The following is a 1,153,433-nucleotide window of genomic DNA, read 5'->3' as shown; positions in this document are numbered from 1 at the left end:
CATCATCCTGTGTTTGTGGGGTGGCCTGCGGTCCCTGTAGTGGTGGACACACTGCTGATTGACGTGTCCTGGGGACACAGGTATGTGCCCACTGGGTGGGTGCTGTGGTGGTGTTTCCTGAGGGGGGAGACTCTGTGGTGATGTGAGAGTGTGCCTGGGTAACCGACTGTCCGTAGATCCCTGATGGGCGAGGTTGGTCATCCAGATCCAGGTGAGCAGAGCTGCTGTCATCACTGTGGGCCTCTTCTGTGGGGGCCTGGATGTTGCTGGCACCTCTTCTCCGGTGACATTGGCGGGGGACCTGTGGGGATGTAAATGCTGTGTTTCTGCGTGTGACATCATGTGCATGGGTGTGTTGCCCTCTATGGTTGTTGTTGCCCTGGCAGATTTTCCTTTGTGTGAGTTACTTTTGGAGGGCTAGGTGATTCTCTTCAGTGTGCATGCAGTGGAGATAGGTGTCCATGCAGGTCTGTGAGGGGTGTCCATCAATGGTGGTGTCAATCATTGGTGTCCACACCAATGTTACAAGCAGGGCTTGGTATTGGGATGAGTGGGTTGTGATGGTGGGGTATGTGGGAGGTAGTGAAGTGATGGGAGTGGAGGTAAGGGTGGGGGTTTGTGATGACATGCAGGTGGGGGGGTGATAGTAATAGAGTTTTGACTTGCCAGGGTCCAGTCCTCCTCCTACTCTTGCCAGGCCCTCAGGACGCATGATTGCCAAGACTTGCTCCTCCCATGTTGTTAGTTGTGGGGGAGGAGGTTGGGGTCCACCGCCAGTCCTCTGTACAGCTAGTTGGTGTCTTGCTGCTGTGGAACGTACCTTCCCCTGTAGGTCGTTCCACCTCTTCCTGATGTTGTCCCTTGTTCTTGGGTGCTGTCCCACGGCATTGACCCTGTCCACGATTCTCCACCATAGCTCCATCTTCCTAGCAATGGATTTCTGCTGCACCTGTGAGCCAAATAGCTGTGGCTCTACCCGGATGATTTCCTCCACCATGACCCTTAGCTCCTCCTTAGAGAATCTGGGGTGTCGTTGTGGTGCCATGGGTGTAGTGTGAGTGGTGTGGGTGAGGGTGTGTGGGGTCATGTTTTGGTGTGTGTGATGTAAGGTGCGTGGATGGTGTATAGGTGATGTTATGTGGCTCTGATTGTGTGGGTGCTCTTGTTCTCTCTCTCTCTGTTGGCAATGGTTTGTATTCGGAAAGGGTTGTGGGTAATGTGGGTGTGTGTTTTATAGTGGTGTGTGTGGGTGTGGTGTGTGTATGTGTGTCAGGTGTGTGTAGTTTGAATTGACCAGTGTGGTGTTTTGTTTGAGTGTGTGTATTTTGAGCGCGGTGATTCTTGGGTCATAATGCAATGGGCGTAGTTCTGTTGGCGTAAGGGTGTGGGTTTTGATACCACCAGTTTATCACTGACCTTTGGGCTGGCAGACTTGTGTATGTGGCTGTATAGCGACGGATTGGTATGTGTGTGTCAGAATATGCTTGGCGGTTATCCACCGCGGCGGCGTTATTTTGGTGGCAGTCGGCATGGCGGTAAGCGGGATTTACCACCAATGTCATAATGAGGGCCATAGTGTGGTATTTTAATTATATTAATAATATTTGTGTTAATTGCTAATAATTATTGAAATTTGTAACAGTTACGTTATTTTTCCAAAAAAATGTTAAAAATAAGAGGAGATTTAGGGACTGATTGCGACTTTGGCAGTCTTGGGACAGCCATATTGTTTTTGGCAGTCCGACTGCCACCTCCTTGGCAGTCTGACCACCCAGTTATGATCTGTGGGATCGGACCACCACCAGACCACTGCCATCGTCGACATTTGAGCTACTGTGGGGGTAACAACTGTGGCAGTCAATTGTGGCGGTGCCGGCATTGGCACCGATGTCTGTATCATGATCTGCCTTTCCATCTACGTTTTCTTGATGGGGACAACACAATAAAAAGGTCGGCAGAAAGTCAGGTAAAGGGCCACAAAACTGGCCCAAGGTGATGCGGCCCATGTGGATTGTGGCCCCGGCCCATGTTGTTCTCGCCTATGACTGCAATGTTCGTGTGCACACTGTTTGCCATGCATGACATGGTGCATAGAAACAGTGTGCCCCAGTTGCCGGAGGCGCAGTAGTGTAACCGGCATAGCTTCAGGCTCTCACCTAGAGCCGAAGCATGCCACCACCTTGAAGCCGACACACCGCCAGCCCCGCTGGAATTTTGTAATGCACCATTCAGGATGTTCCTGGCTTGGCGGTATTCTCCTGGTCCGACTGCCAAAGTTTTAATCAGGCCCTTATTTTTTATAATTCGAATGTTATATTTTGGAGTATTAATACATTTGTTAAAATACATTGTTTGTTTGAAGTATTCTCTTTGCAATGTACCAGTGAATAGGGTAGGAATAATCCATTTTACCTCTTCTGAGTCTGACGCTTTCCATACTGTTGCATTGACTGGAGTGGGAATAGTAAATTTTACGCCTTCTGAGTCCAATCCTTTCCCTACTGTTGCACACACTGGAGTGAGAATAATACATTTTACACCTCCTGAGTTCAACGCTTTTCCTACTGTTTCACTTACTAGGGTGGGAGTAGTAAATTTAAGGGCAGATTTAAGAGCCCCTATCATCTCCTTGCACCACATTAGTGTCATTTGTTTATGCTAATGTGGCCCAACAATAGTACATTTGACCTCACCTGAGTCCAACGTTTTCCCTACTGTTGCAATTACTGGAGTGGGAATAGTAAATGTAACCTCTCCTGAGTTCAACACTTTCCCTACTGTTGTACACACTGGAGTGGGAATATATTTATTATTATTGTTAATTTTCTTTAAGTATATATTATTATGTGTTTGTGTATTTTATTTTATATTATTTAGATGTATAATTGTATGTAGTTTTTTACCTATTTTTAGTTAAACGTATTTTTATGTATTGTTTACTTTTTTATATATATTTAAATTGGAAATATTTATCATTTATTTGCAGGCTAATTTTATGTTTTCAGATATTATTTAAATATATTTAATTTACATTAGATTAATGTTATAGGTTAAATTATTTTAGATTTCCTGATTTTAACTACATATATCTTTAAAAATATATTTTTTCAATACTAGTGTTAAATGATTTTTTTTGCTCTGTATTTTTGTACTTACCATTGTATGTATAGGAAAATATATTTTTGTGATCCATATTTTTGACACAATATTTCTCTATCATGGTATTTGTGGTTTCGATATTGTGTATAGAACCATTTGTTACTGAGAAAACACAACTCTGTTGATGGTAATGCTCCTCATGAAAGTACAGTGCAGTGCTTGATGTATGTGTCTATGTTACAGAAGTTGAGTCTACTCAGTTAAGTTGTACATAATTTATGTAACATAATTGGAAATTAAACAATCTAGGCTTTTGATGCGATTCATAATGAAAATGAACATTTTTCTTTTCACAACAGATGCTTTATCCACAATACGTTGAATATATAGTTGGTATTTTAATTTGTCCTTGTTTTTAGACAAAAACAGAGCAACCGTACAAAATATAATTGTATGCAGCGCTAAAAAAGTATAAATCACACCCAATGTTTGTAGTGTTTTGCTGTTATATTCATAATTGTATCTCTTTTTGTAAAAGTGAAGGTTTTTTTTAAAGGCATATCATCTGTTTGTTTACAATGCATAAGTGTGGCTAGATGTTTGTTTGGCAATTGTTTAGCACAAAAATGTCTACCGTTCACAGAACTATTATTTTAAATATTTCAATGTGAGTAAATCTGGCTGCAAAAATATATTGGCAACATGGTTGTAATAAAGTACTTAAGAAATTGCCAACTATTTTACTAATTTAGGGTTCAAACAGTATGAAAGTAAGGTATATACCTGTTTTATGTAAAAGTATGTTGATGTATTTGGTGCTGTTTGTAAACCAAAATCACTGTGATATGTGTGTAGAAGTAGGACAGTTGTATTGCTTTCCAACAGTCACCACAATGGCAATGGCGGTTGCTGTTATTTGTTAGTTTTGTGCTATGTTTATAGCCCACTTAGAAATATCAACCATTGAGATGATGGAAAGGTTGTATAGTATTGTGTTTTCTAATTTTCTATTGGTTTTCAGTGTCATGTGATGCAAAATATATACTTAATAGCACTAGTCTGTTTCTATAGACATGTTTGTGTGAGAGTCAGCCCAGGGGGAAGGGATCCCTGGGGCCTTGTGAGGCTTGGGGAGTTGTCCACATGCCTCCTCCCTTCTATTTTTTGTTTGGCCCAGGATGATGAGATAACTTGGCCCATTTGTGATCAGGGAGGGTGGCTGTGCACTCCTCTCCACCAAAAATCAAGGGCCTCATTATGACTTCGGCGGTCGGACGATCCAACCACCAAAGCCACAGGAAGGAGGCCCCTGCCCCAGCTGTATTACAATGTTTCCACCGGGCTTACTGGCGGAAACAGTGCCACAGCATTGGCCTCGGCTCCCCTATGGGAGCCTTAAGAAACTACATCTCCCAGGGACCCTAAAAGGAATAGTGGTGGCACACTTCCCATAGGATATTTATTTAGAATCACAATGAGGCTGTGAATAAAATTCTGTGAACAGGGCCACACAATGGCCGAAATGCGTCGGAATTAGGCAAATGTGTTATAAGCTGTCATTTGGTGAATAATTGAATTACTGCTCTTCTTACAGTGTGTAGCCATTGGTGTGAATGTTTCACGATTCTGATTCACTTCCTGCAACAGGTTTGAAATTGCTAACTGTTGCCAGCACCATGTTTGAGCGGCACCCCAAATCTAGGGATGTGCACCAATTTCTCTATCTTTTTACACTGATGCTATCTATCACTTTGCAATTGTTTTATGGTTTGGTTTCTATGAGACCAGAAGAGGCATGTAAACGTGTTGCAATAATAATAATAATAATAATAATAATAATAATAATAATAATAGATGACAAAAATGTTGATGCTGTTGTTCCTAATACTGTCATGATGCACTGTATCATAAATACGGCGCACACAAGGTGGTGTTAGGGAGTACAGGGGGGCACAAGGAAAGTTGTGCGGCATTAAATGCAGCACCACTTTTCTTAAATTCAGCCCTGTGTGTTTTTTTGGGGAACATGGAACTCAGGGATAGGTTTATTGCGACAAAAAGTCTCCTGGAAAGGAAGCCCATTATTCTGCTGGAAAAATGACAATAGAAAGCACCGGGATTATATTAGGTCTGGCTAGGGTTTGTCACATATCAATGAAGTCTGATTGGGAGCACACTGCCTAACATTCCAGTCGAGTTCGCCCCTTGCATCCTGATACATGCAGTTTGAACAATTAATGCTTGCTTGAAAAAATCTGTAGTATTTCACTAAAGTTAGTGCAAACAGTACTGTTCATCTCTAGACAGGTGTTTCTGGGTTAGTGCCCTTCATCAGTAGAGACCAAAGAACAACAAAAATATTTGGGGTTGCTGGAAATGCCGCCGATATCGTCTCAGGTTTAGTACCACTCCCCGGCTCACAGATGCGTCTCCACAGCTCGTCAGCTCAATGGCTCGAGGGAGCCTTTTAAACATGAAGTCCGATTGGGAGCACACTGCCTAACATTCCAGTCGAGTTCACCCCTTGCATCCTGGTACATGCAGTTTGAACAATTAACGTTTGCTTGAAAAAATCACCAAAACCCAAGCCATTAGGGATGAATACTACATGAAAATATCACACCACACAGAAATGGAGTAAAAATGGCGACTCTTTCATTTTGTCCCTCACCCAAGCCATTAGGGATGAGTACTAGATGAGAATATCATACAACACAAAAATGGAGTGAAAATCACTACTCTTTCTTTTTGTACATGAATTAGCACACCAATCTCTCACCTCGCAAAAAGCTCTCAAGAGAGTCTGTTATGCATTAACAGGATGGTGATAATGAGGAAATGCCTGATGATAAAGCATGCCACATGGATATGTAAGGATTAGTATTCTTTTGTAACAACAGCCACAAGAGAATTAGCAAGACACTTTCTTGAAATATTTGGTCCTATACCACTGTGCTCTCTAATCAGAACTTTCATATTACCTCCACCCGAGGGTACCTTGCTACATTTTCATCGACCATTTTTGTGAATTGCTGTAACATGCTTAGATTTCTAGACTGAATGGAATTTGGAGAGGGCTAGGAAACGTAAGTATGTAAACAATCTCCTTTCCATGTCTGCCCGTCACCAGTTTCACAAGTTTTCTCATCACCTGGTTACTTAGTGACATATCTCAATTCAGAATGCCATCTAAAAAGACAACCAGGAGTTTGTTCCATACTTCCCTAATATTTTTCTCACTTGGAAAATGATATTTTAGCTAGATTGTAACAATGTCTTTTATTGTTCAGGGCTTCCTGATGTCTGCTCAGTGCACTCTTTGTCCAGTGACCTCTCTATTTTCATTTTATCAAAAGATCTGGGCGGTGGGGTGCAGATAGGCACTTCACAACATAAGGCTCTGTTTCCTGCTTCTTATTTACTCCTTTGTATTATTCTTCCTAATACAATTTTCCAAATCCTCACATATCTATATGTTGGCTTCAGTTGTCAAGCCTTCTTATCTGCTGATGAACCAGCTGTCACCAGCTAATGAATCTTCTGGTTGTTTTCCAAAGCCCTAGGTCCAATCTGCTTCATGTAAAAAATGTGAATAAAGATAAAATTGTAAAACCTCTCTTGTAACTTCCATCTTTGATGTTAGCTCCTAACATTGTTCCTTTGGGACATCCTTAAAGGCGGCTTTGAGTTCTGTTTTTTTTGTCATGAGAGTGTTTTCTGTCTTAGATACCATTTTGTGAAATGCTGTAAATGCTTAGGGTGTATGGACCCACGTTGATTCAATAACTGACATTTAATTATCAGTACATCTAATTCCAGAGACCAATGTTTTGCATCACATGTGGCAGTATTGTGTGATGTGCTGCATGAGCTTCGGATGACAGCCGATCCAGTCAGCCTCTCCAACAGAATTGATCAAGATTGCACCAACAAAAAGTTCACCCAAATACATCTCCTTCTCCAAACTTGCCCATACTGTTTGCTGCCTTCTTCATCAGACTTTTTCCACCCTCTATCCTTGCCACAGATAGTCAGGGTATGAAGTAGGTGGCCCTCTGTTGGTCGTTGAAAATATGCTCCAAAAACATGGGCAATCACCCCACCTTCTCACTGATCTTGGTTTGGGTAGCAGCCTTTGCTGTGAATCCACCTGAGTTCAGAACCAAGTCTCACTGCATTCTTTCACACACTCATCCATGTTGCACTCAGTGTACATCTCCACTGCCATTGTCTATGGGACAGATCTCCTCCTATGGGTTTGCCCATTTTAGAATTACTCAACTTTCAGAGAGAGAATATTGTGAGATAAAGTAATGGTGTGCAAGCTATTGAACAGCTCAATACATGTGGTTATCATTTACATTGCTTCTAATTGGGGTCAGCAAAAAATTGGACTACTCATCAATACTCAGGATCACAGAATGACCTGCTGGTGAATGGACATGCCCACATCTGAATAACTTCCTTGGTGAATCCAAAGAGTGCAAACCGTGTTCAGCAGGCTTAGTAGCAAAAACAGGCAGTTGTGACACTGCCCACTGGCCATACCCTGGATTGCCCTGGGCCCATCGCTAATCAGTCTGCCATCTCTGACTCCTCTTACAGTATGGGTGGTGCTTTTGCTGACCCTTGGGCCATTAAAATGTATTTCTCTTCTTCTGACGGACCTCTTTAAGGTGCTAGACAAGTAAAGGAGAGTTTAAATCAATTCTTCGAATCTGTTAACAGTGTAACCTATTTGGTCACACAGTAGATCCAGGAAGTGGAGGATTCAAACCTTTATTACCAATTAAGAGTCAAACTGATGTATATGAATCTCAAGAACATGCTATATAAGTACAAAATCATCAAATGTGAAGTAAAGCGCTGAATGAGTTTAAATTGTATAAGCATAAGGCATACGAGAATTTCAGATGAAGCAATACAAAAGTTGAGAACTAGAATCGGATTATCTGTATACAAATTGTAGTCCTCTTGCCTAATCATTGGATGTTAGAAATTGGGTCTTTGGTTGGCAGTCAGGTTACCCCCTGTCCAAGCAAGAACCCTCACTCTAGTCAGGGTAAGTCACACACAATCCAAATTATCCTGTGCCCACCCTCTGGTAGCTTGGCACTGAGCAGTCAAGCTTATCTTAGAAAGCACTGTGTAAAGTATTTGTGCAATAAATCATACAATACAACAATATAACACCACAAAAATACACCACACAGAGTTTAGAAAATTATATAATATTTATCTGGATAAATGCAAATCAAAACGATTAAAGATGAAATAAGCAAATGTAGAGAAATCACTGAAAGTGATATCAAGTGTCTAAGAGTTGAAATGTTGTTGTAAAAGCAATAAAAAGTGTCTTAAGTTCTCCTAGAAACAACAAATGTCTCTTGCAGGGCAAAGTACCTGGTTTGCGTTGAAAAATCCTCGCAAGGGACTGCAGAGGAGGAGATGCGTGAGAAATAGTGAGTGTGCGTCGGTTTCGCCCCTTCGAAAACAGACTTGCATCGTTATTTTCCACGCAGGGAAGAACCTGCGTCGATTTCTGGCATGTGGACTTGGATCCTCTTCGGGTTACAGGGTTTTCAGACGCCCTTGGGACGATGCGTGGAATCCTGGGCTTGCGGAGCGAAGTCACAGGGGTGCGTCGATTCCGGTAGGCGATGGGTGGAATTTTCTTCTGCACAGCAGGTGCTGCATCAATTCCTCTCAGGAAGTCAGGTGTTTTCGTTCTGAGTCGGCTTGCGTCGATCCAGTAGGGCTGTGCGTTGAAGTTACAGTCGCGTTGCTGTCGCAAAGGCAGTCTGTGTCGTTCCAGACTCGGTGTGCAGTGAATTTTTCACCACGAGCAGGTTGTGCGTCGTTCTTGGCAGGTGGTGCATCGAATTTTCGCCGCACAGGGATTTCAGCTGCAGGAGAGAAGTCCTTTTGGTCCTGACACTTCAGGGAACAGGAGGCAAGCTCTATCCAAGCCCTTGGAGAACACTTCTGCAGCAAGGCAAGAGAGCAGCAAGACAGCAGGGCAACAGCAAGGCAGCAGTCCTCTTCAGAAAGCAGTCAGGTGAGTCCCTTAGGCAGCCAGGCAGTTCTTCTTGTCACGGTGCAGGTTCTGGTTCAGGTTTCTTCGCCAGGATGTGTCTGAGTTGGTAGGGCAGAGGCCTTGTTTTTATACCCAGATGTGCCTTTGAAGTGGGGAAGACTTCAAAGAGTGGCTTAGAAGTGCACCAGGTCCCCTTTCAGTTCAATCCTGTCTCCCAGGGTCCCAGTAGGGGGTGTGTCAGTCCTTTGTGTGAGAGCAGGCCCTCCACCCTCTCAGCCCAGGAAGACCCATTCAAAATGCAGATGTATGCAAGTGAGGCTGAGTATCCTGTGTTTGGGGTGTGTCTGAGTGAATGCACAAGGAGCTGTCAACTAAACCCAGCCAGACGTGGATTGTAAAGCACAGAAATATTTAAGTGCAGAGAAATGCTCACTTTCTAAAAGTGCCATTTCTAAAATAGTAAAATTAAACCCATCTTCACCAGTCAGCAGGATTTTATCTCACCATTCTGGACATACTAAATATGACCTTCCTACTCCTTTCAGATCAGCAGCTACCACTCAAACAATGTATGAGGGCAGCCCTAATGTTGGCCTATGAAGGGAGCAGGCCTCACAGCAGTGTAAAAATGTCTGTCCCCAACCCAGCGAAAACTCTGTCCACAAGGACAGAAACCAACAGATGCGACAGACAGCTGTCAGTGTCAAGAGCCAGGCCCCAGACCATCCACTGCTAAGTGGAGACCCTGAGGGGGGCTTTTGGATGAGCTTCCCTTCCGGCTTGGGGGCTGGTAGGGAGCTCCCATGAGGCTCCTGAAGCATCCCAGAATAGGGGGCAGTAGCCCCTGGGGCCTTGCACCCCTTCTCACCAGTTCAGGGGTGGGTCCCCGATACTGGTCACTCAGCCCAGGGTTTGTACCCTGAGGCTGAACAGAGGACAAGGGTGAGTCCTTCCTCACCTTGCCTCCACATCTGGGCTCACATCACCTCCTCTGGGGAGTGAAACTGCCAGATATCTGAACTGTCAGGGCACCCCTAGGGGTCAACCCTCTCAGTTCTCCTTACACTAGGGGTAACTCATTCCCCAGAATGCAGTCAATGGGCACATGGGGACTAACTATGACCCGCCTCTGGGTCACCTCCCCACCCAGCTATAGGGACACCAGGGCCGTGGGGCAGAAGAAATCCTCCCCAATGGCTGGAGTCACTCTACACACCTGTCCGGTGTACTGCTCTGGTGACACTAGTCTCTAGTCTAGATGAAATAAGCAAATGTAGAGATATCACTGAAAGGGATATCAAGTGTCTGAGAGTTGAAATGTTACTGTAAAAGCAATAAAAAGTGTCTTAAGTTCGCCTAGAAAAAACAAGTGTCCCTTGCAGGGCAAAGTACCTGGTTTGCGTTGAAAAATCCGTGCAAGGGACCACAGAGGAGGAGATGCGTGGAAAACAGTGAGTGTGCGTCAGTTTTGCCCCTTCGCACACTGACTTGCGTCGTTATTTTCCACGCGGGGAAGACGTTGCATCAATTTACGGAGTGCAGACTTGGATCCTCTTCAGGTTGCGGGGTTTTCAGATGCCCCGGGGACGATGAGTGGAATCCTGGGCTTGCGGAGCAAAGTCACAGGGGCTGTGTCGATTCCGGTAGGCGTTGGGTAGAATTTTCTTCCACACAGCAGACGCTGCGTCAGTTCCTCTCAGAAGTCGGGTGTGGTAGTTCTGAGTTGGCTTCCATCGATCCAGCAGGCCTGTGCGTTGAAGTTCCAGTTGCGTCGCTGGTGCTGAGTCGATCTTCTGTCGCGAAGTCAGGCAGCGTCGTTCCAGACTCGGCGAGCGGTGAATTTTTCACCGTGAGCAGGCTGTGCGTCGTTCTTGGAAGGTGGTATGTCGAATTTTCACCGCGCAAGGATTTCAGCTGCAGGAGAGAAGTCTATTTGGTCCTGAGACTTCGGGGAACAGGAGGCATGCTCTATCCAAGCCCTTGGAGAACACTTCTGCAGCAAGGCAAGAGAGCAGCAAGACAGCAGGGCAACAGCAAGTCAACAGTCCTCTTCAGAAAGCAGTCAGGTGAGTCCTTTAGGCAGCCAGGCAGTTCTTCTTGTCAGGGTGCAGGTTTTGGTTCAGGTTTCTTCTCCAGGAAGTGTCTGAGTTGGTAGGGCAGAGGCCCTGTTTTTATACCCAGATGTGCCTTTGAAGTGGGGGAGACTTCAAAAAGTGGCTTAGAAATGCACCAGGTCCCCTTTCAGTTCAATCCTGTCTGCCAGGGTCCCAGTAGGGGGTGTGGCAGTCCTTTGTGTGAGAGCAGGCCTTTCACCCTCTGTGCCCAGGAAGACCCATTCAAAATGCAGATGTATGCAAGTGAGGCTGCGTATCCTGTGTTTGGGGTGTGTCTGAGTGAATACACAAGGAGCTGTCAACTAAACCCAGCCAGACGTGGATTATAAGGCAACAAAAGATTTAAGTGCAGAGAAATGCTCACTTTCTAGAAGTGGCATTTTTAAAATAGTAATATTAAACGCAAGTTCGCCAGTCAGCAGAATTTTATATCACCATTCTGGCCATACCAAATATGACCTTCCTACTCTTTTCAAATCTGCAGCTACCACTCAAACAATGTATGAGGGAAGCCCTAATGTTAGCCTATGAAGGGAGCAGGCCTCACAGCAGTGTAAAAAACGAATTTAGGAGTTTTACACTACCAGGACATGTAAACTACATAGGTATATGTCCTGCCTTTTGCCTACACAACACCCTGCCCTATGGGTTACCTAGGGCATACCTTAGGGGTATGTTATATGTAGAAAAAGGGGAGTTTTAGGCTTGGCAAGTACTTTTAAATGCCAAGTTGAATTGGCAGTGAAACTGCACACACAGGCCTTGCAATGGCAGGCCTGAGAGAAGGTTTAGGGGCTACTGAAGTGGGTGGCACAATCAGTGCTGTAGGCCCACTAGTAGCATTTAATCTACAGGCCCTGGGCACATATAGTGCCCTCTATTAGGGACTTATAAGTAAATTAAATAGCCCAATTGGGTATGATCCAATGTCACCATGTTTTCAGGAGAGAGCATATGCACTTTAGCAATGGTTAGCAGTGGTAAAGTGCGCAGAGTCCTAAAGCCTGCAAAAATGAGGTCAGAAAAAGAGGAGGAGGGAGGCAAAAAGTCTGGGGAGGACCCTGCAGAAAGGCCATTTCCAACATATCCCCCTTCCAGCCTAAAGCCAGGGTAGACTAATCAACACTCTGATGGACTTCCCTGCTTAAGGAGATAGAACATGGACAATGGCCCACTACTGCAGGGGCACTTGCCAGTTCTACGCCTTTCTGACTCAGTGAGGCTCATCTGTCTATACTCTCTGGGGCCACTGAACTGACCCATGGGAAACCCTTCTCATCACCTAAGGACCCCATCTGTGAAGCTCCTAACTTTAATTTGCTCACAGATGCATTCCGGTATGCAGAGAGTACCACCATGGCCAACAAAGTGATGTGGCCCGTTCCATTCCTTGGGTCTGATGTCTGTCCCCCACCCAGGGAAAACTCTGTCCACAAGGGCAGAAACCAACAGATGCTACTGACAGCTGTCAGTGTCAAGAGCCAGGCCCCAGACCATCCACTGCTAAGTGGAGACCCTGAGGGGGGGCGTTGGATGAGCTTCTCCTCCGGCTGGGGGATGGTAGGGAGCACCCAAGGGGCTCCTGAAGCATCCCAGAATGGGGGGCAGTAGCCCCAGGGGTCTTGCATCCCTTATCACCAGTTCGGGGGTGGGTCCCTGATACTGGTCACTCAGCCCAGGGTCTGTAACCTGAGGCTGAACAGAGGACAAGGGTGAGTCCTTCCTCATCTTGTCTCCACATCTGGGCTCACATACCCTCCTCTGGGAGTGGTACTGCCAGACATCTGAACTGTCAGGGCACCCCTATAGGTCAACCCTCTCAGTTCTCCTGACACTAGGGGTAACTCATTCCCCAGAATGCAGTCAATGGGCAGCTGGTGACTAACTATGACCCACCTCTGGTTCACCTCCCCATCCCACTATATGGACACCAGGGCCATGGGGCAGAAGAAATCCTCCCCAATGGCTGGAGTCACTCTACACACCTGTCAGGTGTACTGCTCTGGTGACACTAGTCTCTAGTCTAGATGAAATAAGCAAATGTAGAGACATCACTGAAAGTGATATCCAGTGTCGCAGGAAGCGCTGTGTGCAGAGGAGGAGGGGCAGGAGCCCTTTAAATACTGTTTGCGCTCCCGCCGTCGCGGGAAGCGCTGTGTGCAGAGGAGGAGGGGCAGGAGCCCTTTAAATACTGTTTGTGCTCCCGCCGCGCGGGACGCGCGCGGGCGGCGCCCGGGCAAAGCCCGGGCCAAGGGCGAGCCCGTCCTTGCTCGTCATTGCCAGGAAGAGGCAGGGCCATCCCCCTGACATCCATCCAAAGACGTCAGGACCAGACAGCCCAAATGTACATGGCTACCTAAAGGTACTGTGCCAGTGATTATTCTCTAAAACAAAGAGGGTCTCCAGGAAGCGCGTTTATGGTGCCGTTGCTAAGGAGTACTGACTTCTAAATTGAAGGACGCGCCCCCCCTCACGTAAGGACTGACACAGGCAAATTACACGCAAGGCGTAAGTCAGGCCTACCACTCCACAAATGCAGGGGACTCGGTGTGGTAAAAGGCTGTGACTGGACACTTGAACCAAGTAGGGCATGAGTATAATTTGGTTCTATCTTTTCCCCAGGCAGGGGATCTGAGTCTGATTTATCCGTTAAAAGAAATTTGCGGTGCCCTATCTTGGATAAAAGGGACTAGCCTGTCAAAATGGGAAAACGTAAGGGAGACAACGGGGGAAGGGAACCCACTCAGGAGGCCCCCCCACCTAGGCTAATAACAAGTTACCTAACGTCTGTAATGGGTGCCATTGAGACAGAGATAGGGAGGGTAGAAGCTACTTTAGAGTCGTCTCTTGAGAAAGCAGGAAAGACTGGGAGGGGGGACGGAATCCACCGGCACCACCGCTGCTGAGTAAGACTAAGAAAAGAAACCCTTGTGTAACAACAGAAATTGACTTAATTGATTTAATTACTCCTACAACCCCAGAGAGTCCACCCTAAAAAAAAAACAGGCCAATAATTACCCCCCTACGGCAGTAACCCCCATATACCAAGTGGGATCTCCTGTAGATAGGGAAGGCTTTGGAGAGTCCTTATCAGGAACTAAGAAGACCAAGAGCAAATGTCCTTCTAAAACCCCAAAAATAAAACGACCTATAGGGAAACAACCAAAAGACTGTAAAAATTCTGATCCAATTAAAACTTGTTTTTTGCAAATTGAAGAACAACTCAGAGACATTAAAAAGTTATGCTCATCTAAGCCACTCTTTGAAGTCTTCCCCACTTCAAAGGCACATCTGGGTATAAAAACAAGGCCTCTGCCCTACCAACTCAGACACTTCCTGGCGAAGAAACCTGAACCATGTTCTGGAGAGAGTGGCCATTCTCGAGCAGAAGGTTGAATCTATAACGAACATAAAACCTAAACCACCGAAGGCGGAATCTCAGAACATTCATTCCATTCCTGAATGCTTGCCAGCTCCACCTACTTATCAGCATCTGAACTCTAGAATATCTCCTGCCCAGAACCCAACCCAAAAACCCCTGAACGTAGAGGCTTTACAGGATTCTACAAACCTACAGTCTCAGTGGGGCACAAACAAACGGGAAGGCTGGCTGGGCCAGAAGACTATAAGTACCCAGGTAGCCTGTCCAACTATACCACTGGCATGTGCCCCCTATGTTTTAATCTTGGAAAATGCCCCTATATTGGAAAGCACCCTCCCCAAGTCCCATATGTCACTGCTGAATAAGGTGACTCACTGGATAGGAAAACACACGGGAGGGTGGGTTGATTTCCACAGGGACATTCTAACTGTAAGAAGGGTACCTTGGGTTGGCCCATCTCCTAAAACATCACCTGGGGACTATATTATAATAAACTTTAGGACCCCCTGGACTGTCAATGCATTGTATCACCACCTCTCAACTATGAGATCATCTGTAGGGCCTATAAGAGTCCAACGTTTGACTAAGTTTATTCCTACTTTACCAAACCCATGTTATTCTGAGTCAACCTACTCTGGGAATCAGAATCCCAGCAACCTTGGTCTCTCTAACCCCTCTGACACTGCTCTGACATTATCTAATAGGTATGAGACCCTGACCTCACTAGAGCAGCTAGATTGACTATCACTAACTGAGCCATCCATGCAAGGCCCTCTGGAGACAAACGTTCCCCCACAGTCCCCCTTAGAATCTAAAGAAGTCCCTGATATACGTGATATACAGGGTATGACACCCCTAGGGATTATTTCATGGAATGTTGCAGGTCTAAAATCAAAAATTGGAAACCCTGATTGGATAGATTTAGTGATGGGAAACCTCATTATTTGTTGTCAGGAGACCTGGGTCACAGAATCACCACATATTAATGGCTATACCACATACTATGTTCCTGCAACCAAGGCCCTTGCAGGTAGAGCTAAGGGCGGTCTGGCCATCTTCTTATCTGTGGAGGCTGGAGGGATGGAAGTACGTGTTGTAGGCATATCGCCTTTTTTTCTGGCCCTATCTCTGAAACTAGAAGAACCATTCGATATACTACTGATCAACTACTATAACAACACCTTTGATAACTCGGACATTAGCGTGGTCAGTAGTTTGGAGACCTTAATACATAAGGTAACAGTATCCAGTAAAAAGGACATAAGAATAGTCTGGGTGGGTGATTTTAATGCCCACCTCTGCGAGCCAGAGTTCCTTGACTGCTGTGGTCTCCTGGACGAGAATGACAATCCTATTCAACACTTCAAACATTCCCCGTACGGGAACGCTCTTAATTCTTTGATAACAGTAAACTCTCTTTCCTTTCCCACACCCGCTACTAGAGGGATACCAACATTTGTAAGAGGGGACACTCACACCACTATTGACTATATTATTTACTCTAGAGAATTGTCCCCTATTACAGGACAACTCAGGTTTACCCCGACCTGTTTTAGTGATCACAATCCCTTGTCCATTGTGATTAATTTAGACCTGACAAATAATTCAAGAAGAGGGAAGCGGCACCCTGCTATGAAGCTCTCATTCCAAAATGGCTTACAATTAAATGGGGGAAGATAAACAGTAATAATTTTTTTAGAGACTTATTTTTGAATAAATGGCCAGACGTTATGACATCCCTGGATGAAAATAAGCCCCCACAGGACATTATTCGTGCATTCTCCTCTCTGACAAAATATATGGCGGAGAAACTACAGTCTCAACGAGCTAATAAAGCCCACGGCCCAAGATGGTTTAACCACGCATGTATCACATCCCTAAGCAAGCTAAAAAAAACAGTAAATGCATCCCCCAAAGATCTACAAGCAATTAAGATTGCCAGGAAAAACTATAAAGAAGTTCTTGCCAAAAGGAAAGTTGAACTAAGTGAATCTGCGTGGGAGGAATTGATGGCTGCAAGCAAAACCAAAGATACAACTGCATTCTGGCGTGTGGTTAACTCTCCACTATTGAGCGATAAATATGAGACGCCCATGGACACTGTCATCCCAGCCAAGACCTGGGTGGACTATTTAAAAAAAACTTTCGCCATAGAGACAAACACCCAATCAGAAATGCTAAATTGCCTAAAACCTGCAGGAAATGATCAGCTAAGTCTGGCTTTTAGTAATATCATAAGCGTGGATGACGTTAAACAAGCAATTCAAGATAGTCCTTCTGAGAAAGCCCCGGGTCCAGACAGAATTCCTGCTGACTTATATAAAGCACTCCCAGACTTCTGGGGTCCACTGCTAACCAATGTCATGAGATCGGCCGTGGTGGGCCCTCTCGTAGACTCTTGGAAAGAAGCAATCATCGTCCCGATTTTCAAGAAGGGAGATAGGGCAGACCCCCTGTGCTATCGCCCAATCTCTTTGCTGGACAGTTCAGTCAAAAGTTTAGGCCGAGTAATTTTAAATAAGCTAGAAGAATGGGCAACTGATACTCACTCCCTCTCAGAAATACAATTTGGCTTTCGCCCAGGGGTGGGCACAGTCGAACAAACTCTTAATTTGACACTTATAGTCCAGAAATATACCAAAGCCAAAAGGGGGTTTATACACTTAGCATTTATGGATCTCTCCTGTGCTTTCGATACAGTCAGCAGGGAGAAATTGTGGAAGGTAATGCTAGGTATGGGCGTGGATAAAGACATAGTTATATTACTTAGTAAACTTCATGCCTGCACAGAGGCTCGGGTCCGTTACTCCCGGGAGGGAGCCCTGACAGAGAAATTCCCCTCTCAAAAAGGGGTCAGGCAGGGATGTGTTCTTGCCCCTTTCCTCTTTCTCCTATATATAAATGGGCTGGAGAAATTCCTTTGCGAATTAGGGAAAGACTCCGCAGTTATTAATAACTCTCCAATTCCTGTACTTTTATATGCAGATGATGCAGTATTAATCTCAAGGACAGCAAATGGCCTCCAGATTTTATTGAATGCTTTTAATACCTTTATTAGGAACCTTGGTCTTAAAATTAACAGAACTAAGTCATTTGTTATGAAGTGTGGTCCTAAACTAGCAAAAACGAAAAAATTTACTTTAAATGGGCATGAGATACTTAAGGTCCCACATTTTACGTATCTGGGGGTCCCTATTGATGTTGATTTTAACTGGAAGTTTTTAGTTAATATACGCTCAATACAATTCCAAAAAACCATTGAAGCTGTTTTTAGGTTTGCAAGAAGTCTTCGGCATAAACCTGTTAAGGAAATGATGACTGTCTTCACTTTTAAATGCCTCTCTGTCGCGACATTTGGAGCTGGGGTCTGGGGGCTTACAGAATGTACAGGGCTCCAGATTATAGAAAATAAATTTCTAAGAAGACTACTATCAGTCCCCCAATCTACACCAGTAAAGTTCTGTCATAAAGAAGTAGGTTTAAGATACATATCTAGCTATATAAAACTTCAACCTCTTATATTGTGGGTAAAAATCTGGACTAAGCCTGAAGCGCTTCTATGTAGAAAGGTGATACAGGACTGTCTCCTTCTGTCACGATCTCTAGATATACCCTGGCTTAGATATGTTTATCTCTCTCTCCTATCATTAGGACTAGGAGATTTTTTCCTTAAACCAGATACTTTAACAAGACAGGACATTAAGAAGGTTAAAGACATATTCTGGCAGAAAAATCAGGACATGGACCCAGGCTCTAGTTCAATGAAACTATGGACAAGCTATGAGACACAACAACTTCAACCAAAGCTGTATCTGACCATCACTAATCATGAACGACAAAGGTTTTTACTCACAAGACTACGTTTAAACACTTTACATTATCTGGTAGCATTCCCAGTTACTGGAACCTGGTTTAAGAACCACCCTCCTTGTTGCTGTAATGGAAAGACGTCTCAAAGTACATTACATTTTATGCTTTTTTGCACTTTATATACTGCTCCAAGAAAAAGATTTTTATGTCCGCTATTTCAGTCTAACAATATTAGAACTAGCCAACTTGCTTACTCCCACTTACATGATTTGGGAAATATGGACATAATCCAGGCTGTGCTAAATGTTATGCATGCTGCTATTGGTGTTCGGAAAATGTATTAACAATGCTTTTAGAAATTTTTATGACTGTAAAATCTGTATGTTATTTATTTATTTTATGTCTTTTATGGTCTTTTTGCACCGAATAAAGTAAGCTATGATGATGATGATGATGATATCCAGTGTCTAAGAGTTGAAATGTTACTGTAAAAGCAATAAAAAGTGTCTTAAGTTATCCTAGAAAAAACAAGTGTCTCTTGCAGGGCAAAGTACCTGGTTTGTGTTGAAAAATCCTCGCAAGGGACCACAGAGGAGGAGATGCGTGGAAAATTGTGAGTCTGCGCCGGTTTCGCCCCTTCGTACACAGACTTTCATCGTTATTTTCCACAAGGGGATGACGTTGCGTCGATTTCCAGCATGCAGACTTGGATCCTCTTCGGGTTACAGGTTTTTCAGACGCTCCAGGGACGATGGGTGGAACCCTAGGCTTGCGGAGCGAAGTCACAGGGGCAGTGTCGATTCCGGTAGGCGATGGGTGGGATTTTCTTCCGCACAGGAGGTGCTGCGTCAATTCCTCTCAGGAAGTCAGGCATCGTTGTTCTGAGTCGGCTTGCGTTGATCCAGTGGGGCTGTGCGTTGAATTTCCAGTCAAGTCACTGGCACTGCATCGAACTTCTGTCGCGAATTCAGGCTGCGTTGTTCCGGACTTGGTGTGCGGTAAAGTTTTCACCACAAGCGGGCTGTGCATCGTTCTTGGCAGGTGGTGCATCGAATTTTCGCCGCACAGGGATTTCTGATCCAGGAGAGAAGTCTTTTTGGTCGTGACACTTCAGGGAGCAGGAGGCAAGCTCTAACCAAGCCCTTGGAGAACACTTCTGCAGCAAGGCAAGAGAGCAGCAAGACAGCAGGTCAACAGCAAGGCAGCCGTCCTCTTCAGAAAGCAGTCAGGTGAGTCCTTTAGGCAGCCAGGCAGTTCTTCTTGTCACGGGGCAGGTTCTGGTTGAGGTTTCTTCTCCAGGACTTGTCTGAGTTTGTAGGGCAGAGGCCCTGTTTTTATACCCAGATGTGCCTTTGAAGTGGGGGAGACTTCAAAGAGTGGCTTAGAAGTGCACCAGGTCCGCTTTCAGGTCAATCCTGTCTGCCAGGGTCCCAGTAGGTGGTGTGGCAGTCCTTTGTGTGAGAGCAGGTCCTCCACCCTCTCACCCCAGTAAGACCCATTCAAAATGAAGATGTATGCAAGTGAGGCTGAGTATCCTGTGTTTGGGGTGTGTCTGAGTGAATGCACAAGGAGCTGTCAACTAAACCCAGCCAGACGTGGATTGTAAGGCACAGAAAGATTTAAGTGCAGAGAAATGCTCACTTTCTAAAAGTGGCATTTCTAAAATAGTAATATTTAACCCATCTTTACCGGTCAGCAGGATTTTATATCACCATTCTGGCCATACTAAATATGACCTTCCAACTCCTTTCAGATCAGCAGCTACCACTCAAACAATGTGTGAGGGCAGCCCTAATGTTAGACTATGAAGGGAGCAGGCCTCACAGCAGTGTAAAAACGTCTGTCCCCAACCCAGGGAAAACTCTGTCTACAAGGACAGAAACCAACAGATGCTACAGATAGCTGTCAGTGTCAAGAGCCAGGCCCCAGACCATCCACTGCTAAGTGGAGTCCCTCAGGGGGGCCGTTGGATGAGGTTCTCTTACAGCTGGGGGGCTGGTAGGGAGCTCCCAAGGGGCTCCTGAAGCATCCCTGAATGGAGGGGCAGTAGCCCCAGGGGCCTTGCACCCCTACTCACCAGTTCAGGGGTGGGTCCCTGATACTGGCCACTCAGCCCAGGTTCTGTACCCGGAGACTGAACAGAGGACAAGGGTGAGTCCTTCCTCACCTTGCCTCCACATCTGGGCTCACATACCCTCCTCTGGGGAGTGGTACTGCCAGACATCTGAACTGTCAGGGCACCCCTAGTGGTCAACCCTCTCAGTTCTCCTGACACTAGGGGTAACTCATTCCACAGAATGCAGTCAATGGGCAGCTGGGGACTAACTATGACCCGCCTCTGGGTCACCTCCCCACCCCACTATAGGGACATAAGGGCCATGGGGCAGAAGAAACCCTCCCAATGGCTGGAGTCACTCTACACACCTGTCAGGTGTACTGCTCTGGTGACAGTAGTCTCTAGTCTAGATGAAATAAGCAAATGTAGAGATATCACTAAAAGTGATATCCAGTGTCTAAGAGTTGAAATGTTACTGTAAAAGCAATAAAAAGTGTCTTTAGTTCTCCTAGAAAAAGCAAGTGTCTCTTGCAGGGCAAAGTACCTGGTTTGTGTTGAAAAATCCTCGCAAGGGATCACAGAGGAGGAGATGCGTAGAAAATTGTGAGTGTGCGCCGGTTTCGCCCCTTCGTACAGCGACTTGCATAGTTATTTTCCACGTGGGGACGACGTTGTGTCGATTTCCGGCATGCGGACTTGGATCCTCTTCGGGTTGCAGGGTTTTCAGACGCTCCGGGGACGATGTGTGGAACCCTGGGCTTGCGAAGCGAAGTCACAGGGGCTGTGTCGATTCCGGTAGGCGATGGGTGGAATTTTCTTCCGCACAGCAGGCGCTGAATCAATTCCTCTCAGGAAGTCAGGCGTCGTTGTTCTGAGTCGGCTTGCATTGATCCAGTAGGGCTGTGCGTTGAAGTTCCAGTCGAGTCACTGGCACTGCATCGAAGTTCTGTCGCAAATTCAGGCTGCATCGTTCCGGACTCAGTGTGCGGTGAATTTTTCACCACAAGCGGGCTGTGCATTGTTCTTGGCAGGTGGTGCATCGAATTTTCGCAGCACAGGGATTTCAGCTGCAGGAGAGAAGTCTTTTTGGTCGTGACACTTCAGGGAACAGGAGGCAACCTCTAACCAAGCTCTTGGAGAACACTTCTGCAGCAAGGCAAGAGAGCAGCAAGACAGCAGGGCAACAGCAAGGCAGCCGTCCTCTTCAGAAAGCAGTCAAGTGAGTCCTTTAGGCAGCCAGGCAGTTCTTCTTGTCACGGTGCAGGTTCTGGTTGAGGTTTCTTCTCCAGGAAGTGTCTGAGTTGGTAGGGCAGAGGCTCTGTTTTTATACCCAGATGTGCCTTTCAAGGGGGGAGACTTCAAAGAGTGGCTTAGAAGTGCACCAGGTCCCCTTTCAGGTCAATCCTGTCTGCCAGGGTCCCAGTAGGGGGTGTGGCAGTCCTTTGTGTGGGAGCAGGCGCTTCACCCTCTCAGCCCAGTAAGACCCATTCAAAATGAAGATGTATGCAAGTGAGGCTGAGTATCCTGTGTTTGGGGTGTGTCTGAGTGAATGCACAAGGAGCTGTCAACTAAACCCAGCCAGACGTGGATTGTAAGGCACAGAAAGATTTAAGTGCAGAGAAATGCTCACTTTCTAAAAGTGGCATTTCTAAAATAGTAATATTAAACCCATCTTCACTGGTCAGCAGGATTTTATATCACCATTCTGGCCATACTAAATATGACCTTCTGACTCCTTTCAGATCAGCAGCTACCACTCAAACAATGTATGAGGGCAGCCGTAATGTTAGCCTATGAAGGAAGCAGGCCTCACAGCAGTGCAAAAACGTCTATCCCCAACCTAGGGAAAACTCTGTCCACAAGGACAGAAACCAACAGATGCTACAGATAGCTGTCAGTGTCAAGAGCCAGGCCCCAGACCATCCACTGCTAAGTGGATTCCCTGAAGGGGGGCCGTTGGATGAGGTTCTCTTACAGCTGGGGGGCTGGTAGGGAGCTCCCAAGGGGCTCCTGAAGCATCCCTGAATGGAGGGGCAGTAGCCCCAGGGGCCTTGCACCCCTACTCACCAGTTCAGGGGTGGGTCCCTGATACTGGCCACTCAGCCCAGGTTCTGTACCCGGAGACTGAACAGAGGACAAGGGTGAGTCCTTCCTCACCTTGCCTCCACATCTGGGCTCACATACCCTCCTCTGGGGAGTGGTACTGCCAGACATCTGAACTGTCAGGGCATCCCTAGGGGTCAACCCTCTCAGTTCTCCTGATACTAGGGGAACTCATTCCCCAGAATGCAGTGAATGGGCAGCTGGGGACTAACTATGACCCGCCTCTGGGTCACCTCCCCACCCCACTATAGGGACACCAGGGCCATGGGGCAGAAGAAATCCTCCCCAATGGCTGGAGTCACTCTACACACCTGTCAGGTGTACTGCTCTGGTGACACTAGTCTCTAGTCTAGATGAAATAAGCAAATGTAGAGATATCACTAAAAGTTATATCCAGTGTCTAAGAGTTGAAATGTTACTGTAAAAGCAATAAAAAGTGTCTTCAGTTCTCCTAGAAAAAACAAGTGTCTCTTGCAGGGAAAAGTACTTGGTTTGTGTTGAAAAATCCTCGCAAGGGACCACAGAGGAGGAGATGCGTGGAAAATTGTGAGTGTGCACCAGTTTCGCCCCTTCGTACACCGACTTGTATCCTTATTTTCCACGTGGGGATGACGTTGCGTCGATATCCGGCATGCGGAATTGGATCCTCTTCGGGTTGCAGGGTTTTCAGACTCTCCGGGGACAATGTGTGTGTGAGAAAACAGGGCTGATTGCAGAGGCCCCCTAACTTTTTTGCCCCCATTTTACACTTTTTGCTGGTGTTTTCCTGACTCTGATGGTGCCCTGGGTACTGCTAACCAGTCCCAAGGCCTGTGCTCTGTGTAAAATGGATATGCAAATTAGGCTAATTATAATTGGCTAAGTTAACCTACCTATATGTCCCTAGTATATGGTAGGGCATGTAGGTTTTGGGACCACAGCATAGGTGGTGCACCCAAAGGTGCACTGCTGAGGTGCCCAGTGTCATTTTAAAGGCAGGCCTGCCTTGCTGGCTGCTTTTAAATTAAAGTTATATGCAAATTCGACTTTGGAATTAAAAGTAGTTCCAAAGTCTTAAACTACCTTATTTTTACATATAAGTCACCCCTAAGGTGTGCCCTATGTGCCCCTAGGGCTGGGTGCCATGTAACTATAAGCAGGGACTTTATAAAAATAGTTTTATAAGCCCTGGTGAGGTAAAAACAGCCAAATTCGTTTTTCCCTCATTGTAGTAAATGGCCTTCATAGGCTAGAATGGGGAGACTTTGTTTTAAATTTTAAAGTCTCCTTAAAAGATGCATACCAAGAATTTGGTATCAAATTAATTGTTGTAATAAATCCCACAACTTCCAGTTGTTGGATTTAATATAACTTGTTCAGGTAAAGAGTTTTAGACTTTACCTAAAAAGTTGCCAATTTCAGCCCTGCATTGTTTTTGCTGCTGTGCTCTGATTGGCCAGCCTCTAGCAGCTTAGCCAAGCTGCCTTGATGAGGTGTGAAGTGGCCTGGCTTCACACAAAGGAATGTGCCTGTGGGAGAGAATCTCCCCTCAGCAGATGGTGAGGCAGGAAGGGGGAGGGCTGCCAAACTGGTCTTCAAAGGCAGAGAAGGACATTTGGAGCAACCAGCAACACCCCCACATCCTGCAACCCCAGACAACTAGGTGCCCCCTTGATTAGATTAGGAGAGGGCAGGAGAGGGGTGTGTTTATGATTTTTAGCCACACCAGTGGGTGGGCTCAGCCAGATGTAACCTCCAAAAATCAGATTCAGCCATGTTGGATTTTTAGAGAATGTTGCCCTCTGGGATGGATTTTTGCCACACTTCCCAGGAAGTGGTCATCGCAGGGGGAAGGACCCTGCACCTGATTGGAGAACCAGGACCCCTCTGCTTTTCACCCAGGAGCAAGGATAAAACTGGCAGACCTGCACCCACAGATCAGATCCCCATCAGATTCCAACAAGGAAGAACTAAAGGAGAAGAAGGACTGCCCTGCTGGACCCCTGGCCTGCACCTGGAACCTGCACTCAGAAGGACTGCACCAGCTGCACACTTGGGCTTCACCACAAGAAGGACTTTGCCTGACTTCAACTGGTTCAAGGAGGGACTCCCTGTTTGCTACAGGTGAAAAATTGCTAACCAGAGTCCCCTGCACCAACTCCTGAAGAAAGCGACCAGCTGACCACTGCCCAGTGGCCAAAAAGGAGTTTGCTCCAGGTGCATTCTGGGAGTTGTAGTCTGCACCCCCCAAGGACCATCTCGGAACTTCTGGACCCTTGGGGTGAGCTGTGGACCCCAAAAGAACCTTAAAAGGACATCTGGGTGAAGCCCCAGAAGTTTGGAGAAGTTTGGAGAATTTTTGTAAAAAAGCTCCATAGAGGGACCGACCCGCCGTGGCAACTCTAGCCGGCTTGCCTCAACCGTGACCCGGCCTGATTTGCTGGTTCGTCCTGGTAAAGAAAAATCTCCGAAAAAGAGACTAAGTCCGAAGGTAAAAAGTTGACCGGGACCTCCCAGCCATCGTATCCGAGAAGGGCTCCATGGACGGCGGATCAAGATCCAGGTTTACCCCGGTCGAAGGATTTTCACCTCGAAAAAACGACTAAGTCCGAAGGTAAAAATCTCCACCGAGGATTCCAGCATCGCGTATCCGGAGAAGGGCTCCAGGAGGTCAGATAGGACTGGCAGGTTCGTCCCGCTGAAGAAAATCTTCAAAATAAAGACTAAGTGTGAAGGTAAACTTTTAACCGAGGCCTCCCGCGACCTGTAGCCGAGCAGGGCTCCATCGCGGTCGGCCTGAAACGTTGACTTTGCCCCGGTCGAGGTGCAACCAGATGACCCGATTGGCGCTTTTTGATTCTAAGCGCTAGAAAAATAATAATTCTTTAAAAATTCATATTTCCGGTTCCCTTTATCCGATTTTATTCGTTTTTGTGTCATTTTAAAGATAAAAATATAAACTATTTTTATAAATTGGTTTTGGATTTTTAAACTGTTTCCTGTGTTTTATTTAATTACTGTTTTGTGATATTTGAATGCTTTACACACTCTCTCCTAAGTTAAGCCTTGACGCTCGTTGCCAAGCTACCAAGGGTTGAGCTGGGGTTAATTTACTGAGACCTAACTGGACCTAAGTGGAGGTTAGTGGCTTGTTGCTAGGTGTAGGTACCTACCTGCCCTTACCAGCAACCCATTTTCCAACATTTTTGGTGGCAGCGGTGGGATCCTGTACTTGTGTTCAGTATCACGTTACAGTTTTAAGTAAAACAAATTAAAAAATCCTTTAAATTGTCTTAGTGCAAAAAAAATTTTAACAAAAAAATGTTTTTACATTTTTTAATTTGGATTCATTTCTATTATTGAATTTTTGTAATTTTTCTAAATTATTGTTTTCAATTTTTGCAAAAAGTTTTTGTTGACACAAAACTAGGGAACCATGGAGCTTGATCTGGCTAGCCTACCCACACTGACAGTAGTCCAGCTTAGGGGGTTGTGTACTGAAAGAGGGTTGCCTGCAACCACTGACCTCAGGAAGCAAGTCCTGATCAAATCCCTGACAGCATGGGCTGAGGCCCAAGAGGTAGACCCAGGGGAAGCTCCAGAGGAGGGAGAAACAGGGGAGGATGCTAGCTCTAACCACTCAGGGGAGGGAGGGCATCTGAGCCTAAGTGAGGATGAGGAAGACCGGTCCTCAGTACATACAGTCACTAGGGGCAGACCCAAAGCTAGTGGTGGGAAGGGGGTCCCTTCAGGAGGAGAGAACCCATCCATCAGAGAAAGAGAGCTGGAGGCCCAGCTAGCATACATAGCTTTGAAAGCAGACAAGCTGGCCCTAGAAAAGAAAAAGTGGGCAAAGAAAGAGAAAAGAGATGGTGGCAGCGACAGAGAAGTTGAGGTGTCCATGGGTGGGGGAGTTTGCCCCAGATTACCCAAGGGGGTGGTTCCTGCTTATGTAGAGGGGGATGATATAGACAAATGGTTGGAGGCCTTTGAGAGGGCACTCCAAATGAGAAGGGTTAGGCCTCAATACTGGGGTTCCCTTTTGTGGGAGTTGGTCCCCAACTCAGGGAGGGATAGGCTTCTGACCTTAAGGGGGGAGGAGGCAGATTCGTACCCTAGTATGAAGAGGTGCTTAACCAAGAAGTTTGGTCTGACCCCAGAGCAGTATAGAATGAAGTTCAGGAACATCCAGAAGGTCAGACCCAGTCTTGGGTTGACTTTGTAGACACCTCACTTAAGGCACTAGAGGGCTGGATTATTGGTAACAAAGTAAATACTTATGAGGGGTTATACAATCTGATCATGAGAGAGCACATCTTGACCAATTGTACCCAAGAAAGGTTACGCCAGCATCTAGTGGACTCTAAGCAGACCAACCCTATAGAGCTAGGGGAGGCAGCTGATGAGTGGTTGAGAACCAGGGTGGTTGTCAAGTCCCAGGGGGGGTCGGGTCCCCAAAAACCTAAGGAGGGAGGCGATAAGCCCACCACAGAGACTCCCTCTGTACCCCAGAACCCTAAGAAGGAGGAGAGTAAATCCCACTCCCACTCTGACAAGCAGAGACAGGGAGACCCAGGGTTAAAAAAGCTCTTGGACAGTAGGGCTTGCTTTGACTGTCAGCAGACAGGTCACTTCAGAGGAGATGCAGCCTGTCCAAAGAAGGTGGTTAGCACTGGGCTGTCCAGTGTAGCCATGGAGGAGGACTCCTCAGATGATGAAGTCCTCCTAGCATTGAGCTAGGAGACAGGACCAGATGGTAAGCTAGTGATCCCTGAGGGTGGAAGTAGGCACTTCCACCCCATTCAGGTGAATGGGATCCCTACCACTGGCCTGAGAGACACCTGTGCCAGTCACACTATAGTGAGTGACCGGTTAGTGACCCCAGACATGTATGTCCCAGGAGAGACAAGGAAAGTCAGGATAGCCACAGGGGAGGTCACCTCCAAACCTGTAGCCATAGTGCCCCTAGAGAGGGAGGGTATCCTTGACTGGTTTAGGGTGGTAGTCAGTGCTGACCTCCCCCTAGATTGTATCCTGGGCAATGACCTCCCAGAGGTGGGTCTGGTCCCAGATGGGGCGGTCGCCCAGGGCGCCCCCCCAAACCAAAGTCCTGGGGAGTCAGTCCCTACATTTAGGAGACAGGGGTCCCCAAGAAAAGGAAAGAAGAAAAGGAAGGGTAGGCCACTCTTAAAGAGAGTTCCAGGGAGCCAAAGGCCTTTTGCCCCAGTAAGGGGGGAGCCCAGAATTGGCACTGGTGAGGCCTCACCTGACCCCAAGGAGGTCCTGAGTAGTCAGGCAGCTGTCCAGATGCAGGGTGTTGCCCCTGCACTGACAGAAGGGAGAGTGGAAGGAGGGTGTCTGCAACATGAGGTGGTAGCCCCCAACTCCAGACAGCAAGGGAGGTGCCAGGACCCCACAATTGCCCCTAAAGCAGCTCAGCCACCTGTCAGTGGAGAGCTTAGGGTGTGGTTCTGGGTACTGACAGCTGTCAGTAGCCTCTGCTGGGTGCTAGCCTTCCTGGCAGCACTGTACCTGGCCTGGGAGGCAGACCCCAGGGCCAATAGCAAAGTAGGCCCCCTGACCCTATTGGTCATGGTGGGGTTGCTCAAGTGTTGGGTGACCTCTTTGGGTAAGCTAGGTGTTGCCCTAGCAAAGTTAGGAGTAGGGGAGGTGGGCACCTCACTACCCAAGTTGGCAGAGAGAGAGGAGGAAGACCCCCCTAGAGGGAAGTTTCAGTTTGAGATGGGTCCTTTCACTGTTGGGATGGCTTCACTACCCAGAGGGAGTGACCGTGACAGGAGGATGTAAGGCAGAGTAGGCCCTGCAAAGGAACAGCCAGTTTTCTTTACTGTCTTCCTCGTCTAACAAGCCAGGAAGACTCTCCCAGGGTTGGGCTGAGTCTCCTGGGCGTGTGGGCTGGGGGGGGCTTGTGTGAGAAAACAGGGCTGATTGCAGAGGCCCCCTAACTTTTTGCCCCCATTTTCCACTTTTTGCTGGTGTTTTCCTGACTCTGATGGTGCCCTGGGTACTGCTAACCAGTCCCAGGGCCTGTGCTCTGTGTAAAATGGATATGCAAATTAGGCTAATTATAATTGGCTAAGTTAACCTACCTATATGTCCCTAGTATATGGTAGGGCATGTAGGTTTTGTGACCACAGCATAGGTGGTGCACCCATAGGTGCACTGCTGAGGTGCCCAGTGTCATTTTAAAGGCAGGCCTGCCTTGCTGGCTGCTTTTAAATTAAAGTTATATGCAAATTCGACTTTGGAATTAAAAGTAGTTCCAAAGTCTTAAACTACCTTATTTTTACATATAAGTCACCCCTAAGGTGTGCCCTATGTGCCCCTAGGGCTGGGTGCCATGTAACTATAAGCAGGGACTTTATAAAAATAGTTTTATAAGCCCTGGTGAGGTAAAAACAGCCAAATTCGTTTTTCCCTCATTGTAGTAAATGGCCTTCATAGGCTAGAATGGGGAGACTTTGTTTTAAATTTTAAAGTCTCCTTAAAAGATGCATACCAAGAATTTGGTATCAAATTAATTGTTGTAATAAATCCCACAACTTCCAGTTGTTGGATTTAATATAACTTGTTCAGGTAAAGAGTTTTAGACTTTACCTAAAAAGTTGCCAATTTCAGCCCTGCATTGTTTTTGCTGCTGTGCTCTGATTGGCCAGCCTCTAGCAGCTTAGCCAAGCTGCCTTGATGAGGTGTGAAGTGGCCTGGCTTCACACAAAGGAATGTGCCTGTGGGAGAGAATCTCCCCTCAGCAGATGGTGAGGCAGGAAGGGGGAGGGCTGCCAAACTGGTCTTCAAAGGCAGAGAAGGACATTTGGAGGAACCAGCAACACCCCCACATCCTGCAACCCCAGACAACTAGGTGCCCCCTTGATTAGATTATGAGAGGGCAGGAGAGGGGTGTGTTTATGATTTTTAGCCACACCAGTGGGTGGGCTCAGCCAGATGTAACCTCCAAAAATCAGATTCAGCCATGTTGGATTTTTAGAGAATGTTGCCCTCTGGGATGGATTTTTGCCACACTTCCCAGGAAGTGGTCATCGCAGGGGGAAGGACCCTGCACCTGATTGGAGAACCAGGACCCCCCTGCTTTTCACCCAGGAGCAAGGATAAAACTGGCAGACCTGCACCCACAGATCAGATCCCCATCAGATTCCAACAAGGAAGAACTAAAGGAGAAGAAGGACTGCCCTGCTGGACCCCTGGCCTGCACCTGGAACCTGCACTCAGAAGGACTGCACCAGCTGCACACTTGGGCTTCACCACAAGAAGGACTTTGCCTGGCTTCAACTGGTTCAAGGAGGGACTCCCTGTTTGCTACAGGTGAAAAATTGCTAACCAGAGTCCCCTGCACCAACTCCTGAAGAAAGCGACCAGCTGACCACTGCCCAGTGGCCAAAAAGGAGTTTGCGCCAGGTGCATTCTGGGAGTTGTAGTCCGCACCCCCCAAGGACCATCTCAGAACTTCTGGACCCTTGGGGTGAGCTGTGGACCCCAAAAGAACCTTAAAAGGACATCTGGGTGAAGCCCCAGAAGTTTGGAGAATTTTTGTAAAAAAGCTCCATAGAGGGACCGACCCGCCGCGGCAACTCTAGCCGGCTTGCCTCAACCGCGACCCGGCCTGATTTGCTGGTTCGTCCCGGTAAAGAAAAATCTCCGAAAAAGAGACTAAGTCCGAAGGTAAAAAGTTGACCGGGACCTCCCAGCCATCGTATCCGAGAAGGGCTCCATGGACGGCGGATCAAGATCCAGGTTTACCCCGGTCGAAGGATTTTCACCTCGAAAAAACGACTAAGTCCAAAGGTAAAAATCTCCACCGAGGATTCCAGCATCGCGTATCCGGAGAAGGGCTCCAGGAGGTCGGATAGGACTGGCAGGTTCTTCCCGCTGAAGAAAATCTTCAAAATAAAGACTAAGTGTGAAGGTAAACTTTTAACCAAGGCCTCCCGCGACCTGTGGCCGAGCAGGGCTCCATCGCGGTCGGCCTGAAACTTTGACTTTGCCCCGGTCGAGGTGCAACCAGATGACCCGGTTGGCGCTTTTTGTTTCTAAGCGCTAGAAAAATAATAATTCTTTAAAAATTCATATCTCCGGTTCCCTTTATCCGATTTTATTCATTTTTGTGTCATTTTAAAGATAAAAATATAAACTATTTTTATAAATTGGTTTTGGATTTTTAAACTGTTTCCTGTGTTTTATTTAATTACTGTTTTGTGATATTTGAATGCTTTACACACTGTCTCCTAAGTTAAGCCTTGACGCTCGTTGCCAAGCTACCAAGGGTTGAGCTGGGGTTAATTTACTGAGACCTAACTGGACCTAAGTGGAAGTTAGTGGCTTGTTGCTAGGTGTAGGTACCTACCTGCCCTTACCAGCAACCCATTTTCCAACAGTGTGGAACCCTGGGCTTGCTGAGCAAAGTCACAGGGGCTGTGTTGATTCCGGTAGGCGATGGGTGGAATTTTCTTCCGCACAGCAGGCGCTGCGTCAATTCCTCTCAGGAAGTCAGGCGTCATTGTTCTGAGTCGGCTTGCGTTGATCCAGACTACGGAATTCGGGCTACGTTGTTCCGGACTCGGTGTGCAGTGAATTTTTCACCACAAGCGGGCTGTGCGTAGTTCTTGGCAGGTGGTGCATCGAATTTTCGCCACACAGGGATTTCAGCTGCAGGAGAGAAGTCTTTTTGGTCGTATCACTTCAGTGAACAGGAGGCAAGCTCTAACCAAGCCCTTGGAGAACACTTCTGCAGCAAGACAAGAGAGCATCAAGACAGGCGGGCAACAGCAAGGCAGCCGTCCTCTTCAGAAAGCAGTCAGGTGAGTCCTTTAGGCCGCCAGGCAGTTCTTCTTGTCACAGTGCAGGTACTGGTTCAGGTTTCTTCTCCAGGAAGTATCTGAGTTGGTAGGGCCGAGGCCCTGCTTTTATACCCAGATGTGCCTTTGAAGTGGGGGAGACTTCAAAGAGTGGCTTAGAAGTGCACCAGTTCCCCTTTCAGGTCAATCCTGTCTGCCAGGGTCCCAGTAGGTGGTGTGGCAGTCCTTTGTGTGAGAGCAGGCCTTCCACCCTCTCAGCCCAGGAAGACCCATTCAAAATGCAGATGTATGCAAGTGAGGCTGCGTATCCTGTGTTTGGGGTGTGTCTGAGTGAATGCACAAGGAGCTATCAACAAAACCCAGCCAGACGTAGATTGAAGGGCACAGAAAGATTTAAGTGCAGAGAAATGCTCACTTTCTAAAAGTGGCATTTCTAAAATAGTAATATTAAACCCATCTTCACCGGTCAGCAGGATTTTATATCACCATTCTGGCCATACTAAATATGACTTTCCTACTCCTTTCAGATCAGCAGCTACCACTCAAACAATGTATGAGGGCAGTCCTAATGTTAGCCTATGAAGGGAGCAGGCCTTACAGCAGTGTAAAAACGTCTTTTACCCCAACCCTTGGAAAACTCTGTCCACAAGGACAGAAACCAACAGATGCTACTGACAGCTGTCAGTGTCAAGAGCCAGGACCCAGAAAAGCCACTGCTAAGTGGAGACCCTGAGGGGGGCCATTGGATGAGCTTCTCCTCCGGCTGGGGGGCTGGTAGGGAGCTCCCAAGGGGCTCCTGAAGCATCCCAGAATGGGGGGCAGTAGCCCCAGGGGTCTTGCACCCCTTCTCACCAGTTCAGGGGTGGGTCCCTGATACTGGTCACTCAGCCCAGGGTCTGTACCCTGAGGCTGAACAGAGGACAAGGGTGAGTCCTTCCTCACCTTGTCTCCACATCTGGGCTCACATACCCTCCTCTGGGGAGTGGTACTGCCAGACATCTGAACTGTCAGGGCACCCCTATGGGTCAAACCTCTCAGTTCTCCTGACACTAGGGGTAACTCATTCCCCAGAATGCAGTCAATGGGCAGCTGGGGACTAACTATGACCCGCCTCTGGGTCACCTCCCCACCCCACTATAGGGACACCAGGGACGTGGGGCAGAAGAAATCCTCCCCAATGGCTGAAGTCACTCTACACACCTGTCCGGTGTACTGCTCTGGTGACACTAGTCTCTAGTCTAGATGAAATAAACAAATGTAGAGATATCACTGAAAGGGATATCAAGTGTCTCAGAGTTGAAATGTTACTGTAAAAGCAAAAAAAAATGTCTTAAGTTCTCCTAGAAACAACAAGTGTCTCTTGTAGGGCAAAGTACCTGGTTTGCATTGAAAAATCCTCGCAAGAGACCGCAGAGGAGGAGATGCATGGAAAACGGTGAGTGTGCGTCGGTTTCGCCCCTTCGCACACTGACTTTCGTCGTTATTTTCCACGCGGTGATGTCGTTGCGTCGATTTCCATAGTGCGGACTTAGATCCTCTTTGGGTTGCAGGTTTTTCAGACGCCACGGGACGATGCGTGGAATCCTGGCCTTGCGGAGCGAAGTCACAGGGGCTGCGTTGATTCCGGTAGGCGATGGGTGGAATTTTCTTCCACACAGCAGACGCTACGTCAATTCCTCTCAGGAAATCAGGCGTTGTCGTTCTGAGTCGGCTTCCGTCGATCCAGTAGGGTTGTGCATTGAAGTTCCAGTCACGTCGCTGGCACTGCATCGATCTTCTGTCGCGAAGTCGGGCTGCGTCGTTCCGGACTCAGTGTGCTGTGAATTTTTCACCACGAGCAGGCTGTGAGTCATTCTTGGCAGGTGGTGCATCGAAATTTCACCGCACAGGGATTTCAGCCGCAGGAGAGAAGTCTTTTTGGTCATGACACTTCAGGGAACAGGAGGCAAGCTCTATCCAAGCCCTTGGAGAACACTTCTGCAGCAAGGCAAGAGAGCAGCAAGACAGCAGGGCAAAAGCAAGTCAACAGTCCTCTTCAGAAAGCAGTCAGGTGAGTCCTTTAGGCAGCCAGGCAGTTCTTCTTGTCAGGGTGCAGGTTCTAGTTCAGGTTTCTTCTCTAGGAAGTGTTTGAGTTGGTAGGGCAGAGGCCCTGTTTTTACACCCAGATTTCCCTTTGAAGTGGGGGGGGACTTCAAAGAGCGGCTTAGAAGTGCACCAGGTCCCCTTTCAGTTCAATCCTGTCTGCCAGGGTCCCAATAGGGAGTGTGGCAGTCCTTTGTGTGAGAGCAGGCCCTCCACCCTCTCAGCCCAGGAAGAGCCATTCAAAATGCAGATGGATGCAAGTGAGGCTGAGTATCCTGTGTTTGGGGTGTGTCTAAGTGAGTGCACAAGGAGCTGTCAACTAAACCCAGCCAGACGTGGATTGTAAGGCACAGAATGATGTAAGTGCAGAGAAATGCTCACTTTCTAAAAGTGGCTTTTCTAAAATAGTAATATTAAACCCATCTTCACCAGTCAGCAGGATTTTATATCACCATTCTGGCCATACTAAATATGATCTTCCTACTCCTTTCAGGTCAGCAGCTACCACTCAAACAATGTATGAGGGAAGCCCTAATGTTAGCCTATGAAGGAAGCAGGCCTCACAGCAGTGTAAAAAACGAATTTAGGAGTTTTACACTACCAGGACATGTAAACTACATAGGTACATATCCTGCCTTTTGCCTACACAGCACCCTGCCCTATGGGATACCTAGGGCATACCTTAGGGGTGTCTTATATGTAGAAAAAGGGGAGTTTTAGGCTTGGCAAGTACTTTTAAATGCCAAGTTGAATTGGCAGTGAAACTGCACACACAGGCCTTGCAATGGCAGGCCTGAGACAAGGTTAAGGGGCCACTGAAGTGGGTGGCATAATCAGTGCTGCAGGCCGACTAGTAGCATTTAATCTACAGGCCCTGGGCACATATAGTGCCCTCTACTAGGGATTTATAAGTAAATTAAATAGCCCGATTGGGTATGATCCAATGTCACCATGTTTTAAGGAGAGAGCATATGCACTTTAGCACTGGTTAGCAGTGGTAAAGTGCGCAGAGTCCTAAAGCCTGCAAAAATGAGGTCAGAAAAAGAGGAGGAGGGAGGCAAAAAGTCTGGGGATGACCCTGCAGAAAGGGCATTTCCTACATTGGAGAATCTCAGTTAATCTAAGTACTCTAACCTAAACTATTGGGAAAACCTAATTAAGTCCCAGAAATTATAGGAAAGTGTCAGCATCGCAGGAAACTCAGTAGAAGTTCTGAAAGAGAGGTGGTGCATAGCATAAAGCCAAACAAAGGAATAAAGAGTAGAGAGGCCTGAACCCCTCTAAGGGCTATCCGTTTGGGAATCACTAATTGAGAGTCGCAAAACAAAATGTACAACAGTGTTAAGCACACTTTTTGATTTCCAATGGGGTCACAAATGACCTACAACATCAATATATGTGAGGTCGATCGGAATTTGCAACCCCATTGGGAATGACCAGCACTCACAATGATGGTGGCCTGCTGGGGACAGCAGATCACCATGTCTGTGACTGCTTTTCAATAAAGCAGTTTTTTAATTGCAAGCTGTTTTCCTTAAAGGAAAATGGGATGCATTTCAAAAAGAAAAAGAAAAAGTTTTCTTTTCATATATCCAGAGTAGGCAGTTGTCCGTGGGACCACTGCCTGCGCTGAAAAAATATTTTTGCATCACAAAGGAAACCCCTTCATGTTTGCGAATGGCCTGGTGGTAATTTTAAAATGTTTTGAGACCTCATTTTGTTTGCAAAACATTTGTACATACCTTTCATAATCGGTATTAGGGAGGGATGCCTTGGACATGCCCCTTCCTAATACCGAATAGCAAAACCCATATTGGAATTCGGTAACAAGTTACCGGATCACAATTTGGGCTTTGTACATCCCAAAAAGCATTTTCCTAGTCGCAAACGGTTCTGCAAATCGGCCTGTTCGCGACTAGGAAAACGCTTTGTACATGTGGCTCTAAGTCTCAAAGGAATTTGCTCTCATATAACTAGGTGAAAACCAATTAAACCTACAGAGCCTTTGAGAAAGCTATGTCATCAATGGAAGTAGTGTTCTACCTTCCTTGCACAGCTGAAATTGGCAACTGCTCTCAAGTTTCTCATCACACAAATCTAACATAAGGACAGCCCTGAAGACTTCTCTATGTCTGGTACAAAACAGGAGTATTTTCTTCTCAGTTCGTTAGCACTCCCTGTCCTTGCAAAGTATCCCTCCGTACACCACTGTCTTCAATATACACACATGCATTTCATTAACTGTAGACTCACATGGGCACACCTGCAAAGAAAGAATATTGCAGAATGAGCAAAACTCCACGTTGAAGGTTAAACACATGAAACCAAATGTTTCAGGCCTTTGGTTATGCTAACTTGACAAGTCATTGAATGCACATTCGAAATTTATGATTATAAGTGCATCTTGCAATCATAAATGGAAACAAGAATTATAAGCGAAAAAAGATTATACGCAGTTTCGCCATAATACCATATGCAGAGTATATGAACATAAATGTGCATGAGTACATTTCAGCATGTTAAAACCAAACATTAGAACACACATATATATGAATTTTGTAATTCTCTACTATGAATACACCTTCAGAAATACGATTTAGATGCTTCGCCTTACATTAGTAAAGTTAAAGCACACAATATAATCATTGTCGATTACAGTATTATGTCACTCCCATAGCACATGATGGTATGACAACAATTATGCGTTACCCCTATCATAGGCACTCACAGCTCCCTCAAGTAAAATAGGGGAGTGTCATCACCTGTTTTTTCCTCGAAAACAAACTGCTGTGGTAAAGTTGAATTCAAACTACTCAGTGTTCATGGCTATCATTTTCCTTACGGCTAGCCAATCTCTATGGACACATATGAATAAGGTGCATGGTGCCTTGAAAAATGTTGGTGGTTTGGAGGAACTTTGACCTTACCTGTCTGTAAAAGGCCGTGAATTCATACATATCATTGAATCTTGCTAAATTAACACACCAGCTAATATAATGAAAAACAAATGCTAAAATGAACCATTCCACTATTTTGTAGCATAGTGAATCATTCTTGGACAAAATCTCTAAAATCTATATTCTCCATAGTAAGCAGCAAGAATTGCATTTCATAGTGCCACTTTATTCGCTAATCTGTAGACCTTCTGACCTTTCTGCGGATTCTATTGTTTTTTCTGTATCTGGTTTATGGAACTGGACAGCCTAGATTTGTTCTCCCTTCCCCTCCGGCGTCTTTAATAACAGTCATATGAATTCTTCCTTTTTGTAAGTTTTGGGTAAAACCTTAATTCCACTAGAGCAATTTGATGAAATTCATAATTTTGCAATTTCAAGAAACTGCAAAAATCTGATTAGCATTTTCATTTATACCTCTAATTCGTATTCATATTTTTTTAATAAAAGGTCAATCTTCATGTGTTTTTTCATCAAATAAGTGAAAAAAACTTCACAAAGAAGGTTTACTCATTTCGCTGACAAAGATTGGCTTACTCAAGTTGCTGTTTTTTTGATCCATAACACCTATCCAAACTATTCTTTTACTCCAGAACATTGTGGAAGAGGGGTCACATAGATTTGCACAACGCATGTCACCCGTTTCGTGTAACAAACAAGTTTGAATTAGCTTCACCGCACAGATCTCTGAGCAATCTGTGAATCACAGTTTGGAATCCTTCAGGGCCTTATAGTTGTTCACCCCTAAAATGCGTACTATTGAGCTATTTGAGCACATGTTTTTTATCTGTATAGGAACAGTTCAATTATGTTTTATATAAATGACAAAATCACATTATTAAGGTGAGATTTAAGCAGATATTTCTAAAGCAAATCCAAAGTATTATTTCCATACCGGGACATGAGCTTGGTATCAAACTTTCCCTTTTTCTGATCCAAATGTGCAGAAAGCGATATCCAATGTATACACGCACACCTCTGCCTTCCATCCACATTGCTCCATTGCAACCCTCAACCCTCCCTCATCTTCACCTCTAGTTTTCTGGCGACCCCTCTCCCTGTTTGGGAAACCTCCATTGTGGCTGTTCTTTCCTGGGACTTGCAGAAATATTTTCTTTGGTTAATAATGGTCCCAGCAAGTTGATTTTACTGTCTGGATAGAGCTATCTGTTGGCCAGAAGTTGGCATGCTTCTTTCAAGAGCTCTCTCTGAGTACCCTGTAGAAAGTGTCTGATATGATAGCGCTACATTCCTCCAGTTCTAGGGTCAATATAGGAAGAACCTGATCACAAAGAAAATGCTGTTTTAATGAAATGGTGTATGTTAGAAATTGGGTCTCTGGTTGGCAGAGGTATTCACCCTGTCCAAGTAGGGACCACAAGCCTAGTAGGGTAAGTCACAACACAATCCAAATTATCTTGTGCTCACCCTCTGGTATCTTGGCACAGAGCAGCCAGGCTAAACTTAGAAGGCAATGTGTAAAGTATTTGTACAATAACTCATACTGTAACAGTGAAAACACCACAAAACGTACTCCACACCAATTTAGGAAAATAGATAATATGTATCTGAATAAAATAAGATAAAAATGACAAAAATCCAATATGCACTAGTCGAGATATCACTTTTTAAATGAGTCTCAATCCTTAAGAATCAATGGTTATATCCTTGTAACAAACAGTACCTAGGATGCATCAAAAATAATGATGCATGCGGCTGCAGAGGAGGATATGTGTTGAAAAATAAGGCGTTGTGTCAGATTTTCTGGCGTGGCACAGACAATGCGTCATTTCTTTCCATGCCTCAAGGTGATGTGTCGATTTCCACGAGAGCAGCCTTGGCCTCTCACCTGCGATGTAAGGATATTTTGACACCCAGAGATGATGGGTTGAAAATCCTTGACGCGCTGGTAGAAGGAGCAATTTTTCCACCGCAAGGTTCTAGGGTGAATTCTTTGTGGTCCTAAGACTTCCGAACAGGAGGCAAGCTCAATCCAAACCCTTGGAGAGCACTTGTGGGGAAGGCAGGGTCCTTCCAGCAGAGTCGCAGGCCAACAGGCAGCAGTCTTTCTCAGCAAAGCAGTCCAGATGAGTCCTTTGGGAAGCCAGGCAGTCCCTCTTACACAGTTCAGGTGTAGATCCAGGAGTGTCTGATATGGAGGGCTCAGAGACCCAGTATATATACCCAAAAAGTGTATTTGAAGTGGAGGAAACTTCAAAGAGTAGTTTTCAAGTGCACAAGTTCCCCTATCATCCCAGTCCTGCCTGCCAGGATCCCCGTGGGGGTTATCAGTCCTTTGAGTGTGAGGGCAGTCGACTGGCCTTTCAAGTGTAAGAGAGAGTCCCTTCACCCTTCCTGCCCAGGGAGACCCATTCAGTATGCAAATGAATGCAGATGTGACATAGGCCCTTATTACAACCCTGGCGGTAAATCTCGCTTACCGCCATGCTGACGGCCGTTGAGATACTGTGGCGGAAATCCGCTACAAGTATTACGACCCACATCTCGTAATCCGCCACAATACAGACACCCACACAAGTAAGCCACACCAAAGGTCAGTGGTAAATTGGCGATAGTAAAACCTACACTGTCAAGCCAACAGAACTATGCCCACACTATCACGACCCACGAATCAATGCGGCGGTCACTCAACTGCGGTAATCTATTGGCGGTACACACCGCCACGCTCAAACTACACACGCATTTACAAAACACAACCACATTGGACAATTCGAAATACACACACTTGATACACATACACACACCACACCCACACACTCACACCACTATAAAACACACACCCACATTAGCCACAAACACTTACAACAATATACTTTGAAGAAACAGAGAGAGAGAGAATAGCAAACACAACACCAGCATCCACAGGCACACCACACCATCACTTATTCAACATCCATGCACCTCATACAACACACACCAACACAACACATCACACAGCACAACAAACAGCACTTCACACATCACCCACACCAAATTACGGTACCCCAAAGACACCCCAGGTTTTCTGAGGAGGAGCTCAGGGTCATGGAGGAGGAACTCATCCGGGTAGAGCCACAGCTTTTCAGATCACAGGTGCAGCAGACATAAGACATCCATTGCAAGGAAGATGGAGCTATGGCGGAGGATCGTGGATAGGGTCAACGCCTTGGGACAGTATCCAAGAACAAGGCAAGACATCAGGAAGAGGTGGAACGACCTACAGGGGAAGATGCGTTCCGTGGTATCCAGACACCAGGTAGCAGAACAGAGGACTGGCGGTGGACCCTCCCCTCCTCCCCCACAACTAACAATATGGAAGGAGCAAGTCTTGACAATACTGCATCCTGAGGGCCTCGCAGGAGTAGCAGGAGGACTGGACTCTGGTAAGTCAAATCTTTACCATTATATCTCCCCTACCTGCATGCTATCACAAACACCTAGCCCAGCCCTCATACCCATCACCCCAACACCCCACTGATAACCCACTATCACAATCCACACATCCCAATATCAAGGCATGCATGTTACACCAATGCATGTACACCCATCACCAAAGCATGTCCAGAACAGATACTCACCCAAGCCCCAAAATCACCATTCACACAAGGCCAAAGACAAGAAGCCAAGCACAGGAGTGGAGGGTAACTCACCCATTGCACAGGATGGCACACACAGATACAATAACTATGCATTTACACCCCAACAGGACCCCTACACAACGTCACCGAACAGGAGGTGCCAGACATATCCAGTCCCCCCACAGAAGAGACCCACAGTGACGACAGCAGCTCTGCACATCTGGATCAAGATGACCAGCCCGGCCCATCTGGGACCTCGGGACAGTCGTTCCCCTGCCACAGTCACAAACTACCATTGAACCTCCCCCTCAGGAAACACCACCACAGCACCTAACCAGCTAGCCCATGCCACTGTCCCCAGGACACGTCAATTAGCAGTGTGTCCACAACTACAGGGACCCCAGGCAAACCCACTAACCCAAGACAATCCGGGACCTGGGGTCATTGGCAGTGGGCACACGGTTCAGGGGACAGAGGCACAGGACAACAGGGAAGCTGGGAGGACTGCTGTGCAATAGGGGGAGGACAGGCCCAGGGAACCCACTCTCCACAAGGCACTTTCCAACATCATGGGAGCATACCACCAGTCCCAGGAGACCATGGGCACGGTACTGGCCAAGTTTCAGGAGACCCAGCGGCTGCAGGAGGAACACTACCTGGGGATCAGGGAGGACTTGAAGTCTATTAACACCACCCTAGTCACCATTGCAGGGGTGCTGGCAGACATGGCCAACACCAAGAGGGACAAAGTGGCACACCAACGGGCCCCTGACACTAGCCTGAACAATGAACAGCCCTCCACCTCCGCCGGCGCTAGTGGACAGGAGGTCCCGCTACAGGACCAACAGGCCACCAGCATCCCACCCCCTGCAGAAGGAGAACCACCACGCAAAAGGTCCCTGAGATCCAGGAACAAGACAGAGAACACAGCCAAGACCCCGCCAGGAAATAAGACTCTCCTCAATGTTACCCTTCTGTCTCACTATGTTATCCTGTCCACCTTGAACTGCCATTACTCCACTTCCTATGCCCCCTTGGACAATGCACCTGTGATACCATGAGACTGGACTCCACTATGGACATTCCTCCACCATCACCCCCAGCCTATTGCACAGCCCCCTCCACTTATTAGCACAGAAATGAACACCCTTGAATCACAAATCAATCTGGAGTCAGTCTGTACTTTTACAAAGGTGTAATAGCAACCTCTCAGAAAAATAGCATTGTCAATGTTCATTTCCATATACCAATGTTCGACAGTTGTAGGGCAGCAGTAAACATAGCAGAAGGCACAAAGTGGTACCCAGATCTGTGAAATGGAAATCCAAAGTTAACTGTCAGGATTCATGCACAGAGCTAAAAAAGGAAAATTATGCAATGTCCTACAGTAGTCTGATATGAGAGGAGCAGTGCTAGTCTCTTACCTGTGTCTCCTGGAAGTATTGCATGATGATGTTGTTTCTGTTGTCTACATCTTCTTCTTCTGCCTCATCTTCTTCACTGTCCACAGGCTCCATAGCTGCTATGAGATCGACATCATGCACATCCTCCTGCAGCAAAGGCACCCGGCGTCGCAAAGCCAGGTTGTGCAACATACAGCATGCTACAATGATCTGGCACACCTTCTTCGGTGAGTAGTATAGGGAGCCACCTGTCAGATGGAGGCACAGAAACCTGGCCTTCAGGAGGCCGAAAGTTCGCTCAATTATCCTCCTAGTTCACCCATGTGCCTCATTGTAGCGTTCCTCTGCCCTTGTCCTAGGATTCCTCACTGGGGTCAGTAGCCATGACAGGTTGGGGTAACCAGAGTCACCTGCAAATATTGAGGGACAACTGTTAGACATACACTAACCCTTAGAGACAACCCCATACCCAGACACCTATGTAAACTGTCTTAGGACCTTGGACTCACCTATCGGCCACACACGGTGCCTATGGAGTTGGCCCATCACATAAGGGATGCTACTATTCCTCAAAATGTAAGTGTCATGCACTGAGCCAGGATACTTGGTATTCACATTGGAGATGTACTGGTCTGCCAAACACACCATCTGCACATTCATCGAATAGTAGCTTTTGCGGTTTCTGTACACATGTTCATTCCTGCGGGCGGGGTACAAATGTCACATGTGTACCATCAATTGCACCAATGATGTTGGGGATATGTCTCAGGGCATAGAAGTCACCTTTCACTGTGGGCAAATCCTCCACCTGGGGCAATACGATGTAGCTGCGCATGTATTTCAGCAGGGCAGACAACACTCTGGACAACACGTTAGAGAACATTGGCTGTGACATCCCTGATGCCATGGCCACTGTAGTTTGGAAGGAACCACTGGCCAGGAAATGGAGTACTGACAGGACCTGCACTAGAGGGGGGTTTCCGGTGGGATGGCGGATAGCTGACGTCGGGTCAGGCTCCAACTGGGTACACAGTTCATGGATTGTGGCACGATCAAGTCTGTAGGTGAGAATGATGTGTCTGTCTTCCAATGTCGACAGGTCAACCAGGGGTCTGTATACCGGAGGATGACACCATCCCATCATCATCTGCCCCAGTGGACGTGCCCGATGGAGGAGAAGGGTGAGCAGAGGGTCATACACCACATAGGCCCTCATTCTGACCTTGGCGGTCAGCGGAGAGGCGGCGGTCGGACCGCGAACAGACCGGCGGTCCAAAAAATGGCATTCTGACCGCGGCGGTCACCGCCGCAATCGACCGCCACTTTCCCACTCCGACCGCCACGGCGGTCATGACCGACGGGCTGGAGTTTGCGCACTCCGGCCCGGCGGTCGACCCAAGACCGCCAACCGTATCATGACCCTGCTTACCGCCGCGGTTTTTGGCGGTCAGGAACCGCCATGCGAACCATGGCGGTAGGCACTATCGGGGCCAGGGAATTCCTTCCCTGGCACTGATAGGGGTCTCCCCCACCCCCCACTACCCCCCAGGAGTCCTCCCCCCACACCCTCCACCCCCCCAGAGGTGGTACGAACCCCCTGCCCCCCCACCCCGACATGCACATACACGCACCCCGACATGCACACATACACAACGGGGGCACATACCCGCACACATACATGCCAACATGCGCACCCGCCGAACTACACACATTGCCCATAGGCACAGCAGCACCCCCCGCCCGCATGCACGCACTCACACACCCCCTCTACACACCCCCATGCACGCACACATCACACAACACCCCCCCACCCCCTCCCCTCACGGACGATCAACTTACCTTGTGCGTTGGTCCTCCGGGAGGCGACGGGAGCCATAGGGACGTGACCGCCAACAGAAGACCGCCAACAGAAGACCGCCACACAGAAATGTGGGTCGTAATTCTGGGGGCGGTGTTCTGCTGGCGTGGCGGTGGAGGTTGACCAGTCTCCACTTTCCCGCCGACCGCCAGTGTGGCTGCTGGCGGTTTTCCGGCAGAACGCTCCCAGCGGTCGGAATACGCGCAGCGGCATACCGCCGCGGTCGGCGGTCTTTACCGCGGCGGTAACTCGGCGGTCTTGCGAAAAGACCGCCAAGGTCAGAATGAGGGCCATAGTTTTCACAAGGGTGTTTAGAACAAATGTGATGTAATGGGTGTTTTGCACTGTATGTCCGTATTCCTGCCCAAAAGTGCTGTGACGCAGTTAGTTGGCCGGTCATGTGCCCCCCTGAAATGGCGGCTGCCTGACCTGTAAGGTGGGACAAGGGGAAATGAGGTAACTGCGCTGGCGTTGTGCAGCATCGCGGTAGGCGTACGAAAACCGCAGCGGAATTCAGCACTGGTATCATTGGGCCCCATGGGTTCCTGGAGCCAATGACGATGTACGCCGGTGCTGACGGTACGTACCGTCGCTGAGGTAACCGCCATTTTCTAACTGTTCAATCACTTGATACCTGACCTTCAACAGGAGAGGACCTACACTGCAAGTGCTGCTGTGACCTGAGTCTGGAAGCAACAATAGCTACAGTGTCTGTGGAAAGGGCCCCTGCCTTCACTGCAGAGGAGTTGGACAACCTGGTGGCTGAGGTCCCCCCCAGTACACCCTACTCTATGGTCCCCCAGATAAACAGGTGAGTACACTGTGAGCATGATGGATGGAACATGAATGTATGGAGTGGGGTCGATGGAAGATACAGTTGGGGGGGGCAGAGGCGAGCATTTGAGGATGGTCAGTGTATGTGTTTTTGGGCCAGGGTGGGAGGTTATGGCCAATGAGTAAGATGAACCGGATGGAGGAGTAAAATCCAATCTCTCGTTACTTTTCCTCTAGGTCAGCGCCCACCAGAAGAAGTGTATTTGGCGTGCCATCGCCAAGGAAGTGCGGACCCTGGGGGTCTACCATAGACGGAGCACCCCCTGCCGCAAAAGATGGAAGGGCCTGCGCCGCCAGAGCAAGAAGACGGCAGAGGCCCAGCTGGGGATGGCCTCCCAACGTGGAAGGGTTGCCCGATGTACCGGATCCTGGCGGTGGCATATCCGGAGTTGGAGGGCATCACAGCAGCCACAAGGGGGTGAGTACAGTCTCATTCAGCTGACTCTGTGCGCTTTATAAGGTTTCTGGGTGGGGAAGTGAGCTGTGGGCTCCCCTAGGCCAGGGCAAACGTGGCAGGGTAGATCCATTGTTAGGCAGGCTCAGTGGCAGTCCAAGCCCAAAAGTGGTAGTGGCCCCCTACACCTAGTCAGGCTCCTGTGGGTTCCAGGTGTGCATCAAATGGGTCTAGCCACAGTCCCCCATGGGCATGTGATTTTCTCCTGAACTGTTAGTGCATGGCCTAGTGCATAGGGCTGCTCCCTGTGTGTTGTGTCCGCCAACGGTGGTGTTGTTGCTGGCATTGACCATGTCTCTCCTCTGTTTCCCCCCCTTTTTGTTTTGTCACCCTGTACTTGTTTGCATTAGAATCATCTGGCGGAGGAGCATTGGCACCGGAGCAGGAGGGAGCTGCAACCCACATGGCCCAGGAGGGTGAATGTACGGAGTCTGAAGGCACCAGTGGGACAGAGGGCGAGGGAAGCTCCACGGCGTGGACAGGAGGAGACACCAGTGACAGCAACTCCTCCTCTGATGAGAGCTCCCTTGCGGTGGCGGGCACCTCTGTGCCCACTGCATCAACAGGTACAGCCGCCACCCCCCCTACTAGCACCGCCCTCCCAGCAGCCCCTCAGCGAGTTTTCCGTGCCCGCTCACCCAGGAGGGTGGGCATCTCCTTCACCCCAGGCACCTCAGACCCTGCCCCAGTCAGCCCTGCTGCCCTCAGTGAGGAGGCTATTGACCTCCTGAGATCCCTCACTGTTGGGCAATCAACCATTTTGAATGCCATCCAGGGTGTTGAGAGGCATTTGCAGCAAACAAATGCATACCTGGAGGGCATTCATTCTGGCGTGGCAGCCCAATAGAGAGCATTTCAGGCTCTGGCCTCAGCACTGATGGCAGCCATTGTCCCTGTGTCCAGCCTCCCCCCTCCAACTTCCACTACCCGGACTCAATCCCCTGTACCTCAGCCTATCCCAAGCACACCTTCAGACCAGCATGCACACTCATCAACACACAAGAGTGAACATGGCAAATTAAAGCACCACACATCCCACAAGCACCATCCCCATGCAGACGCAGCAACATCCACGGCCCCCACTGTATCCCCCTCCTCCACGTCCTTCTCCTCCCTCCCAGTCCTGTCTCCACTCACACCTGCATGCACTACATCCACAGCCACTACCTCCATCACCAGCACGCCCATCACCAAACACCGATCACGTGCAATCACCACCCTCACTACCATGCACACTCTCCCAGTGTGTCTGTGAGCCCTCCTCCCCAATTACACAAACGCCGGCACACACCCACTCATAAGCCATCCACCTCACAACAGCCTTCAGTCTATGCACCTTCACCCAAATTCAGCAGACATACACCTCCTACAATCACTACCTCTTCCTCCACTCCCAAACCCCCTCCATCTTCCCGTCCCAGTGTGTCTAAAAAATCTTTCCTCGCTAACATTGACCTGTTCCCTACACCTCCCCCTCTGTCCTTCCCGTAGGGCCAGGATGTCCAGATCCCAGCCCAGCACCTCAGCCACCAAATTCTCGAGCACTGTGGTCCCTGCAAGTCCAGTAACATCGCTGGCCGCACCCATCAGGACTGCCAGTGTGCCACCTAGTGAGGCCAAGGATCACCCTATTCCGCCACCTGCAAAGGTGAAGAAGGGGACAACATGCAGTAGGGAAAAGCTGCACCAACCACCAAGCAAGGCCTCCTCCAAAACAAAAGGGGACAATGCCAAGGTCCGAGCAGCGACTTCCAAGGTGAGGAAGGGACACAAGGCTAAAGGGAAGTCAGCTCAGGGCACGTAGCCTCAGGGTGAGGGACTGGTGATACCCCTTCTGCAGGACAGAACAGCAACCTGTACGGCGTGGCCACCGCCGCAACCACCGTCATCTGCACCACCATCTGCACCACCACCTGCACCGCCACCTGCACGCCCACCTGAACGTCTGCTGCCTCTGCTCCAGTCCCCAGCATCATCCCCAGTGGGCAGCCATCCGAGGCTGCAGGAGCCGTCCTGGTCTCTCCCTCCACAGGTGCTGACACATGAGCCACTGGCAGCATTTCTACCTCTGACACCGCCGCAACCACCGCCACCTGCCCCGCAAAGTGCCCAGCCAGTGCCACCACAGCAGACAACAGCAGCATCCCCAGTGGGCAGCGGTCCGAGGCTGCAGGAGACGTCTTGGTCTCTCCCTCCACAGGTGCTGACACATGCACCACCTGCAGCATCTCCGCCGCTGACACTGCCACAACCACGCCACCTGCCCCGCAAAGTGCCCAGCCAGTGCCACCACAGCAGACATCAGCAGCATCCCCAGGGGGCAGCGGTCCGAGGCTGCAGGAGACGTCTTGGTCTCTCCCTCCACAGGTGCTGACACATGCACCACCTGCAGCATCTCCGTCGCTGACACTGCCACAACCACACCACCTGCCCCGCGACTTGCCCAGCCAGTGCCACCACAGCGGACATCATCAGCATCCCCAGTGGGCAGCCGTCCGAAGCTGCAGGAGACGTCTTGGAGGGCCCAAGACGTCTCCTGCACTTGTTCAGGGCGAACAGAGTACATGAGGCACCACAACCAGCACTGGCAGTACCAGCAGTTGGCAGGCTAAGTCGCCGCAGGGTGGAGTGTGTCTCTGCCTCCATGGAGTATCATGCTACCTGTTCCCAGGAAATCTCGTGGCTCAGACACCCATGTGAGGGAATGGGAATTGCCATACCCCAGAAGCAGCATCACTGGGCACAAAGCCCCCTCCAGAACCAGTGGAGAGATACATCCACTACCCCAGTCCTTGGCAGGATGAAGCACTCTGGGCACTAGGCCCCCTCCAGAACCAGTGGAGAGATACATCCACTCACACAGTCCTTAGCAGGATGAAGCACTCTGGGCACTAGGCCCCCTCCAGAACCAGTGGAGAGATACATCCACTACCCATATCCTTGTCAGGATGAATCACTCTGGGCACTAGGCCCCCTCCAGAACCAGTGGAGAAATACATCCACTACCCATATCCTTGGCAGGATGAAGCACTCTGGGCACTAGGCCCCCTGCAGAACCAGTGGAGAACAGCATCCACTGGACAGACTGTGGCTTTGCACTTCCTAGAACCAAGCAGTGGGCAAACCACCCACTTGAGAGACTGTGGCCTTGCACTCCCCAGGACCAAGCAGTGGGCAAACCCCCCACTTGAGAGACTGTGGCCTTGCACTTCCAGGACCAAGCAGTGGGCAAACCACCCACTTGAGAGACTGTTGCCTTGCACTCCCCAGGACCAAGCAGTGGGCAAAGCACCAACTTGAGAGACTTGAGAGACTGTGGCTTTGCACTCCCCAGGACCAAGCAGTGGGCAAAGCACCCACTTGAGAGACTTGTGAGACTGTGGCTTTGCACTCCCCAGGACCCAGCAGTGGGCAAAGCACCCACTTAAGAGACTTGAGAGACTGTGGCTTTGCACTCCCCAGGACCAAGCAGTGGGCAAAGCACCCACTTGAGAGACTTTAGAGACTGTGACTTTGCACTCCCCAGGAGCAAGCAGTGGGCATGGAGCTGAGGTGCCCTCCTCCCCTTCCCCCTGGGGTGCCTGTTTTTTTTTTTACCTGATGCCCCAGCAGTGTTCTATCCGTTTTGAGGCAGGTATCATGTGTGGGCTTTGCCTATGCATTTTAGGGACCACTGGTCCACGGACAATGAATGGAACACTATCCAGACTTGTGTAGTTGCTGGACATATTTGTATATAATGATCTGTTACAGACCTGTTTCCCTATCTGGATTTTCAATTATTACACTCGTCACAATCATTTCATTTTGTCGTTGCGTTCTTCCAGAGGGTAACGGGGTGTATCTGTAATGTAACTGGATGTGTTTGTGTGTATGGTGTTGTGGGTGAGGGCGGGGGTGGGGGTGGTGGTGTTGCGTGTGTGTCTGTGTGTCACTCTCTTTTTCCTCCCCCCTCCCCTGTGTGCTAGGTGCAGTACTCACAGTGGTCGTCACCGCCATCTTTGATGTTCCTGGTAGAAGAGGAGGTAAACCAACATTGGTAGCACCTGTAACTCGAGCTCCATGGCGTCCTGGTTCCTCGTTGGGTGTCGAGAGGTGAGTGGTTTCCGTTCCAAGTCCTGTTTCCGCCGTGCTTTTGATGGCGTTGGTACCGCCCTGGAAAAGCTGGCAGATGGGCGGGTTGTAATGGGGTGGGCGGTACATTGTCTTCCGCCTGTCTGTTGGCAGTTACCACTGCGGTGTTTGTTTCTACCGCCGTGGCAGTCGGAGTGTTAAAGTGGCTGTCTGTGTTGGCGGTTTCCGCCATGGTCATGATTCCATTTTTTTACCGCCTGCCCGTTGGCGGTATTACCGCCGCTTTTACACCGACCTCCAGGGTTGTAATGAGGGCCATAGTGTCCTGTGTTTATGGATGTCTGGGTGGAATGCACAAGGGGAGCCTTCAACCAGCACAGATCAGATGTGGATTGGAGACAGGCTGCAAGGCACAGATGGCAGTAAGTGCAGAGAAATGCCCACTTTCTAAAAGTGGTATTTCTAAAACTAGCAATATTAAATCTAACTTCACCAGTAAGCAAGATTTTCTATTACATGCTGGCCATGCTAAACATGACAGGGCTAGTCCTTCCGGGTCCAAATCTACCACTTAAAAGTATAAGAGGACAGTTCTAATGCTAGTCTATGAGAGGAGCAGGCCTCACACCAGTGGAAAACGAATTTGTGAGTTTTTCATTAACAGGACATGTGAAACACATAAGTACATGTCCTGCATTTTACTTATGTAGCTCCCTGCCCTATGGGTTACCTTAGGGGTGACCTACATGGAGAAAAAGGGGAGTTTAAGGCTTGGTGTATAGTTTTAAATGCCAAGTCCAAGTAGCAGTGAAACTGCACACACCGTTCTTGCAATGGTAGGCCTAAGACATGGTTAAGGGGCTACTTATGTAGGTGGCACAAGCAGGACTGCTGGCCCACTGGTAGCATTTAATGTACAGGCCCTGGGCACATGTAGTGCACTTTACTAGGGACTTACCGGTAAATTAAATATGCCAATTAGGTAGGAATCAATGTTCTCATTTTAAGTGAGAGAGCACATGCACTTTAGCACTGGTGAGGAGTGGTAAAACCAGCAACAACAGGGTCAGAGAAATGGAGGGAGTCAGGCAAAAAGTTGGGGATGACCACCTTAAGGCTTTTAGGTCCAACAGTGTAATGCAACTCAAATTCTCTTTTTTTTTACTAAGTGTGGGTATACTAATTCTTCATTTGAAAAATAGTCAATCATGAGTATTCAGCAGAATTTTGTGCCATGTATAATAATGAGGCCGGACTACCTCAGGAATCTAATGAATAACTGCGAATGCTGTCATTGAAACTCACAAGGAACAACAGATCTGCTAAATGCTAAAATTGGAACCTCTGTCCTTAAAAAAAGGGACATAGGCTATGAGAAATATGAGAACAAAATACTGTGACGCAAAGGTACTGTGCAGGAGCAGGCAGTAGTCCCTTAGATCTCCAATACGCAGAATATTGTGCACTGGAAGCAAAGCCTCGAAGACAATTTCCAATTTGCAAATGGATACCACCCCTTCTGGATGATGGTGTCCCTTTAATAATTTGTGGCCGCAGTATCAGTTGCAAATCACTGATTCGTAAACCCTGCAAGTGACAAGCAGGGTGGGGCCACCCCCTCCCCATTATATTTTCATTGGGCATTGCAAAGAGTTACAACATGGACATTTTGAATTGCAAATCGATTTGCAAATTGTAACTGTTTTTTTCACTTAGAAATCTATCTAAGGAGTGTAAGAAAACATATTCCTTCTGCTTGATAATGTAAGCTAATAAAATAGAGCAGAATAAAAACAATGTTCTGTTTGTTGATTTAAACAGCTGCTTCAATTATGCTCTGTGACCTGCCCTACCTTTCACCGTGGCTGCTGGCTCTGCAGACAGACATTGTGACTCGAGTGTAATAATTTAGAATCGAGTTATGGCGTTTTTTCTGAATAATCGGCGACATGGAACTAAATTAGGGGCTGATTTTAAATAAGTGGCGCTGCACCCAGTGCAGCGCCACTTTCCTTGCACCCCTTAGCGCCCCCCACCACCACCATGTGTGTACCGTATTTAAAATACGGCACAGCATGGCACAGGATAGGGGACAATAACGTCAGAATTCCTCATGCTATTGGAACTACTCTTGCAGAGTACAAAAGGGCCCATTGTATTGAATAGTATGCACCCTTTTAACACCTGCTCTAAGAAGGCATTCAAAGTGCCAAAACAAATGGCAAGGAAATCTCTTAGATTTCCTTGCTCCTTTTTTTCGTCCACCCCCTCCAATTGGGGAACGCCCTCTGGTGTAGGCATAATGTGGTTCAAGGGTTTACAAAGTGTTGCAATGCATGCATTGTGCCACTTTGTAAATATGGTGCATGTAAAAAGGCACTTTAGCGCCACCTTAGCATTAAAAAAATTATGCTTTGGCAGCACTAATGTGGCGCTAGGGCCTCTTAAATCAGGCCCTTAGTGACTGGAGTTTATACAGGGATTAAAGAATCCCATGTGTTATAAAAACGTATTCTTCAGGAGTGGAATGAAAACAACAATAGGGATGTAAGCCATTGATTCAGAAGCAAGGTGCCAACACAAACACCCTTCTATTTATTACTTTTTTACTGTAGACAATAATTATACACACACAGCTAAAGCTGTCTTTCAGCAAGCTCTAACGCAATGGGTCTCACATTTGCTTGAGTTAGAGCTATTGGTATTGCAAATTCATAAGTGGGCTTTTCTTGCCACATAAATTGGTCAACCCTGCCTCATAATTTAGGCGGTCATTCTGACCGAATGCCCGCACTGCGGTCAAAAGACCACGGCGGTCATTCCAACTTTCCCGCTGGGCCGGCGGGCGACCGCCAAAAGGCCGTCCGCCGGCCCAGCAGGAAAGCCCCTGCAACGAGGAAGCCGGCTCGGAATGGAGCCGGCGGAGTTTCAGGGGTGCGACGGGTGCAGTGGCACCCGTCGCGATTTTCACTGTCTGCAAAGCAGACAGTGAAAATCTTTGTGGGGCCCTGTTAGGGGGCCCCTGCACTGCCCATGCCAGTGGCATGGGCAGTGCAGGGGCCCCCAGGGGCCCCCCGGCACCCGTTCCCGCCATCCTGGTTCTGGCAGTGGACACCGCCAGAAACAGGCTGGCGGGAAGGGGGGCGAAATCCCCATGGCGGTGCTGCAAGCAGCGCCGCCATGGCGGATTCCCTGCCGGTTCCGGGTCCGTGCTTTACCGCCGTGGTCAGAATAGCCCAGGAAGCACCGCCAGCCTGTTGGCGGTGCTTCCGCCGCCCTCCGCCATGGCGGTCATGGACCGCCAGGGTCGGAATGACCCCCTTAGTCTTTTCCTGCCACATAGTTCCAGTGGTCCTGCATATAACTAAAGATCGTCTCTTACCTTCTTCCTCTATCTGCAGACAAAAATGGAAATGTTGCCATTTAGCATCCTAATTTAAATCTGCCATGCTTATTCCAATAGAATACCACCCCATCATCAGAGTTTCAGCCACAGAGGAGTAATGAGAGAAACAAACTAGAAGGGTCACCCAAACATATCAGGAGTGTTCAAACAGTCATAGTGTAATAAGCATGTTAGGCTGGCCTTAATCATGGCCACAATTGCAATAAGGAGTGATTAAAAAAAACATATACAATTATCATATAAACCCAAGAAAAAACACTATCAGAAATGAACTTTTGGCCTTTGGCATTAGACTGTAATGTTCAGAACAGCCCCTAGAGAACACCACAATGAAAATCCCATTTGTAAGAAATATGGTGATGTAACCATATAGTTAGCCCTTGGAGGGCATAACCACATGAAAAAATGGCATAAAGTAATGGAGTGTAACCCTGTATTTAATCACTAGAGGACATAGTGCATTACACAACTTTAGGGCTAGCAGCCCTGCTATAATACTATTACAAACAAGGCCCTTAAGAGACAAGCTACTCTCCACTGCAAAACAAAAGTTCCAGCATTGAGAGAGCTAAAAAAAATAAAAAAAATACAATAAAAAGGACTGAATGATGGGAGGTATTATTGTTTTGGGGTTCCCACTAACCTAGTGTGGGGGCCCAGAGATGGCCTGAACAGAAAGAGTGTGTGTGCTGAAAGTTTTGGTTGTGGTCCCATTGTCCTAGGATCACCATAGGCTGAGTTATGTGCAAAAATGTATTATAAAAAGAATGCCCTGCAAAGCATTATGGGGCACGTTTCTGGGTGCTGGGAATATTGTAGCATATTGACTGTGAAGCTTAGAACAGCCCCTAGAGAACACCAATATAAAAACAGCATTTAAAAAAAAATGGCAATGTAACCATATAGCAAGCCCATATAGAGCATAACCACATGAAAACCGAATGGCAGAAAGTAATGCTTTGTAACCATATATTTAGCCCTTAGAAGATGTAGGGGGTCATTCTGACCCTGGCGGTAATTACCGCCATGGCGGAGGTCGGCGGTAGCACCGCCAACAGGCTGGCGGTGCACCGCTGGGCATTCTGACCGCGGCGGTTCAGCCGCGGCCAGAAACGGAAAGTCGGCGGTGTCCCGCCGACTTTCCGCTGCCCTTGAGAATCCTCCATGGCGGCGGAGCGCGCTCCGCCGCCATGGGGATTCTGACACCCCCTAACGCCATCCAGTTCCTGGCGGTTCTCCCGCCGGGAACAGGATGGCGGTAGGGGGTGCCGCGGGCCCCTGGGGGCCCCTGCAGTGCCCATGCCAATGGCATGGGCACTGCAGGGGCCCCCGTAAGAGGGCCCCAAAAAGAATTTCAGTGTCTGCCTAGCAGACACTGAAATTCGCGACGGGTGCAACTGCACCCGTCGCACCTTCCCACACCGCCGGCTCAATTCAGAGCCGGCGTCCTCGTGGGAAGGGTGTTTCCCGCTGGGCTGGCGGGCGGACTTTCGGCGGTCGCCCACCAGCCCAGTGGGAAAGCCAGAATGACCGCCGCGGTCTTTCGGCGGTAACCGCGTGGCGGGCGGCGACCGCCATCCGCCGCGGTCAGAATCACCCCCGTAGTGTTTTACACATTTCCAGGTCTAGCAAGCCTATTGCAATATTAATACAAACAAGAACCTTAAACAACAAACTACTCCCAACTGTAAAACAAAAGTTTCAGCCATGTGAGAGCTTATAAAGTCACTGAATGGTGGGAGGGGTTATTATTTTGGGGTCCCCACTAACCTAGTGTGGGGACCCAGAGATGACCTAAATGAAAAGAGTGTGTCTTGCTGAACGGTTTGGTGGTGGTCCCATTGTGCTAATACCACCACAGTCAGAATTATGAGCAAAAATGTTTTGGAACTGAATGCTTACAAAGCAATAGGGAGCGAGTTTCCAAGAGTGCAGTAAATATTGTAGTATTGGCACTCCCGCTGTGTCAGGAGATCCGCTTTGAGAATTTCTGTGTTTTTTACTAAAGCATATACCAATTACAAGTGTTTTTGTGAAAGCTATAGAGCGCGAAGGGGAGAGCCAAAAGAAATGACTGATTAGGTAACAGCGTGAACAATGTGACGAGTGCTACAATACAACCGATCAAGTTCACACTGTGAGCGCCATGGCCATCATGGAGCACGAAAGGGAGAGACAAAAGAAAAAAGTAGTTTGCCCATGCTTAAGTATGTTGGCAATCCTGCAATTATCCATGTAACAGGGTCAGCCTGCAAGGTGATAACAAAACCACCCCAAGGCGGGGCAAACGTAAAGCATTTACCAATGACATCAAGGGATTTTTGAAAGGCAAGACCGTGAATTAATTAAAGTGATGGGCATGAGGTGGATGTGGTTAAAAGTCCACAGAATACCTATTACAGATCAAAAAGAGATTGCACGCTGGACCTAAAAAGTTGTGTGCCGCACTAAGGTATATGACTGATCGTGCAATAATCCATGTAACAGGGGTAGGCTAAAGTTGGGACAAGGTGTTAATCCTGTGATGTTATTAGAGGCCTAGGTTGAGTGATCTCACTTCTGCTACTCAGCTATTTTTGTGAAGTCTTCACAAGGTTCGCACTTACTGAGTTATAACATCACAAAGTGGCAGAAAGCTCTACTATTATCTCCAGGGCACTGCTCATTTTGTTCTGGAAAACATAAGACGTGATAGATTTCAATGCTTCCTTTGTATGGAATGACCACAATACTAAGCTAATAAAGGAAAAGTTGGGTAGCCCAAATTCGAACTGAAAGTATATTTCGCTTTTTTTAAAATATCCTGTTTCAAACAAATACCATTGCATGAGATAGGTAAATCACTGTTCATACAATACAACATACATATGTAAACTCCACCATTTGAAAAAACAATTTAAAATGCTAAATTATTTCACTTCACCCTCACCAAATCATCACAGAAATATATTAAATCAGTGCACTAATGATTCTTTAAATTGTCATTGCTTCTTGATCCGACCTAATCATACTTTCCTTCACCACGAACAATACCAACATCTCCAACAGGTACAAAAAGACCCCAAAAACGTGTTTTATTGATATAGGGTCTTATAATATAAAAGGCACAGACTCTTATTTTTTGTTGCTCCTGTTGAGTCCCACAAATAAATGAAGTATATCTCATATGACAATGGACGAAAGTCCTGAGATCATGAAAACATCTACATAACCATGTTAAACATTTTATGGTCAGTTGGTATTTCCCAGCATTCCCTACAGATTACCAGATTTTGTGTTTTGAAAGGCCTTAGAGCCAGCTTTCATTCAGAAATACTAATTTCTTTGATCCAGAACTCTTAAAATCTGCAATAGTCTTATGGACGAATTTCTTTGCCATTACAAAAGTAACTTTCTTGAAAAATAAGAATGATCAAGGTGTTGGTATGATGTCTCAGCAGAAACTGAATGGCTACTCCCTTACATGACACCACACATATTCCAAAAATCATTCCCTAGGTTGATATGATTTGGATTTTTTAATAAGATGATGTCTATTTGGCATTACACCCACAAGAGCAGATCTATACCATTATAAATATCCTTTTCTGAGAGTGCCCTTTTCTGAGAGTGTGACTTGATAGACACTGGGACCAAAGTGGTGCACCCATGACGCAAACATTTAGCACATCTGGGCCCCTGTGTCTGTCCTGGAGAAATATGAAGGACCAACTTGAAACTCTTCGTTCAGACGTGATACAAAAAAACATTAAAACCCAAAGGCCTCTGGCTCCTCTTTTTGGGGGAGAGAGCCTACAAGCCACTGGCTCCTTTCCCAAACCATGATGCTTTGCACAGAGCAATTAAAACTCACCTTAAGCAACAGGGTTGAGCATGCAGTTCTTAGGCCAGAGAGTTTATGAGGCCCCTTATCTCACAACACGTGAAACTTCTTCCCTAAGCAGATTTTACCCAGGTTCAGAAGAACATTGTGCTAGTTCCATTATGGTTTGGATGCCCCTGTGTGAGAGATTGGGTTGTTGTTTGACTGGGGTGAAAGCCCTGGTCAGGCAATAGCCACAATCCCTTGCAGGGTGAACCTTAAAAAGTCAGTAAATTAACCTGCGCTTAACCCTGGGTAGGTTGGCATGAAAAGCAGTCAGGCGTAACTTAGAGGCAATGTGTAAAGTATTTTTTTCAGCACACAAGCAGTAATAATGTCAAAACACAAAACAAGAAAAATCCCAAACCAATTTAGAAAAAGAGACCATTTTAGTAAATGACTTGATACAACAATAATCCAATAGACTGGATTTGAATTATGAATTTTTAAAGTTTAAGGTTTAAAATAGTACCTAAATGATCAAAGCACCAACCGTGGACATCTGGTTGCACGAAACCGGGTCAAAGTCGAATGTTAAGACCGACAGTAATGGAGTGCAGTTTGGATACAAGAAGTGGAATTGGCCCAGTCACCCATTACCTTGGGACTTAGAAAATGTTTGGAAGAAAAATGTCGGGGAAGGTAGAAGTTTATCAGTGGAAGGCTGCAGGAGTGTTCGAAAAGGGAATGTCATCGTCAGAAGGCCATGGAGCGAAGTCGCAGTGAAGATTTTCACCTTCTGACTTCAGTGAAATGGAAGTCAAAAGTCTACAGTGGGGCAAAGCAGATGGCAGTAGCTGAAAACAGTTCCACAAAGTCATATACCCCTTTGGCAAAGCGGAGAAGAACGACTGGGAGAAGCCACAAAGTCAACCTGAACATAGATTCACGTCGGGCAAATAGGCAAGCAGATTGGTCCTCTTCTCCTCCTGGTTCTCAGAGCATTGTTTGGCCAAATTTTGTCTAATTCCACAGTTTCTCTCAGGGAGTATGTTCAATCGAACAGAACCATTACCCCATTACCCCCCAGTCAATGCAAAGCCCTGGACAACTTCCCTTCAAGCAAATGTGTGTATGCAAATCTAGAGGGGCCTAGCATCTGGTGACTCAAGCAGGTCTGCAAGCATCGCCTCCAGGCCAGCAGGTCATCTGCTAGTTCATTGTCTCTCCGACATTTACGCATCCTGCTTTCCTCTGTGACCACCCACTCAGTCATATCTCTCTCTCATTCTCACACCATCAGGAGGGTCGGGGACAGCCAGCTGATATCCACCGTCCATTTAGCAAGGACTAACCCCAACATCAAGAACTGTCTACGAAGGCCCTTCTTTTTGTGCAACAGAATCTGCCCAAACAGGCATTGTCTGGGATCTCCCTAAGACTTCTGAACAGGAGGCAAGCTCAATCCAAACCCTTGGAGAGCACTTGTGGGGAAGGCAGGGTCCTTCCAGCAGAATCACAGGCCAACAGGCAGCTGGGCAGCAGTCTTTCTCAGCAAAGCACTCAACCGCGGTAATCTATTGGCGGTACACACCGCCGCTCTCAAAATACACACACATTTACAAAACACAACCACATTGGACAATTCGAAATACACACACTTGATAAACATACACACACCACACCCACACACTCACACCACTATAAAACACACACCCACATTAGCCACAAACACTTACAACGATATACTTTGAAGAAACAGAGAGAGAGAGAATAGCAAACACAACACCAGCATCCACAGGCACACCACACCATCACTTATTCAACATCCATGCACCTCATACAACACACACCAACACAACACATCACACAGCACAACAAACAGCACTTCACACATCACCCACACCACATTATGGTACCCCAAAGACACCCCAGGTTTTCTGAGGAAGAGCTCAGGGTCATGGTGGAGGAAATCATCCGGGTAGAGCCACAGCTTTTCAGATCGCAGGTGCAGCAGACATCCATTGCAAGAAAGATGGAGCTATGGCGGAGGATCGTGGACAGGGTCAACGCCGTGGGACAGTATCCAAGAACACGGCATGACATCAGGAAGAGGTGGAACGACCTACAGGGGAAGATGCATTCTGTGGTATCCAGACACCAGGTAGCAGAACAGAGGACTGGCGGTGGACCCTCCCCTCCTCCCCACAACTAACAATATGGAAGGAGCAAGTCTTGGCAATACTGCATCCTGAGGGCCTCGCAGGAGTAGCAGGAGGACTGGACTCTGGTAAGTCAAGTCTTTACCATTATATCCCCCCTACCTGCATGCTATCACAAACACCTGGCCCAGCCCTCATACCCATCACCCCAACACCCCACTGATAACCCACTATCACAATCCACACATCCCAATACCAAGGCCTGCATGTTACACCAATGCATGTACACCCATCACCAAAGCATGTCCAGAACAGATACTCACCCAAGCCCCAAAATCACCATTCACACAAGGCCAAAGACAAGAAGCCAAGCACAGGAGCAGAGGGTAACTCACCCATTGCACAGGATGGCACACACAGATACAATAACTATGCATTTACACCCCAACAGGACCCCTACACAACGTCACCGAACAGGAGGTGCCAGACATATCCAGTCCCCCCACAGAAGAGACCCACTGTGACGACAGCAGCTTTGCACGCCTGGATCAAGATGACCAGCCCGGCCCATCTGGGACCTCGGGACAGTCGGTTCCCCTGCCACAGTCATAAACTACCACTGAACCTCCCCCCTCAGGAAACACCACCACAGCACCCACCCATCTAGCCCATGCCACTGTCCCCAGGACACGTCAATTAGCAGTGTGTCCACCACTACAGGGACCCCAGGCAAACCCACTAACTCAAGACAATCAGGGACCTGGGGTCAGTGGCAGTGGGCACATGGTTCAGGGGACAGAGGCACAGGACAACAGGAAAGCTGGGAGGACTGATGTGCAACAGGGGGAGGACAGGCCCAGGGAACCCACTCTCCACAAGGCACTTTCCAACATCATGGGAGCATACCACCAGTCCCAGGAGACCATGGGCACGGTACTGGCCAAGTTTCAGGAGACCCAGCGGCTGCAGGAGGAACACTACCTGGGGATCAAGGAGGACATAACGTCTATTAACAACACCCTAGTCACCTTTGCAGGGGTGCTGGCAGACATGGCCAACACCAAGAGGGACACAGTGGCACACCAACGGGCCCCTGACACTAGCCTGAACAATGAACAGCCCTCCACCTCCGCCGGCGCTAGTGGACAGTAGGTCCCGCCACAGGACCAACAGGCCACCAGCATCCCACCCCCTGCAGAAGGAGAACCACCACGCAAAAGGTCCCTGAGATCCAGGAACAAGACAGAGAACACAGGGAAGACCCCGCCAGGAAATAAGACTCTCCTGAATTATACCCTTCTGTCTCACTATGTTATCCTGTCCACCTTGAACTGTCATTACTCCACTTCCTATGCCCCCTTGGACAATGCCCCTGTGATACCAACAGACTGGACTCCACTATGGACATTCCTCCACCATCACTCCCAGCCCATTGCACAGCACCCTCTACTTATTAGCACAGAAATAAACACCCTTGAATCACAAATCAATCTGGAGTCAGTCTGTACTTTCACAAAGGTGTAATAGCAACCTCTCAGAAAAATAGCATTGTCAATGTTCATTTCCACATACCAATGTTCGACAGTTGTGGGGCAGCAGTAAACATAGCAGAAGGCACAAAGTGGTACCCAGATCTGTGAAATGGAAAGCCAAAGTTAACTGTCAGGGTTCATGCACAGAGCTAAAAAGGGGAAATCATGCAATGTCCTACAGCAGTCTGATATGAGAGGAGCAGTGCTAGTCTCTTACCTGTGTCTCCTGGAAGTATTGCATGATGATGTTGTTTCTGTTGTCTATATCTTCTTCTTCTGCCTCATCTTCTTCACTGTCCACAGGCTCCACAGCTGCTATGAGATCGACATCATGCCCATCCTCCTGCAGCAAAGGCACCCGGCGTCGCAAAGCCAGGGTGTGCAACATACAGCATGCTACAATGATCTGGCACACCTTCTTCGGTGAGTAGTATAGGGAGCCACCTGTCAGATGGAGGCACAGGAACCTGGCCTTCAGGAGGCCGACAGTTCGCTCAATTATCCTCCTAGTTCGCCCATGTGCCTCATTGTAGCATTCCTCTGCCCTTGTCCTGGGATTCCTCACTGGGGTCAGTAGCCATGACAGGTTGGGGTAACCAGAGTCACCTGCAAATATTGAGGGATAACTGTTAGACATACACTAACCCTTAGAGACAACCCCATACCCAGACACCTATGTAAACTGTCTTAGGACCTTGGACTCACCTATCTGCCACACACGGTGCCTCTGGAGTTGGCCCATCACATAAGGGATGCTACTATTCCTCAAAATGTAAGCGTCATGCACTGAGCCAGGATACTTGGTATTCACATTGGAGATGTACTGGTCTGCCAAACACACCATCTGCACATTCATCGAATAGTAGCTTTTGCGGCTTCTGTACACATGTTCATTCCTGTGGGGGGGGTACAAATGTCACATGTGTACCATCAATTGCACCAATGATGTTGGGGATATGTCTCAGGGCATAGAAGTCACCTTTCACTGTGGGCAAATCCTCCACCTGGGGCAATACGATGTAGCTGCGCATGTATTTCAGCAGGGCAGACAACACTCTGGACAACACGTTAGAGAACATTGGCTGTGACATCCCTGATGCCATGGCCACTGTAGTTTGGAAGGAACAACTGGCCAGGAAATGGAGTACTGACAGGACCTGCACTAGAGGGGGGATTCCGGTGGGATGGCGGATAGCTGATGTTGGGTCAGGCTCCAACTGGGCACACAGTTCATGGATTGTGGCACGATCAAGTCTGTAGGTGATAATGATGTGTCTGTCTTCCATTGTCGACAGGTCAACCAGGGGTCTATATACCAGAGGATGACACCATCTCATCATCATCTGCCCCAGTGGACGTGCCCGATGGAGGAGAAGGGTGAGCAGAGGGTCATACACCACATAGGTTTCACAAGGGTGTTTAGAACAAATGTGATGTAATGGGTGTTTTGTGCTGTATGTCCGTATTCCTGCCCAAAAGTGCTGTGACGCAGTTAGTTGGCCTGCCATGTGCCACCCTGAAATGGCGGCTGCCTGACTTGTAAGGTGGGTCAAGGGGAAATGAGGTAAATGCCTGGCGTTGTGCAGTATCGCGGTAGGCGTACGAAAACCGCAGGGGAATTCAGCACTGGATATCATTGGGCCCCATGGGTTCCTGGAGCCAATGACGATGTACGCCGGTGCTGACGGTACGTACCGGCGCGGACGTAACCGCCATTTTCTAACTGTTCAATAGCTTGATACCTGACCTTCAACAGGAGAGGACCTACACTGCAAGTGCTGCTGTAACCTGAGTCTGGAAGCAACAATAGCTACAATGTCTGTGGAAAGGGCCCCTGCCTTCACTGCAGTGGAGTTGGACAACCTAGTGGCTGAGGTCCCCCCCAGTACACCCTACTCTATGGTCCACCAGACAAACAGGTGAGTACACTGTGAGCATGATGGATGGAACATGAATGTATGGAGTGGCGTCAATGGAAGATACAGTTGGGGGGGGGGCAGAGGCCAGCATGTGAGGATGGTCAGTTTATGTGTTTTTGGGCCAGGGTAGGAGCTTATGACCAATGAGTAAGATGAACCGGATGAAGGAGTAAAATCCATTCTCTTGTTACTTTTCCTCTAGGTCAGCGCCCACCAGAAGAAGGGTATTTGGCGTGCCATCGCCAAGGAAGTGCGGACCCTGGGGGGTCTACCATAGACGGAGCACCCCCTGCCACAAAAGATGGAAGGGCCTGCGCCGCCAGAGCAAGAAGACGGCGGAGGCCCAGCTGGGGATGGCCTCCCAACGTGGAAGGGTTGCCTGATGTACCAGATCCTGGCGGTGGCATATCCAGAGTTGGATGGGCGCTTTAGGGCATCACAGCAGCCACAAGGAGGTGAGTACAGTCTCATTCAGCTGACTCTGTGCGCTTTATAAGGTTTCTGGGAGGGGAAGTGAGCTGTGGGCTCCCCTAGGCCAGGGCAAACGTGGCAGGGTAGATCCACTGTTAGGCAGGCTCAGTGGCAGTCCAAGCCCAAAAGTGGTAGTGGCCCCCTACACCTAGTCAGGCTCCTGTGGGTTCCAGGTGTGCATCAAATGGGTCTAGCCACAGTCCCCCATGGGCATGTGATTTTCCCCTGAACTGTTAGTGCATGGCCTAGTGCATAATGCTGCTCCCTGTGTGTTGTGTCCGCCAACGGTGGTGTTGTTGCTGGCATTGACCATGTCTCTCCTCTGTTTCCCCCCCTTTTTGTTTTGTCACCCTGTACTTGTTTGCATTAGAATCATCTGGCGGAGGAGCATTGGCACCGGAGCAGGAGGGAGCTGCAACCCACATGGCCCAGGAGGGTGAATGTACGGAGTCTGAAGGCACCAGTGGGACAGAGGGCAAGGGAAGCTCCACGACGTGGAAAGGAGGAGACACCAGTGACAGCGACTCCTCCTCTGATGGGAGCTCCCTTGCGGTGGCGGGCACCTCTGTGCCCACCGCATCAACAGGTACAGCTGCCACCCCCCCTACTAGCACCGCCCTCCCAGCAGCCCCTCAACAAGTTTTCCGTGCCCGCTCACCCAGGAGGGTGGGCATCTCCTTCACCCCAGGCACCTCAGACCCTGCCCCAGTCAGCCCTGCTGCCCTCAGTGAGGAGACTATTGACCTCCTGAGATCCCTCACTGTTGGGCAATCAACCATTTTGAATGCCATCCAGGGTGTTGAGAGGCATTTACAGCAAACAAATGCATACCTGGAGGGCATTCATTCTGGTGTGGCAGCCCAACAGAGAGCATTTCAGGCTCTGGCCTCAGCACTTATGGCAGCCATTGTCCCTGTGTCCAGCCTCCCCCCTCCAACTTCCACTACCTGGACTCAATCCCCTGTACCTCAGCCTATCCCAAGCACACCTTCAGACCAGCATGCACACTCATCAACACACAAGAGTGGACATGGCAAATATTAGCACCACACATCCCACAAGCACCATCCCCATGCAGACGCAGCAACATCCACTGCCTACACTGTGTCCCCCTCCTCCACGTCCTGCTCCTCCCTCCCAGTCTTGTCTCCACTCACACCTGCATGCACTACATTCTCGGCCACTACCTCCATCACTACCACGCCCATCACCACACACCACTCACGTGCAATCACCACCCCCACTACCATGCACACTCTCCCAGTGTGTCTGTGAGCCCTCCTCCCAAATTACACAAACGCTGCCACACACCCACTCAACACCCATCCACCTCACAACAGCCTTCAGTCCATGCACCTTCACCCAAATTCAGCAGACATACACCTCCTACAATGACTACCTCTTCCTCCACTCCTAAACCCCCTCCATCTTCCCGTCCCAGTGTGTCTAAAAAATCTTTCCTCGCTAACTATGACCTGTTCCCTACACCTCCCCCTCTGTCCTTCCCGTAGGGCCAGGATGTCCAGATCCCAGCCCGGCACCTCAGCCACCAAATTCTCGAGCACTATGGTCCCTGCAAGTCCAGTAACATCGCGGGCCGCAACCATCAGGGCTGCCAGTGTGCCACCTAGTGAGGCCAAGGATCACCCAATTTCCGTCACCTGCAAAGGTGAAGAAGGGGACAACATGCCATAGGGAAAAGCTGCACCAACCACCCAGCAAGGCCTCCTCCAAAACAAAAGGGGACAATGCCAAGGTCACAGCAGCGACTTCCAAGGTGAGGAAGGGACACAAGGCTAAAGGGAAGTCAGCTCAGGGCACGTAGCCTCAGGGTGAGGGACTGGTGACACCCCTTCTGCAGGACAGAACAGCAACCTGTACGGCGGTGGCCACCGCTGCAACCACTGCCATCTGCACCACCACCTGCACCGCCACCTGCACGCTCACCTGCATGTCTGCTGCCTCTGCTCCAATCCCCAGCATCATCCCCAGTGGACAGCCATCCAAGGCTGCAGGAGCCGTTCTGGTCTCTCCCTCCACAGGTGCTGACACATGCGCCACTGGCAGCATCTCTACCTCTGACACCGCCGCAACCACCGCCACCTGCCCCGCAAAGTGCTCAGCCAGTGCCACCACAGAGGACATCAGCAGCATCCCCAGTGGGCAGCGGTCCGAGGCTGCAGGAGACGTCCTGGTCTCTCCCTCCACAGGTGCTGACACATGCACCACCTGCAGCATCTCCGCCGCTGACACTGCCGCAACCAAGCCACCTGCCCCGCAAAGTGCCCAGCCAGTGCCACCACAGCGGACATCAGCAGCATCCCCAGTGGGCAGCCGTCCGAGGCTGCAGGAGACGTCCTGGACCCTGCACAGAGTACATGAGGCACCACAACCAGCACTGGCAGTACTAGCAGTTGGCAGGCTAAGTCGCCGCAGGGTAGAGTGTGTCTCTGCCTCTATGGCGTAACATGATACCTGTTCCCAGGAAATCTTGTGGCTCAGACACCCATGTGAGTAATGGGAATTGCCATACCCCAGAAGCAGCATCACTGGGCACCAACCCCCCTCCAGAAACAGTGGAGAGATACATCCACTACCCCAGTCCTTGGCAGGATGAAGCACTCTGGGCACTAGGCCCCCCTCCAGAACCAGTGGAGAGATACATCCACTCACACAGTCCTTGGCAGGATGAAGCGCTCTGGGCCCCCTCCAGAACCAGTGGAGAGATACATCCACTACCCATATCCTTGTCAGGATGAAGCACTATGGGCACTAGGCCCTCTCCAGAACCAGTGGAGAGATACATCCACTACCCATATCCTTGGCAGGATGAAGCACTCTGGCCACTAGGCCCCCTGCAGAACCAGTGGAGAACAGCATCCACTGGGCAGACTGTGGCTTTGCACTTCCCAGAACCAAGCAGTGGGCAAACCACCCACTTGAGAGACTGTGGCCTTGCACTCCCCAGGACCAAGCAGTGGGCAAACCCCCCACCTGAGAGACTTGGGCCTTGCACTCCCAGGACCAAGCAGTGGGCAAACCACCTACTTGAGAGACTGTGGGTTTGCACTCCCCAGGACCAAGCAGTGGGCAAACCACCCACATGAGAGACTGTGGCCTTGCACTCACCAGGACCAAGCAGTGGGCAAAGCACCCACTTGAGAGACTTGAGAGACTGTGGCTTTGCACTCCCCAGGACCAAGAAGTGGGCAAAGCACCCACTTGAGAGACTTGTGAGACTGTGGCTTTGCACTCCCGAGGACACAGCAGTGGGCAAAGCACCCACTTGAGAGACTTGAGAGACTGTGGCTTTGCACTCCCCAGGGCCAAGCAGTGGTCAAAGCACCCACTTGAGAGACTTTAGAGACTGTGACTTTGCACTCCCTAGGAGCAAGCAGTGGGCATGGAGCTGAGGTGCCCCCCTCCCCTTCTACCTGGGGTGCCTGTTTTTGTTTTTTACCTGATGCCCCAGCAGTGTTCTCTACGTTTTGAGGCAGGTATCATGTGTGGGCTTTGACTATGCATTTTGGGACCACTGGTCCACGGACAATGAATGGAACACTATCCAGACTTGTGTAGTTGCTGGACATATTTGTATATAATGATCTGTTGCAGACCTGTTTCCCTATCTGGATTTTCAATTATTACACTTGTTACAATCATTTCATTTTGTCATTACGCTCTTCCAGAGGGTTACGGGGTGTATCTGCAATGTAACTGGATGTGTTTGTGTGTATGGTATTGTGGTTGAGGGTGAGGGTGGGGGTGGTGGTGTTGCATGTGTGTGTCACTCTCTTTTTCCTCCCCTCTCCCCTGTGTGCTAGGTGCAGTACTCACCGTGGTCGTCGCCGACATCTTTGATGTTCCTGGTAGAAGAGGAGGTAAACCAACATTGGTAGCACCTGTAACTCGAGCTCCATGGCGTCCTGGTTCCTCGTTGGGTGTCGAGAGGTGAGTGGTTTTCGTTCCAAGTCCTGTTTCCGCCGTGCTTTTGATGGCGTTGGTACCGCCCTGGAAAAGCTGGCAGATGGGCGGTTGTAATGGGGTGGGCGGTACATTGTCTTCCGCCTGTCTGATGGCAGTTACCACTGCGGTGTTTGTTTCTACCGCCGTGGCAGTCGGAGTGTTAAAGTGGCTGTCTGTGTTGGCGGTTTCCGCCATGGTCATGATTCCATTTTTTTACCGCCGCCCCGTTGGCGGTATTACTGCCGCTTTTACACCAACCTCCAGGGTTGTAATGAGGGCCATAGTGTCCTGTGTTTCTGGATGTCTGGGTGGAATGCACAAGGGGAGCCTTCAACCAGCACAGATCAGATGTGGATTGGAGACAGGCTGTAAGGCACAGATGTCAGTAAGTGCAGAGAAATGTCCACTTTCTAAAAGTGGTATTTCTAAAATAGCAATATTAAATCTAACTTCACCAGTAAGGAATATTTTCTATTACATGCTGGCCATGCTAAACATGACAGGGCTAGTCCTTCCGGGTCCAAATCTACCACTTAAAAGTATATGAGGACAGTTCTAATGCTAGTCTGTGAGAGGAGCAGGCCTCACACCAGTGGAAAACGAATTTGTGAGTTTTTCATTAACAGGACATGTGTCCTGCATTTTACTTATGTAGCACCCTGCCCTATGGGTTACCTTAGGGGTGACCTACATGGAGAAAAAGGAGTTTAAGGCTTGGCATATAGTTTTAAATGCCAAGTCCAAGTAGCAGTGAAACTGCACACTCCGTTCTTGCAATGGTAGGCCTAAGACATGGTTAAGGGGCTACTTATGTAGGTGGCACAAGCAGGACTGCTGGCCCACTGGTAGCATTTAATGTACAGGCCCTGGGCACATGTAGTGCACTTTACTAGGGACTTACAGGTAAATTAAATATGCCAATTAGGTAGGAATCAATGTTATTATTTTAAGTGAGAGGGCACATGCACTTTAGCACTGGTGAGGAGTGGTAAAACCATCAAAAACAGGGTCAGAGAAATGGAGGGAGTCGGGCAAAAAGTTGGTGATGACCACCTTAAGGCTTTTAGGTCCAACAGTGTAATGCAACTCAAATTCTCTTTTTTGTTACTAAGTGTGGATGTACAAATTCTTCATTTGAAAAATAGTCAATCATGAGTATTCAGCGGAATTCTGTGCCATGTGTAATAATGAGGCCGGACTACCTCAGGAATCTAATGAATAACTGCGAATGCTGTCATTGAAACTCACAAGGAACAACAGATCTGCTAAATGCTAAAATTGGAACCTCTGTCCTTAAAAAAAGGGACATAGGCTATGAGAAATATGAGAACAAAATACTGTGACGCAAAGGTACCGTGCAGGAGCATGCAGTAGTCCCTTAGATCTCCAATACGCAGAATATTGTGCAGTGGAAGCAAAGCCTCGAAGACAATTTCCAATTTGCAAATGGATACCACCCCTTTTGGATGATGGTGTCCCTTTAATAATTTGTGGCCGCAGTATCAGTTGCAAATCACTGATTCGTAAACCCTGCAAGTGGCAAGGAGGGTGGGGCCACCCCTTCCCCATTATATTTTCATTGGGCATTGCAAAGAGTTACAACATGGACATTTTGAATTGCAAATCGATTTGCAAATTGTTACTGTTTTTTTCACTTAGAAGTATATCTAAGGAGTGTAAGAAAACATATTCCTTCTGCTTGATAATGTAAGCTAATAAAATACAGCAGAAGAAAAACAATGTTCTGTTTGTTGATTTAAACAGCTGCTTCAATTATGCTCTGTGACCTGCCCTACCTTTTACCGTGGCTGCTGGCTCTGCAGACAGACATTGTGACTCGAGTGTAATAATTTAGAATCGAGTTATGGCGTTTTTTCTGAATAATCAGTGACATGGAACTAAATTAGTGGCTGATTTTAAATAAGTGGCGCTGCACCCAGTGCAGCGCCACTTTCCTTGCACCCCTTAGCGCCCCCCACCACCACCATGTGTGTACCGTATTTAAAATAAGGCACAGCATGGCACAGGATAGGGGGCAATAACGTCAGAATTCCTCATGCTATTGGAACTACTCTTGCAGAGTACAAAGGGGCCCATTGTATTGAATAGTATGCACCCTTTTAACGCCTGCTCTAAGCAGGCATTCAAAGTGCCAAAAAAAATGGCAAGGAAATCTCTTAGATTTCCTTGCTCCTTTTTTTCGTCCACCCCCTCCAATTTGGGAACGCTCTCTGGTGTAGGCATAATGTGGTTCAAGGGTTTACAAAGTGTTGCAATGCATGCATTGTGCCACTTTGTAAATATGGTGCATGTAAAAAGACACTTTAATGCCACCTTAGCATTAAAAAAATTATGCTTTGGCAGCACTAATGTGGCGCTAGGGCCTCTTAAATCAGGCCCTTAGTGACTGGAGTTTATACAGGGATTAAAGAATCCCATGTGTTATAAAATCGTATTCTTCAGGAGTGGAATGAAAACAACAATAGGGATGTAAGCCATTGATTCAGAAGCAAGGTGCCAACACAAACACCCTTCTATTTATTACTTTTTTATTGTAGACAAAAATTATACACACACAGCTAAAGCTGTCTTTCAGCAAGCTCTAACGCAATGGGTCTCACATTTGCTTGAGTTAGAGCTATTGGTATTGCAAATTCATAAGTGGGCTTTTCTTGCCACATAAATTTATCAACCCTGCCTCATAATTTAGTCTTTTCCTGCCACATAGTTCCAGTGGTCCTGCATATAACTAAAGATCGTTACTTACCTTCTTCCTCTATCTGCAGACAAAAATGGAAATGTTGCCATTTAGCATCCTAATTTAAATCTGCCATGCTTATTCCAATAGAATACCACCCCATCATCAGAGTTGCTGGCTGGCTAAAACAATTTCCAAAACAAAGACACAAGACAGCCACAGAGGAGTAACGAGAGAAACAAACTAGAAGGGTCACCCAAACATATCAAGAGTGTTCAAACAGTCATAGTGCAATAAGCATGTTAGGCTGGCCTGAATCATGGCCACAATTGCAAGAAGGAGTGATTAAAAAAACATATACAATTATCATATAAACCCAAGAAAAAACACTATCAGAAATGAACTTTTGGCTTTTGGCATTAGACTGTAATGTTCAGAACAGCCCCTAGAGAACACCACAATGAAAATCCCATTTGTAAGAAATATGGTGATGTAACCATATAGTTAGCCCTTGGAGGGCATAACCACATGAAATAAATGGCATAAAGTAATGGAGTGTAACCCTGTATTTAATCACTAGAGGACATAGTGCATTACACAACTTTAGGGCTAGCAGCCCTGCTGTAATACTATTACAAACAAGGCCATTAAGAGACAAGCTACTCTCCACTGCAAAAACAAAAGTTCCAGCATTGAGAGAGCTAAAAAAAAAAAAAAAAAAAAAAAAAAAAAAAAAAAAGGACTGAATGATGGGAGGTATTATTGTTTTGGGGTTTCCACTAACCTAGTGTGGGGGCCCAGAGATGGCCTGAACAGAAAGAGTGTGTGTGCTGAAAGTTTTGGTGGTGGTCCCATTGTTCTAGGATCACCATAGGCTGAGTTATAACCAAAATGTATTATAAAAAGAATGCCCTGCAAAGCATTATGGGGCACGTTTCTGGGTGCTGGGAATATTGTAGCATGTTGACTGTAATGCTTAGAACAGCCCCTAGAGACCACCAATATAAAAATAGCATTTTATGGACATGTAACCATATAGCAAGCCCATATAGAGCATAACCACATGAAAACCGAATGGCAGAAAGTAATGCTTTGTAACCATATATTTAGCCCTTAGAAGATGTAGTGTTTTACACATTTTCAGGTCTAGCAAGCCTATTGCAATATTAATACAAACAAGGCCCTTAAACAACAAACTACTCCCAACTGTAAAACAAACGTTTCAGCCATGTGAGAGCTTATAAAGTCACTGAATGTTGGGGGGGGGAATGGGGTTATTATTTTGGGGTACCCACTAACCTAGTGTGGGGACCCAGAGATGACCTAAACGGAAAGAGTGTGTCTTGCTCAACGGTTTGGTGGTGGTCCCATTGTCCTAGGACCACCACAGTCTGAATTATGAGCAAAAATGTTTTGGAAAAGAATGCTTACAAAGCAATAGGTAGCGAGTTTCCAAGAGTGCAGTTAATATTGTAGTATTGGCACTCCCGCTGTGTCAGGAGATCCGCTTTGAGAATTTCTGTGTTTTTTACTAAAGCATATACCAATTACAAGTGTTTTTGTGAAAGCTATAGAGCGCGAAGGGGAGAGCCAAAAGAAATGACTGATTAGGTAACAGCGTGAACAATGTGACGAGTGCTACAATACAACCGATCGAGTTCACACTGTGAGCGCCATGGCCATCATGGAGCACGAAAGGGAGAGACAAAAGAAAAAAGTAGTTTGCCCATGCTTAAGTATGTTGGCAATCCTGCAATTATCCATGTAACAGGGTCAGCCTGCAAGGTGATAACAAAACCACCCCAAGGCGGGGCAAACGTAAAGCATTTACCAATGACATCAAGGGATTTTTGAAAGGCAAGACCGTGAATTAATTAAAGTGATGGGCATGAGGTGGATGTGGTTAAAAGTCCACAGAATACCTATTACAGATCAAAAAGAGATTGCACGCTGGACCTAAAAAGTTGTGTGCCGCACTAAGGTATATGACTGATCGTGCAATAATCCATGTAACAGGGGTAGGCTAAAGTTGGGACAAGGTGTTAATCCTGTGATGTTATTAGAGGCCTAGGTTGAGTGATCTCACTTCTGCTACTCAGCTATTTTTGTGAAGTCTTCACAAGGTTCGCACTTACTGAGTTATAACATCACAAAGTGGCAGAAAGCTCTACTAATATCTCCAGGGCACTGCTCATTTTGTTCTGGAAAACATAAGACGTGATAGATTTCAATGCTTCCTTTGTATGGAATGACCACAATACTAAGCTAATAAAGGAAAAGTTGGGTAGCCCAAATTCGAACTGAAAGTATATTTCGCTTTTTTTTAAATATCCTGTTTCAAACAAATACCATTGCATGAGATAGGTAAATCACTGTTCATACAATACAACATACATATGTAAACTCCACCATTTGAAAAAACAATTTAAAATGCTAAATTATTTCACTTCACCCTCACCAAATCATCACAGAAATATATTAAATCAGTGCACTAATGATTCTTTAAATTGTCATTGCTTCTTGATCTGACCTAATCATACTTTCCTTCACCACGAACAATACCAACATCTCCAACAGGTACAAAAAGACCCCGAAAACGTGTTTTATTGATATAGGGTCTTATAATATAAAAGGCACAGACTCTTATTTTTTGTTGCTCCTGTTGAGTCCCACAAATAAATGAAGTATATCTCATATGACAATGGACGAAAGTACTGAGATCATGAAAACATCTACATAACCATGTTAAACATTTTACGGTCAGTTGGTATTTCCCAGCATTCCCTACAGATTACCGGATTTTGTCTTTTGAAAGGCCTTAGAGCCAGCTGTCATTCAGAAATACTAATTTCTTTGAACCAAAACTCTTAAAATCTGCAATAGTCTTATGGACGAATTTCTTTGCCATTACAAAAGTAACTTTCTTGAAAAATAAGAATGATCAAGGTGTTGGTATGATGTCTCAGCAGAAACTGAATGGCTACTCCCTTACATGACACCACACATATTCCAAAAATCATTCCCTAGGTTGATATGATTTGGATTTTTTAATAAGATGATGTCTATTTGGCATCACACCCACAAGAGCAGATCTATACCATTATAAATATCCTTTTCTGAGAGTGCCCTTTTCTGAGAGTGTGACTTGATAGACAAAGGGACCAAAGTGGTGCACCCATGATGCAAACGTTTACCACATCTGGGCCCCTGTGTCTGTCCTGGAGAAATATGAAGGACCAACTTGAAACTCTTCGTTCAGACGTGATACAAAAAAACATTAAAACCCAAAGGCCTCTGGCTCCTCTTTTTGGGGGAGAGAGCCTACAAGCCACTGGCTCCTTTCCCAAACCATGATGCTTTGTACAGAGCAATTAAAACTCACCTTAAGCAACAGGGTTGAGCATGCAGTTCTTAGGCCAGAGAGTTTATGAGGCTCCTTATCCCACAACATGTGAAATTTCTTCCCTAAGCAGATTTTACCCAGGTTCAGAAGAACATTGTGCTAGTTCCATTATGGTTGGGATGCCCCTGTGTGAGAGATTGGGTTGTTGGTTGACTGGGGTGAAAGCCCTGGTCAAGCAATAGCCACAATCCCTTGCAGGGTGAACCTTAAAAAGTCAGTAAATTAACCTGCGCTTAACCCTGGGTAGGTTGGCATGAAAAGCAGTCAGGCTTAACTTAGAGGCAATGTGTAAAGTATTTTTTTCAGCACACAAGCAGTAATAATGTCAAAACACAAAACAAGAAAAATCCCAAACTAATTTAGAAAAAGAGACCATTTTAGTAAATGACTTGATACAACAATAATCCAATAGACTGGATTTGAATTATGAATTTTTAAAGTTTAAGGTTTAAAATAGTACCTAAATAATCAAAGCACCAATCATGGACATCTGGTTGCACGAAACCGGGTCAAAGTCGAATGTTAAGACCAACAGTAATGGAGTGCAGTTTGGATACAAGAAGTGGAATTGGCCCAGTCACCTATTACCTTGGGACTTAGAAAAAGTTTGGAAGAAAAATGTCGGGGAAGGTAGGAGTTTATCAGTGGAAGGCTGCAGGAGTGTTCGAGAAGGGAATGTCATCGTCAGAAGGTCATGGAGCGAAGTCGCAGTGAAGATTTTCACCTTCTGACTTCAGTGAAATGGAAGTCAAAAGTCTACAGTGGGGCAAAGCAGATGGCAGTAGCTGAAAACAGTTCCACAAGGTCATATACCCCTTTGGCAAAGCGGAGAAGAACGACTGGGAGAAGCCACAAAGTCAACCTGAACATAGATGCACGTCGGGCAAATAGGCAAGCAGATTGGTCCCCTTCTCCTCCTGGTTCTCAGAGCACGTTTTGGCCAAATTTTGTCTAATTCCACAGTTTCTGAAAAGGCCCATTTTTGCATCTTTAATATCACAACCAAAGGTCCACGAGTGGGTGGAGACCTCTGGGCGACTGTGCTCAGGACTCATTCAGGCTGGGCCCAGGTGCGGGTTCAAGATGGTCGGAGCATGTTTTTTGTGGTATAAATCATTATTGGCATTTAGAGCAAAATGGTGCAAACCAAATATTCATACAGCACTAATAACCTGTAGACCACCAACCCCCATCCCCCCATGCTCTACCACTACAGTTACTTCAAAATGACTCATGGTGCAGAATCCAGGGTAAAAAGAAGGGAGCTTCTGAGTCCTTATTTTAGAAGCAGACAGTCTAACACAGACATCACACCTGCAGTATCTCTCAGGGAGTATGTTCAATCGAACAGAACCATTACCCCATTACCCCCCAGTCAATGCAAAGCCCTGGACAACTTCCCTTCAAGAAAATGTGTGTATGCAAATCTAGAGGGGCCTAGCATCTGGTGACTCAAGCAGGTCTGCAAGCATCGCCGCCAGGCCAGCAGGTCATCTGCTAGTTCATTGTCTCTCCGACATATACGCATCCTGCTTTCCTCGGTGACCACCCACTCAGTCATATCTCTCTCTCATTCTCACACCATCAGGAGGGTCGGGGCAGCCAACTGATATCCACCGTCCATTTAGCAAGGACTAACCCCAACATCAAGAACTGTCTATGAAGGCCCTTCTTTTTGTGAAACAGAATCTGCCCAAACAGGCGTTGTCTGGGATCTCTGGGTACCCCCCCCCCCCACCTTAGCTTCTTCATCCTATCAACTATGGTCTGCCACTGCATGTCCAGCTCGGGACACTGCCATAGAATATGCAGAAAGTCAGCTCCCTCAGCAAAGCATTGGGTCAATTAGGCAACTTTCCCTGCCAAATAGCATGCCGTCTAACGAGCCTAAGATATACCTGTTACATAATATTTTAGTGGATAAATTTGGACGCCTGAACCCCTGCATGTGTGCGCTCCCATTCCTTATCAGTGATCCCACAGTGCTTCCTACCACCTACCCTGCACAGTCAGAGCACATAACATGATATCTTCTCTAAGTACCCTGTATATAAAGGAGATTAGCCTACGACACTCAACCATGCTGAGGAAAGAGACTAATGTTTGGGATTCCACAGGTAGCATTCAGGAAGGTAGGCCATATACCACAGGCTGTGGCAGCCATTTTAGCAAATTGTAAGAATTGTTCACGACCTAAGTTGAAGTTTTCTATTGCATTTGACAGCGTGAAAAACCTATAATTTTAGTATAAATCCAGCAGGGTGTCGCAGCCACCTGCCTGCCTCCAATCCATTCCCATTGATTGGGATATTTGTACATACAGCTACAGGGACCACACATGCAAGTCTGGTGCATAGGGAGCACAACACAGTACCCATTGAACTGCCTCTCTCATGGCCTGCACACCTGCCTCACTACGTAGGGAACTAAAGTGGGTCTCTTGACCCCAACATTAGGGGTTCAGGCAGTGTCAATTTGCTGCAAGTACCACGCAGCAATCCTTTTTCCCTTTTGTCCCCTTCATCTAGCAAGTGCACTGTCTGTTCGAGTTGCGCTGAAAGATAGTATAGCTCCAAACTGGGTAGCTCCAGCCCACCACGCTATCAGGTTCATTTCAAAGTGGTCAGGCTGACTTCTGATCGGATGCCCAAAGGAGGTCAACAATGGTTTTATCCAACTCAATTCATATTTTCTAGGAATGTCAAATAAGGCTTCCAGAAAAACATAAAGATATCAGGGCAAAACTACCTTTAGTATGAGCACTACTTTTCCCATTAAAGATAGACGGAGAGTATTCCAAAATTTCACAGACGATCTGAGACCCTCTAGAACAATACCAATACTCAGAGTTTCAAAGGACCCCACCTTCCTTACTATTTGTATCCAGAGATATCGCACAGTGTTAGCCTCTCACTGGAGCTGCAGCTGCGGAGTTGATTTTGTGGAATACCACCCCCCTCCCCAAAGTGCCCAATGGGAATAATTTGGACTTGCTGCAGTTTACATGAAGCCCAGAGACCTCTCTGATTTCCACCAGGGTTGCTAACATTATGGGGACAGAGTACTCTGGTTGACTTAAGTACACCAATGAGTCATCTGCATACAGACAGACTACATGTGTGATCTCCCCAATCATCACTCCCCACCCGCACATTGCTGATTGCAGTTTACAAGCCAGTGGCTCCATTGCAAGTACGAATAGCAATGGTTATAATGGGCAACCCTGCCTTGTCCCCTGATTGAGGGGAAAATGATGCAACACCATCCTGCCAAGAAGGACTGTTGCCATGGGCCCCTGGTAGAACAGCTGCACCCATTTGATAAACACCTACCCTACTCCCACCTTTCGTAGTCCTTCCCATCAGAGTTCTCACAACAGGGAATCAAAGGATTGCTCTATGTTGAGTAGTGCCAGAGCACGGGGATCATCTCCCACCTCAGGCGCATGCATCACCAGGGAAAGCCTCCTCAGGTTACATAGAGTATTTTTGTGAGGAATAAAACCGCACTGGTCCTTAAAAACCAGAGCTGGCATGTATCCCAGCAACAGGTTTGCTAGAATCTTGCTGAAAATTCCTAACATCAATTTTTAGCATGGAGAGGGGGCTCTAAGAGGAGACCTCCTCAACACCTTTATCTGGATTAGGTATCATAACAATAACTGCTTATCTCATAGAGTTGGGCAGTTCTCCCCTCTCAAATGTCTCCTGATACAACAACAAGAGGCGATCAAGAAAGGAGTCAGCCCTCCTCTGGTACAGCTCAGGCAGCAGGCCATTCCCTTCCGGAGTCTTAGAAGTTTGCAGTGTGCGGATAGCAGCTATGATTTCTTCTTTAGAGAGGCATGCGTCCAGCTGTTTCCAGTCCTCACCAGACAAACAGGACATTTACAAATCATTCAAGGATTCCGCCATTACCCTCTGAGATTGAGAATCAGGTGCTGCATATACCCCCTGTAGACGCTGTGCAAATACATCTGTAATGTCCTGCTGGGAGCGTACCTCCCTACTCCGTGCATCTTACACCGCTACCACAGGTGTCCTCTGGTCTTCATTGTGAAGAAGCATAGCTAACACCCTACCCACATTGTCTCCCTCTGCATAGAGACGCTGTCTATAGTTTGTATGTACACATGTATCCAGCCAATTCCATGTCTCCAGCAGCTCTCTCTTAGACTCCTTCCAGTCCCCATCTTTTGTGGCTCTGCAGCCAGACACTCTTACAAGGTAGCCAGTCGCCTCTCCTGCACATTCAACATATGTATGAGCTGTGTTCTAACCCCATACATCATCTTCATGCATTCCCCTAGTAGCACCATCCTCATTGCATCTCTCTCTGTGGCCCTTGTGCTTCTGGTCTCCCAGACTTTCTCCAAACAATGGACCATTCCCCTCATATAATAAGTACGAATACTGGGTCTGCCAGGGCCTCTGTCCTCAACTGCCAGAGGGGCACCCTGGGGGCCCTCCTACTCATCTGGTACTAAAACAGCAGTGGAGAGTTGTCTGCAAGGTAGCAAGCCAAAGAGGAGATACTAACAGCATCCTGGACTAGGTTACCAGATATCAAACAGTAATCAAGGTGCGGAACATCCCAGTCACAGGGGTAAAAGATGAGTAGGTGTGGCTCTTGCCATACATCATGCACGCCAAGTCCCAGCATAACCTCACGAAGTGCCCCAGTCATCACTGCCTTTGTATCCACCTTCAGGAGTCAATGATCCATCAAATTATCCAGAACAAAGTTTAGTTCTCCTGCAACTATCACTCTGCACCCACATTATAAGTTGCTGCCCTAATCAGTGCACCATATAATATCTGCATCATCCACATTAGAGACACAGACATTTAGCAGGCAGAACGCCCTAGAGTCTAACATGCCTGATTCAATAATGTACCTACCCTCGGAATAGACTATCACCAGTGTAGATGAGAACAGGGTACCAGGCGCAATCCACATCAGTGCCTCCAGTGCACAGATGGAGTAGGAGGTTGCACATATCTCTCCTCCCTACCACTTACGTAGCTGGCCTCTGCAGTCCTCCCGGAGGGAAGGCCACTGTGACTCCATACCTTCTCAGGCAAGTGCACACCCCCCTCCTCTTAATGAGCCGTCCAAGTCCCTGAACATTCCAAAGAAGGAATTTCCAGGCCTGATCCATCTTAGGTGTACAGTATCACACCTCGCATCCCCCTTTCTACTCCTGCACTCTCAACCACCACTCCAGTTGTACAACCATCAGTCTTCCCTGCGTTTCATAGAGCAACTCCAATAACCCCAATGCAAGCAATAACATGAATTCCGAACCCCCTCCCCCAAACGCAGTGTGTCCAAACAACTCAGGCCCATAACATTCCAGCCAACATGAGGAACCCACTACCCCATCCAGCCCTCAAAGGCCGTGCCCTCAACCATCCCCACGTGGATCTCACTGACAGTCCATCATCTCGCCAGTCCAGCAAGACCAGCGGCACACTGTAGCCCTTCAGTGCTTCTCACCAGCAAGTAGGAAAAAGCTGCAATCACAGTTAGCCCAATAGCATTACAAATAAGATATTCCCTCCTCTGCATGACAAATGGTTTCAAGCGCTATAATTTCCCCTCTGCTCAGCAATGAGTCACATGATGGCATCCATGAGTATGTATTACAGTTCGGAAGATTCAGAGCAGTCAGCAGTCCAGTAATGCCGGGAGTCCTCAGTCACTCTTTGTTAAGAGTCGTGGCAGGCCCTGGCAGAGGGAGCGGCCCACAGCAGCTTGAGGGAGCCTTCTGCTTTGCTCCTCCCTATGTTGGGCCAGTCATTTACCTCCTCCTGGGTCACATAAAAGAAGGCCTTTCCATTGTGTTGAACCCTGAGTTTTGCAGGGAGCTTTAGGCTGTACCGGAGGTCTAAGTCCCACAGCTGCCTCTTGGTCACCTTAAAGTCCCTTTGGAAGGCTTGCATTTTGTGAGTATAGTCTGAGAATATCATAATGCTCCTCCCCTCATGCTGGGGAGCTCTATGAGCTCTGATGAGTTGCAAGGGTCATCACAGTCTGTAAAAATTGAAGAGCCTGACAATACTGGTCCGGGTAGCCGCTCCTGAGTTGGGCACTGGCTCCAGCGACCCGTGGGCACACTCTGTCATAAAGAACACCTAGAGAGTTTTCGTGGCTTCAGGGTATTTGTGATCCAGTCCTCCAGGAATAGTTCTGCAGATTGGCCTTCTTCCTGCTCTGAAAGCCCATGAATCTAAGGTTATTATTTATTCTGGAGCACCCCTCCACATCTTCAAACCATACTTCCATGTGGGTGGGGAGCACCATGTGCACATATTTCCTGTGTCCTCACTTTTGGCTGAAGTTCTGAGATGTGTCCCCCTGCCTCAGCAACACTCTCTGACATGTTCTGGAAGTCTGCATAGAGAAGCCAACCTCAAGAGCCACTGTGTCAATTTTCAACAGCATGGCCTCCTTCGAGGCTATTATTGCTGCCATTATGTTCATCATTGTTGAGGTCCCCGATCCGCACAGTGCATCCAGTCAACCAGCGCCCCGTCACACCTTCATTTATTACCGGGTGAGTGTAGTTGTCTATTTTGTTGCCCTGCAGACTTGGGGAGGCATTTCTTTACCCATGCCTCAATCATCCACCGCCACAGCACATTTAAGTGGTCCCCAATCTCAGAAGTCCAGTGTGTATTGCTGCTCTGTCCAGAAGTTAGGCACCCCCGAAGGGCATTCACCCTGTAGGGGTCTAAACTGCATATATAGGACGCTCTGGCTCAGGATATTATGTGGTAGGGGCCCCTTTATCTATACTCCGCTGGGAAGTGCGCTTCCCATTGTCAGGTGTCAGGGGATAGGTGCATTGACTCATGGGGCTGCTCAGGGCAGTATCAAATTCCCCTCCTCACACACTTTTGTGAGAATATTGGTCCCCTGGGTGCCCCTCTGTACTCACATCAAGCAGGCATTGCAGGAGTAGGATTATGGCTCCCTCAGAAATCTAGCAGCACTCCCATCTTTCACCGGCTGGGTGATTTAGGGGATGGGAGCACACCTCCTGGTCGCGCCCAAGAGATAGTCAATGTCCTCTGGTCTGGCTGTGCAGCCCTGCCCTCAAGCCCTTAGAAATGCAGTGCAGGGCTCCATAACTTGAGCCAATGAGGACCACACCACCATTGCTGCACAGCACAGACAGGCCCTTCTCCCCACAGGCACTCCTCCCCTCCAGGCCAGGGGCCATGGCCCGGATCAACATGCACACTCCCCACATAGGGATGCGTCAGGCCAAAAGCAGCAATGAGGCCACATCCCAGACCTACAGCCCTGGGGGCCAACTCCGCTGTCCAGGCCAGACCACCTGAGATCAGGGAAGTGATGCACCTCTCGCTGATGCCTACAGAAGGCTGCACAGGAACAGAGGGCCTTCCCCGCTAGACATCACACAAATGCCAAATCCTTGTGTCGCTGGGGCCCCAAAATCAACAATGGGCACTACCTCTACTCCAGTAGTCCCTGGAGGGAGGTCTCAGGTCATGAGGGTGATGAGCTGTGAATGCAACCCCAGGATTCATCAGGATTTTAATTTAGTCCACCCCCTGGAACTCACAGGAGTGCATCTAGGCAGCTGTCTTGCCTGGCTCCTCCATGGTGTGAGTCTTTTATGTCCTGGTGACTTTGAGAAGGAGACCAGAAAAATAGCCCTTGGAGTCATTTCTGGGAGTCCTGGGTGCAGGTGTAGATGCAGGGCTCAACACTGTTGCTTGTAATAAATACTTTAATAACATAAATCAATGTATCACTAGGAAGGTTGAGATAATTGTATTTCCGGATTGACACATTCTCCTCTTCTTTAATACTATTATCTTTAGTTTATAAAAGTGTATGAGAATTTCTGGAACCACAATGCAGTATGTTCTAGGGCAATCATGTCATCATCAGTCATAAAGAAGGCATAGAGGATATAAGTATGCATTCCTCCTAAGTTGATGAAAAGGTTACAGTTTTAACAAACCTGTAGTGTGAACATTGGAATCTTAAATGAAATTCTTAGGCAGAATTGTTCTTTGAGTACTCAACAGTCCAGTTCTCAGGCACAGCAAGCAGATGTGCATACATTATACGTGTAACAACTTATTCCTGGTAGAGTGTTAACATTTTGTTAAACGATGCACACTTCCTTCTACAGCTGCAGTCTTAGGAGTTAGTTGCAAGTGTCAAAATGAGAACATTATATAGTACTACATAGTCTTTCCGTGCCATGCAAGAATGGCCTCTGCAAAATGCCCTTTATTAATAGTCCCTGAAGCTAATGCTTGAAAATATTCAAATTGCCATAACATAGATTAGCAATTTTAGGTTTTTGGTAATAGTGACACTGATATTAGAGACTAGAAAGTTAGTGTTATCATTGTTGGACTCTGGCTATTCTAGCATTAATTAATTGATATTATAATTTTTGGAAATGCTCATTGTTCAAATGTAATCTTACGGGATGAGAGAAACCTTATAGGTTTTGCGTTATGAGTAGCATTTATGTATTCTTTGTAAGCTCTGAATTTTAGAAATGTGAATTAATCCACTATTGTGTCAAGTTGCAATATCTAGAGATGAAACTTCAGCTACTAAAGCCTTGATTTCATGAGAAATGTGAAGCAAAGATCTAGTATGGACAGTGGAAACATCTTCATAGTCATTCTTCTCTGTCTATCATACAATCGGTGATCAGTATATAATTATTGTTTTGGCTTACTTTAATAAAAGATTATTATGTTCATTTATTATCTTTGTCAGGTAATACACATTTGATATTATTGTTCACTTTTGGAACAATCTCTGCTGTTATATGAACTAAGCTGTTTTATGGACCAGCTAGGGGTCCATCTTAAATTTTTGTGCCTTTAATTGTATTAAACTCTGAAAGTTTGTGTGAAAGAGAGTCCGTTGAGTCGAATTGTGTCAGTTTATATGCCTTGAATAAAGAAACACTTTTGAAGTGGCTTGCATTCCTTCTCAACCATAAGTCGTAGAGACAGAGCTTTACTATTTCTCACTTACATATCTATATATAACTATATCTCAAAAAGAGATTGTATTTGAACGAAGGCACACCCACAAACGGGTTTAAATAATGTATTCTGGAATACAGCAAAGCCAGTAACATACAGCAAATTCTTCATTAAAGGCCCAACACATTTCAGACTTCCCCAGTCCTTGCGCACGGCAGTTCAGCACATGATTATCCTATTTATCCTAAAGTAGACCCCTTAAAGTGAGTTGCATACAAGTGCATGTTGGTACAAGTAGTCCACACAAACATTACATTTGACTCAAGTGAGTTTGCTGCAACCGGGCATATTATGTACAAATCATAACCCCAGTGGGCAAATCCAAAGTACATTTACCGGGTTTGCTGACAGTGTTCCAAAATCTGTTGTTCCGAAGTGTAACATGCCATACTGTCACATATACCTGCTCCTTCTGCAGTGGTGTTGCCCTCAAGGCTAGACCGGCCATCAAATAGCAAAAAAGAGGTTGTCCTCACGCGAATGTGCACCCACAAACAGGTTTAAATCATTTATTCTAGAATACAGCAAAGCTAGTACAATACAGCAAATTCTTCATTAAAGGCCCAACCCGTTTCAGACTTCCCCAGTCTTTGCTCATGGGCCAGCAATGGGGGCAGAGGAGAGGGGATTACAATTAAGTTAAAAAATGAGTGCAATTGTGCTGTGTAAAACCTTTAATTTGCCAAGGAGCGTTAGGATGAACAATATAATTAAACTGGTAGTTATGCAAAATGCTTCATTACTGCCGTAAGAAATAGAAAGAAAAAGTAATACAGAAACCATGCGGAAAACATGGAGCCTCGTATGTTTCCAGTAGTTGGCAGGTGCGCTCGAGGAGGGCTAAACACCTGAAAAGGCATGACCTACACATGCCTTTCACAAATGAAATCAAGCCAATTTTAAAAGGTAAGCCGACAAACCAACAAAAGTGATGAGCGTGCATGGGCATGGTTAAAAGCCCACAGAGAGATTACAACAGGCCAGAGCCCTTGTGTAAGGAAATGCCTCCTTGGCATGGTTACCCCCTGACTTTTTGCCTTTGCTGATGCTAAGTTATGACTTGAAAGTGTGCTGGGACCCTGCTAACCAGGCCCCAGCACCATTGTTCTTTCCCTAAACTGTACCTTTGTCTCCTCAATTGGCGCAACCCTGGCACCTAGGTAAGTCCCTTGTAACTGGTACCCCTGGTACCAAGGGCCCTGATGCCAGGGAAGGTCTCTAAGGGCTGCAGCATGTCTTATGCCACCCTGGACACCCCTCACCCAGCACATACACACTGCTTCCCAGCTTGTGTGTGCTGGTGGGGAGAAAATGACTAAATCGACATGGAACTCCCCTCAGAGTGCCATGCCAACCTCACACTGCCTGTGGCATAGGTAAGTCACCCCTCTAGCAGGCCTTACAGCCCTAAGGCAGGGTGCACTATACCACAGGTGAGGGCATACAGTATGTGCATGAACACTGCCCCTACAGTGTCTAAGCAAAACCTTAGTGCAGGGTAGCCATAAGAGTATATGGTCTGGGAGTCTGTCAAACACGAACTCCACAGCACCATAATGGCTACACTGAAAACTGGGAAGTTTGGTATCAAACTTCTCAGCACAATAAATGCACACTGATGCCAGTGTGCAATTTATTGTAAAATACACCCAGAGGGCATCTTAGAGATGCCCCCTGAAAACATACCCGACTTTCAGTGTAGGCTGACTAGTTTTTGCCAGCCTGCCACACACCAGACATGTTGCTGGCCACATGGGGAGAGTGCCTTTCCCACTCCGTGGCCAGGAATAAAGTCTGTACTGGGTGGAGGTGCTTCTCACCTCCCCCTGCAGGAACTCTAACACCTGGCGGTGAGCCTCAAAGGCTTACCCCCTTTGTTACAGCGCCACAGGGCATCCCAGCTAGTGGAGATGCTCGCCCCTCCAGCCACTGCCCCCACTTTTGGCAGCAAGGTTGGAGGAGATAATTAGAAAAACAAGGAGGAGTCACCCACCAGTCAGGACAGCCCCTAAGGTGTCCTGAGCTGAGGTGACCCTTTCTTTTAGAAATCCTCCATCTTGTGGATGGAGGATTCCCCAAATAGGATTAGGGATGTGCCCCCTCCCCACAGGGAGGAGACACAAAGAGGGTGTAGCCACCCTCAAGGACAGTAGCCATTGGCTACTGCCCTCCCAGACCCCAACACACCGCTAAATTCAGTATTTAGGGGCCCCCAAAACCTAGGAAACTAGATTCCTGCAACCTTAACCAGAAGAAGGACTTCTGACCTGAAGCCCTGCAGTGAAGGCAGAGACGACAACAGCTTTGGCCCCAGCCCTACCGGCCTGTCTCCCAACTTCGAAGAAAACTGCAACAGTGACGCATCCAACATGGACCAGCGACCTCTGAAGCCTCAGAGGATTGCCCTGCAACCAAGGACCAAGAAACTCTTGTGAACAGCGGCCCTGTTCAACAATCTGCAACTTTTTTGCAACAAAGAAACAACTTTAAGGACTTCACGTTTCCACGTGGTCTGCCCCACGAGGACACGGGTACTTACCTGCTGGCAGACTGGAACCGGGGCACCCCTGTTTCCATTGAAGCCTATGTGTTTTGGGCACCTCTTTGACCTCTGCACCTGACCGGCCCTGAGCTGCCGGTGTGGTAACTTTGGGGTTGCCTTGAACCCCCAACGGTGTGCTACCTTGGACCCAACTTTGAACCCTGTAAGTGTTTTACTTACCTGTGAACTTAACATTACTTACTTTCCCCAGGAACTGTTGATTTTTGCACTGTGTCCACTTTTAAAATAGCTTATTGCCATTTTTGTCAAAATTGTACATGCTATTGTGATTATTCAAAGTTCCTAGAATACCCGAGTGAAATACCTTTTATTTGAAGTATTACTTGTAAACCTTGAACCTGTGGTTCTTAAAATAAACTAAGAAAATATATTTTTCTATATAAAAACCTATTGGCCTGGAGTAGGTCTTTGAGTGTGTGTCCTTCATTTATTGCCTGTGTGTGTACAACAAATGCTTAACACTACCCTCTGATAAGCCTACTGCTCGACCACACTACCACAAAATAGAGCATTAGAATTATCTTTTTTTGCCACTATCTTACCTCTAAGGGGAACCCTTGGACTCTGTGCACACTATTTCTTACTTTGAAATAGTATATACAGAGCCAACTTCCTACACCTTGCATGCCCAACACTAAAAAACTGATTACTACGAACTGAGAATTGGTGAGTGACACTGTGCATAAAGTAATTGCCATTAATGCACTGTGCATAAATCAAATGAGCTGAATATTTCAAATGAACACAAGACAACAAAATAACCCAAGTAAACTCTGAGTACTGAAGTTCCTCGGTGCAGTATCCATCACAGGACAGGCAAGGTCAGAGCGGAAAACGGAGAAGTAACATAGAGTCTGGGCTTGAGGTAAATAGGTCCTAGCTGCTTTCAGACATCCTGTGTGATCCATGCTGGGCTTAATTTGTCAATTTTAATAGGAGATGTGCACCATGAGGGATGGATCTGCTGTGTGAGATAGCTCGGATGCCTGAGGCCATAGAAAGTAGGGTCTGTGTAACCTGAGAGACAGCTCTGTTGACTAAAGTCATCACCTACAAGATCTGTGTAACCTCAGAAATAGCTCTGCGATGTAAAGCAAAACTGTGTTTATTCTGTGTTACTTAAGGTACAACTCTAGTGCGTGACGCATGAGCCTAGAGGGTCTATGTAACTTGACAGCCAGCCCTGGTACTGGAGCCTGTGAAGAAGACTTGCATTCCCAGACCAGTTTCAGAATCAGGTAGCTGGGTATGCCCAGTCCTGGGCCCCAGGCTGCTGTGCCACGGGAAGCAATCTATACCTTACTGATGAGGCCTAGCTAGGCCAAACCCAGCCTAGAGTTCCTGTGTCCCGCTCCAGAGTGGGGTAGGCATTTCAAGCTGAACTGTTGCTACTGAAGGAAAACCATGGCGGACCTGCACGTGGCTGGTCTCTGTCTGAAGTGTCACAGTGGGAGGAAAACAATGGACTACGATAAGGGTTTCAGGTGAGTGCCTGTGGCTGGGACTTTTGTGGCCAACCTCTTCAATATATACGTGATATATTTGTGGAAGCCTGGTCATAAGCTGTGAATTGATAAAATGTTCTGCAGAGGGTGCGGTGCTAAGATGTTCTAATATCCGCAGAACTGTGAAAGCCCCACATTTCAAGTTTCTCAACAGACCTGATTAATCTATAAAAGGGAGTTTGCGTCCAAATTGGGATTACAAACTATGTGGGAAAACAGGCACTTTGGGGTTTCCCTACACTCATTTTGTTAGTCAAAAGCTTTCAGAATGTATCTGAAAAAAGCTCTTGGGAATAGGTGAAAAATGTGTGGAAACGTGCAGAAAACTACCAACTTGCACCATTATTCCCAGTTCTGAGATGCAACAGGAGTTAAGGTGTTGTGACACACAACCAGGAGCCACCAGACCCTCTATTATTGGTAAATCTGGGCGAGTCTTAATGAGGACCTTGATGGTGAAAATGAAAAGGTGACAATGGTCTTAGATTAAGAAGCAGACGTCCACTCCCCTAGTTCTAATTGAAAGCGTTGTAGGGCTTGTAGGGGTAGGGGAAGCGCTATACAAATACTACTTCCACCTCTGTGGCTCATACCTACAGTGTTTGCTGGGAACATTTGAGTGTATTACGAATGGCGTCTTGATGTGCTTATTGAAATGTTTTACATTTTCTTCCACATTCAGTGTAGCAAATCCCTTCAAGGTGCCTTGCAATTCAAGCGCGGCCCGTCCTTTAGGGCGGAGGGGCTACGCCCCCCCCACCTTTTGCCCCTCATGAAGAGTGTCTGTCAGGCTGAACAAAGGTCAGCCTGACAGACACTCTTCATGTTCAGGTCAGGCTGCCAGGAGCAGACATGCGTGATTTGTGCAGACTCCTGGCTGCCTGAGCTTAACTTTGCTGGGCTGAGGAGATCACAGCTCCTATGGGCGTGACCTCCTCGGCTCAGCAAAGGTGTCTTGAGGCCCTCCCCTGGGTGGAAAGCATCACCCATTGACTTCGACCTGGGCACTTCAGGTTTAAGCCCTGAAGCGCCCAGGGCAAGTGTCAATCAGTGACACTTCGTCACAGAATGGGGTGGGGTCAGCAGTCTCACTGACCCCATCCCACTCTGTGACAGGCTGGGACTGCTCCCTCATTGGCTGACCTAAGGACAGCCAATGAGGGAAGGCAGCAGTCCCAACCCTACTGGGACCTTCGAGGCTGAAGGTATGTGTGTGTGTGTGATCTTTTAAAATGAATGTTTGGTGCGTGGGTGCATGTTTGAACGTTATGAGTGTTGTTAATGGATGTGCGTGCATGTGTGTGAAAGAATGAGTGTGTGTGCGTGTGTGATCTTTTAAAATGAATGTTTGGTGCGTGAGTGCATGTTTGAACGTTATGAGTGTTGTTAATCGATGTGCATGCTTGCGTGTGTGTGTGAAAGCATGAGTGTGTGTGATCTTTTAAAATGAATGAGGTGCGTGCGTGCATGTTTGAATGTTATGAGTGTTGTTAATGGATGTGAGTGCGTGCGTGTGTGTGTGAAAGAAGGAGTGTGCGTGTGCTTACCGCCCGCCCCCCTCCCTCCTAAAGCTGCCTGCCGCCACTGCTGCAATTACAAACAGCACACTAGCGTGGCTCACTCCCAAAAGGACCAGCCTAAAAGGTTTGTCTGCTGTTAATGTTCAAGCACCCTTCCGGGTTTGCAGCTGGAAAGCAAGGGAGGCGCACCTTCTGGCACGAGCTATTTATCACATGCATCTGGATATTGTCAAGGCAACAACGCTTCAACGTTTTGGAAAGGAAATGTGGGCTGAAACTGAAGAAATACTTTATGCAAAAATCAATGGTGGGCGGGCAAAAGCGCCCAGAATGGTATAAATCGATGTTCTCAAAACTGCATGACATAGTTTGAACATTAAAGAAAAAAAATAAAATTAAAAAAAAGAATAACAAGTATTCGCAACTGAGAAGGCAAATATTTAATGTTTACGGGAATGCCTATATATAAGTGCTTTGGCTGTGCTGTCAGCACTGTCACTGAGAAACTTCAGAGGCCCACAGAGAAGTGAGCTCACCAGTCCACTCACAGACACACTGATGCCCAAAGAAGTGGCACCTGCAATTTGACTTTCTTATTAGCTCTAGTTGCCGCCTGTTTATTAGTAAGCTGCATTCTGGGGCTTGTAGTTTCACGTTTTCAGGCTGTCTGTTTAGCTATCAAGCTTAGCCATTTGTCAACTTTACAAGAGTGATTTTGCATTGAAAGGGACCACCGACCCCATTCACTTAATTAGATGCGAGGCAATGTTTCCTAACAAAGGTTCTTTAGACCCACTCTGCCAAAGGGGTGGCAAAGGATCTGCCCGTATAAACGTATGCAAGGTCTGCATGCTCTCGGAAATTAAACAAGTGCCTTCTTCTTCCATCCCAGTCAGCGCTCCCATTCCAAAAATACCGCACAACTCGATCGAGAAGGACTCCCTCACTCTTTCCGCTATAAATAAATACAGGTTTGGACAACAAGGTCTGAGACGCCCCAGCAGGAAGACGCCGCTGCCCGCTGCCCGCTGATGGGGCAGGAGAGGCATCTGCCAGGGCGTTAAGGAGTTTCCAGGGACATTGACACTCGCCTTGGTGTCAAAGAAGTCTCTGAAAGAGCACCTCAGAGAGCGTCCCTGCTTCACTTGTCGCGCTAGGAAAATACCTCAGGCATGGAAATAACCGGACACCCTTGTGCTACAGAATGAGTCACTGACAGCGGAGGGTCCGTGGTGAGTGAGGAATTCACTGCATTTTACACCAGTGAGTGAGGTATCGTGCAGGGAACGTGGAGCAGTGACGTTACTGACAGCAGATCTGGTTTAATTTGTGGTCGAAAATTACAATACACACAAAGTGGGGCGGAGGTAGTTATTAACCAACCGGAAATAATTCATGAATGGTACAAGCATCAGATCCTAGTCTGGTTTTTGGAATAACCACTACAAGTGCTGCCAATCCTCTGTTTCAGACCAATAGAAATGTCCACGGAAAATTGACATAGTGTGATGGCCAACAGAAATGTCCAGGAATGTTCACTTAGTTAATACACCAGGGGAGGGAACTCAACACACAAAGGAGAGACATTTCACAAAATGCACCAATAAAAATGAAGCATTTAGGAGAAGCACGACAAAGAATGAATAGCAAGAGTGGGCGTGATTAAAAGCTCCCAGAGAGATTACAACAGGCTCTAGAGCATTTACGCGCTCAACCCTTAATAGAGGTTGTCATCAAATGAATGCGCATCCACAAACAGGTTTAAATAATTTATTTCAGAATACAGCAAGGACTGGGGAAGTCGGAAACGCTTTGGACCTTTAATGAAAAACTTGCTGTGTTACTGGCTTTGCTGTATTCTGGAATACATGATTTAAACCTGTTGGTGGGTGAGCCTTTGTTCAAGGACAAACTTTTTTTTATATATATATATATATATATATATATATATATATATATATATATATATATATATATATATATACATATATATATATATATAGATATATATATATAGATATATATATATGTTTCTAAATGTGAGTGCAGAGTTTTACTGTATATATATATATATTCAGTAAGGAGCACCCTGCAACACCAACAACACTCTCAAATGTCTGTTTATCTAGCAAAGTTTTTAAGCGTAGGATCAGCACAGTGCTATCCACGCCGAGCTAGGTAGGCAAAAAAGTATTTTGCGACTTGTACAGCAAAAATCTATAAGCATAGGATTGGCAGAGTGTCACCTTCGCCAGGCTGTAAAATTACAAAAGCCATTTAGCACTGCAGGCACAGTATTACAGCTTTGGACTGGTCAAATACCATCCAAGCTAACCTGGAATGAGTAAAGCAACCCCTGACATGTGGTTCGCTCTCATTAGAGCTCTAAAGAGGGGTTTAGCTTTATCCAGACACAAGGGAGGACCCAGTATAAGTCAAAACAAGACTGTTTCAGGGTTGGAGTGATGCATAAATTATACAAAACAGAAGATCGAACTCAGGGTAGTTCCCAAATTAAGGTGGAGAGCAGCTCCAGTAAGGAGCACGCTATTTGTTTTTATATATGAACATGCCAGGTTTGTATTTTGTATATTTTATTTAAAGTGTGGTTTGTGTGTTTTTGGTGTTTTCTAAATTAACTTACATACTTTTATTAGGTAGATACATATTTTTTCATTTGTTTTTCACTCTACTGTTACTAAATGCTTTCAAATTGGTTTATTTAGTGTTGTTTTATTCTTTAGGTATATATCACTTACTGGCGGTCGCCAGTAGATAGTTATAGTTAGGCCTGTTTTTCCAAAGATGGACCTTTTATTAGTTTCCTAATAAGTTTGACTCTGTTTGATGAATCTTCACGAAACCTTCCAAAAGAAAAGTTCATCCATCTCAGCTCCTTCTTGGAGAGCTTTTGGGTGATCCATCAAGTGGGGCTGAGAAAAAAGAGGGGTCCCAAAACTTAAAACCCCCATGCATTTTCCATAGACGTCAATAGGCCCACCTACAACAAAAACTACTGTATGGAATTACATCAAATTTGGCAGGAAGCTAGATCTTTGCCCGCAGATTGTGTTTTTTGTGATTTGGTGTAAATCCATTCAGTAATTTCTGAGAAATTAAGGGTAATGTATATGGACGATTGGGCCTGTGAGAGTCCCCCGTGCCTCCAGCAAGAGCGCAAATTCAAGAAAGAAGCTTGTGGTTGGTCTAGAGGCCTATTTTTCCCCTTGAGCCTTCACGAGCTCCTGGGAGCCCTCTGATTGGCTTGCTGTTGGACTGTTAAAAATTAAATGTTTTACTGTGAAAAAATGATGTCTACTGTGAAAAATTTGAGGTGTTGTGGAAATGAAGTAAAAAAAAAACTATACAAAGGAGCAGCAGAAAAGCATGCTGTCCTCCTAAATTTAGAAAGGAGATGTCTGAAGGAAAACTGCTGTGATAAAAATAAATGTATATTGTTTAACTAACTTTTACTCTCTTGTAGGACTCTAGTGAGATCGTGAATAGTACAAATTGGTAGATGAGTTCTGAATACACTCCATTATTAAGAATGCATATTGTGGTCATTGTTTTTGAGAGAAAGTGAGGAAGAGATAAGTACTGTAATGAGTATATGATTAATTCCTATTTTCAAAAAAAGTTAGGATCCTGCAAGACTCTTGCAGGATTGTGAACAGTAGAAAGGAGGAGGTGATCTTTGAATACACTGTAGTGTGCACACTTGCTATTATAGGAAGGGATATTACTGGAAATGGTGTTTGTCAAAAAGTACTATTTACACCCATCAGCTTTGTAAAAGTTATGAGTAGGGTATTGTCTCTTCCCATACCCTATTATGCACACCCATTACGAGAGAGAGGGGTGTTAGCAGGGAGGACAGTCCATGGACAGAGCATACTATGCATACCTGTCATCTAAGAGAGAGGTATCACTGGAGAGGCACAATCGTAATCTGAGAGAGAGTTGTGACAGAAGAGGCAGTCCATGTAGATAGCCTAATACATACACCTGTTATTTGAGAGAGAGAGGTATGACAGGAGAGGCTAGTCCATGTATGCACGTTATTGTGCACAGCATGCATCATCTGAGAAAGAGGTCTCACTGGAGAGGCCAGTCTTTCTGCACACACTCTACTACGCACACCAGTCATCTGGGAGAGAGGACTTGGAGAAGAGACCAGTCTATGTAGGTGCCTAATACATAGACCTGTCATCTGAGTGCGAGGTCTGTCAGGAGAGGCCATTCTCTCTCCATGCACCAAGTCAAGTTTTTCCATAAATTTAAGGGGCGTATTTAAGAAACGTGGCGCTGCACTCATTCAACCCCACTTTTCTTGCGCCCTTTTCTGGTCCCCTACCCCCACTATGTGTGCACCGTATTTAAAACACGGCACACCATGGCGCAGGGTTGAGGGCAATAGCGTCATTGATTATGATGCTATTGAGGTACTCTGCAGGAGTAGTGTCAAAATATCGGCGCTTCTCCTGCAGAGTACATAGGGGACCATTGTAAACAATGGTGCGCTCCCTTTTAACGTCTGCACTGAGCAGGCGTTAAAAGTGCCAAAAAAATGACACAAGGAAATCTCTTAGATTTCCTTGTGCCATTTTTTCAGCCCTCTAACGGGAGAACACCTTCTTTGCATACATTATGCCTGGCGCAGGCATAATGTAGGGCAAAGGGTTACAAAGTGGTGCAATGCATATGGCATGGCATTTTTGGCCTTCTAGCACTACATTAGCGTAAAAAAATGAAGCTAATGTGGCATTAGAATGACTTGCGGCTCTTAAATATGCCCCTAAGTGTCCCCACAATTATATAATGAATTGCATTTCATTAGAATAAACTCACTGTTACTATTTTGATGTATATAAATTATAAATTCTACATCAGGATATATATTCAGTGTAAATGCACATTCCATTATACAAATTTATGATTTTGCAAGAGGCTTGCAAGAGCAAACCAGGAAGCACTGCCCACCTTGGACAGCATGTGAGGCATGCTTCCCTGGGTCATGCAAACAATTGCAAGAGGCTTGCGAGAGACGCTGGCTATGATGGACTTTTCTGGCTTTCGTAAGAGTCCTGTGAGTGAATTTAAGAACAAAAAAAGGGAAATAGCACAAAACAACCTACATGATAAAACTAGAGGGTAGCTTTGTAAAGAGCAGTTTTAGTTAACAGTTTACAGGCTCTCGTGAGAGTAATGACACCTTAAAAATAGATTGCTTGTATCATGTATCCACATAAGAGTTACAGGAACTGAGCAAATACACATTCACTAATGAAATATTTAATATTTATCTGTTTAATACCCTATGCTATATGAAAAAAATCATTATTTTTACAAAATAATATCTAGGTACAAAATATATTACAAAATCATTCTACCATACACTCACTCACCTAAATAATTATTTTACTTTAAAGAAAACCTCAAAAGAGTGACTGAAAAAAACAAAGGTTAAAATAATTTTATCGTTAGGTGTGGTCAAAATATGTTTTCAACTAAAAATACCTTAGAAATTCACTGAAAACAACAAAGGTTAAATTAATATTATTGCCGTGTGAATTTCTCGGTGACAACATTAACACCTTGAACTAAAAAAACACAAACTCGCCAGTTATAGTTCACAGCACTACCTATAAATTGTGCCCCCGCCATGCACTGCTTATGATCTCACAGATGACATCACTCATGACATATGCTTTGACATAATTTATGACATCATTGATAACATCTCAAATGTATCATTGATGACATCAAAGATGACATCATCCAATGAGTGTCCTAGATTGTTTTACAGTTTACCTAGTGGCAAATGACTACAATAGTGCTTTTCTACCTAATTGTGTACAGCCTAGGTCCAGCTAATGGTTGTTAGAGTGTAAAAAGAGCATGTGCACCTAATGCACCATAAGATGTCATTTTGAGCAGTATGCCAGAAATGTTACATAGAGTGATAGGAGGGAAGCAAACTGTATGTTATGGGTAAGCAAAAACTATATAGTTCAAGGGACATTTTGGTATGGTTAGACAGAAACTAGAATTATACTTTGAGATTAAATAGAATTTATAATTCATTTGATATATACAGTACAAAGTAGTACTTTGGTACAAGAGAACACTAATCTGATGAGATATTAAGATACTCTTCTACAGCGGGAATAGGTAATTATCTTGAAAGATATTCTCTCCAATTGAAATTTTTCCATATCCAATCATGTCACATTATCTGTTTAAATATTAAAAAATCACCATCTGGTTCTGACATAAGAATATGAAAGAGGGATTTTACAATAAGGTTTAATTGTTGAAGGTTGCACCCAGGGTGCTGATCATACAGCAGTTTTTTATGTAACTGGGATCTCTGTAACAATTGTATATAGAAACATCTATATTGAAAGTGAAGTACATGGTTTGGATTATAGGTAAGTGAGTTAAATTTTGTTCATAGAAAGGATTAATTATATAGGACACAATGACTTGTTCAAGAGTCTTTTAACTCGCAGTATGATGCATGATTATCAATGACAAGGTGGCAAGGTGGATTTCATAATTGTAGACATGTATTGAGTGAATAAATGGAAGGCAATTTATTGTTGGAGAGAAATTGTGTCTTATGATCAGTTTCGTACAGTGCATATTTCAATAGAAATTGTTTCTATGTCCTAACTGTCATCCTCACAGCCACTAGGAAGCCTTGTTGTTACAGTAGAAACCTTGTGGCTATATCCTGTGAGAGTCAGTTACACATTGGAAGGACAATCCATTTAGAATGAATTTATATATCTTTCCCAGACCAAATAATTCAGTAAAGAGAATTTATGTGGCAAATGTGTGAAAATAAATTACTCTAAGTTCTGCTAGGAGCGCCGCATGCCAACTTTTTATATTTTTGATTTTGCATCATGCTACATCAAAAAAGTGACACATCCCTGATTCAAAATCTTAGTAAATCTGGGCCATAAACCCAAATTATAAATGTAATGGAGGGGTTGGGATACTGCTCTGCTCATTTATAACCGTTCTGGCATTCCTGCACCCAATCTTTCCGTGTATTAGCACAAGGATTCTATCTTACCAGCTGGAAAATTCAATGAGTAACCTTGGTTTGGGATGGGCTGCAAGGCCAGCCTGGCTCTGATTCATGGTCTCTATCTGATCCACTTCTAAGGCATAGTAGGAGCATAAAATGCTCATCTTACCAGCCCAAATCCCCACTTCCCTTGCCTTTTCCACGCCCCTAGGCTTGCATCAGCTCAACCTTCTCTTAGTTACCGTCCATCAGAGCAAATGGTAAATTAGATCATTAAGCCACCCAAATTTGAAATTCAATGTCGAAGTTTATTGAGAATAACTGAATCTGCGCAGTTATCCCCCATTTTGTGGGGATTCACTTTTAAATGCATGGTACTGGGGAGTGTTACCACATTGTATTTATGTCTACAGGTGCAGAATTTCTACGCAGCCAATACTACCCTATTTATAATTTGGGATCTAATGGAGAAAGGCTATGCACAATATCCCAAAGTGGGGTTTTGTGAATCGAGAAAAAGGTAATGGTGAGCATTGGGGCACTAATGAACTGGTAGCAATATAATTCAGTCTCGTCTGAGAGATTTGGCATGGGCTAAGCATAGCAAAAGATGGCACCATGAGGGGAAATGTCCTTAACAATATGTTGCGAACAACGCTGATGTTTAGCACGCAAGCGTAACCACGCTTGCCAGAACCACGCATGGCTTTTTCTGTGCCTTAACCACGCATGTGCCGAGCTACGCTTATGCATGGTTAAGGCACAGAAAAAGCCAGAGTGGATCGGGAGAGGACGTGGTGAGGTAAGTGGGGCTGGGGCAGGGGGTGGATTAAGTGCTTGCGTTGGGGGAAGGTCAGGAGCTGCTTATTTGTTTTTCAAGGGGTTGGGGGTTTGGGTATTTTTTTAGGGCTTAGTCGGGGGCTTGGGCTATTTTTTCTTTTTTGGTGGGAGTGAGGGTGTTGGGTATTTTTTTTTATTTCTGGCTTAGGGTGGGGGTTAGTTTAGTTTTAAAGGGGTGGGGGAAGGTTTAAGGACGGGCGGGAGGAGGGAGGAGAGAAGAGGATGAAGGATCAGGTGAGGACACAGTGATGTAAGCGAGGTTGGGGATGGGTTGGTGGGTAGTTTTTAGCGGTGGGGTAGATTTGGGGCTTAGGGTGGGTGGGGTGTATCCGGGTAGTTTTCTTGGGGCTCAGGGTGGGTAGAGGGTTGGGGTAATTTAGTTTTTAGGGTGGGAGTGGGGAAGTTGGGATAGTTTTTTTTTAGGTCTTAGGGTGGGTGGGGGGTCAGGTTAGTTTACTTATTGGGGGAAAGGTTTTAGGGCTCAGGGTGGGTGGGGGTGTCAGGGTTCTTTAGTTTTTAGGGGTAGGGAGTCTGGGTAATTGTTTTTTAGGGCTCAGGGCTGGTATGGGGGTTGGGGTAGTTTTGTTTTTATGGGTGGCCGGGTGGGTTTAGGGAAGTTTAATTATTAGGGGTGGGGGTAGTTTTGTGCCTCGGGCGGATGGAAGGGTTGTATGACTAACCACACATGCAGTTTCACATGCCGTCTCCACATATGCCTTTAGTAGGCCTGCTTCTACAACACAATTCACTGTAACGCGTGCGTGTTAAAGGCATGTGTTTAAACAATGCAGTTGCCGTCCAACAGTGGTGAGGCGCGGCGCGTGTAGGAATAATTGAGCCGACACCAGTTGCGGGTGATTATGGATGCCGCGTGGTCTTTGGGCCTCAGGTTCCGCAGCAGTGTCTCAGCGGGTTCCTCCAACACCGCTGTGCCACGTCCTCTGCCTCAGACCACGCCCTCGTTTATTTTATACCCCCGGGACAGAGGCCGCAGGGTAAACCATGAGGGTCACAATACAGAGGGGAGTTATCAAGGCTAAACACGCCTGGGTACTCCCCTGTTACAAAAGAGGTGTTGGATGGTCGGTTGCGTCACCGACCATCGACACCACATTCCTTTAAAAATGAATAAACAACAAAACAAATACACAGTGTATCAATAAACTTCACACATCACAAAGGTGGAAGGGCAGGGGTTGGCACGCAAATTGTATTTAGTGATGCCAGATCGGCTCAGAGTGGAGCCTGGGCTTGACGACACACTCGGCACTTCAACCGGCACTTCGTCTGACGTCGCCCCTTGTTGATTCATGGATGACAACCAGGGTCGTTATCCTCAACCAATGGGGAAAATGAGTTGTCATCTTCATTGCCACCAAGTTCTCCTGCGCGACTATCGCCTGGCTGGTAGAACCTCTTGAAAAATGAAATGTTCGGGTGACAGTCTCGGCCCCACTCTGAGCGACAACAGCAGACCCTGTTTGGCGAACAATCTTCCAAGGGGTCGTGTCGAAGAGTGTGCGGAACTTGCTCCTGGGCAAGGCATGCTTCAGCAGCACTTGATCTCCCACGGTGAGGTCAGACAGGGTAGCACACCTGCTCTGACTGGCTCGTTGATTGACTGCATGTCGCTTCGCTTGAGCTTGGTCCTGACTCATGGCTAGAGGGGTCCACGAGGAGTGATGGGGAATGGTGTCCACGGATGCCCTCCCAAATGCAATGTGACTAGGTGCCCTGTTCGTAGTGGAGTGGGGCGTCTGGCGATAATTACGTAGGAATGAGAAAATGGCATAGTCAGCCGCCTGACCTCCTGCAACGGTAATGCGAATTACCTTGTTCAGCATAAGCATGAACCTCTCTACCTCACCGTTGGCTTGAGGCCACCGGGGCGTGATCTGTCGATGACGAGTGCCAGTGACTTTCAGGTATTCCGCTAACTTGGAACGGAGGCCCATTGTCAGTTTTTATTTCGCCTATCAACCCATGAGTGGCCATGACTTTCTATAATCCGGATATTACCACGTCCGCCGTGAGGGCCGGGATGATTTCCACTTCGGGGTACTTGGAGAAATCGTAGATCAAAACCATGGTGTGGCGACCATCCGGTAGACTCCCGAAATCAAGGCTGGCAGACTTCAATGGCCCTTCTGGGGAGGGCTCGGTTTCGACTGGAGTTGGCTTTCTGGGCTCTCCAGTGACTTGGCACCACACGCACGATCTCACTAGGTCCTCAGCTTGTTCGTCCATGAGGGGAAACCATACCTTCGATCGCAGGCGCCCCTTTGTCTTGACCATCCCTTGGTGACCATTGTGCACTAGCTCCACGGCTCGGGTGGTAAGGGAGGACGGGAGGACCAGCCGATTCCCTCTCAGAAGACACCCCTCCGAATCCGTTGTGAGCTCATCTCTAACATGGTATAGACTGCTGATGATACGCTGAGACTCTGAGGTCAACAGCGGCAGTTGTTTCTTTAAAGTGTGCCAGTGGTTGTTCCTCAACGCCACCAGGACCTTTTGCAAACACTCATCCTCACGGGTAGCTTGCACGATTTCGTCTATTGACATGGGCATCGGTCTGGACCGATTCGTGACGTACCGGACATACTCTTAGGTCTCCCGAGCCTCATCGACATCTGTATCCGAAGCCGCTCGTGGATGTCTTGACAGGTAATCTGCAGGGTTCTCAGACCCCGGACGGTTCTCCAGTCGGCAGCGATAGTCCTGCAATTGAAACATCCATTTCTCGATTCTCGGTGGAGGCTTTGAGGCGGTGCCATTGAAAAGAGGGAGTAAGGGCTTGTGGTCAGTGGTCACGGTGAACGGGCGTCCATAGATGTAGATGTGATAGTGCTTGCATCCCCAGTGTACTGCGATGGCTTCCTTTTCTATCTGAGAGTATCTCTGCTCAGTGTCCGTGAGTGACCGTCTCGCGTAGGCAGCTTGTTGTACTGTCTTGTCAATGTGGAGCTTGATCTCGCGGTCTCGGAGGCAGCCTATCCCTTCAAATATTCCATCATACTTTGCTAGCAGGTCCGTTATGGACTCTTGGTGGATGCTGAAAGCAAAAGTGACTATTGCTAGTTCTTTGGCTGCTTTGCAGCCAGCAGCATCCCTCGTCCATCTTCGGTTACATATACCTTCGCTGGAGTGGATCTTGATCCATGAGTTAGGGTTGTTCGGAACATGCCATTCAGGGCTAGCTTAGTGTTCTGCCCATTCGCGTAGACCTTCACCTTTGCCTTGGTTAGCATTGGGACTGGTACCATCCTGCAGTGTTCCTCTGCTGCTAGGAGGTTGATGGACGCTCCTGTGTCCACCACTGCCATTGTCTCGTGCGTACCCATTTGGATCTGACACCTTGGCAATGTTGCTTGACGAGGGTGCGCGTTTTTGACTGTGAATAGGGAGTGGACTACGTGTACCGTGGCCTCGTCATCGTCCATGTCACTCCCAGGCTCTGATTTGCTAGACGCTGTGTTTTCCGCCGTGGTGTTAACTGATGCATTTCCGGTTTTAGCTCTTTTGGATCTGCAGACTTTTGTGAAGTGGTTTATCTTCCCACAGTTGGAGCATACTCTGCCTCTCGCTGGGCACTCCAATGATTTGTGTGGGACTCCCCCGCAATATCCGCATTGCCTAGCTTGAGTCCTGTTCGGTCGTTGTCTGGGTTTGCTGGTGAGTATCGTGACCGTGTTGGCCGTCTCTTCTTTTATGGGTCGCTGCAGGGCGGTCTCCATGTGAGATGCGCGGGCTCATGACAGCTCTTTCGTGCGCCCTAACTGCAGGATATCTGGTAGAGACTTTCCAGATTCTTCTAGGATGCGCTCTCTGAATTTTAAGGAGGCACACCCCTGAATGAGTTGTCCTTGTACTTCTTCTGTTTCGTCATTGAACCTGCAGGTGCTGGCTAATTCCCTCAGACTCATATGGAATGCGTCCAGTGATTCTTCCATATTTTGTCTGGCCTGACTAAATATAAATCTCTCATAGTCGATGTTTACCATGGGCTCAAAGTGTCTGTTCAATGCAGCTGTGAGCGTCATGTGTGTTTTTGGGGTGTCCTCCACCAGATTTTTTGATATTTTATATATGTCTCTCCCTCCTATGTGAATGAGCATGGCGCGCTTCTGGTCATTTGCCACCTTGGTGGCTTCAAAGAAAAGGAGTACTCTTTCAACCCATTCCTTCCATCTGGGGGCTTGAGCAGACGGGGCCCCCTCTACAATGAATGGCTCAACCGGGGGTATGGCAGACATGGTGGCTGGATGGACTGGTACGTCTCAGAGGTGTTGGCCGTGCTGTGGGGCGGTGCTGACGGGTCTTATATCATGGGCATTGGTGCAGGATCATTAATGTACTCACTGTTCCCTGTTGTGGTGGGACAACCTCTCTGTGAGTAGCGGGTGTCGGCTGCAAAGGGGTGCTGGCCATGTAGCTGGGGTCCTGTGGTTCCAGGTTTTCCCCAGCGTAGGATTTTCTATCTTTTTTTTTCTCTCCAACGTTGAGGTGCCCAAAATAGTGGACCAGTAGGTTGCAGCAGTTCTTTGCCTTCAAAAGCGGCACGAGCACTGCGTGAGAGGCGGCCGCCGCTTTTGAAGTTTTTTTTGTTTTTTGTTCTGTGCCTGGAAGAGGGATTGCCTCTGCCGCACGAGCACCGCGTGACTTGCGGCCGCTGCGTGGCAATCCTCTTGGCGTAGAGCCATTCCGCTCGTCGCCAATGTAATGTTGGACGGCTGACGGCCGTCCGACAGTGGTGAAGCGTGGCGCGCGTAGAAATAATGGAGCTGACACCGGTTGCGGGTGATTATGGATGCCGCGTGGTCTTTGGGCCTCAGGGTCAGCAGCAGTGTCTCAGCAGGTTCCTTTAACACCGCTGTGCCGCGTCCTCTGCCCCAGACCACGCCCTTGTTTATTTTATACCCCCGGGACAGAGGCCGCGGGGGAAACCATGAGGGTCACAATACAGAGGGGAGTTATACAGGCTAAACACGCCTGGGTACTCCTCTGTTACAAAAGAGGTGTCGGATGGTCGGTTGCGTCACCGACCAGCGACACCACAGTGAAGTGGATCTATTGGTGTGCTGTGTTTGGTCGGTTAATTTTTAAGCCCCAAGGTCTGGGTTATATGAGTTTAAATCTGCCTAAAATAATAAAGTTACTTTCTCGGAAATGTGTCCTCCATCTTCAGAGGTAGCTGGGTTTTGTCTTCAGAGGAGGCATTTGAAGATGATGAGAAAGCGAGGAGTAGGAACTTCTAGGATGGAGAGAGTGACAGGATATGCAAGACAGTGGGAACGGAAGGGATAGAAAGCACAGCAACAGGGATGTAGAGTATAACTTTTTCCTGTGATGTCAGATTTTCAAAAGTAATATACTGTTACATCTGCTGGACTCTTCTGATTGCTGGGATATATTGGGCTCGTAGGTTCATCAAGAACCCTAGATTCCCAGATCCAATAAAGGAGCTGCACCTTGCAATTGGTTTTCCTTGTATACCTGCTATACAGCAATTTATTTGGTGAAATATAAAGAGTACAAAATAGGAATCAAGGAAACCTTTGTATTGCCAAAATAGGCACAAGATAATATGTTGAGAAGCAGTGGTTATTTTCACATCTCTGGATTCCGGGGTGCTCATACTAGTATGTGAATTACAGGGCATTTCTCAACTAGACATCTTTTTTACAAACTGTCTTACATTTGGAAGGAAAAACTGTAGAGAAATACAAAGGGCAATAACACTTGTTCTGCTATTCTGTGTTTCCCCAAGTCTCTCAATAAAAATGGTGCCTCACTTGCGTGGGTAGGCCTAATGCCAGCGACAGGAAACGCAACATGGACACATCACATTTGTACATTGAAAACTGATGTGTTTTTTTAAAAGTGCCTAGCTGTGGATTTTGATCTCTACCTCAGCTGGCACCAAGGGAAACCTACCAAACCTGTGCTTTTTTTAAACCTAGACACCTAGGGGAATCCAGGATGGGGTGACTTGTGGGGCTCTGACCAGGTGCTATTACCCAGAATCCTCTGCAAACCTCAAAATGTGGCAAAAAACACCTTTTCCTCAACTTTCGGTGACAGAAAGTTCTGGAATCTGGGAGAAGCCACAAATTTCCTTCCACCCAGCATTCCCCCAAGTCTCCCAATATAAACGGTACCTCACTTGTGTGGGTAGGCCTAGTGCCCGCAGCAGGAAATGGCCCAAAACACAACGTGGACACATCCCATTTTCCCAAAGAAAATAGAGCTGTTTTTTGCAAAGTGCCAAGCTGTGGATTTTGGCCTATAGCTCATCCGGCACCTAAAAAAACCTACCAAACCTGTTCATTTTTTAAAACTATATGCCTAGGGGAATCCAAGAAGGAAATGCCCCAAAACAGGAGGGAGGGGCACTGGCGTTTTTGGTCCTGGGCTCAGCCGCCATATAGGGAAACCTGCCAAACCCAAACATTTCTGAAAACTAGACACCCGAGGGATTCCAGGTAGGTGTGACTTGCGTGGATCCCCCAGTGTTTCTTACCCAGAATCCTCAGCAAACCTCAAATTTAGCCCCAAAATAATATTTTTCCCACATTTCTGTGTGGGATTACCACACCTGCACAAATTTCCTACCACCCAATGATCCCCTCAGTCTCCAGGTAAAAATGATACCTCACTTGTGTAGGTGGGCCAAGTGCCTGTGACAGGGAAGATCCAAAAACATGGCAAAAATGAGGGAGAACCAAAGCGGGTTCAAAAGGGTTCAAAAGGGCAGTTTGGAAAAAAAACATTTTAAGGCTAACTAGTGGGGCAGAATTTTTATCGGTATAGATGTGACATGCTGGGTGGTAGGAATTTACTGGAATCTGCAGATTCCGGAAGGTTCCATCACAAAAATGTGGGAAAATGTGTGATTTCCAGAAAAGTTGGAGGTTTGCAGGGCATTGTGGGTAAGAAAATGGTGCGGAGTGCATGTGAAGCACACCACCCTAGACTCACCCAGATGTTTAGTTTTCAGATGTGTTTAGGTCTCGTAGATATTTCTACATGGCAGCGTCCCAAAGTCCAAAAAGTGCAGCCCTCACCATTCCTAGTGGGACAATTTAGAGAGTTAGACAAGCTCTCATGGCCCAAATGTAAAACCAAAACCCAAAATAATCAAATGTCCACTTGCTTGCCGTGGGATAAGATGTTTTAGTGTGCGAGGGGAGAGCTGAAAGACTGTTACCCCCTTCAGTTGGGGTGGGGGCATGACCATGCCCATACTGGTTGGTACCCACCACCCCACTATTTTTTTTTTTTGTTTGTTATTTCCTGGCATCTAGTAGGTTTTCTGTCCCCCCCGCCCCACCGGTGAGTGAATCGGGGGTAATTGCCAGTGGACAGAACAACTTTGGCCCAATTTTTGGGGTGGCCTCTGGTGGGCTTTCTGCCCCCTTGGGGGCAGATGGACCTTTCAAAAATAGGCCGGTCTGCCCCCAGGGGGGCAGATATGGCCAACAGTAATGTGCCCCCATGGGAAGCAACCCTTGCCCAAGGGGCTGCCATCCCAAACAAAACACACATATACACACACACCACTCTCTGGTGCCTAAGTGGTTTCTGCCCCCCGGGGGCAGATCGGCCTAATAGAAATAGGGGGGCAGAAATGGCCCAAAATACATTTGTCTTGCATAAGGGGTCGCTCCCCTTGTGTGATATTGGCGTAAAAAAGAAATCCCTGGTGCCTAGTGGTTTCTGACCCCCTTGGGGGCAGATTGGCCTTATAAACATAGGCCTCCAAGGGGGGCAGAAATGGCCTAAAAAAAAATTGCCCCCCCTGGGGAACAACCCTTGCCTAAGGGGTCGCTCCCCTTGCGTGAAATTGACAAAAAGAATCCCTGGTGTCTAGTGGTTTCTACCACCCTTGGGGGCAGATTGGGCTAATAAAAATAGGTCAATCTGCCCCAAGAGGGGCAGAAATGGCCTAAAAATAATTTGTCCCCCAGGGGAGCAACCCTTGCCTAAAGGCTTGCTCCCCTCCTGCAAAAAGAATAAAATAATAAACAATCCCTGCCGTCTAATAGTTTCTGCCCTCCCGGGGCCAGATCGACCTAATTACAGTAGGCCGATCTGCCCCCAGGGGGGCAGAAAAGGCCTTAAAAATAATTGCCCTCCTAGGGAGCGACCCTTGCCCAAGGGGCCGCTCCCCTTATTCATATATATCAAAAAAATAAACTCACTGGTGTCTCGTTTTGCGATCGGGCAGCAGAAATGCTGACAGAGTCATCAAACTAAAGGAAAGGCCTTTCCGTTGATGCCACTTCTGCCCCACCTCCTGGTCAGAAGAGAAATGCATTTGCATTTCTCTTCTGGGATCGCACTGGAAGCTGTGCTTCCAGCCCAATCGGACGTGACCTCTGATGAAGTCAGCACCCGATTTGCGCACTGACGTCATCAGACATCACTGGGAGGGCAGGTGAGGTTTGGGGGTTGAAGGGGAAGGGATTCCTTGGCCGGGTGCAGGACAAGCTGGTCCCGTCACACAGTGGCCATGGCCTAGGGCCCAGCTCGTCCAGGGCACCAAAGCCCTTTATTTTTATTTATTTTGTAAGGGTCTCTTTTTGTGGCTCTGTATTTTTACAGTTAAAAAAAAAAAAAGTGCTTTTTTGAGACTTTATATTTATTTTTCCCTTTTCTTACTTCCTTCTCTCTATTAATTATTTTCTTCTTCACCCAGCACAAGGCAGAGCAGGGTGGCGCTGGGGATCAAGGGAGCGGAAGTGCCAGGTCACCCCAGGCAGCCAGCAGCTGCCTACCTTGTGGGCGGCAGCGCTGCCAAAGGGTGCAGCCCCAGCCAATCCCTCCTGAGGAGCAGGAGGCAGCACTGGTCTTTTATGTGCAACGCCACCTCCCCTCTATGCTGGAAGCAGGCGGCAGGCCTGGCAGCGGTTGCCCCCTGCAGAAGCATTGGCTGCATTAGAGGAGGTTGTGTCAGTGCCACCACCCACCAGCTGACGCACCACTGGGTGGATATGTTCTGCCGCAAGCAGAACCTGCTAGGCATTAAGATTCCAAGCTTGGTGAGTATTATAATATTGCGTTTGTTTTCTACAATGCTTACTTCTTTTTCAGAATAGCATGTAGCTTGCACTCAGAGGTAAGTTACATTTAGTTTACCTTAATAATATTATTTATAAAGTGATCTAGTTAGAGCTAGGCAGGTGCTCAGCGCTACACAGACTCATCTGTCTGTCCTCCTGTCTGCATAGTGAATAAGTGATATCAGTGAGTTAGCATTCTCAGTGACTTTATGTAGCTTTTAAAGTCCCAAGAAATTTCACAGTGATTCAAGTATGCATCTATGCATTGCAAAAATGGAAGACTAAGGGCATGATTTATGAAAAGGTAGCACCGCCTTTATGTCATTTTGTGACGCAGCGTAAATTTATAAAATATGATTATATTTTGTAAGTTTGTGCCACATTTGCTTAAAAAAATTACATAAAGGCTGCGCTAACTTTTTTTCATAAATCAGGCCCTGAGTTTGTCCATCAAGGTGGTGAGAAACGAGAATAGAATCAAAGATCATTCATTGCAATGTATTAGTCCCAAATGTAGTTTTTGTTACGGAAGTTCGGAATAGGGGTTTTAGGAGGATGGCCAGCTCAAAGCTAGTCGATCATACTAATACCATAGGCGAGCTGATTTAAGTACAATGTTATTGTATATAATAATTTTGTGACGATTAGTAGAACACGTAATGTATTTTTTTTAATCTTCTTTATTTCTTACATCAGCACCCAAGGGCAAGAAGAGGGGCACTAAACAGGCGGGTCCGGCAGCAGCTGGAAAGGTGACAACCACAAGCGCCAATGCTGATAGCTCTGCTCATCCCAGTTAGCCCTATTATTTAATATTATTATTATTTCCCTAACTTTTACCTTTCCCCACTATTGTACTACTTTTTTTTCAACCTTGTTTACTTTTTTATACTGTTTCCCTTTTTTCCAAGTCCCCTATACAAGTTTTGTTTATTTCTTGTTGTCCCTTCATTATCTTTTTTTCTGTCTTTCATTGACTATTCTGTATTCCACCCCTTTCTATCATAGGCTATAGCTCTGCCCCCCGATTACACAAAGCTTTTGGTTGGCTTGACTACCTGGCTTTTCTAACATTCCAATGAAATGCCCAGAGTGATATTTTTGATTGAAGACAATGCAGTGCTATCCAAACAGTAACAGTGTATTGCGGTTGCATTTGTTTGACTAAAAAAATTAAGAAGGGGAGGTGTACCTGTCATCTAAAATCTGTATGCTGTTTTCTTTCTAGCCACACGACTAGTGTGACCAGTGGAGCCGGCTCACATTCCATCACTGCAGGAGCAGATGGAGTGGGGGAGACACAGTGGCAGGGACGGGTGATGGTAAGTCATATTGCTTGCTTATTGACAATTACCATTCCTCACTAGCTGCAAGGGCGTTGTCATGATCTGATTTGTGAACCCCCCGCATTACAGCTACAGACGTGGTTGAGTTACTTATGGCTTTGTCTATCTGCAACTCAGCAAAAGCACACATAATATACGCCAAAAATGATGGCTTGATGGAAACGTGAAAGAGCGGAAGGTTAAAAGAAAGGATGGGTGAAAAGAGTGAAAGAAAATGATGCATGAGTAAATTAAAAGGGATGCGTGGGTGAGTATTGGGTAAATAGATGGATGGGTGAAAGAATAATTGAAAGAAAGGGTGGATAGTGGGTACTGAATAAACGGATAAAGGATTGTGAATATTGGTGAAGGACTGGATGAGACAAGGTAAAGCTTAAATCATGGTGGCTAAGGGCAAGATAGTAGGAAGAATGAAAGGATGATTGAATAATTGCTTGGATGAATAAAGAAGGGAGCTCTTCTGTAGAGGAGCATGCTGCTTACCTACTTTGCTTACTTTTTGTGTTTGATAATTTATGGTTATTGTTAGAAATGGGGTCTCTAGTTGGCAGAGGTATACAGCCTGTCCGAATAGGGACTACAATCCTAGTCAGGGTAAGACACACACAATCCAAATTATCCTGTGCCCACCCTCTGGTAGCTTAGCACTGAGCAGTCAGGCTTAACTTAGAAGACAATGTGTAAAGTGTTTGTGCAATACATCACAGAGTAACACAGTAAACACACCATAAAAATACACCACAGAGGTTTAGAAAAATATAGGATATTTATCTGATTAAATTAAGGTCAAAACATTAAAGATTCAATAGAAATATCACTTTTGCAGATTTCAACAAAGTCTTAAATCGTAGAAATCAACCGTTGTCTCTTCATTATACAAAGTACCTGGTTTGCGTAAAAAATAACACGCACGGAGACCACAAAGGAGGAGATGCGTGGAAAAATATGGTTTTCCGATATGGAACAGACAATGCGTTGTTTCTTTCCACACTGCAAGGGGCTTTGCGTCATTTTTTGGTGCACAGTCTTGGTTCCTCACTGCGATGGAGGGATCTTTTTGACGGCCAGGAACTATGCAAGGAAATCTTGTGGCGTGCGGAACGAAGTCACAGAGGTTGCGTCGATCCGGTGTGATGATGCATCCAATCTTCTGTTGCACGGCAGGTGGTGTGTCGATTTTCCACTCAGGGATTCGGCTGCGTCGTTCTGGTTTGGCTGTGCGTCGATCCAGTGGGGCTGTGCATTGAACTTCCAGTGGCAAGGCAGGCGCTGCAGCAAATTTTACTCAGCAAGTCGGGCTGCATAGTTCGGTTCCGCTGTGCGGCGATTTCTTGGTCGCAAGATAACTATGGGTCGTTTCCACCAGCCTGGGCGCTGATTTCCACACACAAGGAAGAGATGAAGTCTTTTTGGCACTGAGACTTCAGAAAACAGGAGGCAAGCTCAATCCTTTTCAGCCTTGTCCCCAAAAGTCCAACAAAAAGTCCAAAGTCCATCCCAACTCCTTCCCTACCCTCTCCATCCACAAGTCCCTCCCACCGCAACAATAAAAAAATAAAAAAAAGTGCTTAGATGATGGCACTGTTAATATGGCTCCGTAGCTGGCCCAGGCTCTGCTCAATGCTGGCAAGCTGACTCTCCATGCGGTCCACGCACTGCAGGATGCGGTTAAACAATACCCTGTTGGAGTGGAAGGGTGCAGCAGCAGGTGCAGTCAGGGACCCTGACTGCTGGTGGCCGCACCAGTGATGTACTAGCCGGTTTGCTGGACGCTGATGTGGTGCTCTGCTGGGTCCACGGTCTGAGGCAGATGTTTCGGCCACTTACTCCTCCAGGACCAACAGCCGCTGGTATTTGGCCTGGCTATTCTCCAGTCTCTGCTGCCACAGTCAGGCCACTATCTCCTGCCTTGCTGGTGGTGGTCGTTGAGCAGGAATAGCTATATCAGAAGTAAGAAGAATAAAAAAGACACATTGGCCCTCATTACAACCCTGGCCGTCGGTGATAAAGCAGCGGTAATACCGCCAACAGGTCGGTGGTAAAAAAAAAAAATATATTATGACCCTGGCGGAAACTACCCACACAGACAGCCACTTTAACACACTGATCACCACGGCGGCAGCAACAAGCACCGCGGCGGTAACTGCCAATAGCCAGGCGCACAGTTTTACAACAAGCCTATCCACCACCTTTTCCAGGGCGGTACCAACGACATCAAAAGGACAGTGCAAACAGTACACAGAAGGCAAAGGACTCCTCTCTGGAGACTCAAGGAAGAACCACATGCCATGGAGCCCGAGTTGCACATCTTCCCCATGCTTGTATACCTCCTCATGCACTACGAACAGCAATGCCGGCGAAGACAACCACGGTGAGTACTTCCGCCTAGCACACAAGGGAGGGGGGGAGGAAAAAGCGAGTGACACACTCAAGCAACACGCAACACCCCCACCCTCACCCCAACAGCATACACACAAACAGATGCAGTGAAATTACATATCCACCCCGTACCCCTCAGAAATAATGCGAGGACAAAAGGAATTGATTAAAGTGAGTGTAATCAGATAAAATACTAGAAAAGCGTGCTTCAAAATCAAAACAGCATATACATATATACAAATGGAGGGACACTGCCCAATCCTCAATGTCCGTGAGACACAGTGCCACATCACATAGGCCAAGGCCCCACTTGACTCCTGCACCAACACAGAGAGAACACTGCAGGGGCATCAGGTCGAAAATACACAGGCACCTCATGGGGACGGGGAAGGGGGGGTTACCTCAGCCGGAAGATGGTACAACACCACTGGTCCTGGAGGGGGCTTCCTGCCCTGTATGATGTCCTGGGGAGTGTATAGCCACAGTCTCTCTAGTGGGTGGTTTGCCCACTGCTTGGTCCTGGGGTGTGCAAAGCCACAGTCTCTCAAGTGGGTGGTTTACCCACTGCTTGGTCCTGGGGAGTGCAAGGCCACAGTCTCTCAAGTGGGTGGTTTGCCCACTGATTGGTCCTGTGGAGTGCAAGGCCACAGTGTCTCAAGTGGGTGGTTTGCCCACTGCTTGGTCCCGGGAAGTGCAAAGCCACAGTCTCTCTAGTGGGTGGTTTGCCCACTGCTTGGTCCTGGGGAGTGCAAGGCCACAGTCTCTCAAGTGGGTGGTTTGCCCACTGATTGGTCCTGTGGAATGCAAGGCCACAGTCTCTCAAGTGGGTGGTTTGCCCACTTCTTGGTCCTTGGGAGTGCAAAGCCACAGTCTCTCTAGTGGGTGGTTTGCCCACTGCTTGGTCCAGGGGAGTTCAAAGCCACAGTCTCTCTAGTGGATGGCTTCTCTACTGGTTCTAGAGGGGACCGTATGCCCATTGTGCTTCACCCTGGCAAGAAGGGGGTGAGTGGATGGCTTCTCCCCTGGTTCTGGAGGGGGCCTTGTGCTCAGTGTGCTTCACCCTGGCAAGGAGGGGGTGAGTGGATGGCTTTTCCATTAGTTCTGGAGGAGGCCTTGTGCCCAGTGTGCTTCATCCTGGCATGGGGGGGGTACGTGGATTGCTTCTCCACTGGTTCTGGAGGGGGCCTTGTGCCCTGTGATGTAGCACTTGGGGAGTGCAAGGTCACAGTCTCTCACCTAGGTGTCACACCTACAGGATTTGCAGGGTCCAGGACGCACTACAGCCCATGGAGGCAGGACTAGACACTGCCCGCCGGCGGTGACGGCTGCTCAGTAGTGGCAGCGGAGGTTCTGGTGTTGGGGATGCCAGTGGTGGGGGGAGGCTCCAGCCCTTCCCCTGCAGCCTCGGACAGCTGCCCACTGGGGCTGCTGCTGCTGGCAGTGGTGCTGGTGGCGGTGCTGGTGGCGGTGCAGGCAGTGGTGGGGGGAGGCTCCAGCCCTTTCCCTGCAGCCTCGGACGGCTGCCCACTGGGGCTGCTGCTGGCAGTGGTGCTGGTGGCGGTGCAGGCAGTGGTGGGTGGAGGCTCCAGCCCTTCCCCTGCAGACTTGGATGGCTGCCCACTGGGACTGCTGCTGCTGGTAGTGGTGCTGGTGGCAGTGCTGGTGGCAGTGCAGGCAGTGGTGAGGGGAGTCTCCAGCCCTTTCCATGCAGCCTCGGACAGCTGCCCACTGGGACTGATGCTGCTGCCAGTGGTGCTGGTGGTGGTGCAGGCAGTGGCGGGGGAGGCTCCAGTCCTTCCCCTGCAGCCTCGTACGGCTGCCCACTGGGGCTGCTGCTGCTGGCAGTGGTTCTGGTTGCGGTGCAGGTGGCGGTGTTGGTGTCGGGGATGCCAGTGGTGGAAGGAGGCTCCAGCCCTTCCCCTGCAGCCTCGGATGGCTGCCCATTGGGGGTGCTGCTGCTGGCAGTGGTGCTGGTGGCGGTGCTGGTGGCGATGCAGGCAGTGGTGGGGGGAGGCTCCAGCCCTTCCACTGCAGCCTCGGACGGCTGCCCACTGGGGCTGCTGCTGCTGTCAGTAGTGCTGGTGACGGTGCAGGCAGTGGTGGGGGAGGCTCCAGTTCTTCCCCTCCAGCCTCGGACGGCTTCCCACTGGGGCTGCTGCTGCTGGCAGTAGTGCTGGTGGCGGTGCTGGTGTCAGGATGCCAGTGGTGGGGGGAGGCTCCAGCCCTTCCGCTGCAGCCTCGGAATGCTGCCCACTAGGGCTGCTGCTGCTGGCAGTGGTGCTGCTGGTAGTGCTGTGCTGGTGGCGATGCTGGTGTCTGGGATGCCAGTGGTGGGGGGAGGCTCCAGCTCTTCCCCTGTGGCCTTGTACAGCTGCCCACTGGGGCTGCTACTGCTGGCAGTGGTGCTGGTGGCAGTGCTGGTGGCAGTGCTCGTGTCGGGATGCCAGTGGTGGGGGGAGGCTCCAGCCCTTCCCCTGCAGCCTCGGACAGCTGATCCGCCATGGTTGGTGGTGGGGGCTCAGAATCAGTCCCAGCACCAGGCCTCCTGTCCTTCCTGCCTGCAGGTGCAGGCCCCTTGCCCTTCCCCTTGGCAGCTGGTGGTGCCTCCTTGCCCTTCCCCTTGGCAGCTGGTAGTGCCTCCTTGCCCTTCCCCTTGGCAGCTGGTGGTGCATCCTTCCCCTTCCCCTTGGCAGCTTGTGGTGCCTCCTTGCCCTTACCCTTGGCAGCTGTTGGTGCCTCCTTGCCCTTCCCCTTGGCAGCTGGTGCAGGCACACTGTCAGTGCTGATGGCTGGTTCCCTGGAGCCTCTCCCACCTGTAGTGCTCACCTGGGTTCTGACCCATTCGCAACCGGAAGAGGTCCATGGGACCCCTTCCCCTTTGTGAATGGCAGCGAAAACAGTTTTTCAGAGCAGGCAGTGGTCCTAAGGACCACTGCCTGCTCTGAAAAAATGAAAAGAAAACTTTTCGTTTTTTGTTTTTGAAATGAATCTCGTTTTCCTTTAAGGAAAACGGGCTGCATTAAAAAAAAAACTGCTTTTTTTAAAAGCAGTCACAGACATGGTGGTCTGCTGTCTCCAGCAGACCACCATCCCTGTGAGGACGGCCATTCCCAATGGGGTCGCAAATTACATTCTTGAAAAAAATGTCTCAGTTAATGTCTAATTGTAAACTAGGAGTCCATTTGAATTTGATTTTACATGCACTCTATTCACTAAGTCCCACATTTATACCTAAGTCTCTTGCTGTATCCTTTATATTCATGGGTTGTTCTTCTGTATCTGTCAAAGAGAGAAGTGTGGCTGTATCTATAATATCTTGTATGGAGAAGTTGCCAAATAGTGCATCTGTCCCAGTTCCTGTGTGAGCAGGTGTGAGTATTTTTTTCAACTCACGTTTTCTAACAAACTTAAAAACATCCACCTTAATCATAACATAATTGAAGTCTACGAGTAGACAAAAGCCCTACCCTTTCTTCAATACTTTAATAATTTTGGGAGTCAATGTTACATCAGATAAATTTACAACTTTGACCTCCAGATTATCCATTGTAAGAGTTGACTTGTTTATTTCATCCGAGGCCATGATCTTGTTTGCATCTCCACTCTGTCTTTGGATTGATCTTTTTTTATCTTGCCTTTACTGTGTTGCTTGGACGTGAGTTTGTATTCCAATTGCCCTTGCGGATCGGGTTCATTTCTCATTCAAATGATTGCCATTGTTGCTGGAGGTGCCCTCCCATGGATCTTTCCCTACTTCCACAATGAACACAGGTGATATGATCATACTTTAATGATGGAACAAGAAATTACAAGAGAACTCTGTTTTAAAAAAACCTTGATTATATCTGTAATTTTATTATAGTCTTGAAGAAGTCAGCTGTAATACAGGTAGCATTGACAAAACACATCTTGGTTGTGGCACAAGATGACACAATAAATACAGCACAACAGGCACAGCATGCTAGAGATGGAGGGAACACACAAGTGGATCAATCATGCATTGATCTAAACACCATGAATCACCCTACCCAGTCTAGGGTGCCCCTGCACTTTCTAATCTGAGCAGGGGTGGTGAATCCTGTAGTCACACACTGTAAAGGTATTCATTCAGTGTCAACCACAACAGTGAACAATCAGCATCATAATAAGGAGTAAAATAAGACTCTTTCATAACTCCTCATATGATCAAATTAATTCAGCATTGGGGTATTTTAGAGTTAAAAACGTTAAAAATATTCATTAAAAACATTAAAGGTGAAGAGGAGCACATGGTATCTTACCCTGGTGCTGGATGAGTGTAAAATGTTTGATTTAAGAGAGGTAGAGGTAGAACCCCAAGTTGCATATACCCCCATCACTTACTTCATCCTGGAAAATTGCCAGGTAATGACCTAACTCTCCCTGTCATCAGCCAAACAGCAGGATGAGACAGCTACAGGGGCGGGCCTATTCATGTGCAGGGAGCCGACATGGCGGGGGCGTGCCCACTGATTGCCAGGAGCCTTCTTAAATCCAAATTTTGTAGTTAAGTGCATGCCCAGATGGGAGCAATGCAGTGAAAGGGAAAGAATAATAACAGTGTTGGAGTATAACATGCTTGGTGAAGAGCTCTGTATGCTGTGGAGCACCAACAATCCTCACCAGGTAGTCCATCCAGTGTGCATGCGCAAGTCGCATGCCTCTTGGGAGATGTAGCCCCCGACTAGTGGGGCTACCGGGGTCGTGGTGGTAAGTGTTAGAAATGGGGTCTCTGGATGGTAGTCAATTTGCACTCTATCCAAGCAGGGACCCTCACTCTAGTCAGGACAAGGGAGATACTCATTTAAGATAACCCCTGCTCACTCCCTTGGTGGCTTGGCACAAGCAGTCAGCCTTATCTCAAAGGCAATGTGTAAAGTATTTGTACTAAAATACACAGTAATACAGTAAAAACACTACATAATGGACACTGCACCGGTTTAGAAAACTAGCCAATATTTTTCTAAATCAAACAATACCAAACCAACAAACATCTAAGATACACAAATCAAGATATTAATTTTCAAAATAATAGAGTCTTACTCCATTGAAAACAATGGAAACAATGATGTTACACAAAGTACCTGGTTTGCGTAAAAAATAAAGCCGTACGGGCGAGCGTGCATTAGAAAAGTCAGCAATGTGTTGATTCCTTAGTCGTGAGGGAAGGTAGGGATAGGCAATGCACTGTTTTTCTCTCTTGCAAGAGACCGATGGGTCGATTTCCGGACGGGGCTCCTCAAATCTGCAAAGATTCACATTGATTTTGACACCCAATGATGATGTGTGCGAAATCCGGCCGGACGTTGACGGAAAACTGCGCTGCATGGGGTTTGCATCATTTTCAGCAGCTGCAAGTGGGTGTTGCGTTGTTCCTCCAGGCACGATCTAGGTGATGCATCGATTTCCCAGCCACAGTGTGGGTGGTGTGTTGGTTTCGTAGCTGCGATGCATGTGGTGTGTCATTTTTACAGCCACATTGCATGTGGTGCGTTGAAATTTTCCCCGCACGCCTCATGTGCGTGGATTTTCACCTTGGTTCTACCAGCTTCACCTTTCAAAGGCCCAGGGACTGGATAGGGCACCACATGGCAGGGCAGGAGTCTCAGCAGAGAGTCCAAGTGCTGGCGGAGGAAGTCTTTGATGACCCTGAGACATTTGAATCCAGGAGGCAAGCTCAGTCCAAGCCCTTGGAGACACTTCACAAGCAGGAATATACCACAAAGTCCAGTCTTTGTCCTCTTTTAGGCAAAAGCAGCAGCAGCAGGCCAGCCCAGCAAAGCACAGTCACAGGGAAAGGGGCAGTTCCTCCTCCAGCTCTTCAGCTCTTCTCCTTGGCAGAGGTTCCTCTTGTATCCAGAAGTAATCTAGAAATCTGTGGTTTTGGGTCCACTACTTAGACCCCTTTCTGCCATTGAAGTAGGCAAACTTCAAAGTAAAGTCTCTGTTGTTCACAAGATCCTGCCTTGCCCAGGCCTGGCCCCAGACACACATAGTTGGAGACTGCATCATGTGAGGACAGGCATAGCCCATTCAAATGTAAGTGTCAGCCCCTCCCTCTCTCCCCACTCTAGCCCAGGAGACTCATCAGGATATGCAGACTACACCCCATCTCCCTTTGTGTCACTGTCTAGTGGAGATTCACAAACAGCCGAACTGTCAGTCTGACCCAGACGTGGAATACACAAGCAGGCAGAGGGACAGAAAGGGTTAAGCAAGAAAATTACCACTTTCTAAAAGTTACATTATCAACTGACAATCTATAAACCAACCTTAACAAAAGATGTATTTTTAGATTGTGAGTTCAGAGACCCCAAACTCCACATCTCTATCTGCTTCCAAAGGGAAACTGCACTTAAAAGATGTTTAAAGGCAGCCCTCGTGTTAATCTATGAGAGAGATACGCCTTGCAACAGTGATAAACAAATTTGGCAGTATTTCACTGTCAGGATCAGGACATGTAAAACACATCAGTGCATGCCCTACCTTTAATATACAGTAGCACTGCACCCCCCCATGGGGCTACCTAGGGCCTACCTTAGGGGTGCCTTGCATATATTAAAAGGGAAGGTTTGGGCCTGGCAAGCGGATACACTTGTCAGGTCAAATTGGCAGCTTAAAACTGCACACACAGACACTGCAGTGGGAGGTTTTAGCCATGTTTACAGGGCTAATCATGGGGGTGGCATAATCAGTGCTGCAGGACCACTAGTAACATTTGATTTACAGGCCCTGGGCACCTCTAGTGAACATTACTAGGGACTTACTGGTAATATATATGCCACTTATGGATAAACCAATCACCAATATAATTTACACAGGAAGCACTTGCCCTTTAGCACTGGTTGTCAGTGGTAAAGTGCCCAGAGTCCTAAAACCAACAAAAACTGGTCAGAAAAAATAGGAGGAAGGAGGCAAAAAGTTTGTGGATAACCCTGCAAAAAAGGGCCAAGTACAACAGTAAAGCAGTGCTGCAATGAACAGGGGCGGCTTAGTTTTGCTCCATTGGAGAGGGGTGATAAATGAGTAATTAAATGCCGTATGAGTAATTGGTTCATACTGAGGAGAAAAGGTCCAGAATTCAAATCAAAATAATAGTAAATGAACGGGACGCTTGGTGGTGACAGCTGGGGCCAGGACTACAAGTCCCAGGATTCGGTCTAAGCGGCGAGGACTGCCACGCTCCCACTGCGCTGGGCACTTGGTGGTGACAGCTGGGGGAAGGACTGCAAGCCCCAGGATTCTTTCGAGGCAGGGTTGACTGGCAAGCTAGTTTCGCACCTGGAGACTCTTTATCTTGGACTGCGGTCCTCCTGCCGCATGGGATGTGTGCGTGTTGCGCCCAGGCGCGTGCCCAGGCCAAGACCGGGCCAAGAGCGGGCCCATCTGCGCTTGTCCGCAGCTGTCCAAGGCTGGGCTGGTCCATCCCTCTGACTAGTGAGGTTGGAAACTTTGGAGTAATTTCGGAGTGAGCAGTGGGCACAAGTATTGGAGAGAGTCAGAGGGGTTGTGTCAATGGAGATTGACATAGCAGAAAGGAAACTTTCATTAGGGAGGGCGGATAATGTGGCTGGTAATGAGCCTTCAGGTGATGCTGGGGTGGGTTCTTTTGAACGGTGGGAGGATAATAGATACGAGGAGGGTGTGGAGGGGGTGGGGCACAATATGCTCAGGTTATTCCAAGGTTGGTACGTGATCTGGAGGATTTGGTGGACCCAGTTGAGGGCTCTGTGGATAATGAGCAGTGTTTGTTATCAAAGACTGAGCCTGTATCAAAGTGGAAGAAACAAGGGCCCAGCTGTGGCGGGAAAAGGAAACTTCTGTCAATTTTGGATCCCAGTCGAGTATCTCTTCCCCTTCCTCTTGGCAAGGCTGTGCTGGAGGATGTTTTTATAAGGTTTGATTCTATTTTAACCACCTATTTAGACCCCATAAAATCCTGATTGTCCCTAATTGAATCTCATTTGGAGTTGCTTTGCTTTCTGCATCCGTGGTCTGCAAATGAGACTTTATCGCATTTGGGATCAATTGTTCCAAAGGGACTAGCGGAGGAGCAGCCACCTGTTAAACAGGGTGGTGGAGTTATGCTGTCTACTTTTAGGGGTCATTTATTATACCTGTTACTTCAGATGAGGGGCCTTATGGGGGACTTAGTGGAGGGCTGTTACAGCAAATCCAGGTGGAGAGTTGTGATTTGACAGTCCCTCAGTCTCAGCAGACTCAGGCTCCATCCACCACTGCATCCGTAGTAAAGAAGGGTGTAAGTGAGGGAACAGATATCCCTGGTGGTCCTGTGGTCAGGGACCCTGTAACACACAGTGACAATGTACAGCGATCCATTCTACCTAGATTGCAGCTCCCCCCCAGCGGCTACCCCATTGGTGGTTATTTTGACGTACGTCCCTCCCTAAGTGTTGTAGTAATGGAACCCACCTGTGACTTGATTTGGAAGGTTAAACACTGTTGTAGCGGGAAGGGAGGTTTGATGGATCTTGATTGTGGTAATATCATTGTGGCAAGATGGGTGGGCTAGATAGGCACAAGGGAAAATGTTTTGAGGGGGACTGTGCGGGATTGAATTTTAGATCCCAGGTGTCAGAGAGCTAATTACATTGCTGCTTTTCCATAGCAGGGCCATGGGGCCTGGGGACGGGGATAAAGGTTTGCCCTTTAGGTTTCTTTTATCAGTCAGGGGTGGAACCTATTGCAGTTTTGCATAATCCCCTGCACCTTGTTAAGCAAGAGGTCCCCAGTACCCTCGAGTGGGGGGCACCTGGTGCCATTAGAACTTAGAAACAGGTTTCAATCATTGGAGGGTTTGAATCTTACTGACTGACAGAGTGGAGACAACAGGGATATCACAGTAAATGAGGATATTGTATCGGCTGGGTCCGTGATCCTGCAATGACCCCTTTCGAGGTTATGTAGTTGGAATGTAGCGGGCTGGTAAATAAGAGGATCAGGTATGGTTGAGTGAACTTAGAGAGAACTTAGAGACCTGGGATGTTGAGTCACTGTTTTATATAGAAGGCTCTGTCTCCCTTTCAGTTCGTGCTGTCCCAACGCGATGCGGTAGGGCACGAGGCAGTTTATTATTGATGATCTCTCTTAGTTTAATGTGTTCTTTGTCACAGGTAGACCTTGGACTTAGGCACTTGTAGGTCATCAAATTAGACTTTGTGGGCTTTCCGAGCATTATGGTTTTACATTTTTATAATTCTTACAAGAAGGGTGCTCTGGCAGAACAGATTGAAGTTTTATCCCTTGCCTTAGGCTCATTACAAGGGAAGTGTAAGAGCCCCTTGTAGGAGGCTGGCCTGGTTTGTAGTGGGTACCTTGGGTACTTACACCTTATAGCAGGTCCAGTTATCCCTTATTAGTGAAATGTAGTAGTGTTTTAGAAGCTTAGGCTGATAGAGGTAGCTATAGCAGAGCATCTTAGGCTAAACTAGGAGACATGCAAAGCTCCTGAAATACCACTTATAGTCACACAGTACTTATACACAAGTGAAGACAATACTCAGTGTTACCAAAAATAAAGGTATTTATTTGGGTGACACAGTACCAAAAATATCTTAGAGACAATACTCCTTCTGGTGGTAAGTATTATACACAATATATACACTAGACACCAAAATTAGACGCGTAAATAGTCATAGCATAGGACAATACAAACAATAGGAAATGCCATAGAATGCAAAGGGAGAAAACAGCCCTAGGGGCAACACAAACCATATACTAAGAAAGTGGAATGGGAATCACGAATTCCCCCCTAAACAAGTGTAGTGTGTGCAGAATCACAAGGAAGTAAATTACCCCACCCCAGAGCCCAAAAAAGCAGGATTAAAGTTCTGCAAGTTTCCTTAGGACACACTAAACCTCGTGATTGGGATTATGCAGTAACCAACCAAGTCTGCAAACCACAACTGCTGGGTTCCTGGACCTGAAGACCTGCAATAGAAGGGAACCAAGCCCAGAAGTCGAAAGAAGTTCCAGGAAGGACAGGAGCCCCTGCCAACCCAGAAGAGGGTGCAAAAGAAGAGTCCATGGTTAGTCAAAGACTGCAGAAATGCACCCTAGGAAGATGCCAGTGGGCTCCTGCATAATGCAAAGGATGTCCCACGAGGTGAAGATCATTGCAGATGTGATTTTGTGTTGGAAGTCATCAACAAGCCTTGGCTACGGCAAAAGTGCGTTTTGCATCAAAATGCCACTGGATGGACCCAGGAGGGACCTGGGGGCCTCAGCTCTGTGTGAGGAGGAAGATGGAGCTCTCAGCACTTTAGAGAGCCCACATGATGCCAGCCAGCACCCCCAGGAGTCCCAGGACACGGGGACAAAGGAGGTGCTAAATGCAGTTGATACAGCACAACAAAGGAAGGTCCCATGCCGCAGGAGAACAACTCAGCGAGTTGAGCATCACAGGATGGAGTGCTGGGGACCTGGGCCAGGCTGTGCATGAAGGAATTTTGCAAATAGTGCACAGAGGCTTCAGGAGGTGAAGAAGTTGCAGTACACAGGGGTACTGTCACTCTCTAGGAAGGCAAGGTCATACCTCCTCCAAAATGAATCAGCAGGACCTCAGGACGGTCTATGTCGATGATGTCCACCCTCTGTGTTCTTAGGAGCACGCTCATTGCTGTGAGAGGAGTCCAAGGGTACCGGTCATTGTCTTGGAAGGTGCCTGCTGGAGCAGGGGGAGACTATGTCACCCCACTGGAGATTTCTTCGGTCCTTCTTCTGCAGGATGTAGACAGGGAGTTCCCAGAGCGTGCACACTGTGGAAACTGTTGCCGTTGCTGACTTCGAGCTGAGGTTGCAGAAGAAAAGTATCCCTTGTGGATACTTTGTTGCAATTACAGCGGTTCCTGGAGCAGGCTGCGTTGATCCGAGGTCAGAGGATGATGAAGTTGTTGCAGAGGATTCCTGAAGGACACTTGCAAGCAGAATCTGAAGAGAATCCACAGGAGAGACCCTAAATAGCTATGAGAGGTTGATTAGCTACCTTATTAGGTATGTACCTATCAGGAGGGGTCTCTGACCTCACTTGCTGGCACTGGCCACTCAGAGGCCGCCAGAGTGCCCCTACACCTTGCAAAGCTAGACGGCTAAAGTCTGGGACACACTGGAGGAGCTATGAGTACCACCCCTAGGGTGGTGATGGACAGGGGGGTGGTCACACCCCCTTTCCTTTGTCCAGTTTGGCACCAGAGCAGGGGACAAGGGGTCCCTGAACCGGTGTAGGCTGGCTTATGCAAGGAGGGCACCATCTGTGCCCTTCAAAGCATTTCCAGAGTCTGGGGGAGGCTACCCCTTCCTAGCCTGTTACACCTATTTCCAAAGGGAGAGGATGTAACACCCTGCTCTCAGACGAAATGCTTTGGTCTGCCTTCCTGGGATTGGGCTGCCCAGACCCCAGGAGGGCAGAACCCTGTCTGTGAGGTGGCAGCAGCTGTAGCTGCAGTCAAGCCTCAGAGTGCTGGTTTGGCAGTACTGGGGGTCCATGGTGGAGCCCCCAGGATACATGGAATTGGCTCCCCAATACCAGATTTGGAATGGGGAGGGGTATTTCCATGATCTTAGACATGTTACATGGCCAGATTCGGAGTTACCATTGTGAAGCTACATATAGGTATTGACCTATATGTAGTGCACGTAGGTAATGGTGTCCCTGCACTCACAAGGTCCGGGCGAAATGCCCCTGAACTATGTTGGGGCACCTTTTTTTTAGGAAGTGAGGGTTAGACATATAGGTGACCTATAAGTTGTTTAAGTGCAGTGAAAATGGCTGTGAAATAACGTGTGCGTTATTTCACGCAGGCTGCAATGGCAGGCCTGTGCAAGGGTTTGTCTGAGCTCCCTATGGGTGGCAAAAGAAATGCTGCAGCCCATATGGATCTCCTGGAACCCCAATGCCCTGGGTACCTAGGTACCATATACTAGGGACTTATAAGAGGGATCCAGTGTTCCAATTGAAATTGGTAAATTAAGTCACTAGCCTACAGTGACAAATTTAAAAGCAGAGAGCGCATAAGCACTGAGGTTCTGATTAGCAGAGCCTCAGTAACACAGTTAAGTACTACACAGACACACACATAAGGCCATAAACTATGAGCACTGGGGTCCTGACCAGCAGGATCCCAGTGAGACAGGCAAAAACATACTGACATACAGGTAAAAATGGGGGTAACATGCCAAAGAAGATGGTACTTTCCTACACCCCTGTTATTTTATTTTGGTGGGGGACTTTAACCTGCATTTATGCACCACTAATTGCATAGACGCCGTTTTCACAATGGGGACCATTGTTCCCAGCCTCAAGTCTCATACGCTTTAATGTAATCTTGTGGATTGGGGATACAAGTTTTGCCTATAGTCGGTGCAAGAACTCCAGTGCCTTCCCATATTGTAACTGTGAGAGTGCCTGTCGAACTTCCCCATCTGTTAAATCCTCCTCCAACTCCTTCATCTTCTTTCAATCCAATTTCCACAGGGGCAGCCCCTGACACATTCCCTCATCTCCGATTTTTCTCCATTGGAATCTCGTGAGTAGAAATTCCTCAGGTTCCCTGCATGGCCCCCTCAATACTGTTGCCACCTTGTAGTGTTTTCCAGTTGGACCTATGAACTCAGTAATATGCAGGTCTTTCAGCTCCCTTTGCTGCTAACTATGGCAAGAGTTTGCCCATCTTATCACCCATCTCACATAACCTTCTCTGTTAAGCCAGATTTATCTTTTTTTACCTCATCGGTCACCACAGTTTGATATCCTTCCCTCTTCCTTACCAATTGCAGATTCATCTTCCCTGCTGGGGTATGAGCCTGTCTGTCTTACAGGAGGCAAATTTTTCTCTCCTGCTCCAAACATCCCAACTCCTATTTTTCCGCCACCTCTCCTGAAATTATTTCTCCCTTTTCTGTAGCCTTATACGCCTCCTATAGGATTGCCACTCTCTTAACCATTTTTTGTGTTTTCTAAAAAGTACAGATGTGTAACCCCAGAGAACATCACTTCCACCGGGGAGGTGAACCGCCAAGCTGCCATGTGCCATTCATTCATCCCTTCTACAAGCGGGGCCTGTAATTTGACTTTCTGTGGGAATTGGTCTGATATCACCCCCACCCGGAAGGTTGCCTCTGTAAGTCTAAGGAGTGTCAGGGTGGGTGTGAGTACAATATTAATGTTGCAAATCATATTGGGCACCCCAGAATAATAGGAGAATCCCTTATCCTGTCCATGTAGAGAGTGCCAAATATTCTCCGTACCTAGTGCCCGCATAAAGCCCCTCAGTTTCCCCCATTGACTGCCTGTTCTGGTCTAGCATAAGTCAGATCCACTCTTGGGTCCCTAAACATATTTAAATTGCCCCCCATTAGGGTTGTGGCTTGCAGGATGTAGGAAAAGAAGACGTCTTTCACACAGGTGAGGATTTATGTACACTTACATATTGGAAGATAAGATTCTCACAAAAAGCAGTGTCAGTGTGTGACATCAGAGAACCCTCAGTCCACTCCAACTGCCTCACTCAACCAACATAATTAGAACCATGCCACATCATTATATGTTCCACATTTCACCACAAACCTCACCATTCTACCTACCAAAATCTGTCCCATCTGGGACCTCCTCTTTTATACAACTTAGTACCTAGAGTCTTTTCATCTGTAGTTCTTGTGCGATGTATGCATTAATCAGTGGTAGTGTTTCTCCCTCATAGACCCTTAGAATCACCACATATCGACCCATGCTATCTCTCCATGCCTTTGACACCATAAATGGAAGGGATTTTTTAAGCAATATTGCCACCACCCCTAGAACTCCTGGTGAACCCTGCATGTCCCGCCACCCTCTATTTCCCAAGTCCCAATGGTGGTGCATGGTTCTCCCTCACATGAGAATTTCTGTAAAAACACTACACCAGTGAAGTATCCTGTAAGCGCTGTAGCTACTCGCCGTCTTTTAATTTTATGGCCCAATCCGTTAACATTCCATGTTAATAAGGTAAGGTAATTTTCTCCAATAGTGGATGTGGTGTTCCAGCAGCCCCTCAACCCTCTCTAGCAAAACTCTTTCCCTTACAAAACTTAACAAATTCAAAACAAACCCCCAAATCCCACCCCACCCTCCTTACTGTGCCACAGTCTTGCAAATGCAAAAACAACAGTTGATGGAGAGAATGTAGACCAAATCAAACATTCACCCCCAGGTCACAGATTTGGGTTTAATACATCAGTTTTTTTTGCTCACCATGCTATTCCAGTTTGGAACCAGCCATATGTAAATCAGTTTTGACACTGTTCCCCATGGGAACAGTCCAGCCGGAACTGCCAAGCCAGGTCCTCCCTGGACCAGAAACAAGCATCCTGGGACCGATGGTGGTGGTATCTCTCATCCTGGGGCCTCATATTCTGACTTCTCCTCTCCCGAGTCCTCCCCCATCCCTCAGAGGACATCCCACCTGATGCCCGCATGTGTGGTTTGCTGCCACGGGTAGTGCCTCCACTACCTCTGCCCTCTTGGTCTCCGCCTGATGCTTGGACAGTCTCTGTCAATATCTTCTGTGGTTTGGATCGTCTACTCTCTACACTTCCTTCTGCTGTGAGGCGATCTTCCTGGTTTCCCAGTGGGGGGTGGATATCCAACCACTTCTAGAATGCAGCTGGGATTGAGAGAAAGTACATTTCACCACCCAGTATGACCCATAGTCTGTCATGGAAAAAAAATGCAAATTGTATACCCAAGGTCCGTAGGTATCTCTTAGTCACTATAAGTGTCTCTGTTTTTGCACCACAGTGATATAATCCAGATAAAGTGTGATGAGACCCTGTTGTAATGATGGGTCTGGACAGCGATGATGTCTTCATTATGTGTTTATTAAGCACACTACATAAATTTGACCTCCCCCTCGGCCAGCTTGAATCAACCGTTCCCAGGCAGAATCTCACGTTACTAGACACTGTTCCTATAACAACCTACCAACATTCTATTCTAACCAATAGCACATTATAACATATCCTCCCCCTTTACATAATAACACCCTTTTGATTTGAAGCACAAGTACATTATCAAACATCACCTAACTAACATTACTTGAAATTCACCTTAAGGTATGTATCACTTTAAATATAACTATCTTACATAATCTTGCAAATACATAGGAGGACGTCTTTGTCTCTGCTCCCTTACAGGCAAACTTTCCTCCGCAGTGTTTTGTAGACAACTTGCAACCCTTCGGGAAGATCCGGAGTATTGTTCCACCTCTGGAATAATTCCAGAAGATTCAATGCCTGATGTTTGAGAAGAAGACACTCTATTCTCTACTAAATCCTTAGAGAAAGATGTGGCACCCTTCTTCAAATCCTGTGTTGTTTCGCTACTGGGTCTATCAACATCAACATTAAATGTTAAAGAATTTGACCCAATCTCTTTAGTAGAACTCCGAGATTCTGAAGTTACTCCTTCATCCTCACCCAACACTGACCCCTCACACTCACTCCTCTGTGTACCAAACTTTTAGTCTTGCGCACCAAACCTAGCTACCCTCCTAAAATTCCACTTTTCACCATTTTCTAACACAACATGCCATCTGCCAACATGCTTAACTTGAAACGGCCCACGAAATTTGTTCAATCCTCCAGCATATCGTCCCGATTTTATTTTTACCCAATCACCAGAACTTATTTTTTTAGTGTGTTTACTTTCACCCTTCTGACATTCCTCCTCCAAACTATTTCCTTCCAGCAGGGATTTAATCCAAAACGGCGTTAATTTGGTACTGGGCTTCCTGCCCCGCATCAACTCAAAAGGTGAAGATACTAGCGTATTGTGCACAGTAGACCGATAAGCCCACACCAAATCACTCACAACTTTTCCTACGCTTAGTCTATTTGCCAAAGCTAGTTGAATGGTGCCCTTAACTACCCTAATAGCTCTTTCTACAGTGCCATTTCCCTGAGGATTATAGAGAGAAGTGCGTGCATGTTTCACACCACATTCATTTAAGAATTGTTTCATACGATCTGAAGTAAGTTGAGTACCATTATCAGTGATTAGACAATCAGGATAACCTTCCTCACTAAAAATTTCAGATAGCACCCTTATAGTAGAAACCGTCGTCACCTCCGCCATAAACTTAACTACTAACCATTTGGTATTCAAATCAATCAATACAAACGCAAACCTCTGACTATAACTTACACCTGCAATTGGACCAATAAAATCACCACAAACAGTATGCCAAGCTATGCCTGAATCCCGCATGGTCCCACACACCGTTTGTTTGCCCACCTTCAACCTTTTCTCACTCTCCATGCATTCAGAACACCTTTCCACCCAGTTTACCACATCATCGTCCATTCCTGGCCACCAAAACTCAGCCCTGAGGCGTTTCTTTGACATAGTTTGTCCTAAGTGTCCTTCATGGGCTATATCAAATAACCTTTTCCTGACACCTACCGGAGGTATCAACCTTTCTCCCCGTACTAAAACTCCTTTGTCCAAGATAGATAATTCTTCCAAGACCTTACCATAAGGTCTAAGAGCTGGTAGTAATGTACTCTCTCCTTCCCCCTTCCACTATCATTTTAACTACTCCCATAAGCACCTCATCATGTGTAAAAGCTCGTTCCCGCTCTTTTTTACTCACCGCCTCCAAGGTCCAATGAATTACATCAAAAAACACTTGCAACTGCACCTTCACTTTCTTATTTCAATACATCTTCACCATCAACTACCTCCCAACCTAAAGGTAAGCGTGATAAACAGTCTGCCTGCACATTCCTCCACCCTGGTATGTATTCTAGGTCGTACATATATTCCTGCAACCTTGCAGCTATTCGAGCCACTCTTGCAGAACACTTGCCAGCACCACCCGAAGACAAAATTTTCAACAAAGGTTTGTGATCGAAACGTAGAGTCACTCTTGTTCCCCATACATAGACTCTGAAATACTCCATGCCCCAAGCTGCTGCCAAAGCTTCTCTCTCGATAACGGAGTAATTGCGCTCTGAATCCGTTAAGGAACGCGAAGCAAATGCAACAGTCTTCTCACCTGTTGGGTGTATTTGTGCCAGCACTGCCGCTATACCACATGCACTTGCATCTACTGTAATTGTGGATTTCTTTCCAATGTCAAATGGAGTCAATATACCAGCGCAGCACACCTCCTCTTTAATACTCTCAAAACACTCTTGATGCATGTTGGTCCATGAAAATATTGCCCCTTTCCTTAACAACCCTCTCAAACTCTCAGTCTTAGAGGCGAAGTTCTTCCCAAATTTAGAGTAATATTCTAACATTCCTAAAAAATACCTTAATTGATCTTTGTCCTGAGGTGATGGAGCCAGTCTAATGGAATCAAGTAGGTTTTTTTTAGGCTTGATACCTTCCCCTGAAAGAGTATGCCCGAGATATTCTATCTCCCTGACTAAGAACACACATTTCTCCTTCCTCAAAGTTAGCCCAGCATTAGAAATTCTGTCCAAGACCTGCTTCAAGGTGAAATTATGATTCTCCACTGTGTCTCCAAAAATTAAGATATAATCCTGGAAAAATAGAACATTTTCCAATTCACGGAATACATCAGTCATTACTCTCTGAAACACACTAGCCGCCGAACATAACCCAAACGGCATATGTGTAAATTGAAACGTGCCTTCCATAGTTATGAAGGAGGTTAAAGATATACAGTCACTGTGCAATTTGATCTGATGATATGCATGCTTCAGATCTAGTTTCGTGAAACATTTTCCACCCTTCAAGAGAGTCAAAAGTTCGTTGATATTTGGGAGTGGAAAATTGTCTGCAACAACACATTGATTTAGGCTCCTCAAGTCAACACAAAATCTCAATTTGCCATCAGCTTTACGTGTGATAACCACTGGAGAAATCCACTCTGCCGTCTCCACTGGCTCAATTATTCCCCTTTTTAACATGTCACATATTAATTTGTTGATCTCTTCTCTTACCAGAACAGTTACTCTTCTAACTTTATGTTGAATAGGAATCGCACCACGTTTCAATTTAATCTTATGCACGTACCCTTTGAGTTCACCCATATCCTCACGAAACACATTATCGGCACCCTTAATAATGTATTCCAATGTCACCTCCTGAACCACCATGACAGGATTCTCCGTACGCGGATTTATAATGATGTGTAAATCGTATTGATGAGCCCACCCAAGAATCGGCGGACCTGCTTCTGCAACATATACTTTCCCTTGGATGATCCTTTCACTAAAGGCGATGTCAGCTACCACATAACCTATAATATCAATTTTTTCACCCTGATACCCACCAGGGTTGATGTCTTCCGGCAATAACTTAATGTCTGGCCACTTGGACCTGAATAAACTCTTAGGTATAATGGTATAAAGAGACCCAGAGTCCACCATTAAGTGAATTGCCTGTCCCATAATGCGAAATTCAGCTGTGGGTCTTTGCTTCCTATAATATTCATCCTCAACTAATAATACTCTGTCTGGGCATTCATTCAAATTATCATCAGATCCCTCTGATAACACTGCTACTCTCATCTTTGCAGTACTTCGACACATCCTGGCAAAATGTCCTTTTTGATTACACTTCCTACAATCCTTTCCCTTCACAAAACAATTTCTTGCTCCAGTTACATGGTTTTAGCTACCACAATTATTGCATGTTTTCCCTGTTGTTTTTACCCTCTGACCACCTGTACCACCTTTGTATGCATTGTACCACTTTTGCTGCTAAAAACTTGACTTTCTGTATGTTGACCGATGATTGACACAACAGTTTTTTTTCCTCTCTGCTATCCATTACTCTCATGCAATATTCACACTCCTCTATTACTTTAGCTATCTCAATGGCATCTTTTAGTGTAGGATTCTTAGCAGCCCACAATCTTTCTTGTATTTTGCCACTGTTGCACTGCACTATCAATTGATCACGTATCATCTCCCCAGTCATTGGACCAAACTGACATTTTAACGATAATTCTCTTAATCTAGTAACAAAGTCATCAATCGAATCCCCAGAATGTTGTGGCTGAGTGTAAAATTTGTGTTGTCTAATTACAATATTTCGACCCTTTGCAAATCTAATTTCTAAACGTTTACGAGCATCAGAATAAACATCTGCATCAGATTGGTCTTCTTGAATGGGTAAAGCCGGTAGATACTTAAAGACGTGTTGCCCTTCCTTACCTAAAGCATTCAATAAAATGGCCTTTTTCCTCCCAAGAGAAAAGTTGCGCCCATCTATTGCTTCTAAATAGTTATCAAAAACATCTATCCATTCTTCCCATTCAAGCGAAGGCTCACCAGGTTGAGGTAAAAACAATGGTGGTGGCGCAATGGCATGCAAATCCATGTTGATGTTGACACCTAAAATACAAATATCAAAGTAATCTTCCCCGTAAACAACAACAATGCGATAAGAACATGAAAATATGCCAAGTCAAATTTAAAATCTAAAGTTTCCCAGCTTGTGACCAGCTTAAGTTCATGTCAAGTTGATGGTTAGGTCCTTTCATCTAAAGTACATGTGCTGGAACAAGGGCCTTTCCTCTAATACCGTAACACCGGAACCACTTGCCGTGAAGATCTCATGAGATAAAGCACGAACACAGATGAAACTACACACCACTCCGTGCCCACCGTGAAAACTGAGATGAGCTCAAGTCTAACACGCTGCAGGATGAGACCGCACACCACTCCGCGGTCGCCGTGAAGAACTGAGGTGAGTTACACGCTGCAGATTGCGCTGTCCCACGCAGCCAGTCTCGCGCTCTGCGCTGAAAGAATAACAGAGCCAGTCTCGCGCTCTGAGCTGAAAGAATAACAGACACCACCGCGCTCCACTCAGCGCGCGCGACTTATAATTACCGTTGACTGTGTTTCCTTTACACACAGTACCTGCGCTTAATTGTATGCGCTAAATTGTAGCAAAACTCTGTATTGTAACAAGGCAAAAGTTAAAGTTGCAAAAGTTAAAGTTCAACCGAGTCCTTTCTTTTCCTTTTTCCGGACTCTTGCGCTCTGCGCTGAACGAATAACAGATACAGTCGCACTCCACACAGCGCCTGCAACCTATAATTACCGTTGGCTGTGTTTCCTTTACACACAGTACCTGCGCTGTACTGTATGCGCTAAATTGTAGCAAGACGTCGGTCCAACGATATCCTTTCTCTTCCCTTTTGGTCTCCAGATGACCACAGCCTCCGTTGATTCCTTCCGACAAGCCTAAGCTTTAATCACCATCAACAATACAGCTGTATTGTAACCAGGCATAGATTCAACGAAGTCCTCTCTTTTCCACTGCATGCTAGTCCGTTTACTCCTTGATGATAGACGTCACACCACTCCTAGGTCGTGGCATCTGTATCCTACCTTCGTCGCCAAATTTATGTTGTAATGATGGGTCTGGACAGCGATGATGTCTTCATTACATGTTTATTAAGCACACTACATAAATGTGACCTCCACCTCGGCCAGCTTGAATCAACCGTTCCCAGGCAGAATCTCACGTTACTAGACACTGGGGGTCATTACGACCCTGGTGGAACAAGTCCGCCAGGGCCGTGGGACGCGGTGGCACCGCCGACAGGCCGGCGGTGCCCCGCGGGGCATTCTGACCGCGGCGGCTCAGCCGCGGTCAGAGAAGGGAAACCGGCGGTCTCCCGCCGGTTTCCCGCTGCCCCAAAGGAATCCTCCAAGCCGGCGCAGCATGGGGATTCCGACTCCCCCTCCCGCCATCCAGTTCCTGGCGGTTCTCCCGCCGGGAACCGGATGGCGGGAGGGGGAGTCGCGGGGCCCCTGGGAATGTCTAACCACAGGGCAATTTCTGAGGCTAAGACGGAATTGTACTGATGTGATTTTCTTCCAAAAACAAGCAGACATACTGAGTGAAAAGCTGAAGAATAAACACTATCCTGAAAAAATCACCAAAAGGGTTTGGAAGAGAGCAAACTACAATAACAGAGAGGCCTTATTAACAACCCATGAAAAACCACCAATATCAAGGTCTATCTCTGTAACTACTTTCTGCCCTAGTTCCTACAAAGTGACAAAGCTGATTAACAAACACTGGAACATTCTAAACTTAAAAAAGAGAAACCCATGTGTTCTTTTTGTAGAGGCAAGAGCTTTTGTGACAAGTTAGTGCATACGTGTCCATACACACAAACTACAGTTGACACGCAATCTACCCGTTGGGATATTGTTCAAAAAGCAAAGTTTGTGTGGCCCATTTCTCTCTTCCTAAGGAATGCCAAGTTATGTTCCATATTGTGTGTCGTCAGAAGGGGTGTGGACCAGTTTCTTATACCCGTTGGAATATACCTCCTCCAAGGGATCACCAACCGTCAGGTAAATGCAGTGTGTGTTGCTTCTCAAAGAAATGTAAGACCACGGAATTGGGCCTCCAAACTTCATGGAGACTGAACAATTTAACCAACTGCAATTCCAACAATGTGGTCTATCTCCTCAGATGCCCATATAAGTGGCTAAATATCGAAATGACAACAAGAAAAATCTGCTTACTCATTATTGAACATAGAAGCACGATAATATGAAGGAAGGACAACACGAAAATCATGAGACTTTATTGTGGAAAATCACTCTGAGAATGACATTGAGTGGTGTATTATTGAGAAACGTAAACCTTACAAACTGACATTAGCAGCAATCATTTGAGATTTGAATAATCCAGACTGTTCAGACTACACACTGATACTCAAGGCCTGAATGATGATATACCACAGAATTTACTGTGTAGTTGGGTTTTCTTGTAGTCTCAGGTAATATTACAATTAATAAAGTGACACAAGTAGGTGCCTTCCACTGTTAGCATCTACTTCCTCCCATTCAATTGTCATCAGTCCCCATGGGACCCTGATTCTGACTCTTGGAACAATTGTTTTGCCTACATGAATCTTCATGACTGAGATGGGATTATGTCCGTATTGCAACTGGCTCCAAATAAAGTTACACAAAACATAACACTAATAACAGACTTGAGTACTGTTAGACCTGGCAACCTCAGAGGGGTCTTACACCAGACGTTTTGCCTTTCACCTTCTGGTTTTCTCTGTATCTTTATGTTGGCCTTAAGACTGAGCATTTTACCAGTGCTAAACAGTGCTAAAGTTAATGTGCTGCTCCTCTAAACATGGTAACATTGGTGTATCCACAATTGGCATATTTAAATTACTTGTAACTCCCTTGTAAAGTGGTGTACCCTATAGCAAATGAAATGCTACTAGTGGGCCTGCACCACTGATTGTGCCACCCACTTCAGTACCTCTTAAATATGTCTCAGGGTTGCCATTGCAGATCCTGTGATGCAGTGTCACTGTCACTTCGACCTGGCATTAAAAACCTCTTACAAACCTTAAACTCACCTTCTCTTATATATGGCACCCTAAGGTAGCCCCTAGTTAGCCCATAGAGCAGGATACCATGTAAGTAAAAGGCAGGACATGTACTTCTAAGTTTTGGATATCCTGGTAATGAAAAACTCCCAAAGTCGTTTTTTAATACTATGAGGCCTGCTACTCTCATAGGCCAGCACAAAGGATTCCTTAATATACTTTTTAACTGTAATTCCTGCATCCGCTAGGGGAAAAGGAGAATGGGAATAGAAAAAGAGAGACCCCCTTCAGATCCAGTTCCAGCCTGTGTTTCTCACTTGAAGATATGATATTCAGTGTGTGTTTCTGTAACCTGCACCTTTCTTCTTATTGGGATTTCTATAAAGGAAGGACCTGCGGTCAGGAGATAAGAGCATAGATAAGTACATTCCTACTGCGCATTTAACTGTTCAGCCATTCACATTCACCCAATTCTATCTCTCTCTAAGAGAACAATGTTAACTTAACCCCTTCACTGCCAGGTCTTTTCCCCTCCTGTGCCGATCCTTTTTTTGGTTATTTGGGGCAGTTCGCGCTTAGGCCCTCATACCTTTTTCTCCACATTACCTACCCATGCCAAATTTGCGTCCTTTTTTTTCCAACATCCTAGGGATTCTAGAGGTACCCAGACTTTGTGGGTTGCCCTGAAGGAGCCCAAGAAATTAGCCATAATACAGTGAAAATTTCATTTTTGTAAAAAAAAAATGGGAAAAGAAGAAGGCTTGTGTTTTTTTCCCTGAAAATGACATCAGCAAAGGGTTTGCGGTGGTAAAATCTACATCTTCCCAGCTTTCATGAACACGCAGACTTGAATTAGAAAACCCAATTTTTCAACACAATTTTGACATTTTACTGGGACATACCCCATTTTTACTATTTGTTTGTGCTTTCAGCCTCCTTACAGTTAGTGACAGAAATAGGTGAGAACCCAATGTTGGATCCCAGAAAGCTAAACACTTCTGAAACGTAGACAAAATTCTGAATTCAGCAAGGGGTCATTGTATAAATCCTACAGGTGTTTCTTACAGAAAATAACAGCTGAAATAAAAGAATATTGAAACTTAGGTGAAAAAACAGCCATTTTTCTCCACATTTCACTCTGTAACTTTTTCCTGCTATGTAATATTTTTTAAAGCACTATACTGTTACGTCTGCTGGACTCTTCTGGTTGCGGGGATATATAGGACTTGTAGGTTAATCAAGAACCCTAGGTACCCAGAGCCAATAAATGAGCTGCACCTTGTAATGGGTTTTCATTCTATACCGGGTATACAGCAATTAATTTGCTGAAATATAAAAAGTGAAAAATAGGTATCAAGAAAAGCTTTGTATTTCCAAAATTGGCACAAGATAAGGTGTTGAGAAGCAGTGGTTTTAGTTAATCGGAAGCGCACTCGCTGATATTTAAATACTGCAACCAAGGAAATTGATAAGAAAATACGTGGAGACAGGATCTAGATTTAACTCAAGCAAACAAGTTAATTGAGTACACTTCGGGAATCAAGAGGTGTATTGGAGCATGAAAAGAAATTAGGTACAAACGGGTTAGTAAGGAAGTCTTTGATGAATCTTCATTTGACAAGAAAGTCCTGAGGAAATTCTAGGGGCACTCCCCCGGATGAAACACGTGTTGACGACGGACAAGCACGTTTTTTGGGGTTTAGACAGTTGTGTTAATCAGATCAATTTTGGGATTGTGAATATGAACTATGAAGTTGATACTTAAATGTATTCTTCTGTTTTTATAGTAATGATTATATATAGACTTTGAAATAGAGTGATATCTATGTTTGTATACAGCTCATATAATTTTGTGGATTTCAGAATGATTAATAGGATCAATAAATTTGTATAAGGATAAATGTTTGGTGTTTTTCCAAATAGATATAGATGACTTGGACTGATGTAAGATTAACATTTGAATCTTGGGAGGAACATGACGGTCAGCTAACGAGCTGCCCGTGAATTCCCGTCGGACGGATGTGACGCCAAACATCGCGCGACTTGGACTGTGAGCAGACCTCCCCTCGGTCTCCGCTCGGGAAAGCTGCGGGAAAGCTGCGGAAGCTTTTCCCCCGGATTCGAGTTGGTTTATGCTCCCGGCCCCCCCTGGCGACGGCTTGTTTGATAGGAAGGCGAGGGTGAGGATTTCCTCCTCGCGCCTTCACGCATCGGATTGGGAACCAGGGAGCCTGAGATTCGGAGCTCCCGCTTTAGCGTCTCTTTGGGAGAGGCCCCTAGAGCTGTGCCAGCGGAGCAAGGAGCGGCAAAAGACGGTGACAGTATATTTCTGGCAGCGTGGGGGGGGGGAGCCTGGGTTATAGCTTGGTTATAACCTGTTCTTAGCAGGCAGAGACTGTTAGCGATACCGAGGCTGCCCTCCCAGGAGTATTGGGGGTTTAAAGAAAACGCGTATACATATGAAAAGTGTTGCTTATGGTAAAAATAAGCAGGCACAAGAGTTTTCTATTAGAAGTTTGTACTAGAGGAACTTCGTGCCTAAATACCGCGTTTTACAGCTGCATATTCACCAGGGGTTGTTACGTTTCAGCGCTTCTTACTCCAGAATCACAAAACCTGTGTAAATCTCGCTTCTCTACATAGAAGGAGGGTGAGATATAGATGGACACCAAATATTCAACACTCTTGTACTCGTGGTGGTTCGCCGTTTGCTGGAAGGGCTGAGAAGTAAATTATTGTTTCTTGAGAAAAGAGGTGGACCATCGTTTAGATAGGTTCCCCGTTGGGTGGGGGTACTTGGGCCCTCACATCTTGTGCTGTGTCTCCCTGGACTTCCAGGCGTTAGAAAGAGAAAGAGAGAAAGAGAGGGGGTTAAGAAGAATACTTCAGTTATCGCGCCTGGTTAATTTAATTCTCCCTCTCTACAGTGTTTCCCCTTTTCCGACTTTTGTCGGGAAAACTAGGAAGGAAAACGGCGAACAAGAAGGGGGGTCATTGACCACAGGGAGGGGTGGCGGGGTGATTTGGAAACAGGCTCTAAATTCCAGTATTTGGACAGAAGCGGCTAGGGGTGTGCGACGTGGGAGATCCTATACCGCCCGCTGCTCGCTTCGTGGGAGCCTCCCGGAGATCCTGGGGGTCCTCACCAGAACCAACTTAAGTGGGAAGGGGACAAGAAAGGAGTGTGAGAGTGTTGGAACCTCGCAGTGCATGTCATTAATTAAGCGTCGCCCCAGGGGTGCCGGGCAGAAGTCAACGAGGTGATTGTGGCCAGGAAAAGTAAGCCCGGCACCCGTGGTGCAAGTGCTAATCTTCGGACTCGGTGTCTGGATCTATAATAACAGGCATAGCAGAATTAGATCCTAAAATCGATGGTGAAGGGTCATCCTACACAACATTACTCGTGGACCATCCTTTACCCCACCGGGAGGAGAGTCAAATTGAGACCCAGGGGAGGAGCGACTCGTTGATCACAAGGTACTTTCAGTCCACAATTCCTCCACCACAGGACATGGCAAACGCTCAATCGGCCTTAGGCGAGTTAGGGGTTTCTAAGCTAGCTGAAGGCGGTTCAGCTGTCGGCCCAGCACAAGAACTATTAGATATGGGACCAGCTACACTGAGAGAGGGCCCCTCTAAGACACTGCCCTTGCTGGAAGTTGATGGTAATTTCTCCAGTGGATCAACACCACATGACTTGGATGTACAGGCTCTGTTAATTTCTCTTACTAAAGAAATTAGAGGGAGATTCGAAATCTCAGAAACTAATCAAACTAGGATTCGGGAAGCCTGTGAGGTCTTGGAAAGTAAAATCAACTTGTTATCAGACCGGCTGGGGAAACTAGAGGCTGTGGTGGAGGCCCACGAGGAACGAGTGTTAGCTCAATCTAAGGACATTTTACAATTGAAACGGGGAGAAAAGTTGTTGCAAGATAAATTGGAAATGTTGGAAAATAACATGAGGAGAAACAATATCAGGCTCCTGGGAGTGCCAGAGGGCTTGGAAGGGGAAAATATTAAGAGCTATGTAATCTCGCTGATTAGGGAGGTCCTCCCCAGTATGGCAGGGATCAATCTGGAAGATGACATTCAGAGAGTCCATTGTGATCCTTTCAAGAAAAATCCAGGAAGGAAAACCCCCAGGAGGATTTTGATAAATTTCAACACATACTCTATTAAGGAAAGAATCTTGTCCGAAGCCCTCAAGGTTGAATGGTTTCTTAGGATAAGATCAGATGTGTCTAAGGCAACGTTAGATAGGCAGTGGGAGCTGGGAAATTTTATGCAGGAGCTCCGTGAACTAGGGGCGACAGTCCAACTAAGGTTCCCGGCAGCTCTCCGTATAATGTGGAAGAATAAAATGTACAATATGAGAGACCCGGGGGAGGTCAGTATATTTATAGACCAGATCAAGGCGTCTCAATAAGACCTAGTGGAAAGCCCCCGTCCGGCATGGGGTTCGAAGATAGGATAACAGGATGGTTATCCCAGTAGAAACAGGGAGGGTTCCTCTGGGGGGGGGGGGGCGTTGGGGGCATGTTGGTGTTGGGTGCAGGGGTGGGTGGCACGGGGGGTCGGGGTTTGTTTTGGGTTTGGTGGGTTGAAAAGGATAAAATAAGAAAGTCCTCATATGTTACTAATATAGGTCGGGGAGGTTGGTGTTCTTCCTTTTTCTTCCTTTTCGTTATGAACGATCATGCAGGGTATTGAAAAGTTGAGATTCCTCTCTTGGAATGTGAATGGGTTAAGGGTGTCTGGTAGGAGGAGGAAGATCTTTGAGTACTTGCGTTTGGTTGAGGAGGAGATTATTATACTGCAGGAAACCCATCTTCACCAAGATGAATGGGAGACCTGGCTTAAACAACTGAATTGGGTTGCGTTCAGCGTGTGCTCTTCTCAAACTAGTACAATAAAAGGTGTGGCAGTTTTGATTAAGAAATCCATGAGGTTTAGGGTTGGAACAGTACATGTTGACCCCAGAGGGAGGTGGGTAGTGGTAGAGCTGTGTGTAGGCGGTCACTGGATTACAGTGTCGGGTTACTACGGGCCGAATATTGACGACCCATCGCCATTTCAAGACTTATTTAATATTCTACTTTCAGCTAGGTACCCAGTGGTGTTGGGTGGGGATTTTAATATATTGCTAGACCCCGCACAGGACAAGTCAACCCCTCGGGGTGCGGTTAATTCACCTAAAACAAGGGCATTGGTGAAGCAAGCGATGCAGGATTTAGGCTTGGTAGATCCCTGGCACTGGAGAAGGGGAGAAGGAGATAGATATACATTTCACAATAAAAAATATGGGCATAGATCCAGAATAGATTTTTTTTTAATTCATAAAAGTTTATGCCCGGAGGTAAGAAGGGTAGCCCACAACACAGCACACGTGTCAGACCATTCTGCAGTAATACTACACTTAGATATTAGGGTTAGTAACAGGATAACTAGGAGCACAATCAATCATGCTCTACTTTTAGATGACGCATCAGTAGAAGTGTTAAAAAAAGATACTAGAGAATTTTTTCAGGTGAATCAAGGAACAGCAAGTTTGTGGTGTGTTTGGGATGCGTTTAAGGCTTTTATAACAGGGAGGCTAGTTAACCTTGCAGCTCATAAGTATCGTGAAGAGAGGGACAAGTTGGGAAACATGGAATCTTCATTGAAAACCTTTCAAGTAGCAAGGTATAATGCGCAGTTAGAAGGGAAAACGGACTTAGTAATGGAGCTGTCTTGTCAAGAGGAAAAGGTTCGGTCTAGTCTAGACGCTTTTTTGGAAAATCGTTGTAGGTTAAAATGGGAAAGTAGTCAGTATGCGAATTTTGAATATGGAGAAGGTTGCAGTAAACTGTTAGCGTGGAAGGTTAAGTCGGAGCTTTCCAAAAGGCACATCTTATCAGTCAAATCAGAGCCCATGAATCAGGTCTGTACGGAGCAAGAGGAGATTGAGGGGGCATTCGTATCTTTCTTTCAGGAGATATACACAGAAAGTTCGGTTAATTTGGAAGAGCTGGTAAGAGAATTCTTAGATAATGTAGATCTCCCAGTTTTAGAGGAGTCTAAGATGCTCCTATTGAATGATAAGTTAAATGAGGCCGAGTTGGCGGAAGGTTTAAAGGCTCTAAAAAAAGGTAAGGCAGCGGGGCCAGATAGTCTCCCTAATGAATTATACAAGGCTTTGGGGGAGGAACTTACCCCATTTTTATTAGAGTTATTCAACTCTATGTTGATAGAAGGGGCCCAAACTCCCAATTCCTGGAGAGAGGCGATAATTTGCTTATTGTTAAAGCCGGGTAAAGATTCCACGTCTTGTTCCTCCTATAGGCCCATCTCCTTGCTGAACGCAGACTATAAACTTTATACAGGAATTTTAGCCAAGAGATTGGGGAGAGTCGTGGGCAATCTAATCCACCCGGACCAAAAGGGTTTCATGAAGGGGAGGCAGCTTCACAAGATAACTCACGAGTTATTTGCTGCAGTTGATTTGGCGGTGCACGAGAAGGCGCCATTGGCGATCTTGTCTTTTGACGCGGCTAAGGCCTTTGACCGTGTTAATTGGTTGTTTTTAAAGGTGGTTCTGGAAAAAGCGGGCTTGGGAATCCCTTTTATTAGGGTGATAGGGGAACTGTATAGATGTCCCCTAGCGAGAATTTTAGTCAATGGCCAATTAACACAAGAATTTAGGATCAGGCGAGGTACGAGACAGGGATGCCCCCTATCTCCTTTGCTTTTTAATTTATACATCGAACCCTTGGCTACTTTACTTCGGTCTTCTAAAGAGATTATCCCATTTCGAACTGGGGGATGGGAAAAAAAACTAGCTCTATACGCAGATGATTTGATGATATACACGAGTGATGTTAGGTCTACTCTACCTAGGGTCATTGCCTTGATGGAACAATTTGGTAAACTTTCTGGGTACAGCATAAACGCAGAAAAGACAGAAATAATGTGCTGGAACTTGTTGTATGCTTCCCCTTTAGTTAAACAAGAGATTAGATATCTGGGTATTCGATTAGCAGCTGATCTTAACGAGGTAGCTAAATTGAACTTTGATATAGTATATAGGGAAACCAAAAGACTGTTAAAAGCGTGGGCTGCTCTTCCTCTTACGATAATTGGGAGATCTAATATCTTGAAGATGTGTATCCTTCCAAAATTTACTTTTTTGTTTAATACTATCCCATTAGAGTTTGAGAAGAGCTGGTTTAATAAACTACAAGGGGAGTTATCCTCATTTGTATGTGCTTCCAAGGGAGTTAGGATTGCTTGGAAGAAGTTGAGTAGAAAAAGGGAATGGGGAGGTATTGCGTCTCCAGACTTTTTTAAGTACTATTTGGCTTTTCAGTTAAAAAATATTAGATTTTTATTGAATAAAAAGTCTGAGTACGATTCAGTCTGGGGAGCATTAACGGCTCACCTTGAAGAAGGAGCAGACCATTTTTTATATAAATTTGGACATCCCAGCTACTTCAAGAAAGTTCGTTTGAAACTCCCCAGACACGCATGTAACGTTTGGATGCATTTTCGGAGGATGTTAGAGATACCTTATTTTTGTAGTTCAGCTCCCATTTGGGACTCGCCTGGCACTCCGGAATGCCTTATAGACAAACTATCAACTCCTTTGAGAATAAGTGGGGTGGAAAGATGGGGCCAGTTAATAGAAGGAGTTGAAGTGTTAAGTTGGGGCGCATTCCAGGAAGGTACGGGTGGGGCAGTTTCTAGATTTAAGTACCTTCAAATATCTAGTTGGGCAAAGTCCCGCCGAAATGGAGAAATAGGGAGGAGTATATGGGAAGGGAAGCTAAATCAGAGAACCATCAACAAAGAGGTTGCATTGTGGTACCACGCTTTGTTAGAAACATCAGATGATAGCGCTTCCCTTCCCTTGTCGAAGTGGGGAGCGATCTTTCCAACTCTAGATGTTACAACACTGTGGCAAAAGTCTTGTTCAATATTGTGGCTTACTACCAGTCCTGAGGGGCTGAAGAAAAATCATTTGTTCACACTCCATAGGGTTTATTGGACTCCGGCCAAATTAACAGCTATTGGGAAGACTCAGAAAAACTGTCCAAGGTGCGGGGATGATAAGGCGGACGATATCCATATGTTTTGGCATTGCGCTCAGTTGTTGAATTATTGGGGGGATATAGAGAGTATTTTTAAAATAATCTTTAATGTAAACTTAGTTGTAAACCCAGCATTAGTGGTGTTTTGGGTGCGGGAACAGGATACATATTACCAGAAATTGTCAGTTCAGCAGGAACATTTGCTGTTCATATTAATTCTTCTAGCTAGGCGAGAAATTTGTCGTAAATGGATTGATCCTCTTCCTCCTCGTGTGTCGGATTGGCAGGTATCTGTAAATCGAATCTTTACACTGGAACAACGGGGCCCCCTGTCTAGAAAAGATGATTTTTGGTTATATTGGGAAAATGTGTATCAATAACATATTATTTCTTTGTCATATAAGCTCCTTACACTTTGAATTTTTAAAGTCCAATGATTAAGATCTCCTCTTTGGAGGTGTTGCTTTGGCTATGATTGAAAGTGACAACTTTTGATCAATGACACCCGTATGAGAAAGGATAATCAGTAGATCAGAGGGGATGATCTACTAAGGTTTGGTCTATGTACTGGTGGCATGTTTTCATTTGTCGCGCCAATGCCTTTCCTACTTAACCAAAGCAGGGGCGAGGAATATGAGGACAAAAAAAAAAAAAGATTAACATTTGATCTACTTAGAGTGAAATATCGCTTGTGTGCCATTACTCTTTATTGTACTGTTAGATATCCCTTTGGGTATATCGTGGAGGTAATTCTTGGAGGGTGGTTACCTGAGTTCTGTGCACCGTGTTAATTTAGTTACTTTAAGCTATAATTGTGGAAGAAGGAGCGCCAATCACTCACTACCTCGCCCTCTTCTGTTGGATTACATTAGAGAAGCAGTGGTTATTTGCACATCTCTGAATTCCGGGTTGCCCATACTAGCATGTGAATTACAGGGTATTTCTCAAATTTACGTCTTTTTTACACACCTTCTTACATTTGGAAGGAAAAAATTTAGAGAAAGATAAGGGGCAAAGACACTTGTTTTGCTACTCTGTGTTCCCCCAAGTTTCCTGATAAAAATGGTACCTCACTTGCGTGGGTTGGCCTAGCGCCCGCAACAGGAAATGCCCTAAAACACAACGTGGACACATCACATTTTCACAAAGAAAACAGAGCTGTTTTTTACAAAGTGCCTAGCTGTGGATTTTGGCCTCTAGCTCAGCCGGCACCTTGGGAAACCTACCAAACCTGTGCATTTATGAAAACTAGACAGCTATAGGAATCCAAGATGTGGTGACTTGTTGGGCTCTGACCAGGTTCTGTTACCCAGAATCCCTTGCAAACCTCAAAATGTGTGCAAAAAAACACTTTTTCCTCTCAGTTCGGTGACAGAAAGTTCTGGAATCTGAGAGGAGCCACAAATTTCCTTCCACACAGTGCTCTCCCGATAAAAATGGTGCCTCACTTGTGTGGGTAGGCCTAGCACCGACGACAGGAAATGCTCCAAAACACAACATGGACAAATCACATTTTCACAAAGAAAACAGAGCTGTTTTTTCCAAAGTGCCTAGCTGTGGATTTTGGCCTCTAGCTCAGCCGGCACCTAGGGAAACCTACCAAACCTGGTCATTTATGAAAACTAGACACGTAGGGGAATCCAAGATGGGGTGAGTTGTGCAGCTCTGATAAGGTTCTGTTACCCAGAATCCTTTACAAATCTCAAAATTTGGCCCAAAAACACTTTTTCCTCTAATTTCGGTGACAGAAAGTTCTGGAATCTGAGAGGAGCCACACATTTTCTTCCACCCAGCGTTCCCCTAAGCCTCCCGATAAAAATGATACCTCACTTGTGTGGGTGGCCCAGGTGCCTGCAACAGAAAAATGCCAAAAACCTGTAGAGATTGAGGGGATAGCACAGCTACTTGATAAGCACATATTTTTCTTTTATACATCTTTTAGACTGACACTGTTAAACCCACACAAGTGAGGTATCATTTTACTTTGGAGACTGAGGGGAATGCTGGGTGGTAGGAAATTTGTGCTGCAGCGGTAATACTACAAAGAAAAGTGAGAAAAATATGCTTTTTTAAAGACAATTTTGAGGTTTGCAGAGGAGTCTGGGAAAGAAAATGTTGGGGGATCCAGGCAAGCCACACCTCCTTGGACTCCGTGGGGTGTCTATTTTTATAACATGTCTGGGTTTGGTAGGTTTCCCTAGATGAAGGCCGCACCTGGGACCAACAACATAGATGCCCCCCCACCCCTAACACAGGTAGTTTTGCAATATATTATTTTGATGTATTCACGTACTTATGTGATGTTCCAAACACAAAAATTGTGAAAAGAAACACACTTAGGTTATGTTCAAAAGACCCCTCACCCACCAACCAAGTTGGTGGCATGCTTCATCATCAGGGTCCCACCCGAGACACCGAGAGTGTCACAGGTGTGCTGCGATGTCTGATTACAGGGGGCAGGTTTTGTCTTTTTTACCACACATACTGGTTGGATTTGGCAAGAGGGTGAGAGATGGTTCAGTGGATCAAATTTTATTAACAAGAGATTTCACAAAACTGAAATGCAGTGTTAATAACTGCAAGGCCAAAAAACGGAACCAATAACTCACAGCTCGTGAGCTGTAATGCCACGACAAGGCACCAATCGCTTTACAGTCCATTCTCACACATTTCATACATGACATGCACAAGACCATTCACGCTGCTAGCCACGGGCCCAGCACATTACAACACTCGCATCGACAGACAGCACCACTCAAGGACCCTTCACTTACATACGCCTACAGGCCTGATGCAGCAATCACGCCAGCTGATGGGAATGTGTGGACTGGCCCTTGGCTGGCAGTGTGTTGCAGTACACAACAGCAAGTCAATATTTACACCGCCAGCCAAGCGCCACTCCACACACAATGGCATCACTTTTTTTTGTTTGTTTTAAAAACAAAGAAACCACTAACTAATTAGAAATAATTACAAAACTACAAACACAAAAGCTCTAACTAAGTACATGACAGAAATGCCAACCATGAAACTGAACACATGAAAATATAAAACACGCAGTTTACACTCATGGTAGTTCCCAGTAATTCCTCTGGGTGTGGTAATTCCTGAAACAACCACCCACACACAGCCCAGGCTTTGAAGGACAATCTGGGCAGTACATTCATGCCTCCCTCCGGATACCTCTTCGGGCACAGACTCTACATCTACATCTTTTAGCTGGAAAGTCTTTTTTGGGCGTGGGAGGAATGTGTTCAGCAAAGTGGCAATCTTTCAATCTAGCCACATCCTCCACCACTGCTTCTCTAGGGACTCTTACCTGTTCCACCACAATAAGGCTCTCTATCACTGACTCCTGAAATTTCACAAATGTCATCTTTGGCTCTGGAGACCTATATCCTTAAACACAATAAAAGCATTAAAAGTTGTGAAGTGGAAGAGGTGAATTGCTAACTTCTTATACCAAACATAAGACTTACGAATAGCAGTTTAAGGTTCCAACCTCTGATCAACTCTATCTACACCTCCCATGTGCTTATTATAATCTAAAATGCACACAGATTTGCACACTTCAGCAACCTGGCCCCAAACAGTCACAGGGAAAGTACTCTCATCATGGATGGCATGTAGACATCCCTCCTGTCTGAAAATGTCAAAGCTAGCAGCTCATCATTCCGCAAGGCACTGCACTGTCCCCTCTCAAGCTTTTTACAGACAAGCTCCCTTGGATAGCCTTTCCGGTTACAACAAATTGTGCCACAAGCACCAGTGTCCACTCTGAACAATTCCTTGAATAACTGCACTCCAGTGGAGAAGTTATCTACATACAAATGGCGACCTTTGTTGAACAGTCGTCTACCAAGTTACCACACAATTTTCTCAGTAACTCCAAAAGTGGGAGGGCAACCAAGGGGGTCAATACTGGAATCCCTACCAGTGTAGACCCGGAAACTATACACATATCCTGTACTACTTTCAGGCAGCATATACAATTTAATTCCATATCGCGCCGTCTTGTTAGGAATGTACTGCCTAAAAACCAAACAACCCTTGAAGAGGACCAAAGACTCATCCACAGCTATTTCTTTGACTGGAACCTCTGAAAACTGAAATACAAAATGATCAAGGACAGGCCTAATCTTAAAAAGACGGCCAGAATCAGGGTGATCTCATGGCTAGGCTAAAGCATTGTCAACAAAATGCAGCATCCTAAGAAGAAGCAAATACCGATTACGACTCATAGTTGCAGGAAATATAGCCGTTGCCATCAAGGGACTAGTAGACCAATAAGAAGCCAGTGACAGCTTCCTTATCAATCCCATCAAAAGTGTCAAACCCAAAAACCTTTTCATCTCCTCCAAATTCATGGGAATCCACTGTGTAGCTCTAGAGTGTGGCCTAAGTCTAGCAGCGTTGTCCCTCAAATACTGCTCTGCATACAAATTAGTCTGCTCAACAATCTCTTCCAAAAACACATCATCCATAAATAACTCAAAGAAATTGTGAGGCAAAAAGTTCTCTGTATTGACTCTACACCCTGGGAGATCAGTAAAGGCAAGCAACTCTGGCTGCTCCATGTTTGGGGCAACCCAGTGTTCAGGTCTTCTAACGGGAAACCTTTCAGCCTCAGGTTGCTGCACTAATGGCACATCAGTGTCCTCCTCTGAAAAAGGCCCTTCATCTGCACTGAGAGTGGCTTCCTCATCAGACGATTCCTCTCTGACAGAAACTTAACTGCCAGAATCTCTCACTTCCTCCTCTGCTTCGGATGCAGAGTCAGTCTCACAATCATGATCAGACAATGACTGAAAATGCATACCAACAACCTGCTGAGCGGTCATCCTGCGGCTAGCCATGATCTTTCCTACGAAAAGTAACCAGACAAATGCACCATCAACAACCAGCGCTGTGTAAGATAAGTAATAAACAAAGTGTAGCTTTATCACTAAGAGCTATAAACTCAAAAACTATACTGTTCACTTGCCTGAAAAAGCTTGACTCACCAGCAATTACTCTGCACAGACACAGAAATCACCATTGATATCCCACGAAAAAGAAGGAAAGAAAAGCAAATTAGAAATAAGACAACACAAATATCATTGTGCACAAATCTAAGGAAAATTTCACACACAATCCTGCATTTAGTACACCACCTACAAACATGTCATTCATGCATACCAACAATACTCCTTTGGAGTAAATTGTTTTTACTTACTTAAACATGCAACTATGCAAACTGCAGGTCAACGACCGCCAAAACCGCAAGGAGCCACAGCAAAGAAAGCAAAAGCTTTGAACTAGAACAAAAAGGAGAACTTTTTTTTTATCATGAATACAAACACTTCACTGTTGACAAACACCCCACCATTGAGCATTTAGAAATTGATGCCTAAGTGGATTCTGCCCCCCATATGGGCAGATGGGCCTACTGAAAAATAGGCCTATCTGCCCCAAGGGGACAGAAAATACCTTTAGTAGTGTGTCCCCATGGGGAGCGACCCTTGCTCAAGGGGCCACCCCTCAAAAAGAAAAATACACACACACTATCCCTGGTGCCTAAGTGGCTTCTGCCCCCCATGGGAGGCAAGCCCACAGAGGGAGATCTAGCGCTGCCTCCGAGCTCCAGTGCCGGGACGTAATAGTTACGTCCTCGGCACAGGAGCACTGTGCTGGTGGATGTAACCATTACGTCCCAGGCACAGAAGGGGTTAATATCTTATTTTCTCCAGGAATCAGAGGTATCCAAGGTTCTCTGGAGAACAGTTCAAAGGTTCAGAAATATACAATCTACTAATGCCTTTTACAGGAAATGAGAACCTCTTCTCAAGGTTCAGTTTTCTCAGTCACAGGTGGTCATTCTGACCCTGGCGGTCTTTGACCGCCAGGGCGGAGGACCGCGGGAGCACCGCCGACAGGCCGGCGGTGCTCCAATGGGGATTCCGACCGCGGCGGTAAAGCCGCGGTCAGACCGGCACCACTGGCGGGGTCCCGCCAGTGTACCGCGGCCCCATTGAATCCTCCGCGGCGGCGCAGCTTGCTGCACCGCCGCGGGGATTCCGACCCCCCCTACCGCCATCCAGATCCCGGCGGTCGGACCGCCGAGATCCGGATGGCGGTAGGGGGGGTCGCGGGGCCCCTGGGGGCCCCTGCAGTGCCCATGCCACTGGCATGGGCATTGCAGGGGCCCCCGTAAGAGGGCCCCTACATGTATTTCACTGTCTGCTGCGCAGACAGTGAAATACGCGACGGGTGCAACTGCACCCGTCGCACAGCTTCCACTCCGCCGGCTCGATTCCGAGCCGGCTTCATCGTGGAAGCCTCTTTCCCGCTGGGCTGGCTGGCGGTCTGAAGGCGACCGCCCGCCAGCCCAGCGGGAAAGTCAGAATTACCGCCGCGGTCTTTCGACCGCGGAACGGTAACCTGACGGCGGGACTTTGGCGGGCGGCCTCCGCCGCCCGCCAAGGTCAGAATGAGGGCCACAGTCTCTAGGAATTAGCCTGAGCACTGAGGTTTGTCTCTAAGACTGGTAAGTCTAACAGGCGTAGAGGTTTTGAATATATATATACATATATATTGGCAAGTATGGAAATCATACTAAAGGATTCCTTACTGCAGTTGCTTGAAGTTCTGCTGAGCCAAATCAAATTCTCCTCAGAAAGCCGATATCCAGTTGTTTGAAGAAGGAAGAAATTCAGCTTCTCCAGAAGGGAAAAAGTAGGTGGTGTGGACACCGTAACAAGAAAAATAATTAATTACTCAAATTCTCTATGAAACAAAGCGCTTCAGGAATACTGCTCATTCTCCTCAGGATGACAGTTGAAGTGCACAGCTCCCAGAGAGAAACAGCTGGATTGAAGCTTCAGCACAAGACTAAGGTAGAAACACTATAGCGCTGACCTCACAAAGATTTGCGGCCACCATCTTGAGTTGCAGTTAAACCTGAAGAAGCTAGTACTAAGAACAGCCTCCGCAAGAGCCACCAGGAGTGAAGACGCTGCTGCAACCAATGTGGGCACAAGAAAAGGGAATCATTTTTGCAGAGGAAAGAACTTAACAAAACTGGCAATAGTTTTCCTTACAGTAAGTATCGCTGTTCCCCACAGAGCCCCATCACGTATAGTTTCTTTCCTGTTTCTTTTCCCACACAGATCTCGACCCAAAGCAAGATCTTGTGAGACTGCGGTTTCATGGGTGACCATCTTGGAGTCAGGCAACAAGAACCAATCGGCTGCAAGGAAGCCCGGCCGCCATTTTGTAGTGAGGCACTGTACAAAGGTGCCAAAAACAACTAGACTGCGTTCTGTTAACTGTACAACTAGGGATGAAACACAGCTATACACTAATTATACAGTAAAGTCAAATAAAATACATAGTTTACAAACTTTTCAAGTCACCATACAAGCACCACCAAGTGCAGAATAACTGAGACCCAAAACTACGTGCCTGCAATCATGGTGGAAGAGAACAACAAAGGCTGATTTCCAAGTGCGATTTTCAGGCACTCTCTAAATTTTGATATCGCTGACTCCTAATCGAAAGGTGCTCAATGGGAAAATGGATCAGGCGATTTGAATGGTATTTAGTGTCACCTGCAAAGGTTACATGGATGAACAGGCATGGGACCTATTCCTAGACCTCATTAGGGAGTATGTTGAAGACCTGCTTGTAACATTCCCACTGAAGTGGATAACTACATACAGAAGCCTAATAAAGTGCCTGACAGACACCTTTGACCTGCAGTGAAGCGTTGACTTTGAACGCTACACTTTTAGCACAGCCTGCAACGAGCAGATAAATACCTCAACGACTGTGCAACCCGGCTGCACAAACTAGTTACCTACTGTGAATCCGACAAGTTTGACAATGAAGATGCAATATGCCTGCGCATCATTGAAGAATGTCATTCATCTGGGTTTTGTATGAAAATACTGAAAGAAATATGCACACTGGACAAAATACTGACCATGGCACGGTCAGAAGTCAGGGCCACCTCACATGCCATCCGAATGGAAACCAGAAGAGTGCGGATGATGGAACAAGCTCATCGCATGGCCGTGGCTACAACAAACAAGAAAAGCTACCATTTCCACCGAAGGAGAAGCATGGACGGACATGCTACTGATGTGGCCTAAAATACCCGCATGTTGGTGCCTGTCCAGCTATGGGACACAAATGTCTGTAATGCACTGCGCCAATCATTTTGCAAGTGTCTGCATGGGTGGACACATCCAGGCAGAGAGGGATCCTCCTGCTCAACCATGCGTGGCCGTGAGTCGTCACGCATGGCAGCACAAAATTGCAGCTCTTCTGCTGACTCTGATGCAGCCAGTATAAGTGACACAAATTTACATCTATATCTCACACATTCCAACACAAGAATGCACATATGAACATGTCCAACTAGTTGACAAATTACAATAAAAGAAGGTGGCAATTTAGAGATTTAGGTCAGAAGTCACCCCGCACGATTTGCACTCTACATCGGAGCCACATGCAACATCATGTGCATATCGGAATACGAGAAAATGTAGCACAAACCTTCACTGCTGCCCTGCACCATTGACATGTTCACCTGGGGAGCGAGACAACTAATAGTGAACATGGGGAAATTTGTAGAGATGCTCACATACAACAACATGTCTGTGCAAGAAGAGGTGCATCTCCTACGGGGAGACGTTCCAGCACTATGTCTGCTCAGCAACGTTACGACATAAGTGATGGGCCTCCTTGCCATGACATATCTCACCGCTGACCATCAAAATATCTTGAAGGAATAGCCAGCGCTCCTCAAAGGGCTCGGAAAGCTAAAAGACATGCAAGTCACCATGTACATCAACGAAGTAGGTAAACTGGTAGCTCAAAATCACAGCACAGTTCTTGTACACATCCAACCGCAGGTAGAAGAAGAATTAAAAAGCTTGGTAGCACAGGACATCATTGAGCCAGAGGAAGGACGGACGCCATGGGTGTCCCCCATCGTGGCTGTGTCAAAGAAAAGCATGCAGAAGATACAAATTTGTATTGACATGCACCTAATGAACACTGGCATAGAGAGAGAACGACACCCTGGCCCCCATCTAAATGAAATGATCAGCTGCCTCACTGGAGCGTGCATCTTCTCCAAGCTAGACTTGTTCAAAGGCTACCATCAGTTGGAACTAGACCTGCAGTCCTGTTACATCACCACATTTTCCACCCACTTCTGATTGTTTCGCTGTAAGCGACTAAGCTTCGGGGTGTCATCGGCAGCAGAAGTATTTCAGGAGATGGTGAGACGGGTGACCAGATCTGTGAAAATTTTTCTAAACTACAGCGATGACATACTGGTATTTGATCGCACAAACGAAGATATGACTTGGCAGTGTGAGAGGTGTGCAAGCAACTAGCAATGGCTGGCCTGACACTGAACGAGGAAAAATGTGAAATGGGAAAAAGAGAACACGTTTTCCTTGGACACATCTTCTCCCAAAAAAGAATGCGGCTACACACCAGCAAGGTAGAAACATTATGCACACATGACCTCCAGCGGACGTGGTAGAAGTGCGGTCGTTTCTGGGTCTAGCAAGTTACTATGCACAATACATCAAGGACTTTGCCACTGTAGTACCCCGCTTCGTGAACTGACAAACAAGGACAACCATTCCTCTGGACTGTGGAATGAGACAAGGCATTCAAGGATATCCAACAGGCTGTCACAGCCACACCATGGCGCTTTTTAGGGGCAATAATTTAATGCTATTGTAATGCTATACTAAATTAGCATCACAAAAATAACGCTAATCCAGTATGGTGTTAAGAGGTCCATTTAAATCAATGGCAGCCTCATTTTAACACCTGCAGTGAACAGACGTTAAAATTTACACTAGAAATGGCGCAATTGTATCTTTTAGATACCATTGCACCATTTTTAGTGACCCTTGAATGAGAGAACACCCCCTTTGCATATATAATATATATATTATGCATGATGTGTTATAAAGGGTTTACAAGGTGGCGCAAACCTTGTTTGCGCCACCTTGTAAATACGGCACTATGGTAGTGGCCCATTAGCGTCACATTTGTGGCACATGTTTTGCACAAATGTGGCGCTAAGGGGCGCAAGGGCCTTGTACATCTGGCCCAGAGTCGCAATACCTGACGTACAACAGTCTCTCAGACACTGTTAGCGATTCCCCAATGGGTCACAAGGAACCTGCCTCACTAATATTCATGAGCCAAATTGCAATTGCAACCCATTTGGGAATGGCTGGACTCACAGGGATGGCGGCCTGCTGGGGACAGCAGACCAAAATATCTGTGACTGCTTTTTAAATAAAGCAGTTATTTTTTTTAATAGAGCCCATTTTCCTTAAAGGAAATCGGGATGCATTTCAAAGATGAAAATGAAACGTTTCAGTTTCTTTTTTTTTAGCGTGTGGACCACTGCATGGTCTGAATTTTTTTTTGTGTCCCCAGTCACAAAAGGGAAAGGGTGCCATGGGGACCCCTTCCCGTTTGCAAATGGGTTAACACCAATTTGAAATTGATGTTAACTGCGATTGTTTTACAACCACATTCACAGTCACAAAACATTCATACATACCACTGCCACTCACAATTAGGATAGGATGCCCTTGGCACAAATCTTCCTAATTGTGACTCGCAAACCTATTTTGCGATTCGGTAAATAGATAACTGAATCACAAAATAGCATTTGTACACACCCAAAATGCTTTTTTATGTGTGCAAACAGCTTGCACCTAGAAAAAAAGCTTTGTACTCCTGGCCCTATTTTTTCTGGTTTATTTAGTGAGCATGCTAGCCTTCCAAAGTGCAAACGCATAGCCATGCTGAACCAGCTTTTGTCTAATTTCAGCATATGGACACTTAGGGGCAGATATGCAAACATTCATGAAATGCAATGCAGCAAAATAACTTGTTGCACTGCTTGAAAGGGAAAGGGCAGGAATGTGCCATATTAACTAATATATGAAGTATTCCTGATCTCTTGCTTTGCTGGTGCACTGAGTGCTGCCTAGCACCAACAGAAGCACCCTTGCACTATGGTGCAAGGGTGCTTCATTTACAGGCAAGATTGTTTTGTGCAGAAAGGTATACATTCCTGCACAAAAACAACCTTTAGAGTCCTTTTCCTCTGGAAAAAACAAGGCGAAATAAAGATATTTCTCCTTGGTGCACCTCTATTGGGAAGGCACACAATTTCAATGCATTCCCAGGTTTACTACCTTTAGCATGGGCTGTTGCATAAGAACACCAAATCTCCACCTATCTAATGCCTTCTCGGCACAGAGTAATGCAAAGCAATGACTTGTGCTGCCTTTCGTTACTCTGTATTTACCAATCCATGCTGGGTAGTGAAAGGTGGGTTTGCGTGGCTTAGTAAATCTGAATTAAGGCCCTTGCATTGCCTTGCCTCACCTTGCATGATGCAATGCCAATGCAAGCGCTTTATAAACCTGGTCCTTACTGTACAGTAGAGATTGGCAGGGTGGAGTTCCTCTGTGATTACATTACCTTTTTGGAGCTGCTTCCATTTGGTACGTTCACCTCTTGCTGCTTCCTGAGCCTAAATAACTGTTGCTCACAGGACAGGCAGTGTTGTAAACAAAACACCTGATGGAGCATTTTCCGTATGCTCTAAATTGAGATTGACAAATCTTTTCACCAGAGCAGGGGGTCAAATCAATTAAATATGGCATCAATTAACACTTAATTTACAGTAGGACACATTTGGTCACACAATGAAAACCCAAAATCGGAAATTAAGTTAAAGTGTTTTATTACAGATGTATATTTAGGTTAATGTAAACAATTCTAACAAATAAACTGTAAAGATACAGTTTCACAATAGGGTGACCGAACCTTCAGAAAAAATGTAAACGGAGCAGCATTAAACAAACTAAATATTATATAACAGCTATACAGAATAGCAGTAGTAAAACATGATGCTCAGAGTATAAGCGCTGACCAATTAGTTTTAACATTAGTACAAATCAAAATCAACTAACCAGTTGACTAAAGCAAAGGGAACCCTCCTTAAATACCACCAGGCCATTAATTGATATGAACTAGCTATAGAACATGGGGACAAAAAGTAAAAAGGAAACAAAGGACAAAAAGAAGCTGAAAAAAGGACATCTGGGGTAAAAAGAATCTAACCAAAGTGGCAAAACAATAGGTAAAAATGGAATTTGTCAGCATTTCAGAAGCTTGGTCAGGAGTCTTCTAATGGGTCAATTAAAATATGAGCACTCTCAGCAAGTTGTGGGAAAATGCGGTGCAAGGGCAAAGAGGTATGTACCTCTCCAAGTCCAAGGGAATCTCCCATGAAACTGACTGAAATCAATTAATTAATTTCCAAATTAAACAATGATTTGTCCATTGGTAACACACAAGGATCGAATGATCACATGGCCCAATCTCATATTTCATGGCAAACGTTTGAAACAGTCTCTTAATTTCCAAGCACCATCCTGGGAAGGTAGCTGTCCATGGTTTCCTGTGTGAATTCTGTGACATAATGAATGAGGGCAGTGTAAACATTCTCAGTCTCTCCATGTCTCTCCTTCAAAGTTGCTTTCTGAGGCTCTCGGTGAGTAAAACAATACTGCATCTATTTCCAAACTAACAGTTAATGTGAAAGCCACCTGAAACTGAATGACACCTTAAAAAAAAACTGTTATGGAAAGTTTCTAGTAGGCCAAACATGGCTAAGCTAAAGCAAAGTCAGAATTGCATATTACATTTGTGTTATTCAGAATACATTCAGACTTGTATTCTAAATGTCAGTAATATTTCTTCACATTTAAGTTTCAAGATACAATAATTATAAATGTATAGAACTTGTTAACATATATAAATTAATACGACGAGGAACTACATTTTTAAACATTAGACTGCTATATTAATACATGCATGTAATGAAATTCAATATCATTTTAAGGGTAAACACTCTCTAATATCATAAAGAAACATATAAAATCATAATAAATGGTTACATTTCAGTTAATATGGTTATACTGCACAATTTGTCTTTCTAACACTACAGTGAATGCACTCCATAATTGATTTCGAGCACCCTACTTCCTACTAAATGACTATTATTTCACACATTGTAATTTCATTATGGTCACGTAGAGATCAACTTTGTGACGTCAAAGGTGACAGACAAATCTCAGGTGCACTACACTCATCAGCACTGTGTGCCTGAATGGCTCTAAAAGACTAACTACAGTGTAACAACATAGATTGAGTGTAGAAGATTTGGTCAGACCACTAGTCTTTCTGCTTCTGTGTCATAAATTTTCCCAGATGTAAGCTGGCCAAAGATGAGAGTTGTCAATGATACAACCAGTCATTGCTGACGTAAATGAGCTGAAAATGGATAATAGACTGAGAGGTGTACTGAGTAGGGGCCACCAAATTGTGTTTGGCCTGAGGCCCCCAGAATCCTTAAGATGTCCCTGTTGTTATTGTGAAAGTATGGTTCAGTGTTTTTATGCCACAAGAAATTGAATGTAGTTGTTGCCTGTCAATAGACAGACCCTCTGGGCAATACCTGAATCTCTGCTGGGCTGCTTGCCACTTTAGGAATGGACACAGGGATTGAAGAGTAACACTGACAGTGCTGCACTGCAAGGACAGTCAGTGGATTGATAATGCTTTAGGTGCTTTCATTTGTCAAATGTACTAGTTATTGCATTATGGGATGGCATGTATGTCTGCAAGTTTGTGGCTGTATATATGTAATGGCAAATATGTCTGCATATATGTCTGCATGTGTATGACAGTATATAGGCAATGGCATATGTTAGACCTGTCAGCCTTAGGGTGGTCTTCCCCCTCAACTTTTTTGCCTTCCTCTGCCATGTTTCTGACCTCGTTTTTACTGGTTTTAGAATTCCTCGCACTTTACCACTGCTAATCAGTCCAAGGTCTGTAAATTAAATGCTGCCAGTCGGCCTGGAGCACTTATTGTGCCACCCACATCAGAGGCCCTTTAAAAATGTCTCATACTTGCCATTGCAGAGCCTGTGTGTGAAGTTTTAAACTGCCATTTTAGCATGGAAAAATAAAAGTTTTGCCAGGCCCAAAACTTCCCTTTTAATACATATAAGTCACCCCTAAGATAGGCCCTGGACAGCCCAGAGGGCAGGGTGCAATGCATTTACAACTTTTTTCAAGTTTTACATGTCCTGGTAGTGAAAAGTTCTTAAATGTGTTTTTCACTACTGCAGGGCCTATTTGTCCAATAGGTTTACATTCAAGTTGCCTTGTTACACTTTATGTGTAATTTCTCATTGGGAAGAGATAAATCCTTATAGTATGGTGTCTCTGGAATCACAATTTGAAATCGCAACTTATACGGCAATTGGATTTTAAATTGCAATTCTGAGAATTACACTTTTAGAAAGTTCGCTACTACATCAAATAGAACAAACAAATGCCAGTGCTGACTCTGTTTGACCAACACAATAATTTCTATGCTGATCACACAACTTAATTATCGTGATCACCTTCTTAATTCTTCATAGTCAAAAGCACATCATTATACCATTTACATGGGACTGTCAATACCACAGGGACAAAATCTTTTTGTCACGAATACAAAATCGTATGTTACAAATCCCACATACAATAAACATCAACATGTTGAGCCAAACACAAATTAATATGCAAAATTAACCAAATGACACATATATGCAAACTTCAACAGATCAGTTCTGAATTTGTGAACACCCAAAGGAGCACGAGGGCACATTCCCTAACGAAGGCCCTGCTTAATTGGCTTAGAATTTAGGAGTGACAACAATGCAGTTTCCTTTAATGTATGGCCTGTCACAGGGATCAAACTATTCAATTATTTTACAGCAACAATTCCCTGTAGGCTTATAAATCCCTTTAACATTGATACACTTCCCAGATATCAAGCTGTGGATCGGTTTAAAACCCAACATTGATTTTGGGGTTCTCTTCAGGACCCAGAACTGTAAAAAACATGAGTTTTAGTAGTGTCCCAAGGCATGATAATTATCACCCATCTTTTGTTTTGCCTGTTTTCAAAACTGAGGCATGGAATGTACCAGTCATTTACTTCTTCTTCGACAAAAATGTGTATTAGTTAATTGCAGAGCAGCACGTCTGCTTCTTTTTACAGTTCTGGGTCCTGAAAAGAACCTCAAAATTAATTGTGGGTTCGAAAATCATCAGCGGCTTGATATCTTGGAAGTGTGTGATTGTTAAAGGGATTTATAAGCCTACAGGGAATTGCTGATGTAAAATAATTGAATATTTTGATCCCTATGAGAGGCTTTACATTAAAGGCCATAGCATTGTTGACAGCAGGGCACAAGTCCTAAAACAAGCACAAGCAATAGGTCTTGCATTTGCTTGAGTTACAGCTATTGATGTTGTAAATTCATAACTGGACTTTTCTTGCCACATAAATTGGTGAACCCTGCCACATAATGTGGGCCTCTTTGCCACATAATTCCAGTGGCCATGCATATAACTAAAGCACTTCCAATTACCTTCTTCTTCTATCTGCAGCAAAAAATAAAAATGTTGCCATTATTTATTATATTTATTTATATTATTATTTTGCACCCTCTCCCCCAAGGAAAGAAGGCTATTAACACTTGCAAAGGCAGAACAATTCTGATGCTTTCACATTCATTCACTTTACAGTGGTAAAAAGGGGAACGGACATAACCATTATATAGTCCCTTGGCTTGATTGGGTGTATAAATTCACATTTTGTTTTATGTAGAAAGCAGGTTGTCAGCAGAGCAACTTGTCTGACTTCCATGATGGCGGTAAAATACCTTGTTTGAAAATCCATGATTTGCTGTGAACAAATTTTAAACTTGCCACTTTTAAACTTAATCTCAAAACATTAACATGATATTCACTCAATGTTAAGGTAGATGGGAGCAGCACAGCTCTTGCATATGGTGGTCCCATGGCAAAATGAAACATATAGCACATGTCCCTGACATGGAGAAACTGCATCTGTTTTGGACATTGAGTGCGATCGAGTTTGCGCTGTGTAAAACTTGAGAGTGCCATGGCCACCATGGAGCGAAGGCGAGACAAAACAATGTGAAGTAACTGGAAGTCATGCAAATCACTCCAATACTGCTGATTGAGTTTGCACTGTGTAAGACTTGAAAGAGCCATGGAGCGCAAAGGGGAACAAAATAAACAATGAGAAGTAACTGGTAGTCATGCAAAGCGCTCTGATGCTGCCAACTGTAAGACTTGAAAGCACCATGGAGTGCGAAAGGGAGAGGCAAATTAAATTAAAAAGTTGTCCGTTCACAGTAAAGCATATCGGCAATCATGTAACATGGTTGGTCCCCAAGGCGGTAACAAAACAGCCTCAAGGAGGGACAATTGTAAAGCATTTACGAGTGAAAGAGATGGACGTGGTTAAAAGCTCACAATACTAACAACAGATCAGAAGCGCTTGCGGGCGCCACCTAAAAATCCAGACCTGTTGGCTTTTCCAATGCTTGTGTCAGCCTACTTTAGTAGCTGAAAACGAAAGTTGTGGTTCTAAATACACAAATACTCCACAAAGGTATATTTAAACAAAGCTGCATTAACACGCTGGTGGAGAATGCATTAATTAATCACTGCAAAACTATCCGGTATTAGTATCACACTTTATGTTTAAGTATGAGTACAGCTTTCATTAGCCTCGGTATACAACAAGTAGTATCAACACTGTCTAGGAGGAGAAATGAATAATATGGCTCAGTGATTTTAAGGCTCATCATTGGTTTGAACTTGGGAAGGTGAACTCAGCCATCTATATTTCCAAGGTTACTAAATTGAGCACCATTCAATTGGATTATAATAGAATATTGCAATGTTCAGATAAAGATATTAGCATAGTATAAACTGATAGAAAACAAGCTGAAATGTTTGTTGAATTCAAATACTTATTGACTTTCCTCAATCAAAAGTAATATTTCAAAGTCATACATAAATCGAGGTTAAACAGGGCTAGTTTCAAAGGGTGCGAAATGTTGATTCATAGGTGCCAGCCAGATTTTTAAGGATAACCACAGCCTACTTACTCTTCTTCACTTTAGATTCACTCTATGCAAATATACCCTATGGTGATGTCCTGAAATTATGGTACAACTCTATTCCATGGTACAGTGACCATTGATCATAGCCACAAACAATAATTTTAAACAGTCTATGATTATTTTGGCAAAACCAGATGCCACCAAATCGCATCAAGCCATGTATGAGACCATCCTTTCAACACTTTGGCGTAGTCAAGAGGACCCAACATGCCACATAATTGACAAATACAAAAAATACAGTCATTTTTGGGGTTATAGCCAAAAGGACTTAAAACTATTTGATATGCAGGTTGTTTACAATGGAGGAAGCAAAGCACAAAAACCAGCGTGCTAAGTGTCATTGGTTAACCAGGACTAGCTGAATGGGTGATGAATGGTATAGGTGATACATTTACACTTGGTTGCTATGATATTCTCAAATTACAAGTTGATTGTCATTTGACCACAAAGAGAAACCTGTTATTTGACAAACACTACCCCGATTCACAACTGATGAAATTCGTATGTGCCTGAGGACTAAAAAAAGTCCATTATGTTAGAATTACCAGAGAGAAAGACACCCGTAGCTCTCCGGATCAGAAAACAAATACATGTTGGTGACCAAATATATAACGTCCTGTGAGCAAGAAATGTAACTAGTCGTAAGATCCACAACAAAAATAAAGCTTCAGCTGCAGAACGTTTCCCAACTCGGCCACAACGAAGATGAAAATAATTATCATTTGAAAGACGTTCAGAAGTTTAAGAGTATGTTCAGCAAGTGACCCCATTGTGCAAGCTTTCAGGGGAAGGGATACAGGAGCACTTTAAAATGTTCATGAATCTGAAGTTAAAGGACCAGTCAGTATTAAACAATCACCAATCTGCAGACAGCACAAAACAGTTTCAATAAGTACTAAACAAGAGAGAAGCTCAACCTTAAAATAAAAAAGTAGTCCAGAGACCATGCCTAAAACATGGACACTGCATTTGTCAACAGTAGTTGGCCGGTGCTCGGGGGGGGGGAGCTAAACATCAGAAAAGGCATGACATATGCATGCCTTTGACAAATGACAAAATAGGAATTTTAGAAGGCAAGCCCACAAACAAATGAAAGTGATGGACATGACATGAGTGTTGTCAAAAGCCCATCAGAAAGATAACAACAGGTCCGAATCGCTTGAGCACTCGAAAAAAAAAAGAGGTGGGGGGACTAACCAAGTTAGGCAGTTTACAAGTGACATCATAGTGCATGTCATCACAGCATGACATCACGATATTACAGGAAGTGGCATCACAACCCATGACCTCTGGGGAAGTGACATCACAGGAAGTGACATCACATCTTAAATCTTTACATACATGTTGCAGGTCTATCATGGGTACATTTGAGTGAATTATAAGATTTAACAAAAGAGATTTTACGTCTGGGTTGTGTCAAAAAAGTGACGCAACCCCGACACAAAATGTGGGCTTCAATTGATATTTTTATTTTTTTTAAACTCTGCCACAAATAAGTTGGCAGCAAGGAGAAATATAGCACTAAATCTATTCTGCAAAATTGGTTGCAAAGTCTACAGTTTCAAATATCTCATGGGGTTAAGGCACCTGCTGCCCAGATCTTTATGTGCCCGGTAAATCCCAAGTAACAAAAAGAATAGTAAGATAACCTTTGAGAGTAACGCATTTGCTGGAGAGACCTGTGTTTTCCCTTGTCACAGTTATGAATCAAAGAAGCGTAGAGGGTTAAAGTGTCTCCTGCAAAGCATATCACGCAGATGACAGATTTTTGTTTTACGTAGCTAGGTAAGTGAGTTACTGCTTTTAACAGAGAGATCCTTTTGTTCGCAGTTCATAAATTGTAATCCTAATATAGCACAGTGAGCTATGAAGGACATGTGACTCCTACTCCTTATATCCCTCACTGTCTTACGTAACACATTTTGTGCATTTATTTACACATTCACAGGATTTATTGTCATGTATTTTATGTATGTGTGATGTAAAGTGCTTTGACACCCTGCATTAGGATGAGGAGCGCTGTAAAAAAATAAAACAAAAAGGTGGTAGTTAAATTGGTAATTGTGTAAAGAATGGAACAGACCAAAACATCTGACATTCTTACAGTGCACACATATCTCATATACGGGGATTGAAAAACCTAAAAAGCATGCCCCTCAAGTACTTGTGAAGTGATAACAACAAGCTGTGTGCCTTTGTTTCCCTTCCTTTGTATTTGCATCTAGGTGGGAGGCTCAGATACCATAGTGAAACAAAAGGAAGCCTAATAGCCCTTATATTTGGCCTTTATTATGGACCCATCTTAAGTCTAAAATATGAAAGCCTCCTCGCCGCCTGCATGTCGCTGCTTGAAATGAAAGCAGACAACATGCAGGCACCGCTGAATGTGTCTCAGTGTCTAACAATTACACTGGGGGTACGTTCAGTATATTTCAGTGGGGCCCACTTCCTACAGGGTGTACATCATCCACCATGTGAAAATAGTAGGTGGATGCTGTGTACCTACTTGTCCCCCCGACTTGTGCCCTTGTTGACACTCCTAGGTACTAAGCCAATTCAGCAGGGGCTTAGTAATGGAATTTCCCTTCGTGCTCATTTGAGTGTTCACAAATTCAAAACTGATATATTAAATTTTGACATATTCATATGTGTCATTTGATTCATTTTGTATATTTATTTTTTTATTGCCTCAATGTGTTGATGTTTATTGTATGTTGGATTAGTAACATATGTTTTTATATTCGTGACAAAAAGATGTTGTCCCTCTGATAGTGACAGTTGCATGTAAATGGAATAATGATGTGCTTTTGTCCATGGAGAATTTTAGAGGTGATCACGATAATTAAGTTGTGTGATTAGCATAGAAATTATTGTGTTGGTGAAACAAAGTCAGCGCTGGCTTTGCTTGTTGTTTTGATATACTATAGGCCTAGCCTTGCTGAGGTTAAACAGACACAACCTCTTGTTAGGTTATTGGACTTTTAGAAAGTTGGCATTTTCTCTCTTGCCTTAGCCATTTGGTCCCTGCAGCCTTTCTCTGGTCACATGGCTGGGTGTAGTTGGTATTTGGGCTTTGAGTATTCCTCCTAGAACGCCACACACAATGGTAGCTTAGGTGTGACTTTATGGGCCATCTTGAACAGGATGGGAGGGAGAAGCTGGACACAGCCTCATTTACACCTGAATGGGCTGTGTCCTGTCCTCACATAAAGGGCTCAATAACCCTGAATTGATACTTCAGCCAGCTTTGAGCCAGGGAAGAAGAGGCAGGGAATTCCTTGCACTTCACAGTGAATATTTAGAAGTTTCTTCCACCTTCCAGACCAAGGCTGCCAAGTTATAAATACTGCACCTCACACATAGCCACTTCAGTACACTTTGGGGCTTTTAGATACTCAACCAGGAAGGAGGACTACTGTGCATCTGAAGGGCTGCCACTCTGCTGGACTGCACTCTACTGGACTCCTGCTTTGCTGTGCTGCCCTGCTGCCTGCTGCCCTCTTGCCTGGGTGAGAAGGACTGGACGCGCATTTCTTGAACCCAGAGTGACTCCAAGGGCTAGTTGGCTGGCCTCCTGGCCTGAAGTTCCATGGCATAACAGACTTCCAACCATCCTGCTTCTTCCCCCGGACTCTGCCATCTGTGAGTCTATCCTTCCAAGTGGTGCCACCCCAGCCCTGTTCCCTTGGAAGTGGGCCTAATGTGGTTGCCAGCAGGACCAATGTATGCTCTCTGCTGAGCGACTCATCCTTGAGCAGCACCATTGAGCAGCACCGACAAATCTCCTCAGCTGAGTGGCACATCCTAAAGCAGAGCCAAAGCATTGGCACTGTTGCGTGGATTACACCTTTCACAAAAGACTCACATCACCTCTGCATCTTGGGTCAAAGGCATCACCTTTGGAACTGCCGCTGCACAATATTTCCCTAGAGCAGATCCTTCGATCCCTTGTCTACGTCAGCCTTGATGACAATGCTGAACATCTGCATCTCAGCTTCACTGTTCTTCGGAATCAACTGCACATCTTATCCCGACACCAGCCTTCGCATCGCAAGCCCCGTCAACTGGACCCTCGATATTGATGCAACAAGACCTTGCACTGCAGCCTCACTACATCTCAGAACTGATGCATCACCTTGACTTCATGATGCATCTACGAAACCAATCCACACAATGCTGTACAAATAGAATCTCAGGTACTTTGTTCAGCGGGCCTAACTGGGTTCGCTGTAGCCGGCCCATGTTCCATTGCGGTTGGCCTGAACTTAGGACTTTGACCCAGTCTGGAAGGACCAGATAACCTCAATAGAGATTTGTCCTTTTGGGCACTATTTTTACTTAAAACTTTAAAAAATAAATATCTCTGTTCTACTAATTTGAGTTTTGTCATTCTGGTCTTGTTTTATTTTTTAAATCTACTCATTTTCTAACTTTGTTGTAGGCAGTTTTGTGGTGGTATGTAGTAGAACAATAACTTTTAAAAAGTAGGCAGGAACACCCAACTCCATCAACACACTCCAAAGACACTCTTTGGGGACAAGGTCAAAAGTGGATCGAAGATCCACGAAGACTACATGAAGTCTACTGCCCCTTAGAGAGACATACTTCCAGAACAGTAATTGCAGGCAAAATACCTTGTCAATTGTTCCTACACCCTCTCTAAAAACAGCTTGCAGTGTGATTAAAACCAGGCGTGGCAGCTCTGCTAGGGCAGAGGAGTGTCACCACCACCCCCCGCCTGCAGCAGCTGCTGCAAATCCATGTCATTTTGTAGTAAAAGGAGCTGGGCATTGGGAATGACGAGCATTGAGGGGGAGTCTCCGGCCAGCCATACACACATGCGCACTGTGCTCTCTCCAGCCCGGCACTGTGCTGCCAGGTTAGAGAGAGCAGGCACAGGCTCCCAGTCTGCCTGGGAGCACCCTGGCTGGGTGCTCCCAGCGAATCCTAATGCTGTTCTGAGCAGCGCCAGGATTGGCCCCAGGGCAGGCTGAGAGCCTGTGCCTGCAGCCGGCAGCAGAGGAGCAGCGCAGTGGTGGCAGCGGTGGAGACGATGCAGGTGAGGGTATTTTTTTTTTTTATAATTCCCCAACCCCACCGCCCCCTGTCACTGCATGCTGCCCTGTCCATAAAAAGTACTGCAAGACGCTCTAGGCTAAAACATCAGATTCGACCATCCACTCATTCAAAACAGTTTTAGCTCACTATCAATTAAGCTGCTTGGCCTGTAATTGGCAGGTAGAGATCAACAACCCTTCTTAAGGATGGGGATGATCTCCGCCCCTGCCCAGGAGGGAGGCATATATGCACCAGTCAATTAAGCATTAAAGAACAGAACAAAATATACTCAAACAATTTGAACAGATCAGAAAGTCACTTTGTTTAACCCTTTTGGGGATCATCAAGTCCAGGGCTTTAGAAACCTCTAAGTTGGATATGCAAGGTACATGTAGTGATACTAATTAAATATAAGACAACATAGGCATCATATCAGTGGATTTAATGCTCTTTAATCGATGTCCAGTTCCACTAGGCATTGCCTGAGAAAGGTTCTTGCCAGAGAGGACCTCAGAGTCTACATAAAAAGGGTTCCATGTGTTCACCCCAGAGTCCTGGACACATATCAGAGCCAAGTATAGTTCCTGAGCAGCAACTACCATGTGATGAACTGCTAGCTCTCAAACGGCCACCACAGATTTCAACTGGGAGAATTGTTTAACCCAAGCATCCACAGCAATGTTACTATCAAGCCGAGCACATTTACCCGGGTCACCACCAGCAAAAGTACGCCTAAAGGAACAGAGATCTATACTTTTAATAGCATCCAACATTGTGGCCCACTTACCCCATTCCCAGTCTTTTTAAACCATCCTGATAGTGGCTTTATAGAACAACCTGGCTGCCTGAATATCCTCTCTAGACCCTGATTTAATGGACCCTAGCATTCAAAAAATCAATCAAGAATTTGTAAAGCTCAAATACTCACCCGTGAGGATCTCAAGGAGCTGGAGGTGAGGGAGGTGCTGAGGATCAGTCGAACAGCCAGGTCTTGAGGTCCTTCCTGACCTGCGATAGGTTGGGGGACTGCCAGAGGTGGATGGGGTGGGTGTTTAAGGGCTTGGTGGCGACATGGGAGAAAGTACTTCCTCCGGCTGTGGTATTCCGGATGCGGGGGATGTTGGCGAGGGCCTGGTAGGCAGAGGGGAGCTGTCTGGTGGGAGTGTAGAAGGAGAGTCTGTGGTTGATGTAGGCTGGTCCGACGTCGTGTAGGGCCTTGTAGGCGTGGGTCAGGAGCTGGAAGGTGATTCTCTTGTTGATAAGCAGCCAGTGTAAGTCTCTCAGAAGGGCAGAGGTGTGGCTGTGTCGGGGGCGTTCTTGATGAGATGGGCGGAGACATTCTGGATGCGTTGCAGTCTTTTTCGGGTCTTGGTGGTGGTTCCGGTGTAGAGTGCGTTGCCGTAGTCGAGGCAGCTTCTGACAAGAGCCTGGGTGACTGTCCTTCTGGCTTCGGTAGGGATCCACTTGTAGATTTTCCGGCGCATGGTGTGGAAGCAGTCTGATGAGACGGCGCTCACCTGTCGGTCCATATAGAGTGATGAATCTAAGATGACGCCGAGGTTGTGGGCCTGGTCGGTGGGGATAGGGGTGTTTCCAAGGGCGATGGGCCACCAGGAGTCATTCCAGGCAGGGGGTGTAGCGCCGAGGATGAGGACTTCTGTTTTGTCTGAGTTCAGTTTGAGGAAATTATCTTTCATCAAGGCTGCTTTTATTCCTTCGTGGAAATTGATCTTGGTGGTGGTCGGGTTGCTGGTGAGGGAGGCGATCAATTGGGTGTCGTCGGCGTAGGAGACGATGTTGAGTGCATGGCCTCTAACGATGGCGGACAGCGGGTCATGTAGAGGTTGAAGAGGGTGGGACTCAGCGAGGATCCTTGGAGGACGCCTTAGCTGATCTTAGTGACTTCCGAGGGACAGAGGGGGAGTCGGACTTTCTGTGTTCTTCCGGTGAGGAACAAGGAGAGCCATTGCAGTGCTGAGTCTCGGATGCCGGCGTCGTGGAGTCGGGTGCGTAGTGTGTCGTGGGAGACCGTGTCGAAGGAGGCAGAGAGGTCCAGGAGGATGAGGGCTACTGTCTTGCCTCGGTCGAGGAGGGTGCAGATGTCGCCTGTGGCTGTGAGGAGGGCGGTCTCGTGCTATGGTTGCTCCTGAATCCTGACTGAGAGGGGTCTAGGATGTTGTTGGATTCCAGGCAGGTGGTGAGTTGTTTGTTGACTGCCTTTTTGATGACTTTGGTCAGGAAGGGGAGCAAAGAGATGGGCCGGTAGTTCTTGAAGTCTGTCGGGTCGGCAGAGGGCTTCTTCAGTAGAGGTTTGATCTGAGCATGTTTCCAACTCTCTGGGAAGGTGGCTGTTTGAAGGGAGAGGTTGATGGTATGTCGGAGTTTGGGTATGATGCTGCTGGTTTTGTTGAAGATGTGGTGGGGGCAGGGGTCCGTGGGTGCTCCTGAGTAGATGGTTGCCATGATGTTGCAGGTCTCACGTCAGTGCTGTTATTCCAGCGAAGGAGGGCGGGGGGGCGTGGTGACGCTTTGGTTGACGAGCTGGTGGTGGTAGTAGTGGGGGGGCTCTGGATGGTGAAGCTGTTGTAGATGTCTGAGATCGTACGGTGGAAGTAGTTGGCGAGGTTTTTGCAGAGTTCTTGCAACAGGGGGATGTTGGTGGCGTCAGAGTTGGGATTGGTTAATTCTCTGATGGTGGTGAAAAGTTCCTTGCTGTTGTGGGCGCTGTTGATGTGTTGTTTCAGGGCTAGTTTTTTGGTGGTCCTGATGAGCTGGTAGTGATGCTTTTGAAGGTTTTGTGGTTTGTGGGGGTCTTGTTGGTGCGCCATTTCTTCTCTAGACGTCTGCAGTCCTGCTTTGATTCTTTGAGTACGGGATGAACCAGTTTGCTTTCTTGGCCGTGCCTCTGTTGTGAGGTGTCTTGAGGGGGGCGAAGGTGTTGGCGCAGTCGGTGATCCATTTGTGGAGGTTGTGACCCTGGCAAGGCACTTCATCATCCCTACCTGATTTGGTATACCATGAGGCCTCTCTGTTTATGTTCAGGACACCCTTGGACTCTTTTGTGATCTCTTAGGGAATCAAACTTGGAATTATGAATTCCACCTAATTTCTTCAGAGGACCCATACAGTCCTCAGGTGTCTTGTCAGATACCACAGCATCCAGACCAGCTATCACAGCCTCTAGTACCTTAACCAGAGTTTCTTCCACCTCAACCACCACTCTCCCTTTAAGCCTACGTCAATTATTTCTGGAGCGCAACCTTCAGTCTAAAACCTCATTGGGGGGGGTTTGAATCAAATCACCCAGGGATGTTAGCGTGAGGCCTGGGGCATTATGATCACTATCTTCCCTAAGTACTACTTCCATATCAGTCAGGGCTGGTCACATCCTTATATCCAGGAGGATATAATTTATTAAACTAGAAAATTGCAGCTGATGAAATTTATTACCCCCTTTCCCATCAGATTTAGTTCTCCTATTGCATGCCTGAAGGCTGTTGTTAATTATAAACCCATTGAGCTGCAATATAGCAGCAGACCACCTTTTCACTGGCGTGAGTGTAACGTCAGGAACTCCCCACACATTATGCGCATCACTACACAGATCCTTATGATTGGCTGACAGCAGTTCGAATATACAATTAAAATCCCCTGCCACAATCTTAAATTAGTCTCTGAAGCTTTAACAAATGTCCACTAATCAAATCAATCACTTGCACCTCGCCACTGGTGCCCCCTGGTCTGCATTATACTTCAAACAAATAATAAACCCCATCACTTAAAAACGGTCAGGTAAATACACAGATTGTCAGGGCTGCCCAAGTTAAAGGCCTTATGCAAGCAGCAAAGGAGCTCTTTACCCAAATTACGAATCCCCGCCCCCAGGGCCTCCCTTTCCCTGAGGATATATCTGCCAGGAACAAGGTTACAAACCCTGTAGGGAAGTGCCGGGGCACCCCCATGTTTCCTGGACAAGCAGATATCAACGGAGTCTATAAACAAGCCCCAGATCGGACATGCTAATTTAGGTGCAAACCAAGCAATGTTCCAGGAAGCTAGCTTGGTGATGTCAGGGGAACAAGGGATTGGAGTGCCAAGCCTACATGGCTCTGAAAGTGCCAATGGAGAGGGTGATAAACCACAAACCTTAGAGGGCAACGTACACGAGCCAAAGGGCTCGCTCGCAGAGCTAGGTGAGTTACTCAGGCACGGAACCTCTTCCACCGGGAGCATTAGTGAATGAACCACCCCCAAATTCCCAATTACCTCAAGGAGACAGGATTTACTATTGCTGTTGACGAATGTCGGCATATTTGTCCGTGTGTATGACTGTTTATATGCAATGGCATATATGTTTTTATGTGTGTGACTGTATATATGTGATGGCATGTATTTCCGCATTTGTTTGATAGTATATATGCAATGGCATAGATGTCTCCATATATGTCTGCATTCGTGTGACTGTTTACATACAATGGCATATATGTATGCATGTGTGTGACTGTATGTATGCAATAGCATATATGTTGGCATGTGTGTAACAGTATACATACAAGGATAGAAAGTCCGTGGATTGATAATGCCACAAATGAGCAAGTAAATTCATTATGCAATGGCATGTATGTCTGTGTGTGTGTGATTGTATACATGTTCCATGTCGGTGACAATAAATGTGGACCAGTAAAACATAAAACGTGTTAGTTGGAGCAAGTGAAGTATTAAACTCAGACTTAGACATGTTTTTACTACAATGTAAAGTTCAAGTCACTTGGTTTTACCACAACGCAGGGGCTTACTTTTGAATCCTCATCCTGTTGAGCTTTTTTGTATCATATGCTTTGAGCTTGTTCTGTGGCTCTACTTAAATACCTATTTTTACAACTAGAGCACATGAGCCCCATCTGTAGCACCTGCTAAATATGTCCCTCAGTGTTACTGGCGCCCCCATATCGAACTACAATATTCTTGCCATGGAGGATTTAGAGGCCTTTGTAAGGTTTTTTTCAGCTACTCTCTTACTTTCCTCATGGCCTCCTACTGCCTCCATGTGCATCTTTAAAGTGTTAAGCACCACGTGTAGCCGGAAGGAGTCACCTTCTCCTCTTAGGAGCAAGGTGAGATCAATAGATATGTATGGGTATTCCAGACAATAATCTTTATTTCGGCATTACGACATAAAAGATAAATATATACACTATGAAACAATAAAAAAATAAAAACCAATGACAAAGAAAAAAAACTACACACAGGAACAATCCACTTTCTTCTGGACTTACTATAAGCGTGGCAGAAGAAAAGGTCGTGGGCTTCAGTTTCGTTAGATCCACCAAGGAGGGGCAAGCCTTGTTTTCAGTTAGCCTTGCATTTGTCCATTTAGAAGTATATGAAAATAAGGGAAAGGTGCCTAGCCTGAATTGCACATCCAATTTCCTTAGCCAGGGTTGATTGCCTACACCCTGCGTATAGAGGACTTCTTCCAGGGCTAACCTGTAGGGGGTTAGTTCCGGGGTAGCCCAAACTCCCCTCCAATATGAAATTGTCTTAAAGGCTGTCTCCTCCGAAATTGATCGTACCCCATATCAAACCTGAGTGGAATGACTGGTGTATTAACAGGAAAATTCTGCAACTGTCTCAAGAAGCGATTCTCTAGTTGACTGTGGAAAATTCACTGATTTCAGGCCCATTAACTCAGCATCATAAAGTACCTCCCCAAGGCCTGAGCAGTATAGATCGTGATAGCAGGTGAAATGGGCTTAAAAGAAGACCCCTGATGTACCTTAAGAATCCCATCATCATGAAATTCCAACTTGAGTCTTTGCTTTGAAATGTGAGCGGCCCAATCCATCTGTACTCAAACGAATGGAACTATTCTAGACGAGTACCATTTATACTGGGGTTAAGATTTACATGGATTGAAAACCATGGGGCAGATTTATGATAAGTGGCACTGCATCTGGTGCAGCGCCACTTTTCTTGCCCCCCTTAGCGCCCCCCTAATGCCACCATGTGAGCACTGTATTTAAAATACGGCACACCATGGTGGTAGTCATGGGGATTAGTGTAATAATGTTTCACGCTAGTCAGGTGCTTTGCAGGATTAGTGTAAAAAAATATTAGGTAATCCTGCGAAAACACCCAGAGGCCTGGCAGTCTCATAGATTCCTTTGCGCCATTTTTACAGCCCCCTTTAGCACCGGAACGCCCCCCTTGCACACATTTTGCCTGTAAGCTAGCTTCGCAACACGCACATGGGTCCCTGAATCTACCAAGTTCCAAAATGCCACATGATCTTTACGTTGGGCTGCGTTGAGTAATTCTGTCCATCTACCCTGTTCACTTTCTTTCTCAGTGATGTTGAGTGCCCTTTTATAGACTGCCCTTTTTTGCTGGATGAGATTTTTATCCTGGGCTTTGATCACATTAAGTGGCGACAAATTCACTTCCCTGAACTTGCCATTTAACCAAGAAGGAGTATGCTTCCTTTGTCCCACATGATTGATCTCAGTATAAAAAACATTCTTTAATGCTCTATATAACTGGAAGTGTATGTCACCAAACTTTAATGAGGAATCAGGATTGCCTAAAACAATGGGCAGATTGGTAACTTCATCAATGCCCTTCTCGACTTCCTGGTAGATTTGTCTCAGTAGAGGTTGGGACTGCCAGACCATACACAATTTGACTCTACCTTTATTCGCTGACACCAGCAGTCTATCATCAAGGGTTATCCACTATCTACTGGCTTTGGTACTGCATGCCGCAAGGGAAAAATCTAATGCTAGGGTGTTGTGATCACTATCAAGTCTAATATTAATTGCCATATCTTCTACATACACCCACAATCTGACATCTACCGGTATGTAGTCGATCAAACTGGTACATCTCACCCTATTCAAGGTATGCACCCCCTTCCTATCGGACATTGTTCTCCCATTGCTGGGTCGCAGTGAATGACTTAATACAAATGCATACATTTGCAAAGCCAGCGCTGTCCATTTATTAATGGGAGAAATACTCATGGCCGGAATCGACAAGAGATTATCTTCAGTAGCTGAGATAGACTCACAGTTAAATTCACTCACCCAAGGTTCGAATTGACAATTAAAATCCCCACCAATAATTTTAAATGCTGACCCAGGGAGGGTGGCCAAGTGGACATCAAGAGTCTCCACAACTATTGATTTGTGTCCCCAACCTGCAGATCTCGTGTATACATTAAATACATAACATTTAAGGAGAATGAAAAGGACAGGCAAATACAGAGGATATCATCAGACACTATCTCAATTGGCTTAATAGTACAACCAAGAAGGACACCACCCCATTTGGTCAAACCACCAGAAGGTCTACCCCCCTGTTGCTTTTTTACAGTACGAGGGAAACCCCACTTGATGATTCTCCAGAAGTTGCAATGTTTCTTGGAACAAGCAAAGATCAAACTGATCTACATACTTTCTCCAATCTGGGCAGTCAAATTTAGCGGCTAGACCAGCAACATTCCAAGATAGCAATTGTACTGCTATGTTGGCCTGCTCGTTGGCCACAGTGATCTTGAGGCCAGCATAATCAGCCATAACCAAGGGACTAGGTAGAGAATATCCATCAGGGCTGTCAGGGCACTCATCTCTGATCTTCTTGGGGCCTGTAAAGTGTGTTTGGTCTGGAGCTAAATCTACCCTTACCCCGGAGTGAGGTAACAATTGTGTAGCAGAATAAGAGACCCTAATATCACAGTCCAAAGGATGGGAACCCCATCAGGGCCTCACAGATAACTCCCCATTTGCACCCCAGGGGGCCAAATAATTGGTCTTGCTGAAGTCACTTGCAGGCATAGTAACTTCCTTCCCACCACATGGGACCCAACACTCGTTAGAACTACCAACCTCTGCCCGGAAATACTTGGGAGGCCCCACGATTTAGTGAGTCCATCAACTTCATCCAGGGCTTCATATCTGTTCACAACTGGAATGTTGTATATCCCCTTTAAAACACACCCATGTGGAGGCCAAAATGTACTAAGAGGACAACCTCTTACTCGCTTTATGTGTTCTCTTCCAGGTTGAGAGGGGGATTTGTAAAAGTAGCCCAAAGGGAGGAGTTTGATATCTTTACCCTGGACCCCTTCTTGGGGAGCTTCCACCAAGAGCCTTCTATCCAGGTCCGAGTCTCTAAAGTTTATAATAACACAGTCCCCTGGCCAATTGATCCGATCATTCCCACTCCACCTTACCCTACGAGTGAATAAAATGTTAGATGCTGCAGAAATGGGGAAATTCCTATACCTTATCAAGCAGTGGTGGCACTTGTTGTCCAACTCCTTCTGCAACTCTTTCCGGCCATTATTCTGCAGCCGGACCTCCATCATTATTACTACAAATTGACAGCATGCTGGTGGTAGGTTAATTATGGGCAGCGGGGAAATCTACCCTATCACTTGGCTAGACGCCAAACCAGGTTGCGGGGAGAGATCGCTCTTTCTTTGGTCAAGTTCTTGGGCAGGTCTGTGAGCTGGAATGTTAGAAGCTGTCCAATAGGCGTCAAGTTATCAGTAGCTGGTATCCTGTCATTTTCACAAATACCAGCACTCAAGACCTGGGTGGTGATTGGGTCCCTGCCTCTACCCTGAGATGTATCTGGGGGTTTGTCTCTGTTAGGAGCATTTGCCAGAAACCCTATTTGATTCTCAATCATCTCCAAACAGGTCAACATTGGGTCCGTTGCGTCCTTAATATATTTGCCAATGCATTTTCCAATATTCTGGAGAAACTCCTCCTCTATGAGCTTCCCTTTGGTAACTGACTCCAGGCCCCCACCAGACATTGCTTTACTGACAACCTGGTCCCTCTCTGGGCTGTAACCCTCTGCCTCTTAGGCCTCTTGATGCCAACCTCCGGTCTTTTCCTTTTACCCATATTATGTTCAGTGAATATAGGGGCCATTTCCTCCTCCACAGGGCAAAACCACCCTGGATGGGAGCAAGTAGGATTAGCAGATTCTACAACAGAGTCTTTGTAACTCGCGACTAAGGAAGGAGGAACAACTGGGCAAACAATCTGAGCAGCCTGGCCAATATCTCCCTCATATGCCTCCTGTAACTCATCTTGGGCCAGAGCTAGGACATGAAAGGAAGGAGCAGGGGGGATTATGGCAAGGAAAAAAGAGACAGCCTTCTCTCAGCCAACTCGATCTCCTTGGAAACAACACCCACAGCTCTTGGCAAGCAGTGGTCCAACATGGAGTTTACTGTGGGGGTGACAGATGTGGCCTTCCATTTCCCCATATTAAAAATTCCAGAAGTCACTAAACCACACTGCCAGGAAAATAACACTTATAGATTTGGCCTCTCCAGATCTACATGGCATAAGATGTCAAAAATAAGAACAAAATGATTACAGTACCTTAATGGGAGCCAAATACACCACCACATGGGCCTCTGCTGAACCTGCTCTGATTAGAGTTGACCTGCCAAGAGACAGGGCCCAGCCTGGCCTCAACCGGTCGCCGACAGGCACTGACAGGTCTGCTCTTTTCCTGATCTTCACACGGGCACATGTCCAGGTGCATACCACATGTGTCATGAGCAGCAGGCACTTGCCCTAATTTAATAGAGCACCTCCGAGCGTGAGCACCAGTGTAGGCATGGCCGTAAATGTGAGTGTGGGCCTGGTAGGCCAGGTAGTCGTGTGTCCTGGACTGGCTCCCTCCGCTGCTACTCCAAAATGCCATCCACAGTACGGGCGCTTGCCCCAATTAAATAAAGCACCTAAGGCGCAAGCATCAGTGTGGGTATGGCCGTAAGGGGGAGTGTGGGCCCGGTATTCTTGTGGCATGGACTGAATCCCCACTGCTGCTACTCCAAAATGCCATCCCAGACAGAGGGCACTTTCCCCAATTAAATAGAGCGTCTTCGAGTGTGAGCACCAGTGTGGGTTCTGCCGTGAGAAGGGAATGTGGGCCCGGTAGTCCTGTGTCGTGGACCAACTCCCCCCCGCTACTCCAAAACGCCATCCACAAGGCAGACCTTAGCCCCAATTAAATAGAGCACCTCCGGGCGATAGCTTCAGTGTGGGAGTGGCCATACAGAGAGTGTGGGCCCGGTAGTCCTGTGTCATGGACCAGCTCCCCCCGCTGCTATTCCAAAACACAGTCCAGGCACTTGCCGCAGTTAAATATCATGAGGGCTTGAGCTGTAAAGTGCATGTAACTCGCCTGTCACAAAGACTCCACCTCAGTCACATTATAGATGATGCATGTACATCTCTTAGCTTCCCCCAGCCTAATATTCTTAATGAAATGGGAATTAAAGGATCCATGTGGTTATCAACCCATTTCTTCAACAGTCTCTGTAGTTGAACACCTGGGCATGATTTTTCTGGACAGACTACAGGATTGAGCCCCAAAGCACAGTGTTAATACCTACATTTAGTAACCACTAAGTGCATAGAGCTAAAGAAGGAGGCCCTCCAGTAAGGACCTATGGAACCCTTTTTCTCTATGTTTGACATGGTAGAGAGCACCAAGTTGTGGGAAGTTTTGTGCAAACAGGATGTGGAAGAAGAGCTTTAAGTTTTATAATCTAGAGTGCAATCATTAGACAGTAAGGTGGTCATTCTGACCCTGGCGGTCTTTGACCGCCAGGGCGGAGGACCGCGGGAGCACCGCCGACAGGCCGGCGGTGCTCCAATGGGGATTCCGACCGCGGCGGTAAAGCCGCGGTCGGACCGGCACCACTGGCGGGGTCCCGCCAGTGTACCGCGGTCCCATTGAATCCTCCGCGGCGGCGCAGCTTGCTGCACCGCCGCGGGGATTCCGACCCCCCCTACCGCCATCCAGATCCCGGCGGTCGGACCGCCGAGATCCGGATGGCGGTAGGGGGGGTCGCGGGGCCCCTGGGGGCCCCTGCAGTGCCCATGCCACTGGCATGGGCATTGCAGGGGCCCCCGTAAGAGGGCCCCTACATGTATTTCACTGTCTGCTGCGCAGACAGTGAAATACGCGACGGGTGCAACTGCACCCGTCGCACAGCTTCCACTCCGCCGGCTCGATTCCGAGCCGGCTTCATCGTGGAAGCCTCTTTCCCGCTGGGCTGGCTGGCGGTCTGAAGGCGACCGCCCGCCAGCCCAGCGGGAAAGTCAGAATTACCGCCGCGGTCTTTCGACCGCGGAACGGTAACCTGACGGCAGGACTTTGGCGGGCGGCCTCCGCCGCCCGCCAAGGTCAGAATGAGGGCCTAAGTGTGTGATATAGGGCCTGATTCTAACTTTGGAGGACGGTGTTAAACCGTCCCAAAAGTGGCGGATATACCACCTACCGTATTACGAGTTCCATAGGATATAATGGACTCGTAATACGGTAGGTGGTATATCCGCCACTTTTGGGACGGTTTAACACCGTCCTCCAAAGTTAGAATCAGGCCCATAGTCTTAAAGCTGAATAAACACCTTCCTATAAGTCAATTAAAGGGGATAGGCAAAGGTGTGTGCTTCCCTTTTCTACTTTTACATCACATAAGTATAACTGAGAATCAGTTATTGGAAATGCAATCTGACTCATAAAAAATGAGGCTTAAGTTCTGCCAATACTGCTTTGATGGAGATGCATGGCTTGTCGCACAAACTGCTGGTGAGCTGGAGAGTTTGTTCTGCAGGTTTTTTCAGCGCTGAATGCTCTCTGCTCAGTAACCAATGCTGAAAACACTTATCTTGGAAAATAACTGATGTCTAGAGAAGGTGGATTTATTTACCTGCCTAGTGTCAAGCACTGACCTGTTTGTCCCACAGAGACACAATGTTGAACAAGTTGCGTATTCCCAATTCCTCCCAGACGTTGCATGCCTTCCACTTAAATGCAAATCATCGGCACCGGAATTTGGGGAAAAGGGATGGATGAAGAGGAAGAGAGACTGGGGCCACAAGTCCAGATCCAAATTGATATTGATGGTTCTCGAAGAGCCAAAATTTCCTATGACAAATTACACATCAGTCAAACAACTCATTACTCCTAACACATGTATATACTAGTCTTTAACTACTATGTGCAAACTAGGTGTACCTGTTAGGGTCCCCTTTCCCACTTTAGATGGCTCTCCCCCATCCTGTAGGAAGTTTTGGGAAACGATGTGGATTACCTGTACATAAATAAGAAGCTTGAACCTCTCATAGTATTTATAACTACTCCCACTGTGACTCCAGATTGGTCCCACGTCACCCCAATTAATGCCTACCTAAATGTTCTTGAAGTTCTGTGCATACCTTGCTTGATTCACCTTGTTGAGATTTCCAAAGATTCTGACTTACTCTACTTCATAGTCATTCAAACAGATAACAAATAATGACAACGAATATTCAGGTAATTAGGGTTTGCAGACATGTACGGGTTAATTAATGCACCGTACTTAAAATTCCAAGGCACATAATTTGGTGTTTTTATCACGCATAAAACATAGGGTGCAAGGTTTGCATCACTCTGGGAACATAGGGTTAGTATCAAAAGATCATAGTACAAGATTTCCATCACTCTGGGGACATAGGATTAATATCAAAAGATCACAATGCAATGTTTGCATCTCTCTGGGAACATGGGGTTAGTGTACAAAATTCATGTTGCAATGTTTGCATCACTCTGGGAACATAGGGTCAATATTAAAAACACAAGCAATCAGTTTTATCACTGTTACATCACATAGTAAGTTGAGCATATCAATGACAAACCTTCAGGCCATACACCGAATGCTCCGTATCATTAGCATCAATTTAGAATAATGCAAATGTCATATTAAACTTAGCGATAACAAAGGTATTCACAATACACTGTTTGTATAATAATTGCACAAAAGAATTTCCTTAATGCAATATATAGCAGGCAACAACCATAAGCTTTGCTGCGCAACAAGTGGCGAGTATCCCAGTGCCCTTAAACGCCAATGATGTACCTTCTTAGGTGCACCTTGCTCCGAAACATCTGACTATCGAATATCTAGTCAGCAAATGTCAGGTTTTCACATATAAATGCCTTTCGAGTGCATGCAGTGCATTGCTGCCTTTTTAGTAGTTAATTCTCTTAGGGCCACATGTAGGTAGCTTTTTGCATGTCGCAAACAGTGAATTTTGCTGTTTGCAACGTGCAAAAAGCACATCGCAATGCACAAACCCCGTTTTATGATTCGGTAACCTGGTTACCGAATCGCAAAATGGGTTTGCGACTCGCAATTAGGAAGGGGTGTTCCCTTCCTAATTGCGACTTGCAGTGCAATGTAGGATTGTTTTGTGACCGTGAACGCAGTCTCAAACCAATCGCATTTTGCACCCATTTCAAATGGGTGGTAACCCATTCGCAAAAGGGAATGTCACTGTAAACATTTTTTCAGAACAGGCAGTGGTCCTATGGACCACTGCCTGCTCTGAAAAAATTAAGCGAAAACATTTCATTTTTTGTTTTTGTAATGCATCTCGTTTTCCTTTAAGGAAAATGGGATGCATTAAAAAAACAAAAAAAAACTGCTTTATTGAAAAGCAGTCACAGACATGGTGGTCTGCTGTCCGCAGCAGGCCACCATCCCTGTGAGGGCCGCCATTCGCAAGGGGGTCGCAAATTGCGACCCAACTCATGATTATTCATGAGGTGGGCATTTGCGAACCCCTTGCGAATCGCAGATGGTGTCAGGGACACCATCCTACATTCGGATTTGGAACTCGCAAATTGCGAGTCACTCTGACTTGCAATTGGCAGGTCACAAATCTGAAAGTTGCTACATATGGCCCTTAATCTCTTCCTCTCCCAAGAAGCAGCATACAATATACAGGATTAAAAGTGAAGATCAAATGTGGAGACGCAGAGAGCCCTTCCCTGCAGCCGGTGACCTTTACAACAAGCAGTTCACTCAGACAGGGTGTGGTTTAAATACATACTGCATCTGGCCACACCCAGTCTGAGTCATAGGGATGCTAGAGGCTTGAGCAAAATGTATCCTAAACAAGCGTTAGTCTTAAACAAGCATTGGCCCCAACAAGCATTGGTCTCTGTATACCAGCATTGGTCTCTGTAAAACATTCTTATGGGGTTACAACACACATTGGTGCCTACAAAGGCAGATGATTAGATTAAGGATTATTTACTGTAGCACTTCCAGGTTTGCAGGCTCGACACCTAGGGAGGACTTTTGATGCTAAGCTAAATTGGTCTGCCAAAGTCAAAGTAAAAAAGTCCTATGCACCAATTAATAACTCATTGATCATTCTATAAAACAGTCCATTATCAACAATTCAGTGAGAAACCCTAGTCCATTAATAGCATCACAGGCTTAAAGTGCATATACATACAACATAATGCAAGTGACTAGAATTGCAAGCAGTAATTGATACCTCATAAAACAATTTATGTGCACTCTGACCACAATGGATTGATGAAGACTTAATTCAATGTTTTCCTTAAATTAATAGTCCACCGAAGAGATTTCACCATTGGCCAGCAAATGTGTATTGATGGTAAGGGTTGTATAAAAACCAGAGCTTCCTTGCATTGCCTAAGGTTAGCGTGTTTCCTAACAGGCAACAGGAAGTGGCTTCTGGTCTGCCGAGGTATATCTGGATAGGACAAAACTGATAATGGTCAATGCTGGCATTTTAACTTCTGCAAACAACTGTGTGAGAAGCAATGCTCTATCTGAGATGAAGATCTATAATATTTAGAGAATTCCCTCAGTGATGTATGAGGCTCGTGTATTGGGATAAATTAAGGTACAAGATGCTGATAAATGTTCTCAGGCTACCATGGTTTATATCAAATTATGATAGCCACTAAGAATTGCACCTGCTTTTTTCTCAATAACATACTTAAATGGGCCACAAGGGCACTTTGAATATCAGAGTGGACTGTTAGAAATGGGGTCTCTGGTTGGCAGTGGTGTGCGTACTGACCACGTAGGGACCCTCACTCTATTCAGGGTAAAGGAGTCACACAGCTAAGAAAACTCCTGCTCACCCCCTTAGCAGATTGGCATGAGCAGTCAGACTTAGCGGAGGCAATGTGTAAAGTATTTGTACATGCACACACAGTAACACAGTGAAAACAATACAAAAGGACTCTCTACCAGTTTAGAAAAAAAAGCAAATATGTATCTGAATAAAACAAGACCAAAACAACTAAAATCTAATATACACAATTTTCAAAGATTAACTGTAGTATAGCGCTTCGAAACACAATATTTCCAACTGGGTGCCATCACACTTGATGGAGTTGCTTCCAACAGACTGACGCTACTTGTGAGGGAGTGCGGGCCAGTCATGGAGAAGAAATGGACACCGGGTACAGTGTCTTCGAAAAAGAGGAAACAAAGATGTTGCAAGACATTGCAGAGGAGAGGTGTAGCTGTAGCCTGTGCAGCGTTTTTTTTCTCGACTGCTACCAGGGAGGCGAGGCATCTGTTCCTTACTGCTAGGCAGGGGAGGTGAGGCATCGGTTCTTTATGGTTTCAGGGGAGGTGATGCGGATTCGATGGCGAGACATCTGTTCCTTATGACAAGGCGGGTTGATGAATCCAGCTGGTCAATATGCAAGGCGTCAACTTTGGGGTGTGGCAATCACACCACGGGGCCACAGGTGCTGCGGGAGAGTTAGGTGTCATGGACGTCAGTGACATGGCATTGGGACTCACGTTGTGGCAGGACTTCGGAGGTGCTGCAGCAGTGTCCGGTCTGGGTTGCAGGTCCTGGTCGTTGCACTCAGTGGGGACCACGACTCCAGTGCAGGTGGCAGGACAGAGTCGGAGAGCAGCTCTACTTCCAAAATCACTCTGGAGTCAATGTGCTTAGTTTCTTCTTGGCTGCACCAGAGATCACTTCCAAGGGCCTAGGAACTGGATTTGGGACCACTTGGCAAGTCTGGACTCTCAGCGCAAGAGAGCCCACGCACTGTCAGGTGAAGTCTTTGACGGCACAGACGTCTTAACAGGAGGCAAGTTCAGTTCAAGCTCTTGGAGAACCTTGGAAAGCAGGATGTAGACAGTAAAGTCCAGTCCTATCACTCTCACAATAGAATCAGCAAGCAGTAGTCCAGCACAGCAAAGCAACAGGCACAGTTGCAGTCCCTCCTACAGCATCCAGCTCTTCTTCCGGGTAGAATGTCCTCAGTCCAGAAATGTTCTGACTATGTGGTGTCAGGGGTCCAGTACTTATAGTCATTTCTGTCTTTGAACGAGGCAAACTTCAAAGAGAAGTCTTTGTAGTCCACAAGACCCTGCCTTTCCCTGCCCTGGCCCCAGACACACTCCACAGGATTGGAGAGTGCTTTGTGTAAGTACATACACAGCCCTATTCAGGTGCAAGTGTCAGCTCCTCCCACCACTCTATCTCAGGAAGAGCCATGAGGAATTCAGGGCACACCTGAGCTCCCTTTGTGTGACTATCTAGAGTGAATTCACAAATAGCCCAACTGTTATCCTGACCCAGACGTGTATTCCACAGACAAACAGGGCAACAGAATGGTTAAGCAAGAAAATGCCCACTTTCTAAAGTGGCATTTTCAAACTTACAATTGAAAGACCAATCTCACTAAAAGTCAGATCTTTAAATTGTGAGTTCAGAGACCCCAAACTCCACATCTCTATCTGCTCCCAATGGGAAATTGCACTTAGATGATATTTCAAGACAATCCCCATGTTACCCATTGGGAGAGATAATCCGAGTAAAAGTGAAAACCGCATTTCGCAGTATTTCACTATCGGGACATATAAAACACACCAGTATATGTCCTACCTTTTAAATATATTGCACCCTGCCCCTGGGGCTGCCTAGGGCCTATTTTAGGGGTGCTTTACATGTAGTAAAAGGAAATGTTTAGGCCTGGGAAATGGGTGTACTTAGAAGGTTGAAATGGCAGTTTAACACTGATGACACAGACACTACAGTGGCAGGTCTGAGACATGTTTACAGGGCTTCTCATGTGGGTGGCACAATCAGTGCTGCAGGCCCACTAGTAGCATTTGACTTACAGGCCCTGGGAACATATAGTTCACTTTACTAGGGACTTACTTCCAAATCAAATATGGCAATCACTGGTAAACCAATCACCAATACAATTTAGACAGGGAGCACTTGCACTTTAGCTCTGGTCAGCAGTGGTAAAGTGCCCAGAGTTTCAAAGCCAGGATAAAACAACATTCAGCACAAGCAAAAAATTAGGAGGTCAGAGGCAAAACATCTGTGGAGAACCTTGCAAAAAGGGGCATTCCCAACAAAACCGTTCCCAGCCTAAAGCCAGAGTAGGCCAATCAATACCTTGCTGAACTTCCCAGCTCAGGGCGATGCAACCTGGACAATGGCCCACTACTGCAGGGGCTCTTGCCAGTTCTACGTCCCTCTGAACTAAGATAAATCCCTATGTTTACACTCTCGGGCCCACTGAACTAACACAGGGTGAACCCTTCTCCCCATCTCTGACCTCCATGTGTGCAGCACTTAACCTTACCTTCCTCACAGGTGCACCCCAGGAGGCAGACAGTCAAAAAGTGGGGGCAGTCACTCCAGGCACCATGCACCCGTTTCTCTTGTCACCTTCCACCAGTTCAGGAGTGGTACACTGAGACTGGTCACTTAACTTAGGATCTGTACCCTGGGGATGAGCAGAGGACAGGGGTGGGCTCCCACTCTTCCTGTCCTTCTTGCTGGGGCCCTGTACCTTCCACTTTGGAGTGGTACCCCCAGAAAACTAAACTGTTAGAGTGCTTTTGGTAGCCACACCTCCCAGTTCCCCTGACTCTGGGGGGAACTCATTCCCCGGAATGCAGTCTACAGGAATCTGGGGGATAGCTATGACCCTTCTTTGGGTCACCTCCCCACCCCACTCTAGGGACACCAGAGCCATAGGGTGGAAAAAGTCCTGCCCATGGGCAGGAATCACTATTCACACATGGCCAGTGTACTGCTCTGGGTAGACTAGCTTTTTCACAACCATTGTCCGGCTAGCCCCAGGGTCACTCAGAACAGTGACTGGGACCCCCTTCACTTTCACCTGGTGGAAGTAATGACTCCCACACTCTGGGATCACCAACTCACCCTCTGAGTTCACCTCCCAATTAAGGGAGATTATGGGATGTTCAATGACCAGCCCCTAGGTATTAACTCCCCCTAAGGCCACATTGGCCACCCTGTAGTGGGGCCACCAGTGGAGGTTTTCTCAGGACAAGCAGAGTCCCCTTGTGCCCTAGCTAGGAACACTCAAAGCAACAGGGTTAAAAATGGAGCACCCTTGTCCACCGCCCACCAGAACATCCCTCCTTCGTGTCAGAATGGCCATTGGAACCTTTCTCTCCCCCATTATCCTGGGACCAGTCTGTGTCTGCCTTGACCTCCCCCCTCCTTCTTCTATTGGGGACCCTGACCACCCTTGGCTGAGTCTCCCACATACAACTTCTTTTTGACCCTGGTACTGTCCCAGCAGTCCGCGTCCTTGGTAATCCTCCTGGGGCCAGTAAGATTGCTCTCAATCAAGTGCTTGCCCAGCACTGGAAAACAAGGACTAAACAAATGCTCCCATGTAATAAATTGTACAACCCATGATAGTCTGATACCCTGCTGCCCTTCACCCAACCATCTAGTGCTCTGCAAAAGGAATCAACATACTCCACATAAGTTTGAGAACCAGGTTTGGTACTCTGCCTAAACTTTACCCTGTAACTTTCTGGGTGAGACCTACCTCCTGGTTAGGGTCTCTTTCATGGCAGAGTACCTCATCCTATTTTCTTTTTCTAAAACCAACAAGGTGTCCCCAGCCTCCACTAAGAAACACTTCCACATGCCCACCACCCCCCAATCTCTCTCAGGGTCCCTGTTCATCCTCAGTGCCACTTCATAACTCCTAAAATAACTACTCTATGTTATCTGCCACAACAATATCCTACACCACATCCTTGGGTATATGTACCTTTCCCTCAAACTGCATTGTAGATCTGCTGCCACCGCCTGTGCTGGACCTGCTCTTTAAGTCCAGTTGCTTCAAGCTCAGCTCATGAGCCAAGATCATTTTCTTTTTTCTATGGCCAGTTTCTTTGCCTCCATTATGAGCCTTTCAAGCTCCAAATTGTGCTTCCTAGCTTCCTGTCTGTCCTCCAGCTCCTCTGGAGTCAGCCCCTTTAAAGAAACACTGCTGCCTGTCCTGAAGGTACCTTCACTCTAGGCAAATTCAGATTATCTACAAAATCACCATGCAGGTCCTGCTCCTTTCTATCCACAATAGCATTCTCATCCTCTGTGAGCTCACCAGCCTCCTTCGCTACCAACCAGGCCCTCTGCACCTCTTGCAGCTCCTCCCTTCTAGTTAGGCCGTTAATAAGATATTTTAGCTCCTTTTAGAACTTTTAGAGTTGAGACCCCAAATAGGTCTTGTTAGAAATGGGGTCTCCAGTTGGCTGCAAGTCCCTTCGTAGTATTTGATTTACAGGCTCTGGGCACCTCTGGTGCACTTTACTAGGGACTTTCCACTACATCAAATATGCCAATCATGGATAAATCAATCATCAATACAATTTAGACAGAGAGCATATGTACTTTAGCACTGGATAGCAGTGGTAAAGTGCCCAGAGTCCTAAAGCCATCAAAAACAGATCAGGAAAAATAGGATGAAAGAGGCAAAACATTTGAGGATGACCCTGCTAAATGGGCCAGGCCCAACAGGTCTCCAACCGCTACTGCTCAAACACAATATCTGCAGCATCAACGGATGGTTCCCCAGACCGAGACATGATTGTGAATTAAACCCAAAAGTTGCAAAGTTTCAAGAAGGCAAAAAGGCCCAAAAACAGAAAGAAAAAGCAGTATGTGGTCACATAATGGTCTGCAATATGGAAGCAATGTACACCAATCACTGTGTGTAAAGTACGAATACAAGTCCTATCCTCTCCGCTGATCACCAATGTTAGAAATGGGGGTTCTAGTTGGCCGTGGTTTGCACCCCGTCCACGTAGGGACCCCCACTCTAGACAGGGAAACCGAATCACACAGCTAAGATAACCCCTGGTCACCCGCTTGGTAGCTTGGCACGAGCAGTCAGGATTATCTCCGAGGCAGCGTGTAAAGTATTTGTACACACACACACACAGTAACACAGTGAATACAATAAAAAAGGACTCCACACCGGTTGAGAAAAATAGCCAATATTTGTCCAAGTAAAACAAGACCAAAACAAGAAAAAAAAAACAACATACACAAGTATAGATGTGAATTTTCAAAGATTAACTATACTATAACGCTCAGAAACACAATAGCTTCATCTGGGGCTCTGGCGGTGTCTTGACGGAGTTGCTTCCAACAGTCCAATGCCATTCGCACGGGAGTGCGGGGCAGGTCACTGAGTAGCACCAACTCCAGGTACACTCCCTTGAAAATAAGCAAACAAGACGCTACACAGAGTCGGGGAGATGGGGGGTTGCTGGAGCCGGTGCAGGGTTGGTTCCTTACTGCTACCGGGGAGGTTAGATGTCGGTTCCTTACTGCTAGGCAGGGGAGGTGAGGTGTCGGTTCCTTGGGGTTGCAGAGGAGGTGATCTAGCATTGGTGGCCATACACTGACTAGAACCCTGCACCCATACAGCATGGCAGGCATCAAAAAAGAATTCGACACAGTGTGTATTCACTCCCTTGTGGTTGCTGTGCTGCCCTCAAGCGCCTTTTCAACTACTGATTGGCCACTACCAGTATGCGGGCCACAGGGTCCAATGGGCACCCCTACCTCACTGGGAGGACATCCCCAGCTGGGCCTCCTCGGTCTTCTGGGCCCAGTGTCACAGGTCCTCCTGCCTCTTTCTGCAGTGGGTGCTCCGCCCAATATGTATCCCAAGGGTCCGCACATTCTTGGGGATGGCACTCCATAACCCTTTCTTCTGATAGGGGCTGACCTGCATGGGGAACACAGACAAAAGGACACCATGAACTCCACACTACATTTTGTTACAGCAATGGCTTACATACTGCATAGATCCCACATTAACCTCACACACTACTCGCACCTCTGCGTACACATTGCATGCAGCAAAAATAAACTCCTCTAATTACACACTACCAGCACAAACATACATCTACATATACCCATTTTGAAACCAAAGTACCAAAAAGGGGCTCGTCTGTTGATCTGGAGTCCCATACAACTGTCCATACAAGGGTTGGACCCCATTCAGAAGCCTCTGTAGTTCCTCAGATGTGAAGGCTGGGGCCCTACCCCCTGTAGCATGGGCCATCACGGGTTCCAGACACAGGACACAGCAGCACACGCAGTGGAGGTGTTGATGTGTTGAGAGTCAGGAATCAAGTGAAGTGGGATAGAGAAAATGGTGGTCACGTTCGCGCAGGTGAACATCGTCACCGCCGACGGTGATCATCATTGGTTCCTGTGCTCCGTAGACTGACATGTTAACCAATTAGGAGTTGCACGGCGGTGCGGACCGCCTATCGCTATGACGCCAAATGCCAGCGGAGTGAGGTCACTTCCACCTGTCCCTGCATACAGCACAGGTGGTTGTCATTTCCTGATAGTGGTACTCATGGGGGTCAATTTAATGTGCATCATAGGTACCAATGGTAGACAACAAGGCACTTCCAGTCCGCCACATACTTTGGTTTGGTTGAAGACTCTGGCACACAAATTAGATCTCATACTAGTGCATTGATTGCAGATGAGTAGTTGACAGAACATTTCAAGTGGGACACGGCACACGACTCCGACTACATCTGGGAGACTCAATGGCTAATGAAAAGTATTGGTATTTTTGAGGAAGTCCATTTGCATGTAGAGGACACCAGTGCAAATTACAATCATTGTTTGGGCAAATTGGATGTGACTGCTCTGTGTACTTTGATATTGTGTGTCCATCCTTCCTGTAGTCACACACTTCTGATGTTTGGTTTACTTAGATACCAACCACTGTGGAGGAGGGGGAGGAGGCAGGCACCCCCGTACAGACCCCTAGTCAACTTGACTACACTGGAGGAACGGCACATTATAATGACATATAGGGCCTGATTCTAATGTTGGCGGGCGGCAGGAGCCGCCCGCCAAGCTACCGCCGCTGAATGACCGCACTGCGTTCAAAAGACCGCGGCGGCCATTTAGACATTTCCTCTGGGCCGGCGGGCGCTCTCCAAAAGAGCGCCCGCCGGCCCAGAGGAAATGCCCCTGCAACGAGGACGCCGGCTCAGAATTGAGCCGGCGGAGTTGCAGTGGTGCGACGGGTGCAGTTTGCACCCGTCGCGTATTTCAGTGTCTGCTTAGCAGACACTGAAATACTTTGCGGGGCCCTCTTACGGGGGCCCCGCGGCACCCCCTACCGCCATCCTGTTCCTGGCGGGCGAACCGCCAGGAACAGGATGGCGGTAGGGGGTGTCAGAATCCCCCATGGCGGTGCAGCAAGCTGCGCCGCCATGGGGGATTCAAAGGGCAGCGGTAAACCGGCGGGAGACCGCCGGTTTGCCTCTTCTGACCGCGGCCGAAGCGCCGCGGTCAGAATGCCCTGCGGGGCACCGCCGGCCTGTCGGCGGTGCTCCCGCCGACCCTGGCCCCGGCGGTCTTAGACCGCCGGGGTCAGAATGACCCCCATAGTCTGGACAGGGCCACAATTACGGAACTGTGTCAACAATTTGATTCCTACTATTCATAGCACTGAAGCAATACCCTATGCAGTACAGGTACTGTCAGTGCTCCACTTCCTGGCCAGTGGTTCCTACCAGGTGACTGTGGGCTTGGCTGCAGGAGTGTCACAGCCAATGTTTTCACATGTACGGAGCAGAGTTTTGGCTGCCTTGCTGAAACACACATGAGCAGCCATATCTCTATCCCCCAAAGTGATGATTTGCTCACTGTGAAGGCTGCATTCTAAACCATGGAACACATACCACATGTGATAGGGGCCATTGACGGGACCCATATTGCCTTGGTCCCTCCGAGGATAAATGAGCAGGTCTACAGAAATAGAAAGAGTTACCATTCAATAAATGTCCAGATGGTGTGCCTTGCAGATCAATATATCTCCCACGTTACTGCCAAGTTTCCTGGATCTGTGCATGATGGCTATGTATTGAGGAATAGCAGCATCCCACCGGTGATAGCACGGCTACAGAGAAAGAGAGTGTGGCTCATAGGTGAGCTAGAGGTTTAAGCCAATGTATGTCACTGTATGCCACCTGAAGTTGTACTCTGTGCTACTGTACGTGAGTAATGTGTGTCTCTCCATACTTCCAGGTGACTCCAACTACCCAAACCTATCCTGGCTGTTGACACCAGTGAGGAATCTGAGGACAAAGCCAGAAAATCAATACAATTAAGCACATGGTCGTACCAGAATGGTCATTGAAAATACTTTTGGGCTACTGAAAGCCAAGTTCTGATGCCTCCATGTATCTGGTGGATCCCTACTCTATGCCCCTGGGAAGGCCTGCCAGATAGGGGAGGCCTGATGCATGCTGAACAATTTGGCCCTCAGACGCCATATGCGATTCCTAAAGGAGGAGGGGGAGACAATGCACCTGTGGCAGCAGAGGACACTGAAGACAGTGATAAGGATGGGAGGATGTGGACAACAGGGCACATCTGATACCGCAGCACTTCCAATGACACTTGGGTAAGACTGTACTTCTGTTCATACCTCCATTACAATTAAGTGCTGTGTGGCTGCTGTGTTGTGCCAAGCACAAATGTGTGCATTATGTGACCTGACACTGTTCCATCTGTGGTAAGTGATGCCAGTGTTATGGTGATGTTGTACAAGCTTATTCAGCCCATGCGATGTGTCAGTAGTTTAGCTTTCTCAAATACATGCCCACTGCAAACTGTGTCCCCATCCCATACAGTATGTAGCATATGTTGCTAGGAATGTCATGTGACTTAGAATGTCCTTACACAACCAATCTGTGACTTCAATTTCCCTGACAGTGTGGCCCAGACTAGGTGGTCCAGAGGAGGGATTGGCATGCTGAGAACTTGGCAAATCTAATTCTGTGGTATCTTGTGTGAGGACCTGAAATGAGTTGTTTCTCCTCACTTGTGGTGTTATGAGTCAATTGCTGTGCAAATTACTGAGAAGAAGTTACCAGTTGAATGTAGACTGTTATGTCACAGGGGCTCATGTTGCTCTACTTCCTTTACTGTCATTAATGGTTTCCCTTTTTGCAGGTGTTGGTGTGGTCCCAACTGTGAACTAATGTGATGACTACAGACTGCTTTCACACCGTTTGGTGGATGGTGACTTGTGGCATGCTCTCACACTGGTCATGTGTACCCCAAACTCACTATCCATTGGATGGATTCACACTTTACATGACATTTGCACAGGATAATACAGGTCAAGACATTGCATATTGTTGTACCTAAAGCACAAAAACGTCAATTGTGTTCAAGTGTGTTTATTGAAGTGACAAAAAGGAAGGGATAGTGCAATAGAGTGGGGGTGTGGTGGATGAAAACTTCAGTGCAGTGGCCCAGGTGGTTTGTAGCACAAGTCCAGTTTCCATGGGTCCATAGGAAAAGGAGCAATGGCAGTCCAAAGTGAACAAGGTGTCTCAGTGGCACACAAGGGAGACATTCAGGAGAGGCTCATTTCCTGGTAGTGGTTTGGGTCTTGGCTACAGTCTCTGGTGTGTGTCTGGGTCAAGGGAACATTTGAGGGAGTGGTTCTTCTGCTGCAGAGGGAGGGATGCTGGTGGCTTGTGAATCTTGAGGCAGGTCCTCCTGTCCTATAGCTGCAGCAGATGTGGAAGGCTAGTGAGTGCACTGTCTAGTGGAAAGGGCCCGCTGGTGTGTTGTGTACTCATGCATGATGTTCGCCTTGTCACCTAGCACCCCTACAATGGAGGCCGTGTTGGAATTTAACCCCTGCAACTGCTGCATGACCTCATGGGGGTGTTCCCCCTGCAGCTGCTGGTTCTCCTGCAAGATGGTAATAACCTGGCCCATCCTGTCCTGGGATTTCAGGTAGGCTCCCAGGACATGTGTGAGGGCATCCTGGGCAGTCGGCTTCCTGGGTTGGGCCTCTCCTTGGCGCACAGCTAACCTCCCACTGGCACTGGCCCCCTGTGCCTGTGTCCCCTGAACTGTGTGCCCACTCCCACTGACACTGGGACCTTTATCGTCTTGCCTGCGTGGTGTCGACTCTGGTCCCTGTACAGGTAGGCACACTGTTGATTGTCATGTTCTAGGGACAGAGGTTTGGGGACGTTGGGTGGCTGCTGTGGTATTGGAATCCGAGGGGGGGGCTGTGGTGCACTGGGTGTTGGCTATGGTATCTGACTGACCAGTGGTCCCAGATCGGCCAGGGATATCATCCAGATCAAGATATCCAGAGTTGCCGTCATCACTGAGGGCTACTATTGGTGGAGGACTGGGTTGCCGTGGCACATGCTCGCGTCTGACATTGGCTGGGGTACCTGTGGACATGTATAAGATTTGTTACAGTCATTGTCAGTTACATATTTAGTATTTATGGCTTTCCCTATGGGATGGGTGATGTCCTTCCACCTTTGGTTAGTGTATGGTGATGGATTGTGGGATTGGTAGTGCTACATGCTGCCCATGCATTACTGTTGTGTCCCACGCTGTGACCACATCTCGGCCCACCTCAGAGACCTACACTGGCTACCCGTAATGAAGAGGATCACCTTCAAACTCCTCACCCATGCACACAAAGCCCTCCACAACACTGGTCCGGCCTACCTCAACGACAGACTCACCTTCCACACTCCCACCCGCCATCTCCGCTCCTCCTGTCTCGCCCTCGCCTCCGTCCCCCGCATCCGCCACACCACTGCCGGAGGAAGATCCTTCTCTCACCTCGCAGCCAAGACCTGGAACACCCTACCGCTCCACCTACGCCAGTCCCAGGACCTCCTTACATTCAGGACGCCTGAAAACATGGCTATTTGATCAGTAGGTTCCCCCCCCAGCGCCTTGAGACCCTGACGGAGGGTAGCGCACTTTATAAATCTCTTGATTGATTGATTGTGTGTGCATGCAGAGCTGGGGGGGGTGTGCTTGCAGTGGGTAGGGCATGCGGGGGTATACAGTTGAGGGTGGTTATGGGGGTGGTTCTCTGTATGGGATGGAGTGGGGGTGAAGGGAGTCAGGGTGAGGGGGTGACATCCCATGCAGGTATCTGTGGTGTTGAGGTGGTAATGGTGCCTTACCAGTGTCCAGCCCTCCAGTGATTCCAGTGAGGCCCTCTGGATAAAGGATAGCCAAACCCTTCTCCTCCCATGCTGTCAACTGTGGGGGAGGAAGTGGGGGTCCACTGCTAGTCTTCATTATGGCACCATGGTGCCTGGAGGCCACTGCACGCACCTTCCCCTGTAGCTTGTTTCACCTCTTTCCAATGTTCTCTCTTGTGCGTGGATCGGTTCCCACGGAATTCACCTTGTCCACGATCCTCCGCCATAGCCCCATCTTTCTGGTGATGGATATCTGCTGGACCTGTGCACCGAACAGCTGTGGCCTTAGCCTGATGATTTCTTCCACCATCACCCGCAACCCCTCATCAGTGAAATGGGGGTTCTTTTGTGTGGACATGCCTACTGTGTAGTGTGTGTGTTGTGCAGAGGGTGTTAGGTGTTGAGATATGGTTTGTGATGTATGATGTGTGATGGGTGTATAGGTGGTTGTGGTGTATGTGTGCAGTTCTGTCAATGTATGTGCTGGCAGCGTGTAGCAGAACTGTCGAGTTTGCAAAGACTTGTGGGTTGTGTAGGGGGGTGTTTGATAGTGCTGTTGGTGGGTGTGTATGGTGTGTGTATGTGTGGTAGGTGTGGATTTTTCAATCTGACCAATGTTGGCTTCTGTTAGTGTGGAGTGGCCAAATCGACTGCGGAGTCCGCACCGCCAATGGTTGACCACCGTTGAGTGTCCGCTGTGGTGAATCGTGGTTCATAATTTGGAGAGCGGTGTGTTGTAGGCGTAGCTGGCAGTGTGGTGGGTCTGACTGTTTTTCACCTCCGTTGGGTCTGGCGGAATTGTTGTTGTGAGTGATTTCTGTTGGTTTTGTGTTTGTGTGTCATAATCTAGCGGGGAGATTGCCCCCTATACGGTGGTCTGTTGGCAGCAGTCACCATGGCGATCTTGGGAAAAGACCGCCAATGTCATAATGAGAACCTATGTCATCTAAGGTTCTTTGCAAGTACATACCGAAGAGTCAGTGAAGCTTTAAAAAAAAGAGATTTATGTCAGCACAAATTATATTTCAGTACAAGAGTTCATTGAAATTCAAAGAAGCAATAAGGTGTAGCTAAATTTCCGGGAACCTGTACAGCAAGAAACAGATGTTTTAATGGTTCTGAGAAATTATCTAGGTGACAAGCATCTGCATAAATATCTGCTCTGGACACCTAAAGGTACTAGCATACTTTTGCCATCCCAATTCATCATAAGTGACCTTTCTCATGCACAGAGAAAGGACTTGTGTAAAGGCATTACAATAAATGCTACAGCACCCTCTGGAAAACACAAACGATTTATATTAGATAAAGGGGGAGACGTTTGCATTGACAAGGGAGCTATACATAGGGATGAGCACATGTTTATTTAAGTGTTTGAATTGTGAATTCTATGATGATTCACCACTTTTGGGATCTACTACGACCTTCAAAGGTGCATAAAATAGAGGCAGGTTCCCATCTCAGGTTGTGTGGCTCACCCTGCGGCCAGATGTCTATAGTGGGACATGACCAGATAATAAATTGAGTAATTCAGGAGTCTTCTTGTAGGGATATTGAACACCCTAAGGCCAATCACATAAGGTGTAAGGTGGAATCAGTCTGAATATTTTGCAGCTTTACAGAGTCTAATTCACCATCATGCAACTAATTACAATTTGCTCTTGAATGCAGGCTCAACCTTCTTCGCAGGTCAACCAATAGTCTAAGTATCCCTCCAGCAGTAGGATCAGGTTTCTCCTGAAAAGATTTAGTTTGAATCAAATTCTACAAAGCATGTTATTGTTAAGGGATGGAGTATCTGCCTAGTCAATTTCATTGTTTCACTAGGTTTGAGTTGACCCCACTCATACATTTTGTTGGGTAATCCATCTGCCCTTGTAAAAGTCCCCAGGTATTTCTTTTTGCTTTCGGATGTTACTCTTGTTGGGGCCCGATGATGCACGGATGAAGTTCAGCCCTCTATACTCTTTGTAAAATGGCATACTCTCCATCTTTAAAACAGCTTTTTCATTTGCAGCACTCAACAGATCACAAATCAGATCACTAGGCTGACGATATCTGTAGCAGTTCGCACTGTCACTGTAGTTTCATGAATACAAAATAGGGTGGCTAATGAAGAATAATAATTAATATGCACAAGCCACAAAAGTATCTGTAATAATTTGGGACACAAAGTTAGCTGACGGTTTAAACAATCTAATTCTTTATTATACAAAATAATTGAACCTTAATTCAGAAAATGTTAAAGGGTGACATCTACTAATGTTATTTTCACTACTGAAATGAAATTTTGTTCCTAAACCAATCTTTCTTATGATTTCCAGTTTAGTTTTTCATTTTTAGCCTGTGGAAGTTTACCTTTTTCCTTTATTTGAACCAAGTATGAATTCCAAGGATAAGTATATCGAATTGCAGTTTGTTATTTTCAACTAATAAAAATGATTACAATAAATACAGCCCAAAGCTGAAAGCAAAAACAGCGAAATAACGAAATATCCCATAGAAGTATACGATGGAAGGTAAAAAATGAGTATTAGTTCACAACATCAAATTTAAACTATTGTGTCTTTAGTGGAGGTTTTGTTTAACATCGCTCTATTTCCCTGTCAGGATCTTTAGTTCTTTAAAATATTTGGTGTTAAGACTCTGTCACTTGCTATTCATAAATTATTTTAAAATAAAAATGTCTGAGAAGGTGGTACTTCTTTTGCTGTCACCTGCTTCAGCTAAATAGCAGCTTTAGTGATTAGATAAATCAAATAAGGTTATTCATAGATTTAATTCCGTTACTATGTTACTGTGGGGCATATTTACAAGCAGCTTGCAGCGTCATTGCGTCATTAATTTTTGATGCTCCGGAAGAGCAGTAAGTACACCATCTTTATCATGCGACACATTTAGGCCAATGGGTCAGTTTTTGAAGGCCTGGCATCGGTAAAAACCTGCGCCATATCTGGCTGTGCGACACACTAATGAAAATATGCAAAGCAGGCATTTCCAGGCGTCCCCTCATTAATACTAGTGTAAAACTGATGCAGTGATATTTAAGCGTTTTGGAAAAAGTGATGCAACGTTGGCAAGCGGCATGCGGAGCCTGAAATGTGTCAACACTTCTGCGCATTGGAAACCCAGGCATAAGAACACACACAAAGCTCCTTAGTAATTTCAACTACGCCATGGAGGTGCTAATTCTTTAGCTCTGACTAGCGAGGAGACCACCTCACTACCACCACCATGAAAGCGGCACAGAAGAAGGGAGCATGTCTACTGCCAGAAGATTACTCTCATTGACCTCAGGGAGGATGAGGTTATCACCTATTATAGACTCAGGAGGGAGTCCATCATACGCCTGCTGAACCAGATTGCACCAAAGCTGCATCCACTAGTTGACAGGTCCACCAGCATCCCTCTGCAGGTCAAGCTGATTGCAGTCCTCCATATGTTGGCATCTGGTTCATTCCAGACACATAGCAGCCAGAGTAGCAGGAATATCCCAGCCATCTTTCTCTGTCTTCTTCCCACTGTTCCGCCTGTTCCCCAAGACACAGCAACAAGAACTGGACAGTAAGCAAGGCTTTTATGCCACTGCTAGTTTTCCACATGTCTTGAAGGCTATTGCCTGCACGCATGTGCAACTAGTTCCCCTCCTGCAACATCACATGTGTACAGGAACTTAAAGCACACATACTCGATCAATGTGCAGGCCATCGTGGACCATCAGAGAATCTTCTCAAATGTGCTGGCAACAAACCCAGGGAATGCACATGCTGCATGTATATTCCAGCCCTCCATTATAAATGGCCGGTTCCAGAATGGGCAATATGAGAATTTAATACTTGCTGGTAAGCAAAACTGAAGTATCTTACAAATCAACTCAAATCAATACATGCATTACATAATAGCCATCTCTGTGTCTGTTGATGAACATAGGAACATATGTCTGACGGTTGTACCTCATACATGTGCCATGCATCATTGTACACATTTAATGCAAACCCACAAGTCACACAGGGTAAGATACGGAAAGATACTGTCTGTGACTTTGAATGGTGTAAAGGTACAGAGCAGAGCAACACTTCCTAAAATGCAGTGTAGCAACACTGTGTGCAAGGGAGGAGTTCCATGTGTGTTCTAGGGGTGTTTGCTTGGATCTCCCATGGTTCATGAGGTATGTCATCTATCCCACACCAGGTTAACTTTGGAATGTGATAAACCGTTTGGGTCCCTCAGGTGATGTGTAACAAGAAAACTAAACTAAATTCAGCAAACTAACCAACACTTCCTAAGCGTGCTGCAGCCAGTGGCAAACATAAAAAGATGATCAGGGCTCTGAGGGTACATCATGTGCAGGAATGTGCCCATACCTGCACAAAGAAAATCCTGCATGCCATGCAGACACCCAAGTACTGTGGTGCAAGTGTGTCTGTGTCTGTGCTAGGTAGCACATTGTTCCATTTGTATGAGGAATTTGTGTAGGGCAGTGCAGCAGGTGTTCTTGCTGCACTGTCCTACACCAATGTGAAAGGGGAGGAATACATTGTATTACTGAAATATGGTTCATTCCTCTCCTTTCCCTCTGCACTGGCACATAATTGGCTGCCTAGTGCCAGCGAAGGCACCCTTGCACCATGGTGCAAGGCTGCGTGCGTTACAAGATGATTTTTGTTTTGCAGGAAAGGACACCTTCCTGCAAATAAAAATTTCCCAGAGACATATTTCTCTTGCCATGTGTGCTGCACATTGCAGGACACATGAAAAGATGAAAAAAATAGGCAAAAGGAAAAAAATCTCATTGTTACGACTGCTCTGTGGAGGTGGAAGTGTTTGGCACTGCCCTAGGATTATGTGTATAAGTCAAACTTAGGCTGGGTAAAAATCTATGTGTGTTGTGTGTGAACACCCACCGCAACGCCCATGGAACACCTTCCTGGTGCAGAATAAACCAATGCAGCAATTTGCAATCTTTTGACTTACTCCATATTTGTGAGGCCATGCAACACCATGCAAAGAGGCTTTGTATGGCCTCATAGATATGGTTGAGAGGCTTGCGCTGCCGGAGCCCCAAAAAAAGAGAAGCTATGGTGGGGTAAGCCTTTAAGCCTATTATTAACATGTTTCATTGTGTGCCAGTGTAAGTGGAGGGGTCAAGGATGCGGTCTATAGCCAAAATACAGTGTACTACTGCCCTCTCACTGAGCCTCAGTGCAGAGCACACAGATGACATGCAGCACTGCACAGTGACACTTACCCAAATATCTGGGCCACTGTGTCATGTGCACTGCAATGTGTAGACGATAATGTGCCACATTGAAATGCACTCACTAATCTGTCAGTTGCAATAGAGGTCGAGTGTAAGTGTGTATCAATGTGTCATTTCACTCTGCATGGATGGATGGTGCCACATAACTTGCACCGGGTAATGAATCATCTATTGAATCATGTGGCATTGCAAACAAGCCAATTATGAGTACAAAGTCAAAACCAGAGAAAAGTATGAGGTGAGATTCCCCTCAATGGCATACCAACACTTGGTATCTGTCACAGGTCAGCAAGCTCAGTGTAGTCTAAAAAGCACTGTGGAAATCAGTAAGTATGTTACACAAGGCAGCATACATTTATGTTGATCAAAGTTTAATAAACAACACAGGAAGAGGTATGTGTAAAGTCCATGTGTGGCATGCCATGTCAGTGCAGGGCCTATTGTAGGAACGTTACCCCCAATTTTGGCCTGTTTGTCAGTGTGTTTGACTGTTTATCGGGATCCTGCTAATCAGGACCCCAGTATTTATGCTCTCTCCCTTAAATGATGGTCATAGGATACTGGTAATCCAATATTCCACCCACAATTGGCATACTGGTGCCCCCTTATACGTCCCTAGTATATGGTACTCCGGTACCCAGGGCATTGGGGTTCCAGGGGATCCCTATGGGCTTCAGCATTTCTTTTGCCACCTATAGGGAGCCCATGCAAAGGCCTCTACAGGACTGCTATTGCAGCCTGTGTGAAATGGTGCATGCACTCTTTCACTGCCATTTACACTGCACCAGGTCACTTATAAGTCACCCCTTTTGCAGGCCTTCCAGCCCTGAAGGCAGTGTGGAGAGTACCTGTGTGTGAGGGCACCCCTGCACTAGCAGAGGTGCTTCCAGGACCATTTTCCCGGACTTCATAAGTGCAGGGACGCCATTTTACCCGTGCACTGGACATAGGTCCCTACCTATGTACAGCTTCACAATGATAACTCTGAATATGGCCATGTTTGGTATCAAGCATGTTGGAATCATACCCCAAGGCTTTTGCAAGCATTGGTTGTATGATTCCATTCACTCTGGGCGCTCCTTAAAGGACCCCCAGTATTGCCATTACAACCTTCTGAGGTTTTCCAGGCAGCCCCAGCTGCTGCCACCTCACAGACAGGTTTCTGTCCTCCTGTAGCTTGAGCAGCTAAAGCCCATGTAGGTCGAACAAAGGATTTCCTGTGGGAGAGGGATATTACACTCTCTCCCTTTGGGAATAGGTGCTACAGGCATGGGAGGAGTAGCCTCCCAGAGCCTCCGGAAATGCTTTGAAGGGTACAGATTGTGCAGTCTACACCAGTTCAGGGACCCCCAGTCCCTGCTCTGGCACGAAACTGGACAAAGGAAAGGGGAGTGACCACTCCCCTGTCCATCACCACCCCAGGAGTGGTGCTCAGAGCTCCTCCAGAGGGTCCCTGGGTTTTGCCATCTTGGATTCCAAGTTGGCAGGGAACTCTGGGAGCATCTGAGTGGCCAGTGGTAGCAGGTAGCGTCAGACCCCTCCCCTGATAGATGCTTACCTGTGTAGCTGACCAATCCCCCTTTCAGGGCTATTTAGGGTCTCTCTCTTGGGTGGTTCTTCAGATTCAGATTGCAGGACTCCAGCAGGAATCCTCTGCATCTTTTACTTCACCTTCGTACTGAAGAAACTGCACCTGAACCCTCCAGAAACTCTACAACTGCAACAAAGAAGCAAAGACAACTTCTGCAATATGTATCTTCAGCTCGTGTCAGCAACTGCAACTGTTTCCTGGTCCTGCATCCTCAGAGGACAGCCAGTCTTCAGCCTGCACCAGAAGATCAAAGGAATCTCCCTTGAAGTGAAGGAGTCACTTCCCTGCTTTAGCAGGCACCCCTCTGCAGAGTCGACCGGTGGCTTGGACCCTCTCCTGACAAAGTACGTGGATCCAGCATCACAGGTGGTGTACTGAAGTGGTCCCAATGGTCCTGACGTCCAACTGTCCAACTTTGATCAAGGTAAGAGCTTGCCTCCCCACGCAAGACAGTACCCCGTGCACTGCATGTTTTGCATTTGCCAAGGCTGCACTGTACAGCTCCGGCCCCCAGCACTCCTTCCTGTGATGCACAGCTTCCTGCATGGTTCTCTGGCCGCGTGGGATCCCTTTGTGTAGTGCTGCGTGGGCCTCCTTTTGCACCTTCTTTGTCTCCTGTGTGGGCTGCCTGCTCTTCTGAATGGCTGAAAACGTCCTCTAACTCCCCCTCCTGAGTAGAGTCCACCAGGTCCCTGGCAGCGCCATTATCTGCTAACCGTAAGCTTTGGTTGTGACAAGGCTTGTTGACGGAATCCAGCGACACAAACCAGACTGTAATCTTCCATCCGGTGGGAGACATGATCTGCACCAACCAGGAACCAGCATCCATCTTCTTGGGTGCAGTACTGACTGTTGTTCTTCACCGGTTGTTCTTCTTTTGCACCTTCATCCGGGTTAGCAGGGGCTCATGTTCTCCCTGGACTCTTCAGTGCTTCTTGGACTTGGTCCCCTTCTTCCACAGGTCTTCAGGTCCAGGAACCCATTGTTGGTGCCTTGCAGTCTCTTCTGGTTTTTGCATAGTCTTCTTTCCTGTGTTCTTGTGTGTTCTAGGAAAGTTACTGTGATTTATTCCTGCTTTCCTGGGCTCTGGAGTGGGTTATATTACTTATCTTTGGTGTTTTTTAATACTCCCAGTGCCCCTTTACACACTACATTTGTCTATGTGGGAAACTGACTTTCGCATTCCACTTTCTTAGTATATGGTTTGTGTTCCCCCTAGGCCCATTTCTAACTATTTTGATTTTCACTATTTACACTGGTTTCTAACTGTTTTTTACAGCTATTTCTGCATACTAGTGTATATAATTTGTGTATTACTTACCTCCTAAGGGAGTACAGTCTCTATGGTATTTTTGGCATTTGTGTCACCAAAATAAAGTACCTTTATTTTTGTAACACTGAGTATTTTCTTTCATGTGTGTGAGTGCTGTGTGACTACATTGGTGTTACATGAGCTTTGCATGTCTCCTAGTTAGGCCTTGGCTGCTCTTCCACACTACCCCTAGAGAGCCTGGCTTCTAGACACTGTCTCCATTTCACTAATAAGGGATAACTGGACCTGGTATAAGGTATAAGTACCTTAGGTACACACTTCAGAACAGGCCAGTCTCCTACACCTATACAAGTGTAGATGTCAATCCTGGATGACATTTTGGCACCAGCAGCTCAAAACACACATATGTTTTGGCAATGCTGACAGTACATAAATTACCCACCCTCCTGACACCCCTTTTTAATTATACCACCCCTGTGAGACATATACCCACCCTCCTGACACCCCTTTTTAATCATACTACCCCTGTGAGACATATACCCACCCTCCTGACACCCCTTTTTAATCATACCACCCCTGTGAGACATATTAAACTAGTAATATCATCCAGAGGGGGGGTATTTTTAATTTACCAAGACCCCACCACTCCTATCCTTTTCTAGCATCCGCATCGCTGTTACCAATAGTGCTCCCATGTATTCCGTTGGTCGCAGCATGGCTCGTTCTGCAGCAGAACGGGAAGAAACCCAATGATGAAGCATGCCACCAAGGGGTAACCCTGGTGGGTGAGGGTTTTTCTAACAAAAAAACTTTTTTTCTGTGGAAGTTTTTCCCCTCTGGGTTATGTACACAGAAACACATACGCAGTCAGTCTCATTGACGAATGCAACCATTGTAATGGTTCACCTGTTCTATATAGTAGGTTGCTCAACTGAAAAACATATGAATACAGCAATGTGAAAATCACAAAGTCAAACACAATCCTGCCAAACATGTCATACATCAGTTATCAGCATAGATTAATATCTAACCTGGACAAGCCACCAGTGCACTCAGGATCCCAATCTCAACAATCATTTGACACAGTAAGCTATAGAAGTACACAATCTCCGACATGTTAAAGACATATACATATATGTGAAGATTAATTATATTGTGTCTACTTTTGTAGTACTCAGCTTCTTGTAACAACAACATTGGAATACATATGCGCAAGTCAGAGTGCACGGTTACAACTTCTCTGTCAAAAACAATAGTCTAAGCCTGACAATAAACAGCATTAACAATCCATGTGACATGTGAAATGCAGCACATGTATGCTCCTAAATCAAATGGACAGGAAAGTGTACTATGAAATAACGGTGCCAAACTCATGTAGGCTTCTGTGGTTTACCATGGACCTATGTATGTGTGAGCGTAATACATGTTGACAATGTCACTACCTACCTAGGGAGGACCAACAAGCCAAATATCTGATCACCAATTTGTTACGTCACACATGTAGTGAGTGCACATAACATAGAGTAGTCAGGAACATCTCCAAATTGCCAGCATAGAAAGCTACTGGATTACCATGAAAGTCAGGATGTAGAACTGTACAGTGTATCAGGCCATGCCCACCATTTGCTATTACACAGAGAAATTGAAGAGTCATGTGTAAATCTATGGCCAACTGTATCAGTAACACATATTGTGGAATACTGTAAGAGTTGTGTTTGTTTATTTGAGTACACATAACAAACATGAACAGGAATGTAGCTGTAACGGAGATCATCAAAAGCATTGACAGTTATCATTTCTTTTCCACTCCCAGCTGACCAAGGATATGGTCTCCAGCCAGGAATCATGACCCCAATACCACATCCCAATACTGATCCAGAGAGAAACTACAATAATGCATGGATCAAAACACGCAACATTGTGGAGGGGACCTTTGATGTGTTCAAGTCGTGCTTTAGGTGTTTGGACATGTCAGGGGGGAAATTGCTCTAGTCACCCCTCTTGTCTGCAAGATAATACTTGCAAGATAATACTTGTCTGTGCCATCCTCCACAATATCTGTGTCAGGACAAATATCCAGTGGGACAGCGGCCATCAAGAGTAGGAAACAATGGAGGATGATGATGGTGCCGAATTCCAGAATACAGTGGCTGGGAATACGCAACGCACACACGCTGTGCAACATTTCTTTTCATGAACAACATACACTGTGATGGACCATGTCCATACTAAATTACAAGGCTTGATGTGTAAATAAATGTTTGGATCATTTATTTGTCTTTGTGTTTATTTCACAGTCCCAGGAAACATCAACTCGCTCACATCTCGTCGTCTAGAAGTAGTCCTCAAATTTAACAATCCTGTCATCAGACCTGTTCAGCAACATCTCTCACATCTATCAATTGCACAAGTACAGAAATGCCATGTGAACCATTGTACTGCATTGAAGAGACAGGCCAGCTATGCAACATTACAAATTCCAAAGTGATCATTACTCGCCCCTTGCGCTTGTGCAGTGTAGTGTAGAACTGCACAACTAGCAGTCTTGCTGTGTAGTGCAGCAGTGAAGTGTTGAACACAACCCGACAACTTCCATTCCAGAGAATAACCTCACAACATAGTGTGTCTCACAAATTTGGGAGCTTGCAGAGTCACAGCATCTTAATGGAACTAATGTTGGTGCTGATACTATCAGTGATAATGAGTGACAGTTGTTATGGACTAAGGCCTAGTGTCATACTAACATGTAAAAGCTGTCACTTGTCTCATGAATGCATAGATGCATGTGTGGGTTTTCACAAAACACAGCACATGTAACCATTATGCTGGCTCCAATTCTCACATATCACATATTATGCAACAGTAGGTAAATGACACATTTCTCAAGCATTGCACTGCAATGGAATGAGGAGCAAAGGCAAGTATAATTAAAATGTGAGCAGATGACATTGTATAATCAGTAACTAGGCAGAGCTGTATGACATTGGATAGGTTATATGCAAACACTGGAACATTTGAAGAATACTGAGATGTCAATAGTGGAATTACACATAGTTCCAAAGACGGACACAAATATATGTGCATACGCACAAACTCAATGCACATGGTTAGATGGAAGGATTTTGATATGAACTTTGATTTTCATTGCAAGAGTTGGGAACCTGTGACCTAAGAGTACAAGTGCATAGTAGAGCGGCTCATACATCTTGTATCCACTAAAAAAATGAAATGTGTGTTGAGTTTGTCCCATTACATATGCATGTGTCAGGAAATGCAGTTTCAAAGAACCAGGAGGCACATACAAAGCCCTGATCTCAGAGTCTATGTAGTTTTACTAACATTGACAGGCGTAGGTGAATGGCAGCATCTTGTTGACTTAACATCACAAGTACAATGGACTATTGAAACATGTGTTACTGCAGGAGTGACTGATGGCTAACTCACCTATTCTAAAGGTCTGTTGCTGTGCGACACACTCACCCCAGATCTACATCATGTTTCTTGATGTATGTGGTCATGACAACACCATGTGTGCCACATGTAGGCCTGGCCAAGGCATTCACAACCAAATGATTGCAACGTGTAACTAACCGTCTGCACATGCAGAGATTAAGGCCCTCATTACGACCCTGGGGGTGAGTGATGAAGTGGCGGTAATACCGCCAACAGGCTGGCTGCAAGTACAGCCAAATTATGATCATGGCGGTGAGAACTCCCATAGACAGCCAATGGACCAAACCAACCGCTAGGGCAGAAACAACATTCACGACGGCGATAGCGTCAACAACCAGGCGGAAGACAAAGTACAGACCACTATATTAAGACAAAGGAATCTGCCACCTTTTCCAGGGCAGTACCAATGCCATCAAAAGCCTGGCGGTAACAGAGCTCAGAAGAGAAAGGACTCACCATCGGAGAAACAGGGAAGAACAACGCCACCATGGAACCCTAACTGCAAGTCTTCCCGATGATCTTCTACGTTATGCTCCACCTGGAACACCAACGCCGACGAAGACAACAACGGTGTGTACAGCTGCCTAGCACACAAGGGAGGGAGGGAAGAAAACAAGAGTGACACACACAACACACACCCGACACACACACACCATACATACAACCAGCTGCAGACGTAAACCAATGGCACACGACACACAGCATAATAACACAAGGACCAGAGTACGGATGTACAGAAAATATATTAGCATAGCAAAACCCACCACACAGACCAAATATATACAAATGTTCACAAAGGGCCAGTCCAAAGTCATAAGGGCACACAAGGCCACAGGGCACTGTCCAATTTGTATCCTGAAATCATCCGGAGAGAACACTGCATGGGCATCATTTTGCAAGTGGGCAGGCACCTCAGGGGGATGGTGGGGCACCTCAGCCAAATACAGGAACTTGCCTACTGGTTCTGGAGGGGGCTCCATGCCCATTTCTCTGTGCTGGGGAGTGCAAGGTCACAGCCTCTGAGCTGGGGAACATGCCCACTGGTTCTGAAGGGAGCCCCTTGTGCAGCAGTCCCTGGAGGGTGGCCTACATGTCCTCTTCTGGTAGTGATAGCTGCACTGCCTCAGCTGGTGGTGAGGACTGCTCTGTAGCAACAGGTGATGGTGCCTCCTGTCCTCCCTCTGCTGGCAGTGATTGCTTCACTGCCTCAGCTGGTGGTGAGGGCTGCTCTGTAGCAACAACTGATGGTGCCTCCTGGCCTGCCTCTGCTGGTGATGAGGGCTCCGTTACCACAGGTGGTGGCGGTGATGGTGGTGGCTTCACCGTCCCAGCCTTTGATGGAGTTGAGAGCTTCATTCCCTCCATGGCAGGTGTTGCGGGCACCTTCCCCTTTCTGGCTGTAGGTGTTGTGGGCTCCGTCTCCTTCCTGGCTGTAGGTGTTGTGGGCGCCTTCCCCTTTCTGGCTGTAGGTGTTGTTGGCTCCTTCCCCTTCCTGGCTGTAGGTGTGGAATCCCTCACAGTCCTGCCTCCACGACTAGGAGGTGCCTCCACTGTCCCTGTGGACTGGTTGGCTGAGGTGCTGGGCTTGCTGGTTGGCACTCTGGTTCTATGGGAAGGATGGGGGAGGGAAGAGGTCAAGTTGGGCAAGGAAAAGCTTCTTAGGGACAGTGGGGCGGGAGGAGGGAGGAGGGATCGGAGTGGAGGTTGAGGGAGTGGTTGTTGGAGGTGTACGTCTGGTGGACTTGGGTGCAGGTGCACGGGCAGTGTGCATTTGTGAGGTGGATGGCTGTTGGGTGTCTGAGTGCTTGTGTTTGTGTCCTTTAGGAGGGGGGACAGACACGGTGGGAGAGGACACAGGGGACAAGTGGATGGGTGTTGTGGAGGTGTTTGCTAGTGAGGTGTGTGTGCTGCTTGGTGTGGTGATGCTGGTGGTGGATGTTGATGTAGGGCATGCAGGTGTGAGTGTGGACGTGACAGGGAGGGAGGTGGAGGAGGAGGAGAGGGAGACAGTGGAGGCAGTGGATGTTCTCATGTCTGCAACTATAGGGTGTTTGCGTGAGTGCTTGCAGGATGAAGTGTGGTGCTTGTGTTTGCCTGTGCCACTCTTGGGTGTTGTCTTGTGTGCATGCTCGTCTGTATGTGTGCCTGGGATGAGTTGGGGTTGAAGAGAATGGGACTGGTAAGTGGTAGTTGGAGGGGGGATGGTAGAAACAGGGACAAAGGCTGTCATCAGAGAGGAGGCCAGAGCCTGAATTGATCTCTGTTGGGCCTCGAATCCACTGTGAAGGCCCTCCAGAAATCCATTGCATTGCTGCATATGGGATGCCAGCCCCTGGATGGCATTCACAATGGTTGATTGCCCTACAGAGATGGATCTCAGGAGGCCAATAGCCTCCTCACTCAGGGCAGCAGGGCTCACTGGGGCAGGGCCTGAGGTGCCCAGGGCAAAGGAGATGCCCACCCTCCTGGGTGAGCGGGCGCGGGCACGGGCAACTCGCTGAGCGGCTACTGGGAAGGGGGTGCTGGTACGGGGTGGAGGCTGTACCTGCAGGTGGGGTGGTCACAGAGGTGTCTGCCACCACCAGGGAGCTTCCATCAGAGGAGATATCAGAGTCTGTGTTGTCTCCTCCAGTCTCTGCCATGGTGCTCCCCTCGCCCTCCGTTCCACTTGTTCCCTCGCGTCGGTGGAATCTGCCTCCTGGGTCCTGTTGGATGCCGCTCCCTCTGTCACCGGTGCCCCTGCTCCTCCGCCAGATGATGCTATTGCACACAAGGACAGGATGACAAAACAAGAAAGGGGGGTTGACAAAGGATACACTGGGTCAATGACTGCACCAACACCGCTATTGGCAGCGACATTATCATCACACACAGGGAACAGACTTAAGCACTATGCAGAGATATGGCTAGTCACTAAGGCAAGATGAGGACCACACACCGCCAACTGCAGCACTCCTGGGACCCATGAATCCCTGGCTGAAATGGACTGCTAACAAGCTAGGTTACCTGTATTTGCCATACACCCATTACCCTTCAGATGACCCACACTTCAATGTCTGACCCTGCCTTTGGGGCACCCACTAACACACATACACCACCCGGATACCACCCCACCAGCCAAAATATGTACTGATACCCACTGTACTCACCCCCTTGTGGCTGCTGTGATTCCCTCAAGACCCCATCTAGCTCAGGGTAGGCCACTGCCAATATGCAGGCCATCAGAGGGGTCAGGGTCTGATGGGCACCTCTTCCTCATTGGGTGGCCATCCCCAGCAGGGCCTCTGCGGTCTTTCATGCCCAGCGTCTCAGGTCCTCCCACCATTTCCGACAGTGGGTGCTCCACCTGCCATAGATCCCCAGGGTCCACACGTCCTTGGCTATGGCACGCCATATACCCTTCTTTTGGTGGGCGCTGACCTGCAGAGGGAAGAAAGACAGGAGAACACCATTAGACAAACATTCCAGCCTGTCACACAAATGGCCACCATACCCGTTTCCATCACCACTGGCACACACATAGCCCAACGCACAACAAGTACAGCGCCACTAGACATTTCCCCCATCCCTCCCCCACCCCACTTACATGATGCTTACACACACACCTCCATGCATCCTTCCCACATGCATCATGCATCATGCACAAAATGTACTCATCTGTCGGTCTGGAGGCCCATACAGCTGTCCGTACTGGGGTTGGACCCGATCCACCAGTCGCTCCTTTTCCCCACAGTGAAGGCTGGGGCCCTATCCCCAGTCACACGGGCCTTGGTAGGTTTCAGACACAGGTCACAGCAGCACACGCAGTGTAGGTGTTCTCCTGTTGAAGGTAAGGAAACAAGTGAGATTCAGATAGGAAATGGCGGTCACGTCCACAGCTGTGTAGACTGTCACTGCCGGCGTAGATCTCCATTGGCCACTGTACTCCATAAGGCCCCATATTATCCACTGAGGAATTGCACGTCGGTGCAAAACCACCTTCCGCCACAACCCCCAACGTCGGCAGAATTACCTCACTTCCACCTGTCCCTCCATACAGGACAGGCGGTCGGGGGCCCGTCCTATTGACAATTACTGCGTCACAGATTAGATTGGCACTTACTTCGCCATTTACACTGTCCCAATACATAAGTGCACCATGTGGACTGCAGTTGTGAATTTGTTATTCCAATTGTGACACCCTACTCACTCTTGTGTCCCTTAGATACCTACTGCTTCAGATGAATATGAGGTGGAGACATACCCCGTGTACAGACCTCTGGTGGACTTGGCTACACTGCAGGACAGGCATATAATGCTCACCTATAGACTGGACAGGGCCACAATCTCAGAGCTGTGTGCCCAGTTGGAGCCTGACCTGACATCAGCTATCCATCATCCCACTGGGATCCCCCCTCTTGTGCAAGTTCCATCAGTGCTCCATTTCCTGGCAACTGGTTCTTTTCAAGTGACAGTGGGCTTGACAGCAGGAATGTCACAGCCAATGTTTTCAAACATGCTGGCAAGAGTTTTGTCTGCCCTGGTAAAACACATGTGCAGCTAATAGGTTTCCCCCAAGTGGAAGATTTGGCCACTGTGAAAGCCGGATTCTATGCAATGGGACGTATCCCCAATATTATTGGTGCAATTGACGGAACACATATTGCGTTTGTCCCTCCCGCCAGAATGAACAGGTGTTCAGGAATCGTAGGGGTTTTCACTCACAGAATGTGCAGATGGTGTGTCTAGTGGACCAGTACATCTCCCACATCAATGCTAAGTATCCTGGGTCGGTGCATGATGTCTTTGTTCTGAGGAATAGCAGCATCCCAAATGTGATGACCCAACTACAGAGGCACAGGGTGTGGCTAATAGGTGAGCCTTGGTCCCCACCCACTGTATGTTAGTGTATGCCTCTGGTGTCAACCCCATTGGATTGTGTGTGGCTAAATGTTGTACCTCCGTACTTGCAGGTAACTCTGGCTACCCAATCCTATTGTGGCTGCTGACCCCTGTGAGGTCTGCCAGATAGTAGTGGCATGCTGCATGTTGCACAACCTGGCCCTCAGACGCCATGTACCTTTTCTGTAGGAGGAGGAGATTGGAGATGCCCCTGTGGCAGCAGTAGGCCCTGATGACAGTGAGGAATGGAGAGGCTGAGGATGAGAATGAGAATAACAGAACATCAGTACTTCCAATGACACACAGGTGAGGCAGTTCAACTTAACATTTCTATGACTATTGGTGTATTCTGTGGGGCTGTGGCATGATGGCATTCACTTCCTCTTACCTCTACTTACTGTCACCTATGGTTTGTCATTTTGCAGATGTTGGTGATATAACAACTGTGTACTGATGTGCTGACTACAGATAGCTACAGGTCATTATGGCTATGTTCTCTCAATGTACAGTACATTTGCAATGGATGAAACTGTTTCCATGAATACACATTTTCAACACATGACATACAAGTAGTCGAGTTGTATCCAAGGGTGTTTATTGTAGTGCAAAGAAATTGAGGGGAAGTGCAATGGAATGGGTTGACGATGGAGGAAAGTCCAGGGTATTGTTCCAGTCTGTTTGAAGCACAGGTCCAGAGTCCAAGGGGCCATAGGAAGGGGAGCAAAGGCAGTTCAAAGTGGACAAGGTGACAGGGTGGGATACAAGGGGGACAATCAGGAGAGTCTCACTTCCTGGCGGTGGTCTTGGAAAGTGTTTCTGGCTTCTGTCTGGGTCGCAGGGAACATTTGTGGGGTGGTTCACCTTCTGCTGGGGGAGGTATGCTGGTGGCCTGTGGGCCCTGTGACGGGGCCTCCTGCCGACTAGTGGCAGCGGAAGTGGAGGGCTGGTCGATGGACTGGCTAGTGGTAGGGGCCCGCTGGTTTTCTGATGCCTCCCTCATGATGTTGGCCATGTCTGCTAGCACCCCTGCTATGGAGATCAGGGTGGTGTTAATGGCCTGCAAGCCCTTCCTGATCCCCTGATACTGTCCCTCTTGCAGCCGCCTGTTCTTCTGCATGTTGTCTAGGATCTTGCCCATTGTGTCCTGGGAATGATGGTAGGCTCTCAGGATCTCAGATAGTGCCTCCTGGAGAGTCAGGTCCCTGCTCCTCTAAACCCCCTGGTGCACAGCAGTCCTCCCAGTGTCCCTGTTGGCCTGTGCCTCTGTCCTCTGAACGGTGTGCCCACTGGCACTGACCCCAGGTCCCTGATTGTCTTGGGGGTGAGGTGTGGCCAGTCCAAAGTGAATGTGGTACCAAAAAGTGTACAATGGCTGACTGTGTGTCATGCACCTCATGATGTACGTTTGTGGCTTACCTAGGTCAATCACAGTATAGCTCTCATGTTGTCCTATGAGTGTTAGCAAAGGGCATATAATGTGCTTGTCCCACAATGCATTCAAGATAGTAACCCTATGCTACATCAATGCTTGCAAGCAAATAGCAAAATAAGTGCAGTATCTTACCTAACACATATAAATGTTGACTCTTGAGCTGTGCTGGTGCTGGATTGGCTACCTATGCACAATGCAGGCACACTTGTCCCATTATGCAGGAATACAACTGTTGCATGCAGGAATGGATGTGACTGTGATGGTGTGCCTTACTGTTAAACAAACAATGCTGTGAGTCCTAGATCTCGATTTATGGGTGCTGCTGAAAAAATGGGCACACAATTAATCAAGGTAAAAATAAGATGTCAAGGTCTAACTACATTGAATATCACTCCTATCAAGGTAGCACGTACTGACACATTCCAGGTTTGAGTGGTGTCATCCATCAGTAAATGCTCATATGACCATCTTGTGTGAATGTCTAGCCACATTCTAAGATCATGTAGCCCCTCTGGGGCAGAATAATGTAATGCAGGGAAATGTGATACATATTGACCCTTGGAATTCATCACATTTGCCTGGCCTACTCAAGTTGGCCAAGTGATTATCACACTATAGGCAAACGGATTTCGCTAACAATTTTTCTATGGCAGGAATATAGACATATAGGGGGTCATTCCGACCCCGGCGGGCGGCGGGCACCGCCCGGCGGGCGGAGACCGGCAGAAGACCGCACCGCGGTCAAATGACCGCGGCTGTCATTCTGACTTTCCCGCTGGGCGGGCGGGCGACCGCCAAAAGGCCGCCCGCCCGCCCAGCGGGAAAGCCCCAGCAACGATGAAGCCGGCTCCGAATGGAGCCAGCGGAGTTGCTGGTGTGCGACGGGTGCAGTGGCACCCGTCGCGATTTTCAGTGTCTGCTAGGCAGACACTGAAAATCATTATGGGGCCCTGTTGGGGGCCCCTGCACTGCCCATGCCTGTGGCATGGGCAGTGCAAGGGCCCCCATGGGCCCCACGACACCCTTTCCCGCCGTCCTGATCCTGGCGGTTTTTACCGCCAGGACCAGGATGGCGGGAAGGGGGTCGGAATCCCCATGGCGGTGCTGTGAGCAGCGCCGCCATGGAGGATTCTTTGGGGAAGGGGTAAACCGACGGGAAACCGCCGGTTGCCCTTTTCTGACCGCGGCTTTGCCGCCGCGGTCAGAATTGCCCATGAAGCACCGCCAGCCTGTTGGCGGTGCTTCCGCGGCACTCTGCCCTGGCAGTTTTCAACCGCCAGGGTCAGAATGACCGCCATAGTATGAATTTAGACTTTGTGCATAATCATGTATAAGATTGTGTATATGTTTTGCATAAGACTGCAATGTATTCAAATGAAAAAATGCCTACTACATAGCTATCTATGTTCACCCAAGCATACTACAAGCTGTAAGACCAACAACGAATTTAAATGTTTCTACACAGCACAATAAGTATGTGTTTTTCACATTAATATATTGTCAGTCATAATGTCCGTTCCATGAACACAATGATTCACACATATGTGCTTTTTTAACATCGACATGAAACACATCCCAAGTCTTCAAGCCTCTCAGGCAAGAAAATATGAGCAAGAAAAGTGAGACCTGGGAGTCTTTTACCTGCCTAGCACAAATCACTACACTGTATCACACATGATAGGCTCATTGCATGGATCAAAACACACGCATTGGCCATTTGTGCGATGCATTGCACCCGGAGCATCAGACGGAAGCCACACATCAACACTAATGCATCAAAAACAATGCATTGTGCTTTGGCGTGTGCTGTGCATTAACCTCTCGGGTGCCTTGGACAAGGTCACCTTGTCCTACACCCAGGAACTGGGGGGAGCGCTAGAGCTCCCCCTCTGTGCTCAAAGGCAGGGATGGAAGGGGAAGCCCTTCCCCTTCTACCCCGACCCCCCTACCCCCGTGTGACGTCAGTGTGTGATCGCGCGCTGATTTGTCACAGGGCCTCCTCCCATCGTGCTAGAAGCTCAGCTTCCAGCGCGATCGAAAGAGAAATGCTTTGCATTTCTCTTTCGATCACGTGGGGGAGGCCCAGAGAGGCTTCAAAGGGAAGGAAATGTAGGGCCAGATGTAGGTAGCCTTTTGCGCCTCGCAAATGGCGAAAAATGCCGTTTGCGAGGCGCAAAAGGTCTCGCGCGATGCAGAAACACATTTTGGGAGTCGGTACCGACTCGCAAAATGTGTTTCCGATTCGCAAATAGGAAGGCGTGTTCCCTTCCTATTTGCGACCGCATCGCGATGTAGAGTTGATTTGTGACCCCGAAAGCGGTTGCAAATCAACTCGCAGTTACCATCCACTTGAAGTGGATGGTAACTCATTCGCAAACGGGAAGGGGTCCCTAGGGGACCCCTTCCCCTTTGTGAATGCAAAAAAAAATACTTTTTCAGAGCAGGCAGTGGTCCTATGGACCACTGCCTACTCTGAAAAAAAACGAAACAAAAAGGTTTCGGTATTTTTTCTATTTGCAGCTCGTTTTCCTTTAAGGAAAACGGGCTGCAAAGAGAAAAAAAAACTGCTTCATTTAAAAGCAGTCACGGACATGGTGGTCTGCTGTCTCCAGCATGCCACCATCCCCGTGAGTGCCTAGACTCGCTATGGGGTCGCAAACTGCGACCCACCTCATAAATATTTATGAGGTGGGTCTTTGCGACCTCATAGCGAGTCGCAGAAGGTGTCTGAGACACCTTATTGCATTTCCTTTTGCGAGTTGCAAATTGCGAGTCGCTGGGACTCGCAATTTGCAACTCGCAAAAGGAAACCTACCTACATCTGTCCCGTATTTCCTTACCTTTGAAGTCTCTCTGAGCGTTTCAAAAGCCGGATTGCTTGCAAAACAGCTTTTGAAACGCCCACTAGACACCAGGGATTTTTTTTCTGTTGAAATTGCCATGAGAGAGCGACCCCTTGGGCAAGGGTCACTCCCAATGGGGGGCATTTTTTTGGAAGGCCTTTTCTGCCCCCGCAGATCGGCCTATTATTAGGCCGATCTGCCCCCTGGGGGGCAGAAACCTCTAGGCACCAGGGATCTTTTTTTTTTTTTGTTTGTTTTTTGAGGTGGGGAGCGACCCCTTAGGCAAGGGTCGCTCCCCTAGGGGACAAATTATATTTAGGCCATTTCTGCCCCCCTTGGGGGCAGATTGGCCTATTTTGATGAGGCCAATCTGCCCCCAAGGGGGACAGAAACCACTAGATACCAGGGAGTTTTTTTTTTTTTTACATGAATTTCATGCAAAGGGAGCGACCCCTTAGGCAAGGGTCGCTCCCCTGGGGGAAAAATTTATTTTAGGCCATTTCTGCCCCCCTGGGGGGCAGATCAGCCTATTTTGATTAGGGGGGCAGAATCCACTAGGCACCGGGGATTTTTTTTGTTTTTTGTTTTACAGATGGGGAGCGACCCCTTATACAAGGGTCACTCCCCTGGAGGGGAAAATTGTACTTAGGCCATTTATGCCCCCCTTGTGGGCAGATTGGCAGATTTTAGGTCAATCTGCCCCCAAGGGTGCAGAATCCACTAGGCACCGGGGATTTTTTTTTTGGCGCCAATGTCACGCAGGGGGAGCGACTCCGTAGGCAAGAGACGCTCCCAGGGGGGAGGTTGGGGGGTGGTGGGGGCAAATTTATTTTAGGCCATTTCTGCCCCCCCTGGGGGCAGATCGGCCTAATGTTATTAGGCCATTTCTGCCCCTCCTGGGGCCGGCTGAGCTAGAGACCAAAATCTACAGGTAGGCACTTTGCAAAAAACACCTCTGTTTTCTGTGAAAAAATGTGATGTGTCCACGTTGTGTTTTGGGCCATTTCCTTTCGTGGGCGCTAGGCCTACCCACACAAGTGAGGTACCATTTTTATCGGGAGACTTGGAGGACTGTTGGATGGAAGGAAATTTGTGGCTCCTCTCAGATCCCACAACTTTCTGTCACCGAAATGAGTGGAAAATGTGTTTTTTTAGCCAAATTTTGAGGTTTGCGAAGGATTCTGGGTAACAGAACCTGGTCATAGCCCCACAAGTCACCCCATCTTGGATTCCACTAGGTCTCTAATTTCCAAAAATGATCAGGTTTGGTAGGTTTCCCTAGGTGCCGGCTGAGCTAGAGGCCAAAATCTACAGGTAGGCACTTTGTGAAAAGCACCTCTGTTTTCTGTTTAAAATTGTGATGTGTCCACGTTGTGTTTTGGGGAAATTCCTGTCGCGGGCGCTAGGCCTACCCACACAAGTGAGGTATCATTTTTATTGGGAGACTTGGGGGAATGCTGGGTGGAAGGAAATTTGTGGCTCCTCTCAGATTCCAGAACTTTCTGTCACCGAAATGTGAGGAAAATTTGTTTTTTTAGCCACATTTTGAGGTTTGCAAAGGATACTGGGTAACAGAACCTGGTCAGAGCCCCACAAGTCACCACATCGTGGATTCCCATAGGTCTCTAGTTTTCAAAAATGCACAGGTTTTGTAGGTTTCCCTAGGTGCCGGCTGAGCTAGAGGCCAAAATCTACAGGGAGGCACTTTGCAAAAAACACCTCTGGTTTCTTTAAAAAAATGTGATGTGTCCACGTTGTGTTTTGGGGCATTTCCTGTCACGGGCGCTAGGCCTACCCACACAAGTGAGGTATCATTTTTATCGGGAGACTTGGGGGAACGCTGGGTGGAAGGAAATTTGTGGCTCCTCTCAGATTCCACAACTTTTTGTCACCGAAATGTGAGGAAAACGTGTTTTTTTAGCCAAATTTTGAGGTTTGCAAAGGATTCTGTGTAACTGAACCTGGTCAGAGCACCACAAGTCACCCCATCTTGGATTCCCCTAGGTCTCTACTTTTCAAAAATGCACAGGTTTGATAGGTTTCCCTAGGTGCCGGCTGAGCTAGGGGCCAAAATCTACAGGTAGGCACTTCGCAAAAAACACCTCTGTTTTCTTTAAAAAAATTTGATGTGTCCACGTTGTGTTTTGGGGCATTTCCTGTCACGGGCGCTAGGCCTACCCAGACAAGTGAGGTATCATTTTTATCGGGAGACTTGGGAGAACGCAGGGTGGAAGGAAATTTGTGGCTCCTCTCAGATTCCAGAACTTTCTGTCACCAAAATGTGAGGAAAACGTGTTTTTTTAGCCAAATTGTGAGGTTTGCAAAGGATTCTGGTTAACATAACCTGGTCAGAACCCCACAAGTCACCCCATCTTGGATTCCCCTAGGTCTCTAGTTTTCAAACATGCACAGGTTTGGTAGGTTTCCCTAGGTGCCGGCTGAGCTAGAGGCCAAAAGCTACAGGGAGGCACTTTGTAAAAAAAACTCTGTTTTCTGTCAAAAATTGTGATGTGTCCACATTGTGTTTAGGGGCATTTCCTGTTGCGGGCGCTAGGCCTACCCACACAAGTGAGGTATCATTTATATTGGGAGACTTTGGAGAACGCTGGGTGGAAGGAAATTTGTGGCTCCTCTCAGATTCCAGAACTTTCTGTCACCAAAATGTGAGGAAAATGTGTTTTTTTAACCAAAGTTTGAGGTTTGCAAAGGATTCTGGGTAACAGAACCTGGTCAGAGACCCACAAGTCACCCCATCTTAGATTCCCCTAGGTCTCTAGTTTTCAAAAATGCACAGGTTTGGTAGGTTTCCCCAGGTGCCGGCTGAGCTAGAGGCCAAAATCTACAGGTAAGCACTTTGCAAAAAACACCTCTGTTTTCTTTCAAAAAATGTGATGTGTCCACGTTGTGTTTTGGGGCATTTCCTGTCGCGGGCGCTAGGCCTACCCACGCAAGTGAGGTATCATTTGTATCGCGAGACTTGGGGGAACATAGAATAGTACAACAAGTGTTATTGCCCCTTGTCTTTCCTTAAATTTTTTCCTTCCAAATATAAGAGAGTGTGTAAAAAAGACGTCTATTTGAGAAATGCCCTGTAATTCACATGCTAGTATGTTCACCCCGGAATTCAGAGATGTGCAAATAACACCTGCTACTCAACACCTTATCTTGTGCCTACTTTGGAAATACAAAGGTTTTCTTGATAGCTATTGTTCACTCTTTATATTTCACCAAATGAATTGCTGTATAGCCGGTACAGAATGAAAACGCACTGCAGGGTGCAGCTCATTTATTGGCTCTGGGTACCTAGGGTTCTTGATGAACCTACAAGCCCTATATATCCCCGCAACCAGATGAATCCAGCAGACATAACAGTATATTGCTTTCAAAAATCTGACATTGCAGGAAAAAGTTACAGAGTAAAACGTAGAGAAAAATGGCCTTTTTTTTACCTCAATTTCAATATTTTTCTTTTTCAGTTGTTATTTTCTGTAGGAAACCCTTGTAGGATCTACACAAATGACCCCTTGCTGAATTCAGAATTTTGTCTACTTTTCAGAAATGTTTAGGTTTCTGGGATCCAGCATTGGTTTCACGCCCATTTCTGTCACTGACTGGAAGGAGGCTTAAAGCACAAAAAAACATAAAAATGGGGTATGTCCCAGTAAAATCCCAAATTTATGTTGAAAAATTGGGTTTTCTGATTCAAGTCTGCCTGTTACTGAAAGATGGGAAGCTGGTGATTTTAGCACCACAAACCCTTTGTTGATGCCATTTTCAGGGAAAAAACCACAAGCCTTCTGCAGCCACTTTTTCCCATTTTTTTTTTTTAAACGAAATTTTCACTGTATTTTGGCTAATTTCTTGGCCTCCTTCAGGGGAACCCACAAAGTCTGGGTACCTCTAGAATCCCTATGATGCTGGAAAAACAGGACGCAAATTTGGCTTGGCTAGCTAATGTGGACAAAAAGTTATGAGGGCCTAAGCGCGAACTGCCCTAAATAGCCAAAAAAATGCCTGGCACAGGAGGGGGAAAAGGCCTGGCAGCGAAGGGGTTAATCACACATATGCTATTTCTCTACCGATGCGTCATAAGAAACAACACATTTGTCAAAAACGTGTTGGATACCCCCCAGGCTTTGTCATGCTGCAAACTAGGAATTGTGAAGTAACTTTCACTTACAGTCTTTTTGTTGGTGCTGGCTATTGGAGGTGTTTGTTGCTTGGTCTTGGTATTTTTTGCAAATTTTATTTGTGTCTGTGCTGTCCCTGTTGTGTGAAAAATTGTTATTTGGGTTGGATTTGCTAATTGTGCTGTTGTCACTGTATTTTTAGGTGTCAGTCTATTTAGGGGTTTTGTAGTTTTAGGGGTAAGTTTACGTTTTGGTTAAGATACTGTTAAGGGGGGTCATAAAGGAAGGGCCATGTTGGGAAGGATAGAGCTAAGAACCTGTTCCAGGGAGAGTTTGAGGGCCTGCTTTGGCTGCTGGCCCATTTTGTGCCAGACATGACAGCTACGGGGGTAGGGTCATCTGAGGCTACCCTACAAAGGAGCGCAATGAGTGATGGGAGAAAGTGCGCTACCATATGAGCCAGGTGTTTGGTGTTGACCGGACTGTACATCAGTTGAAGCACTAATGGGCAAATGTTGTGAGCCGTTGGTAAGTACATATTTTCTATACGCTTGTATTTGAGTGTCTGCTGAAAAATTATGGAATTGGTTTATCAACAGGAAGATATTTTGAGGAGTGGTATGCCATAATGCAGGCTAAATCTATCAGTTGGTAACACCAGGCCCCAGGATACTGTTCACAGTGGCCTAACACTAGCCTCTGCAGACCAGCAGTGCAAGGGTGGCCAGTGATCCCAGGGTCCCCCTCCGGCACTGTACAGGAAGTCTTGAATGGCCTGCGAACTCATGACTGGGTCCAGAACATGGGGGCCATCCACCATGTTTACTGCAGGGGGGCATACTCACATTTCATCACACAATTGACAGGAGGTGGTGATTGGTTCACACCAAATAAATTTGCATGCATGTATTTGTATACATGACCTCAATTTTAATATTGAAATACCCTGCACTCAGGAGCAAAGTAGTGAAAATAACCTATCATGTTGACCGTCTGATGTGTGTTGCATTCTTTGGAACATGTGTAGAGCTGGGCACGCCTCAGCCAAATGAATAACTTGCAGAGCCTGGGCCACCAAATTTGACTGTTCACATAGCCATCAAAGCCAGGCACCCAAGCACCATGCAGAAAGAAAGGATATTTTGCACATCCTCTGCACTCAGTGCACCAAGGACATGATTTCCTTGATATTGTCCTTAAACACTTCAATATGGCATATATATGTCCCAAATTAGGCCATGTCAACTTTGCCACATGCTACGTGTCCAACATGCAGACAATTCTAGACTTTTGTGAAACCATTTTACTGTGCTACATATGTACACAGTGTACATGTTCAATATTCAGTGAGCAATGTACCATGTTTTTGTCTTGTATATGGACTTGTACCATACACCTGTGCCAAAGTGGAGTCCTTCAGAGATCCTGATGCTACCAGTGAGTCTCAACAGAATGCTTTTTTTAGCACTGTAAGGATTTGGTGTGATCTATGATATTAGTAACATTGTGATGTCTAAGGGGTAGCATCATTCACCTTGAACAAATTTTCTGTACATGTCAATTGACCAATGAAGTAGTACACAGTGACATATGTAAAGGATAAGGACAAATGTCAATGTGCATGTATTGGCAATGCTTGCAGGTCCATATGATTGATGGTTCTTTATATGCTGTGGTAATGTTTGGCCAGCTATGGTTTGGATGCTTAGGGCACATGTACCATCACCAGCCTCGATAACTACAGATAGTCAGAAGTTTAATAGTCTAGCACCCATGCCATGGCAAAAACATCAAAAATATTGAACTAAAATATGTGACAGGAAAATGGCATGAGTTTTCAGGACACAGTGGGGGTGATTCTAAGTCTGGCGGGCGGCAGAGGCCGCCCGCCAGACTTCCCCCTCCAAAATACCGCTCCGCGGTCGGAAGACCGCTGAGGGTATTCTGGGTTTTGCACTGGGCTGGCGGGCGACCGCCAAAAGGCCGCCCGCCAGCCCAGTGCAAAACTACCTTCCCACGAGGACGCCGGCTCCGAATGGAGCCGGCGGAGTGGGAAGGTGCGACGGGTGCAGTGGCACCCGTCGCGAATTTCACTGTCTGCAATGCAGACAGTGAAATTCTTTGTGGGGCCCTCTTACGGGGGCCCCTGCAGTGCCCATGCCATTGGCATGGGCACTGCAGGGGCCCCCAGGGGCCCCACACAACCCATACCGCCATCCTGTTCCTGGCGGGCGAACCGCCAGGAACAGGATGGCGGTATGGGCTGTCAGAATCCCCATGGCGGCGCAGCGAGCTGCGCCGCCATGAAGGATTCAAATGGGCAGCGGAAAACCGGCGGGAGACCACCGGTTTTCCACTTCTGACCGCGGTCAAACCGCCGTGGTCAGAATGCCCAGCGGGGCACCACCAGCCTGTTGGCGGTGCCCCCGTCATTTTAGCCCTGGTGGTCTTGGACCGCCAGGGTTAGAATGACCCCCAGTATGTTTTCAGAAGTCCAAATTTGAGCAAGAGACAGGGTGGGGGGGCCGGGGGTGTATTACATATCCAAGACAACATTAACAATTGTAAACATTACAAGGTAATGGAATAGTATACACAGCTAAAGTCTTTTAAAATATAATACGTCTACTGTTGTTGTTTAGCACCATACCATGCCCATACATGAAGATGTTTATCCTCGCTACCAAAATGAATACAATGTAAAAAACTATAGGCATGATCAGATATTCATGCTGTTCAAAAACGTATATATTTGTGATCAATAGAATGTACAAGTGGCTAAAAGTGTAGCCAAATCTCTAAATCAGATAAACGTGTGTGACCATGTGAGCAGGCTAGACATCATGAAACAACATTCCTTTCTATGATAGATGCAGCATATGTTGTTCTGAGGGGGAAATGTTTAACATAATCATTTAGTAGAGCAATCATAGTGGCCAGTTGGCATATTACCATGTGTTTCTGTGTGTAAGTACATTGTCTATAGGAATCATTTACTCTGTTTCAATACATAGGCCACAATTAGCATTCTATATGGTAAGCGTAATCCAGCCTCATGGGTACCTGAGCATCCCTCAGAATTCTCCATATCATTAACATGTGAGATGTGGTGACAGATGAGCATTTTCCGAGGTGCCATGGGGGTTTTAAGGATTTAGGAGAGAAACTCCATTTGACGATGGGGTTTGATGGTTTGTTTTCAGACTACCTGCCTGATGTACATTGCTAGTGTAGTTGTCCACATTGCAAGGTATAAACATGTAGCCTGGCAGGTCCTGACAGGATGTGAGGAGTCCTCCCTCAGTGCAGACAGAATAGGTATGAGTCACATTACTAGTACATGTGTCATGTTACTAGTCTACTCATGGAAATGCAGTTAAATGCTTGACTTATGGCCTCATATACCCAATGACCCATTTCATAAACATAATCACACCTCTGCAGTAATTTTGTGGAAAGGAGCACATGCAGGTCTGCACTGTGTTGGCAACATACAGCCTATTACACTGTTTGACTACTGGTGGCGTTACCCCTACTAGCTAGCACCAAACTTGTCACCCTTGAAGCATAGTGGAAGATTACCTGCAAGATCCAGCACAGAGTACGTATAAACATGAGATCTGCAGCATGGTTGCACACACTCATTATATGGATATGTTTTTTGTTAATGTGCATCACATTGCAGGAAAAGGATTACATGAGCTATATACTAGGGCTCCTGATATTTCCCTGAGTCAATGTTAGAGAAGTGTTGAACAGGTCTGTTTCATGGGCGGTAACTTCTCACCCTCGATCTATGTATTAACTACCTTCGAATAGAGTTAGTCAATGCAGCAATGTGTGTGGCCTTGTACATTTGGCCACATATATTTGCCATATGAGTTAACAAATGCTGAGGCACACTACTTGTTCTTGCTTGGCATAACTCATTTCACAAAGGTTATTGACCATAAAATGTACCTTGTTGCATGCTGCATAACCAACACCAGGGAGTCCATTGGTGGACCGTGTGTTCAATTTCATGTGTTCACCACATCATGATTCCAACGCAGTCTCTGGATTGATATGGTCATAAGTTAATTTGTGTGGACACTGCCATTTTATATACCTACAATGCCAGCTCTTTAGTATGTTTGCATTGTTACATTAGGAGAAGTAAATGTTTCCAAGGAATATTGTTCATTTCTCTTTCACTAAATTTGGTTTTGGCTGGACATGCCACATGTGAAGTTTAGTCAAAGTAAGCCTATTATTGCTAACAGCATGTACAAGCTCAGCTTTGTCTGATACATATTTTCTTCATCTCCACCAGACAACATAGTGGCAGAAAAGGAAAAGGCCCATCTAATTTGCCTGGAGTGCTACTGCCACATCAAACTCATTGCTAAGGCCCAAAACAGATGAGGAGAATCTATGAGGAAGCGAAGGTTGGTGGGACCTAGAAGTCAGGTAGGCAGGGGCAACATGGACCAAGCAAGGCAACAACATCACAGTATGTGGGCGTGCACCAAAGTGGAATCCCAATGACGGTTCCTGGCTCATACCTACAAAGCCGAGCTGAGCAGCACAGCGCATGCCCATGTTAGCACGTTGATCCTTAATAAGTAAACTTACAAGGAGACGCATATAGGCCAATGAACCTTTTGACTTGTTTAAGATGCTCTTACCATAGTTCCAGAACGGAAATCAATGATCAATACAAAATAATCAATAATCATTAGTCAAATCAATAATCAATAATCAATGGAGCCAGTAATTGCCACACACCATGACTTTTCAGCCATGAATAACCACACCTTTAGTAAAAGTTTAGTAGTTTTATTTCCCTTATATTAACAATGCTAAAGTCATGTAGATTATCTCAAAATAAAGCCAAATCGCATATGAAAACAGTATTTATTTACCCAAAAGATGCGAGAACCATAACCTAATAAAAGCTTGAATCACAATACATTCCAAAGCATCAGTGCAAATCAATAGCAAAGTTAGCTTCAATAAAGCTACATAGTCCATAAGGTTCAACAAAGTAGTCCGTCAACCATTTATCTCTCCAATTTGTCAGTTGTCATGTAGATACCCTCAACTAATCCAGATTAGCATCAGCATGCGGGGCTTCATGCAAAACAATTTGGAACACAAATTTAGGCAACATCTACCTAGGAAAAAATTATAGAACAGCGCAGTTGGTACCTAGAAAGAAAAGTCATGAAAATGCAATTCAGTCATATCGTCATATCTACCTAACCATGGTATTGTTGTGTAGCCATTTTAGTTACAGCTCCATGAACCGTATTTAATACTAGGCCTGCCGCTGTGAACTTTAACCTTGATATATTTTATTCGGCTTTGCTTTGTTATTGTTACAATAGCCACTTTTACGGTCTTGTTTTATTTATTTCTATATAACTGTTTTCGCCTAGGCCAGCACTCTGTTCTCACACAAGACATTGTTGCTCACTCTGTGCTTCTTCCAAGGCTGCAGTAAGATAGGTTGCTGGTGAATGTGGTATACGTTTAGTCTCTAACAAATTCATAGAAAACACACATCCTTACGAAGGGACATTTTCTCTGAACATCAGCTGTTTTAATATAAAAACACTTCCCTGTCCCTTACAGGTTAGATGGAGATTCCAGCCAGAGAACCACAACTGTATGTTGATTGCTGAATGCTTCACTACAGCTGCTTTTGCAGACTTCAGGCCTTTCCTCAGGTATGGGGGATGATGTCTTCCCAAGGGAACCAGAAGGGCAGAATAATAGTTTAACACGCTTTGATCTATCCTAGCCTAGGTAGGAATTAGTCTATTGATTGTAGTGACAATATGGTAGCGTTATTTCTATGCTTCACTCTCCTTGTCACAATTTTAATCTTGTCATGCTGTATCATCCTGGTTATTGCAGCCCATGCTTTGCTATCTAAGATGCAGTCGCTTCATTAAAAGCATTACTGAGTCATATACTGCCCTGTTTGTCATTGTGTATATGAGACTAATGTAACTGAGAGAAACAGATAAGACCTGAGTGACCACGGCTTCCCTGAGAAACCAGTTATATCATGCACTCGACTGCCCAATCATCCCTGTCCTTGGGTAGAGATGAGGCACTGCTAGTTAGCCAGAGCAAAACACGGATTAGGGCGACAGGTGTCACCTGTAGTGGGTCAGACTCAGTTTTCCACTCCACAGGCGATTCTGTCACTCGAAATCCAGTCGTCTCATTAGAATAATGAGAGCCTACGCTGGTCAGGCTCTAATTTTAGGGTCCTCCTGAGTATCTCTGTCTCATTATATACAAAGACACCTCAGTACTCTATTTACAAAGATGTCCGTGGTATTGAGGATTTCCTCCTCAGCTAAGTAGGACACCCTATTGCTTGAACTCTAAAAGGAAAATTCCTATTTGTCTTGCCTTCTCTGAACAAATGTACCATCTATTATGGCGAATCCGCAACAGGTAGCAATCGCAGTCAATATGAGACAACCTCTGACTGCACATTTACTGGCAAACTGCATAACGGCCCAAGGGGTTCCAGTCACATTTGTGGTGGATGCCCATCCAGCTTATAAAACAGAACTTTTCTATTCTTGGGTCACATTTCCAGCAGCTGATGGGAACACAAATACATATCATCACTATCCACCTGCAAACGTACCTGGACAATACAGAGCATATGCATATTTAGAAATACCCTTTTCTTATCAAGAACATAATAATTGGCTTTATGGTACCGTACCCCACATGATCTTATCAGTTAGGTTAGGTCCTCTTAGTAATGACGGTCCTACCTGGCCTTTATTGGCCCACTTATACACCTCACCCTGCAGTAGCAAATTTAGCAGTGGCTGAGGTTCGTTGCTTATTTACTGAACTGACAGCAATATACAGACAATCAGTACAGTTTGTAATGCAAACATTAAACACAAACCCAGCATGTGCTGCTCCAGCGCAACCACATGCAGTGACGCCAGGTATTAACCCTGCAACTGTACATTAGATTTTGAGCAAGGTACCCGCCAAACGAGAAGAAATTCCGTTTTGGCTAGCTCAAAAAATAAATGTGCTGGAAGCAGTATTTCCCCATATGGGACCTCAGGATAAACATAGAATTCTAACGATGTGCTTGCCATTTGGGATGGTCCCTACAGTGGATAACTGTAATACATGGGGCACGGTGTTTGCAGCGCTCTACACTACCGCACATGGTACACCAACACTTGCCAACTTGCCGGGAGTGTTGAGACAAATTCAAGATGAATACAGGGCTGCCCTGGCCCTGGACTTGGGGATGCAATTGATGGGCAATTTTGCCACAGTATCCTCAATTATTTTAAGTAATCTTAAAGTGGAAGCAGTCGCACTAGCAGTGCACATGCGGCTCCATGATGTTCCTCAACAAGATCAGGAACAGGAGCTGCCAAAGATTATCACAGAGACCTATTCTAGTATTGGTAGAGATAGTATAGGGGCCAGACCAACTAAACCACAATTTCGTGGCAAATCTAATGAAGGTTTGTCCAAGCAAGCTCTTGAGGGTAACAAGAAACGCTGGGATAAAAAAACAACAAACTCCTAAAAAAGAAAGGGGAGAATCTCTGTGTACGGAGACCCCACAGAATAGATATAATCTCTGAAATAGAGATAATATAAAAACACCTGATATATATCAATATACTGATACACGCCAATCTCGTTCCTTTGAGGACTCATCGGAAAAACGCAGTGAGAGAGGTGGGTGATCAGAGCGAAGAACAGAGTACGTGAAACCGAGACAGGAATCGCAACGCTCATCAGAGGTTTCTGTTAAAAATAAAGAGAAACCTCCCCAACAAAAACCCCAATTTAAAAAGAAAAAGGTGGCAGCAGTTGCACTACGACATGCTGCTCAAGAAGAGTGTACTCTTGAAGAACAGGAAGTGGGCATTAACACTGCTAGACTGCACAGCAGAGGTCACAATAGTTTGCAAGGAGTCTTCTAGAGCATCTGGAGGAGAAAGCAACTGATGACTTTCTACAAGTAGAAACTGTGGGCATGCGTGTCTCCACGCCTGATAGGGTGTATGAAGTAACGCTACAGTTAGAAGGAGGCATTGAACGCACAATAGAGGCAATCTTTTGGGATCGCGTGGTGAATATATATATGATGTCTTGTTGGCTGAACAAGATTAGCCACCTGAATTTGTCCGTACCTGCCCATATGGGGAAGAGGTTATTAAACCTTCTTTTTCACCCGTTGTTCCGGAGGAACTCGCTGAATCCTACGCCATCGATTGGGCATTGGCGCAGGCACCCGCATTATATCGCAACCACATAGGATGGGATAAAGAATCCCCCTAAAATGTAATTCCTATTAAAAATTAACCCCAACCGCAACCTCAGTATCCAATAAAACATGATGCAAAAGCACCAGTGAGAGAAATCCTCACACAACTAGAGTACCAAGGCATAATTGAACCCTGTGTCTCCCCAATGAACAATCCTTTATTCCCAGTAGCTAAACCAGACCATTCATACAGAATAGTCTTATACTAAAGACACTTAAACTGTCATACACGCACATATGCTATACAAAACTGATGAACAATATAGTGCACAAAAAATACAAACCATCACTGGATATTTCCAATAGTTTCTTCTGCCAGAATATAGCCCCTGAGAGTAAAGACTTAACAAGTTTCAGCGCACAAGGCTCCCAGAACAAATTCTGTTGTTTACCCCAGGGGTACAAGAACAGTCCAGGATTGTTTGCAGCTCATGTGACTGCAATTTTTCACGACATTGACCCTGAAGTATTGTCCTATGTAGATGATATCTATCTTTACAGATGATGAATTACTACAACATTTAAGATGGGTAGCCCGCATTGTTATGGGGTTTGCTGGATTTAGTTACAAATTCAACTTTAAAAAAACAAAAATAGCCTTCCTTAGCGTCCTGTTCCTGGGATAAGAGCTATCAAGTGAAGGAAAGAGCCTAGCGCCACAATTCTTAGTAAAATGTGCACAATTTCAACCAACCAAACATGATTAAAAAATTCCAATCTCTATTGGGTTTCCTAAATTTTGGCAGAACTTACATTCCTGATCATGCAACACGCATGAAACCTTTATATGACTTAATACGTCCTGAATTTTCAAGTAAATTTTGGACAGTCGAACATTCTCAGAGACGTGCAGACAGACATGATTGCAACACAACATCTACACACTAGGGACAACAAAACACACTTGGTCATCGGAGTAATTGCTGGTGCCATTGGCTTCACCTTTGTAACTTTTAATGAGGATGAGACCATCTCGATTGCTTACAAATCACACTTGTACTCAGCAGCAGAACAACGCTTTGCTTCTACTGAGAAAATTCTCACTGCTGTCCTGATAGCTGTCATTAAAGAAATACCTCTAGCCCAGGGCAAAACACATTATTGTCGTTTCTCCATTCCAGCCCTTGAGGCTGTCATGAAAGCCAATGTTCCTAACGCTAAATCATTACATCTACGTTGGATACAATGGGCCACGTCTTTGACAGCCACAGATGTAGACTACATTTTTGACCCAAAAGTACAAACTCAAGAATTTTTGCAATACGAACTAGAACACCCAGTTCCAACAAATACATTGCCTATTAAACAATATCATAGATTTATGTACACCGATGGCTCTGCACAACCTGCAATTGGCACAAAGCATCAATACTCCGCCGCTTGTGCAGTCGTAAGTGGCTACATGGAGGATACTAACTTTTATCCCCAACAGACATTCATGCAAACCCTAGGGGATTGCACAGCACAATTAGCAGAGCTGAAAGCTCTGGTGATGGCACTGGAACATACGGATCCTGAACAGCACACGCTGGTTGTTTGTAATTCGTACTATTGTGTCCAGTCCTTCAATGAATACATGCATTACTGGCGCCAGAATTCTGAGATTCTAAGGGCAACACCATTAAACAGAGAGATCTGTGGGGGAAAGTAGCAGATCTGAAGGAAACCCTACCAAATGTCCATGTTGTTTACACACTTGGACACCAGTGCGTTGGAATACACGTGGCTGGGAATACACTGGCTGATGAAGCCGCAAAGTTAGCAGTGGCTACGGCCACTGTTGCTGCAGTAACCCAGGCCTATACAAGGAGGCCAAGCAGTATGCCCTTTGCTGTGACAACTGCCAACAAATCAAAGTTTCCACTGCCAAACGCCCACCGCAGACACCCCTCCTAATTTCTAATAAACCTTTACAATGTGTGTACTTGGACCATTGTGGTCCCCTAACTGTTGACTTTTGCTCCAGATTTCTATGGGTGTGGCCATAACGCTTGGCTGATGCTCGGACTGTTATTAGAGGTTTGCAAGTCTTTATCTGTACATGCGCAGTTGCAGCTTTCCACTTGGACCAGGGCCCTGCTTTCGCCTCAAGGGCATTCAGGGACGCCATGGCTTGATTGGGGGCCCAACTCCAGTACTCCTCTCCATTTCACCCCGAAGGAAATAGTGTCATGGAGCGATTAAACCATGATTTAAAGCAATTCTTGGCAGCCAGAGTATTAGGTACGGGTAGTAGTTTGCTTAATCACCTGTATGGAGTCCAGAGAGCACTTAACAATCTGCCTAGAAGGTCTCTGGTGGGTCAAACTTCATAAGAGTGCCTGTTTGGAACACAAATGTATGTTCCAGATCTTGATGGCCCTGGCGTGGAAGCGGCAGAAACCCCTTTTTGACATAAATGAACGTGTCACTGTTTTACAGGAATTACAGCAGTTCCGTGATGACAACTCTTCTGCCAGTGCTGCATCCATAGGAATTAAGGATGTACCTGTAACGCCTACAGGCTGGATTCCTAAAGTTGGGGATCTAGTACGTGAAAAGGTTGCAGTGAAAAAGGAATTTGGTCCTTCCGTCCGTGCACCGGTCCCAGTCTTGGGAATACACAGTACCAGCACTGTCATTCTACCACTGATGGCAGGTGCCAAAGAAAATCGTTTTGTCTCCATCGACAATGTCAAACTACACCATGTGGCCGATCCTACACAGCCAGCCAAAAGGAACAGCCAGTAGTTCCTGAATCCCTCTCACTACTGGTCAAGAAGTTCCTCTACAAGTTGTAAGCAGCAACACTGACATCTCTCAGAGCTTGTGGAGGGTGGAAAATGATCTTGTATTGGTTTCAATCACAACAAATATTACAAAAACAACTGATCGATTTGACACAACATCGACACAGACGGATGGTGCTATTTATTCGGTGCCACCGCGGGAAACACCAACTCCACCAACTAACATGGCTCCAGTTTTTGCACAAACTGCTTCTGGATATTTTGCCGACATCAACGATGATGTTTCAGACTCATTCGCGTCTTCGACACCTGAACTGTCAAAAATTCGTAAGCTGATAAATTGCCTTAAAGTAACTAATTTCATTCTTCCATGGAACTATCTGTGGCTTTCGTTGACAGTACTAGCTTTCCTGCTTTGGATTGGTTTGTCATCACTTTCTTTTTGTTAATACATGGTCATTTTCTTCCTGAAAAATCAACATTTGAACTGGTGGATGAGGTCCTCAAACCACATTTTTCTTCCCACAAGGTCTGCAGAGACTTTTCTTTTGTGATCATTTCTGCTACACCCATTCCTGATGGGATTGTTTGGGATAAAGTAACATTCGATATATACAGCCCTACTGAGGTCATTCAAATACCATATGTGTTTAAACTTTCAATGAACAATATAATAATACCTTGAGTTGTTTCTGATGATTGGGATGTGAAAACAGTTGATTCTATGATGACTGAGCTGCAGTATTATACTGTATTAGAAAACAAAGATGTTTATCAATCTAAAGAGAATTATGGTGATATGTTTTACTATAATTACTATGGGCACCATTTCATCCACAGAGCAAGCAGCCCAAAGACTGTTTTTAATTATACACAATGGGAACATTGCCCGACTCCACCACAAAGGAGTTCCAAAACGTATTCTGAAAAGTTTACATATTTTTCTGGGCACAATGTTAAAAATGCTGAGTCGTATTATTTTAGATTGCTACCTATAGAAAAATATGCATACTATTGACAAATACGAAATATTTGGATTCCTTTGTTTCCCAGTTGACCACAGAACGCTATGAACATTAGCTGAAGTCGATTGACTTGAAAGGTGTGTGGGGAACTAGACATTGGCAAATACGGGGGTGGGAAGCTTTATTTAGAGCATGCATGATACCTGTTCAAATTATATTTTTAAATGAAACTGTACAACAAATGAATTGTTTAGGCTAAGCAAAGATTAAGGAATTGAACACCCCCAGTATACATGCCCCTGCAAAATTTTATAAATGGCAAAAATATATAAATGCAACTGAAGATCAGCTCGATGAATGGGTCCAGAATGGTACATTTAATGTTTCACTGACATGTCCTGGCGGGTGGTTATTTGGGCCAATAGATACCAATGGGTGTCACAAAAGTTTTATCAACTCCTCGGGGGGTTTTAGAACTAGTAGGCTGGACCCTCGCTATATATCGTCCGAACATGCGGGTATATTAACAACAGACAGTGTAGGGAAACTATGCCAGCAATGGTTAAAGACTTCCTCACTAGACACGGTTAGAGAACACCTCAGCCTCCTATCTAATAACACCAACTTCAGGACTTCCTGTTAGTCTCCAGAAAACAACGTAGAAAACGCTTCCTATATGAAGTATATAATGAAATCTGGAAGCTTTCACAACAAGAAGCTGTCATCCGGTTAAGGCAAACAGACCAGGAAAATAAAAAAAAGGCATTAGCTGTTGTGGATAATGGAATTAATACACTGTCTGACCGGATATACACCTTAATAACATCGTCTCCTCTGCTATAGACATTATACAAACACATGTCTTCCTTACATCATGGACAGAGTCAGCTCAGTCTCTAAGATTGTTACATGCTGCGGGAACGTACTCTTTCCTCCCACTAACATAAAAGAGGTAGCGGACATTTGGCCTCATATTGCTACTTCTAATGTGAATTTTGTCAAGTTGAGCAGACTCAAGGCATAATTGTTTCAACAACATGTGGCTCTCACATCGGCATGTGAGACCTACGCACTTCAGGTGGCAAGATCATCAGCAGAGATACAGTGCCTTTTAAGCACTAACTTTCCGAGACACTTTGGTGAACTCGTGGGAAGGACATTTAATGCATGCAGTACTATTGGAATTGCAAATTTCTTTAAGGCTGTTGGTTCTGTTTTCATTCCCACTTTCTCCTCCATATTCAGTTTAATACCATCAGCCATCCACTCAATATTCTCCAGTATTTTCGGGGGATTTCCAATAACTTTGGCTATAATAGTTGGCGTTTTGCTGTTGATATTTTTTATGCACAATGGCTGGCCTGCCACAACAAGGAGGAATGAAAGCGCTCCAATCAGCGCAGCTGTGTCGTGAACGCATGATGCAGTACTTTGGAGCAGCACTCCTGGAGCAGTTGGAGTGTGACTGGTCCCTATCATTCAGACCGGTTTTGCATTGTGTGCAGCCCGTTTTTCAGTGCCTCTGGTGCACTTTTGAACATGCACTGGAAGTTTGTCTTTCTACGCAGCGCTTGCTTTCATTGGACGCTGATCTGTTGATGTTCTAGCTGAGGGCTCATTACCAGACATGCGCGTTGAGGGTGCATTTGCTACGGAAAGCTACTTACAAGTTGCCCTTCATGGAGGATGTGGCTCTTAACTCATCATTGGGCACGCCATGGAATGCTGGCTTGGCTGAGGCTCAGGCTATTGTACACGACTGCTCCATGGTCCTTCTTGGCAATGCCTTTCCAACTTTAACACCTGCCGAAATGGAAGATTTCCTGCCCTCCATTGTCCTGGAATCGATTGTAAATACTAAAAATTACTCTGACTCGTAAAAATTTGGTCCTTTTTAAGCCACATGTTAACATCTTAAATTGACCTTTTATATCCTCATGTGTCCTTTTAACTTGTCATTATTGACATTTTTAATACATATATCTTGGGTTTAGTTTTAGCAGCTTTTATATATCTATTTAGGCTTTGAACCACCTTCAACCGACCGTATGGGTCAGCAAACAGAATCAGTCTTCGTCCTCAGGTCATCAGTCGATCAGCAAAGCATCAGGCTCTCAGTCAGAGAGTATGAGCCCAATGACAGAATCTCAAATCTCTTCTAAGTCTCTTCCTCCCACAGCGGAATGCCTAAAATTCTGATCTCCCTCTGTCACGTTGTTATATCAAAGTCACCCAAACTATCCCCTCATTCTCAATTGATCAATTAATCGTACGTTATTACTCTGTCCAATAGTTTTCAAATACCAAATCTATGAATTCTAATATTTCGTCTTTCACGCAACATTGATTGGTCTTCTTTACGATGTTCTCATCATCTGGCTCATCGGGTATCGAATTTGTTGCATCTTCGTATCCAGTCAGTGTTTTCATTGTTTGAGTCCTGGGAATGTACATCTCACACATTTTGATACATTACTAGAGACATCATCTCCTGTCTGTTGGTTCCCATAGAAAGCTTTGGTTAAGCATTTTATGTCACAATGAGAATTTTACAGTTTACACTAAGAAATAAAGCTTCTGAATGTGGCCTGGCAAACTAGGCCAAGACACTCGCTAAATTAAGGCCTACATTTAATAAGCTAAAGCATAATTCATAACCCTTAACATGACATATTACTACATGAATCTAATACATTTTCAATATTTTGTAAGTATTAATCACAAATTAGTACATTTCATGAACACTGGTGGCCATTCTCCGAGGTCACATTTTCAAACGTGTACATTATTTTTCCCTGTGTTATTCATTTTCTACAAAATTCATTACTCTAAATACATAAACACTCATTAATAATTTCTAATTAGGACATCTGCTTCAGCAATCCCTCCTCTGATAGCTAAATTTGTCATCATGCCAAATTTACCACCCACAATTTTACAATTCTATTTCTTCGACATTTTGTCCTCTCCTTGAATATTCCCTATAAATTCTATCCCTATTTCTTTCTTCCCTCCTCTGATTATTTTTAGACCTTTTCAATTTAATTCTTTTGCATAAACCCCAATATTTCTAATAGATAACCCATGACAATTAATATTCCCTGTATAATTTTCAACAGCTCCCCATTCCAAATACTACTAAGCCAATTTCTTACCAACCTTTTCCCAAAGACCCGGTTCCTTTAACTCCTTCAGATCACTACTTGCGCTAGTCAGATTAGTAAGTAAGTCTCTTTTGTCTTTACTGATGGTAGGTATGTCAGAGCAGCTATGCCTAGAGTTAATAATTTTACAGACTCCGCCACCCTTCGCTAAAAGAATGTCTAAAGCAAGATGATTTTGAAGAGTCATAGCTCTATCCGCAGCCAATTCAGTATCTATCAGGAGTATAGCCCCTGAAAAATTTGTCAGCATGTTATCCACAATAGTAGACAACTTTCGAATCTTGATTGAATTCAGGATGACTCCCACTGAAGGGATCACCGCACCAAAGATATCTCCCGCTATCGCAGAAGAGGACTCCCTCCTCTGTCTCTTATGATGTAATTCTGTCATTTTCTGAAACTTTTTCAAATCCTCCATCTGGTAAATCTTTGGGAATACAATCCCCAAATAACATGTCCCATACCGTCCTCTTGGAAGACGGTAAGAAGCATTAAGTCCACAAATATAATATATTCCTGGAATCGCAGGGTCCTGCCCATTCAACATAAATGTCCATTTACTCTGAAACAAAATCACATGCCTACATTCACTTGTACCCACAAATAATGTGTCATTGTGCGACTTTGGCCTATATACACAAAATGTCCCTACGTGTAATGCATCTAAAGCTAGATTCCCTTGTGTTTTAATTGCAGTGTAAGCATAATCATTTTTGTAAGTCCTTTTCTCTGAGCCTTTTTCTAATTTCTCCTTCAGCGCCTTTCTTCTGTCATCAGTATGATCTAAGAAACTCTTTTATAAAGGCGTAAGCAAGCATGTAAGATTATTCTTGTGAGCATAAGCTGTACCAAACATTAGTGTAGGTTCAAAGAATCTCAAACTAATACTATGTCATCATCCTTAGCTACTCTACTCAAATACCTAATAATAGGAACAAACGAAAACACAATGTCGTGATTAGAGTAAAAATATTGAATATACTGGTTATAGAATCTCGTTAGTAGCAGACTACAACTTATCTCATGTGTTAATGGAAGACTATGATAGGTGACTCCTTCAACTGATGAAGGAATCTGTGTACACACAGGACAATCCCTTGAATCCATCGTCTCAACATACTCATTCAACAAGCGATAGAAAACGTTAGAAGAAAGCTTTCCTTGCGCATTAGCATAATCATGCAAATACTTCTCATCTAGCTTATATCTCTCTAAAGCCATTAGTGTGGTAGTCTCAGAAGCAGAAGGATGGTTGGCTCCTTTGGCAACTAGAACAGACATACCCACTATCAACACTATAAACAAAATTCCACACATAATTGCCAAACCAATGCTCATATATTTACAGCGCCTTACATGGCTTATCGAAATCAGCCATGATCTGTAAAGAATCAGAAAGCAGAAGTAAATTAGAAAACATGTAGCAAAAATCAATTGTTCTTTCAACAGTTCAGTTTCACTTCCAGGAACCCTTCTCCCTTGTCAAAAATTGGTTAGCAGCTTGTCATATTAGGTTTCAAAAAGTCAAATCCGGTTATCAATGTCATTTCCGGTTACTTTCAACAGTCTCTTTCTCAAAATATTTCTCAGATTGTTTCAGCAATTCAGTTCATCAATCTTCTTCAGGTCACCTCAAAATATTGACTCTGAACTTTCCTATCAAAACAAAAAGACATAAACTCTTGCTGCCATTTGTTTGTACTTGCATACGCCCATTCAGGACCTGCGTATCTTCGACTTGCTATTCTCTTTCTTTTCAACTTTCGATCGCCATTCAGCTCTCCTTCACTTAGTTCTTCTTTTCTCGTAGTATCTACTTCCTCCTCTATTGTTGGTTCGACAATCACCTCTTTCCTTTTCTCCAGTTGCAAATTCGGCCACTTATCTCCTTTTCGTGTACCTTCTGTCAATATTCTCTTCAGGACTGAACTTGAATCCTTTTCTTTCTCTGTGGTGTTTTCTCTTGACGAACCTGCAACTGGTTCAGGAGGAGTTGGATCACTTTGACTTTTAGCCAGCAAAACTCCTTCCCCTTCTTGGTCTGGCACTTGCTTTGTTTGTCTTTCAGAATCGTCTGCTTCTGGGAGAGCGCCCTCTGTACTAGGCTCTCCTGCCGGTTCAACTGAGACAGGTTCCCCAGCACCTTCTTGGAGATCTCCTCCTTCGTCTCTCACAAGGGTGATGGAACCGTCCTCAATGAGCTAAGGTTCAGCTTCAGCTCCTCCTTCCTACTTTTCCTGGTCCGATGCTGTAATTTGTCTCACAGTTATTGGTACTCTTAACAACGCTTCTTCATGATCCAGTGGACATACCACTTTCTTAGTTTGACTCGTGTGAATCCAATTAGGGATCCCGGCACACTTCACAGCTGTCGTAGTCGTTAGAACCACTTTATATGGACCTTTCCAACGAGGCTCCAAACAGGTCTTGAGCACATGTTTTCGCTCACCAGCTCTCAGGTTGTGCCCTGGATCTTGGTTCGGTGGCAGTGTGGTGGCCTCGACCTGCTGAGAGAAAGAACAGACTACATCAGCCAGACCCTTGCAGTAATCCAACACCATATCATCTGTAATGTTGAAGTGCATTGGCTGGAACTCTTGGCAACCTCATTGCTCTTCCCATGAGAATCTCATGGGGCGACAATCCTGTCTTCCTGTCAGGTGTGTTTCTCATTGACATCAACACCTAAGGCAATGCATCAGGCCATTTCAAATTTGTAGCTGCGCACATTTTTGCAATTCTTGACGTCAAGGTACCATTCATCTCTTTCATTAGTCCTGATGATTCAGGGCGATAACTACAATGCACCTTTTGCTCGATGTTCAATGCTGCACATAATAGTTTAATCACCTCATTATTGAAGTGCATTCCCCTATCTAATTCTAAAGAGATCGGAAATCCAAAGCGCAGTATCAGTTCCCTAAGCAGCAATTTCGCTACAGTGAGACTATAATTTGTTCGTGTAGGGTACGCTTCAATCCAATGACTAAAGATGCACACAATCACCAACATATATCTCAAACCTCCACACGCAGGCATTTCAATGAAATCCAATTGCATTCTGCTGAAGGGACCTCCTGCTCTTCCAATGTGGCTCAAATTAACCACTGTCCCTTTCCCCGCATTTAATTGCTGACAAATGACAGAACAATGGTATACTGCTTCAGCTGCTGTCTAAATTTGGGGTTAACCCAATCAATTTTAAACAAACGAACCATGGCATCCCTCCCAATGTGTGCCTGACTATGATAGTACCTCGCCATGTGGGACAACAAACTTTTTGGCAAAACCATCTGACCCACCTCAGATACTCACAACTCATCCTGTCTTTGAACACATTTCATTTTGTTCCATGACTGTTTCTCTTCTTTGTCAACATTACTCTGCAGAGTTTTTAACTCCCCTAAGGTGTCAATCACTTTTAATGTAAAGCATGTAGTGTCTTCTTCAGGTAACAATTCCCACTTGTCTTTGAATGATATACAGTTCAATGCGCAAAACATTGTGACTTGATTTGCATATCCATTCCCCAGTGACACATAGTCCTGTGACTTCAGATGTGCACTGCATTTAACCACAGCAATTTCTTCAGACAGTTGAATCGCGTACAACAATTCCTTTATTTTCTCACCGTTTCTCAATGGTGATCCAGTAGAGGTCAAAAAACCTCTCTGTGACCACGATTGACCAAAATCATGAACTATTCCAAATTCGAATTGGCTATCCGTATGGATAGTGACTCTCAATCGAGCAGAAACATGGCACGCCCTAGTTAGAGCGACCAATTCCGCTACTTGAGCAGAATACACTCCTCAAAGGAAGGAAGCTTCTAAGGTACCTGTAATTGTGCACACTTCATATCCTGCTAACAGTGTCCCTGTGTTGTCTCTAAGACAAGAACCATTAACGAAAACAATTTGGTCATTTTCTTCTAATCGGGTATCTCTAAAATCATGTCTCGGTTTTGTGCACAGCTCAGTTACTTCGAAACAATCATGTTCAACATCCCCCTCCTTTTCAATTTCAGTAGTATTACTAGGAAGTAAAGTTGTCGGGTTCAGCACTGTGCATCTTTTCAATGTCACGTTTGGGGCACCCACAATGCTCATCTCATACCGAGTCACCATAGCACCAGTCAAGTATTGGGTTTTTGTCCTTGTCAGTAAAATCTCAATCGAGTGAGGGACCATTACAGTCAAGGGATATCCCATCACCATGTCTTCACACTGTGAAAGACTCTGACCAACTGCGGCAACTGCACACAAACAAACTGGTAAGGCTGCTGCAACTGGGTCCAAAGTAGTTGAAAAATATGCTACTGGGTGATGAGCACCTCCATGGACCTGCGTCAAGACAGACAATGAACATGCATCACGCTCATGACAAAACAATGTGAATGGCTTTGTGTAATCAGGCATACCCAACGCTGGAGCTCTGCACAAACTCTCTTTCAACTCAGTGAACGCTTTCATCTCCTACTGGTCTAGCACTATGGAATCTGTGACATCTTTATGAGTCAGCTTCTGCAATGGTTTTAAAGTTTCTGAAAATATCGGGATCCATTGGTGACAATATCCCACCATTCGCAGAAACATCCTGACATCTCTCTGTGTGGTTAGGGGGCTTATCTGCAGTATCATTGTAATCCTCCCTCTGGATATTTTCCTCAACCCTTTCTCAATTTGGTGACCCAAGTATTTCACTACCTTCTGACAGTACTGCAATTTCAGTGGTGACACTTTGTGACCATACTTTCCCAAATGATTCAACAGGGCAATCGAAAGAAAAAAATGTAAATTTTGCACTTGTATAGCGCACTACTCACCCGTTAGGGTCTCAAGGCGCTGTACTCATACCGCTATGGAACCCCTCCTGGCTTTTCCCTGTGAGGTGCCCAAATCTGCAATTATCTGAGCCACTTTCATCAGAACATCTTGCAACATGTTACCATGGAATCTGCAGAAAAACTTCATTCGGCTTCAAAGTAACTTTAATCGGCTCCACTCCTTTGATCAAACCCACTTCTTTCCCTGTCAAATCACACACAATCTTGTGCACTGTTCCCTGCAAATCAGGATGAAGCTCTCTTACTGTGAACATCGGGAAAAACTCAATCAAGGGGTACTCCTCATTTGTAGTTTCACACTCATTTTCTGGGGTTGGATCTTCCTCATCATCACTATTTGTCGGGATCTCAATTCCATCATTTGAGCAAGTAATCAAACATTTTGTTTTACACAACAAGCCCCTTTCCGGTAAGGATACCGGACTCGAATCTCAGACTATAACCTTGTGCAGTCCCTGGAAATTACCAATCTCAATTTGGACTGGATCTGTAATCAGGTTCGTCAAATACTGATTCACTACCCCTACAACCTGAACCATCCTTCCTGAAGGGGGCAAATTCAGAACTTCAGCACTTCTCACTGTAGAGCGTGTAGCTCCTGTGTCTACCAAAAATGAGACTCTGTGACCCATTACCTTTCCTTTCACATAGGGTCCTCTCTGATCCTCCTCTCGAGAAGTCACAAGCATTGTCACTCATCCAGTCACCATTCATTTCATTCTCACTGTGTAATGGAAATTCGTGCACAGCATTACTACTTCTGTCTTGTCTCTGACCTGTGACCTGTTGAGAAAGCATCATCTGTTGCTGCCCCATCAGGGCTTGAGGTATCAGCATTTGCTGCATTGGTACCATAGGAACTTCCTGCTACATTGGTTGCAATTGTGGCATTTGTGCACGGGCATTTGCACCTGTTGCATGGGCTAAAAAATGTGCACTTGATTCACATTAGTCAGAAAATTTGGATTTGGGCCCCTTAATCTTGGTCCTCTCATATTTTAAATGTATTTACGTTGTTACCCTGCTGAACAACACCCTCCTGCACCATCATCGGACACTCCTGCTTCCAGTGTCCCACGGCTCCGCCAATGTGACACAGTAACAACTTCTTCATTCCCTTCACATCATTCTGACCCACTACAGTATTCAAATCTGGACCACGATTCATATTCCCTCCACGACCTCTACCTCTCATCTGAAGCTGAAACATGACATTTCCCTGCTGCTGTGGCATCTGTTGCACAAAAGTCTCCTATACTCCTGTTTGAGCTGCCTTAATCTGCATCACCAGCGCCTTCTCTTTGAACTTTTTCTGCTTCTACTCAATTTCATCACTACAGTATTTCGCATACTGCAACACCTCATCAATCAGTTTGGCTTGCCAGCAAATCAAATGACTCTTAATCATCTGACTTATCTCAGGTCTCAGTCCTTCCACAAACCTAAACACAAAATGAAGCATATCCTTCGGTCGGCTCAATCGCTTTTTGCCACTGTACTCCTTGAACGCCTTCAACAATCTCTCATAGTACGTATGTATTGACTCCTTTACTTCCTGCACTGTCCTGTCAATCCTCTGTCAATCAATATTTTGGGTGAAATCCTCGTCTTCAGGAACTGTATCACCTTATAGTAATATTTCATTACCTCAGAAGATGGTGCACCTGTACTCTTATCTCTCTCTGGTTCACTTGGCCAATCTACGGCTCTCTTGCACTCAACCCACAAATCAGCTGGAACCACTATCTCCAGTAAAGTGTTCAAGTCTTCCCACAAACATTTTGCAAGCTTCACAAACCTTTCTGTCTGCTGATACCACTCTACTGGCTTTTCCCTCAGTTTTGGATAATCGTGAATGACAGAATATTACTTCTACTCCAAGTGACATGAACAAAATTTCACTCTGGGACTTCTCTCATTGGTAAAATCTTTACCAGATCCTTGTCCTATTGTACAATTTCAGGCACCTCTAGCGAATCTCGTTTCTTCTTATCTCTTTTCTTTAACCATCCGCCTTCCCACCTCTCTACTGCTCCCCAAACCTGAGCACTGTCCAATAGTTCTTTAAGGTGCACCTTCATTCCAGCTGACCTCATGTGTTCAAAATCCTTTGCCTCAAAATCTAATCTGTAACTTCTCTTCAAATGTTTTCTCAATTTCTCTGCCATGCTTTTCTGCCAAATCTGCCAATCTCTGGTGTACCTTGCCCACCTCTCTTGTGATTCTTGGGCATAAGTATCTCAACTCTGCCTCTGTGTAGGACTCTAATCTATTCACCTCCATTGTTCCCTCAACCAATTCACCTGCTTCCATGCTCAATCTGACACAATTGATCTGCTCCTCACCTTTGGAAGCATTCAGTGTGGTATTCAGACTGACCAACCATTCAGTCAACTGCTGAGCTGTCAAGCCTTGTAACAAAATGTTACCCGCATTCACCGGTGGCACCTGTTGTACCACTGCATTTGATGACTGTGGTGTCAATAACTTCAAGCTCTGACCTGCACTAGGTCCATTCACAGTATCTGGAAGTTTAACAAGTGGACTGAGATCCAATAGCAACCTTGATCCATCAAAGGTCTGACCCAAGGGAGAGACTACCTGAACTTGCTCATTTGGTTCCCTCTTCACTAAACTCTGAGACATCTCTCCCTGTTCACTCACACTTGTTTTTTTTTGCACAAGTAATGCTACTGCTGGACCAACAGTAATTGGCAGCGATATTGCATCTGGGGCTGCTCTAGCAGCTGCACACTGTGGAAGAGTGCCTCCCATGCTCTGATTCATAACAGGTATCAAGTCTGACTGTGTCCCTGTCACTGGCGTAAATCTCGCCATCCCCTATGGCTGCACTTGGGGGAACAAAATCAGAGTCGGCTCAGTCTGAACCAGCAGTGGTCTTGGAACCACTTGCTCCGTAGGCACCACTAAGTTCTAAGTTGTCTCTAAAATAGGCACATCAGGATAAATTATCTGAATCGGTGGCGGATGCATCTGTGCCTGAACTACTGGAGTAGTCAACATATTAGGTCCTTGCACCACACCCTGTGTCTGGCTAGTATTAACCTGTACTGGACTCACTGTCCCCGTTGCCTGTGCCGGGGCTGTTGGATCAGCACTAGTACTCGGACCACTCTCATGCACCGCATACAGTGGTGGTCGATCTCTTAATATCTGCGTAACAAGATCCTCAGCATCTGATTCTTCCTCCACTATGGAAGACTTTCTTGCTTCCTTACTCTCAGACGGACTCTTATTATTCGTTTAAGTCACTTTCTTTCATTCCGTTTCATCCTCCTGCGTAATTGCTGGAAACAAATTATCATCCTGCAATGTCACTGATCTCCACTTCTTCTGTTCCCAATCCCAGCTCGCTTCTGCTAAAGACTTGTCTAATTTCTTTACTCTCCTTTCGAATTTCATTTGCTGTTGCTGCCTAGCTACTAGCTCCCAAACTGCTAATGCCTGAAACCGTGCTGGTCTTAGAAGGGGCTTTGATTCATATAGCGCCATCCGCAACTGATCAAGTGGTTAGTCCTGGTGCACATAGGGCTCGCCAAATCTCATTCAAAATTTTCTCTCGCCCACTTAACTCACGCACTGACTTGTTGACCACGCCCAATTAACCTACTAAACCAGACAGATTACAACATGTAACCAAGTGTCTCATACACTTTTCAATATACTCCGGAGTCTTAAACTACGCAGGGTCCGTACATCAACAGCCACTTGGACAATTTTTGGGCACAAAGCGCCACACTCATGTGAAGTTTGACGACTTCCCAACTCTCATACTGCAGGTGGACGCACACTCCTACTAAAACTTCATCTGGAGCACGCAAACTCCCTAAATCCTCACGTACAACATAATTCACCTGCGATTTGCATAAGCTGTGCAAGTGCACACTATCTCTCTCACTATATTACTAGAACGCCGAGAACATACCCAACACTACTAGTAGGATCCAGAATTTGGGAAAGCCATTTCTGGACGTAAGTGAACATCATTTTCTCTATAAAGGCCATTTTGAAAACAAAATCTAAATCTCTAGGATACTGAATTCTCAATAACTGTCAACACCTGTCATTTACAGAGACGAACCATCAATCTCTTTACCGCAATTGTTAGTACCCATACCGAACACTTGTGGCAGGCTCTTAAAGAGATAAACCATCAGTCCCTATACCATGTCTATTAACACCTGTCACATTCTGGACACCTATGGCAAGCTGTCAAAGAGACCTAACCATCAATCTGCTACCATAACTGTTAACGCATAGATCCTTAATAAGTAAACTTAGAAGGCGGGCTTGTGTAGGCCGATAAACCTTTTGACCCGTTTAAGATGTTCTTACCATAGCTCCAGAATGGAAATCAATGATCAATACAAAATAATCAATAATCATTAGTCAAATCAATAATCAATAATCAATGGAGTCTGTAATTGTCACACACCATGACCTTTCAGCCATGAATAACCAAACCTTTAGTAAAAGTTAGAGAATAGAGAACAAAGAAAATTAATTTGGGGTTGTTGGAAATACTGCCAAAATCATCTCAGGTCAAGTACTAACTGTGAACTGCATTTACCAGGATGCAAAGGGCCGAACTGTGCTGGGATGTGAGGCAGTGTGCTCCCAAACCCCCTTCCTGTTTAAAAGGCTCCCTTGAGCCAGTGAGCTGACGAGCTTTGGAGATGCCCTTGTGTGCCTATGAGTGGTACTTGACCTGAGAGGATTTTGGCAGCATTTCCAGCATCCCCAGATGAATTTTCTTTGTTCTCTATTCTCTACTGATGAAGGGCTAAACCCAGAAACACGTGTCTAGAGATATACAGCAATGTCTGCACCAACTTTGGTGAAAAACTACAGATAATTTTCAAGTAAGCGCTAACTGTGAATGGCATTTACCAGGATGCAAAGGGGCGAACTGTGCTGAGATGTGAGGCTCCTAGACCTGTCAGCCACCTTCGACACAGTCTGCCACCACACACTGAAAATCTGCCTCCACGAAGAAGGGATCCAAGAGAAAGCCCTCCACTGGACCACACCCTTCCTCTCTGGCAGAACCCAGAGAGTCCGCCTCCCCCCCTTCCAATCCGAAGCCACCAGCATCATCTGCGGCGTACCCCAGGGCTCATCCCTTAGCCCGACACTGTTCAATATCTACATGGCCCCCCTCGCACAAGTGGCCCGCCAACATAACCTCAACATCATCTCCTACGCCGACGACACCCAACTCATCCTCTCCCTCACCAAGGACCCACACACTGCCAAAACCAACCTCCATGAGGGCATGAAGGCTGTCGCCGACTGGATGAGAACAGCCGGCTGAAACTGAACTCGGACAAGACGGAGGTCCTCATCCTCGGGCCCACCCCCTCTGTCTGGGATGACTCATGGTGGCCAGCCTCACTGGGGACCCCACCGACACCAACTGACCACGCACGCAACCTTGGCTTCAGCCTCAACTCATCCCTCTCCATGTCAAAACAGGTCAACGCCATCTCCTCCTCCTGCTACAACATCCTCTGCATGCTTCGCAGGATCTACAAATGGATCCCAACCGAAACAAGAAAAACAGTAACTCAGGCCCTCGTCAGCAGCAGGCTCGACTACGGCAATGTACTCTACGCAGGCATCCCGTCCAAGCACCTGCAATGCCTCCAACGCATCAAATGCCTCCGCCTGACTTATCCTCAACATACCTCGCCGCAGCCACATCACCCCCACCTGAGAGACCTGCACTGGCTCCCCGTCGACAAGAGGATCACCTTCAAGCTCCTCACCCACGCACACAAAACACTCCACAACACCGGACCAGCCTACCTGAACAACAGACTCAGCTTCAACACCCCCACCTGACAGCTCTGCTCTTCCACCCTCGCCCTCACCTCCGTCCCCCGCATCCAAAGAAAATCCTCCGGGGGCAGATCTTACTCCTACTTCACCACCAAAACCTGGAACACCCTCCCGACCGAACTAAGAAAGACCCAAGACCTGCTTGTCTTCAGAAGACACCTCAAGACCTGGCTCTTCGAGCAATAGCAGCACCCCCCCCTTTTTTGTACCCAGCGCCTTGAGACCCTCGCGGGTATGTAGTGCGCTTTACAAGTTTAATGTTAATGATTGAGTGATGTCTGCACCAACTTTGGTGAAAAACTACAGATAATTTTCAAGTAAGCGCTAGCTATGAACTGCATTTGCCAGGATGCAAACCGGTGAACTGTGCTGGGATGTGAGGCAGTGTGCTCCCAACCCCACTTCCAGCTTCTGCATGAGGCCTGGCAAACTAGGCCAAGACACTCGCTAAGTTAAGGCCTACATTTAATAAGCTAAAGCATAATTCATAACCCTTAATATGACATATTACTACATTAATCTAATACATTTTCAATATTTTGTAAGTTTTAATTATAAATTAGTACATTTCATGAACGCTGGTGGCCATTCTCCGAGGTCACATTTTCAAACATGTACATTATTTTTCCCTGTGTTATTCATTTTCTACAAAATTCATTATTCAAAATACATAAACACTCATTAATAATTTCTAATTAAGACACCTGCTTCAGCACCCACAACCCCTGCAGTGAGCTCATCATTGGAGACACAGGTCCTGAAGGAATTACAGGAACTGAATCAGAGGATGGGTATCATGAAGGGTGAACTATTTAGTCTGCGGACCATGATACAGAACATGCAGTAGACAGTGAAGAGATCAATGCCCAAATGTAGATCTCCCTGGGCTTTTCCCTTTCCCCTGTTGTTTATCAGTTGTTTATATAGTTTAGTATTTTTAGCATAGGTTGGAATAGGTTTTAGCAGACGTATAGGTTAGGGTAGTATTAGTTAGTTTAAGACTGTATTAGTGAGTAGTTTTTAAGTGGGGATATGGTTGGGTATGTTTTTGTAGTGAGAAGAGGGTTTATGTACAGTGTATTTTATAAACAGAAAATGTATACAATAAATATATATATATATATATGTATATATATATATATATACATATATATGTTTTGATTTATCTGTTTAGGTAGTGTATGTTTAGGATGTTTTTGTCTCTTGTGTTGTGTAGAGATATGTGTATTAAGGGGGTGGGGAGTTGATGTTTAACATGTCTGTTGTGTTACATGTGTAGCATGGATTAGGCTACATTTAAGTAGGTTAAAGAAGTGTTAAGATATGTTAGTGTAGGATAGTTAGATTAGGTTAGTTTAGGCTTAGGTTACGTAGTGTTATGTAGTGTAGGCTAGTTAATTTTAGGTAGTGATGTTTAAGATTTTCATATATCCAATTTTTTTCTACGTTCACAAATGCCTACGCCTTTACTGTGTAAGAGTTGTCATGATTGCTCATGTTAGTTTAAGTACATGATGTAGGATTTTCCAGCAGTGTTTGTAGATATGTGAATGTTGCAATGGAGTCACTTAGGGAATCTTCAACATTCTTTTGGCACTGGAACCTTGTGTGACTGGCGACACAGCTCCACACAGACAGCACTGTGTGCAAGTTACAATATGTGTCCTGGATAGAGTGATCTGTCACCCCATGGTACATAATCATGCCTGTATTGGTACACACACTGGTGCTTGGAACTTACACACTCACCTGTGCAGCATTGTAGTAGTACATCATTGTGGTTTGCTGGTTTGTATCTAAAATAGTGGTCCCCATCTGACTGGAAACATCAATCATCCTTGGCACTCAGTACTCGCTAAGTGTGTCACTTCCTGAATGGGAATTAGTGCAACTACCTGCAACCATAGAATACACAATTGTATGATATTACCTAGCCTCATAGGAAGATGTAGCTTATTTCCAAGGTTTATGATCTGGCTCCTCTATGTTGACATGTGTGTGTATAGTACAATTGATGTCATGTGTGCTTACACTCATAATCAATGCATTTGAGGACTCTGTGTGCCAAATGCACACATTGGTGGTCATTACAACCTTGGTGGTCGGTGACCGCCAGGGTTAAAGTGGCGTTCGTACCGCCAACAGGCTGGCGGTACGAAAACCCATATTTTGACCGCAGCGATACCGCCACGGTCGCACTGCCGGGGCCGGCGGTATTCCGCCATTTTAGCCCCGGCGGTGATAATCCGCCAGGGCAGCGCTGCCCTGGAGATTATGACTCCCCTACCGCCAGCCTGTTTCTGCCGGTTTGCACCGCCAGGAAGAGGCTGGCGGTAAGGGGACTCAGGGGGCCCCTGCACTGCCCATGCACATGCCATGGGCAGTGCAGGGTCCCCCAGGCAGAGCCCAGTCGCGCATTTCACTGCCCGAATTTCGGGCAGTGAAATGCGCGACGGGTGCTACTGCACTCTGTTACCGTCCGCTGGCCCAGCGGAAAAGTCAAAATACGGAGCCAGCCATACCGCCAGCACTGGCGGTATTCTGGCTCCCACAACCTCGGCGGTCTGCACCCCCAAAGTCCCTATGTATCCCATTGTGCCTTGATACTCCATTATTAATTTGACACAGGCCCACAAATACTTAGTAGCTACAGTTCATGCTTAATGACATCCAAAGAGTAGTGCTGAGCTTCTACATCCTTGATTGGCATAGATATGATGGTATACTGAAGGAGCCTGGACATAATCAACATATTGTCAGGGCTTGCATTATTATGGTACTCATATGATATGTTCAATGTAAGCATTAAGGGTTATATATGTGCATGATGATATTGTCTTGAGAACTGAGCTAAATATTTGTGGATGTGTGAGCATGTGTTAGTGGCTCACCTGCGTTGCAGGCTCCAATTTGTGCAGTCCTGCAAATGTGTGATTAGTTGGCCTAATTCACTGTGTGGCACTCAAGGTACCAATGGTTACTGTCACACCATGACATTGAATAGATCTACAAGATTTGCAACATAAAGCCATGGAAGGGGAGGTCCATCTTGCTTGACCTTGTCCAACAAAAGAATATGATAGGGACTGTAGCACACTTCCCCCAAAGTTTAGTTATTCCTATCAGCAACAGACATACAACACACAGGTTCAAGCTATTGCATTTATTTAAAGTATGTAGTCTTATTCACAGTAGCAGTTCTTGCAGCACCAACCTCAACATTGTTTGAGAGCTAAATAATGTCCAAACAGAGTCCATGGGGGACATGTGGTTCCATGGGGGTCATGTGACATATGGAGGAAAAGAGTATTCCAGTGAGAAGCAGGTCCAAATTGCTATTAGGGAAGGTAGGTCTCATCGACAGTCCACAGTGGATCAGACTATCAGGTGGAGACAGTACCAGGAGACAAGGACAATGGTATGATAATCAACACAGGTCCAATGGGAAACTGGCTAAGAACCACAGACAAATGTTACTGGCTAGTCCTCCTCCAGAAGTCCACATCTTCCTCCGCTGATGTGTGTTCTGCCTCTTCTAAGGGTGGTGGTGTTTGTGCAGGAGGCTTCTGAGGCACACACAGATCAGGGGCTGAAGATGTGCCCACCTTGTCCCCAGCAGCATCTGCCTATGCTAACAAGGAAGGCAGCACAGTGCAGAGAAGGACATGTTGGCTTGTCAGCACAGCAACAATGTTGCGGTGAAAGGCACCTATTGATGCAATATAGCATAGATTCAAGGAATGCGCCTATAGCCTCCCGCTGGGTGGCAACCTCACTGGTGTCATATTGGCATGACTGTTGTTCTTGCCTCTGCCTCATGACACAAGAGGTGTCAGCCAGGGACTGTTCCAATCTCTGGAGCAGAGGGCAGGAGCCTCATATTGCCTCAGAGGTGTCCCTATTAGGACTGATTGCAAAAAGAACAAGTTATGGACGGGATGCTGAACAATGTCAAACATTCAACCCCAGTATAGAAATCTGGGCCTAAATCCATTGTTCTTGTGCTACCCATGCCATTCCAGTTTGGACCCAGCCATATGCAAATCAGTCTTGACCCTGTTCCCCATGGAACAGTCCAGCCCGAACTGCCAGGCATGGTCTTCCCTGGACTGGAAACAAGCATCCTGGGGCCAGTTTCAGGGTATCACCCCTACTCAGCCAGGCTACCTTGACTCCAGTGGCATGGGGAGCACGGGATTCTGCTTAAATGGGCATTATTATTATGTTTTATGATTTTGCCTTCAACTGTACTTTTCTAATTGTGCCTTTATAAGACTTTACTTCATTTTTCTCTGTACCACAATTTACCTATTGTGTAATAAATCTACTTTTTGTCCTATTTTTACTCTAGAGCTCAGTTCTTCATGCTACCGATGTTACATTCCTTTTAATACTGCCAAACTGTGTTTACCTGATGAGGTGTGTAGTCTCTAACTGCAAAATCAACTGAAGACTCTGGGACAGACATATTGTGATAAAATATTGTTGTGACTAAATATTAGGGTTCAGATAATTATTGGGGTTTGGCTCCCACAAAGTTTGTAGCAGAGGATGATTTGCATTAGAGAACCTTCTCTTTAAGGGGTCTCCAAAAATATTTTGGAATATTGTTAGCAAAGAAGAAAGGAGTTTGGTAGTTTTGACAACTTCCTGGTGCTGGATCCTCCTGCGGGGTGACAAGTCGTATAACTGTACAATCCTGAATAAACTTAAAGTGTAAGTATGAATAGGGAGATTTTGAATGCATTTGTTTGTGTGGATGGACTTCTGTTTTTGTGGTGAGCTGATTTGCATATGTAATGATGATTTGTGGCTTCAGTTGGTGGGTTGGTTACTATTGTGATGTTGTAATATTTGTATTTATCAACCAATCTGATATTGTTTTGTTTATAGGAGAAAATTAAGTTGGTTATCAGATTTTGTCAAAAATCCAAGATCTCAGGTTATTATTACTTTGTAATTGTGTTGTGTAGAGCAAGGCACCGCTTACACATCTACAGGAATTTGTATTAAGAAATTTACTTTTTCAGGTTTGAGAAATTAATTGTGGGCACTGTGCTCACTCTGAGCACACAGGATGAAGTACATTAACCCAGTAGGTAAAATTATGTTGGTCAGGAGTTAGCCTAATGAGAACTTTCTAAGTTGTTTGAGATGTAATCTTTTTTCCTGGTACTGTTTTTCTGTGCTTGCTTGAAAATGAGCTTCTGCTGTTGAAAGTATTTTGACCTGCATACCAGTGATTTAGTTGTCTTTCTATGGTACACAGACAAGGGGTCTATTAGTTTATTTTCAAGATTTATTGTTATTCTGTAATTGTTTCCCTGTTCACAGAGAAACCACGCTGGATGGTTGCTCAGCCAGGGATTAGTGTGGTATTACCACCAGCTCTGCTCTGATTTGTTGTTTGTCAGTAGATCCATGCTGTGATAGGTTGACCTTTGACAGAGCCATGGTACAATTGGTTGTTGTTTGCTGAGCTTTTCAGTACTGTTTTGAATTTTTTGGGTTGTTACAAGCTTGAGTAAATGGAACATGGGTGGAATATATACATAACTTAAATATAAGAAAGAGAATAAAGCTCGAGAAATAAGATACTAAGCACCACTTTCTGAATGCCACATCTCAATCAGCTGTTGGTCTTTGTATATATTTCTGTATATAGCACTTGATCACTTTAACCCACTTATTCACTGTCACTGCGCCGTTCATCTACTCTGGGGCACCTTAATACAATGTGTTCTTATGTATTCTTTGATTCTTGTCTGTGTTGCAGAAACCTTTGATTTAATCATTGCCAAAACCAATTGTATGACGGTCTTGTATATTTGCCCCTACTTCCCCCGAAGGGACCACAATCCTACTCTGTTATTGCCCGCCCAGGTCCCAGAATTACAGGGTTACCCCATGTTTCTTATTGTGTGTGTCAGAAACATTAGAAGCATCCTCCTTACCAAATGTGACTTCAGCTCAAGTAACAGAATAAACTGGCCTAGCTTGCTAGTTCTCAGAAAATGTGACTAGTGATAACAGATAGCCAGTACGGCTTTGGTGTTGTGCATGACTAGTGTTAGCACTGGTGGGTTCATGACATCCTCATGTGCTCCAATTAAGAATAGTATGTACCTGTTGGATTTGTTGGATGCAATTCAAAAACCAAAAGAAGTGGCAGTTTTGAAGTTTGAAGCCCATAAGGCTGGCAAGGTTTTAGTCATATCAAGTATGCTGACTAATTGACAAGGTATTCTACCTTGAAGAGACAATCATTCAAGAGAAAGAAGGCAGAAATTTAGAAAAATTGTGATTTTACCCAGAGTACAAACAATGAAAACTGGTATTTTATTAATTCATTGCAGACTTCTTTGACTGGATTGAGGGATCTGGGGGAAGATGATCCTGATGATGAAAAACTGAAGTGAATGAAATGGGGTTACAAAAAGAATGATCAAGATTTGTATGTAAAAAAGAGCCAACATAATCTACTTAATTCAATATTGCAGTTTGTGTGTAAATATATGGATAATGTAGATTTTCCTAGTTTATGACGGAAAGTCTTAATTTTATTAAAGACACGGAGGCGAGTATTAGGCGTTTCTTTTCTCGCTTTATTAACACAGCAGCAGTCAAGAAGAAACTACAAATCCCATAAGGCTAACACAGACAGCCAATGGGAATAAAAAAGTAGTACAAGAATATCTCAACCAATAGGAATATCCCCATGCCATTGTGATGTCACTTGACTCCAAGCAGCCCTCTTTTCTTGCGAATAAAGAAAATCATTGAAGAATAACGGGAATAGAGAACAAAGGATAAACAATGCCATAAGAAAGGCAAAAACGTCAGAACAAAAGTCCAGAATCCTGCAAAGGAAGGAATGTCCCATTAAATCCGAGGGATACGATTCCGAACTTGAAGTAAGTGGAGAATCCAAATGATGCCAGGAGGTCCAACTAGGATGCTGGTTGCGTGGCCGAAACTGGCGCTGGAAGAAAGGGAGGGAGACAAAAACCAATGTTTATACCAGAGGTGGGATAATACTCACCGCCGTGTCTTTAATAAAATTAAGACTTTCCGTCATAAACTAGGAAAATCTACATTTTATGACAAGACCGGAGGCTCCTATTATGCGAGTTTAAAGCATATTAATTGCATTCAACTAAACATTATCAACAGGTTTGCAATAAAAAATTCTAAAGGTATTATCATTGGACCAGTCTGCAGATTTGAGAATATCCTCCAATCGAGAACCTGCCCAGAAGGCTTTGGAAGCCATAGCCCCTCTGGCAGAGTGAGCTCCAAATCTGGAAATATCAATGCCCGCTAAAGACATGATCCATCTAACCCAACGCGCTAAAGTAGCAGATTAAATCGGGTTATGAGGTTTCCTGAAAGAGATAAGAAGTTGGGAAGAGGATGTTCTCAAATCCGCAGTTTTTTGCTCATAAACTTTGAGACATTGGCCTTCACATAATTTCGGATGTTGTGGGAAATAAGGATAAAAAACTGACGATAAGTTGGTCTTGGTACGTCGAACAACCGAGAACAATACCCCCGAAGGAGTGAATTGGCGGTTGGAGACGTCCAATGCTTTAACATCCGATAGATGTTTAATAGAAATTAAACATAATACCATTGTTAATTTGGCAGATAAAATTTTTAGTGATAAAATTAGGTTGTCTGGCAAAGAGTTCAAATATTTTTGAACAACGTTAACATCCCACAATTTATTGTACTTCGGTAGAGGAGGTTTGGAAACTTTTACTCCCTTTAGTAATCGGCATACCAGCGGATGTTCGCCTACCGGTTTTCCATTGACATGTGTATGATTAGAAGAAATAGCTGACCTGTAAAGGTTGATAGTACGGAATGCTTTACCTTTGCTGGCTTCTGCGGACAAGAAATTGACTACAAAAATTACATCTGCTGAAAGGGATCATTGTGCCTTCCCAAACACCAGACGTCCCATAAAGACCAGGCTGCCTTGTAGGCTTTCTTGGTACCAGGGGCCCAGGAATTTGCAATGTATTGGGAAGCTTCTGACGAAATGAGAGGGGAAGGTTGGGAATTCCTGAGATCTTCCAGGCGGATAAAGTGAGGATATTGCCCATAATGAGGGGTGAGGACGATGAAGAGGGTCTAGAAGTAAGTCTGGGAAGGACGGAATTAGCAGGGGAAAATCCACCGAGAGTTCCAGAAAGATAGGGAACCATACCTGGGATTGCCAAAACGGAACTATGAGAATAAGAGAGGCCTGTTGACGTCTGGCTTGTGCTAAGACTCTGTTGATCATGACAAAAGGGGGGAAGGCATAATTGAGAGAATGAGACCAATCTTGTAAGAAAGCATCTGATGCTAAGGCTAAGGGATCTGGCAACAGCTGTAAAATCGAGGAAGTTGTGTGTTCAGTCGGATGCAAATAGGTCCATGGAGAGCAGATCCCATAATTATTGTATCTTGTGGAAAATTGAAGGATGAAGTTTCCAAACGCTGGAATCTCGAAGATGACGAGAATGCCAGTCTGCCACTGAATTGAGGACTCCTGGAAGGTATTCTGCATGAACCGAAAGATGGTATGAAAGGCACAATTCCCAAAAGCTCTTGGCTAAATCCGCCAGAGGTTTGGACTTTGTACCTCCAAGATGATTTATGTATCTGACTGCGGGGATTTTGTCCATTCTGAGAAGAATTGCACAATGTACCTTGTGTTTTGCCAGGCTTCTGATTGCAAAGGAGCCGGCAAGCATCTCTAAACAATTGATGTGCAATTTGGACTCCTCGATAGACCATGTACCTCCAGTCGAGATGGGACCACACCGGGCCCCCCAGCCTAGATGACTTGCATCGGATTCTAACACAAGATCTGGGGCTGACGGAAATATACTTTTTCCATTCCAAGCATCTAAATGGTCTATCCACCACTGAAGCTCTGTGCGAGATTCAACATCTAAGGGAACGAGGTCGGAATAGGATAGTCCTTTCCTCAAATGTTGGATCTTTAGTCTTTGAAGTGAGCAGTAATGAAGGGGACCTGGAAAGATTGCTTGGATGGAAGAGGAAAGCAGACCTACTATTCAAGCTAATGTCCTGAGAGAGATGAGAGAGGTGCGAAGAATTTGTAGAATTTCTGACTTTATGGATTTTATTTTCGTCGTAGAAAGAAGAAGAGTAGCCAAAATGGAATTGATCTGGAATCCCAAGAATTCTAGGATTCGAGAGGGTGTTAAGAGAGATTTTTCTCTGTTTATTATGAAACCTAGGTCTTCTAAAAGAGAACAAGCCGTCTGCAAGTGGAGTAGCAGAGTTTGAGGAGACTGATTCAAAATGAGGATGTCGTCTAAGTAAATTAGGAGTCTTATACCCTGAGCCCTTGAATAAGCAACTACGGTCTTGAGAAGCTTGGTGAAGCACCAAGGGGCAGACGATATACCGAAGGGTAGAGAGGTAAAGTGATACGTTTGGTCTAACCATAGGAACTGAAGGAATTTTCTGGACTGTGGATGTACAGGAACCACTAAATAAGCATCCTGAAGATCCAGTCGGACCATCCAGTCGTTTTGAAGTAGTATATCTCTGAGGTGAAGAATTGTCTCCATTTTGAAATGTCGGTATACCACAAACCGATTGAAATGTTTTAGGTTGATGACCGGACGCATCTTTTTGTTTTTCTTTTGAACTAGAAAGATTGGGCTGGTAAAACCCAAGGGATGAGGATGAGTGATTGAAATTGCTTGTTTTTGTAAGAGAGAGTTTACCTCGACAGATATCAGATGGTTCATTTCTGCAGAAAAATGGGGAAGGGGAGTGAAAAATGTTTGCACCGGAGTACAGTAAAGCTCTATTTTGTAACCCTGAACAGTGTTTAGAACCCACACATCTGTGGTAATTCTTAACCAATTTGAAAGAAAATGGAAGATACGACCCCCTGTCGGAAAGAAACCAACTTGAGGGCTTACCTGTAGGGTTGGAGGCTCTAGGATGTCTGAAGGACCTGGAACGGTAACCTCTGTCACGCTGGGGGTAGAATTGAGGTCTGAAATCTTGTTGATAGGAATTGTAGTAAGCTCTGGAGCCTTGATTGGAAGAACCACGGCCGGTAAAGCGGCCCCTGCCTATACCGGCCCTGGCAAAAACCCGTTGGTTGAACATCTTCCTCATGGATTGTTGTGCTTTATCCAAGGAGGTAAATGTGGCTACATATTTGCTGAGGTCCTTTATGAAAGACTCCCCAAACCGTTGTCCCTCAGTATGGATCTGAGGTTGTACAGTCGCCAGATTAATTAGTTTAGGGTCCAATTTGATAAGGAGGCCTTTACGTCTGTCGTGAATAAAAGAGGAATTAGCATTCCCTAAAAGGCAAAAACAGCGTTGGACCCACAAGGAAAGTTACTCTGGGTCCAAAAAGGTACCATCTAGCCTGGCCGTCTCCACCATATCAAAGATCCTTGTAAGAGGGACAATTACGTCGAGTAACTTGTCCTGGCAGGACGACCACGCTTTATCAACCCCTTTGCGAGGGTCCTTGCCCTGTTTGGTAAAAAAGGTTAACATCTGCTGGTCAATGGATGGGGTAGTTGTTGCCTTATGTGGAAGGACTGGACGTGGGCATTCTGACTTCAGCTTGGCTCTGGTTTGTTTGTCAAGGGGGGAGAATAACTTTTGAGCCACATAACGGCCGACATGTTCAGCTGGGAACCATTCTTTAGAGTTGGGATGTAGTATGTGGGAGGGATCGAACATAGGAAATCCTTCTGCATCAAAAAGGGGGGGGAGAAACAGAGGGAACCTTAGGTTTCTTTGGGTGGGGAGCATTAGAAGAATCATCATCATCTTTGTCAGAAGCTTAGTAGTCTGAATCAGCGTCTGGCATGTCCTCATCAGTATCTGGAGCAGAAGCCGTGGGAATTGAAGGGGATATATTATGTTGTTTAGATTTTCTTTTTAGAGAGGGTCTAGGAGCCATATTGTTATACTCCTTGGCAGGAGCCTTATGAGGAACCCCGTCCTCTGGCATATGTGAGTTAAACTCACTCTCCTTTTGAGTCAAGCCCATGGGATTGACTGGCAGGCGTTGACTGCATTCCCCCGCAGTCTGGGCCGGAGATTTATAAAATAGGTTAGAAAAATTAGTTTCCAAATTTTTTGATAATTTTTTAATTGATGACGCCATTGCCTGCTGAACAGAACTTTTAATAAAATTCCGAAGTTCATTTCTTATATCCTCTACACTGGGAACACTCCGTTCCATTGGAGAGGTATTAGGTTCCATGTTAAAGAAAATATTTTTAATTCAAGGGAAGAAATTCCCAAGCAATAAGCAGGAAAAATTGCTAAATAAGCAATAGAGTTAAAAACCCAGGCAACCGGGGGTTAACTGTGGGGAAATAAAAAACTCCTCCTCCCCCTGGGCGGGGCTGAGGAACGAGTTATCGGGAAAGAGGCAGTAGCTGAGCAGCAAGCGTCGATGGCAGAGTGAAGGTGAGAGGAGCGCAATTGCTGAATAGCGTGTTCCTCGCGTCAGGAAAAAACGAATGACAGTTATTTCCGAAACGCGAGGGAAACGCGCTGAAAAGGCTGCACGCGAGGCGCGCTCAAGACTGTTCGAATTTTCGGGCCAGGAGCAACCGGCGTTGCTACCTGGGACCCGAAAAACACGAATGCGAGCGCGAGTAAAGCGCACAATAAAGTCAATGCGGCAACATGCTGACAACAGAGTATGAAATAAGTACACAATTAAGTGAAATAATTTGTAAGCAAACAGTTCAATTAAAATAGCGACATGAGAGGAAAAAAATGTAAACTTATCTTGACAGCAGCAGCAAGAAAAAGGGGCTGCTTGCAGTCAAGTGACATCACAATGGCATGGGGATATTCCTATTGGTTGAGATATTCTTGTACTACTTTTATAATCCCATTGGCTGTCTATGTTAGCCTTATGGGATTTGTAGTTTCTTCTTGACTGCTGCTGTGTTAATAAAGCGAGAAAAGAAACGCATAATAGGAGCCTCCGGTCTTGTCATAAAATCATGCTTGTGAAGGAAGCCTAATCTGGTAATTTAGAAGCTATTGGGAAAATACATGATTTTGGCATGCTGCTGAAGATGTTTTTAATAGGTGTCTAGCTTGCCATCTAAACAATCTGGCTAAAAAGACTGTTACTATTATGAATCATATCAGAGGGCTCATTATGAGATTGCAACCAGTCTTTATTGAGATGCCACCTTGCAAGGGCCTTAAGAATATGTTTGTTTAGTCTGATTGATCCCTTAATGGGTCAAGGCATTTCCCACTAGGAGAGCAGGTAGACTTACACTATCCACATTGCTGTTGAGGAAGCTGTAGTATGTAGTTTAGTTTATTATACAGTTAATTAAACTCTTTACACGTGCATGGCAATTAGAGACAAAAGCATACAATGATAAAAATGCCACGTGTTAAAAAAAGCATCAAGTCTAAATTTAAAACAAAAAATGATTCGGGTAGGCCATGAATGCCAAATGAATACAGATACTAATCCCTAACTGCCGAAACCTCTCAAAAACGGGTTGCAAATTGCACCAGGCTGATCCCCAGCTAAAGGCCGTCAAGTAGTATGCCCGATTCTACATATGCGATGTTACACTATAGCCTTACTGCGGGACCAGCCAGGTGCAAGTCCCAACCACGTAATTACAATGTAGTGGTGCTGAAAATGCCGAGCCTAGTGGGCAGCACGCAGTTGACTACAATAGGCAAAATGTGTAATCCTACAGCGCTATGCGAAAAATGTGCCATTTAGAGCCGATTCAAAAGGCCTGAACATTTAATGGCAATATGCAAAATGTGCTTTGGTCTGTAACAAGCCAAATGAAAGCAAACCCAGCAGGCGTTACACTATTATACTGTTCAGGGAGTTAATACCACAATTTGGTTTTCCAACATTTGTTGAGACTGACCGCAGCACCCACATAAAGAATGAAGTGTTACAGATACTGTGTACAGCTTTTGAGATAAAAGCAAAGATTCCACTGCATTTATCAACCACAAGTGTGGTGGGGAGGGCAAATGTTAACCACCAGAATAAACTGGCAAAAGACTGTGCCTCAAAAGATCTGAAATGGCCTCATGCACTTCCCCGTGTGCAGATGAATATGAGAAGTACTCCAAACAGGAAAATATGTTTGTCTCCCTTTAAAGTTGTCATAGGAAGAGCAATGAGACTTGACCATGTACTTTCAGCTGCATTAGTTTCAATAACTTATGATATTGTTCTAGATTACTGCCAAGGTCTGGCAGACATGATAAAATCTGTCTCTCTCTCCCCCTAGGTGAATGCAATCACATGAGATTACGGAGACACTTCTTGCCACCATCTAGATGCAGATGACTGGATTTTCATTCATAAACATGTATGCAAGGAATGTTTAGACGAGCATTACGTGGCCCTCATCAGGTTATCCTGATTACCAATAGTGCAGTCAAATGTGCAGGAGTGCCTCAAAGGGTCCACGCTGATCACACAATGAGAGAACAGCTAAAACCATGGAAGATGTAGAAGAAGCTGATGGTTAAGGTACACAGACCGCTGAGCAGAGTGACAGTTAAGGTGACAGCTCAGGCAAAATTTGCTGCGCGTATCGGAGGGGGAGGGGATGGAAGTGGTGAAGAAATTGAAACTTTTGATGAAGACATTTCTGTCACATGTGAAGATCAAGTTGAAAATTAAAAAAAAATTGAAAGCAACCCTTTCAAGTGAGTGAGAGTTCAGAGGAAGAGTTTGAAACTCCAGGCAGGCTACAGAAAGATCAGAGCGAAGGACTGTTTCCATGCAAAAGAACAAAGCATGTAGACTCTGGACAAAATGATAGGCTTGACAAGTTGCAACTGAAAATCAGAGTTGAAAAGACCCAAGTTTGAAGAAGAAAATTTGCTGTAGAAGGAACAGGCAAAAAAGAGCCTGAACAAAGTACAAGATTAAGTGAAAGTCAAAATTTGAGAGAAATCAAGAATTAAAGACTGACACTGATAAAGTGAGTTCTGAAGAAATTCCCAGGAAAAGAGCTTGCAAACAGAAACAATGTGAGTTCGAGTCAGAAACAAGAAAGAGATCAGCCTGGGAGACTGATGAGAGTGAAACATCAACTGCTGCAGAAGGAGAGTTTCTAATCGGAAATATGTATCATCAGAATGAGTATATTTGGATACAATATCAGAGGATGACAAAGATGAAGATGGTTACTTTCCATGGAACAAGTGCCATAGTTACTGTGAGAATGACAAAGATCAAGAGTCTGACACAGATACCAAAACCACATTTAGAGAAATAGAGACTTTGAAATATTGTGTTTTAATGAAAACCAAAAATATTGTTTAAAGTTTAAACAGACTGGGAACAAATGAAATGCAGAGACAATCTTATTAATCACTTGGGGAGTTGATATTGAATTTTCACATAGAAGAGAACTGAGATTTAAAGCTGAAGAAAACTGAGAACTGAACTTGATCAACTGTTTTATTTTTACTGAAAACCTATATGAAAAAAAGAAGAATTTGATTTAGAATTTTTGTTATTTTTTTTGGTCTCTACAAGAAGACACAATACAACACTTGCTGATACATTTTTAGGGTGACATTTTCAATTTTCAAATTAGTGATGTTAGTTAGCCTGTTGGTGTGCTTACTGACTCCTGTGGGTAATTTTTTGAACGTATAACTAGTAATGCTGCATTTAGAATTCACATTAAGGAACTAGGACAAAGCAAAGAAGGTCAATCTCCATATAAACAGAACCTTTTTAAAGGCTCAGATAGTTCTAGCAATGACAATCAAAGTGGTGCCTTTCAGAGCGTTGTATGACACATAAGTGTTTATATGCCTGACTGAACCGTTCAGTTGTGAAGGAATAATTCAAAGTAGAGATGCTACCATACTTCCCAGAGAGCATTTGGTTTGATCTTTTAGGTGTTTTGGCAACTTGAAGAGTATTTAGGTTATAGGCTGAAATGAGATGATGTACCTTTTTGGTGAGTGGGTTAATTCCAGCTAGATATATGGGCCCACATTATGAATTTGGTGGCAAACACCGCCGACCGCCGTGCTGACAGCTGACAAAAGACTGCCAGTGACGGTGGATTGCATACCGCCATATAATAATGCCAAAAAAAACAGACCACCAAAAAAATGACAACCTCCACCCACCACCGGGCCAACAATGGCGGAAATGCAGTATACATCACCCTGCCACCGCCACACATACAATCCTCCTGCCTACCAAATAATGATGCACAAATCAGCGCAGCAGTCAGTGAATGTGGAACGACCATTGGCAGTACGGACTGCCGCGGTCAGCAATGGGACCCGCCAACAACAAATAAACACATTGGCAAATTTGAAAGGCACACACCTGACACACATCCACACACCTCACCCACCCACCCACACCACTGTAAAACACACACATACACACCCCACAATCCTTTGCAATGGCAATAGCACAACAGATATTGACACCTCAACATGCATACACTGAACTAACCATCACACTAGTCACACACACAAAACCACCACCAAAACTCAAACACTGTACACCCACCATCACAAACCACACCCCCAACCACAAAGCAGCACCGTCACCAACTCACCTACAACACACCACCCACAACACACACAATGAAACCCCCTAAACACCCCTGCTCCACCGACAGGGAGCTAAGAACCATGGTGGATGAAATACTCAGGGTCGAACCACAGCAATGCGGGGCACAGGAGCGGCAGACGCCCTTGGCCAAGAAGTTGGAGCTATTGCAGAGGATAGTCAACAAGGTCAACTCTGTGGGAAACCATCCACGCACAAGGGATGACATCAGGAAGAGATGGAACTACCTGTGGGGGAAGGTGCATTCCATGGCATTGGGACACAACATCGCTGTACAGAAGATTGGCGGTGGTCCCCCACCTTCTCCCCCCGAATACATCGACTAGGAGGAGAGGGTCTTGGCTATCCTGCGCTCCGGAGGGCCTCGCTGGACTACCTGGAGGACTGGACTCAGGTAAGTCAACTACAATACCCTAACAGTCACCACACCTGTAATGCATGTATCACCCCATCCCTCTCACTACCACCATGGCCCCATCCCCTACCCATCCCACAACACCCAGCCACTCCTATCCATATTTCCTGCATGCCCAAAACCCCTCATACAAATCACTATCCAGCCCCCTGTGCACAGTCGCCAACCCATGCATTTAATGTCAGAAGCACTACAACACCCAGAATGCTCTACAACACCCAGAACGCACCACCACCCCCTCACTAACTGCATCAAAAAGAACATGAAGGGACCCTGCAAGCTCCTTCATGGGAATGTAACCACCAATTACAGGGGACCAGTGCTGCAAGGGATATGGCAATGACTGTATAGGGAGCAGTAGACAGGAGACATACAAGATAAATGCAATCAACCCCAGACAAATACCCAAACTACCCCTATGAGACCAATTGACAGTACTGCCAATGCCATATCCCATACAGCACTGCCACTACACAAAAGCACACACCATATTGCACAAGAAAGTGCAGGACACCCACATCTCTCTTCTCTCACACACAGGCTCTGCCACCCATGACACCCGGACAGAGACGCCAAGAAGTGCCAATCCTCCACCTGAAGACGGAGGCCCCACTCAGGAGAGTGCAGAGGGTTGTCTGGACACAGAGGAAATCCCTGGGCCATCCCACATTCCTGGACAGTCACCCTCCAGAAGCTCCACCTAGGACACCACTGACACCCCAACCACTCAGCCACCACCATCAGCTCTGGCCCAACGCCCCCACACCAGTGTCTCCAGGCCACGGACTGTCTGCCTACCTGTACAGGGGCCCGAGTCTCTACCCACCACCATGCAGGATGATGAAGGGCCCAGTGCAAGTGGGACTGCCAGACCTGTGCAAGGGGCACAGGCACAAGGGGCTAGGGCCAGTGGGAGGGTATCAGTGGCCTGGGGCTTTGCCCAAGGAGGGATGCTGCTGCCCAAGAGGACATTGCAGGGGTCCTGGGAGCATACCACCATTCCCACGACAGGATGGCCCAGATCCTGCCCACTTTGGAGGAGAATCAGAAGCTTCAGGTAGCACACCACCAGGAGGCCATGGAGCAATAGAAAAATGTCTTTGCTACCATGGCCTCCATTGCAGGGGTGCTTCAGCGCCAGACCAACATCCAGCCTGAGTCCTCCACCCACCTGCAGGCCTCTTCCTCTAGCCAGGACACTGTCCTGCCATCTACATCTGCAGCACCTAGTTGACTTGTGGCACTGCCAGAGAATGCACAGAACACTAGCACGCCTTCCCCTGCAGCCCAGATTCCCCCTCACAAACATAACCTCAGACCCAGACATCCCAGTGAAACACCAGCCAAGACCAAGCTCACCACCAAGAAGTGACTCTGCCCTGAACTGTCTCCCTTGAGTGCCACTGAGCTACCTTGTTGACATGCCACTGCCCTTTCACCATCTTCCAATGGCCCCTTGGACTCTGCCCCTGTGCCACCAACAGCTGTGGAAATGTACCTGAGTATATTGTTCAGCATGTGCCCACTCCCTTCCACTGTCCCATCACTCATGTATGTATTATCTTCAAATTAATACACTTGCACACACAAAATATTTGTCATTATGTACTATAAGTAATGAAATGTTAATGTGTATGTAATAGCCTGTTTCCATCATAATGCCGCTTTTATTGCAGGAGGGGAAGAACACACATCTGTTTCTTCATTCATAAAGTTGCTACAGCACTGGTAAGGGACACCACAGCAGCATATGCCTGCAAGGTAAATGTTACAAATCAGTACTGCACTGTTCAAACACAATGCTTCACAATTTCAATTTCTGATGTACAGACACACACAATTCACCACTTGCATCAGAGTGGAGAGTGCACAAGTTTCACTTAGGTCATCAATAATATTATCAACATGTGACCTAGCACAGTTTCTATCATACAGTGATGTAGATTGGCACTTGAAAAGTGCTTTCTGCACCCATCACCAGAGTGTAGACACATGGCAACATGCCAGAAAAATAGTGTGCCCCTGCCCAAACAACACCGATGTCTCATAATGTAGCATGCAGACCTACTCCAGACAAGTACCCTGTCTGAGGGATGTTGGTTCTAACCACTAACAACGCTGCAAACAGGTAACTATGAGGTGCCCTTACTAACAATACACACACTACAATACAGGAATGTGCCCCACGGGTGGAACCCCAAAAACACCTTAGTGAAACATACCCAAGGACACACAGCACTGTGATGGTACTTCTTACATAGGTCACCCTGAAACAATGCAGTAAATGAGAGTCACTGGAAGTATAGCCGGATTAGCTGGGTTCTGGAGTTAATGTCTCCCCCCTCTTCTTCTTCATCACTCTCATCCATCCTCTGAGGTGGCACGGGTGGATGGAAAGCATCCTTCTCTTCCAGAAGTGGGATAGCTTTCCTCACAGTCAAGTTGTGCTGCATGCAGCAGGCCACCACTGTCTGACACACCTTGTCACGGACATAGCACAGGGATCCTCCAGAGAGATGCAGGCAACAAAATCTTGCCTTCAGGGGTCCTATGGTCCGCTAAATCACCCGCCTAGTGTGACCATGTGCCTCATTAGAATGGATTTCTGCATCTGTCCTGGCATTTCTCACAGGTGTCAGGAGCCACTGCATGTTTGGGTAGCCAGAATCCCGTGAAAAAGTGGGTAAAGAGGGTTAAAACACACAGTTTCAGAGGGCAGGGTCAACCAACATAGCTGACCGGTTGTGAAGCCCGGAGACTCCGCAACAACACCTCCCGCAGACACATAAAACCGGTGTCTGGAGGGAGCCCTCTCACTAGCCATGCCCTCGGGACGATGTGGGGAGTGTGGAGTGAAGTGAGTGGTGGCGGGGAGCCCAGTGAATGCTCCCCCCCGGCGCTCGGTGGCAGAGGGCAGGAACGCGGGCCGGGAGTCTTGAGGCCCGCTCTTCCGTGCCGCCCGGGGAAGGGCGAAGGACACCCCGGGTTGGGGACGCGGCAACCCCCATTGTGGACCGGCGGGGGGGCAGTGAGGCCCCTCCAGGAGCACCCGGCGGCTGCGTGGGAAAGACAGGGTGTGGCTGCACCTGAAGCGATGCTGGAGGCAGGGCGGTCCCGGTGGGGAGAGAGGGCAGGAGGGGGAAAATCAGCTCGCGACTGCACATAGAGGAGTGGGGGGGCAGCGGCAGGCCCCTGGATGCCCGGTTCTGGGGCTTGCATGATGCTTCTGCCTGACCCCACCATGGCGCTTGAGGTCAGACCATGTGGAGCTTCCCCGTGGAGGAACATGGCCACAGGGTAACTCGACAGACACTCTTCTTCCCGTGAAAGGGAACTATATGGCGGTTTCGGCAATGGGAGGCATATCCCGGTAAGGAGCAATGGGGGGACAGCAGAGGAAGTGGTGAGCATAGTGGCAATAGGAGCACGAGTGAGAGAGGTACTTGGGGGGCGCCTATGCCTCGACGGAGGCTACAATCCAACAGGGTCTCCAGTTACTTTGCACCTGCCAGATCCGGGGTGCCCTCGTCGTCGTGGTCAGGGGACATGGCACTAACTGAGGAGGACATTCTGCCGTCCCTTCGCATCTTTCAAGGCGGAATTGCGAGAAGAACTCACAGCTGACTTTAAGAATGCACTTGATGCATTCAAATCGGACATTAATAGTCGCCTGGCCTCTCTTCAGGCGAACGTGGACTCCTTGGGGACCCGTATGTTAGATTTAGAAACGCAGGTCCACGAGATGAAACAAATAAATCCTATGGAGAAAGAGGTCACACAGCTCAAGTTGCAACTCCAACTCTCAATAGTCAAATGCGAGGACTTGGAAAACCACTCCTGCAAAGACAACATTAGAGTGAGGGGGCTGGAGGAGGGCAGTGAGGGAGCAGATCTGGAGGAGTTTGTGGTGGGTCTCTTCTCAACCCTCCTGGGCGACGAACACCGAGGTTGAAAGGCTGCATAGGGTGGGGAGCCACTCCGCCAATGTCAGTAAGAGACCTAGAGACATCCTAGTGAAACTGAGCTCATTCAAGGTCAAGGAGCGCATCCTTCAAAGGGCGAGGTGACAGGACTTTGTGTCTTTTCAATGGGCACAGTGCACCCTAATCCAGGACATCGCTCCAGCCACACTGCTCCGCCGGCAGCAGTTTCGTCCGGTAACAGATGAGTTGAGATAAAAAAATGTTAGGTGCCGATGGACATTCCCCTTTGGTATAGCTTTTGAACTCAACAACAAATCGTACCATTTCATGGAGTTTGGGGCAGCATCGGCCGCACTGGAGCTGCAAGAGAAGAGTGCAGACACCGGACACGCCGCAACGGGAGAGTTGCAGGGTCGAGAGGACCCTTCCACATCCACTGCTATGGATCAATGGAGGCAGCCGAGGAGGGGGCGGAAGACCCCAAGATGTAGACTTATGCACATAGCACATATCAGAAGCATGTTCGCCTAGGAGCGGAGGAGAGGATCTTGGATGGAGGCCACATGGGATCTCTCAAAGGCCCCCAGGGGGAACCCCCTCTGGGAGAGAGTCCAGAGACTTAGGCCCGGCCGCAGGGGCGCTAGCGGAATGAGCACCTTCGGTGTGTTCCCTACCATCCCTCCAGCAAGTGATAAAGGAGGTCCTCACACATGACACTGTTAGAGCTTTTGAATGTGGTCTGGCGGGGGGTGGACGCAGATGAATACCCCTTCCCGACCATAAGGACCACAAGGAGGTTTGAGTACCAGCGACTTGTAGTTTATGAGTTGTTACCTGTTCTGTTGCTATTTTCTATGTCTAACTATTGTTTGTTGTCCCTACTACATGTGGATGAACAGTCTGGGGGGGGCAGGAGACGTCGGGGGTCCTGGGACGGAGGGGGAGAGCTGAGGACCCCAAGTGACAACTTAGGTCAGATGTACCCACAGGCGAGGTGCTCTTGGTCACAATGACAAGATGCTAAATTTTCTAACATGGAATGTTAAGGGGCACAATTCACCCAATAAACGGTGAAGCTGCAGACGTTCTTTGACGACCACCAATATGATATTGTGGCACTGCAGGAAACACATCTCAAGAAGGGAGAGGGTCACAGACTACATCACAAACAATACCCGCAGATATACTGCTTCCACAACAACGAAGCATTGCAGGGTAGCCCTGCTGTTCCATGGGTCCATACACTTCCAACTCTCGGGGTCGAAACAGGATAAGGAGGGTAGATTTCTAATGGTCAAGGACACCCTGGGGGGGGGCGGACTTGTACGGTGGCCACACTCTATTCGCCCAATAGTGGTCAAACACAGTTTCTATTGAGCTTCCTTGATGGGTTGGGGGGTTTTGCAGAGGGTGAGATAGTGCTGCTGGGAGACTTTAACTTGACTTGGGATGCCACTCAAGACACAACACACCCCCAGAGGCCGCGTACAAGTGCCTTAGCGAAATCAGTTAAGACAGCCCTTCACAGATTGGGGCTCTTTGAATCTTGACGCACGTTTCACCCTACGGTGAAACATTATACATTCTTCTCCCACTCTCATAGATCCTACTCCAGGATTGACTATATATTTTTAAGTCAGCCACTTCGGCAACCTCTCCGATCGGCAACTATCCACTCGATTATCATATCTGATCATGCCCCGGTGGAGGTGGGTTTGGAGTGGTCCCTCCTATGTTCAAGGAGCAGACGGTGGTACTTTCCAAACATTTTTACCCGGGACCCAATGACTTGAGAAGGTAGCTGAACAGGCCCATAAGCTTTCCCCTACCTGGCAGACTCAGAAGAAAGTAAATTCCATTAAAGGCAAATTGCAATCTATATACACGAATAGGGCAGAAGTCGCATTGTTGAAGCTCCTGAAATCACATAATGTAAGTGGGAACAAAATAGGCACCCTCCTGGCCAGGCAATTACGTGCCAAGCAAACTGAGGACTACATAGCGCAAGTGCGAGATGAGTCAGGGGAACATTATTCAGATGAGGAGAAAGCGCGAGCTTTTAGGAACTTCTATTCCTGACTATATAAATCAGATAATACGAACGCCCACGCCCAGGAGGGTTACCTGCAATACACTCAGCTCCTGCAGGTTTCTCACGATACTAACGATTTTCTGGAGGCCCCTGTCACCACGGATGAAGTGCAGGAGGCCATTAACTATCTTCCACTACACAAAGCGCCGGGTCCTGATAGATTCACTGCGCATTTCTACAAAACCTTTGGGGCAGAGCTAACACATCACCTAGCTGACCTCTTCAATTTCATAAGAACCAAGCACACACTATCCCCCAGTATGGGAGAAGCCCTGATCACACTTATACTTAAGGAGGGGAAGGACCCTCAGCTCGTTTGCCTCTTATCGGCCCTTCGCCCTGCTTAATCTCAATGCAAAACTATATTCCAAAATCTTAGCCCGGAGACTTGAGGGGTTGTTGCCGCATCTAATTCATCCTGACCAATCGGGCTTTACCAAAGGTCGGCAAACACATGATAATTTGAGAAGGGTCGTTCACCTGATGGAAAAGGTGACAAAGAAGCAGGTCCTGGCAATGCTGTTGGCACTGGACGCCGAAAAGGCTTTCAACCGGGTGTAATGGTCCTTTTTGGTAGCGACTTTGCGTTGATTTGGGTTTGGGGAACAGTTCATAGCAATGGCAATGAGCAACTACTCGTGTCCCCGGTCACGAATACGCATAAATGGGGTGACTTCCGACTTCTTTGACCTATCCAGGGGAACAAGACAGGGTTGTCCCCTTTCCCCAGTACTCTTTTACACTTAGCGTGGAACCTCTGACACCCCGGATACGGGCAGATCTGAATTTTCAAGGCATCCAATTTGGCCCCGATCAGCATAAGATATCACTGTTTGCCGACGACATCTTGCTTTTTGTTACTAAACCACGTATGACCCTTCTGACCCTCCAGGAGGAGTTGGGTCTTTTTGAGCAGGTAGAAGGCTTCAAAGTGAATAGGGGGAAATCATTTATCCTTAACTTAACAGTTCCTACCGCTGAAATGGGAGTGCTAGCTGCCACTTCTCCATTTGTATGGGCCAAGAAGGAAATTTTGTACCTGGGAGTCAGGCTCAAACCCAGGGTTGCCAACCTGTTTAAGGCAAATTTTCTGCCCCTACTTAGGACGCTACGAGCGAACTTTAAGAGATGGTGGACACTCTGGCATTCATGGTTAGGTCGTATAAACACCATTAAGATGACAGATCCACGATTTTTATATCTGTTACAAAGCCTGCCCATTGACATTCCTAAGGATTTTTACACAGAGCTCCGTACGATGTTCACCCGGTTCATTTGGCAAGGCACTATATCGCAGCTCTGCAATAAATTGCTTACGTGCCGCAGGGACAAGGGTGGTTTGGCCCTCCCAGATCCTTTCATATATTACAGAGCGCACAGCTCGCTTTATCGCTGAGTTGTCACTCCGAGAATCCGGCAAGCTGTGGCTACATATGGACAGGGCAGTGACGGGGCGCACACTATGGGATGTGCTATAGAAACCCAAAGGAGACTGTCCGAAGAACGCTTATCTCAGTACCCCCCCACTATCACCCTTAAGGTATGGCACACAGTGACAAGAGCCTACAGGCTCACAACTTTTCCCTCACCCCATACCCCAATCCACTATAACACGGCCTTTCCACCAGGAGCAACCCCAGGTCATTTTGACAGGTGGAGGGAGGAAGGCTGCTTGACGATTGCTGATCTATTCCATGGGGAACATGTACGTACATTCGAAAATTGCTGTAGAAACTTCCATCTACTCTCTGAGCGCTTTCATTATAGTCTAATCCACTGGGTTACTCAGCCTCAAAAGCGGGCGGCGGCCACCAGGGATCTTCTTCCCATTCAGAGGTTTATCCAGTAGGGAGGGGTAGCGAGTGGTAGTATTGCCACACTATATAGGTTGTTGGCATCAGCGTAGCGCACTTATACCCCCCAGCATCTGTCTTTCTGGGAGCAGGTTCTGGATTCCCAGGTGGAGGAGGGTCTCTGGCACCACCTGTTTCAGGACATAGTCAAATATAACCGCTCCATGGGAGCTAGAGAAGCACATTATAAAATTCTCTACAATTAGTACCTCTACCCAGAGAAACTTAAAAAACTCTATCCCCAGGTGTCCGACAGGTGTTGGCGGGAATGTGGGATGTTGGGAAATTTTAGACACATCTGGTGGGACTGTCCCGTTATTCGTCCATATTGGAAAAAAATCCTGTCACATTTAAAAGAGATTTTGGGTTACTCCGTCCCGTCCTCACCGGCACATATTTTACTGGGCTTGCGCGCTCCGTAACTATAGCACCAAACACAGGACGATTGTTCTATTATGTGGTTGGCATTAGGTGCAGCAAAGACGGCATTAGCGTCATATTGGAAAAAAACAGAACCGCCCCCATTAGCTTTGTGGTATACTAGACTGTGGCGCAGTCTCGCCATGGAGCGATTATCTGATAAGTTAGACGACTCCAGGAGCAGCTTTGATTACATTTAGGATCCTCTGGTGAGGTTCCTCTCCAGGGGCATACCGCTCACAGCCTGTAGCCCGGGTCTTAGGACTCTGCAGCTTTTCCATGTGTAAGAACCAGCCCACTGGGAGGAACATTGGGAAGGATTGGGTGTGTGGCTACATGGGTGCGTGTGTCTCTTTTGCATTTCTGCTATATCCTCAGTCTTTGTACAACGCGCTGTGGGGGACAGGACACATAATTTAGTTGTTAGTGTTCTTTTTTTTTTTTTTTCTCTTTCTCTGCATGAGATATCACATTTCTATGCACTTCTGCACCTATTCCAGGTGGGAATATTTGAGTTGTGCGCTGAGTGCAGCTCTCCCTACTGTTGAGCATTGATATCATTAGAGTTGGGGCAAGGGGGAAGCCGACACACCTGGTGTATTTCTTGAGGCTGTTTGGGATCTGAGTTGCTTGTATCATTATTTTATTAAACGATAAATGTCAATAAAAACAGTTTAACAAAAAAAACTCACAGTTTCTACTTGTATACAGCCTTCCTGTCAGGTATATAACTAATACAGTGTCATGCACACTCACCTATGAGCCAAGCTCTGTCCCCCTGTAGTTGTCCCATCATGTGTGGCACCCTGCTGTTTCTCAGGACAAAGGAATCATGGACTGATCCTGGGAACCTTGCACTGACATGAGAAATGTACTGAGCAGCAGGACACGCAAATTGGACATTGATGAGTGAAAGTTTTTACGATTTCTGAACACCTGTTAATTTACTCTTGGGGGTATGAGGGCTATGTTGGTACCATCAATTGCACCTATCACATGGGGAATATTAGCAAAAGCATAGAATCCTGATTTGATGGTCGGGAGATCAACCCTTTAGGGAAACTGAAAAAAAATTTGCAGGTGTTGCACAAATGAATTAAAAAATGTAGACAGGATGTGGCTGAACATTGGCTGAGATACACCGGCTGCATGCCCACTGTCACTTGGAATGAGACTGTGGCCAAAGAATGTAGCATAGATAGTACCTGCACAGTTGTAGGTATGACATGGGGATTCCTATTAGCTGGCATCAGATCAAGCTCCATTTGTGCACAGAGTTCCCGGATTGTGGCTCGATTCAGGCGGTAATTGATAATGACATGACATTCCTCCATGGTGGCCAGATCTACCAGGGGTCTGTAAACAGATGGTGCCCTCCCTCGCCACATGTGTCTGTACCTATGAGGGAGAAAGAGACACATTGAGTTGGGACATACACTTCCTTTGGTTTTTCCATTTATGTTGTACATGCGACACAATTGTCCCTCACACAGTCACAAAGAAAGTGGTAATCCTGTCAGGGTAATGTGTGGTGAGGTGTATATGTTTTATTGCATCACAGTGTAGGCACACTTCCCACCATGATTCTATGAGGAGGACCAGTAATTATAACAGTATTCGATGAAGGGGAGAAGGAATGGAGCCATGGGCTAGAACCCCAGCCAGACTATGAAGGCGTGGTGGATGGTGGATGCAAAATGGCAGCCCCCTGCCCTACAGGTAGTGTAGTGTAGGAAGTGACCTCATTCCGCTGGAGTTAGTCGTCATGGCGGTAGGCGGTGTTCACCGCCGTGCACCTGTTCATCGGACAACATTGTTGTCAATGGGAAAGCAGGGCCAATCATGATCACCGGCGGTGGTGATGGTGCACACTGCCACGGTATTTACCGCCATTTTGCCATGCCCTTGCCACCTTAGTTCCTCAAGTGGGGAAGAACTCCACTGCATGTGCTGCTGTGTTTTGACTGTGGTCCTTGAGATGGCACGTGCTACTAGAGAATGGTCCCCGGCCTTCATCACGGAGGAGCTGTAGAAGCTGGTGGACGGGGTCCTACCCCTGTGTGCAAAGCTGTATGGGTGACCAGAGGACCAGGTGGGTTGCTATTTGTCTCCTTGAATGTTTGTGAATGTGGCAGATGCTTGTACGTGTTTTTGTTGGCTGTGTGAATGCTTACCCGTAGTGTGTCTGGCAGTTTTTGGCTTGGCTATTGTCTATATGTATGTCTCCATGGGCTATGTCAGGTTGACCTGGCGTGGCATTTGTGTATAGGGCACCCACACTGACATCAGTTTCTTTACTCTGTGGGTCCCATGCAAGTCAGTGCTTATCAGAAGAAAGGATTGTGGCAAGCCATCGCCAAGGAAGTGCGTACCCTGGGGGTCCACAATTGGCAGAGCACCCACTGCAGGAAGCCGTGGGAGGACCTGAGGCGCTAGGCCCAGAAGACCAGAGAGGCCTGGCTGGGGACGGCCTCCCAACGAGGGAGGGGTGCCCGTCGGACCCTGACCCCCCCTAATGACCTGCATTCTGGCAGTGGCCTATCCAAATTTGGAAGTAGGCTCTTGAAGACAGCACACCAGCCACAAGGGGGTGAGTAACAACACTGTTGTGATGCTACTATGATGAATGTAGTTAGGTGCTATGGGGTGCATGCATCGTGGTGCCAGGCCCATAGACAGGTGTGTCCCTGCAGTCCTGCCCCCCTCTAAGTCTGTGGGATAATGTCCGTAGGTAGGTAAGGCTGGGAATGTAGGCCTGTGAGGGGTTCCCTTTTTGGGCTATTGGTATTAATGTAGCCTCATGGATTTCCATATTTGTTGTCTTGGCATTGTCTCTCATTGTTTCCCATTGCAAAATGTAGCAGAGTAGAGGGCCAGTATGGTAATGTAGTGTACTGTGGGATCATGCCTACCAGTCAGGGGCACATTCTTATCATATATTGTGTTGGCTGAGGGTTAGTGTCTGAGATGGGTGGGAGTGTATGTGTCCCAACCTGTATATTTTTATGGGAATTGAAATACTTCTTTCTGTTTTGTCCCCCCGTGCTCTTGTGTCCTTGTGTGCTTTAGCATCGTCTGGTGATGGAGCTGAGGCACTGGTGAGTGGGGATGCTGCAGCACACGGGACCCAGGAGGCAGAGTCCACCAATACAGAGGGGACCAGTGGGTTGGAGGGTGAGGGGATTACCACGGGGGAGGCAACTACCACTGGAGGTAGTGACTACGACACCTCCTCCGATGGCAGCTCCCTGGTGGTGGCAGACCCTACTGGGACCACCCATTCTTTGCCATTTTCCACCACCACCGCCCTCCCAGTAGCTCCCCAGGAGGGTTGTCGTCTCCTTTGCCCCAGGCGCCTGTTCTCCTGCCCCAGTCAGCCCTGATGCCCTCACGGAGGAGGCTATTGACCTCCTGAGAAACATCTCTGTAGATCAGGCAACCATTGTGAATGCCATCCATGAGATGCAGCAATGGAATGCCTACCTGGAAGGAATTCCCAGTGCCATGTCTGACCTACAGAGATCTTTTCAGGCTCTGGCCTCCTATTTGATGGCAGCCAGTGTCCCTGGTCTTTCCTTCTCCCCTCCCACCACCTCTACCCCTTCCAACACCCCACTCCCTTCACCCATCCCAAGCACACATACAGGCAGCCATGCACCCAAATCAACACACAAGAAGCACAAAGAGAAACACTTGCACCACACATCCCACCACATGCAGGCACACACCCAACATACCAAAGAAGACACACCAACATTCATCTCACCCACTGTGTCGCCCTCCCCCTCCTCCCTGTCTGTCACCTCACCATGCACACCCACATGCACTACACCCTGAGTCACTGCTGCTTCCCCCATTTTTGCAGTCACAATAACAGCTGACATCCAGTCATGCACCCCAGAACCCACACCTGCATTCACCATGACTACATTCACAGACACTTGCAGCACACTCACCAGACCTGCAGACACCTACACAACACACATATATACGCCAGCCTGTCTTCTCCCACTGTGTCCACCCCCCTCCTCCCAAAACACACAAACACTCACACTCATCCACTCCACACACATCTACCAAACATAAGCATTCTGAACAGGCACCTTCATCCACGTCCAGCACACCTACACATCGTACCACCACTCCCTCAACCTCCACACCCAAACCTGTCTCCAAAACCCCTCCAACTGCACCTAAAAAGCTTTTTCGCTCCTGTGTTGACCTGTTTGAACCCACTGGCCCACACCGTCTTGTCCCTAAACGTTCCCTTGGCCTCCCCAAGCCCACTCTTTCCTCTTCAATGTCCTCCCCAGTCAGCTCTTCCCATTCCCATGCCCCATCCCCAGGAAGGAAGAAGGCCTGTGTTGCCCCTGGTCTCTCTGCCACCCCCTGTCCAGGTCCACTCCTCCTCCTTCCAAGGGGCAAGCCCAAACCCTCTCCACCTCCAAAACCTAAACCCAAGACCCCCCCTTCCAAACCTGAGTCCCCACCCCCAACAACCCCTTCCCCTGAACCCTGAGGTGCGTGGCTGCCCTATTGATGCCCCTCCTCAGTGGAGGATTTTTTAGAGTCAAGTGAGGGATATATTTGCCCTTCCGGGATTTAAATATGGACTGGCCTATGGCCTTGTTTGGACATTAATAATTATTTGTTTAAAATAAATGTTATTGCCCAGCAGACATGTTGGTGCAATATTGACCGTTGTACAGCGTTTCACTGTGGGGGTATGGAGTGCACAGGTGTGTGTATTGGTGCAGGTATTTGTTGGCTTGTGTCTGGTAAGGTCATTTTGTTAGGGTATGTATGGCTTGGGGTGGTGGGAGGGGTTGGGTGTGCGTTGCGGTGTGGGTGAGGTGGGTGGGTGTGTAATTGTGCCCTTTTCTCCCATGTTTTCTAGGCTGCAATACTTACCATTATCGTCTTCGTCGGCGGTCACGGTCCTGAAGAAATATTGCAAGGAGAAACACTGGGATTATTTCCAACTCTCTCTCCATGTCGGCGTCAGCTTGTTCTGTGTGCCTCAGGTGAGTGTTTCCCTTTATAGGGGTCGTTTCCGCCACGCTTTGCATAGCGGTGGTTCCCGCCCTGGAACTGATGGAGGTGTGGTGTTTCATTCTATGGTGGGCGGGTAGGGCTTTTCCGCCTGTCTGAAGATGTCCTCCACCGTCGTCGACGGCACTGCCACAATGGCGGTGAGTGGCTGGGCCGCTGGCTGCTTCTCATGTGCTTCATTATATGGTGTCAGGACCACCAGTCTGTTGGCGGTTGTTACCGCGACCGCTGGCAGGGTGGTCTCTCCCGCCAGGTCCAAAAATGACCACCATGGTGTCTATGCTGCCTGATCAAATGCCCAGGTTATTGAGGTTGAAGACACCTGTCAATATGATCTCTTAAATTGCGTGTCAGCTAATTAGTTCCTCTATTGTTTTGCAGAAGCCATTAATGGTGCTTTCCCAATACCCCCATGCAATTTCAGATATATATTAATAATCAATAGTGATGTACTATTGCCTCCTAAATTGCATTGGTTAATTGTAATTGATGGGAGTGAAAGGTTTTGTTACCTATTAGAATTTTATATTAAATTAATCACTGTGGATAGGTAAATCGATAACTCTCTCAACAGGCTATTACAACTTTTGCTTTTAATGGCCGGTTTGTGTATTTTGTATTTCCTTAATTTGATAGGGGATTAACAACCTGTGTCTCCTGTAAACAAATAATGCCTGGACTGTAAGGAAATTTAGGGTGTCACTCTGATTGACAGTTTATTTAAGGCTGGCCACATTCCATGATATAAATTGGCTATTGAAAAGCTGTTCAAACAAAGTGTTTGTTTGATTGTGTTAGTAGCATGAGGATACAATAAAGGCCAGACAGCACCAGTCTGCCACTTTTTCTGGACCTGATAGTGAAAGAATGTGCAAATCCCTTGATTAATATTCTCAAGAAATATTTGAATCTCAGTTTTTACAGTGTAATGTAGAATCAAGTGCACTGAATACATCCTTATGAATACTTTTTGCAGTATGTTTGATGTTGCCTGCCTCCCTAGGATTAGTTAGAGTGAATGGATAATTCTCTGGTTCCTTGGTTTTAATTATGATACCCCACTGAGCAAAAGGTGAATTATCTCAAAGTATTGTATGACATGGGTTTGACACCTTAAAGATACTATTGTAGATTCTACTCTGTGAGTAATTGGATTGTTGGTTGAATGAGATGTTAACCCTGTTCAAGCAATAGCCACAATCCCTGTCAGGGTAAACCACAAAAGCCCCTCTTGTTGCCTGGTACTAAAGCTGTAAGGCTTAACGAGAGGAAATGTGTAAAGTATTTATGCAGCACACAACTGTAATAAAGTGAAAACACAACAGAAGAAAATTTTAACACACTTAAAAAATACAGTAAATTTAATAAATCATTGACACCAAAAGAACACAAATCCAAACAGTCGACCTGGAGTTATGAATTTTTAAAGTTTAAGGTAAAAACTGGCTGCTAAATGATCAAAGCCGGACTAGTCACGTGAGACCGGGTCAAAGTCGAACAATACAGCCAACTGCGATGGAGTGTGAGTCGGATAAAAAATGTGGATTTGGCCCCATCAGTGCTTATTTTCAGATTTAGCAGTAATTCCGGGAAAAAGTGTTCTGAGAAGGTAAAGTTCGGCGAGGAAAGGCTGCAGGCAGGGTCCAAGGTGGCTGCATCATCTTCAGGATCCACTGGACGAGGTCCCAGTGAAGATTTCTCCTTTCGGACTTAGGGCCTGACTATAATATTGGCGGATGGGATAATCTATTACAAACATGACAGATATCCCACCCACCATATTGCAAGTTCCATAGGATATAATGGAAGTTGTAATATGGCGGACAGGATATTTGTCAAGTTTGAGACAGAGTATCCCATCCGCCAAAATCATAATCAGACCCTCAGTCTCTTTTTTGTAAGTCAAAACTCTCTAGTGGGATGAGGCTCTAGCCGTTGAGAGTTTCACAAGGCCATATTCCCCATTTGGCAAAAGACTACTGAACAGGATTTGCTGCAGTGCAGAAGAATGTAGTGGGATCCAGGAACAGGTTGCAGGTACTAAATAGTTAAAGCAGGAAAACGCCAACTTTATAAAAGTGGCATTTTCAAAATTGTAACTTAAAATCTGACTTTACTATTAAAGAGGATTTTTATTTAGACTTTCTCAGGCACCAATCAGTAAATATTGACCTGTTTCTAATCTAATCAAAGGTTAGCAGAATGTATTAAGGCAACCCGATATTATCTCATGGGAGAGTCATAGTAGTGAAAATGTATTTAGGAGTTTTCACTACCAGGACATGTAAACCTTAAAAGTGGATGCCCAACCTTTCAATTACAATGTATCCTATACTATGGGCTAACTAGAGCCTATCTGAGTGGTGATATATGTAATAAATGGGAAGTTTAAGGCTTGACAAGGGGGGTTATATTGCCAAGTTAAATTAGAAGTTTAAAATTGCATTCAGACTGCAGTTGCAGTCCTGGGACAAGTTTAAAGGGTTACTCAAGTAGGTGGCAAAATATGTGCAGACCCACTAGTAGCATTTAATTTACAGGCCCTGGGTAAATGGTATACCACTCTATAAGGGGTTTATAAGGAAATTAAATATGCCAATCAGGTGTAAGCCAATTTTGCCATGTTTAAAGGGGAGCGCACCAGTACTTTAGCACTGGTTAATTGTGTTAAAATGCACAGAGACCTAAGGCCAACAAAAAGAATCAGTGAAAATAGGAGGGGTGAAGGCAAAAGGTTTGGGTGTGAGGGCTAGGTCTAACACACTCCTTGGATGATTTGAAATGTTACAAATTGAATTCTAGCAATGTTTTCTGTTTGTAGTTTTTTTGCTGAATGTGCTGAAGTAAGCGTAGAATACTCAAATAATTTAATGTCTCCTCTGCCACATGAGAAGTATTAAGAGATTAAAATAAGATCATTTGAATGGCTTTGTTCACTGTTGTATTTGTTCGTAAGATCAAACATTGGATCCTGTTTATCAGGATACTTATTGGTGTTAGAATGTAATTGTCGACTTTGTTTGTCATTGCTAGAACTATCTGAGCCTTTAAGAAGGTTCTGTTTATGTGGAGATTGACCTGCTTCGCCTTGTAATTGCCTGGTGTGAGGATTTGATGAGTTTTCAATTGTATTGTTTCATTCAGCAGGTTTAAAATATTTAGTAATTTGTTGCAGTTATACATGCTAAATCGTCGTGTGAATGGCTTTGCATGCAAAATGTATTACTTAGCAATGTCCATGACAGCCTTTCAATCTGTGTCTTTATGCTGGCATTAAGTTGAATGAGCACTCATGTTGTGCTTTAATATTTGGTACTTCATGATGAGTGCTCTGAATGTTTTCATCTTTCTGCTCTCTCCTGGTGCAACTTTTTAGTGGCAGATGTTCCTGTCCCTTATTATATATTGGAAATAATTTACTATTTATAATGACTCCAACGCCTCCTGGGATTGCTTTCTTAATGGTTGTTTGCCTTTTTGTAGTACTGTTAAGTTTGTTCTTGCTTTTCTTCAATCTTTTCTTTTCCCTTCTACTTAGTGGTATACAAGTTAGAGTAGGTTTTTGGGATTATGGGAGATTATTTGATGGTAAGGAATCCTCCTTAACATCTGTAATAATGTCTGTATGCAAGCGTGTACTGTGGATTTGTGGAATGTTCATTTAGTCTATGTTTTTGGTGCGGCTTTGGTCTCTAATTCACAGTCACTTTTATTATGGATGGTAATTGATGATTTTTTTTTTGTTAATCGTTTAGTGGTTGATAGGATTTGATCCATGAGTGCAATGTCTGTGTTTAGAACCTTGGTTTTTTTCAGGTTGTCCACCAAGAGTAAATTCTTTCCAGCATTAATCAGAGACAGGAACATCTGCCACTCAAAAGTACGCCAGGAGAGAGCGCAATTAATGACAAAGATATCCAGAGCACTCATCATGAAGCTCCAGATATTACAGATTGGGAAGGGTGCAATATTTGTCTATTATTAAAGTGCAGTCACAGTCATATTTGTCATGATAAGAAAGCCTAATTTAGTTTCTATTTCATTGATTTTATTGTTGATGTTTATGCAGCTAGCGAGTGAATGTATCAGATCCACCTAGGTTCCATTTTGTACGGCTGCCACATTAGTGCATTAGAATATGCTAATAGGGTTGAGGTAATGGATGTAACTATAGGGCTTGGTGATCGGTTGGAGGTGCAAGTGAAAGTGCCAGACATGTCTCCAAACTGTGTTTGTTCAATTATGTCTAGTAGCTTGGAATCAGTGTCACTTAGGGCAAAGCTAACTGTGCTAACTAGATTATTTTCAATAGCTGTAAATGAAGATTGTTAAACTTGGCATCCTTGGCGTGATCTCCCCCAACTTTTTTTGCCTCTGCTTCCCAGGTTGTTGATGTGTGCTGGATTCTTTTTTGCTGTTTTTGATACTCTGGGCACTTTACCACTGCTAATCAGTGCTAAAGTGCAAGTGCTTCTATGTAAAATGTATGTGTAAATTGACTTATCCATGATTGGCATAATTGATTTACTAGTTAGTCCCTAGTAAAGTGCACTAGAGGTGCCCAGGGTCTGTAAATCAAATGCTACTAGTGGACCTGCAGTACTGGCTGTGCCACCCACACGAGTAGCCGTGTAAACATGGCTCAGACCTTTAACTGCAGTGTCTGTGTGTGCAGTTTTAAACTGTCAATTCGACTTGGAAAGTACTTGCCAGGCCTATACCTTCCCTTTTCATACATGTAAGGCACCCCTAAGGTAGGCCCTAGATAGCCCCATGGGAAGGGTGCACTGTATGTTAAAGGTGGGACGTGTACTGATGTGTGTTACATGCCCTAACAGTGAAACTCTGCTAAATGCATTCTTCACTGTTGCCAGGCCTATCTCTCTCATAGGTTAACTTGGGGGCTGCTTTTAAATAACTTTAAAGTGCAGATTCCCTTTGAGAGCAAACAGAAATGTGGACTCACAATTTAAAAATACTTCTTTTAGTGAAGTTGGTTTTTAGATTGTTAGTTTGGAAATGCCAATTTTAGAAAGTAGGCATTTTCTTACTTAAACCATTCTGTGACTCTACCTGTTTGTGGATTCTCTGTCTGGGTCACTTTGACATTTGGGCTGTTTGTGAATCCCCTCTAGACGGTGGGACAAAGGGAGCTAGGGTGTAGTCTGCGTATCCTGATGAGCCATCTGTGCTAGAGTGGAGGGAGGAGTGGTCACTTACACCTGAATGAGCTGTGCCTTCCCTCTCATAATGCAGTCTCCACATCCCCTGGTATGTGTCTGGGGCCTGGCCTGGGCAAGGCAGGATCCTGCCAACAACAAAGACTTTCCTTTGAAATAGGCCTGCTTCAAGGGCAGAAAGGGGTATAAGTATTGAATCCAAAACCACTGAAAATTAGATCACGTCTGGAACCAAGAGGAACCTCTGCCAAGGAGAAGAGCTGAAGAGCTGAAGAGCTGAGGAGAAGTGCTGCCCCCGTCTGTGACTGTGCTTTGTTGGGCTATCCTGCAGTTGCTGCTTCTGCCTGTGAAAGGAGACAAAGAATGGACTTATTCCAGCTTGTGAAGAATCTCCATAGGCTTGATCTGAGCTTGCCTCCTGTTTTGAAGTCCCAGGTCCATCAAAGACTTCCTCTGCCAGCACCTAGACTCTCTGCTGAGACTCCTGCCCTGCCACGTGGTGCCCTATCCAGCCCCTGGGCCCTTGAAAGGTGAAGTTGGCAGACAAGAGGTGGAAATACACACACAGAACACCATGCAGGGAACTTTTCGATGCACCATCTGCAAAGCGGCTAATAAACGACACACTGCCGGCGTCACAGCTGAAATTGACACTCCACCTGCATCACGGCTGAGAGATTGATGCATCCCAGCTGGAGAAACGATGTGCAACACCCGCTTGCGGTTGCTGATAACGATGCAAACCCCACGCAAATCCCACGCAGCGTGGTTTTCTAACACCGTGCTACTGGATTTTACACGCATCGTCCTTGGACATCAAAGTCAACCCGACTCTGCGCAGATCCGAGGTGCCCTGTTCGGAAATCAACGCATTGCTCTCTCGCGAGGGAGAAAAACGACAAATCGCTGACCCGACCAGAGAAGAAACAACGCAGGGCCTCCCTTGCGAGGACGGAACCAACACATCACTGCCTTTTCCAACGCATGTTTGCCTTTACGGCTTTATTTTTGCCATTAACCAGGTACTTTGCGCAAAATGATAATTTCCATTGTTTTCTATGGAGGAAGACTCCTATTTATTTGAAAATTCATATTTAAACATGTATATGTTGGCTTTTTGTCATTTTGATCTTGTTTCATTTAGATAAATATTGCCTATTTTTCTAAACTGGTGTGGTGTCCATTTTGTAGTGTTTTCACTCTATTACTGTGTGTGTGTTGGTACAAATACTTTACACATTGCTTCTGAGTTAAGCCTGCCCATGCCAAGCTACCAAGGTGGGTGTGTGGGGTTAACCAGGTATGTTTCTCCTTTGCCCTGACTAGCGTGAGGGTCCTTGCTTGGACAGGGGGTAACCTGACTGCCAACCAAAGACCCCATTTCTAACAAAGATGAAAGAGGAGTTGTCATTGAGGAAAGCTTGATAACTGGTATATCTTGTTCTTCAACCTTCTTAATGACTGTAATGCTGGTGTTTCAGATGTGCAGCCTTGGTGGGCCACATGTGACAATGATAGCCTTTTATTTGTCTGAGGCAGGTGGAAGGTCTCCCAGCGCATTCTTTGAGCATAGTTCAATAATGGATATGTCTTCTGGTACTTTGTCACTCTTATGCTTGTACTGCATTTGTGCTGAAGTTTCTGATCTGTATAGTTGGAGTGCACTGTGTACCACTTTAAGAGCTTTTAAGGTATCTAAGGCAGGTAGAGAGGGCTCTCCCACGGCAGGTGTGGAGGCAGTAGTCTTAATACATTTTAGGCTAGTAAAATATTGTTTGATTGTTACTGTATCAATTTTCTCTTTATCTTGTGCAAGATTCCCCCAAAGCTGACTAACAATGATTGCCGAATAATGTGACCCTTGCCTCCAGCCAGATAAAGTGACATTAGGTTTAGTTGGAAAGTTATATATTGGCTGGATATTGGCTTGTGCTGCACTTTTGTTTTCAGTACTTCCCTCTGTCCTCCCTACTCTGCTGCCACCTTATTCTGCCTTCCCATATCCTCATGTCCCAAGAAATAGGCAAGTATTCTCACAATTGACATCTTGAGTTTTCCAAAATTGTTATTGTTTTTCACAATTTCTGAGTTTCGTAATAGCAGTACGATTTGAGGAGGTCGAAAACGTCGAAAAGGTTTATTGTTCAGTGGTGTCCATACGGTTTTTAAAACTACACAATTGCAAAGCTAACCTATGGAGCTGCAGGGTGGCTGGGTAACTGGGTGACAGTGCGCGCACTGTTGACAATGAGAATTGACAAACGAAGGTGGCCTCCTAGAAAAACGAGACTGTGTACTGTGAGTTCCCCCACGTAGGAGATCGCATGCCACGCACCCAGAGATCTCCCAAATGCCCCCGGCAGGTAGAACAAAATGGGGCCGCACTGCGCGACAGTGGGCTGGGCTACGAGGGTGAGTGCTGGGACTTACTGCTTTCACATAGAAGTGCAAGTTACCCCAAATTGTCTCCAATACTTCTAGCTTACCACTCCCGTTGTTTCAGAATGGGTTCTTGATAACACAGCGTCCGATCATTGCCCTTTCTGCGCTCAGGTTTCCAGGCTCCGTCCATGTTGTCTCAAGTCGAGTGGTTACTTCAGCTCATTGTAGAGTGTTGTGGGATGTGTTACGGCTAAGTGGGAGGGCACGAGCGTACCACAGCAAATAAAAAAATACAAATTGCAAAGAGAAATAAAGGTGTTGCAGTGTAGTATCCTCTTTACTAAATAAAGTTAAGCATATCTCCTAGGTATGACTTAACACCAAATAGTAGATGTTAATGGAATCTCATGGAACTACTAGCGCAGGTATAGTAATACAAAATTATTAATGAGTGTTGAGGTATTCTGAATAATAAGTTTGTGTAGAAAATAAGATAACATAAAAAAATGCACACATCTGAAAATGTGATCACGAAGAATTGCCACCAATGTTAACGAAATGTACTAATCAATTATTTATTATTATGAAATGTTGAATATATGTTTGACTAAAGTAGTAATATGTCATATTGACGGTTATGCAGTATGCTTTAGCTTTATTAATTGTAGGCCTTAACTTAGCAAATGTCATGGCCTACTTGCCAGGTCTCATGTTAAAGCTGTATTTCTTAACATTCAATACAATAGCTGTTCTAGAGAGTTAAACTGTGATTTTCAATCTTCCATTGTGTGCTTGTAGCTGAGGCTTGTTTCTCATGAGAATTGACTGCTAGAAGATGATGTTTCTATTCATGTAACATTTTGTGTGTGAGGTGTGTGAGACTGACTTTCTCAGGAGAAGAACAATGGAGATACTGACTGGAGTGGAAGCTGCAACAATATTGTTACCTGACAAGCCTGATGATGAGGACATTGCAAGACGAACCAATCAACGACATGTGAACGAGTAATAGTAGAATTAATAGATTTGGAGTTTTAATTTTTATTGGCCAAAGTGTGAACATGGGATTAACAGACCAATAGGGGTTTGGGAATTAGTTTTAGTAGTTTTGACTTAACAAGACTACACTGAGAGAAGACAGATTCATTGCCAATGTCCTTGCTGGCCGAAACGTCAATATTTCTTGTGCGTCTTGACAAGAGGTGTGCTAATCTTTAATGCTTACAGACTTTGCGTTTTCTGAACTTTTATGCTGAATCCTGATGTCTTGCTGATCGACTGATGCCCTGACGACGAAGACTGACGCTGCTTGCTGATCCACACTGAGGATAGGTATTATAAGTGAGACTTCATATTTACTTTTCCTTTCTAGGTACCAACTGCGTTGTTTTGATAGAGCCATAGTTAGATGTTTTTCCAAATTTGTGTCACTAAGGGGGTTATTACAACTTTGGAGGAGGTGTTAATCCGTCCCAAATGTGACGGATATACCACCAGCCGTATTACGAGTTCCATAGGATATAATGGACTTGTAATACGGCTGGTGGTATATCCGTCACTTTACGGTCACTTTTGGGACGGATTAACACCTCCTCCAAAGTTGTAATAACCCCCTAAGTCTTTTTGCATGAAGCCCAACATGCTGATGCTAAACTGGTGTTAGTTAAGGTTCCTCACTAATGAAATTACTCTAACAGGGATTAAAGCTTGATGAATTTCCCTGCTAAACTTGATGTATGTAATTACATTGACGCAATTTACTTTGTTATTGATTTGCACCATAACTTTAGAATGGGTTGTAGTTCAAGCTTTGATTAGATTAAGTTTCTTCCGCCACTTGGGACAGCCAGTATTGTTTCTGTATGTGTTTTATTTGATTTTGAGATTAATCTACATGACTTTAGCATTGGTAATATAGGGAAATAAATATTCTAACTTTTATTAAAAGGTGTGGTTATTCATGACTGAAAGGTCATGGTTATTGGCAATTACTGACTCCATTGACTATTGGTGTTATTAATTGATGTTGTTTATTGATTATTGATTATTGCATATTGATTTTTGATTATGTACTGGAGCTATGGTAAGAACATCTTAAATGCGAGTCAAAAGGTTCATCGACCTATTTGCGCCCCCTTGTAAGTTTACTTATTAAGGTCAGACGCACTAACTGAACCTATCATCAGCTAGTAAAACAAGAAAGCTTAGACAGCCAATGTTCATGCAGATAGGGGTGTACTGCTATAGGGATTGATTAGCCTCATCTTTCTGGACTATATAAATGGTTCGGCAGACCAAATCAGGTTCATGATAAGCAAGATATTTTTACACGTTCTGGCTCTGGAAAGCATCAGGGATCTGGTCAGTTACTATCACAGATTTCTTGCAATGCATTTGATAATTTTTGGGGGAATATTTTGTGCTCTATGAGACTTCATTTTGGAGCTAGATCTTTTCAAGGGAGGAAGCCCACCCCAATTTTTAATTTACCCGCTTTTACTCTACTCACAAATCCCCCCTAGGATTTGGTAGGCCTGAAACCAAATATTGAGTATTTTAGCACAATATGTTGCTGCACTAGTGAGATAATGACATTGAATACTATATTATTGACTAGATACTCTAATCCAATAGTAAATTTATTTTTTATAAAACAATGTCCAACACAATAACATTTTAAGAATTGAAGATAATTCATTGAAGAGATTCCCATACTCCTATGTATTTATAGGGACACTCTTGGTAATTGCCTTGATCTTGCTCACTTGATCTAGCCTTCTCATCGCTGTAACCTGCCAGCCTCCAAAATTAGGCTTCTATGTATATTGAGTTGGGGAACATTCATTTGTTTGTCAAGTGAGGACTTTTGCTCCTGGAATCATTGGCTTGAAGATGGTTCTGTGATTTCAAAGGAAGTGGTGGCCTTGTGTTGGAGTAGCTGGTGTGCTAGAATCCTGATGTGAACTGGAACGAGCTGTGATGAGAACACTGGGCCTATAGAAAAGGGATTGTTATGGTGGGACACACCTGTAATGCTCCAAGGAGAAAAGGCCATTGGACTTTAAAAAAAAACTGTAATCCGAAAGCTAGCTTTATCTCGCTATGAATTTCTAAACATATATCTTTGAGAAGGCTTGTGATCCAAGCTACTTTGCCTGCTTTGAATTGCAACTGCTGGGCGTGAGTTTGTCCCACTTTGAGCTTTTTTGAAATCCCCTTTCTTGGCTGTGCAGAACATACCTTCTTACGTTGTAGAACACAATGTAGATGCAGCTTATAGGGTGATGTGATGAAGATTTATAGGCTTCATAATTGTTTCTGTGTGTGAATGTAAACATTTTCTTCAGGACAACCTTTCACCTTGTATCAAATCCATCAGTATGTGTATAGTGCAGAACTATCACACCTGGCAGTATCTGGGTGCTGGGGTGTGAGGTCTCCGTCAAAAAGCCAGGTCTTGAGCTTTTTTTTTAAGTCCGCAAGTGAGGGTGCTGTTTGAAGGTGGATGGGCAGGTCATTCCAGGCCTTGGTGGCGATGTAGGAGAAAGAACAGCCACTCCTGAGGGTGTGAATGATTTGGGGTGTGTGTGCGAGGGCTAGAGAGGAGGAGCACAGGTGTCTGGCACATTGATGGCAGTTCAGTCAGTGGTAGATGTAGGCCAGTCCTTGAATGTGTAGGGCCTTCTAAGCGTGAGTGAGGATCTGGAACTGACATCTCTTCTGGATGGGGAGTAAGTGGAGGTTTCTGAGGTGGGGGTGATGTGAGCCCTTTTTGGGAGGTCCAGGAGGAGTCTAGCTTCCACCTCCTGTATGGTCTGGAGTCTTTTGAGGAGTTTTGTTGAGATGCCGGAGTAGAGTGTGTCACCACAGTCAAGGCAGCTGGTGATAAAGGAATGGGTGATGGTTTTCCTAGTGTTGACTGGGAACCATCCAAAGATTCTGTGGAGAATGCAGAGGGTGCAGAAGCAGGAGAATGGCATTCCATTGATTTGTTGCTTCATTCTCAGTTCACTGTCGAGGATGATGCTGAGTTTGCATACATGATCTGTTGGCATGAGGGTGGGCCTGAGTTTGGTTGGCCACCAGCTGTGGGTCCATAGGTATACGTTTCTCCCAAAGATTAGTACTTCTGTTTTGTCAGAGTTGAGTTTGAAGCAGTTGGCTTTAATCCAGTTGGCTACTTTGGTCATGGTGCCACTGAAATTTGTTCTGGTGGTGGAGGAGGGGGGAGGCTTTGATGAGCGAGAGGATAAGCTGTGTGTTGTCTGCGTAGAATATGATGTTGATACTATGGGATCTTAAGATGTCTGCAAAGGAGGTCATGTTGAACAGTGTGGGGCATATGACGTTCTTGGGTTCAGAGGTTAAAGGAGGTAGCTGGATGTTTTGACTAACTACTATAAGGAAGGAGGTAATCCATTTGAGGGCAATCACTTGTATGCCGATATTGTAGAGTCTTTTGGTAAGGGTGTGGTGGGATATGGTGTTGAATGGTGCTGAGCGTTGAAGGTGGATCAGGGCAGCATTCTCCCCGTGAGCGAGGAGTGTTCTGATGTTATCTGTGGCTATGATCAGTGCGGTCTCTGTCGTGTGGTTTGCTCGGAAGTTTGATTAGGAGATGTCAAGCAGGTTGTTTTGTTCCAGGTATTTGGTGAGCTGTTGGTTGGTGACCTTCTGGAGTACTTTGGCAGGCTAATGGAGCAGAGAGAACAGTCAATAATTTTTTTGTTTTCTGGGGTTGGCAGGGGGGTTCTTTAGGAGGAGTCTGATCTCTGCGTGTTTCCATCTGTCCGGGAAGTCTGCTATGGTGATGGCGGTGTTGAGGATGCTAGTAAGATCTGTATAGATGTGATTGGTTCTGAGGTTGAAAAAGTGGTGGGGGCATGGGTCAGTGGGTCACCGGAGTGAATAGATGACATGATGGCTGTAGTGGTTTGTGTGGTGAGCGGTGTCTGTGCAGGGATCTTTCAGCTGGTGTGCGCTGGTTGATTAAGGCGGTTGAGGTCTATAGTTTAGGGGTCGAAGTTGTTGTATATGGTGGTAATCTTGCTGTGAAAATAGTCAGAGAGGGTGTCCCAGAGTTCTTGGGAAGGGTGGATGGCGTTCTCTGTGGCTGACGGGTTGAGGTATTCCTTGACTATTTTGAATAGTTATTTCGTGTGGTTGACTGCTGTGTCGATGCATGCTGCTAAGGCTGCTCTCTTGGCTTCCTTGATTTGCCAGTGGTAGTCTCTGAGGGTTGCTTTGTGAGTGGCTCTGTCTGAAGGATTCCTGGTGGATCGTCATTGTTTCTCGAGTTGGTTGCAACTGCGCTTGCTGGTTCTGAGCTCTGGGGTGTCCCAGCTGGCTTCTCTTGAGGTTTTGTTGGTTCTAGCTGGATTCATCAGGGTGACTCTGTTGGTGCATTCAGTGATCCAGGTGGAGAAGTTCCGGATGGCCTGTTCTAGGCCTGATGAGGCTTTGGGTTGGGAGGCGCCGGGGACCTGAGTCAACTGTGTCTCTGTTATCTTGCCCCAGCTGTGGTGAGAGGAGCTGTGATGCTCTGTGATGGTATGCTGTGCGCTGGAGATGGTGAAGTGAACAATGGTGTCGTCAGACCAGGTAAATTCTGTAATTTGACTGAATTAAACTCTGTTACTGAGTTGGAGATGGGTTGAGTGTGTGTCCAGCTTTGTGTGTGGGTTCGGTGACCAGTTGGGTGAAGCCAATGTTTTCATGTTCTCAAAGAGAGTTATGAGTTGGCGTTGTTGGGGTTGTCAATGTGGAAATTGAGGTTGCTGGGCAGGATGTAGTGGTTGGAGTAGTTGATGGCTAGACAGATGATAAGGTTGGGGATGATGTTCCAGAAGGCCGGTCAAGGTACCAGGGTCTGTATACGAGAGTGGCTCTTACCGTTGTTTTGGCATTGTTCTGTAGTTAGAAGTTCAGGTGTCCCATGAGAAGAGTGAGTTTGCCATCGGTGGCAATGCATCAGATGGCTTCCTTGAAGGTAATGGCTATTGCTCGACCGAGTTTGTTGGTGTGGTCTTGATGTATCATTTTGTAGCCGTAGGAGGTGCTGTGTAAGGTTTCGGTGAAGAAGGCTATGTCGGAGGAGAGGGTGGTGATGGTGACCCAAATTTCTGTGGTGTGTTTGCATAGGGCTCGGGCATTGAGCAATATGCACTAGAGCAGTTCTGGGTTGTTAGTAGTCTTCTGGGTGGGTGTGGTGCATGCTCCTGTGTGGACTGGCGGTCCTGCAGTGCAGAAGAATCAGCAGTGATGGCAGATAAAGGGTCCTTTCGTTGCTTGAGAGGAGGGGGTGCAACACGTGTTTCCTCATCTGAGGACCAGGGTCATGAGCTCCTCGGCAGAGTAGTGGTGGGTGGGTGGAGAGCCTGGGTTCCTGGTGCTGGGCGCCGACAGGCGCAGCCAGGCTTGCCTTTGGCACACCTTCGGAGAGTGCTCAAATGCCACATATGGCTGGTGCCTTTATCCTAGCCTGCTTCAGAGGAGAGACTCAAAAACATTTTCCCTTTTTTCAGGTTTTTGACTTAACATTGATTTTAGGTTTCACCTGCACTCGCACTTGAACACATGTTTGCAAAATCTTTTGTTAGTAATGTAGCAAATCCTATTTAGGTTTATTGGGACTCAGGAGATAAGCTTAGCCCTTTGGCTTGCTGTCCTGTGCCCCCGTCACATAGTGGTTTTCAACCCCCTTAGCATGCTCTGTTTTGGTTCATTTATTTTATTATTTCTTTTAAGGTGGCTACCATTGTTTATAGTTATACAAATGTTTTGATTTGCATTATCAGTGCCACTCTGGGAAGGCGTCACTATCAGCATCAGAATCGAGTGATGTACATAGGCATTCACATCATGTACTCTTTCTCACTTACGTGTGACAGGAACATAATTGGGGATTTTTACGTAATTGCTGCGACAAGTGGGCCTCCTTATCAATTGTTGGGAACATACCTGCATCAGGGGCCCTACATGGTCTGTATAAATACATCTCACACAGACATGGTTATCAGAGGGATTCCTTCCAGATGGCATCTACGCCATCTGTGCTGCACATCACCTCACTGCAGAACTCAGCCTTCGTGTCACCATGGAGTCTGACCTAGAGACTTTAATACAAGGTAACGAGGGCTCTTCTCATGGACATGGTACTCCCAGATTAGGTTTATCATACCTAACTCTCATTAGCTTAGAGATTAGGTTCTCCATGCTAGGGATTTTACATTTCATGTTTATTGCAAGATGGTGGGGGTCTTTGTATTCACAACTCTCATCTTCACAATTATGCTTCTTTCATTGTTCACTATCCTAATCATTGCAGCTCATGCATTTTATCGTAGATTGCAGTCTTTTCAATAAATATATTGACAACTTTCCTGCATCTCCTTCATTGCATGTGAGTGACGGAGAACTATTGCTAATGAGGAAAAAGTGCAATTTATATTCTACAATGACTCCCCTGAGGTGTCACAATCTAGAATCCTGTGTACGGCTGCCAGAAATCACCTTTTACTGTTTGTGTTTTTTGTGAGGTACTGCTTGTGAGCCTGGAGGGTTGGGACAACAGTTGTGACTTGTTGTAGGAGTGACTCAGTTGCCTTCAAACAAAAGTGCTGTCATCCATAAGCTAGCAGTCTCGCCTAGGGCCGAGAGTCCAACTACGACATGGTGCCACCAACTATGGTGTTTTGCCACTAATTTACGGATATCCTGAGGTACCCTAAGTACCATTATACGGAGACTTCCGTGGGCTTGGATATAATACTCAGCTGAATAGGGAGCACCTACCTAGGCTGTAGGTTGTTCAAGCCTTAAGTCTTAAAAGGACTTCTCTCCATTTGGTGTTCCATCTCTGTACCCATTATTCAACATTGCTAACGCCATAGGCATTCCGGAAAATCTCAGACACACATTAACACAAAATCTAATAGCCCATGGCTCAACAGATGAGGGCGGGGATGTCACATTCATAGTGGAAGCTCATGAACCTTACCAAACAGAAACATTCTATTCCTGGGTCACCTTTCCTGAGGAAAATGTGACAGCATATACATTTCACACATACAAAATAGCAAACGTACTGCAGCGGTACCAAGCATATCATTATCTAGAAATACCCCTTTCCTATCAAGAGCATCAGTATTGGTTCAATGGCACCCTACCACATAAAACACAAACCGTGAGATTTGGTCCCTTAAGTAATCAAGGACCGACGTGGCCCATGTTTGCAACTTACACACCACATCCTGGTATACAGGCACTACAAATAACTGACGTACGCACACTTTATTATGAGCAAATACAACTTTACAGACGATTAATACAGGTCGCAATGCGAAACCATGAATTCCGCCCCAGCATGGGCTGCACCAGCTGGTCACCAATTACTGGGATTAACCCACAAACAATACATTCTATCATGGGCCAAGTGCCCACAGAATGTGAGAAGATTCTGTTCTGGATAGCGCAAACAACTGAATAGCTGGAAGCAGTGTTTCCCCGTACTGGAGTTCAAAATAAACATACAAGCCCTCATTATGACATTGGCGGTAAAAACTGCTGCGGCGATGGCCGGCAAAAGACCGTCGCCGTGGCTACCAGCTGTCAGCCGTATTATGACCACAGCCGGATTTCCGCCAGAAGAATGGCGGAAATCCGGCTGGGGCCATGCCGGGGGATGGCCTTAGACCACTGCGGACCATATCATGACCCATTATACAGCTTGGCGGTGTTCAGCTGGCAGAGGCTGCTGCTGACAGCAGCGCCCCATCCCGTCTCCTGCCGGAGGACCCCCTTAAATCAGGTAAGTTGGGTGCTCCGCAGGGGAGGTGGGAGTTGTGTGTGTGGGGGGGGGTGTATGTCTGTGCATGTGTGTATGTAGGTGTGTGATGCGTGTTGTCTGTGTGTGCATTTATGGATGTGTGAGTGCATGTATGTGGTGCTGTGTGAATGCGTGTGTGTATAAATGTATGTCAGTGTGTGTGTATGTGTGTGTGAATGGATGCGTAGATGGCTGTGAGTATCAGTGTGTGTATGCATGTGTTTGTGTGTGCCTGAAGGTGTGTGTATGTGTTGGGGGGTCTGGGGAGGGGGAGGAGGGCGGGGAAGACCCCTAATAGTCACAGGGAAGGGATTCCCTGTCACTGATAGTGCCTACCGTCATGGTTTTCGTGGCGGTAAGGAAGCCACGAAATCTATGGCGGTAGGTAGGATCATAATCCCGCAGGCGGGCAAGTGACGGCCGCCAGACTGGAGAGGGAAGTCTCCAGCCTGGCGGTCATTACCGCCGTGGCAGACGGTGTGGTACATTGGTGGTTTGGCTGGAGCCAAACCATCAATGTCTTATTAAGGGGAAAAGTACCGCCAGCCTGTTGGCAGTACTTTTTACCATTTTACCGCCATCCACCGGAGTCATAATGACCCTCATAATTCTCACAGTATGCTTACCATTTGGAATGGTTCCTTCAGTGGACAACTGCACCACTTGGGGTACAGTCTTCTCTGCGATTTACACTACCACACATGGTACCCTGACACTTGTCAATTTACTAGAATTATTAGAACAAATTCAAAATGAACATGGGGCGGGCCCAGCCCTGGATTTGGGGATGAATCTGATGCATAACTTTGACACAGTCACCTCAATAATACTCAGGAACATTAAAAGGGAAGCGGTAGCGTTGTCTATATGCCGGCGGCTCCTGGAGATTCCATAGTTGGAACAGGAGCATCAACTACTGAAAATCATTTCCGCACCTATATTAGTATAGTATAGGATAGTTTGGGAGTCAAACCGAAGAAGCCTGAGATTCAGAGTACCACTCCTAAGGACGGTACTAAACTGCATAAGAGAGCTCTAAAAATCGCTGGGATAAACAAAAACAAAATAAAGACAGACAAAGTTATAGAGCAGGCTCTCCGCATTCAGAGAGCTCCGAAAGGAGATATAGGTGGTCATTACGGGTTTGGGGGTCTTAGGACCGCCATGCAAGTGGTGGCTGTCCGACCACCGCCAGGCCGGCGGTGCAGACCGCCATATTACAACTGCAGCGGTAAACCGGCGGTTGCCATCTTCAGGCCAGTGGAAAGGACCTTACCGCCCACTGTATTACGAGTCAGCAGACCGCCACGATTTCCGCCACCCAAAGGATAGCGAAATGGAGCAGTATACAAGGAAACCCTCACCGTAGGGACACAGACGAGACCGCAGATGGCATGGAACATGAACTGGAGATCTTCCCAATGTTGTATCTTGCCATCCACCTCCAGGACTTGCACCGCTGATGAAGATGACAAAGGTGAGTACACTTGCCTAGCACATAAGGGAGGAAGGGGGCAATTACACACCCACACAAAACATATACAGCTGACACCAACTGCCACACACACACACACGCTAACCAGCACCTGTACCCATACACACACACACATCCACACACAAACACAAGCACACAAACTACACACAACCAAAATACACACCACACCCAACACACACGTCACTCACACACCAAAACAATATCACACGTAAACACGCCACAACACTCATACCCAGCCACATGGCCCACACACAAATTGACCACAAAATCACGGCCGACACAGACATCATGTAGAAGACAGGCATACCAGATACACATGGCACACTACCACAAGTGCTATCCACGCATACACAGGTACCATACCATGATTCCATCGTCCAAACCACACACTCTTTCCACACCATGTACAACAACTAAACACACATCACAATCATGTACCCACACACACCATCAGCAGCAACTCCGAAACTCACCACTACACATACACCAATCCTCTCACAAATACAGAAAGACAGGGGCAAAGCTATGAACATAAGTATGCTGCTACACAATCACAATACACATGCACAGATCATGAAAACAATAAACATACCTGTGTACATGAGGCAGCCATATTCAAAGGTAGGACAACTGAATGAAAATTACACCACCTGTGCACGTTGGCCAGATATATTTTAGTAAATAAAGACATGACAAATAAATGAACTATGTACAAGAGATGCCCAATGGGCAGTCTAAAGTTCCATGCCCCAGAGGCACCAAAGTGCTATCATAGGCCCCAACTTGACTCCTGACATGACCATTGCCTCCACAGGGCAGGGGTATCAATGGGGCCGACAGGCACCTCAGGGCAAGGGGGAGGGTGTGGTGGTGGGGACTCAGGTTTGGAAGAGGGGGCTTGGCCTTAGGCTTGGGAGAGGGTTGTGGTTTGGACTTTGATGTGGATGTGGGGAGTGGGCTTAGACAGGGGTGGAGCAGTATCAGGCTTCTTCACAGTCTTCTTTTTGGCTGGGGAAGGGACATTGGAGCAGGAAGGAGGTCACAGAAGTGTTGGGACTAGTTTTGGGGAGGCCAAGTGAACGCTTTGGGAAAAGACTGGGTGGGCCAGGAGATTCGAATAAGTCAATATGGGAAATGAAAAGTTTTGTAGGAGCAGGTGGAGGGGCTGTGGAGTCAGGTTTGGGAGTGGAGGTAGAGGGAGTGGTCGTAGGACGTATAGGTCTGCTGGACTTGGATACAGTTGTGTGGTTAGTCTGCTTCTGTGAGGTGGATAAATGTTGGGTGGCTGAGAGGCGGGTGTTTGTGTGTTTTGGGAGGGGGAAGAAAGGTCGGGAGAAGACAGGCAGGTCATATGAATGTATGTTGGGATGGTGTGTGCAGGTCAGGTGTGTGTGCTGCACGTATCTGTAATGGTTGTTGTGGTGAGTGCAGTTGTGGTATCTGGGGTGCCTGTCTTGGTGACTGCTGTTGTGGTGACTGTGGGCAAGAGTGCAATGGGGGCAGGATCTGGGAGTGAGGATGCAGTGCTGGTGGGTGTGAGTGGTGAGATCACTGTGAGGGAGGAGGTGATGGGGGACACAGTGGAGGAAGTGGCTGTTGGAGTGTTTGCAGGTAAATGTTGTGTGAATGCCTGTGGTGTGATTTGTGGTGCCTGTGTTTGTCCTTGTGTGCCTTGTGTGTTCTCCTGGGTGCATACTGGTCGGATTGTGTGCTTGGGATGGGTGAGGGAGAGGGGTGCTGGATGGGGCAGAGGAGGTTGGAGGGGGGACAGAAGTACTAGGGACACTGGCTGCCATCAAAGAGGAGGCCAGATCATGAAATTATCTCTGTAGGCCAGACAAGGCACTGTGAATGCCTTCCAGGTAGACATTGATTTGTTGCATCTGGGATGCCAGGCCCTAGATGGCATTCACAATGGTTGCCTGCCCCACAGAGATGGATCTCAGGAGCTCAATAGCCTCCTCATTGAGGGCAGTAGGGCTGACTGGGGCAGAGTTGCCTGCAGCAAAGGAGATGCCCACCGTCCTGGGTGGGTGGGCATGGGCAACACGGTGGGGAGCTACTGGGAGGGCAGTGCTGGTATGGGGGGGTGGCGGAAGATGATCTTGCTGGGGTGGTCCCAGAGGGGTCTGCCACCACCAGGGAGCTGCCATCAGAGGATGAATTGGAGTCTGATGTTGCAGTTGTAGTAGACTCCCCCGTGGTGCTCCCCTCGCCCTCCAACCCACTGGTCCCCTCGGCGTCGGTGGACTCTGCCTCCTGGGTCCCATGAGCTGCAGCATCCCCACTCACCAGTGCTTCTACTCCTTTGCCTGATGATGCTGATGCACACAAGGACAGAAGAGGACAGGGTGGGGGGGAGAAAGAAAGGGAGCAAGTTGTAAGTAACTTAAAAAATCTGCTGTAAGGCACACATGCAGTACACTGTAGCCGACCACCCGACTTAACTAAAGTCTACTCAGAACAGGAATGTGTCATAGATAGGGATTACTCCTGCCTCGTTGGAGTTCACTACACTGACAATGCTGCACTTCATAAGTATATGGATATATCCTGCATTACCAACTGAGGATTCCATTGAATGCTCTGATGAAAGGATTACCACTGAGTGACTTTACAAGACACCAGGGACAACATTTGAATGACAGCTCTACCCAATGAAGACATTGCCTGGGTACACATACCACCTACACAGCAAAGTAACTAACCCCGGAAATTAAGCTGATCACCTGCATACTGTGACATCTAAGAGTCTCTGAAACAGCATACCATCGCACCATCACCTACGACCTACTCACTATATTTGGCAGTAATAACAGTGTGAGTACTCACTCCCTTATGGCTGCTGTACTACCTTCAAGTGCCCATCCAACGCTGGGTTGGCCACTGCGAGTATTTGGGCCATTAGGGGGGTCACGGTCTGATGTGCATCCCTCCCTCATTGGGAGGCCATCCCCAGCTCAGCCTCCGCGGTCTTCCGGGCCCAGTGTCTCCAGTCCTCCCACCGTTTTCTGCAGTGGGTGCTCCTCTGGCTAAGGACTCCCAGGGTCCACACTTCCTTGGCAATGGCTTGCCACAGACCCTTCTTCTGTTGGGTGCTAATCTGCAGGGGAGACACAGAGGAAGACACATGTATGTAGATTTACCACCCGCATGCTGGCATAGGGTACAATCTTACTGAAAGAATGCCAGCATACATTCCATTATTTTGCTGCAAGTGAATATATGGCCTATCCCACTAGTCCTATTTGCTTGGTCATCAAACATTCACACACACATGCACCTACAGCATTCGCTCTCATTTCAACTACTCTGCTTTTCTACTCACCTGCTTCTCTGATTGCCCATACAACTTCACATACTGGGGTAGGACCCTATCCAGAAGCTTCGTGAGCTCCTCCTGTGTGAAGGCTGGGGCCCTATCCCCTGTTGCACGTGCCATCATCGCAACAAGATGCAGTACACAGCAGCACATGCAGCGGAGTTGTGGTTGTGTTGAGGTTCCGGAGCCAAGAGGCAAGGGGAACATAAAATAGGGGTGATGACCGCGGCGGTGATCATGAATGGCCCCTGTTCCCCATAGACACCAATGTTAACCAATGAGGAGTTAAACGGCGCTACAGACTTCCTAACGCCATGACGACTAACACCAGTGGTGTGATGTCACTTAAATCTGTCCTCTGCATGTAGGACAGGCGACTGCCATTGCAGCAGAAACAATTGTCTAACTACACTATGTACACACCTTCTATGTTGCAGTATTGTAATGTGATTCATTGGTACATCAGTCATACAAAGCTATACATTCTATATGTGATGTGTGGCACTAGTTGAATATGTATGATGAATCACACTGTCATCACTCATAGATTGTCACAGTGTACACTTTCAACAACCCTTCTATTGATGGATGGCTAAAATACTGCAGTTGTGTGTGCCAAGACATCATTCAGAATGTGTTGTGATGGTTGTGATGGTGACAAACGTGTTTTGGCCCTCTACCAGAAAGCAACCCATGTGGAGACTGAGGAATGCACTGGTCTACCGGCCCCTATTTGACCTGGCAACCATGGAGAAATGCCACATTTTACTGACCTACCATCTGAACCGGATGACAATTTGTGAACTGTGTGCCCAAATGGAGCCAGATCTACAACTAGCTCTACGTAATCCCTATGCTATTCCTCCAACTGTACAGGTACTATCTGTGCTAAATTTTTGGGCCAGTGGGTCATTTCAGGTGACAGTGGGCTCAGCAGCAGGTGTGTCACAGCCTATGATCAGTAATATCATAAGGGATGTCCTCACTTCCGTGCTGAAACACCTCCACAGCTACATAAAGGGCCTGATTCTGACTATGGCGGGCGGCGGAGGCCGCCCGCCATAGTCCCGCCGACAAATGACCGCATCGCGGTCAAAAGACCGCGGCGGCCATTCTTACATTTCCGCTGGGCCGGCGGGCGCTCTCCAAAAGAGCGCCCGCCGGCCCAGCGGAAATGCCCCTGCAACGAGGATGCCGGCTCCGAATGGAGCCGGCGGAGTTGCAGGGGTGCGACGGGTGCAGTGGCACCCGTCGCGTATTTCAGTGTCTGCATGGCAGACACTGAAATACTTTGTGGGGCCCTCTTACGGGGGCCCCGCAGCACCCCCTACCGCCATCCTGTTCCTGGCGGGAGACCCGCCAGGAACAGGATGGCGGTAGGGGGTGTCTGAATCCCCATGGCGGCGGAGCGCGCTCCGCCGCCATGGAGGATTCTCCCGAGCAGCGGAAAGTCGGCGGGAGACCGCCGACTTTCCGTTTCTGACCGTGGCTGAACCGCCGCGGTCAGAATGCTCGACGGGGCACCGCCAGCCTGTTGGCGGTGCTCCCGTGGTCGGTGACCCTGGCGGTCACCGACCGCCAGGGTCAGAATGACCCCCAAAATGTCCCCAAAGAGCTGATTTGCCCACTGTGAAATCTGATTTCTATGCCATTGCGCACATTCCTCATGTAATTGGGGCCATATATGGCACCCATATTCCGTTAATTCCTCCCAGGGTAAATAAACAAGTGTATAGGAACAGGAAAAGTTATCACTCAATAAATGTGCAAGTGGTGTGTCTTCCAGACCAGTACATCTCCCAAGTGACTGCCAAATTCCAAGGATCTGTGCATGACTCCTACATATTAAGGAACAGCAGTGTCCCACACATGATGGCACAACTATAAAGAGAGAGAGCCTGGCTTGTAGGTAAGTATGATGTCATATGAAAGTAAATAGCAACCTGCCTTTCATTCCCTTTACCCTCTGCACAATGGTGATGTGTGCAATGTTTGCCCACTCATTCCAGGTGATTCTGGCTATTCTAACCTATCCCGGCTGTTGACACCAGTGAGCTATCCCAGGACAGCGATTGACAATCGCTACAATGAGGCACATGGTAGGAAAAGAAGAGTCACTTAGAGGACGTTTGGACTACTAAAGGCAAGATTCTGGGTCTTGCATATATCTGCCCAGTCCCTGTGCTACTCCCCAAACAAGGTTTGTGAGATCATCGTGGCCTGCTGCATGCTGCGTAATTTGGCACTCAGAAGGCATGTTCCATTACTGGAAGAGTAGGGAGGATCTAATCCACCGGTGGAAGCAGAGGGGACAGAGGACAGTGATGAATGGGAGGAGGATAATGTTAACTCCAGAACTCTGCTCATTCATCTCTACTTCCAAAGAGTTTAAGGTACAATTTGCCCTTTACATTCATATGTTTCTTCTTTATTCTGATATGACACTCACTGGTCAGGGCACAGCAGTGTGTGTGTGTGGAAGAATGTTTGTACAGTCACTAGATCTTTACTGCTTCATGTGTTTGAGTACTCCTCAAAGAACAATTTACACACATGTTATGTGTGCCACACTTTGATTCAATGCCTTCTAAACTGTGAACTGTTTGTACATGCTGAGTGGAAGGAAGAATGTGGCCCTTTTTTGCAGTCACTGTTTTGCCTTTAACATATCCTCAGTACTCGCAAACCCACCTCAAGTCCCTCACATTTTGGGTGGTGCAAAACGTAGCTTTTGTAGGTGACCTCTACAGATGTACATTTCTGCAAAGTTACAATGTAGAGTTACTGTGTTGTATGTAGTGCAGATTACACATAGGAAATACTTGTAAGTGAAGATGTAAATGTACTCTGACAATGAGGTTTTACTTTGCTAACAAAGCAGGTACATGTTATTAGAAAAAATGTATCTAAATGTGAGGTACTTTTATGTTACTCACAGGTCTTGCTATGGTGTAATTCCCTTCCCCATGTCTTGTTGATGGAGAAATTTGAAATGCTTGGTGACAGTGTTGCAAACCCATTTCTTCATATTTGAACAAATACATCTCTGCATACTATCAGGCTAGCCAATAAAACGTTAATTGTCTAATTTTGACACAGAAAAGGTTGTTCTGAAAATGCATGCAGAGTGAATAAAGCACAAATACATTGGCTGTGATATAAAAGTGTTTACTTGGTGGCTCAAAAAAAAGGGATTGCGAAGTGCAAAGGAGTGGGCAGATAGTGAATGAAATAGTCAGTTTAGTGTCCAAAGCTGTTGGTAGCATAGGTGCAGATTCCATGGTGGCATAGGAAAATGGAGCAATGACAGCAGAAAGTCAGCAAGGTGCCTCAGTGGCACACAAGTGAGACAGGTCAGGAGAGGCTCACTTCCTGGTGGTGGGTTTGGTCAGAGATCGGGGTACTGGTGGCCTGTGAGTCTTCTGACAGGGCCACCATTCCACTAGCAGCAGCAGATGTAGAGGGCTGGGGTGTATCCTGGCTAGTGGAAGGGAACTTTAGGTGGGCGGAGAACTCATGCAGGACTGCTGTCATGTCCTGAAGCACCCCTTTGATGGAGGCCATGGTGGCATTGTGGGCCTGTCATTGCTCCATGGCCTCCTGATGGTGTTCCCTCTGCAGCCTCTGGTTCTCCTGCAAATTGGCCAGTACTTGCCCCATCCTGTCCTGGGAGTGGTGGTATGCCCCTAGGGCTTGGGAGATGGCCTCCTGGCCATTTTCTTCACTGGTTTACCCCACCGTGACCCACAGATGCCCTCCCACTGGCCCTGGCCCCCTGTGCCTGTGTCCCCGGCACAGTGTGCCCACTCCCACTTGCACCAGCACCTTCATCGACTTGCATGGTAATTGATGGTGACTCCAGTACCTGTACAGATGGGCAGACTGTAGATGGCCTGGAGACACTGGTTTGGGGCGTTGGGCCACAGCTGTAAGTGGTGGCTAAGTTGTGGGGTCTTTGTGGTGGCCTGGGTGGGGCTTCTGGAGGGTGACTGACCAGAGGTTCCGGATGGGCCAGGGTGATAATCCAGGTCCAGACATCCCGATGGATTGCCATCACTGGGGCCTTCTTCTGCTGGGGGACTGGCGCTTCCTGGCACCTCCTGATGACTGGCATTAGTAGTAGTACCTTTGTGGAGAGAAAGTACATTTTATTGTGTGTCCTTCAGGGTTTTTACTATATTCCAGCTGGGTGGTTGTAGTATTCATATGCTTCTGCAGATATGGCATTGACAGTCAGGTAGTTATCTATAGTGGATATTCATTTTGTGTTTTACAATCACACATTAGCAGTGGCATGTCTTTCCTTCTGCCAATGGTCTCTACCCTGTCATTGTCATGTCCCTGCCAGCAGTTGCCACCTGTTTGTTGTGCTTTCATCCCCATTCATCTGCATCCTTGACTCTCTTTTGGATGGGTGTTTGTGTATAGTTATTTGAGGGTTGGGTGATGCATTGTGGGACTTGTAATGTTTCAAGTGTTACATGCAGGGAGTGGTGGTTGTGTGCACAGACTTTGGTTAGGTGTTAGTGTGTGGCGTGGGCATGCAAGGGATATGGGTAGGGGTTATTGAAGGGGTGGAATCAGTATGGGATAGGGTGGTTTGGGGTAGTGATAAGGGGTGGGGGAGGCATGCGTTACGGGTGTACATAGTGGGAAGGGTGTGTAAGTGACTTACCCGAGTCCAGTCCAGTGAGGCCTTCCGGATGCACGATAGCCAAAACCTTCTCCTCCCAGTTGATTAAATCCAGGGGGGGAGGTGGAGGACCACCGCCTGTCTGGATGGCAATCTGGTGATGTGATGCCATGGAATGGACCTTCGCCTGCAGGTCATTCCACCTCTTCCTGATGTCGTCCCTTGTGTGTGGATGGCTTCCCACTGAATTCACCTTGTTGACGATTCTCTGCTAAAGCTCCATTTTCCTAGCTATGGATGTCTGCTGGACCTGTGCACTGAACAGCTGTGGCTCTACCCTGACTATTTCGTCCACCATGGTCTGCAACTCCCTGTCAGTGACCTCAGGGTAGGTCGCTCCCCCTCCTCTGCAGCGCCACCAGTGCTCACCTGCCTTTGCCTGCTGCCTTGCTACCTTGTCCGCTGCTCTCTCCGTATTGCCGTTGTTGCTCCTTGTCTGCCTGCTGACCCCTCTTCCTCCGTGTATCCCGTGTGAGTGACCATAGCGCCGTTACTGCTATTGTTATTGCTGCCTGTTGACCCCTCTTCCTCCGTGTACCCTGTATGAGTGCCCCCAGAGCGCCTTCTCTTTTGCCTTGTTTTTCCGCTTTTTCGCCTGTTTTTTCGTCCTTCTGGGCCTTGTCGTTTTCTGGCCTTGCCGCCTGTTTTTCCCGCCGCTTCTCCCTAGCCCCGTCTACCCTCCCGCCACCCGCCTCCCAGCTGACCCCTCCTCCCCGGCTACCCATATATGGCGGCCGCTGCGAGGCAGAGGTAGCGACCCTTGACCTCAGGGTAGGTCGCTCCCCCTCCTCTGCAGCGCCACTAGTGCTCACCTGCCTTTGCCTGCTGCCTTGCTACCTTGTCCGCTGCTCTCTCCGTATTGCCGTTGTTGCTCCTTGTCTGCCTGCTGACCCCTCTTCCTCCGTGTATCTCGTGTGAGTGCCCATAGCACCGTTACTGCTATTGTTATTGCTGCCTGTTGACCCCTCTTCCTCTGTGTACCCTGTGTGAGTGCCCCCAGAGCGCCTTCTCTTTTGCCTTGTTTTTCTGCTTTTTCGCCTGTTTTTTCGTCCTTTCTGGGCCTTGTTGTTTTCTGGCCTTGCCGCCTGTTTTTCCCGCCGCTTCTCCCTAGCCCCGCCTACCCTCCCGCCACCCGCCTCCCAGCTGACCCCTCCTCCCCGGCTACCCATATATGGCGGCTGCGCGCAGCTGGCGCGTCGAAGGCGTGCCTAAGGCAAGCCCGTCTGCACCCGTCCGCGCCTGGACCGCGCCCAGCGCCACAACCCCTGGCCCACACGACCTCCACCCCCCCGCCGGACCTATGACACCGCCACCCTCACCGCCCTCAACCCCGGCCGCACGCCAGGCTGCTGCCGCGCCACCCCGAAGCGGAACCACGGACCCTTCACCTGCCGCAACTGCCGTTCCACCTGCCTACAAACACACATCGCACCCAACAAGAACGACTCCCCCGGAAACAACCTCGACTGCATCCTGATCAACACCCGATCTGTCCACAGGCACACCATCGAACTATGGAACCTCATCGACTCAACAAACCCGGACATCGCCTTCCTCACCGAGACCTGGATGAACCCCTCCTCGGCACCCGACATCGCCATAGCCATCCCCAACGGCTACAAAATCATCAGGAAAGACCGCACCAACCGCACCGGAGGAGGCATCGCCATCGCCCACAAGAGCTCCATCCGCATCTCGGCCTACTCCGACGACTCACTCCCCGACGCCGAACACCTCCACTTCTCAATCCACAGCGATCCCAAGACCACCCTCAGAGGCTCCCTCATATACAGACCACCAGGACCACGCACAAAGTTCAGCGAAGACATCGCAGACTTCGTCAGCCCACACGCACTCCAGTCCACAGACTACATCCTCCTAGGGGACCTCAACTTTCACCTGGAGAACCACACCGACAACAACACCACCACCCTACTGGACAACCTAGCCAACCTCGGACTCAAACAACTGGTCAACACACCTACCCACCTCGCCGGACACACGCTCGACCCCATCTTCTCCTCCAGCAAACACATCTCCTTCAACCACACCACCAAACTCTCCTGGACAGACCACAGCTGTGTCCACTTCAGCTTCAAGAAGACCAACGTACACCACCACGCCCAGCAACCACCAAGAAGACAGTGGAATCGAATCACCACCGAACAACTCACAGCAACCCTCTCTCAGAACCCACCCGCCAGCACTGCAGACCCCAACGAAGCCGCCAACAACCTCATGAGCTGGATCTCAGACTGCGCCAACCTCCTGGCTCCCCTGAAGACCCAAACAAACAAACACAGCCACAAGAAAAACTCCTGGTTCACCCCCACCCTCAAGGACTCCAAAAAAGAATGCTGCACCCTCGAGAAGACCTGGTGCCTCAACCAGACCGACGAGAACATGTCTGCTCTCAAGAACGCCACCCGCAAACACCACCAACTCCTCCGCGCCGCACGAAAATCAGCCTTCCAGAACAGACTAGACAACAACGCCCACAACAGCAAGGAACTATTTGGCATCGTCAAAGAGCTCTCCAACCCCGACGCCGAAAACAACTCCATCCCCCCCTCACAGGACCTCTGCGACTCCCTCGCAGCTTTCTTCCACCACAAGATCGCCGACATCTACAACAGCTTCACCACAACCAACACGAACCCACCACCGGAACCCGCCAACGACAACACCACCATCGACACCTGGAACCCAACCACCACCAAGGAAACCACCCGCATCATGAACTCCATCCACTCAGGATCACCATCCGTCCCCTGCCCGCACCACGTCTTCAACAAAGCCGACAACATCATCGCACCCCACCTCCGAGACGTCATCAACACATCCTTCACCAACCCCACCTTCCCGGAGAACTGGAAACACGCCGAACTCAACGCCCTCCTAAAGAAACCAACAGCAGACCCCACTGAACTCAAAAACTTCCGGCCCATCTCGCTCCTACCGTTCCCCGCCAAAGTGATTGAGAAAATCGTCAACGCTCAACTCACCACCGCCCTGGAAGCCAACGACTCACTCGACCCCTCACAGTTCGGCTTCAGAGCTAACCACAGCACCGAAACCGCCCTCATCACAGCCACGGACGACATCAGATCTCTGACCGACAAAGGAGAGACCGTGGCCCTCATACTCCTGGACCTCTCCGCAGCCTTCGACACGGTCTGTCACCGTACCCTGATACGTCGCCTCAGCAACACCGGCATCAGAGGCAAGGCCTTGGATTGGATCATCTCCTTCCTCTCCGGAAGAACTCAGAGAGTCCGCCTCCCCCCCTTCAGATCCACAGCTACGGAGATCATCTGCGGCGTCCCCCAAGGATCCTCCCTCAGCCCCACCCTCTTCAACATCTACATGACCCCCCTGGCGAACATCGCAGGAAAAAAAGGACTCAACCTCATATCCTACGCCGACGACACCCAGCTCATCCTATCCCTCACCAACAACCCCACCGCAGCAAGAACCAGACTACACGAAGGCATGAAGGAAGTAGCAAACTGGATGACAGACAGCCGGCTCAAACTAAACACAGAGAAGACGGAGGTCCTCATCCTCGGCCCTACACCCACCGCCTGGGACGACTCCTGGTGGCCCCCCGCCCTAGGCAGCACTCCCCAACCCACCGACCACGCACGCAACCTCGGCTTCATCCTGGACTCATCCCACTCCATGACCAGACAGGTCAACTCAGTGACCTCTGCATGCTTCAACACCCTCCGCATGCTCCGCAAGATCTTCCGCTGGATCCCCACCAACACCAGGAAGACCGTCACCCACGTCCTCGTCACCAGCCGCTTGGACTACGGAAACACTCTGTACGCCGGCATCACCACCAAGCTGCAGAGGAAACTTCAACGAATCCAGAACGCGGCCGCACGACTCATCCTGAACATACCTCGCCACCACCACTTCTCCTGACACCTGAAGCAACTCCACTGGCTTCCAGTCAACAAGAGGATCACCTTCAGACTCCTCACCCACGCACACAAGGCCCTGCACAATCTCGGACCAAAACTCATCAACAACCGCGTCTCCTTCTACACTCCTCCTCGCACCCTACGCTCAACCGGACAAGCCCTGGCAGTCGTACCTCGCATCTGCAAAACCACCGCCGGAGGCAAGTCCTTCTCCTACCTAGCAGCGAAGACCTGGAACTCTCTTCCCAGCCACCTTTGCGCCATACAGGACCACCTCTCCTTCAGAAGGCAGCTCAAGACCTGGCTCTTCGAGCACTGACCCCCCCCCCCAGCGCCTTGAGACCCTCACGGGTGAGTAGCGCGCTTTATAAATGCAAATGATTGATTGATTGATTGATTGAAACAGGGGTGTTCAGGGGGTGCCATGGTGTGTATGGTGTGTTATGTGTGGATATGAGTGCTGTGGATGTAGTGGTGTTGTTTGGGGGAGTGGAGTGTGTGTGAGTTAGTGTAAGGGGGGGGTGTCATATGGTGGTGTTGTGGGATGCATGCTTGTGTGTTAGTGAGTTGTGTGGTTTGTTGGGTGTCTGGGGTGTGCAAGGGTGTATGTTGGGTGAGTGGTATTTTCTTCCAGGTGGCCGAGAGTTGTATGGCACCAGGTAGGCATTGCAAAGAATTGTGGGGGTTGTGGGGGGGTGTTTTATAGTGGTGTGTGTGAGTGTTTGAAGTGTGTGTATGTGTATCAGGAGTGGGGTTTTCAATTTGTCCAATGTGGGGTGGTGTTGGAAGGGAGTTCATTTTTTTACTTCGGTGGTCTGTACTGCCAATAGAGAACTGCCATTGATAGACTGCTGTGCTGATTTGTGAGTTGTAATTTGGAGGATGTTTTTTTTGTTGGCGTGGTGGTGACGGTTGCCGACCGCCCTTTCTTCCACTGTCATTTGGCCTGGCGGTGTCAGTAAAATGACAGTTTTCTGACGATTTATTTTTTTGGACTCGTAATACGACAGTAAGTTTACCTCCTCCACGGTGGTCTCTTGGTGGCCGCCATCACGGCACTTGGTGGTAAATACTGCCAAAATCAGAATGAGGGTGATAATCTCAGAAATAGAGAAAATTTAAAGGCTCCTGACAGATTTACTGATTCACATCCCTCTCGTTCCTTTCAGGACATGCCAGATAGACGTAGTGAGAGAGTGGGCAGGTCAGAGCAATGTCCTGACTACGTGAAACAAAAGAAAGACTTACATCGGTCTTCAGACAAGAAAGAAGACAAATCCCACAACATAAGCCATAGTTTAAAACGAAAAAGGTGGCAGCAATTTCAATTAAATATGCCAGCAAACTTGAGAACATTGCTGAAGACAAGTTGTGGGCAGTGACCCTGGTGGACAGCGCAACAGAAGTCACAATATGTCGCCAGAGTCTGAAAGGTCATCTGGATGTGCCAGCATCTGACAACTTTCTTGCAATCGAGACTGTAGGGAGACACGTTCCCCCACCTTACAGGGTTTATGATTTAAATATCCAGATTAATGGAGACATAGAGCGCACCATTAGTGTAATTTTTTGGGATGAACTCAATTGTGATATCCTATTGACAGAAAGAGACAGGCCACCTGAAAACGTCCGTAAGCTCCCTCATGGGGAAGATCTTTCACTGGTCTTGTTCTGGAAGCGGTAGAAGAAGCCTGTGCTGTTGACTGGGCTTTGGTGCAGACACTGCAGGGTGGGATAGAGATTCTCCCGACCATGTAATACCTATTAGGTCTACACCCCAGCCTCAGCCCCATTATCCTGTTAAACACAAGGCTAAAGCTCCAGTGAGAGAGATCCTCACTCAGCTCGAGTAGCAGGGAGTAATAGAGCCCTGTGTTTCTGCATTGAATAACCCGTTATTCCCAGCTGCAACAGCAGACCATTTATATAAAATAGTCTTAGATTACAGAAAATTAAACAACTATACAACCACTAATGCAATACAAAAAGCACATAGCACCGCACTAATTAACAACATAGTGCAATACAAAAAAACCTTGGATATTTCCAACTGTTTTTTCTGCAAAAATGTACTGCATGAAGGTCGGGACCTGAGTGCATTCTCATTTGGCTCACAAAAATGCTTTTGTCATTTGCCTCAGGGCTATAGTAAAGGCCCAGGGTTGTTCCCAGCCTGTGTAACACGAATATTGCATGATATTGATCCTGAGGCATTGTCCTATGTGGATGACATCTGTCTCACAGATGACGACCTCAACATTCATCTTGCCTGCGTCAATTGGATTGTTCTGGGATTCGCAGCACTTGGCTGCATATTCAATTTCAAGAAAACTAAAATAGCCTTTTTCAGTGTATTGTTCCTGGGATATGAGCTATCAAATGAGGACATGAGCTCTGCCCTTCGCTTTTTAGAAAAATGCACTGAACTCCAACCACCAACACTATCAAGAAACTGCAGTCTCTCTTTCACTTTGGCAGAACTTACAGTACAGATTATACACAACACACCAAACCACTCTGTGATTTAATTCACCCAGATTTCTCAAGATGACACTGGACAGTTGAATACACATGCATCTCTAGAGGATTGCAGCAAGACATGCTAGAAGCAAAACACTTAAAACACTTAAATACATGTGACAATAAAGCAAATTTGGTCAGCAGAATAATTGCTGGCGCCATCGCGTTCACCTATGCCATCTTTAATGAGGGTGACAGTGCCAATAGCATATAAATCACACTTATAATCCAACGCAGAACAATGCTTTGCTGCCACAGAAAATAAATCTAACTGCTGTGCAGATGGCTGTCATCAAGGAGAGGCCACTTGCCCAAGGTAAAAAACACACTATTGTCGCTTCTATGGTGCCTGCTTTAGAGACCGCCAACAAAGCAAGCGTTCCTAACCCTAAAGCATTACATCCACACTGGATTCAATAGACAACTTCCCTGACTGCCACTGATTTAGATTACATCTTTGACCAAAAACTTCAACACAAGAATTTCTCCAACACGAACAGGAGCACCCTGCACCACGTCACGCCATTTGACAGATACCATGCTGTCATTTACACTGATGGTTCAGCACAACCAGCTGTAGGTACAAAACATCAATACTCAGCCACTTGCACAGCCTTGAGTGGAGTTATTAAGGACTGTATATTCCACCCTCAGAATACCTACACACAGACCCTATGGGCTGCACAGCACAACTCACTGAGCTTAAAGCTATTATCTTGACACTGGAACATGTGGATCCAGAACAGCTCACCTTGATTCTGTGTGATTCATACTATTGTGTCCAGTCCTACAATGATTACCTTAATCATTGGCAGTTGAACGGGTTCAGGGACTCAAAGAAGAGCACCATAAAACACAGAACACTGTGGGGGAGGGTGGTTGATCTTAAGGATAAGCTACCAGAGGCTCATGTAGTACATACATGGGGCCATCAACATGTAGGATTACACATTATTGGAAACACCTTGGCTGATGAAGCAGCCAAATCTGCAGTAGCTACGGCTTCTGTTGCTGCAGTGACTCGTTCTCACACGAGATAAGATAATGAAATCCAGGCTGCTGTGAAAGCTTCCGCTGAAGACAAGCCTCTTCCCAAAGCATATCCTGCCAAATATTCATACCATATAAATGCACACAATGCTGCCTTTGCAACAATTCCTGGGGTTGGAGATCGAGTGATCCCCAACCAGGACCAGAGATCAGATCTAATCAACGCAGCACACGAGGATGTCACGTCTGCTCATGCTGGTGCACGGCCGCAATATCACTCTTGCAGAAACATTTCTGGTGGCCTGGTCTATACAAACAGACCAAGTAATAAGTCCTTTGCTGTGACATTTGCCAGCAAATCAAGGGATCAAACATCAAACACCCACCACAGACATCCCTCTTAGTGTCCAATAGGCCACTACAATGTGTGTACCTGGACCATTGTGGTCCCTTACAATCTGATGGGGCATACAAATACATCATAGTTGCTGTTGATTCTTGATCTAGATTCCTGTGGGTATGGCCACAGCGGTTGGCTGATGCTCGAACTGTTATAAAAGACTTGCTGGTCTTTATCAGTACGTATGCTGTTGGAGCGTTCCGCTTGGACCAGGGCCCTACTTTTGCCTCTAGGGTCATTCACGATGACGACAATGCGCGCTGAACTCCATTACTGTTCCCCATATCATCCCAAGGGTCATATTGTTGTGGAGAGGATGAATCATGACCTAAAGCAGTCCTGAACAGCTAGAGTATTAGGTTCAGGCCGCAGTTGGTTTCACCACCTATATGGGGTGCAGAGAGCACTGAATAATCTTCCAAGACGGTCCTTGGGAGGACTCACTCCTTATGAGGTCCTCTTTGGGATACCTATGTTTATCTCAAATCTAGATGGCCCTGGCGTGGTGGCAGCAGACACACCTTTTAACATAAATGAATGCTTCACTGTCTTACAGGAGCTTCAACAATTTTGTGATGATAATTCACTGGCCAATGCTGCCACCTTAGGAATAAGGGATTTGCCAACAACTTCTAGAGGCTGGAGTCCTAAAGTTGGGGATCTGGTTTGTGAGAAGATTGCTGTGAAGAGGGAATTTGAGCCATTTTTCAGAGCACCTGTTCCAGTCTTGGGAATACAAGGCACCATAACTGTCATCCTACCACCGCTGCCAGGTTCCAAAGGGAACAGATTTGTATCCATCAACAACATCAAATTGCATCATGTGGCTGATCCTGCACAGTAGACCCCAGAGATCCCTTGGGTAGTCCCTGGTCCCTTTTCACTATCCATCAGAACATACCTCTTCAAAGAAGAAACAACAACACTTCTGAATATACCAGCATGTCCAACAATGCTACAAATGCCTCCTCGTGCATGGGGAGGGTAGAGAATGAGCTTCTGCTGATTCCTCTTACCACTTCATCAACAAGATCTGTCCAAGATGTGACTGTCTTCTACTTCAATGAAATGCAAACTGACACCACCATCTACTATGAACCTCCACACGAAGTGGATCATCAGCTCCTGTGTTCGCAGAGAACGCTTCTGGTTATTTCATTGACATTGATGACTTTTCCTCAACTTCATCTGCAACTGAAACTGTTTCAAATACACTTAAGCTGTACATATGACTAAAAAATAACTATTTGGTTTATCTAAGGAATTACATGTGGATATTTCTGATATTGCTTGCCTTTCTGTTATGGATTGGTTGTGTGACTGTTTTCTTTCTCTTGATAAATAGTCATTATCTTCCTGAACGTTCTTCTGTCAAGAGAGTGGAGGAGGTTTTAACACCATACCTTTCCTCACCTAGGGGTCCGAAGAGAATTGTCCCTTGTGAACATCTCACCAGTACCAATTCCAGATGGGATTGTTTCGAATACAGTTCCTTTTGATATTTACAGGCCTACTGAGGTTATTCAAATTCCTTATGACTTAAAAATGTCAAGGATTGATGTTTCTCTTCACTGTGATGTTAAAACAGTTGATGCTATGCTTGCTGAGCTGCAGGATTCCACAGTATTTGAAAGTGATGATGTATACATGAACACAGTGAAATATGTGAACATTTTCTATTATAATCATTGGGGACATTACTATCTGCACCGAGCAACTAGACATAGATCAGATTTAATTACACTCAGTGGAAGCATTGCTCTACTCCACCTGTGGTTAGCCCCAATATGTAGACAAATGTGCATGCTTTTCTGGGCATGACACTACTAATGCAGAGTCATATTATTTAAAATTACCACCTCCCAAAATGCAAAAGATTTTCCTGACACTAAATTAATCTATTCAGATTCCTTTGTTTCCTGACTTACTGCTGAAGGTTATGACTACTGGAAGAGCACTATTGATGTGAAAAGTGTATAGGGAACACAAGATTGGCAAATTCGCAGTAGGGAAGCTGTGTTTAGAGCATGCCTTAACTCTGTTCAAATTATATTTTTTAATGATGCAGTTCAACAAACGTCCTGCCTAGGGTTAGCAAAAATAAAGAAAATGATTGCGCCCAGTATCCACACCAGCTAAATTCACTGATTGGCAAACTTTCCTAAATGTCACTGAGGAAGAAGTAAATGCTTGGGTTCAGGATGGTACCTATCATTCCACACTTTCAAGTGGTTATTTTGGCCAATGGACATGAATGGGTGTCAGGCGCGTTTTGTCAATTCCTCATGGGGTTTCAAGATTAGCTGGCTGGACCCTCGCAGTGTCGAGGATCAACACTAAGGTATAGTTACCACACACAGTTTAGGAAAACTATGTGTTAGACCTGACAGCCTTAGGGTGGTCACCCTTAACTTCTTGCCTGCCTTCCTCCACTTTTTGGACTCTATTTTTGCTGGCTTTTAGACTCTGCACACTTTACCACTGCTAACCAGTGCTAAAGTGCATATGCTCTCTCCCTTTAAACATGGTAACCTTGGATCATACCCAATTGGACTATTCAATTTACTTATAAGTCCCTAGTAATGTGCACTATGGGGGTGATTCTAAGCTTGGCGGGCGGCGGTAGCCGCCCGCCAAGCGGGAACCGCCAGAAGACCGTACCGCGGTCAAAAGACCGCGGCGGTCATTCTGGGTTTCCCACTGGGCTGGCGGGCGACCGCCGAAATCCGCCCGCCAGCCCAGCGGGAAACACCCTTCCCACGAGGACGCCGGCTCAGAATGGAGCCGGCGGAGTGGGAAGGTGCGACGGGTGCAGTTGCACCCGTCGCGAATTTCAGTGTCTGCAAAGCAGACACTGAAATTCTTTGTGGGGCCCTCTTACGGGGGCCCCTGCAGTGCCCATGCCATTGGCATGGGCACTGCAGGGGCCCCCAGGGGCCCCACGGCACCCCATACTGCCATCCTGTTCCTGGCGGGCGAACCGCCAGGAACAGGATGGCGGTATGCGGTGTCAGAATCCCCATGGCGGCGCAGCAAGCTGCGCCGCCATGGCGGATTCCCATGGGCAGCGGAAAGTCGGCGGTACACCGCCGGCTTTCCGCTTCTGGCCGCGGCTGTACCGCTGCGGTCAGAATGCCCGGCGGTGCACCGCCAGCCTGTTGGCGGTGCTACCGCCAACCTCCGCCCTGGCGGTATTTACCGCCAGGGTCAGAATGACCCCCTATATGTGCCTAGGGCCTGTAGATTCAATGCTACTAGTGGGCCTGCAGCACTGGTTGTGCCACCCACTCAAGTAGCCCCTTTTACCTTGTCTCAGGCCTGCCATTGCAAGGCCTGTGTGTGCAGTTTCACTGTCACTGTGACTTGCCATTTAAAAGTACTTGCCAAGCCTAAACCTCCCCTTTCTCTACATATAAGTCAACCCTAATGTGTGCCCTAGGTAACCCCTAGAGCAGTGTGCTGTGTGGGTAAAAGGCAGGACATGTACCTGTGTAGTTTACATGTCCTGGTAGGGTAAAACCCCTAAATTCGTTTTTACACTACTGTGAGACCTGCTCCCTTCATAGGCTAACATTGGGACTGCCCTCGTACATTGTTGAAGTGGTAGCTGCTGATCTGAAGGGAGTAGGAAGGTCATATTTAGTATGGCCAGAATGGTAATACAAAATCCTGCTGACTGGTGAAGTTGGATTTAATATTACTATTTTAGAAACGCCACTTTTAGAAAGTGAGCATTTCTCTGCACTTAAATCTTTCTGTGCCTTACAATCCACGTCTGGCTAGGTTTAGTCGACAGCTCCTTGTGCATTCACTCAGACACACCCCAAACACAGGGTACTCAGCCTCACTTGCATACATCTGCATTTTGTATATGTCTTTCTGGGCTGGCAGGGTGGAGGGCCTGCTCTCACACAAAGGACTGCCACACCCCCTACTGGGACCCTGGCAGACAGGATTGAACTGAAAGGGAACCTGGTGCACTTCTAAGCCACTCTTTGAAATCTCTCCCACATCAAAGGCACATTTGGGTTTAAAACAGGGCCTCTGCCCTACCACCTCAGACACTTGCTGGAGAATAAACCTGAACCAGAACCTGCATCCTGCCAAGAAGAACTGCCTGGCTGCTCAAAGGACTCACCTGACTGCTTTCTACAAAAGACTGCTGCCTTGCTGTTGGCCTGCTGCCTTGCTGAACTCTTGCATTGCTGCAGAAGTGCTCTCCAAGGGCTTGGATAGAGCTTGCCACCTGTTCCCTGAAGTCTCAGGACCAAAAAGACTTCCATCTTTCAACTGGACTCCTTGTGCACCGAAACATTCGACGCACAGCTTGCTCCGCTTCCGATCTGGAAAGACACTGCTCGACCCCGCAAGGAAAAGATCGACGCGACGCCTGCGGTGCGACCGGAACTTCGACACATGGCCTGCCTGGACAACGCCGCCCGACTTCCAGAGAGGAAATCAACGTGACACCTGCCGTGAGGGAGAAGATTCCACGCACAGCCCACCGGAACGACGCGCAGCCGGACAAGAAGCCCAGGAATCCACACACAGACTCCGGAAATCGACGCAACGTCTTCCCCACGTGAAAAATAAGGATGCAAGTCCGTGTGTGAAGGGGCGAAACCGATGCACACACCATTTTTCCACGCATCTCCTCCTCTGCGGCCCTCTGCGGAGATTTTTTACTCCAAACCGGGTACTTTGTGCTTGAAAGAGACTTTGGGGGTCATTCTGACCCCGGCGGTCATGGACCGCCGGGGCCAGGGTTGGCGGGAGCACCGCCAACAGGCTGGCGGTGCCCCGCAGGGCATTCTGACCGCGGCGGTTTGGCCGCGGTCAGATGCGGAAAACCGGCGGTCTCCCGCCGGTTTTCCGCTGCCCTTTAGAATCCTCCATGGCGGCGCAGCTCGCTGCGCCGCCATGGGGATTCTGACAGCCCATACCGCCATCCTGTTCCTGGCGGTTCTCAATTCTGAGCCGGCGTCCTCGTGGGAAGGCTCTTTTGCACTGGGCTGGCGGGCGGCCTTTTGGCGGCCGCCCGCCAGCCCAGTGCAAAAGCCAGAATCACCGCAGCGGTCTAATGACGGCGGAGCGGTGTTCTGGAGGGGGGAACTCTGGCGGGCGGCCTCCGCCGCCCGTCAGGGTTAGAATCACCCCCTTTGTTTGCTTTTTAAAGACTTAAGACACTTAGGGGGTGATTCTCACCCTGGCGGGCGGCGGAGGCCGCCCGCCAGAGTTCCCCCCTCCAAAATACCGCTCCGCGGTCGAAAGACCGCTGAGGGTATTTTGGGTTTTCCACTGGGCTGGCGGGCGACCGCCAAAAGGCCGCCCGCCAGCCCAGTGCAAAACACCCTTCCCACGAGGACACCGGCTCAGAATTGAGCCGGCGGAGTGGGAAGGTGCGACGGGTGCAGTGGCACCCGTCGCGTATTTCAGTGTCTGCAAAGCAGACACTGAAATACAAAGTGGGGCCCTCTTACGGGGGCCCCTGCAGTGCCCATGCCATGTCAGAATGACCCCCTTAGGGCCTGATTCCAACTTTGGAGGAGGTGTTAATCCGTCCCAAAAGTGACGGTAAAGTGACGGATATACCACCAGCCGTATTACGAGTTCCATAGGATATAATGGACTCGTAATACGGCTGGTGGTATATCCGTCACATTACCGTCACTTTTGGGACGGATTTACACCTCCTCCAAAGTTGGAATCAGGCCCTTAATATCACTTTTCAGTGATATCTCTACAATTTCTCATTGCATCTTTTATCGTTTTGACCTGCAAATACCCACATAAATATTATATATTTTTCTAAACACTGTGGGCCTCATTATGACCCTGGCGGGCGGCGGAGGCCGCCCGCCAGGATGCCGCCCTCCAAAATACCGCGCCGCGGTCAAAAGACCGCGGCGGGTATTACAAGTTTTCCCCTGGGCTGGCGGGCGGTTGCTGAAAAACCGCCCGCCAGCCCAGGGGAAAACGACCTTCCCACGAGGATGCCGGCTCGTAATCAAGCCGGCGGAGTGGGAAGGTGCGACGGGTGCAGTGGCACCCGTCGCGTATTTCAGTGTCTGCAAGGCAGACACTGAAATACTTTGCGGGGCCCTCTTACGGGGGCCCCTGCCGTGCCCATGCCATTGGCATGGGCACGGCAGGGGCCCCCAGGGGCCCCGCGACCCCCCCTACCGCCATCCTGTTCATGGCGGCTTTCCCGCCATGAACAGGATGGCGGTAGGGGGGGTCAGAATCCTCATGGCTGCGGAGCGCGCTCCGCAGCCATGGAGGATTCACACGAGCAGCGGAAAGTCAGCGGGAGACCGCTGACTTTCCGCTTCTGACCGCGGCTGAACCGCCGCGGTCCGAATGCTCGTTGGAGCACCGCCAGCCTGTTGGCGGTGCTCCCGTGGCCGCCAGGGTCAGAATGACCCTCTGTGTGGTGTATTTTTGTGGTGCTATATTGTATGATTTATCACACAGACAAGGTTATCAGAGGGATTCCTTCCAGATGCCATCTACGCCATCTATGCTGCACGTCACCTCGCTGAAGAACTCAGCCTTCGTGTCACCACAGAGTCTGACCTAGGGACCTCATTGCAAGATAAGGAGGCTTGAGGGGTGCTTCTCATGGACATGGTACTGGCAGATTAGGTTTATCATACCTAACTCTCATTAGGTTAGAGATTAGGTCCTCCATGCTAGGGATTTTACATTTCATGTTTACTGCAAGATGGGGGTCTTTGTATTCACGACTCTCATCTTCACAATTATGCCTCTTTTATTGTTCATTATCTTAGTCATTACAGCTCATGCATTTTATCCTAGAATGCAGTCTTTTCAATAAATATATTGAAAATGTTCCCGCATCTCCTTCGTTACCTGTGTGTGAGTGAGAATTATTGCTAACAACAGACATTGGAACCAGTGGCATCATGAACTCCCACTCCAATAGCTGAAGCAGGATGAAAGGGGTAATTTCTGCTGGGGCCAACTGGCTGGAAAGGACGGTACTCCCTGAAATGTTAAATCGTTCTTTATAGGATTTGTGTGTATGCATGCCAGCAGCAAAAGTTCATAAGTAACCTGGATAACCACGGCAAACCTGACTGATGTAGGCCAGGAGCTGCCGAATAAACCAAGGAAAGGGAAAGGAACTGAGAACAAAATGAAAAAATTGGTCGAAATAGAGTGAGTGGGAGAAAAAATAGACAAGAGTTAAGATATGGAGGAGAAAAGAAAAAGAAATAGGTAGATAGATGGGGCAATGAAAGAAGGGGATAAGGAAGAGTTAAGGGGAATCAGGGTGAAAGTGAGGAAGCATATATGAATGAAAGAAAAGAAAGTTGAATACAAGGAAGAGTGAAATAATGGATGTAAGGTTGAAAGTATTATAAGAAAGTAGAAGTGGAAGGTAGGAAGGGTTTAGAAAGGAAGAAATTAGGCTGACTATTTGTAGGGAGAGGTTGGATGGATCAAAGGACTTGATGAAAGGATGGATGGGTGGACAAACTGATGAACGGGAAAGTGACTACAAGTATGGCCATGTGGTGGTTGAACAGGAGGTTGGCCTGACCGATGTAGAAAAGGTGTCACTATCGATGCATGCTTGCGAAAAAGGATGGTAAGGTGTATCTATGGATGGATGGGTGGGTGAACAGCTGGCTAACTGCTAACTAAAGGTTGTGTGTAAGGGCAGCTGTATTTATAGTGGTCCCGTAAAGGCGTATTTTATCACATCCTTTCCTGTTCACATTGTAGAACTTCCTCAGGTCATTTGGAATCTATGCTAACTAAGTCTAACTCCTCAGTGCACTCCTGCCTGCCTTACATTGTGCGGAGGGGAATGGATGGCAGACAGAGAAATTATAACAACTGGTACTCCTGGCAAAAGTCTGCACCAGTATGAATGATTTGAGACACAGAAATGTGGCTTCCACGCCAGTACATTTTTTTCTAGCTATTTTTCTGATGCAATCTATCTCCCCTGTATTGCATCATACCTGGCAGCCTAGTAGAATTACCGGGCTGAGAAGTATTCCCTAATGGAAAAGCTTTGATGTAACTCCACTACTTCGGAATTCCACATTTTGAGCTAACAGAATTCCTGAGGATGACAAAGAATGCTAATGGTCAAGTCCAACTTTCTGTATTTTAGACTGGCCCTCTGTACTGTGTGCTGTCCATCCCTAGTCACACAGAAGACAGTAGCTCACAAAGCACGTTAATGTGACATCCAAAGGTAAAAGGTACCATATCTTCAAATTGGTAGGATCAAGGAATAAAACCCTGACTCTTCAATAAAGAGATGAACACTACTCAATATTATTAGGGACACCCATCACCCATGGTTTAAAGTAAGTTTCAAGACATCATATTTGCACTGGGAATTAACATGTGAACATGAATCGCATAATTTGCTCTGCCTTCACATGCATCCTGGGACTGTGGCAAACACTGCAGCACTCCAAAGGTATGGTTGCACTCCTATCACAGAGAAAGAGAGAGATTAGTAAGTGAATAAATAAGACATTCAAAAGACACACTGGTGTTTCTTCTAATTTTACTATTTTTTCATACCCCATGTATAGAGGGCAAGGGGTAGTTGATGGATCGCCAAATACAGTTTCGAGGAAGAAGTTGTGCTTGGCATTTCAGACTTAAACCAGACTACATTAAAAAACCCGCACAAAACAATTATGGTGGTAAGAGCAGTAACGAAATTACCATGTACACGAAGTACTACAGGGATTGCAATGATGCAAAGCAAAGGAAACTGAAGAAGAAACTCATAATAGCACATACTAAGCATTGCTAGACAGGGTGGTAGAGACAAGTAATGCATTTGTGTTTTGATTTAGGGTCTGTTGCAAATCTAAATATACAGGGAGCCAGTGTGCAGGTAAATGGTATGAATGAATGTTGTACCTCGAGGCAGAGGGGAGAGGTTCGTGAATAACTTGGATGGAATGAACGTGAACATTAATATGTTGAAAAAGAGCACCTCATGTCAGCTGGGATAGCTGACTCAGTCGAACTGGCTTCTGTTCAGAACGAGCAAAATCACAGGCAATTCAATACGAATATGCCTTTAGCTTCATAAATGTAGTAAATTGTGTGAAGCAAAATGCCTGTCCTTCAACTTCAACAAAGCCCCTTAGTGATTGATAATGATTTTCCACAATTTTCAGGAACAAAGATTAATTCTCAACGATGGAGCCTGACACTTGGAGCAGTTGTAAGGGTAGACCATGGTGGCCCATATGTAGATGGTGAGGTGAATGGTAACCCACTATCAGTTTTGATTTTTTACTCCTCCATGGCTCATTCCATGGAGGTTCCAAACCTACCCCTCTTGAGAATACAACGACACGTTTTTGGAATAAAGAACAAAAAAATTACAAATCAGGTCTCAGCAAATGTCCCAGTAAAACTCAGCCCACTGGAGACCATAATTAATTCATAATTTGTGATATGAGTCCAGTAGATCTCCTAAAAAGAGATCTTCTCTGAATTGCATGATTTATTGTACACCGGATGGTGTAGCAAATCAAATGGAGGATGAAGACTCTGAATTTAAAATAAAATTGCAAGAGTCAAAAGTCCATTTATTCTAAGTTCTCACAAAAAGTTAAGGCCCTCATTACAACCCTGGCGGTCGGTGATAAAGCGGCAGTAATACCACCAACAGGCTGGAGGTAACAAAAATGGAATTATGACCACTGCGGAAACCGCTCAGACAGACAGCCACTTTAACACACCGACCGCCACGGCGATAGCAACAAGCACCACGACGGTAACCGCCAACAGCCAGGCGGAAGACAATGTACTGCCCACTGTATTATGACAGGCCTATTCGCCACCTTTTCCGGGGGCGTTACCAACAACACCAAAAGCACGGTGGAAACAAAACACAGAAGTCAAAGGACTCATCTCTGGAGACGCAGGGAACAACCCCGACACCATGGAGCCAGAGTTGCACATTTCCCCCATGCTCGTCTACCTTTTCCTGCATTATGAGCAGCAACGCCGGCAAAGAGGACCACGGTGAGTACTGCCGCCTAGCACACAGGGGCAGGGGGGAGGAAAAAGAGAGTGACACACACACACAAAACGCAACACGCAACACCCCCACCCCCAACACCATACACACAAGCAGATGCAATAACAATACATATCCACCCAGAACCCTCAGGAATAATGCAAGGACAAAAAGATTGGAAGAAAGTGAGTGTAATAGGATAAAATAACATGAAGAAGTGCATCAAAACCCAAACAAATATACATATTTACAAATGTTGGGACACTTCCCAGTCCTCAATGTCTGTGGGCCATAGGGCCACATCACATAGGCCAAGGCCCCACCTCACTCCTGCAAAAGCACGGAGAGAACACTGCAGGGGCATCAGGTTGAAAATACACAGGCACCTCAAGGGGATGTGGAATGGGGGGGCACCTCAGCCGGAAGATGGTACAACGCCACTGGTCCTGGAGGGGGCTACATGCCCTGTGCGATGTCCTGGGGAGTGCAAGACCACAGCCTCTCAAGTCGGTGACTTACCAACTGCTTGGACCTGGGGAGTGCAAAGCCACAGTCTCTCAAGTGGGTGGTTTGCCCACTGCTCGGTCCTGGGAGTGCAAGTCTCAAGTCTCAAGTGGGTAGTTTGCCCACTGCTTGGTCCTGGGGAGAGCAAGGCCACAGTCTCTCAAGTGGGTGGTTTGCCCACTGCTTGGTCCTGGGGACTGCAAAGTCACAGTCTCTCAAGTAGGTGGTTTGCCCACTGCTTGGTCCTGGGGAGTGCAAGGCCACAGTCTCTCAAGTGGGTGGTTTGCCCACTGCTTGGTCCTGGGGAGTGCAAAGCCACAGTCTCTCAAGTGGGTGGTTTGCCCACTGCTTGGTCCGGGGGAGGAAGGAGATGCCCACCCTCCTAGGTGAGCGGGCACGGGAAACACGCTGAGGGGCTGCTCGGAGGGTGGTGCTGGTACAGGGGTCGTGGCTGTACCTGTAGTTGGGGGTGGCCACAGAGGTGTCCGCCACCACCAGGGAACTTCCATCGGAGGAGGTATCACTGTCAGAACTGTCCCCTCCTGTCTCCACCGTGGTGCTCCCCTCGCCCTTCGTCCCACTGGTGCCTTTACCGTCGGTGGATTCTGCCTCCTGGGCCATGTGGGATGCAGCTCCCTCCGTCACCGGTGCCTCTGCTCCTCCGCCAGATTATGCTAATGCACAGAAGGACGGGGTGACAAAACAAAAAGGGGGAGGGGGAAGAGACAAAGGATACACTTGGTCAGTGGCTGCTACAATGCCACCTTTGGTGTACACGACACAAACACACACAGGGAAAAGCCCTACGCATTAGGCAATGCACTAACAGTCACAATGATAGTCACAGGCCACGGACAGTAATACCTAAGGCCAATAACAGCATACCTTAGACCCACAGACCCCTACCCAGTAGCGGATGCCTACTAGCTTGGTTGGAGGTGGTTCACATCATACCCTGCCCAACATGGGACCTACCCTACAATGTCCGGCCTGGCCTAGGGGCATCAACAGGCCCACATCCCCTACCCGGAGACCACCCCACTACGCGCAAGTAGTATATTGGGAAACTGTACTCACCCCCTTGTGGCTGCTGTGATGCCCTCAAGCGCCGGATAGGCCACCTCCAGTATGCAGGCCATCAGGGGGTCAGGGTTCGACGGGGATCCCTTCCTCGTTGGGAGGCTATCCCCAGCTGGGCCTCTGCCGTCTTCCTTGCCCAGCGTCTCAGGTCCTCCCACCGTTTGCGACAGTGGGTGCTCCGCCTGCCATAGACCCCCAGGGTCCACACGTCCTTTGCAATGGCATACCATTTACCCTTTTTCTGATGGGCGTTGACCTGCAGAAATATACACATAGTAAAAAGGTATCAGTCAGACCGGCCGATCTGTTACACTCAAGTCCCATCATAGCCCTCTCATCCCCTTACACACAGGCATTGCCCACCATACAGGCAGCACGCAGCCCAGGGCCTTTCCACCAACCTCCCTACACGAGGGCCTCACACACAGCACGCCATCCATTCATGCCCCATGCATAGTGCTCACTGTGGACTAACCTGTTGGTCTGGAGGCCCATACAGCATTCGGTACTGGGGTAGGACCCCATCCACCAGTCTCTCCAACTCTGCAGCAGTGAAGGCAGGGGCCCTTTCCCAGTGACATGAGCCATGGTCGGTTCCAGACACAGGTCACAGCAGCACTTGCAGTGTAGGTCCTCTCCTGTTGAAGGTCAGGTAGCAAGTAAGTGAACAGATAGAAAATTTCAGTTACGTCTGCAGCGGTGCATACCGTCACCGCCGGTGTACATCACCATAGGCCACTGTAACCCATAGGGCCCAATGGGATCCAATCAGGAGTTACACTGTGGTTTTAGACCGCCTCCCACAACGGTGCACAACGTCAGCAGAATTACCTCAGTTCCACCTCTCCCTCCATATAGGACAGGCGGGCGCCATTTCAGGGGGAGGGGCAGGCCGTGGCACCTAACTGCGTCACAGTACACATAGGCACCATTTGGGCCTATACAACAATATTGTGTTACAGTCACAACATGCAATGCAGTGTAGTGTTTTGAAATATGGACTACTGACCAGCTACTCCCCCGTTTGCCACCTAGATTGCAACCGCTGCGGATGAATATGAGATGGAGACATCCCCCCATGTACATGCCCCTGGTGGACTTGGCAACAATGGAGGACAGGCACATTATCCTCACCTACAGACTGGACAGGGCCACAATCACAGAGCTGTGTGCCCAATAGGAACATGACCTGATATCTGATATCCATCAGTCCACCGGGATCCCCCCTCCTGTGCAAGTCCTATCTGTGCTCCATTTCCTGGCAAGTGGCTCTTTCCAAGTGACAGTGGGCTTGGCAGCAGGACTGTCTCAGCCAATGTTCTCAATAGTGCTGACCAGAGTATTGTCTGCCCTGATTAAACACATACGCAGCTACATCGTTTTCCCCCAGATGAAGGATTTGGCCACCGTGAAAGCTGATTTCTATGCTATGGGACATATCCCCAACATTATTGGGGCTATTGATGGTACACATATAGCATTTGTCCACCCCCCCCCGGAGAAATGAACAGGTGTTCAGAAATCGAAAGAGCTTTCACTCCATGAATGTGCAGATAGTGTGCCTGGTGGAACAGTACATCTCCCATGTCAATGCAAAGTATCCTGTGTCTGTGCATGATGCCTTTATCCTGAGGAATAGAAGCATCCCATATGTGATGGCTCAACTCCAGAGGCACCGGGTGTGGCTAATAGGTGAGCCCTGGTTGCCACACAGTAGATGTTGGTGTATGGGTATGGCGTGGGCCCTAATGGTTAGTGTGTGTCTAAAAGTTGTCCCTCAATATTTGCAGGTGACTCTGGTTACCCCAGCCTCTCATGGCTACTGACCCCTGTGAGGAATCCCAGGACAAGGGCAGAGGAACGTTACAATGAAGCACATGGGAGAACACGAAGAATAATAGAAAGGACATTTCTGCCTCCTGAAGGCAAGGTTTCGTTGCCTCCATCTAACAGGTGGATCCCTCTACTACTCACCCAAAAAGGTGTGCCAGATCATCGTGGCATGGTGTATGTTGCACAACCTCGCCTTACGTCGCCAGGTGCCTTTTCTGCAGGAGGATAAGGCTGGAGATGGGCATGTGGCAGCAATGTACCCTGTGGGCAGTGAAGATGAGGAGGCAGAGGATGAGATGAGGACAACAGAAGTGCTAATATAAGACAGTACTTCCAATGACACACAGGTATGACACTGTAATTACACTTTACATTGACAGTTTTGTATTTGACATTGTCACTGGCAGGCTGATTTTCTAACTTCTATGGCCACTTACTGTACCCTTTTGCATTTCTATTTTCAGATATTTGTGCCCCACTATCGCACCTGGTGTGTTGACTGCAGCCACCTACAGGTCATTCTTATGTATGCAATGCTGTACAGTTATAATGCAGTGTTTAAAGCTCATTAAACGAATACATGGTTAAATGATTTGACAGACTCCATACTTGTATTATTCAAATGGTGTTTATTTTAGTGCTAATGATTAGATGGGGATGTGCAATGCTCTGGGGTGATGATGGAAGAAAGTCCAGGATAGAGTCCAGTCTATTTGTTTCACAGGTGCATTATCTAAGGGGGCATAGGAAGTGGAGCAATGGTAGTTCAAGGTGGACAGGGTGACAGAGTGGAACACAAGGGTGACAGTCAGAAGAGTCTTATTTCCTGGCAGGGGTCTTGGCAATGTTCTCTGGCTTCTGCCTGGATCACAGGGACCGTTTGCGGGGTGGTTCTCCTTCTGCAGGGCGTGGGTTGCTGGTGGCCTGTTGTTTCTGTGGCGGGGCATCCTGTCCACTAGCAGACATCGTTTTGGCTAGTGCTAGGGGCCCAGTGGTGTGCTACTGCCTCCCTCATGGTGTTGGTCATGTCTGCCAGCACCCCTGCAATGGTGACCAGGGTGGTGTGGATGTCCTTCAAGTCCTCCCTGATCCCCAGGTACTGTCCCTCCGGCAGCCGCTGGGTCTCCTGCAACTTGACCAGTATCTGGCCCATTGTCTCCCGGGAATGGTGGTATGCTCCCAGAATGTTGGTGAGTGCCTCCTGGAGAGTCGGTTCCCTGGGCCTGTCCTCCCCCTGTCTCACAGCAGTCCTCCCAGCTTCCCTGTTGTCCTGTGCCTCTGTCCCCTGAACCGCGTGCCCACCGCCACTGACCCCAGGTCCCTGATCGTCCTGTGTTTGTGGGGTGGCCTGGGGTCCCTGTAGTGGTGTATATTAGATTTTTTATTTTTGTTGAGAACTTTTTAGAAGAAGTATGGTAACTAGCAAGCAAAGGTGCTGCTCAAATTAACATATGGATATAATAGTCTTGATAACAATATTATTATTGGCTGACTGTAGTATTTATTTTTACCAGCTGGATGTGATACACCAACAAAACAAGAGTAGAGTTGACCACTGCACAGGAGGATTTAATTGGCACAAAGTTAACACATAAGGATAGATTTTTAGGTGACTTTGAAAAGAATGTTTATATGAATATATTGTCTGAATATTCAACATTATGAGAGTAAATAATTCCTATGACTGCACTTTTCTTGCATCTTCTGTATCAGAGGGAATGACATAATTACAAATCCCTTTCACATACTTATTTTCATTTAATTGTATTTTATTGTTTTCCTGAATCAAGAATTTCAAGTACCTTAACTTATGCACTAGAACATCTCCTTGAAAGCTCTTCCTGAAACTGAAGATTGGACGGAAATCTATCACAAGTCATTTCAGACTAATCATGTATTCTAATTTAAGATCTAACGTGACTAAAAACAAACTTTATGTAAACTGAGTGCTGTGGAGCATGGTTTCATAAAGGAATATAATGAAGAAAAGTTGGAATTAGTGGAAACTGGTAAGAAACAAGAGTGATTGAATTGGAAAAAGAGGCTGAAGAGAAATCCAGATATTTGAGAATGCCTCCTAGATTGAAGGTGGCTCAAGAAAAAGAAGGAGTAATGTGTATGGTGTGTGAAACTCTCAACCGTCTGAGCTAGCTGCATTTCTTGGTAAGTGTGCATGTAATGTGAGCTATTTGGTTAATGATAAGTTTCTGGTTGGCGAAGAACTACTACGAAGAGTAAATAATTATGTTTGTGGTAAAACAGCCTATTTTAACCTCCCATCATAATATGTGGGAAACAACTATTTTTTTTTAGTCTTTTCTCATATGTATCATGTAAATTAGATGTCTAAAAAACAATATAGGTCTTAGAAGATCAACCTGTGGTTTTGTGTAAGTGTTGCTAGATATACTTAGTGCTTTGATTCCTCTCATTGGTCTGGCTTTGAATGATATGGATAGTAGGAATTTGTCTACTCTGGCTGATCATTTTGGGCCAGATGTACGCAATTTGCGAGCCGCAAACCCGGATGCAGGATGGTGTCCCTCACACCATCTGCGAATCGCAAGGGGGTTGTAAAGTCCCACCTCATTAATATTAATTAGTGCTGCGACTCCCTTGCGATTCGCAGCACTCACAGGGATGGTGGCCTGCTGGATACAGCAGACCACCATGTCTGTGACTGCATTTAAATAAAGCAGTTTTTTTTCCGCTGTCACAAAGCAATTTCACATTGCAATGCGAATCGCAAATAGGAAGGGGAACACCCCTTCCTATTTTCGAGTCGCATTCCCATTTTGCGAGTTGGTAACCAAGTTACCGACTCGCAAAATGGGAATGAGCATCGCAATGTGCTTTTTGCATGGCGCAAACAGCGAAAATCGCTGTTTGCGCCATGCAAAAAGCTTGCTACATCTGGCCCTTAGATTCTAATGCTGCTTTTTCATTAAGAAGAATTTTGGAGAGGCTAATAGCTATGCGTACCATGGTTATGCAAAACCTTCTTGCTGTAAATATTCTTCCAGTGAAAGAGGGCAGAGGCTGCCATGTGTTGAGGGTGCAACAATATTATACCTTATTTCCTGTAATTGCAAGCTAGTTAGTGTCTACATAGACATTTTTACTAATATCCAGCGTGAGGCAACCGTTCTTAAAGAACAAGGATTCAGAGAATGAGTTGATGAATGGTTAGGGTGATTAAAAAAAAGTTTGCAAATGTTGATGAATGATTTGGTAGTGTTGGTGGGGGAGTTGTATTACAAATATTACTGCGTGAATTATTATTTCTTCATGCAAAGTGGTCTTATTCTTTTGCTGAAGTTCTTTGAGATATTCTGCCTGAAAAGGGGTTCAAATTATGGGTGTCTGAAGAAAGCTCCAGGAACGTCTACAAAGAAAAAGAAGAGAAGAGATGCTGAATTAGAGGAGATGGAGAACATGGACGCTTGTGTTTACAATGAGATGAGGGATTGAGAAGAATTGAGATGAATTAGATTAAAGACAATTTAAACTGTATTGTAAATAAAGTAATAGCTTATGATGTTTGATTAAAATCAGAGGTGGGGACTGTGGGAGCTGAATTTCATTTATAACAAATAGTGTGCCAAATGTTACAAACATTCTTGCACTGTAGCGAAAACACTTAACCTTGCAAAAAATGTGTTTTCCTACGCTTGACAAAAATAAGCCTTTAGTGGGACGAAACACATTTTGAACTGTAATGCAGCCATGATGTGCATTTTCTTTTCTCATCACATATAACAAAATGTGCACCAGGATAATGCTTTGTGTTGACATGCTGTTTTCTAAGAACTGCGGAGAAAGTCTTTGCAACATTCAACACTCTGCTTGTCTGTGTTACTGTAGGCCTGTTCATTTATGAAACTATCATTGAGTGTAACCAGATTTGTACTGACACATTAGATGACATTAGGTCAAAATGGTGATTTTAATGTTCCTATTAGGGGCTAGTACTAGCCAATCCTTTGTTGCATTTTGTATTCTAATTTGCCAATATTTCAATGATTTATGATCACCTTATGCTGACAATGAGATTTTCACTGTGTATTTTGCATAAAAGACTTTGAAATTGGAACTTAGCTCCTGGATTTAATGATTTTTCATTATGTACCACCATTCAGCAATTCATGTGGTAAAATAAAAAGAATAAAAATGGGTATGAAGAAAAACTATGCATTTTTATATGTGCACAAGATACTGAGCTTAGAAATAATACCTAATTGTACACCTCTGCATTCGGCTTTGCCCATACTACTATGTGATCCAGAGGACATTTTGGGGGTTATTCTAACTTTGGAGGAGTGTTAATCCGTCCCAAAAGTGACGGTAAAGTGACGGATATACCACCAGCCGTATTACGAGTTCCATAGGATATAATGGACTCGTAATACGGCTGGTGGTAAATCCGTCACTTTTCCGTCACATTTGGGACGGATTAACACCTCCTCCAAAGTTAGAATAACCCCCTTTGTTCTTTCTTGTGTGCTGGCTTTTGCATTTAGAAGCCATAAATAAATAGATACCCAATTGTTAATGACAAATACTCTACTATTTTGTATTCCCACACGTCTCTCAGTAGAAAATGGTACCCCCACTTGTGTGGTGGATCTATTGTTTGAAAAAAGACAAGTCCTCAAGACCTCACATGGAGGCATCATAATTTTAGCAGGAAAGGTAGCCCTTTTTGATGAAGTGGATACCTGTGGAATTTGTGCCAGGGCTGGCCAGGCAACCAAACTCAGAGATTTCTGAAAACTAGAAATGCAGGGGAGTCCAAGGTGGTGTGACTTGGATAGACACCATTATGTTGTCTTACCCATAATGCCCTGCAACCTTCAAACTTTTGGCTAAAAACACAAATTTTTTCAAATATCTCTGTGATGTAACTTTCTAGAATCTGGGGGGAGCCTCAAAATTCCTACCACCCAGCTACAACATTGGGCTGTGTTTTATCAGGAGAAGTGTGTGGATCACTGGATAGTAGAAATTATGTTGATCCTGGAAGTTGCTAGAACTTTCCCTCACATAAATATGAGGAAAATGCTTTATTTTAGAGAAAGTTTGAGGTGTGGCATTCCATTGGAAAACAGAGTGTGGTCAATGCAAGTCACATCTCTCGACTCCTCTGGATTTCAGTTTTTAGAAATGGCAATGGTTTTTATTAGTCTCTTAGAACCTATCTGCATTCAATAGCTGACTCATAGTGGTTTGTTTTGCCACACCCAACAGTGATAGGATCAAAGGGCAAATACTAATAACAATATCAGAGTATTGAACAAATAACATACTGATTGTGAGCAGAAAACCATGCAGGAATCACTTACCTGTCAATTCAGACACTCTTCATCCACCACATACAATGATAGTCACACTGCCAACTGTGAGCCCAACATAACACTCACATCAATAAACCACCGCCATTCTAAGATCCATCACATTCATACGAGCACAGGACTAAGGGCCATATGTACGAACACATTTTCCCATAGACACAGAATGGGTAAAACCCTTTGCTACATCTGGCCCTAAAATACCAATCACACTGCTATTCACCCAGTCATGAGCCAACTTATTTAAAAACAAATGTCTGGCAATCCACGGCGCACTACCAGCCAACACCCACACCTGCCTCCCGCCAGCATCCACACATACCAGTAGCTAACAGCCACACAACTGGTATTACACACCTAACAGCCAATTTGAGTAATTGAGGCTGTCATCTATGAACTGCTCCTATCTTGGCCGTCTGCTTTCTACCAATGTGAGCTCCATATGAAAACAAGCCTACACTAAGCTTTGATGATGTGCCAATGTCTCATTCTCATTCTGAGTCCTAATAGTGTTAATAGCTTTATATTTGAAACACTCTTGGTCTGCCAGAGATTGAAAGTGGCAAACAAAGCAAACATACAAACTGTGAGAATAGTGGTGAATGCAGTGATCTGCATGCCACCCCTACCTTTACCTTCTACATATGAAATCTGTCTGAAAAGTAGCCGTGGCTAAGTTTTAGCTATTTGTTTATGTGCTTGTCTGACTCAGAGTCTTAATAACGTGTGGGTGCTAGGTGGACCTTTACTAAAACTTCTCCATGGCAGCCTGACTTGTCTTTCATGCACCTTTAGCAACCTCACTGCATTAAATCCAACCCCTTCGAGCGCGTGGAAGTAAGATGGGTCTGAGGATGCACTGGTGGACCATTCCTCTAACAATGCACTGATGTCTACATTTGAGCACTGGAGTAGATATGCTAGGTCAGAATCTCCTAAGTTCTCTGAGGAGCACTTCCAGAACAAATAAGGGACTTAGAGTTTGTTGGACAGGGTAATCTTTTAAAATGTGGTGAATGTACCATCAACATATGTGCAGTGTGTTGACTGTAATGCACTTGTAAAACAGTGGATGGAACATCTGCTATATTTCAAGGGTGGATGAAAGTGGAAAGCAGGCCACAAGCAAGACCAATGTATACCTATTGCATGGAGTCAGAAAAGATGCAGTGGCTCAAATCTAATGTTGGAAGTAAATGTCTTGGAGAATGGCATTTCTTTCCAAATTTGATGGAACAATTAGAAAGGCTACACAGCTGGTCAAGTGACAACTATGGAAGGTATGTATCCATACTGATCCATTTACAGATACTAAGGGGGTGATTTTAACCTTGGCGGACGGCGGAGGCCGTGGTACCGCCGTGAAATGACTGCACCGCGGTCAAAAGACCGCGGCGGCCATTTAAACATTTCCGCTGGGCCGGCGGGCGCTCTCCGAAAGAGCGCCCGCCGGCCCAGCAGAAATGCCCCTGCAACGAAGACGCCGGCTCAGAATTGAGCCGGCGTAGTTGCAGGGGTGCGACGGGTGCAGTTGCACCCGTCGCGTATTTCAGTGTCTGCAAAGCAGTCACTGAAATACTTTGCGGGGCCCTCTTATGGGGGCCCCTGCAGTGCCCATGCCATTGGCATGGGCACTGCAGGGGCCCCCAGGGGCCCGGCGGCACCCCCTACCGCCATCCTGTTCATGGCGGGTTTCCCGCCATGAACAGGATGGCGGTAGGGGGTGTCTGAATCCCCATGGCGGCGGAGCGCCCTCCGCCGCCATGGAGGATTCAATGGGGCAGCGGTAAACCGGCGGGAGACCGCCGGTTTACCATTTCTGACCGCGGCTGAACCGCCGCGGTCAGAATGCCCTCGGGAGCACCGCCAGCCTGTTGGCGGTGCTCCCGTGGTCGGTGACCCTGGCGGTCACCGGCCGCCAGGGTCAGAATGACCCCCTAAATATTAATTGATCTCCTCCACTTCAGTCACTTTCCCAGATCTTTACTTTTGTGTGGTACAAAATGAAGCAAGTTGGAAAACACAGTCCAAGATAGGCTCTAGGAACAATAATATGTACTCTCTTACCACTTTCCTTGTCTAACACAAAATCTCCCTTGGCAGGGTCACCGGCTCTTTTGCTCTGTTGCAGGACTGAGGTAACATGCCATCCTGTAGCCTTGCAACTTCCTCCACAATGACTAAAGTAGATTCTACAGCAATTAGACTTTTGTTAAAAGCTAACTGAAACTCAAGGAAGGTCATCAAACTTCGCTTGGTGGTCTGATGCTAGGCAACATATGCATTGCATGTTGCTAGCTGGATCAGGTGGGTTGCCAACTTCTTATTCCACATGTGAGTTTTATGACTCATATTATATGTGTGGAGAATCTGGTCAGTTTTATCCACTCCATCCTTGAACTTGATGTAGTCAAATATACCGGTGGGCTTGTAGACATCTGACAACTGACCCCAAACAGTAACCAGAGGAATGTTCTACTCGTGAAGTTAACTTAGCACTAATAGTTGATGCCTATCTCGGAAATGGACAACGAGCAGTTTGTTGCAATGCAACACAGTTTTGTTGCCACTTTGAAGCTTCTTAAAAGCAGGCTTCTGAGGAAATAATCTGCAGTGCTTTGGAATTGTATCATAAAGCACATAGCCAGCTTTATACAGTTCGCTGAAAAACTGGACTTGTGTTTAGAAGTTATCCACATAAAACTTCTAACCTTTATAAAGACGTGTTTGCACGTGTTCCAATGCAATTGTCTCACTAATGAGTAATGCAGAAGGGCAACCAGGAGAAATTATTATGCATTTTTTACCTTTTCATGTTCTTAGGCTGTATACATAAATATTGGAGCTTTCAAATAACATGTGCATCTTGATGCCACAACAAGCTCTTTTGCTTGATAAGTAGTGGGCAAACAGCAATCATCCTTTGTACAGGATCAACGAGTTGTCAACTGCTATATTCTTCCAGGTAGTACAAATCTCTCGAAACGTAGCAGACAAATGCTCCTCAACAAGCCTAAATTTCTATTTTTTGACATGTTCTTGATTGTCCCAGGGCAGTGCTGCTGAACTTTCACTGAAAATCAGCATTTAATGCACAATCAAAAACCTGCCTCTGATCATAACTGGCTCTTAAATGGGTATTGCAGAACCATATGAGTAGACCAGTAGTACTGTACAGTTGGTTGGCAGTCAGGTTACTCCCTGTCCAAGCAAGGACCCTCACTCTCGTCAGGGTAAGTCACACACAATCCAAATGATCCTGTGCCAACCCTCTGGTAGCTTGGCACTGAGCAGTCAGGCTTAACTTAGAAAGCAATGTGTAAAGTATCTGTGCAATAAATCATACAATAACACCACATAGCACCACGAAAATACACCACACAGTGTTTAGGAAAATATATATTATTTATCAGGATAAATGCAGGTCAAAACGATTAAAATGCAATCAGGAAATGTTGACATATCACTGTAAAAGTGATATGAAGTGTCTTAAGTCTTTGAAAAACAAATAAATATCTCTTAAAAACAATAAAGGTCTCTTCCAAGCACAAAGTACCTGGTTTGCGTTCAAAATCTCCGCAAGGGACTGCAGAGGAGGCAATGCGTGCAAAACGGGGAGGTGTGTGTTGGTTTCGCCCCTTTGCACACCGACTTGCATAGTTATTTCTCACACAGGGGAAGGCTTTGTGTCAACTTCCGGCTAGCGGACTTGGTTCCTCTTTGGGTTTGCTGAGTTTTCTGGTGCCCCGGGGATGGTGCGTGGAATCCTGGGCTTGCAGAGCGAAGTCACAAGCGCTGCGTCAATCCAGTGGGCGTTACATGGAAATTTCTCCTGCACGGCAGGCGCTGCGTCGATTCCTCTCTGGAAGTTGGGCTGGGTCATCCCTGGTCAGCTGTAAGTCGATCCGGTGGGCTGTGCGTCAAAGTTCCGGTCGCAACGCAGGTGCTGTGTCCAACTTCTCCTTGCGAAGTCGGGCTGCGTCGTTCCGGTTTGGCGTGTGGTGAATTTCTCACAGCGGGGCAGTCTGTGCATCGTTTTCAGCAGGCTGTGCGTCAAATTTTCACCACACAAGGAGTCCAGTTGCAGGAGTGAAGTCTTTTTGGTCCTGAGACTTCAGGGAACAGGAGGCAATCTCTATCCAAGCCCTTAGGGAGCACTTCTCAGCACAGCCAGAGGGCAGCAAGGCAGCAGGGCAACAGCAAGGCAGACATCCTTCTCAGAAAAGCAGTACCAGTGAGTCCTTTGGGCAGCCAGGAAGTTCCTCTTGGCAGGTCTGGTTCAGGGATTCTTCACCAGCAGGTTTATTGTCCAGAAGTGTCTGCGCGGTAGAGTCTCTACCCCAAGAAGTGTCTAAAGTCTGTGGTTTTGGGGTCCTCTTCTTAAACACATTTTGGCCTTTGAAGTAGGCCTACTTCAAAGGAAAGTCTCACTTGTTTGTGAAATCCTGCCTTGCCCAGGCACGGCCTCAGACACACACCAGGGGGTTGGAGTCTGCATTGTGTGAGGGCAGGCACAGCCCTTTCAGGTGGGAGTCACCACTCCTCCCCTCCCTCCTAGCACAGATGGCTCATCAGAATATGCAGGCTACACCCCAGCCCCCTTTGTGTCACTGTCTGGAGAGAGGTGCAAACAGCCCAACTGTCAAACTGACCCAGACAGGGAATCCACAAACAGGCAGAGTCACAAAAATGGTTCAAGCAAAATAATGCCCACTTTTTAAAAGTGCCATTTTCAAACACACAATCTCAAAACCAATTTTACTAAAAGATGTATTTTTAAATTGTGAATTCAGAGGTCCCAAATTCCACATGTCTATCTGCTCCCAAAGGGAATCTACGCTTTAATCATGTTTAAAGGCAGTCACCAGGTTAACCTATGAGAGAGATAGGCCTTGCAACAGTGAATACCAAACTTGGCAGTATTTCACTGTCAGGACATATAAAACACAATAGTATATGTCCTACCTTAACCATACACTGCACCCTGCTCATAGGGGCTACCTAGGGCCTACTTTAGGGGTGTCTTATATGTAGGACAAGGAAAGGGTTAGGCCTGGCAAGTGGGTACACTTGCCAAGTTGAATTTACAGTTTAAAACTGCACACACAACACTGCAGTGGCAGGTCTGAAACATGATTACAGGGCTACTTATGTGGGTGGCACAATCAGTGATGCAGGCCCACTAGTAGCATTTGACTTACAGGCCCTGGGCACCTCTAGTGCACTTTACTAGGGAGTCACCAGTAGATCAAATATGGCAATCACGGATAAACCAATTATTAGTACAATTTACACAGAGAGCATATGCACTTTAGCACTGGTTAGCAGTGGTACAGTGCTCAGCGTTCAAAAGCCAACAAAAACAGGTCAGGAAAAATAGGAGGGAGGCGGCAAAAAGTTTGGGGATGACCCTACAAAAAGGGCCAGGTCCAACAGCCCAGGTTTTTTATTAGTTCCCTAAGTGAAGGTGGTGTCTGTAGGTGTGCCCTAGAATGAGGCTCCAGTTTGCCTGTTCCCTCAGAAACTGTTTGGCATGTAAATTTGTTTGGTACACAATATCCTCTAGGACGTCTTCATCTGAAAAAATATGAAAGTCATCAGTAGGCAAAAAATTGAAGTTTTAACTTTACATGCATCATCTGCAGTGAATGGGGACATTTGTGGCTGAACTAAATTGGGGGGGAGGTTGGCAAGTATGCACTTTTCCCGGGCTCAGTACTGTGTCTCCTTGCGCTCACGACTCAGTGTACCTGCCAGTATATCTCAGCGGCACAAATTGTGCTTGCAAAGAAACATCATGACTGTCAAGTGCATGTTCCTCAGAATGACTGGAAGATGAGTCTTCATTATATACAAGTCTACTAGCTGAAAAATCACTTCCAGCTTCTGCTCCCTTTACCCTCGCCCTTAGATTAATTATCAGTATCAGACCCTGCCTCATAGATCTTCTCCATTATTTGAGTTAGGGCCTAGGCAACAGTCATTCACTGGGATGCTATCTCTCTGTTAACTATCTAAAGAACAGAAGGAGAGATGGAGTGAGAGATAGAAAGAGATAGTGATACAGTGAAAAAATGGCTCAATAAAAAGGGCTGTATCCATGCTGTGCCACAAAGAAGCTATAGGCCAAAAAAATCTGCAACACATGCAATAAAGCAAAAGCACATATTGCCATAGTCGTCCTTGGCACTGAAAGAAACTACTTTGTGTGAGGTCATGTTTCCTCTAAAAGAGCAGCATGTGAGCAACTACCAATGAAGTTAGCCAAGTGACAAGCTGCTTCCACCCACCACAGCAAATGGCAATGTATCAACTTTAGCCACTGATGTGCCATTCACATTTTACTTTCATCTACCACTGAATCATGCGCCAGTGGATTAGCCCACTTCAGCCACTGATCAGTTATTCAGTCATTTACATTTTGCTTTCACTCATCACAACATGAGAACATTTTCTGCCCACTTCACCCATTTATCAGGTAATATGACATTCACATTTCGCTGTTGCCTACCACAACGTATACCATGGGAAAACTGGTGAGCCCACCTCACCAGGACCTTTTTTATTGCTACCTGCGTGGCAACAGAACGACCCCAGGCAGTAAAATGACTGTCTAATTTTCACGTCTCTAAGAGACCCAAATAAATTACCCCTCCCCAGGGTAGGAAAAATTCTTCACATTTAAATATGAACTCCTTCGGGCCATATCCCCTCCCCCCAAAAAAATAAAAGTTTCTGATGTTTAGTGGGATTCCTGCTTGTGGGTCGCAGCACATCTGAGACTCACAAACATGAATCTTTTTGAGGGAGGCATTGCTGTAAAGGAGAAATTCTCTCCTTCCAAAAGATCCCTTCCTAAAAGGGTGCTGTCCAGAGGACACATGCAAAGATTATACATTTACTCCTCCTGCTCTGTCCCTTGGGATGTATGATATCTGCATACTGTACTGCACTCTGACAGTACTGATGTTTGGGGGAGGGTAGTGGCTGATGTGGAAGCGAACCCACATCAGACCCCACAAGTAATTTGAAGGAGGCAAGCTTCAGGTTTTCTACTGTGCCACCCTCAATGACCCCTTGACATCACTGGGTCATCCTCCGCACCAGACGGATACATGGCTCCTCACCTTATATCTCTGACAAGCCTATCTCAGCATGCATGAACATTCAGCCAAACTTAACTACCTTCAAATATCCAAATCATTGGCCCCATTAAGTTTTGTGTCCCTTAATTAATTGTGCACATCCACTGGAACACCCTATTAGTTTCTTCACGACTCATTCCTACATTCATGTCTATGTTCATGGATAATCTTATCAGACTGGAGGCTTACATTGACAATCTTCCCTGCAGACACGTTTCCTTCTTTTGGGTCCTTAAACACAGCAGGCCTTATGTGTTCAATAAGTGTTTGTAAGCTCATGTATACAGATACATTTATAAGGAGAAACATTATTGAGACATTGTAAAGAAATTGGGTTTATTAGTGGCAAAGGATGTGATTCCTACACAAGTAATAAATCCAAATTATTCCTTCTACTGGGAACCAACTTCAACCTCGTACCCCATTGTAGCACTTGACTCTCTGAGGGTAGAAAAGCAGAGCACTCCAAGGCCTATTCAGGGGAGGTGCTGTGAGAAAGTAACCCTAGTCGGCTGGCAGGTAACAACAACACTCAATAAATTATTCTCCAGTCAATAGTTTTTCGTTAAGAAAGGAATAATACTTTTATGAGACACACTACTAAATGCTATGCATTACATTAGAAATACATTTGGGGACATCCTCATATCACATGCATCCCCAGGGGGTCCTGAAATGTTTAATTTGCTAACTCCTCACCACTATCAGATGCAACATCACAATACACATGGGTGTCGTTATAAATATGGCAGGCCTACTGGCTTTGTCAGAGTATCACCACAGTAATAAAAGTATCCACATGTCAAACTTCAACATTGCACCATCATTAAAATCAATGGGCACAATACCAGTAGTCAAATGCATTAATTAAAACAGTAACCATTGTATTGTCGATATCAATGTTATTACTAAAAGATTTACAGACAGCTTACGTTACTGCTATTAGATTGACACAACAGTTATCGAACCCACTTCAGGGTGTCTGCACCCTTCAGAGCCCAAAAGCAAAAGCTCCAGCTCTGGGAAAACTTTAAAACACTGAAAAGCCTCTTCCAGAGTCATACGTCCAACACCACAAGAGACTGTGGGTGCCATTTTGTGTAAAAATCTACTGGTGGCTTCTGCACGTCTTGCAGCGTCCAGAACATTGTTTAAAAACTTGGTGGTACTGTTGACCCTCCTCATGGCACCATAAAGTATAACTCTGCAAGTGTTCCCCTCTCACTGGTTCTCCATGGCCAGATGTCTTGCATATCTAATGAGCAGAGCTCACTCTATTTGCTTTAGCTTTTCAGCTGTGTGTGTTTTTAAATCCTAGATGCCCGTGCCCCCCAGACATCCAGGTGCAAAAATGGGCCAGGGCAACCAATGGATCCTATTTACCATCCTCCTGCCCAGCTAGGTCCCTGCCTTGCCAACATTATTCCTTGCAGGCGAGGGAGCTCTTATGGTGATTGTCCCACCCACTTTTCTATCAGTGGGAACCATTTAGTGCAGTATGCACTCCGCTCCATCTAGATCCGGACATGGGGACCGGGGTGGCACAATTCATGGGAGGCACAGAAGGGCCTCCCTGTTCTTAGCCCTTCCCTTGTGTTCTGTATCCTGGGGATGTGTTGGTCACTGGGAGATGGGGTCCCTGGGGCCAAAGGTTGGCTCAGGTGGGGTATACTCCCTCCCCATGAAAATATAAGAAAAATATCTGCGAATCACCACATGCTTTGTTCTCTGCCTGGTCCCCAAGGGAACCAGGTTGTATCTCCAGCCTGTGGAGCCGATTTGTATGGGGAAGGTGTAATTTTGCTCATGGTGGCAAACTCTAGCCACAATGAATGTCCTCTCCAGCCCTCTAAAGGTGCCCTGTTCTAAGGCTACTGGTTTTTATGTCTCCCTTTGCAAGACCTGTCCTCTACCTGGCTCCTGGTACTCTTCTCTTGCTGGTGGGGGCATCTTGCACAGCCCATTCACAACCAGCTAGCAAAACACCCTCCCAGCTTTGCTTGCCCTTCTCAGACCTTTCCGGCTTCTTGAAGGGCACAGTGGGTCAGCAGAGTCCAGGGCCAGTTAACAGATGGTTTAGGGGAACCATCCAGGTTCCCCTAGCAGATCCATTCTTCTTACTGTTCCCCAGGAGGCATAAGGTGGCCAGTGCACTGGCCCTGAAGAGACCCATTGTAATTCTGGGGGTCAGTTGGAGTCAAACACAGTCCATCTTTACAGGGAACCAGGTGGCTTTGCCTTCCAGCTGGGCATTCTTTTGCAATTGTCACTCTCAGGTCCAGCGTCTTCTCAACTCTCTCCCTTAAGCAGGGGCTTATAAGTGGGGGTATAATGTTCTAAGAGCCAGGCACCCGTGGCCAATACCAGGATGCCAAATCATCCCTCCATCTCTTTCCCAACCCTCCCGTACAGATATCTGGGGCAATTCGATATGGATACTGTTAGACCTGGCATCCTTGGCATAGTCTCCCCTGTCTTTTGTGCCTCTGCTTCCTATGATTTGACTGTTTGCTGGACTTTGTTATGCTGGTTTTGGTACTCTGGGCACTTTACCACTGCTGACCAGTGCTGATGTGCAAGTGTTCCCTGTGTAAATTGCATGTGTAATTGGCTTTTCCATGATTGGCATATCTGATTTACTAGTAAGTTCCTAGTAAAGTGTACTAGAGGTGCCCAAGGCCTGTAAAACAAATGCTATAGTGGGCCTCCAGCACTGATTGAGCCACCCACATGAGTAGTCCTATAAATATGGCTCAGACCTGCCACTGCAGCGTCTGTGCATGCAGTTTTAAAATGGCAATTCGACCTGGCAAGTGTACCGAATTGCCAGGCCCAAACCTTCCCATTTTATACATGTAAGGCACCCCCAAGGTAGGCCCTAGGTAGCCCCATGGGCAGGGCGCAGTGTATGTTAAAGGTGGGACATGTACTGATGTGTTTTACATGTCCTAACAGTGAAATACTGCCAAATGCATTTTTCACTGTTGCAAGGCCTATCTGTCTCATAGGTTAACATGGGGGCTGCCTTTAAATATCTTTTAAGATTAGTTTCCTTTTGGGTGCAGATAGAGATATGGAGTTTGGGATCTCTGAACTCACAATTTAAAAATGCATCTTTTGGTAAAGATGGGTTTTTAAAATGTCTGTTTGAAAATACCACTTTTAGAAAGTGGGCATTTTCTTGCTTAAACCATTCTGTGACACTGCCTGCTTGTGTATTTCCTATCAGGGCCAGACTGACAGTTGGCCTGTTTGTGAATCTCCACTAGACTGTGACGCAAAGGAAGATGGGGTGTAGCCTGCAAATCCTGATTGGTCACCTGGACTAGAGTGGATGAAGGAGCTTATACTTACACCTAAATGGGCTGTGCCTGCCCCTGCACAATGCAGTCTCCAACCCCCAGGTGTGTGTCTGGGCCAGGCCTGGGCAAGGCATGATCTTTTGAACAACAGAGACTTTCCTTTGAAGTTTGCCAACTTCAAAGGCAGAAACAGGTATAAATAGTGGACCCAATACCTGAGATTTTCAGATTACTTCTGGAACCAAGAGTAACCTCTACCAAGGAGAAGAGCTGAAGAGCTGGAAGCAGAGTACTGCCCCTTTGCCTGTGACTGGGCTTTGCTGGGTTGGCCTGCAGTTGCTGCTTCTGCCTGAAACAGGACAAAGATTAGACTTTGTGGTATATTCCTGCTTGTGAAGTGTCTCCAAGGGCTTGGACTGAGCATTCCTCCTGTTTTGAAGTCTCAGGGCCATCAAAGACTTCCTCTGCCAGCACCTGGACTCTCTGGTGAAACTCCTACCCTGCCAAGGGGTGCCCTATCCAGTCCCTGGGCCCTTGAAAGGTGAAGCTGGTGGAAAAAGGCCTGAAATCCACGCATAGAAGCCATGCGTGGAAACTTTAGATGCACCACCTGCAAAGCGGCTGTAATAACAACTCACCAACTGCATCGCCGCTGAGAAATCAACACCTCACCTGCATTGAGGCTGGAGAAATGACACAACACCTGCTTGCAGCTGCTGAAATCAATGCAAACCCCGCGCAGCACAGATTCTTGTCCTCATGTGGCCGGATTTCGATTGCAACATCACTGGGTGTCAAAATCGATGTGAACCTGCCCAGACCCCAGGGGCCCATCTGGAAATTGATGCATCGCTCTCTTGCAGGAGAGAAAAATTACACATTGCCTACCTAACGGGAGAAGAAATGGCGCTCTGCCTCACTAGGGAGTAAGGAATTGACCACTGATTTTTCTGATGCTCACTCACCCATGCAGTTTTATTTTTGGCACAAATCAAGTACTTGTGTAAAACAACGTTCGCATTGTTTTCTATGGAGTAAGATTCTATTATTTTACAAATTCATAACTTTACTTGTGTATGTTGGATTTTTGTCATTTTGGTCTTGTTTGATTTAGATAAATATTGGCTATTTTTCTAAACCAGTGTGGTGTCCATTTTGTAGCGTTTTCACTGTACTGTATAACTGTGTGTGTTTGTACAAATACTTTACACATTGCCTTTAAGATAAACCTGACTGCTTGTGCCAAGCTACCAAGGAAGGGAGCAGGGGTTTTCGTAGGTGTGTAACTTCCTTACCCTGACGAGAGTGAGCGTCCTCGCTTGGCCAGAGTATAAACCGACTGCCAACCAGGGACCCCATTCTAACAGATACCCCACATTGTCTGCAGTAACAGCTCACTTGGCAGCCCCAGCTCCAGCTCTTAATGGCACAGCAGCCTGATCACTTTTCACCAAAATGTTAAAGGTGAGCACCCTGTGTTGGCTGTAGAAGGCTTGCTGTCCTCTTTTGTTCCAGTGGGCCTGGACTGTTCCATCTGAGGTGCAGTGTGACAAGCTAGGTATCAGAATCAGATTTCTTTTCCACCCCTTCCTTTCCCAGGAATTGGGTCAAGCTCTGTCAATTACTCTATAGTGCAGGGAGGCCTTTGATCCCTCTGCTTGGAAACAGAGTAATTAACCTAGCACAGTAAAGGTACTAAGACCTAAAATATGATTCTGAGCTGAGCCCGAGAAACCTGACAAATCTTAAAGTGCCATAAAGTGTTTATGTGGGATGTTATGGTCTGTAAATGTACACTTGTGGGGCATATTTATCTTCAGATTGCTACCTTGCTGGACCCTGTAGGCCTAAGAAGTGTGCATTTGCACTTTAGGGCAGATTTCACTGATACTGTGTACACAGTATAAGCACCACAGACCTTCAGTAAGCACTAAAGACCTACAATGTGAATGCCAACTCACATCACAAGGTCTTCGCCAGGTCAGCACCTATCCACGAATAGTCCCTTCTGTGATAGGTTAGCTTTCTGCTGATACCGGATTATGTAAGATGATAGTGTCACATGCATTGCCTGCCCATATGCACGCATGCGTGTGTTCATGTGTGACTAGCGCAGAGACTCCTACCAAACTTCAGAGAAGTGATTTTATTTTAGAAGGTAAAAAACTAACGGTAGTATGCTCAGTCCAATTACTGTACATTTTCCATGAGTGAGTGTCAGATTGTAAGAGTTGTTCACAGAAAAAGTTCCAAATGCAAAAAATCCTGGGACAACTAAATGGCGGGCCACATTTGCTACAGACATTTTCCCAAATGTTAACACTGAAGGACTCTTGTATCTTAATTAGTCTGTTCTCAAATTGCTATTTTCATCCACACGTTGAAGATCTGTCACTAACTAGGTGCCCAACACACAGCAGGTCATTACACCCTTAAAAGACAGACATATTAGAGGAAAGAGGCATGAACCAACACAGTCCTGCGGACAAACATTTACTGTAAAACTAATTATTGATCCAGTACATGTTCTCTAAATACAAGCCCAATGTTGTCTTGGACAGGATCCTCCAAAAACAAAAAAACTGGCTCTGTGTAGAACATAATCAAATATATCAAAAACTATCTCTTGGCGTTTACGTGCTGAGTTTGTTTGTATGATCATATTCACTTTCTGTTTGTCTACCATGAGTAGCCTGGCTGGTTACCACACCATAGCCTGAAGACTAAGACATATCCAATATTTATTCCTCCCCCTGAAAGACGTATTGCACCAAGTCAATACTGTGAACCTTTACACCCCACCTGGGGATGGACAATCTACAAATGTCCATGTTCGGGGCAGATGGATTGTTCTCTAGATACTCAACTTTAACCTCTATTTGGGTGATGGAATTCAATGCAAATTCCTGAAATTCCATAAATGATTTTTGGTAATTCCACAATTCTAATATTCTGAAATTAAGTTAACCTATTTTTTAGATTCTTCTCATATACCTTCTTTGAATCTTCCCATTGGGATTTGTATTCATTCTATCTATCTATCTATCTATCTATCTATCTATCTATCTATCTATCTATCTATCTATCTATCTATCTATCTATCTATCTATCTATCTATCTATCTACCTACCTACCTATCTATCTATCTATCTATCTATCTATCTATCTATCTATCTATCTATCTATCTATCTATCTATCTCTCTGTCTATCTATGATATCAACAGTTATTATAAGATATTCTTGCATTGATTTTACTTTTAACAATGCATCCGTTTTGTGACTTGCTGTCACAATTTCTGTCTGGAATGAAAGTAGGCCCGAGCACCAAAATAAAAGTTGCCCCCACTAGTGAATCAAATAGCTAAAAAAAGTGGCCCATATTAGCAAATTGGGGACGTATTGAACTTGTAAAGACATGCTTTAGGTGTGTTTTATAAGGCAGCAGGGACTGGGCGTATGTATGCTTACTGCAGGCAATGTTTGTGCAATCACAGGGAAATCAATAGTAAAAACCAACCCATCATATCATAGAACAGGCCCACAATCCACCAAAAAAAGTCCCACACACTGACATGTAAGACCAGCCCATCAGGCACTGACTGATTACCCTATAGACCAGTATGACACTATGGCCCTGATTCTAAGCTTGGCGGGCGGCGGTAGAACCGCCAGAAGACCGTACCGCGGTCAAAACACCCTTCCCACGAGGAAGCAGGCTCAGAATTGAGCCGGCGGAGTGGGAAGGTGCGACGGGTGCAGACGGGAGAACCGCCAGGAACAGGATGGCGGTATGGGGTGTCAGAATCCCCATGGCGGATTCCCATGGGCAGCGGAAAGTCGGCGGTACACCGCCGGCTTTCCGCTTCTGGCCGCGGCTGTCCCGCCGCGGTCAGAATGCCCGGCGGAGCACCGCCAGCCTGTTGGCGGTGCTACCGCCAACCTCCGCCATGGCGGTATTTACCGCCAGGGTCAGAATGACCCCCTATGTCCCTCATTACAACCCTGGCGGTCGGTGGTAAGGCGGCGGTAAAACCGCGAACATGCGGCGGTAAAAAAAATGGAATTATGACCATGGGGGAAACCACCAACATAGACAGCCACTTTAACAATCCGACCGCCACGGCGGTACAAACAAACAGCTTGCCGGTCACTGCCAACAGACAGGCGGAAGACAATGTACCGCCCACAATATTATGACATGCCAATCCGCCACCTTTTCCGGGATGGATTCAAGGCGAACAAAAACACAGCGGAAACAGGACTTGGAAAGGAAAACACTCACCTCTACACACCCCACGAGGAACCAGGACGCCATGGAGCCTGAACTCCAAATCCTCCCTGCATTAGTCTTCCTGCTCCCGCACCAGGAGCACGAACGACGGCGTCGACGACCACGGTGAGTACTGCACCTACAACACAGGGGAGTGGGGTGGGAAAAGAGAGTGACACACACACGCAAGATGCAACACCCCCACCTCCAACTTCACCAACAACAACATACACACAAATACATGCTGCAACATTCCATTTACACTCCCCAAACCCCCTTGGAAGAACGCAATGACAAAAGGAAATGATTTTAACCATTGTAATCAAGAATAATCCATTAGTCAAAAATGTATATACACTATAAACAATTATGTACAACACGAATTCAAGTCCAGGTACTGCACCTATATGGTCCGTGGACCACTGGGCCCAAAATGCATGGGCGAGGCCCACACTCGATACCCGGTCGAAACGGAGAGAACACTGCAGGGGCATCAGATCGAAATAAAACAGGCACCTCAGGGGGAAGGAAAGGGGGAGCACCTCAGCCGGATGAGTGCACGACGCCAGCTCCACGAGGGGGCTCCATGCCCATTGATGTATCCTGGGGAGTGCAAAGCCACAGTCTCTCAAGTCTCTCCAGTGGGTGGTTTGCCCACTGCTTTATCCTGGGGAGTGCAAAGCCACAGTCTCTCAAGTCTCTCCAGTGGGTGGGTTGCCCACTGCTTTATCCTGGGGAGTGCAAAGCCACAGTCTCTCAAGTCTCTCCAGTGGGTGGTTGCCCACTGCTTTATCCTAGGGAGTGCAAAGCCACAGTCTCTCAAGTCTCTCCAGTGGGTGGGTTGCCCACTGCTTTATGCTGGGGAGTGCAAAGCCACAGTCTCTCAAGTCTCTCCAGTGGGTGGGTTGCCCACTGTTTTATCCTGGGGAGTGCAAAGCCACAGTCTCTCAAGTCTCTCCAGTGGGTGGGTTGCCCACTGCTTTATCCTGGGGAAAAAAGCCACAGTCTCTCAAGTGGATAACAGTCTCCACTGGTTCTGGAGGGGGCTTTGTGCCCAGAGTGCTTCATCCTGCCAAGGACTGAGGTAGTGGATGTCTTTCTCCACTGGTTCTGGAGGGGGCTTTGTGCCCAGAGTGCTTCATCCTGCCAAGGACTGAGGTAGTGGATGTCTTACTCCACTGGTTCTGGAGGGGGCTTTGTGCCCAGAGTGTTCTGGAGGGGGTTTTGTGCCCAGAGTGCTTCATCCTGCCAAGGACAGAGGTAGTGGATGTGACACTCCACTGACAGTGGTGCAACATGCAAGCTGCCCAGGCCCCTGGAACTGACCACCAACCTTGTACGAATGACCACTGGGGATGGCAGCCATGTCTGCGGTGGTGCCACTGGCTCATGATGTTCCGGGGTCGCTGGCGGTGCTGGTGACGGGGTCAGTAGCAGTGGTGCTTGCGGCGGTCATTGTGGCGGCGGTGCTGGTGGCGGCCTCACTGACTGCGGTGCAGGTGGCTGGCTCACTGACTGCCTTGCTGGTGGCTGGCTCACTGACTGCTGTGCTGGTGGCGGTGTTAGTAGCAGCGGTGCTGGTGGCGGGCTCACTGACTGTGGCGCAGGCCGCAGTGTCAGTAGTGGCGGTGCTGGTGGCGGCCTCACTGACTGCGGTGCTGCTGAAGGCCACAGTGTCTGCGGTGCGGGTGAAGGGCTCAGTATCTGGGGTGCTGGCGGCGGAGTCCGTGGCGGCGGTGCATGTGGCGCTGCAGGTCTTGTCCACCGTGCAGGTTGGCGGCGACGTTGACTTGCCTTTCATTTTCAGGCCCTTCCCCACTTTGGATGGTGGTGCAGCTGTCTTGCCACTTCCAACAGTTGACTTGCCTGAGCCCTTGGTGGCAGGTGTTATGGCCTTCTCCCTCCGGGATGTGGGCAACTTTTTCTGTTTGGAGGTGGGGGGATGTCCTTGGCCTCGCTCCTTGGGACAATGGCAGCCCTGTTGTTTGGCGCACTCCAAAATCCGGGTATTGCTGGCACCACTGTGCCCGGTGATGTGGTGGCTGAGGTGCTGGGTTGGGACCTGGAACAGCGGGCCTTATGGGACGGACACGGGGGGAGGTGTAGGGAAGAGGTCAAGATTTGATAGGAAAAGCTTTTTAGACACACTGGGACGGGTAGATGGAGGGGTTTTGGGAGTGGAGGAAGAGGTAGTGGTTGTAGTAGGTGTTTCTTTGGTGACTTTGGGTGAAGGTGCATGGGCTGGAGGCTGTCGTGAGGTGGATGGCTGTTGGGTGGGTGTGTGACTGCGTTTGTGTACTTTGGGAGGAGGGCTCGCAGACATACTGGGAGAGGACACAGGGGATGTGTGAATGGCAGTGGGGGTGGTGAGTGCACATGAGCAGTGTGTGGTGATGGGCGTGCAGGTGATGGAGGTAGTGGCTGAAGATGTAGTGCATGCAGGTGTGAGTGGAGACGTGACAGGGAGGGAGGAGGGAGACGTGGAGGAGGGGGGCCCAGTGGAGGCAGTGGATGTTGGTATGTGTGCATGGGTATGATGCTTGTGTGAGTGCCTGTGGAATGTGTGGTGCTTATGTTTGCCAGAGCTACCCTTGTGTGTTGAGGTGTGTGCATGCTGGTCTGATGGTTTGCTTGGGATAGGCTGAGGTACTGGGGATTGGAGGAAGTTGGAGGGGGGAGACTGGACACAGGGACAATGCCTGCCATCAGTGCTGAGGCCAGAGCCTGAAATCCTAGCTGTTGGGCTGCCTGGCAAGAATGAATGCCCTCCAGGTATGCATTTGTCTGTTGCAACTGCCTCTCCACACCCTGGATGGCATTCAGAATGGTAGACTGCCCAACAGTGAGGGATCTCAGGAGGTCAATGGCCTCCTCACTGAGGGCAGCAGGGCTGACTGGGGCAGGGCCGGAGGATCCTGGGGCGAAGGAGATGCCCACCCTCCTGGGTGAAGGCTACGGGACACACGCTGAGGGGCTGCTGAGAGGGTGGTGCTGGTAGGGGTGGTGGTGGCTGTACCTGTAGATGCGGTGGGCACAGAGGGGCCGCCACCACAAGGGAGCTCCCATCAGAGGAGAAATCGGTGTCGCTGGTCTCTGCTATTGTCCCCGCCGTGGAGCTCCCCTCGCCCTCCTTCCCACTGGTGACTTCCGACTCCGTTGTCTCGCCCTCCAGGGCCATGTGGGATGCAGATCCCTCCTGCCCCGGTGGCACAGCTCCTCTGCCTGATGATGCTAATGCACACAAGAACAGGTAGACCACAAAAAGGGGGGGAAGAAAGACATGTTCAGTGCATGGAATACCGCTACCGTTGGTGGACACTACAGACACAGCAGCACTCTGCACTACGCCATGCACTTAGAGTTCCCTAATTAATCACAGGGACATGGGGTACATGGCCTATGCCCGATTGCTGCACACATGGAAGTCACAGGAGCCTGACTAGGTGTAGATGGCTCTTACCACTGGTGGGGTTGGGGTGCCACTTAGCCTGCCTCACAAAGGGTCCTTGCCTACAAAGCTCGCCCTAGCCTAGGGGAACCCACTGCCCACCTCCCCCACCCAGACACCTCCAGTGCACGCAGAGTCAAATGGATGTGACGGTACTCACCCCCTTGTGAGGCTTGATGCCCTCAAGCGCCCATCCAACTCCGGATACACCACCGCCAGGATCCGGAACATCAGGGGGGTCATGGTGCGACGGGCACCCCTCCCACGTTGGGAGGCCATCCCCAGCTGGGCCTCCTCCTTCTTTTTGCTCCAGCGGTGAATGTCCTCCTATGTTTTACGGCAGTGGGTGCTCCGTCTGTGGTGGACCCCCAGGGTCCAGACATCCTTGGGGATGGCACGCCAAATATCCTTCTTCTGGTGGGTGCTGACCTACAGGGATAGTACAGGGGAAAATGAAAAACCTTAACCGTCCGGACCATCACAGTCATTGTCCCATGTTCCCACCCTTGCCCTGATGCTCATACACTCACCGTCCGATCATGCAGGCCTCATCCCCCCTCGTATCTTCCATCCACACCACTCCAAACAGGCATTGCCCATACAGCATGCTCATAGTGTACTCACCTATTTTTCTGGAGGACCGCAGAGTAGCGTGTACTGTGGGAGGCCCCCATCCACTAGTTTATCCAACTCCTCCGATGTGAAGGCAGGGGCCCTTTCCCCAGACACATGAGCCATCGCCGCTTCCAGACTGAGGTCACAGCAGCACTTGCAGTGTAGGTCCTCTCCTGTCGAAGAGCAGGTATCAAGTGAGTGAACAGACAGAAAATGGCGGTCACGTCTGCGGCGGTGCGTACCGTCACCGCCGGCATACATCGTCATTGGCTCCTGGAACCCATAGGGCCCAATGTTAACCAATGCAGGATTGCACTGCAATCTTCGACCGCCTACCACGACGGTGTACAACGCCAGCGCAGTTATCTCATATCCCCTTGTCCCACATTACAGGTCAGGCAGCCGCCATTTCAGTGGGCCACATGGCATTACTTTTAACTGCATCACATGTATCTAGGCTTTGCATACACACAAAGACAGGCACATAGCGGATTGACAAATGTGTGCAATAAAATGTTTTTTTTACTACCTGTTGGCTGACTCTGTGCTTGCTGTTCTCCTTCATAGGGCACGTCTGCTGGGACAAGTGAGGAGATGGCGGCATCCTCCGGTGTACAGACTGCTGGTGGACCTGTCGACAATGTAAGAGAGACATGTAATAGTCACCTACAGACTTGATCGTGCCACAATCCGGGAACTGTGTGCCCAGTTGGAGCCAGACCTGATGTCAGCTATCCGCCATCCCACAGGAATACCCCCTCTAGTGCAGGTACTGTCAGTACTCCATTTCCTGGCAAGTGGGTCTTTTCAAATAACAGTGGCCATAGCATCAGGGATGTCTCAGCCTATGTTCTCAAACGTGTTGTTCAGAGTGTTGTCTGCCCTGCTGAAACACATGCGCAGCTACATCGTGTTCCCTCAGGTGGAGGATCTGCCTACAGTGAAAATTGACTTCTATGCCCTGGGACATATCCCCAACATCATAGGTGCCATTGATGGGACACATGTGGCCTTGGTCCCCCCGCAGGAGTGAACAGGTGTACAGAAACCGGAAGAGCTACCATTCTATGAATGTGCAGATGGTGTGTTTGGCCAACCAGTACATCTCCCATGTGAACGCCAAGTTTCCTGGCTCAGTGCATGACGCTTACATTCTGAGGAATAGCAGCATCCCTTATGTGATGGGGCAACTCCAGAGGCATTGTGTGTGGCTAATAGGTGAGGCCAAGGACCCTATACCCTGTGAATAGTTGTCAGGGTCTGGGGTTGTCCCTAAGGGTTAGTGTGTGTCTAACAGTTGTCCCTCGACATTTGCAGGTGACTCTGGTTACCCAAACCTGTCATGGCTACTGACCCCAGTGAGAAATCCCAGGACAAGGGCAGAGGAGCGCTACAACGAGGCACATGGGCACACTAGGAGAGTGATAGAAAGGACCTTCGGCCTCCTGAAGGCCAGGTTCCGGTGCCTCCATATGACAGGTGGTTCTCTGTACTACTCACCAAAGAAGGTGTGCCAGATCATAGTGGCCTGCTGTATGCTGCACAACTTGGCTTTGCGACGACAGGTGCCTTTTCTGCAGGAGGCTTGTCCAGAAGGAGGTCTTGTGGCAGCTGTGGAGCCTGTGGACAGTGAAGAAGAGGAGGCAGAAGAAGAGGATATCGACGGTGCTCCCGCCGACCCTGGCCCCGGCGGTCTGAGACCGCTGGGGTCAGAATGACCCCCTAAGTCCCTCTCCCAGTCTGTGATTCTTGGAGGGCCCCTCACCCCCCCATCCCTGTGCAATACTTCGCTTAGCCACTCCGGCCGCCAAGTTTAGCCAAATCTTTGTGTATCTGGGCCACCCCACATCACCTGTAATGCCCAATAGCAACCATTTCGCAACCATTTCGCCTCTAGGGTTGTGTACAGTTCAGGTACAGTACACATTATTTGAACCACTCTCTCCCAATATTCCTGAATCTTTGGGCATCCCCACAGGGTGAGGAAGAAGGAACCTGCAGCGTCGCATCCCCTGGCACATCTGTCGGAGTCAGTGCAACCCATCCTATGCAATAGTGTTCTGGAGTAATATGCTCTGTGTAGAACCCTCAACTGTATGAGACAGAAACAGGCCTTTATGGCCACCTCCTTGGGGTTTTGCATCGCCTCCACCCAAACCTCATCCTCAAACATTCCTAGGTTGCTTTCCTAGGTGGCCCGTAATGTCTTCAGAGGGTCAGGGGAATTGTTAATAATTTTCTTGTATATCAGGGAGATAGCCCTACTCATCAATGGCTCCGTCAGTAATCTATCCTCCAGGGGCGATGACTCTAGTAGCTGCTCTCCCTCTATGATGTGTGTGTAGAGCGCGTGGTCAAGTTGCAGCAGCCTATAATGTTCCGACTGTTTCATTTCTTATTCCTGTTCAAGGTCCTCAAAGGTCAATAGTGGTCCTTCTCTCCATTCATCACCCAGGAACTCTATCCCGATGAGCTCCCACCTCTTAAATCCCTGGAGTTTCCCCACCACCTGCAACAGTGTGCTGGACCAAGGTGGGATTCTGTTTGTTAGTTTCCCTTCCCATCCTAGAAATCTATTGGCTGCCTTCCAGGCTTTCACCACTGATTGCGTATGAAACTGCAGTCGACCCAACTGTTCGCCCCCATACAGGAACGCATGAAAGCCCTGTGGTCCCATTGCCTCTCTATCCACCCGAAATGCTGGGTAGTCTAATGCCGCGAACACCCAGTCATTGACCATACACAGTTGGGCTGCCCAGTAATACGTACGTATATCCAGTCCCATTAGGCCTCCCTCAAACACTCCCCTCTGGAGTTTAGTTAGTGAGATGCACAAGCTACCCCCGTCCCACAGCAGCTTCCTCAATTGGCTGTTAATATTCTGAAATACTCCGGGGGGCACTTCATATGGGGTATTTTGCAGACAATACAGAAGCCGCGGCAGGGCCATCATTTTGAAGAGCACTGCATGTGCCATCGGAGAGCCCGGGAGCCCCCTGCAACGCATGATATCTGGCTGGAGGCACCTCAGCTGCACCAGCAGGTTTTCCTCCAGGAACCTGGGCACATCGTGCATGACATAAATGCCCATGTAACAAAACCCTTCCGTCGCCACTGGGGCAACACACCACATAGGCAGTTCCGGGGTGCCCGCCGTGAGCGGGAAGACCAACGATTTGTCCCAGTTGATTTGGTATCCTGAGTAACTACCAAATATTTGGAAGATATGGGGCAGCCTGTCCACCGTCACTCTCGGTCTTGTCGCATAGAGCAGAATATCATCTGCATATAAGGAGATTCGCTTCTCCCATCCCTCCTTCCCTTCTATCCCACATACCAAAGGATCTTGCAGTATCCCAGCCGCTAGTGGCTCTAGTGCCAATGCAAAAATCATGGGGAACAAGGGACATCCCTGTCTCGTCCCCCTGCTGAGCAGAAACGGGCAAGATATTGACCCGTTCACCTGCACCCGTGCCACGGGGGAACTGTATAGAAGCTGCACCCATTCGTAAAATCCAGGGCCGAATCCCATCCTGTCCAGCACCGTGAATAGATATGGCCATTTGTCAAATGCCATTCTAGCATCCAACACCAGCACTGTCGCGTCCTCATGGTCTGCTTCATTGATCATTTGCCCGACCCCATACAGGCGACGGAGGTTGAGCCTAGTCAGCCACTGGGGCATAAACTCTTTCTGATCCAGGTGAATACATTTTGTAATCACCCCCGCAGCCTGTTGGCCAGGATCTTCGCCAAGACCTTAACCTCTACATTTAATAACGAAATGGGCCTGTACGAACTGCAGGCCTAGGGGTCTTTCCCTTTCTTTGGGATTATCACTATAGTGGCTAACCTCTGATCCCTTGGCAGGATCCCTTCTATCCTTGCTGTCCTGAACATTTGCAGCATATATTTTGTCACCTCTTTAACTATACACTTGTATAGTTCGACAGGGATACCATTGGGCCCGGCTGCCTTTCCGGACTGTAAGTCTCGGAGGCCCTGACCAACCTCCTCCTCTGACAGCTCCTCCTCTAGCTCATCGCGGTCCTCAGTTGTGAGGGTCTGCAGGGGCACATCCTCCAGGAGCTCCGCACATTCCCTTCCAGAGCACTCAACCCTGGACTCGTATAGCTGCTCATAATAGTCCACAAAGGCCTCAGCAATGTCCCCACTGGTCCTGCACGCCTGCCCCTCCGCATCTCAGACTGTCATGACCCAGTTCCTCCCCCGGTCTCTCCTTTCAAGCCAGGCTATTAATTTGCAGGCCTTATTTCCCACATCACAGAGCCATCGCTGACCTGCGAACGCATGTGCCCTTCCCCTGCCTTCTGCCAAGTCCCTCAATTCTTGCTGGGGAAGTCTAAGTTGATGACATTGTTCCGTACACGGCCGACCAGCCTGCACAGCTACCCTCTCGATTGTCCTGATCTCTGCTTCCAGACCCTCTATTTTGATCTGTTGTTCCTTTTCCATTCCTCCTATTAGCACCTGCACCTGGCCCCGGATCACTGTTTTGTACGCCTCCCATAGGGTGACTGGTGATGCCATCAACCTGTCATTTTCTTGAAAATACAGAATGGTCTGCTCTCTCACTTTATCCCTGAATTCCGGATTTAGGAAGAGCCAAGGGTCCAACATTGGAAGCAGTCCCCTACCCCTCCTCGGACCCCCGAGTACCACCATCACTGGGGAGTGATCCAAGATCCCTCTTGCAAGATGAGTCACCCCATCAAACTGCCCAGCCTGGGAATAGAGCGTAAAAATTTACTCTATCCATTAAAAACTGTTGTGTGCTGCAGAAAAATACATATATTGGTCCCCCCCAGGTTATGCTCCCTCCAGAGGTCCACCAGGCGCAAGGCTTCCACAAACTTCCTAAGGGGACTCTCTCTTCCCCCACCCCTCTAGGCCCGACAGCCTGTCCCTCTGCGCATCCATGATATCATTCATACTTCCACCCAGGATCAGGATGCCCCTGGGCAGGCCCAGTAACTCTCCTCCCAACTCTCAGAACGTGTTACCTTGCATCCCAGAAGGCACATAAAGCGAGCAAATGTTTATCCTCCAATTTGCCTGTCTGCATTATGTACCTACCTAAGGGGTCTGCACTCTTGTCACCCGGAGTATATGCCATCTTTACGCTGACCATTATTCCAACCCCCCCCGAACTAGTTGTGTAACCCGCGTGTGCAACCAGGGAGTAGCCCATTAAATCTAGTGCCTTGTATCTGTTCCCTTTCAAATAAGTTTCCTGAATCAGGATAATGTCCGATGCATGCCGCCAAATGTATTGTAGGACTACAGTGCACTTAATTTTATTGCCAAGGCCACTGACGTTCTAGGTCATAATCTTGACCTCTGCTGTGGATTGTTGTGGCATGTTGTGTTCTTGTGTATCGACCCCTCCTGAGCCTTGACCCTGCCTCTACCCTGTAAGTGTCTTGTTGCTGAGCTAAAATCATAGGCCTCTACTGGGATGGGAACTGTCCCAGGCAACACACCCCAACTCCCCCCCACCCTGCTACCCTGCATTGTGGACCCAAACTTGCCCACCTCCCCAACTTGCAGAATGCCTGTCGTCCTACAATGGTCTAACTAGTAAAAGACTGGCTGGTGGCACCAATCAGCATTTAGAAAGTGGATGCGTGAGCCGTACACCCCTTATTCTCTTTTGTATCCAAACATCGGCTCTATTTCACTGCCAAATAATCAGCTTTTCTCACGGTAGGGTACCTGTCCCCTGGCAGTCCTCCCTCATTACATACCACCACCCTGAGTCAATTATGTCTCAAGACCATCTGCCTTGTCGTATAGTCACTCTTCGGCCCCCACTTGTCGTGACTCGGTTTCCTCAGGATCCATCTCTGTGTCCAGTTATCCAGCTCAACAATATTCCCGATTCGCCGCATTGTTCGGGTCGGATGTGGACGGAGCTGAATGCACCCTCGCAACCCTAGCTGGTTGCTCAGAGGGTCTGTCTGACGTCACACTTCTTGGGGTACGTTTACCCCCTTGAGATCCATTCCCAGGCCTCCATCAGCGTGGTGAAGAACCAAGATTTGCCCTCCATCACAACCTTTAGCCTGGCTGGGAAAAGCATTGTGTATTGGATGTCTTTTTCTCTCAGCGCCCTCTTGACCTCATCAAAACTCTGTCAGTGACGGTGAACTTTCAGCGTGAAGTCTGGGAAAATCCTCACAGTGGTGCTCTCGTACTGGAGGCCCCCCGAGACCGGGCCATTTGCAGAATGGCCTCTCTGTTTCTGTAGTTGAACACTCGAGCTATGATAATACTTGGCGGGGCCCCGGCCTAGGCGACGGCACCGGCACCGGCACCCTATGCACCCGCTCAATAGAAAAAAAAATTGAGAGTCTTTTTGGCCAGAGGTGGTTGGCTACCAAGTCCTCCAATAAGAGGTCCACAGCTGGCCCCTCCCTCCCTTCGGGACCCCCACCACACGGATATTGTTTCTCCTCTTCCTGCCTTCCTGATCTTCTAGTCGGGCTGCCATTTGAGCCTGTTGTTTCGTTAGGGACTGGACCTGATCCTCCAACTTTTTGGTTGTAGATTGCAATAGGTGAATGTGTGTTTCCTCTGTTTTAACTTTGTTGGACAGCTTGCGAAAGTTTGCTCGCAGGAGATTTACATACACCGTCACAGCGTCCAATTTTGGTTCTAGTGTCCATAGTGGCATCCATAATGGCTCCCAATGAGGGCACTGCATCTCCGGACAGCTCCTCATCCCCCTCACTTGCCGCCTGTAGTTTTGCCATTGTATACTTGTCCATTTTATTTGACTGTGCATTGGGATGGCACTTTGGTTTCTGATCAGTTCATCTGCACCCCTCTCTCCCGTACTCTCCAGTCCACTCTTCCTCCACAGCCTGCCGGACCCCGCATCCACACGGCCCGCTGATACTTCAATTCTTTTCCTTTAGGGCAGGTTCTTCAGTGCCGATGTTGTCGGTTCATGTATGATATCATGGTTAATTAGGTGTGGTGATCAGAGCTCTTCTAATAAGCGGCCATTTTGGTGACCGCCAAGCCACGCCCCGTCCCTCTCACTTTCAACAATGTGCTGGCCCTGCTTATCAGAAAATGGTGGCTTGCAACCACCCACTGTGTAAGAGGGGCTAGCTGTTCAGGTGCCTGGAGGGTAATCACGACACTGAGGGGGTCATTCTGACTCCCGCCGGCGGCGGTAACCGCCCGCCCGGCGCGAGCCGCCGAATGACCGCACCGCGGTCAAATGACCGCGGCGGCCATTCTGGCTTTCCCGCTGGGCTGGCGGGCGACTGCCAGATGGCTGCCCGCCAGCCCAGCGGGAAAGCGCCTTCAACGAGGAAGCCGGCTCTGAATGGAGCCGGCGGAGTTGAAGGCGTGCGACGTGTGCAGTGGCACCCGTCGCGATTTTCAGTGTCTGCTTGGCAGACTCTGAAAATCAATGTGGGGCCCTGTTAGGGGGGCCCTGCAGTGCCCATGCCATTGGCATGGGCACTGCAGGGGCCCCCAGGGGCCCCACGACACCCGTTACCGCCATCCTGTTCCTGGCGGTGAAAACCGTCAGGAACAGGATGGCGGTAAGGGGGTCGGAATCCCCATGGCGGCGCTGCAAGCAGCGCCGCCGTGGAGGATTCCCTGGGGCAGCGGGAAACCGGCGGTAAACCGGCGGGACACCGCCGGTTTCCCGTTTCTGACCGCGGCTGTACCACCGCGGTCAGAATGCCCATGGAAGCACCGCCAGCCTGATGGCGGTGCTTCCGCGGTCCCCGGCCCTGGCGGTCATGGACCGCCAGGGTCGGAATGACCCCCTGAGTGTGGTATCTGCCTTCGTTGCTTTAAACCAATGACCCAACCTCAGTTGTTGACCACACCCCTGAGATGTTTAAGGCTTGGATAAAATGGTTAATTGCCCAGGTCCCCATCTTCCATAGGACCACCCAGAAAACTGAACTAAACTTCTATTTGATCTCTGTCTAATATGCTTCTCTACCTGTGCCTTTTCCCCTTCCTGCCTAACACCACCTCTAACTCTGTCTCTCAAAACCAGTATTGTTGTAAGGATGTTTGAGGGTCCTTGACAAGACATATTTAACGGTTTTGTATGTGTATGACCTTGTTAAAATGTAACAGATAATTTATTATTAATTGGTATCATGTAGGCTTGAAATGGTTAAAAATTCCAATTTGTATGAGTATATACATATATACATATATATTTATATATGTATATATATATATATATATATATATATATATGTATATATATATACTTATATACATATATATATATATATATATGTATATATATATATATATATATATATATATTCGTTTACATCAGTCCCACCTTCAGGGTCAGATTCACAGCACCGCGGACACCGTCTTCAGTTTGCCAAAAATAGTTTGTTTATTTTTACATGTTTATATTTATATTTCCTTGTCCGTGCTTTTCATAAAGTGTAAAGGGAAAGGGGAATAGGGGTCGACGCATTTTCGGCGCTGTGCTTATATATATATATTATATATTATATAATATTTATATATTTATATTACCTACTGGCAGTTGCAAGTCGGTAGTCATAAGAAGGACTATAGTGGTCATTACAAGCCTGGCGGACGGTGTTAAAGCGGCGGTAAGACCGCCAACAGGCCGGCGGTAAAAAAATTGCAATTGCGACCGTGGAGGAAACCACCAACAAAGACAGCCACTTTTACACTCCGACCGCCACGGCGGTACAAACATACAGCGCGGCGGATACTGCCAACAGACAGGCGGAGGACAAAGTACCGCCCACACTATTATGACAAGCCAATCCGCCACCTTTTCCGGGGCAGATTCACCGCAGATAAAAACACGGCAGAAACAGGAATTTCGAAGGGAAACCGCTCACCTCTACACACTCCATGAGGAACGAGGACACCATGGAACCGGAACTCCAAATCCTACCTGCGATAGTCTTCCTGCTCCTCTACCAGGAGCACGAACGCCGGCGGCGAAGGCTATGGTGAGTACTGCACCTACGACACAGGGGAGGGGGGAGGCAAAAAACAGGGACACACACACACACAACATCCCCACACTCACCCCCACCCTCACCCACTACAACACACACAAAAATGCATATCAATACATCACAGTTACACCCCCCAACACCCCCCGGAAGAATGCAAAGACCAAAGAAAATGAGTGTAACCATCGGAATATATTACAAACAAGTAGGCAGAAATATATATATACACCATGTACAAAATATATACCAGGCATAGTAGTCCAGGTACTGCACAATGAAATTCCGTGGAACACTGGGACCACACGGTATGGGCGAGGCCCACACAAGATCCCCGACCATGACGGAGAGAACACTGCAGGGGCATCAGACAGCAACTAAACAGGCATCTCAGGGGGAGGGAAAGGGGGGGCACCTCAGCTGCTTGAGTGCACAACGCCAAATCCACGAGGGGGCCACATGCCCACTGTTCCATCCTGGGGAGTGCAAAGCCACAGTCTCTCAAGTCTCTACAGTGGGTGGGTTGCCCACTGTTCAATCCTGGGGAGTGCAAAGCCACAGTCTCTCAAGTCTCTACAGTGGGTGGGTTGCCCACTGTTCAATCCTGGGGAGTGCAAAGCCACAGTCTCTCAAGTCTCTACAGTGGGTGGGTTGCCCACTGTTCTATTCTGGGGAGTGCAAAGCTACAGTCTCACAAGTGGATAACAGTCTCCACTGGTTCTGGAGGGGGCATGATGCCCAGAGTGCTTCATCCTGTTTAGGACAGAGGTAATGGATGGATGTCTCCACTTGTTCTGGAGGGGGACTGGTGCCCAGAGTGCTTCATCCTGTGAACGACAGAGGTAGTGGATGGATGTCTCCACTGGTTCTGGAGGGGGACTGGTGCCCAGAGTGCTTCATCCTGTGAACGACAGAGGTAGTGGATGGATGTCTCCACTGGTTCTGGAGGGGGACTGGTGCCCAGAGTGCTTCATCCTGTGAAGGACAGAGGTAGTGGATGGATCTCTCCACTGGTTCTGGAGGGGGACTGGTGCCCAGAGTTCTTCATCCTGTGAAGAACAGAGGTAGTGGGTGGTTGTCTCCACTGGTTCTGGAGGGGGACTGGTGCCAAGAGTGCTTCATCCTGTGAAGGACAGAGGTAGTGGATGGATGTCTCCACTGGTTCTGGAGGGGGGACTGGTGCCCACAGTGCATCACTCACCCTGTGACAGACCCAGTTGCATCAGTGCCCCTGCCGCTCATGGTCTAGCGGTGCTTGAGTTGGCGGTGCCCTGTTCAGCGGTGCTTGAGTTGGCGGTGCCCTGTTCAGCGGGGCTTGAGTTGGCGGAGTGCCCTGTTCAGCGGTGCTTGAGTTGGTGGTGCCCTGTTCAGCGGGGCTTGAGTTGGCAGTGCCCTGTTCAGCCGGGCTTGAAAGGGTGGTCCTTCATGGCCCAGCGGGGCTTGAGATGGCGGTCCTTCATGTCCCAGCGGGGCTGGTGGTGGCCTTCTTGGCAGCTGGGCTGGGGCTGGCGGTGGCCTCCTGGGCAGCTGGGCTGGGGCTGGCGGTGGCCTCCTGGGCAGCTGGGCTGGGGCTGGCGGTGGCCTACTGGTCAGCGGGGCTGGGGCTGGCGGTGGCCTCCTGGGCAGCTGTGCTGGGGCTGGCGGTGGCCTCCTGGGCACCTGTGCTGTGGCTGGCGGTGGCCTCCTGGGCAGCTGTGCTGGGGCTGGCAGTGGCCTCCTGGGCAGCTGGGGTGGGGCTGGTGGAGGCCTCCTGGGCAGCTGGGCTGGGGCTGGCGGTGGCCTCCTGGGCAGCTGGGATGATGGCGGTCTTCTCCGCCGTGCAGCTCTTCACAGACTTGCCGGGTTTCTTGTGGCCCTTCCCCACCTTGGAAGGTGTCACAGCTGACTCCAGACTCCCACCGGGACCCCTGGGAGCGGCTTTGGTGGTTGGAGTCTTCCCCATCTCCCGCCGGGCACTGGCCAACTTCTGATGCTTCACAGGTGGGGGACTGTCTGTGCTGTGGCTTGTGCCACACTGGATGTCCTGGTGGACGGTGCACTCCACATACCGGTGACTACAGGCACCACTGGTCCCAGAGATGTTTTGGCTGAGGTGCTACTTCGGGACCTATGAGATGGACGTGGTGGGGGAGGTGGGGGAAAAAGGTCAAGGGTGGGCAGGAAAAGTTTTTTGGACACACTGGCACGGGTAGCTGGAGGGGGTTTGGGAGTGGAGGAAAAGGTGGTGGTTGTAGGAGGTGTTCGTTTGCTGACTTTGGATTAAGGTGCATGCGCTGGAGGCTGTCGTGAGGTGAATGGCTGTTGGGTGGGTGTGTGCCTGCGTTTGTGTATTGTGGGAGGGGGCGTCACAGACACACTGGGAGAGGACACAGGGGACGTGTGAATGGTAGTGGGGGTGGTGACTGCACGTGAGCAGGGTGTGGTGGTGGGTGTGCTGGAGAGGGACGTAGTGGCTGTAGAGGTAGTGCATGCAGGTGTGAGTTTAGACGAGACTGGGAGGGAGGAGGGAGACGACGAGGAGGGGGACACAGCGAGGCAATGGATGTTGGTGTGTCTGCATGTGTGTGTTGCTTGCGTGAGTGCCTGTGGGATGTGTGGTGCTTATGTTTGCCTGAGCTTCCCTTGTGTGTTGAGGTGTGTGCAGGCTGGTCTGATGGTGTGCTTGGGATAGGCAGAGGTACAGGGGATTGGGTCTGGGTGGAGGAAGTTGGAGGGGGGAGGCTAGAGACGGGGACAATGGCTGCCATCAGTGCTGAGGCCAGAGTTTGAAAAGCTCGGTGAAGGGCCGCCTGACCAGAATGAATGCCCTCCAGGAATGCATTAGTTTGTTGCCACTGCCTTTCTACACCCTGGATGGCATTCAAAATGGTAGACTGCCCAACAGTGAGGGACCCGAGGAGGTCAATGGCCTCCTCACTGAGGGCAGCAGGGGTGACTGGGGCAGGGCCTGAGGTGCCTGGGGCGAAGGTGATGCCCACCCACCTGGGTGAGCGGGCACGGGCGAAGGCTGAGGGGCTGCTGGGAGGGCGGCGCTGGTAGGGGGGGGTGGTGGCTGTACCTGTAGATGTGGGGGGCACAGATGTTACCGCCACCACAAGGGAGCTCCCATCAGAGGACGAGTCCGTGTCGCTGGTCTCAGCTCCTGTCCCTGCCGTGGACTCCCCTCGCCATCCGTCCCACTGGTGAATTCCGAGTCCGTAGTCTCGCCCTCCAGGGCCATGTGGGATGCAGCTCCCTCGTGCTCCGGTGCCACTGTTCCTCCGCCTGATGATGCTAATGCACACAAGAACAGGGAGACCACAAAAAGGGGGGGGGCGACAGAAGAAAGACATGTTGAGTGCATGGATTACCGCTACAGTTGGTGGACACGACAGACACAGAAGCCCCGTGCACTATGCCGTGCTCTTGGGCTCCACTGTTCAATTCCTGGGAAATGGCCTACAAGCCTGTGGACGACATCTGCACACATAGATGACACAGGGCATGAATAGCTGTACTTGCCACTCTACAGAGGTGGGGTGGGGTGCCACATGGCCTGCCTTACGGAGGGGCCTTGCCTACGGAACTCACCCTGGCCTAGGGAAACCCACAGCCCTCCTCCCCCACCCAGACACCTCCACTGCGCGCAAAGTCAGCAGAATGAGAGTGTACTCACCCCCTTGTGTCTGCTGAAATGCCCTCAAGCGCCCATCCAACTCCAGGTAGGCCACCGCCAGGATCATGAACATCAGGGAGGTCATGGTGCGACGGGCACCCCTCCCATGTTGGGAGGCCGTCCCCAGTTGAGCCTTAGCCGTCTTCTTGCTCCAGCGGCGAATGTCCTCCCATCTTGTCCGGCAGTGGGTGCTTCGTCTGTGGTAGACCCCCAGGGTCTGGAAATCCTTGCCGATGGCACGCCAAATATCTTTCTTCTGGTGGGCGATGACCTACATGAAATGTACAGGGGAAGAAGAGAAGTCATTACCAACTGCACCGTCAAAGTGATTGGCCCCCATCCCTACCCTTGCCATGTGGCACTTGCATTCACCGTCTTTAATGCACGGACCCCATCCACGAGCTTCTCCAACTCCTCCGATGTGAAGGCAGAAGCCCTTTCCCCAGACGCAAGAGCCATTGTCTCTTCCAGACCGAGGTCACAGCAGCACTTGCAGTGTAGGTCCTCTCCTGTCGAAGTTCAGGTATCGAGTGATTGAGTTGATAGAAAATGGCTGTCACGTCCGCGGCAGTGCGTACCGTCACCGCCGGCGTACATCGTCATTGGCTCCTGGGACCCATAGGGTCCAATGTTAACCAATGCAGCATAGCGCTGCGGTCTTCGACCGCCTACCGCAACGGTGTACAACGCCAGCGCAGTTACCTTCCATCCCATTGTCCCACTTTAGAGGTCAGGCAGCCGCCATTTCAGGGGCCCACATGGCTTCATTTTCAACTGCGTCACACATACCTAGGCCTAGACTCAAGGCACATACAGGCCACCTTTTGGGTATGATTGGTGTTCTGGGTAAACTGTGGGTACGTACCTCTGAGTTGTTTGACTCTGTGCTCGCTGTTGTCCTTTATAGGCACCGTCCGCTGGGACATGTGAGGAGATGGCGGCATCCTCTGGTGTACCGACCGTTGGTTGACCTGTCGACAATGGAGGAGCGACATTTGATAATCACCTACAGGCTTGACCGTGCCACAGTCCAGGAACTGTGTACCCAGTTGGAGCCAGACCTGATGTCAGCAATCCGCCATCCCACAGGAATCCCCCCTCAAGTACAGGTGCTGTCAGTGCTCCATTTCCTTGCAAGCGGGTCATTTCAAACAACTGTGGCCATGACATCAGGGATGTTTTCCAACGTATTGTCCAGAGTGTTGTCTGCCCTTCTGAAACACATGCGGAGCTACATTGGTTTCCCTCAGGTGGAGGATTTGCCTACAGTAAAAGATGATTTCTATGCCCTGGACATATCCCCAACATCATAGGTGCCATTGATGGGACCCATGTGGCTTTGGTTCCCCCCCCACAGGAGTGAACAGGTGTACAGAAACCGGAAGAGTTATCATTCTATGAATGTACAGATGGTATGTTTGGCAGACCAGTACATCTCCCATGTGAATGCCATGTTCCCTGGCTCAGTGCATGACGCCTACATCCTGCGGAATAGCAGCATCCCTTATGTGATGGGTCAACTCCAGAGGCACCGTGTGTGGCTATTAGGTGAGCACCTGGAAGCAAGTCAGTGGGAATGGTTGTCTGGGTCTGGGGTTATCCTTCCAGGTTAGTGTGTGTCTAACAGTTGCCCCTCACCATTTGCAGGTGACTCTGGTTACCCCAACCTGTCATGGCTACTGACCCCAGTGAGGAATCCCAGGACAAGGGCAGAGGAACGTTACAATGAGGCCCATGGGTGAACTAGGAGGGTGATCGAGCGGACCTTCGGCCTCCTGAAGGCCAGGTTCAGGTGCCTCCATATGACAGGTGGATCCCTATTCTACTCACCAAAGAAGGTGTGCCAGATCATCGTGGCCTGCTGTATGCTTCATAATTTGGCTTTGCGACGCCAGGTGCCTTTTCTGCAGGAGGATGGTCTAGATGGTGGTGTTGTTGCAGCTGTGGAGCCTGTGTACAGTAATGAGGAGGAAGCAGAGGAAGAAGACATGCACAACAGGGACTCAGTGATCCTGCAATATTTCCAGTGAGACACAGGTAGGAATACAAACCTGCCTACTACATGTACTTAGACAGTACTACCTCTCTCCTGTCGTTTTCACCAGTGTATGGTCACTGAGTTGTCACGATTTCACAGATGTGGGTCCCACTGTGTGACATCTGCTTAGATTCCTCATGGACTAGAGCTGTGTGACATAGGTATGTTGACATTACTATTTCAAAAACATTTTGTCACTGTAATTGCTAATACACTATTTCAAAATCACAGACAGACTCCAGATAATTTTGTGCTTTAGGTATGTTTATTTAAATGGTCAATATTGGAGGGGGTAGTGAAATGGTGAGGGGTGATGGCGGAGGAGTGTCCATGGCAGAGTCCAGTCTATTAGTCACACAGGTGCATTGCCCATATGGGCATAGGAAGTGGAGCTGGGGCAGTTTAATTATGGACAGGGTGACAAAGTGGGACAGTAGGATAACAATCAGGGTGGTCTCATTTCTTGGCGGGGGTCTTGGCATCGTTCTCTGTCTTTGTCCTGGATCTCAGGGACCGTTTGCAAGGTGGTTCTCCCTCTGCAGGGGGTGGGGTGCTGGTGTGGTGGTCCTGTGGCGGGGCATCCTGTCCACTAGCGCCGGCGGAGGTGGTGGGCAGTTCATCGTCCATGCTAGTGTCAGGGGCCCCTTGTAGTGCCACAGTGTCCCTCCTGGTGTTGAGTACTTCCTTCAGCACCCCTACGATGGTGCCCAGGGTGGAGCTGATGGTTCTGAGTTCCTCCCTGAAGCCCAAATACTGATCCTCCTGCATGCGCTGGGTCTCCTGAAACTTGGCCAGTACCGTTGCCATCGTCTCCTGGGAGTGGTGGTAGGCTCCCATGATGGAGGAGAGGGCCTCGTGGAGAGTGGGCTCCCTTGGCTTGTCCGCCCCCTGTTGCACAGCTGCCCTCCCAGTTCCCCTGTGTTCCTGGGCCTCCGTCCCCTGGACCGTTTGCCCACTACCACTGCCCCCAGGTCCCTGTTGTTGTTGGGGTGGTGGGTTATCCTTGGTTCCCTGTAGTGGTGGACACACAGCTGATTGACGTGTCCTGGGGATGGAGGTATGGGCCCGCTGGGTGGGTGTTGTGCTGGTGTTTCCAGAGGGGGGAAGGTCTGTGTTGGCCTGTGCCTGTGTGAAGGGAACCGACTGCCCAGAGGTCCCCGATGGTCCGGGCTGGTCATCGAGATCCAGTTGGACAGAGGTGCTGTCATCACTGTGGGCCTCTTCTGTTGGTGGTGTGGACATGTGTGGACCCTCCTGTCCGGTGACATTGGGTAGGGGTCCTGCAGGGGTATAAAAGGATGTTTATCAAATCTGTGTGTGTAATGGTGTGCAATGGGTGGGTGACCGTGTACCCCAGTGCTAGCATTCCTGTGTGGGAGCTTGTGTGATTATGGTTTAGGGGGGTGTATGGGAATGTGCAGTGGGCATGCTTTGGCGATGGGTGTCCATGCTTTGTTTTTCATGCAGGGCTTGGTGTTGGGATGTGTGGGTTGTGATGTTGGGACATATGTGAGGAGTTGGGGTGCTGGGGGTGAGGGTGAGGGTGGAGGTATGTGATAGCATGCAGGTAGGGTGGGGGATGTAATAGTAAAGCTTTGTCTTACCAGAGTCCATTCCTCCACCTACTCCTGCGAGGCCCTCAGGATGCAGAATCGCCAAGACCTGCTCCTCCCATGTTGTTAGTTGTGGGGGAGGAGGTTGGGTTCCGCCGCCAGTCCGCTGAAAACCGCCAGGTGATGTCTTGAGACCACGGAACGCACCTTCCCCGTAGGTCGTTCCACCTCTTCCTGATGTCCTCCCGATTTCTTGGGTGCTGTCCCATTGCGTTGACCCTGTCCACTATTCTGCCCCATAGCTCCATCTTCCTAGCTATGGATGTGTGCTGCACCTGTGCTCCGAATAACTGTAGCTCTACCCGGACGATTTCCTCCACCATGACCCTGAGCTCCTCCTCCGAGAACCTGGGGTGTCTTTGCCGTGCCATGGGGTGGTGTAGGTGATGTGTGGGGTGGAGTGTGTGGTGATAAGTGTGGTGATATGTAGTGGCATTTTGTGTGAGGTGCGTGGAAGTTGTGTGGGTGATGGTGTTGTGTGCCTGTGGATGCTGTTGTTCTTGCTGGTGATGTCTCTCTCTGGCCTTCTTTCAAGATTTTTTGTCGTAGGGGTTTGTGGGTGATGTGGGTGTGTATTTTACATTGTATTGGGTGTGTGGGAGTGGTGTGTGTATGTGTATCAGGTGTGTGTATTTGGAATTGGCCAATGTGGCTGTGTTTTGTAAGAGTGTGTGTATTTTGAGCGCGGCGGTGTGTACCGCCAATGGAATACCGCGGTTGAAAGACCGCCGCATGGATTCGTGTGTCGTGATAGTGTGGGCATATGTCTGTTGGCGTGACGGTGGAGGTTTTGTTATCGCCAGTTTATCACTGACCTTTGGTGTGGCGGACTCGTGTGGGTGTCTGAATTTTGGCAGATTCCGAAATGTGGGTCATAATAGCTGTGACGGTTTTCCGCGGCGGTGTGTTGGCGGTCTTCTGCATGGCGGTAGCTGGCTTTTACCACCAATGTTGTAATGAGGGCCTATGTTTCTATAGGAAAAGCATTTTTTGACTTGCCTATATGTTTGGCACAGTTTGAGGAATCTTCACAACATTTTCCAAAAGAAGTGCACCGGTGATTCTAGTTGTGCACGGAAAGTTTCAGGGTGATCCGTCAAGCAGGGGCCGAGAAAAGGGAGGGTAAAAAAATGCTTTTCCCATGTTAAGTCCCATAGGAGTTTTAAACCAAATTTGGCAGAAAGGTGGGTTTCGGTATGCAGATTATGCTTTAGAATATTTGGTGGAAATCTATTGAGTTGTTTTTGAGATATTAAAGGGGAAATAAATTTGTAGATCTAGGGCAGCGGATCCATCGTGACGTTTTCTTGGTGATAATGGCATATTTGCTAATGCGTGCAACACTAGGAATGCTGTGATTGGCTAGCCGCAAACTGACCACAAAGTTGCGGCTGCCATTTTAGGTAGCGGGACATGGTTCCCAGGGCTGAAAACTAAAATGAAAAGTGGCATAAGAAGTCACGGTGGAGGTACCCTAACCCCAGGGCTGTTATATAGGGGTGTTTGAGGGTGAAATTATTAACTTTAAAATATTTTTTCACGACGTGCAATATTCTTCATTCATACACAAATTAATTCACTCATAGTAGCACTCAGAAACTCATGTACCCACTCACAGACCAAGTCAGACCCTCAAGTTCCCACTCACAGACTCACTAAGAACCTCACGTACTCACTCACCGACCTGCTCAGACACTCATGCTTCCACTCATAAACCCACTTAGACGCTCATGCACCTACTCACACATCCACTCAGACAGTTACGCACCCACTGACAGACCCTGTCAGACATTCATGCACCCACTCATAGACCCACTCATGCTCAAGCACCCACTCACAGACCCACTCAGAAACTCATGCACTCACTCATGGACTCACTCAGAGACTCATGTACCCACTCACAGACCCACTCAGACACGCATGTACCCACTCACAGACCCATTTAGACAGTCACCCACCCACTCAGACACTCACGCACCAACTTACAGACCCACTCAGATCCTCACGCACCCACCCATAGACCCTCTCATACACTGACGCACCTACTCACATAGCCACTGAGACTCATCCTCTCAGACTCACTCAGAGACTTCTGCACCCACATGCACAGCAAGTCAGACTCATGCACCCACTCACAGACCCACTCACAGACTCATGCACCCACTCACAGACCCACTAAGACCCTCACGTACTCACTCACAGACCCACTCAGACACTCATGCATCCACCCACAGACCCACTTAGATGCTCATGCACCCACTCACACAGTTACACACCCACTCACAGACCATGTCAGACATTCATGCACCCACTCATAGACCGACTCATGCTCAAGCACCAACTCACAGACCCGCTCAGAGACTCACGCACTCACTCACAGACCCATTCAGAAACTCATGCACTCACTCATAGACTCACTCAAAGACTCATGTACCCACTCATAGACCCACTCAGACACGCATGCACCCACTCACAGATCCATTTAGACAGTAACACACCCACTCACAGGCCCACTCAGACACTCACGCACCCACCCATAGACCCACTCATGCACTGACGCACCTACTTACATAGTCACTGAGACACTGACACACATCCTCTCAGACCCACTCAGAGACTTCTGCACCCATATGCACAGCAAGTCAGACTCATGCACCCACTCACAGTCCCACTGACAGACTCATGCACCCACCCACAGACCCACAAAACATCTCACACACTCACTGACAGGCCCATACACCTACTCATACACCCACTTACCAACCTATACAAGCACTCACACACCCATGTTGAAACCATACAGATTATAGTTACAAAATACAATTTAAATTCACTCAAAAATCAAAAGTTACAGTGGTGTTATAGTTAGGAAATAGAATTTAAATAACCATAGAAATTCACTGAAAAAACAGAGGTTACAAGGACATTATTTTTAGGAAATATCATTTATAAAAAACGTTGGAATTCACTGAAAATAACAAAGGTTACAGGGACATTACAGTAAGGAACTAGAATAAAGCAAACCTTAGAAATTCACTGAAAAAAACAAAGGTTACAAGGGTGTTATACTTAGACTCACATTTCATGAATACAAAACCAGGAAAATTCAGCAGCTAAAGATGCCTGAGCTAACTATAAATAACGCCCCTGTAATGCATTGCTTATGACCTCACATATTACATTACTCATTACATGGTGAGTGACATCACAGATGACATCACTCATTACATCTCAAATGACATCATTGATGACATCATCCACAAACCACTCGAACCCATACACAAGCTGGCATACATGCACTTCCACACACACCCACAAACCCATTCACACACACCCATAAAAGTACTGACACACACCCACTCACACACCACTGACACAACCACTCACTCCCCATACTGCACACATTCATCTATTCAGAGACCCATACAGCTACTCACACACCCACTTACAAACCAACACAGCCACTGACACACTCACTCATCCATACAACCACTCATACACCCACACACTCAGCCATACAGTCTCTGACAAAGCTACTCACACAAACAGCAACTGACACACCCACTCATCCCCCCATGCAGCCACTCTCACAGCCACTCACACAGCCATACATCCACTCACACACACTCACTGACTCACATATACAGTCACTGACAGGCACTAACACACATATAGCCACTCACACACTCACCCATGCAACCACTCACACCCACTCACTTACCGATACATCGGTTCACACATTCACTCACTCTCTCATACAGTCACTGACACAGCCACTCACTTATGCATACAGTCACTCATACACCCATTCACTTACCCATACAGTCACTGACTCACCCAGTCACTCATCATTATAGTGACTCACACAGCCACTCACTCACCCACACAGCTTCTAACAGGCCTAGTTATATACCAATACAGGCACTCACACACCCACTCACACACCCATACAGGGACTCAAACACTCATTCACACACAGATACACACAGTCACACAGGCACATACATAATATATGTTAGAAATAGTATCAGTCATTAGTAGTACAGAAAGTATACTATTTTAACTTCTGTAGCACCTTGATATATATATATAATAATACTCATAGAAAACACACACACTGGATTATGTCATCAGTGACGTAATTTGAGATGTCATCAGTGATGTCACTGATCGTGTCATTAGTGATGCAATATGTGAGGTTATAAGCAGTGCATTGCAGGAGCGTAAGTTATAGTTAGCTTCGGTAACCAGAACTGCAGAATTTCACTGGTTTTACATGAGTGAAATGTGAGACTAACTATAACGTCCCTGTAACCTTTGTTTTTTTCAGTGACTTTCTAAGGTTTTTAAAATTCTATTCCCTGAATATAACTTCCCTACAACCTTAGTTTTTTTTTGTGAATTTCAAAGGTTTTTAAATTATATTTCCAAACTATAACATCCATGCAACCTTTGTTTTTTTCAGAGAATATATATGTGTGTGTGTGTGTATATGTATGTGTGTTTGTGTGTAGACACACACACACACACACTGGCTCTATAGTTTTACAATTAACACATTGTAAGCTGATTTTACCACCAGTAGTAGTGATTTTTGTTCACGATTAAAAGCCGCACATTTTGGATAAGTACAGAATTCGAGAAATTTAGCTGGCTACATGGCTTTTTGTTACCTTCGAATATAACGTGAGCTCAAGATATCCTTTGGATTTTGTTTTACCATATTAAAGAAGTCAGAGGCATTCAATTTAAGTGGCCCCTCTTCAAATTTCAGAATGTTCCAAGGTTTTCAGAATATGACTTTTACTTGCTATGCATTTGACGTGTAACGCATCTGTTAAAGTGTTTGCTTGTTCTCTTCTTTTTGACAAGTTCTTAACATTGAATTTGTACAACAGCTTACAATAATTTCTCAATTGTTTAGTTGAAACTGTGTTCCACTTCTGGGCACTCTCTTAACATCTCACTACATGAATCCCTGCACTAATATTCTAGTTTTCCATTTCTTACTCTTATACCTCATGACACCTGCCTCAGCCATTGTTTCTAACTTCATTATTAACTCTTTGCAGTTTGTCAGGACGTTCATTATATCGGCTAACTACTCCTCATATTGTGTGGTGTTTACTAAGAACGCTCTCTGCTTTATCTGTAAGGGTTGCATCTGTGCTCGCATTCTATAAAGATGCAGGTGTAATAAGCATTGAGTAACATTCGGAATACCTCTTTTGACGATTGCAGCCTGTCTGTGTCACTGGCATGTGGAATCAGGGAACAAACAAAACATGAATTATTAGTTTTCTGCATACCTATCTCTGTCATATGCTGGTACTGCATACTATCTAACAAACTAACATGGATATTATGGAATACATTTTCATACTTACATACTTCTCTCTGCAAGCACTTAGTATACTGACATATTGCCATGCATGGGCTAGAATACCATTGAAATGCAATTGCTAACATAACAAGACATGAACAGAAGAACAAAATTGAAATACATAACTGTCGACTAGCAGCATCGAATAGGAACTACCCTGGCATCTTTAAAGGGGACGTTGTCTTTCATCTTTTTCTTTTCCCTCCTCTAAAAGTTCCTGTGAAGATGGCGATGCAAGACATGAAGCAGGGGCCAATCGAACGTCTGACAGATGTATCCATGGCTTCATGCCCTCCACCCTCACTGCTATAGGGTGCCCTGGATTATTAAGTAGGGGCTCTCGAACTTGCTGTCCCTCCATGGTCATACAAAATTGCGGATGTACAATTGTTGGCCCACGGAAATTAGACTGGTCTGCTCGGCTGCGGTGGTGCACTTCTCCTGTCGCAACACCTGTTTAGAGAAGAACTTGGCAGACTTCAATAACTGAGATAAATAACAGTTCATCTCGTGACCTAAATCTTCAGCTGTCTTTTGAGCATCTGTATTTTGTTGAGCTATTGTTCAGGGATTCGACATAGGATGCCCTGTCACTATCTGGTGAGGGGTCAAGTGATGATCACTTCCCAGTTGGTTTCTGAGGTCATATAAAGCTAGTGGAAGGCAATATAGCCATTTATTCTGCAGTGTGGCAAGTAGTTTACTGATTTTGTTATTTAAAAGGCTGTTAAGGCGTTCCACTAAACCATTAATTTGGGGATGATAAACAGATGACAATTTACGTTTTATTCCTAGAGCGGTGCAGATGTGCTGAAACATTGCATTAACGAAATGTGTGCCGTTATCTGAGTGGATCGCTTCTGCAATTCCCCGCCTAGGTATCACCTCTCTTATCAGAAAATTGGCTGCTGCTTTAGCATCATTATGTACACATGGTCCTGCCTCGCTCAACCATGAGAAAAGGAAGACCACCACAATAAGTTATCTGTAATTGTTACATCTCTCAATCGTGTCGACAAAATCTAAATATAGGTTTTTAAATGGGCCTTTCGGACGTGGTATTGTTGAGGTAATTACTTTTAGTGTGGGTCTAGGGCTGTATTGTTTGCATACTGCATATTCTGCACTATACACAGTAATCATTTCAGATAATTGTGAAATTAACCAATCTGTCTGTAGCGTAGCAAGAAGATATTCCTTTGCAGTATGTACAGGGAGGCATAGTTGCTCTAGGGCTGTATATAACAGGGCTTGTGGCATTACTGGTTTACCTGTGCTTTCTTGCCTATGTATGAAATCTGTTGGTGACTGTATACACCCTCGCTGTTCCCACAGCTCCCTTTCATGAGGTAGTGCTTGTTCTTGCAATTTGCGTAAATGTAATTGTGCTGTCTCTGTATATGGGGGTGGTAATTCAGTAGCATTCTGTTGTTTGCTTGTCATCATCCCTAATGTGTGTTTATCTTGTTCACTACAATTTGGAGATGTTTTAGCTGCTTCTTTTGCTGCCCAGTCTGCCAAGGCATTACCCCTGGATACAAGGTTTTGTTGATTGGTGTGTGCTGCACATTTTATAACTGCTACCATAGATGGTAGAGTTAAAGATTTATCAATCGTGCCAATAAATTTGCATGCATTACAGGGGATCCATCAGATCTAAGAAATCCCCTCCTTTCCTACCTGTGAATGCTAGAATGCGCAGTGGTGGTGACATATCCTGAATCTGAATAAATGGTAACCTCAAGTCCTTCGGCTTGCTGCAATGCTTCAATGATGGCTACTAATTCTGCAGCTTGTGCTGAGAAATGGGAAGGGGGTGGTATATGAATTAATATCTGTAAGGTGTCAGATGATCCCTGCTGTTCGGCTCTTACAACTGCTGCTCCAGAGTGCCTAGTCCCAGTCTCCTGATCTATGAAAGAGAACCCATCAACTAAGACCAACGTGCTCCCAGGGATGGGGTCTTCTTCCACCTTACTCTCTTCTTATGGAGTGTAATTGGCACAGTCATGTACTTGTTCATTGTCAGAAACTGGGTGTGCAAAGAACGTTGTTGGATTAACTGTGTGACACCGAACCACTTGCAATGCTGGTATTGAAAGTATTACTTCTTATCCAGATTCCCATTGAGTTGTAAAGGTACTCTTGCTTTTTTGCAAGATGACGAATACCGCATGCTCTACATACAGTGTAAAAGGTGATCACATCACTACGGTGGTGCTTTTCTGGACTGCAAAATCTGCTGTAGCCAGCACTTGCTCACATCGATAATGTCTTTTCATGACGGGATCTAGCAGCCCACTGTAGCAGGCAATTGCTTTGCGTCCCATGGATGTCTTCTGAGTTAGTACCGCTGTCATTGTCATTCAGTTACAATGACAGAAGAGGTAGAATATTTTATTATAATCAGGTGTACCTAACACTGGGGCATTTGTGATTGCTCTCTTTAGCTCCAAGAAGGCTGTCTACCTTTCATCAGTCCAGATGATTCTGTTTGCATTTGTGTGGGACTCTTTTAAGGCCGTTAGAAGGGGTGGGGTCAGAGTGGCATAATAGAATACCCACTGTCTCACATAATTGCAAAGTCCTAAAAACTTCTGCATTTGTTTTGTGGTTGTGGGCTTAGACATGTTCCTGATGCTCTCTACTCTGTCTGGTGTCACCCTCTGTAGGAGGCTGGCCTGGTTTGTAGTGGATACCTAAGGTACTTACACCTTATACCAGGTCCGGTTATCCCTTATTAGTGAAATGTAGGCATTGCCTAGCAGCTTAGGCTGTCTAAGGATAGCTGTAGCAGAGCAGCCAAGGCTGAACTAGGAGACATGCAAAGCTCTTGCAATACCACTATAGTAACACAGTACTTATACACAATAAAAGACAATACTCAGTGTTACCAAAAATAAAGGTACTTTATTTTAGTGACATAAGGCCAAAAATATCTTAGAGGCAATATTCCTTCTGGAGGTAAGTATTATACACAATATATACAATAGTAACCAAAATCAGGTAAGTAAACAGTCATAGAATAGTGACAACACAAACAATATACTAAAATAGTGGAATGCGAAAGTCGGATTCCCCCCAGGCAAGTGCAGTGTCTAGAGGGGTGCTGGGAGTGTGAGAAAACACCAAAGGTAAGTAAAATACCCCACCCCAGAGCCCAGGAAAGCAGGAGTAAAGTACAGCAAGTTTCCTCAGAACACACTACAAGTCGTGATGGAGAATTATGCAAGAACCAAGCAAGACTGCAAGCAAGCAAGCTTTCCTTTGTCCAGTTTCAGGGGGTGCCTGAAAAGGTGTAGACTGCATTATGCAAAGAGGGCACTGTTTGTGCCGTTCAAAGCATTTCCAGAGGCTCTGGGAAGATACCCCACTCATGCCTGGAACACCTATTTCCAATGGGAAAGGGTATAACACCCCTCTCCTAAAGGAAATACATTGTTCTGCCTTCCTGGGATTGAGCTACTCAATCCGCAGGAGGGCAGAAAACTGTCTGCGAGGGGGAAGCAGCTGGCGCTGCAGTGGAAACCTCAGATAGCTGGTTTGGCTGTACTGGGGGTCCATTGTGGAGCCCCCAGGGTGCATGGAATTGACCCCTCAATACCAGATTTGGATTGGGGGGTCAATTCCACAATCTAAGACACCTCACATGGCCATATTCAGAGTCATCATTGTGAAGCTACACATAAGTATTGACATATGTAGTGCACGCTTATAATGGGGTCCCCGCACTCACCAAGTCTGGGGAATGGGCCCTGGACAACGTGCGGGCACCTTTGCTAGTGCAAGCATGTCCTCACACACAGTAACTTTGCACCTAGCCTTCAGTAAACAAAGGTTAGACATATAGGTGACTAATAAGTTACCTGGTGCAGTGAAAAATGGTTGTGAAATAGTGTGTACACTATTTCACTCAGGCTGCAGTGGCAGTATTGAAGAAAGGCTTATATGAGCTCCTTATGGCTGGCAAAAAAAATTCTGCAGCCCATAAGGGTCTCCTGGAACCCCAGTGCCCTGGGTACCTAGGTGCCATATACTAGGGACGTATAAGGGGGTCCCGTGTGCCAATTAGAATTGCTATTTGGAGTCACTAAACTAGTATTTGGAGGCACAAACTTGGTACACAGAGAGAGCATAAGCACTAGAGTTCTGGGTAGCAGAACTCCAGTGACACAGTCAAGCATACTGACAACACACATAGGCCACAAACTATGAGCACTGGGGTCCTGGGCAGCAGGATCCCAGTGAGACAGTAAAAACATACTGACAAACACTGACAAACAGGCCTAAAATGAGGTAACCAAGCTAGAAAGAGGCTACTTTCTCCCATAACACCCCCCCCCCCAAATGAAGGACAATAAGGCTAACCTTGGCAGCTGAAACTTTATTGTCTGTGTTGATAAGTGGAGAATAGATCTGCAATAGAGTGGTTACTCCCTATATCATCCACTGTATGGTTACTTCCCTGTGGGAATGTAAACCGCCATGTTTGGAGATTTTTACCTAGAAAACAGTGCAAGTGTATATTCTCAGATTCTCTATTTGTAAATTTTAAAGTGGGGCAGAATGGCTGTTCCACTGAGCCTATGTCAAAGCAGGGCTGCTGTCCTAAGGATGAGAATGCTAGACAGGGATGCTGTCTCAGTAAGGCCATAGCTGGGCAAAATGTTTGTCCATATGGCTGAAAGAGAGAACAGGGTTGCTGTTTCTCTTGGGGTGGAACAGGGCCGCTGTACTATGTGTTCAGAGGTAGTGCAGGGCTGTTGCATTAATTTTTCTCTGGGAGGGCTGGAGGATTGCTCCAAATTTACTAAAACAGTGCAATTTTGCACATCTGGTTTAGTACTTCCACAGAGAGGTACTTTTACCTCTAGGAGTTCAGCGCTGGCAGCTGTGGGCTCCCTTTGTACAGGTTCCATCCCAGGAATGGTATCCTTAGTGGTAGTGTGGGGAAGGGATGCTGTGTTACCCCTTTTACCTGTTGGTTGAGAAAGATCCTGAGTTTAAAGGCCTCTTTCTCTTCATTGTTTTTTAATTTCATCTAAAATTAGAGGAAGCAATTCCTCAGGGATACCCAGCATGGATGCATGGGTCCTAAACTCTACCTCAGCCCAACCTGAGGCCTCTAGGCCATTGCCTACGAGACAGTCTACAGGTAAGCTAGGTGATACCCCGCCTGTTTTGGGACAGTTACTCTACCTCAACTAAGTTGCACTACAGCTAAGGGGAGAGACTGAGTGGAGTTATTGACATCAGTAACCTGGTACTTCTGTCCAAGGAGGTGTTGTGCGGGTGACATCATGTTTTCAGTCACCAAAGGGATAGTGGCATCTGTATCCCTGTAGGCCTGGGCCTCAACACCATTTATTAGAATTCACTGCTTGTACTTGCCCAATTTAAGGGGACAAGCATCCAAAGTGGCAAGGACAATGCCACCAGGTGTGACAGAAACTGCCTTGGGGATTTCTACGCCTACCCGAGTTTCTATGATGCACCCAAAAGTGAACCCAACCCCACTCTTTGTTTGACTATTGCCAAGAGTCCCACCACTATTATCACTACTGCTAGGGGCACTAGAGTTTGATGTATTAGTGGTGGTGGGCTAGGGGGCTTTACCTGGGCAGGACTTAACCCCTGGCCTTTACCTCTGCACACATAGCACCAGGGCTTTTTATTGTGTGGAGAGTAAGAAAAAGAGGGAGATGATTTATCCCCACCACCAGAGGAGTGTTGTGGACCTGAAGAAGGATCTTTGTATTTACTTTTTTTCCCATGCTTATCCTGAGACTTTTCACCATCTTTCTTCTTTTCTTTGTCACCCCATATGAGCTTTTCTGCTCATCCTTGTTCTCACACATTTGTCTTTCCCAATTCTTGGGGAGAGGTCAGATCTGAGTCCACAAGATACTGGTGTAACAAGTCAGACACACAACTATTCAATATATGCGCTCTCAAAATCGGATTATACAGGCCCTGGTAATCAGACACTTTACTGTCATGAAAGCAACCCTCTAAAGCTTTCATAGAACAGTCCACAAAGCCAACCCAATCTTGTGAAGATTATTTCTTCTTTTCCCTGAACTTGATTCTGTTTTGCTCTATGGTGAGGCCAAAACCATCAATGAGTACATTCTTTAAAATGTTGGAGTTGTCTGCTTCCTCCTAACTAACAGTGAGGAGTCTGTCCCTCACTTTGTCAGAGACGGACAACCAAAGTATAGCAGCCCTCTGCTTTTGAGGGACCCTTTGAACCTTACAGGCCCTCTCAAGTGCAGCAAACCACTTTTGAATATCATCCCCTTGACCCTGCTTCTGTAGGCAGGTCGCTCCCCGCTCCGCCGGCCGCGCCACCTCCTCACCGTCTTTTTCCATTTTTCCATTAGTCTTTTTTCCTGCTGCTGCGTCCCCTGTGGCCCGTCCCGCCTCCCCCTCCTCCTCACCGTCTTCTCCAATAGTCTTTTCTCTGCAGCTGCGTCCCCTCCCACCTCCCCCCTCCTCCTCACCATCTTCTCCAATAGTCTTTTCCCCGCCGCTGCCTTCCCCTGCGGCCCCACTCCCCTAGCCTTCCCATTCGACCCCTCCCAGCTGCCACTCCCACTCTCCCTTCCTTTTATGGCAGCTGCGGCACTGCCCAGACAAACCTACTCCTCCCTCACCCTCCACTCACTCAACCCAGGCCCCAGCCACACGTGCACCCCTTCCAGACCCACACACACTCATGGCCCCTTCACCTGCCACACCTGTCATTTCTCTTGCTCCACATCCCTCACACCACATACCAACCATAGCGACCTCCCCTTCAACAAACACAACACCTGAATACAATACTCACCTGCTCTGCCCCTACCCCCACCAACCAACCCCGCCGCACACCAGCCAACAACCAGAACACACCTCGCAACAACACCCTCATGCACCACACCAATACCACCCGACACAACCACCTCTACTGCCTGCTCCTCAACACCCGCTCCCTTCACAAACATGCCATTGAACTCTGGGACCTCATCACATCACACTCACTTGACATCGCCTTCCTCACGGAAACCTGGACCAACCCCTCCTCAGAACCCGACATAGCCATCGCCACCCCCAAAGGATACAAACTCCAATGCAAAGACCGCCTCAACAGGCTGGGTGGTGGCATCACCATCCTACACAGGGACACCATAAAAGTCACCACCAGCTCCCAAGACACTATCGACAACACAGAACACATGCACTTCCTGATCCACATTAACAACAACTCCACCCTCAGAGGTACATTAATCTACAGACCACCAGGACCACGCCCCGCCTTCTGCGACACCATCGCCGACACCATCAGATTGCACGCCCTCACCTCCACAGACTACATCCTCATCAGTGATTTAAACTTTCACTTGGAAAACCTACAAGACCACAACTCTACCTCCCTCATAGACAACCTCATCAACCTCGGACTCAAACAACTGGTCACCGCGCCCACCCACTCAGCAGGACACACGCTCGACGCAATTTTCACCTCAAGCCAACACGTAGACTACACCCACACCACCAAACTCCTATGGACTGACCATCACTGCATCCACTTCTCCTTCACCAAACCCTCCACACACCACCATCAACACACCACACCCTACCGCATGTGGGACAAGATCCCCAAAGAACGACTAAACTCCCAACTGGCTCACAACGCCCCCCCAAGCCAACGATCCCAACACAGAAGCACACAACCTCTCCAAATGGATCACCACCTGCGCAGACACACTAGCCCCCCTCAGAAAACAGATCGCCACCCGCAACATCAAGTACGCCCCATGGTTCACCCCCGAACTCCAAGACACCAAGCGCAAATGCTGCCAAGCGGAGAAAATATGGCGACTAGAACCCTCCACAAGCAACTTCTCCACCCTCAAAACCACCATTCGCACCCATCACCAACTCATACGCACCACCAAAAGAGATCACTACAAGACACGCCTTGACAACAACTCTCAAAACAGCAAAGAACTCTTCACCATCATTAATGAACTCGCCAAACCCAAAGCCAGCAACATAGACCCCTCACACACACAGCCCCTCTGTGACGCCCTCTCCAACCACTTCCACCACAAAATCGTGGACATCCACAACAGCTTCATACCGCACACACCCACCACACACACCCCTCACTCACCCAACCCCCACTCATGACCCCCCACCACACTCACCACCTGGGCCCTCACCACACACGAAGAAACCAAAAAAAACATGAGCTCCATCCACTCCGGATCCCCCTCCGACCCCTGCCCACACCGCATCTACAACAAAGCCAGCCCAACCATCGCCCCCATACTCCGCGACATAATCAATTCCTCTTTCGACTCCGCCACCTACCCAGACCCCTGGAAGCACGCGGAAATCACCGCTCTCCTAAAAAAAAACAAAGCCGACCCGGAGATCCTCTCCAACTATCGCCCCATCTCCCTCCTCCCTTTCCCCGCCAAGGTTGCCGAGAAACTAGTCAACGCCCGCCTATCCCACTGCCTTGAAGCAAACAACAATCTTGACCCCTCACAATCTGGGTTCCGCAAGAACCACAGCACGGAAACCGCCCTCATCTCATGCACTGACGACATCAGGACCAAAGTCGACAAAGGCGAGACCGTCGCACTCATCCTCCTAGACCTCTCCACAGCCTTTGACACTGTCTGCCACCACACACTCCGCACACGCCTCCACAACATAGGAATTCACCACAAAGCCTTAGACTGGCTCACCTCCTTCCTCACCGACCGAACCCAGAGAGTCCGCCTTCCACCTTTCCACTCCACCTCTACCAAGATCATCTGCGGAGTCCCCCAAGGGTCCTCCCTCAGCCCCACACTCTTCAACATCTACATGATCCCCCTAGCCAACATCCTCCGAGCACACGGAATCACTATCCTCTCCTACGCAGATGACACCCAATTCATCCTCTCCCTCAGCCGCAACCCCACCACTGCCAAAACCAACCTACACGCTGCTCTCCTCGACACCGACAACTGGATGACTACTAACCACCTCAAGCTTAACTCCAACAAAACCCAGATCATCATCTTCGGCCCCAACAAAACCACCTGGGACGACTCCTGGTGACCCACCGCCCTAGGCCCTGCACCTACCCCTGCAAACCACACACGCAACCTCGGCATCATCCAGGAACCCTCCCTCTCCATGACACAGCAAATCAATGCCCTAACCTCCTCCTGCTTCCACAAACTCCGCACTCTAAAAAAAATCCTTCAAATGGATTTCCCCAGAGACCAGGAAGACAGTCACCCATGCAGTCATCAGCAGAAGACTAGACTATGGTAACGCCCTCTACGCCGGCACCACACTCAAACGCAAACTCCAGAGAATTCAGAACACAGCCGCATGCCTCGTCCTTGGCTTTCCCTGCCACGAACGAATTTCACCACACCTCAAATCCCTTCACTGGCTCCCCATAGACAAGAGAATCACATTCAAGATCCTCATCCACGCTCACAAATCCCTCCACAACACCGGCCCAACCTACCTCAACGAAAGAGTGAACTTCCACACTCCCACACGCAACCTCCGATCAGCCGACCTCGCCCTAGCCACAGTCCTCTGCATCCAATGCACCACCACAGGAGGCAGGTCCTTCTCCTACCTCGCACCCAAAACCTGGAACTCCCTCCCCACCAACCTTCGCAAAACCAAAGACCTCCTGCTCTTCAGAAAGAACCTCAAGACATGGTTGTTCGAACAGTGACCCTACCTGCCCCCCCTTTCATCCCCCCCATCCCAGCACCTTGAGACCCTCACGGGTGAGTAGCGCGCTCTATACATTTTTTGATTGATTGATTGATTGATCCTCCACCTTGTATGGGGGAACAATTTTATGTAAGTTTCTGGAACTAATGGTGTCCTCCCTGATCTCATCACTTCTGAAACTGTTAATGCTGCTGCCACCATGGGGAACTAACCCGAACCCCTGTCTTCCCCTTTCCACAGCTAGGGATTCCCTATCTAAGGCCAACTGTTCCTGCTGTAGCCTCAGTCTGGCCTCCTCCAACCTTAGCTTTCTGAGTTCCCTATCTAGGGACCGTTCTCAGGGTTGTATGTGTGGGACATTTCTGACACAGAAGTGACATGGGAGTGAGCAGAGGTTGATATTTCCCTAACTTGTGTAACCCTAGTGACTCAGCCTCTAGGGGTGAAGGGTGCCCTCCTTGTGTTAGAGCCCTTCCCACAACAAGCTACACTTGGTGGTTTGTTGAAAGAAAGATCTGTGGAAGGACCCTCCCCTGCATCTTCAGGAACCTCTCCTGAATCTACCTGGTCAGAATCTCCCTCTAACTCCCCTTATGATTGTACATGACCATCAGGATGCTCCTGGTCATCTTGTAAGAGGAGATTGAAGAGGAAATCCTTATTGGGGTTCTTCCCAATCTTTAGTCTTCTTTCTCAACAGAGACCCCTCAGACTTTTTAAATTAAGGTTTTCGTAAGTGGTCTTGACAACCCTGGGGGGAGCCTCTATAGAAGACATAGGCTGTCATTACAACCCTGGCGGTTGGTGATAAAGCGGCGGTAACACCGCCAACAGCAGGCAGTAAAAAAAATTGAATTATGACCACGGCAGAAATCGCTCACACAGACAGCCACTTTAACACACTGAGCGCCATGGCGGTAGCAACAAGCACCCCGGTGGTAACCGCCAACAGCCAGGCAGAAGACAATGTACCGCCCACCATATTACAACAGGCCTATCCGCCACCTTTTCCGGGGCGATAACAACGACATCAAAAGCACGCCGGAAACAGAAAACAGAAGGGAAACGACTCACCTCTGGATACTCAGGGAAGAACCACGCCGCCATGCAGCCCGAACTGCAGGTGTTCCCCATGCTGCTATACCTCCTCCTACACGATGAATACCAACACCGGCGAAGACGACCACGGTGAACACACAAGGGAGTAGTGAGGAAAAAGAGAGTGACACACACATGCCCACCCCCAACACCATACACACAACCAGATGCAGTAACATTACATATTCCCCCTGTACCTCTCAGGAATAATGCAAGGACAAAAGGAAGTGATTAAAGTGAGTGTAACAAGATAAAATACTAGAAATATGTCCTCAAAAATCTAAACAGTATATACATATTTACAAATGGAGGGACACTGCCCAGTCCACAATGTCCGTGGGCCACAGGGGCACATCACAAAGGCCAAGGCCCCACTTGACTCCTGCATCAACACAGAGAGAACACTGCAGGGGCATCAGTTCAAAAATACACAGGCACCTCAGGGGGACGGGAAAGAGGGGCACTTCAGTCGGAAGATGGTACAACACCACTGGTCCTGGAGGGGGCAACATGCCCTGTGATATGTCTTGGGGAGTGCAAAGCCACAGTCTCTCAAGTGGGTGGTTTACCCACTGCTTGGTCCTGGGGAGTGAAAGGCCATAGTCACTCTGGTGGGTGGTTTGACCACTGCTTGGTCCTGGGGAGTGCAAGGCCACAGTCTCTCATGTGGGTGGTTTGCCTACTGCTTGGTCCTGGGGAGTGCAAGGCCACAGTCTCTCAAGTGGGTGGTTTGCCCACTGCTTTGTCCTGGGGAGTGCAAAGCCACAGTCTCTCAAGTGGGTGGTTTGCCCACTGCTTGGTCCTGGAGAGTGCAAGGCCATAGTCTCTCAAGTGGATGGCTTCTCCACTGGTTATGGAGGGGGCTTTGTGCCCAGTGTGATTCATCCTGGCAAGGAGGGGGTGAGTGGATGCCTTCTTCCACAGGTTCTGGAGGGGGCTTTGTGTCCAGTGTGCTTCATCCTGGCAAGGAGGGGGTGAGTGTATGCCTTCTTCCACTCGTTCTGTAGGGGGCTTTGTGCCCAGTCTGCTTCATCCTGGTAAGGAGGGGGTGAGTGGATGCCTTCCTCCACTGGTTCTGGAGGGGGCTTGGTGCCCAGTGTGCTTCGTCCTGGCAAGGAGGGGGTGAGTGGATGCCTTCTTCCACTGGTTCTGGAGGAGGCTTTGTGCCCTGTGATGCATATCTTGGGGAGTGCAAGGTCACAGTCTCTCACATGGGTGTCACACCCACACGATTAGCAGGGGTCAGGATGCATTACAGTCCATGGAGGCAGGACTACACACTGCCCGCCGGTGGCGACGACTGATCAGTGGTGACAGTGCTCGTGTCGGGGCTGGCAGTGGTGGGGGGAGGCTCCAGCCCATCCCCTGCAGCCTTGGACAGCTACCCACTGGGGCTGCTGCTGCTGCCAGCGTTGCTAGTGGTGGTGCAGGTGGCAGTGCAGGTGGTGGTGCTGGTGTTGGTGATGCCAGTGGTGGGGGGAGGCTCCAGCCCATCCCCTGCAGCCTCGAACGGCTGCCCACTGGGGCTGCTGCGGCTGCTGCCAACGGTGCTGGTGGCGGTGCAGGTGGCGGTGCTGGTGGCGGTGATGCCAGTGGTGGGTGAGGCTCCAGCTCATCCCATGCAGCCTCGGAGAACTGCCCACTGGGGCCTATGCTGCTGGCAGCGGTGCTGGTGGTGGTGGAGGTGGTGATGCTGGTAGCAGTGATGCCAGTGGTGGGGGAGGCTCCAGCCCTTACCCTGCAGCCTCGGACGGCTGCCCACTGGGGCTCCTGCTGCTGGCAGCGGTGCTGTTGGCAGTGGCGGTGCTGGTGGCAGTGCTGGTGTCGGGGATACCAGTGGTGGGGGGAGGCTGCAGCCCATCCCCTGCAGCCTTGGACGGCTGAACTGCCATGGTTGGTGGTGGGGGCTCAGAATCAGTTCCAGCAACAGGCCTCCTGTCCTTCCTGCCTGCAGGTGCAGGCCCTTTGCCCTTACCCTTGTAAGCTGGTGGTGCCTCCTTGCCCATGCCCTTGCCAGCTGGTGGTGCCTCCTTTCCCTTGCCAACTGGTGGGGCCTCCTTGTCCCTGCCCTTGGCAGCTGGTGTTGTATCATTGCCTTTCCCCTTGGCAGCTGGTGCAGGCACACTGCCAGTGCTGATGGGTGGTGGCAGTGCTGGTGGCAGTGCTGGTGTCGGGGATACCAGTGGTGGGGGGAGGTTGCAGCCCTTCCCCTGCAGCCTTGGACGGCTGAACTGCCATGGTTGGTGGTGGGGGCTCAGAATCAGTTCCAGCAACAGGCCTCCTGTCCTTCCTGCCTGCAGGTGCAGGCCCTTTGCCCTTACCCTTGTAAGCTGGTGGTGCCTCCTTGCCCATGCCCTTGCCAGCTGGTGGTGCCTCCTTTCCCTTGACAACTGGTGGGGCCTCCTTGTCCCTGCCCTTGGCAGCTGGTGTTGTATCATTGCCTTTCCCCTTGGCAGCTGGTGCAGGCACACTGCCAGTGCTGATGGGTGGTTCCTTGAAGCCTCTCACACCTGCAGTAGCTGCCGACCCTACTGTGGCTGTGGACTGGGTGACTGAGGTGCTAGCCTGGGTTCTGACCACCCTAGCCCAACGCGAAGGACGGGGGGGAGGGGTAGGGAAGAGGTCAACGGCGGAGAGGAAAAGCTTCTTAGGGACACTGGGGCAGGAGGAGGGTGACGTTTTGGGAGTGGAGGAAGAGGGAGTGGTTGTTGGAGGTGTCTGCTGTGTTTGGGTGCAAGTGCATGGGCTGGATGCTGTTGTGAGGTGGATGGCTGTTAGGTGTCTGAGTGCTTGCGTTTGTGTACTTTGTGAGGAGGGGGAACAGACACAGTGGGAGAGGACACAGGGGACGTGTGCATGGATGTGGGGGTGGTGACTGCCAGTGAGGGGTGTGTAGTGATAGGCGTGATGGTGATGGAGGCAGTGGATGAGGATGTAGAGCATGCAGGTGTGAGTGGAGACGCTACTGGGAGGGAGGTGGATGGGTGTTGTGGAGGTGTCTGCTTGTGAGGTGTGTGTGCTGCTTGGTGTGGTGATGCTGGTGGTGGATGTTGATGTAGGGCATGCAGGTGTGAGTGTGGACATGACTGGGAAGGAGGTGCAGGAGGAGGAGAGGGAGACAGTGGAGGCAGTGGATGTTGGTGTGTCTGCATCTGGATGGTGTTTGTGTGAGTGCCTGTCGGATGATGTGTGGTGCTTGTGTTTGCCTGAGCCACTCCTGTTGTTTTCTTGGGTGCATGCTGGTCTGAATGTGTACTTGGGATAAATTGGAGTTCAGTGGAATGGGACTGGGCAGAGGAAGTTGTAGGGAGGAGGCTAGAGACAGGAAAAATGGCTGCCAGCAGGGAGGAGGCCAGAGCCTGGATTGATCTCTGTTGGGCCCGCCATGCCAGAGTGAATGCCTTCCAGGAATACATGTGTTTGTTGCAAATGGCCTGCCAGCCCCTTGATGGCATTCACTATAGTTGACTGCCCAACAGAGATGGATCGCAGGAGGTCAATAGCCTCATCACTCAGGGCAGCAGGGCTAACTGGGGCAGGGCCTGAGCTGCCTGGGGCGAAGGAGATGCCCACCCGCCTGGGTGAGCAGGCACAGGAAACTCGCTGAGGGGCTGCTGGGAGGGCGGTGCTGGTACGGGGGATGGCGGCTGTACCAGTAGTTGGGGTGGCCACAAAGGTGTCCACCACCACTAGGGATCTTCCATCTGAGGAGGTATCACTGTCAGAACTGTCCCCTCCTCCCTCCGCCGTGGTGCTCCCCTCGCCATCCGTCCCACTGGTGCCCTCACCGTTGGTGGATTCGGCCTCAGGGGCCCTGTGGGATGTAGCTCCCTCCGTCCACGGTTCCTCTGCTCCTCAGCCAGATGATGCTAATGCACAGAAGGACAGGGTGACAAAACAAAAATGGGGGGAGAGACAGAGGATACACTTGGTCAGTGGCAGCAACAACACCACCGTTGGCGTACACGACACACACACACACAGGGAACCTCCCTACACACTAGGCAATGCACTACCAGTCACAATGCTAGTTACCAGGCCATGGACAGGAATACCGAACGCCAATTGCAGCATACCTGAGACCCACAGAGCCCTGCCCAGTAGTGGATGCCTACTAGCTTGGTTGGAGGTGGTGTTCATCAGCCCCTGTCCAACATGGAACCTACCCTGCAATGTCTGGCCTGGCCTAGGGGCACCAACAGGCCCACATCCCCCACCCGAAGACCACTCCACCACGCACAAGTAGTATGATGTGAAACTGTACTCACCCCCTTGTGGCTGCTGCGATGCCCTCAAGCGCCCATCCAGCTCCGGATAGGCCACTGTCAGTATGCGGAACATCATCAGGGGGGTCAGTGTTCGACGGGCACCCCTTCCTCATTGGGAGGCCATCCCCAGCTGGGCCTCCACCGTCTTCCTTGCCCAGAGTCTCGGGTCCTCCCACAGTTTGCAACAGTGGGTGCGCCGTCTGCCATAGACCCCCAGGGTCCTACGTCCTTGGCGATGGCACGCCATATACCCTTTTTCTGATGGGTGCTGACCTGCAGAGAAATAAACATAGTTAAAAGGTATCAGTCATACCGTCCGGCCTCATGGCCCACCATATCCCTCCCATACCCTTACGCACAGACATTTCACACCATACATGCAGCACGCTGCTTAGGATCCTTCAACCACCCCACCCTTACACGAGGCCCTCACATACAGCACTCAGTGCATTCATGCCCCATGCATCGTGCTCACAGTGTACTCACCTGTTGGTCTGGAGGCCCATACAGCACTCGGTATTGGGGTAGGACCCCATCCACCAGTCTCTCCAACTCCGCAGCGGTGAAGGCAGGGGCCCTTTCCCCAGTAACGCGAGCCATAGTCGGTTCCAGACACAGGTCACAGCAGCACTTGCAGTGTAGGTCCTCTCCTGTTGAAGGTCAGGTAGGAAGTGAGTGAACAGATAGAAAATGGCGGTCATGTCCGCGGCGGTGCATACCGTCACCACCGGCGTACATCACCATTGGCCACTGTAACCCATAGGTTCCAATTACAACCAATGAGGTACTCTACCACCTCCTGCAACGGCGCACAACGTCAGCGGCATTACTTAATTTCTACCTGTCTATCCACACAGAAAGGTGGATGCCATTTCAGGGGGGGGCCAGGCCATGGCACCTAACTACGTCACAGCACACATGGGCACCATTTGGGCCTATACAACAACATACTGTTTCAGTCACAACATGCAAAACACTGTACATTTTGGAAATGTGGAATACTGACAAGATGCTCATCGTTTTGCCCCCTAGATTGCAATCGCTGCAGATGAATAGGAGATGGAGACATCCCCCTGTGTACAGGCCCCTGGTGGACTTGGCAACAATGGTGGACAGGCACATTAACCTCACCTACAAACTTGACAGAGAAATAATCCAAGAGCTGTGTGCCCAATTGGAGCCAGACCTGATCTCTTCTATCCGTCACCCCACTGGGATCCCCCCTCATGTGCAAGTGCTATCTGTGCTCCATTTCTAGGCAACTGGTTCTTTCCAAGTGACAGTGGGCTTGGCAGCAGGAATGTCCCAGACAATGTTCTCAATAGTGCTAACAAGAGTGTTGTCAGCCCTGATGAAACACATGTGCAGCTACATTGTTTTCCCCCAGGTGGAGGATTTGGCCACAGTGAAAGCTGACGTCTATGCAATGGGACATCTCCCCAACATCACTGGGGCAATTGATGGTACGCATATTGCCTTTGCCCCCCACCCCCCCCGGAGAAATGAACAGGTGTTCATAAATCGAAAGAGCTTTCACTCGATGAATGTGCTGATAGTGTTCCTGGCGGACCAGTACATCGCCCATATCAATGCAAAGTATCCTGGCTCTGTGTATGATGCCTTTATCCTGAGAAATAGAAGCATCCTAATCTGTGATGGCTCAACTCCAGAGGCACCGGGTGTGGCTAATAGGTGAGCCCATGGTTCCCACTGAGTATATGATGATGTATGAGTATGGGATTGGCCCTAAGGGTTAGTGTTTGGCCAACAGGTATCCCTCGATATTTTCCAGTGACTCTGGTTACCCTAACCTCTCATGGCTACTGGCCCCAGTGAGGAATCCCAGGACAAGGGCAGAGGAATGTTACAATGAGGCACATGGGCGAACAAGAAGAATTATAGAGCAAACATTCAGCCTCCTGAAGGCCAGGTTTTGGTGCCTCCATCTAACAGGTGGTTCCCTAAACTACTCACCCAAGAAGGTGTGCCAGATCATCGTAGCATGTTGCATTTTGCATGTTGCACAACCTTGCCTTATGTCACCAGGTGCCTTTTCTGCAGGAGGATGAGGCTGGAGATGGGTGTGTGGCAGTGGTGGAGCCTGTGGACAGTGATGAAGAGAAGGCAGAGGATGAGGATGTGGACATTAGAACATCAATCATACAACAGTACTTCCAGTGACACACAGGTAAAACACTGTAGCTTCACCTTACATTGACAGTTTTGTATTGGACATTGTACATGGCAGGCCAATATTCCCACTACTATGGCCACTTACTGTACCCTTTGACATGTCTATTTACAGATTTCTGTGCCCTACTCTGGCTCCTGGTGTGTTGACTGCAGCAAGCTACAGGTCATACCTATGTATATTTTACTGTACAGTTGAATTGCAATGTTTACAGATTGTTAAACAAATAGTTTAATCAATTGACAGACTCAATACTTGTATTTTTTACAAGGGTGTTTATTTATGTGCTAATAAGTGGATGGGGTATTGCTATAGGCTGGGGTGGTGGTGGAGGAGAGTCCAGGAAAAAGTTCCAGTCTATTTGTATCACAGGTGCACTGTCCAAGGGGGCATAGGAAGTGGAACAATGGCAGTTCAAGGTGGACAGGGTAACATAGTGGGACACAAGGGTGACATTCAGGAGAGACTTATTTCCTGGTGGGGGTCTTGGCAATGTTCTCTGGCTTCTGCCTGGATCGCAGGGACTGTTTGCGGGGTGGTTCTCCTTCTGCAGTGGGAGGGGTGCTGATGGCCTGTTGTTCCTGTGGCAGGGCCTCCTGTCCACTAGCTTCAGCAGAGTTGGAGGGCTGTTCATCAGTGTGGCTAGTGTCAGAGGCCCGGTGGTGTGCTACTGCCTCCCTCATGGTGTTGGCCATGTCTGCCAGCGCCCCTGAAATGGTGACCAGGGTGGTGTGGATGTCCCTCAGGTCCTTCCTGATCCCTCCTGCAGCCGCTGGGTCTCCTGCAACTTGGCCAGTATCTGGCCTATCATCTCCTGGGATGCTCCCAGGATGTTGGTGAGTGACTCGTGGAGAGTCGGTTCCCTGGGCCAGTTTTCCCTCCCCCTGTCGCACAGCAGTCCTCCCAGCTTCCCTGTTGTCCTGTGCCTCTGACCCCTGAACCATGTGCCCACTGCCTCTGAACCCAGGTCCCTGATCGTCCTGTGTTTGTGGGGTTGCCTGGGGTCCCTGTAGTGGTGAACACACTGCTGATTGACATTTCCTGGGGACAGAGGTATGGGCCCGCTGGGTGGGTGCTGTGGTGGTGTTTCCTGAGGGGGAGGCTCTGTGGTGGAATAAGACTGTGCCTGGGTAACCAACTCCGGAGGTCCCTGATGGGCCAGGTTGGTCATCCCGATCCAGGCGTGCAGAGTTGCTGTCATCACTGTGGGCCTCTTCTGGGGGGGGACTGGATGTTGCTGGCACCTCCTCTCCAGTGATGTTGTGTGGGGGACCTGTGGGGATGTAAATGCAGTGTTATTGTTTCTGCGTGTGACATCTTGTGCATGGGTGTGTTGCCCTGTATGGTTGTGATTGCCCTGGCAGCTTAGGCTTGTGTGATTGGTGATTTGGTTGGATAGGTGATTGTCTCAAGTGTGCATGCTTTGGTGATGGGTGTCCATCCAGGTCTGTGATGGGTGTCCATGCATTGGTGTTGCAGGCAGGGCTTGGTAGTGGGAGGGGTGGGTTGTGATGGTGGGGTATATGTGAGGTGGTGGAGTGATGGGGGTGAGGGCAGGGGTGGGAGTTTGTGATGGCATGCAGGTGGGGGGGTGATAGTAATAGAGAGTTGACTTACCAGAGTCCAGTCCTCCTGCTACTCCTCAGGATGCATTATTGCCAAGACTTGCTCCTCTCATGTTGTTAGTTGTGGGGGAGGAGGTGAGGGTCCACTGCCAGTCCTCTGTACTGCTATCTGGTGTCTTGCAACCACGGAACGCACCTTCCCCCGTAGGTCGTTCCACCTCTTCCTGATGTCATCCGTTGTTCTGGGGTGCTGTCCCACGGCATTGACCCTGTCCATGATCCTCCGCCATAGCTCCATCTTCCTGGCAATGGATGTCTGCTGCATTTGTGCTCCAAATAGCTGTGGCTCTACCCTTGTGATTTCCTCCACCATGACCCTTAGCTACTCCTATGAGAAACTGGGGTGTCTTTGTGGTCCCTGGGTGTAGTGTGAGTGGTGTGGGTGAGGGTGTGTGGGGTGATGTGTTGGGGTGTGTGCTGTGAGGTGCGTGGATGGTGTATGAGTGATGGAGTATTGGAGTATACTTTTCTTGTGAAAAGCACTGATGACAAATTGGTAAAACAATTGCAAGTACTTATCCCACAGCTGCACCACCAATGTAGGAGGCTAGCCTGGTTTGTAGTGGGTACCCTAAGGTACTTACAACTTATAAGAGGTCCAGTTATCCCTTATTAGTCAAATGTAGGCAGTGCCTAGCAGCTTAGGCTGTCTAGGGGTAGCTGTAGCAGAGCAGCCAAGGCTGAACTGGGGGACATGCAAAGCTCTTGCAATACCACTATAGTCACACAGTACTTATACACAATAAAAGACAATACTCAGTGTTAACAAAGATAAAGGTACTTTATTTTAGTGACACAAGGCCAAAAATATCTTAGAGGCAATACTCCTTCTGGAGGTAAGTATTACACACAATATATACACTAGTAACCAAAACCAGGTAAGTAAACAGTCATAGAACAGTGCAAACAGTGAAAATACAACAAGTTGCAATGGGCCTAGGGGCAACACAAACCATATACTAAAATAGTGGAATGCAAAAGTAGGATTCCCCCCTAGGCAAGTGTACTGTGTAGAGGGGTGGAGGGAGTGTAAGAAAACACCAAAGGTAAGTAAAATACCCCTCCCCAAAGCCCAGGAAAGTAGGAGTAAAGTACATCAAGTTTCCTCAGAACACATTACAAGTCATGATGAAGAATTATGCAAGAATCAAGCAAGATTGCAAGCAACCAATGACGGATTCCTGGACCTGAAGACCTGTGGAGAGAAGAAACCAAGTCCAGAAGTCGATGAAGAGTCCAGGAAGAACAGGAGCCCCTGCCCACCTGGAAGAAGGTGCAAAAGTGGATTCTCTGGTTGGAAGAAAAGTACAGAAATGCACCAAAGAAGATAGCTGCAGGTTCTTGCTTGGTACAAGAGATGTCCCCCGTCAAGTTGTTGGATGCAGGCTGTTTGCGTCACTGGATTCCGCCAACAAGCCTTGTTTCATGCAAGAACGTGTTTTGCTTCCCAGACCCAGGAGGGACCTGGGGATCTTAAATTAAACTGAGGAGACAGAGGGGGCTCTCAGCTCTTCAGTGAGCCCTCAGAAGGCCAGACAGCACCCACAGGAGTCCCAGGACACAGGGACAAAGGAGTTGCAAAGTGCAGTCATCGCAGCACTACACAGGAGGATCCCATGCCACAGAAGAACAACTCAGAAATCTGTGAATCACAGGATGGAGTGCTGGGGACCTGGGCTAAACTGTGCACAAAGAACATTTGGAAGAAGTGCACAGAAGCCCAAGGAGCTGCAGAAGATGCAATGCACAGGTATACTGTCTGGCACGGGGAGGGAAGTGCTTACCTCCACCAAATTTGGACAGCTGGTCCTTTGGACAGACAGGATCACTTCAGTCCACCACCTGTGTTCCAGGGATCACTCTCATCGACAGAAGAGGAGTCCCAGAGTACCGGTCGTTGTTACAGAGAGGAGCCTTCTGAAATGTGGAAGTGTCTCTATCACACCACAGTAGATTCGTTTGGTTCTTCTGGTGCAGGATGAAGACAGGCAGTCCTCAGAGCGTGTACACCTTGGAAACTGCTGGCTGGAGCTGAAGTTGCAGGTCACAGTAGTCTTCCGGGATACTTTGTTGCAGTTACAGCAGTTCCTGGAGCAGTCTGCGGTTGATCCGACTGTCAGAAGCTGAAGCAGAGGATGCAGAGGAGTCTTGGTGGAGTCTTGCACACCGTATCTCAGGAAGCACCCAGAGGAAAGACCCTAAATATCCCTGAGAGGGGGAATGGCTACCTACCCAGGCATTCACCTATCAGGAGGGGTCTCTGACGTCACGTGCTGGCACTGGCCAATCAGATGCTCCCAGAGGATGTCCACACCTTGGAATCCAAGATGGCTAACGCCAGGGACACTCTGGAGGAGCTCTGGGCACCACCCCTGGGGTGGTGATGGACAGGGGAGTGGTCACTCCTCTTTCCTTTGTCCAGTTTCATGCTTGTGCAGGGACTTGGGGTCCCTGAACCGGTGTAGACTGGATTATGCAAGGAGGGCACCTTTTGTAACCTTCAAAGCATTTCCAGAGGCTCTGGGAGGATACCTCTCCCATGCCTGTAACACCTATTTCCAATGGGAGAGGGTATAACACCCCTCTCCTAAAGGAAATGCATTGGAAACCTCAGAGAGCTGGTTTGACAGTACTGGGCGTCCATGGTGGAGCCCCCAGGGTGCATGGAATTGGCCCCCTAATAGCAGATTTGGATTGGGGGTTCAATTTCACAATCTTAGACACCTCACATGGCCATAATCGGAGTTACCATTGTGAAGCTACACATATGTATTGACATATATGTGGTGCACGCTTATAATGGTGTCCCCAGACTCACGAAGTCTGGGGAATTGGTCCTAGACAATGTGGGGGCACCTTTGCTAGTGCAAGAGTGCCCTCACACACAGTAACTTTGCACCTACCCTTCAGTAAATGAAGATTAGACATATAGGTGACTTATAAGTTATCTGGTGCAGTGAAAAATGGCTGTGAAATAGTGTGTGCACAATTTCACTCAGGCTGCAGTGGCAGTCCTGAAGAGAGGTTTGTATGAGCTCCTTATGGGTGGCTGCAGCCCATAAGGATCTCCTGGAACCTCAATGCCCTCGGTACCTAGGTGCCATATACTAGGGTCTTATAAGGGGGGTCCAGTGTGCCAATTAGAATTGGTATTTGGGGTCACTAAACTATAGTGACAAATTTGGTACACAGAGAAAGCATGAGCACTGGAGTTCTGGTTAGCAGAACTCCAGTGACACAGTCAAGCATTCTAACAACACACATGGGCCACAAACTATGAGCACTGGGGTCCTGGCTAGCAGGATCCCAGTGAGACAGTAAAAACATACTGACAAATAGGTCTCAAACTATGAACACTGGGGTCCTGGCTAGCAGGATGCCAGTGAGGCAGTAAAAACACACTCGAAAACACGCAAAACATGGGGGTAACCATGCTAGAAAGAGGCTACTTTCTCACACCCTCCTCCCATCTTTAGATATTACCTGTCCCAAATAGTGGACCTCTGTCTGCACGTATTGCAATTTATTTTTGTCCACTTTCTAACCTTTTTCAGCAAGCATGCAGGGGAGACCAATGATGTCGTCACTACACATGTCTTCATTAGCGCTACAAATCATGATATCATCCACGTATTGTAACAGAGTACTCTTGTATTTTATGTTTGCTAAATCCTTTTTCACTGTTCTGTTAAAAATGCTTGGGGACTCACAGAAGCCTTGTGGGAGCCTTTTATAGCAATATTTGTCTCTCTAAATGTGAATCCAGTCAAATATTCAACTAATCAGAATGCAATGGAATGCTGAAAAACGCATTTTTCAAATCGACCATGGAAAAATAAGTGGCATCTTTAGGAATGTTTGTCAGTATGACTTATGGGTCGGGTACCACTGGAAATTGTGGTATCACTACATCGTTTAGGGAGTGCAAATCCTGAATCATTCTCCAAGTTCCCCCCTTGGCCTTGGGTATCGGAAAAATCAGTGTATTGCACGGTGTCGACCTCTCATATATGACTCCCTGGTCAAGCAACACCTGATTGTAGGTAGGATGCCTTCTTCTGCTTCTTTGGACAAGCGGTACTGTCGTATCCTGGGCAGTATTGCTCCAGGTTTCAATGTAATTTTCACTGGCTCAGCCCCTTTCATCAGTCCCACATCATATGGCCCCTTTGTCCACAACACTTCTGGTACTTTTGCCAAATCTTTTTCTATTATTGTTCTTTCTTGGGCATGTCTGGACACTGTCCTCTATAGTAACTGCACTCTAATGGCAATGTTCATCTTAAATACAACTATCTCAATTTGTGGGTAATCATCAAATTCTTTTTCGTCTGATATATCTCTTAATTTAACCCCAGGATCTGTGAACACTATTGATGCCCACATTTCCTGTCTCCTGTCAACTGCCATTAGCACGGTATATGTTGATCTTATTTCAAGGGTGGATATTTCCAATATAATTTTAGGTTCTACTATGGGATCCACAGCAGTTCCTTTGGTAATTGCACTGCTTTCCCTTGAAGCGCTGGTGTGTGTGCTATCAAGGCACATATGCTGTGCAAAAAAAGCCTCTGTGTCGACAGGAACTGCTCTAACCTGCTGTCCTAGCTCCTCATGAGCTATGAGGGACAGTATTCTGCTCAGTGTGGCACCTGGTGTATGACATACCATTGACCCATCCTCCAAGAAGGAGATTGTCATGTTCAATTTGATTATGAGGTCTCTCCCAAGACTGGTGACTGTGGGGAATATCATAGTGGCCCTTCAATTTGTGTATTTCCCACTATCATGCTTACTGATTTGGTGAATGGAACCCTCCTCAAAAGCCCCAGAAAACCCTTATGTGTCCATTGAGTTACAGGAAAATGGTAGTGTTCCTTCCTTTATACATGATTTGGTGGCCCCAGTTTTGATTAAAAAGCTGTAGGGGTGACCTTCTATGGCAACCGTCACAGGGGAATCCTCATCTGACCTGTGGGGTACTGATAGTATTGGGCACACAGGGGCCATCTGCGGGCTCTGTCATTGAGTATAATTTTGAGTTGGCGTTCCAGCTGATTTTTCGGGTGGTACATAAAAGGGGTTGCCTCCTTGCACTGTTACCTCTCCCACCTGAACCTGTGCTTGTCCTCCCATAGTATTGTGACACCTTGGGTTCCGCCCTTTGAGATCGGCCCCTGTGGTGAAACCCACTGGGCTTGAGGGCCCTGCGGGGGCCCCTGCATTGCTTGTTGCTGGGGTGCCCATTGCACCTGTTGAGGCCTCAACAGCCCCTGCTGGGTATTCCAACCTGGTGCTTTCTCTTCATTTTTGCTGGCCTGTATTCTCTTGCGAAATTGCCCATCTTACTGCAATAATAACATTGTTGCCCTGCCGTATAGCTTCCTTGTCTTTTCCCTTGTATTGACTCTTGCTCTCCTGTAAAACTTCCCTGCCCCTTCCTCGTATCACTTACTGGTTGTCCTCCTGGTGCCTGTACCTGCACTGGTGGTGTGACAGTTGTTGGTGGCGCAGTCACGAGGGCTATTTCTGTACTCAGTTTCTTAAGTTTTTGTTGCACCAGCTTAGCTGCGGCCCTTTCTGTCTGTTCTTTCCTTTCCTTGTCCTTTCCTTGTTTTCGCATAAAATAATGTATTATATGGGCCTGTATTTCAGGCCGTGGTTTAGCTTCTATTCCCACCATTAAATCTAAGCTTGCTTGTATATCGGTGGGAAGGCCTCACTTTAATGCATTATTAAACATAATTACATTTCCTCCAGTGTTTTCCCAGTTACATTCTACTTCCTGCACCCATTGTTCTTTCTTTCTAGTAATGAATTCTGCAATATCCTCAGTCGGCTTTATACTTTCTGCCATAAGGGCCGCAATATCTGGTCTATCTGGATACTTCAGCCATAGCGCATCCCAAACATGTTGGCGGACATTGTTAAAAGATGATCCGTCAAACTGTGTATTTATCAATGTCACTTGAGGGAACCCTGCTCTAACAAAAATTGTGTTTACTACATCTCCCACTTATGAGTTGAGCAAGCTTTTAACATCGCCTAAAGCCAGGTTGACCCCGGCAGTGTGTTTTTCAAAGCATCCTATCCATTTTCCCACACCTTCAGACAGAGGGGGCAATGCCCTCTTTAAATTCTCTTTGTCCATCTGAGGCCACGGCACGTATGTTGGCACCTGCCCTCCCTTAAAAATAAGGGGCAACTGAGTTATTGGTCGGGGGCTTCCTGACCTGAGGCTTAACCTTGGATCTGGCCTAGTACCACGTGTCACTTTTGGTTTGTCTATAGCATACTGCTCCCAGACGGCAAGGCATTCTTGCATGTAGGGGTAGTTCCAACCTGGGTCACCCCCTCCCTGCTGCATGCAGTCTTCTGCAGTAGCTTAATCAAAGGGTTGAAAAGACCCTTGTCACGCCATGGCTTTCTCCCTTCCTTTTTGGTCCACCCTGCCAATTAATCTGAAAAGGGTTGACAATAACAGCTACCCTCATTTTGCCCTATTATCTCTATAGGTGTCAAATCTGTCCTTGTCTTAAGGATTGACCCCCTTTTTGTATCTGTGGCACCTCTTGCTGTCATTAATAACTCTTGTGTAGGGTGTGGGTGAAAATTATATAACCTTCTGTTAACCCCTTATTCGTGCACACTCCTATTAAACCCATTGTCCCAATCCTCATCATCTTCTGCCCCTGTTGCGACCTGTGAGTCATCCGGGGGCTCCTCATATTGTGACATCTCTATATCTGTCTCCTATTCCTCTTCTATCCATTCCTCTGCTGCCTCTCTCAGCGTGTCTACAGACGTGTCTTCAAGCCTACAAATGAAATGCCCTGTAGTCCATTGTCCCGGAGAGGGGCAAGGCTCCTAGACGGCTCTGCCTGCCTCACCATATGCTGCAACTCACCTATTAGCCTGTTTCTCCCACTCCGGTATGGGTCGGTTCGAGGAGCTGATGGGACGGGAGCTGGGGTCACCTCAGCTCCCTGTGCCTCTAACTTCTCCTCCTTAGGCTCAACCCGAACTGGATCCTGGTACCCTGCAGCTGGCAGGATAGGTTAAAGACCATAAGGTGAGTGTTCCCCAAAAGACTCTCCTGGGGGTTCTGTTTGTGTTTGCGCCACTTCCTTTTTGGGCACGGTCGACTTCACCTTTGTCTTTTCATGACCGAATACCCACCATAGTGACAGAAGAGCTTCCCTTTTCTGTCTCGTCTTTTTCTTATACGTCGAGTGAATGTAAGTCAATGTGTGTTCAGCTATGTCCTCGTCAAATGTCCCTTCCTTTGGCCATGGTTGGGCGTGATCCTCAGTGCCTTTATACCACTGCTTACAATATATTAGTATTCTTTTTTATCTGAAGGGAATGTTTTTATCATATGGTCCAGAGGGGTATTCTTGATCCCCACAGGATGTCTGTTTCCTATGTGTACCACTTGCAGTCTGACCACTGCATTGTGTATCTCTTTTTGGCTCTCGTCTCCCTTCTTAATGTCTATTTGCCTTTACCACTGTTGCTGACCTATAGCAGTGATGTGCTGGGACAATCTTACTCAGTGTTACCTGACTTTACATATATTGTTGTGAGACCGAATTGGTGAACGTCAGCCATACTTATCGCCAATCTGTGCAACACATCTTCTATGGTGATATCTAGGGCGGGTGAATTTATTGGGTGTCTGACTGGATTAGTACCTGATGCAATGTGTGTTATAACGTTGTCATGTGTGTAGATAGCTACTTGTGGTGCTTGGGATGTGTTTAGCCATTTATTGTTTAAGGTTGTGAAATTACGGATATCTGTGAGAAATGCCTCAATAAGAGCCTCTAATATGATGGGTAATTGTGTTATCATTTCAAACCGCAGGGTGTTGCATGGGCATGGAGGTTACCCGAGAGCCCATTTAAATACTACTTTTAACTCAATGGTATCTGTTTCCTGCCACAGAGAGTCATCAACCTCACTCATAAGGATGTGTTATCAATCTTCACTTACTTTGGGATGTTTTATTCTGGCACCCTGTGTTTTTAGCTACACTAATTATTCCCCACTTACGGGACACTTGAGGGGTGTCTATTGGGATGTTAAAAATATGGCAGAGATCTTGCACCTTCTCCTCCTCACTTATAACTGACTGCGTGACAACTGGTGGGGGCACCTGCCATTTCTCTATAACTTGACTCTTATGGTTATAAAACACTGTACTCTTTTTGTCCTCCTTCTCACTCATTACTCATAAAATGCATCCACTTGTTACTGTTGTGCTTTTCAGGTTTGCAACCAAGGGTCTGACCGTGCTCAGGGCAGAGTCAACTGACACCAACCATCAGGTTGTCCCCTTACCTAAAGTCAGACTCCCCATTGATACCTCAGCCTTGGTCGCTCTCCCTAAAAGATGCCTTCCAGATGTGTTAAATCTGGGAATTTGGTGAGCCCGGCATCTGACTCATTCAGAGCAAGGTCTGCTGGCGCCGGTAAAATGACCGTCTCTTACCATGTCAGGCTTCACACTTGTTACCTGGTTCACCTTACTACTTCTACTCTGACCCTCTGGATCTAACCAGGATACCTGCTGGGCATTCCCAAATGAATGTCCCTTCCAGTGGCTGCCCCCCTGGTTAGTGCACTGCTGCCTGTCATACTAGCTAGTCTTCAGGTCTGACCGGGAAATCACAATTCATTTTTAACATAACAACATAACATTGCATTTAAACCCCACAGCTAGTCTTCCGGTCTGACCGGGAAATCACAGTTCATTTTTAACATAACAACAGAACATTGCATTTAAACCCACATAAAACATCCATGCATTCCCTCATATTATAGTTGCCAAAAAGAATCATGCAATTAAAAATAATAAGGTACGAAGCACAACCTCTTCTCACCTTTTAGGATAGCAACATCTGGAACCCCGACCGCCTGTTTGAATAGACAGGTGTATGCTCACCTGATTTGCGCGCAGTGATCTATTCAAGCAGTGCAGGTGATGCCTCCTTCAGCCGCAGTCCAGGGAAGAGACGACAGCTCCTGGCTGGATACGTCAGATGTTGTGGAGTCAGGAAATGAAAGAACGACACAACTCTTTTTAGCAAATAATATGAGCATGCATGAATCACTGCCGGGAGGGCAGCACAGCTCAGTGACTGATGCCCCACTCAACTTTGTCATCACCATCAACTTCTTTCATAGTTTCAAAATACCTTGCATGCGTCTTATCACTTGTCATGCATAGTGATTTAAGCGCTTATTTGGTACATTGTTATCTCTACTTACGTTAGCACAAAGCAATATTTCTCCTTGGGAAAGCATCTAATTACAAATTTACAGAAAAGCGAAGGTTACACATCTGTCATGGAGACCTTTGCTAATAATCACGGTATTGTTGATCTCATGTTCTGAAGCCTATCAGTATGTCGTTCCTCAGCTAGCTCCATGCTTGGAAACATTTCTGTCTATCCTCCCTTGCACAGCTGCTGGCCTTCAAGCATCAAAGCTGATTGTGTTCCCTTTCCAAAACCACCATGATGTACACTTTCCCTTGTCAACTTGGATCAGAATGTGTGCCCTCCCTGTGAGTGTATCAAGTTATGGCCAAGCTTTCGTGTTGTGGCCTTCTACTTCTAGCTGCATTATGAATAAATGTTTCTGCTCGTCCCTGTCCTTGCACCCCAGCATCCTCTCTATCCTTGGCTCTCTATTTGGACAGCATGAACATTTTAGGCCTGTAGTCTTTTCTAACCATGTACGATTCTGCACATTTTCCTCCTAATTCATGCATCAGCAAAAGTGGGCCTTCCTCTTTTTTCATATTTTGAATAAAACTTGGATACGTAGAAGAAAATACTAGACTGCAAAATGGTGTCCCTTTTGATATCAGCTCATCTGGTAACATTTGAAACTGATGAACATTTTTCAGGGCCATTTGCTTTTGGAAGAAATTTGCTTAAATTATCTTTTTTCCTCCAATCCTGGTTTTCAACCAGAGCAGCCAAGCTCTCTGTGGCCTGTCTCTTTTCATTGACATTAGAACTATGGACTGGCAGATCCTGGGACCCTTGGTACTGCTGGCATGCGGACTAGGCTGTCAAGTAAGTTATCCACAAGGCACAGATCCAGATGACCACTGTGTAGCTGTGGGTAATTCACCAGAGTCAGTTTTTATATTCTGATACATCCTGTTTCTTATGGTTATGCCGTTGTTAGTGTGAATGCAGAATTATAGATGTACTGTTTGTGTTAATCAAACTTGACTTGATTTTCCCGAGATGTTTTTAATGACAATGACAGACTCAGAGAAACACTGTGGTTCCCACATTAGGGCACTGCGCTCTAAGTCTGAGGCCTTCATTTGACAGCCTAATGCATTCTGGCATCTGTACTCTAGGATACTCCATCAGCCATGATGTAGTCTACAAATGGCTTCCACCTGAGCCGACTAACAGCCACAACAACCAATTCCTTAAAATAAACAGTTTCTACTGGCTTTGCCAGTGCTTGTTTGGTTTTACTAATCATTGCCTCTGGATGCTCGGAGGGGACACTTCAAAAGCGCAGGTCCCATCAACGAGCCTGTTAAGAGAGCAGTGCACTGCCACCCAGCTCACTAGCTCATGAAATGAAAAGCTTGTTTACTGGTAGCGCTGTTCTGCCACAGGAGGAACTCTCGTTGTCATTTGATACCTGACAGTTTGCAGGCACTTTTGTGACTCCGTTTCTTCTCATCATGAATCTCAGAGAAATCAGTGGATGAGTGCATCTCCTAGATTCAGCCAAGCTAGGGACATTTTTTCCGATTGTCTCTCCAGTGGGTTATTTCGTCCCACCGAGCAACGTTACTCATGAGTAAACAAGATAACCTGCACGTTCCACCCAGCTTCTCTGCAACGTCCATTAACCCGCTGAGCCACGTTGGTAAAGCTGGGACGTCTATGCGTCCAGTGCACACCAATCCGTGGAGTGAGCGTTTAACCAACGGCGCTGATGTACTAAATACAACTGAACTTACAAGGCAGCGTGTTTTTTTTTTTTTTTTTTTTAAGCGAATACAGAACCGGGGCACTTTTACAAACGCACACATTTGCATCCCAAATGGACTCTCTCTGCACCTGTCTTTCCTGCCTGCAAGAAAGTCGTCGCCTTCCTTAATATGTTCCTATCTTTCTTTTTAAACCAGTCTTCCTCTGCTGCCCTTTGTTCCGTGGGCTCTAAAAGCCGACAGTACCGCGGACAGGAAGGAGCATCCGCGCTCCTCTGAGTGCTGCTCGGGAGGCAGATGGTTAATAATGTGTGTAACTGTGTGTGTGTGTGTGTGGAAAGGACGGGGGAGGGGAGAGGAGGAAAGGCTGAACCCCGAGCAGCCAATAGCCGCCTCCTGCTCCTCAGCACCCAGAGTGGAGTATCCGCGGAGGGAGGACTCCTGCACGAAACGGCAACTTGTCCTGTGTGTGTGCGAGTAGGGCGAGCAGGGTGTCAAGGCGCTAATTGGAACGAGAGGAGCAGACAGAACAGCGCTATTCAAGGGGGTGAGCCACACTTCACTGGAATTCACCCCTTTCCAGAGCGTGTCTAACCTTCTGAGGTAGAAGACAAAAGGACCCCTTCGTCTGCAAGAATGGACCCCAGCAGCCCCAGGAAAATCCAGTTTACTGTACCCCTGCTAGAGCCCTATCTAGATCCGGAGGCTGCGGAGCAGGTGAGAGGCAGCGCTGCTGTGCGGGGCGCGGTGTGGGGAGCCTTGTCTGCAGCGAGGGAGTGGAGCGATGGAGGGCCGTTCAACAATGTACAGAAGATGTGTGCTGAAGTGCTGGTGGTCAGCAATGTGAAGAGCGTGCTTGCTAATCATCTTCTATCCTGTCTGAGAGGGCGACGGCAACTATGTGTGCACCATTAATGTCTGTAAGGAGTGTGCGGCGGGGCATCTGCTAAATGTGCAGACTCATTGTCTTAAGGACTTGCCACGAAGGGGCACCCAGCCATGTCGAGAAACGTTTTCTTAAGGAGTGTCATGAGAGGCTTGGTCTAGCAATGCGCATTATTATTATCTGCAGATTTTTTTCGTAGAGCAGGCGTTCTCTATGGGGTTCTTAGAAGGTACATCCCCGAAAGTGCAGCATCATTGCCTTAAGCGGCGCGCCGAAGAGGGTCATCCGGCACTGCAGATCGGGACAGAAAGAAGGGCTCATTCTATGATACGTGTCTTCTTGCAAGTGCTAAAAGGGTCACCTAGTTATGTGTATAAACTACTATCTTCCAGTGAGTGATACGAAGTGGCATGCAGTTATGTGTATAACATGTCTTCTTATGTGCTGAAACGGGACATTCGGCCCTGTAAAGAAACACTGTGTACAGGAGAGTGGATTGTGCTATGAAAGGAGCGATATGCGGTGTGCAGATGTGGTTTCTTGTGAAGTGTGCTGAGAGACAGATGAGATCTTAAAGGGCTGTCAGTAAGTAATGTGCAGGAATCGTGTCTTCATGTGGTGTGGAGACTTCCAGTAATGTGCAGAATCACTGTCTTCACTTTTGAGTGAGGGGGGCACCCATTAATGTGCGAATCACTGTCTTCGGAAGTTGGCCAGGGAAGGGGGCATCCAATAAGATGCGATGTCACTTTCTTGATTAATTGAATGAAGGGACAACCAATAATGTGCAGAATCACTGTCTTCGGAAGCTGGCCAACGAATGGGACATTAAATAATGTGCTAAATACCTGACTTGTGGAGAGGGCATAGCTAGATGTGCAGAATGGCTGTTCTGGAATGGAACCCAAATTCATCCCAGGGACAATATTTAAAACAACCCCATACAGCAGGAGGCCATGTGTAGATTTGATGTCAGTGTTGAGGATGGTAGTCTCCCAAGCTCTGAAAGCTGTCCTTTGGCTCGTAGTATACCAGGTAGATCACCTAACCGGCAGACTATGTACACCTCAACCCTGCTTCTGAAGATGGTGGACACATGGCCCATCCGACAATCTGCAGTCACTTTGTTCAAAAGGTTGCCGAGTGAAGGAACATCCGGTCACGTCATCTTCTGGAGCAGGCAGAGACTGGCGTTTGGTACTGTGCATGGTAGCTGACTCCTTGAGATGGCGTGGGTGAGAGAAGCGTAATTCTAGTCAGGTGCGTACATTCTTTGGACCTCGATGAGAGAGCGTACATCCAGGAGTGTGAGAATCGCTGTATTCTGGAGCGAGCCTGACAGAGAGGATGCATCCAGTCATTTGCAGAATTGCTTCTTCTGGAGCTGACTGAGAGAGGGAAAATCCATCCCTGTGCAGATTTGCTTCCTTCTGGGACTGACTGAGCGATGGAACACCCAGTTATATGCAAAATTACTGCCTTTTGTAGCAGGCTGGGACGGGATGTTCTGTACTGTGTTGTATCTGTGTTTTGGGGGGGAACTGGTCTGGCTACACGAGGAAACATCAGGCATGTGCATAATAGCTGTCTTCTGGAGTTGGCTTAGAGGAGGTACTCACAGTAACCGTTTTCTGTGCGTGCCAGACACATGACATTCTATATAGTGCAAAATCGCTGCCTCCTGGAGCTGGCTGAGGGAAACGTAAAGCCACTGCCCTCTTGAGCTGTCTCTGAGACGGGACATCAAGTAATGTGCAGATTCCTTACCCTGACGTGTATGTGTGCAAGAACGCTAGACATGTTGGATGTGCATGATCTGTGTCTACGGTTGTACCAGGAAGAGAGAATAAGCATCTTCATGCGTGCAGAGCCTTTTCTTTATGTAAAGAGCGAGGGGTGTCAGGTAATGGTCTGGACATGTCTCTTTCGAAGATTTCCGAGAATAAGGGAAAGAGCGTAACTGAAGCCTCATTGTTACCTGCGGGGTGTGAAGATAGGGGGCATCCCGCCTGGTACAGGCTCATTGTCTTCAGGTAGTTAGTTGAAGCAGCGCGCGACCGCCTTGTAACGCAGCTGTGCATCAGGGTGGTACTTCCGGGCAGGCACGAGGCGCGCTGGTATCCGCCTTCCAGGAATCACTCGCTTGCCTTAGGCTTCCCAGGGCAGCAGGGGCGGTGTCCCACCACCCACTCTATGCACGCGCAGAGGGCAGTGCGGGCTCTCTCGTGGAGAGAGACCGTGCCAATGAAGAAGCGACAGTGGGGGGCGGAGCTGAGCCAGGTATAGGGGTACTACGAGGATAGTCAGGCCGATGGATATCGTGACTGAGGACCATCAGCCTAAGTATATGGGACACGTTCTGAGGTAAATGGCCTGTGAGGGACCGGGCTGCCAAGGACAATGGTAGCTATAGGAGGCCCTTGATGGTATATAAGGATCGGGGCTGAGGTTCACCACCACAGACATATGGCTCCAGTCCCGTGGAAAAGACAAATACGGATCAGGGGCCACGAGCACCACTGGGCATGACGACCGACACTGACCGGGCTGAGGACTGTGACTATGGGGCGAGTAGTGCAGTATGAAGATTAGGACAGTGAACACCACCGCTGACATATGGCAGCAGTACTGAGATTCCAGGATGAGTAGGGGCAGAGACTGTGGCTGTTTAACTACAGATGCAGAGGATCACACTGAACAAGGGCTCGGAATGAGGAGCTCACTGGATATTTGGGAGTGCTTAGCTGAAAACAGAATGCTGGGATGACATTTTAGAGAATGTATAAGGTCAGATCAAAGGAGGTGCTGCATGATTACAGTGCTGGGCCAGTTGGAAAAAAATGGAGACTATACTTGAGGAACAATAAAAGTATAGTCGATAGTCGGGATTGGCGATAATCGTCTGCGCTTTGAACAATAACATAGCTGGTTGGATGGTGTATAATGAAGATCCATGTGAGATGCTTTAGTAGAGCTTTCTGTGGTGACAGGGTGGACAGCTTTGTGATCCACGAGGCTGCTTTAATAGTACATTTTAAGGGAGTGAGGTGTGGGGTAATTGAGCAGGACTGTATCCCCCCCCCCCCCCCCACACACACACACACACTCACACACACACACACTAGCGCGGTTACGGCTGAGTAGCCTCAGCAGATCTGTTTTAGACAGCAGGGCTCGAAGCACAACCGCGGAACTTTAGGAGAGGTGCACTGTATTTCGGTTCTGGTGCAGTGGTTCATTCTGAAGGTCAGACTTGGGGAGATTCCTCGGAGTTGTACTGGATAATAGGACAGGCACATTTGTGCTTGTTGAGGGTCATGAGGAGGATCTTTAACAGAGCGCAGCCTGTACCTGAACCCAAGGCCTGTGCACTAGTTTGGTTAGTGGGAACTTTAGATGTGATGTTTTTGACGACTATAACGGAACGGTTAATTTTCAAGGTCAGGGATGATGGGCTTTGGTAGTGCCGTGTGGGCTCAGCTCACTCATGCTAATGTCAATGCCGAAATATGTCGACCAGGCTGCCAGGAATTCCCAGTCTATAATAGTAGGATTGACCCGAGGACAGACACGTGCGTTCCTTTTGCTGAAATCGCGGGCATGGCCAAAGGTAAGGGTGGTGGGAAGGGGGAGGAGCGGGGGGCGGCGTTGGAACTGCCCGCTCGCACTCGGATCTGATCCCCAGAATAGCAGCGTGATTTAAAGGTTATATGACTGGTCTGCTGGCCGAGCTCGGTGGAGGTGCAATGAGGTCGCAGAAGGGACTGACAAGCAGGGCAGGAGTGCACTGCCAAAACAGCTGACGGTGCAGAGCGAGAGGCCGCGCGGTCCCCTTCACGACATAATTAGGACAGTTCCAGGCTTGTGTTTGTCACCACAGGACTGGCAAGTGAGGTCGATGTTGGGGTATCGTCGGCTGCATTAACGAGCGGGGATATATAAGGGTACTGTAACCAGATGACTCGTGTTTATCAAAATTAAAGTGCACCGACAGGGCATGTGAGGTTGTAGGCGCAAAAGTAGTATAAACCAACAGGGTCGGATTGAGACCAAAAATAACCCCCCAAAAGTGGCCCACATTTGTAAAGCGCGACCTCTAACCAAATATTTATTGGTTAGTATGAGAAGGCTAATTTTTGGAGAAATCTGTGGTACATTAACCCTTTTAATGCTTGTAGGGTCCATAACATTGTTGAAGACTGGGAACACTGTAGCTGTGAAAACTGAATACTTATTCCAGCCTCAACACCTTGTACAATGTTACAATAATCCCGTTCCCTAATCAACAAGGTCCTTGACCCTGACTATAATAGCAATCAGAAATCTGGTACAAAGCAAGGGGCAAAAAGGTTTAGGTCAGGATTCCCGGAAAAAGAACTTACAATGACAAAAGAAAGAGAAAAAGTAGCTCTGAGATTCCTACACTTGATGATCCACTGCAGAGGAGTTTCTTAGAATTGTCAGTGGCACTCGCCTTTGTTTTTGCTACCTTTTTTTAATAATACAAGTAATTAATAATATTATTCACTAGTATAATAAAAGAAATGGCCACCCTTGCTGCTGCCTGAGGTAGCAAATCACCTGATGGCTGACAGAGCGGCTCAGAGGCACTTCCAACAGCCATCAGAGAGATTGACGAGGGCTAGCAAGTCCTATCCTTGACCTCTGAATTCCGCCATGCTCAAGACCTCCCCATTAGTGACATGTGGTAGTGTCACTGATACAGGTAGCCCTGTGCGCTTTTGTCATAATCCCTACCATGCCCAGGGCTGCCCATCAGTCATGCTGTCAGCTCATCCTCTCCCATCTCATCACAGGGGAGAGCGGTTGGCAAAAACCTCACTCATCTCTCCCTGCCTTATGACAAGATGGGAGAAGATAAACTGAAAAGGCAAGAAACTGTTCAGCTGTAGCCTATGGACCACTGTGCAGACTCCTACTTTGTGCTTCAGTTCTCGAGGATGAAAGAAACAGTGTACCTACCCTGAGAGCCTGTCGTGCGAGAGCGCATTTGTGTGTGTATGAGTGATAGTGTAACTAAGTGAGATTGTATGAATGGGAAAAAGTGAGACTAAGTTAGAATACTAGAATGAATAAAAGTGAGTGCAAGAGAGTGTGAGCTAGAGTGATTAAGTACGAGGATGAGTAAAGGGGGTAATTCTTGGTGTTTGATGTACCCAGGATGCAGGCACATAAGCTGTAATTCTTGGGGCATATGGGACACCTGTATCAAAAGTCTGCTGCTGACAAACTGGGCATAATTCTTGGGGCGAGTGGAACCTACGGTAAAATGCAGACACTGGCATATTGGAGGTAATTCTTGGCATATGTAATGAGACACCTATGGCAAAATGCTTGTGTTGGCGCAATATGTTCATCCTGCTGTCCAGATTAAGTAAAATAGGTATACAGGGAACAACCAGTAGCAGCTGCTGCCAGGAGGGGTTGAAGGGGCAGGGGGCAGCGCGTGGAGTGTGGGATGGCAGGGATGCAATTAAAAAAACAAAACTTACATGCCGCCTCCAATGTACGGCGCTCCAGCTGCCTCTCATCTTATTTCTTTCTCCCTATCGAATCCCAACGCTTCCCTCATGCTGTTACCAGCATGACAGAAGGCCCAGGATTGGCCTGAGCGGGCACAAATGCTGCTCAGAGAGGGAGTAGGACAATGCGCTTAGTATCCTCCCGGCTATGCAACACAGCTGGGTGAAGAGTTCTAAGTGCGCATGTCAGTTTGTCTGGCCTCGGAAGGCCAGCCAAACTGACATGAGCTCTTAGAAGCGCACAACCACTCCTCCTCACTTGTTGAGGTGGAGGGTGCTGGCCCCGCCCCGCCTACGCAAGCAGAAAAATAAAGGATAATAAAATCCTTTTATTATCCCTTTATTTTTCTGCTTTCAGCAGAGGGGCCGCCTGTGGGAACAGCCCTAACTTGGCTTGAGCACTTTTCTATCCAGATGTTCCTTCCAGATACATTCAAGGCAGCAGAGGTCCAAACAATACCACTTACCTTACAGGGTGCCAGAGGGGTCCATTCTAAGCCCTCTCTTATTCAATCTTTATATGAGTCCTCTAGCAGAGATCATGGAATCCAATGGGCTTACCCTGTTTTCTTATGAAGATGACACCCAAATTGTGGTATCCTTATCTTCTCAGGACAGTCATCAGATAGAACCTCATAACATCTGTCTTGGCCGAGTGGCAGCTTGGAGGAATGCAAACTCCTTAAAATTAAGTGGCAATAAGAGGGAGGCTCTACTTGTGGGCAACAATCCACACCTCTGGGGCCTCATCTGTGGCGAGACATCCTGCGTCACACCCCTTAACTGATACATGTAAAAGAACCTGGGGGGGTGGATTGACAACAAACTGAATATGGACCATCAAATTAATAAAGTTGCTGGTACCTCTTTTGGCATCTTGAAGATGTTTTGGCATATTGAAGTGGCTCAAGAAGATTCGCATGTATCTTTCAGCACCAGCTCAAAGAACAGCAGTCCAAGTGCTGGTAGTCTCCAGATTGGACTACAGCACCACCCTTTACTTGGGCGGTACAACATTTTCATTAAAATGACTCCAGACTGTTCAAAATATGGCAACTAGGCTTTTCCTTCCTCTCCTAGATATTCTTCTTCTGCACTTAGCTTCATACTCTTCACTGTCTGCCTGTTAAGCGGCAGACACAATACAAAGCTCTTTGCTTTATGCATAAATGCCTTTTTTAACACAGGCCCCTTGTATCTGCGTTCTCTGGTTTAACGGTATAATCCCAGTTGTTCGCTCCACTCAAGCTCTCAGGACATAGCAAAGGTCTCAAGAATCAAGGGAACCTGCCAAGGACGTTGGTCATTTGCTTTTTTGGGACCTAACCCTACCCTATTCTTTAAGAACATGTAATTCCCTTACAGAATTATGCAAAGCTCTTAAAACATGGCTGTTTCCTTCCCTTCCACCCCACTAGTTCCCGTGCTGAAGCCTTGGTAGGCCCTGTATTGAGTGCGGCACTGGGAAACCTTGTTTGGTAGCCATGCACTTTCTAAATCTACAAATCATCATCATGTTGCCTATGGGATGCCGGTGTGAAAATGCTGGAATTGTGATTCAACAGCCACTGTATTTTCCACATAATTATGGATTTGCTGTATCTGTCACTTAATCCTTCATCCACTGCATAGCATGGAGATTTCTAAGAAAATAAATGATTGTAGCTCAGTTGGTTTAAAAGTTACTAAAACTTGACGGCATGCGTTCCTGCACTTTGAAAGGCCTATCTTAAATGTTGACTGATCATCATTCACTTGTTTTTTTGTATTTAAGTGTTAACCTGGTACTAATGAGGTGAAACAATTGCCCAGACTGGGTTACAGTGTTTTAAAGTGACAAAATAATAAAGCAATGCCATCACAAAAGTTGCATAATTTCTTTTTGTGCTCCAAAATTTAGTCAACCATGCTGCAGAATTTGGTCCTCTCCTGACGCATAATTCCGGTGGCCCTGATTATAACTTCTGAGCTGCAAGTAACAAAGGGCCAGATGTATCAAAGGGTTTTACCCATTCTGTGTCTCTGGGAAAATGTGTTGGTACATATGGCCCAAAAACCTCTAAACAGTAACCCACTGACCTTTCTACATGAAATACAAATCTGTGATCTGCCAGCCACATACTGTGATTTAAAGCAGGTACATAAACATAAATATTCTGAGTTAAAACTGACTAGACAAAACAAGATCTCTCCAGTGTTTATGTGAAAAAGATAGGCATGTGCTGGGTAAATTACTTAATGAATTTTAGATCACCAGGTCGAGGTGAAAATGGCCACAACACCTGGCCTGGCCTTCCAGCGAGGACTTTCTGCTTTTGTGTACTCCCACACCGCTTACCACTATGACCTAAATTTGAAGTCCTGGTGGAGGAGAGGTCAGGTGAAAAGTGAATGACAGTGCTTCACTTCTGGACAGGGATAACAACATGGGGACCGAGGTGAGAACTGGCAACTAGGTGGGAATGGACAAATAACCAGAGCAACAACTGGCCTCTTCACACTTCTCCTTTACCTGCTCACCATGGCCTTAATGTGGTGACTGGAGGAGGAGAGTTGGGAAACAATGTTGTTTCTAGATTCAGGTCCAGCTTCAAGGGTCAAGCCAACCTGCCCCCTGCCTCAAAGAATAGCACTATGTTTCTGTAGCCTGCATGCTGGCCCCAAAAGATAATGTTGTGGGCATGGCAGGGAGGACAATAGGACACACTGTGAGCAGTTGGCAGAGGCCAAAAAAAAGCTGCTTCCTGCTGGCACTTAGGCACCGGGCCATTGCCCACTTTACCAAATCGACCCTGTAGGTCAATCCTTTCATTGTGACTACAACAGGTCTGTGCAAAGTTATTTCTATGATGGCAAAATCTTGTTCAATTTAGAAACCACCCTGAATGCAAAATTTGTATTTGCGGGTGTTTAAAAAAAAATTCCATTTTGCGTAATGCGAAATGTCATTTTTTTTGCCTGCAGGAGACTGGCTGGAGTAAAGAATGTGTTGTGGGACACATGTTCGACTCAATCCGGTCGTCTCCTGGTATTTTATATTCATGAGGTATGCCCTAGCCTGAAAATGTTAACTTCAGAAAACAGTTAAAGATAATTTGCGCAAAATGCATAATTTTGCATATTTATTGTTGAAACTGCATATATCTTGAAAAGAAAGGGAAGAAAGATGTCTCAATATTATCATAGTTCTACAATGGTTGAGCCATAACATCAGAACCATGGTGCTATTTGACAAGGATCATTAAAGTAGTCCTGCGTATCTAAAGGCACAAATGAGAATCTATTGGAATACGGGGTCACTGCCCTTGAGGTGGTGGTCTTCCACACACATTATGGTGACCAGTAGTCTAGGGTGACAGTCTAGTCACTCATAGATTATGAACTTATCTATAGCAGGGTTTCCCACTCGTCCACTTTCTAGAACATGCAGTGGAGAGAAGAGGCGCGTCCAAAGTACTGTTAATGGTAAGTGTGGATGGGGCTTAAAGAATGAATGGCAACCACAGGCTGTCATGGTTTAAGAACATGCTATGTGCACTGGGCTGTGTTCCAGATATTGGGCCTGGTTGTAGTGGTATTGAGAGCTAGCTGCGACCTGACGGGTAAGATTACTCCAGGGGTTTATAGCATTATCACACGTCTCCATATTACCACATGAAAGGAAATGGTATCCTTGTAGAAATCAGACATGCAGTCATGTATAGAAGTCATGCAATATTGGGCACGAAGGTGGTATATGTGGCGGTTATTTTGACCCAGGCCTGAGAACACCGCATTCTGCACGGTACATTGATTCATCCTGGTGAAAGTTTGCTAACTAATCATAGCATGTAAAGTTGACTTTATGACAAGACACACAGGTGGTGCATGTGAGTGAGAGGTAGACCGGATAGGACAAGGAGATAATGTGATGAGCATGATAATCACCTGTATTATATTCCATTGATTGAGCAGGCAATACACTTTCTTGTGAGAATTATTCACTCTGGAGGTTGAGAGTTAAGTCTGTTTGATTTACTCACATACAGACTTCTTTAAAGGGATATTTACCTCCTAGATCATAATCCTTGTATGTCGTTCTATAGACTGCCAACTAGTTGGTTACGGAATTAACTTGATGTGTTCATACTCCATTACCTAGTGAGTTTAGTATAGCATTTTTGGCTTATTCTCAACAAATAGATTACACGTTATCGTAAGTGGCCCTTTTGCTTTCTTTCATAGGTGTACTTTTTTACAGAGAACTAGTTATGATAAGACCCTGCGATTAACCTAAGGGCTGAAAGGTCGAAACTAGATCCCCTGATAATAGATTGTTTACATTGATATCGTTTGAGGAATGTCTTTCAGAACAGCATCCTAGTTGTCTATCTAGAGGATACCGGGGATCATTACTGTATGTTTGATTTTGGTTTTAATTTTACACAAACACTTGTGCACCTCACTTTCACTGCGTCGTCTGCACTTTGTTTTTTATGATAAATTGAAGTCTTTCACCCATGTGATTTTTGGAGAAATATGTAAAAAGACTGCAAATTGAACAATGAAGTCCAGCATTGTGTATTGATCACAAGATATTGAATGGTTTGGGCTTCGATCATGGCACCTCGAATTGAGTTTGAGCAGGTACACATCAATATAAATAAGATACCACAGGACCACTCTCATTATTAGTGTTTCTTCTTTTCTATGCATTTGTGGCCAGTGATTAGATTTAGTATTTGACAGGCGTGGTTACATACGCTGAGAATATGTTTGATTCTGCACAGAAATGTGGATGATTTTGGAACACGTGAGCTAGGCTTTAATGCTAAAATTTCATATTACGAAACATATGTTAAAAGTCGTAGGTAATACGAATTTACCATGCAGTCTAAAAATCTATGCTATGTTTTGACAGCAGATGAAAAAATATATCCTTTATTTGAACTCAACATGTCTGTACGCTCTTCAAACGCCTCGCAGGCCTGTAGACAGTCAGCTGCCTTCCTAGAGCAACAGTTATTTCTCTTTTCAAATAGAGCCCTCGTGGCTGTGCCTGAAGACGTCAAAACACCAGACCTTCAGAGCAACATTTGGGGGAAGAGAGAGAGGAAGGCAAAACAAATGAATTTCCTACCCATGGAGATACCACAGAGCAGGTTTAGGGTGCTTTGTGTGAAATAACTGTTATTAGAGAAGTGCAGTTGCAATGGATCAGACTTCAGGTGCTGAATTGGTCACAGCGAGAGCTGTGTGTTGCAAGAGCAAGGAGCATGCTGTCAAGGTTCTGTTCTGTAGGCACAGCTCTGGGAGATACCAGTACTACAATAAAAAGGATATGTATTATCAGGAATCGGGTGTAATGATATAGTTATGGGGATATTACTGGAGAGGTTAGGTAATTTAAAATTAGAATCAAGGTGCTCTAATTATTGTGCCAAGCCTTAGGGCCTCCCAGTACTTGAACAGTGGTGGGTTCTGTAAAGCGGGACTGAGGTGTGTTTAAAGCAAAGCATAGAGATCTAGGGCCAGATTTATCATTGGATTTAATTGCCCTTACTTCATGCATGGTGTTGCAAGGGCAATGCAGTCCTTAAGTCAGATTTACCAAGCAACGCAAGGCCACCTTCTGTGGCCCTGCATTGATTGGTAAATGTGGAGTAAACCAAGACAACGCAAGTCACTGCCTTGCACTACTCAGCCCTGGGAAGATATTCCATAGTTGGAGCGTGGATGTTCCCACAGATCCACCAATGGATTTTGGCACACTCCCAGATTTACCAAAACTGGTAAACCTGGAAATATGTCAAAATACTATGCTTGCCTCAGAGAGGTGCCAGAAAGAGAAATATCTTTATCTTTATTTCTCTTTGTTTTTCACTCTTTCTATGTGTGCTGCAATGTACAGCACACTGAGGAAAACACCTCTAAGATTTGTTTTTGTTCAGGAGGGTGTCCATTGCTGCACAAAAATAATCCTGCCTAAAACACAGGAACCCTTGCACGATGACACAAGGGTGCCTGCAATGGGGCTAGGCTGCAATAACTGTGCCAACGCAAGGAGGGAGCAGGAATGCTCCACATCTTGATAGATAAGGGGCATTCCTGCCCTCCTCCTTTAACCCTGCGTAGCAGGTTGTCTTGCTGCACTGCACTGCGTCAGATAATGACAAATCTGGCCCCCAGTGTTTGCACTGTGTTCGACTGCTTAGGTGATGACTGTGGCGCATTGTCTGTGCTAAGCCCTCCGTTTTTCCAGTATATGAGTTGCGGTAAAAATTGGTATAATATTTTAGTACTGAGATGTATTTACAGAGATATATCTGGGATGGGTAGTTTACTAGAAAAGCAGGAGATCCTGCAGGTTAGTATATTCTGTTTGCATAGCTGGTTAGCGTGACAGTATTAAACGTGCAGGGTGTGCCTCATATTGAGGTTAGGGAAGAGCAAAATTGAGTGTTTGAATTTATATTTATAGAGCACAGCTGTAAGCAAGGGGGCCTTTTAATATAACGTTTGGATACATGGAGCATTTATAACATTGGCTTCCAATAACTAAATCTTTGGATGTCTAGTGCGATCACAGTTAATTAGCCAAGCAGTAAGGAGGGAGAACGATAGAGCCGGAAAATGTTTGTTTTTAGATTTTACAGGAAGTCAGCAGATTTCAGATTTTTTAAAATCAATTTAAAGGATCCGGTGCCATGGTTTTGGGAAGAGGCAAGGAAAGCCTGTACTGTGATCTTAATGCGACCTCCATAGTCAGTGTAATTTGTCCTCTTAATTTATGTTTGTAGTATGTGAGTTTCAAACTATAGCCTGGAATCTCTCCTTGTTTGTTTTGCAGGCAAGCTTGCGGGCTGCTGGTCACAGTTAGTGCAAATACAGGTATTACTTCAAATGTACTTGGCAGGTATTTCATGTGAAAAATTTCACACATCGGCCACCTCACACAGAAAACTGATACAAGATGCTTGAGGAAAAAAAATTAAACAGAAAATATCTCTCTGCTCCTTTCCTGTGGCTTTCCTTGATGGAACTAGTCTCATGTGGGCGAAAAGTATGAAAAACAGTACGACTGGGAAATGGAAAAAAAATATATATCTTGGAAAATGTTTGCAGGATTTCAATCTCCTAATAAAAATTTCGGCAAAGACCCTAGTTGAGATGACTTAGCAAGACCGACTAGGTCTTGGTAATTGAATAACAAGAGGTATGCAAGCTTATGCTGGGGTGTATCAGGAGAGGTGTTTTGATTCTGGGCGCTAGATAAAATGGCAACCACATTCTTAATCAACTGCTGTGTAAGTTTGTATTTACTTTGCAGCGTTGAGCATGTAATTAGATAACTTAATAGTTGGATTCACAGGTTTAGTGATAAAACTTTACATTATGCATTTAAGAAAAGAACGAGTAGATTTAGAATGTTGTATTATTAAAGATTCGGCGACGGTAGGTCAGTTATGGTGGTTTAGATTATTAGCTTGTAGAGAAAACATTGCTGGATTGCTTTTAACATTTTCTAAGTGTGACCAATGTTCTTATCACAATCCCAAAAAGTATTTGTTCAATTCACTTTGTTCCTGAAAAGTTTGGTGAAAATGTGTCAACAGGGAGGATAGGAAGTTTCATAAGAAGAGATTTGAGGTAAAACAGATAGAAAACCAATTCTGTCAAATCAAATTCCCCTACTTCTCCACTGTCAACTTTGTTCTATCTAATTTTGTTGTTCGGTGAAAATTTGCCAGGCCAATGTCATAACTTGCACACTGAATGCAAGGCTCACGACCTCCACTTTGATGCCCCTAATGTTATTACAAATGGCGTAAATTATTTTATAGAAGAGATTACATATCACACTATCGCAATGCTATGAAAGGATAAACTATAAAGGAGGAATTATTTGTTGGTTTGAGTATGTGTTGTTATTATGAAGTCACAGGCGTTGTATTTAGCATGCCGGTTATGATTTAGTTGACTGCTATCCAAGATATGGAATGCATAGATCACCACGGCATGCACATTTTAGTGGTTTTTCTTTTTTAATTTAAACAGTGGCTGAATTGTAACGGTGCTTTTTAAAAATGAATTTCTGAGTTTTTTCAAAGTACAATGTAAGGTGTTTTAATCAAAGCTAACCATAATTTCACAGAAACGTTTTTTAGTGAATTTCTGAGATTTGCTGATAATATACAACATCCACATTTTACGAAGGTATACTTTACCCTGCTTCACACTGCATCCACCACCTGCATTTCATGACCTTAAGCAGTCAAATGGAGACTGCCTTCCATTTTCATTTTTTTGTGGACTCCAATTTGGGTTTGAGACCCTACACACTAAACACTACACACCCAAATGTCTGATAAAAAATTCACAAAACCAAGGAAAAGCAGTAAATGATCGAAAAGTTGCCATTTTATACACATTTGGTGGAGTTTCGTTCAGTGATTTTTGGAGTTACTCATGGTGAAAGTCCTGTTTGGTAAATGGAGTGTTATTTACAAACGTAACTTGGTTTGGGATCACTTTTAACATCTTATTCGTTCTACCAATCTCTACCAAATATGGAACGTTGGAAGGATAGATTTTGAAGGCTGTTCCTTTTGCGACATCTGCAGCATTATAATGAGGCCACAAAGAGAAAGCGGTTTAAATACAGCTGGCCTTCTAGACAAATTAGATTTTAATTTTCAAATTAAATCACAAAAGATAAAACTGCACTTGTAAATCAATTTAATCACACATATATTTTTTCAACATATTTTATCAACATTTAGTAATAAAATACAATTGTTGGTATTACATAGTGTAAGAATCAGTTCAACTTCAATTGAAAAAGCGAATTCATCAGCAAAACAGCCATCCATGAACAAAAACTCACTCATGTCTCTCTCCTGTCCGCCCCTTGGGTGTACCTTGAGCTCTAATGACTCCCACATGGGTATGTAAGGAAGACTCTGGGAGCAAGAGTCTCACTTTCCCTGTAAATTGGATTGCAGGTGTCTACGAAATTCCGCACATAGACAGATCTCTTCTAGCTATGTTCAAAGTAGGGTTAATCCTGGAGGATGTTAATGAATCTAGGTGTGCCAGGCCCTTCCTCTGGTGTTGAGAGGTCAGAATATCTTAGGGAATCTGTTAGGGTCACACAGGCTCTAGCCATGTCTAGAGAGTCTTGTCTGCGCTTCACGGGGTAGGATTATGTTGTCATAACCTGTCCATCTCTCGAGTTCCCTTCTCCATATTGCCACCCGGGGTCCTCTTGGGGTCTTCCAGTTTCTAGCAATCTCTTGCTTCGCTAGAACAAATGCTAAGTCGTGAAATTTGCTTTTAGTTTTAGTTTTGGCTGAATGCAGGAACAAACCTAATAAACAATGCTCAGGTGTGCAGGGAATCTCCCTATCTATAATCTCAGATAGTACTCAAGTGATTTCTCTCCAATTGTCCCTAAACTCCAGACAACTCCAGAACATGTGCAGAAGCTCGGTTCCTATTTGCCTGCACCTTGGACAGTGTGACTCTCCTACTGCAAATTGTCTATTTGTCCCACCTGGTGCGCCCCATGTAGTACATAAAAGTTAATGAACTTGGACCTAGCATTCTTCAAGGCCTTGGGGATCATGTCTAATATGTTTACCCCATCTTTCTCTGGAATGGGGTTTCCTTGGTTCTCCTCTCAGGGGGCTCTATGGGCGCCTAGAGGTAGTGTCATTCTCCCACTCGCTATGGCAAAAAAGATATCTTGTGGAAGTGCATTTGGTTCTGGAGGAGGTGCCGCCTGGAAATCAAAGGGCAGGAGCCCTTTAAATTTCATTTCGCGCTCCCGCCACCACGGGAAGCGCGTCTGGTGCTGGAGGAGGTGCCGCCTGGAAATCAAAGGGCAGGAGCCCTTTAAATTTCATTTCACGCTCCCGCCGCCGCGGGAAGCGCGTCTGGTTCTGGAGGAGGTGCCGCCTGGAAATCAAAGGGCAGGAGCCCTTTAAATTTCATTTTGCGCTCCCGCCACCGTGGGACGCGCGGAGGCGGCGCCCGGGCAAAGCCCGCGCCAAGGGCGGGCCCGTCCTGCGCCCGTCAGCGCCTGAAAAAAGGCTGGGCTGGGCCACCCCCCTGACGCCCCACTTCCGAAGGGCTGTAAGGAGAGGATTTTTTCCTGCTGCTGAGCCGGTTTTGTAGACAGAGGATCCTGCTGACTTTTTGCGAGGTAAGGGCAGGAACCAGCCCTCCTCGCTTACTGGTCCTTGGTGTCTGGGGTGGGGACAGCCCCTTTAAGACTCTTTCCGCACACGCTGCCGGGGGTTGTACTTTTTGGACTCTGTTGACTTGTTGCGAGGTAGGGGCAGGAATCAGGCCCCCCCTGCCCACTGGTCCTTGTTCTCTGGGGCGGGGACAGCCCCATTAAGACTTTTCTGCAGCGACTATTGGTGTCCGGGCCTGGCCATCCCCCTTTCTTCTTGCTCTTGGGGGTTCCTCTGTCTGCCTGCCATCTGCAGCAGGGGTTGTGGAGTGTATAAACCATTGTATGGTGTGGGGTTCCTAACAGTACCAAGAGGGTCTCGTTTGTTTCCCTATAGTTTGGGTTTCACCTCAAGGCTCTTAGACTTTAGCAAGAAAGATGGGTCGTCGGGGGTGGAGGGGGCGAAGAGAAGCCTGGATCTATAAAACCCTAGATGGCTTCTTACAAAAGGCGGTCGGGGCTCTAGAGAAATAAATAGAGCTGGTGCAGCACCGTTTAGCAGTTCCACCTTCCCCAGCTATTTCTGTAGCCCATGACGACCTCTCTATACAGTCCACCTCGCACTTAGGATCTCTACCTATAGTGTCCCCCCCTTCCCCTTCCCCTGTAGGTACTTTCCTGAAGTCTCAGGGTGAAGTGCCAAATGACCCTATTCCACCTGCATTGCTGATTTCGCCGACTAGGTGCCCTCCAAAGAGTGAGCTCCCCACTACCATCGCTCCCAATCCCAAGGGCAAAAGGAAACGTAGGGAGCCTGCCATTTTAAATAAATGAACCAGGATTCTGAGTCCCCTCCATCCGACTCAGCTCCCCATTAAGGTCACGGATCTATCCTCCTCGCTTCTTACCAGCGACCAACAGTCAAATGAGTCCATTAGGGTTCTCATAAAAGAAGAGATCTCTAAGTTGCTTTTCCAATTGCAACCCGCCTTCAAGCAATAGAGGAGAAACTTGAAGTTTTTATTAAGACCCAGAAGCCTGTACCCTCTACTACTACAGACACCCAACCTTCCTCGCACCATTCTTACCCCACTTATGAGCAGGTTAGCATTAATAGGCGACCTGCCCCAACGAGCAAGAGCCTTTCTTTTTCGAACCAACCAACCAGTTCTGCCAGAGTATCAAATACCCCGATTATTTCTCCGCTGATGATTCCAGCTCATCCCCCAGAAAGGATATCCCTTCCGTTAAACCCAGTTCCTAGCACTGGTACTTTTACTCCTACTTGTGATCATGTTCTTTCGGGCTCCTGGCAGAGGACCCAGACCACCGGCCCAGCTGAAATAAGAGCATTGCAACTCCCCCCGTAGTCATGCCCATATGTTTTGGTTATTTCTAATGTGCCTGTACTTAAAACCAAATCCCCGGAATCTTTCACTGAGCTTAAAAATAAGGTTATTTATTGGTTGCATCTTAATGCGGGGTTCGCATTCTCCATGACATCCTCGATCCTAATGGTGAGAAGGGTTGGGTGGGTGGGTTTTCTAGAAAAGATCGGCACAGGGGATTGCATTGTCATCAATTTTGATTCCCCTGCTCTTGTACGGCAGCTCGTGCTAAATGTAGATAGACCGTATCCTGAAACTGGTATGGTCTCTCTGTGTAGACTTCAAGCATTCTATCCATCAGCACGGCCACCCATGAATAGGCAACCATTATTGTTTCAGAAAGTTCCTCGTGACATTGAGACACGGTCCAGCACTGCTCTTGGTTTTAGACATCCATCACTGTCACTCTCGGAGATAGACTGACTATGCGATGGCCCGTGGGAAGAGGATTCCAACACTCTAGTTTCTGAGCACACTAATTATACTGTTTCTAATGTTCCTACTCTAGCAATTTGACGGACCCTGATAATCGGGGAACTCCTGACAATACTTTTCATTTATCCAATAAGGATGGGGCTCCCCATCCCTCAACCACTTCTAGGGATCCAGGGCTCTATTGTTCAGATACTCCATTAGATATGATTTTATCGGGCCCTGCACCCTGTGAAGTGTACACTACACAAGACAATACAGATACAGGCAACTATATTCCTCCTAAGGAAGCTAGACATACCAAATCCAGTGATTTTGCCAAAGTTCTTAGTTGGAATATAGCAGGCTGGAAAGCAAAATGCAAAATTTGGAATGGGGTCAATTCATTGACGATCATTTATTATGTCTATTTCAAGAAACTTGGGCGACGGGTCCCAAACACAGATTAGGTTTCAGAAGTTATTGGGTTCCAGCTCGAAAGTCATCCTCTGGGAGATCTTCAGGAGGGCTACTTATATGGTTAAGTAGTTCTCTCAGAAGCAAAGCTGTAGTAATATTTCTCACTTTATTCTGATTGGAGGGGACTTTAACGTTACATTTGAGCCCAACCCCCTGGTTCAAGAGATATATCAGGAAGAGGACGCCTATTGGGGGATTCCACAGCTAGTCTCCAACAAACGGTCGAGATTGAGCAAAACAGCCCGTTTAGTGGCTGATATTACAATAACTTATGGCCTTCGAGCCTGTAATGGTCGCTCCTGCTCTGATGCAAATTTGCATCCCACTTTCAAACGAGGAAGGACTAGAAGCCAGATTGATTATATACTCCTCGACATTAGACTGTGGGGCCATATGGTTGATATGAGAGTACAAGAGCATGAAGAGAGTGACCATGACCCATTGATTCTATCGCCTAGAGGCATATTTCCTTTACTTGAGATACCCCATTCTAAGCTTTATGCCCATCAGCTAGTTTTATCAAATAATAGACGGAATTTAAAATGGGAGTTTGTTACTACATCCCCCGAGCATCTTTCATCAATCTACAATCTGCTAGCCAATCAAATGGAGTGCATGCTGCATTACAACGAAGATGATGAGGGTGATAGGCTTTTAGCAGCCCATAGTAAACTGTTTGATTCCCTAAAACACCTCTTCACAAAAGAGATCTCCAGCAATACCAAGAAAAAGTGCCGGGCACGGTGGTTTAACAATTTATGTAGGGAAGCACAGCTCACTCTTCTGAAAGTTTTAAAAACAGGCCAAGTTGAATCTATAAGAACAGCTAGAAAAGATTATAAGAACGAATGTATCAAGGCACGTAGAAGCTGGGAAGAGGCTAGATGGGTAGCTATCTCGGAAACCACTAAATCAAAAGATACCTCCAGGTTTTGGAAATTAATAGCAGAAAACTGTGGAGACTCTGCCTCTGTACCTGGCACATCAATTCTTCCTGCAACCTGGGTTGAGCATTTTGGCCAATTATACGCAGGTTCTCCCGAGGTATCTTTTAGGTCCCTCGATGTCCCAATATCCCAAGCCGCTACCCCGATCTCATTCACTTTAGCCAAAACTAGCACCGCTATAGATTCACTAAATTGGGGAAAGGCTCCAGGTCCTGATAAGATTCTGGGCGATTTATACAAGACAAGACCTGACATATGGGCTCCTTATCTCAACCGAATCTGCAATGCAATCGCAGCTGGAGCCCCCATCCCTCACTCATGGAAAGGGGCCGAGATAGTCCCCATCTTTAAAAAAGGCTGCCCTAATATTCCAGCCAATTATCGTCCGATCAGTCTCCTGGATAATTTTCAAAAAATCTATGCCAAACATCTTTTGTGCCACCTCGATGAATGGATTATGGAATCTAATGCCCTATCGAATCTACAAGCAGGGTTTAGACCTGCTGTGAGCACTATGGACCAAGTCTTAAGATTCCTGGCAATTAAGTGGAAGAATGTGGACTTGGGGGGGGGGGAATCTGTATGTGGTCTTCATAGACCTAAGAGCTGCATTTGATCTGATCCCCAGGAACATGCTATGGTCAACACTCTCCAATATGGGGGTTCCTGCTGGTCTCTTGAGTCTTGTCACCTGGCTTCACGATAATACCTATGCCCGAATTAGATGTGGCAAGGAGGGTGAGTTGACAGATCCTGTGGCCATCAACAGAGGAGTCCGTCAGGGGTGCGTTTTGGCCCCTACCCTCTTTTTGCTTTACATCAATAACTGTATCCGTTATCTGGAGAATTGCATAAATGACTCGCCCAAATTGGCAGGGGAAAAAATCCCATGTTTATTGTATGCGGACGATACAATCTTGCTAGCCAAATCTCCTGTGGCGATCAAAAATTTGGTTAACCAATTCTGTGCTTACTGTAGGGATTTTGGGCTTGACGTCAATGCTAAAAAAACTAAATTTATGATATATAGCTCTCTAAGGAAACAACCTCATGTTAAAATTGAAATGAATTCAATACCATTGGACAAAGTGGAAGAGTTTGACTATTTGGGAATCAGATTATCAACCACTGGAAAATGGGAGGCAGCCATTGGTAAAGGGGCACTTATTTTAAGTCAAAGAGTTGGGGCCCTAGTTCGTAGGTCCAGAAAGGTCCTGAGTTCCCCTTTGATTATAATTGCCGAGATCTATAATGCCCAAATCCGTGCGGCGGCCTTATATGGAGCAGAACTCCTGGGATTACACAGAAGCCTGGATATTTTACAAACAAAATAAAACAACTTCCTTAGACAGGTTTCCCGGTTAGGGGTAGGTACCCCAATGATTCCTCTCAGGCTCGACTTAGGGTTAAACAGTATTACAACCATAGCGGCCCTGAGACCACTTTCTTATTGGATCCGCCTTTGGACAACTCCCGAACTTGAACCATATAGGGTGGCGGTGAGGGAACTTATAGCTACTCCACAGGGCCCGATTAGAATTCAATGGCTGCAGGAAATTAAATCTGCTTGGGCTAATATAGGTCTCTCCCATTACTGGGAACACCCGGAACTGATTCCCAATAACGCAAGACATCTCGTTAAAAGAAGATATTGGGAAAAAGTCAACAAAGATATACTGCGCCAAAACGGGCTGGGTAGGCTAACATCAGAATTTCTCCAAATTAAACATGAACCTTGGCCCGAGATTTTCATGAACCTCCCTATGCCATCTCATGCTTGTGCCCTTTATTTACAGCTTAGATATGGTTCCCTGCCTACTAATATCTATACAGCCCACTGGTCATCCAGCGTCCCTTCGACCGATAGATGCATATCTTGTCCTCTTCATAAAGAAACAATCGAGCATATCCTGTTTTTCTGTCCCTCATACAAGAACCCTAGAGGAAAGTGGATTATCCCCTCTGTAAAAATCTATTACTGTCGGATAGAGTCAATGCCATCAGAATATGCAAATATGAAACATCCACACTGGTTGCCTCCTCAGTTACCAAATTTTTATCGGAGGCTTGGCATATCCGTTGTAGGCTCATTTCTGTAGAGAGGCCCCAAGAGCTTTAGGCTGAGCTTTTGTTTGTTCACAGAGGGAGATCTCAATCAGATCTATACTTTTGCGTTCCTTCTTTTATCTCTTAATACATGATATGTACCCTGCTATTTCTTTGATTTTACTAATTTATATGTGACATCTTTTCCTGTATTTTAACAAGAATTCTGGACCTTCTTAGGAGTAAATTGAGACCGCATAAGCTAATTTTAATTTTAGTAGTAAGGATTTTATTGAAACATTTTATACGTTAGCTGATTATCAGACTTTTATAGTATCTTGAATGATTGTTATTATGAATTATGATGAGTTATTGCGATTCCAATGGATTTATATAATCATGTAAAACTGTGTTTTTCTTTTAAATTAAAATGGTCCAAATGTTTTGGACCGAATGTATTTAAAATAAATATCTTGTCACATTTGCTTTGTGTTTGGAGACAGAGGTCAAAAGTCAGTTTGCCTTCTCACAATTAACTTTCCTTCTGTCTGCAGAGATGAACTGTCTGACCTGCTGAACAAATGAAATGAAAGGCTGCAGTGTGTCAGGATTTTTCCTAACACACAACATTTAAATAACTAAGTCAACTGTGCAAACAGTTTAAAATGTATTTCTTTAGTTGTGAAAGCACAAATTTTACATTACGTGTGATAAAAAAATATTTTAATAGGATGAAAACAAATCAGAACATTTTAGTTGTTGATGTGCAAATGATAAATATATTTTATGAAACCCAATTTTCATAGATTATTGTTAATACACTATATAGTTTTATCAGTAAAGCTGCAAGTTAGTGGGAAGGTTTTTGGACATTTCTTTGAAACTTACTGTCTGCAAATGACTACAACACCATGCTTTAATAATGCATCAAAAATAAACTGAGAAACACTCCTGCCTTGATGGCAATGTTAGTAGTAGACTAAGAGGCAAGTCATGGATCATGTGTACCCTAAATGTGGACTAGATTCTTATTATACATGGAGCAAACTTTTAGTCTGTTTAATCAAACAAAAGAGGTTTTTTTGTACTCACATATTTGAAGGTGCACTCTAATGTGAGAATGAAGAAAAAAGGCAATTCTTTAAAATAACATATTTGCAGAGGATCACACACTTACGGGTCGAGTACATTAGAATTAGGTCAAGTAGATTATTCAAGTTACTTGACCTGCAGGACTAGTGCCATTTTTATGATTTTTCGAGGCCTGCATCTCCTCTAATTCCTTTGTACAGACAGGTGACAGCCTTAAAGCTCCATGAGGACATGATAAGATATTGGCAGCATTTAGAATCCAAGGGTTCCGTCCAGTATCATGGACTGCTGACATTACTGCCCTATGGAGAAGGAAATGGCTCTGGGGTAGATCTTGGGCACCACAGAACTCTTCAAAGGGCAGGAGCACATCAGTCTCATAAAGATCTCTGAGTTTCGTCACACCAGCTCCTATCCAACTTGACATCTCCCTCCAGTCCCCTCCATGTGGGAGTACTTCTCCAAGTGAAAATGGTGTATCAGGGGAGACTGATGCTTGTGTTTTCCACAAGCATCTAATACAGCATCTGCCTAGTACCCAGAATTCCATGGTATCACTTATATTAAGCTCCTGAATCTGAGACTGACTCTAGCCAGGCGTTTTAGGTCTCGTACCTGGGGTCCATTTCCCATCCATGTGTGAGTCCACAGACCAGTTGACTCTGAGCCTAGAAAGGGAGTCAAATCTCTCCAGGAAGGCTAGGGCACCTCCAAGGGCCAGTGTTGTATCATGTCATGATGGGTTTAGGCACCCACTATGATGCCCTGATACATTGTTCCCGCTCTGGCATAGCAAGCCTAGTACTCCATCACCAGGGCAAAAAGCAAGTGCGGTAAGGGGCAACTCTGCCTGGTCCCCGACCCAAGTAACAGCTGTCTGAGATAACACATTTAGTGCAAGCCCTAGCTATGGGGTCTGTGTATAACAGTTTGGTCAAGGCCACAAAACCCTGTCCCAATCCAAATTGTTCTATTACACTATAGACAAAATGCCATTCTAGGCTATCAAATGACCTTTTTATGTCAACAGTGAAAATTGCCACTGATGTCTGATCATTGGTGCCAGATGCCAATAGTGTGAGGAGTCTTCGGATTTTAAGTGCTGTATTACAGCCAGGGATGTATCCCCCTATATCTGGGTGGATAAGCATAGGCATATCATCGAGTAGACGGTGGCTAGTATCCTACTGAGAATTTTAAAATCAGTTTTTAGCATCAACAGTGGTCTGTAGTCCTTTATATCCAAGGTGAGGGATACAATTAGAGTGTCCCATGTAGAGGAAGGGAACATTTCCACATCCTTAGCTGCCTTGTAGAGGTTGACTAGCATAGGGGCCAGAACTACCACATAGGGAGAGTAAAATTCAACCAGGAGTCTCTCTGTTCCTGGCGTTTTAATGTGGGCCATGGATTTTATAGCTGCTCAAATTTTGGGTAGTGTAATGTCACCTCCCAGGGCCTCGACCGCCTCAGTAGAGAGTGTTGAAAAAGGTAATGGAGCTAAAAAGGCCTCAATCTCAGTGGGTGATCTTTCATTTGTGCTGTTATATAGATTGAAATAATATGTATGGGATTTTTGGTTGATATCGCCTGGTGGTACACAGTAGCACCCTGTTAGGATTCAAGCTCCACTATTACTAAACCCTGTTTTGCCAGGTTTGCACCATGTAATTTTTAAAATCAAAGCAGTACCACCTTTCCGCCTGCTCTGCTACCCTCTCTTTGGCCTCCAAAAGATCTGGCTGCAACTCTGTGTGACCGGGTCAGCATTGTTCAGTAGCCCGCAGGGACGCTTCAGAAGTCTGGACTTCTATTAATAATGTCAAGTGAACCCCCTTCGATGCAGCTATGAACCTACCCTGTATGACAGCCTTGAATGCATCCCACTCCACCTGTAGGGATGATACTGAGCCAGTATTGTCCTCAAAATATTGCTCAACGGCAGTGCCAACAGAGTCTCAGAAGAAAGCATTCCCTAGCGACTCTGGTTTTATCCGCCACGATGGAATAGTGCATTATGGCGCATCGCTCCATTTACATTTGGCGTGCTGAGGAATGCATCCAACCATACATGCTGGTCATGTAGAGCCATTTCGCCTGGATCTTGCAAGCACCACAAGTTTCCATTCTCTCTGGCAGCCAGAGAAGCCAGTCTAGTTATCGGGGAATCTCTCAATGGAGGGTGTGAGTGATCCAATATGGGGTCAGCAACACAACTGTAATCCCCCCTAGTAGTATGGAGCACACTAAATGGGGAGCTAGGGCCCTCATATCTCCCCTAGCGTAGGTAGAGTAGGTGGTATAGTAGGCCTGCCTTCTCCAGCTGCACTGCAAGACAGTTCCCTCTTTAGCATTAAGATGCGTTTACTATAGAAGCGTAATTTGGACCCTTTGTTTATTAAAATGGGAAAATACCTTGTATCTCTTGGCCATGGTATACCCCTGACTGTCAAAGATAGGAGTTTATATGTCATGGGGGTCACTATTGAGGGTAGTGAAGGCAGGGCAGCAAACGCCTCTGGGCTACTTCACCTTGGGCATAAAGAACCACCCAAACTCTTAATAAAGGAGGAGCTGCTCCTTAGGGCACCACCGCAGTTCTCCTTGCAACAATCAAACAATCAACTACCCAACTCTCACTCCCCTGGACAACCAGGTAAAAGCCTCCATCCAAACTAACATTCAACATATATTTGTGGGTGTACCCACCTTAAATAACTGTAAAGAACGTGTGAAGAAGCGGTTAGTGACCATGTAGGAAGCCCCTATGCCTGCCCCCCCTCACCTGATGAGGAGGTAAAAGTATATTCGCAGGGTCCTCAAATCAGATTAACAGAGTGATATTTCATAGTACTCAAAACACAACCCCCCACCCCTGATATCACCCTGAATCTCACTTCTCGATCACTAATTCAAATAATCTTGTCAGCAGTTCCTGGAGTAATTCTGGGCATTTCATCATCAGTATGCTAGGAGGAGCTACTGTCAGGGTCAGGCTGTGACTCAAGGGCTTCGTCTTCACCCAGAGACGTGGGCAGGCTCACTCCACCTCCGCTCATTGCCGCCACCACCTCAGCGGCTCATTGTTCTCGCTTGAATTCTGCTTTCGCTTCTTCGCCTCTGTCGCCTGCATCTGGGGGTACGCCATGGGAACTCCTGACTGGGGCCAGCTTGTGGGTGGGACTCAGATCAATCCCATATGTTGTGTGGGGTCTGGAAGAACTGAACACCCTCTGAAGTCACCACTTGTAGACTAGCTGGGAATAGCATTGTATATTTTAATCCCAGCTGCTGAAGTCAGCATTTAGCCTCCTGGCTGCTTTTGTACTTCCTTTGTGATGTCCGGGAAGATCATTATTTCACAGTTGCTCACTCTAAGGTTTCCCTTTTTCCTGAGCCTGCCCCAGTATGGTGACAGTCTTCGTGATGAGGAGCCAAGCCACCACTGGTTGTGGGCGTGCCTGGTTGAGGGGGAGGGGTCGAGACCCTGTGCTCTCTCTCCAGGGCACAGAACGGCGAGAGGCCCTCTGGGGCGACCTCCTCTTGGAGCTATCTTTGTAGGTAACTTATCATGTCGAATCCCTCTATGCTTTCAGGGAGGTCAATCACTCGGACATCGTTACTCCTCAACATGTTTTCGGCATCCTTGGCCCAGATCTCGAGGGTCCGCACCTTGTTCTCCATGAGTGTGAGCTGCTGCCCCATCTTCGACACATCCTAGGGGATATCTACCATCCACCGCTCCATTGTTGTGACCCGCTGTGCCAAGCAGCAATTATTTTCCTTCAAGATATTTAGATCTGAACCCATGATATCAATCTTTATTTCAAGTGCCTCCCTGGATGCAGTGCGGGATTGCAGGATGTCCTGAAGAGTAGGTCCTCACTGAGGTCTCAACTGAGTCGTTCAGATGGTGTTTGGCAGTGTGTTGACTACTTTATTGGTAGGGATCTGAGTGCCCACATAGTGGTCTCTTTTTTTGGTGGCTTTGCCCATGGTGAGAGAACATAATGGGCAATGTAGGAGGCAGGGAGAAGAACCACCATTCCTCAAGCACAGGCCAGTTAATCACGGATAGGGGGCAGATGTGAAGTGTAGGTGAACCCACCCTGCTAGCCGCCAGAGAATGGGGGCAGGAAAAGTCTGATGTCACCCTCGGTGCACATCACCTTCAAGTCCAGGCCTCCATTTAGGGCCTGCAGGACTGAGTGGTCAAGCAGGATTCCACTGCCCTATCAATAAGTCTCAGGCCAGTCTCTCAGGGCCCATTAATCAGTTGATGCTGCAGTGGGGGTTGATACCCAAGTCGGGCCCCCAAGCCAGTGCCACTTTTTGCTTCAAACATACAGTGATCCCAGTCACCCCGCACCCCCAGCGCAAGCCACCAGTTACAGCCCCCATGCTCCATTGGGGCAAACTCAGTCCAGGTGCAGTGCCACTCTGCACCTGGAGTGGAGGCCGGGTGTAAACAGTCATCCAGGTCCTACCGCATCCCGGGGAAGGCAATGCCACGCAGAGCACTCCGAATTCCACCTTCAGGGCGGCAATGTCCTTGTCTCTTCAATATCCCAGCATCTGTAGGTGACAGGGCATCTAGTCCCATTAGAGTCTCTCCCAGGGCGCGAGTGGGCCGATAGCTACCGCTGGTCTCCGCTCCTGTCACAATGTCCATCCTCCACATATATAGGCTATAAGGGACTGTGTTCCTTTCCTCGAAGATGCTTGCTGCACAGGGCAGCCACAGCGGCAAGACAACTAAGGTCTGTGTGCCGCATTGGAGACTCACCTGGGTGGGTTCCGCTTGGGGAAACCCTCTACAGTCCGCTGAGTGCTACTCATTCATAAGCGGCATCCAGGACCCCGACTTCCACTCACCAACGCCCAGCTGGGTTGCAGCACTCAGTGTCCTATGTTCACTTAGCCTCCACATCAGGTAAGGCGACTCAAAAGCAGCACCTTCCCTATTGGCCCAGCAAGTGCATAAATCCAGGGGTGTCAGCTCTGCAGTCAAGCCACCTGTTAGTATGCTCTGGGCTGGGGACTCTAGCAAAATGCACAGAACCAGGGAGCGAGCCCGGCGACCCTCTTAAATCCACCAACACCCGGGATGCGCTTCACTGTTCATCTCTCTGAGCCGCCAAGAAGTGGCTAAATTATGCTGCAAGGGCAGAGGGGTTCTCTTGATGCTGTTAGGGGCCCCAGGGTCAGGGATTATTGCAGGATGGCATTGGGTGGTGGAATGCTGGGCGGGAGCTCCAGGAATCGCATCCTATGTCATTGGCAGTTGGCCACTCCCCCAATTTACTCACACATACTTTTACCTCAGTATGGTGTGGTATTATGTTAAAATAAATTGTCTACTTTGGGCAGGAAGTGGGTATTACAAGGTTGGGAAGCCCTTAAGCATTATTCATACCCATATACCTGTGGGTTTAAGACCAATTACAAACATTTGTCTCTGTCTCCACCCTGCAAATAGGAACAGATTTGAGCATGTGGAGTAAAAGAACAAGCCCAAGCCCCTTCCCATGGTTGAAAAGGACATTGAACACCCCAAACGCATTGCAGATGTAAGGAAAGATTTTATCTTTGTGAAAAAATATTTTCCTGGGAAGAAAAAATACTGCACTATGCTTAATTAGTCATGAAGAAATGGTTTGCATAAATATAATCAGGAATTCAGGAAAGTTTTATAGGCATGCTTAAACTGTCCCACTTTCCAGATTTGTCTTGGAAGCCTTTCCGATTCCCAGAAAATGTAAATCTACTTTCAAAAGTAGGTGGAAACCAAGATCGGACTGCTTTATAGGGTAATCAAGCAATGCATAATAGACTGGTTCAAAGGTCAGTCTGTGGGCCAGTTTTCCCTCTGTTTGTGGACCTGTTTTATGGTCTGCTAGGCAGGTTTTTACTGGTAATTTTCCAGATATTAAAACAAGCATTGCCTGTAGCAAGCTCAAATCTATGCAGTCTTCCACATCACTAATCACTTAAACAGCATGCCTTTACAAGTTCAAACCTCCCCCAATATGCAAAGATGGGCCACTTTTATAGCTATCTAATTCACTAGTGATGGGCAATTTTAATTTGGTGCTTGGACCTATCTTTTGTCCCAACCCGACCCCGTTGCAAGACTATGAAATGAAAGCTGCAACATTTAGTTGTAGCCTTTAAAGAGAACTCAAGGAAACCTTTGTAAAACTACACATGTAGATGTCTGTATTCACCTGGGAATTAGGCCAGTGCAGGGGTTGCTAATGGTGGGATAGCGCAGTTCTGAGGTGAAGTAGCAGCTTCTTACATTCTCTCCATATTGTGGAATAGCATGGGCATATAATATTTGCAGAGCAGCAGAAACCTTCTCTTGTAACTATTGACTTCTTCTGCTGCTTCAGTGTTGCTATGCTGAGGGTCAACTGCATAGATTTCAAGCACATTCACAAACACATGGCGGACTTTCTCAGGATTTCAGGCTGATCATAGCTGACATGTATAGGCAGTGATGCGTTAAGAGTGATTTTAACCAGCAGGCCTGTGGAAGATTGCCACATGCTCCTGTAAATTCATTGCTCTGGCATGGGCAGGGCACATTTAAAACTGCATACTTTCATATCATTCACAAAGCAGCTGCATGCTTCGCCCAAGGGCATCACAAGGATTTTATTGTTCTTTGATGAATTACGGAATGTAGCCCTTTGATGGTCATACACGTATGTAGCTCTGTAAATACGTTTCACCTGCAGTGTATTTTGAATTTTACATTATCCAAAGGCCTTTGACATGTTCCATTTTTAGCATTTACAAGACCTGCATGGCCCAGACCATCACGACCCACACTGTAGAATAACACATGTGGATCAAATACACTAAGCTCAACCAGAAGCTATAAAAAGGATTTGAAAATCATTAGCATATTTGATCTGGTATATTCATCTGATATATTCATTATATTTTGTTTATTTAAAGTATTCATATAGTAAGGAGCTGCCCCTCAGGCAATGATTTGCTTTACAAGAATCAAGAGAACTATGGTAGTTAAAAAAAAACAGGGAGGAGATAGCATTTGAGATCAGACGGGGAGGTGTGGTGTGAAGGAATGTTTCTAAGTCATTCCTTTATGCAAGATGTTTAAAATCTAGCCTTAGGAAGTCTGCAGTTGGGTTTCATAGTTTAGGGTCTAGGCACAAGAATGCCTGCTTTGTTGTTCTGGATTTTTGGTCTTAGGGATTTTCACAAATACATACTTCTGTCTGTTTGCTTGTTTGCTGGCCATGAGTTTGAGAATATTCTTCAGATGGGGAGGAAGCGTGGTACATTTCTTTTTGCGTGATGCAGACTATCTTGAAGTGAACTATAGTTGTAAGGTATTGTATGGTATTGCAGATATATAAAACGTGTTGCTATCCCAAGGCTTTCCAGTGTTACATGGGTCATAGCATGCATCTGTGATCATCTAGTACTAGTGGGCAGATAGCCGATTTTTAAGTCTTTCTCTGAATCTGGTCTCCTTGGGTTACTTTCTTAACTCTGTTGGCATTGAGTGGCAAAGTTTGAGGGTCAGGTAAGTGAAAGATCTTTCCCCCCATCTGGCCCTTTGGATTCACGGGACCCTCAGGAGTCTTGCGTTGGAGGATCTCAAAATTCTACTGAGGTTATAGGGTGACAGAAGGGCCCAATCAAAGATGGTTGCTTGTGGTTGATTCCCTGTGTGCCAGACACAGTGCCTTAAATTGTATTCTTTCTTCCACTGGAAGCCACTGCAGGGTGGCCAGGGCGCTTTTTGCAGAAATGTATTTGAGTAGCTTGAAGATTGTCCTTGCTGCCGTGTTGTGGACTACCTGGAGACTCTTGATAATAGATTTGGGTGATCCCATGTACAGGGAATTTCTATAGTGTTAGGTGATGATTTCTCATTATTTTCTCTAATTATAGTAGTAATGGGGATGGTGTCCTCTAGTGCATTACTGATCCATTTTCCTACTAAGAGGTTTGCTGCTGAAGGGTTCTTCCCTAGGGCGTGTTTGGCTAGTGTTAGAGAGGTCATCCAGGTTTCATTGTTCAGTTTTGTCCGTCTTTGGCCTTGACTGGACAAATTCTTATTGTCCGAGGATGAAGGAAAATCCTCTAGTGTGAATGAGATAAGTGTGTGGTCTGTCCAAGTCGTTGGGCAGCGCTTCCTCATTTTTAAGTTAGGATTATTGCTAAACACAGGGTCTAGAGGATGTCCTTTGTCATGGGTGGGGCCTACTACTCTTTCTGTTAACTGAAGACAGTCTAGTTCATGCAAAATGCCTGAGACTGTGGTATTATTTATCTTGGCACAGTAAACATTGAGAACCCCTGGGATAGTGAAGTTTTTTTTTTTTGTGATGTGGCTAGCTACTATCCTCAGTCCTAGGCTGCTTATTTCTGGTCCAGGGAGGACCTGGCTTTACAGTACGGGCTGGACTGCTCCCATGGGGAGTATGGTAAAAACTGATTTGCATTTGGCTGGGTCCACACTGGGGTGATTTGGCTAGCAAAAATACGTTGGATTAAACCCAGATCTGTGACTGGGGGTGAGTGTTTGAAGAGATTCAACACTCCGTCCATCATTTTATTTTGTGGTGTTGCTATGTATGCCGTAAGTGACTAGGGTATGCCCAGACATGCTCGCGGTGCCACTGCATCCAAGCTGGCTCGGCCGATGAGGGGTGAAACCCCAAAACCGTCCCAGGATGTTTGTTTCCAGTCCAGGGAGGACTTGGCTTGGCAGTTTGGGCTGGATTGTTCCCATGGGGAATAGGGTCAAGACTGATTTGCATATGGCTGGGTCCAAACTGGGGTGACATGGCTAGCAAAAAAACAATGGATTAAACCCAGATCTGTGACTGTGGGTGAGTGTTTGAAAAGTTTCAACACTCCATCCATCATTTTACTTTGTGGTGTTGCTAGCTACCATCTCAAGCAGGGTTTCTGAAAACTTGGCGCAAGGAATCTGTATACTAAGATTCCAGAGAAGAAGGATGGAGGAGACAGGTTTATTCCAGAATACAAAGTCACATATTATGGAATGGGGAGGGGATTGTACATACATTTGTAGGTGTATTTTACTATGATGGCGATACCCTGGCCGCATTTATAGGTGAGGTCTTTTCTGCATATATAGTATCCTGGAGGGAGCACTTGGTTCATGTTAGGTGTAAAACTTCATGCTAGTTTCAAGCGCTAGCACATGACTATGCTTTATGATAGAAAAAATGTCATCAAATTTCTTCGCTCCTGCAACTAGTTGAAGAGCCACTTGTAGTATAGCTTTAAGAGGTGTGGCAGTAGATATTTTAATGTCAGCAAATATGGCATTTCTTAGGTATGGGTGGATGAGTGCCAGGACCTGTACTACTGATCTGCAGTAAGCAGTGGGGCTAGTAGGGTTTAGTTTTCAGAGCAGTAGAGGTTGATACGATACTGATTTAATTTGTTTAGAAATGTGGTCAGTTATGGTGAAGTGTGTTTTCTAAGATGTATCCAAGGAACTTTGCTCTTGGAACCAGAGATGGGCAGATGCCTAAAGGAGGAGGGACTACCAATCAGTTCTGGATAGGAAGAGAGTTGTCAGGTGATAATAGGAGAGTTAACTTGGATTTTTTGTGGGTTCAGTTTGATTCAAAGTGATTGCATCCAGTTTGCTATATTACAGAGAAAGGATTTCAGGGTTACTGTGTTTGATTGTTCTGGCACTCGTAAGTGAATCAATGAAGATACAGTGATAAATGAAAAGGTTCTGTATATAAGCTAAATCGGTGAGTAGATATGGTGGATCCTTGTGGTATGTCACTAAAAGTGATATCGATTCAAAAGAGATTCACAAACTTAAATCTAAAAGAGAGGATTAATTTAGACCAGCTCAATACTGTTCCCTTTATTTTCATTCCAGCGTTGAGGATCTGAAGGAGTGACTGGTGGACCATGAGCACTGCAGAGTTGTCTAAAAGAATCATTAGTCATACATTGCTGGCAATGATTGTCCAGTATTTTAGTTATGACCGTTTCTGTGCTAAATTTTGAGCTGTATCTGGATTCAAATGAGTTTGAATGGTTATTGTTCACAATATGTTTTAGTAGTGGAATGCAAGAGCTTTTTCAGTTATTTTTGCTAAGAAAAGTAGTTTAGAGATAGACTGTTGTGACATACTGGAGTTTATTTGGATCCAAATTTTGTTTCTTGAGAATTGGAGTGATTTTGGACAATATCTTAGTAAACAGGAAAGGGCTTTCTTCTACATAGGTTTTTACAATATTGTGTAGAAGAGATGATTTATTGTGATTGTATTCCTTTAGCGTAAAAGGAGGCACTAAGCCTTTGGAGTGAGAGGAGGGATTTGTTGAAGAAAGTATTTCTGAAAATGATTTTATTATTTGAATGGAGACCACTTAAGAGTGCCTGTTCTTGGCATCTCATGAAATGAATGCTGTTGAAGAGAGTTCTGCATTGCCTTCAATTTAATTTTGAGGTTTTTAGACTTACCAGCCTCGATGAGAGCATTGGTGCTTTTTCTTTGTTTAAGTCAAGCATGTATCATTACTAGGAACTTTAACAGAGGTCCACATAACAAATAACATTAATTGTAAAATGGACACAACAACAATACATATACATTATAAATCAGTATTAAAAATAAAGTTTCTCCAACATTTACATAAATTGCAATTTAAAAAAAGCAAGAGTTTAAAAGTTAGTAGAAAGTTGATAGATCTTACTACAGAATACTTCATTAGGTGGAAACATTGTGGACATAAAAAGTGACTTTGTGCACAGTGAAATATGAAATGTACAAATAGTACATCTTTAACATCCAGAAATAATGGAGAGAGGAACTTTAGCACCTGAACTACAGGGACCTGATCATTAGGGAGGCATATGTTGTTCAATATATAGTACTGAACATAGAGAAATGTGTCATACGTGGTGTAACATATGAGGTAGAAATATACAACTTTAAAGTATTATAGATGCAGCATTAAAACATAACTATACTTAACTTACAACCACAGGCCAAACATTATGCATGCATTATGCATGCATTATGCATACAGCCAGTCAATGAGCATACACGGTCATTAATAAATGTTTAAAAAACATTTAAAGAATTGCTAGATCTTATTACAGAACGTTTCATTAGGTACAGACATCACAGACTTGAGGGCCTCTAAGGCAGTTCGTATGTTATGTTTAAGAAACAGAGGCCTTAACAAGTGATGGCCTGCATTCTGTAATATAGGACAAACAAAAAGTACATGATTAAGCTCTTGAATATGTAGTTGACAAAACTTGCACGTTTTTTCATCTTTTGGAACTTTATTCCAGTAATGATACGGAGGGCAAACAAATCCATTCTCAGTAAAAGTGTCACCCTTATTCCTCCTTGAGGCACATTATTACAGCTCTTTAAAGCAGATTAAGACATAGGGGAGTCTACATTCAAATCGAGCTGAAAAATGTCTTTGGTCTACTTAAAGGACCTATAGAAGGTGGAGAAAAGTTCACACTTCAAAGCTGTCCGCAGGGGTCCCTTCTTGCCGCACAGGTGTGAGTTTTCCCACCTCAGCACAGTGGTCAAAGACAAAGAATAAGAAGACAGTAAACCGAAAACTAAGCGAAGAGCGTGAGGGACTACCAGAGTACTCAAATTACATATCTGAGAAAAAATGTATCCTTCAATCCCATCAAAGGAGTCCCAAAGTCTCATATCAAACACCTCACTAGCATAGCAAAGTGAAGGGAGATTTTAACCCTGTAAACTGACAGAACATGCCCAAAATCACACACCCTGCAAGTGTTTCTTAATCTATTAAGGGCATTTGCCTAAGAAAGGTCCTGCCCACTCTTAGAAAAAACCTTACCAAGATGAAGGTTCGAGTCAACTGTTTCTAATTTGTCCATGCTCAGGTACCACTTATATTTCCACTTAATTCTTAAGACATTCTTACGAAAAATCAAGATTTTACTTTCAGAAAATATATTTATTTTCAGGAAGTGAGCTTCTGTGTACTTCATCAATGTAATAAGGTGGCGTTGTAAACCAATAGGAGTTAAATCCATTATTGGAACATCATCTGCATCTAGTAAGGAACGAATGGACATTGCACCCATTCTTGGAGGACCACCCTACACTAGACTGGTTGTACCAAGAAGGTCATGGATATACAGGGAAAACTCAGGGGGCCAACAGACAAGCCTGCTTTAGACCATTTTGCGTTTTAACCTTACAAGTCACCAAAATGTGACACCAGGGGCCAGATGTAGCAATACTGCAAATTGCAAGTTGCAATTTGCGAGTCCGAGCGACTCGCAAATTGCAACTCGCAATTTGCAATGCAGAACTGTGTCTCAGACACCGTCTGCGAGTCGCTATGGGGTCGCAAAGACCCACCTCATTAATATTAATGAGGTGGGTCGCAAATTGCGGCCCCATGGGCACTCGCTAACATGGAGGCCTGCTGTAGTCAGCAGACCTCCATGTTCGTGACTGCTTATCAATAAAGCAGTTTTTTTTTTTTTAAGTGTAGCCCGTTTTCCTTAAAGGAAAACGAGCTGCACTTAAAAAAAAAATCCGAAACCTTTAGTTTTTGAATTTTTTCAGGGCAGGTAGTGGTCCCTAGGACCACTACCTGCCCTGAAAAAATATTTTGTGGTCCATTCACAAAGGGGAAGGGGTCCCATGGGGACCCCTTCCAATTTGCGAGTGGGTTACCATCCACTTCAAGTGGATGGTAACTGCGACTCCATTTGCGACCGCATGCCCGGTCGCAAATGGAATTGCATTCCACTGCGAATCGCAAATAGGAAGGGAACACCCCTTAGTATTTGCGATTCGGAAATGCATTTTGCGAGTTGGTCCCGACTCGCAAAATGCATTTCTGCATAGGAAACTCAGGTTTGCGACTCGCAAACAGTTTCCTACATCTGGCCCCAGGTATCATAATCCAATTCCATGATAAGTCTTAATAAATGGTGTGGAACACCCAAAGAGAAGAGCTTCCTCCACAGGGTATGACGATCTACTCTATCAAACACCATGGAGAAGTCAGTGAATGCCGTGTATACAGGCATACCCCAAGAAAGAGAACATTTGTCTATTACTGCTTGAAGGATAGCTATGTTGTCAAAAGTTCTATGATTCCTTCTAAAGCTATCTTGTTCCAGAGGAATGATGTTATGATCTTGAGTACATTGTTTGTAAATGACATAGCACACTCCAGGCAAAACGTTTACCGGTTGCATCCTGCACTGCCATCTGTCTGAAACTTGCTGGAGAAGATGTAGGCCCCTTTTTATACAATGGTACAATAACACTACCCTTACATGATGAAGAGATTTTTCCAGAGCAGTAACAATGAACAAACAGTGGGCCAGGAAAGGCTCCTCAAAATGCAGCCTCCTTTTTTATGACTGCAATGGGAATCTCATTAGGCTCTGTGGCCCTGAAGATCTAGCATTCTTTATAAACCTCATCATTTCATCTACTGAGGTAGCATTATACAGAGCAAACATTGCTTCATCTACATGCAGCACCAAAGGGTCAACTGCCTCAGTATTACTCGCATATAACTCAGTGATGTATCCCACCCATACATTTTTGGGAAAAGGAATTGCATGAGCATTCACCCTGGTGTCACAATATTCAGTAACCAATTTTCAATGTTTCTTGAATCTCCAGAATTTGGGCGTCTCTTAAATTGATCCATTTTAAATCAAAATTCCATCCTGCCTTTGTGAGCTTTAAATCTATGTTGTGCAAGTTTAAGGTGTTCAATTTCGTGCTGTCTAATAGAAGAAAATAGAAAATACTGTTTTCTTCCCAGGGAATGTATTTCCTCATTTAGCGGGTGATTCTGACCCCGGCCGGTTTTCCGCTGCCCTTCTGAATCCTCCATGGCGGCGCAGCGAGGGATTCAGACACCCCATACCGCCATCCTGTTCCTGGCGGTTCGCCCGCCAGGAACAGGATGGCGGTATGGGGTGTCGTGGGGCTCCTGGGGGCCCCTGCAGTGCCCATGCCAATGGCATGGGCACTGCAGGGGCCCCCGTAAGCGGGCCCCACTTTGAATTTCACTGTCTGCATTGCAGACAGTGAAATTCGCGACGGGTGCAATTGCACCCGTCGCACCTTCCCACTCCGCCGGCTCAATTCTGAGCCGGCGTCCTCGTGGGAAGGGTTTTTGCACTGGGCTGGCGGGCGGCCTTATGGCGGTCGCCCGCCAGCCCAGTGCAAAAGCCAAAATACCCTCAGCGGTCTTGCGACCGCGGAGCGGTATTTTGGAGGGGGGAAGTCTGGCGGGCGGCCTCCGCCGCCCGCCAGACTTAGAATGACCCCCTTAGTGCCTTCAATTTAGGATTATATTTTTCCAGCCGCCGAGTGCCATTGGGCCAAGAGCTCAATTCGCGAACTTTATCCATATGGGATTCGTAAAAAGATATAGGGCCAGATGTATCATACAACCGATTTGCGATACTCAAATAGCGATTTTTAAGAAATCGCTATTTCAGAAATGCAAAAAGTTATGTATGATTTTTGCGATTTGGTAATAGCGATTTCTTAAAAATTGCAAATGCTATTACCGAATCGCAAATAGAGAATCTGTCCCCATTCGCACCTATGGGCCTGTTGGCCGATATCTGCGAATATTTTGCATTTCCAAAATTGCGATTTCTTAGCCAGAAATCGCAATTTTGAAAATGCAAAACTTCAGGGTGCTGGGGGCCTAAGGCCCCCTCTGCTGCACCCCAAAACATTTTTTGGGACATGTAAGGTGGATACATGCCAAAAGGGCATGTGTGCTTTACATGTACCTTTTAAAAATGCACTTTAAATGCATTTTTAAATTTTGCACATGGTTAGCACCAGGTTCAACCTGGTGGTAAATAGCGATTCCTAAATGCCCAAATCGCATTTAGGAATGTCTTCATACATGTGGTAAGAAATCGCAAATAAGGAATCCTTATTTGCGATTTCTTATTTAGAGAGTCGCAATTTGCGACTCTCTAAACAGGGTCGCAATTTTAAGGAATCGCTATTTTTGCGATTCCTTAAAAGTGCGTTCAGAATGTCTTTCATACATGCAAAACACCTTGATAAATCTGGCCCAGAGTGTCATCCAATATAAATTCCTTAAGATGAGCAGAGACACCGTTAATCTTGGCGCTTAAGGTCGCAATATTCTTAACTACCCAAAAGGAACGACCATTTGACTTATTAAAGCCACTCTTGCCCAGAGAGGAATTCCCAGGAATGAGTTCCTGGAGGTTAAAGGCCACTGTTGTACCAATTAAGCTGTGATCATTCATGTCAGTTGGGAATACCATTAGATTCTCACAAGCCCCAAACATTTGAAAGGACACTATCACATAATCAATGCGATTCTGTGTGGAAGCTGACTGAAAAAGCATAAGAGGTGACTTAACCCACTGGAGATCTTTCATTTAAAATAACCCTATTACATTTTCTAAGAGTGTCAAGCAATAGGAAACCTCGCTTATCCATTCTAGTTTTTCCTGGGAGCAAAATCTCAGGGATAGATCATACCTCTTCTTTATCAATATTAGCAAACATGGAGGATGCAGAGTTAGAAACCCTTGCATTTAGGTCACCCATATTTTTCACCAGAGGGCAGTCTTCTCTAACACTAATGTCACAAACAAAAGCGAAAAATTAGCTCACCAGATAAAGGGTTTCCCAGGAGGAATATACATATTGGCTAATAGAAAAAAGGATAGACAGCCACTGACATCTCGGAAAGCCAGTTTCATGTAAAGACATATATTTGACGGATGAATTTGAATTTCCTGGTTCCAGTTAACCAAATTCTTCAGTAAAATTGCACACCCTTTCCAGTGACATGCTCTCTTCCAGCACGCCTTGCATTCAAGGAATCTAAAAAGTACATGACCTGGGGCCCGATGTACGATACCCTATTGTGGTGGCAAAAGGCAATATCTCTGTTTGCAACAGCAAAAAGGCCAGGTACGATGAACCATCCCTATTTTGCGCCCGAGGACATCCATTCCTAATTGCGAGTCGCAGCGGTATGTATGATTGTTTTGTGACTGTGAATGTGGTCGCAAAACAATTACAGTAACACCAATTGCAAATTGGTGTTAACCCATTCGCCACCGGGAAGGGGTCTCCAGGGGACCGCCTCTCCTTTGTCAATGCCTGCGAAAATATTTTTTCACAGCAGGCAGTGGTCCGACAGACCATTGCCTACTCTGAAAAAATGGAAAGAAAACTTTTCATTTTTCTTTTTGAAATGCATCCCGTTTTATTGAAAAGCAGTCACAGACATAGTGGTCTGTTGAGCCCAGCAGGCCAACATCCTTGTGAGCGCAGCCATTCCCAATGAGGTCGCAAATTGCGACCTACTTCATGAATATTAATGAGTTAGATCATTTGCGACCCCATTGAGAATCGCTAAATGTGTCTGAGACACGTGTACATTTTATTTTGTGAGTCTCTAATTGCGCTTCACAATGAATCGCAATTAGAGACTCTCAAAGTGAAATGGTCGTACATCTGCCCCAGGTCTCTTGTAAACATGCAATTAAGGAATTAAAGAACTTTAGTTTTATCTCATCCTGCCCCAGCTTAGCCATGATCCATGACTGAAATAGCCCACCTGAGCTACCTCAATGACTCATTATTCATAGATGAGGGGTGGGCGTTGTTCAAAGCACCCCCCACCCAGCTCCTCTTAGAGAGACCATCCTTGGCCTCAACAGCTCGTGACTGGGCTGTGGGACCCTTCACTATATTGATTACTCACCCCCCTGCTCTAATGAGACAACTATATCTTTAGGATTCACCTATAATCAATCATTACTAGACCCTAATGCAGCAACCAACATTGACTGATTTAGTTTTTGGGAGATTCCAGTTTGGGACAGGGATCTTTAAATGCTCAACAACAGGAACAACATCAATCCCTGTTTTTATTTTAAAAAAGTCACCATTTTGTAGGACCAAATCTTCAATAGCCAGTGAGCCAAATGTGACTTTGGAACAAGGGGTCGATGAAGAGGAGTGAATAGCCACACTTTTAATATTACTAATTTTCACCAACCTTAATGCTTCGATCTCCAATAACGCATTCAAACTTCTGTTCACTAGGGGTAGACTCATTATTACATATCAACTTTAAGTATAAGGAGGTAGACAGAAGGCTCTGCTCTGAACACGTCCTTCAAGGAAAACCTGTCAAGGGCTCCTCTTGAGTGTCCTTGGCAGTAGGAGCAGACGTTGTTTCCCCATGGTTACATGAAAGATGAGAATTGATGGGAGAGGCAATATGGTTGTTTAGTTCTTTTTCACATTGCATGTTTAATGGTTGAGACACTTGAACCCCCATATTTGCCCCACCTAAGAGGGAGCTTCCTGTCTGAACACCCCAGCAGAGTTCAAAGCAGCCCCAGAGTGCTTCTTACTCTCTACAGTGAACTGGGATAAAAGAGCCCTACTTTCCATTCCAATACTCACTCCAGATAAAAACAAGTGATGCACTCAGTACAGTCCTTTGAGCGCCCTAGGTGGGGTGAAAAGAATGATGGCAATCCATTGGGCTTAGTCCCACCCTCTCGTCCACCCTGAGGATGCACTCGTATGAGAGGGGATGCTTTGGAGGAGCTGTAGAAGCATTTTCTCCCAGGGGCTTTTTCATTGGCATCCTCTCCTTGGGATTCTTCAAGGCCAGGTTAGTGCAGTTCTTTTAATTTTACGCTTAGATATTCTTCTAATCTTTTTGTTTTTCTTTTTCTTAACAGTGCTGTTCTGCTTCTCAGGGAGAAACCTAACCTTAGACTACATCCTACAGCCACTTGATGCCTGGTCAGAGTTAATTAACAATATAGAAGAACTATTGATTTTGGACCTCTCTTCAGACACCACTCCAGGTGGAGCACTACTTTGTTCTCCTTTCCAGATTTTCCTGTGTCTTTTTAAACCCTTTTTCAAACATTGGGACAATCTCTGCCTTAGTTGTGTCAGAAGAAGTATATTTTAGTCCTCAAACAACATATTTAAGCACAACTCCTCATTATCAAGAATAAAAACATTTTTTAAGGACACCACATGCCGCATTGGTTTGCCAACTTGTACAGTCACCCTTTACTCCAACGATGGGCTCAACTATCACTGTATTTTAAGTAAGCTTTATAGTCTCATCACAAGAACTTAGAACTGGTTTTAAATTATTGAAGCCTGACTTATTAACATTCTGCACCTCCAATAAAATTGCTGACATCATCTCTAATACATTGTCAGAATGTAACACTGTTATTTTTATAATAAAGACAGTATCAAAAATAGAATTATTTCAATACTGATACAAAATAAAATCTCTGATGAAGCACCACCTCCTTCACTGCCTGTTTTCAATTGTGAACTTGTGAGAAAGACACAGTGGTCTAAATCAGAGAGAGACCCACCCAAAGGAGGAGGACTACAGTAGAGGGGAGGTAGAGATGGACGTGAAGGTCAAGGAGGGTTTATATTAAGTTGACCCCAATCGCCCAACACTTTCCCGGGGTAACAGCTGTTTGAGTCACCTGCCCTTCCCCCTGCTTGAAAGTCAACATCAATGTCAAGTAAGGTAAAATCCTCTTCAAATAACAACCCCATTGTGAACTTTAACAGCTTTATCACAGATTGCACTTGCAGAAGAAGCTGCTATTTCTGCACAGACACCCTCACAATGCCCCCCCCCCCTCCTGGGAGGGAATTGGTAGGTGTTCTCCAATGTCACTATCAAAAGAATTGCTCTCAGAATTAGAAACTAAGGCCCTCATTACAACCCTGGTGGTCGGTGTTAAAGCGGCGGCAATACCGCCAACAGGCCGGTGGTAAAAAAAATGAGATCTCGACCATGGCGGAAACTGCCAACATAGACAGACTTTTTAACACTCTGACCGCCACAGTGGTAGAAACAAACAGACAAGGTTCTGCCCACTGTATTACAAGAGGCCTATCCGCCACCTTTTCCGGGGCGGTGCCAATACCATGGAAAGCACGGCGGAAACAGTACTTGGAACGGAAACCACTCACCTTTCAACACCCAACGAGGAACCAGGACGCCATGGAGCCGAGTTACAGGTCCTGCCCATGTTGCTTTACCTCCTCTTGTATCAGGAGCAGTAAAGTACTAGTACTGCACCTAGCACACAGGGGAGGGGAGGAGGGAAAAGTGAGTGACACACACACGCAACACACAACACCCCCACCCTCACCCACAATACCATACACACAAATACATGCAGCAACATTACATATACACTCCGTCACCCCCTGGAAGAACGCAAGGACCACATAAAATGATTGTAACAAGTGTAACCATTGAAAAATCAGATTGGCCAAATTAAAATATCAGTATATACAAATATGTACACCAACTACACAAGTCCGGATATTAATGAAATCATTGTCCGTGGACAAGTGGTCCCAAAATGCATGGGTGAAGCCCACACAAGATACCTGACTCGAAACGGAGAGAACACTGCAGGGGCATCAGATCGAAAATAAACAGGCACCTCAGGGGAAGGGGGAGCACCTCACCTGGATGAACGGACAACGCCACTGCACCACGAGGGGGCTCCATGCCCACAGTTTGGTCCTGGGAAGTGCAAAACCACAGTCTCTCAAGTGGGTGGTTTGCCCACTGATTGGCCCTGGGGAGTGCAAAGCCACAGTCTCTCATGTCTCTCCAGTGGGTGGTTTGCCCCCTGCTTTATCCTGGGGAGTGCAAAGCCACGGTCTCTCAAGTCTCTCAAGTGGGTGGTTTGCCCACTGCTTTATCCTGGGGAGTGCAAGGCCACAGTCTCTCAAGTGGATGTGATTCTCCACTGGTTCTGGAGGGGGCATTGTGCCCAGAGTGCTTCATCCTGCCATGGACTGGGGTAGTGGATGTGATTCTCCACTAGTTCTGGAGGCGGCATTGTGCCCAGAGTGCTTCAGCCTGCCAAGGACTTTGGGTAGTGGATGTGATTCTCCACCGGTTCTGGAGGGGGCATTGTGCCCAGAGTGCTTCATCCTGCCAAGGACTGGGGTAGTGCATGTGATTCTCCACTGGTTCTGGAGGGGGAATTGTGCCAGAGTGCTTCACATGCAGTGTGGCAGATCCCATTCCCTCACCTGGGTGTGTGTGCCATGAGATTGCCTGGGAACAGGTAGCAGGATACTCCATGGAGGCAGAGACACACTCCACCCTGCTGCGACTTCGCCTGCCACATGCAGGCACAAACAGTGCTGGGTGTCGTGCCTCATGTACGCTGTGCAGGGTCCAGGAAGTCTCCTGCAGCCTCAGACGGCTGCCCACTGGGGATGATAGCCATGTCAGCTGTGGTGGCACTGTCTGAGCACGTCACAGGGCTGGTGGCGGTGGTTGTGGCGGTGTCTGTGGTGGAGGTGCTGGTGGTGGTGCATGTGTCAGCACCTGTGGAGGGACACAGCAGGACGTCTCCTGCAGCCTTGAGTGGCTGCCTACTGGGGATGATGCTGGGGCCTGTTGCTGAGGCAGCAGACGTGCAGGTGGCGGTGCATGTGGCGGTGCAGGTGGTGGTGCTCACTGCCGTACAGGTTGATGTTCTGGTTGACAGAAGGGGTGACTCTGGTCCCTCAGCCGGAGCCTCTGTGCCCTGTCCTAACTTGCCCTTCGCCTTGTGTCCCTTCCCCACCTTTGATATCGCTGCCGGTCCCTTGGCATGTCCCCTTTTGGCTTGGACGAGCCCTTGCTTGGTGGTTGGTGTGGCTTCTCTCTCCGGCATGTGGGCACCGTCTTTACCTTGGCAGGTGGCGGAATGGGCTGATCCTTGGCCTCTCTAGGTGGCACACTGGCAGCCCTGTTGGGTGCCACCCACGATGTGACCGGACTTGCTGAGACCACTGTGCTGGATGATTTGGTGGCTGAGGTGCTGGGCTGGGACCTGGACAGCCTGGCCCTAGGGGAAGGACGGGGGAGGGAGGTGTAGGGAAGTGGTCAATGTTAGCCAGGAAGAGTTTCTTAGACACACTGGGATGGAAAGATGGAGGGGGTTTGGGAGTGGAGGAAGAGGTAGTGGTTGTAGGAGGTGTACGTCTGCTGAATTTCGGTTAAGGTGCATGGGCCGGAGGCTGTTGTGAGGTGGATGGCTGTTGAGTGGGTGTGTGCCTGCGTTTATGTAGTTTGGGAGAAGGTGTCACAGACACACTGGGAGAGGACACAGGGAATGTATGCATGGTAGTGGGGGTGGTGATTGCATGTGAGCGGTGTGTGGTGATGGGCGTGCTGGTGATGGAGGTAGTGGATGAAGATGTAGTGCATGCAGGTGTGAGTGGAGACGAGACAGGGAGGGAGGAGGAGGACGTGGAGGAGGGGGACACAGTGGAGGAAGTGGATGTTGGTGTGTCTGCATGGGGATGGTGCTTGTGTGAATGCCTGTGGGATGTGTGGTGCTTATGTTTGCCATGTCCACTCTTGTGTGTTGATGAGTGTGCATGCTGGTCTGATGGCGTGCTTGGGATAGGCTGAGGTACAGGGGATTAGGTCTGGGTGGAGGAAGTTGGAGGGGGGAGGCTGGACACAGGGACAATGGCTGCCATCAGTGCTGAGGCCAGAGCCCGAAATGCTCTCTGTTGGGCTGACACACAAGAATGAATGCCCTCCAGGTATGCATTTGTTTTCTGCAAACACCCTGGATGGCATGACAAAATGGTTGATTGCCCAACAGTGAGGGATCTCAGGAGGTCAATAGCCTCCTCATTGAGGGCAGCAGGGCTGACTGGTGCAGGGCCTGATCTGCCTGGGGCGAAGGAGATGCCCACCCTCCTGGGTGAGCGGGCATGTGAAACTTGATGAGGGGCTGCTGGGACGGCAGTGCTGGTAGAGGGGTTGGTGGCTGTACCTGTTGATGTGGTGGGCACAGAGGAGCCCGCCACTGCAAGGGAGCTCCCATCAGAGGAGGAGTCGCTGTCGCTGGTGTCTCCTCCTGTCCCCGTCGTGGAGCTCCCCTCACCCTCTGTCCCACTGGTGCCTTCTGACTCCGTTACTTCATCCTCCAGTGCCATGTGGGATGCAGCTCCCTCCTGCGCCGGTGCCACTGCTCCTCCGCCAGATGATGCTAATGCACACAAGGACAGGGTGACAAAACAAAAAGGGGGGGAAAGACAGAGGAGACACATGGTCAATGCCTGCAACACCACTACGTTTGGCGGACATAACACACAGAGAGCAGCCCTATGCACTAACCCATGCACTAACCGGGCAGGGAAAAAGCACATGCCCATGGGGGACGCTGTCTAGACCCATTTCATGCACAGCTGGAACCCATGGGAGCCTGACTAGGTGTAGAGGGTAAATACCACCTTTGGGGTTTACAGTGGGAAGGAGCCTGCAAATCAATGGATCTACCTTTGCGCGTCTGCCCTGGCCTAGGGGAACCCACAGCCCACCTCCCCCACCCAGACACCTCGTCAAACACGGAGAGTCAGCTGAATGAGAGTGTACTCACCCCCTTGTGGCTGCTGTGATGCCCTCAAGCGCCCATCCCACTCAGGATATGCCATCGCCAGGATCCGGTACATCAGGGAGGTCATGGTGCGACAGGCACCCCTTCCACGTTGGGAGGCCATCCCCAGTTAGGCCTCCACCGTCTTCTTGGTCTAGCAGCGCAGGTCCTCCCATCTTTTCCGGCAGTGGGTGCTCCGTCTATGGTAGACCCCCAGGGTCCGCACTCCCTTGGCGATGGCACGCCAAATCCCCTTCTTCTGGTGGCCGCTGACCTAGAGGAATAGTGAAGTTAAAAAGGATGTTACTTTCCCGTACAGTTCTCACACATTGGACAAAAACCTCCCACCCTGTCCCATAAAAACATACACTCACCATCCTCACATGCTGGCCTGTCCCCCCCGTCTCTTCCACTGACGACACTCCATACAATCATGTCCCATCCACCATGCACACGGTTCACTCACCTGTTTGTCTGGAGGACCGTAGAGTCGCGTGTACTGGGGGAGGACCCCATCCACCAGTTTCTACAACTCCTCCGCAGTGAAGGCAGGGGCCCTTTCCCCAGGCACTGTAGCCATTGTCGCTTCCAGACGCAGGTCACAGCAGCACTTGCAGTGTAGGTCCTCTCCTGATGAAGGCCAGGTATCAAGTGAGGGAACAAATAGAAAATGGCGGTCACGTCCGTGGCGGTGTGTAACGTCACCGCCGGCGTACATCATCATTGGCTCCTGGAACCCATAGGACCCAATGATAACCAATGCTGAATTGCGCAGCGGTCTTCGACTGCCTACCGCGACGCTGCACAACGCCAGCGCAGTTACCTCATTTCCCCTTGTCCCACCTTATAGGTCAAGCAGCTACCATTTCAGGGGGCCACATGGCAGGCCAACTAACTGCGTCACACCTATTTAAGTCAGGAATACGGACAGACAAAGGCACAGAGAGATAATTTAACGATTGTGCTAAACAGCCTTGTGAAAGCTATGTGGTGTATGACCCTCCGCTCACCGTTCTCCTCCATACGGCACGTCCGCTGGGGCAGGTGATGAGATGGCGTCATCCTCCGGTGTACAGACCCCGGGTGGACCTGTCGACAATGGAAGAGAGACACATCATTATCACTTACAGACTTGATCGTGCAACAATCCAGGAACTGTGTGCCCAGTTGGCGCCAGACCTGATGTCAGCTATCTGCCATCCCACATGAATTCCCCCTCTAGTGCAGGTCCTGTCAGTGCTCCATTTCCTGGCAAGTGGGTCTTTTCAAACAACAGTAGCCATGGCATCAGGGCTGTCACAGCCAATGTTCTCAAACGTGTTGTCCAGAGTGTTATCTGCCCTGCTGAAACACATGTGCAGCTACATTGTTTTCCCTCAGGTGGAGGATCTGCCCACAGTGAAAGGAGACTTATATGCCCTGGGACATATCCCCAACATAATTGGTGCCATTGATGGTACACATGTGGCATTTGTCCCCCTCCCGCAGGAATGAACAGGTGTACAGAAACCAGAAAAGCTACCATTCAATGAATGTGCAGATGGTGTGTTTGGCAGACCAGTACATCTCCCATGTCAATGCCAAGTATCCAGGCTCTGTGCATGACGCTTACATTTTGAGGAATAGCAGCATCCCTTATGTGACAGGGCAACTCCAGAGGCACTGTGTGTGGCTAATAGGCGAGCCCCAGGTCCCCACACAGTTTAATTAGGTGTCTGGGTATGGGAGATTCCCTAATATTTGGAGGATGTCTAGCAGTTGTCCCTCGATATTTGCAGGTGACTCTGGTTACCCCAACCTGTCATGGCTACTGACCCCAGTGAGGAATCCCAGGACAAGGGCAACGGAACGCTACAATGAAGCACGTGGGTGAACTAGGAAGATAATAGAGCACACCTTTGGCCTCCTGAAGGCCAGATTCCTGTGCCTCCATCTGACAGGTGGATCCCTATACTGCTCACTGAAGAAGGTGTGCCAGATATTCGTGGCGTGCTGTATGCCTTTTCTGCAGGAAGATGGGCCTGATGGTGGTCTTGTGGCAGCTGTGGAGACTGTGGACAGTGAAGAAGAGAAGGCAGAAGAAGAAGATGTAGACAACCGTAACAACATCATCATGCAATACTTCCAGTGAGACACAGGTAAGAGGATGGAACTGCTTCCCACATCTCATACTATTGTAGGACCTAGCGTAAATCTGCCTTTTTACCTCTGTGCATGGACCCTGACATTGCACTTTGGCTCTCCATTTCACAGATCTGGGTCCCACTCTGTGCCCTCTGCTATGTCTACTGCTGGCCAACAACTGTGTAACATTGGTATGTGAACATGTACATTGACATTGCTATATTTCTGAGAGGTTGTAATTACACACTTGTGAAAGTACAGACTGACTCCAGATTGATTTGTGATTCAAGGGTGTTTATTTATGTGCTAGTAAGTAGAGGGGGTGTGCAATGGGCTGGGGTGATGGTGGAGGAATGTCCATGGTGGAGGTCAGTCTATTGGTCTCAAAGGTGTATTGTCCATGGGGGCATAGGAAGGGGAGCAATGGCAGTTTAAGGTGGACAGGGTGACAGACAAAGTGGGACAGAAGGGTGACAGTCAGGAGGGTCTTATTTCCTGGCAGGGGTCTTGGCAATGTTCTCTGTCTTGTTCCTGGATCTGAGGGACCGTTTGTGGGGTGGTTCTCCTTCTGCAGGGGGTGGGGTGCTGGTGGCCTGTTGTTCTTGTGGTGGTGCCTCCTGCCCACTAGCACCAGCGGAGGTGGAGGGCTGTTCATCATTCAGGCTAGTGTCAGGGGCCCGTTTGTATGCCACTGTGTCCCTCATGGTGTTGGCCAGGTCTGCCAGCATCCCTGCAATGGTGACCAGGGTGGTGTTAATGGACTTCAAGTCCTCCCTGATCCCAAGGTAGTGTTCCTCCTGCAGCCGCTGAGTCTCCTGAAACTTGGCCACTACCGTGCCCATGGTCTCCTGGGAATGGTGGTATGCTCCCATGATGTTGGAGAGCGCCTCCTGGAGGGTCGGTTCCCTGGGCCTGTCCTCCCCCTGTTGCACAGCAGTCCTCCCAGCTTCCCTGTTGTTCTGTGCCTCTGTCCCCTAAACCGTGTGCCTACTGCCACTGACCCCAGGTCCCTGATTGTCTTGGGATGGTGGGTTTGCCTGGGGTCCCTGTAGTGGTGGACACACTGCTGATTGATGTGTCCTGGGGACAGTGGCATGGTCCTGCTGGGTGGGTGCTGTGGTGGTGTTTCGTGAGGGGGGAGGGTCTGTGGTGGCTTGTGACAGTGGCGGGGGAACCGACTGTCCAGAGGTCTCTGATGGGCTGTCATCTTGATCCAGGCGTGCAGAACTACTGCCATCATTGTGGGCCTCTTCTGTGGGGGGACTGGATATGTCTGGCACCTCTTGTCTGGTGACATTGGGTATGGGTCCTGTTGGGGTGTAAATGCATAGTTTTAGTATCTGTGTGTGCCATCTTCTGCATTGGGTGAGGTACCCTCTACTCCTGTGCTTTCATTATTGAGTTTGCCCTTTTGTGATAGTTGGTTTGGGGTCTCTGTGGGTATCTGTACTAGACATGCTTTGGTGATGGGGATCTATGCATAGGTGTTGCATACAGGGATTTGGAATTGGGATGTGTGGGTTGTGATAGTGGGGAGTGATGGGGTGAGGGTGAGGATTAATGTATTTGATGACATGCAGGTGGGGTGGGGTATATGGTAAATAAGATATGACTTACCAGAGTCCAGTCCTCCTGCTACTCCTGCGAGGCCCTCAGGATGCAGAATTGCCAAAACTTGCTCCTCCCATGTTGTTAGTTGTGGGGGAGGAGGTGGAGGTCCACCGCCAGTCCTCTGTACAGCAATCTGGTGTCTGGATACCAGTGAACGCACCTTCCCCGTAGGTCGTACCACCTCTTCCTGATGTCATCCCGTCTTCTTGGATGCTGTCTTACTGCGTTGACTCTGTCGACGATTCTCCGCCATAGCTCCATCTTCCTAGCAATGAAGGTGTGCTGCACCTGTGATCTGAAAATCTGTGGCTTTACCTGGATGACTTCCTCCACCATGACCCTAAGCGCCTCCTCAGAAAACCTGGGGTGTCTTTGAGGTGCCATGATGTTGTGTGGTTGATACGTGAGGTGCTGTTTGTTGTACTGTGTTGTGTTGGGGTGTGTTGTGTGAGGTGCGTGGATGTTGTATGAGTGATGGTGTTGTGTGCCTGTGGATGCTGGTGTTGTGTTTGCTATTCTCTCTCTGCCAGCTTTTTACAAAAAATGTAGTTGTAAGGGTTTGTGGGTAATGTGGGTGTGTGTTTTATAGTGTTGTGAGTGTGTGAGTCTGGTGTGTCTATGTGTATCAGGTGTGTGTATTTCGAATTGTCCAATGTGGTTGTGTTTTGTAAATGTGTGTGTATTTTGAGTGCAGTGGTGTGTACCGCCAATGGATTACCGCGGTTGAAAGACCACCGCGTTGATTCGTGGGTCGTCATAGTGTGGGCATATTCTTGTTGGCGCGAATGTGTAGGTTTTGGTATCGCCAGTTTATCACTGACCTTTGGTGTGGCGGACTTGTGTGGGTGCCTTATTTTGTGGCAGATTCCGAGATGTGGGTCATAACACCTGTAGCGGAATTCCGCCGCCGCCACGGTTTGTTGGCGGCCTTCAGCATGGCTGTAAGCGGGATTTACCACCAGGGTTGTAATGAGGGCCTAAGTGTGCTTCTGCCGACAATTCCTCCAAAGGTAGTGCTGTAGACGTAAGGTCTGTGCCCACTTAGGCACCAACAACTGCTGAAGACCCTGTGGGATCGCTGGACTTCTTTAAAATTGAACTTGACTGGGCTGGGGGTGAAAAAGGAGAGACAACAGATGGAGACATGGGTTGACAGGAGTGAGAAGCTTCCACCACTTCTTGAGAGATAACTTTATGCATTTTCAGAAATAAGCCAAACATGAGTGAGATTACAAAGATGCTACTGAAAGCTTCTATTGCCACAGATGGACTTCTTAAGTTTGGTATTTTTGTATGGGGGTGGAAGGAATTACACACCCAGAGGGTAGTTTCTTCAGTGTTCTCATTTTACCCTAAACCTCTTTGGAACAAACTTCCATGTAACTCCCAGGCCAGGTTGAGCCAACTGAGGAGCCACAAACCTGTCCAACAAATGTACTAACTAAACCACACCTCTCATGAATCAGCAGGGCACCAGAACAACAAGAACAACAAGAGCGGGCACAACGATAGACCACATATGAGTCTAGACTTTCACAAATTCGACATGTTGATCTCTAGACGTTTACCATCATGAGGAGTTGAGACCCGCTGAGTCAATAATTGGGCAGCAGAGTGCAATACAGTGGGGGAACTATATATTTTTATCCTTTAAGCATTGTGCTTTATGCTTATGTCTTTTATTACTCTTTGCCCAACTATCTGCCACCCATCTATAGACTCCAACAAGTTAACTAAAGGAGAGGATAAGGGGAACAGAGAAGCTGACATGCCCACAATGCATGAGAGGAAGGGTGCTTTTTTGAGTGCTTTGACAATTTTGCTGGGTGGCTGGGGCTGTGGACCAACCCAGCTAGGTTGGAAGTGAAGGCGAGGATCCTTGGTTGCTCATGCAGCGAGAGAAACAAAGCCTGGTACACCAGGGGCAGGAGCTTGCCCTTGACTGCATACCCCACCCAAACCTGATCGGGCCACTTCCGCAACCAAGGGCCTCAACCATGTGTGGCAGAACTAATTGACACTCCCTCTACTGGCTTGCTCCCCTCTACTCCCCATGCTCCTGCGCACTCTCAAACCTGCCTGTTGCGGCCACCTCCACTGCTGAAGCTGCTGCCAGTCCTGCTCACCACTGACCGCTGAACTCACTGCTGCTTTCTCGCTAGACATGCTGGACTGTCCATCCGTGAGCACCGCGAGCTAAGTGGTGTGGTCGGGCCTCCCAGCAGAATTGAAGGTCATCTGAATTTGGGCTTTAGGCTGCAAGGGGGCTAGAGCGGGAAGCAGGAGCAGGAGCCTTGATGTCTCAGCGTCTCCGCTTTCACTGCAGCGGCAGTATACGACAAGTCACGAGTGATGCCGAAAGCGAAAAACAAATTAAGAGAGTGCCCAAACGAAATAGGTCTGGAGAAGGCTGTGGCATGCAAGCCGCACTAGCTCCTAGGTTGGACACTTCCGCATGCTGCAGCCCTTGACCCTGCAGTGCAGCTCCTACCGTGCTGCAGTCTCACCCCCTCCTCTCAGCCACCCCACTAGCCACCTCACTGCCCACCTCACTGCTCACCGCTCCATCCCTCAGTCCAATTAGACTGCTCTGGCGTGCTGCACTAAGTCTCTGAGGCCTTTCAGCTGTGTGACTGCAGCAAAGCTGGTAAACAGAGGCAGGGAGCGAATCGGGGACAGCCGCAGATGGTGAGTCAGACTCTATATCCTTGGCTCAGCATGGTGACAGTGATGACTGCTGCATTCACGTATCGATCACGTTGGATCGTATTGCCGCCTCAAAGTGGAGCAGAGTAAACACCAACTGCAATGTTACACAGCCGATGTCAACCATGTGATATGGGAAGCATTAATTCTTTGTTCTGTTAGTGCTTCAAACAATTCTTTGGACTTTGTTCATCTCCAAATATTTTCTAGACTTTGCTTGGTTTTAGGTCTTTGGCGTATGTGGATGTAAGTGTTTTTTCTTTTGCGGATTTAGCTTTTTTAGAACCCTGAGTTTACCCATGATATTCATGGTCATTTCTTTGTAAAAAGTATGAGGACAGTAAGGTTTAGAGAGTGAGCTCTGGAATTCAGCTTTTCCAGGAGAATATTTAAAGTAATTGAAAGGTATTTCTTTTAACTGTCTTCTCCAGTTTACACTGGATTTGGTTGACCTGTTTTCATGATTCCTAGTTGCCGTCTGGTGAAGGTGGTGGAAAAGGTAGTCATTCTAGTCGATGTACAGAGCGTTGTTTAGGGGATGATGTTGATTTGAAGACAGATATATTAAAGGTGCTTTCTTTCCTAAGAGTGGGGAAGAAGCCAGCCAGTGTCACTTCACAGAGTGAACAGGTGTTGATTTATTTTCTGTAAGAGGATTTTTAGTATGTTCCAGGGATGTTGAAATCTTCCAAAAATATGTTGTAGAAGCTTGGGTTTGTGATCTTCAGATTGTCCTGAAAAGGACATGGTGTAGCCATGAGGTCTATAAATACGATTTAAACAACAGGATCTGTTGTAGCTTTAGTTTCAGGGTGCAGGAGAAGTTTTCATAAGAGCAAAGGTTGGGGGAGTCCATGGTGGGGCATTTAATTATTTTCCTATTTTGTAGTGTCGGTCCCTGTGGTGGATAGCAATGCCTTGAGTTAGTAGTATGTCAAAAGGTGAACACATGGGAAGAACCACGTTTTAGTGATGAGTAGCAGATCTAGATAGTTTGAGGTTAGAAGCTCTGCTATTTCATAATGGCTCTGCTATTTCACAGGCTTATGCATATCTAACCTAGCATTAACAAGTGCACATTTTAGGTTTGTTTGTATAGAGTTTGTCTATTAATCTTTATTTGAGGAATGTTTTCCAGATGACCTCCTTGCTCTTGTAACTTTTGGATAGGCTTATGTCTGTTAGTATAACTCAGAATCAGAATGGATTAGGTAGGGCTCTTGAAGAGCACATCTTTGAATATTCAATATATTCAATATAATGTCAGAGTGGTAGATAGAAAGTAACAGCATTCAGTTGCAGTGGTGTTGAGTGAGTTTGTATAAATTCAAGGGCCCAAATGTTTCTTAAGATTCATCAAGTGTCTAAGATCTTCACTCGATAGCAGTGACACTTGGAGTATAGATCTCCAAGTGAAAATCCCCCACTGCATTGATACACATTCACCACTAAATGGAGCCTGATGGGGAAAAGCGTTTTGAAGCAAGAGGTGAAGTTGATATCCAAGCAGAGCATTTCCTACCCCCTGCTCCACATCATGGCTCCTTCAGTACCAGATAAGAGGAAGCGGATAGTGAAGTTTAGAGCAGCTAGTGGACTAGATGTTGGTGGGAACCTGGCCAGTGAGTTTTATCTTCTTGTTGTCAGTTTTAAGGCTGCATGCAAGACTGCATGCTCCACACATTGGCTATTGGGCCACCGAGACTAGCCTATTCCTACTCCTTCCATGCTCAGAATAGGTGAAACTTGTGATTTGTATTCAACTCAACCTGTATTTCATCAACCAAGACAGCTCTGAAACCAAGTTTTTACACCAACTGTGACTACCTTGTGGGGGGGCAGGATATCAAAGGGTGTGGCTGAGCAGGCTTCAATATATTACATGTGCTGTTGGTTTGAAATGATGTAGAAATTAAACACATGGATTGAACAAGGTCCATAGTGGTAATCTTTTAGTCACTAAAATGTGATGACCAGCTATAGTTTATACTTTTAAGGGTGTGCTGTCAAGGAGGAACTTAAGGATGAAATTGAATGAGTGTTAATATTTGTTACTATAAAGAAGGTGTTCTTTTTCCGTCACTCTACCTTTAATATTTAGGTTGGCTGATTATGTTCCCACTCTACCACTAATATACAAGTGCAGATACAGGAGTGTTTCTAATTATGTTAAACTGTTTAGTCAATGTTGTCACCACCTTTTAATGTCCCCAAGTTTGTCATTGTATTTTTTGATTATGTACTAAAGTAATTAGAGGAAAGAATTCTAACAATGATTTGCAATAGGCATTTAATGTTCAAATCTTTGTGTGTTTGTAATTGAGCAATATCTAATGTGAACCCTGGCTATCTGAGACATAGGTTCTAATTCTGTCTCCATACCAGGGCTTTCAGCTCACCCTCCAGGGCAAGTGAAGATTGCATCCTTTAGATTTTTACACATGAAGCGACACTTCTCAGCAATGATCACCAAATCTTGGAAAACCCTTCCTTTCCTCTGCCATCTACATCCAAGCATATTTCCTTTAGAAAACAGATCAAGAATATCAGATGACTAGCACAAATTATTTTTTCTTCTGATACCTGCCACAATTAGTGCCAGATCATCTTTATGGTTAAGAGCACAGAAAAACTGCTAATCACATCAAACCATATTCACTGATTTCAGATAATTTCTTTCTGTCTTTACTCACAAAACCAATATATCAGTGGTTCACAACCTGTGGTCCTCCACCCCCAAGGGGTCCATGACACATTCCTGGGGGATAAGCAGACCTGGGCCGGCAGGAAGGCACTTCTCTAGCTGAGGCCACTGACAGAAACACATGTATGTTTTTATATTTATTACTTAATTTGTGCAGCATTTTAAAAAGCACTGAAAAGTTCCTTGTACATCCAGCAGCGTTCAGGGAAAAATAAAAGCATCAAGATAACTCTGGTGATTAATCTACCTGCTGGAGAGAGATGGGAGTTTTGTCTACTAGCAATTTTGACTCACCTAAGGTAGCGCAGATGGTTAACATGCCTGCTGCAAAGAACATGTATCTGGCAAAGAACAGTATTTTATGTGCATGGCACAATGGGTTACTGCTTTTGTCACAGAGATTATTTTGTTACTGCCACAGTTCATAAGTTACAATTGTAATCTAGCACAGTGAGCTATGAACTTCAATCAAAGTGCTGCATGCAAACTGCAAGCCACAAATTAGAAAGTTATGTTTTTTCCCCAGTAGTTCATTTTCGTTATGCTGCTAAAAAAAGTTTGCTTGCTTAGAAATATATTCTTATTATTAAAGTCAATGCTAACCACGGTGTTATGTTCTGAATTCTGAGTTTGTGCTTCTCCAGACCACGCACTGTTAGAAAATGCCTACCAGTGTGGATGACATGTGACTCCTACACCTTGTAGTCCCCAGGAAAGTGCTCCGACACTCTACACTGATATGAGAGGTGCTATAAAACAAATGAATTACACGTGACAGGGAGGCTATGAAGAAATGAGAGGCCCTCATGGTTTTACTTCCTTTCCCCACCACATGTTTATGTGAAAAAGCTTTCTCAGATCTTATGTACCTAAAAAATAAAAACAGAAATTGCTTGGGAAATTTAGGTCTAGATGTATCATTTTATCTAATAGCGATTACCTGATTGTGATTTTTTGCGAATCGCAATTAAGTAATTGCTATTGGAATGTATGAAACTCCTGGAGTGATTCGCAGGGGCTCGCAAATGGACCTACCTCATTAATATTCATGAGGTAGGTCGCAATTTGTGAGCCATTGCGAATGGCTACAATCACAGGGATGGTGGCCTGCTGGGCTCAGCAGACCACCATGTCTGTGATTGCTTTTCAATAAAGCAATTTTTTTTTAAAATGCAGCCTGTTTTCCTTAAAGGAAAACGGGACGCGTTTAAAAATGAAAAATTAAACGTTTTCTTTTCATTTTGTAAGCATAGGCAGTGGTCCGTGGGACCACTGCCTGCTCTCAATTTTTTTTTCGCATGCATTCACAAAGGGGAAGGGGTCTCTTGGGTACCCCTTCCCCTTTGCGAATGGGTTACCACCAGTTTGAAATTGGTGGTAACTGCGATTGTTTTGCGACCACATTCACGGTCACAAAACAAGCATGCATAACTCTGCGATTAGGTATTAGGAAGGGATGCCCTTGACACGCCCCTTCCTAATATAGAGTCGGTATGTAGTTGCAAATTGGATTTGTTACATACCAAAATGCAAAGGGCCATTTGCGATCGCAAAACACTTTGATACATCTGGCCCTTAGAATCTGACCTGAACTAAACATTGAAAAGCTAGTAGGTGAGATGCAGCGCCAACCTTCCCATTAAAATGTGTTGATGTTTGCATATTTTTACAATATAAAATAAATATATCTTTAGTAATTCAAGTATTTGTTTGATGTGTACTTGTTTGTGTATTCTTTTGCGAATTACTGTTTTAATGTTTGAAATTTAAATAGTACAAATTGCTTGGGTGTGCCAGTCTTCCAGTAGGGATTCAGCAGGGGTCCTCAGGAGTGAAAAGGTTAGGAACCACTGCTAAACATCATCCAGTAGTACTTTTTGTTTTTATTCTTTATACTGAGTCACAATGACTGTTGTTATCCTATTAAAGACACTTGTATAACTACCACCTTCTTAAGATTAATACAGTACGGTGTGACTGTGTTTGGCCTCTGCAGACTCTGTCATATAGCATTATAATCTTAATAGATAGTTAGCTGTTAATCAGTGCTTGCTATCCACACCTTGTTTCAGAGCTGACAGTCTACGTATCATTTTACTGGTATAAGCACTTTGGAATTATCCTTCCCACCACCTGATCTGGTTTCACTGATGGTCTTTGCTCTGAATCCCGTCTCTAATATACCGTGATCGAGACAAATGCTTTCAGGGCTCTCTAATTTGGCAGCCACCTTGGAATGGTATTTTTATGATAGTTTACTCTTGTTTGATGTATTTTGTCTATCCAGTCAGTAAACTATTATATTCCACTTCCATTCACTAATTTTGGATTATCCTGTTGAAAGCATATTAAATATTGTTCTCTAGAACTGCTATTGATTTATAGATGCAGTTCATTAAAACATTCAAGTCTAGCTTAAACATGTTAGAACATATCTGAGACATCTAAGTTCAAAGGAAGCCATTCGAATTGTCCATACACCTTTTATGTGCTGCACCCAGGCAGACAACAATATTATGCTCATGATCCAAACAATGCTGGGATTCTACTTTAGGATAGTGACAGCACTTCTTACCTTTCCTGCTACGTTTGTATAGAGGCAATCTTTGCGAGGGTTACCACTGTATTGACTGTGATATTCACTCTGCTATCTACTATAATGAGGATGAATTAATGTTTTGCCGAACTCAAGATATCCACAATTATGCAGAGCGAAAAGGACTTAATTCGTAAACCAAAAAATGCTATATTACCTCAGCAATTATGGTACTGTTGCAGAATTCACGCTCACTAGCCTCTAAAGATTTTCATTCATCTTACTTATCTATTTATCAACTTATCTTTTTATCATTATTAGACCAGTGCTTGATCCAATGTCATGTGATCAACATCCTGACTAATGTTTCAAATTATTATATGAGCGTGCCATATGGTACAATAACAGTAAAAATGAGGACCAAATAAAATGCATCCTCATATTTCCATGTCTTATTGTTTTTTCTCCATTTATTTTTCACAAGTGTACCGGGGACATGAAATAATATTATATATATATATATATTTTTTTAATTATTTTCATTTCAGTTACAAGTATAACAAAAAATAACACAGAAAAAATACATAGGTAGCATTCAGCAATAGCAAGTCATTTTCTTCACATGGTTACTTCACAATGTCCTCCTATAATCCCTTCATATTGATCAGTCAATTGTATTTCTAGGAAATGTTTGACATGTTTCCTTTGATTGTAGAATCCACAACATACTCAGAACAACCCCATGATCACGTCGTGATATATATAGACACATACTGATTTCGAAAATCATTTCCTTAGACAGATTGCCCGGTTAGGTATGGGCTCACCAATGACCCCTCTAAGGCTTGACCTAGGTTTAAACAGTATTAAAACCACAGCGGCCCTAAGGCCTCTCTCCTATTGGATTCGTTTATGGAAATCTGTTGAACTCGAACCATATAGGCTGGCTATAAGAGAGCTCATAGTCGCCCCCCAGGCACTGGGGAAAATTCCATGGCTGAAGGAGATGAAATCTGCCTGGGTCAAAATAGGTTTTCCTTGCTACTGGAAATATCCGGATCAAATCCCCGATAATGCAAGGAAACTTGTCACAAAAAGATATTGGGAGAAAGTTAATGAAGACTCCTTGCACCAAAAGGGGGCGGGTAGGCTAACAATGGAATTTCTCCAATTCAAGCACGAGCCCTGGGCTGAGAACTTCTTGAACCTTCCCATGCCTCCATACGCCCGTGCTTTATATCTCCAACTAAGATATGGTACACTGCCTATTAATGGTTTTACGGCTCACTGGTCATCTAACATCGTTTCAAATGATAGATGTATCTCTTGCCAAAATTGCAAAGAAACAATAGAGCATATACTATTTTTCTGCCCTTTGTATAAGAGTCCCAGAGGGAGGTGGATCATTCCCCTCTGCAAAAATATGTCATTATAGGATAGAGCAAACGCCACCAGAATCTGTACATATGACTCATCCTCCGTGGTAGCTATTACAGTTACCAAATATTTATCGGAGGCCTGGTACATCCGGCGTAGGCTTATTGTATCAAAGGGCATGTGAGCCATCCTGACATTAGTCGACAGAAGGAGTCTCAACTGTTATTTTCTAGTAGTATCAGTAGGAATTTTTAGTAGGAACTTGTTGCCCTCTATATGAACAATAGAGATTGTACAAGCTTATAGAGCCTTTTTTTAGCTGAAATCTGATAGGCTTCTTGTTAAAGTACATTATATCTAAATGGGAACTCTATTTGTTTTTTGGATTGACGAGGGCCAGGTCTTACGGGAAAATAACTGCACACATTGGTATGTTAGACAGAATTTTATATCCTAGCTTTTATCTTTTTTCTCTTAACATTTTTAGCCATGTCTTATTTATTGTACTTTTTATCTACAATCAAATACTTAGTCCTGTTGATTTTATTGTTATACTGTCCTGATTATTACTGTTTTTTATATTGCTATTACGTTTTTTTTAACAAATATTATTTATCATGTATGATTGTTATCTTTGTTACTCTAAATGGTCTAGATCTCTAGACCGAATGAACTCAAATAAAATACTGATTTCAATCATTTTGTGTAAAGTTAACATAATATTAACAAGCCGGTCTTACTTTGACTCCGAGTAGTCCTACTAGCTACATAGCCTTACTTGACTCACTATTCCACTAAATACTGCCATATAGCTGTAAACCTTTTTATACTCCTGACACGTTTTGAGTAGGTTTCCTCCTATTTCTTGGTTCTTACCATCCCATGCCACCAGTTCTGCAGGGTAGTAATATTTTGGGTCCGCCATAGCTGCAAAAGCAATGATCTGGCTACTGCAAAAACAATCATAATGAAATGTTATTGATATTTAGCTAGCTGATGTGTTTTCTGAGATACTCCAAACAGAACTAATCTTGGCACTATCTCAATCCTTAAGTTAGAGCTGTAGTTTATTATCTTGTTTATCTCCAAACAAAAAATAGTTGGGACAGTGTCAAAAATATGTAGCCAATTCTCCTGTCCCTCCTGATGGCAGCAAAAGCATTGATCAGAAATTGATGAAAATATTTTATGTATCATCTCAGGGGTGTAATAAGCCATCCATCTGGAGAGGAAATACGTTATTTTATAGTTAGCTGCCCTCAAAGATTTATACCCAACTTCCGAAATAATTCTCCAATCTTCAATGGTAATTACACATTGTGTTGTTCTGAAAATGTTATCCCTAAAGTCTGTAATTAATTCAGAGGAGGATTGACCAACTAACAATCTGTACCAATTTCCTGTACCCGCTACTTTACTCTTGATTAGAGCCCTACCTATTGGGTGTTCTTGGGTAACTGCAATGGGTATATTAGTACTAAGAAAATGGGAGATCTGAAAAAACTCAAAAAGAGTCTAGTTGCCATATTCTATAATCTTAATGCGAGCTCCTCCCAAGTGATGTATCTGCCTCTAAGCAGAAAATCCCCGATCTCTTTGAACCCTTTGTTATTCCATTGAGCTATCACCGTTTCTGGAAGGTGTAGGCCAACATATGTGCACTCCTGGAGCTGCAAATAAATATAACCTGATGTTATTTGATGTGTTTTACCTAATACCTCTGTTCTTTTACTTAGATCAGGAATATACTTGTATTTAGTGGTTTAATAAATGCTGGGAGACTTATTGCTGATTCGGCAACCATCCTATCGACCAATAATTTTTCCAGGGTTTCTCTGCTATCCAAATATTGTGTTAGTGTGTCGTGCAATGCAGCCAGATAATAAACTTGAAAATTAGGAAGTGCCAAACCCCCTTGGTTTTTATTGAGCTGTACAACTGCGAGCCTCACCCTTGGTTTCTTTTTCCTCCATATAAAACTTCGTATCATGGAATCCAATTCACGAAAATAGGAGCTATTTATTCTTATTGACAAATTATTAAATAAAAAAAGAAATAGCGGGAAAATAGACATCTTGATTAAAGAGACTCTCCCTATCAGAGTCAACAGGAAATACATCCATCGGTCCTAAAGTGCTTGCACGTTTTCCAGCATCCTAGCATAGTTAAGGTTAAATAAATGACCACAGTTCTTGGTGACATATATATCCAGATACCTAATGGGTTCTGACGTATTAGCCTGCTGTTGCAAACCAGGAGGAAGATTCTCTGTTCCAGCGCGAAATTAGAGAAATTCTGTTTGTTTTCATTAATTTTATAGCCCCCTATTTGAGTAAACTCATTAATTCTATCCAGCACCCTTTGCACGTTATCGATCACTGGTTTTAAGTATAAACTTATGTCGTCAGCAAAGAGCTTAATTTTTGACATAGCTACTATTGGCGACAACATTTCACGCGAGCTGCATATTATGTGGGCCAGAGGTTTGATAAAGAAGGCAACAGTATAGGGGAAAGGGGACAACCCTGTGTAGTGTCTCTTTTCATCTGGATTGTGCCTCTCACTTTTGAATTGATAACAATTCTGGCATGGGCACCTTGATACAGCTGCCTTATCATCGATATAAATTGCTAGGGAAAGCCGAATTTGGTGAGACTGCAGAGCAAAGCCTTCCAGTTCACTAGATCAAAGGCTTTCTCTGTGTCTAACATTATCATTGCCGCAGGGATAGCATTGGCCGAAAAATACTCAACTGCCTATATTAGAAAATTTGTATTAGATGCCATCAGTCTGCCGGCTACAAATTTGTTTTGTTTTTTAGTTTTTGCGCTACCAGTGTAAGCCTGGTAGCCCAGATCTTTGTTTACATTTTATAATCTGTGTTGAGAAGGCTGATTGGGTGATATGAATCTGGCTTCAGTGGATTTTTATCTTTTTTTAAGAAACTGACTATTGTTGATTCTTTGAATGTTGAAGGTATTTCTACACCTTTGAATATTGCATTACATAAATCCGTTAGGAATGGTACTAGCTCCTTGCAGAAGATTTTGTAGAACTCTATTTGAAATCCATCTCTACCACACACTTTTGCACTTGGCATTTTCTGAATGGCTCCCTTATTCTCAGAGGGTGTAATCTTCTGTATTAGATCATTCTGGAAATTTAGCAGCATCTTTGGTAACGTAATTGGCTTATAGTACTGGTCTATCTGGTCAGGCACAACTACATAATTGGTATCATAAATTCTATAATAATGTGATATAAATACCCGAGCAATATCCTTCTCATCAGTAACAATTACACTTGTCTTGGGATCCTGAATTTGATGTATTGTCTGACTTTCATGTTTTATACAAGCGGTCCAAGCCAGGTATTTCCCTATTTGTTGACTTTCTTCATAAACCTGTGCCAGTATGCCCTTGAGCTAGCTACTTCTTCAAAAATAAAGAAATCTTTTAACTTTGCTTTTTTTAATTGAGATTGGATCTTGCAGCTTCCTTCCCCCCCTGCTTTCATACAATCATCTGTAGCATAATCTATAGCCATCTGAAGTTTTTTAATTTCAAACTCTCGCTGTCGAGTCTGCGATGCTTTGAAGGAAATAATCTGACCCCCAGTTGTAACTTTAAACACTTCCCATATGGTGAACAAGGATGTGGAATTCTGATTACACTGAAAGAACTCCTGTCTGAATTTTCTCATAACTGTGACCCATTCTGATTACTAAATAAGGATGTATCGAACTGCCATTTGGGCCTTTCCTTACTAGCTACCTCCAATTCTGATGTCACCATGACCGCTGAATGGTCAGAAAAAGTGTTTGCCCATATGCGTGGGTGAACCTCCGTCAGTGTACGTGAAACTAGAAAAAAGAAGCTGTTTTATAACGGTGTGAAAAATAGGTATATTGAGCGGCTACTGGATATTGTTCTCGCCAATGGTCCATTAACTGAAAATCGCTTTATATTGTATTCAGAATTCTCTTAGTTTTGGGTTTTAGTTTTTTTCCCCATTAGAGGTATCTAATATTATGTCTTGAATATAATTAAAATCCTCCCCCAATAATAAAAGGCCTATGACATTCATTGCTATATTATATAGCTGTACTAATGGTTCAACTTCATCTGTGGGTGGCCCATAGTAACTGATCAGATTAATTTGAATTCCTGATAGCATAACCTTTAACCAGTGCCATCTTCTCTTAGGGTCTCTAATAACCTCCTTTATGACCCAGTCAACTCTGTTACTTATGTACATTGCCACCCCTCTTGCTGCCAGCCCAGATGAAGCAAATAGAGCTGCTGAGTACTGTTTTGGGATATATACTTTGGGGTTATTCCTTTTTAAATGGGTTTCTTGAAAATAAATGACTTCGGGGTTAAATTATATCAACCATTTTAGCATTGCCTTATATTTGTGCCTATTTGAGATTCCATTTGCATTGCAGGAAATAATCTTAAACTTCACCATGTCTTTGGATTGGGTTAACAGTAGGCTTTTTCCAGCTGTACCTTGTGTCTGCTACTTGGTGAAAAGAACTGAATTTCCTCAACCTTTTATTCCTTCCCACATTCTGCCCCTGACCCCACTCCCATCCCCACTCCCTTCCTGGGTGCGCTGGGCTTGAGGCCCTCCCATCTAAGAACTCTCAGAGCACTCCCCGCCCTGTCCCTTGATTCCACTCAATGTTCCTGCCTTGACTCTACAGTTCCGTTGTGCCGCCCCCTCCCCTTGCTGTGGTGCCTTGACATAGCACTGTTGATGGCAAAACTACCAGGCGGCATCATACTCTTTCCCCTTTCGGACGCTCACAAAAAAAAAAAAAAATTCTGCCTGATTACCTTTCATCAATACATTCCCACTCATAATCGCTGTGCCACAGAACATGAGGAATATTCCCTCAATGTCACACCAAGAACGTTCTCCATCTAGTATCCCCTTCAATCCCCCCCAACTGCTACCTCACAGCCCCATGCATGCAGGCAGATAGCTACTGACATATAGATTTAATCCTATATATAATGTTTTCTACAACCCCCTCCCGTCTGCATTCCAAATAGAGTTTTTGCCGCCTTTACCGTACGTAATATATTAGCCCGTCCTTTATATAAAACTTTCAGTTTTGATTGCTGAACTAGGCCGGCTGGTGCCCCTATTTTCTGAAAGACCAGAATTAGCTCTTTGAACTCTTGGCATATGCGCCCTGCAAGTGCAGACATATCAGAGAAGATTTGAAATTAGTACTCTCCCGTAATTACGAAAGCCCTTGCTTAAATGGGCAATGAAAGAATTCCAAAGTCTCCAAACTTGACCACTATTGTCCATAGATTTTTTGTGCCTGGGGACTGGGCTGCTGGAAATCCGTGGGAACTTTTAATGATAAGATCTGTCTTGCTATTGGCTGGCCCTGTTAGAACATGCTGTTTGATCAGATCTGTGATTAATTTAATGACCGTCTGACCCATCTGTCTCCCTTCTGGTATCCCTGTAAACCTTAGGTTGGAGCGGCAGGAGCGATTTTCTGCATCGTTGACCCAGATCTGCAAATCGACCAATTCAGCTTGATATCTGTCAGTTGTTGCTCTTATGTGTGATCCACCATCTTCCAAGTCTGATACTTGTTGCTCGACTTCTTTAACATGAGTGCTGTTGTGCTGTATGTTGTTGTTTATGAGGCTGAGTTGGACTTCCGTCTTACGATTTGCTTCCTCCTGTGATAGTTTAAAAGCCTTAAGTTCCATAAGAATCTGGAGAAGCATAGTCTCTGTTGCTGAGGAGCCTTCACCGATTTGTCCCCCTTCCACCCTCCAAGGATGCCCAGGACCAGAGCTTCTATTTTTGACTCTTTTACAGGCTTGCTGGTGCCCTGTTGCGGCCCCATCTGAATTGAGTCTGGTGTCGGCAAATGGTTTACTGGCCCAGGAGAGATATAAGGATCTGAGCATCACTGAATGTTTGATAAATTATAAGAAGATGAAGACTGGTGAATAGGTACTGAGTAGCGCCTGGCCTGTTCCCCTCCTTTAACTGTTCCGCTTGAAATGCTAGTCTAGGTGGTTCTTTGAACTCTTTAGATCTGGTCACGGAAAATAGCGGATACGTTTGTAGTTGTCCACTGCTATTTTGTTGGATGGTAGTCTGACCTTGCTCTGTCTGTTCGAAAAGGCGCAGGTCTTGTGGACAGTGCTGGATATCACTGGAGCTCTGCAAGTTGCCCTATATCCAGTTATCGATTAAATGTTCATTGCACCTGGATTCCTTGACTGCACCTTTCGCTTTAGAAGTAGTTTGGAAGGTGGAGAAGGGGCGTAATGCTTGAGAGGGGGGTTGAAGAACTGGAGAGGTCCAGCCTGGGCTACAGATTTATTCCCATGAAGCGGGGTGTTTGGTTTTTAATTTCACACCACCTTCAAGTTCTTGCTTGTTGGACGTGTCTTAGACTGGATTTCCCAGGTAATCCTTTTCATAGTGTTGTGCATTGTTTCTTTCGAGGTGTAGCAGCCCCCCCCTCTCAATTTATCTTCATCAGCCTAGCTACCTCAAACCGCACCCACGCCTAAGTGGGCCGCTTCTGCAGCGTGCCAAGCTGGGGCTGACACGGAAAGAGAGCCTAGTGCCACTCTCACCGGAGGGGAGGGGGGGGTTTCTATGCATCTTGTAACATGGCTTGGCCCCCCTCCGCTGTGCTGTGCTGTTGCCCCCCTTCCCGTTCTGTGCCCTCATTTACTGTATCACTGTCTGTGTCTGTGCTGCTTTCGCTGGCCTCCGAATTGTGTCTTAATACCTCCGTATGTCAACAATAGGTTCTATGACATAAGTGCAAGTGATAGCCGAAGAACAAAAGCTGTGAGAAGGCAATTGAAAGAGCGCAGATCCTGCGCGGGTAATATCTGTAAAGTAATTTAGTGGGTTGAGCGCCTAATGCGGTATGCTGTTGTGGCAAATGCAGTCAGATGGGATCAAAATGTATTTAAAATGCAGATGATATGCAATCAAATGAAGTCTAAAAGTTCCATTTTATATTGAGTTGCCTAATCCTTATTGATTACTAGCACGACAGCGCTGAGAGATAGAACTGTAGGTTTTTCTTCTTTTTTTTCACTCACCCTCTCCATCGTCTGTAGCCGTGACCATGCTGCTCCATCCCTGCCATGCCAGCTATAAATCACTTCCCTTGGTCTCGAGTGAGCTCGAGTTCCAGCCCTTGGGGGGAGGAGAAGGTGGTTTCATAGGCTGTTCAGATCCTCTGGGTGCCTCCAAGCAGCAGTTATTGTATCCTAGTTTGGCCGGTGATTGTGCACATAAAACCGCTCATAGAACCCCGGTTGTCGGCTCTAAACTGCTGAGTGGCATTGTTTCCCCCTCCTCTGACGTGGTGGTGCTTCCTGAAGCCTCCGTCGCTTCGGCGTTAGCCGCGGAGCATGACAGAAGCTCCTGACGCGGCCACCTTCCATAGAAATATATCTTTTTATCATTACTAGATCAGTGCTTGATCCATGTCATGTGATCAACATGCTGACTAATGTTTCAAGTTATTATATGAGCATGCCATATGGTACATTAACAGTAAAAATGAGGACCAAATAAAATGTATCCTCATATTTCAACCTTTTATTGTTTTTTCTCCATTGATTTTTCACAAGTGTACTGGGGACAGGAAATAATATCAGGTTCTTCGAAAGAGATTTGAAGAAAGGGTTGTAGTTAAAATGGGTAGTGGGAAGAGTGTGAACTGAGGAAAGGCAAATGAGAGAGTGGGGGATGAAACAGGGCATCAAAATAAGAGGGAGAGGTAATGCTTGTACATGAAAACAGAAGAAACATACAAATAAGAGATCTTTCATAAGGGAGAGAGGTTTAATAAGAGAAGAAGGACACAATACTTTGAAAAAGAGAAATGTGTTGTAAATTATGATGAATTTGGTCTACTAAAAAAGGTCCACATACAATGACATCTGCCACAATACTCCCAGACATATTCAGCTTTATTTTGAATTGCAAATGTTTTCTTTCTCTTTGTCTTTTTAAATCCCCTGATTTCATCACTCTTTTAGAAAAATGCAGAATGGCACCAATTAGTGTGAGAGTTTATCACACGTCCATCGGTTTCAGATTGGTTTGAATGTTTCATTAGCCAGGAATACTCTTAACAAGAAGCAGTGTCACCACCAAAGAGTTGTATTTTTTGTGTTTTTTTTTTTTACTAAGAAACAGTAAACTTTGTTTCAATAACTTATTATGGCATCACTTCGAAGTTGAAGCACCATTAAAATGATTCAAGTGTGGGGTTACTGTGCATACAAACGTATGTATTTTTTCTAGCACACATATGCTAAAATAGCTAACATTCACCAATCCACTTGAAACTAAAGACTTTTTCAACATTGACACTAGACGAATGAAAGCACAGGTGTTAAATCTATGTGCCCCAAATCGTTACTCTATATCCACACCCTTATCATTAACCCTACACCCAAACACCTTACCTTATACCTCTACCCTTAGCCCTATATGTCACTATACTTTAACTCCTACACTCCAAATCCTTAGCCCAAACCCCACATCTCAGTCCTTGAACGTTATTCGCTACACCCCAAAACTTTAACTCTGTGCCATAAATGCTCATCACTCATTTACCATTGCCCTTACTTAGGTATGCCCAATATACTTAGGTATATTTTCTAAATATTTATTTTTAGAATTAACAATTGAGGTGGTATTTTTAGAGTTTTGGGGCAGTATGAGACTCCGGTTTCCCTTTCTGACTGCTAAACTACAAGAATTAGAGAACCCTGTTAGAGAATGTGTGTCACACAATGGACAGGGAAAGGTCCATGGGTAAAGCACTCCTGCTCATCCCCGAGGAATTAAACCTGTGTCTGACCATCGTGAATGGAGTCTGCCGACTGAAGCATACAGCAAGAAGTGAATCCATATTCCCAGGGAAGCCAATACAGACCATAGAAAGAAAAACATTTCTGCCTCTTCTAAGAGAAGTCCCCTCTTTAAGAGAAAATGCAGCTTACACACTTGTTCCTAACATCACAGCCATCCCCTAAGGCATCCATCAAGATGCTGCCCGATACAAGGGCAAATGGAGAGTTGCACCCTCTTTTGAGGATCTCAAAAACCCTGCCCACAAAAAGCAAATGTTAACTAAACATGAGATATATTCTGCTTTTTCTTTGTCATTGCTTCCTTACCTACAAGTCTTAAGGAAAAGTATATTCCATTCTCACTTGGCACCTCAAACAACATCAGAATTCTAAAGCACAAATGCCAAGGGGCTACTCACTTCACAATATGGCAATAAGACGACTATGTTCAATTTTACAATGCGAAGACGCCACTGGTGGATGAAGGCACTTTGTTGTACTCAAACATACAAAAGAAATGAAAACAAGTTCTGGACTTTTTTCCCTCCCCCATCAGACACTGCTGTTCTTTAGCCCCCCATAATGCATTTCAGTCTTGTGTTGCCATACTCCAAACACATCCAACCAATAACACTACTTCAATCTGTACCTTTGCTGTTAAAATTTATGTAAAGTGGCCCTCAGTGAAGAAAACGTTCGATACAGTTGACCTACATTATAGTATATACACATTAGACAGAACATTCCAAATACACCCAGCACAGCACAGATATACCATATATGGGGGTTTCACCGCAGTCACAACAGCGCTCTTCACAAAGGCACAACATGCACAATAAGCTACAGAACACATTAAGACAGAACTCCGAGCATACCTTCAACACAGCCCAAATCTGAAACTAATTGGCTTTTGAAGCAGCCAGCAGGACTCCCTTCCACCACATACCTTACGCACATCTGCACTTGCGATGCAATGGACACGCTACCATCCTCCAAACCGTGTAAGCAATTTGAGGAAGCCTTTGGCCACACCCATGAAACATCAACGCCAGTCATTTACAGCTTGTTGAAGTAGTTCCAGTCTCCTGGAATAGGGCCGGGATCCCCATTCAAAATACTAATAGTAGGTTTTCACAAGACAGATCGGAAGAGTGTTTATGATGGACGTCCAAAAGCGCTGCAGTACACTACGTAGCAAAGGCAGTTCTCTATTCATAAACCAAGAACAAGCAAGCTCACGTGTTCTGCACGAGCTGCCAACTGTATATTATTTCTAAAGGAAAATGTGTATATTACATGTAAACATTTTCATCCAGTCTGTAACCAGCCGTGGACCAGCGAACCTTGTCCCCCACAAATCCAAGAATTTTATGATTTGATTTTTTTTTTTTTAAGTTTGCTGGGGTGGATCTGCTGAACCAATAAACTATAATAGTCAGTCAGAAAACGTTACTGCGGCTCAAACCCATAAAAGCATAAATGAAAACACAATAAAACAGTTAAGAATATAAAACAATCACCCTAATACAAAATGTATTAAGTAAAGTAAAAGGGACTAACGATAAACTATGCTAAAACAGTACCATCTCTCTTCTAATTTCAACAGTTACATGTAGTATGGAGACAAGAATTTAGCAACTGATCACACTTTAAGGCAAAGGTTGTCATATACAAAATCAATCTCTATAAATAATTCATTGTCAAACGATGTAAAACAGTGCAACGTTAAAGCAGTTGATGAATACTATGATTAATACAGCACAATAGGCATTTAATTTAGGGGAAAGAACATAGGCTTTATAGAATCCCCCCTACCCATTTTCCATTAAATCAGCCCTCGAGCTCTATCTGATTTTCCACATGCCTAGCAAAAATCAGCTTATCTCAAAAACAATTATGTGGTTTGCATCATATTTCAATATTCTAACTGCTGCTACATACTCTTTAATATCCAAAGTCCGACACAGCGGAACATTCCATCTTCCTACAATTTTGATATAGCGGACAAAAAACAGGACATGCTCTGTGGTCTCTTTAAGAGCCCCACAGTGTGGACACTGAGATACAGGATCAGTCTTGGATTGAACCCATTTAGCTGTAAAAAGTCCAAATGGCAAGTTCCATGCCGTAATTGCGTATACATTCACCTACCCAATGGCGGTTGAATCTCATCCAAAAAACTCTCCTTCTTATAGGAATCTTTAGCAGCCAAAAAGGCCTCTGTCAATGAGCCTCTGTTCAGCTCAGATTGCTTCACTGAGTCCTTATGCTGCCAATACAAAGTTTTGACTTAGGAATCTCCAATATCGAGCCAGGATTAATCCCCAAGTTCTCGAGTCCGAGTTCCCGAAAAGCAACCTTGATATACGGAATCCATGGAATGGCATTTGAACCGGGAAGAGACAACATTTCTTCCAATCCTTTATGATGAATGCTCAGGAGTATACCAGACTCTTCTCCAATAGAGTAAAGGATGCAGCCCAACTTTGTCTTTGATTGGTCTCAACCCAAGATCTGACCTCAGTGGAAGCAAAGGAGAACTTTCAGGGAGGCCAATCAACTGCCGCATGAAGAGATATTCTACTGCATTAAGGGGAGTCACACAAAGGTGTTCTCACAATTCGGCTCCTTAACATGCCATCCCTAGAGCTTAGGAAATATACATTTCTAGAGGCAGCTAGATTGGGTGAAACTGAGATTGTGGTATCATCTTAATGATGCCTCCCGCCACTTGCTCTAGTTTTAGTCTTCACTGTATAAAATGCGAGTGACACCTGAAGTATTTAGTTAAAGTTCTACCCAGGTAAGTGATAGTACACACTCGCTCAAGGAATAGAGAGTAGTCACAGGCATTGTGTCGACTAGTTTTCATAGATCTCACTGTAAACAAAGATAGCAGTGCACAGCTTACATCTTTTTAAAAATTCTGTTATATGTGGCTGCTTTTCAGGGTAAATCTGTGTGAGGCAGATTAAGCCATTAAATAGACAGTGGCAGTCACTCTGGTCATTGCAGGGATTACGAGATGTCAGGTAAATATTTGGGATTTAGAAAGGCAACTGTCTCCAACATGTGGATCGTTAGCTCTCTGTAGCTCCCAGACACCTTCAGAGTAGCTCACAGCCTTGAGTGCATTTTTTAAATAAGCATGGGTCACATTGTTCTTTTAAAGTTCAGGGAATACTGTGTTTACTTTACATTATTATCATCAGGCTGCAGATAGCAGAGCCTAATAATGAGCAGTGCTCAGAAAGATTTGTGGCCAGGCTGGGGCACAGAGGTGAAGAATTTAAGAAGTGACTTAAATAAAAGCCCTTGTCAACTCAATATTGGAGTGTGAGAACAGAATTATGTTTCTGAATGCTTTTATATGGGAGAAAATTAAAATGAAAAGTTATCTTAATGATTCAATCTTCATTTTAATTTCGAGGTGTCACATTTGCAAGAAGCCTATTTTTTTCTCCCAGTGACCAGTAAACCCTGTGCCATATTTATTACTGACAAGTATTTTTTTTGTTTTCTATGAAACATTAAGGCCCATATTTATACAAAATGACACGAAACCTTGCAAACGCAGTTTTGTGTCATTTCGTTTAGCGCGAGTTAGCGGCTGCTGTGTGCCATTTTCAAGGTATGATGTACGACGACGCTAAGGAAGGCTGAGCGTAAAAAAAAAAATGACGGTAACAGTTGTGCCTTGTTGTAATGAAAAATGACTTTAATGCTGCAAAAGTGGCACAAAACCGTTTTGCGGCACATAAACCTGTCGCAAAAAGGTTACCGCCATTATGTGCCCGCATTAGTGCCAAATTTAAATGCACAAGCTGGAAAGAGTGGAATTGCAACTGAATATGGAAGAATCAGGCCAGAAGAGACCCCAGGAAGACCCCAATCACCCAAGCACTAGCCAGGAGGATCCACGGAAGTCCCTGGATATGGCGAAGAAAAAGTGCAGGTTTCACTTTAGTGAGGAGGAACACGACATCCTTGTTAGAGAGGTGACGGAGCACCAACACCAACTCTTTGTCACCTCCAAATTCCCAATTGGTAAGAGAGAGGCAATATGGCAGCAAATAGTGGACAAAATCAACTGCGTGGCGGAGGTGAAGAGAACTGTCACTCAGTGCAAGAAGCGCTGGCATGATTGCAAGCACAGAACTAAGGAGAAATTGGCCAGGAACAGAAAGGCAGCACTGCAGACTGGAGGTGGAAGTCCTGCACCACAGGAGGACCTGGATGAGCTGGAGGAGATGGTTGCAGCGATCATACCGTAAGAGCTGGTCACAGGAATCCAAGGACAGGACAGCGCAGACTGCTAACCACCACCACAAGTGCAGGGTAAGTTGCATGGGGGAATTAATAGGAATCTTACAAATGCAAGAAGGGGAGGTAGACAAGACACACCCAATGCATGCTAAAGGATTGCAAGGGGACACATGCGCCCTAAATCAAGATGCCACATCCCCAAACAAGAAACACATGTACACACGCCCTGGTTGTGCTATGCCCCCCACCATATACACAACGTGGATATATGCCAATCACCAGGACTTCACCATGTAAATATGCAGCTCATTAGCTGGAAGGAACGTGTAAATACTGTGCGTTTGGCTGTTCCATCACAACACCCCTTGCATATTGTCAAACTTCCTGCACTCACACAACTTAGACATCTGAGAATAGGATGGAAGTCAATACCCTTGAGTGAGCCCAGGGTAGTGTATTTCGCAAAAATGCTCCCCAACCTCCTTGTTGCATTGCCATTACACATGTGTGTTCCATCTTGCAGCACACATTGAAATGCCACCTTAGCTAACATGACTTGTACATGTGCAGGAAGTGACACCACCCTGCACATAAACAATTCAACCCCTCAAGGCAGCACTCCTTCATCATGCTGCAACAATGCCTGTCTCATTGCAGGGAGAACAAATCAGTGCATCTGCAAGCAGAATTGCAGGGCTGCCCCGTATCCCTGTAAGCATGGCACTTCCCTGTATAACTAACCTGGTGCAGTATTGAGACAAAACATATTGCTTCTGACCTGAACTGTGTCACAAGAGAAAAATCTGCACTAAAGCTTACAACCTGTGGAACACAACACATAGAGGGTGAACACACAAAAACTCAGACACAACCATATTACCCACATGGGAATGGGCAAACATAGAACAAATACAACAAATGGTGCTTGTCTGTGAACATTATGGTGCCCATTATGACATTGGCCGCCGGCGGAAGATGCATGCCGGAGTCACGCATTGACATTTAGAGAACGTAGTCTTGACCAAAACTTAAAAGCAAATGGGCCATTCCTGTGTCCACCCCTGTGCCAGTGGTAAATTAGCTGTCCAGCCTCAGTGCCGAATCCATTGCGCCATAGTGCAAGGATGGCTATGTTGAGGGGGACAACATTGCTGTGTAGGAAAGAGCACCTAATATGGCAGTCTGCTTGGTCCATGTGTGCAGTGTAATGCAGCACACATTGACAAAGGAAAACATAAGAAGGAATTAAAGCATATGTCAACATTATGCCCTGCTAATGCCACCCCAGCGGAAGAGTTAGGTATTGGTGCAGCCCCAGGTCTACAAAAACATGTAAATTTGGGGCAGTGTCAATATTAAAAGGGTGTTGGCGTGGCCCGCCACAGCAACAGCCATTGCACGCCCCTTCCATGCAAAGTGCTGCATGGGAAGGGGCTCTATTTACAAGGCGCACCAAGGCACAATAAGTGGCTTAATGCCTCCTAGTAAATATGAAGCAGCCCATAGCGTCACCGGAGCGTCCCTTTATGGGACACTCCAGTGGCACTAGGGGCTAAAATAATATGCCACATAATGTACAATAACAACCTTGGGCCTTTAACTAGTCACTGAGCGTCTACTACCAAATACATTATGTGCCATGTCAACTGCCACAACAATCTAAGATTCATTTTACACTGTCTCATTGCAGAGGATGATGGCTTTCCTCCTGCCTACCTGCCTGTCCTGGATTTCAATGATGACCTGGATGACCAGCTGATAACCATCAATGAACCGACTCTCCAGGATGTCCTAGGATCCCTCCAGACACCACCTCCAGTTGCAAGGAGGACACACTGCGTTGGGGAGTCTCCACATGAACCACCAAACAACCAAAATGTACCACCTGCCAGTACTGACACAGCCCTGGGCTCTGAGGACCCAGAGTTCAGTTTTCAGAGGACAGTGGTCCGAGTCCAGCGGGAGCAGGGCAAGCAGGTGCGGGTGGGGATGGAGACTGTGTCATGTAGCCTAGAGGGAGTACGGACGTGCCTCATAACACCTAATGAAAACACAGCGGCCATCCGAGGCACACACTTCCTACTGCGTGGATCCAGCAATCCCTGGCGGACATAGCTGCTGCCATGAGGGAGAGGCCACAACAATTACCCCCCCAGACTGGCAGCATCATAGCAGACAACAGGCTGGAGTCCATTCTTCGGGAAGTGGACTCCTTCAGGGATGACATGGCTGTCTACCACCGCAATGCTGCAGCTTTAATGAAAAATCAGCAGTTCCTCCATGCTGCAGTGATGCCTTATGTCTTACCACAAATGGCAGCTGCTGGGAACTGGGACTCCACATCTTTATCCCTTGAAGTGTGTGTGGTCCCCTCTCGCTCTACAACAGCACCACAAATGGCACAAGAGGCACTGGTCTGTGCCACATGGACAATTCTCCTTAGTTCTGGCCTTAAGATCATGCCACTGTTGTGACAGTAGGAAATGTGCTGTCTTCACCCACCCACTGTTGAATTGTCTGCTATGTACTGTCATTGTCTCTGACATACCAATTTGCAAGTTTTGTTCCTCCTCACTAATGGACACTACTCCTAAGCATGTCTCATGACATGTCCCTCATCCCTGGACTCTGATTGTGTCACATATCCATAACTATCACTAATGGGGTCTCAGACCCAGGACACTGTAAATAATTCACTTTCACACTTCCACCTGTATATAAATACCTTGTACACATTTAGCATGTCTACGTTTTCTGTGATCCATCTACTCAGCTAAATGATTGAATTTTGTGAATCCATGTCAATGATTACAGTATATCAGTACTTGAGTGCAGGACTGTGAGACACAAAGCTACACACAAGGATGCTAACATGAGAAAGTTGTATGATGGTGTTGTCTGATACAACCAATTCGCTGAGCATAAAAACAAAAATGTATGCATATATCATTTACTCCTGATATATGGCAGATATGGATGAGAACCAAGTCAATGGCAATATAAAAGCTGGGAGTCCCAGAACAACTAATTTGTGTGGTACAGGGGTAGCTAACCTCATAAGTGATGGGCACCTGTCAGTGTTGCAGAATACAGTTCCAATTGTGCTTGTTGTCCAATGTGTCCCAGTTTCCAATTTTGAAACTACAGGACCCCACCAATGACAGCTGAAGTACCAGACTTACCTGTCTAAGACAAAGTATACATAGACACTGTGAATGGTGGGTACACTGGAAGGCAAATTCATGGACCAGTAGATGTGATGTTGCAGCCAATGTGAGAGCTTCTTTGTCAATAGGGGAAGCACATGGTAAATCAGAGATATCAAGACAGTAAGGATTCCATAGGCCATTCCCCCAATTTGCCCAGTGCACTCATGAGAAGGCCCAGATACTCAGGCAACTTACACAAAATGTATGCTATAGTAAAGAGGATTTATTATAAAAACTGCAGGCTATATATTAACTAAAACCTACCCTTTCCTAAACTAACCTATACTAACTATACTCATCAAACAACTACATCTATCTAATCTAATCTAAATGTATCTTACACATGGAACACCACACTGTAAACATGGGCCCTCACCCCCTTAAGAAACAAGATACAAGTAGGACAACAATTACTATAACTACACATGTACTAACTTATCCTTTCACCTAAACAAATATATATTTTTTGTAATTTTTTAAAATATATATATATATTTTTAATCTTTTTTACTCATAAACAGAAATACCCAAACATTACCCCCTCACGCAACCTGCACCAATAAAAATATAATAATAAAAACCCACCCCCCACTATACTTAACCTAACTTATGCCTAACCTAATACTATCTAAAACCCAACCCAAAACTGACAAAACTTCATTAGGTAGGGGAAGGAACTGAGAGGTAGTCCACAAGTCCAAAAGTTCATTTATTTTGCTTTTTGATTTTTTTCTTAATGAACTTCAGCATCTTCCTGTTGTCAGCCGATTCCTCCACCAATTTGTCCTCCTGAGGTCCAGCTCAAATTGAGTCGGTACACCGGCTGCTGGTGCCAGTACCTGTGGCTGTGTGGTGACAGGGGTAGCTGATTTTGAGGGCGTAGATCCAGCTGTGACCCTCTGCATCCTTGGTGAGCTTGCCCCTGTGTCCCTTGCTGCCTGCTTTGTTGGACCACCATGTGCAAAGGCACACCATTCCCCCAAAGCTTTCTCATGCCTGAAACGCCTGACTATCTTGCCGTATCCCGCTTCCACCTCAAGGATGTGGCAGTAACGTTCTGCCCTTTTCATAAACATGCGTCTCTGCTCATAAGTCATTTTGGCAACTGAAATATAAGGACAAGCAAGCATCAGTATCAGCATTGGGTGGAGTTTGTACAGAGTTTCAAATTACACTGCAATAGCAACTAACACATATAGTCCCACCCACATTCCACAACAATGACTTCCTCCTCATCTATGTCTATTACCAACCAGACATCACCATATCATGTGCATGTCAGTGAGATTACGACGATCCATTGTAAGTTGAAAGGGCCCAGAGCTGATAGGAACAAATACAACCCTGATCAACATTTGTGTCACTAACTTGTGAGGATCACCTGCCTCTACAAGTCTGAGTTTACTGTCTCCTTGGGCATAAGGTGGGACTGGGCATGCTATCCATCTCCTCAACACCCCTGGTAATATATCAAGACCTGACCACTCATTATTGTGTGAAGGTGAGGCCCATATTATAGTGGGGCTGCTAACTACCAACCTGCTATTCTGAAGTATGGTAAATCTACATTCATGTGTCCTGGTGTAAGACCTGGCCTGATCATATGTTACAAGGGTCCATGCCATTTCCCATTATGTGCCCACATGTAGAACTGATGCAATGTCAGCAGTAGAAAGGTTGGGCAAAGCCTGAGCTGCACATCACAGTTGTCAACACATTACAGAACTGAAGCCCCCTATGCTGTGCTGTGTAGTCCTACATGTGTTAAATGGCACACAAGGTGGCTGTATGTAGGGCCTTAAGCTCACAGTGATGGTGGCACTGCAATTGGTGCTGCAACTGTATCCTGAAACGTGTTACATCATTAGCACATGCATGTAATACATCATCAAGGTGCCAGCTACACACACACAATTCACATCATATGCATATGTGATGTGACCTACATCAGTCACAATTATCATGGTGGCAGGATCACGTTGTGAAAACTGCAGACATCTGGGACCATATCTATGGGAAAATGATGGAGCACGACGCTGCACCAAAATTGGCAGTGCGGCACTCCATTATTTTTACAACGCAGGGATGCACCGTATTTAATTGAATACGGGGCACCCCTATGTTGTCCCCTGTGCTGCGCTAAATTTAGTTGCCAGGTCCACGCAGGCATCTTTGCACCATCGTGCAAGAATGTCTGCTTTGAGGGGTGTGCTTGTTTATGTGCGGGAAGGTGTCCCTTCCTGCACATAAACAATCACTAATGGTGCTTTGGCACTTCTGTGTGTGCTGCAAAATGCAGCACACACAGAAGTGCTAAAGTGTCATATTCAAATGACTGTTTATGTGCCAGATGGGACATCTTCCTGCACATAACCAATAATTTCTGGCATTTTGCTCTATAGAAAAAGAAAAAATGAGGAGGATTAAAGTATTCCTCCTCGTAGCGGTGGTGTTAGGCTTGGGCGCTGCTTCAGGTTTACGAAATCTCATAAATCTGAGGCAGCGTCAAAATGCAAATGGTGTTGCTGTGGCACTCCCACAGCAACACCCATTGCATGTCCCTCTTACGCAGAAAACTGGGTCGGAGGGGCCCATATTTACAAGTAGGCGTAACGCCAAAAAAAGTGGCATTACACCTCCTTGTAAATATAAAGCAGAGGTTAGCGCCACCAGATCGTCATGTAAAGTACACCTCCGGTGGCGCTACCAGCTCTTTAATATGCCTCCCGGGGTGGGAGAGTGATAGACTTTTCCCATAACCATCTGGTGTGGAGTAGTCAACAAATTGTGTACACTACTGACTGTTGTGCAGCACATTATGGCTCCTTGCTATCCTACAAACTCATTATATCTGAAGGTTACTGAGGCACCTGTGGAATGTGTGTTTCCTACATAATCCCCATAATGACTTCTGCAGAATGAACCCACATATGTACCATTATGTCAATAAGTGTATGCTATGTGTGGCACACAGTGCTGACAATGGTGCTGTGACAAAGTGGTTGTCAACAGCCATGCTATGTACATGTACAGTTGCCCTGTGACATTATGGTAGACAGCAATAAATATGTGGTCAGCCATTACTATTCCTATTACACACAATTCCAAGCCAGCACATGTTGGCCTGTGAACTACATGCAAGCCATTCTCATTGCATAACATTCCAACTTGCATGATGTCACTGTCCATCCTCCTATGATATCAGATTATTGGTCAGGACAAAAACTTTTGTAATTGCATTCCACACGTCTGACTGACTCATAGCATGCACTGGACTTGCTCACAGGATGCTCAATATGACACTTACTGGATGCTTCAGGGTCTTGAAAATGCTCCACCTCTCCTATGATGTAGGGTGCCGATCCACTTGCAAGACATGATTGGAAAACATTGAATAGTGTAAAAGCCAAATTTCAATAAATGGACGACATTGCACAGTGTAAACTTGGCTGAGTAAGGTAGTCATCCTAGTAGTAGGTCATAATAACTGACCAACATCTATGATCACTTTATCACACATGCCCTCAGATAAGGTAGACCCATGCACCTACAAACCATCAATGTCCCTGACACTCCTTATGTGAAATGATTTTGTACTTTAATGGCATTTTGCAGAACAAAGGAATTTTGACTGACTGACTGACACTCCTGTGGTACCTCTCACTGCACCATTTATACATGATATCGTCATGCAGTTGTCTATTAGCACAACACCTCCATTATCATATGGGACTACTAGATAATGTATATTCCATCTGAGGGGCATGGGATGGTTGTTTCAGTTCCTGGTCCATTATAACACCCATAGCATTTCAGCCTGCATCTGATGTATACATCTACACCATTGTCACAGCAAACTGACAAACTACTACCCTGGGGTTGTGTGGGTATTCCATGATGTTGAGTAATGGCATCATACATCCTTCAGTGAAGTAAGTAATCTGTGTGTGCCATCTCAATGCACAAACACTTTCAAAATTGCTATTGGAGTGTACACATGTGAAGTTGATGTACCTACCTGCACATTGACTGGATGAAATCATGGATCTACTGCCAATAGTGTGAGGCCTGCCATTGTTGCCATGGTATACCATTGTTAGTCTAGTGAGGGAAAAGTACATGGAACTAGGAATATGGCTCAACACGGACACTCTTGCTCAGTGGTCAAAGGATGCATCTGGTGGTGCAGGTTAGTGAGTGGTATGCCATTGATGGAGCTGATGCAGGGTAGCCCCATACTGTCGGTGAGAAGCGACAGGCCTGTGGAACTGACTCAGCACATGTGTCTGGTTATAGACATCATAGAGGCTGTCTGTGATACACAATGAACTGGAACATGGAACTTTCAGTAGTCTGGACCATTGCATGATCAAGCACCCTTACATGGCCTTGGCTAATTACACACATGGCCCAATAGAACTACAGTGGTGCATTGCAAATTGCATCTGTACTGTCCTTGTGGCCCTCAGTGCACCCCTTACTCACCGCCATGTATGTGCATAGTCAGAAATATCTCACAGCATGATGCATGTGTTGCCCAACATCATCTATTCATGTGAAGGTCAATGATGCACTCAACAGGAGATGCAACAGGTCATCAGAACTACTGTTGAGTACATGGGGCCCTTCTAGACATTTGTATGCCCACATTACACAGCTTCTCTCAGCAGCCATTCTGAGTGCTGGAAAATGATACATAGGGAATTATCTTCAGACTCAGCAGATGATACTTTGGGATCTAAACAATGTTATGGGGCCTCCTTCATGCATGTTGCATGGCACACGCCACACTTGTAGCTTCCCATTACCTAGTTACACTATGCCTGCATCACAACACTTGGAGATGGTTGTGCAGGGTAAATTATATATCTGTCCTGCATTTGCTTCATTGTTGTACAATTGAAATGCAGCCCTAACGTGGGGCATGGGCTCTTCATACATGTCGCATACGACATGTCCACATTCATTGCATGCAGCACTCAAACTTAACAGCAACTGTAATGCACATGCTAACAAAATGAGGTTTTATGGCAATGGGAGACTTACCAACTGTTTCACCAATCTCAATTCCCAAATGGTAGAGGAGATCCTGCCTCCTTAACAACAGATCTGCCCAGCAGTGCTTGATTTGGTGGTCGTTCCATCCTGTAGCCAAAATCTACAAAATCTAGGTGGAGCACCTTGCCCTACCGCAGCTGCCTTGCCTCCATAGGGTAGCCAAGTATCACCCGGCCACCCAGTTGCAGCATCATGGGAAGGTAGTGTGCCACAAGCCAGATGAACCTCCCCGCTCCTCAGCTCATCAGCAGACATCCAGCTCATCCTCCCTTTCCCAGACATTCCCAGTGGTGAAAGGAGTTCACCCAAATAAGAAAGAAATTAAACTTAACCCTTACACCTACCCTAACTACCCAAAGTACCACAACTACTAAACTGCCCCAGACAAACCCCGACATTACAGAGACAATAACAGTACACTCACTATACAAAATACAAGTTTGGAGACAATAATTATACAAAATAACACAAGACACAGCGCAGTGTACACAACAAACACAGCAAACACTCCACAAATCCACCAGCACCTAAAACACATCTCACAAAGTCACAGAGAAACAGACTGTAGAGTGAAAGTGAAACTACACTCACTGTAGCATGTTTGCAGGCACGGTGTCCTGGTACATCACTTCCTGAGCGTGTGCCTCTCGTTTTTCAGTAATGCATCATTTCTTTTGATGCATGATCGTTTTGCGTCATATTTTCACTTCATTAGCATGAAAAAGGGCTGTGGACATGCAATAGACGCACAGGGGCTACGCATCTATTAGCTTAGGGGTATTGTATGGCAAGTGCGTATGCGTAACATTTTTTCACACATGATGACATTGCGTGGATTTTTGCATTTTGTTCCTTGAGTTAACCCTGAGTGACTTCACATGTTACATGGGGTGTGCAGCTATGGTGTATATGTGTTATGGCAACATGTGGGTGTATATCCAGTACTGTCAATTACGGTGACAATGGTATGTTGGAACTATGGGTTTGTTTGTGAGTCTGCCGCATGCAATTACTCAATACCTCATGCTCATGTGAATGTGTAGCTACACTGTGTCCACAGACAAGTTGGCACATGTATGCTATGTGTGTATACATGTGTATGTAAACTAATTTGGGTGAGGACTACATTGTTATGTCTGAAATGCAGATGTACACATACCTACAACACCAAACATGTTTGGTGGCCTATGTCCAACACATGGTAATGCAAGTGGCACCCATGGACGTTTCTACATACAGTATTCAGTGGACTTGGACTTCATTAACATCACGCCAACCCAGCCAATTTGCCTGTGTATGTATGTTCACTCTGTGGTGTATTGTTGGATTTCCCTTCATGTTGCTCTGCTACACATGCACCCTTTGTGCCTCCATGCACCGTAGTAGCAGGAGATGTCATGTACACATGTGTTGCAGAAGATTGGTATCTGCCATGTGTGCATGTGTATGGACATGTGTTTTGTGATTTCTGTTACATATGACGACAATGGTGTGTTCATGGGAGGTGAAACCTCACATTACTATCTTCCACAAATGCATGTGTTGTCACACCAGTGCTGCCCCTGTTTCCATATGTAGGAACACATGTGTAGCTCACCTCTGACAGTCACTGATCTAGTGATACCTATGCCCTACGTTTGTGCTAGGTTACCTTTTGCTCTCAATCCTTACACAATTCCATGCCTGAGCCAATACAGTGGTACATGTGTGCTGACATATGTGGCATATGGTTGCATGCCATCAACTAGGCACCAATGTTTGTCCACATCAGGTTAGTAATGACTGTCACAAACAATGACATACCCCTGTGTCACAGTGTTGCAGTCTGGCATAGCTGCCAGCCTCCTCATCATCACAACAGTGGGAGTTCATAAAGCAACATAAGCCCATGGTTGCATGTGAAGAGGTAAGTCAATGGAGCCCCAGTTTAATAACACCCCTGCTCACATGTATCAGGCCCCTGACAATGTGATATGTTCGTGTAGCTAGAGCAGTGGTGAGTGGGTTCATTGAGCAGGTACCTAGCCTCTTCAGCCACTCACCAGTACTATGCACCCCCCAGCAGACAGACATTCACAATTGTGGTCATACAGACCTTGATCTCACATTTACCGCTGCCGTACTTGATGTCAGCTTTCCCCAATAATGTACATCATTGGGGTCTTGCACATTTTGTACATATGCCATGTTTAGATGTCCTTTAGCATTTCCCTTGGGCATCTTTTTGGGCTTGTATCTCTGTTGTGACTTCAACATTGGAAAGTGCCAGGGTACAGATGGTGTTATCTGTCACACCCTCCTGTCATGGTGGCATGCGAAGGGCAAATACCATAGTATGCAAGTGGCCAACAAGACTGGGTGGTGTTCTGACCTGGCCAACCTCTCTGTACATTTGTGAAATGTTGACATGTAGAAATCTTTTGTTGTACAGTCAGTGTTGGTCTATGTGTGTCCCTTCTCCATGTATTATTGCACTACTGGTGAGGCATGTATTGTCACCTACATTGCTCCAATTCTTTAGTCTATTTGCGCTTTGTGCACATCTCATACTGCAACATTGTCTATACATACATGAACATGATGCAACATGTGACTGGTGTTCATGGAAGATGTTTATATCTCCTTCTCCTGCCAACTTTATTGGTATGGTTCCATTGTCAGTGTTTGTGAGTTGTCATGAGTTCCACACACACATGACATTGTTGCTGCCACACCACTTCTGTTGTCTCCATTTGGCATCCCATATTGTATTAGCAAGTGTGTGTGGGTGTCTGGAAGCAGTCCATCCAGTTTGTCCATTGTACATATGTTTGCATTTCTTCCAGCGTGGCGCAGCCTAGGTAACTCTTACCATGACTGACTGATATTGAGGTGTCACATCATCTCAGTGCTGGAGAGTTAATTAACCAATTGCAACTCAGTTTGGCGTTGTGTCTCAGACATATTTCAGCAATGCAGGACAGAGTAGCACATCCCACACCTCATTGCGATGTTGGAGGCCATGACATGTATGGGACTAATAGTTAATGTTGCTATTTTGCACCTGTCCTGTGGGTAACAATGGGTGGTGTGTATTGCTTTGTGCTGTGTGATGTAGTTGTACACAGCGTGCTAGATATGCATGCGGACACATCAAGCACTGTTGATCCTGGCAAAACCGTTGCTACCTAGAACATATACCCATACATCAGTCTGCACATGTTTTCCTAGATTTGGGATAGCCATGTCAGGAAAGATTTGTGTGACAATTGTGCACCTTATGTACATCGTGAATATTTGCTACTCTGCCTACATTCAACCCAGTTGAATATGTGGTGGTGCATTGTCCCAAAATATACATGGATGGTGACAATGGTTCATGGGTTTGGATAGTGATTCTGCGCCCATAGCTGCTTATGTAGTCAAGGCAACCCATTGCACACTTCACAGCCAACATGTGTGTGCCATACATGAGGTGCAGTCCTCCATGTGCCCGGGTTCTGCAGATTGGAAGTCCTGGGACACATTCCCATGGAAACACTGTGCAGGCTCAGCATTGGACATTAGTTCCAAACCCTTGGCTTTAACTGAGGGACCACAGTTCACAATGATGTACCAGCCTTGTCACACATGTACCATGCAGGCAATTCTGCTGTCACCATGAGTTGTGACAGTGTACTGTTCCTACATAACTTGATATCCATTTGTTGACAGCCTCTACCTCATTTGTGCCCCCCTTGCACTCATCCTGTTATGCATAGTGTTGTTGTGGTGGATGGGCTAGGTATTAGCACCTTTCCCACTTGACTGGACAACATATGTGGTGGTGCATGGATCTAGACCTTCAGGATTCACATGCCCGAAAATTGTGTGTCACTGATATTGGAGATGGTGGCAGTAGACCCAATCATGTCACAAACGTTCTTGCTACCATACCTACCTGCTCACTGAGGTTAGAGTCACATTCCAGTGGTGTATGTAGTGGAGAATGAGTAGACCAAGGAGATTCAGGTGCAAAGTGATTTATTGGTGCTATTTACAAGGTGATGTTTAAAGTATTGTGGGTATGTGTAGAAGTTCTCCACAATGTGGAGTCTCCTACGAACTCCGGCACCAGAGTTAATTTGTCCCCCCTCCACATTATCTGCTCCATTCTCATCCTCGTCCTTGCTGAGAACATCATCCTGTTCATCCTAGGAGATATTTGTCCGGACACAAATGTTGTGCAGGATTGCACATGCCAAGATGATTTTGCAAACAAGTGGTGGAGCATACAAGAGGCTTTCTCCTGTCAGGGCCACACACCTGAACCTGGATTTCTGGAGGTCAGATGTCCTCTTCACCACATTGCGGGTTTTCCTGTGTACCTCATTGAAGGCCCGCTGTTCCACCATTGTGGGATTGCCAAAAGGGGTCATCACCCACCGCTGAATGCCATACCCTTGGTCAGCTGCAAAGGATAGAGAGGAGATGTTGTGTTGATGAAGTGTTGATAGTGGTTTGGAACATCCTATTGCAGTTGTACTTTTTTAGTTGGAGTTGTGAGACAGACTTGCTTGTGGTGTAGTGTATGTTCCTGTTCTTATGAAATGGTTTCTTTGGACTGTGTTGATGGACCTGACAAACTTGGGTAGTGGCTCAAGGGCCTAGGAAGTTTTTATGTTGTTCCCATAAGTGATGATCATGATTTAGGCACATATGTTGTGTAGTCCATATTTGGAGCAGTGTTCTATTCATACCTGCCCTGTATTTTAAAGGTGACGTTATGACACTTTTTGTAGTTTGATGCCACCTTGTAACTACGGCCCCTTCACACGCAGCCCTTTGCATGGAAGAGGCATGCAATGGGTGTTGCTGTGGGTGTGCCACAGCAACACCCGTAGGATTTTCTTGCTGCATCAGATTTACGAGTTTTTGTAAACCTGAGGCAGCACCAATATCTAACCCCACCCGAGGAGTGGCCTTAGCAAGGCGCAACAAGGAGGAGTACTTTTATTCCTCCTCGTTTTTTGCTATTTCGATGTGTGCTGCATACTGATGCACGCATAGAGGGAGCAAAATGCCAGACACGGTCTATGTGCCGGAAAGTGTCTGTTCCCGCACATAAACAATCACGGCCCCAAATGCAGACATCCTTGCACAATGGTGCAAGGATGATTGCGTTGGTGCTGGTAGCTAATTTTTGCGCAAGCACAGGGGACAACACAGGGGTGTGCTGTGTTCAATTCAAATTGGCGCATCCCGGCGTTGTGTAAATGAGGGACCGTGGCGCTGCCAATTTTGGCGCAGTGTCCCATGCCATCATTTTCCTTTAATTATGGGCCCTAGTGACCCTTTGTCGCTGATGATGGTTGTGCCAGCCATGAAGTGTACAGGAGTGTGTGTCCCACATTGGTAGGTTGATGTAATTTGTTGCAGAAGTATCTCCTTTCTTCTATTACATGATTTCCGACAGACAATTTCAACACATGCACAGCGCAGGCTTTGGGAGGGGCCGCAGCTATTTTTCACATGGGTCCCTTAATACAGTGCACATAAGGTCAGGTATCTCTACTATACACTACCGCATCTGACTATGTCATCCATGAATGTTAGTGTTTTTTAATGGACCCAAGACCATGGTGGACCGTTTCTGGTAGTTGGAACAGACATGGTGTTCTTAGTGGGTACTAGAGGCACATGTAAGGTGGCACTGGAGTAGGTGCTTCCCCATTTCTCATGATTCAACCTCATGGTCCTCAATGGCAAATATTTTTTATATGTATATGTGGGACATAATGCAGCAGACAGGTGTATGTGAATACTACAGGTATGTCAGGTATGTGTAGCTCATGTATACTTAGTTATGGCACCACTTGGGTGGCATTGGACTTAGGTTCTGCCCGAGGATTGCACATCATGGTTTATGTGGGACTGTGCTTATGTGTGACTTCCTCAACATGACCATAGACTATGCCATTGACATGCCTGTGCACTTCATTGCTTGGTGTAATGTGTGTGTGCAATCTGTATTTAGTTGTTAACCTTTCGACACCTGTAGTGGTTTGTGAGCAGCTTCTGCATGCAAAGGAGACTTGGCTCCACCTGTCCTCACGTGGTTTGCCAGTCAGCGTGCTGCTGTGTTATGTAGATTTGGGTGTATGTGTTTGTGACATGCATTGTGTGCAGAGTAGTCTGGCATGTGGCTAATGTGTTGTTCCTGTATGCGTTATGGACGCTGCTGGGATATTTTGCCAGGATGTAGCTGAAGAGCCCACGGTGGTCCACGATGGCCTACACATTAATGGAATGTGTATGCTTGCGGTTCCTGTAGAGGTGTTCTGTTGCTACAGGTGGCACCAGTTGGACATGGGTACAGTCCATTGCACCCAGCAAATGTGGAACCCCAGCAATCTGATAGAAGCCTTGCTTGGTCTCCTGCTGCAGCTGCTGGGTGTTTGGAAACCAGATGTGTTGTGGCATGAGGCGTAGGATTGTGTTCAGGACCTTTGCTAGGCAGATGGAGAAGGATGACTGGGAGATACCAGCCACTAGAGCACCTGTTGTCTGGAATGATCCAGGTGCTATCATGTGAATGACAGCGAGGAGTTTTGTAATGTGTGGAATGTTATGGGGAGTTTGCAGCCTTGCAGTAATGTGTGGCGCTATCAGGTGCAGCAGGCGTACGATGGCGTGGCGGTTGAGTCTCTACATCCGGACCACATCTTGTACCCTCATTCCTAAGATGGTGATTCGCTGTCTAAAGATTCTCTCCCTCCTTCTTCGCTGCCTCTGTGGCTGTTGGTGGGGTTTGAGGTTGCTGAGGTGGTGGTGGTTGTATCTGCTGTCTTCTCAGATGTCTGCGGCGTATGCCAAGCTGGAGCAGTAGCACTTCCATGTTGTCCTGGCAGTTTCCAAGGCTTCTTCTGTGTTTTTTTCCTTGAGTAGGGGTGTGTGAGCCTCTTTTTAACAACTGATCCGACCAGGTGTTAATTTTTGGCCCTAATTGGACTTTGTGGCATTTTTTAAGTCTGCTTCGTTCGTTATCGTCATTTTTGCGTCGGGGTAAATATGGCGCTAAGGGGTTAGCATCGTGTTTAGGACAGGAATGCCTACCTTGCATCTAATTGGTGGTTTCGCTCATCCTAAACATGGCACTAACTCCAATATTTTGACACTAGATGGGTCTAGCATCAAAATATAAATATAGAGTTGGCAGATACATACCGTTTTAGCATCAAAACGTTTGACACTAAAATGGTGCAAGGCAAATATAAATATGTACCTAATTCTTAATGTCTTTCTCCACTTTCAGTTAAGCCAATTATGTCTTAATGATTTATGAAGCATGTTTCTCCACTTAAAACTCCTCCAATTTAAATACATTTATTTTTCTGTTATAAACATGGCAGCATGTCTACAGGCCACTAGGTGCAAGATCCTTGGTGTTTGTAAAAGTGACATCTGGAAATGGGAGAAAAATTAAATGATGAATTATATGCAATCCATATAAACAAAGTTAACACGTCAGTTTAATTTTCTCGACACGGTGTCATATTTATAAGGGAATAATACAGCTATTGTTTTAAGTGGGTGAAATTTAAAGTGAAGAAAAATGTTCCATATTATGAACATTGCAGAACATTTTTCTATACTTTAAATGTCTCCCATTTGTGTTATACATGCAACAGTGTCACATTTTGCGAAAGGTATGTGCTTTGCCAAAGGTACACATAACATAGTCCCTCAGTCACCCGTAAACACATATATCCCATTGAGACCCACAAATGTTCATATATCCCCAAAGACCATGCTCTCACTCACCCATATGGCAGCCCTGTCATAGTCCCCCTAATAAAAGTACTTTGTTCAAGCCCATTGTATCTGGCTCTTTGGACCGTAGTTTTAAAGTCAATTAAGCTGGGTATGGGGGCATCTGGTAACAATGACCGAGTTGCTTAGCCTCCAGTAACTCATGATGGTTTTCACTGATCAGAAGTAGCTCTCACTACAGAAATGGTTGGAGACCCCTGATTTAGGGAGACTTGACCAGCCTGTGAATATTGGTGTTGGATTACTATTGGATGTTGCCAGTCAGTGTCTGTTAGTAACAGAAGGAAAGCAATTCAAAACTATTCATAATTCAGAGCTCCCCCTCCCTCTCCTTTTAATGAGCCATACAGCCTCCCTTAAGGAATTCACTGTGACCTAAATTGCCAGCGAGGCAGAAACCATACTAAATTATGGATTTGCTCTGCTTGGTCAGTGTGTTTTTTTTCCATAGAGGGCATTTTAAGTGTTCAAATGTTATTGCTCCCTGTCACATTTTCTCTTCCAAGGGAAGATGGCTGTATATCTGCAAGCTTCTCAAACGTGGGTGAGGGACAAGAAGGATAGGAGAGGAGAATACACAATAGCGCTTGATGAGCCCATGTGATGATGTTAGGGGAGGTATGCAGAGTTTAAGTAAGGATTGTAGGGAAGGAAACGCTGTGTTGAAGACTGAAGTGGTAAGTGAGAGATATGAATAGTGGATGTAAAGGTGAAGGGGGCATGGAGTAATGAGTATAGTGTTTGGAGGAAAAATAGGCGGGGAGGGATTTAGTGTGGAAGGGGTTGAGCGCAGTGGATGAAGTAATTTTCCAAGGAAGCAGTGCATGTGTTGCATGGAGAATGGTAGAAGTACGGATTTTTTAATAAGTCATGTGGTGGTGGAATATGCTTGTTATTAAGGTGGCAGTAAGTGGAAGGAGGAGTATGTATGGACGGGGGTGCACAGGGGATGTCAGGTTGCTGCCAGCGGAGGTCAGCCCACCACTCTTGAAGTTCCCAGCCATTCAGGCACGGAATCTTTTGCTCATCGTCCTCCTCCCAACACAGTATTACTTTTTTCTGAAAAGCAGTGGATTAATACATAGCAACAAATTAGTTTTGTGGTTGCAAACGCTGGGATTTTTCGAATCGGACAGTTTGTAATTGCAAGATAGCTTTTTGCATTTGGTCCAGAGTTCCCCTACATCATGGGTACTCACAAACATTTTCTCAGGGGCCACAAAGTTTGGTCTGTGGTATGACCAAGGGCCGCACTGATGCTAACAGCGTGGTGATCAAAGGGAGGAGGGGCCTCTGGATAGGGACAGGCTGGGGCGTTATGGGGGGTGTAAGGGGCAGCAAAGCATATAGATCTAGCGGCTGAATCGCTCAATGTGAAACCAGAAAACCTGGCATTCATCCCAGCTTCCCCACTTTACCAAATTGTGTGATCTTAGGCAACTGTTTTATTTCACGTGCCCTTCATTATTGCATTTAGGAGGACCTCACAATGCATGACTTCAGTATGTGTGCTGTGCGAACCCTTCTCCTGTGTTTTATTTAATAAACTATGAAGTTGTTCAGGTATAATAGCAAATCAGGCCAATCAAAGATTGCCGATAACAACTGACTTAATTCATTATTGGCTTCGTTATCAAGGTGGGGTATGAATGAATGTTTCTGAATTTATATTTGAAATCTATTGTTATAAAAAAAAAATACTTCTCCATGCACTGATATAATCTGAAGTAGTAAAATGAAATGGTCCTGTGTGTAAATGAAAAACACTTTTGAATTTTAAGGACCCTTATCATAGTTGCAGACATTTGCTGCAAGATTTCTTTAAAACATGAAAGTGTTCCTGCAGTTAAGCGATTCGGGACTTATTCCTTACTTCCTTTCTTTATCTTCAATAATGTTTTAATAAAGTATTTCCTGTTAGGTTCAGTAAACAGCAGCCTAGTGCTACTGCTGCCCTGGGAGGCTGCATGTAAAGGTCAAAAGGGCCGCATGCGGCCCCCGGGCAGTACTTTGAGTATCACTGCCCTACATCAACTCGTTCCATCAATGTGTGAAGACCACATGATCTCAGCGCAGGGATGATAACATTTTCAGTGACTGAACCGAAGGTACTTGAGGGGTGCCATGTTCCACGTTAAAGGGATCAGAGCTGGTGGGTAGGAATTTACCCAAGGTGGGCTCACTGTGACTGAACTCCCCCAGCAACATCTTCCACTGAGAACCACCAGGACTGTACCAGGGAAGCTTATCTCCTGCAATGCTTCATATTCTTAGCTTCACACTCTTTCTTCGGCTGCTCCGGTGCGTTCCAGCTGTCTCAGGCCCCAGTTACACCTTATGTCACTGCTGCAGATTTCCCCCAGTGTGGCCCACACCTGTATAGGACCCGACTGCTCCTATAGCACGCACTTCGAGATCTTTGTCATCTCTTCAATGAGAAGGGAAACTGTTACTGCTGCCTCCGGAACTGTGCCTGTCTAGAAAATGTAGTGCTGCATCTTCTCACTTGAGCCTTATTGTGTCTAATTGTGCCATAAATGTTCTGCTGTAACTTTGACATTATGGCCAGGCATTACAATGAGAGCATGCCACTGATAGTTGTTCTAAGCTGAGCTGATTGTCGGAGGAGGGCTCCATGGGTGTTAGAAATGGGGTCTTTGGTTGGCAGTCAGGTTACCCTCTGTCCAAGCAAGGACCCGCACTCTAGTCAGGGTAAGTCACACACAATCCAAATTATCCTGTGCTCACCCTCTGGTAGCTTGGCACTGAGCAGTCAGGCTTAACTTAGAAGGCAATGTGTAAAGTATTTGTGCAATAAATCATACAATAACACCATATAGCACCACAAAAATACACCACACAGTGTTTAGAAAAATATATGATATTTATCTGGATATTTGCAGGTCAAAGATGCAATAAGAAAATGTAAATATATCATTGGAAAGTGATATAAAGTTTCTTAAGTCTTTAAAAAACAAACAAAGTCTCTTTCAAGCACAAAGTACCTGGTTGGAGTGAAAAATCTCCGCAAAGGGCCGCAGAGGAGGAGATGCGTGGAAAATGGTGTGTGCGTCGGTTTTGCCCCTTCACACACAGACTTGCGTTGTTCTTTTCCACGCGGGGAAGACGTTGCATCTATTTACGGCGTGTGGGCGGGCCTCCTCTTCTGGTTGCGGGGTTTTCAGATGCCCGAGGTCTGTGCGTGGAATCCTGGGCTTGTTGGCAAGCTCTGCGTCGTTCCGGTGGGCGATGCAGGGAAATTTCTCCCTCACGGCAGGCGCGCGTCGATTTCCCTCTGGGAGTCGGGCGTCATCGTCCCAGGTTGGCTGTGCGTCGATCTGGTGGGCTGTGCGTCGAAGTTCCGGTCGCACCGCAGGCGCTGCATCGATCTTTTCCTTGCGAAGTCGAGCGGCGTCGCCCGGGTCGGTGTGCGTTGAATTTTTCACCATGGAGCAAGTTGTGCGTTAAATTTTTCGCCGCACAAGGAGTCAAGTTGCAAGAGAGAAGTCTTTTTGGTCCTGAGACTTCAGGGAACAGGAGGCAAGCTCTATCCAAGCCCTTGGAGAGCACTTCTTCACCACAGCCAGGGAACAGCAAGGCAGCAGCCCTTCAGAGAAAGCAGTCAGGTGAGTCCTTTGGGCAGCCAGGCAGTTTTTCTTGGCAGTATGCAGGTTCTGGTTACAAGTTTCTTCTCCAGGAAGTGTCCAAGGTGGTAGGGCAGAGGCTCTGTTTTATACCCAAATGTGCCTTTGAAGTGGGGGAGACTTCAAAGAGTGGCTTAGAAGTGCACCAGGTCCCCTTTGAGTTCAATCCTGTCTGCCAGGGTCCCAGCAGGGCGTGTGGCAGTCCTTTGTGTGAGAGCAGGCCCTCCACCCTCCCAGCCCAGAAAGACCCATTCAAAATGCAGATGTATGCAAGTGAGGCTGAGTACCCTGTGTTTGGGGTGTGTCTGAGTGAATGCACAGGGAGCTGTCAACTAAACCCAGCCAGACGTGGATTGTAAGGCACAGAAAGATTTAAGTGCAGAGAAATGCTCACTTTCTAAAAGTGGCATTTCTACAATAGTAATATTAAATCCAACTTCACCAGTCAGCAGGATTTTGTATTACCATTCTGGCCATACTAAATATGACATTCCTACTCCTTTCAGATCAGCAGCTACCACTTCAATAATGTATGAGGGCAGACCCAATGTTAGCCTATGAAGGGAGCAGGCCTCACAGTAGTGTAAAAACGAATTTAGGAGTTTTACACTACCAGGGCATGTAAACTACACAGGTGCATGTCCTGCCTTTTACCCACATAGCACCCTGCTCTAGGGGTTACCTAGGGCATGCCTTAGGGGTGACTTATATGTAGGAAAAGGGGAGTTTTAGGCTTGGCAAGTACTTTTAAATGCCAAGTCGAAGTGGCAGTGAAACTGCACACCCAGGCCTTGCAATGGCAGGCCTGAGGCAAGGTTAAGGGCCTACTTGAGTGGGTGGCACAACCAGTGCTGCAGGCCCACTAGTAGCATTTTAATCTACAGGCCCTGGGCACATACAGTGCACATTACTAGGGACTTATAAATAAATTAAATAGACCAATTGGGTATGATCCAATGTTACCATGTTTAAAGGGAGAGAGCATATGCACTTTAGCACTGGTTAGCAGTGGTAAAGTGCGCAGAGTCTAAAAACCAGCAAAAACAGTGTCCAAAAAGTGGAGGGAGGCAGGCAAAAAATTAGGGGTGACCACCCTAAGGTTGTCAGGTCTAACAATGGGTAACTGGGCACAATGCACCAGAGGAGGTTTTCAAGCCCATTAAGTGATTCATCCTCCTTCTGTGACTTTACCTCGGACAAAGGGCACCTGTTCTGTGACGAGGGTACCGGCTGAACTGCAGCATAATCTTCTCATTTCAACATTTAAGTAAAAGTAAAAGTAAAAGTATAACACAATGCAGAGATCAGAATTCGATAGAACCAAGTGGCATTCAGATCAGAGCTTCCCACTGACCCTCTTCGATCTGAGCCAGGATCCACAAGTGGGATGCACTACTGGACGCCACGGGCCATGGACAGAATCCAGTGTGTACTAATTTATTACTATTCCTCTCCCGGATCCCTTACATCCAACGGTCCTGAAGAGAACTCGATATTTCAAAACGGTTCAAAACTTCGTTGACAACTTGATACACCACTTGATACAAACTGCAATGAATAGTTTCCGTTGAATTCACTAACGTGTGTTGTGCAGATACAATTTCGAAATCTATTTGTTTCTAATGATGTGGTTTACTTTCTTCAATGCACTTTCTTTTCGCTGGGATACTGAGCACTTTAATCTGTATTTTCTTTAGCTCGAACACTAGCTATTTGAGGATAACTACATTATGTTGTTTTTAGGGAAGCCTACGTCTTCGAAGTAAAAAAATCTATTACAGTTATTGAGCGATCTGTCGCTTGCTTTGAGTATGATTTTGCAGAATCATAAATGTAGACTTTAAGATATGCTAGGTGAACCTATTGCATATAATTTGATTGGGGCCAATTTGCAAAACCCTCGAAATATGGCAAACACAGCAGTTGATGACAAATAAAATGCACACAACTTCTGGGAAGTAGAAGCTACAGGCATCTACACTGCGGATTTTCCTTGCCCTGGAGAGCATAACTATTGAATATACCCATACCTTTGCGCTGTAATATGCTGTTGGTCATTGGGACTTGAGACAAACGAGGGGTTACAGCCATGTGGCCTCTGGGCTACGAAATATTCAAAAGTGCACAATTTTAGGACACTGACAGCAACATGAGAACCACAAGAAATTAGCTGCTTGTTCCCACAAGCCAGATAGGGCACCCTATGTCTCTTGGACCCATAAGCCAGAATCTTTGATTTGCTAAAATTGGTAGACAAATCTAACTCAGCCATAAAATTAACAAAACAATCAATCACCTTATGCAGGGTTTTGGATGTAAGGGCCATAAGAATTGCATCATCATTGTACAGCAACCCTGGAGAAGCTATGCTGGCAATCAAAGGAATGTCCTTAGTAGCACTGGTTAAAATAGGGCTCAATTTATTAATGACTAAAATAATAAGCAATGGGACCAATTCAGAGCCTTACCGTAAACCAGAAGCAAGATTAAATTATTCAGTAAGCTCTCCATTTGTCACAAACTGAACCTCAGCCAACATATTCTCATGTAAGGTTTACAAGAAATGCACCAGTTCTACATCCAGACCCAAATCCTGTAACATCTTCCACATCCAACAGCGATTCACACAATCTAATGCGGTGGAAATCTCCATGAATGCCAGGTCCAGTGGGCAGTGCATGGCTGTAATGTATTTCATTACAGTGAGGTGCAAATTAAGGCACTGCTCCAAGGCGCCTATGTGTTCTCTAAACCCATACTGATTTGGATGAAGGATATTGTGTTCATGGCCCCATATTCGCATCCTATTAAAATCGCCCTTCTCTTCATCCTTAACCACAATGTCATTCCGGGATATAGGTCAGTAACACTTTGGATTCGATATGTCACCTTTCTTTAAAATTGGCACAATTATTGAAGACGGCCAAGATTTAGGCAAAGTGTTACTGAGAAGATTAGTAAATACTTTAGTAAGAAAGGGGGCCCCAAACTTCACATTATATTTAACCAAATCAATTGGGAAACCATCAGACCTAGAGGTTTTGACCCACAAGATTTACAAATAGCTTCAGTGATTTCTTAAGCAGTAAAAGTCAATCTGTGGTGATCTTCCATGTAATTCGTAGTGTAATAGTTTAGCATAGTAGCATATTTGATGTAGGAGGGTAATACATTACAAAAAGTGTTTAATCCAATCATTGGGATTTATCTCACTACACATTTTATCATCTGGTGTAACCCTGGCTCTACACACATTCATCTACTCTTTCAGTTGAGTAGAACTACTGCACTGATGTGTAGAGGTTGACATTGTTAGAAAGTGACAAAGCCATTAAGACTGTGTTAAAAAAAGTTGTTTGCTTGCTATGCATCATACCCTAGTTCATAAGGGCGTAATCTTGGGGCACTGATCTTGGGGCACTGATCTTGTTTTAGGTTAATCCATGGTGCACTGTACTGACCATCAGAACCAACAATGTCAAGAGATGACTGGGATAGACGTGTATAAAGCCTCACCATCCTACACAACAAAATAAACTGGGAACCTGACCAACAGTCATATAAACATAATCGACAAAAACATTAATTCATACGTATTGTTCTTTGATTTTCTTACTGCTTTTTAGCAGCCACTGCATTCAGTTTTAGTTTTCTATATGCCACAGGTTGGACTATAGGTTGTTTCCATTGTTCTAAAATGACCACTCTTTTAAGTGTATTTCAGCAGATCACTGCCATTGTAGTTCCTATGTTTCCGCGTACTCCCTGAAGTGCTTACTCGCAGTACAGCGTGATCATAATTTTAATGTCTATTCCACCACCCATTTAAATACACACACGGGGATGAGGCTACACGTTACAACTGCTTACATGTGGACACTCTCTATTGTATTACACGTTTGTCCTTACAAATGTTGTAACCATCTTTGCATCGGTTCCATTCCTGTCATTTTATTTTGTTCTGGAGCTTCTTTTGTATTTTTCCATTTCTGTTTTTAAAGAAATCTTTTTCGTAAAGGTAAGAATCAAACCAAACGTGTGGCACTCTCTCGGTACACTGCAAACATCATCGTATACACGAAACAAAGGATGTTGATTTCAAGCGAGCACACAGTGAGTTCCATTTACAACGAAATAATCAGTATTCTAGTGCCCTTTTGAACCCAATTGCTTCCCAGGGGCCAGAGCCTACTTACACGAAACACGGGAGTCATCCATTCCTCTTGGATCCAAGAGTCTCTAAAATAGTGGCCCCATACTTTGGAAAATTTCTGAGGGCAGGCTCGTGCCTGACATATTGTTTCCTCTGCTGACATGCACTGGTACGAGTTCTGAAACCATAGTGGGCAAGGTCCCTTTTGGACACTATCTGTGCAGTACTGCAAAATAGCATACTTAAGGAGCATTTGTTAGTTCCATATCCTCAGTCACAAGCTGTGGGGTGAGACTAACCAACACCCTAAGGCTTATTGATACTTGTAGTCTTCTTTTGGACCAGATCAGCTGAATCTGTTGGTACTCCCACCCAGTGTGAACTAGGTAACCGACCAATTGGTATTTTTGCATTTCTGGTGAATGTAAGGGGGCTTTAATTACAAATTACCCCCTAAACCAAAAACATTATGTTTCATAAAATACTCAATGTCCTTCCCTCCCCCCAAATCTTACAGGGGTTGGTTGACCCTTTCCATTTTGTCTAGGGCCTGGCTGTTGTGACCATCAAAACAGGTGAAGAAGTAAGATTAATCACTTCACAGCACTTGTCATAGGGTGTGTAACAGGTTGAAGTGGTGAATTAAAAATTCCAAATGGCTGCCAGGGTGTTATGATACCTGGATGTGCACGCATACTTATTCATGGTCATCATGCTCAATTGCTTATGCACATGCGTGCACCACAACACATGGGTACTCATAGGCAACAATCTTGCAATGGCATTGCATTAATTGAAAGCCTAATCCAAGATGGTGCATCTACAAGTGAGCACCTGTGTCATTATGCACTGGTGGCCATTTTGGTGTAGCTACTGTCTTTGCAAACAAACACTGGAAAAGCCCGCGACTCCAATTTTTGTAGAGAAGACGTATTGGATTTCCCCTTGCTTGTTTTCAATTTGTTTCAGTGGGCAGTATAAAAAACACTCTTAATGTTAGATAAGTGACCTACATCAAAATATGAATGTCGAGACTGCTTAATTCGTGGCTAATGGTTTTTTTGGGAAGTACACAACATGTTAAATAAGGACATGAAAGTGCAGCGATTTAATGTAATTAATCCACCTCACACAATATGGGTAAGTGCAGAAGCCAGGATGTTTTTCATATAAGTAATTGTGACTTACTTTTGAAAATGGTTTTACAATCAAAGAAAAATGCTTGTGGATTGGGCATGCAGTCACTAGCACGGATCATCCAAGCAGGGACTTTCTGGCCATCACAGAAAACCAAATATTGTATAACATCTATTTGACATCTGAAAGGATATAGGGCTTGTGCTCATCAGTAACTTGTGCTTCCCTGATATATCAGTCTGTCCCAGCCATCCTGACTTTCTCATAGGTTTCAGTGAAACACTGCATGGAACAGTGGCTGGCAAATGGCCTCATATCTATTTATAAATGCTGCTTTGTTTTTTGTTTTTAGACGTGTGACCTGGATTTTCATTTAGTGGCAGCAGACAGCACAAAGAACTGCTTAGGACTGTGTCATGAATGGTATAACCTAGCGTTTCATTTGATGTGCTTGTGCTTTTATAACGCACACAGCTGTTCGAAGGTGTACTGGCACTATGATCTGTATGACAGTAGGAAAGCAACTATAGTTGAAAGAGGTGTCGTTTTGGGGTTTTAAGGAATCTGATAGTTCACTAAATGTACCAGTCAGTAAATCTCATGAAACCTTCTATTTCGAAATTGACGCTGCTCCGTTTCCATTCACTGCATTTTGTTTTTTACATGTATTACACTCTCGAAACACCTGTAGTTAGTCTGTTTATAAGCTTGCAGAGTCATGTCAAATCTATTTTGGTGCAAGACGTTAAGGTGATCTTCCCAGAATTGCACTATGTGGTCAAGTGTGGGAGTTAAGGTTGGAACGCAGTCACCAACTCAAGTCAGTCAGACTGCCTTCCAAGGGAAGGGCTCCCGGCCTTTAGGGAATTAGTAAAGTTCTCACCTGGACTGTACTTGTGTGAGAATCAAAGGGCTGGGTCAGAGCTAGCCCCATATGCATGTCTCATATGCCAATTAATACGCTCCAACCCCGCCAGTGCATGGTTGAGATCCATTCGGCCTTTCTCCAAAAGAGTGAAAGTCAGTGAAACACTGCTGAATGTGTTTCTTTTTCTTTTTTAATATATGCGTCTTAGAGATTATTTACATTTTTATGAATCTAAATTGCTGGATCTTTCAACCGCCAAACCTGTAGTTCTCCGCATTTCCCATATCGGGGGTTTGCCCAATTTAGAGTTACCTTCCTCATGCATATTTAACTTGTCCAAGTCCACCCTCATGAGTATTGGTGGATTCGAGCAAGGAAAAGAAGCAAGAGCGAGCCTCCCATACACTGGGTGAAAACTAATTGCACATCCATGTCTGCCTTACGAACCTGTCAAGACTATAGGTATTGCCATAGTTGCTTCTACCACATTGGCGGATGCACTTTTGGCAAAGAGGTTGTCCCTAGGTAGACAAGAAACTCTCAGTAGGCCAATTGGTCTTTTCGCAGGGAGGGACATGCCTCCTATTATAGCATGACCGACCTCCATACAGTTTTCAGAAGGCCAGCATGGAGAGCCAGTAGTTTCCCGTAAAGAGGAAAGATTTGTTTACGTGCTTAGATCCAGATGTAAACTGCTTGTCACATGTGCTAATCTCATGAGAACCAACCCACCCTTTCAGCAACGAGAAACTTCTATCGACTTGCGAAATCAAAAACATTATTTACAGCAAAGGTGCAGAGCATGGATCTAAATAAAACAATAGGCAATCATACTTATACACCAGAGGCACATTATAGTAGGGGTGTGTGGAATATGCACAAATTGCTTGAACGTAATTTCTGGGGAAATTTGATATGTAGTGCTATATTTTCGCACAAAATGCGCCCTCATGTCCATTTTAACGTGAGAATTCATTTAATGTTAAAACAAAGTTTTAAAAACTACAAGTAACATGAACAATAGCAACTTGCGTTCTGGACGTTCACGTTGATTCGGTGCGATAATTTTGCCAGGAGCGCTGTGAAATTATGCACACGAGGCATAATGGCGTCATTTATCGAATTTCATGTAACAAGTGCAGTTCGATATTCCTGTAAATACTCCAGTTTATTTGAAAGTTATTCTGAGCCTACATTACAGTTGAAGACCTAAAGGAGTCCTGGTTCCAAATCGAAGCTGTGAAACATTCTTGCTTTTTTCGAATGTCTGATGTTCAGTTGTATTTCTTTAATACCGTTTTAAAATAAAAGATTATAGTTAGCATACACTGAGCCACATTCTGAGTCCCGTGGAAATCCCTAATTGGTGCTGGGGATTTTTTTGTTTACCTCTGAATTCGTTCCAGCGTTGCCACACTATCACATAATAATAGGTGCAGGACTTGGAATGGGGAGGTAATACTGCCCCGTGTAATTACCACAGAATGCTTTATTAATGTTTACCAGGTGCGGCATTATCTTCCAAGTCAACGGAGAATGAGGCACATTGACTCCGTTAGCTTAGCTATGGTTAATAAGATTGAACATTTATTTACCACAGTGGACAATATCATAAACACTTTAAAGGGAATGCACTCTGCCTGTGCCTCTCTCGCTATGATCCAAGCAGTGTCCAAAATTGCTGTAAAAGATGCCTTTTTTCTCCCAGCCCGTCAGGCCCTCTCCTCTTGTCTCTCGAGGAAGAGTCTGTCCAGACCACGCTGCCCGGCTAGCCAGCACTCATATTTGGCAGACCTGGATAAGAAATGGACCAGGGTTGGTCTCAGTATGAGTTTTCATTTTCTGTCCCCTGACCTGAATCTTTTTCTTTTCTCCAAGGCCTCAGCATCTGCTTCATCAGTGTATCAGGACAGACACGGCACAGCAAGGACTATTTAGTCTTTCAAGCCCCCTTTTGCTTTGAGAACTTTTAGTTACTTGTGATTCTAGTTGTGTGTGTGACAGTTGGGCACAGAACAGCATGATCACCACCAACTCCTTGACCCTGGGCCCGGAGATGCCAGGACCCCCACCAGTATGGACTGTTCCATCAGAATAAATTGTAACAGTTGACCCTGCAGAGCACCATCTAGCAGCAGCCCTGACAAGTGGCACGTTTCACCCGTGGCACAAACGCATTTTATTGCTCTCTAGAGCATGCCAGCAAGCAGAGGAAAATACCACGCATTTAAGAAGTGTTAGAGCATGAGCAATGTTTTAAAGTTATTTATTGGACATGTTTTGCTTCTACGCAGTCTGTTCTGTATTGTCTCGCTCGCTAACTTTTCACGGCATAAACTCCGGAGATTGGTAGCTCTGTCGCTTTTTTCACTTACCACCCCCCTGAAGCATCTTTTTCACCCTCTTCTCGTCGTCATCAGTCTGATTCTGGCCCATTCTCTCATTTGCAGGGCCAGGGAGAGCATTAATGTTGCACACCCGGCATTGAACTACTGACGATGAGACAGAGAGAAGGGAGCACAGGGACTGGAGGAGGATACACTGCAGAAAAGTGAGGAGGGTGGGAGATGCTGGGCATGAAAACACGAAGGAAGAGCGCACTGGAAGGTGGAGGAAGAAGAGACACAGGGAGACAAAGGGCGAAAGCGAAACATTGTGGAGGGTCTGATGCAAGATACAATGGAGAGTAGAAAGAGAGAGAAGGTGACGGGAAATGCGATGCGAGAGAAAAGCCGCAGGATGAAAAAGAGTGGGACTGTAACTGGAGAGAGGTGGGAGGAAAAGAAACTGGAAGATAAAAATCATATACAAATTAATAGCCGAACAGTTATTCTTTTAACAAGATGCTAGATTAAAAATGCGGAGTGGGCAATTGTAGGAAAATATGAGAAGATGAAGAAAAAGAGAGACAGTGAAGAGGATAGAAAGAAATGTGAACACAGAGACCCACGGGACAAATAGGGTGAAAAATACCATGGAGACGAAGAAAGAGAGGTGTAATGAAGCTGCAGTGAGGGTGGGGAAATGAGAAGGAGCTAGAGGGAAAAAAGAACCAAGGACTACAACTCTCGGAAGAGGAGGAGGAAAAAAAGAGAGGGTCTTGATACAGGAAAAGCAGAAAGCCATGTGTATGCATAGGTAACGTCGTCCTCAAATTGTGTGTGCTATGTGCAATATTGAAATATATAAATTGCTTAGACAATCACATTGTAATAAAGGTAATACATTATAATATACTGTATGGACATAAGCACTTGCTTAAGTTTGTTAAACAGTGACAGTCATGGGGTCACACGTATGACAAACGTTGATACACTGAAACTATGGAAGTGTCACACATAACTGAATTGCCAGCTTGACAGCCCTGAATGTATTAGACTAGAATATTGCCTGTAGCATATTGTCAGATTATTTGCTATTAAATAGGCCTAACACCCAGCCATGGCAAGATTTGTGATTTTGCCATTTTCCCAATGGGATGCTGCCTACTGCCTATAGGGCCTCTACTATCCCAGTTCACCAGTGTCCCAGCCGCTAGGTTGTATGTCTAAACTACCCTTTCATTACCCCATTCTAGTTGTGGTCTCTGGCAATGTGGAGTTAGGTCTGACACGTCGCCTAGCCTCAGCATGAGCTTAAGTGCTGTTTGTGCACCAAGGATTCAGTAATTTGTCCACTTGTCTTGTATCTGGTCTGTGTGCACACCACTTGGCAAACGTCCCCTGTGAATTGTGAAGCATGCCATTAGACATCTTTCATGAAGGGAAGTGGGACTATATAAGAGAGCGACCCCTGGCTTTCTCTGTCCCTCATTACAAGTACACCGTATCCGCCACCACTAATGCTAATACGAAGTACTTCTAGTCTTGGCTCCACTTCATGCCTCTGTCATCCACAAATATACTCGTCTTTTCCATCCCTGCTTTCTACCTTTCTCACGGATTTCCATATTTCTCTCCCTCCTCCTGAGCAATTTTTAAGCATAAGACTTTGACCCAGAACAAGACAGAGAAAAGCGGCAAAGGGTGAAAGAAGATAATTAATTGCTTGTGCAACCTCCTCTATTAGGCACAATAGGCTGGTTTGGCAAGGTGCAGTCTAACACACCACTGTCCTGGGTGATTGTGAGAGAAATGTAATTTCAGAATGAATCCAGATTCAAAATATTCACACTGTGAGAAATCGTGATGTTGGTTGACTAGGGTGTGAGCCCTGGTCAAGCAACAGCCACAATCCCTTGCAGGGTGAACCACAAGAAGTCACTAATTTAACCTGTGCTTAACTCTGGGTAGCTTGGCATTAAAAGCAGTCAGGCTAAACTTAGAGACAATGTGTTAAGTATTTATGCAGTACGCACATAGCAATCCAGTGAAAAGATAACACAATAAAACCCCCAAACCAATTTAGAATAATAGAGAACATTTTAATAAATTGCTTGACACCAAAACCATCAAAATCCAGTTAGTAGAACCAGAGTCATGAATTTTTTAAAGTTTAAGGTTCAAAATAGCAAGTCCTCAGTTTTGGAAACTGGCCACCTGGGCATCTTTAACATCACAACCAAGGGCCCAGAATTTAGTGGAGACCACTTGGGGGTTCACAGCTCACACAGGCTGGGTCCAGGAGCGGGTTCAGATAGTGGGAGCGTGTTAAGTCCCTGTGGCTCCAAACAGGAGGCCAGCTAAACAATCCCTTGAAGTAATTTCTGAAATCATGGGGGCAGGTGAAGATGCAGACTCCCCAGCAGGGCTGGCCTCTGAAGCTTCAAAACAGGCTCCAGGCAGCAAAGCAGTCCTTCCAGGCACAGCAGGAGTATGATATGGCGCACAGCAGTTCACCTCAGGAGGCAGTCCTCTGAGATTCCTTCCACAGGTTCAGTAGTGAACTGAAGAGTGTGTCTGAGAGTCCTGTTTTTAAATCCTGCTGCCCTGCTCCTAGACGTTGGGAAGTTTCCAGAAGGGTTCTCTGAAGTTCCAGAATATTTCTGCCACCCCTGGATCCTAGCTGGCTGCACTGACAACACAGGGTTGTTAAGCTTATTGTGTGGTGGCAGAGTACAGCCTATTCAGGTGCAAGTGGGGCTGTGCTTAGCTCCGCACCCCCACCAAGTCAGTTAATGGCCCATTCAGACTCTGCTAATCACACTTTTGTATGACTGTCTGAGGTTAATTCACACACTCTCAACTGTCAGGTACACCCAGTTATGTGACCTAAGGCAGTCTGCAGGCACAGAGGTTTAAGAGCAGGAAAATGACAACTTTCCAAGCGTAGCATTTTCAAACTTGTAATGATAAGTCCAACTTTACCATTAAATTGGGTTTACCAATATAAGTTCATTAATACCAAACATGACATATCTACCACATCTGGTCTAGGAACTACAGCTTATTAAATATAATAAGGAGTCCCCAATGTTATCCTATGGGAGGGGTAGGCCTCAAAGTAGTGAAAAACACATTTGGGAGTTTTTCACTTCTAGGACATGTAAAACGAAAAGTGCATGTCCTACATTTTAATACATAACGCCCTGCCCTATGACCTACCTTGGGCCTACCTTAGGGGTGACTCATAGATAATAAAAGGGGAGTTTAAGGCTTGGCAAGGGCTTTTAAATGCAGAGTTGACATGAAAGTGGAACACTGCATTCAGGCTGCAATGGCAGGCCTGGGGCATGTTTGGAAGTGCTATTTAAGTGGGTGGCACAATAAGTGCTGCATCCCCACTGATAGCATTTAATGTACAGGCCGTGGGTATATAGTATACCACTCTACAAGGGACGCACAAGAAAATTAAATATGCCAATCAGGTATATCCCAATCAGACCATGTTTAGGGGAGTAAGCACAAGCACTTTAGCACTGGTTAGCAGTGGTAAAGTGCACAGAGTCCTAAGGCCAACAAGCAAAAATCCAGAAAAGAGGGAGACAAGCAGGCAAAAAGTTTGGGGGATGACCACCCTAAGGCTGACAGGGCTAATGTACACTTAGGGGGAGTCCATTACATAATGCATTGCTGCTAGCAGAGTAGTAGGAGTCCTGCCAGTCTGTTACCTGTCGTAAGGCTGCTAGGTGCTGGTCCCATCCTTAAAAGATCCAGCCAGTAAATTGCACACCAGTCTCCAGTTCTATTTGGCCAATGCCAAATGTTGACATCTCAAGTGTGCAGGCTTACTTGTCACCTTCCAGTATAATGAATTCCTCATCCGGAGCCAGCTAAGAAGATGCTTGGGGTCTTTGGTGAGGAATCATTACCTTGTGGGGCTTAACCATGAAGATAGGGCCATTGCTGGGCACTGAAATGTGGGAAATCAAGATTTTCTTTTGCAGAGCTCAGTTCTTTTTTCATTTGATATGCCAAGCTCATAAGCCAAAAAAAAAGTATAATTTGTTCCCCATGTCTCCTGGAAGGCCAGTGCCTATTTTGGCTGCCAGCATAGATTATTGTGGAGCCTGGTACTAGCTTTGTTTATCACATTGGGTGCATGACATACTACATCTGCAGTTACTTATGGCCACTGAAATGAGGGGTCACTAAAAACCCAGGTATAGTTTAGGGGGACCACAGAGAGCATATCCAAACTGGATAGTCAGGTTACAGTGGTGACTGCAATATACGCCTGATCGGAGTAGGGGTGGGAAAGACCCATTGCTAGTCTGTCAGTGTTAAAAAATGGTTCCTCACAGAGGGGAGTGGGCCCATTGGCTCACAGCCCACAGGCTATGCTACCAGACTACAAATACCTTATCTGAGTGAGCCTAGTCGGTGCAAGAGCAAGAAGGTACACCTATTGGACAGGCGTTGAGGTGAAGTCCGCTAGAATTCTTTAGTATCAGTGTTTGTCTATCTGTGGCTGGTAACACCTACACTTGCTGAATTCTGAGTAGCACCCCACGGTTTCTGAAGGCATGTGGCATGTGGACATACTAGTGACCTAGGTATAATTGAAAGGGACAAGAGAAAGTGTTCCATATCTCGATAGTCTGATGGTGGTAGTACTCTTCTTATATTTTGGTTAGAAAAGGATAAGCCAGTACAACATTTAATTTCCTTTTTATTACCTAGAGGACGGAGTGTCCTTTGTGGCACTTGTGGCTCTCCTTGGATACCAGGATGAGGCTCATTGTTCTGGCCTTATTGTAGTGGGCATGTGTCCATTGTAGTGTCTGGTGTGGGCCAGAGTTGCAGCTTAGCCAGCCAGTAAGACCAACAGTACTCCAGTTGGGGGTAGGGGGTGCTGAGGTATACCTTGGGTTATGTTTTTAGTTCATCAAGTCACTGTTTTTGGCATAGTGTGTGCACAAGGATGGCTCCATGGTAGTCCTGGTGAAAGACCTTTCTAGCATTTATAGAAAATGTGTTAGTACGAGGAATGGTCCGCTGCTGTTTCGAGTGCTATTTGGACCATAATTTGGGCAGAATATATCCTGGGGACATTCCTGGGACAAGGTACACCACATCTTTATTTAAGTGGCGCCTATGGCATTCTTTAATAAAGTGTCCCTTTTTAAGTGGAGGTGGGTGTTCATCAGTGACTCCTCACTTTGTGGTGGTAATTTTGCCAAAAAGATAACTTTTATGACTTAGAACACATTCCTCTATTGTATGTCAACCCTTGTAATGAGGATGGAGAGGGTCTGACCTGCTGGTGATCCAGACACTTTATTTCTATCCAGGCGCTTCCCGTGATATGACCTTTAATTATGGGGGTTTTTCGGTGTTCTTCACTTGATGCCTCAAGCAGGGACAGTGTGGTAAGTAGTTCCCTGGTTACTGCTCAGTACATAACTAGCTCTCTGTTCGGCTTAAGGTCATGTGCTTGCTTGAAAATCTCTTATGCAAATGGATCTTGGCCGTTGGTTCTGCCTCCTATGTGGAGATCGAGATATTGAATACGTGTATATTTGTTATTCGAGCATTACACATGTGCATGCAGTACTTGTATTTCAGCATGCGCTGTACTCGTGCCTTCACCCAACCCCCCGTGCTGTGCCACCTGTGTGTGAGGGAGGTGAATCGCGTGCGTGTTAGAATGTGGGCGGAATATTTGACAGTTATTCTCGCAGCTGAAATTCTGCTGTTAGTGCTATATAAATCCACACTTCTGTTTCCTACATTTAGCGGTTGCAAGGAGAGTAGGTTGTGTTGCTACTGACTGCGCAGTGTTTGTTCTCATCGTCTCTTCGTGTGAATGAGTCTCCATGCTGTACAGTCTAGGTGAGGGTTCGATTGCTTGTCACGTGTGCTTGTTTTGTGGTGGACGTTTGCACTGTTGTTGCCTAACCTGTAACATTTCTGTGTGTGAGTAGGAAGGTGGCATGCCAGTTGCACATGCTAATGCTTGTTCAGTGGTTTGTGTGGATGTAGGAAGTGTGCACTGTTGCTTCCTTAATGTGTTTGTCCTTTGTGTTAGTGGAGATTGCACAGTTTGTTATACATGATTAACCTTTCCGTGCTTATGATACATCTTTCAAAGTAGAAAAATAAAACAACAGCGATTTGTAAGTAGAAATGTGCCATTTACTTCTATGTTATGGTTCCTAACAAACACTTTTTTATTAGTGATTATCATTAGGAGTTCTAAGGTGACATTCATGCATAACACAGGGCTACATGGTGCAGGGTCCATCAACTCCTTGGTGGGACTAATTCTCCCAGTATCTATGATATCTGTTCATATCATGTCATAAAGTGTTTCGATGCCTCCTGAAGCATAACAAATGCTATATAAATGCAGTTACAATACAGAGTGACTATAACATTTGCAAGGCAGGGGCAATTATTTTACGCGTCTCCGAGACTGAAATAACAGCCCAATGGTGAAGATAAACAAACTAAAAGAGCCAAGAATTTAACAAGCACTAGCAAAGCTAATAGGTGTTGCCTATTCAAGAGCCATTGACTTTGCCAATGTGATTTAACCATGTCGTACACCAGCGTGGCTGCTGTTCAGCATGGCCAACAGGCATAGAGGCATAGAGGAGAGTTCCGTGGAGTGTTGTAGAGTGGAATGGCTTAAAGTGGAGTAGACTGTTGTAGAGTGGAGTGGCAGATAGTGTCGTCTATTGGGGTGGCAGAGAGTGGCATCTATTGGAGTGGTATAGTGTGGCGTCACGTAGAGTTGCATACACTGGACTGTCAGACTAGAGTGGACTGGTGTAGAGTGCATTAGTGTAGAGCATTGCAGATTACAGTGGTGAATAGGAGAGTGCAGTGGGTCAGAGTAGAGAGGCACATAGTAGAGTGGCATAGAGTTGAGTGATGGAGAAGGCAGTGGCGCAGAGTCCAGTGGCACAGAGTGCAGAGTAGAGTCGAGTGTCAGATTGCAGCGGAGTAGAGTGGTGAAGACAGCAGTAGCATAGAGTACAATGATGCAGAATAAAGTGCAGTGGCATAGAGTGCTGTGACAGAGTGTAGCTGTGTAGAGTGCCTTGTCGTGGAGTGCAATGGTTAAGAGTAGAGTTGGGTAGAGTGGAGTGGCTCGGAGTGACGTAGAGGGCAGTGGCATAGAGTAGATTGCTTCAGAGTAGAGTGAAGTGGGGTAGAGTGGAATGGTGCAAGGTAGAGTGCAGTTGCATAGAGTGGCGTAGAGTGTAATGCCATAGAGTAAAGTGGTGAAGAGTAGATTAGAGTAGCATAGAGTGGATTGGCATAGAGTGCAGGGGCATAGAGTTGTGTTTTACAGTGTACAGAGTAAAGTGCATTGACGTAGAGTGCATTGGCATAGAGTGCAGTGTTGCAGAGTGGGGTAGAGTACAGTGGTGTAGAGTGGAGTTGTGCAGAGTAGATTGGTGTGCCCTATACTGGTGTAGCGTAGAGTGCAATGACAAAGAATGTATTGGCATAGAGTTGATTGTACAGGATAGATTGGAGAGGCATAGCATGAAGTGGCATAGAGTGGAGTGTGCAGAGTGCAGTAGCATAGAGTGGAGTGGTGCAGAGTCCAGTGTTATGGAGTGGTGTAAAGTGGAGTGGTGGAGAGTAGAATTAAGTGGTGTGGTGCAGACTAGAGTGGAGTGACATAGAGTGGAGTATGCATGGAATGGTATCACACTGCTGTTACAGACAACACGTTTTCAATTGAATTGACCATTACATTTGCACACACATGCAGTTTTACTAATAAAACTATACAGTGTACAAATGAAAATGTGTTGACATTTTATCACCTATTGTAAAGATTTGTTTTGATCATATTAAAGTATTTGTTTCCAACACACTTTAGAAATAACAGAAAAAGTGCTTCATTTGTGTTACTTATTCTGATATATTCTGAAATACTTACACAGTTCATTTAAATGTTGCCCTGTGCTAGAAAAAAACCTCCTTCCTACTCTCAGTAACCATAATCCTCTCAATTTGAAGTCGGAGAATGAAAAGTAAATAAGCGTCCTCAGAAGACAGTGCCTGACATTTGACCTCGGCCTTTGAATGCACAGCAAATGTGACAAGATAAGAAGATTTATAGGCCTGTTTACAGAAAGGGAGTTCGTGAAAGGATACAGTAAACACTGTTTAGGCAATGAAAGGGACAAACTGAACCTAGACAGCCTAAAGCAAATAAAGCCAGCAAATAGAAAGCCGGAAAATGTGAGTTACAAACCACAAAGCCAATGATAATCAACAGGCTGAGTGCATTCCTAGGTCAACTTTCTGAAAGTCCCCAAGATGTCTTTAGGAAACCAGACAGCTGTGCTGTCTGAAAAGCTGCAGCCTAAAAAGAGAGCATTTTCACCAAGCTTCCTTCTGTCAAAGCAGCTGCTTGCTCCCACGGATTTATCACAAGTGTCACTCATCTCTAGGATGGATTTGAGTCAATCTCATAAATGGATGGGGTTAGACATGCATCAGGCTTAATTTCCTTAAATTTAGTCACTAATTGTTTTGTAGAAGCAAGCGAGTAAAAAGATATTTCACTGTAAGAGCTTTTGTTCTTGTAAAAGGAGCTCTGACAGCCTTCTCACAGGCTTATAAACCTAAATCAGCTGTATTACGGGGGGCCTCCTATGTTAGGCTGTGTTGTCCAGTGAGACACAGTGAAAGGTAAAAATTAACCAGGACACGTAACTTACACTACTCGCTTTATGGGAATTGACAATATGGTCGTGGCCAGCATATGACGAGGGTGAATGTTGGGATGCATAGCAATGTGATATATTTCTGAATAGAGAAATTTCATAATACAGATATCCCATAGGTGAACGTCAACACCAGACTCATTAAAACAGATGCTTAAATGTGATGCTATAGCAAATGAAGACCAAAGAAAAAGAGTCAGCACACTTTGTAGGAGAAATATGTCACAGGATTATTAGAACAAGGTAATTAATTAACAGTGATGTTATCCATGAACTTGTTTGCCAGGCAAGCTAACCCACAGGCATCGGGACTGCATAACAAGTGATGCAGTACATTCTTTGAAAGGCTTCAAAGGGGCTTGCCTGGTACCTGGAGACCATTGTCGAGGGAAAAGTCACTCCCACCAGGAGTGTAGCAATCAACGCCCACCCCGCAACTACTAAGACTTTAAACCATCGTACGGAAAACAAAGGCTTGGCCGCTTTCAACTCGAACCCTTTCAAATTATTCCAGAGTCGCATAGGTTTTGCGAGTAACTTACCTCTTTTGGTGACTTGTTTTGATTGATTTAGAGTACACAAGGAATTAGAGCACCCAGTAACTCTGCCTTCCATCTATAGAAAACCTTTCACAGGACAACAATATCAATACAGCCAACCGTCAGGCAGAGCATGCAAAGGAATCAAGTCCTAACTAGGAGTGAGTGGTTATGATGGTTTCGCAGTGCTCTGCAAAAGCGAATGTTCATAGTCAGTCAATGGAAATGAAATTTCCTAACACAACCCCTGAAATTACCTCACTGGAAGAAGAGATGTGGTAATCCAGGATGCTTCATTTACCTGTTTTGTATAACTCCTTTTAACTTCAACCAAGGAAAAAACAGACAAAGAGTTCCTTTGTGCGGCGATACACCACTGCCTCTCGAATATGCCTCGCTGAGTGAGACTCTGACATCTACAACGTTCACAAACGCCTACAGACTAGGAACATGGTGACTGCAGAAAAGGACCCTCATGCCCCTCCGTTTTGCCTATTTCATTGATTCCTTTTTTGCCCTGCTGTCTCATTCCTTTTTTATATAATTTACAACTTAACTTCTTTGTACATAGTTGTTGCCTAACTACACAATGTAAACAATGGTTTTGCCCATCGCGCGTAATAGGATCTTTTAATTGTAGCATCGGGACACACATACGTGACACTCTTTGTTGGTGTAAATGGTCATTTATTTTAGGACAGGGTTTAAACACAACATTACTTAAACATTTAACTGTATATCTTCTTTTAAAAGCAGACCTTAACTTTTACAATTCCTTTGCCTTCATTCTCTCCTCAAATATCTCCCTTCAATTTTCCTACCGTATATGCTCCCCTATTCCTCCCATGCCTTCCCTGCTTGTAGCCTACCTCTCCCCGCTCTGATCCTTCAACTCCTTGTTTTTCCCCCTAAAGGGTGGACAAGCACGCATCTGGCTCTCCACCCTCCCCCATCTCCTGCTACCTCTCTCAACTCACCTGTCCTAAATGACTGTTATCCGCCCCTAACTACCTACCTCCCTGCCTAAATAACCTCTACTCCCCCTGCCTTCCTATGCTTGGTGGGTGGGTGGTCACTGTAAAAAACACCCTCACTCTCTAAGTCGGTGCGGAGAAAGAGGCCGACCCCACCCTCCACCCCCCTTATAAACCCCTAACCAAAACCCCACCCCAACTTACCTTTCCACCAATGAGGCGCCTTCCGCGCCACTTCCTCCGTCCCAAATACGCCTGCGGAGAGACTAGACTGCATCTCTCTCTCCGCGGGCCCCTTCATCGGGACATACATACTTGACACTCCTTGTTGGTGTAAACGGTCATTTATTTTAGGACAGGGTTTAAACACAACATTACTTAAACATTTAACTGTATATCTTCTTTTAAAAGCAGACCTTAACTTTTACAATTCCTTTGCCTTCATTCTCTCCTCAAATATCTCCCTTCAATTTTCCTACCGTATATGTTCCCCTATTCTTCCCATGCCTTCCCTGCTTGTAGCCTACCCCTCCCCGCTCTGATCCTTCACCTCCTTGTTTTTCCCCCTGGAGGGGTGGACAAGCCTGCATCTGGCTCTCCACCCTCCCCCATCTCCTGCCATCCAGCGAAACCCACGAGGCGTTTTGCTGCCCCACCCTCTTTTTATTTTCGGATCCACAAATTTGTTCCCCATACACTTTCCAGCATTAACCTCAGTTCTGTTATATAATACGCATTTCCTGTGATAAATGAACCCCGTCATCTCAAAACAAAACTTTTTCTTGCTCTTTTATGTCCCTGTGTCTTAAAACCTTGATCCCTTGAGCCCAACAGAAAACTCTCATGGCTCTGTTCAACTTTTTCCGAGCCCGCTCGATGGCTCCATGATTGATAGCCCCTCTCCATGCCCTTCTTGGCACAAATTCCGTCCATACCAAGCATGTCCCGCATAGTTTCTGTTTCAAAAGTTCCAAATCCCTTTGCATCAGTTGTATCAAAGTGAGCCCCGATAGCTTCACTAAATCATTTTCCCCAAGATGGATCAATAACAGATCTGGGCATCCCCACTGAGGCAAGTTACCCGTGATAAATGGGAGCAGGCTCCCCCACCTCATACCACTCTTGCCCCACCAACGCACTTCATGGTGTCTGCTGGGCAGTCCCCATGATCTGCCGTAAATTTGCTTCTCTGCAAATTTTGCCGCCCAATGAACGAACGAATGGCCGACCAACCACGTCGTCATCTTTCCCTTCTGCGGCCCAGCCACACAGCCTGTAAAGAAAAACATTGTAAAAACTGTATTGATGAGCTAACAACGCCCCCCCACCAATCCCCTTCTGTTTTTGTTCTCTTCAAGGTCTGACATACCGCTCGCAGCACCTAGACTTCCATCTCCCTATGGACTTGATCTTAGCCCAATCCCAACCCAAATGGGCTGCCTCCGTCGCCGCGCCAATTCTGAATGAATGCGTTCCATAGTCGCCTGCGCGCCGCCCTATCCTTCCAATGGCCATTCTCATAACTTGCAACAGTTGATAACTAGTTAGCTTCTTCCCTTATGCATGCATAAAAACCCCTGATTCACCTGCCCCTGGCCGCCTAGCTTTGAAAATGTCCCATTCCGCTACCGGGCAAGCTCCTTCCACGCCCCCTTTTTCAAACCATATCCACTTGCCCTTTCCCAGCTGGTCAGTTTTTGACCGTCTTAGCCATATCCCTAACCTGTCCCTATGCATGCATACCTCTCTTCTCCTTACCCCAGTTTCTTTTCCCACCCCCAACAACTCGGATACTCTAAATGCGCCAAAAAACATCCACAACATACATAAACGAAATAAACCCACCTCGTACTCATCCCTACAACAAACTGGTAACACCTGTACCATCCCTACCAGTATTTCAAACGTAATGGGTTCTCTTGCTGGTTTATCTCCACTCGCTCTAACCCTGCTCCATCCCTTCAGCATTTTACCCAATAAATCATTGTGCGCTGGGTCATAACCAAAGAACAGTTTCCCGTAAAAAGAAACACCAGCCAGTTTCCCCCCAATTGTAGCTGGAGATAAACCGTCCCTGATCAGAAAAAGCACGAAACGTCTGGTCGGCGCCTCAAGCGTTCGCAGGTTTTGTGCCCAAAAATTGCCCCCAAACTGTTCAAAAGATTGAAACTCCAACCATGCCAGTCTGTAATTACGCCGTGTGGATACTGCTAATGACATCTCCACCAGCCCCATGATCATCATGCCCCCCATTCCCAGATGTCTGCCGGGACCACAGTCTGGTTCTGTTCCGCTCCAGGTGCCAATTCGTGAAAATGCCGCCACTGTGAACGAGATAGGGAGTCTGCAATCTCGTTGTGAAGCCCCGGTATATGTGCAGCTTTAAATATAACATTCAAAGATAAACATAAAAGCCTGAACTGCCGCAACAGGCACAACACTCTGAGGTCCCTTGCTCTCTGCCTGTTTACCAGCTCTACCACTGCCATGTGTCTATTTGAAAAATCACTGTCCTGCTGGCTAACTCCTGTCCCCACACTGCCAGTGCCACTGAGAGGGGAAAAAACTCCAGAAACACGATGCTTCCACCTCCCATCCCAATATAAGCCAAAACCCGACGCTCCTGCCGCGTCCGAGAAAATTTGGACCTGCCATACCGTGTCCGACTCACCAAAAGACATCGGTACTCCATTGAAGTTTCTCAAAAAGATCTCCCATATTCTAATGTCTTCTCGTAATGTCAAGGACACTTGTATCCTATGGTGCGGAAGTACGGCACCTGACATGGAAAGCCCCAAGCGCCTACAAAAAGTCCGACCACCCCTAACTACCCTGCACGCAAAATTGAGGTAACCTAAAAGGTTTTGAGCCGTCTGCAGATCCATCTTACGCAAAGTGTGCACCACTGCTAAGAATTCTAGTATCTCTCCCACTTTTGCCGCTGGCAATCTAGCGACCAACTCTCTCGCATCTAGTTCGATGCCCAAAAAGGTTAAAATTGGCATGGGACCTTCTGTTTTCTCCGGGGCCAAGGGCACACCCGCCTGTTGCGCCAGCTTCTGAAAAGTGTCCAGAGCCCACCCACACGCCCCAGATGCCGCTGTCCTATGAATAAGAAATCGTCCAAGTAATGCGTCACCCACCTATCCCCACTCGTTCTCACAAAGACCCACTGCAAAAAGGTGCTGAACGTCTCAAAAAGAGCACATGATATCTAGCAACCCATGGGCAGCACCCTGTTCACATAAATGTTGCCGCCCAGTTGCATGCCCAAGAGGTCAAAATCTGCTGGATGAATAGGGAGCAATCTGAAGGCTGATTGAATATCGCATTTTGCCATTTCCGCCATCCTACCTTAGGACTAACTTTATTGCATCATCGACTGACGCGTAAATTACTTTGGAGTCCTCTTGGGCAATGAAATCATTGACTGATGTACCTTCAGGCCATGACAAATGGTGAATCAACCAAAATTCTCCCTGCGGTTTTTTGGGTACCACTCCCAAAGGGGATATCATCAAAGCATCACTTGGCCACCTGGAGAATGGGCCTGCTATTCTGCCTAGGCCTACCTCCTTTGCTAGTTTGTCGCGCACTATCTGTGGACGCTCTTTGGCTGACCGCAAATTGTCAGCCCATCTCCTTTCCCGAGGGCCTTGGTAACCTATTCTAAAACCTTCTCGAAAACCCCATTCCAATAGACGCGCTTTATCCGTATCTGGGTATATGTGCAACCATGGCAGCAGAAATTCCAGCCTAACTGGTGTAGGACCCTTTTGGCGCAGGAGCGCCATGCGCCCCTCTCCCTCTAGCAGCCCTCCACTGTTCAGCTGGGCTGGACAGGGAGAAACATTGGGTGACTGGATGACGGCTCCCGCACTTGGAGCAGTCATGTTTAAACCTGCATTGTGCTCTGGAACAAAAACCCTTGTTAAAGTTCCAACAGGCCCACGAAGTTGCCCCAGTCGCTTTTGTGGTGGTGCCCGCCCCTCCCTGGGTGGGGCGAGCCTGAAAGGGCTTATAAGTCACTGGCAGGCCACTCGCTGTGTGAGTGGACGCCGCTGTCTGCACCGATGCCATCCATTGCATCCACAGTTCGGGATCCACGTCACCCCACGGTTTCTCCGGATTAACACTCATCCGAGCCCTAAATTCCTCGTCATAACTGAGCCACGCTAAACCCCCAAAATGCATTTGTGCCTTTGTAATTATGTCCATGTACTTAAACAGTGCAATGGCCCTGTCCGGGTATTTCTCGCAGTATATACTGGCAAATATCAAAAAGGCCGATGTCCAGTTATCCATTGTGATGGGTACCCGGGGCCTGCGCGCTAATTCCCACTCCTCCTCCTTGGAACCTTCCTTCGCCTGTATGTCCCTATGCAATAGTTTAAAAACATCTACATATTCGTGTTTCCATATTCTGGCTTTTGTTTTCTCCGCTACGTGTGAACCTAGTGGTATAGCTAAACCCATGTGCGGCAGCCTCTTCTTGTGTCCTCCCCCTTCCTTGTCCTCTACTGTCTTTTCCCCCGCATCCGCCTTTCCCGTTGTGGCTGTGTCTAGCGTGGCGGTGCCTTCTTTATCCTAGTTCTCGACCGTCTTTTGTATAGAGCTATTGCCTGCTACATCTAAAACTGACCCGTCTCCTACCCCAATGGACCTACTTGTGTTGGCCTCCCTTATTGTCTCTCCCCCTTCGCCCCACACTGACCACCATTTCTTACCTCCAACGTTGTCTCCCAAACTCCTTGGCACTCTCCTCAGGCTTCTGCCGCGCGGCATGACTTGCCGACCACCTATGGGCCCTTCCATTGGAGCTGCAACCTGTAATACAGAGCACGAAGAAGAGGTTGCGCCGCTCTTGCGCCCTCGCCCGCCACCTTTTTTCACAGCGCTCACCTCCCAATCTCGTATTTCACCATCTTCCCATTCCTCCCCTTCCTCCTCATAGTCCAGCTCCAACTCATCCTCTCTTTCCCACTGGCCCTTGTGTTGGCCAAAATCTCTTGCATTGGTTGATGTACTCTCCCTTGCTTCCGTACACGCATGACGCGTGCCATCGGGACGGTATCCGTGGTCCCCCGGTGTGGAGAAGGCCGCCGCAGACCCCTCCAGTGCTTCGTACCAACACGTTTGAGCCATGTTGTGCCCAGTCGGCATAGTCCGTCTCTTGCCAACCTCTGCTGTTGGCATTGCTGCATTTTTGCCCCGTGACCGTCTGCGTCACCGGGCTTCCCCGCGCCCACTAACCCTTCAGCCGCACGAGCCTCTTGTCTCTGCTCTCCCCTTGCCTGTGGGACCCATACCCAGGTTCCGCTTCCTGGCCCTGGCTGCTGCGTTCCTACGTGCACTCTGGCCTCTCTGGTTCTTGGGGTTGTTTCGCTGCGAGCGTTTGCCTCTTCCCTGTCCTTACACAGCTGTGCCCACCTGACCTCCGTCTCGAGGACGACCCTACGCTGTTCCCGGATTCTGGCCTCCAAGTCCCAGGTCTCTGCCTGGTCCCAATTCCCTTGTGTGTGTGGGATCTGGCCCCTAGAAGTCCCTGATTCCTGTGCGGACCTGACTTTCACCCCCCTGGCCTGACGGGGCGTTGTGTTGGCCCTCCCCGGCCCCCCCCCTGTGTTTTCCCGCGTACTTGCCTCTTTTCTTTGCCGGTGCCCCGAAAAACCCTGGGCTGGGGCCCTCCCCTCTATCGTATGACAAATCTAGCAGGGTGAAATCCCCGCTAGGCCCCGGTAGGGGCTGCTCTGCGTCCCCGCCTTGCCCTGCGGGCCCCCCATCCCCTGTCAGCTGACCCATCGTGCCTGCGGGGTCCACCCCTGCCTCCACGCTGTCTGTTCCCGTGTCCTGAGTGACTTGTGTCTCCCCGCCAAACATCAGCGGGCTCTGCGCCCCGGGAAAAACCTGTTGCGCAATTGCGCCCAGCCCAGGGGCCACAGGCCCCTCGTCCTTCTCCCCGTCGGAGTCCTGTGACTCGCATGCCGCTATTGCCCCCGCAACCCGCCCCGATGCAGCCCTCGTAGGGCGTGACATCCCCACCCAGGCCTGATCTAGGACCCCTGGTCTCAGTAAGTCCGCCCTACCTGCTTCGCCTAGCACGCGGAGCGCTGCCCTCACTGCGTCTGTGTCATGGCTTATTGCCATGTTACCGAGCCTATTAGCTATCGGATGCTATTCTTGTATAGTCTTATTTATCTTATGTTTTATTTATATATATATATATATATATATATATATATATATATATATATATTTTTTTTTATATATATTTTTTTTATTTTTATTTTTTTTATGCCCCTGTGGGCTTGCCCTGCCTGTCTGCTGTGTTCTGCTGTGCTCCCCTTAGTGGGGAGACGGCTTAATGTCTGTCCTCAATGCTGCAAAAATTGGTTGTTTTTTTTTGGTCCCTTGTTATGTATATATATATATATATATATATATATATATATATTATTTATTTTTTTTGTGCCTTTTTATTTCTGCCCGAGGGGCCCTCCCCGCCTCCTCCGCGTTCCCGAGCTGTTTTGGGGCCCCCCGCAGGGGTGTGGCGACGCCCCAGCCGCAGTTAGGCCTGGGCGTGCTGAATTGGTGCACCGCGCGGTCTCCGCACGCTGAGAAATGCCCAAGGGGCCGACTTGGTTCACTGCGCGGTCTCCGCGCGCAGAGAAATGCCCAAGGGGCCGACCTCCCCGTCGGCCGGTGCACGTAATCCCCTGCTGGCTCGGGATGCCGGGAGACTCCGTTAAATACTCCCCCCTCGCTACCTAGCCTGCCCTGGGGATCCCTGACTCCTTACCTCTACCAAGAAAACCTCACTGTAAAAAACACCCTCACTCTCTAAGTCGGCGCGGAGAAAGAGGCCGACCCCACCCTCCACCCCCCTTATAAACCCCTAACCAAAACCCCACCCCAACTTACCTTTCCACCAATGAGGCGCCTTCCGCGCCACTTCCTCCGTCCCAAATACGCCTGTGGAGACACTAGACTGTGTCTCTCTCTCCACGGGCCCCTTCATAGTTTCCCACTGAAAAACACTGTCGTCCTGAATGCTGTCTCCATATAAAGTATCGGAATGAGAAACCACAGAAAGCTCCTAGAGCAGGTGAAGTAAAACCAGACATATTAATCTTAGAGAAATGACCTTCAATTTTGATTGACATCGAAAGAGGGAGCAGGGAACACAAAATATAAGTAGGAAGGTGAGTTGCAAATGACCGAAAGCTCCAGAGAACTTTACTTAAAGCTCAGAGCCTTTCAGCTACAAGAAAATGTTACATCACGTTCTGACTCTTTGACTCTGTACCAGAAGAAGTGTATATGAGGAAGCAGAGAGTCTGATATGTGCCAGAGAAAGTTACTTCAAGCTGTTAGTTTTCAGTTACTTTTACTGAAGAGAGTTACTTAATTTCATAGCCTAAGATGTAATAGATTGTGGGACCTATCTCAAAGGAATTTCTAATTGAAGACCTAAGGCCATATTGTATGTAGCGACTCTTGAGAACACTACGTTTACACTCAGTCTTTGCCAGAGTTTTGGGGAGAGTGGGGTCTTAAATAGCTGACGAGCTAGAGCACTGCTATTTTCCCACCCTTCATAATGGTATTTGGTTACCAGCTACTTTCAATGCAAGTGCTGCCTTTCGTTAGAAGCATAGCAGCATTTGCTGGCACATCAAACGTGAACAACATAACCTGACACAATAACATAGGTAAAGCAACATAACACAATTAAAATAAATTAGGGCGCATTGTAATGAAACAGTCAAAACAGATGCAGATGGGGAAACTGTGGATCGAAACCCACTGATGGATCTCCAGCCGATTTCTGGTGGGGTGTGAAAGTCCAAGAAATAAATAAAGCTGCCTTTAAATTCTGTTTTTATCTTGTCACATTCACTGGCTTCAAAGACTGAGGTCAAGTGTCTGACTATGTTTTCTGACAAATTACTCCTTATTTTTTAACATGGGGTTTGGTGTTTACAAACTCATTTCAATTTGCAGTCAGACAAGGAGAAATAAAATGAATTATGTGACAATCTTGATGAGTTCAGGGATTGTGAAAGCAAAGGCTGTAGGATGCATTTTTTTGCAATGCACAACAAAATGTAAATACCTGTAAATTAACTGAATGCACTCAACAGTTGGGAAAGTAAAAATGAATTCTAAAGCGTACTGGAAACAAAGAATTTTATACAATCAAAAGAAACCAAGACACTGTACTTGGTGCTGCACACATGATAATATTCACAGAAACATGATTTCCATACATTATCATTTGTGTGCTATATAGTTTTATCAGTAAAACTGTATGTGCACATTTAGTCACCATTTCATTGGAAAATGTGCTGTCTGTAAATGACAGTCCCCTACCACACAATGCTCTAGTTACATTTAAAAATCTCCCACCTCATGTCATTAAAGGTAGGTGGGTCATGAACGTTTGTTGGCCTAAAAATTGGGATGTGGTTCTAAAACGTTAGGGAAGCACTTCTATAGACTACTTCAGCTGCCTGCCTTTTGGAGTATTGAACAGAGTTCTACATAGAGTTGGCTTGCTCATTTTTATCTCAGTTTCCCGCTTTTGATTGAATGGCTGTCCTCCCCAGTCTTGTGCTTGCTTGTACCAGTCCTGGAGCAATTCTTTTTTACCTTCACATTTCATTGGTTGAGTGGTACACTTCCACTACTGATGTTAAGAAACTAGTTTTGTCTTTTTGGTCATCTTGAAAATATAGAAAACAACATTTGTATACTTTCCAGAAAACCATCAAGTTGCATCTTGACAAGTTGCTGCACACATCGCGAAGGCCATCATGAAGATATATCATACGCACTTTTGAAATGGCATTTTGGTGTTATTGGGTCTCCTGATGCGGCAGCTGATATTAATGCATTGGCAAAGCCAAAAGCAGCAAACAAAAGTCACTGGCAAAGCACGACCAATTGGAAAAGCCAATGCTTGTTCAGTTCCCTAGCGCTTAGCTCTAACTTAGATGGTGCTGCCAGAAATAGCAACACACAGACTCTGATAGTTTCCCTACCTCTGCTTTGCTTTTTGGCCAGATGTTTTCTGTTGCAATTTGCATGCATCTTGCATTTTAAATGTATGTCGCTTTTTAAAATCCATTTAGCACAGTGTATTTCAAGAGCAGCGTTTAGTATTTGTGAAGATTCTCCTGCCAGGTTGTGCATTAAGAATATATACTATGCATGTAATCCATTTGCATAAATGTGTTGACCTCACAATTTTCGTACTGACAGGATTTCAAACGGAAGTCATGGCACTTTTCTTTTTCACACATTGCTCCGAAGATCCACTTCGTATAACTAATGTATGTAACACATTTACATTTCTTTCTAAACACAGACACCATGGAGCACTGGGGAGGAAAAGGTTTCTTCCTTCATTTTCTGTCTCCTTGCTCCTCTCATCTAAAGCGCACCACCTCTTGCCACATCAACCGATGGCAGTTTAAAGCCAAAATTAACCATCCATGAACGGTAGGAACTATGGTTCCTATTAAGGTATTGATGGACGGACTGCTGTTCCGCCAAAAGAGTAAATTACTCCATCCCCTTGTTGGAGGGACCTTCCACTAATTTGATAAATGACCGCCAGGGAAGTGGTCATTCATAAAGCATTGTCAGGAACTGCCATTGTGGCAGTTTCTGTCATTGCATCTCACTTTTTGGTGCAGGGCTGTGTCAGCACGATGCAACCCTGCACCAAACAGTGTTCTTTTTTATTTTCAAAAAGAAAATCCCTAAATGGGATTATCATTTTGAAAATATAAAAAACGTAATACTTTCCACATCATGGTAGTCATCTCCCATGGTTCTGGAAGCATTATTTGGTTTTTACTGTCTCACACTGACAGGGTTTGCCTGGCGGTGATGGACCTTAACAAAACCGATGGAGTATGGGCCGTCTGAGAGAAATGACTATGGAGGTGTTGGGGTATTCACCACCATAGCCAAACTGAAGTTCTGCCACATTTAAATTGGACGGGTTGACCTTCATATTGGCAGCATGTATACTCCTTCACTGTTGCAATTGAGTCTGTGTGAGATGGATGTTACTTGTGTCTGTGTTGTAGCTGTTGTGTGTCTTATAGTAGGTTGCAATGCTACCATCTGTGTTGTGTCTGCTTTATGTGTAATAGAAGTTAACACAGCTGTCTGTGCTGTAACTGCTTGATTGAGTTTTAAATTGTCATGCTCCTATTTGTGCTGTACCTGCTCATTGAGTGATAGATTTTTACACTGTTGCTACTGCTGTGCTGCATCAAGTCTGTTTGTGATGGGCATTGGCGCTGTTGTAAATACACATCTTTCTCCTGTGTATGTGATCCAGAATTTACTCTCACAAGCTTCATGTAGTGTTTTTGTTTAAACAGCCAAACACCTAACAAACCCATTCAGGTTTGACAATCAGTGCTTAATTTGTGCTTGTTGTTTCCGGTGCTGAGTACCAGCACTTATTTTTTAGGGCTGGGGCTTATTCTTCTGCCTAAAGCATTTGCTGTGAGAAAAAGACACATATGGGAAAGACAGAGGAAGGGAAAAACGAAAAAGTGTAACAAAGGGAGAAAGCAGAAAGCTGCAAGAGTGAGCTGAAGGGGCAGAGAGTGAGTGTAAATGGATTAAAGAGGCCCTAGATGGCTTCAGGATTTCACTGCTTCAGTATTCTGTGTGCGTACATTTAATTGCTGCAGCCGCATGTTTAAGAGGAGGGCTTTGGGCACCGGCACGTTTTTATTTACAAATTAAGCACTGTTGACAAAAATACTCCATACGTCCATGCTAGTGCCCCCCTGCCAGCTTAGTTGCCCCCCCAACAGGATCTGAACAGGGAGTTGGGCCGTGTTGTAACGGATGTTCCACACAAGAAAGAATCATGTCACAGTTACACCATGTTTGCTGAGCTGATATTGCTCATACTCTCACCCTAGTTATCGCTGTACAAACACAGCTCATTTCCTATTTGGCACACTCCAGAAGCCAGGCACAAAGGTTTTACCGAGTATTAAATAACACAATTTTTATTATATATTGTTTTAGATACAAGTCTACTTGAAAGACGGTTAGCTGCTTGAGCAGATTCAGGGTTGCCAGCGTTTTCCTGCTTCACCTACAACTACGGCCGCTGTGCCTCTGGATACCTTTGGTGGATCAAATGTTCAAGAATCATGCAACTACAAAATAAGGCCAATTTACAAACCGAGCCTAATGATTTTTGAAAATCATGTATATTATGCCTCTCCATGGCTGCATGAGTTACAAGTTTGAGACTAAAGTGTTTCAATTACACTACAATGTGTCATAGGACAGGTAATTCCAATACTAATCTTTGAATACTGCAATAAACATATCTGGAAGGGGTGAGACATCAGGTATTTTCTACAGGGGCTTAGCTTGGTCAGTAATATTGAGGGGTTGAGCTTCAGATTTTCTGATAATCAGGCTGGCATTTAATGTTTAAATACATTATACAATGAGGAGGGCCTACGGGGCAGTGAAAAGGGAGAGGAATGCAGATTTATAGGAAGAGAGAAAACACAATATTTTGTAAAATAGCTAATACTTTGGAGGACTTACAAAAAAGAGAGGTAGAGAGTGGGTTTGTGTTTTTGTTTTTGTGTATGCAAAGGTTCTTGGTGAAATCCAACTGATATCCCACAATACCCAACTGAAAGCACCTGTACACAACTATTTATCAGAAAATACATTTATTGGGGGGGTGTAACACCCCAAACACCCTCTTGAACCTATGCCCCTGATTTTCTAGACTTTCATTCACTGGTGTAAACCCAACTCCACTTAAAACAAAGAAAATGAGAACTGCTTTAGTCTGATATGTGTTTCTCTAAAATGAACAGTGCGGTGCGGAATCATGCCTTTCTTTGAGAAGGTCTTGCAGCTTGAGTTAAGCTACCGATAATATCCAATTCAATTTTAGAGGCCACATAATGTAGAACTTTTAGGGGATCAGTCACAGACTTATCAATTCTTTTTCCTGCTGAGTTTCAGAGTGAGAAAACTATCACAATAAAGTTTAAAAAAGGTTAAGTCCTGCCAGATTTCCCTACTCCTGAGTGAGTCAAATTCTTTCAAAAGTCAAAAAAGTTTGCTGAAGTTCTGGTGGAGCGGCTTTGTCTATGACATGCCCTCAAATCATTAAACTAGATCCTGTTGCTCCAGTCAGTGGCAGTAAGGCTCCCATAACACTGATTTCAGTTAGGGATGTGCGAAGAAGTGAACATTGGGATTTTTTGAATCATTTTGATAAAGTTTTCAAACTTAAAAACAAAATAGCATCAGGTTAAATGGCCTACTGCCACATCAGATTCACTTCTCATATTTGCATGGGCTAAGCAGGGCAAAATGCCAACACTTCTGGTAGCCCAATCCCAATAAACAATCTCACTGCCAGTCCTGGTCCTGCGCAATTGCCCACAGCCCTCTACTCAGTCTTGGCGCTCCTGCTACCTCCTGCTGCTCACTCTCATGCCCAAGCATACTTGCGGTTTGTGTCCTTGACCCTGATCCCTCTGCTACCCTTCGCAGTACTCAAGCAGGAGGTAGACAATGAATACTTCTGTTCTCTTTAGGTCTAGGCGAGTTCTCTCATTGGATTGAGAAAAGTAGCAGATTTTAAAGTATAAGCCAGTTTCCAAGACTCAACCCCTTGTTTTACAACAAAGAGCTGCAATTCCTTTCCTCAGGACATATCTTGTGGTGATGGAACAGTGGACTCTTGTTCTTACCTTTTTTCTCGAGGTAGATCTTATTAGGATGCCTGAGTGGTGAAGAAGAGTTAGGGCCCAATTTACATCCTGGTGGAGGGGAATACTCTGTGACAAAATCAAGATAACATGATCACAATCACATGAAACCCTGTAGAGATCTCAGTAAGGTGGATACAAAATCTGTCATGTTTGCGATTGAGTATTCCCTCCGCCAAAATCTAAATCAGGCCCAGTTAGTTTGATTTCACAGACAAGTTAACAGTATAACACATTTAGTCACACACTAAGGACCTGGACAATAGTGGTAAAGTTAAATGAGTTGTACTACAAATTAAGGGCAAAACTAATGTAAATTAATGTCAAAAACATGCTATTTAAGTATCACCAAAGGTGAACCAAAGTATAGGATAACGATGAATGGCAATAGCATAAGACATACAAGAATTTCAGTTGAGGCAATACAAAAGATATGAAATAGAATTTGATGATTGTTTCCAAGCTTTGATCCTGCTGTTTAAACATAGATGCATCTCAGTTAATCTAAATTAAACCCAAACTAAACTAAAATTAGGTAACCCTAATTAGTTCTGGAAAAGACAGGAACGTGTCAGCATAGCAGAGACTTCGGTAGAAGTTTTCCAAGAGAGGTGTTGCATACCATAAAGCCATACACAAAGAATAAGGGTAGGGCGGTCTGTATTCCTCTAACTCTAAAGGGAATCTGCTCTCAACTAACAAGGTGAATATCAATTAAACCCACAGAAACTTTGAGAAGCTCATGTCATCAGCAGCAGCACTTTTCCATCTTCTCACAGTTGCAATTGGGAACTTCCCTCTGGTCTTCCATCCCACAGTTTGAACATCAGGACAACCTTGATTGTCTCCCTGCTCCTGGTACATGAACTTCTTAGTTTGTTAGCACCTCTCGTCTTTGCCAAAGTATCCTCCCAAACTTCACTGTCTTTATCACACAGAATACCTTTCACTAGCTATCACATGAACACACCTTCAAGGAAAATAGCTTTGCAGCGCAAACAACACTTCACGTTGAAACGCAAGAACCCAAATGCTTAAGGCTTTTGTTTGCGCTAACTTCATAGAACAGTCAATGCACATTCAGAATACACGATGTTAAGTGCATCAATATAAAAATAAATGCAACAAATAAAACTTTTAAAAATTACGAAGCAGTATAACTCAAATGAACAGGTGTTAATGTGAAGGAGAACTATACATGTGCATTGTTAAAGTTAAACATGAGAATCCACGCATATATGAATCTCCAGTCTTCTACCGCGAATGCACCTTCAATAACGCATTTTGGTGCTTTACTTTACATTAGAAATATTAAGACACACACTATATATGATATTGGTTACATGTTTATTTGATTTCTGTAACATCTAAGGGTGGAGCTAAAATTACGCCTTTCCAGTGGCAAAGAGTTTTGATCACCAAAAGTACAATCTCATGCATCCCTGTATCAGCCTTGCAAAACCTGCTACCATCCCCTCCCCTGTCACTTCCAGTTCAGCCAACTGTTCTTCAAGTGCAATCTAATTACTCGAACTACAATTGTGCCCAGTCCTCCTGTAGTGAGGGGCCTCTGTTTTTTGCATACTCCTATCTCTAAATGGAAAAGGTGCAACATAGGTCAATTCATGCACATTTGCCAACTTGTCACCCTCCGAGGGACTTCTTTCCAACCGGAAGCATTGCTTGTCCAGTCCTTTGAAAGTGTCACATGGCAGCTCTAGCTCCAGCTAATGCGAATGGACAGAAATGAATGTACATGATTTAGGTGGCCTCAGACAGAATGTGTTTCATATTTCAAAACTGACAAGATACAGAGATTTATAACTTTACCCTAATTTTTAGCTGAGATTACCTAAATGCTGCGTGCCTGACTTTGGTAGCATGTTCCTATCAAAAGTTACTGATTTAAAGATGAATGGCATTTTGTAGAATAGAATTGTGTTGTATAGCAGAGTCTTCATTTGAAAACATATAACCTAAAATTACACGCTATATGTTCCGAATAGGTGGACCAGATATATCCTTCATATATCTTCTGTCATGTACTCTGTACACCTGGACAGGGGTGCCGATTTTGATTTAGTGCCAGTTGTGGCATTTTGAAAAATAAAAATGTTTTTTCTCTTCTAAGGAATGTTTCTGAGCTGGCATCAGTCCTGGACAGAAAGCTGGGCTAACTGAAAATAATGCCTGAGTTTCAAAATCTGAGTACTTTTAAAACTCAATTAGTGCAAACTTGATCTATTGTGTGCATTATGTTTTAAACCTTAACAAAACCAATTCCTATACGAAGTGACAAATCTGTCATTTGCTCAAGGTAGTGTTGATTCAAGTTGCTTTCTAATAAGCAACATATATTAATGAAATGAGCAGATTAGCTCATGTACAGGCAAGTTTTAATCAAACTTTGCAGGAAATATAACATGAGTATCTGATATACCAATAACATTGCTCTTATTTTGATCCGCAAGGAGCGAATCTCAAATGCTGTTGATTTTTTATTGAGTTTGGCATCTTTGATTGGTCCTGGAACTGCAACTAGTTGCCCCACCATTGCCAGTCTTGGGGTGTTTGAGCTCCCATATGTTGGAGGACTCGCTCAATCTGGCCCGCTGTATTTATGGTGTTCGATTTGGTGTAGTCTGCAGTCTGTTTTCATCAGGGAAATTATGGAAGACTGTCATGTGAACTAGAGTTGTGTATCCCATGCTTTTCATATAGCCAACACTCAGTTAACAAATTGGGCAGCCAATCCATTTTTTTTAGTCCCTGGGGCCTAACCACCAGAGACAAATGCTGGCTAAAAGTGAACATTCTAGCCTCAAGGAGGAAAAATAGGGAGGCCACTGACCTGAATTATCTAGGAGATCTAATTTGGAGGTCTAATCGATTTCCACCACTGTGGGGGCACAACCACACCTAGATATGGTAATCAAAACTCAGGACTGGCTTCTACTCACCAAGTTTAGATTTGGCATTATTCATTGTTTACTTATGCTTCCCACTGGGGCAGTTTGATCAATAATTCATTATGATTTGTCCATGTGATGAGTATTCCATCCAAACCTTATTGCATTTGACTTTCTTCTGTAAATTTTATGTTGCATACACAAACAGATTCTTATTTCCAATATTAAGAAGATAGGCCTTCTTTACATGCACGTTCACATTGCAGTTTCTTCAATATCTTGGCTCTCCCCTAGTTTGTTCTAGTGTTTGCACCTTCTTAAAATTTGCTCTTCGTCCTGGGAAAAAACGTCTTTCAATCTTTTGATGTTAATTTTTCTTTTTCTTATGCTTATATGACTTAGGGCCTGATTTAGAGTTTGGTGGACGGGTTACTCCATCACAAATGTGAGGGATATCCCACCCGTCGTATTATGATTTCTATAGGATAATATCGTGATACGGCAGACCGGATATCCGTCACGTTTGTGATGGAGTAACCACATCTGCCAAATTCGAAGTCAGGCCCCTAATTGTTAAACTCCTTATTGGATGATTTTATATATTTTATGTATTTCATATTTGTATATATTTTTACTGCTTTCAATATTGTTTTTTAATGATTGAATAAAGCTATTATGATGATGATAATGATGATGAATAACCATATCTTTAGTTATCATTTAAAAAATCAGGTCCAGATTCACAAAGATAAACTTAGACCATAAGTAGAAGGTTAGACCTAAAGTCTAACTTTACTATGAGTAAAGGTACACTTTTGATCTAAGTTTAGACTTTTGGTGTAAGTTTAGACCAAAAGTCTAACTTTACTTGTAGTAAAGTTACACTTTTGGTGTAGGTTTATACTTTTGGTCTAAACTTACACCAAAAGTCTAACTTTACTACGAGTAAACTTAAACTTTAGGTCTAAAATTAAACTTTTGGTCTACGTTTACCTGTGTGAGTCGTGCCCTCGGTATTCTGGAAAGCTGATGGTAGCATGTTTTCCAAGGAGGCTGCCTGAACTGTCCCGATAAAACACCAGTCGACTCATGGGAGGTGGATGTCTGTGGGTTTTCTTTAATGTATAAGGTGAAACTCCTGCCTCAAGAGAGACTGATTGCTGTTTGTAAAAAGGGAGATTATTTCAGTGCCAAAAATCCTATATTTATCAGGTGCCTTTGTCCAGTTGATTCAGTTGAAATAAAGAAAGTCTTCTCAGTGCATTAACATGTTAAGAGAAACTCAGGACAGAAATCATATAGGACACATACCCCAAGCTACCATAGAATGTAGTCTTTGCAGCTGCAGGGTTATTTGGGCTCAGATACACGTAACTACAAAGTAATGCAGTGAAATGTGTTATAATATCATTCCTGGCTCTGAACAATCCCCCTCCATCAGTCTGGTTCTACTTCTGTCCATCTAGCCTTCACACTTTCTATCTGTTCCTCTTTCTCTCTCTACTCTATCTTGATCATCTTCCATCTTCCTCTTTAAACTCAAAAGTTCTAAAAGTCAACACTGCACATGCACCACAGAACTGAGATGCAAATGTTCCATCCTTTGCTTTCCTGGCACTCAGATGCTGAACTGTTAGTCCATTTATGCCTTGACTTGGATCATGCCCTCAAGAATGCATCTGGCCCATTTTTCAGTTTTTCTAGTTAAGATGAATAATTTTAGGAGTTCTGAGGGGTAAGGCGCAACACAACAGTACTTTCAATCAATTTACAGTGTAACCCATTTAGTCATACATTGAATCTCAGAGGTGCAAATTAAAATTCAAAGGTTTTATTACAAATTCAAAGCCAGGCGTATGTAAATGGGTCTCAGAAGCATACTGTATAAGTACAGAATCATCAATGGTGAATTAAAGCATCTAATCAGTTTATATTGTACAAGCATAAGGCATACCAATAGTTCAGTCGCAGCCATACAAAAGATAAGGAAACGTACTCGATGATCAGAGTCCAGATTGCAATTCTCCTGTTTAATAATTTGAAAACAAATTAAATCTAAATATGCTAATTAAACAGAGGTATACCTAAAGATTTCTGTGAAAAGATGGCGAATAGGATTAATCTAAAGTTTCAGGACAACAGAAACCTGAGTAAACGTACTGCAAGAGAGAGATGTGCGTAGCATAGAGCCACTTCAGCCAAAGTAAACAAGAGAGATCTGTACCTTTCTAAGGGTCCGCTCTAGTCAAAGGCTAAAGGGGCCTACCTCATCTAACTAACTAAGCACCACTTTAAACCTTGCAGAATATTTGAGAGTTGCCATCATCATCGCCAGTAACTTTTCAACTTCTGTACACAGCTTGGAATCTGCAACTCTCATTAGACTTTCATCTCACAAACCAAACATCAGGACGTCCTTGGACGTCTCCCATGTCCAGGACCTCAGAGGGGAGTTCATCTTTATATCCCCTAGTTAGTACTTGTCGTCCTTGCCAATATATCCTCCCATACCCCTTGATCTCAAACTAATAGGCCTTTCATTAACTGTAGACTTGTGCAGACGCACCTGCAAATAAATAAAAAATGCAAGCAAAACTCCACGTTGAAGGTTAAACATGGAAAACACTTTTAGGCCTTCTTAAGTCAAATTAATATAGAATTCAATGCACATTCAAATACTTAGCTATTTGTGCAATTTTCTTTGTAATTACAATAAATGATGAATAACTGTAATGGTATAACATTTAACTGTGATACCATAATCCAAATATATTGACTATAAATGCATACATATGCAATTTTCCAGTTGATAGGTGTCATTACCTAACACGCATACAACGTTTCTACATTTCTACTTCGTAAATATTACTTTTCGATGCAACACATTAACATAAATACATTTGAACTCACACTATATATGTCATTGATTACATTTTATTAATTTCTGGAATGCATAATGGCACAGCCAAGTTATGCTCTCACGCTTTCATTCCAGTGCAAACGTGCCCCCATTCTCAAAATGTCATTGAACTGGCTCAGCTGAGTATGACCCTCAGATCACTTGCACATTTTTCTTTATCAGTTGGCTACATCTGCTTTAGTGGTGTAATAATAATTCTTTAGTAGCCCCGAACAATCCACAGGCTTGGGTCAGATATCAAGCATATGTAGGCCCTGACCTGGGGAGAGATTTCCTGGCAAGTGAGAGTTCCTCTGCCACTTCCTCTCTGCCACTTCCTCTCTGCCACTTCCTCTGGGTGTTATGCCACTATATGAACCTTCTTAAGTTTGACCAACATGTTCGCACATTAGCCCAACATGCTCTCTGAAGCCAAAATCAGCTCTGGCTAAAATGTTCAAAGTAGCCCCACCCCGCAGTGTGCCATAACAAGAATAATGCCTTGGGGCATATATGGGCCATTGATGCCCATCCACTCTAAAATTAGCCCCTAGCCTGCAGTCTACGAGGGAAATGGCAAAGTTGCTGAATAGCTATCTGGCCCTGCAAATGAAAGTAGTCCATATATGTGCAGCTTTGGGCATTTTTAAAAAAAATTTATGATGTTTACAATCTTTATAAAATTGAACAAAAATAGTCTTCTTCGACAGCAAGTTGCCACAATGGGAATCTGTCCCTGCCCTATCATCAGCCTATTCATGGCAAAGTGCTGAAGCGCTAAATGCTTTAAATCTCAAACGTTAGGAAAATTGCTTCTGCTGTACCTCGTTTTTCACAATCACCCCCAAATCTCCCCACTGGCCTAGTTCTGACCTCCTGCCATCCCCAGCTACTCAACACACCCCTATACACCCCACAGCAAAATCCTACTGCAGGTCACACTCCTTACCACAGTCCACTGCCCAGTCCTACTACCAGCTGCTGCACACTATTGCCTGCTCTCACCTGACAAAACCGACAAAAGAAAATACTTCTTTTATTATTCCAGCTGTATGCCAGGGTGGGCTGATGTGGCCAGCAGATGAAGGAGGAAATCCTCATTATTTGACTTCTTACTTCAGAATGTCTCCCCACGCAACATCCTAGAACAGAATGGTATCTCTGTGACAATTTGCAGCTCTTTTTTTACTTCACGTGCACGGAACATGCGAAGCTATGCTTTCCCAGAGCGAAAAAATAAGTATTCTGACTTCGCCTGTCTGTTTGTGAAGTAAAACATTTTATAACGCCTACTATTTAATATATATGAATGTTTTGCTGTCGATAGTGGTGGAGTTTGGGGTGTCGTGACCATAATCTCCTGCAAGAAACTCTCCAGGTGCAAAAATAAATAATATATACTTACTAAGAAGGTCCTACTTATTACTTTCCTAGTGTCAACAGAGATCATTTAGGAAAGAAGGACAAGGTGAAAAAACGAATTATAGTACAAAATAATGCGGACCATGCAATATTTAGGACTTCCAGCTAAGAAAAACAGCTCACAAGCACGTTGTTCAGACCATTTATTGTTACGATATAAACCAGTGGAACACAACGAATCTCACTGTCAATAAGTAGCTTCACTACATCTCTCAAGAAAGCGGAAGTCTTTCTTCCCTTTCTTAGTCCATCCACTATAGAGTTTATTCAGGCAGTAATGCCACAATTGAATATACCACGCTAGTGCAGGTGTGTGGCAAAACCGCCTGTGATCAAATAAAATTTGAGTGGCCGACTGGGCCAGCCTGCCTTCATCCTGAAAATCTCATGAAAGTGTTTTTAAATGGAAGCTTTCATTATAGCTGCCACACATTTTATACCATCTATCATGTCAAAATAGGTTGGCCAGGGGTGTAGGGGGGGAGGGGGGATGTGCGAAGAAAATGGGCCGTAGTTAAAATAAAATGAGCAAAGTGGGGTGGGATGGGGTTACATGAAGCAATTCAAGCTCTTTTTCCACTCACATTTTTACTGTAAGTACTAAAAAGACAAGTATGCCTATGTGTTAAAAATGTCAAACACATTTAACATCACTCCCTGGAACAGAATAAATTAAGAACATGATTACGATTATAATTAAAATCATCCAGCCATAGTCATGACACCAACTTAACTTCATGTCAAGCCAGCAACCAATTACTTCCAGTACATGACAGCAAAATATATATTTTAGCCGCCGTAATTGAACAGTAAGAAGCCTTGAAATATTTTTTAAAACTGGAACCAACTTGATTAGTTTCTGTCTATTCTATAAAATACCAAACTCCCTACTGAGGGATTACTGACACTGCTGGCCAAAATTGAAATTTCAGTCATTTTAATTTGTGCTTCATAATTGTAATGAAAAATACGAAAAAGTGATACAGGAAATTCTTTAATTAATCTCAGTTTCTGGTACTTACATCCCAGTCCGTCATTTTTTACTCTCATGCCACCACAGATTAGACCTAGCCGGATGCAAATCATCCTGGTCCAGCTCAAGTAGCAAGAGTCCAGTCCGATCTGCCAAGACAGGTTCTCTCTGAACCGAAACACAAGCAAACCAAGAATGGTTTCAGCCTCTTGGGCCAAGTGTAGCTTAACTTCCAATGGCACAGTGAATGTGTGGCCTACATCTGAGCATACCCTTGCCTTTTGAAGTAGGATCAAGTCTGATCTGCGTATGGCTGGGACTAATCTGAGGTGAAACCGTGGACAAAAACACTTGCGCCCCAAGTACCTAGTAGTGGCTGAGATTAAGTCAAGCTTTCAATCCATCACTTTTTTGTATCTTCAGTGGAACGTCCTTAGTGTGGCAGATATGCCCAGAGATAGTTCCATTGCTCAATGTATCACTCGAACCAAGCTGCACCTGACTGAAAAGGCTTGACTAGGCAGGAACGGGTCTTGGATTTCTTGTGTTCTGGACACATCTTCTCCAGCGCACAGCCCAATACTTGCTGCTTGCTAGAAAAGACCCACAAAGTCTGGTGAAAACCAGTAGGATATTACATTCACTGACAGTTGTAGTTCCATCTTTTAATATATGTATTCTGAAATTGTTTCTCCGGATGCAGCCTCTTCTTGCCCATCACTTGGAACTAAGGCTTCTAGATTTTGCTTATTCCTTGTGAACTTCTCTTGCAATGAACAAAGCATTCGTCATAGTGCAGCCACTCTTCTCTAAACGTTTGTGAAGCCTATACATTTTTAATGGTACAAATGGGCATGTAGGTGAGAAAAATGCCTGCATCTGTATTGCTTTTATATGTCACCTTCTGTAACATTTGTTCAGTTTCAATGAGTGTCTTTGTGCTGTAGTACACAGTAAGTTTTCCCCAGGGGCCTATGACTTGTAATCCAGGCCCCCTGATATACCTCTGTAAAAAATAGTTGTTTAGAGATTTTCATTTTTGATTTGCGTTTTTGGATTGTTAGAGAAGTAATTTAGCTTTGGTAGACATTTCTGATCTGGGCCGAATTTTTCTGGACGATATTTTTAAAAATGGTGAATGTGTTGCAGTGGTGATGTAACATTTCATGAACCATGAGACCTATATACTTAATTTTGGTGTCAAAACATAGGTTTTGGGGTCCTATAGTCTTATGGAGACAGAAGATAACTCCCCAGGTTTTTAAAAAATGGCGGCTATAAAAGAGGACGAAGAGACTTATTTAGAAATGAAACAAATAATAATGGATTTTAATCCTTTTATGTATACACCAAATAATGTTTATGATCTGAATATGAAAAAAATAATGTATATCGCTCCTGTTTTAGACACATTTTCATAGTTCACTTTATTTTATTTGTTTTAGCAATCGCTCGTGGTACACTTGAAGAATGTTGAACTTTTGAGAAGAGCATATTGACAGGAACATCATTTTGTAGGACATATTTTGCAAGTACATGTATGTGTAAGTTCTGTGGGCCGAGGCTTTAGAAATTCTGTAGTTTTTAGCACCCAGTCAATATCTGCCCAACCGAATTCACATGGATGTTTTTGTACATACGCATGATCCTAAACAGTTACACGTCTTCTGATCAGGTAGAACGCTCTTTTAATGTGTCTACGCACAGAATATGACGTCGGTGGAAGGTCACTTAGCGGGACTGATCTCTTGAACTCACTGTCCTGAAGATCGTCAAATGTGTGACAGTCAGAACTCGTTTTCCACTTGCACATGAGGTATTTTTCTACATCTTTAAAGTCACTTTCTTCTTCTGTCTCAGAAAATCCTTTTAGAAGCTTCACAGGTTCAGTAGTTGGAGCTCCAAGCTTTGTTACAATTTTTCTCATAGTTTCATTATCTGTAAGAATATTTTCCTTGATAAGAACACTGGCCATCTTTGGGTCAAGTTTCTTGTGCAGAATATGAAGCGGGATTAAGTGTATTTTCTCACCTATTTCATAATGATTCCATAACTCTGACAGTCCTTGACTTATGAACACTGAATCAAATCTAAGTAGCACAATAATAACATCCTTGTCATTAGATAGTACAATGACTCAATTGGAACCATTTCAAACAGCCCAATTAACATGTGGCGCAACACAAAGGTCAACTTCCTCCAATTTGCTGTAAAGTTTTTGAACAATATAGGCCATACCTTTTAAATATGTCTGCAGGCACTAACTCCTCACTGACAATCATTCCACTTGCAATAATTGGACATTCAGTGTTCACTGACGCATCAGCGATGTTTTGGTGAGTTAACATCTCTAAGTTCATCCTATTCGATGTTGATGATCAGAATTTCTCAAGTTGCACAGGTATAGGTGTTGAAGTTAGCAGGCAAGGTCAATTGTTCTATTTGTAGACATTCATCTGATTGAACAGTCTGAACGACCTCTCTGAAGTTTGCATGGACGAAATCTTGATCATTCACAATTGTGACATATAGTCTGCAACAACAGCAGATTTTAATGAAGAGAGGTTCTTGAATTGAAATTCTTCAGATGAAAGGTTTTTTTTCAGCTCTTGTATGAGTTTTTTGCTTCACGGGTTTGTTTGCAGCATCTCCAAATAATGCATTTGTTGGAAGAAGGTCATGCAACAGAATGTCCTTGATATATTCCCCCCTTTCTTTTGCTACATTCATCTCTCTAAGTGCTTGTGAAAGTTGTATTTTTGTAACCTGTTGTGTAGTGGCTGGTTGGACGAAACTCTTACTAGGACAATTAAAGTGTGTAGGTTTAGCTTTAGTGACTATTTCAAACAGCTTTTTTCTTTCAATACAAATCTCTCCTGCTTTAGTTCTGCGTATAGTTTCGATCCATGTTCCAGGACATCTAGTAGACATGCCTTTATATTGCTATCTAGAAATTGCTAGGTCATGAAGTTATGTAGTCAAACAGGCTCAGTCATTTCAAAGGGGTTTCCCTGCATTAAATAAAGAAGACTGTTAACATGTTTATTAAAACATTCCCCTCTCTTTCCGAAAACTTTGTAGTAAGGAACAGTTTCACAATGGTACATTAATTATGAATTTGGCATCTATGTGAAAACACTGCAAATCTGAAAGGACTTCATGGTAAACTAGCTGCCATTGAGCAACATATTCACATTTAGGTGCCTGCCCAACAATTCCCTTGAAGCTTTTCTGTGATCTCTTGATCGTCAGTTCCATTTTCATATCTGGAGCCACAGTATTGAACCTTCCCTCTCTGTCTTTCACCACAAAATTTGTTTGGCTGAATTTTCTGTAGCGATATAGTTTTTTCCACGTTTAGTTTCTTCACGCTTTCCAAATGTTAAGACCCATACCTCAGGTAGTTTATGTAATTGAATTCACGAAACACAGTATTCAGTGACTTCATAGTCTTTACATGCAGCTCCCACTCACCTTTCCAATCAGCATGTACTAAGTTTTTCACTTGGAGCTATCATGTGTAAAACATTTACCCAGTACTTGCAAAGTTCAGATTTTTCTTCACTTTCATTGACAAACTCTACAAACCTGGTTTTCAGGTTTTCAGATTTTGAAATGAGTATATTGAACCTTGCCTGGCTTTGCATTATGTCTTTTGAATTAAGTGCTCCCTGTGACTTGTTGACGTCTGAGATAAGATAAGAAAAACCTAAATTGTGATTACTGTTCCAGAAAGCATTCCAACGTAGCCGTAAATATGATGAGCATACTTTGTAGCGAACAAACATAATGAGTTCCACTCAATACTGACTGGACAGCTTTGCTTCCAAAGATTTCACCCTCAATAAGTGCATCGTTTATGCCACATCCATTGAAATAAATTCCTGCACACCACAACACAACTTTTTCATGTGGAAAATGCCTATCATTGGATAAATATCATCAAATTCTGCTGGATTGCTCATAAAAATATCTGTTACAATACGGAAAACACCTTAATCGCAGAAAATTGGCAGGATAGGCTGGTCTTCAAGCTGAGCATGCACACTTTGGACATTTTTAGAGCTGTGTATACTGTTGTGTAGTTTGTGACTGGAGATGGTATTGCTGGTAAGAACCCAACCTTCTTCACTGTGATTGTATTCTTTGAGATCAGCCCATGAATTCCGGCCCATGGAGGAACTGGCTTTTCTTCATCCTTCAGTCCGCAGCAAATAAGCAATATGATAAATTCAGTTAAATCAGCCTCCCGGACCGCAGCATCAGGTAGAAGAAGATCCAGGCCCTCAGCCACTTTAAACTTTCTGGCAGACTGGGACATGTTGATGGCATGTAGTGATTTTAGCACACGTTGGCAAGGCAATTGGGCTTTAACTTTGCAGCTTCATTTGTTTATGCCTGCAGCTGACAAAGCTTGTTTTCCAGCAGTTACTTCACTGGTGCAGTCTTGAAAAAAGCACCACAGCAGTATTATGTGTGCTGGTAAAATGACTTGGAAGTAATGTGCTATCAGATTCACAAGATGTTACGGCATGAGCTGCTAACAAGTTTCTGCTCTGTATTATGTCATTATAACTTGTTGATACACAAAGCCTATTCATTGAAGTGATTAACTCTCTACTTTTGAACTTGTCATAGAATGCGTGGGCAGTCACCATGTATAGCAGGGTTTTCTTACTGGTGTGATGTAATTCATAAAGCATGATTTTGAAAAAACAGTATATTTGCACAATAGAAGCCTGTCGGTTCATGGGATTGTCTTCCACTTCTTTGCTTATATCTTCAAAGTCACCATCAATGTTTTTGGCTTCTGTTCCAAACTCAAAAACTTTACATCATCACTACAATACATCTGCCATTTTTAAAAATGTTGTCCAGAAAAAATTGGGCCAAGCTAAATTACTTCTCTAATGATACAAAAACACAAATCAAAAATGAAAATCTCTGGACATCAATTTATTTAGGGAGGTATATCAAGGGGCCATGACTATTAAGCAGTGCTGCAATTTTACTTTAAAAAAACAAACAAGTAACTCACATTTTTCTAAAACAAAGATGGCAGGTGAAATTTTACTTTTTCCAGCATGCGGAAGCCTCTGTGATACCCACCTATTTATTGTGAGTTTCAATGTATTACTGTTAATATTATTAAGTGCTGCAAATGTAACATATAAATGTGACTACTGCCTGCATCACTGTTGTCAAATGACACCTGTGGTAACATTCTTTCATTGTCACTGAATGTCTTTGTGCTGTAGTTCATTGTCACCTTCCACATTGGCTGGCTGATTTCAGCAGTGTAGTAATCTTAGCTTAGAACTCAGAATTCTTTAAAACAAAGGTGGCAGGTGAAACAGGCCGTGGAGATTTGCCTCCCTGGTATTAGTCTCTGCCATCAACATAATGAAGATCTGAATGTCTCTAAGTGAGGCGGGTGGACCTTCAGTTTGGCAGAGAGGGTACTTTGTCACCATTACAATGGAGTACCGTCTCTACCAAACTCTCCATCGGGCCCATAGTTAGAGTTGTCTCTAACATGCATTCTGAATGCACAATTGAGCATTCCAGGAAACTCCCAGAGTAGGTTATCCAGGTAGGGCTAGTTTTGTCTCAAGTGATAAGATGGGTGAGGCACATTGTTACATGAGAAAGGGATCCATGCCAATGGAACCTGCATAATGGACATACCAAGTCCTTTGCATTGTCCTAACTCTCAAAAGAACAACCACAATGATTTTTGGTTTCTAAGAGCATTACAGCTTGAGTGTTGGCATCCAAAAGAGTGAACCCCATTGAATGTACCAGACTAGTGCAATAGATGCTGGTCATAAGTCAAGAGGGAAGTGGAGATCAAGCAAGTATATAGAAGTATAAAAAGACTAATTCCACTAATCTGGAAAGTGGTGTTTTCCAACATAATGTCACACGGTGATTATATAATCATTGTACATCCTATGAACTTGGAGCCCCATTCTTCTTTTCCAGGCTTAACAGCTGTCTTAGCAGTTTGAGTCCTTGCCAGACTCATAATTTCTTCCACGACATGGAAAAGCTAACTATCTGCCCAGGTCAAAGGAAAGGGTGGGGCTGTTCTGTTTGGCAGCTGGATATTGCCACATATGGGACAGAAATAGCAAAGCCTGTAGTTTCCTGTGCCCAGTCACTCTAAGTGACAAGATGTAGGGCCTCCCCTGTACTCCCTAACAAATGAGGATTTATCAAGGAAAATAACATGTTCTCTCTTGAGTAGAAATAAGATACATTCTCTAGGTAGCTTGTTTGTTATTTCAGGTACCTGTGTATTATTAAGCAGCAATAAATATTGAACTATGCAATTGATAAATAGGAAGCTGCAGACCACATATATACAAGGATGCATCCAGTGTTATGAACGTCTACGTATTACACAATATTCTATAAGCATTGTATTATTGCACAAATAGAGAGATAGAAAACGTCCTTGTGAATATGGAAAGTAATTTGGGCTACTCACTTATGCCCTGTGACTGAGTAGAGGCATACACAAGGTGTTTTATAGCAATCATTATTTGTCTGTTAGGGTACCCTTGCAGAAAAGGTGTACCTTTTTTGTCATTGGTTGATCAACATGTTTTCAGCCTATGAAAACATTTCCTACGTCCCCCTCGTGATAAATGACAAGGACCTTATTCTCATCAGTCGTTTTATGTGTGGCTACTCAGATTTCAATAGATTTTGCTTGTGATGGTAGTTCCTATTTGCCCACTTATACCAGTTAAGGATTATTATCCCTATTTAGATGGAAGGGCAAGGCCTATTCTTATTCTGGTTACTCTTATTTTCACACATAACCTTTTTATTGGCAATTTGTACGCTGCTGTTGTAACAAAGCCCCTGTCAATCTTGTTTGGTATTTACATTCCTTTGTCTAAAGTGCACTGTGACTTTTGATAACTTTGGTCCACAGCACCTCTAGCAAAGTGAACTTTTAAATTTTGATTGAGCTTCCTGAACCAGATCTCATGTATTTTAAACAGGCTTCTGGCCTTCCATGTCTGTAGATTGCCAGATTATGACTTTTTGTGAGCTGGTCAATGGCAAGTTACACTGATTTACAGTGTGAAAGCGAAGTCCCTGAGCATCTCACTGTCAAATAGGTTATACAGAGGCAAGGCGTTACTAATGAGACCAGGCAGTTTACAATAATAGATATTGTAAAGGCACAAAGGACGGGAGAAGGATCCCTGCACTGGAAATACAGGTACAGTGTTTGCTTTAGATCATACACTATCTCAAATTCTATAGGTGCAAAATGTATGTTGGGTGTACCAGTTAGGCCTAGGCACCATTTAAGTAATATTCTTTGCAGAAATGAAACGATAAGCCCAATAAATTCTGTGTTATTATGTGAAATGCTAGTTTTGACATATTGAACTATTTTGTAGTGCAAAGTGAGTGCTAGTTTCCATTTGTTTAAGTGAGGACTCATTTAGCACTAAAACAATAGCTCAAAATCATGCATGACATTTACAATAGCCACTCGGCTTCACTTCATCTGCATTCTTTCCTTTCTCCTGCTATAGCAGTCCTGGTATAATGGCTGATAATGCTGGAAATTATATTAGATTGTGTCAGCATTAATGACATTTTGACCAGGTCTATAACCTTCAAAGCTTACAGTTGTATATGGCAATTAGATATAAATGGTTATAGGACTCTTCTTGCAATCAACAGTTTACAGTAACATAATGAACAATCAAGTAACTTGGGTTATACTAGCACCTGTGAGTAGGGGCGGATCACACAGATTTTTCAGTACCAAAGTCCATATCTGCACAGAAGGCAGAGGGAATTAAAGTCTACTTAAAAGCACAATTCAGGGGGTGCTTCAAGGTCTTAGAGGCAGCTCTCTACTCTACTGGAATATTAACTCCAGTGGTTTAAAATGGCGACGTAGGATTGCCAAAAGAGAGTTTTGTGGTTTCTTAATTTATGTATTTTATGGATTATAGTGGAATACAGACAGCAGATAAAGAACTTCACCTTGATTATAATGTTCCCATCATTTAATAAATGCACCAGGTCTTTCTCTTATCTCTGATCACTTTCCTATGATATACATCAGATATGCATCTCTTCTATATTTGTATTGGGCAACTAGACAAAACATCTAGAATAAATCGATCAACACAAGCATTTATTATGGCACTATAACAGGCTGACGAGAAATGTAACTGGAACTGATTAGATGAGTGAAAAAATAACAACTAGTAAGCACTTTAGCTATTGCACCAGAGGTAGTCACTTAGGGCCTGATTTAGATCTGAGCGGACAGGTTACTCCACCACAATGGTGACAGATATCCCAACTGCCGACATATAAACCCCATAGGATATAGTGGGATTTATATTTCTGCGGGCAGGATATCCATCACCGTTGTGATGGAGTAACCCGTCAGCTGAGTTCTAAATTAGGCTCTTAGTGGGTTATTCATATGCCTGTCTGAAATGTTTTGTTATGCTGAACTATGCTTGCGTACATTTCTGGCATTTTACCCTTGTTACACCAAAGTCCACAAGTTACACCAATATGCCACATTACATAATTTCAAGTTTTCTTGGGTAAAAATTCCATTCTGAGGAGAATGGGAGCATGAACGAACAGAATGTGGATGTCTGTTGCTCGTAAAACTTGTGATATTTTCATTTTAATTTTGCATGAATTTTATCATCCCACCCACAATTATCAGAAGGATGCATTTTGCTCTTAAATATAACGGTAAGTGGCAATATTACCATTTTATGTATTTTTACATCATGTTTCTGAAATTGAATGCAATTAGACAAAAGTAAATTGCATATATTTCGCACCCCCTAGTAAATTAATAAGGATTAACATGCTAAATCTTACAACTAAAACCCTTAGGGCCAGATTTACAAGGCCCTAGCATCTCCTTGCGCCACATTAGCATAATTTGTTATGCTAATGTGTCTCAACGAGGATGAATACTTATCTATTTTATATCCAAGTGAAAATATCAATTAATCACTGAGCAAAATTACTTTAACATTCTTATTGTTTATTAATATTTATCTCTCTTGTCTCGCTCTCTTGATTTGAGTAAATATCATGACATTATAGACACATCTTATTCACAAACAATATATACAAACATTTACACATATAACTATATTACCTACCCTAAAAAAACTGGTCAACATGTTTCACACTCAAATAGTCTGAAGATCTAGTGGCAATTTGTCAGGACCTAAAAAAATCCTGATCCTCACTAAGAGAGTAACAGTACTCACTGTCAAAAAGACACGTACCACAATCCTTACTAAGGAACTTGCAAAGCAGGGATTATTTTTGACTGAATTGTGAAGTGGCATCTCTATTCAGAGAGGTTCGCTTACATTTTTTCTTCAAAGATCGATGAGCAGCTATACCGACCGAGACACCAATCTAAGGAACCCCTCCAACTTTATGCCAGCCCCTAATATGGTACCTATTGAGGTCCTGGCCTTTGAGATGGCAGTGCACAATGATATACAGAATTTGCAACCAAGACGGACATTTCAGAATCTGTCAGGGACTGAAAAGAAGGCAATTCACTCATTGGCCTACGATACAGAGATCACTATCAAACCGGTTGATAAAGAGGTGCTATTGTGGTTTTGGGTACCCAGGACTTTAGACAAGTGTCTGAGATTATTGGGTGACACCTCCTATTATGAACGCATTGCTGTGGATCCCACTCAACAATTACAATGGACGTTACGGATTATGACAGAAGAAGCAGAGGCAGCTGGATGGATCACCCACCAGGAGGCGGAATTCTTAGATACGAAGGAACCACAAATACCTTACTTTGACTGCCTACCAAAGATACATAAGGGGACAACCACCCCTCCAGGACATCCTACACTATTAGTTATTGGGTCTGCATTTGAGCCCTTGTCCAAATTTTGTGACTTTTTCTTACAACCGATAGTGCTGCAGACCTCCATTTTTCTGAAAAATACTAAGGGTTCACTGGTCCTTTGAATCAGATTAATTTGCAAGGCTCCACCGACATGTTGATTTGTTTGGATGCTGAGGCTCTCTACATTAACCCTAGGATTCCACCCTGGAAGTGGTGGAAGACATTCTGTCTTCAGCCACATGAGATTACAACACTCCAATACGATTCATATTAGAATGTGCCACATTGGCTTTGAAGGATCATTTCTTCCAGTTTTAAGAACAAATGAACCATCAAATACAGGGAACTTCGATGGGCAATACATTTGCTCCCAGTTTGGCCTGTCTGTGTATGTATTCATTTGAGAAGCGCCATATTTTTGAGTCCCCTCATCCTTTTGCTTCCAATATCCAACACTGGCGACGATACATAGATGATATTCCAGTGGTCTGGAAAGGGAGCAAGGAACAGGTGACACAATTTGTCAACTGGGTTAGCACTCTAGAACAACATTTACACTTTTCTGCCACCATCTCAAGCGAGGAAGTGTTCTTTTTGGACCTCTGTATCACTGTGAGAGATGGATTCTTACACTCGTCAGTTTACCGCGAACACACAGATAGGAACAGCTTACTTTTATTTGATAGCCATCACCCCAGGGCCCTACGGATGAATTTGCCATACGAGCAGTTCTTAAGGCGCAGGCGGAATTGCAGGGTGACTTCAATGAACACGCTGATTCCTTTAGCAAGAAGTTGCACAATGAACACTATTCAATTCATGTGATTTCCCAAGCCAGGAAGAGAGCCCTCAATACACAGAGAGAAATACTTCTGACTGATTTTCCAAGATCTGAACACAAGAGATTGACCTGTGTTACAACCTTCACGCCCCTCTCTAACCAGGTAACAAAGGTCATCAATAAGAGATGGTCTATTTTAATTAGTGCAGGGGAACAATTGGACTGTCCTTTATTTGCCTTTAGGAGGACCCAAAATATCAGCGACTTGGTCATACATACCAGACCTAGACGCAATGTTACAACAGTAACCATAACGCCTCAGTCTAAAAGGACTTTGGGGGGTTATTACAACTTTGGAGGAGGTGTTAATCCGTCCCAAAAGTGACAGTAAAGTGACGGATATACCACCAGCCGTATTACGAGTTCCATAGGATATAATGGACTCGTAATACGGCTGGTGGTATATCTGTCACTTTTGGGACGGATTAACACCTCCTCCAAAGTTGTAATAACCCCCTTTGTCTCCTGTAAAAGGACAATTGCAGTGTATGGCCCTTATCAATGATTGCTACAGAAGTAGATTTAGGAGATGACCGTACTTGATACCAGAACAAACATACTAGCTGTCACACAGAGAACTGTGGTTATCAGATTCAGTGCCCATGTGACCTTCGTTATGTAAGTATGACCACCAGGATGATAAAAACCCGTATTACCGAACTTCGGAGCACGATTAGATATCATCGGGCCTCTACCAAATTGAGCAACCACTTTGTAATTCAGGGTCATACACCTAATGATTTAAAATGGGTGGTTCCAGAAACTGTCACAGATCTTGGTAACACTATTCAAAGGTTATTTATGAAGGAATAACAATGGGTTTTCAAACTACGGACCCATATAACAGGGTTGAATGACGAAATCCTATGGACGGAGTTTCTGGGATGAGCAGGAGCCACATAACTTGGGTTATACGTGGCACCAAGACCTCATTAGACACCTTTTTGTGAAAATAACCAATATTTGGGAAGATGGTTACGAGCTTTGGGGAGTTGACTTGACGATGTAATCATCCTTTGCTCTCTTAGAGCATTCCTCCCTACACAAATATTTGTCTCTGTTCCCCCAATAATCGATAATGAATGACTTGAGAGACTGTAATAGCTCTCCTCCTTTCTTGAACCTTGTTCAATAATATGGTTTGTACACCCCCACCATACTCTAAGACGGCAGACACATTTTTGGACTCTAACTTTGAGTCCCTTATTAGTTGCTATGCCCTCATTTTATCAACCTGGTTTTGTAATATGGTTTTGTACACTTTCACCTCACTCCAAGATGGCTTCCATATTTTTGGACTTGAGCTTCAAGTCCTTTTTCAGTTTTTATTCCCTTCTGCCATTACACCCCTCAGGTTTAAAACACCGCCCCTTCTCACTAGCATTATTCCTTGGAGCATGAAGTAGGGGTAGGTGTATCCGACCGCTGCAATCACACCAAAAGCAAGTGTTTCAATTCTGGGCACTCCCTTGCATGGGGTTTGGAGTGCCACATATTTAAAGTGATATGGGTGTGGTGCGACATGTGATTATGACAAGGGGGCAGAGAGCTCTTTTCTGAATAATATGGCTTTTGCTCCTCCCACTATACAGGGACGGAGCTGTTAAGTTTAGAGGCACCAAGAGTGTAGGAGTACTTATAACACTACTTGGATGCAATGTTTGAATTTCGATTGGATAGTGCACTACAAAAGAGCCTTCATATTACCCCCTACACAAGGCGGGAGCTGTCGTGTTTAGAGACAATTCGATGGTTTGGACATTTGAAGTACGCCGTGGTGAAACCTGTGAGTTCTGAGTGGAAATGGCACTACTTTATTTGGGTCATATATGTATTGCGTAGCGACCTAGCAAGACGCTTCCCCCAGAAATGCATATCCGACTGCTGGTTCATTTCTGGGCGGGAGCTGTCAAATGTTGGGGATTGTTTAATCAGCCAAGGCCACTTTATACCAACCTATAAGAGATGCAACTAAGCATACTATGTGCAATACGCTACCTCCATTAATACATATTCACGCGCTGCTTAATTTTTGGGTGGGAGCTGTCAAATTTTGGGAATTGTTTAATCAGCCAAGGCCATTTAATACCAACTTTAAAGAGATGGGATTAAGCATAGTATTTGCCTAGAGTTTATGTGAAATAGTTCACCTGACTGGTGGGAGCGGTAAGATATTAGTTGGGGGGGGTCAATGATCGATCTAAAATACATACAGGAAGGAATGTGACCATTGTCCTCTGTTGATTGTATTTTTAGATATGGAGTTGGAATAGCTATCTTTTACCAGTAAGAGTTCCACTTATGAACTCTGATATAGGTATAGATATCTAGTTTCCACACCAGTCACTTTGGAGTGAACAGTTATTAATGGGAGAGTCTCTGACCAATTTAATGGCATGATATTATACCCATGACGGTGGATATGTCTGTTTGATACACCTTTTTATCACCTGTTAGTTACATGTGATATTCTGGTCCATTAAGATAGTCTACTTTATTTTATTGTCTGCCAGCTTAATATATTTTTTGAACAATCAGTGCCTATGCTATCCCCTAGGGGCCTGATTTTCTGAATCTAGGAGGGCAAGAGTCACTCCATAGGATTGGGCTTGTGATATTTCACGCATGGTTGTCTTCACCTTACACATTTCACTTTTCACTTCAGACTATTAGAGCAGTTTTTTAGGGTAGGTAGTGTAGGAATTACTGTCACAAGACCCCTCTCTTTTTGCAGACACCTAACTTTGAGGTGCAAGACACACATTAGACTTAGCTGTAGGGGAACTAGATCATTATATCTAGATTCCCCATCTTTTGCTTTTGTTTTTAATCTTGACAGGGGTGCCAGGTTACAATAAAGGTCTGTCCTTTGGACTTCCTCCGTCAATTTTTACACTTCCTTTTCGTTCCAATCCCACATTCTTGCATTCATCTCTGACAAATATATCAAAAACATCTTTGGCAAAGAGTCCCCTCGAGGGGCCATCAGGCATTGCAGTACCGTCTTGACAAGGAGCATGGCCCAATGATGAAGCATGTCGCTGAATGTTGAGTGAGGACCCTTGTTCCTAGTACATAGTGCTCGCAGAGACCAAGCAACTCCTGCCCAAGTTGGTAGCATGGATCCCCTTTGCTTGGAACTGTGCATTCTTTTGGTTCTTGTGTGATGAGGCAAACTGATGCACAGGACCAAATAAATCTCCCATATTTTTGCTCCCCCTTATTTTCTGTGTTAGCACTAACCTACTGACTCTTTGTAAGCTGATCATACTATAAAATGTGGTGACGGTCTGATGGAGTCACATGAACCTCCATGGTGGTGACAAATATATATTAGTTTTGAGTGGTAATGTAAGCGTATGTTACCAACTGAGTTCTGGAGCGCCTCCTTTTAATGAACACTTATGCAAAGGGCTTGCATTAATTACAGGTTCTTAGCGTATTAGTATAAATATGTTTTCAAACCTCTTGGTTTATTTTAGCACAATCACTTCACAATCCCTCAATCCCTGCACATTCTGTTGCAGCTAATCTTATACAGTGAGCAATACTTGAATATTCACAGTGTTTTCTGCCACAGGCTGGGACCCCGTAGCACTATAAATAGACAAACCACTTTTTCTGTTCAAGGTCAGTTGTGCTCTTGAGCTTCATAAACTCTGGTAGTGTAGTGAGGAAACAGACATCTCCTTCTGGAAAGAGTATGCCTGGACATGATCACAGCCATGTTTTGTTTAACCAGGGGTAGTTTGCATGCTGATATTTGTATGGCTACACTGTATGACAGGAATGAGAAAACTTCAAGACCCAGCATACAAAGTGTACTGGTTCAAAAGTCAGGACTCCCAGGGTTACAAATCATTTAAAGCGCACAACAGAGAGCTGCTGGAGTTCACCCATATTACACTCCTTGGTGCTATGTGACACTCACGAGCCACACTTCTACACTAATGTCACCCCATGAGAAACTTAATTCCTCCTTCACAACAGGATGATAACAAGCTCCAGGGCTGGACTGGCCATGCTACCAATTTGTCCGGCTAGCCAAGGACTCTGCACTTATAACAACATCTCTCCACACAACAATAACAAGAAGCTGTAATCTGGCCTGGACTGGCAATGTTGCTCAGTCTGCACACATCACACTCCTCCCACCACAAGAATAAGAACCTGAGACCAGTGCTGAACTGTCACTGGCTACTTCTTTGGATTATATCTTGTACTAATACTGCACCACTTCACAGCTACCTTCTGGACTAGCCACTTACCACAGGGAAATGTTGGAGCTGTCAGAGTCGTCACTAGCAACAATAGTTGCTATGCTCAGTTACATTTTGCCTCCCTTAAGTGCTGCTGGTATGAGCATTGCCAGGCAGCTACTATAATGGGCAGGGCAGAGACTCTTTAATTCTGGGAGGGTCTCAGTGCTTGTTAGTCAGCCTGTGTTCAGTGCTGGCAACTGCAGCAGCATGTCATTGTGTTGTCTTAATTGTTTTGACCTTAGTACTACTAGTGCTTTCTCACTCAGGAATTGCATTAGGCAGCAAGAGTGATTCTCTTGGCCCCGGGCTCAGCAGAGTGCACTTAATGCTGCTACAGTGCCCATGATGTCTCTGACATACAACCGAGTCTAGACATAGAGCGCAGCTTTACTCCCTACCAAACACACGTGGAGGGCAGGTGCGATTTATGTTGTTATCTGACGGGGCCAGGCCCTCAGTTTTTTCAGTTGTCTGCTAGTGCTGGGGTGGGAATGGCTGCTGAGCAGGGTCACACTTTGAAAACATCTTGCCGTGCTCCAACAGTGCCAGTGAGTGAGTATGACTGTGGAATATTTCAAGGTGTGGTCACAGAGGGGCATCCGCCTTGGGGAAAACAGAGAGAGGCCTAAAAAGCATTTTTTTGTTTAAAAATTTCGTAAACATTTGCGGATCTGGAATTGAAGATTTTACTGATGTTTTTAAAAAAAGGGTGGTTTCCCACTGAGTGGGCTAAGTCTCGGGGAAATTGGGGGCTTTTATAAAGGAGGGGCGCGTGCCCCCCCCCAGGGCTTTGATTAGCCCTGGAGACCGCCACCTCCCTGGAGCTATCAGAATGAAAAATGCAAGAATACTTTATTGTGTGGGAGGCCATATGGCCTCCCCCTAAGTCTCTGGGCACGCCTCCTCTCTGGGGCTAAATGAAATATGCATGACTCGGGGACTGCATGCCTCCCCCCCCGCACTGGGGGCTGCCACCTCCCCAGGGCGGAATTTAAAGAATGAAGGGCTCCGGGGACCACCATCTCCCCGGGGCTATTTACATGTTGGAGGAGGGGGCCACGCAGCCCCCCTTTAGGATCCATTAATGGCCCTGGGGACCTCCACCTCCAAAGCCGGCTCCTACTATGTCCCGGCGGTATAGCTGTTTGCTGTGACTTGGTGGGAACTTTTACAGTTCCCACAAAGTCACAGCACACACTCTACTCACAGCAAGTGAGAGCTGTCAAACTGCTTTCACCTGCTGCGAGTTGAGGTTTTCTCTGTTTCCCTGCCTTCGGGCAGGGAGACAAAAGAAACAATTGCTTTTGCAGACAGGGAGCTGCATCTTTAGCAGCTCAAGGCATCTTTAGTAGCTCCCTGTGTGCAAAAGCAGTACCGGCTCCATCAGGAGGCGTGAAGCTGGCCGGGTCTGCGGGAACCTGAGGCTCCCCCTGCGGTTCCCAATGCACATAGGCCCCCCCAACAAAATAAAAGTATATGGTGGTGGGGTCTCAAGGGCGCAATCAGCCGGGGGAAGGGGGTCATGCAGGCCCCCTCCCACAAAAAAATAATAATAAAAGGCCAGGCCTGGGGGGATGGGGTCCCTGGGGCTGAAATCAGCTGGAGAAGGGGGACCCTCTCTGCCCCCCAAAAACATTGTTAAAAGGGTTAGCCCTTCTGGCCTAGAAGCTCATTTCATAGAAATTAAACCTTAACAGGAAGCACTTACAAATATAAACATAGCAGGTGCCCCAGTTGAGGCTCCCCTTTTAGAAAGGACAAAGGCTGTGGCAGTCTGGGGTTGGGTCATAAGTGGATTTGGTCGCAGGGACTGGCTTCAGGCCAGGCCCTGCGAGGGGGATGGGCTGGGTGGTTATAGGGTGTAACTCTAACTATACCTGCTGAATTTCTATGGTTTTGTGCGAGTAAAATCAGAACCTAACTATAAAGTCCTTGTAACCTTTTTTTTTAAGTGATTTTTTAAAAAAAATTTTTATTTAATTCCCTAGCTATAACGGCCCTGTAACTTTTGTTTTTTTTCCACTGAATTTCAATGGATCTTTTAATGTAAAGAAATTTTAATTGGCCGGGGCCTACCTCCTATAACCACCCAACCCTAAATGGCACACGACCTTTGGCCATGAGTGGGGGGGTTGTCCTCAGGGCTTGACAGGACCTGTCTCTCTGGTGTGAGAATAGGTGGGAGAGGGTGTCTCTAGGTATGAGAGTGTCTGTCTGAGTGGGTACCTGAGTAACTAAGTAGGTCTGTGAGTAAGTGCATGAGTTTCTGAGTGGCTCTATGAGTGTGTGCAAGGGTGTCTGAGTGGGTCTGCGAGTAAGTGCGTTAGTCTCTGAGTGGGTCTGTGAGTGGGTACATGAGTCTCTGACTTAGCCTTTGAGTGTGTGCATGAGACTCTGAGTAGGTCTCTGAGTGGGTGCCTGAGTGTCTAAGTGAGTCTGTGAGTGGGTGCTTATCTGAGTAGGTCTGTGAGTGGGTACATGAGTCTCTGAGTGCATCTGTGAGCGAGTACATGAGTTTCTGAGTGGGTCTGTTAGTGAGTGCACGAATCTCTGAGTGGGTCTGGTGAGTGGCTGCATAAATGTCTGAGAGGGTCTGTGAGTGGGTGTGTGAATGTGTGAGTAGATATGGGAGTGGGTGCCTGAGTGTCTAAGTGGGTCTGTGAGTGGGTGTGTGAGTGTCTGGGTCTGTAAGTGGGCACGTGAGTCTCTGAGTGGGTCTCTGATTGGGTGCATTAATGTCTGAGTGTATCTGTGAGTGGGTGCATGAGTGTCCGAGTGAGTGTGAGTGCGTCTGTGAGTGCATGTGGGTGTGTCAGTAGGTGTGTGAGTGATTCAGTCACAAAGGAATGTCACCTGCCCTTTTATCAGCAAGAGACCACAGATTTGTACAAAATATCTAGCCAATTGGTTTTCTTACTGTCTTCTTGGGTAAATAGCCAGCACATATTTTACACTAGCTGTGTAATAGAGCACAAGGAAATGTCACTAGTGACCTTGTGAGCGTTATGGCAATAGGATTGTTCCTGGTGCTCTTTATCTAGAAATATGTGATATCATGAATCCTGTATAGAGAGGCCAGCGAGCCTACAAAGACATAAATCTCCACCAAACCAGGAGCCTTCCTGTTATCTATATGATGTAAATGCTTATTTGTTTTGTGTAGATGTCCTCATATCACTGGGCATCAAGAATGCACCACCTAAATTGGCGGCAAATGCACTGGGGAGCCCTTTTGAAGCTGTCCATCATCCTGGTAAAAGGCGTGAAGACGTTTCCATACTATTAAGGTGGGCAGTGCGGGACAAGCGGGTGGAGCTTCCAGGTGATTTTCACATTTAAAGTGAGAACCATGGACTTTGCCCTTACCAGGAGAGGACAAGAAAGAACCCATTGGTCAGTCACATACATATTGCACTCCAGTAGATAAGCAAAGCATTAATCTCCACAAAGGATTTCAATAGGTGAGGGGGGGTGCGCCCTGTGTAATATTTCAATAGGTGAGGGGGGTGCGCACACTGTAAGATTTGTTTGTTTGAGTGAAAAAAACATATATATATATATATATATATATATATATATATATATATATATATATATATATATATATGTCACCTACTGGCAGTTGTAAAACTGTTTTTTTAATTTCCTATATCTATGGTGCTGTTTGACAAATCTTAACGAAATTTTCCAGACAAAAGTGTTCCAAGAATCTTGATGTACATCGAAAGATTCGGGGTGATCCTTCAAGTGAGGGATCGATGAAAAAGGAAGTTAAAAAAAAGTGTGTTTCCCATTATAATTTCCATAGAGATTTTAGACACAATTACAGCCCAAACTGCAGGATGGAAATACACCAAATTTGGCATAAAGGTTGCTCCTGTTCCAGAAAGAGTGTTTTTTTGCTATTTGGTATAAATAGATTTAGTAGTTTTTGAAATATTAAAAGAAAAAGAAACAGAGATATCTAGAGGAGCGAAGGATTCTCAAATAATAACGAGCTCGTGCAGGGGAATGCAGAGCTCTGATTGGTTGCCCACACTTCAACCAGGAAGTGTTAGCAGCCATCTTGGGGCTCAGCTTCAGCCCAGTCCTAGAAAAAAGATAAAAACTAAATAAAAGGATACTGGGTAGGGACTCCCTGACCCCTTAACTCTGGTGCTGGGGTCCAAAAAAAAACCCCCACGAACTCAGTGCAAAAAAGCATTTTTTTTTTAAATGTTCACCAGGAGTAGCGGCGGACAGTGAAAATTCACAACAAAAACAAGTGCGGACTCCTGTGCTTGTTTAAATACGGCCCCTGGGTGGTCCAGGTCCTGGGGGCATTGGAATTTGAATGCAGGACGGCCGTCTTCAGCCCCGGGAACCGCCACTCCCCCAGGCAGATATCTTAATGAAATGCAGAGGGGCATCAGGTCCCCTAACAGCCCCGGGGACTGCCACCTCCCTGGCCTAATGTTTGATCTCATTCTAGGGGCCGCCAGGTCCCCTTTAGCCCTGGGGACCGCCACCTACCAGGCAGATTTTGTAGTTTAATGCAGGGCACGACCTGCCCTGCACTCCTCCCCCCACCCCGGGACATAGAGGCTTGCTCTGACTTGGCGGGAGCTTTGACAGTGCAAAGTCAAAACAAACTGTCTGGGTCCAGCAAGTGAGAGCTTGGGTTAAGTGGAGGTTTCCTCTGCTTCCCTGCCTGCAGAGATGCAGGAAGGGAAACATAGGAAACTATTACTCTCACAGACAGGGAGGTACATGGTGGGGTGATGACTGGTGACTGGGAGGCACCCAGGTGACATGGCCGGGCCCCAGGGGATGAGGTCGCTGATGCCAAGGTCAGCCTGAGGAGGGGGGCCAAGCTGCCCCCCTCCCAAAAAAATACTTACATTATCGCCAGGGGAGAGGGTCCCCTGGGTCAAAATTAGCTGGGGGAGTGGGCCCCATGGACCTGTGGCCAACTCCCACTGCACATGGCCAAAAGCCGTTTGCAGCATGGGGTTGAGTGGTGAGGGGGGATGGCCACAGGGTCTGTCCGTAGGCCAAAAGCTGTGTGCTGCAGTGGTTAGATTAACGTATAAAAAATTACTTTATGTTAAAAAAAAACATAGAAATTCACTGAAAAATCCAAAGGGTACAGGAACGTAATAGTTAGGAAACAGGATTTTTAAAAACATAGAAATTCCCTTAAAAAAACAAAGGTTGGGGGGCGTGGTCAAGATGGCGGAGCGCTAAGATGTTCCTTTTTGCGCTCCGCCGCCTCAGCCAGAAGAAGCGACCTGTGGCCAGGCTGGGGGACGCCTGGACGCTTTCCCCGTTATGTGCAGCTCTCCCCAGGTGTCCCGGACGCGGCGGTCCCGGGTTGTGCTGCATCAGCGGGAGGAGTGAGGCTTGGCCCGGCAGTCAGGGCGTGGCCGCGGCGCGGCATGGGGCGCTGCCTGGGCAGCGAGATGGGCCTTCCCCTTGGGGCCCCTTAGAGCCAGGGCTCCGGGGTTTGAGGGTTGAGGAGCCCTCCTGAGGCCCCCTGATGACCGGAGTGAGCTGTGGGGCCTGGTGCCGAATGCTTGTCGCACCTGAGCGGTGAAAAGTGTTCCTGGAGCCCTGCTTGACTGGCGGTGACCGGCGGAGCTTCTACTACCAGGCGCCCTGGAGTGAGACTGGTGAGGCTCGGGACCTGGTGGACAGCGTGGATCTGGTTCCCGGACTTCTGGGTTGTACACCCCAGCGCCTGAAATTTTGCTCAGTCTGGCCGGCAGTTCTGTGGTTGGGCGAAAGGAGAGGACCATAGCAACTGATGGCGGCTGGAAGCTGGGCTCTGGCGTAGTTTTGGAGGGAGCGGTGCACGCAGACCGGCGTTGGTAAAGTGATCCTGGTGGTCCCACGGAGTTGAGCTGGTGAGGTGAGATCAGCCCGGCGTGCCATGGCGACATCAAAGCCCAAACGCGACCGCTCAGTGCGGGACATGTTAACAGGGGCGCGCTCTACGCCTGGGCCTATGATGAAGTACTTACCTGAGACGAGGGCCTTGGAAAGTCGAGCTGAGACGGAGCCAGAGGAGAGTTCTTCAGTGACGAAGGGCTTCCTGACCTCTCTGTTTGAGTCACTCCAAGGGGATATCCAGGAGCTGCGAAGGGACATCTTACGTGAGGTGAAGGAGATACAAGGAGAGGTCACCTCCCTGGGTGAACGGGTATCGCAGCTAGAAGATAGTGAGATCCCTCGTGGCGAGGAGGTCGCTGGCCTGCAACAGGATGTAGTCCGCCTCCGAGAGCAACAGGACCTCCTCCAGATGGCAGTTGAGGATTTGGAAAATCGCTCGAGGAGACAAAATATCCGTATACGGGGGGCGCCGGTGGGCGCCGAAAAAGGGGACATTGCGGGCTACGTGGTGGATTTGTTTTGCTCCCTGCTTGGCACAGAAGAGACACAGGAGGTAGCCTTGGACCGGGTGCATCATGCTGGGCACGTGGGGGCCCCTGGGGATCGCCCCCCAGACATTGTCTCCACAATTTTGTCCTCAAAGAAAAGATTCTACAGCGAGCCTGTAACCTCCCATCGGTCCTCTTCCGAGGGCATGAACTCCAGCTTTTCCAGGATTTATCAGTGCGGACTTTGCAGAGACAGAGAGAGTTCAGGCCGATCACGGAGCACTTGAGGGCACACAATGTGTCCTACTCGTGGGGCCATCCATTCCGCCTGGTCTTCCGCTTGGAGGATCAGCTTCGGCAGGTGAAATCGGTTGCGGAGGCTGGCCCCGTCCTGGGCCTTGAGGACACAGGCCGGGAGGCGAGTGAGGGGGCGGCTCTACTGGCGGGGGCCCTCCTCGGTGGCGGAGAAGAGAGAAGAAAAGGAAGTTTCAACGCCCGACGGCCTTGGAGCTGAGATCGGAGAGCGAAGCCGCTTAGAGCAGCGTGGCGGCCGGCACGTCGGCTTAGTTTGAGCCCGGGAGTACTGCAAGCCACAGTTGTCATAATATGTTGATGTTTGCAGAGGGTCGGGGCGGCGGGGGCAATGGACCGAGGTACTGACAGTGTGGAATATACTGCCCCGTGGAGACTTTACCTCGCGAGGATGGATGATCAAGGACTTTTGTGTCACATGCACCTGTTGTGCTTTTTGTTTTTTTGCTGTTGGTTTTCCCCGCGATGTTGGTCCTCTGAGAAGGCATTCTCAGGCCTGTTTGCACTAGGTGGTCTAGATAATACTGTGGTGGGTAGTCCTAGGTTGTGCTTTTGTCTCCCCGGCTTGCTTTCCTTAGTCTAGGCTATGACCATCAAATGTATAATCTTAAATGTTAGGGGGTTAAATAACCCTACTAAGAGGCTAGCTATCCTCTCAGCTTTAGAGAGATCCAGGAGCCATGTATGCCTCTTGTCTTTAATGATACCTTCCATATGCGATCCAAGTGGTTTCCCAGGCAGTTCTGGTCCTCCCTGCCGTCAAAACATGCAGGGGTGGCAATACTTTTTTCACGCACATTCCCTGGGGAAGTGATATCCAAATTGCATGAGGTCCCGGGGAGACCCTTGGCCCTGCGGATCCGATTGAGGGGTTTCACTCTCACGATTGCTTCCCTTTGTGCATCCAATTCCCATCATGAGGCCTTCTTGAGACAGTCTCTGACGCCGATTCTGCAGTCCCCGGATGGTGCTATATTGCTGGGAGGGGATTTTAATTTGGTGATGGATGGGGACCTGGATCGCTCACGCCAATGATATGGTCAGACTGGGTCCTTGTCGGATTCTGGGCGGCAGTGGCTTAAGGAGTGTGGGCTGGTGGATGTGTGGAGGAGGGTGCACCCCACGTTGAGGGACTATTCCTTCTACTCATTGGCAACCAAAACATACGCTAGACTAGACCTTTTTCTGGCATCCCAGGAGCTTCTCCCCAAAGTTAGAGATCCGGCGATTGAGCCGCGGGCCTTATCGGATCATGCTCCGATAACAGTTGAGATTCATGCGGACATGGAGAGGGTTGGTCCATCAGGATGGCGATTTAGAGACTCGATGCTTCAGAATGGCGAAACTGTTGAGGCAATTCGAAGGGCAATAATAGATTACCTTAGCTTTAATGACAACGGGACAACAAGCATTGCAACATTGTGGGAGGCACTGAAGGCTGTCCTTAGGGGTGAGGTGATGTTGCTTTCTTCTAGGGATAACAAGGCGAGGATTCGACTCCAGGGGGGACCTGGAGCAGCGGGTGAGGGTGTTAGAGCGCTCTCATAAATGCACCGGTGCTCCCAGAATATGGCGAGAGCTCAAGAGGGTCCGGAAGCAGCTGAGGAGGTTGGACTGGGACAGGGCAGAATATGCAGTAGTCCGACTCAAGCAAAAGTATTATGTAGGAAGCAATAAGGCCGGCAAGCTACTGGTGCATAGGTTGAGAGCATCGCGCGCAGCGTCACTGATAAAAATGGTACGATTCCCTTCTGGGGCGGAGGCACGTACGAGCGACCAAATAGCGCAGGCTTTTGCGGAATTCTATCGAAGTCTGTATATGGCTGAGAAGCCCGGTGACGTAGCCCCGGAATCCTTCTTAGATGACATAGGAATCACACCTTTGACGCCAATGGACTCTGCCTAGCTAGATCATCCTATAAGGGCTAAGGAGGTTATATCTGCGATTACTCGCTTGCAGATCGGAAAGTCACCTGGCCCAGATGGTTTTCTGCGCTTTTCTATCAATCCTTTTGTGCCGAAATTGTTCCCGTCCTGGTGCGACTTTTTAACTCTTTTCGGCAGACGGGTGTGCTTTCGCCCAGTATGTTAGACGCCACTATCGTTGTTATCCCGAAACCGGGGAAGGATCCCGAGGAATGCGCCTCGTATAGGCCGATCTCCCTCCTGAATATTGATGCCAAACTGTTTACCGGCACTCTGGCACACCGCCTCAACTATTATATGCCGGGGATTGTGGACCCCGACCAGTCGGGATTTATACTTCATAGGCAGTGCAGCGATAATACCAAGCGATTGCTTCATCTCTTGGATAAAACTGAACGTTCCCGTAGGGCAGTGCTCTTCCTGTCTGTTGACGCTGAGAAAGCCTTTGATAGGGTCCACTGGCCATACCTGTTCAGGGTGCTCGAACGCTATGGGCTGGGTTCAGGTTTTCTAACATGGATTCAATGCATTTATCAAGAACCTCGGGCAGCGGTCCGGGTTAATGGGACTCTTTCTTTGCCATTAGCCGTCCAAAGAGGCACCAGGCAGGGGTGTCCTCTTTCGCCCCTCCTGTTTGCGCTTTACATGGAGCCACTGGCGCAGAGGCTCCGGGACAATCCTCTGATAACGGCCATGAGGTTTGGGGGGGATGAACACCTCATCTCGCTATATGCGGACGACGTTATTTTTACTTTGGCGGAGCCAATGAAATCACTGCCGGCACTAATGGGTGTTATTGAGGAATTTGGGCAGGTTTCGGGGTTCCGAATGAACATGTTTAAATCACAGGCCCTGAGCAGGTTTATCCCTGCGGAGCACGTAAGGGACCTGAGGGCCTGTTTCCATTTTACATGGACCTCTTCGGGGCTTCCATACCTGGGGATTGAGCTGGGCGCCACGGTTGCTAGTACGGTAAAGTTAAACTACTCGAAACTAACGCGGGAGGTGCAGCGCGACTTGGAGTCATGTGGAGGCTTAAACTTTCCTGGCTGGGCAGGGTAGCGGCGGTGAAGATGACCATCCTTCCGCATATACTTTATCTGTTCCAGGTGCTCCCGCTGGAACCTCCCCCAAGAACGATAGCGTCCCTCCAAACAGCATCCCTTATTTGGGAAGGGAAGGCGGTGCGGATAGCACGGCAGGTTCTGTACCGTCCTAAAAGGGAGGGGGGGCTGGCGGTCCCCTGCCTCCTTCGATACTTTCAGGCATCACAGCTGCGCTTTCTTTTGGAATGGAGCCGACCAGCTTCTGAGAAGCATTGGTGCTTCATGGACCAAGCAGTGGTGGGCTCTCACATATGGAAGGAACCCTGGCTGAGGCGCGTCACAGGGTGCAGGGGTTGTATATATTCCAGATTACAGAGGTTACGATGAGAGTGTGGGATCGGGTGGCCGCCAGGGCGGGTTTGATGACTTTCCCGTCCCCACTGACTCCACTGGGCGCAAACCCTGATTTTGGTCCGGGCTTACAGTCGGAGGCATTGCGTCGGTGGTATGAGGGGGGATGCAAAAGGGTAGGATATTTATTCGATGAGCATGGGGTTATCCCCTTTGACCAATTGAGGGAGCAATATGGCCTGACTGAGGCTGATAGGATGATGTACTACCAATTAAGACACTGGGCAATGCTTCTGGCTAATAGGATATTAATCGACAGGCCGTTAACCCCATTTGAAAAATGGATTCTAATGAAAGAGGATGACAAGCGCGTGGTTTCAGAACTCTATGCCCTCGTGCGGGGAGAGACCCGTCCAATTAAAACTAGGGGTCAATTGAGATGGGAGAAGGAGCTTGAGAGGGAACTATCAGAGGATGAGTGGGAGAGTGTTTTCTATAGGGTGCACCACACAGCTTATAACGCAGCAGGTACAGAGACAGCTTATAAAGTAGCCTCCTATTGGTACTACACCCCTAACAGGATCCATGCCTGGAATCATGATAAATCTAGTAGCTGTTGGAGGGGGTGTGGGGGCGGCACGCTTGTGCACCTACTATGGCATTGCCCCAAGTTGCACAGGTATTGGAAGGACATAATAGACACTGTGGACAGGGCTTTTGGAACCCAGATCCCTAGATTCCCTGCGTATATTTTGCTTGGTCTTCCCAACCTGCTCACTTTTCCCCTAAGATCTCTGAAGGGTTGGCAGATGGCCTTGGCCTTGAATGCAGCCGTACAACTTTTGCTATCAGTATGGGGGACAGAGCAGATCCCGTCAACAGTCTCTTGGCTGCACAAGGTATGGTTTATTCTCGCCATGGAAAAGCTATCTCTGGCTTCACATCTGCGGGGCGGGGACTTTAGGGAACTTTGACAACCGTTCCTACGCATTCTATCTGGGGAGTTTTTAGAGTTGACCCATCTGAGGGTTCTGAACTTGAATTGATTGCCTGGGAGGTCATCTTCGAATAGAGGTTAATTCTGGACTTGTACCACATGGTATTAGAGCCTGAGAACGTTTGATTAATATATATCCAACTAGCAGTGGGGAAACATAGTTGTGTTAACTGTATAATCTTCTTCTTTTTTTTTTTTTTTCTTTTTTCTTTTTCTTTTATTGTTTCTCATGTAATAAGCTACCGTTGCACCTGTTTGCAATATAGTGATGTAGTATATACATATTTTCGATGTTCTAAAATTGAAAACTTAATAAACAGATTTGATCTATAAAAAACAAAGGTTACAGGGACGTTATAGTTAGGCTCACATTGTAAATGTACAAAACCATATAAATTTAGCTGGTATAGTTAGAGTTATGTCAAGTAATTATAATGTGTGCCTTAAGGTAACTATAGCTCGTGCCCCCTCCATGCACAATTTTTGTGTCAAAAATTTTACTGCCAATACTGCATTGATATTCTCAATGATGCTATCAAAGATGTCATGAGTGCTGTAGTTTGTGGGGTAATTAGCAGTGCGTGTCGGGGATGTCAGTTATAGTTACCTTAGGGCATGAGTTAAAGTTACTGGGTCTGGGTCTGTGAGTGGGTGCATGAGAATCTGAGTGGGTCTGTGAGTGGGTGCGTAAGTGTCTAACTGGGTCTGTGAGTAGGAGCGTGAGGGTCTAAGTGGGTCTGAGAGTGGGTGCATCAGTGTCTGAGTGGGCCTGTGAGTGGGTGCATGAGGGTCTGAGTGGGTTTGTGAGTGGGTGCATGAGTGTCTAAGTGGGTCTGGAAGTGGGTGTGGGAGTCCATGAGTAGTTCTGAGTGGATGCATGAGTGTCTGAGTGGGGGTATGAGTAGACATGAGTCTCTGAGTACATGTATGAGTATAACATTAGTGTATGAATGAGTGTATGATTTGTTTTTAATTTTCATTTGCTTATTCACGATTAATCTTGATTAATCTTGATTATTTGCGAGTATCACCCAAATAATTTCAAACTCATAATTTGACCCTCAAACACCCCTATATTACACTCCTGGGGTCAGGGTACCTCCACCCTGTCTCCTAATGCTACTTTTCATTTTGTTTTTCAGCCCCAGTGACTGTCCCGGGACCATGGCGGCTGCAACTTTCTGTTCAGGTTGTGGCCAGCCAATTACAGCAATTCTATTTGCAAATATCCATGACTTATTCACAACCTCAGATATACAAATTTAGATTTTCTTTAATGTTCTGTAAACTACTGAACAGATTTACACTAAATATGCAAAAGCGCAATCTGCATATGAAAACGTACCTTTCTGCCAAATTTTATGTCATTCCATCCAGCGGTTCAGGCTGTAGGTCCTATGATAATTAACATGGGAAACACCAATTTTTTGCCCCCCACTTTTCTCGGCCCCACTTGATGGATCACCCCAAAACTTCTCAGGTGCAACAAGACTCACTGGCACACTTTTTTAAAAACATTTTGTGAGGAATCGTAAAATGGTGCCAAAGATATAGGCAGTCAAAAAACACGTTTTTCAATGAAACATAGGGCCTCATTACAACCCTGGTGGTCACCGACCGCCAGGGTTGAAGTGGCGTTCGTACCGCCTACAGGCTGGCGGTATGAATCACCATATTATGACCGGGGCGGTAGCGCCGCGGTCACACCGCCAGGACCAGCGGTTTACCGCCATGGATGTCCCGGCCTGTCAGAATCCGACAGGGCAGCGCTGCCCGGGGGATTTTAACTCCCCTTACTGCCAGCCTGTCCAAAGGCTGGCGGTAAGGAGAGTCGCGGGCCCCCTGGGGGCCCCTGCACTGCCCATGCACTTGGTATGGGCAGTGCAGAGGCCCCCAGGCACAGCCCGTCGCGATTTTCACTGTCTGCCTGGCAGACAGTGAAAAGTGCGACGGGTGCTGCTGCACCCGCCGCACCGCCACATTGCCGCCGGCTCCATTAGGAGCCGGCTACAATGTTACTGCCGACATCCCCTCCGGCCCAGTGGGGATGTCCAAATGCGGCCAGCGGGTGTCTGGCCGCATGGGCGGCCGACTTGCGGTTCAGCCTTGGCGGTCGGCCTCGTCCGACCGCCAAGGTTGAAATGAGGGCCATAGTCCTAACTGTACCTACCTACATACATACATACATTAAAAAAGTTATTTACCTGAGAAGCTGTAAAGGTACTGTAAACAACCCTTGATGTATATACCTGCATTGTAATACATCTGATGTACCAACCTTCAAAGTAAAAACTGTAATGTAATTAGTAAGACGCCTTTCCACATATCTGACATTCCCCAATTTTCTTGAGGGTCTGACCCTGGCTATATCCAATTTGCTTGTTATATCAGCTCCAAAGTATATAGTCCAAATTATCTTCCCCTTTGTCTACTTTATCTTCCTTATTGCATGTGTCAGGGTGATTCGCCTCTAGCACAGTGTTGAATGTGATAAGTGCTTAATTTGTGCATGGGGCAAAGATTTCTCTCAAGAGTCCACCACCAGCGCTGCAGAATGTTTGGGTTGCCAGCTATCATGGCTGCCTATTTTTTATTCTGCAATGGCTCTTTCTCACACCACCCTGCACTTCTGGTCTCTTTATTTCACGATTGCAGGATCTTTTTCATCCTCAGGTTTTCCATTTCTTACTATTTTGCTATCTTCTCCCTCTTCCTCCATTCTCCAAATTCTGACTCTCTGATGATTAAAAATATGTCCTCAGTCACAAAACTGATTGCTAGGACACGCAATCAAAGTCACAAATTGAGCAGCGACCATGTGGGCCATCTTCCTTCTACTTCCCTTGTTCTTGCCTATCGCTCTCTAAGTCCTTTATGTCCATTCTTACCGAATCCCATCCTTTGTTACTTACCATCACCTCTTCTTCTTGCCTGGCAGGTGGCACTGACAGCACAGCATGTGTTTCACCCCGTGAGTATGTTTGGTCACTTTTACTCGTACATCAACCAAGTAGGTGCTGAAAAACACCGTTTTTTAAACAGTACTTTGATTATGCCCTTCAGCTAGTCTGGTATCGGAGATGCTTTACATGATGACAGCTTGTCTAGTTGTCTGAACTAAAATGTAAGCATTTTAAATGCAGATTTCTGACGGAGAAAATGGTCTAGTTTATTTACAATGCTTAGTCTTAACAAATTGTGCGGAAAAACGAAATAAAATTTATTTTGTAGTATTTTTTGGAGGTTATTTTGATGCTTACTACAAAAAAAGTGTCCATGAGTGGTGACAAATGTAAGCCCAACAGTTCCTTCCGTCATAGGGCACCATGTAATTTAAGGCCTGCCCACCTATGTGAGGGGGCCTCTCGTCACATTTTTAGATCAAGCACCCAATACCTGTTGTAGGTATTGTGGGCTTTTAACCATGCCCACCTCACGCTCATCACATTCACTAGTTCGTGGGCTTGCCTTTCAAAAATCCTTTGTTATCATTGGTAAATGCTTTACATTTGTCCCTCCTTTGGCGGTTTTGTTACCGCCTTGCAGACTGCCCCTGTTACATGGATAATTGCATGATTGCCAGTACATTTGACTGCAAGCGACTCCTTTTTCTTTTTGTGTCTCTCCCTCCTGCTCATGCTCATGGTGGCCATGGCGCTTTTAATCGGCTAGGTTATGTCAAGTGTTTAACTTTTCATTTTCTATTTCACTGGCAAGAAAAGTCCAGTTTAGAATTTACAACGCAAATAGCTCTTACTTGGGCAAACGCAAGAGACCCATTGCATTGCAAATGCTTGTTTGGGGTGGCATTGTTATGTATCTCTGAGACAACTATTTTTAAACAGTAAAACTTGATGGATACATGTTTTTTAGCTCGCAGTAAAATTATGTTTGAACATATCCATTGTTGTCCTCGTCACCCACTTTTGCACTGCACAGGGAGGTTACAATTTAATGATTAAGGTTCATGTCAAATGGTAGGATTTTGTCTGTGCCAGGTGGGAGTTCATTATTCGGCGAATTCATGGCAGGCGTGAATTGAGCTTTAAATGTATAGGTACATCTGAATGGTTTAAATTCGTTTTTAATATTCTTGTATTTGTTATTGAAGAAGAAGAACTGTGGTACAAAGCATTTTTATCTTTTTTGGGAAGATGCTAATAAATCATTCATTCTAATCTGGTTTAGCTGTGATTAGTTCATATTAAAAACTTTTGTTCTTTTTCAACTTTTGGGGCAGGCATCAACGGAAAATCAGTCACTTAATCCAAAGAGAAAATGGAAACCTTATTGGACAAACCCAATTGATGCACATGACACTACGAATCTCTTACCAGATCAAACTTGTTTTGCATTCACACTAACCCACACAAAACTCTTCTGAATTCAACATCGAACAAATGTTATGACAAGGCTGCAGGCTGTGATTATAAACCATTTAATTATAATACCGGAGGCTACCGTTATGTATAAACATGTTATTGCTGCCCCAACATGCAGCCCTTTGAAGAACATTTATTAAATCATAAAACGTGTTAGAAATGGGGTCTTTGGTTGGCAGTCAGGTTACCCCCTGTCCAAGCAAGGACCCTCACTCTAGTCAGGGTAAAGGAGAATCACCCTCAGTTAACGCCTGCTCACCCCCTTGGTAGCTTGGCACAAGCAGGCAGGCTTAACTTCAGAGTCTAGGTGTAAAGTATTTATACCAACACACACAGTAACTCCGTGAAAACACTACAAAATGACACGACATAGGCTTAGAAAATAGGTAATATTTATCTAAATAAAACAAGATCAAAATGACAAAAATCCACCATACACAAGAGAAGTTATGAATTGAAAAGCAAGAAAGAGTCTTAAATCGTTAGGAAACTGTGCTAACGCTGTTAGCCTGAAAACAGTTTCTGGGTTGCATCAAAATAACACCGCAGGGGCGAGTGTGTGTCGGAAAAGGCCAGCGATGTGTTGATTTCTCACTCGCAATCGAGACCGTGCGTCGTTCCTCCTCCGGTCGGGTCAGTGTGCGTCGTTTTTCCTCTCCGCAGGAGACCGATGCGTCGATCCGGACAGGCACTTCGGGTCCGGGCAGGCTTTGCGTTTTTTTCTCCACCCAGCAAGGTTTGCGTCGAAAACCATGCTGCACGGTATCAGAAAAACTGCCCTATATGGGTTGCGACGTTATCAGCCTCCGTCAGCAGGTGTTGCACGTCGTTTCTCCAGCTGCGTGCGTCGATCTTCCAGCCGCGATGCAGATGGAGCATTGATATCAGCGTTGAGCCCAGCTGCGCGTATTTTCTCAGCAGCATCTCGGAAGGTGCGTTAAAAATGTACCCCGCACTACGGTCTGTGCGTTGATTTTCAGTCATGGTATGCCAGCTTCACCTTTCAATGCCCCAGGAACTGGATAGGGCACTACTTAGCAGGGCAGGAGTCTCAGCTTAGAGTCCAGGTGCTGGCAGGGCAAGCTCAGGACAAGGCCTTGGAGATTTCTTCACAAGCAGGAATGCACAACAAAGTCCAGTCTTTGTCCCCGTGTACAGGCAGAAGCAGCAACAGCAGGATAGCTCCACAAAGCACTGTTATAGGTAGGGCAGCACTTCTCCTCATCTCTTCAGCTCTTCTCCAGGCAGAGGTTCCTCTTGATTTCCAGAAGTGATCTAATTTTTCAGGGGTTTGGGTACTCTTCTTATACCCATTTTGGCCTTTGAAGTAGGCCTTCTTAAAAGGAAAGTCTCTCTTGTTTGTGAGATCCTGCCTTGTCCAGGCCAGGCCCCAGACACACATCAGGGGGTTGGAGAATGCATTGTGTGAGGGCAGGCACAGCCCTTTCAGGTGTAAGTGACCACTCCTCCCCTCCCTTCTAGCACAGATGTCTCATCAGGATATGCAGGCTACACCCCAGCTCCCTTTGTGTCACTGTCTAGAGAGAACCCAACTGTCAAACTAACCCAGGCAGGGAATCCACAAACAGGCAGAGTCACAGAATGGTTTAAGCAAGAAAATGCCTACTTTCTAAAAGTGGCATTTTCAAACACACAATCTCAAAGCCAACTTTACTAAAATATGTATTTTTAAATTGTGAGTTCAGAGACCCCAAACTCCACATATCCATCTGCTCCCAAAGGGAATCTACACTTTAATCATATTTAAAGGTAGCCCCCATTTTAACCAATGAGAGAGATAGGCCTTGAAACAGTGAACAACAAATTTGGCAGTATTTCACTGTCAGGATATATAAAACATGAGTATATGTCCTACCTTAAACATACACTGCACCCTTCTCATGGGGCTACGTAGGGCCTACCTTAGGGATGTCTAATATGTACGAAAAGGGAATGTTTAGGCCTGGCAAGTGGGTACACTTACTAAGTCGAATTGGCAGTTTAAAACTCACACACAGACACTGCAGTGGCATGTCTGAGCCATGTTTACAGGGCTACTAATGTGGGTGGCACAACCAGTGCTGCAGGCCCATTAGTAACATTTGATTTACAGGCCATGGGCACCTCTAGTGCACTGTACTAGGGACTTACCAGTAAATCATATATGCCAATCATGGACAGCCAATTACATACACATTTTATATAGGAGCACTTGCACTTTAGCACTGGATAGCAGTGGTAAAGTGTCCAGAGTAACGAAAACAGCAAAAACAGAGTCCAGCACACATCAACAACCTGGGAAACAGAGGCAAAATGTTACGGGAGACCACACCGAGGATGCCAAGTCTAACAACGCATATTCCAAGTTGGAATCTTCAGAGTATATATGTCTTTGTCACATAATCACAGTCCTCTTTTATTGGCTGCTCCCGACAAAGATAAGTACTGTTCTTCAATATATATTTACTTATTTTGTTTCTATTATCACCTTTACTACTTATAGTAGGTGTTTTCCTGTGTTCTTGCCCCTCCAATGTATGGTCCAGTTTCCTTGTTTTTTCCTTTTTTCTTTACATTTCTTTTAGTGCATAGCGCTCCTAATATAACTGTTTTGACCTTTTAGCCTCTCACGGCTCTTCATGCTAAACAGTGGTTTCTAATCCCCTATCTTGGCTGAGCACCGCAAAGGCGGTTCAGGGTGAATGGATGAATATGTGTTTGATACCCAAGAGACCCTAGAGACTTAATTACTCAATGATGATCTATAACAGCCTTCTAACTCAGAGGCAATTACAGACCCTCTGGGTGCAGATATGTTTAATCCCAGCCTAATTAGATACCCCCATGGCTCAGATTGGTGGTCAGTGGAGCATGGTACTACATTTAGTAAGTATGTGTTCAGAACATCCCTTGATAAGGAGACTAGTAATTTAATGAGGGCTGAATGTCCAAGACCTTTCCATGATAATACATTGAGAATTACTCCCACCCTTGATCCCAAACTAATAACCTTTTGTTTTCAATTGGGAAAGGACCCAAGGAAAGTTCTTGAACATTGCCTTAAGCAGTGCCAAGACAAATTATTGGACATATTTGGCCCTTTACCTAAAATTTTGGACATGACAGAAGAGGCAAATTATAGATGTGAACATCGTGAGAAGTTTGAGCTAACACGCTATTTGCTTACTTGGGAATGCAAAAGCCGGGCTTATAACAGAAAGTAGGAAAGGCATCCTAATGAGGATGAACCGTAAATAACCTTAAGTAACCAATTAGGATCACCTAGGGCCAGTAAGGAGGCCCCAGGTGATCCTAATTGGTTACTCTTTGGCAAACATGTTGTTAAGTCCCTGGGCAAGTATGTATCCACGCTTACTGCCTTTATCAGAGCCCAGCTATGCTGCAAGTTTTAGCGTTAGAGTTTTTAGATGGGCCGACAGGAGGGGACTGACTGTCAGCCGAGGATTGCAAAGGTCCCAATTCTACTACCAAGAACGATGAGTTTATGGATGGAACGTTCCTTCCAACAAGGGCTTCTTCCCTCAGAACAGATGAACCCCCCTCATGGTTCAGGAGATCGAGGCAAGCTTCAATATTTTGAGTGATCTTCCCAAGCAGGTACTGGGTTTTACAGACCATAAGAGGGTTCAAAATAGACTTTTAGGAAACACATTTTAAAATAATTCAACTAAGGGAGTTAGTATTAAACAAAGAAAAAATGGCTTTGGTAGATTCATAGGTTTCCCTGATGTTACACAAGGATGCAATTTCCAGGGTTACCGACTCAGAACAGGGCTTTGTGAGTACTTTCTTTCTGGTAAAGAAAAAACACGAAGGGTACCGCCCTTAATAAATCTGAAGGAACATTTTTAGTATACAGACATTTCAAGATAGAGGTGATCCATCTTTTACAAAACGTTTTACAGAAGGATTGGCTAGTGAAGTTAGATCTGAAATTAACTTGAATGGAGTTTCTGTGTAGGATAACCACTCCACTCCCCCGTAATTTACCCTCTTTGTCAAGACGTGTTATTGACACAACAAATGTATGTCTGACACTTGTGCAGCCAACAAGGTACTGCCCTTGTCAATGTTTCCATCGGTAATACAAACAAATACACTGTAGACTGCAGGTGCACGAGGATAGGGGGGACCAACCACCTCAGTCACTTAATGGGAGATAGCAGTCCGTTGTCGTCATAACAATATTCAACAATGAAACTCAGCACACCAAAAAATGAACATGAAGTTCTAATGTTAAAGATAAACATTTAGTCGATATTCACTTCTGCAAGGTAGACAGTGGATCAGTATTTTCTGTTGCACAATATATTTTTATTTGTTGTAGGAACAGGGATTTTCATTGTAGCCTACAAACATATTAATTGTCATTAGTGTATTTAATTCCTTTGGAACTTCTTTAGGACTACATGGCATAAATACACATAATTTACTATGTACATAAACTTAAAACAAAATTGACACAACGCTTAAAAATAACAAATTATATCACTGGTTACATCAATACAGCCCAGCAGAACATATGCTTGCCTTATTTCTCATATTATATTATTTCACATAGGTTTTGTTCCTATATGACCAAGATGCTCCAGTTTTTTCTGGTTTGAGAAACGCTGATCAAACTCTCCATGCACTCTACTATGCAAGACAACATATAACTAGAATAAAGTACATAGCCCCTCATTTCGACCTCGGCGGTCTTTTTACAAGACCGCCGAGGTACCGCCGTGCTGAAGACCGCCAGTGCAGGCGGTTTTCTGCACAGCGTATTATGACTGCTGGCAGCCCTCTGCCCTTTTTCGGACGGAGAGCCGCCAGCAGCCATACTGGCGGTTGGCGTTGAAGTGGAGGCTGCTCCACCTCCACCGCCATGTCATCAGAACACCGCCCACCGAATCACGTCCCATGATTCGGTGTGGTGGTGTTCTGGTGACGGGAGCTGGCGGCAGAGCTGCCCTCATGGATCCCGTTCCCTCCCGGAGGATCACCGGACAAGGTAAGGTGATCGTCCTTTAGTGGAGGGGGTTTGGGGGGTGTTGTGTGCGTGCATGGGGGTGTGCGTGTGAGTGTGTAGAGGAGGTGTGTGAGTGCATGTATGCATGCGGGGGTGCTGTGTGTTTGGAAAATGTCTGTGTGTATGTCTGTGTGTATGTGTGCATGTATGTGTGAGTGTATGTTGAGGTGTTGTGTGAGTGTGCGTGTAGGGGGGTGTGTGTGCCAATGTGGGGGGGTGTGGGGAGGGGGATCCTACCACCTTTGGGGGGCGGTAGGTGGGTCATGGGTTTGGGGGGAGGACTCTGGTGAGGGGGTGGGGGAGACCCCTATCAGCGCCAGGGGACATATTCCCTGGCACTGATAGTGCCTACCGCCATGGATTGTGTGGCGGTACAGAACCCCACAAAATCCATGGAGGTATGCGGGGTTGTGATACCTCCAGCAGTGTAGTGAAGTCCGCCGGGCTGGAGACAAAGGGGGTTATTCTAACTTTGGAGGAGGTGTTAATCCGTCCCAAAAGTGACGGAAAAGTGACGGATTTACCACCAGCCGTATTACGAGTCCATTATATCCTATGGAACTCGTAATACGGCTGGTGGTATATCCGTCACTTTACCGTCACTTTTGGGACGGATTAACACTCCTCCAAAGTTAGAATAACCCCCAAAGTCTCCAGCCCAGCGGTCTTTACCACCCTGGCGGTCGGAATGGAGAAGTGGCGGTTTTGCATGGCGGTCACCGCCATGCTTGTAATTTTAATTTTTGTTTCCCGTCGGCCTGTTTGCTGTATTACCGGCACTTCTCCACCGACCACCAGGGTCGTAATGAGGGCCATAATGTGCTGTACAATTTATAGGTTGAAAATATGTTAGTTGTTTTCTTGCTCAAGAGAAACCCACATAGACATTCACTAAAGTATACCATAGTCATGACCAGTCATATAGTTCTGGATACTTGGAAGCTTACCAATGTGATATAATCAAGGGCGTTTTTATCCATTTAAATATATTATGAAAATCCATTTGTTATCCTGGATAATAATCAATATGCATATAATATTTCCTAAAAAGCAAGTAAGGTATATGCTCCATGTCATATCATGATTATGAACGAATCAAAAAAATGTGTAAAAAAAAACACAAAGATATGCTAAATATCTCAAAAGCATACCTTATCTCAGAGTGAAACACCCCATACTGAATAAACTTGGTGTCCAAGTAAGACTGTTTTTATAAAGCTGTTTCTTGGATGCTTTACTGCATTCGGAAAAAAATGATTGAACAATCTATGTAGTTGCGAAAAAATAAAACTCCTGCACTAACAGCAAATTACTGATGCAGATATCCATAGTCATGCCCCAAAAAAGGTGAAAGAGATCTAACTCCAAGTAGTTCATGATGCTAACATATGTTGCCCAACCAATAGTATTATAGTGTGCTTTTTACATTGTGATACCTACGTTTGTGATGGCAAATTAACGCAGTACTATCACCATATGCCATTAGTGTCTGTCCGATTTTAGTTATAAAACTGATGAGAATTGGACGATTACACAAATATAAACGTGGTATGTGTAAACTTCACAATACTCCAACTAAGTGGAGGAAGTGGAGAAAAAGGGGAGATGAACACCAACCAGCTTGAATGCAATTTTACAAGCAATATGTCCTGCATCTCAAAGAGAGATTTATCATCCAGCGAATATAGCCATAAGCTACCAAGCTCATAATGCAGGTATGTCCCTAGACATATTGTCAGCATTCAGTTTGGGCACTGTGTTGCTAGCCGCTCACCATGCTAATGTTGGAGTCATTTGGTGAAGTCATTTTGACAGGTCTTTTTTAACTTGGTAGTCTTCTCTGTTTCTGAATGGTTATTTAAGCTGACTGGTTTAGCCTGTATGTGGATCATCCAGTTTCCAGCAATGTCTCTCAGGTCCTTCCATACTTTATGTTCCTGTCTTGCTGACAACCAGGAGTCAGATAATAAATTGGTACATGAGATTATATGATGGGTTGGATTATATCAAATTGATAAGAGGGGGACTGTCATAAAGTCAGGAGTAACTGGGCTCTATGTTGTGGTTAAAGGTCGAAGGCAGAAGACATGGTAGACATACAGGGTCATTACGAGTTTGGCAGTCCCTCTGCAGGACCGCCAAAGTCACAGGGAGGACGCCACCACTATAGCGGTAATGTCCCCACTGTGCGTATTACAGTGTTCCCGCCGGGCTGAAAGATGGGAACATTGTAAAACGCGTTCCCGCCAGTCAGTCCTGCAGGAACCATGGGACGAAATAGGACTTGGCTCTCATAGGACTCGACTCCCTTAAGGGAGCCAAGTCCTATATCATGGCACAGAGGGGGCCGTCCAGCACCCTCTGAATGCGCATTGTCTTCAAAATCAGACAGTGCTCATTCCGAGGGTGCTGGGTAGGTGGACCCCGGCACTGGCATTCTGACAGCCTTTTCATGGCAGGGTCCCCGCCATTAAAAGGCTGGCAGAAAGTGGGGTTGTAATCAACTAGATGGCACTGAGTTCAGGACACCATGGCCGATTACCAACCTGACCGTCGCCTCCCCATCAGGATTTGTGACCCTGGCAGGGAGAGCAGTTATTAGGCGGGTCCACCTGCCTAAGTTGTAATTGGACTTTCAGATCACTTGGGGTGCTGCAGACCGACAATCCAAGAATGTGGCGGTCCTTGGACCACCACACTCGTAGCGAGACCCATAGCTTACTATGTCTATGAAATTTGGAGAACTGTTATTAGTGTTTCTAATGTCATTAGGCAGCTTGCAGTGCTTCTGGTGCAGAGTGCTTGTGAGTATTTTTAGTCTTACTTTTAGAGGCATACCTTATGCAGGGGATCAAAAAGTTATTATATTCAATCCGTATTTTGAGGTCATTGCAAAGGCTGTGTTGGGGTAGTGCCCCAATTTGCATTGATTGCCCGTGTCTGTTGTTTGCCATAGTGAGTTGGTCAAGACTATTCCATAGCTCTACAGTGTGCCTAAACTAGTAGAAGGCCAACACCATTACAGAGATTTTTGGGGGCTCCAGTGCATCTGTGAGGTTTGGTCTGGTGGTGGAGGGGATGCTTGGAGTCCTTTGGTGTCCTCTGGGAGAGGAGGGAGGTAAGGCAAGGCTGTGTGATTGCACCTTTCCTTTTCACACTTCACATCAACCACTCGGAGAGGGAATTGGTTCAAACATGCATGGACCTGGCCCAGTTTTGACAGCACACCATTTCAATTCTGCTGTATGCAGGCAATGCTGTCCTTATGGGGCGCACCCCGCTAGCACTGCAGCACCTCCTAGATTGATTGTCAACCTTTTTGAAGGGGTTGGACCTCGAAGTTAATATTAGTAAAATTGTTATGTCTTGTAGCCCTAAACGTGCAGTTAAATAAAAAAATATTTTTTGCACTCTAAACTCATTCAATCTATGAACAACTTCAGTTATCTTGGTCTTGTTTTTAATTTCTCTGGGTCTTGGCACCAGCAGTTGTAGACCAGAAACAGTGAGTTTGTGCAGAGCACCAATGCCTTCTTCCGACTTGCCGCTAAACTAGAATGGAGAGCTCTACGTCATATTTTAGCAATCTATCAGGGGAAATGCCTAACAATGGCTACCTATGGGGCTACAGTTAACTGAAAACAGGTTCGTCTATCGCTTGCTTTCTCAGCCCATTACACTATCACTTTTATTTGCCTGCATGACTTGGGGCTAATCCCCGTGGAGGACAAAATATGGACCCGCCCCGTTATTAGGAGGTGACGAGTCTGGACCAATGAGGCACTGGCACTAAACAGAGCGATCATTGAAAATTGTTTGTCACTTGATCAGGGCCTTGAAATCCCTTGGCTGTGGAAGATTAGGAATATGACTTTGGTTCTGTCTCGATTCAAGCTGTTTGACAATTTGTCATCCCTCTTCTCCTCTTACTAAAGGATTCTGAGGGTCATTTTACTCAAAGTAAGGGGCAGCAAGTTGGGACTAAGTTAAAACCTTGCCCTGGGTCATATCTTATGTCTCTGGCCACGTTGGACAGCCCAAAGCCATTTATGCCACTCAATGCCCAGCACTACCAGAATTTCCTCCTTTTGAGGTTCAGACTCGGTTTATTGGCTAGTGACATTCCTTATTGCAGTAGTTGGGAGTGTTACCTGAATTCCTGCACCTGTGACTTAATCTGTTCACATGGCACTTAACATGTAGTGTTTTTTCTAGTATTTCAGCTAAAACAAGATCAGGTATAATTTAAGTTCCTTTGAACAAACTATTCCTAAGACATTGCATGCAGGCCCCTTATTTTCTTCAACCTCCAGCCACTGATGAAATTATAGCAACGGTTTATACCTATCTCAGATTGATAGCAAAGATCAGGAGGAATCATGGGCCTATTGGGGAAGTGACTTCTGAGTCTTTCATCGACAAATGACTCAGAATAACATGATGATGCAGCCCTGTGTCAGCCCAGTATGGCGATCTTTCTCCCCTTTGTCATGCTTACACTATGGTATCTGTTGGTAGGGTCTCTTGCACAGGGGAGTTTTGATCTTGATTTTGCACTTTTTATTATTTTATTAATGTTTTCACAGACTTGTGTTCTGCAAAGTGATGATTTTATTATTTCTTACCAAATTTTCTTGTTTGACAATTTGTCATCCCTCTTCTCCTCTTACTAAAGGATTCTGAGGGTCATTTTACTCAAAGTAAGGGGCAGCAAGAGTTAGTTTCCTTTTGGTATCCCTCCTTAGCCCTCCTCAGCCCTCCTCACTTCATAGGATTGTGGCCCTCTTCTTCTCTTATACGTCTTCAGACGTCAGCATGTGGTTTTGGGCCCTTGCATTGTGGTTCTCCTACTAAGACCGCCAAGAGGGTTGTTACTTTAACTATGCCTTTCTTTAATTTCTGCTTGAGTTTACATCTGCATAGAGCTCAAATACTGGTGCTTCTCTTAATACATATCTGACATTTTGAAGTGGTAATCATGTCGGCAGGAGCGTATGGCGGACCCTTAGTTGAGGTTCTTGTTCTCCTTGTGGGGTTAGGATTTTTAGATGATATGGTGGGTTTGGTGCCCATTTTGTTACCGGTTAAAATCTGGTCCACCGCAGAGTTGATTTTTACTCTTAGGATCCTGGAAGATTGCCTCAAACTAAGTTACCCATCAGTCATCCCTGGATTAACTACGTAAAAAGTACTCTTTGGGATTTATACCTGAGCAGTCTTTTTGATACTCCAGACAGGATTAGCCTGCACACTAAGGCTCAGGTTAAGGAAATGTATCTTGCCCATAGAGAAAGGCTAAGACTTGTGAAAGCTGTTGATAGTGTTTCAGTTCAACTGTATATTGCACTGTCTACATGTTATGGTATGGAACCTTATTTAATGTGGATAAAGGGCACAGAACACAGGTTTTACTTAACGTGGCTCAGAGCCAATGCGATTCATTTCCTATGCGCTTTTCTTGTGGCGGGGTCCTGGTTTGCTTCACTACCCTGTTGCCCGTATGATGGAGCCTCAAAGCAGTCAACTAAACACTTTATGCTGTTTTGCACTCTGTATTTTTAGAACACATCTTTTACCCCTATTTTTAGTGGTAAGTGTGTTTTAACACATCAAGTGGGTCTAAGATTTTACAATGCCTAGAGTCGCCGGACATTTGTTTTGCAGTCTTGCCTTGAAACTAATGGAGAAAATATGGTCTATGATTTAGAAAGGGCATCTTTTAATCCACTTATGTATTTATTATTTATTGTTTTATGATATTGCTTTGCTGTTTTATGTGTTTTTATCTTATGCTTTTATGGTCAAAATTCAGACCGAATAGAGATTTACTTGAATGTAATAATCTCGGGTAGTAATGGCAAGAAAAAATGCTCCTCCTGGTTGTGTCCAATTTGGTTAAGTTAATATAATACTCCAAATGTGGCGCAAGTGGTCTAGTGCCCTACCACCCCAAGGCATATGAATGATGTATACGGGTATACACCATGTACAATCAAAGATAAGACCACAGCACACAAAACCAGTATAGTAGTATAGTACAAGTGCAAACTTCGGAACAACAGATCCCTTGATGAGTGAAACAGTACTCTTCTTTGTGTTCCACAAAGATGTTTATTAGGATCAGTAGTTGGATTAGACACAGCCAATCAAGCACAGACAAAACGTATTTCGTCACACAGTGACTTTTTCAAGGCTAGACTGTAGACGACTAGTCAGGATATCCACCCGAAAAAGATGGAATGAGGGAGCTGAATTTGTATCCTAATTAGATGAGTCAAGAGGTAAGTCATTCCGGTGTCCTATAGTATAAGGACACCCAGGGTAATGTGTACCATAAGAACAAATAGAAGACACGTCCTAAATGAGCGAGGAATAGGGGACCTTGGTGAGCCCTCCGGTTGTGCTGAGAGATTTACTTGAATTGCCTTGCCTTTCCTTTCCCCGAATATCGGCTCAGATTACGTGCTGTCTTTATTTGGATGTCATGGACCGAGGATTGCCAAGGCATGATAGTGCACCTGCATAAACTTTTTTTGTTATATACTGTTCTAGGTATATTTGGACATTAAATATTCTTAATGTTTTTTTTTCTTTTATTGTACTTTTATGGTCTATTTATTTAGATGGAATAAAGTTTATTCTTATTCTGATTCTGAACTAGTAGAATTTGTCGATGCTGTCTGCCAGGGTCAGCAGTTGATGTCATTATGTTAGGAATAAACAGATTTGAATCTCTTTTCGGAACTTTAAATGTTTCTGGATGCTTTGAATCTTGACAGACAATGAGATGCAGATCTGAGCAGCTTGTATCGACAAAGTGGAGCCTCCTATAGATTTCTAATGATAGGGGCTTGTGGGTATATGTGGTGTTTACCTGGGGCGCAGTGTCCTTTTGTGTTTGTATTGTTTAAATTTAACTTGATGTATAGTGCTCATTTGGTGGGTATGTGGATGATGCAAACATCTTTGAACATTAATTTTCTAGCAAGAGGTACCCAGAAAAGTGTTTTCAGGACTGACATTATGAGTTTGCTGGAGTGAAGGCACATGCAGGGCCAGCTTTTGACAAGGCCTAGTTGGACCAAGCTCAGGGTGCCAATCTTCAGAGGCATGCACAGAGCTGTGTGTATTAAAGTTATGCAAACAGCAGGGTCCTTCTGACATGGCTAAAGTGGTTTTAATTGTTTATTAACAAGTCACAGGTGTTATTGACACTCCTTTAGCTCCCTTCCTTGCCTTCCTCCCTCTCTCACCCTGCTCACCCACACTACAAAAAACCCCTCGCCAGTGTGATGGAGCTAATGTGTGGGTGATTCAGATGAGTCAGGGTAGGTCCAGAATGTTTGATTTCAGAGGCCAGTTACTGCCCAGCCAGGGACTGACCAGAGAACACAAAAGAGTTCTCTGCTGCCCCATTGTATTCACCACCAGCAGCATCATGGGTGCAAAATGTCTTTCTGCCTAGGGGGGTGTGCTGGCAAAGCCGGCCCTGGCAGATGAGTAGTCCTTCTGTAGCTTTACGGATTCATTGAATGTTGTTTATGATGAAGCGGGAGGCACAAATGTATAGGCTGTTGGCAAAGTCAAGTTTGGAAGGGAGGAAATTATAGTTTGTAGTTTTTGTTGATCTGAGGTATGGGAAGATACGTCAGAGAATTTACAATATGTGGAAGTTACTCCTTCAGCCCTCATTGTCGTGTGGTATCAGGGGCACATCTAAATCCATGTTTACTACCAAGTATCTAGCTTCTCGCCAAGTAGCTGGTGGGGAACCAAGTTACTTGTGTCATATATCCATAGACTAGTGCTCGTGGTATTGTTTACAAGTCATGCTCTGAGCCATTGTGGCATTGAGCTTTAGGTGGTTAATCCTCACCCATGCTTCTAAGGCATGAAGGCAGTTGCTACATCTTGACTTGTAGAGGTCTGAATGATCTTCTATTTTTAGAAATATGTCTAGAAAACATTCTTGTTCATGGAGATTGTGTTGAAGAGCAGGCAGTTTAGCTACTCTGTTTTGTCCTCTTGTATTGAAAATGCATCAATAATACAGGACCTGGTGCAGAAGAAGAGAGGGCATGGGCAGATTGCTAGGGGTCAAAGGGTGGGCTTCTCTGCCTAAAGCCTGGAGTAGGTTTAATGAGTGGGTTATGGAACTGAGGTGTAGAAGGAGGAGGGCAGGCTTGGGGAAATGGGTATTAGTAAAAGAATTAGTGGCTCTGGCTGTTGTCTTAGTTGGATTGATGAGGGAATTTGTGCATTAAAGAACCCAGGTGTAGGAGAAGGTGAGAGGGAGAGAGGGAGTGAGAAGTATGAGTAAGGGGCCAAAGGGAGGGCTTCTCTGGCTGTAGTCTGAGGTAAAATTGGAGGGTGGACTTGTATTTTAGAGAACGTTGGTATTAGAGGTGTGGGTCTGGTTGTGAAGGCTGTTTGACTCCTGTGGCTTGTTGAATGCTCCAAGCGTGCATGAATGTATTATCTAGCATTTTTGTTGGCCCTTAGGAAACTAAAATAGCACATCATTGAACAAAGAGCTAAAGTTAGGATGTGAACAAGCACATTTGTTCTACTTAAACCTCATGGAATGGAAATGTGTAATTAAGCAGCTTCCCTTGTTTGGGCCTCAGTATAACTTCTGTCACAATGAGTGTAGTCTCATGTAGGTCTGGCATGACAAATGTAGAAGCAAGCTTCTGAATTTGGTGATATTATTTGTTGCACTACAGCAAATGCACTTATTCCCCTATGTGAGGTACGGTAGATATGTGCTATATTGCTATATTTCCATATATATATATATATATATATAAAGCCACCAAATTAGAGTGTAATTATTTTATTTAGAGCCAAATATATTTAAAAACAACAGCCTGCCAACACTTGTTTTGTGACAAGTGCTGTTGAAAATTAAAAATAAATGATATAACTCTTAATATGTGGCATAATTATAGAAACATCTTAATTGTTGATTACATATGACTCATAAAGATACAATTCATTAATACTACTATTCCGTATTAAACATATATGTGCTGTACAGTTCAATGTACAATGGTCATTATTAAATACAAACCCCAAACTAAAACAGAATTGCGCGGAAAACTAATGCAGGGCTTAGACTCATTTGAAGAAGGTATCTCTAGACAAATAGGTTCTGGGGAATCCACTTGACTGAGTACTAGGAGTGAATCCAGTGAATATATGGATAGGAGTAACAGCGAGAGTTAATCAAAGGAATCTGAGTGTGGTATTATGAATAGGTACTGCGCCTTACACAGGGGGCGGGGGAACATCTTGATTGAAAGCAGAAATCGTGGGGATAAACCTGTAATGAACATTCAGGAAACTGATCTGGTGAATGGAGCTAAGGCTATTAGTAACAGAGAGCGGAACGTGGCATCCAGTACATGGGGTTCTTCAAGTCTTAAGGGTCTACCTAATCAGAATAAAGTGCTGTCCTGGAATGTGGCTGGGATCAGCACACTGTTATCCGAATCGGATTAGGAATAGTTCATAGATGGTCACAATATTTTTCTCTTTTAGGAGACCTGGTGCTCTGTTCCTATTTTAGGAATAATGTTTCTGCTTTTTGCACTAAGGCTGTCCATTCAGGTAGAGGAACACCATTGGGGGTTTTAGCCATTTGGGTTAAAATATCGCTACAGTGTAAAATCCCTGTTGGCTCTCCAGATGTATTTGTGGTCAGATTGGACCTTCCTCCAGGTGCCTCTTTGGAAATACTTTATGGATATAATCGGGTGGAAGTACATAATGGTGAATCCATATCGATAAACATGCTTGAGTACACTCCTTCCCTGGTCACTTATAAAAGAAACATAATAGTAGTCACATGCTTTAATACTACTATTGAATCTCTCTGGTGACCACTTCCCTAGATTTAACATCTGAACAGTATATCCAATGGAGGATCCCACTGTTAGAGCTTTCCCCAGTAAAAAAGACACCAAAGGCAGCACAAGTGCTGGTGTTAACGTTAAACTGTGACTTAACAGCAGCCAACGGGAGAACGCCCACTGATAGAGAACGTATGATCACTTTTAATTGACTGGGCCACTCTAGCCGAATTGGTTATTTTTTAGTGGATTTAAAACTTTGACCCTTTTTGTCTGATGTGATTGTGTTGGATATGGCGGACAGTGATCATAACACCTTAAGCCTGACTTTAGTGGGTAGCCTAGTGAAGAAACCTCCTGTGATATGTAGTGTTAATATTGGGGATATTTCCTACACTAACAGTGGAAAGGCCTTTCAGTGGGGTTGGATAGTCAAGCACCAAGAAGCATTAGAATCAGTCATCAGGAAAGTCAAGACAGAAGTAGAGAAATTAAAAGATTCCCTCCCCCTCCCCGAGTGCAGAATAACAGCATTAGTGGAGGACCATGAAGTATTTTTTTCACAAATCAGAGAGCTTTTGGCGCAGGGCAAAAGGGTTGATAAGAACAATGTAAAGGAGGCTCCATACCAGAACAACACATGCAGGACTGCAAAAGCAGATTTAAAAGTGTCAGTTAAATCCAAATGTAGGAATCATTTGGTGAGATGTAGAAAAGCACATAGGAGGAAGTTGACCGATGCAAGAGAGACTGGGAGAATACTTTATGGAAAAATTAGAACGGATCAAGGTTATTTAGGGAAACCAGCTACAGTGAGTGTGTATAGATACCCAGAGAGATCTGGAATTATTTATCAAACCCCAAGAATGGGTAGCCCATTTTAGTAATTTACACACGAGTAGGGAGGAACTATGCTGGGACAGTGAAGATTTGCTGATGACTTCTAACCTGGGAAATCAAAATGATCTTGCATTTGGTTTAAGCAAAACCTTGGTGGCCATTAAGCCTAGTCTAGCATCCAGAGCTCCTGGGCCCAGCAAGATACCTAATGACCTCTATCTGACACATCCAAAAGTGTGAGGCTCCTATATTAACGTTACGGTCAATTGCAGATCTCCAGGGTATAAACATTTCTCTATCCTGGAAAATTGCAGAGATCATAAAGATATATAAGAAGGGACCATGAAACGCCTCAAGCAACTATCGGCCAATCAGCTTGATAGATGCTTTGCAAAAGGTCTTTTAGAAACAGGTGCTCGCTCATCTCCAGGAGTGAATTCAAGATAATGATGTGCAAATGGATCTTCAGGCAGGCTTTAGGAGCTGTGTTAGTATTAATAGACTATGGGGGTTATTCCAACTTGGGAGGAGGTGTTAATCCGTCCTAAAAGTGACGGTAAAGTGACGGATATACCACCAGCCGTATTACGAGTCCATTATATCCTATGGAAGTCGTAATACGGCTGGTGGTATATCCGTCACTTTTAGGACGGATTAACACCTCCTACAAAGTTGGAATAACCCCCTATATTTTTTGTTTTAACTGTCTTTACTGGAAGGCTTCAGTAATCAATGGGGCAAATTACACGTTACCTTTGTTGGTTCAGATACAGTCTTTGACCTGGTCCCTAGGGGTAAGCTGTGGAAGGTTTTGGATGTGATGGGCATTCCTCCAAACCTGTTGGCCATCCTCGTGCGACTACACTCAGAACATCTTGCCAACGTTAGGTGGGGGAAACAAGGTCAACTAACTGACACAATTAGGGGTACTCGTGGAGTAAGACAGGGTTTTACTCTTGCCCCTTTCTCTGTTTTCTTTGTATATAAATGGTGATGTGGAATGTTTAATAAGAATGGCTCTAATTCACCAAAAATGGGTGAATGAAGGGTGGCCACCTTTCTTTTTGTGGACAACACCCTATTGCTTTCAGAATCCCCACAGGGTTTACAACACTTGTTAACTAATTTTAATGTTTTTTGTGCATAGCACTGGTTAGAGCTAAATAGCTCAAATACGAAATGGAAAATATTCAGTCATACAAAGCAAAAATATTGTAAGAGTCATATGCATGGGTGCAAGGATCTAATAGAACAGGTTTCAAATTTTGATTACTTGGGAGTAAGATTAACACCACATCTAAATTGGGCTTTTGTGACTACAAAAAAAATAATTATTATTAATCTACTACACAGAGAACATTCTAAAGGTTCATTAAATGACTGTATCTCAGAAGGTTGCACCAGCCCTAGATATATATATATATAATGTTAAGGCATTGGTGTCAGCTCCGTATGACTCAGAAATTTGGGGGGGTGCAAACATTTATATTTTGTCAATGGTTGGAAATATGTTTTTAAGATCTCTTAAGGGACTTCCATCAAACACGCCAATGACTCCTTTTTTGGGGGGATTTGGCAGTAAGGAGAATTATTCATAAAGTTGAGTATAGGTTGTTGATCTACTGGTATCAACATTAGACCTCAACAGCTTAAGAATCATATTGAGATGGCTTGAGAGATCTTATATCTCCTGCTTGTGTCTGGAAAATGGCTGAGTCCTGTTAAATAATTATTAGTGAATTTGGGTGGGTCTGGAGGTATTTTGGTTATCCCCAGAGAATTTAAGCTCAGTCTCTAAAGCAGACTTAAAAGAATTGTAGTGAGAATTTGTGGTCGCTCAAACTGTTTGTAATTGTGATAGAGCATTGACAATGGAATTTATAGGTTTTAAGGCACTTCCACAGTATACATCTACTATTGATAATATAACGCCTCCTCTTGCACGCAAATTGTATATACATTTTAGGTACAAATCTCCACCCACAAAATTGTTCTGTAGTGAGAGGGCTGATGCTGCCCCAAAGGGAGATCTTTGCCCTGCCTGCAAAGGGGATTCTGAATGTATAACACACATTCTCCTGCAAAATGGATAGTCTCCCTCTGTAGAAAATTGGGCACTAACTGGTATTTGGAGGCTTTTCTAGGCTCCTTAGTACAGATACTACTAACTAGGGGTATGTTGTATTGCAAAATTTTGCATGCCAGTCTGGATCTGGCTAAGTAAGTGCACTCAAGCCAGAGAATAGACCTTCATAATTTGCTTCATCTTGAACATGGTCTGTTGCTCCTTTTGTATTTGCCCAGTGGAGATATAGGGTTGTGTTTGGAAAAAGCATATGAAATTCTCCACTGTCTCGTTAATTTGTTCTCCGCAATTTTGAATATACTATTTCAGAGTTAAGTAGGCGTACTCATTCAAAAGGATTTGTGAGATCTTTGTTACATTTTTGCTTTTTTATCTATCAATTTTGGACACTTTTTTGCTCAAGCTTCCAAATGCTCTCACGCTTAAACCAGCCAGAGACGAAATATTGGATATACAATGGTTTTTGGATTATATTGTTAATTTGCATAAATCAAGTTAGATAGCAGACAAATGACAAAGGTGTGTTTCTGGTAGTGAATACTCTGATATATAATACACATGGCACAATCTTGATGTTTGAACATCTGGTTTTCAACACTGGATTACCTTCTTGAGAGGAGTCCATGAAGTACATGAATCTCTGTCCTTTGGACCAAGGGAAATCAGTGTAAAATCAATGTGAGCATGTTAACGATATTGCACAATCTTTCAGTCTTTGATGGTTTGATAATGTTTTTATGTTAGCTGATTTGATGGCTCATGTTTTCACTTGTACTTTCATGATACTGGTGATCGAAATAAAGTTATTATGATGATAATGATTATTAAATAAAATAATTATACAAAGTTGTTGCTTACTTAGTGTAAGGTACAAATCTCTCCAGAGAATCTTCTTGGATTGATATATTGTGACAAAGATAAATTAGCAAAAATATAAATGGAGAGAAATATGCCCCACAAATAATTTAGCTACAATTATTAAGAGACAATTTAGAATAAACATAATTATTAAAAACATACATGAGTGCTAGCAATATTGCCATTGTTTTCTAACATACCTTACATTCATATTCCACTCATAGTACATTTCAACCCTATCTTACCAATTCTCCAAAGCTTTCAATATTATACTGCAAATAGATTATTGATTAGAGTAACGAAAAACTGAAATATGAAACATAAAAAAACAGACTCAGACAGTCTTAGTTAGCTCATGTCAGTCAATTCAACAATGAAGAACTAAATGGGGCAAAAAAAAAGATTGTTAAAGTGGTGTTCCTATCCTAAGGTGGTATGGTTTTGGGACAGGGCTGCCCACTGCATGATAAACAGACCTCTCTCCAAAATCACCTAACTGTAAGTGAATCTGGTGCCCAAACTTTCTTGCAGGTGTGTAACACAAGACCCCACAACCCCACGTTAAAGGGTCCCCCAGATTTCTTCATCCCATTGATGGCCACTCAGTCTGGTCTGCTGTTTTAAGACAAGATTCCTTTCAATTAATAGCAGCTGCAGAAAATAAACCTCTTTAAGCACTGCACCTCGACTCACATATTGAAGGAAGCAAATCAACATTTTAATGCTTTCATTTTTCAGGATTCCTAGGTCTGCATGTGGGGGCAGGCTGTAGGCGCTAGAGGTAGCAATGCAGGGAAGGTGCTGTAGCACCCCCAAAATAACCGTGATGAGCTTCAAAAAGCAAATGAGCAATAATGCAGGTGCCTCTAAAATTTGTGTTTATATTGTCATATGAGCTGTCCTTTAGATACAGAGTTTAAATGACAGGCTATGTGTTCTGACAAATGGTTGCTAATTCTTTCACCATGGACATTTGTGTTTACTTCACGTAAAGTGGACCTCGCTGGGGTTCAGAGAAAAACTTTACCATGTAATTTCTTTCAAACACACAACAGTATTTTAATACTGTAAATGAATGGTGCAAATATTTCAGAATATATCAGCAGTTAGGAAAGCATAAATGAGGCACATTTATTGTAAATCTGAAGTGAGATGGAAACCTAGGGCCTCATTTAGACCTCAGCGGTCTTTTCACAAGACCGCTGAGGTACCGCCGTGCTGAAGACCGCCAGTGCAGGCAGTTTTCTGCACAGCGTATTATGACTCCTGGCAGCCCTCTGCCCTTTTCCGGACGGAGAGCCGTCATACTGGCGATCCGCGGTGAAGTGGAGGCTGCTCCACCGCCACGTAATCAGAACACCGCTCACCGAATCACGTCCCAGGATTCGGTGTGGCGGTGTTCTGGTGACGGGGATCTGGCGGCGGAGCAGCCCCCATGGATCCCGTTCCCTCCCAGAGGATCACCAGACCAGGTAAGGTGATCGTCCGTTAGGGGAGGGGGTGGGGGTTGTTGTGTGCGTGTATGGGGGTATGCGTGTGAGTATGTAGAGGGGGTGTGTGAGTGCGCGTATGCATGCTGGGGGTCTGTTGTGTGGATGGGAAATGTGTGCGTTTATGTCTGTGTGTATGTGTGCGTGTATATGTGCGTGTATGTGTAGTAGTTGTGTGAGTGGGTGTGTGGGGGGTGTGGGGGGGGTGTCTGTCAATGTTTGGGGGGGGTGGAGGGGGGTCCTACCACCTTTGGGGGGTGGTAGGAGGGGTCGTGGGTTTGGGGGAAGGACTCTGGGGAGGGGAGGGGGAGGGAGTTGGTGGAGACCCCCTATCAGTGTCAGGGAAGGAATTCCCTGGCACTGATAGTGCCTACCACCATGGATTTCGTGGTGGTACAGAACCCCACGAAATCCATGGCGGTATGCAGGGTCATGATACCGCCGGCGGTGTAGTGACAGCCGCCGGGCTGGAGACCGAAGTCTCCAGCCCAGCGGTCGTTACCACCCTGGCGGTCGGAGTGGAAAAGTGGCGGTTTGGCATGGCAGTCACTGCCATGCTTGTAATTTCATTTTTTTTTTACTGCTGGCCTGTTTGCGGTATTACCGCCACTTCTCCACCGACCGCCAGGGTCATAATGAGGGCCTTAGTGTCTGATTTAGATCTTGGGAGATGAAATACTCTCTCACAAATGCGACAGATATCCCGGCTGCTGAATTATGATCTCCAAAGAATATAATGGAATTGTAAAATGGTGGATGGGATAGCCATCGAAATCAGGCCCAAAGATCTTAAAGGGGTCAGAAAAAATCAAGAAACTTTACTTGCTGGTGAGCAAATGATAAATATTTGCTGAAACCTGATTTCGCACATTATTATGTGTGCACTAAATAGTTTTATCAGTACAACAGTATGCCTGTGCAAATTTAGTAGACATTTCAGTGGAAAAATGTGCAGTCTGTAAATGACAGTGTGCTACCAAATGATGCTTTAGTATTATATTTGTGACAGTGTGCTCCAAAGTGCACCACCAGCTACATAGTGCACCCTCACCATTCTCCTGCTGAACACATTTTCTACTCTTGTGCTTTATGTGACACTTCGATTTTCACAATCCCTATGACTTCAGTGGTGTAGCATTGATGGCAGCACCCTCACTCTGAAAATTGTTCCAGCACCATTAGAGAAGGCTCCTTAGCAGACTCAGTGGGGGACCTCATGAAAAGATTATAGATTATTTCTCCCAGAAATATGTTACGATTTTGATTATAGTGAAGCGAGCACACAGTTGCTTGTGCTTCACATTACTGAGCTTCCTTTGTTCCTCCATCTCTTCCACATCACAATCTTTTTCTCTCTCTTTCCCTGTATCTCCCCCAGTTGTCATTTCCTCTCTTCCTCTCTCTGTTTCCTTCTATCTGGATAACTCACCACCCTCCACTTCTTTTTTCTCTGTGCCTTCAATCTCTCTTTTTCTAACACTTCTCTCTGAATCTTTCTCTCTCTTCAGAAGTGCTCTCCCACTTTCTTCTCCATGTAGTCTTTCTTCTTTAATTCTTCTTTTTACACATTTGCTGCATCTCATTGTCTATCCCATCCATCTGCCTATCAATAAGAGCATCAATCAACCCACCCATCCACCATTCATCTAGCCTTCCTTCCAAACATTCAACCACAGCTAATACATATCACTAAAATTCCTGCAGATGTAATGCACCTTTGCTGTGGAGGCAAGAGAGGTGAAGTGCATGTATGACATGGGCCCCCCAGAGGGTTCTTGGAGGGGGCACCCCAAGGTTTTGTTACACCACTTCTTACTTGTGTCCCAGACATCCACAAAATCCTGCTACCGCACTTAGTCTCAGGCCTGAAATTGACCCTGTGATCCAGAAACTGGCTCTAAGGTTAAATGTGGGGGTACTACAAGCAGACTTCTTTGGTGACACAATACTGTGTACAAGTCTGTGTACAAGTCTGTGTTGTGTGTACACTGCTTGCTAGCAGGACTTCATGACTTCATGTTGTTTTTAAGTATGTGTAAGCTATAAGCCAATAGGATCAATTTTGTATTATCCTTGCATGGATATGGCAAATGATGGAGGTGTTGGTGTAGCCTCCACAGACAGTGGAAGTCCGAGCTGGAGACTGAAGCCCCAGACACAGACATGTGAAGGGATGGCGACATTATTGCACTTTGAAATTCCATTAAACATATTTAGCAAGGGGTTGATAATTAGTCCTTCCTGGGCACTACATTTAAGTAATATAGTGGAATGAGGTTCTGTTATCAGATTAATTCGATATTGAAGGAAATGGTCCAAGCAGGGCCTGGGACTTTTGTCTTCCGTTGAGTGACCCCTTCTGTAAAGATTCATGACAACTAGGTGCAGAGCTTCACACTGATTGTACTTGTGTTATGGGTATTTCAGTTTGGAGCTAACATCATCACTTCATGGTGTGAGAGCTATCACCTTGTGTAACGAAATGGCTCCCTGTTGCAGTTACCCCCCACTTTTTGCCTGATACTGATGCTGACTTGACTGAGAAGTGTGCTGGGACCCTGCTAACCAGGCCCCAGCACCAGTGTTCTTTCACCTAAAATGTACCATTGTCTCCACAATTGGCACAACCCTGGCACCCAGGTAAGTCCCTTGTAACTGGTACCCCGGGTACCAAGGGCCCTGATACCTGGGAAGGTCTCTAAGGGCTGCAGCATGTCTTATGCCACCCTAGGGACCCCTCACTCAGCACAGACCCACTGCTTGCCAGCTTGTGTGTGCTGGTGGGGAGAAAATGACTAAGTCGACATGGCACTCCCCTCAGGGTGCCATGCCAACCTCACACTGCCTGTGGCATAGGTAAGTCACCCCTCTAGCAGGCCTTACAGCCCTAAGGCAGGGTGCACTATACCACAGGTGAGGGCATAGGTGCATGAGCACTATGCCCCTACAGTGTCTATGCAAAACCTTAGACATTGTAAGTGCAGGGTAGCCATAAGAGTATATGGTCTGGGAGTCTGTCAAAAACGAACTCCACAGCTCCATAATGGCTACACTGAATATTGGTAAGTTTGGTATCAAACTTCTCAGAATAATAAACCCACACTGATGCCAGTGTTGGATTTATTAAAAAATGCACACAGAGGGCATCTTAGAGATGCCCCCTGTATTTTACCCAATTGTTCAGTGCAGGACTGACTGGTCTGTGCCAGCCTGCTGCTCAGAGATGAGTTTCTGCCCCATGTGGTGAGGGCCTTTGTGCTCTCTGAGGACAGAAACAAAAGCCTGCTCTGGGTGGAGGTGCTTCACACCTCCCCCCTGCAGGAACTGTAACACCTAGCGGTGAGCCTCAAAGGCTCAGGCTTCGTGTTACAATGCCCCAGGGCACTCCAGCTAGTGGAGATGCCCGCCCCCTGGTCACAGCCCCCATTTTTGGCGGCAAGTCCAGGAGAGATAATGAGAAAAACAAGGAGGAGTCACTGGCCAGTCAGGACAGCCCCTAAGGTGTCCTGAGCTGAGGTGACTCTGACTTTTAGAAATCCTCCATCTTTCAGATGGAGGATTCCCCCAATAGGATTAGGGATGTGCCCCCCTCCACTCAGGGATGAGGCACAAAGAGGGTATAGCCACCCTCAAGGACAGTAGCCATTGGCTACTGCCCTCCCAGACCTAAACACACCCCTAAATGGAGTATTTAGGGGCTCCCAGAACCCAGCAAGATAGATTCCTGCAACCTAAGACGAAGAAGGACTGCTGAGCTGAAAAAGCTGCAGAGAAGACGGAGACACCAAGGGGGTCATTCTGACCCTGGCGGTAATTACCGCCATGGCGGAGGTCGGCGGTAGCACCGCCAACAGGCTGGCGGTGCACCGCTGGGCATTCTGACCGCGGCGGTTCAGCCGCGGCCAGAAGTGGAAAGCCGGCGGGCTACCGCCGACTTTCCGCTGACCGTCTGAATCCTCCATGGCGGCGGAGCACGCTCCGCCGCCATGGGGATTCAGACACCCCCTACCGCCATCCTGTTCATGGCGGCTCTCCCGCCATGAACAGGATGGCGGTAGGGGGTGCCGCGGGGCCCCCGTAAGAGGGCCCCAAAAAGTATTTCAGTGTCTGCCCAGCAGACACTGAAATACGCGACGGGTGCAACTGCACCCGTCGCACCTTCCCACTCCGCCGGCTCAATTCTGAGCCGGCATCCTAGTGGGAAGGTTGATTTGCCCTGGGCTGGCGGGCGGCCTTTTGGCGGCCGCCCGCCAGCCCAGGGCAAATGTCAGAATCACCGCCGCGGTCTTTCGACCGCGGTGCGGTGTTCTGACGGCGGTACCTTGGCGGACGGCGGAAGGTCAGAATGACCGCCCAACTGCTTTGGCCCCAGCTCTACCGGCCTTTCTCCCCCCTTCAAAAGAACTGCTCCAGTGACGCGTTCCACAGGGTCCAGCAACCTCTGAAGCCTCAGAGGACTACCCTGCATCTATAAGGACCAAGAACTCCCGAGGACAGCAGCTCTGCTCCAAGAAAGAAGCATCTTTGCAACAAAGAAGCTACTTTGAAAGAACACACGTTCCCCGCCGGAAGCGTGAGACTTTGCACTCTGCATCTGATGCCCCCGGCTCGACTTGTGGAGAACAAACACTACAGGGAGGAATCCCCGGCGACTGCTAGCCTGTGAGTAGCCAGAATTGACCCTCCAGAGCCCCCACAGCAACGCCTGCAGAGGGAATCCAGAGGCTCCCCCTGACCGCGACTGCCTGCTTCAAAGACCCGACGCCTGGTAAGGACACTGCACCCGCAGCCCCCAGGACCTGAAGGAAACGACCTCCAGTGCAGGAGCGACCCCCAGGTGGCCCTATCCCTTGCCCTGGTGGTAGCTACCCTGAGGAGCCCCCGCTTGCCTGCCTGCATCGCTGAAGAGACCACTTGGTCTCCCATTGCTTTCTATTACAAACCCAAAGCTTGTTTGCACACTGCACACGGCCGCCCCTGTGCCGCTGAGGGTGTTCTTTCTGTGTGGACTTGTGTCCCCCCCCGGCGCCCTACAAAACCCCCCTGGTCTGCCCTCCGAAGACGCGGGTACTTACCTGCTGGCAGACTGGAACCGAGGCACCCCCTTCTCCATTGAAGCCTATGCGTTTTGGGCACCACTTTGACCTCTGCACCTGACCGGCCCTGAGCTGCTGGTGTGGTAACTTTGGGGTTGCTCTGAACCCCCAACGGTGGGCTACCTTGGACCCAAACTTGAACCCCGTAGGTGATTTACTTACCTGCAAAAACTAACAAACTCTTACTCCCCCCAGGAACTATTGAAAATTGCACACTCAAAGACAATTCCAGGCCAATAGGTTTTTGTATAGGAAAAATATATTTTTTTTTAGTTTATTTTAAGAACCACAGGTTCAAGATTTACATGTAATACTTCAAATGAAAGGTATTGCAGGTAGGTACTTTAGGAACTTTGAATTAGCAAAATAGCATATACAGTTTTCATATAAATCACATATAGCTATGTCAGAGCCGCTTGGAAATGCTTATAAAGTCAAATGTTTTTAGTACCGTCAAAGGTACAAAGGTTCAAAATCCTACACAATACCTGAAGGTAATAGCGCAATTTTCAGAAATTTCAAAAATCAGGATGCTAGCTGCAACAAATCACCTCTCAGGCAAGCTTGCACATCAGCTTTGCAGTTCCTGAGGTTTTAGGGTATGATATTTGCTGCAGCCATGATATTTCTTAACAGTAGCAACTTTTTGCAGATGCAGAGATTATGGGGGTCATTATGAACATGGCATTCTGGACTGCCATGCCGGCAGTGGCAGTAATTACCGCCACCGGCATGGCTGTCCAGAACGCCATCTAATGATGCAGGCTAAACCCCACGGCGGAAAACACCGCCACCGCCAGCGGTAAGCCTGGCTGTGGTGGTGTTTTCCTATCTGCCAGGGCAGCGCTGCAAGCAGCGCGGCCCTCCGGATAATGATACCCATTCCACCAGCCTTGGTGTCTTGGGGTGATTTGGCCCCCTCATGCAGTGCCCCGTCGCGCAGGTCACTGTCCGATTTACGGGCAGTGATCTGCGCGACGGGTGCTGTTGCACTCGCCGCACACCAGGCCCTGTTCCCTGCTGGGCCAGCGGCCGGAAACACTGTTTCTGCCCGCTGGCCCAGCAGGGAAAACATTATACGTCCGGCAGGGGGGCCCTCATGCTGGTGTTCTTCTGTTGACCGCCAGCGCTGATCTCGGCGGTTTGTTCCGCTGAGATCATAATGAGGGCCTATGTGTCAGTGATTTTTCTCCTTTTGCGCATAAACCACATTGTCTGTCCCGATCATCATAGTTTCTCCTTCCACACCAGTAGCCTTTCAGAGGGATACATCCAAATCGCAGAATTATCAGCTGCTTGTTCATGACCATGCTAAAAGGCAGAGAAAGGTAAATAGGCAGAACCCCTGTTCATACAGTGCTGTGGCCCAAACACCACGTGCCAATTTCTTCAGGGCTTGTGCATCTTGGTCCCTCAATATTAGCTTTGCTTGTTTAATCAGCAGATTTGAGGCTAGGGGCACTGGGAGGCCACTTGACAAAATCTCCTGGGCCTCCCATGCATCAAGTGAGAGATATAGGAACTTGTGCCAACGTGACCGGTGGTTATTTATTACTTCTCAGATTATGTTTTTTAACATATTTTCCTTTGTCTGTTTGGCTTTCAGGCCATTGTCTAAGAACTTCGCTTTCAGTATCAAATGCTCTAAGGACAGGCCATATTCTTGTCGGATTTGGGAGTGCGATGTACAGTTAGGTTGGGATAATACTCTTCTACAGCATTTAGACTGTGCCCTTCCCAGCCAGTTAGCCATTTTGTCACTGAATGGCATTTCTCCATATGCAATAGTCAGTAGAAATTTGCAGCCCATCACCTTTAGAAGGGGCCGTAGATTGGGCTTCACCATTGATATCTTCAGCTTGCGGAAAACCCATTCCAAAGAGTTTGCTGCTGCCTGCTGGACATGGATATGTGGTGCAATGCGACCCCTGGGGTCCAACCATATCTCCAGGTATTTGTATGTGTCAACAACTTCGACTGTGCTCCCTTTATGCTTTCCTTTTTAGTCAGTTTTCGTGAGACTATCATAACCTTGTTTTTCCATATTTATCTTCAGTCTGTTAGCACTACAATAGGTGGCAAGTGCACTGAAGAGTCTCTGCAGCCCTATTGATGTCAAATTGAAAAGCACTGTGTCATCTGCAAACTGGAGAGATTGGACGGACCCTGGTGCAGGCAAATTTGGGTGGAAATACCCTCTCTTTCCCAAGATGTTCTGTTAAGTCAGCCAGGTACAAGTTAAGTAATAATGGTGCCAATATACAGCCTTGCTTGAAGCCTTTGTTTGTTATGATTTTTGCCACAGTGGCCCATCCCACCCTGGCTTTTATTTTACTCAGCTGTTGGAGTATAGCGATAAGATGACCAAAGTCTTGATTTTGAGACACTGTCAGATGCAGTTTGAAAGCCTATAAACCCAGCATAAAGAGCCTTACCCTTGGAAGCCATGGTTATTTCACTCAGGTGGGAAATACAGATGAAGTTATCTTCAATTTGGTAGCCATTTTGGAAGCCTGTTTGACTTGGGGGGAATCAGCTTTTTTCCATTGCCCAGGTTTGGAGCTCCTTAATTAGAATGCTGGAGAAGCTCAACCCTTCTGTGTCAAGGAGTGTGACCAGGCGATAATTCCCTGGGCAGGATAGAGAAACCTTTCTTTATGTAGTGGAACCAATTTTGAGTCACTCTGTGTCTCAGGGATAATTACCCCCAATAAGTATTCTTGGAATAGTTGGACATTACGGAGGCCAATCGAGTCGGGGCCTATTTGTATATCACAGCCAGAATGCCACTGGGGCTTCAGGCTCCACTTGGGCGCATTACTTTGATGGCTGTTACTGCTTGATCCAAGCTTATTAAAGTCATATCTGCATGGTCTGTGCTTAATGATGTTGTTAATATGTTGGAGCTCCATCTAGGTGATACGATCTCACTGCCGTCTACCATGTAGTCTACATATAAGCTTTTAACGTAGGATTCCAATTCAGCGGGAGCGATATTGACTGCAATCTCCTGACATTTTTGGGTTGAGCTATTTTTGATCCAGAGCCATAATTTCCTCTGGTCTTTAAATTTTATGATCATGTGTGAGTTAGTGCACAATCTGGCTTCCTCCTCATTTTTCTGAGAATAAATACATTTCCTGTTTTTTAGCCTTATTGTGGTAACCTGAGATCACGGCCACTTGTTCTCCCTCTTGTCATGGCTAAGATTTTTCAGAGCTTTGTTTAGTTGTTCTTTTAAGGCCACTGTTCGGTTCCTGCTATATGTTCTGTTTATTGGGTTTAGCTTTGACCAGATTCCTCACTACTGGCATGACTTGTTGGAACTCCATCAGTCTCTGTTTGGTGGGCGACCAGAAGCCCCCAGACATTTCAATTGAGGTTTTCATTAGTTGCTTTCAGCGTCACATCAAGGAATTGGTCCATACGTGCACCTAGCCCTTCTAGGTCTTACATGTTCCATTTTATTCCACTGATAGACTCAAGATCTTCTTGCCTCCCTGCAAGTTTTTTAGGTCGTCCAGGTCTTGGGACCGGTGCTTCACATTTAAGGATGGCATGATCACTGGCTAAGGTCAAGGTAACTTCAAATTTGCATATGTGTGCACAGGTGTGGAATTTAATAAAATATCTACTTGTCCATGGGACAGGTTGCTTATTAAACCCACTTGTCCTATAAATAAAATCTACTTGGCCCTTTGGTGCCATGTAGTGCAGCGACAAATTATGGCAGCAATCTCATAATGTAAAAGCTCTGATAGCCTCACTGATTATGTCTGGGCTACTACTATAGTAGGACTTGAATACTTACAATGTCAATCCCTACTATATCAATTTCTGTATGTTTCCACCTTTCTGCAGATCTTCATACTGGGGTTGGAGAAAGCAGTAAGCAATAGTTCAAGGGCTGGGATGCCTTTGAGCCTGTAAACCTACTAACTTCCATGTTTTAAAGATATTCACCAGCTCTTCTCTAATCTTTTCAAATAAAGAGAAAGGTTGGAAATGTACTCCTGACAATGGCAGAAATAGAAGTGCTTCCAGGGTTAGAAAAAAAGTTGGAGGGAAAGTGAACTTGTAAACGCTCAAAAGATTTTCACAAGAACATATCTACACATGAATACTTGTTCGTGCTAAAATATAGTTAACAAATATTTTCTAGTGGTACGATTTCCTGCTCCACTTCTGTAAGGTCTTGTGAATCCATGAAAGCCACTAATTCAAAGACGTACACCATGGGTGCACTTTTGTGACTTTCTTTAAGAATTGGGTCCCTAATTAGGTCTGGCATTAACAAAGACATTTTGTTTTTTCTAAACTTCTATTTCTCTTTCTGTCGGCTGGCTTTACTATGAGTGATTGCATTCTGCTCTTCCACAAGGAGCATATTGGCAAACAAAGTAGTTTTGTTCAGTGGCAGGAACTACTGTGGCAATCACTGGTGTAACAAAACTAAAGGGGGCCCCCTCTGCAAAGAAGAAGGAGGCCCCCCCTCCAGACTCACTCAGGTCATGTGCTGTGCTGAAGGGGCCCCCTGGAGGGGTCTTCAGGGCCTTTGTTAAGCCACTGGTGGCAATGCATGCTTTTTGAGACCAAAAACATATTTTTCTTTTTGACAGTGTTTGTTACAATGGTGAGGGCCTGGCAGCTTCCACAACAATAAAGTATTACAAAAACCATGTCAAAACAAGACACGCATTGATGAAACCAAAAGACTCACAAAAAATGTCAGATTGGTTGGCTTTGCCAGTGCTTGTTTATTTTCAGGCTTCCCATAATCTTGTTGAAAATGTTTGCACTGATTTTCCAGTGGGAATATTTTTTTGAAATACTAGCATGCGTCAACACATTTTACTAAATGACGCTTTAAGGAAATGGTACCTAAAATTTAACTGTATGTAAGTGTTGTTTTTCCTACTTGCATTTCCCTTGTGAACATTTTATTTTGAGAGCAAAGAATTATCACTCTTCCTTCAAGCTTCTGCAAACATTTGCATCTTATCAGAGAGCATTCTGGGAGCATTATACTTAGCCTCATATTGTTAAACTTTTTCAAACATGTGTACACTTTTGTTTTTACTGGAACAACTGTCAGCAGTGCAGTGTGACCTTAAAAGGCTTATTTACAGCGCTCACCCTAATAATGAAGGCTTTGCATTAATAAACCATAAATACAAGTTCAAATAATATTGACTTTTGGACACACGTATTATCTCCACTGAAGACAGTTACCTTCTTTGCATACTGGCAGCCAAAGGGTTTGTGCTGCTGGGGGTTGGGCCTACTTGTCCCAAAGACAAAATAAACATTGCAAACTTGTTTCCCCTGACCCCAAGCAATCTGTCCTGGCCATCAGGTGATAGGAATTCCACATCTCTGATGGCATGTTATTCTTCATCCCAATAGAGATGTAGCTTTGAGTTTTGATTGTACATAACTGGTCAAACCTTAATAATTGAGCATTAAATATTTATAAAGATCTATACTCACAGTTTCTTTTTCAAGCATTTGTCTGAGTTGAGCAGTATCTTGTAGTTGTGACCAATTAGATAAGCAAGAGAAACCATTGTATTGTGGGACACAACCAGGCAGTCTCAAGACATGTTTTCTGAGTGAGTCTGTCTCTTTTTTGCAGGTGAGAAAATAAAAATGCAGGGGAGTAAATGCACAACGTACAATGTACAACCACTCACTCTTTAGCTGCTTTTTTGAGGGGTGTAGCACCCTTTCACAGCAGAAGGGTTCAAGAGTTATAAGAATGATGTCTCATGCTCTACACTACTGGTCAGTCTCTAAGTGTCTCTTTTGAGTGCTTTCTTATCCTTCCAAGGCAGGTACAGGTATATGAATGAGTGAAGACATCTCATAGGACACATTATCAATGAGTCTCATTTGAGGATAGTGGTATCTTTCATCGTTGAGGGATTAGGCGTGTGCTCGAAGAAGTAAACCAATACAATGCTCTCGGTCACTAGTCGCTCACTAGGAATCTCGTTTGAATGGTGTGACATTTTTTGATGACTGACAGTTGGAGTGAGTTAAGAGTGAGCAATAAAATCTTTTTTATTCTCTAGGACAGCATGCAATTTCTCGGAGTTCACATGAGTGGAGTGAGATCCATCCATGACAGAGGGTTGGAATAGGTGTGTGAATCAATAACTGAGTAAAATCACCTCCCACTCCATAGAATCTGCCACTTTATAGAGGTCTTTTTTGATAGGTGTAATCTATATATAGGTGAGTCATGAATATATGTCTCCTTGTGGGCAATAAACTTCAAACCAAAGGTGCAATATTTCTCCTCATCTGCAGATAATCTTCCATGGGTGGGGGTTGGAGCACTCTTGTTAGAGGACAACATTATACTTCTGTGGATGACCCCAGGAATAGACTGTATTCCTACAACTTTGTTTTTGTATCTAGTTGAGTGATGATGTCATTTCCCCCTCAACGCAAAGCTCCTCAAATCTCCTTCTTGGTTTTTTACTTCTAAGATAAAGTGTGTCTGCATCACTGCACCCCTCTATCAGCAGTGCTACATAGAGACACCAACAATTCACTTGCTTGCAGCACCCCCAGTCTCTCCCAACCCAAGCAGCACTACAAGCCTTTGTGCATGAGCTGCGAATAGCATGTCATAGCAACGCATTTTGACTCTATAATTTTAATGTACAAGTGGGGTGCTGTGTCACTACAGCTCTCAGGCTTGCAAGAGGAGAGGATGTCCACGCCTCATAGTAGCAAACCAGATTGGCCTCATCTGTAGAAAAAGTACCTTCCAGGTGGAATTAGGAGGTGAAGTATAACTGGGAAAGGGGAAGTTGTAGAGCACAACGCATGAGACTTGTCATGTATCTCCCTCTGCTTATATTATCACCCACAATTCTATTTAAACAAAATACGAGAGTTGTAATGTTTAGGAGCTATCCCTGACAATGAGCAGTCAAAGCAGTAGGCTGGAACACTAAAGCACCCCTGCCTTTTGCCTTGAATTCTTTTTATGTTTAATGACAAAAAGATTATTTGTGGTTTGTCCGTGGTCAACCATTAATGTCTGTGATTGGACTGTGGTTTTCTCAATGGTTTTGAACACCCTGTACTTTGCTATTGCTATGGCTATATGCTTCCAGGCATTGGAGGTAGTAGAGGGCTGATCTTCACATTTTCACCATGCCATGTGAACAGTGCAGTGGTAGGTCGTAACCTAGAAGTGAGTGCTTAATGCTTTGTATGACATTTTCTGAACATTAATACACACTGCCAGCAGCCTCCTCCCACCGGAGGCATCTTCAGAATAATTGTCGCCTCCCACATTTTTCAACACCTTATCTTATTTTTAGACGCTTTGACGTCAGCAGCAATTAGTGTGCTTGACGGCCTGTCATGTCTTGTTAGTTCTCTTTCAAGCATTTTTATTTCAGTGGGGGAAGCTAATTAGGTTTGACGTATTCGTACCATTTTCTAGGAATAAACAGGTCTGCTTAGTTCTGAAGGATTGATATTATTAAATTTAAAACCAGCAGTAGCGATTTGCTTTGTGCCCTAGTCGTTCCAATTATGTTTTCTGCTGCATGGGCATATGTTTCTATTGGAATTTCCAAATAACAATGAAAACGTATAACTTGTCTATGCCATTATGCGCTGCAGGAGTGACACCAAAAATGGAAACAAGAAAACATATATTGTGTGTTTTAAGGTAGCTAATTTTAAATGGTGTATCGAAGTCATATTATTCAAAGTGTACTTATGAGTAGAAAGATAATAAATGCATATGTGTGTTTAAATAGTGACTTTAATCGGTCGAAATATAACACGTATATGCATTATATTAATGTATTTGGATTGTGATATTATAATTAAAATATGTGTAATCATAGTTATTTGTAATTATGTTACAATTTTGAATGGAAATGCACATATAACTATATATCTTGAGTATGCATTAAATTGTTTATTTAGTTAGCTCGTGAAGGCCTGCATTTTTTTTTCTCTACTTAACCTTCAACATGGAGTTTTGCTCCTTTTGTATTATTATTTATTTGCAGGTGCATCTACACGAGTCTACAGTTATTGAAAGGCATGTTGTGTATTTGAGATAGTGGGGTATGGGAGGCTATGTTGACAAGGAGCACTAATGACCTGGGAAAAAAAGACTAGACTGTGCACACCAGGATCTGGGAGAAGCCCAAGGTTCTCTCGATGTTTGGTTTGAAAGACTGATGGGAGTTTCAAATTCTAATTGAACACGGAAGATGGAAAACTACTGGTGTTGATGATGTGGATTCTCAAAGATTCTACATGGTCTAAATTGGTATCCATTTAGTTAGACAGCAGCAGACCCTTTCAACCTTTGACTAGGGCAGACTTCCCTTGAGACTTAGAGAGGTACAGACCTCTCCATCTGGAATCTGTTTGAGTGGCTTTATGCTAAGCACAACTCTCTATTAGAACTTCTACTGAGGGTTCTGTTATGCAGACACCTTCTGATTATCTCAATTTCTTTCTCTTTATTTCTTGAGAAATAATTATAATTCCCCTATAACTTAGTTATGATCTTTAGATTGAATTAGTTTTCAAATGAAATATACTGACCATCAGATTCTGTTCCTCATCTTTTGAACTGCTGTTACTGAGATTCTTTTATACCTTATGCTTGTGTGATTTAACTTCATTCAGAGCTTTACTTAAACTTTGGTGATTCTGTACTTCTATAGCATTTTCTTGAGACTCATTTACATACGTCTGGCCTTAAAGTTAAAATGAACCTTTGACCTTACATTTCTGATTTTGATATATAATGTGTGACCAAATAGGTTACCCTGTTATTTAATTAAAAGTGTTGATATGCTCTCAGTTTTACCTCTGGGAACTCCTAGAACAGTTCATCGGAAAGAAAATAAATTAGAAAATGGGCCAGAAGAGTTCTCAAATCCTTATAAAGTAGTAGAGTTGTTATGTCTCTTTATTTGTTCACTTCTTATATTTGATTTCCTCTCTATACTTATCTAGCCATCAATCTTAACTTTCTTTTTTGCCCGTTGCTTCATGATTACTTTTGGTACATGTAGAAAATCCACCTTGCCTGCATGTTTTTCACCTTTGCTGGACCACTATATTTTTGTGGGCTTTAGAACTCCGTGCGCTTTATCCCTATTAACATGTATTAAAGAGCCTGCACTCCCCCTTTAAACATGGTCGAATTGACACACTCCTAATTTGTATATTTAACTTTCCAGTAAGTCCCTAGTATATGGTACAAAGTATACCAATGGCCTGAAAGTAAACTGCGACTAGTGGACTGCAGCACCTATTGAGCCATCCACCACAGTGGAACTGAAAGCATGGCTTCAGGACTACCATTATAGTCTGACTGTTGCAGGTCAAAACCTTCCTTTTAAATATTAATAAGACACCTCTGTGTGGGACTTGTAGCACACAAGTGAGGCTGCAAAGTGTTTAAAGCCACAAGACAGGGTGCAAAGTATTTAAAAGTAGGACATGGATACATTTATTAGTAATATGTCTTTACAGTGGCTAGCACCCAAAAACTATTTTTTCACTGTGGGAGGCCTAGCTGTCTGATGTAGAAAACGAGAGTACAGATTAAAATCTTAATTCTATTATCACTGGAATGGAACTAGCTAGACAAATAATACTTATCAATGATTTAATAGGTATTTGTAAATCAAATTTAATGGTGATATACATTTTAGGTAAAAGTAAATTTTAGAAAGATACCATTTCTATGTCTGAGGCTCCGGAATCTAATTTGACTTTGCTCTCCAACTTCACCCTGCCAGGGATTAGCATTAGAATAGGTGTAAATATGTTTTAAAATGCTCCTCAGGAATTACACAACATGTCACCGTGACTGACAGGTTGACATGAATGAGCAGGGATAACTCTTGGAGCTCACCAAAAGTGTAGGAGACTGTGATCATCATTTTGGATATTACAGTGTCAAATACTGATTGAGTGCAAGATCTCGCTTTATATGTTTGCTGGGTTTACATATAACACACGGGGTGCACCTAAAAGGTAGAAAACAGGATGCCAAGACACTTCTTATGTAGCTACTGTCTGGTTGCTAGAAAACCCTGTTTTTGTCTCACCTGACCTCTGTCTATGGGTTTTATATATAACAGGTAGGGTGCACTTGAAAGGAAGGAAACAGGATACCACAACAACTCTTGCGTATCTACTGCCTGATTGCAGGAGAATCCTGCTTGTGTACTACCAAACTTTTTTGTCTTTTTTTTTTGGATCACAGCGGCTTCTTCAAACTGGATTTTTATGTTAGATATGTGAGAACACTAGGATTACCATAGTACACCCGCCACACACACTCCCAACCCACAGAACCCACATTTAGTGTGATGCTTTTGTCCATCTGCAAAATGCCCACAGTGGTTAGGGTTGGCACTGGTAACTTTTACACCATTGGTTAGGACATGTACAGGAGTCATTCCCACCACTAGGCACAGCCAGGTAAAAATGTGTTGTCTCTGGGCACCCACTTCAGAACACTGCTGTACCTGAGGAAGAACAAAAGGAGACTAAGGCCCTCATTAGAACCCTGGCGGTAAATCTGGCTTACCGCTGTGTTGAAGGCAGCCAACATACCTTGGCAGAAATCCGCTACAGGTATTACGACCCACATCTCGTAATCCGCCACAATGCAGACACCCACACAAGTCCGCCACACCAAAGGTCAGTGATAAACTGGCGATAGCAAAACCCACACCGTCACACCAACAGGGATACGCCCACACTATCACGACCCACGAATCAATGCAGTGGTCTTTCAACCGCGGTAATCAATTGGCGGTACAAACCGCCGCCCTCAAAATACACACACACTTACAAAACACAACCACATTGGACAATTCAAAATACACACACCTGAAACACATACACACAACACACCCACACACTCACATCACTATAAAACACACACCCACATTACCCACAACCCCTTACAACAAAATTGTTTTTGAAGAAGCAGAAAGAGAGAATAGCAAACACAACACCAGCATCCACAGGCACACAAAACCATCACTCATACAACATCCATGCACCTCAAACAACACACCCCAACACAACACATCACACAGCACAACAAACAGCACCTCACACATTACCCACACCACATCATGGCACCTCAAAGACACCCCAGGTTTTTTGCATTAGCATCATCTGGCGGAGGAGCATTGGCACCGGAGCTGGAGGGAGCTGCAACCCACATGGCCCTGGAGGGTGAATTTACAGAGTCTGAAGGCACCAGTGGGTTGGAGGGCGAGGGGAGCTCCACGACGGGGACAGGAGGAGACACCAGCGACAGTGACTCCTCCACTGATGGTAGCTCCCTTGCGGTGGCGGGCACCTGTGTGCCCACTGTATCAACAGGTACAGCCGCCACCCCCCCTACCAGTAACACCCTCCCAGCAGCCCTTCAGCGTGTTTCCCGTGTCCGCTCACCCAGGAGGGTGGGCATATCCTTCGCCCCAGGCACCTCAGGCCCTGCCCCAGTCAGTCCTGCTGCCCTCAGTGAGGAGGCTATTGACCTCCTGAGATCCCTCACTGTTGGGCAATCAACCATTTTGAATGCCATCCAGGGTGTCGAGAGGCATTTGCAGCAAACAAATGCATACCTGGAGGGCATTCATTCTGGCGTGGCAGCCCAACAGAGGGCATTTCAGGCTCTGGCATCAGCACTGATGGCATCCATTTTCCCTGTGTCCAGCCTCCCCTCTCCAACTTCCACTACTCAGACCCAATCCCCTGTACCTCAGCCTATCCCAAGCACACCTACAGACCAGCATGCACACTCATCAACACACAAGAGTGGACATGGCAAACATAAGCACCACACATCCCACAGGCACTCACACAAGCACCATTCCCATGCGGACACACCAACATCTACTGCCTCCACTGTGTCCCCCTCCTCCACGTCCTCCTCCTCCCTCCCAGTCTCGTCTCCACTCACACCTGCATGCACTACATCCTCAGCCACTACCTCCATCAACAGCACGCCCATCACCACACACCGCTCACGTGCAAACACCACCCCCACTGCCATCTACACGTCCCCTGTGTTCTCTCCCAGTGTGTCTGTGAGCCATCCTCCCAAAGTACACAAACGCAGGCACACACTCACTCAACAGCCATCCACCTCACAACAGCCTCCACCTCATGCACTTTCACCCAAATTCAGCAGGCGTACACCTCCTACAACCAATACCCCTTCCTCCACTCCCAAACTCCCTCCATCTTCCCGTCCCAGTGTGTCTAAAAAACGTTTCCTGGCTAACATTGGCCTCTTCCCTACGCCTCCCACCCCCGTCCTTCCCCTAGGGCCACGATGTCCAGATCCCAGCCCAGCACCTCAGCCACCAAATCCTCCATCACTGTCGTCCCTGCAAGTCCCGTAACATTGCGTGCAGCACCCATCAGGGCTGTCAGTGTGCCACCTAGCGAGGCCAAGGATCAGCCCATTCCGCCACCTGCCAAGGTGAAGAAGGGGCCCACATGCCGTAGGGAAAAGCCGCACCAACCACCCAGCAAGGCCTCCTCCAAGCCAAAAGGGGACAGTGCCAAGGTCCCAGCAGCTACTTCCAAGGTGGGGAAGGGACACAAGGCTAAAGGGAAGTTAGCACAGGGCACGGAGCCTCCGGCTGAGGCACTGGTGTCACCCCTTCTGGCAAACAGAACAGCAACCTGTACGGCGGTGGACACCCCCACCTGCACCACCACCTGCACCGCCACCTGCTGCCTCAGCTACAGTCCCCAGCATCATCCCCAGTGGGCAGCCGTCCGAGGCTGCAGGAGACGTCCTGCTGTCTCCCTCTACAGGTGCTGACACATGCACCACCGGCAGCATCTCTGCCACAGACACTGCCGCAACCACCGCCACCAGCCACACAACGTGCACAGACAGTGGCACCACAGATGACATGGACAACATTCCCAGTGGGCAGCTGCCCAAGGCTGCAGGAGACGTCCTGGACCCTGCACAGCATACATGAGGCACCACAACCAGCACTGTCAGTACCAGCGGTTGGCCGGCAAAGTCGCAGCAGGGTGGAGTGTGTCTCTGACTCCATGTAGTATCATGCTACCTGTTTCCAGGCAATCTCGTGGCATACACACCCAGGTGAGTGAATGGGACCTGCCACACGGCATGTGCAGCACTCTGGGCACAAAGCCCCCTCCAGAACCAGTGGAGAACTGCATCCACTACCCCAGTCCTTGGCAGGATGAAGCACTCTGGGCACTACACCCCCTCCAGAACCAGTGGAGAACTGCATCCACTACCCCAGTCCTTGGCAGGATGAAGCACTCTGGGCACAAAGCCCCCTCCAGAACCAGTGGAGACTGTTATCCACTTAAGAGACTGTGGCTTTGCACTCCCCAGGATAAAGCAGTGGGAAAACCACCCACTTGAGAGACTTGCAAGACTGTGTCTTTCCACTCCCCAGGATAAAGCAGTGGGCAAACCACCCACTTGAGAGACTGTGGCTTTGCACTCCCCAGGATAAAGCAGTGGGCATGGAGCCCCCTCGTGGAGCAGTGGCGTTGTCCCTTCATCCGGCTGAGGTGCCCCCCCTCCCCTTCCCCCTGAGGTGCCGGTTTATTTTCGACCTGATGCCCCAGCAGTGTTCTATCCGTTTAGAGTCAGGTATCATGTGTGGGCTTCGCCCATGCATTTTGGGACCTCTGGTCCACGGACAATGATTGGAACACTATCCGGACTTGTGTAGTTGCTGTACATATTTGTATATAATGATCTGTTACAGACCTGTTTCCATATCTGAATTTTCTATGATTACACTTGTTACAATCAGTTCATTTTCTCCTTGCATTCTTCCAGGGGGTTACGGGGTGTATATGTAATGTTGCGGCATGTATTTGGGTGCATGGTGTTGTGGGTGAGGGTGGGGGTAGGGGTGGGGGTGGGGGTGGGGGTGTTGCGTGTTGCATGTGTGTGTCACTCTCTCTTTCCTCCCCTCCATCCCCTGTGTGCTAGGTGCAGTACTCACTGTGGTCCTCGCCGCCGTCTTTGCTGCTCCTGGTAGAAGAGGAGGTAAACCAACATTGGTAGCATCTGTAACTTGGGCTCCATGGCGTCCTGGTTTCTCGTAGGGTGTCAAGAGGTGAGTGGTTTTCGTTCCAAAGACTGTTTCCGCCGTGCTTTTGATGGCGTTGGTAGCGCCCCAGAAAAAGTGACGGATTGGTGCCTTGTAATACAGTGGGCGGTACATTGTGTTCCACCTGTCTGTTGGCAGTTACCGCTGCAGTGTTTGTTTCTACCGCCGATGTGGTCGGAATGTTAAAGTGGCTGTCTGTGTTGGCGGTTTCCGCAATGGTCGTGATTCCATTTTTTTGCCCGGCCTGTTGGCGGTCTTACCGCCGCTTTAACACCGACCGCCAGGGTTACAACGAGGGCCTAAATCTGCAGTATGTGATCTTGGAAGAACCTGTTCCCTTTTGTATCCACGACAAAGAAGTGGACTTCAAGGGTCAAAATGCTGACATCCTCTTCAAGCTACAGGGATACAAGCTACAAGAGCCCATGCCTGCAACTGCCCAGTTGACCAGTGACAACTGGACATGGACTTCACTCTGCTGTTGGCCTCTGCCTGACACACTGTGAGTCTCTTGATGTGTTCCTTGAGATTATGTGGGGATTTAGAAGTGTGCCGCTGTAGTGAATTGGGACAAAAGGACTAAAGTCAGAAAGTAATCTTTGATCAGGAGGAGCCTAGTTGGTGTGTCTGTTGTCACTTTGGTGTCATTTTGTTTTATACACTGTACTCTAGTTTTCTAATTTGGTTTGGGAGTTTTATTGTTTAGCATTAGGATTTTATTACTGTTTTGGTACTGCATAAATACTATACACATTGCCCTAAGTTAAGCCTGTCTGCTGTGTGCCTTGGCTACCAGCTGATTGAGCTCAGGTTAATTTAGTGATTTTAAGGGTTTACCCTGACAAGAGTTGTGATTATTCCTTGAGATGGGTAGCCATCCATCACAATTAATAATCCCATTTCTTACAATGCACTATTGTTTTAGTCATACTTTGATAATACCTATCAGTTGTTAACATACAGGTGTGACATGGGATAGTAGTTAGAAAAGTGCTGACTAAATATAGAAAGTCGTTATTACTCCAATTACTGTTTCTTGCCCACTACTTGAAATTAAGGTGTGTCCTCTTCCGCCCTCAAACACCAAGACCCTCATTACGAGTTTGGCGGGCGGACTCTACCGCCCACCAAACTCGTCCTGCACCCTGCCCGCTAGTGCGGGCAGAACACTGCTGGCCCTATTTGGAGTTCACCGCAAGGCTGGTGGGCAGAAACAGCATTTCCGCTCGCCTGCCCAGCAGTGAACAGGGCCTTCACATTGCATCCGGCTCGTAATCGAGCTAGCGGCAATGTGGCGGTGGGGCGGGTGCAGCAGCACCCGTTGCACATTCCACTGCCTGTATTTCAAGCAGTGAAATGCACAATGAGGCTGTGCATGGGGGCCCCTGCACTTCCCATGCCAAGTGCATGGGTAGTGCAGGGGCCCCATGGTCCCCCTGATGCCTCCATTCCGCCAGCCATTCCATGGTGGTGAAACCACCACACAAAGACTGGCGGTGAAACCACTACACAAAGGCCGGTGGTATGGGGACATGTATGGGGAGTCATAATCCAGAGGCTGCTCTGGCAGATTACAACCGCCGGGACCACCAGGCTGCTGGCCGGTGGCAACCTGGCAGTGTCAGCGGTCCGTCTGTGGCGGCTCCGCCATGGTCGTAATATGGCAGTCCTCACCGCTGGCCTGTTGGCAGTGGCCGCCAGTTGACTGCCAGACTCATAATGGGGGCCCTAGTGACCTAACGGAAACAAATCAAAGACTTCCTGCCCTTCTCTGTCGTTCCCCTCATGAGCCATCTCCCATAATAGCAGGGAACTGTGGCGAACAACCCCATCATATTTTTACATCTCAAAGCATCATGAATCATAATCCCAGTTCTTATGTGAAGGTGTACCAAAGCAGAATGCCCACACCTAAAACAAGATGTCTACTGAAGCGAGAAAACAGCATCACCAGATGAAGTGGTGCTGGGAAGAAGTGCTGAAGGCAAGCCAAACCGAGAAGTCAGGGGCCAAGTAGCAGCCAGAGCCAATGGGCACAAAAGAGCATGCAAATGAGTGATCTCAGACTACCAACCAGAAGGGAGCCCAGAAAAAAGCAAAGTTGAGCCAAACAACACCAAATGATCTCCAGCAAAGGGGCAAACAAACTTCAGAAACCCTCTGCAAAGACGGAAACTTCAGCAAACAGATAGACCTACAGTCAGACCACTTCAAAAGGCTGAAGCACACCAAGGAGTATACTAAGAGAAAGAAATCAAGACCACCAAGAGGGAGAAGTACACAAGCAGAGTAGTTGCAAATTCAGTAGACATCGCTGTAAAACAGCAGCACAAACCTGTAAGGTAAAGAAATACACACTCCAGGAGACAAGCACCATGGCAGGATTCCAAAATCATACTGGGACACAACACTTTCCATCAGTGGGAGCTTGGCAGCAAAGCAAAACAGAACTCCCAGAATGACAGCCATGCTAATGGAGCCAGAGAAATCCAGAGAATGAACAAAGGCAGAACAAACACTCCAACCAAAAAAGAGACAGTAGAGTGGAGGAACACCAGAAGTAACAAAGGGCACCGGAACATGACACTGGACTCAACCAAAGTAGAAAAGACAACAGGCCAACAGTAAAATTGGTGGAACACCAAACCCAAAAGAATAGCCCACCAGAAAAGTTCAGGAAGCCTAGCATCTCCAGATAAGCACAAAATAGCTAAGAAGGGCAGCCACAAGCCAAATCCTAAACCTCATCAACCAAGGAGAAAGCCAGACCCAGGTGAAGTAAGACAGAGCTCAGGCACAACCACACAAACAATCCTGGTAAGGCCAGTGTAACATAATCAAATTGGCAAACACCCAAGGCAGGCAAGCCCAAAACCACAACCTGGATAGCAGTCAGTCAAACCCAACTACCCAAGTGGAAATCAAGAGCCAAGTGGCAAACAGAATTGAAAAAGGTCACAGTGTGGTCCAAGCTAAATAGAAAGCACAAGAGGAGAGGTATGAGTAGAACAATCATAGCACGACCTGACATACCCTACAAATAGTCAAACGCAAAATTGGAACATAAAGGAACCAAACAAGTGAACAAAATTGCAAAGTTATACGCAACAGCCTCACATAAGATATGAAGCTACAGGGCAATTACAACCAAGGCAGTGCAGAAACTGAGAATTAGAAATAGGTGTTCCATAGAGAAACTCCTGTTCTCTTTCTCAAACCTGAAACAATTCTAAAATCATCTAATCAGAGTTCTAAATAGGGAACGAGGATGGTTGGAATAAAGCTTAAGGATGGTTTGGAAAAGTTCTTAGCGCAATTTGGAAATGTTAGAATGTGTCAGCATAGTGAAGTCTTCAATATAAGTCTTCGGAATAGGAATAAATGCTAAGCATAAAGCTTCACACTTATCAGAATAAAGGAAGCAGAGAGGTCTGTACCCATCAAAGTCTAAGGGAATCTGCCTTAACTTCTAACAGCATAAGCATTAATTAAAACAAACAGAACCTTCAACTTCAGTGGAATTTTCCTATCCCTCTCAGGGACTAATCAGTTTCTCATTCATTGAATGAAGATGTAACATCACCTAGATTTCTCATCCCACGGAATTCGGACAGTCTGTGGAACCTTGAACATCTCTCGTTTCTGGTACACAATGAATAGGAGACTTTAACTGCTCGTAAAATCTTCACATCGCATGCCAAGACTTCTCTTCTCAGGCTATCCTATCAGTGAAACTAATACACAACTAATACACAAGCTATGCTCCTTTCCTGTAGATACCGAAGCCTTGAAAGGCACCAGCAAAGAAAGAACATGTTAGCCAAACCAAAATGTTTATTGAATAAATCATAAGACAATTCAAATTTGAAGTTCCCAACAAACAATCTAGGACATTTACAGAAATTACCCAAAATACCTATATTCATCCCAGTAAAGTTAAATGCTTTAACATGTGAAAGTAAACCTAGTAGCTATTTATGTACAAACTCTGCTTAGCTTAATTATGGCCCTGGGACTTCTATGTGCATTGTACACTGGATGATGACAATCACTTCATTAGATCGTCCTGTCTTTTTGACTTTTTCCCCACTGGAATCTTCACACTGATCTAATGCATCTTTAACTTTAACAATGTTTGCCATATCTCATCAGTGTCTACTACTGACTTTTACATTAATACCACACAATTTCTCCACTCTGACCATTTTGCTGAACTTACTCTTCCCTTTTTGTACATGTGTAGCAGATGTAAGGCAAACCATGTTTCCAATATTGATTGCTACACTTTGTACACCTTTCGTTCATCCATTCCAATTTTTTTGTTTTTCTTGAGTAATTCCCAACTTGAACCACATACCAGATGGACACTCCACAGGAACAAGAGGTAGTGTGTATGCCTTCAACCATTTATCAGCTGACCTATATACCACACTTCTTTCCACAACCTCATTTACCTTTGAATTCATTTTGGGCCACCAAAATGACTCTCGTATACCCACCTTAGTAACTGAAGATCGAAGATGTACCTTGTGAGCATTTCTGACAGTGTTATTCTTTATGGTATGCAGAGGATGAATTTGTCTGACCTCAACACCATACCATCTTCCACTTAAATATCATCACTTATTTTGCAATATAGGTGTACCAGTGGTGAAACAACTTTCTCTCTAGGCCAACCTTTTTTTACCCACTCCAAATTGTGTTGTAAGACTTGTTTTTTTTTTATATAGCTTCTTTCCATTCTTTTTCTGATCAAACATTTAGTTCTGGAATGTCTGAAGCAGCAACAAAACAATCCCCTTATATCCTCTTCCAAAAGATCTGTCACTTTTCTGTTCGTATCATCACAGACATCAGTCTCTCATGGATAGCGTGAAAGAAAATCAGCTCTTCCATTCTTTCAATTAGGAATATGTTCAGTGTCAAAGTGAAATTTCATCAATTTTGTAGATAATCTCAAATCACGAGGAGAACATGATATGCTCTCCCCTGTGCTCAAAATATTAACTAAAGGGTTGTGATCAGTTTGCAGCATAAAGAGCTGTCCCCACACATATGTGCGGGATTTCTCTATGGCCCAACAGAATGCCAACAGCTCTTTCTCAATTACAGAGTATTTTAATTCTGCTTCTCAAACGATCCTGGATGCAAAACCTATGGTATTTTTATTTCTCTTTGCATCAGATTGATCCATTGTGTTATCCATATGTGGGTTCGGATTGCATACTCATCACCAATATTTTTGCAGTGAATAAATCATAAGACTTGATTCAGATATGAAATAGGTTTATTACTAAAATATGATCTATGTGTGACATAGATAAAAGACAGGAAAACCTCTGCCTCCAGCAACTGTCCCAACTGTCAACCTACTTGCCTCAACATTCTACACTTCTTACATCATACCATTCTACATACAGAACCTTCAAAACAGATGATTACATAAAGAAGAACTAGCATGTGTTCATATAAGGTACTACAAAATGCATTTCAGATTTCAAGGACTTTAGTTGAGATAACTTCAGTTAAAAATTTGATGTGCATTTTTAATACATGGTTTATACATATGCACGCATTAAATGTTTTATAATGAACGCAAATGCAACTAAGGAAATACATGTTGCTTTTAACATATGCAACTTAGATTGTAAATGCATAATGTAAATACCAAATACATTAAAACATTTTAAATTAACATTAGTGTGCACGTTTATAAAGCTTCCATTTTTCAGGGGTTACATTTCACTTGAACGTCAAGGTATGCAAATATTCATATTATTAAAACACACAGTACATATAATGTCAAATGTAAAAATATAATTGCTCAATGACTGATGTGTAAAGGATGGAGTATAAATTGCACTACTCCAATGCCCTCTCTGATGGCAATGTAACCCTTCACAACAACACACAAATGAATCCATATGAGGCGATATCAAGTCAACGCTTTGATGTTTTAACAAGTTTTGTCTAGTATTTTCCAGGTGTTTAACTGACTCGCCTCCATTTCCATATCTCTTCTTGTTCTTTTCAGTCCCCTCAAATGTTGCTTTTCCCTCCTTGCCTTTACATATCTATATCACTTGAAGATAATGAACAAACATGTTAGCAGATGGGAATAACAATAAGAGGTCTCAAGATCATCTCAAGCGCAACACAGATAAGACGGAGATTATGCTTCTCGGGAAATCCACTTCCTTCAACCCTTTGCTTTGGTTGCCTAATTCCATGGCAACACCCCGGCAATGGTCAAAGTTGCCAGAAATCTTGGAGTGAATTTTAATACGGCCCTATCCTTTCAGCCACAAGTGACCACAGTAGCAGGCACATGTTTTGGCTTCATTAAATGTTTTAAAAGGTTTTTGGACTTCTTCCCACTGGTGGCCAGAAAATCAGTTGCCTTTGCTCTAATAACATCAAGATTGGATTACTGTAACAGTCTGTATGCCGGCGCCTCCAAGCTAGCCATCCAGAAGTTCCAAATGGTTCAACCTTCTGCGGCCAGACTGGTTCTGAAACTGCCCTGTCGCTCCTCCTGCCCTGGTTGTCAGCACATAAATGGATTTTGTTCAGAACTCTTTTATTGGTATTCAGAGTTTATAGAGCGCTGGGACCAAATTATCTAACCAACAGAGTTACTCATTATACAACACTATGTTCTCTGAGGTCCTCGAATGCCAATTTACTGAAGATCTCCATTTTCAGGCTCAAAACACGAGGAGAAAAATTGTTTGTAGTTACGGGCGCAAAGGTTTGGAACCACCTTTCCGTTCACCTCTGTTTTTTACAATCCGAAGAAATGTTTAGAAGGCACCTTAAAACTTGGATCTTTGTATTTCTGACTCTATTTGCTATTCAGTTATAATCTAAACTGTAGGATTTGGGTATTCTGTTGTCTTACAGACATTTACATTTTTCGCACAGCGCCAGGATGCTCCTTTGGGAGTGACAATGCACTCTATAAATCCTTTTCATTTATTCATTCATTCATTTATTCATTCATTCAAGATGGAACCTATTATTCCACTTCCCAGGTTTACAAACCATCTGACAATTCTACAAAACCCATCTCCAATTGCTTCTCAAACACCTGTAGCTTCCAATTCCTGTCAATCTCGCTTTAGGTCTGTGAGGCTTTTAATGTATTTTGTTTAGGTCCTCGCTTGTATCCGGGAGGTATGTGCAGCATTGCTGGACCTTTAATACTTTGCAGACTCAACCCTTTTTTGCTAGAAAGAGGTCTAACTCAATAAATTCTGCAAAACCATGGATCTAGGAGCTATCATTTCACTACCTACAGCCAGTAAAGAAATTGTACTCATGGACAACTTATCCATTATAGTGGATAACTTTGTAATTTTGCGATCATTTAAGATTAACCCTACATTTGCAATCACTGCACATAAAATGTCTCCCACAATTGCAGCACCACTTGCACCTCGTTTGGTTCTGGGTTTTGTTTGCCATTCAGGTGCTCCACATGATATATCTTTGGGAAAACCACACCGGAATAACACATGTCATACCATCCCTTGGGAAATCTGAAATATGCACAATTCCACAAACAAAATAAACTCCAGGAATAATGAGATCACATCGTCCCAAATATGCAAATAAATATCTCCATATTTGAAATCATGGTCACACTCACTCACACCCATGAAAATCTTGTCAACAGAAGATTAATTCCTACTCACACATAATTTCCCCTTATGCTGCCAGTCTAAATTTTGTGCAGGCATGACTCCCAAATCTCTATGTTTTGCTTCTTCTTCATCCCACTGTCCCTTATACTTCTGATCACATCTGTTTTTCCGCTTTCATATATTGCTCTCTTCCACTGAATCCAAAATATTCTTCTCAACTTTAGTTAAAGAAAATGTCAGATTGTGTCTGTGAGCATAAGCCATGTCTAGTGTATTGTGTGGTCAAAGGAAACTGCCAACTGTCTTCAATGTCTGAGCATGGAAATGACAATTCAAATGCTTCAACAAATGAACTTTAGTAAATACCACATCATAATTCGAAACATAATACTGAAAATTTCCTGTTCCATAAAAACAGACTTATCAGAAGGCTACACACAACACCGTACGTAGGAGGAATATGGTGATAGGTAATTCTCTCTGCTGCTGACGCAGGTATCTCTCTACAAACATAACAGTCCTTTGCATCCATAGGCCCTCATTCTGACCATGGCGGTGTCTCACCGCCAGGGCAGAGGGCAGAGGAAGCACCGCCAACAGGCTGGCGGTGCTTCTGGGGCATTCTGACCGCGGCGGTAAAGCCGCGGTCAGAAAAGGGGAACCAGCGGTTTGCCCGCCGGTTTTCCCCTGCCCCAGGGAATCCTCCATGGCGGCGCTGCATGCAGCACCGCCATGGGGATTCCGACCCCCTTCCAGCCAGCCTGGTTCTGGCGGTTTTCACCACCAGAACCAGGCTGGCGGGAACGGGTGTCGTGGGGCCCCTGGGGGCCCCTGCAGTGCCCATGCTACTGGCATGGGCACTGCAGGGGCCCCCTAACAGGGCCCCAACAAGATTTTCAGTGTCTGCCAAGCAGACACTGAAAATCGCGACGGGTGCAACTGCACCCGTCGCACCCCTTCCACTCCGCCGGCTCCATTCGGAGCCGGCATCCTCATGGAAGGGGGTTTCCCGCTGGGCTGACGGGGGGTCTTCTGGCGGTCGCCCCCCAGCCCAGCGGGAAACTCAGAATTACCGCGGCGGTCTTTTGACCGCGCAGCGGTCTTCTGACGGCGGAGGCCGCCCGCCAAAGTCAGAATGAGGCCCATAGTGTCAACATATTCATAAAGCAATTTGAAATAAGCTTTTGAAGAATAATGTCCTGTAGATGCATCTACATACATAACCTTATAATTTAGTGTTTTCAAGCTTTTGGCTGTAGAAGTCAGAGTCAAACACTAGGTTTAGGTGTAGCTACTTGTAGGAGGCTGGACTGGCTTGTAGTGAGTACCAAGGGGTACTTACACCTTGCACCAGGCCCAGGTATCCCTTATTAGTGTAGAGGGGTGTCTAGCAGCTTAGGCTGATAGAAAAGGTAGCTTAGCAGAGCAGCTTAGGCTGAACTAGGAGACGAGTGAAGCTCCTACAGTACCACTAGTGTCATATGCACAATATCATAAGAAAACACAATACACAGATATATTAAAAATAAAGGTACTTTATTTTTATGACAATATGCCAAAAGTATCTCAGTGAGTACCCTCAGTATGAAGATAGCAAATATACACAATATATATGTACACAATACCAAAATATGCAGTAATAGCAATAGAAAACAGTGCAAACAATGTATAGTCACAATAGAATGCAATGGGGGCACATAGGGATAGGAGCAACACAAACCATATACTCCAGAAGTGGAATGCGAACCACGAATGGACCCCAAACCTATGTGACCTCGTAGAGGGTTGCTGGGACTGTAAGAAAACAGTGAGGGTTAGAAAAATAGCCCACCCCAAGACCATGAAAAGTGGTGCAAAGTGCACCTACGTTCGCCTAAGAGCACAGAAGTCGTGATAGGGGAATTCTGCAGGAAAGACCAACACCAGCAATGCAACAACGATGGATTTCCAGACGAGAGTACCTGTGGAACAAGGGGACCATGTCCAAAAGTCACGATCAAGTCGGGAGTGGGCAGATGCACAGGAAATGCCAGCTGTGGGTGCAAAGAAGCTGCCACCGGATGGTAGAAGCTGAGGATTCTGCAAGAACAACAAGGGCTAGAAACTTCCCCTTTGGAGGATGGATGTCCCACATCGCGAAGAGTCGTGCAGAAGTGTTTTCCCGCAGAAAGACAGCAAACAAGCCTTGCTAGCTGCAAGGGTTGCGGTTAGGGTTTTTGGATGCTGCTGTGGCCCAGGAGGGACCAGGATGTCACCAATTGCGTGAGGGGACAGAGGGGGCGGCCAGCAAGAGAAGGAGCCCACTCAGAAGCAAGCAGCACCTGCAGAAGTGCCGGAACAGGCACTACGAAGTGGAGTGAATCAGTGCTCACCCGAAGTTGCACAAGAGAGTCCCACGCCGCCGGAGGACCACTCAGGAGGTCGTGCAATGCAGGTTAGAGTGCTGGGGACCCAGGCTTGGCTGTGCACAAAGGAAATCCTCGGTGAGTGCACAGGAGCCGGAGTAGCTGCAAAACACGCGGTTCCCAGCAATGCAGTCTAGCGTTGGCAGGCAAGGACTTACCTCCACCAAACTTGAACTGAAGAGTCACTGGACTGTGGGAGTCACTTGGACAGAGTTGCTGAGTTCAAGGGACCTCGCTCGTCGTGCTGAGAGGAGACCCAGAGGACCGGTGATGCAGTTCTTTGGTGCCTGCGGTTGCAGGGGGAAGATTCAGTCGACCCACAGGAGATTTCTTCTGAGCTTCTAGTGCAGAGAGGAGGCAGACTACCCCCACAGCATGCACCACCAGGAAAACAGTTGAGAAGGCGGTAGGATCAGTGTTACAGTGTTGCAGTAGTCGTCTTTGCTACTTTGTTGCAGTTTTGCAGGCTTCCAGCGCCGTCAGCAGTCGATTCCTTGGCAGAAGGTGAAGAGAGAGATGCAGAGGAACTCTGATGAGCTCTTGCATTCGTTATCTAAGGAATTCCCCAAAGCAGAGACCCTAAATAGCCAGAAAAGGAGGTTTGGCTACTTAGGAGAGAGGATAGGCTAGCAACACCTGAAGGAGCCTATCAGAAGGAGTCTCTGACGTCACCTGCTGGCACTGGCCACTCAGAGCAGTCCAGTGTGCCAGCAGCACCTCTGTTTCCAAGATGGCAGAGGTCTGGAGCACACTGGAGAAGCTCTGGGCACCTCCCCTGGGAGTTGCAGGGCAGGGGAGTGGTCACTCCCCTTTCCTTTGTCCAGTTTTGTGCCAGAGCAGGGCTGAGGGATCCCTGAACCGGTGCAGACTGGCTTATGCAGAGATGGGCACCATCTGTGCCCATCAAAGCATTTCCAGAGGCTGGGGGAGGCTACTCCTCCCCAGCCCTGACACCTTTTTCCAAAGGGAGAGGGCGTAACACCCTCTCTCTGAGGAAGTCCTTTGTTCTGCCTTCCTGGGCCAGGCCTGGCTGGACCCCAGGAGGGCAGAAACCTGTCTGAGGGGTTGGCAGCAGCAGCAGCTGCAGTGAAACCCCGGGAAAGGTAGTTTGGCAGTACCCGGGTCTGAGCTAGAGACTCAGGGGATCATGGAATTGTCTCCCCAATACCAGGATGGCATTGGTGGGGCAATTCCATGATCTTAGACATGTTACATGGCCATATTCGGAGTTACCATTGTGAAGCTATACATAGGTAGTGACCTATGTATAGTGCACGCGTGTAATGGTGTCCCCGCACTCACAAAGTCCGGGGAATTGGCCCTGAACAATGTGGGGGCACCTTGGCTAGTGCCAGGGTGCCCACACACTAAGGGGGTCATTCTGACTTTGGCGGGCGGCAGAGGCCGCCCGCCAAAGTCCCGCCGTCAGAATACCGCTGCGCGGTCAAAAGACCGCCGCGGTAATTCTGAGTTTCCCGCTGGGCTGGCGGGCGACCGCCAGAAGGCCGCCCGCCAGCCCAGCGGGAAACCCCCTTCCATGAGGATGCCGGCTCCGAATGGAGCCGGCGGAGTGGAAGGGGTGCGACGGGTGCAGTTGCACCCGTCGCGATTTTCAGTGTCTGCTTGGCAGACACTGAAAATCTTGGTGGGGCCCTGTTAGGGGGCCCCTGCAGTGCCCATGCCAACCCGTTACCGCCAGCAAGGTTCTGGCAGTCAAAACCGCCAGAGCCAGGCTGGCGGTAAGGGGGTCGGAATCCCCATGGCGGCGCTGCCTGCAGCGCCGCCATGGAGGATTCCCTAGGGCGGCGGGAAACCGGCAGGACACCGCCGGTTTCCCGTTTCTGACCGCGGCTGTACCGCCGCGGTCAGAATGCCCAAGGATGCACCGCCAGCCTGTTGGCGGTGCATCTGCGGTCCCCGGCCCTGGCGGTTTTTACCGCCAGGGTCGGAATGACCCCCTAAGTAACTTAGCACCCAACCTTTACCAGGTAAAGGTGAGACATATAGGTGACTTATAAGTTACTTAAGTGCAGTGGTAAATGGCTGTGAAATAACGTGGACATTATTTCACTCAGGCTGCACTGGCAGGCCTGTGTAAGAATTGTCAGATCTCCCTATGGGTGGCACAAGAAATGCTGCAGCCCATAGGGATCTCCTGGAACCCCAATACCCTGGGTACTTCAGTACCATATACTAGGGAATTATAAGGGTGTTCCAGTATGCCAATGTAAAGTGGTGAAATTGGTCACTAGCCTGTTAGTGACAATTTGTAAAGAAATGAGAGAGCATAACCACTGAGGTTCTGGTTAGCAGAGCCTCAGTGAGACAGTTAGGCATCACACAGGGAACACATACCTATAGGTCACAAACTTATGAGCACTGGGGTCCTGACTAGCAGGGTCCCAGTGACACATAACAAACATACTGAAAACATAGGGTTTTCACTATGAGCACTGGGCCCTGGCTAGCAGGATCCCAGTGAGACAGTGAAAACACCCTGACATACACTCACAAACAGGCCAAAAGTGGGGGTAACAAGGCTAGAAAGAGGCTACTTTCTCACACAACCCCCCCCAAACGAAGGACAATAAGGCTAATCTTGGACAGTTGAGACTTTATTGTCTAAGTGGTGATAAGTAGAGAGTAGCTCTGCAATAGACTGGTTACTCCCTTTATCATCCACTATATGGTTACTTCCCTGTGGGGATGTAAACCACCCTGTTTGAAGTGTTTTAGCTAAGCAACAATGTGAAGATATATTTTCAGAGTTTCTATCAGTAAGTTTTAGTTTAGAGCAGTGGGAATTATCCACTGAACCTATCTGTAGAGATCAAAATGCCAGACAGGGATGCTGTCTCAGTAAAGCCATAGCTGGGCAAAAACTTTGTCCATATGACTGGAAGAGAGAACAGGGATGCTGTTTCTCTTGAGTTGGAGCAGGGCAGGGATGCTGTCCTATGAGCTCCACACCAGGGCAGGGATGCTGTCCTAAGTGTTGTGAGGCAGTGCAGGGTTTCTGCACTAAAGTTTCTCTGGGAGGGTTGGAGGGATGCTCCATGTTAACTAAAATGGTGTTCTTTTTCTCACCAATATGAGTTATCCCACAGAGAGGTACTTCCACCTCAGGGAGTACAGCTATGCCAGCTGTTGGTTCCCTTGGAACAGGTGCCACCCCAGGAGAGGTTTCTCCCACCACAGGAATGGTATCCTGAATGGCAGGGTGGTTAGGGGATACAGTGATACCCTTTTTACCTGTTATTGGAGAGGGATCCTGAGTTTTCAGGCCTTCTCTCCTTTGCTTTTTCATTTCAGTAGAAATGAGAGGGAACAATTCATCTGGGATGCCCAGCATGGCTGCATGGGCATAAAACTCTACATCAGCCCAACCTGAGGCCTCTAGGTCATTACCTAAGAAACAGTCTACAGGTAAGCTAGGTGATACCATCACCTGCTTAGGGCCAGTAACTCCACCCCAACTAAACTGAATTATAGCTAAGGGAAGAAACTTAGTGGAGTTATGGAGATCAATAATCTTATACTGTTGTCCAATGATGTGTTGTTCAGGAGCCACTAGGTTTTCAGTCACCAAAATGATACTGGCACCTGTGTCCCTGTAGGCCAAGGCCTCAACACCATTTATTGAAACTGTCTGCCTGTACTTATCCATTGTAAGGGGACAAGCAGCCAGTGTGGCAAGGCCAATGCCACTAGGTGTGACAGAAACTGTCTTGGGACTGACTACCCTAGTTTCTATGATGGACCCATAAGTGAACCCAACTACACCCTTAACTTGACTGTTGCCAGCAGTCCCACCACTAGTACCACTACTGCTAGGGGCACTAGAGCTTGATGTATTAGTGGTGGTAGGCTCAGGGGGATTACCTGGACAGGACTTATCCCCTGGCCTATGGCCTCTGTTTTTACACACTAAGCACCAAGGCTTTTTAATGTGTGCAGGTTGTGAAGAAGAGGAAGCATTTGTTTTATCCCCACCCCCTGAAGAGTGTTTAGGATTTGAAGAAGGATCTTTGGTTTTACCCTTATCCCTATGCTTATCCTGAGATTTCTCACCATCTTTCTTCTTGCCATCCTTTTCACCACCTGTATGAACTTTTCTGTTCACTCTTGTTCTGACCCATTTATCTGCCTTCTTTCCCAATTCTTGGGGAGAGGTCAGATTTGAGTCCACTAGATACTGGTGTAACAAATCAGACACACAATTATTAAGAATATGCTCTCTCAGGATTAAGTTATACAGGCTTTCATAGTCAGAAACTTTACTGCCATGTAACCACCCCTCCAAGGCCTTCACTGAATGGTCAACAAAGTCTACCCAGTCTTGTGAAGACTCCTTTTTGGTTTCTCTGAACTTCATCCTGTACTGTTCAGTGGTTAAGCCATAACCATCTAGGAGTGCATTCTTAAGAACTTTAAAATTATTGGCATCACTTTCTTTAACAGTAAGGAGCCTATCCCTACCCTTTCCACTGAAAGATAGCCATAGGATAGCAGCCCACTGCCTTTGAGGGACCTACTGTACAACACAGGCCCTCTCAAGTGCAGCAAACCACTTGTTAATGTCATCCCCCTCCTTGTATGGGGGAACTATCTTGTGCAGATTCCTAGAATCATGCTCTTTTGCAGGATGACTATTTGGAATACTGCTGCTGCCACCATGGGTTTCAAAACCCAATTTCTGTCTTTCTCTTTCTAACTCCAAGGACTGCCTATCTAAATCCAGATGTTGCTTCTTGAGCTTCAGCCTGGATTGTTCCACTCTCAATCTATTGAGCTCCCTTTCTAACACTCTGTCATCAGGGTGGGTGGGTTGGGCATGTCTTGAGACAGAAGAATGGTGAGAATGAACAGAAGGAGGCCTGGCCCTAACAGATGTCACACTAACATTCTGGCCTACAGAAGTGACACTTCTACTGTGATGAGAAACAATACTATTACTGTGATGTGAAGCAACACTCTTACTGTGATGTGAATTCACATCAGTACCAGCTATGCTAGGTGGCCTGTTAAGGGGCAGGTTGGAAAGATTCCCTACCAAATCTTTTGCTAGGGGTGCCCCAGAATCAGAATGGGAACCATCAGCTAATTTCTCACCAGAAGTGCCAACAAAGGTTTTATCTTGTTCAACTAGCATGTTAACTAATAGTTCTCTAGAGGGATTCTTCCCTACCCCTAAACCTCTTTCTACACAGAGACTCCTTGCTGCCTTCCAGCTAAGGTGGTCATAAGCAGTCTTGGACAGATCAACAGTTTGGCCTGTGCCAGACATTTTAGAAAGTGTTTAGGGATAGAAAAAGAGAGAAAAAAGTTTTCAGAACTTTTTAAGAACTTTTTGAAAGTTTAGAGGCACTTTTCAGCACTTAGTAAAGAAGTGAGAGAAGAAAAGCAAAACTTTTTGGTTAGGTGTACATACACTGAACTTGTTTTGTATATTTTTCTCTTATGAAAAATACAATGACAAAAGTGGTAAGTAGTTGCAAAGTACTTTTCCCACCGCTGCACAACCAATGTAGGAGGCTGGACTGGCTTGTAGTGAGTACCAAGGGGTACTTACACCTTGCACCAGGCCCAGGTATCCCTTATTAGTGTAGAGGGGTGTCTAGCAGCTCAGGCTGATAGAAAAGGTAGCTTAGCAGAGCAGCTTAGGCTGAACTAGGAGACGAGTGAAGCTCCTACAGTACCACTAGTGTCATATGCACAATATCATAAGAAAACACAATACACAGATATACTAAAAATAAAGGTACTTTATTTTTATGACAATATGCCAAAAGTATCTCAGTGAGTACCCTCAGTATGAGGGTAGCAAATATACACAGGATATATGTACACAATACCAAAATATGCAGTAATAGCAATAGAAGACAGTGCAAACAATGTATAGTCACAATAGAATGCAATGGGGGCTCATAGGGATAGGGGCAACACAAACCATATACTCCAGAAGTGGAATGCGAACCACGAATGGACCCCAAACCTATGTGACCTCGTAGAGGGTCGCTGGGACTGTAAGAAAACAGTGAGGGTTAGAAAAATAGCCCACCCCAAGACCCTGAAAAGTGGGTGCAAAGTGCACCTAAGTTCCCCAAAGAGCACAGAAGTCGTGATAGGGAAATTCTGCAGGAAAGACCAACACCAGCAATGCAACAACAATGGATTTCCAGACGAGAGTACCTGTGGAACAAGGGGACCAAGTCCAAAAGTCATGATCAAGTCGGGAGTGGGCAGATGCCCAGGAAATGCCAGCTGTGGGTGCAAAGAAGCTGCCACCAGATGGTAGAAGCTGAGGATTCTGCAAGAACGACAAGGGCTAGAAACTTCCCCTTTGGAGGATGGATGTCCCACGTCGTGAAGAGTCGTGCAGAAGTGTTTTCCTGCAGAAAGACCGCAAAGAAGCCTTGCTAGCTGCAAGGGTCGCGGTTAGGGTTTTTAGATGCTGCTGTGGCCCAGGAGGGACCAGAATGTCACCAATTGCATGAGGGGACAGAGGGGGTGCCCAGCAAGAGAAGGAGCCACTCAGAAGCAAGCAGCACCCGCAGAAGTGCCGGAACAGGCACTACGAAGTAGAGTGAATCGGTGCTCACCCGAAGTTGCACAAGAGAGTCCCACGCCGCCGGAGGACCACTCAGGAGGTCGTGCAATGCAGGTTAGAGTGCCGGGGACCCAGGCTTGGCTGTGCACGAAGGAAATCCTCGGTGAGTGCACAGGAGCCGGAGTAGCTGCAAAACACACGGTTCCCAGCAATGCAGTCTAGCGTTGGGAGGCAAGGACTTACCTTTACCAAACTTGGACTGAAGAGTCACTGGATTGTGGGAGTCACTTGGACAGAGTTGCTGAGTTCAAGGGACCTCGCTCGTCATGCTGAGAGGAGAACCAGAGGACCGGTGATGCAGTTCTTTGGTGCCTGCAGTTGCAGGGGGAAGATTCCGTCGACCCACGGGAGATTTCTTCTGAGCTTCTAGTGCAGAGAGGAGGCAGACTACCCCCACAGCATGCACCACCAGGAAAACAGTCGAGAAGGTGGCAGGATCAGTGTTACAGTGTCGCAGTAGTCGTCTTTGCTACTTTGTTTCAGTTATGCAGGCTTCCAGCGCGGTCAGCAGTCGATTCCTTGGCAGAAGGTGAAGAGAGAGATGCAGAGGAACTCTGATGAGCTCTTGCATTCGTTATCTAAGGAATTCCCCAAAGCAGAGACCCTAAATAGCCAGAAAAGGAGGTTTGGCTACTTAGGAGAGAGGATAGGCTAGCAAAACCTGAAGGAGCCTATCAGAAGGAGTCTCTGACATCACCTGCTGGCACTGGCCACTCAGAGCAGTCCAGTGTGCCAGCAGCACCTCTGTTTCCAAGATGGCAGAGGTCTGGAACACACTGGAGGAGCTCTGGGCACCTCCCAGGGGAGGTGCAGGTCAGGGGAGTGGTCACTCCCCTTTCCTTTGTCCAGTTTCGCGCCAGAGCAGGGCTGAGGGATCCCTGAACCGGTGCAGACTGGCTTATGCAGAGATGGGCACCATGTGTGCCCATCAAAGCATTTCCAGAGGCTGGGGGAGGCTACTCCTCCCCAGCCCTGACACCTTTTTCCAAAGGGAGAGGGTGTAACACCCTCTCTCTGAGGAAGTCCTTTGTTCTGCCTTCCTGGGCCAGGCCTGGCTGGACCCCAGGAGGGCAGAAACCTGTTTGAGGGGTTGGCAGCAGCAGCAGCTGCAGTGAAACCCCGGGAAAGGTAGTTTGGCAGTACCCGGGTCTGAGCTAGAGATTCTGGGGATCATGGAATTGTCTCCCCAATACCAGGATGGCATTGGTGGGGCAATTCCATGATCTACGACATGTTACATGGCCATATTCGGAGTTACCATTGTGAAGCTATACATAGGTAGTGACCTATGTATAGTGCACGCGTGTAATGGTGTCCCCGCACTCACAAAGTCCGGGGAATTGGCCCTGAACAATGTGGGGCTACCTTGGCTAGTGCCAGGGTGCCCACACACTAAGTAACTTAGCACCCAACCTTTACCAGGTAAAGGTTAGACATATAGGTGACTTATAAGTTACTTAAGTGCTGTGGTAAATGGCTGTGAAATAACGTGGACGTTATTTCACTCAGGCTGCACTGGCAGGCCTGTGTAAGAATTGTCAGATCTCCCTATGGGTGGCACAAGAAATGCTGCAGCCCATAGGGATCTCCTGGAACCCCAATACCCTGGGTACCTCAGTACCATATACTAGGGAATTATAAGGGTGTTACAGTATGCCAATGTAAAGTGGTGAAATTGGGCACTAGCCTGTTAGTGACAATTTGTAAAGAAATTAGAGAGCATAACCACTGAGGTTCTGGTTAGCAGAGCCTCAGTGAGACAGTTAGGCATCACACAGGGAACACATACCTATAGGTCACAAACTTATGAGCACTGGGGTCCTGACTAGCAGGGTCCAGTGACACATAACAAACATACTGCAAACATAGGGTTTTCACTATGAGCACTGGGCCCTTGCTAGCAGGATCTCAGTGAGACAGTGAAAACACCCTGACATACACTCACAAACAGGCCAAAAGTGGGGGTAACAAGGCTAGAAAGAGGCTACTTTCTCACACTACTCCACTACCAAAACTCCTACTAATACATATCTCCATCTATTTGTGTTATTAGTTTCCATAACTTCCTCTAGAATCAGACCATTGAGGAGAAATTAGCAGCAAATAGAGTCTCTTCTGTATGTTTCTACTTGTGCAAATGTTAATACTAAATTCATGTGATGTGCACTGAAGTTATTTACAGAATCTACGTGATACTTCCTGAGCCCTACTTCACCTTCTCTAAATGACACCCTCACACTCCTTCTGCAGCCTGAGACCTGGGGACTCTTCTTAATTCTTTAAAGCAATGTCCTTTTTATTAATTACAAATCAAAGTTAAATTCAAATGATCATGTCAATAATATTTCAAATCAGTTTCTTCAATGAGAGTACAAGTTTGAATTCAGTTCAGGTTGCAACTCAAGTTCACAAAGGTTCAACTGGGAACTCATTCTTGCGTTTCAACTTACAAATTTCCTCCTTGCAATCTTTATTAACAAAGTATATCCATTCTGGAGATGAGTACCTCTGACATGGGACTCAAGCTCTTTTTGATCTCCTGGGTACAGGTTATTCACTTTCCTTCTCACTCAGGTCAGAATCCTCAGTATCCTCTGGGACAGTACTCAGCCCTCGCTCTGAAGGCAATCTTAACCTCTATCTTTCTTGCCTTCTCGGCCAACTGTCCTCAGTCTCGGTATGACACAGCACTAGGCCCTTCATTAGGTTCTGATTTTGGCTCAGCTAGTGGTTCAGGACAAGACTCCTAAATTGTCACTTCTTCAACACCCCCCTCAGACTGAAGATGTGCGGTCACAGGATCTTGATGAATCTCTTCTTGTGATCTCTTGGTTGTGGGTTACTCCTCAGGAAGAGGTATTGTCACGTCAACAAGAGGACACTTCAGTGTATGAGTGTGGGTTGCATGAATCCAGTTGGGATGACCCCCAAACTTGACGGAAGTGTTTGTCACTAGGATAACCTGGTATGGTCCCTGCAACCAAGGATCCAAACACATCTTTCAAATGTGCTCCTTTACCAAGACCCAGTTGCCAGGACTGAGCTTATGGCACTGCTCCAGACTTGAGGTGGTGACAGCAGCTTCAACCTGGTGGGACACAGAATGCACCACATCAACTAGTACCTTGCAATAGTCAATAACCATTTAATCTGTAATGTTCACAAGCACATTTGTAGGCACTGCAGGCAATCTCATGGCTCTCCCCATGATTATCTCATGAGTGGACAATCCTTGTTTTCCCATCAGGAGCACTGCAAAGACTCAGCAGCACAAGAGGCAAAGTGTCTGGCCATTTCAGAGATGTTGAGACACACACCTTGGCTAATCTGGCTTTCCACATGCCATTCACTTGCTCCATGATGCCAGAAGCTTCTTGCCTAAAACTGCAATGTCGTCTCTGCTCCGCTTGTAATGTTGCTCACAACATTTTCATGACCTCATTATTGAAATTAGTTCCTCAGATTGACTCCAGCGAAGTTGGGGACCCTAACCTAGGTATCAACTCCCTTAAAAACAACTTAGCTACTGTGAGACTATATTTTCTCCAGGTGAGTAGGCCTCCACCCAGCGCAAGGAGATGCACAGAATCACTAGGACATATCTCAGCCCATTGTACACAGACATGTTGATGAAGTCCAACTGCATTCAACTGAATGGACCTCCATAGCTTCCTATGTGGCTCAGTGTCACTTGAGTTCTTTTCTGTACGTTCACTGGGTGACACACAACACATCAGTAACACAACTCTTCAGTCACCAACATAAACCGTGGGTTAAACCAATGTTGTTTGAATAATCTGACTTTGGCATCACTCCCAATATGGGTGGGTTCACAAAAGTGTCTTGCCATTGAGTATAGCATGCTGTCTAGTAACACTAGTCTGCCACCTAGAGAAACCCAGATATCAGCATTTCTTTTCACAAATCCTGCTCTGTTCCAGCCTTGCTGTTCTACCTCTGTCATTTCTTCCTGCAATCTCTTCACTTCCTCCAAGATATCAGTTGTTGACAACAAAAGATTGTAGTTGGTCTCACCTTCAGACTCACTTATATACTCAACATAGAAGGATTGTGACCCATATGCACAATATCAGGTGACCTCATCAGCCTAACGGTTGCCCACTGTTAAATAATCATCACCACTGCAGTGAGCAGAATACTTCACAATTGCAATTTGTGCAGGGAGCTGAAGTGCTTCAAGTAGCCTCATGACGTGCTCTCCATTACAAATCGTGGAACCAGATGATGTCATAAATCCCCTTTGTGACCATAACTGTCCAAAATCATGAACAACATCAATGCCATACTATCTGTAAATATAGTCACTCTCAGCTGGTTGGAGAAACAGCAAGCTCTAGTAAGAGCTATTGATTCAGCCACTTGTGCAGAGAACACCCCTCGAAGCCAGGATGCTTTGACTACTCCTGAGACAGTACAGCCTGCATAGGTAGCTTTTAAGTTTCCTTCATTGTCTCTCAGACAATACCCATCCACAAACAGTATGTGAACAGGCCCTACAAGTGGCTCATCCCATATATCTGGTCTCAACATTGAGGCAATCATGCTCAAGCTTCCCATCATCATTTTGTTCCCTGGAAGAGGCATAATTGTGGCAGGATTCTAGTATTACATTGTCTAAGGGTGACATTGTCTCCCGCAAGTAAAATCTGCTCGTACTTCATCAAGCAGCTGTTGGTTAGGTGCCATGTGCGAGTACATGTCAACAATATTCCAACTGAATGTGGTACAAGAACAGTTAAAGAATGTCCGACACAATACCTTTGCATCCTTCTACGCTAAATCCCACTGCTGCCACAGCTTTAAGACATCCGGGTAATCTTGCTGCTACCGGGTCAAGACTAGCAGCGAAATAAGCCACAGGGTATTTCCCATTTCTGTGCAAATGTGTAAGCACTGAGAGTGCAGCCCCCCCTCTCACTACAGAAAAAGAGTAAAAGCTTTGTTGTAATCAGGCATTCCGAAGCCAGGGCACAACAGAGACTTTCTCTCAGCTCTAGAAAGGCAACCAAGCAGTCATTATCCCATGGTATCAGATCAGTAATATCCTTATGTGTCAAACTCTGTAAAGGCTTGGCCACTAGGGAAAGGTTGAGCATCCACTATCGATAGTAGCCAACCACTCCCAAGAACATCCTGACTTCTGTCTGGATGGCCGAATGATTAATTTTAAGGGTTGCTGAGATTCTTTCTTGTGACACCTTTCTCTCACCTTTCTCAATGTGATGTCTGAGATACAGAACTTTCCTCTGATAATATTGCAACTTACTCAGGGACACTTAGGGGGTCATTCCAACCCTGGCGGTAAAAGCCGCTTACCGCTGTCAGAAGACCGCCAACATACCGCCGCGGCCGCGGTAAACCGCCACGGTCATTGTGACCCACAACAGGCAATCCGCCAAAATACAGACATCCACAAAAGTCCGCCACACCAAAGGCCAGCGAGAAACTGGTGATGACTAAACCTCCACCGTCACGCCAACAGAAATACGCCCACACTATCACGACACACGAATCCACGCGGCGGTCTTTCAACCGCGGTATTCTATTGGCGGTACACACCGCCACGCTCAAATACACGCACACTTACAAAACACAGCCACATTGGACAATTCGAAACACACACACCTGATACACATACACACACCACTCCCACACACCCAATTAAATATAAAACACACGCCCACATCACCCACAAACCTCCACTCCTAGAGAATCGGGACCACTAACAGAGAAATAGAGAACCGAGCACCCAGACGCGCATATTACATTCACCCAGCAATATTACCACGCACTTCACACAACACACCAATACACATCACCACACTTAGCCCCACACAATCCACCCCACACATCACCCACACCACCCCATGGCACCGCAAAGTCACCCCAGGTTTTCTGAGGATGAACTCAGGGTCATGGTGGAGGAAATCGTACGGGTAGAGCCACAGCTCTTCGGGACACAGGTGCAGCACACCACCATTGCCAGGAAGATGGAGCTATGGAGCAGAATAGTCGACAGGGTCAACGCTGTGGGACAGCACCCAAGAAATAGGGACGACATCAGGAAGCGGTGGAACGACCTACGGGGGAAGGTGCGTTCAATGGTATCCAGGCACAACATTGCGGTGCAGTGGACTGGCGGCGGACCCCCACCTCCTCCCCCAGAATTTACAACATGGGAGGAGCAGGTCTTGGCGATCCTGCATCCTGAGGGCCTCGCAGGAGTATCTGGAGGAATGGACTCTTGTAAGTCTCATCTTCACTACTTCATCCCCCCCCCACCCCACCAGCATGCCAACTCATACCCCCACCCTCACCCTCAACCCCATCACACCTACTCCTTGCAAAAGTCTCACCATCACAACCCACCCATCCCAAGCCCCGCATGCGACCACAAAGCATGGACACCCATCACCAAAGCATGCCCACTGCACATCCCCACCCCCCCCCAAACCACTGTCACAAAAGCCCCCACACAGGAATGCCAGCACTGGGGTACACGGGCACCCACCCATTGCACGCTATGGCACACACAGATGCAATAACCATCCTTTTATACCCCTGCAGGACCCGAACGCCACGTCACTGCGCAGGAGGGTCCACAAATGTCCACTACACCCCCAGAAGAGGCCCACAGTGATGACAGCACCTCTGTCGACCTGGATCTAGATGACCAGCCCGGCCCATCGGGGACCTCGGGACAGTCGGTTCCCCTCAGACAGCCACAGGCCACAGCAGACCTTCCCCCCTCTGGGAACACCAGCACAGCACCCACCCAGCGGGCCCATACCTCTGTCCCCAGGACACATCAATCAGCGGTGTGTCCACCACTACAGGGCACCCAGGTTAACCCACCACCCCAACAACAACAGGGACCTGGGGGCAGTGGTAGTGGGCACACGGTCCAGGGGACAGAGGCCCAGGGAAACAGGGGAACTGGGAGGGCTGCTGTGCGACAGGGGGGGGACAGGCCAAGGGAACCCACTCTCCACGAGGCCCTCTCCTCCATCATGGGAGCCTACCATCATTCCCAGGAGACGATGGCGACGGTCCTGGCCAGGTTTCAGGAGATCCAGCTCCTGCAGGAGGAACAGTATTTGGGGTTCAGGGAGGAACTACGAACCATCAGTTCCGCCCTGGGCACCATTGTAGGGGCTCTGAATCAGGTAGTCACCACATTGCGGGACACTGTGGCACCACAAAGGGCCCCTGACACTAGCATGGACCAAGAACTGCCTACCACCTCTACCGGCGCTAGTGGACAGGAGGCCCCGCCACAGGACCAACAGGCCACCAGCACCCCACCCCCTGCAGAAGGAGAACCACCCCGCAAGCGGGCCCTGAGATCCAGGAAGAAGACAGAGTAAGATGCCAAGACCCCCGCCAGGAAAGGATACCTCCCTGATTGTCATCCTACTGTCCCACATTGTTACCCTGTCCATCCTTAAACTGCCCCTGCTCCACTTCCCACAGCCATTTGGACAATGCACCTGTGATACAAATATTCTGGACTCTGCCATGGACAATCCTCCACCATCACCCCTCAACGATTTGCAACCACCCACCAATATAGAGCACTGTAATAAACACAGTTATTGCACAAAACAATCAGGAGTCTGGCTGTGATTTTGTACAAATGTATTAGACATTACCGTGCCAAAATGCTTATTTACATTGTGATGCCAACATACCACTGTCACACAGCTGTAGTCCATGGGGAAACAAAGCAGATGTCACGCAGTGGGGACCACATCTCTGAAATCGGAAGGGAAAGTCACAACTCAGTTACCATACACTGGGGGGAAAAGGACAGACAGTAGAGAGGTAGTAGTGTTTAAGTATATGTAATATGCCGGTGTGGATTCTTACCTGTGTGTCATTGAAAATACTGCTGTATTACTGTGTTCCTGTTGTCTATGTCGTCTTCTTCGGATTCCTCGTCTTCACTCTCCACAGGCTCCACAGCTGCTACAACACCACCATCTGGACCATCCTCCTGCAGAAAAGGCACCTGTCGTCGCAAAGCCAGGTTGTGAAGCATACAGCAGGCCACAATGATCTGGCACACCTTCTTTGGTGAGTAGAATAGGGATCCGCCTGTCATAAGGAGGCAGCGGAACCTGGCCTTCAGGAGGCCGAAGGTCCGCTCGATCACCCTCCTAGTTCACCCATGGGCCTCATTGTACCGTTCCTCTGCCCTGGTCCTGGGAATCCTCACTGGGTTCAGTAGCCATGACAGGTTGGGGTAACCAGAGTCACCAATTAGCCACACACGTTGCCTCTGGAGTTGACCATCACGTAAGGGATGCTGCTATTCCGCATGATGTAGGCGTCATGCACTGAGCCAGGGAACTTGGCATTAACATGGGAGATGTACTGGTCTGCCAAACACACCATCTGCACATTCATCGAATGATAACTCTTCCTGTTTCTGTACACCTGTTCACTCCTCTGTGGGGGAACCAAAGCCACATGGGTCCCATCAATGGCACCTATGATTTTGGGGACATGTCCAAGGGCATAGAAATCACCCTTCACTGTAGGCAAATCCCCCACCTCAGGGAAAACGATGTAGCTCTGCATGTGTTTCAGCAGGGCAGACAACTCTCTGGACAACACCTTGGAAAACATAGGCTGGGACATCCCTGATGATATGGCCACTGTTGTTTGAAATTACCCACTTGCAAAGAAATGGAGCACTGACAGCACCTGCACCTGAGGGGGGATCCCTGTGGGTTGGCGGATTGGTGACATCAGGTCTGGCTCCAGCTGGGCACACAGTTCATGAATAGTGGCTCGGTCAAGCCTGTATGTCAGTATGACATGTCTTTCCTCCATTGTCGACAGGTCCACCAGCGGTCTGTATACGGGAAGATTCCGCTATCTTCTCGCATGTCCCAGCGGACGGTGCCTATGAAGGACAACAGCGAACACAGAGTCAATCAACCCACAGGTACGGAACCACAGCTTGCACATCACACGATTCTCATTCCATTGAATGGTTTGTATGAGTGTTGATGCAAGGCCTATGTATGTGTGACGCAGTAGAAAGTAAGCCATGTGGGCCCCTGAAATGGCGGCTGCCTGACCTGTGAAGTGCGAAAATGGGATGTGAGGTAACTGCGCTGGCGTGGCACACCGTGGCGGTAGGCGGTCGAAGACCGCGGCGCTATGCAGCATTGGTTAACATTGGACCCTATGGGTCTCAGGAGCCAATGACGATGTGCGCCGGCGGTCGCGGTACGCACCGCAGCGGGCGTGGCCACCATTTTATATCTGCTTAATCACTCGATACCTGATCTTCGACAGGAGAGGACCTACACTGCAAGTGCTGCTGTGACCTCGGTCTGGAAGAGACAATGGCTCATGCGACTGGGGAAAGGGCCCCTGCCTTCACTGCTCAGGAATTGGAGAAACTTGTGGATGGGGTCCTCCCCCAGTACGCGCTACTCTACGGTCCTTCAGACCAACAGGTAAGTACACTGGGACCATGCTTTGTGGGCAATGCCTGTGTTGAGTGGGGTGGATGAAAGATGGTGGGGAGGGGAGCGATTGAGGCATGCATCAAACGACGATGAGAGCATGTAACACATGGCAAGGGTAGGGATGGGGGGCCACTCACATTGAGCGTGCAGAAGGTGATGACTATTTTTCTCCCCCTGTACATTTCACATAGGTCAGCGCCCACCAGAAGATCGATATTTGGCATGCCATCGCCAAGGACGTCCGGACCCTGGGGGTCCACCACAGACAGGGCACCCACTGCCGGAAGAGATAGGAGGACATCCGCCGCTGGAGCAGGAAGACGGTGGAGGCTCAGCTGGGGATGGCCTACCCCGATTTGGATGGGCGCGTGAGGACATCACAGCAGACACAAGGGGGTGAGTACACTCTCATCCTGGTGACTTTGCGCGCAGTGGAGGTGTCTGGGTGGGGGAGGAGGGCTGTGGGTATCCCTAGGCCAGGGCGATTTCTGTAGGTTAGGCCCCTCCTTAAGGCATGGCCCTGTGCACCCGCCCCCCACCTCTGTAGGGTGCCAAGTACAGCTATTCATGGCCCTGTGTCATCTATGTGTGCAGATGTTGTCCATAGGCTTGTAGGCCATGTCCCACGGATTGAGTAGTCGACCCAAAGTGCGCGGCGTAGTGCAGGTGGCTTCTGTGTCTGTCCTGTCCGCCAACGGTGTCGCCAATGCATGCACTCAACATGTCGTTATTTTCTCCCCCCCCTTTTTTGTGGTCTTCCTGTTCATGTGTGCATTAGCATCATCAGGCGGAGGAGCAGTGGCATCGGAGCACGAGGGAGATGCATCCCATATGGCCATGGAGGGCCATGAAACGGACTCCGAATTCACCAGTGGGACAGAGGGCGAGGGGAGCTCCACAGCGGGGACTCGGGCAGACATCAGTGACACCGACTCGTCCTCTGAAGGGAGCTCCCTTGTGGTGGCGGCAACATCTGTGCCCCACGCAACAACAGGTACAGCCGCCACCCACCGCACCAGCACCGCCCTCCCAGCAGCTCCTCAGCGTTTGCCCCGTGTCCGCTCACCCAGGAAGGTGGGCATCTCCTTCGCCCAGGCACCTCAGGCCCTGCTCCAGTCACCCCTGCTGCCCTCAGTGAGGAGATCATTGACCTCCTGAGGACGCTCACTGTTGGGCAGTCTACCATTTTGAATGCCATCCAGGGTGTCGAAAGAGAGGTGCACCAGAGTAATGCATACCTGGAGGGCATTCATTCTGATCAGGCTGCCCTTCAGCGATCGTTCCAGACTCTGGCCTCAGCACTGATGGCAGCCATTGTCCCTGTCTCTAGCCTCCCCCCTCCAACTTCCTCCACCCATACCCTATCACCTGTACCTCTGCCTATCCCAGACACACCATCAGACCAGCCTGCACACACCTCAACACCCAAGGGAAGCTCAGCCAGACATAAGCACCACACATCACACAGGCATTCACACAAGCAACATCCACATACAGACATACCAACACCCACTGCGTCCACTGTGTGCCCCTCCTCCTCGTCTCCCTCCTCCCTCCCTGTCACGTCTCCACTCACACCTGCATGCACAACATCTTCAGCAACTACATCCATCACCAGCACACACACCAGCACCCCCCGCACACGTGCATGCACCACCCCCACTACCATTTACACGTCCCCCTGTGTCCTCTCCCAGTGTGTCTGTGACCCCCTCTTCCAAGATACACAAACACAGACAGCCACCCACCCAACAGCCATCCACCTCACAACAGCCTCCAGCCCAAGCACCTGCACCCAAAGACACCAGACTTAAAACTCCTACAACCACAACCTCTTCCTCCACTCCCATACCCACTACACCTACCCGTCCCACTGCTCCTAAAAAGCTTTTCCTGTCCAAACTCAACCTCTTTCCTCCAAGTCCCCCACCCCGTCCATGTCATAGGACTACAGTCAGCACCTCAGCCACGACAAAACCGTCCCCTGTCATCACAGTCTGCCATGGACTGTGGAGTGCCCCACCCTCCAGGGCAGCCAGTTCGGTACGAAGCCAAGGTACGGGCAGCCCACCCCCGGAGAAACATCCCAAGATAGGCAGTGGCCGGCGCGAGACGGTGAAAACACCAGGGACTAAAACCCCTACCATGGCTGCGGCAGGAAGTGGGGAGACAGCTGGCACACCGCCCAAGGTGGGGAAGGGCCACAGGCGATCAGGGAAGGCTGGGAAGGGCAGCACGCCCGACAACACCGCCATCAGCCCAGCTGACCAGGAGGGCCCCGGCAGCCCCATCCCAGGTGGACAGGAGGCCACCAACAGGCCCGGCACTGCAGCCCAGGAGGGCCCCGCCAGCCACAGGACAGGTGGCAAATGACCTCCTTGCCATGGCCGGGTCCGCTGAACTGGGCCTTTCATCTCAAGCACCGCTGATCTGGGCCCTTCATCTCAAGCACCGCTGAACTGGGCCCTTCATCTCAAGCACCGCTGCGCTGGGCACCGCCGTCTCAAGCACCGCTGAACTGGGCGCTTCATCTCAAGCACCGCTGAACTGGGCCCTTCATCTCAAGCACCGCTGAACTGGGCCCTTCATCTCAAGCACCGCTGCGCTGGGCACCGCCGTCTCAAGCACCGCTGAACTGGGCCTTTCATCTCAAGCACCGCTGCGCTGGGTACCGCCGTCTCAAGCACCGCTGAACTGGGCCTTTCATCTCAAGCACCGCTGCGCTGGGCACCGCCGTCTCAAGCACCGCTGAACTGGGCCATTCATCTCGAGCACCGCTGAACTGGGCCTTTCATCTCAAGCACCGCTGCGCTGGGCACCGCCGTCTCAAGCACCGCTGAACTGGGCCCTTCATCTCAAGCACCGCTGAACTGGGCCCTTCATCTCAAGCACCGCTGAACTGGGCCCTTCATCTCAAGCACTGCTGAACTGGGCCCTTCATCTCAAGCACCGCTGCGCTGGGCACCGCCGTCTCAAGCACCGCTGAACTGGGCCTTTCATCTCAAGCACCGCTGCGCTGGGCACTGCCGTCTCAAGCACCACTGAACTGGGCCCTTCATCTCAAGCACCGCTGAACTGGGCCCTTCATCTCAAGCACCGCTGAACTGGGCCCTTCATCTCAAGCACCGCTGCGCTGGGCACCGCCGTCTCAAGCACCGCTGCGCTGGGCCTTTCATCTCAAGCACCGCTGCGCTGGGCACCGCTGCGCTGGGCACCGCCGTCTCAAGCACCGCTGAACTGGGCCTTTCATCTCAAGCACCGCTGAACTGGGCCTTTCATCTCAAGCACCGCTGCGCTGGGCCCTTCATCTCAAGCACCGCTGCGCTGGGCACCGCCGTCTCAAGCACTGCTGAACTGGGCCTTTCATCTCAAGCACCGCTGCGCTGGGCACCGCCGTCTCAAGCCCCGCTGAACTGGGCCCTTCATCTCAAGCACCGCTGCGCTGGGCACCGCCGCCTCAAGCACCGCTGAACTGGGCCCTTCATCTCAAGCACTTCTGCGCTGGGCACCGCCGTCTCAAGCACCGCTGAACTGGGCCCTTCATCTCAAGCACCGCTGCGCTGGGCACCGCCGTCTCAAGCACCGCTGAACTGGGCCCTTCATCTCAAGCACTGCTGAGCTGGGCACCGCCGCCTCAAGCACCGCTGAACTGGGCCCTTCATCTCAAGCACTGCTGCGCTGGGCACCGCCGTCTCAAGCACCGCTGAACTGGGCCCTTCATCTCAAGCACTGCTGCGCTGGGCACCGCCGTCTCAAGCACCGCTGAACTGGGCCCTTCATCTCAAGCACCGCTGCGCTGGGCCCTTCATCTCAAGCACCGCTGGCCCATGAGCGGCAGGGGCTGGCCCGCATCTGTGTCGGGCAGGGCTGCACGAAGCACTCCAGAACCAGTGGAGACTGTTATCCACTTGTGAGACTGTGGCTTTGCACTCCCCAGGATGTAACAGTGGGCAGCCCACCCACTGTCTGGACTTGTGAGACTGTGGCTTTGCACTCCCCAGGATGTAACAGTGGGCAGCCCACCCACTGTCTGGACTTGTGAGACTGTGGCTTTGCACTCCCCAGGATGTAACAGTGGCCATGGAGGCCCCTCGTGGATCTGGTGTCGTGCACTCATCTGGCTGAGGTGCCCCCCCTTCCCTTCCCCCTGAGGTGCCTGTAGTTTTGGTATCTGATGCCCCTGCAGTGTTCTCTCCGTTGGTGTCAGGTATCCTGTGTGGGCTTTGCCCATGTGATTTGGGCCCAGTGGTCCACGAACAATGCCTGCTACAATGCTCGGACTTGTACATTTATGTATATAAGAGTTTTTGATGTGTATATATATTTTTTTGGCAGTATTACAATATATTCCAATGTTTAGAATCATTTCCTTTAGTATTTGCATTCTTCCGGGGGGTTCGGGGGGTGTCAATCTGATGTGTTGCTATGCATTGATGTGTGTGTTGTAGTGGGTGGGTGTGTCGCGTATGTGTGTACCCGTATTAATTTCCCCTCCCCTGTGTCGTAGGTGCAGTACTCACCGTTGTCTTCTGCGCCGGCGTTCGTGCTCCTGGTAGAGGAGTAGGAACACTATCGCTGGGAGTATGTGGAGTTCGGGTTCCATGCTGTCCTGATTCCTCGTGGGCTGTATGGAGGTGAGCGTTTTCCCTTCGAAATGTCTGTTTCCGCTGTGTTTTTATCGGCGGGGCTACCGCCGCGGAAAAGGTGGCGGATTGGTAGGTTGTGATAGAGTGGGCGGTACATTGTCTCCCGCCTGTCTGTTGGCGGTGACCGCCGCGCTGTTTGTTTGTGCCGCCGTGGCGGGCGGTGTGTTGTTGTGGCGGTCGCTGTTGGCGGTTTCCGCCAAGGTCAGAATTCCATTTTTTTCCCGCCAGCCTGTTTGCGGTTTGGCCGCAGCTTTAACACCTACCGCCAGGGTTGGAATGACCACCTTAATGTCCATTCTTAACCAAGTGGTTAAACAATGCAAGTACCAGGCTCCACCAACAGGTCATCGATGTACTGAATTATGACAGAATTACGGGGCATGGTCAGAGATTCAAAATTCTTTTTGAGATTCTGAATGAAGATTTAGGGGCTCTCTGTACACATGTGTGGGATTTGGCACCATGCCAAGACATAGTTCTGGAACCTAAAAGCAAAAAGGTAGTGGCTGTCCTCATGCAAGGGAACAGAGGAAAATGTCTGGCACAGATGGATTACAGTGAACTATTCAGCCTCACATGGAATTTGAAACAAAATCACATCTGGATTTGGTACCATGGGTCAACAGGGAACAGCAACAGTGCCAATACTTCTCAGGTCCTGCACTATGCAGGAATTACCACTAGGCTTCTGCAAGCCCATATTGGGTGAATTACATGGACTACCCATTATTTCCTTGTTGTACCATTGATTCAATCACAGGGGTAATCTCAGCAATTTCTTCAGGGGTCAACTTGTACTGTGGGGTTTTTGGGTATTCAACATTGGGCTTTCCTTACGTGTGGATTGGCTCAAGTCCTTTTATGAGACCAATCTCTTTTACTGAGTAGTCCCAGACCTCAGGATTCACATATCCTTAAGAACTAGTAACAAGTCTTCAGATGTCAACATCTGGTCCTTCAGTAGTTAATTTCTGGCCCTTGACTCATCAATTTAAAACAGATATCTTCATTGTGAGTCTGAAATTCAGCACCCTTCGGTGTGCAGTAGATAGTGCTGTTCAATCTCCATGATAAATTGCATCCTAGTATACTCACAGGACTTGAATCGCACACCACAAACTGGTGATTCTCATCAGAGAACCCTATTTTAACAGGTATTTCTTCTGTTAGGGGATTTGTCATTTGCTTGTTTGCAACTTCTACAACTTGGTTTCTTTTTCCTGAGAGGGGTAGGTTTAGAACCTCCACTGTTCTAACAGTAGAGCCAGTAGCACCAGTATCGATCAGAAAAAATACGGGATGGCCATTCATTTCACCTTCTATGAAAGGAGCGCTCTGGTCTGCGCCGAATACCCAATCATCTCCCCCCCTCAGGCACCATCATTGTGACTTGTCAGAGGTTTAGCCCTCAAAGATATCAAACATGGGAAACTGCTGGAATGGGTTTTGATTTTAGAAATAATTTTGGTTTAGATATGGGACTTGATTTGAATTAAATCGGAAACACTTTGCATTTTGTTGAGGCATCAGGGCTTGTGGAACTTGCATTACTGGAGCTTGGGGTGCATTAGTGTTTTACATTTTCGATCTCGGTACACTCTGTGATTGTACAAAGATATTTCTTTGGGTCTGTACAAACCCTGAATTCTATACCTGATTCTCAACCATCACTGTATTTGGAATGAGACAATATTTTTGCTTCCAGCGGCCTACATTGCTGCAATAATGACAAGGATTGAGTCGCTTCAAAGTTACGACCTAAATTCAAGTACTCAGATAAATTGGAACATAACACCTCTACCTTGTTGTGGGAATAGATTTCCACCTTGCATCACAGGAGCTTCCTGCTGATACACTCCTTGCACAGACCCAACATTCCCTACAAAAGGTTGACTCCCACTTCCTCTCTGCGATGCATTCATTTGTGCCACCATTAACTTCTCCTTCAATCACTTCTGCTTCATTTCCAATTTGTTGCTACAATATTTTGCATATCATGGATCTCATCAACTGATTTATTCTGCTAACGGATCAAGTGTTGTTGAATCATAAACCTAATCTCTGGTCTCAATTCCGTCACAAACTGGGACACAAAATTTCCCATATCTTTAGCTTTGAGAGTCTCCATTCCCCTATGCTGCTTGAACACCTGAAACAGTCTCTCAGAGTAGACATGTACTGACTCTTGGGACTCTTGTGTCATCCTAACAATCTTAACCTAATCAATGTCTTTAGCTGGTATCTTCCCCTTCAAGAAGGTCATCCCCTGTTCTACAGTTATTTTACATTCTGCTTACAGGTCACTCTGTACCACAGTGTCAAAGAAGGTGTTCAAATCTACCCTCAAAACTTGTAAAATCTGTACTAAATCACTCAAACTGCTTATACCATTCCACTGTTTTTTCTCTCAATCTTGGAAAGTCATTAATGAATGATGCAAGATCACTCCTTCTCCAAGGTATATGAACATAACTTTCACCAGGCACTTCCCTCAATGGAAAATTTGAAACACCATCTCCATCCTTTGAAGACGGAGGCGACTCTCCCTTTGGTTTCTTCTGTTCTTGCTTCTTCTTCCATCTACTTTCCCACTTATCCAACTCACTCCATTTTCAAATAGTTCTATTGAATTTCTTAATTTGCATTTCCATTCCTGATTGCTCTCATACTGCAAATATCATTGTCATCAAAACATACATGATAGCTTCTTTGCAATAACTTGGTTCAATTTAAATCTACCCCATCAGCTTGATCCAATTCAGACAATTTATCATGAGCTTGCCCTGCACATTTGGTGACATCTTTACACATGAATACAAGTTTGTTCTCTTGGTAAGTATCTAATCGGGAAATATAAAGGTTTCCTTGTATCACCTCATCCAATTCTAACTTTAATTTGACCACATACACTTTATTTTCCCTCAGCGGGGATTGAATTATTTCTCTGCCTGAGCCTGAACCTTCACTTACTCTCTGAGACCCAGTAAAGAATGTAAACAAGTCACCTAGTGCTCGAGGATTAATACCATTTTGCACCAAAGGGGTATTGGACTCTACCCTTTTCCTGGGATTACTAATAGCATTACCCTGAGGTAAATTCCAGTCATGTTAGATTTTACAATCTTGGAGTGGGCTCTCGTATTGGAATAAATCCTGTATGAGTCATAATTGATGCTGGAGCGGCAACACAAGGAGTATTCTTCTGAGTTGAGACAAAGGGAGTTCCTCCCTTTCTTGGGCCTAGTATGTGTCATAGTTCCTGCTGACTCAGATTTATACAAAGGAGCTGCGGGACCGATAGTGACCAGAGCAGTGATTGCATCTGGGGTGTTTGGAACAGTGAGGTTAACAGGGGCACTAATCCCTGAACTTTCTCCAGTCAGGGTCTGACTCGTATTTACTGATCTTATAGCTATTCCAGAGTTTACACTGGTTACTAAACCATCCATTGTTTCAGTTTGGGCAACATTATATTGAGGTGAACGTGCTGATAACAGTACATCTAGGATATCATCGTTAGAGTCACTATCACTGTCATCGCCTAAATTCTCTAGGTTTCCTATCTTTTCCTCCTCCTTCTTTTCTTTTCTTTCCTTTCTTTCTTTTTCTTGGATTCTTCACTTGTCAATGCAGGGTACAAACTAGCTCCCTCCTTTATATCAGTTCTCCAAGGCAATATATCCCATCTAGCATGGGCACAACTATGCACTACCTTGCAAACTCTTCCCTGATATTTTTTCCTTTCCCTAACATGAGCTATGTCCTTCCAAGCATTAAGTGCTTCATACTGTGCAGGTCTGAAAGGCGGTTTTATTTCTTACAATACTCTTCTCAGATTTCCAGTGATCCTCAAATTAAATGTACCATAATGTGGAAACATTAATGCACCTCCTCTCTCTGTCCTCTTCTGCCACTGACCCAGCTAAATACATGTGTGAAGCCCTACATATATAAAAAATATCACAAAAATAAATGATGGCCGGAGTGTTCAAACCTTTCAAACACTCACCCGAGTCACAGATCTGGGTTTAATCCATCATTATTTTGCTTTCCACGTCACCCCAGTTTGGACCTAGCTATATACAAATCAGCCTTCACCCTGCTCCCTATGCCCGACCTGCAAAGCAAGGTTTTTCCTGCACAGGACTCAAGCATCCTAGGATCGGTTTCAGGAAATCGCCCTTCATCAGCCAGGCTAGCTTGGATCCAATGGTGCAGCGATGGATTAAACCCAGATCTGTGAGTAGGGGTGAGTGGTTGAAACATTTCAGTACTCTGTCCATCATCTTTTTGTATTGCTAAAGTTGCCCTAAGTGGGAAGGGTATGCCCAGACATGGTCCCTTGCTCACTGTGCCACTGGATTCAAGCTAGCCTCCTGATGAAGGGTGATAACTAGAAACTGGTTCCAGGATGCTTGTTTCCAGTTCAAGGAGGACCTGGCCTGGCAGTTGGGGCTGGGCTGTTCCCATGGGAACAGGGTCAAGACTGATTTGCATATGGCTGGGTCCAAACTGGGGTGGCATGGTGTGCAAAAGAACGATGGATTAAACCCAGATCTGTAACTGGGGTGAGTGGTTGAAAGGTTTCAGCACTCTGTCCATCATCTTTTTGTGTTGCTCTACATATACATAGCCATATAAAGACTTGGGTGGTCATTACAACCCTGGCGGTCAGTGTTAAAGCGGCGGTAAGACCGCCAACAGGCCGGCGGTAAAAAAATTGCAATTACGACTGTGGCGGAAACCGCCAACAAAGACAGCCACTTTAACACTCTGACCACCACAGCGGTACAAACAAACAGCGCGGCGGTCACTGCCAACAGACAGGGGGGAGACAATGTACCGCCCACACTATTATGACAGGCCAATCCGCCCCCTTTTCTGGTGCGGATTCTCCGCGGATAAAAACACGGCGGAAACAGGAATTTAGAAGGGAAAACGCTCACCTCTACACACCCCACGAGGAACGAGGACACCATGGACCCGGAACTCCAAAGTCTACCTGCGATAGTCTTCCTGCTTCTCTACCAGGAGCACGAACGCCCGCGGCGAAGACCACGGTGAGTACTGCACCTACGACACAGGGGAGGGGGGGAGGCAAAAAACAGGGACACGCCACACGCAACACCCCCACCCTCACCCACTACAACACACACAAATGCATATCAATACATCACAGTTACACCCCCCCCAAACTCCCCCGGAGAATGCAAAGACAATAGAAAATGGGTGTAACCATTGTAATATATTAAAAACAAGTAGGCAGAAATATATACATACACATGACAGTCTCCATTGGTTCTGGAGGGGGCATGGTGCCCAGAGTGCTTCATCCTGTTAAGGACAGAGGTAGTGGATGACAGTCTCCACTGGTTCTGGAGGGGGCATGGTGCCCAGAGTGCATCATTCACACAGTGACGGACTCAGTTGCGTCAGTGCCCCTGCCGCTCATGGGCTAGCGGTGCTTGAGATAGCGGTGCCCTGTTCAGCGGTGTTTGAGATGGCGGTGCCCTGTTCAGCGGTGCTTGAGATGTTAGTGCCCTGTTCAGCGGTGTTTGAGATGGCGGTGCCCTGTTCAGCGGTGCTTGAGATGGCGGTGCCCTGTTCAGCGGTACTTGAGATGGCGGTCTACATTGCAGGGTCTCAGCTGCTGGTGGTCCTTCATGGCCCAGCGGGGCTGGTGCTGGCGGTCCTTCATGGCCCAGCGGGCCTTTTGCTGGTGGTCCTTCATGGCCCAGCGGGGCTGGTGCTGGCGGTCCTTCATGGCCCAGCGGGGCTGGTGCTGCCGGTGGCCTCCTGGGCAGCTGGGCTGGTGCTGGTGGTGGCCTCCTGGGCAGCTGGGCTGATGGCGGTCTTCTCCGCTGTGCTGCCCTTCCCAGACTTGCCGGGTTTCTTGTGGCCCTTCCCCACCTTGGAAGGTGTCACAGCTGACTCCACACTCCCAACGGGACTCCTGGGAGTAGCTTTGGTGGCTGGAGTCTTCCCCCTCTCCCGCCGGGCACTGGCCAACTTCTGATGCTTCACAGGTGGGGGACTGTCTGTGCTGTGGCTCCGTGACACACTGGCTGCCCTGGTGGCAGGTGTACTCCAGATTCCGGTGACTACAGGCACCACTGTTCCCGGAGATGTTGTGGCTGAGGTGCTAGTTCGGGACCTAGGAGACGAACGGGGCGGGGGAGGTGTGGGAAAGAGGTCAAGGTTGGACAGGAAAAGTTTTTGGGACACACTGGGACAGGTAGCTGGAGGGGGTTTGGGAATGGAGGAAAAGGTGGTGGTTGTAGGAGGTGTACGTTTGCTGACTTTGGGTGAAGGTGCCTGCGCTGGAGGCTGTCGTGAGGTGGATGACTGTTGGGTGGGTGTGTGCCTGCGTTTGTGTATCTTGGGAGGGGGTGTCACAGACACACTGGGAGAGGACACAGGGGACGTGCGAATGGTAGTGGGGGTGGTGACTGCACGTGAGCGGGGTGTGGTGGTGGGTGTGCTGGAGAGGGACGTAATGGCTGTAGAGGTAGTGCATGCAGGTGTGAGTATAGACGAGACAGGGAGGGAGGAGGGAGATGAGGAGGAGGGGGACACAGTGGAGGCGGTGGATGTTGGTGTGTCTGCATGTGTGTGATGCTTGCATGAGTGCCTGTGGGATGTGTGGTGCTTATGTTTGCCTGAGCTCCCCTTGGGTGTTGAGGTGTGTACATGTTAGTCTGTAGGTGTGCTTGGGATAGGCTGAGGTACAGGGGATTGGGTCTGGGTGGAGGAAGTTGAAGGGGGGAGGCTAGAGACGGGGACAATGGCTGCCATCAGTGCTGAGGCCAGAGTTTGAAAAGCTCGCGAAGGGCCACCTGACCAGAATGAATGCCCTCCAGGAATGCATTGGTTTGTTGCAACTGCCTCTCTACAATAGTATTCAATGAGACAAGAAATGGTTGGGAGTGACACTTTCTGGCCTACACTGACTCACACTTGAGTGAAACCTCAGCCAGTGGGAATCACCCAAATTAGTGCAGCTTCACCCCTGTGCAAAAAGATCCACCACACTAATCACGCCTTACTCTCATACAAAGATATTTGTCTAAATGGTACCTCAGGACTAATACCACCAAATTTAGCAGACAATTACAACATAGGTCCTCATTATGAGTCTGGTGGTCTTCAGTCCGCCAGAACCACAGTAGCGGTCGGGCCGCCGTGGTGGTCTGACTGCCACATTATGACCGTGGCAGAGCCGCCACAGTCTGACAGCTGACACCGCCAGGCTGGTTGTAATGTGCGAGGACAGGGCTGCCCTGGGGATTATGAGTCCCTATACTGCCAGGCGGAATAGGGGCATCAGGGGGGCCCCTGAGGGCCCATGCACTCCCCATGTACTTGGCATGGGCAGTTCAGAGGCCCCATGCACAGCCTCGTCGCCGGTTCTGCTGCCCGAAATACGGGCAGTCGAATGCGTGACGGGTGCAGCTGCTTCCGCTGCACCGCCACATTGGATGGAGCCGGCGTCAATGTTAGGGCCCTGTTCACCGCAGGGCTGTCGGACGGAAAATTAATAGGGCCGGCGGTGTTCAGGGCGCACAGGCGGCCTGATAGCTGAACGAGTTTGGCTGGTGGTGGAAACTCATAATGAGGCTCATAGTGTTTTCTACACTGATAACTTATTACTATGCCGAGATCTTAGGCTATGCTGAGCCTGATAACCACTTCATCTTAGCATTAAGAGCTTCCTCATCCACACAACAACTTAAAACATCACCACATCATCTCAGGCAATCTCAGCTAAATACTACAAGCTAAACATAAGCAATTGCAACCTGCTACCCTATTGATACCCATTACTCTGCTGCTACATCTTCATTCCAAAACTCTGGAATATTGCTGCTCATCTGAATCAGGACATGGCTTTCGAATTGGGAATAGTCTTGGGAAGACTGGGCCCTTACATGGATACAGTAACTCTTGTGATATCAATAACAGAACCATCTGAAAAGCTACCATTTGAGAGTGTTTTTATGTTCTCGTCTGAATGGACCTTTATTTGTTCCTTGAGATATAAGAGGGGGTTAACAATAATAATTAATTAACATTTCTGTAAAGCCCATTTGGCCTCACAGGAAGGACCAGGAATTGGTGAACAAAGTTAAATTGATTATTTGCAGTCATTAGTTAATCGAATATATATGCATGTCATGAAAATATTTAAAAGATACAGGATTTCAGCCAGCAAGCTGAAATATCACAATCAGTTCAGTCTTAATAGATAAAGGTACAGGGCAATTACATCGAAGGCAATACAGAAACTGAGAATTAGAAATAGGTTTTCCATAAAGAATCTCCTGCTCTCTCTCTTAAACATGAAATAATTTTGAAATCATCTAATCAGGGCTCTAAATAAGGAATGAGGATGGTTGAAATAGAGCTTAACAATGGTTTGGGAAGGTTCTTAGGGCAAAGTGGAAAAGCAAGAAGGTGACAGCATAGTGAAGAAGTCAGTAGAAGTATTCCAAATAGGAATAAGTGTTTAGCAGAAAGCGTCACACTTACGAGAATAAAGGAAGCAGAGAGGTCTGTACCCCTCGATGTCTAAGGAAATCTGCCTAAACTTCTAACAGCATAAGCATGAATTATAACAAACAGAACCTTCGACATTAGTGGAATTTCCTCCTCCCTTTTAGAGACCAATCAGTTTTTCATCCATCGAGTGAAGTTGTAACATCACCTAAAATTCTCATCCCATGGTACTCGGACAGTCTCTGCAACCTTGAACATCCCACGTTTCTGGTATACAATGAATAGGAGAATTCAGCTGCTCATTAAATTTTAACGTCTCATGCCAAGACTTATCTTATCAAGCCTTACTATCAGAGAAACTAATACATAAGTTATACTTCTTTCCTCTAGGTACTGAAGCCTTGAAATGCACCTGCAAAGAAAGAACATGCTAACCAAACAAAAATGCATTTCTCATTTTAAGGCATTTAGTCAAGATAACTTTACCTAAGCATGTCATGTGCATTTCAAATATATGGTTATACATATGCATGTTACACTTTTCATAATAAATGCAAACGCAAATAAGGAAATACATATTGCTTTAACATATTCAATACAATGTAAATGTAGAATGTAAATAACTAATACATCTAGACATTTTAAATTAACATTAGTGTGCACGTTTATAAAGCTTCAATCTTTCAGCGATTAGATGTCATTAATACATCCAAGTATGCACATGTTAATAATATTAAAATTAAAACACACACTATATTGTCAGATATAAATATATATTTGTGCAATGACTGATGTGTAAAAGATGGAATCTAAATTGCGCTAATCCACTGTCCAGCCACAGAATAAAACCTAAGCTCTAATCTCAACAAGAAGCAAAAAGGAAAAGCCCAAGGACAGGGTGCCAGGCAACCTGGAAGGCAAGAAACCAGAGCCAAACTGTGGCAAGGATACAAAGCATGTATTGCCATCAAACAAAAGGCTGTAAGGCTAGCAAACCAACCCAGGGCGTACCTTCAACAAAATAAATTAGACCATAGCGGATAGAGTGAGATGGAAAGCCATGCAGTTGAACTGATTTAGCGCAGCTTCAACGCCCTGAAGAGAGTGTGCAAAGGAAAGCCAACTGATGAAATGCCAAACACTAAAATAATCCAGCTAATCTCCAAGCCCAGCAGGGAATGTGGATGGTAATACCAAACAAAAGAAGCAGCTCAGTAGAACCCCAAGTCCTAGAATGGAGGGTGGAATAGAAGGCCAAACACAAGCACTACCCCCACCCATCACTTTTGCCCAGCATGGACTTTGGAATCGAAAGCAAAATACAAGAACCAGTTAAACTGTCTACAAGCTCATTAGGAAGCACAAAGTGGAACACCAAATACAGGAACCAGCTTAACAGAGCTCCCTGAGTTCAGCAGGGAGCGGGATTAGAAGGCCAAGCACAAGCCAGACAGGGATTGCAGAACTGAATGTCAAACACATGAACATGCGCAGTACAGCACTCAAAAGCCCAGAATGTAGGGTTGAATGGAAATCCAAACCCAGGAGCCAGCTCAACACAGCCACTGAGTCCAGCAGGGAGGCAGGAGTAAAGAAGAACTGAACCCTGGACAAGTCGATGCAGATTCCCACACAAGGTGGATGTTTTAATGCACCTACGATGCAAGCTACAACTTGAAGGAATTCCAACTGGAGCCAGCAATACAGGGAACGAGACAACCCAGCTGTGACCTAGCAGAAAACCAGAAAGGAAGACAGCAAGGATGCATAAGGAACCAGACCCACGGTCCACTAAAAAATGCAGCAGGTAGGCATAACCACAGCACACAATGCAGCCACAAATGTAAGGCTCCAAAGCTAGGAGCCATGAGCACACCATGAACATTTCCCAGAAGCTAGGAAAAACATCACCATGAGTTACCTGTAGGCACAAGACAAAACTCCCTAATCAGAGGTGAGGTATCAGGCATGTGGAAAAAAGAGTGAACTCTCGGGGACACTAGAAAGATGGAGACAGAGAACCAAGCCCTAGTTGATACCAAAGATGGGTAGTGATGTGCCGCCATAGAGAGCAGTGATGACCCAAGGAGAACAGAAAATCATGAAACACTTTGCAATTGAACATTAGCATGACAGAAACACTAGGACCTAAACCGTTATCTGGCAGATTCTAGAGCACCTACTGTCTGTTGAACCAACAAAGGAGAAAGTATGACTGAGCCGAGAGTGACTCAGACAGCAACAGGCCGGCCCAAACAGTACTGGGTCAGGAACAGAAGTGAGGCCACAGCAGCGTAGAAGAACAACATTGCAGAGCTGGGCATATGCTGAAGAAACAGAAAACAATCTAGAGAGCCCGGTAATCACTGACAAATTTCAAGGAAGCCAGACTAGGACGTAAACACACAAAAAAGATAGGCAGTCACTCCACAGACAGAGGAACTGTGCTGTGTAGAGAAAGCCAAACACAAGAACCACACAGGAAAGGATAAAAGGCAGGAAGGCAACTCTGCCCAGCTGGGTCTGTAAGAAGCATCTTCAGGAACAAAGAATAGAACAGAATGTGATGTGGGTGCCTTCCCTTCATAGGTCCCTGTTATTGGGGTCAGGCCTAAAGAGAAGAAGGAAGGAAGATGATAGCAAGGATTTGATTTGATGTGTGGTGTGTGAGGGGGTGGCAGTGTCCAGACATCATTTCAGAAATATTTGGACAATGAAGGGCTGAGGAGGTAATACTTTTTATATTTAAGACCTAAGCAGTATACTACATCCCGTTGCTCTGCACACTAGCACTATTTTAGACATTTCAAAGGAGGGCCCATGTGATTAGAAGTATTTACCCTAGTACACTACCTGCCTCCAACTACATATTTTCCAAAACCTACACCCCACAGCCGCACTCACATTCACACTGCAATATATGCTTACACCATCACCTTTTATTACGTTTAACACCACCTTTCACCTAATTACACATATAGTTGCCCCAATGAAATCCCAAAAACATTGATTTACAATCTTCCTTTCCACTTACACCACCATCTTCTCCTTACAGCTTACATCGCCACCCTACATCAATCAGCACTACCACCTACTCTGTTACGACTACACACCATACCATATACCACCTAAGAAAAATGCACCTTATTCCCTTTACCATATAAATGCTTTATCTTTAAACGTTTGTAATAATCTACAAGATTAATTTTAAAAGAAACAATGCATTCAAAATTGTTCAGGAGCTGTGACGAATTTTCTGAGATGACCAGTGATCAATTAATGAGGAAGATAGAGTGAGGAAAGTCAGTAAGGTAACGCACGATGCAGTATGGCCAGCATTGCAGTTTAGATCTGGTGGGACCAGACGACCAAGAATTATATTGAGCATATTGTTTCTAGGGAGAATATGTTTTGAAATAAAATACATGTATTTGCTCCTCTGCTTTTTTGCTAGGTTTCACTACACAAATACCATACTGGACCAACTTAATGAGCCCCAGCACTGATAATAGCATTGAAGGGTTGATTTTAGTTCTCATCCCCACAGCTCAAGCTAGCATTAAAAAGTCTATAAGGCTCTAAATTGTAATGGTCTGTTAAGTTTGGTTGTGCGTCTCATGAGACATAGTTGACAGCACAATTATGATAGGGACATTTATCTTTGTGTTAATGTGAGGTGTGGTTTGTACAGTGGATCATAATGCACAGAATACATCTGTACTAAACTGAATGATACCCTGCAGGTCAAGGTTTCGTTTGAAGTGCTTCAATGCTTTGACTCTTTTGTCATTGGATACTGTTAATTCTTTAGTGCAGCAGACAAAATGTATTTATGTTGTATTTTGTTATGTGAGGTTGATGCTAAGAAGAATGTGTGTGTGTGTGTGTGTGCAGATTGCAAAGGAGGGTGAGCTGCTGCAAAGAGCGAGATTCACGTCACTGTGTGCCGCACTGGTATTGGTGATTTGGTGTAGTGCTGCATGGTATTGGTTGTCCATGTCAGAAGAGGTAGTGCTTTGATTGGGTGTTGCTGTTGAATGAGAGCTGTGGACAAATGATTATTTCCTGGTCCGGAACAAAAACAAAAAAGTATGATTATTAATATTTGAATGATAAATTAATTCTTTCAAGGTTATTTGAAATTTGTTTAGAGGAGATGCGCCTGTACCTAGTAGAGAGGGAGATGAGGCACCTCCTGAAAATTCTTCAGGTGATTATATGGTAATACATGTAGGGCTCCATACATGAATTTGGCTTGAACAGTGGCACAAGATCAAAGAAAAAGAAGGTGCAATCAGGTTTCCACGTTATGGCACATTTAATCTGAGTATAATTGAAAACCTGAGAAGAGGATTATATGAGATGAAACCATCTACTCGGCCTGCACAGTATGAGGCGCTGAAAGTTTAGGGACTTGCTGCTCATGCTAGAGAGACAGAGAAGTATCAGGGAAGAGCTAAAAAAAAGTGTGTACATATGCAGATGCTAAAAACAAAAGAAGTGGAGAACTCTGGTGATAGAGGGAGCTAGATTGTATCCATCTTTAATGAGTCAACCTTCGAGAGAGAGAGAAGGAAAAGAAAAAGAACAAGAAAGTGAAGGATGAAATGCAAAAGGAGGCAGATGATTTGAGTGAGACCAGTGACAGTGATTCTAGTTATAGTCCTTTAGATGTATTATTTTCAGACCTTCCACCTCCATAGAATGAGACCTCAGTGGAGATAGCACTAATGGTAGTGGGAATCTTGCGTTAGCTACTGCCCCAATATATGTGAATCATGGTTCAGTGGGGGTTGCTCCGGTGAATGTGCATCATGAACCAATGGGAGAAGGTTCAGGAATTTGTGTTCCTGCTCACCCTACTATCGTAAACAATGGAGATGCTCTTACTGTCCCAGTTACTATTGGTCTTGTCATCCCCATGTATAAACCTAATTTCCCAGGAAAGTCTACCTATAATTGGGCTGTCCCCAGTGCAGCAAGTGGTTCAGGTAGTGCTATGAGTACCGATACAAGTGGATTTGTTCCTCTAATTACAAGTTATCCGTGTGTGGCGAGTGGTGATTGGATTTTGAATCTTACAGGGTGCAATCCCATAGGTCTATATCACAGAATGCCAACTTCTGGTAATTTTGTACAGGAGCCACCTTTGAATTCCAGTATTGGTACCCATGGAGATGGTAATAGGTCTAAGGACTCTGTGGTGTGCTAAGGAAATAGACAAGTGGGTGAAAGCTTTTAATTCTCCTTCGAGTGATAGCAGGAGCTCTAAGTTGAGCCAGGTAACAATTCAGTCACCTGTGAACGAGAACTTGGTGGATGTGGCTAAACTGAAGTTAGAATTGGAAAATATACTTTGCAGGAATCTTGAAATTACTTGTTTAGACTCTTAGTAAGATAATGAGCTTGTATTAATGTGTAAGAATGTTACCAGACGTGCAGGACAAGTTTATGACAAACTTTCTGAGTTGGCTCAAAAATATGAGATAAACTTGAACAAGACCAACACTTTGCAGAGGAGTTACTTTGTATTCTTTACTGAATAAAGCATTGCATGTATAAGAACTTCAGTGAGGAAGATACACATTAAAGAGCTAATTCAGAGCATTCGGAAATGGAATGATTTAGACAAATGGGAAAGTCAATGGGTGAGAAAGAAAGAACCAAAGAAACAGACAAGGGAAACACCACCTCCTGTAGCAGGAGAGGCGAGCACATCAAATTTCCCATAGAGAGAAGTACCAGGTGAAAGTTATTTTTATGTGTCTTGGAGTAGAAGTGATCTTGCATCATTCACTACCGACTTTCAGAAGCTGAGGAGATGCTAATAGAGTGGTACAAGAAGGTTGAGTGATTTGTGAAGACTTCACAAGTGTAGTGGGTCAATTTGGATACTCTGTTCAATATTGTGGTTCGGAGTGACTTCCAGGCAGAATGTAAGGTGGCCGTTGAATTATCGATTTGTGCCAGGCTTTGTTTTCTATACTCTTTCATGAGGACAGTCAGTTCCTCTTTGCATTTCGGTCCGGCAATCGTGTTGTGGCATGGCGCCAAGTCTCACAAGGGTATGCCAAGAATCCCTTCATCTTTAATCAGATTCTCAAAAAGTATCTGGAGTCCTTGGTCCTGCCTTGCCTTCAGTCCTGGACCAATATATCGTCGGCCTACTAGTGGCGTTGAAAGCTAAAGAAGCCTGTAAACAGGATACTAATGCATTGCTGAACCACCTGGCTGAGAATGGACATAAAGTGTCCCCAAACAAATTGCAATACTGTCAGAAAGAGGTCAAGTATCTTGAACATCACAATGAGAAAGGGGTGAGGAAAGTGTCACAAGAGAGGATTTTGGCAATTCTGAAAATGAATCGGCCAACTACTCAGGGAGAAGTCAAGATGTTTTTGGGAATGGTGGGCTACTGTCATCAGTGGATACCCAACTTTTCCCTAGTGGCCAAGCCTTTGTAGAGACTGACACAAAAGGATGTGTCTGATCTGGTACCCTGGGATAACAATTTCTTGATTGCTTTCCTAGAGCTGAGAGAAAGTCTTTGTCATGTCCCAGCATTGAGGATGCCTGATTATAATAAGTCATTTGCACTTTTCTGCAGTGAGAGGGAGGGCTGCGCTCCCTCAGTGATTTTGCACAGTTACACGGATTTGCCAGCAAGCCTGGGGCCTATTTTTCTGCCACGCTTGATCCCGCGGCATCCGCGCTGCTAGGTTGCCTCAAAGCAGTGGCGGCTGTTAGTGTCAGCATAGAAAGGTGTGAAAACAGAGTTATGTGTCACCCACTAACTGTTTATGTTCCTCACTCTGTGGAACTGTTGTTGACAAGGACTAGAACCCAGCATTTGACAAGTAGCTGCACAACAATGAAAGTGATGATTGTGAAGTGGAGCACAACTGTCTCGATATCACTGAACTATATACCAAACCGAAACCAGATATACCAAATGAGCCACTACCTAAGTCTGATTTTGTGCTATGTGTTAGCTTGTGTTTACGAGACAATGGAGCAAATCTGAGAGCTGCCTATTCCGTCTGCACAATTTTAGGAGTTGTTGAAGCTTCCTGGCTTTAAGGAATAATTCTGCACAAGTGGCTGATTAGATTGCTCTCACTAGAGTTTGCTGTGTTTCAGACCAGCTGAAAATTATGATTTTCACCGATAGTCACCAGTTGTGGTCACAGAGGGGTTCAATTACCTCTTCAAGATCCCCAAACCAGAATGGTGAACAAGTGAGGAATCGTCCTGAGGCGTTACATATGCCTGAATAGGTTGCACTGGTCAAGTGCCCTGCACACCGTAGAAGAGATAGTCATGCAACTTTCAGAAATAGGTATACTGACATGGTCACAAAGTATTGTGCTCCTAATATTTGCACCTTTAACTGTGAATACACAAATGAGGAAATGGAGCAGACTAATTACAACCTTTTGTTAATAACTGCTCACACATGGGAAGACGTAAAGAGGCTTCAGGAAGAGGTTGGGTCTGAGCAGGTTGTGTCAGGAGAGAAGATGATGACATTTGGGTTTCAATGGATAGAAGACCTGAGTTGTCATATAGTTTGTTGCCCTTAATGGCTAGCCATTTCCATGGTTCAGCTCATGTTGGTAGAGATGCCATGGTGCAATTGTTTAGGCAAATATGGTTTAATCCCAAGTTTAGGATGATGGCTGAAGCGTTGTGTCACAGATGTGATGTGTACCAGCTGAACATTTTTGGAAAGAGAACTGCATTAGCACTAAGGGCCTGATTTAGAGTTTGATGGATGGGGTTACTCCGTCTCAAACATGACGGATATCCTGTCCACCATATTATGATTCCATTGCATCCTATGATAATTGTAGTAGGGTGAACGGGATATCCGCCAGGCTTGTAATGGAGTAACCGGTCCACCAAACTCTAAATCAGGCTCTAAGTCACATAGGAAGATCAGGAGGTCCTTTCAATAGGATGCATTTGGACTTTACAGAGATGCCTATGCGTGGCTGGACTGAGAGATTTCCTGGTGGTTGTGTGCATTTTCTCTCATTGGGTTGAAGTTTACCCAACCAGAAGAAATGATATTGGCACTGTAGCAAAACTGTTGTTGAGAGAAATGATTACTAGATTTGGTTTCCCAGCTTCTCTAGAGCCAGACTGAGGGACTCATTTCAATAATGTGGTCCTGAGATTGTTTTATGCAGCAATGGAATAGAAAAAGAGACTACAGCTATAGACATGAGACTTCAGGTCTTGTCGAACAGATTAATAGGACACTGAAATCCAGATTAGCGAAAGTGTGTGCTTCAACATCTTTGAAACTGTGTGATGCGTTGTTCCTTGTGTTAATGAGTCTTTGCAGTGTGCCTGATTGGAAAAAGGGACTGTCTCCCCATGAGATAATCCTGGGAGGAGCTATGAGATTGCCAGCTATACCTGCAAATGAACTTGTGAATATTACAGATAATATGATCCTTGGTTACTGCAGAGGGCTACAGAGAGGCAATGGAAACAGGTTAGTCAGCTGGTTAGCTGCTGGGGATCAAAGAGAGCCTGAAACAGCACATGCTTGGTCCGAGGGGGATCTGGAGAGATCCACAGTTGAAGCTAGGACAGAATTGTCTTTTCCACAGTGTTGAATGAGTCGAATTCAGATTCATACCCTGATGAAGGCCCTAGTGCTGTGGCAAGTGAGTTGAATCTGAAGACTGTTGGCCCAAAAGACAAGGAAGAGGGAAACTGAGTTTACCCAAGGAATGTGTGCCTCAAATAGTTCCATAAGACATTGAGAACTCTGATCTTAGTGAAAGCGAAAAAGAAAGATTGACACTGGAGAGCTATAAAAGAACTAGAGTGCCCTGACAAAGCTATTGTATACCTGAATTAATGTACTTTACAGCAAATGACAGAGAAATAAAGTTTTGGGATAACTCAGCAGATCCAACTGAATCTTTTTGAACTAAACATTGTGCTTAAATTTTACTTTGAGTTTTCTATGCTGTTGGATAGACTGAGAGATTTCACACTGAATGCGATTATTAGTGAATTTTAACTGTGCTCATTTAGAGACTTTGCATTGACTCTGTTAGAGAATTAAGAAAAGCACTGAGGCCCAAGTCTGCAGAAGAAGAGAAGGCTGTCCTTTAGAAGAACACAGAGTAGGGCTAAGGAAGACTCCTCAAGACCTTGTGAATAATTTATTGATACTTGGACTGTGTTTTGCCGCTTTGCACAAGTGGGACTTAAGCGAACCATCACTGCTGCTGCTGCATTTCATTAAAACAGGTCTGAATTTAGAGAAGTCACTGAGCCTTTAAATAATAGCACTAGTAGGCGTAGATACGTACTTAGAGGAGTGTCAGTCATTACATTTATGGTAAAAATCATTTTGCTTATACGATTGAGCTTACCTACACTTCCAGTATAGGGGACATCTTATTTATAAGTGTCTCTAAGGCCCCACTTCCTACCTATAATAGAATGTTCTCACTAAATTAACAAGATTTTCACATAGACACTTCTAGAGGGATCTCTCATCAAATGTATATTATAAATTGCTTTATAAGAATATTGACACTATAGATGCGAGGGGTTGATACATTTTTGTGCAATATCTGCTTCAGTTTCACAAGGCATCACATACCATCACAGTCCTATGACCTATGGAGTTTCCTTTAGTCATTTATTGAGTATATTTTATAGACAGGGTAGTTTTAAATATTATTTTTCAAATTATGATTTACTTCTAGCAGAAGTTCCTATGTTTAAACACTTGAATAAAAATCCTTATTACAAAGGTGCACACATAGCAAGTAAATATTCTGTATTTATCAGGATACTAGACACTGCATATGCATACAGACATAATTTGAGTTGTGACATAACAGAGTAGGAGAAGAAATTTATGAACCTAATGGAAGACTGAAGGATGGATTTTGAGTCTAAGGGCCTCATTATGACTTTTGCTCTCCGACCGACAGGCCACCAAAGCTGCGGGGTGAGGCTGTCATCATATCGGCGGTCTTACCCCCGTCGTATTACGATGTTTCCACCGGACTGACCTGCAGAAACATTGTATTACAACGTTTCTGCTGGTCTGCCCAGCGGAAACAGTGCAACAGCATTGGCCTCGAAATGTGCATTGTCTGCACAGCAGACAGTGTGCATTCTGATGGTGCCGGCAGGGGGCCCATGTACTGCCCCTGATATGGGCCTGGGCCCTTCAGGGACCCACTGTGGCTCCAACAATGGCTTTCCACCAGCCTTTCTATAGCGATTAGCATGTCCTTGCTTCCATGGGCACCACCGTGGCTGACCACGATTCTGACCGGATCATAATCTGACAGTTGGGCCGTCAGGAGTATGGCGGCCTGACCACCATTGCAGGTTTGGCGGTCGAGAGACTGCCAAACTTGTGATGTGGCCCTAAGTCTGAAACAGATGAAGACCTTAAGAGACAGCATAGGTAAAATAGAGAAGAAATTGAAAATCAAGTGACGGGAAACCAACCAGCTCTAACCTTAGATTGGCAGCATGAGGGAAAATTGTGCGTACGAATTGAACAAAGTAATTTGGATCCAATATTCATAGGGAAGAGTGAATGTGACCACCCTTATGAGGTTAGAGGAAAGAAAGGATTCTTCCCGAAATTACTATATCTGTGGAAAGAATGCTTATTTTAATCTGCCCAGTGGATTATATGCAACATGTTATTTAAGTATAGCATTTCTGGAGATGTAACATGTGGAACGTTTTGAGGATCCAGTATGGGAAACAAAACTTAGAGCTAGGAGAGGTGTTAGCTCGGGAGAAGCGGTAGGAGATATTTTTGGTGCATTGGTTCTGTCTAGGTGTGATTCTGAATGATTTGAACATTTTAAAGTTGTCCACTATAGTGTACAACCTTGCAATGAGTACAGCAAATTCCTTATTGCTTGTGAATACTGAGATGGTAGCAATAAGATCTATGGTTTTGCAAAACAGATTTGCGTTAAATCTTATTCTCGCAAAAGAGGGTGGCATCTGCCGGATGCTAAAAGTTCAGCAATGCTGTACATTCCAGACAAAAGTAAGAATTTGAAAAAATAAATCCAGAACATTACTGGCTTGAAGAAGAATTTGGAAGGGTTGGAAGCAACAGATACATTGAAGGCTTATGGAGATGGGTATGCTGCTGTATGCAGATGGTTTGGAAACTTAGGAAGTGGATTTTGTTCCTTAACTGTTGTTAGTTATTGCCATTTGTGCAATAATTTTAGTTGTGTGTTTCAGAATATTTCAGAGGATGAAAGCTAAGCAGGCAGTGAAAGGAAAGAGAGTGGGTGTGGCACTAGAAGAGAAACAGTGTAAATATTATGATGATATGAAGCGTCTGGGTACCCCTGATGGAAATTGATGAAAATTACATGGTTTTATTCAGTCTCATTAAAGGATTTTGTCATGATTGTGATGACTTAATTCATCATCAGAGAGGGATTGGTAACACATAACTTTGATTGCAACATCATGTGTTACAGACGTGATATAGTAATGTAATCAGCAATTCATATGGCATGTATTTTAATGTGTGTTCTAATCTGTGACTGTTAGAATTTTCATCCTTGGCATGGTCTCCCTTAACTTTTTGCCTCTGTTGCCCAGGTTGTTGATGTGTGCTGGACTCTGATGTTGCTGTTTTTGTTACTCTGGACACTTTACCACTGCTAACCAGTGCTAAAGTGCAAGTGCTCCTTTACAAAATGTGTATGTAATTGGCTTATCCATGATAGGCATATTTGACTCACTAGTAAGTCCCTAGTAAAGTGCACTGGAGGTGCCATGGCCTGTAAATCAAATGCTAGTAGTGGGCCTGCAGCACTGGTTGTACCACCCACATACGTAGCTCTGTAATCATGTTTCAGACCTGCCATTGCAGTGTCTGTGTGTGCAGTTTTAACTGTAAATTCGACTTGGCAAGGTTACCCACTTGCCAGGCCTAAACCTTCCCTTTTCTTACATGTAAGGCATCTCTAAGTTAGGCCCTAGTTAGGCCCAAGGGCAGGGTGCAGTGTATGGTTAAGGTAGGACGTATAGTAATGTGTTTTATATGTCCTAACAGTGAAATATTGCTCAATTTGTTTTTCACTGTTGCAAGGCCTGAACCTCTCATAGGTTAACATGAGAGCTACCTTTAAATCTGATTAAAGTGTAGATTCCCTTCGGGAGCGGATGGACATGTGGAGTTTGGGGTCTCTGAGCTCACAATTTAAAAATACATCTTTTAGTAAAGTTGATTTTCATATTGTGTGTTTGAAAATGTAACTTGTAGAAAGTGAGCATTTTCTTGCGTATACCATTTCTGTGACTATGCCTGTTTGTGGATTCCCTGTCTGGGTCAGTTTGACAGTTGGGCTGGTTGCACCTCACACTAGACAGTGACACTAAGGGAGCTGAGGTGTAGCCTGCATATCCTGAAGATCCATCTGTGCTAGGAGGGAGGGGAGGAGGGGTCACTCACACCTGAAAGGGCTGTGCCTGTCCTCACACAATGCAGTCTCCAACCCCCTGGTGAGTGTCTGGGGCCTGGCCTGGGCAAGGAAGGATTTCACATTCAAAAGATACATTACTTTGAGGTAGGCCTACTTAAAAGGAGAAATTGGGTATAAGAAGAACACCCAAAACCACAGACTTTAGAACACTTCTGGAAACAAGAGGAACCTCTGCCTGGAGAAGAGCTGAAGAGCTGAGGAAGAAGAGCTGCCCTGCCTGTGACTGTGCTTTGTGGAGCTATCCTGCAGTTGCTGCTTCTGCCAGAGTAAGAGTGCAAAGACTGGACTTTGTGTGCTTTCCATCTTGAGAAGAACTCTCCAAGGGCTTGATTTAGAGCTTGCCGCCTGTTGTTTGAAGTCTCAGGGACAGCAAGGATTTCTCTCTGCCAGCACCTGGAGTCTCTGGAGAGACTCCTACTCTGCCCTGTGGTGTCCATCCAGTTCCTGGGACTCTAAAAGGAGAAGCTGGCAGCCTAAGAGGAGTAAATCCACGCACAGAGCGCAATTCGGGGAAAAGATTGACGCAACTCCGATCTGTGGCTGGGAAATCGCTGCGCCGCTGGCTTTGCGGCTAAAAATCAATGCTCGTCTGTAACGCGACCAAAGAATCGACGCATGGAGCTGGAGAAACGACACCCAGCATCGCAACCCGCTGCGTGGTTTTCGGATCATCGTGTGGCTGGATTTCCGACGCAAACACCGCTGGGCGTGTAAAAACAACGCAAGGCAAGGCCTGGACCAAGAGTGCTGACCGGATCAACGCATCGCTCTCCTGCAGAGAGAAGAAATGATGCGCCCAACCCGACGAAAGGAGAAACGACACAAGGTCTCGCTCATGAGTGGAATCGGCGCATTGCAAGCCCTTTTTGACGCACACTCGCCCGTGTGGGGTTATTTTTGATGCACCCAAGGTACATTTTCACGCTAACAGTGTTAGTGTGTGTTTAAAACTACTTAAAGACTCTTTATTTTTAATAGATAACTTGACTTGTGTATTGTGGATTTTTGTTGTTTTGGTCTTGTTTTGTTTAGATAAATATTTCCTATTTTTCCAAACCTGTGTTGTGTCATTTTGTAGTGTTTTCATTGAGTTACTGTGTGTGTTGGTACAAATACTTTACACCTAGCACTCTGAAGTTAAGCCTACTGCTCGTGCCAAGCTTCTGAGGGGGTAAGCAGGGGTTAGCTGAGGGTGATTCTCTTTTACCCTGACTAGAGTGAGGGTCCTTGCTTGGACAGGGGGTAACCTGACTGCCAACCAAATATCCCATTTCTAACAGTGAATTTAACATGCTCAGTACGGTATTATGGCGAAACTGCATATAATCATGTTTCATTTATAATTATTGTTTCATTTATAATTACAAAATGCACTGATAATCATGTATTCAAATGTGTATTCAATATCTTATTAGGATAGCATAACCAAAGGCCTGAAACATTTGATTTCTTGTATTTAACCTTCTGTTTGGAGTTTTGCTCGCATTGCAATATTCTGTCTTTGCAGGTGTGTTTGTCTGAGTCTGCAGTGTGTGTATTGAAGATAGTGGGGTATGGGAGGATACTTTGTCAATGAGGCATTAAGAGACACCAAGAGACTTTCAAGGCCGTCCTGAAATTCGTTTAGTGGGATGAGAGACCTATGGGGAGTTGCCAATTTTAACTGTGCAGGGAGGATGGAAAACTACTCTTGTTGATGACATGGACTTCTCAAAGGTCTTGTAGGTTTAATTTCTATTCACCTAGTTAGACGAGGGCAGATTCCCGTCAGATTTGGAAGGGTACAGACCTCTCTACTTTTATTCCTATGTGTGACTTTATGCTATATATCACCTCTCTATCAGAACTTCTACTGAGGTTTTTATTATTCCGACACTTTCCTATAATTCTTGAGATTTAATTAGCATTTCCCTATAACCTAGTTTAGGGTATTTAAATTAACTTAGTTTCTCCAATGTTTAGGCAGGAGAAACGTGACTTATATACAGATCATTAGATACTGTTTCCTATCTGTTGTATTGCTTAAACTGAAATTCTCATAAGCCTTATGCGTATACGATTCAATCTCATTCAACGTTTTACTTCACCTTGGTGATTTTGTACTTATATAGCATGTTCTTGAGATTCATTTGAAATTAAATTCTTGAACTTTATTAACTGCCTTCTGGATTTAATGTGTGACCAATTGGTTAGTTAATTTAAATGGTTGGTTTTAACTCTCTTTACCCCAAGCATGTTCCATCAGAAGAAGAAAAATACAAATATGGGCCCGAGCGTCATCAGTACCCATTCTGCGTGTCTTAAGGAAGCTCAAGGAATCAGTTTCCCTTTATAACAGCCAATCTGGCTGGATTTGTCAATGCCTGTTTCTTTGTCTTTGCATTACATATTTCTTTTATTGGTTCTTGCTTTCAGCATGTCCGAGCAAAAAGTTAGGTTAATTTTTCAAACTTAGACTAAAAAATGAACACAGTCTATAAACAAATGTTCTACCTTGTGAACGGTTACATTCACAGTTAATTAACTGGAACAGTTTTACAATAAATATTCAATTCAGACAATTACTGAGCTGCAAATATGTTTCTGCATAACTGGGTCACATAAAATAAACATAACATATAGGACCTGATTACTATTAGTACTGTACTCTCGCCACTCAAATGTGCACGAGTTAAAGTGTTTGATGGTAGAAGGGAGGGGAGGGGAATGTTATTTCTGGTAGTGGAGAGCAGTTTTAAATGTTACTCGCACACCTGGAGCCAAAAGGTGTTTAAAAATCTACCCACTCTGAATCAAGCGGAGCAAAATTGTATGCATGAATTTCACTCTGCCTGACTCAAAATCGGGGCCTTAGTTCTTAAAAATTATGCACCATGACCACAAAAAAGATTTTCCTATCGAAACAACCAAGCCTATCATCCTGTCTCTTCCTTTTTTTCTAAGCTACCGTACCTGTTGCATAGATATGAATTTAAGGGCCTATTCACAAACTGCATTTTGAAGTATGTTTAGTTTAGCACTACAGTAGTACTACTTAAGTGCTACAAAATGCTATTCTATAGGGAGAACCACATAAATGTACGTGTACTACTAAGAACCTGATTACAAGTGGGTTGGTGTATTCTGACCTGTGGGTAAACCCCTGTTTGCATAGAGGTTGGAATTATGAGTCCAAATGTATTTATTGCATACAATAATTATTGAATGTGTTAAATACCTCAGCCTTCATTACATTTTGGTAGGATAAAACCTGCTGAAATTTAAAAAGGAAGATGTGTACGGTATTTACCATACCTTGTAGATTTTATGTGCTAAACACCAAGCACCAAAATCCACGTGGTACCACGAAAACTCATAGTAGGAGCTATTTATTGTATCTGATAAATAACTTACGACCTTGACTCCGCACCCATTAGTAATCAGGCCAATAGTAGTAAATGTGATAGGGGCAAGGAAGAATGGCTAGAAAAGGGGCAGTCTTACTACTAAATGGGAGGTGTTTTAGGAGGGTTGAGGGGAGGTTTAGGGAGAGGCATGCACCCACACACAGAGTAAACCCACTGCTGTTTAGAAACTGCATTTCTAAAGTCAATACAGCCAAATAGGACCCGCGATAGAAGTAATTTACTCCAGCTCAGAGCTCAAATAAGATCATCACCACACATGAGTAACCACTGTCACAGCAACACTCTACTACAGAAAATAATGGTGATCAGAACTTTTCATGAAACATAATAGCAAATAATTCTAAACTAAATTAAATTAAATTATTTAAAATAGTAAAAAATATAAATAAATATAATTTAATGTTAAAAAAACTAAAAATACATATATTTATTATTTTATTATAAAATATTTTAACAACTTTTTTACATTCATAAATTAATGTAATGTCCATTAATGTAACACTTGCATTTAAATATGGCTATGCCTGTCTCTGGAAGGCGTATTTAATAAACTGCTGGTTGATTTTTCACACCTTATTAGAACTAGAAATATTGAACATAAAGCATACAAACGTTGCCTTAAATGGTAACAAGAAAGGGGAAAACATGATTTTTTAGTAAATATCAGAAACAACATTCAAGAATTTATGCCCAAAGTGTTACATTGCAGGGAGGTAAATGGTGGCAAGCATGAAATCATTGATATGCACATAAAGGGCCAGATGTGCGATCTGTTTTTTTGGTGATTTGCATTGTGCATTTCTTTTTCGAATCACAAATTGTGAGTTGCAAAACAAAATGGGCAACAGTGTAAAGAACACTGTTTGCGATTCCCAAATGGGTCTCAAGGCACAGGACAGGGCACAATCTGCAACCCATTTGGGAATGGTCATACTCACAGGGTTGGTGGCCTGCTGGGGCCTTCAAGGAAAACAGTATGCATTTCAAAAATGAAAATGAATAGTTTTCTTTTCATTTTTTCAGAGTAGCCAGTGGTCCGTGAGACCACTACCTGCTCAGAAAAAACATTTTCGCTACCATTCACAAAGGAGGAGAGGTCCCATGGGTTAGCACCAGTTTAAAATTGGTGTTACCTGTGATAGTTGTGCAACAACATTCACAGTCACAAAACAATAATACATCCCCCTATGAGTCCCAATTAGGAATGGACGCTCTTGGGACGTCCCTTCCTAATTGTGAGTTGCAATCCCTATTTTGCAAGTTGGTAACTGGATACTGACTTGCAAAATAGAGATGGTACATTGTACAAGGCCATTTTGAGGTCACAAACTACAGAATTCACCTTCTGCAACCGCAAAATTGCTTTGTACATCGGGCCCAAAGTTCTTTATAGCAATAGCTGCCCACTTTGTTGTCCTCATTTAATTAAAAAGAAAGCCCATTTTATTGTGGTGGTAGTTGGTTTAATAATTAAAGTAGGAAGTTAAGGCAAACTTTAGCCATGGCTATATATGCAAAAGATTCCTCCTTGGTAACTTCCACTGGGAAAGCTTATAAATTGGCATTGGCTGGGGCCAAGAAGGAGTGGGATGACAATAGATGGCACAGCCTTGAGGACGCATGTGTACTGAAGGATGATACTTGTTTTTGGAAGCTAGTGGCCAGAGGGGAGCATTAGGAGAATTTGAATACCAGAATTATGTTCCTCCCTCTGACTGGCTTAAACAATTTCAGTCCTGTACCATGATGGCAATACAAATTTGGTTGGGACATCTCGGAGTCCAACTTTACTTAATTTTAGTTCACCACCCTTAACCATGAAAGATGTCCTTAACTCGTTTGCTGCTTTCTATAGAGGGATGGCTGCTGGCCCAGGTAGTATTCCAGGGGATGTCTATCTCGAAGATTTGGATGTATGGGCAGAATATATATTGGTCATTGCAAATGAGATAGCCATGGGTGTTCCTATTACAGCATCCTGGCAGGGTAACGGAGGTGGAACCTGTGTACAAAAAGGGGGATAAGAGTTTGCCAGACAATTACAAGCCTATTAATTTAATTGACTGCCTACAAAAAGACTTTCGCCGAATGGTATTTGCAAAGATGCAACATAGGGTTGAAAGTTATGATGTCATAAGCCAACTGCAAGAAGGTTTTAGAACCAAAACATGAACAATTGATCAGGCCTTTAGATTTCCTACAATATATTGGAAACGGTTTGATCTGGTGCCACACTCAAGACTCTGATCGGTCCCTGAAGAGATGGGGATGCCTCTTGATATATTGTCCTTACTGGTCAGCCTACTTGATAAGAATTTTGTATGGGTATGGTAGGGTTTGCCAGGCCAACTAACTGATAAAATCCCAGTGTTCAAGTGTGTTCATTAGGGATGTGTACTGGCTCCTACTCTATTCTCTTTATATGTAAATGGACTGGTATAACATCTTTCAAATGTTGAGGCTGATGCCCATTTCTTAGCTAAAGCTAAGATTCTGATACTGTTGTTTTCAGAAGACACTTTTTAAATTTCTAAAACACCCAAACTGCAAAAATTACTAACCAGTTTCTGTGGCGTTTGCTGGGAGTGAGGCCCTGAGATAAATGTAGATAAAACCAAACACATGGAATTTAACCATTGCAAGAAATTTAAGGGAAGTTTGACTTGTTGCACCAGCTTTTAAAATGTACACAGCCTAAGCTCTAGGTGCAGCCTTATATGGTGCCAAGCTTTGGGGCTTCAGTGACATCATGGGTGAAGCAAAATCTAAGGGCCTGATTACGAGTGACCGCCACACTTGCGGTGCACTCCAGGCGGTCTGGCTGCCACATTACAATTGTGAGGGGTGGACCCACAAGGGGACCGCCGTCCCCACCAGGAACGTGGTTCCCGACGGGGTGACTGCAGTCTGAGTTGTACCCAGCCACAATGGCGCTGAACTCAGAGCTCCCTGGCTGATTACAACTCAGCTTTCTGACAGCCTTTACGTGGCGGGGAATACACCAAGGAAAGGCTGGCGGAAAGCTAGTTCCGGGAGCCATAGGGAGGTCCCTGCACTGCCCATGGCATGAGCAGTGCATTCCCCCCTCTGCCACTCACCATTGGAATGTGCACTGATGCTACCCCGCCATAAAGGTGTCAACTCCGTTAGCTTCTCCCACCAGTTCATCCTTTTAAGGTATGTGCCATAAGCTAAGGACTGTTGGTGTTGCCGGGGGAAGGTCTGTGTGGCAGCCCCCATCATAAAGATACTTACGTAGAGGTTTGGCAACCATAGCCGATCGCTTCAGTACATATGCGGGATCGCCATATCGCACCACCAGTCATTAATGATCATGAAATGGGCTTTGGTATCATAGGATTCGAGGTCTGCTCCTGCGATGCCACCACAATAAGTAGATTGAAAGCATTTACTGAGAGCGACTCCTGGAGTTCCCCATCCCACAGGAAAGCGATAGGGATAGAATTAAATTTACGAAACCACTGCCTGTGGATCACATATGGGTAATTCTGAAGGTGGTAGAAGAACCTGGGGAAGGAGACCATTTTGACAATTGCAGACTTTCCCAGGAGGGACAGCGGAAGCATTGACCGTATTTTGGTTGCTTTTTTAAAATGATGGAATATAGGTTGAATATTCATGTCACATGCCACAGAGGTGGTAAAAGATACGTGTACACCCAAGTATTTGAACCCACCCACGGCATGATGTAGCTCCTCCACCAATGCCAATCTATGAAGCCCCTGGACCACTGCATAAATTAAGGATTAAGTTGCACTGCATAAATTAAGGATTAAGTTGTATTAATATGAAGGCCCAAGGTTTCTCCAAATATGCGCAGAATCTCAAGCAATCTAGATCCGTTGTCTTCCAGGGAAGTAAGGAAAAAGAGAGCATTGGCTGTGTTAAATGCAATTCTGTCTGATAAGCCCATTCCCCACTCAAAACCTTTCCACTTGCGCGTCTATCCTCACCCACACAGCGAGTTGTTCCATGACCAAGGCAAACATGAGGTGGGACAGAGAGCAACCTTGTCTTGTCCTCCTCTGAATTGGAAAGGTATGTGACTGTGCTTCCGGCACCCGCTCCGAAGCGGTTAAATAGTTGCAAAACTTTTCGGTCTGATGTGGGCAAAAAGGAGGGTTGTTACAGCTGTCATGTGAAATGTTAAATTCATTTTTGTTTTATAAATAGCTATCACTTTCATATGACTATTAATTGTAGTTTGGGTATCATAAAGTCTTTTGGGGGTTTTTAAAATAGTGGAATAATTGTCTGTTGTAAATATGAATGTTGAACATTCTGCTCATAGTGATCTTTTAATGGTGCTAGAATGTTGTATTGTATGAGCTGTATGGTATTTATTTATTGCTTTTAAGGTATTTGCTAAAATAAAATTACTTTGGCTGAAATGTATTCAAATATAATACAATTTCTTTTAATTACTTCTCTACATTACTTTTAACAATTATTATCGCATAGTAAAATATTGTTTTTCTTTAGGTGGGGATTTATGTTGTTATTTAAACATTAGCAAAATATTTTATATTTAATACATTACAAATAATTAAATATTTAATTCAAAATTGTTACTAATTTTATAGGATTTTAATTTTTTATTTTACATTCAATATAAATATGTAAAATTAATTTATGTTAAAAGTAAACATATACATATTTTTTCTATTTTTTCGAAATCAGATTAACTTTTTTACTGTCCTCTATACGTTGCCATATAGAGACAGAGAGAGTAAAATAAATAAGTTAAATATTAATGTAAATTAATGTTAGATATTTTTTTAGATGTAGAAGACAATACAAAATGCTACAGTACTCTGAACTTAGTTTAAAATCAATCATTACTTAATGTAAATATATTGTATTAATTAAAAATGATTTTTTGAGGTTTAGATCAAAACATGAATTCCCACTTTAAGTAAAACATTTATCTTTTGCTATGCATTAATAATTAATAAAAGTGATGTATAGAATTATTTAAAATTAATGTAATAATATGATGAAAATGATGGTACATTAATTTTTAAATTCAGAATTGGTTGTTAAATATGCTATAAATAAATAATATATATGTATTATGTTTGGATTTTTTAACATTAAATTATTATTATTATTATTTTTAGCTATTTTAAATGATGTAGTATAACTTAATATTATTTCCTATAGGGTTTTATTTTAAGTCCCTACCACCACTATTTTCTATTTGATGGTGTTGCAGTATCAGTTGTTGTCCATTTGTGGTGTTAGACATACCACTGTTTTTTTGTCAGTAGTTACATTCACAAATTTGGTTACACTTTTTGAGAATGTGGAGACATATATGTTGGGAAATGGCCAGGATGGTGCTGCAATCGGATCCCCTGCGCTGTGACTCCCAAAGTTCTTGGGACCGACTTCATTTATCTTCTGCCCCACCTCTGCAGGCGAGATCCTCTCTGGCCCCCTTACATGGCGGCTTGACTGGGTGGTGCAAGAAAATGCTGGGACAATGCTTTGGAGGTTCAGCCGCAGCGGCATGCAGTAAAGCTCACTGAGGGAGAGATGGTGTGGCTTAGCTGCACAGCGGGGAGTGGAGTTGTCTGGAATTGAGGACACTGCCTGCGACCACAAGAAGCTGTGTGGGTGCCATGACCGCTTGGAGCCCAGACTAACGGGCGAGATGGCAGCTCAATTGTGGCCCGAAAGTGCACGCCATCTGAAAGTTGCCTCTGCTGCGACCTGCCTGGTTGTGGCACACGAGCTCTGAGGCCGCTGGCTCCACTGAAACTTTGGACCTGATGCTTTTGGCACTGAGTGACCTGCTCTCTACGGGTGCTCCCTGACCTCCTCCGATAGGTGTCACGGCTGTGTTGCCTGCTGTGCCTGGCCCGGTGGTGGGCCCCTTGGCATATTCTTTGGTGCAACATTATTGCCGAGTGGTGCCTCGGTCGGTGAGAACTGACCCTGGGCACTGGGACCCCCCTGTGGCTACTGGCTCACCTGACCTTTGGACTGGCCTGGCTGATATCGACCACGGGGGATGGATTTGTCTGGGCGCTTCCCGGACTCCTCCATTTATTCAGGCATAATCACTGTGCTCCCCGCAGTGCCCCGGCAGGTGGCACGGCCCTTGATTCCCCTTTTTTTCAAGCACCATTGAACCCTGCCGTGGAGCTGATGGAGATGGTTGTAGGGCCTGGGCACTGAGAACCCTCCCCAAGCAGTGTCACCTCAGCACCTGTCTCACCACATTTGGAAGAGCTTGTGACTTCCTTGATGGGCTTCTGTTGACCCCACAACATGCAAGTGGACTCCTTTCTTGACAGCAGTGAGAATATGGGCACGACTGATAAAAATGTTCATGTATGCGGGCTGGCACAATGATGTTGTGGCATAACATGGGGCTTGGAGAGGGTTTGCCAACCAGCCAGGACCCAGACGTGAACTCAGGGTGCTGGGGGCCTATGCCTGAAGCGGATCACTCATGTTTTCCCACTTCTAAGGGTTGACTCCAACACTTTCCTGAAAGTGTCACACATGTCACATATTCTGACTTGGTAGATGCTGCCTATGCCCCTTGCCCCGAAAGACTCATCCATCTTGGTAAAAATGGGTCCTACCGGTGGCATGGTGCACCCGAAGACAACTAAACCCCCACCCCAAAAGTTCAGATTGTCCATGCTCTCAGCCACCTCGCCCTCCATAGATCTAGTGTGTCAACTGGAGAACAGTCTAAAAAACATGCAGCAATGGTTTGCAAAATGCTGAAGGCCATAAAAGACTCTAAAACTGCCATGGAAACGCAGTTGGGAGCGATCCAAACTGAAACTGGACTGTTGTGTGCTGATCACACCAAACTCGGTGAATGAGTGGATGGCACTCAATCTACGTTATCAGCCATTTGCCATACAGACCCTGATGGATCAAGTCTTGACTCTACGGAAGGAGGTGAGAGAGCTCAATGTGGGAGCGGAGGACACGGAGGGCCGTTCCCAATGGAATAATATCCATTTTCTGGGCTTCTCTGAACGGGCCAAGAATCCAAGCTCAAAACTGTTCTTTGAGGGGTGGCTAACAACAAGTGTTTACAGCTAAGGTCCTGAACATTCTCTTAATTGAAAAGGTGCACAGGATCCCAGGGCACCCTGTATCCAGGGATCTCTTCCATGACCCATTATAGCACCCTTTCTCAGTTATCAAGAGAGACACATGATATTGCAGTTATTCAGGGTGAAGGGCCCTTGGACATATAACAGAGGTACAATCACTGCATATCCAGACTATACAGCTGAGGTACAAAAGAAGCGCAGCACCTTTACAATGATTACGGTGTAGCTCCGCACCTTGTGCCTTTCGTATGCATTACTTTTTCTTGACAAACTGAGTGATTGACTCTGGTTCCACGCATTTCTTTGCCACCCCTGAGGAGGCATGGGACTGGCTGCGCTCCAAAGGTGTACAGCTTCTCACTGATTCTCCTCAAAGCAAGCGAGGTGGCTGGTCAGATGGGAGGCCGATGCCAACGAAAGACAGGCTCCCACCCCATGAACGAACAGGTAACCCAGGAGAAGATGCAGGCGGTTGCTGAAGTCTCAACTTGTATATCTTAGGTGTCGCAATTGACATTTTGCATGCCTCCAGGAAACACATCTCACTATGACAGAACTTGGAAAGGTTGCAAAATGTTGGCGAGGGCAAACTCATGGTACAGTGTACTCAGCGTATGCCCGAGGAGCCTTAATATCGGTCGCTCCAGGAGTGCTCTTTGTACAGCATAGAACACTGTTTGACATTGAAGGCAGATATGTGCTGTTGGAGGGTCTGTTAGATGGCTGCCCCCTCTTCTTGTTCTCTATAAAAGCACCTAACACGCACCAGGGGGATTTTTTCCACAGGCTGTCTCCATCTTTAATTCAGGACCTACAGGCCCCAGGGTTAAGTTGTGGGGGCTTTAATTTTGTTCAGGATTTCCAAATAGATAGGTCAGCACCCCCACTCCTTGGTTCACGGGGGATTCAAGCAACGAAGCACTTTTAGCACTGGAGAAGGACACTGCATATTCACTATGTGTGGTGTTTGGAACACCCAGCTGACATGGAATACTCCTATTACAGCCAAGTCCATCAGATTTACACTAGAGTAGACCACATTTTTTGCACCTCAGATTATTGGCCTTTGATACAGGTCTCCAAATATTTGGGCCAAACTATTTCCGACCATAACCTGCTCAAGGTGACTTTTTGCTGGGAAGTGGCCACGTCTGCTGTCCCGACGTGGAGGCATAGGAAGGAGGCACTGAGAGTTGTACCCTGTAGGGAGACCATCGGTACGCAACTTTCACAATACTTCGTGAATAACAAGGGTACGGCCACTACGAGGGGACACAAGTGGGATGCGATGAGGGTGGTCATGAGGGAGCACTGCATTAATACGTCCTGGGTGGGTGCAGAAGAAACTTCTATGCTCTGTTACAGACCTCGATACACAGATACATGCCACTGAAATTGAGGGGGTGACTATTGTGGCCGCGTGCCCACTCCTGATTAATCTCCATCACAATGTAGAGAACAGACTCAGTGATTAAGTACCCTTGATTACAAAGCTGCAGTGGCACGTCAACATGCGGAAGGGGATAAGCCAGAGCATATGTTAGTATGGCTGCTACGCTCGGAAATCCCTCGGACAATTATAAGTTCTATTCAGATTTCTGTGGGCCGCCTGGTGACCACACAAGTGAGCATAAATGCAATTTGTGCTGACTACTATGAAACACCGTACACCCCACCTACTGAGCCTTTCATGATGGCTCTTGAGGCTGTCCTCCAGGGAATTACCTTGACTTAATTATCCCTCCTACACTTGCTGGAACTGGAGCAGCCCAAATGGAAGAGATCCACTTTGCCATCTGTCAGATGGCACTGGGTATAACCCCAGACTTGTACAGGTTTCCTGTGGACTTTTATGCAACATATGGCACTATGCTGGCTCGCAAGCTGCTAGCCATGTATCAGGAAACCCATCAGCAAAGTTTTCCACCTGCCTCACTCCAGGCAATCCCTCCAGGTATTGCTGAAACAAGGCAAGGATCTGCTCCTAGTGAGCTGCTATCACCCCACCTCTTGCTCAACATTGACTACCCGATCCTGAGCAAAGTACTCACCAATAGGCTGCTTCTTGTGTTAGTTTCCTGATACGATCAGACCAGTGTGGCTTTAATCCATGCCGATCGACTGAGTACAATATATGTCAGCTATGCCATGTTATGGGGCAGTTGTTTGCAGGTAGCCTCTCCCATTGGCGACCTGCCCTGGATTTTGAGCAAGCCTTCAGCGTGTTGAGCTGGACCTACTTTTTCCGTGTGTTGGAGGCCTTCGACGAGGGCCTTGAGTTCCTTAAATGGATTACATCATTATACGCAGCCCTGAAAATGGGGTGTTACAGGTCACGCTCCTTCCCCATTAAGAGAGGTACATGTTCCCTTGCATCCATTATCTTTGCTTTGGCCATGGAACCACTGGCTGCTGTGCTGCGGACCAGGGGCCCCTCTTGGGGCATATGGATACACAAGAATTGGCACATTATCGTACTATATGCTGATGATGTGCTAATATATTTACAGGATCATACTCAATCCCTATCTGTCAACTATACCCAATTAAATACTTTCAGGGATCGAGCTGGGCTACTGTTTTACTGAGGAAGTCCTGCATCTACCTACTTCGGGGCTTTAGCCCCGTTAAGAGGGCTGGGGCAAGATCACCTTCCCCTGTTTTTTTAAACATTTTTTGCTATTTAGGGATTAATGAGTACCACAACAATGCCGATCTTTTAGATGGTAATCATGGCAGGCCCTTTGGTGGAGACTGTCCTTATCTCCTGTTGGCCTCTCAGCTATAACCAAAATGCTTCTCCTGCCACGATTCCTGTATTTCTTCTTGAGCTCCCGTTAGTACCTTCTAGGACCGTCTCCAAGGAGTTGAGTGGGCTTGAATCAGATCTGATTTGGGGGCCTGGTGGTAAACGTGTGTCCCTTCAGACACTACATTGTCCTATGCAAAAGGGGGGCCTATGCACACCAGCTTTAGAATTGTACTTTGCAGCAGTGCAGCTGCAATGGCCCATGAGGTTGCTTGCGAAATGTGAGGTTGGAGATGGAAATGAATTGCATTGGCTGCTATCAGTGGGGCCGTCCGGCCCGAGAGCTTACTAGGTTACACCACATGGCTAAACTGGTGTGGAATAGATATATGCAACATAAACATTCAGCATCCCCAAATGCACCACAGCTTCCTATCTGGGACTTCCCTGCACCAAGGATAAACTTGGTAGACCATGACCTTCATCCATAGCGAGAGGTGGGACTGCTCCAGTTGGGCAATCTCTTTGAGGATGGCACCTTACAGTCCTTTCAACAACTCCAAGACTCCTCCAGCCTAGGAACAGGTGCCTTGCTCACATATCACGCTTTGCTGGTGGTTATTGGGGGCGCTTGGTCGATGGGAACCACAGAACCTTCACTTCATGAAGGGCTGTTCTGCTTCCTTCATCACTGGGTTGGTTAAAAAGCTGTGTCATTTCTTTATGCAGCCCTCCTGACATAATATGTGAACTGGATGCTTAATGACAGAGCCAAATGGGAGACCGACTTAGATACTGTCTTTACAGACAAACAATGGGCGATGGTGTAAGGTCACGTCAAACAAGTGTCCCACAATGTGCGTCTCAAATTCACACAATTTAACTATCTTCATCAGACTTCTCTCACTCCACACTGCCTGCATGTAATGTTCCCTGGGGACCCCTTCTGTCTGCCACAGATTTGGACATACAGATGCCAAATGTATCCATTTGGTTTGGGAATACCCACCTTTGGCGCGTATGTGAACCCAAGTGCTGGAGCACACCTCTGTATTAATTGATACACAACTCGCCCATGATCCGTTATCTTGTTTATTGGGGATCAAGAAGCAATCGAAATGCACAAAGCATTACTTACAACTGGCTTATTTAGTGTTAACGTTGTTGAAATGGTTGATAGGCATAGATTGGAAGGCAGCTCAACCACCTGAGATTTCATTTGACTTCAAGTGACACATAAATGAGCAGTTGCGGAGACAGACACTGTAGCATGTGCTTCTATCGGGTGCGGGGTGGCATCACGCTATGGGAAACATATGTCCAAAAGCTCTTTGATAAACTGCATCCTCTTCCTTCCTGATACACTATCCTCACACCTCCTCCAGGGCTGCCAGCCACATCAATTGTTTCCTCAGGATGTCGTCCTTCCCACCGGGCCATAACACTTAGGAGGTAATCAGCTCTGATGTGAGAGCTCCACACACACTATAAGGTGGACTCTTTTGTCCCCCTTTGGTCACCCCTCGGTTGATGGTAATACATAGGTTACTTACACTACCTCCTGAAGTATTCTCCTCCTCTCTCTCCCGCCTTGGGAAGATCTTTTCTGCCCGCTAGCCAGTGTTATGACTGTCTTGTTGTTGTTATTGTTGGTTCACATGGTACTACTACTTTACAATGTTTGGACACATTAGCCTGCATATGAAATCCCGTCTGTTTTAGCTCTTTGGGGAACTTGATACCTTGCATGGTTGCTCAATTGTGATCATCTTGTGGTTATACGAATTAATGTGGCCTACTATATCTCTGTTTGTACATTGAAAATGCCAATAAAGAGATTTCCCTCACTGTTTTTTTAAATGTAAGGATTTTTTCACTCACTCCCTAAAAAATAGTTATTTTACACTGGCTGAGAGTATCTCACCAATGCACAGTCAAATGTATACCCTGTTTTGCCACCTAATTCCATTCAAGTTCATGTTATGCATGTTTGGGACAGTCTTTACAACGCAATTTTTACATCATGGTACAGTTACAACACATTTATTACCACCAGGGCCGGCTTTAGGACTGTGCTACAGTTTATTGTGGCACCCCCCACCCCATGACCTCCTCCTCAGTTTCACTCACTACCACCCGGCAAACGTGGCCCTCATCTCTCCATTGCTCCACTTTCACACACATTCATGTGTTTTAAAGCACTTGTAAAGGCTTGCTTTACTAAACCACTCAGCTAGCCACATAAAATATAGAGGCACATTTAAGAGCCCCTAGCGCCATTCTAACACCACATTAGCGTCATGTTTTTAAGCTAGTGTGGCCTTAGAAGGCCAAAAATGCCATGCCATATTTACAAAGTAGCGCAATGCATGCATTGCACCACTTTGTATTCCTTTGCGCTACATTATGCCTGCACCAGGCATAATGTATGCAAAGGTGGCATTCCTCCGTTAGGGAGGGCCCAAAATATGGTGCAAAGAAATCTGACGGATTTCTTTGCATCATTTTTAAGAGCAGGCATTAAAAGGAGGCGTCTGTTGGTTACAATGGGCCTCTGGGTGCTTTGCAGGATTAGCATCAACATTTTTTACACTAATCCTGCAAAGCGCCGAACTAGCGTAAAAAATTCTGACACTAGTCCCCTAACTACCATCATGTTGCACTGTATTTTAAAAAGAGCGCACACATAGTGGTATTAGGGGAGTGCTAAGAGGCGCAAGAAAGGTGGTGCAGCACTCTGCAGCTCCATTTTTTCAGGTATGCCCCATAGAGCCCCTAGTGCCATTCTAATGCCACATGTGTACTTTTTTTTAAAGCTAATGTGGCATTAGAAGGCAAAAAACGCTGCCCCATATTTACAAAGTGGCTTTGTTACCCTTTGCGCTACATTATGCCCACCCCAGGCATAACGTATGCAAAGAGGGCCTCCTGCTGTTAGGAGGGCCAAAAAAATGGCGCAAAGAAATCTGGCAGATTTCTTTGCATCGTTTTTTTCTGGCACTTTTAACGCCTGCTCAGAGCAGGCATTAAAAGGAGGCTTCCATTGGTTACAATGGGCCTCTGGGTGCTTTGCAGGATTAGTGTCAAAAATGTTTATGCTAATCCTGCAAAGCGCCAGACTAGCGTAAAAAAGTATTCCGCTAGTCCCCTAACTACCACCATGGTGTGCCGTATTTGAAATATGACGCACACATGGTGGTGTTAGGGGGGGTGCTAAAAGGCGCAATAAAAGTGGTGCAGCACTGTGTGCAGCGCCACGTTTTTCAAATATGCCCCAAAAGGCAGTGCTTAATTTGTAAATAAAAAGGTGCCGGTGCCCAAAGCCCTCCTTTTAAACATGTGGCTGCTACAATTAAATGTGTGAACACGGAATACAGAGGCAGCGTAATCCTGAAGCCATCTCGGGACTCATCAATCCATTTACAGGTACTCCCTGCCCCTTCAGCTCCCTCTTGCGGATTTCAGCTTTTTCCCATTGTGGCGCTTTTTCGTTTTTCTCTTCCTCCGTCTTTCCCATATGTGTCTTTTTCTCGCAGTAAATGCTTGAGGCAAAAAAATTAGCGCTGGCCCTCAAAAATAGGTGTTGGTACGCACCGGAAATAACAAGCACAAATTAGGTACTGCCATAGGGGCATATTTAAAAGCCCCTCATGCCATTCTAACACCACATTAGTGTAATTTTTTCAAACTAATGTTGCTTTAGAAGGCCAAAAACGCTGCACCATATTTACAAGGAGGCGCAATGCATGCATTGCGCCAGTTTGTAACCCTTTGGGCTGCATTGTGCCAGGCATAATGTATGCAAAGGGGGCAGCCCCCAGTCAGGGGGTCCAAAAAAATGACATAAAGAAATCTGTTAGCGTTAAAAAAAATTACGCTAATCTTGCATAGCACCAGACTAGCGTAAAAAATTATTGCGCTAGTCCCCTAAATACTGCCATGGTGCACCGTATTTTGAATATGACGCACACATGGTGGCGTTAGGGGGGCGCTAAGGGGTGCAAGAAAAGTGGTGCTGCAATATATGCTCCATAGTTCTGTTTTTTGCAGCAGGCATAATAACCCTATATGCTACTTTATGTTGAGTCAAAGTTGCCACTAGGCAAAACACCTATCTCTCTCTCTCTAGCCAGAACATTAATCACAAGTGGCATCTTGACATTTTAATTGTTTCTTGAAAGCTAAACGCAGAAGAAACTTTTCAGCAGGTGCTTTTAAATCGCAAGTTTCAGAAGTTATTGCTAAAAGCAGCGCCCCCATGAGGTCAGCGCCCAGTGCGGTCGCACCACCCAAAAGCCGGCCCTGATTACGATGCATGTTTTTACCACATATAGGCAGTGCTTTAAATGGGCCGGTACTCTCCGGTACTGAGTACCGGCACTTTTTTATTTTGAGAGGGAGAGTACCGGCATATCTCAAGAAAAACGTAATACTTTTAATTGGAGAGTACCGGCACTTCTCAGAAACAAGCAGGTACTCTGTTATAGAGTACCTGCACTTCTATTTTTCCATTTAAAGCACTGCATATAGGCCTTTACCACGCATGCCTTTAGCTTGCATTCAATGTAAGTATGGGGGGAGTGGGAGGGTCTCCCCCCAAAAAGATAAATATATAAGCACATATTTATTTAAACTTACCTTACTAATACTTAGCTAGACTAATAATTAGTGGTAATTGCATGCGAGGTAAAAATATATGTATGCTAAACAAATGCGGGGAGACAGAGAGTGGTGAGATGCGAGGAGAGCGATAAAAATAGGAGAGAGGGAAGAGGAAAGAAACAAACAGTGTTTTTGCATCTGTGATTGGCACCTGAAGGTTTCAGTCTAGGATGACTATCAGTCCTGATTAACTGCTCAATTACCCCAGAGGGTGATAAAAAAATGCTAAAATATCACAAGCCTGCCAGTACTCATACGAGCTTAACATTTTTCTAGAAAGAGCTTTAGCTTCATTTAACAAGTAATTCTACTTATATTTACCAATTTAGCCCCTTCAAGAATTAAAGGCAAAGGTTCTCAGATGTTAAATATACGCGAGAAGGATATACCCATCCAGCGGCTTGTCCAAGGACCAGCCCCGGATTCCCTGCTTGACACATCGTGTGAGCCTAGGTCATTATTTCACCTCACTGCACCTCCTTTTCCTTGCTCATCACATCTGGGAGCACTCTGAAATACAACAGTCCACGATGTGCTCTATTATTTTGCTGTACCATCCATAAAAACAGAATTGGCCACATGGGAGGGGTTCATGACCATGGATGTTTCTAAGTTGATGTTTAGAAAACTATCTCTTGGAGTAACTGTCAAACAATGCAATGATTCCATCGAACATGCTATCATGAAACACAAATGTTAAAGAAGCACGCTTTTTTAGTTTTAAGTTTATCTTATGTCTACATGATGGTTTTAGTATAATTTACCTAACAATTATTTTGAAGGTGCGTCTCTTGCTTTGGCCTTTACGGTTAGGCCAGACGCCTGGCTTGGCTCTCCCATATAATTTGCTGGATTGATCACCTCTTTGGCATGACGTTTACGTCTATTTTAACAAGGACTATAGTAAGAAACATACAGTGCTTGATACATCTGTCCCATGTAATTCATTTAACAAAAGCTAAAGTATACAATGAACCGAAAAAAACAAGAAGCACATTCAATGTTTAGGAAAGATGCCATGGACTCTTGGTTCAGGTTCAGGAGATGCTGAGCCGAAGTGCGCTCGGAAACATAGCAGGTGCAAAGCCATAGTGAGGGCAGTGCTTACGCAGGCTTCAGCTGAATGTCTCCGCTCCATGAGTCATGGCAGCAGGACCGCTCCCTGATGAATCCAGCTCCCCCTTGCTGCAGACCACGTTAGAGAATTGAACAGGGAGCGCTTTCCAAGCAGGCATTTGTCAAAAAATGGAGTACTGCGAATCGGTGTTGGTCCTGGAGTGGTTTTTTTTGTCAACCCAGTGCCCCAGTGAGCAGCTCAGAACTGCAGTGCTGCCAAAAGTGATGCAATAAGATATCAGATCGTGAGTCCAAGAAATGCATGGGCAGACAAGGGAGTAATTCTGTGTTTCTGAACGAATTTACTAGCTGATCGAGCTGCGGTGCTGACCTACTTACCCACAGGCTTGTCGAAACCTGGTGTAAATGAAACAGAGTCTTTAACGCTGTCATCCCTGGTCTAATTTTCAACCAAGTGCCCCAGTATGTAGACCAACGTTGCAACACTGCCAACGTGAAACCAATACCCCAGAATTCTGCCAAAGTAGTGTAAAGAGGACATATGCGTTGTACAGAACTAAAAGGCTATTCCCACTTACAGTGGTAAAAAGGATGTTTGACTTATCAAAAAATTATCAAAAAGTCATCCTTATTTTCAATTTTGTAGTAGCAGTTTCTACTTTATGCTGATCTACATTTTGTGAACAGCCTTCATGCCCCAAAGCAGAATGATACATCAAAAGAAGACGGGAAATGTAATGCTTATATCCATAAAGATGAAAATAAAAAGATAGCATTTTCATGTTGGTGACCTAGATCTAAAGACTTCACGTCATGTCCTGTTATTATTTCCTGTTTTAGAGGTTGCAGACAATTCACAGACATATGTTCACAGATAAAGTTTTCAATGAGATAAAAAAAGAGATTTGTTTTAGTAAAATCGACTAAAGTTAAAACACAATTAACAATTGTGTTCAAAAGTGTAGGGGCATTTCATTAAGTATTGCATGGCATGAGCAGGAATGCCATGGCCCAGCTGGTAGATAGTGTTCTTGAATGTTTCTTCCAGGTTTTGCACGTTTGTAATGGCTGACTAGGACCCCGCCCAATGTAATTGACAACGGTTCAATGGGGAGTAATGTGTTTATAGCACAGATAGCGCCCTAGAATAATGGCCTCTGTTGCAGTAGGGATGGTACAATATGTCCTATATAGTTTTTGCTTACAGAAATTAAGAATATAATATGGCCAGAGTAAAAGCATACATAGATTTAGTTTAAGATATCAAGGAGGTTAACAGAGCACTTTCCAATATCCACTGTCGTGCACTAAAATGAGAGTAATTGTAGCTATCTGTTCATTGTGAATGGAAGAGAAGCATGTGCGCAGAATGAATGAATGATTTTATGGAACAAGGCGAATTAAAATCATAACAAAATAGCACATACTTAGTACATTTACAACTTAAACCCTATATAATATGTTCATAAAGTTAAAGCACTTATTAAAAGAATCATAATTAGTCTGTCACTGCTCTGCCCCTTTACTAGCACAGTATATCTGTAAGGTTCTTAAATACTACAAGACAGATTTAAGAGCCGCTAGCACCACCTTAGCGACACCAAAGCATAATATTTTTTACGCTAAGGTGGGGCTAAAGTGGCATTTTCCCCACGCCATATTTACAAAGTGAGGCAATGCTTGCATTGCGCCACTTTATAAACCCTTGCACTACATTATGCCTGCTCCAGGCCTAACGTATGCAATGGGGATGTTCCCCCATTAGGAGGGCCAGAAAAATGGCGAAGGAAATCTTAGAGACCTATATACTCTGCAGGAGTAGCGCCAACATTTTGGCAGTACTTCTGCAGTGTACATCAACAGTGTAAAAAAATGACGCTTTTGCCTCATGCCCTGCGTCATGGTGCTCAGTATTTTAAATATGGTGCGCACATGGTGGCAGGAGGGGGGACACTAAGGGGTGCAAGGAAAGTGGCACTGCACTAGGTGCAGCGCCATTTTTCTTAAATCTGCCCCAACATTTTAAAATGTATCTGATTGAGCCAAATTGGAAACATTCTCTGTATTTAAGCAGTGTTTTAGTGTATCATAATACCCGAATAAATCCTATTTTGTACGAAAATTGTTTTTTTTTACTAATTTGCATCATTCTGTCTTTACTGTGGGGTAGAAACACAGGAGAGCAGTATGTGCACTGTTACATATGGTATATTGAGGAGACCCTAGAGCCACCGGAGCATCACTTTGAGTGACGCTCTGGTGGCACAATGCCCTGCGCCATATTTACAAGGTGGCATTAAGCTTAATGCCACCTTGTAAATACTCCCCCTTCACACGCAGCACTTTGGGAGGGAGGGGGTGCAATGGGTGTTGCTTATGGGTTGCAGCCTTTCTTTTGCCACCCATAAGGAGCTCATACAAACACTTCTTCAGGACTGCCATTGCAGCCTGAGTAAAATAGTGTAATCACGATTACACAGCCATTTTCACTGCACCAGGTCACTTGTAAGTCACCTATATATCTAACCTTCAGACCCTGAAGGCTAGGTGCATTGTACCTGTGTGTGAGGGCACCCCTGCACTAGCAGAGGTGTCCCCACGTCATCCAGGTGCATTTTTCCGGACTTGTGAGTGCAGGTATGCCATTATAAGTGTGCACTACATATAGATCAATACATATATGTAGCTTCACAATGGTAACCCCGAATATGGGCATGTGAGGTGTCTAGGTACTGGAAATTGTACCCCCAATCAGATTCTGGTATTGGGGTGGCAATTCCATGCACACTGTGGGCCCCACCATGGACACCCACTACTGCCAAACCAGCTCTCCGAGGTTTCCACTGCAGCCCCAGCTGCTGCCACCTCACAGACAGGCTTCTGCCCTGTGGGGCTTGGGCAGCCCAATCTCAGGAAGGCAGAACAAAGCGTTTCCTTTGGGACAGTAGTGTTACACCCTCTCCCTTTGGAAGTAGGTGTTACAGGTATGGGAGGGGTATCCTCCGAGAGCCTCTGGAAATGCTTTGAAGGGCACAGGTGCCCTCTTTGCATAATCCAGTCTACAACAGTTCAGAAACCCCCAGTCCCTGCTCTGGCGCAAAACTTGACAAAGGAAAAGGGAGTGACCACTTCCCTGTCCATCACCACCCCAGGGGTGGTGCCCAGAGCTCCTCCAGAGTATCTGTGGGTTTTGCTATCTTGGATTCCAAAGTGGTGGGATACTCTGGGAGCATCTGAGTAGCCAGTGTGAGCAGGTGACGTCAGAGGCCCCTCCTAATAGGTCAATACCTGGTTAGGTGACCAATCCCCCTCTGAGCGCTATTTAGGGTCTCTCCTGTGGGTGTGTCCTCAGATTCGTATTGCAAGACTCCAGCAGGACTCCTCTGCATCCTTTGCTTCACCTTCTACCATCAGATCAACCGCAGAACTGCTCCAGGAACTCTACAACTTGCAACAAAGTATCCAAGGCAGGTAATGCAACTCTGTAACTCCAGCTCCTGCCAGCAACTGCAACAGTTTCCTGGTCATGCATGCTCCAAGGACTGACTGTATTCCTCCTGCACCAAAAGAACTGAAGGAATCTCCCATGGAGAGATAGAGTCACTTCCCTGCTTCAGCAGGCACCTCTTTGCAGCGATGACTGGTACTGTAGGTCCCCTCTCCTGAAGGCGAGTGTGGATCCTGGAACACAGGTGGTGGACCAAAGCGACTCTGACTGTCCAAAGTTCCAGCTGTCGAAATTTGGTGGAGGTAAGAGCTTGCCTCCCCATACCAGACAGTACCCCTGTGCACTGCATGTCTTGCAGCTCCTAGGACTTCTGTGCGCTGCTCCAAGAAATCCTTTGTGCACAGCATAGCCCAGGTCCCCAGCACTCTATCCTACGATGCTCAACTCCCTGAGTTGTTTTCCAGCGGCGTGGGATCCCTTTGTGTAGTGCTGCGATGACCGCCATTTGCAACTCCTTTGTCCCGTGTTTTGGGACCCCTGTGGGTGCTGCCTGGTCCTCTGAGGGCTCTTGGAATTGCTTACAGCCCTCTCTGACTCTTCAGTCCGAGTTGAGACCCCCATGTCCCTCGTGGGCCAGAGTAGCGCCTTTTCCGCCAAACACGTCTCTTGCGTGAGGGCTTGTTTGCAGAATCCAGCGACGAAACCCAGCCTGCATTCATCTACTCGACGTGGGATATTTACTGCACCAAGCAGGAACCCGCAGCTGTCTTCTTTGTTGCATCTCTGACTTTTCCTTCCAACCGGAGGTTTCACTTTTGCACCTTCATCCGGGGTAGCAGGGGCTCCTGTTCTCCCTGGACTATTCTTGGTCTCCTTTCTCCGCAGATCTTCAGGTCTAGGAATCCATTGTTGGTGTCTTGCAGTCTTGCTTGGTTTTTGCATTATTTTTTATCACAACTTCTACTGTGTTCTGAGGAAACTTGCTGTACTTTACTCCTGCTTTCCTGGGCTCTGGGGTGGGGTACTATACTTACCTTTGGTGTTTTCTTACACTCCGAGCGCCCCTCTACCCACTACTCTTGCCTAGGTGGGAAACCAACATTCTGTAACACTATTTTAGTATATGGTTGGTGGTCCCCCAGGCCCATTGTAACCTGTGGAGTTTTTCACTATTTGCACTATTTTATGACTGTTTACTTTCCTGATGTTGGTTACTAGTATACATTTTGTGTATAATGCTTACCTCCTAAGGGATTATAGCCTCTAAGAAATATTTGGCATTGTGTCACTAAAATAAAGTATCTTTATTTTTGGTAACACTGAGTATTGTCTTTCATGTGTGTAAGTGCTGTGTGACTACACTGGTAGTGCAAGAGCTTTGCATGTCTCCTAGTTCAGCCTTGGCTGCTCTGCCTACAGCTACCTCTAGACAGCCTGGCATCTAGACACTGACTACACTTCACTAATAGGTGATTAACTGGACCTGGTATAAGGTGTAAGTACCTTAGGTACCCACTACAAACCAGGCAAGCCTCCTACAGTGTGATGCTGCCAAATTTGGCGCAGCGCCGCACACCATCATTTTCTATTAAATCTGGCCCCAAGTGTTAAATAATAACTGCTGTCAGAGCTGAAGTAATGACAGCATAGCCCTTGCCTTGTCTGATAATGGACAATTTGAAATGATAGTGACTATGGTTCTCCCGTGCAGTAAAGTTTAACTTTTTTGTGATTCACTTTAAACACACTGTACACAGAAGGTAATGATTCCGGGATCCTTATTATGAGTGGGCTGCATGAAAATGGTGTATTTGCAATACACCAGACCTGGTATATACTCTTCTGTGTTGTCGGGACAACAGTGTTGCCTTGTCTCCTGCAATCGTGGATGTTAGACCTGACAGCCTTAGGGTGGTCACCCCTAACCTTTTGCCTGCCTCTCTCCACTTTTTGGACACTGTTTTTGCTGGTTTTTAGACTCTGCGCACTTTACCACTGCTAACCAGTGCTAAAGTGCATATGCTCTCTCCTTTTAAACATGGTAACATTAGATCATACCCAATTGGACTATTTAATTTACTTATAAGTCCTTAGTAGTGTGCACTATATGTGCCTAGGGCCTGTAGATTAAATGCGTTAGTGGGCCTGCAACACTGATTGTGCCACCCACTTAAGTAGCCCCTTAACCTTGTAAGGCCTGTGTGTTCAGTGTCACTGCCAATTCGATTTGGCATTTAAAAGTACTTGCCAAGCCTAAAACTCCCCTTTTTCTACATATAAGACACCCCTAAGGTATGCCCTAGGTAACCCAAAGGGCAGGGTGCTGTGTAGACAAAAGGCAGGACATGCACCTATGTAGTTTACATGTCCTGGTAGTGTAAAACTCCCAAATTCGTTTTTACAATGTTGTGAGGCCTGCTCCCTTCATAGGCTAACATTGGGGTTGCCCTCATACAGTGTTTGAGTGGAAGCTGCTGATCTGAAAGGAGCAGGAAGGTCATATTTAGATGGCCAGAATGGTGATATAAAATCCTGCTGACTGGTGAAGTTGGATTTAATATTACTATTTTAGAAATGACAATTTTAGAAAGTGAGCCTTTCTCTGCACTTAAATCTTTCTGTGCCTTACAATCCACGTCTGGCTGGTTTAGTTGACAGCTCCGTGTGCATTCACTCAGACACACGCCAAACACAGGATACTCAGCCTCACTTGCATAGATCTGCATTTTGAATGGGTCTTCCCGGGCTGGGAGGGCGGAGGGCCTGCCCTCACACAAAGGACTGCCACACCCCCTACTGGGACCCTGGCAGACAGGATTGAACTGAAAGGGGGGCCTGGTGCACTTCTAAACCACTCTTTTGAAGTCTCCCCATTTCAAAGGCACATTTGGATATATAAACAGGGCCTCTGCCTCTTACAACTCAGACACTTCCTGGAGAAGAAAACTGGAACCAGAACCTGCATCCTGCCAAGAAGAACTGCCTGGCTGCCCAAAGGACTCACCTGACTGCTTTCTGTGAAAGACTGCTGCCTTACTGTTGGCCTGCTGCCTTGCTGCTCTCTGGCTGTGGTGAAGAAGTGCTCTCCAAGGGCTTGGATAGAGCATGCCTTCTGTTCCCTGAAGTCTCAGGACCAAAAGACTTCTCTCTTGCAACTGGACTCCTTGTGTGGCGAAAGTTCAACGCACAGCTTGCCAAAACCGACGTACAGCCTGCCCCATGGTGAGAAATTCACTGCACGCCGAACCGGAACGACACAGCGCGACTTCACAAGGAGAAGAACGATGTGGCACCTGCGTTGCGACTGGAACTTCGACGCACGGCCGACTGGATTGACGCACGACCGACCTGGGACGACACAGCCTGACTTCCAGAGGGGAAATCGACGCAGCGCCTGCCGTGCGGGAGAAAATCCCGTGTAACGCCCAACGTATCGACGCAGCGCTTTTGACTTCGCTCCACAAGCCCAGGATTCCACACACAAACTCTGGGGATTCTGAAAACCACGCAACCCGAAGAGGATCCACGACTGAGCACCAGAAATCGACGCACAGCCGTCCCTGCATGTAAAACTAAATGACGCATTGCTGTGTGGGGCCCGAGAAATCGACGCACACCCCTTTGTTTCCACGCTTCTCCTCTTCTGCGGCCCTTTGCGGAGATTTTTCATGCGAACCAGGTACTTTGTGCTTGAAAGAGACTTTGTTTGCTTTAAAAAGACTTAAGACACTTTATATCACTTTTCAGTGATATCTCTACATTTACTTATTGCATCTTTGATCGTTTTGACCTGCAAATATCCAGATAAATATTATAAATTTTTTCTAAACACTGTGTGGTGTAATTTTGTGGTGCTATATTGTGTTATTTTATGACTTATTGCACAAATACTTTACACATTGCCTTCTAAGTTTAGCCTGACTGCTCAGTGCCGACCTACCAGAGGGTGGGCACAGGATAATTTGGATTGCGTGTGACTTACCCTGACTAGACTAACTTGCTTGGACAGGGAGTAACCTGATTGCCAACCAAAGACCCCATTTCTAACAATGGGGAATTCTTTAGCACTGGTAAGTGGGCGCGATTAGGCCCTCTTCACCAGAGTCACGTGCAGAAGGCCAAGGAGTCGACAGGCACATAGAAACAAAAAAAATAATAACAATAAGAAAAGGGACTAAAACAAATGTACAACCAATAACCTGGACTTTATCCAACACCAATAAATGAAAATTTGCTGCACAGTTTTACATTAAAAAATAATAATTAAAAAATTAAAGTAAATAGAGACTGCACATACGGAAACCACAATAACAGATTATCTGTATCTCTCACCTGGGTGTTCTCTAACGGTCCTCACAAGGAAGATACAATCTAACATTTTAACATCACGCACAACACAGGCGCTCAGCAAACGCAAAGTCATTGGTCAACATTTTGCAGAGAAGCAGAGCCATGTCTTCAGTTCCTTCTCTGGAGCCATTCATTGTGGAGGGCCCTCCTTCTGCACAAGCCACTCATTGGAAAGAATGGGTGGATAAGTTGGAAACCTTTTTTGCGGCAACGGATATCCTTATGGGTTGACAATGAGAGAAGACGCCCCATGCTTCACACCTAGGGGGTGCGACTATTAATAAATTGGGCACGTCAGTGGTAGAAGAAGGCCCACCCTTCACTTACCAGTCATGAAAAAAAGCTCTGACTGCTCATTTTGAACCTACAACGAATCCAGATTATGAGTGTTTTTTAATTAAGGCAAGCCGGAAAACTCCCAGATGAATCTGTTGACACATTCTATGTCAGGTTAAAAGAACTAGCACCCACCTGTACATTGCTGGATGCAGATTATGAAATTTGCATGCAATTCATACAGGGCTGTGCATCTGTCAAGCTGCAAGAAAACATCCTACAGGTATCTGGTATGTCCATGGGGAATATTCTCAAGATGGGCCGCTCCAAAGAGCTGTCAAAAATACTCGCACCCCATATGGAAGCTGCGTTGCAGGCTCAGGTTAAGGTAGAACCTGTAAATGCTGTCACTGCGGCAGTCATGGTCAAAAAGAAAAAACAGCCAGAGGCTGCCACCAGCTCAGGTACATACTTCCTATGTGGCGGCCCATTCCCTCATAAATGTTCGTGCCCTGCTCAAGGCAAGAAATGCTCGAATTGCAATAAAATGAATCATTTTGCCAAGGTTTGCCATTCATTGGTACATCAAAAATCACAGAAACCCAAAACTGTTAAATTAGTGCAGCCACCCGTGGCCATGGGGGAAAACGTTTATCTGGACGATGATGAGGAGGAAGAAGGAACCGTTCATGTGGTGCATGCCCTGCAGCCTGGAGGGTTTCCTCTGAGACAAATACCACAATGCACTGTCTTTCTTGCAGGTCAACGGATTCATGCTTTAAGTGATACTGGTGCATCTATTAACATCTTGGCACAGTCAGTAAAAGAAACTCTTCCTATCCAACCCCAACTGCGGCAGACATCGACTCAGGTGTATGCGTTTGGATCTTCACAACCACTGCCACTGGCGGGAGTCTTCACCACCGACTTATCTCATGAGGAGAGTTCAGTGCGCACCAAGATATTTGTGACCAAGGCTGGGTCCGATATGCTACTAAGCTGCAGAACGGCTGAGCAACTCAACCTCATCTCATTTGCTTTCAGCCTACACCTTGGAACTGTTGAGAGTCTTTTAGCCGAGTTTGGGCAGTTTTTTGATCGGAATGGTTGTCTGAAAGACCACATGATACGTTTGCATATTGACAAGTCTATACAGCCTGTGGCTTTAAAGCATCACCGAGTGGCATTCCATCTGCGGCCAAAGGTGGAAGAAGAACTCAGGAAGCTTGAGCAAGGTGAAATAATCAAGAACGTAGAAAGTCCCACACCATGGGTATCACTGATTGTGATTGCATTGAAACCCAACCAGCCTGGTGAGGTGAGGATCTGTGTCGACATGCATTTGCCAAATGTGGTCATCAAGCGAGAACGTCATTTGACACCTACTGTAATGGACATTGTTGCGGAGGTTGCAGGATCACAGTGGTTTTCAAAAATGGATCTGCGTACTGGATACTACCAGCTAATGTTAGATCCTGACTTCCGAGGCATAACAACTTTTTCCACCCATGTTGGTCTCAGAAGGTATAAAAGTTTGAGTTTTGGGATCTCCAGAGCCGCTGATGTCTTTCAAGGCTTTATTTGTGGGGTGCTTGCTTGTCTGCCAGGAGTTATCAATGTCAGTGATGACATCCTGGTGCATGCTCCCACCACAGAACCACATCTTCATCGTCTCAGAGTGACCTTCCAGCGACTTCGAAAAAGTGGTTTTACACTTCACAGAGACACGTGTGCTTTCTTGCAGACCAAGGTAGCATTTTTTGGCTACTGTTTCTCTGGGAGGGGGTCATGCCTGATCCTGCCAAGGTAAAAGATATTCAGTCGGCGTCAGCCCCTACCACCGTATCTGGTGTTCACAGCTATTTGGGCATGATAAATTACTGTGGGAGGTTTATCAAGAACTTAACAGGCATAACGACCCCCGTCAGAGACCAAATAAAGTCCAATGCGGTATGGGAATGGGGGCCTGAACAAGAAGCTTAATTCCAGGCCACTAAGTCAGCTTTATCAGAGCACACCATGTTAGTGTATTTTGATCCCAGTAAAGAGTCAGAGCTATCAGTTGATGCCAGCCCCACTGGTTTGGGGCCAGTGTTGGCGCAGAAACAACTGGATGGGGAGTGGGCTCTGGTGGCGTATGCCAGCCGTGGTTTGACAGAGATGGAGCAACGCTATTCTCAAATTGAAAAGGAGGCCATTGCGGTGCACTGGGGCGGCAGGCATTTTCACCTCTATTTATATGGCCAGCCATTCACTGTACACACGGATCACAAGTAATACCTCTGTTAAACGGATCATTCTCCAAACCTCCAGCACGAACCAAGAAGTGGATTCTACATCTGTAGGATTGTCACTTTCAGGTGGTCTACAGCCCTGGCTCTCTCAATCCTGCAGATTATCTGTCACGATATGCCCAGCCTGCTAATCCTCGAGCGATTGCCAATGCAGATGAAGTGGAGGAGTATGTGAGGCTGGTGGTGTGAAGATCACAACCATTGCCTATCTCAATTAATGAAATCAAAATAGCTATGGACAGTGATGAGTGTCTGCAGCTGGTGATGTTGGCAGTTGGTTCTGGCAAGTGGCATAGCGTTCTTCAACTTGTGACCCGAAGGACTGCAGAGGCCCAGATGATGTTGTCCTCATTACATAAGATCAGACATGAGCTGGCTGTGTCTCCTGAAGGATTTTTGCTGAGAGGTCCGAGGCTTGTGATTCCTGTTTCCTTGCAGACTCAGGTAGTGGAGTTGGCACACTCCTCACACCAAGGCATGGTTAAGACAAACTCAAGGTTGAGGAGTAAGGTGTGGTTCCCGGAACTAGATGACCAAGTGGAAAGAGTAGTGCGTCAATGCTCGATGTATCAAGTGGTTGGCCAAGCCGAAACTCCCCTGCCGATAATCACAGAGACAATTCACCCTGTTCGGTGGTTCCGGGCCAGTGCAAATTTTGGAAGTTTGCCAGTTGGTCGTCATATGTTTGTAGTGATCGATGAGTTCTCTAAATACCCAGAAGTTGAAATTTTGGAGTTTCTCCCCGCTTCTCAGACCATCCCGCGTTTATAAAAAATCATGGCCATGCATGGCCTTGTGCAGGAGATTCGAGCGGACAATGGACCACCATTCTCCAGCCAAGTGTTTGCTGAGTATTTGAAGCCTCAAGAAACCAATCACAAAAAGATCACTCCTCGCTGGCCCCAGGCGAATGGAGAAGTGGAACGGTTCATGAGAACCCTCAACAAGGTGCTAAGTACCACCTCACTCCTCATGCCACCACTGGGGAAACACCTAGTTCTTTGTGTATGAATCGGATGGTAAGAGACACTATCACTCACATGAGTGAACCCTCCTGAAATCCATGCTAGAGTAAGTGAGGCGCTGTCAAAGAGAAAGGACAAAAATGACAAGGCATCGAGGAAACAGAGAGCAAGGAGGAGAGAAGTCAATGTAGGGGACCATGTTCTTGTAAGAAACAGAAGGGGGGGGAAGCAAATTTATGCTGCCTTTTGAGAAAGATCCATGGGTGGTGAGTGCCATCAAGGGCACCATGTTAACTGCTAAAAAAAAAAGCAGGAGACCATCACAAGGAACATATAATTCTTCAAAGTATTTCGCGTGCCAGATTGTGAGGTGGTGATGGAACATGGATCTCAGTTAGCAAGTTCATTTGAAGATTATGAAGGTCATCATGACAGTGGGTCCCTGTCTCAGAGTCCTGTGGTAACTGCTAATAACCCTCAATCATCTGCTGTAGGGGGTGTGGGCGTGCAGAGTTTAGAGCCAGTTTAAGTTTCAGATCTGGAGTCACCTGACTCCATGCCAGGTAGCTCACTGCCTCTGAGACAACGACTGGACATGTACAGTTTACGCCCTCGACCACCACGCTCAATGCAGCTGCAAGGATTTGTAGTGGACTGACTACATGCCATATTTTTTGCTATGTATTGTTCTTGTATACTGCCTTAAGTACAGTATTTTCTTTTGATGAGACATTATGTTTTGTTTGGTTTAAGGAGGAATAAGGGAGATGGTTTTAATCTCCCACGGATTTTGGATGGGTAATGGTAGAGCTGATGACGTTTACCCAGAGTAAATAAAAAGGCCGGGGAAAACTTCCTCGTGGCCTAATGATGCAGTATCGGTCTCAGCGTGGTTATTAAAGCAACCCGTGTGAGTGTGTGTGCAGCTGTGCCGTGGTGCACGATGCAACACACCCATAAGAACTTTCATAGTAGGTACTTTATGTTGATGGAATGAAGATATTTTATAAAATACATGCCTAGTGTTTCAAATGGGCAGGAAATGGCTGGAACTGGGACAGGTTCAGGTAAAAACTCTCAAACTCTCTTTTGAAAAGGCGAGGTTTGGATTGAACTGCAGCCCGTGAGCAGAGCCTACAGTAGAAGTGTATTGGAAATGTTTAATTGGATGTTTTTCTGCACACTCTCTCTCTCTCTTTCCTCAACAATGGTAGAAATGGCCTAATATTCTATGCACATCTGTATTGTCACAGTATTTTTTCATGGGTACTTGTTTTACAATGAAATGATAAGTAGCCAAAACCAGAATGCACATTGTAGGAGGCTGGCCTGGTTTGTAGTGGTACCAAGGGGTACTTACACTCTGCACCAGGTCCAGTTATCCCTTATTAGTGTAGAAGAGGTGTCTAGCAGCTTAGGCTGATAGGAAAGGTAGCTTAGCAGAGCAGCTTAGGCTGAACTAGCAGACGTGTAAAGCTCCTACTATACCACTGGTGTCATATGCACAATATCATAAGAAAACACAATACACAGATATACTAAAAATAAAGGTACTTCATTTTTATGACAATATGCCAAAAGTATCTCAGTGAGTACCCCCAGTATGAGGATAGCAAATATACACAAGATATATGTACACAATACCAAAATTATGCAGTAATAGCAATAGAAAGCAATGCAAGCAATGTACAGTCACAATAGATTGCAACAAGAGCACATAGGTATAGGGGCAACACAAACCATATACTCTAGAAGTGGAATGCGAACCACGAATGGACCCCAAACCTATGTGAGCTTGTAGAGGGTCGCTGGGACTGTAAGAAAACAGTGAGGGTTAGAAAAATAGCCCACCCCAAGACCCTGAAAAGTAGGTGTAAAGTGCACCTAAGTTCCCCAGAGAGCACAGAAGTCGTGATAGGGGAATTCTGCAAGGAAACCAACACCAGCAATGCAACAACGATGGATTTCTAGACAAGAGTACCTGTGGAACAAGGGAACCAAGTCCAAGAGTCACACTCAAGTCGGGAGTGGGCAGATACCCAGGAAATGCCAGCTGTGGATGCAAAGAAGCTGCCACAGGATGGTAGAAACTGTGAATTCTGCAAGAACAAAGAGGACTAGGAACTTCCCCTTTGGAGGACGGATGTCCCACGTCGTGAAGAAGCTTGCAGAGGTGTTCCCATGCAGAAAGACCGCAAACAAGCCTTGCTAGCTGCAAGGGTCGTGGTTAGGGTTTTTGGATGCTGCTGTGTTGAAGTCAGCGGTCGATTCCTTGGCAGAAGGTGAAGAGAGAGATGCAGAGGAACTCTGATGAGCTCTTGCATTCGTTATCTAAAGAATTCCCCAAAGCAGAGACCCTAAATAGCCAGAAAAGGAGGTTTGGCTACTTAGGAAGGAGGATAGGCTAGCAACACAGGTAAGAGCCTATCAGAAGGAGTCTCTGATGTCACCTGCTGGCACTGGCCACTCAGAGCAGTCCAGTGTGCCAGCAGCACCACTGTTTCCAAGATGGCAGAGGTCTGGAGCACACTGGAGGAGCTCTGGGCACCTCCCAGGGGAGGTGCAGGTCAGGGGAGTGGTCACTCCCCTTTCCTTTGTCCAGTTTCGCGCCAGAGCAGGGCTGGGGGATCCCTGAACCGGTGCAGACTGGCTTATGCAGAGATGGGCACCATCTGTGCCCATCAAAGCATTTCCAGAGGCTGGGGGAGGCTACTCCTCCCCAGCCCTGACACCTTTTTCCAAAGGGAGAGGGTGTAACACCCTCTCTCTGAGGAAGTCCTTTGTTCTGCCTTCCTGGGCCAAGCCTGGCTGGACCCCAGGAGGGCAGAAACCTGTCTGAGGGGTTGGCAGCAGCAGCAGCTGCAGTGAAACCCCAGGAAAGGTAGTTTGGCAGTACCCGGGTCTGTGCTAGAGACTCGGGGATCATGGAATTGTCTCCCCAATGCCAGAATGGCATTGGGGTGACAATTCCATGATCTTAGACATGTTACATGGCCATGTTCGGAGTTACCATTGTGACGCTATACATAGGTAGTGACCTATGTATAGTGCACGCGTGTAATGGTGTCCACGCACTCACAAAGTCCGGGGAATTTGCCCTGAACGATGTGGGGGCACCTTGGCTAGTGCCAGGGTGCCCACACACTAAGTAACTTAGCACCCAACCTTTACCAGGTAAAGGTTAGACATATAGGTGACTTATAAGTTACTTAAGTGCAGTGGTAAATGGCTGTGAAATAACGTGGACGTTATTTCACTCAGGCTTCAGTGGCAGGCCTGTGTAAGAATTGTCAGAGCTCCCTATGTGTGGCAAAAGAAATGCTGCAGCCCATAGGGATCTCCTGGAACCCCAATACCCTGGGTACCTCAGTACCATATACTAGGGAATTATAAGGGTGTTCCAGTATGCCAATGTGAATTGGTGAAATTGGTCACTAGCCTGTTAGTGACAATTTCGAAGGCAAAGAGAGAGCATAACCACTGAGGTTCTGGTTAGCAGAGCCTCAGTGAGACAGTTAGTCATCACACAGGGAACACATACACCGCACACTTATGAGCACTGGGGCCCTGGCTGGCAGGGTCCCAGTGACACATACAACTAAAAAAACATATATACAGTGAAGTATGGGGGTAACATGCCAGGCAAGATGGTACTTTCCTACACAACCCCCCGCAAACGAAGGACAATAAGACTAGCCATGACCTGATGAGTCTTCATTGTCTAAGTGGAAATATCTGGAGAGTCCATCTGCATTAGAGTGGGTACTCCCAGGTCTATGTTCCACTGTATAGTCCATTCCCTGTAGAGAAATGGACTACCTCAACAATTTAGGGTTTTCACCTTTCATTTGTTTTAGCCAAAGTAGAGGTTTGTGGTCTGTCTGAACAATGAAGTGAGTGCCAAACAGGTATGGCCTCAACTTCTTCAGTGCCCAGACCACAGCAAAGTCCTCCCTCTCTATGGCAGACCAACGCTTTTCTCTAGGGGTCAACCTCCTGCTGATAAAAGCAACAGGTTGATCCTGGCCCTCAGAATTAAGTTGTGATAAGACTGCCCCTACCCCTAATTCAGATGCATCAGTTTGGACAATGATTTTTTTGGAGTAACAGGGGCTTTTTAGGACAGGTGCAGAGCACATGGCCTGTTTCAGCTCCTCAAAAGCTTTTTGACAGTTAGCTGTCCACAAAACCTTTTTAGGCATTTTCTTTGAAGTGAGGTCATTGAGAGGGGCTGCTATGGAGCCATAGTTCTTTATGAACCTCCTGTAGTACCCAGTGAGGCCTAAGAAGGCTCTCACCTGAGTCTGAGTTGTAGGGGGAACCCAATCTATGATAGTTTGGATTTTCCCCTGAAGTGGTGCAATCTGTTCTCCACCTACCAGGTGTCCCAGATAAACCACTTTCCCCTGCCCTATCTGGCACTTTGAAGCCTTGATAGTGAGGCCTGCCTTTTGCAGGGCCTCCAAAACTTTCCACAGGTGGACCAGGTGATCATCCCAGGTGGAGCTAAAGACAGCTATATCATCTAGATATGCTGCACTAAAAGCCTCCAACCCTTGCAGGACTGTATTCACCAACCTCTGAAAAGTGAAAGGTGCATTTTTCAAACCAAAGGGCATTACTGTGAATTGGTAGTGCCCTCCAATGGTGGAAAATGCAGTTTTTGCTTTAGCATCCTCTGATAACTTGATCTGCCAATACCCTGCAGTCAAATCAAAGGTGCTTAGATACTTGGAAGATGCCAGTGTATCTATTAGCTCATCTGCCCTGGGTATAGGGCGAGCATCAGTTTTGGTTACCTGGTTGAGACCTCTGTAGTCTACACAAAATCTCATTTCCCTTTTCCCATCTTTGGAATGAGGCTTTGGTACAAGTACCACAGGAGAGGCCCATGGACTTTCAGAGTGCTCCACCACTCCCAGTTCAAGCATTTTCTGAACCTCATGTTTTATGCAGTCCCTGACATGGTCAGGCTGCCTATAGATTTTACTTTTTGACAGGCAAGCTGTCTCCAGTATCTATAGTGTGCTTACACCAAGAAGTGGTGCCTGGCACAGTCGAAAAGAGTTCAGAAAACTGACCCAGGAGATTTATGCAGTGGTCTTTCTGCTCAGCAGTAAGACAATCTGTCAAAACTACACCTTCCACTAGAGCATCTTGTTCTGTGGAAGAGAAGAGATCAGGGAGAGGGTCACGCTCTTCTTCCTGTCCTTCATCTGTTGCCATGAGCAGGGTGAGATCAGCCCTGTCATAGTAGGGTTTCAGGCGATTGACATGGAGCACCCTAAGGGGACTCCTGGCAGTGCCTAAGTCAACCAAGTAGGTGACTTCTCCCTTTTTCTCAACAATAATGTGGGGACCACTCCATTTGTCTTGGGGTGCTCTTGGGGCCACAGGCTCCAAGACCCACACTTTCTGCCCTGGTTGGTACTGAATCAGAGCAGCCTTCTGGTCATGCCATTGCTTTTGGAGCTCTTGGCTGGCCTGAAGGTTTTTACTGGTCTTTTTCATATACTCAGCCATTCTGGATCTTAGGCCAAGTACATAGTCCACTATGTCTTGTTTAGGAGCGTTAAAAGGTTGTTCCCAACCCTCCTTTACAAGTGTTAGAGGACCTCTTACAGGGTGTCCAAATAGGAGTTCAAAGGGGCTGAAGCCCACTCCTTTCTGGGGTACCTCCCTGTAAGCAAAAAGGAGGCAAGGTAACAGGACATCCCATCTCCTCCGGAGTTTTTCAGGGAGTCCCATTATCATTCCTTTGAGAGTTTTGTTAAACCTCTCAACCAGTCCATTTGTTTGTGGATGATAGGGTGTGGTGAATTTGTATGTTACACCACATTCCTTCCACATGGCCTTTAAGTAAGCAGACATAAAGTTGCTACCCCTGTCTGATACCACCTCTTTTGGGAAGCCCACCCTGGAAAAGATTCCCAGGAGGGCCTTTGCCACTGCAGGAGCTGTAGTGGTCATTAGAGGAATTGCTTCAGGATATCTGGTGGCATGGTCCACTACCACCAAGATAAACCTACTGCCTGAAGCAGTAGGAGGGTCAAGGGGGCCAACTATGTCAACCACTACCCTTTCAAAGGGAACCCCAACCACAGGTAGTGGAATAAGGGGTGCCTTTGGGGTGCCACCTGTTTGCCACTGGCTTGACAGGTGACACAGGACTTACAAAATTCCTTTGTGTCCTCTGACATTCTAGGCCAATGAAACAAGGGAACAAGCCTGTCCCATGTTTTCATCTACCCAAATGTCCAGCCAAGGGAATGTCGTGGGCTAGAGTTAGGAGGAACTCTCTGTATTGCAGGGGAATAACCAATCTCCTGGCAGCTCCAGGTTTTGGGTCCCTTGCTTCTGTATACAAGAGGTTGTCCTCCCAGTAAACTCTGTGAGAGTCACTGACATCCCCATTTTGCTTTTTGACAGCTTGCTGTCTTAGACCCTCTAGTGTGGGACAGGTCTGCTGTGCCACACTCCGCTCCTCCCTGGCAGGCCCCCCTCCGCCCACAAGCTCAGCAGTGTCTGCTTCCAGCTCCTCTAGTGAAGGTTCTGCACAGGGTGGAAATTCTTCTTCCTCAGAAGTTGAATCCACTGTAGAGGGAGGGATAGTAGGTAGTGTTTTACCTTTACTAACCCTAGCTTTAGGGAGCACTTTGTCCATTGTTCCAGGATCCAAGTCACCCTGTCCTTTTTGCTTTTTGGCCTGAGCCCTTGTCAAAGCAAAAATATGCCCAGGAATGCCCAGCATTGCTGCATGAGCCTCCAACTCCACTTCTGCCCAAGCTGATGTCTCTAAATCGTTCCCTAGTAGACAGTCTACAGGTAAATCTGAGGCAACCACAACTTTCTTTGGACCAGTAACCCCCTCCCAGTTGAGATTCACAACAGCCATGGGGTGGCTAAGAGTGTTGTTATGAGCATCAGTCACTTGGTACTGGTGACCAAGTAGGTGTTGTTCAGGGTGGACCAGTTTCTCTATTACCATGGTAACACTGGCACCTGTGTCCCTGTAGGCCTGAACCTCAACACCATTTATTAGGGGAAGTTGCTTGTACTTATCCATATTAAGGGGACAAGCAACCAAGGTGGCCAAATCAATGGCACCTTCAGAGACTAACACAGCCTCTGTGGTCTCCCTAACAAGACCAACCCCAACTAAATTACCAAAAGTGAGCCCAGCTACTCCCTTGGATTGGCTATTAGTAGGTTTGCTCCCACCACCACTGCTATTACTAGGGGCACTAGGTGTAGCAGTAGGGGTTGTGGTAGTGGGAGGCTTGGTGCTTTTCTTTGGACAACTGGCATCAGCTGTCCAATGGCCTTTTACTTTACATAAATAGCACCATGGTTTCTTTACTTGATTAGAAGGGGATTTGGACCCACCCCCCCCACCAGAGTGTTTTTGTGGGCCTGATGAAGACTCATTTTTAGATTTGTCCCCACCCTTGTCTGAAGACTTACCATCCTTCTTGTTGCCATCCTTGTCACCCCCTGTATGAACTTTTCTGTTCACTCTTGTTCTGACCCATTTGTCTGCCTTCTTTCCCAATTCTTGGGGAGAGGTCAGATCTGAGTCCACTAAATATTGGTGTAACAAATCAGACACACAGTTATTAAGAATATGCTCTCTCAGGATTAAGTTATACAGGCTTTCATAGTCAGAAACTTTACTGCCATGTAACCACCCCTCCAAGGCCTTCACTGAATGGTCAACAAAGTCTACCCAGTCTTGTGAAGACTCCTTTTTGGTTTCTCTGAACTTGATCCTGTACTGTTCAGTGGTTAAGCCATAACCATCTAGGAGTGCATTCTTTAAAACTGTAAAATTATTGGCATCACTTTCCTTCACAGTAAGGAGCCTATCCCTACCCTTTCCACTGAAAGATAGCCATAGGATAGCAGCCCACTGCCTTTGAGGGACCCCTTGTACAACACAGGCCCTCTCAAGTGCAGCAAACCACTTGTTAATGTCATCCCCCTCCTTGTAAGGGGGAACTATCTTGTGCAGATTCCTAGAATCATGCTCTTTTACAGGATTACTATCTGTAATACTGCTGCTGCCACCATGGGGTCCAAACCCCAACCTCTGACTTTCTTTTTCTAAGTCTAAAGCTTCCCTGCCTAGATCCTGCTGTTGCTTTTTAAGCTTCAGCCTGGACTCTTCCACTCTCACTCTATTGAGCTCCCTTTCTAACACTCTGTCATCAGGGTGGGTGGGTTGGGCATGCTTAGACACAGAAGAATGGTGTGAATGAACAGAGGGAGACCTGTCCCTAACAGATGGCACTCTAACAACCTGGCCTAAAGGAGTGACATCCCTACTGTGATGAGAGCTCACATTAGTACCAGCCCTGCTAGGTGGCCTGCTAAGGGGCAGGTTGGGAAGATTCTCATCTAACACTTTTGCTGGGGCTACCCCAGAATCAGAGTGTGAACCATCTGCTAATCTCTCACCTGATGTGCCACCTAAGGCCTTATCATTTTCAATGAGCATATTAACCAACAATTCTCTAGATGGATTCTTCCCTACCCCTAAACCTCTATCAATGCAGAGACTCCTTACACCTTTCCAGTTAAGGTGGTCATAAGCTGTGCTGGCCAGATCCAGAGTTTGACCTGTACCAGACATGTTAGAAAAAGGTTTAAGGGACAGAAAAAGAAAGAAAAAGTTTCAGAACTTTTTAAGAAACAGAAAAAAAACTTTTTCAACTTTTAAGAAACTTTTTGAAAGTTTTAGAGGTACTTATCAGCACTTAGCAATAGAATAAGAGGAGAAAAGCAAAACTTTTTGGTTAGGTGTACATACACTGAACTTGTTTTGTATATTTTTCTCTTATGAAAAGTACAAAATGACAAAGTAGTAAGTAGTTACAAGTACTTATCCCACCGCTGCACAACCAATGTAGGAGGCTGGCCTGGTTTGTAGTGGTACCAAGGGGTACTTACACTCTGCACCAGGTCCAGTTATCCCTTATTAGTGTAGAAGAGGTGTCTAGCAGCTTAGGCTGATAGAAAAGGTAGCTTAGCAGAGCAGCTTAGGCTGAACTAGGAGACGTGTAAAGCTCCTACTATACCACTGGTGTCATATGCACAATATCATAAGAAAACACAATACACAGATATACTAAAAATAAAGGTACTTTATTTTTATGACAATATGCCAAAAGTATCTCAGTGAGTACCCTCAGTATGAGGATAGCAAATATACACAAGATATATGTACACAATATCAAAATTATGCAGTAATAGCAATAGAAAGCAATGCAAGCAATGTACAGTCACAATAGATTGCAATGAGAGTACATAGGTATAGGGGCAACACAAACCATATACTCTAGAAGTGGAATGCGAACCACGAATGGACCCCAAACCTATGTGAGCTTGTAGAGGGTCTCTGGGACTGTAAGAAAACAGTGAGGGTTAGAAAAATAGCCCACCCCAAGACCCTGAAAAGTAGGTGTAAAGTGCACCTAAGTTCCCCAGAGAGCACAGAAGTCGTGATAGGGGAATTCTGCAAGGAAGACCAACACCAGCAATGCAACAACGATGGATTTCCAGACGAGAGTACCTGTGGAACAAGGGGACCAAGTTCAAGAGTCACACTCAAGTCGGGAGTGGGCAGATGCCCAGGAAATGCCAGCTGTGGATGCAAAGAAGCTGCCACTGGATGGTAGAAACTGTGGATTCTGCAAGAACGAAGAGGACTAGGAACTTCCCCTTTGGAGGATGGATGTCCCACGTCGTGAAGAAGCTTGCAGAGGTGTTCCCACGCAGAAAGACCGCAAACAAGCCTTGCTAGCTGCAAGGGTCACGGTTAGGGTTTTTGGATGCTGCTGTGGCCCAGGAGGGACCAGGATGTCGCCAATTGCGAGAGGAGACAGAGGGGGCGCCCAGCAGGACAAGGAGCCCTCTCAGAAGCAAGCAGCACCCGCAGAAGTGCCATAACAGGCACTACAAAGAAGAGTGAACCGGAGCTCACCCGAAGTCACAAAAGAAGGTCCCACGACGCCGGAGGACAACTCAGGAGGTCGTGCACTGCAGGTTAGAGTGTCGGGGACCCAGGCTTGGCTGTGCACAAAGGAAATCCTGGAAGAGTGCACAGGAGCCGGAGCAGCTGCAAATCATGCGGTACCCAGCAATGCAGTCTAGCGTGGGGAGGCAAGGACTTACCTCCACCAAACTTGGACTGAAGAGTCACTGGACTGTGGGAGTCACTTGGACAGAGTTGCTGAGTTCCAGGGACCACGCTCATTGTGCTGAGAGGGGACCCAGAGGACCGGTGATGCAGTCTTTTGGTGCCTGCGGTTGCAGGGGGAAGATTCCGTCGATCCACGGGAGATTTCTTCTGAGCTTCTAGTGCAGAGAGGAGGCAGACTACCCCCACAGCATGCACCACCAGGAAAACAGTTGAGAAGGTGGCCGGATCAGTGATACAAGGTTGCAGTAGTCGTCCTTGCTACTTTGTTGCAGTTTTGCAGGCATCCAGAGCAGTCAGCGGTCGATTCCTTGGCAGAAGGTAAAGAGAGAGATGCAGAGGAACTCTGATGAGCTCTTGCATTCGTTATCTAAAGAATTCCCCAAAGCAGAGACCCTAAATAGCCAGAAAAGGAGGTTTGGCTACTTAGGAAGGAGGATAGGCTAGCAACACAGGTAAGAGCCTATCAGAAGGAGTCTCTGACGTCACCTGCTGGCACTGGCCACTCAGAGCAGTCCAGTGTGCCAGCAGCATCTCTGTTTCCATGATGGCAGAGGTCTGGAGCACACTGGAGGAGCTCTGGGCACCTCCCAAGGGAGGTGCAGGTCAGGGGAGTGGTCACTCCCCTTTCCTTTGTCCAGTTTCGTGCCAGAGCAGGGCTGGGGGATCCCTGAACCGGTGCAGACTGGCTTATGCAGAGATGGGCACCATCTGTGCCCATCAAAGCATTTCCAGAGGCTGGGGAGGCTACTCCTCCCCAGCCCTGACACCTTTTTCCAAAGGGAGAGGGTGTAACACCCTCTCTCTGAGGAAGTCCTTTGTTCTGCCTTCCTGGGTCAAGCCTGGCTGGACCCCAGGAGGGCAGAAACCTGTCTGAGGGGTTGGCAGCAGCTGCAGTGAAAGCCCGGGAAAGGTAGTTTGGCAGTACCCGGGTCTGTGCTAGAGACTCGGGGGATCATGGAATTGTCTCCCCAATGCCACAATGGCATTGGGGTGACAATTCCATGATCTTAGACATGTTACATGGCCATGTTCGGAGTTACCATTGTGACGCTATACATAGGTAGTGACCTATGTATAGTGCACGCGTGTAATGGTGTCCACGCACTCACAAAGTCCGGGGAATTTGCCCTGAACGATGTGGGGGCACCTTGGCTAGTGCCAGGGTGCCCACACACTAAGTAACTTAGCACCCAACCTTTACCAGGTAAAGGTTAGACATATAGGTGACTTATAAGTTACTTAAGTGCAGTGGTAAATGGCTGTGAAATAACGTGGACGTTATTTCACTCAGGCTGCAGTGGCAGGCCTGTGTAAGAATTGTCAGAGCTCCCTATGGGTGGCAAAAAAAATGCTGCAGCCCATAGGGATCTCCTGGAACCCCAATACCCTGGGTACCTCAGTACCATATACTAGGGAATTATAAGGGTGTTCCAGTATGCCAATGTGAATTGGTGAAATTGGTCACTAGCCTGTTAGTGACAATTTGGAAAGCAAAGAGAGAGCATAACCACTGAGGTTCTGGTTAGCAGAGCCTCAGTGAGACAGTTAGTCATCACACAGGGAACACATACAGGGCACACTTATGAGCACTGGGGCCCTGGCTGGCAGGGTCCCAGTGACACATACAACTAAAACAACATATATACAGTGAAATATGGGGGTAACATGCCAGGCAAGATGGTACTTTCCTACACACATGGTTAAATGTGTGCAGTATGATAAAATCGCATTGAAGAGACGTTGTGGCTACACCAAACACCTCTGGAATTATCCAATTTGTGGATGTGGAGAATTCCTATTTGCCACATAATCAATCATCTGCTGCATAATCTACAGATTTAAACAAAAACAAAAAATCTGGCTCAAACAGCTCAAAAATTACAAACAACATCAACAAGTTTCCACCCAGTGGAAGGTCCTTTGAAAAGGCTAGCTGGTCACCTTTCTGTTGCTTATTGCTCTAATTGGGTGTAGAACTGGTACTAATGACGTGAAACATTTGCCCAGAAGGTAGATATTTCAAAATAATAAGGTGATAATATTACAAAATGTGCTGCAATACGCTATTTAATTTGCATTTTCTTGCGTCATAATTTAGCCAACCTTGGCACAAAATTTAGTCCTTCCCAGCCGCATAATTCCACTGCCCATGGCTATACGTTGCAAAACAATTGTTGCATGCAGCATATGAGGCAGCGTAAAGTGTTTTTCTCATGCCACTTTTACTGCACTGGGGAAATAAACTCGATATTGACCTTTAAAATTTAGTGAGAAAATGTGTAAATGTGTTTTTATTTGGTTTATTAGTACTGTTGCTCTAAATAACGGAGCCCTTTTCATTGCCGTGTCATACATTTATTTAGAAAAGAAGAAAAAAGTTGCGTTGCAGAGGAAGGTTGTCAGGATTGTTCTGTCAGATATGACATTTTATACACAAGTATGTGCAGGTTCACTAGGGTCAATAGTGCTTGACAGACTGGTAGACTTTGAAAATTGGTAAAAGGCATTACGACCCAGAGAAATTGGAAACATTTGCAAGGGGCAATTAAATCATAGGGGAATGAGTGATTTGTTTCGGGGATGGAGTGAGCTATGAATTACTAATGGAGTGGTGTGAATTTAGAGGTATCTTTAGGTTTGTTTGACAGTGGGGCTTGTAGATTTGGGCCACGGCGAGGAACAAAGACACACGGAGACTTAGTATGATTCAAAGCCACACCCGAGAGTGCGTCACCGCAGCTCTCACTTTATTATATACTGGCCCCTCCCGGACACGCAGAGCACGTTCTCCACACAAGGAGAGCCCGCATGGCTCTCCGTTTATTCTCTACATCCCCCCCATGTTTTACTCCACATGGAGATGGATGAACTGAAAAAAACGAAAAGAAACAAACTAAACAATAAAACCCAAACAGTGCAATTCTGTAACAACCCGTACACCCTATTTTCACACTGTCCTCTTTCGACGCCTGGAGACACTCTCACACTGTCCCCATTAATCTCCAACAGTGTTCCGTCATCAAAAGATGATGATGATGTGTAGCTTATGACTAGTCAACTTGACAAACAAAGTCTTTTAGCTTGCTGCTTGGTGCAGGATTAGGGCGTAAGTTATACCTCACACTTCTAGTGGGCACATTCCCATGCCCCGGAACACAACTAGGCTGGGTTTGTTCAGTTACAGCTGATCCAGATGTACTTTCCATCTCTCTAGATGTCATGGAAGGACCCCCATTAGCATCATCCATCTCGCATTCTTCTTCTTCTTCTTCCAATTCTCTCCGGCCAGCCCTCCGAAAATGTGACACATTTCGGGTCACTCTCTGTCTACCTCTGGACGCAGTTATCATGGACCCTTTTACTCCGATGATTTCCCATACTTCAGGCTCAAACGTTGTCTTAAACTTTCCTCCTCCTCTCCGACATCTTACGACCACTCGATCGCCTTTTTGAAACCCTCGATATTTAGATCTTCGTTTCACACTGGCCTTCTGATTAGTGATTATTCGTCGTCGTTGAGTTGCCTTGACATCCAGCGCAGGAGGTTTCCATTTGGCACCAGCGGGAATGCAGTCACGTGGAGACACCTTGAACATCAGAGCAGATGGAGCACACCCAGTGGTACTGTGAGGCGTTTGACGATAAGCACTCAGGAACTGATGCAAAGACTGTTCACTGTCTTCCTTCTGCTCAACTCCAATTCGGAGAGCCCTATTCAAAGTCCGCATAAACCTTTCAACATCTCCATTCGCCTGAGGCCAATAGGGCGTTATCTTGCGATGATGAATTGCCAACCCATCAAGATACGTGCGAAACTCTTGTCCTTGAAATGGAGGCCCATTGTCTGTTCTAATTTCGTCGGGCAGACCAAACAATGCAAATGTCTTTTGCAGAACTAGTTTTACATTTTCAAACGCCGTAGAAGATACCAACTCGACCACAGGGAATTTTGTATACGAATCAATCAAGACAGCCGTCAATCTTCCATCCGGAAAACTTCCGAAGTCCATGCTCACCTTTGTCCACGGCTTTAAAGTGGCCGGTTCGGTTGCCACGGGGCAACTCGGAGGTTCCATCGATGTGATAATACAGGAGTGACACTTCCCCACCAATTCTTCCACTTGTTTATCCATGCCAGGGAACCACACTTTGGCACGTAACCTCGATTTAGTTTTCCCAGCACCCTGATGTCCTTGATGAGCCAACTCAACCACTCGTGACCATAGACATTGTGGAAGTACGATTCTTCTTCCTCTTAAGACTAAACCATCCTTATCTGTAGATAATTCATCACGCACCTTCCATATACCTTGCATAGCCAACTTCTGATTCGGGCATGACATACTAGATTTCTCGAGAAAATACTTCCATTTCTTATGGGTCAACGCGTCCTTGACATGACTCAGCACCACGTCATCCCGGGTAGCAGCGACGATGTCAGCAATAAGCAGAGCACTGGGACATGCCGACTGTACAACCATGCTGACAAAAACCTCGGTGCTTTCCTCATCTTGTTTTTGGTGGGCATCAGATACTTGTGGAGCAGGGTGCCGAGATAGATAGTCTGCAGGATTACTTGCCCCAGGGCGATACACGACTGTGAAGCGATAGGGCTGAAGCAGGACGGTCCATCGTTCAATTCTCGGGGGCGCAAGGCGTGGACTGCCCGCAAACAACGACACCAACGGCTTATGATCAGTGACCACCTGAAATTCATGCCCATACAAATAGAGGTGAAAATGGCGGCACGCCCATCGAATAGCCAGCGCTTCGCGTTCAATTTGTGCGTATCTGGTTTCTACCGCTGACAAAGCCCTACTAGCATATGCAACAGGGAACCATTCTTGATGCCTCTGTTCTTGCAATAACACCGCCCCTAGCCCAACGGGGCTTGCATCCACCACCACTTCCGTTCTCCTGCGGGGATTGAAATAGGCCATTGTGGACCTGTCAAGCAGTGCAGCCTTAATGTCTACAAATGCCTTGTGGGCCTCCTGAGTCCAGTCCCAGCGATGTTGCCCTTTTGTGAGCTGTCGAAGAGGTTCAGACATAGTAGCAAGTTGTGGTATAAACCTTCCACAATACGTGGCCATTCCTAGAAAACTACGAACTTCCGTGGGACTTTGTGGAATGGGGGCTTGTCGGATCGCCTCGGCCTTCCGTGGATCCACCTGCAGGCCATCTTTTGAGAATATGTAACCAAAGAAATCTACAGATGTTTGATAAAACGCACACTTCTTTTTGTGCAACGTCAGTCCCGCATTAGCTAACCTCTGCAAAGTCGATCTCAGATGGCGATGATGCTCCTCTCTCGTCCGGGAATGTATCAAAATGTCGTCACTTAAGTTGATCACTCCCGGTAATCCAGATAATGTCTCTCTGATTGCATTCTGAAAAACCTCAGCAGCCGAAGATACCCCAAAACTTAGTCTCTTATATCTTCTTAACCCCACATGGGTTGAGAAAGTGGTGATATTCCTACTTCCAGGGTCTAATTCCAACTGATGATACCCCGCGTTAAGATCCAGTTTCGAGAACCACTGGGCCCCATTCAGATCCGCAATGATATCGTCCATTGTGGGCGTTATATGTCTCTCTCTCTTGATGGCTTTGTTCGGCAGCCGCATATCAACACAGAGACGAATCGCCCCCGGTTGTTTAGGCTTTGGCGCGATCACCAACGGTGACACCCACGGCGTAGGCCCATCTACCTTTTCGATGACTCCTTGGTCTTCCAGCAGCTGCAATTCTTTCTCAACAGCAGGACGCAAATGGAATGGTACTCTACGATGTCTTAGCGCCACCGGAACCACACTCCGGTCTATGTGCAGTTTGATGCGCTTTCCTTTCAGCCGTCCTAACCCTTCGAAGAGCTGCGGGAACTCATTGAGGAGTTGTTCGACTTGGGTGTCATGAACTTGACGTGCAAAGAACACCAATTCTAACTCTTCCGCCGTATGACATCCTAGTAGCGTGCCACGATCCCCAGCCACCACATAGAATCTTGCATCCATTGACTTACCCTCGCTGTGCACTGACACCTCTACTGTTCCTTTGAGAGGAAGGGGTTCTCGTCCTCCATAGTTATATATTTTTGTCGACGTTGGAGTAAGTATCGGGGCCGGTATTAACTTCTTGAAAAGAGTTTCGTCCATAACATTGACCGATGCCCCTGTATCGATGAGTACGGATACAGGCATACCATTTACCTGAACATCGCTCATGGGAGGCGGTCTCTTCTTTAATTGCCTCCCTCCCGTGAAAGAAATTACAAATATATCTTCTTCTTCGTCTTCATCGCAAGCTGAGCCACTCACCATGACATGGTCCCTTACTTCTTCCGTGCTTTTGGATACAGTTCTAACGCTAGCATCTTTTCCTTTCATGTCTGCTGGCTTATTTCTTCGGGATCTACACACTTTAGCAAAGTGATTTGCTTTACCACAGCGGTTGCACGATTGTCCTTTCGCCGGGCACCCCATGTTCGCTCGGTGCTCATATCCACAGCTTCCACAAACCCTGTCATTGGATTTGGCCAGGTTTGGTTTACGCGGCGCTGGCTGGCGTGTCTGGACAGCATCCACCTGTTCTTCCTTAACCTGGACAGCACGATTTGAAGATGCTGCCGCTAAGGACTGGCCTCGTACAGCTGCCATGGCGTCTGCTCGTACCGCAGATAGTTCATGCGACCGCGCAAGAATCAAAATATCGTCAAGTGACATACCCTGCTGTCGAAGAATAAGCTTCCTCAAAGCATTGGATCGGCAACCTTGGATAATTTGCGCTCTAATTTCTTCTTGCTGGTTGAGTCCCGTGCACGAGCTCACCAGCTTCCTCAACCTGGCATAAAACATATCCATTGATTCGACTTCTGTCTGTTGCGCCCGTCTCAATTTAAAACGTTCAAAATCAGAATTAAGTTGAGGATCAAAGTGTCTATTTAAAGCAGTTACCGCTGCATCAAAATCAGACTTGTCCCCTGTATCAGGGAGAGAATCAAACAGCTCCTGCAGTTCATCTCCTCCCATCAACAGCATCACGGACCTCCGTACGGCCCCATCCGTTTCTCTAGTTGCACAAAAATAGTTTTCTAGGCGATTTATCCATAAACGCCATCTAGGCGCAGCAGTGGCTGGGTCAATCAGCTGGCTAAACGGTGGTAACGACGTAATTGAGGAGTGCAAACTGTTATTCAACTGTCCTGGGAGTTGGGGGTTCCCTGGTGGTGGTGGTGGCGGATCAGCATTGTCCTGGGGGGGGGCACTCATATTCGCCCTCTCTCCTGATTCACAGAAATAGAAATTATACTTTTTTTATTGTCACTAGAAGAATGTTGATCTTAACTGAATCCTGGCTCATCCACACTGAACTTGCACTTGTTGTTCCCCACTGATATGTATAAGAGAGAGAGAAAAAAAAAAACTCTCTTTATTTATTTTATTATTATTATATTTTCTTCTTTTTTTTTCCTTTTTTTTTTTTTTTTTTTACAGGCCTCTGCCTGCCACTACTGCCTCCAGCCTTCACAGGCACTTGTCTCCTGTGGTCAGACACAGTAGTCCCGCTCTCTTTTCACCAATTTAATTTGTTTCCCCAGCTCCAGGGAAACACTCAGCTCGCTGCTCTTCGCAGCGGTATAACTCTTCCTAAACAATTCCCTCGATCTGCCCGCACCTGCGTCACGGTTGCTCTCCCAGCAACAGGACGCTTGATAGAGGAGCGCTCGACGAGGCGTGTCACCCCACGTGGTGCACACGGCAACCGGGATCTCCCGGCAACAGGATTGTCTATTTAAAACGCTCGATGGAGCGTTTCTCTTTTATTCTCTGGGGCGGGGCAGGGCGTGTCTCACCGCTCGCTGTCTTCGGCTTCCCCGGGCAGGGGGCCAAGCCGCGCACACTTCGGCCGACACCACACCGGGCGGTCGATTTCTTTCTTTCAGGCAGGGATCAAGCCGTGCACTCTCCGGCAGGCACCACACCAGGCGGTCGATTTCTTCCTTCCAGGCGGCAGACGCCGCAGTTTCGGTAGGGTTTATTCTTCCTCGTTTTTTTTTTTTGATCCCTCACTTGAGGTACTTTTGTCTAAACGCATGGGACATCGAAATCCCGCTCGTCGCCATTGTAGATTTGGGACCACGGCGAGGAACAAAGACACACGGAGACTTAGTATGATTCAAAGCCACACCCGAGAGTGCGTCACCGCAGCTCTCACTTTATTATATACTGGTGCTCCGTGCCCCTCCCGGACACGCAGAGCACGTTCTCCACACAAGGAGAGCCCGCGTGGCTCTCCGTTTATTCTCTACAGGGCTCACGATGTGTTTGTCCTAACCCTTACAGGCCTTACTGAAAATGTAAACGTTGACATCTCGATAGTGAGGCTGTGTGCTTTTGTCCATCTCTGTATGGGTTTTAATTATCGTGGTGGGGGGTGCGTCCTTTATTACGTTCCTTCAGGGACCTGGATTGTCCTTTGAATTAAAGTGCGTGTCAAAATTAATTTATTTCGATCTAAAATCAGTGCTTAATTTGTGCTTGTTGTTTCCGGTGCTGAGCACCGGCACTTACTTTTGAGGGCTGGCGCTTAGTCTTCTGCCTCAAGCATTTGCTGTGAGCAAAAGACAAATCTGGGAAAGACGGAGGAAGATAAAAACGAAAAAGCGGCACAACGAGGGAAAGCAGAAAGCTGCAGGTGTGAGCTGAAGGGGCAGGAGGGGCTGTAAATAGATTGGAGAGGTCCGAGATCGCTTCGGGATTACGCTGCCTCAGTATTCCGTGTTTGCACATGTAATTGCAGCAGCCGCATGTTTAAGAGGAGGGCTTTGGGCACCGGTACCTTTTTATTTACAAATTAAGCACTGTCTAAAATCCCTTCCACAAATCCCCGTCACGCAAGCAGTAATCTGGTATTCCCAAACCCCACTCATTTACAGAAAGTGCACAACATCCCTTCAGGGTTCCTGGAGCACCTGAGACAAACTTCCTGTGGTTTCAAAGTAGCATCACCCTTGTTTAGTTTCAGCCCAGGTTGTTGCACACATTGCACCTCAGTGCAGTGACTGAAATGAATAGTTATAATGATATTTTTTGCGAATGCTGTGTCCCTTTAATTTTAAAAAGGAATATATGTTCTCCAGATTGCATTTCAGTCAATGCCGACTCGTTTATCAACGAACGGAATGTTTTTGTGCAGGCACATTTCATGATACTGACATCTGCTGCTCAGCTGACCTTGAAGTTTTTCTCCAGCTTTCAGGAAAGCTGAAAATATGCTATCTACAGCTACTGATGACAGGACACGCCAGCCCACACCTATTCAACCTCTTTATTAAATTTCTGCCTTGATGCTCAGTGTTCCAGATTCTGTTCCGAACAGGATTCAAAGGGCAACAGCCTTTATCTAACTCATGGCATCACACACTTGGCTCTGATTATGAGTAAAATTCGAATACTTTGCTATCTGGACACACACACACACATACGCGCGCGCGTGGAGTGCTAGAAGGCAAAAAGAATAGGGATAAAAGGCATTGAATCAGGAGCATGATAGGAAGATAGAGGATAAAGCCATTCAAGCATGATCAAGGGGGGCAATTAAAGCCGTATCGTTTATTTAGGATATAATACCTATTCAACAACCAACAACTAAGCTGTCTGTAGGTGGGAGCTAAAAAAGATTGAGGCGTGACTCTTCCACCCTTTCTTGTGTGCAGATTGAGGTCCACAGAGCAGCGCATTGGTTCATTACATTTTCAATGCAAGATCTTAATCTGGAGAAGCAACCCTTTCTTACTGGGAGAGAAAGACGTTCCAGAAAATACAAGAAAGCCCACTGAGGTTGGAGGATAGACGTCTCTTTTCAGGGTTCAGTGGATGGATTCTCACCCCAGGGCAGTCATACCAAAGCAGGGCACATTCTTCTTCAAGGTACATGCTTGTGATGATACTGCTGAGAAATAATTCATCAGTTGCTGTGACAGACATTTCAGTACTGGAATATTTAATACATTTCTCTTGCAAAGGCCTTCAAATCTTAACAACCTTTTGGACATCTGTGAAGTTGCCTCATTTTTAAAATCATGCTTTGACCAACAGCTCACCTATGCCAACTCAATGGGTCTGACCTTACTGCAATTCTGGGCTGGTGTCAAGTATTAACACATTTTACCGAACTGCTTTGTAGCTTCAAGGCCAGCCTTGGCCCTCCAGAACTGGAAATATCACAGCAGTGCAATCCCAGTCTACTTCTTTTTAGAGATGTTCCCTACATCACTGAGACAGGTGTGGGCTGATTCTGTAGCTTATAAAATAATACCTGTCAACCCTACCGATTTAGGGGGTATGCTAATGCTTTTTCGGCAGTCTTACAACCTATGGATTGATACCTACAGCTCGGAAGACAAGGCGCAACACTGTAATTGCTACCCACATCTGGTGCGTGAATAAATAAAAGCAAGCCCTAATGCCACCCACAGGAGACTATCTGTGACGAGTGCTACAGCCAGTCAACTGGTGCTCACAGTGTTCTCAACCAATGAGAGGACATCTGGGTGGGCTGGCCTCTCACTACTTTTTTTGGACGGATGTGAGTGGCAGGGCTTAAGAGTATGCCCACTGCACTCCTAATGATTGATACCTGAGGATACTATGTGCTCTTGCACCAGAAAACTAGCTTTCAATCTACAGAGACACATAGTTGTGCAAGGCTCCAGTAACAAGGCTGTCCTATCAGACGTTTATAATTTCTATTTCACAGCTCCAGTGTAGGGACCTGTGATTTAGATGGTTTCATTTGGCTATAGAGAGGACCATACCTTTCCACATGGAACTTGCTTGGAACACAAAAATGTCTGCTGTGCAAATAGATTGTTTTTTCAACAAACACAAAAGTACAAGGATACCTCATATAAAAGGGCTCATCACCAATTAATAGGTACACATTATGGATGTGTTCTCCTAGACCGGACAGCTGACTGTTTTACATAATTTACAGAGGGGGCTGGTGGCTCAGACAGTGGTAGTACAGCTCCTGTTGTGCAGTCAGGCACTCTCTTAACAGAAGCCAGCTGTCCCAGTGGGAGGTAGTGTAGCCAGGCAAGTGCTGTGAAGTGTGATAGAGGAGACAGAGAGAAAATATCATGCTGACTTCACGAGTGTTGATAACCAGCTCACGTCTTAATTTTTCGCTACCTCTTGTTTCTCTATCAAACTTCCTTCTCTCTAAGCGTGGTCATGCTTTTCTTTTCTTTCATTTGTTGCCATTATGTATGCCACTCTTTCGTCTTTCCTCTCCTCCTTCTTCGCCTGGCCTCTAGCTTAATCTCCACTTTGCTATAATTCTCACACAACATTTTCCTCCCCATTCCCCACTGATTTTCCTCTCACTTCCTTCCCATTTCATTATTATTTCTCGCCGTGACTCTCCATATATCTTGTCCTATTACCATTTCCTCATCTCTCTCTCTATTTCTTCACCTCCTTTCTCTCCCACCCTCTTTTTTCCTGCCATGCTTCCATATGCCTCATCACTGTTTCTCCCTTCCTTGACTTCCTCTACTTCTCCGTCCTTTCCCACCCCTTTTTTGCTTACTTTGTCCTTTGTTATGCCTTTCTTTCCTCGGCTTCTTTTCTCCCCATTCCTCATTTCTTCTGCTCTCTCACCCTTGCTCTCCCCTTTTTCCTTAACATTTGTCTTCGTCCTTTAGTTGTCTTTTTTCTGTTCTGTCTTTACTATCCTTCTCTCGTGCTTACTTCTTTCTTATCCCTTCCCCATCCATCTTTTCTCTACTCGTCTTCTTTGTCATGCTTCCTTCGCTTGCTTCTCTAATTTCTTCCTCTCTGGATTCCTTCTTCCATCTCTCCTATCCATCCTTCACCCTTGCTTTAAATACTTTTTCCCTTTTTTCACTACCTTCCCTTCTCTCTTTCCTGACATTGATTTCCTTGCTCCTACTTCATATCTGCGTTTTTCCTTTTCTTTCCATTTTCCCTTATATCTCTGTCTCCATTCTCAGATTACGTATGTCTTACGTCTCCCTCTTACAGGAACAAACAAACAACATTGTACTTGAGTGAGGAAGGGTGACGCAGGATGCCATGCAGGGTTTCAAAGCAATGGAAAAGCTCGAGATGCACGCACTAGATGACACAGGGAATGTACAGAACTGAAAAAATGCAAACTTCATATTGTTTGTGGATAAAGAATGGCTAACAAATTACTCGACTGGATCGGTCGAGAAGTTCTTATTGACTGGGAGGTTTCTGTAGGGTACAATGCGACATTTCTATCAGTTTATCCTAGACCTCTCACCCCATGTTGTGGTCCTTTGTATGAAAGGCAATTGTCTTTATTGGACTGAGGACCAGGGATACTTTAATTTCTCTACGTTATATTCTCTAGAATAGTCCCTGTTAGTTGGCTCGCTTACTGCTAGACCCAATTAGGATGTAGCAGACGAATTAAGTGTTTTTCGCTAAAAGAGGCGACGGCAGCTATAAACATGCAACAATGGGTAAAGTCCCCAGGCCCTGATGGGCTCTCGGCCGAGATTGTGCCAATATACAAGAAAGGAGACAGATTCAAGTCTGTTCATCACCGTTCTATCAGCCGTCTTAACAATATTCTGAAAGTTTCCACTATTGTATTGCTATCAAGGATCAAGAGTAGGGCCAAGAAAAATATGATTTTATCTGTCAGGCCAGGTTTGGGAGGCAAATTACCACAAGAGATCAAGGTCTTGATCGTTACCTAGTACTAATCAAGTTAATGGTACTTGTGGTATCTTGGAAGTTGGTATGTGGATTGTGGGGCAGAGATGGTTCTACAAGGCTGTGGGCTTTATAGATCGACAACAGTTGGCAGTGGATCCAGAGCTGGTGGGTCGATGAGGTGTTTCTCTGCATTTGGCTTAAAGAAACCTATGTGAACGTAGTACCGGTTTGAACCTTTTTACATTGGTGACAATCTGGGATTGGAAGCGCAGGACAAGAAGGCCTCAATACCTCATTTGAGCACTAGCAGCTCCAGGAAGAGGAGAGACGGCAGTAAAATTAAATAGACACAGCATTTGAGGCAATGGTGATTTAGAAGAAACACAATGGTACTGTTGGTGGATTCGTTGTATTCTCTATCTTTACATGTTTATATTACAATACTCACTGTAAGGTGGGCTCGAGCTCAGAAGCGCGCCATTCTCTTCTCTTGAGGCGGCAATGGTACCAGACCAGAGCTCGGGTTTGACAAATGCCCAGTGATGTGGCTCCCGAAAGTCCTGCTAGTTCCTCTTGAAGCAGCAACAGCACAAACTCAGGCATGCCACTCTCTTCTTTCAGTGCAGCAGCAGCACAGAATTGGAGGTGTGGCTGACAGCTCTTACCTGAGAGCGTAGCAGGGAGGAAAGTGCTTCATCCGTCAGACTGTTTTCCAGCGCGTCATGTAAGTGGCATATCAGTTTGTGGGAATTGGCCGTTGGGCATATTTCTTCCACCAGTGGTCATTAAGGAGCAATGTCTGTGCTGTGTTGAGCAGGTTGTTAAAGCTGAACTTAGTTGTCCCTGGCTCATTAGAGGAAAGATCCTTAGTGCTTCATGTTTGGCCACAAAATGTTCCCTCAGCATTTATACTGCAAAGCTCCGGGGATGTATAAGTGGCCTTAGAGACACCTCCTACTGTGTGGATCATTTTGAGTGACACAAGGTGCACTGGATTCATTTAAGTTGGATAAGAGTTTCGCCAAGAGGAATTAGCACGAAATATTGAGTTTTTATTTCAGGTAAGACCGGGATGCTCTGGTACCAAATTGGGTACCAGAGAGGGTAACTGGGGGGCCCTGGAATCATTTTGGGTAGCGGTAAGGGATACTGCTACTACCAAGTGCCAAGTTGAGTCACAGTGGTTCTGAAAGTGACTTGCTTTTGAGTTGACTGTTGGGAATTGATTGCTTACATAGTTAGGAGTGAGAGGATGTTGCTTTAGTTGGTTAATAATGGAGAACAATGCACCACCGCTGTTTTTCTTAGTGCGAGCTAAGTGGAAGAAAGTGTTTGCATACTATGCTAGAATATGTGGCGTATCATTAAGCGCAGAAAGAAAGACCTCTCTTCTCCACTGTTTGGGTCCTGAAGTTCAGGATGTGTTTGAACACCTTCAGGACATAGAAGAGGTTAAAGCTGAAGACCTGAATGAATTTGATGTCTGCATCAGAAAGTTAGACAAACACTATTTGCCTAAGATTAGCACAATCCTAGAACTGTATGACTTCAGAGAGTTCAAAAACACAAGAATCAGTAGAAAACAATGTTATGATTTATGTAAACTAGCATTGTCATGAACGTTTGAGGGTGTGTTAGAGGAATGACTCAGAGATCAATTAATGTTGGGATAGAAAAAGTAAGGGAAGAACTCTGGCAAGAAGATGATCTGAAACTGGATGAGGTATTGCTTATATCCAAGAAGATTGAGCATTCCCTTGCATGTGTGGATGTGGTAAGAAGAAATAATGGTAAGGTATGAAAGGAACAGGTCCATAGTGTAGTCAAAGGGAAATACAACTTTTTATAAAAGAAATAATTTGCAAGAAAATGTTTCAGATGTGCTGTGGTTGCACACATGGCGAATGATAAAACAATGTCCGGCATGGGGGGCTGTGTGCAAGGTGAGTGGGAGTAAGGGCCACTATGCAAAACATTGTAGCTCTCCAAGGAGGAGCAACAGGGTTAAAGAGGTAGTGGTGAATAAGGAGGGTGGGGAATGTGAATATGGTGATTTGCAGTGTGGCGAGAAAGTTCTTCAGGTGCTGAGTCAGGGGAAGCATGGTCCAGAAGACTAAGTAAATGCTAATGGATTTAAAGTAAGTATGCTTTTTGAATTAGTGGCAAAAATCACACTAGTACTGAAAATATTTTGTGAAGAACATATAGTTAACAAGGTAAGCTTTATAAGCCAGACATCAAACCACTGCAGAATGGAGGCCATGTATTTAAATTGGCGGGTTGTTTTGTAGGCGAAGTGGAGTACAAAGGAGGGATCGCAGTGGGCAACATTTATGTCTCTTGCAAAGGGGGTATTATAAACATCGGGTTTCACCAGTAAGACTTTGAAGTAATATTAGATTCTAATAGTTCTCCTCCAATTGTCCTGAGGAAAAAGGTTCCTGTTATTCATAGGGGTTCTTAAGTAACAGGTGAGCTCAATCACTCGTCTGAAGTTGGTGTGGTCCAGGATGTGAGTTGGTGTCAGCAGAAGGACACATGGCATAGGGAATTTCAAGATGTATTCAGTGACAAGTTGGAATGCTTGACTGACTAAACATGAGATTGTGTTGAAAAACAGTGCATCACCAGTGACATGTAAATTTAGAGGAGTTCCTTTTTCCATGAGACAGGCTATGAAAGCCAAATTACTCAGATTGAAGAAGGAAGACATAATTGAGTAAGTGGAAGCTTCAGAATAGGTGTCACTGTTGGTTTTGGCTCATAAGGCTTCAGGTGACATTAGATTTTGTGTGAATTTAAGAGGCCTGAATAAAGTGGTGGTTGTGGATAAGTAATTTGCAGGAAGACGTTTTAGATGTGATGTGGTTGGACACATGGCGAATGATAAAAAATATCCAGGGTTGGGGCTGTGTGCAAGGCTCGTGGGAGTAAGGGCCACTATGCAAAATATTGTAGATCTCAAAGTAGGAGCCACAGAGTTAAAGAGGTAGGGGTGAATAATCTAATTGATTGAAGGTGGTTGGTAGGAACTCAAGAACACAAATATAGAATGGAAAGTGAGGAAAGAGCTCTTTATAATATCATGGTTTGTTGCATTGGCACACATTGATTCCCCCAGAAAGTGTGGGGGGAAAGCTAATGGACTTGGTCCATCAGGGACACTTAGGTATCAGTAAGAGGAAAGAAATGATTGGAATGAATTTTTGGTGGCCTGGACTGGTGGAAAGAGTGATCAGGGAATGTATAGATTACAAAAATGGTGATTGAGGTTGCAAGGCAAAAAACACAACCCATGACTGAGAAAACAACCATAAGGACCTAAGGAACAAGTTGATCCAGATATTTTGAGTCCTGTCACCCAAATAAATGGGCAGTATTATGTCCTGGTTTTGACTGAATTGTTTTCCAGGTGGTTGGAGGTTTGTATTGTGAAAGGCATTGAGACAAGAAATGTGTTGAAGTTTTTAAAGGACATGTTTGGTACAGAGTGGATTCTGGATTCCACCATGACAGGAAATGGTGAACAGTTGGTATCTTAGGAGATAGAATGTTTTCTGTCACAAAGAGGAATTCAGTGGAGAAAATGTGTTCTCTACCACCCAGAATCCAGTGGAGTGGTGGAAAGATTTAATAGGCTCCCGAAGGAAGCTATACAGATTGCAAGTTGAAGGGAAGGGAAGGGAATGGAGGGAAGAAATTCAGTCAAGGGTTATGATTTATCACTTAGCTCCATATTCTGTAATGGAAAAAGAACAGTTTGAGCTCTTTAGTGGGAAGAAGCCTAACTCTGATTTGTCCATCATGGATTAATCATCTAAAAGCGAACATTTTGAGTGATCCAGAAGAGTGGAAAGAGAAACAACAAGCAAAATTGATGGGAGAAAAAAATTGATTATTCTAGACATGCTGTCAAATGAACAAAAGTTGCTGTTGGTTTTTGGGTCAGAATAAAGTTATCATTCAGGTTGGCTAAGACCTCAAAATTTTCAGAAGGTTGGTAAACATTTTAGGAGTGCAGTGAAACTAGAGGACAGTCCCATATGGAATCTAAGTAGAGTTGTTGTGTTGAAGCATGAGGTGTGGAAAGATGCAGTGGGTGATTAAGTGAAGGATGCTAGAAAGCATATTGGGAATTGTACTGTGATGATCAGTTGTGCACAAGGGGAAAATGGTGACGATGTTCAACACAGCAGGAGGGTTGTGGTGCCACCTCAGCATTTGAAAGAGTATGTAACTAAAGTGGCAGGATGTGAATCTTTAATCAACTTAATGGACCATCTAATCCTTTGTTTTGTACATTTTTACTGCACCAACAAATCAAGTTGTTCAATACTGGACCACCATGGAAAAATGTGTCTCATGTTCTTTCTTGAGGGTTCTAATTTATTAATAACTGTTATGTTTTAAGGCCTGTTCTGTTTTTAATTTGGTTTATTTATTTCAGTATAAAAGAAGGAAGAAATTAGGTATCTTGGAAGTCAGCATGTGGAATGTGGGGCTGGCAGGGTTCTATATAAGGGTGTGGGTTCTATGGATTGATGGTTGGCGGTGGATCCAGAGCTGGAGGGTGGATGAGGCATTTATCTGCATTTGGCTTACATAAACCTATTTGAACTTAGTGCCAGTACAAAAAAGTCATTAAACATGGTATTAGTGAACCTGCTGCTTCTTTGACAACATCTCCCATCACTTATTGCAGTCCCCTCTATCTGATCTTGATATTCCACTTGGAATCCTATCCATATTGATCAGATTGCACTAGGATTTCTAAGATTTATTGACCAGACTATTTCCAGTGTCAGGGATGGGAGTCCAACTACGCTGCTCTCTAGCACCCATGGTATTTTTATTATACACAAACGGAGTTGTAAAGTGTGCTAAATCCTGGGCAAGTGATGCTCCTGCCCTTTGCAGGACCGAGGTGGCAACAACTCTGTTTGCTGGTGACATTGTTCTAGTCTCAAATACCCTATTTTGTCTCCAGAATATTTTAAACAGATTTGGAAAAGTATATTCCTGAAATGGTTTGATATACAACAAGGCAAAAACTAAGTGATGTTTTACCTACAAAAGGGAATTGAGAGCTACTTTCCATTAACAACATCTTCTCAAGAACAAGTTTCTTACGTCCCCATTGTTAAATCTGACAGCCTTAGGGTGGTCACCCCTAACTTTTTGCCTGCCTCCCTCCACTTTTTGGACTCTGTTTTTGCTGGCTTTTAGACTCTGCGCCCTTTACCACTGCTAACTAGTGCTAAAGTGCATATGCTCTCTCCCTTTAAACATGGTAACCTTAGATCATACCCAATTGGACTATTTAATTTACTTATAAGTCCCTAGTAATGTGCACTGTATGTGCCTAGGGCCTGTAGATTACATGCTACTAGTGGGCCTGCAGCACTGTTTGTGCCACCCACTCAAGTAGCCCCTTTTACCTTGTCTCAGGCCTGCCATTGCAAGGTCTGTGTGTGCAGTTTCACTGTCACTATGACTTGGCATTTAAAAGTACTTGCCAAGCCTAAACTTCCCCTTTCTCTACATATAAGTCACCCCTAATGTGTGCCCTAGGTAACCCCTAGAGCAGGGTGCTGTGTGGGTAAAAGGAAGGACATGTACCTGTGTAGTTTACATGTCCTGGTAGTGTAAAACCCCTAAATTTGTTTTTACACTACTGTGAGGCCTGCTCCCTTCATAGGCCAACATTGGGGCTGCCCTCATACATTGTTGAAGTGGTAGCTGCTGATCTGAAGGGAGTAGGAAGGTCATATTTAGTACGGCCAGAATGGTAACACAAAATCCTGCTGACTGGTGAAGTTGGATTTAATATTACTATTTTAGAAATGCCACTTTTAGAAAGTGAGCATTTCTCTGCACTTAAATCTTTCTGTGCCTTACAATCCACGTCTGGCTAGGTTTACTTGACAGCTCCTTGTGCATTCACTCAGACACACCCCAAACACAGGGTACTCAGCCTCACTTGCATACATCTGCATTTTGAATGGGTCTTCCTGGGCTGGGAAGGTGGAGGGCCTGCTCTGACACAAAGGACTGCCACACCCCCTACTGGGACCCTGGCAGACAGGATTGAACTGAAAGGGGACCTGGTGCACTTCTAAGCCACTCTTTGAAGTCTCCCCCACTTCAAAGGCACTTTTGGGTATAAAACAGGGCCTCTGCCCTACCACCTCAGACACTTGCTGGAGAAGAAACATGAACCAGAAGCTGCATCCTGCCAAGAAGAACTGCCTGGCTGGTCAAAGGACTCACCTGACTGCTTTCTACAGAGGACTGCTGCCTTGCTGTTGCCCTGCTGCCTTGCTGAACTCTTGCCTTGCTGCAGAAGAGCTCTCCAAGGGCTTGGATAGAGCTTGCCTCCTGTTCCCTGAAGTCTCAGGACCAAAAAGACTTCTATCTTTCAACTGGACTCCTTGTGCGCCTAAAAATTCGACGCACAGCCTGCTCCGCAGTGAAAAATTCACTGCACGGCGATCCAAAAAGATGGCCTCGACCCCGCAAGGAAAAGTTCGACGCGGCGCCTGTGGTGCGACCGGAACATCGACACACGGCCCGCCTGGACAACGCCGTCCGACTTCCAGAGAGGAAATCGACACAGCGTCTGCCATGAGGAAGAAAATTCCATGCACAGCCCACCCGAATGGCACGCAGCCAGACAACAAGCTCAGGATTCCACGCACAGACCCCAGGGCATCTGAAAACCCAGCGACCCACAGAGGAGACCTGTCCGCGCGACGGAAATCGACGCACATCTTCCCCATCTGAAAAATAATGACGCAAGTCCGTGTGTGAAGGGGCGAAACCGACGCACACACCATTTTTCCATGCATCTCCTCCTCTGCGGCCCTTTGCAGAGATTTTTCACTCCAAACCAGGTACTTTGTGCTTGAAAGAGACTTTGTTTGCTTTTTAAAGACTTAAGACACTTCATATCACTTTTCAGTGATATCTCTACAATTTCTTATTGCATCTTTTATCGTTTTGACCTGCAAATACCCAGATAAATATTATATATTATTCTAAACACAGTGTGGTGTATTTTTGTGGTGCTATATTGTGTCATTGTATGATTTATTGCACAAATACTTTACACATTGCCTTCTAAGTTAAGCCTGACTACTCAGTGCCAAGCTACCAGAGGGTGGGCACAGCATCATTTGGATTGTGTGGACTTACCCTGACTAGAGTGAGGGTCCTTGCTTGGACAGAGGGTAACCTGAGTGCCAACCAAAGACCCCATTTCTAACACCCATCTTAAACATCTCTCATGAGCCAGCATCTGAATCAGTCAAGCAGTTTGATGTCCCAGTGAACTAGATACACACTCTACTTTGCCCATAATAAAGGCAGACAAATGACCCATCCAGCTTTGGAGGTGTACAAAGCGTTATGCCAAAGTGCACCAATTTATGCAAAGAGCTGTGGGGATTTTCTGTCTCTGACTTATCATGTTGTGAGATGGGATTCCTTAACCAACTACTAAAATTGCCTCCATGTACACAAACAGTACCAATTCTTTTCAATATCAGTGTAACGAGTATTAGGGCCATTTGAAGGCTATGGCCACTGTTATCCTGGGCATAACTGGGGAGTATCCCAGAGCTGAAGACATTCAGGTAGGCCGTGCAGGGCATGCTGTCCCAGGTTGGCTGTGGATCTCTGGGCTAATTAAAGTATGTCCAAACAGAAATGTTTATGCCGAGACTGTCCAAATTTTGGAATTCTGTCAATGCTATCAATGCTGATGCCTTCAACGAGATTTAAGGTAATTATAAGAAACACGTTTGAAAATCCTTAGTTATTAAAACTACATTCCCAGGCACGTTTCTAGAAGCAGTTTCAAACCTTATAATGCTATACTCCAACCTATGGACTTTTTGGGACCTAAACATTTGGTTTGACAAACCCAAAATGCCCCATCTAAAAAGTATCATCACTGGTCTGGTCAGACTGAACCTACATTAGATCGTACACACTCCCACACACATCACTGGACACATCCTAGAGGTCATTTTTGCAAATCCAGAACTAGTTACCTTTTAAAGGATTACTCCAGTCACATGGCCAGAACAACATTTGGTAGCTTTCCACCACAAAACCCCACAAATCAACACTCCCAAGACCACCCTATACGCATCTGCCTATCGACCTTAGAACAAACTCAGTTTTGAATACTTAGAAACACAACTAACAGCCAACACAGATCAATACACAAAACATTCTGTTCAAAAACTGTATGAGTGAGTACAGGAACCTTTCAGTATCTTAATACCACTAAGAACAACAGAGCAGGATAAAAGAAAACAAGCACATTGGAGGAATGTTCTACTACAAAAGATAAAGAACAAATCAGAAAGCTGCAACAAACCTGACTCAAAACAAACAGACTCAAAACAAACAGCAGTCAAGACAAACAACTCTTACGCAAACTCAACAGAATACACAGATCAACAATCAAAATAGCTCATCCCATTCCTCAAGAATTCACAGACAAACTGGAAAATCATTACACAACCAATGCAGACACATTGGACTCCTATATAAAACAAAGGAAAACCACCAGCACCAACCCATTTCCAAATATCCCCTTCAACTGTAAACCAACCCAGCCTCTGCATTCCTTTGAACAAACATCACAAAGTGAATTTATGAATCTGGTCAAAGCAAGCAGGCATTCCTGCTGCCCTTCTGACCTTGTTCACCCCACACAGTTTGAAGAACATTCTTTTATCTACCTCTGCTGCCACACCAGTCAGAAGAATAAACAATGATTCTTTAACTACAGGAATCTTTCCATAAGACCTAAAAAAGGCATACATATACCCATTATCAAAGAAAACAAACCTGGACCCGCATGATCTCAATTACTACAGACCAATTACAAACGAGCCTTTACTGGGCAAACTGATCGAAAGTGCAGCATTCGCCCAGATGTCACAATCTATTGAAGATTAACTCCATACTTTCACACTACCAAACTGGATTCCGCCCAGGAAGAGGCACAGATTTTGCCCTCATGGCCATATAGGATGACCTAAAAAACACAGTAGACCACAATGGAGTTGCTGCACTACTTCTCTAGAATCTCTCAGCTGCTTTTGACACTGTTGACCATAACACCCTAATACAAAGACTCTACAAACAGGCATAGAGGGGACTGCTCTTGACTGGATCACAGCCTACCTTCAAAACAGAATAAATGTCATCCATACTCCCCCTTTCTCATCCAAACCATACTTCACAAAAGCAGAGGTCCTCATGACTCAATCATCTCACCCATGCCTTTCAACATCTACATGAAGTCATCGGCAATAATCATTGAATTTCAGCTTGCATGCTACAGCTATGCAGATGACACACAAATACTTTTTAAACTGGAATGCCCCAATGACATTGAACACTCACAAATCTTCAGTTGCCTCAGAGCCATAGATCAGTGGATGACATGGAGCCATCTCAAACTAAATGCTTTGAAAACTGAAATATTCACATGTGGCAATTGGTAAAATTAGGACCCTCTCTGCGCCTGGCCTGATGATCTTGGGACACCTCCTAAAGTATCTAAGGAAGTAAGAAACCTTGGAATTACAATGGACTCTAAGTTACCAATGAAAGTGGACAAATTAGCATGATTAAGCTTAATCACCATGAAAACTCTGTAACGCATTTTCCCCCACCTGGGATTTCCACACAAGGTCCAGGCCACCATCTCTCTTGTACTGTCTGAACTAGATTACGCCAATGGCCTCTACCATGGATCATTCTATCTACTATGAAAAGCTACAATGGATTCAGAACTCTGCTGCCAGCTACTCCTACATGTAAAGCCGCAAACCAACATCTCCCCTGCCTTGAGGGCCCTACATTGATTACCGGTTACCAGAAGATCCACCTTCAACCTGCTTTGTATCACCCACAAAGCAATACATGGAACAGGACCGCTTTTCATCAGAAATAAAATCACCAAATACATTCAACAAAGGAATCTCCGCTGAAGATTGACACTTCACCTCAAAACCTCACCATACAAGAGAATAGGTGGTACATCTTCCTCTGTTCAAGCGGCCAAACTATGGAATTATTTACCCCCAAATATAGGATCCACGGATAACTATCTTTTCTTCAAAAGCTTACTCAAGAGTTTGCTCTTTCCTACATAACCACCATACTCAAACAGCAATGTACTGCATATTTAATACATTGTTTAATATTTGTATGTTACCTCTGGCAGAAGTCGTCAAGCCATTTGGGATGTCCCTAGTTTCCTATGCAGATGATAGGCAGCTGGTAGTATCACTTTCTACGAACTCCAATGTCAACGGCTCGACACCTGCTCATTGCCTTCAAGCTGTGGTGGCATGGATTTCACAAAGTAGGCTGAAACTTAATCATAATAAGACTGAAGTGATGATACTTAGATATCAGTCGCAGCTTAGATTTAATCCCTTGGTCCTGGAAGGCTTGGAAATCTTCCATCTACTAAAGTGCTTATTAAAAGTCTGGGTGTCTGGCTTGACCCCCAACTTACTGTGGCTCAACAGGTCAATAAAATCTCTGCAACCTCGTTTGGCTTGCTTAGGCTTTTGAGGAAGGTTTTAAAAATCCTTCCTTTTGCTGCTGAAAGACTCGTTATACAGGCCATGATTAGTTAACGGTTGAATTACAGAAATGCTCTTTACATTGGATCTCCTAAATTTGTGATTAAAAAGCTGCAGGTGGTACAGAATGCCTCGGCTCATCTGCTTCTTAATATACCAAGGTATGAATTTGTAAAAGCAGCAATTTCTTCTCTTCATTGGCTTCCTGTGGCACACCAGATAGAATTTAAGTCCCTGTGCTATATGCACAGAGCTTTGCACAGGAGAGGCCCCCTCTTGCTCAGAACATTGGCTACTTTTTACACACCTACTATACAACTTAGATCCTCTACGGCATTCCTGGCCATGGTGCCCAGGGTGAAGAAGACTAGATGGAGTGGAAGCTCTCTGGCATACCAAGGGGCCCAGTTATGGAACTCATTGCCACCTAGCCTTCGCATGATCAACCATGAATTATCCTTCCAGAAACCTGGCTGTTTAAAGCTTAATTTTCTGTTGACTCCAAGTGTCCTGCTATCAGCGCTGGAACGTCTTCGGGTAGCCATGCCCTTTATAAATCTGCATAACATAACGTAACATAACATATCCCAGTATATGTAAAGATTCATAAGTTGATTATATGTATATATTTAGACGTTTATTTCTATGAACAAATATGTATAATAACTATGTTTTTCATCTTAAAATATATACATACTCTTTAGTCCTTGTTAACAAATGTATATATTACTTATTGTTAAATATATAAATATATACCTACAAATACATGTATATGTATATATATATACATATATGTGTGTGTATATGTATATTTATATATATATATACATATGTGTGTGTATATGTGTGTCTATATATATATATATATATATATATATATATATATATATAGACACACATATATATATATATATATTATTTGATGCTTCACATGTTCATAGATCATTGCATAGTTTCTATATAAGTTGTTTGGATTAGATGCTATGAGTCTGCTTTATTTATCTATCACAATCTGTAAATATTATCTGAACTATTTATCTACAAGCATTTCACCATTGAAATATTGAGGATAAGCTAATGTTATAAAAAGTATATGTCAGACCTGACAGCCTTAGGGTGATCTTCCCCTGACCTTTTGCCTGCCTCTCTCCATTTATCTGATATTGTTTTTGCTGGATTTAGGACTCTGCATACTATATCACTGCTGGCCAGTGATAAGGCGTTTGTGCTCTCTCCCCTAAACATGGTAACATTGGCTCCTACCCAGTTGGCATATTTAATTTACATATAAATCCATAGTAATGTACACTATATGTGCTCAGGCCTGTAAAGTCTTTGTTCACTATTGAGAATCCTGCTTTTTTCATAGGCCAGCATTGGGAACTCCTTTATATATTTTTAAGTGGTAGTTTCTGATCTCAAAGGACTGCCATTGTCATGTTTGGTATGTGTTAAAGCTATATTTAGCATTACTGTTTAAGAAATGGTACTTTTACAAAGAAAATCATTTTTCTGTCCCTTACTGCTCTCTGTGCCTTACAGCCTGTCTCTAATCCATGTCTGGTCTGTGCTGGGTGAGAGCTCCCCCTGTGCATTCCATCCAGACAGCTATAAACACAGGACACTCAGCTGCATCTTCATTCATCTGCATACTGATGGGTCTTCCTGGGTAGGAAGGGTGGTGGGGTTCTCACTTATGCTTCAAAGGGTAGTGGTGTGACCCCACACAAAGCACCGATTACCCCCCCCAACAGATATCCTGGCAGACAGAACTAGGCAGAAAGGGGAACAGGTGAACTTCAAAACCACTCTTTAAAGTCTCCCTTACTTAAAAGGTGCATTATGGTATAAGTACTGGGCCTCTGACCCCAAAAAATCAGATACTGCTGGACCTACAACTGGACTGTCAGAAGGACTGCAGCGCTCCTCAAAGGACTCACTGGACTGCTCTTCAGGAAAGACTGCTGTTCTGTTGTTGCCCTGCTGCCTTCTGGTCCCCAACTCTGCTGGAAGGAGTCTGCCTTCCCACCACAAGTGATCTACAAGGCTTCCTAGCTTGCCCCCTGTTCCCAAGTCTCAGGGACATCAAAGACTTGAACCATCTGCACCTGGACTCTACAAGCAGTGAGTTTGCCATACCTTGGAAGTGGGCGTAAGGTGCTCTACCCATTGTGGTGCTCATCCGAACTGCTGTAAGGCAACATGAAGTCCCACAAAGCCTCGCTGCGCAGCTGCCAGCCCATCAGAACTAACGCAGAGTGACACCAAGCCCTGAAAAGCCTCGCTGCACAGCCCCCTGGGATCAACTCAAAACGATGCCAAGACCCGCAAAGCCTTGCTGCACAGCCTCTCGGAACCGATGCCGGATGACGCGAAGCCTCCCAAAGCAATGCCACGCAGATCACGCACCAGGACTTAAGGTACTGTGTTCAGCGGGCCCAAGGAGGTCCCTGTAGGTGGTCCGTGCTCCATAATGGTCGGCCTGAACTTGTGACTTTATCTTGGTCCAGTGCGGCCAGATAACCACAATTGGTGCTTTGCACTTCTATGCTCTATTTCCACCTACATCTTTAACATTGCATTTCTCAGTTTCTACGTATTGGATTTGTGTCTTATTTATAAAATCATAACCTATTTTTCTAACCTGGTGTGGAGTCTTTTTTAGGTGTTTTCAGTGTGTTACTGAATGAGTTATTGCACAAATCCTTTACACATTGCATTCTAAGTCAAGCCTGCCTGCTCTGTGCCAAGCTACCAGAGGGTGAGCATAGGATAACATAGGTTGTGTTGTGTCTTACCCTGACTAGGGTTGTGGTCCCCACTAGGACAGGGTGCATATTTCTGCCAACTGGAAAATCTGTTTCTAACAGTACACAAACAAATTACCTTCAAATACAGCAACCCTTGAAAGTCTGTGTTCATACAATACAACTTTAAATCTCAATGTATTATCTTCCTTATACATATATTCCCACTCTGTGTAATCATGTATCTATATATTTATTACTTTAGCCCTACTGCACAAAAGAAAAAACTCTCTCCAGTGCACCCCAAACCTCTCTCAATCTATCCTCTATAACCTTTCTCTGGCTAATCCCAAACCTCATTCTACTACTATGATCTTCAAACTGTCCCTTCCTAGACTCTTCCCTCCTCTATTGCTCCTTGCTCACCCGAAACCTCAGTTTACTACTATGATCTCCCAAACAACCCTACTAAATTTTCCCTCAGGTATCTCTTCTTTGACTCACCACAAGCCTCATATTACTACAGTGATATCCCCAGTCTCTTTCAATCTCTCCTTTTTTCATCCCAAACCTCACTTTATTACCATGTTGTCCCAATTAATATTTTCTGGATTGTTCCCTCTTCCAGCCCTTCATTATTCGATTCAATCGAAATAACAGACTCACATTTCTACAGCTCAGTTTAACTCATATTTCCCTACACTGAAATGAATACTATACTTATATGTCCCTTTGTGCTTTGACGCCTCATCAGGGGTAGTAAGTACTACAGGGAGTGCAGAATTATTAGGCAAGTTGTATTTTTGAGGATTAATTTTATTATTGAACAACAACCATGTTCTCAATGAACCCAAAAAACTCATTAATATCAAAGCTGAATATTTTTGGAAGTAGTTTTTAGTTTGTTTTTAGTTTTAGCTATGTTAGGGGGATATCTGTGTGTGCAGGTGGCTATTACTGTGCATAATTATTAGGCAACTTAACAAAAAAAAAATATATACCCATTTCAATTATTTATTATTACCAGTGAAACCAATATAACATCTCAACATTCACAAATATACATTTCTGACATTCAAAAACAAAACAAAAACAAATCAGTGACCAATATAGCCACCTTTCTTTGCAAGGACACTCAAAAGCCTGCCATCCATGGATTCTGTCAGTGTTTTGATCTGTTCACCATCAACATTGCGTGCAGCAGCAACCACAGCCTCCCAGACACTGTTCAGAGAGGTGTACTGTTTTCCCTCCTTGTAAATCTCACATTTGATGATGGACCACAGGTTCTCAATGGGGTTCAGATCAGGTGAACAAGGAGGCCATGTCATTAGATTTCCTTCTTTTATACCCTTTCTTGCCAGCCACGCTGTGGAGTACTTGGACGCGTGTGATGGAGCATTGTCCTGCATAAAAATCATGTTTTTCTTGAAGGATGCAGACTTATTCCTGTACCACTGCTTGAAGAAGGTGTCTTCCAGGAACTGGCAGTAGGACTGGGAGTTGAGCTTGACTCCATCCTCAACCAGAAAAGGCCCCACAAGCTCATCTTTGATGATACCAGCCCAAACCAGTACTCCACCTCCACCTTGCTGGCGTCTGAGTCGGACTGGAGCTCTCTGCCCTTTACCAATCCAGCCACGGGCCCATCCATCTGGCCCATCAAGACTCACTCTCATTTCATCAGTCCATAAAACCTTAGAAAAATCAGTCTTGAGATATTTCTTGGCCCAGTCTTGACGTTTCAGCTTGTGTGTCTTGTTCAGTGGTGGTCGTCTTTCAGCCTTTCTTACCTTGGCCATGTCTCTGAGTTTTGCACACCTTGTGCTTTTGGGCACTCCAGTGATGTTGCAGCTCTGAAATATGGCCAAACTGGTGGCAAGTGGCATCGTGGCAGGTGCACGCTTGACTTTTCTCAGTTCATGGGCAGTAATTTTGCGCCTTGGTTTTTCCACACGCTTCTTGCGACCCTGTTGACTATTTTGAATGAAACGCTTGATTGTTCGATGATCACGCTTCAGAAGCTTTGCAATTTTAAGAGTGCTGCATCCCTCTGCAAGATATCTCACTATTTTTGACTTTTCTGAGCCTGTCAAGTCCTTATTTTGACCCATTTTGCCAAAGGAAAGGAAGTTGCCTAATAATTATGCACACCTGATATAGGGTGTTGATGTCATTTGACCACACCCCTTCTCATTACAGAGATGCACATCACCTAATATGCTTAATTGGTAGTAGGCTTTCGAGCCTATACAGCTTGGAGTAAGACAACATGCATAAAGAGGATGATGTGGTCAAAATACTCATTTGCCTAATAATTCTGCACTCCCTGTATATGAATACAAGTACAATAATCAGTTCTTTAATTAGAAATTTTATTTTATGGAAATCTCTCTCTTATGAACAATGCTTACTTGTAATGGTACTGATAGTATCCAGAACTCTATCTATAATTCAGATATGGAGCTCTCACCCTGAATTATTGGGATTCACTAATAGTGCATAGTCACCTGCCAGCAGTGCCCTCTTTGTATCATCAATACCGAGGACGAAATAAATGTTCTTTTCTTTTGCCCACATTATGTCAGTCCTAGACTAAAATGGTCAAACCCCTACTAAAGAACGCGGGTGTTTGGACAGTGGGGTTAGCCTTAGCATTAAGAAAATTTAACACTTGACATAATTTTTCCATGCCACCTGGAAACTTAAATTCCATTTGTCTCCAAAGGCAAAGACTTGAGATTATGAGTTTTGGCCTAAATGCTTTTTATGATTCCATCCTTTTTTACGTTTGTAATGTAATAAGTTGAATTTTTATTTTTTTGATCTTCAAATATGACTACATTTTTTGATAGCTCTTGAATGTTTATATTTGTTTATGTTCAGTATGTATCACACTGTTTTGTTTGTATGCATTATATAGGCATAACCGCGACCCAAAATACTCCTGGTTAATTGATTGTTTAGCAGTCTTTTTCTGTGACCACGTGTCTTGGAGGTCATTTCTGTGGCATCACGGTCAGATTAAGTGTATCGTAATGTCATTATCTGAGCTGTCATTATGTATATTAGCGTATTTGAAACCTGAAAAATACCACCTCTCTTCCGTTAAAGAAAATGAGTCTGTTGTAGCATGTGCTGCTTCTGCTTTTGGGCTCCTGCGGCAGGAAAGAAATCCAAAGAGCTACCACACCAGAAATTACATTTGTGAAAAGCATTTTGTAATAATTAAATTTCATGTCCGGGAAATAAACGGCCTTTTCTCGTAGGCCGTCAGCTTTGCTTCTCCGGAGTTGACTTTATGTCCTGTCAGGCTGCAGCCAGCGAAAACCGGGAATCTGACGTGACAGTTGTAAAGTAATTTGTGTTTTCGTGTGTGTTTCTTAGTTATCGGTTAATTCCTGTCCCCAGGAGCGTGCACTGCTAATATGTGATGCAAAGATTAATGAAAGCGAGATGCAGGTGTGACGCAGTATTTTTCAAACCGAGCAAACAAGCCCGGAGATTTCACATCTGATTGATCTAGACATAGCAAGGTCTGTCAGTCAGTTCCGTGATTGGGTACATCGGTGCCTTAAGCTTTAAATTGACAGTGGGCCGAACACACTGTCATCCCAAAGTGCACTCTAAGCAAAAAGGAGCCCTGTGTCTCACTGCAAACTGGCCTTTAAGGACATATTTCCAGACGCAGCAGTGCCTCACTAAAGCCATTGTAGAACCACTCACCAGATAATCAAACGCACAGGCTCAATATCCTCTTTTCTTACTCGCACTGGGCGCTGGTTTGCCCAGAGTGGGCTGGAGACCTGGCAATCCTTTAGATCTTGACGGCGCAGGTATAATACCATAAAGTGGTGGTTCAGCCTCCCGCTACACCCAAGGTCACAGCTCTCATGCCCTGTCTGGAGATGGGTAAGCTCCATAGGTTGCTCCGGCTGATACTTACTAGGCTAAGGCAAGGGAAACCCTTTACTGGGTGTCTGCCCTCCACATGACAGACTGATCATAGTGGCAAATACCCTACCCTATTTAAGGTGGGGGGACTAATTGACTTGTATCCACGGCAGTTCCGGCGCTGAAATCAATTAAGGGTCCTACATGCTGCAAGAAAACTCTCATCCTGTCAGTGTTATATATTATTTGTTCACAAACAAACTCCAGTTTTCGTTTGTGAAAAATAAACAAAATTGCTGAGAGGGCCATAGCAAGGACACTGAGCATTCCACTGACCTTGTAGTCGAGCTTCCAGGGTCTCCCTGGGGAACCAAAAGCAGCCCTATCCATAAAGACCAAAGCACCCCGTTGGAGAGTAGTCAGTGTGTCATGGGCCCTATTGCAAGGAAGGGAATGCATCCTCTGCTGCTGTTTGAATCATGTAATACAGCAATAATCAGGGCTGAGTGGGCTCCTCAGCGCTGCACCTGCTGCACTTATGGAAGCCACTCAACAGCAGCCGGGTCCGTTTGACTAAACTGAAGCATATAAAGACTCCATTTCTAAGAAAGAAGGATTTAGTTAAACAAATGTTTAAGGCTGATAAAAATGCTTGAGAAATGACTTATCATGAGTTGTAGTAATTGCAAGGGTGTAGGAAGTAATAAAGTCTTCCAGCTCACAGCTTTCTATTTTTTTATAAACTACGAGTGGGCACGTGTATATGTACCCTAGTTTAAAATTGACGAGAAGCAGCCTGAGCTGCCCTTTATGGCAGTGGGAATAGATCCTTCTACCTTTAGGGACAGCTGAGGGCAACAGGGGACTGGCTCCACTCGGCAGCTACAATCCTCCCCTTTTCCTGCTCTGGACTCCTTCGACAATGCTCTCAGTCACTATGGCCCACATGCAGGGGCAGCTTCTCCATAAGGGCGGAGGAGCATTGCCCCCCCCCCCGCCAGCAGCAGCAGCAGCTGCAAAACCTTTCAAAGAACTAAGTTTATTATCCTTTTCTTTGAAAGGGGCGGGGCCACGGGGGTGACTTGCACTGTGGGGAAGTGCACAGCACTTCCCCTCACTGCACATGTATGTTTGGCCGGCCGTCTCGGCCAGCCAAACACACATGCACACATGGCTCTCTGGAGAGAGCCTGCACAGGCTCCCAGTCTACCTGGGAGCACCCAGCCAGGGCGCTCCCAGCCAATCATGACGCTGCTTTGAGCAGCATCAGGATTGGACGCAGGGCAGGTTTGGAGCCTGTGCCTGAAGCATCCGGACGAAGGACAGGAGCAGCACGCGCAGGAGCAGAGGTACGTTTTTTTATTTTTTTTATTTTGTTATTAATACCCCCGTGTCCCCCCACCCCCAAGCGCGCTGCCCCATCCCGCCCCAGGAATCCCCATGAGCCGCCACTGCCCACATGCCCACTCAAAGGTTTTACCTGGCCCTCCGAGCATTCCCTAATCATTCTGTGCCTTTTGTCTTATATGCTCCCAATGGCTACACCATCTGCTATCGGTTTAATAGTAGAGCGCTACCTGCCCGTCTTCCAGTTGCAGCTCCCAGGTATTTTACTCAGCGTACATCCTGAAGTAGGAAATAGAGACGTGGAAGGCAGGCAAACGTGTTTAATTGTGCATCACGTAGCTGTGCAAAAATCATAAAATGCTACCCACTACTCCCCGGGGTGGAAATTTACAGAATTTGCTCAGCTGTGTTTGTGTATTTCAAAACGAGGATACCCCTAGCACACTGACAGCACTACCTGCCTGTAAGAGATGACGCCAAGTGTAGTATCTTCAAGTTAGCCCTCAAAGCACCACTTTGTGTACGAGTCTCATTTTGTCTTTTGGCAACAAAGACAATACCTGTCCTTATGCCATTTGTGGTGGAGTATGTTTATTTAAATTTACTGTCACAAACCCAGATAAGTTGCACACATAGTATGTTAGACACCAAGAATAAAGCGATATAGCAGCCACAAGAAGGCAACTCAAATATTGGGTGAAGAATGGAAGGCAAATGTTGTATATATTAAGTGACACTAAAAAAAGGTGAGGGGGAGCTCATGGTGACCCTCTCCGCTTAGGGGTGGTTGTATAGTCGAAATCGGGGGCCACTCAACGTACGCCGAATAAAATGAGTTTCATACCAACAAATGGATTTGCAGTCAAGTTGGAACCTCATAGTTCTCTCCAAGGCCCTCATGTTACTCATCGTTTAGTCTGCCCCCTGCTGAGGGCTCACTCTTTTTTTTCTTCAAAGCTTTTGTCTTGGCACTTATGACTCTCGTCTCTTCAAGAACCTTATTTATAAAGGCAAACACATCTGACAGCTATTTTCCTGCCCACTTAGCCCTTTTATTGCCACCTGTGACATTGGCTACTGGAGTTAGTGGGGCCAAAACGTGGCACAGTCCACCTCTTCTTATGAGTAAAGTAACCTCCAAACTACAGTCCACTTGCAGTAATCACAGTCTGCAGTACTGTCTATTGTCACTTTAGTTGTCCAAGCAGAAACATCTTCAAAAAAGGAAAACCACCAGTACCAACCCGTTTCCAAACAGCTTCTCCAAGAGTAAACCAACCCAGCCTCTGCACTCCTTCAAACAAATATCACAAAGTGAATTTATGAATCTGGTCAAAGCAAGCAGGTCTCCCAGCAGGCCATCTGACCCTTGTTCACCACACATCTTCAAGAATATTCTTTTACCTATCTCTGCCGCCACACCAGTAAGAAAAATCATCAATAATTCTTTAACTATGGAAGTCTTTCCTGACAATTTTAAAAAGGTATAGGTACGCCTGTTATTAAAGAAAAAACCTGGACTCGCAAGACCCCCCTAACAACCACAGACCAATTACAAATGGTTCTTTCCTGGGCAAACTGATATAAAGAACAGCTTTCACCCTGATGTCACAATTCATTGAAGATAACTCCATAGTTTCATGCTACCAAACTGGATTCCGCCCAGGAAGAGGTACTGAATCTCCCTCATCACCATCTGGGATGATCATAAAAACACAATAGACCGCAATGGAGTTGCACCATTACTTCTCCTTGACCTCTTAGCTGCCTTTGACACAGTTGACAATGACAAGACTCTACCATGCCAGCATAGAGGGGACTGCTCTCAACTGGATCACAACCTACCTTCAAAACAGAACTAATGTCATCCATACGCCCCCTTCCTCGTGCAAAGCCTACTTCACAAAAGTAAGGGTTCCTCAAGTCTCAGTCATCTCCCCCATGCTTTTCAACAACTACATGATGTCATTACCAGCAATGATCAATGAATTTCAACTCACATGCTACAACTTTGCAGATGACAGACAAATACTCATTAAACTGGAATGCCCCAAAGACATTTCAAACTCATTTAACTACTATGATCCCCCTAATCCCTTTCTACAGTCTCTTGCATTCTCCAGCTCTCCTTTTCTCATCCTAAACCTCATCTTACTACTATGATATCCAAACTAACACTTCTGGATTCTTCCCTCCTGTATCCATTCATTATTTTATTCAAACCAAACAACAAACTTGCATGTCCTCTGCTCAAATTAACTCATACCTCCCTATAGTAATAGTAATACTGTACTCATGTTTCCCTAAACGAATCCACCACTAATCCTTTTAGGTCGTGTAGTAGAGTGCTACTCACCAAAAAGCACTTTGACATGTCATCAGGGGTAGTAAGCGCTATAAAAATACAATTACAATTAACATGAGTGCTCACTCGATATTTAAAGGACATCATCAGTTCCTAGATACCAACTGTTTGGAAATTAACTACTGCCCTCACTGATAAAACAAATCATACAAATTAAAAACCTTATCAATTCAACTATGCCCCAGCAAACTAATAAATGCCTCCAGGTGACTTCTTCCGCATCCCTCCAATTCCCCCTACTAAAGCAGAAAAAAACCTTTATTCCTTGCTATTTCTGTGCAGCCTCATTTCGAACACTTAGGCCCATAATTATACCTTTTTAGCGCTGCATATGTGTCATGTTTTTACGCAAAAACTGCACAAACTTACAAAATATAATTGTATTTTGTAAGTTTGCACCACGTTTGTGTAATAAAATAACGCAAATTTGGTGCTAAAAAAGTATAAATATGGGCGTTAATTCTTTTTCTTATAATGTGCTTCCCCTTGGGGCACAGGGCATGAGTTGCCTTTGAGGGTCTGAGGTGGCCTAATGTTAGTGAAAAACTTAACTTGTTTGAGTTCTTTTGATCTAGTACTTAGAGAGGATATGATACCTGAAGTCACCCGGTATGACATGATAAACCATAGTATTTGACTACTTAGTGCTCCTTGAGATTTTACATTTGTTGTCTACTGCAATTAGTGCACTATATAGGAAGGTAGACAGATGCACGGATCCACCTGCTGTGCGAGTTATGACAATACTGTAACTTTGCCGCCAAAGTAATGTGGTTGTGTAGTAGTTTGTAGTAGGGGCTGTCTAGTGCCCAGCAGCCAAACTGATCCCCATGATGGGCTAGCAGCAAAAATCCTTGCACCAATTTCACCTCACACTCTAACCACTTTGCCTATTGGTCCTGTTAGCCTGAGGCAACTGAATGAACCTCTCCTTCTTATCTGTCACCTCACACACTCAAGGAAACACACAAAATGTCCAGGAGTTTAAAATTGAACAATTTTAGGAACATGGCATTCTTCACTGGCTCCTGTCCCACGATGATGGTGCTTACAGACACTGTCTTGTTATTTTGTCTACCTCTACCTTATCCCAGCCATCTTGATGTCAGTCTCTTAAACAAAGGCCAAGTTAGGGACATGTTGGCAGTGCTGGAATTGGAAAACATCTACTCTGGGAACCCACTAGTTGGAGGTCAAGTTGTGGCAGAGGAAAGGGAATGGAGTCGAGTGGGGCTGAGCTTGAAAAGCAGTGCATGACAGTTAACATACATTTATTGAAAAATAAGTGCTGAAAAAAATTGGCAACAAGGACAAATGTGACAGTAAACCTGTTCTAGCTTACTTATTTGGTCACAAAAAGGCCACATTTTAAAATACTTAGCAGATTTAAGGCGCCCTCTAAAGGGTTCTTTGTGTGCCCGAAATGTCTGAGTGGATCATAATAACTGTAAAATAACACTGGTGGTTAATGCAGATCTAGGAGAGTTCTGTGTTGTGTTCAGTCACAGTTGTGACTCATTGTAGCACAGAGAGTTAATATGCCTGCTTCAAAGCCTATCTTGTAACATACAGATCACAGATTTATATTTTATGGATGTAGGTAAGTTGGCTACTTCTTTTGACACAGATCATTTTGTTACTTTCAGTTCATACATTGCAATTCTAATAGCAAGCACAGTGATCTATTTACCAGTACCAATGAGCTGGATACAAACAATAAGTCATGGATTTAGAACTAAATTGTTTTTTCTCAATCGGTTTTTAGTCCAAGAGTGCACAGAAGTGTTCCTTGGGAACATACAAAGTTGTGTTAGTACACACAACTGCAATCACTGTATTACATTTTATATCCAGACATTGTGTTTCTCTCGACTGTTCACTCTTAACAAATAATGTCATTATGTGATTCCTACACCTTATGTAAAACTTCCTGTACACCGATTTGCACACATGATTTATTGTGTCTTCCTGTGTGACAAAGTACTCCGACATCCCACACTGGGAGAAGAAGTGCTATGAAAGAATGAGATAATAAATTAAATTGTAGGTGCCATTTAAATCATTTGTGTAATTATTCAAACGCACACATAAATTTTGTATTCTTACAGCGCCAGCATATCTCACATTTGGGCAACTGAACAAAGTCAAAAACCTTCCTCCAAGTCATAGATTCTCTAAAATGCTTGTGAAATGGTATACTGTGTGCCTTTTTTCCTTCCATTGCGTTTGCGTCTTGGTTTTATGCTCCAGAAGGCCCCCTGCCAACATGATACTTGAACAAAAGCAGGTCTGGTGGCCATTTAAATCAGGCCTTTGGTCTTGGCCCGGATTGAAGAGAAAATACAAAATCCCCCTTGCTGCCTGCAGGTTGCTGCTCTGAACACAATGCAGACAATTTGGTGCTCGTGTGAATTATGCCCCACACCAAGACATATTTAGCCTATTTTCTGGTTGGCCAGATCCCAGATACAGCGCTTGAATACCTCCTGGAATTGGGATCTGGGAGGATCCCTCTACTTTCCAGCACTGCATATGGAGCTCTTGCCCCCACTGTTTGACAGTTAGGGATAACTCACGATTATGATGTCAGTTCAAAGATGCATTCCTTGCTATTCCAATGGCTGCTGTATTCTGTGAAACGAAGCAGCAAAGTGGGCCATTTCACCCTACCTAATGCCTTTTTCCGATCCTCCTAAACCCAATCCAGTCAAAGCAGGTGAAATACCTCTTCTCAGAAAACCCATTGCAAGTCAATATTTCTTTACTTGTCTTGGTTCCTTCTCTCTGACTCTTGCTTCATCTTCTGCATGGTAGTATACAGCCTTTTGCGAAGCATGGGTGACACCAAGTTTTCCAGTATATCCACTAATTCAGCATTGCAGAAGCTGCAGGTTCTCCTTCCTAAATAGGTCTCAGTCAGGAACAATTCAACCTAAACAGGAATAATTTTTTGCCTTTCATCATGGTACGCTACTTGTATGTTTGAATTTATGGTGGTCAGGAGTGACTGAAGAATGATGACCAAAAGGATGAAATCTAAGGACCAACAAAAATATTGTATAGCTGTGTTATGATGTTGGTAATCAATAAATTCTAAAACGTGCTGTCTCATGCATAACGTTGTACAATTTTTGATCAAAGATGACTGTTATATGACATTAGACAGAAATAAAGCTGTATGTCTGTGCATGTGCCAGATGATCAAGACCTAGTTGAGCTGAAATACTTTCATCTGTGCGACAAAGAGGGATGCCTGATATATGGTATTTATGACCCAAGAACTCAACACTGCTCTAGGAAATTTACTTCAGCAAGAATGAGGGATAAAAGAATCAACACTTTGTCTGCATAATTATGCATGCAAGAACAGGTATGGTGTGCTTGTGTGATACATGATTGCTGGTAGATGGTGTGTTCAAGGTGCCTAATAATCTAGCATTTTTTAGCCCCTCCGTAGGCAGCCATTTTGATCACTTTGGCGAAAAGAAGTATGCCTTTGTAAATACCGAATTTTTGTCAGCTAGAATGGCTAGTGTAATATCAAAGCATTCCACCCATCACCTTTGTTTTATTTTTCACTGTGTATGTTTTTGGTAAGGGGTCTTAGTGTTTAATTCACCAACATCTATATTCTGCAGTGAATAATGTACTATTTTCCCCTGTTAAATACAGGCAGGTGTGGCCTATCTAAATTTAATAGACAGTGAGGTATTTAATGACCCTGATAATTACCAGTAGTTTTAAATAACACCACCTCTGAATTCCAATGTCTTTGCAAACAGGTTTGCATAGTCATTCATTTTAATTTGCACTGATAATAGGTGTTAACAATAAGCTAACAAGATGCTCACATATCCATGTGCACATAGCTTAATTAAAAAAAAAAAACAAGCATTTGCAATGCAATAGGTCTTGCATTAGTAAGAGTTTGAGCTGTTGGCATTGTAAATGATAATGACAACCTAGCATTTGGGACCTTATGAATACTTACCTATGCAGTACATTAATCCTTTATCAGTAATAAACTGTGTTTGTGCATTCCTCCATGCACTTGGCATTGGGCTGTAATGGTCTGACCAGCCCCTACAGAGCACCACAGTAAAAATAGCATTTAGAAGAAACATCATCATGTAACCATTTATTCAGCCCCTAGAGGGCATAATCACATAAAAAAAGAATTATAAAGAAAATTGCAAAGTAACCGTATAGTCAGCCCCATGAGGGCATAGTGTAGTGCACATTGTCAGGCCTAGCAGGCCTTTTAAATATTATTTAACTGTGAAGTCAGTGGCACAAGGGTGCAGTGTCGCAGGTTGTTGCTACAACAGCAGAAGTTGCAGTATCACTGGTTATGGCTAGAAGTCCCTGTAGAGTCAACAGCAGAAATAAACTGTGTTTGTGCATACATCAAACCTTTATCAGAAATAAACTGTGTTTGTGCATTAGCAGAAGGTGCAATACCACTGGTCGTGGCTGGATGTCCTGGGAAGCCTAATGAGTTAGTAGTGCCTTGGGGCAGTTATCACTCTTCAGCCCTTCAGCATAGTGCATTGAACATTTGCAGGCTGAGCAAGGCTGTCAGAATAGTATTAAAAACAAGGCCCTTACAACACAAACTCCTCTCAGCTCTAAAAACAGAAGTTCCAGCTATACAAGAGTTAAAATATGTCTCGACTGGTGGAAGAGGTTATGATTTATGGGCCCCCTCTAACCTAGTGTGACCCACAAGATGACATGGACAGAGACAGCACATTAGTCTGAATGTTTTGGTGGTTGTCCCATTGTCCTAGGAGCACCACAGGCTGAGTTATGGCCAAAAATGTGTTGTAAAAGAAATGCCTGTAAAGCATTATTGGGTGAGTTTCTGTACATACTTTAAACCTTTATCAGAAATAAACTGTGTTTGTGCATTATCAGAAGGTGCAATGCCACTGGGGAGCCCACTGAGTTAGTAGTGCCTTGGGGCAATTATCATTCTTCAGCCACTGGAGAGCATAGTGCATTGCACATTTGCAGGCTGAGTAATGCTGTCAGAATATTACGACAAACAAGGCCCTTCTAACACAAATGCCTCTCAGCTGTAAAAACAAAGGTTCCAGTTATAAGAGAGTTTAAATATACCTTGACTGGTGGAAGTAGTTATGATTATTGGTCCTCCTCTAACCTAGTGTGACCCACAGAAAGAGCACATCATTTCAAACGTTTTGGTTGTAGTCCTGTTGCCCTAGGGCCATCACAGACTGAGTTATGGGCAAAAATGTGTTGTAAAAGGAATGCCTGCAAAGCATTATGGGGTGAATTTCCCTGAGTGCAATGAATATTGTAATATCAGCTCTCCTGCTGTGAGGGGATTCATTCCTGGGTCAGTTTCATGCTATATAAAGTCACAAAAATTGTACAAAACACACGCATGACACAACTACTTGTAATTACTGACTATGAAAATAAGGACCAAGTGAAGGGCAAACACGGAAATCGAACCACACACGTGAACACGTGTGTTTACTGACAAACATGAGAGACAGGAAACAAAGACAAATAGTCTGTTTAAATAACAGGAAAACATTCCAGGCATAATTAAACTGTACTTGGCCATTGTACAGAAAGTGACGTATCGGCTGCCAATCCAGTTAGGAGACAGTAAAACAAGAGTGACACTGCCTTCAACCTATGGTAAGTGGCAGGAAGCTGCAGACAGCCAGGCGGGAACAAAACAAAATCCTATACTCCATCCAACAGACAGTGCAACAACAGGTCTTGCGCACTGTCTGGGCTCGACTTAATAAAATAATTACAGGGGCGGAAATTATTTTACGTGTCCACCACCACTGCTGTTAAATATATAGTGCTGCGAATACCAAGGTTACCTAGTCTTTACGTAACCCTTATATCTCTCCTTTCCACTATCCTACACTTTCTGTATCTTTATCTCATTCTTTGTGTTCTTTTTCCTCACTGAATATTCTTTTACCACGTTTTTAGATGGAAGCTCCATGTTTTCCTTTTGAAGTTCATAAAGTATATAGATACCATTTAGTATAAGTTTTCTCATTTTCCCAATGTATTTTAATCCAAATAATGTCACTATACCTAAAATAATATTTAATTGATCACTATTTCCTTATCAGTAGAATTAAATATATTATGTCCAACATTTTGGTGTTTATCTCGCACAGTTAGTTAATTTGTTTATCTCCAAAACTTCTACATTTGTTTGTAGAAAACTCCATCTCAAGATTCATGATTGTATTTTCAGAGTGGGGAAAACGTGTATTTTACAGGTTTATAAATTAACAAAAGGAAATTACAAATTTTCTGAAGTGTACAGCGTATGCACCGATTGATGTGTCAGTGTGCATTTTCATGCTATGTAAAATGTGTGCTTGCTTGGCTTAGGGGGGTTAATGAAGGTGACGCAGCATGAGATACATTTCACAGTAACAAACAGAAGGATGTGCAAGGCCCAGTGTGTTCCCCCACCTCAATCCCTCATGTCAAGGGGCAGTCTTCCCAGGTAAACAATATATTCAGAACCTGATTAATCTACCCAAGTGAGGTGGAAGGCAGGGGCATAGCTCGGTCAGTAAGATTGGGGGGGTGGGAGCTTCAGATTTCCTAAAAAATACGTTGGCACATAATGTTAAAACACATGATGCGACAAGTAGGGTGCACAAGGGGCATGAAGATCAGCAGCAAAAAAGTGGAATGTGGATTGTCAGGGGAGCTGAGTGAGCGAAAGCACATTATTGTGTGAAACAACCAACACGTTTAAAGTATTTTCGAACACAAAGAGGGACAGAGTGTGTGCGCATTTTTGTCTGTGTATACAAAATACTGGTGAAATCTAAGAGACACCTCACCATATAAATTATAAACACCTGTACTCAGCAATTTATCAGAAAATACATTTGTTAGGGGGGTTTAACAACAACCTCCTTCCGCATGAAGCTACACCCCTGGTGCCAGCCAGAGAATTCATGGGTTTCTAGATTGGCTCTTAGAAATACAGCTAGAACCGAGCTCAGCTACAAAAGTCACAAAAATTGCATCATGTGCAGAAAATAGCACTTTACGCCTAGTCATTTACCCCTCTAACCTACTTTCTTATCTTACTAATGCCTGCCTTCCCTTTCTATTTCCATCTCTGAATGATTTGTGCTTCTGAATCCTCCTGCATCTCCCTTTTTAGGTCGAGCATAGCATTGCTCAAGCACTGCTTTTCCGATGTGTTGTTATCTATTTGGGCTTTTAGCCAGGCCCACCTCATGCCCATCACTATTGCTCGTTCATGGGCTTGCCCTTCAAAAATCCTTTGTTATCATTGGTGAATGCTCACTTTGGGGCACTTTGGTTACCGCCTTGGACATCGACCCTGTTACATGGCTAATTGCACTTTTGCCCGTACGTTTGACTGCAAGCAAACTTCTTTTTCCTTTTGTTTGTCTCCTTCGCGCTCATGGCGTGGCGCTTTGAATGAGCTTGCTTATATGAAACTGCAATACTTTTAATTTTTAATTTATGTGGAATGAAAAGTCTAGTTAGGAGTTTACAACGCTAATAGCTCTAACTAGGGCAACCGCGAGACCCATTGCATTGCAAATGCTTGTTCCTCTTATTGGTGAAACTTTCAAACGCATCATATGCAAATTAGCCTAGGGCTTCTGGGAACTAACTTCATAGCACCTCATCTTCTCCCCTTTCATCTGCTCCATATATTTTACCTTCCCTTGCTTGTCATTTCGAGCAGGCATGCCTCTACCACTTTGGGGTTCCCAAGTAAACACAGTGTGTTTTTCTCAGATACAAAGACACTTTCATGGCAAAGTGAACAACTTTATCTTTTCAGAAAAGGATACATAACTTGGGTTATAAGAATAATTAAAAGGCTAAAAGTGATGAAAGCAAACAAAACGAAACCATAATTAAACAAGGAAACCAAAATTCACACATTAACAAGTATGGTCCAGTTTCACTCAAGGCTAGTGTTGAAAGCAGTTATTTCATCTTTAAAAAAAACACACACACACACATAAACTCTTCAAAAACCTCTAGCCAGCTAATCCCATGCTAAACTCTAAATAGCTTCACCTTAACAGTTTATGTAATCAATCCCTCGTAGAGTAAACATTCCAGAGAAAGAAGAGGTCTACCCTATGGTTCTTAGTTGACTGGGCGAAAGAATGAAAAGAAACAAACGGTGAAATCATGTGAATGCATAACAAGTAACTATCGGATTGCCCGAAAACCACGTTACACCCTCCTCACCGCTTCAGACACCAGAGACAAAACTGGTGCCTATGGGGTTTTTACTTGCCCTTTCATTTCATGTGATGAGTTTGGAACTGCTGTTACCAGCTTTGGTTACTCGCTGTTGCTTATTGTATTCAATTTCAAGAGTTTACCAAGAATTTGAAGAAGAAATGGGATTGTCGGGGTTTCCATTTCTTAGATCAACCTTTTGAACGTCATCACTGAAATGTTCACTAAAAATAGAGACAATTTGTTTAATTAGTAAGTCAATTTAAGACTATAATGTATTACAACCCTTTTTTAAACCCTGCTGGAAATGGTCCTTTTTGCAGGGTTATCCCCAAACATTTTGCTTCTGACCTCCAGCTTTTGACCCTGTGCTGAAGTTTATTGTTGCTGGCTTTAGGACTCGGGCACTTTACCACTGCTGACCAGTGCTTAAATGCAAGTGCTCTCTATCTAAATTGCATTGTTGATTTGTTTATCCATGATTGGCCCATTTGGTTTACTAGTAAGTTCCTAGTATAGTGCACTATGTGTCCAGACCCTGTAAATCAAACGTACTAGTGGGCCTGCAGCACTGATCATGCCACCCACATGAGAAGCCCTGTCAACATGACTCAGACCTGCCAATGCAGTGTCTGTGTGGGCGGTTTTAAACTGTTATTTCGACCAAGCAAGTGCACCCTCTTGCTAGGCCCAAACCTACCCTTTTACTATATGTAAGTCACCCCTAAGGTAGGGACAAGGCAGCCCCATGAGCAGGGTGCAGTGTATTTAAAATGTAGTCCGGTGTGTTTTACATGTCCTGATAGTGAAATACTACAAAATGTGTTTTTCACACTTGCAAGGTCTATCTTGCCCATAGGTTGGGGATTGCCTTGAAATACATTTCAAATGTAATTTCCTATTGGGGCAGATAGAGATATGAAGGTTGGGGTCTCTGAACTCACAATTTAATAACAAAATGTTTTGGTGAAGTTTTTTGTTAAATTGTAAGTTTGAAAATGCCACTTTTAGAAAGTGGGCTTTTTTTTGCTTACCCATTCTGTGCCTCTGCCTGTCTGTGGAATACAGGTCTGGGTCAGGATGATAATTGGGCTGTTTGTGAATTCACCCCAGACAGTAGCTGATGCATGCCCTGCACATCCTGATGGGTGTTCCTGTGCCAGAGTGGTGGGAGGAGCTGACACTTGCACCTGAATAAGGTGCCTTTCCTTACACAAGGCAGTCTCCAACCCTCTAGAGTCTGTCTGGGGCCAGGGAAGGAAAGGCAGGGTCTTGTGCACTACAAAGACTTTCCTTTGAAATTTGCCTACTTCAAAATCAGAACCTAGTATAAGTATTGGACCTCTTAGACCACAACTTTAGAATCCTTCCAGAATGAGGACATTCTGCCAGAAAGAAGAGCTAGATGCTATAGGAGGGACTGCCACTCTGCTTTCTGCTTTGTTGTGTTGGCCTGCTGCTTGCTGCTTCTGTCCTGGGAGTGATAGGACTGGACTTTGTTTTCTACATCATGCTTCCACAGGTTCTCCAAGGGGTTGGGCTGAGCTTGCCTCCTGTTAGAAGTCTCGGGGACAGCAAAAGCTTCATGTGCCAGCACCTTGGCTCTCTTGCTGAGAGTCCTGACTTGCCAAGTGGTGCCAACTACAGTCCCTGGGCCCTTTGAAATGCAAGCTGGTGACTTGAAGAAGAAAATCCATCCAAAAACATGGTGTGAGAGAAAAATCAACGCAACACCGGTCCCGCGGATGAAGAATCGACCCAGTGCCTGTCTTACAGAAGCAGAATCTATGCAGTGCCTGTTTCACTGTGGCTCCATCAATCCAGCGCATCTCAATTTTCCACACATCGTCCCTGGAGAGTCAATTTTTCATCGACCCTGCACCGCAGTAAGCAACTGAGGCTTCATGTCCGGAAATCAGTGCATCGCCTTTCCTGTGAGGAAAGAATCGACACATCACCACCCATGCCAATAAGGAACTGGTGCATCACCTCTCCTGTGAGGAAAGAGTTGATGCATTACCTCCCCTGTGCTATAGGGAACCAAAACATTATTTGCTTATTGACGCCTCACCTCTCCTGTGGCCCCCATCATCTTTGTGTTTTAATGCATTCCAAGTACTTTGTACTTAAAAGTTACACTCATTGATTCCCACGCATTAAGACTGATTTCCACTTTTAAAAAGTGATATCTTGTGTATGTTGAATGTTTGTCACTTTGGTCTTGTTTTACTCAGATAAATATTGGCTATTTTTCTAGAATAGTGTGGAGTACTTTTGTGGTGTTTTCACTTTGGTACTGTGAGTGTGTGTGTACAAATACGTCACACTTTGCATCTGAGATAAGCCTGACGACTCATGCCAAGCTACCAAGAGGATGAGCAGCGGCTATCTTAGCTGTGTGACTCCCTTACCCTGACTAGAGTTATGGTCCCTACTTGCACACAGGGTGCAACCCACTGCCAACTGCTGTCACTAACAGACCCCATTAGCCTAACCTGTAAATATGTTCAATTTCTCTTGCTTGCTTCCAAGTCTACTAATAATTTTGCAGAGGCATCTGATATTTCTCACTACCTCTTCTGTTTAATATTTTCAAGGCTTTCTTTTCTTTTAACATTGACCAATCTTGGTGAACAAAATGTTGACCTTTTGTTTAATTGACAACACATCTTCTGCCATGTTGTTTTTAGAAAAAGTAGACAAGATTAATTGTTTGCAGTTGCCCCTATATTTACATGTTTTGTGAAATAACGAAAAATGATTGCACATACCATGGCTCTCAAAATATTTGTTTACATTTTTTTCAAATGCTTATTTTTTTTAGATGAAAGGTATGAGAATTAAATAGGTTAGGATGGTAAATCGGAAAAATCAGCACACGCCATTTTATGTACAGAAGGACTCAAGTAATCTCTTCCATGGTTGACAATGTTTCACTATATAAACATTGTACCCTAACCTTCATATTGCGGAGAACTACTTTGATACCACTGAACACCCCCCTGGTCCCAAGCACTTTACTAGTACATATGGTAGTCAAGTGCCAATGCATAACGTGGTCCATATTTTATAGGGCAGTTACCTCCTTAATCTTGAACTCATTTTTTGTTATTAAGATTGCAGTTACTGTGGTTTTTATGATCACTTGATCTCATGCCTTCTAATAAAAACCTACTGAGTCTTGGAGTATCAATGTCGGTGAGGTAAGAGAGTGCACTGAGAGGCTCCAAGTTTGTGCATTAGTTGAAATATTGATGATAATTTGAATTTGTTCTATGTGAGGGATCATAGTGCACTACCAATTGTCAGTTTATGGCGTTACTTAATGTAATCAAGGCAACTGCTCAAGTCACTAAAGTTGATATTTAATTGTTTTTACGTAAGTTTTTTAAATTAATATTATTATTATTGTTATTGTTTAGTGAATCCCAGTCCAGCATTTGTATCAGGCAGAAGTACAACATTCCAAAATTAATGCATAAGAGAAAGTATTAACTGTTATACAAGGATATTGCTAGTACAACTTGCATTTGAATGCACAATTTGTCTCATTTTATCGAGGTGGTCAATGGGGTTTCTGACACTGTGGGGACAAGGAACTTGGTAGAAGAGCAATTAAGGAAAGCAGAGGCACACAATTTAATTTGTGGTTAATGTATAAGAATCATAATGAACTGCTGAATATTGAAAAATGTCCTGAAGTGCCGGCCACTCATGATGAAGCACTTTGGGAAAGATTAGGATGGATTTGGTTTATTTGTATGAAATTTGGTTGCCCCTTGAATGCTTTTCTTGCCGATAACAACCAATCTCTGAAGAGTGTAATTTTATATGTCATGAAGGAAATATTGCTCTGTGATGTGTCTTGGAATGCAAACAATCTCCAAAAATAAGTGGACAGCTTTCATGATGGGATGATGAGTTCGGATTGTTCATAGTGTGAGATCAGGTGAGCATGTGTAAGTGGGGCAAGTCTTAAGATAGCTAACTGCTTTTTCGGAGTGTTCTATCTTAGAGTGAGGAAAAACATTTTGGATTATCCTATTGTCCCTATTTAAAGGAAAGAAACTCGGAATAGGCAGGAAATACCGGCCCTGGTAATTGCTGCACCTGCAATATTGGTACTTGCCATGTATGATACTACCTCACATAAATGTCAGGCACTGCAAACGAGGTCCGAAGTGGAGACAGGTGGGGCTATCCTTGCAGCAGTCTTTTGCTATCTGTTGCTGTGAGTCTGAATTGCAACGCATATTTCTCGTTTCCGACAATCAGTTTGCCTGGCAGCCATCATCATCTGAGTCAATTTTCTGTCTCAGCAGCCTGCCGCCAGTGCTTGATAAATGGCTGCTTAGGTCAGGAACTTTGTACAGACAAGCGTGTCTCGCCCAGCGCGATACGGAGCCAGGTCTGCTTTGTCTCTTGTTTTTCCTGCTGTGTTTATCTGACGAGATATTACCACGTGATATTTTATTGGAAAGGCAAAGCTAATCTGTGCGAGACCTGGATTGCAGCCTTGCAGAACGAGATAAATCTGACAAGAGAAAGCCATGCTAGAGAAAATGCGAGCGCGCCGACAGAAAATCGTAAACATCAGCATACTGAGAGAATTAAGAGCCATCCAGCAGTGAGGGGACCAACATACAAGCACTGGGAAAGCCAATATGTCTGGCGAGGGGTCTAGGGACATTGGTTTGGTCATTTGTTTTAGCCAGGCTGTACAGCAGCACGGGTGAAAGTTTCAAAATAAAGTGATATTATGCGAATAGGGCTCGCCACATCATACACCTTTTTTTTATTGCTGCCTGGATTGGCAACACTAAGGACGAGGGAGGCAATACGGACAACAGATGGTGTGGAGAGAAAAAATCAATATGACGAGGCTAATGTTGAAATCATGATAGTACTTTTAGGCTTGGTGAACTCGTGATAGAACTTTTAGGCTTGAGCACGCGAGGGCTTTGATCTGTTGTAAATATTTGGGCTTTTAACCATGCCCATCACTTTCATTCCTTCCTGGGTTTGCCTTTCAAATATCAATTGATGTCATTGGTAAATGCCTTACGTTTGTCCTGCTTTTGAGGCTGTTTTGTCACGCCTTGCAGACTGCCCCTGTTACGTGGATTATTGCACGAATGCCGATATACATAAGCTGGGCAAACTATTTTTTTCTTTTGTCTCTCCCCAGCGCGAACAGTCACAACAGCATGGACTTGATCGTGGTATTGGAGCGCTGCTCACATCATGCACAGTTACCTAATCAGAGTCATTTCTTGTGGTCCTGCCTTTAACCCCATAGCTGCTGAGCCTATCTCTGAATTCCGGGGTCCCCATACTAGCATGTGAATTACAGGGCATTTCTCAAAAAGACTTCTTTTTTACACACCGTCTTATATTTCGAAGGAGAAAATGTAGAGAAAGACAAGGGGCAATTACACTTGTTCTTCTATTCTGTGTTACCCCAAGTCTCCCAATAAAAATGGTACCTCACTTGTGTGAGTAGACTTACTGCCCGCATGAGGTAACGCAACATGGACACATCACATTTTCACATTGAAATCTGACGTGTTTTTTGGAAAGTTCCTAGCTGTAGATTTTGGCCTCTATCTCAGCTGGCAGCTAGGGAAACCTAGCAAACCTGTATATTTTTTTAAACTAGACACCTAGGAGAATTCAGAATGGGGTGACTTGTGGGGCTCTCACCAGGTTCTGTTACCCAGAATCTTTTGCACACCTCAAAATGTGGCAAAACAAAACACTTTTCCCTAAGATTTCAGTGCTGCAGAGTTCTGGAATCTGAGAGGAGCCACCAACTTCCTTCCACCCAGTATCCCCCAAGTCTTCCGATAAAAATGATACGTCACTTATGTGGGTAGGCCTAGTGCCCGTGTCAGGAAGGGATCACGCAACATTCAATGTTAGTCCTTACATGAGGTCAACTGTTGAACCTGGGATGATCCATTCCTGTCGCAGGCACTAGGTATAGGCACGCAAGTGGGGTAGGGCATTTATCAGGATAGGTGGGGAAACAGTGGGGGTAGGAATTTTGTGAATCCCAGCATATTCCTATAGTTTGTGTGACTGAAATGAAAGAAAATATAGAGTTTTTATTAAGCATTTCACATTTGCATGGTACTCTGGGTAAGAAAACTTTGGGGAATCCACACAAGTCACACCTCAGTGGACTCCGCTGGGTGTCTAGTTTCCAGAAATGTCTGGGTTTGGTAGATTTCCCTATATGGCCGCCAACCCCGGGACCAATAACTCAGGAGCCTATCCTTCAAAACCAGGTTGTTTTGTGATAGGTAATTTTGATATCTCCACAATACGATTTGGGCAGTGGAATTTGGTGCTGAACTAAATTGGGGAGCTCCCAAGAGAGCACTCTCTTTGTGCTCTTCTCCACATGCAACTGATTGCTGCGTTGGGATAACCCGCTATTGTCTCGCTGCACAGTCTGTGCTTGCGAAGGGACAGCAGGGACTGTCCTCATCACCTCCCTCAGAATCACTGGAGTTGTCGTAAAAATCACTCCCAGAGTCTGCACCATTGTCCTATCCCTCTTATGCTGTCTCAGTATATGTTGTCTCAGTCTCTGATCCTATATCAGAGCTGTCCTCTGTAATCTGAGTTGGGCTTGAGCGGCAGTCATCCAACAAGACGCCATCTCTGCTAAACTCTTGCTCCAAAACACTAGCCTACGCAAACAGTCACAAAATTGCTGGTGGCTGTGTGTGTGATGCATGCAACACTAAAGGTCAGACAGCTTACCTTTGCTTCTTCCCTCAAACAGGACATTCTCTCAAGACACACTATTTCTTCACCTTGTCACATACCATTTGTCTCAGTCTTTAGTGCCTCTGGCACCCAGTCCAACAATCTTTATTGGTGCTTCCACTCCCATGACCTCCTCCTCGGATTTCCTCACTACCACCCAGCAAAAGTGTCCTTCATCTCTCCATAGCCCCCCCTTGCACATACATATCATTTGTAATATAGCGCAGGTAATAGCTGGCTTTACTAATCCACTCAGCTATTGACATAAAATACAGATTTAATTTTTGCAGTAGGCATATAAACCTTCTGCGCTACTTTATGGCATCAAAACTGCCACCAGACAAAAGTCAAATCCTTTTGTAGCAGAAACATAATCACAAGAGTTACTTGACTTTGCTATTGTTGCCTAAAAGCTACAGTTGATACGCATCAGTTGAAGTATGTGCATTGCTTTGAAGACACAAGCTGCAACTGCAAGAGAACTGGTGGTGAATATATATATATATATATATACACACATACACACACACACACACATATATGTATATATATATATGTTCGATGGCATGTGTAGCTGCAGATACACATGCTGTGCACTGTTCCTGCCATCTAGTGTTGGGCTCGGAGTGTTACAAGTTGTTTTTCTTCTAAGAAGTCTTTTCGAGTCACGGGACCGAGTGATTCCTCCCTTTCGGCTCCATTGCGCATGGGCGTCGACTCCATCTTAGATTGTTTTCTTTCCGCCATCGGGTTCGGACTTTTTCCTCTTCGCTCCGTAATTTCAATCGGGAAAACTTAGAAAATCATCGAAATCCGTCGGTATTGTTTGCGTTCGGGACCGGTTTAGTATAAACACATCAGCACCGACAACAAGACCGCTTCGGCGGACCTTCAGGGCTTCCGCACTTAACCAAGGCCTGGTCGGCTCGACCACACCCCCTTCTATTTCTGTCCGATGTGTCACGCCAAGTATCCTTATACAGACCAGCATCGGGTCTGTAACCTGTGTTTGTCGCCCGAACACAGAGAGGATACTTGTGAGGCCTGCAAAGCTTTTCGATCCAAGAAGACCCTAAGAGATCGACGCGCAAGACGTTTGCAGATGGCGTCGAAGCCGGCACAACACCTCAATGTCGAGGAGGAAGAAATGAGAATTTCTATTCAGGGTTCAGACTCGGATGACTCCGACGGGGATCGGCCACCGACGGCGGCGCAAAAAGTGAGTACACCTGCCCCATCCCAGACCCAAGGTCAGATAAAGAAACAAAAGGCCTCGGGGACGCCACTGCCGGAAGGCCATGGCTCGACCCACAAAAAAGGCAGTGACCAAATACCATCATCAGCACCGAAAAATGCCAAAATAATGCCGAAGACTTCCGACTCGGGTCGAGAAACCGGCACCGAAAAGAGTCGACATTGAGTGGTCAAGTCGAGCAAACCTCGGAAAAGCCTCTCGGAGCCGAGACCGACAGTATCCATTGGGGTTTCGGTACCGAAAAAACGGCTTCGGAGCCGAAAAAGACTTCCTATACGGAAGAGCAGGGGCTCTCTCAACAGTTCAAGGAAAGGCACAGATTCGAGCAGGAACTGGATTTGGAAGAGCTTGACCAAACTCAACCAAGGCTACAAATCCAAAAAGACACAGAGATAATACAAACCATCCCTCCGCTCAAATTTAAAAGAAAACTGGCTTTTCATGAGACTGAAATGCAACCAAAAGCCAAAGTGGTTAGAGAAAAGTCACCGCCCCCACTTTTCTCACCACAAACGTCCCAACTTCAGTCACCGCAACTGTCACCAGTGGGTACACCAATGGCACAGTTACTCACACATACTGGGATGACGCAGGACGATGCGGACCCCTGGAATCTATACGACCCAACAGTTTCGGACAACTGTCCGGAGAGTTATCCTTCAAAACCTTCACCACCAGAGGATAGCACATCTTACACACAGGTATTGGCCAGAGCAGCAACATTTCACAAGGTTACAATACATTCAGAACCAGTGGAGGATGACTTTCTGTTTAACACTCTGGCATCTGCGCATGCTTCGTATCAAAGCCTGCCAATGTTACCGGGCATGCTTAAACATGCACAACAGGTTTTCCAAGAACCAGTAAAAGGAAGGGGCATCACGCCAAGGGTCGAGAAAAAATATAAACCACCCCGTCAGACCCTGTGTTTATTACACGACAGCTCCCTCCGGACTCAGTTGTAGTGGGGGCTGCAAGAAAGTGGGCAAATTCACAGTCATCAGGGGATGTGCCACCCCCTGATAAAGAAAGCCGTAAGTTCGACGAGTCAGGGAAAAGAGTGGCATTGTAAGCGGCCAATCAGTGGCGTATCGCCAACTCACAAGCCCTCCTTGCCCGCTATGACAGAGCACATTGGGACGAGATGCAGGATATCATCCAACATCTACCAAAGAAGCATCAAAAACGTGCCCAACAAGTGGTGGAGGAGGGACAGGCCATCTCCAACAACCAGATCCGCTCTGCACTAGACTCTGTTGATACAGCGGCATGGACTGACAATACAGCAGTTATCATTAGAAGGCATGCATGGCTGCAAAGTTCTGGTTTTAAACCAGAGATCACCAGACGGTATTGAATATGCTGTTCAATCAACACCAATTATTCGGGTCGGAGGTGGACACCGCAATTGAGAAAATGAAAAAGGACACGGACACAGCCAAAGCCATGAGCGCACTCTATTCTTCTCAATACAGGGGAACATTTAGGAAACCACAGTTTAGGGGAGGGTTTAGACACCAACCCTCAGAGCCATCCACCTCCCAAACAAAACCCACTTACCAATCTCAGTACCAGAGAGGGGGGTTTCGTGGTTCCTATAGAGGACAGTTCCCAAGAGGAAGAGGAAAATTTCAGCCTGACAAGCAGACCCCTAGTAGCAAGCAGTGACTTCAATGTCACACTCCCCCAACACACATCACCAGTGGGGGGGGAGATTAACAAAATACCACAACAATTGGGCACACATTTCCATGGACACATGGGTTCTATCAGTTATCCAACATGGTTACTGCATAGAGTTAACAAAATTTCCTCCAGATGTTCCCCCAAGAACGCACAAGATATCAATACAACACCTAGACCTATTACAAATAGAGGTCCAAGCACTACTAGCAAAACAAGCCATAGAACTAGTACCTTATCACCAGAAAGGAACAGGGGTTTACTCCCTATATTTCCTTATTCCAAAAAAAGACAAAACGTTAAGGCCTATTCTAGATCTCAGAACGTTAAATCTCTTCATCAAATCAGATCATTTCGACATGGTAACACTACAGGACGTAGTTCCCTTACTAAAACAAGGGGAATACATGGCAACACTGGATCTAAAGGATGCGTATTTTCACATACCCATTCACCCATCTCACAGGAAATACCTCAGGTTTGTAATACAAGGCAAACATTACCAATTCAAAGTATTGCCTTTCGGGATAACAACGGCCCCCATGGTATTTACAAAATGCCTAGCCGTAGTAGCAGCTCACATAAGGAGACATCACATGCACGTATTCCCGTATCTAGACGATTGGCTAATAAAAGCAAACACTCAACACCAATGTCAAATTCACACTCAATATGTAATAGATACTCTACACAAACTAGGGTTTTCTATAAATTCCCAAAAATCTCATTTACAACCATCCCAAATACAGCAATACTTGGGAGCCACACTCAACACACAAAAAGCAATTCCACTCCAAGTCCACAAAGAGTTCAATTGTTTCAAAATATAAGATCAAGCATGCAGCCAAACCAACAATGCACAATCAGGTTTGTAATGAAACTACTAGGCATGATGTCCTCATGCATAGCTATTGTCCCAAACGTAAAACTACACATGCGGCCCTTACAACAGTGCCTAGCAAAACAATGGACGCAGACACAGGGTCAACTCCAAGATCTAGTGTTGATAGACGGCCAAACACACTATTCGCTTCAATGGTGGAACCCTGTAAATTTAAACAAAGGGCGGCCTTTTCAAGACCCAGTGCCTCACGCCATTATCACAACAGACGCCTCCATGATTGGGTGGGGAGCACACCTCAACAATCACAGTATACAAGGTCAGTAGGACAGCCAACAAAAACAACTTCACATAAATCTCTTAGAACTGCTAGCAGTCTTTCTAGCACTAAAAGCCTTTCAGCCCCTTCTAGTACACAAACACATTCTTGTCAAAACAGACAATATGACAACAATCTATTATCTAAACAAACAGTGGGGGGGACACTCGTCACAACTGTGTCTCCTACCACAAAAAACTTGCCATTGAGCAATTCACACCAACATTCGTCTGATAGCACAATATATACCAGGCATTCACAATCAGTTAGCCGACAATCTCAGTCGAGATCACCAGCAAACTCATGAGTGGGAAATACATCCCCAGATTCTACAAGATTACTTCTACCACTGGGGGACACCAAACATAGATCTGTTTGCAACAAAACAAAACGCAAAATGCCAAAACTACGCATCCAGGTACCCACACCCTCAGTCCAAGGGCAATGCTCTATGGATCAGCTGCTCAGGGATATTTGCTTATGCTTTTCCCCCTCTCCCGCTCATTCCTTTCCTGGTCAACAAACTGAGTCAAAACAAACTCAAACTAATGCTCATAGCATCAACGTGGGCTCGCCAACCGTGGTACACCACGCTGTTGTACTTCTCGGTAGTACCGCACATCAAACTACCAAACAGACCAGATCTGTTAACACAACACAAACAACAGATCAGACACCCCAATCCAGCATCGCTCAACCTAGCAATCTGGCTCCTGAAGTCTTAGAATTTGGCTATCTAAACCTTTCAAATGAGTGTATGGAGGTCATTAAACAAGCAAGGAAACTGATAACAAGACATTGTTATGCTAATAAATGGAAAAGGTTTGTTTTCTACTGCCAGGCAAATCAAATCACGCCACCAGAGGCCTCCAATTACAAAACATTGTGAGTTATTTACTACACTTACAAAAAGCAAATCTCGCTTTTTCTTCCATAAAAATTAATCTCACTACAATATCTGCTTATCTGCAGATTAAACATACAAAGTCGCTTTTTAGAATCCCAGTTATTAAAGCCTTTATGGAAGGACTAAAAAGAATCATACCTCCAAGAACTCCACCAGTACCTTCATGGAATCTTAATATTTTACTTAAACGGCTCATGGGTCCACCATCTGGACCCATGCATTCTTGTCAAATCCAATTCTTGACTTGGAAAGTAGCCTTTCTAATAGCCATCACTTCACTACGAAGAGTTAGCGAAATACAGGCGTTTACTATCCAAGAACTCTTTATACAAATACACAAACATAAAGTGGTTCTCAGTACAAATCCAAAGTTTTTACCAAAAGTCATATCACTTTTTCATCTAAACCAAACAGTTGAACTCCCAGTCTTCTTTCCACAACCAGACTCAGTAGCAGAAAGGGCACTGCATACATTAGACATAAAAAGAGCGCTAATGTATTACATAGACAGAACAAAAGCATTTCATAAAACTAAACAATTGTTTGTAGCTTTCCAAAAGCCCCATGCCGGTAACCCTATCTCCAAACAGGGCATAGCCAGATGGATAGTCAAATGTATTCAGACCTGTTATCTCAAAGCTAAAAGAGAGTTACCCATTACACCAAGGGCACACTCCACTAGAAAGAAAGGTGCCACAATGGCCTTTCTAGGTAATATACCAATGACAGAGATTTGTAAGGCAGCCACTTGGTCTACACCCCATACATTTACTAAGCATTACTATGTAGATGTGTTAGCAACATAACAAGCCACAGTAGGACAGGCTGTATTAAGAACATTATTTCAAACAACTTCAACTCCTACAGGCTGACCACCGCTTTTGGGAGGATTACTGCTTTGTAGTCTACCCACAGCATGTGTATCTGCAGCTACACATGCCATCGAACAGAAAATGTCACTTACCCAGTGTACATCTGTTCGTGGCATGTTGCGCTGCAGATTCACATGCGCCCTCCCACCTCCCTGGGAGCCAGTAGCCGTTTTAGTTGCATTTAAAATTGTATATATGTAAATAAATATTCCTTTACCACAAACTATGTACATACATATCTGCTCCATTGCATGGGCATCTTTACTATCCTTATTCTACCAACTCCTACCTCACCCTGTGCAGGGAAAACAATCTAAGATGGAGTCGACGCCCATGCGCAATGGAGCCGAAAGGGAGGAGTCACTCGGTCCTGTGACTCGAAAATACTTCTTAGAAGAAAAACAACTTGTAACACTCCGAGCCCAACACTAGATGGCAGGAACAGTGCACAGGATGTGAATCTGCAGCGCAACATGCCACGAACAGATGTACACTGGGTAAGTGACATTTTCCATATATATATATGTGTAAAGAGATCACTTTTATATGTGGGTTTGGTTTTCCTGGGGGCCGATCTCAGCCCCCATCGAAATCACACAAGCATTGACAAAAGTGATCTATATGTATATATATATATATATATATACATACATACATATCTACCTGTTTGAGAACATTTTCCTTACTGGAGCAGGAAGCGGCCTTACCTCCGCTTCCTGCTCTGGTGGGGAAAACAGATTGTGACGTCAGCATGCCTTACCGGTGGAGGGAGACATGGAAGCTCGTCTGTGTCTCCCAATGGGGGATTACATTTGATAAAAAAAGCACCAGAGGATTTTTTTACCCCCTCCCTGGTGTCGGACACTGGTCGTGACCCGCACCAGGGAGGTAATGTGGGTGTCTGTCAGTTGCCTACAGTCAAGAGGTTAAAACACTTGAAATTGGTAAATGCCTTAAGTAAAACAGAAATCCTGAAAGCAAAACCAGCTCTCCTGGCATAGTGGGAGAGCCGATACTTCAATATTCACTGCACTCAGGAAAGTCTCCCCATAATGCTTTGTAGGGCATTACTTTTACAAAACATTTTTATTCATAACTCAGCCTGTGGTCATCCTAGATTAATAGGACGACCACCAAAATGTTCAGCACAACTTACTCTTTCTCCTTAGGTCATATCTGGGTTCCCACACTAAGTTAGTGGCAACCCCAAAATAAAAAACCCTCACACCATTTAGCATCTTTTTGAGCACTCTCATGGTTGGAGCACAGTAGAAAATTACTTGCATTTTAAGTGCCTTGTTTGTTTTTATCATTGCAGTAAACCTGCTAGCCTTCAAAATGTGTAATGCACTGTGTTCTCTAGGGGGTAAATATATGGTCAATATGGTTACACTGCGTATTTGTTGTTGTTTTCTTTTTGTGTGGTAAAGCTCTCTAGGGGCCAACTATATAGTTACATGACCATGTTTCTTACTAATGCTGTTTTCATTGTGGTGCTCTCCAGAAGCTGTTTTAAGCATTACAGTCATATCAACATACTAAAATATTCATAGCACGGAAACTTGCCCCATAATGCTTTGAAGGGCATTACTTTTACAAAACATTTTTGGTCATAACTCAGCCTGTGGTGGTTCTAGGACAATAGGACCACCTTCAAAATAATCACCCGATGTGCTCTTTCTGTCTACATCATCTCTGGGTCCCAACACTATGCAGTGGGGATTCAAAAAAATAATAACCCCTACCACTATTCTTTTATTATTTTTCTTAAGCTCTTTCATGGCTGGAAGACAATATGTTTTATGTGCCTGCTAGCCTTAAAAATGTGTAATGCACTATGCTCTCTAGGGGCTACACATATGGTTACACTGCAATATTTTCTCCCATTCTTTTCTCATGTGGTCGTGCTCTGTAAGGGCTGCCCGTATGGTTACATCACCATGTTTCTTCAAAATGCTATTTTTATTGTGGTGTTCCCTATGGGCTGTTCTGAGCATTGCAGTCAACATACAATAATATTTGCAGCACAGAAACTCGCTCCATAATGCTTTGCAAGGCATTACTTTTATAAAACATTGTGGCTTATAATTCAGCCTGTGGTGGTCCTAGGACAATGGGACCACCTTCAAAATGCTCTTTCTGTCTACATCATCTCTGGGTCCCCACACTAGGTTAGTGGGGCACCCAAATTAAAAAACCTCTTCCTCCATTCAGTGTCTTTTAAGCTTTCTCATGGCTAGAACTTTTGTTTTACAGGTGGGAGAAGCTTTATTTTAAAGGCATTGTTTGTAATATCATTGTAGCAGGGCTGCTAGTTCTAAAAACATCCTCTAGGGTCTAAGTATATGGTAACACTGCATTACTTTCTTCAGTTTCTTTTTTCATGGGGTTATGCCCTCTAGGGCCTAACAATGTAATTACATGACCTTATTTCTTACAAATGATATTTCTGATATGGCGCCCGCTAGGAGCTGTTCTGAGCATTACAGTCTAATACCAAAAGTTTATTTCAGATAAACGTTTATATGATAATTGTATATGTTTAAATAATCTCTCTCCTTTTTACAATTATGACCATGATTCAGGCCAACTTAACATCCTTATTATACTATGATTGAACACTCTTGATATGTTTGGGTGACCCTTCTATTTGTTTCTCCTCTGGGGCTGTCTTGTGTCTTTTTTTGGGTAATTGTGTTAACCAGCCAGCAACTCTGATAGTGGGGTGGTGAAAATGGTATTCTATTGGAATTAGCATGAGAGATTTAAATTAGAATGCTAAATGGCAACATTTTCATTTTTTTCTGCAGACAGAGGAAGAAGGTAAATGGAAGTGCTATAGTTGTACGCAGGGTCACTGGAATTATATGGCAGGAAAAGACAAAATTATGAGGCAGGGTTGACCAATTTGTGTGCCATGAAAAGTTAAGTTATGAACTTACAATGCCAGTAGCTCAAACTCAAGCGAATGCGAGACCTATTGCATTGCAAATGATTGTTTTTTGTTTGGTGGGTTGGGGTGGCAAGCAGTGACACAGACAGTGAATGAAGGCTGGGCGGGTAGTATAAGGCAATGAGAAAGACTTGAGAAGGTTGGGGGCAAACAATAACACAGAGAATGGAAGAAGGGAGGGTGAGGGATTTGGGATAAGCAACTGCACAAAAAAGCAATATAGAGGAGTGAATTAGGGCAGGTGAGGCAAGCAACACGGATGAGGAAGGGGGAGGGGAAGTGGGGGTTGGGGGCATGCAGCACAGATGAAAGGGGGCTGATGGAGGTACAAAATAAGGTCAAGGAAGGCGGGAGAGTGGGAGAAACATAGAGGGGGGAGAAATACACAAGGGAGTCAGTAAAAAAGACGCACTCTGGAAGAGTGCTTAAACATAAATGAAAAACGTACCGCTCAAAAAAAATGATCAGTCGAAGGACAAAGGCAATTTAAATTGTCTATACTCCAGGAAAGGGACAAACAAATGAAGAGGAAGGAAGCCTATGGCAGAAGACAAATAAGAAGCAAGCAAATGGAGGTGGCAATGATGCCAACCAATAGTAAGCAATGGGTGTCCTCTATGCCCACAAAAGCTCTTGAAGAAACAGCACATTCGCTGTCTAAGCGAGAGCTATAAATCCCATGGCAGACACTAATTTCTGCACTCCATTAACTCTCCTACTTCCAAAACAAACTTCTTGACATGGCATGCAGAACATTGAGCCAAAATGACAAGCTGAGAACACTATCACACCAGGGGTCAAGTACCTATGGAGTATATCAACCCATGTAGTGGTGTGAAATTACACTTCTTGGCAAGTCTTTGCTGTTAGACACTCTAAAGTTACTCCTTCTAGATATTACAACAGCACACTCTCTGCACACACCTTTGGTTCAAAACAACATCATAGGATTCGTACAATGTGGCAGAAAAGTATAACATCCTGTGAGGTTCATGGTGTGCTTGAAGAATTTGCAGCCCCAACATCGCTGGAAATGTGCATTGTAAAATATAACCCCCATGAAGCACAGGACAATCTAGGCATGTTTTAAGAAATGTGAGCTTAACTGGTAAGCTTGTACTACAGTGCAGTATAGCACTACAAGTTTACTGCCCTCTAGAAAAAAAGAGAACAAGTTAAGAGGTGCCATGGGGTGGGGGGGAGACATCTTAATGCATCCCGATTAAAAAATGAAAATGTATTAACAAGAGGGACCAAGGAAAGTAATATAGATGCAGGTGTGGGAGAAAATCAAAACACCACAGGAAGGACACTGGTGCACTGTATCACCGTCTGCCATGCAGTAATGATAAGCTCCTACGTTAGAGCAAAATGCAGCCATAAATATTGCAGTGAATGATAAAACAGTAGGCTCTTCCTGTATAATTTTGATTTTACAATAAGAACTGGCAAAGCCAATAGGTCTTGCCTTTGCTAGGACGGTCTTGCATATGCAAGATTGGCAGCAGAGTGGCTGTGCAACATGGCTAAAAGTTAAGTTAGAAAAAAAGGATATGACACAGCCAGCACATGTGGGGGTGGGCAAGAAGGACAATGTTGAGAGAGTGGGCGAAATGTAATGATCAAGGGAGGATGGGAGGGTGTGAAGGAGGGGACGGGACAGTAAAAAAAAAGTGCTATATTATGGTTCATGTTGGGGAAGACAACACAGACAACAGGAGGGTGTGGGTGGGAGTGATGAAGCCACATGGACGATAAGGCCAGGTAGGGGGGTTGAAGGGGAAGAAGGAATGTGGAAGAAATAACAAGAGCTCTGGTGGTTGAAGGGGAAGAAGCTACAGAAGCACAGAGTTTGGAATCGAAAAAGCAATAGGAGCATGGGATGTGAATGAAAGCAGCAAAAGGAGGACGGGGTGGTGGGAGGGTAAAAAGCAACACAGAATAGGTGGATTGAAGGAGGAAAAAGCAACATAGAAAATGGGTGAGGGGTGGGAAAAGAATAAAAAATAAAGAAAATTATACCTAAATCACAACACAGACAACGGATGGAAAGAGGAAGGACATCAATCAAGCTAAATCAATTAGTAGTTGTCCATGTTCCACACCAAAGAAGAGGAAATTAAGCCAGCATAGACTGGCAAATTAGGAGGCAGCAAGAAAGAGTAACAATGAAGCCGGTGAATGGTAAGCAATGGGTAGGCTCCAAGCCCCTTATAATAATGCTCCTCGCAGTGACAGTGCATGCGCTGTTAGCTGAAGGGACCTAAAAATTGGACCTTACAAGACAAACTACCCTATCACTGGAATATAATATCAAAGAAAATGTTCCCATGTGCTAATAGAAGTGTGAAAGGTTTTATATTCGCAAAAGAAAATTTAATAATCCATTAATCACAGTTTCTACCACTCAGAACTTCTGCCAGCATGGCTGCATGGAGCAGGGTGGTGAAGCAAAGACAACATTCACATTTATACACTAGCACTCAAAGAATATAGTCATGTGACTGTTACTCTAAAAACATGCAATCTGGTACCTAGAGTGAGATCATGAGAACAAGTCAAACAATCTACCTTCAATAGTAACATTAATATAAAAATGTGTCGACTTAGCACTCTTTTGTTTTCACCTCGGAAGCCAACAAACAGGATAAGCACAACTTCAGAGACAAGAACTGCTTTTAGACATTGTCTGAGCAAAAGAACAATGCTGAAGCAGTTTATCGTTATACAAATGCAGTGATTTTTCTTTCAGGAGAGTTTTATGTTATTGGTAAGCTAAAAAGTGCGGTATAATAATATCAGCCATCCTTAGATGAACTTCCACTGTCCCCAGTCAGAGCCCTTGAGCCGAACTGAAGAGTTAATGTTTTACAACCACATAACCTTCACAAACTCCTACTGAAATGTGATAAACTTGGGGGCAGATTTAAGTGCCTCTAGCGCCTCCTTGTGCCACACTAGCTTCATTTTTCTTTACACTAAGGTGGCCCAATGAGGCCAAAATCGCAGCGCCAAATTTACAAAGTGACGTAATGCATGCATTGCACCACTTTGTAACCCTTTGCGCAACTTTATGCTTGCGCCAGGCATAATGAATGTAAAGGGAGTGTTCCCCCATTAGTGGGGGCTGAAAAAATGGTGCAATAAAATCTAAGAGATTTATTTCCGTCATTTTTCTTGGCACTTTTAATTCCTGCTCAGAGCAGGCGTTAAAAGGAGGCACACCATTGTTTACAATAGGCCTCAATGGGCTTTGCTGGATTAGCGGCACCAATTTTGATGCTAATCCTGCAAAGCTTCGAACTAGCATGAAAAATTATGACTTTAGTTCCCTAACCACCACCATGGTGCACTTTATCCTAGATACGGCGCACACATGGTGGTGTTAGGGGGGTGCTAAGGGGCGCAAGAAAAGTGGCGCTGCATTGGGTGCAGCACCACTTTTCTTAAACCGGTCCCTAGGACCCTATCTTTGGACAAGACTGGAGTGCTATTTACCTACACCAGTGCACAATTCTACAATCATCATCGCTTAAGCAATCTTGTATTGCAGCAGTCAACAGCCTAGCCACAAAAAACAGATTAGCATTTTAGTGCAAACCTACTGTCACACCAGAAAGACTAGTATCTTCAGATCTTGTTGGAAATAATGAAAACGGAAGGCAGTGGATGGATTCAGTTTAACAGTGTCAGAGTATGCGAGATATGTTTTTATTGTTCTCTTTAGGCCATCACTAGGTCTCTCTCTCTCTGAATTCATTCATAATCGTCCTAACGATTCTTTCAGACAGACGGTTTTAAAAAGTATATGTTGAGCATGTCAACAGGAAAATATTGAATAAGATGAGCACGTGGTAAATAAGGGCAAAGTGACAAGTGAGAAGGGAAACAAAAATTTGCTAGGGGTTCGGTATCTGGAAGGGCGTTATGAGGAGGCTTTTCACAGTGCTAATTGAGGTTCCCTGACCGTGCAATTTAGAAGAGCGTTCCAGAAACTGAAGCTGGTTCTTTTTGAATGTATCAACCAGTCGAGGCTCACTGCGTTCACAAGGGGCTGGGTGGGTTTGGCGCGCCGGGGTGGGGGTAAAATGTAATAATTTTTTTTTTTTTAAACTTACATGATCTGCTGCTGCGCTGCTCCTCTTTTTCCCATCACTGCAGGAACATGCTGCTAGCCTGCCCTGCTGCCAATCCTGACGCTGCTCAGAGCAGCATCAGGATTGGATGGGAGCGGCCAGCCAGGAAGCTCCCAGGCAGACTGGGGGCCTGTGCCTGCTCCCTGAAGCCCGGCAACACAGTGCCTGGCTGGAGAGAGCCTACTGCGCATGTGTGTTTGGCTGGCCCGAGACGGCCGGCCAAACATACATGCGCACTGATCCTCGCCATCCCAATGCCCTGCACCTTTAACAAACAAAACGATAAACATGGGCCCATATTTATACTCCTTTTGTGCTGAATTTGCATCCATTTTTTTACGCAAATTCGGCACAAACTTAACTCCATATTCAGATTTTGACTTTTGACATGTCTAACATCAAAATATAGGAGTTTGCACCATTTTTTGGATGAGTGAACCTACCTTGTGTCAATGAGATGCAAGGAAGGTGTTCCCATCCAAAAGTGGTGCTTTCCCCATAGCCCCATATTTATCCCCTGTGCTAAGATGACGCACGGGTGGGAGGAGGGGATAGATAATGGTGCTAAGCTTGCTTAGCACCATTATTTAACACCTGGGTCAGACCAGTCGTTCAGGAACCTGTGGACCCATTTCCATGGAATGGGTCCACAGGTGTCCTCCCCAAGCCCCAGGAACACCCCCACCAAGGGACACCGGAGGATGGGGGACCCCCTCCCAGGAAATTCCTAATACGTTTTTTTTTCTATATTTTTTTGCCATCGGGGACCCTAACTTAGGGCCTCCTGCATGCCACAGGGTGCAATGGCCATGCCCAGGGGACACTTGTCCCCTGTGCTGGCCATTGGGGTGGTGGGCTTGACTCCTAAGATGGGAGTCATAGTTTTGGTGGTTATGAGCCAGGAAATAGTGCTATTTTGCATCTAACTAGGCTAGTGTAATTTTCTGACACACAACCCCCTCCTTCCCTACTGCCTCCCCCACCTGGCTAGCATTTTTCTTTAAGATGCTAGCCCAAGTTTAGCACCGGCTTGCGCCATTCAGTAATTTAACGCAGTTTTGCGGCAAAAAGAATAAATAAGGACTATGGTTTATTATCATTTTGTTTGTTAAAGGATTTTTAGTGGCTGCTGCTGGTGAGGGGGTGACGCTCCTCCCCCCTAACGGAGAAGCCGCCGCTGGTATCAACTTACGTTGGGGGAAAAGGGGTGTCAGTTTATGTGTAGGTAGCAAAGTCTGTTGCTCACTCAACAATGTGCCAACAACAAGGAGACTTGCACGCACACAAAAAGTCACAGAATTCTTCAAAACCAAGTGCTTAATATGATTATTGATAAGGTCACTTTTAATTTATGTATCTGTTATCATCAAAATGTGACTCACAACAAGACACAGAAAAGCAGAAAGTGGGGAAAAGAGAAAGGCAAAAAATGGGATGAGCAGAACAAATAAAGGTGACAAAATGAGACTGGCAGTGTAAGGTTGTAGAAGAAAGGCACATGAGGTAGAATCAAAACTAGACAGCCTTGGTATTTGCCAAAGATGGCATTTAGCAGCACTGGTTGTAGACCTCAAATGGAAAATGTTATACTTTCACAGTTAATCACTGCGCATAAGTATGGTCAGGAATAGCTGCACTAGGAGTTTTGAGAGGGGGGAAGACAGGTGGTTGGTAATGAGGATGCTTAGATCAACTATTGATTAACAAAGCAAGCAAAAACATGGAGCTTATTCAGAAATGTAGGCTTACTATTTTCTGTACGTTTACGATTGTTAGCCTAAACACAAACGTATTTTACTAGTAGTTGTAGAAAAGTGACCCTTTTGACACGGTCACCCCGGTTTTTGCCTGGTATTCAATGCAATTTTGACTGAAAGTGCACTGGGTTCCTGCTAACCAGGGCCCCAGTTGCAGATCTCTTTCTCTAAAACAGTGCAGTTGTTCCCCATTTGGCAATATCTTTGGCCCCTCTATAAGTCCCTAGTAAATGGTACCCCTGGTACTAGGGGCATAGGTACTAAAGAAGGTCCCCAAGGGCTGTAGCATGTATTGTGCCACCCTCAGGAACTCCTTACTTAGCACATGCAGACTGCCGTTGCAGGCAGCGTGTCTTGGTGCAGCTAAAAGTGACAGTGATAGCAAATAGCCTGTGTGCCACGGTCCCTAAACACTGCATGCAATATACATAAGTCACCCCTACAGAAGGCCTTACAGCCCTAAGGCAGGGTACATTATATTACATGTGAGGAAATATCTGGTGGAGATATGTGCCTTCTACGTCTTTGTCGATTCTGCAACATAGTGAGCAGACAGTGAAGCCATTTTAAGTACATGTGCTGGACACTAATCTAAACGAGTTCCTCATGGATGCCAGTGATGGATTTATTAATACATGCACCCAGAGGGCACCTTAGTGGTGCCCCCTGAAAACCTACCAGCTACCACTGGGCGGACTGACTAGTTTTAGTCGAACCTGCCTTCACCAGACATGCTTCTGACCCCCTAGAGTGAGGGCCTTTGTTCTTGGGTGGTCAGAAACAAAGCCTGCTCTGGGAGAGGTGTTTACACACCCCAGTCAACAGAATGAACTGCCAATCTACTTTGCAAGGCAGGCGGCTTCAAAGAAGCCTATCGCCCTTGGTATGCAGATCTGGCTTCACTCAAAGGAGAGATTCCCATCCATCTGCCCCAGGCCAATCTGGTTCCAGCCTTTGTGAATCCGGCACAGGATGAAGATGTGGAGAGCATTAGGTGATGTGCAGATTTCATTCACTAACAGTTCCTCAGCAATTTATTGTTAACCACATTTTCATATTCTGAAGACAGCAATATTTGAAGGACCTACCAGCACATTGCATGCAAAGGCTGTCTTTTGGATGCAGCCTGGAGCAGCTTCAACTGTTACTAAAAGAAAGGCGCTTTCTTAAGGAGCCCCATCAATGAACGTTAGAATGTCTCTGTGGCTCTGCCACTTAGGATTTTACCCATTTGTATTTATTGTTGATCCCATTATGTGCTGTTCTTCCCACCCGAATTAAGTTTCTTAAAATAGCAAGTCTTCCAAATTCTGGGCTCATTCCACAGTGTATTAATGCACCTAGGTGAAACTTAGTTACCCAATAATCATAATTTATGATTGTAAACAACAAATATGCACCACACAGTACTGCAGAATTTTATAATTGGTGAGTGCACTTGTTATGGTGAAAGTCCAGCAGTGTGTCACATATTCCACCCCATTATTGATAGAGTAAAGGGTGGCACAGGTAGTTCTCATGATGGCCATATTGTAGAATGTGAAGACCGCAAATTTGCAAGTGTGAGGGTTTCACATATTTTTTCGCAGGTATTTTTATTCTCCAGAAACACATAAATCTACTTCTGTGAGAGAAAGAACATTAGGATATTAATTGAGAGAGTGACAGGATTACCATCATATTTAATAGGGGTGATGCTAAAGAGCATTATCCATGGGGAAGACATTCACTGTAAAAGGTAATTGTCCAAGGCAGATTTTCGCATGATTGTTCCAGGTGAGCAAAGTTTGTGAATATAACTATTTCTGCAACTCCACAACTCCCATTGATTTACAGTAGTACTCCTGGATTCTTTTTGAATCTTATGAAATTGGAAATCTATTTCAATTATATTGCTGAAACTAAGGGATTAGATTTCAAGCTTTTAAAGCTCTGCCTATGTGACTCAGCCCTACAGGTTGTCTCATCAGCGTGCTTTCCCCGATGAAGCTAAAAAGAGATTATTGCATGTTTATCTGCTTATGCAGTCTATCGCATATTATCTCTGCATTTTTTTGGCGAGACTAGGGCATAGTGTGTTAATGGCAGGTTCAATTTTCAGGCTAGTCCTATGTATTATATTTTATGTGGACCTCATCAGTGCTAAGAAGCTGATTACATTGGGTCAATAACAACATTTGGGCATAAAATCTCAACAAGCACTTGCAATGCAATGGGTCTCGTGTTGTAAATTCCTAACTGAACTTTTCTTGCTACATAAATTGAAAATGAAAAATAAAACAGTTGACATATGCAAGGCGATTCAAAGCGGCACGGCTGCCATGAACATGAGCATGAAGGAGAGACACAAAAGGAAAAAGAGGCTCGCTCACAGTCAAACGTACTGGCAGTCGTGCAATTATCCATGTAACAGGGTTGATGACCAAGGCGGTAACAAAGCTGCCCAAAGGAGGGACAAACATAAAGCATTTACAAATGATAAAGGATTTTTGAAAGGCAAGCCCATGAACGAGTGATAGCGGTGGGCTTGGTTAAAAGCCCACAGGGTTTACAACACTTCAGAGCGCTTGCGCGTTCAACCTAAAGAGATCCTATGGTACACTCACTGCAACTCTTTCTATTTATTTAGGGCCAATTCGTATGTCTTTATCATCCTAGTTTAAGACCTAGGGAAAATGTAACATTTTGGAAGACAATGGTCACAGATTAAAAAATAAAAACACAAGCGCACAGCGAAGTATCTAGATATACAACACAGGAAACATTTCTAAAAGTAAACTTCCTAGGTCTGATGGAGTCTACATGTTCGAAGTGCATATCACCAACCATCACACTTCCTACAGATGATGGAATAATCCTGCAGCCTATGTTTCTGCATATTCACAACTTTGGAAGAGAGGTTTTACTGAGACTTACACAGTGAACAATACTGCGGTATCATGGAAATGGAACAGAGGTTATAAAAGTTACAGTCCAGTTGCCAGATAAGGAATGAGAACCAGTGACACTAAACCAATAACCAAACTGCTTTAAAAACCCTTCATGGTTCCATTCATCATTTTAAAAATCCACATTGCCCTTTATAGATTTGTGCAAAATTGGATACTAATCGGTTTTCCAGGTGTAGGAGAAAAGCCAGCAAAGTAACACACTCATTCATACTTTCCGTGGGAGCTCGTAAGTTTGCTAGATCCACATCTAAATAGCTCATCCAGTCCAGGGTTTTGCTTCCTTTTTGCATTCAGGACCTTGTAGCCCTGATGTTACAATTATAAATAGGACTGCAATTCCCAGACTGCAAAGCAAAAATGTGGACTTAATGAGTTACTCCCGCATATTGTTGAGAAACTTAAGAACTACAAGAATCTTTGGCAAGGTCGACTGAAGGTATGTTATGTTATGTTATGTTATGAAAGTGTGTAGAGCGCATAGCTACCCAAAGGCCTCCCAGCACTGTACAGAAATCTTCAAAAACACCACCTTAGGACAAAAAACTAAAACAGAAAACTTTTTAATAGCTGCCGAAATTAGACTTCGTGGCAGGTTTGTCGTTGGTTCAGTGGTAGTGAGTTTAACAGTCTAGCTCTAAGGCAGGATATCGATCTTCCTCCCCATTTAGCCTTTTCTATTAGGGAAATAACATCTAGGGCCGCCGATGATAATCTAAGATGTCTGGTGGGTTTATAGAAAGAGGCTAGGGTTTGCAGAAGTGGCGGGCCTTTGCATATAGCGCTCTGTGAATATAACATAAAGATTTAAATTTTATCCTTTGCTCTAAGGTGAGCCAATGCAGAATTGATAGAGCTGATCTGGCCGATTCATGCCTGGGTAATTTGAAGAGAAGGCAGGCAGCAGTGTTCTGTACCCCCTGCAATTTCTTTATAACATATTTTGGTGCGCCAAGAAACAAACCGTTCCCATAGTCTAGGCGTGAAATTAATAAGGCCTGCATGATAAGTCTCTTAGCGATAATCAGGAGTATTTTAAAAATCTTTCTGAGAAGTCTGAGTATGCCAAAACAAGAGGAAGATGTTTTCTTTGCTTGATGATCCATGGTCAACCATGGATCAAACCATACTCCAAGACTTTTGATGTTTTCTTTGGGCAAGGGTAGGTCTCCTAGTGGTTGTAAAACTGGGGATATTAGGTTTGGTTTAGCCTGATGACCCAAAAACCTAACCTCTGTCTTGTCTTTGTTCAACTTGAGTCTACAGTCAGACATCCATTTGGATATCACCTATAAATAAGGGATGAGAAGAGAGATGATTAAATTCTGATTGGTGGAAAAGGATACTACGAGCTGGGTGTCATCTGCATATGACACTAAGGAAAGTCCATAGGGTTCCACTACTTTTGCCAGTGGAGCCAGGTAGATATTAAACAGTGAAGGGCTCAAAGAAGAGCCCTGAGGCACTCCCCAATTACTCTTGAAAGAGCTAGAATAGGAAAAAAGTATACTCCTGCCCTCGTGAATCATTTTACAACACAGAACTCTTTATAATATTTTACATGGCACTGCAGCAGTTCCAATGAACTAGGCGACCAAGCATTATCGAAAGCAGTTTGCAAAACGGGACAGTGCAAGACATACAAACAGACAAAACCAGGTTAAATTTACTAGCCCATTATAAAATGCATTGCCTGAACAATGACAAGGGACACATATATAGAGCCCTTTTCAGTAATGCACTTACGATTAAAGGTAAGGCTAGTTCATACAAAAAGTAATCGTAAAGCCTTGGCCACAACAGCTTAAAATAATGCTTGTTTTAACCCACACAAAATAGGTGCACATCCGATCGAAAGTGCAGATGGTAGTTGTAACTCTTTCCTGACAATTCACGTGGAATACCATTTTATATTCAGTTTAGAAAAAAACGCCCACAAAAAAACATTCGCATGCTGAAATGCGCAAGCTCTTTACGCGGCACACTTTTTAAATTCAGGCTTCTGATCTGCTGATCAACCGCTATGAAATCATAGGGAGTTTCTGCAGGCTACAGAAAGCTGTGTTTGTACTGAAGATCCAGGGAATTAGAATCGGCTACAGAGCTCGCCTCAGAAAGGATTACCTCTGCAGTGTCGTGTCTCAATAAATATTCCATCCTTGAAAACCGACACCACCTGTGAACGCCAAACAACCACGCCAGTGACCAGAACATACGCAGTGCCTAAAATCCGGAAGCAGAGTTTCGGGGTCTGCAATGAATGGAAGGTTTTCGACAAAATGTTAAAAGAACCAAAGGCTCAATTGTGAAAAGACTGAGCACTCTCCCAAGTAATTAATTGCAGTGACTCAAGATTCTCCTTGCTGGTGAGTGCCATCTACAGTCTGTTGAGCTTTTCAACTAATAATACATTGCATTGTGGTACATGCAGTTAATATGAGCATTTTCAGGAAATCGTAATACTTCACAAATACGGAAGTCTATCAAGAAACCAGGACCAGTTGAAGTCCTTATAAGGCACGGGGCCACTAGACAACCATCACCAGACAGTTGTAATTTTCTTAACACTGCGCTTTGTAACTCCACATGGTATCAGTAGGCAAACAATCCCCATTCTACGATTTATGTCTAAATTAATCTCAGATGAAATACCACTAAGCATGGTATATTGTAACATACGTTCAAGTGGTAGGTAATGCAACAACTATTTACACGTTGGCTTTCCATGAAATAGTCGCAGTCAATTAAAATCTCATTTTAGCCAATAATTCCTTACTGTGTGTAGAGGTTCATGATTACACTAAGATGTTCGAGCGAGCAATTTCAACCGAACACAAGACTTCTTTCCTTACAAGTTTAACAAATTCATGTTCCAACTATATATTTATGTACAAACTTTTAAAGTTCACGGTTCAGTGATGAAATTAAATGCCACGCAACGATCTTTCTGGATTTGAATTTAGTTTAAAAAAAGAAACATGCGCCATTTGTTCAAGTTTAAAAAAAATAACAACATACATGAAGCTATCAGCGTTGTATAGTCCTAACTGGACTTTTATTGCCACATAAATTTAAAATGAAAAGCAATACAGTTTTACAGAAGGGAGACGATTTAAAGCGCCATTAGTATGAAGTAGCAAACAAAAATAAACAGAAGTTCACTCGCAGTCACACATATCAGCAAACATAACACTATCCATGTAACGGGCGAAGTCATGCAAAGCGCTCGACAACTGCCCAGCGAGATCGCGCTGCGTAGGAAATAAAAAGAAAAAGTAGTCCAGAAGCCATGTGGAAAACATGGAGCCTCGTATGTTTTCAGTAGTTTACCGGTGCTCTTGAAGAGGGCTAAACGCCAGAAAAGGCATGACGTATGCATGACTTTAACAAATTAATTCAAGCAACTTTTAAAAGGCAAGCCCGGGTACCAGTGATAGTGATGGGAGAGCAGTGGGCGTGGTTAAAAGCCCACAGAAAGATTACAGCAGGGGCCAGAACACTTGCATGCACAATGCTAAAAATCAGAGGAGCAAATTCCGTGCAGTTCTGGTCTGCAAACCTCTTGACAGGAAGACATTCTGTGATTAGTGCACATAATACCTATTCTATTCAGGGAAAGGGAGTTAAGGGTTCGAAATTAGATTTGGATGCAAATGAATCACCAATTTAGTGGGAGTTTCGCTTTGTATTTATGGATACTTTGATATGGGCAGTGAAAATATATTTGGCAAATGACAATAAAGAGAGTGACCTGTTTGCCGCACAGTCTAGAGTGCTATGAATAGTCCAGCCTTGCAGTGAAACAACACCAGAACTCCCTTAACAAGCTGGAATTCCATTACAACATTACCAGCGATCCATAGTGTTGTGGAGTAAGGAATTGAAAAAATGACAAAACTCTGTTTGGCAAATAATATGAGCATTTATGAATCACAGTAGCACAGCTCAGTGACTGATTCAGCGCTCAACTTTGTCATCACGAACAACATCTTTTATAGTCCCAGAATGCCTTGAATGCGTCTTATCAATCATCCTGCATATTGATTTAAGGGCTTACTTGGTACATTGTTATCTCTACTTACGCTAGCACAAAGCAATATTTCTCTCTGGGAAAGCATGTAATGATACATTTACAGAAAAGCGAAGGTTACACATCTGTCGTTGATACAGTTGCTAATAATCACTGTGCTTTTGAACTCACGTTCTGAAGCCTATCAGTATGTCCTTCCTCAGCTAACTACACGCTTGGAAACATTTCTGTGCATCCTCCCTTGCACAGTGCTGTCCTTCAAGCCTCAAAGCTTATTGTGTTCCCTTTCCAAAACGTTCCCATGTGAACGTGGATCAGAATGCACGCCCTTCCTGTGAGTGTGTTATCAAGTTATGGCTCAAGCTTTCGTGTTGTGGCCTTCTACTTCCTGATGCATTACAAATAAATGTTTCTGCTCACCCCTGTCCTTGCACCCCCAGCATCCTCTCTATCCTTGGCTCTCTATTTGGACATCATGAACATTTTAGGCCTGTACTCTTCTCTAACCCGTTAGGATTCTGCAAATTTTCCTCCTAATTCATGCATTAGCAAAAGTGGGCCTTCTCCTTTTTCTATTTGTTCAGTAACATTACCCCCTTTAGTTGAACTTTCAACTACTTCCTCACCTTCCCTGCTACTTACGTTCATTAGTGTGTATATGTTGTCCTCGTCCTCCTGCACTTTCCTCACCGCTCTAATAGTGAACATCACACTCAACTTCTGGCTAACCCTCTTACAGAATCCTACCACTACCTGGAAGATACAGTACATCAAGAGCATTACCACAAGGATTGGGAATAACCCTTTAAACAGTCCTGACAACCAGGATGGCATCCATCCAAACCAACCTGAAAACCATTTGTCGGGGGCACCCCCTTCGTCTGCCATTTTATTCTGCACTTTATGTAGAGTCTGTATGGCCTCCGTTATTGTTCCGTTGTCTGCATTGTTTGCTGGCACGTATATACAGAAGGCAGTTCTGATTTTGGCACAAACCCCACCCTCCATGGCCGTCATCAAGTCTAGCACATACCTATGTTGCAAAGGAATCAGCCTCACAGCCTGCATTTCTTCTTTGACTGCATGGTAACATCTTCATTCGCATTGATGGTCTTCGTCAGTTCCCATTGGGTTATTGGCAGCCAGCGGGCAGTAGCCTTTGCTTGGGCAAATGGGAAGATACTTCCGAAGAACAACTGGGCATCATTGAACAACCTGTGCTCTTGCGGAACGTCTTTCTAGGTTGTAGTGCCCAAATAATCTGCAGATCTCTTCTTCCGATAATGGTGTAGCAAGGTAGTTGGACGGCTCATGAGATGGTCATGTAACTTTGAAATGTCCTCCCCTGGAATCACCAAGGAGGGGGTAACTTTGAAATGTCCTCCCCTGGAATCACCAAGGAGGGGGTGTGCCTAGTAACCAAAGAACAGAGACCTCTCCATCTGGGAGGAAGTTGCGTATACAGCCATTCTCTGCACTGTCAATAGTAGTCAATCAGACTGGAGGTGCCCCATTGCATGTCAGCATTATACTTTGTGGTGATGCAATTGATGTTCCTTCCCACCGGGACCGTTCAGTTCCCCCGAAACATAAAAAGAAAACAATTGGTGTTCTTCCTGCTCGAAGAGTGGATGGTGTTTCTACCTATGTTGGTCTAGATATATTTTCGTCCGATATAGCCTGACATTTTTGTTGCATGCTATTATCACTCTGATTCCCCATCCATAAGGAAAGAGCTCTACACACAAATGTTGCGCCATGATGCCACTGATCATAGACGTATACTGATACATTTACTCAAAGATATGGCCTTTCTTGACAATCATGGGGCATAGGTGTGGCTGAGTAGTTCTTACAGAAAAATGCAGATTGTGACATTCCCAGGAATCCCTGCTCTAATATTCTAGTTTTCCATTTCTTACTCTTATTCCTCATGACCCCTGTCTCAGCCGTTGTTTCTAACTTCACTATTAACTCTTTGCGGTCTGTCAGGACAGTCATTATATTGGCTAACTCCTCCTCATATTGTGTGGTGTTTACTAAGCACCCGCCCTGCTTTATCTGTAAGGGTTGCATCCGTGCTCGCATTCTACAAAGATACAGGTGTAATAAACATTGAGTAATATTCGGGGTACCTCTTTTGACGATTGCAACCTGTCTGTGTCACTAGCATGTGGAATCAGGGAACAAACAAAACATGACCTATTAGTAGTCTCCATGCCTATCTCTGTCATATGCTGGTACCACATATTATCTAATACCTAGCATGGATATTATGGGATCGATTTTCATATTTTTAAACTTCCCTCTGCAGGCGCTTAGAATACCGACATATTGCCATACATGGGCCAGAAAACCATTCAAATGCTATTGCGAACATAATAAGACATTAACAGAAGAACAAAATTGCAGTACATAACTATCTGATAGCAGTGTCGAATAGGAACTCCTCTGGCATCTTTAAAGGGGACGTTGTCCCTCATCTTTCTTTTTGCCCTCCTCTGAAAGCTCCTGTGAAGATGGCGATGTGTGACATGAAGCTGGGACCAATCGAATGTCTGACAGATGTATCCATGGCTTTCTGCCCTCCACTTTCACTGCTGTGGGGGTGCTCTGGATAACTAAGTAGGGGCCCTCAAACTTGCTGTCTCTCCCTCTTCGTACAAAATTGCGGATGTACCCTTGTTGGCCCATGGAAATTGGACTGGTCTGCTGGGCTGCAGTGGTGCACTTCTCCTGTTGTAACACCTGTTTAGAGAAGAACTTGGCAGACTTCAATAACTGAGATAAATAACAGTTCACCTCCTGTCCTAAAACTTCAGCTGTTTTTTGAGCATTTCTCTTTTGTCAAGCTATTATTAAGGGAGTCGGCATAGGATTCCCTGTCACTGTCTGGTGAGGGGTCAAGTGATAATCACTCCCTGGTTGATTTCTGAGGCCAAATAAAACTGGCGGAAGGCAATATAGCCAATTTCTCTGCAATGTGGCACATAGTTTACTGATTTAGTTTTTTAAAAGGCCGTTAAGGCGTTCCACTATACCATTACTTTGCGGGTGATAAACAGATGAAAATTTATGTTTTATTCCTACAGAGCTGCAAATGTGGTGAAACATTGCATTAACAAAGTGGGTGCCATTATCACAGTGGATCACTTCTGCGATTCCCAACCTAGGTATCACCTCTCGTATTAGAAAATTAGGTTCTGCTTTAGCATCATTATGCACACATGGTCCTGCCTCGATCCACCACAAGGAAGGGCAGACCACCACAATAAGGTATCTGTAATTGTTACATCTCTCAATCATGTCAACAAAATCTAAATGTACATTTTTAAATGGGCCTGTCGGACGAGGTATTGTTAAGGTAATTACTTTTTGTGTGGGTCTAGGGATGTATAGTTGGCATACTTCCTTTCTGCAATATACACAGTAATCATTTCAGATAATTGGGGAATGAACCAATCTGTCTGTAACGTAGCAAAAAGATATTCCTTGGCAGTGTGTGCAGGGAGATGTAGTTGCTTTAGGGCTGTATATAACAGGGCTTGTGGCATTACTGGTTTACCAGTGCTTTCTTGCCTATAGATGAAATTTGTTGGTGACTGTATACACCCTTGCTTTTCCCACAGATCCCTTTCATGAGGTGGTGCTTGTTCTTGCAATTCGCGTAAATGTAATTGTGTTGTCTCTGTATATGGGGGTGGTAATTGAGTAGCATTCGGTTGTCTGGTTGTCATTATCCCTAATGTGTGTTCATCTTGGTTTCTATAATTTGGAGATGTTTCAGCTGTTTTTATTGCTGCCCAGTCTGCCAAGGCATTACCCCTGGAGACAAGGTCTCACTGTTTGGTGTGTGCTGCACATTTTATAACTGCTACCTTAGATGGTAGAGCAAAAGCCTTTATCAATTTTGCCAATAAACCTTTATGCATTACAGGGGATCTATCAGATTTAAGTAATCACCTCCTTTTTCACCTGTATTTGCTAGAATGCACAGTGGTGGTGACATATGCTGAATCTGAATAAATGGTAACCTTCAGTCCTTCAGCTTGCTGCAACGCTTCAGTGATGGCCACTAATTCTGCAGCCTGTGCTGAGAAATGGGAAGGGAGTGGTATTTGACTTACTATCTGTAAGAGTGCCTAATCCCAGTCTCCTGATCTATGAAAGAGGACCCATCAACAAAGAGCTACATACTCTCAGGGATGGGGTCTTCTCCCACCGTACTCTCTTCTTCTGGTGTGTAATTGGCACAGTCATGTACTTGTTCATTGTCAGAAACTGGGTGTGCAAATAACGTTGCTGGATTAACTGTGTGACATCGAACCACTTGCAAGGATGGTATTGAAAGTATTACTTCATATCCAGATACCCTTTGAGTTGTAAGGGTGCTCTTGTATTTTTGCAAGATGGTGAATACCGCATGCTCTACATACAGTCTTAAAGGTGATCTCATCACTATGGTGGTGCTTTTCTGGACTGCAAAATCTGCTGTAGCCAGGGCTTGCTCACATGGAAAATGCCCTTTCATGACAGGATCTAGAAGCCCACTGTAGTAGGCAGTTGGATTGTGTCCTATGGATGTCTTTTGAGTTAGTATCGCTTTTATTGTCATTCCGTTATAATGACAGAAGAGGTAGAATGTTTTATTATAATCAGGTGTACCTAACACTGGGGCATTTGTGATTGCTCTCTTTAGCTCCAGGAAGGCTGACTCTCTTTCATCAGTCCAGTGGATTTTGTTTACATTTGTGCGGGACTCCTGTAAAACAGTTAGAAGTGGTGCGGTCAGAGTGGCGTAATCGAATACCCACTCACATAATTGCAGAGTCCTAAATACTTCTGCATTTGTTTTGTGGTTGTGGGCTTAGGCATGTTCCGGATGCTTTCTGCTGGGTTCGGTGTCACCCTCCTACAATCTTTAGATATTATCTGTCCCAAATAGTGGACCTGTGTCTGCACGTATTGCAATTTATTTTTGTCCACTTTGTAACTTTTTTCTGCAAGCATGCAGAGGAGACCAATGGTATCGTCTCTACATATGTCTTCAGTAGCACTACAAACCATGATATCATCCACATATTGTAAAAGAGTACTCTTGCATTTTATGTTTGCTAAATCCTTTTTCATTGTCCTATTAAAAATGCTCGGGGACTCACAGAAGCCTTGTGGGAGCCTTCTGTAGCAAAACTGCGTCTCTTTAAATGTAAATCCAATCAAATATTGACTGTCAGAATGCAATGGAATGCTGAAAAATGCATTTTTCAAATCAACCACGGAAAAATAAGTGGCATCTTTGGAAATGTTTGTCAGTATGACTGATGGGTCGGGTACCGCTGGAAATTCTGGTATTACTACATCGTTTAGGGAGTGTAAATCCTGAATTATCCTCCAAGTTACCCTCTTGGGCTTGCATATTGGAAAAAGCAGCGTATTGCACTGTGCTGACCTCTCATATATTACTCCCTGTTTAAGTAACGCTTGGATTGGAGGTAGGATACCTCCTTCTGCCTCTTTAAACAAGGGGTACTGCCGTATCCTGGGCAATATTGCTCCAGGTTTCAGTGTAATTTTCATAGGCTCAGCTCCTCATGACCTATGATGGACAGTATTCTGCTCGGTGGGACACTTGGTGTGTGGCATACCAATATCCCATCCTCCAGGAAGGAGATGGTCATGTTCAATTTGCTCATTAGGTCTCTCCCAAGAAGATTGACTGGTGACTCTGGGCAATATAATAGTGGCCCTTCAATTTGTGTATCTCCCACATTCATACTCACTGATTTGGTGAATGGAACCCTCCTCACAGCCCCATAAAACCCTTGTGTGTTCTCTGAGTTACATGAAAGTGGTAGGGTTCCTTCCTTTATACATGATTTGGTGGCTCAGTGTTGATTAAAAACCTGTAGGGACAACCTTCTATGGCTACCGTCACACTGGATTCCTCATCTGACCTGTGGGTTACCGATAGTATTGGGCACACAGTGGCCATTTGTGGGCTCTGTCATTGGGTATAATTGTGAGTTGGCGTTTCCCCGGATACTTCGGTACATAAAAGGGGTTGCCTCCTTGGACAGTTACCCCTCCCGCCTAAATCTGTGCTTGTCCTCCCATAGCGTTGCTGACACCTTGGGGCCTGCCCTGTGAAACTGGCACCTGTGGTGCAACTGTAGGAGGCTGGACTGGCTTGTAGTGAGTACCAAGGGGTACTTACACCTTGCACTGTAGTGTGATTAGTTTTACGTATCCTTTGCGCATTAGCTTCAGGCTTTAGGCCTTTGTGCACTTTGCCCTAGATGTGTTTTATTAATTTGCTGGCAGCTTAGAGCCTCTGTGCACTTTGCTCTAAATGCTTTTTATTAGGCTTCGTACTGTTATTTTTCAAATAGCCAGTTCTACGGTGTTGTTTTTTTATTCATATCACACTGTTTTGCCTACTTCAGCACTGGAGTTCTCCATAACATATTCACTCAAGGATACAGTCTGGTACATTGCCGATAGACGTGGTAGGAGTTTAGATTTGGCATTCCTGCGTAGGGACATTTTGTGATCACAATGACATGTTAGTTATAAAATCACTTCCTTGTCCCAATACACGCAGGAGGGAGATTCCGACCAGGGAACCACAACCAGACGCTGATTGCCTTGTTGCAGATGCTGAACCAGATCACAGGCCTTTGCTCAGGTATGAGGGCTGATGTCTCCCCAGTGATTCGGAAAGGCAAGCTAGAAGCTTAAGATGCTGTGCTCTAAATAGAACAAGCAGAGGGAGAGTAGAAACTGTTAGGCACTATGATAGATTTGTTCTTATGTTTTACTCTCCTGGTGACTATTTCAATCCTACTATGTTGTATTGTTCTGGTTATTGCGGCTCACGCCTTATTATCTAAAATACAGTCTTTTTATTAAAACATTATATAAAACTTATACTGTCTTTGTCATTTGTATATGAGATCATATTGTAAATGAGAGAGTTGGTTTGGATCTGAGTGACCACGACTTCCCTGAGAAGTTCCAAAGATGTCATGCGCTCGGCTGCCCAATCATTTCTTCCCCATGGGAGAAATGAGGCACTGCTAGTTAGCCGGAGCAAAAACCGGATTTAGGGTGACAGAGTTCTTTACAAGTGGGTCAGACTCAGTCCCCCACACCGTTATCGATCCTGCTGCCTAGAAATCCAGTAGTCTCATTTAGGATAATGAGAGCCCACGCGACATGGCGCCGCCAACGTTTGGTCTGGCTCTAATATTTAGGTCCGACTGACTCTCTCGGTCTCATATATATTTTGACTCCTCGGTTCCGTACGCGGAGACGTCCGTGGGGCTGAGGGTTTCCGCCACCACGGGATAGGTACATCCTATAGCTTAGTGGTTGGTTGTTCAAGCTTGAACTTTGAAAGGAAAAACCCTTATACGAATTTATTCGCCCGAATTTTTCGAGTAGATTTTGGACAATTGATCATACACACATACTGCGAGAGTTACAGACTGATCTCTTAGCAGTTAAACACTTACACACACGGGACAATAAGACACATTTAGTCATCAGGGTGATACCTGGGGCTGTTGGGTTTACGTATGTCACCTTTAATGAGGGTGAGACAGTCCCGATTGCATACAAGTCTCACTTGTATTCTGCTGCAGAACAACGATTTGCACAGACTGAGAAAATACTCACTGCAGTACAGATGGCTGTGATTAAAGAAAGTCCGCTTGCCCAGGGCCAACGCATCATTGTCGTTTCCCCGATTCCGGCCTTAGAGGCTGTTACAAAAGCGAGTGTTCCTAATTCGAAAGCTTTACACCCGCAATGGATACAATGGGCTACGTCTTTGACAGCCACTGATGTAGATTACATATTTGACCCTAAACTGCAGACTCAAGAATTTCTTCAATATGAAATGGAGTACCCAGTCCCTGCTGGCACATTGCCTATTGACCAATATCAGGTGGTCATGTATACCAATGGCTCTGCGCAACCAGCGGTTGGGACTAAACAACAGTATTCTGCTGCATGTGCGGTAGTGAACGGCACTATGGAGGGGGAAGTGTTCTGCCCCCGACATACTTATACTAAAACTTTGGGAGATTGCACGGCACAGCTGGCTTAGCTCAAAGCTCTATTGTTAGCGTTGGAACACGCGGATCCGGCGACTTTGACCTTGCTGGTCTGTGACTCCTACTACTGTGTTCAGTCTTTCAATGAATATCTGCACTATTGGAAGTTGAATGGGTTCAGAGATTCTAAAGGCAACACCATTAAACATAAATTGTTGTGGGGTAAGGTTGCGGATCTGAAAGAAACGCTTCTTAAGGTCCATGTTGTGCATACACTTAGACACCAGCGCGTTGGAATACATGTTGCTGGGAATACTTTGGCTGATGAAGCTGCAAAGTCGGCAGTGGCTGTCGCCACTGTGGCCGCAGTGAATCGTTCGAGTTCCAAACCAGACACAGAGATTTCGGCTGCCATAAAGGCTACGGCTGATGGCACGCCATTTCCTAAGGGATTTCCTTCTAAATATAGTTACTGCTTGAGTAGTGCGCTGAATGCTGTTGTTAATATTCCAGGCATTGGTATGCGTGAACTACCCAATAAAATTGAGAGACCTCGATTAATTTCTGCAGCACATGAGGGGGTGGCGTCTGCACATGCTGGTGTGGCTGCCACGATTTCACTTTTACAGGCTCGTTACTGGTGGCCTGGTCTCTATAATGAGACAAAGCAATATGTCCTTTGTTGTGAATTTTGTCAACAGATTAAAGCTTCGTCGGCTAGACGCCTGCAGCAGACGCCCCTTCTGATTTCAAATAAACCTTTACAGTGTGTGTACTTGGATCATTGTGTTCCACTGACACCAGATAGTGCATACAAATATATATTGGGTTGCTGTAGATTCGTGCTCCAGATTTGTGTGGGTATGGCCACAACGCTCGGCTGACGCTCAAACTGTTATTAAAGATTTGCGCATCTTTGTCGATACATTTGCAGTTGCGGCTTTTCATTCGGACCAGGGCCCTGCTTTTGCCTCTAAGGCATTCAGGGACACCATGGCTTCGTTGGGGGTCCAACTCCAATTCTCGTCTCCATTTCATCCCGAGGGAAATTCTGTTGTGGAGCGTTTAAATCGTGATTTAAAGCAATCCTTAACGGCCAGCGTTATAGGTACGGGTCGTAGTTGGCTAGCCCACCAGTATGGAGTACAGAGAGCACTTAATAACTTGCCTAGAAGGTCACTGGGGGGGTCGTACTTCATATGAGTGCCTGTTTGGAACACAAATGTATGTTCCTGATCTGGATGGTCCTGGTGTGGAGGCGACAGTTACGCCCTTTGACATAAATGATCGTGTCACTGTTTTGCAGGATTTACAACAATTCCGTGAGGATAACTCTTCTGCAAGTGCTGCCTCCTCAGGAATTAAGAATGAGCCAGTAACACCTACTGGTTGGATACCCAGGATTGGGGATCTAGTGCGTGAAAAGGTCGCAGTAAAGAAAGAATTTGGTCCTTCTTATCGAGCACCTGTCCCTGTGTTAGGGGTAAGCGGCACAAGAACTGTGGTTTTACCGCCGCTGCAAGGGGCCAAAGGAAATCGCTTTGTTTCCATTGATAATGTCAAGTTACAACATGTGGCCGATTCTGCACAGCAGACCAAGAGGGACACCCAGTAGTTCCGGAATCCCTCTCGCTACTGGGGAAGAAGTCCTGCTGCAGGTGATTTACACCGACGCTGTTTCCTCTCCGAGCTTGGGGAGGGTGGATGATGATCTTGCGATTGTTCCACAGACGACGATTAATTTGGAATCTTTTGATCAAGTTGCTGTACGTTCTACTGAGGTTTCTGAACATGTGGTTTATAGTGTGCCAAGGCGAGAGCCTCCATCTGCTTCTTTGTTCACAGTTGCACCTTTTGCAAGAACTGCCTCTGGCTGCTTCAACGACACTGATGATGCAGTGTCCAACTCCTCGTCCTCGATGTCTTCTGTCCGAGGTCCACGTAAGCTGCTGTGTTGGCTTAAACGCACGTATTTTGTTTTTCCTTGGAACTATTTGTGGCTTTTAATGGCTGTAATGACTCTTTTTTTGTGGTTGGGATTTGTGGTTACTTTTTTTCTGGTAATACATGGTCATTTTCTTCCTGATCGATCTGACATTGAGCACGTGGAGACCGTGTTAAAACCACATTTTTCGTCTCATATGGTTCGAAGAGACTTGTCCAATGTAAACATTTCTGCAATACCGATTCCGGATGGGATTGTGTGGGATAAAGTAATATTTGATATATATGGTCCCACTGAATTGATTCAAATACCGTATATGTCCTCAAGTTATCAATGAATTATATTGTTATACCAGGCATTGTTTCTGATGATTGAGATGTGAAGACAGTAGATTCTATGCTAACAGATTTGCAATATTATACTGTCTATGACAATGAAGATGCTTACCAATTTAGAGATAATCATGGTGACATGTTTTGCTACAACTATTATGGACACAACTTTATTCATAAAGCTAGTAGCCCTAAGTCCATATTTAATTATGTGCAATGGGAACATTGCTTGACTCCTCCACAAGGGAGTTCAAAAACGTATTATGATAAATTTGCATATTTTTCTGGGCATGATCAGCGAAATGCTAAGTCTTACTATTTTAAAGTTGCACCGCATTCTAATAAGTTAATTTTATTGACCGATACTAAATTACTGTATTCAAATTTGTTTGTATCTAAACTTTCGGCCGAGGGGTATGAATACTGGTTTAAGACTTTTGACTTGAAAAGTGTTTGGGGTACGAAAAATTGGCAGATGCAAAGGCAGGGATACATTATTTAGAGCATGTATTATCCCTGTGCAGATGATTTTCCTCAATGACACAGTACAACAGACTAGCTGTTTGGGCTTGGCGACAATTAGAGAGTTGAATTTGCCTAGTATACCTGTCCCTTCCAAATTAAACAACTGGCAGCACTATGTGAATGCTACTTTTAGTGAATTTACACATTGGGTCCAGAATGGTACGCTTAACACTTCATCGTTACATCCGGGCGGGTGGTTATTATGGCCTGTAGACACTAAAAAGTGTCATCAACGTTTTGTCACCTCTTCAGGGGCGTTCAGGACTAGTAGGGCAGACCCTCGTTACATTTCACCAGAACATGCTGATATTATAATTACATACAGCGTGGGGAAGCTTTGTCAGCAATGGTTAAAGTCATCCACGCTGGATGCAGTTAAGTCACATCTCACGTTACTGTCTAATGATATTGATTTACAAGAATTTTTTTCAGGTCCCAAGGTACCACGGAAGAAAAGATTTTTATACGAAGTTTATAATGAGATTTGGAAGCTTTCACAACAGGAGGCTGGCGCCCGGTTAAGGCAGATTGATCAGGAAAATCTGCTGCAGACTTTGTCTGTTGTTGATAATGGCATGCATACCCTTTCTGACCGTGTTTACACGATTGACAGCATTGTTTCCTCTACTATTGACATTATTAAATCGGACATGTCTTCTTTATATCATGGGCAAAGTCAGACGCGGTCCATCATGCAGCTGGGTTGGACTCTTCAGACCTTGAAGGCGGGTCGCGTTCCATGGCAGCACATTCGTGCCAGAGAGATCTTTATCTCCTTTAATTTGACTCGTCAACAACAGCTGATGGCTAAAAAGGAAGCGACGTATGTCATGTTGAATATTGAGAAATTGGAGAAACTGCCTTTCATGGTTGCTGAGATTCCGTCAGCTGAGTGGTTGATTCATGGGGTTATTAATCTGCCTATCTCCACTCTGCAATTTACTTCTTGTTTGAAGCACATTCCGGTGGGTAGATATGAACTATTGGGAGACAGTTACATACACGATGTGTGGGAGCTTCCCTTTCAATACAGATGTATTAATGGTTTGAGGGAGGTTTTTCTTAGCGATAGCGAATGCGAAGCTTCTGTCAGCCATTCCATGGTTTGTAAACAGCTGTCCTTGCACGGAGAGTGTAACGCTTCGATTGCTAACTTAGCTTGTTATCTGAAGGGAGTTCCAGTCCCGGTTATTAAAAACACTTTCCAGGTGCTTTCTAACGGCAGTTACATTGTTCTTAACAGCGAACGCTGCTGTGGCATGCGTGCCGGAATAGTTTACGTTGTCGTTGTCAACAAGCCCGTTACGTGCTGCGGGAATGTGTTGTTTCCCCCCACTCAAATTAGGGAGGTAGCGGACATCGGGCCTCATATTGCTACTTCCAAGGTTAATTTCGACAAGTTGAGTCGGCTAAAAGCTTTATTGTTTCAAAAGCATGTGGCCCTTACATCTGCTAGCGAGACCTACGCACTTCAGGTGGCAAGGTCATCGGCGGAGATACAGTCCCTTTTGAATACTAACTTTCCGAGTCACTTCAGTGAACTTGTGGGACGTATATTTAATGCATCCAGCACTGCTGGTATTGCACATATTTTCAAAGCCGTTGGTGTTGGTTTTGCTCACACCTTCTCTTCCATATTCGGTTTGATACCTTCGGCTATACACTCTATTTTCGAAAGCATTTTTGGGGGTTTCCCGATTACTTTGGCTTTGTTGGCCGGAGTTTTGCTATTGTTGCTATTTCTTCGCAATGGCTGTCCCGCCACGACGAGATCCAATATTGCTGCTCCCGTCAGCGCAGCTGTGTCGTGAACGCATGATGCAGCATTTTGGAGCAACACTCCTGGGACATTTGGAGTGTGACTGGTCTCTGTCATTCCGACCAGTTTTGGATTGTGTGCAACCCGTGTTTCGGTGCCTTTGGTGCTCGTTTGAACATGCATTGGCTTTCTGTCTCTCACTGCAGCGCCATCCAGTGGTCGAAACTGATCTGTTGATGTTCCCGATTAGGGCTCATTCCCAGACTTGTGCACTACACAGGCAGGGTCCCAGTGACACATACAACTAAAACAACATATATACAGTGAAATATGGGGGTAACATGCCAGGCAAGATGGTACTTTCCTACACAACCCCCCCCCCACCAAACGAAGGACAATAAGACTAGCCATGACCTGATGAGTCTTCATTGTCTAAGTGGAAATATCTGGAGAGTCCATCTGCATTGGAGTGGGTACTCCCAGGTCTATGTTCCACTGTATAGTCCATTCCCTGTAGGGATATGGACCACCTCAACAATTTAGGGTTTTCACCTTTCATTTGTTTTAGCCAAAGTAGAGGTTTGTGGTCTGGCTGAACAATGAAGTGAGTGCCAAACAGGTATGGCCTCAACTTCTTCAGTGCCCAGACCACAGCAAAGGCCTCCCTCTCTATGGCAGACCAACGCTTTTCTCTAGGGGTCAACCTCCTGCTGATAAAAGCAACAGGTTGATTCTGGCCCTCAGAATTAAGTTGTGATAAGACTGCCCCTACCCCTAATTCAGATGCATCAGTTTGGACAATGAATTTTTTGGAGTAACAGGGGCTTTTCAGGACAGGTGCAGAGCACATGGCCTGCTTCAGCTCCTCAAAAGCTTTCTGACAGTTTGCTGTCCATAATACCTTTTTAGGCATTTTCTTAGATGTGAGGTCATTAGGAGGGGCTGCAATGGAGCCATAGTTCTTTATGAACCTCCTGTAGTACCCAGTGAGGCCTAAAAAGGCTCTCACCTGAGTCTGAGTTGTAGGGGGAACCCAATCTATAATAGTTTGGATTTTCCCCTGAAGTGGTGCAATCTGTTCTCCACCTACCAGGTGTCCCAGATAAACCACTTTCCCCTGCCCTATCTGGCACTTTGAAGCCTTGATAGTGAGGCCTGCCTTTTGCAGGGCCTCCAAAACTTTCCATAGGTGGACCAGGTGATCATCCCAGCTGGAGCTAAAGACAGCTATATCATCTAGTTATGCTGCACTAAAAGCTTCCAGCCCTTGCAGGACTGTGTTCACCAACCTTTGAAAAGTGGCAGGTGCATTTTTCAATCCAAAAGGCATTACTGTGAATTGGTAGTGCCCTCTAATGGTTGAAAATGCAGTTTTTGCTTTTGCATCCTCTGATAACTTGATCTGCCAATACTCTGCAGTCAAATCAAAGGTGCTTAGATACTTGGAAGATGCCAGTGTATCTATTAGCTCATCTGCCCTGGGTATAGGGTGAGCATCAGTTTTAGTTACCTGGTTGAGACCTCTGTAGTCAACACAAAATCTCATTTCCCTTTTCCCATCTTTGGAATGAGGCTTTGGTACAAGTACCACAGGAGAGGCCCATGGACTTTCAGAGTGCTCAACCACTCCCAGTTCAAGCATTTTCTGCACCTCTTGTTTTATGCAGTCTCTGACATGGTCAGGCTGCCTATAGATCTTACTTTTGACAGGCAAGCTGTCTCCAGTATCTATAGTGTGCTAACACCAAGAAGTGGTGCCTGGCACAGTAGAAAAGAGTTCAGAAAACTGACCCAGGAGATTTATGCAGTGGTCTTTCTGCTCAGCAGTAAGACAATCTGCCAGTACCACACCTTCCACTAGAGCATCTTGTTCTGTGGAAGAGAAGAGATCAGGGTGAGGGTCACTCTCTTCTTCCTGTCCTTTATCTGTTGCCATGAGCAGGGTGAGATCAGCCCTGTCATAGTAGGGTTTCAGGCAATTGACATGGAGCACCCTAAGGGGACTCCTGGCAGTGCCTAAGTCAACCAAGTAGGTGACTTCTCCCTTCTTTTCAACAATTATGTGGGGTCCACTCCATTTGTCTTGGAGTGCTCTTGGGGCCACAGGCTCCAAGACCCACACTTTCTGCCCTGGTTGGTACTGAATCAGAACAGCCTTCTGGTCATGCCATTGCTTTTGGAGCTCTTGGCTGGCCTGAAGGTTTTTACTGGCCTTTTTCATGTACTCAGCCATTCTAGATCTTAGGCCAAGTACATAGTCCACTATGTCTTGCTTAGGAGCTTTTAAAGGTTGTTCCCAACCCTCCTTCACAAGTGTTAGAGGACCTCTCACAGGGTGTCCAAAAAGGAGTTCAAAGGGGCTGAAGCCCACTCCTTTTTGGGGTACCTCCCTGTAAGCAAAAAGGAGGCAAGATAACAGGACATCCCATCTCCTGCGGAGTTTTTCAGGGAGTCCCATTATCATTCCTTTGAGAGTTTTATTAAACCTCTCAACCAGTCCATTTGTTTGTGGATGATAGGGTGTGGTGAACTTGTATGTAACACCACATTCCTTCCACATGGCCTTTAAGTAAGCAGACATGAAATTGCTTCCCCTGTCTGATACCACCTCTTTTGGGAAGCCCACCCTGGAAAAGATTCCCAAGAGGGCCTTTGCCACTGCAGGAGCTGTAGTGGTCCTTAGAGGAATTGCTTCTGGATATCTGGTGGCATGGTCCACTACCACCAAGATAAACCTATTGCCTGAAGCAGTAGGAGGGTCAAGGGGGCCAACTATGTCAACCCCTACCCTTTCAAAGGGAACCCCAACCACAGGTAGTGGAATAAGGGGTGCCTTTGGAGTGCCACCTGTCTTGCCACTGGCTTGACAGGTTTCACAGGACTTACAAAATTCCTTTGTGTCCTCTGACATTCTAGGCCAATGAAACAAGGGGACAAGCCTGTCCCAAGTTTTCATTTGCCCCAAATGTCCAGCTAGGGGAATATCGTGGGCTAAAGTTAGGAGGAACTTTCTGTATTGCTGAGGAATCACCAATCTCCTGGCAGCTCCAGCTTTTGGATCCCTTGCCTCAGTATACAAGAGGTTGTCCTCCCAGTAAACTCTGTGAGAGTCACTGACATCCCCATTTGCTTGTTTGACACCTTGCTGTCTTAGACCCTCTAGTGTGGGACAGGTATGCTGTGCCACACTCAGCTCCTCCCTGGCAGGCCCCCCTTCACCCAAAAGCTCAGCAGTGTCTGCCTCCAGCTCCTCTGGTGTAGGTTCTGCACAGGGTGGAAATTCTTCTTCCTCAGAAGTTGAATCCACTGTAGAGGGAGGGATAGTAGGTAGTGTTTTGCCTTTACTAACCCTAGGTTTAGGGAGCACTTGGTCCATTCTTCCAGGATCCAAATCACCCTGTCCTTTTTGCTTTTTGGCCTGAGCCCTCGTTAAAGCAAAAATATGCCCTGGAATGCCCAGCATTACTGCATGAGCATCCAACTCCACTTCTGCCCAAGCTGATGTCTCTAAATGGTTCCCTAGTAGACAGTCTACAGGTAAATCTGAGGCAACCACAACTTTCTTTGGACCAGTAATCCCCCCCCCCCCCAGTTGAGATTCACAACAGCCATGTGGTGGCTAAGAGTGTTGTTATGAGCATCAGTCACTTGGTACTGGTGACCAAGTAGGTGTTGTTCAGGGTGGACCAGTTTCTCTATTACCATTGTAACACTGGCACCTGTGTCCCTGTAGGCCTGAACCTCAACACCATTTATTAGGGGAAGTTGCTTGTACTTCTCCATGTTAAGGGGACAAGCAACCAAGGTTTCCAAATCAATGGCACCTTCAGAGACTAACACAGCCTCTGTAGTCTCCCTAACAAGACCAACCCCAACTAAATTACCAAAGGTGAGCCCAGCTACTCCCTTGGATTGGCTATTAGTAGGTTGGCTCCCACCACCACTGCTATTACTAGGGGCACTAGGTGTAGCAGCAGGGGTTGTAGTGGTAGGAGGCTTGGTGCTTTTCTTTGGGCAACTGGGATCAGTTGTCCAATGGCCTTTTATTTTACATAAATAGCACCATGGTTTCTTTTCTTTGTTTTGATTTGAAGAGGATTTGGGCCCACCACCCCCACGAGAGTGTTTTTGTGGGCCTGATGAAGACTCATTTTTAGATTTGTCCCCACCCTTCTCAGAAGACTTACCATCCTTCTTCTTGCCATCCTTGTCACCCCCTGTATGAACTTTTCTGTTCACCCTTGTTCTGACCCATTTGTCGGCCTTCTTTCCCAATTCTTGGGAAGAGGTCAGATCAGAGTCTACCAGGTACTGGTGTAACAAATCAGACACACAGTTATTAAGAATATGCTCTCTCAGGATTAAGTTATACAGGCTTTCATAGTCAGAAACTTTACTGCCATGTAACCACCCCTCCATGGCCTTCGCTGAATGGTCAACAAAGTCTACCCAGTCTTGTGAAGACTCCTTTTTGGTTTCTCTGAACTTGATCCTGTACTGTTCAGTGGTTAAGCCATAACCATCTAGGAGTGCATTCTTAAGAACTGTAAAATTATTGGCATCACTTTCTTTAACAGTAAGGAGCCTATCCCTACCCTTTCCACTGAAAGATAGCCATAGGATAGCAGCCCACTGCCTTTGAGGGACTTCCTGTACAACACAGGCCCTCTCAAGTGCAGCAAACCACTTGTTACTGTCATCCCCCTCCTTGTAAGGGGGAGCTATCTTGTGCAGATTCCTAGACTCATGCCCTTTTACAGGATGACTATTTGGAATACTGCTGCTGCCACCATGGGGTCCAAACCCCAACCTCTGTCTTTCTTTTTCTAAGTCAAATGCTTCCCTGTCTAGATCCAGCTGTTGCTTTTAAAGCTTCAGCCTGGACTCTTCCACTCTCAATCTATTGAGTTCCCTTTCTAACATTCTGTCTTCAGGGAGGGTGGGTTGGGCATGCCTTGACACAGAAGAATGGTGTGAATGAACAGAGGGAGACCTGTCCCTAACAGATGGCACTCTAACAGCCTGGCCTACAGAAGTCACACTCCTACTGTGATGGGAAGTAACACTCTTACTGTGATGAGAAGTCACATTAGCACCAGCTATGCTAGGTGGCCTGCTAAGGGGCAGGTTGGGAAGGTTCCCTTCTAACTCTTTTACTAGGGGTGCCCCAGAATCAGAGTGGGAGCCATCAGCTAATCTCTCACCAGAAGTGCCAATTAAGGTCTTATCTTGTTCAACGAGCATGTTAACTAATAGTTCTCTAGAGGGATTCTTCCCTACCCCTAAACCTCTTTCAACGCAGAGACTCCTTGCTGCTTTCCAGCTAAGGTGGTCATAAGCAGTCTTGGACAGATCCAGAGTTTGACCTGTACCAGACATAATAGAAAAGGTTTAAGGGACAGAAAAAGAAAGAAAAAGTTTTCAGAACTTTTTAAAAGACTGAAAAAAACTTTTAAAACTTTTAAAGAACTTTTTGAAAGTTTTAGAGGTACTTTTCAGCACTTAGCAAAAGAGTAAGAGAAGAAAAGCAAAACTTTTTGGTTAGGTGTACATACACTGAACTTGTTTTGTATATTTTTCTCTTATGGAAAGTACAATATGACAAAGTGGTAAGTAGTTGCAAGTACTGATCCCACCGCTGCACAACCAATGTAGGAGGCTGGACTGGCTTGTAGTGAGTACCAAGGGGTACTTACACCTTGCACCAGGCCCAGGTATCCCTTATTAGTGTAGAGGGGTGTCTAGCAGCTTAGGCTGATAGAAAAGGTAGCTTAGCAGAGCAGCTTAGGCTGAACTAGGAGACGAGTGAAGCTCCTACAGTACCACTAGTGTCATATGCACAATATCATAAGAAAACACAATACACAGATATACTAAAAATAAAGGTACTTTATTTTTATGACAATATGCCAAAAGTATCTCATTGAGTACCCTCAGTATGAGGATAGCAAATATACACAAGATATATGTACACAATACCAAAATATGCAGTAATAGCAATAGAAAACAGTGCAAGCAATGTATAGTCACAATAGAATGCAATGGGGGCACATAGGGATAGGGGCAACACAAACCATATACTCTAGAAGTGGAATGCGAACCACAAATGGACCCCAAACCTATGTGACCTTGTAGAGGGTCACTGGGACTGTAAGAAAACAGTGAGGGTTAGAAAAATAGCCCACCCCAAGACCCTGAAAAGTGGGTGCAAAGTGCACCTAAGTTCACCAAAGAGCACAGAAGTCGTGATAGGGGAATTCTGCAAGGAAGACCAACACCAGCAATGCAACAACAATGGATTTTCTGACGAGAGTACCTGTGGAACAAGGGGACCAAGTCCAAGAGTCACAATCAAGTCGGGAGTGGGCAGATGCCCAGGAAATGCCAGCTGTGGGTGCAAACAAGCTGCCACCGGATGGTAGAAGCTGTGGATTCTGCAAGAACGACAAGGGCTAGAAACTTCCCCTTTGGAGGATGGATGTCCCACGTCGTGAAGAGTCGTGCAAAGGTGTTTCCGTGCAGAAAGACCGCAAACAAGCCTTGCTAGCTGCAAGGGTCACGGTTAGGGTTTTTGGATGCTGCTGTGGCCCAGGAGGGACCAGGATGTCGCCAATTGCGTGAGGAGACAGAGGGGGCGTTCAGCAAGACAAAGAGCCCACTCAGAGTCAAGCGGCACCCGCAGAAGTGCTGGAACAGGCACTACGAAGTGGAGTGAACCGGAGCTCACCCGAAGTCACAAAGGAGGGTCCCACGAAGCCGGAGGACAACTCAGGAGGTCGTGCACTGCAGGTTAGAGTGCCGGGGACCCAGGCTTGGCTGTGCACAAAGGAAATCCTGGAAGAGTGCACAGGAGCCGGAGCAGCTGCAAAACACGCGGTTCCCAGCAATGCAGTCTAGCGTTGGGAGGCAAAGACTTACCTCCACCAAACATGGACTGAAGAGTCACTGGACTGTGGGAGTCACTTGGACAGAGTTGCTGAGTTCAAGGTACCTCGCTCGTCGTGCTGAGAGGAGACCCAGAGGACCGGTGATGCAGTTCTTTGGTGCCTGCGGTTGCAGGGGGAAGATTCCGTCGACCCACAGGAGATTTCTTCGAAGCTTCTAGTGCAGAGAGGAAGCAGACTACCCCCACAGCATGCACCACCAGGAAAACAGTCGAGAAGGCGGCCACTCAGAGCAGTCCAGTGTGCCAGCAGCACCTCTGTTTCCAAGATGGCAGAGGTCTGGAGCACACTGGACGAGCTCGGGACACCTCCCACAGGAAGTGCAGGTCAGGGGAGTGGTCACTCCCCTTTCCTTTGTCCAGTTTAGCGCCAGAGCAGGGCCGGGGGATCCCTGAACCGGTGCAGACTGGCTTATGCAGAGATGGGCACCATCTGTGCCCATCAAAGCATTTCCAGAGGCTGGGGGAGGCTACTCCTCCCCAGCCCTGACACCTTTTTCCAAAGGGAGAGGGTGTAACACCCTCTCTCTGAGGAAGTCCTTTGTTCTGCCTTCCTGGGCCAAGCCTGGCTGGACCCCAGGAGGGCAGTAGCAGGCCTGTGTAAGAATTGTCAGAGCTCCCTATGGGTGGCACAAGAAAAGCTGCAGCCATAGGGATCTCCTGGAACCCCAATACCCTGGGTACCTCAGTACCATATACTAGGGAATTATAAGGGTGTTCCAGTATGCCAATGTAAATTGGTGAAATTGGTCACTAGCCTGTTAGTGACAATTTGGAAAGAAATGAGAGAGCATAACCACTGAGGTTCTGAACAGCAGAGCCTCAGTGAGACAGTTAGTCATAACACAGGTAATACATACAGGGCACACTTATGAGCACTGGGGCCCTGGCTGGCAGGGTCCCAGTGACACATACAACTAAAACAACATATATACAGTGAAATATGGGGGTAACATGCCAGGCAAGATGGTACTTTCCTACAGCAACCCAATGGGCTTGAGGGCCCTGCGGGGGCTCCTGTAATGCTTGCTGCTGGGGTGCCCATTGCACATGTTGTGGTCTCACCTGCCCCTGCTTGCTAATCCAACCTTGTGCTCTCTCATAATTTTTCCTGGCCCTGCATTCCTTTCTTACAGCAATAATAACATTGTTGTCCTGCCCTATAGCTTCCTTGTCTTTTCCCTGTGTTGCCCTTGCTCTCCTAAAAAGCTTCCCTGCCCCTTTCTCGCATCACTTACTGGTTATCCTCCTGGCACCTGTACCTGCACTGGTGTTGCAACAGTTGTTGGCGGCGCAGTCACAAGTGCCCCTTCTGTACTCAGTTTCTTAAGTTTTTGTTGCACCAACTTAGCTGTGGCACTTTCTGCCTGTTCTATTCTTTCCTTGTCCTTTTCTTGTTTTCGCTTAAAATAATGTATTAGTTAGGCCTGTATTTCGGGCCATGGTTTAGCCTCTATTACCACCACTCCATCTAAGCTTGCTTGTATATCAGTGGGAAGGCCTCTCTTTAATACATTATAAAACAAAATTGCATTTCCTTCCGTGTTTTCCCAGTTACATCCTATTTACTGCACCCATTGTTCTTTCATTCTAGTAATGAATTCTGCAATATCCTCAGTAGGCTTTATACTTTCTGCCATAAGGGCTCCAATGTCTGGTCTATCTGGATACGTCCGCCGAAGTGCATGCCAAACATGTTGGCGGACGTTGTTAAAAGATGATCCATCAAACTGTGTATTTATCAATGTCACTTGAGGAAAGCCTGCTCTAACAAAAATAGGGGTGTACTTCGTCTCCCACTAATGAACTGAGCAAGCATTTAACATCACCTAAAGCGAGGTTGACTCCAGTAGTGTGTTTATTAAAGCATCCTATCCATTTTTCCGCACCTTCAGACAGCGGGGGCAGTGCCCTTTTTAAATTCTCTTTGTTAATCTGAGGCCATGGCACATATGTTGGTACCTGCCCTCCCTTAAAAATAAGGACAATTGAGTTAGTGGTCGAAGGCTCACTAACCTGAGGCTTAGCCTTGGATCTTGTCTAGTACCACATGTCACTTTAGTTGGTTAGTCTACAGCATACGGCTCCCAGACACTAAGGCATTCTTGCATGTAAGGGTAATTCCAACCTGGGCCACTCCGTCCCTGCCATATGCAATCTTCTGCAGTCGCTAAATCAAAGGGTTGAAAAGGCCCTTGTCAAGGCCATGGCTTTCTTCCTTCCTTTTTGGTCCACCTCGCCAATTCATCTGAGAAGGGTTGACGATAATAGCTCCCTTCCTTTTGCTCTTTTCTCTCTATGGGTGTCAAATCTGACCTTGTTTTTAGAATTGACCTCCTTTTTGTATCTGTGGTACTTCTTGCTGTCATTAATAACTCTCGTGTAGGGCAAAAATTATATTGCCTTCTGTTAACCCCTTGTTTGTGCGCACTTCTATTAAGCCCATTGTCTCAGTCCTCATCACCTTCTCCCCTGGTGCACACTGTTAGCCATCCGAGGGCTCCTCATATTGCAACGTCTGTATGTCTCTTCCATTCCTCTTCCTCTTCTATCCATTCCTCTGCTGCCTCTCTCAGAGTGTCTGCAGATGTGTCTCCAAGCCTAGGAGTGACATGCCCTATAGTCCATTGCCCCCGGAGGGGGTGGGGCTGTTAGACCGCTGTGCCTGCCTCACCGTATGCTGCAACGCACTTATTAGCCTGTCTCTACCACGCTGTTCTGGGTCAGCTTGAGGAGTGAATGGGAAGGGAGCGGGGTGGCCTCCGCTCCCTGCACCTCTAACCTCTCCTCCTTAGGCTCAACCCAAATTGGAACCTGGTACCCTGCAGCTGGCAGGATAGGGTAGAGACCATAAGGTAGGGGTTCCCCTTGAGACTTTCCTGGGGGTTCTGATTGTGTTTGCGCCACTAACTCTTCGGGCACGGTTGACTTCACATTTGTCTTCTCATGACAGAATACCCACCATAGTGACAGAATAGATTCCCTTTTCTGTCTCTTCTTTTTCTTATAAGTTGAGTGAATGAGTCAATATGTGTTCAGCTATGTCCTCGTCAAATGTTCCTTCCTTTGGCCATGATTTGGCGTGATCCTCAGTGCCTTTATGCCACTGCTTACAATATTTTAGTATTCTCTTTTTATCTAAAGGGAAGGTTTTTACCATATGGTCCAGAGGGGTGTCCATGGTCCCCACAGGACGTGTGTTTCCTATGCATACCTCTTGCAGTCTGACCGCTGCACTATGTATCCCTTTTCGGTCCTTGTCTCCCTTCTTAATGTGTATTTGCCTTTACCACTGTTGCTGACCTATAGCAGTGATATGCAGGGACAATCTCACTCAGTATTGCCTGACTTCACATATATTGTTGTGAGACCAAATTGGTGAACGTCAGCCATACTTATCGTTAATCTGCACAACACTTTTTCTACGGTGATATCTGGGGCGGGTGATTTTGTGGGGGGTCTGAGTGGATTAGTACCTGACACAATGCTTGTTATAACATTGTCTTGTATGTAGATAACTACTTGTGGTGCTCGGGATGTGTTGAGCCATTCATTGTTCAAGGGTGTGAAATTACAAATATCTGTGAGAAATGCATCAAGAAGAGCCTCTAATAAAAGGGGTGACTGTGTTATTATTTCAAACTGCAGGGTTTTGCATGGACATGGGGGTTGCCCGTGAGCTCATTTAAATACTACTTATAACTCAATGGTATCTGTTTCCTGCCACAGAGAATCATCAACCTCACTCATAGGGATTTATTATCAATCTTCACTTACTTTGGGATGTTTTATTTTGGCACCCTGTGTTTTTATCTACACTAATTATTCCTCACTTACGGGACACTTGAGGGGTGTCTTTTGGGATGTCAAAAATATGGCAGAGATCTCGCACCCTCTCCTCCTCACTTATATATGTCTGTGTGACAACTGGTAGGGAATCCTGCCATTTCTCTATAACTTGAGCCTTATGAATATAAAACACTGTACTTTTTTTGTCCTCCTTCTCACTCATTACTCATAAAATGCATCCACTTGTTACTGTTGCGTTTTTCAGGTTTGCAACCAAGGGTCTGACCGTGCTCAGGGCAAAGCCAACTGACTCTAACCATCTGGTTGTCCCCTTACCTAAACGTCACACTCCCCACTGATGTCTCATCCTCGGTCGCTATCCCTCAAAGATGCCTTCCAGATGTGTTCAATCTGGGAATTTGGTGAGCGGGGTGTCTGACTCATTCAGAGCAAGGTCTGCTGGCGCCGGTAAAGTGAGTCAAGTGACCATCTCTTACCATGTCAGACGTTTTACCACTTATTACCCGGTCCACCTCACTACTTCTACTCTGACCCTCCGGATCTAACCGAGATACCTGCTGGGCATTACCAAATGAATGTCCCTTCCAGGGGCTGCCCCCCTGTGTAATGCACTGCTACCTGTCGTCCCTTCCTCTTATCACAAAAGGGTATTCGTACTAGCTAGTCTTCTGGTCTGACCGGGAAATCACAATTCATTTGTAGCATAACAACATAACATTGCATTTAAACCCACTAGCTTGTCTTCTGGTCTGACCGGGAAAGCACAATTCATTTGTGGCATAACAACATAATATTGCATTTAAACCCCACATAAATCATGCATGCATTCCCTCATATTATAGTTGGCAAAAAGAATCAAGCAATTAAAAAAAATAAGGTACGAAGCCCAACCTCTCCTCACCTTTTAGGACAGCAACATCTGGAACCCCGACTACCTGTTTGAATAAGCAGGTGTATGCTCACCTGATTTCCACGCAGTGTTGTATTCAAGCAGCGCAAGCGTGCCTCCTTCAGCCGCAGTCTGGGGGAGGGAAGACGGCTCCTGGCTGGCTTGCCAAATATTGTGTAGTCAGGAAATTAAAAAACGACACAACTCTGTTTGGCAAATAATATGAGCATTTATGAATCACGGCCAGGAGGGCAGCAGAGCTCAGCGACTGATACCGCACTCAACTTTGTCATCACGAACAACATCTTTTATAGTCTCTGAAAGCATTGAATGTGTCTTATCACTCGTCATGCATATTAATTTAAGCGCTTACTTGGTACATTGTTATCTCTACTTACATTAGCACAAACCAATATTTCTCCTTGGGAAAGCATCTAATTATGCATTTACAGGAAAGCAAAGGTTACACATCTGCCATAGATACATTTGATAATAATCACAGTGCTTTTGATCTCATGTTCTGAAGCCTAAGGTAGTGTGAGTTTATTGAGTCATGAAGTCAATTATGACCTCTGTTTTGGTTCAAACAAATGCCAAAATGCTATCAAAGCTAATTCTAAGGCTTCAGTTTCTAAGACCATTTTCTAAAATAATGGATTTTCCTAAACTGGCCCACATAAATTCCCTGTGACATTAGCCAATGTGCTGCCAAACCAAGCTGCCTTATTATCACCTCCTTTCTTTAATTTTTTTTATTTTTTATTTAGTAATCTGAAAGAAAAAATCCATAGTTATGATCCAAACACCTATCATGATTCAAGAATTCATGCCGTCCATGCAAATTTATATACAGCCAGCTGAAAACGTAAGGATACTCAATAAGACAAAATCCATAATTATAATGCAAACATCAATCATGATTTAAGAGTTCATACCCTCCATGCAAAATTATAATTTTTTAAACATCTGTCAAAATGCTTAAAACTACAAAGACACAAAATATCATAAAATGCAAGACTTCGCTAATACCCCAACCTAGGGAGCCATGCAGCAAAGCTGATGTGGTGTGGGAAACTTGCAAGACCTCCCATGATAACTCAATTGATCGAGTCATGCCATATCTCCCCATATTTTTTTAGGGCACCTTTCATTTGAGCATAAAGCTTTTCAAGGTGTTGCACCCACCTCATCTTCCCCCAACGTTGCTCAAAAGTAGGTACGTCTTGAGATCTCCACTTGTGCAATATTAGCGATTTGGCTACCAGTGTAGCAATAAAAAATTGTTGTTGCCATACTGTAAATTGCATAAACATGGGGCACATAACAAACAACACTTAACGGATCTGGAGTTGTCCAGCTGAGAAAATTTTATTAACTTAACTAGTTCTGTAACATCACAACTCTGTTAATGGATCTAGAGGAAAATACAAGTATGGGGGATACATTTGAATAATTGGTGGTGAGCTGTTCCCAAGATTTCACTGACTCATTCAAGATAAAATCCTGTAGCCTGCAAACCCCTGCCCTTTCCCATGCCTTTATGGCTAAGATCTCTTATTACAATCTCAGCTGTGGGCAGCCCCTCAACCAAACATGGAGATGAAACCCAGGAATCAGAAGTTTTACATATCTAAAGACCATGATATAAGGTATCTTTTATCTTGTGCATTTTAGGTAGTCTTGGTATTTTTAGAAAGACCGGAAGCCAGATATCAACCTTGTGACGTATCTGCTGGAACTAAAAATAATCTGACTAGTTGCTCATATCTGCCATGCGCACCAGCCAATCAAGGAATGCTGCATGGTAATAATTCTTCTAGTGCACAAGTGCTAAACCTCCATCTTCATTATTCAACTGTAAAGTTGTCAAATGGGTATAGGGTTTCTTCCCCTGCCATAAAATGTGGCGAAGTATGGAATCAATAGCCTCATCATGATGTTTGCAAAGGTAAAAACCAACAACTGAAGATTTGCCATCTCTTATTAAAGTAAGAGGCAGGGAGTGCCACAGATGAAGTAACCCACCTAGCCAGTCGCAGCTGTGCGGTTTTATTGGCGAGAGTGGACACTACCGCTGTTCACTTGACACTAGCAATGCTCCCATCTTAAAAGCCTAGTTGTATGCACCATTACCTCTTGTATTTTAGTGTAAATCAAACATGTTTTCTTTTTACTGTTGCAATCTTGTTCAATGGTGGTTTATTGCTGACTTGTTCTATTGCATTTTGTCATTACAGATTCGGAGACGTCGCCCAACTCCGGCAACTTTAGTGCTCACCAGCGACCAGTCCTCACCGGGTATGTTTCTCTACAAGCCAGCTTAATGCTGGAGCCAAACTAACTTTTGAACCCCGCAATAGTAGAAACAATGTAGCTTGCACATGTTCATTTTCTTTAGTGTGCATTTGTTTATTATGCTGTTTATTCCAAACGCAGTAGAAATTAATTAGAGCCTGATTTAACGAAAAGTGGCGCTGCACCATATTTTCTTGCACCGCCCAAGGAGCCCTCCAACGCCACCATGTGTACGCCGTATCTAAGATATAGCGCACCATGGCGGTAGTTAGGGGAACTAGCGTTACTATTTTTTACGCTAGTTTGGAGCTTTGCAGGATTAGTATTAAAATATTGATGCTAATCTTGCAAAGCCCATTGAGGGCCATTGTAGTCAATGGTGTGCCTCCATTTTAATGCCTGTTCTGATCAGGCGTTAAAAGTGCTAAAAAAGTGGTACAAAACAATTTCTTCTATTTTTTCGGGCCCCTTTTGAATACATTATGCCTTGTAAATTTGGCCCAGCGATTTTGACCTCGTTCGGCCATATCAGCTTTAAAAAATTACGCTAATGTGAATGTGGAGCAAAAGAGATATCAGTAGAAGAGGTTCAAGGAATTTCAGTGCCCCAGAGAAAAAATATTTTTGCCTTTACAATGTTTCCTTTTTTTGAGACAGCAACATGCAAGTCCTTCTCTATGACTTACCACCACCTAGTATTAACTCTCTATGACAGCGTGCTTGCCTTGCTTCATTGAAAGGATTGCCTATTCGGTGCCAATGGCACTTGCGATCCTCTGCCTGAACTGCTCCAGTGCGGCGCTTGTAATGTGTGTGCTCGTGGAAATAGGCATCACACTGCGTTCCCTGAGAGGCGGCATAACACATGAAGATGTGGGCAGACGCTGCACTACCAGGCTAGTTACAGGGCCTACCTTATCTCCTGCTCGCAATCTGAATTAGTGTTCAGCTCTTTTGTTACTCTAAACCTGTACGTTGTCTAAGACTGAGTTTTCTTTATTGTGACTTTGTACCTCTGTGTTTTACAAGCTGTTAAATTATTTAGCTTTGTCCCGTTTTTTGTGCACATATCATGCTGTGCTTATTTGTGGGTTGCATACTGATTGTATTTTCAGTAGCTCGCCCTGGAAATTGAATTACTATGTAACTGTGTATCCATAAGATGTGAGTGTTCATCTATCTTTGAGGTTTCATGGTTCATCCTAGTATTATGTTCAGTGACATGTTTGTTACTGGTTATTGTAAGCATGAAAGTGAGAATTTCTTTAATTCTGACAGTCTCTCAAACTCTTCTGTGTGGTTACAGCTGTTATTCATTTTCTTTCTGTACCTTTGCTGTTGTGTATCTTTGATTATTTTGTGCAATATACATTGGCTTACTCAGTGCAGCTGCACCGAGTTCCACTGGTTGCAGTTGCTGTGCCTACCCACGGTTAATCTCAGCATGTGAATGTGTATTTGGTTATTGTATTTAGGTTTGTGTATGTCTGTGTGCGTGTCTGTTTTTCTGTACAGTTTGTATACGTGTCTCTGGATCATCAGTTAGTTGTACACTGCATGTCTAGTCATTGTATGCACTTCAGAATCAGGCTGTTAGTGCAGTAATTGTATGGTTACTGGCTGTATTTGTATGTTATTGTATGGAGTTTATGCGAAAATGTTGTGTTGTTGGTTGAAATTTCAGTAATCTTGAAACATTCAATTTGAATTTGTGAAATAAATACGTGTGAAGAATGAATATTGTTAGCATTTTTATATTGTCTAAATTGGTAATAGCTCTCCGGTGTCCCTTTTTGACCCCCCTTTTTTATTATAGTGCTTCTGTTCTGTATCACCTTGCTAGTACAGAAAGAGAGAGAAAAACCAAGAGAATGGGTATAGGGATTTTTCTCGAGTTCCTGGGCCATCGGGGGTAACTATTTGCGTCAATCAGAACCATTTATCACTGGTGTCCCGAATCTTGACTTTACTATTAGATTCACGACTTAGAACCAAGGACATCACTTTAGCACCACTTGACCTTGAGGGTAGAGAAGCAGAGTAGACCCAAGCTTTCTCAGGAAGGTGGTATGGGTTAGAGACCAGGATCGCAGTGAGCTGCTAGTATGATTCAGTAACAATATGTCCAGTCTGTGCTTACTTATTTAAAAAGAAAAAGTACTATTTGGAGTGTGATAACTGTCATTCACTCCCCCTGCCTTTGCTTAATGCATAGAAGACATGGGCAGGGAGAATGATTAATGGGCTCACACAGCGAGGAAAAGTTCTCTAAGCACCAGTTCATTGGTTTTTAGTATTCCAGAAACAAATTGCTTGATTTGGGAATTTGTTTCTTGAATACAAAAACATTTCCCCAGTGCACACTTTAAACAGAGTGTCCACTCAACAAGCCTCATTACTGTTATAGGAGACAGCATGGCAGCAGCTTTCCTCACAGCAGTGAGATCACCACCAGGAAGGCAGACTCATAGAGATACATTGGCTTCAATGTTACCGTTATATCTGAATGATAACCACTCCCTTTCTAGCCTCTATTAGACCAAATAACTGACCATATATCAGCATCATGAAAAAAAGAATATAACACGTGGAAATGTTCACACTAGAGCACAACAAGCCTTCAGAAAGTGACAAGTGTTATGAAATGCGTGTTGGTATGCAAATGTTTGTCAAGTACACATCAAACACATAAATCTTTTGACGTGATCTAGACACGCAATAATACATGGAACAAGTCTCACAAGAAAATGTGATAAGAAGTTCATTTGAATATATTTACTGTGATTTGATGGTCTCCTTGGATATGATGCAGATGTGAAATAACACTTTGATTTAGAATTCAAACAAATGCACTTGATGTAATTTAAAAAAACAAGCAATTCTCCGAATAACACTACATGCATTAATTTAAGACGACAGTTTACTACATAAGGATATATTAAATATGTAAGGTGCCCCTAAATGTACTTATGAAGGAAACACGAACAAAACTGCCCTTTTACTGGAATCATATCAATGTCAACAATATCAACCAGTCCCTTACAGACTGACAAACTTAATGGTTGTCATATTTGTTAAAGAGAGCACACAAGACGTGCCTTTCTTGACCCTAAAGACCTACCGGGTCTCATTCCATGTCACGGAAGTACGTCCAGTGTGTGCAGAATCAGGGGTCAAAGAGCCCCAGCTTGCTATCCTGAGTTTGAGATAGTTAAACACACTCTTCAGAGCAATATAGGAATCTTTTCTCCATCCCAAAAACAGGTAAGCATGTAATATGTAATATATTTAGTTTTGTCATTGAACAGTTTTAATGACATCATAAACATCGAGCCTGAAGGCCAAGTGGTTTGTAAATGTCACCGGAATCTCAAATAGCAATTTAGGACCATATTACACTGTTTTGGATATGTACCTTTTACACTGCATGTTTGTTTTATGGTAGTTAGGTTGATAAAATTGTGTTTTCGAAAAAATAAATGTTGTTTAAAAATAGCGGAGTACTGCACTTTATTGTTTGGCTGTTTGCATTAAAAATAAATCAGATCGATACTGTTAGAAATGGGGTCTCTAGTTGGCAGAAGTATACACCTTTGTCCAAGTAGGGACCACAATCCTAGTCAGGGTAAGTTACAACACAATCCAAATTATCCTGTGCCCACCCTCTGGTAGCTTGGCACCGAGCAGTCAGGCTTAACTTAGAAGGCAATGTGTAAGGTATTTGTGCAATAAATCATACTTTAACACAGCGAAAACACCACGAAATACACCACACAGGTTTAGAAAAATAGATAATATTTATCTGAATAAAATGAGGTAAAAATGACAAAGATCTAATAAGCACAAGTTGAAATATCACTTTTAAGAGGTTTAAAAGAGTCTCAATCCTTAGAAACAAACATTTGTTTCTTTGTTACACACAGCACCTGAGATGCATCAAAAATAACGATGCGTGGAGACCGCAAAGAATGAGATGCATGGAAAAAAAAGGTGTTGTGTTGGATTTTCCGACGCAGCACATGCAATGTGTTGTTTCTTTCACCTCTACAAGGGGTTTGTGTCATTTTTCGGCGTGCAGTATTGGTTCCTCACTGCAATACGGGAATATTTCGATGACCAGGGATGATGCGTTGAAAATCCTTGATGCGCTGGAAGAAGGCACAGGCGTTGCGTGGTGTGGATTGAATTTTCCATAGCAAGATAGGCACTGCAGAAAATTTCCAGTCGGGAAGTCGAGGCTGCTTCATTCCGGTTGGCTGTGTGGCGTTTTATCAGCTGCAGTGCAGGTTTTGCCTTGATTTCTCTGGTGATTTTTGATGCACACCGAATTTCTTGAAGAGGTGAAGTCTTCGTTGGCACTGAGACTTTAGAAACAGGAGGCAAGCTCAATCCAAGCCCTTGGAGAGCACTTTTGGGGAAAACAGAGTCCTTCCACCAAAGTCAGAGGTCAGCAGAGCAACAGCAGGGCAGACGTCCTTTCCAGCAAAGCAGTCCAGATGGGTCCTTTGGGCAGCCAGGAAGCTCCTCTGACAGGGTGCAGTTGTAGGTCCAGAAGTGTCTGAGTTGGTGGGGTCAGAGACCCAGTTTATATACCCAAAATGCCTTTGACGTGGGGGAGACAAGTGCACAATTTCTCCTTTTAGCCCAGTCCTGCCTGTCAGGGCCCAGTGTGGGGTTATCAGTCTTTTGTGTGAGGGCAGGCCACTGGCCTTTGAAATGTGACAGGCCCTCCACCCTTCTAGCCCAGGTAGACCCATTCAGTATGCAGATGAATGCAGATGTGACTGAGTGTCATGTGTTTGTGGTTGTCTGGGTGAAATGCACAAGGGAGCTGTCACCCAGCACAGACCACACGTTGATTGAAGACAGGCTGTAAAGCACAGGTAGTGTTAAGTGCAGAGAAATGCTCACTTTCTAAAAGTGGCATTTCTAAAATAGTAATATTAAATCCAACCTCCCCAATATGCAAGATTTTCTATTACCATTAGTATTGCACTATAGATATGACCTGGTTATCCCTTTCAGACCATCTACTACTCAAAAAGTATTTGAAGGTAGTCTTAATGCTAGTCTATGAAAGAAGCAGGCCTCGCGGTTATGGGAAACAAATGTAGGAGTTTTTCACTACCAGAACATATAAAACACAAATGCACATGTCCTGCCTTTTACCTAGATAGGACCCTGCCCTATGGGTTACCTGGGGCCAACCTTAGGGGTGACTTATATGTAGAAAAAGGAGAGTTTAAGGTTTGCAACTACTTTTAAATGCAAAGTCGAGGTGGCTGTGAAACTGCACACCTAGGCCTTAGAATGGCAGGCCTGAGACATGGTTCAGGGGCTACTTATGTGGGTGGCACAATCAGTGCTGGAAGCCCTCTAGTTAATTTACAGGCCCTGGGCACATGTAGTGTACTTAACCAGGGGCTTATAAGTAAATCATATATGCCATTTGGGGATGAACCAATGTTACCATGTTTAAGGGAGAGAGCATATGCACTTTAGCACTGGTCAAGTGTGCAGAGTCCTGAAACCAGCAAAAACAGTGTCAGAAAAGTGAAGGGAGTCAGGCAAAAAGTTTGGGGATGACCATCCTAAGGCTGTCAGGACTAACAGATACCCAATTATTTAGTTAAAAATAAAGAATATTAGGAAAAACACCCTTTGTGTCGTTAAAATACATTATGGGGGTCATTACGACCCCGGCGGTCCCGAACTGCCACTCCGGCGGTGGCGGTAGTACTGCCAACAGGCTGGCGGTGTCTACCAGGCGTATTATGACCGTGGCGAACCGCCAGTACCGCCAGTCTACCGCCAGTCGGTCGTAATCCGCCAGGGCAACGCTGCCCTGGGGATTATGAGTCCCCATCCTCCAGCCTGTCCATGGCGGTAAACACTGACATGGAAAGGCTGGTGGGTGGGGGACTCGGGGTGCCCCTGGGGGCCCCTGCACTGTCCATGCACTTGGCATGAGCAGTGCAGGGGCCCCCTGGCACAGCCCCATCACGCATTTCACTGTCCGAATTACGAGCAGTGAAATGCGTGATGGGTGCTGTTGCACTCGCTGCACATCAACATTGCCAACGGCTCTATTACGAGCCGGCTTCAATGTTGATGTGGCTTTTCCGCTGGGCAAGCGGAAAATTCATAATAGGGCACCACGCATACAGCCAGCACTGGCGGTATTGTGGTGCCCACGGCTTCAGCGGTCTTTAGCAAAGACCACCGAAGTCGTAATGAGGGCCTATGTCTCTAGAAGGGATTGTTGAAGTTGTTATCATTGAGGTGTAGCTAACAGTGAATAGAATGTTATTAAAACAAAGGACAATAGTCAGTGGCAGTCGTATTATTCAACTTCGTGGCTGTGGCATTTACTGCATAATAATTAATGAATCACACTTGTCACATAAACCACTTCATAATTTGTAGATTAAAAAAAAGATTTCTAGCTAAATGGAGAAAAGTAATAATTATGAAGACTGAGCCGCATGGTATGTATTTTCGTCTTCCATAATTTAAATAATGCTGCCCCTTACTTTGGACCTCCATTGCTGCATAATGCTTATGACGCTGACAAGTCCATCTCTCTACAGCCTAGATTGGGATGGGGCGGCTCTTCCATTAGAACATCAGAACTTGTACACTCTGCAGTACAAGACTCCTGACTTTAGCATAAAAGAACCTAGCAATCAGTATAGGTTTATTTTCAATACATTTTGATCAAAACAAATAGTACATACCGCATTACAGTTATACTTCAAACAACATTACTTGTGTGTATATTATAAAAGTATAATCACCACCCTGTCACTACAAAAAGATAAACACGTTTTTACATCTTAAACAAACAAAATTAAAAGACGAGTAATTTCATCTTACCATCCTCAATAGTTACCATTGCCAGAGTGCTGTGTAGAGGAGGAAGCACTACAGTTGTATCTCAATAGTTTAGTTGAAGGATGATTAATATAATTCCTTGCATAACCCAGAAGCAGATGAGATAAGCCCCAAGATACAATCTGAATGCATAATGTAGTTGTAATGTGACAAAGTCCATGGTGGCTCAACTATGTCAGGGCGGCCTGATGAAGGAAGATGCATCATTTGGCTGTTATCATACAGAACTTGCTATTGGTCACCGAATTTACTTGAGGAGACAGGATGGAGTCCATGATCATTCCCAAATTCCTCACTTCCATTGAGGTTGGTGGTAGGGCCCGAATTACTGCATCCAGATAGTGGTTTGCTGATAATAATGATCAGAGAGAAAACACTTTATTAACATTAATAATTACATTCACTCTGGATTGTTGTTTTGGTAATTGTATTTAAGTGTACAAAGTTATGATTTCAACTTGTGGTTTGTTGCTCTTCAACCTTGACCAAGCCAATAAACGTACTTAATATGTTTGTTTGACCCCTTTAGGTTGTCGAATGTGATTATGTAACATCACCTATGATATTTTCTACCTGCCAGTGTAAATATTTGTAAATTAGTGTGTAGTATTTAGTAATGTGTGTGCAAATGTATTTCTCTTCTTTCTGAAGAAAAAATACTGACTGGAAAATCATTTATTGAGTGTTATTATTGTGTGCCGGTGAATTGTAATTATTAGTCCACAGCAACTCCCCTGATTAGGCCTTGGACTGCCCTGCCCCCAACCCTGAGAGAGTCAAGTGCTACAATGGGATGCTTGGTTGCCAGTAAGGGGAATTGTGGGCCTATGAGTTGCTCAGGCTGCACAACTAATAACCCATTGTCCTACAACCACCTTTGTAGTTTCATGAAATACCCAGTTTCTGAAATCTGATTGGTCCAGCTTCTATGTGCACCACCAGTGACAATGTTATGCACACTTTTGTTAGCTAATAAACATTCCTTCACCCTACTTGCAAACAACAGCTACTAGTCTTTTTAATTCTTCTCCTGCCTCTAGTCTACAGATGGTTGCTTTAAGAAAATCACCTATCGTACTGTGATGAAATATGGGGCTCCATCTATGTTCATTTCCTTGGGGTGTTGGGTGTCACATTCTATCAAATGTTTGAGCCACAACCTCTTAATTCTCACTTCATTCTTCTTTTCTTAAAGGTTGTTGTCTAATAATACACTCTTTAAAATATATTTCTCCCTGATATACTGTGGTAACAAGCGTTTACCAAGTAAACATAGCCTTCGGTGTAATATCAGCAAAGTTAGTCCAGTAGATCAGGTGTGCACTGCTGTGTGATCTACAGTCAAAATTCAGAAAGTCATGTGGGTCAACTCTTTTTTTTTCTTTTCTTTTGGGAGAAGTTCCTTTGAAACTATTCTGTACACTTCTGTAGGAATCCCATCATTACCTGCCACATTAGCATTAGACCATTGCTTCAATGCCTCAATAATATGTGGAGCTTCAATACTCCTTTTAAAAACATGTTTATGGCAATCTGACATTTGGGTAAACTGGATTAAATTGAAATAGCATTCAAGATCATCTTCTGGAATCCACTCAACGTTTTCATATATAGATTTATAGTGTGTGTGAAAAATATCTACTATTTCCCTCTTATCCATCACCTTGTTTCCAGATAGGTGTTTCTGACTTTGCTAATTACTTGCTTACTCTTTTGCTTCTTAGCTGTCCATGACAAGAATTTCCCAACCTGCTGGCTCTCTTCATAGAGCTTCTGCTGGCATGCTCTACCCTCAGTGATTTCCTCAATGAGGAAGAAATCTTTCAGTCGCTACTCTTCCCTAGTTACTGTTCTTAAAGAGCCTGATAATTCGATAAGGGCATGCTACTCCCACTTGATCCCACCAAATTCCTTTGTGCCTCCTCAAATGATATATGAAGCTCCTGGATCGTATTGGTTCTATCTCTACCTAATTTAGCTTTATAAGCAGTAATCTGCCCCCTGAATGCAGCTTTAAAGGCTTCCCATACTATGAAAAGGGAAGCAGAGTTAATATTTATAACAACAAATTCACAAATCAATTGCTTGGTATCACGTGCCCAGTTCATATCAGAGAACAAAGTCCTATCAAATTGCCATCTCAGCCTTGTCTTCTGTTTAGCTTCTAAGATTATTGCTAAGGAAACTACTGAGTGGTCCAAAAAGGGATTAGCTCTAATCTTAATTCCCCCCTTTTAAAATTATTTACTAACTAAGAAATAATCTAGATGTGCGGCTGAGTAAAATCTTGCAGAATAATATGTATATTGAGAGAAATAGAGATAGGCCACCTGCCATGGATCTTCCAATGCTAGATCCTGTTTAATGATGCTCAGATGTTTAGCAGTGTTGGTCTTCATTTGTATCTTATCCGGATTGGAGGTGTCATAAATCAAAGTCCGTATAAAATTGAAACTCCCCGCAAGTACCAAAGACCCATCCATCTGTCATACCAAGTTATACATTTTCTCTAATGCCTCAGTATCATCAACAGTAGGGCCATAGTAATTAAAAAAATGTATCACTTCGCCCTGCATACTTGTCTTCATCCAAATCTACCTGATTTATAAACTCTTGAGACAGCCTTTATTTCCCAATCAATAGAACTAGAGAACAGAATAGCCACCCTGCACACTGCTGTACCACTGAAGCTTAAAAAGTCAATGTGAATCTCTCAGGAATACGAAGCTGAGGGGCATATGTTTTAAGGTGTGTTTCTTGAAGATAAATCTCTGAATTAAATTTAAAAAGCCACTTCAGTAAACCACCGGTCTTAGACTTATTTGACAAGCCTTTGACATTACATGTTGTTATTTTAATATGTTAACTCATTGCTTAACCAGAAATTGTGATAGGGACTGGCTGTAACTGCTCCCTAATAATTCCCACCTTAAGACAATCCTCTCCTTTTCTCATCTAAACCGTACCTCATACAATCTATACATTTAAACTTGTCTTGACCATGGTATCCCAATGACACAATCAATCCTACATCTAGCTCCTTTTTTCTGCACCCCTTGTCCCTTAATCACTCTCCCCCAACTCCTCCCAAATCTCCTTCCATCACCTCCCTACCAAGAATCCTCCCACCCAATCCCTTGATATGAGTATTGCCCATCATCCCCCTCCAGGTAACCCCAACATCATGGGGTGTCATCTCTTTTCACCCCTGTGTCTCTCATGTAGCTCACCCTCCAACACTCCCTGTGATGAAGAAGATAAATTAAGAAAAAATAAAAATTGAGTAAACAACATTTGTTACGCAAGTATCAGAAACTGGTCGCTGACACTTTTTCTTTAGTAATTTGTGCCCGTAGGGCCTGCACCTCCTCCACTGTCATAATCATATGTACTTAGTGAGGACCTTAAATCTTGATTGCTGAATCAGAGGTATGTGCCCCTATCATTTTGATTTCCCGAATCACCCCTTGGAATGTTTTGTGCCTTCGAGCTGCAGCAAAAGATATATCTGAAAAGACTTGCATCTGTTCTTGCCTGTGAGCATAAATGATTTTTTTTATTTGCTGCTGTCAATGCCCGTTCCTTCAGTTAGTAGTCAGCAAAATTGACAATCATTGTATTGTATTGCATATGTGGAGGGCAATGTCTTGGTACTCTATGTGCCCTCGTAATCATCAAATCTGCAGGAGCGTCAAGAAGGATATGCTTGTGTGCCAATGAGTCTCTTAGTTGCACTACATTCTGAGCAACCCCTGTCCCTCACTCCTGTCTAGAATGCCAGTGAATCTAAGATTGGAGCATCTTGCATAATTCTCCATTTCATCTACTTTATTTTCTAGTTGCTGTATCCTTTTTTGAATAGTTATAGTGTGGTTATCCATAGATGACAAGCCTGTCCTCCATTTCGGAGATCTTTGTTCTGCCTTTACCAATCTCTGCAGTAATTATAACAAGCTCTCTTCAATTTTAGAGAGACTTTGTTCTAATAATTGTATTTCACGTGTTTTCTGTTGTTTCAGGTCCCCAATTTCCAACAAGATTGTCTCATATATGTTTTGTAAAGTCCCAGGCTGGTTTGAAGAGATCCACTTGTCACTTTCTTTGCTACCCACGGCTAAGGCTGGATATGGAAGGGAATTTACAAGATTTATGACTCCCTTAACACTCCAGTCTAGCTCTGAGGTTCCTATTTGAGTCATTGAGGTATTATTAACCAGGACACAAGCTAGAGTTTCCCTCATAGATGTACTCTTACTCGTATCTTGTAGCTTTGCATTAGTTATGTTGTCTTCCTGACCCTTAGTTCGCTTCTGAATTGATTTCGCCTCTTCATCCAATCGATTAGCCACTGATTTATGGAAGACAGGATACTCCCTCGATTTGGCAGCAGTGTTCACATTGGCATTAGCGGTGGTGGAGGAGCCAGAACATAGCCCTCCAGTCCCGCTTGTTGGTGATTGTATTGAGAGACCCTCATTAACATCGCTTTGCTGTAGCTGCGTAGGTTGAATTGCCAAAGGGCTAATAACAAGTACCTCGGATGGGGTGTTCACCCCAACTGTATGGATTATCTCTAGCTGACTGTCTTGACTGGATGAGAGGTCTCTCAAACATTGGCCCGGTGGTAGCACTTTTGCAGGTCATCGCGGCTAGCATTCAGAGCCTGTGCTATGTGTTGCTTGAGTCGCTGGTTCACTGGCGAGCTATGAGAGTTCCAGGCGCTGTTCCTGGGCCTGAAACCTTAAAGTGCATGTGCCTCATCACTTCTATTTTCTTTTACTGGGGCATCTCCTGCACCTAGCACACCAGAAAAGGCCTACTCCATGCCCCTGAAAGAAGCCCCACGCAGCGACTCCTCGCAGCTGTTGTCAGCTTACTTGTGGAACACCGAAAGTAGACCCAGAGTGGTCCTTTTAGCAGCCTGATACAGCCAGCTCCCCTTAGTGCATGCAATGCATGAAGCAGCTCTTCTCCTCCTTCTTTGTCACTCACGCAGCCATCCCAACAAGCTGCATCAACCAGAATTTTCAAATCGTCCAACAGTCGGTCTCCCCTGGCATCTATGTCAAAGAAAGCCTCTTGAAAGCTTGAAGTTCCAACACACTGCCAAGCCACCAGTCCGCAATCACGCCACTGCCACAAGAGCAGCCCATCTACACCGCTGCTGATGAAGGATACAAGGGGGAGTAGTCTCGAGAGCATGTTAGCAGGAAGCCATTTGGGCTGTGCCTCCCACACTCATCCTCATGTGGGTCATCTCAGCATTTCGATCTTCATGGTTAACAAAATCATTACCTTTGCACTGGGGAATATTAAGAGCACTTCTAGATGGTAAATATTGTAGTAATAATTATAGTATGTAAACATGTTGATATTTTGTTGTTTTTGTAATTATAATAATAATAGTGATGATAATAAGAATATTAATAATCTAGTCCGAGGAAAATTGGGAAAATTGTAACATGACATCTGGTGACAATTTTGTAGACTTAGGTGGTCATTACAACCCTGGCGGTCGGTGTTAAAGTGGCGGTAAGACCGCCAACAGGCCGGTGGTAAAGAAATTGCAATTACGACCGTGGCGGAAACCGCCAACAAAGACAGCCACTTTAACACTCCGACCGCCATGGCGGTACAGACAAACAACTTGGCGGTCACTTCCAACAGACAGGCGGAAGACAAAGTAACGCCCACAGTATCACAACCTACCAATCTGCCACCTTTTCCAGGGTCGATTCACCGTGGAAAAAAACACGGCGGAAACAGGATTCCAAAGGGAAAATGCTCACCTCTACACACCCCACGAGGAACCAGGACACCATGGAGCCGGAACTCCATATTCTCCCTGCGATAGTCTTCCTGCTCCTCTACCAGGAGCACGAACGCTGGCGGCGAAGACCACGGTGAGTACTGCACCTATGACACAGGGGAGGGAAAAAACAGGGACACACACATGCAACACCCCCACCCCCACCCTCACCCACTACAACAAACACACTAATACATATTTATACATGATAGTTACACCCCCCAAACCCCCCTCAGAAGAATGCAAAGACAAAAGAAAATTAGTGTAACCATTGTAATATATTAAAATCAAGTAGGCAAAAATATATATATACACCAAGCTTAGTAGTCCATGTCGTGCACCAATGAAGACCGTGGAACACTGGGCCCACACGATATGGGCGAGGCCCACACAAGATCCCCGACCATGACGGAGAGAACACTGCAGGGGCATCAGAGAGCAAGAAAACAGGCACCTCAGGGGGATGGAAAGAGGGGGCACCTCAGCCGGTTGAGTGCACACCGCCAAATCCACGAGAGGGCCACATGCCCACTGTTACATCCTGGGGAGTGCAAAGCCACAGTCTCTCAAGTCTATACAGTGGTTGGGTTGCCCACTGTTCCATCCTGGGGAGTGCAAAGCCACAGTCTCTCAAGTTTCTCCAGTGGGTGGGTTGCCCACTGTTCAATCCTGGGGAGTGCAAAGCCACAGTCCCTCAAGTCTCTCCAGTGGGTGGGTTGCCCACTGTTCAATCCTAGGTAGTGCAAAGCCACAGTCTCTCAAGTGGATGACAGTCTCCACTGGTTCTGGAGGGGGCTCTGTGCCCAGAGTGCTTCATCCTGCTAAGGACAGAGGTAGTGGATGTATCTCTCCCCTGGTTCTGGAGGGGGCCTTGTGCCCAGAGTGCTTCATCCTGCTAAGGACAGAGGTAGTGGATGTGTCTTTCCACTGGTTCTGGAGGGGGCTCTGTGCCCAGAGTCCTTCATCCTGCTAAGGACAGAGGTAGTGGATGTATCTCTCCACTGGTTCTGGAGGGGGCATGGTGCCCAGAGTGCTTCATCCTGCTAAGGACAGAGGTAGTGGATGTATCTCTCCACTGGTTCTGGATGGGGCATGGTGCCCAGAATGCTTCATCCTGCTTGTGACGGACTCAGTAGCATCAGTGCCCTTGGCGCTCATGGGCCAGTGGTGCTTGAGGCAGCGGTGCCCTGTTCAGCGGTGCTTGGAGCGGCGATGCCCTGTTCAGCGGTGCTTGAGGCGGCGGTGCCCTGTTCAGCAGTGCTTAAGGCGGCGGTGCCCTGTTCAGCGGTGCTTGAGGCGGCGGGCTCCTTTGAAGTGACTCAGCTGCTGGCGGTCCTCTCTGTCCCAGCGGGGCTTGTGCTGGCAGGCCTCTCTGTCCCAGCGGGGCTTGTGCTGGCGGTCCTCTCTGTCCCAGCGGGGATGATGGCTGTGGCCTCCTGGCCAGCGGGGATGATGGCGGTGGCCTCCTGGGCAGCGGGGATGGCGGTCTCCTCCGCCGTGCTGCTCTTCCCAGACTTTCCTGGTTTCTTGTGGCCCTTCCCCATCTTGGAAGGTGTCGCAGCTGACTCCACACTCCCACCGGGACCCCTGGGAGCGGCTTTGGTGGCTGGAGTCTTCCCCCTCTCCCGCCGGGCACTGGGCAACTTTTGATGCTTTACAGGTGGGGGACTGTCCGTGCTGTGGCTCAGTGCCACACTGTCTGCCCTGGTGGCCGGTGCACTCCAGATTCCGGTGACTACAGGCACCACTGGTCCCGGAGATGGTGTGGCTGAGGTGCTAGTTCGGTACCTAGGAGACGGATGGGGTGGGGGAGGTGTGGGAAAGAGGTCAAGGTTGGACAGGAAAAGTTTTTGGGAGACACTGGGACGGGCAGCTGGAGGGGGTTTGGGAGTGGAGGAAGAGGTTGTGGTTGTAGATGTTCGTTTGCTGACTTTGGGTGAAGGTGCATGGGCTGGAGGCTGTCATGAGGTGGATGGCTGTTGAGTGGGTGTGTGCCTGCGTTTGTGTATCTTGAGAGGTGGCGTCACAGACACACTGGGAGAGGACATTGGGGACGTGTGAATGGTAGTGGGGTGGTGACTGCACGTGAGCGGGGTGTGGCGGTGGGTGTGCTGGTGATGGCAGTAGTGGCTGTAGATGTAGTGCATGCAGGTGTGAGTGTAGACGAGACTGGGAGGGAGGAGGGAGACGAGGAGGAGGGGGACACAGTGGAGGCAGTGGATGTTGGTGTGTCTTCATGTGTCTGATGCTTGCGTGAGTGCCTGTGGGATGTGTGGTGCTTATGTTTGCCAGAGCTTCCCTTGTGTGTTGACGTGTGTGCATGGTGGTCTGTAGGTGTGCTTGTGATAGGCTGGGGTACAGGGGATTGGGTCCGGGGGGAGGAAGTTGAAGGGGGGAGGCTAGAGACAGGGACAATGGCTGCCATCCGTGCTGAGGCAAGAGTCTGAAAAGCTCGCTGAAGGGCCGCCTGACCAGAATGAATGCCCTCCAGCAATGCATTTGTTTGTTGCAACTGCCTTTCTACACCCTGGGGGGCATTCAAAATGGTAGACTGCCCAACAGTGAGGGACCTGAGGATTTCAATGGCCTCCACACTGAGGGCAGCAGGGGTGGCTGGGGCAGGGGCTGAGGTGCCTGGGAAGAAGGTGATGCCCACCCTCCCAGGTGAGCTGGCACGGGGCAAAGGCTGAGGGGCTGCTGGGAGGGCAGTGCTGGTAGGGGGGGTGGCAGCTGTACCTGTAGATGGGGTGGAGGCACAGATGTTGCCGCCACCACAAGGTAGCTCCCATCAGAGGACGAGTCCATGTCGCTGGTGTCAGCTCCTGTCCCTGCCGTGGAGCTCCCCTCGCCCTCCGTCCCACTGGTGAAGTCCGAGTCCATAGTGTGGCCCTCCATGGCCATGTGGGATGCAGCCCCCTCGTGCTCCGGTGCCACTGCTCCTCTGCCTCTTGATGCTAATGCACACAAGAACAGGGAGACCACAAAAAGGGGGGGGGTACGACAGAAGAAAGACATGTTGAGTGCATGCATTACCGCTACCGTTGGCGGACACGACAGACACAGAAGCCCCCTGCACTACGCCGCGCTCTTGGGCTCCACTGTTCAATCCCTGGGAAATGGCCTACTAGGCTATGGACGACATCTGCACACATGGATGACACAGGGGCATGACTAGGTGTACTTGGCACTCTACAGAGGTGGGGGGGTGCCACATGGCCTGCCTTACAGAGGGACCTTGCCTACGAAACTCGCCCTGGCCTAGGGAAACCCACAGCCCACCTCCTCCACCCAGACACCTCCACAGTGTGCAAAATCAGCAGGATGAGAGTGTACTCACCCCCTTGTGGCTGCTGTGATGCCCTCAAGCGCCCATCCAACTCCGGGTATGCCACCACCAGGATCCTGAACATCAGGGGGATCATGGTGCGACGGGCACCCTTCCCACGTTGAGAGGCCATCCCCAGCTGAGCCTCCGCCGTCTTCTTGCTCCAGCGGCAAATGTCCTCCCATCTTTTTTTCCGGCAGTGGGTGCTCCGTCTGTGGTAGACCCCCAGGGTCCTGACGTCCTTGGCGATGGCACGCCAAATATATTTTTTCTGGTGGGCGCTGACCTACATGAATTATACAGGGGGAAGAGAAACGTATTACCAACTGCAGCGTCACAGTCATTGGCCCCCATCCCTACTCTTGCCATGTGGCACATGCACTCACCGTTGTTTCATGCGTGCCGCAATCTCCCCCCCACCTTCTTACATACACCCCACTCCACACAGGCATAGCCCATACAGCATGCTCCCAGTGTTCTTACCTGTTTGTCTGGAGGACCATAGAGTAGCGTGTACTGGGGGAGGACCCCGTCCACAAGTTTCTCCAACTCCTCCGATGTGAAGGCAGGAGCCCTTTCCCCAGACACTCGAGCCATTGTCTCTTCCATACCGAGGTCACAGCAGCACTTGCAGTGTAGGTCCTCTCCTGTCAAAGATCAGGTATCGAGTAATTGAACAGATAGAAAATGGCGGTGACGTCCGCGGCGGTGCGTACTGTCACCGCCGGCGTACATCGTCATTGGCTCATGGGACCCATAGGGTCCAATGTTAACCAATGCAGCATTGCGCTGCAGTCTTCGACCGCCTACCGCGACGGTGTACAACGCCAGCGTAGTTACCTCACATCCCATTGTCCCACTTTAGAGGTCAGGCAGCCGCCATTTCAGGCTGCGTCACACATACCTAGGCCTGGACTCAACACACATACAGGCCACTTTTTGGATTATGATTTGTGTTCTGTGTAAGCTGTGGGTACGTACCTCTGAGTTGGTTGACCCTGTGCTCGCTGTTGTCCTTCATAGGCACCGTCCGCTGGGACATGTGAGGAGATGGCGGCATCCTCCGGTGTACCGACCGTTGGTGGACCTGTCGACAATGGAGGAAAGACATGTGATCATCACCTACAGGCTTGACTGTGCCACAATCCAGGAACTGTGTACCCAGCTGGAGCCAGACCTGATGTCAGCTATCCGCCATCCCACAGGAATCCCCCCCTCAAGTGCAGGTGCTGTCAGTGCTCCATTTCCTTGCAAGTGGGTCATTTCAAACAACTGTGGCCATTGCATCAGGGATGTCCCAGCCTATGTTTTCCAACGTATTGTCCAGAGTGTTGTCTGCCCTGCTGAAACACCTACGGAGCTACATCGTTTTCCCTCAGGTGGAGGATTTGCCTACAGTGAAATGTGATTTCTATGCCCTGGGACATATCCCAAACATAATAGGTGCCATTGATGGGACCCATGTGGCTTTGGTCCCCCCCGCAGGAGTGAACAGGTGTACAGAAACCGGAAGAGTTACCATTCCATGAATGTACAGATGGTATGTTTGGCAGACCAGTACATCTCCCATGTTAATGCCAAGTTCCCTGGCTCAGTGCATGACACCTACATCCTGTGGAATAGCAGCATCCCTTATGTGATGGGTCAACTCCAGAGGCACCGTGTGTGGCTATTAGGTGAACACCTGGAAGCAAGACAGTGTGAATGGTTGTCTGGGTCTGTGGATGTCCCTATGAGTTAGTGTGTGTCTAACAGTTGTCCCTTGCCATTTGCAGGGGACTGATTACCCCAACCTGTCATGGCTACTGACCCCAGTGAGGAATCCCAGTACAAGGGCAGAGGAACGCTACAATGAGGCCCTTGGGTGAGCACGGCAAATAATCGAGCGGACCTTCAGCCTCCTGAAGGCCAGGTTCCGGTGCCTCCATATGACAGGTGGATCCCTATTCTACTCACCAAAGAAGCTGTGCCAGATCATCGTGGCATGCTGTATGCTTCACAACTAAGCTTTGCGACGACAGGTGCCTTTTCTGCAGGAGGATGGTCCAGATGGCGGTGTTGTTGCAGCTGTGGAGCCTGTGGACAGTGAAGATGAGGAAGCAGAAGAAGAAGACATGGACAACAGGGACTCAGTGATCCAGCAATATTTCCAGTGAAACACAGGTAAGAATACAAACCTGCCTACTACATGTACTTTAACACTACTACCTCTCTACTGTCTGTCGTTTTCACCCAGTGTATGGTCACTGAGTTGTCACTTTCCCTTACGGTCCCACAGTGTGACATCTGCTTTTGTTCCTCATGGACTATAGCTGTGTGACATAGGTATGTTGACATTACAAATGAAAGAGCTTTTTGACACTGTAATTGCTAATACACTATTCCGAAATCACAGACTGACTCCAGATTGTTTTGTGCTTTAAGGGTGTTTATTTTAGTGCTCAATATTGGATGGGGTAGCAAAATGGTGAGGGGTGATGGTGGAGGAATGTCTGTGGCAGAGTCCAGTCTATTAGTCTCACAGGTGCATTGCCCAAATGGGCATAGGAAGTGGAGCTGGGGCAGTTTAAGGATGGACAGGGTGACAAAGTGGGACAGAAGGATGACCTTCAGGGTGGTCTCATTTCTTGGCGGGGGTCTTGGCATTGTTCTCTGTCTTTGTCCTGGATCTCAGGGACCGTTTGCGAGGTGGTTCTCCCTCTGCAGGGGGTGGGGTGCTGGTGTGGTGGTCCTGTGGCGGTGCCTACTGTCCACTAGCGCCGGCGGAGGTGGTGGGCAGTTCATCGTCCAGGCTAGTGTCAGGGGCCCCTTGTAGTGCCACAGTGTCCCTCCTGCTGTTGAGTACTTCCTTCAGCACCCCTACGATGGTGCCCAGGGTGGAATTGATGGCTCTGAGTTCCTCCCTGAAGCCCAAATACTGTTCCTCCTGCAGGCGCTGGGTCTCCTGAAACTTGGCCAGTACCTTTGCCATCATCTCCTGGGAGTGGGGGTAGGCTCCCATGATGTTGGAGAGGGTCTCGTGGAGAGTGGTTTCCCTTGGCCTGTCCTCCCCCTGTTGCACAGCAGCCCTCCCAGTTCCTCTGTGTTCCTGGGCCTCCGTCCCCTGGACCCTGTGCCCACTGCCACTGCCCCCAGGTCCCTGTTGTTGTTGTGGTGGTGGGTTATTCTGGGTTCCCTGTAGTGGTGGAGACACTGCTGATTGACGTGTCCTGGGGACGGAGGTATGGGCCCGCTGGGTGGGTGCTGTGCTGGTGTTTCCAGAGGGGGAAGCTCTGTAGTGGCCTGTGACTGTGTTATAGGAACCGACTGTCCCGAGGTCCTCGATGGGCCGGGCTGGTCATCTAGATCCAGTTGGACAGAGGTGCAGTCATCACTGTGGGCCTCTTCTGTTGGAGGTGTGGACATGTGTGGACCCTCCTGTCTGGTGACGTTGGGTAGGGGTCCTGCAGGGGTATAGAAGGATGTTTATTACATCTGTGTGTGCCATGGTGTGCAATGGGTGGGTGACCGTGTACCCCAGTGCTTGCATTCCTGTGTGGGACCTTGTGTGATGATGGTTTAGGGGGGTGTATGGGTATGTGCCGTGGCCATGCTTTAGTGATGGGTGTCCATGCTTTGTTGTTGCATGCAGGGCTTGGTGTTAGGATGTGTGGTTTGTGATGTTGGGACATTTGTGAGGAGTTGGGGTGATGGGGGTGAGGGTGAGGGTGGGGGTATGTGATGGCATGCAGGTAGGGTGGGGGATGTAATAGTTAAGATTTGACTTACCAGAGTCCATTCCTCCAGCTACTCCTGCGAGGCCCTCAGGATGCAGAATCTCCAAGACCTGCTCCTCCCATGTTGTTAGTTGTGGGGGAGGAGGTGGGGGTCCGCCGCCAGTCCGCTGAACCGCAAGTGGTGTCTTGAGACCACGGAACGTACCTTCCCCTGTAGGTCGTTCCACCTCTTCCTGATGTCATCCCGATTTCTTGGGTGCTGTCCCACTGCGTTGACCCTGTCCACTTTTCATCGCCATAGCTCCATCTTCCTTGCAATGGAGGTGTGCTGCACCTGTGATTCGAATAGCTGTGGCTCTACCCGGACGATTTCCTCCACCATGACCCTGAGCTCCTCCTCCGAGAACCTGGGGTGTCTTTGCTGTGCCATGGGGTGGTGTGAGCGATGTGTGGGGTGGTGTGTGTAGTGATAAGTGTGCTGATATGTAGTGGGGTGTTGTGTGAGGTGCGTGGAAGTTATGTCGGTGATGGTGTTGTGTGCCTGTGGATGCTAGTATTTTTGATGGTGTTGTCTCTCTCTGTGCTTCTTTCTCAGTTGTGGTCGTAGGGGTTTGTGGGTGATGTAGGTGTGTGTTTTATATTGTATTGGGTGTGTGGGAGTGGTGTGTGTATGTGTATCAGGTGTGTGTGGTTAGAATTGTCCAATGTGGCTGTGTTTTGTAAGTGTGTGTGTATTTTGAGCGCAGCGGTGTGTACCGCCAATGAAATACTGCGGTTGAAAGACCGTCGCGTGGATTCGTGGGTCGTGATAGTGTGGGCGTATTTCTGGTGGCGTGGCGGTGGAGGTTTTGTTTTCGCCAGTTTATCACTAACCTTTGGTGTCTTGTGTGGGTGTCTGAATATTGGGGGATTCCATGCTGTGGGTCATAATAGCTGTAGCATAATTCCACCGCGCAGCGGTGTGTTGGCGGTCTTCTGCACGGCGGTAAGCGGCTTTTACTGCCAATGTTGTAATGACCACCTTAATGCCCAAAATTGTATCCATTATTAACACATCAAGAGTAACACTGATCCAAGGACTTTCTTACAATATCACCGAAAACAACCACACTTTTTCACTAGTGAATTCCATTTATTCAGCTTTATTTACAGACCTAACACAAAGCAAGGCACATATTTATGGGATTTTGGTGAAGGGCAGCGCAGCAAGTCATCTGGCTGCACTGCCCTGCGTTAAAGGGAAAGGACGGAATGAACTGTATCTAAGGCATTTCTATCCTTTTCCTTGGCACTGGCACCATTTGGCAGCCTAGCGCCAATGCAGGACCACATGCACCATGGTGCAAGGTTGCCTGAGTTTAATGCATTATTGTTTTTGAGCAGGAAGGGGCACCTTCCTGCACAAAAACAAACCTGGGAGGCTTTTTCCTCTTTCTATGTGTGCTTTAGAATGCAGCACACATATAAAGAGGAAAAAACAAGGAGAAATACATATATTTCTCCTGATTGTGCCTCCTCTGGGGAGGCATAAAGTTTTGGTGCATCCCCAGGTTTAATAGATCTTGTAAATCTGGGGATGCATCAAAGTCCATGGATGTTTCACAGGAACACCCACTGCCACACCCATGGAACACCTCCCCAGAGTAAGGTAATGTGGTGATTTGTGCTGCATTGCCTTACTTCATATCCGAGGCCATTCAGATCCACGCAGAATGGCTCTTTGTGGCCTCATAGAGATGATTTAAAGTGACACAGTGGTGGTGCAAGGGGCTCCTAAATAGGCCACCAAGTTCTCTCTACTTTTTAAGCTCAGAGATACCCAGCTGCCCATCTGTGGAAAATGTGAGATTTTTGGGCCAATACAAAACTCCTATAAATGACCAATAACAAGGCATCTGTACGACCTATACATAAATGCATGTGCTGTATTCTGAAGCATGTGGAGCTAGGGTGTGAACATATTTAATAGTGGATCCCACTACCCCTTAATTCTCAAGCCAGCTGAGGCTTTTAAATCTTCAACAGGTAAACTTGATTCCATCTTTCTATCTTTGTTTCAAGAGGCTGGGGCTTTGGTCTGCAGTTCCTTATTTTGGGAAGAGCTCAAAGGCCACAAAACTGAGCATAGAGATTTTTTTCAAAGAGTTATCCAACTAGGTTAATGGCAGTTGCGGACTAGGTTCATGTCAATAATAGTTACACAGTCATCCCTATGTATCAGTTTAAAGTACCAACAGGTGCTGGTAAAGGGTTGTAGGATGTATTTGAATGCCATAGCATGCTTGTGGTATCTCTAAATCAGATATAATGTGAAACTACAGGCAGGCTCTTAGAGAATAACACAGGAAATCTACACACCATTGGACTTAACCATTGACGTCAATCTTGGGGATAGTTAACATTTGTGAGAAAGATGTCACTTGCCAGTGCTCATCAATTAATTATATTTTTTTGTCATTTTCCCAGAGCAAATTTTTATCACAAATTGAGCCAATTACAAATGTTGGTGCACTGTGAATTTGGTAAAAAATGTGGCCAATTTATTTTGAGAGTTTAAATTTTCAGATCCAAGTTGTTAATGCTATCTTCAGAAATCTAATAGATAAAGCTCCTGCACAGGAGTTACCATCAGTGTTATCCTCAAGAATACATGAGGTAACGTGCACCTAACAAATCATAATAGTTAATAAATCAAATAGCATGTTCAAAGAATAGGCCTTCTTAAGTCTGCAGCAAATTTTAAACCATGTAGGTTTGTTAAATAATGAAATCATTGCATAAGGCAAAAACATAATTAGTCAGTCAATAATAAGCTTATAGCATTGATGCAGTATGAGTAGGCTTAAGGCTTTTTTAGGAAATTGGGTTCCCGGTTGAGGGGGTGAAACTGTATCCAGTAGCAACCACATAAGCAAACATCAAATTATTCTGCACTTAGCCCTCTGGTAGCTTGGCACATGAGCAGACAGGTTTAACATAGAGGCAATGTGTAAAGTATTTATGCAGCAATTCAAACGGTAATAACATGAAAACACAACACAAGGAAAATCTTACATCAATTTAGAAAAATAAAGTAAAAAAAAAAAAAAAAATTTAGACCGAAATTACGAAAATCCAGTCAGTAGAACCAGAGATATGTAGTTTTAAAGAGTTAATTGAAAATGGTGCCTAAAAGCACAAAACGCAAACTGTGGTTGTCTGGTCGCATCTGATCGGGACAAAGTCACAAATTCAGGCCTACCACAATAGAGTGTGGACCAGATATGGGACCAAGTTGGGCCACATGAACAAAGTACCTTAAATCCTGGTTTGCGAAGAGTTACACAACAGCGGCTCTGATGAAGCTCAGGGGTGAGGTAGAGGCCTTAATCACTATTGAGGATGCCACTGATGAGGAGCTTGTGCTGTGAAGTTGGGCATGGAGGATGCATTGCACAACGGCTGTTCCAAAGAAGCTGTTGCATGGCAATGCAAAATCCTGTCGTTGTTGAGGATGCTGTGGACGAGGGGCATGCAATGCGAAGGCCTGCCTTGAGGATTCATCGTGCAACATTGGTACCAAGGAGACTGTGGGCTACAATGAGAGGTCCAGTGTTGGGTATGTGCCATTCTCTGATAGTTTCTGAAGTGGATATGCAAGGAGGTGTGTTGCACTGTATCAGTTCCGCTCACAGAACCACAGCTGGGCTGGCTTAGCCCCTTCCTGCCGGCCTATTTCCAAGCATACAGGTCTGCGGTGGCACAACGTTTGGGGAAGGACTCTGTGGTGGAAGATATCAGGTGCTGGTTGCAAAGTGGTTGGAGACTTTTCACTGCCTGAGGTGCTGATCAGGAGGCTAGCCAAGTAGCTCTTGCAGTCACTCTGATGACCCTTGGTTCAAGATGCAGGTACAGTCCTTTTCACTCAAGCATCAGGGTGGCAGGGCAACAAAATCCTTCTTCTAGAGCAACACCACCTTCCTTCTCAGTCTCCCACAGGTCTAGAGGTGTACTGAAGAGTTAGGTCTGAGGGCCCAATATTTATACCTGCTGGCCACCTTGAAGTTGGAGAAGGTGCTGGAGATTTCCACCCCAGAAGCGCTTGGAATTTCCTGCCTCCCTGCCCTGGCCCCAGCTTGTCTAGGGTCACAAAAGACTAGTATGAAACCCTTTGTGAGTGTGCTCAGACACAGCATCTGTGATGTGCAAGTGTGGTAGGTGACAATTCCTCCTTCTCATCAAGTTGGAGACAACTCATACTGCCAACATCTATTTCCCCTTTGTCTCACTGGCTGGGAGAAATACACAAAGACAAACTGCCAGCTCTAGCTAGTTATGTAACCAAGGATAGGGACTGCAGGCACCAAATGTTTGGGACAAGAAATTGCCAACTTTCTAAAAGTGGCATTTTAAGAATTGTGCCTTCAAATCCAGCATTATCATTAAACAGGGTTTTAAATTACAATTCTTTATACACCAAACTCAGCATTCCTATTTGCTCCCAATTGAAAGTTATCAGTTACTGAATGTAATAAGGTAACCCAATGTTATCCTATAAGAGAGGTAGGCTTTGCAGTAGTAAAAAACACATTTAAGAGTTTTTCACTACAATGACATGTAAAACTTAAAAGTACATGTTTACTGCACCCTGCCCTATGTTTTTTTTTTTAGGGTCTACCCTATGGGTGACTTCTATGTATTAAAAAAAGACTGCACATGTAGAAACCGCCAACAGAGGTGCGTTTGTGTGTTTTTGGAGGAGGGGGGTGGACACAGTGGGAGAAGACAGACAGCTAGTGTGGATGTATGTTGTGTGGGTGTCTGCAAATCTGGTGAGTGTGCTGCATATGTCGACTACAGTAGTGGTAGTGAGTGCAGGTGTGGTGTATGGGACGCATGTAGGGCTGTCTGCTATTGTGGTGAGTGCAGGAGGAGGAGGAGCAGCAACAGTGAGTGAAGGTGCAGTGCATGAGGGTGTGTATGCAGAGGGGACAGACAGGGAGGCAGAAGAGGTCGGCACACTGGCGGGAAGTGAACGTTGTTGTGTGTGCAGGTGTCTGTTGACTGTGTGAATGCTTGTGGTGGGAGGTATGGTGCTTGTGTTTTGCGGTGTGTTTCTTGTGTGTTGATGTGCTTGAGTGGGTGTCTGAATGTGTGCCTTGGACGGGTGAAGGGAGTGGGGTGCTAGAAGGGGTAGAGGAGGCTGGAGGGCGGACGGAATAGCCAGGGAAACTGGCTGCCGTTCGAGAGGAGGACAGAGCCTGAAAAGATCTCTGTAGGGCTGACACGGCACCGTGAATGCCATCCAGATAGGCATTAGTCTGCAGCACCTCTGATGCTAGCCCCTGGATGGTATTGAAGATGGTTGTCTGCCCTGCAGAGATGGTTCTCAGGAGGTCAATAGCGTCCTCTGTGAGGGCAGCAGGGCTGACTGGTGCAGGAGAGGAGCTGCCTGGGGCGAAGGAGATGCCCAGCTTTCTGGGTGGGCGGGCATGGGCAACTCAGTGGGGAGCAGAAGGGAGGGCGGTGATGGAATGGGGATGGTGGAAGATGTCACGGCAGTGGTGTGTGCACTAGGGTCCGTCACCGCCTGGGAGCCCCCATCGGAGGAGGTATCGCAGTCACTACCTCCTGTGGTAGTAGCCTCCCACGTGGAACTCCCCTCGCCCTCCCACTCACTGGTCCCCTGGGGTCCATTTTCTCTGCCTCAGAGGATCCGTGGGCCGCTGCCTCCCCACTTGCCGGTGCTTCAGCTCCCTCATCTGATGTTGATGCTGTACCAAACCAACACAAGAGAACAGGGATGGGGAGACAGAGCAGGAGAGACACTTGTAAATAGCTGAATGCAGGTACATAATGGCCAGACTTACACCCACCCAAAAGACACACCCAACAGGCAGCACCATTCACTAGGCCCATGGCCATGCCCCTCACTACTGACCTGAATACTGACCTACACCCATCCCCTGGACTACCTAAGGAGGCGACATATGGGAGACCTGACAAAGACACCCCTACACCCCTTGGGGAGCATAATGTACATGGACACCCGTCAAAGTCCCTGCCTGTAAGCAGCATGAACCCTAATGCACACCCAGACATCCTTCCAGACTGAAGTATGTGAAATAAGTACTCACCCCCTTGGGACTGCTGTGCAGCCTTCAAGGGCCCATCCAGGTCTGGGTACGCCACTGCCAGGATCCATCGCATGAGGGGGGTCGGTGCCCGTCGTGTACCCCTTCAACGTTGGGAGGACTTCCCCAGCTGGGCTTCAGTGATGTTTCGCACCCAGCACCACAGGTCCTCCCACCTCTTTCTACAGTGGGTGCTCCGCCGGTTGTATACCCCCAATGTTTGCACCTCCTTGGCGATGGCATGCCAATGTGCCCTCTTCTGGTGGGCGCTGACCTAAAAGTGTGACACAGAAATGGAACACAGAGGTCAGGCACTTGCATGCTAGGAACAGCTAGCTAATCGTCCACTATGGGACGGACAGTACTCTCAGACTTACAGGACAGTCGCACACAGCATGCCATGCACCCTGGCCCGTGCAGGCTCAGAGGTGCACACATACGTCCAATCAACACCATCCATTACACACACACAGTGCCCCCCAAACCCAGACTCACCTGTACCTCTGGCCTCCGTACAGTTTTGCGTACAAGGGCAGTACCCCTTCAACTAGCTTCTCCAGTCCCTCCTGGGTGAAGGCCGGGGCCCTTTCCCCTGCAACACGAGGTACATCCATAGCCAGACGCACGCCACAGCAGTACACAGAGTGGAGTGCCTGTCCACACAAGATCAGAGGGTCAAGTGATCAAACGATGACGAACGCGACTGCGTTCCGCGCTGGTATGCACCGTCACCGCCGGCGGCAATCACGATACGCCAGGATTCTCCATCGGCATCCATGTTAACCAATGAGGGTGCAAACAGCGATAAACACCGCCTCACGCTGTGACGTCAACCGCTTGCGGTATGAGGTCACTTCCACAACGAAGGGGCAGATCGACAGTGGGCAGATTTTTTGCCATCACCTATGCATCTAGAATTTATTACTACTCACAATGCAGGCCCTACTACCCACATGAAGCACCTAGGCCTCTGTCCATTCAATAAAGTAGCACACATGAATTACTCTGTTCCCTCCTTGTGATGTACATGTATATCTGTCTGGTAGCAGTTATTGTCGAGACACTACAATGAACAATGCAGTGCACAAGTGATGAGAAGTGTGCCTATGTATGTGTCTTCATCACTCCTTTGTGTAACCCCTCGTAGGTTCCGACCCTTGTGGCGAGGAAGGGCACCATCGGTGTACATACCACTTGTGGATATGGGGACCATGGTGGAGCGTCAGATCATAATAACGTACAGACTCACCCGTGCAACTATTCAGGACCTTTGTGCATTACTGGATCCTGCACTGACTCCTGGAAATCGTAATCAGCATGCCATTCCAACTGAAGTGAAGGTGCTCTCCGCACTCCATTTCCTGGCCACGGGCTCATTTCAAGTGACAGTGGGCATTGGTGCTAGTTTTTCACAGCCAATGTTCAGCATGGTACTGACGAGATTTCTGAATGCATTTGTCCGACATCTGCAGTCCTATGTGAGGTTTCCCCAAAGTGCTGACCTACCTGCCATTAAGTCAGAATTCTATGCCTTTGCCAACATACCCCATGTGATAGGGGCATAGATTACACCCACATACCGATCATCCCCCTAAGAGTGAGTCAACAGGTGTATAGAAACAAGAGAACTTTCACTCCATGAACATCCAATTGGTATGTACTGCAGACTAGTACATTTCGCATATGAATGCCAAGTTCCCAGGTTCAGTCCATGATTCCTTTGTGTTGAGGAACAGTAGTGTGCCACAGAAGATGTAACAACTCCAAGAGGACAGAGGGTGGATCATAGGTAAGTGTGCCTGTCAGTAATTGACACATTGTAGAAAACAGCCTGTTTGACTCAGGGTCATACCAATGACTACTCTGTATTGCACCATTTTCTAGGTGATTCTGGCTATCCAAACTTGCGTTGGCTCCTGACACCAGTGAGGAATCCCAGGACAGATGGAGAGAGGAATTACAATGAAGCCCATGGACGTACTAGGATGGTAATAGAGTGAACTATAGGTCCCCTGAAGGCTAGATTCAGGTGTCTACATATCTCTGGGGGTAACCTGGCCTATGGGCCTGATAAGGTGTGTAGAATAGTGGTGGCCTGCTGCATGCTGCACAACGTGGCAGTGAGACATTCTATCCCCCTCCTGGAGGTGGAGGGTGCTAAAGGTCCTGATCAGGTACCTTAGAGAGGTGAGGAGAGTGATGGTGATGATGAGGAAGGGGAAGATGTCAATTCCAGGAACCAACTGATACAACTCTACTTCCAGTAAATGTGTGGGACTTAGGCCTGTTAATGGGGTTAGTGACTACTACTGTCAGTGTGATCAGTCATATAGGTGGGGGGGTTGGTAATGATAGGTGAAACATGGCCCACTTCTGAATGGTACTGACTGAAAATACATGCATTTCCTCCTTGCCACCATATGGGCACACAGGACTCCCATCATGCATAGATTCAACAATAAAGTTGTTTTCTGCCAGTTGCATCCATACTCCACTTGTTTCACAATTTAACACAGGCAACAGTGTTTTAGGTGTGATAAGTGTTTTATTGGTTGAAGTGAGTGAATTGTGCAATTTACAGTGATGGTAAGTCGTAAGGGTGGGGTGTCCTCATGACCAACATGGTGGCAGCCTTCTTGGTAGTATTGATGGGTCCATCTTGTCTAACAGTATTTCATCTTGCCTCTCAGCAATGAGTGGTTGGTGATTAGGCGGGATGGTTGCTTTGCAGTTGTTGCAGAGTTAATTGTTGGAGGGGGCCTTGTTCTTAGCTGGGGTTCCAGTGCCATAACGTGGCCGGAGGGTCCATTTGGGCGCCTGCTGTTGTGCTTCATGGGATGACATGGTAGGACCTTGTGTTTCCTGTGTGGGTAGTTCTTGGGATGTTTCGCCTGCTGCTGGGGTGATCTGATGCTGGTTGTCCGGTGCTGTTGTGGGGGCCTCCTGTCCTGTGTGGGTGTCAGACTGGTTTTTGACCAGCTGCAGCAGTGCTCCTGCTATGGTGGCTATTGTAGCATTGTGCTCTTTCCATTTCACCTTGGGCTGTTGGTGTTGTTTCTGCTGCATTCTCTGGCTGTGCTCCAGGGTGGACACAATCTGTGCCAACCTGTCATGGGTATGTTGGTAGGCCCCATTACCTCAGAGATCACGTCCTGGGCTGCTGCATCCATCCTGTGGCCTCCCCCTGGCCCGCTGCGACCCTTACACTTGCCCTAATCCCCTGTGCCTGTGTCCCCTGCACAGTTCTGGCAGTACCACTTGTACTGGGACCCTCGCCTTCCTGCGTGTTGGGAGTGGGAGACTGTGGCCTCTGTACCTGTGTTCCACCATTCTGTGCCCTGGTTAAACTGGTGTGGGTATTCCTGCCCTGGGCTGCTGCTCTTAACTGGGTGGTAGGGGTGACAGTGGTTTCCTGGGTGGGGCTACTGCATGGTGAGAGTCCAGGACTGTGTGAGGGGCCTGCCTGCTCATCTGTGTCCAGGGATCCTTCACCTGTGTCCTTGAGGTGCCTCTGTCTCCAGGGGGGGCACTGGCAGTCCTTGTCCCATCTGTGAGGGTGGCATGAGTGGTGGTGCCTGTTGGGGGACATAGACATGTCTGTTACATCTGCATTAACCTTTGGGTGTACAGGACTGGGCTATTTTGTGCTGGTGTTACTTTCAGTGGCCTGCCAGGGTGCCTTTGTGAGGTTGACATTGCATTTTGCACCAGTGTGGGGTTGCATTGTGGTGGGGGGTGTTGTGCCATTGTGGGTACGTGCAGGGGTGGGCGACGGTGCACAGAGAGAGGGATGTGGGCCTGTTAGTGAGTTTGTGGTCATGCAGGGGGCTAGATGTAGTGGCTAATGCCTGGGTGGGGTGTAGGTCCTGGTGGGTGTGGGCGGGGTGGTGTGGTGCATGCATTGCAGGTGTGGTGGATATGGGGTAATGGTAGATCACTTACCCGAGTCCCTTCCTCCAGTGAATCCCTCTGGGTGCAGGAGGGCCAATACCTTTTCCTCCCAGTCAGTGTAGTCGGTGGTGTTGGTGGCAGTCGTCCCCCTTTCTTCTGCACTGCGATGTGGTGCCTTGATGCCATGCCCCGGACCTTCCCCCGCAGGTCGTTCCATCTCTTCCGGACGTCGTCCCTGGTGCGTGGATGGTGTCCCACTGCATTGACCTTGTTCACAATGGTCTGCCACAGCTCCATTTTTCTTGCGATGGGTGTGTGCTGCACCTCGGTCCCAAATATTTGTAGCTCCACCTTCAAGATCTCATCCACCATGGTCCTTAACTTCCTTTCGGTGAAGTGTGGATGTTTGGGGGGGGACATGGTGAGTGTGGGAAATGGTGTCGGCCCTGGGAAGGAGGTAGGGGTGCTCTTCTGTGGGTCGGTGTGCTTGTCCTGTATGCTGGCATTCGCTGTCTGGCTCTGGTGCTCACCGTCTTCTTTTGTCCTGCTTTTGTTGCAAGGGATTGTGGGGTGTGTCTGTGGGTGTCTTTTGGGGTTCTGGATGTGTGTCAGGTGTGTGGGTAATACGCCTATCCAATGTGTGCACTTCTTGCTGTTGAGTCCACTTGCCGCCCGTGGCGGTCGCAGCCGCCAATGGTCGTCCGGCCTCCACTGTCCGCCGAGGTAATTTGTGCATCATTATTTGGAGGGTGGGATGTGGGTGTGCTTGGCGGTGGCAGGCTGGGTGGTCCTGGATTCCCGCCGACAGAGTCATGGCGGGGAATGGTGGACTGGTGATTTTTGGCGTTTTTTTTCTTTTTCGTTCATTATATGGCGGGTTTCCATTCACCGCCAACGGCGGGATTCTGTTCACCGCCGACACGGTCTTTCCCACCGTGCTCATAATGACCGCCAAAGTCTGTCCACATCACCAGAAAATGTCGGCCTAGTTCCCAGCTAGCTCACAGTGCCTCAACTGAACCCCTGAACCTACCGGGATTGAAGGTGATTATGGAAATCTGAACATGACACTCTGACTCCCCAGGGAAGTTGTGGAAATAGATCTCACCCTTTCGTTGTTTTACTCATGCATGCCCAGGCGAAGACACAAAAGATTTATGAACTGAGTTTTCAATATATTTATTGAAACAAACGTAATCTTGGATAAAGCGAATGAGGTGCGATAATTCGGCAGATGTACCAAAGCAAAGTAGCCAGCAAGAAGAACACGGTAAAGTCAATGAATAATCCAACCATGGTAAATGTGTTCTAGAAGTTCTAGAAGTTCCTACCTAATCCTAAAACTATGCTGACATACCCTTCTGCCTGGCACGATCTAAAGGATTTGCCCCAGCCCAATACCTGAGGACAACGTCGGGAGTTGGCCAGCATTGTAAATAGCAATCCTCTCCGGAGCTGGTAAATTAGCACCAGCGGAAATGCATGTTGAACACAGCATTCATCCCAGGACAGTCATGGCTGGAGTGCCCTATTAGTGATACTTAGTGATGCCGTCCTCAAAATTAATTATAATTAAACTTCTTCTGACGTAATTCCATATGTGACAGTACAATGACAGAACAAATCACATTAAACTCAAAACAAAGATATTCTTATGAAACAAATAGAATAGACCCTCCGACTCTCAGGCAGGAAGAATGGAAGAACCCTGACCAGGTGTGCTGAATTCACCAAGAATAACAAATCAGTGCAAACAATTACACTTGTGCACATTTTAATGTGCATGGAGAGAGGAATAAAATGAAATCACACAATCATATGTAGAAGTCAAAATGAAGTTGAAGCATATTTCACCGCAAGCATGGCTAAATTAAGAAAAGTATTTCTATTGTGTGTGAAATCTTCCAGAATAAAAAGGAAACATTTATTAATCTGAAAATATCACCTGCACTATTGATATGTTGATGCATAATTTGGGATATTTGGTTACATAGAATAATTGGTGCAATGGCTTAATTCTTTGAAATTAGAAAACATTTGTGTCTTTTTTGTTTCCAGATTAGACGTTCTAAGGTACACATCTAAAAGAAAAAATGACCGGATCTAATAATTTCTCTTCAACGTTTTAATCAAAAAGTAAAATTGCTCAAACACCCTGCATATGTTTCATATCGACGGTCCGCTGCCGAAATGCTTGAGGGTGTTCGAAGGTCTTTGCTTGCACTTTCAAATTTTGTTATTTACAAGTGACCTTTCAGCGAATTAGCAAATCACTGCAAGGCTTTCTTAAGTCATCAACATTTTAGCATTTGCTGATGAGTGGGACAATATTTTTTTGAATATTTGCTGTTGAGCATGTGAGTTGCAGATTCAGCCATTTCTTAGTCACGGATAAGTAAAGCATACCTCTTATTTTTTATTGTAATTCGTTATAATCGTTTCAACAGCTAATGGAAATACTGTCAAGTATCTGATAAAACAAATAGTGTTAAAAAACCAACTGGATTGAAAGATTAGATTAACTGAAGCAGCAATGCAATGAAACTACAACCGTCCTAGTAAAACACAGGATCCGGGCAGGCATGGAGAGGGCTCAATTACAAGAAGATTCGTAGACAGATGACAGACTGCCAACTTCTAAACATTATTCTCCCTGTGACATGAGGGGGCAGGCCTTTGTGCTGAGCACTTCTTGTGCGGAACTTCTAAACCCTCCTCAAAAAAGAACAAAAGCTTCTCAGCCTGTTGCTGATGTCATGGTGTGTTATTATAGACCACACCTCCTCACACAATATAGTAACTAGTGGGCAAGTAGATGTACACTCAAAATGTATTAGGGTGGTGTGCCCACTTCTTTTGGCATGATTAATATTCTAATGAATATGACTATTTTACTGATTTTTTTTCTAAATCAAATTAGGCAATTTATACTCTGATATAAAGTTTAAGATAGCTTGGAGGACATTTTACCTTCGTAGGCAATGATCAAAGAGGAAAATAGGAGTAAGGTCCATGGTTAACTTCCTCCAGTGAAGAAGAGGATGTGGAAGTGATGTCATTGGGTAAGGGGATGATCGCGGAGGATCATGTGGAATGATGGCAGTTTTATTGGGTGATCCCATAATATTTCCATCAGAGAAGGGAACCAAGCTTGTGACTTCTATATCGGTGTCACTAACACCAATGATGCTAATTGACATCTGGCCTGAACTGCTACTCTGGGAATCATTAGAAATGGTGGAAAAGCATAGGGATTCACCTTCGACCAATCCTGGATGAAAACATCTACTGCTATTGCTTCTGGATCTGGTCTCCAGCTGACATATCCGGAAAGTTGATGGTTTAGCTGTAAAGGGAAAAGATCCAGATTGCATAATCCTCACCTTCTTGTCCTTAATAGAATTTAAACTTTCCTTCTCGTTAGCGAGGACATTTTTCATTTGCCTTACCTATAAGTTGGGCAATATGGCAGCACTGCCTCTTTTGGTCTCTTACAGGTCTTACATTGTAGTCCGTCTTCTGTGTTTGCCTTTCATTTAAATTGGGTAACACATGCCGGCCTCCTCTCTAGACTTTGAGATGAGGCTTCACAACTGGCTGTCGTCTGAGGTATGCCATGTGTTTGAAATACTGAGACAGAATTATATTACGGTAGGTAGCATTCCTGACAGTCATGGTCACAGTTCTACCGATATTGCCACTTAATGGTATGACATTCTGTGCTTGTTTATCATATAAGCTTGCTTTTTAAATTTTATTTCTATTGTGCATGCATACAAGCGGAGTGGTCAAGTTTACTTACTTTTGTATTTTTCTGTATAAGAAGGTCTAATAGACTATACCTTTCAATACACAGCGCATTGGATTAACAGACAGGATAACTTGTGTTGCACTATTTGTTTACGGTTGTTTGCTAGGTTTCTCTTTTTAAACAACATTGATATCATACAATAGGGAGTTCACAATACATAGGGAGTCCCCTCCCTTATATTCTGTTGTTTCATTTGCACACAGGTTGAGGACCTATCAAGGTCACTCACTTTAGGATCTAATGACTATTGGGACCCTCCACAATAGTTACCTTAGTAGTGCTCTCCTGCAGTTTCAGAGTGGTTGGACTATAGAACTAATTTGCTGGGCTTGTTTTGTGTATACTTAGTCGTTTGGGTAAGTTGGCTGTTTCCACTATTACTTTCACCTGTGGTGTTTGCTTTATGATCAGCTAATCTTCCTCTTACTATTGTTTATCCAGACAGCGTTTTGTTGGTTTGGTCTTTTTGACTGTTTTCCACCTAAGATGTGTTTGACTTTCTTTAAGTGCTGCCAGACCAATGACGGTTCAACAGTAGCAGTCTGTTTAACCATGCTGTATATCGTTGCAACAGTATTACTTAATTTGCTAATTAATTCATTACTTTAGGTCGGTATGCCAGGGTGGTAAAATTTGCTGTCTTCAGTTTGTTTTCACTGGTGTACTTGTATACACTGCACATTTTGGCTAAACTTGGATTTGAGACACTATTATAGGTATAATTTTTGGTGCTACTCTTTCTATTCTACGCCTTTTCCTTCGTGCATGCCTCAAGTATCTGTGCATGTTGACACAAGTGTTGTTTGAGACTCTTATTCTTGGAGATCAACAACCTTCTGTTTGTTTACATTTAGGATTGGGTCGGCAATTGGAACTGTGACAATGGTTGTTTTTATCCCTGTTTGTGTTATTTCTCATGCTTTGTTTTTTTAACTGATTTACGTTTTTGTACTTTGCAGTCTTGAAAAGTCACAAGGGTGACGAAACACATGTTGGCTGTTGGATGTATTAACTTACACTATACTATTAGAGGAACTGAACTTAATATGTCATCTATGGGCTCTTAATTGATATTACCCAAAACAACTATGGGCTCTCTTTGAGTGCTGTGGTATTTCTTTGTCATAGGTTTTTTTTACCCCAAATTGGAAATTGACTGTCAGAGGCTCCAAACACAAGCTGGAAAACCATTCTGTAGTTTGTCCTCTACCCCACCTTTTGATTCACCATGTGATATCTGTATTTCACTGTGTGACAGTCTGAAGAGAGCTGATATCTTGGGAAACACCGTGGCACCGTTTGTGTTGGCAGGTCTTAGAAAACAACAGACCAGAGTTAAGTCAAAAAACCAATTGGTGCAGGGGACGGAGACTCCATGAAGAAAGGTAAAAGGATAACATTGTTAGTATATGGAAGGAAAACTGGATGGGTGGAGAGCAATGAGAAGCTCAGCACTAATACACCTTCCTCATTCTGAGCGTTTCTGTAATTCCAATGTGGCTAGTGTCAGGGGTTACTGACCCCATCTAAATGACCAAATCCATAGGCACTCCATGAATCTGTCATGTTCTAACCAGGCATGAAAGCAGCTAAAATGTATGGGTGAAAGTCTGGGGTGAAATTAGGAATTTCTAATGAAATAGAGTGCAGATTTGCCTAGTCTCTGTAATTACTAATTTTTTAATATTCCCTCAGGTTACACCTCATAATCCCAGGTAATTTCCTGCTTCCGGAGTTACCAATGCCACAGGTATTGGTAACGGTAACGCCTGGAGGAAATGTAGGGCCCATACAAGGGAGACTCATAATAAGGCCTTTATGGGAGGGACAGAATGGGACTGGTCAAAATTACGTAGCATTTTAAAGGACCTCTCCAGTGAAAGATATCACAGTAAATCTCAATCCCCAAGTGACATCATCAAACAAAGCAGCAATCTAGAATGCATGTTGCTTTTTAATTTTATTGATAAAGCGCTTGGCAAAGAGAACTGTTTTTGTTATTCAACAGATTGCTCCATTAACGTTGGCGTATGTGTTAGACCTGACAGCGTTAAAGTGGCCTTCCCCCAATCTTTTTGTCTATTTCCCTCACATTGTTTGTGTATGTTTTGGTGTGCCTTAGGAACACTTTACCACTGCTGACCAGTGATAAAGTGCATGTATTTCTCCCCAAAACATGGTAGCTTTGGTATGGACAAAATGTGCATATTTCATTTACCTGTATATCCCCTATAAAGTGGTATACCATATACCCAGGGCATGTAAATTAAATGCTATTAGGTGGCCTGCAACACTGATTGTGCCTCCCATTTAAGTAGTCACTGCAGAGCATGTGTGCAGTTTCACTGCCACTTTGACTTGGCATTTAGAACCTCTTTCTAAACTTTAAACTCACCTTTTACTACACATCTCATCCCCAATGTAGGCCCTAGGTAGCCCATAGGGCAGGGTGCTATGCAAGTAAAAGGCAGGACATGTACTTTTAAGTTTTACATAGCTACGAGGCCTATTCCTCTCATAGGCCAACATTGGGAATTTCTTAATATACTTTTATGCATGTATTTCCTTATCAGAAAGGTGTAGCGGCATCATGTTTCATATCATTGGAATGATAATGATAAATCCTCTTTACTGGGAACGTTGTATTTAACATTACTATTTTAGAAATCCACTTTTAGAAAGTTAGTACTTCTCTGCTCTTACTGCTCTGTGTGCCTTGCAGCCTGCCTACACTTTTTGCATTCCCTCTAGACAGCCACAAACACACAAACGGTGCATATGGCAAAGGGCTCATCTGCATTTATCTGCATTCTGATGGGCCTTTCTGGGCTGGAAGGGAGAAGGGGAGCTCACACCTGCACTCCAAAAAGGAAGTGCCTGTCCCCACACAGAGGGCTGATTACACCCTATTGATAGTTTGGAGCCAGGGCTGGGAGGAAAGGGGGACCTATGCACTTCAAGGAGCTGCTTTGAAGTCACCCCCACTTCAAAGGCACTTTTTGGTATAAGCTTTGGAGCTCTGACTCTAGCAAATCAGATCACTACTGGACTTGGGAAGACCTCTGCTGGAGTAAAGACTGATCTCTGCCCTGTTGAGGACAAGGTCGGAACCCATCCTGCTGATCCAGAGTGACTCCAATGGCTTGCTGGCTTGCCCCCTGTTCTCCTGCAGTATCAGGGACATCAAAGACTACCTACAACCCTCATGGTCCTGCTGGACTCTGCTATCTGAGTCCTACCATTGCCTGAGGTGCTCCTTTCCAGGCCAGGGCCTCAGAAGTGGGTTCTGCAGCTTATTACTGCAAAAACCAACGCATCACCTCAAGTGCATGTAAAATGTCACCACATCGACCCCGACAATGCTCAGTGACATTGGAGCCACAGCCTGCGAGGCTTGATGACTGCGCTGAGCGTGGTTTGGAGATGACTCATTGCATTATTTCAGCAGAGCTCGACGGCGCGGGACCCCCTTTGCACCACACAATGGCGATGCTGTGGATTCTCAATGTTGACCAACGCTCCATTCAAGGTAATTTGTTAGCGGGACCTGTCTGCCTCCTGTAGCCGGCCAACCCTCCATCGTGGTCAGCCTGACCTTTAGATTTTCACTGGTCCCTCGCAATCTCAAATTACCTTTTGAACGCTAGTGACTTCTAAGCACTATTTTTACATTTAATCTTTCAAAATTATCTCGACTTCTGATTGGATTTTTGTAGTTTTTGCCTTATTTTACTCTGATACATATTCTCTTTTTTTCTAATCCTGTCTGGAGTCTTTTTGATGTGCTTTCATTGTGTTACTGTGTTTGTGTGTTTCACAAATACTTTACACATTGCTTCTTAACTTAGGCTTGACTGCCAAGCTATACATAATAAGGCACACATCCCACCATTGTCCAATTATACAGTCTTTGCGATTTATTTCTGAATTCTTCTTCACTTCAGAATATCTGTTTTTCATGTCATATTGACAGCTTCAGTGCAACATTCCAACTCAAAATAACAGCTTCAGTTCAGATTCCTGCCAACACGTCTGTGGATTGTTCAGTAAATGATGGATTATGTGGCAAATGCAGCAAATCTATAGTTATGCGAAAAACACTACAGCTGCACAATCGCATAGTTCTGAAGTGTGAGACTTGAAATGGGGAGGTAAAATGACTGGCAGTGCTAGCATGGTCATGCATTTCACTGCCGTGTACGTCCTTCAAGCTCGAAATGAGACAGATAGTTTTTTTAAGGAAATTGCACACAATAGAAGTTGGTGCATGGTTGATCACTTATACTGCTTTGTGTATTTAACAGTTTAAGGGATAGCCTAGAGGTAGGCTCTACTCTCCACACCATGGGCCATATGTACGAACACATTTTCCCATTGACACAGAATGGGAAAAACCCTTTGCTACATCTGGCCCCATGTGCGGTAAAGCTTCAATAGGTATGATGTTTATACTCTGCAAAACTGTGTATTTGCTGATTTCCACAGGTGGATATTCACTGTTGCAGTGCATGATGTTACCAGTGATGTCATGAATAGGATACCTGATTATGCCATGTATGAATGAGTAAATATTTCTGGTCAACATGCACCACATCCCACTCGATACAATGCCTTTTATAGTATTTGTTCCCTTGTCATGTATCTTGCATATTCCTTTACCACATGAGCAGCAGGTCTGGTTTTTGTCATGGGTGAGCTGGGCACTGGTCCGGGGTGCCTACATTTCAAGATGCGCACACATAGATCTCCTCCCTAGCTGCCATGAATAATGCTTTCATTCCACGACGCCATTCTATTCATCACCTCCAGAGTGTAGGCTCTATACTTTTGTTATCCTTCCTCTGATTATCTTTCCCCCGCACAAGTCCTAATAAAGGAAGTGGGGGGACTAACCAAGTTAGGCAGTATGCACGTGTTATCATGGGGCTTTACATCACGGTGCGTGACATTGCATGTTGTATCACAACCCATGACCTCACAAGAAGTGACATCACAAGAAGTGACATCAGATCGCACTTAAGACTTCACACATATTTAGCAAAGCTATCATAAGTACATTTGAGCGCTGTACAATATTTAACAAATTAGATTTTGCGTCAGAGTTGTGCCAAAAATGTGACTCAACCTCAACACAAAATCTGGACCTCAACTTATACGTTTATTTTTTTAAACCATCCCATAGAGAAATTGGCAACAAGTAGAAACGTTGTAGTAAATCTGTTCTGCTCAATAGGTTGCAAAGTCTGCATTTTAAAATATCGGGTGAAGGCACCTGTTGCAGAGATATTTGTGGTCCAAATAAATCTCAGGGAATAATAATAATGTTAAGATAACTCTGTTTATGTATTTGCTGGAGAGATCAGTGTTTTGTCCGTTCACAGGTTTGAATCAAAGTACTGCAAAGCACATTATGCAACATGCTGATGACAATTTTTTTATTTTATGTAAAAGGGTAAGTGGATTACTGCTTTTAACACATATTTTTGTTGTTGTCTGTAGTTCTAATATAGAACAGTGATATATAAAGGACATGTGGCTCCTGGACCTTGTACCCTCACAGTCTTATGTAACAAATCCTGTACATTGATTCACACATGCATGACTTACCTGCAAAGTATAATGTGTATGTGTGACATAAAGTGCTCTGACTTCCTGCAATGGGATGATTAGCACTATAGCGCCATAAAAGAAACAAAACAAAATAGTAGTATTTAAAATGGTATTTGTGTAAATAGTAGGCCAGACAAACACATCTGCCATCTAACAGTGCATGCATATCTCTTATATGGAGGGAATGAACAAAGTCAAAAACATACCTTTCTTAAGTACCTGTGAAGTGATAAGCTATGTGCCTTGCTTTCCTCTCCATTGCATTTACGTGTGAGGCTCCTGATAGCTTCCAGCCAGAATACTCCAACAAAAGGATACCTGATGGTCCCTTAACTTGGCTTTTCTTATGTGCCTGTTGGAATTCCTCTTCACCTGCAGGTTGATGCTTGGATCTAAAGCAGACAACATGCAGGAACTGCTGACAGTGTCCCAGAGTCTGAAAATTACACTGAAAGTTTACCATCTTTCTGTGGGGCCATGCCTCCTGGCAGGGTAGATGGCGTCCACCCTGTGACATAAGTAGATAGACACTGTCTACCCATGTGTGCCCATTCCCTCTTCATCCTTCCTCACCTCCTCCCATGGACTCTTACCTCCAGTATAGCAACTGAGTAGGTGAATAAGGTGAGATGACAGGGAAAGATGTGTGGGGGATGAGGATCAGGTGGAGAGCCAAATTTAGTTCCACCCAGGGCAAAATCTCAAGCTTTACTTCCTACAATACTGTCTTGTGAATTGCTGGTTGGTGTTTTTCATGCATGCTGTTCAATTTGTACAGTGCTGCTCACTCTATCTCCTGCATTATTGGTCACCCTGCCTCATCCATTGCTGGCCACGCTGCCTCACACATTGCTGGTAACCCTTCTTTATGCATTACCGGGCACTGTACCTGATATATGACTGGGCACTGTACCTCAAAGGTTTTGTGGTCAGTCTCTCTTAAAAATAGCTGCAGAGGGGTGTGGTCTGGCCACGAATATGGATGGCCACTAGATCTGTGAGCTACACGCACAGTTTGGCCAGAAACATAGGCAGTGCCCCCCTACAAGCAACAAGGACCCACCACCGACCGGAGGTTGCATACTGACGGCCAGGAGGCAGCCCCTACAGCCATGACAAGCCCAGACCATCGCCGCGGCGCGTGATGGAGTTGGGCCTAGGCAACAGAGTGGAGCAGTGGCCTACAGTCGAAGCCAGCCACTGACTTCCCTTGCCGCGGATCTAGACTGGTGGCCAGCCCGGCCCCTCACTCCCCACTCTGCCGTGATTAGAAATCACCAGAGACCCGGCGGACCCTGCCAGGGTCACACTTCTCCTCCCTCAGATCCCACTCTATCCCTGCCCCATCTAGAGGAGCTCCTTGAGCTGCAGGGGCCAGGGCACCTTTAACAAAGTGCAGTCGACACCAAGGGCACAAAAGTGCCATTGTTGCCACCCCTGATCGCACATGTGCTCACAGCCAAGACCAAATCCATCTGCGTGGACATTGTGTGATTCCAGAACTGTGTGACGGGTCTGGAGCATCACGTCACAGAGGTGGAAGACCGACTCAATACCCTACTGGAGAGAGACCAGGAGCTCCTATTTCTCTGAAATAAAGTCGTTGACTTGGAAGACAGGCGGCGCAGAGATAATGTCCGCTTCTTCAGCTTCCTAGAATGCTTAGAAGGATCAGACATCAAAGACTTCCTTATGGGCACACTCACCAGCCTTATCTTTGATTTCCATCCTGAAACTCCAGCAAGCACACCGCATGGGTCTGATGTGCCAAGATAGTTTGTCATGTCCTTGTCCCATCATTACTTGCTTCCTGCACCATGAGCAAGTCACACAGCTCCTCACGGCGGCCCATGGAGCTGCAAAGGACTGAAGATATGCATTTCCGCAGACTTCTCGCAAGAGACCAAATAACATTGCAAAGTTTTCCTATCTCTCTGGCCTCAGCTCTGTCAACTGAATATAAAGTACGGCCTGTTTGAATCACCCCGAATGTGGATCACCAAGGATGGCAAATCGAAAGACTTCTATGACCCGCATCTTTCCTGGATTACCACTCAAACCAAGCAATGGATACTGCATCCCTGGACCCATCCTAAATGCTGCATTGTAGCATCCCGACATCCCTGACGCACCCTGCCTCACCAGGCGGGTGGTGGCACAAGGACAGCAGACTACACTACAGAGGCAGGGACACCAAGCGAATCTGCAAGAACCCACAGCAACAAAGATCAGGCTTTGCAAGCAGTGGTGCACCTCACTCAGACCCAGGACAGGGACATGTCATGGTACCCGTTGAAACACACCTCCATCTAAAAAATGAGATAACTACGTCTACTGCACCCTGCCCATCCTCATGCCGGTGCGAGCATGGACATGAACTCCATCCAGTGCCAACCGGATGGCTGAGTATCCAGTTGCATGCTTATACATGATATGGTCAGCCTAGGCCACACCCTACCATGGTCGCACCTCTCTTGAAAGCTGCACTATGACGTGTTGACTGTGGTACCGGTTTGTTCCTAACCTGCTATGCTCCCATGACTTCTCCCCCCCACGTCCTGCCTTGCATCCCTACCACTAAGCAGGCATGTGTACTAGTTGCTAGTGTTTAGTGCCTTGCCATGTACTGCTGACTCATGCTTCGTTATGTATCACATGGCTGTTACAAATGTTTCAAATGTTCTAATGTTCCATTGTTAATGTTGTGACACTCATTCAGTGCACCTGGGAGGTCGACCCATTGTTCCATTGTCTCACCCCTTGGCAGTTCCCACACTGGGAGATTTACTGAGGCCCGGAATGTCATTCAATGGAGCCCATACAACCCTGTCTGCCCCAGAACTCAAATTTGGCATGCCTATGTCTTTGTCTTCCTCTTCTATTTCGGTTTCTCCTTCTCCTTCCCCCACTACCCTCGGTGATACAGCAGAACATGTGCCCTTTTGCTACACAGGGGCGATGAACAGAGCTTTCCTGTTTGTACACCCTGCCTCCAAAGGGGTCCCATCCAGTGCACTGTCTCCACAAGCTCCGACCCGCGATCTACAGACCTAGGGCCTTGGTGCCTTCCCTTGGCTCAAAACCAGGTACTCATTTAACCTCACTGATTCTCTCTTTTGCCCTCTTCTCTTGGCCACTTTCCCCATCTATTTTCCCTTACTTTCTTTTATGTCTCCCCTCCCCTCCCCCCACTCTATTCTATTATATCTCATTCTTGTTCCTGTATACGCATTCCTTCTGCCCCCTTGGACTGGGTCCGTAGGATCGCCTCCCTCCCCAATACCTAATCCTACCCCCCTCCACCCTTATTTTCCCTCCCCTTTCTACGTGGTCCCCTCCACCCTCCTCCTCCACCCCCCTTCCGCCACACCCCCACATCAAGGTCATGGCCAGACCAGCCTGTCACTCCCCCCACTCTCACCTAGAGCTCTTGTGGAACATCAATGGGCTTCTGCAGCACTTGAAATGAAAGAAAGTGCTCTCCTACCTCCAGTCAAAACGGGCAGATGTGTCCCTCCTGCAGGAAAACCACCTTGGCTATCTTGAATCCTCTAAACTGCGCTGGGATTGGGTGGGGCAGGTGATCCACAGAAGTTGCCTGGAACCGTCGGCAGCAGCAGGAGGTGGGACAGCCAGGAAGTGTGGAGTAGCAATTTTACTCTGTAAGACCCAGCACCCCACTATTATCAAAACATGGTCTGATCCAAATGGCAGGTATGTCTTTGCGAAACTGAAGACTGGGGAGAGCTCACTCTGGATAGGCTCTGTCTATGCACCTATGGGCACTAAACGTTCGTTCGTCCTCCACCTTAACCGCCTCCTCATTGGGATCGGTGACTTCTGATATTTGATCGGGCGATTGGAATCTTACCCGGGATGTGGTGCTTGACAGGACAGGCCCCAAGGATGTAGGCAAAACTCGGATAGAGCCCTACTGGGGACCTGATCTCGGACCATGGACTGGTGAGTCATTTAAGGCTCACCCACCTGGCAGACAGAAAGTACACCATCCTCTCGTCAGTATTCTGCACCCAATCGAGGCTAGATTACCTCCTCGTCTCACAGAGACTGGTGGCTCACGTTCGGGACTCCTGGATCGTGGATACCACCCTTTCTGATCATGGTCCACTCCTACTGTCTGAGGACCTGGGCCTCCCCACCTAGGTTTGCAAACCCTGCCACCTGCCTGTGCAATGACACTGTACTCCCCAGGTTAAATCCCAACTGATGGTACATGTCTCCACATACCTGGAGGAGAATAAGGGCTAAATGCCTTCCAGAAGGCCGGACAGGCAGACTCCCTGGGCTCTATCTCCAACAGGGCAGTAGCGGCAGTCCTCCCTAAACTGGGGAAAGACCCCTTCTGGTGTGGCAGCTACCGGCCCATCTCCTTCCTGAATGGAGATGTCAAGATCCTCGCCAGCGTCATGGTGGCCCGCCTTTGCAAGGTCATCCCGTCCTTGGTACGCCACACTCAAGTGGGATTCGTCCCAGGACGAACATCTAGAAATGACCTCTGCAGGGTGTCCCACACCCTTTTAGGAGGCCAGAGACTTACCAGACGAGGCTTTGGCACCATCCCTTGATGCAGAAAAGGCATTTGACCGCATAGAATAGGGCATCTGTTTGCTACCTTGCGGAGGTTCAAATTGGGAGATCAATTCATAGCTAAAGTTTGCTTACTATATGACCACCCCACAGCCCAGGTCAATTGTGGTGGCTTTCTGTTTGATCCTTTCCAATTTCGAGGGGGATAAGGCAAGAATGCCTGCTTTCAGCACTTTTGTTCCTGTTAGCCATGTAATCCCTGGCAGCCACCATCTGTCTTATCGCCTCTTCTCACCAACACACCTCCTCAGTGAGAGACGTCCAAACTCTTTCTGTATGCAGGAGATATCCTACTAAACCTGAGGGACCTACATCACTCCCTCCCAGCCTTATTGTGTATCATAGATGACTTTCCAACCCTGTCCCGCTACCGGGTGAACTGGGGCAAGAGTGAAGCCTTGCCCCTCTCTTCTGCTACCACGAAAGCGGCTATCCATGGTTATCCCTGTTGATGGACACTGTCCGTCCTTAAGTACCTAGGGATCCTCGTCAGTAGAGGGTTAGACTGAATGGTGGCAAATAATTTAAATCCCCTTGTTACTTTCGTGAAACTGGACTTTGAGAAGTGGTCGCATCTGGGGCTATCTTTGTGGGGCGGGGTGCAGGCAGTGCGGATGGTCACATTGCTGCGATTTAGTTATGTGCTGGGCATGCTCCCTCTCTTGGTGCTCCTGGAGACCCTCTGACCTAACGATGCAGAGATCCTCGCCTTTGTGTGTGGATTCTCTCGCCCCTGTTTGGTATCTGGCAAGCTAATGGCACACCGTTCATGTGGGGGATGGGACTTCCCCTTGATAGAACAATATGCCCTGGCCCTCTACCTTTCACAACTGGCATACATGCTCTCTGAGATACCGAACCCACCACAATGGGTCTCCACTGAGCGATTTCTACTCTCTAGCCATGGAGGCCTCAACCCTTTAGACAAGGATAGCCCTCCAATCCCAAAGTCTCGTCATTCAAATTGGATGCTTCAGGCCAGACACAAAGCCTGGATCAGAGTTCACCGCTTTCTTGGCATACATCCTCACTTACATACACAGGCTCCCATTTGGGGCAGCGACCTCTTGTGTACTGGGGAAGGGACTCTCAACTGGGCACAGATTTTGGCTGATAAAGAGTTAAAGATGTTTGGATGCCTGCAAGAAGAATCTGGCCTCTGCCCCAGCAGGCATGGCAACATCTACAGCTGAAGCACTGCCTATGATGCAATAGGGGGGCCTACCGATGTACTCTCTAGACCTCACCCACGGCATTATATCTGAGGACTTGGGGCCGCTTCAGGGGAGTGATGTCGGTTCTATACGAAGTGCTCACATGCCATCTTGTCTCACAACTTCTCCTCGACACTCCCCGCATCAAATGACAATCCCGCCTACAGAAGGCATTTGAGCAGGAGGATTGGACAGATATTATGGAAGCTCTGGAGAGGGGTCCTCAAGGCGCCCACCTGAAATTTAGCCTCTTCAAGACTCTTCACGAATGGCACTGTTCACCAATGAAACTGTACAGGGTGGGTTATGTTGCCTCATGCAAATTGCTGGTGATGCTAACCGTTGCAACCTCGCACACATCCTTTGTGAATGGCCCTCGATCTAGCCATTCTGGACGGTGACTGGAGCTACCTTGGGAGCTTCCATGATACTCAAGGAGCTCTTTTCCCCCGCCGTAATTCTCCTACATGACGTAAGAGCCACTCCGGTCCTATCCCGCCCACAGCGCTGCATTTTACATACAGCCCTTGCAATACCCAAAAACTGCAACCTCTGCCATTGGCACTCCCCTACTCCACCCTCACTGCAGGAATGGATAGTGGCAATGGTCTGGATTGTAGCCCATGAACGCATCATTTACCAGTTGCAGAACCAATCAGCATTATTCTTACAGACCTGGTCACAATTTCTCCAGAATGACACCAAGCGCATCTGACAGCCTGTATCCTTCCATAAGCAAGCATTACTGATGGACTCCTGGCACCCCACAGCCCTCTCCCATCCCCCTCTCTCATGGACCCGGCCGGAGGCCTGGTCATAACCTGGCGTATCCTATTATTGTCTTCATCCCTCTCGCAGGACCCGCATGCCCTCATCACACCCCCTCACTCCCACCCTATTGAACTCCCTACACCAGCTGCCTGGAACACCACTAGTAAATTCTGGCTCCTCTTCCCTGTTCTGACCCTCTCACTTCCACATCTGTGCACCTCTCCCTTCTGTGATGCCTGGGCAACTGGAGCACTTGTTTCCCGACAACTGGATTATACTGGCCCCTCCCAGGACAGCATGCAATATGTGTTTTCCCACCCTCGAAACCCCAAACCTTGCCAATTTTCTCGCTCCACTTTTGCCACCTAGGGTGCATTTTGTTTACCATTTTGCTTACTGCTTTGCATTGCACTGTAATCCAGGATCATTGTTATTTCTATCTCTCTAATAAATTGCAACACAAAAAAATGGCTGCAGACTTTGGCCCTCATTACAACCCTGGCGGTCAGTGATAAAGCGGTGGTAATACCGCAAACAGGCCAGCGGTAAAAAAAAATGGAATTATGATCACGGCGGAAACCCCCAACACAGACAGCCACTTTAACACACCGACCTCCATGGCGGTAGCAACAAGCACCGCGGCGGTAACCCCCAACAGCCAGGCGGAAGACAATGTACTGCCCACCCTATTACAACAAGCCAATCCGCCACCATTTTTGGGGCGGTACCAACACCATCAAAAGCATAGCGGAAACAGTACACACAAGGGAAACGACTCACCTCTGGACACTCAAGGAAGAACCATGACGCCATAGAGCCCGAACTACAGGTGTTACCCATGCTGGTTTACCTCCTCCTACACCAGGAATACCAACGGCGGTGAAGAAGACCACGGTGAGTACCGCACCTAGCACACAAGGGGGAGGAGGAAAAAGAGAGTGACACGCAACACCCCCACCCCAACACCATACACACAAACAGATGCAACAACATTACATATCCACCCCGTAGCCCTGAGGAATAACGCAAGGACAAAAGGAAGTGAGCAAAGTCAGTGTAATAATATAAAGTTCTAGAAATACGTCCACATAGCACAAAACAGTATCTACAATATATACAAATGGAGGGACACTGCCCAGTTCATAATGTCCGTGGGCCACAGGGCCATATCACATAGGCCAAGGCCCCACTTGACTCCTGCCTCAATACGGAGAGAACACTGCTGAGGCATCAGGTCGAAAATACACAGGCGCCTCAGGGGGAAGGGGTAGGGGAGGCACCTCAGTCAGAAGATGGTGCAATGCCACTGCTCCGGGAGGGGGCCACATGCCCAGCACTCTGTCCTGGGGATCGCAAAGCCACAGTCTCTCAAGTGGGCGGTCTGCCCACTGCTTGGTCCTGGGGAGTGCAAAGCCACAGTCTCTCTAGTGGGTGGTTTGCCCACTGCTTGGTCCTTGGGAGTGTAAAGCCACAGTCTCTCAAGTGGGTGGTCTGCCCACTGCTTTATCCTGGGGAATGCAAAGCCACAGTCTCTCAAGTGGATGGCTTCTCCACTCATTCTTGAGGGGGCTTTGTGCCCAGTGTGCTTCATCCTGGCAAGGAGGGGGTGAGTGGATGCCTTCTTCCACTGGTTCTGGAGGGGGCTTTGAGCCCTGTAATGCAGATCTTAGGGAGTGCAATGTCTCAGTCTCTCACATGGGTGTCACGCCTACAGTTTTTGCAAGGGCCAGGACAGACTACAGCCCATTGAGGCACGACTACACACTGTCCACCGGTGGTGACGGCTGCTCAGTGGTGACAGTGGCAGTGCTGGCAGCGGTGCTGCCTGTGGTGGGGGGAGGCTCCAGCCCTTCCACTGTAGCCTTGGACGGCTGCCCACTGGGGCTGCTGCTGCTGGCAGTAGTGCTGCTGGCTGTGCAGGTGGCGGTGCTGGCGGCGGTGCTGCCTGTGGTGGGGGGAGGCTCCAGCCCATCCCCTGCAGCCTCGGACACCTGAAGTGCCATGGCTGGTGTTGTTAGCTCGGATGCTGCTCCAGCACCAGACTCCATATCCATCCTGCCTGCGGCGTCTGTGCCTTTGTCATTGCCCTTGGCAGCTTGTGGTCCCTTCCTGCCCTTGGCACCTGGCGGCCCCTTCATGCCTTTGCCAGCTGGTGGTGCCTCCTTGCCAGCTTGTGCTCCCTTTTTGGCTTTGCCAGCTGGTGCTCCCTTTTTGCCCTTGGCAGCTGGTGCAGGCATACTGGACTGTTAGACCTTCCAATACTCATGAGGGAAGGGCTATGGGTCCACTAAATAGCAATCGATCAGCTTTGACCAAGATCCGCTCCCCCCGGTTATCTGATTTAGATTGACTAAACAACGTCTCTCCCTCAGTGCTCCCCACCTCAGATGCTATGGTTTATAGAGGCAAACGATCAAGGGTTCTGAACTCAACCATATCCCCGAGAGCTAGACCCACATCTGTGCCCTCTGTACTTAATATTGTATCTTGGAATGTGGCTGGAATAAGGAAAAAGATGGGAGATCCTGGATGGGTTAACTTCATCTCTAAGCAAGACTTATGCCTCTTTCAGGAAACCTGGGCGGAAGAATTAATATATGTTGAGGGGTTTACAACTTATTCTGTCGCAGCTCAGCCTGCCTCTGGAGGCTTTGGTAGGCCTATGGGTGGGCTCATGATTTTAGTGAACAAGAAACTGCAATGCGACCATTTTGTATTACCCCTTAACTCATTAGATCTATTGGGTGTTAGACTTCTATTTCACCCTGGTTTCACAGTGACCCTGGTCAACGTGTATGCGAGGTTCGTCCCCCCTAATATGGAATCAAGGGTACTTGCCCAGTTAGTTGAGCATATGGAATCTTTGCATTCTTCTAACCATCCGGTGATTGGGGGCAATATAAATTGTTCCTTTGTATTCAGGAACCTCGTAGGTAATTTAACATCTGACGAAGATGACTCCTGGGGTATTCCCCAAGTGAAGGATGATTCTCTTAGCATTGGTTCTTGTGCCGCCACACAGATGACTTCCCTTTGCCTACGCCATGGACTTAGGGAATGTAATGGTCAGACTAGATCTGATCTTAATCGTGCCCCCACTTTTAAGCAGGGGTGTTCGTCCAGCACTATTGACATTAGGCTTTGGTCACATATTCTGGACATGAAGGTTGAACTCCGTCATGACAGCGATCACTACCCTCTATGTCTTACTCTATTCAACAAAGCATTTGGGAGAACTCAACACCTAGAGATCACCGATGTTCCGATCCCTTCCCTAAACTCCAGGCAAACTCGTGTTAGTTGGCCAAAAGTTATATCTAACCCACTTCTGGTTAAACAAATGTATTCTTCCTTTCTACAGCTGTTCTCCGGTCTTGAAAAGCAAGAGGTCGATAGTCTTCCAATCATGAAAATTCATGCTGAATTGATAAATTTTCTACAGAATGTTTTTTATAAAGAAACCACTGTGAGACATACCCTAGATGCTATCCGATCCAGGGAATGGTTCAACAATGACTGCGACCTTGCTAGGCTCAGTCTTAAATTGGGGCTCCGCAAGCACTCACAGGAGGAGATTAGGACCGCTAAAGTTAGCTACACTAAGGCCCTGAATCTAGCGAAGAAAAACTGGGAATTTGAGATCTGGCAGAAGTTGCTGGAGGCAGTCGAAAATCGAGGCAAGGGCTCTTTTTGGAGGTTGTTGACTCACAGGCAAAGAGAGGGTAATGTTATTCCTAATTTTCACATCCAGCCTGAAAGATGGGTGGCTAATTTTTCCGAGATTTATGCCTCGTCTGTGCAACAGCATCACAAGGCCTATACGGGTGGCAAATGTAGACCTCTCATTGAGGGTCCCATGGAGGGCATTGTTTTTACAATTGCTGAAACCACGGCAGCCATCAATTCTTTGAAACCCGCTAAGGCTCCTGGTCCCCATAAGATACCGGGGGACCTGTTTAAGTCTGAACCCGTTATTTGGGCGTGGTACATTAATACCTTATCAAATGCCATCGCAGCAGGTAGCCCCATTCCGGACTCGCGGCTTGGAGGCAAAATTATCCCTATTCACAAAAAAGGAGATGTGGGACTGCCAGCCAATTACCGCCCAATTAGCCTCATTGATAATCTTCAAAATATTTTTTCTAAGCAAGTCCTAGACAGGCTAATGGACTGGGTCCAAGCCAACCAGGTTTTATCTCCCCTTCTGGCTGGGTTTCGTTAAAAAATTAGCACTATGGACCAAGTTTTTAGATTTATTTTGTTACTTTGGAAATACGCTACCTTGGCCAAACAAAATTTGTATGTTGCTTTTGTTGACCTTAAGTCCGCGTTCGCTCTTGTTCCAAGGCAGAAATTGTGGGAAGTCCTAAAGAAAATGGCGTCCTGATGAACTTGGTGTATCTAATTCAAAGATTACACAAGAACACCTATGCTCGAGTAAGATGGGGCAGTCAGGGGGAACTCACTGATCATATTAATATCAGGCGGGGAGTACACCAGGGCTGTGTCCTGGCACCTACTCTCTTCTCGTTCTTTATCAATGAAGTAGTCCAAGTTGCAACTGACTGTCAAAACGATGCCCCTTCCTTGAATAATTAAAAAGTTCCAATTCTCTTATTTGCTGATGACTCCCTCTTGATCTCTAAAACACCCATGGGCCTTCAGGCCCTCCTGGATAGGTTTAGTGTGTATTGTGCATATCATGGATTGGAACTTAACTCTAGTCAAACTAAACTCATGATCTTTGGTCTTGGTAGCTCTAAACAATGTAACATTCTGTACAATGAGGTTCCTTTGAGCAAGGTATGCTCTATTGATTATTTAGGGGTGAGAATTAGCAATGATATGAACTGGCAGGCTCAGGTAGGGAAAAGCTCAGCCCTCCTAGCACATAGGTCAGGGGCACTTTTGCGTTTTCAAATGTCTAATATTGAGAAAGTTGTTTCCCCAGCCATTCAAATTTATCTAGCCAAGGCTCAGAGTGCCGCGGTCTACGGTGCTGAGGTCTGGGGTTGCTCTAAATCTAGCAAGTTATCTGTGGGGGAAAATAATTTTGCAAGATCACTCTTGGCATGCCCTCATAGTACGCCCCTGGTTCCAGTGTTTTTGAATCTAGGGTTCCCTCGCATTTCTGATGTAATAGCTTTAAGGCCTTTAATTTTTTGGGTTCGTATTTGGACTATCCCTGAATTAGTCACATACAAGGAATCTTTGCAAGACTTATTGGATAGACCAAACATACTTTCTATCCCCTGGTTCAAGCACATTTCAGAATGGTTCCATACCTTGGGACTCAGTCACTTTTGGAGCCAGCCCAATATTCTAAGGAGGGCTCACAAGGACCACCTGAAATCTGTTTATTGGTCCAATGTTAGGGAAAAATATCTGCTCTGTACTTCACATGGTAGGTTGACGTCTCTTTTCCTCGATTATAAGTGGTTTCCCCACTTCAAACCCTTCCTGGACTTAATTACCGATCAACTAAGCAAAAGTTTGTATGCCCGATTTAGGTATGGATGCCTCCCTCTGAAGTCCTTTTCTAGTTCATGGAGCTCCACCTTGTTATCCGACAAATGCCCTTGCTGTAATGGTTCTGTGGAAACTGTAGTGCACTTTCAGTTTATTTGTCCTGCCTATGGCATTGCCCGGCGGAAATGGCTTTGTCCCGTTTGTAGAAACATGGGGTTGAGAACGTGTAGAGATGCCCTCAGGCTGATGTTGAGAGATTGCTCCTCTCTCTTAACATGTGCGGTCAGCAAATTCCTTGCGTCCGCTTGGCATATACGTACATACTTTAAAAAAAAAGGATTATAGTGATTTGATATTAATTGATCCCTGATTTTACCTTACTCTACCCAATTGTTTTATTCATTGAATTTCTTATAAATTACCGATGAGGAAGTTAAAAGCAGCCAACAAAAGGAACTTTGACACTTCCTCCTTACTTATAGGACGGGATACATATGTGAAGATTTATTTTAAAATTTTCTCTCTGTACACTCACAGATCCCTCATTTTACAGTATTTTTATCTTATCCCTATTACCTACTTTTTAATTTCGTTGTTATATATTTATTATGTATAGATTATGATTTTATTGTTGTAAGTTATTGCTTTGATGGTTATTCAGACCGAATAAAGCTTGTGTGATTGCTTGGCTGTGTTTAATTGGGTGTCTTCTCGAAGCCTTTCACAACTACAGCGGCTGCAGAAACGACAGTGTGTGTGGACTGGGTGACTGAGGTGCTAGCCTGGGTCCTGACCACCCTAGCCTGAAGTGAAGGACATTGGGGGGAGGGGCAGGGAATAAGTCAAGGGTGGAGAGGAAAAGCTTTTTAGGTACACTGGGGCTGGAAAAGGGTGAAGGTTTGGGAGTGGAGGAAGAGGGAGTGCTGGTAGGAGGTGCCTTTCTGCTGTGTTTGGGTGCAGGTGCATGGGCTGGATGCTGTTGTGAAGTGGATGGCTGTTAGGTGTCTGAGTGCTTGCGTTTGTGTACTTTGGGAGGAGGGGGCACAGACACAGTGGGAGAGGGCACAGGGGACATGTGCATGGATGTGGGGGTGGTAACAGTGAGTGTACTGATAGGTGTAATGGTGATGGGGGTAGTGGATGAGGATGTAGTGCATGCAGGTTTGAGTGGAGACGCTAATGGGAGGGAGGTGGATGCCGAGAAGGAGGGGGACACAGTGGAGGCAGTGGATGTTGGTGTGTGTGCATCTGATGGTGCTTGTGTGAGTGCCTGTGGGATGAAGTGTGGTGCTTGTGTTTGCCTGAGCCACTTCTGTGTGTTGATTTGGGTGCATGCTGGTCTGATGGTGTGCTTGGGATAGGCTGAGGTTGAGGGGAATGGCACTGGGTAGAGGAAGTTGGAGGGGTGAGGCTAGAGACAGGGACAATGGCTGCCATCAGGGAGTTGGCCAGAGCCTGAAATGATCTCTGTTGGACCGCCACGCCCGAGGAAATGTCCTCCAGGAATGCATTTGTTTGTTGCAAATGCCCTGCCAGACCCTGGATGGCATTCATTATGGTTGACTGCCCAATAGAGATGAATCGCAGGAGGTCAATAGACTCCTCACTGAGGGCAGCAGGTCTGACTGGGGCAGGGCCTGAGGTGCCTAGGGCGTAGGAGATGCCCACCCTCCTGGTGAGCGGGCACGGGAAACATGCTGAGGGGCTGCTGAGAGGGCAGTGCTGGTACGGGGGTGGCCACAGAGGTGTCTGCCACCACCAGGGAGCTTCCATCGGGGGAGGTGTCACTGTCCGAACTGTCCCCTCCAGTCTCCGCAGTGGTGCTCCCCTCGCCCTTCGTCCCACTTGTGACCTCACCGTTGGTGGATTTGGCTTCATGGGCCATGTGGGACGCAGCTCCCTCCGTCGCCAGTACCTCTCCTCCTCCGCCAGATGATGCCTATGCATACAAGGAGTGGGTGACAAAACAAAAAGGGGGGGGAGAGACAGAGGATACACTTGGTCAATGCCAGAAACAACCCCACTGTTGGCGTATACAACACACAGAACATCCCTACACACTAGGCCATGAACTACCAGTTACAATGCTAGTCACCAGGCCATGGAGTACAATGCCTAACACCAATAGAAACACACCTGAAACCCACAGGACCCTGCCCGGTAGTAGATGCCCACTAGCATATTTGGGACTGGAGTGCATCAGAGCCCGCCCAACATGGGACCTACCCTGCCATGTTCGTCCTGGCCTAGGGGCACCCACAGGCTTACATCCCCCACCCAGATAACGCCTCACCACGCGCAATTTTCAGATTCTGAAAGTGTACTCACCCCCTTGTGGCTGCTGTGATGCCTTCAAGTGCCCATCCAAATCCGGATAGGCCACCACCAGGATGTGGAACATCAGGGGATCAGGGTTCGACAGGCACCCCTTCCTCGTTGGGAGGCCATCCCCAGCTGGGCCTCCACCCTCTTCCTTGCCCAGCGGTGGAGGTCCTCCCACCGTTTTTGACAGTGGGTGCTCTGCCTGTCAAAGACCCCCAGGATCCGCACGTCCTTGGCGATGGCACGCCAAATACCCTTTTTCTGATTGGCGCTGACCTGCAGACAATGATACATAGGAAATGGGATCAGCCACACAGTCCGGCCTGTTACGCTCATGGCCCATCATATCCCTCCCATTCCCTTACGCACAGACATTGACAACTATACATGTAGCACTCCGCTGCAGTGCGTACCGTCACCGCTGGCGTACATCACCATTGGCTACTGGAATTCATAGGGCCCATTCATAACCAATGAGGTGTTGCACGGCGATCCTCGACCGCCTCCCGCATTGGCGCACAACATCAGCAGAATTACCTCATTTCCACTTATCACTTGAACAGGTCAGGCGGCCACCATTTCATGGGGAACAGGCCATGGCACCTAACTGCGTCACAGCAGACATAGGCACATTTACGGGACTACATGTTAACATACTGTTTCTGTCTCAATATGCAAGGCATTTTACTCTGAGGATATGTTTGAAAATTACCATCTGCTCACTGTTTTTCCCCCTAGAGTTCAACCGCTGAGGATGAATAGGAGATGGAGACATACCCCCGGGTACAGACCCCTGGTGGACCAGGCAACAATGGAGGACAGGCACATTATCCTCACCTACAGACTTGATAGGGCCACAAGCACAGAGCTGTGTGCCCAATTGGAGCCTGACCTGATCTCAGCTATCCGTCACCCCACTGGGATCCCCCCTCTTGTGCAAGTCCAATCAGTGCTCCATTTCTATTCAAGTGGCTCCTTCCAAGCGACAGTGGCCATGGCAGCAGGGATGTCACAGCCAGTGTTCTCAATAGTACTGACTAGAGTGTTGTCTGCCCTGATGAAAGCAGCTACATCGTTTTCCCCCAGGTGGAGGATTTGGCCACAGTGAAGGCTGACTTCTATGCAATGGGACATATCCCCAACATCATTGGTGCTATTGATGGTACACATATTGCCTTTCTCCCACCCCCCCGCCCCCTGGAGAAATTAACAGGTGTACAGAAATTGAAAGAGCTTTCACTCTATGAATGTGCAGATAGTGTGCCTGGTGGACCAGTACATTTCCCATGTCAATGCAAAGTATCCTGGGTCTGTGCATGATACCTATATCCTGAGGAATAGCAGCATCCCATATGTGATGGCTCAACTCCAGAGGCACCGGGTGTGGCTAATAGGTGAGCCCATGGTCCCCACCCAGTGTATTTTGGTGTGTGGGGTTGGCGCTAAGGGTGAGTGTTCGGCTAACAGGTATCCCTCGATATTTGTAGGTGGGTCTGGTTATCCCAACCTCTCATGGCTACTGACCCCAGTGAGGAATGCCAGGACAAGGGCAGAGGAACGTTACAATGAGGCACATGGGCGAACAAGGAGGATCATTGAGCGCACCTTTGGCCTCCTGAAGGCCAGGTTCAGGTGCCTCCATCTGACAGGTGGATCCCTGTGCTACTCACCCAAGAAGGTCTGCCAGATTATCGTTGCATGTTGCATGTTACACAACCTACCTTGAGACGCCAGGTGCCTTTTCTGCAGGAGGATGAGGCCGGGGATGGCCATGTGGCAGCGGTGTAGCCTGTGTACAGTGACGAAGAGGAGGAAGAGGATGTGGACAACAAAACAACTATGATATAACAGTACTTCCAGTGACACACAGGTACGACATAGTAACATCACCTTCCATTGCTGTTTTGTGAAGTGAATTTTCTCTGGCTCCCACTACAAAGGCCATTTATTGTACCCTTTAGCATGTATATTTGCAGATATGTGTGCCCTTCTGTGGCTCCTGGTGTATTGACTGCAGCACATTACAGGTCATACCTATGTATACATCACTATACTGCCTATTTGCAATGTCTACAGATTGTTAAACAACTACATTCTTAAATCATTTGACATACTCCATACTTGTTTTTTCTAAGGGTGTTTATTTCAGTGCTGAGAAGTAAATGGGGACGTGCAATGGGCTTGGGTGATGGTGGAGGAAAGTCCAGGATAGAGTCCAGTCTATTGGTATCACAGGTGCATTGTCCAAGGGGGCATAGGAAGGGGAACAATGTCAGTTGAAGATGGACAGGGTGACAGAGTGGGACATAAGGGTGACAATCAGGAGAGTCTTATTTCCTGGCGGGGGTCTTGGCAATGTTCTCTGGCATCTGCCTGGATCGCAGGGACCGTTTGCGGAGTGGTTCCCCTTCTGCAGGGGGAGGGGTGCTGGTGGCCTGATGTCCTGTGGCGGGGCCTCCTGTCCACTAGCGCCAGCAGAGGTGGAAGGCTATTCATCGGTGTGGCTAGTGTCAGGGGCCTTTTGGCGTGCCACTGCCTCCCTCATGGTGTTGGCCATGTCTGTCAGCACCCATGCAGTGATGATCAGGGTGGTGTTGATGTCCTTCAGGTCCTCCCTGATCCCCAGGTACTGTCCCTCCTGCAGATGCTGGGTCTCCTGCAACTTGTCCAGTATCTGGCACATGGTCTCTTGGGAATGGTGCTATGCTCCCAGGATGTTGTTGAGGGCCTCATGGAGAGTCGGTTCCCTGGGCCTGTCCTCACCCTGTCGCACAGCAGTCCTCCCAGCTTCCCTGTTGTCTTGTGCCTCTGTCCCCCGAACTGTGTGCCCACTGCCACTGACCCCAGGTCCCTGATCGTCCTGTGTTTGTGGGGTTGCCTGGCGTCCCTGTAGTGGTGGACACACTGCTGATTGATGTGTCCTGGGGACAGTGGTATGGGCCGCTGGGTGGGTGCTGTGGTGGTGTTTCCTGAGGGGCGAGGCTCTGTGGTGGGATGGACTGTGTCTGGGTAACCAACTGTCCAGAGGTCCCTGATGGGCCAGGTTGGTCATCCTGATCCAGGCGTGCAGAGCTGCTGTCATCACTGTGGGCCTCTTCTGTGGGAGGACTGGATGTTGCTGGCATCTCCTCTCCGTTGACGTTGTGTGGGGGTCCTGTGGGGATGTAAATGCATTGTTATTGTTTCTGCGTGTGACATCTTGTGCATGGGTATGTTTCCCACTATGGAAGTTATTACCAAGGCAGCTTTGGCTTGTGTGAGTTGTTATTTGGTTGGCTAAGTGATTGTCAGTGGTGTGCATGCTGTGGTGGTGGGTGTCCATGCAGGGCTGTGAGTGGTGTCCATGCATTGCTGTTGCATGCAGTGTTGGGTACTGGGATGGGTGGGTTGTGATGGTGGGGTGTATGTGAGGTGGTGGAGTGATTGGGATGAGGGTAGGGTTGGGGGTATGTGATGGCATGCAGGTGGGGGGGGTGATAGTAATTGAGATTTGACTTACCAGAGTCCAGTCCTCCTGCTACTCCTGCCATGACCTCATGATGCATTATTGCCAGGTCTTGCTCCTCCCATGTTGTTAGTTGTGGGGGAGGAAGTGGGGGTCCACCACCAGTCCTCTGTACAGCTATCTGGTGTCTTGCAACCACGGAACGCTCCTTCCCCTGTAGGTCGTTCCACCTCTTCCTGATGTCATCCCTTGTTCTGGGGTGCTGTCCCATGGCGTTGACCCTGTCCACGATCCTCCGCCATAGCTTCATCTTCCTTGCAATGGATGTCTGCTGCATCTATGATCCGAATAGCTGTGGCTCTACCCGGATGATTTCCTCCACCATGACCCTTTGCTCCTCCTCTGAGAACCTGGGGTGTCTTTGTGGTGCCATGGGTGTAGTGTGTGTGGTGTGTGTGTGTGTGTGTTTATGTGGTGATGTGTTGGGGTATGTGCTGTGAGGTGCGTGGATGGTGTATGGGTGATGGTGTTCTGTGGCTCTGGTTCTGTGGGTGCTCCTGGTGTGTCTCTTTCTCTCTCTGTTGTAAATTGTTTGTAGTGGTAAAGGGTTGCGGGTAATGTGGGTGGGTGTTTTATAGTGGTGTAAGTGTGTGAGTGTGGTGTGTGTATAGGTGTCAGGTGTGTGTAGTTTGAATTGTCCAATATGGTGTTGTTTTGAATGTGTGTATGTATTTTGAGCGCGGCGGTATGTACCGCCAATGGTTTACCGTGGTTGAATGTCCCCCGTGGTGATTCGTGGGTCATAATGTTGTGGGCGTAGTTCTGTTGGCATAATGGTGTGGGTTTTGGTACCGCCAGTTCATCACTGACCTTTGGTCTGGTGGACTTGTGTGTGTGTCTGTATAGTGGTGGATTTCTATATGTGGGTCATGATACGGGTAGCGGTATACCGCCGCAGTCGTGGTATGTGGGCGGCAGTCAGCATGGCTGTAAGCGGCACTTACCGCCAATGTCATAATGAGGACCTTTATCTTATACATCGTGGCTAGTGGTCTTGCCTCACATTATATTGGCCACTTTGTCAACTAATTATTTATACGTGTCTCATTTGTTGCTCACCATCGTGTCTCCGCTCCTGTTAATCAAGTTAGTACCATTAATTTATGGTTGCGCTGCCTTATATATTCCTCTGTTACTTGTGTGAAAGGTGTCTGCTGCATGTACGGCTGGTCCCTCTGCCTCATTTAAGGCTGGCCATTCTGTTTCAGTTCTTCTGTTGATTAGTCTGCCTTCTGTAGTGTCAATTACTCTTCCTCATGTATTGATTCTTGATTTGTCTCATGCATGGTTTGTCGTTGTGCCTCATATTTTGCGTATCACTTGGTCTCTTGTTCAACGTGTCCCTCGTCTTTACATATCGCTGATCACATTTGATTGGTTCGTCACCTCTTCCCGATGTAAGTCACAGCTACACATATGGCAGATTCATGAGCCTCAAACGTGACCGTTTACACCTAATCTATTTTAGTCATTCTGCTTAATATCTGAGTATGTGCACTCCGTTACATATTGCTCCATCAGATACATTACTGGACATGTCACTTAATAAATTGCTGTTCACGTTGTCTCATTTGTTATTTTCTTTATTGTTTGGCATTCTTTATAATATATCGCTGGTCGGCTAAGCCTCATCTGTTGAATAGATTGGTCTCACTTTGCAATGTATTGAAGGTCACACTATCAAACATCTTCTAAGTGACTTTTCTTTGTCCCTTCTCTTGTCCCATCTCTTATGCATTATATATATATATATATATATATATATATATATATATATATATATATATATATATATATATATATATATATATATATTGTTTGTTTAGAGTCAGCAGTGTCGGCGCGCTCCTGACCTCCGGAGGTGCTCCTGCGCGCTGATAATTATTCTAAGCGTTCCCACTTCCGGGTAAATGAAGCGCACTCACAGTACACCAGAGGTCAGCAACAATGTGGCCCAATGAGGCCTACATCCCCGCGCCATATTTACAGGGTGGCGTGATGCATGAATTGTGCCACTCTCTAACCCGTTGCGCTATATTATGCCTGCGCCAGGCATAATGTGGGCAAAGGGTGCATTCCCCGGTTAGGGGGGCCGGAAAAATGGCGTAAGGAAATCTATGAGATTTCCTTGCGCCATTCTTTACGGCACTTTTAACGCCTGCTCAAGAGCAGGTGTTAAAAAGGGGCTTCCATTCTTTAGAATGGGGCCCTGTGTACCCTGCAGGAGTAGCACCAATATTTGTACATCAATAGCATCATGAAAAAGTATGCTATTGCCCCGTACCCCGCGGGGGGTGCTAAGGGGTGCAGGGAAAGTGGCGCTCGATGCAGTGCCACTTTCCATAAATCTGCCCCTTAGTTTATTTAGACATTCTGCATCAACACGTTTCGGTCCCACAGGGACCTTGTTTACGATAGTGGGCTCCATATTGCCCCTTCCTTTTACCATTTTGTGATCTGCATCATAACAATTAACATCAACAAAGGACCAGAATTCATTCTACTAACATGGCAGACGTTTTAGTACTTGCACGAAAGAGAGAGCCGTGTGGTGATTTTCAGTCATTTATTAAGGAAATAAACATTTAGAAAATACTAAATTGCAAGATAATACATCCGTCCTTATTAGTAACATATGCCTGTGTCCTGAGTCCATATTACGCTTTTCATCCTATACTTTCCTCTGGATTTTCCATTAGCATAAACAGAAACAATGGACCAGAATTCCTTCAGCTACAATGGCAGACATTTTGATGTATTTAAAGTAAGCCACTATATTATACGTAACTTTTACATAAATCCTTAATTCATAAAAAAACAAAACATTTTGTGATCCCTGTTCAAATATATTAACCGAAACGCGTTGATGCGGAATGCCTAAATAAACTAAGATTGTTACAGACCTCTGGTGTACTGTGAGTGCCACTTCGTTTTCCCACAAGAGGGAACGCTTTGAATAAAATATCTATCTATCTATCTATCTATCTATCTATCTATCTATCTATCTATCTATCTATCTATATCTCTCTATCTATCTATCTATCTATTTATCTATATGTATATATATATATATATCAGCCAAAGGTAAACCTGTGTTCCTTCCAGCGCTCGCCTATCGAGGTTGGTGCTCAGTTAATGGGCACAGGACCCATTTTTAATCCACTCCAAAAATATTATATATATAAATCAAAGTCTGGCACTCCTTACAAAAATATAACAAAATCTAACAAAAAAATACCCTTATCCATAGACATAGAAGATATACATTCCCTTTTTTTACACTTAAAAAAAAAATATATAAGAATACATTTCCATGTATATATAGACGCATATATATATATAAAAAAAAAAAAAGGGAATGTATATCTTCTATGTCTATGGATAAGGGTATATATAGATAGCAAATGGGCGGGGCCACATTCCTTTTGTTAGATATGTATTGCAAGAAGGGCCAAGGAAGAAGACCGTGACGGTTGAAACGCGTTGCCCTATGTTTCTGCTTTATGGAATTTTGGAATAAATGAAGGCCATTATATTTTTGTAAGGAGTGCCAGACTTTGATTTATATATATAATATTTTTGGAGTGGACATATACAGGGAGTGCAGAATTGTTAGGCAAATGAGTATTTTGACCACATCATCCTCTTTATGCATGTTGTCTTACTCCAAGCTGTATAGGCTCGAAAGCCTACTACCAATTAAGCATATTAGGTGATGTGCATCTCTGTAATGAGAAGGGGTGTGGTCTAATGACATCAACACCCTATATCAGGTGTGCATAATTATTAGGCAACTTCCTTTCCTTTGGCAAAATGGGTCAAAAGAAGGACTTGACAGGCTCAGAAAAGTCAAAAATAGTGAGATATCTTGCAGAGGGATGCAGCACTCTTAAAATTGCAAAGCTTCTGAAGCGTGATCATCGAACAATCAAGTGTTTCATTCAAAATAGTCAACAGGGTCGCAAGAAGCGTGTGGAAAAACCAAGGCGCAAAATAACTGCCCATGAACTGAGAAAAGTCAAGCGTGCAGCTGCCACGATGCCACTTGCCACCAGTTTGGCCATATTTCAGAGCTGCAACATCACTGGAGTGCCCAAAAGCACAAGGTGTGCAATACTCAGAGACATGGCCAAGGTAAGAAAGGCTGAAAGACGACCACCACTGAACAAGACACACAAGCTGAAACGTCAAGACTGGGCCAAGAAATATCTCAAGACTGATTTTTCTAAGGTTTTATGGACTGATGAAATGAGAGTGAGTCTTGATGGGCCAGATGGATGGGCCCGTGGCTGGATTGGTAAAGGGCAGAGAGCTCCAGTCCGACTCAGACGCCAGCAAGGTGGAGGTGGAGTACTGGTTTGGGCTGGTATCATCAAAGATGAGCTTGTGGGGCCTTTTCGGGTTGAGGATGGAGTCAAGCTCAACTCCCAGTCCTACTGCCAGTTCCTGGAAGACACCTTCTTCAAGCAGTGGTACAGGAAGAAGTCTGCATCCTTCAAGAAAAACATGGTTTTCATGCAGGACAATGCTCCATCACACGCGTCCAAGTACTCCACAGCGTGGCTGGCAAGAAAGGGTATAAAAGAAGGAAATCTAATGACATGGCCTCCTTGTTCACCTGATCTGAACCCCATTGAGAACCTGTGGTCCATCATCAAATGTGAGATTTACAAGGAGGGAAAACAGTACACCTCTCTGAACAGTGTCTGGGAGGCTGTGGTTGCTGCTGCACGCAATGTTGATGGTGAACAGATCAAAACACTGACAGAATCCATGGATGGCAGGCTTTTGAGTGTCCTTGCAAAGAAAGGTGGCTATATTGGTCACTGATTTGTTTTTGTTTTGTTTTTGAATGTCAGAAATGTATATTTGTGAATGTTGAGATGTTATATTGGTTTCACTGGTAATAATAAATAATTGAAATGGGTATATATTTTTTTTTGTTAAGTTGCCTAATAATTATGCACAGTAATAGTCACCTGCACACACAGATATCCCCCTAACATAGCTAAAACTAAAAACAAACTAAAAACTACTTCCAAAAATATTCAGCTTTGATATTAATGAGTTTTTTGGGTTCATTGAGAACATGGCTGTTGTTCAATAATAAAATTAATCCTCAAAAATACAACTTGCCTAATAATTCTGCACTCCCTGTATATATATATATAGTTATTTATATATATTATTATTATGATACCCACTGATAGTTGCCAAACGATACTTATAGTTCGAACCAAGATTTGAAAGGAAAAGCGTTTTTTGTTTGCTTTTTGACTTTGGTACAGTTTGAGAAATCTTCACGAAACATTCCAAAAAAATCAGCTTCTTCCTAGAAAGTTTCACGATGATTCATCAAGCGGAAGGAGAGAAAAAGCCGGGGAGTCTCAAAATGCTCTTTCCCCATTCATATTTCCAAAGGGAAGATTAGACAAAGCAACAACCAAAATGACATAATGGAATTACTAAAAATTTATCAGAAAGATAGCTCATGGTCCAGAAGGCGTTATTTTTGTGATTTTGTGTAAATCCATTCAGCAGTTTTGAATAAATTAAGGCTAACAAATAATTGCATATTTAACCCAGCAATGCATCTTCAGATCCATCAGATCAAAAGTTTCTATTTGATTGGCTTCCACCACATCAACAAAGATATGGCAGATACCATTTTAGGTCTCAGGGCTCTCAGTCCCCTGTCCTGTCAAAAAAGTTAAAATACATATAATAGGGGAGGGTAGGTATTCTCAGCCTCTCTATGCATGTTGACCCACTGGGGCCAAAAACATAGTTTTTTTGTCGAGAGGGTCTGTGGATCTGCAGCTCCAAGTTACAATGAAAAATGCAGGCTCTTTTTCATTTTAAAGAGGCCCCGAGGATCCCATCCCCTGAGCTGATTTTATTATTAAGGGAGAAAGGTGTGTGACCCCTCTCCCTGAGTCTCCATAAGGCTCTGGAGACCCCATTCCTGAGGGTATTTTTTAACTTGAGGGGTGGGAGTTGCAGCCACAGAAGGGCCCCTGGACCCCAGCTCCTTATGGCAAGATTTTTACAGGGGAAGGGGCCTCAGGCCCCCCTTCCCAAGCCTAGATCAGCTCCAGGGACTCTATCCCTCGAGTCCGATCCAAGCTGTGTCCCTGGGACCCCAGCCCCAGGACACTGGTGTTTCCTGCTAAGGAGAGTGCAGGCATGTCCTGACCACATTCTCCCGAGCAGGAACACAACTTTGCTCCTGCCTAGGCAGGAGCACAGAAAATGATTACTCCCTCCCAGGTGGGAGCAAAGAAATGGATCAGGCTCCCAGCAGCACCACATTGGGTGCTCGCTGGGGAACCAACAGGGGCCTTGGGGCTCCTCCCACAACCCCCAATGATGGTGCTGTTGACAAAACTGTGCAGGGCAAGGATGTGGGTTATAGATATATAAGTTAACTGTAACTGGTGAATTTCATTGGTTTTTAGAGTTTAAACATTACATTTCACCTAACTCTAACGTCTCTTTAACATTTTTTCAGGGAATTTATATATACATTTATATGTATATATATATATATATCTACACACACACACACAGTTATATTTTCACCGAACAAATTAGAGGTTAAAGTGACGTTTTAGTTCCATATTGAAAGATGGTAACAACTAACTCACTCAGGAATGTGTTGAGTCTAGTTTACTTATCTATGTTGTCCATAGGTCCTGAGAGAGGTGTCTTTACAGTGGCAAATGTATAGTTGTCTATTTCTAGACTTAAAATTGTGGGTGCTTTAACGTTTTTAAGAGGGTAATCCCACTCAGGTTAATAGAAAATTGTCCACAGGTGTAGCATGTTGAATTACTTCAAGTCAACAAATTCTATAGGACAGTGTCGTACTAATTGTATGATGGCATAGATGATGCCATCAGTTATGTCTTTTGAGATGCCATGAATGATGTGAACAATTATGTCATTAAACATGTCATGAATGATGTAATATTTAAGGTCATAATCAGTGCATTGTTGGGGTGACAGTTAAAGGTAGCTCAGTAAGCTATATCTTGTGGACTTAAGATGTGTTTTGGTTTTTAAACATTAGTTTTTACCTTCTTTCAAGCCCTACCAATAACTTCACTTTAATCTTTTGTGTTTTTTCATTGAATATATGTATGTATATCTCGCCATGTCATACATTGCTGGTCCATTGGTCCATTGGTCCATGGCCTACTGGTCGTTCTGCCTCTTTCTATTTTGACACAGAGTGAAATATTTTCAAATTCTACATCATAAATGGCACAATATTCTGTATCTCACAATTGCTGATCTGCTGCAACACATGCCTCATGCAAAAAAAGCCACTGCCTTATATATGGTTGCTTCTCTTCCTCTGATATGTCTATGCCCATGCTACCTAATATATGGTATATTGCCCATGGTCATATGTTGCTGATCACGCCATCTCGCGAATTGATGGTCACTACATATATTGCTATTTAATCTGTCTCATGTACCTCAGGAGACTCTGCCTCATACATAGCCCCTCATGTATTTTTAAATATTTTTATTGCAATTGTGGTTGTTTTTTATCCTATATTATATAACACTCTGACTCATGTGTTGCTTGTATTTCTACTTCCCCAATTGCCGATCGTTTTGCCTCATACATTTATAAACACTCTGTAGGAAGTTGGCTCTGTATGTGCTATTTCAAAGTAAGGAATAGCATGCACAGAGTCCAAGGGTTCCCCTTAGAGGTAAAATAGTGGTAAAAATAGATAATACTAATGCTCTATTTTGTGGTAGTGTGGTCGAGCAGTAGGCTTATCCAAGGAGTAGTGTTAAGCATTTGTTGTACATACACATAGACAATAAATGAGGTACACACACTCAGAGACAAATCCAGCCAATAGGTTTTTATATAGAAAAATATCTTTTCTTAGTTTATTTTAAGAACCACAGGTTCAAATTCTACATGTAATATCTCATTCGAAAGGTATTGCAGGTAAGTACTTTAGGAACTTCAAATCATCAAAATTGCATGTATACTTTTCAAGTTATTCACAAATAGCTGTTTTAAAAGGGGACACAGTGCAATTTTCACAGTTCCTAGGGGAGGTAAGTATTTGTTAGGTTAACCAGGTAAGTAAGACACTTACAGGGCTTAGTTCTTGGTCCAAGGTAGCCCACCGTTGGGGGTTCAGAGCAACCCCAAAGTCACCACACCAGCAGCTCAGGGCCGGTCAGGTGCAGAGTTCAAAGTGGTGCCCAAAACACATAGGCTAGAATGGATAGAAGGGGGTGCCCCGGTTCCGGTCTGCTTGCAGGTAAGTACCCGCGTCTTCGGAGGGCAGACCAGGGGGGTTTTGTAGGGCACCGGGGGGGACACAAGTCCACACAGAAATTTCACCCTCAGCAGCGCGGGGGCGGCCGGGTGCAGTGTAGAAACAAGCGTCGGGTTTTCAATGTTAGTCTATGAGAGATCTCGGGATCTCTTCAGCGCTGCAGGCAGGCAAGGGGGGGATTCCTCGGGGAAACCTCCACTTGGGCAAGGGAGAGGGACTCCTGGGGGTCACTTCTCCAGTGAAAGTCCGGTCCTTCAGGTCCTGGGGGCTGCGGGTGCAGGGTCTCTCCCAGGCGTCGGGACTTTAGGTTCAAAGAGTCGCGGTCAGGGGAAGCCTCGGGATTCCCTCTGCAGGCGGCGCTGTGGGGGCTCAGGGGGGACAGGTTTTGGTACTCACAGTATCAGAGTAGTCCTGTGGTCCCTCCTGAGGTGTTGGATCGCCACCAGCCGAGTCGGGGTCGCCGGGTGCAGTGTTGCAAGTCTCACGCTTCTTGCGGGGAGCTTGCAGGGTTCTTTAAAGCTGCTGGAAACAAAGTTGCAGCTTTTCTTGGAGCAGGTCCGCTGTCCTCGGGAGTTTCTTGTCTTTTCGAAGCAGGGGCAGTCCTCAGAGGATGTCGAGGTCGCTGGTCCCTTTGGAAGGCGTCGCTGGAGCAGGTTCTTTGGAAGGCAGGAGACAGGCCGGTGAGTTTCTGGAGCCAAGGCAGTTGTCGTCTTCTGGTCTTCCGCTGCAGGGGTTTTCAGCTGGGCAGTCCTTCTTCTTGTAGTTGCAGGAATCTAATTTTCTAGGGTTCAGGGTAGCCCTTAAATACTAAATTTAAGGGCGTGTTTAGGTCTGGGGGGTTAGTAGCCAATGGCCACTAGCCCTGAGGGTGGGTACACCCTCTTTGTGCCTCCTCCCAAGGGGAGGGGGTCACAATCCTAACCCTATTGGGGGAATCCTCCATCTGCAAGATGGAGGATTTCTAAAAGTTAGAGTCACCTCAGCTCAGGACACCTTAGGGGCTGTCCTGACTGGCCAGTGACTCCTCCTTGTTATTCTCATTATTTTCTCCGGCCTTGCCGCCAAAAGTGGGGCCTGGCCGGAGGGGGCGGGCAACTCCACTAGCTGGAGTGTCCTGCTGGGTTGGCACAAAGGAGGTGAGCCTTTGAGGCTCACCGCCAGGTGTGACAATTCCTGCCTGGGAGAGGTGTTAGCATCTCCACCCAGTGCAGGCTTTGTTACTGGCCTCAGAGTGACAAAGGCACTCTCCCCATGGGGCCAGCAACATGTCTCGGTTTGTGGCAGGCTGCTAAAACTAGTCAGCCTACACAGATAGTCGGTTAAGTTTCAGGGGGCACCTCTAAGGTGCCCTCTGTGGTGTATTTTACAATAAAATGTACACTGGCATCAGTGTGCATTTATTGTGCTGAGAAGTTTGATACCAAACTTCCCAGTTTTCAGGGTAGCCATTATGGGGCTGTGGAGTTCGTGTTTGACAAACTCCCAGACCATATACTCTTATGGCTACCCTGCACTTACAATGTCTAAGATTTTGTTTAGACACTGTAGGGGTACCATGCTCATGCACTGGTACCCTCACCTATGGTATAGTGCACCCTGCCTTAGGGCTGTAAGGCCTGCTAGAGGGGTGTCTTACCTATACTGCATAGGCAGTGAGAGGCTGGCATGGCACCCTGAGGGGAGTGCCATGTCGACTTACTCGTTTTGTCCTCACTAGCACACACAAGCTGGCAAGCAGTGTGTCTGTGCTGAGTGATAGGTCTCCAGGGTGGCATAAGACATGCTGCAGCCCTTAGAGACCTTCCTTGGCATCAGGGCCCTTGGTACTAGAAGTACCAGTTACAAGGGACTTATCTGGATGCCAGGGTCTGCCAATTGTGGATACAAAAGTACAGGTTAGGGAAAGAACACTGGTGCTGGGGCCTGGTTAGCAGGCCTCAGCACACTTTCAATTGTAAACATAGCATCAGCAAAGGCAAAAAGTCAGGGGGCAACCATGCCAAGGAGGCATTTCCTTACACAACCCCCCCCCAAACGAAAGAGGATGAGACTAACCTTTCCCAAGAGAGTCTTCATTTTCTAAGTGGAAGAACCTGGAAAGGCCATCTGCATTGGCATGGGCAGTCCCAGGTCTGTGTTCCACTATAAAGTCCATTCCCTGTAGGGAGATGGACCACCTCAACAGTTTAGGATTTTCACCTTTCATTTGCATCAGCCATTTGAGAGGTCTGTGGTCAGTTTGAACTAGGAAGTGAGTCCCAAAGAGGTATGGTCTCAGCTTCTTCAGGGACCAAACCACAGCAAAGGCCTCCCTCTCAATGGCACTCCAACGCTGCTCCCTGGGGAGTAACCTCCTGCTAATGAAAGCAACAGGCTGGTCAAGGCCATCATCATTTGTTTGGGACAAAACTGCCCCTATCCCATGTTCAGAGGCATCAGTCTGCACAATGAACTGCCTAGAATAATCTGGAGCTTTGAGAACTGGTGCTGAGCACATTGCCTGTTTCAGGGTGTCAAAGGCCTGTTGGCATTCCACAGTCCAGTTTACTTTCTTGGGCATTTTCTTGGAGGTGAGTTCAGTGAGGGCTGTCACAATGGATCCATATCCCTTCACAAACCTCCTGTAATACCCAGTCAAGCCAAGGAATGCCCTGACTTGAGTCTGGGTTTTTGGAGCTACCCAGTCCAGAATAGTCTGGATCTTGGGTTGGAGTGGCTGAACTTGGCCTCCACCTACAAGGTGGCCCAAGTAAACCACAGTTCCCTGCCCTATCTGGCATTTGGATGCCTTGATAGAGAGGCCTGCAGATTGCAGAGCCTTCAAAACCTTCCTCAGGTGGACCAGGTGATCCTGCCAGGTGGAGCTAAAGACAGCAATATCATCAAGATAAGCTGTGCTAAAGGACTCCAAGCCAGCAAGGACTTGATTCACCAACCTTTGGAAGGTGGCAGGGGCATTCTTTAAACCAAAGGGCATAACAGTAAACTGATAATGCCCATCAGGTGTGGAGAATGCTGTTTTCTCTTTTGCTCCAGGTGCCATTTTTATTTGCCAGTACCCTGCTGTCAAGTCAAAGGTACTTAGGAATTTGGCAGCACCTAATTTGTCTATGAGCTCATCAGCTCTTGGAATTGGATGAGCATCTGTCTTGGTGACAGAATTGAGCCCTCTGTAGTCCACACAAAACCTCATCTCTTTCTTTCCATCTTTGGTGTGAGGTTTGGGGACCAAGACCACTGGGCTAGCCCAGGGGCTGTCAGAGCGCTCAATCACTCCCAATTCCAGCATCTTGTGGACTTCCACCTTGATGCTTTCCTTAACATGGTCAGACTGTCTAAAGATTTTGTTCTTGACAGGCATGCTGTCTCCTGTGTCCACATCATGGGTACACAGGTGTGTCTGACCAGGGGTTAAGGAGAAGAGTTCAGGAAACTGTTGTAGGACTCTCCTACAATCAGCTTGCTGTTGGCCAGAGAGGGTGTCTGAGTAGATCACTCCATCTACTGTGCCATCTTTTGGGTCTGATGACAGAAGATCAGGGAGAGGTTCACTCTCTGCCTCCTGATCCTCATCTGTTACCATCAACAGATTCACATCAGCCCTGTCATGGAAGAGCTTAAGGCGGTTCACATGGATCACCCTCTTGGGGCTCCTGCTTGTGCCCAGGTCCACCAGGTAGGTGACCTGACTCTTCCTTTCTAGTACTGGGTAAGGGCCACTCCATTTGTCCTGGAGTGCCCTGGGAGCCACAGGCTCCAGAACCCAGACTTTCTGCCCTGGTTGGAACTCAACCAGTGCAGCCTTTTGGTCATACCAAAACTTCTGGAGCTGTTGGCTGGCCTCAAGGTTTTTGGTTGCCTTTTCCATGTACTCTGCCATTCTAGAGCGAAGGCCAAGTACATAGTCCACTATGTCCTGTTTAGGCTCATGGAGAGGTCTCTCCCAGCCTTCTTTAACAAGGGCAAGTGGTCCCCTTACAGGATGACCAAACAGAAGTTCAAAGGGTGAGAATCCTACTCCCTTCTGTGGCACCTCTCTGTAAGCGAAAAGCAGACATGGCAAGAGGACATCCCATCTCCTTTTGAGTTTTTCTGGGAGCCCCATGATCATGCCTTTTAATGTCTTGTTGAATCTCTCAACCAAGCCATTAGTTTGTGGATGGTATGGGGTAGTGAATTTATAAGTCACTCCACACTCATTCCACATGTGCTTTAGGTATGCTGACATGAAGTTGGTACCTCTGTCAGACACCACCTCCTTAGGGAAACCCACTCTGGTAAAGATACCAATGAGGGCCTTGGCTACTGCAGGGGCAGTAGTCGACCTAAGGGGAATAGCTTCAGGATACCTGGTAGCATGATCCACTACTACCAGGATATACATATTTCCTGAGGCTGTGGGAGGTTCTAGTGGACCAACTATGTCCACACCCACTCTTTCAAAGGGAACCCCCACCACTGGAAGTGGAATGAGGGGGGCCTTTGGATGTCCACCTGTCTTACCACTGGCTTGACAGGTGGGGCAGGAGAGGCAAAACTCCTTAACCATGTTGGACATATTGGGCCAGTAGAAGTGGTTGACTAACCTCTCCCACGTCTTGGTTTGTCCCAAATGTCCAGCAAGGGGAATGTCATGGGCCAATGTTAGGATGAACTCTCTGAACAGCTGAGGCACTACCACTCTCCTAGTGGCACCAGGTTTGGGGTCTCTGGCCTCAGTGTACAGGAGTCCATCTTCCCAATAGACCCTATGGGTTCCAGTTTTCTTGCCCTTGGACTCTTCAGCAGCTTGCTGCCTAAGGCCTTCAAGAGAGGGACAGGTTTCTTGTCCCTTACACAGCTCCTCCCTTGAGGGTCCCCCTGGGCCCAAGAGCTCAACCTGATAAGGTTCAAGCTCCAAAGGCTCAGTTCCCTCAGAGGGCAGAACTTCTTCCTGAGAAGAGAGGTTCCCTTTCTTTTGCTGTGTTGCAGTTGGTTTCCCAACTGACTTTCCTGTTCTCTTGGTAGGCTGGGCCATTTTTCCAGACTCCAGCTCTACTTTTTCACCCTGTGCCTTGCACTGTGCTCTTGTTTTCACACACACCAGTTCAGGGATACCCAGCATTGCTGCATGGGTTTTTAGTTCTACCTCAGCCCATGCTGAGGACTCCAGGTCATTTCCAAGCAGACAGTCCACTGGGATATTTGAGGAGACCACCACCTGTTTCAGGCCATTGACCCCTCCCCATTCTAAAGTAACCATTGCCATGGGATGTACTTTTCTCTGATTGTCAGCGTTGGTGACTGTGTAAGTTTTTCCAGTCAGGTATTGGCCAGGGGAAACCAGTTTCTCTGTCACCATGGTGACACTGGCACCTGTATCCCTCAGGCCCTCTATTCTAGTCCCATTAATTAAGAGTTGCTGTCTGTATTTTTGCATGTTAGGCGGCCAGACAGCTAGTGTGGCTAAATCCACCCCACCCTCAGAAACTAGAGTAGCTTCAGTGTGGACCCTGATTTGCTCTGGGCACACTGTTGATCCCACTTGGAGACTAGCCATACCAGTGTTACCTGGATGGGAGTTTGGAGTGGAACCTTTCTTGGGACAGGCCTTGTCTCCAGTTTGGTGTCCATGCTGTTTACAGCTATGACACCAGGCCTTTTTGGGATCAAAGTTTTTACCCTTGTACCCATTGTTTTGTGAAGAGGCTCTGGGCCCACCCTCCTGTGCAGGTTTTTGGGGGCCTGTAGAAGACTCTTGACTATTTTTAGTTTTGGTTGTCTCATCACCCTTCCCCTGGGGAGTCTTTGTGACCCCTTTCTTTTGGTCACCCCCTGTTGAAGTCTTGGACACCCTTGTCTTGACCCAATGGTCCGCCTTCTTTCCCAATTCTTGGGGAGAAATTGGTCCTAGGTCTACCAGATGCTGATGCAGTTTATCATTGAAACAATTACTTAACAGGTGTTCTTTCACAAATAAATTGTACAGCCCATCATAATTACTTACACCACTGCCTTGAATCCAACCATCTAGTGTTTTCACTGAGTAGTCTACAAAGTCAACCCAGGTCTGGCTCGAGGATTTTTGAGCCCCCCTGAATCTAATCCTATACTCCTCAGTGGAGAATCCAAAGCCCTCAATCAGGGTACCCTTCATGAGGTCATAAGATTCTGCATCTTGTCCAGAGAGTGTGAGGAGTCTATCCCTACACTTTCCTGTGAACATTTCCCAAAGGAGAGCACCCCAGTGAGATCTGTTCACTTTTCTGGTTACACAAGCCCTCTCAAAAGCTGTGAACCATTTGGTGATGTCATCACCATCTTCATATTTAGTTACAATCCCTTTAGGGATTTTCAACATGTCAGGAGAATCTCTGACCCTATTTATGTTGCTGCCACCATTGATGGGTCCTAGGCCCATCTCTTGTCTTTCCCTCTCTATGGCTAGGATCTGTCTTTCCAAAGCCAATCTTTTGGCCATCCTGGCTAACTGGATGTCCTCTTCACTGGGGCTATCCTCAGTGATTTCAGAGGTGTTGGTCTCTCCTGTGAGGGAACCAGCATCTCTGACTATTATTTTTGGAGTCAGGGTTTGAGGGACCCTGTTCTCCCTAGATAGGACTGGTAGGGGGGAATTGTCCTCCAAGTCACTATCCTCTTCCTCTGAGTTGCCACCCTCAGAGGGGTTGGCCTTTTCAAACTCTGCCAAAAGCTCCTGGAGCTGTATTTTGGTAGGTTTGGGGCCCATTGTTATTTTCTTTATTTTACAGAGTGACCTTAGCTCCCTCATCTTAAGATGGAGGTAAGGTGTGGTGTCGAGTTCCACCACAGTCACATCTGTGCTAGACATTTTGCTTCTAAAAGTTGGAATACTTTTTAAGAATCTACAACTGGTTCTAGAATCTAATTCAAACTTTTACAAACTTTTAAACTCTAAAAGAAATGCTAAACAGGATCTAACACAAGGCCCTAGCAGGTCTTTTAAGAATTTAGAAAACTTTTCAAATTGCAAAAATCAATTTCTAATGACAATTTTGGAATTTGTCGTGTGATCAGGTATTGGCTGAGTAGTCCAGCAAATGCAAAGTCTTGTACCCCACCGCTGATCCACCAATGTAGGAAGTTGGCTCTGTAAGTGCTATTTCAAAGTAAGGAATAGCATGCACAGAGTCCAAGGGTTCCCCTTAGAGGTAAAATAGTGGTAAAAATAGATAATACTAATGCTCTATTTTGTGGTAGTGTGGTCGAGCAGTAGGCTTATCCAAGGAGTAGTGTTAAGCATTTGTTGTACATACACATAGACAATAAATGAGGTACACACACTCAGAGACAAATCCAGCCAATAGGTTTTTATATAGAAAAATATATTTTCTTAGTTTATTTTAAGAACCACAGGTTCAAATTCTACATGTAATATCTCATTCGAAAGGTATTGCAGGTAAGTACTTTAGGAACTTCGAATCATCAAAATTGCATGTATACTTTTCAAGTTATTCACAAATAGCTGTTTTAAAAGGGGACACTTAGTGCAATTTTCACAGTTCCTAGGGGAGGTAAGTATTTGTTAGGTTAACCAGGTAAGTAAGACACTTACAGGGCTTAGTTCTTGGTCCAAGGTAGCCCACCGTTGGGGGTTCAGAGCAACCCCAAAGTCACCACACCAGCAGCTCAGGGCCGGTCAGGTGCAGAGTTCAAAGTGGTGCCCAAAACACATAGGCTAGAATGGATAGAAGGGGGTGCCCCGGTTCCGGTCTGCTTGCAGGTAAGTACCCGCGTCTTCGGAGGGCAGACCAGGGGGGTTTTGTAGGGCACCGGGGGGGACACAAGTCCACACAGAAATTTCACCCTCAGCAGCGCGGGGGCGGCCGGGTGCAGTGTAGAAACAAGCGTCGGGTTTTCAATGTTAGTCTATGAGAGATCTCGGGATCTCTTCAGCGCTGCAGGCAGGCAAGGGGGGGATTCCTCGGGGAAACCTCCACTTGGGCAAGGGAGAGGGACTCCTGGGGGTCACTTCTCCAGTGAAAGTCCGGTCCTTCAGGTCCTGGGGGCTGCGGGTGCAGGGTCTCTCCCAGGCGTCGGGACTTTAGGTTCAAAGAGTCGCGGTCAGGGGAAGCCTCGGGATTCCCTCTGCAGGCGGCGCTGTGGGGGCTCAGGGGGGACAGGTTTTGGTACTCACAGTATCAGAGTAGTCCTGTGGTCCCTCCTGAGGTGTTGGATCGCCACCAGCCGAGTCGGGGTCGTCGGGTGCAGTGTTGCAAGTCTCACGCTTCTTGCGGGGAGCTTGCAGGGTTCTTTAAAGCTGCTGGAAACAAAGTTGCAGCTTTTCTTGGAGCAGGTCCGCTGTCCTCGGGAGTTTCTTGTCTTTTCGAAGCAGGGGCAGTCCTCAGAGGATGTCGAGGTCGCTGGTCCCTTTGGAAGGCGTCGCTGGAGCAGGTTCTTTGGAAGGCAGGAGACAGGCCGGTGAGTTTCTGGAGCCAAGGCAGTTGTCGTCTTCTGGTCTTCCGCTGCAGGGGTTTTCAGCTGGGCAGTCCTTCTTCTTGTAGTTGCAGGAATCTAATTTTCTAGGGTTCAGGGTAGCCCTTAAATACTAAATTTAAGGGCGTGTTTAGGTCTGGGGGGTTAGTAGCCAATGGCCACTAGCCCTGAGGGTGGGTACACCCTCTTTGTGCCTCCTCCCAAGGGGAGGGGGTCACAATCCTAACCCTATTGGGGGAATCCTCCATCTGCAAGATGGAGGATTTCTAAAAGTTAGAGTCACCTCAGCTCAGGACACCTTAGGGGCTGTCCTGACTGGCCAGTGACTCCTCCTTGTTATTCTCATTATTTTCTCCGGCCTTGCCGCCAAAAGTGGGGCCTGGCCGGAGGGGGCGGGCAACTCCACTAGCTGGAGTGTCCTGCTGGGTTGGCACAAAGGAGGTGAGCCTTTGAGGCTCACCGCCAGGTGTGACAATTCCTGCCTGGGAGAGGTGTTAGCATCTCCACCCAGTGCAGGCTTTGTTACTGGCCTCAGAGTGACAAAGGCACTCTCCCCATGGGGCCAGCAACATGTCTCGGTTTGTGGCAGGCTGCTAAAACTAGTCAGCCTACACAGATAGTCGGTTAAGTTTCAGGGGGCACCTCTAAGGTGCCCTCTGTGGTGTATTTTACAATAAAATGTACACTGGCATCAGTGTGCATTTATTGTGCTGAGAAGTTTGATACCAAACTTCCCAGTTTTCAGGGTAGCCATTATGGGGCTGTGGAGTTCGTGTTTGACAAACTCCCAGACCATATACTCTTATGGCTACCCTGCACTTACAATGTCTAAGATTTTGTTTAGACACTGTAGGGGTACCATGCTCATGCACTGGTACCCTCACCTATGGTATAGTGCACCCTGCCTTAGGGCTGTAAGGCCTGCTAGAGGGGTGTCTTACCTATACTGCATAGGCAGTGAGAGGCTGGCATGGCACCCTGAGGGGAGTGCCATGTCGACTTACTCGTTTTGTCCTCACTAGCACACACAAGCTGGCAAGCAGTGTGTCTGTGCTGAGTGAGAGGTCTCCAGGGTGGCATAAGACATGCTGCAGCCCTTAGAGACCTTCCTTGGCATCAGGGCCCTTGGTACTAGAAGTACCAGTTACAAGGGACTTATCTGGATGCCAGGGTCTGCCAATTGTGGATACAAAAGTACAGGTTAGGGAAAGAACACTGGTGCTGGGGCCTGGTTAGCAGGCCTCAGCACACTTTCAATTGTAAACATAGCATCAGCAAAGGCAAAAAGTCAGGGGGCAACCATGCCAAGGAGGCATTTCCTTACACACTCCTCCTTATGTTTTGCTGAGCACATTTACCTCTTACATCACTGGATGGTTAGCCTTATACCATGTTAGTTGTGCCTTATGCATTGCAACTGGTTTAGCCTGAAGTATTGCTTTCAAGTCTGTACTCTCTATTGTTGGGTAACCTACCTCATATGTTGCTGACTATCCTGCCTCGAGATTGGTCATTCTTGCTTGAATATTTATTGGAATTCTGCCTCATTTGTAGCTAGATACACTGCATGACATTTTGATAATTACAGTTGTTTTTGTTCACTTTACCTAATACCTTTGTGGTTATGCTATGTAATGTAATAGTAGGCACTCAGCCTAAAATGCGATTGATCACTCATGTAATTTGCTACGTCTATATTCAAAACTATGTATTGCAGAACACTCTTCCTAATAGATGGCTCTTATTCTACTTCACATATAATTGAGTTCTGTCATTTGTTATATTTATTGTTAGCCACTCTGCCCCCTATATATCTACTTGTTCTGCCTCATATATAGCTAGTGAATCAACCATGAGCATAGCTAACGCCTGTGCCTCGTATGTTGATGCTCACTCTGCCTCATGCTGTTGCTTAGTTGCATGCTTTGCTGGTTAGTTACTCTAGCTCATACATATTGATTTAGCCTGTATCATACATTGGTGGGTATATAGTTCCAATATTGGTAGTTGCCTTATCCTATGTAATAAGATGATCGCTGTTCTTCCAATTGTCTATTTACCTCAGTTGGTGATAGATGTCGGATTCATGTACAGCCAATCATTTTTAAGGCATACCTCATTAGTGCTCTTCTTATTTGTACTTGGACTCCCTGCCTTACACATTCCTTACTATCCTCACTACTATCCTACTGGTCACTTCACCGTACATGTGACTGGGTCTCTCAGCACATCATATGTTGTTGCATAAACATCCTAACATAACATTGCTAAGGCAGCCTCAAGTATAGTTTTTGTTCTATTCTATCTTGTTCAGTTCAAACTATGCTGTCTGATATATTGTAGATCAATTTTGCCTCATGAAATATTGAAGGCTATTTTACCTCATGGATTGTAGGTCACTTTAATGCATAACTGGAGGTCCTGTGAATTAAACACTTTCTTATTTGCAAACCTTGCGATCTGAAAAATCACAGGAGTTGCAAATGCAAAAGAGGGATGTGCAATGTACTAAATTGATTTTGCGAGTTTCAAAACCCCTTTAACTCACAAAAACGGATAGGCCAACCTTTCTGTATTGCAATAGGAGAGGGCATTAAAGGGGCATTCTCACCTAATTGCAAGTCACACTGACAGGTGTCAAGAATTTGTGACCAGTCACAACCTATCGGAAAATTATCAACACCTATTTGAGGCAGTAACTAATTTTCAAAGTGGAAGTTATTCCAATGCCACATCTTCCCCTTTGAGAATTATGGTGGGTGTCCTCATGGAAGTAGACGGTGGTCCAGGAGACCATTGCCTGATCCACCTTATGTCTTCCCAAACATGGTTTTTTAATATATCTTTTTATTGACATTTGACATACAACAACAACTATTAAATTTAGCACTGTCTTACATCTCAGAATAGCTTTAAGCATCGGTCCCAGCTAACCGATCCCACCTTTGTCTCCCCCCTTGTATGCTTCTTTTGGAGTTTCCCTCAGATTCTCAACATCTTCCTCAGCTAGATTCAAGGCTCCTTGGATCAGGCCTCTTTAGGAGTTCCTTCCATTCCAAATTCCCCCCCCCATTCAGGGACATCCTCTACCCTCATACACCACCTTTTCACCTAACATGCACCAGTCCATGTCCCACTTCCATGCCCCAGGATCTGGTGCCTGCTCCGCCCCTCCATGACTTTGCCACATTTCCCTTTGCCACTGCAAGGCCCAGTGTCATCCATGTCCCCTCTGCCGTGCCAACCACTGCCTCTCCCAGAGATTCAGAACACATTGTTTAGCGGAGACCATTATGCCCCTCCCCTTACCTCCTATAAGCACTTCACCACTTCAGACACGAATTCCTTTATTACTGGGCATTCCCACAGGATGTAAAAGAAGGAAACATGATTTTTTTTATTAAAAAGTGTGGCCTGTTCCTTTAAGAGACACAACTTATTATGTTTTTAAATGTTTCCTATCCAGGAATGTCAGTGTAGTGATTGTAGTTTGCTGTCCCTTGCAGATGGCAATGATTCAAAGCCAATTGCAGTGTGTGGCAAATAGAGACCTCTATATTGACATTGCAGGCAATTTTGGATCCCATGTGAATTGAGAATTTGTGATGCGACCTATTAATAAATAGGTCACATCGGATATTGTATGCATGTTTGCAAACCAAGAAGTGCACAATTTACACCTCCCTGGTTTCAGAATGTGGATAGTACTTCAGGCCCCAAGTTCTCTATGTCACTCAAGATGTTACTAAATGTTCTCATAGGCATTTCTATAGTTAGATACTTCTTCCTTTGTATTCCCAATGTGCCAGTCTTATCTATTGCATATGTGACTGGGCATTCTGACTAATAGAATGCTGGTCACTTGTCCTTGATTAATTCACTGTCACTTTGCCATCATGTATTGCTAGGTGCTTTGCCTTCAGGTATTACTGCTTATTTTGCTGAGAGTATCGTTGTAACTTTACCTGATATTTGACATGTAGCTTGGATTCATGCATTGCTATCCACAGTATTCCATTTATTATTGGCCACCCTGCCTCATGCATGTGTGGCCAGTTAATTGTTCACGTTCCATTTTGCCTCATGTTGCTAGGCACCCTCACTAATACACGTTTTGCCACTGTGATTTATACGCAGGCTTTCCTTTTTTAGTTTTAAACCCTTAATAACATAAAAAGGCCTCAATAAAGAAAAAATGCTGATAAACATCTGCACACCCACAAAGTAAAACGCCATTCAAAGAAAGGGAAGTGAGGGAGAATGAGTCATTGTTATTTCTTTCTGAAGATGGCATCAAAATGTAACTTTGTCATCCAAAGTACCATCAAGAGAGAGTAGTATAAGATTATTTTTCTTGAGTTTGGTTATTTTAGGGATGTCATTAAAATATTGTTTCTTCCTTCTCTTTCTTCCATCAATTTTTTTGTGCTTTGATTAAAGTTGCATGGCTTATCAGAATATTTAGGTCTGATCTAATGTTTTTACTGTAGATATTCCAGGAAATTAAAATATTTGACCTCTTGGCAGTGTTTAATTACTTTGCTGACTGCTGAAATGGCTGGCCCATACGAATCTTGAGCTAAATGTGATGGGCCAGCAATGGGACCATTCAGACATATACTTTCTTACTATAAGGGGAACTGTTTACCCCAAAAATGGTGACAAGCAGAATTAATTGTAGGGAGCAAGTCCGTGATAATTGGCCATATGAATCAATCAAAGAGGCGACAGATGTACATAGTAATAGATTTCTGTCAAATATCTACCCTATTTACATTAGAAATCATGTAGAACATAGGGTGAATAACAAACCAAACAGAATCCTTCACACATTGACCATATGCATATGAAGTAAATAACAAAAACTAAATTCAAGACCATTGATCAATATTTGTATAGCTCGCTCTTTACGTTATTGGAATCTGTCCATTGATTCAGAGATGGAGATCCAAAAGTTATAAGAAAAGAAGTGAAATCGGCCCGATGTTTCAGTCTCCAATGTCAGCAGAATGGGAGAATACCCTAAGTAGCATGATAAAGGAGTTTAACGTTGACCTCAACAGACAAACTAATCCAGTTGTAAAGTGTATGTAACCCTTTCTTTTGGTATTATGAATTGATGAGCTACTCTAAGTGAATTAACTGAAAAACAATCAAGCAATGCGGCTTGTAAAGGAACACTCAATGACTGTTTTTCAGAAATTAATTAATGCAGCTCCGCTTAATCAATCAACAGGGAGCAGCCGGCATGTCAGCATAACTTTGGCAATGTTTACAAAGAATCTTGACCACTATTTACTATCACATTTACCCACAGACATAGAATAGGTAAAACCCTCTGATACATCAGCCCTCTTTTCTAACATGTCGGTATTGATTGAAGGACAACTGTAAGCATACCAGGCTTTAACGATTCAGTGCAAGGTGTAGAGACAAATAACTGTGAAAAGACCGCTGTCCCCGTGCATATGGGATAATGGTGCTATGTATGGTGCCTTCAGCAAACAATACCTTTTTTTTTATCAAAGTGCACTTTACTGCTGGAGTCTTTGAGCCCATAGTAACAATGCTCAGAGCAAAATTTCAATTCCCAGAGTACAATGTGGTAATCTGTTGAAAGGTCAATGCTGACAGTACTGAGATATTTGCCTTGGGGGCACATGGCAGCTATGAATATCTACTCAAAAGCAGCAGCACCTAAAGGTAATGAGGTAAAAAGTGTAGAAAAGCAGTGACAAGCACGTTTAAAGTATCAAGTAACAGGTGTATTTGTATGTTGGGCTACAAATCAATCTGGAATAATTGAAAATGTTAAAGCTTTCACAAGGTATTATGCTGTTGGCAGTGTTGATCACCCCTACAATATCATAATATTCAGTAACGGCTAGGTGACTAAACCCAACTGTATCCAGAAATATGTTTATTACAACATTTGAATATAGCATTCTTACTTTTTAATCCATTAATGGTCATTTAAATGCTATAGAATCATTGTGAGAGGGAAATTAGATGTGAGAAAGGGTAATGAGATGTGCGTGTCCTGACATACCTTGTGAAGCATCCACTTCAAATTAAATATGCACTTTATAGCAATCAATGCATAAAAACAGCATGTTTTGTGAACACTGGAAAACAGAGTTTGTCTTTGTTTTGGAGGACAGCCATCTGGATAAACACTGATAAACACTGATTTCAAAAGGTTTGGAAACATTAAGAAAACACCACCATCACCCCAAAACACGACAGTATGTTTGTATGTTTCTGGTCATGCTGCCACATTTGTTTGTGTTTTCCATGCCACATTATTTGCAACATACTTGTGCATAATTATTCTCTCTGTGTTCTGTAATGCTAATTTCACTGCCTCATGGATGGTTAGTTTCCTTTCCTCATTAATGGTTGATATTTCTGTTTCGACCATTATTTTTTCCCATACATTCCTAGTAACTGTGTCTCAGTCATACATGGTGACATTGTTTATATATTGTTTGCTACTGTGACTTATATTTTGCTGGTCACTGTGCCCCGTACATTGTACCACATTCTGGCTTTTTACTTCTAGCAGCACTACTTCACAGATAAATCATGTCCTGTCATACATTTGTGCTCACTATCTTTTCTTTTTCGAACATGGAAAGTTACTGTAACATACATAGCTTGGTATGATGCCTCATGCCAGCAGGCCACTCGGAGCCTCATAGAAACTGTTTACCATGCCTCATGTATGCTTGGTTGTTCAACCTCTCACATTCTTGTTTTGTCTCAGATAATGCTGAGCACCTTTGCCTTATAGATTGTTAGAAGCATCACTCTTTTCATTTTGTAGTTGTTTGTTATGCCTCATGCATGCTTGGTTGTTCAACCTCTCACATTCTTGTTTTGTCTCAGATAATGCTGAGCACCTTTGCCTTATAGATTGTTAGAAGCATCACTCTTTTCATTTTGTAGTTGTTTGTTATGCCTCATGTACTGCTTGCTTTTGGCTTCCATTCTATATCTGGTTACTCTCCCTACAATATAGTTGGTTGCTCAACCTAATAAGTAGTATTGGTGTTTACATGTAGCTGAGTGCAGTTCATGTACATATGAACATCAATGTGGTATGAGCAGATGACGTCATTCGTAGGGGAGAGATACAGATGTTAAAGCGGAGAGCCTAGGAGTGTACCCTGTTTGACTTCTTTGATGATTGTTTTAGGAATCAGTTTGAAAGGATCACTTTGATAATTCTGATAATGTTCTGACAAATGATTGCACCGAGGGAAATAGCAAGACCATACACACCTACCTGCTGTTGAAGGATTTGAAATAATACTTTACAATGTCAAATACTTAACTTGTGTCCAGCAATAAAATGTAATGTGGAGTTTCAAAGACATTTGCTTTATGTCTGGAAGGGCTGGTTCTATATTCTAAGCAGGAACAAATATGATTGTTGTTTATGAGCAAGTTTACATCAAGGAAGCGGGTTAAGATGTGTCTATAGAAGAATCCCAACCATTTTGTTTGGGGGAGGATTGTATGGTGCAGTGGTTTTTGACTGTAGTGAGAAAATGGTGGTGTCATTTTGGGTTGGGAGAGGGGTGGTCCATGGTTCAAGCGGTATTTAATGGAAAAGGCCATCCCTTCAGATTTTGCTTAAGGATTTGAACCATATCTACAATTGTTGACTCCGATGATTCTTTCATTCTCTGTTCCGAGGGTTCAAGAGACTCACATCTAATTATTTAAGATCAATTACAGTGCAACCAAATGGTCACACATTCAATCTCGGGGACCATCTTAAAATGTCAAAGGGCTTTATTACAGACTCAAAGTCAAACTTACATAAATGAGTCTCAAAACCATGGTATAGATATACAGAATCACTAAAGGAGAGTTAAAACGCTGCACAATATTGAATCAGTTTGGCCTATGAAATACCATCATCTCAAAAGTAACAAGGTGTAAAATCAGGAAAAGTGTTTAGAGTTTAAAATACAAAATCAAATTCTCCTGCTTAACCATTGAAAATAGATTCCTTACTATTCTAATATTTAGGAAGGTTTCGGAGAAAGGTCAGCATAACAGCACTCCTTTAGAAGATTTTGCCAAGAGAGGTGTAGCATAAAGCTGCTTAATCTCTAAGAATTGAGGTTTATACCTCAAACAGGTCTGCTCTGCTCAAAGGGATAAAGGGATTTGAACCTTTCGCTAACTAAACCACACTTAAATCGCAATCCCTCCAAAAGTCACATCATTTTCAAACTCTTTTTCTGAAAAACAAAGTGATAATCATACGGATAATTGGTAACAGTATTTACTCTAAATTTCTTCTATGTGGCCTTATTGCAGCCTTGCGCTGAGGAATTTCAAAATAATAACAACCAATTCAAGCTACTCCTTCCACCCTCGTAATGCCTCTCTCAGACACTTTTTTTTCTCTGCGCACAATAAGCTCCTTATTAGTCTCTGCACCTGCAGCTTCAATATACACATATAAAAAGCAAACTTCACATTGAAATAAAAAAACTGGAAAAATGTGGGCCTTTACTCCGACCCAGGTAAATATGCACACGTACACTATCAAAATAAATGTTTTCTGTATGTCTTCTTATGCTGAATATATAGATTATAAAGTGCTTTATAATAGTATAATAATAATAGTACTTAAAATACTATTAAATAAACATTTTTCAAACATGATTAAACGTGGCATACATTAAACATTATATTGATTTGTGCGCTTTACTTGCATCAAATTTAGGGCCAGATGTATCAAGCTCCCAGTTTGCATTTCTTTAATAGTGAATTTTAAGAAATCGCTATTTACGAAATGCAAAATAGGATGTATCAAAATTGCGAGTTGGTCTTAGCGATTTATTAAAATTTGCAAACGCAATTTGCGACTTGCAAATAATGAATCGCAATAAAATAGGGAATCGGTATTTGAAAATCGCAAATTGCAAAAACGGTAAACCGGAACAACCTGATGACATCACAACCAGGATGTGTGTCAGCCCATGCTGTTTCCAGGAGCCACACAAACAGGAGCAGGCAGAGAGACAGCCCAGCACCAGGGAGGCAGTCTTGAGAGCCAGCCAGGACTAAACAGCAACATGGCCACTAATGGGAATGTGAAGGAGAAAGGTGACAGGAAGCACAAGCTCATATTCAGTGAGCAGGAATTGGAGGGGCTTGCTTAGGAGGTGGTCAGGAACCACGACAAACTTTTTGGGAAGAAATCCCTCCAGGTACCTGAAAGTGAGAAGAGGAAACTGTGGCCAGACAACCAAACTAAAATATGGGCAGTGGGCATTGCGCAGCTCTTCGTGGAGGAGATACGCAAGCGATGGTACGACTTGCGTTCCTGTGCCAAAGAGAGGGTAGCCAGCAGGCTAAAGGAGGCAAGGCGCACCGGTGGAGGACCAGACACCCAGACGCCATCCACACCAATAGAAGACATGGTGGAGTCCCCACTGCTTCCTGAAGCTGTCAGTGGTGTCACTGACATTGACAACTCAGGGACACCCAGCACCAGCAAAGGTAAGGGCAGTAATGATGTGTTTCCCCATATGTGCATGTACAAATGCCCCCTAGAAAATAGCTATTAGCACAATACAGTGTGATTAGTATTCCATGCCACATCTTGCATACAATGCAACAATGCTTTATGGGAGTGGTAGTCCACACCCCTAAAGTGCAACTTCCACATAAATAGCAAGATAGTGTAAAAGAAACAACCCAAAAGACTCTTAGTGATAATATTGCAGTGTACATTTAATACTATTATGCAACTATTTTTTAAATAATAAAAAATTACATGCTGCACATTGTCATTGTAGATGTTCTGTGCCCTGACGCAGCAGAAGGTGGAAATGTGGGGGATAGCAAAACACAGCCACAGTCCGACTCAAATACCAGTGAGTCCTTCATTATTGCACCAACTAGGCACAGGGCAAGAGTGTTACCTCTCCCAGAGTATAACCTGGACCCTGATGAAATGCCGGATGAAGTACCCACACCACCCCCAGAGGCTAGAATCACAGTAAGACAGCAGTCCCTGCCCCAGCGTCAGTCCACTACCCACAGGAGGCGTCATGTTGCAGGCAGACAGTGCACTGATGAAGGAGAGGGCCCATCACTCTTTGGTGGCCTTGAAGCTTCCATGCTGAAAGTGCAGCGTCTGCAATTTAAACACATGAGGTCAATGCACAGGCAGTTGGTGTCTCACAATGACAACATGGGAGTAATGCACAAGCAGTTGGAGTCTCTTAATGAAAATATGTGCAAGCTGCATGAGGCACAGCAAACAGCAGCAGAAAACACAAAGGAGATGACAAATGCCATTAAGGAACTCTGCCCTGTGATTCAGCAGGAGCGTGGCAGCCAGTGTTGGTGCCGTCACCAATTGATGGGCAGGTTGGATGGGTTCTGCAGATCGGTCAATCGGCTCGCTACCTCAACTGCCTTGATATCACAACATGCTGTGAGCATACAAGCTGAGATGGCACATTGCAGTCGGGCCGTTGCACAAGGATTGGTGCAAGTAACCAATGTTTTGCAGATAATACACACAGCAAGGTAGGACATATAGGCCCTCATTGGAACCCTGGTGGTAAATCCCGATTTCCACCGTGCTGAAGACCGCCAACATACCGTTGCGGCAGCGGAATTCCGCTACAGGTATTACGACTCACAGCTCTGAATCCGCCACAATACAGACACCCACACAAGTCCACCACACCAAAGGTCAGTGATAAACTGGCAATAGCAAAACCCACACCGTCACGCCAACAAGAATACGCCCACACTATCACGACCCACGAATCAACGCAGCAGTCTTACAACCGCGGTAATCCATTGGCGGTACACACTGCCGCGCTCAAAATACACACACATTTACCAAACACAACCACATTGGACAATTCAAAATACACACACCTGATACTCATACACACACCACACCCACACACCCAATCCAATATAAAGCACCCACCCACATCACCCACAAACCCTTACAAACAAAATTTTTAAAGAAGGCCAGAGAGAGAGATTAGCTAACACAACACCGGCATCCACAGACACACAACACCATCACTCATACAACATCCACGCACCTCAAACAACACACACCAACACATCCCCTCACACATTACAATAGAAAGCACCTCACACATCACCCACACCACATCATGGCACCTCAAAAACACCCCAGGTTTTCTGAGGAGAAGCTCAGGGTCATGGTGGAGGAAGTCCTCCAGGTAGAGCCACAGCTATTCGGATCACAGGTGCAGCAGACATCCATTGCTAGGGAGATGGAGCTATGATGGAGAATTGTCGACAGGGTCAATGCAGTGGGACAGCATCCAAGAACACGGTATGGCATCGGAAAGAGGTGGAACGACCTGCGGGGGAAGGTACGTTCCGTGGTATCCAGACACCAGATTGATGTACAGAGGACTGGCGGTGGACCCCCCCCCCCTTTCTCCCCCACAACTAACAACATGGGAGGAGCAAGTCTTGGCGATCATGCATCCTGAGGGCCTCGCAGGAGTAGCAGGATGACTGGACTCTGGTAAGGCTAATCTTTACTACTAGATCCCCCCACCCTACTTGCATGCCATCACATACTCCCACCCTCACCCTCACACCCATCACCCCAACACCCCACAGATACCCCACTACCACAACCCACACATCCCAAAACCAAGCCCTGCATGTAACACCAATGCATGGACACCCCTCACCAAAGCATGTCCAGTAGAGAGACTCACTCATGCCCCAAAATCACCAATCACACAAGGGCCACGGCAATAATGCAAGCACAGGAGTAGAGGTTAACTCACCCATTGCACAAGATGGAACACACAGATACTAAGATTATGCATTTACGCCCCAACAGGACCCATACCCAATGTCACTGGACAGGAGGTGCCAGACATATCCAGTCCCCCCATAGAAGAGGCCCACAGTGATGACAGCAGCTCTGCACGCCTGGATCAAGATGACCAGCCCGGCCCATCAGGGACCTCGGGACAGTCTGTTCCCCTGACACAGCCCCAAACCACCACAGAGCCTCCCCCCTCAGGAAACACCAGCACAGCACCCACTCAGCGGGCCCATCCCTCTGTCCCCAGGACACGTCAATCAGCAATGTGTCCACCACTACAGGGACCCCAGGCAAACCCACCAACCCAAGACAATCAGGGACCTGGGGTCAGTGGCAGTGGGCACACGGTTCAGGGGACAGAGGCACAGGATAACAGGGAAGCTGGGAGGACTGCTGTCCAACAGGGGGAGGACAGGCCCAGGGGACCGACACTCCACAAGGCACTCTCCAACATCATGGGAGCATACCACCATTCCCAGGAGACCATGGGAACAGTACTGGCCTTGTTTCAGGAGACCCAGCGGCTGCAGGGATCAGGGAGGACTTGAAGTCCATTAACACCACCCTGGTCACCATTGCAGGGGTGTTGGCAGACCTTGTCAATACCATGAAGGACCCCCTGCAGAAGGAGAACCAGCCCGCAAATGGTCCCTGCGATCCAGGAACAAGACAGAGAACATTGCCAAGACCCCCGCCAGGAAATAAGGCCCCCCTGAATGTCACCCTTCGGTCCCACTTTGTCACCCTGTCCACCTTAAACTGCCATTGCTCCACTTCCTAGGCCCCATTGGACAATGCACCTGTGATAGAAATAGACTGGACTCTGCCATGGACATTCCTCCATCTCCCCAGCGCATGTCACAAGCCCCTCCACTTATTTGCATAGAAATAAACACCTTTGAATCACAAAACAACCTGGAGTCAGTCCGTGCTTTCACAAATGTGTAATTGCAAAACCTCTGGAATATAGCAATGTCAATGTACTTGTTCACATACCAATGTTACACAGCTGTAGGCCAGCAGTAAACATAGTAGAGGGCACAACTTGGGACCCAGATCTGTGAAATGGAAAGGCAAAGTAACAAGTCAGGGTCCATACACAGAGTGAAAAAGGCAGACTTATGCTAGCTCCAACAATAGTATGAGATGTGGGAAGCAGTTCCATCTTCTTACCTGTGTCTCACTAGAAGTATTGCATGATGACATTGTTTCAGTTGTCTACATCTTCTTCTTCTGCATCCTCTTCTTCACTGTCCACAGGCTCCACAGCTGTCCCAAGACCACCATCAGGCCCATCCTCCTTCAGAAAAGGCACCTGGCGTTGCAAGGCCAGGTTGTGCAACATACAGAAGGCCATGATTATCTGGCACACCTTCTTCGGTGAGTAGTATAGGGATCCACCTGTAAGATGGATGCACCGGAATCTGGCCTTCAGGAGGCCGGAGGTGCGTTCTATTATCCTCCTAGTTCGCCCATGCGCCTCATTGTAGCGTTCCTCTGCCCTTGTTCTGGGATTCCTCACTGGGGTCAGTAGCCATTACAGGTTGGGGTAACCAGAGTCACCTGCAAATATCGAGGGACAACTGTTGGACATCCTACAAACATTAGGGAATCTCCCATACCCAGACCCCAAATGAAACTGTGTGAGGACTTTAGGCTTACCTATTAGCCACACACGGTGCCTCTGGAGTTGGCCCATCACATAAGGGATGCTGCTATTCCTCAAAATGTAAGGGTCATGCACTGAGCCAGGATACTTACCATTCACATGGGAGATGTACTGGTGTGCCAAACACACCATCTGCACATTCATTGAATGGTAGCTTTTTCCGGTTTCTGTACACTTGTTCATTCCTGCGGGGGGTGGGGGACAAATGCCACATGTGTACCATCAATGGCACCAATGATGTTGGGGATATGTCCCAGGGCATAAAAGTCACCTTTCACTGTTGGCAAATCCTCCACTTGAGGGAAAACGATGTAGCTGCCCATGTGTTTCAACAGGGCAGACAACATTCTGGACAACACGTTAGAGAACATTGGCTGGGACATCCCTGATGCCATGGCCACTGTTGTTTGAAAAGACCCACTAGCCAGGAAATGGAGTACAGACAGATCCTGCACTAGAGGGGAGATTCCTATGGGTTGACGGATAGCTGACATCAGGTCTGGCTCCAACTGGGCACACAGTTCCTGGATTGTTGCATGATCAAGTCTGTAAGTGATAATGATGTGTCTTTCTTCCATTGTCGACAGGTCCACCAGGGTCTGTACACCGGAGGTGCCGCCATCTCATCACCTGCCCCAGCAGACGTGCCCTATGGAGGAGAACAGTGAGAAGAGGGTCATCAAACACTTAGGTACCAAAATGTGTTTTTTGCAAAAACATTTGAAATTCGCAATGTGCCTTTATCTGTCTGTATTCCTGGCCTAACTAGGTGTGACGCATATTTTTTGCCTGCCATATGGCCCCACTGAAATGGCGGCTGCCTGACCTGTAAGGTGGGACAAGGGGAAATGAGGTAACTGCGCTGGTATTGTACACCGTTGCGGTAGGCGGTCGAAGACCGCGGCGCAATTCAGCATTGGTTAACATTGGGCCCTATGGGTCCCAGGAGCCAATGACGATGTACGCCGGCGGTGACGATACGCACCGCCGCGGACATGGCCGCCATTTTCTAACTGTTCCCCCACTTGATACCTGACCTTCAACAGGAGAGGACCTGCACTGCTGTGACCTGTGTCTGGAAGCGACGATGGCTACAGTGTCTGGGGAAAGGGCCCCTGCCTTCACTTCGGAGGAGTTGGACAAACTGGTGGATGGGTTCCTCCCCCAGTACACGCAACTGTACAGTCCTCCAGACAAACAGGTGAGTACACTGTGATCATGGTTGAGGGCACATGATTGTATGGAGTGTCGTGGATGGAAGAGGGTGGGGAGGGGCACAGGCCAGCATGTCAGGATAGTCTGTGTGTATGTGTGTCTGGCCCAGGGTGGGAGGTGTTTAGGCAATGCGCGAGATAAAATGTACAGGATAGTAACATCCATTCTTACTTCACTTTTCCTCTAGGTCAGCGCCCACCAGAAGAAGAATATTTGGTGTGCCATCGCCAAGGACGTCCGGACCTTGGGGGTCTACCATAGATGGAGCACCCTCTGCCGGAAAAGATGAGAGGACCTGCGCCGCTGGAGCAAGAAGACGGCGAAGGCCCAGCTGGGGATGGCCTCCCAATGTGGAAGGGGTGCCCGTCGCACCATGACACCCCCCTGATGTACCGGATCCTGGCGGTGGCCTATCCGGAGTTGGATGGGCATTTGAGGGCATCACAGCAGCCACAAGGGGGTGAGTACACTCTCATTCAGCTGACTCTGCGCGCTTTATGAGGTGTCTGGCTGGGGGAAGTGGGCTGTGGGTTCCCCTAGGCCAGGGCGAACTTGGTAGGGTAGGTCCCTTGTTAGGCAGGCTCTGTGGCACCCCAACCCCATTAGTGGTAATAGCCATCTACACCTAGTCAGGCTCCTGTGTGTTCCAGCTGTGCAGCAATTGGGCTTAGGCATCGTCCCCCATGGGCATGTGAATTTCCTAAGAACTGTTAGTGCATGGCTTAGTGCATAGGGCTGCTCCCTGTGTGTTGTGTCCGCCAACAGTAGTGGTGTTGCATTCACTGAAAATGTGTTTCTTCTGTCTCCCCCCCTTTCTGTTTTATCACCCTGTACATGCGTGCATTAGCATCATCTGGCGGAGGAGCAGTGGCACCAGAGCAGGAGCGAGCTGCATCCCACATGGCCTTGGAGGCTGAAGTAAAGGAGTCTGAAGGCACCAGTGGGACGTAGGGCGAGGGGAGCTCCACAACTGGTACAGGAGCATACACCAGCGACTCCTCTTTTGATGGGAGCTCCCTCTGTGCCCACCGCATAAACAGGTAAAGCTGCCACCCCCCTACCAGCAGCCCCTCAGCGTCTGTCCTGTGCCGGCTCACCCAGGAGGGTGGGCACCTCCTTCGCCCCAGGGACCTCAGCCCCTGCCCCAGTCAACCCTGCTGCCCTCAGTGAGGAGGCTATTGACCTCCTGAGATCCCACACTGTTGGGCAATCTACCATTTTGAATGCCATCCAGGGTGTTGAGAGGCATTTGCAACAAACAAATGCATACCTGGAGGGCATTGATTCTGGGCAGGCAGCCCAACAGAGAGCATTTCTGGCTCTGTCCTCAGCACTGATGGCAGCCATTGTCCCTGTGTCCAGCCTCCCCCTCCAACTCCTCTCCCCAGACCCAGTCCCCTGTACCTCAGCCTATCCCAAGCACACCATCAGACCAGCATGCACACTCATCAACACACAAGAGTGGGCATGGCAATCATAAGTACCACACATCCCACCGGCACTCACACAAGCACCATCCCCATGCAGACACAACAACATCCACTGCCTCCACTGTGTCCCCCTCCTCCACGTCCTCCTGCTCCCTCCCTGTCTCAGCTCCACTCATACCTGCATGCACTACATCCTCAGCCACTACCTCCATCACCAGCACGCCCATCACCACACACCGCTCACATGCAATCACCACACCTACTACCATTCACACATCCCCAGTATCCTCTCCCAGTGTGTCTGTGAGCCCTCCTCCCAAACTACACAAACGCAGGCACACACCCCCCCAACAGCTATCCACCTCACAACAGCCTCCGGCCCATGCACCTTCACCCAAATTCAGCAAACGTACACCTCCTACAACCACTACCTCTTCCTCCACTCCCAAACCCCCTCCATCTTCCCGTCCCAGTGTGTCTAAAAAACTTTTCCTCGCTAACTTTGACCTCTTTTCTACACCCCCCCCCCCATCCTTCTCCTAGGGCCAGGCTTTCCAGGTCCCAGCCCAGCACCTCAGCCACCAAATCCCCAGGCACAGTGGTGCCAGCAACTGCGGTCTCATCGAGAGCGCCACCCATCAGGGATGCCAGCGTGCCACCTAGTGAGGCCAAGGACATTCCACCACCTGCCAAGGTGAAGAAGGTGCCCACATGCCAGAGGCAGAAGCCGCATCTACCAGCAAGCAAGGGCTCCTCCAAACCAAAAGGGGACAGTGGCAAGACACCAGCGGCTACATCAAAGGTGGGGAAGGGACACAAGCCGAAGAGCAGGTCAGGACAGGGCACGATGGCTCCGATTGAGGGACTAGTGTCACTCCTTCTGTCAACCACTACACCAACCTGTACGGTGGTGGACACCGCCACCTGCACCGCCACCAGCACTGCCACCTGCACCGCCACCAGCACTGCCACCTGCACGTCTGCTGCCTCAGAAACTATTCCCAGCATCATTCCCAGTGGGCAGACAGCACCTCCGCCACAGACACCACCGCAAGCACCGCCACCAGCCCCGCGACGTGCTCAGACAGTGCCACCACAGCTGACATGGCTATCATCCCCATTGGGCAGCCGCTCAAGGCTGGAGGAGACTTCCTGGACCCTGCTCAGCTTCCATGAGGCATGACTTTCATCACTGTTTGCACCTGAGGGTGGCAGGTGAAGTCGCAGCAGGGTGGGGTATGTCTCTGCCTCCATGGCATATCATGCTACCTGTTCCTAGGCAATCTCGTGACACACACACCGATGTGAGGTAATAGGACCAGCCACACTGCATGTGAGGCACTCTGGGCACCAAGCCCCCTCCAGAACCAGTGGAGATTCACATCCACTACCTCAGTCCTTGGCAGGATGAAGCACTCTGGGCACCAAGCCCCCTCCAGAACCAGTGGAGATTCAAATCCAGTACCTCAGTCCTTGGCAGGATGAAGCACTCTGGGCACAAAGCCCCCTCCAGAACCAGTGGAGAATGACATCCACTACCTCAGTCCCTTGCAGGATGAAGCACTCTGGGCACAAATCCCCCTCCAGAACCAGTGGAGAAAGACATCCAGTACCTCAGTCCTTGGCAGGATGAAGCACTCTGGGCACCAAGCCCCCTCCAGAACCAGTGGAGAAAACCATCCACTTGAGAGACTGTGGCTTTGCACTCCTCAGGATAGAGCAGTGGGCAAACCACCCACTGAAGAGACTTGAGAGACTGTGGCTTTGCACTCCCCGGGATAGAGCAGTGGGCAAACCACCCACTGGAAAGACTTGAGAGCCTGTGGCTTTGCACTCCTCAGGATACAGCAGTGGGCATGGAGCCCCCTCGGGCAGCAGTGGCGTTCTGCGTTCATCCGGCTGATGTGCCCCCCTTCCCCTCCCCCTGAGATGCCTGTTTAATTTCTATCTGATGCCCCTGCAGTGTTCTCTACATTTCGAGTCAGGTATCTTGTGTGGGCTTCGCCCATGCATTTTGGGACCACTGGCCCACGGACAATGATTGGAACACTATCCGGACTTGTGTAGTTGGTGTACATATTTGTATATACTGATTTTTTAAATCGCACTATCTGATTTTTATTGATTACACTTGTTACAATCCTTTCCTTTTGTCCTTGCGTTCTTCCAGGGAGTGAGGGGATGTATATGTAATGTTGCTGCATGTATTTGTGTGTATGGTGTTGTGGGTGAGGGTGGGGGTGGGGGTATTGCGTGTTGCGTGTGTTTGTCACTCTCTTTTCCCTCCCATACTCCCTTGTGTTGTAGGTGCAGTACTCACCGTGGTCGTCGACGGCGTCTCTCCTGCTCCTGATACAGAAGGAGGAAGACCAGCATGAGCAGGATGTGTAGTTCGGGCTCCATGCCATCCTGGTTCCTCGTTGGGTGTCGATAGGTGAGTGGTTTCCCTTGTGTGTACTGTTTCCGCTGTGCTTTTGATAGCGTTGGTTCCGCCCCAGAAAAGGTGGCGGATAGGCATGTTGTAATACAGTGGGTGGAACCTTGTGTTCCGCCTGTCTGTTGGCGGTTACCGCCGCAGTGTTTGTTTCTACCGCCGTGGTGGTCGGAGTGTTAAAGTGGCTGTCTATGATGGCGGTTTCCACCATGGTCGTGATTCCATTTTTTTTCCGCTGGCCTGTTGGCGGTATTACCGCTGCTTTAACACTGACCGCCAGGGTTGTAATGAGGGCCATAGTAATGTGTTTTATACGTCCTGACAGCGAAATATTGCTAAATTCGTTTTTCACTGTTGCAAGGCCTGTCCCTCTCATAGGTTAACTTGGGGGCTACCGTTCAATCTGATTAAAGTGTAGATTCCCTTTCGGAGTGGATGGACATGTGGAGTTTGGGGTCTCTGAGCTCACAATTTAAAAATACATCTTTTAGTAAAGTTGATTTTAAGATTGTGTGTTTGAAAATGCCACTTTTAGAAAGTGAGCATTTTCTTGCTTATACCATTTCTGTGACTCTGCCTGTTTGTGGATTCCCTGTCTGGGTCAGTTTGACAGTTGGGTTGGTGGCACCTCACACTAGACAGTGACACAAAGGGAGCTGGTGTGTAGCCTGCATATCCTGATGAGCCATCTGTGCTAGGAGGGAGGGGAAGAGTGGTCACTCACACCTGAAAGGGATTTGCCTGCCCTCACACAATGCAGTTTCCAACCCCCTGGTGAGTGTCTGGGGCCTGGCCTGGGCAAGGCAGGATTTAACATTCAAAAGAGACTTTACTTTGAAGTAGGCCTACTTCAAAGGAGAAATTGGGTATAAGAAGGGCACCCAAAACCACAGACATTAGAAACACTTCTGGAAACAAGAGGAACCTCTGCCTGGAGAAGAGCTGAAGAGCTGAGGAAGAAGAGCTGCCCTGCCTGTGACTGTGCTTTGTGGAGCTATCCTGCAGTTGCTATTTCTGCCGGAGTAAGAGGGCAAAGACTGGACTCTATGTGCCTTCCATCTTGAGAAGAAATCTCAAAGGGCTTGGTTTAGTGCTTGCCTCCTGTTGTTTGAAGTCTCAGGGCCAGCAAAGACTTCTCTCTGCCAGCACCTGGAGTCTCTAGAGAGACTCCTACTCTGCCTTGTGGTGCCCATCTAGTTCTTGGGACCCTGAAAGGAGAAGCTGGCAGCCTAAAGAAAAGGAAATCCATGCACAGAGTGCTGTGCGGGGAAAAGATTGATGCAACTCCAATCTGCGGCTGAAGAAACGACATGCCGCCGGCTCCGCAGCTAAGAATCAATGCTCACAGGAAACACGACCAAAGAATCGACACACGGAGCAGGAGAAACGATGCGAGCATTGCTGACGGAGGCTGGGAGATCACCATCCGCGCTGCGGGGTTTTCGGATCATCGTGCGGCTGGATTTCCGACTCAAGTACTGCTGGGCTTGGAAAAACAACGCCAGGCCTGCCCAGACCCAAAAGTGCTGACTGGATCAACGCATCGCTCTCCTGCGGAGAGAAGAAATGAAGCGCCCGACCCGGTGAAAGGAGAAACAACGCAAGGTCCCTCTTGTGAGTGGAGTTAACGCATCGCAAGCCCTTTTTGATGCGCACTCGCCCATGCGGGTTTTTTTTTGATGCACCCATGGTACATTTTCATGCTAATAGCGTTACTGTGTGTTTGAAACTATTTAAAGACTCTTTTTGATATTTAATTGATAACTTGATTTGTGTATTGTGGATTTTTGTCATTTTGGTCTTGCTTTGTTTAGATAAATATTTTCTATTTTTCTAAACCTGTGTTGTGTCATTTTGTAGTGTTTTCATTAAGTTACTTTGTGTGTTGGTACAAATACTTTACGCCTAGCACTCTGAAGTTAAGCCTACGGCTCTGCCAAGCTATCAAGGGGGTAAGCAGGGGTTAGCTGAGGGTGATTCTCTTTTAACCTGACTAGAGTGAGGGTCCTTGCTTGAGGGTAACCTGCCTATAAACCAAAGATCCCATTTCTAACAGTACTTGTTATACGTTACGTCACATTTACATCAGTGCAACATTGTCAACTATTACATTACCCAGTAGATATCCTTCGCTAAACTCCCCAGCTAGTAGTCTTGTGTAAATTCCACTATGCCGAAAGATGTAGGAGTCATGTGTGCTACCTTAATATCTGGCCACAAGATTGGTCATACTGTTAGTGGCATTGCTTATTACTTGTATGTTCATGGAATGTGAATTTTTACGGTTCCAATAAACATACTCTGTGGCCGATGGTGGACAGATATCTACATGTGTCCCATCGATGGCGCCTATTACATGTGGGAATCAGGCAATCTGGTAGAAATCGAATTCTGTCTGTAGTAATTCCTTTAGGGTGTTGGGGAATCTTATGTGCTGTTGAATTTTGCTCAGCATGGCATTGAGAAATGCAGTAAAAAACATGAGAGGGCACTCTGTGAAACCCTCTCCAGCTGCTGCTATAACCCCTTGTTAGCTCCCTGAGGCTAATAGATGCAGGGAGCATAATACCTGCACATGGGCGGGTATACTATTGGTCCTGTGTGTGGTGTGCTGCAATATGGGTTGTAGATCAGCTATCAGGTCAAGTATCATGGCTGAGCTTAACCTGTACTTCTCACATATCTCCTTCTCTTTCTGGTCAAAAAGGGTTATGCGCACTCTGAAAATGCACTCCTGTCTCCTCCTCCCTCTCCTCAAATCTGCCAGGATCCTCATCCTCCTCGCCATCATGTAGAGTGCGGCTATTGTGGAAACGGGGCTGAGTCATTCTGGGCCTCTTTATATAGTTTGCACGCGCAATTGGAGGCGGCATTGTTTTTGAAGGGCAGGAGCCCTTTAAATCTACACTAGCACTCCCGCCTTGCGGGACGCGCAATTGGAGGCAGCATCTTTGTTTTTTGAAGGGCAGGAGCCCTTTAAATCTGCACTAGCGCTCCCGCTTTGCGTGACGTGCAATTGGAGGCGGCATTGTTTTTGAAGGGCAGGAGCCCTTTAAATCTGCCATAGCGCTCCCGCCTCGCGGGACACGCAATTGGAGGCGGCATCTTTGTTTTTTGAAGGGCAGGAGCCCATTAAATCTGCACTAGAGCTCCCGCATCGCGGGACGCGCAATTGGAGGCGGCATTGTTTTTGAAGGGCAGGAGCCCTTTAAATCTGCACTAGCGCTCGCGGGCGGCGCTCGGGCGAAGCCCGGGCCAAGTGCAGGCCCGTCCTGCGCCCGTCAGCGGCTGGCAGAGGCTGGGCTGGGCCACCCCTCTGAGACTTTCATCACGATCATAGGGCTTATTTTACCAGCCCCCAAATAGCATGTACAATACCCGAGGGTACTAAAACAACGCGCTTGGAGACGGCAGCAGGAGCAGGACGAAGGCCCCGATAAGATCTTTTGTGCCCTCGGGGGAGACAGGAGGAGACTGGGCCATACTATTTTTCTCCTGATATTGGGGTTGCTGACCAGCGGTTGAACCCACTGGGGATGTGAGGACAATATATTGCTATAGGTGAGCTGTATTTTGCACTATTTTGCACTATTTGTTCCTTTCTGACGTTCCAATCCTCCAAAATAAGGCCCCAGTGGGGTGCAAAAAGGGCGGGAACAGGACAGGCAAGTGCCCAAGCGCCCATACCAAAAGACTGGCCAAGGAGATTAAAAACAACTGTCAGTTAAAGGGAATTTAAGAATATAAGATGGGCAGAAGGAAGGGGGGGGCATTCTTGGAAAAGGCTGGTAATAACAAGACCTTAGATGGATTTCTCCAGAAAACAGTCGGAGCACTAGAAAAGGAAATTGAACTGGTGGAGCGCCGTCTAATTGCCCCCCCATCGATGGCAGCTAATCGTCTAGCCTTAGCCTCACCGCAAATCCCAACACAACCCCTTCATCCTCCTGATTTACAGTCTGCCCCGGCTATCTCACCCCCAATTTCCCAAGAGCCTTTTGTGGAGATTCAGAAAAATGCCACCCAGCCACCCGACCTGATGCAGCCGCCTTTAGATAGGTCTGCACCTAACCTAGAGCACAACACAAAGGGCAAAAGAAAACGAGGAGAGACAAATTTAAGGAATAAACGGGCCCGTATCCTGAGCTTCCCCAATCATGGCGTACCGCGGACGGTAGGTAGAGGTCCTCTGTGCCTCCCCCACGCTTAGTAAACGGCGAAATACTGCTTAATTAAAGCTCAAAATTGATGTGCACTGTTAAAACTGTTAGACTTGAATTTGAATTAAGGAATCTGTTACCGAACTGAAATTGCACTCTGCATTGGTGTATTCGAAGGAGCTAGACGCTTGTTTTTATTAGAATCTTATCCCGTTTTTATTGCCGCGATTTTGGGGGGTTAGCACTCCAGCTTCTAGTGCTGGAGGGCTATTTTAGCCACACTATGAGCGCGGCGCGCAGCGGACGGTAGGTAGAGGTCCCCTGTGCCTCCCCCACGCTTAGTAAACGGCGAAATACTGCTTAATTAAAGCTCAAAATTGATGTGAACTGTTAAAACTGTTAGACTTGAATTTGAATTAAGGAATCTGTTACCGAACGGAAATTGCACTCTGCATTGGTGTATTCGAAGGAGCTAGACGCTCGTTTTTATTAGAATCTTATCCCGTTTTTATTGCCGCCATTTTGGGGGGTTAGCACTCCAGCTTCTAGTGCTGGAGGGCTATTTTAGCCACACTATGAGCCCGGCGCGCAGCGGACGGTAGGTAGAGGTCCCCTGTGCCTCCCCCACGCTTAGTAAACGGCGAAATACTGCTTAATTAAAGCTCAAAATTTATGTGAACTGTTAAAACTGTTAGACTTGAATTTGAATTAAGGAATCTGTTACCGAACTGAAATTGCACTCTGCATTGGTGTATTCGAAGGAGCTAGACGCTTGTTTTTATTAGAATCTTATCCCGTTTTTATTGCCGCGATTTTGGGGGGTTAGCACTCCAGCTTCTAGTGCTGGAGGGCTATTTTAGCCACACTATGAGCGCGGCGCGCAGCGGACGCGTGCAGCGGGCACGCCAATGGCGCGCCGAAGGCGCACCAAAGGCAAGCCCGTCTGCGCCCGTCCGCGCCAGAACGAGCCAAGAGCCTAGAAATTATGCCCGTGTTTTAACGGGAGAGATAGGTATCACTTATTCTAGTGAGGAACTACTTCTCCTTAACAAAAAATCCTCTGCCCTATGTTACAACAGTCTAGACCCACATAAGGTTAATTTTAGTTGCCCCAGTTGTGCCTGGTCACCTAGAGCATCCACAGACCATCGACAAGCGGAGAATCGTGATAAATTTCCCATATGTCTAATTAATTGTCGTTCACTAGGAGCTCATACAAGGGACATTCATCTCCTAATAGAACAAACTGAACCCCTGGCCTTGTTTCTAACAGAAACATGGCTGGATGAAAGCTCTGGACCAGATATTGTTATGGCCCTCCCCTCAGGTTATAAAATCAGTAGAGTGGACAGACCTAGCAGAGTGGGAGGCATTGCAGTCATTCTTAGAGACACATGTAAGATCAATTCTGCTCCGGCCCTAATTAAAGGCTGCGAAAGCATGTCGTTCGCGATCAACGTAAACCCGCACTACACACTTTCTGGTGTTTTGATCTATCGTCCACCTGGTCCCATGGGAGATTTTATAATGTCACTGGCAGAACACACTTCACAAGTAACACACACTAAACCCAATTTTTTAGTGCTGGGTGACTTTAACCTTCATGCAGAAAATATAGATACTGCATCCTCTAAGATGTTGATAGCAGATATGAATGCTTGTGATCTAAACCAACTTATTCATGGCCCCACCCATGTTAAGGGCCATACACTTGATTTGGCTTTTTCTAATAACCCAAATCTAAAATTTCTATCATCTTCCCCTCTAGCATGGTCAGACCATTTCCTTGTAGAAATGGAATTACATCTTAATCACTACAAGATCCCATATATGGGGGCACTCCCACGCAGAAGGAAATGGCACAGATTAAAATCCTCAGATTTTGTCTCCGCCCTGGAGAAAAATAGACCAGGAAGTATAAATACAAATAATATAACAGATTTTTCGCATTCTGTTAATAAATGGATAGAGAACAGCCTAGAGGAAACCATACCTCTCTCCTCGTCTAAAGGCACCCGGCGTAAGAAGTCGGCTCCTTGGTACAATGCAGACCTATTAGAGAAGAAAAGAGAGTGTAGGAAACTAGAGAGGAGATGGCGCTGCACAAAAGATGAATCCATGAAAAGGGATTATAAAAATGTTATTCGAGAGTATCACCTGGAAATTAAAAAAGCTCAGGCAATCTATTACGCAGGAAAAATTGAAGCGGCTGCCAACTCACCCAAGGAGATCTTTAATGCCCTAAAAGATCTTATCCATCCTAGAGAGGAAGCAGAAACTAGGGATTCCCCCCAACAACATGTAGAAGATCTGGCTAGTTTTTTCCTGGATAAAATCCAAAATATTTACCTAGCCTTTCCTAATACCCCTAATATAGGGCAGAAGAGAATAAGCCAAGAGGTTGGGGAGGCAATCCTTTTTACAAACTTTACTCCTATTAGTTTGGATGGAGTTACCAATCTATTGAGATCAACAAAATCGGGCTCCCACTTGACCCTGCCCCCCCCAGATCCTATACTTGGGAATCTCAGCATTAGGGCCGATAATAAAGAATCTTATTAATACCTCTCTGAGTGATGGCACAGTGCCTGATCATTGGAAACAAGCCGTTGTCAAGCCACTCTTGAAGAAATCCAGCCTAGATCCTAAGATCCTGAGCAACTATAGACCAATTTCATTACTGCCCCTAATTGCCAAACTGGCGGAGAAACATGTACACTCTCAGTTATCCACATTCCTGGAAGAAAAGAATCTTATACATCCTACCCAGATGGGTTTTAGACCTAAACATGGCACAGAAACTGCCCTAATCGCCATAACAGAAGAGGCAAGGAAGAGGATGGATTTAGGTATGGAAACCGCGATTATCCTCCTTGACCTAAGTGCGGCCTTTGATACAGTTGACTTAAAAATCCTCATAGAAAGGGTACAAGGATGTGGAATTGCCGGTTCCGCGTTAGACTGGATTTGCTCCTTTTTATATGGGAGGTCATTTCAGGTACTCGATAGAGAGTATATCTCTGGGAGCACCTTCAGTAGTTGTGGTGTTCCTCAGGGCTCGGCATTAAGTCCATTACTTTTCAACATCTACATGAGGCCATTAGCAGGCATAGTTGAGCCTTTTGGACTGAACCTAGTTTCATATGCTGATGATACGCAGCTGATAGTCTCCTTCTCTAATTCCCATCCAGATATGGGGTCAGCTCTAGGTCCATGTATGAAAGCAGTTGCAACTTGGATGGCTGATAGTAAACTAAAGCTTAACGATGACAAAACGGAGGTTATGTTTTTTGGAAATAAAATTCCCCCTTTAAACTCTAGCCTACTGAGAGGAGTATCAACCCTCCCCCCCCCCCCAAAGGACTTATTAAAAGCCTAGGGGTATGGTTGGACCCCCTTCTCTCAATGGCCCAACATGCGAATAGAATAGCAGGAACTGCTTTTGCTTTGCTAAGGACCCTGAGGAAGGTTTTAACTATTTTACCTTTCCCAGCAAGAAGAGTAGTTGTCCAGGCACTGATTGGTGCTCGGATTGACTATGGTAATGCTTTGTTTATTGGCTCCCCGAAATATGTAATTCAGAGACTGCAAAGGGTACAAAATGCAGCGGCTCGTCTGCTGCTAAACATTCCTAAACAATATTCAATAAGGCCAGGAATCGTTTCCCTACACTGGCTCCCGGTAGCGGAAAGGATTCAGTTCAAGACCCTATGCCACTTTCATAGATCCATATTTGATAGGGGACCTGAAATGCTGAAAACTCTTGCTCAGGCTTATATTCCAGCTAGGCCACTTAGATCCTCCTCAGCTAACCTGGCTATAATTCCAACCATGAGGAAAGCCAGGTGGGGAGGAAGATCGGTAGCATATCAAGGCGCTCTGCTTTGGAATAACCTTCCTCTCAAGATGAGAGCTAACCCTCAAGAGATGTCGTTCAGAAAGGAACTGAAGACCTGGCTATTTAAAACTTAAATCCTTCGAATAATTTTAAGCAGTATGTCATTGTTATGGCTGTATAAGCGCTACGAGGCCGCTGGCAGTTGGGCGCTATATAAACCTCTATAACATAACATAACATAACAAATGTATCAACTCGGAGCAAGGGTCACACATTAGCCCAAGTACTCACTGATGATTGCCCAGCAATTGACTATATAATAGAACACATTAAAGACGAGTTCTCCAAGAGGTTACACCCTATAGTAGCTCGCCTACAAGCCATTGAGGAGAAATTGGAAGGTCTTATTGAGTCTAAGCAGCTGACCACTCCCCCTTCATTGGACTTGCAGCTTCCCTGCCAAATTCTCCCTTCGAGCCCACTGGGCAACAGCGCCAGTAATCTTCCCTTACCTTTGGGTATGGATCACAACCCCTTAACGAACGGTCCTGATCCTCGGTACAAACCAGAGAGGGTTTTATCTGGCAGGCTGGCTGGCTACCGCCTCCAAGGGCAAAGGTCCCAAGACTGCCATTTCCCTCCCAAGGGGGAATGGAGGAGCCGTTCCTTTCAACACCATTAGAACGAAATTCTATAAAGACATTCCTGACCAGAATTATTTAGCACTGGATCGGACTTATAGGGACGAAGCAACCAACCTGGGAACTTTACACCTACCACCGGAATCCTGTCCATATGTTCTTGTTATCACGAGCGTCCCTAAACTTAAAATCAACATTTCTGAAACATATACATAATTGAAAAATAAGGTTACACATTGGTTGCACAGTAACGCCAGATTTCCATTCCACATGGTATCCTCAATGATAATGGTGAGGAGGGTGGGTTGGGTGGGTCCAAGTAAGAACCCCGGCACGGGGGACTGTATTGTTATCAACTTCAATTCACCCACCCTTGTTCAGCAGCTTTCTTCAAACGTGTGCAAACTCAATCCTCTAGGTGAACAAGTATCCTTGTGTAGACTCCAGGCATTCTATCCTTACACAGTCACTTCAGCTAGTAAGGGGGCGCCAATGCCACTCAGCAGTTATACCAGTTCCCAGAAGCAGCCTGTCACTCAGATAGGACGTAGCCCCCTCTCACCCCCTCTCTCTGAAGTTGACTGACTAAAAGATAGTCCCGCCTATGGCCCACCTAAGTCTCAAAGAATTAGAAACCGGTATAAGAACTTCCCTCTAATTGGAACTAGTGGAACACAAGGAATAGGTGTAAGTAGTCCCGAGTCTGACCAGACCTTTATTGTAGATACCAGAGATCCCACATCAATTTCCTCACCAGCCCAGATAGACTTTTCTAGGTCGGAAAATAGACTCCCTCCTTCCCCCTGTGGTCAGAGTAGGGAAATTTGTACTTGGGGAGTCAGTAAGGAGGGGGAGGCTTATGAGAGTAAACCAGCCCCGGAATTAACAGGCTCCAGTAACTGTGGGTCTACTCAATCGATACGGGTACCTGAACCGATCATGCTAGGCCCCGTCTTAAGTGGGGTGAGTAACATCTCGGGAGATAATGTTGCGGAAACTCTAACCAAGGCTAGTCTAGATACGATTGAAAGGGGTACAAAATCTCCCCATGGCACTCCACTCGCTAGAGGGTGTTTGACGACCAAAATCACACAAGGCAGAACTGATGGTTCAGACACAGTTCTTAGCTGGAACATCGCAGGGTTGGAGAATAAAATGGGTATCCCAGAATGGGGCAAATTTATAGACGATCACAAAATATGCCTTTTTCAAGAAACGTGGGCATTGGAGCCCAAATACAGAATTGGCTTCAAAAGTTATTGGGTTCCAGCATCGAAGGTGTCCTCCGGGAGACCATCAGACGGGCTGTTCTTATGGCTCAGCAGCTCCCTCAAATGCCGGGTTGAAGCAGTAGACATGGGCTGTCCGGATCTGATGGGTTTAATTATACCTTCCCTTAAGGAGAAACCGCTCCTAAGAATTAACATCTACAGTAGGAGCCTGGGCAGCAAATACGAGTCAGACGCTTTGATTATTTTGGACAGTTGTCTCTCCTGCAAAACCTCTTCCCATCATATTCTTATCGCAGGGGATTTTAATGTTACCTTTGAGCCCTACTCGCTGGCCCAGGAACTATACAAAGAAGAGGACGCATATTGGGGCATCCCCCAATTGGTGTCAAGCAAAAGACCGAAAATGAACAGATTAACACACCAAGTCGTGGACATTACACTGGCACACGGTCTCCGGGCCTGTAACGGTTGTTCCCGCTCGGATGTTGATCTTCACCCTACATTCAGGCGTGGAGCCCAGAAGAGCCAGATAGATTATATCTTGCTTGACATTCGGCTGTGGGGTCATATGGATGACATGAAGATTTTAGAACATGAGTAAAGCGATCACGACCCATTAATCCTATCGGTCAGGGGTTTACTACCTCTACTTGAAGCCCCTTGTCCTAAGATCTATGAACAACAACTTGCATTGACAAACAATAGACGTAATGTCAAATGGGAATCTGTGAACACCGATTTAGGTCCTATGACATCTTTGTATAGCCTGTTGGCTGATCAAATGGAGTCCATGTCCCTGCTTTTAGATGACGGCGAAGGGCTCTTAGTAGCCCATACACAATTATTTAAGTCCCTAAAACACCTTTTTACAAAAGAGATTGCCAGTAAATCTAAAAAGAAGTGTAATGCAAGGTGGTTTAGTGCCGCATGCAGGGAAGCACAGCACAAACTATTAAGAGCTCTAAGAGGGGGCCAGTCAGAATCAATAAGGCAAGCAAGGAAAAATTATAAACAGGTACTTGGCAGGGCCCGCAGGGGATGGGATGAGTCTAGATGGGTTTCCCTTCTGGAGTCTGCAAAAGCCAATGATACCTCGAGATTCTGGAAACTGGTGGCTGACGCCAGTGGGGAACCTAGCCGTCTGCCTGGTGCCTCAATACTCCCCGTAGAGTGGACAGATCACTTTGTCCGATTATACTCAGGGCCCATAGATGTTACTACGGGGAACTGAATCATATTATTACCTTTGAGGCCCCCCCAATCAAATTCACTCTCTCAGAAACTAAGGCTGCAATCGTTTCACTGAAATGGGGAAAGGCCCCAGGTCTCGATAAAATTCCAGGTGACCTGTACAAGTCAAATCCGGATATATGGGCCTCATACCTGAACTCGGTTTCTAATGCAGTTGCTGCAGTAGCGCCTGTTCCGAGCTCCTGGAAGGGAGCAGAGATAGTTCCTATTTTTAAAAAAGGCAGTCCCTCTGACCGTGCCAATTATCGTCCAATCTCCTTACTTGACAATTTCCAAGAAATTTTTGCAAAGCAAATCTTGTTTCATCTTGAAGAATGGATCCTAGAAACTAATGCCATCTCCAATTTACAAGTAGGGTTTAGGCCAGCAGTCAGTACCATAGACCAAGTTCTAAGATTTCTAACAATCAAATGGAAGACTGTGGAAGTAGGAGGGGGTAACCTGTTTGTGGTCTTTATTGACCTCAGAGCCGCTTTCGATCTGGTCCCCAGGAAACAGCTATGGCTGACATTAGCCGATATGGGTATCCCCATTGGTCTTCTGAAACTTATGGTCCGACTACACGAGAACACCTATGCACAAATCACGAGTGGCAAGGATGGCGATTTTACAGACCCAGTTGCCATTGAAAGAGGAGTTAGACAGGGTTGTGTCCTAGCCCCTACCCTCTTCCTCCTTTACATAAATAATTGCATTAATTACCTAGCAAACTGTACTAACGATTCTCCCAAGTTGGCCGGGAATAAAATGCCATGCCTGCTTTATGCGGATGACACTATCCTGCTGGCCAAAACATCTATGGGAATCCAAAATTTGGTTAATCGGTTTTGTGTATTTTGTAGAGATTATGGGCTGGATATCAATGCCAAGAAAACAAAACTTATGGTATATAGCACCTTGAAAAAGAAGATAAAAGCAAATATAGTAATGGATTCAGTTCTTTTGGAGAGGGTAACGGAGTACGACTACTTGGGCATTAGATTATCGGACAAGGGTACTTGGGATGCAGCCATAAGAAATGGGGCACTTGTTATCAGCCAAAGAGGTGGAGTGCTAGAACGAAAGGCTAGTACTGTAGCTAGCCCCCCTTTGATCCCTATCTCTGAAATGTATAAAGTCCAAATCCGTGCTGCTGCCCTGTACGGAGCGGAACTTTGGGGTTTACATAGACAATCGAATATTCTCCAATCCAAAGAAAATATTTTTTTCAGACACATATCTAGACTAGGGAAGGGTACACCTATGATCCCCCTAAGGTTCGACCTGGGTATAAATAGCATCAAAGATACTGCAAGTTTAAGGCCACTTCTATATCGGGTTCGTTTATGGAAAACTGAAGAACTTGAGCCCTTCAGGATAGCAATCAAAGATCTTATACCACCTTCCCAGGGATGGGAAAAAGTCAGTCGGTTGAGGGAGATGAAATAAGCCTGGGTTAAGCTGGGCTTTCCCCATTATTGGGAGAATCCTGAGATGATCCCTGCTAATGCTAGATTGTTGATCAAAGAGCGACATTGGGGAACAATTTATGATGAGTTTTTTCACCGCAATGGGCTAGGTCGGCTGACAACAGAGTTTCTGCTGGTTAAACACAAACCCCGGCCCGAAAATATTTTGGATCTCCCCATACCAGCACGTGCCCGAGCCTTATTTCTTAAGTTCAGATATGGAACATTAGCAACCAACAGCTTTACGGCCCGTTGGATGACCAATAGTACCATGTCTGATAAATGCATAAACTGCCATTTATGTAAGGAAACTGTTGAGCATGTTTTATTTTTCTGCCCCTTGTATAAATGCCCTAGAGGAAAGTGGATTATCCCTTTGTGTAAGGTACTGCTACTACATGATCGAACCGCTGCTTATAGACTATGCAAATATGATACTTCCACGTTGATAGTAGGGTCTGTCTCCAAATATTTGTCAGCAGCATGGACAATTCGTAGTAAGACTATCTTAGATCTTAGTCTAATGACTGAGGAGAGGACCAGCAGCCAGTGGATGAGGATTTTAGACGATTAGAGAACCTAAATCTTATTATTTGTGTCGGTTCACCTATGATATTAGATTTTATCTGTGTTTGTGTTTTTTATTGGTATTCGGTATGATCCTTTTCTTATGAATATTTTACTTCAAAAATTGAGGCTAATTTTATGGCACCCATTTAAATGTCTTGTTTTTAAATCTTTTTTATAAGTAAGAAATATTTTATGGGGTACAATGAACTGCTGGTTATGTACAATTTGCATTAGATCATACCAGAAATGATTCAGTATACCATCTGTTTCTCTTTTAAACTTCCCTGGTAGATGGTATCCAATAAGCCAGGAGCCATCAAGTAACGAGTATCATTTAACAATTGGGCTGTTGGATAAGGAGTGTATTAACTGTATTTCCGTCTTTCTTTGGATGTATGACATGTTTTTATGCTTTTTAATGGTCTAAATTTTAGACCGAATAATAAAAAATAAAACAAATTGTTTGCACCTGGTTACCACCTGATTTCACTTCGTGGTAAATTGCATGTGCAAAAGGCCATTCTGAGAATAATTGCTATTTGTGATTTTTTTTATGCGTAGCATTGCGAGATGCAATTTGCGTATCACAATCTGCGTATCGCAAATAGCACCATGATTTTCCGGATCGCTATCTGCGATTCTCAAATCCAGGTCGCAATTTGCGTTACGCAGATTGCGATTCACTAAATCATGTCGCTATTTGCGATACGCAGATTGCAATTCACTAAATCATGTCGCTATTTGCGATACGCAGATTGCGGCACGGAAATTCATGTTGCAGTTGCAAAGAATCGCTATTTTAGCGATTCCTTATATTTGCACTGCGAATGTCTTTCATACATCATGAAAGGCATTTTTGCATTCGCAAGCGGCTGAATTTTGCAATTCGCACTGTTTGTGAATGCAAAAAAGTTTGACACATCTGGCCCTTAGTGCTCTACGTTTAAATGGAAAACATTTTCACTGTATACTGAAAAATACCCACTCCTTCATTTCATGTTTTAAGCAACATAATGGCACAGCCAGGTTGTGCTCTTTCAACCTTCCGTCTGATGACTTTTTAGAGTCATCAAAAACAACTTCATTCTTCAATGATACTCTTGTGGAACATGGCAGGTCTCAGGAGTATTGGAACATGCAGGGAAGCCCGGGCCTACTTAGACACAAATGACGTTTTCTGCTTCCATGGAACCTTGGAGCTTGCACCCTCCTTGTTGCAAGGTTTCTATGAGATTTTCTTTTGCCAGCATTATGCCCAATCATTTTTGGTCATCCTTCCAGCTGTCTTTCCATTTTTAGCAAGCATTCAGCTAACTTAGTGTCCTCCAGTCTTTCTATTGACAGCAGTGTGGCCCAAGCAGTCTCCATTAGAGGCCTGAAACATAATTGTAAAAAAGTGGATCTGATACTGGTTAACTGCTACATAAATGCTGCAAAAAACTTAAAGCTTCCTACATTTTAGGGCTTGCTGGACAGACTAGAATCGCTTATTCTCGATCACCCCCGCTATGAAATCATAATGCTGGGTGACTTTAACATCAGCAGCTCAGGTGGACCATTGGAACTTGTCTCCCCAGGATGAAGTGCGGCAAAGCATTCAGCACTTCTTGGCATTTTACAAACAGGTATCCGCTCAACAGGAGATGCTGTCAAAAGAGAAGGATCGCTTATTCTACCCCGCCTTCAAAAGAGGTTCAACCACTGATAATGTGTTTTTTAAGAGCGCTTGGCCAGGCGGCTGGTGCACTTTAGAATCATAGAGAGGCTTAAAAGCGGTCAAAACCATTTAAAATTCATCATAGGTCTTCATGTACAACCCCCTGTAACGAGCACACCAGTTGGCTCTTCTACAGGCATAGAGAAAGTACACTTTGTCAGTAGAATACAATGGAGGCATACATAGCAACTTAGCTAAACAAGTAGGTCCTCATAATAAACTCGAGGCAGCAGGACCCGATCTTCAAGTGGTGGGATAAAACCGTTGAAGGCCTCATATCCCTCCTAAAAGGGGAAGCAGGGTATGTCATGGCCCCTTTACTGTTCAACCTTCACACAGCTGACTTAGGGAAAAGCCTGGAGACCAGCGGTTTGGCCCTGCCGAAGATATGTTCCACCATGCTTCAAATCATTCAATAAATCGATGATATTGTGATCATGGACCTCACAAGGATTGGCTTACAGGGGGCATTGAATGCTCTGAATGCATTTAACATCACCATTCAGCTCCAAGTGAACCAAGAAAAAACAAAAGTCCTTATCATTGGAAGGTGTTAAAAGTAAACGAAAATTTCCTAGCGACTTGGCAGCCAGTGTATCAGCACAGCAACCTCAGTGTGTGGTTCAGTGAAAACAGCATTGCAGGGGCACAGTTAACGAAATAAAAAACAAGGGTGCTGCAATAACATATGGAATTGCCCAACTGAATAGATAACTAAGAAATGCATCAGTAGTCCCATTACTAATGGTAATGAAGGTGTATTTCCTTCTTGCCATGCAATTTGGCCACTTTGCATATCCAGGAACCATTCATACAGCTTTGGAACAAGTTAATTGCAGGGTGTACAAGAAAATCCTACAAAAACCACGGAACGTCCGACACTCCAGGCTAAAGCTGGAGCTGGGCTTGGTATCTCAGACACCTGACTGCCAAGCGGCTATGCTGACGTAATATATCAGGGTCAGGATCATTAAAATGCCTCATAAAATGAATATTCAAAACCATAGGCAACCCTTGGCTCTCATAAGTAAATAAGACATTGAAGACATTTGAGATGGATGACTCTACCTACTTGGTAGGAAGCATCCCGTACACAGGCTGAAAAAAAACGATTAACAGACTACTAAAGGTAATTTCAGGAGACGGAGACTTATCAACCCCTAATAATTTGTCAGTGGTACAGGCTTTAAAAGCATCCTACCTGGTTGGGGCTCCACAGCTATATTTACTGGAAACCGGTCAACAGATTTTCTACATCCGCCTGCTAGCTCTACCAATTAAAGAAAGTTCTTCTTGGGCTATTCATAGAGACAAAAGAGTTTGGAGGCCTTGCACTTTTCAAAACAAATCATGGCGTCATCTTTATTGCTGCTGTTCCACCTTAGAACATCAGAGGAGAGCATTAATTAAACAGTAGCCTTGGCCTTGAGGGTGCGATCATACCTGAAAGCTTCCAAAGTCTGCTTTTCACACTCGGCCGTATGGGATCCGGCAAGATGCGCAAAATTTGTCAAAGTACTTGGGCAGCTCCTCTTTATGACTACTGTGGTGGACAGTATAGATGGTCACCGTTTGATGAACCAGAAAGAGGGGTAGCATTGCCTGAGTGGTGGCTGGGGTCTTTTGGAAAGTACTGAATCATTCACACAAATTCAAATCTATGCGTTTTTGCACAAAAAGTTAAACTGCTGTCCTAAAGACCCATCTGATCATCCAACTTACCAAGACCCTCCCAGCTGATAGCAAAAATACTTTGTAATGTATAGACTGATTGCTGACTAAATTTCCTAATTGCACATGTTTTATACAGAAGTTTTTATCTTCAGACAATTATCTTGACTGTTGATTTTATTAATTGTAATGGTTTAATTAACTAAACAATAAAGTTTACAACAACAGCAATGACTTCTTAAAACCTGGTTGTTTTAAATACCATTCTCCTAGATTCCTCCAAATGTTTAATATCATCATAATATTTACATTGATTATCTTCTATCTCAACTTCTTCTCTCTTTCTCATCCTTCCATTCTGAATCCTCAATCTCTGGAAAATGTTGTATCTAAACAACAGGGCTATTCCCACAGTTGAAATAATCAACAATGTTCTCAATATAAATCCTACAATTCTGCTTCCCAAATTTCCAAACCACCTGCTCATAGCAGAAAATCTGTTTCCAATTTCTTCCCATGCACCAGTCAATTCCAGCTCTTTCAAATCCTTTGTCAACCCAGAAATATTCTGGATATACTTCTGCAAATACTTATTTTTATCTGGAATTTAGGTACAACATTGTTGACCATTCAGCATCCAACAGACTCTGCCCTCTTTTGCGAAGAACAAGTCTAGCGCATGTCGATTTTGCAAAACCATTGATCTTATCGCTGCCATCTCGGTGTTTACAATCAACAATGAATTTGTAGTGCTAGTAGCTAATTTTCCACTATTGTGGACAACCTTCTAATCTTCAGGTCATTCAGAATCACTCCTACTGATGGAATCAATGCGCCAAAGACATCCCCTACTATTTCAGCTGTACTTGCTCCTTGTCCAGTTTTAGCTTTCACCCTCCACACAGGATCTTCAAGGTTTTCCACATGATAAATCTTTATAAAAACTATTGCTAGATAACATGTACTATGTCAACCTTTCGGCAACTTAAAATATGTAGGTTGTCCACAAATAAAATACACTGCTGGAACCACAGGATCATTTCCATCCAGAAGTAATTCACTCGTTCCTCTAATATCATAAACATGCTCACAATCACCTTTCCTTATACACAATTAGCTCTGGTCATTGTGTATGCAGACCTTCCTTTTATGTTACCAGTCCAAAGTCACAACTGGCAAATTCCCTTGCATTTAATGCTATATTTCCTCTTTCATCCATGTGTGTTGTTCTCTAAGATCCTCATCTGTTTGTGTTTGGCTTCTAATTCCCTCCTTCAATCTTTTACCAAATTTAGAAATCTATTTTCTACCTCAGTCATTGAACAGGTTAAAGTAGGTGTATGTACATTTGTAGTGTCTAAAAGTTTCAATGACGGAAAATATTATCCTGCAATTTCAGCACCTTTAAAAAAAGGATTTGTATTCAGATGATTAAACAAGGGAATTTCAGGCAACACTAGGTCATAATTTGAAAAATAATATTGAAAACATCCCTCATTATAGAATATACTCAATAGTAAACTACTAGACGTACCATATGTCATTGGAATGTGATGATAGGTGATAATGAAATAGGTAACTGTGTACAAACATAACAATAACTTGCATCCATTGTATTGAAATATTGATATAGCAATTTAAAGTATACATTAGCTGAATAATCTCCTCTAGACTCATCTAAATGTAATGCTTTTTCATTTCATTTACTATACAGTGATTATTATTATTAGGACTGGGAGTCAACAGGGAAACACTAGGGAATAACTCTTCTATCTTCAGAACGTGTAGATAAAAACGCTCCTATTAGCAATAGTACTAACATGACAAGGAGAAAAAAAGCATTAAAGCATCTAACTTTCTGATTTGTCTCTAGTACATCTTTAGAATCAGATCTTTTATTAAATGAGCATAGCAATGATAAAATACTCCTTCAATGGTTTCACCAATACAAACAGCAAGAGTTCAAAAAGCTCAAAGTTCATTCATCAGCAACATGCAAATCTTCGTGAGACTTCCCTAGCGCTACTCTGTGTTCTTCTAAGGGACAATCGTCTTTCTTCTTTTACTGGGGCCTAGGAAATCTTCAAATGCCTGATCCCAATCAATATAAATGTCTATAAGGTGCACACAAACTAAGCTCATAGATGATGGCGAAAATGCAAAATACAGTTCAACCACAATGTTCCGTTCATGGAGGTTCAGTAGAAATTGTATGTTGATCCAAGTATTTCCAGGACTCTTGATATCTGGCTCTGTCATTTGCAAAGTAGGTCCACTCTGATGAAGAATACCTAGGACAAGGCACTCTTGTCCTTTTCGACTTTCTCAGTGCCACACCCTAGTCTTCACTTTTGCTCAATTCAGAGTTTTCATTCCCCTCAACAATCATTGGTGGCACCCTTTATTTAGGGAAGCTCACTTTTCCCTATTCTTGTCTTCTGGGCCAACAGTCTCCAGCTTCCACTTGCTTTCTTCCAGCACTTGTTCCTTCACCAGGGTCTGAGTCTGAATTATTCACCACAAGACAGGACTCTATTGTTTTTGCTTCAGAGTCAGATGTGACTTGTTCAAGACCCTCTTCACCTTGCTCAGATGCTGTTTCAAATTCAGGTTAGTTCCCAATAGCTTGACTAACAAGCCCCTGCTGTCTCTCTCGTACTGCTGGTTCTTCTGCAACAGGCGCTGTTGTATCAAGGAGTCAATCGACCCTACAAGTGTTGTAAGTGTGTATCGAGTTGGGGAGACCTCCACACTTCACACTTCACGGCAGTCGTTGTAACGAGGATCACCTGGTATGGCCCAACAGAGCTCCAGACAAGTCTTCCCAATGTGTTTCTTCACTAAGACCCAGTTGCTGGGACTGAGGTCTTGGGACTGTTCTTGTTGGAGGTGGGTTGTGACTTGTCCGACCTGATGAGACATAGAACGCACTACATCAACTACTCCCTTTCAGTAGTCTAGGTCTATCATCTGTTTCATTCACAAGTGCATTTGCAGGAATCGCTAGCAGACTCATTGCCCTCTCCATCAGGATTTCATGGGGGAACAGTCCAGCCTTTCGATCTGATACACTCCGAAGGCTCATCAACACAAGGGGCAAAGCATCATGCCATTTCAAAGATGTTGACTCACACACTTTTCAGCATCCCATTCACCTCAACAAGACCTGAAGCCTCTGTTGCAGCAATGCAATCTCTGCTCCATGTGGAATGCTGCGCACAACAATTTCAGGGCCTCATTGTTAAAATCAGCTTCTCGCTCTGATTCCAAAGAAGTCAGAAAACCAACTCTGGGAATGAGTTCCCTCAACAGTAGTTTGGCTACCATAAGACTATCATTAGGCGTAGTTGGTTATGCTTCGACCCAATGGGAAAAGATGCACACAATGACCAAAACATACCTCAATCTATTGCACACAGGCATCTCAATAAAATCCTTCTGTATCCTATTGAAAGGTCCCCCTGACCTTTCTATGCCACTCAATGTGACCGCAGTTCTTTTTCCAACATTGTTTTGTTGTCAAACAACACACCTGTTACATAATGCCTCATCCTTCAATCTGAACCTCAGATTAAACCAGGTCTGCCTGAACAACCTCACCATTGCATCTCTACCAATATGAGATGGACCATGAAATGTCTAGCCATAGGAGGTAACAAGCTATTTGGTATCACTGATCATCCATCCATTGAAACCCAAATGTCATCATCTCTTTTAACAAAACCTGCTCGAACCTAACCCTGTTGTTCTTCTTCAGACACTTCCTCTTGAAGCCATTTCACATCATCCCAGGTGTTCTGTTGTCAACAAGAGATTAAAGGTAGTCTCATCCATTCTCTTAATTTTTAATTTATCATTAAATGTACAAACATTATGAGCGCAGTATTCAGAGACCTCGTCAGCGTACCTATTGCCAAGAGTCACATGATCATCTCCAGAACGATGGGCAAAGCACTGCAACTTGTTCAGGCAACTGTACTGCATCAAGGATGTTTCTCACTTGTTAGTCATTTTAAATCAGAGATCCAGAGAATGCCCTAAAGCCTTGCTGAAACTACAGTTGTCCAAGGTCATGAACAACACCAAAGCCGTATAGACTATCAGTAAAGATTGTCACTTTCAATTGATCAGAAATGCAACATGCTCTGGAAAGAGCATTCAACTCTGCCAGTTCAGGTGAGAATACTCCTTGAAGCCAGGAAACTTCAACAACTCCAGAAAGGGTAGAGACAGCACAGGCTGCTCTTAAACTTCCTCCGCTGTCTCTCAAGCATAGTCCATCAACATAAAGGACATAATCGGATTCAGATAATGGTTCTTCTCTTATAACTGGTCTCGGCTTGGTGAACAGTTCAGTAACATCAGGCCAATCATGGTCCCCTTCACAATCTTCACTGGTTTTGTGTCCACTATTGTCAACAGAGTAGCAGGATTCAAAATCCTGCAACATTTCATTTTCACATTCTCTGCAGCCAGAATCACTTGCTCATATTTAGTCAGTCGACTGCTTGTCAAATGCTGTGTTCTGGTTCTAGTCAGCAAATGTTCTACCCATTGGGCATGTACACAGTTAATGGGTGACCCATATCAATATTTTCATACCTCTCTGTACTAGTGCTGACCACTGCTACTGATTTTAGACACCCAGGCACTGCAGAAGCAACCGGATCTAATATGGTAAAAAAATATGCCATTGGTCTCTTAGCATTTCTATGTTTGAGTCACCACTGTGAGAGCACAGCCCCCCTCTTACTGCAGAAAATTAGAAAGTATTTGTTATAGTCGGGCATTCCCAGTGCTGGGGTATGACAGAGGCATTCTCTCATCTCTAGGAAAATGACAAGGCAATAGTTCTCCCATGGTACCAGATCAGACACATCCATATGTGTCAGCCTCTGTAAAGAATTAGCCACCAAGAAAAAGTTGGGTATTCACTGTCTACAATAGCCCACCATTCCCAAAAACATTCTGACTTCCCTCTGTGTAGTTGGCAGATTCATTTTCAATCCTGTCTTGTGACACTTTTCTCACCCCTTTTCAATGTGGTGTCCAAGATATTGGACCTCTTTCTGACAATAATCTAACTTTCCTGGGGATACCTTATCCCCATTCACAGCCAAGTGGTTCAGCAACACAATGGTATCATGTTTGCAATGTTGTTTATTTTCCTAAGCTCCTGTACAATTCTGTACTTGGCATTTATTTGGCTTCTGAAGACCCATAATGGGAGAGTTTCAAGGGTTCCCCATTATCTCTTTCAGGATTTCCTGTTGGGTCATGGACTCGATTACTGGAGTTTTTCCAGCAATCATTTCAGGGGTCATATTGTACTATGGGGTTCTCTGGAATTCAGCATTAGGTTTGACAGCTCATTCTGACAGATTCTACACCTTTAATCAGTCTGATACTTCAAACTCCTCATCCATGGATACAAGACTCTCCATAACCCAGCTACCTCAACCACTGTATCACCTTCTACTCCCCTCCAGACCTCTCCACGCCGCTCAAGAGGCACTAGTCACCGTACCACGCATATGGAAGACCTCAGCTGGAGGAAGATACTTTGCCTACCTCACGTCAAACAACTGGAACGAACACCTTGCCTCTACATCTCAGGCAGTCACCATCATTACTTTAAGTCAGGAAGGACCTCAGGACCTCAGGACTTGGATCTTTGACTGAAGCACAGAGGACCGACCTCTCCCCCACCCCTCCAGCAACTTGAGACCCTTACGGGTGAGTAGTGGTCTCTACATATTCTGATTGATTCAACTTCCTGAGAAATCACACACTTCATGCTTGACCGTTTCTCTGGAGGCAAATGGTCATACTACTAACAAAGTCAATAACGTGCAATGAGGTTAATTTCTTGATACTTTAAAAAAAACATCTTCATCCTGAGTCTGAATCTCAATTCTGTCTGGGGTACAAAAGATAACACAATTCAACTTTGTAAGTAAGTCTCTTCCCAAGCGGATCACTGGGCTGTGGTCACACAGTATAAGCATGTGCTTGTCCTCAAAGATCCTATTTTCACCATGATTGGGGTGGTTTCTTCAGCTGTCATTTACTTATTTTCAAACCAACAACTTGGATTGTTTTTCCTGGGAAGGGTAGGTTTGGAACTTCTACTGTTCTCAGAGTAGAACAGGTAACACCTGTGTGAAATAAAAAATGACACGGGTGGCCATCCACTTCACTATCTTTGAATGGTCCACTCTGGTCTGCCAATATGCAATCCCCTTCCCTGCTGAGGCACAGGGTATTTTTGGAATGGACTGTTACCCTCAGTCAAATTTGCATTCATTCTCAAACCTTGATTCTTATTCTGATGCGACCCAACAGCATTTTGCTGTGGCATTGGAGGTTGAGAAACTTGCATTATTGGTGCTTGGGGCACATTAAAATATTAACTCCTAGGTCTTTGAACACCCCGCATCTGATCATTATCAGAATTATTATTCTGAAAAGGCAGAAACCCTGCGTTTTGGACCTGATTAGTTGGATTCAAACAACATTCCCACTTCCAGTGTCCAGCTTATTGCAGATGTGACAAGGAGTTGATCTTTCAAAGTTGTTTATATCCATTCTAGTATCAGGGTCTATAGGGACTCCTCGACCTCTACCTTGCATAGGATTTTATGGTTGCTTGTATACACCTTCACTGTGCCTGCATTAGTTACAGCTACGAGTATCTTGCTAGTGCTCTGAGCTTCTTTCATTTGAGTGACCATCAACGTTTCTTTGAGCTTTTTCTGCTTAATCTGTCTCTCACCATGGCAGTAATTTGCATAGCGTAAAATGTTGTCAATAGGCTTATTCTACCAACAAATCAAATGTTGCTGTATCATCATGCTTATATCTTGCATCAACATGGTCACGACCCTCAACACAAAATGATCCTTGTCCTTAGCCTCTAAGATCTCCATATGACTATACTGCTGAATGTCTGTAACAACCTTTCATAGTAAGCAAGGATCTACTCCCTTGACTCTTGAGTCATCGTGTCAGTCTTGACCCAATCAACATGTTGTAGAGCTGCCATCCTTTTCAGGAATGTCATGACCTCCTGATATTTCTTCGGCGCAGGACCCTGGGTTATTACATTTCTAATTGGTTCCATTTCAGGCCATCGAACAGCTATTTTACACTCAGTCCACAAATCACTCGAAACATCAATGTCAATTAACATATTAAAATCAACCGACAACACCTGCATACTTTTCACGAACCTTTCGACCTGTTGATACTATTCTACTGGTTTCTCTTGCAATTTTGTAAAATACATGGTAAATGACACAAGATCAGTTCTGCTCCATGGCACATTAACACAACCTCCACCAGACACTTCTCTGAAAGGGAAGGTTGTAATACCTCCCTCTGCTCCACCTGGAAGCGACTCATCCGGAGACCTCTTTACCGCCTTCTTCTTCACCCATTTAGTCTCCAACTGCTCTAATTCAATCATTTCCTAATGTTCTGAATTAGTTCTTTGATCTGAGTTTTCAATCCTGGGGTTCTCATATCAGCAATGTCTTTGTCACTGAAACATACTCGATAGCTCCTTTGCTGAGCCTTAGTTTTATTTAAATCTACCTCATGTTTTTGAGCCAATTCTGTCCATTTATCATGAACCTGGCCCACTTGTTTAGCAATATCCCTACACATAAATGCAAGTTCATCCTCTTAGTAAGTCTCCTGTTCTTCTAAGCCAAGATTTCCAACAATCATTGTGTCCAATTCCATTGTAAGCTTCGCTACATCCAGAGTTATTTCTCTTGGTGTTGATGGGATTATTCCTTGACTCACTTCTGTACTCATACTCTCTTTAGATTGAGTACCTCCATTAATGAATTGTACCCATTTATCTGTCTCTTTTGCACTAATAGATCGAGTCACTACAGGAATCTTAGGTGTGGAATCATTTTCCTGGGCATCTTTTTCCAAAACAAAAGGTGGTTCCAATACAAGATTAGGTTGGGTATGTACTTTTTGGTAAGAGCCTATTGAAGTGCATCCTGACATATTCAAAGTCTTATCTGCACTCGCTCCACACAGAGTACTAGTGCGTTGGAATAAAAGGAACGGACTTTCTAGTATCTGGTCTATTTGGAACTCTGCTCTGTTTATCAGTATTATTAGGTACAGACAAATTGTACGTATTTCTCTCAGAGCCTTCAGATTTATCCATAGGAACTACCGGGTCAATAGTAACTGGGACTGCAAGAGCATCAACAGTACTCACAGTGGAATACATTCTTTCATACCTTCGCTACTTGGTTTACAAGGTACATTAACTGGATTAGGTACCAGAGGACTAGAAGTTGTCTTAGCTGGGGCAGTAGCAGAGGTAACTATGCCACTACCAACAGTACGATTGTTTCCCTCTTCACTCAAAGCTTCTTTATATCGGGGAGGACATTCCAACAATAACACGTCCAAAAGACTATGGGCCCTATTACGACCTTGACGGAGGGGTTTCCTCCATCACAAATGTGGAGAATACCCTGTCTGCCATATTATGATCGCATTATATTCAATGAGGATCGTAATACGACAGACAGAATATCCATCACATTTGTAATGGAGGAAACTCCTCCGTCAAGGTCGTAATAAGGCCCTTTCTCCAGAATCATCACTGTCTAGACTCATGTCATCATACTCTTTCGATTTCTTCTCCCTTTGTATTCTAACCATTTTCTTTTCCCTCTTCTTGGACCACATCGGTAGTCAAGGCTGAGTACAGCTTGACCGCTTCTGTCATGTCCGTTCTCCACCTTTTCTGCTCACCATCCTATCTAGCATCTGCATAAGTACGAATAGCTTTCTTTGCCCTACTTTGGTATTTCTCTTTTTCACAAACATGGGCAGCACACTTTCAAGCATTACGTGCCTCATATTGTACAGATTTAGGAGGTGGCTTCATTTTGTACAGCACCCTCCTTTAAATTCGCAATAATCTGCAAATTAAATGTGCCATTATGTGGGAATGTCAGTGTACCTTCTTTTTCTGTGATTTTATGCCATTGACCAATTCAAACACATGTATGAAGTCCTACGTTATCTGCCATAGATGACCTGGAGTGCCTTCGGGAGGTGCCACTTCGCCTTCCCTGCTGGGGATATGAGTGTCTTCTCTAAATAAATCTTGTATGACTTTAAAACATTTAATTTTTCAATAATTTCCACAAAGCTTAAATTCGATCCAAAACAATGCCGTACCCACAATCCCTTGTTTCGACACAACCACCAATTGCAGCGATGCACCTTATTACGTTGTTCACCAATAGCACCATCGTACCACAACAACTAGCCTATATCAGCGTGGCACACTAACAAAGACCTCTCTTCTCGGAGCAGTTCCCCTCCTTTACAATCTGCATGCACATTTGTTCTGCAATATTACAGATATACAAAATACAATACATTTGACGACGTCTCACAACAAACACAACCTCTGAGCAGACAATATAATATGGTGTCTTCTACACCTTTTAAACTTATCCTATGTCGGACCACTTCAACTCCTTTATAAATCATCACACTCACACAACATACAAAACTTCTCTGCAAGACAGCATTTAACATCACAATCACCGCATTTATAAAGCGCGCTACTCACCTGTGCGGGTCTCAAGCTAAATGTGAACTGCTGCACAACCCTGTTTATACTCAGGTTCCCATCGTCAAAATGACTCTCTTCCCAGTCTCCGCAACTTCACCAATTCTCCAACTCTGGACATGGGCACTTGAGATTGGGCTCTAAGGGATTAACAACTCTAGAGTCTGGTTCCAGTTCCCATTTCGGAAAGAAAAACATCCTTGTTGCTACAATGTAATCCAGCTTGGACTATATCTACACTTGTTGATTCCGATGAATCTTTCCTTATCTGTTCCGAGAAGGTGAAGAGACTCACATCAAATTATTTATAATCGATAACAGTGCAACTAAATGGCCACCCATTCAATCTTTGAGACCAACTTATCGTTTCAATGGACTTTATTACAATCTCAAAGTCAAACTTACATAAATGAGTCTCACAACCATGGTATAGATACACACAATCACTATATGAGAGATAAAACTTTGCACAATATTGAGTTGGATTAGCACAACAAAATACCAATATCTCAATAGCGACAATGCAGAAAATCAAGAAATGTGTTTGGTGTTTAAATTCCAAAATCAAATTCTCCTGCCTAACCATTGAATCTAGATTCCTAACTATTCAAATATTTAGGAAGGTTTCAGAGAAAGGTCAGCATAACAGAACTCCTGTAGAAGATTCGGTCATGAGAGGTGTGTGCAGCATAAAGCTGCTGAATCTCTAAGAATTGACGTCTATACCTCAAATAGGTTCGCTCTGTTAAAACAATAAAAGGGTCTGAACCTTTCGCTAACTAAACCACACTTAAATCTGAATTCCTCCAAAAAATGACATCATTGTCTAACTCTTCTTCTGAAAAACAAAGTCATAAATCAAATGGATATTTGGTATAAGTATCTACTTTAAGTTACTTCTACGTGGCCTTGGTGCAGCCTCGCGCTCAGCAATTTCAAAATGATAACTGCCAATTCAAGATACTCCTTCCATCTTTGAAACGCTTCTCTTAGACTCTCTTATCTCTCAAGCACAATAGGCTCCTTATTAGTCTCGACAACTGCATCTTCAAAAAACATGCAAAAAGCAAACTTCACATTGAAATTAAAACACAGGAAAAATGTAGGCCATTGTCTGGCCAAGCTAAATATGCACAAGTAAACTTTGATTAAATGTGGTATACATGAATTATTATATTAATTTATGCACTTGCATTACATTTGGAGCACCACGTTTACATGGAAAACATTTTCAGGTTTTGCAGCAAAATAACCACCCCTTCATTTCATGTTTTAAGAAACATAATGGCAGAGCATAATTATGCTCTCTCGGGCGTAACTGGTGTTCATTGCCACTTCATTGAACACTTCTTGTGTTACTCCTGTGTTTTGTTTTGTGCCTTCAATTGATCTTATACCATATATCCCTTTTACCTCCAGCCTACATCTGTCCACTAGCCCCGTTTTCTCCAAATCCCGTTCCTCCTAAATGATGTTTCATTTTCTTCCCTATGTCATTAAGTCCTCTAATCTGTCTCTTTCATTGTCTATATCTCCATCTCGTTTCACTGATCAGGTAAAAGAAAAAGAGGAATGACTACTACAATCTCCTTTATTATTCAATAATCAATTTTTTTAATTTCCATTTTAGTTTGATTTATTTTAAGCCCCTGTGTTTTACATTTTAGGAATTGTAACGACTGTGTTGGACCTATTATTAAATTGTGTTTTAATCAGATTTCCCACAGTATGGCTTTACACTAGTTTGTTCATTCTTTAAATTACATGCTCTAATTTCCAGATTGCCTGTCGCTTAATACATTAATGTAGTCGTTATATATACCGTTTTGATCTATATATGCGACTCATCATAGTTGTAGAAGATTATATCTAACTCCTGTCGAAGTGAGCTATGAACAGGAATGTTGCACTAAATTATATTACGTTTAAGTGTATTGTTTGGGTTAACTCTGAAGGTTATACACTTTTTGTAATTCCTGAAAATCTTTTAAAAAGGTTATATCGGTAAACAAAAAGAACATAAACTCACCAATACAGGTTAGTTCAAATAAGTCCTAACGCTGACAATGTGCAGAAGTGCATCTTTTGAACTTCGGAGAAGCCCTCAATATATTTTATCCACCTTGACCACTCTACACAAAAGCATATTTGAGCATCCTATGCACATGCAAGTATGTTTGGAGAATTTCACGCGAATTTGTCAAATGGGATTCAAAGAGAAAAGTAATACAAAAAAAACCTTTTCCGAATCAACTACAGACTTGTGCAAACTTGCATGACGACTACAGAGTTTCTATTTCTAATTCGTGTGCCTATATAAATCCATAGTTCTTTGCTGCCGTGGGACTTGGCACAGTGGGGTCAGCACTTACTGTATTTCTTGATTTCTGTCAGATTGGTATGAGACGCTGAGATATCTAATACCTTGGAGCAGATCCCACATGTCTGAACGACTGATGGGAGGTTCGCAGGAGGCTCCATTATCCAGCAGCTCTGAAATCCTTCGGGAGATGAGGAGCCTGGAAAGACTGCAGTTGAAATGAAAAAATACCACAGTATTGGACTTGTGTGTGTCGAAGGTTGGATATTATTTTTCTCCTCTCATTACACACAGAGCCATCTTTCAAGCAGTAGCGTTTCTTTCTTAACAGCTGGTATAATGGTGCCTCATTCTGAACATCTGCCTTCTACTTTGCATCAATCTATCTTCCTGACTGTCGCTTTCTCTTTGTCTTTTTATCTTTATCTCGTCTTCTCTTTCTAGTGTTTCTTTCTATTTAATCTTCTTGCGTCTGTTATAATTTCTCTTTTATCCCTTGCCACTTCATCATATCTTGCACTCTCTATATCTTTCTTTAGCTCTCTGTTATTCCATTGCTCCGACTCACCACTATCTATCTACCTCTCCTTGTGGTTTTTAGCACTCGCTTTTTGTGTTGGATTGCCTTCCATGCACCGAAAAATGTTTTGTATTTTTTCTGTCGTTTTAAATTAATTTGGTGCAGCCACTAAGTAATGCAAAAAGGATGCTGTCTTATCCCATGCTATCAAAACGCTGATCCTATTATCTTAGAGTTTTCCGTCCCCCTATAATTTTATAATCCATTAATGGCTTTTTCACTCTCCTTCTCCAGTTCGCACGGTCTTTTTTCATTCCCTTGTCCTAAATGCCCTTGTGTGCTATTTGTAATATTTTACGGTCTTTCTTTCTGTCTTTCTTTCACTCTCTTCTGTCACAATTGTCTTTTTCCTTCCATCTTTATTAAGGTCTTTACTTTAGGCCACCAGCAATCTCTTTCCCACCAGTTTCTAAAGATCCGGACAATTTTAAATAATGATCACCAATGTTAGAAATTGGGTCTTTGGTTGGCAGTCAAGTTACCCCCTGTCCAAGCAAGGACCCTCACTCTAGTCAGGGTGAAGAGAAACACCCTAAGTTAACCCCCCGCTCACCCTCTTGGTAGCTTGGCACGAGCAGGTAGGCTTAACTTCAGAGACAAGGTGGAAAGTATTTGTACCAACACACACAGTAACTCAGTAAAAACACCACAAAATGACTCAACACAGGTTTAGAAACATAGCCAATATTTATCTAAACAAAACAAGACCAAAACAACAAAGATCCAACATACACAAGTCACGGTATGAAGTTTTAACGATTAAACTTAAAGACAGCTCTTAGAAACACAAAATGCTTCGGTGAGGTGTTAACACGGCATCGTGACGGAGTCGATTCCAACAATCCGATGCCAACGGCGTTGGGCACGGAGTCACACAGACCCCCAGGTACAGTACCTTAGTAAAGTGTAAAAACTAGCCGGTGCGCAAAGTCGAGGATCACGGCGTCGCTGGATCCAGTGCTGTGGGGCGAAGGAACTGCGCCATCATGAGGAGGCATCGGGTCCTTGCTGTGGAGTGGTGGAGGTGAGGCTGCATTGGTGCTAACCACGGAATCTACGCACTTCAGGCGGCTTCCATCACAACGTGGTGCGGCGACTTCCATGGAGTTGCGGACTTGAGCGGGCTGCAGCGGGGTCGGGCCTGCGAGGGTCGTCGCACTCCAGCAAGGACCACGGAGTCGATTGCAGGCAGCGTCGCGGGATTCGACAGCGGCGTTGGTCCGGAGTCATCCAAAGTTGATTTTCTTGGATTTTCACCAGCTTCTCCTTTCAAGGGCCCAGCGACTGGATAAGGCACCACTTGTCAGGGCAGGAGTTTCAGCAGAGTCCAGGTGCTGGTAGGAAAAGTTTTTGATGGCCCTGAGACTTCAGAACAGGGAGCAAGCTCAGTATAAGCCCTTAGAGATTCTTCTGAAGCAGGAATCTACCACAAAGTCCAGTCTTTGTTCCCTTCCCCAGGCAGAAGCAGCATCTGCAGGATAGCTCCACAAAGTACAGTCACAGGCAGGGCAGCACTTCTCCTCAGCTCTTCAGCTCTTCTCCTTGGCAGAGTTTCCTCTTGCGTCCAGAAGTGATCTGATCTTCATGGGTTTTGGGCACTCTTCTTATACCCCTTTCTGCCTTTGAATGAGGCCTACTTCAAAGGAAAGTCTCTCTTGTTTGTGAAATCCTGCCTTGCCCAGGCCAGGCCTCATACACACACCAGGGGGGTTGGAGACTGCATTGTGTGAGGGCAGGCACAGCCCCTTCAGGAGTGAGTGACCACTCCACCCCTCCCTCCTAGAACAGATGGCTCATCAGGATATGCAGGCTACACCCCTGCTCCGAGTTGTCCACTGCAACTACTTGGTGAAGTACATGGGGATATATCTGCTCTTCAGACACCAGGTGACTCCTCACTGTAGTCACACTGGCTCATGTGTCCCTCAGAGCCTCCACCCTCTGTCCAATAATGGTCACCCACTGCCTGTACTTTTTAGTGTTCTCAGGCACAAGGGTTCTCTGGACCATCTCACTGTCCCCTAGCGAGACAAGGGTCATCTCAGCTGGTTCCCACCCACCTGGAACCAACTCCTCCCCAAGCGCTACGCTAGCCAAACCCTGAGGCTGTGCACCAGTGGGAGACGGTGTACCCTTGGGGCATTTGGGGTCCCCCCTCACATGACCCAGCTGGTCACATGCATAACACTTACGCAGGGGACCTTCTTCCCCATGTCTCCTTTTGGAGAACCATGGCTTCTTTTTACTGGGGGGCTGGGAATCCTGACCCTGGGAACGAGGTTGGGGCCCTTCAGAGAACTCTCCCTGTTTACCCTTACTCCCCTTTCTTCTGAGAGGGACATTGCCCACCCTAGGCGTAGTCTTCCCCATACCTCTTGTGGACCCTGGGCTCTCCCAGTGGTCCGCTTCCTGCGCAAGCTTCCTGGGGTCAGTCAGCTTGCTGTCAGTTAGGTGCTGGCACAGCTCTGGAAAACAAACTGTACAAGTGCTCCCAAGCAATTAACTTGTAAAGCCCCTCATATGTTTTCACCTTACTGCCCTTCACCCAACCATCCAGTGACCTGCAAACGGAATCTACACACTCCAACCAGGTTTTAGACTCTTTCTTTTTGTAGGACCTAAACTTGCCCCTACACTGCTCAGGCGTCAGACCATATCTTGTGAGTAGGGCGTCTTTCATTATGGTGTAGGTGAGTCCTTGAGGATCCCCTAAGAATGTGAAGGTGTCCCTCCCCTCTACCTCAAAGTGCTTCCACAGAGCGCCCCCTAATGAGCTTCAGGGACCAGATTCCTATGGAGAGAAGACTCATACCCCCTGAACCAGAAGAATATGTCCTCCTCCCTTTTGTAGTCTTTATCTAGGTCTTTTGGAATGTGCACTCTTCTCTCAGGCTGCACTATGCTGTTGCTGCCACCATCTCTACTAGACTGGCTCCTCTGATCCAACTCCCTCAAGCTAAGCTCATGAGCCAACAATAACTTTTTCTCTTCTATGGCCATCCTCATTTTCTCCAGTTCCAACTGGTGAGCCCTCTCTGCCTGTCTGTCCTGCAACTCTTCAGGCGTCAGACCCTTGGATGAAAACACTGCTACCTGGCCTGGAGACCCTTCCCCTTGACAGAACAGGCCCACCGACTATACCACTGTGAATGCTCTGCGCCTCCTCCTCCTCACCCTCATGCTCTGTGTGCCCCCCATCTTCCATGGCTGTAACCCAGGCCCTCAGTGCCTTTTGCAGCTCGTCCTTCCTGGTGGTGCTCCTAATGGGACAGGCAAGATCCTTCCAGAACTGTTTAAGTTGGGCAAATGTGTAACTCTCCAGTTTCCCTAAATCAAAAGCAACTCAGGCTGGTGCATTTACAGATTGAGACATGATGGTGGAGAAGTGTGGCACAATGATTAGAGCGGCAGATCCTGATGCAGAGATCTGGCCTGGGACCAGGGTTCAATTCCCGCCTCGGCGGGTCTTGGGCTCAATTGCCTTGGACCAGATCATTCTCGCCTCAGTGCCTAATCTAATTAATGGGTCACACTCTGTAACTCTGGGCAATAGCTTGCTTAATCTCCACAATGGCCCTCACAGCGCTTGGATGCCTGGCTTCACCCTGGGGGTGCCCAGGAGTGGGTGGCTCACAGTGAAAAGCCAGGAGGGGTTCCACAGCTGTATGCGTACAGCGCCTTGAGACCCTAACGGGTGAGTAGTGCGCTATACAAGTGTGAAGTGAAGAGTTAAAAGTGCAAAGTTCCAAAGGAAGAAAACAAGTTCCCAAATGGAGTTCAAAAGTCAATAAAGGATTACTACCAAATGGAAGTGAGGAAAAATCCAAAAAAGAGAAAAAAGCAAAAATCACAAAGCCAAGTAGTATGTGGTCACGTAGTGGTCTGCACTGAAAACAGTAGTGTATACTTAATCACTGTATGTCAAGTACAAATACAAGTCCTAGCCTCACCGCTGATCACCAATGTTAGAAATGGGGTCTTTGGTTGGAAGTCAGATTACCCCCTGTCCAAACGAGGACCCTCACTCTAGTCAGGGTAAAGGAGAATCACACTCAGTTAACCCCCGCTCATCCTCTTGGTAGCTTGGCACGAGCAGGTAGGCTTAACTTCAAAGACAAGGTATAAAGTATTTGTGCCAACACAACCAGTAACTCAGTAAAAAGACCACAAAATGACTCAATACAGGTTTAGAGAAATAGACAATATTCATCTAAACAAAACAAGATCAAAACGACAAAGATACAACATACACAAGTCAAGTTATGAATTTGTAAAGATTAAACCTAAAGGTAGCGCTTAGAAACACAAAATGCTTCGATGAGGTGTTAAAATGGCGTTGTCACTGAGTCGTTCCCAACAATCCGATGCCAATGGCGCCGGGCACGGAGTCACACAGACCCCCAGGTAGAGTACCTTAGTAAAGTGTGAAAACAAGCCAGTGCACAAAGTCAGGGATCGCAACTTCGCTGGATCCGAGGCGGCGTTGGTTCCGGTGTTGTGGGGCGAAGGAGCTGAGGCATCACAAAGATGCGTTGGGTCCTTGCTGCGGAGCGGTGGAGGTGAGGCAGCGTCGGTGCAAAGTGTTGAGGGACACAACCAAAGTATGTGTAACAGATCTGCTGGGTCGGCATGGCATCTGGGGCAGTTCGGGGGTACTCTGTGGAATATTTTATGCAATTTTAAAGGAATAAAATAAGCTCTGTGCAGCATGAACATTTTTATAAATTTGGCCCTGGAGCTGTGGGGAATCCTACTAGGGTATTTAATGAGGGAGCGCCATTCTGTCATGCAGGGCACGACCAAGGTCTTCTTCCCATCGAGCCCCGAGGGGTGGTAAGGAGATGTGTAAATGTGTGCACAGACATTTATACAGCGATTTTATTAGGTGTCCTACAGGTGCCTATTTCGATACTGCCTAGATGAATAATGTGTCTCTGGTTCTGTCCCCATTGGTGCTCAGTATGTACGGACATATCTGGAAATGTTAACCCGGGTCAAAAAGAGAGAGTTTGGTAATCCACAGATTTGAATAAAGTCCTGGTGTAGCATGAGCTCTCCATCTGCAAACATGTCTCCCAGAGTGCGAATACCCACAGACTCCCAGGGCTTCAACTCAAGTGGTGAGATTGGGCCCACAGGTGTCAGCAGTCCTCAGGGTGGTATTTTATGCGTGTACTGTGTGGGGGTTGCGTGTATTTTAGAGTCTGTTTCCAATACCTAAGTGCATTACAAAGGAGATGTGGTAGGCGGGGAGGGCACATCACACCTGGTAATAATAATGTTTGGTTTACCCAGTCACAGCATACGCAGCATGTAATCTATTTCAATTAGGTGAAAGACTTCCATCCAGTAGGACAATCACTGAAATTGGCCTGCATAACAATAAGCCTGATAGTCTGGAGCGCTTGTTTCTCCCTCATCACACAGTAGCTGCACTTTGGTTAGGCTCACTGTGTCTCCCCGTGCCCCATTTCAAATCTATAAGTAGAGTGTTAAGTTGTCACACATAGACTGCAGAAACCACCACAGGTAAATTAACAAAGAAGTATAATAGACGGGGTCCCATCACCATCTTGGAAAGCGCCAGTTGTCCTGCCACTGAGAGGAGCTGAGTGATCCAGAACCGTATTTGTGCATGAAGAGCTGATGGTCTTACTTAGGTTGCTGTCCAGTGGGTCAGTGGTGGACCTGTATATCTCTATACGGAGGTAACAAAATGCATGTGGAGGTACAGGAATGTTACACGCACCCATCAGGATGGTATCCCCCAGTGTGCCCTCCTAAAAATAGAAGGACTTGGTGTAATTAACGCGAAGGCCAGAGAGCTCTTTGAACAGGCAAAGTAGGGAGGCAAGAAGCTCAAGATCCATAGTCACAGCACTTGCATATGATCTTATCATTTGCATACATAGAAACGGCATCATGTTGTGGCCCTTGTGATACACACCATGATGTTGTGGTCCTTGTGATATACACCAGTCAACTATCATCTGTCTGATGCTCTGAGATCCTTTGGCCAGCACAAAGTGGAGGGGGACAATGGGTATCCCTGCCTAGTGCCACAGAATATGGAATAAGTGGATGATATGTGCAGGTCTGTCCGTGCTCTTGCCCGTAGGTCTGTATATAGGAATTTGATCCAACTGATATAGGCTGAGGAGATTCCAAATTTGGTTGGAGTTGCAAACATATACTCCCAGCCCAGGGTGAGGATTGTCTGTTGGAGGTCCAGGGAGAGACATGGTTTGGCATGGTAGTTAGCCCTACCCACCTCCACTACATGGAACATCCATCTGATATTTAAGTAGGTACTACGGAGTGGGACAAATCCATTCTGATCATTGTGGATCAGGATCAATAATATGGTGAGTAGCCTTTTTTTAAAGGTGGCCATAGTAGTCCCTAAACACAGTGTTAGCATCTTCCTGTGTGGTGCATCATCCTCCCGTGGGTGTGTGCACTGAGATGATGGGGGTGGGGGACTGTGAGTGAAGAGAGCGAGCACGGTTGAAGAAGAAGAGAGTGGGGCTGGTTTGAGAGTTTTTGCAATGGCTGCTTTTTGTGCCCCAGTCCATCACTGCTCGACAGCATGGGTTAGTACAATGGGACACGCAAGGAGCTGATGTCTTTCACAGGCACCATTCCTATTGTGGCACAAATACTTTTTGGCGGTGCATACGGTGATTTAAGTTAACAGCGCACAATTTTCTGATGGGCATTAAATCCTGCTGTTGAGGAATAATGCTCTTGTGCTGTGATTACCTTGAATCATTGGAATATATCATACTTTTTTCAGTACTGTTACTAAAACATAGCAAGATTTAACTAACATATTCGGAACTTGTTTTTGAGTTCGTTGTTCTTGCATCGATTTTGTTCCGGATGTTTATTGAGCCTCCCCTTTCACGCCTGGTCTGGAGTCTCACACAACTAGGATTGTGATTAACTCAGGGATTATTTGTGACTCATGAGTACAGGACCCAAGTAAGGCTTCATCCTGTTTGCTCCGAGTATTTGCCTCTGGCCCGCCATTGTTCAATGTGGGGTGAGTCAGTCAGGAACTGAGCCTAGTATTCCAGCCTTGGTTTCCAGATGTATTTTGTGTATATATTTGTGATTCTAGGCTTAGTATTTATCTTGTTGGCATTACAGTACTTCAGCTTTCTGAAAGTAAAATCACTGACTGGACAATGATTTATTGAGTGTTAATATGTACTGAGTTTCCAAGCCATATCGCTTGCCTGGGGGATCCGAGCGCAAGTGCCAAAAAGATGTGCTGGGTTTTTAATTTGGAGTAGCAGAAACGTGGGCCGTCCCGGATACTAGCTGTGGTGGACTGACCTTTAGAGCATCTTTCAATCTAGCACTACCAGATGGGCCAGCTTGAAAGGGCCAATGTGTGGGCATGGGATGTGACAGCACCAGAAAAACCAGCCCATACAGTAGCACTTTCAAGCTGGCCATCTGTCATTCCAACAGTCAAAAACATTCGTAAATGACATTGGTTGACACAATTGAGGCTAGTTGCTGCACTATGCCCTTTGGTCCCCTCAGAAAGTCTTCCGCATCATAGATAAGAAGTGAGCAGCATACTGCCTAATCCCATACCAGTGAGTCATGTTCCCCTGTTTGTGCTTCTTTAATGGCATACCATTATCACATTCTTCATACCACACAGGTTATTTCAAATTGTCATTGCCTTTATGTTTTTCATTTACCACCTCATGATCACTCATGAAACTTACTCTCTAATGCTTAGCAATTAAACTCCTGTGAAATTTATATTCTGCCTGCATAATTTCACATTATATAAATTTCACAAACATTATGTGGTTGCAAATTTTTGCATAATTTTTCCACTGGGAATCTGGTACAAACAGAAAATATGGCCCTAGTTACTACATTTTTTTGTCAGGTTTTCGACACATAAGTGAGACAAACTGGAGCAAAGTATTGAACTGAGATGTAATTTACTGCGAAAAACTACATGTTGCTTTGCATCAATTTGCATCCAACGACCTACCACGGTAATGATTGAACATTCCCAAGCTATTACCTGTAGATTTTGTCACAAAGCCCCATGTCCTAAAAAAGGTGAAGGGAGCTTTACCTCAACATGTATGAATTCCAGAGGCAGGCATAATGTTGCTGAAAATTATTCCCTTTTTTCAAACATTTTCAGCTGTGCATGTGTGCTGTACTGTACAGCATATATAACCATGTCACATTTTAAACTATGTCTTAACATAGTATTTCGTACTGGAAGGCTACACTTCCAGAGCAGGACTTGTTTGAGGTTCTGAGGTGCTCTTGTTTGTGCGTAATCCTTTTAGTTACTTTGTGATTTAGGATGTGGAATGTTCCTTGATATTTCTTCCACCAGGACGGCCGCTGTACAATCTTTTCTGAAACAAATGTCACCACAAAGATTCAAAATTATGGCATTCCGCAGAAACTTAGAGGGCTTTAGCATATATGAATTCCCTACCGTTATATCACATTACAAATTTTAGGTTTGATCCTCGGCTTACTATCCGTCTTTATGGACATTCATTCCTAGACTTTGCTCTCATAGGCCTTCTATCAGAAAACCTTGATTGCCGGGAACCACAAGATAAGATAGTGTCAAAAGGCACTCCTTTTTTTGATGACCCTACCAAAGCTATGCCACACACTTGTTTCCTGTCCATGGCCACTGTGCACAGCATGACTGTCCCAAGAAGGGACAGAAGTCAAATGTCCCTAATGGGGAGAAATTTCATAGCATGCAAATGCCATTGATTTTGTATTTTTCAAAAAGAATCCCCAGAGTGTTGGTCTGTATCTGCCACACCATCCTGGCACTGTCGGCAGGCTTGCAGAGTTTTTTTTTAAATCACCGAAGCAAACCCCAAACCCCTCCCCCCTCCTCCCCCTAATTACAATGGATGATCTCCTGGCAAACAAAACACTCCGCAACAATCTGAAATACTCACAATTCGATTGGTAGGCCGTGACTCTGTTCCAGCCTCTTGGAACTTACCCTACCAGTCTTTAAATACAGCCCTTAATCTCTCAATGCACTGGTACATTATAACTTTGTGTTACACAGCGTTGTCTTGTAGCAGTTTTTCCTGTGCTTCTGTTTACCTGCTGATCATATACATGATGCAGTTTGCAATACATTACTCAATAATCGGATGCATATGGGTCACCCACTCACTCAGACAGCGCACAGATTCACTGTCACCCTGGCCTCTCTTATAATCTGCATTGTGGAGTTTTCCCTTGGATCACAGTACATCAGTAGTGTTGCTCATAACTTGCTGATTTTGTTTGTGTGCTCTACAGACAAGTCCCTCCTCTCCTACATCCACTGGGACTCCGTCATCCATTTCAGTCCATTGAAGATGGTGACATTACATTTCTTTTGTTGATTGCCCACCAACCCAGCCAAAATAAAGAAATGGTCCTTTTTTATCAGCAGTTATTGACTATTACCCACCTGCTTCATTCTTGGTGCCATGTGTTTTGAGGGGTGTGGAATTAAGTAAAATATCTACTTGTCCTTGGGACAAGTTGCTTTACAAATCTGGTTGTCCTGTAAAACAAATCCACTTTTCCCTTTGGTGTGATACAGTGAAACGACAAATTATGACAGTAATCTCATTATATAAAAGCTGTGATAATATCCCCTCAGATTATGCTAGGGCTCATAATATAGTAGGGTTTGAATACTAGCAATTCCTTTAGGGGCACATTGATTTCTTAATAAATCAGCACAGCAAGTCACCTTGCTGTGCTGCGTGATAGGTAAAGGGCAGGATGCACCATAGAAATTGTATGGCACATTCTTGTTTTTTCCCTGCACTGGCACACAGTGTGCTGCTGAGTGCCAACACAGACGCCCTTGCACCATGGGCAAGGGTGCCTGCATTGTAAGCAGGATTGTTTTTGTGCAAGAAAGGGGACTTTCCTGCAAAAACACAATCCTAAGTGGCATTTTCCTCTTTCTATGTAGAAAGAGAAAGTGACAGGACGAAATAATGATATTTCTCCTAGTTACACCTCACCTGGTAAAGCATATGATTTTGATGGATCTACCAGTATTGATAAATCTGGGAATGTGCCAAAATCCATAGGCGGAAACGTGGGGACACCCATCCTCCACCCATTGAACGCCTTCCCAGGGCAGAATACCACAGCGCAGCGCTTTGCTCTATGTTGGGTTACTCTATATTTATCAAGTCAGGCAAGTCCACACAGTGTGGCCTTGCTTGCCTTGATAAAGTTAACTTAACAGGTACGTTGCCCTTGCGCCACACAAGGCTGACACAACTCTTTCATAAACATGGCCCTTATTTTGTCACCTTTATGCCGATCAACGTACTTGGGCTGGAAGTAGCAGTAAGCAACGGTTCAAGGGTTGGAGTGCCCTTTTGAGTCTGTGCAAACGTACTAACTTGCACGTTTTAGGGGTTTTCTCCAGTTCTTCTCTCATCTTTTCCCATACTAAGAAAGGTTGGAAATGTACTCCTATAAAAGGCAGAAGTAACTCTTCTTCCAGGGTTGGGGGAAAACGTGGTTTGAGGGAAAGTGAACAGATTTTTGCAAGAGCAAATCTACACATGCATATTTGCTCATACTACAATGCAGTTCAAAAGTATTTTCTAGAAGTACGATTTCCTGGCCTACGTCTCTAAATTCTTGTGAATTAATGAAAGTTGTAAATCTGCACTGATGCAAGGACATATACGGTAGGTGGACGTTTGTGACTTTCTTTAAAAAATGGGTCTGTCATTAGTTACCTTTTGTTTTTATTAAGTTCTGTCTGTCCATCTGTGGACTAGCTTCACTAAAAGTGAAAGCATTGTGCTTTTTCTCACAGAACATATCAGCACACAAAATAGTTTTGTTCAGTGCCAGGAATTGCTGTGTCAATGTGTGCTTTTTGAGACCAACAAATATGTTTGCTTTTGCCAATGTTTGTTATAATGGGGAGGGTTCCTACAACAATTAAGTTTGACAAAAATCATCTTCAAACAAGAGACATTGACAACATTAAAAGTTTGACCACCTACATCAGACCTTTTGGCTTTGCCAATGCTTGTTTATCTTCATGTTCCCATAATCTTGTTGGAACCAGTTACATTGATCTCTATTATGAATATGTTTTACAAATACTAGCATGCACCAACACATTTTTACTAGAAATGATATTTAAAATTTCACAGTAGTTTGTTTAGCAAAAACTTTTTTCCTACTTGCATTTTTTGTGTGAACATTTTATTTAGAAAGCAAAGAATTACCACTCTTGCTTTCAAGCATCTGCAAATATTTGCATCTTATCACAGAGCATTCTGGGAGCATTATACATAGCCTCATAGTGGTAAACTTTGCAAACGGGTACACATTTATATGCTAATCAGTAGTGCAGTCCAAGTTTACATTTCCTTCTAGCTCTCACCCTAATAATAATGGCTTTGTGTTAATGAACCATAAATACAAGTCCAAGCAGCTTTAAAACACGTACACAAATGTTAGCTAAACTGCAGACATTACCCTTCCCTGGATTCGTTCTGTACAGGGTTCTGTATTCAACCACTTCATATAGTAAAGCTTTCAGAGTATATCAGGTTGTATGTACATGATGAAGGCATTTCTATTGCAGGTGAGCAATAATGTTTATTACTCTTGACCTCTGTACGTTTCATGACAGTTGCAAACAAAAATTAGAATGCTTCAAGGGACCCTTTTTAAGTTGAGTGGGCCTTCTTATGGTATTAATCTGGCAGTTCTGTGAAGGTTCACCCATTGACAAAGAGATTCCGATGGTGGAGCCAGGTGTTAATCTCCATTCGGAAACCAAGTGTTTCACCCACCTATAAATGATGTCACAATCAAGTGAGGTTTAGGCCAAGCTTGGACTCAGACACCATCTGCAAATCAGTTTTGGATGACCCCTCAGTAATTATGGATTGAGGTGGTGTCAGAGTGCTGCTTTTATTAGCTCTGTCTGTTGGGTTCAACACTGAAAACCACCTTCTTCCATTGAGATACCCGACTGCCCAATCCAAGGTTTAGCCATTTTCAGATAGAATCATTCCTCTACAATTGTTCTCAAGCAATCAAAGTTGTGTCTTTTTCATCAGAGCCAAAACTGATTTTTTGGGGGTTCTTCAAGAGTTACATCTATCCCCTCTTATTCAGTCTATTCTATGCTTCTTTGGTTGGCTCCTAACTGGTTTTAATATGTTTTTTTATATCTGTATACTGACAACACACAAATCCTGTAAACATGCAAGATCTAGATAATACTAATAATTCCTATCTGCCCTCGTCACATGCAACTAAGAGATGGTGAATTAAAAATTATGGAAATGGTCTCATCTAAATATGAGCTAATGTTGACGGGATGTTGCAAGTTTTTTATTCAAGAGGTTAGAAATCTTGGAATAGTATTAGACTCACATCTTGCTGTTCTCCATCAAATTCCAGCAACCTCCAAAGCTTGTCTTTCATCTTCAGATTCTGCTGAGATTTTTTCCAGTTCTCACAATCTTGAAAAAATGTACTTCAGCTGTTGCCCTTTCCCACTCGCAGCTGCAGTTTAAACTGATTTGGCCTTCCAAAATTGCTTGCCTAGGCTACAACACATATGTATATATTTTAAAGTGATCTTTTGTCTCAAAAGTGTGACCATATTTCACCCAGAATTGACGCACTGTGGCGTCCTGTATTTCCTATGACGTAGCTTCTGTCTTTCCAAAGAAGTTATATTGTGAACAATATTGGCCGAATGGAAACCTGTCCATCTACTTTAATTTCTTATTGAATGTTCCTAGTTTAAATGTCAGAAATGGGAAGACAAGGCATTTTGATTTCAAGGTTATCTTCTGTGTAATGCTTTTCTCATAATGTTTTAACATTTTCAAGATTGTACAGCAAAGTACGATATGGTCACCAAAGGCCAACATAATTTAACAGGAGACCATTTGGCACAAAGCAATACATCATAGCATGGGACCAGTGATGAATTGCAAGGAAGAAAAAAAGGGTGTCACAGGCATTAGTCATGCACCAAAGGGTCATCCACATCATAACATTTCTCAGAGTTAAAAAATAAAAGCAATGAAGCCACAAAAAATAACACGTCATGGTTGAATCCTTATTTATATAGCTAGAGATGCTGGGAAATGTCACACATTAGAGAAGATATTGTTTTACTTGTTAGTAAGGAAGGGTAGGGGCTGGCCACTGAGAGTGAACTCCTTGAAGGGTCCAGTCAAGGAGCTGTAATGCTTGCAGCGTATTAGATTGAAACATGTAGACTCTTACTAAATTTCTCTGCCAGGAATAGTTTTCTGTTTCGGTGGTAAACAGTGACTTTTGCAAGCATTTGTATATGGCCTAGATACACATTTGTGGTGTAGGCCAAATTTTAGAAATGAGAATATAGATTTATTATAGAAATAGTAGATAGCTAGGCAGATATACATGCAGATAGATTCCTTCAAAACTTACAATGGCAAACTATAAAAAATGATGTTTCAAGATGCATTACATTACTGGCAGGACATATTTGTCCTGGCGTCTGAGATACCAGTCTAAACTATTCAACTGCTACAAATGTTTCATCAACCTGGGATCGGCATCTAACAGTAGGACAACGTATCCACCTTTCATTGAAAGAGTAATGGTGCAAAAACTTTGAGGACAATTTGTACGAAAGCCTGGAATAACCTCACTCCAACCTAGAGACAAGGGCAACACCATCTCAATTTGAGAATGGAATTAAATATCTTTCCGTTCTTCAAGTTGTTCCCAGAGATCACTTACTAACTGGCAGACTAATTATTTTTAGTGTGTTATCTTTTTTCAGAAAGCATACCTGCCAGTGCTGAGATAGCCAACAATAATTTTGGTTGATACCATTGGGGTAATGATATGTCTCAGTTTGGTCTGATGTTGCATGCCTCTTCAGTATAATTGGAATGAAATACAACCTTCTGGGAGCTATAATTATTACTCTTACTATAATCATGCCACTCTTCTCTCTTGACATACTATAGCCCTCCTGGTTTTTGTTTCTGTGGACTGCCCAGTGGCTTACAAGGAATACATCTTACTTAACAAATCATTAAACCATAAATAAGAGAGGCATCCAGCATGGCTGCAGGGGATCCTAGTTTATGGTCAAAGTGACTGTATATATTTAATCAGTGATGATAATTTGAAAACATTACATCAAGGTCACAATCAGTCTAAATGCAACCCATGTGAGCAAACTCACTATACAAAGCCACTGCTCAGGCACACCTATAGGTATTATACTTTCTCTTTATCTCACAGAAAGATGCTTCTTCTGTCTTTGATCAAGATGAGTGGTGATTGTCATTTTGCAGCTTGCTGATTCTGTTTTGAGTCAGTTGTCCACAAAGGTTGCAATCTCATTGGGGCTTTGAGTTTTGTGAATGTATAGTCAGGTTGCAGCAAACATGCTCCTTTTTTGCCAGGCATGGGCACTTCAGGTGCTTCTCTGAGATTGTCAGACATAGTCTCAAGATGAAGGGTGATCAAGTTCTTGCCCTGCTAATGCACCTTTTTGATGCAAAGCAGAATCTTCTGATAAAACTTTAAAAAAGTCAAATACTCACTCAAAGATCTGGTATGTAGCTGGCTTTTAGGGCATAGGAAATAAGCCAACACCCAGCCTTAAGGTTTGCCATCTTTTAATTCAATTTTCCTTGTGTGTTACATTGATGGTTAGGAGGTGAAGTAGGAAAGAAATGAATGTCCAGTGGTGTTTACATTTGACATTGTAAGCCAGACAAATGGAAAAGAGGAAACATCCTGGTTAAGCTTATAGCAACTGTTTTCTTGGAAAGAGGCTTAACTGATTGTGAAATTCTAATCCAACTCTTCAGGGGAAGCAAACAGGATCTTTGAGGAGTTTTCCTAGGGAAAAGCTACATGACAGAATCTGCGAAGAGCCAGCATTTTGCTTTGAAGTAAATGTGTCCTAGCAACAAATATCATTTGAGCCATACAGTTGCGATTCAGAGGCTAAATTTAATTGCCTAATGTAGACAGAGCCCATGTAGGTGGATTTTCACACAAAGCTACAGAACCATCTCATAAGACAAAAAGGCCTGTTACCCTGAACATGGATTACTGTTACCAACCAACCAACGGACTGTCATTCTACCCACATTGAAGATGGGGTTCTGTCTTTAACAGGAGGTAATGGGATACCTCGAATGTATCCCCCGCTGAGCAGATTTCAGTACCTTGAAGGGGAGCAAATACAAATCATTAGGGATTGTACCTAGTGGTCTTGGGGTGGAGGCCACTGTGGAAAACACAAAAGTTGCTGCAGAAACATACAAAATGCTGAATACTACAACTGACTGCACTGTACAGGGACACTCATCCAAACCTACTGAATGTGTTATTTCACAATGTTGTATTTCTTAGTCAAAATTGCTCTTCATTTTAATGTTTGTCAGAAACATAGGGTCTGATTTAGATATTGGCTGAGGGGTTGCTCTGTCGCAATGGTGACGGATATCCTGTGCCCCAAAATCAAAATATCTTTCTTTTCTATGGTATTTAGATTTTGGTGGGAGGAATATCCGTCACCGTTGGAACAGAGTAACCCCTCCACCGAGATCTAAATTATGCTCATGGGAGTTTTTTGTATGGTACAAATGCATTGTATATTTAACACAATACCGTGGCGGTCGGTAATTTTAGGAGGGAGGGGGCGGGCAGCACACTCACACTTATCCATTCACACACGCACGCATATCCCTTCACAACACTCATCAACATACACGCATGCACCAAACATTCATTTAAAAACACACACACACACTTACCTTCAGCTCGGAGATCCTAGGAGGGTTTGGACTGGTGCCTTCCCAATGAGGGAAGGCAGCAGTCCCAATTTCGTCACAGAGTGGAATGGGGTCAGTGAGACTGCTGACCCCTCCCCACTCTGTGACGAGGTGTCACTAATTGACACTAACCCTGGGCGCTTCAGGGCTTAAACCTGAAGCGCCCAGGTCGAAGTCAATGGTTGACGCTTCCCTCGTCACCGAGGGAGAGGGCCTCGAGGCACCTTTGCTGAGCCGAGGAGGTCACGCCCATAGGAGCTGTGAACTCTTCAGCCCAGCAAAGTTCAGCTCAGTCATCCAGGAGTCTGCGCAAATCGTGCCTGTCTCGCTCCTGGCTGCCTGAGCTGAACATGAAGAGTGTCTGTCAGGCTGACCTTTGCTCAGCCTGACAGGCACTCTTCATGAGGGGCAAAGGGTGGGGGCGGGTGTGGCCCCTCCAACCTAAAGGACGAGCCGCAGCTGACACAATAACAAAATATAAACAAAAGTAAGGACAGAGAAATGTGAAACTAAAACCAAGGGAACGTGCCCTGTTGCAGTGTTCTCACTCCTAGATATGTTCTAAAAGTATATGATTGACTAACCCCTTTCCTGTATGTCAAGATGATAAAAATACTACAGTTCAATATAATATTAAAAGTATGAATGTGAGTGCGACCTGATTTGGGGATAAATAATTATAACTATAATTTTCCCAAAATAACCTTAAAATTTGAGCACTGCAAGGTTGTGTTTTTTTGCTCAATCATATGTGCACGTTGGCCATTCAAGGTTGTCTTAAGCAAGCAAAACAAACATAGATCACCATTACACTGAATACTGACTCCACTACACAATACTGAATGGTCAATCACCTTGGTAATTGGTGAAGGTAAATGCTTTACAGTCACATTTCTCATCATTATTTTAATTAGATTTTTACCACAGCTATATGTGCGTAGAATGAAATATGCTGATGGAGTTGGCCACAATTGCAAATGTGAAGATGATCCCAGAGATGACAATTCAGAATCACAGGCAGTCTGAGTTTTGCAAATGCATGTTTGATGATATATGGTTCATGCATATATACCAGCAACGCTTCCGGTTAATCTGAATGAAATATTGGTTCTTTGATAAAAACAAGGAACTTCTTGGCTGTGTGTCACAGAAACACTGTAGAATACTGTTAAACAGAGTTCAGGCAATGTAGGAAACTTTTTGCTTTACCTCAATATATAATTTCCTTTCAGAGGTCATAGCAAAAGACAAGACCGGTTAGAAAACAACTTCAATTTTTCAATCCTTTTTTCTCCACTCAGAAATCGATGAAGACAGAATTCTCAACCCCTTTCTTAAGGTAAGCCTATTATGGTTTTGTCTAGAATAGTAATTTGAGTGTAGTATTGTAAGAATTCTTCAGATGCATGTGAAAATGGTGACCAGTGGGTGGATGATATGAATAATCAATCCCCAAGCAGGTGGATGAAATGACAACTTTAAATTTGAATCACAATTTTTCAATTTAAAATTATAATTTCAATTTCCAAAATACATATGAAATGCTTAGTTCATCAAATTAAATAGGCTTCTAAATATGGTTGGAATTTAAAAATAATTATTGCCACTGGTCTGAAACTCATCAAGCAAAATATATAAAAAATACAATTCTTTTTATAAGATAGTTTCTGTTGGATTGGAATGGTTAATTCAGTTTTTGTCAAATCATTTGTGCTTCCTCACTCATGGTGTATTGCAGAGTATTCTCCTTCCTAGCAATCCCTGGTGGCAGTTCATCTCAAATAAGATCAGTAGTTCAACATAAGCTTAAGTATGAACCCGTCCCTCTCAGACCTGAGGCTAACCAGACATAATTTAAAGGGCCTCCTGTTGAGTATTATCATAGAAAGTCTCAAATCTCAAGCAGGGATTGTCAAACAATGGAACATTCTGAAATGTCTGTTGTTGGTGTCTGTCATGGATGCAGGAGTGGGTAAAGACTGTTTTCTCTCTCTCTTTCTCTCTTTTTCTCTCTATCTCCCCTCTTTCTCTCTCTCTGACGCCTGTAAGCATGGTTGGAGATTGTCATCTTCCCCAACCATGCACATGAGTACATTCAAAGAATTGATTTAGGTTTCACACAGTCCCTGTAAGTCGTCTTAGAAAAGACCCTCCTTTCACAAGAGAATCAAACTGAGAGCTCTGTTGCCCAGCCTTGGAGGTATCTATTCAAAGCACCTGTGTGTGAATTGGACAGAGACAATGAACTGTCACCAGTTCCTAGTTGTGATTTCTTGGAAGAGAATCCAAGGATGGAGAGTGTAAGAGGAATAGTTTGCCGATTACTACGAAATACAACATCTTTATCAGATCAAAGTGGAAACCAAACTCCTCCGTATATGAAGCATCATAGCCCTAACGCCAGTGGTAAAACGATTTTAATCTTTGATGTTAATCTCCAAATAAATACATGCCTCTAGGAAACAGTACAGTTTGAGTGGTGTGCTTAGAAGAATCCTAAATAAGATAAGTATAGTGCAAAAAACGAAAAACGCAAAGTATTTTATATCCATCTGACTGAAACCACTAGGATTATACTCATAGCATTGGTTCCAAATATGTTTTACTGACACTCTGAGTCACAAGCAGAATACAATTATGTTCAGTGGTAAGATTAGTAAATAATAATAGTGAAACCAGTCAAATAAGAAGGACCCATGATTAAATGTACCTAGGAACACATTTTGAATAGACATAAAAATACTAAAAGAGAAACGAAAAAATACACAAAAAAGTAACCATGAGTTGGTGAATATTGATACTAAGAAATGGATATTCCTTGACTAATAATTCTGTTGTCACAGAGAGTAACGTTTGCTTTGAGTGCTCAACTGTTTTACCCTGTCTGGAATCGGTATGATTAACAGCCTTCTTCGGATGGTGCACACCTCTAAGACATAAAACATGAAATTAATATGAATACTGGGGTTCACTTTATCCACCCATGGAGGTTCCTCCAGCGAAAGATAAAAGAATGGCCTCATGGCACTATAACTGGAAGTAACTGTGCAAGTTAGAGGGGCTTCCTCCAAGAAAATCATTTTTTGGACACCTTTCCAGCGCACCGTGAAAAATTAAATTACAGTGAAGCTATCTTCATACAATGGGAATAATATTGATCTTTATTGTATATTCATAAATCGATGTCCATTCCTTTCAGGTACAATGTTCGTGCACATTGAATAAATCAGCTATAAATGACCCTTTATTTGTAAATTAAGCAGCATAACATACTAGCATTGGCCATAAAACGGCACAATTTGGTTAGGGAGGTGCGGGTGGTCAAGGTGTTTAGGACGTGACACAGTGGTCATAGGTGCTGCAAAATAAAGAGTGAAGCCAAACAGACAGTAGTGTCTGCAGGTGTTAAAAAGCCAGAGAAACATAGATTTAGTAGATCGAGGCAGTTTGTGATCTCAGAATATTTGCATCAAGGTCTATGTGCTATTGTTTTTTTAAGTGAACGAGCTCCAAGGCAAAGGCTACTGCATGCTTTTTATGCGTAGAAGATTCACGAAGGCACAATCATAATTGAAGTGAATATTTCTCTTGAACAGAATATCAGTATTTCTGTGTTATATCTTACATTTATGAAATTATGATATTTTAATTTATAAAATATATTAGAATGAGATTTCAATGCAAAGAAACATGAATGTAAGAGTTATTTAAAATTATGAAGCTATTGGATATTCTTCTGCAAACCATGGAGACAACCAATCAAAAAATAATACAATATACCATCTGCAACTTGGTGCTACTGACGAGATCAGTATTAGACATGGTGTTTCTCATTGCCTGCCTTTGCAAATGCAAAATTCAATGGAGTTTTAGAAAAAAATCAAAATAAAATCTAATAATTCTACTAACTTTCCACGAAAAAGAGAAACAGTTGAATTATACACCCTAATTGTAGTTTTGGCGTTCAAGTGAAACGCTGTTTTATATAGCAAAATCTTAATAATTCTATTAAAAAGAACTGTTAGTTAAATTGACATCTGTCAGTTCGACATGTAATGCATTGACAAATGTTCAACAACTGTGACAGGAAAATGGAGGAAGAAGTGAAGTAAATAATAACAATAATATTAATAATATTTTTTCAATGCTCTACATCATTTTGGTAACCCAGGTTGCAATCTGGCGGTCTCGCAGAAATGTCAAAAGCAAAAGCAAGAGCTTATTTTAAGGTTCACCCTATTAGCTAAATAGGTGAAAAATACCATTCAAAAAAGGAATGCCTTTTACAAACTCAGTGAATATATATTTATAATTCAGGAATGCGGGCTACCAGTAGAATAATGGGATTTTTGGCTTCTTTGTTACCTACATTCGAACATGCCACCATTTTAACTCTTGTTGGTAGAACACTTTAATCGTAGTTTGTTACTAGTTGCAGTACACGTTGGTACATTAGGACACGCCTCAAAGTTGTGGGGTGCGAAGCTTAAATATGCTTTTGCCAGGGAAATACAAGATTGCAGTGTTTCTCATCCATAAATAGCATAACAATTTCAAATCTTTGCTAACTTTGCAACTTTCCACAAAGTTGCACAGTTTAAATTGCAAGAAAAAGTCCAGTAGTGTTGTTTTTGCAGAGAAAATACATTATCAACAACAGCTAATTTTTAGTTGGGGAATAGTCTTGCAAAAATGTCACCCTTCAGTAAAGCTCTGTGAAAATTAAAAAACAGCATAATTTTTGGAACGTTCATAAACTTTGCAACAGTTAGTAAACTCCAATCCACAGCTTTAAACACATGTTTCCTCCTTTTGCAGCAATATTTTGGTTAATTATGCATTTCTTATGCATTTTTTGTTTCTTTCAATGGTCATCAAAGTTGATCTTTTGGGAATTTTTTTAATTGTCAATTTGATCAGTCTGCTATAACAAGGGTCCACATGTGGGTATTTATTTTATTTGTATGAGGAATCTTTGGTGATGGCATTTGTCTCGGTTAGTAAATCTGTGATGTATACTCAGATCAAAATTTTACAATTACAGCAGCACTATCTTAAATGCTGTTCTCTATCATGGACCCTGGTTTTCTGCACGGTGATCACAGTTGAGAAAATTGACTCAGTATTTCTGGCATTTTAGACTTTTTCCAAATGCTATCTTGATACCTTGCTGTTGTTTCAAATTTCTGCACCTTTGTCATCATCCAGCTCTGATTCTTGCTTCTTCTCTTTACTGCAGTCATCTTTGGTGATGTCCCCACGGCAGAGAAAAAAGATGACCCGTACCACACCCACTATGAAAGGTACTGGGCAGAAGATAGCTCATTGACACTTTTGGTTTTTGTCAGTCATATCCATTTAGTCTTTGACCATCTTTGATCAGTTATTATGCAATCAGTTTATTGGGACAGTTGGTTGTAGTAAAGGTTCTGTTAACTTCTTCCCTGTGGCATCTCACATATGTTTTAGTAAACATACATCTTGATTTTATAACTTTTGGTTTCTCTCACTGTGCTCATTATCCAGCCATTTGAGGCATCTTTCTTTCCCTTGCCTTCTGCCCCATGACAGGTAAAAGGTAGGTGTGGTGCAGACAATGAGATTTCATCTTCAGTATGTTTCCCCTGGTTTAAGAGTTAAATGGCAACTTTGTGCCACAATTGTGTCATTAACATATCCTATCTTTCTCCGTAGGTCATACGCTCTTTTGCTTAATCTACTGTTTGTTATTGTCCTAGCTCTTTCTTGTATCAATTGTGCATCTAGTGTGTTAGTCTCTCTTTAACTGCTATCACATCCCTGCAGTCTCTGTTTAATTAGTTACCTAATCCATTCCTATCTTTATTATTCTATGTGATGCCTTGTGTTCTGATTTATTAATTGCCTTCTCTTCTCTTTTGCTTTTTACTGGATTTCCTAATCTCCTAATTCATTAATTCTACTCCTATTTCATAATTTACTTCATTCATTAATAATGAATTACTAATTCATTGCTTGAATCATCTCCAAATACATAATCCATGTAAGTGACTCATTCAGCTATTAAGTAATCTACTTACTTAATAATTACTTGATCACTTGTTAATTTCTGGTTAATTGATTTGTCTACTTAGTTTTCCATTGTGTTCCCCTCATAGTCATATATTACTCCTTTTCCTAAATCATTTACAAGCTCATCATCACTTTTGTCTATCCAGATTAGAGTGCTCAGTGTTTAGGGAGAGGGTTTTAGCACAGAAAATAAGCCAAACCAACAAGATTGTATTGATTCTTGGTGAAGTGTTCTGTTAATCACTGAATTGTCTACTGATGTCAGACAAAAAAGGACTTAAACTTATTACAACATCAAGTTACCGTTGAAGTAAGTGTGGTGTGCACACAAAGTATTGCAGAACATCACAAATGTATGCCTGCTCATGTTTCCATCATCTTGCCATTGTACCTTTCACAATTCAAAATTGAGTATTATCAAGGCTGATTGGCCTTATTCATGTCCTTAGTTATCCTGCTACTCCTTGTCTCAATCTTTTTGGCGGTGGAGAATATTAAGATTAAAAGACCACATTAATACCTTGGTTCAGTTTCTTAGACTTTTAAATATTCTCTTTGAGGGCCTTTCAAAGGCTGATAAATCTCATTCAGCACTTTACTTCTTCATTGTGACCTTCAGTTGTTCATTTTCCACTCAACATATTTCTTGATAAAGAAGACCCTCAAGTTTAAAGACTCTATAGATAACTGCATTCATCAAGTCCCTGTGTCTTCTGTTGTTCATTAATGAGTATCAAGGGTTTAAAATAGAGGACCTCCCTTTGATGCATAATTTATTCAGTAGAACAAAAAGGTATTGGCCTTATTTGTGCTTAGAAAATGTACAAAGAGAAGGGCAGAGAAGGGGATATTATACTTTTTGAAGCTTTTTCAAATTATAATTTGGACATTTATTTTTATAGGCAGATATGTGTTCTCTTCACAGTACCCTTAACTTGATGTTATTGAATGTTCTGAATTTAAAATTTCTGTATAATTCCTATAGGAGGGTGTTGGTTCCCTCCTAGGCATTAGATTTGCGAAAAACACCTTGGTAATGTTTTGCCACCTTCCTGGAAAGGTGAAAAAGTAAACATTGGTATCAGCATTGAAAATGTTGCATATCAAAAAGAAATGGACCTCGCTGAGAATGAGCTTATATATTGCTTTATATTTAACAAAGTGAGGAGCAACCTCCTCTCTGTGGTGTCTCTCACAATCTTGAAGCATGTGTGTTTTGTATGAATGTGTTATTTAAAGAGAACAAGCTTATTTGGAAGATTTATTCCTGTCTGGTGTTGAGTATTTATTCCTGTTTTAGGTCTGGCTGGTGGAAGCATAATCTGTTTACAGAGCTACTATAATCTAAATACAGAGATATGACAAAAGGTGAATCCTCTTCAGCCACTGTATAATGTTTAATTCACATACTGGTCATTTTACTTTCAAAGCCATTGGCCGATTGTACCAGTCTTTCATGACACATGGAGTTTCACTATTGCATCTGCATGAGTCTAAGTCCATACAATGACTTCTTTCTGTCACTGACAGAGGGTAAGTGGAAGTAATTGCAAAGCTAGGGATTAAATGATTGACAGACTAAGTGGTGATACAATGAGAAAAAGTGGCTGTGTTTCCAGGTAAATCCTACAATTGAAATACCACCCCATAAAAAGCTGGCTCATCCACCTGAATAATCTACACTTGCTTCTGTACCACATTGCTCTGTGTGGATGGATCAACTGCAGAAGACATGGCATGATCAAACTGCTGGGTGGTCTGCGACCATACCGGAGGCCAAACAATGGGTGACATAATGGCCACACTGTACAAAGGGCACTCTGTTAGCTGTGTCTGATGGTATGGTGTTAGTGTAATCGATGAAAACTGAGCTTTTGAGGGCCTTTGGACAGCTACCCGCTTTGTAGCATTCCTCTTGACTGAGGGGATCAGCTGCTCATTGGCCGTGTCTGTGAGAAAGACCCTAATGCCAGTGCCTGTGGGAACAACACAGTGTATATGCAAAACAATCAATGCACCCATGGACCATCAAATTACTCATCTAATGATGCTCCTCGTTCCTATGCTCATCCAAAATATACACATTATGCACCTACAGAACACTTACACCCTCTTTATACTTCACCACACCTAATTGAGACTGCACTGTGCACTCCTTTCTAATGCATATCACTTGCTTCACTGCACATTTCCCTCCCTTAATTGCACCCTTGCCACTTTGCACCACATACTCTCCTTAAAACGTTGTTCACCAATTCTTTCATTCACAGACCCCCACTGCACATTATCTCATTTAACTGGACACCTTCCTTGGCTACACACTATTCTAACTTCCACTGGCCCCTGCAGCGTATGCTGGCACCCCAACATGTGCCTTCTCTAGCTGCAAGCTGATCACTAATACTCTTCACATGTTATTTTCACTTATTCTAATTCATGCACTCCTCCCCCATTTGGTTTTGTTGACTTCATCTCATTCTGTGCATCCTAACACTTTTCAAACATGCCCAGTAGAACATAAACATTGAACAAATGATAGTTCCTTGCATGGGCCTTTCTATCTTATGCAAATAAAAGACAAGACCATAGATCTGAATCCATCAATATATAACCCATTTCTTTGTAGATAATACTAAATAGGATGTGTGCTACTTTATGCCTGGAAACACACAGTAAATCACAACCTGGTGCATGGAGATTCATAAATAGGTCTGTGTCAAAGAAATCTAGGAGTTTGTATGTACTTAAGGGTATGAATTCTTGCAGGAATACTTTCTGTATGTAGTGGTAAATCTGCACGCAAGGGCTGGAAAGTAGTTTAGCCGCTTATTTACCCATTCACCCTTTCAGTACTTCTGTATATTTACTTGTCATTCATTCATTCACCCATTCAAGTAAATATTTATTAGCGCTCCACCCTCCTAGCAACTCACTCAGATATTCATCCATCTAGAGAACCGTCATTCTCAGATTCAGCCACTCATACAGTCAGACGACAACATACACACATACTCACATTTGTAAAGTAATGAAGAAGCACTTCCACCTATGATCGGCCATGTTTATGGGCTTTGTCAATGTTTGCTATTTAAATAGTCTACACTACGGGCCTGATGTAGAGTTTGTTGGATGAGTTACTCCGTCACAAATGTGACGGGGTACCTCGTCCTCTGTATTACGATCTCTAAAAGGCTGTAATGGAAACTTCATATGGTGGCTGGTGTATCTATTTGTGACGGAATGACCCCATCTGCCAAACTCTAATCAGGCCCTAAGTCAGTAGAACATCACTTTCTCGACTTTCAGAGTTCAAGAAAAGGTCCACCATGAAACGCATGTTTTCAGGGATTGTGTTACCTGTATTTTGCTTCCTCCTTTTCAATGATCAAATATAACCTGAAGCAGCACCTTTGATATACCTGCTGATCCAAAACGTGTCTATCCAGGATAAACAAATATATCGCAATCCATCCATTACATCCATTTAAATATTCTCACACCTTGTTTTTCTAGAGTGATATCAACACTATCCTGACATTCTTTCTAGACATACTTGTGTCCTTTTATATGTTTGCTTGTTCTTTATCAGTCTGTTTACCACCAGTGACTCACTACACCTTTCTCATCTTCTGTGAAGCGCTGTGATATGCACAAGTAATGATTGTTTGTTGTTTTTATGTAGCACTCTGCAATTCTTACTTGCTTGTGCTTTCCAGAAAACAAATAAATGCATTCAACAGGTCTTACCTCACTGAGTTTGGCTGAGCAAAATTTTAATTTTGCTAGCAAATTTCATATAACTTCAGAATCTTCAGTTGAAAATTGTCATTCCACATTTTTGCATATATTTTTGTACACAGGGGGGCTCATCGGTGCAGACTGTCCTTTGTGAAGCGACATTATTGAAGATTAAGCATCTCCTGCTGTAGCAAGGGGATGGGGTTGGAATCGTCAAAAACCTTGTCCTGCACTTGCTTGTTATTTCCATGGGGAGTCATACTCCCATAGCTCGACAGTGGAAGGGCCCAGAATTATCTCTCTACTTTCCAGCAGTGGCTCTCTGTTGAAGTATTTTTTAAGGTACAGGCAGGCCTGTGTGGACACAAATAGGCTCAGATGATGATGTTTCTCACTTTTGGCTTGACTTCCATTTGTGATCTTGCCTTCCATGTAGCACTAGGCTGTGGCAGGCAGTGGTCTGGTTCTTTTTACTGACAAAGAGATGAAGAGATGATGTGGCGCCACTAGATTAATGGCTGCCCCACTGCCACTTTTAAGTGCATAGCTCAGCATATTGTTAAGAGACTGCAAGAACAGAGATGGGACTGGTGTCACCGATGAACCCTTGTCTGGAGCTTGATTGATGGGCATGTATCCCGTACTTTCCTGGAGTCTTTCATGGGCTGGACACACCAGCCTTCTGACTCTTTCCCACGTTAGGAGAGGGTACACCTGTGAGGAACCCTGAAGAAGGTGGCACCTGTTAGACCGGTCCTGTTTTGATGTCCAAGGAGTGGGGATTGCAAAGTTTTATTGTTGTGTACAGTAATCTTGCAACTAACCGGGTCCTAAGTGCATGCAGAGTGCAGGCAGGGAGAGTGGCCTGGCATAGAGGATTCAAGAAGAGCAGCGAGGTGGACCAACCGGGCTAGACAGAAGGGCAAGTGCAAGTCTCTGCATCTTAGCTGCTGTTAGGGAGGATAAAGCAGCAGTGCCCAAGGCTGGGAGAAGCTTACATTGTTCTGGTGGCTGTAGTCTACTATCAGGAGCTAAATTCTTTAAATCCTGTAACAATCAGATTGGCACCACCCAAAGTATCCTAAATTCAAATGACTATTTTTGAAACGCCTTTTAAACCCCGCAGCAAATGCCCTGGGCCCAACCACAGCTAACACTTCTTGAGTACAACACTTCTTTCCCTAAATGGCCTTTTCAGCTAAAGGTCCCTAAGAGGTCCAGGGTGTCATCATGCTCTGTTAAATTATTCACACTCAGAGGCTGAAGAACCACCAAGTCCCGGCAAACCATGGGGCAAAGAGAGAAACACCTGTCACTGCAGGAAATCCCCTGGGCCTACCATTTGCAACTGTTACAGAGGGGCTCGCCCCACTGCATTCAGAACGCAACTTTCACCTTCTCTACTTCCTGCGATGTTGCTGAAATTGTGTCAACGCCACATGTTGATGGCATGAGCAGTACATTTGACTGATTGGCATTGGGAGCCCTTGCCGGGAGGTCGTGGTATTTGTGATTATCGGCCAAGTGGGAGGTAGTGTAAAGTGCATGGGTGTCTCATGACGGGGCAGGGGAACCCTTTGTATACAAAACAAAATGGTCGCTTGGCCACGCTGATAAAGAAAAAAGTGGAACCAGTAGGGAAACTGCTGGAATGTTGAAACAGCCCCAGAAGCCACCACTCAGACACACAATAAAATGTGCATATTTCAAAGCGGGTGTTCGAGGAACCGAGCAACCATAAAAGCCAAATGCTTTGTGAGGCGCCCGTACACAACCAACCTCCCTTGCTCCCCTTCCACTTCCCCACCAAGTGCAGCGAGAAATGTGTAATCCTACGTTTTCCTGAAAGAAGGTAGGTACTCCAGAAGACTGCAAGCCTCCCACAGTAAGCAATCCTGTGGGCATTATTCCGGAAGAACCTAGGTTCCCTGACCTCTTACATCGGGCCACCAGGGGCTGTTGATGAACAATTCGTAAACAAAAGGAAATTCGAATGTTAAGGGCAGTAGGTCTTGTGTTTCTATGGCGTGCTTTGATTGTTCGTGATGAAACTCAAAGAGAGTTGGACCTTTGTATTGAAGAAAAGTACTGCTAGAGGCTTCAGGCCTATTTGTTTTACTATAAATATCGGGACAAAGCCAATAGACATAACATTTGAATAGTGAATAACATAATATTTGAATAGTGAAAATCCTTAACTTTTTAGCCACAGGCAAAAATATTTGGATATCGCTGTTTCTAGAGGTAGGGTGTGCACACAGTACCTCAGAAATGATAGACACAGTCTGGATTTTGGTGCTTAGTTGTCCTTTGTGACATGTATTTAGCATATGTTGTTTGCACCTTGGCTATTATGAAAGGCCCCTTTTGGAGTTGTTTCAATTTGCTCTTCCAACTCAGAACATGTACATAATTATGATTTATGTGTGATATTTAGTTATGTCTACATTAAATCACTTTTCATTTTTAATGAAACAGCACTAACTGGACAATGATTTATTTATTGTTTTTGTGTGCTGATAAAATTCAGTGCATCTCCCTGAGTACAACTTGCCCTGCTGTGTCTCATTACCCTGACAATGAAATGCCATAAGAGGCACTTAGCCCGCAGTTCGAATGTTCAGATTTCAGACAATGATTTAAAGGAAACCTTTATATTAACTAATTCGGTGATCAGGAAGGAATATTTTCTTCAGTTTCTGATTTGTTTTCTTTAGTTCTCAAGCATTTAAATATTTTCCTTGATAAAGCTAACTAGGATGTCCAAACTGTAGGAGATTAACGAAAAGGTAGTACAGTAGGTGTTCCTTTAGTGTTGTTATTTGGTTATGGAGATGTCAACCAAAGACAACATCCAATACCAACCTCGTGATAATATTGACAGACCACTTGGCCCTCGTTTTTACTTTTATTCCCACAATGGACCTTTTTAGGATCCTTAAAAGGTAAAGGAGAACAAGAATCAATCTTGCAATTTAATTTGCAGTGCGACCCATTTGGTCACATATCAAATCCTAGAAAGCGATAGGTAAAATTCTAAAGTTTATTACAAGTTAAGGGCCAAACTAATATAAATGAATCTCAAAAACATTATATATAAGTACCAAATCACCAGAGACAGGTAAAGTGCCAAATAAAATTAAATTGCGCAAGCATTAGGCCTACAAGAATTTCAATCGAAAAAATTTGAAACAGAATCTGATGATTTGTACATACTTTTCAGTCCTCTTGTCTAATCATTAGATAAACCTGTGTTGATCTAAATACCCTGAACTAGCTAAAGGGAAATCATAGTTGGTTCTTAGGAAGTAGGGAGGTGTCAGCATAGCAAAGACTACTGTAGAGGTTCTGATGCAGAGGTGTTGCACAGCATATAGCTGCACAAAGGAATGAGGGTAGATAGGTCTGTACCCCTCTGAGTCTCTAGGGAATATGCCCTCTTCTCAGTATGTGAATACCAACTAAACCCACAGAACCTTTGAGAAATCCATGTCATCAAAACCAGTAGCTTTCCATCTTCCTTACAGTTGAAATTAGCAACTCACCTTATGTCTCTCATCCAACAAATTGAACATCAGGATGACCTTGAACTTTTTCACAGTGCATTATACGCAAACAAGAGTCTTCTTCTCAGTTCGTTAGCGCTTCCTCATTGTTGCCTAAGTTTCCTCCCCAGCCCTCACTTTCTCTAATACACAATATGCCTTTCACTAACTGTAGAATCAAATGTAAACACATGCAAAAGAAAAAACATTACAACTGATAACGCGTCCCACCTTTAATAATTTAACTTACATGGGGACTCGTTTTAGGCCAATTAACCTTTTGACCCTGATTGGAGACTCCTTAGGACGAGATATCTATTCAGCATTTCAATCAATAGATCAATAACCTTCATCAATATTCACAATAACAAATCAATCAAATTAACTTATGACATTAATAAGAATCAAACACACCATGATCTTTCAGCCATGAATAACCACACAAATCTAGTAAGATTTAAGATATTTATTCCCTATTTGTTACACTGTACTAGCAAGTTTATTAGTCTTAGTACCAACAAACACATCAACAATGTTACAATATGACAACTTGAATAAGACTTTATCAAAGCAAAGATCATGAACATTAGAACAAAACATGACGTCAACATGAATCAACTTTAGCAGAGTATCCTTAGCACGTTATTCAGCAAAGCAAAGATTCAGTCATTTGTCTATTTGCACCCAGTATTTAGTTAACTCCTTAACTAACCTCTAATTAGCATTAGCATGTTGGGCTTCATGCAAAACAATTTAGCAACATAAATTTGGAAAACATCTAACTATGGCCTCTATCAAAAGAGAAGTTGGTACCTAGAAAGAAAAGGCAAACAGACAATTACAATTTCATTATCATATAGTTACCCATCCACATGGGGCGGCATACAGTGTCAGTCTTCGTCCTCAGGACATCAGTTGATTCGCCATCAGCCAGGATGGAACAGCAAAGTCTCAGCAAGGTAGGGCAAAAGGCTCTTCCCTCATAAGGAGGAGAAGTAAGTATCAGGCAAGGCAAGAAGGTGAGGATGGTTTAAAGTATTAAACAGCTAAAGACAAAGTCTCTCAGAGTAGCAAGGAATAAGGCAAGTAATGGCTTCAAAAGAATGGCTAAAAGTGGCTAGGTAATGGCTGATTTCTCCTTGTGTCACGGTGTTATATTAATCTTGTCGAACAAGCCTCTAATTTCCAATCGGGCAATATTTGGTGCATCGTTATCTCTGTCCAATGATTGATCACACACCTCACTAGAATTTTCACCTAAGACAGGCCTCACGTAGTTTATTGGCTCCTGTGATTGACGTCTTCAATGGATAGAATGTCAGGTAAGAAAAGTTACACTTGTCGCTCCAGTCAGTAGTTCCATTGTCTTCTCCCAGTACAGGCAACCTTGCACCTGTTGCGAATTACACTGTTGCATTTGTCAAGAATGTCTCCTTGAGCAAGTCGGATCTCATTAGAAAGAATTTACTACGGTTACACACACACATATCTCTAGCTTCTGGAAAAGTACAGCTTCATGTCCTTCCGGAAGACAGCACATGCACGTTAGAAAAACACATTTAATATGAGACCAGGCAGCCAGGCCCAGACCCTTGCTAACTAAGGCCTAGTGATTAATTTAGCAAAATCTTAACATATAACTCTTAATGCTAATACAAAATCATACATTAGTACATTATTAATTCATCATTAGTCAATTTCATTAATCATCGTATACATTGGTGGCCAGTCCCCGTGGTCACATTTCAAACGCGTACATTAATATTATTCTACCACGTTTTCTATGCAGCTTCATCATACATTATTTTGCAAGCTTCTCATGTTAATATTGATTATAAAAGTCATATTCCAACAATCCCTCCTCTGATGACTCTTTTCATCACACAAATCTTTTTCTCACAGCTTATTCATCTTCTGAGCTCTTTCATTTCTACTTCCTCACCCATTTTGGTTACATCAAATTTTTCTCTGAACAATTTCTCCCTTTTCTTCTCTTCCCTCCTCTGATTATTGTTTGCCCTTTTGCTAATTTTGCATGCCTACTATAATCCAAATAAACAAGCCAAAACAGTCAATATTCCCTTTATTATTTTTCCAAATATTCCATGCCAAATATTACTAAACCAGCTTCCCGCTTTAGCAATTCCTTTTCCAACCTTTTCCCTTACTCCTGGCTCTTTCAGTTCCTTCAAATCTGCACTATCTCTTGTTAGGTTAATAAGCATACTTCTAATTTCATTACTATTATCGGGGATATATGCACAACAATGTCGCTCATTAAGCATCTTACAGACTCCGCCATTTTTCGCTAAAAGAATGTCTAAAGCAAGCCTGTTTTGAAGAGTCATAGCCCTCTCTGCAGCAAGTTGAGTATCCATCAGGAGTATAGCTCCTGTAAAATTTGTCAACATGTTATCCACAATAGTAGACAACTTCTGAATCTTTATGGAGTTCAAGATAACTCCCACTGAATGAATTATCGCTCCAAACATGTCTCTTACTACTCCAGCAGCACTCTCTCTCTTTTGTCTAGCACAATGTAATTCAGACAATTTCGGAAACTTCTTTAAATCCTCTAACTGATATATCTTTGGGAAAACTATCCCCAAATAACATGTCCCATACCATCCCTTTAGAAGACGGTAATAAGCATTAAGTCCAAATATATAATATATCCCAGGGATCGCTGGATCCTGTCCATTTACCATGAACGTCCACTTACTCTGAAACAAAAACAGATGCTTACATTCACTCGTTCCCACAAACACATTGTCATAATATGACTTTGGTCGCGTTATGCAAAACTTACCTATGTGTAGTGCATCTAAAGCTAATTTCCCCTGTTCCCTAACTGCACTATAACTCTCACTACTAATAAAAGATTGTTGCTGCAAGCCTTTCTCAAATTTCCCTTTCAAAGCCCTTCTTCTATCTTCCGTGTGATCTAGAAAGCTTTTCTCTACAGGTGTAAGCAAACATGTCAAATTATTGCGGTGTGCATATGATGTACTAATTGTTAATGTTACCTCAAAGAATCCCTTAACTAGTCTTATGCTACAGTATTTAGCTACACTATTCAAATCTTCTATAATAGGCACATAAGAAAACACAAGGTCATAGTTAGAATAGAAATACTGCACCTCTTCTTGATTATAGAAACGTGTTAGTAACAGACTACAGCTTATCCCATAAGTTAGGGTCAAACTATGATAGGTAACTCCCTTTTGTACCAAAACAGGAATCTGTATACACACATAACAAGCCTTCGCATTCATAGTATCAACATACTCACTCAGCAAGCGATAGAAAACATTAGTAGATAGTTCCCCTTTTGTGGTAGTTCCCTCATGCAAATATTTTGTATCTTGCTCGAACCTCTCCCAAGCTGTTAGTGTAGCAGTGGTCTCAGGAACGGTAGCATTGGTAGTACCATTCTTATCCACCAAAGGCATTCCCACAATCAAAACTATAATGGATATCACACACACAACAACTAAAGCAACCCCCAAACATTTGCAACGCCTACTCCCCTCATTATCGTTTCTAGTGTTAGCCATGATCTGTAAAGAATCAGAAAGTAAAGTGCTATAAGTGTAAACAACAACCAACTGAGGATGGTTAAAGCTTTTCTCTTTTTTTTATTTCTCTTCAGCAAAGCTAAGCAAAGTCTTTCTTCAGCAAGTATTTACAGCTTTTCATTCACTCCCAGGATCCTTGTCAGTTCAGGTTAGCAGCTTTGTCAAAATCAGTTCTCAAGAGTCAATTCAGGTTAACAGTGTCACATCCGGTAATTTATCAATTTCCTTTTCTCTATTTTCTTTAATTCAATATTCGCATTAACACAGTCTCTTCCTCCGGTCGGACTCAGGTACCATAGTACTGACCTGGGACCTCTCGATCAAAACAAAATGCCAAGAACTCTTGTTGCCATTCAGCTGACGTTGCATATGCCCATTCAGGACCTGCGTACCTTCTATTTGCTACCCTCTTTCTTTTCAACTTACGGTCACCCTGCAATTTTCCTTCACTCAGGTCTTCTTTCCTTGTTGTATCGACCTCTTCCTCTATTGTGTCGTCAACAACCACCTTTCCTTTTGTCACTTGCGATTCTGGCCACTTATCTCCTTTCAGTGACACTTTGGTCTTCGATCTTCCTTGTGGCAACTCGTTGCCCTCCTCTGACTCTATGGTATTTTCTCTTGATGGACCTGGAAGAGGCTCAGGAGGAGTCTGGACACTCTGACTCTCTTCCGCTTCAAGTCCTACGCCTTCTGGGTCTGTCAGGGGCTCAATTTCTATACTGCATCTGTCTGCTTCTGGGAGGACCTCTCTCTGGGTCGGGCCTCCTGGCGCCTCAGTGGAGATAGGCTCACTGTCACTCCTCTGGGTCTCGTTTGTTGTTGGAGTGACCAAGCCGTCCTCAACGGACTCTCCTTCTGTCTCAGTTCCCCTTTGATTACTCTCTGGTCCTGAGACTTCCTTTTCTGCTATTGTTACTTTCGATAATTCAAGTTCCTTCCTCATCAGTTGGACATGTCACCTTCTTTGTGTGACTGGCATGAATCCAGTTTGGAATTCCCGCACACTTTACAGCAGTAGTAGTCGTCAGTATTACTTTATATGGCCCCTTCCAACGTGGCTCCAAACATGACTTCCTCACGTGTTTCTTGACAACAACCCAGTCACCAGCTTTCAGGTTGTGACCTGGATCATTTATCAGTGGCAGTGTGGTTGCTTCCACCTGGTGAGAGAAAGAGCGGACCACGTCAGCCAGACCCTTGCAGTAGTCCAACACCATATCATCTGTGATATTCACAAGAGCATTTGCAGGTACTGCGGGCAATCTCATAGCTCGGCCCATGAGAATTTCATGAGGAGACAGTCCTGTTTTCTTGTTGGGTGTATTTCTCATTGACATTAGCACCAAAGGCAATGCATCAGGCCATTTCAAATTTGTAGCAGCACACATCTTTGCCATTCTCGACTTCAAGGTACCATTCATTTGCTCCACTAATCTGGAGGCTTCAGGGCGGTAACTACAATGCAGCTTCTGTTCGATGTTCAATGCTGCGTACAATAGCTTAACCACCTCATTGTTGAAGTGACTTCCTCTATCTGATTCTAAAGAGATCGGGAACCCGAAACGTGGTATCAATTCTTATCAGCTTCGCTACTGTGAGACTGTCATTTCTAAGTTTAGGGTATGCTTCAATCCAGTGACTAAAGATACACACAATAACCAACACGTACCTTAAGCCTCCACACACAGGCATCTCAATAAAATCCAATTGCATTCTGCTAAATGGACCTCCTGCTCTCCCAATGTGGCACAAATTCACCACTGTCCCTTTCTCCGCATTCATCTGTTGACAGATGATGCACCTGTGACAAATCACTTCGGCAGCTTGTCTGAATTTCGGGTTAAACCAGTCATTTTTGAACAACCTGATCATGGCATCCCTCCCAATAAGTGCTTGCCCATGATAAAACCTTGCAAACTGTGACAAAAGACTGATGGCAAAACCATTTTCCCCTCATCTGAAACCCACAAATCATCTGGTCTTTGTACACATTGCATCTTAACCCAAGAACGCTTCTCATCCCTACTGGCACATCCCTGCAACAATTTCAATTCTTCCAATGTGTCAACCACCCTCACAGCATAACCTGTGCATGTCTCATTTTCTGTTTCAGGTAACAATTACCACTGATCCTTGAACGATATACAGTTAAATGCGCAAAACCTTGCGACTTGATCTGCATATCCATTTCCCATTGAGACAAAGTCTTGTGATTTCACATGAGCGCTGCATTTCACCACGGCAATTTCATGAGGTAACTGAATCGCGTGCAACAACTCCTTAATCCTCTCACCATTTTTCACTGGAGAACCAGACGAGGTCAAGAAACCCCTCTGGGACCATAGCTGGCCAAAATCATGGACAATTCCAAATCCATACCTGCTGTCAGTATAGATAGTTACTTTTAGTTTGTCAGCGGCATGGCATGCCCTAGTAAGAGCAACCAATTCAGCCACTTGAGCAGAGTACACTCTTTCAAGCAAAGATGCTTTCAAGATTCCAGTGATTGTACACACAGTGTATCTGGCTCCCTGTACTCCTACTGAGTCTCTCAAACATGAGCCATCAACAAAGATAATGTAATCATTGTCTTCCAATTGGGTATCTTTAATGTCAGGTCTCGGTTTGGTGCTCAGTTCTGTTACCTCAAGACAATCATGTTCTACCTCATCAGCATCATCAACCTCTGTATTTTCATTTGGAAGCAAAGTTGTTGGGTTCAGCACTGTACATCTTTTTAGAATTACATTCGGTGACCCCAATATAATCGTTTCATATTTCGTCAATCTTGCATTTGTCATGTGCTGTGTCTTGGTACAGGTTAACAAAATCTCAACTGAGTGTGGGACCATTACTGTTAAAGGATGTCCCATCACTATGCTTTCACACTGTGTAAGGCTTTGACCAACTGCTGCTACTGCACGCAGACAACCAGGTAAGGCTGCTGCGACAGGGTCCAATGTAGCTGACAAATATGCTACAGGTCAGTTTGCACCTCCATGGACCTGTGTCAGGACAGACAAGGACCATGCATCGCTTTCATGACAAAACCGGACAAAAGGCTTTGTGTAATCACTCATACCTAAAGCTGGAGCCCTAGACATACACTCTCTCAGCTCAATGAATGCCTTCATCTCTGTCTTTGACAAGGTTAGAACGTCTGGCCCATCTTTAACCTCCTTCACAGTCAGTCTCACTAATGGCTTGGTGATAACTGAGAAATTCAGGATCCACTGACGACTGTAGCCCACCATTCCCAGAAACATCCTAACATCTCTCCGGGATGGCGAAGGATTCATCTGCAATATGGCAGTCACTCTTTCCTTGGATATTTTCCTCGACCCTTTCTCAATTAGATGACCTAGATATTTCACCTCTTTCTGACAGTATTGCAGCTTCTTTGGGGACACTTTATGACAATTTTTCCCAAAATGATTCAGTAAGGCAATAGTATCATACTTGCAGTCATCTCTTGTTTTGGATGCAATTAACAAATCATCAATGTACTGCACTCGAGTCTATTGAAAAGGCAATTCTAATGACTCCAAATCTTTCTTCAGTATCTGATTAAAGATGGAAGGTGATTCTGAAAACCCTTGAGGGATTCGACAACAACTGTAAACCTTGTCCAAGAATTTAAAACTGAAAAGAAATTGACTGTCCTCATGAAGAGGCACAGAAAAGAACGCTTGGGACAAGTCTACAACTGTAAACCACTCTGCATCACATGGGACCTGGAACATAATCACTGCTGGATTTGGCATCACTGGACAACACTTCACCACTATGTCAATGATCTTTCTCAAGTCTTGGACAATTCGAACTTTCCCACAAGGCTTTCTCAGTCCCATTATAGGTGAATTACATGGTCTGCTCATCACTTCTTTCAGGACCCCTTGCTTCACAAAGTCCGCAATTATCTGCGTCACCTGTATAAGGACATCTTGCGTCATGTGGTACTGCGGTACTTGGGGAAACACAGCATTAGGCTTCACACTGACCTTGACTGGTTCTACTCCTTTTATCAGTCCCACTTCCTTTCCTGTCAAGTCCCACACTTTCTCCTTTACTGTCCCTTTCAAGTCTGCTGGCAGATCAGTCACTGTGAACATTGGGAAGAAGCTTATCAAGGGGTATTCCTCATCTGTTGTCTCCGTCTCAGGCTCCGAGATCTGTCCATCGTCCCTTTCATCATCACTATTTGTCTGTACCTCAATCCCTTCATTGGAACAGGTAATATAACCCCTCGTCTTGCACAGTAAGTATCTTCCCAGTAGGGACACAGGACTTGAATCACAGACTACAAACCTGTGCAATCCCTGGAAGGTAGCAATCTCAACCTGAACCGGATCTGTGATCGGGTTAGTCAGGAGCTGGTTTGCCACTCCTACTACCTTTATCGTACGTCCCGAAAGATGCAACTTTGGAATCTCTGCACTTCTGACTGTAGAGCGTGTAGCTCCTGTGTCAACCACAAATGAGACCTTGTGACCCATCACCTTCCCTTGCACGTAAGGTCCCCTCTGATCTACTTCTAGGGACGCTGCAAGCCTGCACTCCTCGCTATCTGAGCTGTCATCCGACCATTCATCGTTTATTCCATTCTCACCATGTAATGGGAACTGTTGTACTGCATTATTTTGACTCATTCCTTGACCTGTGACCTGTTGAGGAAGCATCACCTGTTGCTGTCCCATTGGTGCTAACGGCAACTGCATTTGCTGTCTGGGTACCACTGGAATCTGCTGTTGCACTTGCTGCATCTGCACTGGTTGCACACGTGGCATCTGCACTTGTTGCATGGGTTGAAGACCCTGCATCTGAACCATGTTATTTTGGAAATTTGAATTCGGACCCCTCATTCTTGGTCCTTTAACATTTTGAAATGCATTGACATCATTGCTTTGATGAACAACACACTCCTGCACCATCATCGGACATTCCCACTTCCAGTGTCCAATGCCCCCGCAAGCATGACATGGTAACACCTTCTTCATCCCTTGCACATCATTTTTAACTACTACAGTATTCAAATCTGGACCACGGTTCACAAAACCTCCTCGACCTCTGCCTCTCACTTGCGCCTGTAACATACTGTTTCCTTGCGGCTGTTGCACCATCTGCTGTATACCATTTCCCTGCATCCCTGCCTGTGCTGCCTTAATTTGCATCACCTTCACTTTTTCCTTCAACTTTCTCTGCTTCAACTCAATCTCATCGCTACAGTATTTTGCATACTGCAACACTTCATCAATCGGCTTCACTTGCCAACAGATCAAATGATTCGTAATCATCTGACTAATCTCAGGTCTCAGTCCTTCAACAAACCTGAACACTAGGTGATTCATGTCCTTCGGCTCTATAACCTCTGTACCACTGCAGTGCTTGAATGCCTTTAACAACCTCTCATAGTAGGCATGTATCGACTCTTTGGCCTCCTGTGCCGTTCGATCAATCTTTTGCCAATCAATATTTTGCGGCGAAGCCTTCTGCTTTAAAAACTCGATCACTTTAAAGTAATACCTCATCACTTGAGGAGACGGTGCTCCTGTGACTTTGTCCCTTGCCAGTTCCGCTGTCGGCCAGTCCACACTTCTCTTGCATTCATGCCACAAGTCAGCTGGAACTATAATCTCAAAAAGCGTATTCAAGTCTTCCCAAAGACACTTCGCAAGCTTCACAAACCTATATGTCTGCTGATACCACTCTATTGTTTTCTCCCTCAGTCTGGGAAAGTCATTTTTGAAAGACAAAATATCACCTCTAGACCATGGTACATGGACTAGAACCCCTCCAGCAGTTTCTCTCATTGGTAACATCTTTATTGTACCCGTATCCGGCACTGCTTTCGCCTGCTGCTGTTCCGGGCAGTCACTTTTCCTTTTATCTCTTTTCTTTGCCATCTGCCTTACCACTTTTCTAAGGCTCCCCAAACTTATGCACTCTGTAGTATTTCTTTAAGGTGTGCCTTCATTCCAGTAGATCTCATGTGATCAAAATCCTTAGGCTCGAAGTCTAACCTGTAACTCCTCTTCAGATGTTTGGTGTTGTCTAAATCTATGTTGTATTTCTCTGCCAAGTTCGCTAACCTCTGGTGCACCTTGCTCACCTCTTTGGTTATCTTGGGGCACAGATACCTAAATTCTGCTTCAGTATATAATTCTAGCCTGTTCACTCCCATGCTCCCTTCAACTAGCTCAGCTGCTTCCATACCCAATCTCATAAAATTCAGGTACTCTTCCCTTTCTGGCTGCTCTCCTGTCGCAGGAGTAGTCTGTGGTGTATTCAGCTTATCTAACCATTCATTCAATTGTTGCACAGTTAAACCTTGCAACAAGATATTTCCAGCTTGCATCATTGGTGTTTGCGGCACATTCGCACTTGGAATCTGCGGAGTCAGCAGTCCCAAACCTGATTGTCTCATGGCATCCAGAGAAACCCCTATCGGACTGAACTCTAACAGGGACCTGGATCTCTCTACCATTTGTTCCACCGGAGTCATCCCTTGAGAGCTTCCTATGAACCCTCCTCTTGTCATCTCTTGGGTCATTACTCTCTGATCACATACACTAGGCTTCGCCTGCGCATACAAAGGTACTGGTGGACCAACTGTAATAGGTAAGGATATGGCAGCTGGCGCCTGTCTGCTTCCCAAATCCTGTGGAGCATTAACTCCCATAGTATGATTCATTACGGGTGCTGCGACTGACTGCGGTCCTGTGACCGAAGGGCAATTCGGTAACAATTGTTGCTGTGCCTGAGGCAGTAAAAATGGAGTTGGCTCGATCTGCACTAACTTTGATCTCGTATATGCTTGATCTGGCAGCACCATCAAGCTTGTAGTCGTCTCTAATATTGGGACATCAGGGTAGAGCCTCTGAACTGGTGGTGGCTGCAACTGTGTCTGCATTTCTGGAGCGGTAGACGCACTGACACTATTCTGTATCAAAGCTGGTGTCGTAACAGTATTTGCCTGTACCTGGTTTGTTGTTCCCTGGTTTTGTGTTGAATTTACAGGACCTGCACTAGTACTCGGTCTATTGTCATCTATGGCATATGGTGGTGGTCGATCATGTAACAACTGATTAAGGAACTCATCATCATCTGAGTCATCTGCATCTGCCCAAGACTTCTTAGTCTCCTTTGCTTTCCTAGAGCCCTTATCCGTCTTACAGGTGGCTTCACCCCCTTGCGCTTCACTTTCTTGAGTTATTGCTGGAAACATTTTAACTCCGTGTATTATTTCACTTCTCCACATCCTGTGCTCACTATCCCACCTAGCCTCCGCTAGTGTCTTTTCTGCTTTCCTCATCCTCCTCTCAAACTTTTGTTGCCTCTGTTGTATGGCCATCAATTCCCAAATGTCAAACGCCTCAAACTGTGCTGGCCTCAGAGGTGGCTTCTGTTCATTTAGCGCCTTCCGCAAATTCTCTAAAATCATTATATTGAACGATCCTTGCTACGGAAAAGCTAAGCACCCATCCTTCTGAGTCAATTTGCACCACTTCTTTAGCCAAAGACATGGCGCAACTCCCCTCTCCTCCATCACAGTATAAGCTGGCGTATCCTCGGGCGGCGTAGGCTCCCCCACACTCGCGGTAATGTACACATCTCCCCTCAAAGCACTCCTTAAAGCCTTGAAAAACTTAATTTTTGCATCTTTTATTTTGTTTACAATCGAATCAGGAAGTGACTTTAATTCCCAGAACTCTCTTCGCCTACCCTCTCAAACAATTGCCTCTCACGGACGGCTGCCAATCTGTGCGCGACCCTTCTCACTGACCGACCTATCGCAGCACGGCTCCAATGACGTCACACTCACACACACTGCGGCTGAGAAAGCCGTGCGGCTTGTCCTCCTTACTCTTGATCCACAAAAAACTAATACAATATATTGCGAGCACTAACAAAACTTCAAATTTGCCGGTTTACCACAGGGAGGGTAACACAATCGCTTCAGAACTTTACAGAGATTTAACTTTAAGCCTCGGCCGCTACTCTCTCCTTCTCAGATCCGGCACTCGCAAGCAAAATTTGACCCGCAAATTCTACTCTCTACTTGTCAATGGTTTGTCCTAGTGCACTTTAGAACTCACCAAATCTCCATCGAAGTTTTCATTCACTCCCATTGACTCAAACTCGACTCGTCAACCACGCCCGATTGACCTAAAAAAACGCTCAAATTACAACATAAACCAAGTGTCTCATACACTTATCTATAAACTCCGGAGTATTAGACCACGCAGGGTCCGTACATCACCAACAACCACGTGGCCAATTTTTGAGCACAAAGCGCCACACTCACATGAAGTTCGCCGACTTCCCTACTCTCATACTGCAGAGTGCTCACACTCCTACTAAAACATCACCTGGCCTAAAATTCTCACAAACCTCACAATTCACCTGCGGTATGCATAAGCTGTGCAAGCGCAAACCCTGCATCACTCACTCTATCACTAGAACACCGAGAACATACCCAACTCACTTCAGCAAGCTTCGAGATTCCAGGAGAGTCATTTGGGACTTAGGGGCACATCATCTCTCCAATTGGCATTATGTAAAAAATAATTCGAAAACAATGGTCCCTCGTTTTAGGGCCCCAAAGGGCTGAAACCGTCCTCTGCTACCAGAACTGATAACGCGTCCCACCTTTAATAATTTAACTTACACGAGACTCGTTTTAGGCCAAGTAACCTTTTGACCCTGATTGGAGACTCCTTAGGACGAGATATCTATTCAGCATTTCAATCAATAGATCAATAACCTTCATCAATATTCACAATAACAAATCAATAAAATTAACTAATGACATTAATAAGAATCAAACACACCATGATCTATCAGCCATGAATAACCACACAAATCTAGTAAGATTTAAGATATTTATTCCCTATTTGTTACACTCTACTAGCAAGTTTATTAGTCTTAGTACCAACAAACACATCAACAATGTTACAATATGACAACTTGAATAAGACTTTATCAAAGCAAAGATCATGAACATTAGAACACAACACGACGTCAACATGAATCAACTTTAGCAGAGTATCCTTAGCACGTTATTCAGCAAAGCAAAGATTCAGTCATTTGTCTATTTGCACCCAGTAGTTAGTGAACGCATTAACTAACCTCTAATTAGCATTAGCATGTTGGGCTTCATGCAAAACAATTTAGCAACATACATTTGGAAAACATCTAACTATAGCCTCTATCAAAAGAGCAGTTGGTACCTAGAAAGAAAAGGCAAACAGACAATTACAATTTCATTATCATATAGTTACCCATCCACATGGGGCGGCATACAGTGTCAGTCTTCGTCCTCAGGACATCAGTCGATTCGCCATCAGCCAGGATGGAACAGCAAAGTCTCAGAAAGGTAGGGCAAAAGGCTCTTCCCTCATAAGGAGGAGAAGTAAGTATCAGGCAAGGCAAGAAGGTGATGATGGTTTAAAGTATTAAACAGCTAAAGACAAAGTCTCTCAGAGTAGCAAGGAATAAGGCAAGTAATGGCTTCAAAAGAATGGCTAAAAGTGGCTAGGTAATGGCTGATTTCTCCTTGTGTCACGGTGTTATATTAATCTTGTTGAACAAGCCTCTAATTTCCAATCGGGCAATATTTGGTGCATCGTTATCTCTGTCCAATGATCCATCACACACCTCACTAGAATTTTCACCTAAGACAGTTCTCACTTAGTTTATTGGCTCCTGTGATTGACGTCTTCAACGGATAGAATGTCAGGTAAGAAAAGTTACACTTGTCGCTCCAGTCAGTAGTTCCATTGTCTTCTCCCAGTACAGGCGACCTTGCATCTGTTGCAAATTACACTGTTGCATTCAGCAGGAATGTCTCCTTGAGCAAGTCGGATCTCATGAGAAAGAATTTCCTACGGTGACACACACATATCTCTAGCTTCTGGAAAAGTACAGCTTCATGTCCTTCAGGAAGACAGCACATTGCACGTTAGAAAAACACATTTAAAATGAGACTAGGCAGCCAGGCCCACACCCTTGCTAACTAAGGCCTAGTGATTAATTTAGCAAAATCTTAACATATAACTCTTAATGCTAATACAAAATCATACATTAGTACATTATTAATTCATCATTAGTCAATTTCATAAATCATCGTATACATTGGTGGCCACTCCCCGTGGGCACATTTCAAACGCGTACATTAATATTATTCTACCACGTTTTCTATGCAGCTTCATCATACATTATTTTGCAAGCTTTTCATGTTAATATTGATTATAAAAGTCACACTCCAACACAACTCAAGTAAAACATCACATTGAAGTTTAAACACGAAAAACCAACTGCTTAAGGCCTTTGGTTAAGCTAGTTTAATTAAACAGTCCGTGCACATTCGAGATCCATGATTATAGGTGCTTCTTGTAATCATAAATGAGAGTAACAACTCATAAATGAAACATGAATTCATGTAGTTTCAATACAGCCATCTAAATCACAATACATTGATATAAATATGAACGAGTACTGCAGTTTGGCATGTTAAAGTCCAAAATTAGAACACACCCATGTATGGAGCGCTATATGGTTTGAGTGCCCATTTTACATTTGTAGCGTTAAGGCACACAATATATATATACTATTGATTACATTATTATTTTACTTCTGTAACATATAGAGATACAGAAAAAATTAAGCTTTACCAACATCTAAAAAAAAAAATCTTATTTCCAAAAAGCAGGCATGGATTATTGGTTCCTCTCACGCTTATGCATGATGGCTGTTCATATTCATAGTCCATACAGAAACATCATGGATGTTGCTCCGTGAATACATTTGGTACCCTGAGGAAGTAGGGGCAGATACTGAAATGAATATCACTGAAGAGCTCAGGAATGAGCCCATGAAACCTTGGCCTATGTGTACCATGGTTGGGGCCTTTCTCGATCATGTCTGTTTTTTCCCCTGCACCATTCTTTCTAGTATGAAAAGTGTTGTCCCTATTGGTGCAATGAAGTCTTTTAATTAGTACTTCAAACACCTGAATTTAGGCAAGAACGGAAAATACCATGACATGTTTTTGGCCTAAATATCTTGTATCGAGTCTTGCGGGTCAAAATGTAATTAGATCCAGAGAACATTCTGTTTTTTCCTCTAGCAGAGTACTGATCCTCACAGGCCACATTAATGACCACAGATAACACAGACAAATGGTTATTTGTTTAAAATTGTGGAAAACAATGATTTGGTTATGTTATTTGGTTTTTGGGGATAATCATCTAATTAAATAATGGATAACAGAACAAAAGATTAACTTAAATGCAGGAGAAACTCGAATCTGTGGTGGGGTCTAATATTAAGGTAGGAATATATTATCCTGAGATTTCATTTATCTGACAATATTAAGAACACAGCAATGTAAGGTTCAACCAAACGCATTTAGCAAAAATAGTTCACACACTTGTGCACAGTTTCAAAGTTCCTTCTGCAAATACATACGTCCGATAGATACGATTCAGATGGGAGACTCACAATTTTTAAAGCAAAAAAGCAGCTTTACTGTGGCTGTCTCCTGTCTGAAATGTCCTCTCCTTCAATTGAAGTAAATGGGAGAAATACATTCTCCCAATTACTTTATTGAAATCTCCCACTTTCCTCTTCTTAAATGTTAACACTCATGTAATTATGGTTTGTCATATAATTACCTTGACCTTAGCAAGTTCAAATGCAGTGATTTTCTGAATGCAGCAAACAGACAACAGATTTAAAACTTTTAGATTTTAAACAGCTGTTAGCGCATCTGACCTTATTGGGGTTCTTATCTTTAATTCATAACGGGACGCATTTGAGGTTCAATGGACCTTTTGACTGCGCTTAGAGTAAATCCCACCATAGGACTCCATTTAAATACAAGTCATCAACAAGTATTAATCAGCAGTTAGAATGTTTATTTCCCTATATTAACAATTCTAATATCATGTATCTATGGTATGTATACCAAAATCAAATGGTACACATACAGAAACAACACTGGTTGACCAAATCTTCTAAAGAATCTCAATTTAACCAAAGCATGGATCACTACGTACTCAAGAGTCACCGTACAAATTAATAGTAGCAACAATTGCGCAATAGAAATAGCACACATTTAGATTCAGCAACTAAGTAACATCTAATAATTATTATCAGCAACCTACTAACCTTTAGGGTCATCCCTCACTAACCTTCTGATTAGAATAGCATGTTTGGACTTCATGCAAAACAATTTCGTCCACACAAATTTGGAAAAACATCTAATTATGGCTCTATCAAAATAGTGGTTGGTACCTAGGAACAAAAGACAAATTACATCAAACACAATCACATTTGATTATACCTCTCCTCAGTATGGATCAGCAAGCTGCGACTGTCTTCATCAATTGGACATCAGTTCTGCCAGCATCCGCAATGGACTATGAAAAGGAATTGTTCGGAATTGGGGACTCTAAACTATCCGAACCATTTTCAAAGCAAAGTCTAAAGATCAGCATTCAGCATCAGAAGTTAAGCAATAAAGTTAAAGATAGAATTCACTAAGTGGCAGAATCAAAGTGAGTACAGCTCATTGGTGGAGAAATGGGCATAATCTCATCCCCCTCGGAGAGGTCAGGCTCAGTAAAAATCATCTAAAACACTTCCCACATTGCAATTGGTTAAAGAATTGCAAGTTTATATTTAGTGCAATGAAAGTAGAATTTTAAATCTCAGATATAACTAAACTGTCTTTCACATGTTGATGATTGGCTCCTCTTCTCCTGTTCCCATCGTCGGACTCGTCAAGTAACAATTTTGAATCTCTGTGTCCTTTAGTCAGTGCATCCATTGTTAGCTCCTGGGAACATCGCTTTCTCACATACTAAACTTTACATTTTTGCTTCTACTAGTACAAGATTTTCCAACAAGCAGTTTCTCATGAGAATGTTAAGCAACTGTTAGCATTTGGTCAACTCAGTGAAACAATACAAATATTAATTTTACTAAACAGCCAGTTTATGTGATTTATTTAAACAGTGCAACTTAACATGAGGCTGTGCAACTAAACTAGGCCCAAGACCTCACTAACTTAAAGCCTACAATTAACAAAGCAAATAAATAACACAAAATCATTAATATAACACACTACTACATTAATCTAAACGTGCGCACACTTCGTGATTACTGACGGGCACTCAAGAAAGCACATTTTCCAAGTTGTGCATTATTTTGTAAATTAAATAACAATTCTATGCAGATTCAACATTCAGGATACATGAATATTTACTAGTAACACTCCAGGCCCTTATTTATACTTTTTGACGCAAATCAGCGCCAGGGCAGATTTGCGTCAAAAAGTTTACCACCGGCTAACGCCATTCCAACACGCCAGCCTGACGCCTTATTTAAGGAATGGCATTAGCCGGTGCTGAGGCCTGGTTAGCGTAAAAATAAATGACAGTAACTGGGCAGCGGAGGCGAAGGGAAGACTGGGGGTTGTGCGCCAAAGAATGGTGCAAGTCCGGTTAGAGTCAAAAATATTGGTTCTAACCTGACTTTGCGCCATTTTGTGACGAACAACCCCTATGGAAATGACTCCTGTCTTAGCAAAGACAGGAGTCATGCCCCCCTGCCCAATGGCCATGCCCAGGGGACTATTGTCCCCTGGGCATGGTCATTGGGCACAGTGGCATGCAGGGGGGCCCAAGTTAGGCCCCCCCATGCCACTTTAAAAAATATATATATACTTACCTACACTTACCTGCACTCACCATGGATGGGTCCCCCATCCATGCGTGTCCTCCAGGGGTGGGCTAGGGTGGCAGGGGGTATCCCTGGGTGCATGGAAGGGCACCTGTGGACTGCTTCCATGGTCCCCCACCATAAAAATTAGCCCACAGGTCCCTTAACGCCTGCCCTGACCCAGGGTTATAAAACGACGCAAGTCCGGCTGGGCGCCTTGTTTTAAGGCCTGCCTCCTCCTGTGCATCATTTTGACGCCGGAGGATAAATAAGGAGCACATGCCTTAGAGTAATTTTTTGCAAAGGAATGCCTCCCTTGCATATGATTAACGCAAGGTAGGTTTTCACGTCCAAAAACTGACTCAAACTCCATAACTTTGGCGATGGACGGGTCTAGCGCCAAGGTATAAATACGGAGTTAAGTTTGTGCCGAATTTGCGTAAAAACCATGACGCAAATCCGGCACAAACAGAGTATAAATATGGACTTCAGAGTTCACACAGCCAATCTTGAACTGTAGCTCCTACTTTATACACTTGACCTAGGCACATAGAAGGGAAGCTGGATATTTGTAATCTAATTTTCTAATTTAGCTGTCAGAAAAAAACTCAAAAAATTGATGGAAGTGATCATGGATAACCTTGCTTAAGTAACACTAATAGCCATGCTTCAATGTGTCTTACCTCGGATTACTGTGAGCTGAGTTTTTTACATGATAATGGTCCCAGTCTTGCAAAGGATACATCAAGTGACCACAGGAATTTCGGTCTCCTCATGCAGAGGCCAACAAGACCGGGGCTTGATATATACAGTGTCAGGGGCTTCTGGTCTTTCCAAAATAAAAACGGTTTTCTAATGAAAGTATTGAATAGGATCAGTGGAGAAGAAAAATGCTGTCTGCAGAATAAAGTTTTCTATAATGGGAGCAGAGATGGCAGTTAATTCCACTTAAAATGCAGGCGTAAAACAGCAGCCTTCAACTGCCAATTCTGTAGAGGGAGTTCTGTGTTTTTTGTTTTTAGTCTGTGTTGAGGTCCAGCATAGGATCATTCTCTTGTGTGGAGAGCTCCTGTTGTGTGCAAGAATCCTCTCTTCCTTCTGCATACTCCTTTTTAGGGTCGAGAGCACAAGCACTCCGTTCCTGTTGTAATCTCTCTTTGGTATTTTAACCACTCCCATGTCACGCTTGTCACTTTCATTGGTTCGTGGGCTTGCCTTTTAAAATCTGCTTGATTTCATTAGCGAAAGGCATGCATACATACATCCTCCTCGAGCTCACTGGCCAACTAACTAAAACATATGAGGCTCCATGTTTTCAGCCTGTTTTCTACACTACTTTATCTTTTTATTTTCCATGCAGGGCGGTCACGCTGGGTTTTACATAGCGCGACCACGCTTGGTTTTTTGGTTTTCAAGTTTAGTGCAATTGCACTGGGTTTTACATAGTGCGATCGCGCTCAGTTTTTGAGTTTCAATTTCAGTGCGCTCGGTTTTTTAGTTTTCAATTTCAGTGCGATCGCGCTCGGTTTTACACAGCGTGATCGCGCACCGTTTTTTTCTTTCAATTTATGTGGCAATAAAAGTCCGGTTAGGAGTTTACACCGCTAATAGCTCTATCTCGACCAAATGCGAGACATGTTGCATTGCAAATGCTTTTTTGCACAGTTTACTAGCCTTTTTAGGTCTCACTTACAGAAAGCTTCAGCTGTCTGCTGAAAACTCTTTTTATCAACCACAACTCACAGCACACAACCTGCACATACTCATACAAACAGAATAGGCCAGTTCGACAGTCCTTTTCCAACATTGGCTGCTGTGGATTAGCTGGCGTGTCATTGGCTGACAAGGTTGTTTGTCAGCATTTGTGTTAGCCTCTGACATATCACAAATGTAGTTCGTATATACAATGACCTTTGATTTTTTTTTGTGAATAAAATGTTAGGCCACTGCCATTTAAATCTCTGTTGTTCCCACTGCCTCTCGCCATCACCATTGGAAAACATCTGAGTGCCAGTACAGAAAGAAAACTCCTCTTCCATGCAGCACACAGTCAATCTAAGAGAACACATTTTTGGTGGCCAGTCCAACATGGCCACCAGAAATGCATGCCTGGTCACCTTGCCTAGAGCTCCCATTGTTACTTCAAGTAATCTAGCACAGATGTCTAGTGAACATATTGAATATTTCAAATTATGTTTGGAGAAAAACGTTTTTGTAAAGTTGTTGGGTGATAAAAAACATTACATGACAAATATGTTTTTGTCTGCAATTGTCTCTCATTAATTTCACTGTACGAGATTACCTGAAATAGTTTGGTGGTTGCCTGTCGCCCTTGGGGATTAACCTATTTTTCTCTCAGTGGTAATTATGTCTAACTGTTTTGAAAGGTTATCTCGCAGTGTCAGTCAGGATATTTTGAAATAGAATCTCATTGCTCAGACTTCAGTTTCACTGTTGACCCCATGGTTAACAGCATTTTTTAACTCTGCATACCTCTACCTTCCCTCAGAATACCTACACTCAGACTGAAAAGCACAAGTATGATATTGTAAAGATATATTTTAGTGATAACTAATATTGGCCTATTTTTAATGTAGAGATTATGAATAAATAAAACCATCTTTCTGTGTACTGTATGCAGCAAAAGATTCATGCAATAGCTTTGTGTGTTCATCCATGACGTTGTGGTTTTCCGATTTTTGCAGTTCATGCAGGGTGTGGAGAAAGTTTGTTGTAGGTTGAAGTTTATTGATTTTGTATAAAGTACAGCTTTGTAGCTTAACTGTCGGGTGTTTCACTGAAGCACGTCAATAATTTCAAAACCATGCACTGATGCCATCTGTCCAAAGTATCAGTTTAAATGCACATCCCATAAAAGTCAGGTGGAATGTGAACAAACAAGCACATATTATAATTAATGTAGACGAAGGATAGAAGTCACAGTAACACTGTAACTTAGGAATTGACTGTTTTTGGTCCTCATGAAGCGCCATGTGATCTGCACTGACTTTTTTAAGCGCAAAACATGTTGACCTGATATTTCAGCTAGAGGGTGAGTTTCCCTGTCTAGCCATTTATATTTGTTAGAGTGGTGGTACATTGTTTCCTTTCCACTCTATTGTGTTTTTAATCTTGACCAAGACCCCCGTAGTTCTAATGAAAAAATTGCTTTTGAGGTTCTTGAGTCAATGTTATCCCCTTTTTTCATATCCTGCTCCTCCTCCTAGCAGACTTACTCTATCACCACTGGGCTTCATCACGGCACACATTTTTCAAGATCTCTGGCAAAGACCCCCCTTGAGGGGCCCATCAGACATTGCAGCGCCAGTCTGACGAGGAGCAAGACCTATGCTGAAGCATGACATTCAGTGGACGTGTGAGGGCTTTTGCTTCTAAATTAAGAAGTATCCTGAGTACTTGTGCCCTGTCTTTTCTTTTCTTTTCTTTTTAGGAACAGTGTACCTTTGTTGATTGTAACCCCCACCTGCAACCACAGCCTCAAATTAAGCACTGCAAATATGTCTTTAGTATATATATATATATATATATATATATATATATATATACACACATATATATTGTATCCAAAAAGTAATTTACAGCACTCCGAAGTTCCTTTAGGCAGATTTATTGGTAAGAATAGGAACCACCAACGCGTTTCAACTCCACTTGAGTCTTGCTCACGGTTAATGAGTTTTATTTCCATACCACCCTCAAATAGTGTGATGTCTTTGTTACCGGCCCATTGCATTCTAGTTATGGTAGTTTGACATTATACAAAAACATATATACAAGTGAAATGTAAAGAATAAAATAAAAAATATCACCCAAATTAGAATCCTAAAGTTGAAAGAATGTCCAATAAAAATTATTAAATTACATTACAATAATTACTTCTATATAAAGGAGACTTATAACCAATATTGTTTTCTGCAGTTTATACATGTTACCTCCATTTTTACAACAGCTACATTTTCATCATGAGAATGTTATACATACACCTGCTTGCATATTTTTATATGTGTATTTCTTTTTATATTCTTGTCATTTTTCATTTTTTGACGGTAGGATTGTCACCGATCTTGTCATGCTCTATTATCAAACCCTGTATTGCTTATGATATTATCTCATGGAAACAGAAAAGTATAAATCGTTTCAGATCTTTCATTGCTGCTTATCACATATTACAACAATTATTAATCGTTAAATATCAGCTAAGTGACTTTACAAATAAGTTTCAACATCACCTCAACAATGAAACTTATTATTTAAACATAATAACTATCAATCCTTCATATCAGATTCAATAATAGATTATATCATATCTGTTCTTACATTAAATTAAATGTTATATTATTCACATCCTTCCCATTCGAACAATAATTTTATTCCATGATGATTATTTTCCCAATTGATAGAAAACTTAGCAATTGTCCACAAATGATCCAATAGTTTTTGATAATCAATCAATCAATCAATATTGTACTAATCACCTCACAAATCGAAATGTGTGCAGAAATGCATGTCAATAACATTAGCATTTCAGCAGTCTTTATTTTGTATGTGTCTAAGAAAAATATATTTTGCCATCTGTTTTCACATGGGTCCAAAGGAAATAATTTAGCTGTCAAGTTATGTGATATTTCTTGAAGTGGTTCCCCTTCTGTCAGAATCTCTGAGCCAAAGCAGCAAACTTTGCCTAGGTCACACCCTGGAATAAAAGATAATTTAGGGTGGTAGGTCTCTTTTAGTGGCTACCACAGTTTGAAGCTCTTTTGAGTAAACTGTGCACCCACTCCCCTGTCAGCCATCCTTATAGGGCCTCTGTATGCATCTTCACCTTTAGAAAGCATTGCTGTAATATTGTTTTTTGTCTGTTTCTGATATCCTGAAATGAGATGCTCTGAGCCTGAGGCTGCACTCCGGTGCGAAATGTGTTTTAATATGAAGAATGCTACTTTGTAGACTGCAGGGCACTGATATAAATTCTCACTGTACTCTAGGATATAAGCAATCCTGAGTACAAGATAGCTCTGTATGAAATCGAACACCAAGACCCCAATGTGCAAAGTTAATAATGCCAGCATGTTGTGAAACTTTAAATAGGAAATAAACATATCCATGTGTTTTTAAATGTATTTATATTCTGCTGATTTTGACTATATGTTGGGTAAATGTATATATGGATTCAAATGCTAAAAATATCCTTGGAGTGTTCCTGGGAAGCTGTGAAAGCCACAGTTTCAAAGATATAGATTTGGAATTCCCTTGAGAATCCCTACTTACACCTACATATGAGAATTTTCACAAGAGTAAATATACGTAGAATAGATTTATGCAACCAAAATGTGATTGCACTTGATAACAGTTTTATTTTTTTCTATGCAGTATCAAATCCCCCGTATACAGAAACGGTGTGGAACGTCCCATCTCCATTCCCACCATGGGAGCGTTACCAAATTTTGAAAACAAAGAAAGTGACATTACAAAAACAGAAAAGTAGAACTACAGTTTTGCACTGACTAACACGACAGATAATGAGGAATTAAAGGTAAATAAAATCAATTTCTACACACAGCAATTGCTCTCTGATAAGGGCTGCAAATAAATCCTGCACTGAAATTCCTGGAAACTTGCTTCGCTCTGTTTTCATGCAGACCTCTCTTAAAACTAGGATTTGTGCTACATTTACTGAAATCAGCTGCGAAACATGGTGAAAAACTAATTGTCCCTGCACATCTGGGACCCCTGGCCACCCTTTTCTTGAGAAGGGGATTTTTTCATGCCTTTGACAACATTGTACTTCTGATCACATCCATAGCAGGTCTGTGCCATGAAAACGACTGCAAGTGTTAACCAAATGTACACATAAAAAGATAGGACTGCCTTATCTTTTTCTTTGTTTGCTTTTCTTTTTATGTGCGAAGACTCTGCATTCATAAAAATACTACTTATAAAATACCTTAGTGAATAGCAAACAATCGGAAAATTACACAAGTGTAAATTTACTTTTAGGAATCACGCACGTATGGTTTATAGAGCTTAGAAACAGCAAACCTGCAGTATAAGCAGCCACAGAAACAAGTTTTGTTATTAATATTATCATTGTCATTAACAATAGTAATTATAATCGAGATAATATTGTTGTTGTTATAACTATTATCACGATCATCATCATCCAGTTGAAATTGGTGATCCTTGTATAATCTTTCAATTGTGCTACTTACATATGTTAAATACTGCTGATGTATTAAAAAGTCACCCAGCCCTTATAAATTTCACACAACCTTTCCATCATTGCATATTCCACCTTTTTCATTCATATTATTTCTATTAGTTTATGGTTGATAAAAAATTTTAGAGTCCTTGACAAAGTTCAAATTAACCACAGGACAGTGGAAGGCTGAGTGATCCTACCAGGCTCCAACTGCGCCCATGACGTCAAACGACGGGACTTACATTAGTTGCAGTAGACCCCTGAAATCAAGACAGAGCTTCTGTACATTTTGCCATTGGTTCTTGCAGCCATGTTGGAAAGTAGCAAGGTTATAAAGTCATTGAGGGGTTTGTTAACTAGGCAAAAGTAAAGTATTGAAAGTCCCTGAATTAGGAGGCTGACTCTGGACCCCATGATCAATAGACATTTAGGAATTTTGTCAGAAATAGTTAGCCTTCCCATCTGTAACTAAGGAGATTTTGACCACACAGCCTAGTATGTATGACCCATTTTAGGGCAAGTCCATGTGCCAGTCATCATAAGCGGAAAATGCTGTCTTCTACAGTGCTGAGTCAAGGCTGATGGATGGCCCAAAGAAGGGGACACAAGACAGCATCAGATATGTAAAGACCTCTCTCCATTCCTGGATATCACTTTACTGTAAGTATGGGGGAGAGCGGGTGAAGGGAGAGTCTTCTTACCCAGATACTCACATTCTCCTATCTCCATGGGGAACAAAAATGATGGGTGAACAACATGGATGGGGAATGCAGCAGTAAGCTGCTGCCCACCAAATTCGTGACTTAAATGTGCCACAGACAGCCACAAGTTAAGATTGACCTGAAAGAGAATCCAGGTGAACACAGGTGGCAAAAACATATTTCTCCAAAATATCAGCTGCCAAAACCACACAAATGTATCCCAACAAATGCAGGGGCGTACCTTGATCTGTAAGACTGGGGGTGTGTAAGCCCAACAATCACGTTGGTTAAAAACCATTATAAGAGAAGCAGGGCTGGGGTGGGTACTTAAGGAGTAGTAGGAAGAGAGAAGAGTGCGTATTGTGAAAGGTATTCATAACTCAATATTTTGTAAAATAACTATTGTTTAAGAACTTTAAAATAGAAGCAGGAGTGTGTGTCTTTTGTTTGCATGTGTATGTGAAAATCCCAAGTGAAATCCAACAAACACCTCACCATACCCAACTTAAAGCACCTGTACCAAACTATTTACCATAGAATACATTTAATAGGGGGATGTAACACCCCAAAACACCTCCCTGAAGCTACACCCATGTACAAATGGGTTGGCCTGTATTTAATTCCAAATTCAATCCACGCCCACTTTTCTTTTATTTTGAAACTTGGTTTATTTTCTATTCCAACATCTGGGTCAAAAGCTCGAATGGGATTAGATACAGGTTGAAATTTGTATCGGGAGATATTTATCAGGTTTATGTTAGTTGATGTGGAAGCAATGTTTAGAAAAATAGATTTTTGCAGTCTACGTTTTCACATTCTATATAACTGAAACTACGCTAGTCTGACTGGAGACTACTTGTCACCTTTCCAGATGCTAAGTGAATGACAATCTGGTATTAGGCATCGTAAAACCAGGACAAAAAATAGCCTTTACCCAAAATGAAATGCAAAAATGTTTCTTGTGAAATAGGTGCGATCCCGTGTTATGGAGTTGATAAATGCAAATGTAGTTTACAGGGGAAATCTGGAACTAGATATTATCTATTTTCTGAAGAAAAGTCGCAAATAAAGATCACTAATAGTGCGGTGGCCTCGAGGGTGCTGGAAAGGTACAGCCAAGGAATATTTTATGAATGCTTTAAATGAAACAAAAGAACGAAGTAGGAAAAACAAGGTTTATGTGTACTCACTATAAATGAAAGGCAAGGATCAGCATGAACTTCAAATGCAATATTTTTGAATGTGCATGGTAAGACCATAATGAAATATCGGTCTGAAATTGGTTGCAAAATTGACAATCTAGTATGTGTGATCGACCTTGACTTCCAAAGAATGTATGGATTTGAGAAACCTATTGGAAGAAGTACTTTTCGGTGGAGATTGGAGCGTCAGTGTAAACTGCCTGCAAGAGCTAGAGGCGGTCAGCATAATGTAGTCTTTTTGTTGATGTACAGGAGAAGTCCTGTGTTGAAAATATACCTACTTGGCAGTGCACATTACAGAAATTACATTATTTGCATTGTTGTTGTTAAATAGTTCAGTGTATGGTGATGTTCTGCTTTCATAGTAGTCATTTTGAGGTAATAAAGACAAACATAAACAATCGGTTGGATGGAATTAACAATTTCCCTACAAATTAATGAAAATTCTGTAATTACACAACACAAAGATTTCTGTAATATAATTTGTGATGAAAGTCAAAAATTTGATGCTGAAGTGACAAAGTAAAATTTTGACAAAAATGTAAAATCTTTCCATAGATCTTTGTGAAGGTTGCGCAAAAAAACCTCTCACAACCATAATTGTAATATCAGAGTGTAGCTTATAGGTACAGTAAGTGCCATGTTTGACAGTGCAAGCTTTAAGGCCCTTCAATAAAATGCCATAAGTCTGGCTGTTCACTTGCATCAGGCTATGTTATCAATGATACTTCCCACTGTGGCTTTCACTCTCAAGATAATTCACTGAAGAGAAGTAGAACAATAATATCCCAGACATGTCTTTACCTTTTCAAAACCAAAAGCACCTGTAGCCTGATCACCTCAGTACTGTCACAATGTAAGCCCACTGAACCAGAGTAAGCGGCATGAAAAGCCAGCCATCAGCTGAGAAACAGAGAGGGCAAGGGCACTTTTCTCTCCTCCATGTCCATTTCTGATGTCCCCCACCCCAGCCTGTTAAGAGCTTCTTTAGCCAGGAGAGAGCGAATACATCAGAACTGTCAATGGGTGAGACAGGAAAAAGGGGCAGAGGAAGCTCAAATCACTGAGGGCTACTCCACGATGAGAAGAACTGCCTGACTTAGATAACTCTTTTGAAGTAATTTGTTTATTCTGAATTTCCAGTGCAGCAAAAATGAACTATTGCTTTGAAGTAAGGCACAACACGGAAAATTGATGAATAACCTGGCAAGGAACCCCCTTCATACATCACCAGTTAGTGCCCACCATTCATGTTCTTCAGCAGTAATCGTGACAAATTTCATATGGCATTTCCAATTAAAACCTCCCCCCCCCAACTTGCTACCCCCAGTCCCTTCTGACCCAGCAAGTCTGAGACTAACACTATTATGGCAACATCGAGTTGCTGACTTCTCTCATAAATCTAACCCATTCCACCCCCTGCTGTACTGTCCTGCTGGAAATGTCTTGCTGCAGTCCCTCCCTCGGTGCCATGCTTAAACCACATCTATCAAACCCAGAGGTAACCATTTAAATGACCCTACTAATAAAAGGTCCTGTACACATGGGCTTGTGGCCAGTGATTGTGACCCCATATGCTGTGTCTGTTTATCCTTTTGTCCAAGTATGCAGGCCTAGTGCCCCCACCTCACTACATATCCCACCTTCAGCTTCCTTCCTGCCCCATTATTCAGTAAGACACCTGATACCACCCCCTCTGACTCTGTCTGGCCAGTGCCCGGCCCAAACACAGTACCAAACCACCCTACACATTCATATACCTTCTTCAACCGGTGAACTAGTCATGCCGTCCGACTTTCAATTTCAAGACTGTTCTGTAATATCCACCAAAAAGATACACAGACGAGCACCAGCAGTGGTGTAACACAAAACAGTGCTCTCACTACAGAATGTGATGAGGGGCACCTGAATATCCCATATCTCACAGATATTTATTGGTATTAGGCTGAATGTGGGAGGGGCCCTGATAGGTCGAGGGGCCTAAAGGGTTGGGAGGGGCTGCCTGTGCCATTCCTGAACACCAGTACAAGTCAACTGTCTAGAATTGTGTGCGCACACTTTCGATTATCCTCGCCCTCAGACAAAACATTTTGAATGTATCCTAATCTGGCCGCCAGTAATGTTAGGTATATCAAAAAGACAAAATTAAGTAAATAAAATGAAAATGTGCAAGTAAAGTCTTACTGCTTCAGTACGAACAAAAGCAGTATTGGTGCTATGATTTGTGCAATATTAATGGGATTGTGGGCACTTCCTTTAAGTTTTTACCACAAACTGCCACAAAGGGGGCTGTATTACAACAAATAGTAAAAACAAAAACATAATATTGGCGGGAAAAGGAGTGCTTGAATGGTAAAATATTATTTTTCCAGAGGCTCTGAATAGTTTTGAGAGCACACAGGAGCGTGATTTACAATCTCTCATCTGATGGATCTTTTTAAGTTGAATGAGACATCGAGGTTAAACATAACAAACCATTTAGATTCCTGAAGCACGTTGGGCCACACAATGACGACCATGAAACAATAATTAAAGTTAAGTAGTTTTGTTTCCAACCAGTAATCAGCCCAATATACATGCATGTCATGAAAGTGTTAAAATGATACAGGATTACACTGGCAAGCTGAAATATCACAATCTATTCAGTGCCATCAGATTAAGACACAAAGCAGTAGCAACTCCAACAATACAGAAACTGAGAATTGGAAAAAATTGTTCCATAAAGAAACCCTTGCGCTTTCTCCTAAACATGAAATAATTCTAAATCATCTAATCAAAACTCTAAGTAGGGAATGAGGATGGTTCAAATCAAATCTTAGGTAAATTTGGAAACGTGAGAAGGTGTCAGCATACTGAAGGCTTCAGTAGCAGTCTTTCAGAAAAGGGATGTGAAAGGATCAAAGGAACAGCGAGGTCTGTACCCCTCAGAGTCTAATAGAATCTGCCTTAAATTCTAACAGCGTAAGCATTATTGAAATCAAACAGAACCTTCAGCATGAATGATATCTCCTCTGTCTCCGCCAGGAACAGTCAGCATCTGTCGTGTGTAATTGCAACTTCACTTGAATTTCTCATCCCACAAAACTCAGACAGTTACTGCAACCTTGAACATCACTGGTTCCTGGTACAGGATGAATAGGAAACTTCAGCTGCTTATTAGGTCTTCAAGTCTCTTGCCAAGATTTCTCTTCTCAAGTCTTGCTATCAGCAAAGCTAATACATATAACAATACTTTTCTCTCCAGCTAACGAAGCTTGAAATGCACCTGCAAGGAAAGGACACACTATCCAGCTAAATATAATTTTAAATAAATGCCTTTAGTCATGCTAACTTTAACCAACACTGAATGTGCATTTTGAATACATGATAATATATGCACGCTCATACTTGTCAAAATCAATGCTGAACATGAATAAAAATATGTTTACTTCTGCAAATACTACTTAATGTATAATTGCAAAGCGTCAAGAATGGATACATGTAAGCAATTTAAATGAATATTAGTGCGCACATTTGTAAAGCTTCAGTCTTTCAGTGGATACATTTCATTAATATGTTTAAGTATTCACACAAGTTAATATTATTAAGGCACGCAGTAAATAAAATGTCAAATGAAAATGCTTATTTTGCACAATGATGATATGTAAAGGATGGAGCCTAAATTGCCCTGCTATAGTTTCCCACCAGGGCATACTGAAGACATGACTACTGGTGCTCCATCTGAAGTGCTTGCAGCATCTGCTATATCACTGTCTCTTTCAGAGATACTCTGCTGTCCGATTGCATAACGAACCCTCTTCTTCTGTACCAAATGCCTTTGCCACATGCAAATTGTGCCTTTTCTGTGCAGTGGTGGGAAGGATAGATGGTCTTAATTCTTTAAAGTGAGTTAGATGACTACGGTCATGGAAGGTAAACAAGAGTCCCAGATCACTCTGACAGCAAACAGTCACCTAAAGATGTTACACTGCCATTTCTGACTGGAGATCCATTATATAACCACAAAGCTACGTGGTAGATCCCATCTGCAGAGAAATGCACACAGGATGAACAAAATTGTGCCTACAAAATGTAGTTATAACAGGAACATTCTGCAGGGGATTTTAGTCTTCCTCCTGATTATAAATTCCCTCACAGATCTAAGAGCATGAAGTAACACAGCTTCTCTCTCAATATAAAGGATCACATTCCTGTTGAATTGGTACCTCGTGGACTTGAGGCCTTGCAGTTGCAGCATTCAGCTTAATAAACACACACCATACAGCATACTTGGGATATTCCTGAGTAATGACCCTGATACGCCCCTTTATGTATCGCCTCCGGCAGTGCCCCGCACTCACAGTGAGAAGCTGCAACATTTTATGGTTGAGGCAGGGTGGTACTCTACATCCCTCCCAAATTGTATTCAACTGCTATAGTTTGTTTAATGTCCTTCATGTTCAAACATGGTCTTTCAGTGTCTGGCTGGGAGCAGGGCTTGGCCGTAGGTCATACCTCTGACTTCGGGCACCACTTTCACTCCTGCCTTCCATGCTGTTCACCTCTCGAGGTCCCTCGTCCTGGGGTATAGATGACTTTTCTAATGTTTGGGTGGATGCCAGATCACTAGCACTGTCTCTGGGGCTGCCAGGGCTTCCTGAGGGAGTATCTCCTCTTGATGACTCTGGCATGGGAAGATCATCTTGGCTAATGTCATATTCTCCACTGACGGTTTCTCCTGGCTCATCAGCAATGTCATAACTCCTTATGAATCAAGGCACGTTTCACACCACCCTGTGGTCTTCTCAAGGCATGGTATCCATTTTTGCTACTTCCAGACTTTCTGTGCATAACGGGTTTGGAACTGTTACCCCGGTTGTGTCTGTCTCGCATAATGACCTAGTCTCCCACCTAGAGGGATGGGGCATTCGTCCCACGTCCCAGACTTGCCTTATCATTGGTATTATTCCTTTTCTACTGAGTGGTCTGTACATCTAGCATACATCTAGCACTACCGGCGGCAATTCTTGTCTTGCTGGAATGCTGCCCCTCGTAGTTCTTTGAAACATTAGGTCTGCCAGGACACAGTTGGTGGTACTATGCAGTGTCTGCCAATAGGCCTCTAGGAATTTATGTAGGCAGCACGCTGCATCTTCTCCTTAATCAACACTAATCCTCAGGGCTCAGTTTAGAATCCTCATAAACCATTCAACCTCCCCATTAGCTTGAGGCCACTGAGGAGTTAATTTTTCTGTCCTTGGAACTCCTGTTGGATTTTATTTCTTTGGATAGGTCCATCAGTGCCACTGTCTTCTCCCAGACAGGCTTTATCTTCGAAAAGCACGTTGACTGCACTGTTTCCACAATGGGGAATTTAGTGTGAGAGTCCATGAGGATGACTGTTAGCCACCCTATGTGGGAAGCTTACAAAGTCCATGCTTATCTTGGACCAGTACTTTAGTCTGGGTTCCCTGGTAAGCACAGGAGTTGGAGGCTCTGTTTCTTCCACTTGGGCTTCCATACCAGGGAACCACAATTTTCTGTATAGCCTGGCTTTAGTTTTTACCAGGCTCTGGTGTCCCTGGTGGGCCAGGGTGATCACTCTTGCCCCCAGACTCTGAGGCACCACTATTTGCGTTCCTTGTAGCAGCAGACCTTCTTAGCTTTGTTCAGCTCATTACGTATCCAATTGTTGCTTAACTGCTTGTGTGTATATAAACTGGATCCGTCAAACCTCTGCCACTGCCTCAGGGTGGGAGCCTCCTTTGCCCTGGTCATACTTTCATCTCTCTCAGTGGCCAGATCTCCTGGAGGGTGAGTGCTTTTGGTACAATTGTGCAAAATCAGTTTTTACAAAATCCTCAGCTCCATCATCCTCTTCCTTGAGCTTGTGATCATCTAGATGCGGGGGTGTCTACAGGTAATCAGCTGGGTTGCTGATCCCTGGTTGATAGATGACTTCAGACAAATTGGGTTCTAGCTACACAGCCCACATCTCGATCTTCGGGGGCACTATCCTGGCTGACCTAGTGAATGGCGGTATGAGTGGCTTGTGATCTGTAACCATCCGGAATGGCTGTCCACACAGATACAAATGAAAACTGCAGCACACCCATCTGATGGCCAAGGCTCCTCACTCAATTTGAACATATTGGGTCTCGATGTCTGAGAGTGCTAGGCTGGTATAAGCACCTGGGACCCACACTCAGTCCATCCTTTCTTGCAGATGCACTGCCCCTAGTCCTACCTGGCTGGCTTCGACTACCAATTCTGTCTTCCACTGCAGGTCGAAATATACTATGGTGACATCTCCAAGGAGGGCTTCTTTGATGTCTCAGAATACTCTTTCTGCCTCAGGGCCCCACACCCACAGAGCATTTGCCTTAGTTAATGCGTGGAGAGGCTCTGATAGTGTGCCCACTTTGGGGATGAACCTTCCACAATATGTTGCCATCCCCAGAAAACTCCTTACCTCTGTAGGGTTCTGGGGTTCTGAGGCATCCCTGATAGCTTCTGTTTTCTTGGGGGTCCACCTTTAGGCCATCACAAGAGAATATTTATTCAAAAATCCCATCAGAGTTCTGGTAGAATGAACACTTCCATTGATGGACTGTCAGGCCACAGTCCAACAGCCATTGAAAGGAGGCCCTCCCGAGGTGCCCTTCAAGGCTTTCTGAAAAAGATCAGTATATCATCACTAATGTTGAGCACTCCAGTTCTTGCTCCACTTGCAGCTGCAGGTGGAAGGGGACTGTCCAGTTGCATAGGGCTGTCAGCCTCATTGAGTCATCGATATGAAATCTGTTCTGTATTCCTTTCTTCTTCCCCAGGGTGGTGAATAGTTAGGGAAACTCATGCACTTGTTTGGCAAAGAATACTAGCTCCAGATCTTCTGCTATGTGGCATCCTAGCAATATGCAGCTGCCGCTTTCAGTAATGTGGAACGTTGCACAAGTTGAGCGGCCTTCACTCTTGACGTCATCCTCTATTGTTCCCTAGAGAGGTAGGTGCTTAGTGCTTCTTTAGGTGTAGATTTTCATCTGGATGGGAGGTTGTGGTGTGATGTGGTTGAATTGCTCTGAATCCATCACAATAACAGATGCACCGCCATCGATGAGTACTGTTATGGCCGTTCCTCCGATTTCTGCAGTGCACATGGATGGTGTCCTTTTTCTGTTGTCTTATCTTCGGGGAATGATATGACGAAGACATCATCTTCCTCGTCTTGGGTGGCGCCCGCTCTGCCAATGCTTGGAGTTCCTTTCATCTGTGGGTTCATCAAGTGTCAACTGCTTTTGGTACCCTACACCACACTCTTGTCTCCCGCTTCTGCATACATTCGCAAAGTGGTTCACTCTTCCCCACTTCAAGCAGGTCTGCGCCCTGGCTGGACATACATTTGGGGGCTTGTGCTCCATTCCACAGATGATGCATATGCCACTCTGTGGCCTTGGTGTACTTGCTAGTCCCTTGCTAGTCCCTTGCTGCGGCTCGCTTACGCTTCCTTTGCGGGGTTACTGTTGTGGCGTGCACTTTTGTGGAGGATGACCTCTTTATAATTTTATTTTTCTTAGCATTGTCCTTCGTTCTCCTCTTGTCTCTCCTTTTTTTTGGTTTGTTCAGATGGAAGCTAGCAGTTTGCATCCCTTGCTGCTGCTCCTTACAGGGCCACCCTCACATCAGGCACAGACAAAATGCAGAATGTCTTATCGAACAACCACCCCAGGGCTGACACGTAGCAAAGCAAGAGGCAAAGTCTTCCTTTTGTTTTGTTTTTCCTTCTTCCAGGCTGGTTTCATGGCCTGCAGGCAAGCACTTGAAGGTGAGGCTTGTGGTAGCCCCTCGATATGTGTCCTTCTTAAAATAGAGCTCACTCAAGCTGTTCTTCCTAGATTCAATAGGCCCGACTCCATTCATGTATGCCCCACTGGGCAGAGTAGGTTGGGCTGCAGGAGAGTGCTAGCACACCTGGTCCTTAGTAAGTAAACTTACAAGTGGACGCGTAAAGGCCGATGAACCTTTTGGATCGCAAGGCATATTCTAGCCATGTGGTGACCAATGTCATCAATAATCAATGTAATCAATCAATAACCACTAAAAGAGTCAAAATACATTAGACAATATATCAACATTTCATGAATAACCACAACTCAATAAACGTTTTAACAATTTGTATTTCCCTATTAGTTACAATTCTAAACCATCAGATTAATTCAGTCTTTATTCAGTTATGTCATAGTTAATCCATTAGTGACCACCAATAACATAATCTAATCAGAACTTGGGAAAACATATGCTCTAATGCTTCAGTGTAAGCTAACAAAAATGAATGTATCAACATTAATAGCAGAGTTCAGTAATCAGTTCGTCAATCATTTGTCACTGTCAGCGTTACCCAAAGGAACCTTACCTAACCCAGATTAGCATTATCATGTGGGACTTCATGCGAAACCAATTTAGGACACGAATTTAGAAAACATCTAGCTAAAAGAAAAACTATTCAAGTAGCACAGAAAGAAAAGCACAAAAAGTTAACAGTCACATTGTCATAGCTACCTAGCCACTGAATGGATCAACAACAAAGTCAGTCTTCGTCTTCAGGTCATCAATCAATTAGCAACACATCAGGCTCTCAAAAGCATGAGCCCAATGACAGATTCTTGAATCGCGTCTTCTGGCATAAGCATTTCACCCCTCACATCTGAAGTTTTTGCCCTTTGTCATGACTTTTTATTAAGGTTTTCCAGTCCATCCCCCTAATTCCTAATTGGTCAGTCAATCACCAGTTATTACTCTAACCAATAATATTAATTTTGCAAATCTATGAATTCTAATACTATGCCGTTCTCAGTTCGTTGATTGGTTCACTGTATGATGTCCTCATCATCCGGCTCATCAGGTATCGAAAATGTTGCATCTTCTTCTCCAGTCAGTGCCTCTGTTGTTTGAGTCCTGGGAAAGTACATTGAGTCTGTCTTACACCAAATTTGTTACATGTCTAGTTCCATCATCTCCTGTCCGTTGGTACATTGCAGAAAATTCAAGCTAAACAGGCTTTAACAGCGAATGGTTCACGGTCAGTACAATACATCAGCTTCTCTATAGTGCTAGTAATTCAGCTTCTGCATGAGGCCTGGCAAAACTAGGCCACCACTTTGGCTAAGTTAGCTCTACAATATAATGCAAAACACACGTTATACATCTTAATATGACATACTACATTATTATTATTATTATTATGCATTTTCAATATCTTATGAATTTTTAATCATTTTAGTACAAATTCGTATAAGCTGGTTGTCACTCATTCGTATAAACTGGCTGTCACTCTCCGTGGGAACATTTCCAAATGTGCACATAAATTTCTCTGTATTAAATTTTTCTGTCAACTTCTTGTTAATCAAAACACATAAACATTCATTAATAATTTCTAATGAGCATATCTGCTTCAACAAGAGCTTCAGTGAGAAGCTGTTTCAGCAGCCAGATGAAATGCAGAGCATGCACTGAGTAGAAGGCCTCATAGAGGCATGCAGTGCCCTGCGCCTGCTGAGATGTTGACGGGCCGCTAGGTGGCACTGCGAGTGCTAGTTTTCACACACGGATCAGTGAACATCCTTCAGGCGTCTCTGATGGGCCGGCAGAAGATGCGCGCTGTAGGCACAGAGCAGCAGGTGCAGTGTAACTCACCGGCCAGGTAGGGCTTTCCAACAGGAGGAGCGTGGGCCTCTGCTCAGGGCAGTAGCGTGTTGCAGAGGCAGGCGGCTGCAGCGAGACAGGGTGTTGCAGTGATTTGGGCATTGTAGTGTCGCGCCCGTGAGCAAACGGGAGTGCGGTCACTATCAAGTGGAAAGGTGTAAGAGGGGTGTTGACTTGACAACCCCCGCAATGTTTAAATTGTTAGTTTAGCCTTGGCTCACAGGAGCCAATAGAAATAAAGAGTTGCCGGTGACGGCAGGGAGTCAGAGGAGACGCCAGGAAGGAGAGGGGCATGACGGCTCCCTCTGAAGCTGCGCAACGAAGTTCAACAACTAACCTGTTGTTCGCGTGTTCTGTAATGCGCGCAGTGTCGGCAAACAGAACACGACACTGGCGACGACGGTGGGCGCCACTCGCCTGCACAGGATCGAGTCCGTAAAAGTGCGCAATGCGGTGCTCGTGCCTCGACCACGCCCACAACCACGTGGCGAGGCGGCCGTGTCCCGAAAATAAAAAGGATTGGTTCCAGTTAAAAAAGAAACAGAAAGAAGGCCTCCACAGCGGTGCACAATTTGCCGGTAAGATCACTGGCCCTCAACCCCAGACACCGCCCCCAAGAAAAAAAAAAAGACGGGACTATAAGCTGTGTGTGCCTCGCCCATTAGCTACATTCAAAGAAAAAAATATATACAACACAAGAGGCAGCAAGCAGGATTTTAGTTTGTTTCCACCACAACACAAGGAGGGAGAAATACAACAAGGTAAAAAGAGACCTAAAAAAAATAATATACAAAATGAACATAGTACCCCCCATTGAACCATTCATAGTCGAAGGAGCCCCATCCACACAGGCAGCGCGATGGAACGAATGGGTAGAGCGTCTGATGTTTTATTTTGAAGCCAAGAAAACTGACAATGAGCAAAAAAGAGCAATGGTGGTACACCTAGGGGGAAAAGACATATACCGCATAGCGAAAACAATAAACGAAGCAGAGCCAAAGACGCATCTCACACTCATTGCAGCACTCCGGACGCACTTTGTACCCATGGTCAATGTTGACTATGAAAGGTTTATATTTCGACAAGCTCGGGAAAACGCTGATGAATCCATCGACATGTTCTATCTGAGATTGAAAGAGCTTGCGGCCACCTGCGCATTCCACAATGAAAATGACGGAATTAGAGGTCAAATCATTCAGGGTTGCGCATCATCCAAACTAAGAGAAAGGATCCTTGAAGAGTCAGGGCGATCATTGCCAGACATTCTTACAATGGGGAGAACCAAAGAGCTATCAAAAGCGAGAGCGTCCCATATGGAAGCAGCTCTTCAGACCCCAATCAAGACGGAGCAGGTAGCAGCAATGGTGGTAGCCTCCTCCAAGCCCAGGACACAAAAGACACCACTATCGACGAAAACGTGTGGAAGATGTGGAGGGATAAATCACCCCCTTATCAACTGACCCGCCAAAGGAAAGAAATGTGTAGGGTGTGGAAAATTTAATCATTTTGTCAAAGTATGTAGCGCAATGAAGGCCACAAATACCCAAACCACAGTAAACACTGCCATGGAGGTACAACCCACAGGCAGTGACATGGATGATGATGAGGAAGGAATACAAATAGTCCACTCAATCTTCACCATCAGTACGGCCACAAGTTGGCACAAAAAATTCCCCAAGTGTCAAATACGAGTAGCTGGATACCCAGTGCAAGTCATAGTAGACACAGGAGCGTCCATTAACATCATGGCACAGACGACGTACCAAATGTTGAACCCAGCTCTACCCCTCACACCGACACAAGTCAGAGTGTTTGCGTATGGTCAGGAGTGACCGCAGACAATGAAAGGAAAGTTCCGTGCTATGGTGGCTCACGGGTCACAAGAAACTGAAGCCTACATATATGTAGCAGAAGAAGGACAGAGAACTCTACTAGGATGCCACACTGCAGTTGCCCTGGGCATTGTAACTTTCACTTTTGAGATACACATGGAGTCCCTGAGTGACATATTAGAATCCTATGCTCACATTTTTGAAGTTATAGGGTGTCTAAGAAACAAGGAAATCACGCTGCACATCGATAAGTCAGTCCAACCCATAGCTTTAAGACACAGAAGGATAGCCTTCCACCAACGACCCCTAGTGGAGAAGGGTCTATGCAAGTTAGAATCCGCTGGAATCATAGAGAAGGTGGATGGCCCGACACCATGGGTGTCTCCGATTGTAGTAGCCAAGAAACCCAAACAACCTGGAGAGGTCAGGATCTGTGTTGATATGAGACTGCCAAATGTAGTCATAAAAAGAGAACAACACATCACACCTACCATTGATGACCTAATGGGAGAACTGAGTGAAGCCAGGTGGTTTTCAAAACTTGACCTCAGGTCAGGGTACCACCAACTAGTCCTAGAAGAGGAGTCTAGGTATATCACAACCTTCTCTACTCCTATTGGACTCTGCCGTTACAAGAGACTAAGCTTCGGAATTTCAAGTGCAGCCGAAGTTTTCCAAAACACGATACGAGAATTGCTGATAGACTTGAAAGGTGTCATAAATGTCAGCGACGACATCCTCGTCTTCGCAAAAACCGTTAAGGAACACCATGACAACCTCAAAAGAGTTCTCCAACGGATCCATGAGTCAGGCCTCACTCTCCACAGAGAGAAATGTGAGTTTCTAAAAGAATCAATACAATTCTTTGGATACACGCTATCATCACGCGGCATTGCCCCTGACCCGGAGAAGGTGACAGACATCAAAACTGCCCAACCCCCGACGACCGTAACTGGAGTTCGAAGCTTTCTGGGTATGGTGAAGTACTGTTACCATTTTATAAAGAACCTCACGTCACTAACACAACCGTTGAGAGATCTTATTAAGGCGTAATCGACATGGTCATGGGGCCCTGAACACCAACATGCTTTCCAAGCAACAAAGGAAGCGTTGTCAGCAGACACCATCCTACGGTATTTTGATCCCCGGCGAGAAACATCCATTGCGGTAGATGCCAGCCCAACAGGGCTAGGAGCCGTGCTCCTCCAAAAAGTGAATTCAGAAGACTGGGCCCCAATCGCATACGTGAGTTGCTCACTGACTGCTACTGAGAGGAGATATTCTCAGATTGAGCGAGAAGCTATTGCCATCCACTGGGGATGTAAGCACTTCCACCTATATGTCTACGGACACCCATTTGTTGTCACTACAGATCACAAGCCATTAATACCACTTTTCCAAGGCACAGCGTCTAAGCCACCTCCACGCATTGAAAAGTGGATGCTCCAGTTGCAGGAATACAATTGCAAAGTAGAGTATCGCCCAGGATCAAACAACTCAGCAGACTACCTCTCAAGGCACTCCAGACCTGCCACCCAGCGAGAAGAAAGCGAAGCCCGCGAAACCGAAGAATACGTCAAATGCTTAGCGGAGAGATCATGACCACTACCTATCACGATGGACACAATAAGACAAGCCACGGAATTAGATGACAACCTCCAAAGAGCTTTACAAACAATACAGAACAACGACTGGCGCACTGGACCGAAACAGTGGCAGTCTTTAACCCCGGAATCGAGAGTGGTCATGAAAGGACTACACCGAGGGCGACACGAACTGACAGTCAGGGAAGACGGATGTCTTCTTCGAGATCACAGGCTAGTGGTCCCATCCAGCCTCACGAACAGGGTCATTCAGCTAGCACATGCTGGCCATCAGGGGATGGTGAAAACAAAGAACAGGCTGAGGATGAAAGTGTGGTTCCCGCAGATGGATGAAAGGGTAGAGGAGTTAATACGGTCATGCCACTGGTGCCAAACGACTGGAACTCCTAACACACCAGTCCCAATTGAGACCGAGGAACAACCACACAAACCGTGGGTGTCAACCAGCCTTGACTTCGGAAGTCTGCCTAATGGAGATCATCTGATGGTCATGATTGACGACTACTCTCGATACCCAGAGGTAGAAATAGTCCGAACCTTGACAGTGTCCGAAGTCATATCAAAGATGGAAAAAGATTTTGCGTCTCATGAGCTAGTAAAAGAAGTCAAGACTGACAATGGACCGTCGTTCCGTGGAAGTGAGTTTGGGGAATACCTACGGTCACTTGCCATTAATCACAGGAAGATCACTCCTAGGTGGCCTCAAGCCAATGGGGAAGTCGAAAGATTTATGAGGACATGAATAAAATAGTTTGAATTGCGCTGGCCAGGAATGAAGCACCAGAGAGAGCTGTTTACTCCTTTCTCCGTGATTATGAAAGAAAAGAATATGCCAAGAAGAAAAAGTCAAATGATGGGGCGAGAAGACACAGGAGAGCACGTCATTCGGACATCCAAGAAGGAGACGTTGTACTTATAAGGGAGCGGTTCCCAGGGAACAAATTTCATCTGCCGTTTGAAGACAAACCGTGGATAGTTATCAGTCGTCAAGGATCAACGATCGTTGCAAAGAGAGGGCCTGAACAAGTTGGCGGAACGTATCATGGTTCAAGAGGTTCCAAGCTCCGTGAGAAGTACCGAACATCAGTCCAGAACATGATTCCCCAGTGACAGAAGTGGTTGGATCTGAAAAGGATGAGGAGCTGGAGCGTCGCTAGATTAATCCTGCCCCAAACAACACCGAAAGTATCTGTGAAAGGCAGGATAGTAATTTTGACACCGACCTCAGGGCTATTGAATACATTGTAAATCTTTGTACTGAAGAGTAACTCTTTGCGCAGATGACAGTTGACAACTTGTGTCCTGTATGTTCCACATACGTTTTTTGGTTCTAAAGAAAAAGATTCCAGCAGCGCAAAGGTTCAGCGTGGCAGATACTAAGTATTGTAAGCACCCTAGAGTTATTTGACCTAATTGTTGCAGCAAAACCACACAACATAGAAACTGTGTGCACCACGTCCTTACCCATGTACATGTGCTTGTTTAGCTTTAAGAGGTGAGCTTAAGTTTTTACCACATTTGAAGGCTGCAGGCAGCATGACCTATAACTGTCAGACCTTGATTATTTTAAGGGAATAGTGTATTTCTGTCCAGTGTTGCGTTGAGTGTACACATTTCCACATTTAGGGTCGAGCCTGCAAGCGCTCTGGACTGTTGTAATCTCTCTGTGGGCTTCTAACCACGCCCACTCTTTCTATTTATTCTTTGTTGTGCTTGTTCTAAATGCTTCATTTTTATTTGTGCATTTTGGGAAATGTCCATTCTTTGTGTGCCGAGTTTCCTCCCAGGCAATTTCACGAAGTGAACATTTTTGTTGGCAAAGACACTACCTCATGCGTCCTCCTGTTAGAGACTATGATGGCCCCTCCTCCTGGTTTTGGTTTGCCTTCCATACCAGACGTGATCCTTTCTGGACATTCACGCAGGGAGCCAGTAACTCTCGTGCTCACAGTCATGGCGGCTGTGGCGCTTTGAATTAACGTTCTTATGTCAACTGTTTTACTTTTCATTTTCAATTTATGTGGCAAGAAAAGTCCAGTTATACATTTACAGTGAAAGGTGAGACCCATTGCATTGCAAATGCTTGTTAATACTCTGTGGTGTATTTCTCATGAGGGTGTCACTGTCAACAAACAGTGTAGTACAGAGTAAATTATCTCCATAGAGTGAACACTGTTTACAGTACACACTTTCCCACACATATTAACTTCATTCCTCAGTGTATGTTTAGTGACTGTGAAAGCTTTCATACAGATAAAAGCTGTTCATAGTAGGGCATTAATTTCAGAACAGACGAGTATCTGAAGGAACTTGGCTTTCTCTGAACAGCTGTATACATATAAAACACCATGTGTAATGAGTGTTTCCCATATATCCATGGTTGATTGTTAACATGATCTAGGCTTCCAGTAAAGTGTAAGCTGTAGGGTCAATGTTGTACATAAGACATGCTTGCTACACATAAAGGAGTTATATCTGTGATGGCATTAATGATGCCACATGTCTACTTTCCCCAAGCCTCATTAGGCCCTGGGGACGCCATCCCCCAGGCCATATGTATTGAAAGGGGGAGGGGACACATGGCCACCCTCCACCAGGCTGTTTTTATGCCAAGGGACTTCATGCTCTGGGCCCTAATCAATTTAATAAGGGAAGGGGGATTGGTAGCCCCCTCCCAAAACTATTTTTGGCCTCAGGGACCCCTTATCCTGGGGCCCAATGTGTTAATTAAGGGGATGGGGAACACACCCCACTCCTCTGGAGTCTTAAAAGGACCCCATCCCCCAGGGCTGTGTTTATTTAAAGGTGAGGGGGCACCACAACCCCCTTCCCAAGCCTGTTATGGCCACAGGGCCCTTATCCTCCGGGGCCTCTCTTTAAGGTAGTGGGTGCCCAGGTGCCCACCAAGGGCATCCACAAACAACACGTTGAGTGCTGCGTGCGGAGCTCCAGGGCCCCAGTGGGCCCAGCCCCAGCAGCATTGGCCTCACAGGTATTTATGATGCTCCCTCCGAGCAGGAGCAATCTGTTGATCTGTTCCCCTGTCCACATCACTGCAGGCAGGGAAACAGATCTCAAGTCTGTTTCGAGACTGCAGGAGAATTTTTATAGCTCCCACCCATTAGAAGCAGGCTTTGTGTTTGCTCCCACTTGAAAGTAGTTTTAAAAATTCTTCCACCAGATGAGAGCAAACAGGCAGGGAAGCCACTGGGCCCTGAGGGTGGACTTCCCAGGACACAGTATGTGTGCTGGACCTGTGGGTGGGGTCCCCGGGGCCATTGAAGGCTCAAGGAGGGGGGTTGCATGGCCCCCTCCCTTTTTTAAATGTTTCCCAGGGGTTTAAAATGGCTCCCCTTATGGATATGGCCCGAAGACTAGCTCCCCAGGGCCTATTGGTTTTTTTTGGGGGGGGAGCGTGATCCAGCTGGAGTATGCAAGTATGCGTATATATATAGTTTTATCATCAATGATTTAATTGCTAATGTTGCAGTGTTATTATCAATGAAGTCATAGAAGATGCCATGAGTGATGTAATATATAGGATGATTAGAAGTGCATGGAGAGGGCGCAAGTTATATTTACATAATGGCACAAGTTATAGTTACTTGAGTTAACCATCACTGTAACTGGTAAATTTGAGTTTAAAACATTACACCGTTCCTCAAGATTTCACCTAAGTATAAGGTTACTTTAACCTTTGTGTTTTTTTATAGTGAGTTTCTAATTACTGTTTTTTTAAACATAAGTCAAGAACCTTTTACCTACCTAATTATAACTGCACTTTAACGTTTGTTGCTTCAGTATTTCTTTCACCTTGTGGTTATAGTTAGGTTGGAATTCCAATAAAAAGAGTGCTTTTTGTTTGCTAATAACTTTGGCATCTTTACAAAAGGTTCATTCACTTCAAATTTATACTGTCAAGTTTTTTGGTGATCGGTCGAGTGGCGCCAAGAAAAAGTGAGGATCGATTTCCCAGGTTAATTCCCATTTGAAAATTTGGGAAGTGTACAGATATATGACTGAATGGAATTACACTAAATTTGGCAGAAAGTTTGAACATTACTCAGAAAGCGTGATTTTCATTACTTTATGTACATCTGTTGTCAAGAAAAAAAGTATATCTTGACTGGTGGTGTCCAAGTATGCTCTGTTTGGCAGGGTCGGTCTGGATTATAAGACATTCAGGTAGTGCCTGATGAGCTGGTTGGAAAGGTCAGTGCGCAGGCCTGTTTTTTGGCTGTTTGTGAGCCTGTTTTATAGTCTGCTAGACTGGAATTTACTGTTGATTTCCCTGTTTTTAGAAATCGGGTCTTTAGTTGTCAGAGGTATGCCCTCTATCCCAGTAGGGACCACAGTCCTAGTCAGGGTAAGTCACAACACAACCTAAATTAGCCTGTGCTCTCCCTCAGGTAACTTGGCACAGAGCAGGCAGGCTTAACGTAGAAGGCAATGTGTAGAGTATTTGTGCAATAACTCACAAAATGTACTCCACATCAGTTTAGGGAAATAGATAATATTTATCTGAATAAAATCACACCAAACCAACAAAAAAATAATATGCAGAAGTCAAGATATCACCTTTTAAAGGTTAAGATGAGTCCCAATTCTTAAGAATCAGTGGTTGTATCCTTTTAACACACGGTACCTGGGATGCGTCAAAAACAACAATGCAGAGTGCTGCAGAGGAGGAGATCCATCGGAAAGTAAAGTGATGCACTGTTTCCACGCATCAAGGTAATGTGTCAGTTTCCGGGAGAGACGCCTTGTTTCGTCACTGTGATGTGTGGATATTTTGATGCCCAGGGACGATGGATGGAAAATCCTTTGAGTGAGGTCAGGCCAATAACTTTTGAAGTGTACATGAGAACCCCTCCGCCTTGCCCAGGAAGACCCATCAGACCCATCAGTATGCAGATGAATGCAGATGCAGCTGAGTGTCCTTTGTTTATGGTTGTCAGGGTGAAATGCACAAGGGGAGCTGTCACCCAGCACAGACCAGACATGGATGGAGACAGGCTTTAAGGCACAGAGATCAATAAGGGCAGAGAAATGCTTACTTTCTAAAAGTGGCTTTTTTAAAACAGTAAGGTAAAATCCAACTTCACCAGTAAGTAGCATTTCTCACTACCATTCCAACCAAACCAAACATGACAAGGTTATTACTCTCAGAATCAGATCAGAAATTACCACTTAAAAGTATATAAGGGAGTTTCCAAAGCTGGCCTATGAGAACAGCATGCTTCACAGTAGTGAAAAATGACCTTGGGAGTTTTTCACTACAAGGATATGTAAACCTCACAAGTACATGCCCTGTCTTTCACTTTCATGGCACCCTGCCCTGTGGGCTACCTAGGACCTACTTTCACGGTGACTTATATGTAATAAAAGGGGAGTTTAAGGCTTTAAAAGTAGTTTTAAATGCAAAACCGAAGTGGCAGTAAAAACTGCACACATGGGCCTTGAAATGGCAAGCCTGAGACATGATTAAGGTGCTAGTTATGTGGGTGGCACAATAGGTGCTACAGGCCCACTAGTAGCATTTAATTTAAAGTACAGGCCCTGCGCACATGTAGTGCACTTTACTAAGGACTTACAAGTAAATGAAATATGCCAATTGGGTATGAGCCAATGTTACCCTGTTTAGGGAGAAGGCACATGCATTTGGCACTGGTTAGCAGTGGTAAAGTGCCCTGCATCCTAAAGCCCACAAAAATGAGGTCAGACAAAGAGGAGGAGGAAGACAAAAAGTTTGGATTGACCCTTCAAAGAGTGCCATTTTCCAACATCTGTTGATAAAACAAAATTTGCCTGCAGCAAGCTCAAATCCATGCAGTCTGCATACCTTGTTAAACACTAACATAGTGTGCCTTTACAAGTTTAAAACTGCCTCAATTGGCAAACCTAAGCCACATTTTTAGCTATCTAATTCAGTAATGGGGGCCACTTTCATTCTTGTGCCCAGGCTCAATATATATCCAAGTCTGATCCTGCTGATTGGCCACTTTAAAGTGGACAAGTTAATCCTGATTGGCTGGCCATAACAAGAACAATATGTTGTGGCAGCTATTACAGGACTCAGGCAGAGACACATTCCTGTAATTGATTAACCTATAAATATATATATATATATATATATAGAGAGAGAGATAAATATATATGTATATATTATATATATGTATATATATATATATTTATATTGGCTAGTCACATTATGGGCAACATGGTCAGCACTGAATCCATAACAGTGAATGGCAAGATTTGAGGGTCACAAAAAGGAACATGTGATAATAGATTTCAGATATAATATAATTTCTTTGTTGGCGGTACATGTTCATTTTAGGAATTATGGTGTGTTCTTAGATGATTTTACCACGTGAAAACTGCTGACCATGTACTGGGATTTCATGAATCATGTTTGACTGAAAACTGTTTTCTCTCATGATTTTCTCAAAGAGCTTATGGAAGGTGCTCCAGAAGCTAAAACGAGAACATATTTTCTGTAAATTCACAGTATCTTCCTCAGCCAGGTGAGAATAAAGTCTGACATTCTCAGTAAAACATGTAATTCCAACAGCAGAAGCTACCGCTTTGATTCCCCTTATTATACTGCATCACAGTCCCAACTAGAGTGCTAAAGTCTTACTTACTTTATGACAAACATGTGTCATTTCTGATGCCACCTTGCTAGAATCAAACGTAAAATATTTAATTTAGAAAGGAACAAAATGAGGGTGATAATTTTGTCAGGGAAATTGTGGTTAGTGGTGTTGAAAACAAATTTGTCGCTCATCTGTTTCATTAAAAGATTCTGACATGCGGACTGAAATCTACTTTTAACACCCACAGCGGACTGCCAGTTAACTCCCTGGTGATCAACAGCAGCACAAACTTCAGTAACTAATGTGGTAATATTCTGATTCATTGCAAAAGTCTGGCACATCTGAACACTATCTTGATGGATTCAAAGTGGAACACTGAAAGCATTTTCAGCTATGTACACTGCAGTAAATGAGGAAATTAGGGAGCTTCATAACACAAAAGTCTCCGAAGATGGCCACCAGAGCAAAAAGAGCCCAGATGTAGCTTAAATATCAGAACATAGCCCAAGTGTAGCCCAAGTCCAGAAGTGTGAAATTGCTTAGTTTTAAAACTTTTTTCTTGCAATTTTATAAAGCCTGGCTTTAACCTGAAGATGTTATAGTGCTTTACATGAGCATCAGTTACTTTACACAGGGACACTTTCATTTTGGTTTTAGGGATGGGGATATTAAGAGATTTCCTCAGAATCAAAGAAGGTGGAGCTGACGCCGAAACTCGAACATGTTCCTGAGTTCCAAAGTCGGCAGCTTTGGCTGTAACACCACATCCTCTCCCATAAGTACAACAAATAATCATGGAATCAACTGGATAAACTGAGCAAGATGGATGCCGCGTAGACAGAAGGCTGCCTTGCCCCGCCCATCCCGGATGCCGACAGAAAGCAGAGCGTAGGAGCACGGAGCGGCTGAGGTGAAGCCGCTCCCCCAGGGCCGAACCCCCCGGCGTTTCTTCTGATTTGCAGTGGGCATACCTCGACAGGAGGGAGCGGCGAAGCCCATTAGCGGCGACCCCGCCAAAATTAGATGCCACGGGGCTCCGAGGACTGGACGGATTCTCGGAGGCCCCTGGAGCGGGACGAAGCAGCTGATGGAAGCGGGTGGGGGGTGCTGCTGCCGAGTCAGGAGGATCAAGTGTGTGTGCCATCTCCCCCGGTAACCGTAGGGATTAGTGGGTCAGCATTACAGATTACGACGGCCTCTGTTGCCCTTCCACGAGGAAAAGAAAAGCAAGTAAGGAGAGGTGGGCACGCCGGACTCGAACGGACCAAAAAAAAGGGACCCTAAAAAGGACACCTGGCCTTCTAGTGAACATTTTTTTTTTTTTATGAAGAATATCCTAAGACGCGTGGCACTCAAACTAAACTGACATTATCTATTTAAAACCATACGATAAAAGTGCTCATTAAGTGCTCACTAAGTGGGTTTTAATTGGGTACAATGGGACATTGTATTTTTTCCCCTCGCTATAACTATCACTACAACTCTATCGACTTGTCATTTTAAGTAGGTGCAGGTGAGTTTTATAACCCAGAGCATATTTTGTTCAAGATTAATGTTTATACCAAACAGCACTTTGACGGCGAGTAGTCTTAATGCTACTTACCACTCAACTGGGTGTAGCTGGTTATCCTTACTCGCCTCATCAGACCGTGAGGTGTGTTTTAAAAAGGGTGATACAGAACGTGATATTGCCAGCAACTGGACTAACCAGGCTGGTGAAACACTTCCTAGCATCTTGAAAACAAACATGGCACCAAAAACTACCTGGAACTCGGGCGACAAAGAGGGAACCAAGACAACGCGTGCAGGGAAGGATAAAGGAGACCCAGCCGGAGCAGTCAGGTGCCCTGTCACAACAACGGTGAAATTAATTGGGAAAAATACTACTGGTGTTGGCAGGGACGCCAAGAATGATGACGTTACTATCCCCCCTTTGGCTACTAGGGGGAAGGATAAAATCCAGCCTACAATTACATCCTTTCTCGCTGTGGGAGCACAAGAAAGTTTTGCTGAACATATAGTGCCATCTCTAGCAAACAGTCAACCTGCAATAGAAGCAATGCCTCCAGGAAACAGCAATGAGAGGGAGATGGGGGCTCTCAATGAAATCAACAAATCTCTCATAAAGGGTTCACAAGGCGACGACGGCTTATCAGGTGTCTTGGCCAGTAGTGTGGCTACAAAAAAGAAGGGGGGCGGACTCCCCGTCAGTAGAAACGGACATCAAGCACAGCGGTCTAAGATCCCAGCTGGGAGAGAGGCAGCTGGTGATATGGATGATACAACTGCTGCATTAAGTACGGAAGTCTTGCAACACGAATCGTCAAAACCAACGGTAGGAGATAAGGAAATTGAAAAGAGCTTAAAACCACCGGACTGGGCCACAGCGGGCGGTAATACATATGATTCTTTTAGAGAGGAATCTGATTTCACCAGCAGTGAGCTTAATCTAAGTGCATCCGGCAGCAGCATATCCTCCGAAACAGGAAACATATCATCAAGCAATGAACCTACAGTGCGACAGCAACGGCAACACCTTAAATGTACAAAAGTACGGTCTGGCCCCAGCGAGGGTACCAAACTCTCTACATTTAGTGGCAGTAAGACACTTAAATGGGATTATTCAGGTATTAGATTAACAGATATATCTACTGCAAACGGTTAACAGATGGCTAACAACAACATGGAAGGGAATATAGGTGATCCTGCAAGCAGCACATGCACTGGTAGTGTTGAGGTGGGGATGCTGCAGTCAATATATAAAATCAAGGAATACCAAACAGAGACTAGGATAGAAAACCACCACGCAAGGGTTGCACAAAACGTCTGCAAGGAGCAGTTCGCAAAGTTGCTAAGTCATGTACTGAAATTGAAGCCAAGCTAAATACAATAGAGGAAAGGAAAGCGGCAGTCGAAGCGGATGTAGAGGCATTAAGAGAACAATGTGTAACACAAGATGGACAACTGACTGATATAATGTGGAAGTTAGAAGACCACGAGAACCGGCAGAGAAGAAATAACTTGCGCTTCTTGGGTATCAATGTAGGGGTGGGAGGGAACGATATTCGGGCTTATATGATTAAGCTCTTACGGGGGGCCTTTCCGGAGCTGGGCAACTGGGACTAGGAAACTGAGGTTCACCGTGTACATAGGTTCCCGGTAACCCGTCGAGAGGGAGGGCATTCAGCAGAACCCAAATACCCTAGAGCCATCTTAGGGGGTGATTCTAACCCCGGCGGTCTTAGACTGCCGGGGCCAGGGTCGGCGGGAGCACCGCCGACAGACCGGCGGTGCCCCGCAGGGCATTCTGACCGCGGCGCTTTGGCCGCGGTCAGTGCACGAAAACCGGCGGTCTTCCGCCGGTTTTCCGCTGCCCCTTGGAATCCTCCAAGGCGGCGCAGCTTGCTGCGCCGCCGAGGGGATTCCGACCCCCCCTACCGCCATCCAGTTCCCGGCGGTCTGCCCGCCGGGAACCGGATGGCGGTAGGGGGGGGTCGCGGGGCCCCTGGGGGCCCCTGCAGTGCCCATGCCACTGGCATGGGCACTGCAGGGGCCCCCGTAAGAGGGCCCCTAAATGTATTTCACTGTCTGCTGCGCAGACAGTGAAATACGCGACGGGTGCAACTGCACCCGTCGCACAGCTTCCACTCCGCCGGCTCGATTCCCAGCCGGCTTCATCGTGGAAGCCTCTTTCCCGCTGGGCTGGCGGGCGGCCTGAAGGCGGCCGCCCGCCAGCCCAGCGGGAATGTCAGAATTACCGCCGCGGTCTTTCGACCGCGGAACGGTAACCTGACGGCGGGACTTTGGCGGGCGGCCTCCGCCGCCCGCCAAGGTCAGGATGAGGGCCTTAGTCTTTTTTGGAAATTACTTATTGCGGCAGGCTATATTTGATAAAGCTCGTCCAAATGCCCCACGTAATGTTGAAGGGATAACTTTTTTTACTCGGACAGATTTTTGTCACACAACTGTGGAGCGAAGATGGCGGCTTCGACAGCTGATTAAGCCATTTCAGGATACTGGAGGCAAGGCTTACCTGTTGGCCCCCGTTTGCTTAAAAACAGTGGTAAATGGGAAAGGAAGAGTGCTCACGTCAGAGGTTCAGGCCAAAGAGTATTTAATAGGGCTTAAGGATGTTAAGAAGTGAGGGGGTAATCTTTTGGTAATACACTCTTGCGGGAGGATATGTGAAATTAGTATGGCAGTTCGGGGGCGGGGGGTGGCACACATTTACACGGCACCAACATTCAGGCCACTGGTGGTCTGATTGCTCAACAGGGTGGGGGGTGGCTGGTTGGGAGAGGGAGGTCCCGACCAGACTATTTTGGGAGGGAGCTGGGTGGGTGGGATTGGTTGAGGGAGGAAGATGAAAGAGGGGCACAGAAGGGTGGATTGAACAAAAAAAAAATGGGACAGGAAGGGATAAAGAGATTTGCAAGATTTACATGATTAGGGGAGTAGAAAGAGAGTGGAAGAATACCCGAGAAATTATTCAAGTAGATAGAGAAGCAATCGGAGGGGAAAAAAAGAAGAGAAAATGACTAGGCTCCGAATAACATCAATTAACATTTGCGGTTTAAACGATCCCCGAAAAAAGGAGAAAAGTTGCAGAAGATTTAAAAATTCTTAGGGCTGATATTTGTTGCCTACCGGAGACTCATGTGGAATACAAGAATAGTGGAACTCTAGGATCACTGGGTATGAGAATGGTATTCTGCTCAGAACAAGATGTTAAAACCAAAGGGGTGGCAATATTGGATCAGAGTAATAGACTGAAATTTGCTAGACAGGGCCGACAGGAATGGCAAGATGGGCGATAGCAGAATGTCATTATGGAAAAGGATGTTTTACTCAATGTTCTATATATGGGGTAGTAACAGATGACCCTGTCGTAATGTATTTTCTGGTAGTAGAGCTAGCAGGATGCTACCCCCGTATATCCTCTGTGGGGCTCCTGGGACGGATTGCAGGATCTATTAGCACCCACAGCTAAGAGATATCAGGTGCGTAAGCCTCAAGTATATAATGCGATGGTTGGGCTCCAGAAGGAGTTAGGATTGGTGGATGCCTGGGTAAAGCTAAGTGAGCCAGATCCCGGATATACTTACTTCTCGGCCCCTCATGTGAAGCTGGCTCGGCTTGATTTTTTTTTTTACATCTCCTGAGCTGCTAGCGCATGCTAGTATGGAATTGTATCCGCGGTTTATGTCAGATCATAACCCATTAGTATTGGACTTGGATTTAGATGGTCTCGAGCACAAGGTCAGGAGGTGGACATTTGAAAGAGGGCTTCTTAGGGACCCTGAATACTGTGTCCATATGAGAAGCTGGATAACCAAATTTTTGGAGATCAATCAGGGGTCGCCCCCCTAGAAATGGTCTAGGAAACCTTAAAAGCAGGAGTGCGGGGGAAAACCTTAAGTTTTAGCCTTAGGAAACAAAAAAGCACTCAAGCTACAATGAAGGACACACATATGAAGCTTAGAGCTGTAGAAAGGCAGCTGATTATAGCCATAGAAAGGGGGGAAGATATAAATAATATTCAGGAGCAGATCGCTATAATAAAAGCAGCAATAACCAAGGCTACGGCAAAAAGAATAGCAGAAAAATATTTGGCGAAACGCTCTGAAGGGTATGAATTTGGAGAGAGGTCTGGGCACTTGTTGGCTGTAAGAGCACACCATAGAATAGCAGCTGGGGTCATCAGAGAGATCAGGGATCAACAAGGACAAATAGTAGTAGACGCGGATGGGATTAGGGAAGTGTTTCAGAGGTACTAGATGGAGCTATATAACACTACACCTTCGTATACAGAGGCAGAGATGCTGGAGTTTCTCAGCTCTATTAGGACTAGTAAACTGTTAGATGAAGATTATTTGTATTGGGAGGGACATATTGACAGTTTGGAATTAGATAGGGCACTGAGCGACCTCGCCACTGGGAAAGCCTCCGGTCCTGATGCGATTCCCCTAGAGTTTTATAAAAGTTTTTAAACACTCCTGTTCCCTCTGATGATGGAACTATTTACTCAGGTGCAAAATGGTAGTAAAACCCCGCCATCTTGGGATATGGCCAATATAGTGGTCTTTTTGAAGAAAGGGAAGGCCCCACAGAACCCAGGCTCATATCGGCCAATCACATTGATAAATAGCAATGTTAAAATCTATTCAAAAACTTGCCGCCCGATTATCACTGGTGATTAAGAAATTGGTAACACCCAGGCAACATGGGTTTGTCCCGGGCAGAGACACTACCGAACACATTTGGAGGGTCATCACGCTCTTCGATGCTACAGAAGTTGCGGAAGAACCTATGGCAGTCGAGTTGTTAGATGCGGAGAAAGCGTTTGATCGGGTAAACTGAAAGTATCTGTGGCAGGTTAGGGAAACTTACGGCTTCGGGAAGAAATTTATCCTAGCAATAAAAGCTATATATAGGTCACCTGGGGTGAGAATACAGCTAATGGGAGGGCAATCTGAATGCATTCAAGTGAGGCGGGGTACTAGACAGGGGTGTCCCTGCTCCCCACTGCTGTTTGCTATCTATATAGATCCCCTGCTCAGACGGCTAGAAGGGAATAATATGATACCGCCAGTGTGTAGGTTTGGTTGGGATACAAAAGTCTTGGCATATGCGGATGATATAGCCATTAAAACTTCTAACCCAGATGTAGCATTGAAAGAAATTGAAGAGGTGATGAGTAAATTTGGGATGTTCTCTGGCTATCTGTTAAATAGAGCAAAAACGCAGCTGCTGATTAATCGACATGTGAGCACCTAGGATAATCGGAGGGTTGACCATGCAGTATATCTGGGCATCGACATCACCCCAAGAGTAGGAGAAATTGTCAATTTGAATTTCGACCCGATATTGGCAAAAGCTAAATATGATATGAATAGATGGAATAATTTACATATGACTATAATGGGAAGGTGTAATATGGTCAAAATGATTCTCCTTCCTAAATTGTCGTATACTTTCTGCGCTATCGCATTGAGTTTCATAAATTCTCGGTTTGAGGAGATAGATCGATTAGTTATGAAAATTATATGGGCATATGGTAAGTACAGAAGGGTGGGTAAATTTATGTCCTTACCTCGGGAAAAGGGGGGGTGGTCCCTCCCAAACATGAAACTATATCAACTCGCAGCAGCTTTTCAGTATATGCGCCCATTATTGGGGGGGAAGATGGATAGGACTGAGGCAGAATATTGTCCAAACATCTATGAGCTGCTGGGAGGATCAATAGCGAACGGATGCTTGTTAACTTTTCATGAACCTGGGTATTACAAGGAGGTACGATATAAGGTAGTGGAGGCAGCCTATAGATGTTGGTGGGGATTATTCTGTCCCAAACGTGATGGATATCCCATCTGTCGTATTACAAGTTCCATTACATTCAATGGAACTTGTAAAACGTCTGGCAGGATTCCTTCACATTTGGGACGGAGTAATCTTCTCCGCCAAGGTTGTAATCAGGCCCATAGTGTCATTATGAGAGGTGCCTGGCTCCTGGCAACACCATGTTGGACGTTGCTGGACTCCAGTGAGGGCTATTTGTTTTACCTACCTGTATTTAGCTGGAACGCTGAGTCACGTTCGGTGCTTAGTCACGCCCTGGCCATGCCCCTTGTTGTCAGTCTTCATAAGGTACCGCAGAGTGCATTTGCACAGTCTTTTTCTGATTAAACTAAACCAACAGTTTTTTCCTTGTAGACACATTGTGTCATTTTGAGAGGTGTCTGGCTCCTGGAAATGCCATGTTGGAAGGGCTATTGCCAGTTTTATTTTTATTGTATGCTTTAATGTTTTCACTTTAACTTTTATTTCTAGTATTCTCCTGTCACAAGGGAGCCTGTGTTAGGAGTTTGGGGGTCGTTGGACTCTATTTAGAAATGACTGTTTTAACCACCGGTTTTTAGCCGATGCGCTGAGTCGCCTTCGGTGCTTAGCCACCCCACTGGCCACCCATTGATGTCTGCGTCTGATTGAACATAACAAACTTTTCTTTCCTTGTAGGTACATTGTGTCATTTTGAGAGAGGTCTGGCTCCTGGCAACATCAAGGGCAATTGCCCTTTTATTTTTAGTGTATTTTTTAACTTTCCCACTTCTCTGTTAACTATCACTTTTAATTCCAGTATTCTCCTAACATAGGGGAGATTGTGCTAGGAGTTGGGAGTCGCTGGACTTCAGGTAGAGATATTTGTTTTACTCGCCTGTTTTTAGCTGAAGCACTGAGGTTCAGTGCTTAGCCACACCCCTTGATGTCGCCTTCATAAGGAACCACGGACGCATGCAGCGGACGTGCCACAACAAGCCCGTCTGCACCTGTCCGTGGCCTTACGGCACCCCGCACCAGAACCCCAGGCCGTTCTACCCCCCAAACATAAGATGTATGAGATCGGTAGCTCAGGTAAGAAAGTTCTATGCAATACATTTGAATTTGTTATCAGTCTAGCGTGTTTACATTGTGATAATTGTCATTTTTCATTTAAAATAATTAATCTCCTCTATATTTCGTCCATCTAACCTACCACAAATAATTTCCCGCCTCTGGAATTAAAAGTTCCTCACAGATGCTTTCTTGTTTTATTTAATGTATGCTCATTATTTATAAATAAATATGAATTTACCTACTTTGTGGATAATCATACACCTAAGGTAGCCTTTATCAATGAAATTTGGGCTGAGTTTACTTCTGGCCCCAATTTAGCAGCTGTTATTCCAGCTGACTACTCTATTTTTAGGTTGGATCACACAACAAAATGTGGTGGAGGCCTAACAGTTAACTCTAGTGACCAGCTAGAAGTCTTTTGAAAGCCTGTGACTCAGTTAGATCGTGCAGCTCTTAAGTTTAAATCCAAGCTATCTAACAGTGGTGTATTTAATGCTTTGTCAATTTATCGGGCTTCAGAGCGAATTTTTTTACACTTGTTAAATTAATTTATAGAATCATGTAAGCAGCTCTCTAATTATTAGAATCTAGGTGACTTTAATTTTCAATTAGAGGATTCAACAAAAAAAGATACAGAGCAGATACTTGACAACATGCTCAGTTTTGATCTTACGCATAAGGTCAATTCTGCGACCCATTACACAGATGATACCCTCAATGGTATTTTTTTTAATAATCCGGCTTTAGGATTTGAAACTGTTTGCCGTTTATTTGGTCAGATCACAAAGAGATAGTCTTCACCTTAACAATCCCTCATAAAAACACTCTGGTTAATAAGTCCATACGGATGATTAACACTCATGCCTGGCATAAAATTGATAAAAACAGGTTGAATGTTATCCTGCTAGACTTGTAGCCTACTCTTGTGAATGATCCAGATTAAGCCACAGCAAATGACAAGGAGTGGATTGATTCACCGGTTACACAGTTAGCCCAATTGATGGCCCTTACAAATCACAGAAATAAACCTTCCGCTCCATGGTTTTCTCCTACACTGAGAGTACAAAAACAGAAGTGTAGAAGACAGTAACAAATATGACATATCATATCACATTAATCTGTCACTAGCAAATGTGATCATAAACCATGTCGTACAGTACGTCATTATGTTCATCTTATGGGTTTTCTCCAGATATAAACAAGTAAAAACAAACTGGTTTTCATCTTAATTGTTTGAAATTCAGTAGATGTTACACTCATTAACTGAGGGTTATTAAGGAATACAGTATCCATATAGAGATACATGCTGCAAGCTGTAGTTGTCTTAACTGATACTTGCATACAAACCACCTTAAAACGTGAAAGATTTAAGGTGCATAACTATCAATAGCTCTATTCATTTTTGCCTGTGCCAATATCCCCTATGTATGTATTCCTTCCCTACTTAAATTCCCTTTCGCACTTTCTACAGTCAATATAAGGGTCTCAAGCTCTGTCCTGGAAACCACTGTCCTCCTTCACACACCAACTGATGCAGCATCTTCCACTCACCAATTCATAGCTATATCTTGTTTCATCAGCATTTGTGCTCAATCCATACATTTTGTGCTCATTTTACTTTTCTTGAATCTGGAGTAGAGGCCAACTAAGATATGCTCAGATATAAACAGAATCAGTTTTTCTACAGCTACTTACAGCAGCAATGGTATTCCCTACCAGTACTTAACCAAATGAGGGCATCCCACATCATATGACAGAAACCAGCTTCTCAGCTACTTCATCGGCTACTAACAACAGGGTAGATTTCCTTAATCCTCTTCTAGTGACATGTGTTTAGTGTAAAATTGGAAATATTTAAACCTTGCATTCCGCTTTACTTTACAGGTAGAAGCCAGTATGAATTTCAAGTTATTTTTCAGCAAATCCGTACCCACACCAGGCCTTCAAGGTGACCCTTAGTCTCCCCTACTAATGCTTGATATAGTTTAGTAATGGCCTTTTTTCTCATTGCCTAAATTAATCTGTGTGCCAAGTACTATGTTAATTAGAGGGTGCCTTGTCTTTGCATGCAAAGTTCAATTAATGCTAATGACAATTTTTTGTACCAGGACATTTGTCCATGAGGTGTATGATGAGAATCCGTCAAGGCGAAAAATATCAAAAGCATCTTACCACTGCGTGCCGCGTAGGAGCTCCCATCATGCTCCGCGGCTGAGTCATTGGACAGCGCCGAGGGAAGATGCGTTCTGAGGAGACGGAAGTGCTGCGGCCCGATTGAGGAATTTGCTTATTTTGCTGAGATTCGGTGGAGATGCGCACTGTGTGCATCCCGGCTGTCCCCTGCAATAAAGGAGTCAACTCTGAGACGGAGGCGGTGGTCCGAGCAAGGCAGAGGTGAGGCAGTGGTAGGGGAGACATGCAGACTGCCTAGGGGCAGAACAACGCCCATCTGTGAAAATACGGTGAACTCGTAGCTCAGTAAGGGGGAAGAAGGGTGAAGCACCGGTGGTGTTAAAGCGAGCTAATCGTTGTGGGTAAAGGAGCTTCTTCCCACAATGACTGAAGACCTCCTCCCTGCCTCAAAAAATAAATAAAAAGGAGTCGTTCTTTGACTGAACTTTAACTAAACCCTTTTGTGGGGTGTCATTGCCACCTGTCATTCACTGTCAATTCTGGAACATAAAGTTGTATCCACATAGTACTGTTTCTAAAGAACTATAAGGGGGTTTAAATAATCAACGTCAGACCTCCTGGCATTATTACCAAAACACTCCCGGGTAGGCACGGAAGCTCCCTGTACAGTCACAGGTGTGGCTTTTGGCCCTCGGGTTATCAGGCAATATGGAAAAGGCACACGGAGCACAGTGCACGGCACAGGGGCCAGCACTCACCAACAATGCGCCAATCCCCTCGGGATCTGAAGAGCAAGGACCACTTTGCATCAAGAACCACCAAACCATCTCGGGATGTCAGGGGTAAGCGCCCAACGCTCTCTGACAAAATGGTGAATATGGATCTAAGTACAAGCGCCCCCCTCCCCCACCGGTGGTTAATGACTTGATCCTTAGCCCTGCTCAGTTCTTGAGGTTGACTTCTTTGATGCCGGATAAGTCAGATCCTCGTTTTAGTCTCACATTGGAGAGGGCTGCAGCTGGGGACAATGGAGAGCAGGACCTTGGTATAGTCAATAAATCAAATCAAGCTTCCAATCAGCTGGAGCCAAGCCATAGCCGAGTAGTCAACAGCAGTGATACCCAGGAGGCTGGCTTGGGGCATAGGTAGCTATATCTGTTGTTTAGCGGTGGGGTCGGCAGGGGGTTCAAAGAAGCTCCCACGGGGCTGCTAAATGGTTGCAACCCCGCCCCTTCGGAAGACAATCTTCCCCCAGTCGCTCAGTATCACTCAAAGTCTTGCATCCTTGGGGAAGAGACAGCAATTAGATGGCCCCACAAATGTTTAGGCGAGTGGGCCTCACCAGCTGGAGCAGGAGCGAGAGAGATTGCAGAAAGAACCCCAGGTCCAGGATCTAAGAGCCAAAGGAGGCACTAGCATCCCTACAGAAACTCTGCTCCTCCAAATTTTAAGTGAATTGAAAACACTGAAGATCTCACAAGAAGAGGCAAATAAGAGAATGGAAACACAGTTAAATTCTATATGCAGCAATATGCAGCAACTTAATTCTCGCATCAAGGAGGTAGAGCAGCGAGTCTCAAATCTGGGAGACGCTCGGTCACACTTGGAGCCATCAGTTGCGAAATGTCAAGCTGATCTTTTGGATTTGCAGATGCGGATAGATGATGCGGAGAATCGCTCACGCATATTCAATCTAAGATTTACAGGGGTGCCAGAAGGGTGCAAAAATAGACAGATTGTCTCAGACTTGATTACAGATCTTATTACTTGATATGTTCTTCCAGAACCAATGGATAGAGACCTGGATCTCTCCATTATGCGGGCTCATCGAGTGCCTGCAGTACAGCTTCCTAATGCAAAATATTCTCTAACTATAAACTTTGGTGACTTCCATATTAACAAACGTATCATGCATCATGCTACCAAAAGTAAAGTACATCAGATCCCCGGTGACTTTACTTTAAAAAAAATTCAGATGTCTGCTGCCGCCGCTTGTAGGGGGAGGGAGCTCAAGGGGTTGATACCTGCATTTCAAAAAGCAGGTGCCCCAGCAGGGCTTGTGCAACAATTAAAACTTAAAGTTCTTTTCACAGGTCACTCGAACATAGTCCATAGTTTTGACACATCCAAGACTCTTCTGCACTCAATTCAAAATACAGATGGGATGGGATGAAAAAGGGACATTGTAATCAGGGTGGAGGGATGTTTGAATTGTTCACATAAACCTTAGCACACTACATTGGCACTTTCTTTTTATTCCCTCTGCTGCTTCCAGTGATTAAGGTGCCATGTCAAGGCACCTGACTGGAGGAGGGGTGGGAGGGGGCTGGTTGGTGGTCCCAGGTGGGAGGGGGCTGGTTGGTGGTCCCAGATCACCCAGATGGGGGGACCCCAGGTGTTGGCCACTAAGCAGGGGGTGGTAATGGGGAGGGGGGCAGTGGGGGAATTAAGGGGAACAAGATCTTATCTCAACCAGAATCAGGTGCAGCAAGGTATATAATTCCGATGATAGAACATAGTGTAGGGCAGGACTGAAGTTTTTAGCAGGTCTAGTCTGTTTATATCTCAGACAGTTTATTAAAATAACTCAATGGTAGGGCTAAACCCTTTATTAAGATCTGTTTCTTGGAATTTCAATGGGCTGAATAATAAGAGGAAGAAGGGCGCAATTGAAGGATGGGTTAAAACATTAAACCCTTCTTGAATTTTATTACAAGAAACCCATATTCCAGCAAAACAAATCAGGGGCTTCATTATGTTTAAAAAATGGGTAGACTATAAGGGGGATGCTGCAGCACATAGAGGTACTGCTGTTTTCCTAGCCAAAAATCTGGGGGCTCGGGTCCTCAATTTTCTCAGTGCTAAAAACGGATGGTGGTGTTGGGTGCACTGTCAAGTTTCAACAGAAAGATTCACCTTTCTGAGCTTCTATGCCCCTTTGACAGATAATCCCAGTCCGTATGAGGAGCTCTTTCAATCTCTTTTACAACTCTTAGGTAAAACCATTATCGGCGGGGACTTTACTTTTCTTCAAGACCCATATATTGACTCCTCTGTAAAGGGTAAAAAACAATATAAGCTTAAAGTGGCTAAGGTTTTAAAGGACTACGTAAGAGTATTGATGTTATGTGACCCTTGGAGATCAAATGCGCCAAATAAAAGAGAATACACATGTGTCTCCGGCTGATTTAAAAGCACTTCCCGCATCGATTTTATTTTGGTATCCAAAACAATGCACTTTAAGAATCAGTCAGTATTACACTTAGGTCTCTCAGACCATGCCACTCTTATTTTGGAAGTGCTATTTACACCTGAACAAGTTTCGCTTCAGCTCAAAAGGTGGGTTTTTAACCAGCAGCTCCTCCAAATAAAGGGTTGGTGCAGGCTTGTAGAGTCAAAGTCAGGGACTCCGCGATACCATCTACGGTCTGGGGCACATTTAAGGCCTTTATCAGAGGCATCGTAATTGCAAAGGGGGGGGCAGATAGACACTATGAGAAACAACAAAGTCGGACATTTGAAGAAGTAGTTCAGAGGAGGTTAGATAACTATCTATGGTCTCCTACGGAAAGTAATAAAAAATCATTTGAGCTGGCCAAGCAGGCACTGTCGGATTGGTGTGTGGAGAAGGCCACTAAAGGACACCAGGCTCACAGCAGAAAGTGTACGTGGAAAGTAATTTCACGGGTAGATTCTTAGCCTGACAAACACGGGACCAAGTGGCTAGCAATACAATACATGCCTTGAGATGCCCAATTACGAGGCAAAGATATACTGAGTCTAGAACAGTTGGAGAACTTATGTTAGAACACTACATGCAGATTTATAGTCAAACCCAGTATATTGATCCCAAGACTATTAGGGATTTTCTTTCCCACTCTGTCAAGGGAAGATGGGGGTGCTCTCTCACAGCCATTCACCAAGTTGGAACTAATGGAGGGGGTCAAAAATCTCTTGAATGAGAAAGCCTGCGGCCTAGATGGTCTTCCGGCTGAATTTAGCAAAATCCTCATTGATGTATTGGTAGACGATTTTCTGTTTCTAGTCAATAATATGTTAAAGGGCGGGATGATCCCAAACTCTTGTCATATGGGGAATGTTGTTACTTTTCCCCAAAACAATAAGGATAAAGAAGACCCAAATGCATATCGCCCAATTACACTTTTAAATACGGATTATAAAATCATTATGAAACTCCTGGACAATCGATTCAATGCAGTTGTCACCACCTTGGTGCATCCCGACCAAAATGGGTTTATTGCCGGGCGACAATTTTCAACTAACACACATTTTCTGGCTGAGGTGCTGGACTATTTTGCCTCCAATAAAATCCCCGCCATTATCCTTTTATTGGATGTGGAAAAAGCCTTTGATTTGTGGTATGGGATACACTGTTTGAAATATTATCTAGATTTGGGGATCAGGCGCTGCTTGCATCGTGGAGGTCATGTCCCCTATCTATTCTTGGTAGAGTTGCGCTGATTAAAATGTCAATTTTGCTACTGTATAACTTTGTGTTCTCAGCCACTCCTTGTGTGCTAATGTCCGCATTCTTTAAAAAACTAGACTCAATGTTTGGCTCATTTATTTGACACAATAAAAAAGACATGTATTGCATTAAGCACATTGTTTGTAGATAGAGAAAAGGGTGGGCTGGCACTACCGAACTTGAAAGATAATTATTTTGCATTCTTTGCACAATATATGACTAATTTAAAAACCACACTGTCTGCAGACAGCCTTTTTACTTAAGACTTGCGGGGACTAATTTACAGGGAGCATGATATAAGAGATCTTGCATTATTGGTGAAATCTCCCAAAAAAGTTTGACATAAGTTTCCTAAGTCGTACTTTAGAGAGAGGTCAGATTTCTATTGAAAATATACAATTCCATGTTTGAACTTTTTTACCCTTCTCTTGCGGTTAACTCGGAGACAGTTAGGACATGGGAACACGCTGGTTTTAGGAAAATTTGAGATTTTTTTGCTAGTGCCAGATGGGAAACGCTCTCGAACATTGGGGTTGCGGTGTGAAATGATTTTCTGCTGCTGGGATCATACAGTAATATGCTTTATAGTTTTACTGACTTGGACACTGATCTAATTAGCGATACGCAGAAAATAGTGAAAGAGTTGTTAGACCCCTTGGGGAAAAGTCAAGTGGGCGAATGGAGAGGGTTACTCATGGAAGAGAAAAAAACTCGACCTCTGGGCAAAAGCTGCGAGAAAATGGGAGCGGAGCGAGGGTCTGAAACTGACTATGGATAGCTGGGAGAAAGTTAATTGATTAAATTTCACGGCCCGTAGAAGTGCAATTCGGCATCAAATGAAATTTTTCAATAAATGGTTCCTTTATCGTACCCCGCAAGCTTTGTCCCGGATTAACCCTAGCTGCACTGACCTTTGCATTCGCTGCCAAGCGAAGGGCACAGCAAATTGAAGAATGTGATCGGCATGTGTTGGCTCATTCAAGAATACTGGGACAGGGTGTTTAAGCTTTTAACAACAACCTTGCAAATGCACATAACCCCCAGTATCTGGTTGTTGGTCTTGGGTTATGATCTGGGTGCAAGCTTTCACCTAGGTGGGTAAAATTAGTTTTTGTTGCCACCGCAGTCGCTAGGTCTCTTTTATTGAAAAATTGGCGCTCGTGATGATCCCAACTGCTGCAGAATGGTTGAATAAAATGGCTCTTGTAAGAAATCAGGAATGGAAATACGCAATGAGAATGGGCAGGCTTAAGAAGTTCTCCCAAACCTGGGGCAGATTTTTTTAGATGACCGATAGTAACTATACCTAGGTTTGTGTAAAGAATCTTTGGTGGTACTTAAGTTGAATGCACTAAGTGGTTGTGATGACTCTGGAAATGTTTTATAACTATTTTGCTTCACCTATAAGGGACAACCTATGTATTTGAAATTGGCTATGTAATTATGCTGGATCTCGGTGTAATAATTTTTTTTTAAAGTTCCCAGTCCACCATAGACTAAGACAATCAAAGGTGAAATGTAGGGAAAACTAAATTACTTCAGCACTGTTTATGTATGCTCTAACAACAACTTAGCCATAGTCACATTGTTGTGGTGGGTCGGTTGACGGTGAACCCAGAGGTGTGTTTGGAGATCCCTGACCACCAATATAATTTTGCACAATCTGTATCTGATTTATACCTTACTGTGGAGATCATCCTCAGCCAATATTGTCTGATTAATCTGCACACTGTTGACTCCCTTAATAATTGTTTATAGTACTGTTGCCTTCTGACTGTTATGTACAGTTTTGCATTGCTTGTTGAAAGTAAAGTATGTTTTCCTATTAGTAAGTCTGCTAGCTGGCCAATAAAAAGAAATAAAAAAAGAACCATCTTACCGACATTTAAGTCGCCCATAATTTGGAGTCCGATCCCTTTCCACATCAACAGAATATGTCTCTCAATCATTGTTAACTATACAGTATGCCTAAAATCAAAGGAACCGGTGCATAGGTCAGTATGGCACTCGTTTTCTTAAAACACCTGTTCAAGCAGTACCTTTCGGTTATGATTAACAGTTTCAGCTCTGGGGATTGACATGCCCTGTTGATGAGTAGGGAAACCAATCCTTTCCTTTTTATATCTGATAGGAAATATCCGATTTACGACATTGCCGGGGTGATTCTTGCAAGCCACTTGTCATTCCACAGTATGTGCTGCAAAATAATAGTGCTCTTTATCGTGGTGGCCCTTACCAGAAGAGAGGCCTAGCTTACTAAACACCACTATTCATCTGCCAGAGCCCCACATTAACAAAACCAGTATGCTATCCAAGTCTTGGAAGTGTTCACCTGGTAGACATCTCTGGAAATTTCCAAAAAGATGCAAGAACTGGGCTGGGGTAAAACAATTATTATAATAGGATAATCATCCCAATTATCAACAGTGGAAGTGGTCCTCAGAAGGCCTCTGCTCCATTTAAAGTTGTCAGAGCTGTGTCTATATTGCCATCTACCACATCGGAGACTGAACAATACATTTGTATTTGTGAGGAAATGCGGTTTACTATATGGTGTGGTTCTGCAACCTCACTGTGTAATAAACTCACTTACCTGTCTTGGGTCCAGTCAGGCTCATTTGCAAAACATTTATATCAACACTAGGTAGCTGTGATTTCAAGTAGTCAGGCTTCATCAAAGGAACAAATATATGCCATTCAGAAGTACCAAAACAAATAAATAAGAAAGAGAAATGAGGCAAAAGAAATTGGACACCAGTTTATAAAAATACATCTTATTTTATGCATTTCAGACACCAAAATAAACAAAATTCACTAGAGGGTGCTTGAGATACAAATTATTAAGCAAATCGTAGATCGCTGCTTTTTCACTCAAATCGCAAAAAACATTGGTCACTACTACAGCTTGCAGTTACTTTGAAAATTTTGGAAAATGTTTGTAAAGTTGAGTTTGGTTATTCCGGCACGCATTGGGTGATAAATTCCAGCAAGAAGCAATTCAAGGGGGCCAGTAAGACTTAGCAGGACAGTTACCTTGCAGTCAAGCAGTCTCCAGTCCAGTTCAAGGCTCTATGGGCAAACCACTATAGACATCAATGGAGTGGGCCTGATGCAAGGGATACAGGATGCTGAGGTTGCTGTGGATGCTGATCTGGCCGACCGAGGTCTTAGCAGGGCCACCCGTTCATCCACGCCCATGGTGAAGCTACTTTGGCCACCAAGGTTTGTTTCCCTAGATGTCCGTAGAAGTACAGGTGAAGTCCAGCCCAAAACCAGTTGCCACTGGCCTCCAGTTACAGAGAAACCAACGATTCCCTTTATCTGTGACTTGTGTCCATCTTGAGTGACCAAACTGCTCTTTGACAATTCTCCTGTGTCCAGCAGTCTCATGTGCAACTTTTCATTGTCGGGGTTTAGATTCCTGGGCTTTTTTTCAGCAGGTAGCAATGAACAAGCAGTTGCAGCTACCAACTTTGCCAAGGCAACTTCTTTAGCTTTTGTGGCTGGAACAGCAGGTCAGTCATCTGACTCTTGGAAGCTGTTGCTTCTTTCTGGGGCTCAGGTATGACTATTCCTCGAGTGGAGCACCACATACCTCTCTCTGTAAGCCTTGTAGCAGCAGGTGCAGTCCATTTTCAGGTGCAGGCTCTCTTTGCAAGGTCCAGGGAACAGCAGGCCATTCCTTTTTCAGTCCTCTCTTCATTGCAGATGTGATCTGAGGTCAGGGTGCTAGCAGTGCAATTTTTATGCTCACAACTTGCCTTCATGGAGAATGCGGTTGCCACTAGTCAAGGGGCTACCAGAGCTCCTCCCACCTTATGACGACTTCGATCAGTGTGTGGCATCTAGCTTTCCCAGACAGCATTATTGTTCCCACTCCCACGATGGCAAAAACCCACTCTTGGTGTGTAGAGCTTTGTAGTCCACCCTAGAGGTATGACTACCTGAGGGTAACACGACCACAGGAAAACTGGTTCGGCAACTGTTTCCCCTCTCTGTTCCTAGATGCCAACCTGTCTACATGCATAAAAGAGAAGCCCCTGTTATGTGTCCACCATTTGCCCTTCAATGGTGGCTTCCATTTGGAAGGTCACCTTTTGAGCCTACACCCTCTGTGGCTTCTGGCCAGGGAGAGATGGTTCCTCTTCCAATGACAAGCTTTATTGTGACCTTCCCTGGTAGTCATTCACACTTCTCTACAGAAGGGAAGGAAGGCCTCTAGACAGCTTTGATACGTTCTGCAGTAAGAAGGGTTTGAACATCAATGTCTTTAAAACAAAATATATGCTTTTCAACCCCTGCTGCTCCACCAGACACAGTCCACTGCTTAAAGGCTCCCTGTAGGAGCGTGTGCATACTTTTGAGTATTTGGGATTGACTCGCACTGAACAGTTGGACTAGGGTTGTCATATTAATAGGTGCAGATTAAAACTTGAGCAACATGCACAGGGTTTTTAAAACATGCAGAGTATAGGTTGCTGCCCCCTATAGGTGGAGGTTTTGGGTCATAAGAATGCAGCAGGCCTTACTTTAGTGGTAAACCATTTTCTGCACCAGCTGACAGGTCTCCCTTTTAGCACCCCCTTGCTCCCACTTAAGCTTGATATGGGAACCCGGCAGATCTCAGAAGGGATAGGGTTGAGACCAATCCTTTACTGGAGGAGTCTCTGGGCTACCCCCAAGCTTATAGCTGATCACCAGGGGATGGAAAAATTGTTGGGCTTACTAGGCTCTGGTAATATCCTTTGGTTAAGATACATCAGAGGCACACTGAGAAAGTTCTACTATGGGGCCTTGTGGGATGATCTGAGGACAGCTTGGTCCATTAGTAAGAACACTGTCAAAGCCAATTATGGCCAGCATGTGATGGCCCTAATGCAGTCATAACCCTCCTTCGGTCCCCAGTCTGATGCGTTCCTCTTGGTGAAGGGTGAGTTTAAGGCGGAGTGATTCCTTGATGAGATTGAACCTGCAGTAGCTAGGAAACTCTACCTCCAGTTTTGTTATGGCACCCTCCCCTCTGCTCTCCTTTACCTCAGCATGGGGACAGACTAGGGGCATGTTGTCGAAGTCCAATGTGAGTTCCAAAGCCAGAGGGTGTTCCTGTTCATTCTGTCTCCCTTTATGCACTTGCACTTTGAGACATGTGGTCCAAGACTATCTACACATTATTAAAGCATATGGTGTTTCTAGAGACCCCTGTTTCCCTCATGCACTAGCACTTTGAGAATTTGTGGACAAAGAGTGCATTTCTTTATTTGTTCTGACCCATTTTCCCGAGTTCATGGAATGTCTTGGGTGTAATTGATTTTATCAAATTTTTAATTTGGGTTGTTTGATTTAAATAAGGTTTTATTGATGTATATGGTTTGATGTTTGATTTTAATGCTTAACACTTTTATACCTTGTTTTGTACTTTTATGGCGTGTAGCCGAAATAAAGATTTGAAATGGTATCATTATATCGCAGAGATACCCTCAACATTGTTATACGAAGTTGACCTCCTGTTTTACACATGCAATGCTTATGTAAGTCAATTTGAAATAATCATGTGTGTACACAATACGATCAAACCAGACTGAAAATTCACCTCCCATTCAGGCGATTTACTTTCTTGAGAACGTCACGTGTCCCAGTGCTTAGGAATACTGTAAGGAAATGCCTTTTTTTGCATGATTGCCTCTAAAGTTTTGGACTGGTGCTACTGGTTTTGAGACTCTCAGATTACACTGAGGCCTTAATACCTCAGTGCCAGTGCTCTGACACTCAAACATATATGTCTAATTTGCTTATACCTAATTGGTATAAGTTAATTTACTTATAAGTCCCTAGTATATGGTACCAGGGGTAGCCAAGAACTGTAGGTTAAAGTGTCCCTCATGGCCTGCAGCACTTATTGTGCCACCATGAGTGTGATAAAGTAATATGTGTCTACTAGCCTGCCACTGCAGACTGGTAGACCAGTTTTAAACTGCTAACTCGACTTTGCCATTTTAACTAATGATGAAGTCCAGACCTCCCTTTTTAACAAATATAAGATACCTTTGAGGTAGGCCTGTCGAGCCCTAAGGCAGGGTGCTGTATATTAAAAATAGGACACGCTTTTTATAAATCCTAACAGTAAAAACCCCAAATTGTTGTTTTTACTGTGGAAGGGCTAGAAGCCCTCTTGCCAAGTACAGAGTTACATATTGGCAACTCGGCTGTGATAACTTCTGAGTGGAACTACTAAAGTTGCTAATTCAAAGTATCAAAAGAATCATTGCATTAAACCTTAAGTTGGAAAATGGGTCACTAGTTGAGGTGGGTGAAACCCTCCTCAAGCATCAATCACGATTACTGTCAGGACGAACACATAAGCAAACCCCAAACTAACATGTGCCTAACCCTATGGTAGCTTGGAACAAAGCAATCAGGCTTAACCTAGAAGCAATGAGTAATGTATTTACATTGCACATCAAACAGTAATAAAGTGAAAACCCAAAACAAGAACAATCCCACACCTAATTAGAGGAATAGAATAAAATGTAATCAATTCTTCGAGACCAGAGGAACAGAAATCCAATCACTAGAACCAGTGTCTGCAATTTTAAATTTAAGGAAAAATAGTGCCTAGAAGCACAAAGCGCCAACTGTGGTTATCTAGTCGGGCCAGGACAAAGTCACAAGTTTAGGTAGACCGCAATGGAGCACCGGCTGGATAAATGCACAAAGTTAGGCCTGCTGAACAAGAGCACCTAACATCCTAGTTGCAAGATCCCTTGTAGAGAATGTGTCGCACAGTGGCAGTTCTGAAGAGCTGTGAGGTTTCAATGCACAGTCCTGAATCGTCATTCAGGATGCCATCAAAGTGGGGCTTGCGATGCAGAGACTTGCACTGAAGATGATGAGCACTGTGGCTTAGAAGAAGCTGCTGGGTTACAGTGTGCAGTCCTGCATCGTTGTTGAGGAGGCTGTTGAGGAGAGATTTCTGATGCAGAGGCTTGTGTTGAGGATGCATTGCGCCACAGCTGTTTCGAAGAGCCTGTAGGCTGTGATGTGAGATCCTGTGTCAGGGATGCATTGTGCAGCGGCAGTTCCGAACCAAAGCTGTGAAGAGATGTACTACACTGCACCGGTTCTACCCACAGGACTACAGCTTGGCTAGCAGAGCACCTTCAGGCCCAGAACTGGTGTGACACCACTTTGGGGCAGGACAAATAGCAGGCAGTGACTAGGTGCTGGGTTCAAGGTGGTTGGAGTTTTTCTGTCCCTGAGGCTCTGATTAGAAGACATCCAATGAGGCCTTGAAGGAACTCTGGTGCTCCTGGGTTCATGATGCAGGTCCAGTCCTTTCATTCATGCAGCAGGGTACCAGAGTAGCAGCCCGTCATTTAGAGCAGCACAGCAGTCCTTCTGAATGTTCCACAGGTACAAAGGTGTACTGACAAGTTGGGTCTGAGGTTCCATTATTTCTGCTTGGTGCCCTCTTTGAAGTAGGAGAAGGTTCTGGAGGCTTCCAGAGATGTTTGGAATTTCCTGCTTCCCCGCCCGGGCCCCACTAGCTTATCTGTGGTCACAATAGACTAGTGAGTGTGCTCAGACAGAGCCTTTGTGATTTGCAATTGTGGTAGGTGACAGCTCCTTTTCCTTATCAAGTCAGAGATGGCCCATCCTGCCAACACCTATGCTCCTTTGTCCCACTGTTTGAGAGCAATATACAAAGACCAACTGCCAGCTGCATCTAGTCATTTGACCCAGGAAACAGGCTGCATGCACCAAATGGTTAGAATACAAAAATGCCAACTTCTAAAAGTGGCATTTTCAGAATTGTGACTTAAAATCCTACATTGCCATTAAGGATGGTTTTAAATTAGAATTCTTTACACACCAAACTGGACCTTCCTAGCTGCGTCCAATTGAACGATATCACGTATTAAATGTAATAAATTAACCCAATGTTATCCTATGGGAGAGGTAGACCTCACAGTAGTGAAAAACGAATTTAAGAGGTTTTCACTAACAGGACATGTTAAAAGTGCATGTCCAACTTTTTAAATACACTGAAGCCTGTCCAGCGCGCTGCTTAGAGCCTACCCTAGGGGTGACTTTTATGTATTAAAAAGGAAGGTTTAGGCCTGGCAAAATGTTTATTTTGCCAGATCAGATTGGCAGTTTACACTGCACATACAGGATGCAATGGCAGGCCTGAGACATATTGGGAGGGCTACTTAAGTTGGAGGCACAATCAGTGATGGAGACCCACTAGTAACATTCAATTTACAGGTCCTGGGTAATGCAGTACCACTTTACTAGGAACATACGAGTATATTAAATATGCCAATTGGGTGTAAGAAACTTTTGTGATGTTTAAAGTTGGGAGCACATGTATTTTAGCACTGGTTAGCAGTGGTAAAGTGCACATGAGTCCTAAGGTTAACAAAAACAAGATCAGCAAGAATGGGGGAAGTAGACAAAAGGTTTAAGGGAAGACTACCCCAAGGCTGCCTGGTTTGACACCAGACCTGATGCCCGAGTTGAATTGAAGGTAACATTTGAGTAAAAGGCAACTTTAGAATGTTGCTTACGTTTTCCAACATCCATTTGCAGATGTTGGCAACAAGACGGCCCTAAGGGTGATTTAGATATTAATAAAGTATTGTCTGCAAACGTCAGGGCAGGAACCCTGATGCCTGCAAGACTTGGGGATCTCCCTCACACCCATTAAAATGGTCAATCAGATTATTAACATAAATTGTAAAAAGGGTAGGGGCTAAGACACAGCCCTGTCTAACCCCTCTTGTGATGGAAAAACTGTCCATGAACTCGCCTAGTTGACCACGCCTCACCTGGGCATAATTGTGCTCATGAAGCCTTATGATGTTGGCCAATAAATATTTAAGGACATCTATATCATTATCACCTGCCAACGTGTGAGCTTCAGGACCAGGTTGAGTGCAGAGCATGGATCTACGAACAGTACATACAACCTCCCTTCTCCCAAAAGCCACTGTTTTCCTAAAAAGCATTGGGAGACCTGATCCAGCATGCTGGTGCTATTTCTGAAGCCAGCCTGTTGGGGGAAGGGTGAGCACTTCCTCCGAAGCTAGACATTCTTGTAACCTTCCTAAGAGGATCCTGCTGAAAAAATTCTAAAAGCAGTCTATGAGGCTTATTGGTCTGTAACTAGACAGAACTGATGGACAGCCTTTTTTGTATAAGGGCACAATTGCAGCCCCCTGCCAGGTAGATGGAATGGGAGCCCCCCTTTCAATATAGCATTAGAAAGGACTGTAAAATAAGGACCCCAGACATCCATCTCGCCACAATAGATCTCACCTATGATTTTATCATGGCCTGGAGCCTTGTTGGGAATTATCTTAAAGATTACAGATTTGAATTCTTGTAGTGTAATGCTGGGAGGCTTCTCTCTATTGTACATGTATCTCAGGTTCACCAAGGTATCACAACTTCTACCAAAGAGTGGCTAGCCTCTCCAATTACGGAGTATAGGCTTGAAAAGTGTGTGACCCATTCAGCAGCAGGGACGTTGGTCTCCACGATATGGAATCCCTCAACAGTACCTGTAGACACCAAGGGCCATATTTATACTTTTTGACGCAAAACTGCGCTAACGCAGTTTTGCGTCAAAAAAATTAGCGCCGGCTAACGCCATTCTGAAGCACCATGCGGGCGCCGTATTTATTCAATGACGTTAGCCGGCGTTAGCCGCCGGCGTTGCCTGGTGTGCGTGAAAAAAAATGACGTACACCAGGCAGCGCCGGCGTAGGGGAATATGGAGCTTGGGCGCCAAAAAATGGGGCAAGTCAGGCTGAGGCAAAATTTTCGCCTCAACCCGATTTGCGCCATTTTTTTTTACTCCCAACCCCCATTGACATGACTCCTGTCTTAGCAAAGACAGGAGTCATGCCCCCTTGCCCAATGGCCATGCCCAGGGGACTTCAGTCCCCTGGGCATGGTCATTGGGCATAGTGGCATGTCGGGGGGCACAAATCAGGCCCCCCTATGCCACAAAAAAATAAAAATAAAATACTTACCTGAACTTACCTTAATGTCCCTGGGATGGGTCCCTCCATCCTTGGGTGTCCTCCTGGGGTGGGCAGGGGGTGTCCCTGGGGGCATGGGAGGGCACCTCTGGGCTCCTTCCGAGCCCACAGGTCCCTTAACGCCTGCCTTGTCCAGGCGCTAAAAAACGGCGCAAAAGCGGCTGGACGTCATTTTTTTTGACCCGCCCACTCCCGGGCGTGAATTTTGCCCAGGAGTGTAAATACGGCGCACATGCCTCGGAGTCAATTTTTTAGACGGGAACGCCTACCTTGCATATCATTAATGCAAAGTAGGTGTCCACGCTAAAAAATGACGCAAACTCCATGGACTTTGGCGCTAGACGCGTCTAACGCCAAAGTATAAATATGGAGTTCGTTTTGCGTCGGATATGCGTCAAAAAAAACGACGCAATTCCGGCGCAAACAGAGTATAAATATGCCCCCAAGTTCTAAAAGGACTGCAGGTACCCTTTTCACACAGCATCTAAAAGTCCTTCGCACTTTGTGGCCTCCCATTCCCTTTTGGCATGGTATATGGCCCTTTCATATGCAATCTTCCTAGTTTTGGTCTCATTCCTATATAGTGATACTAATATTACTACTCATCTCATTTATCATATTTGTTAATGTTGTCATTGTTAATGCAAAAATCAGTGTGGACATGAGACATGCTTGGCACATCCCTCTTTTCACTGGATACCTATATAACTGAATTTCACTCTTGCTGTTGGTTCTGTGTACACAAGGTCTAGTCACTTTAGCATGACTTCCCCCACTTGTAATCTTCATAAACCTTTAAACTAATAATTTCATTTGACCAAGAGAAAAGCTTTTTCAAAGTCTATTGACAGTATGCTAACCATTTTGTGACATTAAGGATCTGGTCCATCAGTTCTTACCTGTAGCCAGTTTACTGATCCCTCTCCCAATTTCTTGGATCATTATTGGATCCTCCGGTATCTCAATATGTTCAGAGGTTAAGGAGGTTAGTTTTGTCCATCTAAAAATTTGATGATGGTGGGATCATCAACCCTGCTGTGAACCTTGGTTGCTGTTTTCACAAAAAATAGTAACCAGGGCTTCCTTTTTCTCGGCCATTAATACCCAGGCAAGAGCCCTAGTAGGCATATAACCCTTTTCATGTCTCTTGGCCATAAATGTCTTATAGTTCAAGCACAGACACTCTCGTCAATTGGGAAGGTGTTTTCCTTTTGGCTCTCACGTTGTCTTTTAGTGTGCAACCTGAGGTTGAGATGGTTGAGACCAGTTCCAGAGCCCTGATTTCCACTTCTGCGACTAATTCTCTTTCAGGTTTTCTCCTATCCTTACAAGAAGTCTTAATAAAGGTGCTGAGATTGCCACTTTAAAAGCCTCCCATTCCATTATAAGGTTTGATACTGATGCCATATTCTTAATGAAATAATGTTGGACCTCTTAAATTACAATGGCACAAAAAAAAAGGTTTGTCTTATGTTGTTGACTGCAACCCCCCTGAGAGATTATTTTCTTATGAGGGTCACATTTAGTCTCCATAGTCAGTAGGTTCTAATCCGATATAGTCCTGCAAAGATATTTGCATACAATCATAGTGTGGTGCATTGCCCTTCTGAAGTATATTTGACCTTACCTGACATGGAGGTTATGGACATAGAAATGATATGAATATTTGTGCCCATTTGAGTGATACAACTGTCAAGAGTCCGATAAGTCCCAGTTACCAGTCATCTCTCAGGGGCTTGCGCTGTATGCAGCACTGGTGAGGTGGGCAAGGAGAGATGTGGCAAACCCTTATGCAAATCATTAACACCATTAAAGCTACCTCACAACAGTTTCATGAGATGCACATAAGGCACTAGGACCTATGACAAAGAGTCAAAGAAGCATTGATGGTCAACATTGCATCATATATATTAGCCGAAAGAAAGTCCATGCAATCCAACCTTCTGCCAAATATTGTTCATCCATATCAGTATAACTATGAGTGTGTACAAAAGGAATCAAGGTCTAAACCCAGATCAGTGCCCCTGTGGAATACTGGAAGCAAGTAGTGCTAAAACTCTGTCCACTACATCTGTATCTCAGTCTAGCACATTCAGTGATATGCTTTTCCTGTAGAAATATAATTTCTGCTACACTATGCTTGATGTATATGCATATTTTGTATCTCCTAGGTGCTCTATTTAGGCCACAAATGTTCCATGCCATAAAGCTTTATTTATGCATAAAAACTATAATTGCATGTCCTCTTATCAACTCCATCTCTGCCTCTCTATTCCCATATTTTGTATGGGCTGCATTACTCTGCCATTGCAAATTACCCAACTTACCAAGCAGAGAGGATAACAGTGATAATGTTTAACACCGATTTCCTTAGGCCCTATCAGAACAGTCCCAAATATCGTTCACATGTCCACTGTTTTCCACCCAATAACAAAGAGAACTGATATCCAAAATGCATCATGCCCCCTTTTTCTGAAGGCAAGGTTAAGTGGGTAGTCATTGTGAAGCAAAAGCCAGGCAGACTTCAACTCACATGGCATCACTCTGACAACTCACATACCCCAGGCTACACTTAACACTGTACCACCAACAAAGCAATTGTCATAGTTATCTCTTTACACCCCCCCATATGAAACACTTAAATGTGTACTCTCTGCTCATGAAGTAAAATTCACAGGAGAAAATCTCGTAATTTCATATTTTAATAAAAGCTTGGCCATCCTAGCCAGCCTCCTTCAACCAAACTGGCTTTACTTAGTTCTGTCCTACATGGTGCTGCACGACTCCTGGCGCATGCCCCAAATCTTGTTTTCCATGAATGACTTCCTTTGATGCTAGATGCACTATGGGGCCTGCTTCTCTCTCTCATAAAATGATTTAAGAAACCTAATCTAAAGGCAGTCCATGTCTAAAGGTTTGCACAATCTTTGTTCCAAACATGAATAATCTCTCTGGGCCCCACATTCCAAGCTGTGCACATTACAAATATTTTCTGGTACAAATCCAGAACATCTCTGTTCCTCAAGATGAGCCCAATGGAGCGGGATTTACAATCTCTCATCTGACGGATCTTTTTTAAGTTGACAGAGCTACTGAGGAAATCAACAATATTAAACAATTTTGATTTCTGTGAAGACCCCTTGGCCACACAATAAGGACCAAGAATTGATCATTGAAGTGAGTAATTTGCCAATCAATAATCAATCCAATATATATGCAAGTCATGAAATTGTTAAAAAGGTGCAGAATTTCAGCCGGCAAGCTGAAATTTCACAATCAGTTAGTCTCATCAAATTAAGATACAAATCAATAACTACCACAGCAATACAGCAACTGAGAATTAGAAATAGGTGTTCCATAAAGAAACCCCTGCTCTCTCGCCTAAACCTGAAATGATTATGAAATCATATAGTCAAGGTTCAATGTCGGGGATGAAGATGGTTGGGATGACATCTTAAGGAAAGTCTGAAATGCAAGAAGCTGTCAGCAGAGTGAAGGCTTCATAGAAGTCCTTCTGAAAAAGAAACATGTTTAGCATGAAGCTTCACACTTGCAAGAATAAGAGAAGCCGAGAGATCTGAACCCCTCGAAATCTGAGCAAAGTCTTCCTTAACTTCTAACAGCATCAGTATTAATTAAAACAACAGAACCTTCAACATGAATGTTATCTTCTCCTCTCCTCCAAGAACCAATCAGCTTTGGATCTATCTTCTGAATTCACAACACCACCTGAATTTCTCATACCATATAGCTCGGATAGTTACTGTAAACTTGAACATCCCCCGTTCCTGGTACACGATGAATAAGAGACTTCAGCTGCTCATTAGATCTTCACGACAAGATTTCTCTCTCAGACCTTACTGTCAGCAACTAACACACAAGACAATACTCTTTTTATCTAGCTAACAAAGCCTTGAAACACAGCTGCAAAGAAAGAGAACACTCTATCCATGCAAAACACATTTCAGAATTAAGGCCTTCATTAAATTAAAGTTACCCTTACCAAACATTTAGGGCCAGATTTATGAAAAGTGGCATCACTTTTCTTGCAGCTCCCTACCGCCACCATGTGTGCGTTGGCCATATTTAAAATACAGTGCACCATGGCGCAGGGCAGGGGGCAATAGCGTCAGAATTGTTGATGCTATTAATGTACTGTTCAGGGTTAGCGCCAAAATTGGCACTATCCCTGAACAGTACATAGGGGCCCATTGTAAACAATCGTGTGCCCCCTTTTAATGCCTCCTCTGAGCAGGCATTACAAATGCTGAACATATGCATAGACCCCTTTGTGCCATTTTTTCGCCCCCCCTAATGGAGGAACGCGGACTTTGCATATATTATGCCTAGCACAGGCATAGGGTAGCGCAAAGGGTTACAAGTGTCACAGTGCATGCATGGCGCCACTTTGTAAATATGGCACAGGGAAAAGCCCGCCTTAGCGTAAAAAAATTACACAAAGGCTGTGCTAAAGTGGTGCAAGGCCCTCTTAAATCAGGGCCTTAATGTGCATTTCAAATACATGATAATAGATAAACATGTTAACTTTCAGAATAAAAATAAAACGTAAAGGAGTTATAATGTGAATAATGAAGACATATAAGCATTTTATGTGATGTATGCTTGTTTATAAAGCTTCAGTCTTTCAGTGATAACATCACATGAATGCATTCACGTATTCACTTGTTAATTTTATTAAGGCATGCAGTAAATATAACATCAAATATAAATGTGTAAATTGCTCAATAATGATGTGTAAAGGATGGAGTCTAATTCCGTTGCTTCATCTGCTTTCCAATACATTGTAAAAGACACTGTAATTGAGAAACCCCTTTGTGTGACTTTTTCTGTAGCCCTGTAGTAACTGCTGTTCATTCATCTAACTGTTTCACTAGTGGCCGTTAAGTGTTGATACTCATCTTCATGATTTAGGAATGCTACTGTCTTAACCCTACAATTAGTAGTCCCTGTTATTCACTGACCTTGTTTACTCCTTTGGTGCACATAGATGTAGCTTGATGACATCCTACTTGTTTGTAGTGTCCAGACTCTGGCCAATAATTACTTTCTGTACCCCTGCACTTATGTACATAGCTCATGATTTGCATGTAATCTACACTCATTGTCAGACATATCCCTCTCCTGCTGTCCAACCTTGACTTTCTGTATATATTTGTGAGTAGGCCATAGGCTACTTTAATAATGATTGTCTCTGTAAGCTAATGTTAGTCTTCTTAATATTGCAGGTTAAGCGTGCGTAGACTCCCCCTAGTTAATCTTTTTGGACTCCACTTTTACTCCTATCTGGTTCCCTCGGGAATCCGCCATCTTGGGTTGCGGTCTAGTTGCCGTCTTCTGCTTCCCTGACCCCATATAAGGGTTGTGATGCAGCAGGCCCTCAGACTAACAATGTTAGGTGATTTTTGTTTTTACTAAGCATTTTTATTAAGCATTTTTAAAAGTTTACATAGACAGTGTTTTTAGCCAACTTTATTTTTATCTTTTGACCCCTCTGGTCCATGTTCAGTGGCCTCAGGTTGGTCCTAGCTGCCTTGCAGCGATGTTTGAGATGTTTTAAGGGTGTTTCAGTAAAGGGCATTTCACTGCTGCTTTTACACTATCCTACATGCCATACCTTGTGCCCCTTTATCTGCCTCTCCTGGGACAGGGAACCATTCGGAGGGCCCCTGAGTACAGTCGCCGTTTCAGATGCCATTTTCACTCCTATCTGGTTCCCTCGGGGAGTCGCCACCTTGGGTTGCAGACTAGTTGCCGCCTACTGCTTTCCTGACCCATATATATGGGTTGTGATGCAGCAGATGTGCTGCTGGTGCGCCAGAGGTGCGCCTAATTCAAGCCCATCTGCGCCTGGACGGGCCCAGGGTCCAGGGACACCATCTGTACTCTCTCAGACCATCTACTATGGAAGTCTGTTGGCACAATTATTTATCCTGGCCTCCAAACATCGTCATGAACTAACTGTCATTGATCACCCCAGATTGAATCAGTGACAGCCTCAGTCGACTATAATAGGGCATTTAGCCTGCCCCTCCTAGCCAACTGCTGGTCTCTTGCTGCGCACAAACTAGATATTCGTCTTCTCCTGAGGCCTTATTTTTAACTGAAGCATGGCTCCATGAGGAATCCTCTCCGGAAGTGACCCTGGGGCTTCCTCATGGCTGCCTGATAAACAGGCTGGAGAGGGTCAATGCCAGGGGTGGCAGAGTCACCATCATTGATAACGAGACCAGCGTGCAACAAACCGAATTTCACCCTCCTTGGGGACTTTAATATCTATGTAGATAAAATGAGTAATTCAGTCGCCAAAAGTCTACTCCTAGATCTTGCAGCTGATCAACGGCCCTACGCAATACAAGGGTCACACCATTGTCCTTGTGTTCAGTAACGTCCCTGTCTTGCCGTCCCTGCCTCCTCACCCCCTGGTTTGGTATGATCACTTCCTAATCATGCTGAAGCTGCCCATTCCTCCTAGCTCTAAACCACCCCGTAACAAAACAACTACACCGCTGTAGGCATAAGCTCAATGCTAATGGCTGGTCTGCCACTTTAGAAAGCTTGAAACCAGACCCTGTAGACCATACCACATGCTTCTCTGAGAAGTTAAATGGGTGGATCTCCAATGCTCTTGATACAGTATTACCGCCAGGCACCAAAACAGGAGGTCGATGCAACAAAGGGTCCCCATGGTTTTCTCCTCACTTACGTTTTCTAAAAAAGGAATGTAAATGCCTTGAGAGGAGTTGGAGAAAGACTTAATGACAATTCTTTAAAAGCTGAGTATCGGAAAGCGACTTCAGCCCGGCCATCTTATTATGCCTCCAAAATTGAACAGTCTTTAAATGCTCCTAAGAAAGTCTTTCAAATTCTTAAAGAGATCACACAGCCAGTATCTCACAATGACCTTATGAAAGCCTCTCAAGAACTTAGTAATAACCTTGCTCATTTAAAAAAAAGAAAATTCTAGACATTTATTTGGCTTCCCCAGACAACCCTCCCTGGGTGGCAGACTCCCCTAGGCATTTGATGGTGCAGCATCTCACTATCTCTCTTTTGGTCTGTCCTCCTCTTACAGAAGACTCGTCATTAACCTTCTTTTCTCTCTAAAGTCAGGTTCTCCACTTGAGCCAGCACCCCTTCACATGCTGGCCCTGGGGTCAGTGGTCATTGCTCCGGTTCTGATGAATCTCCTCAATTCCTTCTTAGTCACAAGCCATGTTCCCTCTCATTGGAAGCACGCTATAGTCAAGCAACTGCTGAAAAAAGCCCCATCTTGATGCAGCTCTCCTTAGTAACTACAGGCTGATCTCCTTGTTGCCTGCTGTGTCCAAATTGATCAAAAAAACATGTAAATAGTCATTTCTCAGGCTTTCTTGAGGACCACAACATCATCCAGCCCACTCAAATGAGTTTTAGGTCTGAACACAGTACTGAGACTGCATTGATTACAGTGATGGAAGAGCTCAAATGATGCCTCGATCCAGGTGGCACTGCTGCCATCATTTTGCTTGACCTTGGCACAGCCTTTGACATGGTTAACCATTCCATTTTGATTCCATTCCATTTTGCCTAGCCTAGCATTAAAATGGCTCTCTTCCTTCTTGGAGGATCAAGTTCTCGACCAATCCTACTTTTCCATCTGTTTCTCGCTCAATTGTGGGTTGCCTCAGGGCTTCTCCCTGAACCCCACACTCTTTAATATCTATATGTATCAGTTAGCAGAGATCATAAAACCATATGGTCTGTTGCTGATGTCCTATGCTGACGACACACAACTGGTATTCTCTTTCTCCACCAAATCTAATATGGATCACTCCTCACTGACCCCCTGTCTTCAAGCAATAACCAGATGGATGTCTGACTGCATACTTAGATTAAACTAACACGAAACATAGGTGATGTTATTAGGGAATCACTTCCTCCAGGGGCCCAAGTTGCCTATTCCGGAATGTCTGAAAGCCCTGCCTCATCCTAAAGACAACATAAAGAGCCTGAAAGTCTGGCTTGACTCGCGGCTCACTATGAACCACCAGTCCAAACAGTTGGCCGCTACCTGTTTCAGTCTTCTTAGACTCTGAAGGAAAGCGCTAAGTCCAGCCCCTTATTATCTCGCGTCTGGACTATGGCAATGCTTTTGACCTCAGTTCTCCTAATTATGTGGTTAGAAGACTCCAGGTGGTTCAGAATGCAGTCTCTCTGCTCCTTATGAATATTCCCAGATACTGATCCGTCAAATCTTCCATATCTTCCCTCCATTGGCTTCAGATGGAACAACGGATCAAGTTCAAAACCCTTTGTCTTTTGCATAGAGCACTGGACAACAGAGGCCCTGCCCTATTAAGATTTGTTTCCTCGTTTTATACACCTCACAGGTCCCTCAGATCCTCAACGGCCGCTCTGGCAAGGCTTCCTTTGATTAAGAGACCACAGTGGGGTGATATGTCCATGTCCTATTTAGGAGCTAAACTTTGGAACTCATTTCCTCCTGAGCTCCGTCTGACCAGTGATGACGCAGAAAAAGAAGGTCCGACATATATTCATACATATTGTGTAATCAAAACGTATAATGTAGTGTGATTTTAGTAAAGAAAATAATGTACGAGGGAAATTGTGCCCTCGGGGTAGTTCGCCATCATTGTAAACAAGCTTTATTAATCATGAAGTATTGAAAATGTAGTAATCCGTCATAATTGCAAATGTATGCCATGATTTCTTGTTTGAAACTGTTTTGCTTAGCTTAAATTTAGTAGAGGCTTTGGCCTAGTTGCCTGGTCTCAAATTCTAACTGCGTGGCTTTTCCTTGAACTAATGAAACATATATTCTCGCTTGAAGTTGTATTTTTTCCAGTAGAGCTGACTAATACACTTATCTCCAAGGTTTCGTACTAGGCCGGTTTCATCCCCTTTGATACAAGGTCAGTCTGCAGGTGCGGACAATGAAGGTACAGATAGTAAAATAATTGGCAACCCATGTTACAACTTGTGTTCCAAGGCTCCAAGGACAGTGTATGCATAAATGAGCGCTAGTAAAAGACAATTTTCATTGGACAATTTGAAGCCAACCTATGAACCCTCCAATGGAAGACCCTGTGGAATTTGGAATGTTTCTTACTTAAACCCACTGGACAAAGAGAAGTCAGCCATTTTCCTCATTGCCAGTTTGAAGCCAGATGCCAGACTCCATTTTGGACGACACCCTGATGCCCTTTTCTCTATCTGAGAGAAAGAGACTTTAAGAATTCTCACCCTAGAGACTTTAACTTTGGTTTGCCCCGTCTTGCCCATGCAGTAACTTTGCCCCATTCTCCTTGCCGCTGCAAGGAAGCTTGCCCTTAACTTTGCCCCTTTGAAACTTGCCCCATGCTGATCGAACCTGTACCTGAGGGACGAAGACTTTTCTTGAATGCTGTTTGTATTTGGTAAATATGAAAGGATAAATGTATTATGCATTGTGTTTTTCCTTTTAGGTACCAACTGCTATTTTGATAGGGCCCAAGCTAGAAGTTTTCCAAATTTGTGTTGACTAAATTCGTTTTGCATGAAGCCCCACATGCCAATGCTAATTAGAGGTTAGTCGAGGTATTCATTCGATGCATCATGCTAATTTGAAATCTTGTCATGCTGACCAATGTATGAAATTAGTCAAATACAGTTAGTCATATTAGTGATTTGCATTGCCATAACTGAGTGTATCATTATCCAGATTTTGCGTAGATTGCGTTTTTTCCGCCGTTATGGACAGTAAGTAATGTTCATCTACATATATCATTTGGTTTTGAGACTTATATACATCGTGTTAGCTTTGTTAATATAGGGAAATAAATTCACTAACTTTGAATAAACTAGTGTGGTTATTCATGACTGAAAGGTCATGGTGCGCCGAAATACCAACTGTTATTGATTTTGATGTGCTATATTGAGCTATTAATTGAGTATTGATTACCGATTGCAATAGTTATTGATTATTGATCAGAATGACCCGACTATTTTAGGATGAGGAGAGCCCGACTCGGTTAAAAGATTCACCGACCTCCAACGTGTCCAGGTACAGGAAATTTATAAGGGCTGGACGCGTTATCACCAGCCACAAACTCTCCTTCTGCAGATCGCTAAAAACATGGTTATTCAGAGTCTAACCCCTGCCTTGTTCTGTCTGAATCCGTGATCGCACTGGTAGGTTTGCGGATAACAATGCACTCCAAAACACACTAAACTAAACTAAACTATAGCGCTCTGAAATTGTACACCATATGTTTCAGCTATTTATGTTACTAATACACTTCGTACACTTTTCGGAAATGCTTACAGCCAATATAAAATAATTACAAAATAAAACAGAAGCAGCCTTGTATTTCCAAAATAAAACATTGTTGAGGAGAACTCTATAAAAGGCAATCGAAGGTAGTAGATTTGTTTCTTTCCAAATATTTAGAATACCAATGTGTAAATTGTCTTTTTTAATCCCCAGACACTTCACATTACTTGAAATAAACACTTTGAGCGCAACGAAACAAAAATACATAATTTATGCCTGCCTGGAAAACACTGGACAAGAGTCACGCCACTAGAGTGGACGTGGCACAAAAGTTAAAGTTTGTCTTATCACTGTACTAGGTCAGAAGAGTCACTGTGAAGAACCATAGACTGCAATGTAGAAAAAGTAGGGCTATGAAATTAAAACAGCAAAAATATCAAAATGTGAAGGACAAAATGTGATGCTACAATTGTCTGACACTAAAAATAGTTATACTTTTACAAAACAATCTTTGCCCAATAAATTAGGAAGGTAAGACATTGATTTTTGCAAGGAAAATCGAAGCTAATAAATCTCGTCTTTGTGACCTACTGACTTTGCCAGTGGCTTTTAGTCATGCTGCATCGGATCTGTGATGCTACACAGCTTGACTAAACTTAAAAGAAAACAAAAAGCCTTTGATGTGGCTGCCCCCATCATATTGTAGGCACGCACACTAGGCATGCACACCTACAGGATGAGATGAGCTCTATTTTATGTTTCGCCCGCACACTGCTTACACTGTGAATGCAAAGGCTTTCAAAAGTAAAAAAAATCATCTTAAAAGGAGCTTCAAACACACCTCTTACTTACCAGAACTTACCATTAGCTTATTCCAACATTGCTCTAATTTACGTGCTTATGATTGGACAGCACGTCAACCGCTTTCACTCTCTTTCTTTCTGCCTGCTGTGCAGCTTGGCCAAGTATAGCCTCCAGTCACTGACCACTGCATACTGGCCTGTGTCCTTTCACCAGCTATTCACTCTGCAGGTTTTCTACATTTATATTCAAACACTCTCTCCTCTTCATGGCCTTGCAGCCTCCTTCTGGTTGACACCTTGTTGCTTCCCACAGGGGATGCCTATACTAGGATTGCTAGGGGGCGTGGCTACGAGAGCCAAGATGTCGGACGCGTAGTCCGAGTGCTCCGACGGGGCCTTACATTTATCCGTTTCAACTGAGCCCTGCCCTGGCGCCGCCGGCAAAGAGGATCAGCGCAGCGCCGCGTTGAGATAGCGGTGGTGCGCACAAAGAATTGTTTAGCCCCGGTGCGAGCGGGAGCCCTACAAACGAGCCGGGGTCTCGAGTTCCTGTGGTGTGCCGGGCACGGACCCCGCATAGTCGTCAGAGGAGAGTGGCTGCCGCCGATAGCGGGCCCACTGGAGCTGGGGGGACGAACCCGCTCCGGAAGTAAGCAGTGCCTACTGATTTCCCTCTGAAACGGTGCCGAGACCTGGAACCACCGCCAAGTGGTCCAGTGCAACGCCGCGCTGAGACGGCGGAGTTGCACGACAAAGTGCAGATTGGCCCCTGCGCAGGCGGGAGCGGCGAGGAACCGCAGCGCCCCGGGGCCCTAAGAACGTGCCGGGGACTCGAGGTGCAACGGTGCGCCGGCGCGTCCCCGGGTGAGCAGCAGAAGAGAGCGCTGACTGCTGATTGGGGGCCCCCCAGAGTCGAGGAGGGGGGCCCACCCCAGAAATAAGCAGGGCAGAGAGGACCACAGTACAGAGCTGGAGGAGAGCCGGAGGGGCTGGTGGTAGCCCCCCACAGGATCTAGGAGAGACCAGGTGAGCTGGGCCCTGGGTGGGGCCCAGTGGAGAGGGAGGACCCAGGGCCCCACCTAAAAGAAAGGGAAGTACCAGAGAAGGAGAAGATAGGGAATCAAGATATTTCCCTGGCCCTTTCGGGCAGAGAAGCGGCAAGAACATCCTGGAGTAAGGCAGCAGAGCTGGGATTATAGGAGAGGGACGGCCCTTCGTCCCTGGGCGACCCCGCGAATACTACTGAGAACCAGGAAGCGGCGACCACGGAACCGCCCTGACGAAGTGATTGGGAGAGCCGGCGGGTGCTCTATCCCCCAGGAGGAAGGAACACGCAAGTGGGGACCCGACCGGGGCCTGGCAGGGGGGGGACGGACTTGGACCCTCCTTCCTGAACTGAGGAGAGGTGCTAACCAAATTACAAAAGACAAAAAAAAAAAAAAAAAAAACAACCGGCATAAAGGACCCAGCTGATCCCCGCAAGCCCGAAGAAGGTGCAAAGAGCCCATGGTGGGCGATAGGACCGGGCCCATTGAATGCAGTTGACGGGACCCTCGTAGCACCCTCCTTTTCTTTGCGTTACTTCATGCCGCGGGAGAAGACAGGAGAACCCTGGGAGGGCCAGACCGCTGTCGGCTGCCAAGGGCGGACACCGGAAGAGGTAGAGGGCCAAGTAGTCCAGGGCCAAGTAGTCCGGAGGCATTAAAAGAGCCCTGCTGGGGGAAGTGAGGCGGCCCCCACAGGCCTCAGATGGAGTGTCTACATCCAGAGACCCGAGTGACCCTGACGTGGGCCAATAAGAACAATCGTGAGCAGCAATAGTCTCAGCAAGACACCGGAGGGCCCCCACAGACCGCAGCGAAAGCCCATGTGAGGCCAGGGGGACTAAGTGACACCTAAGCATAGGCTGTTGGCTACAGCAGAGAACTGGACTCCGATCTAACAGGGCTGATGACCTCAAAAAGCTGCCGCAGAGGGAAAAGAATGGACCGCCCAACATCTAACGGGAAAAAGGAGGAGAAATGCATGAATCAGCACAGTCTACAATGCAGGACACACTAGAAAAAATCCTAGGAGCAATTGAAGACACAAAAACGACTCTACAACGCGACATCAATCAGGTCGCAGTGGAAGTTGATCTCCTCCGAGCAGACCACCAAAAGTTAACAGACAGGGTCAAAGACACGGAGACGACACTGAGAGACATAGTTCCGAGACAAAAGGATCTGGAGTCCACTGTGCTACATTTAACAGAGAGAATAACACTACTGGAGCAAAGAGCAGAGGATGCTGAGGGGAGGAGCCGAAGGAACAATGTGCGAGTGGTGGGGCTACCGGAAGGATCAGAAGGCACAAATATGGTGGAATACCTGGACGATTGGATGCGTAAGACGGTGGCCCCGGGTCAGCTGATGCCGTTCTTTGCTCTGGAGAGAGCGCACTGGGTCCCCGTGAGACCTCCAGCACCCAGTAGACCTCCTAGGGTGGTGATAGCACGCCTCCTGCACTATAGAGACAGGGACATCCTGCTCCAGAGGGCCAGAGAGGCAGGCCCTTACAGAGTGGACAAAGGAGAAGTGACCCTCTTTCCGGATTTCACCTTCGAGGTTCAAACAAGGAGATCCTCCTTTCTGGCAGTAAAGAGAGCGTTGAGAGAAGAGGGAGTCCAGTACTCACTCCTCTTCCCAGCCAGGCTGAAGGTGATGGTTGAGGGCAAGACCACGTTTTTTCCAAATACAGAGGAAGCTTGGGAGTGGTTGGAGGCCCGGGGAGGAAGGAGAGGACGGGCTGGGGGACCGGATGGGGACCCCCCGCCCCTCTGGGTGGGGGAGGAGGAGGCGCTGGTCTTGCCCCCGGCCCGGGCCATCGCAAACTCAGAAAAACCTGAGTAAGAAGGAGGCCCTGAGGGCAGCAGCTTCAATGGGCATAGAGGCCTCTCCCAAGAGAAACAAGGATATTGACTCGGACGGCACCGCGGCATCGTCACTAGAGGGGCTCCTGCTGCTCAGAGAGTCAACTGAAAGTGACACCGCAGACAGCGGATGAACTGGGGTGACCAGGGAGCTGATGGACTCTGGTGGGGGGCACATTGACCAGAAGAATGGCCCCAATGGACTTCGCACCACCCCCGACCGGCTTCTCGTCCAATCAGTGTAATGGCGAGAACTAAGTCTGTTTGTTGGACAACGTTGCTTGATTGCACGTTTTTTTGGGGCACCCTACAGTTATGGAGGGGGCCTGGGGCAGGGAAGTTGGGGTTACATAAGTTTGAAATCAGATGGTGCCTGAAGAAAAAAGGTTACACACATGAGGGTCGATGGAGCACACAAAGCGGAAGGGAGGACAATGAGAGGGGGTGGGACCCGCACCCCTCACACGACATACCTAGATGGCCGACTACAACCTTTTAACATGGAACATACGGGCATGGGTTCACCTGCAAAAAGACATAAAGTACTGACCCACTTGAAGCGAAGAGGCATACACGTAGCGATGCTCCAAGAAACCCATTTGACCACAAGTGAGGTAGAAAAGCTGAGACGCAGATGGCGAGGGCAGGTGTTTGCCACCAGGTATTCCGCCTACTCCAGGGGCGCACTAATCTGGATCCGTGCCGGCGTGCCTTTCGAGGCGATATCCACAGACGTAGACAAGGAGGGCAGATTTGTAGTGGTGGAAGGGAGGCTCCACAGGATCCCAATAGTTCTAGGAAGCGTTTATGCCCCTAACCAAGATCAGGCCCCTTTCTTGCAACACCTTTCCAGTCGCATCACCCGCCAACAGCATGGGGAATTACTACTAGGAGGAGACTTTAACAGTGTCCTGGATGTAGACTTGGACCGCTCCTCATCCCCACTGCGGGGTGCAGCGACACATAAAATAGCCAAGAAAGTGAGTGAGTGGGTGAAAGCATGCGGAATGGTAGATATCTGGTGGGAACAACACCCAAACGATAAGGACTACTCATTCTATTCTGCCCTACACCAGATACACTCCAGAATCGACAGGGTGGTGTGCACTCCTGGAGTAGCGAGAGGTATGACCCACACTGAGTACCTGGGGCGAACCATATCGGACCATAATCCATTACTAGTAAAGCTGAGAGCGACTGAGGATAGGCCCCCCATTCCGCTGTGGAGGCTATCGCCAACAGCACTGGAAGATCAGGCATTCAGAGAGGCTCTCCGATCTCATTTAACAGATGAAATTAACATAAATAAGGGGTCAGCGTCATCCAGGTATATGGAATGGGAAGCACTAAAGGTAGCGACGAGGGGTTATAGCATAGGCCAGACAGTCGGGATAAGAAGTACATTAGACCGAGAATTGATCAACCTCGAGGAGACCATATATAATTGGGGAAAAAAGGGACACAGAAGTGCGCAAGAAAAGGAGGAATACGAACAGGCGAGGAAATCCCACTCACATGTGGAAGAACTGCTCCACTGCTACTGCTTCCAGAGACACTTAGCCACAGTGCAAGTCGAGGATGGTAGGTCGGGTAGGATGTTGACATGACTGGTGAAACCCGGAGGAGAGGCAACGCCCATAGTAAGCGTACGTGACATGAAGGGGGCCCACAGATTCAAACCCGGACCCATAAATGACGGCTTCAAAGAGTACTATACTTACCTGTACAGGGAGCCGGATGAACTAGATGAGGACAGACTAAGGGAATTCTTACGACCACTTCCCCTACCGACCCTGGCCAGTGGAGAGTGTGAAGAGTTAGGGGGCCCGGTGACGACGGAGGAGGTACTGGATGCTATCTCGCAGTTGACCCCAGGGAAAACACCAGGCACTGATGGGTTGCCAATGGACTTTTATAAGAAATATCCCAAGTTACTGGCCCCACAGCTGGTGGAACTCTACGCAGAAGCATTATGCCGTGGCCTACTCCCAGACACACTCAGGGAAGCAGTAGTAATCCCTCTACCTAAGACGAAAACAGGCAAAGCATCAATCACCAACTTTAGACCGCTTTCAATGCTGAATAGCGATTTAAAAATTCTTAGCAAAATACTGGCTAACTGTCTACTTCAGCACATACCCACCCTTGTACATGCGGACCAAAATGGGTTTGTACCGAACCGTAATACATCACTTAATCTCCGACGTCTCTTCGCTATCCTACAGTTGCCAGGAACAGTGAAACCCCCAAAAGCGATGTTACTGGCCATAGACTTTGAGAAAGCCTTTGATTCGATTCGCTGGGACTACCTGAGGACGGTAATGCTAAGGATGGGCATGGGAGACAAATGGATAAAGTGGGTGGACCTTCTCTACACAGCCCCACAAGCGAGAGTGAAGATGGGGAAAATCATCTCATGTCCCTACCCCATACACAGGGGCACCAGACAAGGATGTCCATTATCGCCGCTATTGTTTGCCCTGGCTATCGAACCTCTGGTCGCGTACATTCGAATGGAAGGTGAGGGCAGGGGAGTGACATGGGGAGGAACTGAACACAACATCTCACTATATGCTGACGATTTCCTAATTTACCTCAAAGATGAGGAAACTGGACTGCCCTGGGCCTTACAGGCACTGGATCGCTTCGGAGGTCTCTCAGGATTAAAACTTAATAGAGGCAAAACAAACGTTTTCCCGATGACAAAAGGATGCGTCCAGCCCTCTGTATTCCAAGAGGCCGTGGTATGGGCTCCTGCTACATTTAAGTACTTAGGGATTCAGGTTTATCACAATCTGAGGGACTTACGAGAAGGTAACCTTGGTAGGGCGCTCGGCTCACTTAGAGCATCTGTGGGGTTCTGGAGGTCACTGAACCTATCTATCATGGCCAGAATAGCACTAACCAAAATGATCATGTTACATCGTCTCCTTTATTATTTCACCAACTTACCGATCCAGATCCCAGCGTCATGGTTTAGGGAGCTGAACTCACTACTCAGAGAACTAGTATGGGATGGAGGCCGGCGCCGCACAGCACTATCGACGTTATGTAGACCAAGTACTGAGGGAGGACTCGGAGTCCCGGACTTCGAGCTATATTACTTAGCATGCCAATTACAGTGGACTGCCAGATGGTTCGTGGGTGGGGGCAACCTGGACAGACACACTGCGAGGAGAGAACTGGGTGTGGAGGAGATCATATCAGAAATGGTGGGTCGGAAGATGAAGTCACAGGAAAAGAGCACATTGACGAAAGTGGCCTTGTTCTGCTGGAAGAAGTGCTCCAAGCGAGTGGGAGTAGGGAAGGCCTATTCCCCTGCGTTACTGCTAAGCATGTTGAGGGTAGAAACGACTTCTGGGAATCGGGTGGACTCAGACCTGGGGCCGTGGATGAAGGCTGGAGTAGAGACAATAGGAGACCTGTTCTGTGGGGGGGGTGCTGAGCCCATTTACTGAGCTGGTAGACAACAAAGGGATCCCCAGTGGACAGTTCCTCGTGCACCACAGACTAACCCATATCGTAAGAGAACACTGGGAAACTATTAACGCGGAACCTACCACACTCCTGGGGTTACACCTACTACTGACATCGGGGGCAGATACCCACCTAATCACAAAATTATATAGAATACAAATCGAGGACACACTAGATCAGCTGAGACCACTGAGAGATAGATGGGAAGCGACCCTCGAACGAGAACTATCGGACACGGAGTGGAGGAAGATATTGGCATACCCAAAGAAAGTATAGAGGAATACCCGCTTGAGATACATCCAATACAACTACACACACAGGACATACCTCACCCCACAACTTTTAGCCCGTATATATGGAGGTGCCCCTAAGGGATGCCCCAAGTGTGGTACCATGGACGCCGATCTTGACCACATGATCTGGCATTGCCCAGAGGTCCAGGATGGATGGGGAACGGTGGTGAGTGATCTGGTGATGCTGATGGGAATGTCAATACTACAAACCCCAGCAGTGTGCCTGGAGGGCTTGAAACAGGGATTAACAATTGGGAAGGTGCAGGAGTGCTACTTAGACACTACACTAGTGCTATATAGAAGACTAATAGCTGTGGGTTGGAAATCGACCAAGGGCCCGGCTATGACTGAGTGGAGACGCAAGGTACTGAGGTGGGCAGGAGCTGAATTACAGGTCCTGAAGAGCGAAGAGGCGAGAGGCTTGTGCCAGACACCAATAGCCCGGCCTGGGAGGCGGTACTGATAAAATGGAGGCGATAAGGGAAGACACCGACACAGGAGACCCGGGTTAACAGACCAGCTAGACTACTGATATGGTGGAGGGAAGAACCCACCATAAGAATTAATTAATAGCATGGAGGGCGAGCGGCTGGAGCATGAAACCACTAGAAAGCAGAGGGGAGGCACAATACAAAGAAAGGATGCAGGAGGGGGGGACGGAGAAAAGCAAGGTGATGGCCAGGTGACCCAGTACATAAGGAAGGTGTGACAGGTACTCGGTGAGGGTCAACCACTGTAGAAGCACTGCTCCATCACGACCATCTCACAAATAGCTTACAGGGAATTACGGCACCATCATGTTTATGTTTATGTTCATGTTAGGTTAAAGCTGGCAGGACAGCATGTAAGGAACTGCTAGTGAGTGTACATGATCGGAGTCCGAATACTGGATCAGACATAAGTAAAAAGCAGATAAGGATAATAAGGTGCTCTAATGTAACCGGGACACTACAAACCACATACCAGCCTTAAATAAATTAAAGAGTAATGATGTTTAGAGTGTAAAGCAATGATTAAGAATGAGCATGCCTTGAATAATACAATCTGTACAACAGCAAAATGTTAATAAAATATTTAATAAAATAAAATACTAGGATTGCTAAAGAACACAATGGCACCAACAGAGACACTGAATTGCTGTTTTTCTCCTCTTTCACTCTCCCTACCCTCTTCTGGCCCACTTGTGCTGCTTTACCCACCCCACCCCACTCCCCTCTTACTGTCCACTTGCTTTCATGACAAGGCCATATTTTCTGAGCCGCTCCTAAGCCCGAGGCTCTGTGGTTTCACTCAAAAAGTGCAGAAGATAAATATAAATCTTCCAAGATATATCCTGCCACTGCCAGAGGTAGCGCATTTTTGTCTGTGTGTGTGCATCTCTGCAAGAGGTGTGCACACATCTTTATGTGTCTATTCATGTGTGTATGTTCAACTCTCTCTGAAGCGTACCTTGGCTTCAAGAACGTGGGCATTAAAGGAATGCCCTCATTTTGTTTGAGTACAGGCCCTTTTTATGCATGGCATATCAATATTACATGTTGTAGGGGAATGCTCAAAGTTAGCCCTGTTAGCTCTTGTGTGTCTTTGTGGCTTCTGACCTCCTATCCTCCATCCTGTGCTGAATTTTGCTTGTTGGCTGGTTTTAAGACTCTGAACACTTTACTACTGCTGACCTGTGCCAAAGTGCAAGTGATCTCTGTCTAAATGGTATTGGTGATTGGTTTATCCATGATTGGCATATTTGATTTACCAGTAAATCCCGAGTACAGTGCACAGTGCGTGCCCAGAGCCTGTAAATCAAATCCTACTAGTGTTCCACCCACATGAATAGCTCTGTTAACACGTCTCAGACCTGCCACTGCAGTGTATGTGGGTGTAGTTTTAAACTACCATTTCCCTAAGGTAGGCCCAAGGCAGTCCCGTGGGTAGGGTGCTGTGTATTTAAAAGGTAGGACATGTACTGGTGTGTTTTGCATGTCCTGATAGTTTACTATTGCAAGGACTGTCTATCCCATAGGGTAACATGGGGATTGCCTTGAAATATCTTTTAAGTGTAATTTCTCATTAGGAGCCGATAGGGTTTTGGAGTTGGGGTCTTGGAACTCACAATTTAAAAATACATCTTTTGGTGAAGTTGGTTTTTAAAATGTAAGTTTGAAAATGCCACTTTTTGAAAGTGGGCATTTTCTTGTTTAACTATTCTACTCCTCTGCCTGACTGTGGAATACAAGTCTGGGTCAGGATGACTGTGAATACAGTCTTGACAGTCACACAAAGGGAGCTCAGGTGTGCCCTGCATATCCTAATGGGTCTTCTGGACTAGAGTGGTGGGAGGAGCTGACACTTGCACCTGAATATTGCTGTGCCTGTCCTTACACAAAGCAGTCTCCAACCCCATGGAGTGTGCCTGGGGTCAGGGCAGGAAAGGCAGAGTCCAGTACACTACAAGGACTTTCCTTTGAAGTTTGCCTACTTCAAAGGAAGAAATGAGTACAGGTATTGGACCCCTGATACCAGAACGTTAGAATTCTTCTGGACTGAGGAAGAGGGGCTAGATGATGTAGGAGGGACTGTCACTCTGCCTGTTGCTTTGCTGTGCTGGCCTTCTGCTTACTGCCTCTGTCCTGGGAGTGAAAGAACTGGACGTTGCATTCTACATCCTGCTTCCAAAGGTTGTCCAAGAGCTTGGACTGAGCTTGCCTCCTGTTAGAAGTGTCAGGGACATCAAAAAATTCAGCTGCCAGCACCTAGGCTCTCTTGCTGAGAGTTCTGACTCTCCAAGTGGTGCCAAATCCTGTTCCCAGGACTTTGGGAGTGGGTTCTGGTGAAACCAAGAAGAAACCAAGTGCATCAACCCCAGAGCAACTTTGAAACTGGCGCCACTGTCTGACTTTGCGCTTCTGCCTGCACTGAAGCCATGGTCCCCACTGAGTGCAACAACTGCGACCAATGCCGCAGGCCTCACACCTCTACAGCACCTTAAAAGTGAGTCCCGAGTGCTATGTCACAGATGTCCATGACATCCGACTCTGACTCCGCCACAGCACCGGTGGCCACATGGTGTGATCCTGACAACACAAAGTTGATGCCTTGCGTCTTGACCTCCTGGATTCATCCACCCCACTTGATTGTAAGGAACCGACACCTTGCACTAGCACTGCATCACCTCCCCCGCAACCGTAAGGAACTGACGTCTCACCTCACCTGCTTAGCAGTATGAAACCGACCCTTCACCTCCCTGGTAGCAGTAAGGAACCAACGCCGCACTGGCTCCAGCGATGCCTCACCTTCCCAGCCCTGTGCAAGATCTTTGTTTCCTCATTTTCCAAGGTACTGTCCGTGCATCTCTGTGACCCGCCTGCACTCCCTTGCGAGTGGCGTCAGCCTGTTGAGAATGACTCCACCAAGACATTGTGATAGCCCCAGCTGTTGTTTTTCTAAGTACTTTACTGAGATTTAGGCCCTCATTATGAACATGGTGGTAAACACCGTCAGCTGCCGTGGCAACGGTTAACAGAAGACCGCCATTGGCGGTGAACAGAAACGCGCCATTGGCGGTGAACATAAACCCGCCATATAATGATGCCAAAAACAGAAACAGCAAAACAAATTGCTGCCACCGTCAGGGCCCTTGTCGGCGGAAAGGCAGCACATTCTACCCGCCACCGCCAAGCAGACAAATCCCCCACCCTCCAAATAATGATGCACAAATCACCTCAGCGGATAGTGGATGTCGAATGACCATTGGTGGTATGGACCACCACGGCCAGCAGTGGGACCCAACAGCAAGAAATGCCTACATTGGCAAGTTTGAAACCCACACGCCTGACACACATCCACAACACTATAAAACACTCACACACCCCACAATCCTTTGCATCGCCAATAGGACAACTGAGACTGACAACACAACACGCAGACACTGAACGCAACATCACACAAGTCACACACCCAACCACACAACAGCACACTCACCAATATCCACACAACACATTACCCACAACACACACCATGGCACCCCTAAGCACCCACGCTTCACAGATAGGGAGCTAAGAACAATGGTGGACGAAAGGTCAAGCCACAAATTTTCGGGGCACAGGTCCAGCACACACCCATCACCAGGAAGATGGAGTTATGGCAGACAATAGTGAACAAGGTCAATGCAGTGGGAAACTATCCATGCATGAGGCACGACATCCGCAAGTGATGGAACGACCTGTGCGGGAAGGTGAGGTCCATGGCATCGAGGCACAACATTGCGGTCCAGAAGACTGGGGGAGCACCACCCGACTACACCGACTAGGAGGAAAGGGTACTGGCCATCCTGCACCCTGAGGTCCTCACTGGACTCACTGGAGGAAGGGACTCGGGTAAGTCATCTACAATTACCCCATATCCACCACACCTGTAATGCATGCACAACCCCACCCCTCCAACTACCACCAGCACCACTACCCCACCCAAACCACAATCACTACATCCAGTCACCCTGCATGCCCACAAACCCACCAACAGGCCCACATCCCTCTCCCTGTGCACAGCCACCTATCCCTGCAAGGAATCACAATGGCACTACACTACCCACAATACACCACCACATCCCATTCAAAATGCAATGGCAACCCCAAAATAGGTCCCTGCCTGGTCCAACAGGGGAATAAACTGCACAAAATAGGACAGAGCTGTGCATCCTCATCCGATTTAGTAAATGTAACATACATTTCCATTTTCCCCCACAAGCACCACCACCCATGCCACCCTGACGGAAAGGCCAAGGAGTGCCAGGGCCCCACACGGAGACAGAGGCACCACTCACGACACTGGAGAGGGAAGTGTGGACAGTGAGGAATACCCTGGCCGTCACATAGTCCTGGACTGTCACCCTCCAGCAGCCCCACCCATGATACCACTGACACCCCTATCACCCAGCCACCAACATCAGCTCTGGCCAAATGACCCCACACCAGTGTTTCCAGGACACAGACTGGTGGGACACAAGTACAGAGGCCGGAGTCTCCAGCTACTAACAGGCAGGATAACGATGGCCCCAGTACAAATGGTACTGCCAGACCTGTGCAGGGGACACAGGCATAGGGGGCTAGGCCCAGTGGGAGGGTATCAGTGGCCCAGGGGGAGGCCAAAGGATGGATGCTGCAGCCCAGGACGTGATCTCAGAGTCCTGGGAGCATACCACCATCCCCAGGACAGGATGGGCCAGATCCTGGCCACCCTGGAACATAGTCAAAGGTTGCAGATATCCCAAGATCAAGAGACCATGGAGCAGTGGAAACAGCTCAATGCCACCATGGCCACCATGGCCACCATAGCAGGGGTGCTGCAGCACCACCACCAAACCCAGCCTGAGACCCCCCCAAACCAGGAAGCCCCTACCACTGACCAGGACACAGACCACCCATCTACATCAGCAGCAGCAACTGGACTGGTGGCACTGGCAAAAGACACGTAGGAGTCCAGCACCCCTACCCATGCAGCCCAGCACCAGACCCTCAAACGGTCCCTCAGACCCAGATATGGCACAGGAATACCTGCCAAGACCAAGGCCCCCACCAAGAAGTGACTCTGACATGGACTGACTCCCAAGTGTGCCACTGTGCCACCATCCTCACCGCCAATAGCAACATAACAACTTGCAAGGGACATATGGACCTATACCCACTGCCACCAATCATTCAGCCCATGTACCTACAATGGACATCCACCATTAGCCCACTCCCTACCTCTGTAAAGCGCTTCAATGCATTAATGACACCAAATAAAACACATGTACACCAAATCTTATGTCCCCTGTCATATTGATGAATCAATTGTAAATGTGAATTCATTTGCTAGTCAATTCCATAATTAGACCTTTATTGCAGGAATGGCACCCCACGCACAACATTGTGTGGAGTAAACAGATGTTTGTTTTCATGGCACATGCCACCTCAATAGTCAGTTAACACTGTCAATGACTACAGACCCCACATCCCAATAGTGAATAAGTCAGACATATATTATGCATTGCAGACATCATCAGTGAACAGTACCTCTTAATCACTGAAAGTATAGTTGGATCAGCTGGTTCCTGGAGTGGACATTTTTCCCTCTTCTTCCTCACTATCTCTCTCATCCCCTCTCAGAGGATGCTGGTCTGGATGTACAGCACCCTCCTCCTCCAGTAGGGGGATAGCTTTCCTCACAGCCACGTTGTGCAGCATGCAGCATGCCACCACTATTCTACACACCTTCTCAGGGCCATAGCACAGGGAACCCCCAGAGAGATGGAGGCAACAGAATCTAGCCTTCAGGAGACCCATAGTGCGCTCTATCACCCTCCTAGTACGTCCATCGGCCTCATTGTAATTCCTCTCTGTATCTGTCCTAGGATTTCTCACAGGTGTCAGGAGCCATTGCATGTTGGGATAGCCAGAATCACCTGCAAAAGTGTTAGAAACAGGACTGTAACAGACTGTTACTACTTGCAGACAGCCTGGCTGTTAGCTATGTACAGAACCAGGGTCATACACACTCACCTGTGAGCCATCCTCTGTCGCCTTGTACTTGATCCATCATGTGTGGTACACTGCTGTTCCTCAGGACAAATGAATCATGGACTGATCCTGGAAACATGGCATTCACATGTGATATGTACTGGTCTGCAGTACACACCAATTGTATGTTCATTGAGTTGAAGTTCTTCCTGTTCTTGTACACCTGTTCATTTACTCTTGGGGGGATGAGAGCTATGTGGGTGCCATCTATGGCACCTATCACATGGGGAATGTTAGAAAAGGCATAAAGTTCAGACTTGATGGCAGGGAGATCAGCCCTTTGGGGAAACTTCACATATATCTGCAGGTGCAGTACAAATGCATCCAGGAATTTGGACAGGATGAGGCTAAACATTGGCTGTGAGAACCCCACACCCATGCCCACTGTCACCTGAAATGAGCCCGTAGCCAGGAAATGAAGTACAGGGAGCACTTGCACTTCAGTAGGGATGGCATGCTGATTCCGATTAGCCGGTCTCAGTACTGGAACCAGTAATGCACATAGCTCATGGAGTGTAGCACGATTGAGTCTGTAGTTGATAATGATGTGCCGTTCCACTGTGGTCTCCATATCAACAAGAGTTCTGTACATAGATGGGGCCCTCCCTCCCCACTTGGGTCTGTACCTAGGGGGAGTGGAGAACACATGTTAGGGGCACACATACATATGCACAACATGTTGTGTATAAATAACTGCTGTACAATATGTAGGTTACACACAAGCAATGTATGATGTACAACTGTATTGACATGTATGAAGTGATATGTCTGGACTGTTGTGGGGAGAAAAGAGTCATGTGTGCATGCGACTAAGAACTGGGGTTCATAGGGCCTGCATGGGGCCCATGACCAGTAAATTTCAGCGTTGTGCTAGCAAAATGGCAGCCCCTGCCATCGAGATATGTAGCAGTGGAAGTGACCTCATTCCACTGGCAGTTGTTTATGGTGTAAGGCGGTGTTCACCGCCGTGCACCCATTCTTTGGTTAGTATGGTTGTCAGTGGGGAATCTGGGCCTATCATGATCGCTGCCGACGGTAACTGTGCACACCGCCGTGGAGCGTATGACCCCAGGTTCACTTGATTACCAGATTCCATGCATGGAAGTACTCCACTGAGTGTGCTGCTGTGTCCTGACTCTGGTTAATCAAATGGCATGATTCACAGGGGAAAGGGCCACGGCCTTCACCACGGAGGAGCTGGAGAAGCTGGTGGGCGGTGTCCTACCCCTGTATGCCACGTTATATGGGTGACCAGAGGAGCTTGTGAGTAGGCGGATGACGTGCATTGATGTGTGTGATGGTGGTGAATGCCTGTATGCATGTGTGGTCGATATGTACCTGCACAGGTGTAGAATGTGTGGGAAGTACCGTGAGTGAGGTGGTGAAATGATGTTGTGAAGTGTCCATCCCATAGGGGACATATAGTCAGCCGTATCACATGCCCATTTTCTGAACTCTGTTTTTCTTTTCTGAGTGTCCCCTACAGGTCAGTGCCCATCAGAAGAGGGCACTCTGGCAGGCCATCGCCAGGGTGGTGCGGACCCTGTGGGTCTACAAATGGCGGAGCACCCACTACAGGAAGCGGTGGGAGGACCAGCGGTGCTGGGCCAGACCTGCGAGGCTCAGCTAGGGAAGTCCTCCCAACGAGGAAGGGGTGCCCGTTGGGCCTGACCCCACTAATGTGCCGCATTCTGGCGGTGGCATATCCAGACTTGGATGGGCGCGGGAAGGCTGCACAGCAGCCACAAGGGGGTGAGTACCAACACCCTATCATGCCTCTTTGATGGATGTCTGAGGGTGCCTTAGTATGTATGTTGTCTAGCGCTAAGTACTCTGACAGGTGTCTTACAGCAATCAGGCCCCCATGGGCACTGAGATGATTAGGGGCAGGTCTGCAGTTCATCAGGTCCTTGTGTCATGTGGGAGAAGAGCTGTATGCTAGGGTTGTGGCCACTAGTCAGGTGCATAGCTGTAGGTGCTGCATGTTGGTGTATACGCTGGGTGGGAGTATGAGTGAACCAAATTTGTACATCCATTCAGGTATTTACATATATCTTTCATGTTTTGGCTCCCCACCCCTGTACTCTTGTGTTGTCTGTGTACATCAGCATCATCTGGCGAGGGAGCAGTGGCACTGGCGAGTCGGGATGCAGCAGCCCACGGTTCCAAGGAGGCAAAGTCTACAGACACCAAGGGGACCAGTGGGTTGGAGGGCGAGGGGTGTACCACGGGGTGGCTACTACCACTGGCGGTAGTGACTGATACCTCTTCCTATGGGACCTCCCTGGTGGTGGCGGACCCTAGTGGGCCCACCCATTCTTTGTCATCTTCCACCACCCTCATACCATCACCACCCTCCCAGTTGCTCCCCACCCAGTTGCCCATGCCCACTCACCCAGAAGGGTGGGCGTCTCCTTCGCCCCAGGCACCTCATCCCCTGCCCCAGTCAGCCTTGCTGCCCTCACGGAGAAGGCTATTGACCTCCTGAGGATCTTCTCTGTAGGGCAGACAACCATCGTGAATGCCATCCAGGGGCTAGAATCCCAGATGCCGCAGTGCAATGCATACCTGGAATGCATTCACGGTGCCATGTCTGGCCTACAGAGATCTATTTAGGGTCTGGCCTCCACTTTGATGGCAGCCAGTGTCGCTGGCCTTTCTGTCCCCCCTCAAACTACCTCTACCGCATCCAGCACCCCACTCCCTTCACCTATCCCAACCACACTTTCAGACAGCCATGCAAACACCTCAACACACAAAAAACATACACAGAAACACAAGCACCACTCTTACCACCACAGGCATACACACAGCCAACATACAAAGGCACACACAACAACATCCACTTCACCCACTGTGTCCACCTCTCCCACTTCCCCGTCTCTCACCTCAACATGCACACTCACAAGCACTGCACCCTCATTCACTATTGCTGAACCCATTCTTGCAGTCACTACAACATCAGACATCCAGTCATGGACCCCAGACACCACAACTGCACTCACAACAACGACTTTGACTGACACTTGCAGCACACTCACCAGACTTGCAGACACCCAGACAACTCCATGCACACTGGCAGCCTGTCTTGTCCCACTCTCCTCCCACAAAACTCAAACGTTCCCAGACACCCACCCAACACACATCCACCACTCCTCAGAATACAGTACAGGCACCTGCATCCACATCCAGCACACCTACACCTGTTAAAAACACTCCCTCTATGGCCACTCCCACACCTTCCTCCATGTCCACCCCAACTGCCCTTAAAAAACTTTTCCTGTCCCGTGTTGACCTTTTCGAACCCCCTGGCCCACGCCATCTTGTCCCTAACCATGCCCACCTCCTTGCCCTGTCCCCTCCTTCCATGTCTAAGTCCACCCCAGTCCGTCCTTCCCATTCCCTTGCCCCTTCCCCAGTGAGCAAGAAGCCCCATGCTGGCCCAGGTCCATCTGTCATCCTCCGGTCCAAGCCCATTCCCCCACCTTCCAAGAGCAAACCCAAACCCCCACCACCTCCCCATTAGTAAGCCCAAGACCCCTCCTCACAGACATAAGTCCCCACCCCTACCACCCTCTGCCCCTGTTCCCTGAGGTGCCTGGCTGCCCCATTGATGTCCCTTTATGGTGGAGAACCATGTGCAAAAGTGGTAGTCAAGTTTGGGCCATTTGGGCCCTTCAGCCCTTTTATGTTGGACTGGCCAATGGCCTTATTTGGACATTGAAATTTCTACGATTATGAAAGTTTGTGTGCCCAGTGTTGCTGTTGGCACAATCTGGAGACGTGGTTCATCGTTTCATTGTGGGTATGTGTTGTGGTTGTGCACATGTGTTTACTTTGGGCAGGTTGTATTGTCATTGTGTCGGGTAACTGCCTCTTGTTCTGGTGTGTATGGCTTGTGATGGTGTGAGGGGTTGGGGGTGCATTGCAGTGTGTGTGTAACTGTGCCCTTACTTCTCTTGTTTAGTAGATTGCGGTACTTACCGTTGTCATCTTCGTCGGCGGTCACGGTTTTAGAGGTATAAGGCAAGGAACAGCACTGGCATGGTTTCCAATTCTCTCTCCATGTCTGCTTTGGCGTGTTGTGTGTCCCTACAGTGTGTGTTTCCTTTTATTTGGTCTGTTTCTGCCAGGCTTTGCGTGGCAGTGGTTCCCACCCAGGAACTGACGGCGGTCTCGTGCTTCATTATTTGTTGGGCGGGTAGGGCCTTTCCGTAGGCCTGTGGGTGGCCTCTTCTTTCGATATCAGCACTCCTCTGCTGGCGGTGAGTGGTTTTCACACTGGATGTTTTTCATGTGCTTCAATATTTGGCGGTCTGGACCGCCAGCATGCTGGCAGTAGTTACCGTCATCGCCGGCAGTACGGTCTTTAAATCTTTAAAAATGTGCATCTTTACTTGTTTACTCAGATAAATAATGGCTATTTTTCGAAACTGGTGTGGAGTACGTTTGTACTGTTTTCACTGTGTTACTGTTTGTGTTTACAAATTCTTTACAATTTGCCTGTGAGATAAACCTGACTGCTCGTGCCATGCTACCATGGGGTGAGCAGGGCTTTACTTAGCAGTGTGACTTCCTTACTCTGACTAAAGTGAGGGTCCCTACATGGACAGGGATCCAACCACTGCCTACTAGGCACCCCATTTATAACACTCAACAAATGTCCATCTCACTCACTTGTACTGTGACCACCCTGCTCACTTGAAGTGATGAACACCACTTTCATATTCCGTGTGACACCTTTCACTTACTTGAGTTAGTAATATTTTATTTGGCTTTTTTGAAAACCATGAAAGTGTTACATACATAATTAATAATATAATTTAAATCCATAAAATACAGTTCACAATGTATTAAAACGGTGATACAACCCATTCCCATAAAACAAATCTACAATAAAATTAGGACAGTTCATCCTTCATCATAGCATAAAAGTAGGTTAGACCTGGCGGCTTGAACTAGGGCAATAATTACCGCTCACCCTCTCCTCTCCCTGACACCTTTTTCATATGAATTCTCCATGCCCAGGTTAAAAACTTAGAGATGGCAAAAGAAATGTATTCTGTGGTGTCACATTTAAGAATTCTACTCTCTACCCCAAGTTGAGATGTACCTAGTAGCTTGCAGACAGGAATAATCCACCTTCTTTCAGATATGAGGTAGGTTGGGCAGAAGAACAGAAGGTGGTTTATAGTTCCTTAGGTGGTAAAGCTGAATGGACAATGTGGGGATGGAATGGAAAACCTTTCTTGTCCCATTTGCTTGTGAGTTAGTCCTGTGCTAAAGTGCCATATCTGAACTTCATATACACTGTTTTTGCTTGGGAGGGACCAATCCAATCGAGGTACAATTCAAAATGAAAGAAGCATTTGTAGGATAAAATATTTTCAGTAAGGCAGCCCCCTTTTTGCTCATTCCATATCTGTTGCAGCGTGTGATCCCAAGATGCGTTTGATAAGGATACTTTCCTTTAGGGCAGCAGGGGAGTCCCACACTTCTGGCATCCCAATTGCTTTACTCAGGTGTTTGATTTCACTCAGCCAAGAGGTGCGTGCATATTTATCAACTTCAATGTACTCAATCAGTGCTTCCCTAAATGGGGCCACTTCCTCTGTGGACCACAGACACACCCAGTAGGACAATCATTTTGGATGGATAGCATGATCTATTCTTTGTGAAAAGAGGTCCATACGATGGGGGACGAAGGGGTGCTCTGGAGAAGGCTGATCGTATAAGTTTATTTTTGGCAACGATAAGTGCTGAATTGTCTGTATATCCCCAGAGTGCTACCCCACATGTGGCACCTGCTACAGCAGTAGCCCTGAAAACCTCAAGAGCAGGGGAAACAGCACCGCTAGAAGTGGCCTTATATTTTCTGGCTATGGCAGAATACCTTTGGTGGAGAACTGACCTGCTCTTCTCAACCTGTGGAACCCAGGGCAAATTTGCAGCAAGTCTAATGCCCAAATAATCGAAGCATCTGACTTGCTCCAGGGCCACCCCATCCAACCACAACCTACCTCTAAATGACCTGTGAAGATTCAAAGTCATAAAGGTAGATTTAGAAGGATTCACCTCTAGACAGCTCGAGGAGCAAAATTTAGAGAAGCTATCCAAGAATGCTTGGAGACCTAATGGTGTTCTGGAGATGAGGAGTGTGATGTCTGCAAACATTAATGTTAGCAGGTTAGTGCCTGCAGATTTAAGGGCATCATGTCTGCATTGGGCTAGCCAGTCGACAACTCTGTTTATATACAAGCTTAAAAGTGTGGGAGCAAGTAGACAACCTTGTCTAGCCCCACAATTATTTGGAATCCTGGGAGTGAGGTCCCCATGATTTTCCACCAAAACTGAGAATATGCATCTGTGTGTAGTAGCCATAAGCTTCTCAGAAGGTCTGTGGGATTGCCTTAGGAGTTGACAACCTTCCAGAGGCTTCCCCAAGGTATCAACTCAAATGCCACCCTTAGATCAATAAAGGTGACATAAAGATGGTCCTGCCTAATGGTAACGTAGTTCCCCCATGTCGGTACGAAGCGGAAGACTTGGTCCACTGTACTAACCTTTGACCTAAAGCCTGCTTGGCAGTCTGAAAGTATTTTGTTGTATAATGTCCAAGTTTTCAGCCTTGCTAGCACCTAGCTACTGAAAATGTTTTGACTGTTGACGATATGACTGGTCTGTCTATAGTTGGATGGTATGTCCCTCCTCCCCGTTTTATATAACGGGACTATGGTAGCTCTCTTCCAAGAGGGGGGAAGCTCTCTAGTCGCAATGGTGTTTCCCAAGGCATTTAGGTAGGGGATCCAGATCTCAGGTTGCAAAAGGTATAAGTCACCGGGAACACCATCTTTACCCAGTGCTTTCTCTTTTTTGATTTGCTTTCCAGCCTGAGTGGTTTCTTATTTGCTGAAGACTAGAAGGTTACTTGTACTAGCCCTGTCATTTGTGATGAATGAACTAAGGAGCAATCATTTTCCTTTCAGTCTAGATGTTTCAGACCTCCTTCCGTGTCCGAGCCCTTGTTTGATGGAAAGGCTGAGGGAGAATCTGAGTCGACATTGATTACATCCTTGTGCCAATTCTTATAGAGGTTACTAAAATGGGCTACCCAGGCCTCAGGTTCTACCACTGTTTCCAAATGGTTGTCCATGGTATGGGACCCCTCTGCCAGCAGCTTCCAGAAGCCCTGGATGTTTCAATTCTGCAGGGCATCTCCCAGTTCATCCCATTGTTACTTCTCCCAGTGTCTTTTGACTTGTACCAGAATAGTCCTAGCATAGTGTTTTCAAGCTGCACAGCTAATCTCTCTTTCACCCATTTTGATTACTTCTGAGTGTTTGACTTTAGCTAGCCTACACTTGCTATTAAACCATCCAGGGGATTTTGGTGCGTAATGTCCCCTTCAGCACACTTTTGGAAAAAGAGCTTAAAGTGATGCTGTGAATTCACAGTGAGTTCTCGCAAGGTTTGTTTTGGCCTTATCCCTGTCATCCAGTGGGGCCAGTTTATCCACAGATAAATTCTAGATTTGGATTTGGGTGTTGCTGTCAGCTGCAAGCAATTCCTATTTTATGCACCTTCTGTTGTTGCTGGACGCTATTGGGCTCATAAGTTTGCTAGCTCAGAGAGTGGTGTTCACAAATGCTTCACTGAGGCCTATATTTATACTTTTTGATGCAGTTTTCGTCAAAAAGTATAGCGCTGGATTGAGTCATTCCAGAGCGCCAGCCAAATTTAAGGAATCCCGCAAGATGGCTCTCAGGTTGGGCTAACATCAGAGAAAATTATATTAGCCGGGTGGGGGTGGTGGTATGGGGGAAGGGGGTTTTGCCTCAGAAAATGATGCCAGGCTGGTTAGAGGCATACAAAATGCCGTTAACCAGCCTAGCGTCATTTCCTGATGCAAAACCATCCATACCACATGACTGCTGCCTTAGAAAAGACAGGAGTCATTCCCACCACCGCAATGGCTAGCACAGGGGACAAGTGTCCCCTGGGCATGGCCATTGCATCCAGTGCCATGTAGGGGGGCCCATTCCAGGGCCTCCAATGGCACTTAAAAAATGTTTTTTAAGTACTTAGCTATACCTACCCTTCTTACCTGGGATTGGGTCCCCTATCCTCTGGTGTGGGTATGGGTGTTCCTAGGGCTTGGGGTGGGCACCTGTGGGCTCTCTTTCCATGATGTGTGACTATGGAAATGGGTCTACAAGTCCCCTAACGCCTGCTCCAACCCAGGCGCTAAATAATGGAGCTAAGCAGGCTTAGGCGGTTATTATGAACATGACGGTAAAGACCGCCGACCGTCGTTGTGGCGGTGAACAGAATCCTGCCGGCGGCGGCGAATGGAAACCCGCCATATAAGGAACAAAAAACTCAACACCGCCAAACATTCCCACACCACCACTCCCCGCCAGGACCCTATTGGCGGGAATCACGGCCCATCCCACCCCGCCACCACCAAGCACACCCACATCCCACCCTCCAAATAAAGATGCACAAATCACCTCGGCGGACAGTGGATGCCGGACGACCATTGGCGGCTGCGACCGCCACTGGCGGCAAGTGGGCCCAACAGCAACCACTGCACACATTGGCTAGGCTTAGCACCCACACACCTGACACACATCCAGAACACCATAAAACACCCCCAGACACACCCCACAATCCCTTGCAACGAAACCAGGACCAGAAGACGGAGAGCACCAGAGCCAGACAGAGAACGTCAGCAGACAGAACACGCACATCGACCCACACAGTAGCACCTAAACACCATCCCCAGTCCCGACGCCATCCACCACCCTCACCATGTCCCCACCAAAAAATCCACGCTTCACCGAAAGGGAGCTAAGGACCATGGTGGACGAGATCCTAAAAGTGGAGCCACAAACATTCAGCTCCGAGGTGCAGCACACACCCATCGCCCGGAAATGGAGCTGTGGAAGACCGTCGTCAACAGGGTGAATGCAGTGGGACACCATCCACGCACCAGGGACGACATCCGCATGAGATGAAACAACCTGCGGGGGAAAGTCCGGGCCATGGCATTCAGGCTCCTCATCCCAGTGCAGAAGACTGGGGGAGGGCCGCCACCAACACCACCCGACTACACCGACTGGGAGGAGAAGGTACTCGCCATCCTACACCCAGAGGGACTCACTGGACTCACTGGAGGAATGGACTCGGGTAAGTCATCTACATTTACCCCATATACACCATACCTGTAATGCATGCACCACCCCACCCCACCCACACCCACCTAGACCCACACCCTTCCCAGCCATTACCCACCACATCCACCACCCTGCATCACCCACAACTCACTACCAGGCCCACAACACTCCCGCTGTGCACAGCCACCAACCCCTGCACGTTCCCACAATGGAAAGATAACCCCCACCACAATGTAACGCCACCACTACCACTAGATGCAATGTCCACCTCCCAAAGGCACCCCTGAAGGCCACTGAAAGGCACACCAGCACTAAATTGTACAGTACTGCCCACCTCAAACCCTCATGCATATGTAGGAAACACTTCTATGTCCCCCAACAGGCACCACCACCCATGCAACCCTAATGGAGGGGACAAGGAGTGCCACAGCATTCCGGGGAGACAGAGGCACATCTCAGGACACTGGTGAAGGATCCCTGGACACTAATGAGCAGGCAGGCCCTTCACACAGCCCTGGATGCACACCATGCAGCAGCCCCACCCAGGAAAACTATGTCACCCTTAACACCCAGTCAAGACCATCAGGCCAGGGGAGGCGTGCCCACACCAGTGGATCCAGGGCACAAACAGGTGGAACACAGCAACAGAGACCACAGTCTCCCACCCCCAACATGCAGGAAGACGAGGGCCCCAGTACTAGTTGCATGTCCAGACCTGCGCAGGGGACACAGGCACAGGGGGCCAGGGCAAGGTCAAGTACCCCAGTGGCTCAGGGGTTAGGGCACCGGATAGATGCAGCAGCCCAGGACGTCATTGCAGAGGTATTGGGGGCATACCAACATACCCAAGACAGGTTAGCACAGATTGTAACCACCCTGGAACAAAGTCAGAGGATGCAGCTGGAACACCACCAACAGGTCATGGAGCAGTGGAAAGAACACAATGCCACAATGGCCACCATTGCTGGAGCACTGCTGCAGTTGGTCAACAAACCCTCAGACACCCACACCGGACAAGAGGCCCTCACAACAGTCCTGGACAACCAGCAACAGTTGTCCCAAGCAGCTGAAACTGCACAGGAAAAACCCTCCCAGGAATCACAAGGGCCGACCATGTCACCCCAAGCAGCTCCACAGCAGTCGCCCAAACGTAGCCTCAGGCCAAGATATGGCACTGGAAGCCCAGCAAAGAACAAGCCCCCTACCAACAATTGACACTTCTGCTACTGCCAAGCAACCGACACACCCATTCACAAACTGCACTTAGTTGAGGGCTAAATGATGAACAGAACTACAAATAGGACCCACCTATGAAATCAAACAGGCCTGCCACCAAGTCGGTTTTGAGGACAACCAACCATAATGACTTCCATCACTGTACATAGCACACTTCAATGTATTCCACCAATAAACAACATATCTCACCTGTACCACTGTCCCCTGTCTTCAATGTTGAACAAAGTGGAGTAATGATGCAACAGGCAGGGATAAACTTTATTGTCAAATTGTGCATGCTGCTGGTACAGTGTGTTTTCTAAAAAGTCAAGAAGGGAATGCTTATGTTGTCTGTCTGTACCATGCTGAAGAGGTCCATGACTCACATATCATGATCAATTCCCCCTAGTTGACATGGCATACTTATGGTTTAGTCACTAACCACATATACAGGCTGAAGTCCCAGACAGTTACTGGAATTAGAGTTGTATCCGTTGGTTTCTGGAATTTACATCTTCCCCTTCCTCAACCTCACCATCACTCTCCTCACCTCTCTGAGGTAACAGATCAGGACCTATAGCACCCTCCACCTCCAAGAGGGGGATTGAATGTCTCACTGCCACGTTGTGCAGCATGCAGCAGGCCACCCCTATCCTACACACCTTATCAGGCCCATAGGCCAGGGAACCCCCAGAGATATGTAGGCACCGAAATCTAGCCTTCAGGAGACCTATAGTACTCTCTATCACCCTCCTAGTACATCCATGGGCCTCATTGTATTTCCTCTCTGCATCTGTCCTGAGATTCCTCACTGGTGTCAGGAGCCAACGCACGTTTGGATAGCCAGAATCACCTAGAGAAATGGTCAATACAGAGTCGTCATTGGAATGTCCTTAGTCTGACAGGCTATTGTTCAGCAATGTGTCATTTAGTGACAGGCACACTTACCTATGATCCACCCTATGTCCTCTTGGAGTTGTTCCATCTTTTGTGGCACACTACTGTTCCTCAAAACAAATGAATCATGGACTGAACCAGGAAACATGGCATTCACATGGGATATGTACTGGTCTGCTGTACATACCAATTTGTATGTTCATGGAGTGTTTCTGTACACCTGTTCACTCACTTTTGGAGGGATGATGGGTATGTGGGTTCCATCGATGGCACCAATAACATGGGGAATGTTTGCAAAGGCATAGAAGTCTGACTTGATGGCAGGGAGCTCAGCACTTTGGGGGAATCACACATAGGATTGCAGATGTTGTACAAATGCATTTAGAAATCTTGTAAGTACCTGGCTGAACATTGACTGTGAGAAACCAGCACCCATGCCCACTGCCACTTGAAAGGAGCCTGTGGCCAGGAAATGGAGTGCAGAGAGCACCTGCACCTCAGTTGGAATGGCAGTCAGTGCAGGATCCAGTAATGCACATAGGTCCTGAATAGTTGCACGTGTGAGTCTGTAAGTGATAATGATCTGATGCTCCACCATGGTCCCCATATCAACAAGTGGTCTGTACACAGAAGGTGCCCTTCCTCGCCACAAGGGTCTGTACCTGTGAGGGGTAACAACAAGGAGTCATGTGCACACATACACAGGCATGTTTGCTAAACACATTCACTGCATTCTTCATAGTAGTGTCTGTACAATAACTGCAACCTTACAGATGTACTTTGTCACCACTGAGAGGGAACGGAGTAAATCATGTGTGATAAAATACTCTGTGGATAGAGACATATGTAAATCATATGCCTAGTAGGCCCAGCATTGTGACTAAATTGAATTTCAAGGTGCCTAGGTGATGGCAAAATGTCTGCCCACTGTAGTTCTGCTCCTTCGTTGTGGAAGTGACCTAAGATCGCTAGCGGTTGACGTCACAGCGTTCGGCGGTGTTTACCGCTGTTTGCACCCTCATTGGATAACATGGATGCCAATGGGGAATCTTAGGGTATCATGATCGCCGCTGGCGGTGACAGTGCATTCCGCAGCGGAACGTACGCGCGTTCGTCATCGTGTGCTCACTTGACTCCCTGATCTTGTGCGGAGAAGCCTCCACTCCATGTACTGCTGTGGCCTGCCTCTGGCTATGGAAGTTCCACATGGTGCAGGGGAAAGGGCCCCGGCCTTCACCCAGGAAGAACTGGAGAAACTGGTGGAAGGGGTCCTGCCCCTGTACGGCAGACTCTACGGCCGGTCAGAGGTACAGGTGAGTCCGGGTTTGGGGGGCACTGTGTGTAATGGATGGAGTGGATTGCTCTGATGTGCGTTCCGGTGAGGCAGGATGGGGCTTGGAGCATGGAATGCTGCGTGCCACTGTCCTACACGTCTGGGAGTACTGTCTGTCCTATGTCTAGCAATCAGCCAGCTATTGCCATCGTGCAGGTGCCTGACCTCTGTGTTTCTTCTCTGTGTCTCCCTACTAGGTCAGCGCCCACCAGAAGAGGGCACATTGGCATGCCATCGCCAAGGAGGTACGGACCCTGGGGGTCTACAACCGGCAGAGCACCAACTGTCGGAAGAGGTGGGAGGACCTGCGGCGCAGGACGCTGAAGATCAATGAGGCCCAGCTGGGGAAGTCCTCCCAACGGGGTAGGGGTGCCCGTTGGGCACTGACCCCCTTAATACGAAGGATCCTGGCGGTGGCATACCCAGATCTGGATGGGCGCTTGAAGGCTGCACAGCAGTCACAAGGGGGTGAGTACTCACAGCCCATACTTCAGCCTGGAAGGATGAGTGTGTGTGCGATAGGGTCATGGGGCTTAGAGCAGGGTTTTGACTGGTGTCCAGCTACTGTCTGCTCCCCAAAGGGTGTAGGGGTGTCCCTGCCAGGATTCACCTACCTGAGCTTCAATGCAATGACAGGATATGGGTGTAGGTCAATATACTGCTCAGTAGTCAGGCTCATGGTCATGGGCCTAGTGCACGGTGCAGCCTGTTGGGTGTGTCTGCTAGGTAGGTGTATGTCTGGCCCTTGTGTATCGGCATTCAGCTACTTACAAGTGTCTCTCCTTTTTTGTCTCCCCATCCCTGTTCTCTTTTGTGTGTCTGGTACAGCATCAACATCAGGCGAGGGAGCTGAGGCACCGGCTAGTGGGGAAACAGCGGCCCACGGATCCTCGGAGGCAGAGACAACGGACGCCCAGGGGACCAGTGGGTGGGAGCACTAGGGGACTTCCACAGGGTAGGCTACTACCACTGGTGGTAGTGACTCTGAAACCTCCTCCGATGGGGGTCCTCCGGCGGTGGTGGACACCAGTGGACAAATCACGACCGTGGCATCTTCCGCCACCACCCATACCATCAGTGCCCTCCCTTCTGCTCCCCACCGAGTTGGCCGTGCCCGCCCACCCAGAAAGGTGGGAATCTCCTTTGCCCCAGGCACCTCCTCCCCTGCCCCAGTCAGCCCTGCTGCCCTCACAGAGGAGTCTATTGACCTCCTGAGAACATCTCTGTAGGGCAGACAACCATTGTCAATGCCATCCACGGGCTAGCATCAGAGGTGCAGCAGACTAATGCCTATCTGGGTGGCATTCACAGTGCTGTGTCTGCCCTACAGAGATCTTTTCAGGCTCTGGCCTCCTCTTGGAAGGCAGCCAGTTTCCCTGGCCATTCCGTCCCCCCTCCAACCTCCTCTATTCTATTCCTATTCCAGCATCCCACTCCTTTCACCCGTCCAAGGCACACATTCAGACACACAGTCAAGCACTTTAACACACAAAAAACACACTTCCAAACACAAGCAGCACACCTCCCACCACAAGCATTCACACAGCCAACATACACCTGCACACACAACAACGTCCACTTCCCCCAGTGTGCCCTCCTCTTCCGCCTCCGTCTGTCCCCTCTACATCCACACCTTCATGCACTGCACCGCGACTCACTGTTACTGCTCCTCTTCCTGCACTCACCACAATAGCAGACAGCCATACATGCACCCCATACACCACACCGGCACTCTCCACCTCCACTTTAGTTGACACATGCAGCACACTCACCGACTTGCAGACACACACCCAACATACATCCATACTAGCTGTCTGTCTTCTCCCACTGTGTCCACCCCCACCTCCCAAAACACTCAGACGCAGCTAGACACCCACCCATCAGACATCCACAACACCACGGCATACTGAGCAGTCCCAGCACCCACTACACACACACCTACACCCCATACATCAACTCCCTCTGCCTCCACTCCCACGCCCTCATCCACAACCACCCCACTTGCTCCCAAGAAACGTTTCCTCTCCCGTGTAGACCTGTTTGAACCCACTTGCCCACCCCATTTTGTCCTGAAATGTGTCCACCTCCTTGCTCTTTCCACACCTTCCATATCGCAGCCCACCCCAGTCCAGCCTTTCCATTCCCGTGCCCCTTCTCCAGTGAAGAAGGCCCGCTCGGAGCCTAAGGCATCCAGCTCCACCTGAGCCAAAAAGCCCCCACCTGCTTCAAAGGAGAAGCCCACCCCCCCTCCAACCTCGTCCTGCAAGTCTAAGTCCCACCCCTGTCGTAAATCCCCACCTCCACCCCCATTCCATGAGGGGCCTGGATCCCCCTATGGTGGCCCGTTTTGTGGAGTACCCAGCACTTGTGGGAGTCAGGTGTGGCCAGTTGTGGCCAGGGACAATTGAATCATGTTGGACTGACCATTGGCCCTGTTTGCTTCATCTAGCTCACTGAGCGAGTTAATAAAATTTCTGTGTGGCCTGTGTTTCGGCTGCATGCAGTTCCACCCTGGTGTTTGTTTAAATGATTTATGTGTATGGGGCTATTGTATGTCCTATGGCCACGTTGCAGTGGCCTCTGGTCGGGTATGTCCCTCTTGGTGTGGGGTGTCTGACTAGTGCTGCTGGGAATGGGTGGGGGGGCTTTGCGGGGTGGGTGTAGTGGGTGGGTATGTAAGTTTGCCCTTTCCTCCCTTGTGTCGTAGGTTGCGGTACTTACCGTTGTTGTCTTCGTCGGCAGTCTCGGTCGTGTAGATACATGGCAAGGAGCAAGGCTGGCATGATCTGCAGCTCTTGGTCCATCACTGCCGCTGCACGTTTTGTGGTACTCCGGTGAGTGTTTCCTTCTATTTGTTTCATTTCTTCCCGGCTTTGTGTGGCGGTGGTTCCCGCCCCGGAACTGGCGGCGGAATGGTGTTCATAATTTGATGGGTGGGTTGGGCCTTTCCGCCGGCCTGTGGGCGGACTCTGCTGTCGTCAGTGGGCCTACTTTCCTGGCGGTGGGTGGTACGTGGGATGCGAGAGTTTCGTTTGGTTCATTATTTGGCGGTCCGGACCGCCCTCTGTTGGCGATTTCTGCCGCCACCGCCAGCAGTGCGGAACAGACCGGCATGTTCATAATGAGGGCCTTAGTGCCATTATTTAGGCCGCCTCCCCCCAGTGCACCATTTTTGCACGGGAGGATAAATAAGGCACTATCAGCTTTGAGTCATTTTTGGACGGGAATGCCTACATTGCATCTCATTGACGCAAGAAGGTTTCACACATCCAAAAAATTACGTTAACTCCAATATTTTGGCGTAGATGGGTCTAGCTTCAAAATATATATATGGAGTTAAGTTTGTGCTGAATTTGCATTTAAAAAAATGATGCAAATTCAGCAGAAGTGCATTGTGGTCACTATCTGGTATTGAAACTCTTCTTATCTAGCATATAGGGCCATAATGAGCCATGAAGATATAGTTGATGTTACTTGAAAACAGCCCTATCTTAAAAGTTGAATGAGGCAGGAGATCGGAGTGCGTAGACCCATTCACTACCTTACGCTCATAGGTTCTATTAGGTTGACAATTTGGGTGGAGACTATAGGCAGCCTAATCATGATGTCAACTCGAACATAAGAATCTCCTAGGATCGCTCATTGTGTCGTCCTGGGCCCAAATCTTGATATCTACAGGGATACAGGTGTTACAGTCTTTTGAGATGATTTTTGAGTAATTTTTATTTAACTCTTCAGTGAAAGCTGACAAATACTCTACTTTTCCGGAGTGTACATTGGGAGCAACTGAGTGTAGATAGATGTTAAAAATGGCAATGTGCCTGACCACTGTCTTGGAGCCAATTTCTATTACTGTGCCTAAAATATCTCTGCTTTTGTCGAGAATTTGCTTGACTGACTAAATAGGTCCATCCTTCTTAGCCATATCAACAACCTATCAAAAGCCCTCTCTGAGGGTGAAGGTTCTGAATTGGAAGAGAACGTGATGTACACTGATCTAAAGACCGGTTCTATTTCCCAGGTTTCTTGCAGTTGGATGGTGTGGTGCTAGTCAATTAATGTTCCCCATTCAGAGTCGCCCAACTTAGCCCTGACCCCTGCAACGTTCCAAGACAGCGGATTTAGACTGTTGTTTTCACAAAAGGTTGTGTACGGTTTCTGCCCTGGTGAATTGGTCATTTGGGTTGCTTGCATCACTGGGGTTTTGGGGTCTCTAGGGCCCTCAGATTCCCTGTCTCTGAGCATTCAGCGTTAGGTATTGGACCCTTTGCTTCGATGAGTAAGGATTTGTTTTTTATGCCCTGGAGGTGTGGCAGTCTCATTCTGCTCCTGTACCAGTCAGTCAATGTCTGATAGCTTAGCTACATGAACCATATTTAAGGTAGAAGAGAGCTAGAGGGACTTGAGGGGCTTTGGACAGTTTGCTGATGTAGGTGAGGGGTGATAAAGAGCATTGGCCTTGAGTATTATTTGGGAGTCAATAGGGAGCCTAAGTCTCTATTCTAATGCTATTACGCCCTCGGCGTGCTCATAATTTCCCAGCTTCAAGCCAATGTAATCGCACGATCGAGTGGCTATAAGGATGTGCTCTCTGACGTCTGATCCACTCCCCCTCACCTTTCAAAGCCAATGAGTGACCTTATTCGTTAGGGAGTCAGACAATTTCTTGGCACTTGCCTGCAATTGGGGAACATTAATCAAAATATGTCATATTCCCTCTTGAAATGCACCAGAGGCCTAGTGCGGGTGCTTGGATGGACTGAAAAGCCAACACGATCCTGAGGGTTAATATTTGGCCCAAAAGGCACTTTCTTCCGGGAGTCCGAACAAACAGAACTGTTTAACTACAAGTCCCAAAATGCAAAGTGCGGTTGGCTATACACAGAGTTCCCTGGGGGTGAGAAGGCTCCAGTTAGCTGATGTGTTCCGTGTCAAAAGATGCCAGACACTTAACAACTATGCTGAATGCGCGTGGCACGTTTTCGAGAATGTCTGCTTGTCTACACCCGTTGCAATACGTAACATGATTTTTAAGGTAGCTAGCTACAAAAATGGAAGCCGTTTGAACTGTAACTACTAGGCCCTGATCTTTAATGTACTTTTATTTATCTAGAAATAGTTTGTCGATGTGCCATAAGAATGTATAGATTGCACTGAGACATCCCAAAGCACCTTTACGTATTACGTATACAGTGTATTTGGATTTAACCATTCACTTTCTGCATGGAACTTCAGCTGTCCTATAGCAGCTGTGTTGTGTTCATTCAGGCCTGTTTCGCTTTTTATTTTCTGGTAGTCTTAGCTGTGAATTTTTTATTAGAAAGCGGTGAATTACATTGACACAAATACTTGGCATGGTGGGGGCGGGCAGGGCCAGACTGAGGACTCAAAGCAGCCCTGGAAAAATTTGTCATACCAGCCCCCATATGGTGCATAGCGAGTGAGCCTAAACTGACCACTGCGATGGGTCTTGGGGGATTCTCCACCCTGCAAGAACATTTGGATAAAATGTCAAAAACGATACACTCTACTTCACATTTTTTGTTACATATTCAATTGTATTTGTTTTAAAGCATAATAAATGATGACCATGCAGTGCACCAGGATACAGAAATCTTTATTGGGGTTCTTCAATGAGCCCCTTACCGTTACCCTCCAACAGTGCCCCTCATCTCTCCATAACCCCTCTTTCATGTGGATTTCATTTCGTTTGATAGCGTCGACATTCTTTCTATAACCCACTGCAATGTAATATTTTACTGCAAGGCATTCAGTTAAAGTAAACCAAGACTGTAACTCCCAAAACACAGGAGCAAGTTAAAGTCCAAACCCATCCCCATGATATACCCCTGGCGACGTGGAATCACGTCAACAGTAATTTAAAAAAACATGCCCATAAGACTGAACTTGATGCAAGGGTATTGTGTACATACAAGTAACCATTTTTTTTAAAAATGCTGCTCAAATTTTCACTTCAAAATACCTGCACACTCGGAAACCGAATTGTGACGTTACCCCTCGCGTTGGGATAATGAGGGAGAGGGAATTTAGCCAACTCACCAAGGAACAGACAGAATCCGGAAAACCAGGCTGATTTGTTCTAGAATCTCTTAAATCACTTACTGAAGTTTGACAGCTATCACATGGCTCACGGATTTAAACTGCTAAGATCCCTTCCACCAGCAACTTGGGTTTCTGGTTTGTTTTCATGGACTTGAAACCGACAACAAGGAGAAGGAAAAACAAGCACTGGCAAAATCTGAAGATTCTGTACATTTTTGTACATGTTGCACAGTAGTTGAGCTGCTGTGAAACATGGCTTAAAGTAAATAAAAATGTCCATACCATTTCAAAGCTGGCCATGCCATAACACCTTCTTTTTTTACTTTTATTCATGTCAACTGCTGTCCACCATGTAAAAAACACCGACAGAGACAATAGATTTTGCATAGGAAAAACATTGGCTTTGTCAATGCATGTTCTTTATAGTTACCTATCTAACTTGGATCAGTAACTAAAAATAAAATAAAATGCACAAAAGCCTTTTTTTAAGTGGTTGAGTGGTGGGAGTGGAAACAATACGGGGGAGGGCAGAGGAAAGCAGAAGCAAAACAGGGTAGGTTGGGGTGAACATGGAAGCAATATCAAAGGGTACGCAAAAGCAATAGGGGCATGTGGAGGGGACCCAAAATCAACACGGGGGAAGGAAGGAGATAAGAGGAAACAAAACGAGATTGGAAGAAAGCAATATGGAGGGCGAGGGTGGGGAAAGAAATAGGGAGAAGCACACAGGTGAGCGCAAGAGGGTGGGGTGGTGAGGAGCAGCAAAAGAAAGCAACACTGTGTGAAGAGGGAGAGATATACACGAGGGAGATGGCTGAAAACTCACATACTCTTATGGAGTGTTTAACAGAGAAAAAAATAGTGCTTGAAAGCAGGCAGTGGAAACAGAGATGGCAGACATTCAAAGAGATTGCAAGGAGGTGATACAAACACAAGATAGACAAGCTGGAATACGAATGTAAGACATGTAAATCTGCTACTCATTACTTTCCGAAGGAAGCAGGTACTAATTCGCTGTGTAACTATACCTCTACCCCATAAGTTCATATCTTCATACACTTTTCTAATACATGAATAAGAATTTAGGTAATGGAAGATTATTAGGTACATATTTTCTAGTGAGTAATGAATTAGATATTTTAATAGGCTTTAAGCAGACCTGCTTTGCTAGCACCTCAAAGGAATGCTGGGACAAAGGTTCTCTTAACACCATTTCCTGTATAGTCTGAATGGACATTCTTTTCCAGTTTATTCACCTATGAAGCGTCCAAAAAACCCCAAACCTGCTGGTTGCAATGCTCTTCATGGATGGCTGCACATGGTCTTCACAAGGAATAAATGAATCTCCATGTAATTTTTCAGTACACATATGTTTCTGTCACTGGATTTCTCTGCAACAGCAAACTCATTTCTAAGTGGAAGCTCCTATTCTGTGGATTTCAGAAGAGCAAAATCCAACTATGCTTCAATGTCCTTAGGTAAAAGTTGAGTTTTAAGTGAGGAAAAATTTCAGGGACAATTACATTTTTCTCCACCAGTGGTATAGGGTTTTCTACATTCCTATAAAAAAACATTTCAGGATGTCCATTTTTAGAAACTCCTAGTCAACTGATGTTAGTTGGCAGTGCTGGAATCCTGGGCGATACGTTCTCTCTTGTGTAGTGAAGTGGGTCACAGTTCCTCATAATGAACACACCTGACAACATTTTTCAGAAGAAGACAACATCACAAGAAACATTTCCTGAATATTCTTGTAAATTGGATAAATGCACAACGATTTTTAGTATTTTAAAAATGTACATACTTGTTCTCCTCGCTATGCTGTACTCAACCCTTGACCTAAGTGAATTAAGTTAGAAATTACACATATTCTCCTTTTAGCTTTTACAGGAAATGTTCCTGTTTCTGTCCAACCTTGGCACTTAGCTCCCAAAACTTTGTTCTCTAGTTGTACCAAAAGCAGACTTGAGCTTGGCACAGAATTCGTGCTCCATCTTTCTAAAATCTTTCCAAGTCCCCAGAAGCGAAATAAAATTCTGCTTCTTCAAAACACATTTACTGTTCCCAGCTAGGAGGAGTTGCTACTCCAGGTCTCCATCATCTTCTCCCAGCCAGTTGACAAAACAGGAGGGAAGTGTATGAACACTTGTGTTAAGGGGAAGCCTTGGTCAGTGCTAGTGGAGCACATCTCTTGGCAAGGGTTAAAGTGTGACTCAAATTAAACATCATTTGAGCCACAGGGAGCTCAGCTATACAAGCAGAGTTTAGATATATAAAAATTGTCATTTTTGGCAAATTAAAAGGTAACCTTTGCAGCATAAATAACGAAACCCCAAGCTAATGTGTAGTTAGTGACATTCTACAAAAATGGCTTTTCTACCAACCTCCAAACTGGAATTTGAGAGAAATTTAGGTTTTAACAACTGCAGACGTTTAACAGCACACGGCCTGGATGCAGTCTCATTTGTAACTCATCACTTCAGTACACTATATGCTCTTTAAATGCAATTGTTTAAACAGATTACGTTTTAGAATCAGGTACTGTGTAGGTAGGTCTAATTTCCTAACTTTGACAATGCACTTAGCCATCAAATTTAGTAGTTTACTTGTAAAAAGGAGACCCGCTTTCACTTTAAACACACAGATACAGCTTGGAACATATCTGTTCTGTAGTCCATACTGCAACGTTTGCCTCCAATGTCAATGCCATCTTCTTCTCCTGTTTCAACACCCTCTGCATGCTTCGAAAGATCTACAAATGGATCCTCACTGAAACCAGAAGAACAGTCATCCAAGCCCTCGTAAGCAACAAACTGGACTCCGGCAATGATGTGCCCTCTACGCAGGAACCACGGCCAAACTCCAGAAAAGGCTGCAACGCATCAAGAACCCCTCCGCACACCTCATCCTGGACATCCCCCGCCACATCACAGCCCTCCTGAGAGACCTGTATTGGCTCCCTGTCAACAAGAGAATCACCTTCAAACTCCTCACCCACGCTCACAAGGCACTGCACAACACCAGACCAGAATACCTCAACAGACGTCTCTCCTTCTAAACCCCGACCCAACAGCTTCTCTCTGCTGACCTTGCCTCACCATCCCACGCATCCGCAGAACAACCACCAGCGGCAGATCATTCTCGCACCTCACCGCCAAGACGTGGAACTCTCTTCCTACCCACCCGCGTCAGACCAAGGACCTCCTTACCCTCAGGAGACTTCTCAAGACTTGGCTGTTAGAGCAGTAGCAGCCTCCCCCCCCACCCCAACCCTTCAGCGCCTTGAGACCCTCACGGGTGAGTAGTGCACTCTATAAATTCCCTGATTGATTAATTTTAGTGGATACATTTCTCTGCAGTACAATAATTAGTATTTGACATTTATACGGTTTGTGTCATTTGTGCATACTTTACAGCTGAGTTACAAAAAAATTAAAATATGCCAAGTAAGTTAACTAAAAATTATCTTTCTACTTTAGGAAAGCCCACATGCAGTTAGGGCTTATTCTGATGGACTTGCCCCCTCAGAAACCAATATTCCAACAATCAAAACTCAGACAAAAATAAAACAGAAATCCACCACAACTTAGGACCTGACTTAGAGTCTGGTGGACGAGGTTTACTCACAGTACCTCTGTTATGCTGGAGGAACGCAACCTGGCAAATTTGGAGATATCTGCCAAACCTGCAGACAATTTTCTACATTGACAGGAACACCGTTACGGAGGTGCCTGTCAATTTACGAAAAGTTTAACAGAAAGCACGGTCAGTATTTTGCATGAATTTATAAACATCTTAGCACATTTCCTGCCTAGAAGCAAATAATCGAATTTCAAGTTAATTCCCCATCCCAGAAGAGGTAAAAACCTTTTAAAATATTATACACAGTGGATTGAGAAGGCTGGAAATTGAGTGTTACCTGGAATCTAGCAGTTCAAATATGTGCTTATTTGAAAAATGATAAAGCACCCTCTTGTAAACTCTACAGCGATGAAAACAATACCCTTCAAGAAAGAAAGCATTATGGTTGGTCAATGCTGCATTTTATCATGGACACAACACACTAAGACTTCCCTCCATTTCTGGCCCAGTTTATTATATCTTTCTATCATGGCTGTGTGTCTGGAGACCAAGACTGTCAATCCCTTAAGTAGATGTTTGTTGTTCTAAATACACATTATGCCTTGACACTAGATTTGATTTTTATTCTATCTTTGCTGTAGAACAGAGCTGGATGATGTGAAACCTCCCAGTGCGGGTGTCCGTCCTAGAAGGAGAATAACAAAAAGTATATGAAAACATTTGTCCATAAAAAGTTTAAAATACAGTAATAGAAATTAATTTTACTTCAGTATATACAATAATGACTTTGAAAATGTCGTAAAGCTCTTAAAAATCAAAGAATCACATGTTGGACAAAAGCTGTTTAGTGTTTTGTCTCGTATATACATTATACTTTGAAAAAAGGGGCCTCATAAACTTACGGCAAATATTTAAGAATAGTGGACAGTCAATTAAAACATTAGAAATAGTGCACTTGACGTTAAAAGGATAAATACATTTCCACCTCTGTTCCCAATTCTATCAATTATATCAAGGGCTCCATTAATTGAGTTACAACATGCCCTTGTTTTGATAATGACCTGGAAAAATGACAGGTCCTGTAAATAGTAACGATATGGGATAATATCTGGGCTGCCTAATGTTTATAAGGTTAATGTGATGAAAGTATTTTGAGATAAATATACTTTATTGTGGGAAACATACACAATTGACACTTGATCATGCAGTGATTTATTTGGAGAAAAAGGCAGCCTGTAAGCAGTACAGTTTACTTTTATTAGAGTATATCGGGGAGCCGTGGCTCATCTGTATTTCCTATGTTGGGCTTCAAAAAAGCAGATTTGGGATATTTTAGATGGGCTGTCATCTAAGGAAAGATTATGAAGAAATTTTAAAAAGTGAATGCCTACTAAATGCAACCATGACGCCAAATGTATTCCACAATGGATACTTTCCATCATCGACACTCTTTGCAGGATAGGTATTCACTTTAAAAATTACTTTTCCACAGATTCTAAAATATTACTATTTTTCAGACACATTATTGTCATGTAAAGTGCCATAGATCGAATCTTACATAAAAAGGACTTTATAATTGGGACAAGGGACAGCCCTCCACAGATGTGATTACAACTTGTTTGAAAGAGAGATCTAGTGTTCATTGTCTTTACATGAACGTCCACTTCAGATCTGAACCCTAGTTATTTATTAGACTTAACTTACTCCACCCTGTTGTTATCTTAGAACTGTGAAGAACTTTCGAGAAATTAAAAACTGGATCTCAGTTGTTTTCAGCCTAGCCTATCGCGATTAATCCTCCTGCCCAGTCTGCTACCACTTTATTAAGAGCAATTGTTTACCAATGCCTTTTTGAAGATGTCTGATTTTGAATTATATATAGTACTGATCATCCCAGTATTTTGTCTTTTTCTGTAATAATGACACAATTCTTTGCAAACAAGAATCCACAACTTAAAAAGTCTTCTGAGAGGAAACATAATCGCTTTTCCTAAATATAATTCTCTGTAAACCATCTCTAACTCCTTCCTGATTTAGTCTTTCATGAAGGTCCTTGGCAGTTACTTGGCGATACAGGCTCAGAAGCTGTGGGAAACGATTGGCTTTGGTGAGCTCATGTGGGAAGAGATGCAAATGAGAAAAAGTCAGTGATAAAAGGGTTAGAATTTGCGTCTTGATTGTTTCCTTCTACTGAGTTCTTTGGCTGTCTCTAAACAATATATAGCGGGAGCATTAAGACAGTCAAGGAAGTACACCTATCATTGTTCAGTGTGATGTGTACTCATTAATGCATGTGAGGAAGAGGCATAGTTGGCAGCTAACTGTATGCATTGTTATGTGGTGGATGTTTAGAGGTGCCTGAGTTCAAAAGTTAAAATGAGGACTGGCGAGATAGTGAAATGCCATGAAGAAATATACAGTAGCCTTGACACCTTAAAGCTTCCCAGTGTCAGCAACAACAGTTAGCTGTGAAAATGTGTGATTTATTCAGCACCAATGGCCATCTGTCACATAGCCTGTGTAGTTCTTCATGCCATTTGGCCATTAGTGCTGAAAAAGTTACCCATTTTGCCTAAGTTGATCCCTAGTGAGGCCATATTTTGCTCTAAAAGAATTAATATTCTCCTTTATGAAACTGATAATGAGATATATTTTCTGCCATACTTTGTTACTGTGGCTAGTCCAGAATTTATACTTGTATCATTTCAGTTGATTTGTGGATTATAATTAATTACCTATTTCTATGTATTATCTCAAATGAGGTGTGTCAGTGGAAGCTTTTTTAGTTGGTATTGTTGTGATGATGGCCCCTTTCCATTATTGCTCTAGTGGCTGAAATGCCCACTTGTTATTTGCATTGATTCACAAGAGCCACATACTGTATTTGTCAGCCAATGCCCTTCTTTTGTTCTGTCTTGAATATAATGACATTTACTCACTAAGTTATTTTTCCTCCACAGATACCATTGTGTTTCCATTGTCTAGAACTACAACACACTATATAGTTTCCTTAGATTAAAATATTAATCCTCATTTACAAGGCTCTAGCGACACACTGCGCCACCAGAGCGTCATTCTTTTTACATTCTGTTGGTGCAGTGTGAAGACCCATATTTACAAGGCCACACAAAGTCACCTTGCAAATATGGACCTCTTGCACGCATAACACTGCGTGAAAGGGGCGTTCCATGGGTGTTGCTTGGGTGTTCACATGCAATACCCGTGGAACTCGAAAGAATCTGACGCACTCATAGATTTACAAGTCTGGGAATACCACAGATTGCGTCAGATTCCTACGGCCCCTCAGGGGTGGTGTAAGAACGGTGCAATGGGGAGAAATATATTTTTAGCACACATAGAAAGAAAAACACACTTCTTGCGACTGTTTTTGTGCAGGAAGGCGTCCCTTCCTGCACAAAAACTATCCCCCTTGCAACACAGGCATCCTTTCACCATGGTGCAAGGGTGCCTGTGTTGGCGCCAGGCAGCAATTTGTGCACCAGTGCAGGGGAAGAGGATAGAAATGAGCTGTATCTTGAAGATACAGTGCATATCTGCCCTTTGCCGGTGGTGTAAGGCAGAGCAGCAGGACACTTACTGCGCCGCCCTCCACCACGGGTCTTATAAATGAGGCCCCCAGTATTTTCCTATTGCTCACAGAGCGTAGAGGCAAATTTGTGAGTTAACAAAAATGATGTACTATATCAAACATTGAATTTTTGAATAATTGATTGTCCATTGATATGTATCTCTTTCAATGTCCTTATTTAGTTTAGTGATTGATATCCATTCAAATAAGCTTTTCCTTCATTATGAAAGTAAGGGGCATATTAACAAGAAAGTGGCGCATTGGTCCAGATGCGCCACTTTTCTTGCGTCACCCCTGTCCATCCTAATAAAACCATGGTTGCATCATGATTACAATACGGCGCACCATGGCGGTCGTTAGTACAATAGCGTAAAGAATTTTTACGCTACTGTAGAGCTTTGGTGCACTAGCATCAAAAATGTTGATGCTAGTGCAGCAAAGCACAGGGAAGTCCATTGATTAAAATGGGTGCATCATTTTAATGCATGCAGGATTAAAAAATGACGGAAAAAATGGTGCAGTGAAACGTCTCAATTTTCACTGCACCATTTTGTCAAGCCTCCCTGAATTGGAACGCCCCCTAGCATACATCATGCCTAGCGCATTCATAATGTGGTGCACAGGTTTACAAAGTGGTGCAATACAAGCAATGAGCCACTTTGTAAATACGGCACGGGAGAAAGGCCTCCTTAACACCTCCTTAGCATAAAAAAATTATGCTAGGGCGGCGCAAGGGCCTTGTAAATATGCCCCTAAATATCAACGTCTGTGCAGCCAAATCTGTTTCGTATTACCACAGTAATACCCCTAGTGCTTGCATTCTATCCTTATGGGCGGGAGCGTTGGGATTGAGCTTTATAAAAGCTGTTATCAGTTTTCAGAAATGCGCTGACCCTTTCCACTTTATGTCAAAATATCTGCAACACTGTCATGGTACACAGGATATCGTGCGCACAGACATTCTGTAGCAAGTGAATACCTCTCGTTCATTATAGAGTTTTTGAGCTTGTGCCAGAATATCAAATACCAGCAATCTCTCCACAGTGAAGGGTGGATCAGCAAAACACAATGAAGACCTAATGATAATTTACTAATTTGGTTAACCACACGTCCTAACTTTGTAGGTTTGCAAAAGCTACCCTTAGGCTTTCATGTCCTCCCACCAACCATTTGAATAATGTAATTGTGTTATAGTAGACTGGTGGGAGTGGTAGTCAAAGAAGGCGTCACTAATAACAAATCTGTGCTGATCATATCATCTTCACAAGTTTTACCCTCCCCCACTATTGACATTTGGTCAAGTGTCAACAACCTTTTTAATACTGAGGAAGATTGAGTAAGGTATACGTTTTCCTAAAGCTTGCTCAGACAGTCAATATATATGAGACAACTGGATATCGATCCAGGAATTCAGACATGAATCATTGGTTCCACTTGTCTCCATTATACTCGGATAATGAAGATGTACTAACAGAAAATAATGTCAGCTTTGACCAGTTTGTGCAGGATACTAATGTCTCAGAATATGATTGAATGACCTGAAGAAATATTGGCCTACAGAACTGCGGACATATAGGCCCTGATTATGAGATAGACCGAATTTAATGAGAAGATTTCCCTCATTTGGAATTACTGTTAGCGGATGGTATTGCTCTATGGAATTCTGACCATTATCAGTTGGGGTCCTCATAATGGGGAATAACAGATTTATAGTGCAAAATTCTGCACAGCAGTCACTATTCCGAGGGGTTTGGTGCTCCCATTTACCACCTACTCTGATCAGGTGGGAAATGATAACAGTGACTTTCGCGATGGGCAGAGGTGGAGGGAGTCTGAAAGTGTAGGTGAGGGAAAGATAGTTTTGGAAGCAAAAGCTGGGCAAGAACGAGTAACGAGGCTTGGACATTGTTGCAAAGCCGCATGGAATTTTATCTTCCGGAATTTCTAGCTAGTGAAAAAATGGGTCCAGTGTTCCCGCAATTGGGAAAGCTGGGTGTGGAAATACTCGGACATGTGTAATCAGGTGGAACAGCGGTAATCCACCGCAGGACACTACTCACTCTGATTCGTAATGAGACCCTGAGTAGTAAATCAGTTTTGCTGAAATTTTAAACTGGTTGTTCACCTTCACTAGACATTTGATATTGGCTCCAAGATTGTCCAGAACGAAAGTGGTGTGAGGAAGCATTCCTATTTTTCCTCTTTGATAAAGCAGAAGAACATTACTATTATGCGATTAATAAATGGCATTACGTGCCAGAAAGTGAGGCTCACATAAAATAGTCTGCAAATAGTCTTATAATCTTATAGATGACTGATGAATGTATTTCCAAAATAACTCAGCGCTGTGAGAGTTCAGTTTTAAGTCCAGATGGTTTAAATTTGGAAAGTATAATATTTGAAATATTTAAGTTTTCTCTTTTTAAGACAGACCTAGCCTGAACTGCTAAGTGGGTGAACCTATGTCAGTGTTGCAAGTTGTGTTTCAAATGTGAGTGGAAGAAGTTTTCTTTTATGGCTTACATATAGATTTGACTGTAATATACCTTGTGCCATCTACATGCACAATATAGCTGATTTACAAAAAGGTAAAATATGCCAATTTGATTGCTGAACTTATGTTGGTATTTAAGCAAGGACACGTGCAGCTGAGAGGTGTTTAGCAGGCCTCAACGGTGCAAATGCCGAAATACCAATTTTGCACATTAACACGTGGAGCTCATACCACTGCAATTGTATTTGAGTCTGCAAAAGAGTATTTTTTTCCAAAAACCATGTACAATTGTTATTTAGTTTGAACACCTAATTATATTGTTCATTCTCGAGAATCTATTGGCCATATGCTTCAAAGATTAAAAATATGTTAAATAACATCTGTTCTTAATACAAATAAGAACTGATACATCCTTCTTTGCTTGACTGTTTTGTAAGTGTAACATTGCAGTAGGAGTGTTTTCACACAGGGAATTATTCTCTCACCTAAATGCAAACTGATTTGTAGATGCCAAGCTTTATCTGTCATATAGAAGTGTTTTTTTTAAAATTATTTCTGTAACACCCTTTCTATATGTTAATGTTAGAGCAGAACATCTTCTAAATATTGAGACTGATTACTATAAACACTCGGTTGCCTACTATCATGGAACATCCTGCAACAGCTTGATGAGCAATGGTGCCATAAAGGTTCTTGCGTAATTATTATTATTTTTTTTGCATTCATTCTTCAGATATCATAGGACACTTTACACTAATACTAGGGGGAAATGCTGACATGCGGTTTTGCCGTAGGAAGTATGTTGATTGTTAATAAAATATGTTTTGCTCATTTATGTCATAGTTAAACAAGTGCATAATTTCACTGGTGCTGTATCAAATGCGTATTTTGCTGAGTTCTTATAAGCTGAATTCTTATTTCTCTCCTTGTGGTCATGAAAGACATACTGATATGCATGCATTTTTACAAAACCATATTATTTGATAAACACTGCATCACACTAACTATTGTGCACCTGAGATCTGTGGATCCCAACATCAGCCTTTTCTTATGTCCTTTGTTGTTAATCATCATGGGAATTGTTGGACCTGACCTTTTTGCAGGGTCATCCCCAAACATTTTGCTTCCTTCCTCCTTTTTTTCCTGACCAGTTTTTGTTGGCTTCAGAACTCTGGGCTCTTTACCACTGCTAACCAGTGCTAAAGTGCATATGCTCTGTGTGTAAATTGTATTGGTGATTGGTTTATCTTTGGAAAGTGGGCATTTTTTATACTTAAACCATTCTGTGACTGCCTGCTTGTGTATTCCCTATCTGGGTCAGACTGACAGTTGGGCAGTTTGTGAACCTCCACTAGACAGTGACAGAAAGGGAGCTGGGGTGTAGCCTGCATATCCTGATGGGCCTTATGGGCTAGGGAGGAGGGAGAAGTGGTCACTTACACATGAATGGGCTGTGCCTACCCTCACACAATGCAGTCTCCAACCCCCTGATGTGAGTCTGGAGCCAGGCCTGGGCAAGGTAGGATCTTGTGAACCACAGAAACTTTTCTTTGAAGTTGCCTACTTCAAAGGCAAACAGGGGTATAAGTAGTGAAGACAAAACCTCAGATTTTCCGTTTACTTCAAGGATTCAGGGAGGAACCTCTGCCAGTAGAACAGCTTAAGAGCTGAGGAGAAGCACTGTCCCTGCCTGTGACTGTGCTTTTTTGGGCTATCCTGCAGTTGCTGTTGCTGTTTCTGCTTCTGCCTGTGAAAGGGGACAAAGACTGGACTTTGTTGTGCATTCCTGCTTGAGAGGTATCTCCAAGGGCTTGGACTGAGCTTGCCTCCTGTTTTTGAAGCCTCAGGGACAGCAAAGCCTTCACCAACCAGTCTCTGATTCTGCATGCTGTGGACTCTAGCTTGCCAGAGTGTGCCATTCCAGTTCCTAGGCCCCGGAAGTGAAGTTCTGGTGAAAATCCTGTGAAATGATGCCGGATGACTCTGTATGACTTCGCTAAGGATGCCGCTGTCCGAAGCCCGCAACGCTACCGACACCTGGATCTGTGGACCTCACTGAGGTGCGACTCCCCCAGCGTCAGTGTAGGTCCGACGTTGCTGCAGCCACTGATTTCCGCATTAACTCGTGAGTTGGAGTTTTATACATCCGACGTCTGTAACACCCAACTCTGTTGCAGCGCCTGTGACATGATTGTAACTCTGCAGCATTGTGACTTCACCGGAATTCGACTTTGCTGGGGGAGCCACAGGACCGACTCCTTGCATCTGATGCTGCCTCACCTCCACTGCTCCACAGCAAGGACCCGACGTTGCTGCAAATCCAGCAATGCGTTGCTCCCCGACTCCGAACACCAGCCTATTTTCCACACATTTTGCTAAGGTACTGTACCTGTGGGTCCCTGTGACTCCATAAAGCGTGCCAGTTGTGCCAGATTGTGGGAAACTACTCCGTCACGATGTCACTTTAACATCAGATTGCAGCATTTGTGCCTATAGGCACTATTTTGGTGTTTCTACTTGGTAAAGTCATATTTTTAATTGTGTATGATGGATTTTCATTAGATAAATATTTACTATTTTTCTAAACCTGTGTGGTGTCCATTTTGTAGTGTTTCAATGTATTTCTTTGTGTGTTGGTACAAATACTTTACACATTGCCTCTGGGTTAAGCCTTTCTGCTCAGGCCAAACTACCAAGGGGGTGTCCTGGAGTTAACCAGATACTTATTTGATTTGTTTATCAACACATTGTTAAATAGTGCTGATTGCAAGGCTTTTGGCATAGTGTATTGGGTTGAGCTATGCCTTGGACAGAGGTGTTGTGTGAGGTGTTGTGCAACATGATCTTTAGGACCCTGCAGTATAAAGTAGACAAGAAGTTTGTGAAGAATAGGTTTGCGGTCCTTATGTGGAATATTACAGAGATGCAACAAAGGCAATGTCAGGGGTCCTTAATTTCTTACTCAGGATGCGAGAGGTGAAAATTAATTCGATATTGTAGAGTTTTTTTGGAACCTGATTTTGTGGCTTTAGTAAAGTTATTTCTGAGTGTGTTTGAAATCAGGGACGTAATTAAGAGGTCGCCAGGTGTTGCGACCCCTGGCTTGGCTCTACTGACCTCTGGCCCTGCCTTTGGGACCCATGGCCTCAGAGGTGGCAAAATCAGTGTCAGAAAACAATGGCAACTCATCCTTATGCATTACGTTGAGGCTGCACTCACTTTGCTTTCTGACAGTTTTTTATTAATGTGAGAAAGTTATCCTTTTGGACCTCATTACCTCCATTTTGTGACTTATACTGGTGATTACTAACTCCGACTGTGCCCTGGGTTCTGCTACCCAGGCCAAGTGGTCTGTTTATAAGGTATATGGTAATTAGGCATAATTACAATTGGCTCTAAATCTGGCCCATAGTGTCTAAAAGGCAATTATTGTAATTAGTAATGGAGTCTGGTAATTTGATGGATTTGTGGTTGATGCAGTTAACAAATTTATGCACAATTCAATATTTATTTGTGCTAGTATTCAACAAGGCGTTCGTTCCACTGAACAAAATCTGGCAGGCTTCACATCCTTCAGGTGGAAATAATGCTGGAGTCATCATAAAGGCAGCTTTTCTTGATCAAATTCTTTGCAAGTAATCCTTTTATTAAGTTATGTGCATTGTTTGATGGGCTGTGCATGCGTTGATTTGTTATAGCATAAATGGGTGCAGTTTATTTTCGCTGTTGTGAGAGATTGTGAGCTGCCAAGCATGAAGAAAATTTATATTTTGCTTAATTCCTTATTTATTTCAGCAGTTGGTGGTAGGGATTTTCCTGCCATATCAGTATTTGTCTATATGAAGGGTTTCTTTATGGTAGTGAGGTCACTTTTATAAGAGATGATCATGGATCGTCATTTACATCTCAAAGCACAAAGTACAAAGAATATGGTTTTAGATAGGGAAGTAAGTTAGGTAACTTGTGCTCTCTGAATATTGGCAAATGCTTTTATAGTATTAAGCCAATATTGTCCTAAAAATTTGAAATAAAGTTTTAAGACAATCTGTAGGAATAAACTTACACAGGTGAGAGTAAGTTTGAAGAGGGCTTGATCTGGGCAAGTTGATTATGAGCTGAGAGTAATGAAGGAAAATATTGGAGCACAATTTTGGTCATGACCATTTCAGTTTCTGTAGAAATGTCGGCAAAAGTGGACAAAAGCCCATCTGATGGATCAGAAAATGCAGAAATACCAGTAAGACTAATTCATCTGCCTCCATGTTTAGGAGAAGACCTACTAACTGAAGGTAGATGGCTCCATGAAGCATCTGCTTCAGAACAATGATTTCTTTTCAATTTACATGCCAAAGGTTACCTGAATTCACAGGTAGGGTATATCTTATTTTCTCCAACTATATAGTTGTCTATATAGTCTATGTGCTAGACCAGAACTATTTCCTCTTTTCATGTATTTTTAAACCGATCCCAATGGGAAGGAAGTCTCTTTGTATGCATGTGCTTGTCATGCATCTCCGACACAGGCACAGAGGATTGCTGTCCTTTGCAGACGTTTTACCTTCCTTATTCAGTTCCAAACTCAGACAGTTAGGCTGCAGGGAAATTCAAGAATGGATGTATAGCTGGCTTCAGGACTTGCAAATGAGAGCAAGCTTGGCTTCATGTGTTCTCAGACCAGCCTAATACTTTTTTCATTGTTTGTAAATTTGGGACTTGTCCATTAGTTGTCAATTGTGCACATTTCCGAAGCCAACTGTGGTGTGCTACTTGACACAGTAGGTATGTGAATTTAGGCCAGTATAACTTTGCACCTGCACCAAGTGACCAGTTGTGCATTACTGAGTTTCAGCCACTAAATAGGATTCTCAATGCAGTATTCTTTTTTGTCTCCACCAGAACTAGTTGGCTTAGATATGTTTAGGCATCATTGTTTTCGCTTGGCGGTGTGAGCTTTGGGATTGCCCAACTACTGCTGCCTTTCCTTTGAAGATTAACTTTAAAAATAAGTATTGGAGGATGGTAGATTCTGAGGAGTTGCATGTAGCGATTCATTCCAAGCTGTCTCATGCATTTGTTGATATGAAAGATGCGCGCAGATATGAGGTACTTTGAGATATAATTTTGACCCTTAAGGACAGGAAGCTGTACTTTCAGTTTCGTGTAGGAACCCTACCATTAAGATCATTCAGTAGCAGTTGGTTATCCGATGGGACTACTGTCTGCCCAGCTTGTAACACTCCTATTGAAAACCTGCCTCATACATTATTTGTCTTTGCTACTTATGCAATTCCGCGCAGGGAGTGGCTTGCTCCTGCCTGCAGACTGGTTGGCGTCCACAGGAACGCTATAGCTCTTCGAATTCTTAGGTCAGACACCCACAATGTCTTGGCTACTGCTGTCGCTAAATTCTTGGAGCCATGTGGACCAACAGAGCAAAGACTTTGGGGGTCATTATGAACCCCGGCGATTCAGCCCGCCATGCCAGCGGTGGGTGCAAAAACCACCACCGGCATGGTGGTCTGAACCGCCATATAATGAGCACAGTGAGGGCCACCTATGGCGGGCCTCCTCCACCGCTAGGCTGCTGCCGACAGGCAGCCTGATGGTGGAGGGAATCATTTTCCGACATGGCAGCGCTGCAAGCAGCCCTGCCCCTCGGATAATGATCCCTTCTGCTACCAGCCTTTCCCTGGTGGGTTCCCCCGCCAGACAAAGGCTGGTGGAAGGGGTGCTCCGGGGCACTTGGCATGGACAGTGCATGGTCCTCTGTGCAGTGCCCCTTCGTGCAGGTCACTGCCCAGTTTACGGGCAGTGATCTGCGATACGGGTGCAGCTGCACCCGCCGCACACCAACATTGATGGCGGCTCCCTTTGGAGCCACTATCAATGTTATGGCCCTTTTCCCTGCCGGCCCAGCAGGGAAAACATTATGCGGCCGGCGGGGGAGGTAGTCGCGCTGGCGGTCTTCCATTGACTGCCAGTTAACCGCCGAGATCATAATGAAGGCATTTATCTTCACTTATGTGAAACTGCCTTGTATGTGTAGCTTCATGTAATTGCAGGCTGCTCTTACGATGATGAACGTGGTTTAGCCCATTCCTGTTCAATGAATTGTTAACTTGATCTTGCGTTCATAATACCACTGTGCTGTTGTGTAGGGGGGGATCTGGGAGTGGGTTATTATTTTAGTTGTTGTGGCTTTTGTCACAAATTCAAGACCTTCTGTTTAATCTTAAATAGGGTGATGCTGCTTCTGGTGGTTACATGATAACCGTATCCCATGTGGAAAGAAATCACTATTTTTATTGCATTTGGGACAAAGAAGTTGTGCACTGACTATGTTGAATGTGGCCTAACCTGTGAAATTTTGTAATCAATTTTGTAAATTAACTGGGAAAGTGCTTGTTTATTTTTCTCTAGTACTGAATTTGGCTTTTACATCTGAAAAAATTATTACGCTTTGCACTGATTTATATCTTTTAAGAGTCTTCTGTGCACAAATCTCATGCCATAGGACTTAAGTCCAGTGGATTTATTATTGTATGGATTTTATTTTTTTATTTTAATCTGTTTTTATGCATATGAAATGTGGTGCTTTTATGTCTATGTTCTGTGCTTTCATGGTAGTAGTTACCGAAATAAAGCCTATTTTGAATTGAATTGAATTGGATTTAGGCCAGTATAACTGTGCACCTACACCAAGTGACCAGTTGTGCATGACTGGGATTCAGCCACTAAATAGGATCCTCAATGTGGTATTCTTTTTTGTCTCCACCAGAACTTCAATTGCTAGCAGAGCATCATCTGTGTAAACAGCAGCAGGATTCTGAAGGTGGTGGCAGCATTGACCGCCAGGACAGCCTATCAGACTTACATACCCCTGGATGCTGCCACCAAGGTGCCACGGATTCAAGCCCAGCACAAGGAGAGGCAAAGCCATGCAGTTGTCTTCGAAAAGATAGCCTGGAATTGGAAACCAGACTGAGTTCACAAGAGAGTGGACACTCTGATGCTTCGGAAGGTGTGTTAGTAATGGTATTAGTTGCAATATTGCACATTTTCAAACAGGCGAGACGGGTTCAATTGCATTATAAGACATTGGAGACTATGAAAAAGTGCAGATTTCTATACTAGTTTTAGTTTCTTGCACTTTTGGTAATTATGAAAAATACTATTTCCACATGTTGTATTTGTAGCTATTTTAATATATGTAGCACTTGGAACACTGACAATCTCCTCCTAATACAGACATCTCTGCTAAGGTTTTATCATGATTAATTTACACTTCACCTTTTTTTAATCAAGACTTCTTGCTTATCTTCTCTGCCCCAGGGGCAGGGATAATTTTCCTGAATGCTCCATAGCTCATTTGTCCTGTACAGAGAAGTCCCCGTAGACTGGCGCTACTAGGAGAAGTGAACATTTTGTTAAATTATTAGAGCATCCACCCTTCTTTTTGATCAATAAAGCTCAGGGATTCTTTTCTCTGTCAGACTTTGCAATTGCAGCTACTTTGCTGAATGAGAACATTACCATTTATAGAAGATGTTGTGAGTGATTTAATATCTGAGGTAATTAGCAGTGCATAGCGAGGGTGCGAGTTATAGTTAACTTAGGGCACGAGTTATAGAACTTAACTACAACGTCCCTGTAACCTCTGTTTCTTTTAGTGAATTTCTACTTTTTTTGAAATTGTATTTCCTAACTATAACATCCCTGTTACCCTTGTTTTTATCAGTAAATTTCAAGTTTTTTTTTACATTAAATAAGATGCCTATCACAATGCATGGTGAGGGGGGTTGGACGCAGGGCCTGGCCTGGCAGTGTGGTGCCACCATCCAAGCTTGCTGCCCCCCCCCCCCCCCAACTTGCCGTCAATCATCCAAGTCCATGCCCCTGCTCCCTCATTAAAGCCCTGTTTGACCATTGTTCGGCCACTGCTCTTTCCCCCTGGCATAAGGAGTTAGCTTGCTTCCCCATCCGCCTCCACCCTACCGTCTGTTGTCCGAGTCTATGCATCAGGTGCCTCCCTCCTGCCATGCATGGTCCGATGTGCTGCCACTGCCCTCCATTTAGCTTGATGTACCTGCATAGACCTCCTGCCCTGCGATGCCCAATTCTATGCCCCATCATTGCCCTCCAGCTTAGCCTCTGTGCTTAGGTTGCTACCCTGCCCTCCTTCCCCCTGCTGTCCGATGTCTGTACGCATGCCTCTGCGTCCTCCTTTTTGCCCAACATGTTCCATGGACCAACCACTGCCTCACCTGTCTACTGAGTGTTCTGTTGAGCTCCTACTGCCCACCCCCCTGCCTAGCATGGTCAGATGGATGTCGCCTGTCCCTGCCACCTCCACCCTGCCTGTCCAAGTTCCATGCCTCTGTCCCCTCCCTCCTGTCCTCCATGGTCCATTTTGCTACCCATCCCGTCTGCCCTCCATAGTCTGTTGTACTGCAACTTATCCTCCTGTTTGCCATGCCTGGTTTGTTGTGAAGCCCCTTACCTTGCCCTCTCTTGTCTGTGTCCAGCCCCTTCCCCTCCCTTCTGTGGTCCTTTGTGCCTGCCCCTGCCCCCTCCCACTTGCCCACCATAGCAGCTGTGCTGCCATTAACCCTCCCGCTTGCCATGCAGGGTCTTCTGTGCTGCCACACCCCCTCCCACTTGCCCTGTGTGGTCAGGTTGCTCACATGACCCCCTCCCACCTTATCTCCATTGTCTGTGTGTATGCCATTCTAGTCTCACTGTTGCCCTCCATGGTGTGTTGTGCCTCCAGTGCCCATCCTGTGTGCCTTCAATGGTCAGCTTGCTGCTCCTGCCCCCCCGCCCTCTGTTTTCCATGTGCAGACCCCTATCCCCTCCCTCTTGCCTTGACTAGTCCATTGTCATGCCCCTGTCCTCTCCCTCCTGCACTTCATGGTCTGTTATGCTGAAACTGTCTGTGTGCCTGGGATGGTCATCTTACTGCCCTTACCATTTTCCCCTCTCCTGTCTGTTGTCTATGTAAATGATCATGTCCCTTCTTCCCCCATTGCTTTCAATGGTCCGTTGTGCTGCACTCCAATCCTGCTTACCCTGTGTGGTGTATTTTGCTGCTGCAAACCTTGACAGCTGCCCTGTAAGGTCGGGTTGGTGCTCCTGCCCATCTCCCTTCGGCCCTCTATTATCCGAGTCCATTCCCCTACCATATTTCTCCTGTCCTCCGTGACCCAAAGTACCATACTTGCCAAAATTTTGAACTTGGTAAGTGGAAGATTTTGAAAATTATAACCTGGTGACTTGATTTACACCATTAACTTACAATTAAAAAGATTTTAGGCAGTAGAGCGATTGAATAAAGTCCTTTTGGGTTTAAAAACATCAGGAGTCTCCTGCCTGAATCAGGTCTCTTGACATGTATAGTTGTACTGTCACTGCCTCTTCCTTCTGCCCTCGATGGTTTGTTTTAATGCCACAGCCTCTATTCCCTGTCCTGCTTGGTTGGGTTGTTGCCCCTGCCCCATTTCCACCGCCCTCCATGATCTATTGTGCTGCCACTACTTTCCTGCCTGCTCAGCGTGGTTTCCTTGTTGCCTCTGCACTCTCCTCCCTGCGATAAATTATCGGAGTCCTTGCTCCTGACATCTGCCTCCCTGGAGTATTTTAATTTTAATAAATAACTAGATGGTTAAATTCTATATCTATTACAACAGTGTGGCACGCTTGAGGTAATGAAAACTGTAATACCAAAAGTATTTCCTTTAGAAATCATACAAATGATGAGAGAACCTTATTCCCATAGAAATTATGGTTAGTGCTATAAAATACTACAATGAGGATATATTTCCTTATGGTCCCATTGCACCAGTTTGTAAAGCCTTGCACCACATTATACCTGCACCAGGTATAATGTATTCAAGGTAGACCTTCCCCCATTAAAAGCCATGCAGAACTGGTGCAGTGAAATATGCAATATTTCACTGCACCATTCTGTGCCTTCACAGCGTCAATTTTTTAATGCCTGCTCAGACGTAAAAGTGACTCTGGCCTTTTTCACATTGGACCCCACCTTGCATTGCTAAAGTAACATCATTTTTCTGACGATACTCCAGCAATGTGTCGGGTCAGCGCCACAGATGCGTCAAAAAGTTCCAACGCATCTGTGGAAGTGTGCACCATGTAGCGCTTTATCATAAATACAGCACTACCATGGCTTAGTTAGGGGGTCCAGGACTGGCGCAAGAAAACTGGTGCATCGATTCCAGTGCACCAGTTTCTTGTAAATGAGGCCCAAAGTGTTTTCCACACTTCTGTCATTGGGCTATACTTGGGGTACATTTGGGTGATATTTGTGCTACATTTGGACTCTTTATTTCTCAGGGGGCCACCTTGAAAGACTTATTTGTTGTGAAGCTCCCTAATTTCCTCATTTACTACAGTATCCTCAGTAGAAAATGTGTTCAGTTTTCCACTTTGAGTCCATCAAGATTGTGTTCAGAGTTGCCACACTTTTGCCATAAATTCAGAATATTAGCATGTTGCTCATTAGAACACTGCAATAAAGCTGCTGATCGCCAGGAAGTAAACGAGCAGTCTGCTTCTGGGTAGTTATAGTTAGAACCTATTTTCCGTAGGAAAAGCGTTTCTTGGCAGTAACTTTGATGCAGTTTGACAAATCTTCACAAATTTGTTTAAACTAATACCAAGTTTCAGCGTGATTCGTCAAGTGTGGATAGAGAAAAAAGGGGGGGTCCCAAAACACATTTTCCCCACACATTTTCCCACAGGGTATTAGACATGATTACAGCCCGAACCGCTGAACGGAATTAGACCAAAATTGGCAGTAAGCTAGATCTTGGTATGCAGCTCATGCATGTTGTGACTTGTTGTAAATCCATTCAGTAGTTTTAGAGATGATATAGGAAAAAGAAATAAACACGTATAGGGGTGCAGATCCTCCGTTGTTCCAACAGTCCCCTGTGCTGATATCTTATTGGCTGCTAACATTTCAGCCAGGATGTGTTTACAGCCATTTTGAAACTCGGCTTCAGGAGTCCCAAAAAAAGCATAAATAAAAAGAAAAGAGAGTATGATAGGAATACCCTGACCCCTTAGCCTTAGTTCTGTGGTCCCACTGGGGCCCGCATGGCAAGAAAGTATTTTTTTTTTTAAATCACCAAAATTCGTGGAGGATCTGTGAATCTGGCAAAAAATAAAAAAAATAAAAGTGTGTTCACTGCACTTGTTAAAAAGCCGTTTGTTGGACCAGTTCCCGGGGACACCCGTATTTTAAAAATAAAAGAGTGGCGTACGGGCCTCACTCTTAGTGCTCCTAAGAGCCCCAGAGACCATCACCTCCCCGGGGCTTTATATTAATTTCGAGCTGGCCACAAGTACCCCACTCCATGGGCTGAAATGAGCCCCAGGGACAATTAATTCCCTGGGTATTTTTCATATTAATAAATATTTAATATTTATTTATTGGGGGTACATGGACCTGCCTTCTGGGGCTGTTTGAAGACCCGGGGACCACCACCTCCCTGAGGCAAAATCAGAATTACTGCAGGGGACCGGGTGGACCTCTTATGCCCCAGGGATCACCACCTTCCTGGGGCCAATTAAATTTTTTAAAGGGAGAGGAGAGCCTTTTGAGCCATGTATATCCTTGGGGACCACTCTCTCCCCAGGGCCACCTGTTTCACGGCGCTCTTTCTCGGACTGCGGTCGGTCCGGCGGTCTGAGTTTCGGGATGCTGGCACCGCTGTGGCCCGTTTCTCTGTCTGCATATTTCCGTGGTGCGGCCCCGGAGGCACAATTCGTGCTCTGGGTCACACCGCAGCCCCTACCAGCCTTCCTGAATTTGGCTATACTTACCTCCTTGGGTTTTTCTCCTCTTCTTTCCTCCTTTTCTGCTTCTTTTTCTTCCATCTTTGTTTCTTCTTTTTTTCTTGGTGTCCATGTTGTCTTCCTTCTTGGTGTTCTTCTTCCCAGCATGCCTTTTTCCTTTTCTACTTTTCCTATTCTTTTCTATATGGTCCTTCCCAATCCAAGATGGTGTCACACTTTCTTGCTGTTGTGTCACTTCCTGTTTTCTGGTATATAAGCACTTCAGTTTTTTTCTTCCTTGCATTGCAAACACTTCCGCTCTGGTGGTGATCCTCACTCCTGTTTTTCTGTTTTCCGTGTTCCTGTTTTTTCCTGCAAGATTTATTCTATTGTTTCCTTTTTTCATTGTTTTTTTTCCCACTTTTTCAGGAGTTCCTGTGATAGAGGTTTTTTCCCCAAATGTTTTGGTTTTTCCTCTGGGACTCCTTCTGGAGGGTACAGTCTGCCTTGGTGTCTTTTGCAGTCAGCAGCACTGTGGCTACTAGAAAGGGTCACCCCTATCTTGGCCAGTCCGGAACCAGTAGAAGACCGGGTGTTCCTTCAAGGTCTTCAGCCAACGGTGGTAAGAGACGTGCAGACCGTGACAGATTGCAACGCCAAAAGAATCTGCGTTGCGTGTCGACCATGGAAGGACCACAGGATAATGTTGTAGAAAATGCACAATCCATGCTCCATACTGTGCAACAACAAGCTCAAGAATAACAACAACTGCGGGCAGAGAATACCGCACTACGACAAGCCTTGTCTTCCCAACCTGTGGACATACCTCCTGTTTCTACCTCGACACCTCAATATTCCAGAGATCCGCATAAGATAAAGGTATTTCTGGACTCTCTGATAGTCTTTGTTGCCTTTCGACCCTTACAATTCTCATCAGACAAAGCCAAGATGGGTTATTTGATCAGTGCCTTATCTGGCCCCGCTCTAGGCTGGGCGACTTCCTTGGTCTCTGCTGAAGATCCTGTCTTAGAAAAATATCCTGCCTTTCTTAAACTCTTTAAGCAGATGTTCAAGCGACCCAGGTTGGAAGCAGCTGCTGAAGAAACATTATTTGATATACAGCAAGGCAATCAGGATGTATTACAATATTTAACCCAGTTTAAAATAGCTAACAGCTGAGACCACTTGGGTAGAATGCACTTTTGTTTGTTTGGCCTAGGACTTCGAGAAGAAATAAAGGACGAATTGGTACAGTCCACTCAATTTAGATCTCTGAAAGAACTTATGTATCAAGCGTTGAATAAAGAGTATACATTGCGAGAACGTAAGCTGGAAAGGCGAAAGACTCGCTTACAGTACCAGTACGGAGTACTCCGTACTACAAACTGCCATTCTGACGAAGTCCATCTTGAAGCAGCTAAGTCTACAGAAGAAGAACCCATGCAGATTGATCTAGTCCGTGGTCCTTTATATGACTCAGAAAGCGAGGATAGGTGGCCAAAGGGTCTTTCTCTGTATTGTGGCAAAGCTGGTCATTTGATCCGGATGTGTCCTGTCCGACATTCCAGGCCCTCGGGAAACGCCAGCTCCCGTCCCCTGTGAGGAGGAAGGGGACGGGAGGAGTAGACTTACCTTCAGTATGTTCCTCCTGAGATAATATCTCCGCTCTGTTTATTCTATCTGTTACAGTACAGTGTTCCCAAAGTCAAGAAGAGCCGGCTTTTGCTTTGTTGGATTGTGGAGCCAGCGGTATATATTTGGATGAGACCTGGCCTAAAGAAAGAGGTATCCCAAGAGTTCCTAAAGAAACGCTGGAACAAGTTCACACAGTTGATGGTTCCCCTTTAACCTCAGGACCAGTGGTGGATTCTACACCTGCTCTCTGTGTGTGGTTTGGAAGGCACCAGGAAAACATTACCTTTGATCTCATATCCTCTCCAAATCATGCCATGATATTAAGAATTCCCTGGTTAACTCGGCATAACCCTTATATCAATTGGGAGACAAGAACAATATCCTTATCATCACAATTTTGACAATAGAACTGCTACTCAACAAACTCTTATTGATCTCCAAAAGGGTTAAGTCTTTCTCCCAAAAATACCAACTGCTCTATAAACATGATACAGGGAGTACCAAGTTGTTACCAAGAATACTATGATGTATTCCAGAAGTCTTGCAAACCTGCTTTACCTCCTCATCGTGTCTATGACTGCGCCATTCCTTTGATTCAGGTAGAAGTGGTTCCCTTTGGTCGGATGTATTCGTTGACTGAACAAGAAAGGAAGGTACTTAAAGAATATATAGATGATAATCTACAGAATGGTTTAGTCGCCCCGTCTTCACCTCCTGCAGGGGCTTCTCTTTTCTTGGTTCCAGAGAAAAACTAAAGATCTGCGTCCCTGTGTTGACTTTCGCAGAATTAACAAGATAACCATCAAGGATCGTTATCCCTTACCCCTTATTACGGATATACTGGACGCCGTCGAAGGTGCCAAGAGGTTTTCAAAATTGGATTTGAGCGGTGCCTTTCACCTCTTACATGTCAAGGAAGGAGATGAATGGAAAACAGCCTTTCGTACTCCATTCTGTCATTATGAATACTGTGTCATGCCTTTTGGTTTAGCCAATGCACCCTCAATATTTCAAGGATTCATGGATTCCATGTTCTCTGACTTATTGAATCATAGTGTGGTGATTTATCTGGACGATATCCTAGTATACTTGTGTGTACCTGAACAGCATACTGAGCATGTACTTCAGGTTTTAAAATGACTCAGATAGAATCAGTTATATTGTAAACCAGAAAAAGTTGAATTTAACAAGACTGAAGTACAGTATCTTGGGTTCTGCATCAATCAGACTGGAATAGCTATGGATCCAGACAAAGTACAAGCCATTTTGGATTGACCCTCTCCCTCTTCGGTCAAAGAAACCCAATGCTTCCTATGTCTCTCAAACGTTTATCGACAATTTCTACAAGACTTTGCCCATCAACAAAGTTTTATCACCCAGACCATCAAGGGAGAAAATCTGAAGAAAGGATTTGTCTGGACTGACAGTGCTGAAAAGGCTTTTCAAAATCTGAAACAGTCCTTTACCCAAGCTCCTATTTTACGACACCCGGATACTACTAAGAAGTTTATAGTAGTTACTGACGCCCCTGAGAGAGAAATTGGTGCAGTCTTGATTCAGAAACAAGACGACGGTTTGGAACATCCTATCTTTTACTTATCCCACATACTGACAGAAGCCAAACGCAATTATTTGGTGTTAGAACGGGAATTACTTACTCCCGAGGCTGCCTGTAAAGAATGGAGACATTTCCTAATGGGTACCAAAGAACCGTTTGAAACAAGAATTGATCATCGTACTTTACAATGTCTCCGGAATTTCCAATGTTGAAACATTCGTCAAGCAAGATGGGCCTTCTTTTTTAGCCAATATGACCTAATTGTAACCTACATTCCCGGATCACAGAACTTAGTAGCTGATGCATTATTTTGTCGATATCCAGAAAGCACTAACACTTCCTGTCCAAATATCATCAAATCCATTCAAATCATCGAAGTTACTCAGCCCTTTCTTGATTGTGTTAATTCAGAATACCAGTATCTTCCTTTAGAGGAATGGAAGAAATTGAGTCCTCAACTACAAAAGAATCAGGACAACTTCTATTATCAAAACACCCTCTTTTTGCCAACTAAGAAAGTACAAACTGAGGCTTTACAGATGTGCCATGATTCTCACGTAGCTGGACATCGTAGAACTAAAAAAGAAACAGGAGTTGTTTCTACATTCCTTTGGTGGCCAACTCTTAAGAACAATGCTGAATCCTGTTTAAAATCATGTCCTGTATGTGCCCAAACCAAGACACCCCGAACCAAGCCAGCAGGATTATTGATGCCCCTGCCTGTTCCCTCTGCTCCATGGCACACCCTTTCTACAGATTTCATATGTTCATTACTGTCTTCTTCAGGGAATCATGTCATCATGGTAACTATTGATTCTTTTACGAAGATGGCGCATTTCACAGCCTTAAAGAAATTACCTACAGCTCAAGAAATGAGTCATATATTCATGCGAGATATTTTTCGCCTACATGGCCTCCACAAGTGATTATTTCAGACAGAGGACCCCAATATGTGTCACATTTTTGGAAAGCTTTTTGTACTTTACTGCATATAGATGTCTCACTTTCATCAGGATTTCATCCACAAACCAAAGGTCAAACTGAGCGCTTTAATCAGGAACTCCAACAATATTTATGTTGTTTCTGAAATGCCACTCAAAGTAACTGGTTGAATTTCTTTTCTTTAGCTGAGTTTTCCTACAATATTACTGTGCATAGTGCAACAGGATCAACACCTTTTTACTGCACCTATGGTGTCCATCCCAAGACTTTTTCCACTATCCCTTGTGTGTTGCCTTCTGTTCTTGCAGTTACATTCATTTGCATGACGACTCCGCCATATTCAAGACCTGATCAGTACTACTCTTTCGGCTTCTAAGAAAACTATAAAAAGAAAGGCTGATCGCCAACATCGGGTACCACCGTCTTATCAACCAGGAGACAAAGTGAGGCTTTTGGCTAAATTTCTACCCTTTCGTTTTTCTCAAAACAAGTTCAAACCCCGTTTTTATGATCCTTCTCGCATACTGCAGTTATTGAATCCTTTTGCTGTTCGGCTACGTTTACCACAGACTTGGAAGGTTCATCCAGTTTTTCATGTCTCACAGCTTAAACCTTTTGTTCCTGATCCATACCATAGGCGTTTCCAATGTCCTCCTCCCCTTTCTTTGGAAGGCTATCATGAATATAAGGTACAATAGATCTGTGATTCATGAATCTTTAATTCCTGATCCACTGGAACAGTTATCCCGTCAGTGACTGTTCATTGGAAGATGCTTCCTCAGTTCATGCACCCCGTTTGATTTGAACTTTCTTTTCTGTTTTTCCTGACAAGCCTGGGGCCTCCGGAAGGGGGCCTACTGTGATGCTGTGCACTAAGGCAGCATCTCTTTCTCGGACCGCGATCGGGGTGGCGGTCTGAGTTTTGGGACGCTGGCACCGCCACGGCCCGTTTCTCTGTCTGCATATTTCCGCAGTGCGGCCCAGGAGGTACATTTTGTGCTCTGGGTCTACCGCAGCCCCGGCCAGCCTTCCTGAATTTGCCTATACTTATCTCCTCGGGTTTTTTTCCTCTTCTTTCCTCCTTTTCTGATTCTTTTCTTCTTTTTTCTTGGGGTCCATGTTGTCTTCCTCCTTGGTGGTCGTCTTCCCAGCATGCCTTCTTCCTTTTCCTTCTCTACTTTGTCTTTTTTCCTATTCTTTTCTATATGGTCTTTCCCAATCCAATCCAAGATGGTGTTGCACTTTCTTCCTGTTGTGTCACGTCCTGTTTTCTGGTATATAAGCACTTCAGTTATTTTATTCCTTGCGTTGCAAACACTCCTGCTCTGGTGGTGATCCTCGCTCCTGTTTTTCTGTGTTTTCTGCGTTTCTGTTCTTTCCTGAAAGATTTATTCTATTTTTTCCTTTTTTCATTGTTTCTTTTTCCTCTTTTTCAGGAGTTCCTGTGATAGAGGTTTTTTTCCCAAATTTGTTTTTTTTCCCTCTGGGACTCCTTCTAGAGGGTACGGTCTGCCTTGACATCTTTTCCAGTCAGCAGCGCCGTGGTTACTAGAAAGGGTCGCCCCTATCTTAGCCAGTCCAGAACCAGTAGAAGACCATGTGTTCCTTCAAGTTCTTCAGCCAACGGTGGTAAGAGACGTGCAGGCCGTGACAACCTGCGCCAATTAAAGGACGGGTGGCCTCCTAAAACCATCAATGGCCTTGGGGACCACCACCCCCCAAGGGTGGCTCCTTCTTTCTCCTGAGGTGCCCACCCTCTGGAGACAGCTGTTTGCTTTTGCTTGACAGGAACTGGCACAGCTCCTGAAAAGCAAAAGCAAGCAATAACTTTGTTCCCAGCTTGCGGGCGCTTGAAAACTGCTTCCAATTGCTGCAAGTTAAGTTTTCATCCATTTCCCTGCTCACTGTCAAGCGGACATGGAAACAGATGAAGTATTATTTCTGCATGCTGGGAGCTGGATATTTGACAGCTCCTGGTGTGCAGGAGCAGTGCCAGCTCCCACAGGAGGCAGGGTACTGGCTGAGACCAAGGACTTTAGGCTCCCCTCCAGTCCCCATCAGATCGCATCACCAGGAAACAAGGAAGCACTAACTTCTGTAAATGACAAATCATCCTCACGTCTTGCGCCTGGCCAAGGCAAAGGAAGTGTGTTTTCCCTGAAGTTCTGATGAAGACACTTGAGGAACGATCACAATGGCAAAGTTACAGACACACAAGATCACTGGAGACATTATCTTGCCGTCCTTTATGCAGCTGTAGTCTAGGAGATGCACTGTACATTTACCCAACGAGGTAGCACTCACTAATTAGCCACTAGAAAGAATTCCAGGTGAGTACACATTTTGCACAAAATGCTGGCCTCTTATTGAATACGCTGGGCACGATTCATTCTGGCACAATGCTTATTTCACTGAAATTAAACCTAATCGAGAAGTACTTTCAGACCTAAACAAAGCAGGTGCCCAAGTTGAAGCTTCGCTTTCATAAAGTACTAATCATCCTAACTTTGTGCGCATATCCAAGGCAAAGCAAACATGTTTTATCTGCATTTCCACCTTGAAAAGTTATCTGTAATTCTTGATGGAGGTGTGGCAACTGGGTTCTTTCTTCTCATCTGCTGCTGAGAACAAAGATTGTGTTCTCCCTTTTAAAAACTATAAGTATGCAAAATGGCCTAGAAGCCCCACCTTTTTGCCCTCCCCAAATATATTAGTGGTATGCAACATCTTCCCACCCTTTTCCCAGACTGATGGACAGCTTACAAAAGCACCCCATGAGCACGTTTTCCACTGATTTTGGAGACTCATTTTTCATGCACAGTAATATCATCACATCTCTACTAAACTAAGAAGCACTTCTGTGATGTACAAATCATCCTCATGTCCTGCACATGGCCAACACAAAGTATGTTCTCCCTGCAGTTTCACCTTGAAAAGTTATCTGAAATCCTTCATCGAGGTTTTTGCAATGCTGCTCTTTCGATCCCAGTATCTTGTGCAGTGATACTACAAGCATGTAAAATAACCTAGAAGCCCCGCCCAATATACTTTAGTGGTATGCAACGTCTTCCTGCCCTTTTTCCCAGGGTGGGGACAGGGACAGCTAACTAAAAGGCCCGCCTCAAGCGGGATTCCTGACAATTTTGGAGATGCGTTCTTGATGCACAGGAATATGATCACATCTACTGAGTAGGTATGTTAGTGGGTGTGTCAGTGTCTGAGTGAGTATGTGAGTGGGTGTGTCAGTGTCTGAGTGGGTCTCTGAGTGGTTGCATGAGGGTCTGAGTGGGTCAGTGAGTTGGTATGTAAGTGTCTCAGTGGGTCTGTGAGTGGGTGCATGAGAATCTGAGTAGGTCTATGATTGGGTGCATGAGTGTCTGAGTGGGTCTGTGAGTGAATGAATTAGTGTATGAATGACTGTGATTTTTTGTTGTTGTCCCCAATATTCGCAAATTCATTGCGACATTACACGGTGAGGGTCACGCTGAACATTGCGAGGTATTCGTGAATATCGAGTGGTGTGGAAAAAATATTTTTCAGGACATAATTTCACAGTCACAGACCCCTTCATCACAGCCCTGGGGGTCAGGGTACCTCCACCCCTTTTATCTTTCAGCCTCAGGGACCATGTCCCCTTACCTAAAATGGCACAACGTTCTGGTCAGGTTGTGGCCAACCAATCACAGCATTCCTGTTGGTGCACACATTTGCGAATTTGCCTTGATTGCTGCAAACTCGTTGAGATGGATCCGCGGCCCTAGATATGGAAATGTATTTCCCCCTTGAAGCATGATCTGCAAACCAAAACCTACATTTCTTCCAAATCCGTTCAGCGGTTCGGGCTGTAGTTGTGTTCAAAACTTCTGCAGGAATTAACATGGGAAACATATGTTTTTTTGACTCCCCCTTCTTCTCGGCCCCTGCTTGACAGAGCACTCCTGAATCACGGCACACTTTTTTGGGAAATTTTGTGAAGATTCGTCAACTGGTGCCAAAGATAGAGGCAAGTCAAAAAACGTTTTTTCCATGGAAACATGGTCCTAAGTATAACTGCCTACTGGTGACCGCCATATATATGTGTATAAGCAAACAAAGTTTTCCTCAAAAGAAAGCGAACTCTCAAACAGGTTAAAATTTATTTTGGAATGCAATAAACTAGCAACATACAGAGAATTCTTCAACATTTCTCCAGGCCTTATATGTTTCAGACATCTCCGTCCTTGTTCACACAAATAATTGCAGGCACCTGATTACTTAATTGAATACCAATTCAGCCCTTAGTGGGCTTTTAAGTGAGTTACAAAGTGCATCCTGGTAAAGGTAGTCCTGCGCATTTATATTTCATCTTTAGTAGATTTATTTGTCATCCTTGGAAGGTTGCTCCAGCCCAACAAAACATCCTTTCACATTGAAACTCCTCAGTGGGCAAAATCAAATTACAGTTACCGGGTTTTGTTGAGTGTTCCATCCTGTTCCTCTAGGTGTGACAATGCAGTAAAGTCACCCAGACCTGCTTCCTTTTTGCAGTGGTGCTGCCTTCACGGCTGGACAGGCCATAATCATGTGCAAATAAAGTTGCCCTCGAAAGAAAGCACACTCCCAAACTGGTTAAAATTTATTTTGGAATGCAGCAAAGCCAGCAACATACAGAGAATTATTTAACATTTCTGCAGGGCTTAGGTGTTTTAGACATCTCCTTCCTTGTTCACAGGCCAAACGCTTGGGTTCAGCAAATAATTGCAGGCACCTGATTATTTAATTAAATACCACTTCAGCCCTCAGTAGGCTTCTAAGTGAGTTACAAAGAGCACTTCCGGGTTCACTTTTAATACATTGATTATAAAGCAGAAGTGTTTCTGCATTTCCCATGCCTTCCTAAATGCCAAAATGAATGGTCTGTAGTATGGTTCACCTTTAAAAAACTTCTCTTTCTCCCATTGGTGGATTACTTATAAGTTTGACACACACCCATTGTGGGCTTTCCAGTAGATGTCCCCACTTACAAAGCTCATAATCCAACATATTCGTGTGAAACAGTCCCACTCATTTAAAAGCAATTTTGTGACCCTCATTCTGCCGCATTTGCCAATCAAAAAGATTTTGAGGTGATCTCTCGTTCAGTAACTTACGATTTTTGTTTTAGTAATGACGACTCAGTGTCCATCTCCGTAATCTTTCTCAGGCAAGCGGCGGTTCATCTGTGTATTTTTAAATGTCAACAAAGGTCACTAATGCCGCCGACCACTATCTAAGCTGGTGCCTCCTCACGTGCTAGTGACACCACAGCGTTATTCACGAAGTCAAACAAGAGGGGCACTCCTGGGTTCACTTTTAATAAATTGATTATAAAGCAGATGTGTTTTGATATTTCCTATGCCTTCCTCATTGCGAAAATGAATAGGCTGCAATATCGTTCACCATTATAAAACCGCTGTTACTCCCATTGGTGGATTACTTTGAAGTTGGTACACATCCCTTGTGGGCTCTCCAGCAGATGTCCTGGCCTACAAGGTCCATAATCCAACATATTCAAGTTAATACAGTCCCTGTTAGAAATGGGTTCGTTGGTTGGCAGTCAGGTTACCCCCTGTCCAAGCAAAGACCCTCACTCTAGTCAGGGTGAAGGAGAATCACCCTCAGTTAACCCCCGCTCAGCCCCTTGGTAGCTTGGCATGAGCAGGCAGGCTTAACTTCTGAAACAGGCTGGCAATCCATAAAGAGTCAGAGTCGCAGAATGGTTTAAGCAAGAAAATGCCTACTTTCTAAAAGTGACATTTTTCCAACTATCTAAAAAACACCTTCACTAAAGATGTATTTTTAAATTGTGAGTTCAGAGACCCTAAACTACATATTTCCATCTGCTTCCAAAGAGAATCTACACTTTAATAATATTTCAATGCAGCCCCCATGTTAACCTATGAGAGAGATAGGCCTTGCAACAGTGAAGACTGAATTTAGCATTACTTCACTGGTAGGACACGTAACACACATCAGAACATGTCCCACTTTTAACATACACTGCACCCTGCCAAGGGGCTACCTAGAGCCTACTTTAGTGGTGCCTTACATGTAGAAAAAGGGAAGGTTTCAGCCTGGCAAGTGGGTAAACTTGCCAGGTCAAAATGGCAGTTTGAACCTGTACACACAGACACTGCAGTGGCAGGTCTGAGCCATGTTTACAGGGCTACTAGTGTGGGTGGCACAAACAGTACTGCAGGCCCACTAGTAGCATTTGATGTACAGGCCCTAGGCACCTCTAGTGCACTTTGCTGGGGACTTACAGATGCCTAGTGGCTTTTCCCATGCATTACTCAATGCCAAAATGAATGGGCTGTAAAATTGTTCCAAAAAAACAAAAGTACACAGTTCCAGCCACTAGACTAGTATAAATGTATACAGTAAGTAATAGAGTCTATGAGCCTGCTCTTATTAGAACAAGAGCCCTCACTCACCAAATGGTGACCTGCTTCATCATCTGGCTTTTGCTCCTCGTCACTTTGCCAGAGATCTTTTGAGTGTAAAGAATGCCGGTAGCTGAGTGCTAGAATGTGGGATTGGTGTATGGGTATGTGAAAATAAAAATGGCTAGAGGTCTGGAAATATCGTATTTAATCAACCCAGACCCCTGTCATGATTAAAAACAGAGTGTGGGTAAGCATTAGAAGTAATGTCTAGTCCACCCTCAGAAACAAAAAACTGTCAGTCCCCGAATTGGGGGAATGTGGAGAGTTGGAGTACAGAACTAACTATACTTCTATCATCGGGGTCAACATGTTTCTCGCACAAAATGTCTGTTAAGATCAGTGCGATTCGTCAGGACCAAACAACGTACCTAATCCACATGTTATAACCCAATACGGGATTTCTTCGCACCACAAAAATCCTCCTTGTATTAAAGGATGGGCCCCATCGGGATAGCGATAAGCATCAGTGGTCCAGGCTTGTATTGTCAACCAGCTCATGTGGCCACCGGGTGGATAACCTACTCCTGCTCCCTGCTCCGCGTCCCAGAGGTATTGTTCACCTTTATAAAACTGCTATAACTTCCATTGGTGGATTACTTTTAAGTTGGTACACACTCCTTTTGGGCTCTCCAGTAGATGTCCCGGCCTGCAAGGCCCATAATCCAACATATTCATGTGAAACAGACCCAGTCATTTAAAACAAATTTTGTGACCCTTGCTCTACCACCTTAGAAATCTTTCTGAATGGCAAATGTGGCAGAGGGAGGGCCACGCAACTCTTAAATGGGTCCAGAAATTTCTATCAGAGAAGAGACTTCCCACACTAAATATGATTCAGTCCCATTACTCCATTTAAGGGCAATATAATCTCTGATAGAAGGTTTAACAAGATCAACTGCTTTCTGCTTATTGGAGAGTAGAGCAATTCACGAAAGCAGGTTTGACTGTAGCTGAAGCTTGGGTTCACCTTAGTTCCGCTCCTGCAGCCAAGCTAACCTTATTACTTTTAAAATATTCATACCAAGTGATGAGACCAGCCTCTTTTTAAAAAAAAAAAAAATGTTATATGTTTATTGAGAAGTACATGTTAATATACAGACTGTGTTAAATAGAGAAACAATACATCAAATTATGGCCATATATGAAAAATATTATGAAATATTAACTTCTCAGATTTCTAAACACAAAAAACAAAAAAAACATTATACATATATCAGTAAATGCAATATATGAGATTATTTATAAGGCATCCAACTGTGCATTAACTCTCAGAAGTAGACCTATAACAGAAAATCTGGAAAGAAAGAATTCTGCAATATGTATTAAACCATATATTATAGGTTGTTAGAAAACAGTTGAGATAGTAATATCATGCAAATCCACATATATAACATTTCAAATGGAGATATTCCTGCCAATTCAACAGTGATGAAGTGGTGAACAGTAAGTCCTACTTAAAATAACAGTGTTAATGGGCGAGATGTCAATTGTCTTAATAACAGCATGACTCAAAACAATAATAAAAAAGTCTTAATAAAGGTAGGAGACAAAGAATGAGAAGACGTTTACTAATGAGAAAACGTTTACTTAATGAGAAAACGTTTACGAGACCAGCCTTGTCCAGCTTAATAATATCATTCAAGTGTGACCCTGGCAGTGTTGCAAAAGGATTTGTTCAGACCTCCAGCCAGTGGCGCAGCACTGATCTTGTCCTTACTGTGCCCCGCTGCAACTTTATTTTGGTGAAGAATCTAAAATGAGACTGGACAAAAAAGAGCCATGTGCTGAAATAAGGCATCAGGGGAAGTTGTAGGGGTGCTGATTTCCAAAGGGCTGAGACCAGTACCGAAAAAGTCCTAATATGGGTTGTTTCTTCTTGGAACACAGGACCATGAAGAAGCAGGAATCTGATGAATGAAATTAGTTTTGATGCTTTCTTCTGTAAATAGAAAGTGTTATTTCCGTACTTGGGGCCAGATTTATGAAACGTTAGTGCCTCCTTTACGTCATTTTTTTACGCAAGAGCGATGCAAACTTGTAGGAGGCTGGCCTGGTTTGTAGTGGGTACCTAAGGTACTTACACCTTATACCAGGTCCAGTTATCCATTATTAGTGAAATGTAGGCACTGTTCTAGCAGCTTAGGCTGTCTAGAGGTAGCTGTAGCAGAGCAGGTTAGGCTGAACTAGGAGACATGCAAAGCTCCTGCAATACAATTATAGTTACACAGTACTTATACACAATAAAAGACAATACTGGGTACTTTATTTTAGTGACACAAGGCCAAAAATATCTTAGAGGCAATACTCCTTCTGGAGGTAAGTATTATACACAATATATACACTAGAGACCAAAATCGGGTAAGTAAATAGTCATAGAATAGTGCAAACAGTAGAAAATACAATAGAATGAAATAGGCCTGGGGCAACACAAACCATATACAAATCACGAATTCCCTCCTAGGCAAGTGTAGTGTGTAGAGAGGCTCTGGGAGTATAAGAGAACACCAAAGGTATGTAAAAAAAAAACACCCCAGAGCCCAGGAAAGTAGGAGTAAAGTACTGCACGTTTCCTCAGGACACACTACAAGTCGTGGTAAGAGTTATTGCAAGAACGAAGCAAGACAGCAAGGAACAAATGGTGGATTCCTGGACCTGCATACCTGTGAAGAGAAGAGACCAAGTCCAGAAGTCGAAGAAGATTCCAGGAAGGACAGGAGCCCTTGCCAACATAGAAGATTGTGCAAAAGAGGATTCTCCTGTTAGAAGTCTTCAGAAAAGCACCAAGGAAGATGGCTGCGGGTTCCTGCGTGGTGCAGATGATGTCCCACGTCGTGGAGTTAGATGCAGGCTGTTGGCGTCGCTGGATTCGTCCAACAAGCCTTGGTTCAAGCGAGGTCGCGGTTTGCTTCAAAATGGCACTGCCTGGACCCAGGAGGAACCTTGGGGCCTCAACTCGGACTGAGGAGGCAGAGGGGGCTCCCAACACTGGAGAGAGCCCACAGATGAGTAGGCAGCACCCACGGGAGTCCCAGTACATGGGGACAAAGAAGATGCAAATTGCGGTTAGTGCAGCACAATAAAGGAAGTTCCCACGCCGCCAGAGAACAACTCAGCCAGTTGTGCGTCGCAGAATGGAGTGCTGGTGACCTGGGCTACACTGTGGATGAAGGCTTCTTGGAAGAAGTGCACAGAAGCCCAAGGAGCTGGAGATGACCCGGAGCACAGGGGTACTGTCGCAAACCGGGAAGGCAAGCTCTTACCTCCTCCAAATTTGGACAGCTGGACCTTAGGACAGACTGGGTCATGTTGATCCACCACGTGTGTTCCAGGGAGCACGCTCGTCGTCAGGAGAGGAGTCCCAGAGAACCGGTGGTCATCTTGGAAGGTGCCTGCAGGAGCAGGGAAGTGACTCCGTCACTCCACGGGAGATTCCTTCGGGTCTTCTGGTGCAGGGTGAAGACAGGGAGTCCTCAGAGCGTGAACACCGTGGAAACTGTTACAAGTGCTGGCTGGAGCTGAAGTTGCAGGTCTCAGGAGTTGTCCTGGATACTTTGTTGCAGTTACAGCGGTTCCTGGATCAGTCTGCGGTAGATCCGACTGTCAGAAGCTGAAGCAGAGGATGCAGAGGATTCCTGGAGGAGTCTTGCAAGCTGAATCTGAAGAGGAACCCACAGGAGAGACCCAAAATAGCCCTGAGAGGGAAATTGGCTACCTACCCAGGTATGCACCTATCTGGAGGGGTCTCTGACATCACCTGGTGGCACTGGCTACCCAGAGATATCCAGAGTGTCCCCACACCTTGGAAAACAAGTTGTTCTAGCGCAAGGGACACACTGGAGGATGTCTGGCCACCACCCCTGGGGTGGTGATTGACAGTGGAGTGGTCACTCCCTTTTCCTTTGTTTAGTTTCTCGCCAGTGCAGGGACTGGGGGTCCCTGGACCGGTGTAGACTGGTTTATGCAAGGAGGGCACCATCTGTGCCCTTCAAAGCATTTTAGAGGCTCTGGGAGGCTACCCCTCCCAAGCCTGTAGAACCTATTTCCAAAGGGAGAGGGTGTAACACTGTCCTCCCAAAGAAAATGCATTGTTCTGCCTTCCTAGGACTGAGGTGCTCAGACCCCAGGAGGGCAGAACCCTGTCTGTGAGGTGGCAGCAGCTGTAACTGCAGTGCAACCATCAGAGAGCTGGTTTGGCAGTACTGGGGGTCCATGGTGGAGCCCCCAGGATGCATGGGATTGCCCCCCCCCAAATACCAGATTTGGAATGGGGGGACAATTCCATGATCTTATACACCTCACATGGCCATATTCGGAGTTACCATTGTGAAGCTACATATAGGTATTGACCTATATGTAGTGCACGCGTGTAATGGTATCCCCGCACTCACGAAGTCCGGGGAACTGGCCGTGGACAGCACGGGGAACCTTTGCTAGAGCAAGGGTGCCCTCACATTTAGTAACTTTGCACCTAGCCTTCAGTAAATGAATGGTAGACATATAGGTGAATTATAAGTTAATACAGTGCAGTGAAAATGGCTGTGAAATAGTGTGTGCAGTATTTCACTCAGGCTGCAATGGCAGTCCTGAAGAAAGGTTTGCCTGAGCTCCTTATGGGTGGCAAAATAAATTCTGCAGCCCATAAGGATCTCCTGGAACCCCAATACCCTGGGTACCTAGGTGCCATATACTAGGGACTTATAAGGGGGGGTCCAGTGTGCCAATTGGAATATGAAGTCAATAAACTAAAGTTACTAATTTGGGAGTGGAGAGAGCATAAGCACTGGAGTTCTGGTTAGCAGAACTTCAGTGACACAGATAAGCACTACTGACAACACACACATAGGCCACAAACTATGAGCCCTGGGGTCCTGGCCAGTTGAGACTTAATTGTCTAAGTGGTGATAAGTGGAGAGTAGATCTGCAATAGAGTGGTTACTCCCTTTATCATCCACTGTATGGTTACTTCCCTGTCGGGATGTAAACAGCCCTGTTTGGAGATTTATACCTAAACAACAGTTTGAGTGTAAATTCCCAGAGTTTCTATTTGTACGTTTTACAGTTGGGCAGCAAGATTGGTCCACTGGGCCTATGTCAAATGAAGAGAATGCCAGACAGGGATGCTGTCTCAATAATGCCACAGCAGGGTAAAATGTTGTCCATATGACTGTAAGAGAGAACAGGGTTGCTGTTTCTCTTGAGTTGGAGCAGGTTTGCTGTCCTGTAAGCTCCACACTAGGACAGGGCTGCTGTCCTAAGTGTTCAGAGGTAGGGCAGGGCTATAGCACTAAAGTTTATCTGGGAAGGCTGGATGGTTGCTCCATATTCACTAAAATGGTACAATTTTGAACATCTGCTTTAGTGGTTCTACGGAGAGGTACTTTTACCTCTGGGAGTCCAGCTGTGGTAGCTGAGGGCTCCTTTGGTACAGGTTCCACCCCAGGAGAAGTTTCTCCCACCATGTGAATAGTATCCTTAGTGGCAGGGTGGGAAAAGGATACTTTGATACACTTTTTACCTGTTGGTGGAGAAGGATCCTGAGATTTCAGGCCTTTTTCTCTCTTTTGCTTTTTCATTTCACCAGAAATGAGAGGAAGCAATTCCTCAGCAATACCCAGCATGGATGCATGGGTCCTAAACTCTACCTCAGCCCAACATAAGGCCTCTAGGTCATTCCCTAAGAGACAATCTACAGGTAAGCTAGGCGATACCACCAGCTGCTATGGGCCAGTAACTCCACCCCAACTGAGTTGAACTACAGCTAAAGGGAGAGACTGAGTGGAGTTATTGATGGTACTTCTTTTTTTTTGTGTTGTACTTTTTTATTGTTTTCATAACTTTAAACAGTACATAAAGATACAAGCCTATGCCCTTCAAGGCTTACTTGACATATACAGTCTGTGGTCTACCGTATATATACCAGTCAAATTAATAAACCGATTAAGCCAATATTTACGTTCATGGCATACAATTATTACCAGCATATTTTTAAAAGTAGGAAAATAGTTGCAGTACAATAGTACAAGAGGATTCTCAGACATTAACTTATTATAGTAGAACCATGAAGGGAGAGCACACCCGCTCTAAGATATAGCTGTAATGTAGTATCGTTATACTAGATGTAGAGTTCAATAGCGTTCTAATAGTCTCTCTCTGCTCTGCCCCAGATCTCCAAAAGGAAATCAGATGGTTGTTTCCTTCTAGAATAAAATAATAAAATAATCCTCTTCTAGATAAGTGAAGTAAGCGGGAGGGGGCAGGTACCAATAAAATGTTATAGGAGGACAACGGGTGGTGGTGAGGAAAAGATAGGTTTGGATGACATCCGGCTAGGGGATATGAGCTGGGGAGTAAGGAGTAAAGATGACGTTGATGTTCCAGCATGCTGTGGAAGGGAGTAGTGTCCTGCCCTTGATATGGGGAGCAGAGGCCTGAGAGAGGACTTTAATATAGGGATATAGGGATCTGGGGTGCATAAGTGTAAGAACTCCTCAGTAATAGTAGTATAGACAATGAGAATGGACAACTCAGAATGCTGCGAAGAGCAGATACGGAGTAATCAGAGGCGAGGAGCGGGTGTTATCCAAAGTAGTAGGAGTTTTCAAACCAGACTAATAAACAGAGAAGAGTAAGGCTGTTAATATGTAAAGGAGGAAAAGATAAAGATAAGGGAGGAAAGGAAGGGATGAGGAATAGAAATAGAGAAAAGAGAGAAGAGGGGGGTCTATAGACAAAAGGCGGGGATGTATATAAGGGAGGGGTTAATGTTGATAGTAGTGATGATACTAATAGCATTAGTAGTAGTAATAGTAGTAGTGGTGACTGGGGGGAAGAATCACATAAAGAGGGAAAGGTGCTGGTAGAACCGGGGTCGTAGGGCAGGCGGAGCGATGGTAGCTCGTAAGAGGGAAGAGTTTAATGAAAGTGAGAGTGAAGAAGAAAGAGAAAAGGATAGTGACGTGGGACGACATAGCCACAATAGACTGCAAGTTAGCATTCATTAGAGGTCAATACTGGGTTGGAGGGGATATGATTCATTAAGGAGCGATATTCAGGGAGGTGGAGCCTCATCTGTGCAAGCTGGTTGTGGTCTCTCGTGAGTATTGATGGTACTTCTGTCCAATGAGGTGTTGTGCAGGTAACACCAAGTTTTCATTCTCCAAAGCGATACTGGCCCCTGTGTCCCTGTAGGCCTGGGCCTCAACACCATTTATTACAATTGACTGCTTGTACTTATCCATGTTAAGGGGCCAATGCCACCAGGTGTGACAGAAACTGTCTGGGGACTGCTCCAGTTTCTATGATGGACCCAAAAGTGAACCCAACTACACCCTTTGTTTGACTGTTGCCAGTAGACCCACCACTATTACCACTACTGCTGGGGGCACTAGAGTTCGATGTATTAGTGGTGGTAGGCTCAAGGGCTTTACCTGGGTGGGACTTATGCCCTGGCCAATGGCCTTTACCTCAGCACACATAGCACCAGGGCGTTTTAGTGTGTGTAGAACGAGAAGAAGATGATTTATCCCCACCCCCAGAGAAGTGTTTTGGACCTGAAGAAGGATCTTTGTGCTTACTTTTATCCCCATGCTTGTCCTGAGATTATACAGGCTTTCATAGAAAGTCGCCTTAGTGCCAATTAACGAATCTTTTAGGGCCTTCACTGAACGGTCTACAAAGTCTATCTAATCATGTGAAGACTGCTTTCTGGTCTGTCTGAACTTGATTCTATATTGTTCAGTGGTTAAGCCTAGACCATCCAAGAGTGCACTTTTCAGACCATGGTAGTTGTGTGAGTCATCCTCCCTGACTATAAGTCTGTATTTCCCCTTGCCAGTGAAAGACAACCACAGGATAGCAGCCCCCTGTGCTTGAGGGACCCTCTGAACTTTACTGGCCCTTGCCAGTGCAGCAAACCACTTATAAATGTCATTCCCATGCTTGTAAGGGGGAACAACCATGTGCAGATTTCTGGAATGAAAAGTATGTTCCCTAGCACTGGAGTTCCGGAAACTGCTGCTGCTGCCACCATGGGGAACTAACTGCAGGAAAGTAGCCTCTTTCTAGCATGGTTACCCCCACTTTTGGCCTGTTTTGTGAGTGTGTGTCAGTGTGTTTTTACTGTGTCACTGGGATCCTGCTAGCCAGGACACCAGTGCTCATGGATAAAAACCTATATGTCAGTGTGTTTTACCTGTCTCACTGGGATCCCGCTAGCCAGGACCCCAGTGTTCATAGTTTGTGGCCTAATGTATGTGTTGTCAATAGTGCTTGACTGTGTCACTGAGGCTCTGCTAACCAAAACCTCAGTGCTTATGCTCTCTCTGCTTTAAATTTGTCACTGTAGACTAGTGACTGCATTTACCAATTTCAATTGGCACACTTTACCCCCCTTATAAGTCCCTAGTATATGGTACCTAGGTACCCAGGGCATTGGGGTTCCAGGAGATCCATATGGCCTGCTGTATTTCTTTTGCCACCCATTGGGAGCGCAGACAAACCGTTACACAGGACTGCCATTGCAGCCTGCGTGACATAGTGCACACACTATTTCACAGCAATTGTCACTGCACTTAAGTAACTTATAAGTCGCCTATATGTCTAACCTTCGCTTGTTGTAGGTTAGGTGAAAAATTACTAAGTATGAGGGCACCCTTGCACTAGCAAAGGTGCCCCCACATAGTTCAGGGCCTTTTCCCTGGACTTTGTGAGTGCGGGGACACCATTATACGCGTGCACTACATATAGGTCAATACCTATATGTAGCTTCCCCATTGTAACTCCGACTATGGCCATGTAACATGTCTAAGATCATGGAATTGTCCCCCCATTCCAAATCTGGTATTGGGGAGCCAATTCCATGCATCCTGGGGGCTCCACTATGGACCCAGAGTACTGCCAAACCAGCTCTCTGAGGCTTGCACTGCAGCTACAGCTGCTGCCACCTCACAGACAGGGTTCTGCCCTCCTGGGTCTGGGCAGCCCAGTCCCAGGAAGGCAGAACAAAGCATTTCCTCTGCGAGCACCCTCTCCCTTTGGAAATAGGTGTTACAGGCTAGAAAGGGGTAGCCGCCCCCAGCCTCTGGAAATGCTTTGAAGGGCACAGATGGTGCCCTCCTTGCATAAACCAGTCTACACCGGTTGAGGGACCCCTTCTCCCCTGCTCTGGCAGGAAACTGGACAATGGAAAGGGGAGTGACCACTCCCCTGTCCATCACCACCCCAGGGGTGGTGCCCAGAGCTCCTCCAGTGTGTCCCAGACTTCAGCCATCTTGCTTTGCAAGGTGTGGGGGCACTCTGGAGGCCTCTGAGTGGCCAGTGCCAGCAGGCGATGTCAGAGACCCTTCCTGATAGGTCCTTAGCTGATAAGGTAGCCAATCCCTCTCTTAGTACCAGTTTGGGTCTCTCCTGTGGGTTCTCTTCAGATTCTGCTTGCAAGTTTTCTTCAGGAATCCTCTGCAACAACTTGAAACTCTTCTGGCCTCGGGTCAACCACAGCCTGCTCCAAGAAATGCTGTAACTGCAACAAAGTGTCTATAAGAGACACTTTTCTTCAGCAACCTCAGCTCCAAGTCAGCAACTGCAACAGTTTCCACACTGTGCACGCTCTGGGGACTCCCTGTCTTCATCCTGCACCAGAAGGACTGAAGAAATCTCCCGTGGAGTGACGGAGTCACTCCCCTGCTCCAAGCAGGCACCTTCCAAGACAACGACCAGTACCCTGGGACTCCTCTCACAGCGACAAGCGTGCTCCTAAGGACACAGAGGGTGGACATCATCGACATAGACTGTCCTGAGGTCCTGCAGCCGCAATTTGGAGGAGGTAAGACCTTGCCTTCCCCGAGACTGATGGTACCCCTGTGTACTGTGTCTTCTTCACCTCCTGAGGCCTTTGTGCACTCTTTGCAGAATTCCTTCATGCACAGCCTGGCCCAGGTCCCCAGCACGCCACCCTGCGACGCTCAACTCACTGAGTTGTTCTCCGGCGGCGTGGTTCCTTCTTTTGTTGTGCTGCATCAACTGTGTTTTGCACCTCCTTTGAACCCTGATCCTGCGGCTTCTGGGGATGCTGGCTGGCATCATGAGGGCTCTCTAAAGAGCTGATAGCCTCTTCCTCCTTCTCACACAGAGTTAAGGCCCCCAGGTCCCTCCTGGGTCCATGCAGTGCCATTTCTACGAAAAATTCACTTTTGTCATAGCCAAGGCTTGTTGGCGCCTTCCAACACGAAATTGTGTCTGCAACGATCTTCACGCCCTGGGACATCTTTTGCATCATGCAGGAACCCGCTGGCATCTTCCTAGGGTGCATTTCTGAAGTCTTCGACTAACCAGGGACTTTTCTTTTGCATTCTCTTCTGGGTTGGCAGGGGCTCCTGTCCTTCCTGGAACTTCTTTCAACTTCTGGACTTGGTCCCCTTCCTTTGCAAGTCTTCAGGTCCAATAATCCAGCAGTTGTTCTTTGCAGACTTGGTTGGCTGCTTCAAAATCCCAAAAACGAAGTGTAGTGTGTCCTAAGGAAACTTGCAGTACTTTACTCCTGCTTTTCTGGGCTCTAGGGTGGGGTAATTTACTTACCTTTACTGTATTCTTACTCTCCCAGCGATTCTGCACACACTACACTTGTCTAGGGGGGATATCATGAATCACATTCAACTTTTTTAGTATATGGTTTGTGTTGCTCCTAGACCTATTTTCTCCCATTGCATTCTATAGGATTTCCTACTGTTTGCATTGTTCTATGACTATTTACTTGTCTAATTTTGGTGTCTAGTGTATATGTTGTGTATAATACTTACCTCCAGAAGGAGTATTGTCTCTAAGATATTTTTGGTACTGTAACACCCAAATACCTTTATTTTTGGTAACACTGAGTAATGTGTTTACTTGTGTATTAGTACTGTGTAACTATAAGTGGTATTGCATGAGCTTTGCTTGTCTCCTAGTTCAGCCTAAGCTGCTCTGCTATAGCTACCTCTAGCAGCCTAAGCTGCTAGAACACTACTACATTTCACTGATAAGGGATAACTGGACCTGGTATAAGGTGTAAGTACCCAAGGTATCCACTACAAACCGGGCCAGCCTCCTACACTAACCCCAACCCTTGCCTTTCCCTTTCCACAGCCAGGGATTCCCTGTCTAAGGCCAACCGTTGCTGCTGTATCCTCAGTCTAGCCTCTTCCAACGTCAGATTTCTGAGTTCCCTATCTAGGAACTGGTCCTCAGGGATGGATGTATGTGACACCTCTGAGACAGAAGTGACATGGGAATTGTCAGAGGCAGATCTTTCCCTAACTTGAGTAACTCTAGTTACCTGGCCTCTAGGTGTGAAGGGGACCGTACTTGCGTGTGACCCCTTCCCACTACCAGTTACACTAGGTTTGTTGAAGGAATGATTTGTGGAAGGACCCTCCCCAGGATCTTCAGAATGCTCACCTGAGTTTACCTGGTTGGAATCTTCTTCCACCTCCCCCTCTGACTGTACCTGACCAGTGGTATGTCCCTGGTCATCCTGCAGGAGGAGATTTCTTAAAGAGAAATTCCTTTTTCGGGTTCTTCCCAATCCCTAAACTTCTTTCTATGCAGAGACCCCTCAAACTTTTGAAATTCAAACTTTCATAAGTTGCCTTTACAACCCAGGGGGCAGCTTCTACACCAGATATAGTGACAGAAAGAGGTTAGGGAAAAGAGTAAAAAGTTAGTGAACTATTTGGCCTAACGTTTTAGAGAAAATAATATTTTTTCAGAAACTTTTGAAACTTTTAGAACGTTTTAAAGAACCTTTTAGAAAGTTAAGATCCCAGTGAGACAGGCAAAACACACTGACAGATAGGGTTTTAGCTATGAGCACTGGGATCCTGGCTAGCAGGATCCCAGTGAGACAGTAAAAACACACTGACAAATACTCACAAATAGGCCAAAAGTGGGGGTTACCATGAAGAAAGAGGCTACTTTCTCACAAAACTTACATAATATAATTATATATTATATTATATAATATTTTGTAAGTTTGCGCCGCTTTTGCGTCAATAAATGACTTTTCATAATGACTTTTCATAAATCAGGCCCTTGGTTCTATGTGTGATAAATAAGACCAATTGTAGAAAGACTTGAGACTTTGTACTAAGGCCCAGATTTATACTTTTTGACGCAAAACTTCCTTTTCGCAGTTTTGGCTCACAAAGCATAGCGCCGGCTAGGGCCATTCCAGGACGCCACCCGGGAGCCATATTAATGGAACGGCGCAATCAGGTGCAAAGGGTGGGCTAGTGTTAAAAAAAAATGACGTTAACCTGGTGGGGTGGAGGTATGGGAAAAGGGGGTTTTGCCACAAAAAATTACACTAAGCTGGTTAGAGTAAAAAAAAATTACTCTAGCCAGCCTAGTGTCATTTTCTGATGCAAAACCATCCATACCACGTGACTCCAATCTTAGAAAAGACAGGAGTCATGCCCACCACCCCAGTGGCTAGCACAGGGGACACGGGTCCCCTGGGCATGACCATTGCACCCAGTGCCATGTAGGGTGGCCCATTTCAGGGCCCCCAATGGCACTTTGAAAAATAAATAAAAATACTTACCTGTACTTACCTAGGATGGGGTCCCCCATCCTCCGGTGTTCCTCTGTTGTGGGTGGGGGTATTCCTGGGGCTTGCGGTGGGCACCTGTGGGCTCTTTCTATGATGTTTGACCATGGAAATGGGTACACAGGTCCCCTAATGCCTGCCCTACCCAGGCATTAAATAAAGGCGCTAAGCAGGCTTAGCGCAATTATTAGGCCCGCCTCCCTCCCATGCACCATTTTTGCACAAGAGGATAAATAAGGCGCTAGGGCTTTAGAGTTATTTTTTGGATGGGAACGCCCACCCTGCATCTCATTGATGCAAGGTGGGTTCACACATCCAAAAAATGACTCTAATTCCAATATTTTGACATTAGACTAGTCTAGCGTCAAAATATAAATATGGAGTTAAGTTTGCACTGAATTAGTGTAAAAAAAAAAAATGTATGCTAATTCAGCACGCCAGAGTATAAATCTGGTCCCAAGAAGCTCTGGATGAAAAAAAGCACTTGAAAGAGAAGAGAAAGTCTGGCAAGCAACTTGGAGTTGTGCATGTCAAAACATATGCTTAGTGCTATTAGTCGAAAATGTAATATTCATAGCTCTGCTCTTCCACCGATGCCCAAAACCTCAGTTTCAAAGAGAATTAAGCCCCTGGTTTTTACTTTTTGGGGCAAAACTGCACTGAGGCAGTTTTGCACCAAAATATTTAGCACTGGCTTGCACCATTTCTGTGCACCAGCCGGGCACCATATTTATGGAATGGTGCAAGCCGGTGCAAAGTGTAGGCTAGTGTAAAAAAAAAAATATGACGTTAGTCGGGTTGAGCTGGTGGTATGGAAGAAGGGGGTTTTGCACCAAAAAATGACGTTAGGCAGGTTAGAGTAAAAAAAATGACTCTAGAGTCATTTTCTGACACAAAACCATCCATACCACATGACTCCTGTCTTAGAAAAGACAGGAGTCATGCCCACCACCCCAATGGCCAGCACAGGGGACCAGGGTCCCCAGGGCATGGCCATTGCACCATGTGCCATGTATGAGGGCCCATTTGAGGGCCGCCAATAGCACTTTAAAAAAATATATATATACTTACCTGTGCTTACCTGTGCTTACCTGTACTTACCTGTACTTACCTGGGATGGAGTCCTCCATCCTCCGCAGTCCCTCTGGTGTGGGTGGGGGTGTCCCTGGGGCCTGGAGAGGGCACATCTGGGCTTATTCCATGGTGTTCCACCATGGAAATAGGCCCACAGGTCCCCTAACACCTGCCCTGACCCAGGCGTTAAAAAATGGGGCAAAGCAAGCTTTGCACCATTTTTTGACCCCTCCTCCCTCCTGTGCACCATTTGTGCATGGGAGTATAAATATGGTGTTAAGGCCATAGAGTAATTTTTTGCATGGGAACGCCTACCTTGCTTCTCATTAAGGCAAGGTAGGTTTCCACGTCCAAAAAAATGACTTTAACTCCATAAATTTGGTGCTAGACGGCTATAGCGCCAAAGTAAAAATATGGAGTTTGTTTTGCACCAAATTAGAGTAAAAAAATGACACTAATTTGGTGCAGAGTATAAAAGTGCCCCTAAGTTTGAGTCACTGGCTACACATGTTTTCCCTCATAACCGTGCTAAATTGTTTGAAAGTGGTCGCAATGCACCTGTGCCACTCCACCTGAAGAACGATCTTGATATTTTCATGCATACAGATTTAGAGACCGTTTAAATGGATATGTTGAACAATGGCTCAACATAGATATTACACCAGTAGTCTGAGAGAACTGATATCTGGGGACAACACTTCGGCCCATATATATACTTTTTGACACAAACCAGCGCCAGCACTGGTTTGCCTCAAAAAATTTACCGCTACCTAACACCATTCCAAGGCACCAGACGGGCACCTTATTTATGGATAGACGTTAGCCTGCGCTGCGGGCTGGTTAGAGTAAAAAAAAATGACTCTAACTGGGCAGTGCAGGCGTAGGGAAGAATGGGGGTTGTGCGTCAAAAAATCAGGTTAGAGTAAAAAATAATGGCTCTAACCGGACTTGCTCCATTTCTTGACGCACAACCCCCATTGAAAAGACTCCTGTCTTAGGAAAGATAGGAGTCACCCCCTCCTGCCCAATGGCCATGCCCAGGGGACTCCTGTCCCCCGGGCATGGTTATTGGGCACCGTGGCATGTAGGGGGGCCCAAGTTAGGCTTACCTCAACTTACCTGTACTTATCTGGGATGGGTCCCCCCATCCATGGGTGTCCTCCAGGGGTGGTTGAGGGTGTCAGGGGGTATCCCTGTGGGAAGGGCACCTGTGGACTGCTTCCATGGTCAGAGATCATGGAAATGAGCCCATAGGTCTCTTAACGCCTGCCCTCACCCATGTGTTAAAAAACGGCGCAAATTAGGCCCGCCCCTCCTGTGCGTCAAAATGATGCAGGAGTATAAATAAGGCGCACATGCCTTAAAGTTATTTTTTGGATGAGAACGCCTAACTTGCATGTCATTAACGATGGTTTCACGCATCCAGAAAATGACGAACACTGCTGAATTTTGACATTCGCGGGGTCGGACGTCAAAGTATAAATATGGTGTTAGGTTTGCGACGAATTTGCGTCACAAATTTTAACGCAAGTTCAGCACAAACAGAGTATAAATATGCCCGTTCATGAGTTGCAGAGATTAAGGGAAGTTGGCTGCACTTTACTTGCTGTGAGACAGGAAGGCAAAACAACTCTTTAATGCTGAACTTTCAATCCAGATATCATGCAGACCAAGGAGTAAAATTGATGATGATGTTAACTGCAGCTGATAGCTGTAGGTGATCCAAGATTATCTGTAAGTTTACGGTTCAGCTGAAACAAAGACTTCAGTGAACCATAGGTCACAAACGGGAGTATAACTGACTGACCAAATAACCCTTCCAATACTTTATTACTGCAGGAAGTAGAAACTTAGTAGGACAAGAGTCGGACGGCTGTTGAAGATCCAGGTGGCACAGATTCACTGAAGACCGCAATGTGAGCTTCATAAGTGCAATTTGGCTTGCTAAGAATAACACTAAATACATTCTATAGAAAAATGATCAGACTAGATGATGTTGCACATGTCACACTGATCCTGTAGATGAAAATGCTGCTGTCTCTCCAGTGTATGGGAACATCAGTTTATTAAAGGTCAAGAAAAATGATTTATGGGAGTTACTAGCAGACAATATGACTGTTGAAATATGCACAGTGTGCAATTGTACGTTTCTCTTTGTATTTGCAAAGAGACTCTAAGAGGCATATTTATAATTCCCTAGTGCCACCTTGCAACACATTATCGTCATTATTTTTTACTTTTATGTGGACCAACAAGGCCAAAATCCCTGATCTTATTTACAGAGTGGCGCAATGCATGCCTTGCGCCACTCTGTAACCCTTTGCATTACATTATGCCTGCGCCAGGCATAATGTATGCAAAGGGGACGTTCTGTGAGATTTCTTGCACCATTTATTACAGCACTTTTAAAGCCATCTCAGAGCAGGCGTTAAAAGGGGGCTTCCACTCTTTAGAATGGGCCCCTATGTGCTCTGCAGGAGTAACACCACATTGAATGACCCTATTGCCCCCTACCCTGCACCATGGTGTGATGTATTTTATATACGGTGCACACATGGTGGCGGTAGGGGGGCTAAGGAGTGCAGGGAAAGTGGCGCTGCACTCATGTAGAGCCACTTTCCATAAATCTGTCCCTAAATGTGATGTGGGAAGTCCTATAATAATCAACCTCTGTGGCCTATACTTTACTTGGATTTTCTTGAAGATGAAGGTGTGTGAAAACCATGGCTCACATTTATTTATTTTTTCCTGCTACCTTTTTCAATTGTACAAGAGCTAATTTATACTACACAGAAGTTAGATAAGGAATAAGTTGTAATAAGATGGAATTAGTAGTCTAGATGTGACAAATTAGTGACCACATATTCGATGTTATATGCGAAGCTGCATTGTTAAAAGTTCAGCCAAGCTGGCACAGACACCAGGCACCCATTAGGTTTAATCATTTTAGATAAAATATTAATTAACCACAGACACCAGGCACCCATTAGGTTTTATCATTTTAGATAGAATAATAATTAACCAATCGAGTCACTTCCGACCATAGCGCAGATGTGGCTTTTTATTTATTACACTTGACCTTAGTTTTCCTCTTAATGCCATTTTTAATGCACTATTACCACAGATAATATTTTTGATTACGTTTATGTAACTCTTGTTTGATCAATCTGTTCTCTTTTTTTGCAATAAGTCTTTGTTGGGGGTTTTAGAATAAGCAGGCATTACATAGATGAAGACAATGATTACCATTGTTGGAAAATTAACTCTGTAAAGAGTCACCTCAAACTTTTTGCCTTCTTCCTATTCTTTTTCTGACCTAATTTTTGCTGGCTTTAGGACTCTGGGCCCTTTACCACTGCTAACCTGTGCTAAAGTGCATATGTTCGCTCCCTAAAAACATGGTAACATTGGTTCATACCCAATTGGCATATTTAATTTACTTGTAAGTCCCTCCTAAAGTGCACTACAGGTGCCCAGGGCCTGTAAATTAACCACTACTAATGGGCCTGCAGCCCTGATTGTGCCACCCACATAAGTAGCCCCTTAACCATGTCTCCGGACTGCCATTGTAAGGCCTGTGTGTGCAGTTTCACTGCCACTTCTACTTGGCATTTAAAATTACTTGCCAAGTCTCAAACTCCCCCTTTTCTACAAATAAGTCACCTCTTAGGTACACTACAGGGCAGGCTGCTATGTAAGTAAAAGGAAGGACATGTACTTATGTGTTTTACATGTCCTGGTAATGAAAAACTCATAAATTAGTTTTCCACAGGTGTGAGGCCTGCTCCTCTCATATACTAGCATTCTAATTGCCTTCATATACTCTTAGGTGGTACATTCTCATCTGGAAGGACTAACCATGTCTTGTTTGGTATTGCCAGAATGATAATAGAAAATCCTATAATAGTTGGATTTAATATTACTATTTTAGAAATGCCGCTTTTAGAAAGTGGGCATTTCTCTGCACTTACTGCCATCTGTTCCTTAATATCCTGGCTCCAATCCACATCTGATCTGTGCTGGTTGACAGCTCCCCTTGTGCATTCCACCCAGACATCCATAAACATAGGACACTCAGTGACATCTACATTCATCTGCACACTGAAGGGTCTTCCTGGGCAGGAAGGGTGGAGGGGCTCACACTTACATTTCAAAGGCCAGTGGCCTGCCCTCACACAAAGGACTGATAACCCCCCACAGGGAGCCTGGCAGATACGACCGGGCTGAAAGGGGAACTTGTACACTTCAAAACCACTCTTTCAAGTTTCCCCCACCTCAAAGGCATTTTTGGGTATAGAAACTGGGTCTCTGACCCCACAAAACCACACACTACTGGATCTACACGTAAACTCTGTCAGACGAGCTGGCTTGCTGCCCAAAGGACTCATCTGGACTGAGTTGTGGAGAAGGACTGCTGTCCTGCTTGTTGCCCTGCTGCCCGGTTGACCTCTGCCTTCCCCAAAAGTGCTCTCCAAGGTCTTGGATTGAGCTTGCCTCCGTTTCCAAGTCTCAGGGGCATAAGAGACTTCACCAACCAGCTTTTAGCTAGTTTTCTGACTTCAGCGACGCCAGGAATGACTTCAGCAACGCCAGCACCGATGCCACAGCCTGCTCCTGCTCCGTGGACATCGCTGCACGCAATGACCGAGGCCTGCAATGCAAGTTTGACGTTGCTGTAACACCGCTGATGTCACGCAGGGTCATAACAACACCACGAAGTTGACACATCACATCTTGACCAACTGGATTCCACGACCCAGCCAGGTCACAAGGGTCCGTCGTATCACCACCGATGCCACACTAGCTTCCCCTGCAACCGGATGAAACCGAAGCCTCGCCTCTACCTGCCTGGCAGTGCGTAACCAACACCTCATTTACCCTGACGCCATAAGGGACTGACCAGTACCGGACCCAGAACGCCTCATCTCCCCAACTCCGTGCGCCATCTTTGTTTCTTCGTTTTCAAAAGGTAGGGTGCCTGGGGGTCCATGCGACCCCGTGACCGGCACCTCTGGCATCAGATTATTGGAAACTACTCTGACAACGACGCTGTGATAGCCAAAGTTGGAGCTATTGTGTTTCTAAGCGCTTTAGTAGGATTTAATCTTTAGAAATTCATAACTCGGCTTGTGTACATTGGATTTTCATCGTTTCAACCTTATTTTATTCAGATAAATATCTATTTTCCTGACCTGTGTGGTGTATTTTTGTGGTGTTTTCACTGGGTTACTGTATGAATTATTTCACAAATACTTTACACTTTGCCCTCTAAGTTACGCCTGTCTCCTCAGTGCCAAGCTACCTGAGGGTGGGCACAGGATAATTTGGGTTGTGTTGTGAGTTACCCTCACTAGGATTGAGGTCCCTACTTGGACAAGTGTGTATACCTCTTCCAACTAGAGACCCCATTTCTAACAACTATTATCCTTCAAAATGTATAAATATTACATATGAATGTTCAAAGCACTGACAATGTTCCCAGCACTGTATTAACAACACCATTACGAGATACAGGTCCTAGATAAAACAAGCATTGGCAAAGCCAATAGCTTTCCACTATGGGAAATCTATTTGTTTGTCACAGTTTTTTTTAGATGCTAAACAGCAGTGTGAGCTGCTGTTTGGGTGTGAAGTGTATGTGTTTAAAAATCACTGTGAACATGCCGTGTGTGTGTCAGTGCATGAAGGAAGAGGTATTAGGGATGAAATAGGATCTGCTTTCCCTAGTACAGCTCTCATCAGGATTCCTAGCTGAGAGCCACAATACCACTGAACCACACGTGTGTGCACTTCAGCTTTCCAAATGTGTGAACCATCCAGCCTCTGATGTAAACCAACACATTCCTGTGGGAACCAGCACATGCAAGAATGTGTGAGCTTGTCCCTGCAAACGGCGACCAGTGTGACCTTGTGCGTGAGCTCCGGATATCTTTGACAACTAGTATATGCATAGTCGCTACTCCCGCAACAAATGCCTAACAGTATAATTCAGAGCTTGTTTTTAAATGTTTTCAGTCATCATCCGGATGGACTAAGAGAACTAAATAGGGTTAGTGACATAAGTAGCTAATGTTAATTGTAAACTACAGGTAGATGAGCTTGTGGGTAGTCAAAGTAGCTCAATATTTAGGAGCATATTTAAGAAAAATGGCGCTGCATCCAGAGCAGCGCCACTTTTCGTGCACCTCTGAGCGCCCTCCTAACGCCACCATATGTGCACCATATTTAATATACGCTGCACCTGGTCGTAGTTAGGGAACTAGCATCAAAATTTTTGATGCTAGTTTGGCGCTTTGCAGGATTAGAATAAAAAATGTTGATGGTAATCCTATAAAGCACATTGAGGCCCATTATAAATAATGGTGTGCCTCCTTTTAATGCCTGCTCTGCGCAGGCGTTAAAAGTGCCTCAAAAAATGGTGCAAAGAAATCTTTTTAAAAAAATTGCGGCATTTTTTCAGTCCCCCTAACGTGGGAACGCCCCCTTGTATACATTATGCCTGGTGCAGGTATAATGTGGTGCAAGGTGATTACAAAGTGGTGCAATGCATGCATTGCACCACTTTTTAAATCTGGTGCAGTGATTTTTGAAGTCTAACGCCACATTAGCATAAAACAAATTACGCTAATTTGGCACTACAGCTTATTAAGTCTGGGCCTTTTTGGGATATTTAAGAAAAGTGGTGCTGCATCTAATGCAGCACCCCTTTTCTAGATCCTCTTAGTGCCCCCCTACTGCCACCATGTGTGCTCCGTATTTAATATATGGTGTACCATGGTGCAGGGTAGGGGCAATAGCGTCAAAATGTTTGGCGCTATTGATGGACTTTTCACGACTAGCTCCAAAACGTTTTGCACTAGTCCTGCAAAGAACATAGAGGCCCATTTTAATAAATGGTGTCCCTCCTTTTAATGCCTGCTCAGAGCAGGGGTTAAAAAATGGATTTAAAATGGCGCAGAGAAATCTTTTAGATTTCATTGCGCCATTTTTCAGCTCCCCCTAAAGGGGGAACGCCCCGCTTGCATACTTTTGTAAATATGGCACAGCGATTTTTGAAGCCTAACGCCACATTAGCATAAAATATGACACTAATGTGGCGCTACAGCTTCTTAAATCTGGACCTTCGTTTTTAACTTAGTTTTCATGTAGCGTGACAGGTACCAGCATGTCGGAGCTTTATGCAGCTGGTCAGGTTGGGAAGTAGCAGTGGTTAATTTGCAAGTATGGTCTTTTGATTTGGTGACATGGGTCTTTGAGCAGTCAACTTACGAGAAAGGCCGCCTTTGCCACATAAGTAATGTCTGGTCTATGTGAACCAATAAAGAAACACCTATCAAATTACATTATGTCAACAGAGCTCAGTGAAAGCTGCCTCCTCGAATCCCAGACCCTTGCCCAGCAGGCGCCTCAATGTACACTAATGCTTTATGGCATAAATGTATGGCAGACAGCCGCTCTGGAACTTGAATCAAGGCAAGACGTCCCGCACAGGCCCACACCCATGGGGATTCCACATACTACCTGCAAGTAGTGCACGCTGGGGTTCGCACAAATCCACACCATGTACAGAAACAGGACTGGTGAATGCATTCCTTCCTGTAGCAGTGCCCAGGATCATACAGCAAGTCTGCAATAGAATGCACATGGAACAATAATTTACAGGCACTGTGAAGGCACAGTGTGGTTTGTACTGTTTAATGGACACGCTGCACTCTGACCTCCAACAGTAGCAGAGGCTGGTACATCACACTGATGAACCGGAGGGCTATTGTCAGAGTTCTGAAGCATGTGTGTAATAAAGGACAAAAATGTATGCCTGTGAAAAATTAAAAGGTTGGTTATTAATAAAATGTATGTGTGCACAATCCAGGGTGTCAAACTTGAAAAAGCAGCAGATAAGCAGAGCCACCTCCGGGGCACAAAGCACCTACACCCAAGGAGCTTTCAACACTTGTGAGATCTGTACCAGGGTAGAGCAGAAGACAGCAGTGCCATCGCACAGACAGAGATAACTTACACCTGAGTCATACTTATCGTTCGCTAGAGCAGACTTCTGCCCTAAACTGGGCTCTGGAGCAAGTCATGAGGCACTAAAATCCGAACCCTTTGAAAGAGGCAAGTTCTAGTTCAGTGTGTTAAGAATGTGTACAGTGACCCACAATGCATCTGCGTGTTTAAGATTGCAGCCTTCAGCTGCCATCTGCCATAAATCACACTTCAACCACCAAGTTTTCAGAGTGAGAATCATATGTGAAGGACTGCAGTACTTTCGGATGGTGTGCACGCGGGGTAGAAGGGTGGTGACAAGCTGGGAGGGCCTCCAAATGCATGTGACGCATATGAAGTGCTGATCATAAATGGAAAAAAGTACCTGCAGAGTGAGTAGCAAGTGGAAAAACACTGTCTGGTAGCCAGTCACCAGTCACTGGAAGGTGTACTTGGTCTAGGCTCCACACGACGACATGGATGGCAAGGTAAGGCAGGAAAGTGAAAGTAGACAACAAGCTGACAAATCTGAACCACGTAAATTAGAGTGTCGTTGGAGTCAACCAATGGTAAGTTCAGGTTAGTAAGTGGGGGTACTAAACCCCTTTTAATATTTTTTTACTCACAAAGTTCTTTTCAAACACAGTGCGGAAGCAGGCATTCAGGTGAAACCTAAAAAATCAGAACAACATCTAATGCATCAATATAGAGGAATCACTGGTGGATAGTGGGGAATGAAAGGGGAGAAGGTAAATTGGGAGGAAATGCAAACTAGGTGGAGGAACTGCAGTTGATATTCAGTTACTGTCAGTGATATGAAACTGTCAAACAACATAACCTACTTAGTATAGTGATTCAAGGACACTTAAAATTTACAATTTGACTCCTAGGGGCATATTTATACTTTCTTTGCAACGAATTAGCATCATTTTTTTACGCTAATTCAGCCCAAACTTAACTCCATATTTATATTTTGACGCTAGACCCGTCTAGCGTAAAAATATTGGAGTTAAAGTTATTTTTTTGATGCGTGAAACCACCCTGCATCAATGAGATGCAAGGTAGGCATTCCTGTCCAAAAAATGACCCAAAGACCCTAGCGTCTTATTTATCCTCCCATGCAAAAAAGGTGCACGGGGCCTAAATAATGGCGCTAAGCCTGCTAGCGTCATTATTTTACGCCCTGGTCAGGACAGGCGTTAGGGGACCTGCGGACCCATGTCCATGGTCAAACATGGCCATGGAAAGAGCCCACAGGTGCCCACCCAAGCCCTAGGAACACCTCCACCCACACCAGAGGGACACCAGAGGATGGGAGACCCCATCACAGGTAAGCAGAGATAAGTATTTATAAAGAAAAATTAAGTGCCATTGGGGTCCCCTGCGCTGGCTACTGGGGTGGTGGGCACGACTCCTGTCTTTTATAAGACAGGAGTCATGTGATATGGATGGTTTTGCGTCAGGAAATGACGCTAGGCTGGTTATAGGCATTTTTTGTGCCTCTACGCAGCCTACGTCATTTTGTGGTGCGAAACCCCCTTCCCCCATACCGCCACCCCCACCCGGCTCATGTAATTTTCCAAGACGCTAGCACACCCTTTGCGCCAGCTTGCAGGATTCCATAGATTTGGCGCACGGCTGCTGTTCTGGAATGACGCAAGCCGGCACTATACTTTTTGGCACAAAACTGCATTTGCGCAGTTTGCATCAAAAGGTATAAATATGGGCCCTAGTAAGTGCTGCACTTACACAGGTATAACAATTCCTGCGCAAAAAAGATCATCAGCTGTTGTAATCAAAGTTAATAACAAATATCCTTAATGCCGATGTTAAAGAACATACAGTGTTACAACATGATAATGGCTGAAGTCAGTATAGTGACACCATTGTACTTTCTATGCTGCTTTATTCCTAAATGTATGCCTGTTCTCCTGCATAGAACTCTGGTGATGACTTGAGTCCACCAACTCAGCAGCTTTTTAGCTTTTTCTGCTTGTAATGAAGCCTTATATGCGACAGTCGAATACCTATCCTACAGGTCTAACAATCCTAAACATGCATTTCTTGGGCCCTTTCCATGACATCTTTTCAAGACATCTGCCAACTGGAGACCAGCGGAAATATATCTACACACAAATGTGTTTATTACATGTATTTATTATTTTACTCTACAACATTTGCACTGTAAATATTAAGAACGAATGTGGAATGGTACTTACCTAGCATAGGTGGGTAAAAACTGGTCCAGAGAGGGCAGAATGTGGGAGAATGAAAGGTCTGCGTGCCTTGCTTTTATGTGAGTTTCTGAAAAGGAAGGTCTTTCTTGTTTTAGTGAAGGCGAGTAGAGTAAATATGGGTTATGATTTCACTCTAAACTGGCAAGACCTCGCCATATTTTGATGCATGCCCTTGGAATACAAGTCCACAACTACAACATATGCACGCTTAATGTTGTTTCGTAATCCCCAGGCCTGCAAATACACATTTCTGAGTCACTAGCCCCCTCTGCTGCCTTTTTCAGGTACTCTCCATTTAGTTGAAAGCTAAAGTTCTAGCTGCAGGTTTAATGTTTTTTCATAATCCCAAAGCCTGCAAACACACGTTTCTGAGTCACTAGCTCCCTCTGCTGCCTTTCTCAGGTACTCTCCATTTAGTTGAAAGCTAACCATATATGAATTTGTTTCGAGGTTTTTTAAATTAGGGCTGAGCATTTTGTTTTAATAACAAAACAGCAAAATACACTTTGACGAGTAAATCGTTAGCAAGTTGGAATAAAGTAGCCGGATGCATATGATTTACTTCTACAACTTGACAAAAGTAGATATTAAAAAATGACTTAACCAATGGAATTCCATACACTTCCTCCGGCCATATACTTTGAGCTCGCAGTCATGCTGCATTGCTTTCAAATGACTTCATTGAAATTCACTCCGATCATTATCTTTTAAGCAATTGTAATTACTTCTAATGAAAAATAACAAAGCAACGTCACTTTCGGGGCTATTGTGGCAACATAAGCATCACAGATATCTATATATAATCAAAGTGAGGTGAAGTGCTAAAATTAAACCAGTGTGTACTACAGATGTTTGCTACCAGGCCCACACTGAGGGCCTCAGACTCACAATGGCGTTGGACTGCCGCACGAGCCATGGTCTGGTCTCCATATTATGACTGTGGCGAAGCCGCCACGGTCCGACCGCCGGCACCGCCAGGTTCCTGCCAGTCGACAGGTGCTGCTCCACATTGTTGGCTCGTAATCGAGCCGGTGTCAATGTGTGGTGAGCATTCCACTGGACCAATAGGACCGGCGGGTGGAAAACCAGAATGACAGTTTTCCATCCAAAAGAGTTTAGCACTTCACTATGTACACTTAACCTTTTTCTCATTCAGTCAGTGCAGACATCTCACACGTCACATAGGTCCTCCTTAATTGATCATCAGTTCTAATCTCAGACACACAAATCTGTCCAGCAGTCAAGTATTCCTCAACATCTCCATAAGAAATTGGGTCATTGCTGGGGGGGGGAGACTCCCCACTCAGGCAACACCCACAATCCTTGTCAGTGTCAACGACAAAAGTCACTAAATTAACCTGTGTTTAAACCTGTAGTATCTTATCTTAATGTAAAGTCTATGTTTAAAGTATTTCTGCAGGACACAAACAGTAATTAAGTAAAAAAGCAACCCAAGAAAAATCATAAACGAATTCAGAAAATTGGAGTAAATTCTAATGAATAAAATGATACCAGAATGACAAAACTCCAATCAGTAGAATCAGAGGAATTTGTTTTTAAAGTTTTAAGTCAAAATACCACCAAAAAGCACAAAGCACCATTTAAACTGGGAAAAAGTCACAACTTCAAGTTGACAGTGAAAGAGTGTGGGTCAGATACAGAGACCAGTTAAATCCCCCTGAAGAGTTACCTTCTCAAGTCCGGTGTGAAGAGTTCCCATTCACATTGGAGGAGGCTGTGAGGAGGAGGTTTTCAGAGTGAAGCGTAGGTTCAGTGCAGCAGAGAATCATTGCTGTAGTGTGAAGATCTGGTCGTTTCCGGAGCTTTGCAATGGATATCACCATGGCTGTTGCTATAATGTGAATTGCAAGTCTCACGTTGCTCATGTTGGCATGATTAGTCGGTTGGCAGAGTTTCATTGTGGAAGGCTGTTCACAGTCACAAAGAGCCCAACTTCAAGATTTTCACCTTCTCTTCTTAGAGGAGCTACCGCTGATGCAGGACAACGGTCCAGGGCCTGCTGGGAACCTCTTGGGTATCAGGCCTCACCAGCAGAGGCAGAAGCAGGGCTCAGGTAGGTCCGTAGTTGCATGGGAGTCTCTGAAGCTTGTTGAGTTCCCATAGCTCACATATGAGGCTAGCCAACTGTTCTTGAGGTGTCTATGGGTAGGCCGGGATCAAGGCAAGCAGGTGCAATCTTCCTCCTTCAGACAACAAAGCAGGTCCTCAGGACACAGGGCAGTCCCTGGGCAGCAGAGCAGTCCTCCTTCTCCACATGTCCAGGATTATTCTGGTGAGTGGCTCTTGAGATCTGATATTTAAACCTGGTACCAGCCTTTGTGTGAAGAGATTCCCTGTTCTTCCCCCAAAGTAGGTTCTTGAAAGTTCTTCCCCGGACAAGGATCAAAATTGTCTAGGATGACAAAAGGCAGGGCAGGCCTGGTGTCTGGTTCCTTTGTGTGTGCTGGAGGCAAAGCTCTTTGAAGCGTAAGTGGAACAGAATGCAGCTCTGCCCCAGTCATCCTGTCAGGAAGGCCCTCTCCCAGCTGCATCTATGTTCCATTGTTCACTCTCTGTGCCCAATACGCATTCTTAATGGAGGAGTCTTTATCAGGCCCGGGCAGCTGGAAACACCTAGAGGGTTTCAGAGACTTTCAAGCAAGGAAATTCAAACTTTTTAAAAGTGGTGTTTTCCAAATTGTCTTCTAAAATTCAACTTTACGATTAAAAATGATTTACAATTACAATGCATGTGAGTTTAAGCAACATATTTCTATGTGCTACCAATTTGAAGTTAACTCTTATGAACTGTAATAAGGTAACCAATATCTGCCTATGGGAGAGTCAGACCTTACAGTAGTGAAAAACGAGTATAGTCGTTTTTCACTACTAGGACACGTAAAACCTAACCCCACATGCAATAGTTTTTATATGCTATGCATTCTGCCCTATGAACCCTAAGGCATACCTCAGCGAGGTGACCTACACATATTAAAAAGTAAGATGGAGGCTTGCAAAAGATATATTTTGCCAGACCAAAATAGCAGTTTACAAATGCACTGCAGGCAGCAGTGGCAGGCCTGAAACATGTTTTTAAAACTGCTTTAGTGGGTGGCACAATGAGTGCTTCAGTACCACTAGTACATCTACAGGTCGTGGGTGCAGGTAGTACTATTTATCATGGACTTACAAGTAAATGTGCAATAAGGTGCAGACCAATGTTACCATGTTTAGGTAGAGAGACAATCACCTTAGCACTGGTTAGCACTGGTAAAGTACACAAAGGGGGTCATTCTGACCCTGGCGGTAAAATCCGCCAGGGCCAACGACCGCGGGAGCACCGCCAACAGGCTGGCGGTGCTCCCATGGGCATTCTGACCGCGGCGGTACAGCCGCGGTCAGAAACGGAAAACCGGCGGTGTACCGCCGGTTTCCCGCTGCCCTGGGGAATCCTCCATGGCGGCGCAGCTTGCTGCGCCGCCATGGGGATTCCGACCCCCATACCGCCATCCTGTTCCTGGCGGTTTTGGCCGCCAGGAACAGAATGGCGGTATGGGGTGTCGTGGGGCCCCTGGGGGCCCCTGCAGTGCCCATGGCGTGGGCACTGCAGGGGCCCCCGTAACAGGGCCCCACAAAGATTTTCAGTGTCTGCCATGCAGACACTGAAAATCGCGACGGGTGCAACTGCACCCGTCGCACCCATTCCACTCCGCCGGCTCCATTCGGAGCCGGCATCCTCATGGAAGGGTGTTTCCCGCTGGGCTGGCGGGCGGCCTTCTGGCGGTCGCCCGCCAGCCCAGCGGGAAACCCAGAATACCCGCGGCGGTCTTTTGTTTTATTTTATTATAGTTTCATATGTTGTTCCATTCTATATACTTTAATCTTGCAGCAACATTCATTTCCCAATTCTCCCCCACACTGATGAGGCTATCAATGGGCAACCACTACAGAGTTCCTTGTAAATTACAGAAATAGCTCAGCCACCTTACAGAAGTGTTCAAAGTTCTGAAATGGTGTTTGAGTCAGACAGCCTTTTTTGGAAATCTTTTTTAGCCCTTGTCCTGCATGGACATGAAATTGAACCATAACCTCTTAAAATGTTTTAGAAATAGTTTTATGTATGTTATGTCCAACGCCCATCTAGCTATGCTAGCCTCACGCTGTACCTTATGATAAAGAGGAAGACCCCAAACCTCTACCTCTGCTATGAAAAGAACCCGTTTCATCACCTTTTTTACAGCCCACTTCCAAATCAAGTAGGTCAGAGAAACTAAGTGAGGAACTCACAGGCCTAGCCAATTTGGTAACATGAAGAAAGAGCCTAGTGCATTGATACTCAAGGTACGGCCCGGGCTGCATGTGGCCCTCCTTACCTTTACATGACCCCACTGCTGAACAGCAGCACTACTGTTTACTAGATAGATGCTAACAATAAAAAGATGTTAAATAAAATAGGCAAGTATTTATTTAAAGGTTTATCCGTGTTAAAGAAAGGAAGTAACTATTGAGCCCTGCACCACTCAACTTTAGAACCACCTTCATTTTAAAGATATCTTGCAGAGAAAGTGTAAAAATATCTTAAAGTTTATTAGAAAAGGTGTATTTATTTAACATGCACTAACTTTTCACTTTAGTACATCAGATTATATCAGTGCATTGAGAACTATTTTAAACGTGATAGTTTTCATACCTGAGTTACGAAACAAGAGTTATTTCCCTAACCCTGAACCAATGCCAAAATTGAACTAAAGAGCAAGTTAGTTGTTATGTGCACTCTTTCGATGATTGGGTTCCTATTACACATGAAAAAAATATAGGGGCAGATTTATGGAAAGTGGTGCTGCACCCAGTGCAGTGCCACTTTCCCTGCACCCCTTAGTGCCCCCCCAACTGTCACCATGTGTGTGCCGTATTTTAAACACATGGCACAGGGTAGGGGTAATAGTGTAATTCTATGTGATGCTATTGATGTACTCTGCAGGAGTAGTGCCAAAATCTCATAGAGTTCCTTGCGACATTTTTTCAGCCCTCCTAACGGAAGAACGCCCCCCTTGCATACAATATGCCTAGCGAAGGCATAATGTGGTGCAAGGATTTACAAAGTGGTGCAATGCAAGCATTGCACCAATTTGTAAATATGGTGCAAGAGAAATGCCACCTTAATGCCACATTTGTGTCAAAATAAATGCTACAAATGTGGTGCATGGTGGTGCTAGGGGAACATAAATATGCCCCATAGTTTATTAAATCCAACACAGAGGAGGGTTTTGTACAACACACATCCTGAAGTCATGTATTTCGAGGTCCTTATATGTGATAACGAAGAAAAAAGAGGGAAAGAGAAATGAAACAATTGCCTAGGATCAAACAATTTGGTAAAATGGTGAAGCCAGGATTAATCTCAGGTTTTCTTGCTTCACTTTGTGGAATTCAGCAACTAGATGTATATGCTTTGCTTCCCCTACACCCACCTTAAAGATCCCCCACTATGCCCAGCCCAACCCTACTCCGCTGGCATCAATGCAGTCCTCGGTCACATCACAGACCAAACGTTTCATTCTCTGGGAAAATATTTGTAAGTACCTATGGCCTACTATGACATTGAAATGGTACCTGAACAACAAATGCTAATGGTTAGACAACTTATCCAACTCCATAGGTCGATGTTACATCTGGGATACCACAGAATAACAATCAAAATCTTGAAGGGCTAAACCTTCCCATTTGGACAAAAGCTTATCAGTGCAGTTCTTAATCCTGGATGTGAACCAGCGCAGATTAAGAAATTCAAGAAACTGTGAGGAATATGAAATATTCAGCAGCACGTTATGGCCTCTTAGTATGAGTTTTTTTCCAAAAAGGGATTGATCTCTATACGCTGCTTAGCAGCCTTAAGGTGTTCAAATTTATAACATAATCCTGATAATGGGTAACAAAAATTCATAAATATTTCAGGGCCTTTGTATGCCACAGCAATTGCAGTTGGAGCAATGTAAATTCATCAAAGCGAATCAGGTCTCCAAAAGGGAACAAACAGTCATGACTTGGCCAGTTGGCCTTCAGCTGTTCCAGATCACTGGACTTTACGACTTGACTAAGCATATGTGTGATAGCTATTTTTGAATTGCTCAAGTACCTGATCGTGTGTCTGCATACAATGATAATAATGTAGCTAATATGCCACAAATATGATTACCTGAATTAGCTATACTCATTCTCTTGATATTTGTGAGAGGCCCTGCTTTAAGGGAACAGAAGAGTAGAAATAGCTGACACCCCTGTTGTGTGCCCCAACCACATCAGTCTGAGTTTATCCTACCAGTCCTAACTCTTGCCATCTAATGGGATTACAATAGCATGATATAGCCCATAATATAGGTTCCAAATGTGGAGCAACAACTCTGGGATATGAAACAAATTGTCCTTTCCAACACTTTTAAAGACCCTTCTATGTCAAGGGAAGCCACAGCTTTGTTACTGTCATCCATTTCCCAAAACATAATTGACATTTGGCAACCTATGTAGATTAAAGATCACACTTTGACAAGGTCTAAGTCTGGAATAGTAATGGTGCACCAGTGTCGGAATCACTTTCAACAATTCTTCTGCAACACAGTCACTGAAGATCTTTATTAATCGTGGACACAGGACAATCTGCTTGGTTTGTCTCACCCTAGAGTTCTATCACTCCCACTAAGTTCAGAAATCATCTGGTCTGTAGGGTCTCAGGAGACACCTCCAGTAACTTATCTAAAATGAAAGCAGGAGAGATCTGATAGAATTTGACTGGCACCCACTCTTTGTCCATGGTCTCTTCCTTCTCTGCATAGTTACAAGGCCCACCTCAAGCTCCTCCCAAACAAGGGCAACCTCAAACTTTTCACTCATGTCTCAGCACAGTTTAATTGATTACCCAATTCAGAGACTCCTTTACTTGTTCTGGATACGGGAATCATACATCACGCACTCTGTTAATAGTTGCTCGATAGGTAGACATCAATTCATTCTCATCCACTATCAGTAATATACGTCATTTGGAGAGTTTCTTTTCAGCAAGCATTTTTGCCAGCTGATCACCATCTCTATGGTGTCTCCGATGATCTGAAGGATATTAATATTTATGTGTCCTGGAACAGAGATCTCTAAAGCTACTTTTTGTTCAGCAAGGTCTATGGAATTTCCATTGGATCTGATCAAATTCAAAACTGCAGTTCTCTCTTCCACCTCCTGTAATTTAACTAAACAATAAGTGAATCATTCCACAGGTCCATCGAAGGTCTTTCTTATCTGAACTTTCAACATATCCCTTTCAATAGTTTTTGTTGAGGTTGTTAACGCGTCTGACCTTATTTGGATATTGATTATTAGTTTATAAAGGGATGTGTTGGAGGTTTGATGGCCTTTTTTACTGCGCTTAGAGTGGTTCCCACCATGAGACTCCGTACCAATACAAATCAATAGCGATGTCAATCAGTAGAATCAATAATCATAGGAGTCTGTAATTTCCACACACCATGGACGGATGAATGTACTTTTGTTAGCTTTGATATTAGCTCACTTTACATATCCATCCCCCTGGAAAGGGGTCTTGATATGCTCTCTTTAACACTTGCGGATCGAGATGCTACTCTTTATGAACACACCCAAATGCTACTTGACCTTACACGACTAGTTCTCGAGAACAATGTGTTCTTACATGATGGGCAATGTACCAACAATGCCAGGGGGTGGCTATTGGAGCTAAATTTTCTCCTTTGTATGCCAATCTCTACATGGGACAGTTTGAGAGACAACATCTTTGGTCGAACTGTCCCACTCACATCACTCAACACATTTTGTTCTGGGGGAGATATATCGATAATATACTTACTATTTGGACGGGTAGCAGTGAGGACCTTAGCACACTTATAAGATCATCTCAACTCAAATGAGTTCAATCTAGCCTTTACACATAAAGTTGACTGTGCTCAAATGGAGTTTCTTGATCTTTTAATCTATATTAGTGTCAACAAGATCTCATCTAGACTGTATAGGAAACCGACTGCCTGTAATTCTATCCTTCATGCACACAGTGCACAACCTACGGCTCAACTCAAAGCTATCCCATATGGGGAAATGGTGAGAATACGTCGTAACTGTAGTGACACTAAGATTTTCACACAGGAGTTGGAACGTCTGGCACAACGCTTCTGAGATAGGGGTTATTCGGAAGATTTAATCTCCATAGCAAGTAAACGCATATCTTCCAAACAATGTCATTCCTTACTTATCAGTTGGCTACAACAAAGCTTGTACTAATAGAAGTAAGGCCATCCCTTTTATTACTAGATTCAGTCCCGCAAGTAAGCCAGTGTTTTGTATACTTAAAAGACACTGGCACTTACTTCTTCGAGACCCTGGACTAGAATCCGCAATTGACAAGACTCCATCTATTACACATAGCAGGGGTAGGACTTTGAGAAATATCTTGTGCCCCAGTTTTCTTGCACCCCTCACACAGACACCTCCGCCAACTTGGCTTTCTAGTAAACCTGTTGGTTTTTACAAATGTGGGTGCTGTGTGCCATGCCAAATGGCCCTTGACAAAACTATGACTTTTTCTTACAATACGGAGGCTATCCATCATATTAGACATTTCATCAATTGCAACACTAGCTATACGGTTTATTGTATTATCTGTGTCTGTGGACTTATTTACGTGGGTAGCACTATTCGTCCTCTTAAAGAACATATACAAGAACATGTTAGAGCGATAAGGAATCGCACCGCCACTTACCCTCTTGCAACACATTTCAACTTACAGCATGGGGAGAAGGACATTCTTAACACCAGATTTCATGGTATTACCCATGTATCCACCTCACCCAGATTGGGGGATAGAACTAAGGATCTACGTAAGTGTGAGGCGAAATGGATACTGAAACTTCGGGCTGTAGAGAAGGGTCTTAATACTGACCGGGAACTACATGTATTTCTCACCTAATGTCTATCTTGTTGATATGGAGTTTGTTGTTGATTATCCTCATGGTGTCCATCATATGTTTACACCAATGCTATGATATCCTTTGCATTACTGTAGTACCGTATATACTTTTCTGGTTTAATCTGATTGAACATTTGTTGTTGTTTGTAACTTGGCTTTGTGTTGTATTATTTCAGTTGTTTAACTGAAACATGTTTTTTCCATGGGACATTGGCCACAGTTCGGTGTCTATTTGTAGCCCATTATTCTGCAAATGTGAGGTTATATGTGTTCCACCTCATAACTATTTATGCTCATATGTTCCTTAGTTTGTCCGGTAGTCCAATGATACCGCTAGCTGTATGCATTGTTGCCCTTTAGTTACATGTATCACATATTTATAATTGTTTACCTACGGGCGATATATCTGTAAATTTTGATCTTAACTGAACACTATCTTTTGTGTTCTCATACTTCAGATGTCCCCTCTATTTTGAGGGTTATTCTCTTACATTTTTTTTCAATGTACCTATTTTTCTCGGTTTCCCTTAACTATGCACATGGTGTCTCTCTTTAATTCTTAATTTTCCTTGATTTACTTATTGAACCCGTCTAGTTTCTCCTTTTTTTGTGGTTTCCCCTTCTTCCCCTACAATATGGCTGCCGCTTTTTTAGTCATTTGAAACTCTGTACTTGGTGCTACGGTACCTGCACCTCGTTTAGTGTCCGTTTTCTATGTTTTCTGACTACTCATCATAGCAGTCCTTTTTCACTTTTTATGTTACCACTTGGGGTTTTTTAACAGCGCGCCTTCTGCGTTGCTGTTGCTTCGACTTCCTTGAAAATCACTTGTTTCATGGCACTCGGCCGCATATGGCGAGTCTCCCTTCTTAGTGTTAGTTTATTTTTGGTTCATTGAACCGTTTTACACGCTCAGCCCCTTTCGCTGATGTTGTCGGACCCTAGTCCAGTTTTGGACTATAACGGCTGCGCTTTATATAAATGGACTTTTGCCTACCTTGTCTGACCTGTGTTGATATACTTATTTTTAGGAACGCGTCTTTGGACTTATCAAGGACCCCATTTCAGTTATTGTCCAATCGTTTCGACATTTCCCATTGTGGCACGCTTAAATTTACCAGCTTGAATACAGGTAGCTCACTAATTAGTACCTGTTACACTTATTATTTTCTGGCACCTCTTTTGTAGAGTCCCATTTATTAACTCTTACTGATGCTCGTTTTTGCTTTTGCTTATCTTCCAGTTCCAGATGTGAAACCAACGGTGTAACTTGGATTGATTTAAATTTCTTTACAATTATACCGCTTTTTAGGTACGGTTACAGGTCATTATTCCCCGTCTCCTCTTAAGCATGCATTATTTCTGCTTAGTCTACTTACTTTTTATTTTACTGACTAACTTACGCACGTTTTTTCTTTGGCTTTAGTAACAATCACTATGGGTGTTTTTATTTAGGAATGAGCACATATCATGTTGGTTATAATTTTGGATGGTTGTGAAGTCTTTCTTTCCCTTAGGTGTTTACACATGGTGTTTGATCACCATCCTAATCTAATCTTTTCTGGTCTGCAATGTCCCCGGTTTTTCTCTGTTTTTTACATGGTGATTTTGTCTGTCGGTTTTGATTCTGCAGGGTTCAGTTGAGAACAAAATGAAACACTAGCATGTATATATGTTTTTCTGAAGCCTTGAAAAAGTCACCTGCATCACTAAACACGTGTTGGCTGTGTTTTGATGGACGTTCTCGCTCAATGAAGCAAACTGCGTTTTCAATTAAAGAGACTTTCTTCTAAGAACTTGGGATACTTACGTGCCTTTTTCTTCAATGGAATTCACATACCTTGGATGTTACTACATACATACTATTGTTGTTTACATTGTGTACTGTGGTCTGTATTGTTCATTGTTATTTGTGTATAGCCATACACATTTTCTGTGCTTATGGGTAGTAAGGCACCTGACCACCAGCACCATTTATAAATTATAATATTTCCATATTCTCATTACTGTGTTTACTCCCTGGAGGTGCAGCATTCTTCACCCTTACTACCTCTCTATTTTAGTCCTAGGTGCTTGACCATGATAATATCTAGCCATCTGAGTCAACAAACTGTTCGGCAAAACCAACTGATCCTCTTGTGAAACCCACAATTCATCCTATTGCTGTACACATTTCATTTTGCCCCATGACCATTTTCCCTCCCTGTCAGCATTAGTTTGCAATGTTCTCAGCTCTTCCAATGTATCTATAACATGCAATGTATAGCTTGGCCATGCCTCAACTTCTTCAGGTAACGATTTCCACTTATTCTTGAACGATATACAGTTCAATGCGCAAAACCTTGCGACTTGATCCGCATATCCTTTTCCCATTGACACAAAATCCTGCGATTTCCGATGTGCAATGCATTTCACCACGGCAATCTCATCAGGCATTTGGATAGCTTGCAACAACTCTTGAATTCTTTCACTATTTCTTACTGGTGAACCGGAAGACGTCAGGAAACCTCTCTGTGACCACAGCTGGCCAAAATCAAGCACTATTCCAAATCCGTACTGGCTATCCATATAAACAGTAACTTTAAGCTGCACTGAAACATGGCACGGTAAGGGTTACCAGTTTTCTGCTTGTGCAGAATATTCTCCTCAAAGCCAGCTTCAAGTATACCAGAAATTGTGCACACAGCATATCCTAATCTCAATATTCCCATATTGTCCCTTGGACAAGAACCATCGACAAAGATAATTTGGTCATTCTCTTCCAATTGGGTGTCTCTGATATCAGGTTTCGGTTTTGTGCTCAGATCAGTTACTTCAAGACAATCATACTCAATAACTTCCAATTTTTCAATTTCAGCAATTTCATTGGGGAGTAAGGTTGTCTGGTTTAGCACTGTACATCTTTTCAATGACACATTAGTTGACCCAAAGATGCTCGTCTCCTAGCGAGTCAATCTAGCACCTGTCACGTTTTGTGTCCTGGTCCTTGTAAGTAAAACTTTAATGGAGTGAGGGACCATAATAGTCAGGGGATGTCCCATCCCAATGCCTTCACACTGTGCAAGGCTCTGTCCAACCCCTGCAACTGAATGCAAACAGCCTGGTAAAGCTGCAGCAACTGGGTCCAAAGTAGCTAATAAATATGCTACTGGGCAGTTTACACCTCCATGGACTTGAGTCAAGCCAGGCAAAGAACATACATCACGCTCAGGACAAAACAACGTGAAGGGCTTTGTGTAGTCAGGCATTCCCATAACCGGAGCTTTGCACAAACTCTCTCTCAATTCAGAAAATGCTTTTGTACAGACCTGGTCTTACACTAGGGGATCAGTGACTTCTTTGTGAGTCAGTTTCTGCAATTGCTTTGAAATGACTGAAAAGTTGGGAATCAATTGGCCACAGTAGCCTACCATCCCCAAAAACATCCTGACATCTCTCTGTGTAGCTGGGGGCTCATCTGCAATACAGCTGTGACCTTTTCTCTGGATATTGTCCTTATTCCGTTCTCAATCTAGTGACCCAAATACTTCACATCTTTCTGACAGTTTTGCAGTTTAAGTGGGGACACTTTATGACCATTCTTTCCCAAAGGGTACAGTAAGGCAATCATGTCATACTTACACTCTTCCTTCGTTTTGGATGCTGTTAGACCTGACAGCCTTAGGCTGGTCACCCCTAACTTTTTGCCTGCATCCTTCCACTTATTGGACACTGTTTTTTTCAGGTTTTTAGACTCTGCACACTTTACCACTGCTAACCAGTGCTAAAGTGCATATGCTCTCTCCCTTTAAACATGGTTACATTGGATCATACCCAATTGGACTATTTAATTTACTTATAAGTCCCTAGTAGTGTGCACTATATGTGCCCAGGGCCTGTAGATTAAATGCTACTAGTGGGCCTGCAGCACTGATTGTGCCACCCACTTAAGTAGCCCCTTAACCTTGTCTAAGGCTTGCCATTGCAAGGCCTGTGTGTGAAGTTTCACTACCAATTAACTTGGCATTTAAAAGTACTTGCCAAGCCTAAAACTCCCCTTTTTCTACATATAAGACGCCCCTAAGGTATGCCCTAGGTGACCCATAGGGCAGGGCGATGTGTAGGCAAAAGGCAGAACATGTACCTATGTAGTTTATATGTCCTGGTAGTGTAAAACTCCTAAATTCGTTTTTACACTGCTGTGAGGCCTGCTCCCTCATAGGCTAACCTTGGGTCTTCCCTCATACATTGTTTGAGTGGTAGCTGCTGATCTGAAAGGAGTAGGAAGGTCAGATTTAGTATGGCCAGAATGGTGATATAAAATCCTGCTGACTGGTGAAGTTGGATTTAATATTACTATGATAGAAATGCCACGTTTAGAAAGTGAGCATTTCTCTGCATTTAAATCCTTCTGTGCCTTCCAATCCATGTCTGGCTAGGGTTAATTGACAGCTCCCCTGTGCATTCACTCAGATACACCCCAAACCCTGGATACTCAGCCTCACTTGCATACATCTGCATTTTGAATGGGTCGTCCTCGGCAGGGAGGGTGGAGGGCCTGCTCTCACAAAAAGGACTGCCACACCCCCTACTGGGACCCTAGCAGACAGGATTGAACTGAAAGGGGACCTGGTACACTTCTAAGCCACTCTTTGAAGTCTCCCCCACTTCAAAGGCACATTTGGGTATATAAACAGGGACTCTGCCCCTTCCAACTCAGACACTTCCTGTAGAAGATAACTGGAACCAGAACCTGCATCCTGCCAAAAAGAACTGCCTGGCTGCCCAAAGGACTCACCTGACTGCTTTCTGTGAAGGACAGCTGCCTTGCTGTTGGCTTGCTGCCATGCTGCTCTCTGGCTGTGGTGAAGAAGTGCTCTCCAAGGGCTTGGATAGAGCTTGCCTCCTGTTCCCTGAAGTCTCAGGACCAAAAAGAATTCTCTCTTGCAACTGGACTTCTTGTGCAGCGAAAATTCGACAAATAGCTTGCTAAAACCGACACACAGCCTGCCCCACGGTGAGGAATTCACCGCACGCCGAACCGGAACGTCGCTGCATGACTTCGCAAGGAGAAGATCGACACAGCGCCTGCGTTGCCACTGGAACTTCGACGGCCCAGTGGATTGACGCACAGCCTACCTAGGATGACGCAGCCTGACTTCCAGAGGCGAAATTGACGCAGCACCTGCCGTGCGGAAGAAACTTCCACGCAACTCCCACCGGAATGACGCAGCGCTTGTGACTTCGCTCCGCAAGCCCAGGATTCCAAGCACAGACCCCGGTGCGTCTGAAAACCCCTCAACCCGAAGAGGATCCACAACCGAGTGCCAGAAATCGACGCCCAGCTGTCCCTGCGTGGAAACTAAACGACGCATCACTGTGTGCGGCAAGAGAAATTGATGCACACCTCTTTGTTTCCACGTGTCTCCTCCTCTGTGACAGTTTGTGGAGATTTTTTACGATAACCAGGTACTTTGTGCTTCAAAGAGACTTTGTTTGCTTTTAAAAGACATAAGACACTTTATATAATTTTTCAGTGATATCTCTACATTTACTTATTGCATCTTCGATCGTTTTGACCTGCAAATATCCAGATAAATATTATATATTTTTCTAATCACTGTGTGGTGTATTTTTGTGGTGCTATATTGTGTTATTGTATGATTTATTGCACAAATTCTTTACACATTGCCTTCTAAGTTAAGCCCGACTGCTCAGTGCCAAGCTACCAGAGAGTGGGCACAGGATACTTGGACAGGGGGTAACCTGGCTGCCAACCAAAGATCCCATTTCTAACATTGGTGATCAGCGGTGAGGGTAGGACTTGTATTTGTGCAGTGACATACAGTAGCTAAGTATTTCACTACCTACACACAGTTGAAGGTCAACTTGATTTTTATCTCTTTTCTGCAATTTTGTTTTTCCTGTCAATTTTTTGAATAAAATCCTCAAATCAACATGTCTTTAGCTGGGTCTGAAGCAGGTGATGAAGATTTTGATATGGCTATGCTGGAGACCTACACTGTTAAACAGCTGCGGGCATTCTGCAGGGATATGGGTGTATCTACCCAGAAAGCGTCCAGTAAGGAGGAATTCTAAAGCACACTGAGAGCAGAAGCCCCTGCTGAGGAGGATGATGAAGAGGAGGGTTGAGAAGATGGCCCCTCAGAGGATTTTTTGACCTCACTAGATGAGATTAGTGCTGCAATTGTGCCTCTGCAAAACCAGGGAGCAGTGTCTCTGATCAAAGCCTCGCCGCAGAGGAAAGGAGAGTGAGCTTCAGTTGCAGATGGCAAAGTTAAAAATTGAGGCTCAACAGGAGGAAAGGAGAGCAAAGAGGGAAGCCGAGCAACCTGAGGCTGAAAGAGCAGCCAAAAAGATGGAAGCTGAAAGAGCTGAAGCTGCAGCTGAGAGAGCCTTGGATGAGAAGAAAAATATTTTGTTGGCTCACGAACTGAGGCCCATATTTATACTTTTTTAGCGCTGCGTTTGCGCCGCTTTTTGACGCAAAAGCGGCGCAAACTTACAAAATACAATTGTATTTTGCAAGTTTGCGCCACTTTTGCATAAAAAAATGATGCAAATGCGGCGCTAAAAAAGTATAAATATGGGCCTGAGTCTCAAGGAGCTGGAGATCAAGGCGATACAGTCTGAGTCCGGTGATGGTGGCAGCACACGTGCAGGACCAGTTGCGGACAAATAGGTTAGTATACACAAGAATGTGGTGCCAAGTTTTGTGGTGGGAGATGACATTGGCAAGTGGCTGGCTGCCTATGAAGTTGCACTAAGGGCCCATGGGACACCTTAGGAGCACAGGTGGGCGGCCATGTGGTTTTATGTACCATCCTTAGGGAGGGACACACTTCTCACACTTGTTCCACAGAATAGAAATGACTACTCACACATGAAAGCTGCTTTAGTGGCCAAGTTTGGGCTGACCCCTGAGAGATACCATCCGAAGTTCAGGGACAGCACTAAACTTTCAACACAAACTTGGGTGGATTGTTATGATTTCTCCAACAAGGCACTGGATGGATGGGTGCAGGGCAGCAAAGTAGATGATTATAAAGGGTTATATGACTTGATTCTGAGAGAGCATATGCTCAATATTTCTTTAACAGAGTGGTGCCAGCACTTGGTAGATAGTAAGCTGACTGATCCCAGGAAGCTTGCTGAGGAGGTGGACCTCTGGGTTAGCACCCGAGTGTCCAAGAAGACATCTGATGGGGACTCTCTCAAAGGTGGTCAGGGTTCCCAACAGAAGAAAGAGAGGAGAGAAAAACTTAAAGATATGAAGTTCTCAAAAGGCCCCCCAAACATTCCCAAGGTGGGGTGGATACCATTCCTCTTCTAGATTTGGGAAGAAAGCAGGGTATTTTGATAAAACATTATTGACATTCATCCCCAAATGCTTAGAGTGCTTTCAGCATGGACACTCCAAGGGCGACCCTCAGTGTCCCAAGAGGGCACAGTCCACTGCTGGACAGACACCTGGGTTAGCTAGTGTAGCGCTCGGGGGGAGACAATCCGAGTTAGCTTTGGGGAGCAGACAGAGGTTTCCCTAGTGTCCCTGGAAGAAAGAGAGATGGTGCCTAAAGCCTACATGCCAGAAAATACTCCAAAGTATAGGCAGTGGGTCACCATTGATGGGCAAAGGGTGGAGGCTCTACGTGAAACAGGAGCCAGTATGACTACTGTCAAGAGTCAGCTGGTGTCATCAGATCAGATAGTCCCAAATACATTCCACCAGGTCATAGTCACTGGCAATCGCAAGAGTCACCTACTGGTGGCTCTGGTTCCCTTTGAGTGGGGGGGATCTCTGGTACTCTGAAAGTAGCTGTGAGTCCTGCCATGCCTGTAGATTGTCTGTTAGGCAATGATCTTGAGCATACTGCCTGGAAAGAGGTAGAGCTCAGATCCCACCTGGATATGTTAGGTTTGCCTGAGTGGGTCTGCATGACCACACTGTCCATGGCTGCCCGGGAAGGGAGTCAAGGGCGACTGGAGCCTGGAACAATGGCCCAGACATCTGCAAAGAGGAAGGGCAAGAGGCGCAGGAAACCTGCCTCAAATGTTCCAACGGTGGTGGACGGGGCCCCTGAGGAGGAGGAGGCCCTTAGCCAACTGGGGAGGACATAGCTGACCTGGGAAACCTACGTGAACTTGCTGGCTGGCAAGTAGAGGGTGGGCCAACCAGGGCAGAATTCTGCAAGGCGCAGAAGGAATGCCCCACCCTTGAGGTATAAGGCCACAGCCGAAGCAGCAGGTGACGCCTCTTGCAATCACCATATTTACTGGGAGAATGATCTCCTTTACAGTGAGCCTAAGGTTCCAGGTCCTGTTGCAGCACGTATGCTGGTGGTCCCCCAGTGTTACCGGGCCTTCCTACGGGGCCTGGCTCACGACATTCCCCTGGCAGGACATCTGGGCCAAGACAAGACCTTTAACAGGCTTGTCACCCAATTCCATTGGCCCAGAATGAGGTTAGCCTCAGATAATTTCTGCAGAGCTTTCCCCACCTGCCAGGCTAGTGGGAAGATAGGGCAAAAGCTTAAAGCTCCCCTGCTCCCACTCCCCGTCATTGGCACCTTCTTTGAAAGGGTGGACATTGACATTGTTGGTCCCTTGGACCCCAAAACTGCCTTGGGCAACAGGTTTATCCTGGTTTTGGTGGACCATGCCACCCGCTATCCAGAGGCTATCCCTCTGAGAACAGTGACTGCATCGTTGGTGACCCGAGCCCTGTTGGGATTATTTACCTGTGTGGGATTCCCTAAGGAAGTTGTGTCTGACAGGGGCACAAACTTCATGTCTGCCTACATGAAGTCCATATGGGATGAGTGTGGGGTGACCTACCGGTTTACCACCCCTTATCATCCTCAATCCAATGGGCTTGTTGAGAGATTCAACAAGACCCTGAAGGGCATGATTAATGGCCTGACTGAAGCCATAAGGCATAAGTGGGACGTCCTCTTACCATGTCTGTTGTTTGCTTAAAGGGAGGTGCCCCAGAAAGGGGTGGGGTTCAGCCCCTTTGAACTTCTCTATGGTCACCCTGTCAGGGGACCTCTAAGCATTGTTAAAGAGGGCTGGGAGAAAGCTCCCAAGACACCTCCCCAGGATGCGGTCAGCTACATGCTGGCCCTCCGCAACCAAACCCAACGCTTCTGGAAGCAGGCCAAGAGTAACCTCGAGGCCACTCAAGAGGTGATGAAGGAGTGGTATGACCGGAAGACCACTCTGGTTGTGTTCTCACCTGGAGACAAATTTTGGGTGATGGAGTGAGTAGAGCCCAGGGCTCTCCAGGATCGCTAGACTGGCCCCTTTGAGATCAAGGAGCGTAAAGGGGAGGCCACTTACCTAGTGGACCTCAAGACACCTAGGCACCCCCTAAGAGTCCTCCATCAGAACAGGCTCAAACCTCAGTTTGAGAGGTCTGAGATCAGTATGCTACTGGTCACAGATGAGGGCATGGAAGAGGAGAGTGAACCTCTCCCCGACCTCCTCTCTGCCAAAGAAGGTGATGGTTCAGTGGAGGGTGTCTTTCTCTCAGACTCCCTGACTCTGAATCAGAGAGGAGACTGCTATGAGCTGTTAGAGCAGTTCTCTTCCCTGTTCTCCCTTACTCCTGGACTGACCCTTTTATGTGTTCAGGACATTGACACAGATGACAGTCCCCCTGTGAAGAACAAAATGTACAGGTTATCGGAGAAGGTGAAGGCCAGCATCAAGGAGGAGGTCTCCAAGATGTTGACTTTAGGGGTTATTCAGAAATCCATTAGTCCCTGGGCCAGCCCTGTGGTGCTGGTTCCTAAGGCTGCTGCCCCGGTGCAAAGCCAGAACTCAGGTTCTGCGTGGACTAGCGGGGTCTCAACTCAGTCACATGGACTGATGCTCACCCCGTTCCCCGAGCTGATTAGCTCGTTGATAGACTAGGCGCTGCCAAGTTCCTGAGTACATTTGATCTTACATCAGGGTACTGGCAGATCACCCTGACTAAGGGGGCCAGAGAGAGATCGGCATTTTCCACACCTGTTGACCATTACCAGTTCCGGGTGATGCCCTTTGGGTTTAGAAATGCCCCCGCTACCTTCCAACGGTTGGTTAACGGGGTCCTACCTGGGAAGAATGCCTACTGTGCAGCCTACCTGGATGACATAGGTGTCTTCAGTTCCAGCTGTGAGGGACACCTGCTCCACCTCAAGGAGGTGCTTCTGGCTCTGCAACAGGCAGGACTGACCATCAAGGCTAGTAAGTGCCAGATTGGGCAGGGTTCCGTGGTGTACTTGGGACACCTAGTAGGTGGTGGCAAGGTGCAGCCACTCCAGGACAAGATTGAAACTATCCAGGCCTGGCAACCACCTAGAACACAGACTGAAGTGAGAGCCTTTTTAGGCCTCACTGGATACTACTGCAAATTCGTCAAGGGCTATGGTACCACTGTGTCACCCTTGACAGACCTCACTTCCAAGAAACAACCTAGGGCCAGATGTAGCAAAGGGTTTTACCCATTCTGTGTCTATGGGAAAATGTGTTCGTACATATGGCCCCTAGTTTGATAAACTGGACTGAGGCTTGTCAGAAAGCCTTTGATTCTCAGAAGGAAGCCATGTGCACGGCCCCCGTGCTTAAGGCCCCTGACTACTCCCAGGAATTTATTGGGCAGACAGACGCTTCAGAGCATGGCATAGGGGCTGTTCTAGCACAGCTAAATGAGGAGGGCTCAGACCAACCAGTAGCCTTTATTAGCAGAAGGCTATTACCATGGGAACAGAGGTGGAGTGCTATTGAGAGAGAAGTATTTGCTGTGGTCTGGGCACTGAAGACATTAAGACCCTACCTGTTTGGGACTCACTTCCGGGTTCAGTCAGACCACAGGCCCCTCAGATGGCTCATGCAGATGAGGGGTGAAAATCCAAACTCTTGAGGTGGTCCATTTCCCTACAGGGTATAGACTTTACGGTGGAGCATCGCCTGGGGATTGACCACGTCAACGCTGATGGTCTCTCCAGATACTTCCGCCTTAGTGATGAGAGCTCTCAGGAGGTTGGGTAGCTCTCCCCACTTTCAGCTGGGCGGGATACATGTTAGACCTGACAGCCTTAGGGTGGTCACCCCTAATGTTTTGCCTGCCTGCCTCCCTCCACTTTTTGGACACTGTTTTTGCTGGTTTTTAGACTCTGCGCACTTTACCACTGCTAACCAGTGCTAAAGTGCATATGCTCTCTCCTTTTAAACATGGCAACATTGGATCATACCCAATTGGACCATTTAATTTACTTATAAGTCCCTAGTAGTGTACACTATATGTGCCCAGGGCCTGTAGATAAAATGCTACTAGTGGGCCTGCAGCACTGATTGTTGCCCCTTAACCTTGTCTCAGGCCTGCCATTGCAAGGCCTATGTGTGCCTGAGTTCTCTTCTCATTGAAATTGGACTTAGGACTCCCTGTCCGTTTGTACTGTTATTTTCCTGTGCAAACAAAGATATTACTGGGCCAATGGTGACAGGCACAGATAAAGCATCTGGACTTGATCTAAAGTTCAGGTTCTGTGGGTGCATAATTCCTATTTTCTGACTCATCCGTACAGACATCTCTGTCTGTGTCCCTGTTATACGAGTGTACTTTGGCATTGCCTTTGATTGCACTTGAGGCAGTAATAGTGGAGTTGGTTCTGGCTGAACCAAAGTTGGCTTCAGGAAACCCTGTCCTGTTGGCACTATTAAGATTGTGGCAGTTTCCACAGTGGGTACATTAGGGAACTTCTCAGGAGATTTAGCTGTGGCATCTGATTTTGTGCTACCGGTGTAGTGGGCAAATTAAGACTGCTCTGCATTGGGCTCTGTGTCATGCTAGGCTTAATCTGTACTGGACTCGTCATCATGTTAACCGGTGTCGGTGCTTAAGGGTTTACACTAATGCTTGAACCGCTTTCTTGTGTTGCATATGGCGAGGGCCAATTTCTCAATAATTGTAAACTAAACTCAGCATCGTCTGTCTCTTCCTCAAGTGTTAAAGATCTCTTAGACTCTTTTCATCTCCGCTCCATACTCTCGGAAGGGCTTCTATGTGTCTTTCTTTTGGCTTTCCTTCCTCCCTCTCGCTGTCCTGCATAATTGCAGGAAACAATTCAATCCTGTTGGACTTTTTTGCTAATGCAGGGTCATCCCCAATCTTTTTGCCTACTGCCTCCTATTTCTTCTGACCTGTTGCTGTTGGCTTTTGAACTCTGAGCACTTTACCACTGCTAACCAGTGCTAAAGTGCATATGCTCTCTGTGTAAATTGTATGTAGTTGGTTTGTCAGTGATTGGCATATTTGATTTACTAGTAAGTCCCTAGTAAAGTGCAGTAGAGGTGCCAGGGCCTGTAAATCAAATGCTACTAGTGGGCCTGCAGCACTGGTTGTGCCACCCACATAGGTAGCTCTGTAATCATGTCTCAGACCTGCCATTGCAGTGTCTGTGTGTGCAGTTTTAACTGTAAATTCGACTTGACAAGTGTACCCACTTGCCAGGCCTATACCTTCCCTTTTCTTACATGTAAGGCACCCCTAAGGTAGGCCCTAGGTAGCCCCAAGGACAGGGTGCAGTGTATGGTTAAGTTAGGACATAGGGCCAGATGTAGGAAGCACTTTGCGAGTCGCAAACGGCAAAATTTGCCGTTTGCAACTCGCAAATGCGTGTTTCCTATGCAGAAATGCATTTTGCGAGTCGTTACCGACTCTCAAAATGCATTTCCGAATCGCAAATAGGAAGGGGTGTTCCCTTCCTATTTGTGATTCGCAATGGTATGCAATTCCATTTGTGACCGCTTATGCGGTCGAAAATGGAGTCGCAGTTACCATCCACTTGAAGTGGATGGTAACCCATTTGCAAACGGGAAGGGGTCCCCATGGGACCCCTTCCCCTTTGTGAATGGACCCCAAAATATTTTTTCAGGGCAGGGAGTGGTCCAAGGGACCACTCCCTGCCCTGAAAAAAACGAAACAAAAGGTTTCGGATTTTTTGAAATGCAGCTCGTTTTCCCTTAGGGAAAACGGGCTACATTTCAAAAAAAAAAAAAACTGCTTTATTGAAAAGCAGGTCGCTAACATGGAGGCCTGCTGACTACAGCAGGCCTCCATGTTAGCGAGTGCCTATACTCGCTATGGGGCCGCAATTTGCGACCCACCTCATGAATATTCATGAGGTGGGTCATTGCGACCCCATAGCGAGTTGCAGTCGGTGTCTGAGACACCGTACTGCATAGCAATTTGCGAGTTGCAAATTGCGAGTCGGAAGGACTCGCAATTTGCAAATCGCAAATTGCTTCCTTCCTACATCTGGCCCATACAGTAATATGTTTTATATGTCCTGGCAGTGAAATATTGCTAAATTAGTTTTTCACTGTTGCAAGGCCTGTCCCTCTCAGAGGTTAACATAGGGGCTAACTTTAAATCTGATTAAAGTGTAGATTCCCTTTGGTAGCAGATGGACATGTGGAGCCTGGGGTCTCTGAGCTCACAATTTAAAAATACATCTTTTAGTAAAGTTGATTTTAAGATTGTGCGTTTCAAAATGCCACTTTTAGAAAGTGAGTATTTTCTTGCTTATACCATTTCTGTGACTCTGCCTGTTTGTGGATTCCCTGTCTGGGTCCGTTTGACAGTTGGGCTGGTTGCACCTCACACTAGACAGTGACACAAAAGGAGCTGGGGTGTAGTCTGCATTTCCTGATGAGCCATCTGTACTAGGAGTGAGGGGTTGAGTGGTCACTTACACCTGAAAGGGCTGTGCCTGTCCTCACAATGGGTTCTCTGACCCCCTGGTGAGTGTCTGGGGCCTGGCCTGGGAAGGGCAGGATTTCACATTCAAAAGAGACTTTACTTTGAAGTAGGCCTCCTTCAAAGGAGAAATTGGGTATAAGAAGGGCACCCAAAACCACAGACTTTAGAACACTTCTGGAAACAAGAGGAACCTCTGCCTGGAGAAGAGGTGACGAGCTGAGGAGGAGTGCTGCCCTGCCTGTGACTGTGCTTTGTGGAGCTATCCTGCAGTTGCTGCTTCTGCCAGAGTAAGAGGGCAAAGACTGGACTTTGTGTGCCTTCCATCTTGTGAAGAAATCTCCAAGGGCTTGATTTAGAGCTTGCCTCCTGTTGTTTGAAGTCTCAGGGACAGCAAAGACTTCTTTCTGCCAGCACCTGGAGTCTCTGGAGAGACTCCTGCTCTGACAAGTGGTGCCCTATCCAGTCTCTGGGCCCTTGAAGGGAAAGCTGGTGGAAATCCAAGGAAATAGACTTCGGACGACTTCGGACAGACGCCACTGCTGAATCCGGTGACGCCGCCTGCACCCAATGCCGTGACCTTCACTGGAACAAAACGCACTTCGCAGGCCCGACGCCGCTGCAGCCCCGCTGAAGTCCGTGACTCCGTGGAGGTCGCTGCACCACGTCGTGACCGACGCCACTCGAAGTGCGCAGATTCAATGTTTCGCACAGACGCTGCTATCCTCCACTTCGCGCATCGACTTGTTTTCACTCTTCACCAAAGGTACTGTACTTGGGGGTCTATGCGACTCCATGTCCGGCACCGCTGGTGTCGGCTGTTTGGGAACGACTCCGTCACGACGCTGTGTTAACACCTCATCAAAGCATTTTGTGTTTCTAAGCGGTATTTTTGAGTTTAATCTTTAAAAATTCATAACTTGGCTTGTGTATGCCGGATTTTTGTTGTTTTGGTCTTGTTTTGTTTAGATAAATATTTCCTATTTTTCTAAGCTGGTGTTGTGTCATTTTGTAGTGTTTTCATTAAGTTACTCTGCGTGTTGGTACAAATACTTTACACCTAGCACTCTGAAGTTAAGCCTACTTCTCTGCCAAGCTACCAAGGGGATAAGCAGGGGTTAGCTGAGGGTGATTCTCTTTTACCCCGACTAGAGTGTGGGTCCTTGCTTGAACAGGGGGTAACCTGATTGTCAACCAAAGACCCCATTTCCAACAAATCGCCAGTAAAGTTTAGATTCTCCAAAATTTCTGATCGCTGCCCCATTTAGCCTCCGCTATTGTCTTTTCTGCCTTTCTCATTCTCCTCTCAAACTTCTGTTGCTGTTGCTGTCTGGCTACTAATTCCCAGATTGCTAATACCTCGAACTGTACTGGTCTCGGAGGGGGTTTCAAATCATATAGCACCCTCCTCAACTTCTCTAAACTTCTCAAATTAAATGTTCTGTAGGCAGGAAACGCTAAACTCCCGTCTTTCTCTGTCACTTTGCACCATTGTTTCAGCCAAAGACATGGCCCAGCACCCTTTTGTTCAATCAAAATGTGAGCTGGCATATTGCGGTGCGATATCTCTTATACTTGTTGTAATGTACGTATCGTCCCTTAGGGCACTCTTTCAAGCTTTGAAAAAATTTATTTCTGCGACCTTTATGTTGTTCTAAATCAAATCAGGAGGTGACTTTTAATCCCATAATCCTTTTCACCAACCTTCTCAACCAGTTGCGCTTCACGGTTGTCCACCAATCCTTGCGCAACCCTTCTCCCTAACCAACCTATCCCTGCACGGCTCCACTGACATCACACTCACACGTACTGCGGCTGACAAAGTCTTGTGGCTTGTCCTCCTAAACTCAGATTCACACAAAACGAATGCAAAATTATTGCGAACATTAAACAAAATCAAAACCCAATTTGTCAGTTTACAACAGGTAGGGTAACACAATCAATTCAGAAAACGTACGTGTTTTTCACTGACGGCTTTCGCTCTAGCAGCTTCTCCTTCTTCTTCAGTTTCCTTGATTTGCAAACAAAATTCGACCAGTACATTTTATTATCAGCTGATCAGTGGGTGTGTCCTGGTACACATAGGACTCACCAGATCTCAGTCGAAAAGTTATTTCACTCACTTTGACTCACACTCTGACTTGTCGACCACGCCTCATCGACCTATTAAACCAGACAAGTTACAACAAAAACCAAGTGTCTCATACACTTTTCAATATACTATGAAGTCTTAGACCTCACAAGGCCGATATACAAACAACCACGTGGACAATTTTTTAGCACAAAGCGCCACACATGTGAGGATAACGACTTCCCTACTCTCAACATTTGGAGTATGCACACTCCTTCTAAAACTTCATTTGAAGTACGCAAACTCCCTAAACCCTCACCGACATCACAATTTACCTGCGATCTGCATAAGCTGTGCAAGCGCAAAACCTATTCCATTCACACTGTCACTAGAACACCAGGAACATCCTCAAACAATCATTGGCAAGCTCCAAGGTTCTGGGAAAGTCATTCTAAGTACTTACGGACACATTTTCTCTTCACTATGTATCATTGGATCTGAAAAATTCTAACTTTCTGCGATTTTTACCTTTTAGGGGCCACCCATGTACGGGGCCTCTATGATGGGCTCTAAAGGAGACTAACCACCATACTCTGCTACCATCTCTGTTAACACGCCTGACCTTATTTGGTTACTGATCATTAGTTTATAAGGGGACGCGTTGGAGGTTCGATCGACCTTTTGACTGCGCTTAGAGTAGTTCTCACAGTGAGACTACGTACCAGTACAAATCAATAGCATAAATAATCATAGGAGTCAGCAATTTCCACACACCATGAACTCTTGGCCATGAATAATCACACCTTATGTAAAATTTAAATGTTTATTTCCCTATATTAACAATGCTAATATCACGTAACTTAGTCTCAAAATCAAATGATAAGCATACAGGAGCAATACTGGCTGCCCAAATCTTCTAAAGAATCGTAATTTAATCAAGGCTTGGACTACTACACATTCTAAGGTTACAGTACAAATCAATAGCAAGAATAACTGCGCAAGAGAAATGGCATACATTTAGATTCAACAAAGAAAAGACATCTACTGTTATTACAGGTAGCAAGCACCATCAGTGAGTATCCTAACTACCTTCAGATTAGAATAACATGTTTGGGCTTCATGCAAAACAATTTAGTCAACACAAATTTGGAAAAACATCTAACTATGGCCCTATCAAAATTAGCGATTGGTACCTACAGATAAAAACAAATAGACATAACAATCAGTAACATCGTGTTATACCTTGCCTCAGTATGGTTCAGCAAGCCGTGACAGTCTTCGTCACTTGGACATCTGTTTGGTCAGCAAAGCATCGGAATTTAGCATTAAAGTTCAGGAAAGCAAAGTCTCTTCATGCAGTTCGGAAAAATAATTTCTAAACGCTCAAGAAGGTTAAAGAGAACATAGCTGAATGGCCTCTCTGGGCGGTTTGGAAGAATGGGGCTAATGGCTGCTCTCCTCTCGGTGCAGTCTGACTACGTTAGATTCCCTAAAACTACTTCCCAAGTTGCTATTGGTCAAAGAATCGTACGTTTATGTTTAGTCCAATGAAAGTAGAACCCCTAATCTTAAGAATTTACTAGACCACTCTTAACATGTCGATGATTGGCTCTTCTTCTCCCGTTCCCGTTGTTGGGCTCGTCAGGTAACAAATTTGTATCAGCTTATACTCCAGTCAGCGCATCCATTGTCTGCTTCTGGGAATGTTGCCTTTACACACACAATTTCATACAATGTATCCCTAGCTAGTACAATGTATTCTAGCAATCAGTTCTCATGGGAAAAATTCTAGTTACTAACATTCGGTTCATGAAATGGAAAATCGCAATTAATTCTCTTAAGCAGCCAATTCACAGTTTGCCTAAGAAATGCAGCTTGACATGAGACCGTGCAACTAGGCCCAAGACTTCACTAAATTAAGGCCTATCATCAATAAAGCAAATACATGATACATAACCCTTAACATGATATACTACTACATCAATCCAAACATGAACTCAACATTTTACATTAATAAGCTATTAATAAGTACACTTCATGATTGTTGGTGGTCACTCAAATAGCCACAATTTCAAATGTGTGTATTATTATTCTACCTGAAATGTATTTTCAATGCAGATTCAACACTTAGAATATATGAATAGTCAGTAGTAAATATTTCAGCGTTAAAAAGGTCGAACTCTAGTCAGTAGTAAAATATTGTGTTAATGAACCTTAATAGTTGTTTTCAGCACTTCATCCTTGAGGTTCCTCAACTCTTAGCCCCTAATTATGCCTAAAGAGGAACTCCACATGAAAATTCTGGGCAGTCAAAATTATTGTTACTGCCCAGAGGTCTGTCATGGAATACCTACTAGTATGATACCGTTGCCACGGAATGTGTAATTACTGCGCGTACACAGATTTACCAGGCAGAATTACACACAGTATTCCTAGTTCCATGTGGAATAATGCACACATTTACTTCCTGCTCTGGCCAGATTGTATATGTGTATGAGATGCCTGAATTGTAGCATTGGAAGGAAGAGGGTTGCAAACGTAGTGGAGGAAATGGAAGTCGAGTCATGACAGAGAGGGTATAGCAAGCTCCAACTTTGCCAGAGAAAAAAGATGACAGGGACTGGGGGCAAGGCTTGACTGCTGGTGCACCCAGAGCCTCATGTGATTTTATCAGCTGGATTTTCCAGCTGTTAAAATCGGGCCCACTGTTGCTGTGGAGTATGGGGCAATTAAAAACCGAGGGCATCTAGAGAGCCAGGGCAATGTCCAGCAAACAAAGAGGAGGGTTGAGAAGGGAGTCCCTAGTTTTGCTAGCTCCTTATAGATTTGGTAACAACCATGCCCATACCCTTGTAAATCAAAGATCAATGTCTGTGTAGGAGGTTAACAAGACTCTAGATTTGGAACATTCCTTTGCTTCAATACCCGACCCTCAAAGTGTCTCCAATAATAACAGTATTTTTCCCAGTGAGTTAGAGGTAGTGCTGTTTTATTCTGTATCCCAATCAATTCCATTGATGATTAAACCGAGATCATCTCTGCTTTCTGCTTGGAGCGCCATTGTAGTTTCATAAATCAGGTTGAATAACAGGAATCGGAGCACCCAGTTTAAGAACGGTGTCAGCGATCTATGAATTCTCTTAATCAAAAATGTGTGTGAGACGCCTGTGTTTCAGAGTTTTCAAGATCTACTTCTCTAGGAAATAATCAAATGATGATCCCTTCGCCCACTCAGGGAACCTAAATGTTTGGATTATTACAGTGTGATCTTCACTCTGAATTCTGGAACCTCACCTCAAACATCTTGGAATAATGGGCTCAGGATATCTGTATTACATCCACATGCCATAGGATGTAGAGCTGTGAGAACCAGCCTTTCAATTGCAGCTCTTGCTAAAGTAACATGTTAGCTTTGAAGAGAGTAGTGAGGACAGACTGAAAACAAAAGCAGCCTTGGCAAATAAGTTGAACCCTTTCTCACTTCACACTTTCTTTCATTATGTTTTCATGCAGCCATCCATTCTCTCTCTTTTGCTCTCTCTCTCCTGAAGCCACCGCTGTGCCTCCTGCATTTCACCTCAGTGAGTTGAAGAAAGGTAGAGAGGCAGAGCAGTAGCCCTGGGCCTTCAAAAACTAGTCTCCAGCCCCTGGGGCAATGTCCAATAACATAAATTGCCAGTCCAGTCCTGTAGAGAAATGTCTTTCTTATGCTATTGAATCTTTAGAAATCAGTGTTTTTTTTTTTTTTTTTTAAATGTATTTATTCGGTCTAAAATTAGACCATTAAAATGCATAAAAACCACCATACATAAAAAATGAAACGGAAATCATGACCATAAAAAAAAAAAAAAATACTATTAATACACTCCTTATCTAACAGGAAAAATGTTAAATGATACTCCTAAGTTGGTGCCTCCTTGCTTAATGGATACCATTTACCAAGACAAAAAAAAAAAAGACAAAAAAAGAAAACGAATTGTATACTAAATCTTTTCTGGTATTGCCTATAAAAACTTCAGAATGCCATATATTTTGGACCTCTCTTCAACCAATAGACTAGGGTCTAAAATGATCCTGCTATGAATGGTCCAAGCTGCTGACAAATATTTAGAGACTGAGCTTACTACCAAGGTGGAAGAATCGTATTTGCATAGTCTGTAAGCACTGACTCGATCATGCAATAGCAAAACCTTGCACAGAGGGATAATCCACTTTCCTCTAGGACACTTATACAAGGGACAGAAAAATAGAACGTGCTCAGGTGTTTCCTTACATGAGTGGCAATTAATACATTTATCGGACATGGAGCTGTTGCTCAACCAACGGGCCGTGAAACTATTAACTGCTAATATTCTGTATCTGAGCTGAAGGAATAAGGCTCGGGTACGTGCTGGTATAGGGAGATCCAGGAAGTTCTCGGGCCGGGGTTCGTGTTTAACCAGCAGAAACTCTGCTGTCAACCGACCTGGCCCGTTACACTGAAGAGACTCATCGTGAACTTTTCCCCAATATCTCTCTTTGGCCAACAATCTGGTGTTAGCAGGAATCATCTCAGGATTCTCCCAATAGTGGGGGAAGCCCAGCTTAACCCAAGCTGATTTCATCTCCCTCAACCAACGAGCTTTTTCCCATCCCTGATAAGGTGTTATGAGATCTTTGATTGCTGCCCTGAAGGGCTCAAGTTCTTCCGTTTTCCACAATCAAACACAATATAAGAGTGGTCTTAAACTCGCTGTATCTTTAATACTATTTATACCCAGATCTAATCTGAGAGGGATCATCGGCGTGCCCTTCCCAAGCCTAGATATGTGTCTGAGAAAATTATTTTCTTTAATTTGAGGGGTATCCAATTGTTTGTAAGAACCCCAAGGTTCCGCTCCGTACAGGGCAGCAGCACGGATTTGGACTTTATAAATTTCGGAAATGGGAATCAGAGGGGGGTTTGCTACGGCTTTAGCCTTTCGTTCTAGCGCTCCACCTCTTTGGCTAATAATAAGTGCCCCTTTTCTAATGGCTGCATCCCAACTGCCCCTATCCGATATTCTAATGCCCAGATAATCATACTCCGTTACCCTCTCCAAAAGGACTGAGTCCATCACTACAGGGAGTGCAGAATTATTAGGCAAATGAGTATTTTGACCACATCATCCTCTTTATGCATGTTGTCTTACTCCAAGCTGTATAGGCTCGAAAGCCTACTACCAATTAAGCATATTAGGTGATGTGCATCTCTGTAATGAGAAGGGGTGTGGTCTAATGACATCAACACCCTATATCAGGTGTGCATAATTATTAGGCAACTTCCTTTCCTTTGGCAAAATGGGTCAAAAGAAGGACTTGACAGGCTCAGAAAAGTCAAAAATAGTGAGATATCTTGCAGAGGGATGCAGCACTATTAAAATTGCAAAGCTTCTGAAGAGTGATCATCGAACAATCAAGCGTTTCATTCAAAATAGTCAACAGGGTCGCAAGAAGCGTGTGGAAAAACCAAGGCGCAAAATAACTGCCCATGAACTGAGAAAAGTCAAGCGTGCAGCTGCCACGATGCCACTTGCCACCAGTTTGGCCATATTTCAGAGCTGCAACATCACTGGAGTGCCCAAAAGCACAAGGTGTGCAATATTCAGAGACATGGCCAAGGTAAGAAAGGCTGAAAGACGACCACCACTGAACAAGACACACAAGCTGAAACGTCAAGACTGGGCCAAGAAATATCTCAAGACTGGTTTTTCTAAGGTTTTATGGACTGATGAAATGAGAGTGAGTCTTGATGGGCCAGATGGATGAGCCCTTGGCTGGATTGGTAAAGGGCAGAGAGCTCCAGTCCGACTCAGACGCCAGCAAGGTGGAGGTGGAGTACTGGTTTGGGCTGGTATCATCAAAGATGAGCTTGTGGGGCCTTTTCGGGTTGAGGATGGAGTCAAGCTCAACTCCCAGTCCTACTGCCAGTTCCTGGAAGACACCTTCTTCAAGCAGTGGTACAGGAAGAAGTCTGCATCCTTCAAGAAAAACATGATTTTCATGCAGGACAATGCTCCATCACACGCGTCCAAGTACTCCACAGCGTGGCTGGCAAGAAAGGGTATAAAAGAAGGAAATCTAATGACATGGCCTCCTTGTTCACCTGATCTGAACCCCATTGAGAACCTGTGGTCCATCATCAAATGTGAGATTTACAAGGAGGGAAAACAGTACACCTCTCTGAACAGTGTCTGGGAGGCTGTGGTTGCTGCTGCACGCAATGTTGATGGTGAACAGATCAAAACACTGACAGAATCCATGGATGGCAGGCTTTTGAGTGTCCTTGCAAAGAAAGGTGGCTATATTGGTCACTGATTTGTTTTTGTTTTGTTTTTGAATGTCAGAAATGTATATTTGTGAATGTTGAGATGTTATATTGGTTTCACTGCTAATAATAAATAATTGAAATGGGTATATATTTTTTTTTGTTAAGTTGCCTAATAATTATGCACAGTGATAGTCACCTGCACACACAGATATCCCCCTAACATAGCTAAAACTAAAAACAAACTAAAAACTACTTCCAAAAATATTCAGCTTTGATATTAATGAGTTTTTTGGGTTCATTGAGAACATGGTTGTTGTTCAATAATAAAATTAATCCTCAAAAATACAACTTGCCTAATAATTCTGCACTCCCTGTATATTTGCTTTTATTTTCTTATTCGGGGCGCTATATATCATAAGTTTTGTTTTCTTAACATTGACATTGACATTCTTAACAATCCAGCCCATAGTCTCTACAAAATACACAAAATTGATTGACCAGATTTTGAATTCCCATAGATGTTTTGGCCAACAAAATGGTGTCATCCGCGTAAAGCAAGCATGGCACTTTCTTCCCTGCCAACTTAGGCGAGTCGTTGGTACAATTTGCTAGATAATTAATGCAATTGTTTATATATAGGAGGAAAAGGGTAGGGGCTAGAACACAACCTTGTCTGACTCCTTTCTCAATGGCAACTGGATCTGGTTAGATCGCCCTCCTTACCACTCCTGATTTGTGCATAGGTGTTCTCATGCAGTCGAACCATAAGTTTCAGAAGACCTTTGGGGATGCCCATACTGTCTAATGTCAACCATAACAGGTTCCTGGGGACCAAATCAAATACGGCTCTGAGGTCAATAAAAACCACATACAAGTTTCCCCCTCCTACTTCCACGGTCTTCCATTTGATTGCTAGGAATCTTAGGACTTGGTCTATGGTACTAACTGCAGGTCTAAACCCTGCTTGCAAATTAAAGATGGCTTTGGTTTCTAAAATCCATTCTTCAAGATGGAACAGGACTTGCTTTGCAATTTTATTTTTTAAAGTTGGCCAGTAAGGATATTGGACGATAATTAGCAGGGTCAGAGGGACTGCCTTTTTTAAAAATAGGAACTATCTCCGCTCCCTTCCAGGAGCTCGGGACAGGCGCTTCTGCAGCAACTGCATTAGAAACCAAGTTCAGGTATGGGGCCCATATGTCCGGTCTTGTCTTATAAAGGTCGCCAGGGATTTTATCAAGGACTGGGGCCTTTCCCCAATTCAGTGAAACAATCGCAGCCTTGGTTTCTGCCAGGGTAAATTTGATTGAGGGGGCCTTAACGGACATAATATCATTCAATTCCCTAGAAGTAGCTTCTGTAGGCCCTGAATATAATCGGCCAAAATGATCAGCCCACTCTACAGCAAGAATTGAAGCACCAGGCAGAAGACTGGATTCCCCACTCGCTTCGGCAACCAGTTTCCAGAACCTCGAAGTATCATTAACTTTTGCAGACTCCAGAAGGGTAGCCCATCTTGACTCATCCCATCTCCTGAGGGCCCTGCTAAGTTCCTGTTTATAGTCTTTCCTTGATTGCCGTATATATGCTCTGTCTGGCCCCCTCTCAGAGCTCTCAATAGTTTATGCTGTGCTTCCCTGCATGCAGCGCTAAACCACCTTGCGTTGCACTTTTTTTTTGATTTACTAACAATCTCTTTGGTGAAGAAGTGTTTTAAAGAGTTAAATAATTCTGTATGGGCTACTATAAGCCCTTCACCATCCTCTAAAAGCAGGGACATACGCTCCATTTGGTCAGCCAATAAGCTATATAAAGATGTAATAGAACCTAAGTCAGTGTTCACAGATTCCCATTTGACATTACATCTGTTATTTGTCAGTACAAGCTGTTGGTCGTAAGTCTTAGGACTAGGGGCTTCAAGTAAAGGTAGCAGACCCCTAACCGATAGAATCAGTGGCTCATGATCACTTTCCTCATGTTCTATAATCTTCATATCAGTCATTTGACCCCACAACTGAATGTCAAGCAAAATGTAATCTATCTGACTCTCCTGGGCTCCACGCCTGAAGGTAGAATGGAGATTAACATCCGAGCTGGAGCGACCTTTACAGGCCAGAAGACCATGTGCCAGTGTGAAATCCACGACTTGGTATGTTAATCTGTTCATTCTCGGTCTTTTGCTCGACACCAATTGTGGGATACCCCAATATGCGTCCTCTTCTTTGTATAGTTCCTGAGCCAGCGAGTAGCGCTCGAAGGTAACATTAAAATCCCCTGCAATAAGAATTAAGTAGGTGGAGGTTTTACAGGAAAGAAAACTATCCAAAATAGTCAAGGCGTCTGACTCATATTTACTACCCGGGCTCCTGTTATAGATGTTAATTATTAGAAGCGGTTTCTCCTTAAGGGTTGGTATTATTACACCCATCAGATTGGGACAACCCATATCTACTACTTCAACCCGACACTTGAGGGAGCAGCTAAGCCATATGAGCAGTCCGCCTGAAGGTCTCCTGGAGGTCGCCTTGCATGCAGAGACCCAATAGCTTTTAAACCCAGTTCTATATTTGGGCTCCAGTGCCCACGTTTCTTGAAAGAGGCATATCTTATGTTCATCTATAAATTTACCCCATTCAGGGATGCCCATTTTATTCTCCAGCCCTGCAATGTTCCAACTAAGAACTGTATCTAACACATCTGCTCTACCTTGGAGAGTTTTAGCCGGGGCCTGCCCTCTAGAAAGTGGAGTACCGCAAGGAGGCTTAGTACCCCTTGCAGTCGAAGCTAGACTAGTCTCGGTTAGACATTCCGCTGCTTTATCACCCAAAGGGTTGCTCATCCCAATTAGATCGAAGCCTGGCATGGTCGGTTCAAGTACCCGGGCAGATGGGATATCCCACAATTATTGGGACCTATTAATTCCGGAGCTGGGTTGCTCACATGAGCCTCGCCCTCCTCACTAGCTCCCCAAGTAATGATCTCCCCACTCTGACTGCCAAGAAAAGGAGGCTGGCTGTTTTCCGTCCTACAAAATTCTATCTGGGCAGGTGGAAGGATTAGTATGGAGCCTCTGATGTCTGCAATAAGAGTCTGATCAACCTCAGGGCTGCCTGTTCCTAATCCTTGTGTTCCAATAGTTCTAGATACAAGATAATTCTTGTCCAAATATCTAGTTCCTAGAAACTTAGGTGGGCCATGCGCGGGGCTAACTTTTAGTCAATCAACTTCAGAAAGAGAGGGTGAAAGGGAGCTACATCCTAACTGGGGGGCAAGCTGCGTCTGAGAGCTAGTAGAGCCTCCAAGTGGCATTGATGCCCCCTTAATAGCTGGTATAGCTAGTTGAGGATAAAAAGCTTGGAGTCTGCACAGAGATACTTCTCCCCCTAGAGGATTAGATTTACACACATTTGAAGAGAGCTGCTGGACAAGGGCGGGTGAATCAAAATTGATAACAACACAATCCCCCGTGCTAGACTTCTTAAGTGGACCCACCTAATCCACCCTCCTCACCATTAATATTGAGGGTACCATATGAAATGCAAATCTGGCGTTGATATGTAACCAATGTATAACCTTGTTTTTCAGTTCAATAAATGATTCAGAGGTATTGGTTTTAAGTTTAGGAACACTCGTAATGACAAGAACGTATGGGCAGGATTCCGGCAGAAGATGTAAAGTTCTCAACTTAATTCCTCCATCCATATGCACCAGGTCTGTTTGTAGGTAGTTCTGATCAGGAGTAGCTTCATAAGTTTTCTTTCTCATATCATTGGAAGAAACTGTTCCTCCATTCCCCCTCGAAAAGGAGGCGGATACCTTAGAACACTTGTCCTTTGAAGCAGTGGCCAGCCTGCCAGTTGAAACCCTCTCTGGTTGATACAGAGGATCAGGGCAATTCATTGAAAGCCTATGGTCCATACCCAGTGGTAAAAGGAGACTACTGGCGCTGTTGCCCAGTGGGCTCGGAGGAAGAGTTTGGCAGGGAAGTTGCGAATCCGCTAAGGGGGGAGTAACCATCTGCTGGGACTTGATAAGGCCTCCCAGTTTCTCCTCAATGGCTTGTAGGCGAGTTACTATAGGGTGTAGCCTCTCAGAAAGTTCTTCTTTTATATGTTCTATTATATAATCAATTACTGAACGATCATCAATACATGCTTGAGCTGGTATATGGTCCTTATTCCAAGTTGGTGTGCCATGACTGGGGGAGCTCAAAATGCGGGCCCGTTTGTTCCTTAGATTTACCTCACCTCGTTTTCTTTGACCTTTTGTATTGCACTCTGGATTGGGTGCGGGCCTGCCTTAGATCGGCTGTACCAGTTCTGGTAGCTGAATAGCCTCATCCTGAATCACCACAATAGGCTCCTGGGTAGTTGAAGGTGGGGTAGCCGGTGTGGGCTGTGAATCGTGTGAGTGAAGGGATTGTATTAAAATTTTCGGTGGGGATAAGGATAGGCGATTAGCTGCCATCAATGGAGGGGCAGTTAGACGGCGCTCAACTATTTCAATTTCCTTTTCTAAGGCTCTAATCGCTTTTTGAAGAAATCCATCTAAGGTCTTGTTATTACCGGCCTTTTCCAAGGGTGCCCCCCCCTTCCGTCTGCCCATCTTATCTCTTCTAGTTTTCCTTTGACCAGCAGACGTGTTTTAGGCTCCTTGGTCAGCCTCTTACTGTACGCACTTGCCTCCTCTATTCCCACCCTATTTCCACCCCACTGGGGCCTTACTGAGAGGACTGAAATAATGCAGCTCACCTGCAGCAGTTTGTAATCCTCATGTCTGCGGTGGGTTCAACCGCTAGTCGCCAACCCCAAATACTGAGAAGAAAATAATGTGGCCCATCCCAGCCTCCTCAGGGCGCTGACGGGCGCAGGACGGGCCCGTCCTTGGCCCGGGCACGTCCCGCGAAACGGGTGCGCAAAAGTTTTAAAAGGGGCCTTTGTCCCACCCCTGCAGCTCCAGCAGCGCGTCCCGCGAGAGAAGAGGGAGCGCAAAAGTTTTTAAAGGGGCCTTTGTCCCACCCCTGCAGCTCCAGCAGCGCGTCCCGCGAGGGAAGCGGGCGCGTGAAAGTTTTTAAAGGGGCCTTTGTACTGCCCCTGCAGCTCCAGCAGCGCGTCCCGTGAGGGAAGCGGGCGCGCAAAAGTTTTTAAAGGGGCCTTTGTCCCGCCCCTGCAGCTCCAGCAGTGCGCCCCGCAGTGGGGTAAAAAGGTAGCATATGAAGGCAAATATGACAGAGCTGGAGATGCAATCAAATTTAGCACAAGTGCACTGTGATGTGAATGCCGAATTGAATAAAGCATTTCCTGTAATTTAGTGAGTCCACAGAATTGCCTACTTGCCCCACTCAAATGTTCCTGAAACATATCAAGGTGAGGTAAAAAAAAATGGCATTCTTCTTCTAAGTAGAACAGCTTTAACTTAAGATACAGAGGTCCTCATGTACAAGGCCTTTGCGCCATCGTTTTTATTGATGCAACAGTGGTGCAAGCAGTGCTTTTACACTGTTCCACATTTTGAAACAGATGCATTGGGCCCAATGTGTCAGTTTGAAAAGCCTTGCATCACATTATACCTGCAGCATGTATAATGTGTGCAAGGTAGGCGTTCTCTTGAGAAAAGCCACGCAGTGCTGACGAAGTGAAATTTGCAACAGTTCACTGCGTCGTTCTGCAGCGTCACTCCATTGGAATTTTAACACATGCCCAGAGCAAGAATTAAACTGACGCAGGGCTTTTCTCTATGGCAGCCTTCCTCTCATTGCTGGAGTGGGGTCATTTTTAGTCCAGCAATGTGCGAGTTTAGCACCACAGATGTGTCAGAATTTCTGACCTTTCTATGAAAACACGCGCCATGGATCTCTGTATTGTGAATACAGCGCATCCATGGCGTGGTTAGGGTGTCGTAGAGCAGCGCAAAAAATCTGACTCATTGGAGCCAATGCATCATATTTTTGTAAATGAGGCCAAAGTTTGCCTTATCAAGAAGCACTGTTGAAGGCTGTGTATAAAATATTTACAGTGGAGGAATAATAGGTTGTTGTATCATTAACACTTAAAGTAAACTTCTAAACCTTTAGTACCTTGCATACAATTATAGTACGTATAGACATGTTTAGGACTGGAGCTCAGGAATGCAAATTGTATGATTATGTATATGAATTTATTTGTTTCATTTATGTTCACATGACATTAGCAAATGGTTTTCAAAGAGGAATTGATGTGATACATTTGTATATCATGATAATGAAAACGTTTAATTTGAGTTCAATGCAGTGTATTATGTAGCGTGCTTGTTTATGGTCTAGAATAAATGCATTTTTTCATGACTTGATATGAAAGAGCCATGACCAGAGTTTAGTCTTAAGTAACGCAATGGGACATAGAGTATGAGGATTGACCCATCGTTGAGCGTTTGTGACTTGCTCTGGGCATGATAAGCTGGAGAGATCCTAGAAATGCCCTTTATGGGTAAGGAGGGCACAGTGTTTTCTTGCAAAGGTCTCTTCTACCCAGGTTACAACCTACCTTCACCTTTGTGTTATTTCAGAGACATTCCAGTCTTGGCTAGGTGCCGCTGGTAATTCACTTCCTGTGAGGAAGTGGATTAATAATAGTTGAGGTGGGTGATAGTCCACCACAAATATTAATGGCAGTATTCTTGTCAGGTCCAGTAAAAGTATCAGTAATTTAAACCTAAGCTTAAACCCTTGTAGCTATGGCACAGAGCAGATAAGCTTAAGAATATTTGTAAACCATGTAAAAGTACCAAAAGCAACTAAAAAGTTAAAAACACTATAAAATAAAAATCTCATTCCAATTTATAAAAATAAACAATATTTTAGTAAAACAAATGACTCAAAAATGACCGAAATTCAATAAAGGGTTGTGGAGATATGATTTTTTTTTAAGTCAGTTAAATTATAGCGCCTAAAAGCACAAAATGCAAACTATGGGCAACTGATCGCTTTTGACAAGGTCAAAGTCAAAAGGAATGGCGCACTGGTTGGATACAAGACCTAGGTTCGTCCCAGTCAAAGAGTTACCTCTGGACTTAGAACTGTTTTTGTAGAAATAGTGGCCATTGAAAGGATGTTGGCGAGACAACCTGCAAGCTGGATCAGAGTTGAGGTTCAGCAGTGGCAGGCTGCTGAAGAGTAGGGCCAAAAGGAGGCATTTTCTTACATTCAAGAGATGCCATAGTCCTCTATTTCTCACCCTATTTCCCCCAGTTCCAGGTCTCGGAATTGAGCAAATTGCAAAATCCTCCTACCGAAACCTCAGCTGCTTATCTTCAGGCAGATGTAAAGTAATTTTCCCAATACACACCTTTCTATAGTGTACAATACCTGATAATGCCAATTCTAGCAATAATCTGTCCCTTTTGGTAGTTTGCTGTGGGCTGCCTACGGCTTTTCATGTCCACAGGGCATTGGTGCACCCAGTGTCAATTGTGCTGTGCTGTGTTAAACTTCCAACATATATAGCAACTGAATGGAGATCACACCTACATACACACACTCACATACACACACCACATGCTCATATGCAAATGTGTTCTCTCGCTTCATCTATGCTCAAAATCTCTTGCTCTCAATTTTTCTTTTTTCTTTCTCAAACCTATATACGCTAGTCCTCAGAGATATCTGGACATATGATGAAATAATCAAAGTCCTTCATTCAATCCTCAAAGACATCAATGGCTAGAATATGGACAAAATAGGAAGAAATACATAGGAAACAGCGCTCACAGAAAATCCCCACATTTTTAGACAAAAGACATTGTAGGCACGGTGCTCATGGCAGGAGGAACCTCCCACCTCCTCCAGTGTTTCCTAGGAAACTAATAACAGTAAGAACAAATTGTCATGGCACTCGTGTATTGATACTCAGTGTTTAGGTAAATGCTTCCTGGTCCAAATTACATATCTGGTACCAAAGTATTTTGATAAATTTCGCTGATGCACAGGAACTCCTGAGTAAGTATAACTCAATTTATTCTTTCAGAAGAGCAGATCATTGTAGAAAACAGAAATGTTAATTGAATCAGAATTTCATGAATCATCAAAAGCCAAACGCCAACACGTGTTTCGTCCAATAAGATAATAATCTTAAAGACTTCCTCAGGGCTTACTCGAATGTCAACATAACTGGAAAGATCAATCCTTGTATTGTAGTGAGTATCTCGTTATATCCATATTAAATGTCAAAAGGTATGAAGAGGTGATGTGCAGGTATTTCACATAGAAAATTCGTTAGATGCAGGCCGTGTTCAAATCATTGCACGGAGCTGCCGAGTATCAACCGGTATATTTGTAATGCCCTGCAGTGCTTAATTTGTGCTTGTTGTTTCCGGTGCTGAGCACAGGACTTATTTTTGAGGGCCGGGGCTTATTCTTCAGCCTCAAGCATTTGCTGCGAGCAAAAGACACATAAGGAAAAGACGGAGGAAGGGAAAAACAAAAAAGCATCACAAAGGTAGAAAGTAGAAAGCTGCAAGAGTAAGCTGAAGGGGCAGGGAGTTGCTTTATATGGATTGAAGAGGCCCGAGGTGGCTTCAAGATTGCGCCGCCCCAGTATTCCATGTTCACACATTTAATTGCAGCAGCTGCGTGTTTAAGAGGAGGGCTTTGGGCACCAACACCTCTTTATTTACAAATTAAGTGCTGGCTAGAAGTAACAGGTCAAAGCTTTTATAGCAATCGTTGAACTCTACATAGCCATTTTATAGTAGATGTGTCTGTTCTTTACACCACTGTTAATTTCTAATGCTGTGAAGCCCTTTGTTCCAACTCTTCATATCCGTTGATAGACCCGTCTAATTATCTTTGTTCATGCAATGATCCCACAATGAGTTGCTGAACCCTCGACTCAAACTTCACTGATGCCACATCAGCGCAAAAGTTATTCCATTTAAAATATTCTAAAACATGTATTTCATCACTGGTCACATTCTAATCCCTGTTCCCTTTCCCAAACAGAAGACGATTCTATAGGAGCCTCCTGCAAGGCCACAGAGAATCAAGCAGAGGACCTGTCTACAGACATGAAGAGGATTCACATACCACTGCAGGATTCAACACAGGAAAGAAGGTCCGCTGACTGATGAGGTGAGAAGTTTGCTCGGCCTGGCTCTTGGGTGCCACATTTTGAATGGCTGGCAACCCAAATAGTGCAGATTGTTTCAGTCTGCTGGGCAGACATTATGCAACTGAGGGTACAAATCATTGTATTTCTGAAAATTGCCTACGCCTTATTTCAAAGATCACGACCCATCCTTCTTTGAAACTATACTACTGTAACCTAACAGTCCTTATTCTACTCTAGCCTATCTATTCATCCCATCAGTCATTTGCATGAACTTAAATATCGACCACTAATGATCATACCCAATTGTTTTTAATGTATTCTACTACAAATAAACGGGAGTAAGTGGATTGGAATGCTCTCCTTAAGCGCTAATAAGTAGCAATAACCAATGACGAATGGTTCAACATTTAACCTTGCGTAGCGTGCTGCCCACCATAAAGCAATTCAGTGCCTTCTACAGAGGTGGTACGTGTATATAAACGCAATTAAAATACAGTGTAAAAAATATAATAACAGTACCTTTAGCCCAATACCTACATTTCCTAGGTCTTGTTTTGCAATGATGGCTAGATAGTTGCCGATAAGCACGCACCAAAGTCCTGCTTGTTTTCAGCCAGTGTGATAGTCTTCTTTTTGTTTCCCCTAGGTCTGACGTCATTCGGTCTGCTGCAGTTGCCCTTGAGAGTGGAGCATTTTGGCACAGCTTACATCGCAGTGAAGAAGATTCTCAGTAGTCCTTCTCTGAAAATTATTTTTTTAAAGGAAGAAAAAACAACCAACAAAAGCCAGCCGTCAACGCACCCAGGCGTGGTTGTGATATTTTGCTAGCACAAAGAAATCACTGCCTGTAAACACAATGCGCCCTGGGTTTTTCCTTCCCCATGTCCTTCGATCATACTCCCCGGCATGTGTGCTATACTCAGAGAGACAGATCTGCGACTGAGATTAATGCCCACCTCGGGTCCGCAAAGTCTGACTGCAGCTTGGAGAATTTAGCCTTAATTGACGTAATGAGGAACATCTGCAAATATCTTGTACAATGAATTTAGAAGATGTGGCTTGGAAAACTGCTATGTGAATCCCATTTCCTAGTTGGCTATTACCAAAATTGACCTTGCTGACCATTACATCCAATTTACTTCTACAAGAAGACTTAGTAAAGAGAGGAACATATCTGAATATGTTATACAGTGAAGTTAAAGAATATCTTTCTATATTTACAGTATGAACTGTTTGTTCATCGACTGGACGTATGGCTTTAAATTGGTGTGCCATATATAACAACGTAGCTCAATTCAAGTTAGTTTTTCCTCTCTTTTCCAAAAGGCATTTAAGCTATAATCCTCCCTTATTCTTCCAGTGTGAGGATATGGATTGCATACAATGCAGTGTCTTGGGGCACATATGTTAATTATGCAAGATTAGTCAGACATTTTAGTGTGTCGGAAGGTGTAACATCTTATCTTTAATCAGTTTTAATTCTAGACACATTAAATGATGATATATAATGAAGTGAGGCTATGAAAACTTCAGACCTTGGTTAGAAAGGTAACATGGGTCCATGTCTATCATGGCTATCACAATATTAGATGCCTTGTTATAATGTAATGGCAATTGGTTTCAAACACAGGACTTCACACACACTAACATGGCTTGGCCTTGACTTCAAAGGACATGAAGAGTCACAGAGAATTTGGGTTGAATTCTGTGGAAGCAGCTTAAGTAAGAATTAGCATGCCTGTGTTTTGTATTATTCGAAGTGTGTTTTAACTTTGCAGGTACCATTAGTTTGTTGTGATTGCTTTAACTACCAACCACATAAATTCTACACTAAAGAATGAAGCAATCCCTGATACGACCTCTTTCTCTAAATATGTATTTGGAATTTCCATGCCCATACAGCCTACGTGCCTCAGCTTATTGCAATCATCTATTTTAAAACCATAATCAATCAACAAACATATGCCATCAAATTATGCCATACGTACACAGCTGAAATGTACACTCGGCAAAATTCCACCGGCTGATTAGCGCCTGCAGTTCTGGGAGCAAGGATGGTCACCTTTTATTTTCTGTGGCCCACAGAGTGCAGATTAAATGCTGCCTAACATAACTGCTATCAGGTCCTCAGCTGTCGTAGCCGGTAATTTTAGGAGGCAGGGGTTTCGGATGGGACTGACAGACACACATGCACACTCACACTCATTCATTCACAGACGCGGGGATACACACACATCCATTCACAACACTCATTATCAAATATTCAAACGTACACACATGCACCAAACATTCATTAAAAAAAAACACACACACTTACCTTCAGCTCTGCCTCGGAGGTTCCAGGTGTTTGAGATTGCAGCCTAAGGTCTTCCAATAAGGGAAGGCAGCAGTCCCAATTCATCACAGAGTGGAATGGGTTCAGTGAGACTGATGACTCCACCCCACTCTGTGACGAGGTGTCACTGATTGACATCCAGCCTTGGGTGCCTCAGGGCTAAAAACTGAAGCGCCCAGGTCTGAAGCAATCGGTGATGCTCCTTCTCATCATGAGGGGGAGGGCCTCGAGGCACCTTTGCTGGGCTGTAGAGGTCACGCCCACAGGGCTGTGACAACCCAGCAAAGTTCAGCTCAGGCATCCAGGAGCCTGCGCAAATACCGCATATCCAGCCCCTGGCTGCCTGACCTGAAATTGAAGAGTGTCTGTCAGGCTGACCTTTGCTCAGCCTGACAGACAATCTTCTTGAGGGGCAAAAAGTGTGGGGGGGGGGCACATCCCCAAAGGATGATTCCTCAGTATCATTTTAGCACTCAGGATAGAGTTACCCGCTCCAAAATTTGCAATGAATTGATTGTATATGAAGACAGTGTGGGAATGAGTAAAAAATCTGCAATAATCTCAAAGAGTTATTTGAAATGAATGTTAAGGGAAGATTTACTAATGTTTGCATGTGAGTTCATGCTGTACAGTGCATTTCACACTGCACTTGCGGGCCTTTATCATGTAGAGTACGTAGATGCTTTGCATTGGATTGGGCTATGCGGTTGCCCATGCAAAATATTTGTAATTAGACCTCTTTGTTGACATGTTTTTCGGTATTTTGTTTCTGTATATGATTTCTGGAGTAAAGGATTGCAGCTTCTTTTCACGTATCCCTGCTTCTCTTCAAGGCACATCTTAATAATTTAATGAAATTACATAAAATGAAAACTCCTCAATAAACCGTGTCAAAGAAAATCAGCGACTGATTGAATAGAAGAAAAGTGCTGTGAAAAAAATCTGAATTTGTGGGAACCCTAAATGCATCTGATCTTTGGTCAGAAACATTCGTAGCCTTTGGGCATTGCTCTTGAAGTTTTCGCTCTTCGAGTTCTCGGGCACGAGGGCAAAACTCTGTTGAGAAAGGCATGTAGAGGGTCGGGCCCAGTCTCTTCTAAGTCCTTAAAGACCCATACAAATTGGCATGAACCGAATGAAAAACAGTGCAGACCATGGAAGGATAGACAAGGTGTGCTTGAAATGGGAGCTATGTCTCACCTTTTGAGGCATTCAGTTCTGTATGGCACAAAACCCACCCGAGTTTCTTTAGCTCCCATGACACATAACGCAATCACTGATAGGTATGATTGTTCCCTGTGTACATGGTCCTGGGCACCAGTATTCTTAACAGTTTGTACATCTGACAATTCACCAACAGATTAGTCCAGTTGGCAAAGGAGCAGGGTGGTCTCATAAAGAACTGCACAGTTCACCGAATGCCTCACCCAATGCCAAAATACGTTTCGAGAATGCAGTATATTCTTTTTGTGCTTTAGGAGTGGAATTGTGAAATGTTGTGTTTTTGAATGCTGTGCCCTTCTGGTGTCATAATTATCATATCACATTATTGTTGTTTTTATACTCTAGAAACAACTTAAGCAAATGGAAGAAGTGCAACTAGGGTTAACCTTTTTGTTTGCGTTTATCTTCAATGGAAAGCTTGTTCATACTAGGGCTGGACTTGCCCTATTTCCCTTCACATTCACCTCTGCCACCTACGCTTCCCATCCGAGTAGTGGTAGTAGCTGTAGAGAATTCTACCACAGTGTTATTTTCTCCTAATAGAGAACCCAATCATTTAAATGCAGGTCTCGCGCCCGGGTGATGACGTAACCGTAGCCGTGTAAACATCCAAGCACTGTTTTCAACTCTGTCACATAACAGAAACTGTCACGGTCTTCTAGTGAGTTTCACGCGGGATCCTTTTAACCACTGTATAAAATTAACGATGTGAGGTTACCCATCACTTTATGGGCATCTACAAAAAACAATTTGTGAACCAAGTTAAAGATGTCCTATTTTCCAATTATATAAAAAATGATATGCAGTAGTATAAGTCACCTTCAGTTTCATTGTTCCTTCCAAACGGCCCTTCACACTCATTCAACCAGGACACACTTCCGGCTTGAATATGTGCACCTAAAAGACACCATGCTTGGTAGCATAGCTCTTGCGTGTAATAAGCTCTTCACTTACAGAAGTGCTTGAAAATGCAAGCACCGACCAGGGTGACTTACCTTTTCCTCGGTGCAGTTACAACGCTATGGTCTCCACTAGTGAGCTCTGTTAGTGAGTTAGGTTTAATTACCGTTCTTGTGTCAACGAGCCTCTGCTATCACAGGTGTATCTGCCTATATTTATTTATCATCATTTAAGTCTTTTACTGGTGGAGCCAGGCTTGAAACCATTTGAGGCACCATATAATTTAGAAATATCTGTCTTTACCTGCAGCCCACCAAGGAAATACCACGGGGCTAGGTGGAAAAATATAGTTCTGAGTAAACAACCATCTTTAAATAGTCATGACAGCGCCTTTAAAAGTCTTCACAGTGCAACCTTTGTGCTAAAGTTTCTAAGTTGATGTGTCAAATGACTATATTTATTTTCTTGGAAATGGGTTAAATTCCTTGCCCCCACAACACGATAGGTTTTTTATTGAATCGTCCCGGGAAGATGATAATGTTCATGGACTTCACTTTGTGAGGTCAAAGGAGAGATGTGTTATCAAATTGCTAACTGTGGAAGGTCATGTTGAGAAAAAATATATGACGTGGCATTTGCATTGACTATTAGTGCCAAACTTTAGAACATTATTTTTCTCTGATCTCTTCTATAGAAAAGAATGTTGCATCATGCGTAAAGCATATAGACACTGCATTTATTTGCACTTTGTATTAGAATATTAATTCAACAGCTAAAGTTAGTAAAACTGGGGTAGCGGTTTGTATTGCTTTCTCTTGCTGTACTGCCACCATATTCCGTACCATGTCTTGCTTTCTAGTGGATTCTGCTCTAGGTCTATGCATGTAGATTTCTGACACCCGTGATAAATACTGCCGGAGACTGAATGTTTTAAATACAAAGTGACCCTGCACTAAGTAAGATGTCCCTGCAACCCTGTGGGATGCCTTATTTTTTCCCCTGAGAAAGTCTACAATTTTGACAACACAGTCCTTGTACTGACTGACCGAGAAGAAGGGCACGGGTCAAGGGTACTGGTGGGTAGACTGCGTCTACCCATGTTTTTCACAGGATGGACGCCGTCTATGCTGCTAAGAGGATGAACCTCACAGAAATATGGTAAACTTGTCCCGGGACACATTCAGCAGCGCCTGCACGTTGTCTGCTTTCACTAGGAGCAGCAACGTTCAGGCGGCGATTAGGTTTATCAGTTTCCAGCTGGGCTCATAACAATGGCCGAAGTTAAGGGGCCACCAGCCCTCCTTTTGTTGAAGTATCACACCTGGGAGCTATCCGGAGCCTCACACCTAAATGCAATGGGGAAACACAGGCACATAGCTTATCACTTCCACGTAGTTAAGAGAGACTCGCTTTAGACTTTGTTCAGTCCCTGTATGTAAGACATATGCATGCACTGTAAGAATGTCAGATGTGTTGGTCTGACCTACTATTTACATAAATACCAATTTAAATACCACTATTTTGTTTGATTTCTTTTATAGCACTACTCCTCCAAATGCAGGGTGTCAAAGCACTTTACATCACACATACACATTATAGATCCATAATAAATTAGATGTGTGTAAATCAATGTAAGGATGTGTTAATACAGAAGTGAGGATTAGAAGATGTAGGAGCCACATGCCATTCATAACTCACTATGCTATATTAGAAGGATTACAGGTATGAACTGCAAGTAACAAAAGTATCTATGCGTTAAAGGCAGTAACACACTTACCCATTTACATAAAATAAAAAGATGTCATCTGCGTGCTGGATAATGTGTTTTGCAGGAGACATATTAACCCTTTCTCCCACTTTGATTCAAAACGGGGACTAGACAAAACACAGATCTCTACGACAAATTTGTTAGTGAACCTCTGTAGTTTTCTTACCATAATTATTATTCCCTGAGATTCACTGGGCACACAAATATCTTCTGCAGGTGTCCTAACCCATTTAGATACTTTATAATGCAGACTTTGCAACAAGTTAAGCATAACAGTCTTATTGCCACATGTCTCCTTGTTGCCAATTTCTTTTTGGCAGGGGTTGAAGAAATGAATGTATAAGCTGAGGCCCAGATTTTGCGTCCGAGTTGCACCACATTTTTTTACATACTGATGCAAGATCTTATTTGTTAAATATTTTAGTGTGCTCAAATATATTCACAATAGACCTGCTAAACTTATGTGTGAGGTCTAAAGGTCCTTTGATCTTATGTCACTTCTTGTGATATAACTTCTTGTGATGTCATGGGCTGTGATGCCACTTCCTTTGATGTCATGGGAGATGTCACATGCCATGATGTCACCTGTCACATGCTATGATGTCACTTGCATACTGCCTACCTTGGTTAGTTCCCCCACTTCTTTTATTTTGGACCTGTGCACTGCCGAGAAGTATTTATTTTAATGTTGTAACCCATTCATCTATTAAAATGACCACTCACATTGTTTATCGACTCTTTTTCAATTTCTCCAACTATTGTCAGTCTAATTGTTTTAAAATGTTTGAACTTTGAGTGTTTTTCATTTGGATACGTCTAGCAAAGTACATTGTCATATTCTCAATGTAGAGGAATATTAATGTGGACTTTTACGCAAGTGCTCATGCAATCTCTCTATGATGTAAAAGAATATTTTATCTCTGGAACAAGGTATATTCTGACTAGTCATCCACTAAGGAATAATGTGGAAAATTTCAGTTTGTTACATCATGTTAGTGGCTGATTGACTCATTAGCTAACATTATGCCCATAATTCCTTGAACCTTACACAGGGGTCGCTCACTCCATATATCCAAATGCCACTTCCCTTCACCTCTAGCTATGCCTATGTCATTGTTAGCCTCCAGTGAAAATCATAACACAGTTGACTGCAGATGTGAACTTTATAGAGCCTTCAATGAGGAAATACATGATGATGGAGTGAATGAGAAAACGAAAGTCATTCGGAAATAATTGATACACCTCTAGCGGACTGCTTCGTTAGCTTCAGGATATAAGCAACTTTCTAAATTGAGCAACATGCCATCCTTCAGCCATCAGTGTAAGTCAGTGACATCCAGATGATTTGTTCTTGTCTATTGGAAAGACAATTAACAATATTGTTCTGCCCATTATTTTGAACATTTTCTCACAGTAGGAGAAGATAACAGTTACAAATTATTACAATTATTGGTCTTACTCACTTAGACATCTTTGGCTGGTGAATTTTCCAACTTATGCTATTTGTTAGAAATGGGATTTTTGGTTGGCAGTCAGGTTACTCTCTGTCCAAGCAAGAACCCTCACTCTAGTCAGGGTAAGTCACACACAATCCAAATTATCCTGTGTCCACCCTCTGGTAGCTTGGCACTAGCAGTCAGGCTTAACTTAGAAGGCAATGTGTAAAGCATTTGTGCAATAAATCATACAATAACACAATATAGCACCACAAAAATACACCACACAGTGTTTAGATATAAAGGCCCTCATTCTGACCTTGGCGGTCTTTTCGCAAGACCGCCGAGTTACCGCTGCGGTGAAGACCACCGACCGCGGCGGTATGCCGCTGTGCGCATTCTGACCGCTGGGAGCGTTCCGCCGGAAAACCGCCAGCAGCCACACTGGCGGTCGGCGGGAAAGTGGAGACTGGTCAACCTCCACCGCCACGCCAGCAGAACACCGCCCACAGAATTACGACCCACATTTCTGTGTGGCGGTCTTCTGTTGGCGGTCTTCTGTTGGCGGTCACCTCCCCATGGCTCCTGTCACCTCCCGGAGGACCAACGCACAAGGTAAGTTGATCGTCCGTGAGGGGAGGGGGTGGGGGGGTGTTGTGTGATGTGTGCGTGCATGGGGGTGTGCGTGGGAGTGTGTAGAGGGGGTGTGTGAGTGCGTGCATGCGGGCGGGGAGTGCTGCTGTGCCTATGGGCAATGTGTGTAGTTCGGCGGGTGCGCATGTCAGCATGTATGTGTGCGGGTATGTGTCCCCGTTGTGTATGTGTGTGTGTAGGGGGTGTGTATATGTGCATGTAGGGGGTGTGTGCATGTCGGGGTGCGTGTATGTGCATGTCGGGGTGGGGGTGGGGAGGGGGTTCGTACCACCTCTGGGGGGTGGCAGGGGGGTGGAGGGTGTGGGGGGAGGACTCGGGGGGGCAGTGGGGGGTGGGGGAGACCCCTATCAGTGCCAGGGAAGGAATTCCCTGGCCCCGATAGTGCCTACCGCCATGGTTCGCATGGCGGTTCCCGACCGCCAGAAACCGCGGCGGTAAGCAGGGTCATGATACCGTTGGCGGTCTTGGGTCGACCGCCGGACCGGAGTGCGCAGACTCCAGCCCGTCGGTCATGACCGCCGTGGCTGTCGGAGTGGGGAAGTGGCGGTCGGTCGCGGCGGTGACCGCCGCGGTCAGAATGCCATTTTTAATACCGCCGGTCTGTTCGCGGTCCGACCGCCGTCTCTCCGCCGACCGCCAAGGTCAGAATGAGGGCCAAAGTGTTTTAAGTCTTTAAAAAGTAAACAAAGTCTCTTTCAAGCACAAAGTACCTGGTTTGGAGTGGAAAATCTCCGCAGAGGGCCGCAGAAGAGGAGATGCGTGGAAAAACGGTGTGTGCGTCGGTTACGCCCTTTCACACACGGACTTGCGTCGTTATTTTTCACGCGGGGAGACGTGTGTCGTTCTACGGGAAGAACAATGGTGTGTGCGTCGGTTTCGCCCCTTCACACACGGACTTGCGTCGTTATTTTTCACTCGGGGAAGACGTGCGTTGTTTTCCGGCACGCGGACCGTCTCTTTCTGTGGATCGCGGGATTACCAGATGTCCCAGGGTCTGTGCATGGATTCCCAGGCTTGTTATCCGGCTGCGCGTCGTTCCAGGGGGGCTGTGCGTGGAATTTTCTTTCTCACAGCAGCCGTTGCGTCGATTTCCTCTCTGGAAGTCGGGCGGCGTTGTCCATGCGAGGCCGTGCGTCGAAGTTCCGGTCGTACCGCAGGTGTCGCGTCGAGCAGCGTCTTTCCGGATCGGCGTGCAGTGAATTTTTCACAGCGGAGCAAGCTGTGCGTCAAAATTTTCGATGCACTAGGAGTCCAGTTGAAAAAGAGAAGTCTTTTTGGTCCTGAGACTTCAAGGAACAGGAGGCAAGCTCTATCGAAGCCTTTGGAGAGCACTTTTACAGCCAGACAAGAGTTCAGCAAGGCAGCAGGCCACAACAGCAAGGCTGCAGTATTTGTAGAAAGCAGTCAGGGGAGTCCTTTGAGCAGCCAGGCAGTTCTTCTTGGCAGGATGCAGGTTCTGGTTCAGGTTTCTTCTCCAGCAAGTGTCTGAGGTGGTAGGGCAGAGGCCCTTTTTTGTACCCAAATGTGCCTTTGAAGTGGGGGAGACTTCAAAGAATGGCTAAGAAGAGCACCAGGTCCCCTTTCAGTTCAATCCTGTCTGCCAGGGTCCCAGTAGGGGGTGTGGCAGTCCTTTGTGTGAGGGCAGGCCCTCCACCCTCCCAGCCCAAGAAGACCCATTCAAAATGCAGATGTATGCAAGTGAGGCTGAGTACCCTGTGTTTGGGGTGTGTCTGAGTGAATGCACAAGGAGCTGTCAACTAAACCTAGCCAGACGTGGATTGAAAGGCACAGAAAGATTTAAGTGCAGAGAAATGCTCACTTTCTAAACGTGGCATTTCTAGAATATTAAATCCGACTTCACCAGTCGGCAGGATTTTGTAATACCATTCTGGCCATACTAAATATGACCTTCCTGCTCCTTTAAGATCAGCAGCTGCCACTTTAACAATGTATGAGGGCAACCCCAATGTTAGCCTATGAAGGGAGCAGGCCTCACAGTAGTGTAAAAACGAATTTAGGAGTTTTACACTACCAGGACATATAAACTACATAGGTACATTTCCTGCCTTTTACCCACACAGCACCCTGCTCTAGGGGTTACCTAGGGCACACATTAGGGGTGACTTGTATGTAGAAAAAGGGGAGTTTTAGGCTTGGCAAGTACTTTTAAATGCCAAGTCGAAGTGGTAGTGAAACTGTACACACAGGCCTTGCAATGGCAGTGCACTCTACTAGGGTCTTACAAGTAAATCAAATAGCCAATCATGGATAAACCAATCAACAGTACAATTTACACAGAGAACATATGCACTTTAGCACTGGTTAGCAGTGGTAAAGTGCCCAGAGTTCAAAAGCCTACAACAACAGGTCAGAAAAAATAGGAGGAAGGAGGCAAAAAGTTTGGAGATGACCCTGTCAAAAAGCCAGGTCCAACACTATTAATCTCAATATTGGTAGTGCTAGTGTTAACCGTACACCACATTTGTTTACACAGATAGTCCTCTCCTGTTCCTTACCTGGAAATGTAATTATTGCTACAACTATTGAAATTAACTTTCAGTGGCTTGCATTTTTATTTTTAAATACATTTCAGAAACCCTCGGGAACTCCACAAAACATTGCAAAATATGTCTTGGCAGATTTGAGCACAATACATCTATGGAAGTTGCATATTCCATCTGTATTCACATGGCACATGTGTCATACAAACCAACGCTTGCATCACCAGTTCTCCATGCTCTGTATTTACCGGGACCATATTTGTTAGGGCAGGTAATCCAACCCTCTGCCTGTTCTACCTTCCATCTTTGTTAAGGTAAATGAGCATTTTGCAGCACTTCAGATATCACCACAGGTTTTGTTCTACAAGAGATGATCTTTTTACCCAGGAAAAAGCTGCAATAAGTGGTTATGATTCAAACTGAGAGTAGAGGTTTCTCTCGTGGCTTTGATTATGGTCATCTGAGACATCCTTCAAGGTCTGACAATTTTTTTTCACTCTTTGAGGTTGGACATTTGAGTGTCAACATTGAGCATCCTTTTTTAGGTCAATAGTGTACAGGAAGGAGCAAAGTGAAGTTGTGAGCTCTTGGATTATAATATTTGATCATAATTCTGAGCTGCCTCCCAATTGATCCTAAATTCCACCAACTCCACCCCCCCCCCCCCCAAAAAAAATATGATGTTGAGTTTCCCCCCAGTACCTGCTTGCCAGGCGCCTCATTCACATGTCCTTAACTGTATGTTTATGTAACACCTGACCAATTTATGCAACTAAGCCTATCTCCCAATCAGCCTGTCAAGAGATATTACAAATGTCATCCCTCTCTCAGGACCTCATCTTTTTGGCAAATAATGAAATAATGTCCATCTCATTATTTAAAAGTTAACTATGACACTGGCAGGAAGATCATTTTCCCTGACATATTTCAGATGTTTCTTGCGCCTCAGAGAATAAAAAATTGTAAAGTGTCAGAAGAGTAATTGAAGCAATGCAGTACATTTATCTTAGTTGTTTTATTGTTCAATAGCACACTCCTGCCACTGATAAGTCCTTATAGGACTGTGGACGTGCTGGAGCACGTTCTTGTGCTTGAGGTAGGGAGTCCTCCAGAATAGTGTCTATTTAATATTTGCTGTATGATGCCCCTTGTCTCTGACGTTATAGGTTTATTCACAATACAGTCAATTTGAGTTTGGACTTTAGGAAAAAAATCTGAGCTATTCTTTTATCCTACATAAAGCCAACAAGGAAGTCTGAATGTATTAAGGGATGTATGTAAACAATGCAGGAGGAGATGTCAGTCTGACTGTCAACTGGTCTTGTTTTCACATGCAGCATTCCAGGACACTGGTGTTTGAGGAAGTTGCACACAAAATATTCTTTAATATCAAATACCAAAACTCAGGACCAGATTTACAAGGCCCTAGTGCCTCCTTGCGTCACATTAGTGTAATTATTTTATGCTAACGTGGTTCAACGAGGCAAAAATCACTGCACCTTATTTACGAAGTGGTGCAAGGCATACATTGTGCCACTTTGCGACCCCTTGCACCATATTATGCCTGCACCAGGCATAATGTATGCACGGGCGTTCCGGCAATAGGAGGCCTGCAAAAACGGCGCAATGAAATTTACAAGATTTCATTTTACCATTTTTGGCCTCATTTTTAACGCCTGCTCAAAGCAGGTGTTAAAGGAACACACCTATTGAAATCAATGGGCTTCCTTGCACTTTGTTACACTAGCATCAAAATTGGTGATTCTAGTGCAGCAAAGCTCTACAGTAGTGTAAAAACATTGATGCTATTGGCCTAAAGTGCGCCTTGGCATTGTAAATACAGCACACCCATGGTGTCGCCAGGTGGCTGTGGGGGGTCACAGGAAATTTGGTGCATCAGCACTGATGCCCCAGATTCTTGTAGATCTAAACCTTAGTTTTTGAGATAGCTGTATTGTGTTTCTATAATTTATGAAGCAACTTCCCTTGCAAGAAATCTGTAAAGCTGAAACATGCCTTCTGTATGCACTGTTTTCTTTACTCCATCTCTAGAGTCTATGCGGATCTGTTTAACCTGTACACCGCAACATTTTCAATTTAGCTGGTTTCTCCGGGATGTTTGGTTAGGTATTCTTGACAAATTAATATCATTATCGAAATGATTCAGTTAATTACACCTCCCACCCCAATATCTCCACGTGGATTTAACAGGGAAAGCGACATGAGGGCCAACGTGTTTACGTTCACAATCTGACTTTCACCATGGTTGCTTGGCACTTGGAACTGAAAATGCATTCTACCATGGTGAAGTGCCCTCTTATTTACTCTTTATTTTTAGTGCGTGAGTGCTGCAGTAAGTCGAAAATGGTGCAAAAATGCTGTTTGTGCCTGATTTCGGATTATTATTTGAACTCAACAGGCATCAAGAGATGTTCCCTTACATATAGGTAACTTAAATTGAATTAATTTACTTAGACAATGGTTATCCTAACAAACTGCAGATTTTCCCAGGTAGTTGGTTAAAGGGAGACTTGATTTTATTAAAGAAAAGAAAGGCAAGTATTATGCAGTCTCTTTTCTTACCGTTTTATTTTACAGCACTTATAAGCAAATAATCCTTCTTATCTAGGCAATAACAAACAGAGAAGACATACAATCCAACCCTTCAAATGGGGCAGACTTAGGCACCCGCCTCTTTTCTTGATTAACCAACAATTTTCGTCAAAGTCAGTGTGTAAAACAAGGCCTTTTTTATTGCAGCTAGATCCTGTCATTTGAGGTTGTTGCCAGGGTGATCAAGAGAGTTATTAGAAGTAATCACAAATATTCATTTCTATCAACCCCAAGAGTGAGCAATCTCCAGTGATATAGTAATATATGTCTCCCTTGGATTTAATAAAATCAGGATTCTCCTTCAGCAATTGGCGAGAGAATCTCCATTTGTATTACAAGACAGGAGGCTCATAATGTGCATCTTCGAAGCATATTTTCAGCTCTCATTGCAGCATGTTCAAGAGGATTACAATAAAAGACTTTAAGCAATAACATTCCAGGCAAGGCTTTTGATTTCAAAATATCCTCCAACCTAGTACCAGCACATAAAGGCTTAGGGGCTGTAGCTCCACCAGCTGAGTGCACCCCAAAGTGACCTACATCCACTCCTTCCAAAGCCATCACCCCTTTCACCCACCTACTTAATATTGTTGACGTCACGGCAAGCATCACCTACGAAATGC

At 45.4% G+C, this 1,153,433-nt stretch overlaps 1 protein-coding gene across 2 annotated transcripts; it reads left to right on the top strand.

Moving 5' to 3' along the window:
• The first annotated feature begins 389,412 nt into the window (after window positions 1–389,412).
• Window positions 389,413–1,146,335, top strand: PPP1R1A (protein phosphatase 1 regulatory inhibitor subunit 1A). Of its 2 annotated transcripts, XM_069231032.1 has the most exons (7): window positions 389,554–389,862; window positions 779,310–779,370; window positions 918,044–918,081; window positions 921,982–922,045; window positions 1,059,713–1,059,955; window positions 1,139,271–1,139,399; window positions 1,140,026–1,146,335. In XM_069231032.1, the coding sequence occupies exons 1-6, from the start codon at window positions 389,782–389,784 to the stop codon at window positions 1,139,393–1,139,395; spliced, it is 612 nt and encodes a 203-aa protein (XP_069087133.1). In that variant the 5' UTR covers window positions 389,554–389,781; the 3' UTR covers window positions 1,139,396–1,139,399; window positions 1,140,026–1,146,335. The 2 variants fall into 2 exon arrangements, with proteins under 2 accessions (XP_069087134.1, XP_069087133.1); XM_069231033.1 differs by lacking the exons at window positions 918,044–918,081; window positions 921,982–922,045 and having other exon boundaries at window positions 389,413–389,862.
• Window positions 1,146,336–1,153,433: the final 7,098 nt, after the last annotated feature.

The sequence above is a fragment of the Pleurodeles waltl genome, chromosome 4_2 (assembly GCF_031143425.1).
Source record: "Pleurodeles waltl isolate 20211129_DDA chromosome 4_2, aPleWal1.hap1.20221129, whole genome shotgun sequence".
Classification (NCBI taxonomy): domain Eukaryota; kingdom Metazoa; phylum Chordata; class Amphibia; order Caudata; family Salamandridae; genus Pleurodeles; species Pleurodeles waltl.
This window is presented reverse-complemented; position numbering and strand designations above follow the sequence as displayed.

Excerpts from the sequence above, each read along its gene's own strand:
- PPP1R1A (XM_069231032.1), top strand. The coding sequence starts at position 389,782 with ATGGACCCCAGCAGCCCCAGGAAAATCCAGTTTACTGTACCCCTGCTA. Across the intron at positions 779,371-918,043 it reads CAGCGACCAGTCCTCACCGG|AAATCGATGAAGACAGAATT; the intron begins GTATGTTTCTCT and ends TTCTCCACTCAG. Across the intron at positions 918,082-921,981 it reads TTCTCAACCCCTTTCTTAAG|TCATCTTTGGTGATGTCCCC; the intron begins GTAAGCCTATTA and ends TCTTTACTGCAG.